Consider the following 1126902-nt stretch of genomic DNA (forward strand, 5'->3'; position numbering starts at 1 on the left):
ATAAAAGAAAATACATAATAGGGCAACACAACATATACAATGTAACTACATGAGCACCGGCATCGGATGAAGCATACAGGGTGTAGTGTTAATGAGGTCAGTCAATAAGAGTCTGGTGACAGTGGGGAAGAAGCTGTTTTTGAGTCTGTTCGTGTGTGTTCTCAGACTTCTGTATCTCCTGCCCGATGGAAGAAGTTGGAAGAGTGAGTAAGCCGGGTGGGAGGGATCCTTGATTATGCTGCCCACTTTTCCCAGGCAGTGGGAGGTGTAGATGGAGTCAATGGATGGGAGGCAGGTTTGTGTGGTGGACTGGGCGGTATTCACGACTCTCTGTAGTTTCTTGTGGTCCTGGGCCGAGCCGTTGCCATACCAGGCTGTGATGCAACCCGATAAGATGCTTTCTATAGTGCATCTGTAAAAGTTGGTAAGGGTTAATGTGGACATGCCGAATTTCCTTAGTTTCCTGAGGTAGTATAGGCGCTGTTGTGTTTTCTTGGTGACAGCGTCGATGTGAGTGGACCAGGACAGATTTTTGGAGATGTGCACCCCTAGGAATTTGAAACTGCTAACCATCTCCACCTTGACCCCTTTGATGCTGACAGGGGTGTGTACAGTACTTTGCTTCCTGAAGTCAATGACCAGCTCTTTAGTTTTGCCGGCATTGAGGGTGCGATTGTTGTCGTTACACCACTCCACTAGGTTCGCTATCTCCCTCCTGTATTCTGACTCGTCGTTATTCGAGATCTGGCCCACAATGGTCGTATCGTTAGCAAACTTGTAGATGGAGTTGGAACCAAGTTTTGCCACGCAGTCGTGTGTGTACAGGGAGTAGAGTAGGGGGCTAAGTATGCAGCCTTGCTGGGCCCCAGTATTGAGGACTATTGTGGAGGAGGTGTTGGTGTTCATTCTTACTGATTGTTGTCTGTGGGCAGAAAATCGAGGATCCAGTTGCAGAGTGGAGAGCGAAGTCCTAGGTTTTGGAGCTTTGATATGAGCTTGGCTGGGATTATGGTGTTGAAGGTGGAGCTGTAGTCAATAAGTAGGAGTCTGATCTAGGAGTCCTTGTTTTCGAGATGCTCTAGGGATGAGCGTAGGGCCAGGGAAATGGCGTCTGATGTGGACCGGTTGCAGCGGTATGCGAAATGAAGTGGGTCAAGACGTTCTGGGAGTATGGAGGTGATGTGCTTCTTGATCAACTTCTCGAAGCACTTCATACCTCTGCCAGCTGGTCCGCGCAGGCTCTGAGCACACGACCAGGGTTCCCGTCCGGGCCCGTCTCCTTCCGCGGGTTCATTTTCAGGAAGGCCGATCTGACTTCGGAAGCTGTGATGGTGGGTATGGGTGAGTTATGGGCTGCAAGGACGCTCGACAGCAGATTGTTGGTTACCTGCTTGAACCGAGCATAGAATGCATCGAGGTCATCGGGGAGGGGTGTGCTGCTGTAGCCACCTAAGATGGACACTGGGCTACAAAATGGAGAACTGCTAAGGCTGCAGGGAGAAAACAGTCTTAGCAAGGACAAGCAGTTTGCAGAAGACTAATTAGCATTCTGCACGTACAGAAACCAGTTTGTGGCCAGGTGCAGAGTGTCAGCCAAAGGTGTAAATGGCAACAAGATCTACATAGTAATGAGGTGATCCAGATCCAGACCCCACACAATAGAAACATTTAAGTATGAATGGATACTTTGAGTAGACGCCCAGACAGAACGGCACCATAGTATCCAACACAAAGAACCATAGGTACCGCCCCACCCATCAAGAAGCGACCCTCAAATTGGGGGGTTTGGAAGATATCGATTGGGAAAAGGCCCAATCGATACATGGCAGGTAAAAGACCGCCCCGAAGGGGCACGGACTTTGGGGGACCTATAAAAGTAGACCCCGCACATGGTTCGATCTGTTTTTGGCTCCGGCTCTCTGCTGTTTTGTCGCTCCGGCTCTGCTTTGCTGATACATCGCATCCTGACTCCAGTTCCATCACCAGCCGTTGAGCCATCAGCCATCGAACTGTAAGTGCCACTACGACGATCGCTACGGGATCCAGACTTTGCTAGACCCCGACAACTTTAAGTACCTGAGAGTTGCAGACCAAGAACGGGACGAAGGCCTTGCTCCCTGACCTTGCCTGTTCCTGTCTAGATAAGTATTTTAGTTGTTTAGTATTAGAAGTAAGTTAGTCTCTTTAGCGTGTGCATGTGTATTTATTATATTTGTTATAATAAATATCAATCGTTTGGACTTACTAATCGGTGTACAGATTTATTACTTTGAACCTGACCTTGATATACTTGTGAGGTGTCTAAATACGGCACCTGGCGACACCTGAGCATAATTACATACACAGAGCCATAGCAGTGTTAAGCACACGGCCTTTAAACGGAGGCGTGTTAATACACTCCAGTAAAACGCGCAACACTGCTGCCAGAGATACTGCTCGGCTTCTCTTTGTAGCCCGTTATGTTGTTTAGTCCTTGTCACAACCGCCGAGTGTTTGTCTGTGACTCTAGCTTGGTTTGATATTCTCTCTTGGCATCTCGGATGGCTTTGCGGAGGTCGTACCTGGATTTCTTGTATAGGTCAGGGTCATCTGCCTTGAACGCCTCAGATCTGTCCTTCAGTGGGGAGTCAATCTCGCGGCTGAGCCATGGTTTCCGGTTGGGGAACGTACGTACTGCTTTCTTTGGCACGCAGTCGTCCACACATTTGCTGATGAAGTCTGTGACGGTGGTGGCATATTCATTTAAGTTAGTCGCTGAGTTCTTAAATATGGACCAGTCCACTATCTCTAAGCAGTCACGTAAGAGCTCTTCTGTCTCCTCGGACCAGCACTGCACAACCTTCTCAGCTGGATTCTCCTGCTTGAGTTTCTGCTTGTAAGCCGGGAGAAGGAGCACTGTCTCTTGGTCTGATTTTCCAAAGTGCGGTCGGGGGAACGGAACGGTAGGCGCCCTTGATTTTTGAGTAGCAGTGGTCAAAAGTGTTGTCGCCCCTGGTGGGACAGGGGATGTGCTGGTGGAATTTTGGCAGTACACTATTGAGGTTGGCCTTGTTGAAGTCTCTGGCCACGATGAACAAGGCCTCCAGGTGTTCTGTTTCGTAGTTGTTTATAACTGTGTACAGTTCATCCAGCACCTTCCTCACTTCTGCCTGGGATGGGATGTAGACCGCTGTGATAATGGCTGAAGTGAACTCACATGGAAGATAGTATGGGCGGCACTTCATGGTCAGGTATTCCTGGTCCAGGGAGCAGTAGGTCGCCAGGGTCGCCACATCCAAGCACCAGGAGGAGTTGATAAGGAGGCACACCCCTCCACCCTTCGCTTTGCCTGATGTTGCCGTGCGGTCCACCTGGTGGAACACCACTTGAAACAACTTTCCAATTGCAAGGGTAGCCTTCGATCATTACCCTTAGTTTCCTGTTACTAAGCCAACTTTTTATCCAGTTTGCCACATTGCCCTGGATCCCATGGGCTTTCACTTTCTTGAACAATCTGCCATGTGGGACTTTGTCAAACACCTTGTTAAAATCCAGCATCCACTGCACTACCTTCATCAACCCTGCTTGTCACTTCCTCAAAGAATTGGATCAAATCCTTCAACAGATCCATGCTGACTATCCCTGACTAACCCATGTTTTTCGATGTGACAGTTAATCCTATCTCTCAGAATTGATTCTAATAATTTCCCCACCACTGACGTAAGACTAACTGGCCTATAAATGTTCAGCATTTCCTTTGATCATTTTTGAAAGAATGGAACCACGTTTGCATTTCTCCAGTCCGCCGGTACCTCCCCCGTGTTGAATAACAATTGGAAAATCATCCTCAGAGCATCTGCTATCTCTTCCCTGACCTCCTTAAGTAGCCTCGGAAACAATCCATCTGGCCCTGGCAACTTATCAACTTTCAAGGATTTCTATTTCTTAAATATTTTTATTGAATTTTAGATCTGTACACTACATAGTAGGTTATTATGTATAATTCACATGTTTTCCTTTCATTGGCCCTCTCACCCCCTCACTTGCTTCCATTCCACCCCCCCCCCCCCCCCCCTCCCGTTTTTGTTATTTGGGCTCCATCTTGGGCCTTCACTTCCATCATAGCTGTTGGAGTCTATCTTTCATTTTCAATTTGTTGCTGTTGCCCCAATGGCTTTCTTGGGGGGGGGGGGGGGGCCCTCTCGCCCCCTCCTCGCTCTTTTCCCGTGTCCTCTCCTGATATTTCCCTGGGTTTCTTCTTTGCTGCCCCACCCCCCCCGCCCCTCTTTGTTCCTATCTGCTCTGTGCGGTCCTGTCTGCCCCATTGGCCCCTCTGCCCCCCTCCTCCCTTCCTATCCGCAATTGGCCTCGAACAGATCTTGCAACAGGCTGATGAATGGCCCCACGCATTGTGGAAGCCCTCGTCTGACCCTCGGATGATGTATTTGATCTTCTCCAAGTGGAGGAATTCCGCCAGTTCTGACAGCCAATCTGCAGCTGTGGGTGGTGCTGCCGATCGCCAGCCGAGCAGGATTCTCCGGCGTGCGATTAAGCAAGCAAAAGCAATGGCATCAGCCCTCTCTCCCATATGCAGTTCTGGCTGGTCGGAAACTCCGAAGACTGAACGGCTCCACCCTCACAACGTTGGACATCACCTCAAAGAAGGCTGTCCGGAACCCAACAAGTATGGGGCAGGCTCAGAACATGTGGGTGTGGTTGGCCAGGCCTCCCTCGCACCGTTCACATTAATCCTCCACCTCCGGGAAGAACCTGCTAATTCAGATTCTGTTTAGGTGTGCTCTGTGCACCACTTTGAACTGCCTTGCACAGGAGGAGGCGGAGTGCATAGTGTTTCGCTCCAGAGTCCCTACCCTACTTCCATCCTCTGTTCATCTTCCCATGTCTGTCATGCTCCATCTAGTGGTGTTCGCGCCTTTTCTAAAAGTCATCCGTACATGTCCCCCCAGTTCCCCTTCTCCATACTGTTCCTCCAGCAATGTGTCTCTCAGGGCCCTTGCGGAGAAAGTTTTTGATTTGTAACTGTTGAGCTCCTGTCCATTTGGTAGTTCCAGTCTCTCCATCAGCTCTTCTGGGGTTGCGAGTCAGTCCGTGTAAAAGTTCCTGATCGCTAGCGTCCCCCCATCCTGTCCCCACATCTTAAAAGAGACATCCAGCATGGCTGGTGGGAATTTGCAGTTACCGTAGATGGAGACCTTGGTGGACATCTCGGTTAAGCCAAAGTGTTCTCTTCTGGTTTCACATTTTAGCGTAGCTACCACCACTGGGCTGAATGTGTACTTTACCCGGGGGAGTGGGAGCACTGTCATGGCTCAGGCTCAGAGGGCCATTCCTGTGCAGGAGGACTTCTCCATTTTCATCCATTCCTTGCTCAGTTCCCTTACCCATCCCCTCACTCTCTCGGTTCTGGCTGCCCAGTGGTAGTATTGCAAGTTCGAAGGGCCAGGCCACCCATGTTTCTTCTCCTCTGCATTGTAGTCTTGGGGATTCTTGGATTCTTCACCCCACCCCATTAAAACGGCATCATCATTTTATCTATTCTTTGGTAAAAGGCCTGGGGATGTAGATCTAAATGTAGATTCCTGTTTAAATATGGATCTAAACAGGAAGAGGAACCTTGGCAGTACGTTCATCTTGATCGTCTGTACCCTCCCTGCCAGTTCGAGCGGGAACAATCCCAACTCTGTCAATCCTTTTTGACTTCCTCCACCAGACTGGTCAGGTTCCACTTGTGGATATGTGTCCAGTCATGGGCTATCTGGATCCCCAGAATTTGCTTTGGGCTAGTTTGAATGGTAGGCCCTCCAGCTCTGACCCTCCCCTGTTCCGGTTTACTGAGAATGGCTTGTTCTTGCACAGGTTGAGTTTGCCGCCCGACAGGGCCTCAAACTCTTCCAGGTGGTTCATGATTTCTTTCAAGCCGTTCTGCAGGTCCGAGATGTAGAGGAGCAGGTCATCCGCATGGAGTGAAACTCTTCTATCTGCCTCCTCTTTGGATACTCCTCCAGCCTCTCGAGTCTTGCAGGTCGATCGCCAGGGTTCAATTGCCAGGGCGAACAGTAATGTGGACAGCGGGCATCCCTGCCTTGTGGCTCTGTGCAGCTGGAAGTACTCCGAGGTAGTGGTGTTGGTTCGAACACTCGCGTTGAGGGTGTTGTACAGGAATTTCACCGATGAGGTGAACCCCGTCCCTAGCCCAAACCACGGCAGTACCTCTATGAGGTACTTCAATTCAATTCTGTCAACGGCCTTTTCTGCGTCCAAGGAGACGATCACCTCTGGTGTTCTCTCCCCGGATGGTGTTAATATCATATTCAGCAGCCATCTGATGTTCGCAGTTCACTGTCTACCCTTGACAAAGCCCGCCTGGTCCTCTGCTACCACTTCTGGTAGTCTTCCAATCTCTTGGCCAGACTTTTGAGAGTATTTTTGCATCCATGTTAAGCAGCGAAATGGGTCTTGCTGATCCGCATTCTGTCGGGCCTTTGTCTTTCTTGGGTATCAGCGATATAGTGGCCTGTGTTAGCATAGGAGGCAGGGTGCCCCTTGCTAGCGAGTCTGTGAACATCTCCTGTAGGTGCGGGGCCAGAGCTGGTGCAAATTTGGGAACCCATCAGGGTCCGGGTGCCTTCCCCGCCTACATGGAGCTGATGCTCTCCATGACTTCTCTCAGTCCTATTGGTGCTTTCAACTCCATCATTCTGTCGTCCCCCACGACTGGCATGTCCAGTCCATTGAGGAACTGTTTCATCCTCGAGTCCCTGTTGGGGAGCTTGGAGGTGTACAGTCCCTGGGAAAAGGCCTCAAATGCTTGGTTGACCTGTTTTGGTTTGGCCACCAGTCCGACTCTGCTGCCCTTCACCTGTGCTATTTCCCTCTTGGCTGCCTGCTTTCTCAGCTGGTGATTCAATAGGTGGCTAGCCTCTCCGTGCCCATGAAAGGTCCACCGTGTCTGGTGGAGTTGGTGCACTGCCTTCCCGGTGGATAGCAGGTTAAAGTCCATTTGTATCATTCCGATCGCCAGAAGCTCTACGGTTGGGGCCGCGGAGTACCTTCTGTCGATCTCCAGGATGGAGTAGATCAGTTGCTACCTGGCCGCCCTCCCTTCCCTGGCTCCATGAGCCTCGTCGGCTATTATCACTCCACCAGTCACCACCTTCAGTGCTTCCCAGAACGTGGAAGGTGAGACTTCCCCATTCTGCTTTTGGTAATATAGCCTGTGATGTTTTCTGGCAAAAGACCTTGTCGGCAAAAGGTCCATGTCTAACCTCCATGCAGGGCATTGGGTATGGCCAGACTCCAACCTCACATCCATGTAATGTGAAGCATGGTCAGGGATGACCATCGCAGAGTATTCCGCTCCTACTATTTCTGGTAGCACCGATTTTCCCACTGCAAGAAGCCATTCCCCAAGACCAAGTCGAGAATTGCATCTCCTCTCGTTGGGTTTGTCACTAATTGGGTGAAACAAAATTCCTGAACACACTATATGAATTTTTCTCCCTCAGTACCCCTTATATTGTTTGGTTCTCAGTTGATATTGGGATAGTTAATGTCTCCTACTATTATTGCCCTCTTGTTCTCACAGGCAGAGATTTGTCTCCATATTTGCTCTTCTATCTCCCTTTTACAATTAGGGGGTCTGTAGTATACTCCTAGTACTGTGACTGCCTCTTTTTTATTTCTAAGTTCAACCCATAAAGCCTCACTTGTTGACCTGTTTAATATATCATCCCTTCTCACAACTGGAATGGATTCCTTAACCATTGGTGCTCCTCTTTCTCCTTTTTTATCTTCCCTCTGTCCTGCCTGAGAACTCTGTATCCAGGTGTGATATGCAGAAAGCAATTCTGTAGATAATATTACACAAGACCTCCAACCACCACGTGACCCGGTGTCTGGGGAATTGGGAGTAAGTCGTGTTGGTGGATAGATGTATTTTGCTGTAGCTCTATAATAGTTAGTTGGTGTTAGTAGTTTGTTATTTTATTCATTCTAGTTATCTTTACCACGCAGTTGTTTCATAATAAATTATTTAAACTAGATGTTCTGTAGTCCATCATTCATATCAGCCAGTCTACAGAACATGACACCAGGGATATTGAGCTGCCAATTTTGCCACTCCTTTAGCCAGGTTTCCGTCATAGCAATGACATCCTGCTGCCATATGTCTACCTGTGCTCTTACTCGTCTACCTTGTTTGTCATACTCCTTGCACTGAAATACAAACAGTTTAACCCCACCATTTTCCCTTGCTGAACACTTTTAAAACTTTGCTTCTCCTGTAATTCAAAGTCTATCATTACATCTTCTACATCACTAGTTAAAGTTCTACCTCCATTTTCCTGATCTTATTTGACCTATCTGATTCTACTCCTGGGATCCCATCCCCCGCCAAACGTTCCCACTAGGATATCGGTCCCAGCACTGCCTGGGTGCTACCCGTCCGGTTTGTACAGGTAATACCTGCCCCAGACTGGTCCCAATGCCTCAAGAATCTGAATCCCTCCCAGCTACACCATCTCTCCAGCCACGCATTCATCTGATCTATCCTTCTATTCCTGCTCTCTCTAGACTGTGGAACTGGGAGTAAACCTGAGATTACTATATTTGAGGTCCTGCATTTTAGTTTATCTCCTAACTACCTGGACTCAGCTTGCAGGTCACCATCTTTTAGTTTACCTATGTCATTGGTACCAATGTGTGCCACGATCACTGGCTGTTCACTTCCCTCCCCAGAATGCCCTGAAGCCGCTCTGTGACATCCTGGACCCTGGCATCAGGGAGGCAACATACCATCCTTGATTCACGTTTGCGACCACAGAAGCGTCTGTCTTGCCCCTAACTATTGAATACCCTATCACTTTAGACCTGCCACTTGTTTTTCTCCCACCCATCTGAGCAGCAGAGGCATCCACGGTGTTGTTGTTTTGGATGCTGCTCCTTTCCCCTGAGGCCATCCCCCCCAACAGTATCCAAAGCAGTATATCTGTTTGAGAGGGGGATGACCACAGGGATCTTCTGCACTACCTTCCTGAACCTTTTATTGTTCCTGATGGCCATCCATTCCTTTTCTGCCTGTGCAATTCTCACCTACGGTGTGACCACATCCGTAACGTGCTATCCACAACTTCCTCAGCATCGAGGATGCTCCACAGTGGTCCACCCACAGCTCCAGCTCCAAAATCTGATTTGCTCGAAGCTGCATTTGGACACATCCTCTGCACACATGGTCACCAGGGACGCTGGAAGTCTCCCTAACTTCCCACACTGTGCACAAGGAGCATATCGAGGGTCTGAGGTCTCTGCCCATGATGTCCTTCTTGATTAAGCTGGTTATTCCCTGAAAAGAAAAATTACGCTAGCTAGGGGCCTTATTTACGTTGTCTAGGAACTTTGTTTCTTACTTAACTCTTCTATTGTGAGTGTACTTCACCATCATCAAACAAAGACTCTTGGAGTTAAAATCTAATCTTTATTTACAAGGTATTGTGAGAACATTCAGCATTCAGATTAGGGAACCAAAAGCCACGATTAAATGATAATACAGGCAATTATAGCTCAAGATTCGATTCAAGGTTCACTAAACTATCCAATCAATAAAAATGTTGTCTCGGAATTAGTGATATTGATGGTCTGTTATCTGGGGTGTTTTTTCTCCCTATTGCTATCAGCAGACATACTGGGGCCATCACAATGGAACCTTGTTACACATTGCAGAATAGACCTTGAATTGTAACATGTGCAGTTTCTCTGCCTGAAAACCGGCCTCTCAGAGATACATTGTGTTCTTGTAATATCTGTTACACTCGTCAGACACAGTCTGAGTTGAAGAATTCAGCTTCTTCAGAAAAATGGTGGAACTGTAGGTTTTTAAATGGTTGCAGTACAATATCCAGTAACTAGCATGCCCAAATTGCCCTCTTCAGTCCCTCCTCTCTGGTCCTTGGTTTTACCCAAACGGGACAATTGTTACTCCCTTTTTGGACAACAGGCATGAGAAACAAACCTTCAGTTCCATACTCAGTCTGCAACTTGGTCAGTGAAAGGTGCTATTCATTCGCTAATTGGGAGCCAGGACCTGCAGTGTGATCAATTGTGCTATTAGCCTAGGTGGGCATGATTGATTTCTAATTTGAGTCTCAAGAGTGATGGTATAATTTATTGGTATAATTATCATCTATTGGTATAATTTCCCCATGTCGCCTAAATCAAATAAGCTCAGGGATCCCCTTGATTGGCCTTCTGAGGTGTCAATTACTTGTGGGACCATCCCTCTCAATAAAGTTTATTTCTGTTACTTTTTGCTGAGATAAGTTAATATTCTGTTATCTCCATGATTGGTATCTTGAGCCCATTGTGACGCCTTGCATCACTGCCTTCAAGGCCATATGTACTTATTTCCCTTGTCAATTTTGGGAATGCTGTCAAGACCAAGTCATGGGGTGAACTATGTGTCCCAGAATTCAGTATAAGAACATATTGCGCTGACATACTTAGATACATGTTAACTCAACGAAAATCAATAATTTAACATTGGTTTCTCTACCTTGAGGCGGAGATTGCCCAGGCATTTGATGCCCCACATAAACTCCACTGCTGGTGTCTTATTGTGTTACCTCCTGGAAGTGTGGGTCCTAGACTGGCCTCACCTATGTCATTGTACCTCTCATAATATAAAACAAACAAAATTTGACCAGTTGCTATGTTACTAATGTAATTTGTTGCTTCCTATGTTGATTAAATGTCATATCAACTCGTGAGGTTCCAGTTTTCATAGGGTGAAATCTTACTCCTTCACCCCTTTTGCCATTATTATTCTTGATCACTGTCTTCCTCTAGCCTTTGAGTGGGGTGGTCTGTGCAGGAAGAAAATTCACTTCTTTGTTATTAGTTCCCTCCCTCACGTGACTTGTGTTCAATTCCATTTCATTCCATAACCTATTGTAATTTGAATGTGATCATTGAATAATTAGATTGATACACCTTTCACTCTGACACTCCCCGCCCCCCCACCCTTGCAAATCACCTCACTCAATATAATTCAAAATAACATCATGCATGGATCTAAAATATTCTCCAGCTCTCTATTCATCTGTATCCATCGTGTGAATACTTTGCACCAACTTTATTTGCTACTAGGCCCTTAATTACTCCGATCCAAATAATTAACTCTTTCATATGCATGTTATTCGTTCTTGACAGGTATCACTGTGTTTGATTTGATCCCAATTGTTGTAAAGTCAGTTTTTCTATGGAGTATGTGTCAGTGCATTGATAATTTGAATGGTATTGTTTCACTCTATTGGCTCCATTGACCATTTCATGCCATGTTGTTTGTCAAGTTGTGTGCATACATGGGACCTGCTCTTCAATGCATAATGGCAAGCAATTTCAAACCCTTGAAAGGGTCTATTTTGAGAAGGTTCCCTGCCTATTAGTTACTTCACCTGTAACTCAACTGCACACTTACGTAGTGCTCCAAATGTCATGCCACACATTCTTGAACCTTCTGTGATTTTCTCAAAACATTTGCTCATCTCTCCATGTATGGACCTTGGGTGCTGACCAGAATATCAAACTTTGTTCTCTTAAATAAAAACATAGAGAAGGACACAAGTATTACCAAGAGAAAGTTGATCAATTTACTAGCCTCCTCTACACTTTCACTTTCTATATAAATCAATGTCATCCATATTGAGGTATTCTATTAAATTGTACACAATATTCAATATTAAGGGCAGCAGGGTAGCATGGTGGTTAGCATAAATGCTTCACAGCTCCAGGGTCCCAGGTTCGATTCCCGGCTGGTTCACTGTCTGTGTGGAGTCTGCACGTCCTCCCCCTGTGTGCGTGGGTTTCCTCCGGGTGCTCCGGTTTCCTCCCACAGTCCAAAGATGTGCGGGTTAGGTGGATTGGCCATGCTAAATTGCCCGTAGTGTCCTAATAAAAGTAAGGTTAAGGGGGGGGTTGTTGGGTTATGGGTATAGGGTGGATACGTGAGTTTGAGTAGGGTGATCATGGCTCGGCACAACATTGAGGGCCGAAGGGCCTGTTCTGTGCTGTACTGTTCTATGTTCTATGTTCTATTCCAATTCCCATTTGCTGTGTTGATTTCCTGTATCTATTATCTACCCTCAATTACTTGATCCTATCCCAATCACGAGCCCTGGAGAATTTTTGCAGTTCAATTAAACATCTTCACAAAATCTTTAAAACAGAAATCAAACGTTTCTAAAGAGGAAATGCTGAAAAATCTCAGCAAGTCTGGCAGCATCTGTAGGGAGAGAAAAGAGCTAACGTTTTTAGTCCGATGACTCTTTGTCAAAGGTTGCAGACAGAGAAAGTGGGAAATATTTGTACTGTGGAGTGAGAATGAAAGATGAATCATAGCCACAGAAACCCAGGGAAACTGGGTGCTAATGGTCACAGAAACCAAGGGGAAAGAGTGTTAATGGCAGTCCCCAGAGAAAACAAAAGGTGTGAAAGGCCAAACAGCAGAGAAACTAACATCAGAGGATGAACTGTAGATGTGGGGGAGGGGAAGGGGAAGCAAAGAGGAGCAAGGTTAAGATTAAGAGCAAGGTGGATAAGATTGGAATATTAAGAAAGAAATGTAAAAGACAGTTAAAATGAAGTGGGGACATCTTGCCAAGGTCATCCCCACACCCCCACTACTGGCCTTCAAACAACCGCGCAACCTCAAACAAACCATTGTTTGCAGCAAATTACCCAGCCTTCAGAACAGCAACCACAACACCACAAAACCCTGCCAGGGTAATCTCTGCAAGACATGCCAGATCATCGACATGGACACCACCATTACACGTGGAAACACCACCCACCAGGTACGCGGCGCATACTCGTGCGACTCGACCATGCAGACACTGCGACAACGAATAAACGGGCATCGTGCAACTATCAACAGGCAGGACTGTTCCCTTCCAGTTGGGGAACACTTCAGCAGTCAAGGACATTCAGCCTCTGATCTCCGGGTCAGCATTCTACAAGGAGGCCTTCAGGAGACGCGACAACGCAAAATTGCTGAGCAAAAACTTATAGCTAAGTTCCGCACGCATGAATGCGGACTCAACCGGGATCTGGGATTCATGTCGCATTACATTCGGCCCCCACCAACAAGCCTGGACTTGCAGAGGCCTACCGACTGAACTGCCTTGGGACAATTCACACCTCTTTAACCTGGAGTTACCTCTCTCTCTGCATCTTTGATGATTTGATTGCCTGCAGGTGCTCGCATTCCGGGGCATCTCTGACTGTGTCTATATAAACATTTCTGGAACAAGCCTTTCCATTCACCTGAAGAAGGAGCCGTGCTCCGAAAGCTCGTGTTTGAAACAAACCTGTTGGACTTTAACCTGGTGTTGTAAGACTTCTTACTGTGCTCACCCCAGTCCAACGCCGGCATCTCCACATCACAGTTAAAATGAAGTGGGATGAAAACATTTTGCCGCATCCTGAAAGCCACACTCAGTGCCATGCGGCGCCACATAAAGGCACTCAACATCTCTCTCCAGCAACACCGTCTTACTCTCTCTCAAAGCTGTCCCTGTCCCAAGTTTCATTTCATCCTTCGCATCATTCAACGCCTTAACGAGAATCTTTTCCTGTTTCTTACAGATGTTAAGGAATGCAAGCTTCAACAACTGATCAACACCAGGCCCTCCACCAGTCCCAATCCCTCGGACCCCATTTCTCCCAGTATCAACACCACTGCCCATCCCAGGCCCTCCACCAGTCCCAATCCCTCGGACCCCATTTCTCCCAGTATCAACACCACTGCCCATCCCAGGCCCTCCACCAGTCCCAATCCCTCGTACCCCATTTCTCCCAGTATCAACACCGCTGCCCATCCCTGGCCCTCCACCAGTCCCAATCCCTCGTACCCCATTTCTCCCAGTATCAACACCACTGCCCAGACTAGGCCCTCCACCAGTCCCAATCCCTCGTACCCCATTTCTCCCAGTATCAACACCACTGCCTATCCCAGGCCCTCCACCAGTCCCAATCCCTCGAACCCCATTTCTCCGAACCCCAGCCCTTGCCGTGTGTTCACCATACCCTCCGACATTCCCCTCTCTGAGGCTGAGCGTGCTGTTCTCAGCAAAGGACTCAGCTTTGTACCCTTACATCCCCATCTCAATTAATTCTGGGCTAGACATTATGTTGAACTCTTCTTTCGTCGCCTTCGTCTCCGTGCTGACTTCTTTGGGCAAGAATCCGCCCCCCGTTCCACTGATCCTTTCATGTGCCTCCAACATTCTGCCTCCAAGTGGACCCCCCCCCCCCCCACCAAGACAATTACCAGCCCTTGATCTTTTCATTGAGAACTATCGACGGGACATTGGCCTTCTTAAATTTTCTGCCCCCCTGACCCATTCCAACCTCTCTCCTTCTGAACTTTCTGCTCTTCCCTCTGTCAGGTCTAACCCCGACTTTGTCATCAAACCTGCCGACAAAGGGGGTGCTATTGTCGTCTGGCGCACTGACCTCTATCTCGCAGAGGCTGAGCGCCAACTCTCTGATACTTCCTCCTACCTCCCCCTAGACCATGACCAGACCATTGAACATCAAGCCATTATCTCCAACACCGTTAGTGACCTCATTTCCTCTGGATGCCTTCCCCCTACGGCTTCCAACCTCATAGTCTCCCAACCCCGGACAGCCCACTTTTACCTACTTCCCAAAATCCACAAAAAGGACTGTCCCGGCAGGCCCATTGTGTCAGCCTGCTCCTGCCCCACCGAACCTATTTCCTCTTATCTTGACTCCATCCTCACTCCTCTGGTCCAGTCCCTCCCCACCTACATCCGGGATTCCACTGATGCCCTGCGTCATATTGACAGCTTCCAGTTCGCGGGCCCTAACCGCATTCTATTCACCATGGATGTGCAATCCCTCTACACCTCCATCCCACACCAGGATGGTCTGAGAGCTCTTCACTTCTTTCTCAAAAAGAGGCCCAGACAATTCCCATCCACCACCACTCTCCTGCGCCTGGCTGAACTTGTTCTATCGCTCAACAACTTCTCCTTTAACTCATCTCACTTTCTCCAAATCAAAGATGCAGCTATGGGTACCCGCATGGGTCCTAGCTACGCTTGCCTTTTTATTGGGTATGTGGAACTTTCCTTGTTCCAGGTCTACCTGGGTTCCCTCCCACAACTCCGTTACCAATACACTGATGACTATTTTGGTGCCGCTTCATGCTCTCGTCCAGACCTAGAAAAATTCATCAACTTCCCTTCCAGTTTCCACCCCTCCATCACTTTCACCTGGTCCATCTCAGACACTTCCCTTCCCTTCCTTGATCTTTCTGTCTCCATTTCCGGCAATAGAATATCCCCTAATATCCACTACAAGCCCACTGACTCCCACAGCTATCTGGACTACAGCTCTTTGCACCCTACACCCTGTAAGGACTCCATCCCTTTCTCTCAACTCCTTCGCCTCCGTTGCATTTGTTCTGATGATGCCACTTTCCAAAATGGTGCTTCGAAAATGTGTTCCTTCTTCCTCGACCGTGATTTCCCACCTGCAGTTGTTGACAGGCTCTCAACAGTATGCGGTCCATTTCCCCCGCCACTACCCTCGCCCCCTCCCCTCCCTCCCAGAACACGGATAGAGCCCCACTCGTTCTCACATTTCATCCCACCAGTCTCCGTACGCAAAGCCATTTTCGCCAACTCCAGCGTGATGCCACCACCAAACACACCTTCCCTTCACTTCCTCTGTCAGCATTCCGCAGAGACCGTTCCCTCCGAGACAATCTAGTCCACTCCTCCACCATACCCAGTACCTCTCCCCTCACCCATGGCACCTTCCCATGCAATCGCAGAAGGTGTAACACCTGCCCCTTTACCTCTTCCATGTTTAACATCCCAGGCCCAAAACAATACATTCATTGCAGGTTAAGCAGTATTTCACTTGCATCTCTTCCAATTTGGTCTACTGCAGTGGCTGCTCCCAATGTGGTCTCTTCTATATCGGAGAGACCAAACGCAGACTGGGTGATCGCTTTGCTGAGCACCTTCGCTCTGTGCGCATTCAGGATCCTGACCTTCCTGTTGCTTGCCATTTTAACACAAGACCCTGCTCCCATGCCCACATGTCTGTTCTTGGCCTGCTGCAATGTTCCAGTGAAGCTCAACGTAAACCGGAGGAACAACATCTAATCTTGCGGTTAGGCACACTACAGCCTTCCGGTCTCAACAACTTCAGATGATTAGCTCTACCCCACCTCGACCCATTTGTTTTCATCCCATTTCATTTTAACTGTCTTTTACCATTTATTTATTTCTTACTAAATATTAACCCCCCCAATCTTATCCACCTTTCCTTAACCTTTGTCCTCTTTGCTTCCCCCTTCCCCTGCCCCACATCTACAGTTCATCCTCTGATGTTGGTTGGCTATGACACAACTTTCATTCTCACTCCACAGTATAAATATTTCCCACTTTCTTTGTCTGTTAGCTTTGACAAAGAGTCATCGGACTCGAAACGTTAGCTCTTTTCTCTCCCTACAGATGCTGCCAGGCCTGCTGAGATTTTCCAGCATTTTCTCTTTCGTTTCAGATTCCAGCATCTGCAGTAATTTGCTTAGAATCAAACGTTTCTATTTGATTCCAGGCAGTAACATTATGATTGCTTGTTGCCTTAAATTACATTTTTTTAGGATGACCTGCTGAATTAGAATGCTTTTTCACATCTGAGAATTGCTCAAATTCAAAAAACAGTGTTGTTGGCATTCAGTTTCATTAATATCTAATTCATCTCTTCTTCAAAAGAAGGTGTCCTTATGTCCATGGCAAGCCACCTAAAGTGTTGGGTTTTTTTCTGAAAATAACTTTAAACGTCAGTTTTTTCATCATTGTTCTCGTTAAATAAATTCCACCTTTAATTTCAACCTGCCTTGTTCAACCACCGCCCATTCTGTTCTTGGCTTTATCTTCACATCGCCGTAACCTGTCAGCAAACAGAGTCACAATGGCCTCCTCTAATCGCTGTTCTCCTCCTCTATTCACTTCCTGAATTCCCCTTGAGCCCTTCTAGCATCTGAGATATTTTTTTACAATCTTCTCATGTTCAGAATCTACACTAAGGAGTGTTCTGTATGGATTTCCTATATCCAGCAGTAACTGGTGATTGCCTGTTGGAGCAACAGACGGCAGGTCACGTATTAGCTTTATATTGTTAGGTCAGTACGGCAATATAGTAATTCCCATTATTGTGGACATATACGTGGAAGGCGTCAAGTCAAATCTGGCAACTCTATTGCTGGGACCTGTCTAAGACTGGTGAATGTGACCTCTCACTTCTCCCTTTATTCTGCCTTTTATAACTTCTCACTGAATGTCCATGCCCCCCCTTTCACTAGACTTTAAATTGGGCCGACTATTGCTGCACTATTGAAAGTCTACAAATATTTTCTCAAATTCTTGAAGCTGCTGCAAATCTTGTTCCACTTGTAGTTACGTGCAAAGTAAAACACAGAAGATCCATTCTGCTTCAGGCAAAATGGGTTATTAAGTCTGAATATATCTGACAATTCTAACTTAAAATTCCCAATTCTTGTAAAATAAATTACATGCATCTGCAACTGTTAACAGGCAAGGGTTAATTATCTGCTAGTTTGAAAAAGGGGTGGAGTAAAAGTTTTCAACTGGACATCATTACATCACCACTTCTCCTTATTTCGACCTAACCAGTAACTCAATCGGGGACCATATTCTCAATATAAACACCTTTTTTTCTGATCCCAGAATTATTTTTTTCCTGTCTTTCTTTCTCATTGTGTCAGGAATAATTTTTATTTAAACCTGACAAGATGTTTTCACACAAGATCAGTCCAACACAGGATTGGCCATAATCATTTAAACATCCCAAATTCCAATTAACCCAATTGAATTAAAATGATCTCATTCTTACATGTGTGAATTTGTATCCGGAGTAAAAATTCCCAATGTTCATCAAAAATATCCTGGAATCATGCCTCCGGACAGAAAATCGTAACGCCAGATTTTGTTAGCTGTTCGACTTAAATCGCTTAAACTATGATCACAAAGATTACAATTTCAGACAGTAAACATCAACGCTTGACACACACATATCATTCATACACAAGCAGCAAAACATATCCAGTGCTTTAAAACAACAATCAGTAAAATGAATTACATAAATGTCCTTGTGGTTTCTATTCTAAACTTCCAAAGTGACTGCAATTGAAAACCTCAAGGTTAATTCCCCAGAAAGATAAACCTTAACGATAACATGACTCGATGAACCTCCACATAAACAAATAAAACACACAGCTCATAAATCAAACCGTTTCGCAGCTATAGATTCTTAAAGAGACAGAACACTTCAAGCTCTCGGTTAAAATAATAAACAAGATCTACCATTCTTCTTCATTATAAGATTTGAATTATTTATTGAATTCATTGATCTTTTTTCTTTTCATTTCAGACCATCTTCAACAACTGATTTCATAGGCATCACCTATTCTTTGTTAAATTCAATCTCAAAGGCATTTTTACCCAAACACATTACGACTACAAAACCTTTGTTCCCTAACAGGGGTGGTGTGATAGCACAATAAAATTCTCAAATTTGTTCCAAATTCCTCTAGAGCATGCTTAATATTTATACTTTCAATTGGTGCCATTGAGTTTCCATAAATTCACAATTAAACCTCATATCAAGTAATTTAGACATAAAAGTTTCGGACAATTAAAAAAACCAATCAATCGGCTGCTGAAATAGTTAACTTCTGTGTTCTAATTTATTTTCCTATATCTTTTATTTTTCCTTTAAACTGATTTCAATTTTGTTGCTGCGCAAACTTTGAAAGAAATATTAACAGTTCACTTTTAACTAGTTCTGAAGAATTCAAATTGGATCACAGCCGAACTGCATGTTTATAATCTGACATTGACTCAGAACAATACAGGTTTGTATTTTATCTACAACCAAACTAAATGTTTATTTTATCAATTTTGTTATCACATTTTTCTCTCTGTAGTAGCAAAAGACAGTGTTTTGGCATCGGCATTTCAGAGGGCCTCACTGTGTAGGATTCACATATCGGCTAGGATGGGTAAGGATAGCAGATTTTCTTCCCTTAAGGACATTAGTGAACCAGATGGTTTTTTAGAGCAATTGAGCAATTTAATGGCTGCTATTGCTGAGATGAATTAATTCCAGACTTATCGATGAATTAAATTTAAATTAACTCCTGGTGGGTTCTGAACCCATGTCTCCAGGACATTAGCCTAAGCTTGAAATTCTATGGAAGGAAAGGGAGGATTGGATTGGATTTGTTTTATAGACCGAGGTACAGTGAAAAGTATTGTTCTGTGTACTCCCACCACAGCTAGTGTCTCCTTCCTGAGGTGCGGTGCCCAGAATAGAAGCCGACAACTATATATATATGGTCTATTCAGAGCTTTATACAACTTTAACATAACTTCAACTTATTTGTATTCCAGCTCCCTTTGAGATAAAGGCTAGCATTTCAGCAGTTTTTTTGACTTCTTTTGTTCCTGTCCATTTTTAAAGTTATTTTTGCATATGCACCCCTAAATCTTATTCCTCTGTAGTTCCTAGCTTTTCACCATTTAGAACTGTTCTCATCTATCTTTCTTCAGTCCAAAGAAGTGATCACTGAACTCCATCATCCACACTGACTCTATCAATGGCCGTTTGCGATATTCTCTTCCTATCTACACAACTTGCTATGCTACAGAAATGAGTGCCATCAGCAAACTTGGATGCATGGTTGTCAATTCCTTCATCTATTCTAAACAATTGACAAATACTGTGAAAAACTGGGAGGAGCCACAGCACAGAGACCTGGGAGGGTGGCAATACTTACATTGTATCAATTGGAGTACATACTCTTTATTCCCAATTCTTGGCTAGAGTTCTATGGGGAAGCAGTGACTTTGGCCCTGGCTGAAAAGTAATTTGAGAGCTATTGGGTCATTAATTGGCAACTTCTGCTCCCACGAAGTCTTGCCTCCGAGAGCTGCCAACCAATCAAATGTCCAGCTCTTTTTGTCCCAGCATCATCTGGAGTGCTGGCCATTGTTGGGACAACATGCAGACCCCAAGACCGAGGGGCAATATTGCCAGAGACCCCGATAAGTCTGGGTCAGCCAGGCTGGCAGGACCTGGAGAGGGAGGTGGGTGTCATGGGGAGGACTGTGTCAAGTTTGTATTATTTTTTTTTCATACATCTTCGGGATGTGGGTGTCGATGGGTAGACCAGCATTTATTAATTTATTGTCCATCCCTAGTTGCTCTTCAGAAGATGGTGATGAGTTGCTTTCTTGAACCATTGCAGTCCTTGAGGACTAGGTACACCCACTGTGCTGTTATTGTGGGGAGTTCCAGGATTTTGACCAGAGACAGTGAGGGGCTTTTCACAGTAACTTCATTGAAGCCTACTCGTGACAATAATCGATTTTCATTTCATTTCATTTTCATATTTCCAAGTCAGGGTGGTGAGTGACTTGGAGGGGAATCTCCAGGTGGTGGGGTTCCCGGGTATCTGCTGCTTTTGTCCTTCCAGATGGTAGTGGTCGTGGGTTTGGAAGGTGTTGTCTAAGGAACCTTGGTGAGTTCCTGCAGTGCATCTTGTAGATCGTACACACGGCTGCCACTGTTCATCGATGGTGGAGGGTTTGAATGTTTGTGGAAGGAGGACCAATCAAGTGGGCTGGTTTGCATTGAGTGGTGTCAAAGTTCTTCAGTGTTGTTGGAGCTGCACTCATCCAGGTAGGTGGAGAGTATTAGATTACACTCTTGACTTGTGCCTTGTAGATGGTGGAAAGGATTGGGGGAGACAGGAGGTGAGTTACTCGCTATAGGTACAAGGTACCCAAACAGGTGGGCTTCACCCAAAATGGCAAAAATGTAGCATCTACAACTCCTACCTCTAGTAAAACACCAGTGGGAGACAGTGCTTAAGACACCGCAATTGGCCCATGGTGGGCAGGCTGCCCGATGCTTCCCCCACCACTGATAAAATCCCAGTGGAAGTGAGTAGGTGACAGGCTTGGCACCTCTACCACTGCACCTGATTATACAGCTTCCTTGCCTGCCAGCTAGTTCTGGTAAGGCAATGGGTGTCATGAAATTTCATCCCCTATCTCATACCTCCTCACCAAATAACTACCGATCCCAATAGGTTGCCTAACATTTTTTTCAGTGTCTTGTGAGAAACCTCATTGAATGCCTCTGAAGACCATGCAAGTAAAATTATAGACATTCCTTTGTTAGTCACCTCCTCGATTAACTCAGCCAGGTAATTTCACCAAAATAAATATTAAATCAAAACATTTTCCGCTCCCATCCTTCTTAAATAACGGAGTGACATTGGCAATTTTCCAATACACGGAGACAATTTCTCAATCACGAGAGACACATAACATAATTCTGTATTGGCAGATCTGCCGGTCAGTGAGGATAGCAACCAAAGATGACAGCTGTCAAACTCACCATCCCAGAGGGACCTATTCTTTGATTTATGTCCAGATGCGTTGGGGCACGCTTGCTTCCTGAACAAAATCAGTGGATGGTTCCATCTCTCATAACTACTTCAGATCAAACAACCAATCATCAATATGGAAAATAAACATTGATAACGGCAATAATAAAAACAGAAAATGCTGGATAAACTCAGTAGCCTTTGTGGAGGGAGAAATAAGTTTTAAAAATACATTTTTTAATTAAATTTTTCAATATTTTAACAGTTTACAATGAATACACACAACCTCCCCCCCCCCAACTCTTGACAGCAACTAGATTCCCATAGTGTAAGATAAACAAACCCCTTCTCTTGTGGAACACCTTATCTGTCCCTCTCAGAGCAAATATCACCGTCTCCAATTATCGGTACTCCATGAGATCCTTCAGCCACTTAGAGGTGGGGGGGGGGGGGGGGGGGGGGAGAGAGAGAGAGAGAGAGAGAGAGAGAGAGAGAGAAAGAAGCTGACCTCCATCCCAACAGGACCCGCCTGCAAGCGATCAACAAGGCGAACGCCAAGACATCTGCCCCCTGCTCACGTCTGCAGCTCCGGCAGGTCTGATACCCCGAATATGGCCTCCGGGGGACCTGACTCCAAATCCACATGTAGGTTTTCTGACATGATGATACAAAATGACCCCCAGCGAGAAATAGAATTAATGTTTCGAGTTCTGCAGAAGGGTCATATGGACTCAAAACATTAACTGTGTTTCTCTCTCCACAGGTGCTGCCAGACCTGCTGAGTTTATTCAGCACTTTCAGTTTTAATTTCAGATTTTTAGCCTCTGCCATATTTTGATTTTATTTAACAATGGCAGATTGCAGCAAAAGGCTTGTAAAGCATATGACCCATTTACTTTAGAACCATTTCTTTTAGAACAATTGGTCCAGCAATCCAATGTTTTAAAAAAATAAATTTAGAGTACCCAATTCATTTTTTCCAATTAAGGGGCAATTTAACGTGGCCAATCCACCTACCCTGCACATCTTTGGGTTGTGGGGGCAAAACCCACGCAACATGGGGAGAATGTGCAAACTGCACATGGCCAGTGACCCAGAGCCAGGATAGAACCTGGGTCCTCGGCGTCGTGAAGCAGCAATGCTAACCACTGAGCCACCATGCTGCCCGCTCCAATCTTTTTTAAGGTTTCTAATTCACCTAAGATGTTAGCTTCACCTGTTTTAACATTCATAGTTCTCTAGTTAGAGCAACTTCCTGCTGGATTAAAAAATATTGCAAAGTAATCATTTAATATATCTGCCACCTACATCAGCCCATTCAAATCTGTCCCTGAGATTCTTCCAATAGCCCTCTGCAGTCTTTAATGGCTTTCTGACTTGTAGTATAGCTTAAAAACCAGCTTATCATTTCGATCACAACTGTTTACTATCCTCATTACTATATATGGATTTGTCGTGAGATATATACGAAGGCCTCATGACTCCATGCATTTGCCGTCTACAAAATCTTCCATTCAGCTTATATCTGACAGACTTATAGAAAAACCATGATCACCAGTCTGCTGTCGACACTGGGAGTGCACAGGATCTGACACTCCCTGTTATGTACACAGAAAGGGGTTCCCTGATCGGGCCACTAATCAGGGAACTCGTATTCTAATTGGCCAATTTCAAAGGCATGGTCTAAGTCATTACAGTACTATTGCCAGGATGTTGTCAAGGCCCATAGCCTTTGCAATATCCAGTGCCTTCGGCCAATTCTTCATATCATGTAGAGTGAATTAGATTGGCTGAAGTTTGGCACCTGTAATGCTGTGGGCCTCAAGAGGAGGCCAAGATTGATCATCCACTCGACCCTACTGGCTGAAGATGGTTGAAAATACTTCAGCCCAATTTAAGTGGAGCCCACAGCAACAGAACAGCTTTCTCTTTCCTGAATATCCTCTCCTTTCCACATCATTCTTTGAACCATAGGTTTACGTCTCTAACCTACTTAACCCAGTGCCAATTGGTACATTGCCAGGTAACATTCCAGATATAATTGCCATTGCTATTCTGCATTTTACTTTGGACTATGATTCCATACACCCTCTCAGCAGAGCAGCATGCCTAGTTTCACTGATGTCTTTTTGTTCGTACATGGACCACAACAACTGGATCCTCCCCACTCCACCCCAAGTTAGTCTCCAGCTGTGAGATGTCCTTAAATCTGCCACTGGCCAGAGAACACGCCCTTTTAAGCTCCCGACCACTACTACAGGGAACAACATCCATCCCCCTAACTACACTGTCCTGGCATCCTGCACAATGGTCAGTTTGCTCATTCATCCTGCAGTCCTTCTCCTTATCCACACTGGTAGCAAGCACCTCAGTCAAAGTCAAGGTTGGAGACTCCTTCAACACTATCTGCTGGATTCTCATAGCTGCCTGACTTGCAGCCACAGCTTCCTGTCCGCTACCATTGACCAACTTTTGTTCCTGACCATTGACAACTCTAGAGTTCTACTCTCTCCTGGATAGGTGTCCAGGCAAAGCCCCCTCCCTGATGTTCTGCAATGCCTATCATTCAGACCCGAGCTTGTTAATCCAGAGCAGAAATTGCTCAAACTGCAGACACCACAAATGATGTTGTCTGGTGCCGTAATACATTTCTCAGAATCCCACGTAGCAGTCACAGCACATCCCTACCCTGTTGGTTTAAACTTATCTATTTAGTCAATTAGTTATTAATTTGCACAATTAAAGTAATAGCAAGTTCCCTAACTTGGAGACTAAAGAAGAAAACTCACCAACTACTGATGGCTGTAAAAAGGAGTGTTTCATTCCCCCTACACAATTGTGTCAAATTCCCAACCACAGTACGAAGTCTTACAACACCAGGTTAAAGTCCAACATGTTTGTTTCAAACACTAGCTTTCGAAGCACTGCTCCTTCCTCAGGTGAAACCAAACATTTGTTTCTCGTTGCACTCATCTCGCACAGTGCTTCCCTGCACCATACAGTCGCTAAACCTCTATTTCTGACAGAGGGCTGATGGCTAACACCCAGGTTGCAACTCAGCTTCATGCTACAGTGATCAGCACCTATTCAGGCAACCACTTTAAATTGATTGACAAGTATATTGGGCTTTGGCGTTCTGGTGGTTTTCCGGGGCGTGGTATTGCACTGGCTTTTGTTTGTTTTTCTGGGACTGAGTTATGGGGGAGGTGCTTTAGAGATGGGGGGCCTGGGCAAGGGCCTCGGCACTAGCAAACAAAGGTTGACTAGTGAATGGGAGTGTGGTGGGGGAGGGGCCATGGTCTTTGGAACCTGGTTGAACGGGTTTCGATGGGCCTGGGAGTGTGAAAGATGGGGAGATGGCATTGTTACTGGGAGAGATGTTGGCAAGAGAAGTAGATGGGAGGATTCGGGGAGGGAGGGGGAAGGGGTTCGACGGTAACAAAAGGATGGGGTCGGTTAGACCTGAAGGGCAGGTCCTGGGGTTATGATGATGGTGGATAGGAGGGGCGGCAGGTGGGTGAGAGGACCTCAAGTCAGAATAGTGATGTGGAATGTTGAGGGGGTTAGGGGGACTGGTGATGAGATCGAGGGCTTTTACACATTTGAAGAGTTTAATGGTCCAAGTGGTGATGCTGCAGGAGACCCATTTGAGGGTAAAGGATTAGGTGGGGCTTAGGAAGGGTTGTGTGAGTCAGGTGTTTGGGGGGTGGGGGTATTGGTGGGTAAGAGGGTGAGGTTTCAGATGGAGAAGGTGGTGATGGATCGGGAGGGGGAGGTTCGTCATCGGATGGGGCGGTAGAGGGGAGGCTTGTGGCACTGTCGGGTGTATATGGCCCTAGCTGCGCCATAGTTTGTGAAGAGGGTGCTGGGTGTCATCCCGGATCTGGATACCCATGAGCTCATAGTATGGGGATTGGAAAGTAGTGTTGGAATCAAAGGTGGACAGGTCTCAGCTGTGCTCGCTGATCCAGTCAAGATGGGAGGGTGCGTGGGAGGAGAAGGGGAGCGAAGGCGTTGGCTAGGCTCATGAGCGAGATGGGAGGAATGGTCCCGTGGAGGTTCTTACACCCGAGGGAATGGGAGTATTTGTTTTTCTCTCCAGTACACAAGATTGTCTTGCATCTTTGACTTTATCTATATATATGTTTCTGGAACATACGTCTTCATTCACCTGAGGAAGGAGCAGTGCTCCAAAAGCTAGTGATTTGAAACAAACCTGTTGGACTTTAACCTGGTGTTGTAAGACTTCATGCTGTGCTAACCTGTTATGGTGAGAGGAAGGAGTCAAGAAAGAGATAACATTTTAATAAAGTGGCCATGTCATATGTTGAGGATTTAATACAAAAGAAGTCTTCAAGGAAGTCTTAGGGACTTCTAAAGATCAGCTTTAATAGTCAGACAGAATGGTTCCAGCTTGCATCGCTTGGTGTTGAAATAATATTTCAGGGTGTATGGATCCTTTGCTGAGAGAAATTCGAGGGGTGGTTAGATGTGAAGTAAGGACATGGGACGGAATTCTCCGACACCCCCCACCCCCGCCGGGTCGGAGAATCGCCGGCGGGCCATGTGAATCGCGCCACGCCGCACTGATGCCGGGATGCGATTCTCCGCCGAGCGGGACCTCGGCATTGAAGGGTCTGGGGGCGGCCTGTGGGGGGGGGGGAAGAAAGGGGTCTGACCCCGGTGGGGGCCCTCTGTAGTGGCCTGGCCCTCGATTGAGGCCCACCAATTGTCGGGGGGCCTCCTTTCCTCCACGATGGCTCCTGTAGCCCGGCGCCTTTTGGAGTTAGGGCCGGCATGGGGAAGAAGGCCACTGCGCATGCACTCGTTGGCGTTGGCCCAACTGCGCATACGCGGATCCCGTGGTGCCAGGTTCAAGCCGGGATCGGCAGCTGGAGCGGCGTTGACACTTAGCCGCCCGATGGGAGAATCGTGCCCATGGTCTTTTGATCAGAACAAAAATAGTTTTTGATCTTATTCAGCGTGCTCTATGTTCACCCGTGTTCAAATCCCCTCATTCCTTGCTGACTCATATGACAGAAGCAGAGATACTCAAAAGAATAAAAATGTCTCTGATGTTGTTTTTGCACAATATTTTATTTTCTTTGTCCCATTCCAACAGTTCTCGTCAAAAGTGAGTCAATGGTTTGGGATTAATCCCACAATCTTCACACCTTCAATAAACAAAAGCAACAGCGGAAACCGCTGGAAATCTGAATGCAGATTCAGGGAGGGGAAGGGCAACATTTCAGCTTTAACATTCCTACAAAACAGCTCCAGTAGACATTCGAATTGGTTAGTTAGGTACGAATTTGGCAAAATGTTATTCTAATAAAGTTATAAGATGCTTTGAGTTAAAACAGTTAGGGAGATTCATGCAGGAAATGAATGGGTTTAAGAAAGAAATGCGTGCTTGGACGTTCGTGCTCTGCATTACTACTGTTCCCTTAGTCCAGTATGGCAGCATCATCATTTTTCAACATTCACTTGCTTTTTCCAGGAAACCACCTTTTGTCCAGCCATAGAAACTGCTCATCTCTCTCTCTCTCTCTCTCACACACACACACATTCACTCAAGGCAGCTTCTTACTATGTACAGTAAACTCGTTTGGTAAAATAACAATTTTTTGAAACATTTCCTCAATGGTCATATTGACGAATATTGTTCAACTTCATAAAAATGATAGTTAAAAACAGAATCATTTCTAAGATATTATGATTTATAGCTTGTTTTGTTCATGTCAGATTCTGCAGCCACATAAAATCTCACTCACAAAATTGGGAACTTATTTAATACAGGATGTTTCACCGTGAAATTAACCAACCTGCAATACAACAATCCAAGTCCCAGTCTCTTTACATTCTCCTACTATTTATACTGTCTACTTCCATTCTATGTGCTTCGCATAGATATATACACCCTCTAGCCAGAGAATTTAAACTCTAAATTAAACACTTGAAAATTCCACTTCTTGTAAAATAATTGTTTCATTTTCTACTCTTTCTTTTACAAGATCTTCCAGAGCAGAAACTCTAACAGGTATAATTAAAAAAAAGTTACTTTAAATTCTACAAGTAATTATTTACCCCAATACAATCTTACAGTTAATTTCTGTACAGGTTCATACAGTTCTCCACAGTGGAGTAAGACTTTTGAAGAGTGCACAATGATGATATTGTCCCGTGAATAATCTCTCATGATCTGAAGCATGAAAAACAGTCCTAGCAGCACCTGCAATCAACTCCTTAAGAGTGAATTCAGAAAGCTCAGTCCATGTGCGTCTGGTCAGAAACATCTGGATTCCCACTCAACAGCTGCTGTTCTTGAACTCCCCGTTCTCCGTTATTGACAGTTTGGTGGGGTTGGTGGGAGAGATCCCGTTCCGAGTTTGCATGCTGTAACGTTCCTTGACCTGCGTTAGAGCATTCATCAGCCGAGAGTTGGCAGAGTCCAAGGAGATGATTCGTTTTTCCTGAGAGGAAAGCAAAGCGAGTCAGGTATGGGTTGTTGAGGGATGAGGATAAATTTCTCTTGCCAACGGTGTGGGTAGATGGTTTTTAATAATACGAAAATAAAAAAAAATAGCCAAACCATTTTTTGAAATTATCAGCAGGGCGAGGACACAACACACTGAGAAAGGAGGAGGGAAGCGGCCAAAGCTGGAGTCTAACAAAGGCCTGAAAAAATCCTCTGGTCCAACTCCATCCCAACTGTGGACTGTTGCAATGGATCAAGGGTTTTTTTTTGCACTTAAGGTTCATTTGTACCAGCAGAAGCACAGCAGACTCCAGTGTGAACACAATCTAATGTACTTTATTCCCTTACCAACAGAAAGCTCATTTCGAACAATCGTCCTTCATAATATGCTATCTTTGCAAAACTTCCAAAGCAAAGGTGTTTTATTGCACTCCAAGTTCATGTAGCCGCATTAACACTGCATTTTATTTGCATAACAGCAATTGGAAAACAATATTTTTGCTATTGGGTAAAAGAGGTAAAGGTTGCAGCTTTTCAAATGCACTCCTGATATGGTGAGGGTGTGAAGGTTATACTAATGCAGAAAAAGGACACAATTGGCAATGAGAAGAATGAAGCAACAGTTATCAAGGACCAAAGGAGATTCTCTTTCTCACGAGTGGAAAAGAAGACCCCTCCATATATAATGAAGTGCTGCTGGCTCAGTATTCCTTTTGTGTGATGTATTCAGCTTTCTTTTATTAGACTAGAAAAGAACAATCGTTGATAGTTGGACCAGACCACACTGCCTTCTAAGCACATCATACAAACTGCATCGAAAAACTTTTGCAAAGGATAGCTTTCAAAAGCTGATTAGTTCACAAAAAAATTATAATAAAAATATGCATCTGGCCAGAAATTAATTTTATTTTAAGTTAAATTGTCATTATTCATCTCCATGATACTGTATACAGTCAGAGTTAGCAGGTTATCGCATGGCAGGGAACGTCACACCTAACTAGAACCAGCAGGTGGCACTAGATAGTTATTAGGAACAGGAACTCTGGCTGATTTTACCTTCCAAACTAACAGTTCTGAGGCAGAACATGGTACATTTACTGTCACCATGGCTGCGATCAGTTGGCTCAACGCAAACTTGGGTTGAACCTAAAGGCTTCCAGTGATGAGCCTTTGCAAGAGTAACAAAACAGTAGGGCTATGATAAGTTAGTGTATCATCAATTTCATACAGAAGAAACTAAATGCAGGCAGAAGTTAATTCAATTGCAAACAATTAGAATCTTGAACCTGGAACTGAAATTTGATGCTTTACTAAATCCATGGAGAGTTTGAATTTTTCCCATGAAAAGCGGGATTCACTAATAGGTAGAGTGGACAAATACATTGTATGATGCGGAACTGAGTTGTACAGGCCAGGAGGGTCCTGGATTTGATGCTCTATGGTGAGTTCCCTCTTCTAACCTATTGCCTCCATTTCTCATGGCTATCCAGGGGCTCAATTGGAAAGTATTTGTGTGCATATCGGCTGAAGGTAGAATTCGACTTGGATGTCATGTCCTCCCAAGACTGAACTGAACGCTGCCACCCAATGAACTACACTTGTATGACAAATGACCACGTGGTTGGAGGTGTTGCCAAAACCCGGGAAATGTCATTGCAACACGAGCCACTGCATTCTGAAGATAGAGAGAGACGAAGAGGAAACTGGCAGAAGTGAAAGGAAAAGTAGTGCATTTCTTTTCAAATTTGTTGTGGGTTTAAAGGAGCTCTAAGATCTTCCCTTTCAGTAATATAGTTTCACAGAGTGGTGCAATGCTTAGTGCTTGTATTCTAACTAGCCACTCATGCAGTGTGCTTAATTTTGCAGCTTTGAAATTTCACTGTTTTGTTCATTGTTTATTTTAAAGGGTGATGTTGATGTTTGCAGTGGGGTAAAAAGAAAGGAATTATGCAGTTAGAACGTGCAACAACAAGCCCACACAATGCTAGCTAGAAAGAAGGGGAGGGACCAGTGGCTTTTTCTCATCTCTATGAACTGCTTTGCTAGGAAACAGAATCTTACTTGCCTGTTATGCTCATCCCATCCTCACAATTGACCTGTAACCAATACAGTGAACATGTCACGGGCAATATTCGGCAACCTCAGCTACTTTCTGAAGAGACAGTGTTTCTTTTGTGATAAGTACAAAATTGAGGGAAAAAGCACATCTTCATGCAATATTACATAAATGGCTACCCCCAGAAAAATGGTGGCCAAAAGTCATGTCATTGTAGTTATTATATATTCCAAATATTAAAACATAATGGATGTGCGAGGATCTTCATGTTGACTATGTGACCTCCCAGTCAGAGGTCCTGGAGGCTCACATAAAGAGCTTCGCCAGTTCTCAGTTGGGCCACTAGGGAAAAATGGATTATTGAGGGTTGGGGATGAGAGGAAAGGAGGAAATGGGAAGGAAGAGCAATGGCGAAGAGACTGAGAGAAAGTAAATTAGAGGGAGGAGAAGAGAAAAAGAGAGAAATCCAAGAGAGGATAAAATGAGAAATCAGAGGAAGCAGGAAATGTAGTAGGATCAACATTTTAGAGAATCCAGAAACGTCTGTGTAAGAAATCAGGTTAAAGTTTTAAAAAGGAGAGAAGAAAACATCAGAAATAAATAAATTATTCATGGATGAGCACTGAAATTTCCACAGCCCAGAGCTGCTGTGCCAATGGGTAAAATCTTCTTCCCCTCCCCACCTCCTATCATTGTATTCAACTATTGATTGATATTTTAGCACATAGATCTGAAATGTCTAACCTTCAGAGACTGATCTAATACCTCTGATTAGTTAATCTGCACCGTGAACTGTCAATAAAATAATCTTGTAAAAGGACATTCAATCTAACTTGGCATTTTCCCTATTGTCTACGTTTTCTGCAGTCCATTTGAGGTTCTATGTTCCTGGGCTGCAGATTTTTGGTTGTTCCTGTCACAACAATGAAGAATTGAGGTAGTTCAAAAAGGAAAAAATCAAAAAAAGGAAAATGAAGACCAAGTTCCAAAAATGTCACCGAAAACTGAAGATGAAGACACAAGCCTGAAATAACATTGGATGGTCATTAGAGAAATTAGGCTTTTATGAAACACAACATTTCAGCAGTAATAGAACAATTGAGAAAACAGATTTTTGTTATTTTCCTTAGGATAACCCAAGTCATAGGATCTAAAAACTAAAACCAGAACTTCCGCAGACTGCAAAGGGTGAGCATAAATATGTAAGGGAGACCAGACTGCTGTGAATAAGTTTACTTTTTTCCCCCTCATTTCCCTGAGAAAGATTGCATGATATCTTTATTCATGCTGTCTGATAACTGCTGTCAAAGGTTCAGAAGGAGCTTATTATGGATTCGGTACAGTTCTTCAAAGGACAGCTGGATGAGCCCCTAAGAAACAAGGGGCGGGATTCTCCGACCCCCAGGCGAGTCGGAGAATCGCCGGTGGGCGGCATGAATCCCACTCCCGCTGGCTGGTGAATTCTCCGGCGCCGGAGATTTGGTGGGGACGGGAATCGCGATTCGCCTGTCGGTGGACTCTCTCTCCCCCCCCCACCGCGATGGGCCGAAGTCCCGCCTGTTCCATGTAGGTCCCGCCGGCGTAAATTGGAGTTTGTCCCTTACTAGCAGGACCTGGTGGCGCGGGCAGGCTCCGGGGTCCTCGGGGGGGGGGGGGGGGGGGGGGGGCGGTCTGGCCCCAGGGGGTGCCCCCACGGTGGCCTGGCCCGTGATTGGGGCCCACTGATCCGCGGGCGGGCCTGTGCCTGTGCACTCTATTCCTACGTGCCGTCCGTCTAAGCCTCCGCAATGGCCGGCGCGTGGGTAAACCCCCCCCCCCCCCGCGCATGCGCGGGGATGACGTCAGCAGCCGCTGCGCTCCCGCGCATGCGCGGGCCCACGCTGGACAGCGGAGTCCCTTCGGCCCCGGCGCCAAAGGCCTTCCACGCCGGCCGGCGGGGCGCAAACCACTCCGGCGCCAGCCTAGCCCCTGAAGGTGCGGAGGATTCCGCACCTTTGGGGAAGCCCGACACCGGAGTGGTTCCCACCACTGCGCCGTTTCTGCCCGCCCCGCCGATTCCCAGAGAATCCCACCCAAGAACATCTCTTCTCTAGCTGCAGGAGTAGATGGGTGCAGAGGTATCTGTAATGTCTGATATCAGCTGCCAGGTGTGGAGCGTTCCTGGTTGCCTTTTAGGATTGGAAAAAAAATCTCAGTTATTTCCTAAATTAGCCTTAGTTATTTTGCTTTTTAGGAGTGGGACTTGGCAGTTGCACCATGTCTGGGTAAAAATGTTGAATTAATCACTGTGTCTTCCCTTTTCCTTCTTGTTCTACATTCAGTTAAATGTTTAAACCTATTATGTTGTTTCCTTTTGAAACACACAAGCTCTTACTTTAATTTTTCAAGGATTTATTTAACTTTGTGGAAGACCTCGGTTGCACTTCAAGAGATAACCAGTAGGTAGCATTTATGTTTCTTGAACCACAGCATGTACACTATATCAATTTAGGAATCTGAGTCCACAGGAATTACACTGGAATATAATAAAACTTGTCTCAGATGCAAATTTAGCTATTACATCTGGGAAAATACTGAGAGGACAGAAGCCAGTGCCTTTGGTCCTCAGCACACACTCCATTGCTGAGCCGACTCCATCCCTCTTTCATTTGGAGCCTGAACCAAATAGTCCACAGTCTTGGTATCATTCCCATGGTAAGCTTTTTAGGACAATGCTTTGTATGGGCCAGAAGAGAGGTGTTGGGGGTGGTGTCACACATCCACTAATGTCTGCTTGAGAGGATGAACAATCGTTAGAAGGATATAAATGCAAAATGCTGCAGATGCTGGAAATCTGAAACAAAGACTGAAACTGATGGAAAAATTCAGCAGGTCTGTCAGCATCTGTGGAGAAAGAATTAGAGACAATGTTCTGATTTTGTATGATTCCAGAGATAGAGGGAGAAATATGATGAATAATATACTGTATAAGAGGAGGTGGAGCAGAGTAGAGGGTGGGAGCTAGGAGAGATTGTAACAAAGATGCATAGTTCGCGAGACAGATGAAGTTTTAATGACAGTGTGAAGTACTTTAGAATGTGCTGGGAGACGTCCGGTGGCGGCTACGAAGGAGTAGGTCACACATTTGTTGGATCCCGCTCGGGTCGGAACTTTGGATCTTTTCCCCCAATTTTTTGTTGGATCTGAAGTGGAAAATTGATGTTGGATGCAACTGTGAAGAGGAATCCTACATCAGTGCATGGAGAGGTGGACCAGGAGTGCTAGCAAAGGATGAAATAGGCGAACGGAGAAGGGTTGGGCTGAGGCTGCAGCGGGAGAAATCATGGCGGACGACCGGAGTTCTGGTTCGACAACCCAGCGGCCGATGGAGTAGTTGATGCAGTTTATACAGGAGGGCTTCACCAAGCAGAAACAGGAATGCTTGGACCTGATTAAGGAATCGATTGCGCAGCTGGAACTTAGACTGGATGCTCAAGATTGGGAGATCTAGAAAGTGGAGAAGGCACTGACTGAGCAGGAGGAGCACCAAGCTACAGTGGAGTTGAGGTGGGGATGCTGAGAGACCAACAGATAAGGCTCCAGGAGGTGGAGGACCTAGAGAACAGGTCTCGCCGGCAGAACCTGAGAATTGTGGGTCTCCCGGAGGGATCCGAAGGAATGGATGCAGGGGCATACATAGTGGGTATGTTCGAGAAGCTACTAAGTCAGTTACAGAGAAGCTACTGGTGGAGGGGACGTTTACCCAACCCTTGGAGGTGGACAGGGCGCACAGAGCGCTAGCGAGGAAGCCGCGTGTAGGTGACCCCCCCCCCCCCCCCCCCCCCCCCCCGAGAGCAATGGTGGTGAGATTCCACAGATACCTGGACAAGGAGTGCATTCTACGGTGGGCCAGGCAGACACGGAGCTGTAAATGGGAGAACAGCGTCCTGTGTACATATAAGGATCTGAGCGCGGACATGGCCAGGAGAAGAGCAGGGTTCAACCAGATAAAATCAACCCTTTTGAAGAAGGTAAAGTTTGGACTGCTGTATCCAGCCCGTCTTTGGGTCACTCACGAAGAGCAGCATTTCTGCTTCGAGTCACCCGAGGAAGTGATGGACTTCACAAGAAGGAAAGGGCTGGTAGCGGACTGAGGAGTTTGGACTAAAATTTGCTGCTGAGGTCATGGGCAGAATTTGCCCGGGGCCAGCGTCAATCCCGCCCTTGCCGTGTCCCGAATTCCCCGCCTCCCGAGAATCGGCAGGGGGGGGAATCGCGCCACGCCGGTCCCCCCGTGGCGATTCTCAGGCCCGTGATGGGCCGAAGTCCCGCCGCTGACAGGCCTTTCCCTCTGGTGCCGGCGGGATTGGCGGCGCGGGGGGGCTCCGGGGTCCTGCGGGGGGAGGGGGATGCGGGGCGATCTGACCCCGGGGGGTGCCCCCACGGTGGCCTCGCCCGCGATCGGGGCCCACCGAGCGGCGGTCGGGCCTGTGCTGTGGGTGCACTCTTTTTCTTCCGCCCCGCCATGGCCTTCACCATGGCGGGGGCAGAAGAGACCCCCTCCCCTGCGCATGCGCCGGTATGACATCAGCAGCCGCTGACGCACTGGTGCATGCGTGGACTTCCGCCGGCCAGCGAAGGCCTTTAGGCCCCGGTTGGCGGGGCGCCAAAGGCCGTTCGCACCAGTCGGCGGAGCGGCAACCACTCCTAGCCCCTCAATGTGAGTGCTTGGCCCCTAAAGGTGTCCGCACCTTTGGGGAGGCCCGACTCCGGAGTGGTTGACGCCACTCCAATACGCCGGGAACCCCCGCCCCGCCGGGTAGGGGAGAGTTTTTTCGACGTTACTTGTAATGACATCAGTATTGAGTTGGGGTCTGCGGAGGAGCTGTGTGAGTTAAAATTTGCCTTTTTGATTTTCTTTGTGTTTCTTTTGGGCAATTTGGTTGGGATTGTTTACGTTTGCATATGTGTGGGTCCGAGCGAGGGGGGGCGGGGAACAAGAGGTGGGAAAATGTCTGGCACCATGGGTGGGGGCCACCAAGCTAGCTGGGCGGGCTAGCTCACTGAAGCGCAGTGGGGGATGAGCAGATGGTATGCTTGTTGGAGGGGGCTGTGTGTTTGGTGCTGTTTCTGGGGCGAGTGGAGGGGGGAAATGTTCTGATGTTGGGGGAGGGACAACAGGGAGGTCAGGGACGGAGGCTGCCGGGGGGCGGGCCTGCGGATGCTGGAGGCTGGCCCAAGAAAGATGATGGCTGATCGGCGGAGTGGGGTGGGGGCGAGAAGCCCCCCAACCAGGCCGATCATATGGAACATAAGAGGGCCAAATGGGCCGGTTAAGAAGGCACGCGTGTTCGCGCATTTGAGGGGCTGAAGGCGGAAGTGGCAATGTTGCAGGAGACGCACCAAGTAACTGACCAGGTAAGGCTAAGGAAGGGATGGGTTGGACAGGTTTTCCACTCGGGGCTGGACTCTAAGACTAGAGGGGTCGCAATCCTGATTCATAAGCGAGTGTCATTCGAGGCAGGAAGAATAGTTGCGGATGTGGGGGGGGGGTTACATATTGGTCAGTGGAAAGCTGCAGGGGCGGCCGGTGGCACTCGTGAATGTGTATGCGCCGAATTGGGATGATGTGGAGTTCATAAGGAGGATGTTGGGGAAGATCCCAGACCTGGATTTGCATAAGCTGGTCATTGGGGGGGGGGGAGGACTTCAACACAGGCACTCACCCAGGGCTAGACCGGTCTAGCTCAAGGTTGGGCAGGGTGCCGGCAATGGCAATGGAGCTAAAGGGGTTTATGGAGCAGATGGGAGGGGGGATGGATCCATGGAGATTTGGGCGGCCAAAAGTGAAGGAGTTTTCCTTCTACTCACACGTGCATGAAGTGTAGTCCCAGTTTGACTTTTTTATCCTGAATAGGGCTTCACTGACGGGGGTAGTGGACACTGATTACTCAGCGATCACGATCTCGGATCATGCCCCGCACTGGGTTGACCTACAGGTAAGTAAGGAGAGTAGCCAGCTCCCGCACTGGAGGCTCGACGTGGGACTTTTAGCTAATGAGGAGGTGTGTGGGCGGCTGACGAAATGTATCCAGAACTACCTGGAAGTCAACAACATGGGGGCAGTTTCGGCTGCAGTGGTCTGGGAGGCGCTGAAGGCGGTGGTTGAGGGGAGCTGATCTCGATATGGGCCCACAGGGAGAAGGCAGACAGAGCAGAGACGGACCGACTGATAAAGAACATACTACAGGTCGACAGGAGGTATGCGGATACCCCGGAGGCAGGCCTTCTAAGGGAACGACGGAGGCTACAGGCGAGTTTGGCTTGTTGACTACAGGGAAAGCGGTGGAGCAGCTGAGGAAGGCGAGGGGGGCGATCTATGAATATGGAGAGAAGGCCAGTAGAATGCTTGCGCAGCAGCTTAGAAAGCAGGAGGCGGCCAGGGAGATCGGGAATGTAAGGGACAGAGATGGGAACCTGGTCGGAGATTCAGCTGGGGTCAATAAGGCGTTCGTGGAATTCTATAGCAGGCTGTATGAGTCGGAACCCCTGACGGGGCCGGAGGGGATGACGCAATTCTTAGGGAGGTTGAAGTTCCTGAAGGTTGACGAAGAGTTGGTAGAAAGGCTGGGAGCCCCGATCGGGTTGGAAGAGATAGCAGAAGGGCTGAAGGCCATGCAGTCAGGACCAGACGGGTACCCCGTGGAGTTTTACAAAAGTTCTCTGGGATACTGGGGTCAATGTTGATGAGGACATTTAATGAGGCAAGGGAAAGAGGGGGGCTTCCCCCGATGTTGTCACAGGCCACTATCTCATTGATCCTGAAGCGGGATAAGGACCTGGAGCTATGCGGGACCTTCAGACCGATCGCCCTATTAAATGTAGAAGCCAAATTGTTGGCTAAGATCTTGTACTCAAGGATTGAAGACTGCGTTCAGGACATGATTGGGGAGGACCAGACGGGATTTGTTAAAGGGATGCAGTTGGCGGCCACGTAAGAAGGTTGTTGAATTAAATTATGATGCCCCCAGAGGGTAGGGATGTAGAGCTAGTGGTTCCAATGGACGCAGAGAAGGCATTTGACCGGGTGGAATGGGATTATCTGTGGGAGGTACTGGGTCGGTTTGGATTTGGGAGAGGCTTCATTGACTGGGTCAAGCTGCTGTATCAGGTGCCTGTGGCAAGTGTTCGGACGAACAGGCTGACATCGGCTATTTTAGGCTGCACCAGGGGACGAGGCAGGGATGCCCCCTCTCCCCACTGTTGTTCGCAGTGGCCATAGAACTGCTGGCAATTGCGTTGAGAGCCTCAAAGGGCTGGTCCGGGGAGGGATAGAACACAGAGTCTCGCTATACGCGGACGATCTGCTCTTATATGTGTCGGACCCATTGGAAGGGATGGAAAAAAATATGGGGATTCTGAGGGATTTTGGCCGGTTTTTGGGTTGCAAATTGAACATGGGGAAAAGTGAGATGTTCGCAATCCAGTCAAGGGGGCAGGAGAGGTGATTGGGGGAGCTGCCGTTTAGGGTGGTAGGGCGACTCAGGCATCCAGGTGGCGCGGGAATGGGAACGGCTGCACAAGCTAAATCTGGCCCGACTAGTAGACCAAATGAAGGAGGATTGTCGAAGGTGGGACATGCTCCTGCTGTCACTGGCTGGGAGGGTACAGACAGTGAAAATGACGGTTCTCCTGAGATTCCTGTTTGTTTTTCAGTGCTTCCCCATCTTTATTCCTCAATCCTTTTTTAAATGGGTCAACAAGGTGATCTCGGGCTTTAAATGGGCGGGTAAGACCCCGTGGGTAACAAAGGGGATGCTGGAGTGCAGCCGGGGGTGTGCGGGCTGGCACTCCCGAACTTTAGTCATTATTACTGGGCAGCGAATATAGCCATGATTGGGTGTTTTGGGGGGGGGGGGGGGGGTTGTAGATTTGGGAACGAGTAGAGGCGGCATCATGTAAGGGCACTAGTTTGGGGGAGTTGGTAATGGCGCTTCTGCCGTTTCCGCCGACGCACTACTCCACCAGCCCCATGGTGGTCGCGGCTCTGATTGTCTGGGGGCAGTGGAGGAGACATGTGGGAGCATCGGTCTGGTCCCCAATTTGCAATAATCACTGGTTTGCCCCGGGGAGGTTCGAAGGAGGGTTCCAGAGATGGCAGAAAGCAGGGATCGAGAGGATGGGAGATATGTTTATAGAGGGGAGCTTTCCCTGAGGGAAGTGGAGGAGAAATTTGAACTGATGGGAGGGAACAAATTTAGGTACCTGCAGGTGCGGGATGTCCTGCACAGGCACTAATATTGCATCTTTAACAATGTAAACTATCATAAGACGCTTCACAGCAGCCTTATCAATCAAAATCCAATGTTGAGCGACTTCATATTAGGGCAGATAAAAGATTGGGTTTTAAGGTTAATCTAAAAGAAAGAGAGCTAGAGGTGGAGATGGTTTAAGGAGCAAATTCCAAAGCTGTGGCGCCTGAAGGCATAGCTGTCAATAATTGAGCGGTTAAAATTGGGACATGCAAGAGACAGAATTGAAGCGTGCAGAGATCTCACAGATCCAGTACAGAGACAAGGAAGGACAAGCCATATGGAGGACCAGAACTTCAAAATCAATTGAGGACAATATAGGACAGAAAACATTGAAGTAATAATAATATTCTTTATTGTCACAAGTAGGCTTACATTGCAATGAAGTTACTGTGAAAATCCTCAAGTTGCCACATTCCGGCATTTGTTCTGGTACACAGAGGGAGAATTTAGAATGTCCAAATTACCTAACAGCACGTCTTTCGGGACTAGTGGGAGGAAACCGGAGCACCCGGATGAAACCCACGCAGACACAGGCAGAACGTGCAGACTCCGCACAGACAGTGACCCAGTTGGGAATCGAACCAGAGACCCTGGCGCTGTGAAGCCACAGTGCTACCCACTGTGCTACCGTGATGGGTAAGTGAGATTTGGTGTGTCAGGATACGCACAGCAGAGTTTTGGATGAACTTAAGTTATGGAAGATTGCCTTCAGATTGAGCTGATTTGCTGCTGAAACTCTCATCCATGTCTTTTTTACCTCTAGTCATGGGCACTCCAAAGCTCTCCTGGCTGACCTTCTTCCACTCTCCATAAACTTCAGCTCAATCAAAACTCTGCTACCTGTGTCCAAACTAGCTCCAAGTCCTGCTCACCCATCACTCCTGTGCTTGCTGACCTACAGTGGTTTCCGGTTATGCAACGCCTTAATTTTCAAATCCCTCCACAGCCTCACCCCACTACATCTCTGGAATCTCCAACAACCAAGATGTTTGCACTCTTCCAATTCTGGGCTCTTGCACATTTTCAGTTTTACTCGTTCCACATTGGCAGCTGTGCCTTCAGTTGCTGAGGCCCTAAAATCTGGGATATCTTCCTTAAACTCTCTAATCCCTCTACTTTAAAACACTCCTTAAAAAGTATTTTACCTGTCCTCATATATTCTTATGTTTTGTTTGATAACATTCCTAAAATGTACCGTGGGAGGTTTTACAATGTTTAAGGTGCCATATAGTTATAAGCTGTTCTTGTTGGGTTTGATGTTTATGGATCTTTCGAAATGCTGCGTTTTAACTCCAGCAGAAATTGGAGATAGTTACCTTTTCCTAATCCATGTTCCCTCCTCTTCTGACTCATACAAAATATCTTCCTGCAAGTTCACTAAAATGGCTATTCTATTAGCAGGCTATTCTTTTTTGGTACACATTACAAATAACAGCTTCAGCTGATTCTGATACTTTAAAAAACATTATTTCACAGGTCATTTCACAGGAGGTGAGCGCCACGAGCATTTGTTTCTCATCCTGAATTGCCCTCAAAAAAGTGACAGTGAGCTGCCTTCTTGAACCACTGTAATCCATCTGTTACAGGTACATCCACAGTGCCATTCGGAAGGGAAATGCTTCACATACTTTCTGGTGAAAGTCACTAAACACTGATTGATTTTCCCCTCTCTACCATAGGGCTATATGGCCAATTATAGCACGTCCATTATCATCCATCTGATGGGCTAACTCAGATTGAACCAGGGTAACATTCCGGTACATAAAGCCGAGGATGGCTGTAGGCAACCAAGCAAACAGGCAGCAGAGATTTTAGGATTTAGAGTTTCTGCTGACTTCACAACAACAGCCTTGACAGCTTTAGAGCTTGCATGATCTTATTACCGGTTTCCTAATACTCTTCAGTTGGTCATAACATTCTGCTTTTCTTCTTCTGTTTGGTAACTTACCCTTTTTGATCTCCAGCAGCCTCTATGTATTATTCGCCACCAGCTCCCAAAAAATATCAGTCATTGGTTTTCTGGAGCAATTATTTTAACTTCTCTGTGGATTTCCCTTATCACCAACAACTGACTAAAAAACACATTTTGTTGAAAATCTACCAAGGAGGGACGTCTGCCTTAAATCAAAAGTTACACAATCTTTGTTTCTAATTGGACAATCCAACTAAAATGAAACGAGAAAGTTGAAATCTTCACTAACAAATCAGAAAGCTGACATTGATACAAACTCACCTGGGCTTCAATAATCTTTTGTTTGGCATCAATCACTGTCTGCATTTCTGAATGGTCTTTCTTCAGCTCTTCTTCCACTGCCATTAATCTGTAAACCAAAGAGGAATAAAGTGTGAGTACACAAATCCCAGAAGGAAGTTATCCATTCAGGAATTGGCAGCTACTTACAACAGGGTATGTTTCACCAGAGGCTTTAAGTCCAAACTGGAATTGATTTATTATTTACCCACAAGTTCCTCCAGAAACCCAGGTCAGTGACTGAGCACTGTCCATGTGATTCCACTGATGCTGTTTTGATCTGGTTATTGGAAGTGTGTTGAGGGTTGGCTGTTATTGCTTTAATTCTTCTTTCCTGCTACAATTATATCCCTCCACAGGCAGTACGGCCTTTCCCCAGTGCAAGTGTGCAGTGTACAGCGAGGTCAGATGATTGACTGAACCCAATACTACAAAGAAAGCACCTGAAAGGCTTCACTTCAGTGTGAACATGTTGATGGACATCAGTACATCAGTTCCCCGAACTTTTATAGCAATTACCATATTCTAGGCATTTAAATGATCTGTCAGTGTGAACTTGCTGGTGTGTCTGCAGCTAATATCTGGAACTCAGTTTCAACAGACAAGAGGAATTGTTTCCCTGACATATCACTGCCTACCATCAATTACATTTGGAATTGACACCAAGAGAAATCAGGCCCAGGAAAGGAGTTGCTGCCATGCTGGTTCTGATTCAATCTCAAGGCAGTCTAAAGACAACAAATGGAAACTAGAAGTCTTTCCCAACTTGCAAGATGTGTATGACATGCTCATCACTCTTCTAATTATTGCATTCTTCTATTTTTACCATCATTAAACTACAGAATTATGGTGGCCAGTTTCCAATTTTTATTGTTAACATGTCACCTGCTCCTTTTTCTCAGAAAGCAAAAATACAGCAATCCTGCACTAAACCAAAATGCTTTGACGATCTATCATTCAACATTAGCCTACCCGCAACCTTTTACCTAGTGGTAAAGCAAGAAATAATACTAAGAACTTAAAGGTCAAATTGGTTATGTCATGATCAGCAGTCAAAGCTGACAAAATGTCAAGAATAATTTGCATTTATATCGTGCCTTCAACAGGAAAATAACACAAGGCACACCATAAAGAAGCATGGAAAAAGGGTACATCAGGCCAAAGGAAAGAGTAGGCAGGGTAAGCAAATGCTTGGTATGAAGTGAACTATTAAAGGAGAAGGCATCTGAGGAAAAATTCCATGAGTATGGTGGGCCTAAGTAGCAGAAGACCAACATTAATAGGGAGGTGGCGGTGTAGTGGTATTTATTTTCATAGAATTTACAGTGCAGAAGGAGGCCATTCAGCCCATCGAGTCTGCACCGGCTCCTGGAAAGAGCACCCCACCCAAGGTTAACAACTCCACCCTATCCCCATAACCCAGTAACCCCACCCAACACTAAGGGCAATTTTGGACACTAAGGGCAATTTATCATGGCCAATCCACCTAACCTGCACATCTTTGGACTGTGGGAGGAAACCGGAGCACCCGGAGGAAACCCACGCACACACGGGGAGGATGTGCAGACTCTGCACAGACAGTGACCCAAGCCGGGATCGAACCTGGGACCCTGGAGCTGTGAAGCGGTTGTGCTATCCACAATGCTACCGTGTTGCCTATACCGTATTGTCACTGGACTAATAATCCAGACTAGTACCCAAGGTAATGCACTAGGGATCTGGGTTTGAATCCAACCATGGCAGATGTTGAAACTTGAATTCAATAAAAATCTGGAATTAAGAGTTTAATGAAAGCATTGTCAATTGTTGTAAAAACCCCATCTGGTTCACTAATGGAAATCTGTCATCCTTACTGGCCTGGTTTACATGGGACTCCAGATCCACAACAATGTGGTTGATTCTTAAATTGCACTGCAAACTGCCCAGGTTCATGGGATTCAGGGATGGGCAATAAATGCTGATCCAGCCAGTGACACCCACATTCCACGAATGAATGTTTAAAAATGCTGATGGATGATCAGCCATGTCATAATGAATGGCGAAGTGGGTTTGAAGGGCCGAATGGCCTCCTCCTATGTTTTCTTTTTTTCTAAAAGGCAGAAGGAAAGAGAATTTTGCAGAACATACAGGGGAGGGGCACTTTTCATAAACTCCCTAAGATACAGAGCAAGTGCCAGAGGTTTGGAGAGTGGCAAATGCAACACCTTGATTCAAGAAAGGATGCAAGGACATTCCTAGAAACTAGAGGCCAGTTAGTTTAACATCAGTGGTGGGTTTGCATTGGGCTGGATTTGTTTATCGTCACGGATGAAAAGTACTGTTCTGCGTACAGTTCAGACAGATCATTGCATACATGAAAAAGAAACAGAGGACATACATAAATACAGAATGTAAGTAAGTACATGGACACAGGGATCGGGTGAAGCATACAGGAGTGCAGTACTACTCAGTAGAGAAGATGTGTGAAGAGTCTATAAGAAGGTCGTTTAGGAGTCTAGGTTTAGTCATTTAGGTAAGGTTTTAGAAACAATAATCAGGGGTAAAATTCATCAGGCACTTGGAGAGGTTTAATATAATTAAGGAGAGCCAGCACAAATTTGTAAAGGCAGAATTTGACTAATCTAATAGAATCTTTTGATACTGTAAACAAGAAGGTTACGAAGGAAATGTAGTGTATGTTATCCAAATGTAAAATGTTTCACAGAATACCACATAAAAGGCTGGTTAACAAAATTGAGGCTCATGGAATAAGAGGGTCACGGTCAGTTAGGCCAATGTTTTTCAAACTTTTTTTCCAGGGACCCATTTTTACCAACCTGCCAGCCTTCGCGATCCACGCCAGCTGACCTTCGCGAGCCACGCCGGCCGACCTGTGCAACCCACCATTTTCTCTTACCTTGTTTGTTGCTGACAAAAAATGGAGGAAATGGTTTTGGGTCCCTTTGGCCCCAATGGTCCCTTTGTCCCTTTTGCCCCCCGAACTTGTAAAAAATAGGCTGCGACCGTATAAAAAAATGCAGCGGCACTGCGCACGCGTGCCCGATCATCGGTGAGCATGTGCATAGTTTTGCGTATGCGTACCAATGATCGGGCATGCATGCGCAGTGTGGCCGAATTTTTTTTATATCGTCGCAGCCTTTTTGAAGGCCGCTTGCAGCCGGCATAGTTAAAAACCAGCTGCTACGGCTGTTGCGCGCAGATTTGTGTGATCGGGAGCGCTGCGACGGATGGCTCAGTGACCCTCCCAACCCACCCGCGGGTCGCGCCCCTGAGTTTGACAATGCCTGAGTTAGGAGACAAAAATTAGCTTAAGCCAGAAAACAGTAATGTAAATGGCTGTTTTCAGATTGGAGGGTGGTAGCGAGTGATTTATTAGACAGAGCTAGGACCTCTGCTTTTTTGATATGGATAAAGGAATATAAAGTAACATTTCACAATTTGCTGATGAAACCAAACTTGGGAGTATGACAAACAATAAGGATAATAGCAACCAAATGCAGGCTAGCAGAATGGACAGGCAAGTGGCAGAAGGAAATTAATACTGAGTTTATAAGATGATCAGGGGAATAGATAGAGTAGACAGTCGGAGACTTTTTTCCCGGGTGGAACTAACCATTACAAGGGGACATAAATTTAAGGTGAATGGTGGAAGATATAGGGCGATGTCACAGGTAGGTTCTTTACCAGAGAGTAGTGGGGGCATGGAATGCACTGCCTGTGGAAGTAGTTGAGTCGGAAACATTAGGGACCTTCAAGCGGCTATTGGATAGGTACATGGATTACAGTAGAATGATGGGGTGTAGATTCATTTGTTCTTAATCTAGGACAAAAGTTTGGCACAACATCGTGGGACGAAGGGCCTGTTCTGTGCTGTATTTTTCTATGTTCTAAGCATGAGTAATGTATTTTGGCCGAAGGGTTAAGGAGAGGCAAGATATACTTAATGGCCCAGTTCTGATGCTACAGGACTAGAGGACATGATTTAAGACTTTGGGCAAGAAATCAGGGGAATGTGCTGAAGAACCCTTTTTATAGAGCAAGCTCTAACGGTCTGGATCTCAGTACCTATGAGGGTTGGGGGAATTGGAGATGATCCAAAAGGAAATTGGATAAAAACTGGAGGAAAATAAACTTGCAGGGATACAGAAGGGAATGGGCCTGTCTGGACTGCTCTACGGAGAGGTGGCAGAGACTTGATGTGCTGAGTGGTCTCCTTCTGGTTGTAATAACAATGACTTGCATCAGTAAATTAGCAGTGAAGTGTGTGTCAGGTATGGACCTCTTGAAATGAAAAGGCAGCATCCAGTCAGGAGATTTGACATGATCTAAATATTAATGTCCTAAATTCTGAGGGTTTGGTTACTGTTCGTTATCATATATATTTTTATTGATGTTGCTATGTTTTTAATTGAATATGACAACAGTGTTGTGTGCCACAAGTCCTAGGAAAGACTTTTGATGTGACATGTCAAGGTCTATTAGACTTGTTGCACGACCGAGAGAAGTAAGTTTTTTGAAAATGTTTTCTTATTGAGTTGCATGAGGACTTGCTCCTCTGACAACCTGTAGAAAATCTGACCTGCTGATGATCGTTTTCATCTGGCTGTCCTTCTCCTCCTGCTGCCTTCGCAGCCTGTCCTCACTGTCTTCCAGCCTGGACTTGTACTCAAGCAGGAGCTTCTGCATCTGTTGCTCCTGGGCAAGCAGGCGGCGCTCATACTCCTCCAGCCTCCGACTTGATACCTTCAGCCGATCCTTCAGCTTCGTAATCTCCTGCTCATACTGTCAGGGAGATCAATGAAAACCATTTCAGCACAAGAAACCAAAGATGCCACCTCCTCTATCCCACTTATCCAAAAGGCAAATCAAATAGCAAAACAAAATTGCATCAATCTTGAGATAATACCACCATTATAACACAAGAAATTCCAACAGTTGAGAGAATTTTATTAATTGCCAGGTGTCAGGAAATATTGCATGGGGAAAACTGTGGTGCATGAAGGTGGCAGGAGGCAAACTGCGGTTTGATTTTACAATTCCCCCCTTAGAGAATTTTCTTCCCTCAATTCAATTTCTCATGTTTAAAACAAGATGAAGTTCACCATGAGATTTTGTTCATGCAAAACCACATTCTAAAATTGATGGACAACACATAGGTGTGTCATTGACATCTGGTTGTCCTAATTAAGCTAGCTTTATCGCACAAGGTGCCCAAATCTGATTTCATCGTAAGCAAAATGGGTATTTACATCATTGATTCAGAAGTTGCCAATATCACGAGGTATGCTTTATTTTGTTCATTCAGGGAATGTGAGTGTTTCTAACAAAGCCAGCATTTGTTGCCCATTCTGAATTCATGCTCAACTGAATCACATTTCCTGCTAGCAAGCTCCTTCATAGATCATAGAACATACAGTGCAGAAGGAGGGCATTCGGCTCATCGAGTCTGCACCGACCCACTTAAACCCTCACTTCCACCCTATCCCCGTAACCCAATAACCCCTCCTGACTTTTTGGTCACTAAGGGCAATTTATCATGGCCAATCCAGCTAACTTGCACATCTTTGGACTGAGTGAGGAAACCAAAGCACCCGGAGGAAACCCACGCAGACACGGGGAGAACGTGCAGACTTCACACAGACAGTGACCCACGGGGAATCGAACCTGGGAATCTGGCGCTGTGAAGCCACAGTGCTATCCACTTGTGCGACGGTGCTACCCGTGTCCACTTGTGCTACCGTGCTGCCCAGCTGTCCTTGCGCAGCTGCAAGTTCCTTCACCATCCCAAGCACAAAATGTTAAGTCCTACCTCCTGCTGCAATTGAAAATTGCCATCCACTGTTAGATAAAATTCCTAATATTATGAGAGTTCTGTCCAGAGGATGCAGCTGCATTCAAATGTGTGAGGCAGCAGCGGCAGGAGGTAGGAATCAGCAGCAGCACCAAGAGGAGAGGGAGCTGCATCAAAGGGATTCAGATGAATGACAATGTATGTTCAGGCTGGATCTGAACCCTGGTCATAATTTAGACATTTTTGCTATAGCAGTGCCTAATTAAATACTTTGCTGTTACTCTTGAACAAACTGTATGATTGAGTCGATAATTTTCCTTTCAAATGCCTTTTCTAAGTTTATCTTAACATCTCCATCTGATTTGAGTACTGCAGATGAAACAACATACCCTGTGGTATTGATGCATTTTAAATCAATACTGTAAATGGAAACTGGTTCTAAATTCAACAGTTACTCTGAAACACAATCAGACTCTTCGGCAAGCTTGGACTTCTACCACTGTGTTCTTTTTTGTTCGAATAAAACATTGAAATATTCTGTGGTATTTATCTTGCAAGGAATGTTTCCGACTCAGCCAAGTTTGTATCATCTCTCTGCAGAACCAACCACTCGACTCATCTGATTTACCGCTGCTCACTCATAATCTGCCCTAGACAGCTGTTGTTTAAAATAATCATTTAAAACTCCAGTTCTCACTGGAGAACAACACAAAAGTGCAGTATCTGTCACACAGATTCAAAATCTGCTGCAGCAGACTCTGTCCAACCAGCGCATTCCATAGATTCTGTAGAAGGTATATTGTCATATAAATGTCAATGCCTTCGTTACTGGGGGAATGTAAAAGAGAAAATTACTTAAGAAATTAATCAATATTGTCATCATGGCTTGAGGAACTAATAGAGATGTGACATTTTATGAAGCCATCTTGTTGCATTTTTTTTACACTAGGGATTTCAAGACGATATAAACAATAAGTGTGCAACATTTTCACACTGTGTCGACATGAACTATGAAAAACATGAAGCAATACAAATCCAGATCTCCTCCTTCCAAACTGGAGCGGCAGCTGGAGGCAGCATTATGATCTGTCCCATACAATGTGGAGGATCGGTGCTTACAGGTCTGTCACTGGTGGTGGATGCAATTTAAAATAATAAATTAAAAACATATTGATATTTTAGTATAGCCCTGTATAATTAATAGACCAATTTAGTATTAATATTCAATGATTTTTTAAAAAAAGTGCAGATCTTGGTCATTAGTAATTACCTACTTTATATCTTCTTTATTGTACTTTTTACTTCCCTCAGCCCCAGTTGCAAATGTTCACTTTGGCCCAGCAAATAGTGTCCCTGGCCCTCGACTCTAATTAGGAGGGAAGTAAGCACTTTTTTACCTACCCTTTCTGCATGTTTATTCTCCTCACGGATTTGATCTGTTTCATCATCTTCCAAATACTGTCCATTATTCAGAATCCAAGCAGCTGTTCTTTCAACTGGTGACATGGTGGCAGTCTCCACTGGTGACTGGACCTGCACAGTCAGACAACCAACATAAATCTTTATACCTTGCCAGAAAATCACCACAATCAACAGGAACAAGCATTGAAGTGAGTGTAGTTTCTCTCGCTCTGTTAGTCTGTACACAGGCTACATAGCGATTTCAGATGAACTAAATACTACCAAAGAAATACCGCAACTGTATTGTTAATTCCACAGATTTGTGATGGTCAGCACACAAATTATAAGGGAAACTGCAGCAGTTTAAAAACATAGAAACATAGAACATTACAGGCCCTTCAGCCCTCGATGTTGCGCCGACCTGTGAAACCCCTCTAAAGCCCATCTACACTATTCCCTTATCGTCCATATGCCTATCCAATGACCATTTGAATGCGTTTAGTGTTGGCGAGTCCACTATTGTTGCAGGCAGGGCATTCCACGCCCTCACTACTCTCTGAGTAAAGAACCTACCTCTGACATCTGTCCTATATCTATCTCCCCTCAATTTAAAGCTCTGTCCCCTCGTGCTAGACATCACCATCCGAGGAAAAAGGCTCTCACTGTCCACCCTATCTAATCCTCTGATCATCTTGTATGCCTCAATTAAGTCACCTCTTAACCTTCTTCTCTCTAACGAAAACAGCCTCAAGTCCCTCAGCCTTTCCTCATAAGATCTTCCCTCCATACCAGGCAACATCCTGGTAAATCTCCTCTGCACCCTTTCCAATGCTTCCACATCCTTCCTATAATGCGGCGACCAGAACTGCACACAATACTCCAAATGGGGCAGCACCAGAGTTATGTACGACTGCAACATGACCTCATGGCTCCGAAACTCAATTCCTCTACCAATAAAAGCTAACACACCGTACGCCTTCTTAACAATCCCTCTCAACCTGGGTGGCAACTTTCAGGGATCTGTGTACACGGACACCGAGATCTCTCTGCTCATCCACACTACCAAGAATCTTACCATTAGCCCAGTACTCTGTCTTCCTGTTATTCCTTCCAAAATGAATCATCTCACACTTTTCTGTATTAAACTCCATTTGCCACCTGTCAGCCCAGCTCTGCAGCTTATCTATGTCCCTCTGTAACTTGTAACATCCTTCTGCACTGTCCACAACTCCACCGACTTTAGTGTCATCTGCAAATTTACTCACCCATCCTTCTACACCCTCCTCCAGGTCATTTATAGAAATGACAAAAAGCAGTGGCCCTAAAACAGATCCTTGTGGTACACCACTAGTAACTGGACACCAGTCTGAACATTTCCCATCAACCACCACCCTTTGTCTTCTTCCAGTTAGCCAATTTCTGATCCAAACTGCTAAATCACCCTGAATCCCATGCCTCCGTATTTTCTGCAATAGCGTACCGTGGGAAACCTTATCAAACGCTTTACTGAAATCCATATACACCACATCAACTGCTTTACCCTCATCCACCTGCTTGATCACCTTCTCAAAGAACTCAATAAGGTTTGTGAGGCACGACCTACCCTTCACAAAACCATGTTGACTATCTCTAATCAAATTATTCCTTTCCAGATGATTATACATCCTATCTCTTATAAACCTTTCCAAGACTTTGCCCACAACAGAAGTAAGGCTCACTGGTCTATAGTTACCGGGGTTGTCTCTACTCCCCTTCTTGAACAAGGGAACAACATTTGCTATCCTCCAGTCTTCTGGCACTATTCCTGAAGACAAAGATGACTTAAAGATCAAAGCCAAAGGCTCAGCAATCTCCTCCCTAGCTTCCCAGAGAATCCAAGGATAAATCCCATCCGGCCCAGGGGACTTATCTATTTTAACACTTTCCAGAATCGCTAACACCTCCTCCTTATGTACCTCAAGCCCTTCTAGTCTAGTAGCCTGTATCTTAGTAATCTCCTCGACAACACTGTCTTTTTCCTGTGTGAATACTGACGAAAAATACTCATTTAGCACCTCTCCTATCTCCTCGATCTCCACGCAAAACTTCCCACTACTGTCCTTGACTGGCCCTACTCTTACCCTAGTCATTCTTTTATTCCTGACATATCTATAGAAAGCTTTAGGGTTATCCTTGATCCTACCTGCCAAAGACTTCTCATGTCCCCTCCTGGCTCTTCTCAGCTCTCTCTTTAGATCCTTCCTAGCTAACTTGTAACTCTCAAGCGCCCTAACTGAACCATCACGTCTCATCATTACATAAGCCTCCTTCTTCCTCTTGACAAGTGTTTCAACTGCTTTAGTAAACCATGGTTCCCTCGCTCGACCACTTCTTCCCTGCCTGACAGGTACATACTTATCAAGGACACGCAATAGCTCCACATTTCCATTGTGCCCATCCCCTGCAGTTTTCCTCTCCAGCCGATGCATCCTAAGTCTTGCCTCATCGCATCATAACTGCCTTTCCCCCAGCTATAACTCTTGCCTTGCGGTATATACCTATCCCTTTCCATCACTAAAGTAAATGTAATCGAATTGTGGTCACTATCACCAAAGTGCTCACCTACCTCCAAATCTAACACCTGTCCTGGTTCATTACCCAGTACCAAATCCAATACGGCCTCGCCTCTCGTTGGCCTATCTACATACTGTGTCAGGAAACCCTCCTGCACACATTGGACAAAAACGGACCCATCTAAAGTACTCAAACTATAGTGTTTCCAGTCAATATTTGGAAAGTCCCCCATAACAACTACCCTGTTACTTTCGCTCCTATTCAGAATCATCTTTGCAATCCTTTCCTCTACATCTCTGGAACTTTTCGGAGGCCTATAGAAAACCCCTAACAGGGTGACCTCTCCTTTCCTGTTTCTAAACTCAGCCCATACTACCTCAGTAGTCGAGTCCTCATCAAACGTCCTTTCAGCCACCGTAATACTGTCCTTGACTAACAATGCCACCCCTCCCCCTCTCTTACCACCTTCCTTGAGCTTACTGAAATATCTAAACCCCGGCACCTGCAACAACCATTCCTCTCCCTGCTCTATCCATGTCTCCGAAATGGCCCCAACATCGAAGCACCAGGTACCAACCCATGCCGCAAGCTCACCCACCTTATTCCGGATGCTCCTGGCATTGAAGTAGACGCACTTTAAACCACCTTCCTTCCTGCCGGTACACTCCTGCAACTTTGAAACCTTACTCATGACCTCACTACTCTCAACCTTTTGTGTACTGGAGCTACAATTCAGGTTCCCAATCCCCTGCTGAACTTGTTTAAACCCTCCTGAAGAGCATTAGCAAACTTCCCCCCCCCCCCCCCCCCCCCCCAGGATATTAGCACCCCTCTGGTCCAGGTGTAGACCATCCCGTTTGTAGAGGTCCCACCTACCCCAGAATGAGCCCAATTATCCAGGAATCTGAAACCCTCCCTCCTGCACCATCCCTGCAGCCACATGTTCAACTGCTCTCTCTCCCTATTCCCCGACTCGCTAGCACGTGGCACGGGTAACAACCCAGAGATAATAACTCTGTTTGACCTGGATCTAAGTTTCCACCCAGCTCCCTGAATTCCTGCCTTACATCCCTATCCCTTTTCCTACCTATGTCGTTGATACCCATGTGGACCACGACTTGGGGCTGCTCCCCCTCCCCCGTAAGGATCCCGAAAACATGATCCAAGACATCGCGGACCCCGGCACCTGGGAGGCAACACACCAACCGCGAGTCTCTCTCGTTCCCACAGAATCTCCTATCTATCCCCCTAACCATTTAGGGGATGGTTTTGAAAGTCACCAGCATCTGCAGAACAGCACTCCAGTAAAAGATGCCACTAGTTTTAAAATGGAGAGGAACGAAAGAAAGAGGGTATAAAATGAACAGCCACAGAGTGTTGTATAATTAGAGCACCACATGATGGCCTGGGAAGAATTCCTCACCTGTTGTGACTGCTGCTGTCTATGTACTGCTCGGACCTTCGGCACAGGACTTTCCCCTTTTGATGAGGTTGATGGTTGCCGTGACCGGTTTTCGGTTTGTGGTGGCTCAGGTGATGTGGACGGTAATCCTGACATGCTACCTGCACTTCTCTGCGACGCACTAAGTGGTAACGAATGAGGTGCTTTCACTCTGCTGCTGGGAGCTGACAGCTCTGTCCTGCGGAGCTGTGAATGCCCAATGCTGTTCTGCCGAGGCAATGCCACTGGGAGATTGCTTCTGTCTGGCATTGTATTTCGTTTGGAGTAATCGTCACTATAGGCACTGCGTTTGGCAAAGTCCTCAATGCTGCTATTACTGGGGCCACTCAATTTGCTGATCAGCTCCTCACTATTGGTGTGGCTTCGGGAGCTTGTGGAGCTTAAGTTTTCAGAACTGGAGTCCATGCCAGCTTTACTGCTTCCTGCTGGTGGATTGTTCAGCAGATAAACAGGGTTTTGGAAAGACAGAGGTTGCAGGCTATTCTGCTGATTCAGAGCTGGGTGTAGAGGCCTGCGGATCTGAGGAGCACTATGTGCCCCGCTTTGTACCTCTCGGAGTTGCTTGATGTTTGCCGTATGTGTAACAGAGGTCTGGCTGCCAGTGTGCCGTCCTGGCACATTGGGAAGGATTGGAACACTATTTGCTCCTTGTGTTACTGCCGTGGTCTGCAGATCCACAAGTGATACACTCCTGCCATTATGTAGGGTGGATTCTTCTTCATCCCTGTCAGAGTAAGTCACACTCTGTGTTGAGGCCGGTTGGCTTGGGAAGTGCTGTTTGGTGTGCAAAAATGCTTCAACGTTCTCTTGAGTTGGAGACTGCAATTTCTGCACATCACTGGAAATAAACACAATTATTTTTTCATGTACAACACCGATCAAAATCATCCATTTCCCACTCACTTTTTATTAATAGCTCTATTTTCTCCCTCACTCCTCAATTCCCTCAGACCAGGAATAGTTGGTTATTGCCTGGTCAATGGCAAATAATTGACTCATTTCATAACCTTTGCTGTTTTCACAGCCAAGCAGGCAGGATAGCTGCATGTTCCCTTGTCTCTGCTATTCAGAGGTCACTGGAAGCTGAGAGCAGGCCTATAATGATGCTCTGGCTGAGGTAGATTTCCTATGGCAGTGTTTTCCACTGGAAATCACTGACAAGCTATAGATGGGGGTGACTGTAATACTGTTTTAGCCACATACCTTAATTTTAGCAGAAATGTCCTTAAATCCAATCACATAGGACAAAGTAAATGCACTTCACATGTGTATATTAACATAAATATCAACCACATTCAGGATCAAAGGAAGAAATCATTCAAAACAATCAAAAACATACACACGCACACTCTGCCTTTTGCCTGTGTTATTAGTAAACTCATCAGAAAATTAAAGTACACAGGCAAAAGCCTTCTCAATGAGCACTAGGTCCAATAACTGTCTATTTGCAAATCGCGCATACAATCAGCTACATCTGGATTCCCAAACACTAAGGGCTAAAATATTGGGCGGCATAGTCCAACGGGGAAGCCTGAGGACTCAATTTGGCATCCCCATACTACACTCTGCAAATGAGGAAATAATATGCATGATCTCGTTACGGCACTGCCTGTAAGGGGTACATAACGTCATGCACATCAATTCCACACAGCACCAGGCCATCCTTATTGCCCTTTCTCCAGATCAAAGCAATTCTGACTAGGAGAAGCAGTCAAACTGCTCCCGTGCATTCATCACTGTTATTCTCAGTAAGCCACAGGGAAGTGACTTACATTGGAATGCAAAATAAAAATGCTGCAAACACCACAGATCAGGCAACATCTGTGGAGTGACAAACACAGGGTTAATGTTTCAGGTTAATAAACTTTGATCAGAACTTGGGAGAAATGACAACAGGCACCTTGGCCATCCTTAGATCCCATCACTGGATCACTGCACAGCAATTGAAGCAGGTACAGAGAAACATAGCTCAGAAAGTAGAAATTAATAGTCATTAACTTGCAGAAACAGCAGCCCCATCTGATGAGAGAAAAATTCTGAAAAAGGGCAAAAAAACACTCCAATCACTTTCTGAAGAAAAAAAAAATAACTGACCTAAATGCAACTAAACCCAAATTGTTTCTGGTGTTTTAGACAATGCAACTTTATCTCTGCCCCCTCCTTCCAATGACATTTGGCACTGTCTGAAGGCTTATTAAGATTTTGGGGTGGACAGAATTCTTGAGTCTCCTTCAATGAGTATTTATGGCCTAGAATGTTCAGTCAGTGGCAAAGTGACAGCACTTGCTGCTGACCTTGAGGAAGGATGACCACAAAAGTCTAGTGATCTATGTAGCATAGATTCTCCTTTCCCCATGTCAGTTTGAATCAGCCACCAGGTCAAAGTGATCTTCAGGTATTTAGCAACAGTTATATTATCAAGCAAGGAAGCAGCCAATCACACTGAAGTATTCACTCAGACAGCAAACCAGGAATAAAATGCAACTATTATCCTTCACTTTTAATTCAATTTTACAGAAAGCAAAATAAATAATAAGGACATACTCATGGGATTAAGATAGAAGCTGAAATCTCATAAACATTAAAAATAATGACATTTTTATCACAGTGACGAAATTTGATGTTTCACAAGCATAAAGTTAGTTTTTCAGGAATAGTGAGACAGTTCAGCGATAATTATGAGCCTAATATTCCATTAAAAGCCCAATTACACCTCATTCAGCAATATATAACTTTCTCAAGAGCTTTACACTGATACTAAAGGAATTAAAAAGGCAAGTTATCATCAGATCAGTGATTTCTAATTAATTGCAGATTATTTTATTTAAGGAGAAGTGTTGAATCACCTATAGTGACTTCTGGATTTCTATGTTTAACTGCGCATCTTTGGACTCCTGATATTCCTATCAGTTTCAGAAGAGTAAGGAAAGCAAATGCTGACTGTTTCACCGTCATTGCTACTGTAAAATCTGGGCCACTTGATTCTTGATTAATTTGCAAAAAAATAAGATTTTTCTGTGGATGACAGGTAAGCGCCTCTCAACTTGGAGTCTGCCACCATCATAATATGGATGCCTGTGGGGAAAATCTGACAGAAAATGACCCATTCCTACCTGTCACCGGGGTCCTCGAATATCCGCTGCAGTCCAGATGACACACTGCCACTCACATTGGGGGATGAACTGACGTGTTCCCGAAATCGCCGGACCTGCTGCTGAATTGGTGTGGGGCTAGTTAGTGATTTGGTGATATCGCTAAGGATGCGAGGTAGTGGGCCAAGCTTCGCTACTGTCGCCTGTAGAAATGAATTTTCACCCTGGTTGGACAATGCCATGGAAATATCCACATTTTATTGGGTGGAGGATGACGATTGATGTAAGCGAACCAGAATGCAGCAGTGCAGAACAAAAAACCATGATGACCGTGGTGGAGAAGGACGCAAAAACGATGCAGGAGTGGTGTGGGAATAAATGGAGAGGGTGGGGATGGGAGAGAAAGGGGATATAAAATAAATTAGAAATAAAACTAATGTTACTTATGCGGTTACAAACTGTTCCAAAACATTCAGATACAAAACCATGCAAAATAAACATTAAAATTTTTTTTTCAAAACAAAGCAATGAAAGAGAAAGGTAGCATCTATCTGAAGGGAGGGAAAGATGGTTGGGAAGGATCACAGGAAAAGGAACAAGAAACTGAAAAATGTCAGTAAACCCAACCTCTTCATGCATGCAGAACCATTTCAATAACACATATCAATTTATTGTTTCTAATTTCAATTTTTACTTTGTTATATCGATAAAACATAGCACAATAGTAGGAGACTAAAACAAATAATTTGGTTTGAACATTTAACAACAAATGCTACTTTTAGTTGAACAACTTCATCCCATGTTTTCTCTCACGGTAAAATTCTGTACTTTCATCGAGGAGGTACCAAGGAAAAACAGAATATTCTTCAGCTGTGGTGTGGAAGTAACCTAGCAAAGGACTCAAATAATTTACCACCAACTCATCTTAGACTATGATTCCATAGGCCATGGCTCCTGTCCATCTTGGGTGACAACTAAGAGTAAGTAATTAATTACTGCATCACCCAGTGAGTCTGAGGCCAATTGCACGTCCCCAACTACCTCTCAGAAATTAGCAAACCGACCACAGATCAGGGACTGAACTAGGGGCCTTCCTAATCCAGATGATCAGTCAAATAACACATATGTTTCCTCAATTGAAACATCACAAAAGCAGGAAATTATTTTTAAATGCAGTCCAAAAATAAAAATATTTTTTTGTCAAATTTAAACAAGTTTTATATACCCACAACCTTCCTGATTTTCTGAACCATATTGTAGAAATGATCTGTTTTAACAGGGGCATTAGGTGAAAAACTAACACAAAATAGCATTCTTAATTTTTATTCACGAGGGTACAAACCGCTCACATTTTTTTGATTCCCCAATGTCCGTACTTGGATATCTTTCTCTCTAACTGTATTTAGCAACCCTTTGATTCCTGAACTCCTCTTGATCCAACCCACTGTTTTGTCTTTCTCTCCATCAATTGCCAACATCAATGCAGAGGATTTTCCTGACATCCTGAAGTAATATTTTTCAACCTTGTCATGCGAGTGTCCCTTTAAGAAATGTTTGGTCTTACCACATGACCTGTAGCACAGCTTCAGTGATGTCATTTGTGGGTGGAGCTGGGATGTGGCTGTCAGGTGAGAGGGGGTTTAGTGTTTGGGTTTCAGTTTTGGTTTGTTGCTATGGACTGAAGAAGGGAAGCAGTGTTTCCCTGCTTTCATTTTAAAGCTGTTCCAGGGTACTGAAGGCACATTGGGTGTGGCAAACTGCCATGGTAACTTTAAAGATAGAGTTGCTTTCCCGAAGGAGTTTTGAATCTGCTGATTGGAACTGGATCAGAATCTCAGGGAAAGGACCAGTCCCATTCAAGTGAGATTACAGAGTGCTGGGCCACGCCCTTGAAAGGGGTTTTGATTTATTAGATTTTGTTATTGAATTGGAACAGCTAAGGGGGAATTCTTTAAGGGTGATATACATAATTACTGTAGCTGTTGTATTTTCTTTGTGTTTGTAATTGATAACAAATTATTGCTGTGTTTATATGTTTAGCTACATTCTTATAATAAACTTTGTTTTGATGAAAGCGCCCAGGAAGTCTGATGAATCACACCTGAAGTGAAGGCTCCTGTGCTCATTCTAGCCAAATTCAACATAAAAGTTATAGGTCAGGTGAACTTCACAATACTTTTGATGTTTCTAAGCGCTGGCCCATAACAACGTCAATACAACTTCAACATCAATCATATAAGTGATGCTTGAAATTTCCTTTAAAAATCAATGTAAAATAAACCCTCAATTTATAAAATTAAGACGACTAGTTTTAACAAATTATATTTTAAATAGTCATTTGGTGGTACAGAAGTCGAGCTTTGATGAAAAAAAGAAATTGTTTGGTCAAGCTTTTAATTTTGGACAATCACAAGAATAAAAATCCAAGGGAAGCAACAAATGTATACGGTTATGAGAAGAGAATGCTGATTGGTTGGCAAGTGGACTCTGATTGGTAGAGGCATTGCCATGGAGGTTGCACCATTTGATGATGACTGACAGTTAATTGACAAGCAGTTGCATATTTTGTATCTTAACTAATCTGCATTATTGAATCACTAAAAGATACCTTGTCAAGCTGTGACACCACCTCCCAGAGCAGTGAATGCAGGACAGAGAGCTCACGGCCCAGGTCAATGTATCCTTCAAACCCTGGTGTGTTAGAAATGGTGTCTGGGTTTGAGATTTCTACCAGAAAACGTTTCATCCCACTCCACTCATGTTCCAGAAAATCATTCATAAATGCCATATATTCCTCTTTGTTCCCAAACCTATGGATATCAATGGAAGAGATCAAAGAACAAAATACAGTCTCTGTGGGAGATGATGGATAGGTTTCAAGTATTTTTTGCTGCTGCAGCCTGCAGAATACTGTGAACAGCCCCTGAAGCTAAAGCAAAGGTAAAATCAGTTCTCAACACAACCTTTCCTTTGATCCAGCTGAATTACTGAACACTAATGTATAATTAGTGTTCATACCCCAGCATAATATGGAATGTCAACTATGTATCCACATTCTGAAAATCATACCTGATGGAATCGCTCACAAGTACACCATGTTAATCAGAATCTACCTAAAAATATTCAAAGATTCTGCTTCCATTGCCTTTTGAGGAAGAGAGTTCTAGAGACTCACGACCCTCCGAGAAAAAAAATTCTCCTCATCTCCTTCTTAAATGAGTGACCCCTTATTTTTAATGTGGGGATGCCGGCGTTGGACTGGGATGGGCACAGTAAGAAATCTTACAACACCAGGTTAAAGTCCAACAGATTTGTTTCGAATCACTAGTTTTCGGAGCGCGGCTCCTTCCTCAGGTGAATAAAGAGGTGGGTTCCGCAAACACATGTATAAACAAATTCAATGATGCAAGATGATACTTTGAATGCGAGTCTTTGCAGATCCCTCTGCACCCCAGAACTCTGCAAGTTTATTTTATATCGTTTCTGCCAAAATGACAACTTCACATTTGCTCACATTATACTCCATTTGCCAGATTTTTCCCCACTCACTTAACCTTTCTATGTCTCTTTGTAGCTTGCTTCACAATTTACTTTCCTACCTTTGTGTCATCAGCAAATTTATTAATCATTCCTTCAGTCCCTTCATCCAAGTCATTTACATGAATTGTAATAGGTTGAGGCCCCACCCCACAGTAAATTACTTCTTCAGTTAGTCATTACAATAACCCCTTCAATATCCATTGTATTATACATAAATCCCATCCCTCCCACTATTAAATTACTCACTTGCTGATATCCATTTAGGTGCTAAGATTTAAAAAGTCAAATTTGGTATATTGTAGCTGTAATTTTAGTCAACTACAATACATACAATACACATGCAGAACTGAAACACACAAAACAAAATAATATGACTTGCAATTGCATAATATAATAGGTAAATAAATCACATACTTGGTGAAATTGGCAAGATTCTGGATGACTTTGGCGATGAGGGTGAGCGTGCGAGACGTTCGATCATCTGGGTACTCCTGCATCAGGCCAAAGAGGCTGGGTGACATAATGGCTGGGCAGAGGAAACGCAGGAAGAGTGAGGCACTGATTAGGCGCTCGCTGATATCATGCTTCCCACGATTTAAACATTGCTGTTTCCATGAGGCGAAGACTTCTTTCAGCTCACGCGGAAACACACTGGAAAAAATGTAGGAAATAAAAAGAGTGGCAAACATGCCCATTCTGACCCACACGGATCTAGATCCATTACATTCCCTTCAGACCAATAATAATAATCTTTCTCATCACAAGTAGGCATACATTAACATTGCAATGACGTTACTGTGAAAAGCCCCAAGTCGCCACATTCCGGCACCTGTTCGGGTACATGGAGGGAGAATTCAGAATGTCTAAATTACCTAACAGCACATCTTTCGAGATTTGTGGGAGCAAACCGGAGCACCCAGAGGAAACCCACGCAGACACAGGGAGAATGTGCAGACTCCGCACAGACAGTGACCCAAACCGGGAATCGAACCTGCGCCCTGGAGCTGTGAAGCAACTGTGCTATCCACTGTGCTACCGTGCTGCTCCTGATTGGTGAGTAAGTGGAGCTCAGCTCATCAAAACTTAACAGCATTTTTTTCTATTCTTCCTTCAGTCAGCAATATTGTGGCAGCTGACTTTAAGATCTTCTTCAAGTGGCTCTCTGCTTAAATATACCAGCTCTGTGGAAGTATTCCATCCAGAGTACTGACCTGTCTTCTATCTTCAGATATGCACTGATTTTTTTGCCTGTATTTTAAATTTTCAGTGCTTATATTTTCTTCTTCTGGCCCTAATTTGACCCGACGAACATTACCACCAAGTAATCATATCATGAATCCAAAGATTTTGAGAAAATCACTGATTTCTGCAGATCTCTAAACTTTCAGTGGAGAGGAAGGTGCGAAGATGCAGTCAGTGATTGGTGGGAGAAAATATAGATTCCATGCTGATAGGTTACAGCAAAGCTAAATTAATTCAATATAAACTAAACTAAATACTGCCTCACCTTCCAGCCTCCACACATTTAATGGGTCATCCTCCACCATTTCTGTCACCAAACCCCTTTCAGCATTCCAAAGGGACCATTCCTTCTGCAATACCATGGTACTGCAATCATTTCAGTCTCTCCAGCTACCTTTCCCACAGCACCTTCTCAAGCAAGTGCAGGATACACTCTTTTGCCTGCCCCCTTACCACCCACCAGATACCCAAACATTACTTCCAGATAAAATATTGGTTTCTTGCACTGCTTTCAATTTAAAATATTGCACTCAATGCTCATCATGAAATCTCTGCACTGGGAAGATGCAGGTTGGGTAAACCACTTTGTGGAAAACCTACTTCAGACTGCAGCATGCAAGCTTTCAGTTGCCTGATATTCTAATTCTCCATCTCTCCCTGATCTGCAGTCGTAGTAGCGTATGGGGTTTTCCACATGTGAAATGAATGGGCTGAATGTTTTTTCTTATGCTTACGATCTTGTGGAAGTGCCAATACATCACCTGCATGTTGTAACATGGTTAGGAAAATAGACCTACTCTTTGAAAAGGCTACAATTATTTTTTCAGCTGTGATTTCCCTCAACATCTCTCTGAAGACTGTCTCTCACCAGTAGGAGTTGATGATTTTGCAGAATGCCAGTTCGCAGCACATCTTGAGGTTACTCTGATGTTCTGGTAGTTCACTGGATGAACACTTACTTTGGTCCACCTCGCAATTTTCATCTGATTCATAAAGTGCCTTTATGAACTCTCCTGAAGCAGAACACAAGCAAGATGAAATGGCAAGTTAATGATGATTAACACATAAAATAGAATTCAGTTAGTTAAAGCAGAGATGGTTGATAACACTCTTGAAAGAGCACTATATTTTCAACCAAATTAAGTGTAGTACATCCACTTCATTTAAGAGGACCAAACCTGTGCCTTGATGGACCTCTGCATTAACCAAACATCATTAAACATTCGAGTCACTGATGTCTCATTAGCACAAAGTAGAATTCCATCTCCACTGACAAAAAAAGTGACAAAACTAATCCCACCTCGCAGCCAACACATCCTTAATTAATTGAAGAGTCCACAATCCAATAATCCTGCTTTATGGGATGCAAGGGTGTAGCAAGAAGCATCAAAATAATGCTGGATAGTTTTTCAAATATTAAAGACCAATCTGTCAGACCTTGCATTCTCCAGAAGGTTAGAATTACATACTGCTGACCAACTGGTCACTTCTGTATCTCATGGGTAGAACTATCTATGGTCACACAGATAGCAAATGTACTATACTTCACTAAAGCTTTATGGGTCTTAAAATTTATTTACTTGGTCACATAATAATTACATTACATTAGACACCTGTAGTTCAGTCGCCACAGGAACATATACACACAGTACATGTCACTGAGGAGTGCTTCCTTACAATCAGGGCTTGTGATAAACATGTCTTGCAGCCAGTATTTGATCTGCTTATATGAAGGGTTTAGAAGGAAGTAAACTAATTGAATTTATTGGGGAAAAGACAATTCGGATTTGTATTCCAAGTCAAAGGGAATCTCAATCAGGGTAAGTAGAACATTTATTGAAAATTAACAAGAACATAAGCACAGGCTGGTCGAGAGACATAAATTGAAATTCCCTTTGTAAAATAATTAATTAATTAAACATTAAGATGGCAGGGCATCTTTATAAATTGCACGGCTACAGAATGTGGGAATTTGTGGACATTACTGTGATCCAAGGCAAACGTGCCTGCAGTAAGTGTCTGTGGTTGGAATAACTTCGGCTCAGAGCCATTGAGCTGGAGGCTAAGCTGTAGACACTGCGACACAACAGGGAGGGGAAATGTTACCTGGACACTTTGTTCCAAGGGTCACACCCCTTAGACTAGGCAAAAATTTAGAGTTGGTGAATGGATTTGTTTATTGCCACGTGCACCGAGGTACAGTGACAAGTATTTTTCTGCAAGCAGCTCAACAGATCATTCAGTACATGAAAAGAAAAGAAAATACATAATAGGGCATCACAGGGTACACAATGTAACTACATAAACACCGGCATTGGGTGAAGCATACAGGGGTGTAGTGTTAATGAGGTCAGTCCATAAGAGGGTCGTTTAGGAGTCTGGTGACAGCGGGGAAGAAGCTGTTTTTGAGTCTGTTCCATGCGTGTTCTCAGACTTCTGTATCTCCTGCCCAATGGAAGAAGTTGGAAGAGTGAGTAAGCCGGGTGGGAGGGGTCTTTGATTATGCTGTCTGCTTTCCCCAGACGGCGGGAGGTGTAGATGGAGTCAATGGATGGGAGGTAGGTTCGTATGATGGACTGGGCTGTGTTCACGACTCTCTGAAGTTTCTTGCGGTCTTGGGCCGAGCAGTTGCCATATCAGCCTGTGGTGCAGCCCAATAGGATGCTTTCTATGGTGCACCTGTAGAAGTTAGTTAGAGTTAATGTGGATATGCTGAATTTCCTTAGTTTCCTGAGGAAGTATAGGCGCTGTTGTGCTTTCCTGGTGGTAGGATCAACATGGGTGGACCAGGACAGATTTTTGGAGATGTGTACTTCCAGGAATTTGAAGCTGCTAACCATCCTTGGCTGGTTTAGCTCAGTGGGCTAGACAGCTGGTTTGTGATGCAGAACAAGGCCAGCAGCGCGGGTTCAATTCCCACCCCAGCTTCCCCGAACAGGCACCGGAATGTGGCAACTGGGGGCTTTTCACAGTAACTTCATACTTGCGACAATAAAAGATTATATTATTACATATCCCCATTGATGCTGACGGGGGGTGTACAGTACTTTGTTTCCTGAAGTCAGGGCCGGCCCAAGGCACCGGCAACTCGGGCAGTCGCCCGGGGCGCCATGTGCTAGGGGGCGCCAGAGACTCGGGTCCCGCGCATGCGCAGTTGGGCCGGTGCCAATCAGCGCATGCGCGGTGGCCGCCCTCCCCCGCCCTCACCCCGCTCTCGGCCCCCCCGGGCCCCGCCCCCCTACGGCCCCGACCCCCCCCCCCCCCCCCCCCCCCCCCCCCCCGAAGGGCGCCGAAGTTCAGCTTGCCCGGGTCGCCAGCAACCCTAGGGCCGGCGCTACCTGAAGTCAATGACCAGCTCTTTAGAGGTATGTTAGAGGTAGGAGGGTGTGACTGTGAGTCAGGCAGTTATGGGGAATTGACATGTAGTGTGGGAGGAGCCTCAGCCCCTGACTTTGTCCAACAGGTACAAAGGGCTTGTCACATGTGTGGGTGAGGGGAAGGACCGCAGTGGATGAACAGACTGACCATGGCACCATGATGAAGGATGCCATTTAGGGGGCTAAGAAAGAGAACATGCTGCAGATAGTATAGTCAGGAGGATAGATATCATTCTCTTCAGCAGTGGCTGGTTGTGTTACCTGCTTCGTGCCAGAGTTAAGGACTTCACCTCATTGCTGGAAAGGAACTTGAAGTGTGAGTGGGAGGGTCCAGTTATTGTGGTTTACATGCGAACTAATGACATAGGTAGAACTAGGAATGATGTTCTGCAAAGTGAATTAGAGGAATTACGGCCAGATTAAAGCACAGAACATCAAAGGTAATTTTTTCCGTATTGTTCCCTACGCCACCTGCGCAGAGGGTAAAGCAGATTAAAGAATTAAACGCATGGCTCAAAGAGTGGTGTGTGAAGAAAGGGTTTTGATTCCTGAGACACTAGCATCGGTACTCAGGGAAGACTGAGTTCTTCCTCTGGAATGGGCTCTACTTGTACTGGGCTGGCACCAGTGTCCTGGCTAATTGTATAACTAAGGCTGTGGACACGGCTTTAAACTATGAAATGTATTGGGTGGGTGGGGGTGATTTAGAAATCCAAAGAGAAAGTTTGAGGCATCAGAACAGTATCGCGATGTGGATAAAGGCACACCGCCCAAGGAAAATCTTCAACTTTTACCACGGCTCGCCTCGGTGACCCTGGACCAGTCTCGGCCCTGTACGCTCTCCACCGCGACGACGACTGTACTCATCAACGGACACAAAACATCCTGCCTGATCGACTCCGGGAGCACAGAGAGCTTCAGACACCCCAACACGGTAAGGCGCTGTTCTCCTCCCATACACCCAGTTAATCTCCCTGGCCTCCGGGTCTCACTCTGTAGCGACCAAGGGGTTCTGCATAGCGAACCTCACGGTCCAGGGAAGGGAATTAAAACATTTCCGATTCCACGTCCTTCCTCACCTCTGTGCTGCCACGCTCCTAGGGTAAGACTTCCAATGCAACCTCCAGAGCTTAACCTTTAAATTCTGCGGCCCTATACCCCCCTTCACTGTCTGCAGCCTTGCGACTCTCAAGGTCGAGCCGCCTTCCCTTTTTGCGAACCTCACCCCAGATTGCAAACCCATCGCCACCAGGAGCAGACGGTACAGTGCCCAGGACCGGTCCTTCATTAGGTCGGAAGTCCAGCGGCTACTGAATGAAGGTATTATCGAGGCTAGCAACAGCCCCTGGAGAGCTCAATTAGTGGTTGTAAAGACCGGGGAGAAGCACAGGATGGTCATCGATTATAGTCAGACCATCAACAGGTATACGCAGCTTGATGCGTACCCTCTCCCCCGCAATTCTGATTTGGTCAATGAGATTGCACAATACAAGGTCTTTTCCACGGTGGACCTCAAATCTGCCTACCACCAGCTCCCCATCCGCCTGGAAATACACTGCATTGGAAGCAGATGGGCGGCTCTACCACTTCCTGAGGGTTCCCTTCGGCGTCACAAATGGAGTCTCGGTCTTCCAACGGGAGATGGACCAAATGGTTGACCGGTACGGTTTGCGGGCCACGTTTCTGTACCTCGACAATGTCACCATCTGCGGCCACGACCAGCAGGACCCCGACACCAACCTCCGAAAATTCCTTCATGCCGCAAAAATCCTTAATTTCACCTACAACAGGGACAAATGCGTGTTCAGCACCGACCGTCTAACCATCCTCAGCTACGTAGTGCATGATGGAGTTATGGGCCCAGATCCCGAAAGCATGTGCCCCCTCATGGAGTTTCCCCTCCCCCACTGCTCCAAGGCCCTGAAACGCCGCCTGGGATTTTTTTCATATTACGTCCAGTGGGTCCCCAATTAGGTGGACAAGGCCCGCCCACTAATCCAATCCACGGTTTTCCCCCTGTCGGCAGAGGCCCGCCAGGCCTTCAACCGCATAAAAGCGGACATCGCAAAGGCCACGATGCACGCAATCGCCGAATCCCTTCCATTTCAAGTCGAGAGCGACGCATCCACCCTCAACCAAGCGGGCAGGCCCGTGGCCTTCTTCTCACACACCCTCCATGCTTCAGAAATCCATAATTCCTCCGTTGAAAAGGAGGCCCGGGCCATAGTAGAAGCTGTGCGGCACTGGAGGCATTACCTGGCCGGCAGGAGATTCACGCTCCTCACTGACCAACGGTCGGTTGCTTTCATGTTTGATAATGCACAGCGGGGTAAGATAAAGAACGATAAGATCTTACAGTGGAGGATCGGAGCTCTCCACCTATAACTATGAGATCTTGTATCGTCCCGGGAAGGTAAACAAGCCTCCTGATGCCCTATCCCACCAGGAACTGCCAAATCTGCGCGGAGTGCAAGCCGCACTTCTACAGGCCAGAGAAAGTACACCTGGTAAAGGCTTCCAGTCCCTTTGAACGCCTCAGAATGGACTTCAAAGGGCCCCTCCCATCCACCGACCACAACACATACTTCCTGAACGTGATTGACGAGTACTCCCGGTTCCCATTCGCCATCCCCTGCCCCGACATGACCGCAGCCACTGTCATAAAAGCCCTCCACAGTATCTTTACACTGTTCAGTTTCCCCGCCTACATATACAGCAATAGGGGGTCCTCCTTCATGAGCGATGAACTGCGTCAATTCCTGCTCAGCAAGGGCATTGCCTCGAGCAGGACGACCAGTTATAACCCCCGGTGAAATGGGCAGGTAGAGAGGGAGAGCGAAGCGGTCTGGAAGACCGTTCTACTAGCCCTGCGGTCCAGAAATCTCCCAGTCTCCCGCTGGCAGGAGGTCCTCCCCGATGCACTCCACTCCATCCTATCACTGCTGTGTACCACAACAAACGAAACACCTCATGGACGTCTCCTTGTCTTCCCTAGGAAGTCCTCCTCCGGGACCTTGCTCCCAACCTGGCTGGCAGCTCCTGGACCCATCCTGCTCCGCAAACACGTGCGGGCGCAGTCGGGCCCATTGGTCGAGAGGGTCCACCTCCTTCACGCTAACCCTCAGTACGCCTACGTGGCGTACCTCGACGGCCGACAGGGTACGGTCTCCCAACGGGACCTGGTGGCCGCTGGATCCCCACCCACACCTTCCCTCCCACCGGCACACCCCACGGCTGCCCCTTCCCACGTGGATCAGTTTTCCCAGTGGTCCCATCTAGGGGTGATGAAGCTACCGAAGAAACCGAAGTCACGCTCCCTGAGTCACGGATGCCCGAGCCGGCGCCTGCATCACCACCGAAACTGCGACGTTCACAGAGGACGACCAGGGCCCCCGATCGACTAATTGCTTCATTTTGATATGTACATGTAACTAAATACTGAAATAGTTTTGACATGTAACAAGGCAAAACACTGTACCACTGACGGGTACCACCATAATCTCAACCTCTACCACTGTATAACGCAAGACCACCACCCCCGCCAGACTCTTTTTTTTTAAACAGGGGGTGAATGTGGTAGTCGGTATTAGGGGTATTACGGTACCCAGGTTGAGGCAGTAAAACCATTGGTGTGGGAGGTACCTGAGACAGCAAGATCATTGGTGAAGCCTGCCTGCTGGTTCCACCCAGTAAGGCGGAGTACAAAAGTCTGTGTCTCCCCAGCTGCTGCATTCTGTACCTGCGCTGCTGGGGGAAACATCTAGTCCAATAAAGCCTTCAATTGTCATCCAATCTCGTTTCTGGAGTCATTGATCGAGCATCACATATTTCAATCACCCATAAGAATTTTTAACTTAAACAAAGCCAATTACATAGGTATTAAGGGAGAACTGACTGAGATTTAATTGGGTAAATAGAATAAAAGATACGGTGGTAAATGAGCAATGAGAAACATTTGAAGAAACAATTCAAAATATTCAACAAAAATACATTCCATTGGAAAACAAAATTCCATGATTCTATGAAAAACTCAGCATGAAAGATGCATCCGATGTTTACTTAGGAAATTAAGGATTTAAAGTTTGCAAAATGTAACAAGTCTGAGGATTGGGTGTGTTTTAGAAACCAATAAAGAACCACGAAAATATTGATTTAAAAAAGGGAAAAAAATAGAACGAGAGTGAAGGGAAGCAGCTATTTCTGATAGATAAAAGGGTAATTGCTTCAGCCATTTTGATGCAAATACTAAAGCCAGTTTGAAATCCATTTTAAAATGGATTTCATCGTAAGACTTCAAGCATAACCTTAGTCACAAAACACACAGCTTGCAAGTAACAAAAAGCACAGAATTTGAAACATCCACAGGCTTGCTAGAAACAAATGCAACATATCTCCCGAAAAGTTAAATTGACATTATAAACTGTCCATTGTTCTAATGAACAATGGTCATAATAAGCACCCTGACAACATGAATCCACCGTTGTTCAGAATATGAATAGTAAAGCAGTCATCAGAAAAAACAGTAGAAACCAGAGCTGATTAAAAGTGTAGATCACATTCCAATACACAACAGACATCTAAAAATGCTACATATCCATAGCTACATTGCATATTGATGATTGACAACTAACCATCCAACCAAATGCATTTGAGATTCATCCAAGCCAATCAGCACATTACAGGGGTAGAGGCAGGAGAAATTATCATGGGGAATGAGGAAATGGCATTGAACAAATATTTTGTGCATCATCTACTGTGAAAATCCAAAATAAAACCTGGACCTGATGGCCTACACCCTAGGGTTCTAAAAGGCATATCTGCAGGTTGTGGATGCATTATTTATGATTTTCTAAAATTCCTCAGATTGGGAATGGTCCTGTCAGAATGGATGCTGGAAAATGTTACACTGCTTTTCAAGAAGGAGAGGGGAAACAGTGAGCCTAACATCAATTATTGAGAAAATGCTGGAATTTATTATTAAGAAAGTCCTAACAATGCATTGTATGATTAGAAGTCAACATGTTTTTACTGTAGGAAAATCTTGTTCAACAGATTTATTAGAGTTTGTTGAGAGTGTAACTAGTAGGGTAGAGAAAGAGGAGCCAATAGATGAAGCATACCTGGATTTCCAAAAGGCATTCGATAAGGTGCCAAACAAAAGATACGGCCATTAGACTGAGGGGTAATATTTTGCATGGTTTAGAGGATAGCTTAATAGACAGAAAGAAGAGAGTGGGCATAAATGTTGTTTTTTCAAGTTGGCAGACAGTGAATAGCCTCAGCTATTTCCAATCCATTTTAATGACTTAGATGAAGAAGCAAAGAGTAATATTTTCACATTTACTGATAATACAAAGCTAAGTGGAAAGGTAAGCTGTGGGGAGAACTTGGAAAGGCTGCAAAGAGGCACAGGCAGGTTAAGTGAGTGGGCAAAATGATGGTAAATGGAGTATAATGCAGGGAAGTATTCACTTATTAAGGATAGAAAAGCAGATTTAAAAAAGATGAGAAACCTGTAAGTATTAATCTTTAAAGAGACTTTGATGTGCTCATACAAAAAACGCAGAAAGCTAGCATGCAAGTACAGCAAGCAACTAGGAAGGCAAATGGCATATTGGCCTTTATTGCAAGGGGATTGGAATACAGGAATAAAGAACTTGCTACAATTATATGGGCTTTGGTGTAATCACACCTGGAATAGCGTGTGCCATTTTGGCCTCAATATTTAAGGGAGGAAATACTTGCAGTGAAGGTGGGACAGCAAAGGTTCACTAAATTGGTCCTTGGGATGAGGGGGGTTCTATGATAAGAGGCTGAGTAAATTGGGCCTACATACTCTGAAATTCAGAGGAATGAAACATACAAGATTCTGAAGGGATTTGTTTTTTCCCCATTAATCTTTCACGGGATGTGGATTTCGCTGTCAAGTCCAATATTTGTTCCCAACCCCTAATTGCCCTCAAACTGAGTGGTTTGCCAGGCCATTTCAAAGGGTGGTTAAGAGTCAACCACATTGTTGTAGGTCTGGAGTTACACGTAGGCCAGATCAGCTTAGGATGGCAGATTTCCTTCCCGAAAGGACATTAGTGAATTGATAGTTTCATGGTCACCAACACCAAAGCAACTTTCAATTACAGATTTATTATTTTTCAAGTTCTGCCAGCCAGAGCATTAGCCTGGGAGTCTGGATGACTAGCCTAGTGACATTACACCACAGAGTACTTACTTGATAGGGTGGACATGGAAAGATTGTTTTCGCTGGTCGGGGAATCTAACACACGGGGGCACAGTTTCAGGATAAGGGGCCGATCATTTAGGACTGAGATGAGGAGAAATTACTTCATTCAAAGGGTTGTAAATTCTCTATTCCAAAGCTTTTGAGTGCTCCATTGTTGAATATATCTGAGGCTGGAATAGACAGATTTTTTTTTACAACAAGGGATATTGGAGTGGATAGGAAAGTGGAGTTGAAACTCATGATTAGCCACGATATTACTGAGTGGTACAGCGGGCTCCATGGTCCATGTGGTCTACACCTGCTCCTAATTCTTGTGGGAGGAGAATAAACAGCTGAATGTTAGTCCCTTCAGTGCAGTTTACGCCCTGTTGAAAAGCACATGCTGCAACTGTGTGCTTTGGAAGTTTATCCCTACTCAAGTGTCTTGGTTGATAATAGAATGTGCAACAAAGTAAGTCGAGCAGATACCCTGCACATCGTGCATCACTGTAAAATGATACGAGCAACTTAGCAATACAAAAGATGGTGCAGTGTGCCAGCAGTTAAACTTGCATGAGTTCAGACCACCTTGAGCAGGTTGTGTAACATCATATGGGCTAAACATCAGCTACAGTGAAATTGCAGCCAATAGAAAGTACACCTTCAAAAGTAGAACAGTGCCAAACAATGTACTTTCCCATTTACCTAGCTGTGTTCAAGGAAAGTGGGCTGTTGTGTATTCTCTTGACCATCTTTACGATGTAATTGAAATGTGGACATTGAAATGAAATGAAATGAAATGAAAATCACTTATTGTCACAAGTAGGCTTCAAATGAAGTTACTGTGAAAAGCCCCTAGTCACCACATTCCGCCGTCTGTTCAGGGAGGCTGGTGAGGGAATTGAACCTGCGCTGCTGGCCTGCCTTAGTCTGCTTTAAAAGCCAGCTATTTAGCCCTGTAATAAACCAATGGTAAACAAACAAGAGATCTGCGCACACATGCCTGGATACAGATGTGCATTGCTTAGCCTTGCTCGGGTTCAACAGAGTGGAACCAACATTTTACACCTCACACCAGCCTATTAGAAACCACCACTCTCCCAAAGCCGTTGCACTACAGCATCAATAATCAAACAATCCAGTGGAATCAGTGAACACTTACCTAAGGCATCGTGGAGGTACTTTTGCCCGACAAGCTTCAAATACTCCTCTATGGCTTTTGTTGCTAAGGTGTTTTCCCTGAAGAGAAGAACATCATGTTCCCCACATCGATCCACCTCAGACATTACCAAGTCTGTAAGGAAGTCCTGAAAGGAGTCATAATTAAAAGCTTGAATGCTGGGTAATAGCTCATGTTCGAAACTGTAATGAAAAATAAAGTCTTAACTGGCAAGAACACTTACTCACTGCTACAAACACGAGTGATTAAGGGGAATCTGTGGAGGCAGTTTAGGGCAGCATAATAGTGGCTATTATGGTGATGTATGCTTGGACATGAAAACCAAACATTACCACTGTGATCTTGGCAATTATAAAACTGGATAATCTTTAATGACATGATCCTTTTATATTTAGTGTCTAACAGTTAAAATGATCAAAAAATCTGATCAGTAAATCTGAATTTAAGACAAATATATGTACGATATATAACTTTGATCTAAGAATATTTATTCCCAGCATTGATAATTATTTCCTGGTCCAGAATTGCTGTATTGGATGATATTGACACAATATCTCAGTACCTTATCTTGCCCAAGTTTAACATCAATTTAATATTATCACTGAGTGACCAGTTATCAATCAGCAGACATGGGAAATTTTCACTATTCATTCAATCAGGAGCAAAGGACAGCAAGCACCCTTGGATTCCCTCCTTTCAACTCAGATGGACAATCCCAACTATACACCACATAGAATACACTGAAAATAGTAAAATACAATGAAGACGGGAGTTGCAGCATCAGAGACTCCACAGTCAGAAAGAATGAAAGGATAAACATTAATCTTCCTTTTTATTTTGGGCTGTGTGTGATGTTAACGAGCTGGTGTGGGTGGTTTTACTGCAGGTATCGGCTTGCATGAATTACTGAGGCTGACAGTGTGCTGCAGCCAAACTATCAACAGTGATATAGTAATTAACCTAGGAATTTGTCAGTCATAAATAAGTCAATGTATCTCAATCACAGTGCCAAGCAGACTTCTATTTCTAACAGGTATCAGGTAAACAAAAAGATTGCAAATGACAGCAAAGCAACGAGATATCAATAAATTACTTTGCAAGAAATTGATTTTTTTTAAAAGTGGCAGCACACTAGCACACAGCGTCACAATAATGCCTTCTACATTTCTCAGTTACTGTGAGATGCCATTCAGTAAAACGTGGAAGGGATAAAACCGGGCATTTGTTCTGCTAGCTTTTCTGGCTTGCACCCACCTCCCACCACTGAGCCCAGGTGCAGGCTCGATGCACCTCAACAATCTGCTTGCTCTCCGTGACGGAGGAATTTAACTGATGAGATATAGCTCCAGGTTATTCATTCTTAACGAGCGTTTACACGCATTAGGTTTGTGTAAATTTTCTGAGGCTCCAAAATAAACACTCCGGCACACCTCCAAAGGTTCAGAAGTTCTAAAACAGGGAGTCACGAGAGAAATTCAAAGTTAATCCACTAGAATTACAACACTGAATTATTTCTCTCAGAAATCACAGGAGTGGTTTAGGAGGATTAAATTGCCAAATTTCTATTAACTTTATCTCTGCAAAGAGGAGGAAAATATTTAACTTAAAGCAGTGTGCTCAAAGCCTCAAATTTCTATGATGGAAAGCAGTTCCAGTCTTTTGGCCTTAATAGGATTTTTAAAAAACTACTTTTTCTTAAGAGAACAGAGCACGTTGCAGTGCTGTTCAATAGAAAGCAACTAGGAGAAAAGATCAGATGGAGAGTCAGAGCATCTGGGTCATTTGCTGATTTGATCATACAAGTGTGCTCACATGTGCTTAATGCATGAAATGAAAAATCAGTAACAGCAGTAGCATTTGTAAATGTGAGCAAACTATGCCAGGGAACTTCTTTTTAATTCTTCATGAAAAAGCTGCAGTGAGATGGGTAACATACATAACACAATTAAGAGACTGAATTATGCAATGATATATTCTGGTAATTGGTGCACAATATAAAATACACAAAATAGAAGCGCACAATATGGAAAAATGCACTATAAAAGGATAAAGTAGAGGGTTACATGACTAGGGTGCCATATATTGGTGCATTGAGAGTAGCGAACTGAACTATTACGAGCCTGAACACTGTCCTGCTGGAAACTGTGCAAATGTGGATGGCAGGCGATGTCAAGACTGAGCTTGGCTATGATGGCTACTCCCAGCTCAACAACATATTGACCTTAACATTTAGAATGAAAGGTCATAAATATACGCTGGGCAGCACGGTGGCACAGTGGTTAGCATTGCTGCCTCACGACGCTGAGGTCCCTGGTTCGATCCCGGCTCTGGGCCACTGCCCGTGTAGAGTTTGCACATTCTCCCCGTGTTTGCGTGGGTTTTGCCCCCACAACCTAAAGATGTGCAGGGTTGGTGGATTGGCCACGCTAAATTGTCCCTTAATTGGAAAAAATGAATTGGGTAATCTAAATAAATAAATATAGGCTATGGGGCAGTAGATTAAGAACTGAAATGAGAAGGAACTACTTCTCGCTGAGAGTGGCGAATTTGTGGAACTTGCTGTCCCATAATGCAGTGGAATCGGAGTCATTAAATTAAAATTAAAAGAAGGAGAAAGATATATTTCTGATAAAGAATGGGTGAAAAGAATATTGGGAACAGGTAGGGAGGTGGATCTGAGACAAGGAAAAGATCCACCATGATCTGACTGAATAGCAGAGCAGGCTCGAAAGGCCTCTGCTCTAATTCCTCTGTAAATTCCACTTTGGTGCAGTGCTATTTGGTTGCCCGGCATGGGTGTTGTGGGGGGGGGGCGCATTTGAGCTGGGGTGACGAGGTCGGCGATTGTTTCAGAGGCCTCGGAGATCAGGACGCCATTTAAAAATGACAAACTGATCTCTCGCTACAGTGGGGAATTCCAGCAAGTGGAGTTTCCCATTATACAAAACGGGGCTATGTGCATCCTCGGCCGCATTTCACCCCTTATACAATATGTTTCTCGACACTGTGAGTGCTGGGAAACACACGGCTAAATGTTCTTGCGAGGGGACTTTGTTCCCTTTTGGGAGAGTCGCGTCCATTTATTTGTGCTTGTGTTTGGTTGTCTCAAATGGGAATTCTTCATTGGCAAAACATTTGAAAGAACAGGCATCACCAATGAGACAGGGAATAGTCTAACACACAAGTCCCAACTGAAGGCCTGGTGATTGCAATCAAAAAGGAATCCTCATGTTGTACTCGCCCAACTGGGGCTAATTGTAGTACACAGAACCAACCTACAAACCGTCAGGGCTACATAAAGAAAAATGAAAGGATTTGCATTTACATTATGTCACACACAATGTGCTTCATAACCAATTAAATATTTTTTGAAGTATTATGACTGTTGCAATTTTGGAGACGCAGCAGCTAATTTGCACACATCAAGAGTCGAGGGTCATCAATGTTAAAATAAGCTGATAATCATTTTTAATGATGTTGGTGGATGAAGGAAAAATAATGGCAGGGATACTGGATAGAATTCCCCTGCTTTTCTAAATTGTGTAGTGGGATCTTATACGCCCTGTCCATCTCAGGGCAACTTCCAAACTCGTAACCTCTGCCACTGAGAAGGGCAAGGGCACCAGATGCATGAGAACACCACCACCTGCAAGTTCCACTGCAGCCCACATGCCATCCTGACCATTCCTTCACTGTGACTGGGACTAAAACCTAGAAATGCCTTTCAAATAGCAATGTTCCAAGAAATACCTTCAGTGTTCCAAGAAGGCAGTTCACCACCAACTTCTCAAAGGCAATTAGGAATGGGCAACAGTTGCTGCTCATTGCCCATGAAAGAATTTAAAAGATGGAACCTTAGTTTAATATCTTTTAAAAAGATATTGTAATTCAAATTTTATACAATACAAGATAATAAGAATAAACAGAATTACATACATAAAAAACTAACACATAAAACAACCCCTCGCACAACCTAAACCCTCCCCCTTCCCTTCTTCCCGCTTAACAACTAACAGTTAATTCCTTGAAATAAACAATCGGCATGGTGGCTCGGTGGTTAGTACTGCTGCCTCACGGCACTGAGGACCCAGGTTCTATACCGGCCCCGGGTCACTGTCTATGTGGAGTTTGCACATTCTCCCCTTGACTGCATGGGTCTCACCCCCACAACCAAAAATGATGTGCAGGATAGGTGGATTGGCCACGATAAATTGCCCCTTAATTGGAATTTTTTTTTAACAAAAGAAATAAACAATAAACTGTACAACCCCTCAACTGCTACCATGACGGTGTACTTGACTTTCTCAAGTTACAGAAACTCCATCAGGTCTCCCAGCCACACCAAAGCGCGATATGGAGATGCCAACCTCCACCCCGGCAGTGGAAGTTTGGGCAATCAGCGAGGTGAAGGCCAGAACATTGACCCCCGCACCTGCCTGCAGCTCCAGTGAGTCTGACACCCCAAATATGGCCAGGACATGGCTCCAGCTCAATCTTCAGAATTGCGACATGGTGCTGAAAAAGGAGACCCAGAAATCTACGAGCTTGGGACAGGACCAGAACATGTGCACCTGGTTATGTGGACCTTGGGCAGTACTCACACCTGTCCTCCATCCCTGCAAAGAAGCGGCTCATCCTGGCCTTGGTCAGGCGCACCCTAAAAACTATTTTACTATGGATCAAATCAGGACTTCTGACGGCGGCATGTGGAAGTTGCACAAAAGGTGGTTCCCACCCAAGTCCCCTTGCCCACTGGAAAACAGGCAAGAATCACCCCGGACTTTTTCCTTGAAGGTCCGGGGTGATTCTCCGTTTTCCAGCGGGCTAGCAGAGCCTCATCTCTGGCTGCTGGTGGGACCCTGCTAGCCAGATCGCACGGCCACACATGTGCACGGCGGCCGTAAGCGTCCGCGCATGTACGCGGCAGCCCACCTCGGCGCGGGCACCGCCGACATGGCAGAACCACACAGAGGGCCCGCGTGGAGGAAGGTAGGTCCCTCCCAGATCGTGATGGCCCGCCGATTGGTGGCCCCCAATCATGGGCCTGGCCACCGCTGAGGTCCCCCACTGGAGTCAGATACCCCCTGCCCCCACCAGGACCGCCACTGCGGCCGCGGGTCCCAGCTCCCGCCAGGTGGTACCACATGTAAACCACGCTGGCGGGAGTTCGGCCGGTCGATCGTGGAGAAGCGTGGCCCCCGACCAATGCCGCGTTGACCGCATGTGTGACACGGACAGAAATTTGCGAATCTCAGGGTGGGGCCTCAGCGGTTTTTTGATTTCTTTTACCTGTTTTTCGGGGGATTTTTGTGTTTTAACCCAGATGGCTAAACTGCAAAATGGTTAGTTTCTGTTGATGGAGCTATGTCGAAAATTTCATTGAAAAAGCTCCATGGAAAGAAACCCCAGGCTGATCTTCTGGTGAGCGAATCTGAGGGAGAGAAGATGGGGTAGGTGGCTGCACCCATCACGGTAGACATACTAGCTGTGGTGATGGCGCAAGAGATAGAGAAGTCCAGGAAGCAGATGGACAGGCAGTTTGGTTGGCAAAGAAAGGAATTGAAGGAGTCTTCGAAAGGCACCACTGAGCAGGCATTGGGCCAAATACTAGAGCAGCTGGGTAAGACGTCAAAAGCTGTGAAGGAGCAAGGCGAGATGCTGAAGGACATGGAGAGGGCCTTGTCACGGCTTGAGGGGCAGCTCTCCTCGCTGGAAGCAGAGTTACTGCTCGTGGCAGTGAGAAACAAGAGCCTGAATGCAAAAGTTGAGGACCTTGGAAATAGGTCAAGGCCAAGAAGAACCACAGTTCGGATCTACAAAGACATTGAATCAAGCTGGCAAAAGGCGTGCAGCTTCAACAAGGTGAAGGTGGTGTTCTACAACAAAGGAGTGCGATTTGAGATAGCATATCTGGCAAGACTATTTCATGATGGACTCGAAAGATTTGGGGGTGGGATTCTCTGACCCTCCCCGCTGGATTCACACCCGGCGTGGGGGCGGAGAACAGCCGTTCATGCCGGAAATCTGATGTGATGGCGCTTCGCAAATCTCTGCCAGTGCCACACGCACGGTCGACGGGGCACTGGTCAGGGGCTACGATTCTCCGCGGTCGGCCGGCCGAACTCCCGCCAGCGTGGTTTACATGTGGTACCACTCGGCGGGAGCTGGGACCCGCGGCCGCAGTGGCCGGTCCTGGTGGGGGCGGGGGGTATCTAACTCCAGGGGGGGTCCTCAGCGGTGGCCAGGCCCGTGATCGGGGGCCACCGCGATCATGGAGGGACCTACCTTCCTCCGTGCGGGCAGGTCGGCGGTGCCCGCGCCGCGGTGGGTCACCGTGCGCATGCGCGGACGCTTACAGCCGCCGTGCACATGCGTGGCCACCCGATCTGTGGGTTGTAAAACAGGTGATTGATATGGCATTTCTGGGGAAGGGAAGCACAGCAAGGGTGCTGGAGTTTAGACACTTGGGTATGGAGGACGGGCCAGGGGGATTATGTTTTTGCTTTCTGTTACCTTTTTGTGCTGGGAACCTGGGTGGGGGTTGCCTCACTCGTAATAAGGAATAGGCTAGTGAATGCGAGTGGAGTGGGGGTGGGCGGGCTGCGACTTTTTGGTGAGGCACCATGAGTCTAGCTTATTTGTTTGTTTGGGGGAGGCGGGATTAGCTGGGGCAACAGATAGTCTGCAAACTTGGGGGGGGTTGGGGAGTGCAGAGAGCTAACAGTGACCAGGGGATTTTTTTGTCTCATCATTTGGGTGGGGTTGGTGGCCATCTTAAGTGGGCATGGGACCTAGGAATCTGCAATGAAAGGATGATTCATCATGGTGGTAATGGCTAAGTCGAAGGTGGGGGTGTGAGATCCCCAACAAGGTCAGTCATCTGGAATGCATGGGGCCTGGTGGGTCTGTGAAAAGGGCGAGGGTTTTCTCTCACTAAACTGAAGTCGTTGGCCCCTTCCGGCGAAGGTGCTTTGTGTGTTCATGGAAGAGATGGGGTGTGGACCCATGGCATGTATACATCCTGGGGGTAAGAGTCCTCGTTTGACCCCCAGTGCACAAGGTGTGCTCGAGAATAGATTACTTTGTTATGGATAGGACTCTTCTCTCTGCGGTGAGGAAGACAATATCAGCTGTGGTTATATCTGACCATGCTCTGCATTTGGCGGGCTGGACGCAGCGCATGGCATGGACGTCAGATGTGCGGTATTGCAGGAGGGCTTTCAGAGCCATAGGGGAATATGTGGAGTTCAATGGGAATGGGATGGTCTCGTCCTCTGTTCTGTGGAAGGTGTTGAAGGCGGTGATTAGAGGAGAGATCATATCATAGAAGGCATACATGGATGGGGAGATTAAGCAGAAGCGCTAGAAGTTAGTGGATGAGATCTTGGCGGCAGACCACATGTATGCCAGTGACCCAACTCCGGAACTCCTGGCATGCAAGAAAATGCTCCAAATGCAATTCGACCTGCTGTCTATGGATAGGGCAGTGCGCCAGCTAAGGCATTTGAGGGGGGTAGCATTTGAGCAAGGCGAGAAAGCTAGCCGTCTCCTGGCTCACCAGCCAAAATGGCACTTGGCTTCGAGGGAGATCATCCAGATTAGGGATTTGGGAGATAGTTTGGACAAGGTGAACAGGGCATTGAACCTTTTACGAGGGGTTGTATAGGTCAAAGCTGCCAGAGGATGAGTCGGGAATGGCAGAGTTATTAGAGGGCCTGGAGTTCCTCAAGGTGAGGGAGAGATTGTGGGAAGAGCTGGAAGCACTGGTAGGTCTAGAGGAGGGTTGAATAGCATTGGGACAGATGCAGACGGGGAAGCCACTGGGGACAGATGAATTCCCGGTGGACTTTTACAAGACGTTTGCAGACCAGCTGGTCCCGTTGTTGTTGGAGATGCTTAATGGCTCCCTGGCATTGGGTGCCATTCCTGAGGCGCTTGGGCAACTGTTTGTACCTATACCATAAGTTTGGGGTATTTTCGGTTACATAGGGGACGAGGCAGGGGTGTCCTATGTCTCCCCTTCTGTTTGTCTTAGTGACTGAGCCATTGGCCATTGCCCTGAGGGCCTCAAACAAGTGGAGTGGGATAGTTAGGGGTAGTATGAAACACAGGGCATCATGTAGATGATCTATACGTGAAGGATCCGAGGTCAGTTACGGGAGACATGAGTATACTGAAGAACTTTGGTTCCTTCTCTGAAGACAAGTCAGTATGCCGGGGAAGGAAGCCGGTCTTGGGGCATTGCCTAGTCGGGACTAGCTTTCGGTATTTGGGAGTCCAGGTGGCTCAGGATTGGGTTTGGCTCCGTAGAGTGAATTATACCAGCCTAGTGGGAAGGGTGAAAGCTGACCTGCAAAGGTGGGACAGCCCCCAGTTGTTCTTGTCTGGCAGGGTACAATCAATCAAGATTCCTATTCCTATTTCGTTATTTTCTGGTATTTCCATCGAAATGGAAATTCCTTATCCCCAAGGTGCCTTAACCGGCGTGGATCTGCCCCCTCCCCCCATCTCCTCCATAAATGCCAACAAAGCAAAGCCTTTGCGACCCCTGAAGGGGCTAACAAATTTGGCTGAGACCGTTCAAGTTTCGGGTTCACAACACAATTCAAATTCCCCCCCACCTCCCACTTATCATCTGATGTGTCCAAATTTGGTACTGCCGTCAACAATCTCCTCAGGAATGTTGCGTCGTCCCAATTTGGGGTGCACACATTGACCAACACTACTATCCATCCCACGTCTATTATAGGCCAGGGTTAGAGAACACCAAAGTATCATGGAGTGCACCTGACCCACAACTTTTAACTGATTTTGGTTATGGGGAGCACAAGGGCCTACTTTACAGGTGTGATGCAATAGAGAACTAAAAGTATTTTTAAACAAAAACAATGTGCATTCTAGAATCCAGTTAACATTTTTATAAACACACAGTAAACAGTTTATCAACTACCAACACAAATAATCCCCACAGATACAATACTCTTTCGATAACCCTTAATAACTTTCCAAACAACATCCATAAGGGCTAAAAACCCTTTTTAACAAAGACAGTAGGTTTGCATTCCCTACAGAAACAGGTATTTGAAATCATCAAGTGATCTGGAGACATTCTTTAGATTGCAGAGAGAGAGAGATCAATACACACCCTGCTTGGTTTGAATACAGCTCTCCAAACTGAAAGCGAAATTCTATACAGAGCCAAAAACAGCTCCCAGCTCAAAGTGAAAGTAAAAAGCAGAACAGAGCTCAGCTCCACCCACACAATGACATTACTGCAGCCACTTAAGAAGACAAACATTTCTTAAAGTGACATTCACATGACACCTCCCTGATCTGCCACAGATCTTACCGGAGAAAACTAACCCTTCGTTAATTAAAATTGCCACACCCTGGGCCTTGCTATCAAAGCCTGAGTGAAACACCTGGCTCACCCAGCCCCTTCAGAGCCTAGACCAATTTGTCACCCTCAAGTGGGTCTCTTCCAGAAGCCTTTAAATTCTTCAGATAAGAGAAAACTATCAAACATTTTGCAGGGCCCCACCAAACCCCTAACGTTCCACGTGACTAGTCTGATAGGAGTCTCCCACTCCTTCCTCTCGTCAGCTATTTCCACTGTGAGGAATTATCCTATCCTCATTCCCAGAGCCAAGGCCCACCCAAGGTGGCCATCGACCCCACCCACTAGGTGAGGCAAAGAAAAAACTCTGATCACCGTCAGCATTTTACGCCTTCCCTTCCCCTAACTCAAGATCCAGTAGACTACCTCCCATTGAACAATGCTCCATCCTTACCAACCCTCTCCCTCCTCCAAGCAAACACACTAGGCACATCGAGACCTGTCATGCCCAACAGGCCGCAGCCACCTCCCTCCCGTTAAATAGCTTAACTCTAACTACGAGTGAGGTAGCCGCTCCACCAGGGCCAATGCCCGAAGAATAAAGAAAAGAGCCAGAAACTCCCCCGCCCACTCCCATCGTAAAAGAATAATCAAAACCTTTACAATTCTGAACCTGCCTCTTTGGGCCATATATTGTCCACATTGCTGCCTTAACCATTCCCCCCCGACTACTTTGGCCCCTCCATCACTCCCCCAACAACATATACACTCCAATACAGAAAAATAAACCCCAGTAAACCAAACATATATACAAGAAACTGAAACATCCCCAAATACTCCCATCCATCAACACCCATTAATGTCCTATTCAACCCCTTTCAATTAAGTCCAAGTCATTGTTCCTTGATAAAAGCCTCTGCTTCAGGGTGGCACTGTGGCTAGCACTGCTGCCTCACGGCTCCAAGGACCCGGGTTTAATCCAGGCCCCAGGTCACTGTTCTTGTGGAAATTGCACATTCTCCCAGTGTCTGCATGGGTCTCACCCCCACAATCCAAAGAAAGGGCAGCACGGTAGCATAGTGGTTAGCACAATTGCATGACAGTGCCAGGGTCCCAGGTTCGATTCCCTGCTGGGTCACTGTACGGAGTCTGCACGTTCTCCCCATGTCTGCGTGGGTTTTCTCTGTGTGCTCCGGTTTCCTCCCACAGTCCAAAGCTGTGCAGGTTAGGTGGATTGGCCATGCTAAATTGCCCTTAGTGTCCAAAATTGCCCTTAGTGTTGGATGGGGTAGCTGGGTTACAGGGATAGGTTGGAGGTGCGGGTTTGGATAGGATGCTCTTTCCAAGGGCCGGTGCAGACTCAATGGGCCAAATAGCCTCCTTCTGCACTGTAAATTCTATGATTCTATGTGCAGGGTAGGGGGATTGACCACAATAGATTTCCCTTAATTAGAGAAAATCTGAATTAAAAAAAAAAAATCTTTCGCTTCCTCTGCCATCTAAAAAAACCTTTTGAGTTACACGTAACTCTCAGCCTTGCTGGGCACACCACACCAAAACGCACTCCCCTTGTAAATAGTACCAACTTTGCACGATTAAAGACCGCATACCTCTTTGCAAGCTCTGCCCTGACATCTTGATAAATTCACATTCTGTTTCCATCCCACCTCACATCTCGGTTCTCTTTGGCCCATTTCATGACCCGCTACTTCTTCTGGTAGCTGTGGAAACGAACTATCACCACCTATGGCAGTTCATTCACCTGAGACCACTGCCAGAGTGATTGGTGGGCCCTATCCAGCTCCGGATATCATCACCCACCCCCCTAAACAACTTTGCAAACATCTGGCAAAGTACTTGGTTGGCCTCAGGCCCTGCACCCTCTCCAGCAACCCCATGATCCTGAGGTTCTGCTCCTTAACCTGTTCTCCAGGTCCAAGGACCATTCACCCTCAGAGCCTCATTCCTCTCCTCCACCACCAGCATCTTAGCTTTCAGTGAGGCTATTTAGTCATAATACTGCGACAAGATCTCCTCCACCCCCTTAAACACCTCTCTATGCTCTCTCATGGCCTCCAAGTTCCTTCCCAACTTCTCTCTTATCAGGCCCAACGCATCCTCAATGGACCTTTTGAGAGTCTCCATCATTTCCCTTCCTACCTTTCAAAATGTTTGCTGAATTGTTTCTCAAATTCAATTGCCATTACCCAGTCAGCGTTTCTACTGATAGGAGCGGCTTCACCCATTGAGGTTGCCTCCCCCATCTTTCCTCCCAATGACCATCGCAGTCTCTCTGGCTCCGTCAAAGGACCACCACTCATACCGTTCTTTCCAACAGCCCTTTTCAGAGCTTTCGATATCCTTTCCCCAAACACAATTAGATGGTTTGGGTTTGTCAAGCAATTGTCTCCGGGAACTGGGCAAAAGGACCAAAAAACAAGGACTCTATCGGGAGCTACCTTATGTGTGACCTTCTCCTACATGCCACCACCAAAGTCGCCCGTTAGTTTAATATCTTGGCTTAAAGCTGTCACTTCTAATCAGTCCAGTATTCCCACAGTACTATAAGCAAATGTCAGCCTAGATTAAAGGCTCAGATCTTTGAACTCATTATCACACAGGATATGCATTTACCAATTGAACATTTGCTGTGGATAGGATGGTTGATCTTACTGTCAATGGTTACGAACGACTCAGATATACAGTATGAGTGTGCACGTTCCATCACAGCCTCCTGACAGTTGCCTGACCTGGGGCTAGGCTCTGAAACACAGCTGCAATAGAGTTTCCATTATAATTACACATTCCACTTAGTGATGAACACAATCACTGTGACCTTATTCTGGTAAAGGTTCTTTATCTTCTGGGTTTTAACAAGCATTCTCTTCTGAAGAGAGGAGCAGCTACAATTGTTTATGATTAGCCCACCCTCTTCCATGGGGACAAAGAAAGAGAAGAGATTTTAAAACCTACAAAAAGGAATCACGAACCTGAACCTCCGTAACATATTGCGCTAGGTACAAATTAAATAATCAAAATTCTGGAAAAGGGAGCGGAAGAGAAAATACATTGATTCATGACCCAGAAATCGCTTCAATTGCTGTATTTTGTGCATACCAGCTAAAGTTGGCCCATTTGTATTCAGTATTCTGTTGCAGGGAATTACATTCCTGACTTAAACATTCCCAGAAAAATCGCTTGAATCTGATAATTTTAGCTAAGTCAAGCTGTACACAACAATGGATTTCAAAATAATTATTTTGATGACTTTAACATTTTAATTTGAAAAATAATAACCTTCTGTTCCAAAAAAAAGTTGAGAATGTCCATATTAGCAATTGAAGCCTTGCTGCTTTGGGCATCCTTGCAACATTTCAAAGCATAATAACTATAATCCCATCCTTCATGAATCCAATTATCTGGTTCAACTACACCCTACAAACAACCATATTGCATTTTTAGGCATTTCCCCCACTCTCTCCAGTGAGTTTTTCTTTATCAGACAGCCGTAATACCAACTGTCAGCGGACTAATTATGGTGTGCTCAACCAATGTCAGTTAAGCAGATCACAGATCAGCACGGTAGCACAGTGGTTAGCACTATGGCTTCACTGTGCCAGGGTCCCAGGTTCGATTCCCGGCTTGGGTCACTGTCTGTGTGGAGTCTACACATTTTCCCTGTGTCCCGTGGGTTTCCTCCGGGTGCTCCAGTTTCCTCCCACAAGTCCCAAAAGAAGTGCTATTAAGTAATTAGGTAATTTAGGTAATCTGAATTCTCCCTGTGTACCAGGGCAAGCGCCGGAATGTGACGACTCGGTGATTTTCACTGTAACTTCATTGCATTGTTAGTGTACTCCTACTTGTGAAAATAAAGATTATTATTATAAATAATTTGTTACACCTCCTGGGACTGGTCTCCCAGTACACCAATAGACACGGTGGCACAGTGCCAGGGACCCAGATTCATCCTTGGGTCACTATCTGTGTGGAGTTTGTATAATCTCCCCGTATCTGCATAGGTTTCCTCTGGGTGCTCCGATTTCCCTCCCACAGTCCAAAGATATGCAGGTTAGGTGGATTGCCCATGTAAAATTGTCTCTTAGTGTTCAACGGTTAGGTGGGATTACGGGTTTGCAGGGGAGTGGGCATAAGTAGGGTGCTCTTTCAAAGGATTGGTGAAGACTTGATGGGCTGAATGGCCTCCTACCAAACTGTATGGATTCCACGATTAACTTCCCATGTGAGAAAGTTTTAGAAGCACTTTACAGAATAAATTACTATTCCAAGCATGCTTTCTGCCATTAAGCAATGAAATAGAGTCAGAGGTGTAGTGCTACGCCACCCTCAACATGTGACCCCCCCCCCCCCCCCCCCCCCCAGCTCCTTCAATATGATGCTGTCTGCATTGTATCCCCATCAGTGACTGACACAAAGCCTGTGATGTGGGGAGCCTCTATCCTCATGACCAGTCCCTGCCAACAGGGGTATCACAACCTGTGTTAGCAATAGGTTCTGTGCTGCCCCCCCCCCCCCTCTCCTCTTTGTCCCTGTAGGGTCACAGTGGGAGTGAGAAAGGGATGTGTGCTGGGAGCTTAGCAACAGTGTTTTGTGGAACCTGGGCCAGGATGGATGGGATCAGGGATAAGTGGACAGGCAGGGCTTCGATCTAGCTCATGATACTCAGGGGTGGGCTAGCTGATTGTGTCACTGGTGAGGCTTCTATTCCGAGAGGTCCGGTGCGCCATGGAGGTCTCCAACGGCCAGGGTACATGTATCCTTTGTATGTAGTGGGCTCTGCCATTCCTGTGCTGTGGGGCAGTGCTTCGAAGGTGTGCACTAAGGAGTGCCAACACCTGATGGGCTGGTCAATGAACATGGCCACACCCATTCCCTTGTATGAGGGTTTCTAGAGGGGTGGGGTGTTCCCCCATGACCAGAAGCCCTCTGAGCATAAGAATCATAGAATCCCTACAGTGCAGAAGGAGGCCATTCGGTCCATTGAGTCTGCACCAGCCCTTGGAAAGAGCACCTCCACCCTGACGTTTTTAACAATAAGGGGCAATTTAGACATGAGGAGAAAGTGCAAACTCCACGTAGTCACCCGAGGCTGGAATTGAACCTGGGACCTTGAAACTGTGAGGCAGCGATGCTAACCACTGTGCCACCGTGCTGCCCAAATACAGAATGCAATGAGCAGTCAGCAGTCTCAACAGCAGCCAGGAAGGAGCCTGTAAGTTCCAGCTAAGGGTCGGTTTTAAATTAAATAATGCAGCAATGGGGGTCTGAGCCAGGCTACTCCGATTTCGAGTACACACCCCGAGTCCACGCATTTGCCACCATGTCTTTCTTTGCCAGTCCCTGAGGTCCAAACAGCAAGCTGAAAAGTTCTTAACTTATTGCTCCCCATCAACAGCCATGGTGCCCAGGCCCCGCTCGTAAATACTTACATCAATCCACGCCCGCTTGACTCCTGACCGAGCGAGGTGGAGCATCGCGGAGGGTTTGAGCATCCAGTGCTCAACTCATTAATTGTAGTCAAATGGATACAAATCGCAGATTTGTATGGGGCTGCCGGTGCTGGGCATGATGGAATATTCTCCATCCAATCATGAATCTTGTTGCCATCATCAGGCTGCGCACAATCCTGGCCAATATCGATAGACACTCCCCTAATCACCATGCTAATTATAGCCTCAAAAAAATCCAACTGGATCAGTCAGGCAAGACCTACCATTCAAAGCAATGCAGATTTACAGTTTAGCTGGAACTTGTCTAAGTGCTCAGTTACTCTGATGATGGATTCCAGGGTCTTTCTCACAAATTGTGTTAAACTGTCAGGTTACCTGGTTTCTCCTTCTGTCCTTTTTTAAATAACGAGGGAAATGTTCAGTTTTCCGATCTAAACTCTGAATGGCTCAGTGAATTTACACAATCAGCAGGGGAAGAAATTAAGATGCATTTAAAAGAGTAATAGAAGTTTTTAAAAGGGTGACCAGCAGCATCATGGGATTTGTTTGGGCGCATGGCACCCCGAGGGTGAAGAGGGTCTTCTTGGAGCGGAGTAGAGATGGGGGGGGCTGGCGTTGCCCAACCTCTCGGGGTACTACTGGGCGGCCAACGTGTCGATGGTGCATAAGTGAGTAATGGAGGGGGAGGGGGCAGCATGGAAATGGGTGGAGAGAGCGTCCTGTGGGGATACAAGCCTGGGGGCCCTGGTAACGGCGCCGTGGCCGCTCCCTCCCACGAGGTATACCACGAGTCCGGTGGTGGCGGCTACCCTCAAGATTTGGGGACAGTGGAGGCGACATAGGGGAGAAGTGGGGGGCTCGATGGAGGCTCTGTTAAGGGGGAACCATAGGTTTGTCCCGGGGAACATGGACGGGGGATTTCAGGGATGGTATAGAGTGGGTATTAGACAGCTGAGGGACCTGTTTATCGATGGAAGGTTTGCGAGCCTGGGGGAGTTGGAGGAGAAATTTGTGCTCCCGCCGGGAAACATGTTTAGATATCTGCAGGTAAAGGCATTTGCTAGACTGCAGGTGGAGGGATTTCCTGCGCTCCCCACGAGGGGGGTGAGTGACAGGGTGCTCTCGGGGGTCTGGGTCGGGGAGGGGAAGATATCCGATATCTACAAGCTTATGCAGGAGGTGGAAGAGGCGTCAGTAGAGGAGCTGAAAATGAAGTGGGAGGGGGAACTGGGGGAACAGATCGGAGACGGGACATGGGCTGATGCCCTGGAGAGGGTAAATTCTTCCTCCTTGTGTGCGCGGCTTAGCCTCATTCAATTCAAGGTGCTGCATAGGGCCCACATGACTGGGACGAGGATGAGTAGGTTCTTTGGGGGTGAAGATAGGTGTGTCAGGTGCTCGGGGAGTCCAGCGAACCATGTCCATATGTTCTGGGCATGCCCGGCATTGGAGGAGTTCTGGAAGGGGGTGGCGAGGACGGTGTCAAGGGTGGTGGGATCCAGGGTCAAGCCAGGATGGGGACTCGCGATCTTTGAGGTTGGGATAGAGCCGGGAGTGCAGGAGGCAAAAGAGGCCGGTGTGCTGGCCTTTGCGTCCCTAGTAGCCCGGCGAAGGATTTTGCCACAATGGAAGGACGCGAGGCCCCCAAGCGTGGAGACCTGGATCAATGACATGGCGGGCTTCATTAAGCTTGAGAAGGTCAAATTCGCCCTGAGGAGATCGGTGCAAGGGTTCTTTAAACGGTGGCAACCTTTCCCCGACTTTCTGGCTCAACGATAGGGTATTGGGACAGTAGCAGCAGCAACCCGGGGGGGGGGGGGGGGGGGGGGGGGGGGGGGTGATACATGTGATGTTACGGTTTGGGGGGAATTGTGGGTGTTATGGGGCTGTTAGTTGCATATTACTGCTTGTTGCTATACTTGTTATATTTTCTGTAAAAAATTCCAATAAAAATTATTTTTAAAAAAAGAGTAATAGAAGCAGTTCATATTTGAATCCAATAGTATTCACTCATTTGGATCTGTCACAGATTTACCTCAGAAAAAGAAATAAGCAAGTAGTTCTTAAGATCCAAAATCAGTCTGCAGACAGGGTAACATGAAAAAGCCACCCAGAAAGTAGCAATTATTGCATGGACTTTAGATAGTCATCAATTTCCTTTAAATAACTCAACTCTAAAGTAAAGTCCTTGCACTAGCACTAAGAAACACATAGATAGCACAAAAGGATTTTACATAGAGTTTAAATTTGATGACTTTTGTCAGTTATTTTTTCAAATGAAGCTATTAAAAAGATGAAGCCATAAAGAGGATAAAAGTAAGATTACAACTGCGTGGCTATGGTAACCCTCCCGGAACTGTTCCAGCAAATCTCTGCAACCCAGAGGTCAAAGCCCATAATGGCAAGTTGTGAAGTTGAAAATAACCATGAATCAATAGTTGTAAAAATCCAAGTGCTATTTTTTTTAAACTCATATCCTTCAGGGAAGAGAGCTTGCTCATCTTACCCATTCTGGTCAACAAACAATTTTAGTCCCAGACTAAGTGGTTAACTCTTACTGCCCTCTGGACAAACTTTGAATGGCTCATTCCAGAGATTATTATTTTTTATAAATTTAGAGTACCCAATTATTTTTTTTCCAATTAAGGGGCAATTTAGCATGGCCAATCCACCTAACCTGCACATCTTTGTGTTGTGGGGATGAAACCCACGCAGACATGGGGAAAATGTGCATACCCAACACTGGCAGTAACCCAGGGCCGGGATTCGAACCCAGGTCCTCAGCGCCGCAGTCACAGTGCTGTCACAGTGCTATGCACTGCATCACATGCCACCCCTCTCATTCCAGAGATGAACAATATACACCACTTTACCAGAATCACCCACATCCCCTGAGAGAATACTGAAGATAAATTTACATGGAGTTATTTATTACATGCAGATTTACCAAACGTCTTGATCCTCAACCAGTTGCATACATGGGAAATAAAACATGCTTGGCATTATTCAGTTGTCAGCTCTTAAGCTTCATAAAGACACTGTTGTTAATTGCATATTAATTGTGTTTAATTGTATACAGGTGGTGGGCATTTACTGGAGATTCATTTGTACCCCTAAAAATAGGAAAAGAATGAAACTGTGGTGGTTGGGTGTGGAGGTGCATGTTTGTAATGTATATTCTCTGTAATAAAAAAGCCTTTAAAACGGGAAAAGATTGCTTCCTGTGTTATCTTTCAACACAAGGCTTTCTGCTGTGATCACAGACTTAGTTCACAATCACACAAAAATGACATGGAGCTCCTGATTTTTCTGCGATAGCGATTTCCATGCCTACCTTTGCTCGACCAGTGCTCTGCAGGATATGAACGAGTGCACAAGCCATTTCTTCTTTGTTCTTCACACTGATGACTGGCTCCAGCACAGAACACAACATGGTGTAGTTGTTGGTGACAAACTCTGCAAACTCCTTGTACTGTTCCATAGGAAGGATGGCAATTGTTTGATAGCGGCATTTGATGCGGATGTAAGGACCTCCACCTTTACCTTTGTTGGGATTAGGTGTACTGACCGGGTACCATTTCTCTATAAACTGTCGTCCAATGACGCTGGTGATTGGAATATTAACCAGTCCCACATAATTGTTCTTATCTTTCTTTTTCTTCTTATCCATGTCCTTGTAAATATGCACTGTGATGTTCCTTACCATTGGCAGAGTGTAAAATTCAAAGTGCTCACCCCAGAACAGATTATCTGCTTTCATTTTACTGGTAGTTCGTGCATATAGTGTGTCATCTAGGCACAGTTCACAAAAGTATCTTTTTTTAGGGGCTAAGTCTTTTGCTTCAATAATCCAAAGACGGAGTACATTTTCTGCACGGCGACAATTGTCCTAGAAATATGAAACAGAGAACGTATCACAATTTCTATTTTTTGACTAACATTTCTTGCATGTGAAAGACTCACCCGTAAAACTAACTTCAAAGACTTGCCATTTTCAAAATTGATTAAGGTAGTGAATATGGGAGGAATCAAGAAGCGGGATGTGTGGCACCAGCCTTAGTTGCTTCGCCCTCCAACTTCTCCTGCTTTTCTATGCGTATCTATGCGTAACTGCTTTGTGGCTTCTCCTTAGCAATAGAGCTAGAATCGGACATTGACCCAAGGGATATCACAGAAGTGGGCATCCTGCCCACCATTCCACAGTAATTCAACAGAAAATGTTATGATCAAGTTTATCAGTACATTACACAACTTTTCTGAGTCAACAAATTGAGCTAGCTTTAATCTCGAGGAATGGCTATTGAAGGAATTAATCAAAATCAAGAATTAACCTGTCCTCTCCCTGTGAGTGTTACAGTCCACAAGAATTTAACTGAAGAATTTGCCAGTTAGTCATCCGTTCTCCCCTCAAAGATTCAAATTCCAATCCAATCAAGGGTTAATGGACTAACAGCCACCCTCACGAATGATCATAGCTACTGCAAAGAAATGGAGTTCCAGCGTTGGTGTCACAGGAGGGGTGGGTAGGTGAGGCAGTTTAAAAAACATTTTGCTGATTTGCATGATTTAATACTCTAATATTTCCAACAAATTTAGACTTGCTTTTGATAATCCAATCTTAGTGATTTGACCCAATAAAAAATTCTTTATCGACTGTGGAGACAAAACTGCTACACTGAGTATTACATTGAGTACTGTGTGATTGAGCACTGAAGTAGCCTTCCAAAGGGTGAAAGGACCCCATACTGTTGCTGTAATACAATACCAGAAGCCAGGCTCTGATTTGCACTTAACCAAAGGAGGAATAACTGGAGTGAGTGTCAATCTTGGTTGTTTGTACCACCTTCAAAAGAGGTTAACCAATGACCACTATAGATACATAGATTAGGAAGTAGTAGAGGATTTTGGATTCAGCTAAGTATTTAGGCAGCATGGTAACAGTGGTTAGCACTGCTGTCTCACAGCGGCAGAGACCCTGGTTCGATTCTAACCTAGGGTGGCTGTCTTTGTTGAGTTTCCACATTCTCCCCGTGTCTGCGTGGGTTTCCTCCAGGTGCTCAGGTTTCCTCCCACAGTCCAAATATGTGCAAGTTAGATGGATTGGCCATGCTGAATTGCCTCTAGGTGGGGTTATAGAAATAGGATGAAGCATTGGGCCGAGGGAGAGTGTTATTTCAGTCGGTGCAGACTTGATGGGCCGAATGGCCTCCTTCTGCACTGTAGGGATTCTATGATTTCACAGGATGTTGATTGACAATAAGACAGTTTAGAGCATGTGTAACACAGACAGAGCAATAGCAGCCACTTATCAGAACTAGTTGGGTTGTTTTGGATCCAAGGCAGAAGGAAGATCCGCTGCTTAGCATGGCCTCTGTACGCAGTCAATAATTTAATGTATCTTGAAATAATTAATAGATCCAAAAGGAGAACTTCGTATTCAACATTCAGAGAATTGAAGAGCTGTGCAATGTAAGCAGCATTAAAATTAACAGGCACTTCAAGATAACAGATAAAGCTGCAGATGAGAGTCCAGAGAAATTAAAAACTACAGGTGGAAGATTGCAGTAATTAATCAACAATGATGGAAAACACAGAAAGAATATGAGATTTACAGTACTGTTTTTATACACACACAAGTAATACATTACCAGAAGGAACAGGACCAGGCTGAGCAAGCCCCATTGATAGTACTGGCACAAATTCTGATTTGGTGAAAGTTTGCAGAAGGTGCACCTACAAGCAGCTGGCAAATGGAGTGAAGAACCACTTATTCATAATGTGGAGATGCCGGCGTTGGACTGGGGTGAGCACAGTAAGAAGTCTTACAACACCAGGTTAAAGTCCAACAGGTTTGTTTCAAACACGAGCTTTCGGAGCACGGCTCCTTCTTCAGGTGAATGGAAAGGCTTGTTCCAGAAATGTTTATATAGACACAGTCAGAGATGCCCCGGAATGCGAGCACCTGCAGGCAATCAAATCATCAAAGATGCAGAGAGAGAGGTAACTCCAGGTTAAAGAGGTGTGAATTGTCCCAAGCCAGTTCAGTCGGTAGGCCTCTGCAAGTCCAGGCTTGTTGGTGGGGGCCGAATGTAATGCGACATGAATCCCAGATCCCGGTTGAGTCCGCATTCATGCGTGCGGAACTTAGCTATAAGTTTTTGCTCAGCAATTTTGCGTTGTCGCGTCTCCTGAAGGCCTCCTTGTAGAATGCTGACCCGGAGATCAGAGGCTGAATGTGGAGAGGATCTCCAGGAAGATCGCGCATATAGACACTGACATTCAGTTTCTACAAAGATGCAAAAAAGCAGACAAGATCCCGAAAGGACTACAGATCAAAAACCCACTCAAGTCGACTTACAACACAGACTACGCTGAAAGACTCTGCCACCGCACCTCTGTCACACTCCTCAAACACCTCGTACACCAACTCTACAGCAGTCGACGCAACCTGGAAACCAAGAGAGAGGCCATATTCTCAACTTGCGCTCAGGACACAGCAGACCAGCTGCGGAACACCGCCAAACAGATGAGACAGCAATACTATGCCACCTACATGCACACCAAGAACAGGAAGCTTGAGAAACTTGGCATCACCACCAGCAGCAATCAAGCTTCTCCCGGTACAACAGTCGAAAACAATACAGGGAAATCCATTGTCAACTTGTCAGACTACACCCTTCAACCAGACGAAATCGAAGTCCTCAGCAGAGGGCTCAATTTCTGCACCACCACCAAAATGGACCCCATCAGTCTCGCGGCAGATACGGAGGAATTCATCAGGCGAATGAGGCTCCGGGAATTCTTCCACAGACCCCAAGAGGCCGACAGCGAACCCAGGGACACGACCAATGAACCGGAACAGCAGACCGCGAGATCTGTAGTGCAGCAACCGAAAAGGAAAGAGTCAAATTGGACCCCTCCGGAAGGCCGCTGCCCTAGACTCGACATGTATGCTCAAGCCGTCAGAAGTCGTGTCAATGCCAGATTCATCACTCGCAATCACAAGGCAGCCTCACACTTCAGCAGTCAAGGACATTCAGCCTCTGATCTCCGGGTCAGCATTCTACAAGGAGGCCTTCAGGAGACGCGACAACGCAAAATTGCTGAGCAAAAACTTATAGCTAAGTTCCGCACGCATGAATGCGGACTCAACCGGGATCTGGGATTCATGTCGCATTACATTCGGCCCCCACCAACAAGCCTGGACTTGCAGAGGCCTACCGACTGAACTGGCTTGGGACAATTCACACCTCTTTAACCTGGAGTTACCTCTCTCTCTGCATCTTTGATGATTTGATTGCCTGCAGGTGCTCGCATTCCGGGGCATCTCTGACTGTGTCTATATAAACATTTCTGGAACAAGCCTTTCCATTCACCTGAAGAAGGAGCCGTGCTCCGAAAGCTCGTGTTTGAAACAAACCTGTTGGACTTTAACCTGGTGTTGTAAGACTTCTTACTGCACTTATTCATAGGGTAAATTGAGTGAAAAATTAACTAGAGAGGGTGGGTAATGAGTACCTGTTGCCACAAGAGTGACGTGTGGGCCGTGTAGGCCTTGATGGTTCCAATTCAGTTTGCTCACATGGTCATACAAGACAGTATGAACGGGGTAGGGGGACAGAGTAATGCCATGTACACTCAGGCAGGCACACTGTAATGTGCTGCAGCTATGTAAAAGCCCCACTGACATCAATGCAACGTTTGCCTCATGCAGTCCCACAACATCAAACAAGCTGCACATCATATTGATATTTATTTGAAGAACACACCAGCATTCTACTTGCCGGCAAGCAGCAATGAAAAAACCTGGAAGAAGAACAGAATGTGACGGTGAACTGCACAAAAATGAAAAAGCAAGGAGTCAGCCACAGATACGAGCACTGCCAAAATCAGAGTACACCCACCGTTTCCAGGTCTTACAGTCCTTGGAGACAGAAGACAGTGTCCTAACAGCACTATATAAGGCTGAGAGGTGAATAATAGCATTACTGTTAGGAGCGGAAAATGCAGATTAGATCAGCAAGACTGATGTGATTATTCAGACTTTACGAGATTAAGCTTAATTACATTCTGCATCTTCCAACATCATGACAAGCATATACAGTACTTTATAACATGGTTAATTGAAGTTACAAAAATTGCATAGGATGACATAGTGGTGAGCACTGCAGCCTCACAGCCCCAGGGATCCGGGTTAGTTTCAGTGACAGTCTGTGTGGAGTTTGCACGTTCTCCCCGTGTCTGTGTGGGTTTCCTCTTGGTGCTTCGGTTTCCTCCCACAGTCCAAAAATGTGCAGATTAGGTGGGGTAATGGAACTACGTAGGGTGCTCTTTCAGGGGGTTGGCGCAGACTCGATGGGCCGAATGGCCTCCTTCTGCATTGTAGGCATTCTATGCAGTCCAGGAACAGATAATGAATATTTCCAACCCTGGCTTCTGTTCAGAAAGGTCACTATGACAACAGCATTTTCCTTATACCTGTGAATCTGCATAGTCTGTAGGCTTGACAGTCCAAATATCAACGGCCACTCAATCCAGACCCCAATTAGTACTGCTCAGTGAGCTTTTACTGTGCTACCCCTTCCTACAAGACCATATTTTACTGCTTCATAATTGTAATCTGAACCAGAGGGCAAGACCATGAATATCTATTCACCTGGTTGCACGCAGGCGACTGGATAATGTTGACCTAATGAACCAATGGTGTTTAAAGGAGGTTGAATGATAATTCAGGGAGTTACTGGGGGGGGGGGGGGGGGGGGGGGGGGAGAGAGTCAGCATTACTTCAATACTTTTTATGCACTCAATAGCCTCTATTGGAATGAGTTGCCATTTGTTCCTGAACACCAGTGTTATCATCTGTACACATTGGGAATACGTTTATTTATTGACTCAGATTTGGACTAGCATTCAGGTCTGGAACTGACATGGAGTGCTGCTGTTTCAGTACAAGCACCTATCTATGGATAATATCAGCTCAGCGCAATCAGGCTCAACCCAATCTGAAACGGTCATATCTCCCTTTGCTTTGGTGGATTTTGTAAGATTGCATACTATGGACTAATTCTTACACACAACGGATTAGCTAGCATTTCACAAGGGCAGCACGGCACCGTAGTGGTTAGCACTGCTGCCTCATGGCGCTGAAGACCCTGGTTTGATCCCGGCCCTGGGTCACTGTCCGTGTGGAGTTTGTATATTCTCCCTGTGTTTGCGTGGGTCTCACCCCCACAACCCAAAGGTGTGCATGGTAGGTGAATAGGCCACACTAAATTGTCCCTTAATTGGAATAACAAAAAATGGGTATTCTAAATTTGTTTTTTAAGTTAGCGTTTAATATGAATAGACAATGGGTTTGCATGCAGAGTTGTATGGAGAATTAAGCTGAGGGTAGAAAAAAGGAGGGAGGTTGAGACAAAAGAGAAGTTAGTGTAAAGTGTAGCACGAATAATAAGTGTGGAATGACTCAGCAGATTTCAGGTCCTGAGGTCCTGTGTCAATAATCATTGGGACCCTCCATCTCAGTTTCATGACAAAACTGCTCTGCAGAGACAGGATGAATGACAGTTGATCAATAACACGGTTCAAAAAAATGTAAGGCACTATTGGGTGAACTCAGTATATAGATTGCTTTTGTTGCTCCCTTTCTGAAGCACTGTGGGTGTGCCAACCCCACATGGACTGCAGTGGTTCAAGAAGGTGATTCCCCGGGCAAATAAGGATGGGTAATAAATACTATTCTGTGTGAGATATGAAAGGAAACCACTTCACCAAAGAGAATCAGCATTTCACAAAAGCAGGATATCTTGAAAAGTGTCAAAATCACTACTGAAAGCAAAATCAGGTACTCAGGGCATCATGATACTAACTTGCTCTTATTGGTAATTTGACACTGCTTTCTTTGTACAGGCTTGGTTAAAATCAAATTGTAATAAGCAAGATTTAATAACCCAATTAACAAGTTCCATCTCTAATTAAAAGGATAACAAATTAGTTTAATGCAGCCGGTTACCAATTTGTTTAAATGTAGTTACCTTGTTTGGCTGCACTGTTCTCCGAAGATTTTCCATCCATTTATCTCTTTCTGCCACAGATGAACAACTGAAACATTTACTACCGCCTGAGTATGTAACCTGCAACATAAAATCAGTCAGGTTAGGTCTGAGCATGCCAAACGTACAGGAATGTTTCTACATGTTGTGTACAAGAATGAAGGAAGTTTAAAATAATACCAGTTCAGAAGATATCTTTCAGTGTACCATTGGACAGCGAGTATTGGAAAGTCAGACTGAAAATATCTCTTGCATAAAACAGGAACGTTGGCAGATCATGTGCTGTGTACTAAGGCATATAAATTATGCAAGTAGCCATAAAAGGATTGGGAATTTGACTTCCATTTGCACTCTTTTCTAACCCAGAGCCAGAAGGAAATAATTAATGTGACTGACAAAATGGGGCAGAGTGACTGAAGCCAAATTTCATTGAATACAAATCAGTGTGATCAAGTCCCAATACATTCCAAGTCCTTACCTCTAGTGAGGTTGCTATTTGTTTGTCTCTGTTCAGAATGATACAGCTATTACATGCGAAAGATTCAAGCCGGGGCCTGTAGCTGAAATCAGTTGTTTATTGACCAGCCAATAATTCTGAATTCAAGAAACAAAATGACATCCAGCATTATCTCAACCCTTTTTAAAATTTTTAATTAAAACTGGATGTAACTGATTGCAACAAACTTGGAAGGAAGTTAAAATTAATTCTGTGCTTGCAGTTTTCATGTAAAGCATTATTTTTTGGAGATAGAAATGTAAGCCTCATCTGCAATAGAACAAAAGTTGAATCTAAATCTTTTCAATCAGTTTCAGTGGATTGCATTCTTTTTAGTAAAACTCAACATTTATCCATTTGAAATAGCTATTGATCAAAGATACCCTTTCTCTTCCACTTCAAATAAATTGACATACTTGTTCCCACGGTTTTCTTGTGTTTGAACATGGAATGAAAGGAACCATGGTTGGATCATTTTTCATTCTGAGATACACTTCACAGCTCTTTATTGTCTCTACCTACCTTTAGATACCAAAAGTAACCTATTGTTACTGCTTTCATACAGACTATTCCTGTGTGCTCTTGATTACGTTCCTTTCACAATCTCCTTCTAAACCTTGGTGGAATAATGACACGCGAGTCCGTAGGAGACAACCTTGATCCAAACTCAGTTAATTTTCAATTTTTTCATGATCACACTCTTTCGGCCAGCCATTCATGGAATAATTGAGCACTTCAACTGAGCATTACACTTTATGAGCTCCTTCACTAATTTCTCCGACGACACTGTCACGTAATTTGCACATGTAAAGCACGCAGGTAATTCAGTGCTTAAATCTGCATGGTCTGCCGACTATTTAAATTGCACTAATGGGCCCCCCATTTACACACTGCTAACAGCTTAATTTTTTCCCAAAGAAGTCAATAAACGGCTGCCATCTCCTGGCTTCGGTCCCCTCAGGGCGAATTTAATCTTCTCGAGCTGGAGAAACCCAGCCATGTCACTGAGCCACACCCCACCCCACCCCCGACTTCGGGGGCTCCAAGTGTCTCCATGCCAATAAAATCGGTCTCCGGGCTACCAGGGAGGCAAAGGCCAATATATCTGCCTCTTTCACCCCCTAGACCCCCACGTCTCCTGACACACCAAAAATCACCAACTCTGGACTTGGAACCACCCTTACCTTCAGAACCTCCGGCATGATGTCAGCAACCCCGTACCAAAATTACCTGAGCTTCGGACATGCCCAGAACATATGGACATGATTTGCAGGCCCACCTGCACACCACCCACACCTATCCTCCACCCCTTCAAAGAGTCTGCTCATCCGGGCCACAGTCATGTACGCCCTGTGGGCCACCTTAAACTGAATAAGGCTAAGCCTAGTGCATGACGAGGACGCGTTAACCCTCCTCAGGGCATCCTCCCACAGCCCAGCCTCTAACTCCCCACCCAACCTTACTTCCCACTTCCGCTTCACCTACCCTTTCGGGACTCCCTCCCATTCCATCAGCTCCATATAGATCTCTTAGACCTTCCCTTTCCCCACTTTCGACATTACCTTATCCTGTAGCCCCTGGGGCAGTAGGTGCGGGAAAGTCGATACCTGCCTCTGCACAAAGTCCCTCACCTGCAAGTAGCGAAACCCATACCCACCGGGCAGCTCAAACCCCTCCAAATCTTCCAAAAGGAAATCCCCCATCTATAAACAGATCCCCAAAACCACTCAAGTTCTGCTTGTTGCAACCCCCGAAACCTCCATCCAGACCCCCCACCCCCCCCGAACAAACCGGTGGTTGCCGCATACCGGTGCCCACACCGATGCCCCCTCCAGCCCCATGTGCCACCGCCACTGTCCCTCACACCCTCAGGGTTGGCACCACTACCGGGCTTGTGGAGTACCTGGCTGGTGAGAATGGCAGAAGCACCGTTAACGTGCCCCCAAACCCGTGCCCTTACATGAGGCTGCCTCCATCCGCTCCCTCACCGACTGCTCCCCCACTACCCATTTCCTAACCATTGTTATATTCACCACCCAGTAGTAATTTATAAAGTTCGGAAGAGCCAGCCCCCACCCCCTCGATCCCGCTCCAGCAGCGCCTTTTGATAGTTACGTCTTTGAACCAAATATGATCCTGAGGGCTTGGTGGTCAGTTAACAAAGTGAACTTCCCACCAGAAAGGTGTTTGCGGAACTTTGTAACATCACATTGCTAATTGCTAATGTCTTGTTCCCAACTTTTTTTAATATAAATTTAGAGTACCCAATTATTATTTTTTTCCAATTAAGGGGCAATTTAGCATGGCCAATCCACCTAACCTGCACATCTTTGGGTTTTGGTGGCAAAACCCACGCAGACACGGGGAGAATGTGCAAACTCCACACGGACAGTGAAGCAGGGCTAGGATTTGAATCCAGGTCCTCAGCGCCGTAGTCCCAGTCCCATCCTCCCGAACAGGCGCCGGAATGTAGCGACTCGGGGCTTTTCACAGTAATTTCATTTGAAGCCTACTTGTGACAATAAGCGATTTTCATTTTTTCATCCACTGTGCCACTCTGCTGCCCTTGTCTTGTTCCCAACTTAAGTAATTTTGCTCTGATTTTGTTTAAGTACATGAAGAATATGCTACAGGACTCGCCACACTTCCATTATGTGAGAAAATACCACACACCTAACCCCTGTGGAGAGGTTGCACATACTAAAACCAACTGTTTCTTGGGATCATGGTCGGTCAAAACAGCATCACCAGTCACTTCATTCACTTTTTCAAATGTTTTCTGACACATCACAGACCAGTTCCAATCTATTCCATTTTTGAGCAGTTGATACAATAGAGCTAATGTATTAGCTAAGTTGAGGGTGAACTTTGAATAGCATACAGCAATCCTTAAGAATATTCTAACTTACATTTTGTTCTCCAGTCTCTGCTTTCAAAATCACCTCTCCTGCACTGGATGGATATCTTCATCTATTTGGTGACCCAGGTATGTTATACCAGACAACATGAAGCAATTTGTGCTTTTTAGCTCTGTTGCCATTCTCTTGAAATCAATCTCAGACTATGTTCAAACGTACAATGTGTTTTTCTTTCTCTGTCCATCAGCTAATTAGAATAATATTCAAGAAGCAGCACACTCATAGAACATAGAACAGTACAGCACAGAACAGGCCCTTCGGCCCTCGATGTTGTGCCGAGCAATGATCACCCTACTCAAACCCACGTATCCACCCTATACCCATAACCCAACAACCCCCCCCCCCCCCCCCCTTAACCTTACTTTTTTAGGACACTAAGGGCAATTTATCATGGCCAATCCACCTAACCCGCACATCTTAGGACTGTGGGAGGAAACCGGAGCACCCGGAGGAAACCCACGCACACACGGGGAGGACGTGCAGACTCCACACAGACAGTGACCCAGCCGGGAATCGATCCTGGGACCCTGGAGCTGTGAAGTATTTATGCTAACCACTATGCTACCGTGCTGCCCCCTCCTTCCATCCCTCTGGAACACTGCTGGAGCATAGATACCCAGATGGTACTTTTTGTACTGGTACAATCATGTGTGTGTGTTTGTGAGAATGGTAAGCTATTCTTGCTCTTGTCAGTTAATTCTAATTACAAATTGGCATTCAACAAATCTATCTAAGCGAACACTTTTCAACTGGCTAAATTAGGAAACAAATCTTCACTGATAGGCATTGGGGAAGTGTCATTTTCGATCACCATATTTACAGTTTGTTTTTAATCGCCACTAATCCAAACAGCCTTGTCTCCTTTTTGGCTTTGTCTTGCCTAATTTCATCATTTGGTCCTTCTTGCTCAAAGCAGTCTTACTGATACCTACCACTCACAATGAGTGTGATACATTCACTGCTCTTCAATTTCTTCATCGTCTTAGTTCTTTCTAATTCGTAAAAGATGCAAAAGTGATAGGAGGAGAAACATTTTATGCAGAGAGTGGTGAGGTATGTTCTGCCGAAGAGTGTGGTGGAGGTAGGTTGGATTGAAGCATTCAAAAGGAAATTAGACTGTTATAAGAAAATGAAGAATATGCAGGGAGAAAGAGAGGTAATGGTATGAGTTGTGTTGCTCATTCGGAGAGTTAGTGCAGACACAATGGGCCAAATGGCCTCCTTCTGCACAGCAACGATTCTGAGAGTCTGTAATCAGTCCAGCTCTTTACTTACATCTTCTAGCTGTGCACAGGGCCAAGCCTTGCAAAATGACTCCTGTCCTTTATCTTGACTTTGGCTTTGTCTTGCCTAATTTCATCATTTGGTCCTTCTTGCTCAAAGCAGTCTTACTGATACCTACCATAAATAACCTGACCCAGTTTTACTGTATTTTCTTAAGTTATTTCCTTCGCATCAGGAAGACTTTATTCCTTTCTACTATTACCAATAGCAAGTAATAGGATGCATCATCATATTCCACTCTAATATTAACTTGATGTAACACTGGAAAACTTTTATTGAAATAACTAGTTAGTTTCACACCAATTACTCTTCTGCTGAGATAACAGATATAGCTGCAGCTGTCTCAACAATTAAGTTGTGAATCTCCACTATCATCTCGACTGGGGGCACAGCAAATTTATCTTCCGCTCTATCTACTTTCATCTTCGATGTGCTGTCTTTCTAGCTCTCTGATGAAATACAGCGCTTGAGTTTCCTGTTCGATAACATCAGCTTCTGTTTGCATATTTATCATGTGCGCATTGGAGCATTTCCAGATTTCTAGACAAGGATACGATTTAGGAGCAAGAGCAGGCCATTCAGCTTCTCAGGCCTGCTCTGCCAATCAATGTCATGACTTCTTTGATTGCCTGCCTACCCCCAATAACCTTTCACCCCCTGGACATCTGCGGCAATGAGTTCCACAGATTCACCACCCTTTGGCTGAAGAAATTCCTCCTCATCTCAGTTTTAAAAGATCGTCCCTTCAGTCTGAGGCTGTGCCTCGAATTTTAGTCTCTCCTATTAGTGCCTTCTCCCCCTCCACTCTATCTCAGCCTCTCGGTATTAGAACATAGAACAGTACAGGCCCTTCAGCCCACGATGTTGTGCCGACCATTTATCCTAATCTACGGTCAACCTAACCTACACCCCTTCAATTTACTGCTGTCCATGTGCCTGTCTAAGAGTCGCTTAAATGTCCCAAATGACTCTGACTCCACCAACTCTGCTGGCAGTGCATTCCACACACCCACCACTCTCTATGTAAAGAACCTACCTCTGACATCTCCCCTATACCTTCCTCCAATCACGTTAAAATTATGTCCACTCGTGACAGCCATTTCCACCCTGGGGAAAAGTCTCTGGCTATCCACTCTATCCATGCCTCTCATCACCTTGTACACCTCTCTCCCTTCTTCGCTCCAGTGAGAAAAGCCCTAGCTCCCTCAACCTTTCTTCATAAGACATGCCCTCCAGTCCAGGTAGCATCCTGGTAAATCTCCTCTGTACCCTCTCCAAAGCATCCACATCCTTCCTATAATGAGACAACCAGAACTGGACACAATATTCCAAGTGTGGTCTAACCAGAGTTTTATAAAGCTGCAGCAAAACTTTGCGGCTCTTAAACTCAATCCCCCGGTTAATGAAAGCCAACACACCATACACCTTCTTTACAACCCTATCAACCTGGGTGGTAACTTTGAGGGATGTATGTAACTTTGAGGGATCTATGTACGTGGACCGCAAGATCCCTCTGTTCCTCCACACTTCAAAGAATCCTGCCTTTAACCCTGTATTCACCGTTCAAATTCGATCTTCCAAAATCAATCACTTCACATTTATCAAGGTTGAACTTCATCCTTCACTTCTCAGCCCAGCTCTGTATCCTGTCAATGTCCTGTTGTAACCTGCAACAACCCTCAACACTACCTACAACTCCACCAACCTTTGTGTCATCGGCAAACTTACTAACCCACTCTTCCACTTCCTCATCCAAGTCATTTATAAAAACCACAAAGAGCAGAGGTCCCAGAACAGATCTTTGCGGGACACCACTGGTCACCGACCTCCAGGCGGAATATTTTCCATCTACCACTCGCTGTCTTCTTTCGACCAGCCAATTCTGTATCCATACAGCCAAATTTCCCTGTATCCCATGCCCCCTAACTTTCTGAATGAGCCGACCATGGGGAACCTTATCAAATGTCTTACTGAAATCCATATACACCACATCCACTGCCCGACCTCCATCAATGTGTCTCGTCACATCCTCAAAGAATTCAATGAGGCTTGTGAGACATGACCTGCCCCTCACAAAGCCATGCTGACTATCTTTAATCAAACGATGCTTTTCTAAATAATCATAAATCTTATCTCTCAGAATCCTTTCCAATATTTTGCTCACCACAGACGTAAGACTGATGGGTCTGTAATTCCCAAGGATTTCCCTATTCCCTTTCTTGAATAGGGGAACAACATTCACCTCCCTCCAATCATCCGGTACTACTCCAGTGGAGAGTGAGGACGCAAAGATCATCGCCAACGGTGCAGCAATCTCCTCCCTTGTAGTAACCTTGGGTATATCCCATCAGGCCCAGGGGACTTCATCTATCCTGATGCTTTTCAAAATTTCCAGCACATCCTCCTTCTTAATATCAACATGTTTGAGTCTATTAACCTGGTTCACACTGTTCTCATGGGCAACAAGATCCATCTCTCTAGTGAATATTGAAGCAAAGTATTAATTTGGGCCTCCCCCATCTCTTCAGACTCAAGGCACAAGTTCCCTCCACTATCCCTGATCGGCCCCACTCTCACTCTGATCATCCTCTTATTTCTCACGTAAGTGTGGAACGCCTTGGGGTTTCCCCTAATCCTTCCCGCCAGGGCTTTTTCATGCCCCCTTCTAGCTCTCCTCAGTCCATTTTTGAGTTCCTTCCTGGCTACCTCGTAACCCTCTAGAGCCGAGTCAGATCCTTACTTCCTCAACCTTGCGTCAGCTTCCTTCTTCCTCTTGGCTAGAAGCTCCACTTCTCTTGTCATCCAAGGCTCCTTCACCTTACCATTCCTTCCTCGTCTCAGTGGGCCAAAACTACCCAGCACTCGCAGCAAGTGCTCCTTAAACAATCCCCACATTACTGTTGTGCATTTCCCCAAGAACAATTGTTCCCACATTATGCTCCTCAGCTCCTGTCTAATACCAATATAATTTCCCCTCCCCCAATTAAATACCTTCCCATACTGTGTGTTCCCAGCTTTGACAAAGAGTCATCGGACTCGAAACGTTAGCTCTTTTCTCTCCCTAAAGATGCTGCCAAACTTGCAGAGATTTTCCAGCATTTTCTCTTTCGTGTGTTCCTATCCCTCTCCATGACTGTGGTAAAGGTCAAGGAGTGAGGTCACCAAAATGCTCTCCCACCAAGACATCTGACATCTGGCCTGGTTCGTTGCCGAGCACCAAGTCCAATATGGCCTACCCCCAGTCGGCCTGTCTACATATTGAGTCAGGACTCCTTCCTGTACACACCTGACAAAATCTGCTCCATCCAAACCAATTGCACTAATGAGGTGCAAGTCAATATTAGGGAAGTTGAAGTCACCCATGGCAACAACTCTGTTACTTCTGCACTTTTCCAAGATCTGCCGCCCAATCAGTTCCTCTATCTTCCTGCTGCTATTGGGGGGTCTGTAGAAAACTCCCAATAAAGTGACTGCTCCTTTCTTGTTTCACCTACACTGACTCAGCAGACAAACCCTCCTAAACTATCTCCTTTTCTGCAGCTGTGGTGCACTCCCTAATTAACGGTGCCACTCCCCCTCCTATTGTACCTCCCTCCCTATTCTTCTGAAAACATCTAAACCCCGGAACATCTTTTAAAAAAAAAATTGTTATTCAAATTTTTCAATAACAAATTTTCTCCCAACAATAAAATAAACAAGGTGTAGAAATAAACAGAAAGAAGAGCCCCCCCCCCAATACAAAGCAATAAATTAATAACAATACAAAAAAAAATGATGAACCCGGCCATGTTGTTAACCCAGGCCTCCGGGCTCGGGGGCTTCGCGTCCCTCCACTGTAAAAGAATCCTACGCCGGGCTACTACAGACGCAAAGGCCAGGGTACCGGCCTCTCTTGCCTCCTGCACTCCCGGCTCCGATGCTACCCCAAAGATCGCGAGCCCCCAGCCTGGTTCCACCCTGGAACCGGCCACCTTGGACAAGGGCCTCGCCACCCCCCTCCAAAACCCCTCCAGCGCCGGACACGCCCAGAACACGTGGGCCTCCTGCACACCTCCCACACCTGTCCTCTCCCCCAAAGAACCGGCTCATCCTGGCCCCAGTCATGTGCGCCCTATGCAGCACCTTCAGCTGAATTAAGCTGAGCCGTGCGCAAGAAGAGGACGAGTTCACCCTCCCCAGGGCGTCCGCCCACGTCCCCTCGTCGATCTCCTCCCCTAGCTCCTCCTCCTACTTCGCTTTCAGCTCTTCAACCGAGGCCTCCTCCTCCTCCTGCATCACCTGATAAATGGCCGAGATCCTACCCTCACCGACCCACGTCCCCGAGAGCACCCTATCCTGCACCCCCCTAGGCGGCAGTAGCGGGAACTCCGCCACCTGCCGCTTAACAAACGCCCTAATCTGCATATACCTGAAAGTTTCCCAGGGGGGAGACCCCACTTCCCCTCCAGCTCCTCTAAAGTCGCAAACTTCCCATCGAGGAAAAGGTCCCTCATCCACCTGATGCCTGCCCTTTGCCAACTCAAAAACCCACCATCTATTCTCCCTGGTGCAAACCGGTGATTGCCCCGTATCGGGGCCCACACTGAGGCCTTCACTTCCCCCCTATGCCGCCTCCACTGCCCCCAAATTTTGAGGGAAGCCACCACTACTGGACTCGTATAGTATCTTGCCGGGGGGAGTGGGAGCCAATGCTGCCAAACTCGTACCCACACAGGACGCCCCCTCCAACCTCTTCCATACGGCACCCTCCCCCTCCACCACCCACCTACGAATCATTGCCACGTTCGCAGCCCAGTAATACCCACACAGGTTGGGCAACGCCACACCGCCTACCTCCCTGCCTCGCTCCAGGAATACCCTGCTCGCTCTCAGGGTCTTCCGCGCCCACACGAACCCCAGTATACTCTTATTGTCCCTCCTAAAAAAAGCCTTCGGAATCAATATGGGGAGACACTGGAAGAGAAACAAAAACCTCGGGAGCACCGTCATCTTAACTGACTGGACCCTACCCGCCAAAGAGAGTGGCAATGCATCCCACCTCCTGAACTCCTCCTCCATCTGTTCCACCAGCCTCGAAAAGTTTAGCCTATGAAGGGTCCCCCAGCTCCTGGCTATCTGGACACCCAGATAACTAAAGCTCCTCTCCGCCCTCTTCAACGGGAGCTCTCCTATCTCCCTCTCCTGGTCCCCCAGGTGCACCACAAACAGCTCACTCTTCCCCACGTTGAGTTTATAGCCCGAATAATCCCCAAACTCCCCAAGTATCCTCAACACCTCTGGCATCCCCCCCCCGCCGGATCCGCGATGTACAGCAGTAAATCATCTGCATACAACGACAGCCAGTGCTCCTCCCCCCCCGCACAATCCCCCTCCAGTTCTTTGAATCCCTCAGCGCAATGGCCAAGGGCTCAATCGCTAATGCGAAGAGCAGGGGAGACAGGGGGCACCCCTGCCTTGTCCCCTGGGACAGCCGAAAGTCCTCCGACCTCCTCCCATTCGTCACCACACTCGCTACGGGGGAGCTATACAGCAGCCTCACCCAGCTAATGAATCCCTCCCCAAACTCCCCTAAACCTCCTCAGCACTTCCCACAGGTAACTCCACTCCACCCTGTCAAAAGCTTTCTCCGCATCCATCGATGCTACTATTTCCACCTCCCCATCCACCGATGCCATCATCATGACATTAAGAAGCCGCCGCACATTGACATTCAGCTGCCTCCCCTTCACAAACCCCGTTTGGTCCTCGTGTATAACCATCAGGACCACATCTTCAACCCTCCTGGACAGTATCTTGGCCAACACCTTTGCGTCCACGTTGAGGAGCGAGATCGGCCTGTACGACCCACACTGGAGGGGGTCCTTATCCCGCTTCAGGATCAGTGAGATTATTGCTCTAGACATCGTCGGGGGCAAAGCCCGCCCCCCCTTCCTCGCCTCATTCAGGGTCCTCACAAGCAGCGGGCCCAGCAGATCTGAGAACTTCTTAGAAAACTCCACCGGGAACCCGCCAAGTCCCGGTGCTTTCCCTGTCTGCATGCTCCCCAGCGCCTCTGTCAGCTCCTCCAACTCGATTGGGGCCCCCAGACCCTCCACCCGCTCATCCTCCACTCTTGGGAACTCCAGCTAATCCAGAAAGCGGTCCATCCCCCCACCTCCTAGGGGGCACCGACCGGTACAGCCCCTCGTAAAAGGATCTGAACACCCCATTAATGTCCCTACCACTCCGCACCAGGATCCCTCCTGCATCTGTGACTCCCCCTATCTCTCTCGCTGCCTCCCGCTTCCGGAGCTGGTGGGCCAGCATCCAACTTGCCTTTTCCCCGTACTCATATACCGCCCCCTGCGCCCTCCTCCACCGCGCCTCCGCCTTCCGGGTGGTCAGTATGTCGAACACCGTTTAGAGACTGCGACGCTTCCTCAAAAGCCCCTCTTCTGGGACATCCGCATACCTCCTGTCCACCCTTACCATTTCTTCCACCAACCTCTCCCCCCGCGCCCGAATAGATATCAGCTCCCCTCTAATCACCGCCTTCAGTGCTTCCCAGACCACCCCGACTTGCACCTCCCCGTTGTCATTAGCTTCCAAATACCCCTCTATACCCTTACGGACCCGCCCATACACTTCCTCCACTGCCAGAAGCCCCACATCTAACCTCCACAGCGGGCGCTGATCCTTCCCCTCCCCCAGCTCCAGGTCCACCGAATGCGGAGCATGGTCAGATATGGTTATCGCCGAATATTCCGCCCCCACCACTCTCGGGATTAGCGCCCTGCTGAGAATAAAAAAGTCAATCCGGGAATAAGCCTTGTGGACATGGGAGAAAAAGGAAAACTCCCTACTTCCCGGCCTCAAAAACCTCCAAGGGTCTACCCCTCCCATCTGATCCATGAACCCCCTCAGCACTGAGGCCGCCGCCGGCCTCATGCCTGTCCTTGACCTCGAACGATCCAGAGCTGGATCCAACACAGTATTAAAATCCCCTCCCAAGATCAATCCCCCCATCTCCAGGTCCGGGTTCCGGCTCAACATTCGTCGCATGAAGCCTGCATCGTCCCAGTTGGGGACGTACACATAAACCAGAACCACCCGCTCCCCTTGAAGCCTACCACTGACCATTACATATCTACCTCCACTGTCCGCCACCACACTCGACGCCACGAACGACAAACTCTTGCCAACTAAAATCACCACCCCTCGATTCTTCGCATCTAGCCCCGAGTGAAACACCTGCCCGACCCAGCCTCTTCTCAGCCTCACCTGATCCGCCACCTTAAGGTGCGTCTCCTGGAGCATAGCCACGTCCGCTACCAGCCCCTTCAGATGCTCCAAGACCCGGGACCGCTTCACCTGTCCATTCAGCCTCCTCACGTTCCATGTGACCAGCCGAATCTGGGGGGGTCTTCCCCCTCCCTCTGCGGTCAGCCATAGCTCTCCCTCGGCTCACCACGTGCCCGCAGAACCCCTCAGGCCCGTTCCCCACGGTGGCAGACCCCCCTCCCAACCTCCCCCATCACCAGCAGTTCCCCTTCGGCCCCTGCAGCAGCAACCCGCTACCCCCCCCCCCCAAAGCTAGGGGCCCCCCCTAGCTGCGTAACCCCTTCCATCGTACTTCCGTAAGTCAGCCGACTCCTGCTCCCACCATCCCAACGACCCCCCCCCCCCCGATGGAACACAACCACCGTTCCCCCCTCCCAGTGCCGACCCCGCCCACTGCTCCTCCAGCGCGGGAAGAAAACCCGCGCTTCCGTTCCAAACTCCGCCCCCCCCGACCCAACACGTGGGTAAAAGACGGGCACATGAGCCAGCGGGACCGCAAAGAGCTCCCCAACCCTCCACCCGTGAAAAGACGAAAAAGCACCCAAACAAATAAATAACAGCTGCAAAAAGCAAAAAAGCAGAAAAGCAAAAAGGCATCATCAAACACAACCAATAAAAGCAAAAGGATACCAAGGAGGACAAAGCCTCCGGACTATGTACATCATTCCCCAGCCCCCCAGTCCTCAGTTCGAGTCCAGCTTCTCTGCCTGGACAAAGGCCCAGGCCTCCTCTGGAGAATCGAAGTAGAGCTGGCGATCCTTGTAAGTGACCCAGAGGCGGGCCGGCTGTAGCAGGCCAAACTTCACCCCCTTCCTGTGAAGCACACCCTTCGCCCGATTGAAACCAGCCCTTCTCTTTGCCACCTCCGTGCTCCAGTCCTGATAGATCCAGATCTCTGCATTCTCCCACTTGCTGCTCCTTTCCTTCTTCGCCCATCTCAGCATACACTCACGGTCAACGAAGCGGTGGAAACGGACCAGCACCGCCCGAGGCGGCTCGTTCGGCTTGGGCTTCCTCAACAGCACTCGATGGGCACCCTCCAGCTCCAAGGGTCCCTGGAACGACCCTGCGCCCATTAACAAGTTCAGCATCACAGCCACGTAGGCCTCCAAATCCGAACATTCCAGCCCCTCCGGGATGCCCAGAATCCGCAGGTTCTTCCGACGGGAGCGGTTCTCCATCTCCTCCATCCTCTCTAGCCACTTCTTGTGAAGCGCCTCGTGCGACTCCACCTTCACTGCCAGGCCCAGGAGTTCATCCTCATTCTCCGAGGCCTTTTGCCATAGCTCTTGGATCTCTGCAACCTGAGCCGTCTGAGTCGCCATGAGCTTGTCCAGCGAGGACTTAAACGGTTCCAGGATCTCAGCCTTCAGCTCTCTGAAGCAGCGCTGAAGCAGCTCCTGCTGCTCCTGCTGCCATGCTGCCGGTTCCCCACCCGCCGCCATCTTGTTTTTCCTGCCTCGCACCTTTCTCTGCTCCAAAGCCAATTTTTTGACCACTCCGCTCCTGGTCCAGTCCATCCACTGGCAGATAAGCACAGTGGATGTGTTCCCACACGGGGAAAAGTCCAACCAGCACCGCTACGGGCCCTTAAAAGAGCCCAAAAGACCAAAAATAGCGGGAGCTACCGAACGTGCGGCTTAGCTCCACATCACCGCAACCGGACGTTAAACCCCGGAACATCTAACAACCATTCCTGCCTCTGTGAAATCCATGTCTCCGTAATGGCCCTAACATCGTAATCCCAAGTACTGATCCATGCTCTAAGTTCATCTCCCTTATTCCCTTATTCCTGACACTCCTTGCATTGAGAAAGACACACCTTAACCCATTCCACTGAGTGCACCTTTGCCCTATCAACTATCCTTCCTCACAGACTTGCTGCATACTATTTTTGCCTGTTTAGCAGCTATCCAGCCTCTGATCCATAGCTCTGGTCCCTATCCCCCTACCGAACTAGTTTAAACCCTCATGAAGAGCTCTAGCAAACCTCCCACCCAGGATATTGGTGCCCCTCCAGTTTAGGTGCAATCCACCCTTCATATACAGGTCTCACCTTCCCCAGAAGATATCCCAATGATCCACATATCTGAAGCCTTCCCTCCTGCAGCAGCCCTGTAGCCACGTGTTCAGCTGCACTCGCACTCTGTTCCTTGCCTCACTTGCATGTGGCACCGGCAGCAATCCTGAGATCACTACTCTGCTTGTCCTGCCCTTCAGCTTCCAATCTAACGCCCTAAAATCACTTTTTAGATCCTCAACACTTTTCTTAGCTATGTCTTTGCTGCTGATGTGCACCACGACTTCTGGTTGCTCACCCTCCCCTTTAAGAATCCTGTAGACTCGATCCGAGACATCCCTGACCCTGGCACCCGGGAGGCAACATACCTTCCGGGAGTCTCGCTCGCGACCACAGAATCTCCCATCTATTCCCCTAACCATTGAGTCTCCTATCACTATTGCTTTTCTATTCTCCCCCCTTCCCTTCTGAGCCACAGAGCCAGACTCAGTGCCAGAGACCTGGTCACTGGGTATACTTGTTTTTAAGGGGAACGGCCACGAGGGCTCCCTGCCCGTTCGTTTTCCTTCCCCTGACTTTAATCCAGCTACTCTTGTCCTGTACCTTGGGCGTGGCTACGTTCCTGTAACTCTTCTCTATTACTCCCTCTGCCTCCCGGATGATCAGAAGTTCATCCAGCTCCAGTTCCCTGACACGGTCTCTGAGGAGCTGGAGTTGGGTGCACTTCCCGCAGGTATAGTCAGCGGGGACACCGGTGGTATCCCCCACCACCCACATCCTGCAGGAGGAGCATGCAACTGCCCTAGCCTCCATGCCCTCTTGCCTTACAGAATATAGCTGCCCTGTAGACCAACTGGAACTCCGCCCTCCGACTCTGCTCCCAGTCAGCTGCACTCTCTATAAACTCTCGGCTCCCTTCACGCTCTTTGAGGGAATGTAAGAAATGAAAGCTCTTATTCTGTAAGTTTCAATGAGATTCCCCCCCTCATCCTTCTAAACTCTATCGAGTACAGACCCAGAGTTATCAACCAGAGCACTCTTTCAAAGGGTTAGTGCAGACTGGACTCCTTCTGCGCTGTAGTGATTCTATTCTATTCTGTGAACTGCTCTTCCTATGACAATAAAGAGGGATAATAGAAGAAAAGGGGTAAAGGAAATAGACCACAAATAAAATAAGAATTATTGTTTTACATGAGTCAACAATCAAAAATCCAATGGTGTATTCCTTCAGAGAGGTTAGCTGGTTAAAGCTGATGTGCGGTAACCCACTTTGCCAAAAGCACTGACTTCCACGATGGTAGAAGCGCAAAGAGATGAATTAATCTTGGTAGCAAGCACATATTGCAGGTTCTAGCAGTTTGTGGGGTGGGATAATTTATTTTCATTAATTCTTTACACATCTCTCATTGGCGTTTTGACATAATTCCAACTTCATCCCTATGAGTTGGATAAAATTCCTGGTCTGGACTCTTGAGATGGTTAATGTTTCATACATAAATAAGTTCAGCAAAGGTTCCAAAGTTCTTTGACCTAGCAGATGAATTGTCTCCTATGGCCGAAGCCTGCCGTAAAAATGTAAAGTGCCTTGGAATTTGGTTTCTGTGATCACTGCAGGCATTGACGCCTCTTTAGAGATAACAAGGTTGCTGTGGTTTCCCGAAAGCTAGAAATTCCTTTTATGTGAGATGTAGCCAGTAATGGTTAGAGTATAAAGTCTTATGTGCTCTTGGCATGACGGACCTCTGAGTAAAGGATTCTCCAAGTAAGAATGATTTGAACATATAGAATATTACATTCAGTTTGAGAGTGAGAAATTTGGGTCTGAAGCTGCTGCCTTAAGCTTAAGTAAGGCAACTGCGTAGGTACGAAGACAGAATGGGCTAAAGTGGAATGGGAAAACAGGTTGAAAGATAAGATGGTAGGGAAGTAGTAGCATGCATTTAAGGAGATATTTTATAACTCTCAACAAAGGGTGGCACGGTAGCACAGTGGTTAGTACTGTTGCTTCTCAGCGCCAGGGTCCCAGGTTCGATTCGAGGCTTGGGTCACTGTCTGTGCGGAGTCTGCACCTTCTCATCGTGCCTGCGTGGGTTTTCTCCTGGTCCTCCAGTTTCTTCCCACACATCCCGAAAGACGTGTTGTTGGGTGGATTGGACATTCTGAATTCTCCCTCTGTGTACCTGAATAAGCGCCGGAATATGGCGACTAGAGGCTTTTCACAGTAACTTCATTGCAGTGTTAATATACTACTTGTGACAATAAAGATTATTATTATTATTAAGTATATATTCCATTGAGAAATAAAGGCACTACATACAAACAGGACTTAGGAGCAGAGTAGGTCATTTGGCCATGTGATAATATCATGGTTTATCTGCTTGTGGTCTCAATTCCAATTTCCTGTTTGCCCCCGCATAACCTTCAACTCCCTTGTCTATCAACAATCTATCTAACTCAGCCATGAATAAATTCAAGACCCAGTCTTCAATGCTTTCTGGAAAAGGGAATTCCATTGACAACCTCAGTGAAAACCTCTCAGCTCTCTCTTAAAAGAGAAATCTCTTATTTTTAAACTACATCCATAGTTCTAGTCTATCTGAAAAGGGGGAAACATCCTTTCCACATCCACCCTGTCAAGACCCCACCCCCAACATCTCTGTTCAAATTGATTCGACATCTTGCTCTTTCGAGCTAAGTTCATCTCTCATTACAGTACGAACGTCATCCTTAATGAAATAAGCTACCTCACAACCTTTTACGAGCTTCAAGTCCCTTTTGAAACGTCAAATATGCATCAATATTCAGGTCCCAGTCTTGGTCACCTTGCAACCATGTCTCTATAATGGGTATCAGGCCATACACATTTATTTTTATCTGTGCAAATTATTTGTCCATTTTGATATGAATGCTGCACTCATTCGGATACAGAGCCTTGAACTCGTCTTTTTTTTTAACCAATTTTTGCAATCTCTGGCCTTGTCTACTGGTGCACTCTTAAGTTCCGATACTACAAGAAGAATACACCATCCGTGCCTAACAATGGAAGTAAAAGATGATATTCAATTGAAAGCAAAGATGTACAAAGCTGCAAAGATTAGTTGCAGTCCAAAATGTAAGAAAAACTTTATAGATTAGGAAAGGATGACTAAAAAAAAATAAAGAAGAAGAAACGTGGGTATGAGAGGAAATGAGCAGGAAATCTAAAAAGACAGTAGATGTAATTTATTTTGATTTCCAAATGGTATTCAATAAGGTCCTACATAAATGATTATTACATAATATAAAAGCCCATGGTGTTGGAGATGAATATCCATATATTCATGGATAGAGGATTAGCTTACAAACAGGAAACAGAGCTGGGATAAATAAGTAATTTTTAGGTTGGAAAACTGTAATTAGTGGAGTACCACAGTGAACAGTGCTCAGACCTCAACTACTTGTGATCTATATAATTCTTGTATAGGAGTATTGCAGTCAAATTTGCTGATTGGCACAAAAATAGGTAGGAAAGCAAGTTGTGAGAAAGAAAGAGTCTGCAAAGGGACATGGATAAGTTAAGTGAGTAGGCAAAAATTTGACTAATGGAGTATAATGTGGGGAAATGTGAGGTTGTCTACTTTGGCAGGAAGAATAGAAAAACAGAATATTATTTAAATGGAGACTGCAGATAGCTGTAGTACAAAGGAATCTGGGTGTCCTCACACGAATGGCAAAAGGTTACCATACAGGTTCATCCAGTAATTATGAAGGTAAATGAAATATTGGCCTATAAGAAGAGGAGTGGGGCATAAAAGTAGGTAAATCTTGCTACAGCCGTGCAGTGAAATGGTGAAACCACAACTGGAGTACTGTGTACACTTTTGGTCTCCTTACTTAAGGCACGGTATTGTCAGGTTGATGTACCTTTAAGAAAAGGGTATATATCAAATAGCTGTAGTGATATCAGCGTGTGGATGGAGCTGGGCTGTCTGTTTCACTTTCGCTTTGAGCTGGCAGCTGCAGTGTGTTTTTGGTTTCGTTTTCAGAGTTGGATAGCTGCATTCAAAGCAAGCAGCTGTATAATGATCTCTCTCTCTACAAGCTAAAGAATGTCTCCAGATCATTGATGATTTCAAAGTAATACCTGTAACTGGAGAGCATTTAAACCTGCTGTCTTTATTTAAAAAAAGGATTTAACTTCTGGATGTTGTTCGGGAAGTCATTAAGGGTTACCTATAGAATATTGTATTTGGGAAAGTATCAGTGTTTGTAGTTGATAAGATATTTACTGTGTTTATAAAATGTTAACTGGGGGACTTCCGGTGGCGGTAATGCGGAGCTAAGCCGCACATTCGGCAGCTCCCGCTGAAAATGGACTTTGGGGCTCTTTTCAGGGCCCCCAACGGAGCTGTGTTGGCAAATCCCGACGTGGGAAGAGGACAGGAGTCGACCCCGACGGTCCTATGGTCCGGACCAGGAATGGGGCAAGGAGAAAAACGGAGAAAGCACCCCTGAAAAAGTGGGGGAAGGAAGACAAAATGGCGGCCGGTGGAGGCCTTGAGGATCTGAGGCAGTGGGCTCAGGAGCAGCAGGCGACTCTGCTGCGCTGCTTCCAGGAGCTTAAGTTGGAGCTGCTGGAGTCGCTGAAGGTAACCAACAGGGAGCTGATGGAGATCCAGACAGCCCAGGGGGCTGCGATCCGGGAGCTGCAGCAGCAGGCCTCCGAAAGGGAGGATGAGGCCGTGGCCGTGGCGGGGAAGGTGGAGATGCACGAGGCGCTCCATAAAAGATGGCAGGAGCGGTTCGAGGAGCTGGACAACCGGTCGAGGAGAAAGAATTTGCGGATCTTGGGCCTCACGGAGGGGCTGGAGGGGTCGGACCTGGCGGCCTATGTGGCGGGTTATGTTAAACTCGCTGATGGGGGCTGGGTCCTTCCAGGGGCTCCTGGAGTTAGAGGGGGCCCACAGAATTCTGGCTAGGAGGCCCAAGCCGAATGAGCTGCCGCGGGCGGTGTTGGTGCGGTTTCATCGGTTCGTGGATCGTGAGTGTGTGCTCCGGTGGGCCAAGAAGGAGCGGAGCAGCAAGTGGGAGAACACGGAGGTGCGGATCTTCCAGGACTGGAGTGCGGAGGTGGCGAGGCGGAGGGCCGGGTTTAACCGGACGAAGGCGGTGCTCCATAGACGGAGTGTGAAGTTCGGCATGTTGCAGCCGGCGCGTCTGTGAGTCACCTATAAGGATCGGCACCATTATTTTGAGTCCCCGGAGGAGGCGTGGGACTTTGTGCAGGCCGAGAAATTGGACTCAAACTGAGGGTCTACGATGGGGGATGCTGTATAATACTGTATTTGTATTTGCTAGGTTTAATGTAAGATGTGGGTTGGCCTTAGGGTGGGTGGGGTGTGTTGATTTGTCTTTTCTATATGGGTTTTTCTGTAGGGGTCTAGTGGACGGGTTCAGGCAGAGGGGTAAACAGGGAGTTCGGGGAGCTGGTGGGGGGGGACTGACAATGGGAGTAGGTGGGGCCGGGCAGGGCAAAAGCGCGGGCTTTCTGCGGGTTTCCCGCTCTGGGAGATGGTGGGGGCGGGGCTGAGAAGCGCGGGTCGTTGTTGGCTGTTTTCTTTTCCCGCGCAAGAGCGGGGGGGGGGGGGGGGGAGGTCCCATTAACGGGCACGATGGAGGAGGGGTAGTCCTACGTGGGGAGGAGTCGGAGGTAGGGCGGGAGTCGCCGGGGTCAGCAGAAGTTAGCTGGCTCATGGGAGTGCTATGGAGGGAGGGGCGCAGCTAGGAGGGGTCCTAGCCTTGGGGGGTACCGGGTTGCTGCTGAACCAGTCAGGAAGGAGCTGGAGGACGCAGGGGGTGCTGGAGGGGGGGGGGAGTTGCCGCCGTGGGAAACTGGCAGAGCGGGGGACGCTGGCCGGGGGTGGGCAAGGGATGGGGTATGACTAATCGGCAGGGGAGGGGGGCAGGGAGCCCTCTGATCCGGCTGATAACCTGGAATGCGAGGGGGCTGAATGGGCCGGTCAAACGGGCCCGGGTATTTGCGCACCTGAAGGGGCTTAAGGCGGATGTGGCCATGCTCCAGGAGACACACCTGAGAGTGGTGGACCAGGTTCGGCTGAGGAAGGGATGGGTGGGCCAAGTATTTCACTCAGGGCTGGATGAGAAGAGTAGGGGGGTGGCGATCCTGGTGGGGAAGAAGGTGTCTTTTGAGGCGTTAAATGTGGTGGCTGACAGTGGCGGGAGATATGTGATGGTGAGTGGTAAGCTGCAGGGGGAGCGGGTGGTGTTGGTGAATGTTTACGCCCCAAATTGGGACGATGCGGGGTTTATGCGGCGTATGTTGGGCCGCGTTCCGGACCTGGAGGTGGGGGGCCTGATCATGGGGGGGGGGGGGGGGGACTTCAATATGGTACTGGATCCCCCATTGGATCGATCCAAGCCCCGGGCGGGTAGGAGGCCGGCGGCGGCTAACGTGTTGAGGGGATTTATGGACCAGATGGGGGGGGTGGATCCCTGGAGGTTTGCGAGGCCAAGGGCCAGGGAGTACTCGTTTTTCTCCCACATATATAAGGCCTACTCTAGGATTGATTTTTTTGTCCTGAGCAGGGGGTTGGTTTCGAGGGTGGAGGATGTGGAATACTCCGCCATTGCCATTTCAGATCATGCCCCGCACTGGGTGGACCTCGGGCTGGGGGAAGAGAGGGGCCAACGTCCGCTCTGGCGCTTGGAGGTGGGGCTGCTGGCAGATGAGGAGGTGGCCGAGAGGGTTCGGGGGTGTATCGAGAGGTACCTTGAAGCCAATGACAACGGGGAGGTTCGGGTGGGGACGGTCTGGGAGGCATTGAAGGCGGTGATGAGGGGGGAATTGATCTCCATCCGAACCCATAGGGAGAGGGGGGAGCAGAGGGAGAGGGAGAGACTGATAGGGGAGATGGTGCGGGTGGATAGGAGATATGCGGAGGCTCCAGAGGAGGGATTGCTGGGGGAGAGGCGCAGCCTCCAGGCCAGATTCGACCTATTGACTACCAGAAAGGCGGAAGCTCAGTGGAGGAAAGCACAGGGGGCGGTGTATGAGTATGGGGAGAAGGCGAGCAGGATGCTGGCACACCAGCTCCGAAAGCGGGACGCGGCCAGGGAGATTGGGGGAGTGACGGATAAGGCTGGGAAGGTGGTGCGGAGGGGAGTAGATGTTGATGGGGTCTTCAGAGACTTATATGGGGAACTGTACCGGTCGGAACCCCCGGTGGAGGGGGGTGGAATGGGGCGCTTCTTGGACAAGCTGCGATTCCCGAGGGTGGAGGAGGAACAGGTGGAGGGACTGGGGGCGCCGATCGAACTGGAGGAGGTGGTCAAAGGGATAGGGAGCATGCAGTCGGGGAAGGCGCCGGGGCCGGATGGGTTTCCGGGGGAATGTTATAAAAGGTATTTGGACCTGTTGGGCCCCCTGTTGGTCCGGACCTTCAACGAGTCAAGGGAGTGGCGGGCTTTGCCCCCAACTATGTCACGGGCGCTGATTTCCTTGATCCTGAAGAGGGACAAGGACCCTCTGCAGTGCGGGTCATATAGGCCGATTTCGCTGCTAAACGCCGACGCTAAGCTGCTGGCAAAGATCCTGGCCACTAGAATAGAGGATTGCGTGCCCGAGGTCATTCATGAGGACCAGACGGGGTTTGTGAAGGGAAGGCAGTTGAATGCGAACGTGCGAAGGCTCCTCAATGTCATTATGATGCCGGCCATGGAAGGGGAGGCGGAGATAGTGGTGGCATTGGATCCGGAGAAGGCCTTTGATAGGGTTGAGTGGGAGTATTTGTGGGAGGTGCCGGAGAGGTTTGAGTTTGGGGAGGGGTTTATCCGGTGGGTGAGGCTGCTCTACGAGGCCCCGATGGTGAGTGTAGCCACAAATAGGAGGAGGTCGGAGTACTTTCGGCTGTACCCGGGGACGAGGCAGGGGTGCCCCCTGTCCCCCTTGCTCTTCGCGTTGGCGATTGAGCCCCTGGCTATGGCATTGAGGGAGTCAGGGAACTGGAGGGGCCTGGTGCGGGGTGGGGAGGAGCATCGAGTGTTGCTGTATGCGGACGACCTGTTGCTGTATGTGGCGGACCCGGTGGGAGGGATGCCGGAGGTGATGAGGATTCTTAGTGAATTCGGGGGTTTCTCTGGGTATAAGTTGAACTTGGGCAAGAGTGAGTTGTTTGTGGTGCATCCGGGGGATCAAGAGGAGGGGGTTGGTAGGCTCCCACTGAAGCAGGCAGGGAAGAGCTTCAGGTACCTAGGGGTCCAGGTGGCTGGGAGTTGGGGGGCCCTGCACAAGCTCAACCTCACAAGGTTGGTGGAGCAGATGGAGGTGGAGTTTAAGAGGTGGGATATGTTACCGCTGTCACTGGCGGGGAGAGTGCAGTCCGTTAAGATGACGGTGCTCCCAAGGTTTTTGTTCCTGTTCCAGTGCCTCCCCATCCTTATCCCGAAGGCCTTTTGTAGGAGGGTCAACAGGAGTATTACGGGATTTGTGTGGGCGCGTGGGATTCCGAGGGTGAGAAGGGTGTTCCTGGAACGGGGCAGGGATAGGGGGGGGGGGGGGCTGGCGTTGCCCAACCTCTGTGGGTACTATTGGGCTGCCAACGCAGCGATGGTGCGTAAGTGGGTAATAGACGGAGGAGGGGCAGCATGGAAGAGGATGGAGGTGGCGTCCTGTGTGGGCACGAGCCTGGAGGCGCTGGTAACGGCGCCGCTGCCGCTCCCTCCGAGGTATACCACGAGCCCGGTGGTGGCGGCTACCCTCAAAATTTGGGGGCAATGGAGACGACATAGGGGAGAAGCGGGGGGCTCGATGGAGGCCCCGATACGGGGGAACCATCGGTTTGTCCCAGGGAGCATTGATGGCGGATTTCTGGGCTGGCACAGGGCAGGGGTTAGGAGGTTGAGGGACCTGTTTGTGGAGGGGAGGTTCGCAAGCTTGGGGGAGTTAGAGGGGAAGTTTGGGCTCCCGCCGGGGAACATGTTTAGGTACATGCAGGTGAGGGCGTTTGCCAGGCAGCAGGTGGAGGGGCTCCCCTTGCTGCCCCCACAAGGGGTGCGGGATCGGTTGCTCTCGGGGGTGTGGGTTGGAGGAGGGAGAATTTCGGACATATACCGGGTAATGCAGGAGGTAGACGAGGCCTCGTTGGAGGAACTGAAGGGTAAATGGAAAGAGGAACTGGGTGAGGAGATTGAGGAGGGGACGTGGGCGGATGCCCTGGAGAGAGTGAATTCCTCCTCTTCCTGTGGGAGGCTTAGCCTCATACAGTTCAAGGTGCTGCATAGGGCCCACATGACTGGGACGAGGATGAGTAGGTTTTTCGGGGGCGAGGACAGGTGTGCTAGGTGCTCGGGGAGCCCAGCGAACCACGCCCATATGTTTTGGGCGTGCCCAGCGCTGGTGGAGTTTTGGAAGGGGGTAGCAAGGACGGTGTCGAGGGTGGTGGGATCCAGGGTCAATCCAGGCTGGGGACTCACAATTTTTGGGGTTGCAGTGGAGCCGGGAGTGCAGGAGGCGAAAGAGGCCGGTGTTCTGGCCTTTGCATCCCTAGTAGCCCGGCGGAGGATCTTGCTCCAATGGAAGGATGCGAGGCCCCCAAGTGTGGAGGCCTGGATCAATGACATGGCGGGGTTCATTAAATTGGAGAAGGTGAAATTTGCCCTGAGAGGATCAGTACAAGGGTTCTTTAGGCGGTGGCAGCCTTTCCTGGACTTCCTGGCAGAACGGTAGGGAAATAGGCCGGCAGCAGCAGCAACCGGGGGGGGGGGGGGGGGGGGGGGGGGGGGGGGGGGTCATTAATTGAAATTCTCTTCCACAGACAGCATTGAAGGCTGAGTCATTGAATATATTCAAGGCCGAGTTAGATTTTTGATCACCAAGATAATTAATTGTTCTTGGGGACAGCAGGAAAGTGGAGTTAAGGCTTCAATCAGATAGGCCATGATCTTATCGAATGGTAGAGCAGGTTCAATAGGCTGTATGGCATACTCCTGATCCAGTTTCTTCTTACCTCTCCTCATAATCGAACTTCTAGAGCCCTGAATTTCAGTGAATCAGCACTGCATTCTTTCCAAGACCATTTGATTCTAAGGTGCAGTGGCCAGATTGTATGCATGGTCTAACCAAGGTTTTAGAAACTGTAGCAAAAATGTGCATCCCATTAAGCTCGTAATCTCTAGTTATCATAGAATCCCTACAGTGCAGAATGAAGTAATTCAGCCCAGCGAGTCTACACCGACTCTCTGAAAGAGTACTCCACCCAAGTTCACTCCCCCGCCTATCCCAATAACCCCTTAACCTAACCTACCATCTTTTTTAGATACGGAGGTGCAATTTAGCATAGCCAAATCACTTAACCTGCACATCTTTGAATTTAAGACCAACATCTCGCAAGTTGTGATCTGTGCACTTGGACCTCAAATCTCTGGACCGTTAAAGTTCCTTGGCGGGTGTCTCCTCCCCGCCGGACCTGTTTTCTGGTGGGGTGCTAACCCCGCCAGCAGTGAGCTCCTCCGACCCAGCAGCCGGCCAATGGGGTTTCCCATTATGGGCACCCCCACATCGTCAGGAACTCTGTGGGCGTGAGTGCACTGCAGGTGAAATGGAGGATCCCGCCAACGTAGAATCCAGCCCCTAGCTTTGCACTCTTTGGCAAATACTTCAATCTATTGTTTTTTTTCATCCAAGATCTCACACCTATCTGTGCTGAAATCCATGTGTCACATTTTTACGCATTCACTTATTACAAATTATGATAATTTGGATTTCCATCCACACAAGACCACAGAACCATGCATCATCACCAAGCTTGGATTGATGGCTTCCTGCTGTATTACCAAAACCGTTAACAAATATAATGAACATCTGAGGCACAACACAAATCCTGTGGGACTCAGCCAGCACTTAAGTGATCAATTATTGACAGTCCACAGTTGGTAGTAAGGGGCAGAAGTCCCATCTCCAGCTAATTATCGTCCTAGATCATTAAATATCTGCTGGGCTGCCACGATCAACAGGTTTGCCTTTCCTGCTGACTTTTCGAGTGACGGGGCAAGAGACAAATTCTGCCATTGGTCTTTTTTTAATCACTCAATTAATCTCCTAACTGGGCCAATAATTTGCACTTCACAAATCCCTCATTATCCATTAGGATCTGACAAATACATAGCAGCTTCTAAGATCTATTGCAATAATTTGACTTCAATCCATGAGTTTTAATATTAGCTAAATCTCTTACATGGCACCTTATCTTGTGCTTTTTGGAAGCGCGGCATAATAGCACAGCTTCACAGCTCCAGGGTTTGATTCCCAGCTTGGGTCACTGTCTGTGGGAATCTGAACATTCTCCCTGTGTGGGCTTCCTCCGGGTGCCCCAGTTTCCTCCCACAGTCCAAAGGTGTGCAGGTTAGGTGGATTGGCCATGCTAAATTTCCCTTTGTGTCCAAAAAAAGATTAGGTGGGGTTACTGGGTTACGGGGATAGGGTGGAGGCGTGGGCTTAAGTAGGGTGCTCTTTCTGAGGGACGGTGCAGACTCGACGGGCCGAATCGCCTCCTTCTGCACGGTAAATTCAATGATTCTAGTGCATCCATAGATATTCCCCTGTTGACTAATTCCTCAAAAATGTAATCACCTTTGTTTGACATGATGTACCTGTTATAAACCCAGGATGGAGCTCTCTCTAATCTGCTCAAATTTCTCGAAGCATTCTCGGTCCCTAATTGTTACAGATATTAATAGAACATAGAACATAGAACAGTACAGCACAGAACAGGCCCTTCGGCCCTCAATGTTGTGCCGAGCCATGATCACCCTACTCAAACCCACATATCCACCCTACACCTGCAACCCAACAACCCCTCCTCCCCTTAACCTTACTTTTATTAGGACACTACGGGCAATTTAGCATGGCCAATCCACCTAACCCGCACATCTTTGGACTGTGGGAGGAAACCGGAGCACCCGGAGGAAACCCACGCACACAGGGGGAGGACGTGCAGACTCCACACAGACAGTGACCCAGCCGGGAATCGAACCTGGGACCCTGGAGCTGTGAAGCATTTATGCTAGCCACCATGCTACCCTGCTGCCCCTCTGCTACCCTGCTGCCCCTTAGGCGAAGAGGGCTATAAATTCTGGATTTCTTTCACTCCACCTTGCCTACATATGGAATTATGTTTGCAATTTTCCAAACTAAAGGAATAATTTCTGAATCAAGAATGCTCTGGAAGATTCTGGTAACAGCATCTGTAATTTCCTGTAAGTAATAATTCAACAAGTCTATTATTTACAGAGAAATCAAGGCTGGAGCAAATTAGAGGTTAAGGATTTAATCAGTGGTGGGTCTGAGATGGGACCAATAGTTCTTACTCATTCTGTTAGAAACTGGAATCATCGTCAGCTTCAGTTGCAATTTAAAGATCCCAACTTATCTTGTTTTGTCAGATAGGGCAGCCAATTTCTTCTAGAGATAGATCACAGAAGCTGCAATTGTGTCTGTCAGATCCTAATGGATAATGAGGGATTTTGTGAAATGCAAATGGAGAAATGTAGTCAAAACCAAATTTCTGCAGATGCTGGAATCTGAAACAAAAAGAAAATACTGGACAATCACAGCAGGCCTGACAGCATCTGTGGAGAGAAATGGGGGCTAACCTTTCGTGTCTGGATGACTTTTATCAAAGGAAGAATATAGTATTGGTTGGTTACTGAAGTGCTTTTCTCCTGAAATCTGATCTAAAATAGAACATGTGTTTTAGAATATTTGAAGACTTCTGAAAGGGAGAAATGTGACAAAATCTCAATTTGCTCAAAGTTCATTATGCTAATTTAAAGCAACATTGCCTGATTTGACAGCCAGAATGCACTACAGATACACTGAATATGCTAACTGAATATGCTAACTTAATTCAATCTCTAGTGGTTTTGTGTCATTTACTGTCACTCATTGTATCCCCTACAGACCATCCGCTAACGAGGGCATGAAAGTTCATGCACTGCGCAAGAAGTGCAATAGTTTCTGCACTGACAAGAATTAATCACTTAGCTGTTCAAGGTCAGATGAGGGGACTTTGAGCAGTGCTGTATTGATCTTGCGTATACAAAGAACAAAGTAAGGTACTGCACAGGAATAGGCCCTTCGGCCCTCCAAGCCTTCGCTGACCATGCTGTCCGTCTAACCTAAAACCTTCTACACTTCGGGGTCCGTATCCCTCTATTCCAATCCTATTCATGTATTTTTCAAGATGCCCCTTATACCATAGCAACTATCATATGTGGTTTGGAAACAATATTTGGTCTGGGATTCATAACAAAACCATCTGCATTAGCCTGATGACTCAGTTGAAGACGACAGCCTCTCAATGTGTAATTCAGCTGATTTTCAACAGGTTATCTGGTTTTGCACATTACCAATGACGAATGAGAGACTGAAAATCAGCCGGTGCTTGTAAACTACAGCACAGCAGGTGTCATCAACTTAAGAGAGGGGAAGAAAATTGGCAAAAAAAATCTCTTGGAATGATAAAGACTTTTTGATATAAATATCTTTTGATATTTGAGAACACAAAAATTAATTGCTCTTTAAAAAAATTCTGGGCTGGATTCTCCATTGGCGGGATTCTCCGTTGGCGGGATTCTCCGTTGCGCCGACAATGCATCCATTGTCTGGTATTTCCTGATGGCGTGGGGTTGCCGACAATGGGAAACCCCATTGGCTGGCTGGAGGGACAGAGAGTCCTACTGCAGTCGGGGACGCGCCGCACCCGTGGGATGGAGAATCCCTGCCCTCTGTTTATACAGCACCTTCCACGTCCATAGGAAGTCCCAAAACACCTTTCAGCTACTTTTGAAGTGTAATCACCGCTGTTAAGTGGACAAACCTGGCAGCAAAATTGCCAGCTGCAATGCCCACAAACAGATAAACGCCAATGTATTTTTTGTGGTTATTGTGATGGATTAATGGTGTCCAGCACAACAGCCCTGCTCTTTGATTTGTACCCAGGGAGCTTTAACCCACAGCCTCAGTTTAATGGCTCATTTAACACATTCAACAGAGGCAACTCTGACAGTGCAGCAGCCTTTCGGTGCTACACTGAAACGCCAACCTATATTAAGAATTTAAGTCCTCAATTGGAACTTGAACCTAGGATCTTCTGACTCAAAGACAACGGGTGGGATTCTCCATCGGCCTACTCTAAAATTGGGTAAGGGCGGAGAATCGGTTTTGACCCCAAAATCGTGGCAGACACCAGGTTCACGCCAAAATGCTATTTTTTGGTACCTCGACAGTGGCTTCAAATGCGTTCTACTCCACATGTACAGTAAACGGCGTTTGCATATCATTAGCAGGTCTGACCCGGTATTCTCCGAGGTCTCCGATTCTCCGCATCCACTGGGGGGAATTCCCGATGGCGAGGTTCATGGGGTGGGATTCTCCGATCCTGGGGCTAAGTGTTGACGCCATCGTAAACGCCGGAGCGTTTTGCGACAGCATCACCTGGCCCCTAGGATCAGTGATCCTGAGCCACACAGGGGGCCAGCACGGCACTGGAGTGCCTCACGCAGCTCCAGCTGCCGATACGGGCGTCAGCATGGGTGGCGCGGGTCCACGCATGCGCACCAAGGCTGGCGTGAGTTCGCGCATGCTTCCCACGGCTGGCGCAAGTTCACGCATGTGCGCCATGGCCCCGACGCAACATGGCTGGTCCTGGCCAGGCTGTTTAGGGTGCGGGAGCCAGCGCCGGGGAGGGGCCATGGTGACCCTCCCGACAGGACTGGAGCGGTGTCCAGGCACGGAGAGTGCCATTGCCGCAGCCTACAAGGCAGCCACCTTGCTGTGAACTCCACTAGCTCTCCTTCTTGGCCCCTGGTTCTGCAGAGTGCCACCGGCTGTATGGTTGTCCTCACTCCTGCACCCACCCTCCACCGTCCTTGCACCCCACCCTCTGCCATACCCTCCAACTGGCCGCCACCCACCTATGTGGCATCATGTTGCCGCACACATGACAACGCCCACAGCAGCCCCTAAAGGGGGGTGGCACTGGTCGAGGGTCACGGAGTGTATCGCTGGCAAAGGCAGTGCTAACCGACAACACCCCTGGCAGCAGGGACAGGCGCCAGGACCAGAGGCCTCCAGGGGGCCGGGCACCGATGGGGCCAGGGGTGCGGGGATGGGGTGGGACATGACATGCGGGGGCAGGGTCCGCAGTGCCAAACAGGGCCACCGTGTAGTCGGGAGACCTGGTTGGGCATGGGATATGCACCATGCTTACATGTCGGCCTTCGATCCCCTGCAGTCAATGGATATTGGAATACAGCCAGCATTGGATGCCTTCAAGTCACCCCAGCCCTGGGGTTGCACCGAGGCTGTATGAGATAGAGCTGCTCGGCAAGGACCATGCAGCAGCAGAGCCTGCCCCAGAGGAACTGGAGGCAGCTGGTGAGGATGGAGAGCCGGCCGCCCAATAGGCCGAGGAGGAGGAGGTGCAAAGGGAGCAACACGTGAGGTCCCGGGTGTAACCGCACAATCTGTCATTTGAGGATCTGTTGGACCGGACCTGCTGTCGAAGACTGCGGCTGATCGGGGGATAGTCTGCGCCCAATACCAGGGCAGTGTTCACAACGCCTTCATCCTGCCACATTTGACGATTCCTGGCCTCTTTGGTGCACCCCTGGCTGGGAATTGGTTCCTGAATGACAGGAGTTATCCGCTGCGTTGTAGCCGATGATACCTTTCTGGAGGCCACAGACCAGCGTGGAGACCCGCTAAGTAACACCCATACAGCAACCAAGGGCTTGATCGAGTGGTGCTTCGGCATTCTGAAGATGCATTCAGGTGCCTGAACTGCTCTGGGGAGCCCTCCAATGCAGCACTGGAAGGGTCACCCACATCGTGGGCGTGCTGCGTCCTCCACAACATCAAGTAGCAGAGAGACAACGTACTGGAGGAGGAAGTGCTGGCTGAACTATGGTCCCTGCGCCAAGCCCACAACCAAACATCCGCCAATCCACCCCTCTCCCACCTGCGCCTCTCTGCAGCCAGTCCACGGCAGCCCACCTCTCACACACTTCTGACAGAGCAACGAAGCAGGTTGCAACATTGTGCAAAAGTGTTTAATGTGAAAACACACACACACACACATATATTTTATATATTCATGCCCTAGCCCCCATCGCTAAACTGTGCCTTGCACCCATGCCAACTTAACTGGTGTTTGATTTTCCAGCCTTATTGGCCTCTAACGCTACGTCTCAGTGGATCACCAGACGGTACATCAGGAGTGGAGAGTGCCTGCTGTTTTTACTGCCCTGCGATCCCAGATGGCATGCTGCCGCCCTGTTCTGCTCTGTCCATGTGATTCACACAGGGATGGTAGTGGGGGGGGGGGGGGGGGGGGGGGGGGGGGGGGGAGGAGTCTGAGGTGCTGCTGTGTTCCGGCACCTCCCCTGCGGGAGTCACCAGCACGGGCCCCATTACCTCCTCCTCCTCCCTCAGGGTGCCCGATGGCCCCCAGGCTACTCCATGGGACAAGGGTGCGAGCGGAGCTAACCCTGGAGACTCGCACCGCCACCTGGCACTGCCAGTCCTGGAGGCCTGCTGCTGTCTCGATCAGGGTCTGCATTCTCGCAGCTATGGAGCACAAGGAGTGGACCACCTCCATCTGGGACTGCACCACATCACGCTCTGACTGTGCCACCACCTTGTGGGTCTGGGCCACATCAGTCCGTGACATTGTCATCTCCCTCTGGGACTGTGTCACCTCCCTCTGAGTCTGTGCCACGTCGGCCAGTGCCTGGACAATGTTGCCGACGTTCTCAGCCATGTCTTGCTGTGACTTGGCCATGCTCAGGGTGCCGCTGCAATGTCCAGGTGGCCCTGGCACATGTCTGCCTGTGAGAGGGCAGCCCAGTCCTGGGCCTCGGTCACTGCCTGCACATAGTGCTGCAGGTCTTGGATATGTTGATCCATGGCCAAAACGTTCGCCCCCAGGGTCTCGACCGTGGGCGCCACCAGTGTGGTGTTGGTCTGGATGGCATGCACGGTCGGCACCACTTCCTCCTGCACGCAGTTGGACCGTTCTCAGGAACGGAGAATCCGGCCGAATAGTTTTACTGCTGAGTCATGCTGGCAACAAGGGGTAAAAAAAGCAAAAGGAAGAAGTTTCTCTCAAAATAGAAAGGTCTTTATCAAAATATCCTCTGCAAAAAAGAATAAATGCATACTTGCTCATTGTCTCTCTTTAAATACATTATCAGCTTTGGTACAGTCCTTTTGCAGATGTGGAAGAAATAAGACTTAATTCTCAGACAGTATAAGTTTGTTAAATTCATCCAGAGTAGTTAGTAGAGGTATCAGAGCTGATTCAAGAACCTTGTCATCAGCGATTTTTGGTAAATCTATCTCTACTGTCCAATGCCCCCTGTTAGAATTGATTGCATGCACATTAAGTGGAGGTCAGACTGAATTTAACTGTGAAGCTCCCTATGTTTAAATAGCTCAGACTTGTTTAGGTTTAGATTCAGAATTACAGAACTTTATAGCAGAAGAAGCTCATCGTATCTGTGCTAGCTTCCCAAAAGAGCAATTTACAGTGCCACTTTCATGCTTTCTCCCTGTAGTCCTGCAAATTTTCGTTTTTCAAATAATAATCCAATTACTTAAGCGCCTCAGTTGAACCTGCTTCCACCACATTCAGGCATTCCAAATCCCAATCATACGCTAGGTGAAAGGTTTCTCTTTATGTCTCCATTGTTCCTTTTCACAATTATCTTAAATCTGTGCCCTCGACTTGCAACAATAGAAACAGGTTTCTGTTTAAAACCCTTATGATTTTGAAAACCTCTTTTACATCAACTCATGGTGGTTAGCATAAATGCTTCACAGCTCCAGGGTCCCAGGTTCGATTCCCGGCTGGGTCACTGTCTGTGTGGAGTCTGCACGTCCTCCCCCTGTGTGCGTGGGTTTCCTCCGGGTGCTCCGGTTTCCTCCCACAGTCCAAAGATGTGCGGGTTAGGTGGATTGGCCATGCTAAATTGCCCGTAGTGTCCTAATAAAAGTAAGGTTAAGGGGGGGGGGTTGTTGGGTTACAGGTATAGGGTGGATACGTGGGTTTGAGTAGGGTGATCATGGCTCGGCACAACATTGAGGGCCGAAGGGCCTGTTCTGTGCTGTACTGTTCTATGTTCTATGTTCTCTTCTCCAAGGAAACCAGCCTCAACTTCTCCAACTTTGTAAGTTCCTCGTCTCTGGAACCACTATTGTGAACCTTTTCTGCACTTTCTCTGCTGCATTCTGGCACCCAGAACTTGACATAATAGTCCAGCTGAGGCTGAATCAGTGTTTTACACAAGTTGAACATTAATATATCTCAAAGAGCAAGGGTCCTAATACCGACTTCTGGGAACTCCACTACAAATCTCCCTCCAGTCCAAAAGACAGCCATTAACTACTACCCTAGATTTCCAGTCACTCAACTAATCTTGTATCCATGTTGCTACTGTCCCTTATATTCCATGAGCTATAACTTTACTCACATGTCTGTTGTGTGGTACTTGATCAAATTGTTGTGTACTCAACCTTTTTAAATGCCAGGTACACCAAATGAAACACATTACCCTCATTGATTACCCCATCAAAATCTCCAGTAAGTTAGTTAAACACAATTGTCTCTCAAGAAACCTCTGCTGGCATTCATTAATTAACCCCCATTTTCCCAAGTGACTATCTGTCTCAGGCTATTGCTTCCAGAAGCTTCCCCACCATTGAGGTTAAACTGACTAGCTTGCAGCTGATACATTTATCTTTACACCATTTTTTGAAAAAGGGTGTAACATTTCCAATTCTCCAGTCCTCGGGCATCACCCTGAGTCTATGGAAGGCTGGAAAGATTATGGCCACTGCCTCCTCAATTTCCATGCTCACTTCACTCAGTATCCTTGGATGCATCTTCTTCAATTCTGGTGTCTTAAAGAACAAAGAACAAAGAAAAGTACAGCACAGGAACAGGTCCATTACCAACAGCCCATCCAATACCTCCTCCATATCAATTTAAAACCCTTCAAATGACTGAATTACCTTCTTCTTCATCGTGACCTGAAAACTACTTCTTCCCTGGTAAAGACAGATGTAAAGCAGTGACTTAATACCTCAGCTCTGCCCTCTGTCTCCATGCATAAATCTAATTTGTGGTCCCTAAACTGCCCCACTCTGCATTTTACCATCCGTTTACTACTTATATGCCTGTAGAAGACTTTGGGATTCCCTTCTTTGCCAGTCTCTTTTCATATTCTCCCTTTGATTTTCTTGTTTGCTTTTTCACTTCCCACCTGAACCCTCTATATCCAGCCTGGTTCTTGGTTGTATTAACACCTAACCAGGGCTGGTTTTAAGCCTATTTGACCAATTTCATCAAATTGGGCCCCGTACCTTAAGGGGGCCCCGCGCCAGCGGCGACAGAGTTACCGTTTGAAGCCTTTTCTGTGTTCTAAGAGGAACTATAGGGTAGTTTTTACTTTTGGGGAACGCACCGCATTACCGTCGACAAATCCTTCAGCCCTGCGCCGCCAAATCCTTCCGCCCGGGTAAGTAAGTTTCAAAATTTTAGTATATCAAGCATTTAATGTTTTTTTTTGGTTAAAGACGAGCATACTACACGAAATATAAACATACATAAATTTTTACTTTTGTAGAGTAGGGGCTCCGCCATCACGTTTCTAATTGGGCCCGCAATTCCTAGCACCGGCCCTGCACCTAACATTTATCAGAAGCACACTTCTGCATCTTAATCTCTATCCGTTTGTCATCCAGGGAGCTCTCGATTTGTTTACCCTACCTTTCCCCACCCATGGGAAAATCCCTTGACTGTGCCCAAACTCTCTCTTCTTTAACGCTACCCCATTGTTTATTTACCACATTTATCATTGTTTATTTTGCCTGCCAACCTTGGATTCCAATTAATTTGGTCCAGATCAATTCTTATCCCTCTGAAGTTTGCCTTTCCCTGAGTTAATTATTTTTATCTGGATTGTTCCTAGTCCTTTTCCACAGCTAACCTAACTCCTATGATATAACGATCACTGTTACCTTAATGATCTTACTGACATTTGATGCACCTGGCCCACCTGATTCCCAAGATCCAGGTCTCGTGGTCCTCTTGTGTCGAAATGGAAACATACTGCTGTAGAATATTTTCCTGAATGCTCTCGAGGACTCCTTGCCCTCTCTGCGCTTTACACTACTCTCTCAGCCTGTATTTGGAAAATTAAAGTCCCTATTACAACTTCACTGTAATTCGTGCATCTCTCTCATTTCCATACAAATTTGTTCCTCGACAGCAGTCATTTTCAAACTCAGGGTCACGACCAGCGGGTAGATCGTGGGCGGGTGTCAAGAGGGTTGTCGAGCCATCAGTCACAACGTTCCGGATTGTGAGCAGACGTGTCCAATGGCCAAGACCGTCTTTTTAAAATGCCGGCTGCCACTTTCTTTCAGAATGCCGGCCGTCCCGCGCACGTGTGCCCCCTCAGCAGTGCGCAGACCCAGAGTCCAGCGAATCAGACTGCCTCCTCCAGACCTCAGCATGCTGACCCAGGAGCAGATTCATTAAAAAAATTGTTGTTAAAGTCTTCTCTCCAGAAGCAGAGGCAGTGAGCAGGCCATGTGCCCTGGACACTGGCGTCACTTGCTCTGGGCATGAGAGAGATTCCACCATTTTGTAGCTGCCAGCAGTGCAGGTGTGAGCTCCAGGGCCTCTGGTGAACAACCCATTAAGAAGCTGAAAAGAGGAACAAAGCAGTATCAAGATGATTCTTGATGTGTGGCTTTAATTGTGCCGCTACAAAGCAGGATGCAAAGCTCATGTGCGTTATACAAGGGAAGTACTGGCAAATGAAAGTTTAAAACCCTTAAAACTTCAAAGGCATTTGAAAACTAAGCATGGCAAGTTCAAGGACAAACTTCTTGATTTTTTTCAACGGCTGCAGTGAGATCTTAAATCATTAGCTGAAGTCCTTCCCAGAAATGTAACAGTGAATGACAAAGCAAGTTCACCTGTCACATTAAGGGTAAGCGAAAATGGTGGGTCGTGAAGTTCGGGCAGTGTAGGTTGCGAAGTTCGGGTAGCATGCATTGTGAGGTTCGGCTTACACAGGTCGCAAAGGTCGGCCAGTGTGGGTCGCAAAGTTCGGCCGGTGTGGGTCATGAAGGATGGCCGGTTGGTTAAAATGGGTTCCGGGCGGGACTTCCGGTGTGCACCATGGAGTGAGTGGTCACACAGAGGCAGCTCCTGCCCAAGGTTCCAGAAAAGAGCTCTTTTTTAAGCAACACGGGCTGGAATTTCGATGAAAAGGCGTAGGTGAATGTTGGAGGAGTACTTTCCACCAGGAATGGTATGTTTCTTGGTTATCAGATCCTCAGAAACAGCGCAAGATTTGGCTGAAGCAGCAGCAGACAAAAGCCTCTGCAAGCATGCAGGCGGGGGAAGGGCCAGCTTAGAGGTCTCAAGCTGACTTGAGGGCCTTAATGAAAGCTGAATTCTAGCAGCAGAGGGAAGAACTGTGAAAAGATCTCACCAAGGCCATTGAAGAAGCAGGGACGGACTTCCGGTTGCGGTGATGCGAAGCTAAGCCACACGTTTGGTGGCTCCCGCTATTTTCGGACTTTGGGGCTGTTTTAAGGGGCCGTAGTGGTGCTGTTTGGACTTTTCCCCGTGTGGGAACACTCCTTCTCAGATTCTCCAGTGGTGGATGGCCTGGACTAGGAGTGGAGCGGTCAGAAAATCGGCTTTGGAGCAGAAAAAGGTGCGAGGCAGTAAAGGCAAGATGGCGGCGGGCGGGGAAGCAGCAGCATGGCAGCAGTGGGCGCGGGAACAGCAGGAGCTGCTTCAGCGCTCCTTTAAGGAGCTGAAGGCAGAGATTCTGGAGCCATTAAAGGCCTCCCTGGACAAGCTCATGGCGACCTAGACGGCTCAGGGTGCGGAGATTCGAGAGCTTCGACAAAAGGCCTCAGAGAGCGAGGATGAACTTCTGGGCCTGGCAGTGAAGGTGGAGTCGCACGAGGCACTCCATAAGAAGTGGTCAGCGAGGCTGGAGGAGATGGAGAACCGGGCCCGTCGGAAGAACCTGCGGATTCTGGGCTTCCCAGAGGGCCTGGAAGGTTCGGATTTGGGGGCCTATGTGGCTATGATGCTGAACACGCTGATGGGCGCGGGGTCGTTCCAGGGACCCTTAGAGCTGGAGGATGCCCATCGGGTGCTGCTGAGGAAACCCAGGCCAAATGAACCTCCTCGGGTGGTGCTGGTCCGTTTTCACCGCTTCGTCGACCGCGAGTGTGTGCGGCTTTGGGCGAAGAAGGAGAGGAGTAGCAAGTGGGAGAATACGGTGATCAGGATCTACCAGGACTGGAGTGCGGAGGTGGCGAAGAGAAGGGCTGGTTTTAACCGGGCGAAGGCAGTGCTCCACAAGAAAGGGTTCAAGTTTCACCTGTGGGTCACTTATAAAGACCGCCAGCTATATTTCGACTCCCCGGAGGAGGCCTGGTCTTTTGTCCAGGCAGAGAAGCTGGACTTAAACTGAGGACTGGGGAACGTTGTACACAGCCCGGAGGTTATGTCCTCCTTGGTATCCTTTCGTTTTATCGGTTCTGTTGGATGATGTTGGTTTTTTGCCGTTCTGCTTTTTTGGACTGTTATCTGTTTACTTGGGCGTTTGTTTTGTTTGGATTTTTATTTTCCTTCACCGGTTGGGAGGTTGGGTGGGGTTAGCGGTCCTGTTGGGTCATGTGCCTGCCTTTTCCCGCGTTTTGGGTCGGGGGGGAGGGGGTTTGGGAGGTAAGCGTGGGCTTTTTTCCCCCGCGCTAGAGTAGTGGGCGGGACCGTCACTGGGGGGTGGTTGTGTTGCAATGGGGAGGGTCTTTGGGGTGGCGGGAGCAGCTGGGGTCAGCAGGAGTTGGCTGGCTTACGGAAGTACAATAGAAGGGGCTACGCAGCAAGGGGGGCCCTAGCTTCCGGGGGGGGGGGGGGGAGAGAAGAGACCGGGTTGCTGCTGAAGTGGCGAAGGAGCGGAGCAGGTAGAGGGGGTCGGGATGGGGGTTTACCGCTGTGGGGAACGGGCTGAGCGGGGGGCGCGGGCACGTGGCGGATTACGGAAGGGTGATGGCTAGTCGACGGGGAAGGGGGGTAGGTGGTCCCCTGATCCGGCTGATCACCTGGAATGTGAGGGGACTGAGTGGGCCGGTTAAACGGGCCCGCGTGTTCGTTCACCTGAAGGGGCTGAAGGCGGATGTGGCCATGCTTCAGGAGACGCACCTGAAGGTGGAGGATCAGGTTCGATTGAGGAAGAGATGGGTAGGCCAGGTGTTTCATTCGGGGGTAGATGCAAAAAATCGGGAGGTGGCAATCCTGGTGGGGAAGAGGGTGTCGTTCGAGGCGTCGAATGTGGTGGCAGACAGTGGCGGGAGGTATGTGATGGTGAGCGGCAAGCTGCAAGGGGAGCGGGTGGTGCTGGTCAATGTATACGCCCCGAATTGGGACGATGCAGGTTTCATGCGGCGCATGTTGGCCCGGATTTCAGATATGGAGGTGGGAGGCCTGATAATGGGGGGGGATTTCAACACGGTGCTGGATCCGCCACTGGATCGATCCAGTTCCAGGATGGGTAGTAGGCCTGCGGCAGCTAAGGTGTTGAGGGGGTTTATGGACCAGATGGGAGGGGTGGACCCATGAGGTTTGCGAGGCCGAGGGCCAGTGAATTTTCAGACTTCTCCCATGTGCATAAGGCTTACTACCGGATTGATTTTTTTCGTTCTGAGTAGGGCGCTGATTGCGATGGTGGAAGATGCTGAATATTCGGCGATAGCCATTTCTGACCACGCCCCGCACTGGGTGGACCTCAAGCTGGGGGAGGAGAGAGACCAGCGCCCGCTTTGGCGCTTGGAGGTGGGGCTGCTGGCAGACGAGGAGGTGGGCGGGCGGGTCCGAGGATGTATTTAGAGGTATCTGGAGGCCAACGACAATGGGGAGGTCTGAGTGGGGACGGTCTGGGAGGCGCTGAAGGCGGTGGTTCGGGGGGAGTTGATCTCCATTCGAGCGTACCGGGAGAGAAGGGAGTGGGAGAGAGGGAGAGATTGATGGGGGAGATGGTGAGGGTGGACAGGAGATAAGCGGAGGCCCCGGAGGAGGGATTGTTGTGGGTGCGGCTGAGTCTGACTTGTTGACCACCAGAAAGGCGGAAGCTTAGTGGAGGAAGGCACAGGGTGCGGTGTATGAATATGGGGAGAAGGCGAGCAGGATGCTGGCATACCAGCTCCGTAAGCGGGATGCGGCTAGGGCGATTGGTGGAGTTAAGGATCGGGGAGGAAATGTGGTGCCAAGGGGGGTAGACATCAATGGGGTCTTCAGGGACTTCTACGAGAAACTGTATCGGTCCGAACCCCCGGTGGAGGAGGGGGGTATGGGGCGCTTTTTGGATCGGTTGAGATTCCCAAGGGTGGAGGAGGGACAGGTGGAGGGGCTGGGGGCGCCAGTTGAGCTGGAGGAGCTGGTTAAAGGGATAGGGAACATGCAATCGGGGAAGGCACCGGGACCGGTTGGGTTCCTGGCTGAATTTTATAAGGTGTATGCAGACCTGTTGGGCCCCCTGTTGGTTAGGACCTTTAACGAGGCAAGGGAGGGGGGGCTTTGCCCCGACGATGTCTCGGGCGCTGATCTCCCTGATTCTTAAGCGGGACAAGGATCCCCAGCAGTGTGCGTCGTACAGGCCGATCTCACTCTTGAATGTGAACGCCAAGCTGTTGGCAAAGATCTTAGCCACGAGGATAGAGGACTGTGTGCCGCTAGTTATCCACGAGGATCAAACGGGGTTTGTGAGGGGGAGGCAGCTGAACACTAACGTACGGAGGCTCTTGAATGTTATAATGATGCCGGCGGTAGAAGGGGAGGCGGAGATAGTGGTGGCACTGGACGCGGAGAAGGCCTTTCATAGGGTTGAGTGGGGGTACTTGTGGGAGGTGCTGGAAAGGTTCGGGTTTGGGGAGGGGTTTGTCAGTTGGGTGAGGCTGTTATATGAGGCCCCGATGGCGAGCGTGGCCACGAATAGGAGGTTGGAGTATTTTTGGTTACACCGAGGGACGAGGCAGGGGTGTCCCTTGTCCCCCCTACTTTTTGCGCTGGCAATTGAACCCCTTGCTATGGCGCTGAGGGAGTCGAGGAACTGGAGGGGGCTTGTGTGGGGTGGGGAGGAGCACCGAGTTTCGCTCTATGCAGATGACCTATTGTTGTATGTGGCGGACCCGGTGGGGGGAATGCCGGAGGTGATGAGGATTCTCTGGGAATTTGGGGACTTTTCAGGGTACAAGCTCAACTTTGGGAAGAGCGAGCTGTTTGTGGTACACCCGGGGGACCGGGGGGGGGGGGGGGGGTTGGTAGGCTCCCATTGAAAAGGGCGGAGAGGAGCTTTAGGTACTTGGGGGTGCAGGTGGCCAGGAGCTGGGGGGCCCTGCATAAGCTTAACCTCACAAGGCTGATGGAGCAAATGGAGGAGGAGTTTAAGAGGTGGGACATGCTGCCGCTGTCTCTGGCGGGTAGGGTGCAGTCAGTCAAGATGACGGTGCTTCTGAGATTTCTGTTCCTGTTTCAGTGCCTCCCCATCCTTATCCCGAAGGCCTTTTTCAGACGGGTTAACAGGTGCATTACGGGGTTTGTTGTGGCACATGGGACCCCGAGGGTGGGGAGGGTGTTCTTGGAGTGGGGCAGGGATAGGGAGGGCTGGCGCTGCCCAACCTCTGTGGGTACTATTGGGCTGCCAATGCAGCGATGGTGCGTAAGTGGGTGATGGAGGGGGAGGGGGCAGCATGGAAGAGGATGGAGATGGCGTCCTGTGTGGGCACGAGCCCGGTGGTGGTGGCTACCCTCAAAATTTGGGGGCAATGGAGGCGGCACACGGGGGAGGTGGGGCCTCGATGGGATCCCCGATACGGGGGAACCATCGGTTTGTTCCGGGGAGAATTGATGGCGGGTTCCTGAGTTGGCACAGGGCAGGTATCAGGAGATTGGGGGACCTGTTTATAGACGGGAAATTTGCGAGCCTGGGTGAGCTGGAGAGGAAGTTCGGGCTCCCCCCGGGGAACGCCTTTCGGTACATGCAGGTGAGGGCGTTTGCCAGGCGGCAGGTGGCAGGGTTCCCTCTGCTGCCACCGCGTGGGGTCTAGGACAGGGTGCTCTCGGGGGCGTGGGTTGGGGAGGGGAGGATCTCGGCGGCGTACCAAGTGATGCAGGAGATGGATGAGGCCTTGGTTGAGGAGTTGAAGGGTAAATGGGAGGAGGAGCTGGGTGAGGAGATTGAGGAGGGGACGTGGGCTGACGCCCTGGGGAGGGTGAACTCCTCCTCTTCTTGTGCGAGGCTTGGTCTAATACAGTTTAAGGTGCTGCATAGGGCTCACATGACCGGGACAAGGATGAGCCAGTTCTTTGGGAGTGAGGACAGGTGTATTAGGTGCTCTGGGAGCCCAGCAGATCATGCCCATATGTTCTGGGCATGTCCAGCATGGAAGGGCGTGGCAGGGACGTTGTCGAGGGTGGTAGGATCCAGGGTCAATCCGGGCTGGGGGCTCGCAGTCTATAGAACAGTACAGCACAGAACAGGTCCTTCGGCCCTCGATGTTGTGCCGAGCAATGATCACCCCACTTAAACCCACGTAACCCGTATACCCGTAACCCAACAATCCCCCCATTAACCTTACACTACGGGCAATTTAGCATGGCCAATCCACCTAACCCGCACATCATTGGACTTGGGGTATTTGGGGTTGTGGAGGAGCCGGGAGTGCAGGAGGCGAAAGAGGCCGGTGTTCTGGCTTTTGCGTCCCTGGTAGCCCGGCGGAGGATTCTTCCTCAGTGGAAGGACGCGAGGCCCCCCAAGCGTGGAGGCCTGGGTCAACGACATGGCAGGGTTTCTCAAGCTAGAGAAGGTGAAATTTGCCCTAAGGGGATCAGTGCAGGGGTTTTTCAGGAGGTGGCAGCCATTCCTGGACTTCCTGGCAGAACGATAGTAACAGGCCAGCAGCAGCAGCAACCCGGGGCGGAAGGGGGTAGGGAGAGGGGGGGAATGTTTTGTTGTTTTGTACTAAAGGGACGGGCATAGTTGTTCTGTGCCAATGTCGGGTATTAATTAATTTCCTCTTCTGTGTATACGTGGGGGGAGGGGGTTCTGTCCTGTCTGTTGAAGGGAGGGGCAGATGTTTTGGGGGAATGATGGGTGTTAGTTTATCTCTTCCGCTGTGTATGCGTGGGGGAGAGGGGGACTGTTCTTTCTGTTCTTTGCAAAAAAAAATTTTTCTGTATTTTTCTTGTTGATATTATGCAAAAATTTGAATAAAAATTATTAAAAAAAAAAAAATGGGTCCCGGGCAAACAACACTGCTCTACAGCTTTCCACTATTGGCCAAAAGACGATGCCAAATAATGTAATTGCACCTTTTTGTTCCTTAGCTCCAGACAAAGAGATTCTGCCCTGGACCCCTTTGGAACACCTCTCTCTCTCTCCAGCACTGCAATGTTCTTCCGAACCAATTTTGATACCACTCTGCCTTTTCTATCTTTCCTGAACATCTTGCATCCAGGTACATTTAATATCCAGTCCTGCCCTTCTTTGAGCCAGATCTCTGTTACAGCCACAACATCATACTTTCACATGGTGATCTATACCTGAAAACTCACCAATCTTATTTAACCTAATTAGAATTAATTACTTTCGTCCTTAATTTGAATGCACAGAATTAACGTCCCATTTTCTACTCTAGTGCCATCTTTCCCAGTATTTTCCGCACCTTGATAGTCCTCTCTGATGTTATATCCTGTTCCCACAATCCTGCCAAATTAGCTTAAACATTCCCCGATTGCACGACAAATCGTCACGCTCCGAAACCAGCCTGGTTTTATTTAGGTGCAACCCATCTGGCACATATGTCCGGGGTGGCACAGTAGCGCAGCAATTAGCACTGCTGCCTCATGGCGCCGAGGACCTGGGTTCTATTCCGGCCCCAGGTCACTGATCGTGTAGAGTTTCCACATTATTCCCATGTCTGTGTGGGTCTCACCCCCACAACCCAAACATGTCCAGTGTAGGTGGATCGGCCTTGTTAAATTGCCTTTTAATTGGAAAAAAAATGAATTGGTACTCTAAATTTTTTAAAATCCCATGTCGACCAGAGCTGGTTCCAATTCCTCAGCGATCTAAAGAACTCCCTCAGGTATCAAGCTGCTGCAACTAATGACACTTCCTGAAATGATTATTCAGTATGTGAGAAGCATCCTGGAGTTTCCACGTAGCACAGAATGTGCACTCTAGAGGTTGGAGCAGCTTTCCATTCCATTCCTCAACATGTTAGATAATAACCTTGTTACTATTACTAAATGCTGCTACTGCTGATAAACCTTACCAATACCAATAAACCCTATGAGATCAGCTGCCTGCACTTGGGGGGGGGGGGGGGGGGGGGGGGGGGGGGTTGGTTGGAGGTTGTAAACAAATGGGAAGACGTAAAACTACTTCTGAATTTGTAATCTAATTAAATTACTCGTTTCAGAATCACAATGGGCGGGATTCTCCGTCCCACCACACCCTTTTTCTGGTGCGGCGCACCCCTGCCGATAGCGGCTTCTTGCTCCCGGCAGCCGGCCAATGGGGTTTCCCATTGTGGGTACCAACAACGCCGTCGGGAAATCAGCGGGCATGAGTGCGCTGCAGGCGAAGTGGGGGATCCCGCCGACGGAGAATCCAGCCCAATATGTATGAACTCTGTAACTATTTCCTCAATCAATACGTAGAATGGTTTGAAATGGATGATCTGAAGTCTGGCAGGTTACAAATTCAGTCAGCCTCCAGGCTGAAATGACAATTATCATTGTTAGTGAATTTGAGAGATTACCTGTACCTTAAAATTATAGTCCCAGCAGTTCTCAAATAAAATCTTGGGAGTTATTCAATTGGTCTAAGTTCCGTTTTTGAAGGAGCAGATAAGAAAAGGCCTAAAACAAGCTCTAGTGTTATATCATGGAATCCCTAATATTCAGCCTTTGAAATTTTTAACACATACATAGCATTTATTATATATTTTCAGAATTAATATGTATCTGTTTATGGACAGATTGGTGGAACAACAGCTGTATAATCACTCCCAGCTCCTAAAGTGGATGATTTAATGCCGACCTCTGAACATCCTGCAGCTGTTAGATCAATTCAGACATCTTTGCCACTGTAATTTAAATTCTCTCTGCATCCTTGCTTTGTTTTATAGTCGTAATTTGGTCTTCTCAATTGTCTTTGTTCTATCTACCTGCAATTATTTTTTATTCTAGTTTCTGTTGCCCTGTCTGTGTAACTCTTGCCCTTCCTCCCCCAGGGACTCTTGTTTCTCAAATCGCTGGTTGGTCAGCAGCGCATCTTCTGTTCGTAAACCAATCTTTTGAGTACACCGAATCCAAGGGATGAGATGGGAAAGGTCAAGGCTTTAGTCAGTTCCCTGGGAGGAAAGGCAATGCAACACAACTTGTTTAGTGCCTTCATGGCTGGTCTATTAAGCAACACTGTACACAGTGCATTAAGAAATAATCATGCTATAAAAAGGCACAACCGATTATTAGAACTATCTACATAAGTATACAGAGAAACTCATTGCCTCCTGGCTGAAATTCTATGAAGCTTTATGTGTTCATTCCTCAGTAAGGAGGTGAGAAGAACCTTCTTCTGGATTTAATGAGGTTTCAACAATATACACTGCTTGGATTTTTCAGATCAGATGACCCAACAACACCTATATTTTATAAGGGGTGATGGTCCCGGAAAGAACTAGGGTGGGATTCTCCGTTAATGAAACTAAGCATTGTCACCGATGCAGAATTCGTGGACTTTCACAACAGCAAAACTGGCAGCGAACCTGAATCAATTCAGCAACTGTGGAGGGGCTAGCACCAGCGCCACATGGAACACAATCGATTCCAATGAAAAACGGTGCGGGATTTGCCAGGTCTGTGATTGACACATGGAGGCTGACATGACAAGCTGCAGCTGCCTATACACATTACAATCCCCACACCCACTCATCCCAGCCAACAAGATGACACTGGTTGTGCTGGAGCGCACCCATACAGCTGATGGGTCAGCTGGGGCCAGAGGTTACCTAGGGGGGTGGCCTGGGGGGACACCTATACGACCCATGGCACGAAGTTCACAGTGGGCTGTTAGCACCGTGTGTAGTTGCATGGCTGATTTGCTGGCTGCGGCAATGTTGATCCACACCCGACCACCCAGACCCTACAACCCTGACCTGGCAACCCGTGCTACTCCTCCTGGCCCTGGCAGAAGCCCCCCAGCCAGAGGCACAACTGTCAGCAAACTATGGTGATGTTGGACCCCCTCTTTCCATACCCCCCTTTCTCCCTCAGCAGCCATGATGGCGATTTTTCACGATTTTTAAAAGCACAAGTGAACCACGCTGTCGGGAACTCGGCCCATCAGAGGCTCCGGAGAATACTGGGTCAGACCTACTAATGACATGCAAACGGTGTTTATTGTACGTGTGTTCCGGACAGCATTGACAATGCTGTCGAGGTGACGGAGAATTTCGATTTGGCGTCAAATTGGCGCTGCCGCGATTTAACGTCGAAACCTATCCTCAGCCCAATTGCATTTTGCGATTTTCGCCCTCAGTTAATGGAGAATCCTGCCCCTAGTATCTGATTTCTGGTTTAAAAAAAAGTTGGGTTCCAGTCCATGGGACCAGGTTGCCTGGAAGATGAACAATAGTAAATAAAAGGAATAAGTTCATTATAGGGGTGAGTAGGTTCTGAGAGACACAACAAGTTTTAGATAAAACCTCCAAATTTAGTACCAGGAGAGTTCTGACTCAAAGTGGCTATATTTTAGCCACCAGTGATGCCTATGTTGAACGGAAAGTTTTAAACCTTCGGACTGTTGGAGATTTGAAGAGATAACCTTGATGGAAGTAAATGGAATGTTCAAGAAATCTCAACCCATATATCAATCATTGACTAAGTCCCAAAACAAGTGGTTAATCTCCCAAATTGGATAGATATTTGATGGAGGGTTTTGGGGTCCAAGTCTAATGGACGTAGAAGGAAAATGGAGTTAAAACATTTGATTTGGAGCATTACTATTCTGCTCATTTCATTTTTATCCTTAATGTAACTGACTATTTAAGATAAGAGTGTAATTATTATAGATCATGTTCTTTTAATGTGTGTAGTAAAATATTTTTGTTTAAACCATGAACATTATGGCTTAATTCTTTAAAAAATACCTGGGTTTTTGAATTCTGAAATAATTAAAAACTTTACTGATCTCTATCGAGATCACAATATGTAAACTAGCTTCCAGCTATACTAAAATCTGGTTTGTCAGTGTATCTAGCCTTTTCTTCTTTATGTTGAACCTCCAGCAAATTGCATCCAAGTTGGAAACAGTTAAGTTGTGACAACAAAGTTTCGCTGACTGGGTGGAATACTGTATCAGGACAGTTATTATTCTCAGCTACAGACACATATGGAGAAATTGGAGATGTAAGCCATCATCCACCGAGAGTAAAAGCATTTTTCTCATGACTTCCCCTTCATTGTTTTCTGGTCCTGTTCTTTTTCAAGTGGTGTTGGCTGAACATGTTTGATTAGATGAAATTTAAGCCGTCTATTCCAACTAATTTAGTAAGAAGTCTTACAACACCAGGTTAAAGTCCAACAGGTTTGTTTCAAACACTAGCTTTCGGAGCACTGCTCCTTCCTCAGGTGAATTTACCTGAGGAAGGAGCAGTGTTCCGAAAGCTAGTGTTTGAAACAAACCTGTTGGACTTTAACCTGGTGTTGTAAGACTTCTTACTGTGCTCACCCCAGTCCAACGCCGGCATCTCCATGGCCAACTAATTCAGGCAGATATTTTGGTCAATTTGATTCACTTCATGTGATATAAAGAAACGGCTGAAGGGACTGGACAATGGAAAGGCTATGGGCCCGAACAACATTCCAGCAACAGTACTAAACCAGCTTCACCCTTAGCCAAGCTGTTCCGGCACAGCTACAACACTGGCATCTAGCCAGCAATGTGGAAAACTGCTCAAGAATGTTTTGTCCACAAAAGCAGGACAAATCCAATCCAGCCAATTACCGTCCCATCGATCACCAACAAAGTGTTGGAAGGCATTGTCGACAGTTCTATCAAGCAGCACTTGCACAACAATAACCTATTCATTAATGCTCAGTTTGGGTTCTGCCAGGGCTACACGGTAACATAGTGGTTAGCTGTTGCTTCACAGCTCCAGGGTCCCAGGTTTGATTCCTGGCTTGGGTCACATGTCTGTGCGGAGTCTGCACGTTCTCCCCATGTCTGCGTGGGTTTCCTCTGGGTGCTCCGGTTTCCTCCCACAGTCCAAAGATGTGCAGGTTAGGTGGATTGGCTATGCTAAATTGCCCTTGGTGTCCAAAAAGGTTGGGTGGGGTTACTGGGATAGACTGAAGGTGTGGGCTTGGGTAGGGTGCGCTTTCCAATGGCCGGTGCAGACTCGATAGGCCGAAAGGCCTCCTTCTGCACTGTAAATTCTATGATACTCAGCTCTTGACCTCATTACAGCCTTGCTCCAAACTTTGGGAAAAGAGCTGAAGTCCATGGGTGAGGTGAGAGTAACTGCCCTTGACATCAAGGCAGCATTTTTCAAGGAACGATAGCAAAACTAAATTGGAATGAGGGGGATAATTCTCTGCTGATCGAAGTCATACCTAGCACAAAGAAAATGGTAGTGGCTGTTGGAGGTGAATCATTTCAGTCCCAGGGATTGCTCCAGAAATTCTTCGGGCCTAGGTCCAACCATCTTCAGCTGTTTTATCAATTATCTTCATAAGGTCAAGAGTGGGATCTTCACTGATGATTGCACAATGTTCACTACCATTCACAACTCGTCACATGCTGAATCAGTCCGTGCCCATATGCAGCAAGACCTGGACAAGAGTCAAGTTTGGGTTGATAATTGGCAGGTGACATCCTCTCAATGAGAGGATTTAACTATCTCTCCTTGACATTCAATTACATTACCATAATTGAATTTCCCATTATCAATATTCTGGGGTTACCGTTGACCAGAAATTTAACTGGTCCAGCCATATAAATACTGGGGCTACAGAAGCAGGTCAGGGTGGAATTCTACCGTGAGTAACCCACCTCCTGACTCCCCAAAGCCTGTTCACCATCTACAAGGCATATCTACGAGAGTGCAATGGCAGACTCTCCACTTATTCATAGAAATTATTCATAGAATTTACAGTGCAGAAGGAGGCCATTTGGCCCATCGAGTCTGCACCGGCCCTTACAAAGAGCACCCTACTCAAGCCCACGTATCTACCCTATCCCCGTAACCCAGTAATCCCCACTTTACCTTTTTGGACACTAAGGGCAATTTAGCATGGCCAATCCACCTAACCCACACATCTTTTGACTGTGGGAAGAAACCAGAGCACCCAGAGGAAACCTGCACAGACACGGGCAGGACGTGCAGACTCCGCACAGACAGCGACCCAGCCGGGAATCGAACCTGGTACCCTGGAGCTGTGAAGCAACTGTGCTAAAAATTATGCCACAGTGCTGCCCACTTGTCTGGATGAATGTAGTTCAAACAACACTTAAGAAGCTGGATATCACCAAGACAAGGTAGCCACCTGATTGATACCCCAACCATCACCTTAAAGCATTCACTCCTTTCATCACCAATGCACAGTGACAGAAATTCCTGCTAATGATCAGACAATTTCTGTCTTTCAGCTGCCGTAGAATTTTTCTAAGAGGGGTAAGGCATATTGCAAGTTTAAATAAATAAAATGTTCTATATTTAGCCAATATAATTTGCATTAATTTCCTTCTCGAGAGGGCTATGCAAGTAGCACAACCACACTTTTGGGGATTGTATCTAAAAAGGCCTCTAATTTAGGTCAGCACAGATCATTCCAAGTGAAAATTCCATCTTCAATTGAAGATCATTCCAAGTGAAAATTCCATCTTCAATTGAAGGCCAAGTATGACATTTACGTTCTCCTGTGAGGAAATGCCTGTCATTCGTTCAGGCGTCCTTTCTCTCTCTTGAAAATAGTGAATTCACAATCAACAACAACCAGCACAAATATAAGTCCTCCCATATGAAATGCAGCTAGTTGAAGCACCAACACATGGTCAATTCAATAGAATTTCAAAACATCGAAGCTTCCTGATGAATGTTTCACTGATGAACAAGTCAATGAAGTGGTAAAGATGTGTGAATAAAAAGCACTCTTTACATATTACTGTGACAGGATGTTTTGTTATGAAGTAAAAATAGACAAATTAATTGCACTATGGGCCCGATCTTCCCAGAAAGGAACAAAGTCCCGTTGCCTCACAGCTCCAGGGACACGGGTTCAATTCCAGCCTTGGGTAACTGTCTGTGTGGAGTTTGCACTTTTTCCCCGTCTCTGCATGGGTTTCCTCCGGGTGCTCCAGTTTCCTCCCACAGTCCAACGATGTGCAAGTTATGTGGGTTGGCCATGCAAAATAGCCCCTTAGTGTCCAAAAGATTAGGTGGAGTTACTGGGTTATGGGGACAGGCTGGAGTTGTGGGCTTAAGTAGGGTGCTCTTTCCAAGGGCCAATGCAGACTTGATGGGCTGAATGACCTCCTTCTGCACAGTAAATTCTATGAATTGTGTTTCCCAGCACTTGCAGTTGCGAGAAACACATGGCTATTCAACACAACTTGCTTTGAATAAGGGCCAGAATGGGGAACGCACGGGCGGCGAGCTGCTTTTAGGCACAGTGGGGCTGGAGGATTCTCCAGTCTAGAAACACCAGTTGTCCAGAATTTTCTTTGAGTTAAACCCATTGGTTTGCCACTGGACTGTTTGGGTACTGCAATAAATCAGGAAGACATTGGCTCACCTGATGTGATTGAGTAGCGCAAGAAAACTCCACGTGAGGCTATAAAGCAAATTGATCTGTCTCTCTACACTGTCTCTGTCTTTCTCTCTCTGTCTATTTCACCATATCTCTCTCCGTGTTTGTGTCTCTATCAGTCTATTCCTCCATGTTTCTCCTCCTCTCGCTGTCTTCCTCTTCCTCATCCTCTCGCTACATCTCCTTTCCTTTTGTAGCAGTGCTTTTGAGAAGACCAAGCATTCAGAGAGAATAGTTGGTTTTTCTAAAACCTCCCACCATAGCATCTAAGAAAAACTGCATCAAAACATAAGCTTATTAGGCTTACAACATCAGAAAAAGTTACAATCATAAAGTAACTGTAAGAGTTCTTCAAAAATTTGTATGAGGCATATGGTGTGGGTGTCAACAGTTATGACATTCTCTTCGGATCTGGGGCCAGTGGAGGATGCATGTAGGGGAGGTAAGAGCATCGGTGTGGATCACAATCCGAGGACCTGAAGCTTAAGTGGGAGGAGGAGCTCGGTATGGCTATCGGACATGGCGAGCTTTCTTGGCCGAGAGAAAGTCAGGTTCGTCTATCGAGGTTCGTTACTAGGGTTCGCCCGAAGGTGGCAGCCATTTATTGACTTCCTCTACTGTACAATGTCACTTTTTCTATAAGCCTAAAATACCTCAATAAAATTGTTTGTTAAAAAAAACAGTTTATGACGTCAACAAACCGCTTGAATAAGTGGAAGATACAATATTTGGATAAACACTGTTTAATCACTGTTTCATGCTTCAGATATATATTTATATCTACTATGTTTTCCAGTTCATACACTTCTGATTAGGCATTCTGAGATCTTTATATAATCATTACAAGACGATACTCCTTTAAGTTTAAAAAAAATTATTTTTCAGTTTTTAAACTTACTGGAAATTTTGTAACTTGAAATGAGACACAACTAACGATTTAAAATGCAAGACCAGCTTCCAAAGTCAAGGTGAAAAAGCAAAAAAGACACTTTGTGGGCAGCATGGTGGCGCAGCGGTTAGCACTGCTGCATCCCGGCACCAAGAATCGGGTTCGATCCCGGACCCAGGTCACTGTCCATGTGGTGTTTGCACATTCTCCCTGTGTCCGCGTGGGCCTCACCCCTACAACCCAAAGATGTGCATGTTGGTGGGTTGGCTATGCTAAATTGCCCTTAATTGGAAAAATCTTTTTGAAAGAAACTTTCAGTGGCGTGTGACTGGAGGGGCATTTTTATAATTCATTTAAAAAATAAATTTAGAGTACACAATTCTTTTTTTTCCACCCAATTAAGGCGCAATTTAACGTGGCCAGTTCACCTACCCTTGCACATCTTTGGGTTGTGGGTGCGAAACCCACGCAAATACAGGGAGAACGTGCAAACTTCACACAGACAGTGAATCAGAGCCGAATCGAACCCAGGACCACGGCGCCAAGGGACAGCAGTGCTAACCACTGCGCCACCCTCATTTCTTATAATCTAAAGATCCATAGAAACTCATCATTGTCAAAGGAAGAGACGTTAAAATGTAAAGTGCTGGACATTACAACTGACCCCCCCCCCCCGGAAACCCCTTGGAAATACACAATGGGTAAAGTATAACAGGCCAGTCTGCAGCCATGGAAGAAGATTGCAAGTAACACAGGGTGTGTCAAGAAAGTTTTCATCAGAGGAAGCAGGCTGAAAATTCACGCTCTTTTGGAAAAAGTGTGTGTCACTCACTTCGTGAAATCAATTATCAGGAACCGACCAGCAACCCGAGATCTCATAGTAATTACAAAATCTTCTACATCTAACTAGATCCCAGAAACTAGCTAATCCAAATTGGCCTTGACATTTCAAACCTACACCTCAGGAAAATTCTAACTCTTATATTAGATTCTGGCTTCCCTTATTTTTGATAGCTTTGTGTGTCTGACGTTGTATTATGATGTTTTTTTTCTGTGGTTCATGAATTTGCTTTCTTCAACTCAAGAAAACCTTATTTGATTGATTGTTCATTGCTCGCTGCATAAATAGTTAAATAAATTTGGATTCGGAAAAGACATATCCTTATCAAAAAGAAATTTAAACCTTGATTGTAACCAACCGAGGAGGTTGAATAGAGGGGAGCGAGTTCATTCCTCCTCACTTGGTCATAACATATTCCATAAAATTCCAAAATCCAGAAATGACTTGGTCCCAAATATTCCGGACAAGAGAGGTTACAATAAATTACTCTTCAATTAGCAAGCAAGATAATTACATCAGACAAAGGTTATGTCGAGTGACAGTGGAGGTATCATCAGCTTTCTTAAAATGTAACTGCATAGATTAAATACACTTCCAAGTTAGTACCTCGAGTGTAACCTATATGTGCACCTAAATGGTTATGCCACAGGAGGGTACAAGGTGGATTTCTGTTCATAGAGGATGTCACTGATATTTGTCAGGTTGAAGCCAATGAAAAGAGGGTGCACAGAAGATTAGTTATCGTAAGAAATCAGCTCCCTGGCTAGTTTTGATTCAGAGATGGGAAACAAAAACAAAAGTATAAGAAAGAGCAATATGTGGAAGGCAGAGTGTTTGCAAAGAGCATATTTTAGCACCACACTGTATGGTCTTTACACCAATATATAAAAGGTAAGAAAGAGGCAAAAATAGACATTTGACCACTGGAAAATGTGGCTGGAGAAGTAATAATAGGAAACATAGAAATGGCAGATGAACTGAATAGTTACTTTATATCAGTCTTCACGGTGGAAGACACCAGTGGGATGCCAGAGCTCCAGGAGAATCAGGGGGCAGAGGTGAGTGCAGTGACCATCACTAAGGAGAAGGCTCTGGGGGAACTGAAAGGTCTGAAGGTGGATAAATCACCTGGACCGGATGGACTACACCCCAGGGTCCTAAAAGACATAGCTGAGGAGATTATGGAGGCATTGGTGGTGATCTTTCATAAATCACTGGAGACAGGAAAGGTCCCAGAGGACTGGAAAATGGCACACGTAACACTGCTGTTTAAGAAGGGAGGGAGGCAGAATATGGGAAATTATTGGCTGGTTAGCCTGCCATCGGTCATTGGTGAGATTTTAGAGACCATTATTAAAGATGTGATCACGGAGGACTTGGAAGTGCATGATAAAATTGGACTGAGCCAGCAAGGCTTCATCAAGGGGAGGTCTAACAAATCTGTTAGAGTTCTTTGAGGAAGTAACAAGGAAGTTAGACAAAGGGGAACCAGTGGACGTGATTTATTTAGATTCCCAGAAGACCTTTGACAAGGTGCCCCATAGGAAACTGTTAAATAGGTTAAGAGCCCATGGCGTTAAGGGTATGGCATGAATAGAGGATTGGCTGACTGGCTGAAGGGAGAGTGGGGATAAAGGGGTATTTTTTAGGATGGCAGCCGGTGACTCGTGGTGTGCCTCAGGAGTCTGTGCTGGGACCACAACGCTTCACAATATACATTAATGATCTGGAAGAAGGAACTGAAGGCACTGTTGCTAAGGTCTGTAGAGGGAAAGGTAGTATTGGGAAGCAGGCGGGCTGCAGAAGGACTTGGACAGGCTAGGAGAGTGGGCAAAGAAATAGCAGATGGAATATAATGTGGAAAAGTATGAGGTTATGCACTTTGGAAGGGGAAATGGAAGCAGAGACTATTTTCTAAATGGGGAGATGCTTAGGAAAACAAAGGGACTTGGGAGTTCTTGTTAACAAATCTCTTAAGGTTAATGTGCAGGTTCAGTCGGTGGTTAGGAAGACAAATGCAATGTTAACATTCATATAGAGAGGGCTAGAAATTGCCCTTAGTGTCCAGAAAGGTTACGTTGGGTTACGGGGATAGGGTGGAAGTGTGGGCTTGGGTAGGATGCTCTCTCCAAGAGCCAGTGCAGACTCGATGGGCCGAATGGCCTCATTCAGCACTGTAAATTCTATGATTCTATAAGACCAGGGATATACTTCTGAGGCTATATAAGGCACTAGTCAGCTCCATTTGGAGTATTATGAGTAGTTTTGGGCCCCGTATCTAAGGAAGGATGTGCTGGCCTTGGAAAGGGTCCAGAGGAGGTTCACAAGAATGATCCCTGGAATGAAGAGCTTGTTGTACGAGGAACGGTTGAGGACTCTGGGTCTGTATAAAATATCAGTCATGATTCAACGGCGGAGCGGACTCGATGGCCTAATTCTGCTCCTATGTCTTATAGTCTTACACAGCTTTATGTGAAACAAAATCTTCAATTGCTATGAAACTACCATTTGTGTTCTGATCCTAGTTCAAACTTCCATTCAATCCTAGATTCCACCCAAGGTCCATCAGTTACACGTTGCATTTTAAGAGTATCGTTTTTGAAAAATATTAATCTTCCCCTGATCTCCCATCTTTAAACTTCTGTGGCTGTGTGTAAGATCCACGCATGGCATCTCCCAATGCATCTTAGAAAGTAGCTGTAATAATCTGCAAAGGACTCATCCAGCTGGGGATGATTGTTCCCTGTGTTCAAATGGACTGAGTTAACCCAGCACTAGCATAAAAGGCTGGCAGTTGTAGAGCCAGCTAAAAAAGGAATGAGGACCCGGTGAAAGGTAACCAGGCCCTGAGCATGTTTGATGCTGTTGCTGAAATAAAGGACTATTAAGAAGCTTGTTGGACTCCCCTGGCTTTATCACAGTAGCCACAAGGAGGTAGGCAATTCTTCCCTGTGGAAAAGATTCGAACCTCCACATCATCAATGGCATATTCTATAAATAGATCCACTGCATCATTCTGTCTGAACAGTGTGTCTCGCTGATCTTATCCTGTTAAAGCCTGATGTGATTTAAAACATTACATTTGACTTTTACAGGATGCTCAGTGACCACTCGTTGATTACGAAATAAATGGAACTACTATGGGAAATAGGAATCATCTGTGCCTGCTATGGCTATGCAGCCTGGTAGTATTGCATTGTACACCTGAATAGATCTTCTATCTCTGCTGCACACACCGCAATTCTGAGACATGAGGACAAGCCAATTTAAAAATGTCACTCCCTCTATTATAGTTGAGTCCATGTTAGGTTAGGAAACAGTACCTCAAAGCAGAAGTCTTGCCCTAGGATGCTACTGTGCAAAGGTTTAACAAAGACGTCCTGCTCCATGCTCAACTCCAGAGCTTCAACCGCACTTCCAGGACTCAACAACGATTCATGGGAACGAGATTCTTTCAATTTTGGCAAAGCACGGGACCTGCAAAAAAACAAAAAATAAATTATGGGAAAATGCTTCACCGAGTATGCAAAAATCAAAGGGTTAATCTACCAAAAGCTTTTTGTACAGCACGGAAGATAATTTAAAAAAATAATTTTTCTTAAGATTTCAAAATTAACAAAGACGATCTAAATTACAGCACAGCCATGAAAATTGTTCAAACACGGTACAATTATTACATTAATAACACAAGGAATCAGAGATATAGAAAAACACACAACAAAGGCCATATTGAACTCCTCCCCCCCCCACAAAATAAACCCTACCTCCTCTTCCCCCCACCCACAACAGCTATTGGTAATGAATTCTTTTGAAGTATGAGATAAATAGCTGCCAGCTCAGGTAGAATCCCTCTAGCAGTTGACCGTTTCTAGGTATAGAAATTCTATAAGGTCACCAACTAGGTTGAGGCACGAGGTGGAGAGGACACTCTGTCGTGTTGTTCATCCTGGGGTAAAATGGATTGCACACGATGCAATTAACTGATGAAGTATACACCAAACGAAAGCGTTGGTTCAATAAAAGATTTAGTGAACTCTAGCAACAGAACACACAGCTGCCTGTGGGTTGACTCTCTGCTAACCTAAGTAAACTAAAGCTAACAGACCAGGCTAACTCTGATCCACGTGTAGGAGGTGTTGAATGATTTGTACAACCTGACTATCACTATAGCCATCACCAGTGGGCTGATGCCTCGTGTGTTTTATAGGTGTAAGTTCCCCTCTGGTGTCCTGTCTTGTGATAGGTTGTGTTCTGTTCTGTACATTGATTGGCTCATCTGGGTGTCTGTCACTGCCTGCTTTTACCTCATCATGTGCATGGGTGCACATTATGACATCCTCCCTTTTGAAAAAAAAAAATGCTGTCAGCTGCTGAGAGCAGAAACGACATATTTACAAGGGTAACTATGTACAAATTCGGTGAATGGATGGATATGTACATGTAAGGTGCCTAGCGTGCAGAAACATATCATATATACAGGGAATTATTTATAAGTCCAGTCGGTGAGTCTGTCGACGGATTCTCGTGGACCGTTTGAGAGGTGGAGGTGGAGATGATGGGTGTCTTGACCGGTTGGCATGCAGCTAGGCTGGTGGCCTCATGGAGCAAGGTGTCCGGGTCGGGCAAAGTGACATCTGGGAAAGTGAGATCCGTTGGTGGGCATGTGGGCATGCAAGTTTGCGTAGCGCCCTTCTGTTGCGCCTTTACAATCGATCCATCCGCCATGCGAACAACAAACGACCTGGGAGCAGCCTGTCGAACCACAACAGCAGGAGCTGACCAGCCGCCATCAGGCAACTGAATGCAATCAGTGTCCTTCGGAGAGAGGAGCGGCAGATCCGTAGCGTGAGCATCATATTTGATCTTTTGCCTGGTTCTGATCTGCTGCATCTTTTGCAACACTGGAAGGTGATCCAGGTCAGGTACATGAATGGCCGAGACAGTTGTCCTCTGGATCAGTGATGGGATCCGGTTCCAAGTCCAGCAGCCCTTGCTGCACACTTCAAACTTGTTTTTGTTGGACCTGGGACCGCTGGCCCCCTGTCGGAGGTGCAGATCTGCACGGCACAGCATAATGGCCAAGCTTCTTGCAGTTGAGACATCGCCTGTCTCTCGCGGAGCATTGCCGTTTTAAATAGGCAGTGCCGCAGTTGGGGCACGTTATTAGGTCAATGTCGTGACGTTCGGCTCGTCGTCGCGCCTGCGCAGTGCGGTCAGCCACCGCTTGCACTTGCGCAGTGCAGTTTTCAGCCGCTTTGTTTTCCCGACCGTGGTGTGCCTGCGTGGGAGCCCTGGAAAAGCGTGCAATATGGCCGCCTTCATCGATGCTCAGGCCCCGCATTTGGGCGATGGCCTGTACACTCTCAGCCTTGTGGGAGGCGAGTTGATCCTGCTCTGCCGGCTTCAGGCAGGAATAGCAACTTTTGGCCAGTTCGTGGACTTTGCATGTCTCAATGGCCACTGGCAAGGTCATATTTTTTATTTTTAGGAGCTGCTCCCGCAGGGCGTCCGAGTGGACGCCAAACACAATCTGATCCCTGATGAGGGTGTCAGCGGTGTCTCCGTAGTTGCAAGACTGCGCAAGAATGTGAAGCTGAGTAACGAAAGACTGAAAAGGCTCGTCCTTACCCTGAAGGTGCTGCTGGAATACGTAACGCTCGAAGCTTTCGTTTGTCTCGACCTCGCAGTGACTGTTGAATTTTGCGAGAACTGTCTGGAACTTTGCCTTGTCCTCACCATCGGAGAAAGTGAGCAATTGAAGATTTGGATGGCCTGGTCCCCCGCAGTAGACAGCAGCAGGGTAATTCTTCGTGCATCAGAAGCACTTTTGAGGCCTGAGGCCTCAAGGTATAGGCCGCATTTTTGCTTGAAGGCCCGCCAGTTGGCACCAAGGTTCCCGGAGATGCGGAGGTGCCTGGATCTTTTCCAGGCCACAGGAAGGCAGTTGCTGGTCTTCAGAGAATTTCCAAAGGTAAATTACTTAGAGTCAGTAGCCACTTCTGGTATCATGTTGTGTTGTTCACCCTGGGCAACACGGATTTCACACGATGCAATTAACTGATCAAGTATACACCAAACGAAGACGTTGGTTCAATAAACGATTTATTGAACTCCAGCAACAGAACACGCCTGTGGGTTGACTCTCTACTAACTTAAGTAAACTAAAGCTAACTATCTAGACCAGGCTAGCTCTGATCCACATGTTGGAGGTGTTGAATGATTTGAACACCCTGACTATCACTATAGCTAACACCAGTGGAAAGAGGCCGAGTGCTGATGCCTCGTGTGTTTTAGCGGTGTAAGTCCCCCTCTGGTGTCTTGTCTTGTGATAGGTCGTGTTCTGTTCTGTCATTGATTGGCTCACCTGGGTGTCTGTCACTGCCTGCTTTTAGAAATAGAAAATCGATTATTGTCACAAGTAGGCTTCAATGAAGTTACTGTGAAAAGCCCCTAGTCGCCACATTCCGGCGCCTGTTCGGGGAGGCTGGTACGGGAATCGAACCATGCTGCTGGCCTGCCTTGGTCTGCTTTAAAAGCCAGCGATTTAGCCCAGTGTACTAAACCAGCCCCTGAAAATGAAGTTACTGTGAAAAGCTCCTAGTCGCCACATTCCGGCGCCTGTTCGGGGAGGCTGTTACGGGAATCGAACCGTGCTGCTGGCTTGCCTTAGTTTGTTTCAAAGCCAGCGATTTAGCCCAGTGAGCTAAACAGCCCCTATGTTTTACCCCATGATGTGCATGGGTGCATATTATGAAACTCTCCATCCCAGTAGAACTTGTCATCAGGCTATCAGCGAGGCAGCAAAAGACAATTATAATCAGTATAAAAGATTACATTTGTGTTTACACTGTAAGTGAATGCATACAGGGTTCTTTAATGCGCAAGCCCTCTGCGGTTTTTCTCTCTTCATCCATTTTCTATCAATGGTGAGGAGCAGAGCTGCATTTTAATCTTACTCAATGCTGCTCCATAAACAACCAAAAGAGATCTGCAAGGAGAGCAAGTGGTCTTGGTGAGAACACATTGGTAGTACTGTTTGCCGTTTTGGCCTCTTTATTTGAAAAAGGATATAACTGCATTAGAAGCAGTTCACAGAAGGATCATTCGACTAATTCTTGGGATGCAGGGTTTTTCTTATGAAGAAAGGTTTGGGCCTGTACCCATTGGAGTTTAGAAGAATGAGAGACGATCTAATTGAAAAATTTAAGATCCTGAGGGAACTTGACAGGTTGGAACAAAAACAGAAAATACTGGACAATCTCAGTAGGTCTGACAGCATCTATGGAGTGAAAAGGGAGCTAATGTTTTGAGTCTGGATGACTCTTTGTCAAAGCTAGAGAGAACTAGAAATGGGGTCAGATTTATACTGTGGTGGGGGCGTGGAACAGTAGACTCCACGCAGACAGTGACCCAAGCTGGGAATTGAACCTGGGACCTTGGAACTGTGAAACAACAGTGCTACCCACTATGCTACCATGCTGCCCACCAAGTGGTCCAAGTGGGGTGGGGGCAGGGGAAACAATGGTGAGGGAAAAACAGGTCAATGGAAGAAATGAAAATAAATTGACAGAAATAAAAATGGGGTGAAGGTAGAGGAGAGAGTTCAGCCCGGAAGACTGTAACGTGCCCAGTCGGAAGATGAGGTGTTGTTCCTCCAGTATGCGCTGGGCTTCACTGGAACATTGCAGCAGGCCAAGGACAGACATGTGGACATGAAAGCAGGACGGTGAGTTGAATTGGCATGCAACAGGAAGATCTGGGTCCCGCTTGCGGACGGCCTGGGGGTGTTCTACAAAGCAGTCACCGAGTCTGCATTTAGTCTCTCCAATGTAGAGTAGACCGCATTGGGAGCAGCAAATGCAATAGACCAGATTGAAGGGGGTGCACGTGAAGCGCTGCCTCACTTAAAAAGGGTGTTTAGGGTATGTGATAGTGAGTAGGGAGGAGGAAAATGGACAGGTGTTGCACCTTCTGAAATTACATGATAAGGTGCCGTGGGAAGAGGCTGAGTGTTGGGGGTGATGGAGGAGTATCCCGGAGGGAATGGTCCTGCGAAATGCTGATAGAGGGAATGAGGGGAAGATGTGTTTGGTGGTGGAATCATGCTGGAGTTGGCGGAACTGGCGGAGGATGATTCTTTGAATGTGGAGGCTAGTGGGGTGAAAAGTGAGGACCCTATCCTGGTTCTGGGAGGGTGTAGAGGGGGTGAGGGCAGAGGTGCGGGAGGTGGGTCGGACATGGTTGAGAGCCCTGTCGACCACGGTTGAGATCCCTGTCGACCACAGTGGGTGCGAAACCACGATTAAGGAAGAATGAAGACATGTCAGTAGCTCTGTTTCGGAAAGTGGCATCGTCAGAACAGATGTGACGGAGACAAAGGAACTGGGAGAATGGGATGGAGTCATCACAGAACGTGGGTGTGACAAGCTGTAGCCGAGGTAGCTGTAAGAGTCAGTAGGTTTGTTTGTAATGGATATTAGTGGTCAGTCTATCCCCAGAAATTGAAATAGAAAGATCAAGGAAGGGAACGGAAGTTGGAGATGGATCATGTGAAGGTGATAGAGGGGTGGAATTGAAAGCAAAATTATCAATTTTTCGAGGTCCAGATGGGAACATGGGAGCGGCACCGAAAGTCATTGACGTACCGGTAAAGAGTGTTATGGGATGGGGCCGGAGTAGAATTGAAACAAGGAATGTTCCATATACCCCATAAAGAGACAGGCAAAACTGGGACCCATGCTGGCACCCATAGCCACACCTTTGGTTCGGAAATGAGACAAGTGATAGGAGAAATTGTTGAGTGAGAGGACAAGTTCAACCAGATGGAGGAGTGTTGGTGGATGGGGATTGTTCGGGCCTCATTCAAGGAAGAAGCGGAGAGCTCTCAGACCATCCTGGTGGGGAATGGAGGCATAGAGGGATTGGACATCCATGGAAAAGAGGAGGCAGTTAGGGCCGGAGAACTGGAAGTTGTTGATATGATGGAGGACATCGCAGAAATCACAAATGTAGGTTGGAAGGGGACTAGACAAGGGGAGAAAGTATGGAGTCAATATAGGAAGTAATTAGTTTGGTGGGGTAGGGACTGGCTGACACGATGGGCCTACCGTGACAGTTCTATTTTGGGGAGGAGGTAGAAGTGGGCTGTCCGGGATTGGGTGATTATGAGGTTGATAGATTGGATACTGGGAGGATGTCCCTTTTTGTGGGGAGACCGGAACTAGGGGACACAGTTTAAGGATAAGACAGAAAACAGTTAGATTGGGATTTTGACACACAAGGGAGTCAAGAGTTATGGGGGGGGAAAACAGGAAAGTGGAGTTGAGACCACAATCAGGTCAGCCAGAATCTGATCAAATGCAGAGTAGGCTCAAATGGCCAATTCCTGCTCCAAAGTCCTATGTTCCTACTCTAAATTTTATTTGCCTGGATAATCAGAAATATGCAAGTATAGAAGTGGACGAGAGAGGTTAGACAGAAGAAATAATAAAAACATATTTTTCTTCAAAAGGAGCCTGAGATAGGGAGACCTATGTATCTTGTGTCGCCCGATCACGTATTTTCTTTTCATGTGCTAAATAATCTGCTTGAGCAGAAAATACTTTTCACTGTACCTCGGTACACGTGACAATAAACAAATCCAATCCAATCCAATCCTTTTAGGCAAATGACTGAAGTATGCTGATTATGTGCTTTTCCAGACCAATTTTCTTTTTTTTAAAATAATTTTTATTGAAATTTTTACAAAATATAAACATCTTAACTCTATTAACAAACAACCGCAGTAACACCCCAAGAACAATACCCCCCCCCAACTTCAAGAGCAACTTCAAACAAAAGGAAAAAGGAAAGGAAAAACAAAAAAGCACCCAAACAACAAAAGGGAAAGAGATAGCACCTGCCACATCCCACATACCCATGTACACAGTTCTTCCTCCCCCCATTCCAGACCACCCCCTCCCCCCCCCCCCCCCCCCCCCCCCCCCGGTTGCTGCTGCTGTCGGCCTATTTCCCTACCGTTCCGCCAGGAAGTCCAGGAAAGGTTGCCACCGCCTGAAAAACCCTTGTACTGATCCCCTCAGGGCAAATTTCACCCTCTCCAATTTAATAAAACCCCGCCATATCATTGATCCAGGACTCCACGCTTGGGGGCCTCGCATCCTTCCATTGGAGCAAGATCCTCCGCCGGCTACTAGGGACGCAAAGGCCAGAACACCGGCCTCTATCGCCTCCTGCACTCCTGGCTCCACTGCAACCCCAAAAATTGCGAGTCCCCAGCCTGGCTCGACCCTGGATCCCACCACCCTAGACACCGTCCTTGCTACCCCCTTCCAAAACTCCCCCAACGCTGGGCACGCCCAAAACATATGGGCGTGGTTCGCTGGGCTCCCCGAGCACCTAGCACACCTGTCCTCGCCCCCGAAAAACCTACTCATCCTCGACCCAGTCATGTGGGCCCTATGCAGCACCTTGAACTGTATGAGGCTAAGCCTCGCACAGGAAGAGGAGGAATTCACTCTCTCCAGGGCATCCGCCCATGTCCCCTCCTCAATCTCCTCACCCAGCTCCTCTTCCCATTTACCCTTCAGTTCCTCCACCGATGCCTCGTCTGCCTCCTGCATTACCCGGTATATGTCCGAAATCCTCCCTCCTCCGACCCACACCCCCGAGAGCACCCTGTCCCGTACCCCACGTGGGGGCAACAAGGGGAACCCCTCCATCTGCCGTCTGGCAAACGCCCTAACCTGCATATACCGAAACATGTTCCCGGGGGGAGCCCAAACTTCCCCTCTAACTCCCCCAAGCTCGCGAACCTCCCCTCCACAAACAGGTCCCTCAATCTCCTAACCCCTGCCCTGTGCCAGCCCAGAAATCCGCCATCAATGCTCCCTGGAACAAACCGATGGTTCCCCCGTATCGGGGCCTCCATCGAGCCCCCCATTTCTCCCCTGTGCCATCTCCATTGCCCCCAAATTTTGAGGGTAGTCGCCACCACTGGGCTCGTGGTATACCTCGTTGGAGGGAGCGGCAAAGGCGCCGTCACTAGCGCCTCCAAGTTCGTGCCCACACAAGAATCCAGACCAATTTTCATAGATAGTTCATCATATTGTGTGAAAATGTGCATGTTTGAAGCAGCCAGATTTCAATAGACAAGAATTGAAAGCTTTTTTCCCCCTCTCATTTTAGTTCTGACTGGGATTCACAATGCTCACTCGCCTTGCTGAGAGGATTTGAGAAACAAATAGCATTTATATATCATCTTGTCACTCCTCAGGCATGTCAAGACCAATGCATTACATTTGTAGTGCAGTCACGATTTTTATATGGGTAAATCCAGAAGACAATCCATCACAGTTTAGACAAGAGTTTAAGCAGCAGAGTGATAATAGGAATTTGTACAGGAAAGTATGAACTTCACTGTCAGATCAAGTATGCCAATGGCATCCTCTGCCTTATTGCAACCACATTTGCCCATTTGCTCAGAGAAATACCAACTGATTCCCCCCAAAAGGTATTTCAGAAGTGCAGATTATATGATGGGAACTTTATAAAATAAGAGCCAAAAAAAGTAGCCATCTTTTGCTCCTGTCCAGTTTTATTTCTCCTGTCTAAAGGCATAGACCTAAACTTGACATCAGCACCCCTTCAGTGCCTCATACCACTTGTAATTCTGCGCATCAGCCTAGACAATAAATGATGGCAAGTTGTTCAACTACAGCGAAGAGGCAGGAAAATCATAGCCAACCCAAACCTGACCTCACTCAATCTTCACGTTGTGCAGAAAATTTTGACTAGGTTTCAATCAGCAGCAGGAACGATGGCCAAATTATTCATGACTCAAATCAACCAACTCATCACATGAACAGAGAGGAAAAACCTAGGACCATCCTGATCACGATGTTCCAGCACCAGATAGTGCTAACTTGTCGAACCCGGGTCCTCAGCGCCGTGAGGACATCATGGTGGTGCAGTGGTATGCACTGCTCCCTCACGGCGCTGAGGACCCATGTTCGATCCCAGCCCTGGGCCACTGTCCATGTGGAGTTTGCACATTCTCCTCACGATTGCATGAGTCTCACCCCCCACAACCCAAACAGATGCACAGGGTAGATGGACTGGCCATGCTAAATTGCCCCTTAATTGGAAAAAAAATAATTGGGTACTCGAAATTTATATTTAAAAAAAACTTGTGGGCACCACAGTGCTAACTTGTTGAATAATTCATTTAGCATTCTTATGAATAGATAAGTATCAATAGTAGGTAATCACAAAATTGTCAGGTGGAATAACAAACTTATTCAAGCAGGTACTATAAATATATCACTGATGGAAGCCGAACATGGGGTCATTACAGAATAAAATTATTGCTGGACACAACCGAACATTAGATAGCCCTTAAAATAAATCACCTACATTTTGCATCCTGTCCCCAACTTTACTTAACTACTCAAACCTTGCAATCACCATGGCTGGTTTGCTGCCTACTTCTCAGACCACTGTTGATGGAGTTCAGAGCGGACTGCTATAAAAGGCCTACGAGAGGCAAAGGCCACTCTTTCTTTGATTATTTTCCATACGGAGTGCACAAGCACCTGACTGACAAATTCCTCACAGTCTGAGATCAGGAACTCCTCAACAGACTGAGAGAAATCAAATCTGCTTCCTATCATATAATGTCCAGCAGCGAATAGATCCATGTTTCACCTTCACAGACACACTTCAAATGAAATAATTAAAACTAAGTCAAGACACTTGGCTTTGTGACAACATTCAGCTCCAAGATCTGCTCCAATGACAAAAAAATAAAAATATCAAGAGTCCAACCCTTAACCTTGAACCATTAATGCCCCATTGGAACAGATGCTGAGAACAGATTTGCAAATATATCCAAAGCTTGGACAAGTGTGATTTCATAAGTGCCACAAGCAATTCTTTTCAGTCAGGAAACCAACATCATAGCACGTATGCAAAACAGCACGTTAAACAGCAGCATGCGAACAATGTCAAATGCTCCAAAGCCATTCTACAATGCTGTACAAGTCGTCCGTCACACATTGTGAATATACAGCAACACTCCATATAACATCCAGCACTTAGCAATTTCCTGCAAATGCAGAGACCATAAAAAAGCAATAATAAATTGTTCAGTATAATATGCTTCTCTGTGGATTCCAAAAATAGAGTTGCCTCAGGGAGATAGTATTGAAAACTGTTGTTCTGCTTCAGTGTTATTTTTATTATGTAAAACCTTCCAGCATATGGCAAAGGGCAGCACAACATGCAACAAGACATAGCATACAAACCCTTTCAAAGAGAGCAATCTATGTCGGCTGCACAAAATTCTCCTCTATCTACAATGCTCGAGGAATTTGATTGCTTTTTTGCTCATCTGAAAACCTTGACATTTCACTGTGCTCTGTAAAATATCCAGCAGTCCTATTCATCAAATGTTTAAACCTGCATCACTGTGCATAATATACAATGCATATGTATGTTTTCAGTTTAAATGCTTTGAAAAAAGAAATCCAGGATTTTTCTTTGCACAATTCAAAGAGGCTTGGCAGGAAGAAAAACAATTGCTCTACTCATAAATGAAAAAAAAGAAGAACCTGAATTCCAAATGGAAAAATGGTATATTTAAGATAATGTCTTTTTCAAATATATTAAATCTGTGAAAAAACAAATCCCACAGATTTCATGCAATAAATTGGCCAATCCAGAAGTGGAGGCAGAGGAAAGGATGGAGTAAATTATTGATACCGATATTTTACAAGTAGTGCAAGTGTAAGAAGCATTATGATGTGCAGGGACATCACTTCAATCCTTGTGCCACTGAGCTCCTCACAACAGCACTGTTGCTACAAAGTAGCGATCTTGTGCAGTTCCCTGCAGCCAGCTAAGCACCAAGGCATCTGCCCCCCCTCCCTACTCCGCTAAGCCACATGAAGGATATGAGGGGCGGTAGAGTATCAGAGAAAGAATGTGGGATAAGGAAATATAGCATGATAAATATAACCAAACTGGACAAGTTTGATTTGCTACGTGCCAAGGTAAGGTATACCTAGAAGCTACTTGTAATTTGTCTCAATATCAGTAATTTGTTTCCACCATGTAGTTAGCCTATGATGCACGTGGGGGTGCATCTTTGTGATTGAGGCAACCAGTCTTGATCTCTACATGCTATCCACAGTTAGGGTGTTACAGTGGTGCATGTGAACTTCCATTGCTTCACCTTGTGGGGGTGGAAAGTAAAGAGGACATGTACTTGTGATCAGCTGAGTGACAGAGTGATGGGTATAAGAAAACCATTGAAAATAAAGTTTAAAATGATCCATGTTGTTCTCATGCATGTCATCCTGAAGTGAGTTTAAATACTATAGCCGAAGGCATGATAAGACAACACTGATCCGCATGTCATCAGGTAATGAGAAATATGGCCAGGGCAAATATATGAGCGCAAGAAAACAAGCTTTGGGGTTTCTTTTCTTTAAAAGCGATATTCTCTATGTCAGAACAACAATGACATTACATCCATTCAGTATCTTCAAAACTTTGATGTTTAGCTCAGAAGCTACTTAGCAAATTGACATGACACTATACTTACATTAGGCAGCTACGTAGCCATTTAACAGAACATCCCCAAATCATGATCGGTGCCACAGATTAAGAGAAAAGGTGATCCCACCTTTCTCCTTCGGTTAACACCAACAGTAAGGCCAAATTCTTGCCTCAATTTTCAGGGTGTTGCTCTTCAGTCTTATTATAGATCTTCTTTACTGCGCAAATCTTAAGAAGGTATCAGTCCAACAGGTGATCCGGCCCTCAAAATTTGTGTCTATCAAATTGAGCCACTTTGATGGTTTGCGCAATGCAGGATTGCACACTCTAGAAACTCCACTCCACATACAAAAGAAATGAAATCACCACCTTGGAGCAGCCTCCACCTTCACGAACTGAATATCCAACACGTGCGAATGGCAAACTTCCTCTCGACTGTATGTTCGATATCAGATCAATTCCAAACATTCTTCCTTCTCGTACAAGATAAATTAGGCAATTCTCTTCATTTTAGTCTCAGGCCCCAAATGTATCGATGTTTTTGCAAAACGAGCGGGGCTAGTCATCCACCATGCTAAAATCACTTGAGGACAGGATACTTCTCTTCCCCTTGCCTCAATTGCATAGCTGAACACCTGGAATCAATCCCTTGTCGAAACAAAAAGTCTCATGAAATTCTACCCATCATTGATTTAAAAGCCCAGTTTCTTGATCTCCTTGCAAAACACACAGCGAGAACAGGTCAAACCGCTTGCATTTCTTCGAGGCATATAATGGGATTAGAACGATCCTCTTCACTTCCAGCCATATTATGCGTTGATTTGCTTTTTCGTACTTTAATAACATGCACAATAGAGGGAAAGCGAATTGGTTAAAGGAGCAAACAAATCCAACACTATCACCAGCACTTAAACAACATAAACATGGGCCTTACGCACAATTGCTTTGTCCCACCTGGGGCTGTTGTTATGGCAATGCACCTAAGAGAAGATGAGTGTCTGAAGGCAGCAGAGGCCACGAGCAGCAGTTCTACTTGCATGCTGCTTCTTTACTGCAGCATTCGTTGAACAACACACTGATCACAGCAGCAGAAATCAATGTGACCCTCAAGAAGAACAATAGTAATTTCACCTCGAGAAGGACTGTCCATCACATGACATCTTCAGCGTCTCCGAGTACACTCCAGCTGAGCAGTGAGCTCGAGTGCAGCAGCCCACTGCGTAAAATGCTCTCATACAGATGCTTTCATCTGGATTCCGGCCAAGTCAAACTGTAGTGACAAGGATTAAATATAGAATGATGGATGGTCAGGAGCACAATAGAAGATATTTATTGGCCAGAAATCAGTTTGGTAACTGCATAAAGCCAAAAACAAGGGACCTGACGTATATCTTCATAATTTATCTTTCAACCATTTGGAGAGAAAAGACTTTAAAAAATATTTGAGCTGTTTTATCTCTCATTAAAATATGATTGGCATTACACAAGGCTGAGTCGGCTACACAGGTAAACAAACAATTTTAATTAACTGCAATAGACCAGGAAGCTGAGTGATGAAAACTGTAGGAAGATGTCAGATTGAACAAAATAGATGCTAATTGGAACAACATGGGATGACAGATCAGCATGTTAATGGCTGCATCGAGGTATCTGTTCTGAGCAGTCTCAGGTAGGAATGTGGCTTTCATTGCTACCTCCTTGACATTTAGAGAGCATGAATTTATGTCAAGACATACGAGATGATGTGCCATTTACAATATCTTTTGGGCTGGGTAAATGCAGGCATGGACAGTTTAGTACCATAAATTAAATTAGCACATTAACAGGGAATATATTTATTTTTAATCATTCAACTTTTAAAAAACAATTCCCCCTCTGAACAAAAAGCAAACAGGGAGAACAGCTGCGTGTCTGGGGGTGGAGAAAAAAATCAGAGCAGCACCTCAGAATTAAAGGAATGCATGTCCTCACTTCATAATTCAGCCCCCACATCAAAAAGGGACATTTCTCAAAGGACGTTTAAGATGAATTCTCACAGTGTCATGTCTTCCTAATCGTAAAGCATACAAAATTAAACTTTTGCCTTGAAGAGCAATTATAATTTGAATAGTGCCCAAGTGGTCAAAGCTCCACAAAACCCAACTATGATAGGACAGAAAGTACTCTTTAATTTGACAATAGTGACTTGGTCAAAGCAAGGAATTTGTTTTGCATGAGACAATGTCTTATGTCCTGTGAGCCTCAGGTGAGTAATTTAGGTATACCATTGTTGCACACCAACAAAGTAACGAGCTTGTATATCGAGGCAAGCTTCCACAACTGGATTTCTCCTTCGTAAATATTGTGCTAGTTGGGCAGCCAACCACTGCCCGATAGAAGCCAGCTAACCTGGCAAAGACCAGGAATCAAATCTGGTATAGAGCATAATGTTCCACCATGCCTTAATCTACTGGGGAACTCAGGAACCCACAATTTCTAAGTTAAGCTAAACTGTCTGTAATAACTTGAGGCAATTTGAAATGGTAAGTAACGAATTAAAGGATTTATTGATCAAGAACAACTAAATACACTCAGGGTTTTAACAGCAATACTAAATAGGTCTACTCTTAACAATGCCCTGGGTCCAACTGCCAACCTCCAGCCTTGGGTTCCACACGTTCCAATGGCTCCATCTGCCGCATGACCCATAAGACCAGAGGCCACAGAAGCAGAATTAGGCTTCTTGGCCCATCGAGTCTGCTCCGCCATTCAATCATGGCTGATATTGTTCTCATCCCCCTTTCCCCTGCCTTCTCCCCATAACCCCTGATCCCCTTATTAATTAAGAACCTATCCATCTCTGTCTTAAAGACACTCAGTGATATGGCCTCCACAGTCTTCTGTGGCAAAGAGTTCCATAGATTCACCACCCACTGGCTGAAGAAATTCCTCCTCATCTCTGTTTTAAAGGATCGTCCCTTTAGTCTGAGATGGTGTCCTCTGGTTCTAGTTTTTCCTACAAGTGGAAACATCCTCTCCACGTACACTCTGTCCAGGCCTCGCAGTATCCTGTAAGTTTCAATAAGATCCCCCCATATCATTCTAAACTCCAACGAGTACAGACCCAGAGTCCTCAACCATTCCTCATACGACAAGCTCTTCATTCCAGTGATCATTCTTGTGAACCTCCTCTGGACCCTTTCCAAGGCCAACACATTTTTCCTTAGGGGGCCTAAAACCGCTCACAATACTCCAAATGGGGTCTGACCAGAGTCTTATACAGCCTCAGAATTACATCCCTGGTCTTGTATTCTAGCCCTCTTGACATGAATGCTAACATTGCATTATTGCATTTGCCTTCCTAACTGCTGAGTGAACCTGCATGTTAACCTGAAGAGAATCGTGAACAAGGACTCCCAAGTCCCTTTGTGCTTCTGATTTCCTAAGCATTTCCCCATTTAGAAAATAGTCTATGCTTAAATTCCTCCTTCCAAAGTGCATAACCTCACACTTTTCCGCATTGTATTTCATTTGCCACTTCATTGCCCACTCTCCTAGCCTGTCCAAATCCTTCTGCAGCCCCCTTGCTTCCTCAATACTACATGTCCCTCTACAGATCTTTGTATCATCTGCAAACTTAGCAACAGTGCCTTCAGTTCCTTCTTCCAGATTATTAACGTATATTGTGAAAAGTTGTGGTCCCAGCTCAGACCCCGGAGGCACACCACTAGTCACTGGCTGCCATCCTGAAAAAGACCCCTTTATCCCCACTCCCTGCCTTCTGACAATCAGCCAATCCTCTATCTATGCCAGGATCTTTCTCTTAACACCATGGGCTCTTAAATAATTTAACAATCTCCTATGCGGCACCTAGTCAAAGGCCTTCTGGAAATCTAAATAAATCACATCCACTGGTTCTTCTTTGTCTACTTCCTGGTTACCTCCTCAAAGAACTCTAACAGATTTGTCAGACATGACCTCCCTTTGACAAAGCCGTGCTGACTCAGTCCTATTGTATCATGCACTTCTAAGTACTCCGCGATCTCATCTTTAATAATGGACTCTAAAATCTTACCAACAACCAAAGTCAGGCTAACCAGCGCATAACTTCCCATTTTCTGCCTCCCTCATTTAAAAAAAAAATTATTCTCCTCCTCCTTTTTCACATTTTCTCCCAAATTTATACCCAATAATAAACTATAATCAGTAACGAATGTAATGTCAATCCCCATATCAATAACAACGATCCCATCCTCCCACCAAACCCCAGACATAGATCGCATGTTAATATAAACAAATGACAAAATCGAATCAGTAATCACCCATAGCCACCATTAACACATACAGTCCCTCGCCCCCCAACCCTCCCAGCGCCCTCCCCACACCCCAATGATCGATGTGAACCAATTCTCGAAAGTGCATAATGAATAACGCCCATGAATTGTAGAACCCCTCCATCCTTCCCCTCATTTCAAATTTGACTTGTTCAAGCATCAAGAATTCCAGCAGGTCCCCCCGCCACGCCAGGGCAAAGGGTGGAGAGGTTGATCTCCATCCTAACAGGATCCGCCTTCGGGCGACCAACGAGGCGAAGGCTACAACATCTGCCTCCGCGCCCATTTCCAACCCCGGCTGATCCGACACCCCGAATATGGTCTCCCGAGGGCCCGAGTCCAGTTTTATGTGCACCACTTTAGGGATTACCCGAAAAACTTCCTTCCACTAATCTTTCAGCCTTGGACAGGACCAAAACATATGAACGTGGTTTATGGGAGACCCCCCCCCCCCACAACGTTCACATACATCTTCTGCCCCCTCTAAGAGCCGGTTCATCCTCGCCCTTGTAAGGCGTGCTCTATACTCCACCTTCAGCTGTATCAGCCCAACCTCGCAGACAAGGTGGAGGTGTTCACCCTCCAGAGCACGTCATACCAGAACCCCTCCTCCATACCCTCTCCCAACTCTTCCTTCCACTTTGCCTTGATCCCTTCTAGCGGCACCTTCTCCTCCTCCTACTACACCCTTTTCCAGTCCCCCTCTCGTCAGCACCTCCTCCAGCAATGTAGAAGCCGGATCTACTGGTAAGCTCTCTATCTCCTTTCTGGCAAAGTCTCGAACCTGCATGTATCTGAATATTTCCCCCTGCTCCAGCCCATACTTCGCTCCCAGCTCCTTCAATCCCGCAAAATGACCCCCAAAGAACAAATCTTTTAGTGTCCTAATTCCTTTCTCCTCCTATCACCGAAAATTTCCATCCCACTTCCATGGCTCAAATCTATGATTCCCCCGAATCGGCATTTCCCTTGACCTTGCCCCCAACCCAAAGTGCTGTCAAAACTGCCTCCAAATTCTCAATGAAGGTATTACTACCAGACTCCCTGAGTATATCCCCGGGACTGTTGGGAGCGGCTCTGTCGCTAACGCCTTCAATCCTGACCCCCCTCCGCAAACTCTCCTCCATTCTGAACCTCCATCCCTTCTTAAACAGTGGTGTTACATTACCCCCTTTCCAGTCCTCCGATTCTTTCCAGACCCGTGAAGGATCGCCCATAGGGGCCACATTGCCACACTGTCCATTAAAAAAAGTACTCGACTGCCCAATCAATGATCATGACAACAATTCTTGTGAGTAGGCATGAAAACATGAGATTTCATCACAGCTTCACCCTCTACTTTCACTGGAAGAAAATCACCCATGTCCAAGTTAAAAGAGGCTTTTGACATACAGGATTGCAACTTTCAAATCAATCACCAATAATAAAGATACCATCAGAGTTTTCCCTGCAGTTCTTTAAAAAAGAGCGACAATCTGGATGGTATTTGCAGGCAACCTGTGATTGCTGTCCCGACCTCCTCAGATGTACCCTCTCTTAACCCAGCTATCTTAAATAATGGAAATGCAAAATTATTTTTTCACCTTCTCAGAACTTCTAATAGTTGGGAATGAGATAAAGATATTGATCCCATCCCCGACACAGACCACACATTTAATTAAGACAGTTGAGACCAATCCAACTTGTTTAATTTTCCAATGGAGGTGAATTAACTGTAAGAATAACCTTCAAGAAGATCAAATTCTTGTTTTCTTTGTAACATTTATTGCTGAGCTTTTCTCCTTTTCTGTTCCACTTGCCCAGTTTCTGCCCTATATGCTGGCATACAGTTACACTGCTAAGCTGTCTTTTGGTGCCTCATTTCTTAAGGCCACTCTGCATTGTGAGCAGGATCATGTTTTTCAACTATACCACAAATCACGTGTAGTCTTAACCCAATCTTTATCTTACATCTCACCATGTTATAATTACCATAGTCAGATCATCATAGACAATGGGAGATGCAATTGTGAGATCTGATTGGTAATTGAGATAGCCACGGCCAGCTTTGTCAGAATGAAGCACGTGTTAACATCAAAGATACTGAACCGGAATCTTAGGAAAAGAATGCTGAGCTGCTACATCTTGTCATCTATGTTCCTTGACATGAGGAACAAAAAAAGACTGGTAATCTCAATGTGTTTGAGAGTTCATAGAGGAAGATGTTCTGCACTTCCTGCACTGTCAGAAAGATGAATTAGGACATGCTGGAACTGGCTGGAGAAGGGGAAATTAGTGCCTAACATCAAAGAGAGAAGGACACAGTATTTTGGTCACATCATTAGAGAAAGCTGTTGACAGAGACAATTATTGGAAGGAAAGATCGATAGAAAACAGAGAAGGAAGCAGAGGGGAAAATGGATGACGGATAGAATGAGACTGGAGGGAGGTGACTCGTGTGGAATGTGCATCAAAAGGGTAGCACAGTTGCTGCACAGCTCCACGATCCCAGGTTCGTTCCTGGCTTGGGTCACTGTCTGTGCGGAGTCTGCACATTCCCCCCGTGTCTGCGTGGGTTTCCTCCGGGTGCTCCAGTTTCCTCCCACAGTCCAAAAATGTGCAGGTTAGGTGGATTGGCCATGATAAATTGCCCTTAGTGTCCAAAAAGGTTAGGTGGGGCTACTGGGTTACGAGGATAGGGTGGAGGTGTGGGCTTAAGTAGGGTGCTGTTTCCAAGAGCAGGTGAAGACTCGATGGGCCAAATGGCCTCCTTCTGCACTGTAAATTCTATGATCTATGAATAAAAAAATAAAATTCTTGTAACTATTTACGATGTTTGTTTATCAATGATCAACTGCTGGGCAGCACCATCAAACTCATGATAATTCCATCACAACAGGTGAATGTGACCTATTCAAAGAGATGGTCCAGTTATGAGAATGAACATTAACAAGCCAAGTACATCAAAAATACTGGAAATTTGAGACTTCCGGTGGCGGCATTTAGGAGGAGGTCGCACGCTGGAGGGCTCCCGCTTGAGACTTGATTTCTTTGGAGTTTGATGCCCGGTCCCAGGGGCAATTTTTGATTAAATAAGTGCAGGAAAACATAAAGAAGAAAGATGTCCAAACCCCAAAGAAAATCGGCCGTGAAAAAGGGGGCTAATGAAGATTCGCCGTCGAGTGGAAAAGTCAGCTCAGGAACTGGAAGGAAGACGGAGGCTGGGTCGCCGGGTGAGGCCGCACCTCTCATGGCAGAAAGGATGACCGAGGCAATGGCCGTGGAACTTGAAAAACAGTTCATAAAGCACATGGAAGCCATGAGGAAGGAGATGATGGCGGTGTTGAAGGTGCTGGTGAAGGACACGATTGCCCCGGTGAGGGCGGCGGTGTCGAGGACATCGGCCAAGGTGCAGGAGCAGGGTGAGACACTGAAGGAAGTGGAAGAGGCATTGTCGCAACACAGTGACTAACTCACCTCAATGTTTAAGGTGCTGCGGAGGGTGGTGGAGACCAAAAATAGTCTGCGAGCCAAAATGGAAGACCTGGAAAACAGATCCAGGTGGCAGAATCTGAGGATCGTGGATCTGCCCGAAGGGGTGGAGAGTCCGAAGCCAACGGAGTATTTTGCCACGATGTTGGCGGAGCTATTGGGGGAGGGGGAAGATCCCTCTCGGTACGAACTGGATCAGGCTCATAGGTCGTGGAGGCCTATACAAAAGGCGAGTGATCCGCAAAGAGTAGTGACTATTTGTTTCCGTAGGTACCGTGTGAAGGAGAAGGCCCTGTGCTGGGCAAAGTAGACGTGGGAGGTGCAGTGGGCTGGAACTGGTACATGTAGACTTTACTGTGGAGTTAGCGAGGAGGCAGGTGGCCTTCAGCCGAGCAAAGACAGTGCTGTATAACAGCAGGGTGCGGTGCAGCACAGTGTACCTAGCTAAGTTGAGGGTGACCTACAAATCCAAAGACTTATTTTGAGACGATGGAAGCGGCGGAAGTGTTTGTGAAGGCAGGACTGTGGCAAAATTGAGAAATGGGACTGAGGATTGGTCTCGTACTGAGTATAGGAGGGTTAGTCGGAGAGTATGTAGCTTTATTTTTTCACTGAATGTTGTTACATGTACTCCTGTTACGTTGTCTATTTGGACAAGGTAAGAGTTGGGATTCTGTTTTGCAACGATGGTTCTTTGGGGTTTGTGGTGGTATGGATATGAGCACTACCATTGGTGCAGAGCACTGGCTTCCCATTGGCTCTGGCTGGTCATGTGCCTCTCGTCCGATTGGTTGGGACTAGTCATGTGACTGCTCTCCAATTGGTCGAGAGGCAAGTAGGCCCCGCCTCCGAGGCGGGGTATAAGTACCCAGAGTTCCTGGCAGTCGGCCATTCTCTGTAGTCGACCACCGGGCTAACAACTAGCTGATTAAAGCCACAGTTCAGATCCTAAATGTGTCTTGAGTCGAATTGATGGTACATCAATTTAATCAGCTAGAATTTTGGAATGGAGCTTCACATCAAGCCTGACTTCCTCCGCACCAGCCCGCATGCTGCAAATGCGTCTGCAATTTTTAAACACTGGCAGGCGTGTTTTAATAGCTACCTGACGACTTCAGCCGGCAAGCCCACCAAGGAGCAGAAACTCCACATCCTCCACTCATGCGTGGGCACATCGGTCTACGCCAGGGGTGGGCAAACTACGGCCCGCGGGCCGCATGCGGCCCGCCAAGGGTCTTTATGCGGCCCACCAAGTCATTTTTTAAAAAAAAAAAATTTTTTTTTTTTAAATTTTTTTCTTTAAAATTTTTTTTTTTTAAGGTCAATGGGGGGGGGGGGGGGCTGTTGGGTTACTTACTGGTATAGGGTGGATATGTTGACTTGAGTAGGGTGATCATTGCTCGGCACAACATCGAGGGCCGAAGGGCCTGTTTTGTGCTGTACTGTTCTATGTTCTATATGAGGCGCCCAGAATCATAACCGGGTGAAGTAATTATTTTACTTAATATACTATGCGGCCCTTTAAAATTGTGAATTTCTGAATGTGGCCCTTGCACGGAAAAGTTTGCCCACCCCTGGTCTACGCAATGATCGAGGACGAAGGCGATTTTGATGTGGCCATGGAGATTCTCAAAGGACACTTTCTCCGGCCGGTCAACGAAGTATACGCACGGCATCTCCTGACGACCAGCCAACAGTTCCCTGGTGAGTCCCTCGACGAGTTTTACCAGGCCCTCGCAGCTCCAGGGAGAACGTGCGCATGTCTCCAAGTTTCGGCGACGGAGTACATGGAACTTCTAATCAGAGACGCTTACGTTGCTGGCATGCAGTCTCCTTCTATCCGCCAACGATTGCTAGAGAAGAACGCCCTCAGCCGAGCTGAGGCACGGACTCTTGCAACCTCCGTGGAGGTTGCTGACCTGAACGCCCGCACATACGCCCCCGGCCGCGCAGCAACCCCCTGGACTTCATGGCACGTGCCACCCCCATCCTCTGTGGACCCCAACCCCCCCCCCCCCCCCCCCCCCAAGCCTGCACCGTGGGTCGCTCCGATAAACTAGCGGGGCCCTGTTGCTATTTCTGTGGCCTCTCAAAGTACCCCCGCCCGCGCTGCCCGGCCCGCTCCGCTCTGTGTAAGAGCTGCGGGAAGAAGGGCCACTACGCGGTGGTCTGCCAGACCACGTCGGTCGCTGCTATCCCATGCAGCGACCTCGGATCGCCCCCCCGGGCCCCCACACCGCGCACCAACCTCTCCGGCCCGCCTCCCGGCTCCTGCAACGGCCCCACGGTCCTCCCGACCCGCGCCCCCAGCTGCCCCGACCGGCTCGCGGACGCCGCTGACACTGCCCCCAGCTGCCACGAGGCTCCCACGGGCGCTGCCATCTTGGGCCCCGGACGCCATGTGCGGGCCATGGGCGCCGCCATCTTGGGCCCCGGCTCCACATGCGGGTCCTGGGCGCCGCCATCTTGGGACCCCGACACCACGTGCGGGTCCTGGGCGCCGCCATCTTGGGCCAACACGAAAAGCCCTGCAAGCGATTACTCTGACACTGAGGACGATCTGGAACTCTCACCACGACTGGCTTCCATTAAACTCGACCAGTCGCAACCACGCTTGCTCGCCAAGATTACAACGATGGTTCAGCTCAACGGACACAAAACAAGGTGCCTGCTGGACTCCGGGAGCACGGAAAGTTTCGTCCACCCCGACACGGTAAGACGCTGCGCGCTCCCCATCCACCCAGTTAAACATAAAATTGAATTGGCCTCAGGTTCGCATTCCATCCAAATCACCGGGTGCTGCATAGCGGACCTCAGTCCAGGGGAGGGTTTTCAAAAATTTCAAACTCCTCATTCTCCCCCATCTATGCGCACCAGCACTTTTGGGCCTGGACTTCCAGTGCAACCAGCAGAGCTCGACTTTTCAATTCGGCGGCCCTATTCCTCCTCTTACTGTTTTGCAGCCTTGCGTCCCTCAAAGTGGACCCCCCTTCCTTGTTTGCTAATCTCACCCCAGATTGTAAACCACTCGGAGCAGACGACACAGTGCCCAGGACCGGACCTTCATTGGGTCAGAGGTCCAGAGGCTCCTTAAGGAAGGAGTTATTGAGGCCAGCAACAGTCCCTGGCGAGCCCAAGTGCTGGTAGTTCGGACTGGGGAGAAAAACCGGATGGTCATCAATTACAGTCAGACCATCAACAGGTTTACGCAGCTGGACGCGTATCCTCTCCCCCGTATTTCCGACCTGGTTAACAGGATCGCAAAGTACAAAGTCTTCTCCACGGTGGACCTTAGGTCCACCTACCACCAGCTCTCCATTCGCGCGAGTGACCGAAAGTACACTGCGTTTGAGGCAGATGGGCGCCTCTACCACTTCCTGAGGGTTCCATTCGGTGTCACAAATGGAGTCTCGGTCTTCCAACGGGAGATGGACCGAATGGTCGACAAGCACAGTTTACGGGCCACTTTCCCGTATCTCGATAATGTCACCATCTGCGGCCACGACCAGCAGGACCACGACATCAACCTCCAAAAATTCCTCCGAACCGCAAACCTCCTTAATTTAACTTACAATAAGGATAAATGAGTGTTTAGCACCGACCGTCTAGCCATCCTTGGCTACGTAGTGCGTAACGGAGTGATAGGCCCCGATCCCGAACGCATGCGCCCCCTGATGGAACTTCCCCTCCCCAACTCCCTCAAATCCCTCAAACGCTGCCTGGGCTTCTTCTCATACTATGCCCAGTGGGTCCCCAACTACGCCGACAAAGCCCGCCCCTCATCCAGTCCACTTCCTTTCCCCTGTCAATGGAGGCCCGCCAGGCCTTTAGCCACATCAAAGCGGATATTGCAAAGGCCACGATGCATGCTATCGACGAGTCCTTCCCATTCCAGGTCGAGAGCGACGTGTCTGACGTAGCTCTGGCAGCCACCCTGAACCAAGCGGGCAGACCCGTGTCTTCTTTTCACGAACCCTCCACGCTTCTGAAATCCGCCATTCCTCGGTGGAAAAGGAGGCACAGGACTTAGTCGAAGCTGTGCGATACTGGAGGCACTATCTGGATGGCAGGAGGTTTACCCCCCTCACAGACCAACTGTCAGTAGCTTTCATGTTCGACAATGCACAGAGGGGCAAGATCAAGAACGACAAGATCTTGCGGTGGCGGATCGAGTTGTCCACGTACAACTACGATATCTTGTAACGTCCTGGGAAGCTCAACGAGCCTTCCGATGCCCTATCCCGCGGTACCTGCGCCAGCGTGCAGATTGACCACCTCCGCTCCCTCCACACGGACCTCTGCCATCCAGGGGTCACCCGTTTCTACCATTTTATTGAGACCCGCAACCTGCCCTACTCCGTCGAGGAAGTCAGGACCGTCACAAGGGACTGCCACGTCTGCGCCGAGTGCAAACCGCACTTCTACCGCCCCGAACGAGCTCATCTGATCAAAGCATCCCGCCCCTTTGAACGTCTCAGTATAGACTTCAAGGGTCTCCTCCCCTCCAACAACCGTAACACTTATTTCTTGAGTGTTATCGACGAATACTCTCGATTCCCTTTCGCCATTCCCTGTCCCGACATGACTACAACAACCGTCATAAAGGCCCTCCTCTCCATCTTTTCCCTATTCGGCTACCCCGCGTACATCCACAGCGACCGGGGGTCCTCTTTTATGAGTGACGACCTGCGTCAGTTCCTGCTCAGCAGGGGCATAGCCTCTAGCAGGACGACCAGTTATAACCCCCGGGGTAACGGTCAGGTCGAGCGGGAGAAAGGCACCATTTGGAAGACCATCCTGCTGGCCCTACGGTCCAGAGATCTCCTTATTCCCCGTTGGCAAGAAGTCATTCCCGACGCCCTGCTTTCAATCCGGTCTCTCCTCTGTACTACCACTAATCAAACACCTCATGAACGTCTTCTTGTTTTCCCCAGGAAGTCGTCCTCAGGATCCCCTCTCCCGACCTGGCTGGCCCCCCCCGGGCCAATCTTGCTCCAGAAGCATGTGCGGGTGCACAAGTCCGACCCGTCGGTTGAGCGAGTCCAGTTACTCCACGCCAACCCGAAATATGTGTACGTGGAGTATCCCGATGGTCGGCAGGATACGGTCTCACTCCAGGACCTGGCACCCGCCGGCGTGCGGCCTTCTCCCCCTACACCAACACCTCTCCCCCAACCCCAACCCCAATTCCCCCCAGCGCCCCCCACAACCCAGCGCACATGCCCCCTCTTCCCCGATTACAGCGTCTCCACCACCGGCCCGGGGTACGGAGACATATCTATGACCAACGCTCCCGGAGGCAAGGACGACCATCGGCCCGACGTCACCGGCTCCACTGCGACGGTCCTCCAGAACACCACGGGCACCCGACAGGCTGATCGTCTCCATCTGATGCGGCCATGGGACTTTTTTGGGACATTTTTGTGTTATTCTGTTGTTATTAGTAGTAGTAGTAGTATTGTTTTGCCACGAGCAAGTGGGCAGCTCACCCCTATCGATTTTCGCTGCTCATGCCACCAGTCCTCAGACCCCCCCCCTTTCTCTCTCCCACTTACACCCCCCCCTTCTTTCTCCACAAGGGGTGAATGTGGTGGTATGGATATGAGCACTGCCATTGGTGCAGAGCACTGGCTTCCCATTGGCTCTGGCTGGTCATGTGCCTCTCGTCCGATTGGTTTGGGACTAGTCATGTGACTGCTCTCCAATTGGTAGAGAGGCAAGTAGGCCCCACCTCCGAGGCGGGGTATCAGTACCCAGAGTTCCTGGCGGTCGGCCATTCTCTGTAGTCGACCACCGGGCTAACAACTAGCTGATTAAAGCCACAGTTCGGATCCTAAATGTGTCTTGAGTCGAATTGGTGGTACATCAGGGTTTGTGTTTTTATGCTGGGGTTGTGTGTTAAAGGGGATTTCTTTGTTTTCCTGGAACCGGGCAGTGGGGAGGGGAATGAGACACGGGCAGAGGCCTCCACACTGGCTGGTCTAAGCCGGCCAGTGAACGGGAGTGAGGTGGGGGGAGGGGCTGCGGCCATCAGAGCCTGGTAGAACAGGTTTCGATGAGCCTAGCCGGGGTGAAAAGTTGGGGGAGGGGGCTGATACTGGGTGAGGTGTTTTCGAGAGGAAGAGGAGGGGAGGAGTCTGGTAGGCGGTTTACAATTCATGGGCGTCATTCATTGTACACTTTCGGGGATTGGATGGCCTTGAATATTAGCGGGGGAGGTGTTTGGGGGGTGGGGTGGGGTGGACTATATATATTAATGGTGACTATGGGCGATTCCGGATTCCTTTTTGTTTGTCTTTTTATTTGATCTTTATATTGTCATGCGGGCGGTTGTTTGGGGCTGGTGGGAAGATGGGACCGTTGTTGTTAAGAAGGGGATAGACATTGCATTCGTTACTGTTTACTGGTGTGCTAAATTTTGAAGAAAATGTAAAAAATGAGAAAACATTTTAAAAAATATACTGGAAATTTACATTATAAAAATATAGGTCCTCAACGCGATTTCAAGCCTTTAATCACATTTCAGAGTTGAGAAAACTAAATTAACCTTGTGATGCTTGGTATAGTTGTTAATGATATTCTGAAATCCATTAGATTAATAACGTCTGGACACTCAAAATATATTTTTCTACACAAAGGCTTTTATCGAAGATGCTGCGTGGACCTTTGAAACTGAAAGATTTCTCTGCTTAATGCAGCATTAGCTTGGAGAACAAATCACAGGACTGTATCCTGATTAAATCCTCCGATTATGGATTGAATAATTGCTTCCTGCTTGTGACGTTAACTGACAGCAAACTGCATTCAACATATGCTCATGGTCTCTGGTTTTTGCAATAAAGGATTATAAGAGCAGGCACTCCTATACTTACTCAACATATTCCTGCTTTACTGTGGAGTCCTAACAGAAACAATAATATCTTACATGAATCATTTTTTTAAATATCAGTTAATTCTGATTCAGCAACCTAAAAGACCAGTAAGTGGAAATGTATCTGTACATTTCATGGGACCATTAATAACAATGACAGGTATCGGTGTGTTTGGCAATGCAACATGGAACTGCTATTTGGAAATAAATTTGTAACTCTATTTTATTCAGCAACAATCTAAAATAGGTCACTTGCCTGCAGGTCAGTGAAAATTCCTAAAATAGAAATGTTAAGCACTTCACTCTAAATTGTAGATTAAGAGCTTTTTACGAATATTTTGCAATAGTGAAAGATACTGGATACACATATCAGGATATTCAATGGCGGCAATTAACTTTGCACTGGCAAACCTACTCAAATTTTGCAAGAGGAATAAGGTTTGCATCACTGATAGCTTTCTCTTCGGCTGCAAAACTGTACTTCTAAAGACTCTGACTGGAAATCATAGTAACGGCATGTTACACAGAGAAGACAGCACACAAAAAAAATGTCAACTGCTGAGACAGATTATCTTTTTCATTAAGTATTGAGGCACACTGACCACGTGTTCACTTTAATATCCTGTAGCTATCTTCTAAGCAAAAGGGGAGCAATGTCAAATCAAATCAAAACAGAATCACTTTTCATTAAATAGACAACAAAGGCATTTCAGATATTGGCAAAATACTCCATGATCTTGAAAATGACATTTTGTAAATACAAAGCTGATCTGATCACAGAGTTGTCAGTTGTCTGCACACAATGCTGGATGCGTACAATACCTCCACTGCAGAGTGCTGGGTAAGTAGGTTACCAGACCTCGCGGAACAATAAATTCTGGCAACATGGTAAAAGTTCCTTCAGGCAGACTGTATCTGAAATGGCACTTGCTCCTGCAAAACCAGCCAGAGATTTGCCTCAGTCTTTCTGTGATACCTTAAAGTCTACTTTCCTTCAATCATTACTATTACCACGGTTCTTCAGCAGGGAAAATCAGCTGCTACATGCAAGAGACTAAGGTTTAATTCTGAGCTCAATCCAAAGTCCAGCTGTCCACAATAATTTCATTCCAGCTGCATCTGCTAACCTGGAGTTAAATGGGGCCATCTTAAAGTGACAGAGCATCAACCACCAGGAACAGAATTATAAATTTGTAACAGACAACCTGTAATAACAATGGTGCAGTAGTGTTATTGTCATTAGACTAATAATCCAGAGAACCAGGGTAATGCTGTGGGGACCCGGGTTCGAATCCAACTGGTGGTGAAATTTGAATTCAATAAAAAAAATCTGGAATCAAAATTTCGATAATGATCATGAACAAAGAACAAAGAAAAGTACAGCTCAGGAACAGGCCCTTCGGCCCTCCAAGCCTGCGCCGACCATGCTGCCCGTCTAAACTAAAATCTTCTACACTTCTGGGGTCCGCATCCCTCTATTCCCATTCTATTCATGTATTTTGTCAAGAAGCCCCTTAAACGTCACTATCGTCTCTGCTTCCACCACCTCCTCCAGCTGCGAGTTCCAGGAATCCACTACCACGATCATTTCAACTCATCTAATTCTGGAAATCTGCTATCGTTATCTGGTGTAGCCTACATGTGTCTCCAGACCCCTTGTAACCCACAGCAATGTGGTTGACTCTCAAATGACCTCTGAAGTAGCTGTGTAAGCCACTCAGTTGTATCAAACTGCGCAAGAGTCTCAATTAAATTAAATTGGATGGACCAACTGTCACTGACATATGCACCAGAAATGACAGAAATGTTGAACTTGCAAAATCCTAACATCTGGAACTGGTGGCAACGTTTGGAGAGCTGTCTCACTGTCAAGTTTAGAGTGACATAGTCATACTCACAGAATCATACCTCTCAGACAACATCCCAGACACCACCATCGCTATCCCTCTCATTGTGAATGGGGGAGGTGGCACAATGCAATACAACTGGAGTTGTCCTGGGAGTCCTCAACATCAACTAAGCTAGGCAAGGAAACCTCCTGCTGATTACCACATACTCCTTAATTGATTAATCAGTTGAACGCACTTAGAGGAAGCACTGAGGATGGCAAGAGCGTAGAATGTGAAGGATTTCAATGTCCATCGCCAACAGTAGCTTGGTAGTACCACTGCTGACCGAGCTGGCTCAGTCCTGTAGGACATAGCTGCGAGACTGGGTCTGCAGCAGGTGGCGAGGGAATCAACAAGAGGGAAAACCTGACTGCTGCAGAGGCATCTGTCCACGGCAGTATCGGTTAGAATGACCACCACACAGTCCTTGTGGGGACAAAGTCCCATTTTCACATTGAGCATACCCTCCATCGTGTTGTGCGGCACCACCACAGTGCAAAATGGATAAACATTGAACAGATCAAGCAATTAAAGACTGGGCAACCAGGAGGGGCTGTGGGACATCAGTCGCAGCAGAATTGTTGTCAATCATAATCTGATGTACTGAGCTCCCCCATAGGAGTGCGATATTTGTGGAATCTCCGCCTCCAGTGAGTTGGTTAATTGCCCACCACCATTCATGGCTGGATGTGGCAGGATTGCAAAGCTTAGATCTGATCCATTGGTTGTGGAATTGCTTAGCTCTGTCACTTGCTGCCAATGCTGTTTGGCATGCAAGTCGTCCTGTGTTGTAGTTTCACCGGGTTTAAACTTCATTTTTTGGTATGCCTGGTGCTGCTCTTGGCATGCCATCTTGCATTCTTCATTGAACCAGGGTTGATTCCCTGGCTTGGTGGTAATGTTAGAGATTAGCACATCAGTGCAAAAGAAAAGGCTGAAGCATTGGCTACAACCTTCAACCAGAGGTTCCAAGTGGATAATCCATGTCAGTCTTCTCGCAGGTCCCCAGCAACACAGGTGCCAGTCTTCAGTCAATTCGATTCACTCCATGTCATATGACTGAAGGCACTGGATCCTGCAAAAGCTGTGGGCCCTGACAATATTCCGACAACAGTACTGAAAACTTGTGGTCCAGAACATGCCACAGCCTTAGCAAAGATATTCCAGTACAGTTACAACACTGGATCTACTCAGCAATGTGGAAAATTGCCCAGGTATGTCCTGTGCACATAAACAGGACAAATACAACCCGGCCAATAACCACACATCGGTGTCCAACAGTGCCAGTGATTGAAGGAGAACGAATGCTATCAAATGTACTGCGACTGACTACAGAAACGGCTGCCCCAGTGTCAAGCTCCATGCAGATAGGGTGTCCATTCATTTGCAGAGAGATCTGGATGGGCTCCACGGCAGATAGGTAGATCCTCGTGGGGCCTCCAGTTCCCTACGGCCTGTTGCAACCCCTGCTGGTTGGCGGTCGTATTCCTGTTCAAGGTCAGGAGAGAACGCCCGGTGGCACTTCCGGCCTCTGTTACAGCGGCCGGCTTCCTCAGTCCTAGCTGAGTGTGATTGGTGCTCGCCTTGACACCCCAGACTGAGCATCACCATTTCCTGGAGTCCCTAGACTCCTTGTTCAGTGGTTAGTACTGCTGCCTCAAAGCACCAGGGACCTGGGTTCAATTCCGGCCTTGGGTGACGGTCTGTAGGAAATTTGCACTTTCTCCCCGTGTCTGCATTGGTTTCCTCCGGGTGATCTGGTTTCCTCTAACAGTCCAAAGATATGCAGGTTAGGTGGATTGGCCATGATAAAATTACCTTAGTGTTGTCCAGAGATGTACAGCTTATATGGGGTTATGGGGATAGGGTTGGGGAGTGGTCCTGGGTTGGGTACTATTTCAGAGGGTCGGTGCAGATTCGATGGGCCAAATGGTTTCCTTCTGTACTGTAGGGATTGTATGATTTGTTATGCTGATTTCCCTTCCAGAAAACCATTCTGAATCTTCCCAATTACCTTGAGCTCATCGAAGTGCCGAGCTATAACTTCTTTAATGATCAATTCAATCAATTACCCAACAACAAATGTCAAGTCAACTAGTTTAGAATTTCCTGTTTTCTGCTTTACTCCCTTCTTGAATAGAGGAGTTATATTTGCTACTTTCCAATCTGATGGAACCTTGCCAGAATCTAATGAATTTTGGAAAATTAACATCAACGCATCTATTATCTCATTAGCCACCTCTTGTAAAACCCCAGAATGAAGTCCATCAGGGCTCGAGACTTGACAGCCTGCAGTTCCATCAGTTTGCTCAATACTGCTTTTCCAATTGTTGTAATTTCACCAACTTCCTCTCTCCCCTCCACCTTCCGATTTACAGCTATTACTCTGATGTTTCTTGTATCCTCTGTAGTAAATATAGAAGTAAAATTCATTTTATCTGCTACTTCCTTATTATCTACTATTAGCTCCCAATTCTCACTCTCCAGAGGACCAACATTCACTTCACTTACTCTTTTCTTGTTTAAATGCCTGTAGAAACTTTTGCTGTCCACTTTTATATTCATAGCTAGCTTCCTCACACTCTAATTTATTTCTCCCTACAAAGCTTTTAGTCATTCTCTGCTGTTCCTTCTATTCTGACCAACCATCTGACTTGCCATTCATCTTTGCGTAGTTACGTTTTTCCTTAAGTTTAATGCTTTCCTTAACTTTTCTAGTTAACCATTGATGGTGGTTCCGCACTGTGTATTCTGAAATATCTCCTTAAATGTCTGCTACTGATTCCCTATTCATCAGTCCCCTAGATTCTATGGTGCATCTGCAAAAGTTGGTAAGAGTCAATGTGGACATGCCAAATTTCCTTAGTTCCCTGAGAAAATGTAGGCTCTGTTGTACTTTCTTGGTTATAGCTTCGATGTGGGTTGACCAGACCGATTGTTGGTGATGTGCACACCTAGGAATTTGAAACTGTCAACCATTTCCACCTCGGCCCCATTGATGCAGACAGGGGTGTGTATAGAACTTTGTTTCCTGTAGTCAATGACCAGCTCTTTATTTTTGCTGACATTGAGGGAGAGATTGTTGACGTTATACCATTCCACTAGGTTCTCTATCTCCCTCCTGTATTCTGACTCATCGTTGCTCGAGATCTGACCCACTATGGTTGTGTCGCCAGTAAACTTGTAGATGGAGTTGGAGCCAACTTTTGGCACGCAGTCGTGTGTGTATAGGGAGTATAGTAGGGGGCTAAATTAGCAGCTTTGCGGGGCCCCGATCTTGGGGACTATCGTGGAGGAGATGTTGTTGCTTATCCTTACTGATTGTGGTCGATGGATCAGAAAGTCGAATGTCCAGTTGCAGAGTGAGGAGCCAAGTCCTAGGTTTTGGAGCTTTGCTATGAGCTTGGCTGGGATTATGGTGTTGAAGGCAGAGCTGTAGTCAATAAATAGGAGTCTGATGTAGGGGTCCTTGTTGTCGAGATGCTCTAGGGATGAGTGTAGGGCCAGGGAGATGGTGTCTGCTGTGGACCGGTTACGACAGTATAAGATTTGCAGTGGATCAAGGCATTCTGGGAGTATGGAGTTGATGTATCTCATGACCAACCTCTCGAAGCACTTCATTACAATCAATGTCAAGGCCTCCAGACGATAGTCATTGAGGCACCTGGTTCTTCTCTGGCAGCGGTATGATGGTGGTCTTCTTGAAGCAGGTGGAGACCTCAGAACGGAGTAGGGAGGGGTTGAAGATGTTCACAAACACATCTGCCAGCTGGCCCGCACAGGATTGGAGCGCACAGCCCGTTTCCTTTCGAGGGTTTACTTTCAAGAAGGCTGATCTTACTTCGGAAGCTGTGATGGTGGGTTTGGGGCGTCTGGGCTGCTGGGACAGTGAACAATGGTTCGATGGTTTCCTGCTCGAACTGAGCATAGAATGCATTGAGTTCAACGGGGAGGGGTGCACTGCTGCCAAAGATTCTGCTCGGCTTCGGCTCTGGAGCCCACCACCACAACAAAATCCTCCTCTGGGCTATCAGGAAGGAAAAGGCCAACACGCCAGCTTCCCTCCACTCCTTCCATCCAAGATCTTGCGATACCCCAAATATAGCAACCCACGGGCTCCAGCTACCTTTACCCATAAAATCTCCAACATTGTCCCCGAAAAGGACTCCCAAAATCCCGCCAATTTTGGGCGGGACCAGAACATGAGTGTGGTTCGCCGAGCCCCTTAAACACTGCTCGCATCTGTTCACCACCTCTGGTTAAAAAACTAATTGGGACTGCATGGTGGCACAGTGGTTAACACTGTTGCCCCACAGTGCCAAAGACGCGGGTTTGATTCCGATCCAGGGTGACTGTCTGTGTGGAGTTTCCACATTCTCCCTGTGTCTGCGTGGGTTTCCTCCGGGTGCTCCGGTTTCCTCCCACAGTCCAAAGATGTGCAGGTTAGGTGGATTAGCCTTGCTAAATTGCCCCTAAGGGTGGGGTTGCAGGAATAGGAAAGGGAATTGAGCCTGGGGATGGTGGTCTTTCAAAGGGTTGGTGTAGACTTGATGGGCTGAAGGGACTCTGTGATTCCATGTGTATCTTTGTCATCTGTGTTCTGTGCACCACTTTAAACTGAATTCTCAATCTCGCACATTCGGAAGTTGAGTTTATCCTACACAAAGCCTCACTCCACGCCGTCCGTCCCCCACAAATGCACCAACTAACTCCTCCACCCATTTCCTCTTTATCTTCTCCAGCAAGGCCTTCATCCTCTCCATTAACTGCCCATAGATATTGGAGATCTTACCCTCACCTGTCATTCTCAGACACTATCTTTTAAATAAAAATTTTGGAAGGATCATCAGTTTCACGGTTTGAACCCGCCCTGCCACCGATATCGGGAGAATATCCCATCCTCTTTAAATCCTCCCCCCCCCCCCCCCCAAGTTGATCACATTCAACGTGTAACAATCCAGCTATGTGCCACCCGAATTTCCAGATACCGAAAACCCGACGTGGCCAACTGAAACAGCAACTTCTCCAGCCTTGTCCCTGGGAACTCACTGGAAAAACCTCACTCTTCCCCACGTTTAGTTTGGAACCCAAAAAAGAGCCAAATTTACTCAGCACCTCCATAATCCTGCTCATACTGGAGATCGGATCCATCACATATAACAAGTTCACATATAGAGACACTCGGTGTTCCATATCACCCCACAATCCTCCAGCACGCCATTGATGCTGTAGGAGCAATCTCTAGCGGCTCAATTGCAAACGCAAAAGGTGACAGAGAGAGTGGACATCCCTGCCTCGTACCCCCTGTGCAAATGAAAATACCCTGAATTTGCTGTGTTAGTGCAAACACTAGCCATAGGGCCCCTGTGCAACAGCCTAATCCAGGCAATGAACCCCGCTCCAAACTCAAACTGCCCCAATGCCTCGAAAAGATACTCAACCTGGTCGAATGCCTTCTCCGTATCTAGGGAAATTATCATCTGTTTCCTGGCCAGTCAGGGAAGTCATAACCACATTCAATAACCTCCTTATATTGACCGACAATTGTCGCTCCTTCACAAAACCTGGCTGGGCGCAGTAAGAAGTCTTACAACACCAGGTTAAAGTCCAACAGATTTGTTTCGAATCACCAGCTTTCAGAGCACAGCTCCTTCATCAGATAGATGAAGGAGCTGTGCTCCGAAAGTAAGTGATTCGAAGCAAACCTGTTGGACTTTAACCTGGTGTTGTAAGACTTCTTACTGCGCCCATCCCAGTCCAACGCCGGCATCTCCACATCATGGCAACCTGTCTGGTCATCTGCTATTACCCCTGGCAAACAATCCTCCAAGCCTGTTGCCTGGACCTTAGCCTGCAAATCTGCATCTATATTTAGGAATGATATAGGTTGATAAGAACCACACTTCTCTGGATCCTTACCCTTTTTCAAAATGAGCGAAATAGAAGCTTGTGCCAGGAAGTTCCACTCAGGCTTACGAATCATTCGAAGTTTCTGTTGCAAACTTTTTATAAATTTCACTGGAAATCTGTCCAGGCCTGGAGCCTTCCCAGACGGCATTGAAACAATGCACTTCATCATCTCCTCCAACCCAAGTGGGGCCTCCAGCCTCTGCACTTTCCCCCATCTCCAGTACTGGGAAATCCAAGTTGTTCAAGAATGGTTTCATGTCTGACCCCTCCTCGCTACCCCGGAGCTCCGGCCTATACAGCCCCCAGTAAAAGGGCTCAAAAATACGGCATTCACCTTACCTGGGTCAGAGATCACCCAGCCCCCGGGGTCCTTTATTTTCCCAATCTCTCTTGAGGCTGCCTGCCATCTCATTTGGTGTGCCAACAATCTACTGGGATTCTCCCCACGTTCATAAAATACCCCCCCCCGCCAATACCCAACACAACTGGCCAACATCCTTCCCTGTCAGCAACAGTTCAAACTCCATCTGGAGCTTCTTGATCTCCTTCAGTTATTCCTCCTCTGGGGTGGCCGATCACTGCTGATCCACTGCCAAAATGGCCTCCACCAAGCTGTCTTTCCATCCTCCTGACTTTCTCCTTATGTGCCTTAATCTAGATTAGCTCACCCCCTGAATACCGCCTTCAACGTCTCACAAAAGTGGAGGGAGAGACTTCCTTGTTCTTATTGCATTCAACATACATGCCTATTGTCACCCCAATCCTCTCACATGCCCACTTATCCACCAAGAGTGCCATATCCAACCTCCAAGGGCGGATACTGAGGGCCCACCTTCCCGACACACAGATCCACAAAGTGCGCCGCATGGTCTGATATGACAATCGCCAAGTATTGTGATCCTGCCACCCCTGGAACCAGGGCATATCAAAATCCAGAACCCTTCTTAATAAATTCCACATCTTCCCAATTATGGGGGTACACATTCAATAACACCCCAAGAACCCCCTCCAAATTTCCACTCACCATCACGTATCTTCACCCCGGATTCACCCACTATGTTAATCACAGAAAAAGCCACCGTCTTACTCATCAGTATCACAGCCCCTCCCAATATCTTCATATCCAGTCGAATCAAACACTTGTCCTCTTGCCAAGGTGAGGGATTTGTATTTGGAGAAAGGGTTCGCCAGTCTGGAAGAGCTAAGGGAGAGCTGCCAAGGGGGAGTGATTTCAGGTATCTGCAGGTTTGGGACTTTGCACAAAAGGCCTGGAGGGGGATGTCTAGGTTGCTGGAGCGACTGCTACTTCCGGATGTGGAAGGGGAGGGAAGAATTGGGGATATATACAAGTAGCTGGGGGAGCAGGGAGGACAGTGGGTGGTGAAGACCAAGGAGAAATGGGAAGCGGGGTTGGGAGGGGTGATCAATTGAGGAGTATGGAGTGAGGCACTGCGAAGGGTAAACGGGACCTCCTTTTGTGCAAGGATGAGCCTGATACAGATTAAGGGGTGCACAGGGTGCATATGACTCGGGCGAGAATGAGTGGGTTCTTCAGAGGGTAGCAGACGATTGTGGGAGATGTAGGCGGAGGCCAGCGAATCACGCGCACATGTTTTGGGGCTGCAAAAAATTGGGAAGATTCTGGGCGGGAGTATTTGCTGTCTTAGCCAGGATAGTGGAGGAGGAGGTGGCCCCGGACCCTTCGGTGGTAATATTTGGGGTTTCAGAGAAGCCGGAGGTCATGGAGAGGAGGAAGGCTGATGTCGTGGCCTTTGCCACTCTGATTGCATGGCGCCGAATTTTGCTGGAGTGACGGTCGGCATCGCCACTGGGGGTAGTGGCATGGTTGGGTGACCTGCGGTTAGGGAAGATAAAGTATGAGTTAAGGGGCTCTGCAGGGGAGTTTGAGAAAAGGTGGGGGATCTTTGAGACCGTGTTTGAGGAGCTGTTCATCGCAGTGGGGTGGAGGGTGAGTGGTGGGGTGAGGGGGAGGGTGAAAAAGGGGAGAAATCTGTACAGACTGTATAGTTGATTGTTGGGAAGTATGTTTCCCGGGGTGTTTATTTTCTGTAACCTGCTTTGATACAGGTTTGTAATAAAATATATATTTTTTAAAACAGGAAAGGAATTCTGGCATCCTTACCTGTTCTGGCCTACAGGCAACCCCAGATCCACAGCAACGTGATTGATTCTTAATTGTCTTCTGAAATGGCCAAAGAAGTTGCATCATTTCAAGGGCAATTAGGGATGTGCAACAAATGCTGGCCTTGCCGGCGCACCCATTTACCATGAAAGAATAAAAACAACTGCCATTTAAACTGAAGGAAGCTAACTGAGCACAGATCAACCTCAACCCTTCCGGACTTGCTTGGTACAGGTACACCCTACATGAATATTTTTCAAACATTCTCCCCCCACTCCGAGACCCACTTTTGCTAATCGGCTGACCTTCAGGACCAACACCGGCTGACTTTCGTGACACACGACACGTTTGCTTTCCTTTAAGGCGAAAGGGGAGCTCATGATCTCACTTGAATCAGGTTCAAAGGATGGGAGAGCAATGCACATATCAGCCAGTCCCCATTGTACTGTCTTTATCTTTCCGAAAATGGAAAATCGAACTGCACATGTAGGTCATCGTCGTGAAGGGCATCAAAATGCGTGTTTTACTCAGTACTGGATCCTCCTGGGAGATGCTACACCAGAATGCTCACAGCCTCATGGGCTTTTTGTGTGTTTTTAATTTGGCATCAAGGTCAGGTACAGCAAAGTAATCTTTTAATTTGGAGTGAGCTGTAAGTTAATAACTGACTCTTGGGTCCAAACCTCAAAAGGAATTTTTCACCCACCATTTCTCTTTTAAAATCTAAACCTTCTCCTCTCATTTGCTAGTACGTGCCTGCATGTAACACACGTGGGCTTTGCATTGGCACAATCGACAACACCATACCTCAAGAAATCATCTTTATACTGCTTTGTTCCAGAGTTAAGTTTCTTTTTGTAGGCTGTTATTCAGAGGCCCTGGCGCTCTGTATAGAGCTAACACTCACCCTGCTCTGTCCTGCCCTGGACTCTCCTGACAGCTCTCTCCAGCAAATTCTGTTGTGAGGTCCTGTCGAATAGGTGAAGTGCCTATTTGAATCTCTGGCCATCTCATCTTCACCATCCACTAGCCTTGCTTGCCAGTGGCTAGAAAATGGAAGGAACACTGCTCCGTGATTTGGTGCCAAAAGCACGTAACTGGAGCGCTTGGCGTCAAGTGTGCGTGTAGGGCGCGTGACCTGCACTCTGCTGCCTCTTCTTGTCGGAATACTCCACACAGTTTAATTTATTTCCATTTAAAAGCTGGTAGCAGCCGCAATTCTCTATCTAAAAGCCCATAGTGACTGTTGGGCACTTCATCCATGATCGAGACTACCACGGTAACGGCACCGCCCACGACCCACCTGCAGGTCGTGACCCACACTTCAAAAACCCGTATATCACGAATTTTCCAACCTACAGCCAAGGGAAATAGGGGAAATATTGCCTCATATCCAAGAACTTCTGAACACATGTGCAGCATGAAATATTTAACCCTCACCATTACGTGAAAATACACGATGATAAAATTACTTTGACTTACCGGTCATTATCTGAATTCCTTAGTGATGGTAGTATCTGACGGAAGCTGGTGTTTCGATCGAGCTTTGGCTGGCTCTTGGTTCGTTTGATAGAACCCTTTAATCGTTTGCTGAAAAAACCCTACAACAAAAGGAAAAATCAAAAAATAACTATGAATTACCCTGTGTTGCCCTATTATGTATTTTCTTTTATTCCCTTTTCTTTTCATGTACTTAATGATCTGTTGAGCTGCTCGCAGAAAAATACTTTTCACTGTACCTTGGTACACGTGACAATAAACAAATCAATCCAAATTACAAGTAAGTCAAAACCAAGCAGATCTATGAAGGCCAAAGTGAATATAAAGAATGCACCAACTGAGTAGTCGTGAAACATAGTACATTAACAAACCTAAAATAACCAACAGGAATATTCCACATTCAGCTCTCCAGATATGAGGCCACTAACTTATTCATATTTCTCAAACACTATGAAAATTGTAGAAATTATGAAATTTGCATAAGCTGAAATAATAAATAATCCAAATGAAAATGATAAAAATAGTTATTGCATTATATCCCAAGAAAATATTAAATACATTTTATGAAGGAACAAAAACTGAACTGGAATAACTGATGGTGAGAGTGATCCAAAGAGTCATAAATTCTATATAATTTGCATGAGTGACAAGATCTGGATTGTGAAAAGGGACAGTACTTGTGCAATAATTACCAGACAATCTCCTTATGATGGTCTAAGTATAAGAATATGGATATTTTTTCTTGTAGAATGTTCCATCCGTATAAGGTTCAGACTCACACAAAGTGGCCCTTCACTTGTGGATTCAAGAGGTTGAATTGAAAACTGTGCCTCGGAAGAATCTGGATCAGTGCTATTTGTGTGTGTGATGGTTTCCAGTTTCAAATGGATACCAGGGAACCATCACCAACATCAAAGCAGCAGCTGGTCATATATCTTCTCCAATGTCAACAGGATGTCCACACAGGTCAGCAATGGATAATGCTACCTTGTTGACCTAGATGGACAGACATAGTATTCAGCATGCTGATTGTTACAATGCTGACATACACTACAAAGTAAATTATTTAAGTTCACCAGCACTAGCACATAGAAGAAAAAGCCCCAGCTTGCATTCCTCACTGTCAGGAACTTGAATGCCATTTCATTTGTAGAACAATTATTCCCACTGAAGTGATTCACAGCACCACCAACAGTGTTGATAAAAATAGACAGTTGGCAGGGTAGAAAGCTAAGTCATCTACTCATTTCAATCCATTCCGAAATGCACAGATAACAACTATTTGATCCAGCATCTGATTATTATACTGTGTGCCCATTATTTATTTTGTTCCAAGAGAGTTTGTTAATTCCAGTTCTTCTCTTTAGCATGCCATATACACACCCAAGAAAGGAGGCGGAGAATCATAGAATGACACAGCCCAAAAGGAATCATTTGACCCATCAGTTCTGTGTCGGGTCTTTGAAAGAGATATCCAATTAGTCCGACTACCATTCTTTCCACATAGTACTGCAATTTGTTTGGTGTCAAGCATCCATTCAATTACTTTTTCAAAGCTTTCACTGAATCTGCTTCCATGACCCCTTCAGGTAGTGCATTTCAGGTCATAACAACTTTGTTTGTTTGCTATGTCACATCTGGTTCTTTTATCAGTGCTTTTACTTAAATCTATGTCCTATGCTTACTGAGTCTTCTGTCTCAATATTTATCAAGCAAGACCCTTCAAGGCTGAACTCATATCAAACCTCTTAATTTTCTCTGCTGTATAAACCATGAAATAAATCATGCTTGTATTGGAAAAATGAATCTGTCTGCTTGTGTTACAAAAATAAAGGTAGATTTAAGGCAATTAGATTTGTATTGGTAAACATTAGGAAATATAGTTTAAAGTGAATCCATAGAATCTCAACAGTGCAGAAGGAGGCCATTCAGCCCATCGACTCTGCACTGACTCTCTAAACAATGGGACAATTTAAGGGTTAAAAGCCTCGGGTTAGAATGTGTTTGTTTGCAGTGGTCAGCATTTAAAAATGATTTTGTTTTGCTTCTTGAACAGGCATGTGAAATTGAAAAAGGAATGTGTTTTTCAATCTGGGCTAATGTCTAGTGGTTTGCCTGGGGAACTCCCTGGGGAGTTAAAGGGCCTTGCAGCCTGCAGAGAGAATTTACTTTCACAGCTTGGGGAGATTAGGTCATTGCTGGGTGGAGCCCAGGAATGCAGAGACATTTTGAGAAGCTGTGGAAAGAGGCAGTTTTGGAGAAAGCTGTGGAGAAAGTCAGAGTTTGGGAGACAGGCTTTCGGAAGTGAAGTCTGATCGATCAACACTTGCTTTTTAGACCACAAAGAGGCAGTTTTCTTTCCCAGTAATATAAGGGGAAGAAAAGAGTAATAATATTTTAAAGCTGAGCAGTGTCATCTGAAGACAAGGAAGAGACTGAAACCACACAGTGGAAGTAGCTATTTGAAGTCATTCAGCCAGAGTCTGAAGAGATTCCAACAAGAGCCAAAATCAGTTCTGTACCACAAGTATTACTCTACACCCTGCTGATTTTAAGATGGATTAAGAACTGCACATTTATTTTCTTGTTGTTTAATGGGAAATTGTATATTGTGTTAAGGGGTAATTGTAAGCTGTTCTTGTTTGGGTATGAGGTTAAAACTTTAATATCGCATTATAATAAAGGTTTTGCTTTAGAAATCCCAAAGCCGTATTGTTTTCATGCAACCAATTGTGGAGCAAATGATTCTTTCCACACATTCCTAAAATAAACTAAAATATTGGGATTTGGGGCCAGTTTCCTAGCCACTGTTGGGGTCTAGTCTGGGATCGTAATAGAGACATTATTTGACATAATTCTGGAAATCGGTGGCTGGATCTCCGAGTTTGTGTAAAAGACTTTAAGACAAAGGAAAACTGAAGGTAGAGATGTAAAACCTGAAAGCAGAGACTTCCAGTGGTGGTATCTAGGAGGAAGACGCACAGGAGGTGGCTCCGGCTAGGGTACGGACCTTTTAAACTCTTCTTGCCCAGTTTCTCGGAGTAGTTCTATTCAAACACCCACATATTTACGGCAATAAGGTGCCGACGTTGAAGATATGTCCAGGAAAAGCAGGGGCAAGAAGCCTGATTGCAATAATTTGTGAACTGAATCGGAGGTTCTCAGGGCTTGTCGTTGGAGAAAATGGCAGAGGCAGCATCTGTGACTCTGGCCACTCCATTAACAGGAGGGAGGCTCCCAATTTGTTTGATCAGCTGGAATGTCAGGGGATTGAATTACCCAATGAAAGGGTTGAGGGTATTTGCTCACCTTAAAAGTTTGAATGCTGGTGTGGTGTTTTTGCAGGAGACCTATTTGCGGGTCAGAGACCAGACAAGGTTGCGGACCTTAGGTGGGATGGTGGGACAGGTTTTTCATTCAGGCTTTGATGGGAGAGCCCGGGGCATGGCAATCTTAATCAATAAAAGGGCTAAATTTCCTGTAGCTTAGATCTTGGCGGACCCCAATGAAAAGCATGTTATTGTTTGTGGGTCTTTGACAGGCAGCTTGGTGGTCCTGGTTAATATATACATTTCGAACTGGGAAGATACGGGTTTATTAACAAGCTGTTAGCCAACATCCCTGATTTGGATTAACATCAGTAAATATTGGAAGATGACTTATACTGTGCACTAGATCCGAGAATTGATTGTTCTAAATCTCTGACTCCATCAGGGGTGGCAAAGGAGTTGCTGATTTTCATGGAGCAGATCCGTGGTGATTTTTTTACACCCAGATGACAAACATTTATCTTTTTTTCCCCATGCCCACAAGATATTAACTTTTTTGTCGCAGATAGATCTCTCCTCTCTTCTGTGGAGGAAGTGAGGTACTCGCCAATTGTGATTTCAGATCTTATATAGAAACATGCATGGAAAATAGAAGTAGGAGGAGACCATTCTGCCCTTCGAGCCTGCTCCACCATTCAATATGATCATAGCTGATCATCAAGTTCACTACCCTCATCCAGACTTCCCCCATATCGTTGTCCCCGTGTGCGAGTGGGTTTTCTCCGGGTGCTCTGGTTTCCTCCTACAAGTCCTGAAAAACGTGCTTTTAGAGAATTTGGACATTCTGAATTCTCCTTCTGTGCACCCAAACAGGCGCCGGAGTGTAGCGACTAGGGGATTTTTTTCACAGTAACTTCATTGCAGTGTTAATGTCAGCCTACTTGTGACAATAAAGATTATTATATCCCTTGATCCCTTTAACCCCAAGAGCTTTGGGGCAGCACAGTAGCATGGTGGTTAGCATAAATGCTTCACAGCTCCAGGGTCCCAGGTTCGATTCCCGGCTGGGTCACTGTCTGTGCGGAGTCTGCACGTCCTCCCCGTGTGTGCGTGGGTTTCCTCTGGGTGCTCCGGTTTCCTCCCACAGTCCAAAGATGTGCGGGTTAGGTGGATTGGCCATGCTAAATTGCCCGTAGTGTCCTAAAAAGTAAGGTTAAGGGGGGGGTTGTTGGGTTAGGGGTATAGGGTGGATACGTGGGTTTGAGTAGGGTGATCATTGCTCGGCACAACATTGAGGGCCGAAGGGCCTGTTCTGTGCTATACTGTTCTATGTTCTATATATAACTCCTTGAAATTACATGACATTTTGGCCTCGAGTGCTTTTTGCGGTCATGAATTCCACAGATTCACCACTCTCTGGGTGAAGAAATTTCTCCTTGCCTCAGTCCTAAAAGGTTTACCCCTTATCCTAAAACTATGACCCCATTACTGGAACCCCCCCCCACCATTGGGAACATTTTTCTGAATCTACCCTGTCCAATCCTGTTAGAATCTCGTAAGTTTCTATGAGATCCACTCTCACTCTTCTAAACTCCTATGAATATGATCGCAACCGACAGTCTCTCCTCATATGACAGTCCTGCCATCCCAGGAATCAGACTAGTAAACCTTCACTGCACTCCTTCCACAGCAAGAATATCCTTCCTCAGATAGGGACACCAAAACTGGACACAATACTCCAGGTGTGGCCTCACTAATGTCCTATACAATTGAAGTAAAACTTTCAGCAATTGTTGCACGAGGACACCAAGGTCTTGCTAAGTATCTACCTCTCTCAATTTACACCCATTCAAATAATAATCAGCCTTCCTATTGTTACTATCGAAGCGGATAACCTCACAAATTTTCTACATTATAATGTATCTGGCATGCCCCCTCACTCTGTCTATCCAAATCCCGCTGAAGCATCTCTGCATCCTCCTCACAGCTCACCGCCCCACCCAATTTTGTATCACCTGCAAATTTGGAGACACAGCATCTAGCTCCCGCGTCCAAATCATTAATATCTAGCTTGAACAGTTGGGGTCCTAGCACAGATGCCTGAGGTACCCCACTAGTCACTGCCTGCCAATTGGAAAAAGACCCATTTATTTCAACTTTTGTTTCCTGTCTGCTAACCAGCTTTCTAAATATCTTAAGACACTACCCGCAATCCCATGCGCTTTAACTTTACACAATAATGTGCTTTGTGACCTTGTCAAAAGCCTTCTGAAGTCTAAATAAACCACATTCACCGGTTTTCCCTGGTCAACTCTACTAGTTACATATTCAAAGAATTCTAGTAGATTTATAAAGCATGATTTGCCTTTCGTAAATCCATGCTGACTTTGTTTGATTACACCACTGCTTTCCAAATGCTGTGCTATGAAATCCTTGATAATGGACTCTCGCAACTTCCTTACAACCGAACGTTCGGCTCACTCGTCTCGTCTACAGTTCCGTTTTGTCTCTACCTCCCTTTCTGAATACCGGGGTTATATTAGCTGCCCTTCAATCTGTGGGAACCATTCCCATTGGATCTACTATTTCTAGGGCCACTTCCTTACATACTCTGGGATGAAGATTATCAGACCCTGGAGATTTGTCTGCGTTCAATCCCATTAATTTTGCCCCAACCATTTCTCTACTAATATTAATTTCCTTCAGCTCCTCACTAAAACTTGATTTTACTCTGAACTTCCGGAACATTGTTCATGTCTTCCTTTGTGAAGACAGAAGCAAAGTATGAATTTAGTTCCTCAGCCACTTCTTTGTTCCCCCTTATGAATTCCTCCATTTCTGACTGCAAGGGGCCTACATTCGTTTTCATCAATCTTTTTCTCTCTGCACACCTATTGAAACTTTTACAGTCAGTTAGTTTTTATTTTTCCGCACTAGCTTACTTTAATGTTGTATTTATCCCTTCATAATCAATCCCTTGGTCTGCCTTTGCTAAACTTTAAACTTAAATTCTCAGGTGTATTGCTTTTCCTTGCTAATTTGAATGTCTCTTCTTTGAATGTGATACTATCTCTAATTTCCCTGTAAGCCATGGTTTGGCCACATGTCTCTTTGGAGTTCTCCTATTGGGTCCTTGAATCCCTGTCATTGCCAGTTCACTGTCCTTCGTTTCTTTCAAAAAAAAATAATTTTGATTACCCAATTCTCTTTTTTTCAATTAAGGGGCAATTTAGCGTGGCCAATTCACCCTACCCTGCACATCTTTTTGGGTTGTAGGTGTAGACACGGAGAGGATGTGCAAACCCCACGGGCCAGGATTGAACCCGGGCCCTTAACGCAGTGAGACAGCAGTGCTAACCACTGCGCCACTGCCCTTCCTTTCAGTAATGTTTCTCAGTCTATCATAGCCAACTTATGTTGCATGCCATCATCGTTACCTTTTATTGAGATTCAGGACCCTGGCCTCAGAATCAACAACCTCACTATCCACCTTGATAAAGATTTCTATTATATTATGGCCATTCATCCCCAAGGATTATCTCACAACTAGATTGCCAACTAATCCTTTCTCATTGCATAACACCCAGTCCAAGATGGCCTGTTCCCTTGTTGGTTCCTCAATGTATTGGTCCAGAAAACCAGCCCGTATACACTCCAGAAATTCCTCCTCTATTGTACGGTGATTAATTTGACTCACCCAATCTAAACCAGGGGCTGGTTTAGTACACTGGGCTAAATCGCTGGCTTTTAAAGCAGACCAAGGCAGGCCAGCAGCACGGTTCAATTCCCGTACCAGCCTCCCCGAACATGCGCTGGAATGTGGCGACTAGGGGCTTTTCACAGTAACTTCATTGAAGCCTACTTGTGACAATAAGCGATTTTCATTTCATTTTCATATTCAGACTAAAGTCACCCATAAGCACAGATGTTCCTTTAACACATGCATCTCTGATTTCCTGTCTAATGCTATTCCCAACATTACCACTGCAGTTTGGTGGTCTGTATACCCCACCCCACAAATGGTTCTTGCCCCTTGGAGTTTCTGAACTCGAGCCTTACAATTTTCACATAATCTGTGTTAATATCTTTCCTCAATATTGTATCAATATCTTCTTTATCAACAATGCAACTCCCCCACCTTTTCCTTACTGTCTTTTTTTCTAAAAACTGAATGGCCCTAAATGTTTAGCTCCCATCCTTGGTCACGTTGGAGCCATGTCTCCGTAATCCCAACTATATCATACCCCTTTATATCTAGCTGCGCAACTAATTCATCCATTTTATTTCAAATGCTCCGTGTGTTCAGGTACAAAAACTTAAGGTTTGTTGTTTTAAAGTTCCTTGTTCCATCCATACTATTTTTGACAGTGTCATATCTGATACAGGCCCTTGATTTCTCTGCCTATCACTTTTCTTATTCGCTTTGCTGTCTTTTTCTCTTGCTCTTGATTTTCCCCTGTTCTGAAGTCTTACATAAGATTCCCAACCTCCTGCCAAATTAGTTTGAATCCTCCCCAATCGCTCTCACCAGTAACCCCACCCCCCAAAGATATCCTGCCCAGGTGGAACCCATCCAGTTTCAACATGTCCCACCTCCCCCAGAACCAGTCCAAAGCCACAAGCATCTGAAACCTTCCCCGTCACACCATCTCTTCAGCCATGTATTCATCATATATATCCTGTATAATCATATATTTCTGCTCTGACCATGTAGTACAGGTGGTATTCCAGAGATCACTACCTTTGAGGACCGACCACTCAACTTTCTTCCTAACTCTCTATATTCTGCTTTTAGGACCTCATTTCGTTTTTTAACCTATGTTGTCTGTACCAATGATTACCACGATCACTGGCTGTTCACCCTCCCCCTCCATAATGTCCTGTAACGGCTCCGAGACACCCTTGACCCTAGCACTAAGGAGGAAACATATCATTGAGTCTCTTTTGATGCCACAGAAACACCCATCTATTCCCCTTATATTTGAATCCTTTATAACTATTGCATTCCCACACTTTTTACTGCTCCCCTTTGCAGCAGAACATTATGTAGATTTGGCACTGGAGTCTGGTCCATCCCAAAGTTCACCATAGAGATTGGATACAGCACTGTTAGTGGAGAAAATATTTTGTGATCGCGCGGGGGTAGCGGTGGCCGAGTTGTATTGCCACTGGATTAGTAATCCAGAGACCCCAGGTATGCTCTGGTGTCCCAGATTTGAATCCCATCATGGCAGAAGGTGAAATTTGAATTCAATAAACAAAATATGGAATTGAGTCTAATGATGACCATGAAAGCATTGCTGATTGTCATGAAATCCCATCTGGTTCACTAATGTCCTTCAGGAAAGAAAATCTGCCGCTTTATCAGTCTGGCGCACATGCGTCTCCAGACCACACAGCAATGCGGTTGACTCTGAACAGCCCCAGTGAAATGGCCTAACAAGCCACTCAGTTCAAGGGCAATTCGGGATGGGCAAAAATGTTGGCCCAGCCAGCGACGCCCTGATCCCAAGGACGAACAAAAAAAATTATCCACCGCCTTTGAGGAATATATTAAATTTAATAAAAGTGAGTTTATCTTGCCCTCTATGTTGTAGGAAGCCCTGAAGGTGGTTATTGGGAGTGGGAGTTGGGAGATAATTTCCTGCAACACCCACATGGAAAGAACTGCGAAGGTGGAGCGGTAGAGGCTGGTGGACTCTATCCTTGAGGTGGACCATCAGTACTCGCTTGCCCCAAACCCGGAGTTGCTGGTGAGCAGGAAGAAGTTGCAGACACAATTTGATTTACTGTCAATGGGTAAGGTAGTGGGCCAGCTGTGATGTTCGAGGGGGGTATTTTATGAATACAGGGAGAAGGCCAGCCATCTTTTAGCTCATCAGCAGAAGTGGCAGGTGGTTTCCCAGGAGATTGTGCAGATAAGGGACTCGAGTGGCAGTCTGGTTTCCTTCCCACTCTAGGTCACTGCGGCCTTTGAAACATTTTATCGGGATCTTTATAGGTCAGTGCCCCTGGTGTAAAGTTCGACCATGACGGATTCTTTGGGAGGGATATCCATCCCTGTGGTGGAGAGAAAGAGACAGGGAAGAGTTGGAATTCCCGTTGGGCCTAGAGGGAGATTAGGAAATACATTGGGTTGATGCAGTGTGGCAAAGCTCCTGGCCCTAATGGCTTCCCCACTAAATTTATTGGAAGTTTATGGAACAATTGATCCCTCTCATTTCAGATATGTTTAATGACTTCTTGTCCTGGAGTTTGTTACCTGCTACACTTCCGCAGGCTTTTAGTTCCCTGATCCTGAACAAAGACAAGTGCCCTACGGAATGTGGATCTTATCGACCTATTTTGCTTTTAAATGCGTATACTAAATTATTCGCAAAGGTTCTGGCACTGTAGTTGGAGTCTTGCTCCCAGAAGTGATCTCGGAGAACCAGCTACATTCTGCTGAATAGGGACGCGAGACAGGGATGTCCATTGTCTCCGCTCCTGTTTGCTTTAGCAATAGAACCTCTAGCCATTGCGCTGAGGTTCTCCAGTGGGTGGAGGTGGGTAGGGTGCTCTTTTCAAGAGCCGGTGCAGACTCGATGGGCTGAATAGCCTCCTTCTGAACTGTAAATTCTATGAAACCTTCTGAACTGTAAATTCTATGAAACCTTTGCTGATGAGCGAGCCTTCTATGAAAAAGACACAAATTAAACTGGACATGGAACATGATAAAGCAATTATTTTTAGAAAGTTGGGAGCTTTGCAATTTACCCAATCAGGTTATTATTGCGTTCCTTTAACAAAACCTACCATTTCTAATTAGAATGAGGAAGAAGTATCAATGGCATCAATTGTTAAAAATGACAAGAAAAAAACCAAACTGACTTAAGTTTCAGAATTAATCATTTCATCCTCCTTGTCACAGATTCAAAATCCCACTGAAGGACGCATGTTTAGTTGACAGAGTAAAGGCTGTTTGAAGAGATTAGTGCAAAATAAAATACATGTAAAAATGATTGAAGGATGTCATCACAACCCAGGTGTTCAAGTGAGCCTTCCCATGGCAGGAAAATTAATCCCGAAAGTTTTCATAGCTATGCATGCCACGTGTTTGTGAAAATATGGGTTGATCATCATAAAAGTCACATTTTTGCACGATGAAAACCTTCAGAGCGAAGTGTTTTTAAAATTGCTAAAGAGGAAAGTGATGTAGGAGCGAAGCTGTGGAAATTAACCAAATGGGTTTACAGATTGAATGATGCACCAAAGGTACAGCACATCTTGACTGGCTCTGTCTAGCTAAAGGTAGGTTGTACTAAACTGAAAGCAGATTCAGTCATGTTCTACTGGGACCACGAAGGGAAGCCCTCAGGCATCTTTATGATATATGTCAATGATTTCCAATGGAATTTGAGCAATTTGTTATAAATAAGATTAATGGGGAATTTAAGATTGGAAGTCAGGCTTCAGGACCCTTTAAATATATAGGCATAGACATTAAGGGGAAAAGATTGGAAGTAACCTTGAATCAACAATCTTTTCTAGAAACTGTGACCTGTATCCTGATAATTGGCGCTCATTCGTCATAGAAAAATTCTTTTACATCTGCATACAAAAATACAAATTAGGAGCACGAGTAGGCCACTTGACCCCTCGATCCCGCTCTGCCACTCAATAAGATCGCAGCTGATTTGATTGTAACCTCAAACCAACATTGCTCATTCCTGCAATTAGTCTTTTTTTAACAAATTTAAAGTACCCAGTATTTAATTAAGGGGCAATTTAGCGTGGCCAATCCACCTACCTTGCACATCTTTGGGTTGTGGAGTGGGACCTATGCAGACACGGGGAGAATGTGCAAACACTACACAGACAGTGGCCCGGCGCCGGGATCGAACCCGGGTCCTCGCCACCATGAGGCACCAGTGCTAACCACTGTGCCACCCTCATTCCTGCAATTAGTCTCAGTCAACCTTCTCTGAATTGTTTCTCACCTTTCTCTAGATAAGGGGATCAATCCTGTGCACAATAGCCTAGATGCAGCACGGTGGCATAGTGGTTAGTACTGCTGCCTCACAGCGTCAGGGACTCCGGATCAATTCCAGCCTTGGGTGACTGTCTGGAGTTTGCATGTTCTCCTTGTGTCTGAGTGTGTTTCCTCCGGGTGCTCTGGTTTCCTCCCACAGTTCAAAGATGCGCAGGTTAAGTGGATTGGCCATGATAAATTGTCCTTTAGTTCCCAAAGGTTAGGTGAGGTTACGGGGATAAGGCGAGTGGGCCCAGGATGGTGCTCGTTCAGAAGGTCAGTGCGGACTCAATGGGCCGAATGGCCTCCTACTGCTCTGTAGGGTGTTATGCTATGTGGTCTCACCAATGCCCTGTACAACTGAAGTATGACCTCCCTACTTTTGTAACCAATTCTCCTCACAATAAACAATAACACTCTATTAGCTTTGCTAATTACTTGCTATATCTGTATCCTGTAGAGCAGGTTTATGTGAATATGAGAGAGAGAATCAGAATTATTTCATGTAATGTTGCCTCAACTAGGGAAACAAAACACCTGTTGAATTTTGAAGCCACCTAATTCTAACCACCTAAGTTTTGTGAATAGAAGGGTAAGGGATTGGGTTGAGTGTGTAATTTCAACGGTAGGAGGTCTGGTTAGTGATAGGTGTAAGAGGATAGTAGGAAAGGCAATGGACAAGAGGTGTATGGGGCACAGTAAGGAATGAGAGAGTAGGGAAGCATGGGAAAGGGATGCTGACTTCCATCTTTACCGAACAGCAACTGCTAACTTCATTTCCCCACCATACATACCACAAACTCTCATTTGAAAGGTGGAAAAAAAGAGTGAGGAAAGCAGATGAGTGCAGAGAGAAATAGAAGAGTTAATGGAAGAGCAGAAGTACAGAATAGAAGGAGAAACAAAGATCAACGCAGGTCATATAAGGAAGTGCTCATGTTCCTGGACTTACTGTGTGAAATGCTGAGTGGGGCCGTGGCCATTGAAGCCGCTGTGGCTAGGTTTTGATGGGCTTGGGAGGTGCGAATGGTGGGGGACATGGTGAGTATGCAGAGAGAAGTGGTTTTGAGAGGAAGTGACTAGGGGGTTTCCGGAAAGGGGGGGGGGGGGAACTGGTTGAGGGTGACTTGGGGCAGGGTTGGGTCCTGCTCGCTGTGCGGGGCCAGGGGCAGCGATCATGACTGACACGAGGGGGAGGGGAGAGGACACCTTCCCCGGTCTGAATGGTAACCTGGAACATGCGAGCGTTGGATTACAAACTGAATCTGGAAAAGAGTGAGTGCTTTTTGATGTCTTCTCCAGGGATGGGAGCTGGCTTGGGGGGGGTTGCCGTTTCGGGTGGTGACTACCCACTTCAGATACTTGGGGATGCAGGTGTCTCGGGACTGGGCCTGGCTTCGTAAATTCAATTTCACGAGCGTGGTGGGTAGAGTCAAGTCCGATTTGTTGAGATGGGACAACCTCCCCCTATCATTGGCAGGCCAGTTGCAGGCCGTAAAGATGAATATCTTGCTACGGTTTTTATTTTTATTTCAGTGCTTACCGGTGTTTTTGCCGAAAGCGTTTTTTAATGAGGGTGCAACGGTTGGATTTGTCGTTTGTCTGGGCAGGTAAAGTAGTAAGGATTTGGAAGACGGTGCTTCAGAGAGGGTGGCAGTCAGGGGGTCTGTCCATTCCAAACCCTGTTGTATTATTATTGGGCAGCGGAGAAGGTGCAGGGTTGGTGCAGGGAACCGGAAGCTATATGGATGAGGATGGAGCCAGGCTCTTGTATTGGTCGGGGTTGCAGGCGCTGGCAATTGTGCCGCTCTTGTTTACCTCAGGGGAATATTGAGGAATCCGGTGGTGGTGGCCACGTCAAAGATATGGAGGCAATTTCAGCAGCACTTTAAGTTCAGGGCGGGGCCGAACCGAATGCTGATCTGAGAGAATCACGCGTTCGAGCCAGCGAGGCTACATGCTAGGTTTCGGGGTTGGGAGGAGGGGGGTGCGTTTGTGGATGGAATCAAAGAAATAGCCACCAGGAACCAGTGGGCCCTACCTTCAGTGTTATATTAATACATTAAAGTAATACTGGGCCCCAAAATTCCATCCCATTATCCCCAAAGCCGATATATCACTGTACTGAATAATGCTATTTGTGTTGAATGCAATACTTACAAAGCCTCCAATTCACCAACAGCAGTTTCACGGCAGAGCCATTAGTGCAGGTATATTTTCAAGAACCCGTGGAAGCTAGTCCCCTCAGAAGAATTAGGAAATAGCTGACGGGAAACAGATTGTCACTTTAGGGCTCAATGAAAGCAAATAGTCTTTGGTCGGGTGTAATATGAATTCCAGGTGGAATAAAAGTCCTTTTTTGCACACCAATCACATTTAGGTGAGATTAACAATTCATGCTGATGTGTGGGTAATTCACAACATGGACCTGTGGACTTACCTCAAGTCAATTTTGAATATTAGAATACAAGATGGGTATTGTGTTGGGACTTCCTAAACAGATAAAACTTTACAGCAGAAATAACACATTTAGCCTATGCAGGTTGGATATGAATTAATGGATTAAGGGACAACATGTGTGAGCCCAGTGTTTTGGGCGACAAATTGTTAATTACAGCAAATTGTTAAAGTGATTAGAAAAATCAAACATTATCAAACCCAAACAAAGATTCCTCAAAAAGGCATGTCTCAGACATGCAGAAAAAAACTCCAGCTGACAAAAGGACAAAAACACAGGTTAAAGGAAACTGGAAATCTATCCACTCAATCGCCTGGACGGGAAGGATGATCAACTGCAAAATGAAGTAATTTCCAACCACTTGTTCCTCACTGGCTGACAGAATGTTCCAATAGTCACAAATAATTTATTGTTCATGGTTTATATTGATATTTTATTGTAAATTTCAGTTCTGGAAGATTTTTGTTGGGAAGGTAAGGTCACTAAAGTAAATGTTGGGCTTGGGCGGCACGGCGATGCAGTGGTTAGCACTGCTGCCTCATGGCACTGAGGACCCGGGTTCGATCCTGGCCCTGGGTCACTGTCCGTTTGGAGACATTCTCTCCGTGTCTGCGTGGGTTTCACCCCCCACAAACCAAAGATGTGCAGGTTAGGTGCATTGGCCTCGCTAAATTGCCACTTAATTGGGAAAAAAATGGGTACTCTAAATTTATTTTAAAAAGGTAAATGCTGGGCATTAGATTATTGCCAGACGACTAAAAGAAAATTGCAGTTCAGTAGGTCACCCATGTTTGTTTAATAGAGTCTGAATGGAAGAGATGGAGCCGTAAAAAAAGCAGACGGGTTTACTTAGCTGGAGATCTTTTAAATTGTTTCACAGGATGTGGATGTCACTATCTGGGCTGGTATTTATTCCCTATCCCTAACTGCCCTTGAGATGGTGGTGGTGAGCCACCTTCTTGAACTGCTGCTGTGCATGTGGTGACATGACAGCTACATTGCTCGCAAAGAAGTTCAATTCAGAGAGATGTTATGCTCTGGGAGTTAGAGTTGCTTCTTTAAAAGAGTTCAGTGAACCCTAAAATTCTATGTAGTCATTGAGCTGTATGGAGATTAAGAAGGCTTTCTGGTTTCAATTTATTTGTGTGTTTGTTAGGAGAAAGGTTTGGTTGCAGTTTTGACCTCATGTGGTTTACAGCTCGCCGAGAAGCCCTGGGAACTGTGAGCAAACGGCAGGCAGTTATGGCTCAGAAAAACCCCTGAGGAGTTAAGAAGGAGACAGAAGGTCATAGGTTGTGCCAGGCAGTTAGGGCTCAGAGAAGCCCTCAGAGCCATTTATAGCTCAGTGCAGCCAGGAGAGTGGAGTTGGAGAAATTTATGGTGGGGGGGGGGGGGGGGTGCAGGTTTCAGGGGGTATAATCATGGGGAGAGAACCACTGATGGACACGGGTGAAGCCCAAAGAAGGTTCCTTCCCTCTTGCCTGACACCAACCTGCAAGTAAATGGGCAAATTAGCAGCAGAGGCTGAATGACTGAAAAGCCCAAGGGCCAGCAGGTTGCCTGATGCCTTCCTGGTCCACCATAAAATGGGAGACAAATCAGACAACCCATGTGTTGCATTTTTGCCTCCAAACATGCCAATGGGGAGATGTAAAATCCAGCTGGCAATTGATGACATAAACAGGTCAACAAGTGAAGGCGGCAGCAAAAAATAAATTCCACGTTATGTACTTTGCACTAACATTTTTTTGGCAGTTTCCCTCCACACAGACTCTGAATCAATTTTTGTTTACATTATTCTTTGATTTTCTCATGAGCACATAAGACCATAAGACATAGGAGCAGAATCCCCAAACAGGCGCCGGAATGTGGCGACTAGGGGCTTTTCACAGTAACTTCATTGAAGCCTACTCGTGACAATAAGCGATTTTCATTTTCATTTCATTTTCAATTAGGCCACTCGACCCATCGAGTCTGCTTCGCCATTCAATCATGGCTGATATTTTCTCATCCCCATTCTCCTGCCTTCTCCCCATAACCCCTGATCCCCTTTTTAATCAAGAACCTATCTATCTCTGTCTTAAAGACATTCAGTGATTTGGTCTTCACAGCCTTCTGTGGCAAAGATTCACCACCCTCTGGCTGAAGAAATTCCTCCTCATCTCTGTTTTAAAGGATCGTCCCTTTAGTCTGAGATGGTGTCCTCTGGTTCTAGTTTTTCCTACAAGTGGAAACAGGCTCTCCACGTCCACTCTATCCAGGCCTCGCAATATCTTGTAAGTTTCAATAAGATCCCCCTCATCCTTCTAAACTCCAGTGATCATTCTTGTGAACCTCCTCTGGGCCCTTTCCAAGGCCAGCATTAGATACGAACCCCAAAACTGCTCACAATACTCCAAATGGGGTCTGACCAGAGCCTTATACTGCCTCAGAAGTACATCCCTGCACTTGTATTCTAGCCCTCTTGACATGAATGCTAAGATTGCGTTGCCTTCCTAACTGCTGACTGAACCTGCATGTTAACCTTAAGAGAATCGTGAACAAGGACTCCCAAGTCTCTTTGTGCTTCTGATTTCCTCAGCATTTCCCCATTTCGTAAATTCCTAAATTCCTCGTTCCAAAGTGCATAACCTCACGCTTTTCCACATTGTATTTCATTTGTCACTTCATTGCCCACTCTCCTAGTTTGTCCAAATCCTTCTGGAGCTCCCTTGCTTCCTCAATTCTACCTGTCCCTCTACAGATCTTTGTATCATCTGCAAACTGTTTTTTTTAAACAAACAATTTTATTGAGGTATTTTAGGCATATGGAAAAAGTGACATTGTACAGTACAAAACAACAAAAAGTCAAGACACAAATTACAAATTAAACATAGTGCAAACCACGGCTCTGTTCACGCACGGACCTGCCTCAATATCCCCCTACTCTACCCGAGCCCCCCCCCCACCCCCCAACTGACGCTTACTCCTCTGCGAAGAAGTCAATAAATGGCTGCCACCTTCAGGCGAACCCCTAGTAGCGAACCTCTCTAGGCGAACTTAACTTTCTCTAGGCCAAGAAAGCTCGCCATGTCCGATAGCCATACCTCAGCCCTCGGGGGCTTTGAGTCCCTCCATGCTAACAGTAGTCGTAGCCGGGCTACCAGGGAAGCAAAGGCCAGAACGTCGGCCTCCCTCTCTTCTTGGACTCCCGGGTCCTCCGAAACTCCAAAGATTGCCACCTCATCTTCTACAACTTAGCAACAGTGCCTTCAGCTCCTTCTTCCAGATCATTAATGTATACTGACCCCCGAGGCACACCACTAGTCACTGGAAGTCATCCTGAAAAGGACCCCTTTATCCCCACTCTCTGCCTTCTGCCAATCAGCCAATCCTCTATCCATACCAGGATCTTACCCTTAACACTATGGGCTCTTAACTTATTTCACAGTCCCCTATGCGGCCCCTTGTCAAAGGCCTTCTGGAAATCTAAATAAATCACGTCCACTGGTTCTCCTTTGTCTAACTTCCGTGTTACCTCCTCAAAGAACTCTAACAGATTTGTCAGACATAATCTCCCTTTGACAAAGCTGTGCTGACTCAGTCCTATTTTACCTTGCACTTCCAGTTATTTTGCAATCTCATCCTTAATAACAGACTCTGGGCAGCACGGTGGCCTAGTGGTTAGCACAACCGCCTCACGGCGCTGAGGTCCCAGGTTCGATCCCGGCTCTGGGTCACTGTCCGTGTGGAGTTTGCACATTCTCCCCGTGTCTGCGTGGGTTTCGCCCCCACAACCCAAAAATGTGCAGAGTAGGTGGATTGGCCACGCTAAATTGCCCCTTAATTGAAAAAAATAATTGGGTAATCTAAATTTATAAAAAAAAATAACAGACTCTAAAATCTTACCAATGACCGAAGCCCAGCTAATCGGCCTATAATTTCCCGTCTTCTACCTCCCAATTTCCAGTCCTCAGGACCCTTCCTGCCTCCAGTGATTCCTCAAAGACGACCACCAATGCCTCCACAATTTCCTCAGCTATCTCGCTTAGGACCCTGGGGTGTAGTCCACCCAGTCTAGGTGGCTTATCCACCTTCAGACCTTTCAGTTTCCCCAGAACCTTCTCATTCGTGATGGCCACTGCACTCATCGTTACCTTTTTACCTTTGCGATTCCTCAACTCCACCCACAGAGATTCTATGCCGTCTGATTTTATATCGTTCATTGCTATTGATTTAACTTAATTCCTTACTAACAATGAAACCCCGCCCCCTTTGCCATTTACCTGTCCTTTCGATAGGACACATGTATATTTAGATCCCAGCCCTGATCCTCTGCAGCCACGTCTCTCTGATGCCCACAACATCGTACCGGCCAATTTCAATGTGCGCAACAAGCTCATTTACCTTGTTCCGTATACTGCGCGCATTTCGGTACAATACCCTTAGTCCTGCATTGACCACCTCCCTTCTCACACTTGTCACCTTTTTCGCTCAGCCTGAGGATGATGTTCTATTATTTTTGTTCTCTATTTTTGTTGAAAACAAAAAAGGGGCAGAAAATTTGAAAATCACAGGCAAAATTCCATCTTAATTTGGTTATTAAATTTAAGTAAACTTTCCCATTATACAGGAATTGTAATATTGCTCCTGAGCTGCACTCACTGGACTCTGATTCATTCCGACACACCAAGCAGAATGATTGCAAGATCCCACAGTATTCAGGGCCATCAGATGAAATTACTATTCTCCCACCCACAGAAACAGAGTGCATGGACCCTTTCACAATTGAGTATTTACTTTTAAAACCAATTGAAAGATCGCACTTCCCGAGGCTAGCATTACAATATACACTTCCCATCGAGAATGTATCAGAATGATATTACTGGAATGTGAAATCACATCTCAGTCACTACCTTGGATTGAAATTGGGACTGCTTAATAAGTCTTCTGTAATTAATGAGGAAAATTATATCATGCAAACTATATTATAATTTCAAATGATTCTAGAGTGAGAGAAATCACTGATTGCCATATAGTAATATAAGTAGACATTAAGATATCATAGTCAAATGAGAAATAACAGAAAATGGAATGAACATAAAAAGTGCAATTACATAGCACCTTTCATGATGCTGGAGATCTCAAAGTGCTTTTCAGGCAAGTAGGTACTTTTCATATGCAGTCATTGTGGTCATGTAGGAAAAGTAACAGCCAATTTGTACACTAAAGGTTCCACAAACAGCACTGCGATCATGACCAGATAAACATCTTCAGTCACATTGGATAATGGATAATTGTTGGTCAGAATAGCTGTTCTTCTTTGAGTATTACCATGAGATCTTCAACATCTACACTATCTTCATGCTGCACTGAAGTGTCAGCCTGGATTTTGTGTTTAAGACACACTCAAGTGCAATTCCCTGAGCCGCAGGTGACAGAAAATAGGGACACAAAAGGACAATAATCAAATTTCTAAAAGACAACTATCTTTCTTTAAAATTCTTTCATGCTATGTGTGCATCACTGGCAAGGCCAGCATTTGATACCCATCCCCAACTGCTCTTGAACAGAGTGGCTTGCTAGGCCCTTGCAGATTGAAGTTAAGAGCCAACCATATTACAGTGCATCTAGAGTCTCATGTAGGGGGAAGGGTGGCAGATTTCCTTCCCTGAAGGACATTAGTGAATTAGATGAGGTTTTACGACAATCAAACCATTAGCCACCATTCCTAATTTTGTGAATTGAATTTAAATTCCACCAGCAGCCATGGTGGGAGTTTTTTTTAAAAATGTATTTACGGGATGTGGGCATCACTGGATAGACCAGCATTTATTGTCCATCCCTAATTGCCCTTCAGAAGGTGATGGTGAGCTGCCTTCTTTAACTGCGGAAGCCCAGGGAGAGAGTTTGAGAATTTTGACCCAGCAACACGGAAAGAGCGGTGATATATTTCCAGGTCAGGATGCCAAGAGGCTTGGAGGGGAACTTCCAGGTGGTGGTGTTCCCAGGTATCTGCTGCTCTTGTCCTTCTAGATGATAGTGGTCATGGGTTTGGAAGGTGCGCCTAAGGAACCTTGGTGAGTTCCTCCAGTACATTTTATAGATGGTACACGGCTGCCACTGTTCATCGGTGGCAGAGGGAGGGAATGTTTGTGGAAGGGCTGCTTTGTCCTGGATGGTGTCAAGCTTCTCCAGTGTTATTGGAGCTGCAGTCATCCAGGCAAGTGAAGATATTCCATTACACTTGTGCCTTGTAGATATGGTGGACAGGCTTTGGGGTGATCAGGAGGCGAGTTACTCGCAATAGGGTTCCTAGTCTTTGACCTGCTTTGGCAGACATAGTAATTATATGGCTAGTCCAGTTCAGTTTCTGGTCAATGTTAACCCCCAGAATGTTGACAGTGGGGGATTCTGCGATGGTCATGCCATTGAATGTCATCGGCCGACGGTTAGATCCTCACTTGTTAGAGATGGTCATTGCCGAGCACCTGTGTGGCATGAATATTACCTGCCACATATTTGAACCAGTGTGCTCAAAACCAAGGCCTCCAGATTACTTGTCAGTGAAATTACCACTCTGCCACCATCTCCCCACAAATTTCACAAAATGGTAGAACAAGAGAAAGATAAAGCTGTTTCATCTACAACAAACTCAAAGCTTGTGTGTTGGATAATCTGGTAGAAACAGAGAAGCCCCATTTACTCAATGTACTCGGTTAACCAAGTTCCATGAATCATTGAATGCCTACAGTGCAGGAGGCGTCCATTCGGCCCATCAAGTGTGCACCGACCCTCTGAAAGAGCCCAACCTATTTCCGTAAACCAGCAACCCCTTCTAACCTTTTGGATACTAAGGAACAATTTAGAAAGGTCAATCCACCTAACCTGCACATCTTTGGACTGTGGGAAGAAACCGTAGCACCCGGGGGAAACCCATGCAGACACAGGCAGAAAGTGCAAACTCCACACAGACAGTCACCCGAGGCTGCAATTGAACCCGGGTCCCTGGTGCTGTGAGGCAGCAGTGCTAATCACTGTGCCACAGTGCTGCCCCGAGTATGGTCTTTTAATATTCAAGTGTACTGTGACGCATTGCTGCTCATGGACATTGCAGTTCGTAAGCATTAATTCCCAATACCACTTTATGTTGCTTTTTAAAAATTCTGCCACTCCATAAAAAAAAAGTCTCATCTGCCTCTTGTTCTACCATTGTGAAATCTGGGACGATCAAATGTGTCTTGTGATTGATAAGCATAACACTGTAGCGCAGCATTATTATTTACTACAACAGGGAGAACAAAACAAGTTCATACATACAGTGCCCTTAATGTTGTAAAAATCCCAGATGCTTCGCAGGAGCATTATGTAACAAAATTTGACAGAGCCACAGAAGGAGATATTCAGAAAGATAGCCATAAGTTTGGACCAATAGGTAGGTGTTGAAGAACTTCTTAAAGGAAGAGAAAGATGGAGGGTCGAGTGGCGTAAAAAGGGAATTCCTGAGTTTCGGATCTATGCCGCTGAAGACACAGCCAACAATAATGAAACAAAATCAAAGGCCCCCCAGGTTTTACTAGGAAAGTTTGATTGCATGCACATACATGCAAAGTCGTAGTATATCATTTACTGTTCCTTTAGACCCATTATTTTGTTTCTTTGCTTGTTCCATGACCACTCCTTTTTCTTTGCACTATTATCGCTTTTGTCATGTAATCTCACCTGCATTCCACCTTGTCACAGACCTTCGCCTTTCATGCTTGTGTATTTGATTAGAAACTGTTAAATCTCCAATTTCTCCCAGCTCTGATGAAAGGCAATCAACTCTGTTTCTCTGATCATTGGTGTTGACTGGCCTGTTGACAATTTCCAGTGGCCACAGTATTCTACTTTAGTTAATTCATACCATCTTGATTTAAACAGCCCAGTTGGCAGCCAAGAACAACCCACTGGATCCAACAACGCCTTTACAGTAAGGACCACGCTTTACAACACAGATTACCAAAAGACACAGTGCTCATTCCCCCCCCCCCCCCCCCCCCCCCACACACACACACACACATGCACCAACGCATGCACGCACAGTCTTTTAAAAAAAAAATTATTCTGTCTTAATTTATTAAATTAATGGTCAGGCATTGCATTTTCTCAGAAATTGTTTTCCTTTCTTAACACCTTAGCCTATGGGTTTACACTGACCAGGAACTTAATTGGACAAGCCACATAAATAGGGTGGTCAGAAGCACATTCTGGGAATTCTGTGCCAAGCAATTAACATCTTAACTCCCCAAATCCTATCCAGCACTAACAAGGTACAAGTCAGGAATGAGATGGAAAACTCTCCACTTGCCCAAAAGTGCAGCAACAATTCTCAAGAAGCTCAACACCATCTAGGACTAAGCAGCCACCTCCTTAAACATTAATTAATTCTCTGCAATATGGCTTCAGTGTGTGCCATCTACTCCATGCACTGCAGTCACTTGCCAAAGTTTCTTTGACAGCACTTTCCAAACCTGCAATGTCTGCCACATTGAACAAAGTTCTTCCAATCACACACCATCTTGACTTGGGCCTATACTGCAGTTCCTTCATTCTCATTGGGTCAGTCATGGAACTCCCATACCAAACTCTGGAAATACGTTCACCACAAGGACTGCAGCAGTTTATGAAGACAGCTCACCATTACCTTCTCGAGGGATTTAGGGACAGGCAATAAATGCTGGCCTTGTCACTGATGTCAACATTCCATAAATAAGATATCTGACAACACGACCTAAACCTCTTCCCAGGATCAATCTCTCTAGGCTTGCCTGCCTCTGGCTCACTTCTTCGCCCAATACCCGGGATCTGCCTACCACCTCCCATCTAAGACACCACAGCCGCCTGACTCCACAACACCGCACTCCAGCCTCATATCACATTTGCTTGGCCTACACTCTTTCTATTTTGGTACCAGCATTGCAATTCCGATGTCTCTGCTACTGTAGTAGAATAGCAATCAGTCGATCAAGAAGAGGAGTGGAACTTTTAAATTCCTGCACAGACAACTTCAGGGTCATTATCAGGGTCAGCTGCAAGCTGATGGATTACTGTCCTTTGAAAAATATGCAATTCAAAAGCAAGAGGATGAGCACTCTGGAAAATAATTGATCAACTCCCCCTTAGGGAGCTGCTGACTCACAGCCACAGAAAAAGGATACAAAATCAGTCCCAGTGCACTCAGAAAAGAAAAAAAAACATTCAAATAATTCCTGTTGTATTTGCATGTGTTCTCAATACATTACATGTGCTCACATTTTGGTGCTGTCAGAAAATTTTCTCAGCAATATTTCCAATGCAAGACAAAACAATATATAATCAAATAACTAGAAATGTTAAGTTGGGGGAAAACTCAACAGGCAAATCACAGATCAAGTTCTACTGTCAGCCAGTATTTGTACCTCCCCTGGGGATATATATCAGATCTTGGTCTGCTTATATGAGAAAGAGTGTAAAGAGATATCTGTCCACATTAACAAAGTGTAGTCAGTTTACCAAAGGCAGGTTGATCAAGAACATAATTGATCACCCGTGTAGACATCCAATGAGCACTGCCAAATGAAAAGGATGCAAGCAAATTTATTTAGGAATGGAATAATGTTGGGTGGGATGGTGGGAGGAAATTAAAATGCAATCACAGGGGAGGCAGTGATATCATCGCTGGACAAATAATCCAGAGTCCTGGGGTAATGCTCTGGGACTGGGGTTCAACCCCCCCCCCCCCCCCCCCCCCCCCCCCCCCCGTAAAAAGCTGATCAGAACTCCTCCACGTTGAACACCACTTGAAGGAAGCACTGAGGATGGCAAGGGTACAGAATGTACTCTGGGTGGGGAACTTCAATGTGCATCACCAAGAGTGGCTGGATAGTACAACTACTAACCGAGCTGATAGATTGGGTCTGCGGCAGGTGATGAAAGAGGCAGCAAGAGGGAAAAATATAACTGCTGCATATTCATCTGTCCATGACAGTGACCATGGTACAGTTTTTGTGAAGATGAACTGCCGTCTTCACATTGATGATACCCTCCATACTGTGTGGCACTATTACCATACTAAATGGGATGGATTCAAACAGATATAGCAACTAAAGGTTGAGCAACCATGAGGCACTATGGGCCAATGGCAACAGCAGAAATGTGCTTGTAGCCATCTAAGATGGCCACCTGCAAAGAACCATGGGAATTATGGCCAACCCAGGACTCAGACAGATACAGAACCTATGTGTATTTGAAACACAGGCAAGCAGACCTGATCAAAACCCCCCCCGCTCGGTTACATTTCAATGGCCCATTTTCCCAGGACAATAGAACGCCAATCAAGAAACCAGTACAGCCACAGACTGATCGGCGCCACTCCCTTTACTCAGAGAGCCCAACTGCCAAGGTCAATGACCGCTAAGGACCCGCCCAGCCACCAAGGCATCCGCCCCGTTATTGGCCGAAATCGAAGACAGAGATCAGAGCCCTGTCGAACTATTGGGTTCAAGGTTAAGGACCGCCCCGAAGAGCGCGAAATCCCAGAGGGATAAAAGAAAACACAGCCATGTGTTCTGTCTCTTTTGGATCGGGCCTGTGCCAGCCCAATTGTAGCAGGAACAGCCAGCCAAGTTCAAGACCAATGATCGCTACCTGATGGTTAAGCCCAGCAGAGATAGAGCCGCTTTCTTCAAACCAGCCAAGTGAAATCCAGATAAAGGCCTTATCCATTTGCACAGTGACGGTCACCCTGAAGTTAAGTATAGTTTATTGCAGCTTGTAGGTGTAGTTTAACTCGTAGTAGATATTGTGTTTGCATGTCGAGGTAACCCTTGTGTCTGTAAATAAACCATCTTTTGAACTAACTGGTTGTAGAACATAGAACGTAGAACAGTACAGCACAGAACAGGCCCTCCGGCCCTCGATGTTGTGCCGAGCAATGATCACCCTACTCAAACCCACGTATCCACCCGATATCTGTAACCAAACAACCCCCCCTTAACCTTACTTTTTAGGACACTACGGGCAATTTAGCATGGCCAATCCACCTAACCCGCACATCTTTGGACTGTGGGAGGAAACCGGAGCACCCGGAGGAAACCCACGCACACACGGGGAGGACGTGCAGACTCCACACAGACAGCGACCCAGCCGGGAATCGAACCTGGGACCCTGGAGCTGTGAAGCATTTATGCTAACCACCATGCTACCGTGTTGCCCCCGGTTGTGTGGTCATTTGATCAATATAAGGGAAGGCTTGTGGTTCACTAACATCACTAATATTAGCAACAGTATTGGCGACGCTGCTAGGATCAAAAACGGGCAACATACTCAACCACAATCTGTAACTTCATAGACTAGCATCTCTCCCACTCCACCATTACCATCAAGCCTGGGGAAAACTCTGGTTCAATGAAGACGACAGGAGAGCAAGCCAAGTGCAACACCAGCCATGTCTAAAAATGAGGTTTAAAACCGGTGAAGCTACAACACAGGACTACTTGTATGCCAAATAGCATAAGCAGAAAATGATAAGAGCTAAACGATTCCACATTCAACAGATCAGATTTAAGCTCTGCAGTCCTGCCACATCTATCTGTGAATCATGGGGGACAATTAAACAACTCACTGGGGGAGCAAACATCTACATGCTCAATGATGGCAGAATCCACAACATCAGTGCCAAAAATAAGGCTGAAGCATTCACTATAATCTTCAGCCAGAAGTGCAGGGTGAATGAGTATCTTGGTCTCCTGAAGAGATCCCCAGCATCACAGATAGCAGTCTTCAGCCAATTTTATTCATGCCACATGATATCAAGAAATGGCTGGTCTGGATACTGCAACTGCTATGGGCCCTGACAATCGGTAATGGCACTGAAGATTTGTGCTTCAGAACTTGCCACACTCTAGCCAACCTGCTCCAGTACAGCTACAACACTGGCATCTGGCAATGTGGAATACTGGCTAGGTATGTCCTGTATACAAAAAGCAATACAAATCCAATCCAACTAATTATCGTCCCATCAGTCTATTCTCGATCATCAGTAAAGTGATGAAATGGGTCACCAACAATGTTATAATGAAACACTTGCTTAGCAATAACCTGCTCACTGACGGTCATTTGGGGTTCCGCCAGGGCCACTCAGCTCCTGACTTAATTATAACCTTGTGACTGCACTTGACATCAAGGCACATTTGACCAAGTGCGGCATCAAAGAGCTCTGGTAAACCTTGAGTCAACAAGAATCAGGTGAAAACTCTCCACTGCTTAGTCATAAGGAGCATAAAAGAAAATGGTTGCAATTGTTACAGGTCAGTCATCTCAGCTCCAGGACATCACTGCAGGAGTTACTCAGGGTAGTGTCTGAGGCTCAACCATCTTCAGCTGCTTCATCAATAACTTTCCTTCCACCATAAGTTCAGAAGTAGGGATGTTCAGCACAATTTGTGACTATTCAAATACTGAAGCAGTCCAAGTCCATGTACAGCAAAACCTGGACAATATCCAGGCTTGGGCTGATAAATGGTCAGTAACATTCACGTTATACAAGCGCCAGGCAATGACCATCTTCAACAAGAGAGAATCTAACCTTTGCCCCATGACGTTCAATGGCATTACCATCACTGAATCCCCATTATCAACATCCTGGGGATACCACTGATCAGAAATCTAGCTGGACTAACTATATAAAAATTGTGTCCACAAGTGCCGGTCAGAGGCTCGGAATCTGTGGCGAGTAACTCATCTTCTGACTTCCCAAAGCCTGTCCACTAGTCAGGAGTGTAATGGAATACTCTCCAGTTGCCTGGATGAGTGCAGCTCCAATAACACTCATGAAGATTGACACCATCCAAGACAAAGCAGCCCACTTGATTGGCTCCCCTTCCACAAGCATTCACTCCCTCCACCACTGGCGCAGTCACAGCAGTGTGTACCATCTACAAGATGCACTGCAGGGACTCACCAAGTTCCTTAGTCAGCACCTTCCAAACCCATGGCCACTGCCATCCAGAAGATACACGGGAACACCATCACATGGAAGCCCCCTTCTAAGTCACTCACCATCCTGACATGGAAAGACATTGCCGTTCCTTCACTGTCGCTGGGTCAAAATCCTGGAACTGCCTCCCGAATAACACAGTCGGTGTACCTAGACCACATGGACTGCAGCGGTTCAAGAAGGCAGCTCACCACCACCATGAGCAATTGGGGATGGGCAATAAATGCTGGCCTAGCCAATGAAGCCCACATCCCTTTCGTGAATTAAAAAAAAAGTTTTAAATATGAAAAACACTCTGGGCTGACTACCTCAGGGGATTTATGGTACCTAGCCAAGTGCCTGCAGCAAACATTTGGTATGCTGCAGATGCCACATATTCCTAAGTACTTCATTATTTTGGGCAGGCTAATTCTGTCAAAGAACTTCATGCCAAGTTAAAAGTCCACTTCGCCACACTGAAAATACATAAAGTTAAAAGATGTTTTATATACAAGACAAATATAGGATTCCTTCTCACCTTTCCCCATGACCACGCCTCCATATCAACGTTATTTTACAATTCTGGAACAAGTGAAAATAAATACAAGGCTGCACACTTTATTTAATTATTGTTGCCATCTTAATGTAAGCTTTTGTTTGAGTATAATAGAAGACAAATCAGCGTAAAGTCATGTATGCAACTCCATAATTACAATTCCCTCACACAATGCTCTCCCTATCGAGAAGTGAGATGATATTTCAGGTTTTCTCTTTTCCCCTTATATGACCTCAATTTTTCTTTTTATTAAGCAAGTCATTGAGTTGACACAAATGAAAATTCATTAAACCTGAAGTGAAATAAAAAAGGAAAATCCAAAATATTGCAATATATTTACAACTGCTGCAGGTATGAATCGATATCTCAGCAACTCAACTAGAACAGTTCAAGCAGTCCATAATGAAAAGCAGTGCGTGATTTAACTACCTGTCCTCCAGTTCAGCAGCAACAAAGCAGCACGCTACAGTATCCATGCTCAGCAACCCTACACCTCTAGACGAGACTCCCAACTGAAAATCAGCAGATTCCAGGAAGGTTCCAGTGTTTTGACTAGGTATGGCTGAAGGTCACAAGATCTCTTTTTTCCTCTCCAGCTCTGCCCCCCCCCCCCCCCCCCCCCAACCAACTAAACTTAGCTCTTCAAGCTTGCTCGTACAAACACAGAATTACTTCTCTCCCAGATGTGAATGTTACCACGGCTGGGGACCCTCCTTAGCAACGGGCAGTTTCCATCTGGAGTCTATCAGTGCAATCTTTTAAGGCTGAGCCAGGTGTCCAATTCCGCCTGATTGACTCTCCCTACATAACTAGAGACAAAATCCTGCATGCAGGGAAAACGTTGCTTTCTTTTTTAAAAAATGAAAGAAGTTTTAAAAGTACATCCAAATTCATTAGAGAAAGGAACTGTTTCGACTTTCAAAATCTGAGTAAAATCACACATCGGTGTCATACAAATACTTTCAATGTTTACAGTGGGGATGAAGCTTATCCAGACTGGAGTGAACCACACAATGTTTGCAATCCACCTTAACCTAATCCTGAGGTAGTTCATTCATGCAGTGGCAGTGTTGAATTACAAGTTAACCATTTACCCATCTACCATTAAAACAAGCCACGAGTAAGAATTTCAGGACTTTTACAAACAAATACAGTTAAGCTCTGAAGTAAAGCAGATTTAAAGCCACTCTCCAAGGTATAGGACTGAGTTATTTGATGGCTGAGGGAAATGCAAACATGCTTTAAATTTTACAACCAAAATGTGATTCCTTCTACTCCTGAGCAATTCAGCTAAGGGTACTGTACTTCGAGGTCAGAAAAAAGAAAGCACCCAAACTGAGAGCGAGCTCCAGAGGTATTCATTGAAAGCAAAGGGAACAATTTAGGCATAGTATTAAAGATTTCAAACTTATTCAAAATCAAAAATACAAAAACATAAAATAATCTGGGGAACATTCTCCCCAACTCACAATTTTACAGTCTGCCAAGTTTTTCTCCTTGTTCACCCCCACCCCCCCCACTGCGACAAACAATTCCTCAAACATGGTCATGAACAATCCCCAGCGTGTCTCAAAGCCCTCTGTTGAACCCCTCAATTCAAACGTAATCTTATCTAACAAAGGAAGTCGTCGAGGTCCCCGAGCCAGGCTGTCAACCCCAGCAGTGTTGCTGACTACCATTCCAGCTAACTTCTTCGCGGGGCAACCAGGAGGGCGAAGGCCACCATATCGGCCTTCCTCCCCTCCATCAGCTCTGGCACTTCCGATACCCCAAAATTTGCCACCATTGGGTCCAACCCAGACTCTACCCGCAAAATATTTGCTAAGCTCCCAAACATTCCCGCCCAGTACCTCTCCAGCTTCTCACACCCCAAAACATATGTGTGTGGTTTGCTGGCCCTCGCCCACACTTCTCACACTCATCTGTCACCCCCTGGAAGAACCCACTCTTCCTCGCCGGAGTCATGTGTACTCTGTGTGCCACCTTAAACTGAATCAAACTCATCCTCGCACAATAGGAGGTTGAATTCACCCAGCGCAGCACCACACTCCACATTCCCCATCCTATCTCCTCCCCCCCCCAGCTCCTCCTCCCATTTATCCTTCATTCTCACCAATTGCTCTTGCCCCTGCCCATCCAACCACCCGTACATGTCCCCAATCCTACCCTCCCCTTCCACATCCGGAAGCAGCAACAATTCCATGAGGACATACGTTGGCAGCCTGGGAAACCCTTTCCACACCTTCCGTACAAAGCCCCTCACTTGTATATACCTAAATTCATAGAATCATAGAATTTACAGTGCAGAAGGCCATTTGGCCCATTGAGTTTGGAAAGAGAACCCTACTTAAGCCCACACCTCCACCCTATCCCCACTAACCCAATAACTTAACCTAAGCTTTTGGACACGAAGGGGCAATTTAGCATGGCCAACCCATCTAACCTGTACATCTTTTACTGTGGGGGAAACTGGAGCACCCAGAGGAAACCCATGCAGACACGGGGAGAAAGTGCAAACTCCACACAGTCACCTGAGGCCGGAATTGAATCAGGCTCCCTGGCGCTGTGAGGCAGCAGTGCTAAGCCCGTGTCACTGTGCCACCTTTTCGGGAGCTCTACCCCCTCTCCCAGCTCTTCCAGACTTGCAAACCTCTCCTCCAAATATAAATCCCTCGCCCTCACCAGCCCCACCTCTATTCACCTCCTGTACATGTCATCCGTCTCCCCCGACTTGAACCCGTGGTTCTCACATGACGGTGTTAACATCAACATCCCTCCATCCTAAAATGTCTCCTCAGCTGGTTCCACACCTTTATCGTGGACTGTAAACTGGGCTCTGAGTATATCTCCTTGGTGCCAGCAGTAGCGCCGGTCAGCATGGCCCTCAGGCTGGACCCCCGACATGGCTCTTCCTCCATCCTAACCCATTCTAAGCCCTCTCCTTTCCACCATCGCCTCATTTTCTCCACATTCGCTGCCCAGTAGTAAGGGCCATCACTAAGGGCTCTATTGCTAGCGCAAACTACAGTGACGACAGCAGACACCTCTGTCTTGTACTCCTATGCAACCGGAAACTGCTTGAGCTCACCTCGTTGGTCATTACACTCGCCACAAGAGCCACAAAAAGCAAACGCACCCATGTCACGATCTTCGGCCCAAACCCAAACCTTCCCAGAACTTCGAACAGGTACCACCACTCCACCTGGTCAAAGGCCTTCTCTATGTCCATAGACACCACTATCTCCGGTACCCGTCTTCCCGATGGGGTCATGATCACATTCAATAACCGCCTTATATTCCGAGAGTTACATACCCTTCATGAAGCCCATTTGATCCTCTACCACCACCCCTGGAACGCATCCTTCCATCCTCCCCGCCACTAACATAGACAACATTTTCACACTCTAGCGGGTCCTTCCCTTTCTTTGGAATTAACCTGTTCGTTGCCTGTGTCATTGTCTGTGGCAGATCCGCTTTCTCCAGCGCCTCACTGAATTCACCCAGTAAATGTGGTGCCAACTCCGCCGCAAACTCCTTACAGAACTCCGCCGGGTAACCGTCTGGTCCCTTCCCTGACTTCATCGCTCTTATGGTTTCCATTACCTCATTCAACCTGACTGACTCCTCTAGCGACTGCCTCCACTCCTCATCCAGCTGTGGGAATTGAAACCCATCAAAAAACCACTCCATAATCCCCTTCCTCAACCCCCCTCCCCCAGGATCGGCCATATACAATTTCTCATAATACCCTGAACGCCTCATTTATCCTCCCCGGCTCCGACACTACCACCCCTTCACTGTGTCCCCTCAGATCGCGGCCTCCCTCCCTAGCTGATGGGCTAGCATGCGGCTCACCTTCTCTCCATATTCGTACTGCACTCCCCTTGCCCTCCTTAGCTGCCCAACAACCCTTTCTGTTGTCAGCCTATCAAACTCCCCTGTAACTTCTTTCCCTTCGCCAATCACTCCCCGGTGGGTCCCTCGAATATTCCCTGCCAATCTCAACAATCTCATCCAATAATGGTCCATACTCCTCTCTCCTCTTTATATCTTATTGCAATGAGATAATCTCCCCCAAACCACCACCTTCAATGTCTCCCAGAATGTGGCCACCGATACCTCCCCATTTTGGTTCAACTCCACGGACCGCATCTTATGGCAGAACCCCCTGTCTGCTAACAACCCAAGTCTAGCCTCTATCCCGATCTCTGCTCCTGCCTGGAGGTAAGTCGAATCTCCAGCCCAGTGCGGCGTTTGGTCCGAAATTACAATTCCCGCATACTCCGGCCCCACCAACACCTCCCGGCTCACCGCATGTGCGAAAAGGAGTACTCCCTCTTGAAATGAAAATGAATGAAATGAAAATCGCTTAATGTCACAAGTAGGCTTCAAATTATGTTACTGTGAAAAGCCCCTAATCGCTATATTCTGCCGCCTGTTCGGGGAGGCTGGTACGGGAATTGAACCCATGTTGCTGGCCTTGGTTTGCTTTACAAGCCAGCTATTTAGACCCTGCGCTCCCTGGGTTCTGAAACCTCCACAGGTCCACAAGACCCATCTTTCCATAAGCCCTTCCAGTTCTTCCCAATCACAGCCTTCCCATTGACTTTGGGCTCAACCTGTCCATCCTCAGCTCCAGCACACAATTAAAGTTCCCTCCCATAATCAGCTAATGTGTGGCACCCAATATGGTGCATATACATTCACTAGCATCAACGGAGTCTCCTGTAACACCCCGCGCACTATCACGTATCTCCCATCCGGGTCCCGCACTTCCATGGCACTTACAAACCCCAACTTTTTACTCAACAGAATGGCCACTCCCCACGATTTCGAGTCAAACCCTGAGTTAAACACATGACCCAACCATCCCTTCCTCAACCTAACCTGATCCCTCACCCAGAGGTGCGTCTCCTGCAGAAAGGCTACCCCACCTTCAAGCTTCTCAAGTGCGCAAAGACCCAAGATCTCTCCACCAGCCAGTTCATCCCCCACACGTTCCATGTTATGAACCTTACCGGAGGCTTGTGCCTCCATTCCCCTCTACTGTCCGCCACCCTCCCCTACCGATTCTGTCCCCTTTAATTTCACTCAAAACCAGGCCCATTCTAGATGGCCCCCTTCAACACTGCCACGTCGCAACCACCTCCACCCCGTTTCCCAACCCCCCTCGGCCAACCCTCGCAGCCATCTCCCCCACCTCTTGACAGGATTTTTGAAGTACAGTTCTATATGCCACACGGTCGGGAGGGAAAGGTAATCTGCTCCTGTTCTTTTACACTAATTCACCTACCATAAATATCTTGATGGGACTCAGTGATTAAATGCTGAAATGATGATATCTTTTGACTGAACATTAAATAAATGTAGTCGCAGTGGTAGTTTCCTACACTACAACAGTAGCTACATTTCAAAAATTGTTTCATTGGCTGTAAAGTATTTTGGGATGTCCTGGGATCGTGGAAAGCACTATATAAATACAATTCTGTATCAACCCATTAGGAAGCTCTTGTGAATCTTGTTATTCTTCATCTATCATCACATGACTGAGCTGGGAACTTCTTAATGATTACACAGTACACGTTGGAAGCCCAGAGAAGTAAAAATTACACGGATTTGAAACAACGGTGCTTTTTCTGCAAGGGTTTTGTGCAGCCTGTGGAGGGCAATGTGATCTTCCCAGAATTAAGATTCTTTAATTTCCCGATCAGAATCATTAGTTTTGCAACAAAATGTTCCAACCAAATTATTGATTATGAAATAAATGCTTCTCAGGTGGAGTACTCACTTTAATAAGATGTCAAATAACTGAAGCATGATTAGAGAAGCTATCCAACTTGATACGGCTGTGTGACTGACTACTGGACAAAATCCCAGTGTAATACTTACTTTCAAACACAGTTATCAGGTTAGAAACTCTTTTGCTCAAAATTTTCAACACTTGAATGCACTTCTTGGATGACCCAGTTCTTAAATTCACTGTCCCATTTAGAACTGAGGCACAATGACCAGAAAGACTGGATTCATATCTTGGCCTGTGCTCAATATCTTCTCCTCAGATGAAACATGGGTTCCCAGGGTCAGGAGGACAAGTACTGACTTTGTTATGATGTCACAACAAGTTCAATAATCTGTTAACACTTGACGTTTAATTTTCCAAAATGAAAACTGCCACCTCAGCAAGGTACTGGAGCACAATTGGCACAGGTGAAATGTTATGCCAGAACGAGTCAATGGGGAGGATTTATCGACCAACCCGCCATGTGTTTTTCAGCAGCGGAGGCAGTCCACCAGTGGGATTTTCTGGTCCTGCCATTGTCAATGGGTTTCCCGTTTTTCGTCCCCCTTGTGCTGGAAAACCCTTGTGGTGTCAGTGGCATCTGAATATACTGCCGGCATGAACAGCCAGTAAATCCCGCCCAATGTCTTCAGTGCAGGAACAGAGAAAATTGGAATTAAAAGCACACTGGGATAAACTGAAAGAAACCAATTCAATTCATAATGCCACATTTCCAACCACAGAGCAAGACTGGCAGCGTATTCATGTACAGACTTTGGCCAAGGCAACTTTAGCAACTGAACCAAACAGACCAGAAGGAATCTAGCTTTTATTCAAACCTGCACTGCTCGCTGTTCTCTACACGTTACCTGTGATCGTGCACCAAGTGGCATCAGCTCTCTTGCTGGTGAGGTGAAACATAAAGCAGGCTATCCAAACCTTGTTGAATTTACTGACCCCATGACGACAAACTCACGGAAATGAGCACAGGATTGGATTTTGTTCAGATTCAGAGAGCCAACCAATATTCACTATTAAGCTGCATATATAAATAAGTATAAATAACAGCCACTTGGACAAAGTGCCGGAGATAGAACCATAGAAGATAGGAGCAGGAGGAGGCCATTCAGCCCTTTCTGCCTGCTCTGCCATTCTAGATCCAATATATTTCCTACTCTCTCGTCGGAATATCCACATACTGTTCCAAAAAACCTTCTTGGATACACTTAACAAATTCCTCACCATCCAGACCCTGAGCCCTAAGTGATTTCCAGTCAATATGAGGAAAATTAACACTACAACAACCCCATTATTTCTACATCTATCCAGAATCTGTTTACATATCTGTTCTTCAACTTACTGTGGGCTGTTGGGAGGCCTGTAGTACACCCCCATCATAGTGACTGCCCCCTTCCTGTTTCTGAGTTCTACCCACAATGCCTCATTACTTGACTCTTCCATGGTGTCCTCCCTCTGTACCCCATCTCTTTTACCTTCCTCCCCGTCTCACCTCAAACACTTATATCCTGGAATATTTATCTGCCAGTCCTGTCCCTTTTTTAACCAAGTCCCCATTAAAGCAACCACATCCAAGTTCCGCACGTGAATCAATGCTTTAGGTTCATCGCTCTTACCTGTTATACTCTGTGCATTGAAGCAGATACATTCCAGACTTCCAGGCCCACTGAGTTCGACCTCCCCCAGCCTACCCTTCCTCTTAGCCAGCCTGACCTTGGTACCATGTTCATCCCCAGTCTCTACACTTGATGGCTTCCTGTCCTAATTCATACTTTCCTCCGAAATTAGTTTAAACTCACTTGTATAACAGAGACTGCCAAGGCTAATTGACTGTAATGGGTACATTCCTCACAGCCAGAATTCACCACAATGTTCAAAGAAGGATTTTATACAATCACAGACCCAAAATGGTTACAGCATAGAAAGAGCCCTCATGTTCGTCGTGTCCATGCTGGCTCTCTGCAAGAGCAACTAAGCTAATCCCACTCCCACTCCCCCTCCCCTTGATTTTCGCCATAGCCCTGCAAATTTTCAACTTTATTAAATGACTGGTTTGAATCTAAACAAAACAATAAACTTAAATTCTGGTCTTAAACATGGCTGAATTATTTGACTTCTCATAAATTATAAAAGAATAGTTCTAAAAATCCAGAAAATAATTAATTTACAGCTACTTAATTGTTCTCCATCACTAAAGTGATTAAATGTTAAAGTATCATGAGCTAAAATTGAGAGTGCTGTCTCACAAACTAGTCAAGCAACAGTCTGATAGTCACATTCATGAAATCATACCTTACAGATAATGTCCCAGACACCATCATCATTATCACCCAGCAGAGGAGGCGGTGGCACAGTGGTATACAGTCAGGAGGGAGTCCTCAACATCAACTCAAGACCCCATGAACTCTCATGACACCAAGTCAAACATGGCAAGGACACCTCCTGCTGATTACCACATACTGCCACGCCCCCTCCCCCACAGTTGAATTAGTACTCCTTCATGTTGAACACCACCTGGAGAAAACACTGAAGGTGGCAAGGGTGCAGAATTTACTCTGGATGGTTTGGTCCTCCTAGACTTCCATCCTCTGCTGGCTGAACGTCTCATTCAAGAAGTCCACCAGCTGCTCCGCTGGCCACAGGGCAGGCAGGGCTGACCCTTTACCCTCCGCCATTTTTACCTGCGGCGCACAAAGATTTTCTTGCTCCAACTGCTCCCTTCTTCTCAACCCAATTCTGGTCCGTGGATCCATCCACCAGCACCACCAGTGGAGTTCAACGCCGATCACCAAGAGTTGCTCGGTAGTACCACCACAGACCAAACTGGTTGGATGCTAAAGGACAAAGATGTTGGACTGGGACTGCGACAGGTGGTGAGGGAACTAACAAGTGGGAAAAGCATACTTGACCTCATCCTCACCAACCTGCCTGCCACAGACACATCAGTCCATGACAGTACCGGCAAGAGTGACCACCGCACGGACTTCCGATGTTGGCCATGGAGTGAGTGGTTGCACATTTGGCAACTCCTGCACAAGGCGGCATTTTTGGTCCCTTTCCCCCATTTGCTGGATGGATATTTTGGTGAAAGAAGGTGCATAGGTGACTGAGGAAAGTTAAACTCCACTGGTGGTGCTGGTGGATGGATCCACAGACCAGAAGTAGGTTGAGAAGAAGGAGCAGTTGGAGCAAGAAAATCTTTGTGCGCCACAGGTAAAAATGGCGGAGGGTAAAGGATCAGCCCTGCCTGCCCTGTGGTCAACGGAGCTGCTGGTGGATTTCTTGAATGAGACATTCAGCCAGCAGAGGATGGAAGTCTAGGAGGACCAAACCAAGGAAGCGGTACCACTAAAAGCAGGAATCGATCGGCTGGAGACCCAAGGCCAGGCTATTCGGAAATTATTATTATTATTATTAAGTGGTGAAGGCACACGGGAGAGGTGGGAGGGCACGAGGAGCAGAGTACCTCGTTGGCGACCGAGATCTTAATGATACAGCAATTCCAGAAGTGGCTGAAGGAGAAGGTGGAGGATCTGGAGAATCGCTCCTGGAGACAAAACCTTGGATTTGTGGGGATGCCTGAAGGCATCAAGAAAGCAGACACTGGCTCATATGTAGCCAAGATGCTGGAGAAGTTGATGCAATGGGGCCTTCAACTGGCCCCTGGAGGTTGACCGGGCGCAGATGAGGAAGCCGCAGGCGAACGAACAGCTGAGGGCGATGGTGGTGTGGCTCCACCACCTGTTTGGCTGTATTGTAAACACATCTTTCTTGCCGATCAAGTCCTGGAGTGGGACTCAAACCTGGATCATGTGGAGAGACAAGGACACTACCCATTGAATCACAAGGCCTCCTGGTACTAAGGAGCTTAAGGATGAATAAGAGAGGAAGCTTATAATGTTGCTAAGAACAGTAATAAGTTTGAGGATTGGGAGTGTTTTAGAAATCAGCAAGGGAGCACCAAAAAGTTGATAAAAATAGAAAAAATAGAATGAGTGCAAATTTGCCAGGAATATAAAACCAGATTGTAAGAGCTTTTATAGGTACGTAAAAATTAAGAGGAGCTCATGGAAACATTGATCAAATTATCATGAAGAATGAGGAAATGACAATGAGTGACACTGAGCAAATATTGTGTCTGTCTTCACTGTAGAAGACACAACTTACATACCAGATATAGAGGTTAGCCTAGGGAATTAAGACAGTGAGGAAATTAAGTCATTCAACATCAGGAGAGAAACAGTATTGGAGAAACCTAAGGACTAAAATACAACAAATCCTCAGGACCTGATGGCCTACACTCTTGTGTTCTAAAAGAGGTAGCTGCAGAGATAGCGGATGCAAAGGCAATGATTGACCAAAATTCCTTAGATCCAAGAACGGTCCCATCAGATTGGAAGTTGGCAAAGGTAACACCGCTTTTCAAGAAAGCAGGAAGAGAGAAAACAGGGTACTATTGGCCAGTTAGCCTAACATCTGTCATTGGGGAAATGCAGGACTCTATGAAGGAAGTCTTAACAATACACTTAGAAAAGTACAACATGGTTTAGAAAAAAAAAATTCAGTTGGAAAAATGTATTTGTTTTTTGATGATGTACCAGCAGAGAAGACAAAGAAGAACCAGACATTTTAGTGCAACAAAAGCAGAAAATGCTGGAAAATCTCAGTGGTCTGACAACATCTGTGGAGAGAGAACAGAGGTAACGATAAGTCTGGGTAACTCTTTGTCAGAGGTCCAGACTCAAAACGTTAGTTCTGTTCTCTCTCTGTGCTCTCTGACCCACTGAGACTTGCCGGCATTTTCTGTTTCAGTTTCAGATTCCAGCATCCGCAGTAATTTGCTTTTATATCAGAAAATCTAGTGGATGGATTTCCAAAAGGCATACAATAAGGGCCACATAAAAGGTTAATCCACAAGCAAAGGGGCTAATGGAATTGGGAGTGATATATTAGCAAGTATAGAAGATTGGTTAATGGACCGGAAGCAGAGAGTAGGAATAAATGGGGAGCTATCAAGTTAGTGGGCTGTGACTAGTGGAGTGCTGCTGCAATTAGTGCTGGGACCTCAACTATTTATAATCTATATTAATGACTTATATGAAGAGACAGAGAGTAATGTACCAACATTTGCTGTCAAATGCAAGCTGTAAAGAGGAAACAAGGAGACTGCAAAGCAATGTAGACAGGTTCAGTGAATGGCTAACAACAGGGATGATCTTTCAGGACTGAGATGCAGAGAAATTTCTTTACTCAAAGAGTTGTGAATCTTTGGAAATCTATGCCCCAGAGGGCTGTGGATGTGCCATCATTGAATATGTTTAAGATTGAGATATACAGAGTTTTGGTCTCTCAGGTAAAATCAGGGAAAGGCAGAGAAGAGGAGTTGAAACCCAAGATCAGCCACAATCATACTGAATGGTAGAATGTGATTGGCTACATGGCCTGGTCCTACTCTTATATTTCTTATGTTCTTACGAGCTTGAAGCCAGCCTGCACTTCTTAAAGGGAACCTGGACCTCTTAAAGATGCATTCTGCCTGTAACAGAGGGATTGTCTCCAAAAACATACCTCACATGGAAGAAAGTAATGCAACGGAATACCAGCGGGAAGGTTTCCAGGTTTTCCACTGCAGTCATGAGACACAGGAGATGGAAAGGAGGAAAGATATGGGCGGGATTCTCCAACCCGCCAGACCTGTTTTCTGGTGCGGTGCGGCGTGCCCCCGCCGGCAACGGTATCCTCCCTCCCAGCAGCTAGCCAATGGGGTTTCCCATTGTGGCCAGCCCACGCCGTCGGGTAATCTGTTGGCGTGAATGCGCTGCCAACAAAGCGGAGGATCACGCTGGTGGAGAATTCCAGCCGTGGTATTTCCGATAGGGGCTGGGAAGGCCTCAGATGGAAAGGGAATGAAATAGATAACATGCAAGTCAATTCAAGGAATGTAGCCCTGAGGATCTGGTTGCATTGCCATAATCAGTTTAATGAACTGGTGATCACTGCTGTGTATTGCAACATGCCCAGTTAACATTTCCCCTCTCTCTTGGAGAACAAGGTGTCAGAAAACCGGAGGGGCAGCAGACAACTGGCAGGAGACAAGCAGATTTTCAGCTTCTGAGACAGGAGGAGATAGTGGCACAAATTATTGAGCCAGCAGTGACCAAGGCCATTATAACTGGCATCACTGGTGGCATCCAGGTTGTTCCATTTTCAAATCCCACTTCACTGACATCCCACATTTTGGTGTGAAGTTATATATGGCATCACCATGCACTTCGTTCTGCAAACCCAGTGGAAGGGCATATCTGTCAGACTGGGCCTGCAGCATGTGGTGAGAGAACAAACAAAGTAAAAAAGATCTCCTTCACATCATCCTCATCCGTCGGCCATTTCAGGATGCATCTGTCCATTACAGTATTGTTAGGAGTAATCACTGCACAGTCCTTGTTTTGAGACGGCGTCTGGTCTTCACACTGAGGACACCCTCCAGTATATTGCGTGGCACGGTCTTGATAAGCGGGATAGACTCAGAACAATCAAGCAACTCAAAACTGGGCATTCATGAAGCACTGTGGGCTATTAGCAGCAGCAGAATTATATTCGCCCACAACTTTTAACTTCATGGCCTGCAAATCCTTCACTCTACTTGTAAAAAGTTTCGGAGAACTGAACAGGAGCAACACCCAGAATACCTAAAAATGAGATGCGAATCTGGTGAAGCTACAATGCAGGACTACATACTTGAAAAAGAGTGGAAGCAGCATGCAGAAGAAGCAAAAGAAAGAGCTAAGCATTCCCATAACCAATGGATAAGATCAAAGTTCATCAGTCCTGCCACATTCAGTTGTGAATAGTGGTGGAAATCAATGAAGTGGAATAGGCTCCATAAAGGTGCCCACCTCAGCAATACTGAAGTGCACACGCAGGCAGAAATATTTGCAACCAACTTCAGACAGTAATGCTGAGCAGTTCATCTACCTTGGCCTTCCCCGAGGTCCTCAGCAATATAATGACAGTCTTCGGCCAATTCAATGCACTCTACATGACAGCAATGCCTCAAAGCAATGGATACAGCAAAGCCTATGCGCTATTGACAGCACCCCAGCTGAAAAATGAAGACCTCCACTTCAGAACTAGCCATGCCCTTAGCCAAACTGTTCCATCAATCTCAGTCAACAGAAAAGTGATGAAAGGTGTCATCAACAGTGTTATCAAGAGGCAGTAACTCAGCAAAAACCTCCATACTGGTACCCAGTTTAGGTTCTGCTAGAGTTCAAGGCAATAGAAGGCTAAAAAGCTGAATTCCGGAGATGAGGTAAGAGTGATTGCCCTTGACATCAAGGCAGCGTTTGACTGAATGTGACATCAAGAAGTCCTGACAAAACTGAAGTTGGGGAATCAAGGGGGAAATTCTCCACTGACTGAGGTCATACCTAACACAAAGGAAGATGGGTGTGGCTGCTAGAGACAAATCATCTCAGTCCCAGGATATTACTGCAGAAGTTCCTCAGGGTCTCATTTTCATTTGCTTCAACAAGGAAATACGTTCCATTATAAGGTCAGAAGTTGGGAGTTTGTTGATGATTGCAAAATGTTCAGTACCAGAGCAACTCCTCAGACACCGAAGCAGTCATTGTCCATATGAAACAAGAGCTGGACAACATTCAGTGTTGGGCTGTAAGTAGCAAATAACATTCACCCAAGTGCCAAGCAATGACCATCTCCAATAGAGAATCTAACCATCTCCCTTCATGTTCAATGACATCACCGCTGCTGAATTACCCCCATCATCAATATCCCAAAGGTTAACATTGACCAGAAACTTAACTGAACAAGCCAAATAATAACACTCAAAAAGCTCAACACCATCCAGGGCAAAGCAGCAAGCTTGACTGGCACCCTATCCAGCATCTTTTAAAAAAAATTTAGAGTACCCAATTCATTTTTTCGAATTAAAGGGCAATTTAGCGTGGTCAATCCACCTACCCTGCACATCTTTGGGTTGTGGGGGCAAAACCCACGCAAACACGGGGAGAATGCGCAAACTCCACACGGAAAGTGACCCAGAGCTGGGATCGAACCTGGGACCTCGGCGCTGTGAGGCAGCAGGGCTAACCCACTGCGCCACCGTGCTTCCCCCCAACCAGCATCTTAACCACTCACTCCCTCCACCATTAGCACATGGTGGCAACAGTGTATACATTTAAGGAAACTTCCCATAGTCTCCTTTGACACCACCTTCCAAACCTATAACCTCTCCCACCTAGAAGATCAAGGGCAACGGGCATGTGGAAACATTACCACTTGCAAGATACTTTCCAAGTCACACAGCAAACTGACTTGGAGTCAGAATCATTGCACACCCTCCCTGACTGCATTGTGGTTGCATATGCAGCAGTTGAAGAAAGCTACGCACTACAATCTTCTTAAGAGCAATTAGGGATGGCCAATAAATGGTGGCCTTGCCAATGATGCTCACATTACAAACAAATAAACGAAAAGCCTCTTCCCTCATGCCAACATTCACCTTTCGCATTTATGCTTTCAGATACCCAAGAGTTGCTGCCTGGCCAGCCAGTGCAGTCTCACGATGGAAGGGTGAAAGCAATCGCACACTCCTGATGAAGAAGAATCATTATTGATCTGACGCTCACAGCTACCAGCTCAGATATTGGTACTGCTTGTACTTCAGGTGGTGGTATAGAGGCAGAATTAGATCTGGTGAATCCCTGGACATTAGCCGGCTGCAGCTTGGCCAGTGGAAAAGATAGTGTGTGTGCTAGTTTCCTGAGGATGAGGATGCAGATGGGTCCTGCTGTAGTGGACTCAGATGAGGGCATTAATAGGGTACATGCAGGAAAATGAGACCGACATGCATATATATATATGCATGTCACCGTGAATGTGAGCCCTGTGACATCCGGGCTATTCCCATGGGTGCACAAGCGCTGCTGCCGTAAGTTTCTGATGGGCCTGATACACAGGACCGAGCAGGGCCACCAGCTCAATGCCTGCATCCATGCCAGGCCACCAGACATAACTCCTAGCCAGTATTTTCATTTTGGAAATAGCGGGTGAGCAGCATGAAGGTCTTTCAAAACTAAGGGTTGGCCTTTTGCAGGTACGACAACTGTTGTGCCCCACAGGAGGACACTGTCTTCGACAGTTAATTCCAGCATCTTGGTTGAAAAAGCCTTCAACTCAGAAGCTGTCGCCGTGGTCCACCGGATGAAACCAAATGTCGCACCTTTGCTCAGAGTAGTTCATACCGCGTCCAATCATGGGTGCAAGTAGCTGTCACTGGCAAGGTGTCCATGAAGTTGAGGACTGCCACGATATTTTGTTGGCCATGGGAAGATCCACCAAGATAACCAGCAATGGAAGTCAACCTAGTACATCGATATTCGCGATCGACGTGACTGGATGATGTTCAAAGCCAATAGCAGAGCCCACTTCTGGATCCGGGTTGACACAATTGGTGGTACCGCTTTATTCTCGCAAAAGAGGCCAAGCAGCAGTTTATAAGATATGACAAAAAATGGCAGCCATAAACGTATTGGTGGGAGTGTTTAACTCTGATTACAACCGGCGAATCTTCTTTTTCTATACGGGCATAATTGCGTTCAGCAGCCATTAACGTCCTGGAGGCAAAAGCTATTGGACAGTCCTGGCCATCACCCATGCGGTGGGAACGGACACCACCAATCCCTTACTGCGATGCGTCATACATCAAATAAAAGAGTTTTGCAGCTTCAAAATGAGTGAGGAATTTGGTCGCTCCAATGGAAAAATAGTCCATCAATTGGGTCTGCCAAGTCACACTTAAGCTTGTCTGACTCCTTTCTGAAGACAATACAATATGTACCTTTGGAGGGTCAGTGCAGACTCAATGGACCGAATGGTCTCCTCCTGCCCTGTAGTGATTCTATAGTGCCCAACAGCACTGCTCGTTTTGAACTGCTTAGCTTGAGTAAGCTGTATGCCTAGAAATTATAAATTTTCAACTCAAATCCAAGTGTGCAATTTCTAAGACAGAAATGAAATTGCCCACTTCATTCAATGACTTGTAACCAGAAGTTTGGTTTCCAGTAAAGGAAAAAGTTGAAACTCAAGCAAGGAATTGTGAAGGACTGACAGTGATTTCATGAAATATATGTATGTTTGAAAATAATGCCTCCGAAGGACAATTAAATAATTAATAGTTAACTAGTTCTTGCCTTACATCAAAATGTAGCATAACTGTAATGTGCCTGGCAAGACAATAGACATTGATGTTATGTTTTTGTGCTGTCCAATATCAGTATTTCTTATTTCCATTTCAAAATTAGTTCCTAAATAATCACCTGATTATAATTTTGCTGACTTGTCAGTTCCATTCTATGCTTTTCCAAGGAACAAACCAAGAGAAGGGACTCCCTATGGAAGTTCAAAAGTGAGCCCATGTCTAATGATATTACTGCTTGATTCATGTTAATTCAATTCTTGATCAATGGCACATTTTGAGAATCGTCAGTTTCAGGCACTTTTGAGTGCTTACCCAACATGATTTTAGCCCTTTATAGTTATACAATTAGCGAATGATTTCATGAGTTGGCCAATCAAGAATCTGCCCATCCTGTCTTCAGGTTAGCTAATGTCAGCCTTGTCAAATAAAGCAGCAGCCTTCTTGGAGATGAGGGAGCAGGAATGTTTCTAACATTGAATTAAAATATGAACAGGTTTACATGCTGGTGGTGTTACTGCAATATCACACAATTCACAACAGATAGTTTTTTAAAGCTTTAACGATGAGGTGCCAATTAAAATCATGACATGCAATATTCTGCATAATGGGAAGAAAAATAAAATAAATAAGAATTAGAAGTAACAGTTTAATGTTATTAATTAGAGAATACACCACCTTGAATGGAGATGTAGAGTCCTCCATTCCATTCGCTTTCTCAGACGATCCTGGACCCGAAATACTCCTCCGCCGTGGCGAACGTTCTCCAGGTGGCTCTGCAACAAACACGTGTTTAAAGTCAACTTTGACATTCATACAAGCACAGTGCTGTGGTAGAAACAGACAGTCAACACAAAGACTGCTTTTATTGCAGCCTCACTACATGACTGGGCATATATATATTCTCTAAAATAATTAGAATATGACAATAAACCAAACAGCAGACACAGACAGGCTCATTTATCAAATCTATGCCAGGAATTACTTGCAAAAGCACTTGCTGACATGAACTACACTTCAGGTTGCTCAATGAAGCATTCGCCGTAGAGTACTTGGAGGCCAAGAATTGTAAGAATCACCCTGGGACAATTTTGTATCTCCCACTGAGTCAGTTACAAAGCAGCGTTCACAACCTGCCATTGTTCACTGCTCTCCACTAAAAGTATCAACATAGTCATTGAAAGATTTGCAAGATCACCCAGTCAATTGTCCAGGGGAAAGATGGGGCCTCAACTTGTCAACTACCTTCAAAAGGTACAGGTGAGGACACGATGCATTGGAGGGAAACGTGGTTTCCACACTCCGTTTCCACACATGAAATGGATGCAAGGCAAGTTATTTCTCGCAATCCATTTGGAATAAATTGTACCATCTAAAATTGAGACTATCAGAATATCAAAGTTCATTGATTGGGCTGATAAAACATTATTTAAAATATGATCATGTTTTAGTCACTCTCCATAGATGGGAGCAGCTAGAACAGGGGAGTTAGCTGTTCCTAGAGAATGTCTTGAGCACTGGAGTTTGCAATCTCTATAAAAAGAAATGTAATATATTTTTATTCAACAAGTTCCAGGACAACATAACAGGACTACAGCTTGTGAGCACCCGTGGTGTAGTAAAGCTTGTGAGCAATGGGTGTAGTACAAACAATTTATTGTTTTTTACAGGTTGAGAATCCCTTATTCAAAATGCATAAGAGTCGAGTGCAGACCCAGAGTCCTCAACCGTTCCTCATATGACAAGCTCTTAATTCCAGGGATCATTCTTGTGAACCTCCTCTGAACCCTTTCCAAGGCCAGCACATCCTTCCTAAGATACGAGGCCCAAAACAGTTCACAATACTCCACATGGGGTCTGACCAGAGCCTTATACGGCCTCATAAGTTATAAGCCTGCTCTTGTATTCTAGCCCTCTTGACATGAATGCTAACAAATTTTGGAATATACTGCACAGGTGCGGTGCACATTGGGAACTGCGCATGTGTGGAACGTTGGGAACTGTGCATTTGCAGTGTGCATTCGGAACAGTGCATTGCCCAGGAGCATTGTGGGATTTCCCATTCATAATGTCACATCCGCTCAACCTGCAGTACGCATCTCTATAAATGTCCAAGAAGCCTGCTTGCGATCTTGGACCCAAGCAGAATTTAACATGACTGGTCACAAATGATCACCTATTCTTGAAGACTGCAAATGATGACTGGTGATGACCTTTTCCAAAGTTGAGCACTGTAATATGCAGAGTTAGGGGCTATGCAACTGTCCCTGGACAGGTAGCAAGAAGCAGAGACTTGAACAAATACAATTTAACCGGAAATTAAACCTGCCACTTCAAACAGGCTGGTAATTTCTCTCATTACAGAGGTGCCAAGAATAACCTGCCAAATAATAGAGCATTTTTTGTCGTCATATAATTTATACTTTCCTTCACAGTCGTGTGGGTAATAATTTCATTGCTATTGGCCTTTAGAATGTAGAGACACCCATCATAACTTTTTTTTTGAACTGAGCCCCAAAATTTCAATTTAGAAACATTAGTGCTTCTCGGTTATTTTACCTCTTTTTAGGTAAAAATTTTGTTATTTTGTTCCCTCTCCATTTCCCAAGGAAAGCCAACAACCTGCTCTTTTTGTCTGTGAATCTGCACCCCATTGGTAAAAATCTCATCTTCCCACAGCAACATCCCTTCATCAATTCCACTCTGATGCTGCTCATTCTAGGCAACGCTGCCTAGAAACCAATTGCAATATTTTAAATGTGCTTGGCAAGGACAATACTAATTATATTAAAAGCAAGATTATGTCAGCATGCTCCAGTCAACACCACTTACAATAAACGCATGCTTAATATATGGTTGGAACTGCAGCCAAAATAGCTTTTTGTAAACCTAATTCTGTTGACAATATAGGAGAAACATTTATTTTATGTACAGATTCCAAATGCAATACGCATTAAAAATTAGAACTTCTTGATCCCCGATCTGGGATAGTGGTTCAGCTTCAGAAGAATCTTGTTCTGAATTAGACTCTAGAGGCTGTGGGGGGTGGCATGGAGAATAAAATCAGCCAAGGTTACTCTTGAATACTATTTGGCAATCAGTTCTAAGAAGAGAAAATTAGGGGAGAGGAGAGAAGAAGAAAATGAGGGAAGAGTGAGGAAAGAGCGATAGAGGGAGAGTATATGCACATAGTATAATGGAGAAGGAGCATACAAGACATTGCGTGGGATTTCCCAGCCCCCCCCGCGACAAATTTTCCGACGGCAGAACCAACCCGCCATTGGTGGTATCGTCCGGTCCTGCTGAAATCTGTCGGGTTTTGCGTGCCCTGCACGCTCCGCCGGCTAGGAATGTGCTGTGGGGGTCGCCATCGGTAGGACCGGAAGGTCTAGCCGGCAAGAAGGGTCGGAAAATATTGGTAATAGGGTGGGAAAGTATAGCCTGAGATCAGGACTTGAACTACCTGTGATGCTCCCATCCACTTATAGGGCATATGCACAAATCTATTTCAGTGTAAATGTGAAGAAATTAAGTACTAGCAGTTGTCAGTGCTCCTTATAGGGGGCGGTGGGGGTGCAGAGGCTGTGGTATATTGCATTGTCACTGGACTAGTAATCTCTGGGGCCCCGGGTTGAAATCCAACCATGGTAGATGGCGAAATAAACATTAGCACTTTGGAAGAAGGAACAGAAGGTACTGTAGCTAAGTTTGCAGGTGATCCAAAGATATGTAGAGAGACAAATAGTATTAAGGAAGCAGGGGGGCTGCAGAAGGACTTGGAGAAGGGCTAGGAGAGTGTGCAAAGAAGTGGCAGATGGAATACAATGTGGAAAAGTGTGAGGTTATGCACTTTGGTAGGAAGAATGGGGGCACAGACTATTTTCTAAATGGGGAGTCCTTGTTCAAAATTCTCTTCAGGATAACGTGCAAGTTCAGTCGGCAATTAGGAAGGCAAATGCAATGTTTGCATTCATGTCGAGAGGGCTCGAACACAAGAGCAGGGATGTACTTCTGAGGCTGTATAAGGTTCTGGTCAGACCCCATTTGTGTGCAGTTTTGGGCTCCGTATGCAAAGAAGGATGTGATGGAAAGGGTCCAGAGGAGGTCCACAAGAATGATCCCTGAAATGAAGAGCTTGTCATGAGGTACGGTTGAGGATTCTGGGTCTGTACTTGTTGGAGTTTAAAAGGATGAAGGAGAATCTTATTGAGACTCACAGGATACTACGAGGCCTGAATACAGTAGTTGTGGAGAGGATGTTTCCACTAGAAGAAAAAAATAGAACTAGAGGGCACAATCTCAGGCTAAAGGGACAATCAGCCAGAGGGTGGTGAATCTGTGGAACTCTGGAGGCCAAATTACTGAGTGTCTTTAAGACAGAGATAGATAGGTCTTGATTAATAAGGGGATCAGGGGTTATGGGGAAAAGACAGGAGAATGGGGATGAGAAAAATATCTGCCATGATTGAATGGCGGAGCAGACTCAGTGGGGTGAATGGCCTAATTCGGCTCCTATGTCTATGGTCTTATGATATTTGAATTCAATAAAAATCTGATGATAACTATGAAATCATTGTCGATTATTGTAAGAAATAATATTGTTCATTAACGCCATCTAGCAAGACACTATGTTCTATGTTTTTCATGTGTGGTACGATCTGACTGGACTGTACGTAGAACGATACTTTTCACAGTACCTTGGTACACTTTACAATAAATCTAAATCTAAACCCAAAACCTAAATGCGGGCCCAGCCAGCAGCATCCACATCCCACAAATTAATAAAAATACACTGCTCAGGGAATTGAGGAGGGAGAGAGAGAAGGGAAAGAAAATTATGGAGGTGAAATGGAATAATTCAGGAATTTCATTTCCAACCTGTACATTGCTGAAAAAGATGGTACTGAAACATTCACCTGTGCTATTTGTCTCAATATTCCTCATGGTAGTACATTCCCATTCTTACCACTCTGAATAAGGAAGTTTTTCATAAATTCCTGAACAGAGATAAAATGGAAGAATGCAATCACTACAGAAGACAGGCAATGAGCCATTATGTCGTAAGGGAGCCAAGGAGTGATCTATCTAGGTTTGTCCAATGAGTGCTTGCAACCCAACCTGCACATCACTGAAGATAATTTAATCCTGCATGTCAATGATCAAGGAATAATAAACTCAACGCAAGCAAAAAGCAAAGTAACAGGGTCTGAAATCAAGACCTGCCTGTCCTCAAAGAGTGTGAGGGGACACAGGAGTTTACAAAGAACGCAGCTGACTGATGAGTAAGTCCTGTTGAGTATTTTTCAAACTAGATTCAATTGTAAGTCATTGTTTTCGCAAGGGCAGGGACTTTGTCTTCAAAAGTTTTAAATTTAAAGGGTTTAGTCATGTCAGGAGAGCTCAAAGCCGGGGTTTGGTCCTCTTGTTCCATGTGGGAATTCAGGAATGTTTCCAATCCCCGGGACCAGCATGTGTGCAAGAACTGTGTTCTTTAAAAATTTGTTCATGAGATGTGTTCATCACTGGTTGGGTCAGCATTTATTGCCCATCCTGAAGGCATTTAAGAGTACACTGCTGTGGGTCTGGAGTCACATGTAGGCCAGACCAGGGAAGGATGAAAGATTTCTTTCCCTAAAGGACATTAGTGAATCAGATGGGTTCTTTTACAAAAATCGACAATGGTTTCATGGTCATCACTAGACTTTTAATTCCAGATTTCCAGTGATAAATGGAGGCATTAATGAAGTACAGAAAGTACCCAAGAGAATGAGGAGGTAGATCTGGAACTTAGGGAGAGAAACTATGACGTGAGCAAATTGTCGGAGGGAGTGACAAGGTATTAGAGGTGTTGGCTGGTTTGAAAATGAACAAATTTCCAGGTCCAGATGAATCTCGTCTCAAGGTGCTGTGGGAGGCGAGGGAGAAGATTGCAGGGGCTCTGATGCAAATTTTTAATTCCTCTCTGTCCACAGGAGAGGTGCCAGAGTATTGGCGAACAGCTAATGTGGCCCCACTATTTAAGAAAGGTTGTAGATATGAATCAGGGAACTACATGGACCAGCGAGTCTCACATCAGTGACAAGGAAACTACTGGGGAAAATTCTGAAGGAGGGAATCTATCTCCACTTGGAGAGGCAAGGTTTGATCAGGAATAGTCAGCATGGCCAGAGGGAGGTCATGCTTAACAAATGTGATTAAATCCTTTGAGCATGTGACCAGGTGTGTAGGTGAGGGTAGTGCGGTTTACATGGATTTCAGCAAAGCCTTTGGCAAAATCCCACATGGGAGACTTATGATGAAGGCAAATGCACATGTGATACAGGTTAACTTGATACGGTGGATTCAAAATTAGCTTCGCTGCAGGAGGCAGAGGGTGATGACAGACGGCTGCTTTAGTGACTGGAAGCCAGTGGCCAGCGGTGCACCAGCGACATCTGTGCTATTTCCCCTATTGTTTGTCATTTATATAAACAACATAGATGATTGTGGCGGGTAGATCAGTAAATTTGCAGATGACACAAAGATTGGCCGGGTGATAACAGTGAGGTTGAGTGATTTGGGTGACAGGAAGGTCAAATGGGCAGAAAAGTGGCAGATGGAATTTAACCCTGCAAAGTGTGAGGTGATGCACTTTGGAAAGAGTAATTTGACAAGCAAGTATTCAATGAATGGCCTGACACTGTGAAGTTCCGAGGAACAAAGGGACTTTGGTGTGTTTGAAGAGAAGGGCAGGTTAACAAGGTGGTGAAAAAGGCATATGGGACACTTGCCTTTATCAATTGAGGCATAAATTACAAAAGCAAGGAGGTCATGTTGGAGTTGTATTAAAATTTGGTGAGGCCACAGCTGGAGTTGTGTGTGCAGTTCTGGCCACCACATTATAGGAAGGATGTGATTGCACTGGAGGGGGTGCAGAGGTGATTCACCAGGATGTTGCCTGGGATGCAACATTTAAGTTATGAAGTGAGGTTGGATAGGCTTGGGTGTTTTCACTAGAGCAGAGAAGACTAAGGGGTGACCTGATCGAGGTGTACAAGATTGAAGGGCCTGGATAGGATGGATAGGGAGCAGCTGTTCCCCTTAACTGAAAGGTCAGTTACAAGGGGACACAAACTCAAGACGAGGGGCAGTTTAGGGGCAGACTTGATGAAAAATAATTTTAACCAAAGGGTGGTGATGATCTGGAATGCACTGCCTGGGAGGGTGCTCGAGGGGGGTTCCCTCATATCCTTTAAAAAGTACCTGGATGAGCACTTGGCACGTCATAACATTCAAGCTATAGGCCAAGTGCTGGCAAATGTGATTAGGTAGGCAGGTCAAGTGTCTTTCATGCATCCGGCGAGCGAAGCGCTTCAGTGCAGTAAACAGGGTTAAGTGCGGCCTCGTCAGGGAGTTCCCACTGAGGCCCCTGATCTACCTGGCTGGGCGTCAGAGAGCAAAGTGTTTCTCGGCCCTCCGAGCACCAGGAAACATCCGGCTAATCTTGTGCGCTGCAGGACTCTGTGCCCATTTGAGTAGATTGCACCCTTAGTCTCTAAAACAGAGAATCCATCCCTTAAAAAAAAAAGTGACTTTCATGTGGTGGTGCAAACTTGATGAGCTGAAGGGCCTCTTCTGCACTGTGTTTTCTGTGATTCTCTGTGGTTCTGCACTCAGTATGTTATCATTCAGTACCTGCTGTCAAGGTAATCTCCAAAATGAAGTAAAAAATTAAACAATGAAGAAACAAAGTGCTAATTCTGTCTTCTGGCACACTATGTACTTCCATATTTGTTAGTTTCAGACCAATGCAATATTACTTTAGGATAGAAGCAGAACAGTTGAAGTGTTCCATTGTGCACCTATTCTAACCTGTGAAGTAGCAGCACTAACAATAGGCCCGTGTGGCCCTTTTGAAGTCTAACAGCAACCTTTTGTTGCTATCCTCCCTCCCGGAACTGGAGAAGGCCCTTTTTCCTTGACCTGTATGTGTAACTCTCTTTTTTAAATTTAGAGTACCCAATTCTATTTTTTTCAATTCAGGGGCAATTTTGTGTGGCCAATTTAGCTGGCCCGCACATCTTTGGGTTGTGGGGGTGAGGCCCACGCAAACACAGGGAGAATATGCAAACTCCACATGGACAGTGACCCGGGGCCGGGATTGAACCCGGATCGTCAGCGCCGTGAGGCAGCAGTGCTAATTACTGCGCCACCTTGCTGCCCTTGAACTCAAGTAGAAAAAATGCACGACACCAGTAATGAGCCTAACCTGGCTCCGAGACTACCCCAGACAGTTCTTTCCATTCATATACTTCCAAGTTTACTCAGGTCATGTATATTCATTTATGCTGTTGAACATAAGACAAGAAGCAGAATTAGGCCACTCGGCCCATCGATTCTGCTCCGCCATTCATTCATGGCTGATATTTTCTCATTCCCATTCTCCTGCCTTATCCCCGTAAGCCCTGATCCCCTTATTAATCAAGAACCTATCTATCTCTGTCTTAAAGACACTCAGTGATTTAGCAGAGTCAGTAAGAATTTGAAACAGCATCTTTTATTTGTCATAGAGTCACTACTGTGCAGAAGGCTTTTCGGCCTATTGAATCTGCACTGACCCTCTGAAAGAGCACCCTACCTCGGCCCACACCCCACCATAAGCCAATAACCCCACCTAATCTTCTGGACACTAAGAGGCAATTTAGCATGGCCAATCCACCTAACCTGCACATCTTTGGACTGTGGGAGGAAACCGGAGCAACCGGAGGGAACCCATGCAGACACAGGGAGAACGTACAAACTCCTCATAGATAGTGACCCAAGGATAAAATTGAACCCGGGTCCCTGCTGCTGTGATGCAGCATTGCTAACCACTGTGTATCATAGAATCATAGAATTTACAGAGCAGAAGGAGGCCATTCGGCCCATCGAGTCTGCACCAGCTCTTGGAAAGAGCACAAGTGCGCACACATGACAGGTGGATACTGTTGCACGTTTTGCTATGGGTGTAAAACGCGTTTATTGGGGTGTATTAACTTGCCTCTGTTAAAGGCCGTGTGCTTAACACCACTAGGCTCTGTCTATGTATTTTTCAGCTCAGGAGTCGCCAGTTGCCGTATAGACAACTCACATATATTCCAAGGTCAGGTTCAAAGTAATAAAACGATACACCGATTAGTAAGTTCCAAACGATCAATATTTATTATACAATTATAATAAATACGCATGCACACACTAAGGGACTAAGCTATGACTAAACTAAGCAAACAGAATACTTAACTACACAGGAACAGGCAAGGTCAGGGAGCGAGGCCTTCGTCCCGGTCTTGGTCTGCAACCTTCAGAAAGCGTGCTGGTCACTGGGGGTCTAGCGGGCTTGGTTCGCGTAGCGAGCGTCGTATTGGCACTTACGGTTCGGCGGCTGGTGCTCAACGGCTGGAGTCAGGATACATGTTGGAGGTCTTGGTCAAAGCCGGAGCACGAAAAAACAGACAGGACCATGTGTGGGGGTCTATATTTATAGGGGTCCCCAATGTCCTTCCCTCTTCCTGGGCGGGCTTTACCTTTAGGTATCGATTGGATCGCTTCCAATCGATATCTTTTGAATTCCTCCAATGTGAGGGGCTTTCTCGATGGTGGGGGCGGTTTCTATAGTGGATACTTCTGGTGCTGCTCTGTCTGGACATCCACTTAAAGTATCTTATTCAAACCCAAATGTTGCCATTGTGTGTGCCTAGATCTGGACTGCCTCATTAGTATGTAGAACGTTCTGCCATTATCACCTTTGGTTGGAGATCTTCCACCTGGCCAGAAACTGGTTTTGCTGCTTGCAAAATGCTAATGAGTGTTTGCAGGCTGTTTGCCTTGGCTAAACTGTTTTTCCCTACAGTCTTAGCGATTCTCCATTTTGTTTGGTTCAGTGTCCATTTTAGGTGGCTACAGTGGCTACAATACAAACGTGAAATTCAGATCTCGTCAATAGTAATCACTGCATTCGTTTTACAACAATTTTGCCAAGGAAATAAGCAGCAGAACAGTCACAAACAGCCTTACTAATACAGAGCATAAGCACTGCATTACTTTGGCCAATGTTGCTGCCTCCTCTGCTAAGTGACCCCATGCTGCCACCCCAAAACAAGTGTGAGGTATGACTCCAGTTTATTCAATCAATGGCTTTCCCCCCCCCCCCCCCCCCCACACCCCCAACAGTACCCCATTATTCACAGATGATTACAAACAATTAATTGCTTGCTATTTTCCGTATAGCTTCAGTCAACAGGCCAGATGAATGGTGACTGATAAGTGCTGACTGAAAAGTATTTCCAGCCAACATTCAATCTATCAACACTAGATGTTCACAGACTGAGGTGATGCTAATTTATTTGACATTTCCTTGGGCTTTAACAATCTTTCCTTCAGTTATGTGCAATTAGGATAATCAAAGAAGTTACTCTGTTTTATGATTAAACCACAAGCAACAAGAGCTCACCATCTCTATAAAATGATGACAATGATTTTTGGTGAGAGAGGAGGTTAGCAAGATTTGTTTTGGATTTCTCAAAGAAAGACACAATGGCCCCTGTGAGAAGCCTCCTTCTGTGCTGTAAATTTGTATAAGTAATGGACTGTAACTTACAGATAGCCATTTTATTATGGAGTAAATCGCAGAACCCACCCAACAACTGAGTAAGTGAAATCAAAGTTTTTAAATATGATTGTTACTAACAATGGAAACGGTTATCACTACCACAGAGAGAATCATAGAATCATAGAATTTACAGTGCAGAAGGAGGCCATTCGGCCCATCGCGTCTTCACCGGCCCTTACAAAGAGCAACCCACTCAAGCCCACGTATCTACCCTATCGCCGCAACCCAGCAACCCTCACTTAACCTTTTTGGACACTAAGGACAATTTAGCATGGCCAATCCACCTAACCTGCACATCTTTGGACTGTGGCAGGAAACCGGTGCACCCGGAGGAAACCCACGCACACACGGGGAGAACGTGCAGACTCCGCACAGACAGTGACCCAATCGGGAATCGAACCTGGGACCCTGGAGCTGTGAAGCAATTGCGCTAACCACTATGCTACCGTGCTGCCCACACGTGCATTTAGTGCATTTAGAGTTACAATTGACCAAAAAAAATCAAACTACTTTTGTAGAAGACCAGTTATGCCTAACATCAACAACTGCAATTCTAAAAGACATACCACACCTCGCCCCGTTTCAAAACGCAACACAGCTGAAGTAATCCACTTACAAAAATAGATGATAAATCTCTACTGTCAGGCTCTACAACATCCAGTTCCTGAAATTTCAGGTTCCTGCCCAATTCTGATTCCAATGAGCAGTCCAGATCCAGACAAATCTTGGCTCCTTCTTCAGCTTCAAAATCCCAGTAAATCTCACCTTGACAATTAAGTTGACTGTCCAAGTTAAATCAACAAAGTCTGCATATTGTGAACACTTAATTCTATCAATCAGTAAGTAATTGTCAAAATGTCAAAAATAATTACTGATCTATATTACCTAATTCCCCTCCCTGCTCAACTGTACAAAGCCAGTGCAGTTCAGTGACCATAAGAGGAAATATGTGGATTGAATGCAATGCAACATATATTTCAGGGAATAATGCTAATTAGCTTGAACTAACACTTTGTCACCAATAGGTTCAGGAGTCGGTGGGGACCGACTGCGCACAGATGTCAGGTTGGCGGGTTGCCATGGAAACTGTTGACTGGTTGGCGTTTGGGTCACACCTAACTGAAAACCAATGTTTAATGCACTGAAACCCCAAAGTTATGCTTTTTTGGCAGGTTGATGTCGCTTCCTGAGAAACCCCCCCGGCCACTGACAGGAGCTATTACTGGGAAGTGATTATGAAAGCTGGTATGGTGGATGAGTTTGAAAAGAAGTATGAAGCTTTGAAGATTCCACAACCCATTGACACACAGAAGGAGAAGATCAGTGCCTCGGAACAAGAAGCTGATCAGAGTGCTCAGTCCTACACCCAAGCTTCTATGAAACAGATTTCCAAATATGAGAAGGAACTGGCCAAATTCAAAAGCATGGTTCTATTTGACCAGGTGGCCATTGAGCACTTGAATGATGCTTTCCCGGAAACCAAACTGAACAAGGAGAAGTATCCCTTCTGGCTGCACAAGCCCATCAGTGAGCTGTAACTGTTTCCTGCTCCAACTTGCGCTCTCTACAAATCTTGTAAAATAAAACAATGTTCAGTGTTGAAAAAAGAACTGGTTCTGGTGTACCACATATTCTCAGACAGACCCAACCTCTTTGCCTTTGTGTGTCATATATGAAGTTGAAATTGGTGATTCTGTTACCTTCATACATCTCATGTTACAGATACCAAATAAGCTTGGCATTCTGCCCAACTATCATGGTGTATGTATGCGCTCTTTCTTTTTTAAAAAAACTATCCATGAGGCAAAACCACTAAATTCAAACAGGACTAGCCAGAAAATAAAGAAAAATGGTGGCCCAAGTATTAATGAGATGCCTGGACTTCACAATTCTGATCGCCAGTGCTCACTGGTGCGTGCAGCCCACAGACCATTGTTTGGATATACATTGTGTTTCTATGCACAAAACACATGGGTGTGCACTTTACATCTTTGTAGTTTCTAAAATATACACATTCAATTGGACTCTGGATCTGAAAAGAGATTATTCTGGATTTAATGATGCAATCAACTGCAATGCAACAAACAGTAACACTAGTCGGCAGATTTTGAATTTGAAGCACTGAAACAAAGGAAGTGAGTGAAACTGAGGACCATGAAGAAATGCTCATCACTTACTGTCAATCTTAAGGTGTAACCCCATGAAAGGCATATCCTACAAATTACAACACAAAAGTATGAGCATTTTGCAAGGCATCGCAAACATCACGAGTCACCAATAGTTTGATTTTGAGCTGGGGCATCCCAATTTTTAAATGATTCATTCACAAAGTAATAAAAGGATCAGAAATTTTTGTTGGAAAAGAATGCCAGTGTTTTTCCTCAACACCTGGCTTATGATGCTTTGCTTTCAATATTGTTATGAAAGTTTTTAACAAATTCTCTGCAAATCTAATTCATGTTATGATCCCGTTCACCCACGTTGCCCTGCACCATCCCACCTTGTCTTAATTTGGACCTGGAAACATATTAACCATAGTAGCTACCGTACAAACTTCAGCTCACTTCTGATTAGGTCTTTCGTCTGACACAAACACATCAATTATGGAAAATGCTATTGCTCTGCAGTATTTTCTAATGAGGATAGTCTTCAGAATATATGAGATACTGGTGTGCAAGCAAATGTTACCTTCCAACAGACCTGCCTAGAACACAATTAGTTGTGTACGCTAAAACATAGGCTTTTTAAAAAATCTTAGTGACTTACCAGTAGTACTGAGAGGAGAGCTGGGACTTGGCTGGTCTCCGAGACAGCCATATTCGCCGGAGGACTGCACAGTGCACTGGTGACAAAATGAAAGCACCAGGGTTGACAAGGGAGATGCTATCGAGCGTGACTGCATTGGCACCGAGTTGGCACCAAGTTGAGGTTGGCCCGCAGGTGAAAATAGTGGCTGGTGATGCAAACAAGTGCACGTTACAAGCACTGCGATGTAAACAAATACAGTATATGATAAGAGTATTAGGTGAGTGACACTAGGATGCTGTGCTTTGCAGTGATGAACCAGTTTATTCACTATCTTGCACATACAGAATTTAATTAAAGAAAAAGCTGTCCCCACCAGAAACTCTACCACCACATGGATTGTAACCCAAGCATGCGGCAATCTTTTATCATTAAAAATATGAAGTGGAAACAAGGAGAGACCATTCACAGTTCAACTTCCTCATACTCTTTCTCAGGAGGTGGTTGTATTATTTTCTGCTGGGAATGACCGATTTCAAAATACTTAGCTGAGATGGCAAACTTTCTCATGTATGCCCAGATAATTCTTGTTTTATTTTTAATTGTAATGGTAGAGCATGTTAAGCAGAAACAACTCTTCTGATTATGCTGCATTTGCTTTCTTTCATTTTCTCTCCTTAACTAGCTCTTCTCCTGAAGATGCGGACATTCATGGGGGTGTAGCTTCAGGTAAAATAGCTGCGCTGTGTGAACTCACCCAGCAGCTGTTTTACACTTGCAAGTTTCAAAAGTGAGACAGACTGTTCAAATGTGGAGTGCACCTCATTAGATAGTCACAAAGATTCCTTTGCCAGCAAAAGCCTCAGTACCATACCAAGCAGTGCAGTTACCTTCCTACCTATTGGGCATGATTATTTAAAAGGAATGCAATCTCATCCACTCCCCAAAGGTTCAAGGCCCGGCCAGAACAGTTTGTCTCTCAAACTGTCAAAAGATCTTAACTTGACAATCAAGCATATTAAAAGCAGAGACAAAAACTGACAAAATATTTATACCAAAGTCACTTCTGCACACCCATCTAACACCTGTCATCACCATCACCAAACATCGAGGAATATCATTGATTTTAGTTTTTATCAAACACAATACACATCTGTCTGTTCTGACAAAAAGGTCATCGACCTGAAACAATAACACTTCCTTCCACAGATCCTGCCTGGTCTGCTGAGCGCTACCAGCAATTTACTGCTTTAATTACAATGCATAAAGAAAGTGTTTGGGGTGTTGATCAAGTCTTTCAAAGCCTGAAAAACCATCACACACACAAGATCGGGGCTTTAACAGAAAAAAAACAGCTTTAACTTTGACAATTGTTAATTCCTATTAGTATGTACAAAAAATAACTAATTTTCCTGGCCAAGAAAGAATAATAGTAAAATAAATAAAATTGAGAGGGAAGAGAATCAGATGAAACGCATAACTAAACACAACTTTAAATGGCAAAATAATTTAAATCTACAGTAAGTCCACATGAGCTACACCAGGCCCTGAGTAAAGTCAGAAAAAAAGTGGACGAACATTATGCACAGCTCTTTATTCCCACTAGAAAATTTACTACAGTACTTGGCATTTACTTCAATTTCCCCCCAAAATGGTGCATTTTCTTGCTGAGCTCCCCATAAACACCAAGAAAATCCTACACAATTTTTACACAGAGCACTGATAAAAAGCTATCCAGCCCAAATAAAACACTTCCTTCACTCAGAATCTTCTCTGCTCCATCGATGAACAGGGACTGCAAACTCCAGAGATCATCATGTCACAGCAAAGACTGCATTTCTGAGCTTCAACAACTGCCTCAGAAATAGGCCAAACACTCCTGAAGGTGCCTTCACAGTTATAAGGTTAGCAAGAAGTTCGGGAATCTCAGGGCAACAGCAGCAAATTCTCATCGCTTGAAAAACAAGGCAGAGAAGCCCAGTGTCAACTCCTGATGCAACTCCTCCCCTTCTCTCGAAATACTTTCAACATTAGCAATTCCGCACTGGACTGCAGCAAAAGAGCACAACTCCTCCACAGATATAAAAACAGCATTGTTCTACATATTCCATTATCAGGCACTAATTCTGAGCATGTAACATAATTTTATAGTCAGTGGTTTATTTTACAACTGACAGCAGTGCTGTCGTCCTTTGCAGAAATAAACTCCAGTGCAGAGACATCTGCTGCTTTCTTACTGCAAAGTGGGAATATCTGAATATTTCCTTTGTGCAATCAGCATACACATTATTCAAAATGCTTTTTATTTATTTATTTTCATTACTCGGGAAATAATGGAGAATTCTAGAAACCCCTTTGTCTGCATCTCAGTTACACTGCACAAAATCCTGCTGGTATTTGCAACATCATCCTGTTTCTGAAACTCAGCACTTTCCAACTGAATCTAGACACGACGTTTGCACTGTCATCCCGACTCTCACTGCAGTTATGGAATTCTTCACTGCAGCTCACAGAAGGATTTTTAAAAAAATGAAAAGTTACACACACATCCACAAAGGGAAGCAGTTTGTCAAACGGTTACGCCATTGTTGCCGCCTCAGATTTCAACAACACATGAAGCACCCCTTTTACAGACAATGTTAAAAAAAAGTTTACAGCACTGATTGGCAAACGCAAAACTTTCTGAACAAATTCCTCCATCCATGGTTCAAAGTATGACTTAAACTTCAAGAAACAATTTTTTCAACAGGAATGCACTGCCTGATGCACCATTTAAGAGTGCTGATCAGCCAAACGTTTTACCGGAGGCTCACAATTACAAGCATGCACCACACCCCTGCACTGATCTCTCACTCCAGTCTGATACAGTATGTCTCACCCAAACAAGCTTCAACATCCCCATTAGCCCTGCATCACCTGCTGTCAACCACCACTTCGATTAAACACACAAAAGAAAAAAGACCTTGCTATAGGTTTACGGGTCAGGTAAAGTTTGGTTTCTACCGAGCAACAAAAGAAGCTGTTCCTCATCTTCAATGCAGTCTGACCACTCTGCTCTACCATGGAGGAAGGAACTCATTGTCTCTCCACAGAATCTGGACACTGGCCACAAAGGCTGCACACAAGAAAGAAACACCTTCCACACAGTGCTATCATCCTCTCTCACAAATTAGAACAGAGACAGACCTCCAATAAATGGGTATGCAGAGTGTTTTATTGATCACAGACCCTTCTCATTGGAGCTCTCTGCGGCTCATATTGATGGATTTTAATGGACCGTTTTAAAGGCTGCCAAGAGAGACATTAAAGCTTTTAGTCTATTTCCTGGATAAGATACTTTCTATGCCTGTATGTCCGCAGTCAGCAGTGGTACAGATTACTAACTGATACTACACGGCAACAGTAACAGTTCCCCCCCCCCCCCCCCCCCCCCCCCCAAGTAGGATTATCACAACCATAACAAAAATCAGTGGCAAAATTTAGTTATCATAGTTTGTTTTCTTCTTAAGCAACTTAAGTAGACCCCTTCACATTATTCTCTCAGACGGGTGGAATAGTCCTGCTCCCTCCAGGAACCCTGCCAAAACAGTGCATTTAAAAAAGAGTTAGTTATATCTTCTGACTCCCAACGTTAAGATTGAAGAGGCAGTCAGGACATATACTCCCATACCCCTGCCTGACCCAAACGGAGAGCAGTTATGATAGGCACAGAAATTTGAGGACATCCCCACCATTCCACACGGGGAATTCTGTGATCGTATTCTGGCCTGTGCCAACAGGAATTATTCTTTGGGAAAATGATATCCTTATTTAACTCAAATCCTGCCTGACACCAATGCTCAGGTATTCCATGTGATGTTTGGGCTTGACACACCTGGGTTAAATGACTGCCCTATCATTTTGAGGCCTGGCTCAAATTCGAACCCAGAATGTGAAATAATCTCACTCCTCGGTCTCATCTGTCTCAGGTGAAATTAGTTTGGTCAGTTTGCTCTGCACTTAGTTTAGTGGCCACAAAGGAATCCAAACGAGAGGTGTAAAGAAAACTGGTTGATTGCAAAGTAAACTATATACACAGCACACTTCAGGTCTCAGCCGGGACTACACATGCTCGGCTCTCCTCTAGGCCGGCTTAAATACTAGAATCCATTTACTCTGCTGATGGGCCTCCACCCTTCAGCGGGGAAGCTCGTACTCAACGAGGCTCACGGGGAGACTAATTGCCCGTAAGTCTCGTCGGGTTATAACACCCCTCCTCATCAAATTCCGAAGACCCATCAGAGGACGGTAGAGCAGGAGAAAGCCTGCTCTTTTTCATCCATGGTTCTGTGTCTTGCGGCTGCGGGGCTGGATCAGGAGGCGTATGTCTGCACAGCGAACGTTGTATCCTTGCTGATTGCCGCGGGGGCCACCATTGGCAGCTGTTCTCTGGCCGTTTCACTGTCAGAAACTTCCGATGCCTGGGTCTCCACGTTGGAATCCAAGTTCTCGACCTCCTGCATCTCTGTGTCGGGCCCCTGGGGTCAATGCCCTTGGATCCATTGTGGCTGTCTGACTTGAATCTGGTACCACTGGAGGAGCTTCACGTTTATTCGGTCTCCTTTGTCTCAGGTGGTCTACTTGCTTCTTCATAACTTGGTCGTGAGCACGAACCTGGTACGAAACTGACCTTGACTTTTGAACTAATATTCCTGGGATTCACTTGGCACCGTTACGAATATAAACGGCATCACCTTGTCCAAATTATCTGGTCCACTTCTGCCTGTCTGGCCAACACCCCTGCTGCCCCTGACTGTGTTGGACTTTCCTGCCAATATCTGTGGAGGTTAGGTGGATTGGCCATGCTAAATTGCCTTAGTGTCCAAAAGTTTAGGATTACAGGAATAGGGTGGAGGCATGGACTTTGGTAGGGTGCTCTTTCCAAGGGCTGGTGCAGACTTGATGGGCTGAATGGCCTCCTTCTGCACTGTAAATTCTATGATTTAGCCTATTAAATGTTATGCTGGCGCTGTGCCGGTCGTGATATGTGGGTGGTATGGTAACAGAAATACAAATCTGGCCATGTGTGTCGAGAGACCCCAGGTCTACTTCTTCAAGCCTCTTTTAAACATTTGCATTGCCCTTTCCGCCAGCCCATGCGAAGCCAGGTGGTACAGAGCAGTGTGGATGTGCTGCACCCAATTTTCCTTCATGAAATTGCTGAACCCGGATTAAAAGTTAGTAAAAGGCATGCCATTGTCGGTGTCAACACCTCCGGGATACCATGTGTCCTGAACGAGAGTCGCAGTTCGATGTAGTGGCGACATCCTGTGGACATTGAGCAACTCCGAATGAACAACCACATCAACGAAAAACATGGAACCCTGGAAAAGACCAGCAAAGTCGGCATGAAGCCGCACCCAAGGGTGACCCAGCCATTCCCATGAGTGAAGAGGTGTGGCGGGGGAACGTCTGCTGCTCCCTGCAAACCCGCATTGCTGAGTCAGTCACTCTATCTCCACATCCAGGCCAGGCCACCAGACGTAGCTCTGGGCAAACATTTTCATTTTTGATACACGAGAGTGTCCGTTGTGCAGGTCATGCTGAACTCTTGGCATTTTTGTCAAAAAAGCCTTCAACTCGCTGAGCAGTTACCAGTGTTGACCACTGCACAGCACAATATGGTGGACTTTGGACAGCAAAGGTTGTGTTCATGTCCACTCGCATATTTGGGCCGCCGTGACGGGTAACGTGTCCATGACATTCAACGTGGCTACGACTTTGTCGGCTCTGGGAGAGTCAGGGGTCAGGGGTGAGCAGCGGAAGCCTATTCAGTGCATCTGCGTTCACGATCTGTGTACCCGGTCAATGCTCACGCGCGTATTCATACGCAGCCAACAAAAGGGCCCATCTCTGGATATGGGCAGGTGCAATGGGCGGGGCAGCCTTATCCTCCTTGAAGAGCCCCAACAATGGTTTGTGGTCCATCAGTATTGTAAATCTACACCCACACTCGAATTGATAGAACCTTTTAACTCCGAAAACTACGGCCAATCCTTCTTTTGCGATTATGCGCAGTTCCTCTTTGTGTGGCCAGTCTCCAGGTGGCAAATGCAATTGGCTGCTCTCTACCACCAGCGATGCAGTCTGACAACATGGTGCCAATGCCGTAAGGTAAGGCATCGCATGTGATCACCAGAGGTTTGGCGAGAGGACATCAGCAAGCCAAACTTCATTTGAGTAAATGCATCTTCCTCTGCCGTTTGTATTTCTTTAGCAGGATGGGGGGTGCCGAGCAAAATTGTGTGTCCAGAGATGATCCCCAGAAACGAGCGCAGTTGTGTTCTCTGGTGTGGGGAAATGCCTTGAGGAAAATGCACTTCTCTCTTTTGAGATGGTGCCCAACTCTGAAAAGTGATGGAGAACCTCGTCTAAGTTGCTCAAGTATTCACGCTCCGTTGTGCCCCGTGACAAATATGTCATCCAAATAAACCGGCAAAAAATGCAGGCTTCTCAAAATGTTTTCCATGACGTGCTGGAAAATAGCGCAGTCCGACGATACACCGAAAGGCAATCGGGTGCACTCATAAAGACCTCTGTGGGTATACATGGTCACATATTGTCTAGACGAGGTCTATTTTCAGCTGAAGACAGGCATGACTCGGGTCAAGCTTTGTAAATGAATGACTACCAGCACAGTATTTTTACAAGACCTCGATGCGTGGTATTGGGTATTGATTCAATCGGGAGGCCATAGTAACCGCCAATTTATAATCAGCTCAAAGTCTAACAGTTTTATCCAGTTTGAATGCGGGGACTACTGGTGCTTCCCAATTGGCGAATTTTACTGGCTAAATGATCCCGAGGTCTCTAGTCAGCTGATCTCTGCCCAAACTTTTGGCAGTAGCGCATAGGGGACAGGGCGGGCCAGAAAATACTTAGGCTGTGCTTCAGGGTTGACATAAATTTTTGCAATGGCACCCTTGATTTTCGCCAGTCCGTTTGGAAAACTTTGGGGTATTTCCCCAACACCTCATAGAAGTCTCCAGTACTCATCTGAAAGTTCAGCTGCCAATTTGGGCAAAGGCGTTGCAATCAATCTCGGCCTAACAGGCAAGGGCCTTGTCCTTTTACCAGACTCAATGGCAGTCTTACAGATTGCTGCCGTATATCATCAGGGTCAATGTGGTCCCAGCTATGGCTAGCGGTTCTATGGTGTAGGTGACGAGTTGTGCCTCCATATCATGCAAAAGCAACTGTTGTAACCCTGACAGAATTTTCTCAAACGTTTGTTTACCTATGATCAAGACTGCGGCTCCCGTGTCCAATTCCATTATGCGAGGGTGACCATTGGCTTGAACAGTGATCCGACCAGCTTTAGGTGCCGAAATGCAGTTCAGCTGCATGCATTCAACGTCAGCCTGTTGCAAATGACAAGCATGGCTCTGGGTTGACACCTGTCCTTGGTGGGATGGCGGGTTTGCTGGCCGCCCTGTGACTTTCGCTCCCTGCGATTTCTCCAGCCACACGCCCCACATCGTCTGGGTTCTCCCTCTATGGATCCGGGGGGGCAGGGGATGCAACCTATTCAGTGCAGTCCAAGGTCCACGGCCCTGGTCTCTGCAGTTTTCACCCCAAGGCAGGGATCCAGAGATCCCTAATTTGAGGGGCTCCCTTTTCTGCACTTCCTCTTGAGAGTGAAGTTTCTGTGACCTTCTTAAAACCTAATAATAGCTCGGCTAGTAACTTCCATTGGGGCGCCATTTTATTAATGCCACAAACCAAACAGTCCCGCCGCATTTCGGGAAGGGAAAATTCAGCTATTTTCCTCAAACACTTTAAAGAACACGTTAACAGACTCCCTTGGGTACAATGACCGGAGGCTTGGAGTTGTAATGCTAGTGCTACCAGCTCTATTGGTATTGGAGTCCAGGGCTGCAGGGCACATGAGGCTTTGTATCACGCTGAAGGCGTGGCTCCACAGGCCGTCAGGAGTATTACTGCCTGGCGCTTATTACCACTTGTAGCATTGGCCTGAGAAAGTATTGCATACACTCTGCGTATTGTGTCCAATCCTCCAGTTTGTCAAAGAGTGTTTTTTAAAAATCAGTGCAAACCTTACTCTGGTAGTGTGGTAGGAGTTGACTGTTCTTCAATCAGTCAGCAGCGCTGACTAGCTCCACTTTTACCTTCATCGCCAATTTATTGGCCGCAGAGGAGTCCAAACGAGAGGCATAAAGAAAACTGATTTATTGCAAAGTATACCATTTACACAATACACTTTAGGTTCCAGTTGGGACTACACATGCTCAGCTCTCATCTGGGGCCGGCTTTTATGGCAGTCTATTTACTCCGATGGGCCCCCACCTCCACTGGGAAGCTCGTATTCAACTAGGCTCACGGGAGGCTAATTGGTCCATCCCCATAAGTCTCCTGCAGTTTATAATGCTCAGGGAAATAGTTGTGCTTCAATTGCATTGGAGATACTGGGACCAGATGATTGGCTTGCCTCACAAACTATTGAAATCTGGGCAGCACAGTAGCACAGTGGGTAGATAGCACTGTTGCTTCACAGCTCCAGGGTCCCAGCCCAGGTTCGATTCCAGGCTTGAGTCACTGTCTGTGTGGAGTCTGCATGTTCTCCCCGTGTGTGAGTGGGTTTCCTCCGGGTGCTCAGGTTTACTCCCACAAATCCTGTTGAATGCAGTTAAAAAAAGGGCTCCATTCCCTGCAATGTGACATGAATGCTCTTGTTCCAAATTCTGTCTTAACACTAACCTTTGTCAGGATGGCAAGGGGAGAATACAAATCACTCAAGTAATTGTTTAATGGGAAATTGTATCATTGTGATAAGGGGTAATTGTAAGCTGTTCTTTATGTGTGAGAAGCTAAAGTTTATTATTGTATTCATAACAAAGTTTTGTTTTAGAAACACCAAAGCTCTACTTTTTCGTACGATCACTCCTGGAGAGAAACATTATTTCTGCACAGTCTTAAAATAAACTAAAATATTGGGGTTTCAGTTCGGTATCCTAGCCACTGTTGGGTCTGGGATCGTAATACCCAGTGTTCAGCTTACCACAGCCCAGTACACCACGCGGCAACCAGTCTGTTAAGAACGACAAATTAAATTAAATCTCAGTGGACCTCAGTCGTTAACTCACATTATTGTACAGACATCACAAGTAAGATGGAGAGCCAAGGGAAAGATCATCCCCCATTATCTGGTAGTTAACCAACTACAAAAGCAGGTACTATAGAAAATAAAAAAACAATTACTTGCGTTTGAGAAACAATGCTAGGCACACAAACTAGGCTCTGGCTGTGAATGTAGTAAAAGTCTTTGTTCACAAAGGCTGTCACAATATCCTATGAAATCACTGCTGGGACAGGAATGCCAGCTTGGGTCACTGTCTGTGTGGAGTCTGTGCGTTCTCCCCCATGTCTGCGTGGGTTTCCTCTGGGTGATCAGGTTTCATTCCACAAATCCCGAAAGATGTGCTTGTTAGGTAATTTGGATATTTTGAATTCTCCTTCTGTGTACCCGAACAGCCGCCAGAATGTGGCGACTGGGAGCTTTTCTCAGTAACTTCATTGCAGTGTTAATGTAAGCATACTTGTGACAATAAAGATTATTATTATAAATAATTGTTTACAAGGGCCTGTTCTAGTGAAAGGCTGACAGCAGAATTTCAATGTTTGTCCTTTCTGCCACAGGTTTGTGGGCTGGAGGAAACAAAAGAGAAGCAAAACAAGGCAATGCATCCAAAATACTGGGCTGTTTAAAACCCAAGTATGGTTCTCAGTTTCTTTACCAGCCTCGAGTTTTTTTTCTATAAATGACAATTCATCAAAGCAAGTTGCCCAAGAGCAGCTTCTCATCAATCTCAAGTTTGAAACACAACTATCGACAACAGCAGTGATTAGGGTATTGATAGGTGTAAGTCTTGCTCCTACATGAGCCTCATGAGGACAACGCAGTATATACTCAGTGCCTGCAATATCAGAGAGAAAGCAGCACGGAGGGATACGTGGACAAATTTCAGAGCATGAGGGAGACAGCGGAGACAGATTTCAGAGCATGAGGGGGACTGCATAGACAGATTTCAGAGCATGAGGGGGACTGCATAGACAGATTTCAGAGCATGAGGGAAACTGCATAGACAGATTTCAGAGCATGAGGGAGACTGCATAGACAGATTTCAGAGCATGCGGGAGACCGTGGAGACAGATTTCAGAGAATGGTGGACTCGGCATAAACAGATTCCAGAGCATGAGGGATGTCATACCATACATCTATGTATATAATGGAGGGCAGACAGGCAGTGATTGACACACAGGATGACCAGTAAGCACACAGAACAGAGCAGCCAATCACCAGACAGGACACTACCACTATAAAGCTAGAGGGCACCAGTTTTCCCGCTCTCTCGGGACCCAGCCTCTGAGACAGTCAGAGTTCGTGAGCTAGCCAGTGCAAACACCATGTGGTAGCTGGTAAGTCTGGTTAGGCTAGTATCAGGTCTCCAGTCAAGTCAGCATAGTGTCAACCCACAGTTGAATAATAGTTTAGACGTTAAATAAAATTGTGTTGCATCTTATCAAGTGTAAATCTCGCTATACTGCATCAAGTGCAGTCCACATCGACCCAGCCTGCCCAACACATCAAGGGAGACTGCACAGACGATTTCAGGGAGACTGCATAGACAGATTTCAGAGCGTGAATGAGACTGCAGAGTTAGATTTCAGAGCGTGAGGAAGATTGCATGGACAGATTTCAGAGCATGAGGGAGACAGCGGAGTTAGATTTCAGAGCGTGAGGGAGACTGAGGAGTTAGATTTCAGAGCGTGAGGGAGACTGCATAGACAGATTTCAGAGCGTGACAGAGACAGCAAAGACAGATTTCAGAGCGTGAGGGAGACTGAGGAGACAGATTTCAGAGCGAGGGAACTGCGGAGACAGATTTCAGAGCTTGAGGGAGACTGAGGAGTTAGATTTCAGAGCGTGAGGGAGACTGCAGAGACAGATTTCAGAGCGTGAGGGAGACGACGGAGACAGATTTCAGAGCGTGACGGAGACTGAGGAGTTAGATTTCAGAGCGTGAGGGAGACTGCATAGACAGATTTCAGAGCGTGAGGGAGACTGCATAGACAGATTTCAGAGCGTGAGGGAGACTGCATAGACAGATTTCAGAGCATGAGGGAGACTGCGGAGATAGATTTCAGAGCATAAGGTAGACTGCGGAGACAGATTTCAGAGCATGAGGGAGACAGCGAAGTTAGATTTCAGAGCGTGAATGAGACAGCGGAGTTAGATTTCAGAGCGTGAGGGAGACTTCAATCAGCATCAACTCCCTATAAAATTTGTAGAATGCTCTGAAAGCACTTTATTACAGACTTACATGGAACCTTTTTTAATGCATTAATTGTAAGTGGAGTTTTAGTGCCATCCCTAATGGCCCTTGAACTGAAGTACACTTCAGAGGGCAATCAAGACCCATCGCTGTGGGTTTTGAGTCTCACAGCGCCAGGGACCTGGGTTTGATTCCGGCCTTGGGTCATCTGTGGAGTTTGTACGTTCTTCCCTTATCTGTGTGGGTTTCCTCTGGGTGCTCTGGTTTCCTCCCAGAGTCCAAAGATGTGCACATTAGCTGGACTGGCCATGCTAAATTGCCCCCTAGTGTCCAAAGATTTTTTTTTAAATTTAGAGCACCCAATTCATTTTTCCAATTAATGGGCAATTTAGCATGTTCAATCCACCTACCTTGCACATCTTTGGATTGTGGGGGCGAAACCCACGCCAACACGGGGAGTGACCCAGAGCCGGGATCGAACCTGGGACCTCGGCGCCGTGAGACTGCAGTGCTACCACTGCGTCACCGTACTGCCCCCCCAGTGTCCAAAGATGTGCCAAATAGGTGGATTGACCATCAATGCACGGGGTTACAGGGATAGGGCAGGGGTGGGGGGGCCTAGGTAGAGCGATCTTTCAGAGGCTCAATGGGCCGAATGGCCTCCTTCAGCACTGTAGGGATTCTATGGACTAGTCCAGTGACAATACAAATACATCACTACCTCTCCATGTTGTAACACGTTGAGGCGATCTGGTCCATCTGTTAGGTTAGCTCTTCAATCGGTGAAAGAAAATGAGAACATGGACATGGTAATATTGAGCCTCAACTGAAAGACACATTAGCCATTTTTAATCCTCTCTTCAGTCCTCTTGAATTAGCTCAGTCTCTTCCTCCTTTTAACCTTCCAACAATGCAGAGGGCAGATTAAAACGATGATGTTCAACTATTTAGAATTGATCATTGAATGTTATGTTGCAGAATGAGAAGAGTACATTTTAGTTGGGGCTGGTTTAGCACTAGTCATGGGGCTGGTTTAGCACAGTGGGCTAAACAGCTGGCTTGTAATGCAGAAAAAGGCCAGCAGTGCGGGTTCAATTCCAGTACCGGCCTCCCCGAACAGGCGTCGGAATGTGGCGACAAGGGGCTTTTCACAGTAACTTCATTGAAGCCTACTTGTGACAAGAAGCAATTATTATTATTATGAGTTCAGGTAACTGATCTGAGTGGTCTGTTCCACTGCTGTTGGTTGACTAAGGGATAATTACTCCTTCCTTAAACGATTACAACACAAGAGTTACAGTGCAACAATCAATGTTCAATTTTAGAAGTAGGTGGCGCTCCAGCCCAATTTCTGGTCAGTAGTTACATTAATTGTCGTGGGAAGAGGTTCAGATAATGCAAACCAGCAAGTGGCATTGTAGGTGACTATGCAAAAATTTATCATCCAACAGGGATGCAAAAAACAAAATCTTTGTTGGACTCTTGTGACAAGTTCAATGTGTATTTCGACATATACCATTTTAAACTACTGCATCAATTGAAAACAAAGAAACTCCACCCAAATAATATATTATCTGAGCAAACTTAGTTTATGGAAATGTTCATTCAGCAAACATTCAGCATTACATGTGGGGCAATTTGTTGAATTGAGTACAACTCTGACATACAATTACGTAAATAACCCATTATCCAATCACGCATAAATAAAACAAACATACTTTCATCTTTCAAAGAGATTAATCAAATGAATTGAGTCTCCAATTACAGCACCACTCAACAATTTGGGAATTTTAAGGGGTTCAAAATAAGTGTACAGAGGCCAGGCTGAAGATTCCAATCACTGCCTATTGCCAATCTGCTAAATGCCATCTTGAAAAACCTAAATTCAGTCATGTGACAAATTGAACTGAAATATTTCACATTTTAATCCAAAATTATTGTACACAATTATTTCGCAGAAAGTGTTTGGAGGGAAAAGAAGAACTTAATTATTGAGATGCAGCATGACATTTGCATGATCATCTATTCAGATGCAGATTACAAGTGGAGAGCGCCACGCTAAGTCAACATTACGAATAATGTCGAATGGCACAGTGGGCCATGACAGAATTTTGCCTGACATGAACATTCATCTCAGGGCAGCATGGTGGCCTAGTGGATAGCACTGCTGCCTTACGGTGCTGAGGATCCATGTTTGACCCTGGCTCTGGGTCAATATCCGTGTGGAGTTTGTACATTCTGCCTCTGTTTAAGACCATAATACTATAAGACATAGGAGCAGAATTAGCTCCGCCATTCAATCATGGCTGATATTTTACTCATCCCCATTATCCTGCCTTCTCCCCATAACCCCCGATTCCCTTATTAATCAAGAACCTATCTATCCCTGTCTTTAAGACACTCAGTGATTTGGCCTCCACAGCCTTCTGCGGCAAACAGTTCCACAGATTTACCATCATCTGGCTGAAGAAATTCCTCCTCACTCTGATTTAAAGGATCGCCCTTTTAGTCTGAGATTGTGCCCTCTGGTTCTAGTTTTTCCTACAAGTGGAAACATCCTCTCCACGTCCATTCAATCCAGGCCCGGAGTATCCTGTAAGTTTCAATAAACCCCCCCCCCCCCTCATCCTTCCAAAATCCAATGAATACAGACCCAGTGTCCTCAACTGTTTCTCATATGACAAGCTCTTCATTCCAGGGATCATTCTTGTGGACCTCCTCTGAACCCTTTCCAAGGCCAGCACATCCTTTCTTAGATACGTGGCCCAGAACTGCTCACAATACTCCATAGGGTCTGACCAGAGCCTTCTACAGCCTAAGAGGTACATCCCTGCTCTTGTATTCTGGCCCTCTCAACCTGAATGCGAACATTGCATTTGCCTTCCAATGCTGACTGAACTTGTACGTTAACCTTAAGAGAATCTTGAACAAGGACTCCCAAGTCTCTTCGTGCTTCTGATTTCCTAAGCATCTTCCCATTTAGAAAATAGTCTATACCTCCATTTGTCCTTCCAAAGTGCATAACCTCACACTTTCCAAATTGTATTCCATCTGCCACTTTGCCCACTCTCCTAGCCTGTCCAAGTCCTTCTGCAGCCCCTTTGCTTCCTCAATACTACCTGTCCCTCTACAGATCTTTGGATCATCTGAAAACTTAGCAACAGCGTCTTCAGTTCCTTCTTCCAGATCGTTAATGTATATTGTGAAAACTTGTGGTCCCAGCGCCGACCCCTGAGGCACACCACTCGTCACCGGCTGCCAGCCTGAAAAAGACCCCTTCATCTTCACTCTTTGCCTTCTGCCAGTCAGCCAATCCTCTATCCATGCCAGGATCTTACCCTTAACACCATGGGCTCTCAACATATTTAACAGTTTCCGATGTCGCATCTTGTCAAAGGTCTTCTGGGAATCTAAATAAATCATGTCCACTGGTTCTCCTTTGTCTAACTTCCTTGTTACCTTCTCAAAGAACAGATTTGTCAGACATGAACTCCCTTTGACGAAGCCGTGCTGATTCAGTCCGATTTTATCATGCACTTCCAAGTACTCTGCGATCTCATCTTTAATAATGGACTCTACAATCTTACCAATGACCGAAGTCAGGCTAACCGGCCTATAATTTCCCGTCTTCTGCCTCCCTCCCTTCTTAAACAGCGGTGTCACATTAGCCACTTTCCAGTCCTCTGGGACCCTTCCTGTCTCCAGTGATTCCTGAAAGATCACCACCAATGCCTCCACAATCTCCTCAGCTATCCCTTTTAGAAACCTGGGGTGTAGTCCAGCCGGTCCAGGTGATTTATCCACCTTCAGACCTTTCAGTTTCCCCAGAACTTTCTCCTTAGTGATGGCCACTACACTCACCTGTGGCCCCCTGAATCTCCTGGAGCTCTGGCATCCCACTGCTGTCTTTTACCGTGAAGACTGATGCAAAGTAACTATTCAGTTCCTCTGCCATGCCTTATTACTTATATATTACTATTATTACCTTTCCAGTCTCATTTTCCAGTAGTCTGTCTATTTTTGCCTCTCTCTTACCATTTATAGATTGAAAAAAACTCTTCCTATCTCCTTTTATATTACTAGCGAGCTTACACCCATTTCATCTTCTCCCCCTTATTGCTTTTTTAGGTTGCATGGGTCTCGCCCCCACAACCCAAAGATGTGCAGGCTAGGTGGATTGGCAATGCTAAATTGTCCCTTTATTGGAAAAAATAATTGGGTACTCTAAATTTTTTTTAAAATTAACAGTCGTCTTGCTTTCAGTTGTTGACATTCATTTTGAATGTTCAGTAAACAGCTTGCCATCTCTGTGGATAATGTAGGATTTCAGAATCCTTCTTTGTTCCCATGTTTGCAGATGGCAAGAGTAGAGTTCAATCACAAATATGTTCAAAACAACTTAATCGCAAACAATTCTGGATTGCAGTTTCAGCGTCCGGTTGCAACCTGTGTAAAACTTTGGTCCACTCTGATTGTCTGATTAGAAAAGCCAGAAATTCACAATGAAAACTGGTCACATAATGTTGGGAGAAAGTGATCCGTCAAATTAGCAGAACACATTCTTTCTCGCACAGATGAGTGAGCTGGTGCTAATTTATCACAACTGAATTAAGGCCATCCAAACAGGCTTCTGTTGAAAAGGAAAATGGACGACGTGTTTCATGTTGCGGCACCTCCAATTAACTAACTGTCCCCAATTTTATTCTCGGTTCCTGACGCCGCGGTTCAGACAGTTTGCAGAGATTGGCTGCTTAAGTGACTACTCATTGCATGAAATTACCCACTGTGCAAGGAGCAGCTGAGCATAACTTTGTCCTCGCCCACCTGTGCAGGCTATTCAAGTAGCGGGTAGAGAACTGGTTGAATTCAGACAACTCTAGAATGGGAGTACAAAAGCTAACAGTAATTCCACTGCTGCAACATAATATCTTCCTAGTCTGTAAGAATCACAACCATTTTAGGTGCCCCATCTATGCACAAAGCCATGTGGCAGCTCAAATGCACTGTACCCACACAGCTGTCCAGGAGATGGCACAGGCCTCAAACTCAGAATAATTGTATCGAGGATCTTCTGTATAATTTCACTACTTCTCTTAACAGGCTACATGTAAAATGAACACAAATCTTAAGTTATTCCTCTGTCTGCAAAGAAATGGAAATTCTGATGATATCATTAGCCGTGGCAATACACTTCAATGTAGTTTGTCACAAACTAATAATGAATTGATGCAGTCCATCAGTGAGAGCACATGCACTAAGCCTTTATGGATAAATTCCAAGGCCCCAAGCCGATGTCATATATTAAGCTGGATGGCTTCTGCGCTGAGTGCACAACTGCAAACAGACTAATTGAGAGTTAGAAATGACAGAAAACAATTCAGCAGTAATTTATTCCAGGGTTTCATAGGATTGAAGGTCACAGAAATCATATTAAGCCCTGAGACACTGCAATTTTTGATAAAAATAACAAAACACACAAAGACAATATTTTATATATGTAAATAAGCATAACCAGAAATCATATCGACAAACAGGTTTAAATCAAATGGAAAACACACCAATGTCAATTACAGGTTGAGGATATGCTTGAAAGGCTATTAACAATGCAAGGTAATGTTGTATGGTATGGATTGAATTATTTTGCTATCCTTAAAATAGATTTACAAGCTTTGTGTTCATGAATATTTTACCATACATTTGGCAAAAGGAAAAAGTAGTCCAGTATCCTTCCAAATAACTAAATGGAAATGAAGAGCAAAAGTACTTCAGACAGACGCGCAGCACGATGATTCCAGATTCCTGTTCTCCTCAAACTTCCCAGGCAGTCAATCTGACAGCAGATTCATTTCATTCAACATGGGAAGCCAATGAGGTCCTGTAGCATTCCTATTTCCTGGATGACTGTGCCTTTTGCAATGGAAGTAAAGTAACGGATCACTGAACAAACACCTTTCCCTTTCAATTGGGTTAGTGACCACTAGTAAACCACGAACTGCACACAAACAGAAGCTACGCCCTGTGTAATTTAGAAGTATAAAAACGTCTGTACATTGTGGGCAGTATGGGCTGCAAATCTGACACAAGATCAGCCAGAAGGAAGACCGGTAAAATTGAGGGTTGGGCGAGCGAGGAAGGCCAAGCGAAAGGCTCGAGGCATTGGGGATATTAGAGATGACACGGAAGGGGAGTTAGAGAGGGTGGAGTGTTAGAGACGGGATAAGGTGAGAGGCGGGGGAAGGTGAGAGGCGGGGGAAGGTGAGAGGCGGGGGAAGGTGAGAGGCGGGGGAAGGTGAGAGGCGGGGGAAGGTGAGAGGCGGGGGACGGTGAGAGGCGGGGGAAGGTGAGAGGCGGGGGAAGGACGGAGACGGGGGAGGGTTAGAGGCGGGGGAGGGTTAGAGGCGGGGGAGGGTTAGAGGCGGGGGAGGGTTAGAGGCGGGGCAGGGTTAGAGGCGGGGCAGGGTTAGAGGCGGGGCAGGGTTAGAGGCGGGAGGGTTAGAGGCGGGGAGGGTTAGAGGCGGGGGAGTGTATACGCGGGAGGGTAGAGACGGGGCAGGGTAGAGACGGGGCAGGGTAGAGACGGGGCAGGGTAGAGACGGGGCAGGGTAGAGACGGGGCAGGGTAGAGACGGGGCAGGGTAGAGACGGGGCAGGGTAGAGACGGGGGAGGGTAGAGACGGGGCAGGGTAGAGACGGGGCAGGGTAGAGACGGGGCAGGGTAGAGACGGGGCAGGGTAGAGACGGGGCAGGGTAGAGACGGGGCAGGGTAGAGACGGGGCAGGGTAGAGACGGGGCAGGGTAGAGACGGGGCAGGGTAGAGACGGGGCAGGGTAGAGACGGGGCAGGGTAGAGACGGGGCAGGGTAGAGACGGGGCAGGGTAGAGACGGGGCAGGGTAGAGACGGGGCAGGGTAGAGACGGGGCAGGGTAGAGACGGGGCAGGGTAGAGACGGGGCAGGGTAGAGACGGGGCAGGGTAGAGACGGGGCAGGGTAGAGACGGGGCAGGGTAGAGACGGGGCAGGGTAGAGACGGGGCAGGGTAGAGACGGGGCAGGGTAGAGACGGGGCAGGGTAGAGACGGGGCAGGGTAGAGACGGGGGAGGGTAGAGACGGGGCAGGGTAGAGACGGGGCAGGGTAGAGACGGGGCAGGGTAGAGACGGGGCAGGGTAGAGACGGGGCAGGGTAGAGACGGGGCAGGGTAGAGACGGGGCAGGGTAGAGACGGGGCAGGGTAGAGACGGGGCAGGGTAGAGACGGGGCAGGGTAGAGACGGGGCAGGGTAGAGACGGGGCAGGGTAGAGACGGGGCAGGGTAGAGACGGGGCAGGGTAGAGACGGGGCAGGGTAGAGACGGGGCAGGGTAGAGACGGGGCAGGGTAGAGACGGGGCAGGGTAGAGACGGGGCAGGGTAGAGACGGGGCAGGGTAGAGACGGGGCAGGGTAGAGACGGGGCAGGGTAGAGACGGGGCAGGGTAGAGACGGGGCAGGGTAGAGACGGGGCAGGGTAGAGACGGGGCAGGGTAGAGACGGGGCAGGGTAGAGACGGGGCAGGGTAGAGACGGGGCAGGGTAGAGACGGGGCAGGGTAGAGACGGGGCAGGGTAGAGACGGGGCAGGGTAGAGACGGGGCAGGGTAGAGACGGGGCAGGGTAGAGACGGGGCAGGGTAGAGACGGGGCAGGGTAGAGACGGGGCAGGGTAGAGACGGGGCAGGGTAGAGACGGGGCAGGGTAGAGACGGGGCAGGGTAGAGACGGGGCAGGGTAGAGACGGGGCAGGGTAGAGACGGGGCAGGGTAGAGACGGGGCAGGGTAGAGACGGGGCAGGGTAGAGACGGGGCAGGGTAGAGACGGGGCAGGGTAGAGACGGGGGGTCAGAAAGGAGAGTAAAGGTTGGGTTGGGGGGGAAAGTATCGAGGACAGAGGTGAGATTAGATGAAAGGTTGGGGGAGCACGCAAAACTCCATGCCAGTTGCTATGCCGGCCCACTCTCCAATATCACATCCACCAGGTGTGGGCCTGATCAAAATTGTTTTTTTTATTAAATTTAGAGTTCCAAATTCATTTTTTCCAATTAAGGGGCTATCCACCTAGCCTGCATGTCTTTGGGTTGTGGGGGGTGAAACCCACGCAAACACGAGGAGAATGTGCAAACTCCACATGGACAGCGAGCCAGAGCCGGGATCAAACCCGGGTTCTCGGCGCCGTGAGGCAGCAGTGCTAACCACTGCACCATCGTGCTGCTCTTCAAGATTGATGATAGGCAAATACTCCACCCTCCTTACCCCCGCCAATAAGTACCTCCCCATGATGAAAAAATCGATCCAAGAGTACATGTTTTGTGCCAAGAATACTCTGTGCGCCAACCCCGTTCACCACCCCTAGCAACCATACCAAAGGAATTACAATCGAACCCCCCATACCCAAACCAACTACCTCATTTTTTTGAAACTCCACCACCCCCTAACTCTTCCCAAAACTGCCCCTTTCCTCTCCTCCCCTCCCCCCACCTGCACACCTATCCAACCCAAAACCACCCCCAGAGAAGAGAAAGGCAACCCTCACCACAAAAACACACCCTAAACAGCCTTAAACTTTAAAGGTAACTAATGTACAAAGAAATTAACAGGGGCCAACCACAAAACATATCCCCCTCAACCCACCCACAACACCAAAGTTCCAGTGTCCCTCTCAGTTTTTCCCCGATACTTCAGCCTTCATGAACACCTCCGCGTTCTCAGCCGTCTTAAAATAATGGTCCGTGGAGTTGTCCGTGACCCTCCGAAAGTGTACTCCACTCTTTAAGAGCGCTGCCTTCGCCGCGTTAAAAGCCGCACGCCTTCTCGTCAGCTCAACCATTACGTCTTGGTACATACAAATACCTTCCTACCTCACCTCCTGATTCTCCTTAGCCCACCTCAATACCTGCTCCTTCCTCTGGTAGCTATGAAAGCAGACAACCACAGCGCTTGGCAGCTCGTTCGCCCGTGGCTTCAGCCAGAGCGACCAGTGGGCCCCATCCAACTCGAAGGGGAGGGCATCTTTCTCCACTTACAACACTTTGCGAGCATATACGCAAAATACTCCGTCAGCCTCCGGCCCCCCCCACACCTTCAGACAGCCCATGGTCCTGCTGTCGTGAGTGACTGTTCTCAAGGTCCTCAACCCTGGCCCTCAAGCCCCAATTTCTGTCCCCCACCTGCAGCAACTCCGCTTCCAGCCACAGTGCTTCCTCCTCCCTTTTCAGCAACTCACCATGCTACCGCATCTTCTTGGATGTCTTTCCAATAGCCTTTATCGGGATCAGCGACTCTTCCACTAATTTCTGAAGAGTGTCCATCAGCTCCTTCACTTGCCGCTTGAAATGTTTGGCAAATTGCCACTTAAACTCCACCATCACCACCTCAGCCAGCATATCACTGTAATGGGCATAGCCCCAGCCGGTGAGCTAGCTCCCGCCATCTTTCCTCCAACCGCATTCCGCACTATCGGCAACTCTGCCGACGGACTAGCACGCGCTTCCTTTCTTCCAATATTCTTTCTTTGGGATTTCAACATCCTCTAGTGCCCACAACTCTATTGGAATAGGTTTACACACAAATTCTCCCCAAAACTGGGTGAAAAGGGCCAAAAAGGACCCTGGCGAGAACCACCGAACATGCGACCTCTACCTACATGTCACCATCGGAAGTCACAAATTCATATTATAAAGGAGTTTGAAGTTATATGTTTATAAAGCAGCTGGAACATAACTAAATTACAAATCATGGCAAATCAGAGGCCGTTCATAGAATTTACTGTCTCAGCTCGAAACAATTCAGCAGTTGAATTTAAGGTTTATTTGCTTATTTTGAACTTGCCTCTGAAGCAAAGTGCTTAGAATGGGGTCTTAAGCACTGGCTGGTGCTCAGATACAGATGGACTACTACATGGTTGGAGTTACTGTCCATCAGGAGAGATGTTAAACCGAGGCTCTCATTGCTTTTTCAGGTGTACATGTAAGGTCCCAGGGCACTATTTTCAAGAAAAGCAGTGGAGTTATCCTGGCCAATGTATACCCTCAAATAACCGCGAAACACATTGTCCCATCGTCATATTGTTATTTGTGAGAACATGCTCGGTACTAAGTGGCTGCTGCGTTTCTGATATCACAACAGTGACGACATCTCAAAAGTAGTTGATTGGCTGTAAAATGCTTTGGGGAATGCTGTGGTCATGAATGGTGCTATGTAAAAGCAAGTCTCTCTTTTCTTATTAGCTTGTGGACAAGTCGAGCCATGCAATATTGGGCTCCCTGGCAAGAAAGGTGCTTCACGCTAACCAGAAAATGCTCGTTCCACTTCACAGAGTAAAGATGAAATTTTTTTAAACTTGACCAAAGTATTTTACACACATTGTTTTGAAATTCAGCTTTTGCTCCATTTCCTTTCTAGCAACGGCAAAAAAAGGGGGCAAATGTCTTCCAATAAAAGCCTAGATGAGGATGGCAGATTATCAAAGTGCCCTTTCAATGTTGCACACTTGACAATGAATGGACTTCACGGTTGGGGTGATTTGTGTAGCAGTGGATATGGTCAGCTCTCAACACAAGAAATGGTCCATCATGTCAACTCATGCCAATTAGCCAAAAATCCATTCTGCTCACACAGAATACAGTATCAATACAATGTACGCTCCTCACTTGCTGCAGAAAACAGAATGCGGATGCACTTTGAGCTTAATTGTGACTGGATGTCATGGCTGTCTCTGCACTATGCAGTGCCTCTCTTCAGAGCGTGCACTGAGCCTTTTGAGGGAAGACAGGTCAGCTGCTGAAGGTCTCTGTGTAGCTTCAGGGTATTGCAACCCACTGGCAGAAGACAGTAACTCCATTGTATTGCTCTGTGTTTCTGTGTGTCTGAGGTCACCCAGCCTAGCTGTATCCTTTCTGCATGCCTTAAGGATTAGTCACACAGCAAGGGGCAAGGCTTGGAGCCATCAGGGCACCGAACAGCACAACACAAACTCTTTCAGATAATACTCATTCAAACACCTGCTTGGCCGGACTGAAGGCCTTTGAGATAAAATACCTGTAACTCCACATATGTGGTTGTTCAACTGTTGAGCAGTGACAAGTGTTCATGTTTTCAGTGGTATTGTGCAACAGGTTTTTAGTTGTACTTAAGTCCCTCTATTCATTACAATCAGGTTGTAAAAAAAATAGTTCTTTTCACTTTAAAACTGTTCAGACCTGGGCCAGGGAACAGAAACAAATAGATTTATCCACATCTCCTGTTTGACTGACTGCACATGCTGCAATTGAATTTGGATTGAGATTCGTCGGTTTCCATGGGTTTCATGCCAAAATATTACAACATTGCAGCAGCTTATTCAGTGAAATAAAATGAAGCCAACAGCCACGACCCAAAGTCTTTGCTGGAGAACAAATTAACGGAACATTTCAAATGATTACTGAGGGTGTTCGACTTCTATGAAAATGGTACCAGCTTGTATAGCTCAGTGTGTCAACACAGAAAGAAAAATGACTTGGATCTATATTGCACTTTTCGCAACCACTGGATGTCTCAAAGTGTGTTACTGCCAATGCAGCACTATTTGAAGTGTAATCACTATTGTAATTTACAAAATATGGCATCTAACTTCCCCCCAAACAACAATGTAATGCTGACTAGATAATTTTGTTTTTTGAACAGGTAATTGAATAATAATATTAGTCAGTCCAAAAAGGATACGGTGCTTTTCTGAATGGAGGGCTATGACTAGTGGTTCTGCAGGGATCAGTGCTGGCACCGTTGCTATTTGTAGTATATATAAATGATTTGGAGGAAAATGTAACTGGTCTGATTTGTAAGTTTGCAGATGACACAAAGGTTGGTGGAATTGCAGATAACAATGAAGACTGTCAGAGAATACAGCAGGATATAGATTGGTTGGAGATTTGGATGGAGAGATGGCAGATGGAGTTTAATCCGGACAAATGAGAGGTCATGCGTTTTAGGAGGTCTAATACAGGTGGGAAATATACAGTAAATGGCAGAACCCTTAAGAGTATTGAGGGATCTGGGTGCACAGGCCCACAGGTCACTGAAAGTGGCAACGCAGGTGAAGAAGGTAGTCAAGAAGGCAATCGGCATGCTTGCCTTCATTGGACGGGGCATTTAGTATAAAAATTGGCAAGTAATGCTGCAGCTGTGTAGGACCTTTGTTAGGCCACACTTGGAATAATAGGCGTGATCCACTGGCCGCGTTGCGCTCTCCTTGAGCGTGGTGCGGCTGGTGAATGCCGAGAGAGCCCTCTCACCGGCTTCCCAATGGTTCACGCTTCGCGGGATTCACCCAAGTCTTGCGAGGCGTTCGGTGTCTGAATCCCGCCCACAAGGGGTGGGATTAAACGGCGCGCACCAAAGCTGTTTTTAAACAGGGGAACTTACCGGGCACCCACCAGCCTCCCTCGATTCTCCGGCCTCCCAGTGAGGTGGCAGCCAGGTGTCATTCAGCGGAACGACACTGTGGGGGGGGGGGGGGGGGGGGGGGGAGGGGGGGGTGTCTCCTGGGCCATCGGAGACCCCTGGATAGTCAGGGTGGGTGCAGGGTAGCCCCCTGGCCCTCCCCATGGAACACTGGGACCTTGGCACTGCACCTTGGCACTGCCACCCTGGCACTGCCAAGGTGCTTGGATGGCACAGCCAAGCTTGCAGGAGCACTGCCTGGGTACCAGGGTGGCAGAAAAGGGTGTCAAAGTGCCAGGGTGGTACTTCCAAGGGCCGGGTGGGCCATGCCCACGAAAGGATGGTGGATGGATGATTTAAAGGGTGGAGGTGTGCGGGGCAGGTAAGTAGGGGCCTCTGGGAGGTGGGGGTGAGGGAGGGTGATGAGTGAGGGTCCTGGAAGGGAGGGGCCTGAGGAGGAAGGTCCCCAGAGCTCCAATAGTGGGGTGTCCTCACTTGGCGGGGGGAGGGGGGTGAGGTAGTGCCCATCTATGTGGGGCGCGACATTGCCCATGAGTGAGGGGTGGGGTGTGGGGGACCCACAAGCTCACGTAGAGAGATCGGGATACCCTTTTCAGCTCTCCAGTGCTAAAAAAAATTCGAACTGTGGGCGAAACCAGTGAGAAACTCCCCAGGGCCCATAAAAGTGACGGAGTGTCATTGAACCCACCGGCAGAAACTCCCTGAAAATCCCACCACAAATGAACTTAGAAATTTTTTTGAAGAATCGCACCTATAGTGTACAATTCTGGTCGCCACACTACCAGAAGGATGTGGAGGCTTTGGAGAGGGTACAGAAGAGGTTTACCAGGATGTTGCTTGGTATGGAGGGCATTAGCTATGAGGAGAGGTTGGAGAAACTTGGTTTGTTCTCACTGGAACGATGGAGGTTGAGGGGCGAACTGATAAGAGGTCCACAAAATTATGAGAGGCATGGACAGAGTGAATAGTCAGAAGCTTTTTCCCAGGGTGGAAGAGTCAATTACTAGGGGACATAAATTTAAGATGCGAGGGGCAAAGTTTAGTGGAGATGTGCAAGGGAAGTCTTTTTCCACAGAGGGTAGTGGGTGCCTGGAACTTACTGCCGGAGGAGGTGGTACGATAGCGACGTTTAAGGGGTGACTTGACAAATACATGAATAGGATGGGAATAGACAAATAAGGACAACGGAAGTGTAGAAGGTTTTAGGTTAGATGGGCAGTGTGGTCGGAGCCTGTTCCTGTGCTGGACCTTTCTTTGTTCTTTGATAACATCCTTGTTCTTCTTGAAAATGGTATCAAGGACTTCCAGTGAAGGTGATGTGCTGAGTGGACGCACATCAAGTGGCTCTCCTCTAGACCAGAACCAAATAGGCACTTTTAGGCAAATTGTGCCCCAAAATTTGAAAACAAATTTACCTCAATGGCAAGAAGAGAATAACTTTGAAACAATGCCAGCAAACGGGAGCTTGAGGGATTGAAGAGACGGCAGAAATGGCGGAAAGGGCCTCGAGCAGCAGACGGAAGAGGCGGCGGACCCACGAGGTGAAGGAGCCCCAGCCGCCCAGGAGAGAGGGAAACCAACGTCTCGAGTATCAGCCTCCACCCCCACCACCTGGAAATGGATGAAAGACCTTCCTTATGAAGGAGCTGACCACAATGAAAGAGGCGACCCGGATAGAAATCCAGGTGACGGTCAAAGCGGCGGTGGCAGTGGCGAAGGCCACCATGCAAAAGGCGACTGACGGGCTGGGGAAGAAAGTGGCGGCAAAGGAGAAGATGGTCCTCGACCTGAAGAAGGTCTCGGCGGACCAGAGCAACAGAATCGTCGCCCTGGAAGCAGAAGTGAAAAGGTTGGTGAAAAAGCGACGAGCACAAAAGGAACAGAATGGGAAAAATGAGTTTGTTTTTATCCGGGCTTTGGCAGGTTAAGGTGCAAGCTAACGAAACAAGATTGTGCCGCAAGCAGCCACTCTGGAGGGCCCCGAAACAAAGGGAGACCCCAGACTGCAGGGGCGCACCCACTAGGCATACACACAGTTGGCGGTCCTGCTGGGTCCCCCCTAGACAAAGGGAAACCCCGGAGTCAGGGGCACGACATCATGGCGAGAACGGTGACCGTGGCCATTTTGGACGGCCCCCTAACAAAGGGAAACCGCGGATGGTAGGGGCACGCCCACCAGTTAAGTAGGGTTAATCCTGTAGGAACAGGGGGACAAAAAAAAACCCCACAAGGATTATCACCTGGAATGTCAGGGGACTTAACGGCCCAATGAAAAGATCCATAGTCTTTGCCCAGCTTAGAAGTTTGAAAGCCGAGATAGTCTTCCTGCTGGAGATACACCTGAGGGAGAAGGATCGACCGCGGGTAAGGAAGGGCTGGATGGGACAGACGGACCTTTCATGCGACGGGATGAGGGTTAGGGGAGTAGCCATACTGATTAGCAAGAGGACGAGGTTCACAACGACAAGGACCGTCATGGACCCAAGGTGACATGGTCAGCGGTGTCCTTGACGGGGCACGAGTAGTTCTAGTAAACGTTTACGCGCCCAATTGGGACGACACAGATTTCATAAAAGAGACCGTGGCGGAAATCTACGTCATTGACACGCTCCGACTGATCATGGGTGGCAACTTTTGCGCACACGGCCCACTGACGGACCAATCGAACCCCAGATCGGGAAAAAGGACGGACATGGCTAGGGAACTGGGAGCATCCATGAAACAGATGGGGGCAGTGGACCTCTGGCGGTTCCTACACCGTGGTGAAAGAGAATTTTTGTTCTTTTCGCTAGTCCATAAAGCATACTCAAGGATAGGCTTCTTTTCAGTGGGGAAAGCGGTGGTTCCAGGAATAGTAAGGGCGGAATATTCCATAATATTTATCTCTGACCACACTCCACATACGCGGATGTGAGGCTGGAAACGGGCCATGCCCAATGCCCCATGTGGAGGTTGGACATGGACCTCTTGGCCGATAAGGTCTTCGGCCAGAAAACATCATAAGCCATAGGCGAGTATGTTACTAATAACCAGAATGGGAAGTCTCCCCTTCCACATTTTGGGAGGCACTGAAGACGGTGATTAGGGGAGAGATGAAAGTCCAAAAGGCACGTAGGGAAGAGAGGGAGGCCAGGCAACAACTAATCGACTCCATCCTGGAGTTCGAAAGAAAGTGCTCCGAGGCCTCGACCATAGAGCTTCTGGCGGAGAGTAAAAAGCTACAAATGGACTTTAACCTGCTATCCACCAGGAAGGCAGTGCACCAACTCTGCCAGGCATGGGGGACCTTCTACGATCACGGAGAAAAAGCTGGCCGCCTACTGGCTCACCAGCTGAGAAAACAGGCAGCCACAAGAGAGATAGCTCAGGTGAAGAATAGCAGAGGTAACCGAGCAAAAACAGGTCAACCGAGCGTTTGAGACCTTCTACCGAGGGGGACGTGGAGGTGAAATGGTTCCTCGATGGACTGGACATACTATGGTGGACGATAGAAGGGGGAAACTGGAAGCACCAATAGGACTGAGAGAGGTCATGGAGAGCAGCAAGGGATTGCAGGGTACCCCAGGGTTTCTAGAGACACACTACTGGGAACTAATAAACAAGGACTGGAAGGAGGGGGGGTGGGGGTACACACAACTGTGGGAACACATGGGGACTGTGGGAACATACATGGGCGGTTGCTGGAAAGGGCAAGACTACCACTGGATGAAGCCAGACGAAAATAGGAGGACGAATTGGGGACAGAAATGGGTTGGGGCCTCTGGAGCGAAGCACTGAATAGGGCCAACTCCACCTCCTCCTGCGCAAGGCTCAGCTTCATGCAGCTCAAAGTGGTGCACAGAGCTCACCTAACCAGAACCCGAAGAGCAGGTTCTTCCCGGAGGTGGAGGATAAATGCGAACGGCGCTAGGGAGGCCCGGCCAACCACGCCCACATGTTCTGGGCCTGCCCCAGACTTATCGGGTTCTGGACAACCTTCTTTGAGGCGTTGTCCAAGGGAGTGAGGGTGGAGCCGTGCCCAAGAGTGGCAGTCTTTGGGCTATAGAACCAGCCAGAACTACCATAGACAGCGGACACCCTGGCTTTTACTTCCTTCATTGCACGCTGGGGAATCCTGCTTGGCTCGCGATTAGCAGCACCTCCCACAAACGTAGACTGGCTGGGAGACCTGTCGGAATTTCTCCACCTGGAGAAGATTAAATATACCATCGGAGTGTTGGATGAGGGCTTCCACACAGCATGGGGGCCATTTATCAGCCTGTTCCAAGATCTGTTCAAGGCCAATAGAGACTAGAAAGGGGGGGGGGGGGGGGGGGCAACAGGAGACACAAACAAAGGAAAGAAGGAGAGGGGGAAGGAGAGAGAAGAAAACCCAAGGGAATCACAGAACTAAACATGGGAGGAAAGGGAGGAGGGGAGGGGCAATTAAGGGGCAATTAAGGGGCAATTCAGCGTGGCCAATCCACCTAACCTACACATCTTTGGGTTGTGGGGACGAAACCCACACAAACACGGGGAGAATGCGCAAACTCCACACGGATAGTGACCCAGAGCAGGGATCGAACCTGGGACCTTGGCACCGTGAGACAGCAGTGCTCACCCACTGCACCACATTGGGAACTAATTCTCTGAAACTGTGCCAAGAACAATTTGAATAAGATACCTGTCTATATGATACCTCCTTGAGAGTAGTTGTGCATTACAGGTATGTAGGGGGCGATTCTCCTAGCCCCATGCCGGGACGGAGAAACCCTACCCTGATGCCGGCGCACGATTCTCCGAGGTGCGGAGAATCGGCGCCATTTGCACTGGCGCGTTTGGCACGGCACTAGCCGCAGGCTGCTGGAATCGGCAGGGCCGCCGATTCTCTGGCCCGGATGAGCCGAGCAGCCGCTCCATCACGACAGAGTCCCGCCGGTGCCGTTCACCCCTGGTCGCTGCCGGCGGGAACTCTGCGGGAACGCTCGGGGTAGGGGGGGGCTCTCCGATAGTGCCTGCGGCCCCCCCCCCCCCCCGGGCCTACTACCCGGCGTGGCCGGCCTCTGAACACCGACACCATGTTGGGTCGAGGCCATGCGCAGAATTGAGCTGGCCCAACTGCGCATGTGCAGATTGATGCGGCGCCAACAGAGACTGGAGCGGCGTCAATCGCTCCAGTGCCGTGCTAGCTTCCAGAATAGGTCCTGCTCGGTCCCTGTTCGTGCCATCGTGAAACACGACGGCGTTCACGACAGCGCGAACACTTGGCCGCCATATCGGATAATCACCCCTGCAAACTATGTCTCTCAATGACAGTACAAAAGTGAAAAGGGGTCAAATAACTCGACACCTGTCTATCCAATGGTTAAAAAAATGGAAACAAGGTAATCCTAACATGGTCATTGACATTGTTCATTAAAATATGTTAGCACTGCTGGGCCATGCTCTGAATCATAGAATTTACAGTGCAGAAGGAGGCCACCCGGCCCATCGAATCTGCACCGGCTCCCAGAAGGAGCACCCCACCCAAGGTCAACACCTCCACTCTATCCCCATAACCCAGTAACCCCACCCAACACGAAGGGCAATTTTGGACACTAAGGGCAATTTATCATGGCCAATCCACCTAACCTGCACATCTTTGGACTGTGGGAGGAAATCGGAGCACCCGGAGGAAACCCACGCACACACGGGGAGGATGTGCACTCACCGCACAGACAGTGACCTGGGACCCTGGAGCTGTGCTATCTTGTGCTAGCCACAATGCTACCGTGCTGCCCATGTGGTGATTTCAGGATGGCCTTCTGAACTGTTGGACAAACTTGAAAAGTGCACAAATTAATTTTCTTAAATCCAGAAATAGGGCGGAATTCTCCCATCTTGGACTCAGTTGCATGAGATGGGGACATGGAGGGTTTCCCAGTGCAGAGGCTGACATGAAATCACGCCAAATCTTTTGGCCCCAAACTAATTAGTTTTGCATCTAGGGGTTTAGTGCCATGTACCAGGGTGGGGTGGGCTTGATTTGGGGCCTCACGGTAGCATGGTGGTTAGCATCAATGCTTCACAGCTCCAGGGTCCCAGGTTCGATTCCCGGCTGGGTCACTGTCTGTGTGGAGTCTGCACGTCCTCCCTGTGTGTGCGTGGGTTTCCTCCGGGTGCTCCGGTTTCCTCCCACAGTCCAAAGATGTGCGGGTTAGGTGGATTGGCCATGCTAAATTGCCCGTAGTGTAAGGTTAATGGGGGGATTGTTGGGTTACGGGTATACGGGTTACGTGGGTTTAAAGTAGGGTGATCATTGTTCGGCACAACATCGAGGGCCGAAGGGCCTGTTCTGTGCTGTACTGTTCTATGTTCTATGTTCTATGATTGCACGCATCATATCTAGGTGCCACGTTTAAAAGATGCCCAACATCACTGACCTCCTGAAGATAGAAGAGGAATCTTCAGGAACATGTTGAGGCTGGAAGATGGACCTCCTTGATGACACTGAAACTGGAAGATCCACCTGATATATACTCACCCAACCCATTGGTGTGTAGTTTCAGGGTCCAGCATCCAAGGTCATGGTCTACCTCCAGCCCAACCAACAGAGGCAGCTCTCGGCATTCTTCAGATAAGTCACCGCACCTGCACGGCCCGTTGTTCCCGACGTGTTCGGGATTGGCATGTTTTACTGCTGGCATTGTGGAGAATCGGGATTCGGAGGTATGATGCTGGTCAGGTGGTCATCTGAAATGAGTTTCACGCTAGCCACCAGCAGGTTTCCCAATCTGCCATGGCGCGCGCCAGTGGAAAATCAACACCAGCGTAAAACTGATTTTTGGGTCGTCAGCCAAATTCCACCCTCACGCTCTGCCCCACACCACTACTGAACCCGCCAGCAGGGTCATGGGAGGATTCTACCTTGTACACTCAAAGCAGACATTTGGGAGCCATCTTAACAAAAATATTAAGCAATTTTCACTTTCAGCTACCGATAAATTATAAACAACTCAGATCTTAAAGCAGCTGAATATCTCAACAATTGCATCTTTTCTAGTCAAGGGGACAAATGTTTCCATTTCAGACACCGAGTACTGTCAATATTGAACACACCCAAGTAATCTACTGGATAGCTGAAACGAGAGGACATATCTTGTCTACTTTGCCTCAAACATGTCTGATGCAGGACAGAATTTCAGTACAGGACGTAATTACTTTCATCCAAAATTGACCAACTGTTTGGGCCATTTTAAAAAAATGTTCAATGTAATAACATAAATGTTTATGGCAAGGTAGGTTTGCTACAAATCTGAAAAAAAACTTCCAATTTCATTTTAAGATCTGAAATTCCACACATTCTACCTATGCCAAGACATAAAGCTACCCAAATAAATCCTTACAAAATTATGTGTTACATGCAAAACTAGTTCATCAGTATCAATGCCACACCTATTAACACAACAACGAGACTCCTTTTTGCTCTTTCTGTTAAAGTGACAAGTTCACGTTTTCCCACATTATACTCCATCTGCCAAATTTCGGCCCACTCACTAAACCTATCTAGATCCCTTCTTATGTCCTCTTCGCAACTTAATTTCCTCCCTTCGTGTTATCAGCAAATTTAGCAACCATACATTCAGTCCTATCATTCAAACGATTAAAACAGGTTTTAAATAGTTGGAGACACAACACTGATACCTGTGGCATGCCACTGGTTACATCTTGCCAACCCAAACATTACCCATATATGCCTCTCTCTGTTTCCTGTTAGCAAACTAGTCCTCTACCCATGCTAATATGTTGGATCGCCATGGTCAATAATGTTCAGGGCAAAGAGAGTGGGGAGCACACAAGAGCACAGAGTTGGAGGAATGGAGAGGATTATTGCGCAGAAATGGCTAGAAAGGGAGGGTTGAGGCCATGAAGGGATTTGCATATGACAATTTTAAAATAGAGGACTGGGAGGCAATGTTGGTCAGTTCGCAGAGGGGGAAGGGGTGGGCGGGACTGGAGTTGATTAGAATATAGGCTGCAGAATTCTGGATGAGCTTGTGGAGGGTAGAAAATGGGAGGCTAGCCAAGAAACACAAAGACAACTTAGAGCTCTATCAATGAGCAGTGAGGCCCAATAAAGTTTCTTTCCATTCATTCCAATAGAAAATGCATTGAATTATAAGAAATATTGAACAGAGGCTTCTCACTGCAAACAACGACCATATCATGTTCTCTCAAAAGCATCTTGCAGTATTTTATGTCATATTTCTTTTATGTCATATTTTAAGTGACACTCAATATGATCATTTTCATAGGGCAAAACTCAAGAAAGCTCCACATTAAACTGTCCTCAAATGCACAAACAAGCATGTGCTTCAACCTTTATTATGAAAAGCTAGGGGGAGTAAAAGGCATCGAAAAAGTGTCAGGTTACAGCTGAAGAATCTGAACTCCGAAGGAGTGTTTCTGATCCAGAATAGCAAAACACTAATTCCATGCATTAAATCGTGGTCAATTTGCTTTGCCACAATGTCCACTGCCGTTTCTAATACCAAAGCTTTGATTTTTGCACATGATAGGCAAACAATGAAAATGCAACCTTGCTACTCCGTGGGACTACGAGGCTTTGTATGTAACTCAGCAATATATGTCAAACCTCAGAAATATACCTCAAACCTCAACATTAAAGTTAACAGAGGGAGGGAGAGCATTCCAAGCATACCAGCTTCTGTGGTTCATCAGGTCCTGATAAAACAACGGAGTTGTGCTACAGTATTTGTGTAGGGGCTTGCTCAGCAACTGAAAGCAGTGAGTGCCAAGCCATGCCGATGAGAGGGGAAAATGTAAAGAGCTTAATATAACTCGCTGATGAAGGTGCATCACTATGTGTTGACAACTACAAATATTTGAGGGAGCACAAGTGGCCAAAATAGATGCCTCAGAAAATAGCTCAATGGATGCATCAGGTGGCCTGCTGTGCTCATTCAAATCACATAGCAGGACTGGCAGGATTTTGTAATCTGTCTGTAACAGCTTCTCTCAGCCTCGTAACATTGTCCTCCAAAACTGAAAAAATATTTTAGATGCAAACATTTCTTTTTGTTCCATTTTTATTAATGATGAATTTGTATTGATTTTGATGGAAATGTACAGATTTGCCAATAAATACAAAATTTTCCAAGAGAGTTGGCTGAGACTTTTGTGGCACCTGGCTCAAGTAGTCTTTTTCAGGATCAGGAAAAATTAGCTTGGGGCCCTGATCTTGATTTTGAAGGTTCAATTTGGCAGAGAATCAAACGATTTTGGATCTTTGGCTCAACTGCGCACTGTGCCACTACAGCTATTCCCGAAGCTCCATATGATTTTACCTTGAAAAATGTAATCTTCATTGCTGCCTCTAATGTATATTTTTAAATGAAATTTCAAAAAGATGTTGGAAATTTAAAAGTTAAAAACTGAATAATGGCAAAAATCTAAATCACGAACAGTTGTTACCTGATCATAACTGCTCGAGGGTGTGCAGCGAAGCTGATTCAGGGGAGGGCAGGACTGATATATGAGGAGAGATTTGACTAGGTTAGGATTGTTTTTGCTGGAATTCAGACGAATGACGGGGGGAACCTCATGGAGACTTATAAAATTCTAAGAAGTTCTAACAGGACTAGATAGGGTGGATGCAGGGAGGATGTTCGCAATGGTGGGCATGTCAAGAACCAGGGGTCACAGTCTGAGGATTCGGGGTAGACCATTTAGGACAGAGATGAGGAGAAATATCTTCATCCAAAGAGTGGTGAGCCTGTGGAATTCATTACCACAAGAAGTAGTTGCGACTAAGACATTGAATGCATTCAAGAGGCAGCTAGATATGGCACTTGAGGCGAATGGGATCAAAGGTTAGGGGGAGAAAGCAGGATTTGGCTATTGAGTTGGTCGATCAACCATGATCGTGACGAATGGCGGAGCAGGCTCGAAGGGCCTCCTCCTGCTCCCATCTTCTATGTTTCTAAGAAGGCAACTCACTATCAAGTTCTGAAGGACAACTAGGGATGGGCAGTAAATGATGGCCTAACCAGCGATGCCCATATCCCGTAAATTAATTGTTTTTTAAAAACTTCTTCCTACGGGCTCAATGGGACCCCAACTCCTTCTACCTTTCTCTCTCCACCAACACATCTCAAAAGGACAACACATCTCAAAATGACGACATGACCAGCTTATTCACCAGGGGCTCTGACCTATAGAGGTGCCTGAAAAAGACTCAACGACCGCGTTGAATTCATTTGGGGCGCAAACGAAACTGCTGTCTGAGTTTTTAATTGATATACTCTCTCAGGAAGCCACCTGCTGTCTCAACTAGTGAGCTGGAAGATAGCTAGCCTTCTCCCCATACTCATAAAAAACTCCCCTTCAGCGCCAAAGTTGGCTCACCGCTTTCCCAGTGGACAGTAAATCAAAGTGGGCTTGCAGCTTCTTCCTATTCGCAAGCAACTCCAGGGTAGGGTCAGACGAATATTGACGATGCATCTCAAGGAACGCATCCACCAGCCATTGCCAGTTTGCAATCACTGTCCTATTTAAATGTGTTTTAAAGGAGATTATCTCCCCTCTCACAACCGGTTTAAGAGCATCACTCAGTGTGAAGGGAGAGACAAAGTCTCTCCTATCTAGTCATAGATCATAGAATTTATAGTGCAGAAGGAGGCCATTCGGCCCATTGAGTCTGCACCGGCCCATGGAAGCCCACACCTCCACCCTATCCCTGTAACCCCATCTAACCATTTTGGAAACTAAGGGTAATTTAGCATGCCAATTCACATAACCTTCACACCTTAGGACTTCAGAATTATGCCTTTTATTTTAATATTGCCTCTCCTCCTCCTTCCAACCAAATTAATCACTTTACACTTCTGAATTAAATTTCTTCTGCCACTTGTCCGCCTATTCCACTAACCTGCCTATAACCTCTTCAACTTTAAGGCTATCATCTCTCAGTTCACAATACCTCCCAAGTTTAGTGTCATTTGCAAATTTTGAAACTGTGCCCTGGAGACCCAAGATATGCAACATCAAGAAAATCAGCCTAACACCAACTCCCGAGGAGCCCCATTATAAAACAACGGTTCACCACAATTCTGCCTCCTATCACTTGGCCATTTTTGCATACATACTGTTACTGACCCTTTTATTTTTATCTGCTAATCTCTTCTCATACACTCTCTTTGATTTTCTCAATTGTTTTTTCACTTCGCCTCAAAAAGTTCTATCTTCAACCTGGTGCTCAACAGTATTAGCCACCTGACATCTGTCAAATGCACCCTTTTTCAGGTTAATCTTTCACCACCCCGGAGCTCTGGGTTTGTTTGCCATACCTTTCCCCATCGTGGGATTGTACCTTGACTGTAATCTGGTATACTCCTCGATGGTCATGGACATATGCTCACAAAACCCCATTTCTGCCTGCAGTGCTACGACTCACCTCCATGTGGGTGCTGATTAGAGTCTGTTTCCAAGGCGAAGTTCACAAAGTGTGAAGCATGGTCCAAGGTAACAATTGCCGGGTATTCTAATATGCACACCCATTAAGAAGTCAATCCTGGAGTAGACTTTATGCAAGTGGGAAAAGACCAAAAACTCCTTGTCCCCTGGATGCAAAAACTTCCACGGGTCTGCGCCCCCCCCACTCCCCAGAAGCAACTTTGCCATTCCCAAGGGAGCAAGTGATCTAGGCCTGGATTAATCCTGTTTAGGATTCAAAACACAGTTGAAATTCCCTCCAAAGACCAGCTGGTGTGTGATGAGGTAAGGAATGGAAGACAACATTCTTTTAATGAATGTCACATTGTTCCAATTTGGCGCGTAGAAATTTACTAGTCCCACCTACGTGCCTAGAGACCCACTGATCACTATGAATCTGCCATTGGGAGCCACTACGGTCCTAGTGGCCAAGAAAATAAACCGTTTACTGACTCAGATCACTGTACCTCGGGCGCGTTCATCAAATCCGGAATGGAACACTTGGGTCACCCACCCCTTCCGCAGATTGGCTTGATCCCTTACACGCAAGTGGGTTTCCTGCAAAAACACCAACTCCTAACTCTGCATTTAGATTCTTTTGGTGAGCAAAAACTGTCAACCTTTTTACCGTGCCACCCAACCCCCTTATTTTCCAGGTGGCCAGCCAAATTGGAGGCCTCACACCCCTCTTATCCCTGAGTCAGTCATTTCTACCGTCAAGGGTTGTCAAGGTCCTCCTCAAGAAAAATGGGCTCATTTTCCAAAATGACCGTCAAAACCATAGAGTGAGGCAAAGAGAATCTCATAATCACCAACAGTAAACTAACCCCTCCCCCAACTAACACTTCACCCCAAATATACATATTGATATCCAATAGAAAACTAAGACCCCCTCCCCCCAATCCCAACTATCTACAAATGCTAAGCTTGTTGAACCACGCAGGACTGGTTCGACAGCTGCAGCTCTTCCGCCCCTGCCCATCCCATTCATGTTAACTATCTCAATTTTAATACTAGCAGGGCAGTTTCCCTCCCTCAGGATAGAGAAGAAAAAACATAACTTCATCCCCCGTTCCGAGGATAAAACAAGCCTCTCAATACTAATACCCCACTACACTAAGTTCCCAACAGAGGAAATGTAACTCCAACTGTAGTGCAAAAAAAAACACTTTGCTAAGTTAACACCTCCCCAATAACCAAACTATACGCGAATAAAAAATCCCTGTCATCTCCATAGAAGAGAAAATAGAAAAAGATAAGAATTTCACCCTCAAACAACAATTGTATATAAATTACTGCAATATCCCTCCCAACCTACAGTAGTCACAGACCAAACAAAACATCCTAAATTTGAAACAAGTCCATGCTTCTTGATGAAGACATCCGCTTCCTCCAGTGTCCCAAAGTAAAAGTCCCTTGACTCATAAGTGACCCGCAGCCTCACCAGATACACAACGCCGAACTGAACTCCTTTCCTAAACAAGGCGGCTTTAACCTTGCTGAAGGCGGCCACTTCCTCACCAGCTCAACTCCCACATCCTGGTATACCCACACGAGATTGCCTTCCCATCTCCAATCCCAATGATTCTTGCCCATTTTGGAATCAAGCGCACTATCATTGCACGTGGTGGCTCATTCACTCGGGGTTTTTGGCGAAGAGTCCAGCAGGCTCTATCCAATTTTGTAGGGGTGCAGGTCCTCCCTCCTCCATCATTTTCCCAGACATTCAAGCAAGATATGCATTTGGGTTCGGGCCCTCTACTCCCTCCGGCAACCACACGACTCTAAGGTTCTGCCTCTTAACTCGGTTTTTGAGGTCATCGGCGTTAGCCTTCAGCCTCCTGTTTTAGTAGCCACCACCGTTATTTCAGGTTCTAGTGAGGCAAGCTGTTCTGCGTGACTCATCAGCTCTTTTTTCATGCTGTCGATCAACTTCCCATGCTTTTAAACCAATTCTGCAGTTTTTTTCTAATTTCTTATGGACAGGGCACAGGGCTTCCTCAAATGACTCACATATTTGTGAGTTAGCACTTTTCCAGGAGACTCATCCAGAGTGGGGATTGAAACTTGGTAATTTGGTGCAGTGAGGTAATTCGGTGCAGAGTGTGAGGAGGTGCTTTTTAACCCTGGTAAGTGACTGGTAAGTAGTCTCTCTTTTTCTTTTCATTGTCTAATTTATTTATTTTTATTTTGAAATTCTAGTTGTTTAAGTTTACCAAGGGTTTAAGACATGGCAGGAGATCCCAGACCCGTGTCATGCTCCTCGTGTGCGATGTGGGAGCTCAGGGACACGTCCACTGTCCCTGGCTCCTTCACGTGCAAGAAGTATGTTCAGTTGCAGCTCTTGTTAGACCGCTTGATGGCTCTGGAGCTGCGGATGGACTCACTTTGGAGCATCCGCGATGCTGAGGAGGTCGTGGATAGCACGTTTAGCGAGTTGGTCACACCGCAGGTGAAGGTTACTGAGGGAGATAGAAAATGGGTGACCAAAAGAAAGAGCAAGAGTAGAAAGGCAGTGCAGGTGTCCCCTGCGTTCATCTCTCTGCAAAACAGATATACCGCTTTGGATACTGTTGAGGGAGATGGCTCACCAGGGGAAGGTAGCAGCAGCCAGGTTCATGGCACCATGGCTGGCTCTGCTGCACAGCAGGGCAGGAAGAAAAATGGCAGGGCTATAGTGATAGGGGACTCGATCGTAAGGGGAATAGACAGGTGGTTCTGTGGACGCAATCGAGCCTCCAGGATGGTATGTTGCCTCCCTGGTGCAAGGGTCAAGGATGTCTCGGAGCGGCTGCAGGACATTCTGGGGGGGGGGGGGGGGGGGGGGACGGACGGACAGCCAGCTGTCGTGGTGCACATAGGCACCAACGATATAGGTAAAAAACGGGATGAGGTCCTACAAGCAGAATTCAGGGAGTTAGGAGTTAAACTAAAAAGTAGGACCTCAAAGGTAGTAATCTCAGGATTGCTACCAGTGCCACGAGTTGGTCAGAGTAGGAATGTAAGGATAGATAGGATGAATGCGTGGCTCGAGAGATGGTGCAAGAGGGAGGGATTCAAATTCCTGGGGCATTGGGACCGGTTCTGGGGGAGGTGGGACCAGTACAAACCGGACGGTCTGCACCTGGGCAGGACTGGAACCGATGTCCTAGGGGGGTTGTTTTCTAGAGCTGTTGGGGAGGGTTTAAACTAATGTGGCAGGGGGATGGGAACCAATGCAGGAAGTTGGAAGGTAGTAAAACAGGGACAGAAGCAAAAGGAATTAAGGGGAAAAGTGCAAGGCAGAGAAGACATAGTCAAAAATCTAAAAGGGCGACAGTACAAGGTACAGTGACTGAGGGGAGCTCAGTGAATAGCCCAGTAATAACAAAAGGAATAAAACTGGAATAAAACTGTTAAGATTCAAAACAGAGGTAAAAAAACCAACATAAGTGTACTTTACCTGAATGCTCGTAGTATTCGGAATAAAGTAAATGAGTTGATGGCACAAATCATCGTAAATGACTATGATTTAGTGGCCATCACTGAAACATGGATAGTAAGGGAGGTGGTGTTGCTCTGTTATTTAAGGATGACATCCGGGCAATAGTAAGGGATGACATCGGTGCTATGGAGGATATGGTTGAATCCATTTGGGTGGAAATCAGGAATAGTAAGGCGAAAAAGTCACTGATAGGAGTAGTCTATCGGCCACCAAATAGTAACGATATGGTGGGGCAGGCAATAAACAAAGAAATAACTGATGCATGTAGAAATGGTACAGCAGTTATCATGCGGAATTTTAATCTACATGTCGATTGGTTTAACCAGGTCGGTCAAGGCAACCTTGAGGAGGAGTTTATAGAATGTATCCGCGATAGTTTTCTAGAACAGTATGTAATGGAACCTACGAGGGAACAAGCGGTCCTAGATCTTGTCCTGTGTAATGAGACAGGATTGATTCATGATCTCATAGTTAGGGATCCTCTCGGAAGGAGCGATCACAATATGGTGAAATTTAAAATACAGATGGAGGGTGAGAAAGTAAAATCAAATACTAGTGTTTTGTGTTTAAACAAAGGAGATTACAAGGGGATGAGAGAAGAACTAGCTACGGTAGACTGGGAGCTAAGACGTTATGGTGGAACAGTGGAGAACCTTCCAAGCGATTTTTCACAGTGCTCAGCAAAGGTTTATACCAACAAAAAGGAAGGACGGAAGAAAGAGGGAAAATCGACCGTGGATATCTAAGGAAATAAGGGAGAGTATCAAATTGAAAGAAAAAGCATATAAAGTGGCAAAGATTGCTGGGAGATTAGAGGACTGGGAAATCTTTAGGGGGCAACAGAAAGCTACTAAAAAAGCTATAAAGAGTAAGATAGAGTATGAGAGTAAACTTGCTCAGAATATAAAAACAGACAGTAAAAGTTTTTACAAATATATGAGACAAAAAAGAGTGGCAAAGGTAAATATTGGTCCTTTAGAGGATGAGAAGGGAGTTTTAATAATGGGAAATGAGGAAATGGCTGAGGAACTGAACAGGTTTTTTGGGTCGGTCTTCACAGTGGAAGACACAAATAACATGCCAGCGACTGATAGAAATGAGGCTATGACAGGTGAGAACCTTGAGAGGATTGTTATCACTCAGGAGGGAGTGATGGGCAAGCTAATGGGGCTAAAGGTAGACAAGTCTCCTGGCCCTGATGGAATGCATCCCAGAGTGCTAAAAGAGATGGCTAGGGAAATTGCAGATGCACTAGTGATAATTTACCAAAATTCACTAGACTCTGGGGTGGTCCCGGTGGATTGGAAATTAGCAAACGTGACGCCACTGTTTAAAAAAGGAGGTAGGCAGAAAGCAGAAAATTATAGGCCAGTGAGCTTAACTTCGGTAGTACGGAAGAAGCTGGAATCTATCATCAAGGAAGAAATTGCGAGGCATCTGGATAGAAATTGTCCCATTGGGCAGACGCAGCATGGGTTCGTAAAGGGCAGGTCATGCCTAACTAATTTAGTGGAATTTTTTGAGGACATTACCAGTGCAGTAGATAACGGGGAGCCGACGGATGTGGGATATCTGGATTTCCAGAAAGCCTTTGACAAGGTGCCACACAAAAGGTTGCTGCATAAGATAAAGATGCATGGCATTAAGGGTAAAGTAGTAGCATGGATAGAGGATTGGTTAATTAATAGAAAGCAAAGAGTTGGGATAAATGGGTGTTTCTCTGGTTGGCAATCAGTAGCTAGTGGTGTCCCTCAGGGATCCGTGTTGGGCCCACAATTGTTCACAATTTACATAGATGATTTGGAGTTGGGGACCAAGGGCAATGTGTCCAAGTTTGCAGATGACACTAAGATGAGAGGTAAAGCGAAAAGTGCAGAGGATACTGGAAGTCTGAAGAGGGATTTGGATAGGTTAAGTGAATGGGCTAGGGTCTGACAGATGGAATACAATGTTGACAAATGTGAGGTTATCCATTTTGGTAGGAATAACAGCAAACGGGATTATTATTTAAACGATAAAATATTAAAGCATGCCGCTGTTCAGAGAGACTTGGGTGTGCTAGTGCATGAGTCACAGAAGGTTGGTTTACAAGTGCAACAGGTGATTAAGAAGGCAAATGGAATTTTGTCCTTCATTGCTAGAGGGATGGAGTTTAAGACTAGGGAGGTTATGTTGCAATTGTATAAGGTGTTAGTGCGGCCACACCTGGAGTATTGCGTTCAGTTTTGGTCTCCTTACTTGAGAAAGGACGTACTGGCGCTGGAGGGTGTGCAGAGGAGATTCACGAGGTTAATCCCAGAGCTGAAGGGGTTGGATTATGAGGAGAGGTTGAGTAGACTGGGACTGTACTCGTTGGAATTTAGAAGGATGAGGGAGGATCTTATAGAAACATTTAAAATTATGAAGGGAATAGATAGGATAGATGCGGGCAGGTTGTTTCCACTGGCGGGTGACAGCAGAACTAGGGGACATAGCCTCAAAATAAGGGGAAGTAGATTTAGGACTGAGTTTAGGAGGAACTTCTTCACCCAAAGGATTGTGAATCTATGGAATTCCTTGCCCAGTGAAGCAGTTGAGGCTCCTTCATTACATGTTTTTAAGGTAAAGATAGATAGTTTTTTGAAGAATAAAGGGATTAAGGATTATGGTGTTCGGGCCGGAAAGTGGAGCTGAGTCCACAAAAGATCAGCCATGATCTAATTGAATGGCGGAGCAGGCTCGAGGGGCCAGATGGCCTACTCCTGCTCCTAGTTCTTATGTTCTTATGTTCTTATATTTGTTCTTCCATCCGTCTCAACTGCTTCTCAAACTGGATGTCAAATTTCTTAGCTAGCACGCTGGCCAGCATGTCTGCAGTAATTGGGGAGGCCTCCGTCACCAACAGAGTCTCCGTCATTTAGTCCACAAGGGAGCTACCGATGCCTCCGAATCCATCGCCGAATATAATTCTGTAATCTGCTTGTGTCCTTTCTTCTTCATTGTAGTGGGTTAGGGAGCCTTTGTATTCAGTAAAAAATGTTTTGGTGAGAAAGAATTCTCCCCAAAAGGGTCGAAAACGGCTCTAAAAAGCAGATCCTGATGGGAGCTGAGAGTGTGAGCATCCTCGCCACGTCACATCACTGGAAGTCCTTGCCACTTTCAAAGATTTTTAAAATTAATTTTTAAAATATCAATTTAGAGTACCCAATTATTGTTTTTTTCCAATTAAGGGAAAATTTAGTGTGGTCAATCCACTTAACCTACACATCTTTGGGATGTGGGGGTGAAACCCATGCAGACATGGGGAGAATGTGCAAACTCCACACAGTTACCTGGGTCCGTGATCGAACCCGGGTCATCAGCGCCATAGGCAGCAGTGCTAACCACTGCGACACCATGCCACCCCAGCCACTTGCAAAGTTAATATTGAATTCAATGGTATTATGATCACTATTCCCTGATGAATCTTTTACTGCACCATTATGAATTAACCCTGTCTAAGAACACAATAGTAGATCGAAGACAGATTTATCCCCAGTCAATTCCAGAATATATTGCTCATAGAAAGTGTCAAAAAGCATCCCTCAAACTCATCTACGAGACCACTCTTGTCAATTTGATTGCTCCAATCTACATGAAGATTAAAGATCAGCCCTGCTGCCTCACAGCGCCGAGGACACCGGTTTGATCCCGGCTCTGGGTCACTGTCCGTGTGAAGTTTGCACATTCTCCCCATGTTTGTGTGGGTTTCACCCCCACAACCCAAAGATGTGCAGGGTAGGTGGATTGACCACGCTAAATTGCCCCTTAATTGGAAAAAATGAATTGGGTACTCTAAATTTATTTTTAAAAAGATGAAGGATCATCACAATTATTGCATTTGTTACAAACTCCAATAATTGTTTGTTAATTGCTCTGTCCAGCAGTATAACTGCGATAAGGGAGACCTATAAGCTACTAGCATTTTCTGACTCTTGCAGTTAATTTCCACCCACATGGATGATTCTTCATGATCTTTCAAAGCTAGATCCTTTCTCACTAATGTCCTCATGTCATACTTTACAATCAGGGCTATCCCTCCTTGTTTGCCATTCTGCCTGTCCAAAATATTGTGTGCTCTGGAATATCTATTTCCCAACCATTATCTCACCTTGCAACCATGATGCAGCAATGATGATTAAACCTAAGCCATTTAGCACTTGTTCACCTACCTTTTTAAAAATAAATTTGGAGCAACCAATTCTCTTTTTCAAATTAAGAGGCAATTTTGCATGGCCAATTCACCTACCCTGCACCTCTTTTGGGTTGTGAGGGTGAGTCCCATGCAGACATGGGGAGAATGTGCAAGCTCCACATGGACAGTGACCTGGGGCCGGGATCGAACCCGGGTCCTTGGCGCCGTGTAGTTCACCTACCTTATTGTAGATGCTTTGTGCATTCAGATAAACAACCTTAATTTCATTTTTTAAAACTTCTATTCCCTGCAGCTATCTTATTTACTTATGCATAATGTGTGTTGAACTCTCTTGTCCATCTTGTCCCACTCAGCTACATTTTTGTTGCCTTGATCTTTTCATCTATATTTTTAAATATCCTTGCATCCGAACCTCCCCATAACCCCACCACAGTCCACAGCCCTAGTGATACAATTGGTCAGGAAATTATTCCCTGCCTGATTTAAGTGGAGCCCATCCTAATGGAATAGATCCTCCTTCTTGAGTACTGATGCTACTGCTCCTTGAATCAAACGTCCGGCAGCACCCATTATAATAAATTAAAAATTCAAGCAAATGTTACGATCCCCTTGAGAAAATCAAAGTCAAAACAATCAAATTTACTGAATAAAGAAATTAACAAGTTTCCACTGTTTATAAAATTTCCTTTAATACAAATCAGGACCAATGCAAATTTCACATGAATGAACAGGCACATGATTTTTCAAATAAAAGTTGTAAATTTCATTTCAAACAGTCGATACAACAAAGATGCACTTTACGCAAACAAAAGCATTTGCATCACTCCCCAAGTAAATGTGGCAGCGCGAAGCTACAGAGTTCTACAATACACTGTTCTTTATTCAAGCTGGGTAGGACAGGGCCCTATCTGACCTCAGCTCCAAGTCTCACTTATTATCATCAGCAAATCAACACTTCTATGAATATTCTGTCCCTTGGTCCGTTCCGTCCTTTGGGTCATGACAATCCTGATGGTATAGCTTTCTGACCAATACAACCCAGTTCACTTTTGGCCAGTTGTAGGAAGACACCTGGCTCTTCAGCATTTCCAAGCTATTCATATAGATTTACAGGCACTAGGGCTTTTTCAGCCAATTTTCACAATAATTCCAAGAGCGCCTTTCTCCTTTTCTGTCAAAGAGAAATACTGACCTATTCCAGAGAATGATTTTCCTAACTCTTTCTCAGAATAATTCTTCCTCTCATTCAGTCAGTCTGATTTTGCTTTGTGTCAACACTTCATCCTCCAAACATTCTGCAACTCACCACGGTTTCTTCAACAGCATCTTCCAAAGCTGCAACCTCATCACTTAGAAGGACAGGAGAAGCATATGCATGGGAAGAGCATCACCTGCAAATTTTTCTAAAATCACATACCATGCTGACTTGGAACTATAACGCCATTCCTTCACTGTCACTGTGTCGAAGTCCTGGAACTCGCTCCCTAACCGCATTGTGCATGTACCTATCCCACATGGACTACAGAGGTTCAAGGTGGCTCACCAATGTCCTTCTCAAGGGCAATTAGGGCTGGGCAATAAATGCTGTCCTAACCAGTGATGGCCAAATCTCGTGAACAAATGAAAGAAAAAGACTGCCTTCATGTCTGCAACTGACCTTGGTGTCTCACAACCACACAGTTTCTTTCTTAACTTCCATTCTGTTTGTGCTACTTCCAAATTAAGGATCTTTGGGTCACTTGCATCAGTATTTCTTATTATCCCAAAAAACTACAATTGGTGCAAACTCTTTTTATAGCTTTTTCAAACATTCTTGAAAAAACAATTGCACATTCCACAGATTTCAACGGTAACCATAAACTTTCCTTACTGCACTGCTTCCGGGTCAAAGATGATCACAATTTTAATAGAGACTTGCAGAATTTCAAGGTATCCCTAAGCACTTCACAGCTTTCAACATATCGGCACTCTTGTTTGGTCGGCAAACATGGTTGCCAATTTGCAAGGTCCGACAAACAGCAAGCGAGATGAACAACCAACCATGTTTTTGCTGCGTTGGGTAAAAGACATGTCAAATTTGTCTGCTCTTAAGTAGCATGTTATAACCTACTTGAATCCTATTGGCTGGAGATTATTGGTTATCCCATGTCCGTTGGGGAGTATGAGCTCCCCCAATGAGGGGGTGGAAAGAATTATTCGTAGTTGCAGGTGTATAAATAGAGCTGGCCAGTGTGGTGGAAGCAGTGATGAACTACGACTGCTGTGTATATATTATTGTAACTAAAGTTACTTTCTGTTTGACTCTACAAACCTGTGCTGGATATTTGGTGGCCCTCATATAGTGCAATTGGATCTTTTACATTGAAAGAACACAGCCAAGGTCTCAATGTAACAGATCCAAAAGTGCTTCACTAATGAAGCACTGGTTAAATTAGCCCAGATTATGCACTCATGCGCTGGGAAGGGAATCTATAGCCTTCGAACACAAAGGCAAAATACCAAATATAAAAATGCATCAATTTATACCTTCAGCTTCTTTTGCAGCTGTAAGAATTCTTTCAACATGACATATATTGGGATGCATGTATAAAAATATGTCCAAATTGGCAACTAAGGCGTATCAAAAGCTGAGTATTTATTTCACCATGCTACATTATACAGTTGTTCAAGAACTCAGTGCCTGGGCCTCAACTGTTTTCAATTATATATACATTATTTGGATGAAGGGATTGTAGGTATGGTTCCTAAATTTTCTGATGACATAAAGATATGTAGGAATGTATGTAGTGAAGAGAACATAAAAAGGTATAGGTAGGTTAAGTGAGTGGACAAAAATCTAGCAAATGGAGCATAATGTGGGAAAATGTGGGGTTTAGATTTTGGCAGGACAAATAAGAAAAGCATATTATCAAAATGGTGAGAGACTGCAGAGACTGAAGGTGCTATGGGATCTGGGTGTCCAGGTGCATGAATCGCAAAAGGTTAGTATACGATTGCAGCAAGTATTTTAGAAAAGCTCATAGAATGTTATTATTTATTACAAGGGAATTACAATGGGAAATGCATGGTTCAGATATACAGAGCATTGGTGAAACCACAGCTGGAGTACTGGTCTCCTTATTTAAGGATATATGGAAATGCATTGGAAGCAGTTCAGATCAATACCTGGGGTCGACGGGTTGAGCTACGAAGAAAGTGTGGACAGGGTAGGTTTGGAAACACTGGAGTTTGGATGGGTAAGAGGTGACTTGATTGAAACATATAAGGAGCCTTGACAAGGTGGATGTGGAAAGGATGTTTCCTCTTATGGGAGAATCTAGAATTAGGGGCTACTGTTTAAATATAAGGGGTCACCAAGCTAAGACAGAGATGAGAATTGTTTTTCTGTCTCAGAGGGTTGTTTTTAATATATTTAGAGTACCTAATTATTTTTTTCCAATTCAGGGGCAATTTATTGTGGCCTATCCACCTACCCTGCACGTCTTTGGGTTGTGGGGGTGAGAACCACACGGGGAGAACATGCAAACTCCACACGGACAGTGACCTGGGGTGCTCTCTCAGAGGGTTGGGAGACTTTGGAATTCTCCTCCTCAAAAGATGGTTGAAGCAGAGTCTTTGAATATCTTCAAGGTAAAAGTTGATAGTTTCTTGATATGCAAGGGAATGAATGGGAGTATGCAGGAATGTGAAGTTGAGGTTAAAATGAGATCAGCCATAATCTTATTGAATGGCTTGAGGAGCCAGGTGGCTTACTGCTGCTCCTAATTTGCCTGTAACTCACAGGTTTCCCAAGGGATGAATACAAAATTCAAATGTGTTCAGTTTTGGGAAAGGAACCTCAGAAGAGAGCTCCAAAGAATAGTCATATTGGACTCAAAACCTGACTCTGTTTCTCTTTCCACAGATGCTGCCAGACTTGCTGTTTTTTTCCAATGCTTTGTTTTTATTGCAGATCTCCAGCATCCACAGTATTTAGCTTTTAGACACTTGAATAATGTTACTGGGAGCCAAAATAATTTCTGACAAAACCTTCAACTAACTCACAGACATTAGTCCCCAAGTAGTACAAGAGCAGCGCAATACACGGAATTGCAATGTTCTAAGGATTCATCATTCAAAGCTGGAGTGAAGGCTACTTCTGGCTGAAAACTCAACTCTGCCTGCCTAAGATAGTGAGAATTCCTTGATTGATTAAGGCCATCATTCCTGGATACTTCATTTACTGAAAAAAAGGAAAAGCAGCAGCGATAGCTGTTTACATTTTCTGAGAATAGTCAATCATCACCTACTGGGGTGTTCCTTCTCCAGAAACAGCAAGTTTCACTTATTTACATTTAAGCGTGGCATGAACGTTGGGGCAGCATCGGTTTTATAGGAGTTCAGGATCACACCACTGTGCACTTATGTTGCAGTAATACTAAGAGAAGGCATGCATCAATTGGACAACAGACATGGATTTGGAGGACAGTTGCAATTCAGTAGGGAACAATCTCAGACCTGGCTACCTAGCCACCCTAGCCACTATTGTCTCATTAAACTTTAGTAAATTTCAGTCTTCCCCCAAACATCCAAACTCCCCCAGATTTTCAGAAGGAAAATAAGTCAATAAATTCAGAAATTTGGCTTGTTAGAAACAAATGAACAGTTAAGAACCTCGGGTTTAATCTTTCAAATCTTACTGTCCATAAATGACAGTATTATTTGACATCAGAAGAAGTAACCACATTTCTTTCTTGATCTAATCACTGTTCAAATTGCACAGAATAAGTAGCTTCTTTTTTAAATGGCTGCGCTCTGCAATGAACAAGAGGCAGGCACAATGCTGCTGCGTAAAAATGAAACAATTCAATCCATATATAAAGCAATATAACAGTATGATATACTCAATGGCTTACTATGATCAGAAGACTCTGTTAAAGCTCTTCTGTTCCATTGTGAAAAATTTAAGCTATGCCACCAGTGTCAAGGCTAAAGGACCTATTGACTTTATCTTCTTTTGCAAATGCAAGATTAAAATAATCTACTGCAGCAAATGCTTGGAAAGTCAAGACATCAATGTGAAGGCAGCACACCTCATTGCAGGCTGAGCAACTGGTCCAGAGGCTACAGATTATTACTGGACGATGAACTGGCACAGCATTAGGGTAATGAGGCTTGATTTCTGCTCCACAATGCTGAGAATTTGTGGGGAAGGCCCCCCCGGTGATTGTCTGCTCCTCGATGGGCCGAGTGGCCGCCTGTTTTTGGCTAGTCCCGTCGGCGTAAATTACACAAGGTCTGTACCGGCGGGACCTGGCTCTGAGGGCGGCCTGCGGAGTCCTCGTGGGGGGCGCGGGGGGATCTGACCCGGGGTGGGGGCCCCCACGGTGGCTTGGCCCGCGATCGGGGCCCACCGATCTGCGGGCGGGCCTGTGCCGTGGCGGCCGCTGTAAAGCTCCACCATGGCCGCCGCGGAGAAGAAACCCCCTGCGCATGCGCAGGAATCACACCTGCGGTTCTGGGAACACACTGGCGCTCCTGCGCATGCACCAACTCGCGCCAGCTGGCGGAGGCCCTTCGCCGCCGGTTGGCACGGCGCCAATCACTCCAGCGTCGGCCTAGCCCCCGAAGGTGCGGAGGCTTTCGCACCTTCCATGCGGCCCGATGCCGGAGTGGTTCACGCCACTCTTTGGCACCGGTACGGCCCGCCTGCCGGATTCCGGAGAATCCCACCCGTGCTGTTAGGTGAATTGGACATTCTGAATTCTCCTTCTGTACCCGAAAAGGCGCCACCGGAATGTGGCAACTAGGGGTTTTTCACAGCAAGTTCATTGCACTGTTAATGTAAGACACTACGGTTAAGACACTCATTCATGTCTTTGCTAGCTCTAATCTGGACTATTCCAATATATACCTGGCTCACCGTAACATTCAAGCACTATGAACTTAACGTCATACAAAACTCTGCTTTCTGTGCCCTAACGTGTACAAATTCTCGTTCACTCATCACCTCTGTTCTCATTGGCCTATACTGGCTCCTGGTTAAGCAAGACCTTGATTTTAAAATTCTCAACGTCGTTTTCAAACTCCTTCATGGCTTTCCCCTTTCTTATCTCTGTAAAATTCTCCAGCCCCATAACCCTCTTGAGAAAGCTGTGCTCTTCCAATACTGGCCTCTTGGGCATCCCTGATTTAATGGTTCTACCACTGGTGTTGATGCCTTCAGCTGTCTGAGCCCAGGAATTCCCTTGAGGTAATTTTCGCCTTTGACACACCCAAAAACCTATGATTTGACCATGTTTTTAGTCATCTAGCCTCATACTTTTCTATGTAGTTTGGTGACATATCATGCTTTCTATTACACTTTGAAGCTTCTTGGCAGATTTTATTGTGTTAAAAGTGCTAAATAAAGTTATGTTGGTGTTGTTGAGGTAGATTCCACAGAATCAAATGGAGTGTTTTATATATAATAAAACCAGCAGTATAGCAGGTGGCACTTGGATAATCAAATCAGCTGTTTTCACAACTGCAGACATTGCCAACTGTGTACAGGCATCACTGAACTACCAGGATACTACTTTGATATTGGTCTGTCTGGAAAAATCATAGGCTTTATCTGGCATCAATCCAGGCATCTGCATCCATACTGCCACAATTTATTTGTACACGATTGCAAAGAGTAGACTGGAAAAGTTGGGCTGTTCTCCCTAAAGAAGGCTACCACAACATAGCAGCCAGTTAGAGTGATATCAATAACAGGGAAAATACTAGGATCCATTGTTCGCGATGTGTGCACTCAGAGAATCAAAGTTTGAGCCAACACAGTTTTATGAAAGGGAAATTTTATTTGGAAATCAAAAGTTGTTTTGAGGTTGAAACAAGGAGAAGAGGCAAGGCGGAACCAATGTGTGCTGTGCATCTGAGCATTAATAAGGTATTACGCAAAAGGTTACTGGACAGAATTATAGCAAATGGGATTCGAGATAATGTATTATCATACATCAAGGATTGGTTAATGGACAAAAAATAAAGTAGGAATCGACACACATCATTATCAAGTTGTCAGTTGTAAATAGTGGTGTACCGCAATACTTGAGCATGAGGTATTTACAAACTGCATCATTGACTTAGATGAGCTGACGGAGCACAATGTATCCACTTTTGCTGTCGATATAGCAGCAGACACACAGAAACACCACCACCTGGAGGTTTCCCTCCCAGCCACTCACCATCCTGACTTGGAAATATATCATCATTCCTTCACTGTCGCGGAGTCAAAACCCTGGAACTCCCTCCCTCATATAGCACTGTGGGTGTACCTGCACCACATGGACTTCAGCGTCCAAGAAGGCAGCTCACCACCACCTTCTGAAAGGCAATTAGGGATGGATGAACATAAAATACTGGCCTAGCCAGCGATGATCGCATCCCATGAATGATGGGCGACACGATAGCACAGTGGTTAGCACTGCTGCTTCACAGATCCAGGGTCCCAGGTTAAATTCCCGGCATGGGTCACTGCCTGTGTGGAGTTTGCACTTTCTCCTTGTGTCTGCATCGGTTTCCTCCGGGTGCTCCGGTTTCCACCCACAGTCCAAAGATGTGCAGGTTAGGTGGATTAGTCACGCTAAATTGCTCTGTAGTGTCCAAAAAGTTAGATGGGGTTTCTGGGTTATGGGGTTAGGATGGAAGTGTGGGCTTAGGTAAGGTGCTCTTTCAGGGGCCGGTGTAGACTCAATGGGCCGAATGGCCTCTTTCTGCACTGTAAATTCTATGAAATTTAAAGTGGAAAGGTAGTCTATTATGAGGACCTAAAAAAGCTGCAAAGTGATACAGACAGATTAAATGATTGGGCAAAAACATAGGAGATAAAATATAATGCTCAAGAAATGCAATTATCCAATTTGATGGGAAAAATAGAAAAGCATAATATTCTTACATGGGACGCAATAAAATATTTGCTTTCAGAGGGGCCAATATGCCCCTGTACATGAATCACAGAAAGTTATGCGCAGGTACAGCAATTAGGAAAGCAAATGGCAGGTCAGCTTTTGTACAAAGAATATGGATATACAATTGGATATACAATATAAAAGCGAACAAGTCTTACTGCAATTTTATCAGGCTTTGACAAGGTCACAACTGAACCACTGTGCACAGTTTTGGTCTCCATACCAAGGGAAAGATATACATACAGCCTTGAAGGGAGTGCAACAAAGAGTCAAAAAATTGATTCTTGGGACGTGGGTATTATCCGACAAGGAGAGACTGAGTAGCTGGGCCTTTTTTATCTGGAATGTAAGAATTCATTGAAACACAGAAAATCCTACAGGAACTAAAAGGGTAGATGCTGGGAATATGTTTCTCCTGGTGGAGAGTCTAGAATTCAGGGTCGCTGTCTCATAGTAAGGACAAGACCATTTTGGACAGGTGAGAAAAAGTTCTTCACTCAGTGTTGGGGTGCTTGGGAATACTCTACACCAGAGCTAATGCTCGGGCGTTGAATATGTTGAAAACAACAAGCGACAGATTTTTTGATACTTGGAATTAATGGATGTGGGAATAGTGCATGAGATGAAGGTGAGGTAGAAAATTAGCCATAATTGTACTGAGTAGTAGAGCAGGCTCAAATGACCAAATGGCCCACTCCTGCCCATACCTCTTATGTTCTTATATGGTTATAAATTGGAAATGACTGGATAGGAAGGTCAGAGAGAGGATGTGGCAATAAACAAAGGAACATAGGAATTAGGAGTAGAAGTAGGCAATTCAGCTTTTCGAGCATGCTCTGCCATTCAATCAGATCAAAACTGACCTGCCACAATACCCTGGACAAAAAGAGGAGGTACAATTTTTTAAACCATGTGTTTAATAGTTCAATGTGACAGTATAACTCCTTTAACTTGAGCATTAGGGCGCTCTCTCTTTCCTTTGTCCTTGAGGGTTAAAAATGCTGGTAGAGTAACAGATCAGTGAATGATCCACGCTGAAAGGTTCACTATTTTTAGACCAGCTCAGCCCCAGTAATTCAGTTCCAAGCTGAGAAATATCTCCATCACATCATACACTGCCTTTTTTGTTGGAAAAGTAAGACAGTATCACTCTCTTCTGGCCTTTCTGCTGACCCTTGATTCTCCTGTCTTTCACATCAAGGGCCCCTCCCCCATGCAACTGCTGAACCTGCACTGTATTAAACACTTCATTCTAAAACACGACTGCAATCCAAGTTATAAACTGCTTGTCTACAAGCTGGAATGAAGTGCAGGTCTCAGTACTGCAATCAATGATCGCTGATGGATTTTTAAACAAACAACAATTAAAATCAAACTAGTTTTGAAACAAAGTGAATAAACACATAAACAATAACAAAACAGTTTACAGAGGAAAACGCAAGTAGCTAAGTAAGGGAATGAGATTTCTCGAACATCCTCTTAGTTGCAGTACACATGGATCAAGGTACTACACAGAACCCAAAATATACCACTTTAAGTCCCATGGTCTCCACAGTAAGTGTGTGCTGGACTCACCTGTCAATTCCATGCTTATGAGTTTTCCAATTTCACATTTCTACAGCACTAACCAAAATATTAAAGAGTTTCTCATTTTCACAGTCCAGAGGAACGCAGAGAAGCACACAGGAAAACCAGTTTGTCCTCCTTGATTTCACCGTCTCACAAACTGAAAGCTTTTAATCTCAAGATCACTGAATACACTTGCAAGGATTAAACCTGCTCTCTCGCTGCCAGCAATAGTGGAATGGTCTAGAGAAAATGGTTTGACTCCACCCCTCCTCCCACCCCTCAGATTTGCATATAAATTGCAGGGCACAGTGAGCAGTGCTCGGGAGAAAACGAATGGAATTCCTCAGAATTTTACCATTGCACAGACCTAATTTAATAATACAAGCACAAGAATACTGGACCGGCTGAGTATTCTGTATATGCTAAACAGAGGTGCCATTTGGAGCAATTTACCAAGTGATTAAAACATCAGTTACGCGATAGTCAAAGGATTAGTACCAAAGCACAAGCCATCTCCAGAGAAAACTATGGTGAACAACTCAGACGTGGCGTGGCTTCTCTTTGTATGCATACATCCTCCGCTCAAGTGTTAACTAAAAGCAATACCCACAACTTCCTGGTTCCCTGGCGTCGCATTGGGAGAGTCCCCCAATGATGCGCTGGGGAATCCCTTTACAGAGTTACCACCTGAGGGTTTACTGGGCAACTTCCCAGAAGTGCCAACTTCCTCTGGACAATTGCGCTGCGCTGGGCTGGGCACTGACCAACAGAAGCGATTTAAATCACTAACTTCGGATGGTTCAGCCAGTTTTACCCTGATAGTACACTCTGAAAGGGATAAAATCACTTCTACCTCCAGAGTAACTATTTAAACACGCAACCCAGCCTCAAACGACCCCCTAGGGGATCCCGCACACCACGTCCTCCCCTACCCCGACTCCCAGACCGCTCCCCCCACCCCACGCGACCAAATCCTGGTACGACACCTCCACCCACTCTCTGTTCGGCCTCCCTGCCCCCCCCCCACCCTCCCTGCCCCCCCACCCACCCACCCACCCTGCCCCCCCCCACCCACCCACCCTCCCTGTCCCCCCCCACCCACCCACCCTCCCTGTCCCCCCCCCACCCACCCACCCTCCCTGTCCCCCCCCACCCACCCACCCTCCCTGTCCCCCCCACCCACCCACCCTCCCTGTCCCTCCCTGTCCCCCCCCCCACCCTCCCTGTCCCCCCCCCACCCCCCTGTCCGTCCCCACCCCTCCCTCCCTGTCCCCCCCACCCCCCTCCCTGTCCCCCCCCCTCCGTCCCCACCCCACCCCCTCCCTGCCCCCCCCACCCACCCTGCCCCCCCACCCACCCACCCTGCCCCCCCACCCACCCACCCTGCCCCCCCACCCACCCACCCTCCCTGTCCCCCACCCACCCTCCCTGTCCCCCCCACCCACCCACCCTCCCTGTCCCCCCCACCCACCCACCCTCCCTGTCCCTCCCTGTCCCCCCCCCACCCTCCCTGTCCCCCCCCACCCCCCGTCCGTCCCCACCCCCTCCCTCCCTGTTCCCCCACCCCCCTCCCTGTCCCCCCCTCCCTGTCCCCCCCCACCCCCTCCCTGTCCTCCCCCTCCCTGTCCCCCCACCCCCCTCCCTGTCCCCCCCCACCCCCCTCCCTGTCCCCCCCCCACCCCCCTCCCTGTCCCCCCCCACCCCCCTCCCTGTCCCCCCCCCCACCCCCCTCCCTGTCCCCCCCCTCCCTGTCCCCCTAGTCTCACCCCCCTGCCATAGTGCCACCGCGGTAAAAAGTGCAGCCTTATCTTTCTGCACCCCAGTAACTCATGCTGATACAGCCAGCTGGGCACCACAGGGCCTTATGAACTGCAACGAGGATACATTCAATCCAATGAGCCTTTTGTCTCTTTGACTGTTGCTCAGAGAATTGTTACATGAATATTAACGTATTCAGAAAACACTTCAAATTTTGTGTGTGTACCTTTTTCTGAAGGCCATTCCTTTAACAGAAAAAAACACCTCATATGAATATTTGTGTTGCTTAATAGAATAGTTCAACAGATGAGCAGAGAAAGGATGACCTAATGACAGTACACTGCCTTACCATGAAGCAGAATGTAATGAGTTTCAAATCGTAGTTGGCTCCCAATATTACCTCAGCAGTGGTGCAAATATCAAAATAGATTGGGGAGAAAATGGAGAGAAAACAGCAAGTTTGATGACAGTCACGAAGACACACATACCTCCTGTAGCCAGCAGGCTGTGTCTGTGCTGTCAATTCTGTGTCAGATTTGGGGGGGGGGGGGGGGAGGGGGGAAGGAAGAGTGAGGAGTCAAAGGGAGCAAGTAAAATTTTTACAGTAATTTCCTTTTTTAGTGCAAAGAATCATAGCATCCTTGCAGTGCAGGAGGCGGCCATTTGGCTCATCAAATCTGCACCGACCCTCTGAAAGAGCACTGTACTCAGACACAATTTCCCTCCCTATCCCCGTAACGCCACCGAGTAACAATTAAGCATAGACAATCCACCTACCCTGCACGACTTTGGACATAGTGCATTTCATTTCAAGAGAGCAACATCTGTTCACCATTTCAAGTTACTATCAGCCAGCTAGGGTCCACTTTAATACGGAAATCAAGAGACAGCAAAACTGACATCCTGCATTTACATTGATAAACCAGTTCCCATATCCCAAAAGCTAAATTATTAGCACAATAATGAATTTAGCAACTTAGCAACAGTTAGGTTCAGATTTAATGTCACCATGTATGCCCAAATAGATGGTGCTGCAATGGAATAGGCCAACCAATTGAACATCAGTGGTGGGAAAGCTTCTGCAAACAATTATTGTGGATAGAACTAGTCGTCACATGGAAACATGTGTGTTGATTAGGAAGAGCTAGCATGGATTTCCAAAGGGCAAATCATGTTTAACTAACTTGCTGGAGCTTTTTTGAAGAAATAACAGAAAGGGTTTGTAGTAATCCACGGGAGGCAGGAGTTCCGTCACCACACCAATATTTATTTACAATAACAATATTACAGGAGCAGCTACAAACAGTGCTGCTAGCAGTCCAGTCAACTTAAGACTGGCTCACAAAGCCTACACAGGTGATTATATGGGCCCCCTCAATGAGCTATCATTGAGGGAGCTCATACTCCAATTGGCCAACCAATAAAGCCAATTGGAGTTCATTACAGGGTTGATAAGGATAATGCTGTTAATGTGGTTAGTATTGGAGGTTGTTGGTTTCTCCTCCAAAGTGGAATGTCGGCGAGCTACAATACATGAAAGAAGTCGAGTAAAGCCTTGGCTCAAGAGGTGGAGGATTCATGGCGCAGCATCTGAGAGCATGGCAGAGTCGGGAGTGTCAACACCACCTACCCTGCTGCCTGTGGAGCAGTTGGAGTTCATCAAAAAGGAGTTTCGGCATCATCAATTAGAGATGCAAGAGGACTGATCGAAGGCGATTGAAAGGGAAGTAGCCCCTCTCCTCCAGAATCTAGATTTCATCAAGGAATCAGACAAGTGTACTGAAATTTGATAATAGAAGAAACTTGTGCATTCAAACTTAAAATAGAAGAAACGCTAAATTCATAACTACTACGGAGATCAACCTATCCAATCTGGAAAAACTAATGTCATATTTGTGACATGTCAGATATCTGCATTCTGATCAATTGAATATACTTTCAAAGTTTAATTGAAAAGTGTTTGAATGAACAAAACATTCAGAACACAATTAATGAATTAACAGCGCAAATAGAGACAAAGGGGATAATTTGATGCTGATTACTGAGACATGATTACAAGGGAATTGAATTTCCATGGGAACTCAGTATTTCGGAAGGATTGACAGAAAGGTATGGGAGGTGGTATAGCTTTGCTTGAAAGGAAGGGATCAGTGCTGTAGTGAGAAATGATAATGGCACTGGAGATAAAGATATGGAATCAGTCTGGGTAGAAATAAGCAATTGCAACGGAAAGAAGCTCCTGGTGAGAGTAATCCATAGGTCGACAAACAATAATTCCATAGTGTTGCACAGTATAAACCAGGAAATATTGGAGGATTATAAGAAAGGTACAGCAATAATCAAAGGGTGATTTTAATATGCATAGAGGGGCAGCACGATGGTGCAGTGGGTTAGCCCTGCTGCCTCACGGCGACGAGGTCCCAGGTTCAATCCCGGCTCTGGGTCACTGTCCGTGTGGAGTTTGCACATTCTCCCTGTGTTTGCATGGGTTTCGCCCCCACAACCCCAAAGTTGTGCTGGTTAGGTGGATTGGCCACGCTAATCCCGTACCAGCCTCCCTGGACAGGCGGCGGAATGTGGCGACTACGGGTTTTTCACAGTAACTTCATTGAAGCCTACTCGTGACAATAAGCGATTTTCATTTCATTTTTCATTTCAATTGCCTCTTAACAAAAATGAATTGGGTACTCTAAATTTTAAATAAATAAATTAAATGCATATAGACTGGATTAATCAAATTGGTAAGGAGAGCCTTGAGGGAGAGTTTATTGAATGTATTAAAAATGGTTTCTTGGAGCAATGTGTGTGGAACCAACCAGGGAGCAGGCTATTCTGGTTTTGGTTTTATGCAATGAAGGGGTATTAATTAATAACCTCATAGTTAAGGACCTCGAGGGATGAATGATCATAGCATGATAGAATTTCAAATTTAGTTTGATGTCGAGAAACTGGAGTCTCACATTAGCCTTCTGGAGTTAAACAAATGTAATTATGTCGGCATAAGGACAGATGTGGCCCCAGTGGACTGGGCAATACTTAAAGGCAGGACAGTTGATGAGCAATGGCAGCTGTTTACGGAAATATTCAATTTCTCCCAAATAAAATATATTCCAGAAAGGAAGAAAGATTGTAAGAGGGGGGAAAATATCCATGGCTAAGCATGAAAGATAAAGACAAAAACTAAACCATACCATATTGCAAAGGCCAGTGGGAGGCTGGAAGATTGGGAAACGTTTACAAATCAACAAAGAGTTACTAAAAAATAAAAAGAGCAAAAGTAAATTATGAAAGAATACTAGTGCAAAATATAAAAAAGGATAGCAAAAGCTTTCATAAGTATATAAAAGGGAAGAGAGTAGCTAAAGTGAATGTTGGTCAACTCTGCAGTTGAGACCGGGGAGTTAACAGTGGGGAACACAGAAATGGCGGAGATGCTAAATCAATATTTTGCCTCAGTTTTCACAGTGGAGGACACATCCCAATAGTAACAGATAATGCAGATGTAATAGAAAGGGAGAAACTGAGAAAAATATCAATAGGAAAAAAGTACCGAACAACTATTGGGATTGAAAGCGGACATGTTCTCAAGTCTGATAGCAATCCATCAGAGTCAGTATGGGTTCATGAAGGGTAAACTGTTCTTCACTAGATGTAACAAGCCATGTGGATAATGGACATTCTACAGATGTAGCATAGCTGGACTTCCAGAAGGCATTTGATAAGGTGCCGCACAAAAGGTTAATCCATGAATTAAGATCACATGGGATATGGGGTAATTTATCAGCTTGGAGAGAAGACTGGCTAACCAACAGAAGACAGAGTCAGGACGAATGGGTCTTTTTCTGGTTGGCAATACGTAACTGGTGGGGTGCCACAGGTTCCGTCCTCGGGCCCCAAATATTTACAATCTATTGTAATGACTAGGATGCAGTGATAGAAGGTACGATAGTCACATTTGGAGATGACACTAAAATAATTGGGTAAGTGATTTCAATGAGGAGATCAGAAATTTACAAATGGACATAGATAGGTCAGGTGAGTGGGCCAAAATTTGGCAGATTGAGTTTAATGTGGATAAGTGTGAGGTTATCCATTTTGATCAGAAAAATGGAAAGGCAATTTATTATTTAAATGGAGAGAAATGGGCAACATGGTGGTGCAGTGGTTAGCACTGCTGCCTCATGTTGCCAAGGACCCAGGTTCGATCCCGCCCCAGGTCACTGTCCGTGTGGAGTTGCACATTCTCCCCGTGTCTGCGTGGGTCTCACCCCCACAACCCAAAGATGTGGAGGGTCGGTGGATTGGCACTCTAAATTGCCCCTTAATTGGAAAAAAAAATCAATAAAAATAAAAATAAATGGAGAGAATTTCAGAATGCTTCGATCTGGGTGTCGGCCCGCATGAATCGCAGAAAAATATATGCAGGTACAGCAGGTAATAAGGAAAGCAAATGGAATTTTGGCCCCTATAGCTAAAGTAATAGAGTATAGTACTGAAGTGTTGCTGCAACTATACAAGGTATTGGCAAGACTACACAGTTTTGGTCCCCTTATTCGAGGAGGGATGTAGTTGCATTGGACACAGTTCAGAGAAGGTTGACTAGATTGATTACAGAGATATGGGGTTTGTCTTATGAAGAGAGATTGAGCACTTTAGGGTATTACTCTCTCAAGTTTAGAAGAATGAGGCGAGATCTAATTAAGGTATAAAAAATGACATAGGTATTGAGAAAGTAGAGTGGGCAATCTAAAATGAGAGGTCGTAGTTTTAAGATAAGGGATAGCAGATTTAAAACAGAGATGAGGAGAAATTACTTCTCTCAAAGGGTTGTGAATCTGTGGAATTCAGTACTCCAGAGTGCAGTGGATGCTGGACTTGAGAAAATTTGAGGGGATTGACATATTTGTAATGGGTGGAAAGATTATGGCGAACAGGCAGGAAAGTGGAGTTGAGGCCGAGATGGGGATCAGCAATGATCGTATTGAATGGCGCAGTGGGACTGAATTGCCCACTCCTGCTCCTTTTTTAATGTTCTTACATCCATAACCCTTGATTCCCTTACTGATTAAAAATCTGTCTTAACAACCCAGTCCCTACAGCTCTCTGCGGTAAAGAACACCACAGATTCACTACCCTCTTGAGAGAAGAAATCCCTCATCATCTCTGTGTTAAATGGGCGATCCCTTCCTCTGAGATTATGCCCTCTGATCTTAGATTCTCCCACAAGAGGAAACATCCTCTCATCATCTACCCTGTCATGCTCTGAGAATCCTCTATGTCTCCATAAGGTCACTTCTCATTCTTCTAAACTCCCATGAGCAGTGGCAGACTGGGTCTAAAAATATTGGTTGCCAGGAGACAAAGGGGGCCCACCCACAACTACAATGCTATCATTTAATTTTCATAACGAATAAATAAAATTTTCAAAAAATACATATGGAACAACGGGTACAATTAAAATTTTTGTGGAAAAAATGTGTATTTCTTAGTAATTACAGTGTACATGTATTGTACATATTACTGGCAGTAGATACCAAATGTAAATACAGAATGTTATAATTCAATTTTTTATTTATTTATTTAAATTTTAAGTAATTGGTTGATATTTTTAAATAGTTTACTGCACAATTTACACATTAACAGATAGTTCAAAAGCACAATAGAGCATTGCATGCAGTCCACTATATTAAGAGCAATCGTTTGTGCTCGCTAGATGATTGTGCGAATCTGCCAATAATTGCTTCTGCATCTAATTCATCTAACAATTCCGTTTCAATGGATAGCAACATGTATGATTACAAATTCTCCTCAGACAGCGAATTTCTTAACCTTGTCTTTATGATCTTTAGCTTTGAAAATGTCCTCTCACATTGGACTTGAGTAACTGATAGTGTGCAGATGACTTTATAAAGTTCATTAAGGTTATCATAAGCCTTGTCATGAAGTCTGTTGGATGCCAGAATTTTTAGTACACACGATGGGCAAGTGCTGCAAATTTTACAATTGTTGCAACTGGAATCCATATTCTCACCATCATTAAGCAATAGCTTTAATACATCAAAGTTTGAAGCAAAAGAAAACAATTCCAATATTACTTGATCTTTGCTGATTTGTGGAAACAGCTTAATAATACCTTCCAATGCTTCATCTTCAAGGCCCTTCTCTGCAATAGTTTTAAACTTTGCTGGGTCCAAGCAGGACAAATCTTTATACAACTGTTTGTGTTGTACAAAGCGTGATTCTAGTGACTGGACAATGCGATCCATTATTAGGTTAAACACATTTACTCAAAAATCAGCTAGAGAATCTGAGGAATTTCTTTCATCATCATCAATAAGCTCATCTGCCATTCTTTTCTTCTTCCTCTGCCTCTTAACTGGCAATGCTGTTTCCAATGCATCAATTTCCAATGTTTGATTTTCATCCATATTCATCTGTGAAATCCTGTCATTACATTTATTTACAAATTCCAAAGCCTTGCTGTGAACGTTATCGAATGTTCTTGTCTGTTCCTTCAACTTTGTTGTAGCTGAATCTACCAAACTCCATGCAGTAAACATATCTAAACCACTTGTCTGTAGATAACTTGATAACGGGATTGTAGTTTCAAATATATACAAGTAAGTAAATGCTGTCAATATGGTTTCAAACTTTAGAAGACTTGGAAGTAAAACATTTGCTTCACGTTTTGTTTTTGCATCAAACTTTTCTGACTCTTGTATCTTTGATAAGCATGTCAATAGATTTACTAAAGTACTGGCAGCGGCATCATCAAAACGTCCAAATATAGTTGTTGCTGCATTGGATTTTCCTGACCATCTATTCTCACCAATTAGCTTTAATAGTTTCATTTTTTCTTGTCCTAGATGTTTTCCAACAACTTCTATCCATACAGCCGTTCTTTTATATGATGCTTTCGCAAAAGTTGCTATATTCTGGAGCAAATTGAAAAAAGAAACTGCAGGCACACAACATTTTGTTGTTTCAGTTATCACCAAATTCAAGACATGGGCATAGCACCATATGTGAACATGTTGATCAGCCACACCAGCAATTTTACTTTGTAAACCATTATACTGGCCATGGTAGCTTGCAGCACCATCTGTGCTATCAGATAAACATTTTTGGGGGTCAATTTTAAGATGCTATAATGTTTCAATCAATAGATCAAAAAGTCCCTGTCCTGTACCATCATTACTTGGCACAGCTGAAAGTAGTCGCTCACAGATAATACCTTTAAGCACATACCGAATAATAATGCTAAACTGATCGATGGATGAATTATCTTGTGTTGAATCAACCTGAATAGAATAATATTTTGCTTGAGAAACTTTATGACAAATTCTTTCTTGTATCATGTCCTTCATAATTTTGATTGTTTATAGTTGTTTTACTCAGGTATGTAACAAGTCCACCACGGTCTTTACTTTGAGCCTTTCCTTGTTGCTCTAAACGTTTGATTCTTTGTTTAGACTTGTTTTCCACCGCAGAAACGTGAGCTGCCATAATGGGGTCATATTTTGCCATCAACTGCACTGTAGCTAAATAATTGCCATGATTCAGAACCTCATTATCTAGAGTGTAGGCCGATTCATTTCTGTGACCTCGAAAAGGAAGTGCTTGCTTGCCTAACATCTTTATGATGTCTATAATCCTCATGACAATACTTCTCTGCTTCAATACTTCTTCTTTCCTTTTAATTAGTGATGCTGCAAAAAATGTATCTAAGGTGCCATCATTAACCACACTGATATATTGCTGAGCATTTCTGACATGTGTTGTTGTCGATTCGTGTAAAGTCAAGCTCTGGCTAATACGCCTGTAGTCACTAAAGCCACGTACAAAGGGTGATGGATTACAAGTGTTGGGAAACTCAAAGGCTAAGCACTATGAACAATATAAGCATCTATTTTCTTTGTTATATGTTAGCCATTTTCTTGGGACTGAGTCATTCATAATTTTCCTCTCATACAAACGAGCATCAAATGGCAGATCATCAAGTGGCTGAAGTGGATGTTCAGCAAAAAACTGTTTTAGCTTTGCTCGTGATGGATATTGGAAGATTCCAGTAATTGATCTTTCATTTTCTTGCGTAGGTTCATTTACAGGATGTGCTTCAGAAACCAAGTCATTTATACTTGAAGGAATATCTGATTCCCTGTCACTAGTTGAAGCTATGCGTTCAGATGTTGCAACTACAGGCAGTATAGATACTGGAAAGGAAGCCAGAAGAAATATTGGGCCTGGGTTGATTAGTAATGGATGCACTTGTATTTGTCTCTACATTCAAAGTAGCTCTTCTCTGTTCTTGTAACTCGCATGTCATTGCATCATCACCATGAGCATTGTTTCTTGCTTCTTGATTATTTGTTGCAGAACTGGATATTGATGTGGATTGTGCTTGTGGTATTATAAACTCTGTAATAGGCCTGCATCGCTTGGCTGATTCCTTCCTTTCTGCTTCTTTTTGTTCTTTGCGTTTTAGTGACATAGATTTATGCTTTTTCTTTTCCATGCTGGTAGGGGTAATATTCCTGAAATAAAACTTAATTAAAAATAGCCCACATTGGGAAAAATGGATATTGATGATTGCAAGAATAACTTGAAGGAACGCCAGATAAACCCCTACTTGATAAAAAATATAAAATAACTTACTTACACTTCAATAGGCTATGTTCATTAGTCAATACTACTGTGGCCTATGCAGCTTCAGAAGAGGAGACAATCCACTGTCCAGTGTTCACACCAGCAAGCAACTGAGACAACTGTTGAAACTTAGAAGTTTGGTCCGACTATAGTAAGACATTAAGAATGGTCCCACGACCAAAGTTAACAGTCCAGTTTGATACCAGTGTAGTGTTACAAGTCGCAACCCTTTGAATTTACCGATCATGGCTTATCACTTCAATATCTTTGACCTCATGATTCACGGTCAAAGGTACCGCTTCTCCTTTTCGGTGACCTCACGACCCTATGTACTGCTTGATATCCTTTCAAGTTGCCGACCATCTCAAATCACGAACTGTAACTTTATCTTTAAATTCACACACTCTTGCTGAAAACGTAGATTTCCAACTATGTCCGACCCGGGTGAACCAGCCCCCCCCCCCCCCCCCCCCCCCCCTCCTTTTCACATCCGTTTAACACTGCTTTGTTCCTTCATACACTGCGTGATTATTTGTTTGTTTCTTTATTGCATTTTTATTTGGTATTGCTCTTTTTAAAAACAATGATATTTTAGTAAGTTAGAATACAAATCTCAGGAAAGAAGTTGGAGATTTATTTATCTAATTAATTATAACTTTTAAGGGCCCTTCAGAGATTCACGGGCCCCTTCTTGGCTCTCCGGGCCCCGGACCGATGTACCGGCTGAACCAAGACTACTGCTTGATATCCTTTGAAGTTGCCGACCATCTCAAATCACGAATTGTAACTTTATCTTTAAATTCACACACTCTTGCTGAAAACATGGAATTTCCTTAATTATGCCCGACCCGGGCCCCCCTATTCCACATCCTTCCACTACCTCCCCTGCTTCGTTCCTTTTCATGCACTGCTTATTTGTGTCCTGTTCTCTTTTTTCTTATTCCATTTTATTACTAAAACAGTTGTCTGTGTTTGTTTCTTTATTACATTTTTATTTGATATAGGGGGCCCACTTCATCGGGGCCCACTTGCCATCGGGTAAGCTGGCACCCTGGCCAGTCCGCCACTGCCCATGAGTACAGGCCCAACCAAGTTTAAAAATATAAAAGAAAAATGTGACTTCCTACTTATAGTAGCTCCCGCCTGCTGCAAACGTTGGCCTGTCTTGGAAAGAGGATTAAGAACAGAAATCTTGGTACACTGTCCAGGCCATTGGTGAGACTACACCTGAAGTACTGCATACAGTTTTGCTTTTTTTATTCATGGAGGCAATTCGAAGAAGGTTCACTTGGTTATGGGGGACAGACAGCAAAGTGGAATTAAAGCCATAATCAGATCAGGCATGATCTTACTGAATGGTGGAGGAAGCTTGAGAAACAAAAATCCCTGTTCCTATTTCTTATGTGTGATGAACATGTTGCTTTTCTTGAAAAGAGACCAAAACATTTGCCGAAAAAAGGCTAAAACATTTCCTTAAAAACTAAGGCATCACAATGATAAGGAAGTTTCTGCAGCTATTTAGGGGACCTATCCAAACAAGGAACAGAAATAATTCAAACCAATGACAAAGGTTCACTCAATTTGTTCCAACTCTGAAACCCTGTCTTTTAATTCACATATTGGATTATAAATACTTTGGAAGGAGAATGTAACAAAGAAGTATTTATATTTGATGTTTGAGTCAGGGTATACAGACAGAGTTTCCCATGAAGCCCAAGTGAGGAGTTGCCATCGCTGTGCAGCTATTAATGCTGTGTTCATTGGCAAACATATCCCATCAGATAACAGCAAGAAATGCTCGCCAAGTTCAATGCTCTTTCCCATGGCAAAGGCTGTTTATTGTGCAGAGGAGATCAGGCAATAATAGATTCCATCAATGAGAACAAACACATCTCACTAGATACCAGTCAAGAGACTCTGGCCAAAGGTTCTTGTATTGTAATATCTGAAACTGTAGGGCAGCATGTGGCACCGTGGTTAGCACTGCAGCCTATGGCGTGGAGGACCCAGGTTCGAATCCCAGCCCTACGTCACTGTCCGTGTGGAGTTTGCACATTCTCCCTGTATCTGCGAGGGTCTCATCCCTACAACTCAAAAGATGTGTAGGTTAGGTGGATTGGCCACGCTAAATTTCCCCTTAATTGGAAAAAAAACAATTGGGTATTCTAAATTTATTTTTAAAAAATATTTGAAACCGTGAATTATAAAACTGATTCAAAAAATTATAAAACACCCATTACAAATACTATGTCTGCCAACACAAGCAGGTGATAGTGATGGAAAGTGCCTCGTCACTGGAATCAAATCAAATGCATGCACTGCAAAGCGTGTAAACCATACCTTTGGTTGACATCATCACTCAATATCAGAAGTACAAAACCAGATCATTTGTAATAGACTATCCCACCTACTTTTCATATATTTTTCTCTCCACAAATGTGCCTATATTATCCCTTCCGAGGTAAATTTTCCCAGTCTTCAACTGCATTAAAGTTACCAAAGTAAAACAACGACTAGCTCATCAAATGTTACAGTCAGGTCAGAACTGGCATCAATAAGACTTTCACTGCAAAGCCTGGTCCTTGACCCCATCTGTAAACCTTGATTTCTTGGCTACTCAAATTTGCTGTCTGGATCAGGAAGCTGGATTGAGTTGTGTAAATGCTGAGGCCTGGCTCCTGGAATCTTGACTACAACAATCGCCAATATAAAACAAGGTTTCAACTGATGCGTAATTTTTCAAATTCTTCACAGTCTAGTTCATAAATGACCAACAAATATTCTCCAGTTTATCATCTGCGCCTCAGGCGAATATGGATGTTTTGAAGTCTGAGTTTCTTACCTGCCATTTGATGTTATACACAGAAATCCTACTGCAGTTATATTTTGTTTTGATACTTTCTCAAGATAAGCTGCTTGATGATTATAAAATATTTGAACTGAGAAAAAGCTATCTCTCGGAGAAATTTCAAACCTTTGTATTTAAATGTTGCCACTTCACCAACATCCAGTCCTCTTTTTTTTTAAACCTGCCACTCACTACAAATTCCTCCCCTCCTCACCGAAGGCATTAAAGACCCCGTGGCAACAAATGGAAGATGTTGTGCAGGTACAGCAAGTAATTAGGAAAACAAATGAAATGCTGCCTTTTAAAGCAAGGCGAATAGAATATAAAAGCAGGAGAGTTTAGCTGAAGTTGTGCATGACGTTGCTGAGAGATGGCATCTTTTTAAAAATTCATTTACATGATCTAGGCATCGCTGGTTAGCCGAGCATTTATTGCCCATCCCGAATAGCTCTTCAGAAGGTGGGGGTCAGCTGCCTTCTTGAACGGCTGCAGTTCCTGTCCTGTAGTGTAGGTACACCCACAATGCTGCTGGAGATGGAGTTCCAGAATTTTGATCCAGCGACAGTGAAAGGTTGGCAATATATTTACAAGTCACGATGGTGAGTTACTTGGAGAGGAACTTCAAGGTAATGGTGTTTCCATGTATTTTATCCCTTGCTCTTCTAGATGATAGTGGTTGTGGGTTTGGAAAGTGCTGCCCAAGGAGCCTTGGTGAGTTGTTGCAGTGCATCTTGTAGATGGCATACACTGCTGCCACTGTTCGTTAGCAGTGGTGGTAGTGAATGTTTATGAAAGGAGTGTCAATCAAGCGAGCTTCTTTGTCCTCAGTGGTGTCAAGCTTCTTGAGTGCTGTTGGAGCTGCACTCATCGAGGCAAGGGGAGAATGTATATTCCATCACAGTCCATTTTTGTAGATGGAGGACAGGCTATGGGGAGTCAGGAGGTGAGTTACTCGCCACAGGATTCCCAGCCTCTGACCTTTCTAGCAGTCACAGTACTTGTATAGCGGGTCCAGTTCTGTTTCTGGTCATGGGCAACTGTCCGGGATGTTGGTAATGCCATTGAATGTGAAGGAAAAATGGTTAGACCCTCTCTTGTTGGAGATGGTAATTGCCTGTGTCGTGGGAGTGTCACTTTAAGAAATGTTTTTGTCTTATTACATGGCTTCAGTGATGTAATTGTGTGGGTGAATCTGGGCTGTGGCACTGGGTTTTACTTTCGCTTTGGCTTGGGGCTCTTGTGTGGTCCTGAGTTTATTGCTTTCGTTTTCACATTTGGCTGCTATATTCAGATAGACAAGTATTTTGGAGAGTCTCTCTCTACAATTTAAAAAACTGTTTCCAGATTACTTGAAAACTTAAAAACAAATACTTATTTTCTGGAAGAAATTCAAACCTGCGGTTTTGGAAAGGACACAAGAGCGTCTAAACCAGGTCTTGAGTGCTGTGTGCTGGGCCACACCTTTGAAAAGGGATTTCTGGTTTATGGGATCTTGTTATTAAATTGGAACAGTTTAAGGGGAAGTTCATCAAGGGTTATACATAGAGTACTGTAACTGCGTCGGGTATTTATGTTTGTAGTTGATAAAAATGCCTACTGGGTGTTTTAAAAAATGTTCACGAAATTTATGGAATACACTTTGTTTTTGAATAAAAGTGCATAAGACCTCTGCTGAATAACACCTGAAAGGTAGGCCCTTGTGCTCCTCGTAACCAAAATTAATAAACAATGTAGGTAAGGTGAACTCCTTGATATACTTTGGAGTTTTCTAAACCCTGGTCCATAACACTTGCTACTCGTGTTAGGATCTCAGTTTATGTTATTTTTGGATAGAAAGGTTCCAGAATCAAACCATGACTTAAAGGACCATAACTTTTATGTTTTTTTCGAAAACGTAGAGGGACAGAGTCAAAGTACCACCAATTATTTTTAACAAGGAAAAAAAAATTAAACAAGGTTACATTATGATACAATACTTCTTTACTCCCCCGACATAACAAAGAGACAGATTTTAAGATGAACAAGGATTACAAAGTATGTCTTAAGCTACAATGGTCTCTTAAGCACAATATCCCTTTAAACACACAAGATGGCTCTGGTCGAATGCACTCTCCACTCTGACTCCCAAGTGAATGTCTGTGTATTTCTCCACAGAAAACAAATTCAGCTAAAAACAAAATATGAAAAGCCCACAGTCACGGAGACTTCCTCAATGCAGGTGACCTGCTCCTCTACACCGCAGACCCACAAAGCAGCATGGTGGGAATCATGGCGCTCTTGAAAGAGTTGCAGTCTTCTCGGGCTACAAACTCAACCTGAGCAAAACTGCAATTTTTTCGGTGAACCCACGGAAGAGAGGGACAAAGTTGGAGGGGCTGCCATTTAAACAGGCCCAAAATAAAATCCGTTACCTTGGAATCCAAATCACCCACGACTGGACACGGATTCTCAAATGGAACCTGACCAGCCTGGTGGAGGAAGTTAAAAAGGACCTGCAGAGGTGGGACGCACTCTCACTCTCCCTGGCGAGGAGGGTTCAGGCGATCAAAAGGAACGTACTGCCCGGGTTCCTCTTCCGATTCAAACCAATCTATATCCCCAAGGCCTTTTTCAACTCAGGAGAAGAAATGATCATGGCGTTGGTGTTGGGGGGGAAAAAGCCCAAGGATCCCCCAAAAAAGTCTTGCAAAGAATGAGAAGCATGACGGGCCTGGCCCTCCCAAACCTGCAATACCACTGGTCAGCAACAGCACAAAGAGTAACGGGATGGATAAAAGAACCGGTAGCCGAGTGGGTAAGAATGGAGGAGAGTTTCTGCACAGGGACCTCCCTCTGGGCTCTGGCCACGGCGGCACTCCCACCCCCATCAACAAAGCACCCAATGAACCTAGTGGTAATAGCCACACTCCGGTCATGGTACCAGCTAAGATAGCACTTCAATCTCACCAAAATGTCCATCAATGCTCCCATCTGCAACAACCACAGGTTCATGCCAGCCAAAATAGACTGACAGTTAGGGACGTCTAGACTGACAACACTAGAGGAACTTACAGAGAAGTTCCAACTGACCAGGGAAAGGAGTTAAGATACATGCAAATTAAAAACTTTCTACATAGGGAAAGAAGACATACCCACGGACGCCACAACGATTGTTATTAGAGGACCTATTGGATGCGGACTTGGGGGGGGATTGGGGCCGGGGGAGTGGTCTGCAAAGACCTGTATGGATGACAATTTGGAAAGGCACAACCTCCACTGGACGAAACAAGAAAAAAATGGGTAGAAGGCGTAGGGTCAGAAATTCAGTGGGGACTCTGGACCAAATGCTTATGAACAGGAACAACTGAATCAGAGCAACCTAACAGGAAGGAACATACATAGCACAACGCTGCCCCAAAAGATTCGGGTTTGATGAATCAACAAATAAAGAAGACACACCAGATAACAAGAAGGGGAGGTGGACTTGGGAGACAGGGCGAGTTGGGACTAGGAGGCCAAGTCAAAACTGGGCACTTGCAAATAAATGTAAATTGTAACCAATGTATATAGTTTCTGTGTATGTTCACTCTCATCTTGTTTTGTAAAAAAGAAAAACCCTAATTAAAAACATTTTTTTTTAAATGTCTCCAATTGCTAAACAACCACTGCTACACAATAGAAAAATAGCTAGAATTGAAACCGACCTGCACACACACAAATATCTTTGTCCAGCATTTATCTAACTATAAGTTTTACCCTTACAGGCACAGAAACATTAAATTAAACCCACTTAAAATTACACCTTATTTCTAATGCTTACCGATACAAACATAAATCCCTTAAAACTATCTTGTGTGATACAAATGTTACTTGCCACTTGTCAGCCCAAGCCTGGATTTTGTCTAAGTTTTTTAAATTTAGTGTACCCAATTCTTTTTTTTCCAATTAAGGAGCAATTTAGCGTGGCCAATCCACCTAACCTGCACATCATTGGGTTGTGGGGGTGAAATCCACGCAGACATGGGGAGAATGTGCAAACTCCACACGGACAGTGACCCAGGGCCGGGATTCGAACCTGGATCCTCAGCGCCGCAGTCCCAGTGCTATCCACTGTGCCACATACCGCCCTCTTTGTCCAAGTTTTGATGCATTTGGACATGGACTGCTTCAGTATGCAAGGAGTGGCGAATGATGCTGAACATTGTGCAGTCATCAGCAAAGATCCCCACTTCTGACCTTATGATGGAAGGGAGGTTATTGATGAAGTAGCTGAAGATGGTTGGGTCTAGAACCCTATCCCGAGGAGCTTCCTGGAATGGAGATGATTAACCTACAGCCACCACAACCATCTTCCTTTTTCCAGACATGACTGAAAGCAGCGAAGGGTTTCCCCTAACCCGATTCTCACTGACTTCAGTTTTGGTAGCGCTCTTCATGCACTACTCAGTCAAATTCTGCCTTGATGTCAAGGGCAGTAAATCTCATCTCACCTTTGGAGTTCAGCTCTTTTGCCCATGTTTGAACAAAGGCTATGATGAGGTGAGGAGATCAGTGACCCCGGCGGAATCCAAACTGAGCATCAGTGAGCAGGTTATTGTGAAGTAAGTGCTTCTTGATAGAGTTGTTGATGTCCCCTTCCATCACTTTACTGAAGGTTATCAGTAGTCTGATGGTACGCTAATTGGTCGGGCTGGATTTGTCCTGTTTCTTGTGTATAGGACATACCTAGGCAATTTTCCATTTGCCAGGAAGATGCCTGTGTTGCAGCTGTACTGAACAGCTTGGCTCGGAGCACAGCAAGTTCTGGAGCACAAGTCTTCAGTACTATTGGCAGAATGTTGTCAGGGCCGATCATCTACGCGGTATCTGATGCCTTCAGCCGTTTTTGATGTCATGTGGAGTAAATCAAATTTGATGAAATCTGACACCTGTGGTGCTGGGGAGCTCCAGAGGAGGCAATGAGGGATCATCCACTCAGCACTTCTGGTTGAAGATTGTTGCGATTGTTTCAGTCTCATCTTTTGCACTGATGTGCTGTGCTCCCCCATCATTGAGGATGAGGATATTTGTGGAGCCTCCTCTTCCGGGAAGTTGTTTAATTGTACACCACCATTGACTTCCGATGTTGGCCATGGAGTGAGAGGCCACACATTTAGTGACTCCCGCTCAAGATGGATTTTGTTCAGGGCAGCACGGTGGCACAGTGGTTAGCATTGCTGCCTACGGCACTGAGGACCCGGGTTCGAATCCCGGCCCTGGGTCACTGTCCGTGTGGAGTTTGCACATTCTCCCCGTGTCTGCGTGGATTTCACCCCCACAACCCAAAGATGTGCAGGGTAGGCGGATTGGCCACGCTAAATTGCCCCTTAATTGGAAAAAATAATTGGGTACTCTAAATTTATAAAAAAAAGATGGATTTTGTTGGTCCTTTCCTATCCATTTGGGGATCTTTTTATAGTGGTTAGCACTGTTGCTTAACAGCGCCAGGAACCCGGGTTTGATTCCCGGCTTAGGTCACAGTCTATGTGGAGCCTGCACGTTCTCCCCGTGTCTACGTGGGTTTCCTCCGGGTGTTCCAGTTTCCTCCCACAAGTCCCGAAAGAAGCGCTTGCTAAGTGCATTGGACATTCTGAATTCTCCTTCGGTGTACCCGAACAGGAGCAGGAGTGTGGCCTCTAGGAGATTTTCACAGTAACTTCATTGCAGTGTTAATGTAAGCCTACTTGCGGCACTAACAAAGATTATTAAAAAAGAAAGGTGTGTGAGTGTTCAGGGAAGGTGATACTCTTCTGGTGCATAAATGAGAGGACGAGAAGTGCTACAAGAAAAAGAGAGCAGTTGGAGAAGGGCAGTTATTGTGGTGCACCACAGGTCAAGATGGTGGAGGGCAAGGGGACAGCGCTGCCTGGCCAATAGTCGACGGACCAGCTGAGTTGTTAAATAATAAGTTCCAGCAGCAGAGGATGGTGGCCTCAGAGGATCTGGTTATGGTGGTGCAGGAGTTCAGGGCGGCGATTGAGAAAGGGAGGCAAAGGCTGGAGGCTCAGGGCCTGGCGATGCAGACGGTGGAGGATGCGATGGGAGAGCATGAGCAGCAGATGGCCTTGTTAACGGCAGAGTTGGGGTTGGTGGGTCATTGAATAATTTAACGCTTAATTAGATAAATTCTTAATTAATAAAGAATCAAAGGTTAAAGGGGGTAGACAGGAAAATGGAGTTGAGGCAACAATCGGATCAGCCATGACCTTATCAACAGGCAGAGCAGGCTGAAGCAGCAGAATGGCCATTCTTGCTCCTAATTTATATTTTCTCATTACAACAGGCTTAACTAAAAGCTCGCTACTCAGAAGTGGCTGCACATCTGAAATACAAGGAAGCTTACATGACAGGCAGAATAAATACATGGCGTTGTATCATAACTGAGAGTCTGTACACCACCATCTTCTCAAAAAAAAAAGGGATGGGCAATAAATGCTAGCCTTGCCAGCAACACCCACGTCCCGTGAAATAATGCATTTTTAAAAAATTTAATGGATTCAGTTCTATGCAAAGAAGCCTAAACTCACTGCATCATATTCCAACAATTTGACAATATGGCTTATTTACACCAACAGAAACCACATTGTCTGTAAATACCAGCATCAGCATTTCCAATACTGGCCGATATTTGATGTATTTCTGAAACACTGATATTTTATGTTGGGGGTCAACACGGATTAATCATTAGAGATTTGTTGCACAACAAGAAGTCTTCATCAATCAGAAGTTTATAGGATAGTTACGGGGCAGCACAACGCAACACCAAATAATTAAAGCACAACACTCGACAATGTCAACTTGGTTCAGTAGCACTCCGAATTGTTTTAAGTTCAGATTTAAATTCATGCCCCAGCTGCATGGACATTAAAAACCCCAGCATCAGAGGGAGGAAGTTCTCCGTAAATCAAAATACTTGCCCAACCAACAACAGATTAAATGGTCATTGATATCTCATTGTTGTTAGTTGAATTTTTTGTGCCAACATTTTTAGTAGCTTTTTTGAGAAGTAGTTTATTCTGTGTGGTCTGGAGTTGCATAAATGCAAGAAAAGGGGCAGCAGGGTAGCATGGTGGTTAGCATAAATGCTTCACAGCTCCAGGGTCCCAGGTTCGATTCCCAGCTGGGTCACTGTCTGTGTGGAGTCTGCACGTCCTCCCCCTGTGTGCGTGGGTTTCCTCCGGGTGCTCCGGTTTCCTCCCACAGTCCAAAGATGTGCGGGTTAGGTGGATTGGCCATGCTAAATTGCCCGTAGTGTCCTAATAAAAAAGTAAGGTTTAGGGGGGGGTTGTTGGGTTACGGGTATAGGGTGGATACGTGGGTTTGAGTAGGGTGATCATGGCTCGGCACAACATTGAGGGCCGAAGGGCCTGTTCTGTGCTGTACTGTTCTATGTTCTATGTTCTAAGTTCTTCTTTTATTTCTCCTGGCTGAATTTCCATCTGCAATGCTATGTCCAGCATAAGCAATTAAACCTCAGTAAGGGTTTAATTTAGCACATAATAGTGTTTTAACATGAGGAGTGGGATTATGATACAAAATATGGGCTATTATTTTCAATGAGATCCACCAAAATATGTTTCATTTTTAAAGAAAAGATGATCTCGCAACAATTTTGAGTTAATACTTGTAACTCGCATAAAGGAGTTATTATTGCGCAAGTTATCAGATGGGAGCAGCCATGTTTCATCCACAATTAAAATGATACTTTGAAACTAAGAGACTAAATTCGGTAAAGAGGCCCAGTTTCACAATATCATTTAAAGTAGCAACCTTAAAAAGAGCAAAGCACTGGAGTTCATTTCCAGCAACATTGAATTTTAAAGCAGAGATATCATGTTAAGCTGATAGAAATTTTGGTTGCCCGACACGTCCAGCACTGCACAGTTCTGACCCCCATATTATATAGGTACAAAGAAAATTACATGGACATTTTTGTCCTCGTGCAGAACTATAGCCAAGCCCCAGATGAAATACTGTGTCCAGTTTTGGTCTCCTCACATGGTGAATGATCATGAAATTTTAAAATGGTGAAGAGGAGAAACACAAGATAAATTTTCAGTTTCAAGCATTTATTGGCGAGATGGGTGAAAAGCTGGCATTCTACACCTCTGAGAAATGTAAGCAGTGGACTAATTTGATCAAGGTTTCTAAGGTTTTCAAGGTGGCAAGTGGTGAGCACTGCTGCCTCATGGCGCCAAGAACCCGGGTTCGATTCCGGCCCCGGGTCAATGTCCGTGTGGAGTTTGCACCGTCTCCCCGTGTCTACATGGGTCTCACCCCTACAACCCAAAAAGATGTGCAGGTTAGGTGAATTCGCCACACTAAACCCTTAATTGGGAACAAAATAATTGGATGCTCTAAATTTGTAAATAAAAAAAGGTAAGAAAATGAAGGGAATAGTTTGTGTTTGAGTAAGGCAAACAAAAAGGTTTGAGATACTGGGGTAACAATTTTATGCTTTCTGAGAGTCTCTGACTGTCCGCCATTGTCTGTAAGTTGGTATATAATGCATTTCAAACCTCAGGAAGTTCTAAAGCGTTTTAAAATAAATTAAGTACATTTGCAGTGCAGTCACTTCTGTAATGTGGACAAATGCAGTAGGTCATGTGTGAACGGCAAGGCACCACAAAAAGTAATGAGATAAAGTGATTCCCAGGGGTTGCACCATGGTATAATATCAAGGCTTTATTTCTACAACATTCAATACACCCCCATTGCTATACAATTCATGAATTGAAGGCAAATTATTGAACTGGTTAGGAAATTGGCTGAGTGGAAGTTGATAGGGAGTAGGGATAATGGGCAGGTGCTCTAATTGGCAGGATGAGACCAGTGGTATCCAATGAGGATCTGTGTTTGGGTCCCAACTATTCACTGCATGGGCAGCATGGTAGCACAAGCGATTAGCACTTTGGCTTCACAGTGCCAGGGTCCCAGGTTCGATTCCCGGCTTGGGTCACTGTCTGTGCGGAGTCTGCATGTTCTCCCCGTGTCTGCGTGGGTTTCCTCCGGGTGCTTCGGTTTCCTCCCACAGTCCAAAGACATGCAGGTTAGGTGGATTGGTCATGCTAAATTGCCCTTAGTGTCCAAAAAGGTTAGACGGGGTTATTGGGTTACGGGGATAGGGTGGAAGTGAGGGATTAAGTGGGTCGGTGCAGACTCGATGGGCCAAATGGCCTCCTTCTGCACTGTATGTTATATGCCACCGGAACTAATTCTATCTATGCCTAATGGCTACATAATGTGTTTCAGTGATCCTGTTTCAGGTGTAAATACTGGCCAGGACGCTAGGGAGAGCTCCTGTAATCTCCTTCTGTTGAGTTTGGTTTAATGTCTCACCTGAAAGGCAGCTTCCCTCAATACAGAGGTGCCATGATGAATAGAGGACTGAAGTTGGGAGTTGAAAAATGCAATTTTCAGTGATAAGCCGTTTTTCCCAGATTAACTAAGACAATTACAGTGTTGGAGAACAGCTTTCCTATTTATTCATGAAATTACCATTGTATTCTGTCCAAATGCAAATTACCCATCACCCACTGCAAGGATAAATATCAATTTTTTGGTCACCGGCTGGACATCCATCACCATGTGATGTGCTAATCCCTGGAGTGTCATCCAGTCCACTCTTCTGCCACCCAGCACATCCCCAATCCTGGTCACCCCAACAGCCACAGCACGTCCCTCCACCAGCCACCAGAAATGTTATTGGTGGAGGTGCAGATTTTTGGCTTCATGGTAGACTATTAATTCCAGATTTTTCTTTTATTATCTCTATGGTGGGAATACAACCTAGGTCCCTGAGCATTAACAAGGGTCTCTGGATTACTAATCCAGCGGAAACATCGCTACACCACGGCCTATCCTGAGCATTATCCTGGTTCTCTCGATTACTAGTCCAGTGACAGGACCACTGTGCCACTCTCTCCTATAATCACACTATAACCACTTGAAGCTGTCAATGAAACTGCCCACTTCCCAAGCACACCACTGTGGCAATATTAGATTGTAAAATCCGTCATGCAGTACAAATATAGTTAACAGAGTGAAATTGCAAGTATAATTTGTTTACTTTTATTCCACAATTACTTTTGATTTAAAGCCCAGCACAAATAAATCCTTCGGGTGCTTTGACAGTTTCAATGAGCTTTCAGAGCTTTTTGACAGCCCCAAAAATTTTATGCACTTTTTACACACATTCAAATCTACTTTTAACAATCCCAAAAGGTACCTGACCTTGCCCAAGGAGATACCTTACCTCTCCCAAAGCTGTCCCAGGACCATATCCAAAGGGATAGCGTGCCGCTCCAAAATGATCCCCGGCTATCAAAATCAACCTAAAAGGTTCAGCACTCCTATCAGGCCTAATCCACACGCTTTGTGTTTCAGACACCTATTTCACCAAAATCTCATGAGCAGAAGGAGCTGCTGATTTACATGGGCAGCTGCCTCCGCGAACCACAGAGGTGCAATTTAGAAGCCAAACCTATTTCCCACCCACCACAAAAATGGTGGAGGCCATGTTCAGGGACAGAATTCAAGATTCAGATATCTGTCGGCATTTGTATGCCATCAGAGAGCCTTTCTGTTTGCACCAAAATTTAGGCCACAAACATGTTAAAGGCACAGATGTCTGACGAATTTTACAGGTTCTTCATTACAGGGAGAGGGGTTGATGAGAGCAATGCAGTGCCGATAGCATATTCAAACTTTGAAGAGGCATTTAAAGTGTCTCATAATTAGTAAATAATGCCCTGGTCCCAACACTCTTCAGTTGCTTCATCAATGATTTTTGTTCCATCATAAGCTCAGAAGTACTACACTTAAGTGAGAAATAAGAGGATGATCAGAGTGAGAGTAGGGCCGATCAGGGATAGTGGAGGGAACTTGTACCTAGAGGCTGAGGAAGTAGGGAGGCCCTAAATGAATATTTTGCTTCAGTATTCACTAGAGAGAGGGACCTTGTTGCTTATGAGAACAGTGTGAACCAGGTTAATAGACTCGAACATGTTGATATTAAGAAGGAGGGTGCTGGAAATTTTTTTAAGCAGCAGGATAGATAAGTCCCCTGGGCCTGACGGGATATACCCAAGGTTAGTGTGGGAAGCAAGGGAGGAGATTGCTGCACCATTGGCGATGATCTTTGCGTCCTCACTCTCCACTGGAGTAGTACTGGATGATTGGAGGGAGGCGAATGTTGTTCCCCTGTTCAAGAAAGAGAATAGGGAAATCCCTGGGAATTACAGACCCATCAGTCTAACGTCTGTGGTGAGCAAAGTATTGGAAAGGATTCGGAAAGATAGGATTCATGATTATTTAGAAAAACATAGTTTGATTAAAGATAGTCAGTATGGCTTTGTGAGGGGCAGGTCGTGCCTTACAAGTCTCATTGAATTCTTTGAGATGTGTCGAGACACATTGATGAAGGTCGGGCAATGGATGTGGTGTATATGGATTTCAGTAAGGCATTTGATGAGGTTCCTCATGGTAGGCTCATTCAGAAAGTTAGGGGGCATGGGATACAGGGAAATTTGGCTGTCTGGATACAGAATTGGCTGGTCGAAAGAAGACAGCGAGTGGTAGTGGATGGAAAGTATTCCGCCTGGAGGTCGGTGACCAGCGATGTCCCGCAGGGATCTGTTCTGAACCTCTGCTCTTTGTGTTTTTATAAATGACTTGGATGACGAAATGGAAGGGTGGGTTAGTAAGTTTGCCAATGACACAAAGGTTGGTGGAGTTGTAGATAGTGTTGAGGGTTTTTGCAGGTTTCAACAGGACATTGACAGGATGCAGAGCTAGGCTGCCAAGTGGCAGATGGAATTCAACCTTGATAAATGTGAAGCGATTCATTTTGGAAGGTCGAATTTGAATGCTGAATACAGGGTTAAAGACAGGATTCTTAGAAGTGTGGAGGAATAGAGGGATCTTGGGATCCACGTACATAGATCTCTCAAAGTTGTCACCCAGGTTGATAGGGTTGTTAAGAAGGCATATGGTGTGTTGGCTTTCATTAACAGGGGGATTGAGTTTAAGAGCCACGGGGTTTTGCTGCAGCTTTATAAAACCCTAGTTAGACCACACTTGGAATATTGTGTCCAGTTCTGGTCGCCTCATTATAGGAAGGATGTGGATGCTTTGGAGAAGATACAGAGGAGATTTACCAGGATGCTGCCTGGACTGGAGGGCATGTCTTATGAAGAAAAGTTGAGGGAGCTGGGGCTTTCCTCACTAGAGCGAAGAATGCAGAGAGGTGACTTGACAGAGGTGTACAAGGTGATGAGAGGCATGGATAGAGTGGATAGCCAAAGACTTTTCCCCAGGGTGGAAATGGCTATCATGAGGGGACATAATTTTAAGGTGATTGGAGGAAGGTATAGGGGAGATGTCAGAGGGAGGTTCTTTACATAGAGAGTGGTGGGTGTGGGGAATGCACTGCCAGCACAGGTGGTGGAGTCAGAGTCATTAGGGACATTTAAGCGACTCTTAGACAATCACATGGACAGCAGTAAATTGAAGGGGTGTAGGTTAGGTTGATCTTAGATTAGGATAAATGGTCAGCACAACATCGTGGCTGAAGGGCCTGTACTGTGCTGTACTGTTCTATAAGTACGATGTTCAGCACCATTCATAACTCTTCAGATACTGAGAGCAGGGCAGCATGGTGGCACAGTGGTTAACACTACTGCCTCACACGTCAAGGTCCCGGGTTCGATCCCAGCCCCCGGTCACGGTCTGTGATAAGTTTGCACATTATCCCTGTGTCTCACCCCCACAATGATGTGCAAAGTAGGTGGATTGGCCATGCTAAATTGCCCCTTAATTGGAAAAAAGTAATTGGGTACTCGAAGTTTTTTTTTATTTTAAAAGACACTGGAGTAGTCCATGTCCAAATGCAGCAAGGGTTGGACAATATCTATGCTTGGTCTGACAAGTGGCACTACACAAGTGTATGGCAATAATCATCTTGTACGAAAAATAATCTAACCATCACCTCTTGGCATTCAATGGCATTGTTGAATCCCCCACGATCAACATCCTGGGGGTTATCATTGACCAGAGGCTGAACTGGACTAACCTTTAACTACCGTGGCTCCAAGAGCAATGCAGAGGCAGGGAATCCCACATTGAGTAACTCACCTCCTGACTCCCCAAAGCCTGTCCACCATCTACAGGACACAAGTCAGGAGTGTGATGGAATACTCTCCACTCACCTGGATTAATGCAACCCCGACAAAACTGAAGCTCGACACTATCCAGAACCAGCTGCTCACTTGATTAGCGCCACTTCTATAAAAAATCACTCCCTCCACCACTGATGCACAGTGTGTACCATCTGCTAAATGCACTGCAGGAACTCACCAAGGATCCTTAGACAGACCCTTCCAGACCCATAACCATTACCTAGAAAGCCAAGGGCAGCAGATACCTGGTGTAATGAACTCAAATTGGCTTTATTGGTTGGCCAATTGGAGTACGAGCTCCCTCAATGATAGCTCATTGAGGGGGCCCATATAATCACCTGTGTACGCTTTGTGAGGAGTCTTAAGTTGACTGGACTGCTAGCAGCACTGTTTGTAGCTGCTCCTGTAATATCGTTATTGTAAATAAATATGGGTGTGGTAACGGAACTCCTGCCTCCCGTGGATTACTACAGTGGCGACGAGGTAAACTACGAATTTTGCGGAGACCAGCTGCCGCACTCGGAGGGTAAGCCTTGCCATTTTAAAAATGCCGTTTTTTGGGAGGTTAGAGGCATTCGACCTGGCTATTGAGGACTGGTCCCAGTATGTGGAGAGAATGAGTTACTTCTTCTGGGCAAATGATATACTGACGGACGAAAGGAGACGGCTTATCCTGCTGTCGGCGTGCGGACCCTCCGCTTTCGCCATTATATGTAGCCTGACTTATCCCGATGTGCCGGACACGAAAACTTTCCAAGAAGTAACGGAATTGGTGAAAGAGCACTACGACCCAAAACCACCCCTCATTTTGCATAGGTACAGATTCTACACAGTGAAGCGGGAAGACAGGGAGTCAGTCACGAATTTCTTGACCTGCCTGAAAAGGCTGGCGGAAAATTGTGAGTTCGGCCCGACGCTAAATGAAATGCTTCGGGACCGGTTAGTGTGTGGTATAAACGACCTCACAATACAGAAACGCCTGTTGGCGGAAACGGAGCTAGACTGCAGGCAGGCGTTACAGCTCGCACTGTCCCTAGAAAAGGCAGCAAGTGGGGCGCAGGAACTACGGGGCACGCCAATGGAGGTAGATACCTGTGAGAGGGACTACCACAACGGGTCCTGCTACCAGATAGCCGCTCTCAGGAAAAACCTGAGGAATAGAGGGAAAAAGGAAAACCCCAGAACTGCCCGCAAGTCTGCCAGGACTAACTGGAGACAGAGGGAAGTACCGGCTGAGGCTCCCCCAACAGAGAAGGACCGTTTCTGGCACCAGACAGAGTGGGGTAACAACGACAGAAACCCTAGAAGGAGGTGGCAAAAGAGGAATAGCAGGTGGGGACGCAGGGAAGTACACAACCTAGACGCCCCATCCTCCTCCGAAGGGGAACAATTATATAATATTATAACGAAGAAAGCAGAACCCATTAGGATTACCCCATGGGCGAACGACAATAATGGAAATAGACACGGGTGCAGCCGCATCAGTAATGGGAGTGGCAGCATTTAGGAAAATCAAAGATGGACTCCAGCCACTACCTGTGGAATATGAGAAACAATTGCTCAGATTACCATTGACGATAGTAGAGGGCTCCGGACCGAGCTTAATTGGACGGAACTGGCTGAAAGACCTAAAATTAGATTGGATGAAAATTTTCCAGAGTGGAAGCGGGCAGTTGAGTGGAGTACTCCAAAAATTCCCGGAGGTCTTCCAGGAAGGTTTGGGGGAAATCATAGGCGCCAAAGCAACTTTGCACGTGGACCCAGAAGCCCTTCCGAAATTTTGTAAGGCCAGAGTAGTACCTTTTGCATTAATGAAGAAAGTAGATGACGAAATAGAAAGGTTACGGCGCAACGGCATTATCAGAACAGTACAATTCTCGGAATGGGCAGCGTCGGTGGTACCAATTTTGAAGCCAGACGGCTCGATACGTCTCTGTGGAGATTTCAAACAGACAGTAAACAAATACGCACTGCTGGACAAATACCCAATCCCGAAAATAGACGACCTATATGCCAAATTGGCAGGTGGGCTTTTGTTCACGAAACTAGACATGAGCCACGCCTACCTGCAGTTAAAACTGGACAAGGGCTCCCAGAAGTTCGCTACGATCAACACCCTGAAGGGCCTTTTTCGTTATACTAGGCTATCTTTTGGAGTGTCATCAGCCTGCGCTATATTCCAGCGTACGATGGAAAATATTCTGCAGGGACTACCGCAGGTGGCGATTTATTTGGACGATGTCTTAATCACGGGTAGGACAAACAGGGAACACTTAAGGAACCTGGAGGAAGTGCTCAGGCGTTTCGCAAAGGCAGGCGTACGGCTAAAAAGGGAAAAATGTGTTTTTCTGGCCCCACAAGTGATGTACCTGGGATATAAAGTAGATGAGTCAGGCTTACATCCATTAGAAGACAGAGTAAGGGCAATAAAAGAAGCCCCAGCTCCCACCACGGTCCAGGAGTTACGATCATTTCTAGGGTTGGTAACCTATTATGGAAAATTTATTGAAAATAGGGCGTCCATCCTAGAACCCCTCCACCAGCTACTAAAAAAGGGGCAAGAATGGAAATGGTCCACCCGCCAAAACCGAGCATTTAGGGACATTAAGGAACAGCTGTCATCCGAAAATGTCCTAGAGCATTATGACCCAAGGAAGGAGTTGGTGGTCACTTGTGATGCATCCCCCTACGGGGTAGGATCCGTCTTAGCCCATAGAGGAAGGAATGGGGAAGAACGGCCAATACCCTCTGCTTCGAGGACCTTGGCGATGGCTGAGAGGAAGTACGCCCAAATCGAAAAGGAAGGACTGGTGGTGATATTCGCAGTAAAAAAATTTCACCAGTATCTGTACGGGCGGAAATTCACCATAGTGACGGACCATAAGCCGTTATTAGGGTTATTAAAAGAAGACAAGTCAATACCCCCGATTGCATCAGCTAGAATCCAACGCTGGGCGTTGCTACTGGCGGCGTATAGATACGTTCTGGAGCACAGACCGGGAACGCGAGTAGCACATGCAGATGCTTTGAGCAGAATTCTCCTCCTGGACACTCCGCCGCAAATACCAAAAGTAGAGGAGACAGTAATGACTCTAAATTTTTTGGACACCCTACCAGTAGACGCACAACGTATTCGGTTGTGGACGCAAAAAGACCCAGTTTTAGCCAAGATGAAGCATTTACTGCTAACAGGGGAACTGGAAAGACCAGTGGAGCCCCAGATGCACCATACTGGAGCAGAAGGGACCAAATAACCGTAGAAGACGGTATCCTATTATGGGGAGCCCAGGTAATCGTCCCAGCTCAGGGCCGTCAGGCAATCTTAACTGAGTTACATCACGGACACCCAGGGGTGTCTAAAATGAAGATGCTAGCTCGAAGCTACGTTTGGTGGCCAGGTTTGGACACAGACATAGCAGTCTTGGTACATTGGTGCCAGGAGTGCCAACAGGGGCAAAGAGTGCCACCAGCGGCGCCATTGCACCCGTGGGAATGGCCAGGCCGACCGTGGACCCGCTTGCATATTGACCACGCCGGCCCTTTCATGGGCTCAATGTTTTTGGTGATAGTGGACGCCCACTCCAAATGGTTGGACGTCCACCGGGTAAACACGGCAAGCACAGCATCGACAATTGAAAAGCTCAGGGCCTCGTTTGCAACACATGGACTTCCAGAGGTATTGGTGTCGGACAACGGAACGGCATTCACAAGTGGGGAATTTGGAAAATTCCTGAAGGAAAACGGAGTCTGTCACATCAAAACGGCCCCTTACCATCCAGCGACCAACGGCCTGGCAGAGAGAGCGGTCCATACACTTAAAACGGGACTCAAGAAGCAGCCGGCAGCATCAATAGACACAAAGCTCTCCCGCTGGCTGTTTGATTACAGGACCACACCGCATTCCACAACGGACATACCGCCAGCTGAACTCTTAATGGGAAGGCGGCTGCAAACGAGGCTGAGTCTCCTTTTCCCAAATTTAACGGGGAAAGTGGAGAAACAACAGGAGGCCCAACGCAGGGGGCATGATAATAGTCGGCAGCAGAGACATTTCCAGGTGGGGGCACTGGTTTGGGTCACGAATTATGGGAATGGACCAACGTGGGTCAAAGGCACGGTAGAGTCCCAAACAGGGCCCATGTCCTATGAGGTTTCAATAGGAGGTACGGTGCTGAAGAAACACCTAGACCAAATAAGGGCAGCGGAACCACACCTGGAGGCAGGCGAAGCAGGACCGCCTCAAGCTGGGATAGCCCAGACGGAAAGGATACCCACACCCCAGCCCCGAGCAATTTCTCCAGACCCCGTCATCCAGTCATCAGAGTCGGAGATGGACACACTCGACGAGGCCGCCGCGACACCTCTCCCCGAGGAGGAGGAAGAACAACTTCCAAGGAGGTCGTCAAGGAAAAGACGGGCACCTATAAGGTACACCCCGCCCACTTCGGAGAACGACCCGGCGGACGGCAGAGGTGACAGACCCAGACATGAGGAGCAGGAAGAGGCTCAGAGGAATGCCAGCTGGCAGGAATTCCTCGGACCTTGGGGGGGGGAGGGGTGTAATGAACTCCAATTGGCTTTATTGGTTGGCCAATTGGACTATGAGCTCCCTCAATGATAGCTCATTGAGGGGGCCCATATAATCACCTGTGTAGGCTTTGTGAGCAGTCTTAAGTTGACTGGACTGCTAGCAGCACTGTTTGTAGCTGCTCCTGTAATATCGTTATTGTAAATAAATATTGGTGTGGTGACGGAACTCCTGCCTCCAGTGGATTACTACACCTGGGAATACAACCACCTGGAACTTCTTCTCCAAACCACACACCATCCTGACTTGGAAATATATCACACTTTTGCTCCTGGACAGCAGTGTGGGTGTACCTGAACCACATGGACTGCAGTCACCATTACCTTATCAAGGGCAATTGGGTATGGGCAATAAATGCTGGCCTAGCCAGAGAAGTCCACATCCCTTATAAAATAAATATTTTTTTCAGCAAAACTGAAGCCCAGGAAATAAAGCAGCCTCTTTGATCAACTCTACATCCACCACCTCAAACACTCACTCTTTCTTACCACTAAGTAGCTTACAGTGGCAGTAGATGTACTATCTATGAGATGAACTGCAACTCGCTAGCTCTCTTTCAACAGCACCTTACAAACCCCGACCTCTACAACAGCAACAGATACATGAAAACACCATCACCTGTAACTTCCTCTCCAGTCACACACCATCTTGGCTAAGAACAATATTGTCATTCTTTCATTGTTGCTGGGTCAAAATCCAGGAACTCCCTTCCTTTCGGTATTGTGGGTATACCTACACACAGGGACTGGAAAGGTTAAAAAGCCACCATCATCTTCTCAAAGGCAATTAGGGATGGGCAACACAGACACATTGCATGAATGGATGAAAATAAATAGACAGATAAACAAATAAATTGATGAACAAAGCTCAGCGTTAACGTGAATATGGGCTAAAAGCAGTAAGTGGTGTTAAACAGTTTTTCAAACTGAAAGCATACAGTGGCGCCTCCTAGCAATCAGACCACTACTCTTTTGGATATGTCTCAAAAGGCTTGACTTGAGTAGATGTGGCATAATTCAGAAGTTTGCAGATGACACAAAGCCTGAAAATGTAGTAAACAGCGAGGAGGGTAGTAACAGACTGCAAGAGGATACAAACAAACTTGTGCATTGGCAGACATATGACAAATGAAATGTAATGCATAGAAGAGTGAAGTGATTCATTTTGGAAAGAAGAACGAGTAGAGACAATCAAATGAATGGTACAATTTCAAAGTGACTGCAGAAAATGGATCCAGGGATTCAGATACACAATTCTCTCAAAGTGATCGGATAAGTTGATAAAGTCGTTTGAAAAAAATTATACATGATCCTTACTTTAAGTTATGATAAACTTTTATAAATCAACACGGGCAGCACGGTAGCATAGTGATTAGCACAATTGCTTCACAGCTCCAGGGTCCCAGGTTCGATTCCCGGCTTGGGTCACTATCTGTGAGGAGTCTGCACGTTCTCCCCGTGTCTGCGTGGGTTTCCTCCGGTTTCCTCCCACAGTCCAAAGATGTGCAGGTTAGGTGGATTGGTCATGCTAAATTGCTCTTTGTGTCCAAAATTGCCCTTAATGTTGGGTGGGGTTATTGGGTTATGGGGATAGGGTGGAGGGGTGGGCTTGGGTGGGTGCTCTTTCAAAGAGCGGGTGCAGACTCGATGGCCCAAATGGCCTCCTTCTGCACTGTAAGTTCTATGATTCTAACTGGTTGGACCACAACCATTGTACTACGTTGAATTCTGGGGACCACACCTAAACAGTTTAGGAAGGAAGGAAGCAGTGGCCTCTCTAAAGGGTGCAGAGATTTACTTGAATGCCACAAGGGATGAGAGACTTCAATTGTGTGGAAAGAATGGACACACTGGCCTTGTTCTCCATACAGCAAAGACAATTAACGGGAGATTTAATAGAGGTGATAGTTTTTAATATATCAAATGGGGAGGAGTTATTTCCACTGGCAAGTCGGTCGGTAACCAGAGGACAAAAATTAAAGATATTTGCAAAAGATAAGGGGGAGGCAAGGGAAATGTTTTAATACAGTGTGCTTTGATCTGGAATTCACTGCCTGAACAGATGAAAGATGAAGATGCAATAGTAATTGCGAAAAAAAAGTGAATATTTAATTGAAAATAACAAATGTCGCAACATGGTACAAACTGAAGCAATGTTTGCCAAGCAAATGTTACAAAACAGAATTGCCTAACTTTGCTTCCTTTTGATGCAGCTCTAAAATAATAATAGAGAGAGGCGTTTTGGAAAGGAACGGTCATGCTTGAAAGAGATGCTTGAAATTTTTCAAACAAATACAACGCCATCTTCAGAATCAAAGTGATTTGGAAATGCATAAATATTACTGCCATTAGTTGAGAAAATTATAACTCTACTATGACAACTGGTTCCCTTATTTGGTAATTTAAGGTATGGAGTGCGTGAAAAAATCTTACCGCAATTGATGGTCCTGATTCACTTCCCAGTTTCACACCAATCTCCTGAATGCCATGCAAGTACATCACATTTTGCCTGATCCTTCCTTGCACAAGTTAATACAAGTCACTACCTAGTTGGTGAACAAGGAGTGCTGTATTCTCATGCAGTTGATCACACATGCCTGCAAAAGATACACTGTCAAACAAACCCAGGATTGAAGGGCAGTGCAGCTCTTCAGACACGAGTAGGACCAAAACTTCTGCGGCTGCCATGAGAACACATGCCAGAAGTTTTCAAAGGGAGTCACTTCGGCTCTCTGTTCCAACAGCCTCCTCAGCAGGCGGCATCTAATTCACACAATTGGCCGAATGTAACCAAAACCCACTCCATTCTTCGAAGGTCACTTCATAAACACCCTGACTGCAGCATTCCATACACCCACATGCTTAGATATTTCACTGCTGTGGGACATTCACATAAATAGCTTATTTGTCGCAAATTTTCAATGCACAATGGAAACTTGATGCTTTCATCTGTTCAGCAGCAAACACCTACAGCCAGATTCAAACTTTTCAAAAATAAATTTAGCGTACCCAATTATTTTTTTTCTGATTAAGGGGCAATTTAGCATGCCCAATCCACTTACCCTGTGCATCATGACCGGTACAAAGAACAAAGAGCAATACAGGACAGGAACAGGCCCTTCAGCCCTCCCAAGCCTGTACCGGTCATGATACCAACCTTTGCCAAAACTCTCGGCACTTTCTTATGCCGTATCCCTCTATACCCATCCTATCCGTGTATTTGTCAAGATGTCTTTTGAACACTGTTAATGTATCTGCTTCCACAACCTCCCCTGGCAACACATTCCAGGCACCCACCACCCTCTGTGTTAAAAACCTGCCTCGCAAATCTCCGCAAAGTTCCGGTGTGACTCAGATTGATGTGCACAAGCTGGACTAATTGACCAATAACTTGACAACACTATATAGCACCAGAAGGGATGACAAGGCCAATTACTGCAAGAGAAACAATTGTCAAACAGATTGGATTGTAATTTTTGCTTGTATATTCCATTGTTAAATGACCAATTTAACTGATATGTCAGCATTTCATCAGGTGTTTGTGTGTTATCCCAGACATTCTTTTCCTGAGCATGGTTTCTCTTTCTAATGCTAACATGTTATGTATTTCCAGTTACTCTGACTGAAATGCTATGTATTTCCATTTGTTCCTCTAATCTCTTCTGTTTGAATTTATATTTCAAACTAAAAAAACAAAAAGTACATTTTTTATGGTGAAAATAATTTCCACATCATTCAATCAGAGGAACCCACTCTTGTCTTTTTTACTGATTCTGGCTACAGGTTCAGAGGCAGTAACAGTTCACAATTTTTTCCCTGAAGCCAAAAAGGGGGTACCATCACATGTAGCCTCAGAAAATAACGCTTCTATGATTCTCACCTGACTGAACAGAAGACAGAAGTGCATTGAAACAGCATGAGTTTTAAAACGCGATTATCTTCCATGGTCAAGATGTCACCAAGCACATCTTCCACTCCAATCCTCAGGGTCTCTTATCAAATGATTTTATGAAATAAATGAAAAAGCGAAACGGAGAAACTCAAAACATTGTCTCCTTCTTAGACAGAGCAATATGTCCAGAACAACAAGGCAGAGAAGAGGAAGGCACCAGTCATGTGACGGAACTGGGCAACCACAAAGGATGTTTGAGGCAAATCGTTGGCTTCTGGTAACAGATGCTTTTCTCCGGATTTGTAATACCAGTAATGGAGAGGGGATAACTCCAGTCAACTCATAATTTAGCACTGTGTCAAAACACAGAGAGTATATAATACAGCAGCTATATATCTCAGCTGTACTCTCCAGAGAAGAGAGATGACAACTTTGGATGCTAATATATTGAGTAAGAGTGAATCTGTCAGTCAACGTGGTGAACAATGGAGGCCATGTCACCAATTCCTTTTTCTCAATTTGCATTTCCAAATCATCACAAACCTATGCCTGTTCAAGACATGCACAGATCCACTCTTGGTCACTCTTCTTCATATCATTACCAAATTGAGATACTTTGCTAAGTTCTACAAATAATAACTGATATTTCTGGAATAATTTCTGCAGTCATTTACGTTAGATCTGCTAATTATAAATCTGACATGCAGTGGGAAATTAGGAATCAGAATTTAATCAGAAAAATGCTCATCGGTGAACATATTTTTTGGAAAATACCACTGACTGCATGCCAGGATTTAGTACCCAAGGAAGAGGAGGGGCTGAAAAAAACCTTTCTTGCATTGCTATTTCGGAAACAGGAATTGAAAAGAAGAAACCAATTAAGTTTCATAGGAGTTATGTCGGTAAGAAGAAGGTGGGACGTTGACAAGAATTTTGTCAGCTGAGTCGGAGATGGGGAGAGGATGGTGGGGTAAGAGAAAAGAAAAATGAAATATATCTGAAACTTTTGTCAGCAACCTTCAATGATCATTTGTGATTGTTTTCGAAATGGAAATTAAGTGGGAAAAATCACAAGCAATTAATTAATTAGAGTGTATCACAAACGAAATGAAAGAGCCAACATTTATGTCACACCTCCCACGACTTCATTATTTAGCGATTTGCATCCTATTAAGTATTTCAAGTTCAGTCACATGGTAGGCAAACGCAGTAGCACATTTGTACACAATGGGTCATAAACACAGCAATGAAATAATAGCCCATAATGTTTTTTTGGTTGTTGAATGAGGGATAAATATGGAGTTTTTTTACTTCAGTTCAGGAGGGTAAACAGGACCTCAGTTTAAAGCAGGTGTAGACAAAACTGTACATATGTGAATTGACTTTATCCGGTCTGCAAAATGGTACTCAGCATGTGGTCTAGAGACCGTATAGTCTGTGCAGATTTTTCAAAGTTTTGAACAAGGAGATCGGAGACTTTGAGAGGAAAGGAAATCAGATAGAGTGATGGTGAAGAAATGACCACAAGAGGTAGTCCAAAGCAAACCAATGAGCAGTAACCGAAGGCTGGCATTTTGTGAGAAATATGGAAGTGTAACGCCGATGCCATGTGTTTACAACCCCAATGGAGGTAGGTGGATTGGCCACGCTAAATTGCCCCTTAACTTGAAAAAATGAATTGAGTACTCTGAATTTATAATTTGAAAAAAAGTTTTGGATTTGTTAATGTGCTCTTCACTTTGGATGCTGCAAATTGCATGCTATAGGGTGCAGCGAAAGTTGTTTTCAGCCGCTGGTTGAAATTCTGATAAGCTTGTGCCTTTTGAGGTAAAAACTTTGGGGTTTGTGCCTTTTAAGAGTCTTATTTCTAATTTTCAGGCAGTTTCCCTTTAATTGGCCGTGGTCTGAGTCTTCTGATATCATGCGTACTAAATGATTGTGTATGCGCAAATCAATTATCGGCCGTTGTGTGATCTTTTCTCAACTACGCATGCGCGGCTTTCTGCACATGCGCAGAATGGAATTTTGCAGTTTGTGTCTTTTGTGGATATGTGCATGTGCGCACCGGTTTGAATCTGAACTGCCGAGATGAAGAAGCCCTTTTGAATTCTGAGACCATTTTAACTAACTCGACCTCGTGGTGACCTTTGTGCCGTTTTCATGGCAGTAAAACTCATTATATTGTACTTTACTTTTTTTGTGAGTTAAACACTTTTGAATCGCGATTTTCAGGGTTAAATCTTTCCGTTTTAATAATGGTTTCCGAGTCCCTCATCATATATTCCCTGCACAATTTGCTCTCTGAGCATTGAGTCTCTTAAAGCAGTAAAGTTGCAGGCTTGTGTTAGTGACTTTAAATCTGTGACCAATCTGTTGAATGATTCACCATGTTTTTGCAAACGTCTGATGAACCTGAATCTCTCAAAGATTTCATTTTTCTGCATTTTGCAATGGTCTTCAAATTTTTTAATTATTACATCAAGTTTGCTTTTGTCCTCCCTTTCAGAGCAAGTGAAAGAGTTGTATATTTCTACAGCCTGCCATCCTCCCATGGATAAAAACAGAGCTATTTTTCTAGTTTAAGAAGCGGTATTCAAATCATGTGCTTCCATGAAGATATGGAAATGCTGTTTTAAAAGTTTCCAATTAGACTTAAGATTAACGTTAGATTTGAGTTGACGTGGAGCTTGAACTTGGTCCATCGAGCCGACTGTTCTTCGAGGAATCCGAATGCAGCTAAGTCTTCCGATGTCGAATATCCAGTACAATTTTTTTTTCTAGTTCTATCTAATCTATCTAGCAAGCTTTCTTGAAGTCTCATCCTGGTACCATATTATATTACTATTACTGATAGTAATGTTGCATTGCTTTGTGCAATATAAGTTATTGACTCGCTTCTTCCAGAATGATATTTAACTCGATGCTGATTAACACTCCTAGTCTTCCAATTAGAGCAAATTCTTTATTGAGTAACATTGACAAATTAACTGAGTTCGTTCATGCTCCAACGTTTAAGATAGATGTTACATGAACATGATTGATTAAGAAATACTTATGATTATCTACACTTGTGCTGCGGTGTCTCTGTCTGCTTATGGTCCCTAATCCCTGTAAAGAGGCGGATCTTGGCTTGAGTCTGACTATTTATACCTGTCTCTAGTGCTGCCCGTGATTACGTGGCTGTTACATGTATACATTAACCCCTTGTGTGCATACAGATATGCAGATCACTACAGGGCTACGGGCAGACCAGTCAGCAACAGCGAGGTGAGGCGCAAGGTGAAAGCCATGAGTCAAGGGAGCCAGCCAGCCAGCGAGCAGAGAGGAAAGAAGGTGAGGGGTGGCTTGACCTAGCCAGGGCTGAGGAGGGCAAGTCAGCCAGCAACAGCGAGGTGAGGCGGATCTGAGCAAAAACCATGAGCCAGCAATTGGGGTCAGCAGCCATCGAGCAGGCAAGGGGAGTGGTGAGTTGCTTCCCAGGGCTGAGGAGGGCAGGCAGTAACAGCGAGGCGAATGCCACGAGGTGAGCCAGCTGGTCGGGGACAGCAGCCATCATGAGCGGGGGGGGTGTGTGTGTGTGTGTGTGTGTGTGGGGGGGGGGGGGGATAATGAAGGTGAGCAGTGGCCCCACTAAATATAAATCCGTCTCTGGATTTGTTTCCTAACTATAACTGGTAAAATTAAGTTTTCTGAAAGTTCAGAACTATTTAAAGCTATCTCTTGCTCTACAAAACTTTACAGCAGTTGTCAAATAGACAGATCTTCAGTTTTAAATAATGGCAGGAGGAAGGTTTTGGTCATATCTGTATCATGATCATTGGCAGATTAATTAGTGTCATTTTTATTAAAGTGGTATTTATTATTTAATGGTAGCTGTTAACACAATGCATTTTATATATGCTGCCCTCAACAGTTCCCAAAACTGGTTACGTGGCCGTCCAGCCCAATAACTGACCACCCCAGTTTAACATCTCAACCCCAGAAGACTTCACCTCTTACCACTGAAGTGCCAGCCCAGATTATATTTTAAAGTTGCTGGGGTTATGCTGGAAGTCACAACTTTTCAAGTCAGAGTTTTTCCGCTGAGCCAAGGCTAATGCCATAAGTTAACAATAGGTGTTTATATTTAAAATATTTACTTTGTTCACATTGGTCGGAAGAACTGTATCCAGTCCAGTGGAGGACCGCATAAATAAATAACCTACAAAACATGTTCCTTCCAACACCAGCCATGAACAGCACTAACCACAATGCACCATCTGAACGGATGGAATTAACCAGCAGGAGAAGTACCATTGCAGTTCACTCACTCTTGTTTCAATTTAAAGGACTGGAATTTTTATGTCGTCCTGTAACTCTTTTCATTTACTGAAAAATAAAAAAACTGCTACCATTTTCCTTTCTGAAGAGCCAAGTTTTATACTCCATTCATCTCATTAAACAAACAAACGGAATGTGATTTTGCCAGTGTGACTGCACTCTTGGTGCAGACTCACTGGACAATGGCAACCTTCTGTGCTGCACTATTCATTCTATGATTCTACATAATTAAATCAGTTTGAACAGCAACCAATTGGTTTTCTGGAAATCAAGTTACTGTTTCTTTTAAATAAAAGTTTCATCTTTTGAAACAGTTTATTACTTAATGAACACGCTGTGCAACCTGTGGTGAATGTAATATAGATGTATATATGTTAATTCACACTGTCTTTGTAAGCGCAGTAGCGCTATCCTACCACTAGGGGGAGTAGCACTGGGAGCACTCAGGAACTTGTACTGGGCTCCACCCTTGGCTCCTCCCACGACTCCTCCCCCTAGTGCAGCTGTATAAATACCCTTGTCCAGAGTCAGCCTGAGTTCACTATGAGTTCATCGACAGGTAACAGGCTGGCTCTGAAGTTAGTCGATTAAAGCCTAGATTCACATCGGAAACACGTGTCTGGTGAATTGATGGTCCCATCAATTTAATCGACTAAAGAACAGTAAAGATCGATTATGGAATCGGCCCTCAAGCCTGGACGCCTGGAACTCGACCCGCAGGATGCAGAGGGTAAAGAAATCTTCTCCCACTGGATCCAGTGCTTCAAGGCCTACCTGGCAGAATCGAGCACAGCCGAAACGACAGAGGATCAGAAGCTAAGTCTACTGCACGCGAGGGTGAGCCACAGAATCTCTACGCAACTAAACTCAGCCAGGTCATATACTGCGGCGCTAGCAGTTCTCGATAAAATGTTTGTAAGGCCCATTAATGAAGTTTACACTCGCCATGTGTTCACGACTCGCCGCCAGCGGCCTACGGAATCACTCGCCGAATTCCTAAGGGAACTTAATAATTTGTCCAATGACTGTAATTACCAAGGGGTTACCGCGGCTGAACACAGGGAATTGGCGGTACACAATGTTTTTGTAGCAGGCCTCAGGTCTAACTATTGTGCGCCAACGACTGCTGGAAAAGGGGGCCCAGGACTTAGAAACGACTGTGGAAGTTGCTACCACGATGGAGGTCTCCTTCCGCAGCCTTAACTCATTCCCCGCGGACCCCGCGACCCAATCATGGGCCCCCGACCAGCGACTCGCCCAGGCCTGTGCGACGCGGCCGCCCAGCCACCATGCTGCCCCAGCCAGCCACTATGCTTTTCCAGCTAGACACTATGCTGCTCCAGCCTGCCATTTCTGCGGCCAGAACCAGCACCCTCGGCAGCACTGCCCGGCCCGCAACGTGACCTGCAGCAGCTGCGGGCGAAAAGGCCATTACGCAAGAGTGTGCCTCGCAAAAAGGGCCCCAGCTTCTAACTCCCCAGCGACTCGCGGTAATCACTCCCTTCACTCGCAGGCCCGCGGGGCCCGAAACGCTGCGGCCTATGCCCCGACTCCGCCCCCTCCAGCCACGTGCGATCCATGGGGGCCGCCATATTGGAAAACATCCACCACGCGGCCGGCCACGTGCGACTCATGGGGACCGCCATCTGGGACGCCATCTTCCTCGCAGCCCGCCACATGCGATCCACGGGCCCGATCAGCATCTCCGCGCTTGGACAATTCTGCGGAGGAATTCGAATTCGACTATGAACTCAGAGGGCAGTCATCACGGGGCCACTCCAGCACAGCTGATCGAGCCGCCGACTACCCGCAACTCAGCACGGTCACCCTGGACCAATCACGACCAAAGAATCTATGAAACTCGATGGCAGAGGTCCATATCAACGGGTACAAAACGCCATGCCTCTTCGACTCCGGGAGCACGGAGAGCTTCATACATCCAGACCTGGTAAGACGCTGTTCGCTCCCCGTTTTCCCCACGCAGCAAACTATCTCGCTCGCTTCAGGCTCCCACTCGGTCCAGATCTAGGGGCGCACCGCCGCGACACTCACAATTGAGGCGCTAGTTACTCGAAATTCAAACTCTACGTTTTGCCCGAACTCTGCGCGCCACTCTTATTAGGCCTAGACTTCCAATGCAACCTCAAGAGCCTCACCCTCAGCTTCGGAGGGTCCCTGCCCCCACTCACGATCTGCAGCCTCGCTACGCTGCGAATTCCCCCCCCCCTCCTCTCTTTGCCAATCTCACTAAGGACTGTAAACCCGTAGCCACTCGTAGCAGACGGTATAGCCTGCAGGATAGGGTATTTGTCAGAGCAGAGGTCCGAAGGCTACTCAGTGAGGGGGTTATAGAGGCCAGCAATAGTCCCTGGAGAGCTCAGGTGGTGGTCGTTAAGACCGGGGAAGAATTCCGTATGGTGGTCGACTACAGTCAGACTATAAATAGATTTACGCTCCTCGACGCGTATCCGCTCCCCAGGATTGTAGACATGGTAAACCAGATGGCCCAGTACCGGCTCTTTTCCACGGTGGATCTGAAGTCTGCATACCACCAGCTCCCAATCCGCCCGGAGGACCGCCACTACACGGCATTCGAGGCCGATGGCCACCTCTTCCATTTCCACCGGGTCCCTTTCGGCATCACTAATGGGGTCTCGGTGTTCCAACGAGCAATGGACCGAATGGTGGACCAGTACGGGCTGCGGGCCACGTTTCCGTACTTGGACAATGTCACCATCTGCGGATATGGCCAGCAGGACCACGACGCCAACCTCCACCGTTTTCTCCAGACAGCACAGAAACTGAATCTCACATACAAGGAGAAATGCGTTTTCCGCACATCCAGACTAGCCATCCTTGGCTATGTCGTGGAAAACGGAGTCCTGGGCCCCGACCCAGACCGTATGCACCCCCTCTTAGAACTCCCTCCCCCTCATTGTCCCAAGGCCCTCAAACGGTGCTTGGGATTTTTTTTCCTACTACGTTCAGTGGGTCCCTCAATATGCGGACAAAACCCGCCCACTCTTGAGGACCACACGATTTCCCCTGTCAGCCGAGGCACGCCAGGCCTTCGACGGCATCAAGGAGGACATCGCCAAAGCGGCCATGCGGGCGGTGGATGAATCCACCCCATTTCAGGTACAGACCGATGCCTCAGAGGTAGCTCTTGCAGCTACGTTAAATCAGGCAGGGAGACCAGTCGCATTTTTCTCCCGTACCCTCTCCGCTTCAGAACTCCGACACTCTTCAGTCGAGAAAGAAGCACAAGCCATTGTGGAGGCTATCCGTTACTGGAGGCACTACCTCGCAGGTAGGAGGTTCACCTCATCACCGACCAAAGATCGGTTGCCTTCATGTTCGACAACTCGCAAAGGGGCAAAATAAAAACGACAAAATTCTGAGGTGGAGGATCGAACTCTCCACCTACAATTACGATATCAAATATCGACCCGGGAAGCTCAACGAGCCTCCGGATGCCCTATCCCGTGGTACATGCGCCAGCACGCAGATCAACCGATTAAAAGTCATCCACAATGCCATCCGGGGGTCACCCGGCTCGCCCACTACATCAGGGCCCGAAACCTGCCTTTCTCCAACGAGGAGGTAAAAGCGGTCACCAGGGACTGCCCGATCTGTGCAGAGTGCAAACCGCACTTCTATAGACCAGACAGGGCCCACCTGGTCAAGGCTTCTAGGCCCTTTCAACGCCTCGTGATTGATTTCAAAGGGCCACTCCCCTCAACTAACAAGAATGTTTACATCTTAAACGTCGTAGACGAGTTCTCCCGTATCTCATTCGCTATCCCGTGCCCCGTCATGACCTCCCACACAGTCATTAGGGCCCTACATAGCATCTTCACCCTGTTTGGTTTCCCCAGCTACGTACACAGCGACCGGGGTTCGTCCTTCATGAGCGACTAGCTGCGTCAGTACCTGCTCGACAAGGGCATTGCCTCGAGCAGGACTACCAGCTACAACCCCTGGGGGAACGGGGCAGGTGGAAAGGGAGAACATGACGGTCTGGAAGACCGTCCTACTGACCCTCCGGTCTAGAAAGCTCCAAGTCTCCCAGTGGCAGGAAGACCTCCCAGACGCGCTCCACACTATTAGGTCCCTTTTGTGCATGGCGACCAACCAGACCCCTCACGAGAGGCTCTTCACTTTTTCCTGGGCACTACCACGGGGGTCTCACTTCCGGCATGGCTGAGGACGCCGGGCCCTGTACTTCTGAGGAAACACGTCAGGGCGCACAAAAGCGACCCCCTTGTTGAGAAGGTGCGTCTGCTCCACTCCAACCCCCAGTACGCATTCGTCGAGTTCCCTGACGGCCGTCAGGACACAGTATCCCTCCGGGATCTGGCACCCGCCGGATCCAGCGCCCCCTCTACCCCCACAGAAGGACCTCTCACCCTACACCCCACGCTGCCGCCCCCTTGCGCTCCCGAGCCCACGAGCTTGCTCCACCAGTCCCGCGCCGACCAGCCCCCAGTCAAACCAGGTGACTATGAAGCTCGGATACAACCCTCCCTGGAGTCCGCCATCGTACCCCAGCACACTACACCCATCCAGCCACCGCAAGAGGCTGCAACCCTGGTGCTCCCCAGATCTCAGCGGACAATTCGACCACCGGACAGACTGACATCATAGACTAGACCACCACCCCCGCCGGACTTGATTTTTTTTTTTTTTTGCAGGGGGTGAATGTAATATAGATGTATATATGTTAATTCACACTGTCTTTGTAAGCACAGTAGCGCTATCCTACCACTGGGGGGAGTAGAGCTGGGAGCACTCAGGAACTTGTACTCGGCTCCATCCTTGGCTCCTCCCACAACTCCTCCCCCTAGTGCAACTGTATAAATACCCGTGTCCAGAGTCAGCCTGAGTTCACTACGAGTTCATCGACAGGTAACAGGCTGGCTCTGAAGTTAGTCGATTAAAGCCTAGATTCACATCGGAAACACGTGTCTGGTGAATTGATGGTCCCATCAATTTAATCGACTAAAGAACAGTAAAGATCGATTATGGAATCGGCCCTCAAGCCTGGACGCCTGGAACTCGACCCGCAGGATGCAGAGGGTAAAGAAATCTTCTCCCACTGGATCCGGTGCTTCAAGGCCTACCATGGTCCCATCACAACCGTCCAGCAGCATTTCATAACGTGCAAATGCAGTCATATAGATTATTTGACTAACCTGTCAGAAGATTGTGGAACAAATTTCAACCATTTCACATTGTTAAATGTGGCTCAATGGTAGCACTGTTACCTCTGTGTCACACTCCAGAGACTTGAGCACAACTAGGTTGACATTTCAGTGGAATTCTGAGGCAACGGTGCACCATCAGATGATGCATAAAACTAAGATGCCCTCAAGTGTATGCAAAAGAGCCCATGACACTCTGCGTGGGTTTTCTCCGGGTGCTCCGGTTTCCTCCCACTTAATAATAATAATCTTTATTGTCCCAAGTAGGCTTACATTAACACTGCAATGAAGCTACTGTGAAAAGTCCCTGGTCGCCACATTCCAGCGCCTGTTCAGGTACACAGAGGGAGAATTCAGAACGTCCATTTCACCTGACAGCACATCTTTCGGGACTTGTGGGAGGAAACAGGAGCACCAGGTGGAAACCCACGTAGATGCAGGGAGAAAGTACAGACTCCATACAGACAGTGACAGGAATCGAACCTGGGACCCTGGCGCTGTGAAGCAACAGTGCTAACTCTATGCTACTGTGCCACCCGTAAAGTCTAAATATGTGCAGGTTAGGTGGATTGGCCATGCTAATTCATCCCTCAGGGTGGGATTGCAGCATAGGGCTGGTCATTGGGCCTGGATAGGGTCAGTGCCAACTCGATGGGACGAATGGCCTCCTTCTGCACTGTAGGGATTCTATGATTCTATATCCGTAGAAGGGCAATGTAACAATGGTTACATTGCATTGCTGACTGTTTGGGATCCTGATGTACACAATTTAGTTGTGGCAACTTGGCCAGCATTTTAAGTTGGGGGCAGCTTCAAGGCTGGCTCCCATTTGTGATAACCACCTATTGAGCCGGCATGGCTGGCTGCCACATTTTGTGCAGGGAGGGAGAAAGGGCTGGAGAGACTGGGGGATTTATTTTTGATGGGGCAGTTTTCCAGCTTCGAGGAGAAATTTGAGCAGTTAGGCTCGAACATGTTTAGATACCTCCATGTGCGGAGTTTTGTTAAGAGTTTGTTTTCAGCTTTCCCGGTGGTCCAGCCACCTTGCTTATTGGAGCAAATTCTCTCCTGTTCGGGGTCAGAGGACGGCAGTATGTCCGGCACGTATGCGTGGATAGCGGGGGAAGAGTTGATTTTGGTGGAAGGGATGAAAGCGAAATGGGTGAAGGAATTGGGACCAATACTGGAAGAGGGGGCATGAAATCATAGAATCATCGAATCCCTACAGTGCAGAATGAGGCTATGTGGCCCATTGAGTCTGCACCGACCTTAACTAGGCCCACACCCCCGTAACCCCACCATCCTTTTGGACACTAAGGGGCAATTTAGCGTGGCCGATCCACCTAACCTGCACATCTTTGGATTGTGGGAGGAAACCAGAGCACCCAGAGGAAACCCACACAGACACGGGGAGAACGTGCAAATTCCATGCAGTAACCCAAGGCTGGAATTGAACCCGGGTCCCTGGCGCTGCGAGGCAGCAGTGCTAATCACTGTGCCACAGTGCACTGCAGAGGGTGATTGCTACTTCATCTTGTGTGAGACTGAGCCCGATTCAGTCAAAGGTAGTTTTTCGAACGCACCACATGAAGGCAAGATGAGCGTCTTTTTGAAGGGGTGGAGGATAGGTGCGAGCACTGTTCAAGGAGACCTGCACACCACACATGCATGTTCTGGTCCTGTTCTAAGGTAGGTTTTTAGAAGTCCTTTTTTATATCATGTCAGTGATCCTAAATATTAAGCTAGAACCCTTCCCTCGACAGGTATTTATGGGGTTTTGGATGTACCAGAGCTGCAGACGGGTGCTGGGTAGCTGCCTTGGCCTTCGCCTCGGGAGGCAGATTCTATTGGGCAGGCGATTGGAAACACCGCTGAGTGCTTTGGTTTGGCTAGGGGGAATTGATAGAATTTTTGCACCTCGAAGTTCAAATACACCGTGAGGGGGTCAATTGAAGGGTACAATCGGAGGCGGCAGTCGTTTATATTGTATTTCAGAGAATTGGTCAATATGAGCTGTTGAATGGGATGGGTAGTTGTGTGGTTTTCTGGCTTTTTCGGTTTTGTTTTTGTTGTTTTTTAGTACGTTGTGGGGTTAGCAGTTTATTAAATGTATTTGTTATGTTAGTAATTTTGACTAAAATGTTAAAAACTTAATTGAAACATTTTCAACAAAAATAAAGAATCACAGCCAATAATAGCATCTGAATTGGGTTGACATACCAATGCACTTTTCAAAGAAAAGTCAGCAAACCAAGCCTACTTACATGTGCCTAATGGTGAGGCTGCAGGCCTTTCTTGGGCAAGATTTTAAATGGGGGTAAGGAAACATTCATCTACTCATACTGAAATTCTGCATGGAGAACTGGAATACCAAACATGTGCACTCCAGCCAGCAAGTCAGAAGGAAGTCAGCTCTTGCAACATGATAAGTCAAAATAATGGAAGTGATATGTCAAACAGACTGATACAAAGAGGATTTAAGAATTTTTCGAGCTCAAATTAAATTCAAAAACTACCTTCAACAGAAAATTTCCATTAAGTTTAAGCACTATTCAGTTATCATGTCTCATCAAATCAGACTTGAATTTCCAGCGCCTGCCAATGAAAGCATTGCCACCTCCACTACCATATAGACGAAGAACTTCTTGGTAAGGAACAGTAAAGGCTCAGGGAGATGGTTCATAGCTTCAAGAAGTTTAACTGAAACACCAAAAATCTAAGGGGGTTGAACAAGATTGTCAAATCCTTTTCAGTGCCTTCTGATCACTCCATTTTTCTCACTCTAGCCTTCAGGTGGCAGTGGTTAGTACTGCTGCCTCACAGCACCAGGAACCCAGGTTCAATTCTAGCCTTGGGTGACCATGTGGAGTTTGCACGTTCTCCCTGTGTCTGCGTGGGCTTCCTCCAGGTGCTCTGGTTTCCTCCCACAGCCAAAGATGTGCATGCTAAGTGGATTGGCCATGTTAAATTGTCTCTTAGGTTTGGTGGGGTTACAAGGATGGGGAGTGGGCCTAGGTAGGGTGCTTCTTCAGAGGGTCGGTGCTGGCTCGATGGGTTGTACTGGAGGGATTCTATGATTTTAAACCTGTCAGCTTCCTTTCAACCCACTGGTAATGGCAAAACCTTTCACTGCCTCAGTCCTACATACACCAATATCACATGAGCCAATGCATTCATCATTGAGCTGTCTGGGGAGTTTTACTGAAAACACTCCAAAAGACAGCTGGAAGATGATGAGGGATCCAGGTCTCCAGAGGGAACAGGAGTTAATATATTTTCACCATTTTTATGGCATAACCTTTATTGTTGAAAGTTTCCTGGAGGCCCAAATGTTAACTATACAGGACAGTCTACTCCTAATTAATCAGCTAAGTAGAGTTCTGTGACCAGTCTTCAAGTGAAGTATTTTAATTCAGTCAGAACTCCTCCACGATGAAATACTGCAGTATAAGGGGAAGAAAACCTAATACTTGGAATAGAATAACTACATTGGAAACTTCCACCATAACCTGGTCACCCATGTCAAGACAATCTAGGGCTATGGGGGCAGAGTACTGGATTGACACTAACTGGATGGCTCAACAGAAAGATGGCATGAGCTCAATTGGTTGAAATGCCTCCTGCTGTCCCATAATGTTTCCATTTGAAGGACAAAAGGACATAGCAGTCTAATAGTATTACAATTTGATTGTGTCAAGTTACTTGATTGTTGGAATTCTGATCAGCAAAGTAGAATTTGGAATTACCAAGACCAAATGTTAATATTTGTCGATAACAATGTTGCTAGCTCAGAGCTATGTCCACTTGAGGCTGAGGAATTCCTTGATTCTGTACATTATTGCAACAAGGATCCATATAACTTAGCATGAAAGGTAGGTACAGGTATTTTCCAACAATTGACAAGAAGCTGAGGAGTTTAAATCCTCAAAAAAATGAATATAAACAGAGCTTTAATCAATTTTATCAATTATTTAAAAGCAAACTTGAAGCAACTTCCATGTCACTTTGTGGTACAAAATAATTCACATCAATTACATGTGGGTTAGCTACATAACATATAATTCCTTTTGGACAAATCAATATTAAATTTGGAATAGGACCTTCTTTGTTGGCACAAGATGTGATCTGAATATTATACCCAACAATATTAATGCAGTGCATTCCCAATCATGCTAACAGAGAGGTGGCAAACAAAGGCAATGCAATTTCTTGCAGTGAAGAGGAACTGGAGCAAGATGGCAATCTCTAAATTTCCAGAATGCCATCAGTAACATTACAGAGCAGCAGTCATAGTCCTCATTGTAGATGACCTGCCAATCTCTCACCAGACTCTATGGCAAGGCATGGGGCCATTTTTGTTTGAATCTTGTTCCCAGACATCTCAAGTTTCACTCACTTCAAATGAAACTGCTGCACTCTGGTTTGAAAATGCCATCACTTTGATATATCTCATGACTAAAAATAAACACAGCATCAGTGCTTCAATTTAATTTATTTTTTCTAACTAATAAATCACACCACAATTATCATCTTGTGGATTCCCACAGCCATCATTCCAAAAAAGGATAATGTAGAGAACTGTATGACTGTCAGTGCAATGTGTTCACCTGAAAATTTCCCTCATCCTAACAAAGCAATGTGACACCTGTAGAGCCAGCTGCAGGAGTAGTTACATGACACTCGGTTGCAAAAATAAAACTTTCTAGAAGGCACTGGCAAAGAAAGTCACGTCCATTCCTAGCTGGGTTCAAAACAATAAATTATCACATGGTCATCTTCCGTTTAATTGGAGAAAATATTATTATTAGGGAGACAAGAGCCTGAAGAAAATAGTTCAGCCTCTAGATCAGGCATTGTCAAAGTCAGGGGCGCGGGTGCAGCACGGTGGCGCAGTGGGTTAGCCCTGCTGCCTCACGGCGCCGAGGTCCCAGGTTCGATCCCGGCTCTAGGTCACTGTCCGTGTGGAGTTTGCACATTCTCCCTGTGTCTGTGTGGGTTTCACCCCCACAACCCAAAAGATGTGCAGGGTAGGTGGATTGGCCACGCTAAATTGGAAAAAATGAATTGAGTCCTCTAAAAAAAAAATTATAAATAAATAAATAAATAAATAAGTCGGGGGCGTGACCGACGGGTGGGTCCCAGGCGGTGTCAAGAGGGTCGCGGAGCCGCCGTTGCGGCACTTCTGATCGCGCAAATCCGCACGCAACAGCCACAGCAGCCGGCTTTTAATAACGCCGGCTGCAAGCGGCCTTCAAATTGGCCACGAACATATTTTTAAAATGTGGCCACATTCACCGCTCATAGGCGTGCATGCGCAGAGTTTTGCACATGTGTACCAATGAGCGGGCACGCATGCGCAATGCGGCCGCATTTTTTTTTATACAGTCGCAGCATTATTTACAAGTTCGGGGGAGTTTTCATTTGATAAATTTTATAGGGAAAAAATGCAGAAACTGAAAATATTTTCATCCTCTAGAAATTGGAGGTTCATGTAAACATTGCAAGGTCAGAGAAAATGGTGGGTCGCGCAGATCAGCCAGCGTGGGCCACGAATGTCGGCCGGTGTGGGCCGCGAAGGTCGGCCGGGTTGGGTCCCGAAGGTTAGCCGGGTTGGTAAAAATGGGTCCCCAGAAAAAAAAGTTTGAAAAACACCGCTCTCTAGATTGTCCAATTGTACTGAATTTCGGTTTCAAGAAAAAACATTCAGTTCCCAGATTTAGATTAGTTCTCAAACCCACCAGGAGGTGGCAGTCGCAGCTGAAATGTTGGAAGGTCAGTTGTCTCTTGCAGCTTACTCTGCATTTCACATAATCAACCACAAGAGGGGACCAAAAGGTAGGCACTCCAGCAGTCAGGCTGTGAATATAATTCGCAAAGACCCCGTCAATCAGCACACCCCAAACATTGCAATCTAGTTTAACTCACCCAGCTTACTGCTTCCATCCTGCTGATAGTCTGGGAACTGTCCCTCAGATGGAACACTGACTGTGCGCCGCAACATTCGTCCTTTTGAGGACTCCATCTGCTGGTCCTGCAACATGTCAACATTCACCTGTGTGAAAACGAGAATGTTTCAACTCCAACAACATCAAGAAAAAATTCACAACAGATCTGTGATTATTAGAAACTTGAGTCACATTTTTTGCATTGAAGCTTCCCAACAGGAGAGAAAAATGTGTTTAAACTGCGACAACCCAAGTTGCAAGAATACTCCAGAATTGAATCGCCTTACAAAAGGACCCAGCATGTGCAACCCGTGTATAGTGTATGTTCAAATACTGAAAACCTGAAATTGGAGGGCTCAGACCTATCACATCCCCTCCATAAAGCAAAACTTATTTGCTTTCACATTTTGTCAGCTCTTCTGACTTTGATTAGCCACAGCCTTGAACAGATTCACATTGAGATTTTAAGCAGTGAAATTCTTAACCACAAAGGTGGGTCTTACAGTGACTGCCCTCACCCATCTCTCCTATTGGGGGCGATTCTACAAAATGGCGGCCAAGTGTTCGTGCCATCGTGAACGCTGTCGCGTTGCACGACGGTGCGAAACGGGCACAGGGATGACCGATTCTGTCCTCCACAGGGGGCCAGAACGGCGCTGGAGCGGTTCATGCCGCTCCAGCCTCCCTTCCTGGCGCCAAATGGGCGCCGCGCCAACCTGCGCATGCGCAGTTGGGCCACGCCAACCTGCGCATGCGCGGGGAGTTCTTCAGCGCGCCTGCCCCGACTCAGTGTTCAGGGGCCGGCCACGCAGGAAATTAGGCCCGTGGGGGGGTGGCTCGCCGATCGGTGGGCCCCAATCGCGGGCCAGACCCCATCGGAGGCCCCCCTGGTGAAGGATCGCTTTTCCCCGCCCCACAGGCCACCCCCCGACGCTTCGTGCAGAGTTCCCGCCGGCAGAGACCAGGCGTGAGCGGGGCTGGCGGGACTCTCTCGCCTCTGCGTGGCCACTCGGTCCATCCAGGCCAGAGAATCGGTGGCCCCTCCGATTCCAGCAGTCTGTGGCCGGCACCGAGTCAAACGCGCCGCCGCAAATGCCGCCGATTCTCCGCATCTCGGAGAATCGTGTGCCGGCGTCGGGATGTCATGGCGCGGTTGCAGCGATTCTCCGGCTCGCCGCGGGGCTCGGAGAATCGCCCCCATTATCTCCACACTTATAATACAATATATTTAAAACCATTAGAAAAGCACTGACAAAACAGAACAAGATAAAGGGACACCAAAAGTTATTACAATTTGGTTACTTTTCAGCAGCATGCAGGAGTGAAATAATTTTCCATGAGCGAACTCCTCTGCACAGTTTGGTAATTGTCAAATCGATCATGTAGGACATTTACTCAATTCTTCATTGAACCATAAAAGCTTACAGCTTGGACAAAGACGAATATAATAAAGTCTGTGCAGGCATCTATTCCCATATAATTGTACCTAAACAGCCACATATGCTTGTGTCCTTCATGCCTGCACAGGTGAATGTGTCAGTATTTGTCCAACTAATGTTTTATTTTCATCTAAAATACTTTTGCATCATCCTAATATGATTTAAGTCCTTGTGATTCTCTTTAAAACACAGAGCAACAACCCTGCATCCACTCAACTGCAGCAAAACCAGCAATTACTGCAGGCTTGTTTTATTGCAAAATTAACACATTGGTTTCCTTGGAATGAATCCCTACCATGGGTATGTTATCCCAGTCATTCAAACAAATGTTGAAAGTGGTAACAGCAGACAACCAGGTGAGTATCACAGTAATGATATCATATTATCCCGACATTGCAAGAGGCCATTCGGCCCATCGAATGTGCACCGACTCTTTGAAAGACCACCCTCCCTAAGCTCACTTCACCACCCTATCCCCGTAATCCCACATAATCTTCACATCCCTGGACACTAAGGGTCAATTTATCATTTAGTGTAGCTGAACAGGTGCCAGAATGTGGCGACTAGGGGCTTTTCACAGTAACTTCATTGCAGTATTAATGTAAGCCTACTTGTGACAATAAGGGTATTTATATTTATTTTATATTTCATGGCCAATCCACCTGACCTGCCCATCTTTGGACTGTGGGAGGAAACCGGAGCACCCAGAGGAAACCGGAGCACCCGGACGAAACCTACGCAGGCACGGGGAGAATGTACAAATTCCACACAGACAGTAACCTGAGGTTGGAATTGAACTTGGTTCACTGGCACTGTGAAGCAGCAGTGCTAACCACTGAGCCACCCTGTCTCGAGTTGATGGATATAAGATCTCTGCCAATCCCCAGGCTTCCTATCTCACGCATGATCTGTGGTCGAGAGGGTGAGTTCCTAAATTCTCTCTAGGTTCATCATTAGATGGAAAAACAGTGGTTGACAGACAATTGTCCTGGTGAATTTGACAACAACTTTTATTAGTGTCACAAGTAGGCTTACATTAACACTGCAATTAAGTTACTGTGAAAAGCTCCTAGTCACCACATTCCGGTGCCTGTTCGGGTACACTGAGGGAGCATTCAGAATGTCCAATTCACCTAACAGCATGTCTTTCGGAACTTGTGGGACGAAACTGGAGCACCTGGAGGAAACCCCACTCAAGCACGGGGAGAACGTGCAGATTCCACACAGTGACCCAAGCCGGGAAGCGAACCCGAGTCCCTGGTGCTGTGAAGCAACAGTGCTAACCACTGTGCATCCGTACTTATCCCAGTTCAATTCAGGGGAAATCGGAGATACATATCCACGCAATGTCTCAGTGGCATCATAGCAAGAGATGTTTGTGCTGGAAATATTCCATTTTGAACCAGTCAGCATCAAGGATTATCATTATTTCTTTTTCTGTCTCAAGTCATCTCATTTAGTAATGATTCCTTACTGCCCCAGTCTGAGCTACACTTAAAGACAATCTCAGGGGTGAAAGGACAATTTGAAAACTACATCAACCAATCTCCTAAAGATTTTTTGAATTTAAGTCAGAATTTCAACAGGTTATTCGTGAAGAATGAATAAATGGCACTGGGTAAACATTCCATATTTTGTTGCAGCATTACAGTTTGCTCATCTTAGCTGAAGTCTTGTTTGCTCAGCAACTGTAACATACAAACAGTGTGTTTAAATGCCAAAACCTCAGTTATACCAAAAACTGGTTCTCAGTTCACTCAAAACCTGTATCAATTGAGACAGTATTGCATGAGACAAAAAACCAAACCACTTATTGTGCACAATTTTATGACTCAGATTCTCGTTCTTGCATTTGACTTAAATGCTAAAGCAAGCCGACGAATCCAGGTTGGGACATCAGAATCACCAAATGTGAATTCAGCCAAATTTAGAGTCAGCTCCGCATACAGAATGTTTGGTTCTATACTTACCAAAACTTGAGTACGTATGCTAATCCCTGCTTTTTGTCAGTCATCCTGCATGTTTCACATCCTCGGGATCTGTCCAACTCCCTTACCAAGCTTTTTATGAAATCAGCATCCATCATCTTTTCAGGTAAAGCAGACCATATTGCAGCAACTCTGACTGAAGAAATTTCTCGTCCCCTCTCCTCTGGATCTTTTGCCAATGATTTGAAATCCATAATTTCTGGTTATTACCGATTCATCAGTGGGAATACTTGATCTCCACCTGATCTGTCAAAACCTGTCATTGTTTTGGAAACCTGATTAGGACACCTCTTTACTTTCTTAACCATGGAAGACTAATGAACAGATAATTGACAATTGAGAAACACAACAGCAGACCAACTCCTAGTCTGAAAAGCACCCATCCACTTTTGCTTCCTGTCATTGAGTCAATGCCATATTCCTACTGCCATTTTCCTTTAATTGAATGATAAATCTCCTGGATGCAACTTGGACAAACGCCTTATGGGCGGCACAGTGGTTAGCACCGTTGCTTCACAACGCCAAGGACCCAGGATCCATTCCCAGCTTGGGTCACTGTCTGTGCGGAGTCTGCACGTTCTCCCTGTGTCTACGTGGGTTTCCTCCAGGTGCTCCAGTTTCCTCCCACAAGTCCCAAAAGACGTGCTGTTAGGTGAATTGGACATTCTGAATTCTCCCTCAGTGTACCAGAACAGGCGCCGGAGTGTGGCGACTCGGGGAGTTTCACAGTAACTTCATAAGCCTACTTGTGACACTAATAAAGATTATTAGTTAAAAGCCCATAATCAATATTTATGCATTACCTTGATTAATCTTCTCTGTTATCTCATTAAATAATTTAACAAGTTACTCAGACACAACTTGCCTTTAACATGCTGGCTCAAAATTAATTATTAATTTTCAAAATGGTTTATTTTGCTCCACATAATGATTTACAGCAACTTCCCCGTCTGTTCTGTTAACTGGCCTCTAGTGTCCCAGTTTACCCTCTCCATTTTCATTTATTTTAACAGACAATTTTATTGAGGTATTTTCGGCATTGTAAACAGTAACAATATACATTAGTGTGCAGATACCAATTACAAAAAACATAGTGCAAATAACAGTACCACTCTCGCAAATAGACCCGCCTATTCTTCCCCCCTACTCTACACTTTTCTACCCCCCCCCCCCCCCCCCCCCCCCGCCGACGATTAGTTCCCCGCGAAGAAGTCGATGAATGGTTGCCACCTTAGGGCGAACCCTGATAGTGATCCTCGTACGGCGAACTTGATTTTTTCCAAGCTGAGAAAGCTTGCCATGTCCGACAGCCATACTTCGGTCCTTGGGTGCTTTGAGTCCCTCCAGGCCAACAGTATTCGTCGCCGGGCTATCAGGGAAGCAAAGGCCACAACGTCGGCCTTTATCCCCTCCTGGACTCCCGGGTCTTCCGACACCCCAAAAATCGCCACCTGTGGACTCATCGCCGCCCTTATTTTCAGTCCCCAGGATATGACGTCTGTAAATCCCTGCCAGTATCCCCTGAGTTTTGGACACGCCCAGAACATGTGGACATGGTTCGCTGGTCCTCCCCCACATCTAGCACACTTGTCCTCCAGCCCAAAGAATTTGCTCCTCCGGGCCACCAGCGTGTGGGCCCGGTGAACCACCTTGAACTGAATCAGGCCGAGCCTGGCACATGTTGCGGTTGCATTTACCCTCCTCAGAACGTCTGCCCATACGCCTCCCTCCAACTCCCCACCAAGCTCCTCCTCCCACTTAAGTTTCAGTTCCTCGGTCCCTGTGTCCTCCACTCCCATAAGCTCCTTATAAATATCTGAGACTCTCCCCTCTCCTACCTCACCCCCGGAAATTACCCTGTCCTGGATCCCCCTTGGTGGAAGGCGTGGAAAGGACGGGACCTGTCTACGCACGAAATCCCGCACTTGCAAGTACCGAAAGTCATTCTCCCTCGCCAGCCCGAACTTCCCCTCCAGCGCCCTCATGTTCGTGAAGCTCCCTTCCAGGAACAAGTCGCCCATCCTTCCCACCCCGCCACGCTCGAAACCCGCCATCCATCTTCCCCGGGACAAATTGGTGGTTGTCATATATTGGGGACCAGACCGACGCTCCCACTTCCCCCACATGCTTCCTCCATTGGCCCCAAATCCGCAAAGCCGCCACCACTATAGGGCTGGTGGAGTACCTAGCCGGCGGGAACGGCAGGGGAGCCGTGACCAGGGCTGCCAAACTGGTGCCCCTGCACGAAGCAGCCTCCACCCGCTCCCAAACCGACCCCGTACCCACCATCCATTTCCTTATCATGGCTATGTTAGCTGCCCAGTAGTAGTTGCTGAGGTTCGGTAACGCCAGTTCCCCCTCGCTACGGTTCCGTTCCAGCATCCCCCTCTTTACCCATGGGGACTTTCCCGCCCAAACAAATCCCAGGATGATTTTATTGATTCTTTTAAAGGATGAAAATAGGGAGACACTGAAAAATAAACAGGAATCTCGGGAGGATCGTCATCTTCACTGTCTGTACTCTCCCCGCTAGTGACAGCGGGAGTGCATCCCACCTCCAAAACTCACTCCTCATTTGCTCCACCAGCCTGGACAAGTTCAACTAATGCATCTTACCCCAGTCACGCGCCACTTGTATCCCTAGATACCTAAAACTTTCCCCATGCAGCCTAAATGGTAGCTCCCTCAGCCTATTCTCCTGACCCCTCTCCTGCACCACAAACATCTCGCTTTTTGCCATGTTCAACTTGTAGCCCGAAAACAGGCCAAACTCCCCTCGGTCTCCCACCAGGTTCCCTGCCCCGTCCACTACCGTCCCCATCTCCCTGGCCACCTCCCTCTTCCTAAGTTGCTGTGCAAGCATTCTGCTGGCTTTCCCCAGATATTCATACACTGCGCCCCCTGGCCTTTCTGAGTTGTTCTACGGCCTTCCCAGTGGATAGCACTCCCAGCTCCGCCTGTAGTCTCCGTCGTTCCCTCAGTAGCTCTGCCCTCGGGGAGTCTGCATATTCCCTATCCGTCGGTGTCATCTCCTGCACCAGTCTGTCCATCTCTGCCCTATCCGTTCTGTCCCTATGGGCTCGGATTGAGATCAGTTCCCCTCTCACCACCGCCTTCAGCGCCTCCCAGAGCACCGCTGCTGAGACTTCCCCTGTATCGTTGACCTGCAGGTAGTCCTGCATGCATTTCCCCACTCTCTCACACACCCTCTCCTCTGCCAACAATCCCACCTCTAACCTCCATTGTGGGCGCTGGTAACTTTCTTTGCAGACCAGCAGGTCGACCCAATGTGGAGCATGGTCCGAAATAGTGATCGCCGAGTATTCTGTATCCCTCACCCCCTCCAAAAAGTCCCTACTCATAATAAAGAAGTCAATACGAGAATAAACCTTGTGAACATGTGAATAGGACAAGCACATTTGTTCCATGAACCTCCCCAGGTCCGCATCTTGGCAGCTCCCACCCCCCAACCCTTCCCTGTTACCTGGTTCAGTTCCCTCCCTCGTCAGCAGATCATCTCTCTTCCCTCTCTCCTCCCCCCCCCCCCCCCAGCAACAACCCCTGGTACACCCTCTCCATTTTCTTGAATCGATGTATAAAATTAGCAATTCTTTTTTAAAATAAATTTAGAGTACCCAATTATTTTTTCCAATTAAGGGGCAATATAGCGTGGCCAATTCACCTAACCTGCACATCTTTGGGTTGTGGGGGCGAAACCCACGCAAACATGGGGAGAATGTGCAAACTCCACACGGACAGTGACCCAGGGCCAGGATTCGCACCCGGGTCCTCAGCGCCGTAGGCAGCAATGCTAACCACTGTGCCACTGTGCTGCCCCTAAAATTAGCAATTCTAATGTCCTTCGACACAGCTTCCATACCCGATAAAAATTATAAGAGTGTAATCAATGCTTCTGAGACTGAGACTGGCGACTGAGACTGAGATTGCTTCTCTCAGTAACCTCGGATGCATTTGTTCCAGACCAAGTGAATTAGCAATTTTTGTAATGCTGCTCTGTTCAATGCATCTTCCTTATCCCATTACTATCTTGTCCGTAACAAGAATATATAGATGGGATGGTCAAATGGGCAGAAAAGTGGGAGATCGAATTTAACCCTGCAAAGTGTGAGATGATACACTTTGGAAGGAGTAATTTGACAAGCAAGTATTCAATGAATAACCTGACACTTGGAAGTTCTGAGGAACAAAGGGACCTTGGCATTTTGTCCATAGTTTTCTGAAGGCAGAAGGGTAGGTTAATAGGGTAGTGAAATGGGCATATGGGACCCTTGCCTTTATCAATCAAGGCATATAATTACAAAAGCAGGGAGATCATGTTGGAAAATATAACTTTGGTGAGGCTACAGCTGGAGTACTGTGTGCAGTTCTGGCCACCACATTATAGGAAGGATGTGATTGCACTGGAAAGGGCGCAGGGGCAATTCACCAGGATGTTGCCTGTGATGGAACATTTAAATTATGAAGTGAGATTGGTCTCCTTACTTGAGAAAGGACGTACTGGCGCTGGAGGGTGTGCAGAGGAGATTCACTAGGTTAATCCCAGAGCTGAAGGGGTTGGATTATGAGGAGAGGTTGAGTAGACTGGGACTGTACTCGTTGGAATTTAGAAGGATGAGGGGGGATCTTATAGAAACATTTAAAATTATGAAGGGAATAGATAGGATAGATGCGGGCAGGTTGTTTCCACTGGCGGGTGACAGCAGAACTAGGGGACATAGCCTCAAAATAAGGGGAAGTAGATTTAGGACTGAGTTTAGGAGGAACTTCTTCACCCAAAGGGTTGTGAATCTATGGAATTCCTTGCCCAGTGAAGCAGCTGAGGCTCCTTCATTACATGTTTTTAAGGTAAAGATAGATAGTTTTTTGAAGAACAAAGGGATTAAGGGTTATGGTGTTCGGGCCGGAAAGTGGAGCTGAGTCCACAAAAGATCAGCCATGATCTAATTGAATGGTGGAGCAGGCTCGAGGGGCCAGATGGCCTACTCCTGCTCCTAGTTCTTACGGTCTTATGTTCTTATAGGCTTGGGTTGTTTTTGCTGGAGCAGAGAAGACTAAGGGGTGACGTGATCGAGGTGTACAAGATTGAGGGGCATGAACAGGATGGATAGGGAGCAGCTGTTCCCCTTAACTGAAAGGTCAGTTACAAGGGGACACAAACTCAAGGTGAGGGGCAGGAGGTTTAGGGGGGATTTGATGAAAAACATTTTTACCCAAAGGGTGGTGATGGTCTGGAATGCACTGCTTGGGAGGGTGCTCGAGGGGGGTTCCCTCATATCCTTTAAAAAATATCTGGATGAGCACTTGGCACGTCATAACATTCAACATTCAAGGCTATGGGCCAAGTGCTGGCAAATGGGATTAGGTAGGCAGATGTCTTTCATGCATCAGTTTAGACTCGATGGGCCAAAGGGCCTCCACTGCACTGCATTATTCTGTGATTCTCTCTCATCTTTTAGTGCAACCATCACTTCATCTGCTTCCGTTGTGCAGACAGCGTGAATCCCAACATTCAGCCCATCATGTCAATGCCAGTTCTCTATAAGAAATGCTCAGCGAGTCGTAAACCTCTGCAAATTCCTTCTCTTCAGGTGCTCATTCAATTATTTTCTGAAAGCCACAAATGAATCTGCCTCCAGCAGACTCATCAGCATACTGCATCCTAATCACTCGTAGCATGAAAACAAAACCTTTGCCTTATGTCACCTCAGACTCTTTTGCCAATCACCTTAAATCTGTGCCCTGTGGTTCCCAACCTTTCCAGCTATGGGACCAGTTTCTCTGTCTATTCTGTCTAGATCCTTCATGATTTTTAACATTTATATTGAATCTTCTCTCATGATTCTCTTCTCTAAGGAGAGCAACCCCAGCTTTTCTAAACCTTTTCACGGAACTGATGTTCCTCCTACTGCAACCATTCTCCTAAATCTTCTCTGTAGCCCCTCGAAAGCCTACAAAACCTTCTTAAAGTTTGGGACTCAGAATTGGAGGTAGAAAAGACTGATTTAAAGGCTAGTAGTACAGAAAAGGTTGCTTAAACTTGAAGTACAAAAGGCACCTGGTCTGATGACATACTAAAGAATGCTGAAGCAAATCAGGGAGGATATAGCAGATACTCAAACCACGGTCTTTCAACCATGCTTGCAAAGACCACCTGTCTCAGAGGAGTGGCAACGCTATAAAGTTACCAGTAGCGCGGGTTCAATTCCCATACCGGCCTCCCGGCCTACCTCAGAATAAATCAATTGAGGCCAAACTAATGTTTTATACAAGTTCATGAAAAATTCCTTGCTTTTGTACAAATGTCTCTAGTTATAAAATCCAGAATCCTTTTTTTACAAATTTCTTATCCTGCCTTGCTACCGTCAACAACTTGCGCACTTATATCCCAGGTCTCTCTATTCCTGCAGCACGTTTGGAGCTGTGCCCTTTATATTGCTTCTCTTTGTTCTGCCAACCACAAAGTATCACTTCACAGTTTTCTGCAATAGGTTTTATCTGCCACATTTCAGCTCATTCCCCCAGCCTGTCCACATCCTCTTCAATAAAAACACTGTCCTCCTCGCTGCTCATAGTACTTCCAAGTTTTGTGTCATTTGCAAAGTTTGAAATTGTGCCCTGTATTCATTGTAATACTGTGCACTGGAATCCTATCAGGTGGCATCTTAGCAAATGTCATTCAAAAATCTGCATTTTTAATATATTTTACATATACATAAACTGCTGCACGTCTTTGTTCAAGAGACACAAAGAGCTTCATGAAATCTGTCAGACATGAGTTGCCTTTCACATATTTCTCCACCTGGCTGAATTTAATTAGCCATTTCTTTTGAACTGAATATTAATTTTTAGACAATATCATGGCCTTTTGAAGCTTAACTACTACCCACATTAGGATGACTGGTCTATGGTGATGTGATGTGTGGTGTCCTCCTTTCTCTGTGAGACATAATAATAATAATAATAATAATAATAATAATAATAATAATAATAATCGCTTATTGTCACAAGTAGGCTTCAATGAAGTTACTGTGAAAAGCCCCTAGTCACCACATTCCGGCACCTGTTCGGGAGGCCGGTATGGGAATTGAACCCGCGCTGCTGGTAACTTTATAGCGTTGCCACTCCTCTGTGACAGGTGGTGTATGCAAGCATGGTTAAAAGACCGTGGTTTGAGTATCTGCTATATCCTCCCTGATTTGCTTCAGCATTCTTTAGTATGTCATCAGACCAGATGCCTTTTGTACTTCAAGTTTAAGCAACCTTTTCTGTACTACTTTCCTTTAAATCAGTCTTTTCTACCTCTTAGCTCATACCACCGCATACCTCTGTGAAAATTAAGGCAAAGTATTCATTCATATTTTTGTTCCTTCCTTCTATATGAGATTGCTTTGACCATCTCTAATCAGCCCTCCCCCTTCTTACACTATTCTTTAACTTTTGATGTTTTATTAGCTGTTTTACTCTTAATAATAATAATCTATTGTCACAAGTAGGCTTACATTAACACTGCAATGAAGTTACTGTGAAAAGCCCCTAGTCGCCACACTCCGGTGCCTGTTCAGTTACGAATGTCCAATTCACCTAACAGCCAGTCTTTCGGGACTTGTGGGAGGAAACTGGAGCACCCGGAGGAAACCCACGCAGACACAGGGAGAACGTGCAGACTCTGCACAGACAGTGACGCAAGCTGGGAATCGAACCTGGGACCCTGGAGCTGTGGAACAACAGTGCTACTCATTGTGCTACCGTGCTGCCCATCTTAATTTCTTCTCTTTCCATTCTGGTATGGCTGCCTTCATTTCCAAAGCTTTGCTCCAATGTTTGCAGTAAAAGCCCGACAAGTCTTCTGATTCTAATTTCCCTAACTATTAAGGAATCCCCGCTTTTGCTACACCGCTGTTATACCTTGTCGGAAAGTGCACAGTCTACCATAATCATTCCTTATGTAATGTTTCATATAGTTAGATCACTAACCTGTCTGTCAGTGCCTGGTCAAAAAACGAGGAGATACAAATTATCAGGCGAGAAAGCAGAATCAAAAAAATAACCACTGTGAAAAGGATGTCAACAGCCAAACTTAATTCGTATACTTCTAATGTATATTTAATTGGATTTAATTTGCTAATTCTGCGAAGGTTAAGAATGGATGTGCAAAAAGAAGTTAACCAAACAACTTTGATTTTGGTCACTTGTGTTACACCGGGTCTGCACATTGTTATGTGCTGTCCAGATGTTTGATATTAATAATTCTCACCATCTGTAAACCGGCTAATGTAACTCTCACCTCCCATTACAGGATAGCAGGTTCAGAGACTGGCATGTAGGGGCTGCTTTAGCACAGTGGACTAAACAGCTGGCTTGTAATGCAGAACAATGCAGCAGCACAGGTTCAATTCCCGCACCGGCCTCCCCGAACAGACGTCGGAATGTGGCGACTAGGGGCGTTTCACAGTAATTTCATTGAAGCCTACTTGTGACAATAAGCAATTATTTCTTTTTATTATTATTATTTCAGTTCAAAATGTATTCATCCTATGCAGACTAGGTGTAAATTTTGATTTCTTCTGATTATGAGTCCACTAGATTGCCTGCTGGCACAAAATCAGCAGCATAATTCAGGAGGTAACAGAAAGGCTGCTGTGCAAAAAGCACAAAATTGACAGTGATGCCCATGGGCCAGAAGAGACCTGAGTTTTAATTTCAAGTTAGAAGAGTGACAGCAGTTCTGAAGATTCAGAATGTACAGTGAATGTCAAAATTGACAAAATGAACTATCCTACACTCCAGAACTGACAGCTTTTTTAAAAATATTTTTATTAACATCATTTTATACTCCAAAAATACAAAAAGTACAACTAACTCCACTCCCCCACCCCACAACAGCGAACAGTGACCAATTCCTAAAAGTACAATGTGAACAGTTGCCATTTACGGTAGAACCCTTCAATTGACGCCTTCACGGTATATTTGAACTTCTGTTGGTGCAAAAGCTCCATTAAGTCACCAAGCCAAGCCGAGGTGGTGTCACCATTCTCCACCTCAGGAGGATTCGCCCCCGAACAACCAGTGAAGTGAATACCAGGGCATCTGCCCTCTCACCTGTTCTCAGCTCCGGCAGGTCTGATACCCCAAATATATACAAAGGACAGGGGTCCAGCTCAATATTCAAAATTGCCGATATGGTGCTGAAAGAGAGACAAAAAAACCCACAAGCTTGGGGCAGGACCAGAACATGTGCGTATGGTTCGCAAGCCCTCTCGAACTGCACTCGCACTTCTGCTCAACCCCCTAAAACAAACAAGTCATTCTGGCCTTGGTGAGGCGCACCCTGAACACTATATTGAGTTGGATCACACTCAGCCTTGCACAGGATGAAATGGCATTCACCCTGCGGAGAGACTCACTCCACACCTCCAGCATGGGTCCCCGCTCCTCCTCCTATTTGGCCTTCACCCCCTCCACCTAGACCAACTCGTCCCCCCCAAAATTCCTCCATATTAGCCAGACAAACTGCCCTCTCCCGATGATGAGTAGGACAGAATGCTATCCAACAAGGTTGAAGGCGGCGCCACTGGAAATGTCGGAAACAACCGCTGAACAAAATCTCGAACCTGGACCTAAACGCATCCAAGCTCACAAGCCCAACTTTCTCTTTCAGCTCCTCCAGGCTGGCAAACCACCCCTCCAAATAAATCACTCATTCTCTCCAACCCCTTCCCTTTCCATCCCCCAAATGTGGCATGTAACTTTGCCGGATCAAACAAGTAGTTCATACAAATAAAGGCCCACCTTGACACTTACCCCGGCTTGAAATGTTGACCGAGTTGCCTCCATATTTTTAAACTGGAGACAACCACCGGGAAAGAAAAGTAATTTGCCAGGGCAAAAGGCAGAGACGCCATCACCAGCACCCCAAACTGGACCCTCGACACAATCCAGACTTCAGCCGCACTCAGGAAGACCCCAGGTCTCCACATCACCCCAACAACTTCTCGTGTTGGCAAGCCCAGTAGCAAACCATCAAATTTGGCTGCGCAAGCCCCCCTCGACTGTCTATCTCTCTGTAGAATCCCCCTCCGAATCTTCAGATTTATGTAGCCGTGCCGAATCCCATGCCAACCAGATTCCCAAATACAGAAAACTAATCCCTGCCAGGCAGAAAAGTAGGCCTCCCAGACCAGCTCCCCTCACCATGGTGCCGACCACAAAGTACTCACTCTTCCCTAAATTTATCTTTTATCCAGAGAAGGAGACAAAGTTCTTCAATATATTCATTATGTCCCCATCACTGGCCCCAGATCCCTCATGTACAGCAGAAGGTCATCCACATACAAGGGCACCCGTGTTCCACCCCACCTCTAACAATTCTTCTCCACTTATCTGAAGCCCTCAGGACAATAGCCTGTGGCTAAATCGCCAGCGTGAACAAGAGGGTGAACAAGAGGGGAGAATGATGAAATATAAGTGCAAGCTAGCTAGTAATATAAAAGAAGATAGGAAGAGATTTTTTCAATATATGAAAGGTAAGAGAGAGGCAAAAATAGGCATTGGACCACTGGAAAATGTGGCAGTAAAGGTAATAAAAGGAAACAAAGAAATGGCAGAGGAACTGAACACGATGGAAGACACCAGGGGTCGCCAGAGCTCCAGGAGAATCAGGGGGCACAGGTGAGAGTAGTGGCCATCACTAAGGAGAAGGTTCTGGGGAAACTGAAAGATCTGACGGTGGATAAATCACCTGGACCGGATGGATCATACCCCAGGGTTCTAAAAGAGATAGCTGAGGAGATTGTGGAGACAATGGTGGTGATCTTTCAGGAATTACCAGAGACAGGGAGGGTCTCAGAAGACTGGAAAGTGGGGACTTCCGGTTGCGGCTATGCCTAGGTAGGTCGCACGGTCGGCAGCTCCCGCCGATAACGGACTTTTGGGCCTTTTTACGGAGCTCTAGCGGAAATTGGACGACGATTTCCGGTGTGGGAAGGAAACAGTGAGGGTCCCCCAGTGCTGTATGGAGTGGACCAGGAGTGGGACGATCAAAAAAGCGGCTTTGGAGAAGAGGAGAACAGGTGCGAAAAAACAAGATGGCGGCCGGCGGGGATCAGGCAGCGTGGGCGCAGTGTCCCGGGAGTGATTAATGAGGATCAGACGGGGTTTGTGAAGGGCAGGCAGCTGAACACGAATGTGCGGAGGCTCCTGAATGTGATCATGATGCCCTCGGAAGGAGGGGATGCAGATGTGGAGGCGGCAATGGACGCGGAAAAAGCCTTCGATCGGGTGGTGTGGGAAGTGTTAGGCAGATTTGGATTTGGCGAGGAATTCATAGGGTGGGCTAAATTGCTGTATCAGGCCCCTGTAGCGAGTGTGTCGATAAACCGGCTGCGGTCGGAGTACTTTAGGCTACATCAAGGAACGAGGCAGGAGTGCCCCCTGTCGCCCCTGCTGTTTGCCCTGGCAATTGAGCCGCTGGTCATGGCGTTGAGGGAGTCTAGATTTAAAAGGTGGGACACGCTGCCGCTTTCCCTGGCGGGCAGGGTGCAGTCTGTGAAGATGACGGTCCTCCCCAGGTTCTTGTTCGTCTTCCAGTGCCTCCCCATCCTCATCCCCAAGTCCTTCTTCAAGCGGGTGAACAGGATTATCACGGGATTTGTGTGGGCAAACAAGACCCCGCGTGGTAAGAGACTGTTCTTAGTGTGGTGATGGCGACATTGAGGATCTGAGGTCAGTGGAGACGGCACAGGGGGGAGGTAGGGGCCTCAGTTGGGACCCCGATACGGAACAATCACAGGTTTGTTCCAGGTAGAATAGACGGGGGTTCCCAAGCTGGCACAGAGCGGGTATTAAAAGGATGGGGGACTTCTTGATTGATGGGACTTTTGCTAACCTGAGGGCGCTGGAAGAGAAATTTGGGTTGCCCCCAGGGAATACCTTTAGGTACCGTTTCTTGACTTCCTTGCGGAACATTAAGTGGAGGTCAGCAGCAAACCAGAGGGGGGGGGGGTTACTTGTAAAGGGCAGAGACCCCACTTTGCTTTGTTAAGTTGTTAATTCGCTTTTCTTTATTATTATTATGTTTTTTGTTGTTTTCTTTTTGTAGTGGTTTGTAAAATTGTGTAAAAATTTTGAATAAAAAGAAATTTTTAGAAAAAGACTGGAAAGTGGAAGGTAGAAGACGGGAAATTACAGGCCAGTTAGCCTGACTTTGGTCATTGGTAAGATTTTAGACTCCATTATTAAAGATGAGATCGCAGAGTACTTGGAAGTGCATGATAAAATAGGCCTGAGTCAGAATGGCTTCGTCAAGGGGAGGTCATGTCTTACAAATCTCTGAGGACGTAACAAGGAAGTTAGACAAAGGAGTGGACACGATTTATTTAGATTTCCAGGCCTTTGACAAGGTGCAGCATAGGAGACTACGAAATAAGTTTTTTTTTTCTTTTTTTTTATAAATTTAGATTACCCAATTATTTTTTCCAATTAAGGGGCAATTTAGCGTGGCCAATCCACCTACTCTGCACATTTTTGGGTTGTGGGGGCGAAACCCACGCAGACACGGGGAGAATGTGCAAACTCCACACGGACAGTGACCCAGAGCCGGGATCGAACCTGGGACCTCAGCGCCGTGAAGCGGTTGTGCTAACCACTAGGCCACCGTGCTGCCCTACTATGAAATAAGTTAAGAGCCCATGGTGTTAAGGGGAAGATCCTGGCATGGATAGAGGATTGGCTGACTGGTGGAAGGCAGAGTGGGGATCATAGAATTTACAGTGCAGAAGGAGGCCATTTGGCCCATCGAGTCTGCACCGGCGCTTGGAAACAGCACCCCAATTAAGCCCCGGAACCCCATAACCCAACCAACCTTCTGGACACGAAGGACAATTTATCATGGCCAATCCACCTAACCTGCACATCTTTGGACTGTGGGAGGAAACCGGAGCACCCGGAGGAAACCCATGCTGACACGGGGAGAGCGTGCAGGCTCCACACAGACAGTGACCCAAGCCAGGAATTCAACCTGGGACCCTGGAGCTGTGAAGCAACTGTTCTAACCACTGTGCTACACTGCTGCCCGAATAAAGGGGACTTTTTAAAGATGGCAGCCAGTGACTAGTGGTGTACCTCAGGGGTCAGTGCTGGGACCACAACTTTTCGCACTATACATTAATGATCTGGACGAAGGAACTGAAGGCACTGTTGCTAAGTTTGCAGATGATACAAAGATCTGTAGAGGGACAAGTAGAGGCAGCAGGGGGCTGCAGAAGGACTTTGACAGGCTAGGAGAGTGAGCAAAGAAGGGTCTGAAGAAGGGGCTGGTGGAATGCAATATGGAAAGGTGTGAGGTTATGAAGGAGGAATGGAGGCATAGACTATTTTCTAAATGGGGAAATGCTTAGGAAAACAGAAAAACAAAGGGAATTGGGGGTCCTTGATGAAGGTTCTCGTAAGGTTAACGTGCAAGCAGTTAGGAAGACAATGCAATCTCAGCATTCATGTCAAGAAGGCTAGAATACAAGAGCGGGGATGTACTTCTGAGGCTGTATAAGGCTCTGGTTAGACCCCATTTGGAGTACTGTGAGCAGTTTTGGGCCCTATATCTAAGGAAAGATGTGTTGGCCTAGGAAAGGGTTCAGAGGAGGTTCACAAGAATGATCCCTGGAATGAAGAGCTTGTTATATCAGGAACAGTTGAGGACTCTGGGTCTGTACTCGTTGGGAGTTTAGAAGGATGAGAGGGGGATCTTATTGAAACTTACAGAATACGGCAAGGCCTGGGTAGAGTGGACATGGAGAGGATGTTTCCACTTGTTGGAAAAACTAGAAGCAGAGGACACAATTTCAGACTAAAGGGACAATCCTTTAAAACAGAGATGAGAAGGAATTTCTTCAGCCAGAGGGTGGAGAATCTGTGGAACTCTTTACTGCAGAAGGCTGTGGAGGCCAAATCACTGAGTGTCTTAAAGACAGAGATAGATAGGTTCTGGATTAACAAGGGGATCAGAGGTTATGGGGAGAAGGCAGGAGAATGGGGGATGAGAAAAATTTCAGCCATGGTTGAATGGAGGAGCAGACTCGATGGGCCGAATGGCCTAATTGAAAATTAAAATCGTTTATTGTCACAAGTAGACTTCAAATGAAGTTACTGTGAAATATCCCAAATCGCCACATTCCGGTGCCTGTTCGGGGAGGCTGGTACGGGAATTGAACTGTGCTGCTGGCTTGGCTTGGTCTGCTTTCAAAGCCAGCGATTTAGCCCTGTGCTAAACCAGCCCCTAATTCTGCTCCATATCTTATGCTCGACAAAGGACATCCCTGCCTCGTTTACCTAAGTAGCCAAAATGACCCCAAGCACATGGTGTTGGTATGCATACCATGCCTCGTACAACAACACGCCCATGACACAAACCCAGGGCCCAAACCAAACATTTCCAAGACTGAAGTGGTACCTCACCTCCACTCAACCCTATCAAATGCTTTTTCTGTATCCAGCAACATTATTATCTCCGGTTCTGGCTCAACCACTGGGGTAAGAATCACATTGAGTAATCGCCTCACGTTGGATGACAACTTTCGGCCATGCACAAATTCTGTCTGGTCCTCCCCAACTACCTCCGGGAGACAGGATCTTGGCCAAAAGCTTCACATCTATTTTGAGCAGTGAAATCAGGTGATACGACCCACAGTCTGTGGGATCATTATCCTTTTTCAGGAGAAGGGCGATAGATGCCTGCACCAATGTCTCACGGAGAAAAACCCGCTCCAGGGAATTATTATTCCCAGGGAATTATTAAACTTCCCGATCAATAACGGAACCAACTTATCCGGAAACTTCTTGCAAAATTCTACCAGGAACCTATCCAGCCCCGGCGCCTTCCCATCTGCATCTTTCCCAAGGCTGTTCGAACCGCCTCCAGTCCCAGCGGCGCCTCCAGCTCTTCCCGCAATCCTCCCCAACCTTGGGAAACTCCAGACACTCTTAAAAACTCTACCATTACCGTTCGTTCCCTGGTCACTCCAACCTATAACGCCTCTCATAAGGTTCAAAATGCCCCATTCACTTTGCCTGGGGCGGAAACCAGCCTGCCCTCCAAATTTCTAACCTGAATGATCTCTCTAGCAGCCTCCGGCCACCTTAGCTGGTAAGCCAAAAAGGCGGCTGGACTTCTCAGAGCTGACATCTTTAAGCAGGTTATGCAAACAAAAATCTCTGCAACTCATCACCAACAGTCGTTTTCATGTCACCATATAATTTCCCACAAATAGGTGGTGAGGGAAGGGGCTGTGGCCTGCTGAACCTGTTTAGGCAAGTTTCGGAGTGCCAAGGAAGTGTGAATGGTGGAGGGTAGGGGGGAATAACGAGAAAGGTGCTGTTTCAAGAGTAAGTGGTTGGGAATTTCTGAGAAAGGGGAGGGTGGGTGGGGTAGTTGGCTGATGGTGACTGGGGGTTGTTTTTTTGTATCTTTCGAAAGGTGGGGCTGGGTGCCAACTTGGAGGGGCTGGTTTTTGGAGACTGGTACAGTGATGGGAGCGTCACCAGGGGTGATGATGACTGAGTCGGGGGGGGGGGGAGCCCCGATCCATTTGGTGGCATGGAATGTGCGGGGGCTGGGGGCATGGTAAAATGGGTAAGAGTTTTGGCTCACCTGCAGAGTCTGAGGGCCAACGTGGTGCTGTTACAAGAGACTTATGGGTGAAGAACCAGTTTGGGTTCAGTAAGGGTTGGGTACGTCAGGTGTTCCACTCGGGCTTTGATAGTAGGGCTTAGGGATAGTAGGGCTTAGGGGGTTAGATATGTCATGCTCACGGGGGTGTTGGAGGGTAAGTCGGTGGTTTTTGCAAATATGTATGCACAGGGGCAGGGAATTCAACGGTGCATAAGGTCGACTCGCGGATTGATTTCTTTATAATAGGGTGGTCTCTATTGTCAGGGGTGAAGAAAGTGCAATATTCTGTGATTGGCATCTCAGACCACGCTCCACACCTGGTGATATGATTTTGGAGAGAAAGTTTAGATGTGGAGTTAATTGCAGACTTGGGGTTTTATGTGAAGTTGGCACGGGTGATTGACAAATACGTACGGTTTAATAAGAATGGGATGGTCTCGCCTTCAGTATTGTGCGAGGCCGTGGTGAGAGGAGTTTATTTCATATAAGGTGCAGGCCGATCCAGAGGCAAGGGAGGAATTCCAGTGGCTAGTGAATGTAATTTTGGAGGTAGACGCTACGTATTCGAAGGACTCCACTCCAGAGCTCATGGCCGGCAGGAAGAAAATGCACACGCAGTTTAATCTGTTGTCTACAGTTAAGGCGGTGCACTAGCTGTGGCGCGCAAAGGGGGCGATGTATGAATATGGGGAGAAGGCAAATTGTTTGTTGGCTATCCAAATGAGGCGGCAGGCAGCCTCCCGGGACATCATTCAGGTTTGGGATATGGGAGGTGAATGGGAGCGTTTGAGGCATCTTATTAACGGTTGTACAGGCCGGAACCACTAGAGGATGAATCGGACAAGCCGGAGTTCCTGGAGGGGTTGGAGTGTCCCACAGTGGAGGAGGAGAATCGGGAAGGGTTACAGGAGCTGTTGGGGGTTGAGCAATTTCAGAAGGCAATAGGGAGTATGCAGACTGACAAAGCACTGGGGCCGGATGGGTTCCTGGTGGAATTTTATGAAACGTTTGCCGACCGGTTGGTATCATTGGTGGAGCATTTGAAGATTCAGCAGCGCAGGGGTCGCTCCCGGAGACAATGATGCAGACATCTATCTTGCTCTTTTTAAAGAATCCGGTGGAGTGTGGGTCGTCCCGGCCGATCTCTTTACTGAACTTAGGCACAATGATTGTGGCAAGGTGTTGGCGCTCTGGTTGGAGGAGTGACTCCCTTAGGTTGTTGGGGAGTATTAAACAGGGTTCATAAAGGGCAGGCAGTTATCCTCTAATGTGCAGCGCCTGTTGAATGGTATTTTACCCCGTCGGGAGTGGGGAAAAAGAGGTATTGTGGCGTCGGATTCAGAGAAGGCCTTCAATAGAGTATGGTGGCGCGGTTTGGGATAGGGTCTAAATTTGTGTCATGGGTTAAGCTACTATATAAGGAACCCAAGGCCAGCGTCCGTACGAAAAAAGTCAGCTCGAAATATTGGCCGACTTGGGGAACAAGGCATTGGCGATTGAGCCTTTGGCCACGGTATTGAGGAATTCGGATAAGTGGAGGGGGATAGCAAGGTGGGTGACGGGTTGGAGCATAGGGTGTCCCTGCATGCCGAGTATCTGTTATTGTACGGGTGGACCTGGTCCCCACAACAGGGGACAAATGGCGCCGTTGGGTTTGGGGCCTTTTCCAGATACAAACTAAATTTGGAGGAAAATGGCCGTTTGTTTGGCCATTCCGCCAAGGAAGGGTGCTAATCTGGGAGAGTTGCCGTTCCATCTAATGGGCACTCATTTTAGGTACCGAGGGACGCAGGTGGCTCAGGACTGGGTCCGGCTTCGTAAACTGAACTTTAGAAGTCTGGTGAGTAGGATTAAGGGCCATCTACAGAGGTGGGATAGCTTCCCTCTATCTTTGGCAGGCTGAGTTCAATCTGTGAAGATGAACATCTTGCCACGGTTTTTGTTTTTATTCCAATCTTTACCGTTTTTTTTAACCAAAAAGTGTTTGTGGGGGTGGAGAGAATGATCTTGTCCTTTATATGGACAGGCAAGGTAGCCAGGATTCTGAAAAAGGTCCTGTAGAGGGACTGACCGGCAGGCAGGGGGCTTGACATTGCTGGGCCTGATATATTATTATTGAGCAGTGAATGCGGAGAAGGTGTTGGGCTGGTGTGGGGATCGGGAGGCAGTTTGGGTTCAGATGCAGGCAAGTTCATGTAGGGGTCGGAGCCGCGGGCATTGGTGACGGCGTCACTTCCGGTTTCTCCGGGGAAATACTATGGATAATCCAGTGGTGGTTGCTATGCTGAAGATATGGAGACAATTTCGGCAGCACTTTAACTTGGGGCAGTGTCGAAGTTGCCACTGATTTATGCAAACCATATGTTCGAGCTGGCAACATTAGATGTCAGGTTTAGAGGCTGGGAGGTCACGGTGGTGGAAGGAATGAGGGATTTGTTTCTGGAAGGGCGGCTCGTGAGTTTAAAAATTTGGGTTCTCGCAGTCAGAAGAATTTAGGTATCTGCAGGTTCAGGACTTTGCAAGGAAGGTCTTCCCGTCTTTTCCGGTAGTGCCGCCATCATTGTTGATGGAAAAGGTTTTGTCGTTTGCGGAGACAAAGGAGGGGGTACTTCACGGATTTACAGGAGGATTCTGACTGAGGATACTGCATCCCTGGAGGAGAGTAAGGCCAAATGAGAGGAGCTGTTGGGGCCATAATTGGAGGAGGGGGGGTTGTGGTGTGAAGCTCTGCAAAGGCTGTTAGGGGCTGGTATAGCACAGTGAGCTAAACAGCTAGCTTGTAATACAGAACAAGGCCAGCAGCGCGGGTTCAATTGCCGTACTGTCCTCCCCGAACATGCGGCAGAATGTGGTGACTAGGGGCTTTTCACAGTAACTTCATTGAAGCCTAGTTGCGACAATAAGCGATTTTCATTTCATTTCATTATTATTATTATTGAGGGAGTGGAGGATAAGTGTGAGCACTGTGGGAGGGACCCGGCAAACCATGTACATATGTTTTGGTCATATCCTGAGATTGTGAGATTTTGAGTCTTCTTCAGCACCATGTCGGCAATTTTACAAATTGAGTTGAAGCCCAGTCCCTTCGGGCCAAAACAAAACTCTTTAATCCAAAACACTTTTCAAACCTTTACCTTTTGAGATAGACAGTAAAAAATGCATGAAACAGGATAATGCATGACAACAGCCCTTGATTCAGAAATAGAGTGTGTGTCATGTCATTTGCTAAATTCTTGTCCTTCAAATTAATCGGATCTTCATGAAGACTCTTGTGTGGAGGGTGTGAGCAAATTCCTTTTATTACACTTTCCGAACGAATTCTTTAAAATAATTAATTGGTATAACTGAAAATTGTTTAGGTTGGGATTCTTCTCTTTGAATGACAGAAGTATGCTTTGAATGGCTGGAGAAGGCCGTCCTGCCTTCTCCATTTTAACCCCCTTCACCAACCCCTCCCCCTCCGCTGACACCTCAATCCTCCTTAAAGAAGTCAATGAACGGCTTCCACCTCCGAGTGAACCCATCAATCGACCCCCTCAGAACGAACTTGACTTTCTCCAGCCTCAGGAATTCCGCCAAGTCACTCAACCACTCCCTGCTTTCGGCGGCTCAGAGTCCCTCCACCCAAGCAAAATTTGTCTCCGAACTTTCAGGGAGGCAAAGGCCAAAGCATCAGCTTCTCTTGCCCTCTGAATGCCGGATCTTCCGAAGCCCCATATGTGGCACCTCTCTCCTCATGAAATACCGGAGCTGCAACCTGAAGCCACAATTGATCATAGAGTGATATCCATGCATACGCATTTTGAATTAAGTCACTGGTGCGGAACATCAAGTTTAAGATCACTTGTTTCACTTCAGTGAAACTGAATAAATAGGTCTGTTTTCCGAGATAAGACTTCCGAATTGATCAATCAACTTTTATCACGAGTGTTGAAATTGAGTTTTGACCTTTAGAGTTAGTGCCAAGTCACTCAACCACTCCCTGCTGATATACAGCCTGATATCCTTTTCAAATAATGGTCGAAAGCGTATGTGATGATGTGGCTTTGTTAATCTTGGTTGCAGGTATCAATCTTGTTTTAAATATTTTATTCAGGCGTTTGCATAAACAAACAACAAATGAAACAAATGAAAGCAAGAGTAAAATTATAGTATATTAAAGAACCAACACCCACTCCACCAGCCCCCCAGCCTTACCCCCTCCTCCCGTCCTGCCTTCTCTATTTTAACCCCCTTCACCAACCCCTCCCCTCTCCCTCCGCTTACACCTCAATCCTCCTTAAAGTCAATGAACGGCTTCCACCTCCGAGTGAACCCATCAATCGACCCCCTCTGAACGAACTTGACTTTCTCCAGCCTCAGGAATTTCATAGAATTTACAGTGCAGAAGGAGGCCATTTGGCACATCGAGTCTGTACTGGCTCTTGGAAAGAGCACCCTACCCAAGCCCATACCTCCACCCTATCCCCATAACCCAGAAACCCCACCTAACACTAAGTGGCAATTTGGACCCTGAGGGCAATTTTATCATCACCAATCCACCTAACCTGCACATCTTTGGACTGTGGGAGGAAACCCACGCACACACGGGGAGAACGTGCAGACTCCACACAGACAGTGACCCAGCGGGGAATCGAACCTGGGACCCTGGTGCTGTGAAGCATTTGTGCTATCCACAATGCTACCGTGCTGCCCAAATTCCACCAAGTCACTCAACCACTCCCTGCTTTCGGCGGCTCAGAGTCCCTCCACCCAAACAAAATTTGTCTCCAAACTATCAGGGAGGCAAAGGCCAAAACATCAGCTTCTCTTGCCCTCTGAATGCCGGATCTTCCGAAGCCCCATATGTGGCACCTCTCTCCTCATGAAATACCGAAGCTGCAACCTGAAACCATTCGTCCCGCTCCAGGTCCTCTAATTTCGGATAGTGTCCCCAATGCCCCCCAATGGGTCCAAAACATATAACAAAAAGTCGTCCGCATACAGCGAAACCCTGTGCTCACCACCCACCAGCACAATCCTACTCCAGTCCATCAACGCTCTAAGCAGCAATGCCAGTGGCTCTATTGCAAGGCACAAAGCAATGGGGAAAGCGGGCACTCCGCCATGTTCCACAGTGCAGCCCAAAATATCCCGAGCTCACTTGGTTCGTCCGCACATTTGCGACCGGCGCCCTATACAACAATCGGACCCAGTCCTCAAACCCCTACCTGAACCGTCCCAGCACCTCCCACAGATACGCCCACTCCACTCTGTCGAAAGCATTTTCCGGGTCGATCGCTACTGCCATCTCCATTTCCTGCCCCTCCGGGAGCATCATAACCACATTAAGCATCCTCCTCACATTTGCTGACAACTGTCTCCCTTTCACAAACCGTGTTTGATCCTCACCTATCACCCCTGGGAGACAGTCCTCAATTCGCGAAGCCAACACTTTAGCCAACAACCTAGCGTCCACAATCAACAACAATATTGGATGATACGATCCACACTGCTCCGGATCCTTATCCTTTTTCAATATCGGGGAGATGGATGCCTGCAACAGTGTAGGAGTGAGTTCCCCTCCCCAGCCTCATTGCATGCCCTCACCAGCAACGGCCCCAGGTTCCCGCCCCCCACAACTTTTAATAAAATTTCATCAGGAACCCATCCGGGCCCGGGGCCTTCCATGCCTGCATCGCCCCCATACTCTCCTCCTTCAACCCAATAGGGCCCCCCCAAATCCTTCACCAGCTCCTCATCAACCCTGGGAAATTCCAACCCATCCAGGAATCACCGCATTCCCTTCCTCCCCTCCCCTCCTGCCAGAGGCTCCAGCTCATGCAACCTCTTATAATAATCCTCAAACACCCCATTCACCCCCACCGGGTCCAGCACCACCCTTCCAATCCCGTCTTCCACCCTCCCAATCTCCCTCACCACCTCCTGCTTCCTCAGCTGGTGGGCTGACATTCTGCTTGCCTTTTCCCCAAACTCATATTGCCCCCTGGCCCTCCGCAACTGCCCTACCGCCTTCCCCGTGGACACCAATTCAAATTGGAGCCTCTGCCTCTCCCTCAACAATCCTGCTTCCGGGGCCTCCGAATACCTCCTGTCCACCCTCAGAATCTCTTCCACCAGCCTTGTCATCTCTGCCCGTTCCGCCTTTCCCCTATGTGCCCGAATTGAAATAAACTCCCCCCCCCCCCCGGGGAACCACTGACTTAGTGCCTCCCACACCGTGGTGGCCATGACCTCTCACACATCCTCATCCGCCAACAACTCCACTTCCAGCCTCCATTGCGGGTGCTGGGCCCTCACCCGGTCCACTCACAAATCCACCCAGTACGGCTAATGGTCTGAGACCACAATCGCCGAATACTCCAAGTCCACTACTCCTGCCAGAAACACCTTGTCCACTATAAAAAGCCGATCCAGGAGTACACCCTGTGTACATGGGAGAAATATGAACTTCCTTCGCCTTCGGCCCACCAAACCTCCCCGCCCCCACCCCACTCCCCCAAGAATCAAAGAAACAGAACAACGGTGCCTTACCCTTGATGCTCCCCAAACACCCCGCCACCAAATCCACCAAAACATTTTAAAGTGGAAAACGTTTTCCAAGAACAACAAAAAAAAACGCCTCCTCAAAAGTTCAATGTCCTCCTTCTCCTAACAGTACATTGTCCCTCAGAAACTCCTTCGCAGCCTTGACCCAATTAATCCCGGCTCTCCTCTTCATCAGTTCTGCACCTAGGTCCTGGTACACCCGCAGCTCGTTCCCTTCCCAGGTGCACCTCCTTGTCTGCCTAGCCCACCAAAGAATCTTAAGAACATAAGAACTAGGAGCAGGAGTAGGCCATCTGGCCCCTCGAGCCTGCTCCGCCATTCAATTAGATCATGGCTCATCTTTTGTGGACTCAGCTCCACTTTCCGGCCCGAACACCATAACCCTTAATCCCTTTATTCTTCAAAAAACTATCTATCTTTACCTTAAAAACATGTAATGAAGGAGCCTCAACTGCTTCACTGGGCAAGGAATTCCATAGAGTCACAACCCTTTGGGTGAAGTTCCTCCTAAACTCAGTCCTAAATCTACTTCCCCTTATTTTGAGGCTATGTCCCCTAGTTCTGCTTTCACCTGCCAGTGGAAACAACCTGCCCGCATCTATCCTATCTATTCCCTTCATAATTTTAAATGTTTCTATAAGATCCCCCCTCATCCTTCTAAATTCCAACGAGTACAGTCCCAGTCTACTCAACCTCTCCTCATAATCCAACCCCTTCAGCTCTGGGATTAACCTAGTGAATCTCCTCTGCACACCCTCCAGTGCCAGTACGTCCTTTCTCAAGTAAGGAGACCAAAACTGAACACAATACTCCAGGTGTGGTCTCACTAACACCTTATACAATTGCAACATAACCTCCCTAGTCTTAAACTCCATCCCTCTAGCAATGAAGGACAAAATTCCATTTGCCTTCTTAATCACCTGTTGCACCTGTAAACCAACTTTCTGTGACTCATGCACTAGCACACCCAGGTCTCTCTGCACAGTGGCATGCTTTAATATTTTATAATTTAAATAATAATCCCGTTTGCTGTTATTCCTACCAAAATGGATAACCTCACATTTGTCAACATTGTATTCCATCTGCCAGACCCTAGCCCATTCACTTAACCTATCCAAATCCCTCTGCAGACTTCCAGTATCCTCTGCATTTTTCGCTTTACCACTCATCTTAGTGTCATCTGCAAACTTGGACACATTGCCCTTGGTCCCCAACTCCAAATCATCTATGTAAATTGTGAACAATTGTGGGCCCAACACGGATCCCTGAGGGACACCACTAGCTACTGATTGCCAACCAGAGAAACACCCATTAATCCCCACTCTTTGCTTTCTATTAATTAACCAATCCTCTATCCATGCTACTACTTTACCCTTAATGCCATGCATCTTTATCTTATGCAGCAACCTTTTGTGTGGCACCTTGTCAAAGGCTTTCTGGAAAACCAGATATACCACATCCATTGGCTCCCCGTTATCTACTGCACTGGTAATGTCCTCAAAAAATTCCACTAAATTAGTTAGGCACGACCTGCCCTTTATGAACCCATGCTGGGTCTGCCCAATGGGACAATTTCTATCCAGAGGCCTCGCTATTTCTTCCTTGATGATAGATTCCAGCATCTTCCCTACTACCGAAGTTAAGCTCACTGGCCTATAATTTCCCGCTCTCTGCCTACCTCCTTTTTTAAACAGTGGTGTCACGTTTGCTAATTTCCAATCCACCGGGACCACCCCAGAGTCTAGTGAATTTTGGTAAATCATCATTAGTGCATCTGCAATTTCCCTAGCCATCTCTTTTAGCACTCTGGGATGCATTCCATCACGGCCAGGAGACTTGTCTACCTTTAGCCCCATTAGCTTGCCCATCACTACCTCCTTAGTCATAACAATCCTCTCAAGGTCCTCACCTGTCATAGCCTCATTTCTATCAGTCGCAAATGTTATTTGTGTCTTCCACTGTGAAGACCGACCCAAAAAACCTGTTCAGTTCCTCAGCCATTTCCTCATTTCCCATTATTAAAACTCCCTTCTCATCCTCTAAAGGACCAATATTTACCTTAGCCACTCTTTTTTGTTTTATATATTTGTAAAAACTTTTACTGTCAGTTTTTATATTCTGAGCAAGTTTACTCTCATACTCTATCTTACTCTTCTTTATAGCTTTTTTAGTAGCTTTCCTTTGCCCCCTAAAGATTTCCCAGTTCTCTAGTCTCCCACCAATCTTTGCCACTTTATATGCTTTTTCCTTCAATTTGATACTCTCCCTTATTTCCTTAGATATCCACGGTCTATTTTCCCTCTTTCTACTGTCCTTCCATTTTGTTGGTATAAACCTTTGCCGAGCACTGTGAAAAATCTTCTCTTTGTCCAAGAATGATCTGTTGATCTGTTGAGCTGCTTGCAGAAAAATACTTTTCACTGTACCTCGGTACACGTGACAATAAACAAATCCAATCCAATCCAATCCAATCCAAGAAGCAGTGCAAGCGCACCACTATCGCCCTTCGCGGTTCGCCCACTTGCAGCTTCATCACCAGCGCCCTGTGCGCTCGGTCGAGCTCTAGGAGCCAGTCGAAGACCCCCCTTCCCCATCAGCTTCTCCAACATTTTGGCCATATACGTGCCAGCCTCCGCTCCTTCGATGTCTTCACGCATCCCTAGATCCTCATATTTTGCCTTCTGGAGCGGTTCTCTCGGTCCTCCACCTTCTCCTTCAGCCTCTTTTGGGTCTACCCATATCACCCCTACCTCGATCAGCAACAAGGCGAGCTGCTCCTTTTGCTCCCCCACTGCCTCCTCTACTTTCTGGTTCATCCGGCCCTGGAACTCCAGCCTTTGGTCCATTTGCTCAATCCCTGCTTTGAGCGGCTCCACCAACTTGTCCAGTTCCTCCAGGACCTCCCTCTTCTGCTGGCTGAATTTATCATTTAAAAATTCCACCAGCTGCTCCGTTGACCACTGGGCGGGTAGAACAGGCCCTTTGCCCTCCGCCATCTTAATCTGTGACGCACCTGAAGATTCTCACGCTCCAACAGCTCCCTTCTTTCTCGGCCACTCCTAGTTCGTGGATCCATGCACCAACCACACCAGAGACGTTAAACCTTCTCCTGGCACTCCTACACCTCTTTCCATCCAAAAATTCCATCCCTCACACAGGGAAAGGACCGACAAATTCCACCTGGAGCGGGAGTTACCAAATGTGCGACCGCTCACTTCATGGCTTCCACCGGAATGGCCGGTTGCAGGCATTAATTGACAAAGAAATTTGAGTTGACTTTTGCTAAATACTTATTGATATGCATAACATTCATGGGGAAAATGATTCAAATTTTCCTTACATGTCTGCATGTATTAATGTACAGTTTCCACTAATGTATAGCTCACAAACTTATTAAAATTAAATGCCATATCACAATACAAAGTGAGCATATAGTATGCAAATTATTGACTGTATGAACTGAATTGAAGAACCAAGTCAGAGGATGAGATATGCAGAAAAGTCATGATGATTGGCAGTGATGTTGAAGTTGCTGGTAATATGTGAAGGAAGGTCAAACCAGAATTTGACAGCCACGCCACCACCAAATTTATATTAAGTTCTCCCATCTCCCTTGTATTTAAATAAACAGTTCCACCTGAAGTGCTCTGATGATGTTTTAGTGGACTATACGCATGGGGAAAATCACGGCCATGGCCACAGCTTCTCAGAGAGATTTTGTGGGAAATTCATTTTTTTTTCAAAATCTTTTTTGAACATTTTTTTAGTTATTACAAAACAATAAAACAGGAAAAGAAACCAATAATACCCCCACCTCCCCAGAACTATATCCCCCCACCCCACAAACAGCTGACAATGACAAGCTCTTTAAAATGTAAAATAAACAGCTGCCATCTTTTGTAGAACCCCTCAATAGCACCCTTCGTGGTGTACTTAACTTTCTCAAGGTGCAGAAACTCCATAAGATGCCCATTCCATATGGAGGCATTGGGTGGAGAAGCTGACCTCAACTCCAACAGAACCCGTCTGCGAGAAGTCAGTGAGGCGAAGGCCAAGACATCTGCCCCAGGACCCGTCTGCAGCTCCTCCTCCACAAGTATGCATTTTTTTGCTCATCTTCTGAGTATATTAGCAATATTTACATAATGACTGTTATTATGACTGTAATAAACTCAATCTCACCTCCTCTTCCTTGTTCAGAAGGATCATCTGGCTGTCAGTCAGCATGCAATATTTCTGATCCCAGGCTGTTTCTGTGTATGGGGACTGACCACATGACAGTCTATGTGTTGGGGGACCTTTCACATCTGCGAATGAAAAGAAAAAAAAAGATCATATATTAAATTCTGAAAACATCAAAAATGCCAAATACAATCCACATTGCCAGCACTTTTGTTCGGTAGATAATTTTGCCTTTTTTTCCAACCAATTGAAAGTATTTTTTCTTTATTTTCTATCTCTTCGGCTTCAGAATATCGACCTTCAAGACAAGAGTGCAAGCTGCAAGGAGTGATGGTAGAAAGTCAAATTACACTTTTAAGAGGGCACCCAAAGTACTTAAAATAATTACTTGTAGAGATAGTGCTTCAGGTTAAGGCAAGGCCAGAGGGCATTATTTACCTCAGCCACAGAAGGTGGACGGAGATAGTGGGCTGGCTTTTCCGTCCCGCCACGCCACATTTCCATTTCAGCATGCCGGCGGGATGCTCTGTTACGCCGGCTGGTCAATGGGGTTTCCCATTGTGGGGCTGCCCCACGCCATCGGGAAACCCCAGGGCTGCCGGCAAAACGGAGCATCCCGCCGGCGGAGAATCCAGCCCAATGTTTTTATCCCGGAGTGTTAGTCTATTTTGTAAACTGTACATCTCAAAAAATAATGGGTGGATTTCAATGAACATTGGTGCAGAGGTATGGTATGGCACAAGGAAAAAAACTGTTACTTTGCGGCAGAGATGCCTATCCAGGTCTTTGGGGGGGGGGGGGGGGGGCATATCTCCACATATACCATTTAAATGAAATCATAATACTATGTAGGTTATGTACTCATGGTTCAATGATATCCCTCCCTAAACATCATCAAGGGGTTAATTACTAAAATACTTAAAAATTACTAAACACCATATAAAAGTTGCATCACAGCAAACATGCTTCCCACTTGTGTGGCATGCTTCTTTCACAACCCAAAATTGCTATTTCAGTGATAGACGCAACCATCTGTACACTCTGATGTTATGTAACTGCACAGATGCACTGTAGAAACTCACCAAGCCTCCTTCGACAGCAGCTTCCAAACCCATGATTTTTACCATCTAAAAAGACAAGAGCAGCAGATGCATGGTAACACCACCAACTGCAAGTTCCCCTCCAAGCCACAGACCATCCTGACTTGGAAATATATCGCCGTTCCTCCATCATCACTGGGTCAAGATCCTGGAACTCCCTCCTGAACAGCACTATGGATGTACCTATGGACGCAACAGCTGAGCCAATGGGCCTGTTTCCATGCTGTCAACATCTATGAAATGGATTGCAGCGGTTCAAGAAGACACTCACCACCACCTTCTCAAGCGCATTTAGGGGTGGGCAATAAATGCTGGCCTGGGCAGCAAATCCCACACCCCTTGAACGAATAAATAAAACACTTGAATTTCCAAGAACAAAAAGCACAGTGGCAGTGCTCACCATCTCTCAACAGTACAAGGGAACAATACATTAAAATTGTACTGAAACATTTTTCTTCACCGAAATCCTCATGAAAGCAAGGTTCCTCCCTTTTCCAAAGTATTTCACCAACTATGATCCAAGGTCTTTTGGCCCAGAAGTGAACAATTAAAAGCATGGAGTCTCAGTGGTCAGGTAGTGAATTGCTGTTGAATTTTCTTTTAAATGTCACATGTTAAGTGTTATTGCAGAATCATTCAATGGCAATATTTAAACAATGACATTTTCTTACTTTTCCATTTTATTCTCTTAATCCAACAATTCTTTCCCTCTGTATTTCACTTTGGGAATCTGATTTAACATTTAAATCATCCATTTTAATTCACGTTGCTTCTCTGTCCTTCGTATGTTTATTTCTCAATCCTTTAATCTCACTGGTTTACAGAAATGCACGGTTTGTCTCACTGTTAGCCAATGTATCAGGCACCTTGTTACCCTCACTGTGCAGTTAGTTGTTGGCTCACACTTCTGTCAACTTTTTTGGGTAAACACGTTTTGAAACCTGTGCACACAAAACAGGTTTAAATAAAATGGACATGCTGCAAGATACCCTGTTACAGAAAATTCTGGCTCTTTATAAACTGTTATGTTGTGAAAGGTCCAGTGCCATCTGTACTCCAGTCCAATATTCAACATCAAAAATTTGCAGAAATCAGTTGTGCACCAAGAGATATCGGGTCACATTCCACCATCTGATGATACTCAGGTTCTACTTATATTTCAAGGATGAATTTGTATCATTGACCGGGGGTTCAGATGAAAGTCTTTTATTTTGAAAAATAAATTTGTATTAGGAAACAAGGAAAAAATGATGACATACCTGCATTCCTATTTTCCACATATATAAATCTACCTGCAAATAAGAATTTCACGATCCACAGGTCTTACTGGTTCTGATATATTTATTTTTGCATTGTCTCCACCCCCGAGATAATTATCACCAATGTCTCAGAATTGTCAGAGAAACACACTATATGGGCTCCAGGCTAGGTGCATGTTATTAGCAATGTGTCCTGCTCCTTCATCACCTTAAAGGCAAGTATTCTGATATATGTTGAATTTAAGTTATACCAACATATCTCACCAGCACATTCCTGCAGCAATTAAACAACACTGGCTGTCCATTCTATGTACGGAACTTGGATGAGAAATTTACACAGAAAAGGTAAAAGGAACAAAACATCAAAAAATGGTTAGAATTGCAGATTGAGGCATTTCTGCTCATGAGGTTTTGCTTCTCCTTTCCAACCCATTTCACAACAGATGTAACATTTTTTACTGAGCTGATCCAAGCTTCAAGCAGCAAGCCTCTGTATTCAGTGAAGGACTTCCTGTACAGTAAAAAAATTACTGTACCTGGAAATTACAGCAGCAAAACTGTCCCTTTACTCGGTGGCATTTGGACACCTGCATCATATGGTACTGGCTTATCAGTTGCAAACATATTACATCATATAACTGCATTCACAGGCTTATCAGTTACAAACACATTACATCATATAGCAGCATTCACAGAGTGAACTGGTACTTAGTGAGTTAATCAGCTCTTGGAACTATATGGATCATGAACAAAACCTAGCATTGTCATTCTGATGATGCTGTTTTTTAGAAGATTAAGCAATAACTTGCATTTTCTCCAAGTATACATCTGTTGAGTTTTAGGTTACGTGTTATGACACATGCATCACCTGTATTAAACAGAGCAGCTGTCAAACTGCAACTGCAATGCAAAAACTCAACTTTACCTGAGATCACAGCTGCACATGATTTAGAACGAAAGTACAGTAACCGCTTTTTCAGAACGTCACCATCCATCTGGAAATGTCAATCACAGCATCCAATTTTTCAATATGTTGGGTCACTTTCAGCAGTGCTCTATCCCTGCAAGATCAACTCTGCTGCAGCACTTGGTTTACTGGTCACCGATGTCACCGTTTCAATTAATAGCAGTGAGCAGCCACTATATCAGTCTGCATGTCACATAAGCCTTGCCTCAAGCAAACACTGTACCTTCTCAGCTCAGGTAAACACATCCATTTTTGTGCAGAGATACTGCAATACAGTCCCTGGCACATGTCTGAGGAAACCGACTCCCCCTCCCCTTTTTGAAAAGCACTACATCATAGGGTCTCATGACATCCAAATCTGTGTGTGAAAGGAATGCAAGAATTGTGCAGTCTGCAACATCACCAGGCACCAAATGCAGCTCAAACTGACCAGCCTGACTGAAATATTGGACACTTACATCAAATACATCCCTGAAGCTGTTTGCAGAACGCGATTGTTCAGACGTTACTTGCCAGATTCAAGCATGATTTTCCAGTTACAGACATCTGTGTTCCTGTTTCTTTACCCCATCCGTAATATTGAGCGATGAATTCAGTTGAAAGACTTAATTCAGGCACAACATGTCAAAAGGATTTCATGTTTAGCTATTTCAAAATTATTTTTTAAAGAAAGAGCAATTTTCTTCTTTTAATTTACCCGAACGATTAGTGCCGATTTCCATGAAAATAATGAGAAATTCTTCACTGCGAGAGAATATATTTCACTCCAATTGAGTGCGGCAGCAAAGAAAAAGGTACAATAAGTGTGCTCGGCAACAAGTATTTTTGATAGAAGACAGGAATTATTGTAACAAATAGGGAATGCAGCACAATCAAACAAAAGGAACTACATTAATACAATGTGCAGCACAGAAGTACTTTCTTTGTCCAATTTATATCTTGGAAAGTTTTTGGTCTCCACAGATACCTACCTCTGAGAAACTGAAAAAACAGGTCAATCAAGACCTTACTCATAACCGTCGACTTGGATAAGAGAAATCAGCCTCATTGTTCTCTTCTTTACTGCCTATAGATCCTCTTGTACTGTAGCAACACAAACTCAGCTTGAGACCTCAACGTCCTTGAGCAATATAACTGCTAATAAATTGTATTCTTCATTCGTGGTGAGGATTGTAACAATTTATCAATGTTAAACTCTTTCAACTTCAGCAATGACAAGTCCTAAACTCCCACCATGGAGATTCTTTTCTTCTTCTTTGCAACATGGAATACCTTGCACTTCTCCACATTGAACTTCATTCATCATTGGAGTATTGAGGAGAAAACCGTCAAGATCTCACTTATCTCTCAAGTCCACAACTGATTCTAGCATGCTGTTGATTTTAATTACCTTATATTCCAGGTTATCTACAGGCATGGGAAGGGGCTCCAAACAGATCTCTGGGACCTCCCTCAAACCTCCACCATTCTGAAGGATAAGAATACCATCTACTCTCTGCCATTTCACCCAGATCCTTCATTTGTAAGGGGTGTCTTTCATAAATATCACATGCAATCTCTTTGATTTCAGGGTGCACAAGGTAATATTGCTTCTCTGGTCAACGTAGACTGCTTTGACCTCAAAAATCCAAGCTCCACATCTTTCAATCTTTCTCTGGTGAATTTCAGATACCCTTGGACTATTTTTTGGGATCATTGGTTTCATGAGCTTTAAGTGTCAATCTTGCAGAGTGAGAATAGCTTATATCTTGGCCATAAGGCTGTGGGTTCAAACCCCTTCCAAATACTTGAATAGAAAATCTAAATTGATACATGATTTCACTATCATACAGTTCTGTATTTTCAGGGGTGCCATTCTTCTGATGAAATATGAAACCACACTCTGTCCGCTAGTTCAGGCAGCCAGAAATGATATTAAATGCACACTACCCCGATGTCCTGCCAATGTGTATTCCACAATTCAGATGACTAAAAACAGGTACAGTGCTATGAGACACCGTTGTGCAAAAATTGATGACACACTATCAAATAATTCATTGGTTGTTCAATGCTTTGCGAGAACTTGATGACATGAGAAGTAAATATGTTATCTCTTTTAATTAGGTATTTTTTCACCTTCTCAGAGTCTCTCCAGTACTTGCTGATTCCCTTCAAACGATCATTCCTTAAAACCATCCCTATCACTTTTATCCTGAAGCTAAGTTCACCTGCCAAGAGATTTATTAGTTTACAAACCCCACAACTCAGCCAGTATCGAAGTCCCTGAACACACATTTGACACTGATGTTGGTGTACAGTACATGTCCTCAAACCATCATTATTTAGCAGGCTGTCTAGTATACCTCCTGATAGATCACTAAGGTTTTAGGCTTACATCCGCCTGGGCTCTTGCTGCCATAGCACTGAAAGATATTTCTGGTTTCATATTGTGCATCTGCTGCCTATTTCTTTTCCATTCTCTCTTTACCTGACCATTGCAAACCACTCAAACTTTAATCTCTGAGCCCATCCCCATCCTAAATTCCTTGCCTTCTGTTCTGAAGACATCACCTTATCACGCACATCAGCAGCCATTCAATTCCTTGCCAAATGGTAATTCTTCACGCGAGCCTAGACAGTTAAGCTCAATTCTGTTCTCACCCAATATCATCATTTCATGGCAGGAGCCACAAAAAATCATAGTGAAAATGCTGTCTGGTTTCTTCCTAATCCATGGGTGCTGCAGTCATTTCAGAACATAGGCTACTACTTTTGCTACTGTTATGGGCCAGGGTTTAGAGAACCCCAAAGTGTATCATGGAGTTCACCTGACCCACAACTTTTAATAGATTGTGGTTATGGGGAGAACACGGGGTTATGTTACAGGCGTGATGCACCAGAGATCCACAGTACTTTTAGATTAAAACAACGTTTATGAAACCAGTTAACACTTTATAAACCCACAGTAAACATCTTAATAACTATCAACACCAATCCGCCCCACAGATACAATATTCTATAAGTAAACCTTAATCTTTCCTTATTAACATCCATAAAGACAAAAGACCCCTTTTAACAGAGATCAGGTTTAAATTCATTACTGAGAGCAGTCAGCACTTTGAAATCACCCAATTGATCTGGAGACTGTCTTTAGTTTGCAGAGAGATCCTTATACAGCTCCTTGCTTTGCCTGCATATATCCAGCTCTCAAATCCAAACTAAAACATACCCTGTAGCAAACAGCCTAAAACGAAAGTAAAGCAGACAGACAGCCCAGTTCCACCCACACTCTGACATCACTGATAAACATCCATTTCTTAAAGGTACATCCACTATAGATATTTTTATAAACACCCATTTCTTAAAGGTACTCTCACATGACACTATCTTCACACAGGGAATCAAGTGGGCAACCTTGCTGACTTGTGTGGCACAGTATCACTCCATACCATACAATTACCAACAGTCAAAAAGATGTGATGCAAATGTTGCCAGAAGACCAGAGGCTGCTCTCCCCTTTGAGAGCTTAATGGCGGTGATATAACCTGAGGGTCACCATGCCTCAGAGATGCCAGGATATTCAGGAATAATCTCAGCTGGTACGGGAATTGAACCCGCGTTGCTCACGTCGTTCCATATCACGAACCAGTTGTACAGCCAACTGAGCTAACAGATCCCCCATTACCAAGTAACCACTATGTGACTGTGGAACAATGCAAGTAGAGACTAAAAACTCCTCATAAAGATGAAAAATTGGTCTAACCTCCCCCTATCCTTGGCAGGTAAGCTTCAGACTATTAAAATGAACGTGCTCCCAAGATTTTTTATTTATTTTTCAGAGTCTCCCCATTTTTCTCCCCAAGTCCTTTTGTGCTACAGTCAATAAATTGGGCAAGTCTCCCAGAATCGTGGAGTTTTATTCCAAAGAGACAGCCTGGCTCAACCTAACTTATTGTTTTACCACTGGGCAGCCAATATTCAGAAGATATTGTTGTGATTTAATGATCAAGGCTCCAATGTGGGAACAAATTGAAGTGAGCTCCTGCACTGCTTCCAGTCTTCATGCAATGGTTACTGCACCATTGCCTTTTTCCCTGGTGAGAATTTCCTCGAATCCAGTGGTGGCCTTCACCCCGACAGTTTGGAAGCAGTTCAGGCAACAATTCGAGCTCCGCTCCCTGTCTTCCCTAGGCCCCATCTGCAATAACCATCTTTTTCTACTAGTTGGTTTGGACTCGACGTTTAAGTCCTGGAAGGGGAAGGGTGGGGAGAGGTTTGGGAATCTGTTTGTGATGGGGAGGTTTGCTAGTTTTAAGTAACTGTCTGAGAAATTCCTACTGCCTGGTTCTAGTCTTTTCAGGTATTTCTAGATGCGCAAGTTTTCGCGCAAGGTTTTTCCCTCCTTTCCTTTGGCACCACCCTCGTCCCTGTTGAAGACAATTTTGACTCTGGCTAGGCAGGACAGGGGGTCTATTTCAGACATATCCTTTGCCATATCCTTTCAACAGACTCTGCTCCATTCAGCAAGGTGAGGACATAGTGAGAGGGCAAATTGAGTCCCATTCTTAATGATGAGGTGTGGAATGAAGTCCTCCACATGGTCAACTCCACATCTTCATGTGCTTGGCTAAGCTTGATTCAAATTAACGCCTTGCATAGGACACGCATGACCAGAGCTAGGACGAGCAGCTTCTCCTCCACACAAATCATGCACATATGTTTTGGTCCTGCCCCAAGTTGGTTAGCTTTTGGGTCTCTTTCACCATGTTGGAGATACTCCAGATGGATCATGTCTGCCGCTGGCCATAATTGGTGTGTCAGACTTGCCGGTGATTCAGTCTGAGGTGAAGGCAGATGCCCTCACCTTTGCCTCGTTGGTAGCCACAGGGCAAATTCTGCTTGGGTGGTGGTCTCCTACTCTTATTAGGCTTGGCTCGGGGACCTCATACCTTTTCTACATTTGGAGACGGTCAAGTACACCATCAGGGGGGCTTGGTGGAGAGGTTCTACCTGAGATCGCAACCATTCATTTCCTTTTTCAGGAGTTAGTCACGGTCAGCAGTTTGGGGGTTTCGTTTAATTTCTTGAGTTACAGTTAATGTTTTGTTGGGTGGGGGGGGGGTGTTCTTTGTTTCTCTCTTCTATATGTTTGATTATTTTGGGTGATTCGGTTTAAAATGACTTTTTAATAAACATACTTTGAAAAAAATAAAGAGCTGGATGAAGAATCACCTCAGATCACTCTTCCTTTCGTCTTAGATAATTGAAGTAAATGTACATTTTTCAAACCTCCTTCTCCCAGTGGCATTTAAATTGTCCGATACAACACATCATTCATTCACCAATGAAAATGGCAGTCAACTTAAGAAATATCTGTTATCCTGCATCAGAGGTCAAAATAATGTTTCTTTCAAGGGCTCTTCTAAAGATATTTTTTTTTTGTGAGCCTCCCTCCCGGAGCAACTTGCTCCCCATCATCCGCCCAATCAATTTTCTCCCCCATTATTCCCTCAGGGCAATTTTCTTCTGCCTCTCGAACCATCTTTCACCACAAATTGCACCAGCTCACTTCCCTCTTTCTCCCCCTCTCTCCCGCCACTCTCACCCTCTCCCTCAAACCCTCCTTCCCACAACCCCCTTGCTATCCCTTCCCTACCCTCCTCTCCCCTTTCACCCTCTCACCATCCCTTCCACATACACTTGAAACCACCACCCCTCTACCTCTCCCCCGCCATCCGTCTCCCTCCTCCACTATTCTCTCTGCTACCTCCAATCATACCCTCTCCTGGCACACCCTCTCCTATGCCTCCCCTCTCCCCTATACCCCTTCCCCTCCCTCTTTATAACCACACTTGTTCTGCCCCCTCCACCTCACAACTCCTCTTCAGTCTCTTTCCCGCTTTCCCTCCAACCCTTTGCTCTCCTGCCCCCAACCCTTCCCTCTCCCCTGAACCAGAGCTCAGTTCACAGAGCCTGCTGGAACCAGAAATGATGGTGAGGTTGGCCCCAATGTAGTTTTGAGCTGGCACAGAAGTAGCAATGGTTGCAAGTAATTCAGCGGGGGGAGGATCTTGGAGTTGAGCAGGACCCACAGCATGGAATTCAGCAGCGTCAATGGGGCCTTAGGCTTGGGGACTGGAGGGAAAGGGGGTTAAGAGTCTTGAGGGAGAGGGGATAAGAATTTGGAGGATGAGAGGGGGGTTAAGAGTTTGGAGGGAGGGTGCAAGAGTTTAGAAACTGCAGGGAAAGATGGGGGGTGTTAAGTGCTGGAGATGTGCTCAAGAGGTACTCAAGAACCTTTGAGCGTACTGTTCTTGAAAATACAGAAAAATGTGTCATTTGAAACATGGAAGTCTGGCAATATCTGGTTTGAGAGGGTACAGGGAAAGATCCCACAAAAGTTTCATAGCAGCTTCAAAGAGCAGGGTTGTAAAATGCAGATTCTTGCTCACAAGCAGGCTAATCAAACACACCGGTCTCATGTGGTAAGCTAAAACAATGGCTCACACCTTCATGGAATGTAACTATCTCAGGAAGCATCTGAAAAAGCATGGATGAGAGTTTCAATTGCATTAAGTGACGAATGTTTAAAACAGGCAAGTCTTTCAAGTCATAACCAAGTTAAATTTTAGCATACAGCTAAAAGCAAAGTTTCACACCTTAATTGAAATAAATTCTCTTAGTAAACAGCTGGAAAGGATGGAAGATGCCCAGTCGAATTTGGTGTCAATTTTAAAGTGTAAAATTCTATGAACATCAAACAATTAAAAGAAAATTGGAGACGACCTGTCTACGAGAAACATCATGTAAGTCAAAATCAAAGGCAAAGTTATGAGCTGGGGACAATTGGAAAATTAAACGATTTGAAATCACAGAATTAAAAGTAACACCTATTGAAACCAAAGCATTGTTTAATCAGATCTGAGAGGAGACGATATGCCCAAAATGAATAATTAGTTGTAGTAAGATGTTTACATCAAAGATACTTTTAAACTATCAAAGTGAAACAAGCCCATTTACAATAAAGTCGTTAAAACTTAATAACTCTCAGAAAGAGAATATAAACCCAGGGAACAGAGGACAGAGGACAGAGAGAAACCAGCAACAGGAGAGAAGGGGAGGAGAACTCAGAGAGAGAGAGAGAGAGAGCTCGGTCATGGGAAAGACAAGGCAAGCAGCCAAGTTTAAACAGTTATACATCTAAGGAAGACTAGAATTTAAACAGGAGTCAGAGTCAGCTTAGAGATAGCTAGCAGAGCCAGCTCTCACAGCTCGGTGCATGGGAAGAACAGGACACAGCAACCGAGTTCACCAGCGAATACAACTCAAGAAGACCAGATTTTAAGAAGATCGATTGCCAAGGTGGGCCTGAAGCAGCCAGAAGCAAGATCTTTTTTCCTTTCTGTAAAGAAAGTGTTTGCAGCTTTTAAAAGAAAAAATATAATAATAAAAATAACTTAACCTGAAAAAGCGGTTATTAGCTTACTTCACTTCCTTAATAACGCAGGACCCAGGACATCGATGCTATTAAGGGGTAAGTAGGTAAAATTCTTCGGTGAAGGTATGGGTTATACCGGGGGATAACTTGAAAAGATAGTTTGACCTGAATAGCACTCACAGAAGCCTGCACTGGAGTCAGGGAGTGAGAATCCCTGTTCACCATTTAGAATATCAACCTTTTTTTTGGTATAGGGGGAATTCTAAGAATAGTGGTGAGTTTTAACTTCAGTACTTTAGAGTTTTGAGCATCTTCATTTGACGTCAAAGATGGCAAAACAGGGCAGCACGGTGGCCTAGTGGTTAGCACAACCGCCTCACGGCGCTGAGGTCCCAGGTTCGATCCCGGCTCTGGGTCACTGTCCGTGTGGAGTTTGCACATTCTCCCCGTGTCTGCGTGGGTTTCGCCCCCACAACCCAAAAATGTGCAGAGTAGGTGGATTGGCCACGCTAAATTGCCCCTTAATTGGAAAAAATAATTGGGTAATCTAAATTTATTTTAAAAAAAGATGGCAAAACATTGTTAATCTGCACTCAAATGCATTCCAAATTAAAACACTGATATCAAATTTCATTGATTATATTTGAGCACATACTGAATGCAAAATGTCAACATTTTCAGGTAGAGTTAGATTTAACAAAATACAACTTGGAATTAAAACCATTAATTTTATCTTCAAACCAAAGACACAGTTACGTGCAAGAAATTTGCCCCAAACTTTGAAAATATGCAGAGTGGGAACAGAATGTATTTAAACCGTGTCCCAGGTTCCCCATGTGTTGCTACAGATATTTGCATGATATATGGGGTATATTGACCCACGCAGAAGCAGTATTAGAATAATTCTGCAGCATGGTGGCACAGAGGTTAGCACTGCTGTCTCACAGTGCCAGGCCCCAGGTTCAACCCCAGCCTTGGGGACTGTCTGTGTGAAGTTTGCACAGTGTCTGCATGGGTTTCTTGAAGGTGCTCTGGTTTCCTCCTACAGTCTAAAGATATGCAGGTTAGGTGGATTGACCATGCTAACTTGCGCCTCAGTGTCCAAAAGGTGAGGTGAGGTTATTTTTGGATTTGTTCTTGTACCGAGGTACAATGAAAAGTATTGTTCTGTGTACAGTCCAGACAGATCATTCCATACATGAAAAAAGAACATAGGGCAAACATAAATACACAATGTAGTTACACAGACACAGGTACTGAATGAAGCATACAGAAGTGCAGTACTACTCAGTCGAGAAGATGTGTGAAGAGATCAGATCAGTCCGTAAGAGGGTTGTTTAGGAGTCCGGTAACAGCGGGAAGAAGTGTTTTTGAATCTGTTAGTGCTGTTCGCAGACTTTTGTATCTCCTGCCTGAGGGAAGAAGTTGGAAGAGTGAGTAAGCCGGGTGGGTGGGGTCTTTGATTATGTTGCCTGCTTTCTCAAAGCAGCGGGAGGTTTAAATAGAGTCATGGATGGGAGGTGTGATGCACTGGGCGGTGTTCACGACTCTCTGAAGTTTCTTGTGGTCTTGGACCGAGCAGGTGCCATACCAGGCTGTGATGCAGCCAGACAGGATGCTTTCTATGGTGCACCTGTAAAGGTTGGTAAGAGTCCATGTGGACATGCTGAATTTCCTTAGTTTCCTGAAGGAGTTTAGGTGCTGTTGTGCTTTCTTGGTGGTAGCATCAACATGAGTGGACCAGGACAGATAGTGTGGTCTCACCAGGGCCCTGTACAACTGCAGTAGAATATCCTTGCTCCATATAATGATGCAGAGATGGCTGACGGTAAACATAATATATGTTTATGTACAAATATTTACAAGGGTCTGCATAACACAGCATCTCACTCCAGTACAATCCAAGCTGGGAGAACTTCTCACCAGGTCATGATCTGGGACTGCTTTTAACCTTGCTCATAACAAGCCCCAGGTGGTAGGTCTCCGTCAGTTACCTGTGAGCTCATATTTCACGTATCCCACGGGGAGATATTAAGGCTTCCCAGTGGTCCTCGTGGGGGTTCTGACACCCCTTCCCCGACAAAGTCCGAAAGCTCCTCTTCAACCACCAACGGAAGGGGCCTTCTGCAACTCTTTGCCCGCGGCGGTACCTCTGTCTGTGGCGGCGTTGGGTCAGGTAGAGTGTAACAAGGAGCTGAACGCCATTTCTGGTCGATGGCCAAAGAGCAACAGGCGGGATCTCGGGGCCAGACACACTGTCACCTGCCAGTGTGGATACGTCCATGTCCATGTCGGATCCTAAATCATCATCCTTATGCTGGATCAGGCGTAGAGTCCGGCTGCTCGAGGGGTAGTTTCTGATGCAACTAAGGCATTCCACCGTTACCTAGGCGTCCTGACTGGCAGGCTCATGCCTGGTTAAGTGGTCCAAATGTTCCTTGGGGGTCTTCCCCTGACCCCAGACTTTATAGGAAACCAGGCCTGTCCATTCCACTGTGTTCAACTGATATCTGAGCATAACCTCTGAGAAAAAGGATGAATAGTCATTGGAAGGGCCTCCTTTGTACCGCCGCTCGTCAACATGAGCCGAAACTTCGCCGACTCCGAGTCTCGCTGTGTCCATGCATACACCCAAGCAGCCGTTACTAGGAAGGTATCCATAAAATTTAGAGTTGCAATCACTTCACCCACCACAGGTGGAGACGAGGCACTCACGGATAATGGCAGACAGAGGTTTAGCTGGATCACAGTGCGTAGTTGTTTCAAGAAGAGACGTTTCTTAACAGCAACAAATGCTTCGTCCTGAGAAGCACCCCAGCACCATTTCCGGACCTTGCTCAACAATTCATGGAGTGGAGCCAGCAGAATGGCCAGGTGGTGACAAACGTCCTATAATAATTGACCAGGCCCAAAAAGGAACGGAGCTCAGCGGTGTTCCGCAGAGTCGGGACCCACTTTATGGTGCAAAATTTATCCTCTACCAGGTGAGACTGTCACTGTCCAGTAACCCAAATAGGTCACTGCCTCAGTACGGAAAACACACTTACTGCACTTCAGCCTGACACCCACGAGCAAACCGCCAGAGCACTTCCTGGAGATTCGCAATATGCTCCTGCTCTATGAATCCGGTAACCAGTATACCATCTAAATAGATGGCTACCTTCAGCAAGCCCTGCAAGATGTTTCGCATTACTCGTTAAAAAATTGCGGGAGCCGACAAAACCCCAAATTGAAGGCGAGCATTTTCAAACAATCCCCGATGGGTATTGATGATGGCATATTTTCTGGATTCCTGGACAAGCTTCACCTGTACGTATGCATGGCTCATGTCCAGCTTAGAGAATGACCAGCCTCCAGCCAATCTGTGCACCAGTCCAACCTCGGGGTTCTGTCGACGGTGTACTTAAAATCCCACAAAGCCAGTTTTATCGGGCTTCATCACCGGCACCACAGATGCAGCCCATTGTGCAAACTGAACAGGGCGGATGACCCCTAGAACCTGCAGGCAGCACCACTCCTCATTAACCTTCAGGAGCAATGCGTATGGGATAGGCTTTGCCCTGTAGTACCAGGGAAGAGTAGCAGGATCTATGTAGACTTGAGCTCTGCCGCGCCCTTTATCCTGCCAAGACCCTCCTGGAACCCAGCAGACCCCAGAGACTCCTGGTGCCCTTCTGAAAGACCCTTTGCCAGTTGAACCTGAGGACTCTCTGCCAGTCTCTACCTAACAAGTTGAGACCACCACTAAAGGAAGACGGACTGACTGCTGCCCGTTCATCACCGATGCCGTGGCAGTCTCCAAGATCTTCAATGGTTCTCCAGTATTACTCTGGTATTCCGCAAATGCATCAGCATAATCCCTGTGCAAAGCCGCCGAAAGGTGCAGAGATCTATAATGGAGACAGCAGCCCCAGTGTCCATTAGCACTGGGTGCCCATTTACCTGCAAAGTGATCTGAATCGGAGCTACCTTCGGAGCAATTGCATTAGACAGTTATCCTCCTCCACTTGCAAGGCCCTGGCCCGGGGCAACCTTGGCGGATGTCGCAGATGGCGTGCCCTGCCACACCGGGTGATCCTGGCCCTCACGAGTTCCGCGACCACAATGCCAGCAAGGCAGATGGTGCTCACCCTCATCCTGGAGTGAAGTATCCCATCGGGCAGCGACAGCGCCCAAAACCTGCACTCTGCTGTATGACCCGCCTTGGGGGTTGCTCTGTCAGAGGAAATCTGGCTGGCCCCGCACAGTCCAGTGACCGATAGGGAGTCCGAAAAGGAGGGCGGCCCAAACTATGGACACCAAAGTCAATGGAGCCCTGCAGTTAATGCACACTTTTCTCCATGTGCTTACAAGAGAGGGCAAGTTCAATTGCCCGCTTCAAATTCAATGTAGTTTCCGTTAACAATTTTCTCTGCATAGCCACACTGTTAATACCATGCACGAGCCAGTCACTCAACATCTCTGAGGGAGATGCCCAAACTCGCAGTGTTCAGCCAGACGCTGCAACTGGGTCAAGAAATTCTTGACTAATTCACCAGGAGAGCGTACCACCGTGTTCAACCGATATTTGAGCATAATTACGGTAGGCTTGGGGTCATAGTGATTAGAAACCATAGCTACCAGTTCATCAAATGACCAGGAATCCGGGTACGTCAAACTCATTATGATCCCAAGCCTCTGGGCCTGCACATGGCCAGGAGGAGACAGTCTTCCCCCAATATTCCATTCGCCTGGAAGAAGTATCGCATACGTTCCGTATATTGATTCAAATTCTGCAGACCTGCATCGAAGGCCTCCAGTTTCCTGAATAACAGCATTGCTATTGATATGACGTGACTTTCCCTCCAGCGAACATCCGGCGGCTATGTGAACCAATGGGCGAGTCCGGAGTTTCTGTTAATCCTCGTCGCCAATTTAATGATGCAGAGAAGGTTAACGGTAAATGTAATATGGATTTATTTGCAAGTATTTACAAGGATCTGCATAACACAGCATCTCACTCCCAGTGCAATCCTAGCTGGGGGGACTTATCTCATTTGGTCCTGATCTGGGCCTGTTTTTAATCTTTGCTCATAACAAACCCCAGGTGGTAGGCCTCCTGGGGATGCATACTCCACAAGTCCCATGGGGACATCAATGAAAGCTTCCCCATGATACTCATGGGGGCTATGACATTCCTGTATTAAAATTCCTCAGATACTGAACAAACTGTGTCCATATGCAGCAAGACCTGGTCAACCTTCAGACTTGGGCTGATCAGTAGCATGCAATGTTTGTGCCACTTATGCCAGGCAATTACCATCTCCCAACATTCAATGCCATTACCATTGTGGAATATCTCACGATCAACATCCTTGGGGTTATCCACAGAATCCTTACAGTGCAGAAGGAAACCATTCGACCCATCAAGTCTGCACCAGCCCTCAGAAAGAGCACCCTACTTTGGCCCATTCCCCCACTCTATCTCTGTAACTCCACTCGGCCTGCACATCCTTGGACTGTGGAAACAAAAAAACGAAGGATACCAACACAGACAAGGGGAGAATGTAAACTCCACACCATCACCCATTGTCAAAATTGAACCACTGTGCCACCATGCTGCCCTCAACGAGAAATTGAACTGGACTAACTATATAAATACTGTGGCTACAAGAGCAGGTCAGAAGCCAGGAATTTTGCTGAGTAACTCACCTCTCGACTCTGCAAAGTCTGTCAAACATCAACAGGCCACAAATCAGGAGTGTGGTGGGAGTTCTTTCCACTTGCCTGGATGAGTTCAGTTCCAACAACACTCAGGAAGCTCGGCAACACAAAAGACAAAGCAGCCCACTTGATCGGCACCCCACCCACCATCTTAAACATTCACTCGCTCAACCACTGCAGCAACTAACCCAGGCTGCTTCGACTGCACCTTCCAAATTCATGACCTCTACCAACGAGAAGGGCAAGAGAAGCAGATGCATTGAAACACAACCATGTGCAAGTTCCCCTCCATGCCACACACCATCCTGATTTGGGGCTGTATTGCTGTTCCTTCGCTGTCAATGGGTCAAAATTATGGAACTCCCTTCCTGACAACACTGTGGCTGTACCCACATAAACTGGATGCAGCAGTTCAAGCAGGAGGCTCATCGCCACCTTCACACGGGCAATTTGGAATGGACAATAAATGTTAGAATAGCCAGCTGCACCAACATCCTGTGAACAAATAAAAGATTTTAACATTTTTTTTTAATGTCCTAATAATTTGTTTTGTGGGTCAGAATAAGATTTTGTGTGATAACACTCCTGTGAAACCTCTTGGGATGCTTTATGATGTTAAAGGTACTGTCCAAATACAAGTTGTTGATTTTGATTGAAGCTCTGAGTCATTCCCTTAGGTCACAAAATGCTCTGCATAAATGCAATTTTGTTCTTTCTCACAGATGATTTCTGTTGAAAATGTTCCATCAGAAAACCATTTCAAATCGCGTTTGTTTGCACTAAGTAAAATAGTACTTCAGAAGAAAAAAAATTAGATCAACCACACATTAATTTTAACATTCAATTTAGTATGGGAGTGAATGGGGAGGGATTAAATTTTGTGAAATGCCAAGCCAAAAAGTTCAGACCAGAAGTATATTACAAATAAATAAATAGGATGGCTAATGGTAATGACAGACAGATACAGGTGATGTTTAAACCTGCTAAATAATTACTTTGTATCCGTTTACACAGTAGAGGAGGATAAAATACCAGAGCAGAAAAAAGTAAAAATAATTAAATGAGAGAAACCTACCAGATTTACTACAGGAGCAAAACAAATTGTGGAGGAGAAAATGAGACTGAAGATTTTCAAGTCTCAAATACCTGAATTTTCTTTTAACCCAGAATGGAAACTAAGTGGTTAAGGAGATTGCAGGTACTATAATTACGATCTCTGAAAACTGTGAGATGCAGGAACTGGTAATTTACCAATCCAAGGGGATGTCACTGAAAAAGGCTGGGAGGGACCAGATAATTATAGAACAATTGGTTTAATGTTCTGAGGAATCATTGGAGACTGAGTGCCCAAACATTTGGACAAATATGAACTGATGAGAGCCAACATGGATTTTATAACTAACATAGGAAGAGGTCACAAATGCAGTAGATAAATGTGCCTGTGGATAATATTTATATGGACTTCCAGATATCATTCCACAAGGTTCCACACAAGAGACTATTGAAAAAACAATGAAAGTACATGGAGGCAACCTGTTCAAAGGGGTACGAAAGTGGCAAATAGTTAGTAGGCAGAGACTAGCAATGATGGTTGTATACTCTAATTGGCAGGGTGCAACTAATGGTATCCCTGTGTGGTCTACAGTGGGCTCACAGTAGGTAGACGAAGGAAAGAACCATATAACCAAACGTGCTGACAACAATTGGCTAAATGACAGTGGAATGAGTGAAGACAGCTGTGGAAAGTTGCAAAGAAACATTGATAGATTATGTGAGAAGGTAAGAAACTGTGACAGATGGAGCTCAATGTGGGGAAGTCAGAGGTCATCAACTTTCAACCCACTGTAGAAGCCAGCTATTTTCTATAGGTAAAAGTGATAGATAAAGAATAGCTATTGAGCATTAAGCCTCTAGTCTATTAAATACCATTTTAAAACTCACTCATAACCTCAGGTCATTTCAAAACACCTATTCAGCATGCAAAACATAGCTTCAACAGAACACAGCATTATAGATTAAAAACGACATTCCTATGCAGTTAACAAGATAAAGTAACCCAAGGACAAGGCAAGCTCTATGGCAATAGCACAGAGACCATTGTCCTAACAAGCAAGTCAGCAAGGAACTGGTTCAAGCTGTTTGCGATAAGGAAGCCGAATCGCATCCATAGCTCATACAAGAATACATTTAAGTTAATGTTGCATATTAAATGACAGACAGCTAAAACATCAAATCAAACTTATTTGATGTTAACCCAAACCAATTAGGATTACATCACGGTATAGCTAGATGACTAAAGTCTGATATGATTTGGTATAGCCGTGATAGTTCGTACCGCCATTTTTTATTCCGGAATCAATCTACACTTTGACTTAACTTTCGCTGTCTCTGTCTTTCATATTTCACTTTCTAACTCTGACTTTTGAAGTTATTGCAATCTGTTTGCCATAAGCAAGAAAATCATTTCTGTATTATTTGAAAAAAATTGCTTCTCTTTGAGTCCTTTTGCTAGTTGGACTTATTAGCGAATAAGATTTAAATGATTCTCAATTGTAATCAATAGAGACAATAGAGACAATAGAGACGATTCTTATTTTCACCTGAGAAGTGTTCAACTCAAATTTCTACTGAGTTTTAGCGTTCGCAAGTGCCACTAAATCCGCATGGTAGATCTCCACACCAAGGTAGGGAAAGTTGCATATGGCTAAGAAATTTACTTAGTGTCAGGAAACCAAAACAGTAGCAATAAATGACTGTTTTTCAGTTTGGAGGAAGATTTGTAGTTGAGTACCCAAAGGTCAGTGTTGGGATCTTGTTCTTCCATATATATTATAATGACCTAGACTGTGGTGCACAGGATATGATTTCAAAATTTGCAGATGATATGAAGAGTGGAAACAGTCAATTCTGATGAGGATCACAGTCTTGAACTTCGAAAGGATACAGACATGTTGGTGGATTGGGCAGACAACAGGCAGATGAATTTTCAATGCAGAGAACTGAAAGGAACTTTGGCGGGAGGAATATGGAGAGACAGTAGGGAGGGACTCTAAAGGAGGTGCAGAAACAGAGGATCCTCGGTATATATGTACCAAGTAATTGAAGATGGTTGAGTTCAGTTAATAAAGCATATAGTATCTTCGGCTTTATTAATAAGGGTACTGAGTAAAGAGTAAGGAAGTCATGTTGGTCTGTGCAAGATACTAGTTAGGCCTCATCTGAAGTACTGCGTCTAGCTCTGGGCGTCATACCGAGGACGGACGTGAAGGCATTGAAGAGAAAAGAAGAGATTCACAAGAATTATTCCAAGGATAAACAACTGTATCTATTTGGATAGTTTGTAGAGGTTCTGTCTCCTTTTTCTCAGAGAAAAGAAGGCTTGATAGAAGTATTCAAGATCCTGTGGGATTTGTACAGGGTAAATAATGAAAAACTGTTCCCACTCAAGGCAGCATCAAGAACTTGAGGGCACCGATTCAAAATTATTGGCAAATGGGAGTAGAAGTGAGATAAAGAAAACATTTTCATCTAAAGGTGATTGGAGTCTGGAAAGAACTTTCTGAGCTGGTGGTAGTGGCAGATTCGACTGAGGTATTGAAAAGGGAATTGGATTGCTATCTGAAAATAAATAATGTAGAAAGTTACGGTGATAGTGCAGGGGAGTGGGATGAGGTAGAATGTTCTTTCAGAAAGCCAATGTAGGTGTGATAGGCCAAAGATTCTTAGATAATCAGAGTGTTTTCTAAAATAGCAAGAAGCTGGCAACTGTGGAGGAGCAGTACATAATCACTAAAATTTAGGGACAGATATAAAAAAAATTAAAACAGAGTATTAGCTTTATCTCAAGAGGGATGGAATGCAGAGTGGTGCAAGCTATGCTATAGTTGACCTCTGGTTAGAGTGCATCGGAAGTATAGTCCCCACCACTTACACCATCTCCATTTATCCCGCTCGGCCACCCTTATCAAGCGAATTGGGGCTGGCGTTTTGCCATTGTCAAACCTGTCAATTAGACAGATACCACTTAATCCATATCAAGTGTGCCAACTATTCTGGGCAGGCCAAGCAGCTGTTCGCATTTAAACTGCTCCAACGGAGAAGTCAAGGCGTGCTTTGAAATCCTATTCCTGATGTAAAAACTGCAAATACTACTGACTGCTTGAACAAAAAAGGCAGTTTCTTAAGTAAAGAGCATTCCATCTGCATACTTGTAAAAACAGCTTTTGAAATCCAGCTTTCACCAAGTTCACATTTATCCATCTTTCTTCATGAATGGACTCTAGAGCACTTGTGCCTTGTAATATTTTTGGCTTCTGTAGATTTCTAACTTTTTTCGCAAGCTTAATGCTAATTTTTTTGAAATAAGTTCCCGCTTTAATTGTTTAGAATGACAAAAGATATCAAAATGAAGAGATATGTTTACTTCAATGGTGAAACATCTTCACTGTCGATTACTTTCACCAACCTGAATTTGGAATTTCAAAGAGAAAATAATTGAACAGAGGAGTAATTGATTAAAGATATAGCAAGTGAAATCATACGCCCATCACTTTAGTTCCACTCCTGTAATCTACACAAATGTACCCATAATATGCAGTCAGGACTCTACTGTGTTCAGCTGCATACAGTATACCTCAGGAAGCATGAAGTGGCCTAGGGAAGGGTGGTAGATTTATCATAATTATACCAAAGTAAAAGAGTTAAGTTATGAGCACAGGCTGTACAGACAAGATTAAGGAATAATTGCTATGTTCCAATATGATTAACAGATTTAATGGGCTAGATGGAGAGGAAGCTAATTCCTCTGGTAGGAGGGTCCTGAACAACTTTAACTTAAAAATTAGAGCAAGGCCATTTGAAGATGAAGTCAGAAAGCACTTTTCCCCACTAAAGTTGATGGAAATTTGGAAAACCTTCCATTAAAATGTTGTTAGAGACTGGGGGCCAATTGGAAATTTCAAACTGAGATGCATGGATTTCTTTTTAGGCAAGGCTATTTTTGTGGGATACTAAACCAAGGCGGGCAAATGGAGTTACGATATGGATCAGCCATGACTTAGTCAAGTGTTAGAATAACCTCAAGGGGCTGAATGGCCCACACCTTTCTTAGAAGTAGGTAACCAAATAGTAAACCCAAGCTAACATGCACATACAAAACACAGTGAACAGCTATTAGGTGAAATGCTTCGAAGTTAATTCCCCACATAAAGGAAATGTAAGGTACCATCAAATCAAAACCATCCCATGTGCATTCAAGTCAATTACAATTGAGCCTCAAGTCAATTACAATTGAGCTTCAAGTCAAAGTTGGATTGCAACAAGTAGCCCCTTCTTCTTCCTGATCATCATGGCACAGAAAGAGCCATAGTCAAGGATGTTTACAGGTGACACTGAGCTATGTAGTGCTGATGATGAGAACATGAATGAGTCTCTGGAGAACTGAAGAAAAGCACTGGAAGACAGGGATAAAAAGATTAGTACACTAAAGACCCAGTGTATGGATTGTCAGTTTCAGGCTGGAGGGCAGGATCAGAGTGAAGGTGTAAAGATTATAGCTGAACGCCTGGAGGAAGTGAGTAGCTTCAAGTACCTGAGATCAATGGTATCAGAAGATGAAATTATTGGAATCGAAATTAAGCAACAGATTACCTTCAGTTAGAGTAATTTGATGACGTGTTGTCAAGTGTTAAGTGAAATACAGTACAACTAAAACTGAAATTAAGCATCTACAAGGCAGTTGTGATGCCAGACCTATTTCATGGTGCAGAAACATGGGCAACATCAAGAAGAGGGGAACATTAAGAAGAGGAGAACAATAACTGCACATTAATTAATTAATTAATTAATTTAATTAATTAATTAATTAATTAATTAATTAATTAATTAATTAATGCAGATGTGGAGATGGATGTGCAGGATAATAAGAAAGGGCTATCATGAGGTCAGTGAAGATTATGGGAGCATCAAAGAACGTCAGGGAGAAGAAATAGAACAGGAACATGTGCTGAGGAAAGAGAGAGCGAGAGAGAGAGAGCGAGAGAGAGAGAGAGAGCGAGAGAGAGAGAGCGCAAGAGAAATATCACATGGTGGGGCAAGTGATGGAGATGGAACTGCTAGGAAGAATGACAAGACCAGATGGAAAATCCAGTGGCAAGAGACTTAAATGCAGCAATATAAGAAGGATACTGACAGGGGGAGTTGGAAAAGGGAAATGCCAAGTATAATGGGAGAAGCTGAAATAACAAGATGCAGACTGCGAGGTCATAAATTAGGCAAATAAGGGGAAGCACGGCACTGAGGTCCCAGGTTCGATCCCGGCTCTGGGGCACTGTCCGTGTGGAGTTTGCACATTCTCCCCATGTTTGCGCAGGTTTTGCCCCTACAACACAAAGATGGACAGCACGGTAGCACAGCGGTTAGCACAACTGCTTCACAGCTCCAGGGTCCCAGCTTCGATTCCTGGCTTTGGTCACCGTCTGTGCAGAGTCTGCATGTGCTCCCCGTGTCTGCGCGGGTTCACTCCGGGTGCTCCGGTTTCCTCCCAAAGTCCAAAGTTGGGCAGGTTAGGTGGATTCGCTATGCTAAATTGCCCTTAGTGTCCAAATATGGTTAGTTGGGGTTACAGGGATAGGGTGGAGGTGTGGCGATAGGATGGAGGTATGGGCTTGAGTAGGGTGCTCTTTCCTAGGGCCGGAGCAGACTTGATGGGTAAATGGCCTCCTTCTGCACTGTAAATTCTATGATTCTATGTGCAGGCTAGGTGCATTGGCCACGCTTATTTGGCCTTTAATTGGAAAAAATGAATTGGGTACTCTAAATTTATTTTTAAAAATTAGACAAATAATAAGACTCAATATTAGTCACCTTGACTAATGCGTGAAAGAAATGCAAGAGGACTTGGTCCTGTAGCACAGTTCTGTCGATTAGAATGGAAACATGCAAGCAGTAGAGTATTTAGAATCATATAATTTATTACCAGTTAGGCATTTACTTCAGCTGCATACTGTACTTCCTCTAGCTGTGACAGCTGTACAACAATAGCATCTGGCTTCAAACTATAAGAAGCGTTCCATTTAAAGCTCATCATTCCCTGTCGAGCTGCCAAATAAAGGCTTTGATTGTGAAAACGATGACAGCCAAACCAAGCAAAATAATTTGTAATATTATGCCCAGCTGCTGAGAACAAACAAAAAGGTTAGCTATTTGCACACAACTGTTACTTGTAGACAGGTAACATTTTGCAGTCAACTGAATAGAATTGCACGTACATGACTACGGCATAAAAATATTTTGTGCCTTTATTCCATTTCTTCAATTTTATCCTGGTCAACAAATTATTTATGCCATTAGTTTAGCCAACACACAAAAGAACTGAGAAGCAGATTCCTCGAGCGCAGCGGACAACCAACTGAAAGTACTTGCAAATCTTTTAATTTACTTAGATAATAAATTAAAAGGAAAAATAATCCAAAGCATGAATAAAGTAAATTAAGGATAAATTAAAACTTTTTTGATTTGAATTATTATTGTCACATGTATTAGCATACAGTGAAAATCTTGCATGCTCGACAAATAATGCATATCGTACATAGGGAAGGAAGGGGAGACTTCAGAATATAATGTTACAGTGAAAGCAAGGTGTAGAGAAAAGATCAACTTAATACGAGGTAGGTCCATTCAAAGGTCTGATGGAAGTTGTGAAGAAGCTGTTCTTGAGTCGGTTGGTACATGACCTCAAACTTTGGTATCTTTTTCCTGACAGAAGAAGGTGGAAGGGAATATGTCCGGGGTACGGGGGTCCTTAATTATGCTGGCTGCCTTTTTGAGGCAGCAGGAATTATAGATAGAGTCAATGGATGGGAGGCTGGTTTGCGTGATGGACTGGGCTACATTCACGACCTTTTGTTGTTTCCTGCGGTCTTGGGCAGAGCAGGATCCATACCAAGCTGTGATACAACCAGAAAGAATGCTTTCTATGGTGCATCTGTAGAAGTTGGTGAGGGTCATAGCTGACATGTCAAATTTCCTTAGTCTTCTGAGAAAGTAGAGTCATTGTTGGGCTTTCTTAACTATAGTGTCGGCATGGGGGGACCAGGACGGCTGTTGGTGATCTGTACACCTAAAAACTTGAAGCTCTCGACCCTTTCTACTTGGTTTTCATTTATGTAGACAGGGGCATGTTCTCCACTATGCTTCCTGATGTCGACGACAATCTCCTTCATTTTGTTGACATTGAGGGAGAGATTATTGTCGTCGTGCCATGAATTAAATAGTATTAAATTAATCTTCAATTCTCCCCTTCTATTCATTTAGAATTACAAATAAACACAAAGATTAGCACTGTACTGGCTGGGTACAACACCAAATGTGGATCTTTGCCACATCATGAGCATTGATTATTTTTGAGGGGACTAGTGGGAACTGGTTAAATGAAGAGGGGCAAAAATCAGAGATCATCCCCCCTCCCCCGTGTTCATCCACTTCTTGAAAATTGAATAAGATTACTATAAGACCAGTTGTGAATAGCTACTCCACCCTCAGTTGTGTAGGACTAAAAGACAAAAAAGTGATTCACAACTTTCTTTAAAAAATTAGTGTCCTCTTGGCAAAAGAAAGTGCAAGATAACCATTTGATCGGATATATAGGTCAGTAACTATTAACTTGTCAAATATTGAATGCTAAAATACAACATTGATTATACCACTACTCGTCCTGAGGTGGAGTTTCAATCCGGCACAAAATCCAACTCAAAAAAACTATTCATCCAGTGCCAAAAGAAATATAGTTAAGCCATTGACACTGGAGAGCCCCTGAAGATATGTCCCTGAAGATATTAAATAGTTTGCAAGCAGACACCAAATCAGCAACGTTTCTTGAAATGCATAGCTGGAAATTAAGTTTTCTTCAGATAATTTGGGCTCTAGACTCAGAGCACTGTAGCTGAATAATGTTGACTCGTTGCCAACTAACATTCTCACTGTTCAACTGTGAAATACACAATGGGAACATAGGATGCAAAAGATAAAAATGTTGTTGCACAGCACAATATCATTCAAACTTATTCTCCAAATTGTCGCATGGCAGTTTATGTTGGCTATTCAACTTCACTACAGGACAGGAGTTTCCACTTGAGAACATATCACCATTATCTAAGTCGCTGAAATATTCATCATTCACCATTTATCTCTGATATGAAAGGTGTCTCTCTCCCTTAACCAATTGGGCTCAAGAGACTGTCCAGTTCCAAGATGGCAAACAAGAGCAGCTTTGGTTTGTTTGTCGTGTTTCATCATGGTTATTTTGTTCATTCGCATTTTATTGTGTTTAATATTTCCATGAATTGCATTGTTGTGTCATTTCTGCTGCTGCTGCTTTAACCTCTTGGCCAAGTCTTTATTATATCTGAGAATTGGTTCTGAATTGACCTACCTGGCTAAATAAAAGGTTAAATAAATCATAGTTTTTTTTTAAAACTTAGATTACCCAATTATTTTTTCCAATTAAGGGGCAATTTAGCGTGGCCAATCCACCTACTCTGCACATTTTTGGGTTGTGGGGGCGAAACCCACGCAAACACGGGGAGAATGTGCAAACTCCACACGGACAGTGACCCAGAGCCGGGATCGAACCTGGGACCTCAGCGCCGTGAGGCGGTTGTGCTAACCACTAGGCCACCATGCTGCCCAAAATAAATCATAGTTAATTGAATGATCAATTCCTTTGTAGAGGTTTTGCCAATAAATATTTCTAATCATCTATTGGAAAATGGCTCTTGTTCAGGGCTCAGTTTTGAATTCTAGTAATTAAGCTCATGATATTCCAAAACCAGCAGGAGCTTTTCAAGTGTGGTGCAAATTTGAAGTCTTACGAGATTTCTTCCTCTTTTCAAGTTGTCTTTCTTAACTTCGCCCGATGATGTAACCTTTCAAGCAAAGAAGTTTCATATGCAAACTGATGCTTATCTTACTTCAGTGCAAGTCAAGTAATTACATGACTGCAGAAACTTCAACTCAGTCTTGACACACTATAATTAGGTACAAAGCATGGCAAGGCTCTCTCAATAAATAAATATCTAATAGCCTGCCACAGAGCACCAACAAATCAGAAAAAAGGTGACAAACTAGTTATCAGTTGAGGTATATTTTGTGAACAATCCTTTTTCAATCAATTTTTAGGGGCTGGATAGAAGTAGCCATATCTTTCTTTAACTTTATCTTGTCAGTGGAATTATCAAGAGAAAGGGGGCAATAACACAAAACTGAAAACTCATGCAGACCTTGAACAACTGAAAAAGTAGAGCACTTCAATTATAGAATTGGATAGTTAACAGGCCCGCTGCCAACATTAAGGATCAATGCTACTCATTGAACAGCAAGTAGTTGGCATGTCTGGTCCATGTACAATTTTCCTTTGCACTCAATTTCTACCAAGTATTTATGTGGGTGAGATGGTAGTTTCAGATATAAATATTTGCTTTTAAATATTTTGTTCAGCTGTGCAATACTCCACTGATCAAAGATGACCCCTCACCTTTTAATCTCGCTGCATCTGCCCAGTTAATCAGTCACACAACAAATGCTTCAAAACCTATTAATAGCTGATACACAAGAAAAGCGATTGGGTTAACGTCTCAGTTTGTGTCTCAGTTTTTCCCAATCACAGGTCAGCCAATTACTCTGCTATAATTTGAATTTATTGCACGAATGGTCCATCTGGATTATGAAAAATCGTAATGTATGAGCCTGGAATATAGAAGTGAGTCAATAGCATTGCTTTGTCCAACTGAGCTGCATTGGACTTTTAACACGATAAAACTTCCAAGGTGCTTCACAGTAGATTTCAAACCTGTTCTGAGGCTCCATTCTAACATTAACAACGCAACCACCTCACCATTTCCTTCATTTCACACTGCAGATATGACAACCTCAGTCTGAAACCACATTCATGTATAACTGCCAAGCATTCAGACAAGACTTTGTTTCTTTTCGAAGCAGCAAAAAACATGCAAAAATAACAACATCAATACTCGACAACAATTCACCAGAATAAATGGCAGCCAAAGTCTGTTGATCCTTTCTTTTTAAAAAATGCTTTGTCTTGAGCATGTTTGAAATCAGAAGCTCGGAAAATCTGACTTTATAGGTCTATGTTAGATCCCAACATCCCCATTCTTTATTTTCCATTAAAATTTGTGCCAAAACACTCACAAGCAGCACTGAACTAATTTCTTGGTGGCTTTATGTGCAACTAATACCAAGTAACAGGATCACAAAATCTTAGCCTCTAGAGGGCAGCAACATCTACTTAAATAAACTAAATAAGGTAAGTGCTCAAGCAGTCAGGTGAAAACAGCAGAAAAGCCATCCTACTTAGCTAATTGAATTCCATTATAGGGTGCATGTATATTGGATGCTCAGTATTAATGAATAATGATTTTGACTTGGCACTGACACTAAGTTGGCTTTGCAAAGTCAGAAAGCAACCTGATTTCAAATCACAGCCCAGTGAGTCCAGTGGGGGGCAGCATGGTAGCATGGTGGTTAGCATAAATGCTTCACAGCTCCAGGGTCCCAGGTTCGATTCCCGGCTGGGTCACTGTCTGTGCGGAGTCTGCACGTCCTTCCCGTGTGTGCGTGGGTTTCCTCCGGGTGCTCCGGTTTCCTCCCACAGTCCAAAGATGTGCGGGTTAGGTGGATTGGCCATGCTAAATTGCCCGTAGTGTCCTAAAAAGTAAGGTTAAGGGGGGGTTGTTGGGTTCCGGGTATAGGGTGGATACGTGGGTTTGAGTAGGGTGATCATTGCTCGGCACAACATCGAGGGCTGAAGGACCTGTTCTGTGCTGTACTGTTCTATGTTCTATGATTCGCTCTGGAAGGAGTTGGTCTCACTGTGCTTTTATTTGATGCAATGTAGAAATCCAATGAGCTGCCAAACCTGATTTACAGTGCCCCTTTAAGGATCCAATTAGTCTCACGTCAAAGGTTTTTATGGCAGCTATTCTCCCCACCTTGCTTTCTCAGCAAGTACATTTTTCACGATTCAAAGGGATCTTGAATACATTTGCATTGAGACATGTACATAGTTCTCTCGGAGCTGGGCCAGGAGACTTACCCACTCTTACCACCTGCCATGGGCATATTGGAAAGATTTCCAGGTTGATAATCAACATCTTTGGCCACAGAGTGCACCTTCCTTGGCCATCAAGTCTCGGGATGGGACTCGAACCTGGAGCTTTTAGTTCAGAAGCAGGGATGCCAATTCCAAACAGCCAATATGACAGAGCAAAAACCACATGGTCACTTGAAAAACCATATCTACTGTAAAGACCTTGAACACCAGCCTTTGTATTGAGAAAACATATTGCCGTAAGAATGATAAACATGTGAGTCTTCCCGTGGCGGCATGTAGGTAAAGGTCGCACGTTTCGTGGCTCCTCCTAGAGCCTGTTATTGGCCCTTCGTACCCAATTTTTGGGGACAATTTCATATGATCATTCATGGGAAAGTTTAGGGCAACTAAAGAATGTCAAAATTCCAGAAAAAGACAGGAAAAAGGGGGGGGGGGGTAGGGCAAACGAAAGTCCGTCGGCGAGTTAAGTGGGGAGTTCAGTGGGAGGAAACTTGCTGGGAGCAAGCTCGCCGAGTGTGGCTGTACCCAGTACAGTGGATAAGCTGGCCTATGTGATAGCGGGGGAGATTAAGTGGCTGTTTTCAAAACACTTCGATAAGCATTGAATAGAGATGATGACCTCGCTCTAGGAGTGGATGTATGACAGGGCAGCACAATGGCGCAGTGGTTGGCACTACAGCCTACGATGCTGAGGACCTGGGTTCGAATCCTGTCCTCGGGTCACTGTCTGTGTGGAGTTTGCATATCCTCCCCGTGTCTGCGTGGGTTTCACCCCCACAACTCAAAGATGTGCAGGCTAGGTGGATTGGCCATGCTAAATTACCCCTTAATTCGAAAAAAAAATAATTGGGTAGTCTAAATTTTTTTTTAAAGGAGTGGATGGATGAGACCCTTGCCCCAATGAAGCAGGCTTTGGCAAAGATGTGAAGGGGTGGAGGAGGCATTGTCACAGCACAAGCGACTAGTTCACCTCGATGGGAGAAGAGCTGCGGAGGATGATGGAAAGTACAAAGGGCCGAGAGCCAAAGTGGAGGACCTGGACAATAGGTCACAAAAGGTAGAATCAAGGATCGTGGGACTGCCATCTTATGCACCAGTTAATATTGGGGGGGGGGGGGGGGGGGGGGGGGGGGGCAGCACGGTGGAGCAGTGGGTTAGCACTGCGGCCTCACGGCGCTGAGGTCCCAGGTTCGATCCCGGCTCTGGGTCACTGTCCGTGTGGAGTTTGCACATTCTCCCCGTGTTTGCGTGGGTTTCGCCCCCACAACCCAAAAATGTGCAAGCTAGGTGGATTGGCCACTCTAAATTGCCCCTTAATTGGAAAAAATGATTGGGTACGCTAAATTTATTATTTTTTTTAAATATTGGGGGGGGGGGGTTGCAGAAATGCAATATTATATCTGAAGGTAGATAGGTCCATGCCGTGTTCGCAGACCTCCTCGGGAGTGGGTTTGGGGGGGGGGGGGTATTGGCTGCGTTTATGAGGGAGATGCGTGGGGAGGGGGGGCACAGCGGCCTTACCTGGAGGCTGGACGTGGGGTTTTTGGCGGACATAAACTTGGGCACCAAAATGGGTAGGGTGATTGAGGACTACTTAGGGATTAATAGGAATGGAGAGGTGCCTCTGCTGTCAGTGGTGTGGGAACGGTTGAAAGCCGTCATGAGGGGATCTCGTTTTAGGGTCAGGTTGTCAGGGAGGCAAGAGGAGTGGTAACAGTTGCCAGAGGAAATTTTGGCAGTGGATGGAAGGCATGCGGAGGATCTGCTCTGGATCTTCGGGTGAGGTGGAAGGAGCTGAAAGCAAGGTCAATTGGAAAGGTGATTCGGCAATTAATGCGGGCGAAGCATATGAGTATGGGGAGAGGCCAGCCACTTGTTGGTGGGCCAGCTCCACTGGCAGGCGGAGGCGAGAGACTGTTCGGGTCTGGGATGGACAAGGGAATTGGTGGTGGCACTTGAACAGGTGAATAAGGTGTTTGAAGAGTTTTATAAGAATCTGTATAAGTCGGATCCTCCGGAAGATGAATCAGCAAGAGAGTTTCTTGGGTGGTTGGAAAGTCCTGAGGTGGGAGAGGAGGAAAGGGCAGAGTTGGAGGAGCCTGTGGGGATGGAGGAAGTGTGGGCAGCAATAGGGAAGATGCAGGCGGGTGAGGCATCGGGCATGTGTGGCTTTCCAGTGGAATTTTATAAGTCATTTCTGGATAAGTTGGCGGTGTTGCTGGTGGAGATGTTAGAGGACAGTGTAGTGACAGTAGTACTGCCAGAGACTATGTGCCAGGCATCCATTTCTCTGCTGCTGAAAAAGAATAAGGACCCAATAGAGTGTGAGTCTACAGGCCAATATCGCTAATGAATGTGGATGCCAAGATTCTGGCAAAGGTATTGGCACTTAGGTTTGAGGAGTGCCTCCTGAAGGTAATTGGAGAAGCGCAGAAGGGATTCGTGAAGGACAGACAGTTGTCTAATGTGCGGCGTTTGTTGAATGTGGTGCTTTCTCCAGTAGGAGATGATGGGGGTAGTGGCAGTGGATGCAGAGAAGACATTTGATCGTGTGGAATGGAACTATTTCTTTGTGGTGTTTGGGAGGTTTGGGATTGGACGCAAGTTTGTGATTTGGGCGAAACTGCTGTTTAAGGACCCGATGGCAAGTGTGCATAGAAATGAGATGGATTCAGGTTACTTTCTTCTGCACAGGGGAACGAGACTGTGGTGCCCCATATACCCCACCTCTGTTCACGCTGCCAATAGAGCCTCTCATAGGGTGTCCATATACACTGATGATCTGCTGTTGTATATCGCCAATTCGGGCTCGTCAGTGGGAAATATAATGGGACTGCTTGGGAGATTTGGGGCCTTTTACAGGCTACAATTTAAATTTGACAGTGATTTGTCAGGAAAAAGTGAGTGTTTTGTGCTTTCTTCTCCAGCGGCGTGATTTCGGGGGGGGGGGGGGTTGCCATTACAGGTGGCAACTCACTTTTGGTATCTGGAAGTGCAGGTGACACGAGAATGGGCTCGGCTCTGTAAACTGAACTTCACGAGTTTGGTGGGCAGATTTGCTGAGGTGGGATAGCCTTCCCCTATCATTGGCAGGCCGGGTGCTGGCGATTAAGATGAACATTTTGCCATGGTTTTTATTCTCGTTTCAATGCTTGCCAGTCATTTTGTCCAAAACTTTTTTTTAATGGGGTAGAGAGGCTGATTTTGTCATTTGTGGATGGTGCTCCAGAGAGAGCAACAGTTGGAGGGCTTGGCCCTTCCTAAATTATATAATTACTGGACGGCGAATGCTGAAGCGGTGCGGGATGGAGTAGGAAGACGGAGGCTTTGTGGGTGAAGATGAAGGGAGGATTTTGGAGGATAGGGCATCTCTGGAGGGGGTTATGGCCAAGTGGGAAGAGGAGCTGAGGATAGCGCTGGAGGAGGGACTGTGGTGTGAGGTGCTTGCAGAGAGTGAATGCTTCAACCCCTTATACGAGGCTGGGGTTGACACAGCAAAAGGTAGAGCACAGAACACACCTGACGAAGTCGAAGATGAGACGGTTGTTTGAGGGAGTGGAGGATATTTGTGAGCGGTGTGGGAGGGACCCAACCAATCACGTACACATGCTCTTGTCCTGCCCAAAGTTGAAGAAGTTTTGGAGGTCGTTCTTCAACACCAAGTCGGCAATTTTACATGTGAACTTAGAGCCCAGTTCCCCGGGGGCCATACTCGGGGTGTCGAACTTGCCGGAGTTGCAAGCGGGGGCCGATGTTTTAGCCTTCACCTCATTGATTGCTCGCAGACGGATCCTGTTGGTATGGCTGGGGGATCTAATGGAATTCTTGTATTTGGAGACGGTGAAATTTGCTCTGAGGGGGGAGAGTTAAGGATTCCTCAAGAACATAGAACATAGAACGATACAGCGCAGTACAGGCCCTACGGCCCACGATGTTGCACCGACATGGGAAGTCAAAAACTAAAGGCCATCTAACCTACACTATGCCATTATCATCCATATGCTTATCCAATAAACTTTTAAATGCCCTCAATGTTGGCGAGTTCACTACTGTTGCAGGTAGGGCATTCCACGGCCTCATCACTCTTTGCGTAAAAAACCCACCTCTGACCTCTGTCCTATATCTATTACCCCTCAATTTAAGGCTATGTCCCCTCGTGCTAGCCACCTCCATCCGCGGGAGAAGGCTCTCACTGTCCACCCTATCTAACCCTCTGATCATTTTGTATGCCTCTATTAAGTCACCTCGTAACCTTCTTCTCTCTAACGAAAACAACCTCAAGTCCATCAGCCTTTCCTCATAAGATTTTCCCTCCATACCAGGCAACATCCTGGTAAATCTCCTCTGCACCCGTTCCAAAGCTTCCACGTCCTTCCTATAATGAGGCGACCAGAACTGTACGCAATACTCCAAATGCGGCCGTACCAGAGTTTTGTACAGCTGCAACATGACCTCATGGCTCCGGAACTCAATCCCTCTACCAATAAAGACCAACACACCATAGGCCTTCTTCACAACCCTATCAACCTGGGTGGCAACTTTCAGGGATTTATGTACATGGACACCGAGATCCCTCTGCTCATCCACACTACCAAGAATTTTACCATTAGCCAATATTCCGCATTCCTGTTATTCTTTCCAAAGTGAATCACCTCACACTTCTCTACATTAAACTCCATTTGCCACCTCTCAGCCCAGCTCTGCAGCTTATCTATGTCCCTCTGTAACCTGCAACATCCTTCCACACTGTCTACAACTCCACCGACTTTAGTGTCGTCTGCAAATTTACTCACCCAACCTTCTGTGCCCTCCTCTAGGTCATTTATAAAAATGACAAACAGCAACGGCCCCAGAACAGATCCTTGTGGTACGCCACTCGTAACTGAACTCCATTCTGAACATTTGCCATCAACCACCACCCTCTGTCTTCTTTCAACTAGCCAATTTCTGATCCACATCTCTAAATCACCCTCAATCCCCAGCCTCCGTATTTTCTGCAATAGACGACCGTGGGGAACCTTATCAAACGCTTGGGATGGGATTTGTTTGTGTTACATTTTGAGAAATGGTTGCACAGTGGTTAGCACTGTTGCTTCACAAGGGCCAGTCCCGGGTTTGATTCCTGCTTGGTCACTGTCTGTGTTGTCTGCACATTCTCACTGTGAATTCTCCCTCTGTGTACCCGAACAGGGGGCAGAGTGTGGCAACTAGGGGATTTTCACAATAACTTCTTTGCAGTGTGAATGTAAGCCTTCTTGTGACAATAATAAAGATTATTATAGGGGGGTGGGGTTGGGAGAAGTTGGTTGGGGGGGCCTGGATTTTGTTTTGTTTTAGGTTGGTTTTATTTTGTAAATGCTATGTGTTTTATATGTTTAATTGTTAAAATTGGAAAATTTGCTTGAAAATATATTTTTTTTAAAGAATGACAAATAGGAATCAGGACAGTTGAAACCAGATATAGCTCGAATAGCTTCAAAGATTTAGCGTATTTCAGCCTCATGCCTTTAACTGCACAATTGTTAGTCAAAGATTTGCTGACTCCTTTTGTACAAACTACTGTATTCCTAATGTGAGCAAGTCAGAAGGGCAGATCAGTTAGGGTTTACCAGATTCAGCAGAAGATAGGTTTTAGGAAACAAGCAATACTTCATAACTCCCCCATTTAAGTCAATTTCTGGCATGTTTCCAAGTCACTGAAGCAATAATTCCCACCCCGATTAGAAATGCGAAAAGAGTGTTTTTCATGTTCACAGACAGAAGAACTGCGTTTGTTGAGAAGAGTGCACCTTTTGTGTATCACACATCATTATCAAGCACTCCTTGGTATATCTTCTTCCAGTTTGGATATCTCAGCGGAACAGCAAAACTCCAGCAGTGGCAGTTTGAATTCTGCATTGTTGGCTGTATTGGAGCCTCATATTTTCTGAGGGGTATCAAATGAATATAACATTATGATGTAGGTTTCCGGCTTGCTTGCTACTGGCCCACAAGCCAACCAACACATTTAAAAATGTGTCAGCTTTGATTTTCTTTGCTTCTTTTAGCTCCACAATGCTACAGCTTCAAGGTGTTTCAGGAGCCATAATTTAAGAAGTATATTCATGTCAAATCATGCAATCTCTTCAAGATAAATTGAAATGCAGAGATTCCCAGATCACTACCACCTTGTTCCACATTTTAAAACAAAACATCCGTTATGTGAACCAGATTTTTAAAAGAACTGGTCACAACTGACAGAATCCAGATATTTGATAGATTCAACTCAGGGAACTAAAGGCTCAATTTCGATAATTTAACTACATTAAATTACACATTTGCACCCCATCTTGCACCTGTGCTCTCTTTTTAATCCACTTTTTGTAAAATAAAGAAATCCCACAAATGTAAAGAGGTTCGTCCCTAGATTGTGCCAATGTCATTTTCTAATTCGTTGCCAGCAGATGCATGATACAGTGTCTGTCTGGCTGCGAATGAAAACACATCCAATCAGTCCTAACTCAAAAATCACAATTTTGAATAAATGCAATAGGTTTCCAATTCAGATTGCGAATCAGAACCATCTGAAGCTCTCCAACGACACAATAATGTACAGAATATAATCATGGTTTAAAAGGATTTAAAAATACTCCTGAGCCAGCAAGTGTGCGCAGAGCATTTTCTCATTGATAAACTAACAGATGCAGTTTCAATAGACCAATTTCATGCTTCAACTCATGGATGTTACTATAGTACCTAGCCATGAATCCCCTTTGGGGCAGAAGACCTCCCATCTGCTCATCACAGCTGTACCTGGACACTGATGCACACTGCTTATGTAGAGCTTGAATAGACAGTCAGCACACAAAAGAACAAATGCATTTCATCAAAAAGTAGCAAAGCACAATAGATCATGTCATTCATTGTGCACATACTACTAACCAATCTCAGCCATGCACAATTGTCTTCCCTTTCTTTCAGCAAAGGAACACAGTAAAGTTACGATAAAGAGATATCAGGAACTTGGGTACAGAAATAGGGTCCAAGATGCAGAAGATATTCGGAAATTGGGTCCAGAAATGGGGTCCAAGATGCAGAACAAAAAGAACAAGAACAAAGAAAAGTACAGCACAGGAACAGGCCCTTCAGCCCTCCAAGCCTGTGCCATGCTGCCCATCTAAACTAAAATCTTCTACACTTCCTGGGTCCGTATCCCTCTATTCCCATTCATGTATTTGTCAAGATGCCCCTTAAATGTCACTATTGTCCCTGCATCCACCACCTCCTCCGGCGGGTTCCAGGCACCCACTACCCCCTGTGTAAAAAACTTGCCTCGTACATATCCTCTAAACCTTGCCCCTCACACCTTAAACCTAGTCCCCCTAGTAATTGACTCCTCTACCCTGGGAAAAAGCCTCTGACTATCCACTGTCTCTGCCCCTCATAAATTTGTAGACCACTATAAGGTCATCCCTCAACCTCCATCATTTGGGACAACCTTATTTGACAAGCCATTATCCCATTATAGAGTTTGATGACCCATCTGTCTGTCAATGGAAGGCGAGATGCATATGAATGGCATAGCTCTGGTCTTTTGTGTAAATGGGAGCTGACCAGGTGTCCATAGAACTGGTCTAGAATGGAACATTGTAGAAGCAAGTCAAAGCAAGATAAATGAGGGTTAGCATGGCTGCCTCCTGGCGTCATGGACCCGGGTTCGATCCTGGCCCCGGATCACTGTTCGTGTGGAGTTTGCACATTCTCCCATTTCTGCGTGGGTTTCACCCCCACAACCCAAAGATGAGCAGGGTAGGTGGATTGGCCATGCTAAATTGCCCCTTAATTGGGAAAAAATTAATTGGGTACTGTAAATTTATTTTAAAAATAAATGAGGGAAATCCCTCACAAGTAAATCAGTACATACATAGACAAACAGGAAGCAGTAAAATAGAAGCCTTCATCAGTCTCCAGTCTCATGTGCAATTCTGCAAGAAATGCAGCCTTTTTCTATTAATTCACAGAGTATAGACATCTCTTGTAAGGCCAGAATCTATTGCCCAAGGTGGTGGTAATTGACAAGGTGGTGGTAATTGACAAGGTGGTGGTGAGCCATCCTCTTTAATAGAACTCAGCGCGCTGCTCGGCCATTTGAAAGGGCAGTTAAGAGTCAACCACAGTGGTATTGGTCTGGAAACACCTAGGGACCAGGCTCAAACTGGAAATGGGCAGGAGCTTTCCTTCCCTGCAGGACACTGGTGGATCAGATGGTTTTTACGAGAATTCAGGAGTCAGTAATACTGTTGTAAATGATTATTCCAAATGAAATGAACTTATTTTAAATTCCACATCTGCCGTGGAACACATCTCCACATCATTAGCCCAGGCCTCAGGATTACTGCCAAGTTTATGAAGATCATACATTAGTTAGAAAAAATAAATGCAGCGGCTCCATTGGAAATACCAAAAGGTTTCATTTGGAACTTTGCTGCCAATTTATTTTTACATCTCCATGCTGCTCTCTCCACATGCAGCTAGGTGTCTCTCCCACCCTTCCAAAGCATTGAATCTCCATGTCTAATTTGTGCACATATGACTAAATAACACTCCACCTAGCATCTGATCACCACATGCTGAACCTCAAGCCTCACAGATGGTTCAACAGGATTCAAAAGTAGTTAATGTTTTTCAAATTTAAAGTACCCAATTTATTTTTTCCAATTAAGGGGCAATTTTAACGTGACCAATCCACCTACCCTGCACATCTTTGGGTTGTGGGGGTGAAACCCACGCAAACACGGGGAAAATGTGCAAACTCCACACGGACACTGACCCAGAGCCGGAATCGAACCTGGGACCTCGGCGCCGTGAGGCAGCGTCACTAACCACTGCGCCACCGTGCTGCCCCAAAAGTAGTTCTCGAGCAAAAATCAAACATATTAGTCAGCCAGGCCTACAATTTCTTCTAATTTCAAGTATTTTTCAATATTTTGATTCAAGCACTAATTTCAGGAACCCAACAGTAGCGAAAGAACTACTCGGTATTAACAATACACTTAGCAAATTGAAATCTTGTCCATCAATGCCAGTAAATCCTATTTTACTCAATCCCTACTTATATATGGCTCCAAATTATTTTCACATTTCAATGAATTTAATCAGATTCTACGGTAAGAAAATATATTGTTCAACAACATTCAGCGATTTACAAAAGCCAAAATATCCAGTCATGAATCCCTGGACTTATCATGCAGTCAGTCATGAAATGGATTTCGAATCTTCTCAACATAATGCTGGCTATATGAAAAATCACTCAATAGTTAAATTCAGTATTATGTCCTCCAAAAGATGTCCGTCATGGAACACCATGCTGCTCTCAACGTCATTCATACAATATAGCTAACCTGCAAACAAAGAACAGAAAATACTGAAACGCTCAGTAGAATAAGCGCCGGCTGTTGACAGAACAAACAGGTCAACATTTCAGCCATAGACCCTTCATCTGAACTTAGTTAGTAGGTCCGACAAAAGGTCCAGACCTGCAATGGTGATTTGCCTGCTCTCTCCTCAGATGCTGTCCAATCTGTTCTGCGTTTCCTGCTTTCTCAATTCAAATAGCTAGCATCTCACCTGATTTGGTTTTTATACATTATTAACCTACCAGCTGTTCATTCTCTTGCACCTATGCTACTGTCTTAGAGTAGAATTTACAGCGCTGAAGGAGGCCATTCGGCCCATCATGTCTGCACCGGCCCCTGGAAAGAGCATCCTACTTAAACCCACACTTAACTTCAACTTTAGTCTTCAACTGGAATGTCAAACAAATTCAATTTAAAAATGCTGACGTATAAATGAACATTTAATCTTGATATTTTTGTCAGCTCTGACAACATGTTGCTAAAATTCTATGATCAAGAGAGCAGAGTGGACACTCCTAGTTTGCTGTGACAACATGATTCAGGTGACTTCTTTCTGTGTATTTGGCACAAAGTTTCAACTGAAGGCAGAAAACGTTGGGAACGTTCAGCAAGTCTGGCAGCATCTATGGAGGGACATAGATGTCTCTCCCACCCTTCCGAAGCATTGAATCTCCAAGTCTAAAATCATCAAAATCAACTCTATGGCTCCTTGAAAACACAACCAAGGTGTGGGAAGACCATGGGTCAAAATTTCCTCTGTGCACTACATGTAATGACATTCTCGGTATATTTATAAACAAATATTGAAAAGCGGTGTATGGCTGATGCTGAAGGTCTGAAATCTCTGTCTGTCACATCTATTCTGATGCAACCTTCCACAACAGCACTCCTGTGAGATGTCTTCTCGTTTTCTCAAATGAGGATTTCCTGTCACAGTGGTTCACAGGGTCCTCAACTGTATCTGCCATTTTCACGGCACTTCTGCTCTCACCCCTTCCCCTTCCTCCCAAAACCACAAGAGAATTCTTTTTGTCCTCACATAGGATTATAGCAAATGGAAGTAGGGAAAGGCCATTCAGCCCTTCGAACCTGCTCAGTCATTCAGTTACATCATGGTTGATCATCTGCCTCAATGTCATTCATAGAATTTACAGTGCAGAAGGAGGCCATTCGGCCCATCGAGTCTGCACCGGCTCTTGGAAAGAGCACCTTACCCAAGGTCAAAACCTCCACCCTATCCCCATAACCCAGTAACCCCACCCAACACTAAGGGCAATTCTGGACGCTAAGGGCAATTTATCATGGCCAATCCACCTAACCTGCACATCTTTGGACTGTGGGAGGAAACCGGAGCACCTGGAGGAAACCCACGGACACACGGGGAGGATGTGCAGACTCCGCACAGACAGCGACCCAAGCCGGAATCGAACCTGGGACCCTGGAGCTGTGAAGCATTTGTGCTATCCACAATGCTACCGTGCTGCCACACTATCCCCACACTATTTTCCCACACTATCCCCATCTCCCCTGATCTTTACTTTCGATAAATCTATCGATCTGTTTTGGACGTACTCAATGATTGTCACATTGGGGGAAAAAGTACACAATGAATGAATAATGCAACAGAATAAAATCCAGCCAAGACATGGAAGTGAGCAGTCAGTGTGATTCAAAAAAGCTACAATAAATACTGATGACCAAAGGCTTAGAAGAATTAGTTTCTCAGACTTGAGCTGTCATTTTTTCTTTGCCCCCACAATATTGAACTTGAAAAGTAACTCTTGTCAGGTTAGTTATCAAAGTGAGTTACATAACATGTGAAATATTCATGAGCAGTAAATTGCCCAAATAGTGCAGATATAATGCTTTCATGTGTACGCACAATCCTTTTAATGGCCCAAACAAATACAAGACCTCTCAGCACAATTCAGAACATCAGATTATAGATAAAACAGTTGATCAGCATAACTGAAAACAGCTACTGCAGAATATTCCCAATGCGTTTCGATACGTCCCACCAACCTTTAAGATGCAGATTCAGGGCAGCACGGTGGAGTGGTTAGAACTACCGCCTCATGGCACTAAGGTTCAATCTCGGCCCTGGGTCACTGTCTGTGTGACATTCTCCCCGTGTCTGCGTGGGCCTCACCCCCACAATCCAAAAAGATGTGCAGTCTAAGTTAACTGGCCATGCTAAATTGCCACTTAATTGGGAAAAGAAAGAATTGGGTCTCTAAATTTATTTTTTAAAAAGACCCGAATTCAAAGCAAGCTGATGATTTTTAGTGTTACAATTGATCTCAATTTTCTGGGCCTCAATCTGTACCGGTCCACAGTATAAAACTGTGAATTATCTAATGCAGATCTTCTGTACGTTTACAGTATTTTCTATCAGTCGATGAAAATAATTAGCATGTTAACATTTTGGGTGTAGATGATTAATCAGGGCTGGCAGATCTTTACCCTTGAATTATCACCCTCTTTCTCCTCTTGAAGAATACTGGAGCACACATTCTTCCCGTGCCTGCGTGGGTCTCATCCCCACAACCTGAGATGAGTGAACTGGCCATATCTTTTTGTTAAAACAGTAAAAAGTACATACAAGGCCAAACGGGACAAACACTAATTTTGTCTTGAGACTAGATACCCTCGCCTCTGTACCAACAGAAGGGAAAGGACGGGAGTTGATGGGGAAAGAGGGGAAAGGAGAGTGGTGGGAAGGGAGGGAGTCAGCGTGTTGGTGGAGGGGGGCCCAATAGGACACTGCCTGAACTATCTACGGAGGCAGAAAAAACGAAAGAACCTTCAATTATGATGTGCCAAATTCCGGGAGTCTCCTGGAGGAGGTGAGGGGCGACACAGTGTCAGGCAAGAGTGATCCCTGCACCCCACTGCAGAGAGCCTCATGTGCACCCTGCGCTCCCGGCACTGGGCGGCTGACAGCCTTTGGACAGTCGCCCTCCGGGCCCAAATCCTCCACCACACTGAGTGTGGCAGGCGACACGGGCCCACCAACCAACCCAGGGCTTGGCCATGCTAAATTGCCCCTTAATTGGAAAAAAATAACTGGATACTCTTGAAACTTAAGCAGCTGGCATAGTTTTTCCAAAGCAAGCATTAAAGTTCTCTGTTGGGGCACATTAGAAGGAGCTTCAGTTTGCAGCTGTCGAAATAATTAATTTTACAGGGGAAAATAATAGTTCACTTGACCAATTATCTAAAGCAGCTCTTACTACTTGCATGGCTACATTTTGATATAGCTCCATTCAAATTTGGAACAATCAATTATAAACTCTTGAAATTGCACTTGTTGGTGATTATTTCTGATTACACTATCTGAGCACGCATTCCATAATAGCATCGAGCGACTATTATCTTTGGACACAAAAGCTTAACTTTTTGTGAAAAGAGAATGAGTGTGTTCAGAATGTGTCACATTGGTACTAAGATTGAAAAATTCTCAAAAGTATTAATTTGTTGCTCTGATATGGTAAACACATAATTTTGTGTATTATCCCACCCAGTTCTTAAATTCAAAGATTTTCTTAATATACTTTCTCTTCTATTCCAGCCCTCGACACCAGCCCACCAGTTATTTTTTTTTCAATTAAGGGGCAATTTAGCATGGCCGATAAATTGCATCTGTTGCATGTATTTTCCATTCCCACAATATACACTGCTGTGAATTGCTGCTGGGTGCAAATTAAAACAGCCATGCATTTCGATATAGTGCAGCGAATAACACCAATGAGGAGGTAGTGGGTTAAATGTGCAAGGAGTGTGAGTACCTCTTCCAGGGCCTTGGAAAGTTCATTTTGTGGATTTGACTCCTGTACAGTGCCCCTACGGCTAACATATGCACCAATGCTTCGAGCTTGAGGTGTTTTTCATTAAGTAGGGGTACTTGGCAGGGACGTCCTTTGTCACCACTTGTGTTTGTGCTGGCGATTTAGCCATTAGCAATACCGCTGTTATCCTTAATAAATTTGTGGCCTCCTTATTTCTCCAAAAATCCATGGGGAATTCCTTTAGAGAGACTGGCAGTTGGGGGTCTGGTGTTACATAGAAACATGCATAGAAAATAGAAGCAAGAGGAGGCCATTTGGCCCTTAAGTCTGCTCCACCATTCATTATGATCATGGCTGATCATCAAGTTCAATACCCTGATCTAGCCTTCCCCCATTTCCCTTGATCCCCTTTGCCCCAGAGCTATATCTAATTCCTTCTTGAAATTGCACAATGTTTTGGCCTGGATGACTTTCTGTGACAGCTAATTCCACAGATTCACCACTCTCTGGGTGCAGAAATTTCTCCTCGCCTCACTCCTAAAAGGTTTACCCCTAATCCTCGAACTATGACCTCTAGTTCTGGACTCTCCCACCATCGGGAACATTCTTTCTAAATCTACCCTGTCTAATCCTGTTAGAATTCTACAAGTTTCTATGAGATCCCCTCTCACTATTCTAAACCCCAATGAATATAATCCGACCGATTTAAGTCTCTCCTCATATGACAGTCCCGCCATCCCAGGAATCAGCCTGGTAAACCTTTGCTGCATTCCCTCCACAGCAAGAACATCTTCCTCAGATAAGGACACCAACGCCATGCACAATACTCCAGGTGTGGCCTTACCAATACACTAAATAACGGCAGTAAAACATCTCCATTCCTATACTAAAATCCTCTCGCTCTGAATGCCAACATATCATTTGCCTTATTTACTGCCTGCTGTACCTGCGCGCTTACTTTCAGCGAATGAGACAAGAGGACACCAAGGTTATGCTGAGTATCCACCTCTCTCAATTTACACCCATTCAAATAATAATCTGCCTTCCTATATTTGCCACCAAAGTGGATAACCTCACATTTATCCACATTATACTGCATCTGCCATGCATATGCCCACTCACTCAGCCTGTCCAAATCCCACTGAAGCATCCCTGCATCCTCCTCACAACTCACCCTCCCACCCAACTTTGTATCATCTGCAAATTTGAAGACAGTACATTTAGTGCCCACATCCAAATCATGAATATATAATATGAACAGTTGGGGTCCTCACATAGATTCTCGTGGTACCCCACAGGTCATGGCCTGCTGATCAGAAGAAGACCCATTTATTCCAACATTTTGCTTCCTATCTGCTAACCAGCTTTCTGTCCATCTCAAGATGCTATCCACAATCCCATGCACTTTAACTTTACATAGTAATCTGATATGTGAGACCTTGTTAAAAGCCGACTGAAAGTCTAAATAAACTACATTCACCGATTCTCCCTGATCAACTCAACTAGTTACATCTGCAAAGAATTCTAGCAGATTTGTCAAGCATGATTTTCCTTTTGTAAATCCACACTAACTTTGTCTGATTACGCCACCTGCTTTCCAAATGCTGTGATATGAAATCCTTGATAATGGTCTCCAGCAACTTCCCTACTGCCGATGTTAGGTTCACTGGTCTATAGAATCATAAAATCCCGATCATGCAGAAAGAGACCATTTGGCCCATCAAGTCTGCAATGGCCGTTGGAAAGAGTACCCTACCTAAGTCCATGCATCCACCCTATTCCTAACCGCACCTAACCTTTTGGACACTAAGGGGCAATTTAGCATGGCCAATCCACCTAATCTGCACATCTTTGGACTGTGGGAGGAAACCGGAACACCCGGAGAAAACTCACGCAGACAGGGGAAGAAAGCGCAAACTCCACACAGACTATCACCTGAGGCCAAAATTGAACCCAGGTCCCTGGAGCTGTGAGGCAACAGTGCTAACCACTGTGCCACCCCTGTTCCCCATTTTCCCTCTACCTCCCCTTTTGAATAACGGGGTTATATTAGCTACCCTCCAATGAGTAGGAACCATTCCAGAGTCCAATGAATTTTGGAAAATGACCACCAATTGGTCCACTATTTCTCGGGCAACTTCCTGAAGTACTCTGGGATGAAGATTATCAAGCCCTGGAGATTTGTCCACCTTCAATCCCTTTAATTTCCCCAAACCCATTTCTTTGCTAATAATAATTTCCTCAGCTCCTCATTAAAACTGGTGTTTCTGAAAACTTGTGATACATTATTCATGCCTTCCTTTGTGAAAATAGAAGGAAAATACAAATTTAGTTCCTCAGCCATTTCATTGTTCCCCGTGACGAATTCCCCCGTTTCTGACTGTAAGGGGGCCTACGTTAGATTTTATCAATTTTTTCCCTTTACATACCTATATAAATATTTACAGTTAGTTTTTATTTTCCCTGCTAGCTTACTTTCAAATTGTATTTTCCCCTTCTTAAGCAATACTTTGGTCCACCTTTGCTGAATTTTAAACTGTTCCCAAACCTCAGGTCTATTGCTTTTGTTTATGCTCATTTGTCTGCCTCTCCTTTGAACCCAATACTATCTCTAATTTCCCTTGCAAGCCATGGTTTTGCCACAGTTCCCACTCTACTCTTGCACCAAATAGGAATAAACAATTTCTGGAGTTCAACCATTCGTTCCTTGAATGTCTGCCATTGCCGGTCCACTGGCCTTCCTTTCAGTAATGTTTCCCAGTCCGTCATAGCCTACTCATGCCTCACACTATTATAGTCATCTTTATTGAGGTTCAGGATCCAACTTGCTCATTTATTATTGGGCGGCTAACATTGAGAAGGTGCTGGAATGGTTAATGGAACCAAGCCCCATGGGGGGGAACAGATGGGGGAAAGCTCCTGTAGGAGTTCTAGTCTAAGAGCTTTGGCAACAGCCTTGCTCCCTTTCTCTCCGATGAAGTACTCTTCGAACCTGATGGTGATACCCACTCTTAAAATATGGAGGCAATTTAGACAGCATTGCAAATTGGGTTCCATGTCATTGCTGGCCCTTATCTGTGGCAATCACCTATTTGTTCCGTCGAATTTAGACGCACCGTTTAGGTCATGGGAGGAGAAGGGCCTTGGGAGTGTTAGGGATCTATTTGTGGAGGAACGGTTTGCTAGTTTGGAGGTATTATCAAAAAGGTTTCAACTTTCGGCTATGAGCTTGTTCCATTACTAAGTGCGTAATTTTTCTTCAGAAGGCTTTTCCCACATTCCCCTTGGCTCCGCAATCCTCCTTGTTGAGTAAGATCCTATCACTTGCAGGGCCTGATGATCGAAGTATTTCCAGCAACTACGGGCAAACCTCGTCAACAGAGGTAGCCCCACTAGGTGAGGTGCGAACAAAATGGGAGGAAGAATTTTAGATGGAGATGTGTGACCCTTCGCAGGATGAACTCCACATCCTCCTATGCACGACTCAGTCTAATTCAGCTCCACAGCTCCACTAACTAAAGCTAGAAATGGAGGACAGGTGCATGGTGTTCTTTGAGATCTGCTAATCACATCCGTATGTTCTGGTCATGTCCCAGGATGGCAACCTTTTGGGTCTCTTTCTTTAACACCATGCCAATGATTCTTTTATTAAAATATTTTTCTTCAATGATTACATTTTTACATTTTTACACAAACAGTACCCGGCACCCCCCAACACCTCTTGACAGTAACCAGGTCTCCAAAGTGCAAAATGAACAAGCCCAATCTCTGGTGGAACCCCCCCACTTGTCCTTCTCAGAGCAAATTTTACCTTTACCAAGTCCAAAATCTCCAACACGTCCCGTAGTCACACAGAGGCACTGGGGGAAGAAGCTGACCTCCACCCCAACAGTACCTGCCAGCAAGCAATCAACAAGGCGAAGGTTAAGACGTTTGCCCCCGCTCCCATCTGCAACTCCAGCAGGTCCGACACCCCGAATATGGCCCCTAGGGGACCCGGCTCCAATTCCATATGCAGAACCTCGGACATGGTGCGAAAAAATGACCCCCAATATCTCGCCAACTTTGGGCAGGACCAGAACATATGGACATGGTTGACTGGGCCTCTCCTACATCACTTACAACTATCTTCCACCTCCTAAAACAGCCGGCTCATCCTCACCTTAGTTAAGTGCGCCCAATACACCACTTTGAGCTGAATCAACACAGCTTCAAACACGATGTCGAGGCATTGACCCTTCGCAGCACTTCACACCATAATCCTTCCTCCAGCCTCATAACCAGCTCTTCTACCCATTTACGCTTAATCCCTTCCAAATTAGGGTTAGGGTTTGTGCATTCTCCCCGTGTTTGCGTGGGTTTCGCTTCCACAACCCAAAGATGTGCAGAATAATCATGCTAAATTACCCCTTAATTGGAAAAAATGAATTGGGTACTCTAAGAAATTTTTTTTAAGTGTTTCTTGTGAAATTCTGCACTGACAAACCTAAAACCTTCCTCAGACTGCAGCCCATACTTCATCCTCAACTCCTCCAAATTCCAAATCTCCCCTCCAGAAACAGATCCTTCATCTCTTTCACCCCTTCCTACTCCCATGCCCGGAACCTCGCATCCACCTCCCCAGCTCAAACCTATGATTCAGTTTTATCAGCATCACCCTCGACCCCATCCTCAACTTGAAGTCGAAATTGCCCACAGATCCTCAGCGTAGCTGCCACTCCCAGATTCCCTGAATACTTCCTTGGGGCAAGTGGTAGCAGCGCCGTTGCCAGCGCCCGCAACCCCTACCTCTTACAGGATCCCACCTCCATCCGCACCACAAAGCTTCCGACTCCTTCCTCCAGCCCCACACTTTCTCCGCATTCTCTGCCTAGGAATAGGGCAACAGATTCGGAAGAGCCAAGCCCCCTGTCAACTGCCGCTCCCTTTGGAGCACAGCCTTCCTTAACCTCGCCACCTTCTCTGTCCAAACAGCAAGACCAGCCTATCCGCCCCCTGAAAAAGTGCCTTTGGCAAAAAGACCGGTAGACACTGGAACAGGAACAGAACCCGCGGCAAAATATTCATTTTGACTGCCTGCACCCAGCGAGCTAACGACAAAAGGAAATATCCGACCTCCCCAGATCCTCCTTCACCTTCCCTAACAGCCACGCCCAGCCCCATGCTACCTGCACCCCCAAGTAACCCGAAATGGCAACCCCTCCACTCCCACCTCTGTACCCGAAGGAGACACAACAAAACACTCACTTCCCTAAATTCAATTTATACCTCGAAAACGCCCCGAATTTACCTTGCAATCCCATTATGTCCCTCACCGAACAGCCCAGTCAGTGATATACAGCAGTAAGTATGTATTCATTTCTATTATATTATATACTATAATATTCTATTATGTATTCTCATGTCTTTTCTTGAATTTTGTTTAATTCCCTTTTCTTCCATGTACTGAATGATCTGTTGAGCTGCTTGCAGAAAAATACTTTTCACTGTACCTCGGTACACGTGACAATAAACAAATCCAATCCAATCCAAGTCATCTGCGTACAGAGACATCCTATGCTCCAACCACCCCCCTCAGATAGCTCCACTAACTCCCTCCCTTTATCCACCCTGGCCTTAAATGTGATGATCTCTCCCATCCCCCTCCCTCAGTATCGTCTTCAAACCACCATTGATGAGACCTCCCCAATTCAATTAAACTCCACATACTCCTCCATCACCCTCTCCATCTTGATTCAAAAGTTTGGATCCACCAGCAAGCCCACATCCAGCCTCTGGGCCGGCCCTTCTCCAAGACCACATCGCAGCACGGTAGCATTGTGGATAGCACAATCACTTCACAACTCCAGGGTCCCAGGTTTGATTCCGGCTTGGGTCACTGTCTGTGCGGAGTCTGCACATCCTCCCCATGTGTGCGTGGGTTTCCTCCGGGTGCTCCGGTTTCCTCCCACAGTCCAAAGATGTGCGGGTTAGGTGGATTGTCCATGATAAATTGCCCTTAGTGTCCAAAATTTCCCTTAGTGTTGGGTGGGGTTACTGAGTTATGGGGATAGGGTGGAGGTGTTGACCTTGGGTAGCGGGTAGGGTGCTCTTTCCAAGAGCCGGTGCAGACTCAATGGGCCGAATGGCCTCCTTCTGCACTGTAAATTCTATGTAAAACCCAGTGCGGCGAATGATCCAATATCACAATCATCAAGTACTCCGCCTTCTTTACCCCCGCCGGCAACACCTTCTCTACTATAAAAAGTCAATCCTCGAATACGCCTTGTTTACCGAGGAGAAAAACAAATACTCCCTGACCCGTGAATGCAAAAACCTCCACGGATCTGCCCCTCCTATCTCCTTCATAAACACAGCTAACACCTTTACCTCACCCCCTAGGGGGAGCGAGTGTAACCGAGATCTACCCATCCTCAGGTCCAACACCATATTCCAATCCTCTCCCCCCCCCCCCCCCCCCCCCCCCCCCCCCAATTATCAGCTGTTGCGTGTCCAGGTCAGGTCCGGTATGGCTGCTGACATTCTCCTCACAAACCCAGCTTCGTCCCAGTTCAGGAAATACACGCAGACCAACACCACCAACCTCCCCTCCAGCACACCTGTCACTATCACGTAGCTGCCCCTTGATCCGCCACCACCGTTGCCATTTGGAACCTCACCCACAAGTATACCACCCCCATGCCCTACCATCAAAGTCAGAATGGAATGCCTGACACCCAGCCCTTTCTCAGCCTCACCTGGTCCTTTACCCTCAGCTGGATCTCCTGTAACAGCACCGTATCTGCTTTCAGACCCTTCAGATGCGAGAAAACTCGCACTCTCTTCACCGGTCCCCCTACAACTCGTAAGTTCCACTTCACCTTTCTGACTGGAGGTCTCTCACACATAGACCCAAACCCCTCACAACCGTACTTCCAGTCCCCGTCTCTTAGGCAGGAACCTGCCCCGGCCCTAGTCACTGCCGACCCCACCTTCCCAGTAACCCCTCGCCACTTCCTCTTGAAAACACCTCAACCAGTATCGTGCGCCCCCCCCCCCCCCCCCCCCCCCCCCCAACCATTCACATCTCCCAGGCCCATCAAAACCTGCCCACACAGCTTCCAACAACCACGGCTCCTCCCTTCACCTCACTGCCATTCACTAGCCAACATTACGTTTACTAGCACGGTGGCCCCTGCCAAAGCCCTGTCCCCCCACAGCAAAAACAAAACCACATCAACTCCAATGCCCCCTCACCAATCCCCATTACTTCCAAAAAAAACCCAAAACAAAGCTTTACATAACACCCATACACAAAAAAGAACCCAACTCAGAAAAAACAAAGAAAAAACTCAGCCAAAAACCATCAAATATCCAAATTCAGTCCAATCCCAGGCCTTCTGCCGTCACAAATGTCTCTGCCTAAAAATAAAAGTCTTTGCCATTGTATGTGACCCTCCACTTCACCAGGTAGACGACACCAAACCACACATTGTGCTTATACAATGGCACCTTAGCCAGCTCTAACGTCAAGTCCTGGTATATAAGTATACCCTTGCCTTCCCACTCCAGTACGCACATCTACTCGCCCACCTCAGCTCGAGCCTCTGCTCGCCTACCTCAGCACTCTCTCCTTCACCTGTAAATTATGAAAACAGATGATCACCATCCTCGGTGGCTCATTCATCTTCAGTTGTGACCGGTGGCCTCTGTCCAACTCGTACTGGAAAGGCTCCTCCCTCCCCCATCAGTTTCGCCATCAGATCGGGGATAGACTCTGTCGGCCACAGGCCCTCCACCCCCTCAGGCAGGCCCATGATTCTCAGGATTTCTCCAGATCCTCCACCTTAGCTCTGAGCCCTTTGTTGGCTTCCACAGCTCCTCACCCATTGAGGTGAACTATTCGCTATGTTGCGACAATGCCTCCTCCACCCCGTTCAACTTCTCTCCTTGCTCCACACCTCAACTGAAGTCTTCATCACTGCCGCCTATACCGGCGCAATTACCTTCTCCACCCATTCTTTCATCACAGTCATCATCTCCCTCCGAAGCACCTCCATATGCTTAACAGCCTCTCGAACTCCACCGACATCACCTCGGTCAGAGTTTCCACCGTGAGGGAAGCGGCCTCACTTGACGACCGAAACCCCGCCATCTTTCTTCCGACGGGACTCACTCGATGGCGGCCTTTCGCTCGCCGTCTTCTTTCCAGCACCATTCTTCTGGGACTTCGACATTTCACGTCTTCCTTATAGCTTCCCACACCAACTCATTCATAAACTACCCCTAAAACCACACATAAAAAGTAAAAACAAAACAGAGACTCCATCTACATGCCAGCACCAGAAGTCCCTGGTTATTGACATTCTATAAATGCCCTAGATCTTCCTCACGAACAAATCTTCACCAAAACCGGACTAAAAGGGCCATGGAAGAAAGTTCTGGCAGGAGCCACCAAACATGCGACCTCCACCTACATGCCGCAACCTGAAGTCCTCGCCAGCAATTCTTAACATTAATCTGGAACCTTGTCCTTTGGTGGCCATTTTTGTGGTACCAGACTCATCGGGGTTGCAGATGGAGGTGAAGGCAGATGTTCTCGCCTTTGCCTCGCTAATAGCCTGGAGGCGATTCAGGGTGGGATGGAGACCTGAGGTGGTAGCCATTCATTTCCTACTTTAAAGAATTAATCACCATCAGCTGTTAGGGGAGGTGGGTGGTGATAGTTCTTATTGTTGGGGAACGGGTGTTTCTCTCCTGGGTGGGCTTCAAATGATTGGTTCTGTTTTTTCTAATCTTGCATTGTGTAACATCCGTTTTCCTTGTTGATATTGTGTATTTTGTTTGTTATAAATGAAAACTCTCAAGTTAACACATTTTAAAAAATTTTACAGATGCAGCCGTGTTGGATCTTCAACGCCTTCAGCCTGCTCTAATTACATTACACAAATAAAAGGCAAATGCCAAGGATCCATCACACTGATAAGCCAACCTCATTAAAACAGATTTTGTGATCTCAATTACGTCTCCACCCATGGCTAACGTTTCTGTGTTGCTGCTGGGTTGCACAGTGGGTCAATGGTCACATATGAAATTAAGAGTAGCGAGCTCAGGGTGCAACTTGCAAAGGCTGCAGATACTGTATTGCCCGAGGAGACCAAGAGGAAATGAGACAAACATTTCAGACACAGAAAACCTCGAAACTGCACACCGGACATGTATTGGCCAGTGAAATAGAACACCAGTAGCTGTCTAGTGTCGTGTCAGAAGTACACATTCTTCCCACCTTATTAATATGCTTGTAATTTCCACTGTAATATTTTATCGCAAGTGACTACGGCACTCGTATCTTTCAACGTATAGATTGATTATAATGGGATCTTGCACTAAGTTGAAGTAAATTCATTCCATAATTACAATCATGGGCATGATTCACAATACTGAAGGATATTAGGGTTTAAATTCTGCCACAAACTTGAAAAACATGAAATCAATATTTGTCAAACTTGTCATTCTTGCTAAAACTCAGGTGTGAAACCACTGATAATGTTATAAAATTCATTTTTACAGGATGTGGGCTTCGCTGGTGAGACATGCATTTGTTGCCCATTACTAAGTGTCCTGGAGAAGGTGGTGGAGAGCTGCCTTCTTGAACTGCAGTCGTCCATGTGGCGTAAGTACACACACAGTGCTGTTAGGGAGAGAGTTCCAGGCTATTGATCCAGCAACAGTGAAGGAACGGCAAAATATTTCCAAGTCAGGATGGTGATCAAATTATCTCAATTATTGTACTGGACGGGAAGGAGTTACAGCGAAGGTACAGTGGCTATTTGCCTCTTTTGATGCAAGCAACACTCGATCCACACTCTACATTTACCACCCGTTGCACAATTCTGGTCTATTTACTAAAACTCCCTCATGACAGGAGTAGATTATCTGTTGCAGCCGATATATATCAGCAATCTAGGGTATCTGCTCCATCTCCAAACTCTTGCTATTGCCTTCAGGCATCAATTACCAATGCAAGTATTGACTCCAGGAAAAAGACACAGGAAACCAGTTCACTTCAACTTCCCTGAAGAAGGCGCAGTGCTGAGCTCTGCTGCCTCAGGGCACTGAGGACCCGGGTTCGATCCCTGCCCCGGGTCACTGTCATGTGGAACTTGCTCATTCTCCCAGTGTTTGTGTGGGTCTCACCCCCACAACCCAAAGATGTGCAGGGTAGGTGGATTGGCCAAGCTAAATCACCCCTTAATTGTAAAAAAAAATTGAGTACTCTGAATTTAATTTTCAAAAACTTCCCTGAAGCTTCAAACTTGTGTGAAAGATGCTCAAGGCGAGGAGATAATTCACAAAACTATATATCACAAGTTTCTCTAAGTTCAGACACTTGTGCTGTTCTGTGTTCCAAAACAGGCTGAATTTTACAGCAGCTGGGAGAGAAGATATTTGAATCAGTTTAATTTTCACTACTCCCTGCCTCACGGCGCTGAGGAACAGGTTCAAGCCCGGCCCTAGGTCAATGTCCGTGTGGATTCTGCACATTCTCCCAGTGTCTGCGTGGCTCTCACCCTCACAACCCAAAGATGTGCAGGTTAGGTGGATTGGCCATGCTAAATTGCCCCTTAATTGGAAAGAAAATCTGGCTACTCTAAATTTATTTTTAAAAAATAAATTAAACCTCTGATATAACTATATGGTTAGTAAGTAGCAAATACGAGAGTTGTGTCTTGATACATTCACTACAATGCAAGTTCACAAATTCAGGGTTGCCACTGATCCTGACGTGCTAGTGAAGCTGGCATTATTTTTCCAATTAAGGGGCAAATAAGCATGGCCAATCCACTTCACCTGCACATCTTTGGGTGAGGCCCACGCAAACGCGGGAAGAATGTGCAAACTCCACACGGACAGTGACCCGGGGCCAGCATTGAACCCGGGTCCTCGGCGTTGTGAGGCAGCAGTGCTAATCACTGGACCACCATGCCGCCCTGAAGCTGGCATTTCTTACCCTCTTACAAAAATGCGCCATCAGTAGTACAAGTGACGACTCACTCTGAAAGTGAGATTAATACCCAATGTTTATTGGTGAGTGAAAGGGAATAAAGAAAGGGAAGAAACAGAGGTTCCTGTCATCAGATGTGGACAATTCCAATAACACTGCATCACAGCCAGAACAGTACACTTTCTCTCAAGTGGATTTTGAGTAGTTGAATCAAAAGTACAAATTTGGGCTGAGGAACTGAATAAACGAGGCATTGATTTTTTTTTTCTCTTCAATTTTTAAGCAACATCTACAAATGAAGACACAAATCACTCACTATATGTATCAATGCAGGTTAAAGAAAGCAGGCAAAGCATTGGGATGAATTTATAGAGGAGTAGAATTGAAAAACAGAAAAGTGAGGGCTGAATGGTGGTACAGTGGTTAGCACTGCTGTCTCACGGTGCCGAGGACCCAGGTTCAATCCCTGTCCCTGTGGAGTTTGCATTCTCCCCGTGTCTGCATGGGTCTCACCCCCACAACCCAAAAAGACATGCAAAGTAGGTAGATTTGCCACGCTAAATTGCCCCGCTAAATTGCCCCTTAATTGGGAAAAATTGAATTGGGTACTCTAAATTAACGTTTTAAAAAGCAGTGAAGTTTTGTTAAACTTATTCAGAAGCTCAGTTAGAACCAACTGTGAACAGAACAGGTATCCTTATTCTGAAAAAAAGAGAGAACAGTGGTGGGTAATCTGCGACCCGGGGGCCACTTGTGGCCCATCTGGGTTCTGAGTGCGGCCCATGAGACATTTTGTTGACTGTTGCCCACACAGCAGGGTTGCCACATTCTGATGATTTCCATCTCGGTAGCTTTTTTCCTGCCGGTGTGAATGAAATGATACAACGGTAAAGCAAGAGCCAGTAAAACTAGGTGCATGGTAATTACACACAACATTGACCATGAGAGCCGTGCACTCCCACTGCTTCCGAAATGTAAATATTTATTTTGCTTTTAGCATTTGACGTTGATAGCTCCATTAACATATGAATGTTAAAGCATTTTCTACAACTACTTATGCAATATTTGGCATATATTAAATGTATTTAGTCTTATTCATGGGATCATGGTTGGTAAACAAGCATGCTTTCAATCTTGCAGTCCACTTGGCCACTCATGCGTCCACTCATTAGCATAGGTTGCCATCACAGATATAAAAGACCAGGAGAGAGTGAAAAAAAATGATCAAATTATATCAGAACTGGTTATACCAGATTCCACAGGTTGAAACTCTTTTCTCGAGAAAAGAGACGACTGAGGGCGAATCTGCTAGAGGTCTTTTAAGATTACCCAAAGGATTTGAAAAGGTAGACAGAAAAGATACTTCCATTTGCTGGAGAGACCAGAACCAGGCACTATAAATAGAAGACAGTCACTAATAAAATGCAACAGGGAATTTAAGAGAAATTTGTTTATTTATAGAGTGGTTGGAACTCACTATCAGAGGGGGGTACTTGAGAATACTGTCACAGATGTATTTAAGAAGAAGCTAGATGACTTCCGGTGACGGCGGGCGGGAGACAGCTGTGCAATGGAGGGCTCCCATTCGGGAATGGCATTTTCGGGGCTTTAAGCCCGGTCCCAGGGTCCATGGAGGCGGCAAAAGCAGGGAGAAGGCACAGAGGAGGCACAGTGAAGACACAGTAAAGAAAAATGTCGAGGGTGAGCAAAAAAAGGCGGTAAATAAAACAGCTGAAGGTCCATCGGGGAGTGGAAAGGTCACCGCGGGGTCACCAAGGAAAATGGAGGCTGGAGCACCAGGGGAGGCCGCATTGCTTACGGCTGAAGAAATAACTAAGGTGATGGCTGCGGAATGCGAAAGGCAGTTTACAAAATACATGGAGGCAATGAGGAAGGAGATGAGGGAGGTTTTGAGTGTGCTGGTGGAGGAGGCGATTTCCCCGGTGACGACGGCGGTGGCGAGTGCAGTGGAGGAGGTGCGGGAGCAAGGGGAGGCGCTGAAGGAAGTGGAGACGACATTATTGCAGCACGGTGATCAACTTACCTCGATGGGGAAGGAGATGTGGAAGGTGATGGAGATTAACAAGGATCTGCGAGGAAAAATGGAAGACCTGGAAAACAGATCCAGGCGACAGAATTTGAGGATTGTGGGGCTGCCCGAAGGAGTTGAAGGGCCGAGGCCGACTGAGTATTTTGCCGCGATGCTGTCGAAACTATTGGGGGAGGGGGAGGATCCCTCCCGATATGAACTGGATCGGGCTCATCAGTCGTGGAGGCCTGTACCAAAGGCGAGTGAGCCGCCAAGGGTAGTGAATCTGTGCTTCCGTAGGTACAGTGTGAAGGAGAAGGTCCTGTGCTGGGCCAAGCAGAAGTGGGTTGTGCAGTGGGCTGGAGCTGGTATACTTGTATACCAGGAATTTACGGCGGAGCTGGCCAGGAGGCGGGCTGCTTTCAACCGGGTGAAGAGGGCACTGTACATCAGCAAGGTGCAATGCTGCACTGTATGTCCAGCAAAGCTGAGGGTGACTTACAAGCTCAAAGGCTTTTATTTTGGAACAGCAGAAGCAGCGGAGGAGTTTGCGAAGGCAGAAGGACTGTGGCAGAACTGAGAAATTGAGAAATGGCCATGTGCCGATGTAACCTCATGACTGTATTTACTTTTTTGTTTCACTGCGTGCGGGTGTATGGGCTAAAGGAGCCAATGTTGTATATATTTGGACAAGGGAAGCGATGGGACTTTCACTCGAAGTGAGGGCTCTTTAGGGTGTAGGTGGATATGCGGGGTTTGTGTGCTAAAAGGGGATTTCTGGGCTTTCCTAGGGCCGGGCAAGAGGGAAAGGGACCCGGGCGGGGCATCCATGCTGGCCGGTTTAAACCGGCCAGTGAATGGGAGTGAGGTAGGGGGAGGGGCTGTGGCCATCGGAGCCTGGCAGAACAGGGTCCGAGTGGTCTAGCCGGGGTGGAAAGTTGGGGGGAAGGAACCGAGGTTGGGGGGAGAAGTTTTACAAGAGGCAGTGGACGGGTGGAGTTGGAAAGGGGGGAGGGGGTGTTTACAACTCTTGGGTATCATGTACGGTACTCTTTCAGAGCTTGGATGGCGTTGAGTGCAAAGGGGGGGGGGGGGGGGGGGGGTAGTGGACTCTATGGTGACCATGGGCGGTCCCGGATTCCTTTTTCTTTGTTTTTTGTTTCCACCGTGGGACGGTTTGTTTTATTGGATGCATATCTTGACAGGTGGGCCGTTGTTTGGAGTGGTGGGAGGATGGGATCGTTGTTATTGTTAAGGGGATTGATTTTGTATTTGTTACCGTTTACTGTCTATGGGTGAGGTGTAAATTTTGAAGGAAAATGTGAAAATGGAGAATAAAAAAGTTTTTTTTAAAAAGAAGCTAGATAAACAGGAGGGGGTAAGGAACAGAAGGATATGTTAATAGGGCTCGACGAAGGGTCAGTGGAGGTTCATGTGGAAGCTAAATAACAGTATGGAGCCAAGTGGCCTGTGTAAGTACTGCAAATCCTGTGTAAATCTTGCTTGGACTTTGGCCGTTTATGAATTCTCCCTAATTGTTAACAGAAAAGTAAATTTCTAAATAACTGCGTTCAACTGAATTTGTATATTAACTTCCACAGCTAAGAACTGTAAACATAACCAAAAATAAATAACAGAAACTAGCTTCATGTTTGTTTAATTATACGCGTCACCAGATTTTCTAAATAGTTCTTTGCTGAACCACCTGTTAAACTTCTGTTCATTGTACAGAACAGTGTGTGATTGTTATGTTCTGTGGATCTGTCACCAGGTTACAGCAAACAGCTGACTGTTATTAAGCCAACACATGAAATTGCCAATGCTTAAAACTGGTCAAACATCTACAAAATATTTTGGTCTGGTATGAGTGAAATACAAGCACTAATCATTCATTCACACTAGTTAACCTTTCATAAGTGAATTACTCACATATTCTTTTGACCCAGTTATCAGTTTGGTTCCATTTCATTTATCACTCCAACACTGCGCCAATTTTTCACACACATCTTTATGAGGAGATGCACCCATGGATGCAAATGCACTACAGCAGAAACTGAAACATAAGACTAACCAAGCCCAATAATACTCAAACCCAGTTGGAAGCTGAGGAAGATTAAAGCTTTAAATACCTAGAAACAAATTTTCAGTCACACTGAAGCCAGCATGAAAATCAAACATGAGTAGATTCTGTATGTAATATTGTACACAACCTCCGACCAGCAGGTGGCACTGTAAGTCCACCATGAGGCTCTGTGCCTCAGGAGAGTTGGGAGTAAGTCCTGTCGGTGGATAGACGTATTTTGCAGTAGCTCTATAATAGTTAGTGTTAGTAGTTTGTTATTTATTTATTCTAGTTATCTTTACCACCACGCATGTTTCACAATAAATTATTTAAACTAGATGTTCTGCAGTGCATCATTCGTCCAGTCTGCAGAACATGATTGTTATATTCCTCCAGGTTGATACATAGAAGGGTAAATATACTAACCAACCACCATCAAAAGAGTTACATTCAGACTAATTGTTAAGAAAAATAAGAATGCACTGTAAATCAAATGAACGGCAGTCCCTTACCTCTTTACCATCCTTCTCAATGTCGGGTTTCACCAAAATGTTGAAGTAATGAGATATTAGCCCAAAATGTATCAAGCTAAATTGGCAATGGAGTGACAATTCAGACAATTCTAATTGACACCAGAGCAAAAATGAGCCATGTCCCTAACTGGCCAACAGGAAGTTGAAAAACCAACTGCACAGACCCAATGCCACCCACATTGACAGCCAACATGAAATATGAAGACGAAACATATAACTTGATTTAAATGGTGTCATGCAAACCAGGAAGCAAGTAACCACTTCAAGTTCTAAACAAGACTGAAAGGACTCCAAATTCTAAATACTAAATGTGATGAATGTTCTTTTAAAAAGTGAGGTGAATGAAGAAAGATCACCATTTTTACAACAAAGGTTGTTCATTATTTATGAATAAAATGATAATGAAAAAAATAACTATATTGAATTTATGGAAGGTGAAGGTTGGAAAAGCATAAGACAAATCTAAAAGTGACCAATGCATGGATTAGCATTCCATTGACAGATGTGTTCACACAGGTTAATAGTTGTAGATATAACCAAAGATGGTCACAGGACCAAGACATTTGAAAGATTTTCTGCTTTTCTACAAGGAAAGATAGACACAGACTTGCATTTTCATAGCATCCTGACTAACCTCAGGACATCGCAAAGCCCTTTACAGCTTGCTAAGTATTCCTGAAGTGTAGGTCACTGTAATGAACAATTCAAGACAAATCAAAATATTTTCCAGAAAAGTAGCAATGGTACCAAAGTATAGTTTAATTGGAAAGTTGCTTTTTGTTTGTACTTTTTGCTAAGAACTGGTCAATTTCATTCAATCCAACTCCCAACAGATAACACTCACCACTTCAGTTTCCATTTGGTCAGCACTGTCACCTTCAGCAAATAAATTGTACAATGCGACTTGGCTCCAAAGTTTTCACTTTTATAAATTGTGAATAGAACATAGAACATAGAACACTACAGCGCAGTACGGGCCCTTCGGCCCTCGATGTTGCGCCGACCTGTGAAACCATCTGAAGCCTATCTGACCTACACTATTCCATTTTCATCCATATGTCTATCCAATGACCACTTAAATGTCCTTAAAGTTGGCGAGTCTACTACTGTTGCAGGCAGGGCGTTCCACACCCCTACTACTCTCTGAGTAAAGAAACTGCCTCTGACATCTGTCCTATATCTATCACCCCTCAATTTAAAGCTATGTTCCACTATGTGTTGTCTTTTTAATGCAACTTGGCGACAGTCTAATTCAATGATAATCTCTTTTTGTACTCGCTTTGTATGATACATTGTTTAAATTAGGGAGCAGCAGTCTCCTCAAAGGCAGGGTTCAGGTATCACTGACAAGACATCAGATTTGAGAAATCCAAACAAAACCTTTAATGACACGTCATGAAATAAGCATCTGGCTTCGATACAAAGTGGGTGGTTTCCATGGTAATGATAAACAAACTCTTTTCCAACTGTCTGATATCATTACATTCCCACACTACACGCCTGACTTTTTCTTCATGCTTTCATGATAATTTTTCAGGTTCTGAATAACATGAATAACAAACCGAGCAACTTCTCTGATAAATTAAAGCCAATAATAATCAACATTTGATTATTTCTTTTACACAGGTCAAGGTTCCAGGAGTTAACGTTTTCTCACTTCTTGAGAGTACATTTTGTTGTTTGAGGAATTATAAGCTGATCTTCTTGGTTCAACACAAACACATGGAAATCTCCATGCTGCTTTTTAAAAAAAGTTGAGTTTAACAATTTCACGTTTCCATTTCAAAGCCCTCGAATGTGTTGTCACCTCTCAGATCTGTGTCCATCTTTCCCAGAAGTCCATGTCTGAATCTGTTCAATCATGTTTCCATCACTGCACCAGAACAGAAACTGCTTTTATAGAATCATAGAATTCACAGTGCAGGAGGCCATTCGGCCCACTGAGTTTGCACTGGCCCTTGGAAAGAGTATCCCACCCAAGCCCACACCTCCACCCTACCCCTGTAACCCAGCAGCCCCACCCAATCTTTTTGGACACTAAGGGTAATTTAGCATGGCCAATTCACCTAACCTGCACATGTTTGGACTGTGGGAGGAAACCGGAGCACCCGGAGGAAACCCACGCACGACATTCACATCACAAATTATATCTTATGTGACTGTGACCAAAGTAAATTTTTCCAATTCATTCTTCTCGACTTTCTGCAGCCCTTGATACAGTTGACCACATGATCCTCCTCTAACGCCTCTCCAGTTTGATCCAGCTGAGTGAGATTACTCTCACCTGGTTTCACTCTTGTCTGTCTATCTAACCATAGCCAGAGAATCACTTGCAGTGGCTTCTTTTTCTGCTGCCATACTATTACCAGAGGTAACAATGATTTATTCTTGGCCCTCTCCAGTCTCTCACCTTCATGCTGCCCCTTGGCAACACCATCCAAAGCACAGCCTTAGTTATCACATGTACGGCCATGACGAGTTCTCATTCACCACAACCTCTCCAGACTCTTCCACTATTGCTATATTATCAGACTACTGATCCAACATCCAGTACTGGATGAGAAGTTTCCTCCAATTAGAAATCAGTAAGGCTAAATCTATTGTTTTCGTACTGCTCCCAACACTGCTCCTTACTACTGACTGCATTCCTCTCTCTGGCAACAGTCTGAGACTAATGCAGTAGGGTGGCATTTTAGGTGTCTTATTTGACCCCCTCAAAATTCATATTCGTGCAATCAAGAAGACTACCTATTTCCACCTCCATAACATCACTCGGCTTCACCTCTGTCTCAGCTTATCTGCTGCTGAAACCCTCATTCACATCTTTGTTCTCTCGAGACTTGATTATTCCAAAGCAACTCTGCTGGTTGCTCACATCCTATGCTGAATAAACTTGAGGTCATCCAAAACTCTGCTGCTCATGTCTTAACTGACACCAGGTCCTGTGCACCTTTCACCCAGTGCTTGTTAACCAGTCAAATAGCATCCTGATTTTAATATTCTCCTTGCTTTCAAATTCCCCCTGCATGACCTCGCTCCGCTTTTACCTCTGTAATTTCCTCCAGACCCACAACCTTTCAAGAAATATCTGCACTCCTCTAATTCTGGTCTCTTGACCATGCCTGATATTAATCGCACCACATTTGGTCATGTGCCCAAATATCTCAGGTGCTTATGTCAAATTTTGTTTATAATGCTCCTGTGAAGTGCCAGGGGATTTTTTTTTAACATTAAAGGCGCTATACAAATATACGGTGTTGTTTATGGCTTTGTGGACAATGGGTGGATTACTGTACATAACACAGAGTTTGGTTGGGGGAGGGCAATGGTACTAGGAAATTACAGAGATAGGAAGGAATGAAGCTTATAGGCAATTACACAAGGAGAAGTATTTTAAATTTGAGGAGTCGAGGCTGTATTCTAGGTTGCAGATACATGATCAGAGGTGTGGGATGGTATAGTTAGCAGATTTTTGGATGTCATTTCCCAATTATTAAGGCTGTAAAATCAACTAGGACGGTATTGCAACAGCTGAAACTGGAGGTTGAAATGGATGAGGATTTTGGCAGCAAACGGGCTGAGCTGTGGAAAAGTTCAGCACTGTGACAGAGATGAAAATCAGCAGTTTCTGAGAAAATATGGGCATGACATTTCAGCTCAGGGTTGAACAGGGCACTGAGTTTGCAAACAGTTTGGTTCAAAACTGAGGCTGTAACCAGGAGCAAAGTGCAAATCGATAGCAACAGTCGGATTGTGGCAGAGACCCAAGATGATGATCATAATCTGCCCACGGTTTAAAGAGAGGAAATTGCAGTTTTTTCAAGATTAGATGTCAGAGAAGCAGTGTGACAAGAGAAAGACAGCAGGAACTTTGAAAGAGGTGATGAAGTAGTGGAGTTGGATATCAATAATAGAAATGTGGAGAACAATTCAAAACCAAAGTCCCATAGAATCGCTACAGTGCAGGAGGCCATTCAGTCTATCGAGTCTGCACCAACCCTCCGAAAGAGCACCCTACCCAGGCTCACTCCTCCGCCCGATCCCAATAACCTCACCTAACCTACACATCTTTGGACACTAAGGGGCATGGCGAATCCACCGAACCTGCACGTCTTTGGGCTGTGGGAGGAAATCCACGCAGAAGTGGTGAGAACGTACAAATTGCACACAGACAATCACCCAAGCTCGGAATTGAACTCGGATCCATGGTGCTGTGAGACAGCAGTTCCATCATGCCGCCCCAAGTTTATTTGTCACACAAACAACTTGCTGTATTTACTAAATTAGCAATATTCAAATTCCTAGGGGTGCACATCACCAAAAATCTATCCTGGTCCACTCATGTCGACGCTATCACCAAGAAAGCACAACAGCGCCTTTACTTCCTCAGGAAACTAAGGAAATTTGGCATGTCCACATTAACCCTTACCAACTTTTACAGATGCACTATAGAGAGCATCCTCTCGGGCTGCATCACAGCCTGGTATGGCAAATGCTCGGCCCAGGACCGCAAGGAACTTCAGAGAGTCATGAATACCGCCCAGTCCATCACACGAACCTGCCTCCCATCCATTGATTCCATCTACACCTCCCGCTGCCGGGGGAAAGCAGGCAGCATAATCAAGGATCCCTCCCACCCGGCTTACTCACTTTTCCAACTTCTTCCATCGGGCAGGAGATTCAGAAGTCTGAGAACACGGACGAACAGACTCAAAAACAGCTTCTTCCCCACTGTCACCAGACTCCTAAATGACCCTCTTATGGACTGTCCTCATTAACACTACACCCATGTCTGCTTCATCTAATGCCAATGCTTATGTAGTACATTGTACATATTGTGTTGCCCTATTATGTATTCTCATGTATTTTCTTGAATTCTGTTCAATTCCCTTTTCTTCCCATGTACTGAATGATCTGTTGAGCTGCTTGCAGAAAAATACTTTTCACTGTACCTCGGTACACGTGACAATAAACAAATCCAATCCAATCCAATCTGGAATATAGTAAATTTTGCAAGAGAATAAACTCAAACTGCAGATAATATCAACCTTGAACTTGTTTCCATATTTTTATGAAAATGGAACGCATTCTGGTTGCTATCGCTGCTCGTAAACTAATCATTGAGAGTTCCGTGAGGCAGCAATGGTAACCACTGCACCACCATGCTACCCCTTACCTGCAGAAATTTTTGCAGTTTTATGAATCTAATCATGAAGATTGAGTTGGTCAAAAGCATAAAGCTTCTACTGTTCCTTTCAAACTGAAGTTGGAAATTTACAAGCACAACTCTTCACACGTTCCCCTCAAAGAGGATATAGAATGGTACTCGGTACTTATTCTCATTTCACCTATTCAGGTGTAATATACCTTGTAAAGAACAATGCATCATTGTTTACATGTATCAATGTTTTAGTTGGCTTCTTTGTTTTTCTTCTATACTTTAAGTGCCGAGTACCATTATACATCCTCTTCAAGGAGAACCTGTGAAGAGTTGTGCTTGTAAATTTCCAACTTCAGTTATGCTCATTTCACTGCAATCACTTCCTTAAATCACCTTTTCATTTCAACAGCAGTCCCTTCTAGTCAATAATTGCATTATAGCATGTGCCTGTGCGGTTCAAAAACAGAATATTTACCTGAAATATTGAAACCTTTTTCACAACTGATATTATGGAACTGTTTCCAACATAAGACCTGAAATGTAGTATTTGTTACTCATATATTTGTCACCAGAACCCTATACTTAATATTCACCATTTAGAAATCTGCAGACAGGCCAAAAGTTCAGCTCTTCAAGGATTCAATTCTTCAGCTGGATCTTGGTGTTATAATAAACACAAAGTCCTTACTTAAAACACCTGGTGACAGCCAAGTGCAGCATTACGTTTTCATGCTGCTTAAGTACAAACTATCTTCCAAGAACAATCAACAGCTGTTATCAATAAAGGGGGTGGGGGGGGTGAAATCAACATTGGAATCTCTCTTTATCCTCCAATAAAATACCAATTCATCAGTGCCGAGAATAGTGCAGAGGAGTTACCTTGACATGAAGTGCTGTTCTGAGTGAGGAATTTTCTTGTGGAGGAAAATAATCCATGAGTAATCTCATTTAATACAATAACATTTCCTCAGTGTTACAATCCACATTATTCATGCTTCAATCTTTTGATTCCTAGTTTTAAACTTGCCATTATATTAAACACTGTACATTTGAAAACAATCATTAAGATAATTTCTTAGTTACTTGAATCAAAATGTTTCTTGAAAACACCATATAAATGCCCCTGAAGATCAGTGGAGGAAGATACAGGACAACAGAATAAGGCGCCCAATATTTGTTAATGGGTAATCGCACTCATCAGAATCCTCTCACAAGCCCACAAAAACTGGATTCGGCAAATGTTCCCCACTCCTACATTTGATCTATTGTCGGTAACATTTTGTACAGAATGTGAAAGTTCCATTTCACATCCAAACATGGAGAATGGTGTTTTAGCAGCAACATATAGCGAGAGTACATTTGGAAAGAAAATCCAGCAGAAACAATTCCTAAGCAGACGTTCCAATAGCAGAAACTTGGGTGCACAAGATTGAAATATTTACAACTATGAGAAAATTCACATGACAGTAGCAATACTGTATTTCAATCTCTGCTGCATTCTAAAGTGGTCATGGTCTACTTTGATCCAAAACCTCACATTATGCTGACAATACAGGTCTCCAGGGAATATTATTTCAGATTTCAAACAGGTTGTAAATTGTTATACTTCAGTTAAGTCACTCATTGACAGAGTAGCATGGTGGCGCAGTGGTTAGCACTGCTGCCTCATGGCACCAAGGATCCGGGTTCGATCCCGGCCCCAGGTCATAAGCCGCCTTTGCATATTCTTCCCATGTCTGCTTGGGTTCCACTTCTACAACACAAAAAGATGTACAGGGTAGGTGGATTGGCCAAGCTAAATTGCCTCTTAATTGGAAAAAAAATAATTGGGTACCCTAAATTATAAAAAAAAGTCACTCATTGACTAAACTTGTCGAAGTATCTTTCGGGTGGTAACATAAATTATCGTCCTTGAGACTAATATATTGAGCAGAAAGGCAGGCCATCTATCCAATTCACGAAGAATGCCAAAACGGCACCCTAAATATTCAACACATCTATTGTCAAAGGCTGAAAATGCAGCAAATATCCATTTCAAGAGCGGTCTTATAGCTGATGGGGAATCAGTCTGGTAATAGGAACGGTCACACCAGTCAAATTACCCTTTGTCAAAAGGCCAAAGAAAATTTGACATTGTGAATTAATTAAAATTCATTTTTTACGTTATTTTCTGCTCAAAACCAATAGTTCAGGATATCAATCAATGAATAGGACAGAACAAGCCAGAAAATAATCAATCAAGCATGTGATTTTACGCAAGGAGATCCTGGAAAAGTACAAGTTACAGTAGTAAACAGTGAAAACTCACTATGAGGGGCTCCCTGGGCCTTTCCGCACAACTCCCTAAAGAACCACGTAGGGCACCCCGGCCTGATTGTCCATGGCATGGAAAATGCCAGCTTGGTACCCTGGCAGTACAACCTGGACACCTTGGCAGTTCCAGGCTGGTACCCAGGTGGCACTGCCAGGGTGCCACCCTGCCCAAAAAGCATGCACCTGGGGGCCTACGATCCCTGGGAAGTCCCCCATAAGTGTCTTTCTGTCTGGTCCCCATTTGTGGAGACCAGTGCTGAGCGGCACTCGCCCGAGATCTCCGAGGTAAAAGGGATAGGTCCCAGCGCCTTGGGTGCCTCAGGAAACTGCATATTCGAATGAGACTAGGTGTCTCACTCTAATATGCAGATTTGCCAAAAAGTGATCCCGTCCACAATGGGCGATCGCAACACCTCATAAGATCTAATGAGATCTCGTGAGCCATTGCAAGCCGGGTAGATCCTGAGAGCATGGTCTCCCGGCTTCTATCGGCCACGATGCGCCGCATGCGGCACTCGCTTTTCAGGCACAGCGTGGCCGTTCAATCACTCCCCCCATATTCATGACTTTTGTGATGTGGAAAGAAATGCTATAAAAATGAAAGACAAAGAAACATTGACTAAATCTGCATGAGACCCTGCATGGAGCAGTATTTTAGAGTCAGAAATTCTACTCGAGTCAATTGTGCAAACTGCCAAGCGTCTCCAAGTAGAGTGCAAGATAACTTCTGAGAAAACTGATGCAGAACAAATATTTTGAGGAATTTCTATGGACTCACCAGCCTGCCTCCATGGTGAGTTTACATATAACAGAGGCAGGGGAAGATAAGATAAGTCAATTCTTGGCTTGCTTGCAGAATTTGTAATTTGTCTTTGAAATTCAACAGCTTTCTCTAGACTTTGGCTAAAAGATGAACATTTCCCAAAGACGAGGCGATGACCATTATTTTTCCAATTACAAGAACAGAGTCAAATAGCAACCTCATTAACATATCAAATGATGCAAACATCTCAAGAGTCTTCCAGTGACACAGCACCGAACGTCTCGACCCATCATTTTCACCTATTTTTAATTCACAGGTGAGCCTATTAGGTCCTCACATTCAATGTTACTGTCGTATTAGTCACCCTGGAGTAACACGAACTGCAACTGGATGCAGTTGTACTGGAAAATAGACTCCAAACGATGAAGTTCGTTCAATACGTTTTATTGAACCTGTTAAGCAGTGCACACAGTTCGCTGTGGGTTTTACACTCTACTAACCTAAGTGTGCTTACTATAACTAACTAGACCAGACTAGCTGAGCCACGTGCAGAAGGTGCTGATATATACACCCTGACTGTCACTACAGTTGTCACCAGTGGAAAGAGGCAGAGTGCTGATGCCTCGTATGTTTTATAGTGGGAAACCCTCTTCCAGTGTTCTGCCTGGTGATTGGTGTTCTGTCCTGTGTTGATTGGCTGTATTGAGTGTCTGTCATTGCCTGTCTGTATCTCATTATGTGCACAAGTGCATATTATGACAGTTACATTTTTGCTGATGATTTCAGTTCTCACTGCATCGTCGAAAAAAAATCAAGAGGTTCAAACTCGCCATGCTTAGTCTTTAAATGCCTTTGAAGTTTGAGGGTTTTAAACTTTCATTTGCCAGTAGTTTCCTGTGTATAAGACACATGAGCTTTGCATCTTGATTTGTAGTGGCAAACTTAATAAACCCATACCTCAAGAAATATCATCTTGATACGGCTTTGTTCCTGATTCAGCTTCTTCTTAATGGGTTGTTCACCAGAGACCCTGGAGCTCACACCAGCACTGCTGGCAGCTACAAAATGGAGGAATCTCTCTCACGCCCAGAGCACATGACGTCAATGTCCAGGGCACAGGACCTGCTTTCTGTTGCCGCTTCTGGAGAGAAGATTTTTAAAAGATTTTTTTAAAAAAAGAATCTGCTCCTGGGTCAGCGCGCTGAGGTTAGAAGGAGGCGGTCTGCCTCGCTGGGCTCCTGGCCTGCGCACGGCTAAGGGGGCAAGCATGCGCTGGACAGCCGGTGTTCTGAACGCTGGCCCTGGCCGGCATTTTTAAAAGGTCTCGGCCGTTGGGCACTTCTTCCTGCGATCAGGAATGCCGCGACTGATGGCCCCGCAACCCTCCCGACACCCGCCGCGAACCATCCATGGGTTGTGACCCCGATTTTGAAAATTACTGCCAGAAACAGTACTCAGCAGGGCAGCTTGGCCTGTAACTGCAACCTTTCAACAAGATGCAGGAACAACCTGCAGCAAATTAATACAAAACAGCAAGAAACAAAGTGAGTCTCAGTTTCTTTAAATGGTTGTATTCAGTTAAATGATCAGAATTATTTCATAGGTGAATTATGCAACAAAGCAACAAATCCAGATTAAACAGGAAATTAATTTAATGCACTTTTGGGAAGTGATTTAAAGGATTATTGATCGATGTTCTTCTTAATAAGAAAAACAAACTTCATAAAATCAAGAATCATGATCCTTTTTGTTTATTTCTTTCGTTATTGATGTGGTTTCTCACTTATTTCCTTGACTTTTTTTTCAGCTGGCAGCTGTCCAGTTTCCTGCTACTTTCACTTCTTTGACATGTATCTTTTGTTTCTTGTTCAATCACTACTCCCCTGGCCTTGCACCTTGAAACCTTTAATCACTCCTGCCCTCCACCTTTGTTCCTATTCCCGGCCTCACTCCTTTTTTTTTAATAAACATTTTATTGAGGTTTCTTTGGTATTATAACAACAACACAATAAACAATGTATTTGAAACTATAAACATTGTGCAAAAGCCGTCTCCCTCCCTTACAGGTCCCATCTTTATTAACCTCCTACTCGAAGATAAACTAACCCCCCCACCTTCTGCAGCGATTAATTTTCCGCGAAGAAGTCGACGAACGGTTGCCACCTCCGGGCGAACCCTCACAGTGACCCTCTCAAAGCGAACTTGATTTTCTCCAAACAGAGAAAGATAGCCATGTTTGATAGCCAGGTCTCTGACTTCGGGGGCTTTGAGTCCCTCCAAGCTAATAATATCCGTCTCCGGGCTACCAGGGAAGCAAAGGCCAGAACGTCTGCCTCTTTCTCCTCCTGGATTCCCGGGTCTTCCGACACCGCGAAAATCGCCACCTCTGGACTCCGCGCCATCCTTGATTTTAACAACGTGGACATGACATCCGCAAACCCCTGCCAAAATCCCCTAAGCTTCGGACAAGCCTAGAACATGTGGACGTGGTTCGCTGGTCCTCCCGTATATTTTGCACACCTGTCTTCCACCCCAAAGAATCTGCTCATCCGGGCCACTGTCATGTGAGCCCGGTGAACGACCTTAAATTGTATCAGGCTGAGCCTGGCACATGTTGCGGATGTGTTGACTCTACTCAACGCGTCCGCCCATAGACCATCCTCTATCTCTCCTCCCACTTCTCCCACTTGCGCCTCAGCTCCTCGGTCTGCGTCTCCTCTGACCCCATAAGTTCCTTGTAAATGTCAGAGACGCTCCCTTCTCCTACCCACCCTCTAGAAATGACCCTGTCCTGAATCCCCCTTCGCTGTAGGAGCGGGATGGTTTACACCTGTTTACGTAGGAAGTCCCGCACTTGCAGATACCCAAATTTGTTTCCCCTCGCCAACCCAAACTTCTCCTCCAGCGCCCTCATACTTGGAAAGCTCCCCTCTATAAACATATCCCCCATCCTCTCAATCCCTGCCCTCCGCCATATCCGGAAACCCCCATCCATACTTCCCGGGGCAAACCGGTAATTATTACAGATTGGGGACCAGACCAATGCTCCCTCTGCTCCCACATGTCTCCTCCATTGCCCCCACACTCTCAGGGCCGCCAGCACCACGGGGCTGGGGGAGTACTGTGCCTGGCGGGAGGAGTACTGTGCCTGGCGGGAACGGCAGAGGCGCAATTACCAAAGCCCCCAAACTGGTGCCCTTACATGAAGCCGCCTCCATACGCTCCCATGCCGACCACCCCCCTCCCACCACCACCCACTTCCTGACCATGGCTATATTCGCCGCCCAGTAATAGTTACTAAAATTTGGCAGCGCCAGCCCGCCCTCTCCACAACTCCGCTCAACATTACCTTCCTTACCTGCGGGGTCTTGCCCGCCCAAACAAAGCCAGAGATCACTTTGTTGACCCGTTTTAAAAAAGGACCACGGAATAAAGATGGGGAGGCATTGAAACACGATCAGGAATCTCGGGAGGACCGTCATCTTCATCGTCTGTATCCTCCCAGCTAATGACAATGGGAGCGTGTGCCATCTCCGAAAGTCCTTCATTTGGTCTACTCATCGGGCCAGATTTAATTTATGCAACCAGTCCCATTCCCGCGCCACTTGAATGCCTAGGTACCTCAAGCTTCCGCCTACTAATCTAAACGGCAGCTCCCCCAATCGCCTCTCCTGTCCGCCCGCCTGGACCGCAAACATCTCACTTTTCCCCATATTTAGCTTATACCCCGAAAACCGGGATAATTCCCCTAGAATCCTCATGATTTCTTCCATCCCCTCTATTGTGTCCGATACATACAGGAGCAGGTCGTCTGCATAGAGCGAGACTCTGTGCTCCACACACACACCCCCCCCCCTAAACCCCCCCCCCCCCCCCCCCCTGAGGCTCTCAGAGCAATTGCCAACGGCTCTATAGCTAGCGCGAACCGAACAACAGTGGGGAGAGGGGGCATCCCTGTCTCGTCCCCCGGTGCAGTCTAAAATAGTTTGATTTGTCCTATTTGTCTGTACACTTGCCACAGGAGCCTGATACAGCAACCTGACCCAGTCAATAAAGCCTCACCCAAATCCGAACTGTCCCAGTACCTCCCACAGATAATCCCAAAATATACGGGAGGACCAGCGAACCACGTCCACATGATCTACCCGATCAAAAGCCTTTTCTGCATCCATTGCGATCACTACCTCCACCTCCCTACCTTCTGGGGGCATCATGATCACGTTTAACAACCTTCTTACATTGGCCACCCAACTGCCTACCCGTAACGAACCCCGTCTGGTCCTCCCCAATAACGTCCGGAACACAATCCTCAATCCTGGAGTACAAAATTTTGGCCAGCAGTTTGGCATCCACATTCAACAGGGATATCGGCCTGTAGGACCCACACAGCTCCGGGTTCTTGTCCCACTTCAGAACCAGCGAAATCGTGGCCTGTGACATCATCGGGGGCAGCACCCCTCTTTCCCTTGCCTCATTGAACATCCTCATCAACACCAGCGCCAATATCCCAGAGAAAGTTTTATAAAACTCCACTAGGTACCCGCCTTCAGACCCTCCACTATCTCTTCTCACTCCGTTCTTTAATCAAACCCTGTTTCTAACTTTCCCCAGTTTTTATGAAAAGTCACAAATTGGAAATACTAACTCACTCTCTCCAATGATGCTGCCTGAACTGCTGAGCATTCTCTGTTTTTATTACAAGAATCCAGTTTATAAGAATATACTAGTCTTGTTGTAAAAGCTGAACATAAAGGGATTGGGTCACTCAATAGATCAACATACTGTTCTTCCGACAGTGGAACCTAGGTCATCCACATTCCAGATGAATGTCTTCAAAACCCATGTCCTGTGCAAAATTGCTGCAGAGAATTTCAATCCACTTCCTATTCATTAAGGGGCCGCAACACAAAACTTGTCTCAATCCAGCATGAAAATAGATGCAGGCACTCAGTTGGAGTTCCCAACACTTCCACTTTGAAATAGGCAATTGTTGCTATTCATGGTTCAATCCCAGTTTGCATGTTGCGCGCATTGCCTGGTCGTACTTATGCTGGCGTGGCTTGCAACCAAACTGTGCTGTTTGAGCCGTGCAAGTCTTCACTATCAGAAATGAAGGACTTCCTTAGCAATTGTGAGGTTGAGAACACCAGAGCCAATAAAATCACCTGGAAACTCCACAATTCCTAAAACAACAACTGGGGAAGGGAGACAGCAATTCAAACTAGTACAAGAGATCTTACAACACCAGGTTAAAGTCCAACAGGTTTGTTTCGAATCACTAGCTTTCGGAGCACTGCTCCTTCCTCAGGTGAATGGTAAAAGAGAGTGAAAAATTGCAACACAAACGATGGGTGAGAGAGGGAGCAACAAAAACTAGAGCAAGAGAGAGTTTGGATTAGCCTGTGACGTATAATGCTTCAGTACATCAGTCAGGCAGCTTTTGTGATAATCTCTGAGGAATAGACCTCAGCTCTCTGAAGCAAGTTTCTGTATTGGACTAAGACTGGGTCAATGAATTGAAGTAGGTTTAGCTTCAATTTATTCATCAATTTTATAACTTGCTGTCATATAAAAAGTCGATAAACTATATGAAATCTTTAGCTAAAGTTATTTATATCCATTATATTTTTGTCTACGCAGTTGGATTTACATGACGTTTTATTTATTCCTTTTATCCTTCGGTCTTCACATTCTTTTATGTTCACTCCTCGATTTGTAGTGGTGAATGGCTGTTTTTTTTAGACTAGAGTACGGTAACAGTGGGGTTCCACAGATGCCGGTATTAAAACCAAGGCTGTTCTTGATATATCAATGACTTCAATGCACAAGACACATTTCAAAATTTATAGATGATAAAACTTGCGAAGTGAGCGGGAAACCTCAAGAGAACATGGACAGGCTGTGGAATAGACAGACAGATGAAAGATGAAATCTAATGCAGAAAAGTGTGAACTGATACATTTTAATAGACATAAGGAGAGGCAATATGAAATAAAGGGTTCAAACCCAAAGGGGGATCTGGAACAAAGAGATCCAGGTTCACAAATAGTTCAAGGTGAGGCAATAGTTATGGGAGAAAAATGTAGTGGATGTTGAAATTTGAAATCCAAACAGAAAATGCTGGAAATACTTAGCAGATCTGGAAACATCTATGGAGAGAGAAACAAAGTTACCTCTTCAGGTCAGTGACCTTTCATCAGTTCTGAAACATTAATTCTGTTCCCTCTGCACAGATGTCGCTCAAGCTATTCCCAGCATTTTCTGAGAAGGCTATGAAAAAGGGCTTCAGAAATAGAAGCATAGAGTACAAATGAAAGGAAGTTATGATGAACCTTCATAAAACATTGGTTCTACCTCAGTTGGAGTATTATGGCCAATTCGGAGTGCCAGAATTTCTGGAAGGATGTGAAGGGATGAAAGAGAAGGTAGAAAAGGTTTCTGAGATTTGTCGCATGGACGAGAGGATTCAGTTACAAGAAAAGATTGGAAAAGCTGGGGGTGTTCTCCTCAGAGAATAGAAGTTTCAGAGAAGATTTGGTGGAGTTCAAAATTATGCGAAGTCATGACAGAATAATCATTCTACCAATGAGAACAATCTCTCTGTCTATTCTGAGATTTGTCGCATGGACGAGAGGGTTCAGTTACAAGAAAAGATTGGAAAAGCTGGGGGTGTTCTCCTCAGAGAATAGAAGTTTCAGAGAAGATTTGGTGGAGTTCAAAATTATGCGAAGTCATGACAGAATAGACAGAGAGATTGTTCTCATTGGTAGAAAGGCCAATAATCAAAAGACACAGATGTAAGGCGGTAAACAAAAGAACCAATGGATACATAAGGGAAAACTGTTTTTAATTCTGTGAGCGATGAGAAACTGGAATACCCGATCTGAAAAGTATGATGATGGCAGATTCAATTATGGCTTTTAAAGAGAATTCGATTGGCACCCAAAGAGAAAAAATTTGCAGGCCTGCGGGAGGTCGGGCGGAGTGGGACAAGCAGAGAGCTGGCACAGACTCAGCAAGCTGAATGGCTTTCTTCTGTGCTCTAACCAACCTTCCATTTTATAAATTAGGTTATTCATCTCACTATAAAACAAAAAAATGCAAGTATTGTATTTGGGGGCTTGGTAATACTTAGACATTCAACCAAGATAACTGCATCAGCATTTGCCAACAATAACTGTCATATGGTTGATTGTCGTGGATCATTTATCACATGATTCAATAAATCATGAAATCAACTCTCCAGAGTGACGTCAAACCAGAGGTTTCAATCCAACATGTGGGCATGACAAGAACTGAAATTAAACTGAGAAAGTCCTGTACAAAGTTGCATTCTGAGTTTGGAGTCTGGAGTTGAGGAAGCATGTGAAGGCATTGGAGAGAGTGCAGAAAAGATGCACAAGAATGGTTCCATGGATGAGAAACTTCAGAAATGAAGATAGATTGGGGAATTTCTCATTTTCCTTGGGAGAAGTTCTGACTATTTTCCTTGGAGAAAAGGCGGCTGAGAGGAGATCTGATATAAGTTTACAAAATCATGAGAGGTCTGGACAAACTGGATTGGGAGAAATTATTCCTTTTCATAAAAGGATTGAAAACAAGAGGACATAGGTCTACGGTAATTTGCACAAGATAAAAGCAATAGGAGAAAAAGATTTTCATGTAACGAGTGGTTGAGGTCACAATGCACTGCCAGAGAGAGGGCATGGGGGAGGCAGGGTCAGTCGAAACATACAAACGGGAATTAACTATTATTTGAAAAGGAAAGATATGCAGGGTTATGGGGAGACGGCAGGAGAATGGTACAAAATATATTGCTCATTCGAAGAGCTGTTTCTGACATGATGAGCCAAATAACTTCCTCCTGCGCTGTAAAAAGTCTGTGCAGTCAATTTTGTCGGGCAGCATCCTAAGTTGCACCTCAGCAGACCGGAGGGATCTTGAAGTAGATACTGAATGCATAAAATAGAAATCTGGCCCATTCCTGTCCAGAAAGATCCCTCAGATTGACGATAGAAGAGTTCTTCTCTTCACCAAAACAGATTTAATTGTAGTGTACTGCAGAAAGCATGTGTCATGTGAGAGTACCTTTAAGAAATGGGTGTTTAAGAAATGGGTGTTTACAAAAATAGCTGTAGTGGATGCACCTTTAAGAAATGGGTGTTTTATCAGTGATGTCAGAGTGTGGGTGGAGCTGGGCTGTCTGTCTGCTTTACTTTCGTTTTAGGCTGTTTGCTACAGGGTATGTTTTAGTTTTGATTTGAGAGCTGGATAGCTGCAGGCAAAGCAAGGAGCTGTATAAGGATCTCTCTGCAAACTAAAGACAGTCTCCAGATCAATTGGGTGATTTCAAAGTGCTGACTGCTCTCAGCGGTGAATTTAAACCTGATCTCTGTGTTAAAAAGGATCTTTTTTCTTATGGATGTTAATAAGGAACGGTCAAGGTTTACTTATAGAATATTGTATCTGTGGGGAGGATTGGTGTTGATAGTTTTTAATATGTTTACTGTGGGTTTATAAATTGTTAACTAGTTTCATAAATAAACATTGTTTTAATTTAAAAGTACTGTGGATCTCTGGTGCATCACACCTGAAAGGTAGGCCCGTGTGCTCCACATGACCACAATCTATTAAAAGTTGTGGGTCAGGTGAACTCCATGATACACTTTGGGATTCTCTAAACCCTGGCCAACAACAGCATGTAACTTACCTCAGAAGAAAACATCTTTAATTTGTGGGGAAGTTTGACAGTGAACCTGGATGGCTCAACACATGGACCAGACTTAATTCCTCTTCTCCATAGATCAGCTTCGTTATACACATCTTCCTAATTCTAAACTGTGAGAGAAGATAAAATCTCTTCGCCACACTTGGAAGATTCTTCCTGTTCTTATGCAATCAACATTTCTGATTGGAGGAGGAATTCATTGTCCAACTACCAGCACGGTGTCTCTGAAATACAGTGGTTTAATGGTATCTTTCTTATATATTCAGCAATCACTCTCATTTGGAAACTAGAAGCAACACAGCAAATTTATCCAGCGAGCTTCCGTTTCTTCTGCATAAACTCCAACACTTCCAACATGATATAGCTAAGAATTTGGTCACATTTTCACAAGGGATAAAAATGATCTGGTGGAAGTTCTGATGTTTAAAACAAAATGGGATTAGTAAATGAAAATCATTCATTTAACCAAGCATTTATTCCCAATTTTCACTGGGCTTAATTAAATACTGCGATACTGGTATGGGTTTGCACTTGGAAGTTCACTCCAAATTAATGAAAGATTATATTGTTCGGTCATTTCATTTGTTGTTCTTTTAAATAAATTTAGAGGACCCAATTTATTTTTTTCCAATTAAGGGGCAATTTAGCTTAGCCACACCACCTAACATGCACATCTTTGGGTTGTGGGGTGAGAGCAACAAAGACATGGGCGGGATTCTCCAACCCCCCCCCCCCCCCCCCCCCCCCCCCCCCCCCCCGCCGGGTCGGAGAATCGCCAGGGGTCGGTGTGAATCCCGCCCTCGCCATCCTCCAAATTCTCCCCTCTCTCCTCCCCCCCCCCCCCCCCCCCCCCCCCCCCCCCCACAACAAAAAAAATCAGCCTGGCGTGAGTCGCGCTGCACGCCTCGGAGAATGGCAGGGACCGGCGCAACTCAATGGGCCCCAGGGCTCCACAAATTCTCAGGCCTGCGATGGGCCAAAGCGCCTGTTCTTTGCCAGTCCCGCCGGCGTAAATTGGAGTAGGTCCCTCACTGGCGGGACATGGTGGGGAGGGCAGCCTCCGGGGTTCTTGCAGGGGCACGGGGGGATCTGGCCCTGGGAGGTGCCCCCACGGTGGCATGGCCCGTGATCGGGGTCCACCAATCCGCGGGCGGGCCTGTGCCATGGGGGCACTCTATCCTTCCGCACCGGAGGCTGTGGTCCTCTACCATTCACGGTGCGGAAGCGAAGCCCTCTGCGCATGCGCAGGGATGACGCCAGCACACGCCTGCGCACCCGCGCGTGCGCCAACTCGCGCTGGCCAGCAGAGGCCCTTCGCCGCAGGTTGTCATGGCGCCAAGCCCCTTTCCCACTGGCCGGAGGGATGCAAACCACTCCGGGGCAGGCCTAGCCCCTGAACTCCGCACCTTTGGGGCGGCCCGACGCCAAAGTGGTTCACGCCATTCCATCCCGCCGGGACCCCCCGCCCCGCCAGGTAGGAGAGAATCCCGCCCATGGCGAGAAATTGCAAATGTCACACCGGACAGTAACTCAGGGCCGGTATCAAACCCAGGTCCTCAGTGACGTGAGGCAGCAGTGCTAACCACTGGACCACCATGCCGCCCTCCTTTCATTTCTTCTGAAAATATCAAAAAATTATGACCAACAAGTATTCATACAGACCCACTAATTTAAACCAGTGGAATAACATTTCAGGAACGCTGGAAGTTTGTGCATGGAACAAGGGCAGGGCAAAGAACAATGATTAGAAATTCTTCATAACATCACCTCACTCCTGACAATGGACGAAGTTTCTTGTATTGCTGAAAAAATACATTCTGTTGAAGTTTTTCATCTTGCATTCACCAAGACAATTGCAAGAATACCAATGTCAGAGGAAACAACAAGGCATATGCCTTGACCAGCATCAAGCTGATTTAAATTTTCAAACAATGCTTGGCAGTTAATTCTCAGTCCCCGTTAACCAGTACACTGCACTGTGAACTAACGCCTTGAACAGAGTCCACTTGCCAACCAATAAGCACTCTCTTCTCATCGAGTATAAAGTTATTGTTTCCCCTGACATTACTATTCTTTCCATTGTCCTGATGAGCGCAAGATAAAAAGTTCGACGAAATGTCTTTTTTCAACAATACTCAAGTTCTGTACTACTAAACGGCTATATGTTTCTTATTATCAAACCAACATAAAACACATTCATTACTCTTCACAGCACTTGTAATACAAGTTACTTAAAAACCACACCAACTGAAACAGGATCCACCTACTGTTTCTTCACATTCACTTAATTGCCATTCTTTCTCCATACCATTCACTGCAAAGGATGTGAGTGGGCAATATACTCCTCTGCCTCGATCTAAATTTACTCAGAGCTAACTGCTGGTAAATGCAGCAAAAGGACCCATGAGGCTTCGTTTAAACGCCACGCTTCCCTATTATATTGGAGACGTGCGCACTATAATGTCTGCTTCATCTTGGTACAAAACTATGCAGACTATAATGGCATAAGCTAGGTTCACTTGGTATGAATAATAATAATAATAATCTTTGTTGTCACAAGTAGGCTTACATTAACACTGAAATGAAGTTACTGTGAAAAACCCCAAGATGCCACATTCCGGCGCCTGTTCGGGTTCACAGAGGGAGAATTCAGAATGTCCAAATTACCTAACAGCACGTCTTTCGGGACTTTTGGGAGGAAACCGGAGCACCCAGAGGAAACCCACGTAGACACAGGGAGAATGTGCAGACTCCGCACAGACAGTGACCCAAGCCGGGAATTGAACCTGCGACCCTAGGGCCGTGAAGCAACAGTGTGAACCACTGTGCTACAGGGGCTGGTTTAGCACAGCAGGCTAAACAGCTGGCTTGTAATGCTGAACAAGGCCAGCAGCACGGGTTCAATTCCCGTACCGGCCTCTCCGAACAGGCGCCGGAATGTGGCAACGAGGGGATTTTCACAGTAACTTCATTGAAGCCTACTTGTGACAATAAGCGATTATTATGATTTTTTTAAATATTAGCAAGAAACCGGCAATATTCACAAATATGATTCATTCTTGTTAAAGTTAATTCATTTTGATTGTGATTAGAATAGGATGAAGTACTATTTTTATCTGGGATTCTGATTAAAGATCATCAATCTGAAACATTAACTCTGTTTCTCGTTCTCTCCACAGATGCTGCCAGATCTGCTCAGTATTGCCAGCTTTTTCTGTTTTTATTTCAGATTTCCAGCATTTGCAGTATTTTGCCTTGGTTGTATATTATCTGGAACTTACAGCACATAATGTTAATAAGAATACAATGGGTCAGATTTCACTGCAGCAGAAGTCTCAATGGCACCTGCCACCAGTTATTAGACTTGCTTTCGAATCTTACATTTTTGTGTTGAAAGCTGCTGAAATTGTGAGCTGATAACAGTGCAGTGAAGGGAACAGAGCAAGCAACGTGTATCTTCTTCAACAATCGCGTTGAAGAATTGCAAAATTAACCATGCAATGACTGAGGAGGAATGTGTGGGTGAATTCAATGTCAAACCAGGGAAAACAAAGAAAAAGAGGAAAGAAAATATTGATTTAGAGAGAAAAAAGAGAGACATAGAACACAGAACAGTACAGCACAGAACAGGCCCTTCGGCTCTCGATGTTGTGCAGAGCTTTGTTCGAAACCAAGATCAAGCTATCCCACTCCCTGTCATTGTGTTGTGCTCCATGTGCCTATCCAATAACTGCTTGAAAGTTCCTAAAGTGTCCGACTCCACTATCACAGCAGGCAGCCATTCCACACTCTAACCTCTCTCTGAGTAAAGAACCTACCTCGGACATCACTCCTATATCTCCCACCCCGAACTTTATAGTTATGCCCCCTTGTAACAGCTACATCCACCCGAGGAAATAGTCTCTGAACGCCCACTCTATCTATTCCCCTCATCATCTTATAAAACTCTATTAAGTCGCCTCTCATCCTCCTTCGTTCCAATGAAAAAAGCCCTAGCTCCCTCAACCTTTCCTCATAAGACCTACCTTCAAATCCAGGCATTATCCTGGTAAATCTTCTTTGCACCCTTTCCAATGCTTCCACATCCTTCCGATAATGAGGTGACCAGAATTGCACACAATTACTCCAAATGTGGTCTCACCAGGGTCCTGTACAGTTGCAGCATAACTCCACGGCTCTTAAACTCAAGCACCCTGTTAATAAACGCTAACACACTATAGGCCTTCTTCACGCTCTATCCACTTGAGTGGCAACCTTCAGAGATCTGTGGACATGAACCCCAAGATCTCTCTATTCCTCCACATTCCTCAGAACCCTGCCGTTGACCCTGTAATCCGCATTCAAATTTTTTCTACCAAAATGAATCACTTCGCACTTACCAGGTTTAAACGCCATCTGCCATTTTTCGGCCCAGCTCTGCATCCCATCAATGTCTCTTTGCAGCCCACAACAGCCTTCCACCTCATCCACTACTCCACCAATCTTGGTGTCATCAGCAAATTTACTGACCCACCCTTCAGCCCCCTCCTCCAAGTCATTTATAAAAATCACAAGTAGCAGAGGACCCAGCACTGATCCCTGTGGTATACCACTGGTAACTGGTTTCCAGTCTGAAAATTTTCCATCCACCACCACCCTCTGTATTTTATGTGATAGCCAGTTACTTATCCAATTGGCCAAATTTCCCTCTATCCCACACCTCCTTACTTTCTTCATGAGCCGACCATGGGGAACCTTATCAAACGCCTTACTGAAATCCATGTATACGACATCAACTGCTCTACCTTCATCTCCACACTTAGTTACTTCCTCAAAGAATTCAATCAAATTTGTGAAGCAAGACTTACGCTTCACGAATCCATGTTGATTATCCTGGATTAAGCTGCATCTTTCCAAATGGTCATTAATCCTATCCCTCAGGACCCTTTCCATTACCTTACCAACCACCGAAGTAAGACTAACTGGCCTATAATTACTAGGGTCATTCCTATTCCCTTTCTTAAACAGAGGAACAACATTCACCACTCTCCAGTCCTCTCGCACTCTCCCCGTGGACAGTGGGGACCCAAAGATCAAAGCCAAAGGTTCTGCAATCTCACCCCTTGCCTTCCAAAGAATCCTAGGATATATCACATCTGGCCCAGGGGACTTGTCGACCCCCAGGTTTTTCAAAATTGCTAATACATCTTACCTCCTCCAGCCTACCCGCCTGTATCACACTCATCCTCAAAAACATAACCCCTCTCCTCGGTGAACACTGAAGAAAAGTATTCATTCAGGGCCTCTCCTATCTCTTCTGACTCCATGCACAAGTTCCCACTACTGTCCTCGATCAGCCCTAAACTCACCCTGGTCATTCTTTTATTTCTCACACAAGAGTAAAAAGCCTTGGGGTTTTCCTTGATCTGACCCTCCAAGGATTTCTCATTTCCCTCTTAGCTCTCCGGAGCACTTTTTTTAGCTCATTCCTTGTTACCTTGTAACCCTCAAGCGACCCAACTGAACCTTGTTTTCTCATCCTTACATACGCTTCCTTTTTCCTCTTGACAGGACATTCAACCTCTTTTGTGAACCATGGTTCCCTCACACAGCCATTTCCTCCCTGCCTGACAGGGACATACCGATCAAGGACCCACAGTATTTGTTCCTTGAACAAGCTCCACTTTTCATTTGTGCCTTTCCCTGACAGTTTCTGTTCCCAACTTATGCTCCCTAATTCTTGCCTAATCGCATCATAATTACCCCTCCCCCAATTCTAAACCTTGCCCTGTCGTATGGCCCTATCCCTCTCCATTGCAACAGTGAAAGGCACCGAATTGTGGTCACTATCTCCAAAATGCTCTCCCACAAACAAATCTAATACTTGGCCCAGTTCATTACCCAGTACCAACTCCATTGTGGCACCACTTGTCGGCCTATCCACATATTGTGTCAGGAAACCCTCCCGCACACGCTGTACAAAAACTGCTCGATCCGAACTGTTCGACCAATGGAGGTTCCAATCAATATTTGGAAAGTTAAAGTCACCCATGACAACTACCCTGAGACCTTCACACCTATCCATAATCTGCTTTGCAATTTCTTCCTCCACATCTCTATTACTATTTGGGGGCCTATAGAAAATTTCTAACAATGGGACCGCTTCTTTCCTCTTTCTAACTTCAGCCCATATTACCTCAGTAGGCAGATCACCCTCGAACTGCCTTTTTGCAGCCGTTAAACTATCCTTGATTAACAATGCTACTCCTCCACCTCTTTTACCACCTTCCTGACACTTACTGAAACATCTATACCCCAGAACTTCCAACAATCATTCCTGTCCCTGTTCTAACCATGTCTCCGTAATGGCCACAACACCGTAGTCCCAAGTACCAATCCACGCTCCAAGTTCACCTGCCTTGTTCCGGATGCTCCTTGCATTAAAGTAGACACACTTCAACCCACCTTCCTGCCTGCCGGTACACTCCTGCGACCTTGATAACCTCCTCAGTACCTCACTACTCTCAACACTGGCTTCTGGACTACAGCTCATTTTCCCATTCCCCCTGACAAGTTAGTTTAAACATCCCCGAAGAGCCGTAGCAAATTTTCCTCCCAGGATATTAGTGCCCCTCTGGTTCAGATGTAAACCATCCTGTTTGTACAGGTCCCACCTTCCCCAGAATGTGCTCCAATTATCCACGTAACTGAAATCTTCCCTCCTACACCATCCCTGCAGCCACATATTTATCTGCACTGTCTTCCTGTTCCTCGATTCGCTAGCACGTGGCACCGGCAACAAACCAGAGATGACAACATGGTTTGTCCTGCTCTCAGCATCCACATTCCTGTTTTAAATCCCCGCCCCTACTCTTACCTATGTCTTTGGTACAAATGTGTACCACGACTTGTGACTGTTCCCCCTCCTCCTTAAGGATTCTGAAAACACGGTCAGAGACGTCACGGACCCTGGCACTGAAGTGGCAACATACCATCTGTGAGTCTCTTTCATTGCCACAGAACCGTCTATCTGTCCTTGAGCATCCGGAATAAGGTAGGTGAACTTGGAGCGTGGATTGGTACTTGGGACTACAATGTTGTGGCCATTACGGAGACATGGTCAGAACAGGGACAGGAATGGTTGTTGGAAGTTCCGGGGTATAGATGTTTCAGTAAGAGTAGGGAAGGTGGTAAAAGAGGTGGAGGAGTAGCATTATTAATCAAGGATAGAAAGGGGAAATTGAAAGAAAAAGTGGGGTAGACATCTTTAAAATCTCCACTAATTTAGCTCTAACTGGCAATTTCAAAATGGGGGGTGGAAGAAGTAAGGAAAAGTGAGTTCAGTGCCAAAGAGATTAATTGGTAGTAATTAACAACTCACATGACATGAATAGGGTAATGAAATTGGAATGGACAAGGTTCAACTTTTATGGCAGGTTTTGTTCATATCTACTGTGCAAGAACAGCAATTTCATGCCACATGTTTCATTGGTGAGGCACATAGCGAGATGCTGTATCACAAAACTAACACCAAAGCTGCACAACCTCTGGATCTTTGTGTTTAACTACATATTTGTCCCTTACACAGTTTTTTTCTACTACTTTGTGTAAATCATGATGAGAGCCATGAGCTCTTAGTTTGACAGATTTACATTTTAAAGATTATTCCACTAAAGATTGTGGCTCAATCCAAATGAAAACATTTCAAATGGGTTGAGCGTTAATTACAGTTAAGTCACATTCAATATCTCACTCAAATCACATGACCTTTGGCCTATTCATTTTGTTTTTAAAATTGCATTCTTATAAGCTCTCTCTCTACCACATGTTATACCTTACTCTTAGATGGAGCTGCCTGTTAGCTATATTGGCCAAAGGTAGGACAAGCTTTGTATTTGAAATGTTACATACTGTTCTCTGCTCCCTTCCCAATTATTTTCTTCCCACAACAATCGCGCTGAGAGCAGTCATCAACAGCAAGGGCATAACCACAGTCTGTCAACCTCACGGTTAAGATACTGCTCTATCAATGGGTTGCAACACTGGGCCACCTTTCATGATGCTCATTCTGATATCAGCACAGAGGGCTGAGAAGTTGCAAAACAAAATAATCCTAAATCCCCACTAACATTTTAGAACACCATCTGGACTGCTCATAAGGAATGGGAGGCTTAATTTAAAATGAGGTAGTGCACTTGTATATTTTTAATCCAGACTGAAATCATAGCTGCTGTATTACAGAAAGCCACACAAACATCTGGGAATCAAAACTGGTTCATTACCTACTCCATGATTTAAAAGCAAAATCCCAATTTTCTCTGGAACAAGCCATCCATTGGCTGAGACAATGGGTGCAATCGAACAGCCGCGCTGCACCCAAGAAGCAGCAGGCTCCATCCAGGGATCTACCCGACTCACAATGCCTCACGGGATCTGGTGACATTGCAGTGAATCCCGCCTATTATGGGCGGGATCAGGTTTTAGCAAATCTGCATATTAAAGCGAGACAGCTAGTCTCACTTTAACGTGCAGATTCCAGAGTTACCTGAGGTGTGGGCAAATGTCCTTCGCCTTGGAGACCTTACGCGACTGCAGTTTAGTGCTGGTCTCCACATACGGAACGGCACTGATGGTTGTCTCCCAGCGGATAGGAGGTGCCCAGGTGCATGCCCTTTGGGTAGGTTGATATCCTGGCACTGTTGGTGCCACATGGGCACCCTGTCACTGCCAGCCTAGCAGTGCCACTTGGGTGGCAGCCTGGCATTGCCAGGGTATCCAGGTCACAGTACCAATGTGGCATTGCAAGGTTGGCACTGCCAAGCTGGCATTTTTTTTTCAAAGGTGCGATCGGGCCAGGGGTGCACGGCATTGGTGCTTCGTGAGGAGGGGGGTTGCTGTGGGAGCCTCGGAGATCAGGGCGGCATTTAAAAATTCCAGTGAGTGGAGCTCTTCAGGGCACAAAACCGGGCTATGTTTGGTCATGGCTGCGCATTCCCTATTGAGGCCCCTTATCAAACGCAAGTCGCGTTTTATAGCCTCGAGTTTCTCAGCGCTATGAGCACCAGGAAACACGCGGAAAATGTGCTCGCTATGGGACTTTGTTTCCATTGAAATAAATCACGCCCACTATGTTGATAGTCTGTACCCCAACATCGGTACAATTTATCACATAATCTCAAGTCACTGTGCTGTAATTTAGAAATCTTTTGAGGGTGCTACATAAATGTAAGTTACATTTACTTGCTGATCGCCTAGAGATGTGTGACAGCTGGTGGTGGGGGCTTTATGTCCCCTTACTCCTCTCCTGGTGGCAACTTACATTGAAATCCGTCCTTCTGTGCGAGTTGCAAAGTTTAAAAAAAAAATTTATTGGCATTTTCACCTTTTAACAGTGTAACAATTTGTAAGGCATATGGTATTTATAAAGTAGCATCTCAAGCGTGTCTGATATGGAGAAGGCACCGCTAGAAGGGATCAAGGCAAAGTGGGAGGAAGAGTTGGGAGAGGATATGGAGGAGGGGTTCTGGTGTGAGATGCTCTGGAGGGTGAACGTCTCCACCTCGTGTGTGAGGTTGGGGCTGAGACAGCTGAAGGTGGTGTATAGAGCGCACCTTACAAGGGCGAGGATGAGCCTCCTCTTTGAGGGGGTAGAAGATGTGTGTGAACGTTGCGGGGCAGGTCCCACAAACCACGTTCATATGTTTTGGTCCTGTCCAAAGCTGGAGGATGACTGGAAGGATGAAAGACCAGCCGGGTTTGGAAACATGCGCGGAGGCAGATGCTGTAGCCTTTGCCTCGTTGATTGCCCGAAGGCGGATCCTGTTAAGAGTGGAGATCAACCTCTCCAACCTGTGCCCTGGCGTGGAGGGGGGACCTGTTGGAATTCTTAACACTTGAAAAGGTCAAATTTGAACTGAGGGGAAGGATGGCGTTATTCATTATGCACTTTCGAGGGGGGGGGGGGACTGGATGTGTTAATGGTGGTTATGTGTGATTCCTGATTCCTTTTTGTCATTTGTTTATGTTAACATGCGGGCCAATGTTTGGGGTTTGGTGGGAGGATGGGTCGTTGTTATTGATATGCGGAATGACATTACATTCGTTACTGATTATTGTTTATTACTGGATGTAAATTTGAGAGAAAATGTGCAAAAGGCGAATAAAAAATATTTTTTCAAAAGGTGTGTCTGATATTTACAAGCCAATTCGTGTCTTATGTACACTAGTTTTTACAAGCGGATCCCCCTCTTTGAGACCTGTTCTGTTTTTCCCCCCTTTTTTCCCCCCGCTAGGTTGTTTAGTGTTGGAGAGGAGGCCTGCCTGGCCCATCCCCTTCTCCCCTCGCCCCCTATGCCATCTTTGGGATCCCTTCCATCCCCTCCCCCCTCTGCCCCTGTCTCTTTTGCATGACCTCCCTTGTCTTTCTCTCTCTCTTCCCATCCCACACCTCCCTTCCTAGTCACTGTCTGCCTCGAACAGGTCTTGGAATAGGCTTATGAATGACCCCCACGCTTGTGGAAGCTGTCGTCCGACCCTCGGATGGTGTACTTGATCTTCTCCAGGTGGAGAAATTCCGCCAGGTCTGCCAGCCAGTCCTCAGCCTTGGGTGGTACTACCGATCACCAGCTGAGCAGGATTCTCTGGCGTGTGATAAGGGATGCAAAAGCCAGAGCACCGGCCCTCTCCCCTCGTCCGAAACGCCAAAAGACTGCCACTCTCGGGGCACGGTTCCATCCCCACAACCTTGGACATCGCCTTGAAGAAGGCTGTCCAGAACCCAACAGTCTGGGGCAGGCCCAGAACATGCGGGTGTGGTTGGCCAGGCCTCCCTCGCACCGTTCACATTAGTCCTCCACCTCCGGGAAGAATCTGCTCATTTGGGTTCTAGTCAGGTGGGTTCTGTGCACCACCTTAAACTGCATAAGGCTTAGCCAAGCACAGGAGGAAGTACAGTTGTCCCTGCTCAGTGCATCGTTCCAGAGTCCCCAACCCACTTCGTCCTCCCATTTCCATCTAGTTTTGTCCAGTGGTAGACTCTTCCAGCCTCACCCATTCTGTGGTTAGCTCCTGTATCCATCCCCACACACTCTCGACTGTGATCGCCCAGTGATAACACTGCAGGTTCAGTAAGGCTAGACTGCCTATGTTTTTTCTCCTTTACAGCGTTGACTCAGGGATCCTCTGGTTCTTAACCCCTCCCCCACACAAACATCATAATCATTTTGTCTACTTTGTGGAAATAGGCCTTGGGAATGAAGATCGGTACGGATTTCAACAGGAAGAGTAACCTCGGCAGAACATTCATTTTGATCGTTTGCACCCTCCCTGCCAGGGTAAGCGGGAGTGCATCCCATCTCTGTTGATTCTTTTTTACTTCCTCTGGCAGGTCAAGTTCCACTTGTGGATCTGTGTCCAGTAATGGACTACGTTGGTTCCCAGGTAGTGGAATTTGTTTTGGGCTGGTTTGAATGGTCGTCCCCCAAGCTCTGGGGTTCACCGGGAATGCCTCTCTCTTATCCAGGTTGAGTTTGTAGCCCAAGGAGGCTCCGAACTCGCTCAGAAGTTGCATGATTGTTTTCAGGCCGTTCTGTGGGTCCGAGACGTAGAGGAGCAGGTCATCCGCACAGAACGACAGTCTGTGCTCTCGGCCTCCTCTTTGTATACCCTTCAAGCTTTTCGCGACTTGCAGGGCGATCGCCAGTGCTTTAATTGCCAGGGAAAACCAGAGCGGGGACCGTGGGAATCCCTGCCTTGTGCCTCTGTGTAGCTGGAAGTAATCGTTGCTGGTGGTGTTTGTCTGAACGCTCGCCTTTGGGGCACACCAGAATGGCAGGGAGTGGGATAGCTTGATGTTGGTTTCGGACAAAGCTCGGCACAACATCAAGGGCCGAAGGGGCTGTTCTGTGCTGTACTTTACTATGTTCTATGTTCTTTAAACCTTAGAATTACTCACAAACCTGCAGATATCTTTCTGGCCTCTCACGATCCAATACCTTTTCAACTCTGACTTTAGTCAATAGTATTTCCTCTGTGCTGTTTCTTGGAAACTTCTCTTCATTTCTCCAGTTTCCAGATTTTTTGTGTCTGTTTTCTTAACCATTACTCCATTACTTTTCTTCTCACTAAACTGAGAGATGTTCCCTCTTTAAACTTCTATAATTAACTGCTTCTAGCAGAGCTATGAAAGCTGCTTTCTCTCTCACTCCCGATCTTCAACTGCAATCAAATCAGCTAAACTTAAAAATGTCTCTCCCTTACAAAGCTCTAGTTAAGAAGCAACCACTGCTTGTTTATTTACTCTTCACGCCGTAGCCCTCTCAAAGCACAATTGAATCACAGTTGGAAGTAAAACCAAACCCCACACAAACACCTTTGTCCAGCATGAAGTTAACTATAGGTTTTACCCTTCCAGGCACATGAAATTAAACTCACTGAAAACGATACCTTACTTCTCATGTTTACCAACACTTTTTTTTTTTCTTTTTTTTAATAAATTTAGATTACCCAATTATTTTTTCCAATTAAGGGGCAATTTAGCATGGCCAATCCACCTACTCTGCACATCTTTTGGGTTGTGGGGGCGAAACCCACGCAGACACGGGGAGAATGTGCAAACTCCACACGGACAGTGACCCAGAGCCGGGATCGAACCTGGGACCTCAGCGCCATGAGGCAGCAGTGCTAACCACTAGGCCACCGTGCTGCCCTATGTTTACCAACACAAATATCAACTCCTTAAAACTATCTTTGTTTTCCTAACAGAAACGCTTCTGAAATCCAAAGGATATTGCTGCATAAAGTATATGGAACAACAAATACTGGCAATGTTTCAGGGACCTGGACATTCAGTAATGTTTTCCCACAACTGATCTCCAATATACATCACAATCCTTGGATGAGGGGAGTCTTGGTTCCAATTTCACTTCCTCACAATTATCAGAGTACGGGCACTTGCCATTTAACTATTCAATGTCTGCTTTTACTGCCACATGAAACCAGTGTTGTCTGATTAATAGTCTATACAGGAAACATACACAGAAACATTTTCTTTGAAGCTAAATGACCAATAATTCTGCAAATATATGCCGTGATGCAGTCACATGACAGATCTCACACTTAAACTCATACCAAAATGGCTGGTCAAATAATTGGTTGGGTGCCTGAGCACTGGATTTAGGAATGATGCAAGAAACTGCACAAGCATTGATCCAGTCCAATAAAATGGCTGTTCGCTAAAAAACAAAAGAAATTAAGCAGAATGTTCCTCTCCCAACAGTGACAAGCAGAATCTAGGCTAAGGCTCATTCAATTGATAATACCTTTCACAACACTGCCTCTCTATACACATACACACTTTAAGATGCACACATATATCCACACACATACATAACTGGATAGAAACATACACATTTGCTAATTTTAATACACACAGCACATACAAAGCACACCAAAATATAAATAATATTGGCAAAGCTAACTTGGAACACCTCGTTCTGAAGGAAAGTACACTGAGTTAACTTTCCAAAATTCAAGTACATTTGTGGCTCCATCTTGAATATCTTACTCGTCCCTTTCCAGCCAATCACACTACAAACTCTGCAGTACCTCTCCTGGTTGTCTCCATACTAATTTGGTGAACACCTGCACATCAAGCTGCACAAAAATAATTTCAAATCCTATCAAAAAGCAGGGAAATCGTGTGAAAAGGGAAAACTGCCAAATTTTTCTTGCAAATTAACAGGTAAAGAATGAACACATTAGAATGAGCAGTTGAGAAATATGCAATTCTGAGATGTTATTTAGTTACCAACTTACAAGACAGACATGCTCCTTCCTATTTTTTTGCTCAGAGTAACTTCACCCCTTTCTGTCTGTAGTTAACAGTCAGTAATCGTCATTGTTGTGCACACTTGAAGCTTAGGTAAAAAAGCAATTACATTTTTCTTAAGGTTCAAAAAGAATACATTTATAAACAGTGATTTAAGCAAACCCAGCAACACTAAATTATACCAATTAAATTCCTAGAACATGGTTTTTCGAAAACCCAAGCTTGGCTTCAGCCTATGATTAGATATATCATTTTTCTTCCAATTCCTTTTAACCTGACCTGAACTATGGACTTGACCCGAGTTCAAACTTTTCTCAACTGGGAAAAACAAATTATCATGCTGCATTTCCCAATGGTGTCAATATGAAAAGTCTCAGAGGTGGCTTTACTGATTTCCCTTAACCAATCGAGCATACAGAACTCACCACACCCACAGTATGTTGGACATTGCATTTGGTCCAGTCTAAAGATAATAGAATCCCTGAAGAGCTTGTGAGAAACCTTTAGCCAGGGTGCACACTCGAAAAGTTAATGAGTCAGAATTCATTCATGAATATTGCAATTAAAGCTCATAACCTACATTTCACTTTGACAACTGTCCTTTTAATATGCTTTCCCCTCCAGGCATATACTTACTTCTACAAATACACAGCTGTTTCCCAGTTTTGCAGAATCTTAACTCCAACTGCAATAATTTTGGCACAAATCCAACCACTATGCTCTCTGTATAATGTTAGCACTTATGCAGTGGATGACACCAGATCCGAGAAAAGTCCCAAACAAGAACTCACTGCCTAAATTACTCTGTCTTGTTCTTTCCTGAGCTGCAGCAGTGATCGAAGGTCACTTTTCAAAATGCGTCCAGTAATAATAATCTTTATTGTCACAAGTAGGCTTATATTAACACTACAATGAAGTTATTGTGAAAATCCCCAGTCGCCACATTCCAGCGCTTGTTCGGGTGCACAGAGGGAGAATTCAGCATGTCCAAATTACCTAACTCTTTTCTATTGTGCCATCCCAGTCAGATACACAGTCCTAAATCATCACCAACAGTTTTAGAAATACAGTCACTTGCGTAAGAGTGGATTAATTAACAAAAGCCAGCATGGATTTATCAGTTTAAGTTTTAGATGAGATGAGAGAGGATGAAAGTGATGCGATTAATATAGTGCACATGGACTTCCAAAAGGGGTTTGATTAAGTGTTACATAATAGGTTAGCCAACAAAGTTGAAATAAAAGTTGGAATAAAAAGGATAGTGGCAGCATGTTCTGAAGTTGGCTGAGTGAAGAAATAGACTAGTGGCGAATGGTTGTTTTTCAGACTGGAAAAAATTAGCTGGTGGGGTTCCCCAGGGGTCTTAGAAAAACACAGTACAATGATACATAGTCATTGTGGTTTCAAGGTGGAGAAATTGTGTTTGACAAATTTATTGCAGAATTTTTTGAGGCTTCAACTGGGAGGGTAGATCAAGAAGAGCCAGTAGATTTAGACTGCTTGGATTTCCAAAAGGCATTCAATAAGGCCACACAACAGGTCAATGGCAAGGTAAAGATATATGGATCTGCTATGATTATATTGATTATCAGAAAGAACCTAATGATAAATGGGCCATTTTTAAATTGGCAGGCTGTTAACTAGTAGAATGCCTCAAGGATCATTGCTGGAACCTTAGCTATTACAAGCTATTACTCATTTAGACAAAGAGACCGAAAGCAATATATCCACATTTGCAGTCAACATAAATTTAGGTGGGAATCCAAGCTGTGAGGAAGACACAAAGAGGATGCAAAGAGATAAAGACTGGTTAAATAAGTGGACAACAAGGTGACAGATGGACTTCCAGTGATGGCCACGGTGTGAGTGGACACACAGTTAGTGGCTGCCACTTGTGGTGGACATTTTGGACCTTTTTTCCTCGGCTAACAGTGGAGCTGAGTAATTGTAAAAGGTGCAGGAGGGGTAGAAGAACAGAGTATCCCATTGGTGTATGGATTTATGGACCAGAAGTAGTCGAAAAAGACAATTGTTGAAAGCTGGTGTGAAGCCTACAACACAGGGTAAGATGGAGGAGGATCAGGGTCCAAGCTTGCTGGCCCAGTGGTCGACGGGTCAGCCAGTGAGCTTCCTCCACGAGAAGTTTGCCAAGCAGAGGAAGGAGAACTTGGAGGACCTGGCCAGGGTGGTGGATCCGATAAAGGCAGGGATCAACCGCATTGAGATGAGGTTAGAGGTCCACAGCAAGGCGATCCAGAAGGTGGAGGAGACGGTGGAGGAGCACGAGGAGCAGCTCACCGCGATGGCTGCAGCGATGGGGTTGATGAGAGATCAACACAGCAGGCTGCAGGACTAGGTGGTGGACCTGGAGAATAGATCACGCAGGCAGAACGTTAGGATCATGGACCTGCCGGAGGGCAGTGAGGGAACAGACGCCACTGCATACGTGGCGCGGATGTTCAAGAAGCTGCCGGGTGAAGGAACATTTGCTCGGCCCTTGGAGGTGGACCAAGCGCACAGGGTGCTTATGAGGAAGCCGCAAATAAACAGCCACAGAGGGAGATGGTGGTGTGACTGCACTGGTTCCTGGACAAGGAACGGATTTTGAGGTGGTCCAGGAAGACGAGGTGCTGTACTTGGGAAGGCAGCGAGCTACTTGTTTATCAGGACCTGGGTGCAGAGCTGGCCAAAAGGAGGACAAGCTTGAACAAGGTTAAGATGGCCCTCTTTAATAACAGGGTGAAGTTAGGCATGTTATACCCAGCGCGTTTGTGAGTAACGTATGAAGGCTGGGAACTCTACTTTGGGTTGCCAGAAGAGGCGATGGAATTTGAGACAGTGGACTGGCAGGAGAATGAGGACTTTGAACTCTGGAGGGGATGTTCCTTTCTCATATTTTGGGTTTCTTCTGGTTTGAATCAATCACTTTTGCACTGTACTTGGAGCCATTGCTCTGTTTTGGGTTTGTTTCGTTCTTGCTGGGGGCTGGTGGGTTGCTCTTTTCTTTGAGTTTGGTGGTGATTGTAAAGTTTGCACTGGGAGGATGGTTGAGCCGGGTTTGGGGGGGGGGGGGATTTCAGTGGGGGGTTGGATGCTAGGTGCCATGGGTGGGGCCTACTAGGCTAGCTGGGCGGGCTAGCTCACGGAAGCACAGTGGATGGTGAGCAGGTGGTAAGTGTGTTGATTGGGATTGTTATTTTGTTTATGGGGGTTGGGGGGGGGGGGGGGGGGGGGGGTGGAAATCTGCTGACAAGGCAGGGGCTGCTGAAGGGTGACATGACGCGGCCAGTCAAAAGGGGCCGTGTGTTCGCACATCTGAAAAGTTTAACGGCGGATGTGGCAATGATACAGGCGACACACCCGTAGGCTCAGGAAGAGGTAGGTTAGGGCAGGTATTCCATTTGGGGCAAGATTCCAAAACAAAGGGAGTTGCGATTCTTATTAACAGGCGGGCGGCATTCGAAATGGGAAGTATAGTGGCAGACTCAGGCGGGTGCATCATGGTGAACGGGAAGTTGGAGGGGATAACGGTGGTGCTGGTGAACATTTATGCACCAAACTGGGATAACGTAGAGTTCATGAGGCGGCTATTGGGGAAGGTCCAATTTCAGAAGACCACGCAGGCCTCAGCGCAGCACAAAGACCAAACCACATCCCTTTTTTCACATCACTCGCTGCTGTATTCTAGTAAATAAGTATTTAAATGTCCCAAATAAAAATTGAAAATGCTGGAAAAACTTGACAAGTCTGCAGCATCCGTGTAGAAAGAAGCAGAGTTAATGATTCCTGCCCATATGACTCTCTTATTCCGAGTTTTGAAGGAGCTTGAACATGGGCTTGAAACTTGAACTCTGCTTCTCTCAGATCCAGGCAGACCTGGAAGTTTTTGAGCATTTTCTGTTTTTTATTTCAGATTTCCAGCATCTGCAGTATTTTGCTTTATTTCAATGCCCCAAAGCCAAGTGTTAATTATTTCACATTTAAAAAAATGTGATTTTCAATATCTACAATGATGAAATATCCCATGCCTGGTATTTTTAAATCCAATTCTTTGAATAAATATCACAGAGAATCACAGATACAGAAGAGGCTTTTCAGCCCTTCAAGTCTGCACCGATGCATGAAAAACACCTGACCTGTCTACCTAATCCTATTTGCCAGCACTTGGCCCCTAGCCTAGAATGTTATGACGTGCCAAGTGCTCATCCAGTTTCTTTTTAATTTTTTTAAATATAAATTTAGAGTACCTAATTATTACTTTTTCCAAGGGTAAGGCAACCCGCCTGTACCACCCTACCAGTCGGCGCATTCCAGACCATCACCACCCTCTGGGTAAAAATGTTTTTCCTCAAATCCCTCTTAAACCTCCTGCCCCTCACCTTGCACTTGCACTAGGGTGATTACCCACTCTCAGTACCAATTGGTCCCTCAAGCCAGGTGACCCTCTTCTGCCATGCTGCCCTTAAAGGGACTGTCAGGACTCTTGTTTTACCGTCTTCTAATAAGAATAGTGTGTCCAGTTGATTGCAGGTGTCAAAAATACAACTTTATTGCTAATTATTCACTTTAATACACTTGCAAGAACTGAATCAAAGCTTAGAAATGAAATATCAAACAATACATAAATGGGTCAAATACATGACAAAGAAAAGCATTAAGCATAAAAGTATAAAGAAATCACTTTAAACACAAACAAGCGGATAGATGATTCAAGAATTCTGGAAGGCAGCAATTCGGGAACGTGACCTTGACTACGAGGTCTTACTTTTAAGGGAATCCTTATCTATAGTCTAATCCCTCATTTACTCGCATTGGTTTCTAATTCTCAGTTGAGACTCCTGGTTGATTCAAATGAATGTTTGTTTCTTAGAGGATGGATTTATTAATCAAACATTGATGTTCATCAAAGTTAGTTCAGCGGCTACGTGCAGTCTCATGAAAATAGGTTTCTCACATCACCGCTGGCCATAGACCTTGCTGTAACAAATTAGTTGATACATTCTTATTGCTAAATGCACTGAAGTACAATAGTCAATTCATTTTATGAAACATTCACTAACTGTTTACATTTCCACAGACAAGACACTAGAGTTCAATTGTCTAAAACAATGACTATATTCTCACAGTCAAGGCATTGTTAATAATTTCACTCTTTGGATTTCCGGTGGCGGCGATGACGTAGGAAGCCGCACATTTCGGAACTCCCGTTTCAAACGGACTTTTCGGCTCTTTTTAGAGCCCAAAACTGAATTTTTTTGACGTCTCACGGTGGCAGAAGGTGTGCTGATCGATTATCTCCGCATTTCATGACTCGAACTCGGAGTGGAAAGGGGGAAAAAATGGCAGCAGCTCCCCAGAAAAAAACAGGTGAAGGAATCCAAGGTGGCAGCCGGCAGAGCACCAGAGGAGTGGAAGCAGTGGGGCCCAGGAGCAGCAAGCTGCTCTCCTGAGCTCTCTGCAGGAAACGAACAAAAGGCTCTCGGAGATTCAGACGACCCAGGGTGCTGCCATCCAGGCGTTGCAGACGCAGGCCACTGAACGAGAGGAGGAGGCCGTGGTCCTCGTGAGTAAGGTGGAGGGGCACGAGGCACTCCACAAGAAGTGGCAGAACCGCTTCGAGGAGCTTGATCACCACATGAGGCGGAAAAATCTGAGGATCTTGGGCCTTGCGGAGGGGCTGGAGGGGTCGGATCTGACAACCTACGTGGCTACGATGCTGAACTCGCTAGTGGGGGCAGGATTTTCCATCTGCCCCTGGAGCTGGAGGGAGCCCACAGGGTACTGGCCAGGAGGCCTAAGGAGAATGAACCCCGGCGTGCGGTGCTGGGGAGGTTCCACCGGTTCAGTGATCGGGAGTGTGTGCTGCGCTGGGCCAAGAAGGTGAAGAGCAGCAACTGGGAGAATGGGGTAGTACGGATCTACCAGGATTGGAGTGCGGAGGTGGCTAAGCGCCGGTCCGGGTTTAATCGGACGAAAGAGGTGCTCTACAAGAAGAAGATAAAGTTCGGAATGTTGCAGCCTGCGCGCCTGTGGGTAACTTATTTAGACCGGCATTATTATTTTGATTCCCCGGAGGAGGCGTGGGCCTTCGTGCGGACGGAGAAACTGGACTCGAACTAGGGGTTGGGGGTTGCGGGGTCGGTTGTAATACTTTATTGCTGGTTTCTGCTGTTGCTGTGTTCTCTTTTTCTGTACGTTTGTAATTTTTATATGGTTATTTATTGGGGTGTTGTTCTGTTTTTTGTTGGGGGGGGCATTGTTTGAGTTTTGTATCTTGCGGGGAGGGTTGGGGGGGTTTGTTCTATTCTATATCGGGTTGGGGTATGGAGTGCGGCTGGTATTTGGGAGCTGCGTCAGAAGGGTGTGGTAGGGCAGTGCGAAAGCGCGGGCTTTCCTCTGGTTTCCCGCGTTGCGGGGCTGGGGGGTGGAGACGATGACGGGGGGGGCAGGGCCTTAACTGGTGGAGCTGGTGGGGGCCGGGGGGACGGGGTGAGGTGTTGTCGCTGTGGGGACTGGGTCGGGCGGGGGGTGCTGGCCTGGGGCGGGCAGTCGACGGGCTATGGCTAGTCGACGGGGGAGGGGGGCGGTACGCCCTCTGATCCGGTTGGTCACCTGGAATGCGAGAGGATTGAATGGGCCGGTGAAGCGGTCGAGGGTACTTGCTCATCTGAGGGGGCTAAAGGCAGATGTGGCAATGCTTCAGGAGACCCACCTGAAGGTGGCGGACCAGATCCGTCTAAGGAATGGGTGGGTGGGGCAGGTTTTCCACTCTGGGTTGGATGTGAAGAACCGGGGAGTGGCGATTCTGGTGGGGAAAAATGTGTCGTTTAAGGCATCTGATGTGGTGGCGGATAAGGGGGGTAGGTATGTTATGGTTAGGGGCAGGCTACAGGGAGAGAAGGTGGTACTTGCTTGTGTGTATGCCCCAAATTGGGACGATGCGGGCTTTATGAGGGGTTTGCTGGGACGGGTCCCGGATCTAGAGGCAGGAGGTCTGATTATGGGGGGGGACTTCAATACGGTGTTGGATCCTTCACTAGATCGGTCCAGCTCCAGGACGGGTAGGAGGCCGGCGGCGGCCAAGGTACTGAGAGGGTTTATGGACCAGATGGGAGGGGTGGATCCATGGAGGTTTGTGAGGCCGCGGGCACGGGAGTACTCTTTCTTCTCCCACGTACATAGGGTCTATTCTCGGATAGACTTCTTCGTGGTGAGTAGGGGACTGATTCAGAGGGTGGAGGAGGCCGAATATTCGGCCATTGCAATCTCCGACCACGCTCCGCATTGGATAGAGTTGGAGATGGGGGAGGTGCGGGACCAGCGCCCGTTATGGCGGTTGGATGTGGGGTTGCTGGCGGAGGAGGAGGTGCGTAGGAGGGTCCGGGCAAGTATTGAGGGGTACCTCGAGGTGAATGATACGGGGGAGGTTCAGGTGGGGATGGTCTGGGAAGCCCTGAAGGCAGTGATTCGCGGGGAGCTGATATCCATCCGGGCACACAGGGAGAGGAGCGAGAGGAGCGAGAGGGATAGATTGGTGGGAAAGATGCTGGAGGTAGACAGGAGAGGCACCAGAGGAGGGACTGTTGGGGGAGAGGCACAGCCTACAGGCTAAATTTGATTTGCTGACCACTAGAAAGGCGGAGGCACAGTGGAGGAAGGCACAAGGGGCAGTGTACGAACATGGTGAAAAGGCGAGTAGGATGCTGGCTCATCAGCTCCGCAAGCGGGATGCGGCTAAGGAAATTGCTGGAGTGAGAGACAAGAGTGGGAATGTGGTGCGGAAGGGGGTAGAGGTGAATGAGGTCTTCAAGGACTTTTACGGGGAACTGTACCGGTCGGAGCCAACGGTGGAGAGGAGGGGAATGGAGAGGTTCCTCGACGGGCTTTCTTTCCCGAAGGTTTAGGAGGAGCAGGTGGAGGGGTTGGGGGCAGCGATTGAGCTAGAGGAGCTAGTTAAGGGGATCGGGCCGATGCAGTCAGGGAAGGCGCCGTGGCCGGATGGGTTCCCGGTGGAATTTTATAAAAAGTTTGTGGACCTAGTGGGCCCCTTGCTGGTGCGGACACTTAATGAAGCGTGGGAAGGGGGGACTTTGCCCCCGACGATGTCGCGGACGCTGATTGTTAATCTTAAAGAGGGACAAGGACCCCCAGCAGTGTGGTTCATACAGGCCCATATCTCTCCTCAATGTAGATGCCACGGTGCTGGCAAAAATCCTGGCCACCAGGATAGAGGACTGTGTGCCAGGGGTTGTACACGAGGACCAGACAGGGTTTGTGAAGTGAAGGCAGCCGAACACGAATGTGCGGAGATTGTTGAATGTCATCATGATGCCGGCGATTGAGGGGGAGGCTGAGATAGTGGTGGCGCTGGATGCAGAGAAGGCCTTCGATAGAGTGGAGTGGGGAACTTATGGGAGGTGTTGGGGAGGTTTGGATTTGGTGAAGGGTTTATTAGATGGGTGAGGCTGCTATATGAGGCCCCGATGGCGTGTGTGGCCATAAATGGGAGGAGGTTGGAGTACTTCCGGCTTTACCGAGGGACCAGGCAGGGTTGCTCCCTGTCCCCCTTGTTGTTTGCATTGGCAATCGAGCCGTTGGCGATGGCGTTGAGGGATTCAGGGAGGTGGAGAGGTTTGGTGCGAGGTGGGGAGGAACATAGGGTGTCGTTGTATGCCGATGACCTGTTACTGTATGTGGCGGACCCGGTGGGAGGGATGCCGGGGGTGATGGAGCTGCTAGCTGAGTTTGGGACCTTTTCAGGCTATAAACTAAATTTAGGCAAGAGTGAGGTGTTTGTGGTGCACCCTGGAGACCAGGAGGAAGCAATTGGTAGGCTCCCGCTTTGGAGGGCAGGGGAGAGTTTTAGGTACCTGGTTTGTGAAGTGAAGGCAGCCGAACACGAATGTGCGGAGATTGTTGAATGTCATCATGATGCCGGCGATTGAGGGGGAGGCTGAGATAGTGGTGGCGCTGGATGCAGAGAAGGCCTTCGATAGAGTGGAGTGGGGAACTTATGGGAGGTGTTGGGGAGGTTTGGATTTGGTGAAGGGTTTATTAGATGGGTGAGGCTGCTATATGAGGCCCCGATGGCGTGTGTGGCCATAAATGGGAGGAGGTTGGAGTACTTCCGGCTTTACCGAGGGACCAGGCAGGGTTGCTCCCTGTCCCCCTTGTTGTTTGCATTGGCAATCGAGCCGTTGGCGATGGCGTTGAGGGATTCAGGGAGGTGGAGAGGTTTGGTGCGAGGTGGGGAGGAACATAGGGTGTCGTTGTATGCCGATGACCTGTTACTGTATGTGGCGGACCCGGTGGGAGGGATGCCGGGGGTGATGGAGCTGCTAGCTGAGTTTGGGACCTTTTCAGGCTATAAACTAAATTTAGGCAAGAGTGAGGTGTTTGTGGTGCACCCTGGAGACCAGGAGGAAGCAATTGGTAGGCTCCCGCTTTGGAGGGCAGGGGAGAGTTTTAGGTACCTGGGGGTGCAGATGGCCAGGGACTGGGGGACTCTTCACAAGCATAATTTCACCAGGCTTGTGGATCAGATGGAGGAGGAGTTCAGGAGGTGGGACATGCTGCCAGTGTCGTTGGCGGGGAGGGTGCAGTCCGTCAAAATGACGGTGCTTCCGAGGTTCTTGTTCCTCTTTCAGTGCCTGCCCATCTTCATCCCCAGGGCCTTCTTTAGGAGGGTGACTAGCAGTATCTTGAGCTTTGTGTGGGCACATGGGACTCCGAGAGTGAAGAGGGTTTTCCTGGATCGAGAGAGGGATAGAGGCGGGCTGGCGATGCCCAACCTTTTGGGGTACTATTGGGCGGCCAATGTGTCAATGGTGCGTAAATGGGTGATGGAAGGGGGTGGTTTTGGGGGGGGGGGGGGGATGGAGTTGGCGTCATGTAGAGGTACGAGCCTGGGTGCCTTGGCAACGGCGCCGTTGCCGCTCTCTCCTAAGAGGTATACCACGAGCCCGGTGGTGATGGCGACTCGAAGAATCTGGGGACAGTGGAGACAGCATAGGGGGGAAGCAGGGGACTCGATGGAGGCTCTATTAGGTGGAAATCATCGGTTCATCCCGGGGAACACTGGTGGGGGGGTTTAGGGGGTGGCAACGGGTGCGCATCAGTAAATTGAAGGACCTGTTTATTGGCGGGAGGTTTGCGGGCCTGGGGGAACTGGAAGATAAATTTGGGCTCCCCCAAGGGAACATGTTCACATACTTGCAGGTAAAGGCGTTTGCTAGGCGACAGGTAAAGGAGTTCCCTTTGCTGCCCTCGCGGGGGGGCGATGGACAGAATGCTTTCGGGGGTGTGGGTCGGAGAGGGGAAGGTGTCTGACATTTATAAGGTAATGCAGGAATGAATGAAAATGAAAAAATGAAAATCGCTTATGTTCGGGAGGCTGTTACAGGAATCGAACCGTGCTGCTGGCCTGCTTTCAAAGCCAGTGAGTTAGCCCAGTGTGCTAAACAGCGGAGGTGGAGGAGTCGTCAGTGGAGGAGCTGAAGGCTAAATGGGAGGGGGAACTTGGGGAGCAGATAGAGGACGGGACTTGAGCGGATGCCTTGGAGAGAGTCAACTCTTCCTCTTCATGTGCGAGGCTTAGTCTCATCCAATTTAAGGTGCTGCACCGGGCCCACGTGTCCGGGACTAGGATGAGTAGGTTCTTTGGGGGTGAGGACAGGTGCACCAGGTGTTCGGGGAGTCCAGCAAATCATGCCCATATGTTCTGGGCATGCCCGCCACTGGAGGAATTCTGGAAGGGGGTGGAGGGGACGGTGTCGAGGGTGGTTGGATCCAGGGTCAAACCAGGGTGGGGACTCGCGATTTTTGGAGTTGCAGTGGAGCCGGGAGTGCAGGAGGCGAAAGAGGCCGGTGTTCTGGCCTTTGCGTCCCTAGTAGCCCGGCGGAGGATCTTGCTGCAGTGGAAGGATGCGAGGCCCCCAAGTGTGGAGACCTGGATTAGTGACATGGAGGGATTTATAAAATTGGAGAGGGTCAAATTTGCCCTGAGAGGATCAATACAAGGGTTCTATAAACGGTGGCAGCCGTTTCTGGACTTCCTGGCTCAAGATATGTATCTTGGTCAATAGCAGCAGCAACCTGCGGGGAGGGGGGTGTTCCTTATTATAGTTTCTATTTTTTTCTCTCTACGGCTATGTAATTTAACATCGTGTTAATTTAAGTTGTTGTTAATATGTTGTGTTGTTCATTGAGGAGGGGCGAATGTTTATGATTGCTATCATTATTGTTATTGTTGGTATTTTATTATGGTTCGATGTTGTTGTATAAATTCAAAATTTTTCAATAAAAATTATCTTTTTTAAAATAAATAATTTCACTCTTTAGCTATGCTTTCAATTAGCACGAAAAACCATGAATAAATCAATGAATCAATAAATCAATCATCTATCAGGGACAATGCGTAAAATCAACCAGACAGGAGCCAGGGATTCTAGCAAGATGCAGGAAGGGTTAATCATTGCTGTGACACTCCAGCTGAATTACTTAAATTTGACTGGTTTAAGGCCTGCTATGAAAACCTCTAAAGCAAATCCATGTAAAAATATGGGTCAGTTTCAGGCAAATTGTCTAAGTCTGCATGGTTCTAGCCGATCATGGAGCAATCTGGCCAGGGTAAAATGGAATTATAAGTTTAAACTTCCCAGGGACATGTTTACATTGAGACTTCTGAGGTGTCCCACGCATAGCTCTCAACTATTCTGTGACCTGAAAATCTGGGCCATAATATCAGTCTTCAACCATGGCTGCTTGACAACATAGATAGACTTGTACTTAATTTTTTTAAGATTATACATGTTGAATATTGTGAACTGCAAAATCAAAATCTTCCAAAAACCATATCCATTTAAATTCCACACCTAAAACTACCACTTGTTTTGCATCAAGTTGCACTGTTTGCCACCATGATTTTAATTAGCCCTGACGAGACCTTTGGAAAAGTATTCAGGGCTTTTACATTGGACAATTGACAACAGAAATTTCTTGTTTCCTCATTCAATATTGCTGACTACGTGACTCAAATATACAACTTACTGCAGTGACCCACATCTCCAATATTTTCAGACAGTGATGGTAATTTAGTGACACTTCAGGACAGTGTGCAATCAACACACACATTAGCTCCAGCTTCAATTATTGAGAGCCACACAAATCATCAACTGAATTTAAAAACAATTTCCTTCATAAATTAGCTAAGGCATCATCACAGGATTACCAATCGGAGTATACCTGAAAGAGTGCAAACCATTTCCTATTTACAACTGGAATCAAATTGTCCTTTGGAATAATCAGTAGTTTTTAGCTTTCAAAGCATGCCCATTTTAGTACCTTTTAAAAGTTCAGTTTTGAACATTGGGGGCTCTCATTAAACTGAGAAACAGATTTATTTTTTCAAACTTTGGAAAGTGCAAGGTTAACCGGATTGCATAGTTTACACTCCCTCTTGTGCAAAATAGTCTCCAGATGAAAATTCCTCAATAATGTAATGATTTGTTTCACCAATATGGTTTCCAAATAATGCTTTATTGACCAGTGTGATAACTAATAGCACTGAGAATGTAATAAATCCTTGTGGACTGAGACAAAGAAAACTGCTTAATAACCCTTAATGATATGTTTTTTATACTAACTCTCCTATAACTCCTCTCATAAGACGGACACGAACATCTAGCCCATGCAGCCTGCCCCATACAATTGCACTACCTTGTATATTACTTGCACACTTACCACCATGACAATGGTGGGAGAAGCAGAAAGCCAGGTAAAAATCTAAACCAATTCAAGGCTGGGATGGGGTGGGAATTTAGGAAATGCTTCTCTCACCATCCATAGCAATCATGTTGTACCTCCCTTTTATACAAGGTGATCTTCTCTACAGCTACAAACAGATCCAGGCCCCCATGATGGAATTCCGTGAATCAATGTCCACTGCACAATGTTCCAGGGGGCCACTTTCTTTTTGAGAAAAGACACAGCTCTTGATATCTAACCTGGATCTAATCTCAACTCTAATTTGGAAGCCATTTTGGATCTTAACCTATTTAAATGGAACAAACAGGCCGTTCAGAAACAATCTATTGCCTTAACCATCTTATAAACCACAATCATCAGATCACTCCCACGTTTACTCATCTTTAAAGTGTCCAATCCCAGCTCTTTTAGCCTATCTTGATAACGAAGAAGCTTCAAGCTAGTGGCCCAACTCGGCACCCTTTTTAAAGCCTCAACATCATCGAACATGTGAGAAGATTAAAACTGAACTAAAACTATTCTAAACTGAGGCATGCCCAAGGACAAAATTGTTCTCTAGTGGTAGAGTCAATTATTCCAAACACCCCACTTGCTCCAGCTATTGCTGTTTGTATTGCTCCTAAAGCTTGGAGATATATTCTCCAGACTGCCCACATCTCTTTCTTTCTGCTGTTTTTATTCTCCTGAAGAGTGCTTTCACGTTCAGCATTCTGAAATGAAAATCGCTTATTATCACGAGTAGGCTTCAATTAAGTTACTGTGAAAAGCCCCTAGTCGCCACATTCCGGCGCCTGTCCGGGGAGGCTGGTACGGGAATCGAACCGTGCCGCTGGCCTGCTTGGTCTGCTTTAAAAGCCAGCAATTTAGCCTTGTGAGCTAAACCAGCCCCTATTCTCCTTGCCCACGTCCATAATACTGCACTTTTCAAGTTAAACAAGATTTGTCATGACCCCAATCCTTCAATACATCAAGATCTATCTGAAACTGTAGAGCATTGCCTGGAATGTATTACCTTCCTGCAGTGAATCCACGTCTGGCTCTCTGTGCCTCAATAACCTTGAAAGCCGGTTTGATACTGTAGTGAAGAAGCCACGTATAAAATCAGTTCTCTGTTCAGCATCTGAGTGGACTTGTCTCAGAGGAGGTTTCTCTATGTGTGAAGAGCAACCAGGTTCAGAGATGGATCGGTGGTAAGGGACTGTTGCCAATTTTGTATTTTCTTGCGCCGTCTGGGCAGGATGCTGCTGCAGGACATCATCTGATCCAGTGTATGTAAGGTGGCTCTTAGGCTGTCTTGGCTTATCCTGGTCTTCTGCCCTGGCGTTATCCCTGTCAGAAAAAATCCTCCTGCTAACATTCCATGAAAAATTTGATGCCGAGTGCCATTTATAAGCATTTGTTGGTTTGAAAGGCTCCGAGTGGGCCTGCTTGTATATTATCCATTTTGGTTTTGAGGTTGTGCGCCACTGGTAAGCATTCAGACTGGTGGGATTCCTGTCACTGTGAGCTGGGTCTGAGAGGGATCTTCTGTAATCACCTCGTGAGGAGGACACTTGTTTTTTGAACACATTCATTTTTCAAAATTGTAAAACCCGAGTCTTCACCTCTCAAATCGAAATAAAAACAGTGCACTTAACAGAAAGCACTAAACTACAAAGTCACAGCATACTAAAACAGCTTCAAATTTCTTGTCAAGATGCACAGAGACACGTCACAACCACTTCCTATTGAGCCTCTTGACGTTGTATTATAATAAGAAAGGAAGCTGGCTTTGAACATTTCACAGACAACCACAGACCTAAATTGATCAACCGAAAGTCTCCAGAACTAACGGATGATCATAAGAAAAAGATTTCGCCTAAATACAGAAAAACATTTCTCATCAAGCTTTACAGGCAACATTGTGACAAGAATATTCTGAAGAAAAATATTTTCCCCAAACTCAGAAGAACATTTCTCATCAAGCTTTACAGGCAACACTGTGATTAGAGTATCCTGAAGATATAAGTTTCCACTCTTGGATCTCTTGATTCAGGAAAAAAGGAGCCCAGTATAATTTAGCTCCAAAACGTTAACTCTGATTCTTTCCACAGATGCTGCCAGACGTGTTGACTTTATCCAGAATTTTCTGTTTTTATTTCATAAGCTGGTTTAGCTCAGTGGGCTAGATAGCTTGTTTGTGATGCAGAACAAGGCCAGCAACGTGGGTTCAATTCCCGTAACAGCTTATCGGGCAGGCGTCGGAATGTGGCGACTAGGAGCTTTTCACAGTAACTTCATACTTGTGACAATAAAAGATTATTACTATTATTATTAGATTTCCAGTATCTGCAGTATTTTGTTTCTTTTTGGCCTGTTTATCATCAAGATGTTACTTGGATGGAATAATTAGTAGGAATGTGAGTTGCACGTTAAAACTTAAATTACTCAATGAATTAAATTGCCATTTTAGCAAAACAAATAAATGTTCACTCCTTCAGCCGTCGAGTGGATTTGCATGACTGTTCTGATGATAACTCATAGGATAGGAAGCACCGGTATTTTCAGTACCAACTTCCTCATTCGACAACAAATTTAGGGAATTCTATCAGGTAATCCCCAAATGCAAGCAAAAAAAGAATTTTGTCCATCCTACGTAAATAATATCAGGTGCTCAAACTTCATGAAGTACTTCCTAATCGGCTGCAGATCCATTTCAATAGTCGACCTGATAAGAACTTTATTGCCATAAGAGTTCAACTGCGATAGATGAAAAAGCTTCCTTGATAGCCTGCTTACACAAAGTAATGGCACTTCCAATTCATTGAGGCCAAATGGCCCCAAGTATGTATCCAGTTATTCTACTCATTAATTTGGTACATGTAAACAAGGGTTATAACCTGCCTTCTTACCACTGGCTGGAGACTAATGGCAATCCCAAAATCCTTTGGGAGTATGAGCGTCTCCAATGAGGAGGGGGGGGGAGAGAAATCATTAGCAGATTCCCTGCATAGAGGAGAATGAGCAGCAAGGAAGTTGCTGTTTTGTGTGTGTGTGTATATATATATATATTGTAAATAAATGTTATTTCTTTCTGTCCTTCAACTCGTGCTGGATTCTTCGTGGCCTCACAAAAGGTACTTGGGCAAAACATTCCACAGCTACCTTGACAGAGGATGAAAGAAAACAAAGAGCATTTTTTAAAAATGAATTAATTGCACATGTGATTTTGTCAAATATGTACCTGTGTGGCAAATTAACTTTTGTTAAATACTAGATTTAAAAAATGGATCAAGAGAGAACTAAATTGCACAAAATACCAAACTTGTGAAGTTATCTTGAAGCCTCGCTCCCAGGTTGCTCAAACTAACAAGTATCAACTCTGCTAAATCTGGCATGGAGTTATACAGACCAGAAGATGCCTGGTCCAATTCTTATTTTCTGCTATTTTTTTTAAATTTAAAGTATCCAATTCTTTTTTTTCCCCAATTCAGGGGCAATTTAGCATGGCCAATCCACCTACCCTGCATATCTTTGGGTTGGAGGGATGAGATCCATGGGGAGAATGTGCAAACTCCACACAGACAGTGACCCAGGGCCAGGATCGGACCTGGCTCCTCAGGGCCGTGAGACAGCAGTGCTAACCACTGCGCCACCCCTTTTTTTTCTGTTATGACAGCAGATCTGAGCTAGGTCAGTAGTGGCTGCACGAGACCTGGACTCGGCAGTCTTTAGAGGGGGAGGGGAGTGTAGAAATCAAGGAGCCTGTGCTGAAAGTTATTCAATTAACCCACTGGAAAATTCAAACGTACTGTAGCCACCTGGGTTGGCCACTTCCTCACACAAAATGGAAGAACGCAAAGATTACAGGGTAAAATGGACATTGGCAAAGAAACAAGCAGACTGCAGAAACCAGACAGAATTGTACCTAACGAGCTGCGTATATTAAGTGAGCGATTCACGGTGATTCCCAGGCACAATGGACACAACAGTTAACTGCAATTGAAACATTCTATGGAAGGTCAGACATTCTGGCGCCAGTGGAGTCTAAGACAAAGGACACCAATAAGGTGTAAGGAACGCCCGGTGATCGAGGAACGGCCCCGTTATTGCAGGTTTAGAGAGGGTTCGCCCAGAACGAAGCGAAGCCCCTGGGACCTATAAAAGTCAGGTCCCAGGACTGATTCGTTCTTCTTGACCAGCCGGCCCTCCCAGCAGAACACCTTTGCAGTAGAAGAACCTTGAGAAGGAGAGGCCTGGTCAGCAGCCACCATCAAGTAAGTGTCATACAACGCACGCTACGAGAGTAGACACTCCTGACCCCTTTAGTCCACACCAACTGGAAGCCTGCGGATCCAGGACAAAGCAAGAGGCCATTGTTCCCTGATCCGGCAGTTCTCTTATTCCAGATAAGTATTGGCCTGTTAGTGGTAGGAATAGCCTAGTCTTTTAGTTTTATATGCATAATTAGTAGATAACTGTATTATAATAAACGTGTCTTGTTTGAACTTACTAACTGGTGTATTGCGTTATTGGTCTGAACGTGAACTTGAATATTGTGGCGGTATCTTAACGATACCTGCCAACTCTAGAGCTAAGGAATAAAACAGAGCCAAATTGAGTGTAAAGCACACTCACCCAGAACGAGCAACAGTACAAACACCGAATTTGGTATTTCAATTCATGCTTCAATTGTGTAGAACCTTGGTTAGACTACACCTGGAGTGCTGTGTGCAGTTTTAGTCCCTTGACGTTAGGAACGCAGGAGCAAGCCATTCAGCCCATCAAGCCTGCTCCACCATTCAAAATAATCATGGTGAATCATCCACTTCAATGCCTTTTACCTCACAAAATCCCCATATCTTTTTATGTCACTGGTATTTAGAAATCTGTCAATCACTGTTTTAAACATACTAGTGACTGAGCTTCCATATCCCCCTGGGTGGGAGAATTCCAAAGATTCACAACCCTCGGAGTTAAAAAGAATTGTCCTAATTTCAGCCCAAAGAATCTTTTGTGACGGCTGTTTTAAGTCTCAGAATAAGCTGTAGAATTGACCAACTGTGACACTTAATATATTCTATATATATGTGGACAGTGATACTCTAGAGATACTCGACAAGATCACAGAATCAAATTTCAGCATTTGTCTCACTTTGTCAGCATGTATGCAGCTACCTAATCTGATCCAATTTCCCTGCCCTTTCTCGATTTTTTGATGCCCATTTAATTCCTCTTCAAATGTCATAAGTGACGAGACTTTCCAAACTACTTACTGAAACACATTATGCAGAACAATAACAAATGACATTCTTCCAAAATTATGCTTTTAGCACTAATCCCAAATTTACTATTCTTCATTCACTATTCTCAAACCCTTCAAAGACTTTCAGCTCTTCACTTCAACCATTCCCTCTTCCCTGCTGAACATAATTAGAATTTCTGTCATAACGATAGCCTCTCATCTTGATATCATAGAACATAGAATCCCTACAGTGCAGAAGGAGGCCATTCGGCCCATTGAGTCTACGTCGACCCTCTTAGCTAGTTCCCAACCAAGCCACTCCCCCGCCCTATCCCTGTAATTTCATAACCCCACCTAACGTTTTGGACACAATGGGCAATTTAGCATGACCAATCCATCTAACTTGCACATCTTTGGACTGTGGGAGGAAACCGGAGCACCCGAGGAAACCCACATAGAGACGGGGAGAACATGCAGACTCTGCACAGACAGTGACCCAAGCAGGGAATCAAACCCGGGTCCCTGGCACTGTGAAGCAACAGTGCCAACACTGTGCTACCGTATCATTCCTGGTAATTTTGCATTGGAAATTATGCAATTGTCTTTTCTATGGTAGGTTCCCAAAATGATACCTACGATTCCTGAAATGTCCTCAGGATGGACGGTTTGAATAGAAACGAACAGTTTTTCAAGCACTGGCTGATTCTTCAATGGGTTGAGTCAATAGCATAAAGCTTAAACTGACAATTCTGCCAAGTCCACAACCTGCAACCGAACAATATACATGACTTGAGGTACCCCGCAACAAAATATTTATAGACGTGCTGTGCTATCCTGGTTGAATGACAGTAGACCACTGACTATCTTTTGCAATGCAAAAGCTCCACAGGCTGCAACTTGCCTGCTGGCTCCAAGCTGTTAAACAATGGCTTTGGGAGAACTGGAGCTGACAGCAGCATCACTAGAGCCATGCTGCCACTGCTTCCAATCTGTTTGCATTGTACCTAATATGTCACTTTTTTGTCTATAATGACCTCACCTGGTCACTAGGTTTTTTTAAATTGCTGCATTTTAGAGAAATATTTATTTCCTAAGGGACTGACATTTGACTGAATGTCTGAAGCTACAGCTATACGCACGGCGACATACCTCCAAGTTGGTTTTGCTTGGCTCTTGATGAAGTCAGCTGGCTTGCTCCAATGCATGCTTATTCCAAATTTACCAAGAAAAATAAACTTGCTAGATAGGCAGTTGCAGATAAACACATGTTCTGCTTCTCAAACATAAAACCTTCAGAGAACCAATTTTATACTGGCGTTTGAACCTGTCTCAAAGCATTGCTTTTATGCCACTGCAAACTTACAGTGAGAATAACCTTTTACCTTAGAATGACAGAAACAGATTTTGGTCCTCCCTGGGCGCACCAGACACAGCTCCTGTTTCCTTTAGTTCAACAGATTTTCCTCTCCACATTTTTGCCTCAATTCTTAAAATTGGCCTTCCAAATGTTTGGTCACCCTTCCTTGCTGAACGGGTACAGACCCGCCTTCACCCCCACATTACCCCCAATCACAAGATCAAGGAGAGCTTGACTAAACAAGGTGGATCTCATGTGGAGGGAATGTGTCAATTATTGCATTTGGTAGTTTTTGTCTCAATACACCCAACAGAAAGTGAGGTTAAGCAACATGAGAAGTGAGAGCACCTTGCCTCCTTGCAGACAACTGGCTCCTCTCCACAAACTAACTGACAACTTGACACCTGAAAAGAAGCCTGTAGATATTTTGTTATGTTTTGAAAACTCAATTTTCAGCAGAAAATTGAACATTCTAACAAGTCACCTCCTTTTGCGGAAACTTATAAATGTCATTACAGTTGCAGTAAACATAGAGGTTAGGGTTAAGTTATTAATGGACTTGATTGTGAAGGAGACAGGAGAAAGGAAGACAAAAACACAACACATGCCTTGATCGTTTACTCTTGTATCACAGCTGCCATCTGTTTCCCAATGCAACCACTTCCTGGTGACAGTAGCCAGTCTGACAAAACAGCTACTAAAAATACACCTGCCACAGGAGTTATGTGAAAACATGGAACACATACAGGAAGTGCTTCAAACAACATGAAACATTTTGGAGTTGTTCAGTCTTAGGTTATATTTATACATTCATTATGTCTGAATGTATAAATCATGTGCAGCATGCAGACTATGTTACACTTCCAATTGAAAACACAATGGACCAGCCCTGCGCTGCAGTACTGGACTTCAGTGGTCGTAATTGTTGGCTTGCTCAACAAAGAGGTCCCACCACACCACTTCCTGTTTATTTGGTGCTGCCCAGAAGTTCACTCTCACAAAAGGAACTCCCTATACATCCCTGTAAGGAGTCACATCCTCCCTCTGCCTTTCAATTGCGTGTTTGCTATTTCAGTAAATCTTTGCGTAGTGAATTACTATCGATTACACACTCCAGTACAGTACAGTAAAGGGTCAGTTTCTCTTTTATATTTAAATCATAAGAAAAACAGTTATACTCTCAGAAAATGCTGGAAACAGCAGGTTAAGCAGTATTTATGGCGAGAAAGAAACCAATTTTATATTTTAGGTTGTTGATCTTTCATCAGAACTAGATTGATACAAAAGCAGAGAAAGGATGCAGTGAGGGGACTGAAAGGAAGTACAAAAGTGATAGGATAGAAGTCAGGAGAGACTAGTTGGCAGAAGGGGTGGTGAGGCAGGTGGAGAAACAGGAGATAGGTCAATAGCAGCTGAAAATGGCACCAGCAGAGTTTTTAACAGCAGTTGTCCAAAAGAAATAGGGGCAGTTGTGATTATCTGAAATTGTTGAACTCAATATTAAGTCCAAAGGCTGCAAAGGGCCTCATAGAAATAGAAGGTGCTGCTGCTTAAGCTGAAACGGACTTCCCACACTGTTCCAATGAAAACGAAAGGCAGGAGATGAGAGTTGGAGTGGGACGGAGAATCAAAATGGCAGATGATCGAAAGCTCAGGGTCATGCTGCCGGGCTAAACGGGGGTGTTCGCCAAAGTAATCTCTCCTGTTGTAGAAAAGATCTCATTGTGAGCAGAGAATAGAGTAGACTAAACCAAAAGAAGTGCAAATAAATCACTGGGGCAGCAGGGTAGCATGGTGGTTAGCATAAATGCTTCACAGCTCCAGGGTCCCAGGTTCGATTCCCGGCTGGGTCACTGTCTGTGTGGAGTCTGCACGTCCTCCCCGTGTGCGTGGGTTTCCTCCGGGTGCTCCGGTTTCCTCCCACAGTCCAAAGATGTGCGGGTTAGGTGGATTGGCCATGCTAAATTGCCCGTAGTGTCCTAATAAAAGTAAGGTTAAGGGGGGGTTGTTGGGTTACGGGTATAGGGTGGATACGTGGGTTTGAGTAGGGTGATCATGGCTCGGCACAACATTGAGGGCCGAAGGGCCTGTTCTGTGCTGTACTGTTCTATGTTCTACTGTTTCACCTGAAAAAAATGTTTGGTGCTCTGGAAGGTGGAAAGGAAGGGAATCAGCTTGCATTCATATCACTTCTTTCACAACCACAGGGTATCTCAAAGTGCTTTCCTGCCAATTAAGTACTTCTAAAGTGTAGTCACTGTTGTAATGTAGGAAAGGGGGAAGACAATTTATACACAAACGCCCAACAGAAACCATGTGATTTTGTCTACACAATCTAGTCTCGTGCTGCTGATTGAACGTTGCATTTTGGCCAGGACACTGGGGATAACTTCCATGCTCCTCTTCAAAATTGTGCCATGGGGTCTTTTACATCCACCTGAGAGACAGATGCTTAACACCTGGTCCACTGATGGCAATTCTGACAGCGCAGCATTCAGTCAGTGCTGCAGTGATCTTTGTGCTCGTCCTGAAGTGAGATTGGTATCCACAACCTTCCAAGTTAAATGGGCAGGGGTTGCCTCTCTCCTTTCCTTGCACAGAAAGGTACAATGGGGTGGTGGTGATTTGAGGGTGGGGGATGTTAAGTGGGTCAGGGTGTCAAAGGGAAACCAACTCTTTCAGGGCGTTGGAAAGAAGGGATGGAGTAGATGCGCTTGAAGGTGATATCACGCTGGCAGTGGGAGAGGATGGTCCATTTACTGTTGAGGTTTCTGTCATGAGGGTGAGGAATGAGAGCTTCTGGGATGAGCAGTAAATGGGATGGACACTGTTGAGGGCCCTATCAACCACAGCACAAGAGGATTTTCAGTCAAGGATTAAAAAGGTAGACTGGAATCCTAGTACAGAAGGTGACATCCACAAACCTAACAAAAGTAACAGTGGTATCCTCTGTCGGTCAGAAGTTGCGCCAACGGCTGCACTCTTAACGATCAGCAGTCTTTGTGCTGTAATTAGATTTTCACTGACTTTGCAGTCACACTGAACCAGGCAAGATCACACTGTCAGGGCTATGGCAGTTGCACACTGGATCAAGAAAAAAAAAATCCATCACATGTTCATAGAATCATAGAATTTATTGTGCAGAAGGAGGTCATTCGGCCCATCGAGTCTGCATCAGCCCTTGGAAAGAGCACCCTACTTAAGCCCACACCTCCCCTATCCCTGTAACCCAACCTAACCTTTTTGGACACTAAGGGCAATTTTCCTTGGCCAATCCACCTAACCTACACATCTTTGGACTGTGGGAGAAAACCGGAGCAAACAGAAGAAACTCACACAGACACGGGGAGAATGTGCAGAGACCACACAGTGACCCAAGCTGGAAATCGAACCTGGGACTGTGGAGCTGTGAAGCAACAGCGCTAACCACTGTACTTGTTGACTTGATATTGCAAACTTCAAATTGCTGAACAAAACAGGGCCTTCAGAGGTTATGTTTCGCCCCATTGTAGATCCTATTTCCAAAATAGATTCAAGTCTCAAGTTTACAAAGCATTAATGAATGAGTAAGTGTTAGTGAGAAATAAACTAAAAAGAGAATAATAATGTGTGACTGGGAAACAGGAAGAAAATATCAGCAAAAGAGCTTAAAGTTAATTATTATTTAACACTCGTAATTTTTATTTTGGTCTCACAGGATTAAGATTACAGTATATTATGTTACTCGACATCTGAGTAGATTTAATACTGTAGCATCAAGGTCATGTGCAAGTTGAAATTTTGTCAAAATGCCAGGTCCACAGGAGCCTAGAGGTCCCCAGGGCTTCTGGCCGCTGAAGGTCAACACTCAAAATATATCCAGAAATATCATCAATAGCACAAGTCGACACAGTGCAACTTGTAGGTCACAATGCCCCATCAGCAGAGTACATTCCACTCTCAGGATCGCACAGCCCAAACAAAAGACCGGTCCCGACAAAAATCTATTTTTCTTCTAGATTTTCCCTTCACACTCTTCTCCGAAAGGTAGTTTGTGGGCGAACTATCTTATCAAGAGATGGACTGAGTGGAGAAAAATAAATAAATCACAGCTCAGTGAGATCCTGCCCTCAGGAGACAAGGACCACCTATTCTTTAGCTCACTGGGGAGTCATCTGAAGCAGGAACAAGCTATTTTTAACAAAATTCTCCTTGACCCAAGGCTCATTGCTTTGGCTGCAACACAGGGATCGGAATTTCTCAGTAGCACGCACAATATAAGTTAACGGTTTCAACAGTACTGAAGACTTGTGCTCCAGAACTTGCCACACCCCTAAGCCGAGCTGTTCCAGTACAGCTACAACACTGGCATCTATCGGCAAGATGGAAAATTGCTCAGTATGTCCTGCGCACAAAATCAGGGCAAATCTGGCCAATTACCGCCCTATCAGTCTACTCTCAATCATCAATAAAGTGATGGAAGGGATCATCAACATTATTATCAAGCAGCACTTACTTAGCAACAACCTGCTCACTGACACTCAGTTGGGTTCTGCCAGGGTCATTCAGTTCCTGGCCTCATTACAGCCTTGGTTCAAACAGGGACAAAGAACTGAACTCCAGAGGTGAGGTGAGTGACTGCCCTTGACATCAAGGCAGCATTTGATCAAGTATGACATCAAGAGACCTAACAAAACTGGAGTCGATGGGATTCAGGGGGAAACTCTCTGCTGGTTGGAGTCATACCTGGCACAATGGAACATGGTTGTGCTGGTTGGAGGTCAGTCATCTCAGTCCGGGACATCACTGCAGGAGTTCCTCAGGGTAGTGTCCTAGGTCCAATCATCTACAGCTGCTTCATCAAAGACCTTCCTTCCACCATAAGTTCAGATGTGGGGATGTTTGCACAATGTGCAGCACCATTCACAACTCCTTAGACACTGATGCAGCCCACATGAAAATACAGTAGACCTGGACAAGATCCAGGCTTGAGCTGACAAGTGTGAAGTAACATTAATGCCACACAAGTGCCAGGCAATGATCATCTCCAATAAGAGAGAATCAAACCATCGCCCCTTGACATTCAATGGCATTACCATCACTGAATCCCCCACTATCGTCATCCCAGGAGTTACAATTGAACACAAATTGAACTGGATTATCCATATAAATACTGTGGATATAAATACTGTAGATACAAGAGCAGGTCACAGGCTAAGAATCCAGCGGCACGTAACTCATCTCCTGACCCCCACAAAATCTGACCACCATCTACAAAGCACAAGTCAGGAATGTAATGGAATACTCTCCACTTGCCTAGATGGGTGCAGCTCCAACAACACTGAAGAAGCTCAACACCATCCAGGACAAAGCAGACCACTTGATTGGGACCCCTTCCATAAGCATTCCCTCCCTCCACCACAGACGCACAGTAGCAGCAGTATGTACCATCTACAAGATGCACTGCAGGAACTCACCCAGGCTCCTCAGGCAGCACCTTCCAAACCCACAACCATCTAGAAGAAAAAGGACAGCAGATACATGGGAACACCAACACCTGAAAGTTCCCCTCCAAGTCACTTACCATCCTGAATTGGAAATAGATCGCTGTTCCTTCGTTATCGCTGGGTCAAAATACTGGAACTCCGTCCCTAATAGCATAGTGGATGCACCTACACCACATGGACTGCAGCAGTTCAAGAAGGCAGCTCACCACCACCTTCTCAAGGGTAATTAGGGATGGGCCCAGCCAGTGAAGCCCACATCTCGTAAAAAAATGAATTTTTAAAAACTCAAAGCAGACACAAATGCCCTGCATTGACATGGTCAACTGTGAAAACGTCAAAAGCTTCCTCTAGAGCCGAATGAATAAAATGAGTTTGATACCTCACTGTATGAGTTAGTTGATCTCAAACAGCCAAGCAATTGGGATGCTGTAATTTATCTCAATGCTCACGGGCATGAAAGGAGGGAAAAATCAATCCGAGGCTTCCAACCCTCATCACTGTACAATGATACCTGCTGGAAAATGCTTTCCATGGACATGGGCTGAAACATGCCTGTGTTGGATGTTTGTGGGGGCAAGGGAATAAAGTCCCTTGGAATTAACCTCTAATTCCCCCTTCCTCACTCAGAGTAAAGCTCAGCTAACCTTGGTGATGCTTCAATGTACTTATTTGAGAGCAGGAGCATAGCTTGCAGGAAAATACAGCTCGAGAGTGAAAAGGACAAAATCCCACATCCGACCAGTTCATGAACAATGGCTTGTCAATAGTCACTACACCACACTGACAAATCTCAGAAATTTTATTTCGAGGTGAATTTAACCCATGAACACAACTAATTAAATTATAAATGCTTGGCTGTAGATTGATGATTAATAGCTCCAGGAACCACTGCTCTATGACTGCTTCACGTACAAACACTTCTCTCAGTTAAAGAAAACCTCCTCCCGATTGTGCAGCATTTCCAATTCCTATGCCTAACTGCCAATTAGTATAAAACTTAATGGCAGGTTTGATTCTAGCTCAACAAAGATGCAGCATAGAGGAGACATTCCAGTCCCCTTATATGATCCTCCTAATAAACAGCTTCAAGTGCTTCTCATGAAACATATCTTTACCAATGTGGTCCATTATTAAACATGAACAATAATTACTGTAAACAGTAGCTGATATCTCTAGCACAAATATACAGCAAACCAAACCGCAGCTAGCTACTACTCAAGGAGGATGAGCTTTATCTTCATTCAACTCAGTGAAATACCTCTTTAGATTGCCACCTGTTTAGTGAATTGAGCTGGCTATGGAAATTAGAAGGGAACTATCAAAGCAACAACTGCACTTGAGAAGACATCAAAAGCATTCAAGTCAACCAGCAAAAATAAAGATAATTAATTTTGTCTTCAGACAGTGAAGCAGTAGCAGCAAAGGATGCCTGAATATCAATATTATCGGAAAAGTCTTGAACATGCATCACGTTTACAGCAACAAACCTCAAGAAGTTTGACTTTTCATAACAGGGTGAAACTATTCAAACCAGACAACCTAATAAACCACTCAAAAATAAATTTGAAAACTCACAAGGGACAGCTGCAGCAACAGTCCACAAAGCACTAGCCACATCCCTTAGGCGTGAGACTGAGCCCACTGCCTGTCACTATACACAAATGAATTTGAGCTTTTCAAAATAACCACTCATCTGAAGATTGTGCTCATTAACAGCAGTGACTCAAGTACAAGTTCACAAATGTAGGAAAATCATGACTCCAACACGCAGCAGAATACCGAGTTTAACAATAAGTTCGCAGAATGCTGTTCTTGCAGCAGAGTTGCCTGGTTTGTTTGACAAACAGTATATGGATATTAGTTGCAGCAAACTTTTTCAAGGTCCAAATCCAGAAGGCAATAAGGTTGAAATTACCATCAAAAAATACATGCTGCACATCAGATCCAGCGAGCTCTGGATAAGGCAATATACATGGCCCAAGCCCAAAAATGACCCAAGCACAGAACTACAAAGACTGGCAATTCCAATAAAGATTCCAGCTACAAGCAAAACATTTTACAAAAGTAATAATAGCAAAAATGTTGAAATTTTCCAGCTTTCAAACACCCAGTTGAAGCACCATATTTAAAACATTTAGCTTTGCAAAACATCTGTTAAGTTGTTGCTTTAGCTAACGATCAACAATTTTACAAGTACAAAAATCTGTACAAGCAGTTCATTATCAACTCCGAGTCCAACCATGATCCAAGCACAACATATCCTGGTATTCAAGTTATAAGTCTGTCAGGATTTCAGGCGGCAAGTCCAGAGAAAAGCAAATATTTACCAAATTAGAATTTGTTCAGAGTTTCAGTTAAGCCTGGGACTGTCTCAAGGATTCGGCCCAAAATACATGGAAGCACACCCGCCAGCAGTCCAGTATTCCCGCATAAAATACAGTTTTATGTTCAGTTATTCATATGTCCCAATGCCTTCAAAATAACAGGAAATGCATCCAGAGCAGATTTTTTTTCCGCATATTCCACATTCTCATTCCAGATGAATACTGTGAGGGAAAAAAATGTTGCATTTGACTGCATTTTGTTGATGTGAAGCAATGTCCTGAAAAAGTACCAATTAATCTGTTCCCATACTTGATTATGTGCAAATCTCAGAACCAGCAAAATCTGACCAACTCCAAAAATAAACTCAACAGCCTCCAAGAAACTAAAGTAGTGAAAACTACAAATATTTGCATTGCTTTGACTCTTACTGTCAGCTCATAATCACTGCCATACTTCGGATGGAAATTTGAAAAATATTGAAAGATGTTTACATTCAATATAAACACTCAATGATCTTCAGCACTTCTATATTTCATAAATAATCAAGAATAAAAGCAATACATTTAGATCAAGAAACCATGACTTCCCCAAGTTAACTCAGCTATCACTGTCTCGGACCCAAAATAGTTCATAAAAGCACTGTTCTCCTCACAGCCCTAGTTGACAGAGGCATCATACACAATCCAGCTCTCAATCCTTCCACAGGAACATCCCCTTTTCTTCCTAATGCTTCCTTTGCATACTTGCATTCATCTGTGAATTGAAGTTAACATTATTTTCCCCTTTCAATTACCTCAATTCAAGTTGACAGTCTTAGCTTGACTGCTCCCAGCTTACTCAAGGATTCTTGACCCCATCCCATAAACCCAGGTTGGCACTTTTCCAATCCTCCATTCATGTTGGTACACTGTACAACTTTCCAGAAGTCCACAATGGCATTTCTCCTTCCTTTCCTGTCCTAATCTCTCCTTGTCCTCTTCCATGTTTCCATTTTCACTCTCCCTCCTATTTGAGAGATTTAATAGAGGTGTTCAAAATGATGAAGAGTCTAAACAGAGTAGAGAGGAACTGTTCCCGTTGGCACAAAGGTTCAGAACCAAAGGAAACAGATGACTGACAAAAGAACCAGAGGCGACATGAGGATTTTTGTTCGCTGCACAGCAAGCAGTTAGAGTTTGGAATGCATTGCCTGAGAATGTGGTGGAGGCACATTCAATATTGGCTTTTAAAGGGGAACTGGATGAGAACCTGAAGAGAAAAAATTTGCACAGCTACAGCAAAAGGGCAGGGGAGTGGGGGAATAGGACAGGCTGAATGCCCTTGCAAAGAATTGGCACAGACACGATTGGCTATATAGCCTCCTTCTGCATTGTACCAATCTATAATTTCATGGATTATATAATTCACCATTGATTGGCCCTTGCAACTCTTCACCTTCTGTAATTCATTTTATCTTAAATGTCAATAATTTCTCAATCGCCCTATTGTCATCCACCCACCATTGACTTGTCTAAACATAGTCCAGTTGCCAATGTATCACACTGGAATCAGACTGGCCAAAAATAGTCTCTGTGGCAAGAGTTTTTCACTTGCAGGAAAGAGAGGGGCTAGGATCATTGCCATTAGGTGTGGTGTTGCAAAAGCAGGGACCTAGTTCACTTTATTGGCACACGGACGTGGATCGGAGCAAATGGGCTAACAGGAAAAATGGGAACTTGGGTTGAAGTGCAAGAGGGTTTTGGCACAGTGAGTAGCAACCTTGACTAAGTGCCACTAGCTCCATGTTCAAATCCAGCTCCAGGACGCCATGGCCAGGGAAGGTACGTTCATAACGTTACCAAACAGGTTGGGTATCAACTTGTAAAACCTTCCAAAACATGCAGACAGTAAAAGCAGGAGAGTCAGCCATCTTCAGAAGGCAATGGCAAACCACTTCAGTACCTTGCCAAGTACAATATACCAATACCAAGGGGGCAGGAGAGGCGATTGGGAAAGCTTCCGGTACCTAGGCATCCAGGTGGCGCGGGAATGGGAACGGCTACACAAGCTTAATCTGGCCTGACTAGTGAGACCAAATGAAGGGGGATTTTCGTAGGTGGGATGTGTTCCCGTTGTCACTGGCTGGGAGGGTACAGACAGTGAAAATGACGGTTCTCCCGAGATTCCTGCTTGTGTTTCAGTGTCTCCCCATCTTCATTCCTCGGTCCTTTTTTAAACAGGTCAACAAGGTGATCGCGGGCTTTGTATGGGCGAGTAAAACCCTGCAAATTAAAAGGGGGATGTTGGAGCGCAGCCGGGGGAGGGCGGGATGGCACTCCAGCACTTTAGTAATTATTACTGGGCGGCGAAGAGAGCCATGATTAGGAAGTGGATGGTGGTGGTGGTGATGGTGGTGGTGGTGGTGGTGGGTCCGTCCGGTGTGGGAGCAAGTAAAGGCGGCATCTTGTAAGGGCATTAATCTGGGGGCATTGGTAACAGCACCTCTGCCATTCCCGCCGGCATGCCACTCCACCAGCCCCATGGTGGTTGCAGCCCTGAGAGTCTGGGGGCAATGGAGGAGACATCTGGGAGCAGAGGGAGCATTGGTTTGATCTCCAATTTGCAATAATCACCAGTTTACCCCGGGGAGGTTAAATGGAGGGTTCCGGAGATGGCAGGGAGCAGGAATCAAGAGGATGGGCGATTTGTTTAGAGAGGGGAGTTATCCCAGCTTCAAGGAGCTGGAGTTGAAATTTGAACTGATGGGAGAGAATGAATTTAGGTACCTGCAGGCACGAGACTTCCTACGAAGGCAGGTCTCAACCTTCCTGCTCCTACCACCAAGGGGGATACATGACAGGGTGGTTTCCAGAGTGTGGGTGGGAGAAGGGAGGGTTTTGGACATTTATAAGGAGTGATGGGGTCAGAGGAAACGTAGACGGAGGAGCTGAAACACAAATGAGAAGAGGAGTTAGGTGGAGAGTTGGAAGATGGTCTCTGGGTGGGCGCGTTGAGTACAGTCAACGTGTCCACAACATGTGCCAGGCTCAGCCTCATACAGTTTAAGGTGGTTCACCAGGCTTACATGACAGTGGCCTGGATGACCAGGTTCTTTGGGGTGGAAGACAGGCGCGCAAGATGTTCGGGAGGACCAGCGAACCATATCCATATGTTCTGGGCAAGCCCGAAATCTAGGGGATTCTGGCAGGGGTTTGCGGACGTCATGTCCAAAGTATTAAAAACAAGAATGGGGGGGGGGTAGTTTAGTGTAGAATAGGAGGCTAGAAAAGGTGGGACCTGTGAGAGAGGAAGACGGCTTTTGGACTATGTTTATATTTGTACATAAATTGTTTCTTCTGTTACAGTTATAAAACCATAAATACCTCAGTAAAATGTTTATATAAAAAAAAACAATGGACCAAACCAAATATCCGTGGTCTCTAATGTCCTTTTCAAGGCATATCTAAAGAGAGAGAGAGAGCAACGGTTAAAGTAGAGAAGGAAAGTGAACAGCAGTGAAGGTTAGGCATAATTACTGAAGAGAGAAAGTTTATCATGTATTGACAGGCTGAAGGCCTCCAAAATATTACTGGTCTGAAATGCAGACCAATGAAATGTATGCAACTGGTTATGACTGCCACTGTGGGATCAACATACTCATCAATAATGTGCGAAAATACATAGGGTGATATTCTCCCCAAAAATTTCTAAGTTAATTTGTGGCAGGACTTTCAGGGAGTTTCAATGACACTTAGTCATATTTTTGGGCCCTGGGGAGTTTCTCAAGGATTTAGCACACAGTAAGAATTTTTTTTAGCACTGGGGAGCTGAACTCTGAGATCGGGCCGCCATTTTGAAAGGATGCCCTGATCTCTAAGCAAGCTTGTGGTCTCCTTCACCTCCCCACCATCCATGGGCAATGTCACCACCCACACACATGGACACTACCCCACAACTCCCAAGTGCGGACACCCTGCTATGGGGTCCCTGGGTGTCTCCCCTCTTCAGGCCCCCAAGCCCTCTTACAGCACCCCTCCCTTATAGGACACCCACCCATCATCCCCTCAACCTCCCAGAGGCCCCGACTTACCTTCCCTGCACTCTTCCACCCTTCAAACCCCTCCTCCACCCTCATTTCATGGGCTTGCCCCCCCCCTTGCTCCCTGACCGTTGGCAGTGAAGAATTTCAGGAGACCGCTGGATCCCACGCAGGTTGGTCTTAAGTAGGTTTACGAACTACTTCCGCAAGAGTCATTCGGGTCCCACCCATTTGGAACTATGCGTCTCGTGAGATTTCGGAGAATCCGGGAGGTGCGGATACTGCCAGGAAGTTCGCTGGAAGCACTTTCCCGGCATTCTCTGGCCGCGTTGCGCTCAAGCGAGAGCACAACGTGGCCCGAGAATAACACCCATAAAGTTATAAATTACTGACAATTCAATTAACAGCACAAAACAGCAAATTCCACCAACACCCCTCTCAAATCAACAAAATATGATTTTTGAAATCACCCATTTGCTCACAAGATAATCCAGTACTGAAGAATCATCTTGGACTCAAAACATTAACTTTGTTTCTCTCTCCATAAATGGTCCCAGGCCTGCTGAGTCTTTCCAACATTGTGTTTTTGTTTCAGATCTCCAGCATCAACAATGTTTTGGTTTTATTGCAGGGGTGGCTTAGCTCAGTGGGCTATGCAGCTGGTTTGTGATGCAGAACAAGGCCAGCAGCGCGGGGTTCAATTCCCGTACCAGCTGAGAATTCTGAATTTTCCCTCTGTGTACCCAAACAGGCGCCGGAATGTGGCGACTAGGGGCTTTTCACAGTGACTTCATTGCAGTGTTAATGTAAGCCTACTTGTGACAATAAAAAGGTTTTTTATTTTTTATTTTTAAGATGATCCAGAAGTCAGCTAAGCTTTTATTTTCTGTTGGCTGAGCTCAGCTGGAAGGTCCCAAAATTAAATTTGACATTCTTAAGTCAGAAAAGGTGTGACAAGATTTAACTGCTGATGCCTATGCAACAACTATTGGAAAAGCAAGAATGTGACCATCGCATCAGCAAGAATCAATGTTGTTTGTGGTGAACTGGGCTCAAAATACTTGTGGATGCTCACTCATGGATGAGACTCATCCAGCAATGAAGACAACTTGGGAAACGTAATAGAGGCCAGCAGTGCTTCAGCAACAATCCATGCTTGCAGGAGGGTGAATGAACGGTAAGTAAATAAGGTGGTGGGAGGTAATAGTGAAAGTAAAAACGCACTACATCCTGACAGTGGACATGGTCTTAAAATAATTAATTTTCAAAGGACGAATCTTCAAATACAACAGGGTTTCCCAAACATTTTAAGCCACGGAACTCTTTTCACCTCCAAAGAGTACTGAAGGAACCAGAGAAATATCCTGATTGTCTTGAGGTGCCAATCCACAAAAAAAAATAGTTTTTATGCATTAAGTACAAACATATAAAAACCTAATTATAGAAGTTTTCTTTTTCTTATTTGTATATATTTACAATAACTAAAAGGTATTTTATTGAAAACGTACTTTGGAATTATGAATCTGTGGCAAGTTGGTGTTCCTCGGGTTGAAATGAGAACAGCAATGCTTGAATGATGGATTTCCATATTCATCAAGCAGATTCATGCACACACTTACATAGTTCTCACACAAATACACTCGCACCTCTCTCTCACACACACTCCGACTCACATCACTCTCTCTCTCTCACACACACATACTCGCATCTCTCACACACGCGCATCTCTCTCACACACACACTCCGACTCGCATCACTCTCTCTCTCTCACACACACACATCTCTCACACACACACTCGCATCTCTCACTCTTACACACCTCTCTCTCACACACACGCAGACAATGGTTTCATTTTTAGTGAATTCAAATTCATCATCAGTCGTGGTGGGATTAGAACCTAGTTCCCCAGGCCGTTACTCTGGGTCTCTGGATTACTTGTTCAATGAAAATACAACTGTGCCTCCCTTCGTATAAGGCCATGACCACTGTTATCAAGGAAAAGTATGGGCACTGTGTGATGTAAGGGCCCTTCCCGTTGATTCCCTGAGTTCCTATTTCTTCTATTTGGTCATTATCGTTTTTGGTCCATGAATTGTTAATGGAGAAAGATCTTTAAATTGAGTAGAGGAAGTAAGGCACTCAAAAGTGTCAAAACAGTACACTATTTTGGGCAGAGGAACACAGATTTTAGGGCACCTAAGAGATTGGAAGGGTTCATTTTGATTGGTTGGCTGGTGGCCAACGGATTGGTCAGGGGCAGTATTATGCCTGGCAACTGCCAGCGATTGGTTCTGTCAGGTGGGGTTTTTCAGAGAGAACCCGAGGAGAGAAGCCACTGGACCCTCATAGTGGAAGCAGCTCACTCCCTGTGCTCTTCTGCCGACAGTCGGACGGCAGAAGCTTCTGGATGCTGAAAGAAGCCGTCTCTCTCTCGAATGCCTGTTATTTCTGTGAGTCTACAATGAAAACCATTAAAGCTGAAAGAAAAGATAACATCCATCTGAAAGCCTAGACTGAAGAAACAACTAAGTGGAAGGCGTTCATCCGAAAGAAAGACTCTTATCCTTTTACTTTCAGCTTCCCTCTGTATATAATATATTAAAATATATATATAAATAAACAAGAAGGATGGGGAGTTAAAAGGGGGGGGGGGGGGGGTAGAGATTAGATAGTAGTTAACCAGTTGTATTTGTTGCCTATTTAATTATAGTTACTGTTAATAATTTTTTTTAAAATTGTGATTACATTTACAAACCTGGTGACCATAGTCATTTGGCAGCCAAAGACTTAAACAATAAAAGTAAATTTCAACCATGTTGCAACACTGGGTCAAGTGGGACTGGAATTGACCACACACTGGTCCAATCAGTCAAAATTGGTAGCAGCAAGCAAAGGCTGTGATGCCTCAAAAGGAACAATGGGGTTTCATATCCTTTATGCCAAGTACCAGAAAAGAGCTGCCAACTGTTGAACCACAGCATGGTCATCAATTTCATGAGTGGGGACAAAAGTATTTGAGGAATTTTTTTTTTTAATAATTAAGTGAACTTCTGCTCCACCAAGTACAGAGCTGAAGTACATTACGAGCAGAGTATATGGCATTGTACAAGATTATTTTTAAAATAAGCACGCGAATATGGCAGAAAGCTAATGATCCAACCCATTTGGGCTGCAAAGTCCAAACAAGCAATTTGTTTATTAGAGCAACTCACAATTCAGAATCTTAAATTTGGGACACTAACCCAAAGAAAACCAAACAAAATAGCAGCAGTCATTTCAGTTTGAACTCAGAAAGGAAAATTCAAATTGAAAAAAAGTGTCAATGCTTAAAATCAACAGCAAAGCTCGGATTAATCCGGGTTTCAATAGAAATTGACATTTAAAAACCAATAGCAAGGATGAGATAAGATCCGTCGTCGTGCTTGAATCATCCACACTCCACTGCATGGCAAAACTTGGTTCCAACTCCATCTACAAATTTGCTGACGATACGACCATAGTGGGCCGGATCTCGAATAACGACGAGTCCGAATACAGGAGGGAGATAGAGAACCTAGTGGAGTGGTGCAGCGACAACAATCTCTCCCTTAATGCCAGCAAAACTAAAGAGCTGGTCATCGACTTCAGGAAGCAAAGTACTGTGCACACCCCTGTCAGCATCAATGGAGCCGAGGTAGAGATGGTGAGCAGTTTCAAATTCCTAGGGGTGCACATCACCAAAAATCTATCCTGGTCCACTCATGTCGACGCTATCACCAAGAAAGCACAACAGCGCCTTTACTTCCTCAGGAAACTAAGGAAATTCGGCATGTCCACATTAACCCTTACCAACTTTTACAGATGCACTATAGAGAGCATCCTATCGGGCTGCATCACAGCCTGGTATGGCAACTGCTCGGCCCAGGACCGCAAGGAACTTCAGAGAGTCGTGAATACCGCCCAGTCCATCACACGAACCTGCCTCCCATCCATTGATTCCATCTACACCTCCCGCTGCCGGGGGAAAGCAGGCAGCATAATTAAGGATCCCTCCCACCCGGCTTACTCACTTTTCCAACTTCTTCCATCGGGCAGGAGATTCAGAAGTCTGAGAACACGGACGAACAGACTCAAAAACAGCTTCTTCCCCACTGTCACCAGACTCCTAAATGACCCTCTTATGGACTGACCTCATTAACACTACACCCGTGTCTGCTTCATCCGATGCCAATGCTTATGTAGTACATTGTATATATTGTGGTGCCCTATTATGTATTCTCATGTATTTTCTTGAATTCTGTTTAATTCCCTTTTCTTCCCATGTACTGAATGATCTGTTGAGCTGCTTGCAGAAAAATACTTTTCACTGTACCTCGGTACACGTGACAATAAACAAATCCAATCCAATCCATGTAGTATTACAATCATGGATCTGTTTTCCCACCAGTGAATATCTCCAGAATTTCAAGCTACTATTTGAATAAAATAGATCTATTAATTGCAATATTTATCTTTCCATTTGGATTGCTGCTCTGCACATATTAGCAATATTAAAGTCTGCAACTATCCGACATGACATACTGCATACATTTATTTCAGGGTGAGCGAGCAGACTGAGAACAAAGTTAAATACATGACAAGTTAGAATTCATTTTCAGGCAATAGCAGACAGATATTTCAAGCTGTCGTGTTGTATCTCTTGACTTATGTTGTACTCTGTCCAGACTGCTGCAGCTCGGAGATAAAATCATGCTCAGGCGCTGGCTTATGTTCTACATTGTGAGTCATAGTGTTTTTTTAAAAAGTCATGCAAAGGATATATATAATCCCAGATTCCAACCCTGGGAAAATACAATCGTGGTGACGCAACAGGGACCAGACAAGCCACAAACTCCTTTTTGTTAATACATAACCAGAAACAGACCCACATTTCCCACTCACTGCAATGTCAGTGATTCATTTCTCCAGTATCAATCTTTTAATAAACTGATGGGTGCATTGCTACTTTCTCGCTCTTTTCATCTTGAAGCCTTTTCCCACTGCAAGTTCCTTCAGGCAAGCATCCATTCCTCTTGTCAGAGGACAGGCAACTGGCCTCCTCTCATACCTCAAGTGAAGTATTAAGACCTACTGAGAGTCTGAAAACTAAAATAGTTCTGGATCTGCTCCTTTTAAGTTGCATCATTTTTTTGTCTTGGCCTGGTTCCTCCTTTGCACATCACTAAGAAATCCCCCACATTACAACAGTTAAAAGCCAAGTTTGTTGAAGTAGCCCACATTCCTCATCTTGTGATTGATTAATGCTCAAAAACCTAAGCCTTCATTAATTTCAAATAACTTATTCGTACATCTGGAAGACTTTGAAAAGCACTTCACACCAATGAATTTCTCTTGAAGTGACGGCTTCTTCTGTAGACAAATGCAACAGGTGATTTACTCAAAATTGCATAAATAAAATTAAAGCCCATTTCATTCTGTTTTGTCATGTTGATTGAAGAAGGCATGTTGACAAGATACCAGGGGAACTCGCGAGACCTGGAATACTAGCTCTGTAATTTCATATCCACCTGAACAGACAAAGAGAACCTCAATTTACTATTGATCCACAAGAAGGCACCACCGACAAAGCAGAACTTCCTCAGTTCCTCCATGAAGTCACCTTGAATTATGACCAAATCCTAGTCTCTGAAGCTTTGAGTTACTACTGTATAAACATTTCACTCACAGGCAACACCCCCCTCCCCCACCACCTCCTCCACATCACCCAATTCATGTAGTGCCTGCGTTGTTCTCTGCCTTGCTCTAACCAGATGGCTTTGATGTGTAGTGTTGATCAGAGAACGAGTCTTGGAAACTAACAAAACTATTTCTTTAACACTACAATTGGATTCGACACTTATCTCGAAGAACTAACAGTTGATTAAACACACATAAACTATACTCTTCTAACATCTAACTCATTAACTACTCTCATGCTCTCTCACTATCTTCAGTACCACTAGCTCAGCTCCTGCTTCCACCACCGACTTCAACCTTCTATCCCACAAGGCTCTGCGTCATCCCTTATGTACTTCTAGGATTGCTCCCTTTAGTGGCTGTCTGTACACGTTTCATTAACCCTTACATTACCTTCATGTATGATAATACCACATCCTTCCTTTTATCTAAAGAAAGATTATTACACTTCAAGATATTTTTCTTGCATCCTTATAGCATGCAGTATAATCAGACATGCAGTGTCAATGACTACATAACCTACATAACCCTTATCTTTCCAATTCTCATCTTTAAGATAAATGGAGATTGGTGGTGGCCCTATCTTCAACCATTTCAACCTTCAGCTTTATAGTTCCCTCCCTCAACCATTCCAGCTCTCACTCCTCCTTTTGGAAGTTCTTTTTGGCCAATCTCTTAACTACCCGTTCACATCTCCTTTTGCTCACTGTCCATTTTTGGCTGATTATGCAACTGTGAAGCTCCTTGCAATATTTTATTCTGTAAAATATGCTATATAAATGCAAGTCATTGTCCCTGTTCAAATGCTGCTTTGTGCTCCGTTAGGTAGCCTCAACCAGACAAACAATGGGCAACCATAAAACGCCTAAACTTGTCTTGGCACACAGCAAACATTCCAATGATCTCTCCTGACAAAACTCCAAGGATGAGCACAAAATGGAACTCAGCTGCACATGCTGTTCCGTCTCTTGCCCTCTACCTGCAGTTATGAGAAGACTGCCAAAGCTCGTAGACTAAATGACATGTGAAGAATGTTCTTTTGGGCGAGATACCAAAGGCCTGCCAACATTTCAGGAAAATTTTAAATATTTATCAGTCACCCTCCAAATCACAGAAGAAAAAGAAAGATGAAAATCATGAACAAACAACTTGCGCAGACTTGACTTTCATTTCACTGTGATGATGCTTTTGTTTATTTCAGAAAAAAGCAAAACCTTAAAATACAATGAACATTAATCTGCAGGAAGATACAGATGGCATTGAAACTCTGAGGACCAATTTTCACCAAATACAAGAGTAGTTTTCAGCTGTGACTTAATGTCCAGTGGGAAAGGGTGTAGCATGCCGTTTTATTCATCCATCTGTTACAAATTGTGTGTCAGAGTGCAAAAGTGCAAAGTAACTATTTTAAATGAGACACAATCAACAAATCAAAATATTCCAGAACAGTAAGTCGTTAATCTGCACTTCTCAGCAAAATTTCACGTAACTGACTCCTTAATCCTCCTTTCTACTCCATCTGAATAATATATGTTCGAGAATTAATCGGATAGAGGAAAGACAAATGAAATGATTGTGTCTTGCTTCCATATCCACAACATACCCATCAAAATCTATGCCAGAGTGCTTAGTATTTGAAAAACAAATTTCAGTCCATTAAACAACTGCTGCTGCATGTTACACGAGCTGTTTTGTGAGGGCCATGAAGAATCCAGCATGAGTTTGTAGAGTCAAACAGAAAGCAACTTTATTTACAACATATGTACAGAGCACCAGCAGTTCCATCCTGGTTCCCTCTCTCGCCAGTACCACACTGGCCAGCTCTATTTATACAACTGCACTGCTAATGATTGCACCCTCATTGGGGGAGCTCATATTCATCAACGAGTGAGGTAACTAACTGTACCCAGCCAATGGGATCCAGGTTGGTTATAACAAGCTACCACTCAAGTCAGTAACTACATTTAGTCTGGTGCGTGTGCGTGCATACGTTTTCACGTGTGAGAAGTGTATCACAATGAAAAATGTAATCAAGTGACACCCACCAAACAGGATATCCCATTAAATCAATCCATTAGCAAGCCACACTGCTCATAGCATGCACTCTTCCACCATGTGTTCTTTTAAAGGAAGTAGAGACAATTCAAATTTCATCAACAGGCAACTACCGCAAGGCCAAAATACTGTGTCCACCCCAAGCCAAAACAGTTCTTCAAATAAAGGAAAAACAGATGTTCAGCAGTATTCATCGTGTCCATAGAATTTACAGTTCAGAAGGAGGCCAGTCAGCCCATTGAGTCTGCACCGGCCCTTGGAAAGAGCACCCCACTTAAGCCCGCACCTCCACCCTATCCCTGTTACCCAGTAACCCCACCTAACCTTTTTTTGGACACGAAGAGCAATTTATCATGGCCAATCCACTTAACCTGCACGTCTTTGGACTGTGAGAGGAAACCGGAGCACCCGGGGGAAACCCACGCAGACATGGGGAGAAGGTGCAGACTCTGCACAGACAGTGACCCAAGCCGGAATTGAACCTGGGACCCTGGAGCTGTGAAGCAACTGTGCTAACCATTGTGCTACTGTGCTGCCCATAAAGTGAGCTGAACAAATTAACGCATAACCTCATCAAACAATATCTGTTTTTTGCCAATGACGGGCGTTAATTTATTGTTTTTCTTTTGTATTTACGGGGGGGGGGGGGGGGTCTGTTTTTTTTGTTCTTAGAATTTTCTGTTATTGTTTTCTTTTTTGTGAAAATGTGAAAATTTGAATAAAAATTATTTTTTTAAAAATAACCTCATCAAACATAGATCCAAGTTCAAGACAGACATTTGCTTTTCTACTATACCATTCGAACAGCCGTGTGTGTATATCTAGTTCTTCTATTCCCATCAACTGCTTTGTGAACAATTGTATGCTTCGATTATGCTTGTACAAAGTGCTGTGAATGGGACTGGTGAGCAACAAGCACAAATAGCCAGATGGGAACATAATGTTCGGCAAAAACAAAAACATGATTAAAAATAGCGAGGGCGAATGCAAAGTATTCAGAAAAATAGAGAATGCAAACAGAGAGGTGAGGCAGCAGTACTGAACAGGAATGGTATTACAGTGTTGGCAAAGAGGATGTTGGTGCGGCATTGTGGTGTATTGGTTAGCACTGCTACCTCACAGCACCGAGGACCCAGGTTCGATCCCGGCCCACGGTCACTGTCTTTGTGAAGTTTGCACATTCTCTCCATGTCTGCATGGGTCACACCCCACAACCCAAAGATTTTGTTTTAGTATAAATTGAGTACCCAAATTTTTTTTTCTTTGTTTCCCAATTAAGGGGCAATTTAATGTGGCCAATCCACTGAGCTTGCACATCTTTGGGTTGTGGGAGTGAGACTCACATAAAACACAGGAAGAATGTGCAAACTTCACACAGACAAAGACCCGGGCTGGGATCGAAGCCGGGTCCCCAGCGCTGTGAGCCAGCAGTGCGAACCACTGTGCCACCGTGCTGCCCCAACCCACAAATGTGCAGGGTAGGTGGATTGGCCATGCTAAATATCCCCTTAATTGGGAAAAAAAAGAATTGGGCACTTTAAATTTATTTTTTAAAAATAAAAGAGGATGTCTTGGAAGAGGCAAGGATAGAGCCCATTCTGCTAAGACCTGAGAAGCAAGAAAGCTAAGTTACACTCTTGGGAGTCTTCTATCGGCCTCCAAATAAACATAGAATCATAGAATTTACAGTGCAGAAGGAGGTCATTCGGCCTATCGCGTCTGCATCGGCCCTTGGAAAGAACACCTCACTTAAGTCCACACCTCCACCCTATCCAGCAACTTCTTTCCACTGAGGGGCAGAAGTCCCGTGTTAAGGTTGCTGGCAGCACAAATTCACGGCAGGACAGCCTTCTTAAAAGTCAGTCATCAGAAGGTTTAGGTTAGTAATGGAAAGAGCAAGGAAGAATCTAAAGAAGAACTTTTAAATTGGACGCTGGCTAACTTCGATGGGATGAGAGGGTATCTATCCAAGATAAAGTGGAATCAGAGTTTGACTTTGGGTCATGGAACAATGGGTGATCTCTAAGGGAGAGGTGTTTTGGGTGCAGGCTGGGTACATTCCAGCAGAATGAAAATGCTGATGAACCAAAATCTAGGCTCCTTGGAATGACAATAGAGGGAAAGAATATGATGAAACAAAAAAAAGTGGTGGCTGCATGTCAGGTGACTTCTTCAAATGAGAACCATGCCAAATGCAATAGGCTAACAGTGAAGAGGTAAATACAGTTGGCAAAAAGAGAATCAGAATAGAATGGCAGTTAATATAAAAGCTAACCCAAAAATCTTCGACCAGCATATAAATATTAAGTAGGTACCAAGAGGCAGAGTGAGGCCAATTGAGAATAAGGAAGTTGATATAGGGCGGAATTTGACGGCTGTTCACGCCAGCAGGAAATTCCAATGCCTTACTGGAGCACGGGTTTCCCGGCGTCAAGAGGTGTTATAAAAACTGGCGGGCCACCTCTGCCGCCGAAAAACACGCAGCGGGGTGTCGGTAAATCCCGCTCATTTGCTTTGAGGTCCAGGGCAAGTCTAGGATCCTTAAGCACTTATTATCAGTGTTTAATAAACAGGAGGACTCTTCATATCTCTTTTTTTCAGTGAAGAGGATGATGGTGACAAGATATTGATGGGGTGGAAATGGTACACATAATGGAAGTGGTAAAAATTGAGAAGCAGGAGGTGCTGGAAGCATTTGGTAGTAAGGGCCTCGAGCATTGTTGAATAAAAAGACATGCAAAGCTCTTGGTCTTGCACTTGTGTGGTCACTTTGCAAGAATCCCGATATAAGGGGGAAAAAAAAAATTATACTGTATGAAAAAGAAAGTTTGAATTGGTTGGCAAGTGAGCTCCAATTGGTAGAGGTGTCGCAATGGAGAATGCACCAGGTGACTGATAGTTAACTGTCAAGCATTGCTTGAAATTTAAACCAGGCAATTTGACCCATAAAATGAACCAGCGAATGTCTGTCATTTATTTTGTTTAGCTGAAATAGGTACAATTTGTATACATATTCTTTCTATCTGGAAAAAAAACATGGCCCTGTGTAGTAATATATGTAGTTTCCAGTACATACAAATGCACCACACTGCAAACCCAACTGACAATCTTAAATAGGTTGTCAGCGCAATTCTTATCACACAGGATTATTTCGCAAATGTTATCCAATCGCAGAGCCACATCTAATTTTGGACAGTGTGTTTTGAGTTCTGCACGCATGGGCTGGTTTGGTACGGTCTTTACCTTGCCTGTTGCGAACAGTCGCTGGGACATGCTGTTTGATACGATCCACCAGTCTAGCATCACATGGCCCTGAAATTCATATATCACATCGCTCATTTGTGTGACAGGCAGAATGTCTTTTTGTCATGATGGCAGCATCCCTTAAGTGGTGAATAAGACTCGCATTGCTGCTACATAGTAGCTGTGTGAAACAGCTAGCTTCACCTGTTACTCAAATTGTTTAGATACCTTGCATTTCCACAGTAGTCTGGGCACTTTTCACAGCTGAAAGTGATGGTCTTCGACCCATCCATGAGTTTGCGCAATATTCAGCATGAAATTATCTGATCCGGGTAGCAATTATCCCACAACAAGCCTTTGGCATACCTCTTTTTTCAGTGAACAGGATGATGGTGACAAGGTATTGATGGGGTGGAGATGGTATACATAATGGAAGTGGTGAAAAATGAGAAGCAGGAGGTGCTGGAAAGGTTGCCTGCGCTTCGAGAGAGGCAAGTCATCTGGTCTGGGTATCTTGCATCCCACCTTGCAGAGGAAAGTCGGGGTGGAGCTCTCCATCCGTTTCCATGCTGCCCCCTCCCCCTCCATTACCCACTTGTGCACCATCGACACATTGGCCGCCCAATAATACCCCGAGAGATTGGGTAACTCCAGCCCCCCACCATCTCTACCCCGCTCCAAGAAGATCTTCTTCACCCTCGGGGTCCCATGCGCCCAAACAAAGCTCATGATGCTGCTAGCCACCCTCCTAAAAAAGGCCCTAGGGATAAAGATGGGCAAACACTGAAAGAGGAACAAGAACCTCGGGAGAACTGTCATTTTGACAGACTGCACTCTACCCGCCAGCGATAGCGGCACCATGTCCCACCTTTTAAATTCCTCCTCCATCTGCTCCACCAGCCTGGTAAAATTAAGCTTATGGAGAGTCCCCCAACTCCTGGCCACCTGCACCCCTAGGTATCTGAAACTCTTCACTGCCCTCTTAAACGGGCGCCTCCCAATTCCTTCCTCCTGATCACCCGGGTGTACTACAAATACCTCACTCTTGCCTAAATTTAACTTATAGCCCGAGAAGCTCCAAAACTCCGCCAACAGCTCCATCGCCCCCGTCATTTCCCCCTTCTGGGTCCGCCACATACAACAGCAGGTCGTCCGCATACAGCGATACCCGATGTTCCTCCCCACCCCGCACCAGACCCCTCCACCTCCCTGACTCCCTCAACGCCATAGCCAGAGGTTCAATCACCAATGCAAAGAGCAAGGGGGACAGGGGGCACCCCTGCCTGGTCCCACGGTAGAGCCTGAAGTACTCCGATCTCCTTCCATTGGTAACTACACTCGCCATCAGAGCCGCGTAGAGCAACCTCACCCATTTGATGAACCCCTCCCCGAATCCGAACCGCTCCAGCACCTCCCACGGGTACCCCCACTCAACTCTATCAAACGCATTCTCTGCATCCAGCGCCACCACTATCTCCACCGCTGGCTTTGAAAGCAGCCCAAGGCAGGCCAGCAGCGCAGTTCAATTCCCGTACCAGCCTCCCCGAACAGGCGCCGGAATGAGGCGACTAGGGCTTTTCACAGTAACCTCATTTGAAGCCTACTCGTGACAATAAGCGATTTCCATTCCATTTCCATTCCACCAGTCCTCGGGTGTTCCGCCGGCCACCATTTTGTCCTTCTTCCCCCGCTTTTCTTGGGGAGCTGCTGCAGCCTTTTCCTTTGCCCCACTCCGGGTGAGCACCATAAATTTCGGGGAATGCTCCTCCAAACACCTTCCCCCACCGGGATTTGTCGAAACAGCGCCGTTTGGGGCCCTCAAATAGGCCCGAAAGTCCTTTAGTAGCGGGAGCTGCCGAACGTGCGGATTAGCTCCGCATAGCTGCAACCGGAAGTCGCTCTATCTCAATCTCACAGACAAGCTATCTCCGCATACCCTTGACACCTTCAGTGTCTAGCAATCAACCCATCTCTTTTTTCCAGTGGTTTGGCCTTCACAGCCTTTGTGGCAGAGAATTCCACAGGTTCACCACTCTCTAGGTGAAGATGTTTCACCTCTTCTTGGTCTTAAATGGCCCAACCCATATCCTGAGACCATGACCCCTTGTTCTAGACCACAGACAGGGGAAACAGCATTCCTGCATCCAGTCTGTCGAGCCCGATCTGAATTTTGTATGTTAAAATGAGATCCCTCTCATTTTTCTAAACTTCAGTGAATACAGGCCTACTTGATCCAATCTCTCCTCATATGACAGTTCTGCCATCCCAGGATCCAGAGTGATGAACCTTCGCTGCACTCCCTCAATAGCAACTATATATTTATATATTGGTAAGGAGACCAAAACAGCACACATGACTCCAGGTGTGGTCTCAGCAAACCCCTGTATAGCTGCAGTAAGGCATCCTTGCTCCTATATTCAAATCCTCTCGCAAAAAGGCCAACTTACCATTTGCCTTCCTCACTGCGTGTTGTACCTGCATACTTACTTTCAATGACTGATATACAAGGACATCCAGGTCCCTTTCTACGTTAATATTTTCCAATTTATCACCATTTAAATAATACTCTGCCATTCTGTTTTTCCTACCAAAGGGAATAACCACACTTATCCACATTATACTGCATCTATTACATATTTGCCCACTCACCCAACTTGTCTAAATCGCCTTGAAGCCTCTTTACATCCTCCTCATCACTCACAATTTGACCAAGATTTGTGTTTCAGCAACTTAGAAATATTACATTTAATTCCTTCATCAAAATCGTTGATATATGTTGTGAATAGCTTGGATCCAAGCACCAATCACTATGGATTTGGATTTTATGTATTGTCACGTGTACCAAGGTATAGTGAAAAGTATTTTTCTGCGAGCAGCTCAACAGATCATTAAGTACACGAAAAGAAAAGGAAATAAACGAAAACACATAACAGGGCAACACAAGGTACACAATGTAAATACATAGACACTGGCATCTGGTGAAGCATACAGGGGTGTAGTGTGTAGCCATCTAAGATGGACACTGGGCTACAAAATGGAGAACTGCTAAGACTGCAGGGAAAAACAGTCATAGTGAGGACAAACAGCTTGCAGAAGACTGTTTTGCATTCTGCACGTACAGAAACCAGTTTCTGGCCAGGTGCAGAGTTTCAGCCAAAGGTGCAAATGGGAAACAGATCTGCATAGTAATAAGGTGATCCAGATCCAGACCCCGGACAATAGAAACATTTAAGTATCAATGGATACTTTTCCATAGATGCCCAGACAGAATGGCGCCAAAGCAACCAACACAAAGAGCCGTAGGGACCGCCCCACCCATCGAGGAACGACCCTCAGATTGGGGAGTTTGAAAGATATCGATTGGGAGAGACCCAATCGATACCTGGCAGGTGAAAGAACCCGCCCCAAGGGGCACGGACTTCTAGGACCTATAAGAGTAGGTCCCGCACATGGTTCGGTCTGTTTTGCTCCGGCCCAGATCTGCTGTTGCTTCCAGACTCCGGCCCAGACTTGTTACATCGCATCCTGACTCCAGTTTCATCACCGGCCGTTGAGCATCAGCCATCGAACTGTAAGTGCCAACACAACGATCGCTACGTGATCCAGACCTTGCTAGCCTTGACAACTTTGCGAATCAGAAAGTCGCAGACCAAGAACAGGACGAAGGCCTTGTTCCCTGACCTTGCCTGTTCCTGTCTAGATAAGTATTTAGTTGTTTAGTATTAGAAGTAAGTTAGTCTCTTTAGCGTATGCATGTGTATTTATTAAATTTGTTATAATAAACACCAATCGTTTGGACTTACTAATCGGTGTACGGATTTATTACTTTGAACCTGACCTTGATATACTTGTGACGGTGTCTCAATACGGCACCTGGCGACTCCGAGCATAATTACACATACAGAGCCATAGTAGTGTTAAGCACACGGCCTTTAAACGGAGGCGTGTTAATCACACTCCAGTAAAACGAGCAACAAGTGTTAATGAGATCAGTCCATAACATGGTCGTTTAGGAGTCTGGCAACAGCAGGGAAGAAGCTGTTTTTTGCGTCTGTTCGTCCGTGTTCTCAGACTTCTGTATCTCCTGCCCGATGGAAGACGTTGGCAGAGTGAGTAAGCCAGGTGGGAGGGGTCTTTGATTATGCTGCCCGCTTTCCCCAGGCAACGGTAGGTGTAGATGGAGTCAATGGATGGGAGGAGTTGCCATACTAGGCTGTGATGCAGCCAGATAGGATGCTTTCTATAGTGCATCTGTAAAAGTTGGTAAGAGTTAATGTGGACATGCCGAATTTCCTTAGTTTCCTGAGGAAGCATAGGTGCTGTTGTGCTTTCTTGGTGGTAGTGTCGACGTGGGTGGACCAGGACAGATTTTTGGAGATGGTAACCCCTTGGAATTTGAAGCTGCTAACCATCTTCACCTCGGCCCCGTTGATGCTGACAGGGGTGTGTACAGTACTTTGCTTTCTGAAGTCAATGACCAGCTCTTTAGTTTTGCTGGCATTGAGGGGTAGATTGTTGTCGCTACACCACTCCACTAGGTTCTCAATCTCCCTCCTGTATTCCGACTCGTCGTTATTCGAGATCCGGCATACTATGGTCGTATTGTCAGCAAACTTGTAGAGGGAGTTGGAACCAAATATTGCCAGGCAGTCGTGTGTGCAGGGAATATAGTAGGGGGCGAAGAACGCAGCCTTGCGGGGCCCTGGTATGGAGTACTATTGTGGAGGAGGGGTTGTTGTTTATTCTTACTGATTGTGGTCAGTGGGTTAGAAAGTCAAGGATCCAGTTGCAGAGTGAGTAGCCAAGTCCTAGGTTTTGGAGCTTTAATATGAGCTTGGCTGGGATTATAGCATTGAAGGCGGAGCTGTAGTCAATAAATAAGAGTCTGATGTAGGAGTCCTTGTGTCGAGATGCTCTAGGGATGAGTGTAGGGCAAGGGAGATGGCATCTACTGTGGGCCAGTTGCGGCGGTATGTGAATTGCAGTGGATCATGGCGTTTTGGGAGTATGGAGGTGATGAGCTTCATGACCAACCTCTCGAAGCACTTCATTACAACTGAAGTCAGGGCCACCAGACAGTAGTCATTGAGGCACTTTGCCTGGTTTTCTTTGGCACCGATATGATGGTGGTCTTCTTGAAGCAGGTGGGTGCCTCGGAGCAGAATAGGGACAGGTTAAAGTAGTCCGCGAACACATCTGCCAGCTGGTCCGTGCAGGCTCTTAGTGCACGACCAGTGATCCCGTCCGGGCCTTCGCCTTCCGAGAGTTCACTTTTAGGAAAGTCGATCTGACTTCGGAAGCTGTGATGGTGGGTATGGGTGAGTTATGGGCTGCTGAGGCACTCGACAGCAGATTGTTGGTTTCCTGCTCTAACCGAGCATAGAATGCATTGTTCATCGGGGAGGGGTGCACTGCTGCTGGAGATACTGCTCAACTTCGCTTTGTAGCCTGTTATGTTGTTTATGCCTTGCCACAACCGCCGAGAGTCTATAAAGCTCGTCTGTGACTCTAGCTTGGTCTGATATTCTCTCTTGGCATCTCGGATGGCTTTGCGGAGGTCATACCAGGATTTCTTGTACAGGTCAGAGTCACCTGACTTGAGTGCCTCAGACCTGTCCTTCAGTAGGGAGTCAATCTCGCGATTGAGCCGTGGCTTCCAGTTGGAGAACGTACGTACTACTTTCTTTGGCACGCACTCATCCACACATTTGCACCTCAGGTCTGTGAAGTGGTGGCATACTCATTTAAGTTGGTCTCTGAGTTCTTAAATATGGACCAGTCCACTGTCATCAAGCAGTCATGTAGGAGCCATTCTGTTTCCTCTTCAGGGTGAGCCAGGGTGAGGCAGGAGTGAGCCATGTCTCTGTGAAACAGAGCACACACCAAAAATTACCGGCTTCTACTCCGAAAAAGACCGATTTATTCCGACTTCCTGTTTCCTATCTGGTCACCAATTCTCAATCTATGCCAATACATTACCCCCAATTCCATGTGCTTTAATTCTGCACATTACCTTTTGTGTGAATTTATCAAACGCTTTCTGAAAATTCAAATACACCATGGTTAGCATTGTTGCTTCACAGCGCCAGGGGCCCAGGTTTGACTCCCGGCTTGGGTCACTGTCTGTGCGGAGTCTGCACATTCTCCCCGTGCCTGCGTGGGTTTCCTTCGGATGCTCCACTTTCCTCCCACATCCAAAGATGTGCAGGTGAGGGTGGATTGGTCATGTTAAATTGTCCCGCAGTTTGGAGCGGAGCCGGGAAGGCAGGGGGCTGGCCCTGCCGAACTTTAGGAATTACTCCTGGGCAGCAAATATAGCTAAGATCAGGAAGTGGACTGTGGGGGAGGGGTTGGTATGGGAGCAGGTGGAGGCTGCATCATGAAGGGGCACACGTTTAGGAGTGCTAGTAACGGCACCTCTGCATTCTCGCCGGCCCGGTACTCCACAAGCCCGGTGGTGGTGGTGACTCTGAGCGTTTGGGGGCAATGGCGGAAGCCGGTTTGTTCCAGGGAGGCTAGATTTGGGGGGGGGGGGGGGGGGGGGGGGGAGGAGTCGGAGTGCAGGTATTGAGAAGTTGGGGGATCTGTTTATTGATGGGAGCTTTCCTTGTTTGGAAGAGGAGTTCAAATTTCCGGGTGGGAATGGGTTTCGTTATCTGCAGGTGAGGGACTTTGTGCGAAGGTAGGTTTCGACTTTTCCACTTTTACCGGCACAGTAGTACAGGATGAGGTAGTTTCTAAAATGGGGGTGGGGGAGGGAAATTTATAAAGAGCTTATGGAGTGAGAGAGAACCCAGATAGGGGAGGTGAAGCGCAAGTGGGAAGATGAGCTGGGTAAGGAGCTAGAGGCAAGTCTGTGGAAGGATGCTCTGAGCAGAGTCAACACGTCCTCATCATGTGCCAGGCTCAGCTGATACAATTCAAGGTGGTTCACGGGGCACACATGATGGTGGCCCGGATGAACAGGTTTTTTGGGGGAGAGGACAGGTGTGTGAGGCGTGAAGGAGGGCCCACAAATCATGTCCACATGTTTTGGGCATGTTCGAAGCGGAGGGGATTCTGGCCGGGATTTACCGATGTCATGTCCACAGTGCTAAAAACAAGGGTGATGCTGAGTCCAGAGGTGCCGATCTTTGGAGTGTCGGAAGACCCGGGAGTCCAGGGGGCCAAGAGAGGCTGACGTTATGGCCTTTGCCTCCTTCGTAGCTCGGAGATGGATCATATTAGGGTGGAGGGACTTGGAGCCCCCGAAATTGGGGGTATGGGTTAGCGACATGACCGGGTTTCTCAGACTTGAAAAAATTAAGTTTGGCTGAGAGGATCAATATTAGGGTTCGTCCAGAGGTAGCAGCCATTTATCGACTTCTTCGGGGAAAACAAAACTGTTAGCAGATACAATAAAGGGGGGGGGGGAATGAGAGGGTTAGGGCGAGTCAGTTTCGTTCAGGCGGGATCAGCAAGAGGAGATGGAGGGACTTAGGAATTGTGTGTATAAGCTATGTTGGCAGGGTATGGTTGTTGGCTTGGGGGGGGGGGGGGGGGGTCCGTACTGAATTATGTTTACATTTGTACTTGTATCTTTTGTTGTTATGAAACCATAAATGCTTTAATAAAATGTTTGTTAAAAAAAATTTGCCTTGCAGTGTCCAAAAGTGACGTGGGGTTGCTGGGTTATTGGAATTGGGTGGAGGTGTGAGCTGCTCTTTCAGGGGCCATTGCAGACTCGATGGGCTGAATGGTCTCCTTCTGCACTGTAAATTCCATGATTCTATGATCACATCAACTCATTCTCCCCTATGTATTCTACTGGTTACCTTCTCAAAAAACTCGAGTTGGTTTGTCAAACATGATTTCCCTTTCACAAAGCCATTTTGACTTTGTCTAGCCCTGTTGATATTGCCCTGGTATCACATGCTTTATAGTCGATGCTAGTATTTTCCCTACTCCTGATGTTCGGTTAACCAGTCTGTAATTCCGTTTTCTCCCTCACTCCTTTTTTGAAAAAGTGCAGTTACATTTTCTATTTTCCTATCTGCTCAGACTACCAGAATCTACAAAAGTTTGGAAGATAAATACCAATACTGTACAGCCACTGTTTGCATGGCCACCTTCTTTAGTACGCTGGGATGTAGATTATAAGGCCCAGGGGATTTATTACCTTTCAGTCCCATTAATTTCTCCAGGATTATTTTTTTTATTAGTACTAATTTCCTTGAATTCTTCCTTCTCTAGACTCTTGCTTCCCGAGAATTTCTCAGAAGTTATTTTTGTCTTATTCTGTGAAGACAGAATTAAAGTAGTTGTTTAAGTGCTCCTCCATTTCCTTGTTCTCCATTATCAATTCTGTTTTGAACCTATATTTATCTTTACTATTTTTTTCTTGTCTATGTACACAATAATGCCATTGCATCGTTGGTGAAGAGAGTGAATGTTTACAGTGGGTGGATGAGGCGCCATTCAAACGAGCAACTTTGTCCTGGATGGTGTCAAACTTCTTAAGTGTTGGAGCTGCACTCATCCAGGCAAAGGAGTGTGTGTTCCACCAAACTCCTGACTTACCCTATGGACCCATTAACATAACTGGTAATGTCTTTTCTTTGTTTTTGCATAAGAAATCTTTTTGAAAAATACTTTAGAAAGCTAAGTTACCACCTATAAAATGTATTTTTTACACCATGTTTGAATTATTTCAGTGTCAATCCTCCTTCTGAATGCAAGGCAAGATAAAACAGGAAAATGTTTCACTCCACAGACTATGTTATTTTGTATGTGTCTGGGCCACTCAGTTTACCTTGTCTGGAACCCAAAAAATGAGCAGTGGTGAAGACAAAATCTGGCATTAGTCCTTCAACTCTGCCCTTGGCCAAGGCACGTGAATGTGGGACTCAGTCACGGCAAAAGAGATCTTCACTCAGCTCCAAATTTGTCAATTTCTGCTTCGGATATCACATGGAGTGTTCAACTCCAAAGAGCCATCATGAGTAGGTTCGAGTTTTTCATCCAATGCTTTGTAAATTCATGGTAGGCCAACATAACAGAACTTGGATTGTCTAAGCTTTGAAATTCTAACCATTCAGAGGTTTCACTCAAAGGTGATCAATAGACAAATAATCTCATTCAGCTTTCATCCAATTCAGCTACACCATATTATATATGGAATATTATGTACACATTTCACATTCCAGCAGTTTTGATCCCTGGGATATATAGCTAAGATGGACACAGGTAGAACAGTTGCCCAAGGGCAACACGGTGGCACAGTGGGTTAGCACTGCTGCCCCACAGCACCGAGGTCCCAGGTTCGATCCCGGCTCTGGGTCACTGTCCGTGTGGAGTTTGCACATTTTCCTGTGTTTGTGTGGGTTTCACCCCCACAACCCGAAAATGTGCAGGCTAGGTGGATTGGCTACACTAAATTGCCCCTTAATTGGAAAAAATAAATTGGGTACTCTAAATTTATAAAAGAACAGTTGCCCAATTTCTTTTGTGTTTCTTTCTTATGCATCAAGAACTGACCACAGTCTGACAGAAGTCAAGCTTGCGGTTTGAATACAAGTGGCAACTTTGTCGGTGCTCAGGCCGAAAGAGGTTTTCTCTAATTCACAGTTGGACCACTAGATGGAAACACCTCACTTTGGAAGACCCTTCCGACTCAGAGGACTGTGGCATGAATGGCAGATAACCATTCTAGCAGCCAGGGTGAAGAAAAGAAGTGTCAACAACCTAGTGGAAGCAAGGACACCGAGCAAGAAAATCACATTAAAACAAGTACAGAAATTGTCATTCTTACAAATATCGTGATACGCCATCTGCAACAGAAAGCCCAAAGAGCAGGTACTGCATCCCTAACTTCAGGCCAAATAATAAATGCGGCCTCATATGTTCAAATAACAAAAAAAATTGCCAGTCATCCCTTTGGCCAAATTTTACCTGGCCTGTGTATGGGCCACAGAGCAGGATAGAAAGGGACGTCTTAAACAGTAATGTAACAGTTTGTAGGGGTTAATTTTATACGTGCTTTTCTATTTACCTGTCTCCATTTGCTGGATGGAAATGCATATCTTGTAATGAGTAGCCTCATGGCTCATGACCTTATCCAAAACCAAACATACCCCCATCAACAGAGAAGCGATACGGCAAACAAAGCAATACCATTACTTCCTCTGCTGAAGCACAGACACTGTGTACAATTTGATGGGCAATTGATACGTCTTGCAAACCACTGCGCCACATGCCGCCCCCTCATGGTCAATCATAATAGGTTAACACCAACATTAGTTTGGTTGTAAAGCATACGATAATGAATACAAGGTTCTTTTTTTAAATCACTCAATTCAGAGTTACCTCTTCTTAATTGGATGCATTTTTGTTACAGCAACTTGGAAATTGTTTGCCATTTAAGCTCTATTTTTTTTAAATATACATTTAGAGTACCCAATTATTTTTTTCCAATTAAGGGGCAATTTAGCATAGCCAGTCCACCTACCCTGCACATCTTTTGGGTTGTGGGGGCGAAACCCACGCAAACACAGGGAGAATGTGCAAACTCCACACGGACAGTGACCCAGAGCCGGGATCGAACCTGGGACCTCGGCGCCGTGAGGCAGCAGGGCTAACCCATTTAAGCTCTATTTTGATAAGGTCAATCAGTAAAGCAATAATGCACAATATTTTGACACAGAAAACTCTCCTTATGCTTTTCCTGCAAAACAAGACCGGCAAGTCAACAATACTTATTCAACTACCGTTAGATCGATTGCTGTTTCACCTGATGGAATCTATTCTTAGTTGGGAGGCTGTGGAGGATTGCTGAATACAGTTTCCAAGTTTTTATGGCATTTATCCAGAATTCACAACTACACAAAGAAAACACAAATTCTAACATTCTATAAAATTGCATTCAAATTTAAACATCAAGACGAAAGCTTGACCTGCAATTCACCACGTGCATCGTACGGAAACCTAAATGACCCTCTTGACTGATGGGAAAACCTGCAAAATCCTGAGCTCAATAAATACACTGATCTAATACAAGCAATCCATGTTTATTCAGTTTACGAAAAGAAGCTCACAGCTCTGTTGGAAGCCTATTCCTGTTTCTCCACCTGCTGATTGGGAAGAGCTGAAAGAGCTTGCAAGCATTCCAATGATGGATTGCAGTCGCAAAAAAACTCAACTAATGTCACCACCAGGTGCTACTCAGAGGCTTCTTGATCAAAACCAACAGTTACAAAGGGTTTCTGCATGCTCCAACTTGGCTTTGAAGCTTGTCATGACTACACTGTTAGGTATTATCTCATGAGTTCCTCATTTAACATATTTAAAGAAAACAAAGATTATAATCCAAACAATTATGAATACAATATCCTACACAATGCACAATAATTATTTCATGGGATGTGAGCGTCACTGGCAAGGCCAGTATTTGTTTTTGCTGTAAATTGCTGTAAACTGTTGGCACTTAATTGAATACTTCACAATTGTTAGCCTCAGTTAGACATGTTGTCATGGAAGTTAGAAATGGCTTTATCTCAGTGGAAGCAGAGGCACTAACATTAACAAAGAGTACACAATCATGGTACAATTGCAGAGAAGTGAACCTCTGAAGAAAACTACTGAATTATTTTGTATGCTTTTCGATAAAAGTTTGGTTGACAATGCGAAGAGTTGCTGCGGTGAGAGGTTTATTGAATTCTACTGAAAGCGCATAGACACAAATCTTTTTGAAGGTGAAGTGAAACAATTCATTCATTTCATCGCTAATGATTACTTCTGTGCTGTGAAATCACAGCTGATTAGTACAGACTTGTCCGTTTGCAGGCAACTTTTCCAAATATGGAAACCAATCTTAATATTTTTTTCTAATATCTGTCACAAATGTTTCTGCCCAATGTTCTTTCTCGGTATTGAAAAGAGTGAAAAATTATCAGCGAAGTACAATGACTCATGAATATTTGACAGTTCAGCAATGCTGACAATTGAAAATGCATTCTTCCGAAATTGTACCTACAATGATGTGATTGATGATTTTGAGAAGAAAACCTGCAGAAAAAAAGAAATACAATTTTTTTTTTCCCAATTAAGGGGCAATTTAGCATGGCCAATCCACCTACCCTGCACATCCTTTTTGGGGAGGACTCACACAATCACGAGGAGAATGTGCAAACTCCACATGGTTAGTGACCCAGGGCCGGGATGGAACCTGGGACCTCGGCGCCGTGAGGCAGCAGTGCCGCCCAAAAAGCCATCGAAGTTGCCATAGATCACAAACAACTGATCAAGCAAGAAAGTCTTTAAAATCTGCCCCTCTACCATGTTCTCCAGTCTAAATTCTGTTCTTCAAGAGAGAACATATGCTGGTCTGATTGGTGGTCACATGCAGACAGTTAAAAGCAGTGAGTAACCACCATCCCCGATCACTCCTTACTGGCCTTCAGAACATCTCTTCTTACTCTTCTGGAATTAAAGATTGGAATCTTGCCACTGATATAGACTTGGATTGGACATTCCAATTCATTAGGGTATTTGCTCCTGTATTAAACTTTTTCTGTCCTGCACAAGCCTACTGTTCTGCAGTCCTATCATCAACTGATTTCTCCACCCCCTTGCTCATTAGCCAGTTCATGTTTGCTCGCTACAAGAAACAGAGATCACAATATTGACCATCTCTATTGTCAACCTGACAACAGCTAGGTTTGGATTTCAATTTATCAATTATTACAGGCTTGTGGTTGTCATAAGTTAAAGAGCACTACAGCAGTCTGTCAAGGCATGCTGTGGGGCTTCTGTGCCTTGCATTGTGTCAGGAGGGCACTGATGTCAGTCAAGGTGGGGCTCACCATCATTGGGTGGAGCTCGATATCATTGGGGGTGGGGCGCCACATCACCAAGAGTCAGGACATGATGTGGGGCCCCTGTAAAGGGGAGATCACTGGGCCCCCAAAAGTGCAAGTCCACCTCTGGGTGTTCCCATGCATCTGCTACCTTGTCCTCCTAGGTGGCAGAAGTTGCGGGTTGTGAAGGTGTTGTCAAAACAGGCTTGGCAAGTTGCTGTAATGCACCTTGTATAAGGTACACTGTTGTCACTTTGCACTGGTGAAGGGGGGAGTGACTATTCAAGGTGGTGGTTGTGGTGCTGATCAAAGGGGCTGCCTCGGCCTGGATGGTGCCAAGCAATTTGTGTTGTTGGAGCTGCATTCATTCAGGCAAGTGGAGAGTATTCCATCACACTCCTGACTTGTTCCTTGTAGATGTGGACAGGGTTTGGGTAATCAGGAGAGAGTTACCCGCTGCAGGATTCCTAGTCTCTGACCTGCTCTTATGGCCACAGTATTTATATGGCTAGTCCAGTTCAGTTTCTGGACAATAGTAATGCCCAGGACATTGATGGGGGAATTTAATAATGGTAATGTCATTGATTGTTACAGATCGGTCTCTTGTTGAATCATAAAACCCTCAGTCACTCCCCCCCCCAACCCCACCCCCCCCCCCACCCCACCCCACCCCACCCCCCCCCCCCCCCCCCCACCCAACCCACACACCCCTGAAAACGGCTGGAAACACATGATTAGTTGCTTTGCAGCTATGTTACAGTTGGCAATGTTCAGTGCCTCAGAATTGAAAGTACTTAGGGGTAACAGTATAATAATAATAATCACTTATTGTCACAAGTGGGCTTCAATCAAGTTACTGTGAAAAGCCCCTATTCGCCACAGTCCGGTGCCTGTTCGGGGAGGCTGGTACAGGAATTGAACCCGCGCTGCTGGCTTTGTGCTGCATTACAAGCCAGCTGTTTAGCCAACTGTGCTAAACCAGTCCCTATTTTTCCAGGTGAGTTATTTTCCAGATTTTCACTAAGAATTTTAATTACAATTAGAGGCAATATGGAACACAAAGAGAAATGCTTTACCAGGCAATGCAGTGATTAGTTTGACATCAACTATGCTGAGTTTGTGACAGGTCAGTGAGTTTAAAAGGGAGAGGAAGAAGGAGGATTGGTGAAAATTTAACTGCAAAGGATTCTTCTGCATACACTTTGTGGGCAGCACGGTAGCACAAGTGGATAGCACAGTGGCTTCACAGAGCCAGGGTACTGGGTCACTGTCGGAGCGGAGTCTGCACATTCTCCCCGGGTCTGCGTGGATTTCCTCCGGGTGCTCCAGTTTCCTCCCACAGTCCAAAGACGTGCAGGTTAGGTGGATTGGCCCTGATAAATTGCCCTTAGTGACCAAAAAGGTTAGGAGGGGTTTTGGGTTACAAAGATAGGGTGGAAGTGAGGGCTTTAGTGGGTCGGTGCAGACTCGATGGGCCGAATGGCCTCCTTCTGCACTGTATGTTCTATGTTCTTTGCAAGGAGCTTGCAGCTCTTTCCTTCCCTAGCCTGCAGTTTGTAAATCTTGAGCTTGCTAATCGCTATTTCAAGTATTAAAACTGGGCAAAACTGTTCTCTCAGTCAGTTTTAAAACGTGTAATTGGGGAAATAAGGCTGCAATTGGTGGTCACTATTTGAACCATCGCGTAACAGGTGGAAAAACCGATAATATTTGCTGTGGAAATGTCTCAATCTATGGAAGTGGTCCTTTTAGATTTTGCAAAAATATTTGATTATTTTTTTCAATGTCACAATCTTGGCACTGTGTCTGCAGTACATCACAGCTATTATAGGTCTTGAACTATGATCTAACAAAGCTGAAAGCTTTTCTTTTGCATGCTAATGTTGTGACACTGCCATATTAGCATGCTAATTAAATAGAGCGAAATCAATATGTTTAATTATTAACTAAATAAATACACATTATTTCAGTCTAAATCACAGGTTTATTCACAAATCGATGGAAGATTAACTTTAAAACACCAACTTTGAGGATGAATAAACAATACATGAAACCAAATCCAAACAAACATGATTTACAGTTTTTTGAGGTCTCGTTTCTCAGGATTTTACCTTCTTATTTAGGTCTGTCTAAACAAATAACCATCTAACAGAGCAGGTTGTGGACTGGAGCAATCTAACAAAAGATTCAGTAAATTACCATCTGTTGCATGAACTAACTACTCGGGAGAACAGAGTAGGTTAATGCCTTTGATATTGTTTCAAGGACAACTTCCAGATTTAGCTTCTTAAAATGCAAGATCGAAATCACTTTGCATGCAGAACAGCGGGAGAACTCTGTACAGCCCAAAATACCCGAGTGTCAATCTACTGAATAAGTTCAGCAACTCCATTCTCTTCTGCAAAAAACTTCAAAGGAATATGGATTGGCTCGATGACAGATGGAGTATAATGTGGGCAAGTATGAAACTATTCACTTTGCTAGAAAGATTGGAAAAGCAGAATTATTTTTAAAAGGTGATAGTTCAGTGAATGTTTGGTTTCAGAGGATTTGGGGGTACTTGTACTCAACTGTACCATTTTTTAAATTTGTTCATGGGATGAGCGTCGCTGGCTCAGACAGCATTTATTGCCTATCCCTAATTGCCCTCAAAAAGATGGTCGTGAGTAGACTTCTTGAACAGCTGCAGTCCATGTGGTGTAGGTACACCCACTATACTGAAACAAAAACAGAAACTGGACAATCTCAGCAGCTCTGGCAGCATATTTGGAGAGAGAAGAGAGCTAACGTTTTGAATCTGGGTGACTCTCAAAGTACATTACACCCACTATAAGGGAGGGAGTAAAGAGCAACACTGATAATATAGTTCCAAGTCAGGACAGTGGATGGCTTGGAGGAAGCTTGCAGATGGTGGTGTTCCAATGCATCTTCAGCACTTGTCCTTCTAGTTGGTAGAGATTATGGGTATGGAAGGTGCTGTTCAAGGTCCCTTGGTGAGTTGCTGCAGTGCATCTTGTTGATGGTATACTCTGTTGTCCCTCTATGTTGGTGGTAAAGGGCGTGAATTTTTAAGGTGATGGACGGAGTGCCAATCGTTGTCCTGGATAGTGTAAAGCTTCTTCAGTGTTGTTGAGCTGCACTCATCCAGGTACATGAGGAATATTCCATCACGTTCCTGACTTGTGCTTTGTAGATATAATAATAATCTGTATTGTCACAAGTAGGCTTAAATTAAGACTGCAATGACGTTACTGTGAAAAGCCCCTAGTCATCACATTCTGGTGCCTGTTCGGGTACACAGAGGGTGAATTCAGAATGTCCAAATTACCTAACAGCACGTCTTTCGGGACTTGTGGGAGGAAACCGGAAACCAGAGGAAACTCACGCAGACACAGGGAGAACGTGAAAGTCCGCACAGACAGTGACCCAAGCCAGGAATCGAACCTGGGACCCTGGCGCTGTGAAGCAACAGTGCTAACCACTGTGGCTTTGGTTAGTTAAGAGGCGAGTTACTCCCAACAGAATCGCCAGCCTGTGACCGGTTCTTGTAGCCAGTATTTATATGGCTGGTCCAGTTCAGTTTCTGGTCAATGGTAATGCGCAATATGTTGATAATGAAGGATTCAGCAATGGTACTGCTATTGAATGTCATGGGGAGATGGTTGAGATCTTTCTTGGAGATGGTTATTGCCTGGCACTTCTGTGGTACAAATGTTATTTCCCACATATCAGCCATAGCCCGAACATTTGTGTCCAGGTTTTGCTGCATTTGCACATGGACTGCTTCCGTATCTGAGGAGTCACGTATGGTGCTAAACATTCATTGTACAACTATCAGCAAACATCCCCAATCCTGGCCTTATGATGAAGGACATTGATGAAGCAGCTGAAGATGGGCCTAGGACACTATCCTGAAGAACTCAAACTGTACAGCAAGCAACTAAGACAAATGGTATGTCAGCCTCCATTGCAAGGGGATAGCGGGGTAAAAGCAAGGAGGTTTTTCTTCAATTGCATCGGATCTTTGTGAAATCACACCTGGAGTGCTATGCATTTTTACTCTCTTTGCTTTAGAACATAGAACATTACAGCGCAGTACGGGCCCTTCGGCCCTCGATGTTGCGCCGCCCTGTGAAACCATCTGAAGCCTATCTGACCTACACTATTCCATTTTCATCCATATGTCTATCCAGTGACCACTTAAATGCCCTTAAAGTTGGCGAGTCTACTACTGTTGCAGGCAGGGCATTCCGCACCCCTACTACTCTCTAAGTAAAGAAACTGCCTCTGACATCTGTCCTATATCTAACACCCCTCAATTTAAAGCTATGTCCCCTCATGTTGGTCATCACCATCCGAGGAAAAAGACTCTCACTGTCCACCCTATCTAACCCTCTGACTATCTTATATGTCTCTATTAAGTCACCTCTCAGCCTTCTCCTCTCTAACGAAAACAACCTCAAGTCCCTGAGCCTTTCCTCCCAAGACCTTCCCTCCATACCAGGCAACATCATAGTAAATCTCCTCTGAACCCTTTCCAAAGCTTCCACATCCTTCCTATAATGTGGTGACCAGAACTGCACGCAGTACTCCAAGAGCGGCCGCACCAGAGTTATGTACAGCTGCAGCATGACCTTGTGGCTCCGAAACTCAATCCCCCTACTGATAAAGGCTAGCACACCATATGCCTTCTTAACAGCCCTATTAACCTGGCTGGCAACTTTCAGGGATTTATGTACCTGGATGCTGAGATCTCTCTGTTCATCTACACTACCAAGAATCTTGCCATTAGCCCAGTACTCTGCATTCCTGTTACTCCTTCCAAAGTGAACCACCTCACACTTTTCCGCATTAAACTCCATCTGCCACCTCTCAGCCCAGCTCTGCAGCTTATCTATGTCCCTCTGTATCCTATAACATCCTTCAGCACTATCCACAACTCCACCGACCTTCGTGTCATCTGCAAATTTACTAACCCATCCTTCTACACCCTCTTCCAGGTCATTTATAAAAATGACAAACAGCAGTGGTCCCAAAACAGATCCTTGCGGTACACCACTAGTAACTGAACTCCAGGATGAACATTTGCCATCAACCACCACCCTCTGTCTTCTTTCAGCTAGCCAATTACTGATCCAAACCGCTAAATCACCTTCAATCCCATACTTCCTTATTTTCTGCAATAGCCTACCGTGGGGAACCTTATCAAACGCCTTACTGAAATCCATATACACCACATCAACCGCTTTACCCTCATCCACCTGTTTGGTCACCTTCTCAAAAAACTCAATAAGGTTTGTGAGGCATGACCTACCCTTCACAAAACCGTGTTGACTATCGCTAATCAACTTGTTCTTTTCAAGATGATTATAAACCCTATCTCTTATAACCTTTTCCAACATTTTACCCACAACCGAAGTAAGGCTCACAGGTCTATAATTACCAGGGTTGTCTCTACTCCCCTTCTTGAACAAGGGGACAACATTTGCTATCCTCCAGTCTTCCGGCACTATTCCTGTCGACAAAGACGACATAAAGATCAAGGACAAAGGCTCTGCAATCTCCTCCCTGGCTTCCCAGAGAATCCTAGGATAAATCCCATCTGGCCCAGGGGACTTATCTATTTTTACACTTTCCAAAATTGCTAACACCTCCTCCTTGTGAACCTCAATTCCATCTAGCCTGGTCGACTGAACCTGAGTATTCTCCTCGACAACACTGTCTTTCTCCAGTGTAAACACTGACGAAAAATATCCATTTAACGCTTCCCCTATCTCCTCTGATTCCACAAACAACTTTCCACTACTATCCTTGATTGGCCTTAATCTTACTCTAGTCATTCTTTTGTTCCTGATATACCTATAGAAAGCCTTTGGGTTTTCCTTGATCCTATCCGCCAACGACTTTTCGTGTCCTCTCTTCACTCTTCTTAACTCTCCCTTTAGGTCCTTCCTGGCTAACTTGTAACTCTCAAGTGCCCTAACTGAGCCTTCATGTCTCATCCGAACATAAGCCTTCTTCTTCCTCTTGACAAGTGCTTCAACTTCCTTAGTAAACCACGGTTCCCTTGCTCGACAACTTCCTCCCTGCCTGACAGGTACATACTTATCAAGGACACGCAGTAGCTGTTCCTTGAAAAAGCTCCACATTTCGATTGTACCCATCCCCTGCAGTTTCCTTCCCCATCCTATACACCCTAAATCTTGCTGAATAGCATCATAATTGCCTTTCCCCCAGCTATGATTCTTGCTTTGCGGTATATACCTATCCCTGCCCATTGCTAAAGTAAACATAACCGAATTGTGATCACTATCACCAAAGTGCTCACCTACATCTAAATCTAACACCTGGCCGGGTTCATTACCCAGTACCAAATCCAATGTGGCTTTGGATGGGTGTAACAAAGTTTAACCAGATTGATTCATGGAATGAGTCCCACGAGGAGAAATGGAGACAAATGTCCCCATATTCTCTGGAATTGGAGGTGATCTCATTGAAAATTTAAAATATAAAGATTTTAGGAGGGCTTAAGAGACTGTTGCCCTGGCTGGACAGTCGAGAACTAAAGCCTCTGTTTTGGCAGGGGGATGAGAATTGTAAATTTCAAATTGCGATGAAAACTTAGCATTTAACGAACCATAGCTATAAAGCCATGTCTCAACTCACTACTGCATAACTAAATTGCGGCACTCAAGTTCATTCAATTTTAAACTATGTTACAATTCCACTACATGGATAAACTATTCATCTAAGATTACATTCGACACACTCTGCCCGAGGAAATGTCATTCTTAATCCTAGCTCTCATAATTGTGGGGAGAAAGCAACTTGCATTGTGGAAAGAATGATACTCAAAACACTTGGTTCACTATTCAGAATGAAATGAACTTTGAAGATTTTCTTCACTCAACACCATCCAAGTCTATTTCAACAATTTCAGTTTCTGCATAACACCACGCTTTGGCTCACTCACCTTTATAACTGGACAAGGACCAGGCAGCACAGTGGTTAGCACCATTGCTTCACAGCTCCAGGGTCCCAGGTTCGATTCCCGGCTTGGGTCACTGTCTGTGTGGAGTCTGCACGAGTTTCCTCCGGCTCCGGTTTCCTCCCACAGTCCAAAGATGTGCAGCTTAGGTGAATTGGCAAGCTAAATTTCCCTTAGTGTCCAAAAAAGGTTAGCTGGGGTTACTACTTTCCAGGGATAGGGTGGAGGTTGTGGGCTTAAGTGGGGTGATCTTTCCAAGGGCCGGTGCAGACTCGTTTGGCCAAATGGCCTCTTTCTGCACTGTAAAGTCTATGATTCTATGAAGACGATTGATCCTTAACTTAACTTAACAAGATTCAATCATTGAGCCCTTAAAGTAATATGTACACAAATACTGCTGCCAAGGCTCTCTTTGTTATCTGAAGTTTGCTGTCACCCAGCTGAAGCTCAACATGCACAGAATTTGGCCCATTCTGCAATTTGGATTAGGACCTCCCCATTTATTGCAAGGCACACACATTATTACTGGACCACCAAAAGCCATTTCTGGATTGAATATGGGAAAGAATCATTTCAAACTCTTACAACAATATTAGCATTGTGGTGGGCGGCATGTGGTGCAGTGGCTAGCACTGCGACTACGGCGCTGAGGACCAGGGTTCGAATCCCGGCCCTGGGTCACTGTACGTGTGGAGTTTGCACACTCTCCCCATGTCTGCGTGGGTTTCATCCGCACAACCCAAAGATGTGCAGGTTAGGTGGATTGGCCATGCTAAATTGCCACTTAATTGGAAATAAAATCATTGGGTACTCTAAATTTATTTTTTATTTTTTTAAATATTAGCATTGTGAAATCCTTTCTCATTCTGATCTTGTTGCCGCAAATCACCCAATACAAAGTGCTATTGTGGGAGAAAAAGTTCTATGGGATAAGAACCAAACTGTTAAATTATCCCAAGTACATAAATTGTCATAACTTTAGTAATTAACTTGAGTTGTACTGCACAATCTGAAACGCCAAACAACCTACCACTTTTTTACTGGTTATACCATTGCTTAAAACATGTCAAACTCTTCTGTCTTTGATTTGCAACCCAAAAATTAGGCAAATATATTATTTGGAGAACAAAGCAAAGGTCCTGCATTTATACAGCACTGAGCACAACCTCAATTTCCCAAAGCGCTTCACAGTCAATGCAGTAGCCAAACTGTATGTAACACGGAGTCCTGATGATCAACCTAAACCATGAACTTGGTTTCTCCCTCTACAGATGCTGCCAAGCCTGCTTATATTTCCCGTGTTTCATGCTTGTTCCCTCCCAAACTTGCAAGATTCATAACCTCATTTAAGAACATACAGCTCTCTATGAGAACTTGGTTCTCCTGTGCCTGACACTTATCTCCAGATAAATTAAAATCAATCTTCCTATCAAGACAGGTGTTTGCTTCTTGAACTTTTCCTTCATCTCACTGAATGGAAGAAGAAGAGGCTTGAGCGGCAAAAACTCCTGTTCCCATGTTCCTGTATTCATCTTTCAAAATTGACTGGCTAGCCGTAGATATAAATGCCCTGACACTATTCTGAACTTGAAGACACTGATATGTAGCAATTGCAGACTAATAATTTAGAGATTTGGGACTAATATCATACGAGACTCAAAATAGAATCTTCAGCTACGCAAATGAACACAAATGCAACCGACTAAAAAAGATCATTTATCAAACATATCAATTCTTTCCATACTTTTATGAAGATAACTCCATTATCTAAACATACAACAGAAACCTTATCAAATGAGCTTCACTTGAAGATAAGATTTCATCCTGATTTTGGAGAAAAAAACATTTCTTTTCAGCTTCTGTTGATGGCTAATATTGCAGATAGCTGTTAGAACACAGATGGGGTTTTTTCCTTCCCCTTGACTGACAAAATTTAAGCTCCTTTGCTTGGAACTATTTGATATCCTGGCCAAGTAGCATTATTTATTCAAGAGCCAGTTCACATGTCAGCAGCTTATTTGACATCAAGCTGCATCATCTGACACCCAAATCAACATCATTCCAACACGGGTAACAGCAATAAAGACCTCAGGATTTTCCCCTTTCATAACCCAAGAATATCAGGGCAAAACTGCAGTGCTGTTGTTGCTCTGGTGAAGATAAAGTCAATTTAGCATAATTTACTGGGAATCAAATCGCAGATCTCCCTGATCCATATGACTCCCGTACTTTTTGAGCCTCAGAGACTTGTTTGAAGCACTAAGCCCCAATTCCCTGCTCTTCAGAATTGTACATTGGCCCTGTTGTCAAAGAAGATAGTAAAATGCAAAATCTTGACTCTTACCTCAAATACCATGATCTGGAAATATACAATGCGATAGGCTGACACACAAATACACGTACCCAAGCATTGAAGCCTCCAGGTCTGATATAATAAACTATAAACCATGAAGCTTCATGGCCAGTTCCAAAATATTGCTGAAGTCAGAGATCCACCCCCCTCCCCCGCAATGGTTTCAAATGTGGTTTCAAACTATAGTACGGGATCATTTTGCCACTGCATTTGTCTGCCAGTAAGATCTTCCTGCTACAAAAATGAAAAAAAAGCACCACTTGTGTATGGCTAATCCTTGCTCTGACAAAAACAGCATATATTAAGTTTATTCGCTTTTTAAAATATATCCTCTCCAACCAAAGTGTATCTCACGTCTTGGTGCGCAGCAGTTCTATCTGGGGAAAAAAATACCAGCATGTAATTTATTTGAGAAAATGTCTGAAAATAGCAGAAAAAGATATTTTCCCACTGGTACTGAAGCCCAGGATACACACAACCTGATAGAAAGATTTCCTCCTGCCTTTTAAAAGATGCTGTCATCCAATAGTACAAGTAAACCAATGTGGGCTCCAAGGTTGCAGGCTATGGTAAAATTATTTTGCATTTCAAACTGCAACAGCAAACACTACAATCAGTTGTAACTTCTGCAAAACAAAGAATTTCTGTGAAACAAAAAAGAATACAAATTTATCACTCGGCACAACTGCAAAATATTTGACTGAATTGCACCACAAGATTCTACAGCTGGGGCAAACTGCTCAAACCAGATCAACAATACTGATCTTCAATACCAATGCGTAGAGATAGCTCTGAAATATTGTTTATAACAAAATTAGAAAAATTAACAAAACGTTTACGGCAGTAGTCGGCTTTCCTCCATTGCACTACGATAGCTCAATTTTCTTTTGGCTAACCTGTGGGATTGGTGAACTAATCTGGAAAAGCAAACATTGGAGGTGAGTTTCAAAGAAACTGTACCCTGACCATATATAGCAATCTTTCATCATCATAACAAAACCACAATTATTTTTTTTTAAAGTCTTGCGTTTATGCAGCATCTTTCACAATCTCAGGACAAAGTGCTCAAAGCACTTTACAACCAATGAAGTATGTTTTGAAATTCAGCCATTCTTATAATTTAGAAAAAATTAAAATGGTAACAACCTGTTACTTATTCCACAAATGAAAAAGCACCCCATTTGATAACCAGATTGCAAAAGGGATAAAACACTTTTCTACCAAATCATGCTGTTGAGAGGAAGTACCACTCAAGGATGTCGAATGATTTCAAACGCGCTGAAGGTAAAGTAAGATAATTTAGCACTCATTCACACAGTAACTAATTTGTATGATCTATTCTGCAATGGGCTTTAGCTTAGCCTTGGCATTTTTCAATATTAACTTCTGTATGTAATACGAAATTAGAAAATCCATTTGTTGGAAATCATTCACCGAGCAGTTACTAATAGTTACAGCACCGCATATTTCACATGATAGAAAGAAATCCGTTATGCACTTCATGGTAAAAAACTTGAAACATTTAATCATCTTGGTTAAAATACTGGTTTCTATCAGTGCAATTTCTGTAGAGCATTAAAAGTTAACAGGACAGTGCAACATGGGTTGTAGTTCTGATTTGCCACAAACCAAAATCCAATTAATCAGACTGATGGGAAACATTTAACATTGGTAAGATTGCCGCAAACGCTAAAGGAGTAAACGAGAAGGCAGTCACTGTCCATTGCTATCACAAGTGGCCAGCTCACAGCCACAAGAAGCAGCCTGTAGGCAGGTGTCCAAGTGATGGCAGTAATGGAAACTAATTGGCTTTATATCACAATTCGCTTCCTTACCCACATGTTTCATTTCAACAAGGATTGCTCCCTAAAATATACTGCAGATGCAATTTCTTTCTTAATAATTGGTGCTGATTTCCCCCTATCTCCCCCACCTGAGCGCCCAAGATGTTTTATGTACAAACCTGTCCCAACCGAAAGCTATCATCAATGCAGTCTGCTCAACAAGACATCTCAGTCAAACTAAATATAACACAATCCCCAGATTTATGAGCGACATCATTAGCAGTGACCATTTTAGCCCACTGCACAACCCAACAGACATCCTGCACTCAGGATGTTAACCTTCCCGTTCCTGTTATCCAGTCAGTGAGCTTTAATATAGGAAGTTCCTCGAAACTCTGTGTATGTTTCCAAATAGGAAAATGACCACTTCCAGGCTTTGAAAGATAAAATAAAAATCAGTATGACACCAAATGATCTAATTCGTGTCACCTTCCTCAAAAAAGAGCAGTTACTGAGAATGGAAAATCTTGCCTTCTTCACTCTACCTTCATAAGCAGGAAAAGATAGGTGGCTGGGTAAAGTCAAATGGTTAATAGAACAAATCTGATTTTTTTTTTAAATAAAAATTTAGAGTACCCAATTCATTTTTTCCAATTAAGGGGCAATTTAGTGTGTCCAATCCACCTACCCTGCACATCTTTGGGTTGTGGGGCAAAACCCACGCAAACATGGGCAGAATGTGTAAACTCCACACGGACAGTGACCGAGAGCCGTGATCGAACCTGGGACCTCAGCGCTGTGAGGCAGCAGTGCTAACCACTGTGCTGCCTTATAATTCTGATGTTTTACTTTTCATTGACCTTTACTGTCACAATTCCTCCTCTCACTGTGAAGCCAGTATGGATAGGGTACTGCTTCAGGTCTGACGAGCATGTTTACTATCCAAAGCTAGATTTAGTCAGTGCAATTCTGAAGCAATATGCAAAAAGTGGTCATCAACAACCCGGAGATCTCTCTTCATTCACTCTGTGGGGAAGTGACACCACACCTCTTCATAATAGCATGGAAAATGTAAGTTATTCTCAACAGCTTCACAGGGACACATGTCAGTACTTCAATCTGTTTTTAAGTAAACTTCCAGACGGATGGAGAAGCTGGAGATTCCTGGAATCACAATCAGCTAGCAAATGTGAAACTCCACTTCAAATGAAAATAATGTATCTTTATAATTGTGTTGCCACCCATCAATCAGGTTGCTAGAATACATGGCACTCACAGTTCCATTTTACACAAGCCTGTTGTGTCAGCTGAACACAGCAATGAACCTTTTGTCTTTTTCCCCAACTGAGGAATGAAAAAGAACATTTATGCAGCACTTTTCATGACCACTGGACATCTCAAACGGCTTTACAGCCGAAGTAATAGTTTGCAGGTGGGGTTACTGTTGTGGTGTAGGATACGCAGCAGCCAAGTCAAACACAGGAATCTCCCATAAACAACTATCTGATAATGACCAATAATGTTTCTAATTAAGGAGTAAATTAGCCAAGCACTGGGAATAACACCTTTGCTCTTCTTTGGAAAAAGTGCCCTTTAAATCCACCCGAGGAGGTGGATGTTGTGGTTTCACATATCACCCAAAAACAGCACATCGCTCTGTACTGCACTGGATTCAGCCTTTATTTTTGTGCTCAAGCTCTGAAGTGGAAATTGACCAAGAGCCTTGCGACTCAGAAAAGGCTGCTGCAAATGGCCTCCTTCTGCACTGTAAATTCTATCAAATTCCCTGTTAGTTTCTGAGCAGCCAGCTGATGGGAGCAACATTGGTGATGGAGGTGAAATGAAATGAAATGAAAATCGCTTATTGTCACGGGTAGGCTTCAATGAAGTTACTGTGAAAAGCCTCTAGTCGCCACATTCCGGCGCCTGTCCCGGGGAGGCTGGTACGGGAATCGAACCGTGCTGCTGGCCTGCTTGGTCTGCTTTAAAAGACAGCGATTTAGCCCAGTGAGCTAGGTGGCAAGGTATTGTTGAACAAGTTGTAATGTGTAACCTTTCACAAAGTCTGCTTTGGAGCCAAGGGAGAATGAAGGTATAAATGCAGCAGATAATTCAATTTCTTCCCACCTGGGAGATTTCTGAATTGAAAGAAGACTTGCACACATCTGTGTTTCGTGGTTTGTAATTACCAGTTCACTGTGACCTGAGATAGATGCTGATGTATTGCAGTGCTTCGACTTTACTCAACCTTAAGTGATGAATAAGGTTAGCACCTGTAAGCGGACAACTTCACTCTGTAGCAATGCACATAATGATCAGAAAGTCCTCTTTTATTGTTGTTTGCGAGAATGAGGCAGAAGATTATTGGGGGGGGGGGGGAAGAGAGGGAGGACATTTAACGTGATCAAAACCACCGTGGTGGCTTGCCCATCGAGTCTACACTGACTCTTGGAAAGAGCACCCTACCCAAGCCCACACCTCCACCTTATCCCCATAACCCAGTAACCCCACCCAACACTAAGGGCAATTTTGGACACTAAGGGCAATTTAGCATAGCCAATCCACCTAACCTGCACATCTTTGGACTGTGGGAGGAAACCCACGCACACGGGGAGAACGTGCAAACTCCGCACAAACAGTGACCCAAGCCAGGAATCAAAACTGGGACCCTGGAGCTGTGAAGCAATTGTGCTAACCACTATGCTACCGTGCTGCCCTAATTGGAGAATGTGGGCATCGATCCAACTACCTCTTGCATGCAAAGCAAGCGTTCTACCATTTGAGCTAATTCCCCCAGACAGCCAAGTGTCAATCAAAATAATCTTCATAATGTGCAGGGACCTCCATACGAAAATCTGTCCTTAGTATATTTAAATATTACACAATGACAACAAACAAATGCTAGACGAATAATTTGTTTTGCACCTCAAACCAATTAGACTGGAAATAAATTTGGAATAAGGGCAGGTAAAAAGTTTGATAAATACTCTACAACTAAAAGCGCAGGAGAACACTTACAACTTAATTTGATAGAAACAGTATATAAAATATTAAACAGTTGAGGGGTTCCTGGTTGGCACTCCCATCCTATAAAGAAATCACATGAGCAAGAAAAGATTGGACTCTTGATAAAACCCACTTTTTCCCAACCTCACCAAGGTTACAGTAAATTGATAAATGCCTTGCAGCTCCTCACACTTCTGCAATTTGCTCGATAAATGCAACACTGCTCAGGAGTATGCTGCTAAGTTATAGGTAAGTGCTTGATTTTGACAGCTGGGCTGGCTGAAATACAGTTTTCTGTGTTTATTAGTTTTAGCAAACAACTACATTCAAGTATAATGCAGAAAAATATACTTTAAAAATTAATGACTTTTTCTCTAAAATTAACAAAAACAGGATAATGTACCGAAAAATTTCAACAAAGCTACACTCGCTAAGCACCACAGGCTTTGAAGAACTAAAGAAAAAAGTCAACAGCAGGATGTTCAACTGAGTTGACAACCAAATTTAACGTAAAACTGTAGACAGCTATTGAATAGAGTCAGTTTTTCTATGTACTTTTTTCATAACAGCAATTTTTATACCGTATTTAACAGAATAAAGCATCCCAAGGCATTTCAGAGCAACACCAGAAAATAAACTTTGGCACTGAGCCACATAAAGAGACATTAGGGTAGGTTTTAATCAGTCTTCTTGAAGAGGTATCAAGAGAGATGGAAAGGGTTAGGGAGGGAATTCAAGACCCTCAGACCCAAAGCAACTGAAGGTCTGGTCACAAATGGTGGAAGAATACAAATCGGGAAGGCCAAAATTGGAGTATAGAGCACAAGAGATGGGGAAGGGGGCCATGTTGCAGGGGGATACAGGTCCACATCCCATATTGTTTTGTATGTATAAATCTTTTTACTAAATGTTAAAATCCCAATAAAAATAGTTTTCAAAAAAAAAAGAATTGGAGTGTCGAGATCGCAGAGACTCGTGTTAAGTTATTGAGATATCAGCAAGCATGCAATACTTACGTCATTGTGATCAATATAAAGGTGGCTTATTCTAGATTTACAGAGTGCAGATTTAGACCTTTTGTTGGTCTGGAAAACTCCTATTAGAAGTGAATACATGAGCTCACAGCCTACCAACCCTAAGCCCAAAAGAAACTCTTGACACATAGCTGAGTTTTTTAAAAGTTTCTGCTTGATGGTAAATCTCCCAAAGAATGCAGAACTGAAAATAAAAGCAGCCACAGATGTTACCAGAGCATTTCCAAAAATGGGCAAACCTGCAATTGTGTTGCAAGTGTGTTTGTGGCTATAACATCAATGAATAACAACTTCACTGTTTAGTGCAACCAAGTGATTTCTTAATTTGCTTTACTCTCCTGGTGATTAATTAATGTTGCACTGTTACACTTGTCAAATTATGAACATGTCATCATATTCACAGAAAATTAATGGGAGCAGTAATGCATACTCTGTTGCTGTGAATTGTATTTCTGCATGCATAGTGGACGAGGCCCCGTCACACCAACTGTCACGAGCAACTGGATAAAAGGATGACTGTGATCACAGGATAGAGCCAGAGGGTGAAACATGCAAGCTAGCCAAAGAAAAGCTTCTTTTTAGACACTTCCATTTATGCCATACATCACAAATAGATATATAGCACAGCTTTCCAGTGTAATCATCCACCCATGCTATTTTCCAATAATTTAATTCTGTCGATCTTAAAATGTGAGTCTTGCCAGGAAGTAAAATCTGCGTTGTGACTGTTAAATATTTCCCATTTAACCCATTCATGGTGATGTCATTGTCAAACAGATATGCAAGCATACTGAGCTCATCAGCAGATAATTTTTCACCGAGAGTGTTCCATCAACAATGTGGACATTAATTCAGCTTCCTTAAAGTAATTGGGACCCCCTGAGACCTTGGTTAAAAAATATTTAACAGGAATTCCCACACCCCTCCCCAGTGCCTCAGCAAGTTTGGTTACTACTCTGTACCCAGATCAGGAGGATTCCAGACATACTTAATCTACGTATAATTAGCTCATCTCAGCTGGTTCAATGATTGGACAGCACAATTTATGGTTGGGGAATGGTAAAAATTAATCACTCCCAATTATGTTCCAGTAATCCCTGGTGAAAAGTCCATTTATGGATTGATGTCAAGGATTAGGTGGCAATCAGCTGAAACACCCTCTCAAAATCATCAGAGGAATAAAGTTACCACAAATAAAGTCTATCAGGCAACCATAATCCAGGAAGGAGTTAATAGTTTCAGGAGGGTGGAGGAAATGTTCTATTCCTCCAGCAGGAAATATAGGCTCCACAGGAGCCTATAATTTGATTATTCAAATCCAGCAAGAGACCAGAAATCCTGCAACTCCTTGACATGGTTTGACATCAATTATTTCATTAACATTTTAAATAGACAATATTGCAATAAGTAAAATAAAAGCAAATAAAGGCAGATGCTGAAGATTGGAAATATTCAGCAGTTTTGGCAGCATCTGTGGTGAGAGAAACCGAGTTAACATTTCAAGGCCAAATTGACTCTTCCATGGAAGTTCTAAAGATGGGCCATACTGGACTCAAAACATTAAAATCTGTTTCTCTCTCCACAGATGCTACCAGTCTTGCTGGCCGTTTCAAGTATTTTTGGTTTTATTACAATAAGCAGCGGTTAACAAAGGGAAAAGTTAGATGCCCCATCCTGCTCCATTTTCCACAGAGCAATTCTTCCCATGCTCTATTTTCTTTGCACTTTATGCAGAACATTAATATGCACTTCCCATCCTAAATATATTTTCTATCACTTTACAGGCAAGTCTCCCCTTCAGTTCTCAAATTTTGAATACGATACGACATCTGTTTGGAAACTCGTGTACATCAAACCCTCCCCTCCACACCCTTCCATTCTGGACTGAACTACCAGATCACACCACATCCCCTTTGACCCCACTTTCTGCATCACACTTCATTTTCCAGACATGCTGCTCCTTGCTGCTCTCTATTGGGTTTCATTTTTCAAGCCAACCTGTAATCAAAAAATAATTGTCAAGCAACACTGGTCCCTGAAGGAGCACAGCCCCAATTTATAACGGTAACAATCACTTTTCTGCACGACATAGCACTCAATAAGAAAATATTCAGGGCAAAAAAAAATTTAAATTTAAACAATGCATTGACCAGCCTACGGGTAAGCTGCGATAGAACAATTGAACGCACTTGAGCCTGCAGCATATTGTGACGTATTAGTTTCTGTAATCCATCAATCCTTGCTATATAATCCTCTTCAATATACAAATCCAACTCTTCACTCCAGGTGACACGATTCAATTTGGACAGGGATCAAATATGGCAGCACTGCTGCAAGTAGGTGATCAACAATATGTTCACTACTTTTGGCCACACAGATGGTCTTCAATTAATTAAGCTCTTGAAATGCCAAGTTTACTTCTTCCAAATAGCACTTCCATCTGTTAAGTGGAGATGCTCGAGCTTACTTCTTTGTTCTTCTATGGTTGGTAAACATCTTTCTGAACAATACAATTTTCAATTTTGCTTAACTGAAAATACTTAACGAAATATAAGTCCGTGTTGGCTGGACTGCAGTACTCTCAGCATTAACTTTGATGTATCGCAAGGATCTATTCTTGCCCCCTATTTCTCAGCTACATTCTGCCCCTTGGTGAATTCATCCAAAAACACATCAATTTCCACATGTACCCTGACCACTTCTCTCAACCCCTCCACTGTCTCTAAATTATCAGACTGTTTGCCCAATATCCAGTACTTAATGTGTATAGATTTCCTCAAAATAAATATTGGGCCTTTGGTCCACGCCACAAACTTCACTTTCCAGTTAAAGACTTCATCCCTCTCCCAGGGAGAACCAGAATTAACAATATCAGGGTCATATTTGATCCTGGGATGCGCTGCTGACCACATATCCATGCCAATATACCCCACCATAGCCTGTCCACCATCTACAAGGCACAAGTCAGAAGTGTGGTGGAACAGTCTCCATTTCCCTGGATGAGTGCAGCTCCAACAGCACTAAAGAAGCTTGATTTCATCAAGGCAAAGCACCCCATCCACCACCTCAAACACACAGTCCCTCTGAGGCACAGTGGCTGCAGTGTGTACGATCTACAAGATGCATTGAAGCAACTCCAAACCCGAGATCTCTACCACCTAGAAGGACAAGGGCAGCAGGTGGAAGGGAACACTACCACATGCAAGTTCCCTTCCAAGTCACACCACATATCTATTCCTTCACTGTCACTGGGTTAAAATCCTGAACTAGCCCCTGAAGCAGCACTGTCCGTGCACTTTACATCACATGGACTGCAGCAGTTCAAGAGGGCGGCCCGCCATCAGCTTCTCAACGGCAATTAGGGATGGCTAATAAAAATGTTGGCCGAGCCAATGACACCTGCATCCCCTAAATTAATATTAAAAAAGAAATGTCACACCAAACTTACCCGCCTTCAGCTCATCCGTGGCTTCATCCATGCCTTTGTTACCTCAAGACCTCACTATTCCAATAGCTCCAGCTTTTCATCATCTACCCTCTGAATATTTGAAGTCATGAACAATCCTGGTACTCATAACCTTTTTTAAAAATTTATTTTCTTTAATTTAGAGTACCCAATTCTTTTTTTCCAATCAAGGGGCAATTTTAGCATGGCCAATCCACCTACCCTGCACATTTTTGGGTTGTGGAGGTGAAACCCACGCAAACACGGTAAGAATGTGTAAACCACACGGACAGTGACCCAGGGCCGGGTTCGAACCTGGGATCTCAACAGCAATGCTAACCACTGCGCCACCATGCTGCCTACTCATAACCTTTTTAATAATCTTCATTTAATAATCTTGATTGTCACAAGTAGGCCTACATTAACACTGCAATGAAGTTACTGTGATAAGCCCGAGTCACCACATTCCGGCGCCTGTTCGGGTACACAGAGGGAGAATTCAGAATGTCCAAATTACCTAACAGCACGTCTCAGGACTTGTGGGAGGAAACCGGATACCCAGAGGAAACCCCTGCAGACACAGGAAGAATGTGCAGACTCCACACAAACAGTGACCCCAGCTGGGAATCGAACCTGTGACCCTGGCACTGTGAAGCAACAGTGCTAACCAATGTGCTATCCACTCACCTTGCACCCAAATCTCATTCACCCATCATCCCTGCTTGGTGACCTACACTGGTTTCCAGTTAAGCAACAACTTGATTTTAAAATTCTGATTCTGGTTTACAAATCTCTTTGTCACTTCACCCATCTGCATCTCTGTAATATTGTCCAGCCCCACAATGCTCGACAATATCTGCACTCATCTAATTCTGGCCTCTTAAGCATCAATTTTAATCACTCCATCCATCGATGACCATAGCTTCAGCTGCCGTGGCCCTAAACGCTGGAATTACCTCCATAAGTCACTGCACCTCTCTATCACTTTACTCCAATAAGGTGATCCTTAAACTCTACCTATTTGACCAAGCTTTTGTTCATCTTCCAGAATATTTTGTACGGCTTGGTGTAAGGGGCAGCACAGTAGCACAGTGGGTAGCACTGTGGCTTCACAGCACCAGGGTCCCAGGTTTGATTCCCAGCTTGGGTCACTGTCTGTGCGGAGTGTGCATGTTCTCCCCGCGTCTGCGTGGGTTTCCTCCCACAAGTCCCGAAAGATGTATGGTTAGGTAATTTGGACATTCTGAATTCTCCCTCAGTGTACCCGAACAGGTACCAGAATGTGGCGACGAGGGGCTTTTCACGGTGTACTTGTGACAATAAAGATTATTATATTATAATTTTTTATTTTAGGATGCTCCAATCATAACGGAATATTTTGTTACATCAACACCACTGCAAAAATACAAATTGCTGTTGTTGAAAATTACACTTCTTCCAATTCATCACTAATTTAACTTGATTCAAACCAAAAGCACATAATGTTCAGGATACAGATTTTCCATTCTTCTTACATTCAACCCACAACAATATTGTTTCATCATCAATATTGCAGACCTTAGGGGCAGCACAGTGGTGCAGTTGGTTAGCCCTGCTTCTCATGGCACCGAGGTCCCAGGTTCGATCCCGGTTCTGGGTCACTGTCCGTGTGGAGTTTGCACATTCTTCCCGTGCTTGCGTGGGTTTCGCCCCACAACCCAAAGATTTTTTTTTTTTTTTTTTTTTTAATTTAGAATATCCAATTCATTTTTTCCAATTAAGGGGCAATTTAACGTGGCCAATCCACCTAACCTGCACATCTTTGGGTTGTGGGGGTGAAACCCACGCAGACACAGGGAGAACGTGCAAACTCCTCACAGACAGTGACCCAGGGCCGGGATTCGAACCCGGGTCCTCAGCGCCGTAGGCAGCGATGCTAATCACTGTGCCACCGTGCCGCCCTCACAACCCAAAGATATGCAGGATAGGTGGATTGGCCCCTTAATTAGAAAAAATGAATTGGGTACTCTAAATTTATAAAAACAAAATATTGCAGACCTTAAAAGTTCAAACAATGGCATGTGCCTTGAAGTTAATGCTGCATATCTACTCAGCAATCAGTGCCTAAAGCTGAGTCAAATGCTCCCAAACTTTTGGCCCACTGAAATCCCTCTCCACATTTTATAATTAGAACTCAATATTTGGGGGGGGGGGGGGGGGGGGTGAAAACTTAATTTCCTAGATTATTTCAGTTTCTACATCACCATCATAAACCAGTGCCAATTCTCAAACTTGTTCCCAATTATATATTGGGAACAGTGCAGTCTTAAATTTTCAAATCCATTTCAGATTTCGAGAACTTAATTTTTCACAAATTTTCCAACTTGCCTTTCAATTGTCAAATCTCAAAGATTGGCCCTCTTAAAGTCAAAAAGGTGCAATCAGCAAATTCAAAACGTTACACAAAGGAACGTGTAAAAACTATATTTAACCTCCTCTTAACTATTATGGACCCTGCTGGAAGGGTATAAGGTGAGGGGAGGGGATTCGAGGTAAGGGGTTGGAAGGGGTTTCAGGAGGGGGGTACAGGGAGGCGGAGAGGGTGCAAGGGTGGGTTGCGGAGGGGAGGAGAGGGGGTTGTGGAGTGAGGGTGCGGAGTGGCAGGAATATGGAGTGGGGAGTAGGATGGTGGTGCGGGAAGGGCTTGTGGGGAGGGGAGGGAGGGGGAACGGGAAGGTTGGGGAGGAGTGGGGAGCAAGCGGGGTAGGGAGATGAGCAGGAGAGGAAAATAGAGGGAGCAGGAGGGGGGACAGATGAGCAGGAGAACGGGGAGCAGGATGGGGTGGTAGGGGAGGGAGTGGAAGGAAGCAGGAGGGCGGTGGGGAGCAAGGGAGGGAGGGATGTGAGGAGGCAGGGGGAGGAAGTGGAGCAGGAGAGGGGGGCAGGAGTGGAGAGGAAGGGGTGGGAGGGGAGCAAGAGAAGGTGCGGGAAAGGGAGCAGGATGATGCGCAGGAAAGGGGACAGTGGGAGGAGTGCGGGAAAGGGAGCAGAAGGGAAAGTTGGGAAAGGGAGCAGGATGGTGGAGCGGGGAAGGGGAAAGGGGGCGGGTCAGAGAGGCAGGTCAGAGAGCAGGAGGGGGTGGCAGGAAAGGGAACAGTAAGGGGGTGGCGGGACAAGGAGCAGGGGGGCGGAAAAGGGAGCAGAAGGGGGGTGGGAAAGGGAGCAGGAGGGGGGGTGACGGGAAAGGGAGCAGGAGCGGCGTGGAAATCAGAGCAGAAGGTGAGACAGGAGAGCATCAGAAAGCGGAGCAGGAGGGGTCGAGAAGGGATGGTGGGTGGGGGGGGGAGGGAAAAAGGGAGAAGTGGGGGTTCGGGAAGGGGAGCAAGAAGGAGAGCCAGAAGAGTGTGTGATTGTCCAGCCCGCCAGCAGCAGTCTTAATATTAAACAAATTGCTGAGAAGAAGCAGAATCATTCCTCCCCTTAAAAATGACAAAATGGGGCAGCACGGTGGCACAGTGGTTAGCATTGCTGCCTACGGCGCTGAGGACCCGGGTTTGAATCCCGGCCCTGGGTCACTGTTCGTGTGGAGTTTGCACATTCTCCCCGTGTCTGCGTGGGTTTCGCCCCCACAACCCAAAGATGTGCAGGTTAGGTGAATTGGCCACGCTAAATTGCCCCTTAATTGGAGAAAATAATTGGGTACTCTAAATTTTTTTTTAAAATGACAAAATGGTACGAATGAAGAATTTTATAGAATCATAGACTTGCTGAATAAGAGGACTTTTGAATTAGAATAAATGTCTCCATAAAGGGACAGAAATTTTTTATAAAAGTTTTGTACTGGGCACACAAATCGGGTCCCAACCACTGTGCCACAGTGTAGCCAATCTCTTGTGAATGTTGGCCTTTGTATCACACAAAACAACCTAGGTGACCAAATAAGTGCATTTTTTCAGGTCACAAACTTTAAGGCGAGTAACACCAAAATATCCTGCCTGCAGTGTTCAAAAAATGTGGAAGTGTAATCCCTATTATCACTGAGCTTTCCAAAAAATGTGCTAAAATCTAATTTTGCACTTCTAATGCTATTTTATACTGTCTTAAAACAAGCTGATGTTTTTCTCAATGTGGACATGGTATAAAAAATAACTTGTCATACTTGGGTACTTGGGTAGCAGGGTAGCATGGTGGTTAGCATAAATGCTTCACAGCTCCAGGGTCCCAGGTTCGATTCCCGGCTGGGTCACTGTCTGTGTGGAGTCTGCACGTCCTCCCCCTGTGTGCGTGGGTTTCCTCCGGGTGCTCCGGTTTCCTCCCACAGTCCAAAGATGTGCGGGTTAGGTGGATTGGCCATGCTAAATTGCCCGTAGTGTCCTAAAAAGTAAGGGGGGGGGGGGGTTTGTTGGGTTACGGGTATCGGGTGGGTTTGAGTAGAGTGATCATTGCTCGGCACAACATCGAGGGCCGAAGGGCCTGTTCTGTGCTGTACTGTTCTATGTTCTATGTCTCATGTGCAAGACAAATAATTATTTTAAATTATAGAATTAAGATCATGCCATGATCATGAGATAGGCCATTATAAATAAATCACGTATTCTGAAACATAATTTGTTAAATTAGCAGATGGTTTCATTCAACATTTGTTCGACAAGTTTGTATTGAGCTCCTGAGTGTCGGATGGCCTGTCCATTCTCCGGAGTCCTATTGCCACCCATTTCTGAATAGCACCATCAGTTATCATTTATTCACTTATAGAATCATAGAATTTACAGTGCAGAAGGAGGCCATTCGGCTCATCGAGTCTGGAAAGAGCACCTACTTAAGCCCACGCCTCCACCCTATCCCCGTAAACCCAGTAACCCGACCTAACCGTTTCGACACTATAGAGCAATTTGGCATAGCCAACCCACCTTACCTGCACATCTTTGGACTGTAGGAGGAAACCAGAGCACCCAGAGGAAACCCACTCAGACACAGGGAGAAAGTGCAAACTCCACACAGTCACCCGAGGCGGAAATTGAAGCCGGATCCCTGGTGCTGTGAGGCAGCAGCGCTAACCACTGTGCCACCCCACTTCGCTTCAGGAGCTCTACCTCCTCCATAGCTCTTCCAGTCTTATGAACCTCTCCGCCAGATATACTTCTGCTCAGACTTCCCACATTGTATATTTCCCCCTCCACTCCTTCCTTAGCTCTGAGCTTTCTTATAAATTATTAAACCTCCAACTTCTTTCATTCTGATTCATGGTCATCAATATGAAGGATTTTCTTTTCCTGCCACAGATGCTGCCTAATCTGCTGAGCATTTCCTATCCACTGTATTTTGCGACTACTAATTAAAAATATAATGTGGGAGCTTGGCTCCGTAATGGAAAAACATGTTACACCCACTGCAAGGTTTATCATATCCTTGTGACAGTGAACAGTCACAAATAAAGCAAACAGACCCCTAAAAAGAATTTAACACTGCTGGTTAGCACTGCTGCCTCCCGGTGCAGAGGACCTGGGTTCGATCCCGGGTTACTGTCCGTGTGGAGGTTGCACATTCTTCCCGTGTCTGCAAGGATCTCACCCCCACAACCCAAAAATGTGCAGGGTAGGTTGATTGGCCACACTAAAATTGCCCCTTAATTGGAAAAATTAAAACATTTATAAAATAATTCACCACTGGCAACAGAAGCTGCAGCGAATGCAAAGACCCCACAAACAACAAGCTTAGAAAATCAGTATTTTGCAAAAGGCATGAATATCCGGCTCAGGTCACAAAGGGATGCCAATCTTATACCCCCAAGTAATGCAAGTTTATATTGTAGAATCCACCAATTCCTTTTTAAGTGACTTCTTTGTCACTTAGACTTCTTAAAGGATTGATACATTCTGCTGAAGATGTAAGGTTTCAACGACAGACTCAAATTTTAATCAAATTAAATGCTTTCATAACTCTCTGTTGCTGATACACGGTTAGGGGCTGTTTGCCTACCCAATCTCTTAGCTGTACAGCGTTTGTCACAAACACACAAAGTGAAACAATGAAAAATGTCCTTTAGAATAGCAGATTGTTGTAATTCCCAGCCATGGAGTTCAAACTCTTCGCACTTTCTTTATCCACTTTGTTTTCCCTGTACTCCAAAAGGAACATGCTGCAAGTTACAGCTTCACAAATACCTGTCGCCAATTAGATACCTTGTAGTCTCAGTAACAGTGACCATGAAAGTATCATCAATGTTGTAAAAACGCATCTGGTTCACTGATGTCCTTCAAGGAAGGAAATCTGCAAGCCTTAACTGGTCTGGCGAAGGTCTGGTTTGGGGTGGTACACCCGGCCCAGCTAAGAGTGACTTTTGACGGAAAATACTTTTTTTGATATGCGGAGGTGGATTCCTTTGTAAAAAGGTTTTTGGAAATGGGAACGGGCATGTTGATATGTGGAATTATTGGGGTTCCTTGTTCATGTTTGCATTTTTCTGTTCTTATTTAGGTTGAATGTTTTGCAAGTTGGACTTGGGTAAGGGGGTTTAATTTAATGTGGGCTTTTGCCCTAATTGGTCGAACTGTTGTGAAAATATATAGCTCACTGTTGGAAAACTGTTTTAAGGGGCTTTTATACTTTGTGTCTTCCCTCTGTCAGTATTTTTCTTCAGTTTGACCGGGTGCCTCCCTGCTAGCTAAAGGGAGCAGCGCTGAGGGTTTGACTGCTGCTCATTATATTCATTCTGTTTTAGATAATGAGCCCTGGGTTACTGTCTGTGTGGTATTTGCACATTCTCCCCGTGTCTGTGTGAGTCTCACCCCCACATGCCAAGATGTGGTGGGTAGGTAGATTGGTCAGACTAAGTTTCCCTTTAATTGGAAAAGAAAAGTATTTGGTACTCTAAATTTATCTAAAATCATGAATAAATAAAATGGCTGCTGACCACCTCGATCAGCTGTTGGAAAGTGCGGGAGTCGCGGGTGGCGGGAAAAACCAAGTGTCGGATCAAAATCCAAGTCTCCGCCCCCACCACGGTGATGAACACCACCACATGCTGCTCATTCTCAGCAATGGCATTGGCCCGAAAGAAGAAGCAAACGAGATCAGCGGAGCAGACCCAACTCTCCAGCCGCATCAAACGGATCCAACCGACCAAACAGCAGCATCCTGGGGTAAGGAAGAACCCAACACTCAGGGCTTTGGAGGCGTCGGAGGCCAAAGGCTGAAACATCGTCCAGAGACCACAGTTCACTCCTCATCGCCAGTATTATATAAGATCCGGAGTGGAGTCCACATCGAGCCAAACAGGTTGAATCAAAAGGAAAAAAGTTTAATGCAACAGAACAAGAGTACAGAGCAGTTACTCTACTACAGAAGCCAGCTCACAGTTCATGGCTCTCCAGTTTTACACAAGATATAGAAGGGGATGCCCCACTCCTCAGTGAAGGAGTGCATATTCAACCATAGTCCTTTGGGAATATCAATCTTCCGGTCTCATAAATGTCCTTTGACCTGCTTATGATTAGTGTATCATTAGTGTATCATGACCTACTTAAAATTTCATTAGTGTCCCATGACCTGCATAACCCCAGATTATGATTGGGGGGGGGTCACCTGGGCACCTGGAATGTCAAGGAGTTGAATGGCCCAGTGAAAAGGTCAAGGGTATTTGCTCGCCTTAAAAGTTTAAATGCCAATGTGGTGTTTCTGCAAGAGAACCATTTGCGGGTTAGAGACCAGACAAGTTTGCGGAAGGGATGGGTGGGACATGTTTTTAATTTGGACTGTGATGGTAGGGGGCGGGGGCGGCAACTTTCATCAATAAACGGGTTCAGGTTTCTGCCACTAATATCCTGGCTGACCTCAATGGTGGATACGTTGTCTGTTGGTCTTTGGCGGGCAGCTGGATGGTCCTGGTTAATGTCTATGCTCCAAACTGGGACAATACGGATTTTAGTAACAAACTTCATCCCCGATTTAGATTTGCATCAGTTTATTTTGGGGGTGACTTAAACAATGTCCTGGACCCCAGGATGGATTGGTCCAGGCCCAAATCTCTGACTCCATCAGAGGTGGCCAAGGCGTTATTGGTTTTCATGTAGCAGATTTTCCCGGTGGAGCCGGCCTCCAAATTGCTGGAGGAGGTGCTGACGATAGGGGGACTGGAGAAGGGGGTAGTGTCAGCAGTCTACAGGGCTATTTTGTTTTATCTATTTTTTAATAAATTTAGCGTGCCCAATTCATTTTTTCCAATTAAGGGGCAATTTAGCGTGGCCAATCCACTTACCCTGCATATCTTTGGGTTGTGGGGGCGAAACCCACACAAACACGGGGAGAATGTGCAAACTCCACATGGAGAGCGACCCAGAGCCAGGATCGAACCTGGGACCTCGGCGCCGTGAGACAGCAGTGCTAACCACTGCACCACCGTGCTGCCCTTACGGGGCTATTTTGGAAGAGGAGAAGGCACCACTGGAAGGGATCAAAGCCAAGTGGGAGGAAGAATTGGGAGAGGGTATGGAGGAGGGGTTCTGGTGTGAGGTGCTCCGGAGACTGAACGCCTCCCCACCTCATGCGCGAGGTTGGGGCTGATACAGCTGAAGGTGGGATACAGAGCACACCTCACAAGAGCGAGGATGAGCCGGCTTTTTAAGGTGGTAGAAGATGTGTGTGAACGTTGCAGGGGGGCCCCTGCAAATCACGTTCATATGTTTTGGTCCTGTCCAAAGCTGAAGGATTACTAGAAGGAGGTTTTTAGGGTAATCTCTAGTGTTGCACGTGAAACTAGACCCGGGCCCTTGGGAGGCCATATTCGGGGTGTCGGACAAGCCAGGGTTGGAAATGGGTGTGGAGGCAGACGTTGTAGCCTTCGCGTCATTGATCGTCCGAAGGCAGATCCTGTTGGGATGGAGAGCAACCTCTCCATCCTGTGCCCTGGCATGGTGGGGGGGACCTGTTGGAATTCTTGACTCTTGAGAAGGTTAAGTTTGAACTGAGGGGAAGGATGGAGGGATTCTACAATTCATGGGCGTTATTCATTATGCACTTTAAAGAATTGGATAACATCGAACATTAGTGTGTGTGTGTGGGTGAGGGACACTGTATGTGTTAATAGTGACTATGGATGATTCCCGATTCCTTTTTGTTATTTGTTTATGTTAACATGCGGGCAGCTGTTTGGAGGTTGGTGGGAGGATGGAATTGTTGTTGTTGGTATGGGGATTGACATTATATTCGTTACTGTTTATTGTTGGTGGGTGTAAATTTGAGAGAAAATGTGAAAAAGGAGACGAATAAAAATTTTATAAAAAAGATTAAACTCTAATACTGCTCCATTATGTGGAAAGTCAACAATCACGAAGACGACCCATACCTTTCAAATTCTCATTTGGATGAGGTACTGGACAAAGTAACACCTTCCGGGAAGGAGCTTGCAAGGGGAAGAAATAGGCAAGAAAAGAGCACAAATAATCAGAGAATGCAAATGTTTCTCCGCTTTAATTACCCCCGAGTATAGCAAAGATCACTGAAGAGCCACAGAATCTCTGATATCTGCTTCAATGGCTAGATAGGATTTGATGCAAACATCAAAAGACGTTTACTTAAAGATCATGAAATTTGAGTTATCAATTGCTGAAAAGTGCCAGAGGAGATGCCAACCACTTCTCTACCAGCAAGCTACTTCTCTACTGCAGAATGAAATGACTGTCGAGGGAATGATTAACCATTGTACACTAAGTCATTTTTATTGTAGTTTGAAAAGGACTGTAAAGCTCAGTCAAGTCTCCAAACGGCCACATACACAGGAAAAGAGTAAAACAATGCTCCCTAATTTACTTGACTGTGCTCAGTGACGAATGATCCATTTATCTGCACCATAAAATACAGAGCAAGTATTTTATATGTGGTGATGTAATTAAGATCATGTATGGAAATGCCATTGATGCACGCCTTTATGATCAAAGAGGGCAATTTGCTCTGATGCACTGCTGCAGGCTTTATTCTGACAGGAAGCACTTTTTCCTTATGATTTCTGAAGAATTCAATGACCTGTGATTTAATGGCACAAAATTGAAAATCCAATGCTGATTTTTTCTTCAATGTAAAGCAAAGGGACGGCTCAGTGAGCCTTGCAGCTGTGCCTCATAACGCATGATAGTCCCAGATTCGATTCACATGGTGCCAAGTTAGCTGATCCCAACACATTGGCTGTAAGAGCTCTTAAATTGGCCTCAGTGCCCCTGCATAACAGAAGGAAGAGTGGCCAGAAATCACAGTTCAGTCACCCAAAGATGGAAGTGCAGGTGTGTGGAGGTTAAACTGGGAGATGATTACAAACTTTTTGCATCTCCAAACAAACAAAAATTAACTTCAATTAATAGCTACTTAAACGAGAAGAAAACTTACAAAACCTTAACAAATGGAGAGCACAATATAAATTTCAAAGCAACCTGTAACAGTGCGCTGGCATGACATGTCATAACACAGGGGAACAAAAAACATTTGTAACTTCAGGTAAACTTACATTCTGCATCAGCCATTTTCAAAGTCGGAGTCGCAACCCACAGGTGGGTCGTGGGTGGGTGTCGGGAGGATCACGGAGCCGTCCGTCATAGCACTCCCGATTGCGAAAATTCGCCGCAACAGCCGGCTTTTAACAATGCCGGCTGCAAGCGGCCTTTAACAATGCAGGCTGCGAGCGGCTTTCAAAATGACATATGTGACCAAATAAAAACTTTTGAGACCAAGTGCTGATGCCGACATGGGAACAGTGGTGTTTTACCCCCGTAAAAACAGCGCAAGACCTCCACCGATCCTCCGTCTGGTGGGGTACTAGCAGGCAGGCAGCGTAGAGCCCCCGACTCTAGCTGCGGATACAGCCGGAGAATTGCCAGGTCCGTGGCAGCGCATGTGCACGGTGGTGGCCTGCAGCGGCCGCGCCATGCAATAACGCACCGGCCTCGTGCGGACCCAGCCTGTCAAATAGTGCCCCCTTTGGCCAGGCTCGCCACCCCGGACCACCCCCCACCAGTGGCCCAAGCCCCTGCCAAAGCACCCCCTGCCCGCGGAACCGCCCCCCCCCCCCCCCCCCCCCAACTGTGGCAACGCTGGACTCAGTCCGCAGCTGCCACGCTGGGTTCCCAAAAAAAAATAGCATGAGTGACCCACGCAGTCGGGAACTCAGCCCATCAGGGGAGACCCACAGGTGATGTCCTGCGGCCGTCAGTACGGCGTACGGTGTACTCGTTTGGAGGGGGCGGAGCAACGCAAAAGCGCCACCGCCCCCAATTTCGGCGCCAATGGGGATTCTCCCGCCGAACACGATTTCAGCGTCGGAGTTTGGCGAATTCTGCCCAGTGTATTCTTACTCGAACCCAAATACAAGATTCCTGATGTCCTGAGCATCTCAAAACCAAGACCAATATTTTCACCTCCCACAATTTTAATTTTGATACGTTTTCATTTCAACATGATACAGTTTAACAATAATAAAAAATACTTGTCATTTCTCCTTCTGGTAAAAAGAAGTGGTTCACCTGGAAAGATCTTCTTTCCCCTCTGGAACTTCACCTGAATCAAGTTTCAGACCTATGACATTCAAATCTTCCCTTGCAGTTAAATGTCTTAAGGAAACGTAAATTTGGAAAGTTCCCATTCCAGTCAGTTCCCTACACACTCCATACCCACAGGACATTCCCCCAGAAAGGGATCACACATTAATTATATGCTTCAACAAATAATTTCTCTGTGAGAACATTGTTGGGGTGCTTTTTGCCCACATTAGAAACCACTTTAGTTGACTGTCCATGTTTAAATTCTTGTTGGACAGAAGCCAGTATGCCAGCATTAGGCACTATCAGCAGTTTATCAGGCCTCATTTCCTCATTCTTTCAGTTTGAGCTATTAAAGATTAAACATTTACACAAACAGCACAAGGGACAGAACTGGAGTGCTCCTTGTAAAAGGCCACAAATACTTCATCAGACAGCAAGGACGCCTGTCCTGCCCCACCGAAGGTAGTCAACCCCGTGATGGAGAATGTTTGTCCAGTGTGCGTACATACAATTAGCTGAAGTCACAACATTTAACACATATCCCAGGGTGTCGGGTATAAAATTTTGCCAGATGTTTTAGAAAGGTTGAAAAAAAAATTAAAACAATAAATAGTCAAGCTAAAGGTATGTCATTATTGAACACTTTTTAAAATTAAATGTGTAAAGGAAAAGCTGTCCTCCCTGGTTGCCAGCAAAGAACAGCACCAGCTGCTCAGAGGACATCAATATTAATTAATTAACTTCTTCCAGTGTTAATAGCCAGAATTGCACTTGTAAACACAGTCCATGTTGCTCTGGACTTTTCTTCTGGGCACCAATTAGTCCATTTTCAATATGTATATTTTCTATTTACCATCTTGCCTTCTTGAATACATGAACTGAAGCTGGGTTTAGAACCTTAAAATTAGAGTAATGCCATTCAGGGGTGAAGTCAGAAAACCCTAAGCATACTGGAAAATATTAATTCTTTCCCCTTGAGCCCTGACAATTTTACCTATTTGGCTCTAGCATCTCAATTCTGTTTCTAGTTACATTTCTTAATTCCCAGTCAAATTCTGGGGTGTCTGTTCATCTGTCAGGCACTGTTTGGAGTCCAATTGCTTCTGAAATCATTGTGTTTCTAGCTGCTGTTGAAAATATCTGCAGATTAAGATCGATTTCATTTGATTTAAACTTTATGGGTGGATGATTTAATTTGATTTAAACTTCATAGGTGGGTTCCAAGATTTACTGCAAACACTCTACAGTCCATAAAGTCAAAGGTTTGGACACAGGGGGAAACCACATGATGCGGGCACAGGAACAGCTGCTTTTCTGCAGACTCTGGCACCACTCGCTTATAATCTGTCATTTATAATGATTGCCCGGCACACACCTGCTTCATCCTTGACTTCTGGATTAGTATTGGTCAGCATATGCCAAAGAATTCCGGAGATAAAAGGGCACAAATCAGATTCAGCGGTGGTGGAGCTGGCTTTTCAACCAGCTTTCCAAAGGTTCTTGCAGGGGTGGTGGAAATGATGACTGCCGACATTATCTGTGTTATTGATCAGAGGCTTGGCGTGACGACTCAAAAGCAATGTGGTCATGAGACCGACTTGCAGTATTCTCATCCAAGGCTTGAAGATATGGAGGAGAGAATCTTGAATATCGAATACGTTGTTTCCTCGGCTGAAGCTCGTATTCAATCCTTGGAAAACCAGCAATGTGATATGTCAGAAAACCTGGAAGATTTGAAGAAACAAAGCTGGAGAAAGAATATCCAAGTCCTCGGTCTGTTGAGGGAGTGGAGGGTAAAGCTCCTATTAAGTTCTTCATCCTGCGACCCTAAAAGTTGTATCAGATGACTCGGTTAAGTCCATCGATAATCTGACTGCTGCCTTGAATTGGACTGATTGTCTGCAATTTGGAAAATCTCAGCGCTCTAAACCGGAGTCTTTCCCTCTCATGGCGTTGTTGTCTGAATTTGTCTTATATCATGGTTTTTTAGTGTACCCAATTATTTATTTTTTTAATTTAGGGTCAATTTAGCGTGGGCAATCCACCTAACCTGCAAGTCTTTGGGTTGAAGGAGTGAAACCCACACAGACATGGGGAGAATGTGCAACTCCACACGGACAGTGACCCGGGGTTGGGATCGAACCCGGATCTTTAGCGCCATAGTCAGCAGTGCTAACCACTGGGCCACCGTGCCGTCAGCCATGTATTATGTTAAAGGGAGATGCTAATATTTGAGCACCATATGGAATGTCTTTTTTTCCCTCAAGTGTTTCAGGGACTCTTATAATCTTAGTCATGGTAGTTGTGCTGCATGCTTATTTTTCCTCGTCTTTTCTTATCAGAGTCTTAATCATGGCATATTCGAGTGGTGCCATTGCTAAAGGATGGCTGGTGGATACAAGTTTTCATGGGTAGGTTTAAATTATGGGAGGGGCATTCGACTTCCATTCCCTTGTTGGCTCTTTTTCTCCTCTCCTTGCTGAGGAGATTCTTTGCTGTTAGCAATGACACTACGGCCGTGGGAAAGACCTCTAACATGGCGAAAGAACTCAGCTTATCCATGGAGCAGATGGGGGCAGTGGACCCATAGCAGTTCACCCAACCAAGGGAGAAGGTGTTCTCCTTCTTTGCCCAAGTACATAATGTCTATTCACGAATCGACTTCTTGATTGTGGGAAAATCGGTGCTTCGAGCGCTAGTAGGAGAGGAATATTGCGATCGTAACCTCCGACCATGCTCCAAACTTTATGGATGTGAGGTTAGAGACGGGCCGGGCCCAACATCCCCCATGGAGGTTAGGCATGGCATTCCTGGCCGACAAGGCCTTCTGCAAGAAAATATCACAGGCCATAGACAAGTATGTTATTAACAACCAGAATGGGAGATCTCACTCTCCATGTTCTGGCAGGCGTTGAAGGTTGTGATCAGGGGTGAAATTATAGGGAAGAGAGGGTGGCAAGGCAACAGTTAGTCGACTCCGTACTGGAGATTGGCCGGTGATACTCCGAGGCCCCAACCGTGGAGCTGCTGGAGAGAGGAAAAAGGTACATGAGGAAAGTAGTGCACAAACTCCGCCAGGCACAGGGGACTCTGTATGAACACGGAGACAAGGTCAGCCTCCTGCTTGCTCACCAGCTGAGAAAGCAGGCAGCCACGAGGGAAATAGCCCAAATTAGGGACAGCAAAGATATCTTGGTAGCAGAGCCACAAAAGGCCAACAAAGCATTCAAGACCTGTACACCTCCGAGCCCCCAGCAGGGGACTGGAGGATGAAGTAGTTCCTCGATGGACAGAACATGCCAGTCGTGGGGAAGGATAGGAGACGGGGGCATGGAAGCACTGCTAGAACTGGGAGAAATCATGGAGAGTATCAGCTCCATGCAGGCGGGAAGGCACTGGGACCCGATGGTTTCCCAGTGGACTTCTACAAAGGTAGGAAAGGAGGAAGGGGGGAGCAAAATAAAGGTGGGAGAGAGGTGTTATGACACACACCTGATAGTGGCACAAAAAACCCGTCCTTTTCTTCTATGATCTCTGTAACGATGGCAGTTAATCTTCAAATTTGCTCATGGAACAGACATGCTATTCATCATCCTATCAAAAGGAGAAAGATTAGGGCGGCATGCGTCGCATTGGTTAGCACTGAGACTGCGGCGCTGAGGACCCAGGTTCAAATCCTGGCCTGGGTCACTGTACGTGTGGAGTTTGCACATTCTCCCCATGTCTGCGTGGGTTTCACCCCCACAAACCAAAGATGTGCAGGTTAGGTGGATTGGCCACGCTAAATTGCCCTTTAATTAGCTAAAAAATAATTGGGTACACTAAATTTAGTTTTAAAAAATAAATTTTTTTAAAAAGGGAAAAGGTCCTCTCTTTTCTTAATAAGGAGAAAGTGAGTAGAGCCTTGTGACAAGAAACCCACTTGAATGATAAGGAGCACTTAAAGTTGAGGCAGAAATGGATGGAGCAGGGTTTTTTTCGCTTCCTTTTCATCGAGTAGCAGGGGTGTTGCAATCCTGATCAACAAAAATGTTCCTTGGAAGGTAGAGAATTGTACTCAGAATAAGGGTGGTAAATATGTGATCATGAGAGCATCAGTGCATGGGCTCACACCTTGCAATCTTTAGAATACGTCAAAAACTTCAGAAGACAGAAAATGGAGTAGGAGAGCTTGATTTCACATGGCTCTTGTTTTATTCCTTGATAAAAAAGCAACGCTGAGGAAAAATAACAACAGGCATAACGAGCAGTTTCTTTCAAAAGACAGAATTCACTTTCACACCCACCTCTGTACTTTCCATACAACCACAGGATGTTATGCTTGATTCTCACAATCCGACAACAGAGGGGATTCAAAGAAAATTAAGAAAGCTGCACCATTCAGAAGATTAGGACAATGTACTGCAGCACTGCCATTTTCTCCATCAATCCTGCCTGTGATCAATTATAAAGTCATGACTGCTGGCAACATGGCTTAAACAGTTCATTTCACAAAGGAAGATGAAAATGAAATGAAATGAAAATCGCTTATTGTCACAAGTAGGCTTCAAATGAAGTTACTGTGAAAAGCTCCAAGTCGCCACATTCCGGCGCCTGTTCCCGGCGGGGGGGGGTACGGGAATCGAACTGTGCTGCTGGCCTGCCAACTATTTAGCCCAGTGTGCTAAACCGGCCCCTAGTACCCATGTGGATTTACATTTTCTCGGAATACAGGCAGTACTCTAATCCACTCAAATAAAAACAGGAAATGCTGGAAATGCTCAGCAGGTTGCGGCAGCATCTGTGGAAAGAGAAACAGAGTTAACATTTCAGGTCTGTGACCTTTCACCAGACCTGGGAGAGGTCAGAAATGTAATGGGTTTTCAGCAAGGGGTAGTTGGGAAAGGATTAAAGGAAGATCTGTGACAGGGTGAAATAAAAGAGATAGAATGTTATAAGAGCTAGTTTCCCAGGGCCAAAGGGGCAAGAATGATGGGGCAAGAAATTAAGCAACAAAAGGGGCAGGAGTCTCCATTGGCTGACGCCAAAATCAGGAAAGGCCATTGGGTGGAGAATTGGTTCCAACACCAAATTCGCGGCATGACGGCAAATCGCAAGTCACCTCGACAGCGGCGTCAGTGTGTTCTGGAATGCACGTACAGTAGACACCGTTTGCATATCATTAGCAGTCCCGATCCGGGATTTTCCGGTCCTCCACGATTCTCTGCCTCCGATGGGCTGAGTTCCCAACGGTGCGGTTCACTTGTGCTTTTAAAAATCGTAAAACCGGCATGGTGACTGATGAGGGAGAGAGAGAGAGGAGGTAGGACCGAGAGAGAAGTGGCTGCGGGCTGCCGGGCCGGACACTAGCCGTGCTGGCTGCCCTACCAGGGCCAGGGGAAGACAGAAAACAGGCCAAGTGGTTGGGGTGACCCCCTCCGGGACTGAGGCGGTGGCCAATCACGAATCGCCATTACGGCGACCACCCACCTTGGCTCCTGGCTCTGCAAAGTGACACCGACCATATGGGTGCCCCGCCCACCCGGCCGACACCCACCAAGGGCACTGTTCCCTGGCGAGGACAGTGCCAGCCAACGCTACCCCTGGCATCAGCAACGGGCGCCAAGGGCAGAGGCCCCCACGGTGCCGTGCATCGACGGGGTGAGAGGTGCAGGGAGGGGGGGGCATGCGAGGGCAGAGCCCGCAGTGCCAACCGGGGCCACCATGTAGCCCGGTGGACCTGGTTGGGCACAGGGGTATACACCACGCTAACTTGTCGGGATTTCACACCCTACATACAATGAATATTGGAATACAACCAGCATGGTGGCCTTTCTGCTGGTTCCCGCAGCTCCGGGTAATGCCCTGCGGCTGTGCGAGTGGGCGCTGCTCGAGGAGGAGGAGGAAGCTGCAGAGCGGGCAGCGGCGGAGCGTTTTGCAGAGGAACGTGTGGCAGCAGCTCAGAATGGAGAGCCAGCTGCCCAACAGGCCGAGGAAGAGGTGCCAAGGAGGCACCGCATGAGGCCTCATGTGTACTGGCACCGCCTGTCACTCGAGGACCTGCTAGACCAGGCATGCTGTCGAAGATTCCGCCTGAGCAGAGGGACAGTACGACGTATCTGCCAGATGATGGCACACCTGGCACCTTGAGGGTATGGATGGGGACACCTGCTCCCACTGGGCGTAACGGTGACGGTCGCCATAAACATTTATGCAACGGGGTCCTTCCAGGCGTCAAGTGGGGACCTATCCGGGATCTCACAGACCTCAGTGCACAGGTGCACTGTTCTTTCACAGAAGGCCTCTATGCCCATGCTGATCAATACATCCATTTAAGTGTGAACTGAGCCCACCAGGATGCCTGGGCAGCGGGGTTCGCTGCCATCAGCGGGATGCCCAGGTCCAGGGGTTGATCGACGGGCTGCATGTCCCCCTGTGAGCACCAGCCCATGACATACCGCTCTGCCCAAACCGAAAGGGGTTTCACTCGATGAACGTGCAACTGGTGTGTGATCATCAGCTGCGCATCACATATGTCTGTGCCCAATATCTTGGCCCCCGGCTGGGGGGGTTGGTTCCTGGGCGACAGGGGTCATCCACTGCAGTCGTGGCTGATGATGCCTATCCAGAGGCCACAGACCGACACAGTGACCCGCTACAATGACACCCATGCAGCGACCAGGGGTGTGATCGAGCGGTGCTTCAGTGTCCTGAAGATGCAATTTAGGTACTGAAGATGCAATTTAGGTACCTGGACCACTCTGGAGGGGCATCCAGTATTATGCCGAGAGGGTCGCCCGCATCGTGGCGGCCTGCTGTGTCCTCCACAACATCGCACAGCAGAGGGGGAACGTTATGCAGGAGGAGGATGAAGGCCAGGCCTCGTCCGACGAAGAGGATGCGGAGGACAGCCAAGGTGGGCAGAACATGGAGCCCAGGCAGGCATGGGAGGCCGCATGAAGTGTGCGCCAGGGCCAACAAGCACAGTCGCTCCGATTGCCTCCCCTGTGCCCTGTGCCCGTGCCAACTTAACTGGTGGCTACTTCTCCAACCTAGGGTGCGAGGGGAGCTATCCCCCCAGAGTCCTCCTTGACACCTGGTGCTGCCAGACCTGGAGGCTCGCTCCGATCTCGACTAGGGTCTGCATGTTTGCGGCACAAGGAGTCAACCATCGGCGTCTGGGATTGCGCCAAATCCCGCTGTGAGGTATTTGTGGAAACTATTCAATATTCTCCAATATTCTTATCCACCATTCCATTCTGTGCTCTCTAACCCTCGTATAGACTCTTGTAATTGCCAATTCTGTAGACTTGCTGAGTTAGAGTAATTATGGTGAATGGTGTTGTTTGATCACGTGGGTTAAGTATTTTCTAGTTCCTCACACTGAGATTTTTTCATCATCCGCACCTCAGAGATGGACGGTGGTACTCATTAGTTGGGCAGCACTGAAAGATCTGACAGCTCTTAATGACTTTAGAAAACACATTTTTTCTTATCTGCAAACAAACAGATTCCTTTCCCAATATTTCTGCGTTTAAAAAAAAAGCTGGCTGCTTGACAGATCAGCCTTTATTGCTCCACCTATTCACCAGCAGTAATTCATTGGCCAAAGGCAACTCCAGACACATATATAATTATGTTTGATTAATGTGTGAACTGTCAACAACATTACACATTCTCCCTCACTTACTCTTCAAGCTCAATCAGCATTTTTCAATCAGAGAATGGTACCCTTGCTCGAGTATTGATTACACATTGGCACGTTTTCATTGTATGGTCAGGCTGAGAGGATTGACAAATCAGTTACTTTGATTTGAGTAAGTCATTGCGGATTCAATTCTGAACGATTTTCCCTTGGAACATACACTTCACATACTGATGTGATTATCTATTAACCTCCAATTACCACCATCAATGATAAAATAACACTTAAGCAAAATTTTAAACTAAGCAGAGTCAATAGCTGTTTGCTCAGCTCCTCAATTTGAAAGGAGTGATTCAGAATCTTCTTTCATTGGATGAAGAATATTTTTTGCATTTACCGGTATATGTTCTGTAATATTGCAGGCCTAATATTTGCAGCAATGCATATTCCATAATTTCTCAGAATGTCAGCATTCTTCAGGAAACAAGGCAGAGCAGCAGTATTAAAATCAGAACTGAAGTCTAGAGACGGCCAACCAGTGGCTTTTCGGAATGGAAGGACGAATATAGGAAACTCCAATGTTAATCATTTCTGTTGCTGGCCTCGCTTTCTGTACCAATGGGGACAAATGTCAGCTTCAAACCTAACATCTTTCATTGTATGCCTGCTAACATTTATTTAAAGATGCATTTTTCCCAAATATTTGCTCAGTTAACTGGCACGTATTGTTATGTTCAGTTATTTGTGGGTAACGATGGTTTGGTTTGAATACTGCTGGTGTGGTATGGTGGCAGATATTGCAGCAGAATTTTAAATATTAATCTGTGACACAGAATGAAGCACAAACCACCACAACATAAATAAAATGGGTCTCACAAGTCTGCCTTCTTCAGAGCCACAGACACACCAAATCACACTGACTGACATCTCCCAATGAAGTGACAACAAGTAGCATCATTACCCCAAGCAATCTCCAATCAGTCACCCTGCTGCATTGGAGTTGCATTTCCTTCAATGACAAGACAGCAAAATTAAGTAAATTCAAGGAGATAGAAAGAACCTGTATTTTTAAAGCAAACAACATACGAATAAATGACTACTTCACAACAACCAGAACTTAGTAACAGACAGAAAACTGGCGCAGACATTATAACTCTATTTTGTTATAAAGATATTGAAACAAGAGACTTCCATTGCGACCATGGAGTGAGTGGTCGCACATTTGCTGGTGCCACTTATGGTGGTTTATTCGGAGCTTTTTTCCGGTTAACAGGTGGATATGTGGTGGAAAAAATGTGCAGGAGAGTGAGGAGAAGAGATTGACTCTCTGGTGTATGGAGCCGAGGTCCAGAAGGGGTCGAAAAAGAGGGAATCATTTGTTAGAGCTGTTGCAGCGCCTGCAACGCATGCGGAGGTGGCGGAGGGGCAGGGAACGGCCCTGCCGGCTCAGTGGTTGATGGACCAGCTGCTGAGTTTCTTGAATGAGAAGTTCACCCAGCAACGGAAAGAGAGTCTGGAGGACCTGGCCCGGGTGGTCGATTCGATCAGAGCAGTGGTCTATCACGTGGCAATGACACTGGCGGCCCAGGGTCAGGTGATCCAGAAGATGGAGGAGGTGGCGGAGGCAACATGAGGAGCAGTTTGCCTCGATGACAGCGGAGGTGGGACTGATGCGCGATCAGCAGAGGCAGCTCCAGGGAAAGGTTGAAGACCTGGAGATCCTGTCACGCATGCAGAACATAAGGATCGTTGGCCTGCCGGAGGTTAGTGAAGAAGCCGGTGCTCGCGCGTATATGGGGAGGATTCTGGAGAAGCTGCTTGGAGATGGTGCGTTTGCATGGCCTTTAGAGATAGATCATGCGCACAGGGCACTAATGAGGAAGCCCCAGGAGAATGAGGAAGCCCCAGGAGAATGAGCCGCCGAGGGCGATGGTGGTGCGGTTTCACAGGTTCCTGGACAAGGAGCAAATAATGAGGTGGGCCAGGCAGACAAGGCACTGCACCTGGGAGGGCAGTGAAATCAAAGTGTACCAGGACCTGGGTGCAGAGTTGGCCAAGAGGAGAGCGAGCTTTAACAAGGTCAGAGTAACCCTCTACAAGGAGGGGTAAAGTTTGGGCAACTTTACCTGGCACGTCTGTGGCTGACCAATGAAGGCAGGAATTATACTTTGGTTCGGCGGTAGATTTTGTTAAAGGCAATGAACTGGCAGGAGAAGGTGGACTTTGAACTTTGGTAGAGATGCTGTAATGATGCTGCTCTTAACCATGTTTGGGGCCATTTCTTTCTTTTTCGGCTTCAGGTCTGTTCTTTGATGAAGGATAGAGGGTTGGTCTCTTTGTTTGGGCTTGGGGATGGGTTGTTTTTGCTCGTTTCCACTAATGTTTGAATGGGGGGGGTGAGGGAAGAGAGGAATCAGTGGGGGTAGGATGCTAGGCGCCATCAGCGGGGGCTGCCAGGCTAGCTAGGCAGGCTAGTTCACGGAAGGACAATGGGAGGTCAGTGGGGGCAGGGGTGGGTGCTGGGGGATTTGGGGTTGGGGAGGAATAAGTATCGCTGACAGGGGAAGGGCTTTTAAAGTGTAAGGGTAGGAGGATCGATGACGGTAGGTACCAAGGGCGGGCCTGGGATGTGCGGAACACAGGCCAGAGGCTGGCCCAAGAGGGACTATGGTTGATCGGCCGGGATGGGCAGCTGGTCATGTGGAATGTGCGAAGATTGAATGGGACAGTCAAGAGGGCCCATATGTTTGCACACTTTAAGCAATTGAAGGCGGATGTGGCAATGCAACACGAGGCGCACCCAAGGCGGAGGAGGATCAGATTAGGCTGAGGAACGGATGGATTGGGCAAGTATTTCATTCGGGATTGAACTTCAAAATGAAGGGGTTGGCGATTTTGGTTAATAAGCGGGTGGCATTCGAGGTGGGACATATAGTGGTGGACTCTGGGCGAAGGTACATTATGGAAAGCAGGAAATTGGAGGGGATGCCGGTGGTGTTAGTAAACATACCTAATCCCCGAACTGGAACGATGTGCAATTTATGAGGCGGGTGCTGGGGAAGATTCCAGACCTGGATTCTCATTGGCTGATTATGCGGGGGGACTTTAATGCGGTCCTGGATCCGAGACTGGACTGGTCGAGCTAGAGGTCGGGGACGGTGTCGGCTACAGCTAAGGAGCTTAGGTGGTTCATGGAGCACATGGGGGGGGGGGGGGGGGGGGAGGGGGGGCCTGGCGGAGTGGATCCATGGAGATTTGGGAGGCCGAGGGGGAAATAATTTTCGCTTTACTCCCATGTGCACAAGATGTATTCCCTAATAGATTTCTTCGTATTGGATACGACATTGTTGGCAGGGGTGGTAGAGGCCGAGTATTCGGCAATAGTGGTGTCGGACCATGCCCCGCACTGGATGGATTTATGAGTGAGCAAGGGGGGGGCCCAGCGCCCGCAATGGAGGCTGGATGTGGGACTGTGAGCAAAGGAACAGGTGTGTGAGTGGGTGAGGAAGGCCATCCGGGAGTATGTTGAGATTAACGGCATGGAGGAGGTTTCGGCAGGTACGGTTTGAACGGCACTGAAAGTAGTGCTCAGGGGGGAGTTTATTTTGATTCGAGCACACAGGGAGAAGGGGGGGCGGGTAGAGATAGAAAGGCTAGTGAAGGAAATTCTGCAGGTGGACAGGAGATATGCAGAGGCCCGAGAGGAAGAGCTGTTAAAGGAACGCCGGGGGTTGCAAATGGAATTTGGGTTGTTATCCAAGGGCAAGGCGGCAGGACAGTTGCGAAGGGCAAGAGGGGCGGTATAGCAGTATGGGGAGAAAGCGAGCAGGATGTTAGCGCACCAGTTGAGGAGGCGACGAGAAAGATTGGGAAAGTGAAGGACACAGGTGGGAATACAGTCTTGGGCACGACGGTGGTGAATGGGGTGTTTCAGGAGTTTCACAGCAAATTGTATAAGTTGGAACCCCAGCCAGGGAAGAGGGGACGAGGTGGTTTCTGGGAGGGTTGGAATTCCCAATGGTTGATGAGGAGCTGGTGGAGGGCCTGGGGGCCCCAAATGGGCGAGAGGCTGGAGGCGATGCAATTGGGTAAGACCCCGGCACCGGACGGGTACCCGGTGGAATTTTATAAGAAGTTCTTGGGGGCTTTGGGACCGCTGTTGGTAAGGGCCTTCAATGAAGCAAAGGAGTTGGGAGTGCTCCTCCCTGACGTTGTCACAGGCGTCGCGATATCCCTCATTTTAAAGCGGGATAACGCCCGTGAAAATGTGGGTCCTACAGACCGATCTCCCTGTTAAATCTGCATGCCAAACTATTGGCGAAGATCCTGGGCACAAGGATTGAAGATTGCGTCCCAGAGGTAATAGGGAGGACCAGACGGGGTTCATTAAGGGGCGGCTTGTGGCGACCAACATTAGGAAGTTGCGCAATGTAATTGGGATGTCTCCAGAGGGGCGCACGGTTGAGGTGGTGCTCACCATGGATGCAGAGGAGGCCTTTGATCGGGTGGAGTGGGGGCGAGGCAGGGATGTCCACCTTCCCCACTGTTGTTTGCCTTGGTGAAAGAGTAGAGCCGTTGGCATTGAGAGCATCGCGGGTCTGGCATGGGATAGTATGGGAGGGGGGGGTGGAGCACAAGGTCTCATTCTACGCGGACGATCTACTGCTGTACATATCGGACACGCTGGGGGGATTGGAGGGATTATGGGGATATTGGAGGAATTTGGCCGTTTTTCGGGATACAAATTGAATATGGGTAAGTGTGAGGTCTTTGCGATCCAGGCGAGGGGCCAGGAGAAGAGATTGGGCGAGGTGCCATTCAAGCTGGTGGGAGGGAGCTTTCGATATTTGGGTAACCAGGTGGCGCGGGAGTGGGAACAGCTGCATAAACTGAATTTGGGTAGGTTGGTAGATCAGATGAGGGGGGTCTTTGGGAGGTGGGATACGCCCCCGTTGTCATTGGTGGGGCGGGTTAAAAAGACAGTCATCCTGAGGTTTTCAGAGCCTCCCAATTATTATCCCCAAGACGTTCTTCGAAAAAGTGAACTCAGAGATCTCGAGATTTATTTGGGTGGGTAAAATCTTGCGGGTGAAGAAGGTGCTGCTGGAGCGGGGGTATGGTTGGGCACGGGGGGGGCTGGCTCTCCAGAATTCATTAATTTCTACTGGGCGGCGAATATTGCGATGGTCAGGAAGTGGGTGATGGGGGAGGGATCGGTATGGGAGTGGGTGGAGGCGGTATCATGTAAGGACACGAGTCTGGGGGCATTGTTAACAGCACATCTGCTGTTCTCGCTGGCTCAGCACTCCACAAGTTCGCGTGTCCAAGGCTGAAGGGTTTCTGGCAGGTGTTTGCTGATGCCATGTCAGAGGTCTTACAAGTGAGGGTGGTGCTGAGTCCAGTGGTGGCGATCTTTGGTGTGTCGGAAGACCCGGGAGCCCATGGGGTGAGAGGCCAATGATCTGGACTTTGCCTCCCTAGTGTCCTGGAGACGGATACTACAGGATACTATAGAATTTACAGTTCAGAAGGAGACCATTCGGCCCATCGAGTCTGCACCGGCTCTTGGAAAGTGCACCCGACCCAAGCCCACACCCCCACCCTATCCCCATAACCCAGTAACCCCACCCAACGTTGAGGGCAATTTTGGACACTACAGGCAATTCAGCATGGCCAATCTATCCAACCTGCACATCTCTGGACTGTGGGAGGAAACCGGAGCACCCGGAGGAAACCCACGCACACACGGGGAGAACGTGCAGACTCCGCATAGACAGTAACCCAAGCCGGGAATCGAACCTGGGACCCTGGAGCTGTGAAGCAATTGTGCTAACCACTATGCTACCGTGCTGCCCATTTCTTACTAGGATGGAGGGACTTGGAACCCCCGAAGTTGGGGGTATGGGTTGGCGACATGGCGGGTTTCTCTGACTCGAGAAAATCCAATTTGCCTTCAAGAGTTTGTTGCAGGGATTTTCTCTGAGGTGGCAGCCATTCATCGACTTCTTTGAGAAAAATTAAGCTGTCAGCAGGGGGCGGGTGGAAGGTGGAGGCATGTGAGAGACGAGTAAGGACAGGAGAACCAACAGAGGGATGGCTTTAGAGGGTAGAACTGTTTGTGTAAGCCATGCTGGCTGGGGTTTGTGCTCGGGGGTTTTGTTGGTTATATTGTTGTGTTCTTGTTTAGGTTGAAATTTGCTGCTGAAAATTGTTAAAATTATCAATGCCTCAATAAAATATTTTCGAAAAAAAAAGACATTGAAGCAAAATCCCATCTGCCCAATCAGGTGGGTCAATTCAACAAGATCCCATAGTACGATCAAAGAGACACAGGGAGCTCCCCCAATACACGGGTTAATACTGTCCTTACCAATCCTAGCAAAAACAAATCTTTTACTCATCTCATCGTGGGTTATCACACGACACAAAGTGAATGTACTAAAACTTCATTCAATGTTTGTGAAGCATTTTGGAACATCTGAGAGATGTGATTAAGCTCAATAATTTTAAATCAAGAGATTGATCAATTTCTGTTGAAGAGAGGCATTGAAGAACATGGGGCAACGGTGGGTATATAAGGTCACAGATCATTCATAATCTCCAAGAATGGCAGAAAAGGCTAGATTGGCTAAATAGTCTATTTCTGTTCCTACATTCTTAACCTCTCTCAGGTATCAAGCATCCCATTTTTCCAGCATTTACCTGACAAAAAAACATCTAAGTAACAAGTTTCCAATCCCAAAGGTTTAACTTATCTTCCTTCTAAAATGCTGGAACATAAGCTTAACTTGTATATTTAATTACAGATGACTTTTCAACAAATCAATTACTTCCAAATTGTACGTGAAGCTTTTGGTGTGGTGAGGAGCAGTAATTAAGTGTTCAGTAAACATGAAATTTGAGGATCATCTTTTACTCACCAACAGAATAGGAGATGCACTTAAAATAGAGGTCACAATTATATGGCTGAAAACTGTCAATAAACGGAGGCTAGATTAAAGATTTGTTTCTTAACTACATATTTATTATATTTTATATTTGTTGTTTTCAAATAATGGCATGAGATTTTTAATTCCTTTTAATTTTAATTTTTTTTGTTTTTAAATGTAGGGTACCCAATTCATTTTTTTTCAATTAAGGGGCAATTTAACGTATTCAATCCACCTACCTTGCACATCCTTTGGGTTGTGGGGTCGAAACCCATGCAAACACAGGGTGTGCAAACTCCACACAGACAGTGACCCAGTGCTGGGATCGAACCTGGGACCTCGGCGCCGTGAGGCAATAGGGCTAACCCACTGTGCCACCGTGCTGCCCCGAGATTTTTAATTCCTAAAAGTCTTATAATCCAAAGAAAAATCAATCCAATCAGAGGTGCAATTATTTCCAAGTTGATTCTTGTCAGAAAAATGCTCAGTCGATGACTTTCGGTTACGGCTATGCGGAGCTAAGCCGCACGTTCGGCAGCTCCCGCTAGAAACGGACTTTGGGGCTCTTTTCGGGGCCCCCAACGGAGCTTTTCCGATGATTCCCGACGTGGGATGGGGTCTGTAGTAGATCCCCAGGGTTCTGTGGTCCGGACCAGGAGTGGGGTGAGCAGAAAAGCGGTGGCAGCGCCCCGGAAAAGCGGGGGAAGGGAAACAAAATGGTGGCCGGCGGAGCCCTCGAGGAGTGGAGGCAGTGGGCGGAGCAGCAGCAGGAGACTCTTCTGCACTGCTTCCAGGAGCTTACGGTGGAGTTACTGGAGTCGCTGAAGGCTACCACCAGGGAGCTGATGGAGCCTCAGACAGCCCAGGGGGCCGCAATCCGGGAGCTGCAGCAGCAGGCTTCCGAAAGGGAGGATGAGGCAGCGGCCATCGCGGGGAAGGTGGAGATGCATGAGGCACTCCATAAAAAGTGGCAGGAGCGGTTCGAGGAGATGGAGAGTCGGTCGAGGCGGAAGAATTTACGGATCCTGGGCCTCACGGAGGGGCTGGAGGGGTCAGACCTGGCGGCCTATATGGTCGTTTTGCTGAACTCGTTGATGGGAGCTGGGTCCTTCCAGGGGCCCCTGGAGCTGGAGGGGGCCCACAGAATACTGGCTAGGAGGCCCAAGCCGAATGAGCCGCCGCGGGCGGTGTTGGTGCGGTTCCATCGGTTCACTGACCGGGAGTGCGTGCTCCGGTGGGTCAAGAGGGAGGAGAGCCGCAAGTGGGAGAACACAGAGGTGCGGATCTTCCAGGACTGGAGTGCGGAGGTGGCTAAGCGGAGGGCCGGGTACAACCAGACGAAGGCGGTGCTCCACAGACGGAGCGTGAAGTTTGGCATGTTGCAGCCTGCGCGTCTGTGGGTCACCTACAAGGACCGTCACCATTATCTTAAGTCCCCGGAGGAGGCGTGGGCCTTTGTGCAGGCCGAGAAACTGGACTCAAACTGAGGGTCAGGGATGGGGGTTTTGTATGTAAGTGCAACTGTGTCTAATTTTTTCTCTGGAGGGGGGGGGGGGGTTCTCTGTTTAATGCAGGATGTGTGTTGGCTTTAGGGTGGGGCAATGTCTTTTTGTATGGGTCTGGTGGACGGGTTCGGGCAGGGAGGTAAACTGCGAGTTCAGGGAGCTGGTGGTGGGGACTGGCAATGGGAGTTGCCCTAGAGGAGGCGGGGTTGGGCAGGGCGAAAGCGCGGGCTTTTCTCTGGTTTCCCGCGCTGTGGGATGATGGGGGCGGGGTCGGGGCTGAGATGCGCGGGCCTTTGCTGGTTCTTATTTTCCCGCGCAAGAGCGGGGGGTGGGGGAGAGACGACTTCAACACGGTGCTGGATCCCCCATTGGATCGATCCAGGTCCCGGACGGGTAGGAGGCCGGTGGCGGCTAAGGTGTTGAGGGGGTTTATGGATCAGATAGGAGGGGTGGATCCCTGGAGGTTTGCGAGGCCAAGGGCCAGGGAATACTCGTTTTTCTCCCACGTGCAGAAGGCCTATTCTAGGATTGATTTTTTTGTCCTGAGCAGGGGGCTGCTTTCGTGGGTGGAGGATGCTGAATACTCTGCCATTGCCATTTCGGATCATGCCCCGCACTGGGTGGACCTCGGGCTGGGGGAGGAGAGGGACCAGCGTCCGCTCTGGCGCTTGCAGGTGGGGCTGCTGGCAGACAAGGAGGTGGCCGGGGGGGTTCGAGGGTGCATAGAGAGGTACCTTGAGGCCAACGATAATGGGGAGGTCAGAGTGGGGACGGTCTGGGAGGCATTGAAGGCGGTGATTAGAGGGGAGTTGATTTCCATCCGAACCCATAGGGAGAGGGGGGAGCAGAGGGAGAGGGAGAGATTGGTAGGGGAGATGGTGAGGGTGGATAGGAGATGTGCGGAGGCTCCGGAGGAGGGATTGCTGGGGGATAGGCGTAGCCTTCAGGCCAGGTTCGACCTATTGACTACCAGAAAGGCGGAAGCTCAGTGGAGGAAAGCACAGGGGGCGGTGTATGAATATGGGAGAAGGCGAGCAGGATGCTGGCACACCAGCTCCGAAAGCGAGACGTGGCCAGGGAGACTATTCCGGTCTGAACCCCCGGTGGAGGGGGGGGGGGGGGGGGAATGGGGGGCTTCTTGGACAAGCTGCGATTTCCGAAGGTGGAGGAGGGGCAGGTGGAGGGACTGGGGGCGCCGATTGAGCTGGTTAAAGGGATAGGAAGCATGCAGTCGGGGGAGGCGTCGGGGCTGGATGGGTTTCCGGCCGAATTTTATAAAATGTACGCGGACCTGTTGGGCCCCCTGTTGGTCCGGACCTTAAACGAGGCCGGGGGGGGGGGGGCTTTACCCCCAACTATGTCACGGGCGCTGATTTCCTTGATCCTTAAGCGGGACAAGGACCCTCTGCAGTGTGGGTTATATAGGCCGACTCGCTGCTAAATGTCGATGCCAAGCTGCTGGCAAAGATCTTAGCCACAAGAATAGAGGATTGTGTGCCGGGGGTCATTCACGAGGACCAGACGGGGTTTGTAAAGGGAAGGCAGTTGAATACCAACATACGAAGGCTCCTCAATTTCGTTATGATGCCGGCTGTGGAAGGGGAGGCGGAGATAATGGTGGCATTAGATGCGGAGAAGGCCTTTGATAGGGTTGAGTGGGGGTATCTGTGGGAGGTGTTGGAAAGGTTTGGGTTTGGGGAGGGGTTTGTCCGTTGAGTGAGGTTGCTTTATGAGGCCCCGATGGAGAGTGTAGCCACGAATAGGAGGAGGTCGGAGTACTTTCGGCTGTACCAGGGGACGAGACAGGGGTGTTCCCTGTCCCCCTTGCTCTTTGCGTTGGCAATTGAGCCCCTGGCCATGAGGGAGTCAGGGAACTGGAGGGGCCTGGTGCGGGGTGGGGAGGAGCATCGAGTGTCGCTTTATGCGGACGACCTGTTGCTGTATGTGGCGGACCCGGTGGGGGGATGCCGGAGGTGATAAGGATTCTCAGTGAATTGGGGGTTTTTCTGGGTATAAGCTCAACCTGGGTAAGAGCGAGTTGTTCGTGGTGCACCCGGGGGATCAGGAGGAGGGGATTGGTAGGCTCCCACTGGAGCAGGCAGGGAGGAGCTTCGGGTACCTAGGAGTCCAGATGGCTGGGAGCTGGGGGGCCCTGCACAAGCTCAACCTCACAAGGTTGGTGGAGCAAATGGAGGAGGAGTTCAAAAGGTGGGATATGTTACCGCTGTCACTGGCGGGTAGGGTGCAGTCCGGCAAGGTGACGGTGCTCCCGAGGTTTTTGTTCTTGTTCCAGTGCCTTCCAATCATTATCCCGAAGGCCTTTTTAGGAGAGTTAACAGGAGTATTACGGGATTTGTGTGGGCGCATGGGACTCCGAGGTTGAGAAGGGTGTTCTTGGAACGGGGCAGGGATAGGGGGGGCTGGCACTGCCCAACCTATCTGGGTACTATTGGGCTGCCAATGCAGCGATGATGCGTAAGTGGGTAATGGACAGGGAAGGGGGTAATGGACACGTAATGTGGGTAATGGACTCGTAATGCAGGAGGTAGACGAGGCCTCGGTGGGGGAGCTGAAGGGTCAATGGGAAGAGGAGTTGGGTGAGGAGATTGAGGAGGGGACGTGGGCGAATGCCCTGGAAAGGGTGAATTTCTCCTCTTCCTGTGCGAGGCTTAGCCTCATACAGTTCAAGGTGCTGCATAGGGTCACATGACTGGGACGAGGCTGAGTAGGTTTTTCGGGGGCGAAGACAGGTTAGCTAGGTGCTCGGGGAACCCAGCGAACCACGCCCATATGTTTTGGCAATGCCCAGCGCTGGGGGAGTTTTGGAAGGGGAAAGCAAGGACGGTGTCGAGGGTGGTGGGATCCAGGGTCAAGCCAGGCTGGGGACTCGCAATTTTTGGGGCTGCAGTGAAGCCGGGAATGCAGGAGGCAAAAGAGGCCGGTGTCCTGGCCTTTGCGACCCTAGTAGCCCGGCGGAGGATCTTGCTTCAATGGAAGGATGCGAGGCCCCCAAGCGTGGAGGCCTGGATCAATTATATGGCGGGGTTCATCAAATTGGAGAAGGTGAAATTTGCCCTGAGGGGATCAGTGCAGGGGTTCTTTAGGCGGTGGCAGCCTTTCCTGGACTTCCTGGCGGAACGGTAGGGAAATAGGCCGGCAGCAACCCGGGGGAGGGGGAGGTGGATTGGGTTTGGTGGGAGGGAGAGGTGTGTACATGGGTGTGTTGGATGTGGCGGGTGTTATCTCTTTCCTTTCTGTTGTTTGCTTTTTTTGGGGGGTTTTATTGTTTTCGATTTAGTAGTTGCTTTTTAGGGGGGTGGGTGTTGTTCTTGGGTTTTTACCATGGTTATTCTGTTGATATTGTTTTGTTGTTTATATTTTGTGAAAACCTTAATAAAAATTATTTAAAAAAAAAAGAAAAATGCTCAGTCATGTCAGAATTAAGACCTACATCAATATGAATAGCTGAAAGCTACTACTTTCACGGAAGCTCTTCATTTCTCCCCAAGACTGAAATCAATGAATTAACAGCATGAAAGCATTTGCCAAATGAGTTGAAAAACAGAAGAGTGATGTCTCATTAAAGGACCATAGCATGACATAAATGAGACATTAGCAGAAGATAGAAACTCAAATGTCTTAATGCTCAAGAACAGCTGTTTTGAGCAATGAAGTGCCGTAGCTTAAAAACGTCACAGATATTTGCAACTTGTCCCGTTTACCTTTGTCTTCCATGTTTTGCACCATCCCTGGATACAAGTAGCTTGCTTTCAGGCTTCTAAAAATGGATCTGAAACTGTCTGGTGTATGGCATCTAAGTATTGCCTGGTGACTCTCTCAAGTGACAAGAGATAAGGGTCTGGTTTTCACTAAGAATCTATCCAAATCAGGGCAGTTATGATAATTAACAGCATGATGGGAAATGCAGGCACAAATCCAAGGTGCCAGTCCAGTCACAAGTGCTTTTCCAAAGCTGAAGAGAAGGCTGTCTACTTTATCTGGTCGCAGGAAAATATGATGTCGAAGGAAAAAATGTTATCCTTCACCCCGAAGTTCACCCAAATCTCAGTTGTGGGTGTTAAAATGCATCATTAACATCATTCACCCTCCATAACCAGAACAAGAGTAAATATTTGTGCCCTGTGGTTTCCTGGTAACAGTGATTCAATACATGAGTGTGTCGGAGTATTTACAATGCCAGTTTTAACAGCAGCATTTTGACAAAAGTTGAACATGGTTGAACAATGAAGTAAATGTATCCAAACACACAAACCAGGTTGGGTAACAGTTGGAAGGAGAAGAATAAATCAATCCAATCATAACCACTTTCCAAAACATCCCACGTCTTCTTCAAATCTAATAATTTTTCAACATTGAACAGGTGTGAATTATCAAAATTACTTTTAAATAACCACAATACAATTCTGAAATCCTGTTCTGTGTCAAGCACCCATGAAAACCACCTAATTTAACAGCTGCCTGGCCAACAAATTCTTCAAATGACAGGAACACTTCTTGATTTAAGCAGCATGGCCTGTGTGACCTTAGCAAGAATCATCTGCCATGAGGGAGATCAATTGCACTGCTCCAGAAGAACTTCTCAAATGCAGCTCCTGCTGGCCCAACATTTGAAACCACGTTGCATCATTCTGAAAATGTATGAGGTAGGAAACAGCATGAAAACAGTTCACACTACGAAGATGAGATGCTGAGTTCTCTGTCACGTGATGGTGATGAAATGGAGCAAGGTGTTTATACAATCATAGAATTTACAGTGCAGAAGAAAGCCATTCGGCTCACTGAGTTTGCACCGACCCTTGGACCTACTCAAGCCCACGCCTCCACCCTATCCCCGTAACCCAGTGACCCCACTTAACCTTTTTGGACACTAAGGGCAATTTAGCATGGCCAATCCACCTAACCTGCACATCTCTGGACTGTGGGAGGAAACCGGAGCACCCTGAGAAAACCCACACAGACACGGGGAGAACGTGCAAACTCAGCACAGACAGTGACCCACGCCAGGAATTGAACCTGGGACCCTGGAACTGTGAAGCAATTGTGCTAACCACTGTGCTACCGTGCTATGTTATTCAGTGACAGTCTGAGCAATCAATCATTTTCTTCTTTCCATGCAAAATCATTTTTCAAATGTCAATCACAAGAAAGAAGGATATGATCAGACATACCAATTTGTTTCTGCACAGTTTGCCTGAGTACTTGGCTAAATTTATAAAGTTTGTTATGAACACCAGTGGCACAGCTGTTCACATTCTTTTCAGTGTGAAGGCTCCAACTTCAGTCCATCCCTCCGATGGAAAAGGGATGTGAGACATGGCCAAGAAACCAATTCTAAGCCCTGACAAAGAGGGTAGAAGAAAATCTCATTAATTTGTGATGCCTCTCATGGAACAGATACTGCGCAGGGTCACGGTTCGAATGGCGTCTTGGAAGTGACACTGAAGGGAAGCTGGTATTTGTTTAATCTTACACCAGTGGGAGAAATGAAAACAAGCACAAAGGCATTGGATTTATTTGAGTAATTTTCTACTTTGAAAACCCGGAATGATTGAATAGTCATTACCTCTGTCTGTTTACATCGGAAAATAAAGCAAAGCAGTATGTTGTGGTCAAATTATACCTCTTAATTCCATTGTATGATCAAATCTCCAGAATTATCAACACATTAACAAAAATATCAGTAAAACTTCTGCTCTTCTTCTTCCAGTAATGCTTCTCCACCCACCACCTGCTGACCTCCCGAAGTCCACTGGCTAGTTCACAACAGCACATGGAAAAGCCCATTTACCTTGATAACTAACTGGCGCAAGAAGAAAATCTGAACAATTACAATTACAAGCATGGCAGCAGAAAATATATTTTTTAGTGATGCATTTCACTGAAAAGTAATTTAAATAAACTATATTTTGCATTTCAAAAGTGTAATTCGTAAATCTATCATTTTAAAATGTTGATTTTATTCTGCAGTGAATGCCCACAACTCTACTAAAACCACAGATTATTGGACAATCTAATCAGAGGGAGAAATTGAAAAACATGCAGAAGTAAGCGCAACTCTTAACTTAGGGAGAGTTATCAATTTCATCCAGCTGATATAGCATTTCATAATACATTAAAAAACAACAGGTACTGGGTTAGCCCTGCTGCCTCACGGCGCCGAGGTCCCAGGTTCAATCCCAGCTCTGGGTCACTGTCAGTGTGGAGTTTGCACATTCTCCCCGTGTCTGCGTGGGTTTCACCCCCACAACCAAAAAAGATGCGCAGGCTAGGTGGATTGGCCACGCTAAAATGCGCCTTAATTGGAAAAAATTAATTGGGTATTCTAAATTTATAAAAATAAACAACAGGTACCTATAGTTAAGCAAAGAACATTAAAGCTTGAAGGCTGCTCAGCAGTGATATTCAACATGCATAAACTGCAAAGGCAAGAATGGTATCATTTGACAAGCACTCAGCACAAAGACCTTTCCACGGTTCGGAAATGTTACCAGTGGGATAACTGTATTAGATCCCAGCAAACATAGCATCAAACCACCCAGTCGACGAGGTACATATGGGGGTGCGGAAAAGGTAAGGAACATTTTCAACAAAAACATAAATAAACTTATGGACATTAATAATTTAATTGTTCTGTGTATTTGAGACTTTTCAATCAATATATATGTATTTTTAAATGTTGGCACGTGTATTTTTGAAAAATACTGCAGTGGTAATTTTCCAAAATATTTCAGTGTTTGACTAACACAAATACACACATCCAAGTTCATTCTATAATTCTCTTATCAATTATACAAACTCAGTTGAAATGAGAAAAGTAAAATATTCAGGACCCTTTTTTAAAATCATAGATCACAAAATGAGACATTGCAAAATTACAATGTTTCTGCCAGTTTCTCCCTCAGAAAGGATTCAGATGGGTCTTTTGAAACATTTTTTTAGTATTAATTTCAATTATTGTAGCTCTTTATAAGAAAATGAAATAGACATCAATTACTAATGATGCCAATGGTTTTTCCATGCAGAGATGAATGGGTTTATCAGATCACCGTTTGCATTCTCGAGTCCTTAAAGATTTTTGTTGTGCAATGCTTCATCTACTTTCAAAATAAATGCTAATTGCAGCCACGCCAAGTTAATGAATGAACTCGTCAAACAAAAGCAGTATTGAAGTCTCTGCCTCAGCTGAGAGTCACACAGCTGAGAATGCATAACTCACCAAACCATTTCCTGATACAGTCACTTACAAACTGGAAGCAGTGATTCAGTAACCACAGCACACACATTCACATTCAGCAGCTAGACACCTGGCACTTATGTTTTCATTGTGACAGACCATTCTGAAGATTTGACATTTTGGAGTGCAATCCATGTTTCATACTGCCATTACTGAACAGGGCTTTTCTCCTGTTCTGCTAATTTTCAGTATTTCCTGTTGCAGTTCCAACTTTTCAATATTCAGATTGCTTCTTAATCACGTTCAAAATTGTCTAAGCTATAATCTATGACACTCTTCAACTTGTCATAAGGACTTAGGTTAGACTAATAATGGCTGGTCTTGCCTGATGGCATCCCCATTTCTGGTTGTAGGAGGACCGGGCAAACAACTAGCCTCTGCTCCCTGGTGTCACCAACCATCCTCAACAAAAGCACAGTAGTTGCCTCTCTGAATTGCAGAAAATGACAGTCCTAACACAGCTTGATGTGCCCAGTTAGCTGAATTATTGAAACACAAAGAAAGCAGTTCAGTCTAACCACCAGAATAGGTTCGCAATCTGCACATCTGCAGTGTACCTAATACTTGCACCTTTCATTTAAATTTTAGTTCGCTTAAGTGGCACCAGTAGAATTAATGACTTGTGCAACAAAATGAATCACTCTCTTGTCACTTAACTGAAGAGTTTGAATAATTTGCGACTGCTCATGATGCATTTCCTACGTACTTTGTGTTCTTTAAAACTGTCAACAATTGTCTACTGTGAACATGAGCAACAAATGACGATGCACAAGGCACATATTAGAATAACCATATATAATGTAGAACCTTGGAGTTATAAATTGGCAAAAGAGCACCAAAAACTTTGTCATCTACAAAGAGTACTTACGTCCAACTTAACTGGATTACACAGATGAAAGAATAACCAAACCAAGAGAGTTGACTAAGATTTAAGCAGATCATAAAGCACGAGCATGGAACAAAATGAGTAGAAAACCGAACAGGACCTTTGCTTTACCAGCTCAGGTTCAAATTTCCAGCTCTTTCGCAACAAGCTATCCTAAAATAATGACATCCAAGTGGTAAAATTTAGAAATGAGCAGATGTGCACCTTCGGGTTTTAGCACAAAGTGTGGAGAATCAAAAGGTGCACAAACGGAATTATTAAAGATCACCCAACACCAATAATAGTGTTGGCAGCCCTTCACACTCCATGATGATAGCCCTTGCTGAAGATAAACGTTAAGCCTCACTGGCTGTCTCTGGGAATAAGATGCTGCTCACACTCTTTTCATTGAGCTAGCATGTATATTGTGGCTGAATCTTCAAATGATCCCAACAATTCACTTTTCCTGCATTAGAAATTATTTGCTTAAATTTACAGTGATCTCAGTTCAGTTACAGTGATCTCAGTTCAGTTATCAGACACAAATGGTTATAGTGCAAACTACAGTTACCAGTTCTAACGCAGCCTGTTTCTCAAAACCTAGCAAAAGACCACCAAGGAAGGGACATCTGCCAGAAACTGATTTGGACCGTGTTAGCAAGAGTCTGATCTTGTGCATATGCCACGTGAAAACAGAAGGCAATCTGGCTTCCCAGATGAAACTCAAATAGGACATGATGGTACAGCCAGAGCAAATCACAAATAAGTTAAATTGTCTACAGAAGTATCTATTCAGGTGTACTCAAGAGAAGCAAGAGTTTTGATGAAATATTAAGAATGCTTCACACTGCTCTTCTTGTCCACAGCAAAGTTAATAATAAACTTCCAGAATCCCAAAAAGCATTCATTTGTGCTCATCTCAGACAGACAGATGGGTGGGTGATTATTCAAACCCTGTCTGTTTTTGACTTTTTTCCGAGTGGTTCAGATCCCATTCCACAGGACAGGGAAGGCAAAAACATTTCAATAACAAAGCAATCAGAAAAGACAGCTTTAGTCTTCAGTTCACAGGCCTGCCAATTAAAAGCCAAACATATGCTGAAAAAAATATCAAAATGAGCTGGCACTGAGTCAGTTTGATATGAAACCTATGCCAAAAGATGAACTCACGTTGCATCCAAAGTGACCCTCTGTTATCCATAATGGATTTAAGTAGGGTACTTAAATCTTGCCCTCCCTTTAAATCGCTCTTCCCACCCCTTTCCGAAAGGAGTGGATCTCAGTGGTGCAGTAAAGTTACCAAGGCTCTGTTAACCTTCACGATATTTGTTCCCAAAAGCTCTTTCTTCATGACTTGTGCCAGAACGGTGTGTCAGCAAGCTATTCGACCATAAAGACCACAAAAGCCAAGCTTGATAAAAATCACAAATGCAGATCCACCTACATGTTTTCCAGCAGATCTTTCATAGTAATCAGGCAATTTTCTCCACCCTCGTCTGGTAACATGAAGAGAAATTAGTACCCCCATTTCTGCAATAGATTGAACTTGTCATAGATTGAATATGGAACACTGTTAATCTTGAGGGCTTTTTAAACACACATGATGCATTTACTGAAGCGTAGAGAACTCTTCATTTTAAGTTCAAGACCATAAAATAATAACTGATTCAGAGCATTTGTGTTTTTTCTGCAAACCCCATAGCTTCTTAAGTTACAATATATTCAAGCTCCATCAACCCAGTAGAAATAATCCCATCTGGTCTTGCCTGTCCTTTTGATTTGTTTCATTTCTCTCTCCCATCTACATTGAGTTCTGAGACAAATCCTACCCCAATCAGATTATACCTCAGCACCTGGTTTCCTTCCCCCCCACAAACTGAAATTTCATCACTTACACATTCACACAGAACACTCAGCAAACAGCAGAGACTATAATGTTAACTCAAAGGTGACAGGCATCTTGTGAGGCTTGCAAATAGTTTTTCATTCACAACTGTTGGTTTACACTGGTTAAAAAGCATAAATAAGAACAAATGCTGGAAATTTGGAGTAGAACCAGTGAATACCAGTTGAACAATCTCAGTGCGAATTATCATCAGAGCACTAACCTGCAACCAAGGCACTAATCTTATTTTCCACAGGTGTACAGACCTGATTTGCATTTCCCATTTGTATTATGTATTCCATGTTTGACATTTGCTCACTTTTAAAAATAATGATTTCATCAAAATCTAACAGCTGATTATGTCACAGCTTCTGAACATATATTAATTTTACTTAATAGAGTTTATTAATAAGCGATAATCACTAAATTGGCACAGTGGGTATTGTCATATACAACGTATACATGCAGTACGACAATCAAATGATGTTCTTTTACCGCTTCTTACAATTTGACATGATGTGGAGATGCCGACGTTGGACTGGGGTGAGCACGGTAAATAAGTCTTACAACACCAGGTTAAAGTCCAACAGATTTGTTTGGAATCACTCGCTTTCAGAGCACAGCTCCTTTATCAGGTGAGTTATCAGACTCACCTGATGAAGCAGCTACACTCCGAAGGAGTTGCGCTCCGTAAGCTAGTGATTCCAAAAAACCTGTGGGACTTTAGCATGGTGTTGTAAGACCTCTTACTGTAAAATTTGACAGTTACCTTCCAAAATCTGTGCGGAGTCTGCACATCCTCCCCGTGTGTGCGTGAGTTTCCTCCGGGTGCTCCGGTTTCCTCCCACAGTCCAAAGATGTGCAGGTTAGGTGGATTGGCCATGCTAAAATTGCCCTTAGTGTCCAAAATTGCCCTTAGTGTTGGGTGGGGTTACTGGGTTATGGGGATAGGGTGGAGGTGTTAACCTTGGGTAGGGTGCTCTTTCCAGGAGCCGGTGCAGACTCGATGGGCCGAATGGCCTCCTTCTGCACTGTAAATTCTATGTAAATCTATGTAAATTGCAGGAATTAAAAAGCCTGTAATTGGAGTATCTGCGAATTTTACAAAATGGGAATATTTTGGATTTTCATTCGTAAAAACTGTCAGTATATGTATCAGGAACAGGGCTCAATGCCACAACAGAGGGGTGGGGGTCAGTGCGCCTCTGAAAGATGCAACCGCTCTTGCATTAATATATACAATTTCAGGCAGAGACATAATTGACCACGTTCCTGACATTCAACAGCAAAATCTAACTGTTGCAACTTCACTCACTCTCGATGACAATGGTTGCTGGACAGCGAGCAAAAAAAATCTAATTTGCTTTGGCAACAAAATCAAATATTTAAAAAACATATGTTTTATCCACAAATAGGTAAACAAACAGTCGTTTGTCAATGAGTTGCAACAGTATCGGTCGAACACGGGCAATTAAGCGCTTTTTAAAAACATAAAACCAACCACACAAAGTTACAGCTACGAATAGGTTTCTGGAGCGCCACTTGCCAGGAACATAGTGAGAAAGTGAGAAAGATAACTTTCCCCAGGATGGAAATGTTTGTAGCGTAGAGCGAGTCCGATTGTCGAAAGGGTTAAACCGAAATGTGTCAGTTCAATGCACTGCCTGATCTTGTTTTTCCATCGCCCTTCCGTGCTTCGCATCCCACCCCTCACCCACTTCTCCTGCAACCTGCCTTTTCTCGGTGCAGATTTTACCAACTCCGGCTTTTCCGTCAAAAGTGACAAGCGACAAAACTCTGCCCCCTCTCCACCCCTCAACTCAGATCTGTCCACCACTCAACCCAGACCGTGCTCCGCTACATCCCTCAACCCAGATCTACCCTCCCTCCATCTCTCAACCCAGACCCCGTCTCCTCCATCCCTCATCCGACCCTGTCCCTTCCAAGCTTCAACTCAGATCCTGTCCTCCCTCCAAGCAATCCACAACCATAATCCTTAGCCCTCAACCATACTCTATCCTCTTCAACTCAGACCCTGCCCCTCCACTCCTCACCCCAGACCCTCCACCCCTCACCCCAGACCCTCAACCCATCACCCCAGACCCTCAACCCCTCACCCTAGACCCTCCACCCCAGTCCCTCCACCCCTCACCCCAGACCCCAGTCTCTCCACCCCTCACCCCAGACCCTCCACCCCAGACCCCAGTCCCTCTACCCATCACCCCAGACCCTCCACCCCTCACCCTAGACCCTCCACCCCTCATCCCAGACCCCAGTCCCTCTACCCCAGACCCTCCACCCCTTAGCCCAGACCCTGCCCCTCTCAGTTCGTCATCCCAGACCCTATCCCCATCCATCCATCGACCCTAAAAAAACCTCCATCCAACCCTCAAAAATGATCTTGTCCCCTCTATCACTCAACCCAGACCCTGTTTCCAACCCTCAACCTGCCTCCTCCATCAATCCCTCAATCCACATCATGTCCCTTCAAATCTTAAAACATTATCTGCCCCCCGTCAAAAAAAGAGACACTCTTACCGTACACCCGGATCCATCCCTGTTGCTGACACACCGACTCAAGTAAAATCCTTTCCACCGGGTCGAGCGCGGGCTCCTCCATGCCGGATCCCGGGGGCAGCTCCAGCCGCTCGGCCCTGTCCGGCGCTTCCATGCCAGCCGGCAGCCACACGCACTCACGCCGGTCTCGAATTCAGCAACAAGCCCCCTCCCTCCGGACCACCACCCCCGACTCCCCCGGGCGTCAGCCACCACCTCCCCGCCACCACTTCAAACTCAGGCGGGAAGGAAATCACACCGGGGAAGGGGGCGAAAATCAATGGGATGGGCCCGCGATCACCCAGCGAACCGGCCCCGGCGCCAGCACACAGCCAGCCATAGCAACAGGCCCCACAATCACACCCCGAACTATCGCACCTAGCGACAGCCTCCTCAATCATAGCCAGAATCATCGGCCCCTAGCACAGCCACCGTCAATCACACCCAGAGTCATCAACCCCAATCAGTGACCCCCTCAATCACACCCAGAGTCATTAACCCCAACCAGAGACCCCTCTCAATCATACCCAGAGTCATCAACCCCAACCACAGCCCCGTCAATTATACCCAGAGTCATTGACATCAAACACAGCCCCCATCAGACTCAGAGTCATCAAACACCGCCCCTTCGATCATACCCCAAATCCTTAACCTGAATTAGAGCCACCACCCCACCCCCATCCCCAGCGTCATCAACCAGAGGCCCCTCAAACATGTCCAGACTCATCAACCCCCATGCCCCGCACCACCCCCCTCATTCAGGAGGGGCAGCACGGTAGCATTGTGGATAGCACAATTGCTTCACAGCTCCAGGGTCCCAGGTTCGATTCCAGCTTAGGTCACTTTCTGTGCGGAGTCTGCACATCCTCCCCGTGTGTGCGTGGGTTTCCTCCGGGTGCTCCGATTTCCTTCCACAGTCCAAAGATGTGCAGGTTAGGTGGATTGACCATGATAAATTGCCCTTAGTGTCCAAAATTGCCCTTAGTGTTGGGTGGGGTTACTGGGTTATGGGGATAGGGGATAGGGTGGAGGTGTTGACCTTGGGTAGGGTGCTCTTTCCAAGAGCTGGTGCAGATTCGATGGGCCAAATGGCCTCCTTCTGCACTGTAAATTCTATGATAATCTATGAATTCACACCTTGAGTCAATAGCCCCAAGCACAGCCCCTCTCAAACATACCCAGAGCCATTGACCCCCATGCCTCACAGCACACCTCATTTACACATGGAGTCAACAGCCCTAAACACAGCTCCTCTGGATTATACCCAGAGTCTTCGATCCCAATGGCCCCCTGAGTCACTTTGAGAACAATTGGACCAAAAGTTGCCAACTCTGGTTCAGAAGTATTCCCAGAGTTTGAACCATAAAATCCGGGTAGTCTCCCTGATGGTGGCAGAATATTAAACAACTATCTGTAAAAGAAGGTTCTCATCCTCAGTGATGGGGGAGCCCAAAATGTCAGTGCATTCGCAACCATCTTCAACCAGTAATGGCAAGTGGATGATCCATGTTTGCCTCTCTTGAGGTCTTCAATATTGCCTGTCTCCAAGCAATTTAATTCACATCACGTGATATCAAAGAACAACAGTGTAAATTGGATACAGCATGAGCCATGGCCCCTACAAGATCCCAACCTCAGAGCTGAAGACTTGTTCTCCAAAGCTAGCCCTGTCCCCACCAAACTGTTTCAGTAAAGCGACAACACTCGCATTTGCACGGCAATATGAAACATTGTCCAGGTACGCCCTATCCACAAAAAGCAGGACAAATACAATCTGACCAATTATGGGCTCATCCGTCCACTTATAATCGTGAGCAATATGATGGAAAGTGTCACTGAAAGTGTTGTCAGGTGGCACTTAGACATCAAAAAATTGCTCACCAATGCTCAATTTGGATTCTACCAGGACCATTCAGCTCCTGCCCTCATTATGGCCTGGGTCCATACATGGACCAAAGAACTGAATTCCAGAGATGAGGTGAGAATTACTCCACTTGACATCAGGGCAACATTTGACCCAGTGTGGCATCAAGAAGCCTGATCAAAGTTCAAATTAGCAGGAATGGAGAAAAACTCTCCAAAGGCTGAAGTCAAAAAAGCACAAAAGAAGACGGTAGTGGTTATTAGTAGCCAATCATCTCAACCTCAGGGCAATGGATTCCTCAGGGGAATGTCCTGAGCGCAAACGTCTTCAGATTCTTCATTAATGACCTTCCCTCCTAATTAAGATCTGAAGTGAGGATGTTCATTAACGATCACTGTGTTCAGTCCACTTGCACCTCCTCAGAGAATGAAGCAGTCTGGGTTCAGATACAGCAAGATTGGGACAACACTCAGGCTCCCACTGAATGGTGACAAGGAACATTCATGCAACGTCGTAGAACTGCCAGACAATGACTATCTCCAACAAAAGATAATCTAACAATCTCCCCTTGATATTCAGTGGCTTTACCATCACACAATTCCCCACGATTACATTCTCCGGCAAAAATTTCTGTTCAATTTGTTTATGTTTTCAATCCATCATGGCCAGGAAGGAAAGGTTCATTTGAGTACAGCATAACACGTTCTCCCCGTGCCACCTTGGGTTTCCTCCGATGCTCTGGTTTCCTTCCACAGTCCAAACACATACAGGTGAGGTATTTTTGCCATGCTAAATTGTCTCTCAGTGTCAACAGATATGCAGGTTGGGTGGGGTCATGAGGATAGGGTGGGGGAGTGGGCCTAGGTCGGGTGTTCTTTCAGAGGATCAGAGGGCCAAATGGCCTCCTTCTGCACTATAGAGGTTCTATGGATAATGATAGGATAATCTGTTTTTATAAAGATTTTCCAGAATACCAAAGAATATCCCCCACCTCTTCTTTGAAATGGAGTCACATTCTGAAGGACTGCTGCCTTCCAGGAGGAACCTTGAAGTCCAAAGATGAGACTTCCTTATCTTCAGTTGTGAGGCATTTCCCCCTTTCAAAGGCACCCTGAGTGCTCTCAAATTGCATGTAATCCAAGTGTGAGATATAATTATTCCATAGGAGTTAGAACAGCTGCAGCAACTGAGCACTGCTCATCAGATGAGCCCTTGGCAGCATTTCTAGACCTGTGCCTGTGAGTGAAAAAATGAACACGTGCAGGGGAAGGAACAGTGTGTTGTGGTTCCCATGTCTCAGTTGGCAGCATGCTTGGTTTTTGAGTCAGAGAATTGTGGGCTTAAATCCCATTGCAGAGATTTCAGCACATTTAAAAATATATATATTTAATGAAAGTTTTCAAATTCAACAAACACGATCTGAAATGCAACACAAGTATGAAACTTGTTCAAACATGGTACAATTGTCGTGTTAACAACACAAGAAATCAGAGATATAGGAAACCGCATAACAAAGGCTCCAACCAAAACCATCCCTCCCGTATCCCCCCAAACCCCACCAATAAACCCTACCTTCCCCCCCAAAAGCTGATGTTAATTAATTATTTGAAATGAGAGATAAATGGCTGCCATCTCCGGTAGAGTACCTCTACCAATTCTCTGACGGTGTACTTGACCTTTTCCAGGTTTAAAAAGTCAATAAGGTCACCCAACCAGGCCGAGGCACTAGGCAGACGCTCTCCATCCCAGCAGAACTCACTTCAGGCTATCAGTAAGGCAAAGGCGAGCGGATCCGCCCTCACCCCAGTCCACAGCCCTGGCAAGTCCGACACCCAAAAACGGCCATCAACAGACAAGGCTCCAAATCAATGTTAATAACCACTAACATGGTGTTAAAGAAGGAGACCTAAAAGCTCACCATCTTTGGACAAGACCAGACATGTGGATATGGTTGGCGGGCCCATGAGAACACGGCTCGGACGTGTCCTCCACTCCATCAAAGAACCTGCTCATCCCACGTTTGGTTAGATGAGCTGTTTGCACAACCACGTGCAGGTTGAGGTGGAATTTACCCTAAAGAGGGCCTCATTCCACAAATCCTCATCTAAGATGGGTCCCAATGCCTCCTCCCATTTTGCCTTCAACCGATCAAGCGACATAGATTTCAATGAGATGATCCGCTCATAGATATTCAAGGTCTTCCCCCCTCCAGTTCATGCTAACCATAAGATTTACTCCAACAAGGAAGGCTGTGGCGCCAAGCGGAATGTAGGACAAACTCTGCGAACTAAGTCGCGCAGTTGAAAATATTGGATTAGATGTGCTATTGCTATATTTATCTGGTTCTAAATACAGCGGTCAATATGGTTGCCTTCCTTAATCCTAATTATGTTTGCTCTAGAGTCGCCAGGTATCTTTCGATACCGCCACAAGGTTCAAACCCGAATGCTGATCAAAGAATCAATGCACCAGTTAGTTAGTTAAAAGTCAATACTATTTATTTACACACACAATAATATCTACTCATGCACAAATACCACAAACTAAACTATCTCTAAAGCTAACACCTATACTTAACTTCGGGTGCCCACTCAGTCAGAGGAACAATGGCCGTTGTTAGGATCTGAGGCTGTTGGGTACGAAGAGTTAACAGGAGAACAGCTAAGGTCGTCCGTCTGATGGCGAGCGTTGACCTTGGACTTACTTGCTTCTGGTGCAGCTGGTGGACGGGTTTCTCCGCTTTGAGAGCCAAGTCCAAGAGAGTGATTCTCTCTCGGGGGCTTCTTCTTATACCCAAAGGGGCTCCGCGCGCTTTTGGGCAGGCCTTGAACTTGGCCCCAATCAATTGGGCCATAACTTGATCACTTGTATTGATCTTGACCAATAAAAGGAGTAGGTGCCCTGATGGCTGGGCGTGTCTTAGGTGGCCATTGGCCTTGCTTTGTTTGTGTCTTTCTGGCGCCGGGCTGTCTGCTATACTATCGGTTACTTGAGTGTCATTCCTTTGTTCCCGGAGATGGACCATCAATATGCTAATTGCTTTACAGTTTCAGTCTCGTCTGGGAGTTGCCTTCTCAATACGCATCCAGGCTCTGTGCCTGCCTGCTTTCTTAGCATTGTCCATAGTTCCCTATAGTCTTTGCAAACATCCATTTTGTATTCTGGAAGTGGCCATCCCAGATGGCTACAGTGCCCTGCTAGTTGGAATTTCGCCGGGAACTCCTCCCAACTGGGGAGCATCCATCTATAAACAGGTCGCTCAAGAACACTAGCCCCTTTCCTTCCCATGCCTTAAAAGTTGAATCTAATCCCAACGGCACAAACAATTGTTTACCATTTACAGGAGCCAGTAATGACATCAAACTCAGCTTGTAATGTTGTCTGAGCTGCCTCCATATCCCCAAAGTGGAGATCATCACTAGGTTTGAGGCATATTTCGTTGGAGAGAATGGAATGGGTGCCATTACTCAGGCCCATAGACTCAACCCTTTCCACAAACTTGCCTCCATCCTCCCCGATATGATGTCCGACTCTCTGTACCACCCCAATAGCTTCTCCACGTTGGCTGCCCAAAAATAAATGAGGAAATTAGGGAGTGCCAAGCCCCCCAATTGCAAGGTCAACGCTCGCCATCAGACGGACGACCTTAGCTGTTCTCCTGTTAACACCTTGCAAATTCCTGGCGCCCTACCCGCCCAAAGGAAGGAATTCGCTGACCTGTTCACCCTGGCAAAGAATGATTTAGCAAGAAAGATAGGAAAGCGTTGGAACAATAGAAACCTCAGCAGAATGTTCATCTTAATGGTTTGAACTCTGCACGCCGGGGATAACGGGAGGCAACTCCATTTTTGCAAATTAAATCTCACCTTATCCAACAAACTTATAAAGTTTAACTTATGAAGGCTATGCCAATCATAAGTCACTTGGATGCCAAGATACCAAAAACTATCTCTGGCCTGGTGGAAGGGTAATACCCCCAGATTTGCTCCCCTCCCTGGGTGATTCATTGGAAAGTACTCATTTTTCTCCAGGTTTAGCTTATAGCCCGAGAAGGAGCCAAAGCCGCTCAGCAGTCCCATAATCATGTCTATAGAGGATACCGGATCTGTGATGTATAGGAGCAGGTCATCAGCATAAAGTGACACCCTATGTTCCCTTCCCCCCAATCAACCCCCCCCCCCTATCTCCCAGAAGCCCTGAGTGCCATCACCAGAGGTTCTATCGCCAGAGCAAAAAGGAGCATCGACAATGGACACCCCTGTCTTGTACTCCTGTCCTGAACGTGTTGCATTGGTGCGAACACTAGCCATGGGTTTTTTGTACAGCAGCCGCATCCATGAAATTAATTTCTGCCCGAACCCAAACCTCCCAAGCTGTATGCTTTCTCTGCATCCATAGCTATAATCAACTCCAGCTCGATGGCCGAGAAAGGCGAGAGGATGACGTTCAGAACCCGCCATATATTAGATGACTGCTGCCTACCCTTTACAAATCCCATCTGGTCTTCCATCTGTACATGGCTCTAATGGCAAAGCCAGCACCTTAGCCACTATCTTGGCATCCACATTTAGCAGCAAAATGGACCTGTAAGGACCACACTCCATGGGGTCCTTCTCTTTCTTTAAAATAAGAGAGATGGGGGCACATATAAACATATCAGGCAGGTAACCTCAAGCTACGGTGTCGTTGAACATATCTACCATTACTGTACTAGCTGGTCTAAGAATTGTTTGTCAAACAAAAATAGTCTATTCTTGAGTAGACCTTATGTACATGTGAGAAAAATGAGAATGCCCGATCATATGGACGCAGGAATGTCCACGGGTCCGCTCCCCCATCTGCTCCATGAAAGTTTGAAGCACCATCACCATCCCCAAGAGAGCCAGAGATTTAGGACTTGATTGGTCCATTTTCCAACACACAGTTAGTGTCCCTGCTCAAGGTCAGTGAATGTGTGTCCAAATCAGGGATGGAGGCGAGCAAACCTTTGATAAATGCTACATCGTCCCAATTATGGACATATACATTCACCATAACTAGCAGAGTACCTGCCAAGGACATACTCACTATCACTAACCTAAAATTAGGGTCAGCCCCAACCCCGGTGGTCAAAAAAGGCCCTCACTTATTAATTAAATTTGCCGTGCCTCGGTTCTACCATCAAAGCCCGAGTGGAGCACGGTGCCCCACCCACCCCTTCTGGAGTCTGATCCCTCACCCGCAAATGAGTTCTCCCATAACTCATTGGGGAAGCTCATACTCCCAAACGATTGTGGGATTGCCATTACTCCCCAGCCAGTGGTAAGCCGGCAGGTTATAACAGCCCTCCACCCCAAAGGGCATTGGACACTGGGTCACCGGGCGCAAACTGCCGAATTGGCCGATGCCGAGAAAAACCATGTCCCTGTCGTTCTTGTGTGCGGCGTAATTTTGCGCCAATGTCCGGGAAATACATGCTAAGGCGGGCGCGAAATCTCCGGCCAATTAGGTGTTCCGTGAGAGCTACCCCAGTCACCGCATGTGGGGTGGTCCTATATGAAAACAAAAAATGAGCCAGTCTTGTGTCCATCGACCCGGAAGACTGTTTCTTTAGGCCCCGTTTGAATGCCTGCACTGCGCGCTCCGCCAACCCATTTGAAGCCGGGTGGCATGAGGCGGTGCGGATATGGCGTATGCTGTTCATCTTCATGAACCTCGCAAACTCCTCACTTGTGAATGGAGTGCCGCTGTCCGTGACCAGCACCTTGGGGAGACCATGCGTACTGAAAGCAAACGCATCTTCTCGATTGTTGCACAGGACATTGTGCCCACCATCTTATGCACCTCTAACCATTTAGACTGGGCATTGATTAATAGCAGGAACATGGATCCTTGAAAAGGGCCGGCGAATTCTGCATGCAAGCGCACCCAAGGCCGCACTGGCCATTCCCAGTGATGTTGAGGCGCGGCCAGCGGAAGCATCTGATGCTCCTGGCAAATGGAGCAGTTTTGGGCCACCTTCTCAATTTCAGTGTCGAGGCCTGACCACCAGACATAACTCCGGGCCAACATTTTCACTTTGGTCACACCCCGATGCCCATTGTGCAAGTCTCTCAGTATCAGTCCCTGTCCTTTTTCCGGGACAATCACACAAATTCCCCACAAGAGGATACCGTCTTCCACAATAAATTCTGACAGCTTGGAGGAAAATGCCCGCAACTCGCCTGGGAGCTGTCTATGCTGCCCTCCATACATGACTATGTGCCAAACCTTTGACAGGACTGGCTCCGTCTGGGTCCACTCACGGATCTGTGATGCCGTGACAGGCAAGGTATCCCTAAAATTTGGGGTTGCCACCACCTCACCAGTTGTGGGGGTCGACATGGAGCCGGTCGATAAAGGCAATCGGCTCAGTGCGCGGCATTCCCTATCTGGGTTCCTGGTTTGTGCTCCAGAGAATACTCGTATGCAGCAAGCAACAAAGCCCAGCGCTGGATCCGTGAAGAAGCAATGGGCGATATTGGCTTATCCTCTCTGAAAAGTCCCAGCAGAGGCGTATGATCATTCACGATAGCGAAGTGGCGGCCATATATGTACTGGTGGAAACGTTTCACCGCAAAGACCACTGCCAGGCCCTCCTTCTCGATCTGCGCGTACTTCTTTTCCGCTGCAGTCAATGTGCGGGAGGCGAAAGCTATCGGCCGCTCGGTCCATCTTGTGGGACAGGACGGCCCCAATACCATACGGGGATGCATCACATGTGATGAGCAAAGGCTTTCCAGGATCATAGTGGGTTAGTAACCCAGACGACGACAATTATTGTTTTACCCGCTGGAAAGCAGTTTCTTGCAGCTGACCCCAAATCCAGGTGTGATTCTTCTTTAGCAGAAGGTGCAACGGGGCCAGCGTAGTTGCCAGATTGGGGAGGAACCTCCCGTAATAGTTTACGAGGTCGAGAAAAGAACGAAGATGTGAAGTGTCAGTCGGGGCGGGGGCCTGTTGAATTCCGCGCACCTTCTCTGCGACGGGGTGCAAAGCTTCGCGGTCCACCCGATAACCCAGGTAGACCACTTCCTTTGCCTGAAAGACCCACTTTGTGCGATGTAAACGGACGCCAGCCTCCGAAAAGCATCTAAGGACTGCCTCCAAATTTTCCAAATGTTCCTGCTCCGACATCCCTGTTATCAAAACGTCATCTAAGTAAACAGCAACACGCGGTAAACCTCTCAAAATGCCCTCCAGGCAGAGGATGCCCCAAAGGGCAAACGTGTATATTCATACAGGCCCTAGTGTGTATTCATCATTACAGATGGCCGGGAGGCAGGGTCCAGCTCTAACTGCAGGCAGGCGTGACTCATATCTAATTTTGTGACGAGAGTCTGCCTGCAAGCTTCACGTAGAGATCTTCTATGTGAGGCATTGGATATCGGTCGAGCCGGGAAGCCGTATTCATTGTATGTTTCTAGTTACCGCACAAGCGAACTGTGGCATTTGGCTTCATTACAGGTACAATTGGTGTTGCTCAGTCAGCAAAACGGACGGGCCTGATAATACCCAAAGTCTCCAAACGAGTGAGCTCCCCTTCTATCTTCTCAAGCAAGGCGTAAGGCACTAAGCGCACCTGGAAATAGCGTGGCTTGGCTCCTGGTTCGACTTGGATATGGGCATTTGGGTACCGTCCTAGCACCTCAGTCAACCCTCCAGAAACTGTTTGGAGGATGTGCTGCCATTGCAGCCACAAATGGTGCAACCAGTCCCGACCCAACAGGCTGGGCCCATGGCCGCGCACCACGATAAGTGGGAAACGCCCCTCCTGGCGTCCATAAACAACAGGGGTCATCGTAGTTCCTGCAATGTCCAATGGTTCTCCATGTAGGTGGCCAACCTGGCCTGTGTGTCAGTTAATGTAAGGGTCTGTATACCCTGCTTGATGCGGTCAAATGCCCTCTGGGCGATCACGGAGACCGCTGCGCCAGTGTCCAACTCCATCTCAAGCGGGTGACCATTGACCCCCTTTAATGGGGGCTACAGGGGGAGCTGCCACACAATGCAGCTGAGGCAGTCATCCTCCGTCTCCATGTCCTCGGGAGTAGTCGCTGCAGGTTCATCCAAATGGAAGTTACGGCCCCTTGGCTGGCCCCAGTTTCTGTCGGAATGACGGCGCCTCTGGCGCCCCCAGGACCAGGGTCCGCGACGGGGTCAGCGCCCACAAGCCTGACATGGACATGGCTCCTCATCCATTGGTTCTGGAGAAGGCTCCCTTCGGAGAGGAATGTCCGACGGCCACTGGTGTCGATCCGGATGTCGCCTCGCCCAGTGTACTGCAGGGGTGCGAAAGGGCACTTTCGGACAGAAGGGGTTGTGCCCCAAGGCATGCACCTCCTGCCTGTTCTGTACTCTCTCGGGACAATACTATTTGAATGACCTGTTGAAAAGTCAATGTTGGCCATTAGCACCCGGTTTCCCTGGGTTTCTGTGGCTATGACTCATCTTTCATTCTCACTCCACAGTATGAATATTTCCCACTTTCTCTGTCTGTTGGCTTTGACAAAGAGTCATCGGACTCAAAATATTAGCTCTTTCCTCTCCCTACAGATGCTGCCAGACCTGCTGAGATTTTCCAGCATTTTCTTTTTCGGTTCAGATTCCAGTATCTGCAGTAATTTGCTTTTATCCAATGTATACTTGTCCACTTTGTCAAGAAGAATAGAAAATCATATTATTTAAATGGTGGGAGATTCCGGAACTGAAGAATTTGGGCGTCTTGGTCCATGAATCACAAAAGGTTAGAATGCAGATACAGCAAATGATTAGAAAGGCAAATGGAATGTTGTGGTTTATTGCAAGGGAAATTGAGCAAGAAATAAGGAAGCTTTGCTGCAGCTGTACAGGGGGTTTGTGAGATCACATCTGGAAGACTGTGTACAGGTTTGGTCCCCTTACTTAAGAAAGGATACAATTGCATCGGAAGCAGTTCAAAGAAGGTTCACTCCACTGATGGCTGGGTTGAGAGGGTTATTTTATAAGGAAAGGTTGGGCAGGTTGTGCCTATGCCATTGGAGTTCAGTATAATGAGAGGTGATGTTATGGAAACATACAGGATCCTGAGGGCATTTGATAGGGTGGGGGAGACAAGGACTAGGGCACAGGGTTTAAAAATAAGAGGTCTTCCTTTCAATAGGGAGATTAGGAGAATTATTTTCTCTCAGAGGGTTGTTGGTCTGTGGAACATTTCCTCCAGAGAGCAGTGGAAGCTGGGTCATCAAATAATGGACAGATACTGGATTATCAAGAGAATCAAAGAGAATGAGGTTAGTCAGGAAAGTAAAATTCAGGCTCAAAGGGCTGAATGACCTGCTTGTTTTTGCTTTCTTTTTATTAGTGTCACAAGTAGGCTTACATTCACACTGCAATGAGGTTACTGTGAAAATCCCTCGTCGTCACATTCCAGCGCCTGTTTGGGTACACTGAAGGAAAATTCAGAATATCCAATTCACCTAACAAGCACATCATTCAGGACTTGTGGGAAGAAACCAAAGCACCTGGAGGAAACCCACGCAGATCATGGGGAGAACGTGATTCTTGCGCCTCATTCATATGTTCATATAGTTGCCTGAGGGAGGATGAGAGAATAATTTTCCTGTTTATTTTCCCTTAATTAGAACTGTTTATTTTACTTCCTTTCGGAGATAATGTGGTCGGGGGTTATCTATTCACAATGCGCCACACATCTACACGCTATGGGGCAGTTTGTCTTTTACTGACCATTCTTTTCTCAAGTTCACCTGTGAAAGGCACCAGTTCTGACATGCGAGTGGATCCCTTTATTTAAATGACAAAGGTTCCAATGGCTCTTTTTATTAAGGTTGTATTTGAGTCATACCCAACAACATCTGCTCTGCTCTGTTTGGATTTTAGCGAACATTTCCATTGCCTTCGTGCCATCCATGATGGCACGTTGGCACAGTGGTTAGCACAGTTGTTTCACAGCTCCAGGGTCCCAGGTTCGATTCCCGGCTTGGTCACTGTCTGTGCGGTGACCATTCTCCCCGTGTCTGAGTGGGTTTCCTCCGGGTGCTCCGGTTTCCTCCCACAGTCCAAAGATGAGCCGGTTAGGTGGATTGGCTGTGCTAAATTGCCCTTACTGTCCAAAAAGGTTGGGTTAGGTGGGTTTACAGGGCTAGTGGGGAGATGTGGGCTTTGGTAGGGTGCTTTTTCCAAGGGCCGGTGCAGACTCGATGGGCCGAACGGCCTCCTTCTGTACTGTACATTGTATGATTCTATGAAGTACTCATTATTAAACCAGTGCAGGCTGGAAAGTAAACAAGAGGAAATTTCAGGGTTCGAAGGAAATAAAGCAGAACATGCTTTGTGGGGCTGAATAATCTGTGCAACACAATGGTCCTTGCGCTGCCAGGAACACAAAAGGGTCACCTATGGAAAGCACTTGGCCAGGAATGATATATGGAGGTGAAAAGGTCAGTCGGTATCCTGGAATGTGAGTTGATTAAATTTGGGTGTCAGAGAATTCTTTTTGGAACATTCCCTTCGGAGATTATATGGGAGGAGAGTGCAATCCATAGTAGCAAAGGAATGCACTATTTACGAACTGTGCAGCCGCACAGCTTCATAGAACTTTGGCAGTTGCTGAGTTCATTGTTCAGTTGGCTTCCTTTTATTGAAAGAAAGCTCTTTTACAGGGCATTTTAGTGATGAAGCAATTGATTCTCCAACACACTGAGGGACAGAGTGGGTGGCAGGACTTCCCCTGATAGTCTTCACGGATTCAGTCACAGGTTTGAGTAGAGTTGCCACCTGGAGCTGAGGGTTTTGACCTTGGAATGGGAGGCATTGCCATATTGAGTGATTCTTGTGAGACTCTGTCAGAGCAAGATGGAGAATTCCTGGGGCCCTGGACACCAAGAATATTCAGAGCCCACTGTCACCCACCCTTCCACACAATATACAACTTCAAACATTCTTGTGCATTTGTTGGAAAAATGGTAAGATGAAAAGCAGAGTCTGGTAATATTTGTGATCATTCTTGTGCGCTTCACTTCCTTGGTTAGTGAATGGGTGGTAGATGTTTCCCAAATATACATATATGTAAAGTGCATTTACCTACACGAAAGGGAACAACAATTTATCCTGCACCAGTTAGCAAGTGGAATCCAATTGGTAAAAGCATTACCATGGGGAAGGCAGCAGGAAACAATTAACTGGCAAGCTTTTTGATCAAATTCAAACCAGGCAGGTTGACTCTAGTTGGTCAAGGCATTGCCATGTAGAAAGAACTAGGGATGACTATGCTATACCTGAGCTTTTGTTTAATAAAGGCGCAAAGCTCCGTCTGTCTGCAAAGGACAGGACTCTGTGTGTAAATAAATGTAGCTTCCAGCATGCATAAGTGAATTTGGATTGGATTTGGTTATTGTCACGTGTACCGAGGTACAGTGAAAAGTATTGTTCTGTGTGCAGCTCAGACAGGTCATTCCGTACATGAAAAGAAAATACGTAATAGGGCAAACGAGTCATTATTTAATCTTAAATTGGTTTACAGTGTAATCCTTAGCACTATCGGGCAGCACGGTAGCACAGTGGTTAGCACTGTTGCTTCACAGCGCCAGGGTCCCGGGTTTGATTCCCAGCTTGGGTCGCTGTCTGTGCAGAATCTGCACATTCTCCCCGTGTCTGCGTGAGTTTCCTCCGGGTGCTCCGGTTTCCTCCCACAAGTCCCGAAAGCCATGCTGTTAGGTGAATTGGACATTCTGAATTCCCCCTCGGTGTACCCGAACAGGTGCCAGAGTGTGACAACTAGGGGATTTTCACAGTAACTTAATTGCTGTATTAACGTAAGCCTACTTGTGACAATAATAAAGATTATTATCAAGATTGTTCTTGCAAATGTTGTCCAATCATGGAATCACATCGCATCCCCAGTATCCACAGTGGAGATGGAGGTAGCCCGCTGACAGCAATGCTTGTCTGTGATGACCTTAGCAGGTATCCTCTGGACGGCCGAGACCTGGAGGACCCGGCTTGCTTTTGTGGTCCTGTTTGTGGCAGTGCTGCTCTCTTTGGCCTGTGGAACTGGAGCTGATGGGGTCACAGGAAGAGGGGATTTGGATGGGCTGAACACTCTGGGAGTCATGGCTCTGACTGGTACACCAGCTGATCTTCCTCCCTATAGGTGCACAAGAGCCACTGGCTGTCTCCATGAGAGGGAGGGGCAGCTGGAGTGAATTTGAGATGGCCCGCACCCACTCACATTTACACTGATGGATGCCAATAAGTGAAGGATTGCAGCTCCTGGCATCTGTGCAGGACAGATGTCCTGGACCAAGGTCTCCATGGTGACTGCCACACTACCAGTGTTGATCTCGGTGCATTGACATGTTAATGCTATCATCTCGGTCTAAAGGCAGATGGACTCCTTCATTGTGCCTTGCAATCTGAGGAGTGTAGCAGACATCCCTTCCCGAAATTCCCAAGCTTGTTTTTGCAGCTCCACCAACTGAGGTACGGCTGAGTCCAGAGGTTCCTCATCTGACTCTGATTTAGCAGATTACTGGCCCCCAGCAATCCACTGAGTGCCAACACCCTGGGATGTCTCTAGATCAAACAGCACAATGTTTTCACCAGATTGTGACTCTGAGGTTACTCTAGAACGAGATCCCACAGAGGTATGTGTCTCTCACTGGTGGAAGGTGTGGGTGAGCAGTGCGATATGTCAATAATGTCAGGTCTGTGGATTCCTCTTCTGTGCTGTTCTTGGGCTGGAATCCAGGATCTGGCACATGGAATCTTTTGGCTGCTTTCCAGATCTGCCGTCAAAAGGAGAGGTCATTTGTGCATTGCAGGGACCTATGAAACAGGAGACATCAATCACAGCATGGTTGTCTGATGGATGTTGTGGTGCAGGATCCTCTCTTGGTTGAGCTCTGCGGACCTTACCATCAGCACACGAGCAATCCACATCCATGCCAGCCAGCTGGATCACTCTGCTTTCAAAGACTGTGAGGACCTTGGTGTCGGGCATCCCTCTATCAGTCTGGGACCTCTCCCTTTTGTTATGTTCTAGTTTGTCCTGCTTAAAAACAATGACGAGAGTGTCAGCAGGACACCTGCCAGGCCAGATGATAAGGATGCTAGCTTTAGTGGGGCCATGAACGTGATGAGGATATGATCCGCAGGAGAGATTAAAGTGTGTGTGTGTGTGTGTGTGTGCGTCGTTCGGTACTGGATGGCTGTCCTCTTTTGGAGAGCACTGGCACTGACCACTGCTGCCAACATCTTCCATCCTGGATTTGTCACCTTGTTTGGGGGTCTTCATTCAGAGCGGAGATCGAGGACATTGTGGCGGGCCTCCATTGCGCCTCGTTAGCACTCGAGGGAGGCATCCCTAAATTTAGGGGCAGATATTTCTTGGCTTTGGCAGCTTCCTATTCCTTGAGGAGTGCTCGCTCTGTGCAGGAATAGCCTTTGAATAAGGTGCCTGGATTACTGAAGCTCTGAGGTCATGGCAGGGTGGACGAATCAGGGTCTTTCAGCGATCTCATGAGAAACCCGTGCCTCAGCATTTTGAAAACAAATAGTATAATACAGCGGAAAAAAACACCATTGGTGTCGGCAGATCAAATGCCACTTCACCTGCCCAAAATCAGACTTTGCTGATTTCTGGGACGAGCCTGCTCTATTTGTTAAGGTTTGAGTTTGGAAACAAAATGTTTTCAGCATTATGATGGGTTTTTTTCAGGGGTCTCCTCTGATATTTGGCCTGTAGTCATAGCCCTGCTCCTTTTGTCCAGCTATGCAGCAGCATTCTCGTAAGCACATGGGTTACCTGCACCTCCACACTATGGGTTATGAATGTTGCTCACGAACAAGGGAAGCAGTGAATACGTTAAAATGTAAAATAAGTAAACAACCCATAAAAGGGAGTCCGAGTTGTGCTGGTGGCGTGCGGGTTGATACTGTCTCTGGCTCTTTATTCTCAAGTGGGTTGTGGGCGTCCACAGTGAAATGTGCAAAATTAGAACTTTTATTTTAAAGCTAACAATGCAATGCATTGTTCTATGGAGTTGGATCCTGTCCCATTAGGGTGTGCAGCAACAAAAAAGAGATAGGGAGGAACTGGAATGTACATGAAAGAACTGAAAGATGGCACACACACACCAACACACAGCACACACAACAACAACTTGCATTTATATAGCAGCTTACACAGAGAAACACTCAAACCTGCTTCAGAACATTCTTATCCAGTAAACCTAATATTGAACTCCATAGCTGAACAAAGGGAAAGGACCAAAAGCTTGTGTAAAGCCTGTGATTTAAGGAGTGTCTTAAAAGAGGCAACGGAGGTGGAAAGGTTTGGGAGGGAATTCAAGGGCTTAAGGCCAAAGCAACTGAAGGCATAGCCTCCAACGGTGGAGCACCGAAAATTGGGGATTCTCCAGAAGCCGGGATTGTGGAAGCACAGATATGTTGGAAGGTTTTGGAGTTGGAGGAGAATATAGAGGGGGAAGGGAAGTCATGGAGAGGTTTGTAAACAATGATGAGAATTTGAAAACTTAGGCACTGTCAGACAGGGAGCTAATGTAAGCCAGCAGCCCCAGGGTGATTTGTGAAAGAGGCTTAATGTGAGTAAGGACACTGGCAATATACTTTCGGATAAAGTTTACAGAGAGTGCAATTAGGGAGGCTGGCGAGGAGTATATTAGAATAATCGAAACTAGAGGTAAGTAAGAGTTTCAGCACAGTAGCACAGTGGTTAGCACTTCTGCCTCACAGCTCCAGGGACCGGGGTTCGATTCTGACCTCGGGTGACTGTGTGGAGTTTGCACTTTCTCCCCGTGTCTGCGTGGATTTCCTCTGGGTGCTCCGGTTTCCTCCCACAGTCCAAAGATGTGCACGTTAGGTGGATTGACCATGCTAAATTTCCCCTTAATGTCCAAAAGATTAGGTGGGGTTACTGTGTTATGGGGATAGGGTGAAGATGTGGCGTAGAAGGGGTGCTCTTTCCAAGGGCCGGTGAGGACTCGATGGCTGAATGGCCTCCCTCTGCACTCTAAATTCTAATCTATTCTAAGAACTGAGGCAGGCTGGAGTTGGGCCATGGTGGGTGTCAATGGTCTTGATGATGAAGAGGATATGGGGTCAGAAACTCAACTTGGGTTTAATTGATTCAGCCTCATGGAAGGGCAAAGGAGAAGAAGGGATGGAGAATGTGATTCGGGAACTAATTTAGTCATGAAGACAATGGCTTTGGTATTCCCACTATGTAATTGGAGGATATTTGTGCTGACGTCGAATTGGATGTTGACAAGCAATGTGACAAACCAGTGACAGTGGAGGATTTGAGAGCAGTGATGGTGAGGTAGAGCTGGGTGTCACATGTGGAAGCTGACCTTGATGTTACTGACAGACAGCAAGTTGATGAGAAGTGGGGGGGGGGGGGGGGGGGGGGGGGTGAAGGTTAGATCCTTGCAGGACTCCAGGGGTAATGGTGCAGGAGGGTGGAGAGGATTGCAGGTGATCTTCTGGCTTTGATCGGGTAGGTAGCCACACACACACACCCACACTCCACCATTTAGTTTCAAGACTGGTTATCTGCTCCCAAGACTGAAACGGTAGGGGATTGGTAAAATAAAACTTGAAATGGGAAAATGCTCCAATGTCTAGGTATTTATTAGGTAATTCAGCAACTCATTGTATGAAGGGAGTCTGGGCTGGAGATAAAGTTACAATTTTGTGGCCCAATTCTGTCTTGCACTTCATATGATCTTGCTTCCCCCTGTCATCTGCAGATGTTTGACACATGCTCTTGTTTCTGAAATTCCACTAGTTGTAATCTTATTCAACAGGTAAACTTGGCCTCAACAATGTAATAAATTGTTGGATACTGGTTAAAGGTGGATACTTCGCTTTAATGTTCACACCTTATGTGTGGCATCAAGGCAGAGAACATATTAGCCATTATAGAATGGCGGAGCAGACCCAATGGGCTGAATGGCCTAATTCTGCTCCTATATCTTATGAACTTATGAGGTCAGTGGAAGCCAAAGGAAAGCTGAACTGAAGAGACTTCATCAGTCCTTGTGGGTGCATCAGAAAAGTTCACCTTTTCTGAGAAGTTTCATGAGGATGATGATAGTCCGAAGTCATTGTTGGGTGGCGTGGCAGGCTACTAGCTATTCTCCAACCTGAGAATGAATGAGAAAGTGGTTGGTTTGGAAACCGTGATTACATGGCATGTGTCAAGGATGCGGAGCAGGGAGGTATTGAGTGGGGAGGCCACCTGAGTCAAGAACATTTGTTCCTCAGTGACATAAGTGACCTGGATTCAGACGAAAGTGGTCAGATTTGCTGATTATATCAAACTTGGAGGAAGCAGCTGTGAAATTACAGAGCGAGTTGCACAAAATTAGTACATGCGCTGATCAATGACAGATGGAATTAAATGGAGACCAAGCTCAAGCACTGCACATGGGAAGGAAAAATAAATAGCATCTGTAACCCATAAATGGTACTAAAATAGCAGAGGATAAAGTTGAAAAAAAAACTAGAGTCTTTGAAGACTTGACACTTAAATGTACAACCAATGCAGGGAAACAGTCAACAAAACTAATGGGATAAGAATAAAGTAATGGGAAAACTCTGATTTCTGTCTGACAACATTGTGGAGAGAAAAACAGAGTTACCGTTCCAAGTCCAATATGACCCTTCTTCAGAACCGAAGAGAGGCAGGAATGTTTTGTGTTCTATACTGTTAAAAAATGGGGAGGTGGAGCAAAAAGGGACGGTCAGGGATAAGTTAGAGGGCAGGAGAGATTAGATGAGAAAGATGTCAAGGAAACAAAGACAAAGCAAGTGGTAATGTTTATGTGAAAAAACAAAGGATTGGTCGAGAGTAGGTGTGAGTAGTAGAATAAAGGTCAGTGCTGAGACCAATGAGATGTTGAACAACTCGCAGCATACATTAGCTGGAGAAAGTTCAGATCAAATTGTACAGTGATTCAGTCAGATCACACCTTGAGCACCGAGCCACAAGAAAGTCATTCGACTGCTGGAGGCAATGCACAGAAAAGCATTGAGTCTGATCCCTAGAGTAAGGGGATCTGAGGTATGAGAAAGTCTGAAGACACTTGAGCTCTTCATCCTGGAAAGGGGATGCTGTAAGATGATTTCACAGAGGGATACAACAGTAAATGGCTTTGAATTGGTAAATCTGAATGTTACTGTAAATTAAAATTTGGACAAAGGGAGGTGGTTCAAATGAGCAAACATTAATTTTAGGACTGATATCAGAAGGATGTTCTTCGCATAGAGAGAGTGATACACACTTGAAATGGGCCTTCTAGTAAGATGGTGGAAGATGAAGCCCTGTGTGCATTTAAGAAACAATTGTATGCCCCGATGAGGAAACTGTTAAGTTTTACTGGACAGATGAACCAATAATGGGCCAAATAATCAGGGTCTGGTACCATCTCGGGCAATTTGCTCAGTACACACAGTGGAGAATCCTTGGATCTTGGCAAGGAGCAATGTTTGTAGAAAGGTAGGGTGTTCTTTCAGAGGGCCCGGGCAGGCTTGATGGGCCGAATGGCCTCCTTCTGCACTGTAGTGATTCTCTGATTCTAATGCAGGGTCCTGATTAAATCTTGATATTGTGCAACTAAACTGCCATACATCTCTTTTTCTATTTGAATGAAAAATTTGGAGAGATACAAAACTTCTATTTCTTAAGAAGGCAGTCTTGGGTGAGTTAAACCTCCTCCTGGACGAGGGGCATGAATCATAGAGTGATCTGGGCACTCTGCCAACTGGTGACATAAATCTGTCCATGGTTGGTAGTGGTCTAGTTGTGTGTTACTTGCTTTGGTTCAGTCAGCATCACTTCCCTCTCTGAGTCAGTAGATTGTGAATTCAAATCTCACTTTAGAAATCTGAGCTCTGAAATCTAGGTTGATAGCCCAGTGCAGATGAGATGTTAAACGAAGGCCTTAGATCAGACGGATGTACTGTTTCAAAGAAGAACATGGGAATTCTAGCTGGTGTCCTGCCAAAATCTATTGCTTAATCAATGTTACCAAAGAACAGATTCTCATGATTATATCAGTGTTTATGTGAGCTTGCTGTGCAAAACTTAACTCCCGTGTTCCCTACAATACAACACTGACTACACTTCAGAAGTATATAATTGGCTGTAAAAGTGCTTTGCGACATCTTGAGGTTGTGAAAGGTGTCATTCAATCCATCAGGTTGTACTCAAAACAGGTCCTGGCTTCTGCTTAGGGAAGGAACACAACATCCTCAAGCAAGTCCAGCAGCTGGAGGCCTGGCGAATGTAGTATGATAGCCTCTGTGTCTTGGGCAGCATGTTGCATTAGATTCCGATCCATTACAATAAGCTGGGAGATCCAAATTGTGGAAGTGTCATTACGTACGGGCAATCTTCAAGATCTGTACCACTGAGGAGATTTCCAGGTTGGTTTCAGATCTGGCCTCTTTTGTTCAGTGTCTTGGTGTGACCATGAAGCAAATGCTGTAAGACCCAGATATCCACAATGACATATTTATTTAATAATCTGTGTTAAGCGCAAGCCAGCACAGTAACAGAGCAGACCAAGAGGTACAATTACAGAAAAAAGGCTGGAATGTTACATAGAGGCAGTGGCCTTTCACCGCCACCCATATCCCAACACCCCCATCATATGACCAGCAGCTCTCTCTCTCTAGTCCCAGCAGTGCCATTGGGAGTGGAGGCCATAGCTGGGACAGTGCCTGAAAATGAAACGGCATGGACTCACACCTAAAGGTAAGTCATCGAGGACAGGCGGGTAGACCCTGGAGAAGGATGTGGAGGTCAGGTTCATCAGGATTTGGGGGGGAAGGGTACTTCCTTTGTGAGAGGTACTATCTTTGGGGACATCCCATTGGTTGCACGGTACCTGAATAGGAGGTAACTTGCTTCAGCCTGCAAAAAAAAGCTTAACCTGGTGGTTTCGCCACATAGAGTGGCCCTGTGGATAAAATGTCAGCAGCAAAGGAAGGGGGCCCTGAATGGACCATTAATTGGCCACTTAAGGTCCTCAGAGGGCCCACAAACGTATCGGCTGCCTGATGCCTTTTGCACAATGGGTAAAATCCCAACACAATTGGTAGGCAACGGGCATGGTGCTGTTGTAATTGTGCTCAATTTTATGCCCCCCATCTGCCAACCCAACCCTAAGGGGGCGTAATATTCTGTCCCAAAGATCTGAAGTGGTTCTACGTGTATGGAGTCAGAAAAGTCGGAAATGTCTCGCTGAGATGCTCAAGCCCTTCTGAGGCTTGGAGTCAGCCTGATGGACCGACTTGTCCTCTCTTGCAGCCAATTGTCCTCTGCAGCAAGATTTTAGAGTCAACTCACTGACAACCAGTACAGCTATTGTGCAGATATGCAGCTGGATAGGGTTTTTCTATTTCTGGGCATGTCGTTGGTGTTCAGTGTGTGACCTTGTCCTTTGAAATGGGTTATTATTTTGTGTGCTGGGTGCGGATTTACAGGTGTTCAGCAGGGTACATGGGACCGAGGAGGTTTCTCGAGGAGGTTCCTCGAGGAGGTTGATGTTGCGAGGCACAAAAGGTACAAAGAGAAAATGTGATGTTTGTTGGCGTATCTTGTGGTCACTGTTATTGTCACGGATTTACATAATATAGATTGTAGATTTTTTGCACAATATATCTTTATTTTGCCTCTCTACCTTGCTTATCTTCTAAACTGCTTAAAGCTATTAAATAAACAGACTCAATGCAATACAAATAGTACATTGTGAAAAGCTGAAACCCCCCAACAATCACATGATGAGTAACTTTTCAGCTCATTTTATGGTATGACAATCTTATGTGTCACCACCTGAACAATAAAGCTCTCATTGTATGCACTCCTGTTGCTCCAAAACAAAGATTACCTCAACTCCAGTTACACACACATACACGCAGATAGACGCACCCACACAGACTGACACTCACAGAGACAAACACACACAGACACACTCACAGACAGACACACACAGCACAGACACAAAAACATAAACAAACAGACAGAAACATACGGGGCTCTCGCTCATTCTCCCCATGTCTGCGTGGGTTTCACCCCCACGACCTAAAGATGTACAAGGTAGGTGGATTGGCCACGCTAAATTGCCCTTTAATTGGAAAAAATTAATTGGGTACTTTAAATTTAAAATAAAAGAAACACATGAGGCACATCAGCAGCACACATGATTGACATTTAATTCTTCACCACCACCAGTGCACGGCGTGTACCATCTGTAAGATGCATTGCAGCAACTCACTAATGGTCCATCAACATCACCTTCCAAATAGACGACCTCTACCACCTAGGAGGGCAGGAGAAGTAGATGCTTGAGAACACCACCACCTCAGGGTTCTCCTCCAGCCACACATCATCCGACATGGAATTATGTCACTGTATCTTCTCTGTTGCTGGATCAAAATTATGGAACTCCTTCCCTTACAGCACTGTTGATGTACATCATGTGGACTGCAGCAGTTCAAGAAGATGGCTCACCACTGCCTTCTCAAGGGCAATTAGGGATGAACAGAAAATGCTGGTTTTACCAGCAATGCTCACATCCTGTGAATCTTTAAAAATACATAAGTACACACCCAGAGACATCCCACACCTACATGCACAAATACAGGCACTCAGATACCCACACTTTGTCCTATCGTACACAACAAGTAAAAAATGAAGACTGTGAAATGAAAAATGAAGAGGTTTGGGGCAGCAGGGTAGCATGGTGGTTAGCATAAATGCTTCACAGCTCCAGGGTCCCAGGTTCGATTCCCGGCTGGGTCACTGTCTGTGTGGAGTCTGCACGTCCTCCCCCTGTGTGCGTGGGTTTCCTCCGGGTGCTCCGGTTTCCTCCCACAGTCCAAAGATGTGCGGGTTAGGTGGATTGGCCCTGCTAAATTGCCCGTAGTGTCCTAATTAAAGTAAGGTTAAGGGGGGGGTTGTTGGGTTACGGATATAGGGTGGATACGTGGGTTTGAGTAGGGTGATCATGGCTCGGCACAACATTGAGGGCCGAAGGGCCTGTTCTGTGCTGTACTGTTCTATGTTCTATGTTCTATGTGAGAATTTAGGTCAAAATGCTCCACTGGTTGGAGTTATAACTAACATAAAGGGTGGTTGGAGTTATAACTAACATAAAGGGATGGAGTTGTGGTTGTTGGTTGCCAATCATGTCAGCCTCAGGGCATTGCTACAAGAGTTCCTCAAGGTAGTGTCCTAGCCAAAACATATTCAGCTGCTTCATTAATGACCTTCACTCTGTCATAAAGCCAGAAGTGGGGATGCTCACTGATGTTTGTTTAATGTTCAGGATCATTCACAATTCCTCAGAATTTGAAAATTAATTAATGGGATGTGGGTGTCGCTGACAGGGCCAACATTCATTTCCGAGCCCTAATTGCCTTTGAGAAGGTGGTGGTGATCTGCCTTCTTGAACTGTTGCAGTCTGTGAGGTGTCGGTACACCCTGAGTGCTACTAAGGAGAGTTCCAGGATTTTGACCCAATGACAGTGAAGGAATGGCGACATATTTCCAAGTTAGGGTGGTAATATTATTATTATTAAGTGACTTGGAAAGGAACTTCCAGGTGGTGGTGTTTCCATGTCTCTGCTACTCTTGTCCTTCGAGATGGCAGCAGACATGGGGTGGAAGGAGATGTCTCATGAACCTTGGTGAGTTTCTACAGTGCACCTTGTGATGGTACACACTGCTGCCTTTGTGCATCGCTGCTTTGCCCTGGATGGTGTCAAGCTTGTGTTGCTGGAGCTGAACGCATCCAGAAACTGGAGAAAATTCGATCACACTCCTGCCTTGTACCTTATAGATTGTGGACAGGATTATGAGAATCAGGAGGTGACTACTTGCTGCAGGGTTCTGAGCATCTGATTTACTCTTGCTGCCACAGTATTTACGTGGCAGATATTGAAGCTCAGATCAGCTGACTGGGGAAGTGGGCCGAGAAACGGTAAACGTAGTTCAATACAGAGATAAGTGTGAGGTGTTGCATTTTGGAAAGTCAAATCAAGGTAGGAATTTCATGGTGAATTGTAGGGCCTTAGGGAGAATTGTGGAACAGAAGGACCTTGGAGTTCAGGTGCATGGTTCTCTAAAGGTGGAGTCACAGGTAGATAGGGCAGTGAAGAAGGCTTTTGGCATGCTGGCCTTCATCAGTGTGGTAGTATGACACGGGGTATTACAGTACCTGGGAGTGTGAGCTGCCATTGGTGCAGAGGACTCGCTGCCCATTGGCCCATGTATCGTGTGCCTCTTAGCCCGATTGGCTAAGAGGAAGGTAGCTCCGCCTACGAGGCGGGGTATAAGAACACGTGTTCCCGGCAGCCAGCCATTTTCCTGGACGTCTGCTGCCGGGTTCACTTCTTGCTAATTAAAGCCTTTCGTTCGGACTTCACCTACGTTTTGTGTCCATTGATTGTGCATCAATCAGTCAGGGTATTGAGTATAGAAGTTGAGAAGTCATGTTGCAGTTGGACAGGACATTGGGGAGGACACACCTGGAGTGTTGTGTTCAGTTTTGGTCACCTTGCTATAGAAAAGATGCTATTAAACTGGAGAGAGCACATAAGTGATTTACAAGGATGTTGCCAGGACTCAAGGGACTGAGTTAAAGGGAGAGATTGGACAGGCTAGCACTCTTTCCTTTGGCGTGCAGGAGACCGAGGGGTAATCTGATAGAGGTGTATAAGATCATGAGAGGCATGGAGGGGGTGAATGCACTCAGTCTTTTTCCCAAGATTGGGGAATCGAGAACTAGAGGGCATAGGTTTAAGTTAAGAGGGGAAAGAATTAATGGGAACCTGAGGAGCAAGGGTACATATGTGGAACAGGCTGTCAAAGGAAATGGTTGAGGCAGGAAATTGGCAACATTTAAAAGGCATTTAGACAGATACATGGAGAGGAACAGTTTAGAGGGATATGAGCCAAATGAAGGCAAATGGGGTTCGCTTAGATGGGCTTTTTGGTTGGCATGGACCAGTTTGGGCCGAAGGGCCTGTCTCTGTGCCTAAGATTCTATAATTCTATATCCACATGCAGCAAGACATGGACAACATTCATGCTTGTGGCATAAGTAATATTTGTGTCATCTAAGTGTCAGGCAATTTCCATTTCCGACAAAAACATCTAACTACCTCCCATTCAGATTCAGCGCACTACCATTGCTGAATCTCCAAATATCAACATCCTTTGGGTTTGCTATTGACAAGAAACTTGATCAACCATGTTCGTGGCTTTGAGAGCAAATCAGATGCTGGGACATTTGTGGTGAGTAACTCAGTTCCTCACTCCAAAGCCTTTCCACCATCGACAAGGCACAAGTCACGAGTGTGATGGAATCTTCTCCAGTTGCCTGGATTACTGCCACTGATGTCATCAAGGATGAAGCAGCCCGCTTGGTCGGCAACTCATCTACCACTTACATATTTTCTACCTGCACCATTCGGGTACACAGTGGTAGTAGTGTTCACCATCCAGAAGATGCTTTGCATGAACTCTGTCAGACTTCTTCGACAGCACCTTCCAAATCTGTGACCTCTAAGACCTCGAAGACAGGAGCAGTACATGCACCACTATCTCCAAATTACAGACATCTTTACGTGGAGATATATCACCATTCTTTCATTGATGCTGGGCCATAACTCTGGAATTGGCAACATAACATCACTGTGGGAGTACTGGTGCTGCACAGTCTCCAACGGTTCAAGAAGAGGGCTCACCTTCTTCAGGGTAATTAGGGATGTACAGGAAATGCTGTCCTTTGACAGTGATACTCACATCACATGAATATTTAAATCAATACACATACAGTCAAACACCCCAAGCACAGGTACAGGTACAGAAACTTAGTCAAATTCACACATACACTCAACAACAAGTGAACCATTAGGCTCATTTAAATATGTTAGTGCCCGATTCTCCGGAGGCCTTGGAATGAACGCCCGCGCCTAGGAGACCTCGACATGGCGCCATTTAGCACTGGTCCAAACAAATGTGGAGCAGGCGTAATGGCACGGGGGGGGGGGGTCTCACAGGCCCTCGTGTGGTCGGGCCCGCTGCTACCCGGGAACCTTGGCACTGCCAGAGTGCCAGGCTGCCAGTGCCAAAGCACCTGTGCCAGGGATCGGGCCCAAGGGTGCCCTTAAGAGGTAGGGTGAGTGGTGCACAATGACCCCCAAAGAGGTAAGTTGGGGCTTTGCGGGTGAGTGGATTCTGTGATGAGGAGTCTGAAGGGAGGGGCGGTTGAGTGATCGGGGTGGAAATGAGGTAAGTGCTTTCGTCGCCAAGGCACCAACAGTGTCCGATTTGTTAGAGGGGTTTTTCTCGCTGCTGCAGGCGCCGAGAAATATCCTGCTATATGCGTACAAAATGGAACTCTGTTTTTTGGGGGTGAAATTGCACCCAATTTGTAAAACGTTTTCTCTGAACACCTCCAAATAGTCAGCTATTATGCTTTCTAATTCGCATAGGAAGGTAGTATGTCACAAGGATGGATGAGTTTACTGATGAATGGCTGGAACATGGGCCAATTCATGTGATTAAACCTCAAGGAATATTTAATCACAGTCGGCATCCCTAGTTTTGGAAGTGATGCTTCCTTTTGTTAAACAGATTGCCCCCACACCTGAGAAGTGAACGGGTGCAAATCAACATGACAGGGCTCAATGGAAATGTATCGAAAGTCCTACCCAGAATTGCACAACATCAAAAACTTGCAGTTACAAAGTGCCTTTAATCAGAAATCAGGAGCATTTTACAGATTTTACAGAATTTACAGTGCAGAAGGAGGCCATTCTGCCCATCGAGTCTGGAAATAGCACTCTACTTAAGCCTATCTCCGTAACCCAGTAACCCCACCTAACCTTTCTGGACACTAAGGGCAATTTAGTACGACCAATCCACCTAACCTGCACATCTTTGGACTGCAGGAGGAAACCGGGGCACCCGGAGGAAACCCACGCAGACACGGGGAGAAGGTGCAGACTCCGCACAGTTATCGAATAAAAGTTGGCACCAGAGCACAAAAGCAGATATTGGGAGAGATGGAGGTGAGAGAGGTAAAGGGGTGGAGAGGACATTTCCGAGCTCAGGGTCGCAGCAGCTGAAAGCATGGCCACCAATGGTAACTTAATCAAACCTGGGGATGTGCAAGAGGCCAGAATTAGAGAAAGACAGCGATCTTGGAAAATTGTTATGACTGGAGGAGATTATACAGGTAGGAAGAGGACTTGAACCCATAAGCAGTTAAACTAATCTGAAAGGTATTGATATTAATTGGAACGCCAGGTCATGATTGGACCTGCAATAAACAGATGCAAAGGCCACTTACCTCGTAAAGATCACGTATTAGGGGGCTCTAGCATCTGCTCCTTGCGCTTAAACTGCTGGATGCATTTTCGCTTGAAAAAATTGTGACGGGAATCATATTTATTCTGTGCTGAGAAAAAGTGCCCTGAACATTATGCAACTTCCTTTGCCACAGTAGTCTTTGTTACAAATTCCTGTTACTTTTTGATTCCATCTGTAGTGATTCAGCATCTGTTCAGAGATGGTGACAATAAAAAGGGAAATATCACCATCTGGTGGAATAAAATAAATAAAGGAAGGGCAAGTGAGGTGAGAGGTGCATGCTGATTGCACACAGCATTGACTGAGATTTGTATGCTCCCTTCTGCTTCCAACCGGTAAATATTTATTTTGTTTTTACCATTTGAAGTAGATGACAGTTTTATGAATATATAAATGGTTCAGCATATTCTACAACTTGTTATGGAATATTTGCTGTGTACAAAATGTATTCAATCTCATTGATGCGGTGAGGGTTTGTGAACAAGCCCAATTTCAATCCTGCAGCCCACTGAGATGAAGGAGGGCCACTCATGCAGCCCACTCATAAGCCTAGTTTTCCTATCACTGAATTACATGGACAAGGAACCTTTCAGTAACACAAGAACATGAGGAGCAGGCCAATCGCCCTTCGAATCTGCTCTGCCATTCAATGCTGCCGATCTTCCACCTCTGCTCCACCTTCCCGCACTATCCCCTTGTTTCCCTTGGAGTTCAAACACATGTTTTGAATGTGCTCAATGGGCCTCTGTGGCTGAGGTTGGGTGCTGCAAGAAGCTAAAAATAGAACAAGAACAAAGGAAAGTACACCACAGGAACAGGCCCTTCGGCCCTCCAAGCCTGTGCCGACCATGCTGCCCATCTAAACTAAAATCTTCTACACTTCCGTGGTCCAAATCCCTCTATTCCCATCCTATTCATGTATTTGTCAAGATGCCCCTTAAACGTCACTATCGCACCTGCTTCCACCACCTCCTCTGGCAGCGGGTTCCAGGCACCTACTACCCTCTGTGTAAAAAACTTGCCTCATACATCTCCTCGAAACCTTGCCCCTCGCACCTTAAACCTATGCCCCCTAGTAATTGACCCCTCTACCCTGGGAAAAAGCCTCTGACTATCCACTCTCTCTGTGCCCCTCATAATTTTGTAGATCTCTATCAGGTCGCCCTCAACCTCCGTCATTCCAGTGAGAACAAACTGAGTTTATTCAACCTCTCCTCATAGCTAATGCCCTCCATACCAGGCACCATCCTGGGAAATCTCTTCTGCACCCTCTCTAAAACCTCCACATCCTTCTGGTAGTGTGGTGACCAGAATTGAACACTATACTCCAAGTGTGGCCTAACTAAGGTTCTGTTCAGCTGCAACATGACTTGCCAATTTTTATACTCAATGCCCCGGCCAATGAAGGCAAGCATGCCATATGCCTTCTTGACTACCTTCTCCAACTGTATTGCCCCTTTCAGTGACCTGTGGACCTGTACACCAAGATCTCTCTGACTGTCAATACTCTTGAGGGTCCTACCATTCACTGTATATTCCCTATCTGCATTAGACCTTCCAAAATGCATTACCTCACATTTGTCCGGATTAAACTCCATCTGCCATCTCTCAGCCCAAATCTCCAAACAATCTAAATCCTGTAAATAGGTCCACCAACTGGCATGCTAGCTTTCCGGCTCTACCCCATCTTCAGGACATTTTTCACAGAGGTGGAATCGGGAGCCAGCAGAGAGGGTAACTGACCAGGCTCATAAAGAGCCTAACTGAGGCCAAATAAAGAAGGCCGACTGGAAAATTCCAGGTGATCTTTAGCTTTCTGCAGGATGTGGAGGCCAGTTGAGATCCTTGGAGATAAGCACCTGATGGAAGGTCATGAAGGTTCCAAGCAAGCCCAGTCTAGTATATTGTAAGGAATAATCATTTAGTTATTTTGCTCACTCTGTTGGGAATATGTGCAATAGCAGGGCCATTTAAGTAGAGTTATTTTCAGTCTAAAATTTGTAGCCATCTAAGATGGCCACCTGCAAAGGACCATGGGAATTATGGCCAACCCAGGACTCAGACAGATACACGGCCTATGTGTATCTAAAACACAGGTAACCAGACCTGATTGAAACCCCCGCTCGTTTACATTTCAATGGCCCATTTTTCCAGGATAATAGAACTCCAATCAAGCAACCGGTACTGCCATAGACTGATCGGCGCCACTCCCCTTACTCAGAAAGCACGACTACCAAGGTCAATGACCACTAAGGACCTGCCCAGCTACCACGGTACCCGCCCCTTTATTGGCCAAAATCGAAGAGAGTGATCAGAGCCCTGTCAAACTATTGGATCCAAGGTTAAGGACCACCCCAAAGAGCGCAAAATCCCAGAGGGATAAAAGAGAACGCAGCCATGTGTTCTGTCTCTCTTGGATCGGGCCTGTGCCAGCCCAATTGCAGCAGGAACAGCCAACCAAGTTCAAGACCAACGATCGCTACCTGACGGATGAGCCCAGCAGAGACAGAGCCACTTTCTTCAAACCAACCAAGTGAAATCCAGATAAAGGCCTTTATCCATTTGCACAGTGCCGGTCGCCCTGAAGTTAAATATAGTTTATTGTAGCTGATAGGTATAGTTTAACTCGATGTAGATATTATGTTTTCATGTTGAGATAACTCTTGTGTATGTTAATAAACCATCTTTTAAACGAACTAACTGGTTGTGTGGTCATTTGATCGATATAAGGGAAAGGCTTGTGGTTCACTGAGATAAATAAATAGACCAACATTATTGGCGACCTCTGACGGGACTCGATTGGAAGTGACTTTGTCACTCAGAGAGAACCCACAAACTTTGAATCCAATTGCGAGAAAGAGAAAGAACCACAATTGCAAGTCCCATGTCGACCAAATAACCGAATTTCGGAAGTGTGTACTAACCCTCATGCGTACCTAACAGGAAGAGTAAGGTAAACTTGTTAGAATTATGTACAACTATCGAGGGATTGTGAGCCGGAAAATAGCTTAAGCCATGCCTGCTGTTCAAATCGCCGCCTTATTCCCCTGTCCTAAATTAAAAGTAGAGAAAGAGAAAAGGGAAGTAATGGCCACTAAAGCAATGGAAAGATTGATGAATCCACAGGAACCCGAGATTGCAGTGACCAACAGAGCAGAGCAATGCCCCATATGGGAGGTAGAGTTAAGGAAACACTTAAAGGGGAAAGGATGGCCCTTTGGTTGAATTTTTGAGCTAAAGATGAGTCAGGTCCAGGAAAGACAAGACACACATGGTGGGAGAACCTAAGCGAGGTTTGCAAGAAAAATGTAGGGAAAGTCAGAAAGCCGATAGCAATAGTGTCCTGTTTGGCACAGTTGCGAGGCACAGAGGAGGTCGTGAAGACACTCCGTAGGCAGTTAATTGAGAAGGAAGAAAAGAACGAGGGAAACAGTAACGAAAGCGAGAAGATAATTGAGCAACTCCGGGAACAGTTAGCAGTTAAGGATAAGGAAATGGCCGATGTAAAACGCACAGATCAATCTCGTCTAGTTCACCTTAGTAGCTTCCAGACTCAGTATGATAAAGCCTACCAAGATACACCAAGCGCGCAGTCCTGGTAAGAGAGGAAACAGAACAACAGATCGCCCAGCTAACTAGCAAATGCACAGATTTAAAAGCAGCTTTGAGAGCGCTCCACAGCTCCACTAAGGAACAGAGGCAGAGTACTGTTGACCATGCTAAATGCCGACAGAAGATAGAAAAGTTAAAGTCGCTACTCTCAGAACAGAATGGCTTCGGGTACACCTTCGGGCAGGATTTAGATGGGGAAGATGTTCCCAATTGGCAAGAGTTAAACGAAAGCGCCCAGAAATACGTAGAGGACACGAAAATCAAAATCGAACCCCCAATGCCCCAAAAAGAAAAGCACCCGCAGCTCCGACTGCACAGGCAGCACACACCCCCACTCACAATTCGACCCCCATGAATCCGGTTACCACAGAACGCAGGTCATCGGATCAGGAGGAGCCTGATATCGTTTACAGCACCCCACTATCCATAACCCAATTAAGATACACTTGCACAAAAATTATTCCATTCTAGCCCACCGCAGACCCGCACAGCTTCTTTGAGGAGGTGTGCCAACAAAAAGTTATGTACAGACTAGATGAGAGAGAGGAAGTAAAGCTCATAGTTATGAGCCTTAGCCAGTCTGTAAGGTCAGCTTTGCCAGAACCTCAAAATGTAGCAGGAGGAACCCTACAGGAAATGAAAACAGCCATATTTGATGCCATCAGGTATAACAAAGGAGATCCAGTGGAGGGTTTAAATCATTGCAGGCAAAAGAAGGGAGAACACCTAACCGCGTTTGCTGGTCGACTGTGGATTAATTTCATGGCAGTCTACGGACAATTGGACCTCGCACACCTAAATGAGGAGGACACCACTGATGTGTTGGGTAAGCTGGGTCTGCGAGGACTGCATTTACTGCAGCAGTGAGAGACAGGCTTCCAACACTTGAAGAAAAGCAACTCTATTTTATTGAACTCTTAACTATCATACATACTTTAACTGTGGGTTGACACTATGCTGAGTTGACTGGAGACCTGAGGCTAACCTGACCAGACTATCTTACTACCACATGGTGTATGTTCTAGTTGTTGCTCACAGGCTCTGACTGTCTCAGAGGCTGGATCCCAAGAGAACGGGAAAACTAGTGCCCTCTGGCTGTATAGTGGTCGTGTCCTGTCTGGTGATTGGCTGCTGTGTTCTGTGTGTTCATTGGTCATCCTGTGTGTCAATCAATGCCTGTCTGTGCACCATCATATACTTGTGTGTATATTATGACATCTCCCTCCTTTTTTTTTACTTTAAAAAAATGTGAATGGGTCAATAAATAGTGAGTGTGTGTAGGAGCCTGACAATATACAAAGTATGTGAACGTATTTACATGGAAAGGTGTCTAGTGCAGATAGAGGGCATACAACAAATTAGGAAGAAACAATATGTACAGATGTGTAAATGGATCACAAGGTAATGCAACATTCAGTCTATAAATTTAGTCTCTGGCGGGTGACAAATTCTGGTTGACCGCCTCAAGGGTGGGTCAGGGGCGGCCTGCACTGGAACGGGCGGAGCTGCCTCCAATGTAGAGGGCGGTAAAAGAACTGGCAGATTGGTGGCCTTGTGGAAGGGCGCGTTCTGAGGAACCAGCAGGCGAGGTGGGACAGCACGTTCAGGTGGCGAGTGTGGAAGTAGCCGCAGTGCCCGCCTATTACGCTGAAGAAAGGAGCCATCAGGCATGCGAACGAGGAACGATCTCGGGGCCACTTGCTTAAACACCACAGCTGTGGCAGACCAGCCACCGTCAGGTAGCTGAACACAAACTCGGTCAGCAGGGACCAGAGCAGGGAGATCAGTGGTGTGGGCGTCGTACGCTGACTTGCATTGGACCCGAGACTGTTGGATCCTTTGCAGGATCGGAAAATTGTCAAGGTCCGGGATGTGGATTGTCGGCACCGTCGTCTGTAGTGTGCGGTTCATTAGCAGCTGTGCTGGGGACAGGCCAGCGGACAAAGGAGTCGCCCTGTAGGCTAACAGTGTCAGGTTAAAATCCGAGCCCGAGTCAGTAGCTTTGCACAACAGTCTTTTAACAATGTGGACCCCCTTCTCAGCTTTCCCATTCGAATGGGGGTAGTGGGGGCTTGAAGTGAAGTGCGTTAAAATTGTTCTGCCGGGCAAAATCCGGCCACTCCTGACTGAAGAAGCACGGGACATTATCAGTCATAACTGTAAGTGGAATGCTATGACGGGCAACGGTCTCTTTGCATACCTTGATTACTGTTGCTGATGTGAGGTCGGTCAGTCTGACCACCTCGGGGTAGTTAGAAAAATAGTCCACGAGGAGGACATAGTCTCGGCCCTTTGCATGAAAGAGATCAATACCAACTTTGGACCATGGGGAGGACACCAGTTCATGAGGCTGCAAAGTCTCTTTCGGCTGAGCCGGCTGGAACCGTTGGCAGTTGGGCAATTGAGGACCGTGTTGGCGATATCCTGACTGATGCCTGGCCAATATACTGCCTCTCGGGCTCGACGGCGACACTTTTCGACCCCCAGGTGACCTACGTGGATTTGGCCAAGGTCCAGCTCTCGCATGCTCTGTGGGATTACTATCCTGTCCAGCCACTACTGCCAGATCATCCTTTATATTATAGAACTGTGGGCACTGCCCCTTTTGCCAACCATCCGTTAGATGTCACATGACCCGCTGGAGTAAAGGATCCCTGGCCGTCTCCTGACAAACCTGCACAACCCTTTCATCAGTGGCCGGAAAGTTGGATGCACAAAACTTCACATGAGCGTCGATCTGACAGACGAAGTCCGACTGCTCACACGGTGTGGTGATGGATCTAGAGAGTGCGTCGGCCACAATGAGCTCCTTGCCCGGGGTGTAGACCAGGTCGAAATCGTAGCAGCGGAGTTTGAGGAGGATATGTTGTAGGCGTGATGTCATAGCATTGAGGTCTTTCTGGATGATGTGAACCAATGGCCTGTGGTCTGTCTCGACCGTGAATTTGGGGAGTCCATACACGTAATCATGGAATTTGTCGATCCCTGTGAGGAGGCCCAGGCATTCTTTTTCAATCTGAGCATATCGTTGCTCAGTGGGCGTCATGGCTCCAGATGCAAATGCAACTGGGGCCCAGGGGGAGGATTAGTCCCGTTGGAGGAGCACTGCCCCAATGCCAGCCTGGCTCGCGTCGGTGGAGATCTTCGTCTCCTTGGCGGGGTCGAAAAACGCCAGTACCGGGGCCTTGGTGAGTTTCGCCCTGAGCTCACGCCACTCTCGCTCATGAGCGGGGAGCCACTGGAAGTCGGTAGTTTTTTTAACAAGATGGCGGAGAGCTGTGGTGTGTGATGCAAGGTTGGGGATAAACTTCCCAAGGAAGTTGGCCATCCCTAGGAAGCGGAGGACCGCCTTCTTGTCCTCCGGGGTCTTCATGGCGTTGATCGCCGACACCTTGTCTGCATCTGGCTGCACACCGAACTGCGAAATATGGTCGCCAAGATACTTTATTTCTGCTTGACCGAACGAGCATTTGGCTCTGTTGAGTCGGAGGCCATGCTCGTGGATCCTATGGAACACTCATTTGAGGCGATCGATGTGCTCCTGAGGAGTTGTGGACCAGACAATGATATCATCGACGTTCACTCGCACCCCCTCGATGCCCTCCATCATTTGCCCCATTATTCGGTGGAACACCTCCGAGGCAGAGATGATGCCAAACGCATTCGGTTGTAATAGTAACGACCGAACGGGGTGTTAAATGTGCACAGCTTTCGACTGGACGCATCCAGCTGTATTTGCCAAAACTCCTTGGAGGCATCCAGCTTCGTGAAAAACTTGGCGTGAGCCATTTCGCTGGTGAGTCTTCTCGTTTAGGTATACGGTAGTGTTCCCTCATGATGTTATGGTTCAAATCTTTGGGGTCGATACAAATGCGAAGTTCCCCTGACGGTTTTTTGACATAAACCGTGGAGCTAACCCAGTCCGTGGGTTCCGTGACCATAGAAATGACGCCCTGGTCCTGGAGGTCTTGCAGCTGCTGCATGAGGCGGTCCTTAAGGGGTGCCGGCACCTGACGCGGTGCATGAACCAGTGTGGCATTCGGCTTCAGTAGTATCTTGTATCGGTAGGGTCGTGTGCCCATACCTTCGAAGACGCTGTGGTATTGTGCTATGATATCATCTAATTGGGTTTGGAAGTTGACATCTGGCGAGGCCGTTGCCTCAGCGGGTGACATAGTGTGAACCTGCTGCACAAGATTCAATATTTTGCAGGCCTGAGCAGCGAGCACGGAAGCTCTGTTGGTTCCCACAATTTCAAAACGCAGGGTTGCTTTTGAAGAACGATGGGATACCGCAAACTGGCATGAGCCACTGGCAGCAATGGCATTGCCATCGTAGTCGAGACGCTGGCAGGTTGGTGGAAGAATGCTCGGCTTGACGCGGATGGTATCAAGGTCAGACTTTGAAATGAGGTTCGCTGAAACGCCTGTGTCCAGCCTGAAGCGTATGCGAGCCTTGTTGACCGTAAGGGTGGCACACCACTCATCGTCCAGATCAATGCTCATCACTGGGAGTTGTTTCACCTTTTTGGCGGAAAGCATCGTATGCTTGGTGATGATGCCCACCCGGAATGGGGATGTGAGGCCCTCAGTGTCGGGATCTGGAACCATGTCGGAGTCTGCAACGGGTTGCTGTACTGACCGGATGTTCCTGCGCTGCGGCTGGGATCGCTGTGTATTGGGCAGTTGAGCAGATCTGCACAGGGCTGCGTAGTGGCCAAGCTTGCCACACTGGGGACAACGTCGAGATTTTGCGGGATATTGCCGCTTTAAATGGGCGGAGCCAAAGTTGTTGCACGTCATGGTGCCAATGTCAGGACGCTCCGTGCACCACCGCGCATGCGCGGTGCACTCAAACGATGTGCGCACCTGCGCAGTTCAGTTGTCGGCCTCGGGTTTCGGTGAACCCCGAAAACGATCTGGTCGCGGATCATGGAGTCGGAATAGGAGCCATAGTTGCAGGATTGCGCGAGGAAACAGAGATGGGTTAAGAAGGGCTGAAAAGGTTCATCCTTACCCTGAAGCCTCTGCTGGAACACATCGCGTTCAAAGCTCTCGTTGACTTCGATGTCACAGTGGCTGTCAAACTTCAGCAGGAGTGTTTTAAACTTTGTCTTGTCCTCGCCTTCAGCAAAGGTGAGGGAGTTAAAGATGTGGATAGCGTGGTCCCCGTCCGTAGAGAGGAAGAGAGCAATCTTCCTGCCATCCGATGTGGCTTCGAGGTCGGTGGCTTCAAGATACAGCTGGAACTTCTGCTTGAAAATCTTCCAGTTTGCACCGAGGTTGCCGGCGATGCGGAGCGGCGGGGGAGGGCGGACGCTGTCCATGTTACCGGATGGCTGATTGTTGGTCAAAGGCAGACTATCTCAAGGTAGGTCCGTCAAACTCGAGCATATCTCACTGGGCCATGATGTGTTGGGTATGCTGGGTCTGCGAGGACTGCGTTTACTGCAGCAGTGAGAGACAGGCTTCCAACACTTGAAGAAATGTAACTCGATTTTATTGAACTCTTAACTATCATACATACTTTAACTGTGGGTTGACACTATGCTGAGTTGACTGGAGACCTGAGGCTAACCTGACCAGACTATCTTACTACCACATGGTGTATGTTCTAGTTGTTGCTCACGGGCTCTGACTGTCTCAGAGGCTGGATCCCGAGAGAACGGGAAAACTAGTGCCCTCTGGCTTTATAGTGGCCGTGTCCTGTCTGGTGATTGGCTGCTGTGTTCTGTGTGTTCATTGGTCATCCTGTAAGTCAATCAATGCCTGTCTGTGCACCATCATATACTTGTGTGTATATTATGACAACCACTAAATGGTCTCGCATGCCACAGACGCAGGTCAAAAGGCTTGTGTAAACTGTGACCCCGCAATGAGATTTGGGTACTTAAACGACTTTCTAGAGCATGGGAACAAACCCTACACTGACGGACAGATCAGGACGATATAGAAGCAAACATGCACCCAGTTAGGACTAGCCAGAACCCAGCATGGGTAAACGAGGGTAGACTCGAGGAACAGTACTCCAGAGCACTGGCACCATGAGGTTGTTACAATTGTGGCCACGAAGGACATTATGCCCGCGATTGTCGACAAAACCCCCCCCGAACCATCAACGATACCAACAACCAAACCCCCACCTAGGAACAATGTTAGGCCCATGCATAATGTTAGCACCTGTTCATACAACTTAGCGTTTCCCCAGATTGACGGTATTCAGACTCCCCAACTTGGGTCTGTGACACACGCTGGGACAAGTCAGGCAGACCAGTAGTTACAGGCACAGTCCGGGGACATACAGTCGATTTTCTTTGGGACACAGGAGGATCCAGCACCACTTTGAACTCCTCCACCATGTTTCAACAGGACAAATGGCCCACCAGAGACACCATCACCCTGAGTGGATTCACAGGCCACATGCAACAAGGATATATCACAGTTCCCGTACCCATCCAGATAGGGAACATTAGCACCAAACATCCCGTTGTTTTCGTTGACTTCCCCCAAACCGCAGAGCACATCTTAGGCACTGACTTTATGAGCTCCCATAACCTTTTGTTTGACCCAGTAAACATGTCTGGCGAATGGCTAAAACAGCGAGTGATCCCGCTACGCTCACAGTAGGGGATTACGAAAACAGGATTTGCCCAATAGGGGACTATTGGTTTAACCCGCAAACAATTAATGCAGACCAGACGAATAAAGAGGTCCTCATAAATCATAAAGCTTCGTTCGCACAACACAAACACGACTGTGGGAAGATCCCAGGTCCAGTGAAGATTTCAAGTCCCGATCAAAAGCCGCATTACGGTTTCCCACAGCAAGCCGAGGGTGAGATTTTGAAGGTTATTAACAGTTTGTTAGACCAAGGAGTTATTCGACCCGTAGCTTCCACAAATAATGCTCCAATTTGGTCTGTAAAAAAGCCAGATGGTTCATGGCGACTAATGATCGACTACCGAGAACTTAATAAGGTAACCCTTTTAGCAGCACCCACTGTTGCCACGAGTCCCGCGACCAGGCTCAAACAAGGAGTACAGGCAAAGTATTTAACAGTGCTGGTCCATCCCATTCGAAGGTGCCTGCCAGTATAAATTCACATTTACGTTTCAAGGGCAGCAGTATACGTAGAGGGGGAAAATGCTGGAAAATCTCAGCAAGTCTGGCAGCATCTGTAGAGAGAGCAAAGAGCTAACGTTTCGAGTCCGATGACTCTTTGTCAAAGCTAACAGGCAGAGAGAGTGGGAAATATTTATACTGTGGAGTAGGAATGAAAGATGAGTCATAGCCACAGAAACCCAGGGAAACCGGGTGCTAATGGCCACAGAAACCAAGGGGAAAGAGTGCTAATGGCAGCCCCCAGAGAGGACAAAAGATGTGAAAGGTCAAACAGCAGGGAAACTAACATCAGAGGATGAACTGTAGGTGTGGGGAGAGGGGAAGGGGGAAGCAAAGAGGAGAAAGGTGCAGGAAAGAAAGAAATGGTAAAAGACAGTTAAAATGAAATGAAAACAAATGGGTCGAGGTGGGGCTGATCATCTGAAGTTGTTGAATTCGATGTTCAGGCCGGAAGGCTGCAGCGTGCCTAACCGGAAGATGAGATGTTGTTCCTCCAGTTTGCGTTGCGCTTTACTGGAACATTGCAGCAGGCCAAGAACAGACATGTGGGCATGGGGGCAGGGTCTTGTGTTAAAATGGCAAGCAACAGGAAGGTCAGAATCCTGAATGCGAACAGACCAAAGATGCTCAGCAAAGCGATCACCCAGTCTGCGTTTGGTCTCTCCGATATAGATGAGACCACATTGGGAGCAGCGAATGCAATAGATCAGTGTGATGATCGGAATACCTTGCCCCTTTAAGAGGCTTGTGATGATTGGAATACATTGCCCCTTTAAGAGGCTTGGAACCCTGGGGGACTCCGCCTCTGGCTACGCCCCCTGGGAAACAGTACTTAAGATGAGACTCCATTTTGCGAGCACACTTCTCATGGAGGCTGCCATTGTTCACTGCTTATTAAAGCCTTTGATTACTGACCTAACTTTCGTGTCATAATTGAGAGTGCCTCAATTTAATAAGCAGTGCACATCAAGATGGACAGCGGTCTGAAACCAGAGAGACTCAACCTGGAAGGCAGGACGCCTGAAGCCTCGGAAATCTTTAAACATTGGCTCCGGTGATTTGAGGATTATTTGGACTCCTCACCGTCTGATGTCGACAGCGCTCGCAAGCTGCGCTTCCTACATGGCCGGGTGAGCCATCGAATCTCTGCCATGATTGAAACCGCTACGACCTATGAGGCGGCGATCGAAATATTGAAGAAACGCTTCATAAAGACTACCAATGAGGTACATGCCAGGCATTTGCTCTCGACCTGCAGCCAGCATACCGGGGAAACGCTGGACGAGTTCGTGGAAAGACTCACCGCGCTCGCGAGGAACTGCGACCACAAAGCAGTGACGGCTGAAGAACACAGGGACTTACACATTCGCGACGCCCTTGTGTCTGGCATCAGGTCATCGTACATCCGGCAGCGGCTCCTAGAAGACGGGGCGAAGGATCTCCAAGGCACGGTAACGCTCGGCTTTTCTCTCGAAACAGCCCACCGTAACCTCCGTACGTACTCCGCGGACCTTACGAATCCCTCTCGATCCCCTCCAGACTCGGCCACGCTACAGGCCTGTGCCACGCGTCGATCCACTCACTCCGGGGGCTCCCCATGCTATTTCTGTGGGCAAGGCCAGCACCCACGTCAGCGTTGTCCGGCCCGATCCGCGACCTGCAACGACTGTGGGAAGAAAGGGCACTTCGCGAAAGTCTGCCTGGCTGGGCCCAAAGGCCACAAACAAAAGTCTCACCGGGCCCAGAAATCAAGCTCCCGGCCTCACAGACCCCGCAACGCGGCTGCACTGCGGCCAGACACGCCCACTTCTGACGCGTCATCGACCTCCTGCGAGTCATGGGAGCGGCCATCTTGGCGGCGGCCATCTTCGAAACCCGACACGTGCGACCGGCGGCGGCGGCCATCTCGTGACTCCGGGCGGCCATTTTGTGAGTCCGACTCTGACGGCCCGCACCTAGGAGCGATCACGCTTGATCAATCACGGCCGAAACACCTGCGAAACTCGATGATGCGGGTGCGAATCAACGGCCAAGACACTCCCTGCCTGTTCGACTCCGGGAGCACGGAGAGCTTTATCCACCCAGACACGGTAAGGCGCTGCTCCCTGCGCACCCATCCCGCCTCCCAAACTATCGCCCTCGCCTCAGGGTCCCATTTGGTTCAAATCACGGGGTATTGTGTCGCTGACCTCACAATTCAAGGCGCGAAATACTCCCGTTTTAAACTGTACATTTTTCCTCAACTCTGCGCCCCCCTGCTGCTTGGCCTCAACTTTCAGTGCAGCCACCGGAGCCTGACACTGAAGTTCGGCGGACCCCTGCCCCCACTCACAGTCTGCAGCCTGGCGACACTCAAAGTTGCGCCACCCCGCCTCTTCGCGAACTTCACTCCAGACTGTAAGCCCATCGCCACCAAGAGTCGCCGGTACAGTACCCAAGACTTGACTTTCATCAAGTCGGAGGTTCAGCGCCTACTAAAAGAGGGGGTCATAGAGGCCAGCAACAGCCCTTGGAGGGCCCAGGTATTAGTAGTCCGCTCCGGGGAAAAGCAACGCATGGTTGTGGATTATAGCCAGACAATAAACCGCTTCACACAACTCGATGCGTACCCACTTCCCCGAATAGCTGAAATGGTGACCCAAATTGCCGAGTATCGGGTATTCTCCACGGTTGACCTCAAATCGGCCTACCACCAACTCCCTATTCGCTCAGAGGACCGCCCCTACACGGCTTTTGAAGCAGCCGGTCGGCTGTTTCACTTCCTCAGGGTCCCCTTTGGTGTTACAAACGGAGTCTCCGTTTTCCAGAGGGCGATGGATCAAATGGTAGACCAGTACGGCTTACGGGCGACCTTCCCGTACTTGGACAACTTCACCATCTGCGGCCATGACCAGCAGGACCACGACGCAAACCTGAGGAAGTTCCTCCAGACTGCCCGGGCCCTCAACCTCACCTACAACAAAGAGAAATGCGTGTTCCACACAACCCGGCTCGCCATCCTCGGCTACGTCGTGGAGAACGGGGTCCTAGGCCCGGACCCCGACCGCATGCGTCCCCTTAAGGAACTCCCCCTCCCCCGTAGCCTCAAGGCACTCAAACGGTGCTTGGGGCTTTTCTCCTATTACGCCCAGTGGGTCCCCAGATATGGGGACAAAGCCCGGTCACTCATTAAGACCACGGTTTTTCCTCTGACGGATGAGGCCCAGTCGGCTTTCAACCGTATCAAGGCCGGCATCATCAAGGCCGCCATGCACGCGGTGGACGAAGCCATCCCCTTTCAAATAGAAAGCGATGCATCAGACGTCGCCCTGGCTGCTACCCTCAACCAAGCGGGCAGACCAGTAGCGTTCTTCTCCCGAACCCTCAACGCCTCAGAAATTCGACACTCTGCAGTCGAGAAGGAGGCACAAGCCATAGTGGAGGCCGTGCGACACTGGAGGCACTACCTAGCTGGTAGGAGGTTCACCCTCATCACCGACCAACGGTCGGTCGCCTTTATGTTCAATAACGCACAACGGGGCAAAATAAAGAACGACAAGATTCTGAGGTGGAGAATAGAGCTCTCCACCTATACGTACGATATTAAATATCGCCCGGGGAAGCTCAACGAGTCCCCAGATGCCCTGTCCCGCGGCACGTATGCCAACGCGCAATTGGACCACCTGAGAGCCATCCATGATGACCTCTGCCACCCGGGGGTCACCCGGCTTGCCCACTTCATCAAGTCCCGCAACCTGCCCTACTCCACAGGGGAGGTCAAGACCATGACTAAGGCATGCCAGATCTGTGCAGAATGCAAACCGCAGTTCTATCGACCAGACAAGGCCCGCCTGATAAAAGCCTCTGGGCCCTTTGAGCGACTAAGCGTGGACTTCAAAGGGCCTCTCCCGTCCAACAACCGCAACATCTATTTCCTCACCGTCATCGATGAATTCTCCCGCTTCCCTTTTGCTGTCCCCTGCCCCGATACTACCTCGGCCTCCGTGATCAAGGCACTGCGCAGCATCTTCGCTCTGTTTGGTTTCCCCGCTTATATCCACAGCGACCGGGGTACATCGTTCATGAGCGATGAGCTGCGTCGGTACCTGCTCAGCAAGGGCATCGCCTCGAGCAGGACGACGAGCTATAACCCGCGGGGAAACGGGCAAGTGGAGAGGGAGAACGCGACAGTTTGGAAGGCTGTCCTCCTAGCCCTACGGTCAAGGAGTCTCCCTATCGCCCGCTGGCAGGAGGTCCTACCCGATGCCCTGCACTCCATTAGGTCGCTCCTCTGTACGGCCACGAACGAGACCCCTCACAATCGTTTGTTTGTCTTCCCCAGGAAGTCCACCTCTGGAGTCTTGCTTCCACCCTGGCTGACGACTCCGGGTCCAGTCCTACTCCAGAGGCATGTGAGGAGCCATAAAACGGATGCAATAGTCGAGAGGGTCCACCTGCTGCACGCAAACCCTCAATACGCCTACGTCGAGCACCCCGACGGCAGGCAGGATACTGTATCCCTGCGAGACCTGGCACCCGCTGGCTCTCCCACCGACCCCACCGACCCTCCCACCGACCCCCCCCCTTCTACCGACGCTCCCGGCCCTACACTGAACGCCGACTTCGACAGCGCCCCCTCCATAGCGCCCCCTGCCCGCCAGCCGACACCGACCACCCTAATCACCCCTGATACCCCCCCTCTCCAAGGCGGATAAAGCTTCAGTCAACCGTGCTCCCGGATAGACCACCATCGGAACCGACCGCATCCACGGCGCCACCACCGGAGCGGCGAAAGTCAGCACGGACTATCAGACCACCACAAAGACTGAACTTATAATTTAAAAACACTTCATCCCCGACGGACTATGTTTTTTTTAAACAGGGGGTGAATGTGATGATCGGAATACCTTGCCCCTTTAAGAGGCTTGTGATGATCGGAATACATTGCCCCTTTAAGAGGCTTGGAACCCTGGGGGACTCCGCCTCTGGCTACGCCCCCTGGGAAACAGTACTTAAGATGAGACTCTATTTTGCGAGCACACTTCTCATGGAGGCTGCCATTGTTCACTGCTTATTAAAGCCTTTGATTACTGACCTAACTTTCGTGTCATAATTTAGAGTGCCTCAATCAGATTGAAAGAGGTGCAAGTGAAACGCTGCTTAACCTGGAATGAGTGTTTTGGGCCTGGAATATTAAGCATGGAAGAGGTAAAGGGGCAGGTGTTACACCTTCTGCGATTGCATGGGAAGGTGCCATGGGTGATGGGAGAGGTACTGGGTATGGTGGAGGAGTGGACTAGATTATCTTGGAGGGAACGATCTCTGCGGAATGCAGTATACGTAGACATGCCTCCCACAAGGATTCCATAACTACCCCTCCATTTTCCACTGACAATTGGCCAATGGACTTTCTAAATTTTCCCGACCCGAATGCCTCATACGTAGACGATCTGCTCTTGCAAACGGACACAAAGAGGAACACGTAGAGCTCTCAACTGAATTACTAGGCCTACTGCAATCAATCGGATGTAAGGTCAACCCCAAAAAGGCCCAAATTTTAAAGGAAAAGGTTCTTTATTTAGGCACCATCATTACCCATGGGAAGAGAGAAATTGAGCAAAAATGGATCGAGTCCATCGTTAAATTGCCCTTGCCCCAAAATGTCACTGCACTCCGGTCATTCCTAGGTTTGGTAGGATATTGCAGAAATTATATAGATGGTTTTGCCACCAAAGCAGCCCCACTCTCAGAGCTCCTTAAAAAGAACGTCCCATGGGAATGGCTTCCGCAGCACACAGACGCCATTGATGATTTAAAATGCACCCTAAGCACAGCCCCTGCTTTACAAGTTCCAGACCCAGACTTGCTCTATGCCATAGAAGTAACAACCACCAACCGAACCCTATCAGCAATTCTCCTGCAAGAACGACATGATCACTTAGGACCCGTAGCCTATGGCTCAAGAGTATTAGACCCTGCAGAGCAAGAATTCTCAGCCTGTGAACGACACTTGCTTGCAGTCTTTTGAGCAGTACAGTACTTTGCGTACATCATAGGCCTCAACCCAGTCACGATCTTGACCGAGCACACCCCCACGCAACTATTACTAGACGGTAGATTGAAGGACGGTTCAGTCAGCCAAATCAGAGCAGCTCACTGGACACTACTATTACAAGGCAGGGACATTACGGTAAAACGCACCAAAACCCACACATTTCTGACCGATAATCTCCAATATGCAGGGACCCCACATGAGTGCCAGATCATAGCAGCCCAGCACCACACAGGACCGTTTATCCCAAAGTCACTACACCCATGAGCAGGCAGGAAGTCACAGAATTCCCAAACCACAGGGGATACTTCAAAATTTTTTGTCAACGGTTCTTCCACAATCGAAAATGGAGTTAGAATTACTGGTTGTGGAATTTATGTGGAAGACGCGTAGGGATGCCCACTTGAAGAGATCTCTTTAAAATTGCCCGGCCACCTAGGTTCACAAGCAGCAGAACTCTCAGCCATAGCCTATGTAATTCAGCACCCCAACTCTTTTCCAACTCCCGCAGACATACACTCGGACAGCCTGTATGTGTGCAACAGTTTAACAGAATTCCTGCCCCTGTGGGAATCTCGAGGTTTTGTTTCAGCCGATGGAAAACACCTACCCTCTGCCCCGTTGTTAAAGCACAGATTGCACATATGGTATTGTTAAAGTAAGAAGCCATCATCGCTCCTTCCCACCTGGTAATGTAAAGGCTGGCGCCTTAGCCAAAGCAGGATCACACCATGGTCACTTCTGGCAGCCACCCGAAAGCGAACTGATACACTCAGTCCAGGTTTCCCAGACCAATATTGAGGATCTATCTCAAGCCCAAAAAGCAGACGACACCCTCAAACAGATTTTAGACGGCACCTTCCCAGCCCCCTATGATAAATGGAAGGACGCATTGACTGTACAGGACGCACAGTTTTAAAAAACGGAATTTATGTGGTCCCCACCCAGGTCGGAAACCAGCTCATTAACAATTTGGGGGGGGGGGGACAACTAAACCTGAGGAAAGAAAGGCGAACCGTGGGGGGGGGGGGGGGGGGGGGACGACAAGAGAGGAGAATCAGAAACAGGAGCCGGAAGGAAGGCACGGGATGCCAAAACGTGCATGACATCTCCAGGAGCGGGGAATGAGGAAAATAAAGATGGAGGACTGGAGGAGCAGCAGAAGCGGAGGCGAGCGCGGGACAGCAGCGAGACCCGTCCGGGAGAAGCAGGTGACAACAACAGAAAACACAGCCACATATCGCACACTGTAATTATCTCCCCGGCACCCAAATTTATATTTGCCCCCCCCCCCCCCCCAAACAGTCACCACTTACGTGGTGTAAATAATTTTGCCAGGTGTACAGAGCTGCTGCTGTCAAGCTGGTGCACAGTACCCCACCAGTTATTCTATTTCATATTTTATTGTATTTTATGTTGGAGTGTGCCCTTGTCTTCTAAATATGTGTATATATATATGTTTCTTATTCTGTGTACATAACGGTAATTATACCTTGCTCAAAAACCCAATAAAAAACATTTATAAAAAAATGATTTTGACCCAACAGATATTCACACGCTGGGGTCTCCCCCGCAGCATTGAGTCAGACCAAGGTTCCCACTTCACCGGCAGAGTCATGCAAAATGTTTTAACAATTTTTGGGATCAGGCAGAAATTTCATATAGCATATCACCCCCAATCCAGTGGCATTGTCGAGAGAATGAATCGAACTTTAAAAGCGACCATTAGGAAGATGGTGCAACAGAACAATACCGCGTGGGACACGGTCCTCCCATTTGCTCTCATGTTTATTCGGAACACCGGTTCCAGTTCAACAGGTTTCACCTCCCCACACTCTCATGACCGGACGGCCCATGAAGGGTATTGAATATTTATTCGGCCTCGATTTGGCAAGCCCTACAGTAATTGTCCTCACCCACAAAAAAACAGTCCAACAGGTTACAGATAACATTAAAACGGCACAACTCGCTGCAGCTGTCACTCGCTAGAAGGAAGCAGAGTAAAGCCTGCTTTGACAAAACCATCCACCCTGTAAAGTACACAGTCGGTCAGCAAGTAATGGTTTCACTTTACAACCCACGTTCTTTCCTCTCCCCAAATTTGCAGGACCCTACTCCATTTCAGACAAAGTGAGCCCCTCTGTGTACAAGATAACGTACTCCAGCGGTAAAACTGGTTGGTTCCACATCAACCAACTCAAAGTCTACGGATCACAATGTAGCCACTCCCACCACATCTCTCTGGCAATAGGAGACGATCACGCCCCGCCCATCAACAACCTAGTCCAACCACTACGCCAACTCTCCCCCAGCCATGACGGCATTTAACCCTTATCTACGCTCACAGACCCAAACTTGTTTCCACCCACAGCTACATACTTTCACCTTGCATTTGACTCCGACGACAGCGAGAGCCTCCTGGATTTGATTACTATCCCTGTACACTGCCGCGATCTCTCTGCCACCAGTCACCCCAGCCCCCGGAACCACGGCTTAGATATCTTTGACCCCCTATATGCCCTCCCCCAGCCACCGCCACATCCACCGACCGACCACAGTAGCTTTTCCTCCACTCCCACTGCCCCTACGCCTCACAAAAAAACAAGCCCCTCTTTGACACCACAACAACTCTTGCTCACTGGTAAGGCACGATGATTCAGACCATCCAACGGCCCACGCGGCCAAGGCACAGAAACGGCAGACACGAGTCTGGCAACCGGTAGATGGTGATGATTCAGATACTGAGTCTCGTTTCGGTAATGCTTTTACAACACTGTTTGGTACAGAACCCTGAGGTATCCAGATGATGAGAAAGAGACACCGCCTAAGTATTAAGATGTCCAAAGTTCTGATGGAGCCTGCCCACCTTTTTCCTTCTTCTTCTACCACGTTGTTTTAATTCATGTCGCCTGACACTCAGTTACTCTTCTGATTCGAGGGTATGATGCCCAATGACAGTTAAAGGCAAACGTTTGTTGGGAAACAGATCACTGTTCTCCCAGTCTTTATGACAAGTTTCCACACGATTACAAACTCTTACCGTCCACCCAGGTAGGGAGTAACGGCACTGATCCCCGCCCTACCTCTGGACCCCAAATGCATCCGGTCAGTTAAGCTCGGGTAGTAGAGTAACAGCACTAACCCCAGCCCTTCCCGGGGATTCCGCCCATTCTTCTCCCGCAGCGGCCCACACGCACCTCATGTTCCCTTCACTTCACATGCTCTGGAATGGTTCACTACAGTCTGCATTGCCTTTGGCAGGCCTTAGTTTCACCTTCTCTACTCTCTCTTTGGTTGTGGTATAAAGAATGTATTTGCCACATTTCGTACGCTCACCCCTTCTTTCCTTTACACCCCGGGACCCCCTGGTCGTTCCCCATATGCTATTTGCACCTATGACACAATTGGTTGCTGCTCACTGCTGCTATACACGCTGCAACACGTGAACTATCTCTGAGCCCTGGGACGAAAATCTATAAAACTGGCTGCCCAGAAATGCGGCTGGTTAAGATAAGCCTCAACCACCACTGGTTGCAAGGAAAGAAACGACTGGTCGAAGAAATTGCCCGCCCACTCCCCGCATCGACCACAAGCTGCGAGAGTCTCTGTACTTTAGAAATTTGCATTTCTTGTCCCTCCAAAATGGTATTTAAAAAAAAACGAGGGAGTCACATATGATGACAATCATAACGGGTAATTGGAAGAAGTAGAGAAAGACTAATAAAACGAGATATTTACCAAAGGTAATAACAGATACTATGCTTGCACCCCCGGGATGACACGGAAAACAGACAACACAGGATGAAGCAAGGACTGCTGACATGCGTTTGGATTATCGCTGGACTTCTGCAACTGTGCGCACAATGGACTTTTGTTACAAACCCCACACCAGCTCCGAACACTACCACCCAACAGACCACCACCAGCCCGGACACTACACCACACATAAATACAGACATCGAAACTCCCACTTGGTGTGAAAACATTGCCAAATGGAACCTCCTTTCATACATAGTAGAGGCCCTTCTAGTAATTGCAGTAATCTGCAGCATCATTCAGACACTCCGATCTGTAAATGGCGAGCAAAAGCCTCCCGCTCCCCGATATATACAGTCCGAGCCCCCTTCTTTGGAATTCAACAAAATTGAACTCATGTAACATTCGCTGCTAAAAATAAACCATGTACCACTTTAACTTTATTAGGATGAAGTAGAAATGTGATGCTGCTGTTTTAAAATTTGTACTGTATATAAGTTCTTTGATATTCACCAGCAGCATGAGAGCAGCTTAGATAGTGTTAGCTAGAGATCAACTGTGCGTATAAATTAAATGTTATAGTGACCTAAATTATAGTAACTGTTAGAGATGAATTAATTTCTGAATGTATTAATGGAATATTAGGTAAATGTCCCAAACCATAAGATAGAGTAGAGTAGAACCTTGCCTTGACCAAGGGTGACCAGTCCACAAAGGCTGAACAGGAATCAATAGTGTGATCCACCATGCTTCGCGTTCAGGATCAAAAGGACGTAATGTAGCCATCTAAGATGGCCATCTGCAAAGGACTGTGGGAATTATGGCCAACCCAGGAGTCAGACAGATACACAGCCTATGTGTATCTGAAACACAGGTAACGAGACCTGATCGAAACCCCCGCTCATTTACATTTCAATGGCCCATTTTCCCAGGACAATAGAACTCCAATCAAGCAACCGGTACAGCCACAGACTGATAGTGCCACACCCTTGCTCAGAAAGCACGACTGCCAAGGTCAATGACCGCTAAGGACCTGCCCAGCTACCAAGGCACCCGCCCCTTTATTGGCCGAAATCGAAGAGAGTGATCAGAGCCCTGTCGAACTATTGGGTCAAAGGTTAAGGACCTCCCCAAAGAGCGTGAAATCCCTGGGGCATAAAAGAGATCGCAGCCATGTGTTCAGTCTCTCTTGGATCTGCCCTGTGCCTAACCCAATTGCAGCAGGAATAGCCAGCTAAGTTCAAGACCAACGATCACTACCAGATGGATGAGCCCAGCAGAGACAGAGCCACTTTCTTCGAACCAGCCAAGTGAAATCCAGATAAAGACCTTTATCCATTTGCACAATGCTGGTCGCCCTGAAGTTAAGTATAGGTTATTGTAGCTGATAGGTGTAGTTTAAGTTGTAGTAGATATTGTGTTTGCATGTTGAGATAACTCTTGTGTATGTAAATAAACCATCTTTTGAACTAACTAACTGGCTGCGTGGTCATTTGATTGATATAAGGGAAGGCTTGTGGTTCACCAAGATAAATAAACAGAGCAACATAAAATCGAGTGGCCCTCCCTGCATGCCTGGGTGTAGGGGCAATTACAGACCACCTGTAGAAGGCCCTTATTTCACCCCACCCCCATGTTCCTTTCTGTTCAACTCCCCCTACTGCCATATTGGTTGTCAGGCTGCCAAATCTATTTTTTTGATGGAACAGAGGTTGTACACAGGGCACCTCCATTTTGAAACACCCTCTATCTTATTTATCTTCTATTGCAGCCTACTGCTTCTCTCAAACCTGGAAGCCCTCAGATTGGCTCTCCAGCTCAGTGTTTTCAAACCCTTTTTCCTGGGACCCACTTTTGCCAACCGGACGACCTTTGCGACCCATGCTGGTCGACCTTTGTGACAGATAACATGTTGACTGATCTTCAATGCAAAAGGGGAGCCTGTGTGGTCCTCACAAGCTCACTCCAATCAGTTTCAGTGGAGGAGAGGGCCATGCGCATATCAGGTGCAGTTTCAGCCAGTTCCTTTGTGCCGTCTTCACCTTTGTGAGAACGGAAAATCCAACCACGCATATGTAGGTCCTTGTGAAGGGCAATAGCAACAAAATGCTTGTTTTACTCAGCACTGAAAACTCCTGTGAGATGTTCACATCATTCACCTGAGGAAGGAGCTGCACTCTGAAAGCTAATGTGATTCGAAACAAACCTGTTGGACTTTAACCTGGTGTTGTAAGACTTCTTACAAAGCTAACACTAGCACTGCTCTGTCCTGCTCTGGACTTTCCTGAACAGCTCTCTCCAGCAGATTCTGTTGTGAGATCCTGGCCAGTAGGTACACCGCTTAGTTGTGTTTCCAGCCGTCTCTTTCTTACAACAAAACAGCATCTTCAGTCCTCTTGCCTTGATTGCTAGCAGCTGGAAAATGGAAGAAGTTCTCCTCCATTATTTGGCACCAAAAGCATGTATTTGATGTCAAGTGTAATTGCCGGGCGTGTGACCTGTTCACTGCTGCTGCTTCTGAAGACTGAACACAGCCTCATTTCCTTCTTATTTAAAAAGTGGCCGCTGCCGCCGTTATCAATAAAAATGCCATAGCAGCTGTTGGACACTTATCCTATGATTGGGAATCACCGCAGAAACGCCATGACCGATTGCTCCGTGACCCTCGTGTAACCCACCAGTACTTTGAAAAACCCTGCTCCAGCTTCTCAAACACCCACCTCACCATCCTTACTTGGGACTGCACGGTAGCACAGTCGTTAGCACTGTTCCTTTACTGTGCCAAGGACCTGGGTTCGATTCCAGGCTTGGGGCACTGTCTGCGTATTCTTCCCGTGTCTGCGTGGGTTTCCTCTGGGTGTTCCGGTTTCCTCCCACAAGTCCCGAAAAACGTGTTTGTTAGGTGAATTGGACATTCTAAATTCTTCCTCTGTGTACCCAAATAGGCGCTGTAATGTGGCGACTAGGGGATTTTCACAGTAACTTCATTGCAGTGTTAATGTAAGCCTACGTGTAGCACTAATAAAGATTATTATTGAACAGCAATTTTGTCGTCACCCGTATTCAGGGTTCTTCTGGAAGTAAGGTGGCGGGTGTGAGCTCTCCTTCTCCTTTTCCTTTTCCGACCACTCCACTAACAGCCGAGGATCTCGTTCGCATTTTGGTGAGTGAACTGGAGAAACACTGTCAAAGTTGGTGGTAGATCTTGAAAGATTGATTGAGGAAACCTTGGCCCCTATTTGAATAGCCTCAGAAAGCACAAATAAGAACGTCAAGGCTCTTCTTACCTTCTAGTTTGGACCCTATATTGAAATCTTGGAAGGCAAAGGGACTTGAGTATTTTAGGAACCTATTTGTAGAGGCAGAATTTGCCAGCTTTAGAGAGCTGGCTGACAAATTTAAATTGCCCAATTCTAGTCTCTTTTGTAATTTTCAGATTTGTGACTTTTCCCACAAAATTTTTCATTCCTTTCCTTTGGCCCTGCCCTCCTTCTTGCTGAAGAAGGTTTTATCCTTGGCTCAACCAGGCAAGAGGTCTATTTTGGTCTTAGATGGTTATATTCCCTCATCAGATCCCATCCCATTGAATGGGGTATGGGTGAGATGGGAGAGGGTGTTGAGTTCTGTGCTTACTGATGAGGCTTGGAGGGAAGTCCTCTGCAGGATCAACTCCACGTCCTCTTGTGTCCAGTTGAGATTAATACAGTTTAAAGTATTACACAGGACGCACTTGACCAAGGCAAAGATGAGTGAGTTTTTCCCAAACGTGGAGGACAAGCGTGACCGTTGTTCACTTGCCCCAGCTGGCCACACACATATGTTTTGTCCTCTGCCAAATGTGCCAACATCTGGGTTCCTTTTGAAAAATATATCAGAGATTCTTCAGGCGAAAGGGCGGCATGGTGGCGCACAGCGCTGAGGACCTGGGTTTGATCCTGGCCCCAGTTCACTGTCTGTGTTGAGTTTGCACATTCTTCCCGGGTATTGTAGTGATATCATGGTTGTGTGGTAATGCACCAACTGACCACTAGGAGTCTCACTAGTATATAAGTGACTGTTAAAGTCAGCTGACCCCTCAGACTGGCTGGAGGAAGTCAAAGTGAGAGGCTGCTTGTGCATGATTTTACTGTTTTTTCATCTGTTCTCTTGTATATAGTTTACCCACACTTAATGTTGATAAATTGTTGAAAGCTTTAACTCCAAGTGTTCTTGTAATGAATAAGGCCATCTGACAAGAACATTACAGGTCTCACCTCCACAACCCAAAGATATGCCTGGTAGGTGAATGAGTCACGCTAAAATTGCCCCTTAATTGAAATGAAATTAAATGAAATGAAAATCGCTTATTGTCACAAGTATGCTTCAAATAAAGTTACTGTGAAAAGCCCCTAGTCGCCACATTCCGGCACCTGTTCGGGGAGGCCTGTACGAGAATTGAACCGTGCTGCTGGCCTGCCTCGGTTTGCTTTCAAAGCCAGTGATTTAGTCCTGTGCTAAACCAGCCCCTGGGGGAAAAAATAATTGGGTACTCTAAATTGACAAGAAAAAAAGAGTTTCTTTGGGTGCACCTTCGAGCCATGTCCATTGATAGCCATATTTGAGGTCTCAGACTCACCGGTATTTCACTCTGGGGTAGGGACAGATGTTGTCCTCTTTGCCTCACTGGTAGCCTGGAGGTGAATATTACTTCGCTGGAGGTCTCCCATTGCGCCAGTGCTTATTCCTAGCTGGGCGATTTAATGACATTCCTACACTTAGAAACAAATAAATATACCATCAGGGGGTCGATGGAGAAGTTCTACCTTAGATGGCAACCATTTATTTCCTTTTTTAAGGATCCCGACACCGTCAGTTGTTAGAGGGTTTAGTTGTAGAGTTTAGGTTTTAGTTTGCGTTTTGATTAAGGATTTGTTTGTAACTTTTTGACATTGTACCCATACATCTTTGTTGGTTGATTGTTTGTAATATTGTCAGCGTTGTCATAGAAAACGTCAATACATATACTTTAAAATAAATCTTTCCAGGGAATGTGTGCCAGAACCTGACAACTCTGAGTGAAAAGAAAACTATTTATCTGTCCCCTAGATCATTGGTCAATGATTTTAAATCTGTAAACTTTGATTATCGATCTCTTGGCAGAGGGAATAGTTTTTCCCCATTTCATCACCCTGAAAACCTTTTTGTTTACAGGGGGTGAATGTGGTGAATGAGATTCACATGGTATTTTAAGTTACCAATGCCACTCTGTTCCCAGTATATATATGTACCGATATTGTAAGTGCAGTTGCACTACCTGATCACCAGGGGAGTAGCTCTGGGAGTACTCGAGAGTTTGTACTGGGCTCCCCCCTTGGCTCCGCCCAGAACGCCTCCCTCTGGAGCTGCTGTATAAAGATCCGTGCCACAGAGTCAGCCAGCCAGTTCACCGAAAGTTCAACGGCTAACAGGCTGGCTCTGTTGTAAGTATATTAAAACCGCTGTTCTAATCCTACAAGCACATGTCCGTAGAATTGATGGTTCCATCAATTTAATATACTTACGAAACAGTCGAAGTAAATCATGGAAGCAGCTCTCAAGCCTGGACGCCTAGAACTCGACCCGCAGGATGCAGAGGCTAAAGAAACTTTTTCCCACTGGCTGAGATGTTTTAAGGCCTACCTGGCAGAAGCCAGAACCGCTGGAACAACGGAGGAACAAAAACTCAGCCTACTGCACGCGAGGTAAGCCACAGAATCTCCACACAGCTAAATCCGGCCGGTTCTTACACCGCAGCGCTGGCGATATTGGACAAAATGTACGTTAATGAGGTTTATGCCCGCCACGTGTTTACGACTCGCCGTCAGCGGCCTACAGAAACGCTTGCCGAATTTGTACGGGAACTGAACAATCTTTCTAATGACTGTAATTATCAAGCCGTTACCGCGGCTGAACATAGGGAGCTTGCTGTGAGGGACGTTTTCGTAGCGGGCCTTAGATCGAACTATGTGTGCCAAAGACTGCTAGAAAAGAGGGTCCAGGACTTAGATACTACTGTGGAGGCTGCTACCACTATGGAAGTCTCCTTCCACAGCCTCACGTCGTTTCCCGTGGACCCCGCGACCTCATCGTGGGCCCCCGACCAACAATCCCCTCAGGCCTGTGCTGCACGGCCCCCCAGCTACCGCGCTGCCAAAGCCAGTTATTCTGCTGCCCCAGCCAGCTACTCAGCTGCTCCAGCCAGCTACTCAGCTGCCCCAGCCTGTCATTTCTGTGGCGAAAGCCAGCACCCGCGGCAGCACTGCCCAGCCCGATCCGCGACCTGCAGCAGCTGCGGGAAGAAAGGCCACTATGCCAGAGTGTGCCTCGCGAAAAGGGCCCCAGTTTCTAACTCCCCAGTAGAGAGAACAAATCGCTCCCAACACCAGAGGGCCCGCGGGGCCCGAGATGCTGCGGCCTACCCCCCGACTCCGCCCCCTCCCGCCACGTGCGATCCATGGGGGCCGCCATCTTGGCAAATCCCCACCATGCGGCCAGCCACATGCGACTAATGTGGGCCGCCATCTTGGACGCCATCTTCCCCGCCGCTCACCACGTGCGATCCACGGGCCCCATCTGCATCTCCATGCTCAGATAACTCGTCTGAAGACTACAACTTCCCCGGGCACTCGTCACGCGGCCCTCAACTCAGCGCAGCGATCCTGCATCAAGCTCGCCAGAACGTACCGGCATCTACTCGACCGGACGCCCACTCGGAAGACTACGACTTTCCCGGGAACTCATCACTCGGCCCGCAACTCATCGCGGTCACCCTAGATCAATCCCGCCCCAAGCACCTACAAAGTTCGATGGCGGAGGTCCAGATCAATGAGTACAGCACGCCATGCCTCTTTGACTCCGGGAGTACCGAGAGCTTCATACACCCAGAGCTGGTAAAACGCTGTTCGCTTCCTATTTGTCCTGTGAGCCAAACTATCGCCCTCGCTTCGGGCTCCCACTCAGTCCAAATCCAAGGGCGCACCGTCGCGACGCTCACAATTCGAGGTGCTAGTTTTTCAAAATGTAAACTTTATGTCCTGCCTGACATCTGCGCGCCACTCTTAATGGCCTGGATTTCCAGTGCAACCTCAAGAGCCTCACCCTCAGTTTCGGCGGGCCCCTGCCCCCACTCACTATCTGCAGCCTAGCCACGCTGCGCATAGCCCCCCCCCCCCCCCCCCCCCTCCTCTCTTCGCCAATCTCACTCCAGATTGCAAACCAGTAGCTACTCGCAGCAGGCGATACAGCCTACAGGATAGGGTCTTTATCCGATCAGAGGTCCGACGGCTGCTCAGTGAGGGGATCATAGAGGCCAGTAATAGTCCCTGGAGAGCTCAGGTGGTGGTCGTCAAGACCGGGGAAAAATTTTGCATGGTCGTCGACTATAGTCAGACCATAAATCGCTTTACGCTCCTAGATGCGTATCCCCTCCCCAGAATTGCAGACATGGTTAACCAGATCGCCCAATATCGGCTATTTTCCACGGTGGATCTGAAGTCTGCATACCACCAGCTCCCAATCCACCCGGAGGACCGCCACTACACGGCGTTCGAGGCCGATGGCCACCTCTTCCATTTCCTCCGGGTTCCCTTCGGCGTCACTAACGGGGTTTCGGTGTTCCAATGAGTAATGGATCGAATGGTAGACCAGTACGGGCTGCGGGCCACGTTTCCGTATCTGGACAATGTTACCATCTGCGGCTATGACCAGCAGGACCACGACGCCAACCTCCACTGTTTTCTCCAGACGGCACAGAAATTAAATCTCACTTATAACAAGGAGAAATGCGTTTTCTGCACAAACAGACTGGCCATCCTCGGCTACGTCGTGGAGAACGGAGTCCTGGGCCCAGGCCTGGACCGCATGCCCAGACCCGGACCGGACCTCTTAGAACTCCCCCTCCCTCATTGCCCCAAGGCCCTCAAACGGTGCATGGGGTTCTTTTCATACTACGCCCAGTGGGTCCCTCAATATGCGGACAAAGCCCGCCCACTCTTTAAGGCCACACGATTTCCCCTGTCAGCTGAGGCGCGCCAGGCCTTCAGCTGCATCAAGGAGGACATCGCCAAAGCAGCCACGCGGGCGGTGGATGAATCCATTCCCTTTCAGGTTGAGAGCGACGCCTCAGAGGTAGCTCTAGCAGCCACTTTAAATCAGGCAGGGAGGCCCGTTGCATTTTTCTCTCGTACCCTATCCGCTTCAGAACTCCGACACTCCTCTGTCGAGAAGGAAGCACAAGCCATCGTGGAGGCTGTTCGTCACTGGAGGCACTACCTCGCAGGTAGGAGGTTCACCCTCATCACCGACCAACGATTGGTTGCCTTTATGTTTGACAACTCGCAAAGGGGCAAAATAAAAAAACAATAAAATCCTTCGGTGGAGGATCGAACTCTCCACTTATAGTTACGATATTAAATATCGACCGGGGAAGCTCAACGAGCCCTCGGATGCCCTATCCCGCGGGACATGCGCCAGCGCGCAGATCAGCCGTCTGAAAGCCATCCACGTTGACCTCTGCCATCCAGGGGTCACCCGGCTCGCCCACTACATCAGAGCCCGAAACCTGCCTTTCTCCAATGAGGAGGTAAAAGCGGTCACCAGGGACTGCCCGATCTGTGCAGAGTGCAAACCGCACTTCTATAGACCAGACAGGGCTCACCTGGTCAAGTCTTCTAGGCCCTTTGAACACCTTGGATCGATTTCAAAGGGCCACTCCCCTCCACTAACAAGAACATTTATTTCCTGAACATCATCGATAAGTTCTCCCGATTCCCTTTTGCCATCCCGTGCCCCGACATGACCTCCCACACAGTCATTAGGGCCCTGCATAGTGTCTTCACCCTGTTCGGTTTCCCCAGCTACGTGCACAGCGACCGGGGTTCGTCCTTTATGAGCGACGAGCTGCGTCAGTACCTGCTCGACAAGGGCATCGTCTCGAGCAGGACTACCAGCTACAACCCCAGAGGGAACGGGCAGGTGGAGAAGGAGAACGCGACGGTCTGGAAGACCACCCTACTGACCCTCCGGTCTAGAAAACTCCAAGTCTCCCAATGGCAAGAAGTCCTCCCAGACCCGCTCCACGCAATTAGATCCCTCCTCTGTACAGCGACAAATCAAACCCCTCACGAGCAGCCCTTCATTTTTTCTAGGGGCACTACCACGGGGGTCTCACTTCCGGCGTGGCTGAGGACACCAGGCTCGGTTCTCCTGAGGAAGCACGTCAGGGCGCACAAAACCGACCTCCTTGTTGAAAAGGTGCGCCTCCTCCATTCCAACCCCCAGTACGCATTCGTGGAGTTCCCGGACGGTCGCCAGGACACAGTATCCCTTCAGGACCTGGCACCCGCTGGATCCAGCCCCCCCTACCCCCACTGAGGAACCCCTTACCCCGTTCCCTATGCTGCTGCCCCCTCGCGCCCCCGATTCCGCAAGCTCGCCCCACCAGTTCCACGAGCCAGCACCAGCCCGCCCCCAGCACCCCCAGTCTCCGGTCGAGCCAGAGGTGTATGAAGTTTGGACGAGACCCGCCCCGGAGTCTGCCATCGTACCCCAGCTCTCAACTCCCACCCAGCCACCGCAAGAGGCTGCAACCCCGGTGCTCCTCAGATCGCAATGAACAATTCGTCCACCGGACAGACTAACTCTGTGAGCCACCACCCCCGCCGGACTTGATTTTTTTCACAGGGGGTGAATGTGGTGAATGAGATTCACATGGTATTTTAAGTTACCAATGTCACTCTGTTCCCAGTATATATATGTACCGATATTGTAAGTGCAGTTTCACTACCTGACCACCAGGGGGAGTAGCTCTGGGAGTACTCGAGAGTTTGTACTGGGCTCCCCCCTTGGCTCTGCCCAGAACTCCTCCCCCTGGAGCTGATGTATAAAGATCCGTGCCACAGAGTCAGCCAGCCAGTTCACCGAAAGTTCAACGGCTAACAGGCTGGCTCTGTTGTAAGTATATTAAAACCGCTATTCTAATCCTACAAGCATGTGTCCATAGAATTGATGGTTCCATCACATCCAAAACCCTTTGAAAGTTACTTCTGAATTTTCCTTCTGCAACCCTTTTCGACAGTGCATTCCAGACAATGACAGCCTTGTGCGTAAAAATATTCTTAAGTTCAGAAGAATAGTCATATTTGACTCAAGACAGGGCAGCACGGTGGTTCAGTGGTTAGCACTGCTGTCTCACGGCGCCAAGGACCTGGGTTCGATCCCGATCCCGGGTCACTGTGTGCAGTTCCACATCATCCCCATGGGTCTCACCCCCACAACTCAAAACATGTACAGGGGAGGTGGATTGGCCACACTCAATTGCCCCTTAATTGGAAAAAAAATTGGATACTCTAAATTAATTTTTTTAAAATTTGGTCAAGACCTTGGGCATGATTCTCTTCAAATGCGGCGAGTCGTAAAGGCTGCCGTGAAACTGGCCGTGTTTCACGGCAGCCTCCGCGCCCCTCCCGGGACCCGATCCCCCCCCCGGGCCGGGCTGGCAGCGGCGCCCCGTGAAGCACTGCATCGCGGGCTTAGCGACCGTCGCTACGTCCGCATGACAAACGTCACGGCGGCTGACGCGTATGATGATATCAGCCGGGCATGCGTGGATGACGTCATCACGCAGATACGTCAAAACCCGCACATGCGCGGGCCGTCATGTCCCTCAGCCGCCCTGCGGACTGATCCTGAGGGGCGGTGGAAGAACAAATATTGCGCGGGTATCGGACCCGCTGCCCGCAATCGGTGCCCACCGATCGCAGGCCCATGCCACCCTTGGCACGGCCGTGGTGCGGCCATGCCAATCAGTGCCTTGGTTGTCCGGAACGGGCACTTTGCGGCCGTTTTCACGAACGCTGAAAGCAGGTGTGATCGCGGCCGTGAAAACGGCCGTAAACTCCACGGTATTCGGCCCATCGGCCTGCGGAGAATCGTTGTTCGCCGTAAAAAACGGCGAGCTGCGATTCGTGTCGGGGGGCGGCCAGGGGGGGGGGGGGGGGGGGGGGGGGGGGGAGAATAGCGGGAGGCCGTGAAAATTGTCGGGAAGGCCCTCCCGCTATTCTCCGACCCGTTGTGGGCAGCGGAGAATCACGCCCCTTAACTCTATTTCTCTCTCCACAGATGCTGCCATGGGGGGGGGGGGGGTTGAGTATTTGCCGCATTTTCTGTTTTTTCTTAATCTGTATCCACCTGATGGGCATCCAAATCGCAAAGTACTTTGCTTCTGATTTTATTTTGGTTTGGAAGCAGCAATGACAAGCCCGTACCTTTTCTTCCTCCTTGGTAGGCACATAACCTGTGCCCACGTATCCACTTCATTCTTCTAATGGTCAAACGGTTGAGACTCATACCCTGACAATTTATACTTGCTTTCAGCCATTCGTCACAAAAGTGACTTGGATTGTAATATTCTGTCTGAATAAAATATATTAACTGTTCCTCACCATTCACCTTTAGGCAACCATTCTCTGCATCGTGTGAAACTTCTGACAGTCAGCTGGTGAAGTAGAAGACCAGAAGCTAATCATGACTCGGTTTTAGATTAATTCACAGAGCCAAACATTATCAGTGTATTGTTTTTAACTTTACTCCTTCACCAGCATCAATGAACGTCTCTTTATTTGTACTCAATCAATCATCCAATCAATGCCTTCCACGTGTATTTATGTAGCCTTAATTCATACAACAAACATTCCAGACTCTATTATTAGCATCAAGGCAGGTGACCAATACCAGTTCAAAGAGAAGTGTAGGAGGTCAGGCCAGAAGCAGCACCAGACATACCTGTAAATCAGACCAATCTGGTGAAGCTTCAGCACAGGACTACATGTATAATAAACAGAAGCAGCATGCTAGAGGGAAAACTAAATGATCCCACAACCAATGGCTCAGATCAAAGCTTTACACTCCTGCAAGATCCAAATGTAAAATGGTGGGTGGGCAATAAACAACGAACAAGACGAGGGTGTACCACATTTTAACGCAGTGACTTGAAAGAAAGGTGATAGAGTTCCAAGTCAGAATGTTGTGTGGGTTGGTTGCAGTGTTAATGTCAGCCCACTTGTGACAATAAAGATTATTATTATAAAAGGAGGTGCCCTGAACATCCTCCTCTTCAATGATGGAGGAGCCCAGCACATCACTGCAAAAGAAAATTCAAAATACCTTGGCCAGAAGTGCAATTGGATGATCTATCGATCTATTTCCCATTGATATTCAATGGCATTTCCACCTCTGGGAGTTCTATTGACCAGAATCTTAATTGGATCAGCCATAGAAATACCGTGCCTACAAGAACAGGTCAGAGGCTCGGAATTCTATGGCGAGTAACGAGTAACATACCTTCTGACTCCCCAAAGCCTGTCCACCTTCTACGAGGCACTATTCCGCCACACCTCTGATTACTCTCCACGAGTCTAGATAAGTAGAGCTCCAGAAGCTTGACACCATCCAGGACAAAGCAGCTCACTCGATGGCCATCCCATTCACCACCTTAAACATTCACTCTCTCCACCACTGACACACAAAGGCAACAGTATGTACAAGATACATTGCAGCAACTCACCAGGGTTCTTTGCCAGCATGCCTGGTCTTCCACCGAGCAAGCACAGGAGGCCGCTGTATACGGGACAACCTAATCACCTCCAGGTTCGCCGACTCGGGAGGCTGACCACTGGCAGTTTAGCCTCCCTGTCCCACCTCAGTATATCCCCCCATAGCCACTCACATCCTCCCCGTCCCTCCTCCCTTCACTCTATCCCAGCTTCCCCACCCACCTCCAAGGTTCCTCCCAACATCACTACAGGGTGTTGACAGTCTCAGCGGGTCTTGTTCATCGGATGGATGATGATGATGGCTCGGAGCTCATCGCTTGACAGGCTCTGACTCTTACCTTCGGAAATCACATTCCCCTGTCCGCCTGGATCATCCCTGCATGCCTGCTGCCCATTCCATCTCACAGGGCCATACATCCTCAGGGGCGGCGGGGGGTGAGACTGGGATTGGAGAGGTGGGAAGGGGGCGGTTATGGAGATGGTGAGTGGTGATGAGGTCACTCACTGGGTAAACTGTTCTATAAGATGACCCCACACCTCTGGCCCCATTCCCACCGCCTCTGAGGGTGACTACAGATGAATGTACAATTGTCCTGAGGGCCCTGCTCCATGTCATCTTCCAACACCCACACCCCACACCACCAATCTCCCACCAACCCCCCCCCCCCCCCCCCCCCCCACCCCCCTCACCCTGCTTCCCAGCACACCCTCTACACCCAGCCCAGCCCATCCAGCCACCCCTTTAGACAGAAGACTGAGGCAGGTCGGAATGTTGGTGACATGGTGTTTCCATGAGATGCGCCAGTGTCAGGTGGGGGATTCAGAAGCGTCAGGTGTTCTAGCACCTTCCCTGCGGGAGGCATTGGTGCGGACCACATCACTTCCTCTTCCCTCAGCGTGCTCAATGGCCCCCAGGCTACTCCATGGGATGGAGATGAGGCTGAAATGAGCTGCGGGGGCTCCATCGCAACCTGGCTCTGCCAGCCCTGGAGGCCCGCTCTTGCCTCAACCAGCGTCTCAATGGCATCAGCCATGGAGCACAGAAACTGGGCCACATCCCTCAGGAACTGTTTCACGTCCCTCTGAAGCTGTACCATGCCCCTCTGTGACTGGCCCAGACCAGCCAGCGCCTGGCCAATGCTCTCAAGGACCACAGCCAAAGCTCTTTGTGACTGGGCCAAGCTCTGCAATGCTGCTGCAATGTCCCTGTGGGCCTGGTACGTGGTTGCCTGTGACTAGCCACTCCTGTCCTGAGCTCCAGCCATCAACCACACAGTGTGCCCCAAGCGTTGGACTTCTTGACCCATGGCTGCGACTTTCTCTCTCAAGGCTTCCTCCGCAGATGCCACTTGTTCGGTGTTGGCTGGGGTACAATGCACCTCCTACACCTGAAGGCAGTGAGACTCCTCCAACTGCACCTGCAGATGCTGGAATGTTGCTGACAACCCCTCCTGCAGATCCTGCCTCTGTGTCTGCATCTCGACCATTGATGGGATCATTCTTTCCAGAACCACGTGACCAGTCTGCACTACAACTAATTCCTGGGATTAGGCAGCCGTCTGAATGCCCATTCCCTCGGGAGTTCCTACCTCCACCTGATGTGCCACAGCATGTGTGACGTATGCACCAGAAAGTATCCCAGGAGCCTCTTCACTAACATGCCCTACTGAGGTGATTCTCTCTGGGATGGTGGAGGTGAATGCAGTGCCGATGAATCTGTGTTGTCTCCAGACTGGTCTTCTGGGGTGTGCTGGGCTTGCAGCTGGGAGTGGGGTGGCCCAGGCAGGCTGGGTTCATCAGATGGTGATGCTGCAAGATAAAAGACAAGATGCATGGTGAGATCTCGGGTAGGAATGGTATGGGGAAGAGGGGTGACTCATTTGCTACAGGGACATCGTTATGCATTAAGGGCTCATTTGGTTGGCTCATGCTGACTTCCGCCTAGGGGATAGCCCTCTCTGCCTCCTCCCTGACTAGCTCCATCACCCTCTGCCTGGCGGCTGACAGAACCCGTAGTCGGGCAGTCCCCCTCCGGTCTTCTCCCACTCCCGGCAGTGAGACACTTGGACGTGAGTTACAAGGGGGATCTGTAACTGGTGGCCTGTGTGTGCAAGGCACCTGGCCAGAGAGCACAATGCAGGTGTTGAGGTTTGGTGCCGAGTGGGATGTAAGGGGGATGCTGACAGATGGGTGTTGATTTGCCTTGAGGGAGGGGGGGGGGGGGGGGGGGGGGGGGGGCGATGCCAGGTGCACAAAGGTGGTGACTCACCCAGGCTGATCTGATCTGAGGGGTTTGTTCATCTATTACGGCACTGAAGACTGGTCCACCTGGTGAGGCCCAGGCTCACCACCTTTGCCACCTCCGCCCAGGCCCGGTTTATGTCTCTGGGTGGTAACCTCCTGCGTACCCTGGAGAAGAGCGTGTCTTGCCTCTCCTCTACCGCATCCAGCATCCTCTCAAGCTCCACGTCCATGTTAGCATGTCCTGAATAGCTCTGGGGCTGGCGCCCCAACGAGAAAGCGAAGTTCACGCAGTTCAGTCCCAGTGTCAACACTTAGTCTCTCAAGCAGAGAAATGACCCTTTGTGTATAGCTTTAGTGTTGCTAAATGTTGCTAAGTGTGCTTTACACTTAATTTGCTCTGTTTAATCACCTTGCTCTAGAGTCACCAGGTATCTTTATGATGCCACCACGAGGTTCAAGTTCAAGTTCAGATCAATGACTCAATACACTAGTTAGTAAGGTTCAGATCAAAACACATTTATTATATACACAGTCAATCGCTATTCATGCCTAAAATACTATTCACTAGGCTATTTCTAACACTAACAAGCCAATACTTAGCTTTGGAAAAGAGACCCACTAGGTCAGGGGAACAATTGGCCTCTCGTTCGATCCTGAGTCTGCAGGCTTCCAGCTGGTATGGACTAATGGTTAGGAGCGCCTGTCTTGTAGCGTGCGTTGACTGGACACTTACTTGTTGGTGCAGCTGCTAGGCAGGTCTCTGTCAAGGGTTGTTTCGAGCTGCTGGGAGACCCTGCCAAGAAGCTGTTAGGACGGTCTCTCCTCGCTGAGAGCCAAGTGCCAAGAAGAACGAATTGAACTTGGGGACTCTACTTTATAGTCCCCAGGGGCTTCGCGCCCTTTTGGGCGGACCCCATACCTGGTTCCAAGTGATTGGACTGAGTTCTGATCACTTGGATCGATTTCTCCAATACTGGAGCTGTTCCTTGATCGCTGAGCGGTTCCTAAGTGTCTGTTGGCCTTCCTTTGTCTTGGCTCCTACTGGCGCTGAGGAGTCTGGCTTGGCCTCGATTATCTTAACTGTTTCAATTGTTCCCGGGGATCGCTCATCAATATGTAGATGGCCGTCAGTTTCAGTGCTGTCTGGGTTCTGCAAGTTCTAATATACAAGAGATTTTGCACCTGCTTGTTTTTCTGTCCTTAGCTGAATTTCCCTATATTCTTAGCGAATCTCCATTTTAAAGTCAGGAAGTGGCCACCCAGGTGACTACATTAGTAAGATAATGAAATTAAAGGGAGGAACCAGGGGCTCAAGCAGTTAGATGTTGAGTTTTGGAGTTCAGTTCTGATTTGTTTGTGAACAGACTAGCAGTTTCTCTTAAAGCAGTTTAGTTAAAGACATTTTTCCTGCAAACAACAGCACTTTCTGAAACGATTGGCAAGTTAAACTGGCAAGAATCTGCAGGCTGGTCCTGAAGGATTTCTCTCTCAAAGCAGTTCATCAAGACATCTCTTCACAGCAAGTATTCCTAGTTGGCTAACTGTGTTTAAAAGTGGATTTTGACCTCAGATGGGTTTTGCTTGAGTGGAGATAAAAGCTAGCAGTTAGGAATTCGTGTTCATTGTCATTGTTGAGCATTGTTCAACTGGTAATTATAGGCTATTTTCTTTATGATGTCAAAGTTATTTTCAAGACTGTGTTAATAATAAAGTTTGTTTCACTACATTACATTTCTAATTGTGCGTTGAATCACTCCTGGAGCGAAATATCCTTTCCTCTCAGTCTCACCAATTGGATAAAATATTGGGGTTTCTGTCCAGTCTCTAAGCAACTGTTGGGGTCTAGCCCGGGATCATAAAACCATAACTCAAATGTCTATGTTTTTTTCTGCATTAAATGCGCCCTATTCCCCCTTCTTAAAAGTACTGTTTTCACTCACATAACTCTTCCAATAGGAAAAGACACCCTCTTTAATCATTTATTTGAGCTAGCCCCTCTTTTTGTCAGTCAGATAATTGGTAATTGCTGTCAACCACTTGATGTTGTGAATCTCCCTGTTTTAGTCTCACCATGTCAATGCAAAGTATCTTTTCATTGACGCTTTTTTTCAGGTGGACATTCTCCCAAAGGGACTTATTGGCCGGGATTCTCCGAGCCGCGGTCAGGTCCTACGCCTTCCTGCGATTCTCCGGCAACCGGAGAATCGCCACCAGTCATGCGTGCGCGGTCGACATGGCGCCGGTCGGGGGCCACTCGGTTCTACCCGGCGGGAGCTCGGAGTCGTGGCTGCGGTGGCCGTCCTGGTGGGGGGGTGTGGGGGAATCCATCACCGTGGGGGGGCCTCCACTATAGCCAGGCCCGCGATCTCTGGCAACCGATCGGCAGGCGTGCGCGATCTGGGGAGGGCCTACTTGTTTGGCACCGGCCCGCTGTGTGGGTCTGCCATGTCGCGTTGGGCTGACGCCACAGGTAGCCGCCGCGCGCATGCGCGGACCCGTGGCCGGAAGTGCAGGGCCCCGTATCGACAGCCGGAGCTGCGTGGAGCACCTACCCTGCACATCTTTGGGTTGTGAGGGTGAGACCCACACAGACTCGAGGAGAATGTGCAAGCTCCACACGGACAGTGACCTGGGCTGGGATCGAACTTGGGTCATCAACGCCGTGAGGCAGCTGTGCTAACCACTGACCATTGTGCCGCCTTGGCTGCTTTCTTACAGGGACATCAGCTTCACCGTGAAAGTCCACCCTTGATTTGACTTTTCAAAATGCAACACCTCGCACTTATTTGTATTGAACTCCATTTGTCATTTCTTGGCCCAATTCCCCAGCTGATCAAAACTCTGCTGCAATTTTTGATAACATTCTTTACTGTCTACAATACCACCTATTTTAGTGTCATCTTCAGACTTACTGATCATTCCTTGTACATTCTCATCCAAATCGTTGACATATAACAAACAGCAATGGCCCCAGCACTGATCCTTGAGGCACACCACTAGTCACAACCTCCAGTCTGATAAGCACCCTTTCACCATCACCCTCTGCTTCCTACCATCAAACCAATTGTATATCCAATTTGCCAGCTCTCCATGTGAGCTAACCTCAAGAGAAGCCTATCATGTGGAACTTTATCAAAGGTCTTACTGAAGTCCATATAGACTACGTCTATCACCCTGCCCTCATCAACCTTCTTGGTCACTTCATCAAAGAACTCTAACAAAATTGTAAGGCATGATCTCCCATGCACAAAGCCATGCTGACTACTCCTAATCAAATCCTGTCTTTCCAAATACCTGTATATTTTATCCTTCAGAATCCTAACGCCCACCACCTATGTTAGGCTTACCGGTCTATAATTCCCAGGTTTTTCTTTGCAGCCCTTCTTAAATAAGGGCACAACATTTGCTACCTTCCAGTCTTCTTGTACCTCACCCATGGCTAACGATGATGCAAGTATCTCAGTCAGACCATGTTAAGCTGCACCCTCTATCCTGCCTTGTATCTTGTTCTGCGCTGCTACTGCTTGATCTCCCCTTCCTATTAAATGTTCTTTCAATAGTTCTTCATCTCTTCCTATGGACATTTCATCTGCCAGACCTACTGTCCAAACTGACACTACGTTCCTGTGATCTTCACTTTTGTCCTTCGTGTTCCCAATCCATGGGCCTAACCTGCTCCCCTTTATCTTGTACATTCAGCCAGTTTTTATATTTTCCGGTGGCTAAGTTTGCAGATGATACAAAGATCTGTAGAGGGACAGGTAGTATTGAGGAAGCAAGGGGGCTGCAGAAGGATTTGGACAGGCTAGGAGAGTGGGCAATGAAGTGGCAGATGAAATACAATGTGGAAAAGTGTGAGTTATGCACTTTGGAAGGAGGAATTTAGACAGACTATTTTCTAAATGGGGAAATGCTTAGAAAATCAGAAGCACGAAGGGACTTGGGAGTCCTTGTTCATGATTCTCTTAAGGTTAACGCACAGGTTCAGTCGGCAGTTAGGAAGGCAAATGCAATGTTAGCGTTCATGTCAAGAGGGCCAGCATACAAGACCAGGGATGTACTTCTGAGGCTGTATAAGGCTCTGGTCAGATCCCATTTGGAGTTTTGTGAGCAGCTTTGGGCCCCGTATCTGAGGAAAGATATTCTGGTCTTGGAAAGGGTCCAGAGGAAGAATCACAAGAATGATCCCTGGATACTAAGGTATTACAGGATACTGCGAGTCCGGGATAGAGAGGACGTGCACTGACCATGCTGCCCATCTGAAGTAAAAACCCCAACCCTTCCGAGGACCATATCCCTCTATTCCCATTCTGTTCATGTATTTGTCAAGACGCCCTTAAAAGTCACTATCGTATCAGCTTCCACTACCTCCCTCGGCGGCGAGTTCCAGGCTCCCACCATCCTCTGTATAAAAAACATGGTTCGTACATCTCCTTTAAACCTTGCCTCTCAGACCATAAACGTATGCCCCCTAGTAATTGACTCTTCTACCTTGGGAAAAACCAATCCACCTAACCTGCACATCTTTGGACTGTGGGAGGAAACTGGAGCACCTGAAGGAATCATACGCAACATTCACCCGAACTCGGGTCCCTGGCACTGTGAGGCAGCAATGCTAACCACTGTGCCACCATGCAACCTTTCCTCTGCAGCATCCAGAATTCTGGTGAGGGATCCTGGCGAATTCGATTCCGGCTTCGACGACCACCAGTCTGATGGGAGCCCAGGCGACCCAAGAGGCGTCGATTCGGGAGCTGCAACAGGAGATGACTGTGAGGGAGGAGGAGGCCACGGTCCTCGTGGGAAAGGTAGAGGTGCACGAGGCACTCCACCTGAAATGGCAGAGCCGGTTTGAGGAGCTGGATACCCGAATGAGGCGGAAGAACCTGAGGATCCTGGGCCTGGCAGAAGGCCTGGAGGGGTCAGACCTCCCGGGATATGTAGCAGAAATGCTGAGCTCCCTGATGGGGGCAGGGGCCGTCCCCTCGCCCCTGGAGCTGGAAGAGGCCTACAGGGTCACGGCTAGGAGGCCAAGAGCAAATGAGCCCCCGAGGGCGGTGCTGGTGCGGTTCCAGCGACTCAGCGACCGTGAGAGAGTGCTGGAGTGGGCCAAGAGGGAAAGGAGCAGCAAGTGGGAGAATTCGACGGTGAGGGTCTACCAGGACTGGAGTGCGGAGGTGGCAAAGCGGCGGGCCCGGTACAACCGGACGAAGGCGGTGCTACATGCAAACGGATCAGGTTCGGAATGCTGCAGCCAGCGCGCTTGTGGGTCACCTACAGGAACCAACACCACTATTTTGAGTCCCCAGAGGAGGCGTGGGCCTTTGTACAGGAAGAGAAACTGGACTCGAATTAGACCCAGGGGATACTTGGCGGCCGTAGCCGCTCGGGTACTTTCAGCTGAATTCTCTGTTTGGATTTTGAACTCTTGCTGTGGTTTTTCTTCTGATGTTTTTTCCCCCTTTGCCAACTTCCCTTAGTTATTGTTATTGTGGTTATTCATGGTTATTTATGGTTATTTATGCTGTTTGGTAGAGGGCGACTGTTAAGTACATTGTTATTTGTTATTTATCTGTTATTTATAATGTTAAGTTGGGGAGGTGGGACGGGGGGGAGAGCAGATCGGGGATATGGGCCCCTAGGGGGGGTTCCTTTACAGGCATGGACGGGGACGGGGGTGGAGCTGAAGATGGCGGGGTGGGGTGTGGCAGGGCGAAAGCGCGGGATTTCCTCTGTTTTCCCGCGCGCGGGGCAGAGGAGGGGGGAGGGGAGGAGTGCGGGGCGTGGCTAGCAATGGCGACCTTTCCCGCGCTGGAGCGGGCCAGGGAGGAGTGGCAAGGGGGGGGGGGCCCCCCCCCCCCCGAGCCGGGGGGAGTCGGAGTGTGGCAGGAGCAGCCGGGTCAGCGTGAACCAGCTGACTTACGGGAGTACGATGGAGGGTACATCGCGGCTAGGAGGGGTCCTAGCCTGGGGGGGGGGGGGGGGGGGGTTAGGGAGGGACACCGGGTTGCTGCTGAAAAGACCAGAAACGGGAAGTGGAGGACTGGAGAGGTGGGGGGAGGGGGACATCGCCATGGGGAGCGGGTCAGTAGGGGAGGGTCGACCCGGGGCGAGCAGGGAACAGGACATGGCTAATCGGCAGGGGAAGGGGGCGGGTCGTCCCACGACCCGGCTGATCACTTGTAACGTGAGGGGGTTGAATGGGCCGGTCAAGAGATCAAGGGTATTCTCACACCTGAAGGGACTGAAGGCTGATGTAGCTATGTTACAGGAGACCCATTTGAAGGTAGTGGACCAGGTTCGCCTGAGAAGGGGGTGGGTGGGACAGGTGTTCCACTCTGGATTGGACGCAAAGAACCGGGGGGTGGCGATTCTGGTGGGAAAGAGGGTGTAGTTCGTGGCGGAGGAGGTGGTGGCGGATAAGGAGGGTAGGTATGTGATGGTGAAGGGTAAGCTGCAGGGGGAGAAAGTGGTGATGGTCAACGTATATGCCCCGAACTGGGATGACGCGGGTTTTATGAGGCGCCTACTGGGCCTCATTCCGGGACTGGAGGCAGGGGGCTTGATCATGGGGGGGGACTTTAACACAGTGCTGGACCCCGGGCTAGACAGATCGAGCTCAAGGACCAATAGGAGGCCGGCAGCGGCAGAAGTGCTGAGGGGGTACATGGAGCAGATGGGAGGAGTAGACCCATGGAGGTTTGGTAGGCCGAGGGCGAGGGAGTATTCCTTTTTCTCCCACGTCCATAGAGTGTACTCCAGAATCGATTTCTTCGTGTTGAGCAGGGGGCTGATCCCGAGGGTACGGGAAGCTGAGTACTCGGCCATTGCGATCTCTGATCATGCACCGCATTGGGTGGATGTGGAAATGGGGAGGCGCGGGACCAGCGCCCGCTGTGGCGGCTGGATGTGGGGCTGTTAGCGGACGACGAGGTGTGTAAAAGGGTCCGGAAGAGCATTGAGAGCTATCTGGACTTGAATGACACGGGTGAGGTGCAGGTGGGGATGGTCTGGGAGGCCCTGAAGGCAGTGATCAGGGGAGAGCTGATCTCCATAAGGGCGCACAGAGAAAGAAAGGAGAGGCAGGAGAGGGAGAGGCTGGTGGGGGAGCTATTGGAAGTGGATAGGAGATATGCGGAGGCACCAGAGGAGGGGCTGCTGGAAGAACGGCGCAGCCTGCAGGTCAAGTTCGACCTGCTGACCACCAGGAAGGCAGAGACGCAGTGGAGAAGGGCACAGGGCGCGGTCTATGAGTATGGGGAAAAGGCGAGCAGGATGCTGGCACACCAGCTTCGCAAACGAGATGCGGCTAGGGAGATTGGGGGAGTGAAGGAGAGGGGCGGGAAGGTAGTGCAGAAGGGGCAAGAAGTGAACGGGGTCTTCAGGGATTTTTACAAGGAGTTGTATCGGTCTGAGCCGCCGACGAGGAGAGGGGGAATGGAGGACTTCCTAAATAAATTGAGGTTCCCAAGGGTCCAGGAGGGGCTGGTAGAAGGGCTGGGGGCGCCAATAGGGCTAGAGGAGCTAGTCAAGGGAATAGGTCAGATGCAAGCGGGGAAGGCGCCGGGGCCAGATGGGTTCCCGGTGGAATTCTATAAGAAAAATGTGGACTTGGTGGGACCGGTACTGGCACGAGCCTTTAATGAGGCGCGAGAGGGGGGGGTTCTGCCCCCGACGATGTCGCAGGCTCTGATCTCCCTGATATTGAAGCGGGATAAAGACCCCGTGCAGTGCGGGTCCTACAGGCCTATCTCGCTTCTGAACGTGGATGCCAAGTTGCTGGCAAAGATCCTGGCAGCTAGAATAGAGGATTGTGTGCCAGGGGTAATCCATGAGGACCAGACGGGGTTCGTGAAGGGGCGGCAGCTCAACACGAACGTGCGGAGATTGCTGAATGTAATTATGATGCCGGCAGTGGAGGGGGAGGCTGAGATAGTGGTAGCGCTGGACGCGGAGAAGGCATTCGATAGGGTGGAGTGGGAGTACCTGTGGGAGACGTTGGAACGGTTTGGGTTTGGGGAAGGGTTTATTAAGTGGGTGAAGTTGCTCTACTCGGCCCCGACGGCGAGTGTAGTGACAAACGGGAGGAGGTCGGAGTATTTCGGGCTCCACCGAGGGACCAGGCAGGGATGTCCCCTATCCCCCCTACTTTTCGCACTGGCGATTGAACCGTTGGCGATGGCACTGAGGGGTTCAGGGGGGTGGAGAGGACTGACTAGGGTAGGGGAGGAACATCGAGTATCGCTGTATGCGGATGATCTACTGCTGTACGTGGCAGACCCAGAAGGGGGAATGCCGGAGATAATGGAACTATTAGCAGAGTTTGGGGACTTTTCGGGGTACAAACTAAATTTGGGCAAAAGCGAGGTTTTTGTGATACACCCGGGGGACCAGGGAGAGGGTATTGGGAGACTCCCCTTCAAGCGAGCAGGAAAGAGCTTTAGGTACTTAGGGGTGCAGGTGGCAAGGAACTGGGGGACCCTCCACAAGTTGAACTTTTCCAGGCTGGTGGAACAGATGGAGGAGGAATTTAAGAGGTGGGACATGGTACCGTTGTCGCTGGCGGGGAGGGTGCAGTCAATCAAAATGACGGTCCTCCCAAGGTTCTTGTTTTTATTTCAGTGCTTGCCCATCTTCCTCCCTAGGGCCTTCTTCAAAAAGGTGACGAGTAGCATCATGAGCTACGTGTGGGCGCATGGCACCCCAAGGGTGAGGAGGGTCTTTTTGGAGCGGAGTAGGGACAGTGGAGGGCTGGCACTGCCCAATCTCTCGGGGTACTACTGGGCGGCAAATGTGTCAATGGTGCGCAAGTGGATGATGGAAGGGGAGGGGGCAGCTTGGAAACGAATGGAGAGGGCGTCCTGTGGCAACACAAGCCTGGGGGCCCTAGTAACGGCACCATGGCCGCTCCCCCCCACGAGGTACACCACGAGCCCGGTGGTGGCGGCCACCCTCAAGATATGGGGGCAGTGGAGGCGACATAGGGGGGAAATGGGAGGTCTGTTGGCGGCGCCAATAAGAGGGAACCATAGATTCATCCCGGGGAACATCGACGGGGGATTTCAGAGCTGGTACAGGGTGGGCATACGGCAGCTGAAGGACCTGTTTATAGAGGGGAGGTTTGCGAGCCTGGGAGGGCTGGAGGAGAAGTTTGAGCTCCCCCCGGGAAACATGTTCAGATATTTACAAGTGAAGGCATTTGCTAGGCGGCAGGTGGAGGGGTTTCCCCTGCTCCCCAGTAAGGGGGCGAGTGATAGGGTGCTCTCGGGGGTCTGGGTCGGAGGGGGGAAGATATCAGACATCTACAAGATAATGCAGGAGGCGGAAGCAGCATCAGGGGAGGAGCTGAAAGCCAAGTGGGAAGGGGAGCTGGGAGAGCAGATAGAAGACGGGACGTGGGCGGATGCACTGGAGAAGGTCAACTCTTCCTCCTCGTGTGCGAGACTGAGCCTCATTCAATTTAAGGTGCTGCATAGAGCTCACATGACGGGGACAAGGATGAGCCGGTTCTTTGGGGGTGAGGACAGGTGTGTCAGATGTCTGGGAAGCCCAGCGAACCATGTGCATATGTTCTGGGCATGTCCGGTGCTGGAAGGGTTCTGGAAGGGGGTGGCAAGGACGGTGTCGAAGGTGGTGGGGTCCAGGGTTAAACCAGGATGGGGGCTTGCGATCTTTGGGGTCGGGGTAGAACCGGGGGTACAGGAGGCTAGGGAGGCTGGAATACTGGCCTTTGCGTCCCTAGTGGCTCGACGAAGGATATTAATTCAATGGAAGGACGCGAGGCCTCCAAGCGTTGAAACTTGGATTAACGATATGGCTAGCTATATTCAGCTAGAAAGGATCAAATTTGCCCTGAGAGGGTCGGTACAGGGATTCGCCAGGCGGTGGCAACCTTTCCTTGACTTTTTAGATCAGAGATAGACGTTTGGGGTCGTGGCAGCAGCAACCCGGGGGGGGGGGGGGGGGGGGGGGGAGGGGGGGGAGGGGAGGGGGGGGCAGCAAGGGTCGTGGGGGGACATGCACGACTGTAACGCGGGCAAGTCTGCTCGCTGCTCATGTCTGAAACTGTAGGCTGCCTTGTTTGTTAAGGTTGCCTGGGGGGGGGGGGGGGGGGGAGGACTGGTGCGCGCGAGTGGGCGGGCGAGGGAGGGACATTTGCCTAGAGGGATTGTGTTGTAAATAATTTAAAAATTAGTAGGGGTAAATGTCTGTATGGAAAAACTCTTTCAATAAAAATTATTTTTAAAAAAGAAAAAATGAATAAACCCCCCCGAACTTGTAAAAAAACTAAAATGAATAAAATAAATGAAAAAAATTAATAAACCCCCCGAACTTGTAAAAAAAATAAAATGAATAAAATAAATGAAAAAAATGAATAAAACCTCCCCAAACTTGTAAAAAAACCAAAATGAATGAAAAAAATAAAAATTAAATGAATAAAATAAATGAATAAATGAATAAAACCACTCGAGAACTTGTAAAACAAAAAGCTGCAACCGTTTAAAAAAATAATCGACGCACTGTGCATGCGTGCCCGAGTTGCACATGCGCACCAATCATCGTGTGCGCATGCGCAACGCTGCCAAATTTGTTTTTGACATTTTCCCGGCCGCTTTCAGCTGGCGTTATGAAAAGCCGGCTGCTGCGCGGGGATTTGCGTGATCGGGAGCGCCGCGGACAACAGCTCCGCGACCCTCCCGACATCCGCCCGCGACCCAACCGTGGGTCGCGCCCCCGACTTTGAAGAACACTGGTCTAGAGCAGGGATGTCAAACTTGATCTACATGTTGGCCTGATCCCTGCCAAAACTTATTTGGACACGTTGGAGTGAATATTGGTATATCTTTTGCCCATTTTCTGTGGATGAACAGGAGCAAAATATACTAATTTTTAGGCACAGGATCCAGTACCTGACCTGCGTAACTGGAAGTCCTGTCAATTTATTGGCCACCACTGGCTTAGCGGCATACCTAGTAGCTGTCTGAAATCAACATGTAGATAAACCACGGATCTGGACTCCTTTCAGGCCAGGATTGTGGAGGCTACTGAAAGTTTGGGAAAGTTATTTTTACTTTCCCTTTTGTGGAGCTGGGAGGAGCAATTCCCCAGGCCAGGAGTCAAGATAGGCGACCAATTGGGCAGGATAAGAGACCTGGGGGGTTGGGGGGTGGGGGGGGTTGGGTTGTGGGTGCAGGATTGAAGGTCTGAAGTGAGATGAATCAGAGGCCTTTTCGGGGAAGAAGGATAAGAGACCTTGGGAGTGGCGGTGGGGGTTGGTGGTGAGGAGGGTGAAGAATTGGAACCCTTTGCAGGGAGGGATTGGAGGCCTTTGGCGGGAAGGGTAAGATGCCTGATGGGAGGAAGGATTGATGCATAGCTAATGTGGGGTTATGGGGATGGGGTTGAGGTGTGGTCTCTGGGTAGAGTGCTCTTTCGGAGGGTTGATGCAGACTCGAAGGACCAATGGCCTCCTTCTGCATTGTAGGGATTCTATGAAATCTGAGGTGATGGCAGTGCCTGGAGCAGTGACTTTCTTTAAATTTGCAGTTGTGAGAGGGTGGTTAGCACTGCTGCCTCACAGCGCCAGGGACCTGGGTTCAATTCTGGCCTTAGTGACTGTGTGTGGAGTTTGCACTTTCTCCCCATGTCTGCGTGGGTCTCCTCCCACAGTCCAAAGATGGCAGATTGTGCAGGTTAGCCATGCTAAATTGCCCCTTAGCGTACAAAGATGTGTAGTTTAAGCGGGGTTATGGGGATAGGGAGGAGGAGTGGGCCAAGGTAGGGTGCTCTTTCAGAGGGTCGGTGTAAACTCAATTGGCCGAACAGCCCCCTTTTGCATTGTAGGAATTCTATAGTTTTAACCATTCTACGATTCCTGGCTTCACATTTTAGGGGAAGATAGTGGTAGAGTGGTAATCTCACGATATTGGAAATCCAGAGGTCCAGGCTGATGGAACTACCATAGAACTAATGCTCTGAGACCTGGTTCCAAATCCCACCACGGCAGCTGGTGAAATTTTAATTCAATTAAAAAATTTGGAATATAAAGCTGGTTTCAGTATTGGTGACCGTGAAACTATCATCAATTGTTGTAAAAACCTATCTGGTTCACTCATGCCCTTTAGGGAAGGAAGTCTGTCATCCTATGTAACCAGCCCCACAACAAAGCAGTTGACTGCACTCTGAAATAGCCTAGCAAGCCATTATATGTTCAAGGCAAATGAGGGATGGGTAATAAATGCTGGCCCAGCAAGCAGTGCCTACATCCCATGAAAGAATGAAAAAAATCAGAAGCTCTTTAACATCCATCTGCACTAAATCTTGCTTCTTGTTCTGAAATAACTTATGTTTCAGGTGAAGGGATGTCTTTCGGAGTGCAAGGTACCTGCAAAGGCAGGCTATAAAGAGGTTGGAAGCTAAATTGTATCTGCACAAAATTTTTCCAGGCAGAGTTAATCAAGTCAGTTAATTGTGAATAGTCTCTGGTTGAGAAAGTGAAGTCAGCTCAGGCACTGTCACTCATGTTTAACGTTCATTGGGAACCGAAGATCTGAGTGTATGTGGTGAGATAACCACTGTAGTTATGTGTACTTGCAGTAGGGGGATGTATGGCTGTACCTGTAATACAGGTTCCACCGGTAAGCCCCTGCCGGCTAGCTCCGCCCACAGGGAGCTTGTGTATAAATATGCGTGTGAGTCACTCAGACCTTAGTCTACTGTTGCAGATGGAGGAATAGCATCGCACAGCAATAAAGCCTCGATTGTACTAGTCTCTCGTCTTTGAGTATAATTGTTAGCGCTACAATTTATTGCTGTGCGATTTTCCGTTCACCTTGGACATCAGAATCAAGCCTGACCGTCTGCAGCTGGATCCGCAGTCGCCTCACGCTAGAAAAGACTTTGATCACTGGCTTGCAGTCTTCGAGGCCGACATCTCTTCAGCGGACCCTCCCCCGATGGAGGCTCAGAAAAAGCAACTCCTGTACTCCAGACTTAGCTCCAGTGTCTTTCCGCTAATTCGCGATGCGACTGACTACACTACAGCTATGGAACTGCTCAAGGAGAACTATGCACAGTCGGCGAACACCCTGTTTGCGAGGCATCAACTCTCTACTCGCGTCCAGCAGCTGGGTGAGTCGATTGAGGACTTCTGGAGGGCCCTTATACCTCTGGTACGAGACTGCGACTGCCGGGCCCTCACAGCCATGGAACACTCTGACTTACTCATGCGCGATGCCTTCGTTACAGGCATTGCATTGGACCCCATCCGGCAACGACTGCTGGAAGGGGCCGCCCCCGACCTCACGGCCGCAAAGGCCCTGGCGCTTTCCATGACGGCCGCCTCCTGTAGTGCATGATCTTACTCCGCTAGCCACTCGGCCCACCAGTCCTACCCCTCGTGGACCCCGCAAAAGGCCCCCCCAGCAGCCGCCCCCGTGCACTATGCCTGCGCCGCCCGCCGCACCGTGCTCCCTGGGGGTCCCAACTGTTACTTCTGTGGTCAGCAGAAGCACCCCCGCCACGCTGCCCGGTCCGCACCGCGACCTGCAATGCTTGTGGCAAGAAAGGCCACTTTGCAGCGGTGTGTCAGTCCCGGACGGTTGCCGCTATGGCGCCCCCGGTCCCCTCGGCCACTCGCTCAATGGGCCCCGCCGTCCGCTTTCCCCGACCCCACGTGTGATCAGTGAGCGCCGCCATCTTTCGCCGCCCCCGCCACGTGCGCTCCATGGGCGCCGCCATCTTCATCCACCACCGCCATGTGCGTTCCATGGGTGCCGCCATTTTGTCCCAACCCCACAACGTGCGCTCCATGGGCGCCGCCATTTTACCCACAGGTACCCCAGATGCCGCCATTTTGTTCCCCCCGGGACAGGGCCACGGGACACGGGTCGCTACTGCTCCTCGTCGGACTCATCTGACTCGACCGCCGATCGCCCGCTACTCACCTCCGTTACGCTCGACCAGTCCCGTCCTCGCAACCTGGCACCCTCTTCCACATCGGTGCTGGTCAACGGCCACATGACCTCCTGCCTCATCGACTCCGGGAGCACCGAGAGCTTTGTCCACCCGGACACGGTAAGGCGCTATTCCCTTGCGGTCCATACCGCCAACCGGCAGATCTCTCTCGCCTCCGGGTCCCACTCTGTCCCGATCCGGGGTTTCTGCCTGGTTAAACTTACTGGACAGGGCGTGGAATTCGACCGTTTCCGTCTGTACATTCTCCCCAACCTCTGCGCGTCGCTCTTACTAGGCCTGGATTTCCAGTGCAATCTCCAGAGCCTCACCCTCAAATTCGGCGGACCCCTACCTCCCCTCACCGTTTGCGGCCTCGCGACCCTCAAGGTCGAGCCTCCCTCACTCCTTGCCAATCTGACCACAGATTGCAAGTCCGTCGCCACCAGGAGCAGACGGTACAGCACCCAGGACAAGGCCTTCATCAGCTCCGAAGTCCAGTGGCTGCTTCGGGAGGGTATCATCGAGGCCAGCAACAGCCCTTGGAGAGCCCAGGTGGTAGTGGTTAAGATCGGGGAGAAGCACAGGTGGTTGTGGACTACAGCCAGTACAACCGGTACACGCAGCTCGACGCGTACCCCCTCCCCCGCATTTCTGATATGGTCAATCAGATTGCACAGTACCGGGTCTTCTCTACTATTGACCTGAAATCCGCCTACCACCAGCTCTCCATCCGTAAATTGGACCGTCCCTACACTGCCTTTGAGGCAGACGGTCGTCTGTACCAATTTCTTAGGGTTCCCTTCGGCGTCACGAATAGAGTCTCGGTATTTCAACGAGAAATGGACCGAATGGTTGACCGGTACGGACTGCAGGCCACCTACCCGTACCTCGACAATGTCATCATCTGCGGCCATGACCAGCAGGACCATGATGCTAACCTTTCTAAATTCCTCTACACCGAATCTCTCCTTAATCTCACTTCACAAGGAGAAGTGCGTGTTCCGCACAGACAGTTTAGCCATCCTCGGCTACGTAGTCCAAAACGGACTACTGGGACCTGACCCCGACCGCATGCGCCCCCTCATGGAGCTTCCACTCCCCCATTGCCCCAAGGCCCTCAAACGCTGCCTTGGGTTCTTTTCTTATTACGCCCAGTGGGTCCCGCAATACGCAGACAAGGCCCATCCACTTATCCAGTCCACACATTTTCCCCTCTTGGCCGAGGCACAACAGGCCTTCGCCCGCATTTGATCTGACATAGCCAGGGCGGGGATGCACGCAGTAGACGAGACACTGCCTTTCCAAGTAGAAAGCGACGCTTCAGATGTCGCACTTGTCGCCACGCTGAATCAGGCAGGCAGGCCCGTGGCATTCTTTTCACGCACCCTCCACGCCTCCGAAATTCGGCATTCCTCTGTTGAAAAGGAGGCCCAGGCAATTGTTGAAGCGGTGCAGCACTGGAGGCTTTACCTGGCCGGCAGGAGATTCACTCTCCTCACTGACCAACGGTCGGTAGCCTTCATGTTCAACAACACGCAGCGGGGCATGATCAAGAATGACAAAACCTTGCAGTGGAGAATCGAGCTCTCCACCTTTAACTACGAGATCTTGTATCACCCCGGCAAGCTCAACGAGCCCCCAGACGCCTTCTCCCGAGGTACATGTGCCAGCGCACAAGTGAACCAGCTCCGTGCCTTGCACGAGAGCCTTTGCCATCCGGGGGTCACTCGCTTGTACCATCTAATCAAAGCCCGCAATTTGCCCTACTCCGTCGATGAAGTATGGACAGTCACCAGAGAGTGCCAGATCTGTGCCGAGTGCAGGCCGCACTTCTACCGGCCAGATCGCACGCGCCTGGTGAAAGCGTCCCGCCCCTTTGAACGCCTCAGCGTGGACTTCAAAGGGCCCCTTCCCTCCACAACGCCTACATCCTTAGTGTGGTCGATGAATTTTCTAGGTTCCCCTTCGCCATCCCATGCCCGGATATGATGTCTGCCACCGTCATCAAGGCCCTGGATTCCATTTTCGCCCTGTTCGGTTTCCCCGACTACATCCACAGTGACAGGGGATCCTCGTTCATGAACGATGAGCTGCGTCAGTTCCTGCTCAGCAGGGGTATCGCCTCCAGCAGGACGACCAGCTACAACCCCCGGGGAAACGGGCAGGTGGAGAGGGAGAACGGGACGGTATGGAGGGCCGTCCAGCTGGCCCTATGGTCCAGGAACCTCCCAGCCGCTCGCTGGCAGCAGGTCCTCCCTGACGCGCTCATTCCATTCGGTCACTACTGTGCACCGCAACTAACAGTACACCCCATGAACGTGTTTTTGCCTTCCCTAGGAAGTCTACATCCGGAGTGTCGCTCCCGACGTGGCTCACGACTCCGGGCCCAGTCCTTCTCCGTAGGCATGTCCGGCACCACAAGGCGGAACACCTGGTGGACAATGTACACCTTCTCCACGCAAACCCCCAGTATGCCTACGTGGAGTTCCCCGACGGCCGCCAGGACACAGTCTCGCTCCGGGACCTGGCTCCCTCAGGTGCCAATCCCATGCCCACTCCCCTTTCTCCCCCCGCGCCAACCTCCTTTTCCACGGCGCCCCCCCTATTCGTCCCCACCAGGTCCATTCCTCGTCCCCCTGCCCACACTGGAGGACACGGAAGATTTCGGCCTGCTTTCGGAGTTATCCTGCCATCAGCCAGCACCAACAACGCCAACACCTGCACCATCGTTGCCATCACCGCCTGTGCCGACGTCGCCACCACAGCTATGCCAATCACAGCGGAACGTTCGACCGCCGATTCGGCTCACCCTGTAACCTGCTAACCGGATGGACTCTTGGTTTTCTTTGTTTGGACCCTCTTGTAAATAGCTCATCCTTTGTATTATAGTTACACATCACCCCCGCCGGACTCATTTTTTACAGGGGGTGAATGTGGTGATATAACCACTGTAGGTATGTGTACTTGCAGTAGGGGGATGTATGCCTGTACCTGTAATACAGGTTCCTCCGGTAAGCCCCTGCCGGCTAGCTCCGCCCACAGGGAGCTTGTGTATAAATATGCGTGTGAGTCACTCAGACCTGAGTCTACAGTTGCAGATGGAGGAATAGCATCGCACAGCAATAAAGCCTCGATTGTACTAGTCTCTCGTCTTTGAGTATAATTGTTAGCGCTACAGTGTAATAGATAACGTATGCATGAAGGGATTCCCCAGCTCATCACTCCAGAAGCCAATGCCTGCCGATTAGGAAAGGAATGAGTCTGATACAATCACACCACACATGATGATGGGGTTGTGTATGCTCTGAACATTGTTAATCACATGTGGTGTTGAGTTATTTGCTGGACTGGCTATTTGGGTTGTTAACTTGTCAGCTTTCAACGGAATTGTTCTTAAAGTAATCTCACTAACTTATAACCTTGGACTCTGGTTACTGTTGTAATTAACACTCAACATCCGTTGTAACTAATTTGCAGTGATATCATATACAAGCAACCTTTATTTATTGTTTGTGAGATAATTCTGTCCATTTATGATTTGCTATTCAACCACGAGGTTTCAACCACAAGGTAACTCTGATTTAATTTATAGAATCATAGAATTTAAAAATGAAACATTATGAAGGAGGCCAATCAGCATGTTAGTCTCTGATGGATCTTAGAAAGAGCCACACAATAAATCCAACTCCCCAGCCTTCTCCCCACATCACTCCATTTTTTTTCCATCCAAGTATATGTCCAATTTGCTTTTAAAAGTTATAGAATCTGCTTTCTCCACTCTTTCAGGCAATACTTTCAGGTATTAATTGTTCACTGCATCAAAAATATTCTCCTGGTCTTGCCTCTGGTTCTTTTACTGACAAACATCAATTTGTGTCGTCTGGTTACTGACCCTTCGGCCACTGAAATCCTTCATGATTTTGAACACTTCAGCAAAATCTCAAGTTAACCTTCTTGGCTCGGAAGGAGAACAAGCCCAGCTTCTTTCTTCTCGCCACAAAACTGAAGTCTAGCATCTCTGGTACTATTTCAGTAAATCTCTATTTATCGACACTACCCTGAGGAACTCCTGCAGCAAGATCCTGAAACTAAGATGACTGCCCTCCAACAACCACAGCCATCTTCCTTTGTATAAGGTGTGGCTCCAATCAGCAGGGAGCTGGCTTCACTCTCCCCTGTCTCAACCAGAGACCATTCACAATTAACTGACTTGATTAACTCTGCTGGAACAATTTTGTGCAGCTACAATTTAGCTTCCAACCTCTTTGTCGCCTGATTCCCAATGAATTCAGTTTTGTGAGGGCTCCTTGATGACAACGGCAGTCACTCTCATTTCACAACCTGAGCTCAGTTCTTTTGTACATGTTTGGATCAAGGCCGTAATAAGGTCAGGATCCAAGTGGTCCTGGCTGAACCCAAACTGAGTGTCAGTGAGCAAGTTACTGTTGAGTATGTGCCGTCTAATTGTACTGTTGATGACACCCTCTATCTCTTTGCTGATGGTTGAGAGTAGAATGATGGGGTTCAGCTGGGTTGGAATTGTCCTGCTTTTTGCAGCCAGCCCATACCTGGGCAACTTACAACATTATTCTGTGCTGTACTGTTCTATTGCTATGTAGATGTTGTTTTTGTAACTGTTCTGGAACAGCTTGCCGAGGGGCATGGGTGGTTCTGGAGCACAAGTCTTCAGTATTATTGCCAGAATGTTGTCAGGCCCATAGCCTCTGCAGTATTCAATGCCTTCAGCTGATTCTTGATATCATGTGGAGTGAATTAAATTGGCCCAAGACTCGTATTACTGATGCCAGAGACTTCAGGAGGAAGTCAAGATGGATCATTCACCTGACAGGACCATAGGGTTTCGATGTGATCCATTGGATGTTGGATCACTTAGCTCTGTCCATTGCATGCTGCTTCTGCTGTTTGGCATTCAAATAATCATATGTTGTAGCTTAACCAGGTTGACAGCTCATTTTTAAGTATGCCAAGTGCTGCTCCTGGCATTTCCTCCTGCACTCTTCATTGAGCCAGGGTCGATTGCTTGATAGTAATGGTGGAGTGAGGGAAATGCCAGGCTACGAGGTTACCGATTGTGGATGAAAACAATCTGTTATTGCTGTTGACCCCCAGTGCCTCATGTATTTTCTTGATCTGTTTGAAATCTATCCCACTTAGCTTGGTGGTATAGCCACACATGATAGAGGGTATCTTCAATGTGAAGGCGATACTTGACTCATGTTTCACTTGTCGAGCAAGTGGCCACATTTTTCCTGGCTGTCCTCAAGCGTTTGAGGGTTGCCCAAATTTTCCATGCCAAGTTGACAGCTGGGACCAGTTACCAGTTTGTGTGTGGAGATGGTTGCAGTCAGCCAAGAGGTGTGTTATCAAGATGTGGGGCTGTGATCAGGTTGACAGGAGTGGAGTATTTTTCAGTAGGGGTGAGGGGATTTCAGGCAGATATGTGATTTGCTTTTGAGGAAAGCTGTAGTGGCACTGAAGGCAGTTCAGAGGAGGTTCACTGGATTGATTCCAGAGATGAGGGATTTGTCTTGTGAGGAGAGGTTGAACAGTTTTGGCCTATACTCTCTAGAGTTTAGAAGAATTAGGGGAAATCAAATTGAGGTATGTGCGATGCTAAAAGATATAGATAAAGTAGACATGGAGTGGATGCTTCCTCTTGTGGGGCATTCTAGATTGAGAGGTCATAGTCTTAAGAGGTAGAAAATTTAAAACGGGATTGAGGAACAACTACTTCTCCCAAAGGGTTGTGAATCTGTGGAATTCGCTATCCCGAGTGAGGTGGATGTGGGACCGTGAGTAACTTTAAGGAGGAGTTAGACAGATTTTTAATTGGTAATGGGTTGAAGGGTTCTGGAGAATGGACAGGACAGTGGAGTTGAGGCCATGATAGATCAGCCATGCTTGAATAGCAGAACAGACTCGATGAGCCAAATGGCCGAATTCTGCTCCTATATCTTTTGAATTTGAGTGCTTCGTTGTCAAGCTGATGGTGTGGCTTTGGGGAGGATGTTTACCTGCAGGAGGTTCAATGTGTGCAAGCAGTGGAAACCATGATGTGACAAGAAAGTCAGCAGGTCCCCAACGTCCTCCTCAACAAAAGCGCCACTGCTGGTTTTGCCCTTGTTGGTGCGATTTCGAGCTGCTGTTGTTTGACACTCCGGACCCGCCGTAGTTATCAGGTTGACGTGTTGATTCGCGACGGAAAAACAACACCGGGGATAGAGAGAGTGTGAGAGACACCGGGAGGGAGAGATAGAGACAGAGAGTGAGTGAGAGAAACCGGGAGGGAGAGAGAGAGAGAGTGAGAGAGAAACCGGGAGAGAGAGAGAGAGAGAGTGAGTGAGTGAGTGAGTGAGTGTGAGAGTGTGAGTGTGAGTGTGAGAGTAATCGGGAGAGAGGCATAGAGAGAAACCGGGAGGGAGAGAGAAAGAGAGAGAGAGATAGAGTGAGAGAGAAACCGGGAGGGAGGGATAGAGAGAGTGTGTGAGAAACCGGGAGAGAGGGCAGTAACCTGGGAGAGGGTTACGTCCCAAGCAGGGACATGGACACCGAGCTGAGTGAGTGGTCGAACCTGGCCGGGAGCGCCATTGGCAGCCTGTCCTGGGACCTGGAGCGGGACTGGGGTAAGTATTGGGGGTCCTGCGGGGAGAGGGTTGGACGATTCGGCCATAAGGACAGAGGTTAGAGCCTGGGGCTGGAGTCAGTGACATCAGGGTTAGCACAAGATGACTTGGGGTTAGATACAGGAATGAATGTCCTGTCACTCAGACAGGGACAGGAGAGTGGGTGGGGCAGGCTTTGGTTCAAGAACAGGAACTGTGCGGAATGTGGAGTCAGCCCAGATTGTAGTTAGATCGGGTTTTTCCTGTGTATTCTTTGCAGTACCTCGAAGTTCTGAGATGGCTTTTAAAAATCTGAAATAGTGCCTGATAATGCATTACAAATTCAGTCAGGACCTATTTTAAAACTAACCTTTTAAGGTATTTTCCCTTGGTGTAAAGGCAAACTTCACTTCCTTGGGATAATAAAGCTTTAGTTGATCAGCGTGCTAATTTTTTATGTATGCTGTCAGAATCAAAAACGTGCTCTGAATGAATGCCTTTGCGAGAATTTTGTAAGCATCGAATCAGGGATTGTTCTTCACTACCGTTCACACTCCATACTTATTCACATGGATTTGATGTTGTCACTTTGTTGATCTTGACTGCTCAGTCACTCATTACTTGGAATTTGTTTGTGCTTCCAAGGAATTGCTAATTTGCTGTTTGTGGAAGCTTGCTATGCACAAATTGGCTTTTGAACTTCCTTTGTTTCAACAGTGATGGGACTTGAGATGTGAAGGATTTGCAACATTCTGATGTTTTGAATGGCGTTGTGGAAATGCACATTTTTTTTGCGCACTTGCTTTGTTGAAGTTGTCAGTTAAACAGGTACCTGCATAGAATAGAATCCCTCCAGTGCAGAAGGAGATCATTTGGCCAATAAAGTCTGCATTGACCCTTTGAAAGACCACCCATAAGACATAGGAGCAGAATTCGGCTGTTTGGCCGATCAAGTCTGCTCTGTCATTCAATCATGGCTGATATGTTTCTTATCCCCATTCTCCTGTCTTCTCCCCATATCCCCTTATTAATCAAGAACCTACCCATCTTTGTCTTAAAGACACTCAGTGAAAAGGCCTCCACAGCCTTCTGTTGCAATGAGTTCCATGCATTCGCCACTCTTTGGCTGAAGAAATTCCTCCTCATCTCAGTTTTAAAAGATCATCCCTTCAGTCTGAGGCTGTGGGTTCTAGTTTTTCCTACTAGTGAAACATCCTCTCCATGTCCAGTCTATCAAAGCCTGTAAGTTTTAATAAGAACCCCCTCATTCTTCTAAACTCCAAAGAGTGCAGACCCAGAGTCCTCAACCGCTCCTGATATGACAAGCTCTTCATTCCAGTGATCATTCTTGTTAGCCTCCTCTGGACCTTTCCAAGGCCAACACATCTTTCCTTAGATACGGGGCCTAAACTGCTCACAATACTCCAAATGGCGTCCGACCAGATCCTTGCATAGCTGCAGAAATACATCCCTGTTCTTGGATTCTAGCCCTCAATGTTAACATTGCATTTGCCTTCCTAACTGCGGTCTGAACCTGCACTTAAGCCTTAAGAGAATCCTCTGTCCCTTTGGGCTTCTGAATTCCGAAGCCTTTTCCTATTTAGAAAATAGTCTTTGCCTCCATTCTTCCTACCAAAGTGTATAACCTCACACTTTTCCACACTGACTCCTGAGACACAGCACTAGTCATCGGCAGCCATCCTGAAAAATACCCCTTTTTCCCCACTCTCTGCCTTCTGCCAGTCAGCCAATCCTCTATCCATGCCAGTATCTTAACACCATGGGCTCTTAACTTGTTTAACAGCATCCTATATGGCACCTTGTCAAAGGCCGTCTAGAAATCTAAACAGATCACATCCACTGGTTCTCCTTTGTCGAACTTCCTTGTTACCTCCTCAAAGAACTCTTGATAGATTTGTCAGACATGAGTTCCCCTTCACGAAGTTGTGCTGATTCAGTCCTGTTTTATCATGCACTTCCAAGTACTCCGCAATCTCAACTTCAATAATGGACGCTAAAATCTTACAATGACCAAGTCAGGCTAGCTGGCCTATAATTTTCCATCTCCTGCTTTCCTCCCTTCTTAAACAGGGGTGTTACATTAGCCACTCTCCAGTCCGCTGGGACCCACCCTGCCTCCAGTAATTTCTGAAAGATCACCACCAATGCCTCCACAATCTCCTCAGCTTTCTCCTGTAGAACCCTGAGATGTAGTCCATCTGGTCCAGATGATTTTATCCACCTTCAGACCTTTTAGTTTCCCCAGAACTTACTCCTTAGTGATGTTATGAGGGATGAGGTTCTCTTATGAGGGACCCTGCACTTGGAGAGGCAGGGATTAATCAAGAAGAGTCAACATGGTTTTGTTTTTGGGCGTGTCTGGGGCTTCGGGGATTCTGGCAGGGATTTTCAGATGTCACGTCAGAGGTTCTGAATGGAGGGTGACTCCCGAGTCCAGAGATGCCAATATTTGGAGTGTCGGAAGATCCGGGAGCCCGGTGGGGGAGAGAGGCTGAAGTTTTGGCCTTTGCCTCCCTGGTGGTCCGGAGACGGATTTTGCTGGGATGGAGGGACTCGGAGCCTCCCAAGTTAGGGGTGTGGGTCAGTGACATGGCAGGGTTTCTTCGGCTAGAGAAGATTAAGTTTGCCGTAAGGGGTTCATTACAGGGGTTTGCTCGGAGGTGGCAGTTGTTCATCGACTTCTTCAAGGAAAATTGACCGTCAGCAGGAGGGGGAGGGGCTAGGGAGGCATGGAAGTGAAAAATAAAGGGCGCAATTCTCCGACCCCCCACGTCGGGTGGGAGAATCGCGGGAGTGCCGGGCGATTCCCGCCACATGGCCCTGGCACCCGCATGCGATTCTCCCACCCCCCCAAAACGGCATGCCGCGTTTCACGACAGGCCGCTCGGAGAATTGGCGCTCGCGTTTTTAGCAGGCGAGCGGCGATTCTCCGTCCCGAATGGGCCGGGCGGCCTGCCCAATCCGACGGGTTCACGCCGGCGCCAACCACACCTGGTCGCTGCCGGCGTGAACAGTGCGCGAATGCTGCGTGTGCGGCCTGTTTGGGGGGGTGGGGGGGGGGGGGGGGAGGGAGGATCGAGGCTCAGTCAGGGTCTGGCCCGTGATCGGTGCCCACCGATTGGCGGGTCGGCGTCTCTAAAGGACGCACTCTTTTCCTCCGTCGCCCTGCAAGATCAATCCTCCATGTCTTGCGGGACGCCCGCGGGGAGGATGGCAACCACGCATGTGCGGGTTGGGCCGGCCAACCTGCGCATGCGCGAGTGACGTCATTTACGCGGCGCCGCTTTCACGCGGCGTCAAGGCCCGGCGCGCGTAATTGACGCGTCGCCGCTCCTAGCCCCCTGGGGGTGGGAGAATAGGGGGTGAGGAGCGGCCTCCGACGCTGGAGTGAAACACTCTGGCATCGGCACTTAGTCTCCCGATGGGAGAATTTCGCCCAAGGGCAGGGAATCTTGTCTATGGGTGGCTCGGAGTTAGGACGGGGGAAGTTGTGTATGTCATTATGGGGTTTTTGTGTGTGTTGGATTGCTCTGTTGTTTAGAATGTTAAAATTATAAATGCCTCAATAAAATGTTTTCTTAAAAAAAACATGGTTTTGTTAAGGGGAGGCCATGTCCAACCAACTTGATTGAGTTTTTCGAAGAGATGGCCAAATATGTAGATGAGGGAAATATATTTGACTTCAGCAAGGCTTTTGATAAGGTCCCACATGGGAGACTGATAGCGAACGTAAGAGCCCATGGGACCCAAGGAAATTTGGCAAATTGGATCCAAAATTGGTTGAGTGGCAGGAAGCAGAGGGTGATGGATGAGGGGGTGTTTTTTTGACTGGAAGCCTGTGCCCAGTTAATGTTGGGACCCTTGCTGTTTGTGCTTCAATTTTGCGAATGAGTCTCATTTATTTCCCACCTTTTTAAACATTAAGCATTTTAGAGTGTAATTGACTGATATTTTGTCATTGCTCATTTATTCCGTACGGAGTGATTTTGTTCCAGGATGGGAGACTTGCAATTACACAAGACTATCAAGTTTCTTAAAGTGGCAACCCATGCTTATGTACTGGAATGCTAGTTAATGCTGCAAACAGTTGATGAGGTCCAACCTCATGTAATGTATAAATGTTATCTTCTACTATTGACAGCTGTGCCTTCAACTGCCTAGGCTTTAAGCTGTTAGATTCCTTTTCTAAGTCTATCTTAACACCCACCTTTTTGACCAAGTTTTTAGCCACCTGTCCTGGAAACCCCTGATGTGACATGGTGACAGTATTTTATCTGACTATTCACGTGAAGTGTCTTGGGAGGTTGAACTTCCCAAATGCAAATCTTACATAAGATGTATGGCACATTAACAGGCCGTTCGGCCCATCCAACCCATGTTGGTGTTTGTGCTCCACCGAATCCTCCTCTAATTGTTCCTCTTCAAAACCTTTCACCCGTACACCTATTCCCTGCTCCCTCATATGCTTGTTCTACTTAACCTTAAATGCATTTATACTATTCACTTCAACCACTCCCTGTGGTTGCATATTCCACATTTTCACTATTCTTTGGGGAAGGAAATTCCTTCTGAATTCCCTATTGGATTTTTTGGTGACTATCTCGTATTGGTGGCTCTGATATGTTCTTCCCACAAGAGGGAACATTCTCTCTGTCTCCACTCTCTCCAAACTTTTCATAATTTTAAAGACCTCAGGTAGGCCATCCCTCAGTCTTCGTTTTTCAAGAGAGGAGGGACCCAGCCTGTTAATCCTTTCCTGAAATATATACTCGCACATTTCTGGTATCATCCTAGTAAATCTTCTCCGCTTTCTCTCCAGCATTTCTATATATTTTTTATAATATAGGGTCCACACTGTAGTGCAGTTTAACCAAGGTTTGGTAAGTGTTGAGAATAACTTCCCTCCTTTGCAAATCTATCTCCTCGGAAATAAAACTTGGTGCTTGATTTGTGTTTTTATGGCCTTTCTAACATGACCCAATTTTTAGTGATTGATGTATTTGTACTCTGAGATTCTTTTGATCCTGTTCCACACCGAGACTTGCATCTTCAAGTCATAAGTAAACTGCTTATTTTTCCTACCAAATGTAATATCTCACATTTCTCTGTTTTGAACTTCATATGCTGATTATTTATACATTCTGCAAGTTTATTCATGTCCTCCTGTAGTTTCTTGCAGTCCTCCTCCATATTGAATCCCTTCAATTTAGTATCATTTGTACAAATTGTGTTTTTGAGTCCTACGTTGAAAGCACAAATAGTTGTGGAACACCACTGTCCACTTTTCTGACATTCCAGTCATGTTTTTGGTCCTGTAACACAACCAAAATGGCTCTCACACAATTACAGGTGCCATCCTTTGTCACTTTAGATGGACTATTCCTTTTCCTCCTCAACCTGTCTGTAGCTGTTGACATGATTAATCACACCATCCTCCTCCTCTGCCCCTCTACTGTTGTCCAGCTGGGAGAACCTACTTTCGCCTGGTTCAATTCTTATTTCATAAGTTCGAAAGATATAGGAACAGAATTAGGCCATTCGGCCCATCGAGTCTGCTCTGCCATTCTATCATGGCTGATATGTTCCTCATCTGTTACCGACAATGCTACAGACCAAGAGCTGGATTTCAAAATTAGCCAGAGCATCTTCTTCCGTGAACACATGATCTTGGAGTAGGCAATTTAGCCTCCCGAGCATAAACACCTTCAATGTAATCATGGCTGATCCCATCAAGGCCACAACTGCATCGTCCTGACTATTCTCCATAACTCTTCAACCCATTACCAATTAAAAATCTGTCAAACACCTCTTTAAATTTACTCACTGTCCCTGCATCCATCACACTCTGGGGTAGTGAATTCCGCAGATTCATAACCCTTTGGGCAAAGTAGTTTCTCCTCAAATCTGTTTTAAATTTGCTCCCTCTTATTCTAAGATTATGACCTCTTGTTTTAGAATGCCCCACAAGAGGAAGCATCTGCTCCACGTCTACTTTATCCATACTTTTAGCATCTTGTATACCTCGATTTGATCTCCCCTCATTCATCTAAACTCTGGAGAGTATAGACCAAAACTGTTCCATCTCTCCTCATACGACAACCCCTCATCTCTGGAATCAATCTAATGAACTGCCTCCAATGCCACTACTTCTTTCCTCAAATAAGGGGACCAATACTGTGCACAATACTAAAGGTGTGGTCTTACCAATGCCCTGTTTAGTTTCTACAATACTTCCTTACCTTTATACTCAGTTCCTTTTGCTATAAATGTCAATGTTCCATTTCCTTTCCTTATTATCTGCTGCACCTGCACGCTTGTTTTCTGTGACCTCGTGTACGAGGACACTCAGTTACCTCTGCATCAGAGCACCCTAAAATCTCTCCCCATTTAGTAATAAGTTGCCTTTCCATTTTTTGACCACAATACATGAGCTCACACTTATCCACGTTAAACTCCATCTGCCATATTTTGGCCCACTGTCCTAACCTATCGATATCCATTTGTAAGGGTCTTATTTTCTCATTGCAGCTTACTGCCCCACCTACTTTTGTGTCATCTGCGAATTTGGCTATAGAACCTTCTGTCCCTGTGTCCAAGACATTTATATAGATTGTAAATAGCTGGGGCCCAAGGACTGAACTCTGTGGCATCCCACTACATCTTGCAATCCAGAAAAAGACCCATATATCACGACTCTCTGTCTCCTGTCCATCAGCCAGTCTTCTATCCAAGCTAATAAGTTACCCCTAATTCCATGTGATCTCACCTTGTGAATTAATCTTCTGTGCGGCACCTTATCAAATGCTTTCCGCAAGTCCTATATTACATCTACAGGATTCCCATTATCCACGTTGCTTGTTACATCTTCGAAAAAGTCTAAGAAATTAGTCAAACATTATTTGACCTTCATAAAACCATGCTGACTCTGATGGATAGCGCGTTGCCTTTCCAAATGTCCTGATATTACCTCCTTGATAATTGATTCGAATAATTTTCCAACCACAGATGTTAAACTCAAGGTCTGTAATTTCCCACATTTCGACTCCCTCTGTTTTGTATAAGGGCGTTATGTTTGCATTTTTCCAATCCACTGGAACTTATCCCGTGTCCAGGGAATTTTGGAATATTATAACCAATCGATCCACTATCTCTGCTGTCACTTCCTTTAACACCCTAGGATGTAGGCCATCAGGTGGGGGGAGGGACCTGTCTGCCCTCAATACCAAGAGATTGTTGAGCACCGTTTTCCTATTGATACTGATTATTCCAAGTTCCATCCTTTCTATTACCTCTGAATTGCCCATTCCTATAGGAATGGTACTCGTGTCCTCCACCGTGAAAACTGAGGTAAAGTATTGATTTAGCATCTCTGCCATTTCTGTGTTCCCCACTATTAACTCACCAGTTTCATCTTCCAAGGGACTAACAGTCACCTTAGCAACTCTCTTCCCTTTTATGTACCTGCAGAAGTTTCCGTTGTCCTTTTTGATATTCTGCGCTGTTTTTTTTTGTAATTTACCGTAGCTTTTTTAGCATCCCTTTGTTCATGTTTGAAAGTTTCCCAATCTTCCAGCCTGCCACTGGCCTTTGCTTTCTTTACCGCCTGCTGCACCTCCATGCTTACCTTCAGCGACTGGTGCACAAGGACACCCAGGTCCTGCTGCACACTCCCCTCGCCCAATCTACAACCATTCGGGTAGTAATCTGCCTTCCTGTTTTTGTTTCCAAAGTGAATAACCTCACACTTATCCACATTATACTGCATCTGCCATTGATTTGCCCACTCGCCCAACCTGTCCAGATCATGCTGAAGGATCCCTGCATCCTCGTCACAGTTCACCCTCACATCTAACTTGGTGTCATGTGCGAACTTTGAGATGTTACATTTTGCTCCCTCATCCAAATCATTACTATATATAGTGAATAGCTGGGGTCCCAGCACTGATCCCTGTGGCACCCCACTAGTTACTCTCTGTCAATTTGAAAAGGACCCATTAATTCCTACTCTTTGTTTCCTCTCTGCCAACCAGTTTTCTATCCACCTCAATATATTTCCCCCAATCCCATGTGCTTTAAGTTTGCACAATAATCTCTTATGCGGGACTTTGTCAAAAGCCTTCTGAAAGTCCAAATATACCACATTGACTGGCACCCACTTGTCAACTGCACTGGTTACATCTTCAAAACAATTGCTACAGATTTTTCAAGCATGATTTTCCCTTCATAAATCCATGCTGACTCTGACTGATCCTGCCACTGCTTTCCAAATGTTCCGCTATAAAGTCCTTGATAATGGATTCAAGAATTTTACCCACTACCGATGTTAGGCTTACTGGGCTATAATTCCCTGCTTTATCTCTACCCTCTTTATGAATATTGGAGTGACGTGGGCTAACCTCCAATCTGCTGGGACTGATCCAGAGTCTATAGAATCCCAGAAGATGACCACCAATGCATCCACTATTTTTAGAGCCACCTCCTTAAGCACTCTGGGATGCATATTCTCAGGCCCTGGGAATTTATCCCTTCAATCCCGTCAATTTTCCCAGCACAATTTCTCTACTAATGTTGGTCTCCCTCAGTTCTTCCCTCTCACGAAACCTTTCATTCTCCTACATTTCTAGTATCTGATTTTAGTCCTCTTGTGAAGACAGAACCAAAGTATGTATTCAATTGTTCAACCATTTCTTTGTCCTTTCTTATGCATTTCCCTGTTTCTGTCTGTAAGGGGCCTACATTTCTCTTTACCAATCTCTTTCTCTTCACATATCTATAGAAGCTCTTAGTGTCAGTCTTTATGTTCCCTGCACGCTTACTTTCGTACTGTACTTTCCCCTTCTTAACCAATCCCTTTGTCCTTCATTGCTGAATTCTAAACTGCTCCCAATCCTCAGACCTATTTTTTTTTTGGCCAATCTGTATGCTTCTCCCTTGGATCTATTTCTAATTTCCTTTGTAAGCCATGGATTGGCCCTCTTACCCATTTTGCTTTTGTGCCAGACAGGAATGAACAGTTGCTGTAGTTCTCCCATGCGTTCCTTGAATGTTTGCCATTGCCTATCCACTGTTATCCCTTTCAGTAACTCTCCCCAATCTCATCAAGGCCAACTCATAGAATCATAGAATTTACAGTACAGAAGGAGGCCATTCAGCCCATCGAGTCTGCACCGGCTCTTGGAAAGCGCACCCTACCCAGGCCCACATCTCCACCCTATCCCCATAACCCAGTAAACCCACCTAACACTAAGGGCAATTTGGACACCAAGGGCAATTTTGGACACTAAGGGCAATTTAGCATGGCCAATCCATCTAACCTGCACATCTTTGGACTGTGGGAGGAACCCGGAGCACCCGGAGGAAACCCACGCACACGCTGGGAGAACATGCAGACTCCGCACAGACATTGACCCAAGCCGGGAATCGAACCTGGGACCCTGGAGCTGTGAAGCAATCGTGCTAACCACTATGCTACCATGATGCCCACTCGCCTCATATCTTCACAGTTCCCTCAATCAGCACCCTCGTCTCCGAATCAACGACTTCACTTTCCATCTTGATAAAAAGTGTCATATAAATATTAATTGTTACTAAATACAAGTTAAGCGTGTGATCCAATTTCATAGTTCCAGACAGTTGTTTTTCTCGAGTGATTCGGGCAATTGGGCCAACCTTTCATGAGAGGAGAACAGGGCAGTACCAACAGAAAGAACAAAAGATTTTTTGTCAAAAGGGCTGTTATCCAATTTAAGGTTTTAATATTGCCCCAAACCAAATCAATAAATAAACTTCACTTTGATTCCTAAAATGAAAGAACTGAAAACTTGAGAGGTATGCATATATGACCCAGTTGGTCTTGTGTGGAGATTATTATAATAATCTAGGGTGGCATGGTGGCGCAGTGGTTAGCACTGCTGCCTCACCACACCGAGGACCTGGGTTCGATCCCGGTCCAGGTCACTGTCTGTGTGGAGTCTGCACGTTCTCCCTGTGTCTGCATGAGTTTCCTCCAGGTGCTCTGGTTTCCTCCCACAAGTCCCGAAAGACGTGCTGTTAGGTGAATTGGATATTCTGAATTCTACCTCAGTTTTCCCGAATATGCGCCATAATGTAGCGACTAGTGGCTTTTCACAGTAACTTCATTGCAGTGTAAATATAAGGCTACTTGTGACAATAGAGATTATTGTTATAGATGTATAGGGTAGCTGGATTGGCCCCGCTAAATTGCCCTTTAATTGGAAAAAATAATTGGGTACTGTAAATAAATCTTTATTAGTGTCAGAAGTAGGCTTACATTAACACTGCAATGAAGTTACTGTGAAAATCCCCCAGTTGCCACGCTACGGCACCTGTTCGGGTACACAGAGAGAGAATTCAGAATGCCCAATTCACCTAATAGCACGTCTTTCGGGACTTGTGGGAGGAAACCGGAGCACCCGGTGGAAACCCACCCAGACACGGGGAGAACGTGCAGATTCCGCACAGACAGTGACCCAAGCTGGGAATCGAACCCGGGTCCCTGACTCTGTGAAGCAACAGTGCAAACCACTGTGCTCCCATGCTGCCTGAAAGGGTGCCAATTGCAGGAACATTTCATCGCAAGTGCCACTAGGTCTGCATGGTAGATCTCGACAAACGTTCTGGATAATGTGGGTTCAATCCTCTCTGCAGCTAGATAAATTTGGCGATGGACAATAAGATTGTCAGATTTGAGGGATGGAGCCCATGAGAGAAATGAGTTCCTGTTGCAATGGTGGTCTTTTATTCTGAGCTGGTGAGAAAACTGTGGATTTGCCATTGCTTGCAGTTGTATCATTACGTGCTTTTTGGAAATGTAATGAGCGATGTGTGTTCTGTAACACATTTTATCCACCTGGCAGGTGAAAATGTCAGCTTGCACTACAAGGGAAAGACTTTGATCATTGAGTTGTAACCCTACAGCAAGACCTGGACAATATCCAGGGTTGGGCTGACAAGTGGCAAGTTACATCCGAACCACTCAAGTGCCAGGCAATGACCATTTGCTACAAGACAGGATCTAAACATTGCCCCTTGACATTCAATGGCATTACCATTGATGACTTCCCCACAATCAATATCCTGGAGTTACCATCGATCAGAAACTGAACAGGACGAGCCACATTAATACCGTGGCTACCAGGGCAAGTCAAAGGCTCTGACCTCTACGGCGAGTAGTTCATCTCTTGATCCCCCAAAGCCTGTCAACCATCTATAAGGCATGATTGATATGGGGAGGGAAGGTGGCAAGAGTTTAAAAAGTGCTACTGCAGGGAGGAAGGCAGGCAGGGGGTTTGGGTCTTCCGAACCTGATGTATTATTACTGGGCGGCGAATGTGGAGAAGGTATGGAGCTGGGTCAGAGTGGTTGACTCCCAATGGGTCAGAATGGAGGAGAGTTTGAGTAGAGGGTCGGGATTGAAGGCGCTAGCGACAGCGCCGCTCCTGACGGCTCCAGGGAGATACTCGGAGTCCGGTAGTAAGAGCTTTGTTGAGAATTTGTAGGCAGTTTCGATAGAGCTTCGGGTTGGGGGCAGGGTCAGTGGATATGCCGATTCGGGAGAATGATAGATTTGAGCCAGGGAAGTGGGATGGAAATTTTCAGAGATGGGAGGAGAAAGGAATTAGGATACTAAAAGATGTACTTGAGGGGTTTAGGAGGTCCAGTCAAGGGTGCTTGCGCATCTTAAAAGTTTGACAGCCGATGTAGCAATGCCGCTGGAGACTCACTTGAGGGTGAAGGACCAGGTGAGACTTAAAAAGGGCTGGGTTAGTGAGGTGTTTCACTCTGGACTTGACGGAAGGGCTCGAGGGGTAGCGGTAATGGTCAGTAAAAGAGTATGCTTCCAGATGGAGAAGGTGGTGGCAGATCAAGGGGGTAGATATGTGATTAGCTGGAGGGGAGATTAGTGGCGCTGTTAAGTGTATATGGCCTCAATTGGGACGATGTGGGATTCGCAAAGAAGGTGTTTGGGGCCATCCCTGACTTGGACACACACAAACTGACAGTGGAGGGGGGGCTGGAACTTGATGCAGGAGCCAAGGTTGGACAGGTCACGGCCGCACTCACTGGTCCCATCGGGGGGGAGGGGGGGGGGGCGCAAAGGCGTTAGCTGGGCTAATGGTGGAAATGGGGGGGGGGGGGGTGGACCCTTGGAGGTTTCTGCACCCGATGGAGCGGGAGTACTCGTTTTTCTCAGCAGTCCATAAGGTATATTGGCGGATCGACTTTTTTGTGGTGGGGAAGGCTTTGTTGGCTGGGGTTAAGGGGTCGGAATACTCGGCAATTACAATGTCAGATCATGCTTTGCATTGGGTGGATATGGTACATTGCTGGAGGAGGGGCTGACGACAGGGGGACTGGAGAAGGGGGTAGTATCGGCGGTTTACGGGGCTATTTTGGAGGAGGAGAAGGGATCAAGGCAAAGTGGGAGGAAGAGTTGGGAGAGAGTATGGAGGAGGGGTTCTGGTGTGAGGTGCTCTGGAGGGCGAATGCTTCCACCTCGTGTGCGAGGTTGATGCTGATGCAGCTGAAAGAGGTGCACAGAGCGCACCTGCACCTCACAAGGCCGGGATGAGCCAACTCTTTAAGGGGGTAGAAGATGTGTGTGAACTTTGCGGGGGGAGGCCCCGCAAACCACTTTCATATGTTTTGGTCCTTTCCAAAGTGGAGGATTACTGGAAGGAGGTGTTTAGGGTAATCTCTAAAGTGGTGCACATGAAACTTGACCCCGGCCCCTGGAAGGCCATATTTGGGGTTTCGGACCAGCCGGGGTTGGAAATGGGCATGGAGACAGATGTTGTAGTCTTCGCCTCGTTGATCGCCCGAAGGCGGATCCTGTTAGGGTGGAGATCAACCTCTCCACCCTCTGTCCTGTCATGGCAGGGGGACCTGCTGGAAACCTTGATGCTTGAACAGGTCAAAGGATGGAGGGGTTCTACAATTTATGGGCGTTATTCATTATGCACTTTCAAGAATTGGATCACATCGAACATTGGGGGGGTTGGGGACTGGGAGGGTTGGGGGGAGGGGGACTGTATGTGTTAATGGTGACTATGGGTGATTCCTGATTCCTTTTTGTCATTTGTTCATTTGGGGTTTGGTGGGAGGATGGGATCGATGTTATTGATATGGGGATTGACATGACATTTGTTACTGATTATTGTTTATTGTTGGGTGTAAATTTGGGAGAAAATGTAAAAAAGGAGAATAAAATTTAAAAAAAAACCCATCTACATGGCACAAGTCAGGAGTGTAATGGAATACTCTCCACTTTCCTGGATTGATGGATGGATTTGTTTATTGGCACGTGTGCTGAGGTGCAGTGAGAAGTATTTTACTGCGAGCACTCAAACAGATCTTTCAGTACATGAAACAAAAATAAAATAAAAATACAATACATAATAGGGCAACACAAGATCCACAGGTAAATACATAGAAAACAGCATCGGGTGAAGCATACAGGAGTGCAGTATTTTAAAAAAAAAGTATTTTTATTCAGGTTTTGCAGAATTTTTCGTAAAAGAACAGTAATAACAATACTAACAAAACTAACTAGAGTGAATATTAGCATAGTGTAAAAAGAGAATATCGAATAACAATTAAATAGACATTACCCCACGCGACCCAGTCTTCCCACCCCATCCCAATGAAGCACTCACCCCCTACACCCCCCCCCCCCCCCCCACGGTGCCTAGCTCTATTTTAAAAAAAATATTTTTTTGAAATAATTTTTATTCAAGTTTTCATCAACAAATTTTATCACAACAGAGAAAAACAGTAACCCCTCCCCTCCAATATAAAAGCAATAAATTAACAAGAAAAAGAAATAAGCATAAAACCATGAAAACAAAGAATTTCTCCATTTGAAATGAAATGAAAATCGCTTATTGTCACGAGTAGGCTTCAATGAAGTTACTGTGAAAAGCCCCTAGTCGCCACATTCCGGCGCCTGTCCGGGGAGGCTGATACGGGAATTGAACCGTGCTGCTGGCCTGCTTGGCCTGCTTTAAAAGCCAGCGATTTAGCCCAGTGAGAGAGATTCCGAGAGGTCGGACAGCCAGTCTGCAGCTCTGGGTGGTGCTGCTGACCGCCAGCCAAACAGGATTCTACGGCGGGCGATCATGGAGGCAAAGGCAAGGGCGTCCGCCCTCTTCCCCAGGAATAGATCTGGCTGGTCTGAAACCCCGAAGACCGCCACTATCGGGCATGGCTCCACCCTCACCCCCACCACTTTGGACATAGCCTCGAAGAAGGCTGTCCAGTACTCCACAAGTCTGGGGCAAGACCAGAACATGTGGGCGTGGTTGGCCGGGCCTCTTTGGCACCGTTCACATCTGTCCTCCACCTCCGGGAAGAACTGTTAAGTGGGCTCTATGTACCACTTTTAGTTGCGTCAGGCTGAGCCTTGCGCACGTGGCGGTGGTGTTGACCCTGTGCAGTGCTTCGCTCCAGAGACCCCACCCTATCTCAATCCCCAGGTCATCCTCCCATTTCTTTCTTGTTGCGTCCAGTACAGTGTCGGCCCTTTCTACCAGTCGGTCATGCATGTCGCTACAGTTCCCTTTATCTAGGATACTTGCGTCCAGTAGGTCTTCCAGTAGTGTCTGTCGTGGCGGTTGTGGGTACGTCCTTGTCTCCTTTCGTAAGAAGTTTTTGAGCTGCAGATACCGTAGCTCGTTCCCCCTGGCTAGCCGAAATTTCTCTGTCAGTTCGTCCAGTGTTGCGATCCTGCCGTCCGTTTATAGGTCCCTGACTGTCAGTATCCCTCCGTCCTGCCTCCACCTTTTGAAGGTGGCGTCAGTCAGTGCTGGTGTGAACCTATGGTTGTTGCAGATGGGAGCCTTGTCCGACATTTTGGTCAGGCCAAATTGCTGCCGCAGTTGCTTCCAGGATTGGAGGGTGGCTGTCACCACTGGGCTGCTGGAGTGTTTTTTGAGTGGGGATGGGAGTGCTGCCGTGGCGAGGGCCCGGAGGGAGGTCCCCATGCAGGAGGCCTCCTCCGCGCGCACCCTCTTGGCCTCTGGCTCCTGGATCTATCCCCTTACTCGCTCGGCTGTTGCCGCCCAGTGGTAGAATTGTAGGTTTCGGAAAGCTAGCCCCCCCCTGGATTTTGCTTTTTGTAGGACCTTCTTTGGGATTCTAGCATTTATACCCCCCCCATATGAATGCAATGATTAGTTTGTCCAGCGCTTTGAAAAAGGCCTTGGGGATGTAGATCGGAATGGATCTAAACAGGAAGAGGAACCTGGGCAGTACGTTCATTTTGATCGTCTGGACTCTCCCCGCGAGGGAGAGTGGGAGTGTGTTCCATTTTGCAGGTCCTTTTTTACTTCCTCCGTCAGACTGGTGAGGTTCCATTTGTGGATCCCTTTCCAGTCATGGGCTATTTGGATCCCCAGGTAGCGGAATTTGTGTCTGGCTTGTTTGAACGGCAGCCCCTATAACCCCTTGCGGGTGTACTGGGAAGATCTCGCTTTTGCTCATGTTGAGTTTGTAGCCCGAGAAGGCTCCAAACTCTTTCAGGAGTGCAATGATTCCGTTCATGCTGCTCTGTGGGTCCGAGATGTAGAGGAGCAGGTCATCTGCATTGAGTGAGACTCTGTGCTCTCTGCCTCCCCTTCGGATCCCCCTCCAATTTTTTGCTGCCCTGAGCGCGATTGCTAGCGGTTCGATTGCTAGTGCGAACAGCAGCGGGGACAGTGGGCATCCTTGTCTGGTGCCCCTGTGCAGCTGGAAGTATTGGGAGTTGGTATTGTTGGTCCGTACGCTCGCCATGGGAGCGTTGTATAGGAGCTTTACCCAAGCGGTGAACACTGTTCCAAGCCCGAACCGCTCCAGTACCTCTATGAGGTATTTCCATTCGACTCTGTCAAAGGCCTTTTCTGCGTCCAGGAGTGTAGTATTAATCAGGTAAGTCAATAAGAGGTTTCGGAGTCTGGTAACAGCGGGGAAGAAGCTGTTTTTGAATCTGTTCGTGCGTGTTCTCAGACTTTTGTATCTCCTGCCCGATGGAAGAAGTTGGAAGAGTGTGTAGGCATGGTGGGAGGGATCTTTGATTACGCTCGGGTGCACCCCGGGGAATTTTAAGCTGTTAACCATCTCCACCTCGGCCCCATTGATGCTGACGGGTGTGTACAGTACTTTGCTTCCTGACGTCAATGACCAGCTCTTTAGTTTTGCTGAGGGAGAGATTGTTGTCGTTACACCACTCCACTAGGTTCTCAATCTCCCTCCTGTGTTCCGACTCGTCGTTATTCGAGATCCGGCACACTATGGTTGTATTGTCAGCAAACTTGTAGATGGAGTTGGAACCAAATTTTGCCAGGCAGTCGTGTCTGTGCAGGGAATATAGTAGGGGGCGAAGAAAGCAACCTTGCAGGGCTCCGGTATTGAATACTATTGTGGAGGAGGTGTTGTTTATTCTTACTGATTGTGGTCTGCGGGTCAGAAAGTTGAGGATCCAGTTGCAGTGAGGAGCCAAGTCCTAGGTTTTGGAGCTTTGCTATGATCTTGGCAGGGATTATGATGTTGAAGGTGGAGCTGTAGTCAATAAATAGGAGTCTATTGGGGGATGATCCCACTTTGGGAGGGGTCGGGTTATTGGCTGGAGTTTCCGGGGTCAGCAGAAGTTAGCTGACCCACGGAAGTACAATGGAGGACGGTTCGCGGCTGGGAGGGTTCCTAGCCTGGGGGGGAAGGGAGGGGGGGAAAGGGGAATACCGGTTGCTGCTGGTATGGTCAGGAAGGAGCTGGTGGGGGCTGGGGGGACAGAGGTGAGGTGTTGTCGCTGTGGGGACTGGGTCGGGCAGGGGGTGCTGGCCTGGGGCGGGAAGTCGACGGGCTATGGCACCCCAAAGAGCCCTCACCTTGAGTGAAAGTCCTATCACTTCCCTTGTCCAAATATATACAACACCGGCTCCTTTAGCTCATACACCCGCACGCAGTGAAACAAACAAACAAAAAAAAAGAAAATACAGTCATGAGGTTACATCGGCACATGGCCATTTCTCAATTTCTCAGTTCTGCCACAGTCCTTCTGCCTTCGCAAACTCCTCCGCTGCCTCTGCCGTTCCAAAACACAAGTCCTTGAACTTGTAAGTCACCCTCAGCTTCGCTGGATATACAATGCCGCACTGCACCTTGCTAATGTACAGTGCTCTCTTCATCCGATTGAAAGCAACCCGCCTCCTCGCTAACTCCACCGTAAAGTCCTGGTATACACGTATACCAGCTCCAGCCCACTGCACCACCTGCTTCTGCTTGGCCCAGCACAGGACCTTCTCCTTCACACTGTACCTATGAAAACACAGAGTCACTACTCTTGGCGGCTCACTCGCCTTTGGTACAGGCCTCCACGACCGATGAGCCCGATCCAGTTCATATCGGGAGGGATCCTCCCCCTCCCCCAATAGTTTTGCCAGCATCGCAGCAAAATACTCAGTCGGCCTCGGCCCTTCAACTCCTTCGGGCAGCCCCACAATCCTCAAATTCTGTCGCCTGGATCTGTCTTCCAGGTCTTCCATTTTTCCTTGCACATCCTTGTTAATCTCCATCACCTTCCACATCTCCTTCCCCATCAAGGTAAGTTGATCACCGTGCTGCAATAATGTCTCCTCCACTTCCTTCAGCGCCTCCCCTTGCTCCCGTACCTCCGCCACTGCGCTCACCAACGCCGTTGTCACCGGGGAAATCGCCTCCTCCACCAGCACACTCAAAACCTCCCTCATCTCCTTCCTCATTGCCTCCATGTATTTTGTAAACTGCCTTTCGAATTCCGCAGCCATCACCGTAGTTATTTCTTCAGCCGTAAGCAATGCGGCCTCCCCTGGTGCTCCAGCCTCCATTTTCCTTGGTGACCCCGTGGTGACCTTTCTACTCCCCGACAGGCTTTTAGCTGTTTTCACAGCCGTTTACAAAGCAGCTCACTTGATTACTCCTCCTTCCACAAACATTGAAACCCTCTCCCACCGATGAACAATGGCAGCTTTGTGTACCACCTACAAGATGCACTGCAGTAACTCACCAAGGTTCCTTCGAGAGAACCTTCCAAACCCACAACCAGTACCGTCTAGAACAGGGGTGGGCAAACTACGGCCCGCGGGCCGCATGCGGCCCGCCAAAGGTCTTTATGCGGCCCACCAAGTCATTAAAAAAAAATAAAAAAAATTTTAAATAAAAAAAAATTAAAAAAAAAAAAATTTTTTTTTTTAAGGTTAATTGGGGGGGGGGGGGGGGGGGGGACTGTTGGGTTACTTACTGGTATAGGGTGGATACGTTGACTTGAGTAGGGTGATCATTGCTCGGCACAACATCGAGGGCCGAAGGGCCTGTTCTGTGCTGTACTGTTCTATGTTCTATGTTCTGTATGAGGCGCCCAGAATCATAACCGGGTGAAGTAATTATTTTACTTAATATACTATGCGGCCCTTTAAAATTGTGAATTTCTGAATGTGGCCCTTGCACGGAAAAGTTTGCCCACCCCTGGTCTAGAAGGACAAGAGTAGCAGATACCTGGGAGTCCACCATCTGGAGGTTCCCCTCCACGTCACTCACCATCCTGACTTTGAAATAAAGCGCCGCCCATTCGCTGTTACTGTGACAAAATCCTGGAACTCCCTCCCTAACAGCACAGTGGATGTACCTACACCGAAAGGACTGAAGCGTTTCAAGAAGTCAGCTCACCACCACCTTCTGAACGGCAACTAGGGATGGGCAATAAATGCTGGCCTAAACAGCGACACCCACATCACGTAAATGAATTAAAAAAAAAACGAACACATAACCCTCACTGGCCATTGTCTTGCATTGAAATCCGCCATTTGCAATCTCAATGGCTTGTTGGTCCAAAGCTCAGCTTCGAATTTCAAATCCTCTTCATGATAAAGATGATCAATTTTCACTTGATTATGTCACCTCTATCTCTTTCTCTCTCAGTCTCATCCCAACTGTGATTGTATCCTCCACTCATGTTTTTGTTTACTCCAGACTCAACTATTCAAATGCACTCTTGACTGGCTTCCCATCTTCCACACTCCATAAACTTCAGCTTCTTTTTGGCCAGCAACACTGCTCGCTGACCTACAGTAATTTTTCATCCCTCAGTGCCTCATGTTGAAAATTCTCATCCTTGTGTTAAAGTCACTTCGTGACCTGGCCCCTTATCTCTGTAAATCTCGCACAACCCTCCAAGAACTGTGTGTTCTTCCAATTCTGGCCATTTGTGCATCCTCCACTTGCCTCGCCTCAGTCTTTGTCTTCAGCCACCCAAGCCCGACGCTCTGAAATTCTCTGACCAAACCTCTGCACCTCTGTTTCTCTTTAAGGCTATCCTTAAAATTCATCTCTGAATACGTTTTTGGTAACCCCTCCGACTATCTCATTCGATTGCTTGGTGTCAGTTTTTGTACAATCAAACTTCTGTGAAACACCTTGTGATGTTTGTCCATGACCAAGGTGCTGCATAAATGCAAGTTATTCTGGATTGTCTGGGAATATAGCTGCTATAAAGTTTGTCCACCCCCTTCCAGCAGAGGGTGCTCATTCTCTACTTTATATCTCTGGTATTTCCTCCCACTACAGCAGAGAATGAGCTGAAATAATCATTGTTCCTTTTTTACAAATTTGCTTCTTTTGTTTCCACCGCAACGCAGAGATTGGGTGACACGGTGACAAATGGTCAGCACTGTTGCCTCACAGCACAAGGACACAGGTTCAATTCAGGCTTTGGGTATCTCTCGGAGTTTGCACTTTCTCCCCGTGTCTGCGTGGGTTTCCTCCGGGTGCTCTGGTTTTCTCCCACAGTCCAGTGTGCAAGTTAGGTGGATTGGTCATGCTAATTTGCCTGTTAGTATCCAGGGATGCGTTGGTTAGGGTAAGAGGTTATTGGGATGGGCTTGGGTGGAGTGTTTTTCCAGAGGGTCGGTGTAGACTAAATGGACCAAAAGGCCTCCTTCTGCACTGTCGGGCTCTATGATTACGAACTTGCATGGTTGAAGACAGTTTTAATACTGGTAGATCCCAACATACTCCTTAAGCAACTTGGGATGTCTGTCTACATTACGTGCATAAAGTTTGTGCAGGATATTAATGGTGGCTGCAGCACTGAATTTTATTTCCAAATGCAGCAGGAGATGGATCATAATTTGAATTTACATATTTTGTGAAATGCTACTCAGCTGACAGATTTTTCTGGGGTAATAAAAATTCATTATTATGGGCCGGCACAGTGCACAATGGTTAGCACTGGTGCCTCGCAACGCCAGGGACTCTGATTCAATTCCGGCCTTGGGTGACTGTGTGGAGTTTGTATGTTCTCCCTGTGTTGGTGTGTGTTTCCTCCCACAGTCCAGAAAAGATGTGCAGGTTAGGTAGATTGGCTGGGCTAAATTGCCCTAAAGTGCCCCAAAGATGTGCAGGTTAAGTGGGGTCATGGGGATAGGGTGCGGAAGTGGGTGCAGGTTGAGTACTTTTTCAAAGGGTCGATGTAGACTTGATGGGCCAAACTGGCCTCCTTCGATACTGTAGGGATTACATGATTCTATTATTTTTTTTGCACGATGTGGGGTTTGCTGGCTTGGCCAGAATTTATTGCCCATTGCTAATTGCCCATCAGAAGGTGGTGGCAAGCTGCCTTCTTGAACCACTGCAGCCCTTTGGTGTGGGCACTCTGCTACTGGGGAACGAGTTCCAGGATTTTGACCCAGCGATAGTGAACGAACGATGATATATTTCCAAGTCAGGGTGGCGAGTGAAACTTCCAGGGGGCGGATTTCCCATGCATCTGCTGCCCTTATCCTTCCAAATGGCAGTGGTGTGTGGGTTTGGAAGGTCCTGCCTAAGGAGTCTTGGTGCGTTCCTGCAGTGCATCTAGTAGATGGTACACACTGCTGTTACTGTGCATCAGTCAGTGCTGGAGGAAGTGAACGCTTGTGAATGCTTCTCCAATGCCGACCGAATGGGAGCCAGGGCATCTCCCATTGATTTACGGAGGTCCTCGGCCACAACTCGCCTTTGCTTCTCAAATTCTGGTGCCAAGATGCCGGCAAGTATCTCGGCTGTTCGTGGAGTGTCTGGAATCGCAGGAGCAGCCTCCGCCGTTTTCTCGACTGAAGAGCCCTGAGAAAGAAGCCTCCGACTCAATCAACAAAGTTCTTCCTTCAACTTTCTTTCCCCTTGTATTTCAGGCATTTATCTTATGTGGGCACCTTATACCATCACTCAATAGAAATTTTAAGCAAATATACCCCCAACAATTGGGCGGAAAGGACTAAAAATATAGTATCCTAGTGGGAGCTACCTTCTGCCTACATACCGCCACTGGAAACTCTCCGAAGTGTCATCACTTATAATGTAAGAAAAAGACAGCCCTTTTTTCCCAGAGCCTGGTTCCACAAACAACACTGTTCATGACCAAATAATCTGTTTTAGTGATTTGTTTTGGATAAATATCGAGCAGGATCATCACTATTCAGGGGGTAAAGTTTGCAGTGAGAGGAGGAATCATAGTAATTTTTTGATTAATGTCAGATAGCGTTGGGTGAATTTAAGGCAGGGTTACAACCTTCAGATCGCTGTACAGCCGAAGCTGAACTCTTGCAGTTTGTATCTGAGCCATCCTCTGCTACACATTGTTATAATTGCTGCAAATGATCCAGAGAGTTCTATTTTGTAGAAATATCCATTCCACATTCCGGCCTCGGGTATGACTTTTGCTTTGTTTCCTGTAGAATCGTTATTGTTTGAAGAACTGACTGATTCCAGTGATGTGCTCGAGACTTTGAAAAATCCTTTTGTAAGTATTCCACGAATTATCCCTTTTTATTTTAGCAGCACATCAGTTGCGTTGATGTTGGGGTGTTCAGTCAGTGCAGAGAGCATTTCTTTGTTTGATTGAGTAGTTTGGGAGAAATTGCTTTGGCTGGTGGAAGGTAAGTAACCAGAAACATAGAACATAGGAGTGGGAGGAGATCATTCGGCGACTTCGAGCGTGCTCTGCCATTCATTATGATCATCCAACTCGATAGTTTAATCCCCCCCCCCCCCCCCATTTCCTTTGATCCTCTTCGCCCCAAGTTCTGTATCTAACTGCCTCTTGAAAACCTGCAGTGCAGGGCGGCACAGTGGCACAGTGGTTAGCACTGCTGCCTATGGAGATGAGGACCCGGGTTCGATCCCCGCCCTATCCGTGTGGAGTTTGCACATTCTCCCTGTGTCTGTGTGGATTTCACCCCCACAATCCAAAGATGTGCAGGTTAGGTGGATTGACCATGCTAAATTGCCCTTTAATTGGAAAAAAATAATTGGGTACTCTAAATTTATATATATAGAAAAAGAAAACATCCAATGTTTTGGCCTCAACTACTTCCTGTGGTCACGAATTCCACAGACTCACCACTCTCTGGGTGAAGAAACTTCTCATCTCTGTCCTGATTGGTCTACCCCTTATCCTCAGACTGTGACCCCTGGTTCTGGACACCCTCACCATCAGGAACATCCTTCTTGCATCTCCCTTGTCTAGTCCTGTTACAATTTTATAGGTTTCTATGAGATCCCCCTTCATTCTTCTGAACTCCAGCGAATACAATCCTAACCGACTCAATCTGAAATGAAAATCGCTTATTGTCACAAGTAGGCTTCAATAAAGTTACTGTGAAAAGCCCCTAGTCGTCACATTCATGCGCCTGTTCGGGGAGGCTGGTACGGGAATTGAACCCGCGCTGCTTGGCCTGCTCGGTTTGCTTTAAAAGCCAGCTATTTAGCCCTGTACTAAACCAGCCCCTGACACATCTCTCCTCACACATCCATCTTGCCAAGCCGGGAATCAGTTTGGTAAAAGTTCACCGTACTCCCTCTATAGAAAAAAACATCCTTCCTCAGACAAGGAGATCAAAACTGCACACAATATTCCAGATGTGGCCGCACCAAGGCCCTGTATAATTGCAGCAAGACATCCCAGCTCCTGTACTCGAATCCTGTCGTTATGAAAGCCAACATGCCATTTGCCTTTCTTACCGCCTGCTGTACCTGCATGCTTACTTTCAGTGACTTGTGTGCCAGGACACCCAGGTCTCATTGCACATTCCTCTCTCTTAATTTGTGGCTATTCAAATAATCTGCCTTCCCTCATTTGCAACCAAAATGGACAACCTCACATTTATCCAAATTATCCTGCATCTGCCATTCATTTGACCACTTGCTCAACTTGTCCAAATCACACTGAAGGATCTTTGCATCCTCCTCACAGCTCACCCTCCCAACCAACTTTGTCATCTGTAAATATGGAGGTCTTGCGCATTTCGTTCCCTCATCTAAATCCTTTAATATATATTGTGAACATCTAGAGTCCCAGCACCTATCCCTGTGGTGCCCCACTGGTCACTGCCTGTCAATTTGTAAAAGACCAGTTAATTCCTACTCCTTGTTTCCTGTATGCCAATCCATTTTCTTTTTTTAAATGTATTTTGTTTCAAACATGTGTTTTTAAAAAAAAAAAGCAACAACAGAAACACTCCACAAACTCACTGTCCACAGTTCATACAATTTTCTCCCTGCACCCTACTCCCCAACTCCCCACGACGAACAGTTCCTCAAACATTGCCAGGGACAACCCATCTCTAAGCCCTTTCTGACACCTTCATCTCACATTTAATCTTTTCCAACCAGAGAAAATTGTACAAGTCCCCCAGCCAGGCCACCACCCCCGGCAGCGTATCCGACCTCTCATTGAGCAAGGTCCTTCGCCGGGCAATTAAAGAGGCGAAAGCCACAGCATTGCCTCCCTGCCCCTCCAGCAGCTCCAGCAATACCGATATCACAAAGATCACCAACATTGGGTCCGGCCTAACCTCCACCCCTACAATTTTAGACAGGTCCCAAACACTGCTTCCCAGTATCTCACAACCCCAGAACATGTGTGTATGATTTGCCGATCCTCGCCCACACTTCTGACACTCGTCGACCACCCCTTGGAAGAATCCACTCATCCTCACCCGGGTCATATGTACCCTGTGCACCACCTTGAACTGAATCAAGCTCATCCTCACACATCACCTCGCACCACAGTCCCCAGCCTATTCCACCGCCCCCCCTTCCAACACCTCCCTTTTTTTGAGCTCACCACCTGCTCCCCCAACCATTTGTGAAAATATCCCCAATCCTGCTCTCCCAACTCATCCGGCGTGCAGCCGTTGCTCCAATTAGGTGTACTTTGGGAAACGCCCTACACTTCTTTCACACAAAGTCCCTCATCTCCAAATATCTAAACTCACTCCCCCATGGCAACTCAAACCTCTCCTGCACCTTATCCAGACCTGCAAACTTCTCTTCCAAGTACAAGTCCCTCGCCCTCACCAACCCCGCCTCCCCCCACTTCCTGTACATCCCATCCATCTCCTCCAGCTTAAACCTGTGGTTCCCACACATTGGAGTCAGCACCAACATCTCCTCCAACAGCTGATTCCACACTCTGAGCGTCGACTGTACCAGTGGGCTCCTCGTACACTTCTGGAGCTAGTGGCAGCGGCGCAGTCACCGTTGCCCTCAGGCTGGAACCCCTCCAGGACTCCTTCTCCATCTTGATTCACTCTGCCCCCCTGCCGCACCCCATTGCCCCACCTTCTCCACATACGCCGAGCTAGCCCCCCTTTCTACCTCTGTAGCAGGGCCCTTCCCACGCATACAGACTCCTTCCCTGTCCATACAAACTCCGAAACACTGTCTCCAATTACCGGAAGAAGGCCTTTGGTGAGATATTGAGAGGGTCTGTGAAACAAACAGGAACCTTGGCAGCACATTCATCTTTATCACCAGCACCCCTCTGCCAGTGTCAGGTGGAATGTGTCCTATCTCCCAATAAAATCCCTCCATATCTCCTCCACCAACATTGTTAAATTCCACCTGTGCATCGTAGCCCATTCCCTCATCACCTGACTCTCCAAATACCTGAACCTATCCTAGCTACCTTGAATGGCAACTCCCTTAGATTGGCCCCTCGCCCCAGCCCATTCACCAGAAATATCTCACTTTCCCCGACATTTAGCTTATACACATGATCCTACCTATACATTCGAGCGGCTCCGACATAAACAACAACTCATCAACTCTACTAGTTACATCCTCGAAGAATTCCAGTCGAATTGTCAAGCATGATTTTCCCTTCATAATCCATGCTGACTCTGTTTGATCCTGCCACTGCCTTTTATAAAATCTTTGATAATGGATTCTAGAATTTTCCCTACCACTGACGTACGGCTTACATAGAATTTACAGTGCAGAAGGAGGCCATTCGGCCCATCGAGTCTGCACTGGCTCTTGGAAAGAGCACCCTACCCCCTACCCAAGGTCAACACCTCCACCCTATCCCCATAACTCAGTAACCCCACCCAACACTAAGGGCAATTTTGGACACTAAGGGCAATTTATCATGGACAATCCACCTAACCCGCACATCTTTGGACTGTGGGAGGAAGCCGGAGCACCCGGAGGAAACCCACACACACACGGGGAGGATGTGCAGACTCCGCACAGACAGTGACCCAAGCCGGAATCGAACCTGGGACCCTGGAGCTGTGAAGTGATTGTGCTATCTATCCACAATGCTACCGTGCTTATTGGCCTATAATTCCCTGTTTTCTCTTTATGCCCCTTTTTAAATAGTGGAGTTACAGTAGCTACCCTCCAATCTCTGGGAACTGTTGCAGAGTCCATAGAATCCTGGAAGGTGACGCCAATAAATCCACTATTTCTAGAACCACTTTCGTAAGTACCCTGGGAGTAGATTATCAGGCCCAGGAGATTTAACAGCCTTCAATCCCATCAATTTGCCCAACAGCATTTCATGGAGAGGGTTATTTAGCTCGCAGGGTCGGAGGAAAGGAGCACTTCTGGTATTTATAGACAAATTTTGTAGGAAGATTCGGTGTCAGAGGAGGGGTTAAGGCTAGGTGGGAGGAGGAGTTGGGGCCCATATTAGATGATGAGGTGTGGAGTGGGTCCCTTTGCAGGGTGAACTCCATGTCTCCTGCATGAGGCTTGATTTAATTCAACTTAAGGTAGATTTTAGGGTTCCTGACCAAGTCTAGTTTGAGTCATTTCTTTGCAGGGGTGGAGGACAGATGCGAGCGCTGTTCACGAGGTATGGCTAACCACGCGCTCATGTTCTGGTCTTGTCCCAACCTCGTGGATTTTCAGGTTTCCTTCCTCCCAAAAGAGCTACCTAGCTAGTCCCAATTTCCAGCCCTATCTCCGTAGCCCTCCATCACTTTCAAATATATATCTAGCTCTCTTTAGAAAGCTCCTGTGGAATCCGCCTCCATCACTCTCCCAGGCAGCGCATTCCAAATCCCAACAACTAAGTCAACAGGTTTCTCCTCATCTCACTCCTTGCTCTTTTTTAAAGAGATATTTTATTTCAAACATACACAACATCAACAAAATACACAGTCCAACAAAGCATAATTCAAAGTTTGTACAGTCCCCCCCCCCCCAAACCTGTGTCCTGCCGTGTTCCCCCAACCACTCCTGTACATCCCCAACCCTACCCTCCCAATCAGGAAGCAGTGGTTGCTCCAGCAACGTGTACTCCAGTGGCTTGGGGAATGTCTGCCACCCGTTTTGTGCAAAGTCCCGCATCTGCATCTATCTAAACTCGCTACTCCTCGGCAGCTCAACATTCCTAGATCTCTTGCTGACCATCTTGAAATTGGAACCTCTAGTCACTGACTTACCAACTAGTGGAAACAGAATATCATCTTTACCCTATCAAAATTGTTCATCATTTTGAACACCTCGATATGGTCACCTCTTCATCTTCTCTGCTCTAAGGGGAAACAAGCCCAATTTCCATATCTTTTCTTGTATCTAAAATTCCTCAATTCCTCATTCCTTACTCTCCAAGCACATGAAATATAGCTAAATGAACAGAGAAGGACACTTTCTTGTGTTTTAACATCCTCCCTTAAAGTGCCCAGAACTGAACACACTATTCCAAATGAAATGCAATGAAAAATGAAATGAAATGAAATGAAAATCGCTTATTGTCACGAGTAGGCTTCAATGAAGTTACTGTGAAAAGCCCCTAGTCGCCACATTCCGGTGTCTGTCCGGGGAGGCTGGTACGGGAATCGAACCGTGCTGCTGTCCTGCTTGGTCTGCTTTAAAAGCCAGCGATTTAGCCCAGTGAGCTCAGGCAGATTAAATTTAGTGTGGAGAAGTGTGAATGATACATTTTGATGGGAAGAACAAAGACAGACAATATAAAATGAACGGTACAATTCTAAAGGTTTTGCAAGGGCAGGAAATCCTGGGGATACAGGAAGACAAGTGACGGTGGTCAGGCAAGTTAAAACAGTTGTTAAGGCGGCTTATAGGATCCTTGGGATTATAAATAAAGGCATAGTATAAAAGCAAGGAAGTGAAATGTGGTCTGACCAATGATTTGTAGAGGTGCAGCATCACTTCCTTGCTTTTATACTATGCCTTTATTTATAATCCCAAGGATCCTATAAGCCGCCTTAACAACTGTTTTAACTTGCCTGACCACCGTCACTTGTCCTCCTGTATCCCCAGGATTTCCTGTCCTTGCAAAACCTTTAGAATTGTACCGTTCATTTTATATTGTCTGTCTTTGTTCTTCCCATCAAAATGTATCATTTCACACTTCTCCACACTAAATTTAATCTGCCTGAGGTTCCACCAACCTGTTTGTTCTTTGGAAGTCTATCACTACTTTCTTTACATTTGCAATACTGAAGTTTTTTGTCATTTTGGAATGACTTTTTAAATTTTGTTGACAAATCTATTATTTAGCACGTGATCAAACACTTATCAGAATTCCATAAGCACCACGTTATCCTCATTAACTCTTTTTTTACCGCATCAAAAAATTTAAGCAAGTTCGTTCAATATGATTTCTGTTCTAAAAATCTGTGTTCCTCACATTTCTGTTTAAGCACTGATCTGCTTCTTGATTGGCAGAGTGGATAGTCAGCAGTTTTGGTGTATAAATCAATAGGTTATTTCATGATGTCCCATAATATCGGTCAGCATATGCCATTGCTGGTGCTCATTTACCATAAGTAGTTCAAATTCTGCACAGTAGATGGAGCCAATTGTAAACCTTTCGCCTGCATGAGAAATTGGCGAAAGGGATATGTTGCAAGTTGAAATCGGTAATGATAAGAAATGAGATATGACTTGATAATCATTCACCAACTGTGAAACCACAATTTTGTAACCTGGTTTAAATTTGTTTATTCATGATATCATCATTAGTACAGGCATAAAATGAGCAGCATCAGCATGTGGCTTGCAGTTTTAATGAAATAAAAAATGAATGAAAATGAAAATCGCTTATTGTCACGAGTAGGCTTCAATGAAGTTACTTTGAAAAGCCCCTAGTCACCACATTCCGGGGCCTGTTCGGGGAGGCTGGTACGGGAATTGAACCGTGCAGCTGGCCTGCCTTGGTCTGCTTTAAAAGCCAGCGATTTAGCCCAGTGTGCTAAACCAGCCCCTAAATTCTCTCCAAGTACAAGAAATGTAGCTGAATGAACAGCATCAGCATGTGGCCTGCAGCATTATTTATGATGATTTTGTGAATGCAAATCCCCAAAGCCAAGTAAACCTGCTCCACTAATGAAATACCCTCTAAGTACATGAAATATAGCCTTTTAGTATTTTAGTTGTTAGCCTGTGTGAAGGTTGTGATCCTTATCCCACAATTCTGTCCTAGCAGTAACTGCCAGGGTCATGCTGTTGGTCGGAGACTGAGAAATATCTTAATTTGGTGACAGTGCTAGGATTGTTCAAATTGGTTTGCACGAAATACAGCTCTTTTTGTGAGTCAGGTTGATTTGGGAATATGTGGCCATCAAGAAGTCCGTCTCAATATTGTTTGGCAATTACTGCAAACGCTTGTGGTTATGGATGGATGAAAGTTGTTGACTTTCATTCAGTGCATAGTTAGTTTGAAGTGAGGTGCCAGGTTTAAATCTGTCAGGAATATTTCCGAGCTGGTGTACCACGTTATCCTCATTGACTCTTTTTTTACCGCATCAAAAAATTTAAGCAAGTTCGTTCAATATGATTTCTGTTCTAGCAATTTGTGTTCCTCAGTTTATAGCTTCAAGTGTATTGAATAATTGCGATCAATGCCACTGACTCGTGGACTTATAGTTCCATTAAGGCCAATACATTTGTGTTATATTCTAAATCATAGGTGTGCTGCGTGCACATTGCTGGACCTGATTTTTAAGGTGAAGAATGATGTTTCTTTCACTGCAAATTCTAGAGCTTTTAAGAATCTATAGCTTGATGGAGGGATGGGGAATATGAATGTGGATGTCACTGGTCAGGCCTGGTTGTTGCCCACCCTCATTGTCCTTGCTAGGCCATTTCAGAGGGCAGTGAAGAGTCAACCGTGTTGCTGTTGTTCTGGAGTCACTTGAAGGCCAGGTCACGTAAGGGTGGCAGATTTCCTTCCCTAAAAATCATCAGTGAACCAAATGGTGTTTTGAACAACATTTGATGATAGTTGTCAGGGTTACCATTACTGAAGCTGGCTTTTTATTCCAGATTAATGAATTGAATTTTAAATTCCACCAGTTGCCATGATGGGATTAGATTTGAACCCATCACCAAAGTGCCAGCCGAGGCCTAGGGATGACGAGTGCAGTGACATTGCCTTTTAAAATTTTGCTGAAGCAAAAAATCAGAAAATGCTGCTCATGATCAGCAGATCAAGCAGCATCTCCTTGAGAGAAAAATAATTAAAATTGCAGATCGATGACCCTTTGTCGAACTGGAAAAAGATATAACAGATTTTAATAAATATATAAAGCATGGAAACCGTAGGTGGTGGTGGAGAAAATCTGCAATAGGAGAGAAGGCAAGTGAGATGAACTAATAAAAGGGATGCTGGTACAAGACGAAAAGAGATGGTATTGGGACAATGAAAAGAACAAAAGATATGTCGAGAGGAGGTGTAAATAAGAATAGCAGAATCAGTACCAGCAGCTGTACTTAAGAAAAAATTTTTTTTTAAATGTTTTTTTATTGAGTTTTCATATTTTATATATGACAAATTACAAGTTATTAGAGAGAGAGAAAAAAAAAAGGAAAACACAAAAATTTAACATGAATATTTACAGGTAAGCATCTTCATAACAATAATTGTGGCCGCCCCCTTTAGCCAGCATACATATTTTACATTCCCCAATATGGCCGAGGCACATGTTTATAGGCATTTATTTATAGTTTGGCTTTGGGCCTTGGCTTGCCATCAAACCCCCATACCGAGCCCGTAGCCCCCCCCCCCCCTCCCTCCCCCCGGCTACCTTCCCCCGATTCCCGTCCATTTTCCCCTGGTTCTTGGCCACCCGACTATTCTTCCTCCTGTACGTTGGCCACAAACAGGTCCCGGAACAGTTGCATGAATGGCTCCCACGTTCTGTGGAAGCCGTCGTCCGACCCTCGGATGGCGAATTTGATTTTCTCCATTTGGAGAGATTCCGAGAGGTCGGACAGCCAGTCTGCAGCTCTGGGTGGTGCTGCTGACCGCCAGCCAAACAGGATTCTACGGCGGGCAATCAGGGAGGCAAAGGCAAGGGCGTCCGCCCTCCTCCCCAGGAATAGATCTGGCTGGTCTGAAACCCCGAAGACCGCCACTATCGGGCATGGCTCCACCCTCACCCCCACCACTTTGGACATAGCCTCGAAGAAGGCTGTCCAGTACTCCACAAGTCTGGGGCAAGACCAGAACATGTGGGCGTGGTTGGCCGGGCCTCTCTGGCACCGCTCACACTTGTCCTCCACCTCCGGGAAGAACCTACACATACGGTTTCTCGTTAAGTGGGCTCTGTGTACCACTTTTAGTTGCGTCAGGCTGAGCCTTGCGCACGTGGAGGTGGAGTTGACCCTATGCAGTGCTTCGCTCCAGAGTCCCCACCCTATCTCCATCCCCAGGTCGTCCTCCCATTTCCTTCTTGTTGCGTCCAGTACGGTGTCGTCCCTATCTACCAGTCGGTCATACATGTCACTACAGTTCCCTTTCTGTAGGATACTTGCGTCCAGTAGGTCTTCCAGTGGTGTCCGTCGTGGCGGTTGTGGGTATGTCCTTGTCTCCTTTCGTAGGAAGTTTTTGAGCTGCAGGTACCGTAGCTCGTTCCCCCCAGCTAGCTGAAATTTCTCTGTCAGTTTGTCCAGTGTTGCGATCCTGTCGTCCGTGTATAGGTCCTTGACTGTCAGTGTCCCCCCGTCCTGCCTCCACCTTTTGAAGGTGGCGTCAGTCAGTGCTGGTGTGAACCTATGGTTGTTGCAGATGGGAGCCTTGTCCGACATTTTGTACAGGCCAAATTGCTGCCGCAGTTGGTTCTAGGATTGGAGGGTGGCCGTCACCACTGGGCTGGTGGAGTGTTTTTTGGGTGGGGATGGGAGTGCTGCCGTGGCGAGGGCCCGGAGGGAGGTTCCCATGCAGGAGGCCTCCTCCGCACGCACCCACTCGGCTTCTGGCTCCTGGATCCATCCCCTTACTCGCTCGGCTGTTGCCGCCCAGTGGTAGAATTGTAGATTCGGGAGGGCTAGCCCCCCCCCTGGATTTTGTTTTTTGTATGACCTTCTTTGGGATCCTAGCATTTTTACCCCCCCATACGAACGCCATGATATGTTTGTCCAGCGCTTTGAAAAAGGCCTTGGGGATGTAGATCGGAATGGATCTAAACAGGAAAAGGAACCTGGGCAGTACGTTCATTTTGATCGTCTGGACTCTCCCCGCGAGGGAGAGCGGGAGTGTGTTCCATCTTTGCAGGTCCTTTTTAACTTCCTCCGTCAGGCTGGTGAGGTTCCATTTGTGGATCCCTTTCCAGTCATGGGCTATTTGGATCCCCAGGTAGCGGAATTTATTTCAGGCTTGTTTGAACGGCAGGCCCTTTAGTGCTGCCCCCCCCCCCCCCCTTGCGGGTGTACTGGGAAGATCTCACTTTTGCTCATGTTGAGTTTGTACCCCAGAAGGCTCCAAACTCTTTCAGGAGCGCTATGATTCCGTCCATGCTGCTTTGTGGGTCCGAGATATAGAGGAGCAGATCATCCGCATAGAGTGAGACTCTGCTCTCTACCTCCCCTTCGGATCCCCCTCCAATTTTTTGCTGCCCTGAGCGCGATTGCTAGCGGTTCGATTGCTAGTGCGAACAGCAGCGGGGACAGTGGGCATCCTTGTCTGGTGCCCCTGTGCAGCTGGAAGTATTGGGAGTTGGTATTGTTGGTCCGTACACTCGCCATGGGAGCATTGTATAGGAGCTTTACCCAAGCGGTGAACCCTGTTCCAAGCCCGAACCGCTCCAGTACCTCTATGAGGTATTTCCATTCGACTCTGTCGAAGGCCTTTTCTGCGTCCAGGGAGACGATCACCTCTTGTGTTCTCTCCCCGGAGGGGGTCATTATCACGTTCAGCAGGCGCCTGATGTTCGCGGTAAGCTGTCTACCTTTGACGAAGCCCGTCTGGTCCTCTGTGACCACCTCAGGTACACAGTCTTCTAGCCTTTTGGCTAGGATTTTGGCCAGTATTTTGGCGTCTGCGTTCAGCAGAGATATGGGTCTGTATGACCCACATTCCGTTGGGTCTTTGTCTTTCTTAGGTATCAGCGAGATTGAGGCCTGTGCTAACGTGGGTACTTAAGAAAAATTGATGTACAGATTATGATCTGAAATTGTTCAACTCAACATTGCATCCCAAAGACTATAAATTGCCTTGTTGAGGATCTGCATCTCATTTTTCAAACTTGAATTGAGTTTCATTGGAACTCTGTAGGAGGTCAAAGTGGAGTGAAGAATTAAAATGATCGGTGGATTGGAAGCTCGTTGTCATGCTTGAACGGAAATATAGGTCGAGAATCCATGAGGATGATTACATTTTGGATAATTTTAACTTTAAGATACTGCATATACATGTACTTTACAATAGCCTAAGCTAGCTACTGTCTGAAGTAAATAAAATGGGTAAAAGAATAAGATGCATTACTGAATAATAAATACACTACCTGTAATCCATTTCTTTTTGGCATGTTCATCACAAAAACTGCAAGGTAAATGTTGCAGACAAATAACTAGACTTCCCACGCTGGCGGTCAATGAGATATAAAACAAGTGGTCCTTGGATGTTTTCGATTTTTGGATTTCTGAAGAAAGGATTTTCGACCCGTGTTTGGCAAAGTGGTCACCCCAGCTGCATTTGGCCTCTCCAGTATAGAGCAGACTCCACTTCAAGCAGTGAATAATGTTACAGACCGTGATGGGAGAGTGTGCAGTCAATTCTAGCCCCACTTCTCTGCACACCGTAACAAATGTTTAAACATTTCCCTCACCTACAAAATGGCCAATTGTTTACCTTTGATACTGTTATTCCTAACAAAAAAAGACTCGAATCAGGCTTCTTTCAGTGAACACAAAAGAATAATTAATTTATTATAAAAAAAATTTTTAAAAAAAATTTAGATTACCCAATTATTTTTTCCAATTAAGGGGCAATTTAGCATGGCCAATCCACCTACTCTGCACATTTTTGGGTTGTGGGGGCGAAACCCACGCAGACACGGGGAGAATGTGCAAACTCCACATGGACAGTGACCCAGAGCCGGGATCGAACCTGGGACCTCAGCGCCGTGAGGCAGCAGGGCTAACCACTAGGCCACCGTGCTGCCCTAATTTATTATAAAATAAACGTCTTTTTTAAAAGCACGTTATAAAACTGGTTAACGTTGTAGACTTCTGGTTGCGGCCATGAGCTGAGCGGTTGCAGAAAAGGTGGCTCTCGTCTAGAAACCTTGGTTAATCCCAACAAACGATCATCGAAAGAACGAAAAATCCCCCAAATTGACCCCCCATCGACTGCTCTGCCGCCCAAAACGCGAAGAACCAGCAACCCAGCCGAAAACTTCCAAAGAAGAGGAGAGGGAAACCTCCGCCTCGGAGCAGGGGAGCCTGCGTGGCAGCAAGGAACCGATGACGGATGGTCCCATGGACTTTCCAGGATAGACCCATGCACTGATGGAGAAAATGATGCGTCCCCATCACCGCTGAGCTCCAGAAGCATAGAGGGGCGGCTGTGGAGGCCGCGACAGCCCACATGAGGGAGGGTGTGAGCAAAATGGAGCGGAGACTTGATGCCCACGAGGCAAAGACATGGGACCTCGAGAAAGCCGCCATGGACCGTGGGATCGGATCGCGGCCCTCAAAGTCGAGGTGGCGAGGCTGGTTAAGACACAAAGGGCTGAAAGAGATAATCAATGACCAAGAGAACCGAGCATAACGGCAAAACCTGCGGATTGTGGGGCTTCCGGAGGGCACAGAAAGGAGGAACCCCACGAAGTAAGTGCCAGCGATGTTCAGGATATTGGTTGGCGAGGAGGGCTTCGCAAAGCCCCCGGAGGTAGACTGCGCCCACAAGCCACTTTGGCAGCAGCCCAAGGCTGGGGAACCACAGCGGCCGATTATTGTGAGGCTCACAGGTACCGGGATAAAAGAGCGGATCCTTTAAAGAGCAGTGGCCGAAAAGCGCAAGGGCGTGCAAGTGGGAACGACATTCCATCAGCTTGTATCAGGACATTGGAGCAGGTCTGGCAAAGTGCCGGGTACAATACAATGGGGCCTCGTCTGAGGAGGCGGACCAGGAAGGAATGGTGGACGAGCCTGGGGAGCACCTGTAGGAGGCACCAGAGGATGGAGGACGGGTAGTGGCATGTCTGGAGGACCAGGGAGGCCAGCATCATCACCCGCTTCTCATGGATCAAGGCTTTGTCCGTCAACTCACCGCTCCATTCCGCCGCCACCCCCCCGCCAATACTCACAGTGATCCTAAATCTTCTTGATCTTGCATGAACTACTGCTACGTGTTTTCCCAAGATGCACATTGGATGGCAGCACGGTGGCGCAGTGAGTAGCACTGCTGCCTCACGTCGTCGAGGTCCCAGGTTCTATCCCAGCCCTGTGTCACTGTCCGTGCGGAGTTTGCATATTCTCCCCGTGTTTGTGTGGGTTTCGTCCCCACAATCCAAAGATGTGCAGGTTAGGTGGATTGGCCACGCTAAATTGCCCCTTAATTGAAAAAAATTAATTGGGTACTCTAAATTTATTTTTAAAAAGGTGCACATTGGAGGTGGAGGCACCTGCTGCTTTCCACACCCAGTGGCCTTTGTTGCCCTTGCGGACATCCTCTGGAGGACCTGGAGCTGGGGGTGGGAGGGATGCTGGTCTCACTGGAATCTGTGCCCATCCTGTTCTACATGCTGACCTTGGGATGCGCTGGTGTCAGGACGGGGGATTCGGAAGAACTGGAGATCGCTGTTGTCTCCTTGGTAGCAGGCACCGGGTTGGCCTCCAGCGTTTCCACCTCGCTGTATGTCAGTCGTCACAGTCTGAGCCATGTCTTGGACACCACCACTCAAAACGCTGATTGCGTGCTGCAGGCTTTCCACTGCGTTGCCACCCTAGCAGTTTTGGCATTGATGCCATGCATTGCCGGCATCATCTCCTGCGCCTGTAGACTTTGGAACTCCTCCAATTGGCTCTGCACTTGCCAGAATGTCACTGACATCCCCTCCTGAATCTTACAGCTATGTCCTATCATCTGTATCAGCTCTGGGATAATCTTGTCCGGAGGCTCGGCATCTGACTGGGAATCAGTTGAGTCCTGGGATTCTATCCCTTCAGATGCTGATCCTGCAAGAGAATGGACATGTGGTCAGTGAGAGGGAAGGATACTTTTGTGTGACATGGACAACTCGCTTGAGGTCTGGGTGAAACTCACTTGGTCATCTGGGTGAAAGAACAGTAGATTCTCACCTGCCAGGCAGACCAACCTCGCTGCAGTGACTGCTTTTTCCTTGGTCAATCCCGCGACTTCCAAAGTGTGTCCCTCATAAAGGGTGAGGACTAAGATTTCTGGTGCCCCTCCAGTCTTCGCCCATAGTCGGCAGGAAAGGGACATCTTCTCCTGCGGGGACAAAGATTGGATTGGATTGGAGTATGTGTACCGAGGTACAGTGAAAAGTATTTTTCTGCGAGCAGCTCAACAGATCATTAAGTACATGGGAAGAAAAGAGAATAAAAGAAAATACATAATAGGGAAGATAAAAGAGAGAGGTTAGTAATAATGTTAGTTTTAGAATTAATTTTTAAAAGATTAAAACGAGTATAAGTTAAGTAAAAAGTGGATCTGTTGGGGAGAGCTCGCCGAGAGTCGCCTGGCTCCGGCGCCATCCGGCGACTGTTTGAGTGTTTGTGAGCTGCATGCTTGATGGATCGGGGGCCTATGGCAGTTGGCATATGTGGGAACCGCAGCTGGACATGAAGGGGTTGTGCTGGTGTGTACCAGAGGATGCTGAGTATGATTGGATGTGGGGAAGGTGCAAGGTGTCAGCCAGTGATTTGGGGTGTGGGAATTTTTTGGGTGACAGATGGAGCTGATGCCAGGAGAGAGGTGGTAACTTATCCTTGCAGCTTGTTTGAGGTCATTGGTCTTCTTCTGACATTGGACGGCGGTCCTCCTTGTCAAGCTGCCTGCACTGCCAGCTGCTGCCACTGCCTCCCAGGCGGCAATGCTGACTCTGCTGTTGGGCCTCCGATCCCCTTGGGGGAACAGGATGCCTTGCCTCCACTGCTTCCAGAAGCCTTGCCTTGCCTCAACTGCTTCCACAAGTCTGCCCAGGTCGGCATCGCCAAAGTGAGGAACAGATCTGCGCGTTGCCATGCTTGCATGTTGACTGGGAGTGAGTGGTGAGGGAGTCTTTAAAAGCAGCTCCCCCTTGTTAGCGGCGAGCTGCTGAGGCTCAAGACTGGCGAATCAGATGGCAATTCAGCCAGAAATGGTGAGAAATTTGTGGAGGCTCATTTCGGCACTAAGTGCCATTAAATACGGGCAGCAAATTTGCGACATGGCTGTTGAGAAATACCCTGCCGATCGCGCTCAAAATGACATTTAGAAATGTTTTTGTTAAGTTGAGCCCCTGATGTGCTTTCTCAACATATGTGTGTGGTTTGTGGGGCTCCTCCCACAACGCTCACATATGTCGTCCTCTCCCTCAAAGAGTCGGCTCATCCTCGTCCTTTTGAGATGTGTCCTATACACATTCAGCTGTATCAGCCCCAACCTCACGCATGAGGTTGAGGTGTTCACCCTCCGGAGCATCTCTCCCTCCGGAAGACATGTCCGTCTTTCATAGCCTCCTCCAACTCTTCCTTGCACTTGGCTTTGATCCCCTCCATCTTTCCCCAAAGTCTTCCAGTCGATCACCGACGCCACCCCCTTTTCCATTCCCCCTGCTGTCAGTACCTCTTCCAACAATGAGGGGGCTGGTGCTATCGGGAAGCTCTGAATCTCCTTCCCAGCAAAGTCTTGGAGTTGCAGGTACCTAAATTCTTCCCCTTGCCCCAATCCATATTTCTCCCCCAACTCTTCCAACCTCGCAAAACATCCCCCCAGGAACAGGTCTTTTAATACCCTGATTCCCACCCCCCTCTCCACCCATCCCCGAAACCGCCTGCCCAGTCTCCTCTGCTCAAAACTATGGTTTCCCCCTGACTGGCATCTCCCCATACCCCGCCCCCAGCTTAAAATGCTGCCTTCCTTTCACAAACCCCGCCTGGTTTCACAGGACGGCGCAACATTGAGGGCCGAAGGTCCTGTACTGCGCTGTAATGTTCTATGTTCTATGGTCCTGCCCTATCACCTCCGGGAGGCAGCCCTCCAACCTAGCCACCAGTACCATCACCAGTATCTTTGCATCAACATTCAGTAGTGATATCGGCCTGGACGACCCACAGTCCATCGGATCCTTATCTTTAAGCAAGGAGATTGAGGCCTACCTCAATGTTTGTGGTAGCAGACCCTTCCCTATCCCATCCTCAAACATCTCCACTGTCAGCAGTGGCAATTTGTCCTTAAATTTCTTGTAATGTTCCACTGAGAACCCATCTGGCCCTCCCACCTTCCCCACTTGCATCCTCCAATTGCTGCCTTTACCTCCTATTCCCCCACCGACTTCTCCAGTTTGGCCCTGTCTTCTTCCTCCAGCCTCGGATGCTCCACTCTGTTCAGGAACTCCTGCATTCCCTGATCCTCCCTCGGTGGCTCCGACCTATACAAATTATCATAAAACTTCTCAAACACCTTATTAATCTGATCTGGGGTCACCACCGATTTTCCCCATCCTATCCTGCACCTCGACAATTTCGTTCACCGCCGCCTCCCTCCGAAGTTGGCCTGCCAGCTTTGCCCAGACTTATAAATCGCTCCCCTGGCACTCCTCAGTTGGCGCACAACATTGGCCTTTAAGCTTTATAGGTGCGCAAACATGACCGCAGCCCCTCCCCCCACCACACTCCCATCCACTAGCCAGTTTGAGCTTGTTAGTGTGGAGGCCCCTACCCAGGAAAAGAAATCCCCTTCAAACAAACAAACCCAGTGCAAACACATAAGCCCCAGAAAACCGTCCTTGCGATAAAAAGAGAAACCCCACCTCCTACCTTCCCCAAATGGGCAACGTCACCCATTGAACACAGATAACAACATGAAATAAAAAATAGAGCTATGTATAATCTTCCACCTTCCTACCCTTAGTCCAAGACCAATCCTTAGTCCCATTTCTCACTTCTGCCCCAGTCCTTCTGCCTTCACAAATGTCTCTGCCGCTTCCACCAACTTGAAGTAAAAGTCTTTAGAGTTGTAGATCACATTCAACTTAGCTGGGTACACTATGTCAAATCGCACACCGCTGTTATACAGTGCCGCCTTGACTCGGCCGAAGGGTGCCCGCCTCCTCGCCAACTCCACAGTTAAGTCCTGGTATACGTATACCAACTTCAGCCCACTGCACCTCCCGCTCTTGCTTTGTCCAACTTAGGACCTGCTCCTTCACATGGTACCTCTGGAAACAAATATTCACCGCTCTTGGCGGCCAATTCGCCTTTGGTTTAGGCCTCAGCAACCGATGAGCCCGATCTAGTTCATACCGTGAGGGATCTTGCCCCAACCCCAACAGCTCTGCCAACATCTTGGCAAAGTACTCACTTGGCCTCGGGCCTTCCACCCATTCAGGGAGGCCCACAACCCTCATACTTTGCCGCCTGGATATGTTTTCCAGGTCCTCCACCGTGGCTCGCAGACTTTTGTTGGTCTCCACCACCCTCTGCAGCTCCTCACCCATCGAGGTGAACTGATCGCTTTGTTGTGACAAGGCCTCCTCCACCCCCTTCAGTTTCTCTCCCTGCTCCCACACCTCGGCCGTTATCTTTGACACCGCTGCCTTCACCTGGGCAATCGCCTCCTCCACCAGTACCTTCATTGCCGCCATCATCTCATCACCTCCATGTGCTTTGCAAACTGTTTTTCAAATTCCACAACCATCACCTCGTCATCTTTTCTGCCCTGAACAGTGCGGCCCCACCCAGTAACCCAGCCTCCGCCATCTTTCCAGCTGCCAAGCTGACCCTTTCGCCCGACAGTGAAGCTTCACCCGCTCCTTCTTCTTCGGCGGCTCTCTTTTGGTTTTTAGGCGTCCCCCTCCTTCCTTATGTCTTCCTGCACTTATTTGTTGAAAAAGTGCCCTGCGACCGGACATTAAATTCTAAAATATTAAACCTCGAGGAGGAGCCACCTAACGATCAACTTCCGCCTCTGGAAGTGGGGTGGGGTTGGGGTTTGGGGGGAGGTGGGGTTGGAGGTTTGGTTGGGGGGGGAGGGGAGGAGAGGAGGTGGGGGGGGGGGGGGTTGGGGGTTTGGTGGGAGGGGAGGAGAGGAGAGGAGGTGGGGGGGGGGGTTGGGGGTTTGGTTGGGGGGGGGGGGGGGGTGGACCCGTGGGGTTGGGAGGCCAAGAGCGACGGACTTCTTGTCCTTCTCCCATGTGCACCGGGTATATTCTCGGATTTATTTTTTGTGACGGACAAGGTGCTGCTGGCGGTGGTTGCCAACTTTGGATACTTGGCGATCGTGGTTTTTGACCACGTGCAACATTGAGTAGATTTACGAGTAGAGTGGGGGGGGGGCACAGTGCCCGCAGTGGAGATTGGATGTGGGGTTACTGGCGGATGAGGTGGTGTGTGAGCGGTGAGGGCTGCGGTGTGAGCGGGGGTATGTGGAACTGAATGATACAGGGGCTGAGTTCCTGGCTGCCACGCTATGGGAGGCGCTCAAGGCAGTGGTTAGGGGGGAGTTAATCTCAATTGGGGCACATAGGGAAAAGGAGGAACGAGCAGAGATGGCACTGATGGGGGATGAGATTTTGCGGGTGAACTATTTGCGGACTTTGTGGACTTTTGCTGGTGATTATTTCCAAATATGGTTTCCCTTCTGCTTCTCCATTACTACTCTAAACCTGGTCTGACCAGGGCATGATGCAGTTTCAGCATGCAGGCTGATTTGATGACTTTGGCAGTATCCTTCAACGATATCGCTCCAGAGAGGTATATTTTTGCATTGTTTAGGTAACTTTACAACAACACATAATCAATAACTCCTCAGTCAACTAAAGCAGGTTTATATTAAGGTTGAAATGCTACCTGAGTGGTTAAGATGGATTTGGTATTGTATACAATATTTTATTTAGAAAATATTTTATTCAAGGCATTTTCACATATGAACACAGAAAATCCGAAGAACATCAGAACAACCCAAGAAACAACCACACCCCGCCCGCCTCCCCCATCACTTTCCCTATTTTAATCACCTTACTCTTTCCCTCCCCCCGTTGACCCCTCAATCCTCCTTAAAGAAATCGATAAACGGTTTCCACTTCCGCTGAACCCCTCCTCTTCCCCCCTCAGAGCAAACTTGACCGTCTCCAGCCTCAGGAATTCTGCCAGGTTGCTCACCCACTCTCCCGCTTTTGGCGGCTCCGAGTCTCGTCACCCGAGCAAAATCCATCTCCGGGCTATGAGGGAATCAAAGGCCAACACATCGGCCTCTCTCACTCCTTGGGACTCCCGGGTCTTCCGACACCCCAAATATCGCCACCTCTGGACTCGGAACTACCTCCGCAACCAGTACCTCGTCCATCACGTCCCAAAACCCCTGCCAGAACCCCCTCAGTCTTGGACATGCCCAGAACAGGTGGACATGATTCGTGGGGCCCCTACACACCACCCACGCCTATCCTCTACTCCCGCAAAGAACCTACTCATCCTCACCACCGTCATATGACCCCTATGCACTAGCTGAAACTGGATGAGGCTTATCTTTGTACATGACTAGGACGCGTTCAGCCTCACAAGGACAAACCCCCCCCCCCAAAATAATTAATCAACCCATTGATCCACCAAACCTCTTAGAAAAATCAACCTGTCCGGCCTCGGGGCCTTCCTCGCTTTGCATCGCTCCCATACCATCCATCACCTCCCTCAGCCCTACTGGGGCCCCCGGCCGTCCTCCACTATGGAAAGCTCCAACCCATCCAGGAAACACCGCATCCCCTCCTCCCCGGCCGGGGCACCTACTCATTGAGCCTCCTATAAAATGCCTCAAACACCCCATTTACCCCTCCGGTTCACCTTACCCTGGTCATCACTAACTCTACCGATCTCCCTCGCCATCTCCTGATTTCTCAACTAGTGGGCCGGCATCCGACTCGTCTTCTCCCCATACTCATGCACAGCCACTCTGTGGCCCTCCGCAGCTGCCCCACTGTTTTCCCCGTAGAAACAAGCCCAATCTCAATTTGGAGCCACTGGCTCTCCTTCAAAACCCTACCTCCGGTACCTCTGAGTCTCTCCTGTTCACCCTCGAAATCTCATCCACCAGCATTCCCCTCTCCTTCCACTCTGCCTTCTCCCTGTGCTTCCAAATTGATATAATCCCCGATCACAGACTTGAGTGCCTCCCTCCAACAGCATGCCGGCTGTGACCTCCCTGTGTTGTTCAGCTCCACATAATCCTGAATGGCAAGCCTCACCCACTCGCACATCTCCTCATCCACCAACAACTCCACATCCAGCCCCCACTGCGGCCAGGTCCACGCCCGGATGACCACCGTCATCGATCCCTTCCCAACTGCGCCACACCAACCACATCCATGTCAGCACCCCTCCCGCCCTCAAACAAGAACTAACCTCATCCCCCCCCCCCCCCCCCCCCACGCCTTCCTCCTGGCAACCCCCACTTCACTCCCGTCAACTAGCCCGCCCAGCTGGCATGGTGGCCCCAACCCAAGGAAACCAACCACCCCATCTCCCTCCAGTTTCCGTTCTTCCTCCTGACCATCAACCCCTAAAGAGTAACAAAAGGCACGCTTACCATCACTGCTCCCCTGCCAAGGCCTTCCCTGGAGTACCCACCAGCAACCACTTTAAAAAGTACACAAAACTCCTCCAATGTTCAATGCCCTCACACTCCTCCCAGTCCATTATCCCTCATGAATTCCATCACCACCTCTGGCATGCCAAACTAAAGCTCCTGTTTCTGGAAAGTCACCCACAGGCGGGCTGGGTATCATACCCAAACTTCACCTGCTTTTCAAAGAGGGCAGCTTTAATCCGATTGAACCCGGCCCTACTCTTTGCCCGCTCCTCCCCCAGGCCCTGATGCACCCGCAGCTCACTCCCTTCCCAAGTACACTTCTTGGTCCGCCTCGCCCATCGAAGGATCTTCTCCTTATCTAGGAAGTGGTGCAACCGCACATTTGGTGGTTCCCGCTCATGTGTGCTTGGTCCACCTCTAGTAGCCAATCAAAGGTCCCCTCCCCATCAATCTCTCCGGCATTGCTGCCACATGCACTGTGGCCTCCACACCTTCAATGCCTCCTGGAGTGATTCTCCTGATCCTTCACCTTCTCCCTCGGCCTCTTCTGGCTCTCTCGCATCACTCCCACCTCCGCCATCAACAAGGCCAACTGCTCCTCGTGATCCCCCACTGCTTCCTCCACTTTCTGGACCACCTGGCCCTGGGATTCCAGCCTCTGCTCAACTCGCTCAATGCCAGATCTCAGCGGCTCCACCACCTTGGCCAGGTCTTCTCGGGCCTCTTTCCTAGCTGCAGGAACTTATTGTTCAGGAACTCCACCAACTGCTCTGTTGCACATTGGGTGGACAGTGCGCCCCCCTTGCCCTCCGCCTTATTTTCCTGTGACATACCACAACGACTGTCCTGTTCCAACTGATTTTTCTTTCTTGCACTACTCCTTGACTGCGGATCCGTCCATCAGCCACACCAGAGGAGCATTACCTTTCCCGGGCACTTCTGTACATTTTGCCCTCAAATACTTGACCCTTCGGGAAGATATCTGATATCTACAAGGTTATGCAGGAGGTGGAGGAGGCGTCAGTGGAGGAGCTGAAAGCTAAGTGGGAGGGGAAACTGGGGGAACAGATCGAAGACGGGACATGGGCGGACGCCCTGGAGAGGGTGAACTCCTCCTCTTCATGTGCGAGGCTTAGTCTCATCCAGTTCAAGGTGCTGCACCGGGCCCACATGTCCGGATCTAGGATGAGTAGGTTCTTTGGGGGCGAAGACAGGTGTGTCAGGTGTTCGGGGAGTCCAGCGAACCATGCCCACATGTTCTGGGCATGCCCGGCACTGGAGGAGTTCTGGAAAGGAGTGGCGAGGAAAGTGTCGAGGGTGGTAGGATCCAGGGTCAAGCCAGGATGGGGACTCGCGATTTTTGGGGTTGGGGTGGAGCCGGGAGTGCAGGAGGCGAAAGAGGCCGGTGTGCTGGCCTTTGCGTCCCTAGTAGCCCGGCGAAGGATCTTGCTACAATGGAAGGATGCGAGGCCCCCAAGCGTGGAGACCTGGATCAAAGACATGGCGAGTTTTATCAAGCTAGAGAAGGTCAAATTTGCCCTGAGAGGATCGGTACAAGGGTTCTTTAGGCGGTGGCAACCTTTCCTCGACTTTCTGGCTCAACGATAGGGTACTGGGACAGCAGCAGCAGCAGCAACCCGGGGGGGGGGGGGGGGGGGGAGGAAAAAAGGGGGGGGGAGAGAGACGATGACTATGTTTGTTTATTTATTTTTAAGTTCTCTTGTTGTTCATTGGGGTTGGGGGGGTGGGGGGGGGGATGTGATACATGCGTTGATACGGTCTGGGGGGGTGTTACAGTTATTATGGGTTATTTTGTTGCATTTCATTGTTTGTTGTTATATTTTCTGTAAAACATTCCAATAAAAATTATTAAAAAAAAAAAAAATACGTGACCCTTCGGGCAGGAAAAAATTGAAAAGATCTGCCTTGAGCGGGATCCACCAAATGTGTGATCGCTCATTCCATGGCCGCCAGTGGAAGTCCCGCATTGTAAACAGTATCTTATTGTACTTTGAAGACCATTTTCCAGATAGTGAATGCAGAGGAATGTATGCATAAACGCTAACAAATTGGAGGATTGTAATGTGCATGAATCTGACTTTTGTATTTTGTTTTTCCTTCAATAGGATATGGACATGGAAATTGATTTCAGTTTGGAATTCACACCTTGGACTGTTGATCCTTGGGGACTAACACGCAGCTTGTCTCCAGGTAGCTTATACTCAAAATTGTAAATCACTGTAAATAATATGATTTGATTCGTGAAGTCAATTTCTGAGGCTTGGATGATAAATAAAGCTCCCCTGCCATACCGAATAACGGCAAGTGTGAGAGAAGAAACTTAGGGGTGGACAACAGGAAATGGATAATAATCAATAGTGCTTAAACCTTGATTTTAGATGTGTGATTGTCAGGAACAAAACCCTGGTGACAGTATTTTCGATGTGTTTGCATTTATAACTGATTGCCATGGTTTAGTACTGTATTGAATTGTGATAGAGTATTGATTTATTCATAGTTTTACTAATATAGGTGCTAATTGAATGCATGGAGCTGAGAGGTAAAATTATTACAAGTGTTTTGGCTGTGGGAATCCTGTCATTGTTTCACATAATGAATTAACCATTGTATTCCAGTGTACTCAGCATTAAGAATGTATTGTTCTCTGTGTAATCAACAAATCAGTTACAGCAAGGTCTCCACCGAGCTGTGTAACATGGCAAGCGTGGAGAAACATATCCAGCAGTTTTCCTATGATTGCACATGCAGACACTGAGCTAGTTTTGCTAGGCACCAGTCAATCTTAAGTAATGTCCAATGTTTGATTAACAAAGTAACTTCTAAGTAACAGCATTCATTTGAACAAACGAGGAGGTCTCAGCTGAGAATTAGAAGCCAATGAAAATATATGAGGGTTCAACTAGAGACAAAAATTCCCTTAAAAGCCGGATCTCGTGGTCAAGGTCCTTGTTCTTGTTCCTGAATTCTTGAATCATCTATCTGTTTGATGGTGTCAAAGTGATTTCTTTATGGTTTATGCCATGTGCTTGACCTTTTTATGTATTGTTTGACATTTTGTTTCTAAGTTTTGATTCTGTTCTTATTCATGTGTATTCGAGTGAGTAATTAGCAATAGAGTCGTAGTTTTGACACCTCCAACCAACTGGACTACTGACCCCTGTTAGAAGGTAAAATAAGAGTCCCAACAAATTGTCCACCATTATTATGGCTCCAGTCTTGGGAGTTGGGTGCAGAAGCTTCTGTTGACGGTGCTACCGCTGAGTTTAGGCTGATATCAATGAATGCATATTGGACCTGAAAGCTGCTAATTGTAGATCAGATTGTCTGTAATCGCTCTGGTGAGAGAAACTGCGCCTGTCTATCCAAGGTGGAGTGTTGGTTCTGTTAGTATTCGCCAATTAAACGAGCTTCATTGGCAGGATAACTTTTTTTGGGTGCGTTCTTAATTATTAATTCAGTTTCCCCAGTTTTGTCAGGGCATGAGTAGAAAGCTTTTGTTGGATGAGAGACTTGTAAAGTTCGAACATGTTCACGTGACTGATTGCATATGTTTGTCTTTTTGTGTAGATGCACAGATCATGTCCGAACCTCAGTCTCCAACTTCCAGCTGTTCGGTGTCTTCTGCAGATTTAACTTTGCAGCATGTAAGCAATTTCACTTACAATTGCCGTAACCTTTATTAGTTTTGGCTGCTGAGAACAGTCACAAAATCACAACCTGTTCAAAGCTTCCTTTGTGTCTTCAGTTAATTTCCTCAGGAATATGAGCTATCAATGGTGGTTTGTGTAGTTATGCCACTGAACTGTCAAACTATGTGCTATTGTTTATTCACCGACTTCCAATTGTGTGCAAGAAACTTTGTGTGGCAAGCCAGCAGGACTATTGCACAGGAGTAGGGAATTTATCCCATCAGGCTTATTCTGCCATTTCATTAGGTCATGGCTGACCTGCATCTTATTCCATCTACCTATATTGGTTTGTAGCCCTTGTACGCTTGCCCAGGGTTTCTCAAACCTCTGTACCATGCTATCCCAAGAGTACTGACGGAACCTCTAAGGAACATTTTTATTATATTGAAGAATTAAACCATGAAAAAAATTATTATTGCACAATAATACTGAGTGCTTTCCACATTTCTCTCACTCACACTCTCTCTCTCTCTCTCTCTTTATTTTTCTCACACACAAACACGCTGCTCACTGTCCTCCCGCACCCACGCGTTGGTATCGTACCAGTGCACCCGAACCTCTACCAGACCAGCACGATTGCCGTGTGCTCTCTCCTCACTCACGCACACGTGCTTGTGCCTCTCCCGCACCCATGCGTGCACGCCTCTCTCATGCCCACGAGCCTGAACCTCGTCCATGCCTCTCCGATGCCCACGCACTCTCACCTCTATCTTTGTCAGATGTTCTCAGGGTTCCATGGAACATAGTTTGGGAAACTCTGCCCTTGCCTAATAAAAATCCAGCAATCTGTTTTGAAATTTTCAACTAACGTATCCGCAGTAGCTTTTCTGGGGGCTGGGGAGAACTCCAGATGCCACTACCCTTTTGTGTGAAGAAGTGCTTACTTACACCAACCTTGCATGGCCTACTTGTAATTTTAAGGTTATACCCATTTATTTTACACCAGTTGAAATGAACCCCATTATAATTATTTATAACATTTCAATTAGATCATCCTAAGACTTTCTATGTTTAAGTGAACATAAATCGCTTTTAAGGGCAGCACGGTGGCATAGTGGTTAGCACTGCTGCCTCCTGGCGCTGAGGACCCAGGTTCCATGCTGGCTCCGGGTCACTGTCCATGTGGAGTTTGTGCATTCTCCCCGGGCGGGATTCTCCCATCGGGAGACTAAGTGCCGACGCTCCTCGCCCCCTATTCTCCCACCCCCGGGGGGCTAGGAGCGGCGCAGCGTCATTTACGCGCGCCGGGCCTTGGTGCTGCGTAAAAGCGGCACCGCGTAAATGACGTCACCCGCACATGCGCAGGTTGGCCGGCGCCAACCCGCGCTGCGCGGTTGCCGTCCTCCCCGCAGGCACCCCGCAAAAAATGGAGGAGTGATCTTGCGGAGCGGTGGAGGAAAGGAGGGCGTCCTTCAGAGACGCCGGCCCCGCCGATCGGTGGGCACCGATCGTGGGCCAGACCCCTTCTGAGCGCCCCCCCCGTTATAAACGCCGAGCGGCGATTCTCCGAGCGGCCTGCCGTAAATCTCGGCGCGCCGTTTTGGGGGTGGTGGGAGAATCGCGTGCGGGTGCCAGGGCGGCGTGGCGGGACTCGCCCGGCAGTCCCGTGATTCTCCCACCCGGCGAGGTGGGGGGAGAATTGCGCCCACCCGTGTCTGCGTGGGTCTCACCCCCACAACCCAAAGATGTGCAGGGTAGGTGGATTGGCCATGCTGAATTGCCCCTTAATTGGGCAAAAAAAGAATTTGGTAGTCTAAATTTAAAAAAAAAACGTTTTTATATAACCTAACCTCAAACTTTAACTTTCGTGTTTAGCCTTCAAAACATTCTGGTTGAACTGACCTCCACCCATCCAAGGGCAATATATTCTTCCTGAGATGAGTTGCCCAGAGTTGAACAGAGTCGTACATATGATGTCCAACTTTATTGAACAACAACATTACTACTACTCCATTGTTTTCCAGCCCCCTTGAGATAATGGTCAATATTATGAAAGGCTTTTTGGTTTTAATTTTTACCCATCAGCATCTGTGAAGAGAAAACAAGTTTGTGTTTTGTTTGTAACCTCACATTGTCATGGAAATCTCAGTCGCAAACTGCTGAAAGGAAAATTTGATTTTACTATGCCCCAACCACCCCAGTTTTCTCCACACAGAATGAATTGCCTTGAAGTGCGAAGATTGTGCTTTCAAAATGTACACAGGTTGCTGTGTTTTGTACTTGCTTAAATTCCTGACTGCTGCTCTTCGTTTTATAAAACAGGAAGAGCTATTCTACTCCTCATCATGTCAGTCTTCACCAGTATCGCCCTGTAGTAAGACCAGTGACGGTTCTTCTCCAGTGCGACAGTTAAATATCCAGAACTCTCCTGTAATAAAACCCGACGAGTCAGTACCAGGTATGAATTCTCATATTTTGAAGATTATTGCTGACGAATTATCTCAGCCATCAGCAAGTCTCATTTTCCATTGGAAGTCGAGCATGCATTTCAGTGCTAAATGTGAATTGGAAACCGTATCTTCAAAATAATGCTCAGCTTGGTTACTTTTACCCAACAAATATGTATTCAATGCATACAGCCTAGGCTATAACCTTCCAATAGATTTGTGATGGTTATTGATTTGTTAATCCTTTATGTTACATTAAATTAGTTCAGGAGGGGACTTCTGGTGGCGTAGGCGAGCAGGGCGGCCGCAGCAAGAGCTCCCGCCGGTGGCCACGATTTGCGGCGATTCCGGGCATTTCCCCGAGTCATCACTCTTTTCCCCCCCCCCCGACTATCGTCGGCCATTGGGGCCGTCATGGGTAGCTAGCGGGGCCGGTTTAAAAACCAGCGAAGAACCCCGCGCGGGCGGCGGGGGCTGAGGCGCTGGGCCCAGCACGGTGGGGAGGTCGAAGCAGCGGTGGTGGAGCTAAAAGGAGGCCGAGGCGGCAGGCCCGAGACCAGGGCACGATGTAGGTGGGGTCTCCCACATCGGATGGCTCCCACCTAGGATGAAGTAAGAAGGCTGAAGTCCGGTCCCAGGGGAGCTCTGGGGGAATGTAGAGGAGAAGAGAAAGAAGTTTTTTTTCCTCCCTTCTTCCCCTTTTTTTTCTGTGTGAAGGAAGAAAAATTGTTTTTTTCAAAAAAAAAAATTCAGATTGATGAAGGACAAGAGGGTGGAAGGGGAGAGAAAAGAAAAGAAAGAAAAAACAATAAGCCGTAAAGGATGCGAAGAGCAGTGTCGAAGAAAGGAGGAAACGCAGGTTCGCCGCTGAATGAGAGGACGAGCAAAAGTGCTGACAAGATGGCGGAAGCCGAACCACAAGGCGGGGCTGCACTACTTACAGTGGAGAAGATGACCGAGGTGATAGCGGTGGAGCTGGAAAAGCAGTTCGTGAGGCACATGGAAGCCTTGAGGAAGGATACGGTGGTCGCATTGAAGTCATTGGTGGAGGAGGCAATTGCCCCGGTGAGGGCGGCGGTGGCAAAGGCATCGGCCGAGGTGAGAGAGCAGGGCGAGAAGATGAAGGAAGTGGAGGAGGCCGTGTCACGTCACAGCGACCAGGCCATCTCGATGGGGGACGAGCTGCGGAGTGTGGTGGAGGTCAGCAGAGGACTCCGAGCAAAGCTCGAAGACTTGGTGAACCGCTCAAGGCGGCACAATTTGAGAATTGTGGGCTTACCCGAAGGGACAGAGGGCCCAAGGCCAACACACTATTTTGCTAAGAAGTTGGCGAGCTGATGGGGAGGGTAAGAACCCCTCCCGGTACGAACTAGACCGAGCTCATCGGTCATTAAGGCCGAAGCGCAAAGTGAACGAGCCGCCAAGAGCAGTAATTATCTGATTCCATAAGTTCTACATGAAGGAGAAGGTAATAAGCTGGGCGAAGCAGAAGCGTGAGGTGCTGCGGGATGGTACTGTGGTTCGGATCTACCAGGACTTGACAGTGGAGTTGGCAAAAAGACGAGCGGCGTTTGGGCGAGTGAAGGCGGCACTGTACAAAAAGGGGGTGTGATTTGCTATGGTATACCCGGCGAAGCTGAGGGTAACGTATAATGCCAAAGACATTTATTTTGAGACGAGGAGGCGGCTGAGGCATTCGTGAGGGCAGAAGGCTTGGGACAGACGTGAGGAGTGGAACTGGAAGAGAGACTGTGGACTGTGATTGAGCAGCTGGAAAATGTATAAATGCTGTGTATTGTAATTTACTTCTCTTTGCATTGTTATAGAGTTCCAGTTAATGATGGGTTGATTGGCGTTCTGTGTTGCGACAGTTAAATCTTATGTTAGTGAATTGTATGGGTTGGATTGTTGGTTTTGTTTTTTTCTTTCTCTGGGACTGGGTGGAAGGGGACGATATATCTTGGCGGGCGGGGGGGGGGGGGGGGTTGTGTGGTGGTGGTGAGAGACCCCCAGTAAGAAATCACGTGGAACGTGAGAGGGTTAGGAGGTCCGGTCAAGGGTGCTTGCACATGTTAAAAGTTTGAAAGCCGATGTGGCAATGCTGCAGGAGACTCACTTGAGGGTGAAGGACCAGGCGAGACTTAAAAAGGGCTGGGTTAGTCAAGTGTTTCACTCTGGATTTGACGGAAGGGCTCGAGGGGTAGCGGTGTTGGTCAGCAAAAGGGTACGCTTCCAGATGGAGAAGGTGGTGGCAGATCAGGGAGGTAGATATGTGATTGTGACAGGGGTGCTGGAGGGGAGATTAGTGGCGCTGTTAGGTGTATATGGCCCCAATCAGGACGATGTGGGATTCGCAAAGAAGGTGTTTGGGGCGATCCCCGACTTGGACACACACGAACTGATTATGGGGGGGTGGGGGGGACTGGAACTTGGTGCAGGAGACAAGGTTGGACAGGTCACGGCCGCACTCACTGGTCCCATCAGGGGGGGTGAAGGCACTGGCTGGGCTAATGGTGGAAATGGGAGGGGTGGACCCTTGGAGGTTCCTGCACCCAAGAGAACGGGAGTACTCGTTTCTCTCAGCAGTCCATAGGATATACTCATGGATCGACTTTTTTGTGGTGGGAAAGGCTTTGCTGGCTGGGGTCAAGGGGTCGGAATACTCGGCAATTGCAGTGTCAGATCATGCTCCGCATTGGGTGGATATGGTACTGGAGAAGGGAGTAGCGCAGAGGCTGGGCTGGAAACTGGAGGTGGGGCTTTTAGGGAACCAAGTGTTGTGTGAGGAAAATTGACAGGGTAATTAAGGAATATGTAGGTTTCAACTGTACGGGTGAGGTGTCAAAGGCAGTTGTCTGGGACGCTTTAAAGGCGGTGGTGAGGGGTGAGGTAATTTTGTTTATGGCCAGGGTGGACAAAGAGGAGAGGTTGGAGCGGCAGAGGGTAATAGATGAGATGTTGGAGGTAGATAGGAGTTATGCAGAAGATGGGGACCCAGCGAAGCTGGAAAAGGGAAGGAACTGCAGGTGAGCTTCGACCGACTGTCCACCAGGAAGGCGGTGCGCCAACTGAGACGAGCAAGGGGTGCAGTTTATGAACATGGAGATAAGGGGCGTAGTTAGCAGGTCTGCTCCGGAGGGAAACAGCGGTAAGGGAAATTGTTCAGGTGAGGGATAGGGCAGGGAAGTTGGTGGTGGCCCCGGAGCTGATTAACAAGGTTTTTGAGGAGTTTTACGAGAGGTTGTACAGGTCAGAGCCACCCGGGGGAGACCGTGAGATGCAGGAATTTCTAGATGGGTTGGAGTACCCGAGGCTAGGGGAGGCGGACAGGGGTACATTAGAAAGAGCAATAGTGGAGCAGGAGATAAAGGATGCGATTGGGAGGATGCAGTCGGGGAAGGTGGCAGGGCCGGATGGGTTTCCGGTGGAATATTATAAATAATTCAAGGATACGTTGGCACCCCTGATGGTGGGGATGTTTGTAGAGTCAATAGGGAAGGAGGTGATGCCACAAACCTTGGGGCAGATTTCACTGTGGCTAGAAAAGGATAAGGATCCGACGAGTGTGGATCGTGTAGGCCCATATCACTTCTGAATGTGGACTCAAATGTATTGGCGAAGGTACTGCCGTGTAGGCTGGAGGAGTGCCTCCCAAAGGTGATAGGTGAGGATCAGACAGGGTTCGTGAGAGGGAGGCAGCTTTTTTCGAACATTAGGAGGGTTTTGAACATCGTTATGGCACCAGCGGAAGGGAAGGAAACGAGATGGTTGTGGCATTGGAATCCGAGAAGGCGTTTGACCGGGTAGAATGGGGTACTTCATGGCAGTTCTGGAGCGGTTTGGGATTGGACCTAGATTTGTCAACTGGGTAAAGCTATTATATAAGGAGCCGAAGGCGAGTGTCCGCACAAACAACATCAGCTCGAGATACTTTTCTCTCCACCGTGGGACGAGGCAGGGATGTCCCATGACCCCCCTGATGCTTGCACTCGCAATTGAGCCGTTGACCATCGCATTAAGAAGTTTGGGGGTATGGAAAGGAATAGTGCAGCGGGGGATAGAGTATAGGGTGTCCTTGTATGCCGACGACTGGCTGCTGTATGTGTTGGAACCGAGAGCGTCGATAGGAGGAATATTTGAGCTACTGCGAGTATTTGAGTCTTTGTCGGGGTACAAGCTGAACCTGGACAAGAATGAGTATTTTGTGGTGTCTCGGCCGGGGGTGGGGGCAGGGGTGGGGGGGGGGGGGGCTGCCATTCCGTAGGGCAGGGACTCACTTTAGGTATCTGGGGGTGCAGGTTGCCCGGGAGTGGGGGAGGCTTCGCAGGTACAACACCACTAATTTGGTGGGGAGAGTGAAAACCGATCTGGCAAGGTCTTTCTCTGTCATTGGCGGGTCGGGTACAGGCGGTTAAAATGAATGTGTTGCCGCAATTTCTGTTTCTTTTTTGCAGTGCCTACTGATTTTCCTGCCAAAGTCTTTTTTTTCGGGGAGATTGAGGGAAGGATTACCTTGTTCATATGGGGAGGGATGGTGGCCAGAGTGACCAGAGTGAGAAAGGTGCTGCTACAGAGGGGAAGGCAGGCAGGGAGTTTAGGTCTCCCGAACCTGATGTACTACTACTGGTCGGCGAATGTGGAGAAGGTGCGGAGCTGGGTTAGAGGGGTTGATTCCCAGTGGGTCTGAATGGAGGAGAGTTTGTGCAGGGAGTCGGGACTGAAAGCACTAGGAACAGCACCGCTCCCGATAGCTCCGGGGAAATACTCAGGGAGTGCGGCTTCATTGAAAATCTTGAGGCAGTTTCGCCAACACTTCAGGTTGGGGGCAGTGTCAAGGGAAATGCTGATTCGGGGAAACCACAGATTTGAGCCAGGGAAGTGGGATGGAAGTTTTCAGAAATGGGAAGAGAAGGGGATTAAGACGCTAAAAGATTTGTTTCTTAGGGGTCGGTTGGCAGGATTGAGGGAGCTGGAAGCGAAGTATGGGCTGGAGCAGGGAGAAATGTTTAGATCCATGCAGGTTTGAGATTTTGCCAGGAAGGAGATACAGAGCTTCCCGGAGGAACCGGCCTCCATGTTGCTTGAGGAGGTGCTAACGACAAGGGGACTGGAGAAGGGGGTAGTGTCAGCGGTGTACGGAGTTATTTTGGAAGAGGTTAAGGCACCACTGGAAGGGATCAAAGCAAAGTGGGAGGAAGAGTTGGGAGAGGTTATAGAGGAGGGGGTCTGGTGTGAGGTGTCCGGAGAGTAAATGCCTCCACCTCGTGCGCGAGGTTGGGGCTGATACAGCTGAAGGTGGTATACAGAGCACACCTCGCGAGGGCGAGGATGAGCCGATTCTTTGAAGGAGTAGAAGATGTGTGTGAGCGTTGCGCTGTGTGTTCGGGTGGGGGGGGGGGCTAACCACGTTCATATGTTTTGTTCCTGTCCAAAGCTAGAGGATTACTGGAGGGAGGTTTTTAGGGTAATTTCCAAGGTGGTGCACGTGAAACGACCCGGGTCCCTGAGAGGCTATATTCAGCATGTTGGATCAGCCAGGGTTGGAAACGGGTGCGGAGGCAGATATCGTAGCCTTCGCCTCGTTGATCGCCCAAAGGCGGATCCTGCTGGGATGGAGAGCAGCCTCTCCACCCTGTGCCCTGGCGTGGCGGGGGGACAAGTTGGAATACTTGACCCTGTTAGACATTTTAGTTGCTCTGCTATGAAGATTCAAAAGTTCTGTTCCTTTTTCACCAAACGCATTTATTTCATTCCAACAGACTCTGCACAGAACTCTGACTACACATCACCAGACACAGAGGCCACCTGAAGCCTCTTTACATATCAGAGTCAATTATTGGATACTTAACATAAATGAGACAACTAATTGCAATGTCTCTTAACCCATTACTTAAGAGACCCTTGAGAAGGTTAAGTTTGAACTGAGGAGAAGGACAGAGGGGTTCTACAAGTCATGGGCATTATTCATTTTGCACTTTCAAGAACTGGATAATATCGAACATTAGTTGGGGGGGGGGGGTAATGGGTGGGAGGGTGGGAGAGGGGGGCTGTGTATATTAAGGGTGACTATGGGTAATCCCTGATTCCTTTTTATTTATGTAAACATGCGGGCTGATGTTTGGGGGTTGGTGGGAGGATGGGATCGTTGTTATTGTTATGGGGATTGACATATCTGTTGTTGATTATTGTTTATTGTTGGTGGGTGTAAATTCGGGAGAAAATGTGAAAAAGGAGAATAAAAATATTTAAAAGAAAAAAAAAATTAGTTGAGTAATGATTGCTCTCCCCTTTGTTCAAAAAGAAGCTGATGATTAAGATAATAGCCTTGAACAGGCAAATGATGGATTGAAGAAGAAAAAGGAAAAGGCTGAAACAGGCAAATGATGGATTGAAGAAGAAAAAGGAAAAGGCTGAAGATAATAGCCTTGTGTGTTTTTTGTAAAAATTTTTTTTACACTTTTGGGAACTTTTTCAATCTTGCAAAACTGTGGCCAAGGTCAAACTCGCTAAGACCAACAGGAATTAAGCTTGACTTTTGAAGTTAGCTTAAGGTACAACTTCTATCTGGTCATCTTTAAGCAGTCATGGTTCAGCATCATTAATGCATTGTTGAGGAAAGTTGTGGAAATGATGTCCTCACTTCAACATCTTGCAGACAAGGAAAAGGAGGCCAAGCAGTTCTTGTATAATCTGGAATAAAAACTGCAATTATAAGAGGTTTGTTGTGCGTAATATGGGATCATAGTTGATCCTTCTTCCCATTTAGTTTGGATGAGAGTAATTACAACAAACTAGGTTGGAGGCACAATATTTAACCAACCAACGGGAAACACAAGTTTTTGTTGGTATGATTATTGTTCAGGTTTTTATTTTGTGGCTACATCTTCACACTGCTGCTATTTTAGCAGAACAGATATTGGAAACAATCTTGATCCAATTGTTGTGGTTGCACAAAATGTTTCTCAGTCTAGACTAGAAGGATGGCTTGTTGAAATGCCAATAATACTTCCTGCTGCCTGGCTACAGCTGACCTGATACTGTATGAATTGGCAGATGTAACGAATATCTTCTTAAATGTTCCACTCCCAATATGCTAACCAATAGAACAGCAGTAATTATACAGATTTTAAGTAATTGGCAAAATGTGTTTTGTGGTTTGGAGCAAAAAGGCATTGGAAGTAATCAGCGCAAAGAAGTTTCAAGCCGAAGAATATGTTCAGCAGCTGCCTGCACTTGGCACTGAATTACCCACACATGGAATTAATTTTTCCATTGGTAGAAGATGTACAAGGTTTTACCAAATTGCCTCTGAATGTCTGGATACACTTTTACTTCTTGGTGGCTGTTTGATTTCTCTTTCAATAAAATTTCTATTTATATGTATGAAAGCGTGCAATAAAATATTTTATAAATTGTAATTCTGTGCTCCGTGTTAATTATGAAAAATGTGAATTTGTTGGCAATTGGCAAAGGATTGAGTTCATTTGCCCACGGAGTAGCACAAGCATGTTTTGTAGTTTACTTACTGGGATTCTATCTCAGCACTCTACTTGCAAAATCTTCCAGTAGTTTTGATAATGACCAATATTTATTTGTACAATAATTAGAAACACATTTCTTCTCCTGTTACAGTGAATGTCACTTCAAATATATCGAAACAGAAGCCTATTCAACCGAAGCCCATCCTCATTTCTGCTATACCTCTGTCACAGCCTAGTGCGGCACTAACTGGGAAAACCATTATAATCCAACCAGTTCAAAATGTGACGCCAGTCTTAAAACAGCAACCAATTAAAATCTGTCCTGCTCCTACTGGTGAGTACTTTGTGACTTAAAATATTACATCCCTATGGTTGTGGATCCATCTTTATGGTAACCTCTGGTGCATATTGTCTACGGTAGCAATATCGTGTCTTCCCGACGCATCAACTTTTTCTATACAAGGTGGCCACAGTGTTGCCTTGAAGGCTGTTGCTGAGGTTACTTGGCACAAGTCTGTCCGGACGGGACAGGCAGAGGAACGGTTGGCACAACTTAAAACACCACATAAAATAAAGCAGTGTCCCTTTGAGAAAACGACTGAGGGGACTACCAAGTTTAATAGAGAAATGTCTCTACATAGGTTGAACTTGATGCTTTCACTGTTCTCAACTGTTCCAGAAACAAATCAAACATAAGATGCACTGGCAATGAATGCTTTTCCTATATCATGCACTAGCTGGAGACTAAATATCTTTATCAAATTTTTCTCCAAATTTTGATTGTGCATACCTTGCAATTATACCCAGAGGGTATGGGCTTACTGCAACATTCGGATCAATTGAAGATAGCATGCTAGGTGACCTTATTAATCATGGATGGATAATTACACTAAGTGCAAACGTGACTAGAAAGCAATTCCTGCCCCTCATTGACGAAAAAAACATTTACTTTGAGTCAAGATATGTGCGAGTATTTTGCTCTCGCCAATGTATGGGTATAGGTTGGAGCAATTGTTGTTGTATGTTGCAAAGATTGTTGCTGCCTTTTGGCAGAAAAGCTATTCGGAAGATAAATTGAGTGATTGATCATTGAAAGCTTTTGAAGAATTACAAGGCTACTTGTCAACAGTATAGCTCGGTGAAGCAAAACTTCTATTTCAAGATCCTGCTTCATAACTAGCGTGTCATGTCAGTTTGGCAACCATTTTATGACTCCTCAAACCCTATTTCCCAAACCCTCAAACAAAATATGTGTGAGGAGCACCTTGAGGCATCTCCAAGTTGCCTCCAGACATCGGCTCAGCTCTAATTCGACTGTAGTTTGGTTAAAGGACTCAACAGCAGACGTTTGTGGCAAAATGTTCAAGTCATCACAGTGTTTGAGATGACTGAACACTTCTTTGCGTACTCATTGCACCCTTAACCGACCAGGGTGACAGCATTATTCATTAATATGGTTTGAATTATTCATATTGCATGCACAGTCTGCGACTTTTCAGACACATTCCTTAAGTGTGGAAAGCTAAGCAATGTGGTTACTGGCCAAATTTGTAAAAGGCGAAGGGAGTGAGAGTTTTTACGCGTTTGAAGAGTTTAAAAGCCGATGTGGTAATGCTGCAAGAGACCCATCTGAGGGTGAAGGACCAAATGTGGCGTAGGAAGGGTTGGGTGAGCCAGTGTTTTGGGGTTTGATAGTAGGGCTCGAGGGGTGGCGATTTTGTTCGGCAAGCAGGTGAGGTTCCAGATGGAGAAGGTTGTGGCGGATCAGGGGCAGGTACGTGATTGTAATGGGTGGGTTGGAGGGGAGATTGGTGCGCTGGAAAGCATATATGCCCCCAATTGGGATGATGCGGGGTTCGTGAAGTAAATGCTGGCTGCAATCCTGGATTTGGATACCCATGAGTTGATTTTGGGGGGGGGGGGGGGGGGGGGGATTGGAACACCGTGCTGGAGCCAAGGGTGGACAGGTCCCAGCCGTGCTTGCTGACCTGGTGGGGGGGAGGTGGCGAAGGCGTTGGCCGGGCTTATGAGGGAGATGGGGGTGACCCGTGGAGATGTTTACATCCGAGGGATCGAGAGTATTTGTTTTTTTCCCCATTGCATAAGGTGTTCTCAAGGATGAATTTTTTGTGATGGGAAGGCACTGTTGGCTGGAGTTAAGAGGGCAGAGAATTTGGCAATTGTGATCTGGGATCATGCTCCACACTGGATAATGTGGCACTGGAAAAGGAAGTAGCCTAGAAGTCGGGGTAGAGGATGGATTTGGGGCTGTTGGCAGACCCAAGTTTCTGTGATAAGCTAGAGAAGGTAATTGAGGAGTATTTGGGGTTCAATTATATGGGGAGGTCTTGCCGTTGGTGGTTTGGGAGGCCCTGAAGGCAGTGGTCATCTCGTTTAAGGCTGAGGTGGATAGGGAGGAGAGGAAGGAATGTCAATTGTTGATAGAAGAGATTTTGGAGGTGGATGGGAGGGATGTGGGGAACCTGGATCCAGGGCTCCTGGCAAAGAGGAAGGAGCTGTCGGCGAGGTTCGACCGACTGTTCACAGAGAAAGCGGTGTGTCAGCTGAGTATGTCGAGGGGGACTCTGTCAGTACTGGGAGAAGGTGGATTGTATGTTGGCAGGTCAGCTTCATAGGCAGGCCTTGGTGAGCGAAATAGTTTGGAATCAGGAAAGAGCGGCTGAGTGGTGATGGCCCCCAGAGTGGATTGACAAGATGTTTGAGCAGTTTTATTGGGACTTTTTGAAAAATATTTTTATTAAGGGATTTGTATGAACATTAAACAGAAACCAACACAAGAGTAAGAGCAAACAAAACTCTCATAATTACCCGAACACCCCAACCTCTCTGCCGTTCCCTTCAACTGACCCTGTTAAGGTGAACCTAATTTTCTCCAACCTTAGGAACTCCGCCAGGTCCCTCAACCACACCCCTCGATTCGACTTTTATAGGGATTTGTATAAGTTGGAGCCACCAGAGGATGAATGGGAGATTAGGGCGTTTTTGGGGAGGTTAGATGAAGTAGAGATGGTGGGGTGGAGGATCCGGCGGGGCTGGAGGAACCAGTCCAGGTAGAGGACGTGAAGGCCGCAATCGGGGAGATACAGGTGGCGTCCTTATGAGCTACCGGTTGAATTTTACAAGAAATTTAAGGACAAACTGGTGCCATTGGTGGAAATGTTCAACGACGTGATGGTCAGAGGGTCTTGCCAGAAACGGTGGGTCAGGCCTCCATCTCGTTGCTGCTTAAGAAGGATAAGGACCTGGTGAAGTGTGAGTCACACAGGCCTGTATCTCTGCTGGATGTGGATGCCAGGATACTGGCAAAGATGCTGATAAGTTTCCGAGTGTGATTGAGGAGGATCAGACGGGGTTCGTTAAGTGCAGACAGTTGTCATCAGATGTGAAGCGGTTGCTCTATATGGAGCTTTCTCCGGCAGAGGGAAGGGAGTTGGAGGTGGCATTGGATACAGAGAAGGCATTTGATTGGTTGGAGTGGAGTTATCTGATTGCGGCGTTAGAGAGGTTTGGGATTGGGCGACGTTTGTGGCATGGGTGCAGTTGCTGTATAAGGAGCCAATGGCGAGCGTGCACACGAATGATATGAATTCAGGGTATTTTTCATTACACTGGGAAGCGAGGCTGGGGTGCCCCATGTTTCCCCTTCTGTTTGCATTGGCAGAGCTCTTGGCCATTGCGCTGAGGAGTTTGGAGTTCTGGAAGGGGATAGTGAGGGGGTGAGTGGAACATAGGGTGTCCTTGTATGCGGATGACTTGTTATACATTTTGGAGCCGGGCACCTCGGTGGGGGACATAATGGGTTTGCTCCAAAAATTTGGGACGTTCTCAGCGTATAAGCTGAATTTTGTGGTTTCCTTTCCAGGGCAGATACCTGGGGTTGCAGGTGGCCCGCAGGTCTTTGGAAGTTGAATTTCTCTCGCTTGGTGGGGAGGGTGAAGGCTGATTTGCTGAGTTGGGAGAATCTCCCTCTGTCGTTGGCGGGCCGGGTACAGGCAGTGAAGATGAACATTTTGCCGCGGTTTTTGTTTTTGTTTCAGTGCCTTCCGGTCTTTTTGCCTCAGGTGTTTTTCAAGAGGGTAGACAGGCTGACCTCTTTGTTTCTATCGTCGTGGAAGGTGGAATGTGGCCAGGATAAGAAAGGTGGTGCTGCAGAGGGGATGGCAGGCTGGGGGGTTGGGCCTCCCGAATCTGTAGTATTGGGCGGTGAATGCCTAGAAGGTTCAGGGATGGAATAGGGAGGCATGCTCATGTGGGGGGTTGGGGATGCGGGCGCTGGCAACAGTGCCGCTTCTGATGGCTCCAGGGAAGTATTCGGTGAGTCCAGTGGTGATGGCCACGCTGAAGATATGGAGGCAGTTTCTGTAGGGTTGGGGGGGGATGCCGATCAGGGGAAAACATGGATTTGAGTCTGGGAGGATGGATGAGAGGTTCCGGGGATGGGAGGAGAGGGGACTCAGGGAGATGAAGGATTTATTTCTGGGAGGTTGGTTTTCGAGCTTGGAACAGCTGAATGAGAAGTTTGGGTGGGCGTGGGAGGACTTTGCGAGGTAGGTCTTCCTAACTTTCCCGATAGTGCCTGCGTTGCCGTTGTTGAAGGGGGTCGTCTCAATGATTTATGGGAAGTTTTGAAGGAGGATAAGGTGTTCATGGAGGGGTTAAGGCTAAATAGTAGGAAGACCTGAGAGTACCATTGTAGGTGGGATTGTGGTGTGAGGTGCTGGAGAGGATGAATGCCTCGCCTTCACGAACGAGGCTGGGGATGATATGGCTGAAGGTGGTGTAGAGGGCGCACCTGACAAAGCCAAGGATGAGCTGGCTGGATGAGGGGTTGGAGGATGTCTGTGAGCGAGGTAAGAAAGATCCTGTGAATCATGTGCATATGTTTTGGGCCCGCTCGAAGCTAGAATGGTTTGGAGGGCGTTTTACGGCACCATTTCAGGGGTTTTGCATGGAGCTCGGTCCCCTGGAGGCCATATTCAGGGTGTTGAATCAACCGGAGTTGTAGACGAGTACGGGGCAGATATCTTAGCCTTTACCTTGCTGATTGCTTACCAGCGGGACTTTTTGGGGTGGAGGTCAGCTTCCCCACTCTGTGCTTCGGCATGGAGGTGGTACCAGCTGGAGGCCTTTTCCTGGAGAAAGTGAAATTTGCTCTAAGGGAGGGACGAGTGATGGGTAAATGGTGATTATTGGAAGAAAAAAATGGCAGGACTATGGGGAAAAGGCAGAGAGTGAGACTAACATATTACAAAGAACTGGTATGGACATGATTGGCTGAATGGCTGCCTCCTGCCCTGTAAACCAGTCTATCGTTTCCGTGAGTAGTGTTACAGTCATTTGCAAAGTAATATCTTGAATGCAGCCTTCTGAGTTAAGCTGATTAAAATTATTCAATTTAATTAAAGAACTTTAATTTGCTTCATCTCTCCTCTTTTATCTTAATCTGGTCTGGAATGAAATTTCCTGGCGCAACATCTAAAAAGAGCACATGTACTAAATATGGTAGATATTATAAACACGTTTGCCTTCAGTTGGGTTCATGTTTGGTTTGGAGAATAGTAGCAAGAACGGATAACATAATCAAGGATATGCAGATTTGTCTTAAACCATGTACAGCAGGAATTACATTAAAACAAATGTGTTACAGATTGTGGGGATATTTTGATGAAAATGTGGATTCTGTTAATTAAACACATTTGTTTTGAAAGCTTAATTTTTAACATGTAGTTGTACTTCTAATTATTTCTTGGCATAATTTGAACTTGTGCCAGAGAAAAAACTCTGGTTCAAGTTTTATGAAGGAGGCTGGATGACACAGTGGCAGGTTTGAGGATGTTGTGTAATGCTGAGCAGAGGGATGCCACCACCCCCAGCAATCCCTCTGCTCGCAGTGGTTGGCAATCCAGCCTGGTGCCCGCCACACATTCCTCCTGCAAGTTGAGCGGAACTCTTAACAAGATGCGCAAAATCAAGGCGAAATGGAATATGGAGGTGTGTGGTATGCAACTGATCTAGAATGAGATCAACAAGACAAAGGCTGTTTTCCCCTTTGAAGGATCATCACACCTTGGGTGCCCCCACATTTGCTACATTTCTATTGGGCAGCGAATGTGAAAAAGGTGAGATGATAATGAGGGGCGGTGTTGCAAATTGCGTCATGTTAGAGGAGGAGTCGTGCAAGGGGACGAGCCTGAGAACACTTATAACGGCCCTGCTGCGGCTTTCCCTGAGGAAGTACACGGGTAGCCCTGTGGTGGAGTTGAGCCAGTTGAGGAGGCACTTTAAACTGGGGTAGGAAGTTTTGGGGGGGGGGGGGGGGGAATGGATGGGATGTACAGGAGATTTACATAGAATTTACAGTGCGTAAGGAGGCCACCCGGCCCATCGAGTCTGCACCGGCTCCTGGAAAGAGCACCCCACCCAAGGTCAACACCCCCACCCTATCCCCACAACCCAGCAACCCCACCCAACACCAAGGGCAATTTTGGACACTCAGGGCAATTTATCATGGCCAATCCACCTAACCTGCACATCTTTGGACTGTGGGAGGAAACCGGAGCACCCGGAGGAAACCCACGCACACACGGGGAGGATGTGCAGACTCCGCACAGACAGTGACCCAAGCCGGAATCGAACCTGGGACCCTGGAGCTGTGAAGCAATTGCGCTATCCACAATGCTACCGTGCTGCCCTTAATGCTACCGTGCTGGCCTGGAGGGAGGAAGGGCTGGTACGGGAAGAGGGCAGGTTTGCTGGGCTAGAGAAAATGCGGGAGAAGTTCGAGCTGGCAGGTTTGCGAATTTGCATGCAAGGAGCTGCCTTTATTCCCTACGGTACCGGAATATACACTTTTGGGAGAAAATGTTGCTCCCGGTTGAAGGGGGAATGGTAGGATTCAGGACATATATGGGTGGTTGGGAGAGCAAGGCACAGCCTTAGTGAAAAGGATCGAGCAGAAGTGGGAGGAGTTGGGGAGGGAGATAGGATGGGGACATTGGTGCAAAGTAATGCACCGGGTAAACTCAACCTCCTCCTGCGCAAGGATGAGTTATACAGTTTAAGTTAGTGCCCAACTTGTCCATGCTGCCCAGTTTTTACCACTAAGCTAGTCTCAATTGTCCGCATTTTGCCCATATCTCTACAACCCACCTTACTCGTATAACTGTCTGGGAAGCATACAGATCGTCCAGTGGTAGGTTTAGATTGAGTTTATTGCAAAATGTAGGTGTTACAAATTCAGATATAAAAAAAGAAAGGAACAACAAAATAACCCACAGCGCACTGAAGGTCAAGCTTTCTTAAACATGCACATTTTTGGTAAACCCCCCCCCCTGTTGTTCCCCATTGGCTTAGTATTCCTGAGTTGTGACTCCTGATTGGCGCACCATCTCTGCAATTTATATCAGTAATTTTGGGTTGTTAGTTGTTGTTCCATTGCATTAATTTGTATTGAGTGAAGAGGCCCAGATCAGCCAGGTGGAATCTGCTGTACCCGATTTACCCAGAGATTAACTATTGCTGAAATCTGTACCCATGGTCAAATCGTTTACTTAGCGACAAAAAGCCCTTGGCTACTTACAAATGCAAATAAAGCAAAACATCTGTCTGTGTTTTGAAGTGGAAGGATCACTGCTCTGCTTTAAGGTTAATTTTTGAGTTTGTGCCCATTAACTGTCATATGTCAATGTCGAAGCAATTGAAATCCATCCCTCCCTTTAAGCTGGGTCTCCCACTGTCCTGTTAGTTTGTAGAGGAGTGAGATAATTATCCCTTGCTGCTCGTGCATTCTTTCTAGTGACTGGAGCTGCAGTGTCATAGCCCTGAGGGCCGACTCCATGCTCACAGATAGCTAACTTAGTGCAGCAAAGAAACAGGTAAGATGGTGGGTTGGACAGCTGAAATTGACAAAAATACTGAATTGTTCAACTAAGGACTTTTGTTCACACAAATAACAACTGACTCTGTACAAACATTTAATGAAAGAAACAGCAGGAATACATGAGACACCAAATCGTGAGATCTGGTTCAAATCTCTTGACTAAGAAGCATCGCATAATGATGGGACCTTGAACCTGAATGTAACTTTATTGAGCACAAAAGTGATGGATAACCACCTTAAAAAGACTGCCAAAGAAATAGTTCAGTAACACCGAAAGCAAATTGACCACCAATCTCCTTGATGGGAAGGATTTATCAGGAATATAACATTTTCAGTCCTTACTTTCCCCACATTAGAGATGTTGTAAATTCTGTGCCTGTAGCTGAGCTGAGGGAAAGAATTAGAATGCAGTACAGGGTGAATTTATAGAATTGATGAAACTGAATCCAGAATCTGCATTCTTTTTAAAGAAAAATTATCGCAAACCATATTTTGCAGCTTTATTCATCATGTAACAATTTATTCAGGAATTAAGGGATTTTTTTCAAAGGTTGCTCAAGATTAGGAATGTAATCTTACTCATTTTTGTTCCATAAATGTCAGGCCTCATGACCACTGAAAATTGTAAATTAGGGTAATGCGACTTAAGGGGACTAAAATATCTGACTAGTATGCAATATTAGACGTTACATAAATAAAACATGCAGCAATATGTGCTACCTTTTAAAAAAAGAAAGTGGAGTTGAAGTCATCAAGTCCTGGTATTTTTGTTTGCAGCTCCTGTTTTTTTTAGATTGAGAATTCAGCTTGGGTTTTTGGAATGCATAAATTCAGGCATTGCTGACATTCTTTTAAATGCATAGGCTTTGTTGTGTTCGATGTTCGACATCTAGCATTGAATCCACGGAACTGCTTGGCACTTGTCCAAATCAGGATCTTTATTAATACACACGTGATAATGTAACGATCAGATACAGAATAAGTTATCATGGAGTTTCTTAATACTCCCCTGGAACTAACTCTATGCACGACTGTACATCTTATAACCTTCTCTGGATTATCGGATCTGCCCTGGCTTCTCTCTGAGTGCCTTGTCACATGACCACTGTCTTGAGACCGCATGGTGGATCTGCGCCACCACCTGCTGGTTGGAGGTCTCAGTACAACTACCCATAATATTGTTTGCAGGCATATCACCACAGGCTTGACCTGATAAATGCTCACCAGTTATTCATTAGGTCAGATTATTTAATAAAGGTTTTGATGGATTTGGCTGATGAGTTCATTCATATTAATGTGAATAAGTAATTGTCCAGGTTAATTGGACTACCCATCGAAACCCTTTCTGTGTCACAAAGTTATGCATGATGAGTGATGCTTGTCAGCTTTGTATCCCGTTCTAGGTCAGTCTATTGTGGTTCCTCAGCCTGCCGTTGTACAGCTTCAGCCCCAAGGCCTTTCCACTTCACAACCAATTCTAAACATCACTAGTGGAGTCAGTCGCATCAGCACAGTTCCAGTGAGAGTGCTTGCACCTGCCAACAGAAGCATGATGAATGGAAAAGCTCCAATTACAAAAACTGTAATCCCAACACCTCCTTCGGCTGGAGTCAGCAACAAGAAGCAAGATGTAAGTTTGACTTTATTTTTGTAAGAGGTGTATCCGTGAGCAAAGAAAGCAGACTATCAGCTGAGTTTCTGTTGGTGTTGTCCGTTGCTGGTTATATGGTCAAAGCATGAGATTACGGTTTGTTCCAACTGGTCTTTGGCATTTACACTCTCACCCTGCCAGCATATCCTTATATTGATTTCTCATTTATATCGCTGTTGCTTAAATTTATCCAGACTATTTGTCTCAAATGTTCCTTGTTCCACATTCTAACCACTCTTTGGGTGAATTCCTTTGAATTCCCACTTGGATTTTTTTTACAGTTATCTTATATTTATGACACCAAGTTATGGTTTCCTCCACAATTGGAATCATCAACTCTGCTAGAATATAGAGGAGACTCGATCACTCCAGTGCCCAAACTGTGGCCTGAGGATTTGTGAACCATTGTAGTCTGGCCAGGTGGTTGAATATAGCTTGTCATTAATACTTTTTATTCACCAAGCTTTGACCTATTTGAATTTAGTGAACCTGAATATTTGTAGAGGACTGTTCATGGTACTATTGCCTCACTGACTGATTCCTGTTCATGAACATGAAGATCTCTGTAGTTTGGGAATAAAGGCAAGTTGTTCGTCTGAAATCCGTCTGAAATTGCATGTGGCTAGTTAGTTGTTGACAAGCCTTTAAAAAAATATCTAGCCATGAGTCCTGTGATTTCAGTCATGAGTTCCTAGTAAGTCACCTCCATTTGGCATCCTGCTTCCAGCACGGTGAGGCATGGTACTGTTGCCTGGAGATTGTTGCAGTCTAGGTTGCTCTCTCTTCCTGCTTACACTGAGTTAAAACACATGACTGAGAGGTAAAAGAGAAGAAAGAAGCAAATCAAACTAGTTTTGAGAGGTCGGTAAGGGAAAACTAGGTCCAGGAGGAGGGGAAGGATGAGTTAAGGAAGAGAGTTGAAGAGAGGGAATGTGATGAGAAACTGATGCGAGAAATGGAGTAAAGGAAAGAGGAATAAGAATAAAATTGAAGAATATAAAAGGCATGCCCTGCCTGACTCTCGTGATTTAATGAGCTACAACGCATGATGTTCCTGTGGCAATGCACTCATGTCTTTTAAAAGAAATTCCATTTAAGGGGCAGTTTTAGTGGGGCCAATCTACCTACTCTGCACATCTTTGGGTTGTGAGGATGAGGCCCATGCAGACACTGGGAGAATGTGCAAACTCCAAACGGACAGTAACCCAGAGCCGGGATCGAACCTGGGTTCTCGCCGCCGTGTGGCAGCAGTGCTAACCACTCTGCCACTGTGCCACCCTTATACTTGTGTTTTTAATGCATATTTTGTTAGATTTATGTTCAAGATGTTAGTGTTCCAAATTTCAACTTTTTTCATTTGACAATGTTGAGTTGTGTCAATTGAAACTGATAGAAATAGCAAAAAAACAATTATGTAATCTGAAACAAAAATGTGGTGAATGTGAAGCAGTTTCTCTTTGCAGTTATAAGGTAAATGAAGTCACAATCATATGCCCATGTAACCACGTTAAGTGAAGAATTTCAGAAGAGTAAAATTGGACTCCAAACATTAGTTCTGTTTCTCCACAGATGTTGTCAGACCTGCTGCGTTTTTCCAGCATTTTCTCATTTATTTTCAGATTTCCAGCACGCGCAATATTTTGAAGTATAGAACTGATTGGCGCTTTGATACCAAACATATTGAAATGCAGCCAAACTCACTCTTCGTGCTGTTAAATTTGTTGTCGAAACGTAACCTAAATGAGAGAGGCTCATTGTCACGACACCCTGAGCTAGTGCGCGGTCAATTCCAGCCCCACTTGACCCAGAGTTGCAACACAGGTAAAATTAGATTTCATTTCACATACCCGAGGTCCTTGGCTGAGCCCAATAATCTGCAGTCACCAGGTTCGTAACTTTAACACAAGTAACCTTTTATTATGTATAGTATTATAATTACGTAGACAGAAAGCATCTGACTATCTAATGCCCTTTTCCCAACTTCCTTCCAAACTACTCCCACTCTCTCTCTACACACACAGACACACACAGACACACCAGACACACACCAGACACACACCAGACACACACAGACACACACCAGACACACACCAGACACACACCAGACACACACCAGACACACACCAGACACACACCAGACACACACCAGACACACACCAGACACACACCAGACACACACCAGACACACACACACACACCAGACACACACCAGACACACACCAGACACACACCAGACACACACCAGACACACACCAGACACACACCAGACACACACCAGACACACACCAGACACACACCAGACACACACCAGACACACACACAAACTCAGAAAAAATATTAACAAAATAAAAGGATAATGATCTATGCACTGGGATGATTTTCGGTTTGTGTCTCTCCGAAGTTCAGCTTTTGTTTTGATACTTCTTCTTGTGTCACTAAGCATGCTGGTATTGTTTGCAAGGTTATCCCAACTTGGAGCACCGGTTAGTGGGGGTGTACAGTTTTATTTTGTTTTGGTGTGAGGAGATAAGGGCAGCACGGTGGCACAGTAGTTAGCACTTCTGCCTCACAGCACCAGGGACCCCGGTTCAGTTCCGGCCTTGGTGACTGTCTGTGTAGAGTTGGCACTTTCTCCCCATATCTACATGGGTTTCCTCTGGGTGCTCCAGTTCCACAGTCCAAAGATGTGCAGGTTAGGTGGATTTGCCATGATAAAATTGCCCCTTAGTGTCCAGGGATGTGCAGCTTAGGCGGGGTTACAGTTTAAGGGAATAGGGTGGAGGAGTTGGGTAAGAGTCTCTTTCAGAGGATCGGTGCAGACTCAACGGACCAACTGACCTCCTTCTGCACTGCTGGGATTATATGGTTCTGTGCTAAGTGGAACTCTAGTGAGCCCAATAGTTGTGTATTAAAGACTGTTTATTAAAGAAAATACAAATACTCATAAACAGGGCTCTCTATGCAATTTAGATGTATAAATTATTAACGCGCACAGTTTCTATAGAACAGACCTCTTGTTACAAACTATATCTACAATACCTGAACTCTGCAAGACTTCCCCTGTTCTCCAAACAACATCCAGCTAGAGTTACCATATCATACAGGGATGATTCTTGAATCTGGGAACCATCTTTTTCCTGGTCCAACGAAGGTTTTGTAAAACTGCCATTGAGAGGTTTTCTGCACTGCCTTGTCTCAGAGTTAAAAATGGGTTTGCTGTAAACTTGGCCTTCAGGCTTGGTGTCTGGAAACTGGCCTGTTCGCTATCAGAGACTGCTAGATAACTTCTGCCCTTCTCAGGGACTGGTCGATTACAACTTTGTTGTTCTTTGATTATGTCTTCTGTATTTTTGGCTGGCTGTTCCCATCAACTTCCTTGATTTTACATTGACATATGTATGTCTCGGGGACCTTCCCAATCGTCTATAATCTGTTTCTCCTCCATAAGCTATTCACACTTGATTATCATCTAAACTGTCATTCTCAACTCATTACTGGGAGAAACGCAAACCAATTGAGGTTCTATGAATACAGTTTACTACTGTCTCCAGGCAGATTCATAACACCAGGCTTGAGATGGTTTCCTCCGGTAAGGTTGTCTATTTTTTCCGCCTACTCTGCATCATTTGAAGTTTACAGCAAAGTATGTGCAGGACACTTCTGCTTTCAAAACAATAAAGAATCCTTTCACTTCTGTAAGCCAGGAGAAAGAGAGAGAGTGTTTCTTTTACTTCCAAGATCTAAACACTTCTGTCCAGTTCTCTCAGGAAGCATCTCACAGGAACCAATCATGACCAATCAAGCAGAACACTGTCCTTGGCCAACCCACCAGTTGCTAGTTAACCGATCAATCCAATTTCCTCTAAACCTGATTTCTAAGATGCACTCGGTGCTGAGGAGTGTGACTTCACCTTTCTGAAAACAAAACCTGGGAACTCAGTGTCCTGACAAGCAGGCGTCTTTAACTTTGAGTCATAAAATCCCTACATTTCAGGAGGATGCCATTCAACCCATTGAGTCTGCATCTTCGAAAGAACACCCAACCTGGGCCCACGCCTCCACCCTATCCCCATAATCCCACTTAACCTTTTGGATACATTCTCATGCGTTCCATAAACCCTCCCAGCTCTTTCACCATTTTCAACGTTCCCATTGACTGAGGGCTCAACCTGTCCACCCTCGGTTCCAGCACACAGTTGAAATCGCTTCACATAATCAGCTGATCCGTATCTAGGTCCAGAATCATTCCCAACACGCCTTCACAAATTCCACGTCGGCCCAATTTGGCGCATATACATTCACTAGCACCTCACTCACTATCACATACCTGGGTCCCGCACTTCCTTGGCCCCTATAAATCCTGTCCTTTTGCTCATTGGGATTGCCACCCTCCGTAACCTTGAATCAAACCCCGAGTAGAATACCTGTCCGACCCATCCCTTCCCCAACCTGACCTGATCCTTTACCCAGAGGTGCATCTTCTGCAGAAACAACCCCACCTCCTGGCTTCAAGCTCCTCAAGTGCACGAAGACCCGAGACCTCTTAACGAGCCCATTCAGTCCCCATACATTCCATGTTATGAATCTGACCGGAAGCTTACTGTCCACCATCAACCCCTCCCAATTCTGCCTGCTTTAATTTTGCCCTGAACCGGGCCCATCCAAAATGCCCCCCTTCTCCACCGATGACCATGCTCAGTCTCCAACTCTGCCACGTTGTGTCATCCCATTCATCTCCCGACCCTGGCCACCCCCGTGGCCACCTCCCCCACCTCACTTCCATTCACCAGCATTACCTGCCAGCGTGGCAGCTCTTGCCCGAAGACCCCTCCTATCTACCCATCTACCCCTCCACCCATCCCCCACCTTTCCCTCCTTGGTCTGTGCGAACGGCTCCCTGTGAACCCCACCCTTCCCCACACAAACAAAGACACATCCAAAACTACAGGTCACCCCCTCCAAAAAAAAAACACCACAGCTCCTCCATCTCCCATTGGCATTCAGTTCTCCCCAATTTATGGTCTCTGATAATAAAGTCATTGGCCTCTTCTGCCGTTTCAAAATAATATTCCCAACCGTCGGAAATTACCCATAGTTTCTCCGAGTACAGTACCCCAAACCGAATCTGCCTTCGGTATAGCACCACCTTGGCTTTGTTAAATCCAGCATGTCTCTTCGCCAGCTCCGTGCCAATATCTTGGTAAATTCGGACCTGGATCCTCTCCCATTCGCAGTTCCACTTATCCCTGGCGCACCACAAGATCTTCTCCTTCTCCACAAACTTGTGGAGCCTCTCAATCACCGTCCGCGGCAGCTGCCCCGCCCTCTGCTTTTGCCTTGGGGACCTGTCCAACTCTGGGGCCTTGTCAGCACCCTCTGAGCTTCCAGCCCCGCCAGCATCCTTGAAATGAATCTCGTGGCACTTGCACCTTCCACACACTCCAGCAGGCCGACAATAAGCAAATTCTGACTTCTGAATCTGTTCTCCTGTTCCTCTACCTTTGCCCTCTTGCAAAGGTGCCCCAGGAGTCCACCTGCGCCTCCAACAGCACTGTGGTCGGACATCACCGTTCCCATCTCCTGTATCTGTGAACCCTGTGCCTCGAGACATTTCTCCACTTGCTCCAACGATCCTTTCAGGGGTGCTGCTACTGCTCTCTCAATCAACTGCTCTGTCTGGGGCTTTCAAACTTGCGATGACCCTTCCTCTGCCATTTTCATAATTGCTACTGCGCCACAGGTCTTTTACAATTCCTGGGCCAGGTTCTAATCCTTTTTTTGCCGGGACTGGCAACCAGCAGACATGGCACTCACGGATAGAACCTCTTCTCCACACCTTCAGGAAAGGGTACTTTCCTGTCAAAACTACCCTACTTTTGGGTAAAAAGAGCTCAAAACAACGCCTTTGAGCAGGAGCTGCCTTGTGCACCCACTCACTCCATGACCACCAGCGGAAGCCAGTTATATAGAACATACAGAGCAGAAGGAGGCCATTCAGCCCATCGAGTCTGTACCGACCCACTTAAGCCCTCACTTCCACCCTATCCCCATAACCCAATAACCCCTCCTAACCTTTTTGGACACTAAGGGCAATTTATCATGGCCAATCCACCTAACCTGCACATCTTCGGACTGTGGGAAGAAACCGGAGCACCCGAAGGAAACCTACGCATTATTTAAACATGGAAGCTTCTCTGATGTGGGTTTTATGGGAAGTGTCTGTTGGATTTCTCTGGAAAATTTTAATCCTAGCTGTATCCAATATCTTGTTTGCTTGGTTTAAGGACAGACATAACTGTTAATTACAATCTTAAAGAACTGTTATATTCAGAACATAACATTCCCAAACACTGCCGAAAAGTCATATACTATGTATAAGTCAGGCGTGTGCTGGACTACTTGTCTGGATGAGTGCAGCTCGAATAACATTAAAGAAACATGACCACCATCCAGGACAAAGCATCTTGCTTGATTGATACCCCATCTATCACCTTAAACGTTCTTTCCCACCACCACCGTTGCAGCAGTTGCACCTTCGACAAGATGCAGTGCTGTAACTTGCCAAGGCTCCTTGGACAGCATCTTTGAAACCTATGACCTATTACCATCTGGAAAGAAAAGAGCAGCAGATGCATTGGGAACACAGTGACCTCTCCAAGCCACACACCATCCTAATTTGAAAGCAAATTGTTGTTCCTTCACTATTAACATGTTGGAACCATCCCCAACAGCCCAATGGGTTTAACTGCCCCAGATGGACTGCAGTGATTCAAGAGGGTGGCTTATCCCGTCAAGGGTAATTGGGGATGGGAATTATCTGCTGGCCTTGCCAAAGACACTGGTGCCATATATGAATAAAGAAACATGTGTGACCTTTGGTAGTGGAGCATCTCTCCTTATTTAGTTCCTTTTTGAACTTGGTTTTCAAGTATTAGAACAACATTTTCAAATATTACGACAATGTTAAGTATTGAAAACATTGCATTGAGTTTGAAAACCTACTTGCAGGATATTGAAAATGGTAGAATATAATCAACATCTCGGCTTTGCTGCTAGAACTTTAGAAACTAGTTGCAATCTTTGCCAATACTGCATTCTCTATCTTGCCTTGCAGTGAAATGAAGTCCCAGAATGCCCGAGTTCAACTCAATGACTAAAAGCACCTTAAAAATCCTTCTGAGGGGTTGGTCAGATCGTCCTTCAGCCACTCAGTTGAAAGACTGCACCCTTGCATTGCAGTAGGATATCAATCCAGATTATCTGCTCTGGTCTCTGGAGTAGAGCTTGAACCCATGATCCTCTGAGTCAGAGGCAAATGTGCTACTCATGCGATGTTGGTCATGGCTCAGTGGGTAGCAATCTCATCTATGAGTTTAAACTTGTGGTTTAAAGTCCAGTCCAGGGGCAGCACGGTGGTGCAGTGGGTTAGCCCTCCAGCCTCACGGCACCGAGGTCCCAGGTTCGATCCTGGCTCTGGGTCACTGTCCGTTTGGAGTTTGTACATTCTCCCCGTGTTTGCGTGGGTTTCGCCCCCACAACCCAAACCAGGGTCCCAGGTTCGATTCCCGCCTGGGTCACTGTCTGTGCGGAGTCTGCATGTTCTCCTCGTGTGTGCGTGGGTTTCCTCCGGGTGCTGCGGTTTCCTCCCACAGTCCAAAGATGTGCAGGTTAGTGGGATTGGCCATGCTAAATTGCCCTTAGTGTCCAAAAAGGTTAAGTGGGGGTTGCTGGGTTGCGTGGATAGGGTAGATACGTGGACTTGAGTGGGTTGCTCTTTGTAAGGGCCGGTGCAGACTCGATGGGATGAATGGCCTCCTTCTGCACCATATATTCTATGATTCTATGCGCAGTTTTGGTGGATTGGCCACGCTAAATTGCCCCTTAATTGGAAAAAATTAATTGGGTACTCTAAATTTAAAATAAAAGTCCAGTCCAGAATCCTAAGCACGAAAATCTGGTCTATCATTCTAGTCCAATACTGAGGGAGTGCTGCATTGCGAGAGGTGCTGTCTTTGATTGATTAATTGATATTTATTGTCACGTACTGAAGTACAGTGAAAAGTATTTTTCTACGGCTAAGGGAACGTACACAGTACATACACGGTAGACAAAAGAATAATTGACAGAGTACATTGACAAATGGTGCATCAACAAATAGTGATTGGAGAGCAGCATAGGGCGTTGTGGATAGTGTTCTTACAGGGAACAGATTAGTCTAAGGGAGAGTCGCTGAGGAGTCTTGTAGCTGTGGGGAAGAAACTGTTCCTCTGACTGGATGTGCGGGTCTTCAGACTTCTATATCTTTTGCCTGCTGGAAGCCTGTGGAAGAGGGCAAAGCCTGGGTGGGAGGGGTCTCTGACAATGCTGTCTGCCTTCCTGAGGCAGCGGGAGGTGTGGACAGAATCAATGGGAGGGTGGCAAGCTTGTGTGATGCGTTGGGCTGAGTTCACCACACTCTGATTATAAGTGAAACTCCGGTCCCAGCTCCACACTCAGGTGGTTGTAAAAGATCCTGTGGCACTGCATTATTGCCAATGTCCTGGTTAACATTTATGTAAAAGATCCTGTGGCACTGCATTATTGCCAATGTCCTGGTTAACATTTATGTAAAAGATCCTGTGGCACTGCATTATTGCCAATGTCCTGGTTAACATTTATGGCTCAGTCAAGTTCGACCTGCTGACCACCAGGAAGGCAGAGACGCAGTGGAGAAGGGCACAGGGCGCGGTCTATGAGTATGGGGAAAAGGCGAGCAGGATGCTGGCACACCAGCTTCGCAAACGAGATGCGGCTAGGGAGATTGGGGGAGTGAAGGAGAGGGGCGGGAAGGTAGTGCAGAAGGGGCAAGAAGTGAACGGGGTCTTCAGGGATTTTTACAAGGAGTTGTATCGGTCTGAGCCGCCGACAAGGAGAGGGGGAATGGAGGACTTCCTAAACAAATTGAGGTTCCCAAGGGTCCAGGAGGGGCTGGTAGAAGGGCTGGGGGCGCCAATAGGGCTAGAGGAGCTAGTCAAGGGAATAGGTCAGATGCAAGCGGGGAAGGCGCCGGGGCCAGATGGGTTCCCGGTGGAATTCTATAAGAAAAATGTGGACTTGGTGGGACCGGTACTGGTACGAGCCTTTAATGAGGCGCGAGAGGGGGGGGTTCTGCCCCCGACAATGTCGCAGGCTCTGATCTCCCTGATATTGAAGCGGGATAAAGACCCCGTGCAGTGCGGGTCCTACAGGCCTATCTCGCTTCTGAACGTGGATGCCAAGTTGCTGGCAAAGATCCTGGCAGCTAGAATAGAGGATTGTGTGCCAGGGGTAATCCATGAGGACCAGACGGGGTTCGTGAAGGGGCGGCAGCTCAACACGAACGTGCGGAGATTGCTGAATGTAATTATGATGCCGGCAGTGGAGGGGGAGGCTGAGATAGTGGTAGCGCTGGACGCGGAGAAGGCATTCGATAGGGTGGAGTGGGAGTACCTGTGGGAGACGTTGAAACGGTTTGGGTTTGGGGAAGGGTTTATTAAGTGGGTGAAGTTGCTCTACTCGGCCCCGACGGCGAGTGTAGTGACAAACGGGAGAAGGTCGGAGTATTTCGGGCTCCACCGAGGGACCAGGCAGGGATGTCCCCTATCCCCCCTACTTTTCGCACTGGCGATTGAACCGTTGGCGATGGCACTGAGGGGTTCAGGGGGGTGGAGAGGACTGACTAGGGGAGGGGAGGAACATCGAGTATCGCTGTATGCGGATGATCTACTGCTGTACGTGGCAGACCCAGAAGGGGGAATGCCGGAGATAATGGAACTATTAGCAGAGTTTGGGGACTTTTCGGGGCACAAATTAAATTTGGGCAAAAGCGAGGTTTTTGTGATACACCCGGGGGACCAGGGAGAGGGTATTGGGAGACTCCCCTTCAAGCGAGCAGGAAAGAGCTTTAGGTACTTAGGGGTGCAGGTGGCAAGGAACTGGGGGACCCTCCACAAGTTGAACTTTTCCAGGCTGGTGGAACAGATGGAGGAGGAATTTAAGAGGTGGGACATGGTACCGTTGTCGCTGGCGGGGAGGGTGCAGTCAATCAAAATGACGGTCCTCCCAAGGTTCTTGTTTTTATTTCAGTGCTTGCCCATCTTCCTCCCTAGGGCCTTCTTCAAAAAGGTGACGAGTAGCATCATGAGCTACGTGTGGGCGCACGGCACCCCAAGGGTGAGGAGGGTCTTTTTGGAGCGGAGTAGGGACAGTGGAGGGCTGGCACTACCCAATCTCTCGGGGTATTACTGGGCGGCAAATGTGTCAATGGTGCGCAAGTGGATGATGGAAGGGGAGGGGGCAGCTTGGAAACGAATGGAGAGGGCGTCCTGTGGCAACACAAGCCTGGGGGCCCTAGTAACGGCACCATGGCCGCTCCCCCCCACGAGGTACACCACGAGCCCGGTGGTGGCGGCCACCCTCAAGATATGGGGGCAGTGGAGGCGACACAGGGGGGAAATGGGAGGTCTGTTGGCGGCGCCAATAAGAGGGAACCATAGATTCATCCCGGGGAACATCGACGGGGGATTTCAGAGCTGGTACAGGGTGGGTATACGGCAGCTGAAGGACCTGTTTATAGAGGGGAGGTTTGCGAGCCTGGGAGGGCTGGAGGAGAAGTTTGAGCTCCCCCCGGGAAACATGTTCAGATATTTACAAGTGAAGGCATTTGCTAGGCGGCAGGTGGAGGGGTTCCCCCTGCTCCCCAGTAAGGGGGCGAGTGATAGGGTGCTCTCGGGGGTCTGGGTCGGAGGGAGGAAGATATCAGACATCTACAAGATAATGCAGGAGGCGGAAGAAGCATCAGGGGAGGAGCTGAAAGCCAAGTGGGAAGGGGAGCTGGGAGAGCAGATAGAAGACGGGACGTGGGCGGATGCACTGGAGAAGGTCAACTCTTCCTCCTCGTGTGCGAGACTGAGCCTCATTCAATTTAAGGTGCTGCATAGAGCTCACATGACGGGGACAAGGATGAGCCGGTTCTTTGGGGGTGAGGACAGGTGTGTCAGATGTCTGGGAAGCCCAGCGAACCATGTGCATATGTTCTGGGCATGTCCGGTGCTGGAAGGGTTCTAGAAGGGGGTGGCAAGGACGGTGTCGAAGGTGGTGGGGTCCAGGGTCAAACCAGGATGGGGGCTTGCGATCTTTGGGGTCGGGGTAGAACCGGGGGTACAGGAGGCTAGGGAGGCCGGAATACTGGCCTTTGCGTCCCTAGTGGCTCGACGAAGGATATTAATTCAATGGAAGGACGCGAAGCCTCCAAGCGTTGAAACTTGGATTAACGATATGGCTAGCTATATTCAGCTAGAAAGGATCAAATTTGCCCTGAGAGGGTCGGTACAGGGATTCGCCAGGCGGTGGCAACCTTTCCTTGACTTTTTAGATCAGAGATAGACGTTCGGGGTCGTGGCAGCAGCAACCCGGGGGGGGGGGGGGGGGGGGGGGCAGCAAGGGTCGTGGGGGGACACGCACGACTGTAACGCGGGCAAGCCTGCTCGCGGCTCATGTCTGAAACTGTAGGCTACCTTGGTTGTTAAGGTTGCCTGGGGGGGGGGGGGGGGGGGAGGACTGGTGCGCGCGAGAGGGCGGGCGAGGGAGGGACATTTGCCTAGAGGGATTGTGTTGTAAATAATTTAAAAATTAGTAGGGGTAAATGTCTGTATGGAAAAACTCTTTCAATAAAAATTATTTAAAAAAAAAACATTTATGGCTCAGTCGGCATCACAAAAATGATGGTCAGGTTAGAATCTGAATGCTGCTTGTGGGAGTTTCAAATGATCATGTTTTCTCCATTACAATAGGGCCACATTTCAAAAGTACTGTAAAGTGCCGAGACAACATGAGGCCATGAAAGATGCTAGAAAAATACCAGTCTTTTTTTTTTCTTTCAAGCAATGTTTTCTAATCTGTACCTGTTTTGCTCATGTGTGTTACAATTTTACTTTGAATAATAAATTGGTCAGTTTTATTTTGAGCCGATGTAGACCACTTCTCCACAGGTAGTATTTGAACAGGCATAGGTAAGTATGTGTGAAGGATGTCTTTAAAGCAGTGAATGGGAAGGACCTGTTCATTGATTTCCTCATGCTTTAGAATTGCCAACATAGAAATTAGCAAAGTACTATAATTAGCTCAAAAAATCTGCTTGTGATATTCATTTATGTGTTACATTGTATATTACTGCTGCTGTTATAAACAACATATCCTCTTACTGAGTGCATGCAGGACCACAGTCAATTTCCCTGACACAAGATAATTTGCAGCGTTCAATAAAGAAAAATAGTTACGCTTTCAGTCAAAGCATTCAGGAAATGATCCTTCTCGAAGTGTATATTGCATGTGTTCTATTTTAGGGTGTCAGTGGTGAAGGATGATGCTGAAGCCAATCTATCATCATTCGTAGATTTATTTACAGAGTGACACAGTACAATCCGACATCTCTGAACTCAACCACACCGCAGTTTCAAGAAGTGTCTCTTTACCAAATGTCTCTTTATAACATAGATAAGGTAGATAGGAATAAACATTCCCCCTTAGTAGCATAGTGGGGTCAATAACCAGGGCCATAGATTTAAGGCAAGGGGCAGGAGATTTAAAGGGGATTTGAGGAAACACTTTTTCACCCAGAGGGTTGTGGGAATCTGGAAATCGCTGCTTGAAAGGGTGGTAGAGGCGGTAACCCTCACAGCCGCAACACAATTGAATTAACCAATAATTCTGAGAAAATTACCTGAAGTCTATGGTCCTTGGCTGCCCAATAATTAGTCACCATGTTTGTAAGTTTAAACACAGTTACTTTTTATTTATAACAAGAATTATGATGAAACATGCAGAAATGTAACTGGTGAACTATTATCTAATTCCAAATCCCCCCCACTTTAATTTGCTTCCACTTATGTATCCACACACACAAGACAAATAAACAGGCGAAGAGAGGGGTGAAAATAATCAGGATGAAAGTAAAAAGATAAGTCTTTGTTTCAGATGGCTGTTTCTAGCACCTTTCTTCTCTTCTAACTTTGATTTTAGTTCGAAGTTTTCACTGTAGAATCATTCAAGTAACAGCAATTTCACAATTGCAGCAGCTTTTCAGGAGAGAACTCGAGGGAGAGAGAGCAGGTTCTTCCCTGTTAGCATCCAGGATTCAAACTCTGCTTTCCTTGGGTCTCTGGAAATCATCCCACTCGGGCAGGATTCAGTCACCACCTGTTACCGGGCAGAATACGGCTGTTTGGCCAATTCAGTGGCCACCAGCCAACCAATCGAACCAAGTCCCACCTCCTCTCGAGTGCCACAAAGTCTGAGCTTAAGCGAGCTGAGTGTTCTCTTTTGCAACTTTTGAATTCCTGATTCACCCTGCTTGACTTAAAGATATATGTCCATTAACCATCCATGGATTAAAATGATAAAATGATAACAGCAAAAAATAACGGGGAGAAAAGGGAATCAACAGGAAGGACCCTTACAAAGCATTTAGATGAGCACTTGAAACACTATTGCTTTCAAGACTACAGACCAAATGCTGGGAAATGGAATTAGAATAGATATGAGCATGATGGCCAGCGCAAACACGATGGGTCAAAGAGCCTCTTTCAGAGCCATGAAACTCTGACTCCATGAAATACTCAAGTGAAGCCCCAATTAATGCCCCCCACCTGCATTTCATCAAACACAATTAGCTGCATGGATTTCTCAAAGCTCATGGGCGAGAATCTCCGCAAATGCGGAGAATCATAAAGGCTGCCGTGGGACAGGCCGTGACCCACGGCAGCCTTCACGGCCACTTCTGGGGCCGATTCTCCCCCCCGGGCGGGGCTAGGAGCACGGCCCTGTGCGTCACGGCTGCACGGCCTTGACGACGATTGTCAAGGCTGCACTTCAAGCGTCACGGCGGCTGACGCAGCCGATGACGTCAGCCGTGCATGCACAGGTTGTCCAACGGCAACCCGCACATGCGCAGTTGGCGTCTTTCTCCTCAGCCGCCCGGCAAGACGTGGCGGCTTGATCTTGCCGGGCGGCGGAGGGGAAAGTCTGTGTCTGTTTTGGACGCTGGCCCGACAATCGGTGGACACCGATCGCGGGCCTGACCCTCCCGAGCACAGTCGTGGTGCTCCCGTGCCAATCGGGCCTCTAGATGCCCCAAACGGGCATCTGGTGCCCGTTTCACGACGGCAGCGAGCAGGTGTGTTTGCTGCCGTGTTGAAACGGGCGTGAAGGCTCGGCCCATCGGCCTCGGAGAATCGCCGCTCGCCGTAAAAAAAACGGCGAGCGGCGATTCATGGTGTGGGTCGGGCGTGGGGGTGGAGAATAGCGGGAGGGCGTGAAAAATGTCGGGAGGCCCTCCCGCTATTCTCCCACCCGGCGTGGGGGGCGGAGAATCGCGCCCCATGGGTGTACAACTAGATGCCCTACTTAAGTAAATGTCAAACATGTGGTATGGCAATATCTGAATCTCAACTTGTTAACAGTTTGGATATTTAGTGATGACATTTGCTGGTGCCTTGGGTAGTTATTATACAGAGGTCACCGCAGATAGTAGCCATTATTCTCCTGTCCAGTTCATTGTTTAGATGACCACGTGTGAATTCAAAGTAGAGTTTAGAAAAGACAGCATATAGGGGGGTTTGACTTTGTTTTGTTATAATTTAAATGTAAATGTAGGGGGGGTTAAAATGTTTGTATTTTGAAAAATTTCTTCAATAAAAATTATTTGAAAAAAAAAGAAAAGACAGCATATAGCACTTTGAAAAAGAATGCTATACACGGTACATGTGAAACCAAGTGCAAGAGGAATGCCATACAGGGTACATGTGGGAATCAAGTGCAAGAGGAATGCCAGACAGGGTACATGTGGGAACCAAGTGCAAGAGGAATGCCATACAGGGTACATGTGGGAACCATATGCAAGAGGAATGCCATACAGGGTACATGTGGGAACCAAGTGCAAGAGGAATGCCATACAGGGTACATGTGGGAACCATATGCAAGAGGAATGCCATACAGGGTACATGTGGGAACCATATGCAAGAGGAATGCCATACAGGGTACATGTGGGAACCAAGTGCAAGAGGAATGCCATCCAGGGTACATGTGGGAACCATATGCAAGAGGAATGCCATACAGGGTACATGTGGGAACCAAGTGCAAGAGGAATGCCATACAGGGTACATGTGGGAACCATATGCAAGAGGAATGCCATACAGGGTACATGTGGGAACCAAGTACAAGAGGAATGCCATACAGGGTACATGTGGGAACCAAGTGCAAGAGGAATGCCATACAGGGTACATGTGGGAACCAAGTGCAAGAGGAAAGCCATACAGAGTACATGTGGGAACCAAGTGCAGGAAGAATGCCAAACAGGGTACATGTGGGAACCAAGTGCAGGAAGAATGCCAAACAGGGTACATGTGGGAACCAAGTGCAAGAGGACAATGTGTTTCTTGCCTGACTCCACAAAATCAAAAAAAATATATAGATTTTGATTGACAAAAAGGCTGATTTTTTTTTCATTGCTCCAGAGAGGTGAGATCGGGCAATAATCAGAAGTGAACCGATGAGGAAGGTAAACAGGAGTTCACTTGTGTCCTTGTTCTTTGAACATTGTTGGAATGATATGTCGTGATACAAAAAAGACATGGGGCTGAATTCTCTGCTCCCACAGCTGCGTGTTTCTGGGCAGCGCACCGTTCACTGGCAGCGGGATTCTCAGCTCCTGTCACTTCTCAATGGGATTTCCCATTGAATCCACCCCACTACCAGGAAACCCTGTCTGGACTGAATGGCCCCAGCTTTGCATTAGGTGCAGTGAGTTTTCAAATTGTTTCCACCCAGCTGTGAATGATCACATGCACAAAGTTGCTATTGTGCCTTTCCATCAAGAAAATTATCCAATGTGAAGATGTTGTTGTGTTAAACCTGTTTAAATTGCTTATCATCGCAGCACTATGATAATATTCTGTGAACACATTCCTGTACAGTTTCTCAGAACTGAGGAGAGAAAAGGAAATCAATAGAATTACTGTTCGCGTCAGAGAGTGTGTGTTGTATTCAAAACACATTTCATACAATCATTTGCCAACATAGTATCATTTAAAACTGTGCTCCGACATTATGAATTTTAAAATGTTGACTTTTTTGTTACTTTGCCACTGGGTCTGCAATTTGTATTCAGAGTGGACCTAGATTTTGACTAGTTACCTTGGCAGGGGGGTAAGAAGTGACCGTATGAGCTAGAGCTTCTCTTCAGGTGACTGAAGGGACTGGGTCAAGTCATGGAAGGCCTGGTCAGCCAAAAGGGCTTTTCTTCATCCAAAGCCCTTCAATTGGTGCCTACAGTGTCCTTGCTGTCAGAGCTGAATTTGTAGCGCAGCATTTTAATTCCTGGCTCATCATCTTTTCACTTATCCGCTTTGATGTCTAGTCTCATAATTACAAATGCTGAGGTAGGTAGGGAGGGGGTGGGGGGGGGGGGGGGGGCGGGAAATGAGGGCTCTCTCACTCCAAAATTGTTTGTCATATTTATTATTTTTCAATTCCTGTGCTCCAGAGAGGAAAAGAGATGCAGAAATTAGCCAACTCTTGCATACATGCTGACAAGATCCACTTGTGCAATGAAATAAGTGAGTAGTGCTATCTCACAAGGGGAGGGCGCATTGAAAATTATTGTGCACAGTGAATTGCAGATGGAGCCAGAGAGAGGTAAAGAGCAGACAGGGCTGTGAAGACCAAGAGAAACAGAGGGGCTGAGATAGGCTGACACTTATATCAGGCAGAGAAACACTTTGACCACAAGTCCATCAGGCAGTGGTCTGCACCTAACGTCCTTGAGGCCCTTTGGGAAAAGAGGGTGGTGGATCCTGTCAGATGATTCCTTGAGAAGACTGTCAAGGTATTTGGCAGATCTTTTACGAATAAAGTATATTTTTGTGGGGAAAAAAAAGTTCCATCAGGGTAGAGACTCCTGTACAGGAAATTGAAAATAGTGATAAACATTTATTACATATTATTATCCTTGAATAACCCTGATATTTAGTTATCAATTACGATTGGAAAACATTGCATTTACAAAAATCGCATGAAGGAAATTGCTACAAATGTCTCCCAAAAGACCTCTTTCTTTCAATGAGGCCAAGCAATCCGTAAGGTTCGATACTACAGTTTTGTAAGAAAGTAGCTTCACATACCCAAGTTTTAATGAAGGGATGCGATTAAAGACTGTGGGCATACATTTTAGGAAATAAACAAATGTGAGTTTGAAACAAAGGGGGAGTGACATTTCTCATATGGTCTGAACGTGTGCAGCCATTGTCATAACTTGTGCTGTTTCAACTTGCTGTCGTACCCGGCTGCCATTTATTAGTGCGAAAGTATCAAGTTCTGCTACGAGCTCGACACAGAAATAAACTTTTGTGAGCATTTTGCCACATATGTGAATTAAGAGAAATTCTCTTCCAATATTTTCAAACCATTATATTATTATGAAAAAGACAGCATCATGGTGAACAAAGAGGAAACTACAGGCCATCCATTACAAAGATTTCCTTTCCCCTGCCTGCAGTCAATTGGCTAAGCAACAGTATTCAGTATATCCCCTAGATGGCGCAGTAAACGTAGGCATTGTTGGAAATCTGAGCTTTAATTAGAAAATGATGGATGCATATTTTTAAAGTCCTGCCAAGTGTTCACAAAAACCTCCACGTGCTCTTAAGCATTACTTGTGAAAAGTAAACAACATAAATAAAGCTGTTTATCTCTCGTAAGAAATGGCCGAGAGCAATTTTAGTCGGCTCCCTTTGAGAGAATTGACAGAAAGCTCTGTTCACTGCGAGAATCCAACTGAACTCAAATTTGGACCTCCACCCATTTGGAAGGTGGTACATTTTAGTTGGAGAAATAAGGAAACCTTCCAAAAGACTGACTGTTATGGGTCCGGACCAGAACCCCAAACAGTTGAGGGATTCCTGATGAGAACCCAATTGTGAGGAAATGTTACTGCACCACAGGAATGATAACATTGATCAGCAGACAGCATTTATGGTAAAACACACTTCAATTTAAACAGAGTTAAACACATTAGCAACAAAGAAATAGGTTACATTTCACAGCTGCAACATTTTACTTGTTTTCTAACCCTGCCTCTATTCCAATTAAACAAATCAACATATCTTGGATACCAGTCATGGATAATATCAACAAGAAGGCTTCCCACTTGCTTATATTGAGATTTGGAAAGGATTTGACAGGGTTGATGGAGAAAAAATGTTTCCGCTGGTAAATGTCTGAAACTAGGAATGATCAATGTAAGATAGTCACTGATATATAAAGGCCTGTAACTTCCTGCATGATTTGTGTGATGACCTGGAAGTGCAGGTGTAGAGGCATGTGCGCTGGAAGTGCACAGCGTTTAAGCTCCTCGCCGTTTCTTATTTTTGACTGCTTGAAGCCCCGTGCTGCACTGGAGCAGCTGAATGAAAAATGCAGCTGCAGTGCTAACTTGGGTCACTTATGTGGATTTTTGGTGAGTTTTCACACCTTTTACTCACACAGAATTTTGCTGTCCAGCAGAGGCAGGAGACATCGGGAGACATTTTTTTGATAGGTTGATGTTTTATTAGTGTTCAGCGTTTATAAGTATGTTTAAAATGCAAATAAAATGAAAGTTAAAAACATTTTTTTTTTTTAAACTTTGGTTTGTCATGAGGCTGTTAATTCCATTAAAAGGAACTATAATAGATAGAATGCGGTGATCACTCGCGACGGCTATGATTGTCCACCTAAGATACTCGATGTTCCTGGCTTCTGGTTCTGAGAGTCCATGCGTGGCTGATGAGCCCGATCTTAGAGCCGCATCTTCATTCACTCACTTGGCAGGAGTTTCGAAAAGGTTGGATCGGTCCATGGACCCAAAGTCGTGGGTATTCCTTTCTCAGGCTCCTTTTCCAGGCTTCTTCTTGACGTTGTTTGTTCTCGAAGAATTGTGACCCTTCAATCAGGAGGTTCCTGCAAGTAGGTCTCTTATGAGCAAAGATCTCCCGGGCATTGACGGCTATGTTCCATTTCTTGAGTTAAGCCTACAAGGTGTCTTTGAAGAGCTGCCTTTGTCCTCTTGCTCGGGATCCATCCTTGAACTGGGTGAAGAAGATTCGCTTTGGTAGTCGGGTCTCTGACATGTTAAGCATATGGGTGGCCCAGCGGAGTTGGTTTTGGACGATCATGGTCTCAATACTGGTGCTATTGACTCCTTCAAGGGCACTAATGTTAGCATGCCTGTCCTCTCAACTGATTCAAAGTTAAAGTACATTTGGATTTTGCAGTGTATTTTTCGCTGAGTTGTTTGCGGGTCTCCCTGATGTAATGTTATCCTTAAAAGTCTCAGTGATTACTTCAAATGGTTCACAAAGTTCAATGTCTTAGTTGATTTATACAAGCCCCCTGCAAGCTAATATGAACTATCTGTCTGACAGGTATTGCAGTGAATCAATCACCCACACCAAAGGGCATCCCAAAATGATGTCAGAGGAGATGTGTGCCAGGGCATTGCACTTCAGCAGCTGATGCTTTCGGACATTGAGCGTGTCAATTAGCAATTGATATGTCAAAACACGCCCCACTTTCTCCCCCGCCCCTTCCTCCAGTTTACAAATTCATCAGTCGGGGCATTGAACATAAAATTGGCAAGTCATGTTGCAGCTGTACAGGACCTTAGTTAGGCCTCATTTGGAATAATATGTCGGTGAGGAATTGAACAAACGAATGTGATATAAAATAGGATAATTAGTTAGAATAATATAGAGGATAGAGCCGGTCAGATGGTAGTGAGTTCACAGACAAAGAACAAAGAAATTGAGCAAAGCATGGCCAGAAAGGGGGGAGCGGAGCCTCGTGCAGAGGATGGTGGAAAGGATGCAGGGTAACAAGAGGCCCAGGGTTGAGGAATGGGAAGTGAGCCAATCAGGATATATGTCCAGGTCAGGAGGTGTATAGGATGACCTATGGGAATCTTGTATGTGAAACTTGATGCCATTTGAATGATATGTGCAGAGATCTCTTTGTCTTCAACCTCACTTGGTTCTGGGAGCTTCAGGAGACTAAATTAAAACATACAAACAGTTTTAAGCATGCTACACATCAAGTAACAATATAGTGCAGATTTAAATAGTTTCACAGATGATTTGAAATGTAGAAAATTCTGTGGAGACTTATTACAGTGGGGTAGACTAGAATTAGAGAACGCAGTTTAAAAATAAGAAGTTTCCCTTCTGTGAGGGAAATTAGATTTTTTTCTGAGGGTAGTTGTCTGTGGAATTCTCTTACCCAGAGTGCGATGAAGGATGGGTCATTGAATATTTCAAAGACTGAATTAGATAGATTTTTGATTGACAAGGGAGTTATTGGTTATACAGGGTAAACAGGAAAGTAGAGTTGAGGCGACAGTTGGATCAGCAGTAATCTTATCAAATGATGGACCCGGCTTGAAAGGACGAATGGCCTATACCTGTCCCAAATTCATGTATATATTCGTGTCATGTCTTGAAATGAAATGAAAAATCGCTTATTGTCACAAGTAGGCTTCAAATGAAGTTACTGTGAAAAGCCCCTAGTCGCCACATTCCAGCGCCTGTTCGGGGAGGCTGGTACGGGAATTGAACCGGGCTGCTGGCCTGCCTTGGTCTGCTTTCAAAGCCAGCGATTTAGCCCTGTGCTAAACCAGCCCCGCATGAGACCCTTTAGAAGGAGAGGGAGCTTAAAGGAGGATGCCAGTGGGTTCAATGAGATCAGATATTAATGTTCACCTGAAGTGGCAAGTACCAGCATCATGAATATTTGTTAAGTCATGTGCAAAACACTGTAGACAAGAGTTCAATCATCTATATCTTGCCCATACTATGGAATAATGATTTGTCACTTGTTTACCCAGCCACTTAAATGCACTTTAAAAGCCATCCATCCCATAATTAATCATTTGCAACCTGGTTTTATATTTTTGGCCAATTGTATTGCATGAATTGTACACTACCTAGTAGCATTAATGATTGGTGTGATCAGGAGGCACCCATTATTCTTCTGCACATCTATTGATTAGTGTGAACAAGAGAGAGTGGGGGCTTATCACATCATACATTAATAATGCAAATCCTGCTGATCCATTTCCAAGCACAAGCTGTTAGTTTGTGGTGTTTCCCAGTTACTGACCCTTTTGACTCTTCAGTAGCAATTGAGTCACTGATCATCTGCTCTTCAACTTCAAACTTTCCGTTGCCGTTTCACAAAATTAGCTGGTCCATTATTATTGTCATAGCTGCAAGAGACCCATCTCAGCTCCAGGACATCACTGCAGGAGTTACTCGGGGTTGTGTCCTCGGCCCAACCATCTTCAACTGCTCCATCAATGAACCCACTTCCATCTTAAGATCAGTTGTGGGGATGTTTGCAGATGACTGCACAATGTTCAGCAACATTCGTGACTCCTCAGATAATGAAGCAGTCCATGGCCAAATGCAGCAAGAGCTGGACAATATCCAGGCTGACAAGTGGCAAGTTACATTCATGCCTCAAGTGCCAAGCAATGACCATCACCTACAAGAGAAGATCTAACCATCACCCCTTGACATTCAATGGCATTAGCATTGCTGAATCCCCCACAATCAGCATCCTGAGGGTTACCATTGATCAGAAACTGATCTGGACTCGCCATATTAATACTGTGGCTACCTGTCCACCATCTACAAGGCACATGTCAGGAGTGTAATGGAATACTCTCCACTTGTCTGGATTGTGCAGCTCCCACAACACTCGAGAAGCTCGACGCCATCCAGGGCAAAGCAGCCTGCTTGATTGCTCCTCCTTCCACAAACATTCAAACCCTCCACCACCGACTGTGGCAGCCGTGTGCACCATCTACAAGATGCACTGTAGTAACTCATCAAGGTTCCTGAGACAGCACCTTCCAAACACACGACCACTACCGTCTAGAAGGACAAGAGCTGCAGATTCCTGGGAACCTCACCACCTGGAGGTTCCACTCCAAGTCACTCACCACCCTGGCTTGGAATATATCGCCATTCCTTCACTATCGCTGGCGCAAAATCCTGGAACTCCCTCCCTAACAGTACAGTGGGTGTATCTTCACATCAGGGACTGCAGCGGTTCAAGAAGGCAATTCAGCACAACCTTCTGAAGGGCAACAAGGCCAGCAATAAATGCTGGCCCAACCAGCGACGCCCACATCATGTAAATGAATTTTTAAAAAACTCCACGTCAGGAACTTGCATCCTGCTTTTCAAAACAGCACAGGTTAATCTTGGTGGGCCAAGTTTAAAAGTTGTATTATAAGGGAACCCTGAAATATTCTTTCCAGGTGTAGAAAATGTTAAAGTTAGCAAATGTTGTCACATGTGGAAAAAGGAGAAAGACTGCACACTTGTGAAGGTTATTGTTGCATAATACAGTTACACGTATTGATGTTTGGATGTTATTTCACATTCATAAATCACTGAGTATTCCCCTTCCAGTTAAAGTTCTTTCTTCCTCCCACAACCTACCTCTCTTAACTTTCCAACCCATTTCTTAAATACCATGCATTTTTTCCATGGCCATCTGCTTATACTGTTTCAGAGCTAAATGCAGGGCCACGTGGAAGAGCAGTGCATATTGATTGACTTTTCTGGTTTACACTTTTTTTTGTGACTCTCCCTCTGGCACAATGGCTAAACAGGGCCCTGGGTGTTGCTGGAATTAGCAATGTGTTCAGGAATGGCCTATTGAATGAGCACAAGACACTGACTCACCAAATGCATCACTTGGCCGGCTGCTTTTAATGTTTTGAGTAAATTTAAAGATGTGTTTGAATCAATAAATATAAAATATAGCATACCAACAACTGCTGAGGTTCACTGTGCCCGATGGCAGCAGAGTGACTGGGACTTGCTGTGCACCATTTCAGCTGATTGTCTCTGCTTTAGCCTTAACAGATAAAGAACTATGTGTGAATATTGTTGCTATAAAGTGTTTTGCCTGATGTGGGCTGACCTATGCAACGCCACCTTTTCTGATTTAATCCTTTAGATTGTATTTAGTGCTGGGGGCGGCTGACAGATTGCCGATTAATTGATCAAGGAATGCAGTTGTCCCAAAGCTCCTGTAGCCAAACCTGGGGTACAGAGTCTTTCAATTTAATTCAGAAAACTGCTGTCAGAGCATCTTAAGATGGGGCCAGGAAGAAAAAGATATGCTCTGTTGTCAAGAGTGTTGCAGTAACTTCACAATATTTTGTGAGGAACCGATGCATAAAATCTTAGCTGGGAATTGCGATCACATGTATAAGTTGTTGTTTTATCATTGGTTTTTGTTTTATCATTGGTTCTGTTTGCAGAGCCGACTGAACCTGCTTAAGTTATAACTAGCACTGTGTAAATTCTAGTTCCATTATGTCAGGGTATATGAGAAAATAAACTGACAAGAATGCAGTAGACTAACACAGTCCTTTACCCGTGGGAACCTGGATCCAGTTCCAACCCAAGGTTTCTTCATTCATTTTCTCTTTGCCAAATGAGCCATAAAATTCTTAAGATAAAGACACTCTGAAGATAGCCTCCCTTGTGCTGGTGATGAGATATGTGTCAAAAAAACTTCCTCTCTGGCTGATTAATTTCTACATTACGTATAATTACTGGCAGTCAATGAATACTAACGCTTTTATATCAAGATGCTTAAATACTGCGTGATGTTACTATTATATCCCACTGCCAAGTTCCATAATGGTTACAAATCAAGTAATGGGTGTCATTGCTGAATTGCTTTGAAACTGAATCCCAACCCAAAGTTGTGAGTTCAAATCTTAACATGTCAAATTGTGAAACTGAATTGAATAAATATGAATACTTGGAGTTTGCCGCCATAAAAAATAGCTGTAAAACCTGCCAGATTGTTCAGATAAACACGATGAATTGACTGATTGTGAAATGCTACTGATCTTTGAGTGGGTCCACACACCTTTCAGACCTAAGCGTGACTCCTATCTCACATTTGTGACTGCCTTTTGATGTTCTCGAGGTATCTAGGAACTCCTGTTTTAAAAAAACAAAGAAAACCAAATGAGTAAAACAGAAATCCAACAGAAAGACTGTGGACTGTAATCAGTTTCTGTCTGTCATCACCAATCGCTTGCAGCTTAGCTTCTCTCCAAGGCTGTGTTATCATGAAAATGCATGCTGAGTAGAATATCAGAACCCCAACCCACGTAGTATGGACACTCTTTGGGAGTCTCACTTTCTTTCAGAGTGAGTTTGGGAATTGGCACCTGATTTATAATTCAGTCTTGCACTGAAGCTAAACTACTCGCATGCGATTTGCAGCCTTGTATGTCTAAAAAACGTCATGTGAGAGTACCTTTAAGAAATAGGTGTTTTTTATAGAATAGCTGTAGTGGCTGTAACTTTAGGAAATGGGTGTTTATTACTGCAGTGATGTCAGAGTGTGGGTGGAGCTGGGCTGTCTGTCTGCTTTTACTTTTGTTTGGGACTTGCAGCTGCAGGGTGTGTTTTAGTTTTGTTTTGAGAGCTGGATAGCTGCAAGCAAAACAAGCAGCTGTAAGGATCTCTGCAGGCTACAGACTGACCAGCTCATTTGGGGATTTCAAAGTGGTACATGTCTCAGTAGAGAAGTTAAACCTGATGTATTTCTGTAAAAGGGTTCTCTTTTTTTGTCGTATGGATGTTGCAAGGAAAAATTAAGAGTTACTTATAGGGTACTGTATTCTTTGGGGGATTTATTAGTGTTGATAGTTGTTAAGTTGCTTACTGTGGGTTTATAAAGTGTTAACTGGTTTCATAAATAAACATTGGTTTAATTTAAAAGTACTGTGGATTTGTGGTGCATCACACCTGTAAGGTAGGTCTGTACCACAATCTATTAAAGGTTGTGTGTCAGGTGAACTCCATGATACACTTTGGGGTTCTCTAAACCCTGACCCATAATAAAGATGATAACTTAATTGTATCCTGTCTTCCCTTTATCAAGTTAAAAATATATTGGCAAAACATTTGTTGCATCAGCAGATTCAATAATCAGGTAACAATGCATGCAGGTATATTATCCCCAGGTGGGAACACAGTGCATTAACTCAGGGCAGCACGGTAGCATGGTGGTTAGCATAAATGCTTCACAGCTCCAGGGTCCCAGGTTCGGTTCCCGGCTGGGTCACTGTCTGTGCGGAGTCTGCACGTCCTCCCCGTGTGTGCGTGGGTTTCCTCCGGGTGCTCCGGTTTCCTCCCACAGTCCAAAGATGTGCGGGTTAGGTGGATTGGCCATGCTAAATTGCCCGTAGTGTCCTAAAAAGTAAGGTTGGGGGGGGGGTTGTTGGGTTACGGGTATAGGGTGGATACGTGGGTTTGAGTAGGGTGATCATTGCTCGGCACAACATCGAGGGCCGAAGGGCCTGTTCTGTGCTGTACTGTTCTATGTTCTATGTTCTTAACTCAGTAGTGTCTGTTGTGTGATTGTTGCAGAGACTAATTACTTTAAAAATGATATTTGGATATCCTGTGACTGACTCGAGAGGAACACGTGACAAGCTTTAAAGTTTCAAGGCTTCTGCTGTAACAAACAAACTGGAAGCAGCATTGACTAAACAACTGTTTTCAGGCAACTTATTCTGTAAACTACAGAAAGGATTTTCAACGACATTGTAATGCGACCGACAGCCCCACGTCAGCTGGGTAACCTCTCATCCAGGCAGCACAATATTATTCACATGTTCTATGTGCCATGTTCTTGCTCTTTCACTTAGCCTGCCCAGACCCATGGCACTGTAGCATACTGGTTAGCACAGTTGTTTCACTGCTTCAGGGTCCCAGGTTCGATTCCCAGCTTAGGTCACTGTCTGTGTAGAGTCTGCATGTTCACTCCATGTGCGTGGGTTTCCTCTGGGTGCTCCAGTTTCCTCCCACAGTCCAAAGATGTGCAGGTTGGTGGATTGTCCATTCTGAATTGCCATTAGTGTCCAAAAAGGTCAGGTGGGGTTACGGGATAAAGGTGATTGGATGGAGGCATGAGGCTTACGTACGGTGCTCTTTCCAAGGGCTGGTGAAGACTCAATGGGCTGAATGGCCTCCTTCTGCACTGTAAATTCTATGAAATCTATGAAATCCCTGAATTAACTTTCACTGTGAGGGTTACTGTGATGATTGCTTCTCTCTATCCCAAACGTGACAAATCTTTCAACCTTCTTTAAATCCTCGCAAGTTTGGTCTTTTCAGTCTGAGCACAAGCTCTCCCCTGTGTTCTGTCTGATGAACAATTTTTTCTGCATCAGGTACTGGATCTGCCTCTATTTTCCTGCTCATTTTTTGATTTAAAAAAAAAAAAATGTTTTCATTGGTATTTTCCAGTTTTTCAGAGTAATGGCTCGTGTCTGATATTTTCAAATAAAGCTGTTTCCTATTTACACAGCTTTTTACATGTGGTTTACCCCCATCTGCCTCACCCCTCTCCCCTTCCTTTGTTGATGGCTTTGTAGCCCTCTTAGTGATGCATTCTCTCTTTGGCGTCACATACTGCGTTCCATTTCTTTCTGTAGGGATCTTTAGATTTTTGTCATTGGTGGGAGCAGTCACGGCTGAATGGCCCTGCCCCCTCTTCTTTTACTCCCTGTGTTCCACTCTGTGACCCCCTTGGGTTCCCTTCTCCTCTTCCCCTCCTCCGTCTCTTTTTCTCTTGTGTGTTTTCCCTTGCCTTCCTCCCGTCCTCCATTCCGCCCTCCTCTCCCTCGCTGTTTGCCTCAAACAGGTTTTGGAACAGGTTGATGAATGGCCCCCACGCTTTGTGGGAGCCCTCGTCTGACCCTCGGATGGTGTACTTGATCTTCTCCAGTTGGAGGAATTCTGAGAGGTCTGCCAGACAGTCTGCGGCCTGGGTGGTGCTGCTTATTGCCAGCCGAGCAGGATTCTCCGGCGTGCAATTAGGAAAGCGAAAGCTAGGGCGTCCGCCCTCCTCCCCATATGTAGTTCTGGCTGGTCCGATACCCCAAAGACTACCACTCTCGGGCATGGCTCCACCTTCACCCCCACAACCGTGGAAATTGCCTCGAAGAAGGATGTCCAGAACCCGACAAGCCTAGGGCAGGCCCAAAACATGTGGGCATGGTTGGTGGGCCTCCCTGGCACTGTTCATATTTCTCCGCCATTTCTGGATTCTGGTTAGGTGAGCTCTGTACACCACTTTAAACTGCGTGAGGGTTAGCCTGGCGCAGGAGCAGATGGAGTTGGTCCTAGTCAGTGCTTTGCTTTAGAGTCCCCAACCCACTTCTGTCCCACATTCATCCTCCCATTTTTGTCTGGCTTTGTCCAGTGGTAGTCTTGCCCTATCTAGTAACTATTCCGCATTTTCCCTTCTCCTTGCTATCCTAATTTATTAGTTCCTCCAGTAGTGAGTCTCTTGGGGCCCTGGGGTATCTGCCATCTTCTTGCGGGGAAAGGCGATATCCAAGTTCCGGTCCTGTCGGCAGTTCCATGTCCTCCATCAGTGCACTTGAACCCCATATGATAGAGAAAGTGCCCATAGATAGTGCAAAATGTGTGATGGGTTGATAGATGCACTTGAACCCCATATGATAGAGAAAGTGCCCATAGATAGTGCAAAATGTGTGACGGGTTGAGAGATGCACTGGAACTCCATATGGTAGAGAAAGTGTCCATAGATAGTACAAAATGTGTGACGGGTTGATAGATGCACTTGAACCCCATATGATAGAGAAAGTGCCCATAGATGGTAAAAAATGTGTGACGGGTTGAGAGATGCACTTAAACCCCATATGGTAGAGAAAGTGCCTATAGATGGTACAAAATGTGTGACTGGTTGAAAGACGCACTTGAACCCCATATGGTGGAGAAAGTGCCCAGAGATAGTATAGTACAAAATGTGTTACGGGTTGATAGATGCACTTGAACCACGTGCACTTATAAGTGAGCAAGAAATAGGTCAATCTATAAAATAAAAGACAAAACGTATGAAACAATAAGCAGTATTACTGAGGCAGATGAAGCTGGCAGAAGTATTCAAGAATGCTTTCCAGCAAAGTACATCGACCTCTGCACCCTCCCCTAAAAACAGATCGCAGATGGAGCTACAGATGGGAACTCAATGCAGATACCCTGTATTTATTATTGAGTGATGCTTATTTTTCTAGCCATTTTATTGACTTCAGACTACAACTAGCCTCGTATTAGGCTACTGTAATGCAAATGGGCGTAGTCTTATATGTGGTATCCGAAAACCAAAATGATCTGAAATGCAATTCGCCCCGAGGGATTCGAACAGCGGAGACTACCTGGATGACATTATTTTTGATCCCCAAGCGCACTTTGGATTACTTTTTCCAAAATCTCATGGTTGAAACTGAAAGCAGATGTCAAGACCGAGATCAGTAGATTTTTGGATACTTGGAGAATTAAACGATATGGGGATTTTGAGGAACCGTGGAGAATATCAGTCATCACCAACAGCAGAGCAGGCTCGAAGGGCCAGATGAACCTATGAGGATCTATAGATTATGGCACTGCATTCCAAAAAACTGCTGTGTGTAAAATAGCCACATTTAAGGAACCAAAAGATTGCTTGAAATTGATGGTTGAGTTTGAAATTAAACTTGAGGGGGCAGTTAAGAGTCAAACACAGCTCAAGAGATGGGCAATAAATGCTGGCACAGCCTGTGGCGCCCATGTCTTATGATCGACTAAAAAAAAAAGTTCCAAATTACACACAGGTTTCAGTGATTCCACCCAATTTTGTGTTGCTATCTAATAGGTAAATGCACTAAGACGACAGGAAAGAATGATTAAGAACCGTGAATCAGCATGCCTGTCCCGGAGGAAGAAGAAGGAATATCTACTGAACCTGGAGCACAGGCTGAGGTCCGCACTGTTTGAAAATGCGAAACTTAAGAATGAAAATGGTTCTCTTCAAAAAAAGCTCCAAGATCTGATGTCGGAGGTAAGTGATGTTCCAATTGACTTTGATGCAGAACAAGTTTGAGTCAGAAAATTGAGTTTGCTGTGGGTTGAAGAGCTGACTTTGAGTCATGGAGGTCAGGGCTGTGTGAAAGAACAGAAGAAGACCTAACTTTAATTTAAAAGCTGCTAAGGGATATTTTAACAGAAATAGTGAAAACATTTCCAAAAGCGCTTTTTTGTTCAGTTACAACTTATCTCAAATGTCACAAACCACTTCAAATGCAATTAATTACTTTGAAACATGGTGCCTGTTATGTGTACATAAATGGGCCATGATTGTGCAATCAGTAAGATTCAATAAACATCTGAGATGAATGGACACGAGCTATATTTGATCGAGACACAAATATTTGCCAGAATACTGGTACTGTATCGTGCTCTTTTGTAACTAGTGCGATAGGCTCGTTAACATCTATGGCTGAAGACAGACATGGTCTCAGTTTAACACGCCCAATAAAGGACAGCTCATTTCACAATGCAGCAATCCTTCACAGCAGTTTCAGCTGAGATTGTTTTCCACGTTGCTCCCATTAGTTTGAGCTGCGGTCCATTTCCATAATATTAAAAAACGATTTGGGTGGTCATCCAAGTGTTCCTGGTGTCACTTGTTGAACCAAATACAAAACAGTGCAATGTGATTTATTATGGCGTTAATGAATTGGCTACGTAAGTTGTGAGTAAAACTTCAAGAAAAGCTTTACATTTGATTTTCTGAAAGATTTTCACTGCTGACTTTTGAGGTAAAACTGACTAACTCACACACAGGATTAAATACACCTTCAAGCATATCTCTGATCATGATATTATATGTCGGATTGACCAGTGCTCAGCCACAAGCTGTGATGTCACGCACAGAATATATCTGTAACCTGCTCCTGATGTAGCCCTTTCACAGAATGATGTGATTGGTTCATGGGTTATCTGTTCTGGTTTCAAAAATTCACCATTTCGTAACTTCAGGAACAACCAAAGAGTTTGTTCAGCACACAGGTGAAAATGCTCTGGAGCTGTTGCAAGGCCTTGGGGATGTAGATCGGTATGGATCGGAACAGAAGAGGAAGCTGGGCAGTATGTTCATCTTGATCGTCTGAACCTTCCCCATCAAAGAGTGTGGGAGTGTGCCCCACCTCTTGCAGGTCCTTTTTAACTTCCTCCACCAGGCTCGTCAGGTTCCACTTGTGGATCCGTGTCCAGTCATGGGCGATTTGGATCCCCAGGTAGCGGAATTTGTTTCGGGCCTGTTTAAATGGCAGTCCCACCAGCTCTGCCCCTCTCCCTTGTGGGTTCACAGGAAAGATTTCACTTTTGCTCAGGTTGAGTTTGTTGCCCGAGATGGCTCAACTCTTTCAAGAGCGCAATGATTCCCTCCATGCTGTTTTGTGGGTCCGCAACGTGGAGGGGCAGGTCATTTGCATAGGGCGAGACTCTGTGTTCTCTGTCACCTTTCCGGATCCCCTTCCACTTTTTTGTTACTCTAAAGGCAATCGCGAGTGGTTTGATTGCTAGGGCGAACAGCAGCGGGGACAGCGGGTATCCCTGCCTTGTGCCTCTGTGCAGTTGGTGGTGGCCATTTGTACGTTTGCCAATTGGAGCATTGTACACATGTTTCACCAAGACAATAAACCTCTTTCCAAGCCGAAACCGCTCCAGTACCTCTCTGAGGTACTTCCATTCAATTCTGTCGACGGCCTTTTCTGCGTCCAGGGAGATGATCACCTCCCGTGTTCTCTCCCTGAATGGGGTCATTATCACATTCAGCAGGTGCCTGATGTTCGATATTAGCTGTCTACCCTTAACAAAGCCTAATTTCGGCCTTCTACCACCACCTCTGGTCTACAGTTCTTCAGCCACCTGACTGGGATCTTGGGCAATATTTTTGCGCCTGCATTGAGCAATGAGATGGGTCTGTGGGACCCACATTCTGTTGGGTCTTTGTCCTTTCTGGGTATCAGCGAGATTGAGGCTTGTGCTGGTGTAGGCGGCAGGGTGCCCCTCGCCAGCGAGTCCGTGAACAACATCTGCAAGTGTGGGGCCAGTGCTGCTGCAAATTTTTTGTAGATGTCTGGTCCGGGTGCCTTCCCCAACTGCATGGAAGTGATGCTCTCTCTGACTTCTCCCAGTTCTAATTGTGCTTCCATCCCCAGTTACTTATCCTCCCCTGGCATCTCCAGTCCATCGACGAACTGCTTCATCCCCATGTCCCCTTCGGGGGCTCTGAGATATCAAATGCATGGTTGACCTTTTCTGGCTTTGCTAAGAGTTTGCCTTTGCCATGCCGAATCTCTGCTGTTTCCCTTGTGGTTGCCTGCTTTCCCATTTGGTGAGCCAGCAGGCAGCTGGCTTTGTCTCTTTGTTCGTGCAAGGTCCGCTGTGCCTAGAGGACTTGGTGCCATTGCTTTCCTTGTGGAGAACAGGCCAAAGTTCATTTGTAGCTTTTTCCTCTCCGCCAGGAGCTCTTGGTCGGGGCCTCTGAGCATTGCCAGTCTATCTCCAGTATGGAGTTGACTAGTTGTTGCCTAGCCATCCTCTTGTTCCCTACCCATTATGCTTTGTAAACAATAATTTCAACTCTGATCACAGCCTTCAGCGCCACCCAAGCATGGAGAGTGAGACCTCCGTGTTCCGGTTTTTAGTAACATACTCATTTATGATTTGTGATATTTTTCACAGAAAGCCTTGTCAGCCGGGAGGGCAATGTTCATCCTCCATGGGGGCGTTAGGCATGGCCCATCTCCAAACTCACACCCAGGTTGTGTGGAGCGTGGGCAGAGATTATAATTGTGGAGTATTCCACTCCTACTATCCCTGGAAGTACCAATTTTCCCACCATAAAGAAGTCAATCCGAATGTATACGTTACGTACCTGGGAGAAGAAGGAGAACACCTTCCCGTATTCAGAGTGAGGTAGAGCGATCCTGCACAAAGTGTCTCTCAGGTTGATACAGTCCCTTCAGGTGGCCGTCTCACCATTGTCTTTGCTGCTGTTTCTCCAGCCCAAATTTGTCTGCGTCCGCAAGGGTCGGGAAGAAAAGTCCCCTGCCGTAGAATGTAACCCAGAGTTTAGCCAGGTAAAGCATCCCAAACTCCACTTTGCTTTTGTACAGGGCTGACTTCGCCCTGTTGAACTCCGTCCGGCACTTGGCCTGGTCCGTCCTAATGAAGTGATATATCCTGATGTGCTACCCGTCCCAGTTGCAGGTCCTTGTTTGCCTGGCCCAGCACAGGATTCTTTCCCGATTCTGGTACTGGTGCATCTTGCTGATTATTGGCCTCAGCTTCTCTCCAGCCATGGATTACGGCCGGATTTGGATTTCGGCCAGAGCGACCGGTGGGCTTTCTCAGTTTCTGGCTGGTTGGGGAAGCTGTTCCTTCCCATCAGCTTTCCCAGTACCTGGGCCAAATAGTCCGTGGAGTCCCTGCCTTCGACCCCTTCTGGCAGGCCCACTATCTTTAAGATTTGGCGCCTTGACCTGTTGGCTTGGTTCTCTTTTTTTTTCCCCTCAGACTTCCCTGCGTCATGACCAACCTTGCTTTTCTATCTCCAGGGCAGCGATCCGGTCACTCTGATCTGTTGAGGCTTTTCCTAGTTCTTTGGTGTTCCCTTGGGCTTCCAGTCTCCACTCTGCCTTGTCCAGGGCCAACTTGCATGGTTGCCAGGGCCTCTGCGACTGCCACCTTGACTTTCCTGTGCTCCCCATGTCCCCTGGAGAGGAACTTCCTCCATCCCTCTTGTGAGGGGGAAACGCCTTGTGCGATTTGCCGGTCCCGCTCGTTCTGTTGTGGCTGGCACTTCGTCACCTTGTGCGTCCGCCATCTTGACCACTTGTTTCTGCTAGTTTTTTCCACTTTTTGTCTCCTTGCAGCCTCTGGCGATACTGTTGTTCGGCATCTTCTCTTGTGCTATTGTTAGATGAGGTAAGGGGATACTTTGTCAGCAGGCTTTTTGTGTGTAAAAGAGCCTATTTTCAGGTTCTTGGAAGGAGCGCCACCTGATGTGCGACTCCTCAGCATATCCCCATCAACGGAAGTCTGACAGTTAATTTTTGTGTTTACATTTCCATGTCGGCTGTTGCATCCATTGCTCTGTTGGGATGTAAATGTTTGAAATTTAGAACATGTTTCTTTATTTGTTTGACTGCAGGATTGTGCACCGCACATTTTGAGTATGTCTACATAAAAACAGATGGAGTGTTGGGATATATGGGAGGGTTAAATTTGGGAGGGAAAAACAATTATTTGCCTGGCTGTCTATATTTTATAGCCAATTTGGCTGGGAATGTTCAACAAATGGTTTAGCATAAAATGATCCAAAGTGAAGACAGGCTTTGAAAGAAACACATGTTTCTCCTGGGTTTGTCAAATAAATTTAATGAGCAGCCAGGCAAAAAAACTGGAAAATGAAACATTTAACCCGAGTTCATATCACAGAAAAGTAATTTTTGTTTGACTGTAAAATGTCAGCATCTCGGTTAGGTGGTATATGAAGTGATATTAAGTGATGCGTATGCAGCTGATGTGAGGAAAGAGCATTGAGATAAAAGGTAGCCTGGCCTGTAAAGGGTTGGGAAAAGGCAGGCAAAGATGAAAAAGAGAGTTTTGTACTTTTTTTGAAAAATGTGATAGTTTAATCCGCTTGGGAATCACCTGTGTATTTGATAAATGTAACTGTTTCTCTTTCAGAATCAGCAACTAAAAGTTACCACTCCGAAGCGAAGAGCTATATGTGCCATGGTATTGCTGACATTTATAGCACTCAGTTATGGTTCTGTGAGGTAAGTTGCAGTACGTACAATTTCCTGCTTTAGTTCCATATGTTGATACAGGAGCTGGCTGTGTTATGAGATTGAGCAACTAACTGCCAAGCTGTTTGATAATCAAATTTAGTGAAGAAAATTACATGGGTGACTGTGTAGTTGACAGCGTTGACACTTAATTGCAACAAGCAGTAAAGGTCCAGCTTTTTAGGAGTTGCAAGTTAAAAGAAGCAACTGTACAAAAGTTAGCAGAACCGCTTAAAGAGAAGCTTCTTCAATTGTGATCCTGCTGTTTAATTCCCAGGAATTTGTAGCCCTTTACATGAGCTTGTCAATGTGTTGAGGTCACATTCGAATTGACAGGTTGAATGGAAGATCATAATTGGATTGTGAGTCCAAGGTCAGGAGATTATAAATGCTTAAACAGAGACCTGGATCGTGATAGGATAGGTTTTTTGTAATGCGTGACCAGGGAATACTCATAAACGGAGGTAGGATTGGGGGTGCATCGGAGAATTCAACGCCATTCGGGTGATGAAGAAATGGTGCTAAATAATAAACAAATAGTTGTCACCTGTTGGAGCCATCTTGGAAACTGAAGTATTGGAGTTATGGCAGTGGAGTTTTTCTTTACTGTGTTTTTCCAGTAATTGTGACTTCAGTCAGGCTTGCTATCCTTGATGTGGAAAGTCCTGTTACTGCTTATATTGGCATGTTTACTACAATCCCTCAGATCTGAGTCAAGTACAGTATAAATGATGCTGTTCACTATCCCATGCATTCATTTCTGTTCACATAAAAGACAAGAGGATTGCTAAATTCTCATTTTCATCCATTTATCAGAACCAGTCACATTTTGCCAAGTACTCATTATCCCTAAAAACAACATCCACTGAGAGTGAAGTTACTTGTTAAATTACATTTGATTTATGGCTTTGTCAGTTATAATTGAACCTTTTTTGCAGTGGGTAGTTGAGAAGGCTGCTGACTCTAGACTGTTACAGTACCTAGTGGTGTTTCATTTTGCTTTGGTGCTCCATATCTAAAGCCAAAGTCCTCTATCCTTCAATGTGTTTGGAATTGAACCAGTGGTAGCTTATTGAATGTGCTGATTAAGAAAGTATTTATGGCAGTTTCCAAGTTTGAAGACATTGATTTGGGGTTCGGTTTGCATTCAGCCTCATTAGTTATCTGGCATTGAAACAAAAGACGACCTCACCACATCCAGTTCACTGGTTCCTAAGTACAAATATGCATTATCTCTCTTCCATCCCCCTCTTCACTTCAAGGCTAGGGATGGAATTTGGAAGTATGAATAAATTCCAATATTTTCAGTTTTCATTTGATGCAATTTCTCCACACATGCAACCCCTCTTTCGCCATCTGCAACGCCCCCCCCCCCCCCCCCCCCCCCCAGAAACGATCACCAGATGTCCCGAAGCCAATAAGCACTTTCCAAGTGCAGCCACTGTTGTGATGTCCATACAATCTGTTTTTGTGATATTGATTGACATTGGAGATAGCTCCCCTGCTCCTCTTTGGCTTGTACTTGAGGGTGTGGGGGGGAGGGGGGGGAGGGGCTTTTTTCTCCAATGATAGGGGAGGGTTAGGTGAAGACCTGGTTTAATTTCTCATCTGAAAAATGGTCCTTCGGTACTGCACTGCAGTCAACTTTGAGATTTGTGGTGAAGTCCTGTAGTGGGCCGTAAACTCTTGTGAGTTAGGTGAGAGTGAGTTACAGCCGATCATCCAAGAAGTGAAGATTTGAGTTCCATTCAGTGATCTAAGATATTGAGATTGTCACTGCTCTTGCTAAGTTCTACAGTATTACAAGAAATGCTGTGACAATTTTGCCTAAGATATGCCATGGTATTAGCTCCTTAAATTCTGTTCTTGTGTTTAAATGGTTAAAAAAAAACTTGTCACAGAAACTGTGTCCCAGCTTGATGGGTTACAACAATTGGTTGGCTGGTTGTTGGACAGCTGCTTTGAAGTTGGAACCCCACAGTAATTCTGAATAACTGTGTGGTTAAACTGCATATGTATCTTTTGTCATTCAGGCACATTTAATGGCGAGCTATTGAAGCACTGCTTGGTTCTGGTCTCTTTCTTTTCCTTGGAACTTTACTGGCCTGCTCTTCATTGCAATTACTGAGCCTTTGGCTTGAATCTATCTGAAATTTCTTCAGCGTGTTCGCACTGTCAGATACATCTGAACTTGTTCAGGACAAAAGACCATGAAAATGAATTAGAATTAATAGCTGCCAAAGGAGTTTGCTTTTCCTGGAAATGTTTATCAGATTCATTTATTTACAGTTGAGCCTAAAACAAGATTAATTATGTTTTACCATGTTTCAACACAAGGCGAATCCTTGCGACAGCAATGGGCTGAACCAGTGCAGAATTTACATAAAAACCTAATTTGACCATGCCATCTTTGAAGTAGCTTTCAGGGCACATGATAACATTTTCAACGAAGTAGACAAGGCAGTTTCACCTATGAGACATTTGCAACCTAGAAGCTAAAAAAATCAAAAATAACAAGAGTAAACGAAACTTGAAAATTGATAACAGTCTTTGCAAGTGCATGAAAACCAAAAACCCTATTTAATTAAGCAACTTGGTTCATTCACTTTTTTTAATATGCTGGGTGAGTACTCGTTAGCATTGAGGGCAGCAGGGTAGCATGGTGGTTAGCATAAATGCTTCACAGCTCCAGGGTCCCAGGTTCGATTCCTGGCTGGGTCACTGTCTGTGTGGAGTCTGCACGTCCTCCCCCTGTGTGCGTGGGTTTCCTCCGGGTGCTCCGGTTTCCTCCCACAGTCCAAAGATGTGCGGGTTAGGTGGATTGGCCATGCTAAATTGCCCGTAGTGTCCTAATAAAAAGTAAGGTTAAGGGGGGGGTTGTTGGGTTACGGGTATAGGGTGGATACGTGAGTTTGAGTAGGGTGATCATGGCTCGGCACAACATTGAGGGCCGAAGGGCCTGTTCTGTGCTGTACTGTTCTATGTTCTATTACTAAAAATCACATCCATTGAGAGTGAAGTTACTTATTAAATTACATTTGTTTTATGGCTTTGTCAGTTATTTAAAAAAAATTTTTATTGAGGCATTTGTGATTGTATAACAACAATTTCAAATGTAAACATGACGCAGTAAATAACAACCCCCCCCCCCCCCCCCAAACCAACAACCATACTCAGCCAGCATGGCTTACACACACAGTTCCCCAGTCCCACCTCCTTCACTCGCTGATCACGCCTAAACTATCTTCCCCTACCCCACTCCTTCCCGAACCCCCCTCCCCTTATCGTATCTGCTAACAATTGAATTTTCCCTGGAGAAGTCGATTAAACGGCTGCCACCTCCGAACCAACTCGTGCGTCGATCCTCTCAAAGTGAATTTGATTTTCTCAAGACTGAGAAACTCAGCCATGTCACAAGCCCAAACCCCCCCGATTTTGGGGGCTCCGAATCCCTCCATGCCAATATGATCCATCTCTGGGCTACCAGTGAGGTAAAGGTCAAAACGTCAGCCTCTCTCGGCCCCTGGACTCTCTGGTCTTCCGACACTCCAAAAATCGCCACCTCTGGACTCGGAGCCACCCTTGTTTTTAGTACCGTGGACATGACGTCGGCAAATCCCTGTCAAAATCCCCTGAGCTTCGGACATACCCAAAACATGCGGATATGATTCTCGGGCCCTCCCGCAGATCGCCCACACCTGTCCTCCACCCCTTCAAAAAACCTGCTCATCCAGGCCACTGTCATGTGTGCCCCGTGGACCACCTTGAATTGTAACAGGCTGAGCCTGGCACATGATGAAGACGTGTTGACTCTACTCAGCAAATCCACCCACAGACCTGCCTCCAGTTCCTTACCCAACTCATCTTCCCACTTACGCTTTACCTCCCCTATCTGGGTTCCCTCCCACTCCATGAGCTCTTCATAAATTTCCGAGAACTTCCCCTCCCCACTCCCATTTTTGAAACTACCTTGTCTTGTATCCCCTGAGGTGGTAAAAGTGGAAAGGTCGAAACCTGCCTCCATACAAAGTCCCTCACCTGCAGATAACGCACCCATTCCCCCCCTGGGCAGCTCAAACTCCTCCTCCAAGCACGGAAAGCTGCCATCAACAAACAGGTCCCCTATCCGCTTAATCCCAGCTCGCTGCCACCTCCGAAACCCCCCATCCAGCTTCCCGTGCACAAACCAGTATTTCCCACAAATTTGAGCCCACACCGATGCTTCCTCCACTCCCATATGCATCCGTCACTGTCCCCATACCCTCAAAGCCGCCACTACCACCAGGCTTGTGGAGTACCGAGCTGGCGAGAACGGCAGAGGTGCCATTACCAATGGCCCCAAGCTTGTGCCCTTACATGATGCCGCTTCTACCCGCTCCCATATCGGCCCCTCCCCTTCTTCCCACTTTCTACATAGCTATATTTGTCACCCAATAATAGTTCCTAAAAGAACTGTCATCTTTACGGTCTGTACCCTCCCCGCCAGTGACAACGGGAGCATATCCCACCCCGAAAGTCCTCCTTCATCTGCTCAACCAGCTGGGCCAAATTTCATTTATATAGCTACCCCCAGCCCCACACCACCTGGATTCCCAAATATCGAAAACTCCCTCGCACCACTTTGAACGGCATCTCCCCCAATCTCCTCTCCTGTCGCCTCGCCTGGAACACAAAGACATCACTCTTGCCCATATTCAGTTTATACCCAACAAACAGCTATATTCCACTAGGATCCGTATAATCTCTTCCATAAGCTCCGTATAAGCTCTTTCTGACCCTTAACGGGTCAGAAATATACAGGAGTGCGCCATCCGCATATAACGAGACCCTGTGCTCCACCCCTCCCAAACAAACCCCTGCTAGACCTTTGACGCTCTCAGCACCATGGCCAGACTCTATGGCCAAGGCACATAGCGGAGGGGAGAGTGGACATCCCTGCCTCATCCCCCGGTGCAGCCAAAAATAATCCGAGCTCACTCGGTTCGTCTGCACACTCGCCACCGGTGTCTGATACAGCAATCGGACCCAGTTCACAAAACCCTGCCCATACCGAACTGCCCCAGGACCTCCCACAGATAATCCCACTCCACCCGGTCGAAGGCCTTCCCCGCATCCATAGCGACCATTACCTCCACCTCCCTGCCCTCAAGAGGGCATCATGATAACATTCAAGAGTCTTCTAACGTTGGCCATTAACTGTCTCCCTTTCACAAACCCCGTCTGGTCCTCCCCTATGACCCCTGACACACAATCCTCTATTCTCAAGGCCAGAATATTACAAAGAACAAAGAAAATTACAGCACAGGAATAAGCCCTTCGGCCCTCCCAGCCTGCGCCGATCCAGATCCTTTATCTAAACCTGTTGCCTATTTTCCAAGGTCTACTTCCCTCTGTTCCCCGCCCGTTCATATATCTGTCCAAATGCATCTTAAATGATGCTATCGTGCCCGCCTCTACCACCTCCTCTGGCAAAGCATTCCAGGCACCCACCACCCTCTGCGTAAAAAACTTTCCACGCACATTTCCCTTAAACTTTCCACCTCTCACCTTGAAATCATGACCCCTTGTAATTGACACCCCCACTATTGGAAAAAGCTTGTTGCTATCCACCCTGTCCATACCTCTCATAATTTTGTAGACCTCAATCAGGTCTCCCCTCAACCTCCGTCTTTCCAATGAAAACAATCCTAATCTACTTGACCTTTCTTCATAGCTAGCAACCTCCATACCAGGCAACATCCTGGTGAACCTCCTCTGCACCCTCTCCAAAGCATCCACATCCTTCTGGTAATGTGGCGACCAGAACTGCACGCGGTATTCCAAATGTGGCCTAACCAAAGTCCGATACAACTGTAACATGACCTGCCGATGCTTGTACTCAATATCCCGTCCGATGAAGGCAAGCATGCTGTATGCCTTCTTGACCACTCTATCGACCTGCGTTGCCACCTTCAGGGTACAATGGACCTGAACTCCCAGATCTCTCTGTACATCGATTTTCCCCAGGACTCTTCCATTGACCATATAGTCTGCTCTTGAGTTAGATCTTCCAAAATGCATCACCTCACATTTGCCTGGATTGAACTCCATCTGCCAACTCCTCGGAAACTCCAAATCTTCCAAAAATCGCCTCATCCCCTCCACTCCAGCCAGGGATTCCGACTCGTACAGTTTACTATAAAATTCCTTGAACACCCCCGCTGGGTCCAAGATCATGTTCCCCCATTATCCTTCACTCTTTTTATCTTCCCCGCTGCCACCCGTTTCCTAAGCTGGTGTGCTAACATCCTACTAGCTTTCTCCCCATATTCGTACACTGCCCCCTCGCCTTTTTCAACTGCCCCACCGCCTTCCCTGTAGATAACAGACCAAACTCCATCTGCAGCTTTTGCCGCTCCTTCAACAGTCCCGCCTCCGAGTATCTCCTCTCTACCTGAATAATCTACCTAACCAATCTGCCCATACCTGCTTGTTCCATCTTCTCCCTATGCGCCCATATCGAAATAAACTCCCCCTAACTACTGCCTTCAATGCCTCCCAAACCGTTGCTGCCGAAACGTCCCCTGTGTCATTTATCTCCACATAACTCCGAATGGCGTCCCTTATCCACACACACACTTCCTCCTCCGCTAATAGTCCTACATCTAGTCTCCAGTGTGGGCGCTGGCCTCCCTCCTTGCTCACCCATAAATCCACCCAATGTGGGTCATGGTCCGACACTACAATCGCCGAGTATTCGGCGTCCGCCACCCCTGCCAGGAAAGCCCTATGCAGAATTAAAAATCGATCCGGGAGTACACCTTGTGAACGTGGGAGAAGAGAAAACACCGTTGATCTCGGCCGTCCAAACCTCCACGGATCCACCCCTCCCATCTGTGCCATAAACCTCTCTAATTCCTTCGCAGCAGCTGACATCCTCCCTGTCCTCAAACTCGACAGACCCAGCCTCGGATCTATAACCGTATTGAAGTCGTGCCCCCCCGCCACCCCCCTAGCACCGACTGAAATACCTGCCTACCTACCCAACCCAACCCTTCCTCAGCCGAGTTTGATCCACCACCCTCGGGTGTGTCTCTGGTAACATTGTCATGTCTGCCTTTAAACTCTTCAAATGCATGAACACCTGGGCCCTCTTGACCGGCCCATTCAGCCCTCTCACATATCATGTGATCAGTCTGGCCCACCCCCACCCTCTCAGGCCCGCCCTCGGGCTTCCACCGTCATCGACCCTCACCCTGTCGCCATTCATCAGCCCCTCCCCTGTCAGCACATCCATACCCCCTCCCCACCCCATAAACAAAATAGCAATCCCAACCCCCATCAACAAACTTATCAGCTGCTCGCCCCTCCACTGCATTTCTGTGAGCTAGCCCGCCCAGCTAGCCTGATAGCTCCCGCCCATGGCACTAAGCATACTACCCCCTCACTGATTCCCACCACCCACCCACCCACCATCCCCCTCCAAGAACAAAACTGAGCAATGGTCCCAAACTTAGTTCAAAAACGATACAATCCAGAAGAAAAGAAATTTAACAAAAGCTCTTAAAAAAATAACTACTCGCTCCCAAGTTCAATGTCCTCCATCTCCTGCCAGTCCCTTGTCCCTGATAAAGTTCATCGCCTCTTCTAGCGATCCGAAATAAAGTTCCTGGTCCTCATACGTGACCCACAAACGCATACAATGTACCAAACTTCAGCTCCTTCTTAAAGAGGGCTGATTTTGCCTTATTGAAACTCGCCCTTTTGGCAAGCTCCACATCCAAGATTTGGTAGACCCGCAGCTTACTTCCTTCCTATATGCAGCGCCTCGTCTGCCTGGCCCACCTCAAGACCTGTTTGTTGTACAGGAACCGGTGCATTCATACCACCATCGCCCTTGGCAGCTCGTTCCTCTGCGGTGTCCTCATTAGCATCCTGTGCGCCCTATCCACCTCACAAGGGCCGAGCAAACTCCCCTTCTCCCAGCAACTTCTCGAACATACGTGCCACATACGCACCAGGGTCCGTTCCCTCGCTGTCCTTTGGCGGGCCAACATTCCTCAAATTCTGTCAGCATGATCTGTTCTCCAGATCCTTCACTTTGTACTGCAGCCTCTTCTGATGGTCCCTCATCAGCCCCATCTCCGCCACCTTCGTGGCTAGCTGCTCCTCGTGTTCGCCCACCTTTCCTCCACCTTCTGGTTCGCCAGGCCCTGGGCTTCTAACCTCTGCTCCATGCGATCAATCCCCGTCTTTATCAAATCCACTACCCTGCCATGTCCTCCAGATATTCCTTCCTCTGCTGAGCAAATTTCTCATGGAGAGAGACCACAAGCAGATCCGTCAACCACTGGGGCCGGCAGTTTCGGTCCCTGACCTCCCCCCGCAATATTCCCTGTGTCGCAGGCTCCAGATCAGCTTTTGACAAACGCTCACTTCTTGTTAGACCACTTCTGGTCCACAAATCCATACACCAGTGGGGAACTCTCTTCTTCTACCTCACCAGCACCTTGTATTATCGTTTAGATCCACCGTAACTCTGAGGAAAATGTCCAAAAAGTCCACCACGAGCGGGAGCCACCAAATGTACGACCATTCACAGCACCGGTTGCCACCGGAAATTGGCTTTGTCAGTTATAATCAAACCTTTTTTCTCAGACTTTATGCATCCATCTTTTTACATCATTAGTTTTTCCTTTAATAATATTTTCAAAACGTGGGTTGTGTTTGTCCATAATCCCATCCTATCCCGTCTAATCTCCTTGACCTCTTTTTGTTCAAAAAGCTGCAAACCATTTAAAATGACTTGATTTGGATCCTTTCCATTGTTTGTCTTTAAGAAATGCATGACCAAAACTATTAACAGTACTTGATATTTGATATCACTTAAAGTTTTGTAATCGGCTCTGCCTTGTATTTTGTAGTATGTGGCAGTACTTAAATAGCATATTGCAGTTTGCTGCACCAGATATTAGTGCTTGTCATAATACACACACACACATTAATCCCAGAATTATGGATGACATCTGTGACAATGACTCCGTTACAACAAACATCCATGCTACTTTGTAGTCCTTATTCATAGCCATTTGGTTATCTGCCGTTTTCTCTTTGATTCTAAAATTCTGTGTTTGAACATAAACCTCTCGAAGATTAATCAAATATTTTCTGGAAGTCTTATGGCACAACACTAACCGTATCATGATCACTCCTCTCTTAGTTCGCACTACCAGTCTGATGCACCCAGAATAGTGAATGATGAAGTTGATAAGTACAGTTAGCAAAGTCACTGTTGTGAATTGCCTGGTTGTGAATTGTATTATGCAATCTAGGGGTTGGCTCTGTGTATGTACATTTCAACACTTAAGCAGAGAGTAGATTGGTAATTTCTGAGGTTGATATAGAGTTTTCATTCCCTTGACCTTTTTTTAAAAAAAAGCGCTATTCTGAAGAAAACCCGAGATGGTGGAGCTACTTGTCCTCAGATGTGAAACCCAGGTTGTCCAACATGTCTGCAGATGTCTTTCACTACTCTGCTCCAAAATTAGACGGATATTTGATTTTGTCATTGTGTTCTTACTTGACAGTTGAGGTGAAATTTTCCCACATAACCTTGAATCCACTAAGATTTGCAGTGAGTTAGTTTGATGTTACTTGCCTTTCTTGGCTATCACTGATTTTACTGCTCATTACATCAAGTTTTTAAAAATATGTTGATATTTTTGCTCACGAGCTATCTAGCCAGTCTCTATTAAATTCTTAAAAAATATAAATTTTTTTCAAATTTGTCATTTTATGTAATCCAAAATTTTTTTTTAAAAACAGAACAGAATGAATCACAAATACAAACATAAAAGCCCTAAAACATAGCCTGACCCTTCACAGAACTTAACCCTCAGCAACTAACGGTGACCAACTCCTTCGCCCTTCAATTGCTCCCCTCACAGTGTACTTGGCTTTCTCTAGGTGTAGGAACTCCATCAGATCACCCAGCTGAATTGCGGCACTGGGTGGAGAAGCAGACCTCCACCCCAGCAATACTCGCCTCTGGGCAATAAGCGAGGCGAAGGCCAGGACATCGGCCCTTGTGCCCGTCCACAGCTCCGGCGAGTCTGACACCCCAAAAATGGCCACTAAGGGACAGGGCACCAGCTCAATTTTCAGAATTGGCAACATGATGCTGAAGAAGGAGGTCCAGAAACCCACAACCTTGAGAAAAGACCAGAATGTGTGCACATGGTTAGCCGGATCTCTTGAGCAGCGCTCGCACTTGTCTTCCTGCAAAGAAGCAGCTCATTCTGGACTTAATCAGGTGCGTCCTATAAACTACTTTGAGTTGGTTTAAACCAAGCCTCGTGCAAGAGGCTGTGGTGTTCACCCTGCACAGGACCTCACTCCACACCTTGTCATCTAACACGGGCCCTAGTCCTCCTTAAATCTAGCCGTAACCTCCTCCACTAACACTGAATCCTCCAACATAATATGTACTTAATATACCGGAAGTGCTGCCTTACTCTGACCCTGCGAGTGAAAGAACCCTCTCCAATAGAGAGGTTGGTGTGGCCATGGGGGAATGTTGGAAAAATCAATTTTGCAAATTTGCAAACGTACAAATATCTGAATAAATCTGGTTGGGAGAGCCCAAACTTTTCTAACAGTTCCTGTAGACTGGCAAACCGCTCCTCCAGGAACAGATCACCCACTCTCTCCAGCCCCTTTCCCTCCCACCTTAATTCTAGTTGCTAGTGTCATACAGAAGGGTTTAAACTAGTATGGCAGGGGGTCGGTCGGAAGGTGAAAAAATTGAGGGAGAACTAGGAACTAGGGCCAGTTTGGCTCTGAGTAAGAGCAGACGGGGAGATGTTGCTAAAACCAGCGGGACTGGTGGCCTGAAGTGCATATGTTTTAATGCAAGAAGTATAACAGGTAAGGCAGATGAACTTAGAGCTTGGATTAGAACTTGGAACTATGATGTTGTTGCCATTACAGAGACCTGGCTGAGTGAAGGGCAGGATTGGCAGCTAAACGTTCCAGGATTTGGATGTTTCAGGAGGGACTGAGGGGATGTAAAAGGGGTGGAGGAGTTGTGCTACTGGTTAGAGAGAATATCACAGCTGGACTGCGGGAGTACACCTCAGAGGGCAGCGAGGCTATATGGGTAGAGATCCGGAATAAGACGGGTGCAGTCACAATGTTGGGGGTTTACTTCAGGCCTCCCAACAGCCAGCAGGAGATAGAGGAGCAAATAGGTAGACAGATTTTGGAAAGGAGTAAAAGCAACAGAGTTGTTGTGATGGGAGACTTTAACTTCACTGTTTTGATTCGAACTTCTGGACCATTGCTTACAAGTCTTAATTATCTCCATGTGTCTATCTCAGCATGGAAGCCAATTCTCTGGAAAAGTGAGTTATGCAACATCAGATCAGCCTGCTGACCTTTGTGAAGGAATACATAATTGGACTTGGATTCTGGATTCACGTGGATCAATAAATCTTTTTCTGTGGTCTTTGCCCTGCCAGAGAACTGGAGAATTCCAATATTGTAGTCTTGTTTAAAAAAGGGATATCAGGATAAACCCAGCAATGACATGCCCATATATTTGACCTCTGATGAGAAACCTTTCAAAAACAATAATTTTGGACAAAATTTACCGTCATTTCAAACAGTGTAGAATAATTAAGGAAGGCTAGCGCAGATATGTGAAAACCAAATCATATTTAACTAATTTGATTGAGTTTTTAGATGAAGTAACAGAATTTTGACGATGCTGATGCTGCTGATGATGTTGTATACATGGATTTCCAAAAGGCCTTCAATGCTGTGCCACATAATAGGCTTGCCAGAAAAGTTGAACCCCATGGAATTAAAAAGACGCTGATGGTGTGGACGGTTGTTTTTCAGACTTGAGGAAGGTTTACAGTGAGATTCTCCAGGATTCGTCCCAGGATATTAATGACCTAGACTTGGGTGTACAGGGAAATTTTTTTCAAATTTACAAATGCTGGAAATCTTGGTAGTACTGTGAACTTTGAGGAGGATAGTGATAGACTTTAAAAGGGCATATTGCATTCAAACATAGGTGTCCAAAATCCTGAAGCGTCCAGACAGAGCTAGAAAATATATTCCTATTGGTGGATGGGTTGAGCACAGAGGATACATCAGATGACACAAAAATTGGCCATGCGATGGATAGCGAGGAGGAGGGAAGCGCAGTGGCAGACTACTAGTTAGCACTGCTGACTCAGAGTGCCAGGGACCCGGATTCAATTCCGGCCTTGGGACACTGTCTGTGTAGAGTTTGTATGTTCTCCCCGTGTATGCGCGAGTTTCCACTGGGTGCTCCAGTTTCCTCCCATAGTCCAAAGATGTGGATTGGCCATGATAAATTGTCCCTTAGTGTCCAGGCATTTGCAGATTAGGTTATAGGGTTAAGGCGGTAGGGCGGGTTGAAGTAGGAGTTGAAATAGGTTGAGTTGAAATAGGTTGAGTGCTCATTCAAAGGGTTGGTGCAGACTCGATGGGATGAATGGCCTTCTGCACTGTCGGGATTCTATGATTTTGTAGACTTCAGGAAGATATCAGTGGGCGGGTCAGGTGGGCAGAAAAGTGGCAAATGGAATTCAACCCAGAGAAATGTGAGGTGGAGGCATTAGTGGAGGTCAAACAAGGCAAAAGATCACAATGGGAAGACATTGAGAGCTGTAGAGGAAGTGAGGGACCTTGGAATGAAAGTCTACAGCTATGTGAGGGAGCAGGACAGGTTGATGAGGTGATTAATAAGACAAGGGATCCTGTCATTGATTAGATGAGGCACAGAATGTTTGAGCAGGGAAGCTATGCTGGACCTATATAAAACATACGTTAGGCCACAACTTGAGTAGTGTGTGTAGTTCTGGTCACCTCATTACATAAAAGGGTGTAATTGCATTAGAGAAGGTACTGAGGAGAATTAAGAGGGACCTGCCAGGATTGGAAAATTGTAGCTGTGCGGAAAGGTGGGACAGTCTGGGGCTTTTATCTTAGGGACAGAGGATGAGAGGAGATTTGATTGAGATATACAGTCGCCTGAATAGAGTGGATGAGAAGAGCCTATTTACTTCAGAAAATGTAGTGACTGGAGAAGATAGATTTCAAGTGATTGGTAGAAAGATTAGAAGGGGGAGATGAGGAAAAATATTTTGCATCCAGATGATTGTGGAGGTCTGGAACTCACTTCTTGAAAGAAGAGTGGAAGCAGAAACCTTCAACATTTTTTCAAAGGGGTCAGGATATCCACCTCAAGTGACATCATATGCAGGGCCACAGATCAAATGCTGGAAAATGGATTAGGCTGGATGGCGCATTTTTCAGCTAGCGCAGACATGATAGGCCAAGTGGCCTCTTTCTGTGCCGTAAATTTGCTGTGGTTCTGTGACATTGATGTAAGCTGATTAGCAAAAGGGCCAATAAAGGCTTGAGGAAAAGTTTTTTTTTGCAGCAAGTGTTGTGATTTAGAAAGCACTTCCTCAATGAGGTGGGGATAGATTCAGTTGTGATATTCAGGGGATGGGGTGGTATAGTGGTATTGACACTGGAATAGTATTCCAGGGCCCAGGGTAATTCTCTGGGCTCCCAGGTTTGAATCCCACCATTTGAAATTTGAACTCAGTAAAAAAATCTGGAATTAAAAGTTTAATGATGACCGTGAAACCATTGCCGATTGTCGTAAAAAAAACATCTGGTTCACTAATGTCCCTCAGGGAAGGAAATCTGCCCTCTTTGTGTGGATTGGCATACATGTGACTCCAGTCCCACACAGCGATGCGGTTGACTCTTAACTGCCCCACACTGAAATGGCCTAGCAAGCCACTCAGTTCAAGGGCAACGAGTGATGGGCAACAAATGCTGGCCCAGCCAATGAAGCCCACATCCCAAGAATGAATTTTTGAAAAAAATTCAAAAGGTAATTGAATCAGCACCTGAACTTGCTTGGCTATGGGAAAGGGCAGGGCAATGGGGCGAGCAGAGTTGCTCTGATAGAACTGACGCAGAAATGATCTGCTGAATGGCTTCCTGTGTTGTAACTGGTCAATGATTTTAAATTGTTTTCTTTGCGTATGACGACCAACAAGGCAGGTAATTTGAATCAGTAATACTGTTGAACATTCGTGTTTCAGTCATAGCACTGTTTCAAATCAGTGTTTAAATTTGCTGCTGACTGGAGAAGGGTGGATGTTCATTGTGCAAGCAACTCTTCTGTCAGAGTTATGAATTGAAAATATTTTCATTGCTGTATATCACCTGATTTAATGAACTATTATTGAATGCAAGTATCAAATCAATCTAAAGTTTTGCCAGCGAGGCTGGAATGCATCTTCAGGAAATTAAAGCAAATAATTTTAGCCAGTTTTCATTTTTAAGTGACAGAGAATTTGGAAACTAGAATTTCTGGCAACCATCATAAAATAATATTGTTTTATTGGAGAATATTTTGAAGAGAAAGAATGATGCAAACCTAAAAATTATGAGACGCTGAGAAATTTGACCTGTTCAACTAATCTCAGGGGGTTGACAGAGGAATCGATTTCCATAAAATATTAAGTGGCAAGGATAATGTGAGCAAGCAAATCATAAAATGCTTACAGCGCAGAGGGAGGACATTCAGCGTGTCATATTCATGGCAGCTTTCTTCAAGAACAACTCGCGTAGTCCTGATGGACTCTGGGAACAGTGACTTGACCTATCCAGGCTCGGATCTAAGAAAGATGAAGGTGCTGCCAAGGTTCCTATTTGCCTTTCAGTCCCTCTCGATTTTTCTCCCTGAAGCCTTTGTCCAGAAGGTGGAGGCGCTGGTCTCCAACCTTTCCTCTCGCAACCTGAAAACATGTGAATGTGATTCGCTGGCTCCTGCCCACATTTCTTACACCCATCCGCTACCCCCAAGGAAGAACCCGCTCATCCGAGCCCGAGTCATGTGCACCCTGTGCACCACTTTAATCTGAATCAAGCTCATTCTAGCACAGGAGCAGGTTGAATTCACTCACTGCATCGCCTCACACCAGAGCCCCCATCCTATCTCCCTCCCCAACTCACCTTCCCGCTTCATCCTTTGCACCAGCGCTTTACCCTGCTCTCTCAACCACCCATATTTATCCCCAATTCTGCCCTCCCACCTCATCAGGGAGCAGCAATTTCTCCAGCAGCATGCCATCTGGTATTTAGGTGAACGTTGGTAGTTCCTTACACGCAAAGTCCCGAACCTAACGGCACCTAAACTCACTCCTCCTCGGTAGCTCAAACCCCTCCTGTAGCTCATCCATCCCAGCGAATTTCCCCTCCGAGAATATATCCCTGATCTGCTTCAACTTCTCCTTTCTCAGCCCCTCATAATACATCCCATCCATCCCCTGCCCGGCTTAAACCGGTGGCTCCCGTACAGTACTGTGTCAGCACCGACATATGGCCCAAATTAAAGTGCCCCCTCAACTGATTCCAGATCTTAATAGTCAACTTCACCACCAGACTCCCCATATACTTCCTCTGAGCCAGTGGCAATGGGGCTGTCACCAGTGCCATCAAACACGAGCCCCTACAGAACTCCTATTCCAACCTGATCCACTCCACCCCCATCCCCCCGAACATGTCCGTCTCCATATTCGCTGCCCAATAGTAGTTACATCAAGTTCGGGAGCGCCAACTCCTCTCTCTGCATTTGTCTTTGCACTGTAGGGATTCTATGATATGAATATTTGCGTGTTATGGACAGGCAAACTTGACTCCTTTATTTTTTTCTTGCCATCTGTCCGTGAGAGGGGTTGTCTTAATTTTTTTTAAATAGACTGCGTCGTGTTTCCCCAAACTCTCTGTGAAGTCAATTTTGAAATGAGTCAAAATCAACCTCTTTAGGGTTTCATCGGAAACTTGTATCCTATGCATACATTCAAACCCAGGGGGTGAATGTCGCAACTACATACAGACATGCACACAAGAAGAAGATAGGAAAGGAACAAGTTTTAGAAAGAGGTATAACTTAAAACTGAGAAAAGGCTGAGGCTAATTCAGCTTGCTGAAAGCAGGAGGTGCTGAATTCCTCAAAGGTGGTGATGACGCAGTAAGATGAGGTTAGCATACAGAGATTTGGTTTGCTCATCCAACCTAGCAAATTTCCCCTCCGAGAACATATCCCTGATCTGCTTCAACTTCTCCTCCTTTCTCAGCCCCATATAATACATCCCAGGCATCTTCCAGAGAAGCAGACTTGAGGCATGTTTGTGGTTTGCCTGCACTCCGGCTTTGGTGTTGACAGGCTGGATATCCTCAGTAGACTGACCTGGGCATCCAGGAACATAACATTAAAGCTTTCCAAAGGCCAAAGGAGTTTAGCTCGTGTGATATTCCCCTATGTCGATTTAGTTTCAGGTTAACACTTGGTTTCAATGGCTCTTGAGTGAATTGATTATTCAATTTCGGAGATAACTGGTGGCTAATCGCGCATCCATGAATACAGTGTGAGTACAGTGAGTAGGATGACTCTCGTGATAAGTCCAGACTGGGAAGACAAGTGTCTGTTAATCCCTTGTTTCATTGATTGGAATGGGTCACACTGGGTAGGTGCGGGATTCCACAAGAATGAGGGTTGAGCTTTGTCCTGAAATTACTGTTGGAATTTTGCAGAACTGTAGCCAATTTGAAAACCATGTGACCTAAACAGCCATGTTGTTGGTCCAGCAGTCTGTTTTTTTAACTGAACGGAGAGTGAGTAAGGTTTAATTGAAACAGTTTGGGATCTCTTTCATGTCTCACAGATATGACACTTGCGTTAAGCTGAGCTGAGTTTGTAGTTTGAAGATGAGCAGCTTCTAGTCCATTGTTCTTTAGAACACACATCGGTTACTGCAGAGTTGATTTTAAACTAGTTGAACTGTTTAGTTTTGTTTTTGAAGCCTCCCAGATTTTGCCAAAGGGAGCAAAAGGGGCTGGTTTAGCTCACTCGGCTAAATCGCTGGGCTTTAAAGCAGACGAAGCAGGCCAGCAGCATGGTTCGATTCCCGTACCAGCCTCCCCGGACAGGCGCCGGAATGTGGTGACTAGGGGCTTTTCACAGTAACTTCATTGAAGCCTACTCGTGACAATAAGTGATTTTCATTTCATTTTTCATTTCATATGTCCTTGTCATTGAGAACAATTATGTTGGCGTGAGGTTGTTGAGAATAAATCATTCCGAGTCATATTCCATGTATGAAGCTTTTTGAATATTAAATAGTTCTTTAATTGGATGTTGCAACAAAAAAATCAAGTGGACTCATGTAGTATCCTTTTGGGAAATTATACTGCACATGTTATTGTCACTGGTGCATTGTAACTGGAGTGAGGATGTGGTGTCAGTTATGAGTCTGTAAACAGAATTTTGACACCACCATTTGACATCATGTTGACTGCAGTGTGTAATGCCATTTAACTGAGAAAATTAAGCTTCTTAAGTATGTGTCAGCTGTGCTGTTACATTTCCCTTCTACTTTTAATCTTCATGAAGGCCTCTCCTGACAGGCCAGTAATTTTTACATTGGCATTTTGCTGGCATTTGGACTTTGGCAGTGATTCCCCTTGATTTGAAATTGGTTTATGAAGGAGTCAGTGTAACTCATTTCTGCAGGCTCAAATTTGGTGCAGTATGGAAAAATTGATGCCGTGTAACTGGCCCATCATTATCACTGTCATCGGATCAACATATAATTCCAGCTCAGATTCAATAATCTGACTTTGAGTGTGAGGTGAAATATGTTTCAGCAGCTTCAACCGAATTTCCTGTGCAAATAACTTTACCATGCAAAGTTATCACATTGGATGATCTCATTCAGTGAATGCTGCAGGGTAGGAGATCTATGTTGGTTCAGTTGCTCATGGAGATCTCAAGGTGAGGTTTAAGCATCCTTTTTCGCTATTGTGTGTATGTGGGAGCAGTGGGACTAAACCTGCAATAGTCATAGGCTATATATGACAAGTGTTTGATCCCGCTGATAAGTCAGATGTTTCATTCGATGAAGCCACCACCTCGCGTCATTAGAGTGGGAATTAATGAAGATAAATTTCAGAACAAAGTGGCTTCAAACATGATTTCAGGCACAATATACTTAACTGTGATAATCTTGCAAAAATAACTTCATCTGTGCTTTTATTTAGCATTTGGGAAAGAAATTCCAGTGCACTGCAGTCCAAAGCTGGTACTGCCACCCACAGTAGACATCTTTTGGGATTTTCTGATGAAAATGGAGCTGGAGGCTTTCGGGAAACAACTGAAAAATTTACTGCAGACAATTACAGGTAACGTTGTCTCACCCACAGCATGTATGCTTGTTATCATTGTTGGAGTAGGTAAATTTTTGAAGTTAGTCTGTCCTCCCATCTGTTTCCTATGTTCTTTTATGAAGACTAGTTATTTGGCCTCAACATTGAAAAGGGCAGCCTTAAAGCTTTTCAGCTCTATTTTAATGTATTCACATATTAAGATGAAACTTCTGTCTGTGGTGTCAAACAACAATGAACTCAGATCGATGTCAGATTCCCTCACATCAAAACTATCCCAAGATACTTCAAGGAGGAGTGAAAATAGGCACCAAGCGCAAGTGGGAGAGTTAAGAGTTAAGAGAACTGATTGAAAGTGTAGCGAAGCAGGTACCTTTTCGAGAAAGCAACGAAGAATGGAGCAAGCAGAAGCCAGAGCGAGGGTTTGGGGATTCAGTTCCAGAGGTTAAGATCGAGACAGTTGCTGAAGAATGTGGGATGCTTTGAGGCCAGGGTTTGAGCAGTGAAGGGCTTGGGACACAACATTGTGGAAGAGTGTGCAACATTCTGGAGGTATTTGTGGGTGATATGAAAGATTTTGAAATGAATGCATTGAAATCCATGTGGTACCCGTGTCAGTCAGCCAGGCTTGGACTGATGACAGTGGCTGGAGGGGTGGGAGACGGACAAACTGAGAAGAGAGGATGAGGCCAGGAGAAGAACTGGGTGTTACAGTAACACAGTGGTTAGCACTGTTGCATCACAGCACCAGGGACCCGGGTGCGATTCCCGGCTTGGGTCACACTCTGTACGGAGTCTGCACGTTCTCCCCGTGTCTACGTGGGTTTCCTCCGGGTGCTCCGGTTTCCTTCCACAAGTCCTAAAAGGCCAGCTGTTGGGTGAATTGGACATTCTGAGTTCTCCCACTGTGTACCCGAACAGGCGCCGAAGTGTGACGACTAGGGGTTTTCACAGTAACTTCACTGCAGTGTTTAATGTAAGCCTACTTGTGATACTAATTAAGATTATTAAATTAAACTGAAAGATGAAGCTTGGGGGCTGGTTAAGAGGTTAATAAAGTATAGATTACAGTGTTGGCTGCAGTTGCAGTACGTAGAGGTGGGCAATTTCACATGAGGTGGAAATAAGTCATCTTGGTTTATCTGCAGCTCAAGCAGAACGTTGAGGTTGCCAAATTGTGCTACCTGATCAAGCTGTGGGTAAGCGATATTATAAAGTTGCAAGGGTAGAGATTTTTTATTGGTCTTCCCAGTGTTAATTGGAGGAATGAACAGGCGGTCTGATAATGCCAAAGAAATTGTCATTAATTTACAGGTGGAACTGGTTGTTATCATTGTTTATTATATGTACATATTAGGAAACCAACCCTGTCTTGTCGGGTGATGCCTCTATAGCATAATTCCTAAATGAGTCAAGGAGGGGATGAAAGATAGATCCTTGGGATAAACTGGAGGCAACCATATTGGGACAGGCGGTGGGTCATGGCTCGAGAGACAGGTAGGAGTGGATCACTCCTACCAATACAAGTCCACTGGAGATGAATGAAAGATGGTGTGGGTGCATGGTGCAGTCCATTGCATTCAATGCCACAGAAAGGCCAAAAAGGTTGGTTACCTGGGAGTCACAGCAGGGAATAATTGGTAGCCTTGAACAGGGCAATGTTGGTGCTGTCAATGTTGCAGAAACTTGAATGAAGATGTGCAAGCAACATAGAGATGTATGATTGTAGAAAATTAAAAATATTATTCACTTTGATTGCGTTATTATACAATCATGCTTATCATGGAATGAATAGATTCCAATATTAAATTCTACAAGAAGAACAGAATAGTCAGGTTGTCTCTAACATGATCTCAATATTGTTTTATTAATAGGTGCTTATTTATGCATATTCCATTTCTCCTTCGATCCAACTTTTATCCTTGTTATCCATTCATACTCACAGTGCTCGATCAATCTCCTCACTCTGTACCACTAGAGCAACAGGATGTACAAGTAAAAGTGAAATCCAGCAAAATTGAGAGAAAAACAATTCACAGAAACTAAAATGGATGTTGGAAAACCATAACCAAAACCAACAAAGCTTCCTTCCACCCATACTCCAGCCCTATTGTATCTGTGGATGCTGCCACAGTTCACAGATGGCCTTTCCCTATCCTGCCTTGTTATATACTTGTGAGTTCAAGATTCTTCACTGTTGTTTTGCTGTGTTCCCTGGGAAGTTTGTAAAACAATAGTAGAGACAAAATTGAGAAATCTGAATGATCGGGGTAATGAGAGACTTTGAGAATGAAATGAAATGAATGAAATTAAAATAGCTTATTGTCACAAGTAGGCTTCAAATGACGTGATTGTGAAAAGTCCCTAGTCGCCACATTCCGGCGCCTGTTCGGGGAGGCTGGTACGGGAATTGAACCGTGCTGCTGGCCTGCCTTGGTCTGCTTTAAAAGCCAGCGATTTAGCCCAGTGTGCTAATCCAGTTAGCACTGTTGCTTCACAGCGCCAGGGACCCGAGGGAAAGTAAGTGGTGAGAAGGATCGAACCAAGGGAGAGGTGCGGTTGAAATTAGAGCCAATATTTGGAGTAATATTGGGGTACTTCAATAGTATATTCAGAAAGAAAAGGGAGTAGGGATCAGTGGGTCATTCTCAAGATGACAGGCTTTTACAGGTAGGGTACAGCAAGGATCAGTGCTGATCACAGTCTATATAAATCATTTGGATGTCGGGGCCAAATGTAATATGTTCACATTTGCAAATAATACAAAACTAGGCAGGATGAGAGTTGTGAAGAGGATTCAGGGAGGCATCAAGCAGGTTATCATAGAATTTACAGTGCAGAAGGAGGCCATTTGGCGCATTGAGTCTGCACCGGCCCTTGGAAAGAGCACCCCACCTAAGCCCACACAGCCACCCTATCGCCGTAACCCAACCCAACCTTTTTGGACGCTAAGGGCAATTTAGCATGGCCAATCCACCTAACCTGCACATCTTTGGACTGTGGAAGGAAACCGGAGCACCTGGAGTAAATCCAAGCAGACACGGGGAGAACGTGCAGACTCCGAACAGACAGAGACCCAAGCCGGGAATCGAACCTGGGACCCTGGAGCTGTGAAGCAACTGTGCTAACCACTGTGCTACCGTGCGCGTGTCTGGGCAGGCTAAGTGAATGGGCAAGAACATGGCGCATAGAATATAATGTGAATAAGTGTGAAGTTATCCACTTTGGTAGAAAAACAGAAAGGGACAGTATTTGGTGGGTGGTAGAAAAACAGAAAGGGACAGTATTTGGTGGGAGGTGGGTAAGTGTTGATATCCAAAGGGATCTGGATGTTCTTGTTCATGACTCAGTAAAAGCTCGAATGCAGATGCAGCAAGCAGTTAGGAAGGCAATTGGTACATTGGCCTTTCTTTGCAAGGGGAGTTGAGTACAGGAGTAAAGATGTCTTGCTGCAATTGTATAGAGCCTGAATGAGACTGTGTATGACTCTGTTGGTTTTATCTAAAGAAGGAGTATAACGGAGTTTCATCAGACTAATTCCTTGGTGAGCAGGATTGCCCTATGAGGCGAGACTGAGGGAACTGGGCCTCTATTCTATTGAGTTGTAAACTATTGAGGGGTGACCTGATTGAAACTTCATATGGGACGTTTTCCCTGGCTGTTGATTCTAGCACCAGGGGACACAGTCTCAGAATAAGGGCAGGCAGGAGCAAGCCACTAAAAACCATAAGACCATAAGACAAAGGAGCAGAATTAGGCAACTCGGCCCATCGAGTCTGCTCCGCCATTCAATCATGGCTGATATTTTCTTCTCCCCATTCTCCTCCCGTCTCCCCATAACCTCTGATCCCCTTATTAATCAAGAGCCTATTTATCTCTGTCTTAAAGACACTCCGTTATTTGGCCTCCACAGCCTTCTGTTGCAAAGAGTTCCACAGATTCACCGCCCTCTGGCTGAAGAAATTCCTCCTCATCTCTGTTTTAAAGGATCACCCCTTTAGTCTGAGATGGTGTCCTCTGGTTCTAGTTTTTCCTACAAGAGGAAACATCCTCTCCATGTCCACTCTATCCAGGCCTTGCAGTATCCTGTAAGTTTAAAACTGAGATGAGGAGGAATTTATTCACTGGGAGGGTGATGAATCTTAGGTATTCTCCCCCCCAGAGGGCTGTGGAAGCTCAATCAATAAGCATGTTCAAGACAGAAATCACTAAATTTCTGGATACTAATGACATCAAAGGATGTGGCGATAGTGGGGAAAAATGGTCTCAAGAGGTAAATGATCAGCCACGATCTGTTTGCATGGCAGAGCAGGCTTGACGGGCTGAATGGCCTACTCCTTTTTCTGTTTCCTATGTGAGAGGTACATAGAGAATTTGGGACTGACAAAAACAAGGAAGCAAAAACCTCAAAGGAGACAAGTATAGGAGATTGGAGCAAAATCATTCATTGATAGAAGCTGATGCATTCAGTAGATTAATCAGCAATTGTGAAGATTACTCAAATTCGGGAGTCATAGATTACCCAATGTAGATGGTTGAGAATTCGTAAGTGATTTTAAGATAGCTTACTTATTATGTTTAGTTAAGAAGCAGCAGTTTGGATTTGATGCATAAGTGAAATAAATAGGGAAAGCAGGACCAGTGAGAGTAGTTGACTGATCCCAGAGGACAGAGGTGTAGCTACCGATCTCTGCAGCTTGTGGCGGCTTTCTCACCGACATATAAAAAAACTCTTCCCCTGGTCTTCCATCTGAAGAAGGCAGTTGCGCAGCATCAGTTACTATACTTCATTTCTGGACCTCCGGTAGTGGCCATTGAGTGTGCGGTCGCACATTTGGTGGCTCCCGCTCAAGACTGAATTTTTGGTTTTTACTCCGCCCGAAGGGCAAATCATTTTAGTGCAAGAGTGCCTGGGGAAGGTTTTACTCCTCTGGTGGATGGATCCATGGACTAAGAGTCAGGCGAGAAGAAAAGAACTGCTGGAACAGGAGAATCTTTGTGGTGCACGACAGGATAAGATGGCCCAGTGGTCACCGGAGCAGTTAATAGAATTCCTTAATGGAAAGTTCTGCCAACACAGGAAAGTGGCCCTGGAAGACCTGGCCAACGTGGTGGAACCAATTAAGTCAGGAATCGAGAGAGTGGAGCAGAGGCTGGAGTCCCAGGGCCGGGCAATCCAGAAAGTGGAGGAGGGGGTGGGGGAGCATGAGGAGCAGTTGGCGAGGCAGACTAGGAAATGCAGCTGGGGAGGGAACGAGCTGTGGGTGTACCAAAACCTGAGAGCGAAAAGGAGGGCTGGGTTTAACCGGGTCAAAGCTGCCCTCTTTAAAAGGGGGGTGATGTTTGGAGTACTGTACCTGCCGGGTTTTCTAGAGGGCAGGCTTTTTCATGGGGTAACATCGAGGGTGAGTGCACCTTTTGTTGCTCTTGAGGGGATTATTGTTGGAGGAGAGGAGAGTTGGGGTGGTCGGGAAGTTGGAGGCCTTGGGCGGGAGTCACCATACTAGTTGGGCGGGCTAGTTAACGGGAGCAAAGTGGGGAGTTGCCAGGAGGCAGACGCGAGGGGGATGATTGGGTTGATGTTTTGTTCAGGGGTGGGGACAAGGGTGTGGTTGATGTAGCGCAGTTGGAAAAGAATCGATGACGCTGGACATCTGAGGGTGAGCCTGGAGGGATGCGTTCATGGGCCGGGGGCGAGCCCAAAATGGGATATGGCTGATCAACAGGGGAGGGGGCGGTCAATGGGCCGGTCAAACAGTCACATGTGTTCACGCACATGAGGAGTCTAAAGGTGGACCTGATCTTTTTGCAGGAGACACACTTAAAGATAAGGGACCAGACAAGGTTGAGGAAAGGATGGGTGGGGCAGGTGTTCCACTCGAGATTGGACATAAAGCCGAGGGGGATTGGCTATGTTGGTGAATAAGTAGATGACGTTCGAGGTGGGGAACATGTGACAGATTCGATGGGGAGGTTCGTGATAGTTAGTGGAAAGCTGGAGGGGTTACCGGTGGTTTTGGTAAACGTTTATGCCCCAAATTGGGATGATGTAGTTTTTTTTGACACGGGTGTGAAAGAAGATTCCAGACCTGGACTCACACCAGTTGATTATTTGGGGGGGGGGGGGGGGGGGGGGGGTGGAATCTTAATACGGTTATAGAACTGAGCTTGGACTGGTTGAGTACAAGGTCGATGAAGGTGTCGACAATGGCGAAGGAACTGAAGCGGTTTATGGAGCATATGATTGGGGGGGGGGGGGGGGGGGGGGGCACACGACCTGTGGAGGTTTGGGAGGCCCAGGGCAAAGACATTTTCATACTTCTCCCATGTGCACGGCCGTACTCCTGGATTGACTTTTTCATGTAGAGCAAGGTGTTGTTGGCGGGGGTGGTTGACTCAGAGTATCCAGCGATCATGGTCTCCGATCATGCGCGGCATTGGGTGCATTTGCATTGGGGGCAGGGCAGCATCCGCAGTGGAGACTGAATATGCAGTTATTGGCGGAGGAGGAGGTATGCAAGTGGGTGATGGCTGCCATTCGGGGGTGCGTGGAGCTAAACGTCACGGGGAAGATCACAGACGCCAGGCTGCGGGAGGTTACAGCCGCCTTGCTGTGTGAGGCATTCAAGGCGGTGGTTAGGGGGGGGGAGGGGAGTATATCTCAATTCGGGCACACAGGGAGAAAGCTGAAGGGGCGGAGTTGGCAAGACTTGTAGATGGAATTATGAGGGTGTCCAGGAGGTATTTGGAGGCGCTGGAGGCAGCAGGTCTGTTGAAGGAGAGGTAGAGGCTCAAGATAGAGTTTGGGGTAGTGTCTATGGGGAAGATGGTGGGGTAGGTATGGACGGCTAGAGGGCAGCATCTGAGCACGGGAAGAAGGCGAGCACGATGCTGGCGCACCAGTTGAGAAAGCAAGTGGCGACGAGCGAGATTGGCACAATAAAAGATGATAAGATTTGAACCTGGCTCGGCTGGTGGAGCAGACGAAAGTGGATTTCAAGAGATGGGATATGCTGCTGCTGTCACTGGCAGGGCGGATGACGACTCTGGCAATGTTTCTGTTTGTGTTTCAAACCTCCCAATTTTCGTTCTAAAGTCATTTTTCAAGAAGGTTAATGTGCTGACCTCTGGGTTTGTGTGGGTGGGGAAGAAAATGGGAAGGAAGGTTGAAATCAGGGAAGGCAAAGAGCAATAGTGCAGACTTGTCTGAGGACAATGTGGAGCTGAAACAAACCAGTTGAAACAGGAGTCAGATTTTTTCTGTAAAGCAGTGTCAAGAGATATTTCTCAAAGAGTAATTGTAAAGCAAGTATTCCTCTGTGCCATTGGTATTTAAGTTGGATTGAGAGCTCAGCTGGTTGATTTTCTTGTTGTTTAAGTGGGAATAATGAAATGAAATGAAACGCTTATTGTCACAAGTAACAAAGAACAAAGAAAATTACAGCACAGGAACAGGCTCTTCGGCCCTCCCAGCCTGCACAGATCCAGATCCTTTATCTAAACCTGTCTCCTATTTTCCAAGGTCTACTTTCCTCTGTTCTCGCCCGTTCATATACCCATCTAGATGCCTCTTAAATGATGCTATCGTGCCCGCCTCTAGCACCTCTGCTGGTAAAGCGTTCCAGGCACCCACCACCCTCTACGTAAAAAAACTTTCCACGCACATCTCCCTTAAACTTTCCCCCTCTCACTTTGAAATCGTGACCCCAAGTAGGCTTCAAATGAAGTTACTGTGAAAAGCCGCGAGATAATAAGAATAGCAATTAAGGGTATTGTATTCACTGTATTAAGTAGTATGGTTTGAGGGGTAATTGTGAGCTATTTTCTAGTGTGATGTTGAAGATTTTAAGACTGTATTAGTAATAAAGTTTGTTTTAATCGATGAGATCCCTATTTCTTTGTGCAGTCACTCCTGGGTGAAGTACCCTTTCCTCACAGTCTTACAAAATTAAAATAAAATATTGAGGTTTCTATCCAGTATCCGAGCCAGTGTTAGGGTCTGGTCTGGGATCGTAATACTCCTGGAAAGCATAATAAAAGGCAATTTTCTAATTTTAATTGCTTTTGTATTGTTATTGATAAGGTTTTTGTGCTGTTTGTTCCTGTAACAATTGTATTTTTTGGGACCCCAGCCTCAGTGCTGGCAATAGTTTCCCAACTGGGCACTGCAATGGCACAGGCACGCCACTGACCTCAACATAAAAAGCAATTCCTGCGTTAATACTAAATTTTTGCAGTCCAGAGGTAATCACACCAGATAACTTAAAAGAACAGTTTATTTACCGCGGGGCTACAGCACAGTTGTAACTCAGAGTTACAGCAAGTGAAAAAGCAAATTTTTCTAAATTACAGTTGACTATATATTCTTACGAAACCCCTCAAGCCTTTCAATCATTAATCATACAATTAGCTCATTACTCCCCTCCTTCATGTAATTATTTTTCCCATCATTAATAATAGTTAGGTCACATGTTTCATAGTATAGCAAGTTTTTATCGACAGTCCTGAGGAGTGTAGTTCTCACAAACAGTTACAGTCTCCCACGGATGGTTCACAGGCTTTCCAGACAGCCAAGGACGTGATAACGCTTTCTCACAGAAGCGGTTCATTTCACAATGCACGTATACAAACTTGACATTCCATTTCCCATCAAGCTCTGATTTTTAACTTGACCAAACTCTCATTCCATTTCCCATTAAGCTCTGATTCTAACTTGAGCCAAACTCACCTGATTCTCAAGCACCCCACCGGCACTCTTATCAAAGTGACTTCTGACAAACCCGGTTGTAGTTTCTCCCAAAAATGTTTGCCTGGTTTTTGACTAATCCATTGGGTATTTGGAGATTTTTCTATTTTTATTTCATATAAACTGCATTCTGGTCTTCACTATTTATGTCACACGAGATTCTTTATCTTTAATTAAATCTGACATCTTCAGAATATTAATAATATAGGCACAGAACTTCACAGCATTGATGTGCTAATGACGGAAGTGGCAAATGAGATGGGAAAATTTCAGTAACACAGAAACTAACAGATGGTGTGGTGAGTTGGTTATAGCCTTCAATTCGCACCCAGTCGTGTATTATTTATCAGATGTATCAGGAGCAGATCCTGGTTTAGATCTTGGTTGCTGTCAATCTTTTTTTACCTCATGACTACAATAACTTTGTGAGTCAGTAAGCAAGTGAATTTAGTAATCATTCCCACGCATTGCACGTATTTATGGCGAACAGCACGGGTACACAAACTGGGTATTGGATGCCTTCCCATGGTTCACATAAATGGGGATTTTACATTTGGGTTAGCATGCACGCTGACTGCTGGCAGTTTGTTTATCCTTCAAGGCACCACCGCTGCGCCAGATCTTCTGATTCAAAAGTTAAACCTCCCTGATTTGTATTGTTTTTCATTTCAATGATAATTCTATTTATTGCTTTCCCTTTGGTTTTCCTTGAATGAAAACCCTACTTTCCCCCCACCTCCCATGAGTTCCCAAATTCTATCGAATGTCCTTCTTCCCTTCAATAAACAGCCCAAAATAATGCATCTTTTGCTCTTCCTGTGCTGTGTTTCATTGGAGAAAAATTTGCTTCTTGTGAATGAGCTGAAAATAGGAGATTGGGTGGATGATAATTAAATGCAGGTTGAACGGTGAGCCTGTTGTAAAATCGATCAGTGCAGAGGCTCAATTAAAGATGGTAATGCAGACAAAAAATAAACTCTTTTGTTGGCAGCTGCTCTACATCCTCTGTCTTGTAGTCAGAAGGAACTTCAGTCTGGTTGTTCAGCTTTGGGTATGTTTTTGAAGTAACAGATAGTTTTAAAAAACCACGGGCTGGATTCTCCGTTTCTGCAGCTAAGTGCCACTCGAACGGAGAATCCACGTGGAAAAAATTGGTGCGAACTCCTCACCAATCCGGTACCGGTGAGGGGCTAGCACCAGTGTCGGCCAAAACCCCCACCTCCCATGCCGAAAATGGCCGGGTCCGGGGCCACGCATGCGCACGGCTGACAACCTGCAGCGGTCGCGCCGTACAACATGGCACCGGCCGTGCGCAGACCCAACCTGCCATGAGTCCCCACATCCCACCACCTGGCCACCCCCCCACAAGTCTCCTCAGCCCTCGCAGAAGCCCCCCTGGTCAGCGGCATGGATCCCGGCCGAGTGTGATGGCGCTGGACACAGTCCACAGCCGCCACACAAGAGTTCAAGATTTGTGTGAGCACACGTGACCCACGCATTGTCCCGCCAACGGCATTGCGACTGCATGCTGTGCACCTCACGATGACACCATTTCAGAGGGGGTGGAGCATGGCTGACCGGCGTCAAACCAGCGCCAGCCCCGATTTCTCCAACCAGTCACCCATAGTCGAAATCGAACCCGGGTCCCTGCCGCTCTGAGGCAGCTGTGCTAACCACTCTGCCGGCAAATTTAGCAAACATACCATTGGACCCGTGATCCAAATCATTGTGAATTGAAAATAGTTGATGTCCAGGTACTGATTCCTGTGGCACACCGCCTGTGTCATCCTGCCAAAGAGATAATGAGCCATATATGTCTACACTCTATTTCCTGTCAGCTAGCCAATCTTCTATCGATGCCAATATGTGACCCCGCACACTATGAGCTTTTATTTTACACCGTAACCTTTGATGAGTCACCTCATCAATGCCTACTGAAAATCTAAGTACAGTAGATCCACTGGTTTCCCTTTATCCACAGTACCTTTTGCGACTTCAAAGAACTTGGGTGACACATTGGTTAGCACTGCTGCCTCACAGCACCAGGGACTATAGCTCCCTGCTTTTTGTCTCTCTTTTTGAATAATTCCAATCGAATGGAAGCCTTTCCCAAATCTACTCAATTTTGGAAAATTAAACCCAATGCATCTCACTGGCCACTTTTAAGATCGGCGGATGAAATCTATTCTGGCTATCAGTTCCAATAATTAGCGCAGTATCACTTCTCTGATGATTGTAACATTTTTTTGTTCTCCCTCCCTTAAAATTCCTATTCTATAGCTGTTTTTGGGATGTTACTTGTGTCCACTCGGGAAGACAGTTGCAAAATACCTATTCAATCCATTTATTAAATCCTTATTTTCGATTATAAATTTCCCAGATTCACTTTCTATAGGACCAATGCTCATTTTGTCAACATTTAAAAAATATCTACAGAAACTCTGCCCACCTGACTTCATATTTTTAGCTAGCTTTCTCTCGCCTCCTTATTAACCTTTAAGTAATTATTTGCTGCTTTTTATATTCTGTCCAATCTGCGACCTGCCACCCATCTTTGCAAAATATGATGCTTTTTCTTGAAGTTTGATACCATATTTAATTTTTTTAGCTAACCACAGATGGCGGATCGTCCCCTTGGAATTTTTTTTGTGTTTTCTTTCATTCAACCTTTGACTCTGCAGAAAATTTCTTGAATTTATCCATGTAACTGAAGCGAATCGCAGCAGGAAAACTGGTGGCATTCAACAATGAACTGTCTAGACATAATGAGTGTTTTACATAGTGTTTGAGTTGGTATCCATGTGAAAACCAGTGAATGATTTTACTCCCATGTGCTCTGCTTTATACAATCTGGTGACAGAAGCTCTAGAACAGCAGGCCCATGAAGATGGTGCAAAACCAGTGTACATTTCTTTCCAAATTCAGATACCCTGGTGGCATGATTTTTGCAAACTTTTCGGAAACGTATTTCCTCTGTCAGGCCAAATAGTCAAGCCATAAAAGCTTGAGAAACTAGGAACCACAGACTATATTGAGGTCTCTTTTTATAGACTTTTGTTTTGATGTTGTGATTCAAACTAAAATCTAGCCTGAAGCTTTTTAGTTTTGAGGGAATACATCTCAACAACTTAAACCTCTGTGGATTCTTTTTATTTTCCAATTTCAGATGTGCCGAATCTAAGTTGAAGTTGTGGTAACAGAAGGCAACATTATTGGTTTTCTGTTTTTCCAAGGATGAATCTTTTTAAAGCTTTGCTCTCTTTATTTCTCCATTAATTATGCCATTTTTCTCCACAACCTGCAAATTTGAGTCATCTTTATTTTGTGAGAATTCTCTTCGAGTTCTGCCAAACCTTCACAAGTCTCCTAATTTTACTTTCTTGTGGAATTTGGTCTTTTGAAAAGGACCATGAAAATAAAAGAATTCTCAAAGTAATTAATTTGATCTTTATTTATTTTGTCAGTGTTTGTGTGTTCAGAATTCAAAGTAGGCCCATGACTGAACAGGCATAGCTAGATCGCAGGTTTATTTTTTTAAAATTCGAATTCATTTGTGCTTCCAATTTCCCATGAATTGTCAATTGAATGATGCTCTTGTTTAATAATTTGTTTCATCATTATGCTATTTTAGTTCCTGCGGAAGAATCGTCCTTCACTACGGCTTTGTCAATACAATAAATTAACAGTATGTTTGCTTGTTTCAGGGTAAGAGTGTGATTTTTAATTAGGAAATTGACTTGGTTTATTTCAATAATTTCAGTAGCAAATGTGATCCATTGGTTGGAAAATAAATGCTTTGTTTCATTATTTGACGATTTGTGTTCCTGTCATATTGGAGAATCACCTTGGATTTGTGGCATATGTTTTATAATGCTAATTTGGTAGATGTATGAAATTTAGTATGTGTTGGTTTGTCTGAAAATTTTGCATCGTTACCCAAGTGGGAAAAGCTCTGAGTTTGTTGGTGTTGTTTCATTACTGCTTCTTGAGCAACTTAACAAATCAGGAAGACCACAAATGTTGCTCTTTCTTGTTTGGTTCTTGTGAGCGAGGCACGAATCACTTGCTGGGGTGCCACATTTTGGCATTTTTGACCATTTTCCAAAAATAATTTTGGAAAAGAAATGTTGAACTTGAAGAGAAGTGTACGCAGAGGGGTCTAAAGAATACAGTCACCAATATGAAGCTGGTTGAAATGCTAATGATTGAGGGTTGCAAGTTGTTTTCACAAAATACTTTGAACAGATCAGCAGCTGCCGTGCTAACAATGCAAATGTTTCCCATCACTGCATTGGGAGATCATTGCTCCTGAGCCTTTTTCAGGAAGAAACTGACACAGGATCTCCCCTCAGTTTGTGAACATGGTTTCATTTTAGAAAACAGACAAAAAGAAGTGTATTTTTAAAGAGAGGTGTGTGGACAGATTATCGCTCCCATGTAGGGAATGAAAATTCATGAAGATCCTTATTTTAAGTCAACAAAGAGAGGAGAAGCACAGAGTAGACTGATGAAGATTCTGTGCTACGGAGAAAGAGTGCTAATGTGGGAATTTGGTGTGTGTGATATATCACTGGTAAGCTTTTTTTTTTAAAACTATAACTTAGACTAACAGTCAGACTTTATGACTTTGAACTTCAAAACTGCAAAGTATTAATTAAGCTAGTTTAACAGAAACTGCCTGACAATGGCAATTAACTGTTAATCATTTGGAAGTATTGTTTAAAAATAATTTACAGAATATGGGAGTCATTGCCTCGGTCAGTATTTATTGTCCATCCCTAATTGCCCCTGAGAAGATGGTGGTGAGCTGCTTTCTTGAACCGCTGTTGTCCTGGTGGTGTAGGTACACCACAGAGCTGCGAGGGAGGGAGTACCGGAAACTTGACCTGATCAGCCGAAATGGCAACTTCTCCAAACCTCTTCCTTGCTGCTGTTAACTCACCGGGAATACCTCACTCTTCCACAAGTTTAGTTTGTATCCTGAAAAAGAGCCAAACTTACTCAGCATCTCATTTCATTTAATTTCATAATTCTATTCCTATTGGAGATCGGGTCCGCCTCGAATAGTAACAAATCAACCACATATAGGGACGCTCGGTGTTCCATAAACCCTCCCCTCCCTTCTATTCCCCTCCACTCCATCGATGACCTTAGTACGATTGCCAGTAGCTCGATTGCCCATGCAAAACATGATGTGGAGAGTGGACATCCCTGCCTTGTACCCCTGTGCAGACAAAAATATCCCAAACTTATTGTGTTAGTGCAAACACTTGCTGTGGGGCCCTATACAACAGCCAAATGCAGGCAATGAACCCTGGTCCAAACCCCAATACCCCAACCTGGACGAAAGTTTTATCCATGTCCATGGAAATAATCATCTCTGGTTCCTGACCAGTCGGGGCGTCACCATGACATTCAATAACAATAACCCTCCACAAACCCCGTCTGATCCTCTGCTATCACCCCCAGCAAACAATCCTCCAAGAGCGCTGCCAGCACATTAGACAGCAACTTCACATTGACAATTTAATAATGATAAGACCCACACTCCTCTGGATCAAAGAACAAAAAGGAACAAAGAAAAGTACAGCACAGGAACAGGCCCTTTGGCCCTCCAAGCCTGCACCGACCATGCTGCCCGTCTAAACTAAAATCTTCTACACTTCCGAGGTCTGTATCCCTCTATTCCCATCCTATTCATGTATTTGTCAAGATGCCCCTTAAACGACACTATCGTCCCTGCTTCCACCACCTCCTCCGGCAGCGAGTTCCAGGCACCCACTACCCTCTATGTAAAAACCTTACCTCGTACATCTCCTCTAAACCTTGCACCTTAAACCTATGCCCCCTTGTAACTGACCCCTCTACCCTGGGAAAAAGTCTCTGACCATCCACTCTGTCTATGCCCCTCATAATTTAGTAGACCTCTATCAGGTCCCCCCTCAACCTCCTTCGTTCAGGTGAGAACAAACCAAGTTTATTCAATCTCTCCTCATAGCTAATGCCCTCCATACCAGGCAACATCCTGGTAAATCTCTTCTGCACCTTCTCCAAAGCCTCCACATCCTTCTGATCGACCAGAATTGATCACTATACTCCAAGTGTGGCCTAACTAAGGTTCTATACAGCTGCAACATGACTTGCCAATTTTTACACTCAATGCCCCAGCCAATGAAGGCAATCATGCCGTATGCCTTCTTGACTACCTTCTCCACCTGTGTTGCCCCTTCCAGTGACCTGCAGACCTGTACACCAAGATCTCTCTGACTGTCAATACTCTTGAGGGTTCTACCATTCACTGTATATTCCCTACCTGTATTAGACCTTCCAAAATGCATTACCACACATTTGTCCGGATTAAACTCCATCTGCCATCTCGCCGCCCAAGTCTCCAAACTATCTAAATCCTGCTGTATCCTCTGACAGTCCTCATCGCTATCCGCAATTCCACCAACCTTTGTGTCGTCCACAAACTTATTAATCAGACCAGTTATATTTTCCTCCAAATCATTTATTTATACTATGAACAGCAAAGGTCCCAGCACTGATCCCTGCGGAACACCACTAGTCACAGCCTTCCAATCAGAAAAGCACCCTTCCATTGCTACTCTGCCTTCTATGACCTAGCCAGTTGTGTATCCATCTTGTCAGCTCACCTCTGATCTCGTGTGATTTCACCTTCTGTACCAGTCTGCCATGCGGGACCTTGTCAAAGGCCTTAATGAAGTCCACATAGACAACTCACACTGCCCTACCTACATCAATCATCTTTGTGACCTCCTGGAAAAACTCTGTCAAGTTAGTGAGATACGACCTCCCCTTCAGAAAACCATGCTGCCTCTTGCTAATACGACCACTTGCTTCCAAATGGGAGTAGATTGTGTCTCGAAGAATTCTCTCCAGTAATTTCCCAACCACTGATGGAAGGCTCACCGGCCTGTAGTTTCCTGGATTATCCTTGCTACCCTTCTTAAACAAAGGAACAGCATTGGCTATTCTCCAGTCCTCCGGGACATCACCTAAAGACAGTGAGGATCCAAAGATTTCTGTCAAGGCCTCAGCAATTTCCTCTCTTGCCTCCTTCAGTATTCTGTGGTAGATCCCATCAGGCCCTGGGGACTTATCCACCGTAATATTTTTCAAGACGCCCAACATCTCGTGTGACCCAGGCTATCTACACACCCTTCTCCAGACTCAACATCCACCAATTCCTTCTCTTTGATGAATACTGATGCAAAGTATTCATTTAGTACCTCACCCATTTCCTCTGGCTCCACACGTAGATTCCCTCCCCTGCCCTTCAGTGGGCCAACCCTTTCCCTGGCTATCCTCTTGCTTTTTATGTACGTGTAAAAAGCCGTGGGATTTTCCGTAACACTATTTGCCAATTACTTTTCATGACCCCTTTTAGTCCTCCTGACTTCTTGCTTAAGTTACTTCCTACTTTCCTTATATTCCACACAGGCCTCGTCTGATCCCAGCCTTCTAGCCCTGACAAATGCCTCCTTTTTCTTTTTGACAAGGCTTACAATATCTGTCGTTATCAAAGGATTGCAAAATTTGCCATATTTGTCCTTCTTCCTCACAGGAACATGCTGGTCCTGAATTCCTTTCAACTGATATTTGAAAACCTCCCACATGTCAGATGTTGATTTACCCTCGAACATCCAGCCCCAATCTATGTTCTTCAGTTCCCACCTTATATAATTAGCCGTCCCCCAATTTAGCACATTCACTCTAGGACCACTCTTATCCTTGTCCACCAGCATTTTAAATCTTACTGAATTGTGGTCACTGTTCCCGAAATACTCCCCTACTGAAACTTCTACCACCTGGCCAGGCTCATTCCCCAATACCCGGTCCAGTGCAGCCCTTTCCTTAGTTGGACTATCTACATATTGTTTTAAGAAGCCCTCCTGGATGTTCCTTACAAACTCTACCCGCCCATGCCCCGAGCACTAAGTGAGTCCCAGTCAATATTGGGGAAGTTAAAGTCTCCCATCACAACAACCCTGTTGCTTTTACTCCTTTCCAAAATCTGTCTACTTATCTGCTCCTCTATCTCCCACTGGCTGTTGGGAGGCCTGTAGTCAACCCCCAACATTGTGGCCACCTCAGACTGCATTGAACTGATACGCCTCAACACTTCCTCCAACATAAATGGGGCCTCCAGCCACTGTACTTTTCCCTCCTCCACCACCAGGAAATCCAAACCATCCAGGAACTGGTTATTGTCCGAGTCTCTCTCTCTCTCTCTCTCTCTCCCCCCCCCCCCCCCCCCCCCCCCCCCCCTCCCCAAACCACCTCAGGACTCCGACCTGTACTGCCCCCAATAAAGGGCCTCAAACACCCCATTCACCATACATGGGTCAGAGATCACCCCGCCTCCGGGGTCCTTTATTTGACCCATCTTCTTTGAAGCTGCCTGCCATCTCAGCTGGTATGCCGACAACCTACTCCCCTTTTCTGCAGTTCAAGAAACTATCCTTTGTACCCAATGCAACTGCCCAACTGCTTTCCCCGTAGACAAAAGTTCAATCTCCATCTGGAACAACTTATTCTTCTTCTTCAATAACAACTCCTCCTCTGGATGACCGAATACCGCTGGTCCTTCACCAAAATGACATCTACCCCCTCCCCTCCCACTTCGATTAGCCATAACTTTTTTTATATAAATGCTTTTTATTGGGTTTTTGAACAAAGTATATTTACCGTTATGTACAGAGAATAAGATATATATAGAAGAGAAGGGCAGACACAAACATACCAGAAATAAAAGTAATAATAAAAAATAAAATAAAGTAACTGGTAAAGTATTATGCACCAGCTCAACAGCAGCAACTCTGTACAATTGGCAAAATTATTTACAACACAAAAGTAGGCATCTGTTTGTTGGGGGGCGGGGAGGTGGAGACTGTGACTGGGGAGGTAGATATACATTTGGGTGCCAGAGAAACAATTACAGAGGACAATACTTGAATGGGTCTGGTGTTGGTGTTGTCACTTGCTACTCCCGGACGGATTTTGCTGCCGTTGTCTTCTCGCGCTCACCTTCGCTTCAGCCGTTCCTCTCGTCTTTTGCCTGTATTCTCCTTGTTCTCTTAGGTTTAGTTGTCCCCCCTCCCCTACTCTCCCTCTCATTCTGTGGCTACTTTCCCCTGATTCTTGGCTACCTGGCTATTCTTCTGCTTGTTCATTGGCCACAAACACGATTCGCCATAACTTAATCTTAATGGACTCTCCCATGCCTCTACCTCGCCTGCTTCCTGGGCCACCCCAAGATGGCTATCGCTACCCCCTCCATCCAATGACTCGAAGAAGAAACCTTTGTCGTCAGTAACCCAGCCCCCCATCCCAAACAAAAAGACCCCACTGCCCCCGGCTTGCTATATCAATCCAGATTAAAACAACAATGAAAACAACCTCCCCTCCCCAAATAGCCAGTTGTGGCTTTCCTCCCCACTTCACTTCTGTTAAGCAGCATTCCTGCTGTTACAGTGACTCCCACCTGAGGTTAAACAAATTTTATTTATAATACGTACCACACACCACCCCCTGCCCAGCCCACCTTTAATCGTGTACCCGAAGCCTCTTCAATCCCACAACTCCTCCCCTGACCCGCCCACGCATCCCACCGTTCCCAACAATTACTTAAATACACCCAAAAACCCCAAATGCAGAGTGGCAACTATGACAAATTTTACACTCCGTAAACAGAGTAAATAGAAAACAACAACAAAAGACAAACAAGTACGAACAGCGCTGAACACATTGCCATAACTCAACCATGCAGGTGAACCACCCAGAATCTTTAAATGTCCCCCAGTCCATGTTTCTTGAAAGAGTTAATCACCTCGTCCGGCTTATCAAAATAATGGATCTTCTCCTGCACCCATGCGTGACCCATAAGTGAGCCGGGTACAAATCGCACCTTGCTCCTGAAAAGAGCAGCCTTGGTCTTGTTAAACCTGGCCATCTTTTTGCCAGCTCCACCCCAAGTTCTGGTAGTTTTGGACAGTATGGCCTTCCCAGCTGCATTCGCGTGTTTCCTTTGCCCACCTCAGGACCTTTGCCTTGTCCAGGTATCGAAGGAGCCGTACTGTTAACATTCGTGGCGGCTCCCCAGCTCTCAGCTTCTTCCTCAACGGCCGATGTGCCTGGTCTACTTCTGGAGGGCAGTCAAAGACCCCCCTGCCCCACCAACTGCTCGAACATCTTTGTCACATACTTCATGGTTCTCGCACCCTCAATGCCTTCGGGCAGCCCTACAATTGTTAGCCCTACAATTGATGACCAAGTTTCCAGGTCATCAATCTTGGCCTTCAGTTTATTTTTCCCCTCTGACATCAGCATCTCTGCCTCCAAAGAGGCAATCTGATCTTCGTGGTCACCAACTGTCTTCCCCACCTAACCTGCACATCTTTGGTGCCAGTGACCCGCAAGCTAGAACCCACTTCCTCCACGCCAGTCTTTGAGGCTTCTATTTCTCTCACTAATCTTATTTCCCCATTGCCAATTAGCTAATAATCCAGAGATTATTACCTTGAGGTTCTGTTTTTAATTTAGTGCCGAGCACCTCATACTGTCTATGCAGAACTTCTTTTCTTGACTTACCTTTGTCGATGGTTCGTAAATGTCCCACAACCACTGGATGTTCCTCTTCCCACTGAAAGTTCCTCTCCAACCCTGAGCAGGTATCCCGAACCCTGGCAGCAGGCATGCAATACAGCCATGTGGACTCATGCCCTCGATTGCAGAGAGCAGTATGTGATGACGCTGTCTCCTATCACTACCACATTCCTCTTCACACCCCCGACTTGAATAGCATCCATCGCAATGGTTAGTATGCTCATTCAATTTGTTATGACTCCCTGGGCCAGTGCGCAGTCAATCACAGCTCCGTTTGACCTGGAGTGGAGTCGCAACACGATTGAAATTAGCTTTTATTTCAAAATATGAGGTCTTTGGCTGTTCAATAACTGCAGTAACCACGTTTGTAAATTTAAACACAATTAACTTTATTATTAACAGTAAGTATAATTAAATAGGCAACAAACACAGCTGGTTAACTACTAATTCGCCCCACCCTGTTTATACACACACACACACACACACACACGAAAGAGGGGTGTAAAAATGATGATGAAAGTAAAAGGGTAAATGCCTTTTTTTCAGATGGTCGTCTTCCATTTAGTTTCTTGTTCAGTCTAGGCTTCCAGATGGATGTTTTTTCTTTCAGTTTGTAATGATTTTCACTGTGGACTCCCAGAAATAGCAGACAGCCAGCACTCAAAAGAGACAGTTTCTTCTTTCAGGGTCCAGAACTCCCTTCTTCAGACAGTAAGCAGTAGAGCAAAGAGGGAGAGCTGCATCCATCTTGAGAGTCCACTGGCTTCTACTGGGTTCTCTCTGAAAACCTGACCTGGCAGGAACCAATCACTGTTGGTTGCCAGCCAGAATACTGTCCCTGACCAATCCATTGACCACCAGCCAAACAATTGAAACAAACCCCCCACAATTTTTGGGTGCCATAAAATCTGTGTTCTTCTAACCAAAACACGAAACATGACAACTCTTGTGTCCAATTTGGACACTTTGAGTTCCTTATTTCCTCCACTCAACGTAAAGGTATGTCTCTATTAATGACCATGGACCAAAAAAGATGAAGACAAAATAGAAGAAATAGGAACTAAGGGAATCAACAAGAAGGGCCCTTAGAACTTGTAGTCCTCTCCTCATCCACACAGGTGGCAATAACCCCGAACCTGTTGGGCAAATTCAGGGGCTGGAGCTGCTCCATCACTTTATGCCAGTTCCCTTACGTGCCATACCTGCAGTCACATCCTACTAATCTAAGGGGAGTGGCTGCCTTCTGGTACAAAGTGTCAGGTAACTCTCCCCCTTCCTTATGTCCTGCAATGTCGGCAACTCTTACTCAGCTCAGCAACCAAAGTTGCCTCAGCTGCAGATATGGTTATCTGAGATCACAGTATATTCCATTCCACAGATACCTGTGTCCTGCAGTCACATTACACTACCAGCCCTTCCATTTCTGTTCTACCTTATTTAGTTAATAAGCAAAATAGTGAATAATTTACACAAATAAAGTGATAGAAAATTGCTTTCACCGAGCTGGGAGAGAGACAAGGAAACTGGTGTCTGGTGTCTCCTCTACTATTTCTACTATGGGCCAAATGGCAGCTTCTTGTGCTGTAACTATGATTTTTATTACTCACCAATGTGAAGATGCTTTGTGTTGACATGATGTATTAATCCACAAAGGCAAATAATGATTGAATTAAGCTTAATTATAGCTATAATGTTTATTTAAAATCCTGGAAAATAAAGCAGGCTGGTGATTTAGTGTCTGGACTCGTCTTGGCAAGTGTTCAGATGGTCTGTTTTTTTCACCAGAATAGAGAAGGAACTACAAAGGATTATAAAACAGGAATATAAAATGCAGATTGCAGGGCACAACTATTGAGGCACTCATACAATTAGTTATTGAGCAGACGGGCATACCTCAACATGCTAGACACTCAGAACATTTACAGATGTAACTCGCAATGCTGTAGATATGAAATAACCAAGTTAAGACCCAACAGGGTTTGGAGACATTTGTGCCAGAATGGTGGTGGTGGTGGTGGTGGGGGAAGATAGGGAGAGGCGAGTTAAAATCACAAAGCACGGATATGGAGTTTAATCTAGTAATAGGTTAGCATCTTGAATAACTAGTATTAGGAAGTTTTATTTTGATCAAGAAGGTATCACCAATGTACTGTGGAAAATCAAATACATATCCAGTGTGCTCGGAGACTTGGATAATTAAACAGAAATTGATTTTCAGCCCATCTCCCATCCATTCTAGATGATGGATGAATCAAGTCTTAAGGGTACTTGTGCATTGAGAGAATTTTGAACGACATGGGGAAATGGATAAGTAAATGTAATTGACATATGCAAGTGATGGGAAAAGTACTAAGTTTTTAATTATGATTTTAATTAGCAAGCTCAATGAACTTTAACAAACTCAATAATCACATTTGGGCAACATCTAGTAAGTAGATATTGTGCATCTCAGTTACCACAAGGACATCATGAATCAAATGTGTAATTAAACTGGAGTCGTATAGGCTACGCTGGGTGGAAAGCCAAACCAACTTGGGTTTTTACAGCGATCATGCAGTTTCCATGCTGCTAGCCCATAATCTACCAAGTTCATTGAATTCGGTTTCATTGCTTGCTTTTGGAGGATTTGAATTTGCAACCTCTGCATTGCCAGTTAGTTCTGCAACAGCAGACTTTGGTATATTGCTTTCAAAAAGAACATTGGAGGGAACCTTTTAAGAGTGACCCAAGAAGGGAGAACCAAAACAACTTTCAAGAGGGTTGATTTAGCTTGAACAACTTCATACGTTTATGTGGAAGTGACATGCCAAATGGGTTGGGGAAGTGATATGACTGCAAAAGTGGTCATGGTTCTTTCTGAATCTGAGCAGATGACCGGCCAGGTTGCACTTGAAGTGTTGTGTGACATTCTGGTAGTCATGTGGCAAATGGTCCAACTAGATCCAACAGATAAAATGAGTTAATCCCCAATGTTGGAGGGGAGAGCTGAAAGAAATTCAAAGATTGAAGTTTTTAAGTTTTGAAACTTTCAGTCATTAATGCAGAAAGCAAGATCCTGTGGACAGCAATGATGGGCCAGAAGGTCCGGGTTAAAGTCCAATGCCAGGACTTGTTGGCCACTGAAGGAGCATTCAGAATGCGGTTCAATGGTTTGGTAATTTTCTCAGGAACCCTTTCACCACTTCCCCACTATTCCCCAAAAGGGAAAAAGTGTCTGTGTGAAATGCACAAAAATAAAATGACTGGATTCTTGTTTTTGGGAAATATGTTGCACATGTCATCAGTGCAAACATTCGTTTAAATAGCTGAAGGGAGAAAATAATTGTTCAAAACACTGAACATCATCAAACATGGCTAGACCGAAGGAATCATCCTCTTGGGTCTGCTGGTCAATTTGATATGTTTTGAACTGCTGACAATGCCAGTACTGTTCTTGATATTGGTATTTATTTATAAATCAAGATTAGTTGCTGTGGTCTGTGAAATTTTCAGCTTTGTGATAGTTTCCACGTTTTAGAAGGAAACATTTGATATTGTAATCCTGATGCAGATTGCAGCAAATCATTAGCTCCTCGGATCTAAAAAGGTTGTGGCTTCTGGATTAGAGGAGACGAGGTTCAGTTGTCGAGATTGATCTTAGTCTGTTGAAGAAGATGCAAGCTAGTTCTCCTTATTAGTTCCACATTGGGGTATTGTCTAGTGTGAAGGGTGGTAAAAAAGACGTATAGGACACTTGCCTTTATCAATCGAGGCATACATTACAAAAGCAGGGAGGTCATGTTGGGGTTATATAGAACTTTAGTGAGTCCACAGCTGGAATAATTCTGGTCGCCACCTTATAGGAAGGATGTGATTACAGTGGAGGGAGTGCAGATGAGATTCACCAGGATATTGCCTGGCATTGAATATTGAGGTTATGAAGAGAGGTTGGATAGGCTTGGGTTGTTTTCGCTGGAGCTGAGAAGATTGAGGGGTGACCTGATCGATGTGTACAAGATTATGAGGAGCATGAACAGGGTGGATAGGGAGCAGCTATTTGCCTCAATTGAAGGGTTAGTTGTGAGGGGTCAAGAGAGTTCAACGTTAGGGGAGGAGATTTGGGGGAATTTGAGGAAAAACCTTTTTACCCAGAGGGTGGTGATTGTCTGGAATACACTGACTGGGAAGGCAGTAGAGGCGGGTTGCTTCACATCCTTTAAAAAGTACCTGAATGAGTACTTGTCATAATATTTTAGGCTACGAATTGAGGCCAAGTGCTGGCACATGGGATTAGGTAGGCAGGTCAGGTGTTTTTCACACGTCGGTGCAGACTCGATTGGTCGAAGGGCCTCTTCTGTTCTGTATCATTCTGTGATTCTGTGATAATGCATTTACAAAATGATTCAAGTTGGCATGGTGATGCTGTCTTGTGCACTGATACAGAGCTGTGGTTTGGGAAGGCTGTAAGGATGATCCTTCTACATGGCTCCGCTTTCAATTTGAGGTGAATTGGATGGAGATTGTGACAACTCCCTGTGGCAAGAATCCTGATTGAGGAAGAGTTGGATGATGAGATAACCTGCCCAACTAGAACCTTGCACTTTGCAGTATGCAATTACAAGGAGCATAGGTAGGGGTCTTGGGGAAGCCATCTAATTTTGTGGCAATCGATGCACAGATCCAAGCAAATTGAGGTGAAAAGGTTTGGTGCCAGACTGTGGAAGAGAAAACAGCAGAAACCCAATCACCATAACAGCTGCAACCAGGCCAATAACTGCCACAGCATTCCATTATTTCGCCATAGAATTCTTATTTTTTATTTTCTGGAAAAAGTGGCTCAGGATGGTGTGTGGTTTTATAGGTACAACAGCCTTTTGTGATCTCATCCAAATGGTTAGTCTTCATGACTGGCCTCCAGTGAATGTTGACGTGGAGTCTATCAATCACAAATATTCCTTCTAATTTTTCTTTCTTGTCTGCAATCTCTTGGTTACACTGTGTGGTCCCATTAACATTGCTTTGTGACTGGACATGCTGGCAGCATTGTTTGTGTGCTGTCATTTTTACCCTGAGTGCTGCCTCACATATTGCTGTCTGCCTGCCCACCTTTGCAGCTTTGAGGGAACATTGTCAGTCACCTTTTGTTTCCTTTAACAGTACCCAGATGTAGGTACTTTCCAGCAGTGAGGACTGTTTGACTTTATTCCTCCCTGTGTTGTTTGTCAGATGATATTAAAGCCAGTCATATATTTCCATTGCTTCCCTGGCTCAAATCAGTTGACTCACCATTGGTCATAGTTTACATCCAGGTTTCCTTTTCCATATGGTTCACCACATTCACACATTCCCGCTTGAATCTACAGTGGGATCCAGAGCTGCTTCATCTATTTGATTGTATAAGATAGAGTAATGGTCATGGTCTAGTAATTATCTGGCCTTTATGACTCTTGACCTGAACCAACACGGTTGAAGTGCCGCCTCCTCCCTATGTAGAGGTAAGACAGCTGAATCAATCTGATACTACAATGTTTCAAAACAAAGGGCTATCACCACTTTGCCAGCGCAATTTGGGATGAACAGTAAATACCTGTCTTGCCATGATGCCAATATCCATGAAATTAATAAAGCCAGCACAACAATCAATTTTAATGTTTTGGTACATTGGGCTGTTATAACTCCCCTTTTTGCTTTGTGTCGTGTCTACTCAAGTGGGCTTAACTTTCAGGACAATTTTCAGTTGGCCTCTATAATTGTTAACAAGCTCTTTTAAGGAGGAATATAAGTTTGACTGTTTTTGCTTGGCAACTACTATTAAAATGTCTGCCACTGTCATCCCAGGTCCAGCGAGGTCCGTGGGCAGCATGTTGTGTTTACTGTTCAACAAATAACTCCAGAAGTTGAGTATTCCAATTTTAGAGTAGTGCTTACTTTTTGCTCAGGGCATTTTTAATTGACAATTAAATTGGCTAGGCTTTGGATCACTTATTCAATGTGCCTGCCATTCTCAAACCTTGGCCACATCTTGGTCACGTGTATTTTGAATTAGTTTTCTCAGCTTTAAATCATTAAAAAAAATCTCCCAAGTTCCAACAATTGAGTAGCTGAAATTACATTTTGTTTTGGCATTGTGCCCATTTGCTGTATGACAGTTCAGAAAATGGAAATTCTTTGAGCACAGCTCTGATTTGCTTTCTTTGAGATAATTGGAGCTTTCTTACGTGGAAAGGATCAGAAAGATTTGAATGACTTGGTGATGTTCATTTCACCATCATTGGAATTTCACTAAAGCCAATCATGTCGACTTGATCTGAGGTTATTGTCTCCCTCTTATTAAGTGATTGTTGAAGCCATAGGAAATATTTAAGTTGTTTCTCATTTCAACATACTGTTCCTTTTGGATACAGCTTTGGCTCAGTGTCTTTCAATTAGGTTTATCTATAGAAATAGATTAATGATTTGCAGACGGCTTTTCAAATCTATATTACAGGATGATAGAGCACAAAGATATGAAGCTGCTTTGCGTTGTGAGGATAATCTGCTGCACCATTGACTAAGCCGTTGCCACTAGTGACACGTGAAATGGTATCTGTACAGTCGTGTTAGATGTTACTCAACTGGGCTGTCTGACCGTTGACCCTTGAGCTTAATTTTCTTTTCCTTTATTGCCTCCAGACTCTTGGCTAACACAGTACCATCAGTTCTGGATAAGTTGATTACTTCAGTCACTATACTCCAGCCAGGGTTTCATTGGCTGTTGCAACAAAGCCAACTGACACATGTGTACTGAGTCACAGCCAATGCAAAACAACAAGTTTAGTTGACATAATTCATGCAATTCAAATGTTGAAACATGGTAATCCTAGAGTTTTGCTGTTACCATAATGTTGGTAGGATCGGATAAGTATTTTTATGCAGTTTTGTGAATATAGACCAAACTTTTTATTTTCACTTCCTCAAACCTGGCTACACGATGTACAAATAAGTGATCTCTTAACTCCAATTAAAGAAACATGCACTTTATGCTGACTGTTGGGCGCAGGTGATGGGATTACCTCTTGTTCAAAGTCAATATTAATAGGGGTGAAGAGAGTCATGTACATTTGAGCTTCTCCTTGAATTTGAGACTTCCTCAATGAAGGTATTGTCTGTTTTTGTCAGAAAATTTGTTTTTGACACCCGGGACCTGATATTGACTACCAAGGTGGAAAATGGGAATTGGGAAATTTCCTGGTTCCGGCATCTGCCTTGTGGAAAATGTCTTATCCCATTTTCACACTGGCCAATGGGGAAAGGGAGGATAAGCAGTCAGTGTGGGGTACAAGTGTGCAGGTGCAGGATAGAGTTGGGCCCATTGCCCCCAGATACAGATTGGAGGTGACTGCAGGAGTTACCAAATTTGCAAGGCCCACCTTTGGCCTAGTTCATTTCTAAAACGTTAGGCCCTCTAGTCCTGATCCCATCACTCTCCCACCCACACCGTATGCGCCATCCATGCCAACTTGTAACCCCCCACCCCAGGCTCCTTGCAGTCCTTTGCCAACTTAATGCCAAATCATGAACCCATCCACTCCCATGCACCCATATAGCCTGAGTGCCAACTCTGGCTAATCCATGCCCTCCCACCCAGAACTCATTCCCTTTTCCCTTTCACTTTCCGTGCCAGCTCGCCCAATATCCGGCCTGGGCAAACCTGAGGAGCCAAGTTGTCATTAAATAAAGCAAAGGCCTAAGTATCTGTCATAACCTTTGTTATTGTAAAAAACATAATTCATGAAAGTCCACTCAAAACTTTAAAAGCTCAAGTATTTAATCCCTTATGAACTCAAACAGGCTTGTATTCATAGCCCCATATCAAATACACCTAATCCTTTAACACACACTTTGAACTGTCCATCAAAATATCAACTTCAAACCTCCTGTTGGGGATGCTTGTCGGTATTGGGAAGCAACCGAACCTTAATAATAATACTATAGGGTGGCATGTGGTGCAGTGGTTAGCACTGGGACTATGGCGCTGAGGACCCGGGTTCAAATCCCTGCCCTGGGTCACCGTCCATGTGGAGTTGTGCATTCTCCCCATGTCTGCGAGGGTTTCACCCCCACAACCCAAAGATGTGCAGGTTAGGTGGATTGGCCACAATAAATTGCCTCTTAATTGGAAAAAAAAAATAATTGTGTACTTTAAATTTAGAAAAAATAATAATATTGTAACATCCTTTGCGGGAATGTCAATAAACATCTATTGTAACTGCTAGAACAGATTTTCAACTCTTGCAACTCTACAACTCTTGTTTCGAAACTACAGCAACATGAAGCAACTTGTCAAATGTGTAGCCTCCTTTTGGCTCAATGCATTGATTTAATGGGATTTATTTCAATTGCCACATATTTCTGGTTTTATAAGCTAAATAACTTGTGACAATAAAAGATTATTGTTATTATTATTGTATCAAACTTCTTTTGAGTCCAAAGGAAGCCTCGCAAGTTGACGTTTGCAACTGTGAGAATAAATCGGAAGATGCTGATCTCTACCTTAGCCCTGGCAGGGATTTGTGTATTACTGCCGAAATTGTTTAACTTTGGATTTTAGTTCCAAATATTGCACATGCAAGGGAAGCACTCGGCATGGGTTGGTGAGGGGGATTAATATCTTTAGGAACAACAGCTATTGTCTTAACCTGACATGTGTCAAGATTTTTAAAAGCTAGAAATAATTTGGATTTAACTTCAATGGTAAGGAATGGGAAAATACGGTATAGCAACAAGTAGCTTTTGCCAGTGAGATGTGCGAGTTATGACCCCAGTGTTCACTCAGAATTTGACTTATCATTTGTTTCAATCAAGTGTTATGAGCGTATATGTGAAGATATAGACACTTTGTTGCCCTGAGAGCCAAGGCCCTTCTAAATTTCACAATCTGCTTCTTTCAGAAATGGAATTTCAATCTCAGAAAAAAAAGATCTGATGGTAGTGAAGAAGGAACCTCTTCTCTTTGTCCAACGAGCATGTCAACCACAAGTTAATAGGACTGAATCGCTTAGGTGAGTATATAGTATTGTATGGAAACCGCCAAAATTTCATTCTGTTTCAAGAAGCTGTACAAATGCTGTACTTGATATTTAATCCCTCCCTGAAAGGCATACTTAATAAATAAATGGTTGTCATCCCTATGAACTGCCCAGCTCTGCAGCATTTCAAGGGTTTTGTGTAAAGGGAAGCTGTACAGTTGGAGGGATCTGGCATCAAGTATACTGGATGGTTCCTCCAAAGTCAATCTTCTAAAATATGGTTGTTTCATCATGTTTGGTTGCACCACAGGTGAATTTTGTGGGCTGTATAGAGAAGTAGGCTTGTATATATTGTCCTTTTATGGTGGCGGAGAGGAATACAAAGTTTATTGTTATGTTTTGAAACTGTTTCTTGAATTTAAGGTAAAATGGTGTAGTGAAGGGTGTCATGTGACCTTTGTATTCTGTCCAACAACCAGCCTGGGTGACTTGATTCTTATTGGGAAAAGAGGTGCCTAAGTCAAGAGATGTCCTGAGAATTTGAAAAATATTCACATCGGTAGACAATGGCAAGAACATTGTGCTGACTGCCAGTATTGTAGCACATTGGTTAGCACTGTTGCTTCACAGTGCCAGGGTCCCAAGTTTGATTCCCGGCTTGGGTCACTGGAGTCTGCACGTTCTCCCCGTGTCTGCGTGGGTTTCCTCTGGGTGCTCTGGTTTCCTCCCACAGTCCAAAGATGTGCAGGTCAGGTGGATTCACCATGCTAAATTGCCCTTAGTGTCCAAAAAGGTTAGGTGGGGTTACTGGGTTATGGGGACAGGGTGGAGCTCTGGGTTTAAGTGAAGTGCTGTTTCCAAAGGCCGGTGCAGACTTGATGGGCTGAATGGCCTCCTTCTGTACTGTAAATTCTTTGATTCTATGACTGTGGACAGACTGTTAGTCTCCAAATCTCACAGGGCGGTGTGAGTAATGTCATCAATGGCTACGTTTTAAACTGTCTTTTTCATTCTTTTTCTTTTGTTAAATAATTTTTATTAAGATTTTCACAAAATATAAACAACAACAACACAATATTAACAAAACAACCATGGTAAAAACCCAAGAACAACACCCACCCAACTACAAAAGCAACTGAAAAAAAGCAAACAACAAAAAGGAAAGAGATAACACCCGCCACATCCCACAAACCCATGTACACAGTTCTCCCTCCCACCGAACCAACCAACCCCCCCCCCCTGCTGCTGCTGGCCTATTTCCCTACCATTCCGCCAGGAAGTCCAGGAAAGGCTGCCACCGCCTAAAGAACCCCTGAACTGATACCCTCAGGGCAAATTTCACCGTCTCCAATTTGATGAACCCCGCCATATCATTGATCCAGGCCTCCACGCTTGGGGGCCTCGCATCCTTCCACTGAAGAAGAATCCTCCGCCGGGCTACTAGGGACGCAAAGGCCAGGACACCGGCCTCTTTCGCCTCCTGCACTCCCGGCTCCACTGCAACCCCAAAAATTGCGAGTCCCCAGCCTGGCTTGACCCTGGATCCCACCACCCTCGACACCGTCCTTGCTACCCCCTTCCCTACTCCCCCAGCGCTGGGCACGCCTAAAACATATGGGTGCGGTTCGCTGGGCACCCCGAGCACCTAGCACACCTGTCATCGCCCCCGAAAAAACCTACTCATCCTCGTCCCAGTCATGTGGGCCCTATTCAGCACCTTGAACTGTATGAGGCTAAGCCTCGCACAGGAAGAGGAGGAATTCACTCTTTCCAGGGGATCCGCCCACGTCCCCTCCTCAATCTCCTCACCCAGCTCCTCTTCCCATTTACCCTTCAGTTCCTCCACCGAGGCCTCGTCTACCTCCTGCATTACCCGGTATATGTCTGAAATCCTCCCTCCTCCAACCCACACCCCCGAGAGCACCCTGTCCCGTACCCCACGTGGGGGCAACAAGGGGAACCCCTCCACCTGCCGCCTGGCAAACGTCCTAACCTGCATGTACCGAAACATGTTCCCCAGGGGGAGCCCAAACTTCCCCTCTAACTCACCCAGGCTCGCAAACCTCCCCTCCACAAACAGGTCCCTCAACCTCCTAACCCCTACCCTGTGCCAGCCCAGAAATCTGCCATCAATGCTCTCTGGAACAAACCGATGGTTCCCCCGTATCGGGGCCTCCATCGAGCCCCCCACTTCTCCCCTATGCCGTCTTCATTGCCCCCAAATTTTGAGGGTAGCCGCCACCACCAGGCCCGTGGTATACCTCGTTGGAGGGAGCTGCAATGGCGCCGTTACCAGCGCCTCCAGGCTCGTGCCCACACAGGACGCTACCTCCATCCTCTTCCATGCTGCCCCGTCCATTACCCACTTACGCACCATCGCTGCGTTGGCAGCCCAATAGTACCCACATAGGTTGGGCAGAACCAGCCCCCCCTATCCCTGCCCCGTTCCAAGAACACTCTTCTCACCCTCTGAGTCCCATGCGCCCACACAAATCCCGTAATGCTCCTGTTGACCCTCCTAAAAAAGGCCTTCGGGATAAGGATGGGGAGGCACTGGAACAGGAACAAAAACCTCGGGAGCACCGTCACCTTAACGGACTGCACCCTCCCCGCCAGTGAGAGCGGTAACATATCCCACCTTGTGAACTCCTCCTCCATCTGCTCCACCAACCTTGTGAGGTTGAGCTTGTGCAGGGCCCGCCAGCTCCCAGCCACCTGGACTCCTAGGTACCTGAAGCTCTTCCCTGCCTGCTTCAGTGGGAACCTACCAATCCCCTCCTCCTGATCCCCCGGGTGCACCACGAACAACTCGCTCTTGCCCAGGTTCAGCTTATACCCAGAGAAGCCCCCAAATTCACTAAGAATCCTCATCACCTCCGGCATCCCCCCCACCGGGTCCGCCACATACAGCAACAGGTCGTCCGCATAAAGTGACACTCGATGCTCCTCCCCACCCCGCACCAGGCCCCTCCAGTTCCCTGACTCCCTCAACGCCATGGCCAGGGACTCAATTGGCAACGCAAAGAGCAAGGGGGACAGGGGACACCCCTGTCTCGTCCCGCGGTACAGCCGAAAGTACTCCAACCTTCTCCTATTCATGGCTACACTCGCCATCGGGGCCTCATAGAGCAACCTCACCCAACGGACAAACCCCTCCCCAAACCCAAACCTTTCCAACACCTCCCACAGATACCCCACTCAACCCTATCAAAGGCCTTCTCCGCATCTAATGCCACCACTATCTCCGCCTCCCCTTCCACAGCCGGCATCATAATAACGTTGAGGAGCCTTCATACGTTTGTATTCAACTTCCTTCCCTTCACAAACCCTGTCTGGTCCTCATAAATGACCCCGGCACACAATCCTCCATTCTTGTAGCTAAGATCTTTGCCAGCAGCTTGGAGTCTACATTGAGCAGCGTGATCGGCCTATATGACCCACACTGCAGAGGGTCCTTGGCCCGCTTCAGGATCAAGGAAATCAGGCCCGTGACATAGTTGGGGGCAAAGCCCCCCCCCCCCCCCTTGCCTTGTTAAAGGTCCGGACCAACAGGGGGCACAACAGGTCCGTATACCTTTTATAAAATTCGGCCGGAAACCCATCCGGCCCCGGCGCCTTCCCCGACTGCATGCTCCCTATCCCTTTAACCAGCTCCTCCAGCTCAATCGGCGCCCCCGGTCCCTCCACCTGCCCCTCCTCCACCCTCGGAAATCGCAGCTTGTCCAAGAAGCGCCCCATTCCACCCCCCTCCACCGGGGGTTCAGACCTGTACAGTTCCCCATAAAAGTCCATGAAGACCCCATTAACATCTACCCCCCTCCGCACCACCTTTTCAGCTCTATCTGTCACTCCCCCAATCTCCCTGGCCGCGTCCCGCTTTCGGAGCTGGTGTGCCAGCATCCTGTTCGCCTTCTCCCCATATTCATACACCGCCCCCTGTGCTTTCCTCCACTGAGCTTCCGCCTTTCTGGTAGTCAATAGGTCGAACCTGGCCTGAAGGCTACGTCTCTCCCCCAGCAATCCCTCCTCCGGAGCCTCCGCACATCTCCTATCCACCCTCACCATCTCCCCTATCAGTCTCTCCCTCTGCTCCCCCTCTCCCTATGGGTTCGGATGGAAATCAACTCCCCTCTAATCACCGCCTTCAATGCCTCCCAGACCGTCCCCACTCGGACCTCCCCGTTATCGTTGGCTTCAAGGTACCTCTCAATACACCCCCGAACCCTCCCTGCCACCTCCTCATCTGCCAGCAGCCCCATCTCCAAGTGCCAGAGCGGATGTTGGTCCCTCTCCTCCCCCAGCCCGAGGTCCACCCAGTGCGGGGCATGATCTGAGATGGCAATGGCAGAGTATTCAGCATCCTCCACCCTCGAAACCAGCCCCCTGCTCAGGACAAAAAAAATCAATCCTCGAATAGGCCTTATGCACGGGGGGGAAAAACGAGTACTCCCTGGCCCTTGGCCTCGCAAACCTCCAGGGATCCACCTCTCCCATCTGATCCATAAATCCCCTCAACACCTTAGCCGCCGCTGGCTTCCTACCCGTCCGGGACTTGGATCGATCCAATGGGGGATCCAGCACCGTGTTGAAGTCCCCCCCCCATGATCGGGCCCCCCGCCTCCAGGTCCGGAATGCGGCCCAACATGCGCCGCATAAACCCCGCATCGTCCCAATTTGGGGCGTAAACATTCACCAACACCACCCGCTCCCCCTGCAGCTTACCACTCACCATCACATACCTCTCGCCACTGTCAGCCACTACATTTAACTTCTCAAACGACACCCTCTTTCCCACCAGGATCGCCACCCCCCGATTCTTTTCATCCAGCTCCGAATGAAATACTTGGCCCACCCGACCCTTCCTCAGCCGAACCTAGTCCGCCACTTTCAGGTGTGTCTCTTGGACCATGGCCACATCCGCCTTCAGCCCCATCAAGTGCGCAAACACCCTGGCCCGTTTGACTGGCCCATTCAGCCCCCTCACATTCCAGGTTATCAGCCGGATCAGAGGGCTCCCTGCCCTGCCGATTAGCCACAACCAATCCCCTGCCCACCACTGGCCAGCGTCCCCTGCTTGGCCAGTTCCCCACAGCGACAACTCCCCCCCCCCCCCCCCCCCCCCCCCCCCCCCCCCCCCACCCACACACGCACCACCACCACCACCACCCCAGCACCCCCCTGCATCCTCCAGCTCCTTCCTGGCCATTCCAGCGGCAACCCGGTCCCCCCCCCCCCCCCCAAGGCTAGGACCGCCCCTAGCTGCGCCCCTCCTTTCATAGCACTCCCGTGAGCCAGCTAACTTCTGCTGACCCTGGCGACTCCTGCCATACCTCCGACTCCTCTCCATGTGGGACTACTCCTCCTCTTTTGTGCCCATCAGCAGGCCCCCCCCCCCCCCCCCCCCCCCCCCCCCGGCCGCGCGGGAAAATATCAGCCAGCAACAGCCCGCGCTTCTCAGCCCCGTCTCCGCCCCCATCATCCCACAGCGCGGGAAACCAGAGAAAAGCCCGCGTTTTCGCCCTGCCCAACCCCGCCTCCTCTAGGGCAACTCCCATTGCCAGTCCCCACCACCATCTCCCCGCACTCCCAGTTTACCTCCCTGCCCGAAAGCCAACCCACATCTTGCATTAAACAGAGAACCCCCCCCGCCCCCAGAGCAAAAATCAAATACAATTACATTATCATACAAAATCCCCCATCTTGGACCCTCAGTTTGAGTCCAGTTTCTCGGCCTGCACAAAGGCCCACGCCTCCTCCGGGGTCTCAAAATAATGGTGCCTGTCCTTGTAGGTGACCCACAGACGCGCCGGCTGCAACATGCCAAACTTCACGCTCCGTCTGTGGAGCACCGCCTTCGTCCGGTTGAACCCGGCCCTCCGCTTAGCCACCTCCGCACTCCAGTCCTGGAAGATCCGCACCTCCGTGTTCTCCCACTTGCTGCTCCGCTCCTTCTTGGCCCACCGGATTACGCACTCACCATCAACGAACCGGTGAAACCGCACCAACACCGCCCACGGCGGCTCGTTCTGCTTGGGCCTCCTAGCCAGAATTCTGTGGGCCCCCTCCAACTCCAGGGGCCCCTGGAAGAACCGAGCTCCCATCAGCGAGTTCAGCATAACAACCACATAGGCCGCCAGGTCCGACCCCTCCAGCCCCTCCGTGAGGCCCAGGATCCGCAAATTCTTCCGCCTCGACCGGTTGTCCAGCTCCTTGAACCGCTCCTGCCACCTTTTATGGAGCGCCTCGTGCATCTCCACCTTCCCCGCGACGGCCACGGCCTCATCCTCCCTTTCGGAGGCCTGCTGCTGCAGCTCCCGGATCGCGGCCCCCTGGGCTGTCTGAGTCTCCATCAGCTCTCTGGTGGTAGCCTTCAGCGACTCAAGCAGCTCCACCTTAAGCTCCTGGAAGCAGCGCAGCAGAGTCTCCTGCGCCCACTGCCTCAGCTCCTCTAGGGCTCCGCCGGCCGCCATTTTGTTTCTCTTCCCCCGCTTTTCCAGGGGCGCTTCCACCGTTTTTCTTCTTGCCCCACTCCTGGTCCGGACCATAGGACCGTAGGGATCTACTCCAGACCCCTTCCCACGTCGGGATTCGTCGACGAAGTTCCGTTGAGGGCCCTGAAAAGAGCCCCAAAGTCCGTTATTAGCGGGAGCTGCCGAACGTGCGGCTTAGTTCCGCATTGCCGCCACCGGAAGTTCCTGTCTTTTTAATTCTAAGCGAGAATGGAGTTGGGGTCTGGAGGGTAGCTAATTGGCATTTCTCTCTGGACACAAGGCCAAGCTGAAGATGGATTTTGGAAAGCGAAGGATCCAGAAGGAGCCGTTGCAGTATTGGGTTACAGGGCTTCCTAAGATTTCACCAAACCTCAGGGATCTAAGTGAGTCTGCAAGAATCTGAGTGAGAGAGAGAGCAGGATATGGAGGCAGCTATTTCTGAATCTGAAGCAGAGAAAATGGTAATACTATTGTTCACCATACAGAACATGGATGGGAGCTCGTACTCAGATTGAAGAGACGGAGTTTGTGAGACTTTATAAGAGGCTGGAAGATTCACCCAGTTTGAGCTACAGGGAAGGGATTTCCAGCTTAACCCTCACAGTGGAAGTCAGTTCTGGGACTAGTAGTTACCCAGCTGGGAATAGGAAAATGAAGCAGACCCATGGGAGTGGAGAATACCTTAGACGGTTCCGGAAGAATCAAATAGCTACTTGAAGGGCAGCGTGGCTTGGGATTTTCAATTGTGCTAAATGTCACAGGTGGGATCTTTTCTATAGCTTAAACTGTAAATTACCTGCTGAATGTTGTTGCGTCAATGTTGCTTTTAGTTCATTTGTAACAGTAAATGCGTTGAAACTTAAATCTTGTTGTGTGACCTTTTACTCAGTCTTTGGAAATGCAAATAGCTTTTCAAAATGTTATTAGTCTTTCTGGGGGTCATAACAAGTGGACTAAAGGATTTTGCTTTCATTGCTAATACCTGAATCTGGATCGGATAAAGATTAAATTATTTTTTCAAATATATAACCGTCTAATTAAGGAAGAGTTTTGGAAATGCTTGCCCAGTTTCTTGCCAACAGATAGCTGTTTGCAATTAAAAGCAGCTTCAGTCCAAGTTGGTTGGATGTAAGCAATAGAAAATTAACCAACTGTTGTATGAATTGGAAATGGAATATTGTTGATTTGAGTTTGGAACAGGATTAAAAAGTCTTTACAGCTGACTGCTGTACCAGTCCTGGGACTGCTTGATGCCAAGTTTTAAAATAATTAAAGAAAGTCCATCCTTTACTGTAAAAGAGTTAAAAAAGTAACAAATTACCCCTTCTACCTTGTGTTTGAGTGAGATGGCTTAAACACTTCAAGTGAGCTTGCTATGCCTGTTGTCGGCAGGAATGCATGTGGCCACCCACAATGTAAGTTTACAAGTATTGTGTTTAAATAAAAATATGTTTTCATTGAGAACTTCGTATTTCAAAAGTGATGGAACTTAAAGCATAGAAGGTGGCCATTTGGCTGGGTCTTCATGCCTGTGCAGATGCTGTTTCATGGCATGAGTCTTATTTCCCTTTCTATATTTTCTTCTTTTTCTTCCCTCCCTTTTAACTACTTCATTGTTTTTTCTTAACCGAAAAAGAATTTATGTAACTTGGAGTACGTTGTGTTCTTCTCAAGGTTTGATGGCTAATTAAGTGGCTGCCGGTTGGCAGTAACGCCAACCCCAAGATAGCATTATCCCTGTGGAGCTTGCTCTGTGAACCAAGCCTTAGTTATTGGATTTGACAGTAAATGCACATTTTAGCAGCATGCTGAATAATTCAACTGATGTTTTTAATAGTGAACTATACATCAGTAGAGCTAACCTATTTATCTCCAAGGAAAACAAAATATCTTGATGCTATTGCTGTATTAATAGTGCTTTATTGATATTACATACTTAAGCACACGGAATTTATGCAAAATAACCTGTTTCAAAACATATTACCTGTGTGAAGATCCAGATAACTGATTTCACATAATTGAGCAGTTTGCTGATAGATTTAGTGAATTAAACAAAGATTATCCATTTTAACCTTGCCTCAACAGCTCCCAGATTGAATGTCCAGTCATAACTTGTGAATATTATCAGTCACCAATTTCTCCTGAAACATTTTCTCTGTTATCTTGGTGTAGGCTAGCAGATGAACTCCGTGGGTGGGTCCATCGACATGAAGTCGTCAGAGTCAAATTGAGAAAAGGATCCAAAATGCTTCATAAATTAAGAACTGTGACGGTTGGTACTTAATATTTACTTATTTTTTAAAAAAAATTAAAACTTCCTTTTGTGGATAGTTACAGTTTGAGAAATAAGTATATACCTGAGAAGTAAAGCAAATGTCAAATTTATCGCTGTCAAAGTAACTGCCACTCGTTTGTAGGATAGGGTAGGTCTGATTGGGGTTGGGTAAGCATAGTAATTCGTAAGAGCGAAGAAGTCCTACCAATTCTAGATATTTATGCTTAGTATCATATTTTGAATCTTCTGTTGCATGGAAGATTGAAGCAGTTTTTTCGATTTTGGGTACTTTCACTCAAGTTAATTTGGCTTCTGCATTTTAGTACACCTGTCTCTGCTCCTTATGAACTCCCCTTTGTCTTCATTGACCTTGATCTTGGGCTAAATTTCTAATAGCAAGTCCAGGATAGCGATCAGAAAGCTTTGATGTAAATTCCTTTGGCTGCAGTATCTATCTTGTGCCTACACAGAACTTGATTCCATCTTTGAAAAGCCATTGTGTCACAATATTATTGGACCTTATAATAGATCAGCTGATATTCTAACCAACTTTCTGGGGAAAGAAGCAAATGAAGGTCTTATTCTGTTGTTAACCTTGTGTATGTGCAGTGATTATCTTAAATCTTCCAATTGGGAGCTAAGTGGAGCTTTCAGAAAATTTCCAGTTTTTAAGCTTTTCGAATTATTGCAATTGGATCCAAGGGACTGCATGTAATTTGAACAAAAAACAAAAAGGCGAAATGCTTTGCTTTTGTTAGATTCGTAAATATCTCTTAGTTTAGTCACAGTGTGTACAGCATTTAGCATATTTCATGTGTTCGTGTCAATTGACATCTAAGCTGATTCAGGTACAGAATTTTAGTATTTTGCCATTACATAATGCACAAATTTGAATCCAGTCACTGGTTGCGATATTTTCATTGAATTAGAGATGAAGCAAAAATGTTTCAGGTGCACTCAATAAACCAAGCCAACTCAATCCTGGGATGTATTTATGCCTTGTCATGTGCTGTGAGAGTCACGCTGATGAGTGCTGATTCAGGGAATAAAAAAATGAAATACAGACAGTGCTTCAGGTCAAAACGCAAATATTAGAAGTACTGAAGTTAGACATGAAATGCTTAGCAGCTGATCAGTCTCCTGTTGAGTATTGAGCAGGTATGTCTATTCACGAGTATAGCGCGCATTCTGATTGACTGCGTAGAGTAAGTTTTAATCATCTTTCGGCCTGAAAAGTAAACTTATCACTTGTAGCCAATTCTGGGATGTGGCAGATATTTTCCTTCAAATGTGTTATTTCTAATCCTGTGGGCTTTTTAAAAAAGTCAGTCATTCCTTAAGCCATCCATTCATTAGATCCAGATTTCGCTGATGTAAGCTGTTGCTTAAATTCATCATGAAGCCATTAAACTAGGTGTCCTCTACAAATTTTACAATATGGTAGATATGCTGTATTTCATATTATTATAGACAGGTGGTAGCTTAATTTAAATGGCACTAGGTTCTCCTCTTCCAACCTATCCGTCTTTATAATTGGTGACTCATTTCCCAACGCCACAATCATTTTAGTGTGATTCAACTGGTCTTTAATAACCGCACAGCAAACTTGAGATAGGATGAACCTCAAATGAGTAATTTATTTGCACACATTCAGAATGCGGAAAGAGTGTTTGCAATGTCCCCCTCCCCTTCAGATAGTAAAGAGAGGGTTAGAGAAAATAAAGATTTATAGTGCAGAGACCACAGAGAAAATAAATATTGTTTCACGTGTATTCTGGAGTCAAGCACCAAAGTCCAAAGAGATATTCCTTCACAGAGGTCAGTGAGCTGAAAACTCATGCTGCATAATTGATTTTTCCCGTGGTGTTGACTTCACACAAGGAGATGAATCAGCTTTGTAAGTAGTGGTACAGAATTTCTAGCAGAAGCAGTGTTCAACCTGGGCAGGGCTCCTTTTCTGTGAGGCTGCCAGTTAGATGGTAAAAAGCAGATTGAGCTTTGTCGTTCAGCAAAGCAATATTGCTGGTTCTACAAGTCAGAGGCCCATGCCACATGACACCCACCTCTCTGGACTGTCTTTGACAGCAGCTGTGTAAACCCTCGCCTGGGTCTCTGAGATTGTTAAATGTCCCAACCATTAAGAATCGAAAGAAAGCTTGTGGGGCCTTTTTGTCAAAGCAGACGAGCAAAAGGTCTGTACAGCCCACAGGGGTGTAAGTGTAGCTCCCCAGAGATAACTATGTGCGAGTTTCCCGATACTGCTAGACAGCTCGTTTTGTTTGGGAGTCAGAGACAGACATAGATTCAGCCAATTTATGGAAATGGTTCAGTTTTTATTTCATTTTATAAATAGCAATGAGGTTATCTATATATATAAATATATATAATATATATATATATATAATATATTGTGTACATATAAAAATATGCAATGTGAGGTCTTAATTCCTCACCTTATTGATTGAATGCTTGAAGACCATGGGGCAGATATCATGGACATAAGTGGTTTCCTTCTCAGAGGCAGTTGAGAAGGCAATAAATGCTGGTCTTGCCAGCAAAGCTTACATTCCGCGAGTGACTTTTAAAAAGTCAATTCGTTATTACTGTCATCAAGATCGTTTTTTTAAATTCTTTGATGAAACTTGGGTGTCAATGGCTAGACCAGCATTTTATTGCTCCATCCCTAATTGCCCATGAGAATGTTGTGCTGAGCCACTTTCTTGGAGCATTGGAGTCCATGTGGTGCAGGTACACCCACAGTGTCATTAGGAAGGGAGCTCCAGGGTTTTGACCCAGCGGCAGTGAAGGAACAGTGCTATCATTCCATGTCATCATTATGTATGTCTTGGAGGGGAGCTTGCAGGTGGTGGTATTCCCATGCATCTGCTGCCTTTGTCCTTCCAGGTGGTAGAGGGTGCAGATTTAGAAAGTGCTGTCGAAGGAGCCTTGGTGAGTTTCTGCATTGCACATTGTAGATGGTACGCATTGCTGCATCGGTGGTGGAGGAAGTAGATTTGGAGATGGTGGAAGGGGAGCCAATCAAGTGGATTGTTTTATCTTCAATGTCATTGTGTTTATTGATCATTGTTGGAGCTACTCATCCAGGCAAGTGGAAAGTAGTCCATCACATTATGACTTGTGCCTTATCAATGGTAGCCAGGCTTTGCGAAGTCAGGAAGTGAATTACTCATTGCTGAATTCCCAGCGTCTGACCTGCTCTTGTAAACACTGTATTTGTATGGCTAATCCAGTCCAATTTATGGTCAATGGTAGCCCCGAGGTTGTTAATAATGGGGGATCCAGCGATGGCAATGCCTTGAATGTCAAGCCGAGGTGGTTAGACTCTCTCTTGTTGGAGAAAGTCATTGCCTGGCATTAGTGTGCTTCCTGTAACAGCCTCCCCGAACAGGCGCCGGAATGTGGCGACTAGGGGCTTTTCACAGTAACTTCATTGAAGTCTACTCATGACAATAAGCGATTTTCATTTTTCAAATGTTACTTTCCACGTATTAACCCTTCTGAAGGGCAGAAAGGGTTGGGCAATAAATGCTGGCCTAGCCAATGACACCGACATCCCATAAATGTATTAAAAAAAACCAAGCCTGAATGTTGTCCAGGTCTTTTTGCATATGGACACGCACTGCTTCAGTATCTGAGAAGCTACAAATGATGTTGGAACATTGTACAGTCAGCAGTGAATATCCCAATTTCTGACATTATTATGCAGGGACGGTCTTTGTTAAAGCAGCTAAAGGATGCACCTGGGGCACTACCCTGAGGAACCCCTGCAGTGATAATAATATAATAATCTTTATTGTCACAAGTAGACTTGCATTAACACTGCAATTAAATTACTGTGAAAAGCTCCTAGTCGCCACATTCCGGCGCCTGTTCGCGTACAATGAGGGAGAATTCAGAATGTCCAGTTCACCTAATAGCACGTCTTTCGGAACTTGTGGGAGGAAACTGGAGCACCTGGAGGAAACCCACACGGGGAAAATGTGCAGACTCCGCACAGACAGTGACCCAAGCCGTGAATCGAACCTGGGACCCTGGCGCTGTGAAGCAACAGTGCTAACCACTCCGCTTCTGTGATGCCCTGGGACTGAGATGATTGATCTTGAACAACCACAACCTTCCTTTGTGCCTAGGTACGACTCTAATGAGTATAAGTCTTTTCCCTGATTCCCGCGGACTTCTATTTTGCTCGGGCCACGCTGTCAAATGAAGCCTTGATGTCCAGGACTGACACATTCACTGCACCTCTCACAGTTTCACCACTCTCATCTCTCACAGTCCATCTTGTTTCTGTTATTGTCACCTTCTGTTCCCTTGACAAGTCAGTTCTCATGCAAGGTAGCTCATCAGCCATAAATAGTATATCAAGCCTGTAAGTTGCATTAAAGAGGCAAATTGGTCCTAAATTTGCTATCATAGATCGAGTTTGCTGTTTTATCGACCCATTACAGCCTACATTTCCAGCAACTGATGATATGATAGCTGGACAACAGCAGATAGCCATGGCAGCACAGCCCTCATTATTGTTAATGGTGCTTTAACAGAATTAGAACTGTTACGTTTGATCAGGCGCATGCTGTTGAGCTGTAGTAATTCTGCAAGTTTAGGTGGGCAGATGATAACTTGGAGAAAATAACAATTAAGAACTGAATTGTGCAGGGTAAAATTCTAGTTTTTAAAAATCGCTATTTAATTTTGGTTCTTAGCAAGTTTGCTCGTTCTGCTATAAACTAGGTTATTCCCCCACCTGTTCTGCAGTTCTGTTTGTTTTATTCCACCTCAGCATGCAAAGTAACACTGCTTGAATTGGAAATCTTGGTGTGGTTTGCCCACACGCAGGAATTGTTCGCTAGAATAGACCTTAAGAAAATAAAGAACACCTGTTTCTCAGCCAGTGTCACGGATCAAAGTCCTTTCTGATGAGTTCATGGTTTTGCGGTCAGAATCGCAGTTTGTTTTTCCTGTGGGCCAAGCTTGGAAATTAAGCACTAAATGTTCTAACTGCTGTGCTGTCATAGCTATTCAGTCACCTTCACTGGTAAAACATTCTAATACACAACAGTCGGAAACTTGGCATTTCTTTTATATAGCATGGTACGCGGTCCGCATTACAACTAGACCTCAAAAAAATTATTACTCTGCATGAAAGTGGGGAAAATAGTCCTTTTATCTTGACACTATGGATGTTAGTTGTGCACAGTAATTTATTTATTTCGCGAATGCCAAGCAGTTTCTTCTGGTCCTGCTGTGTTGAGTGCGGCTCGGCCTCTGCTGAGTGTGGATTGGACATTCTTCTCTGATGTGGTGCACAGTTTGCTCTCTCCCACAGGTACATGGGGGGCTCACACGATTGTCCCATCTGTGAAGCTTAACCACTAGGGGCCGTGGCGGTCTTGAACCTGTTGAGGGTGGACCACATTTTCTTTGGAAGGTTGGAACCAGGCAGCTGTTGGATTGGGTTTGAGACCAGGTACTTGTTTGTCATGTCCAATGATTCCCTTTCATTTGTCCAGGTGGAATTTGCGTTCAAGCCCTGTTTGGGAAGGTTTTTCCAGATCAGACTTTTTGATGGGAGTGTTACCTTGGGTGGGCTTAATCGATCAGCACGAAGTAGCATTGTGAACTATTTCTATCATTTTGTGCGTTGTTGCAAGTCAGCGGATATGTGGAGGAGTAATGTTTGCCAGGACAGAGAGCCAAGGGAGTGGTGTTGAGCAACAGTAATGCTACACATTGCAGCGTTCAACTGGGTCTCAACTCTCTCTGTCTGTCTGTCCGGCTGTCTGTCTGTGTGTCTCTCTCTCTGTCTGTGTGTCTCTCTCTCTGTCTGTGTGTCTCTCTCTCTGTCTGTGTGTCTCTCTCTCACTGTCCCTCTGTCTATTTGTCTCTGTGTCTGTCTCTATGTCTCTACCTATCTGTCCCACTCTCTGTGTGTCTGTCTCTGTGTGTGTGTCTAACTCCCTTTTAATTTACTTTAAAATCAGCCCAGTTGTAAGTTACTTAAGAAAAAGTGATAAAGTTATTGCAAATTTAAGAAAATTTGATATCTAAAAATGAGATTTCATATCAGTCTCTATGAGGTATCATTGCGGGCTCATAGCTTGAATTTCTTCTTTCCGAAGTGAAATGGTTGAAACTGGAGTAAAATAAAAGCGGATACTGGAAATCTAAAATAAAAACACAAAATGCGAGAAAGTCTCAGCAAGTCTGGCAGCATCTGGAGAGGGAGAAACAGGGTTAACGTTTTGAGTCTAATTCTTCCGAGCTGAGGTTGGGTTTAGCTGCTATGTTGGGTTGCTAAATTGAAGATTTGAAGTTTTCCTTTGTAGGTGGACTTGGTAGGTGAAATGAAAAAATGAAAATCGCTTATTGTCACGAGTAGGCTTCAATGAAGTTACTGTGAAAAGCCCCTAGTTAGAACAGATGCTGGGAGCGAGTAAAGGCTCATTTCCTTAGTGAAAACAGAAGGTACCAATATTTGAAGATTGCCTGGTTTATTTTCAGCACACCACAGATGGACTTTCCAGATGCCTTCCTCTCTAACTTCCAGTGGCAGGAAACCCCAGCCCTCACATGTGACTCATGGCTGTATCAGCTGAGAGCTGTGTGCTGCTGTTATCTGTCACACTGCCGCACAAAATGGCTTCTTACAGCCTCCTTTACACAGTTTTAAAACACAAAAATGACTCCTGTGTTGATTTTCAATTGGTCATTGCTTCAAATAAGCAAGGGAGTTAATTACATTGATGTCCTTTGACACTCTTACTGCTTCCTGTTCCCTTTGAAGCCAAAGGGTTTTTGTGGTGATATGCATTGCTGTAAATACACAAGGGGTTAATGTAAATACACTACAACTAAGTAAACACTAGAGGCAGCACCAGAGATGTCATGACATGCAGACATACAGCTAATGAACACAAAGAATAGGACACGACCAATGGGCAGTCAAGACGCCCAGAGGTGACACTACCACAAGGGGGCAACCCATATAAAAGGACAGGGCACACATGCTCTGTCTCTTTTCCACAGGCGACACTTGGAGAGTAGGACAGGGACAGATCAGAAGCATCACACCCACCACGTGGCTTAGAACAGACTGGTTAGTTAGACTGAGTTACTATATCAAGATTAGCAGGAGAGTCGAACTCATAGAGACCTGTGTTAATGGTTCAATAAATCACATTGAACTTACTTTGAAGTCTGGAGTATCTTTTGGTCAAAGCTGGATCGAGTTGCAGACTGTGCTATCCCAGAGTACATAGCCCAACAGTTTTCACACCTTTTAGAAGGTTCTGTGGCCATCCCTGGAGGAGTACTTGCATTTTAATGACTCTTCATACAGTGATAAGAGATGAAGTTTGAACAACACAGAAAGATGCCAGGTTGCCTGCCCATACTTCTATTTGAAAATGACTTTTTAAACTCAATTTAAAACGGGTGTCCTTAAAATCGAACATACCATAATTACACGTTGCTAAGACCATATGATATAGGAGCAGAATTAGGCCACTTGGCCCACCGAGAGTCTGCTCCGCCATTCAATCCTAGCTGATATTTTTCTCATCTCCATAATTAAACGTTCATGACCTATTCAACACTATTTCTGATGGAACAGCGCACGAGAAGTCATTTGAGTGTACCCCATCACTCGTGGTGACTCACTGTGAAAGGCACATGGTATGAAAGTGGCATTGGTCTCTTTCTCTTGTTCTCCAATTTCATCCCTCATTTCTTGTCCAAATTCATCTTGTTGATGAGATCCACCTCTTGCTCTCCAGTCCCTATTTCCACAAAATTGCTGACCATCCAACTTCTATTTCTGTCTGCAAATGCAAAATACTGCAGATGTTGGAAATCTGAAAGTAAAACCGAAAATGCTGGAAGTACTGAGCAGGTCAAGCAGCATCAGTGGAGAGAAACAAAGTTATTATTTCAAGACAGCTTTGACCTTTCATCAGTCCAAAACATTACCTCTGTTTCTCTTCACAGTTGATGCCTTGACCTGCTGAGTATTTTCAGCATTTTCTGTTCTCTGTCCCCCACATCTTGCCTGCCATGTTAATTGCTATCATCAACAATTCTCTCTGTTGAGGTAGTATCCTCTCTTTTCCCAGGGGGGTGGTGTGTCATGGTTAGCTGTGTCCTGGAAGGGGCACCAATAGTGTTTGTAAATGTGTATGCCCCCAACTGGCGAGATCCAGGGGGGCGGGGTGGGTGGGGAGGAGAGAGAGAGACTTTAACTGCATTACGGACCCACAAACACACAGACCCAGCCCTAAATCGGCAAAGCAGTCAAGCATTGCGAGGGAACTAAACGCCTTTAAGGAACAGATGGGGGTCAGTGGACCTGTGGAGGTTCAAACACCCAAGGGAGGAGTTCTTCTTCTCCCAGGTCCATAGGGTCTACACGAGGATGGGCCTCCTCGTAGTGGGGACATAGTGCACCCAGGGATAGTAGGAGTGATCCTCTGCAAAAGTAATCTTTGAACACGCTCCACATTACCTGGATGTGAGGTTGGAGACGGGCTGGACTCGATGCCCCCCATGGAGGCTGCTCGCGCCTCTCCTAGCCAACAAGACATTCTGTGAGTGGATTACACAAGCCACCAGCGGTTATATAACCTGCAACCAAAACGGGGATCTCAGCCTCCATGTTCTGTGACGCACTGAAGGCGGTGGATGATAAAGGGGGAGATTACTGTGTACAGGGCACTTAAAGACAGGAAGGGAGAGGGTGACAAGGCAACAGCTGATCGACTCCATACTGGAGGTGGATCGGCGGTACTCCACAGCCATGACCATGGAACTATTGGCAGAGAGGAAAAATCTACAAATGGACTTTGACCTGCTAGTTACCCAGACAGAGCCAGGGAATCCACGTGCAATAACTTCTTTTCCGACTCCCATACCATTACCCCTGGTATCACCCTCCCATTTATTACTTAAATGCTGCAGCATTAATTTCCAGTGCTGCAGCATTAGTTTCCCAATGGAAGCTGTCAGTTCCCACCTCAACTTCAGCTATGCTTCTCTTGACTCATCCACTCTCTCCACACTGTCCGACTGTGTTCGACATCAAGCACTGAATGTACTGATATAATAATAATCTTTATTGTCACAAGTAGGCTTACATTAACACCGCAATGAAGTTACTGTGAAAATCCCCGAGTCACCACACTGCGGCGCCTGTTCGGGTCACAGAGGGAGGATTCAGAATGTCCTATTCTCCTAACAGCACGTCTTTCGGAACTTGTGGGAGGAAACCGGAGCTTTCGGAGGAAACCCACGCAGACACGGGGAGAACGTGCAGACTCCGCACAGACAGTGACCCAAGCCGGGAATTGAACCTGGGACCCTGGAGCTGTGAAGCCATAGTGCTAGCCACTATGCTACTATGCTGCCCTTGCTGCAATTAAACATTGTGAAGGCAGAACTCATCCTCTTGCACTCATAATGAACTCTGTTCACCTCGCCATCGGCATCATTGTTCTTGGTGCCATTTTGGCTCTAAAATGAGTTTCTGGCAACATAGCTGTTTCCACCACTGTAACATCATCTGACTTTATCCTGCTGCTTGAAACCCTTATGTTTATTTTTGTTATCTCCAGACATGTCTATTCTAGTGAACTCCTGGCCAGCCTCCCTAGTTAAAACCTCTGCAAATTTCAGGCCATTCAAAATACTGCTTCTCCTGTCCTAACTCTTTCCAAGTCTTGCTCACCCATCTCCTTTCTGCTGTCCGACTTAAGGTGTCTTCCAGTTACGCCGTGCTTGATTTTCAAGATTTCACACGTTTTCAACTGCAGTTAAGGCCTCTCCCCTCCCTATCCTTGTGATCTCTTCTAGCCTTACCCTGAGATCTCTGTGCTCCAACACTCCTGACCTCTTCAGCTATCCTAATTTGAATTGCTGCAGCATTGGTGGCCCTATCTTCAGCTGCCCAACCTCTGAGCTCTGGAATTCCCTTCTAAATCTCTTTCCTCCTTTAAGATGCTCCTTAAGATCTCGCCATGCTTACGCTGCGACAACGAATGAACGGACATCGCGCGACAATCACCAGGCAGGAATGTTCCCTTCCAGTCGGGGAACACTTCAGCAGTCAATGGCATTCAGCCTCTGATCTCCGGGTAAGCGTTCTCCAAGGTGGCCTTCATGACGGGCGACAACGCAGAATTGCCGAGCAGAAACTTATAGCCAAGTTCCGCATACATGAGTACGGCCTCAACCGGGACCTGGGATTCATGTCGCATTACATTCATCCCCCATCATCTGGCCTGGGCTTGTGAAATCGTACCAACTGTCCTGGCTTGAGACAATTCACACCTCTTTCACCTGGGGTTACCCCTATCTCTGGATCTGTAAAGACTTAATTACCTGCAAATGCTCGCGTTCTAAGCATTGTCTGACATTTTTGAATTTGTCTTTCATGAATCTCTTCATTCACCTGAGGAAGGAGCAGTGTTCCGAAAGCTAGTGTTTGAAACAAACATGTTAGACTTTAACCTGGTGTTGTGAGACTTCTTACTAACCTGAGGATCACCACACCTCAGGTGAGGGGCAAGGTTGAGAAGGCAGGTCTTCATGAATAATCTGAAAGGGGCTATAAAAATGCAAGTTGTTATTGTTTCTTGTTGTCTCAGCCGCATAGCTAGGATAGAGGCCAAAGTATTTAAAAACTGGGCAACGTCAACAATTTTGTCCAAAAGAACATTGTCAACTGATTTATCAATGCCCATCCTTTTGCATATCTATTTTTCTTAAATTTCTAAGCTACTTCCTCACTTTTTCTGTACTCTCTTGTGTCGGACAAATATATTTATTTTATAACAAAATCTGGGTGATAGATCCAAGAATATGACAAATCTGACTGCCACAATCTAGTAGCTCCAGGTCAATGTGTTAGAAAAGTGCAATTTTCCACACTAAGACACTAACCAGTGATTGAGCTTCCTTTAATGGCTCTAAATGTTTTCATATTTCTTACTGTCAGCTTATCTGAAAAGCATGACGAGCAAGGCATCTGCTCATCCTGGCTGGATTCAGCTGTATGAGATTTGAAAATCTTTTGGTGCAACCACCAAGAGGCGATGTTTTGATGGGATAATTCACCTGGAAGAGGAAGAGAATGAGATTTACCTGATGGGAACTGAACCTCCTGTGGTCACTGGTGACGAAGCGTTAAAAAAACAAAGAGCTTGCATTTATGTAGTGCCTTTCACAACTCAATGTCCCAAAGCCAATAAAGTTTAGTCACTGCAATAGAAGCAGCAGCCAATTTGTGTACAGCGCGATCTTGCAAGTTTCAACTTAAAAATCTGTTTTTAATTGTGTTGGCTGAGGGATAAATATTGGTCAGGATGTTGGGCAAGAGTACCCTTTCTCTTCTCTGTCGGAGGCCCACAGGATCTTTTTGTGTTTAGTTGAGAGATGGAGCTTCAATTTAATGTCTCATCTGAAAGATATCACCTCTGACAGCACAGTACGTCCTGAGTGCTGCACTGGAATCACAGCCCAGATCTGATGCTCAAGTCTCTGGAATGGGACTTCAACTTTCTGCCCTCTGATTGAGGTGAGAGTGCTATCAGCTTAATCACGACTAAGCGTCTAGTCTGGATTGCTTCTCTTGTGTGGGCTAAAGAGGGCACATGATGTGAACAATGAGGAGTTCAGTGGATAGGGAAACTGAAACTGAAAACACCCGGTAACTTAAGGAAGTGGAGTCAGAGGGGATGGGTGACCACCAGTAACAAGAATGGGGCAGGCAAGTAGTCAGGAAAGCCGCAGAGAGCATCTCACTCAAGAATCGTTTTTCTGTATTGGAAAATGGTGAGAATCACCGTTCCTCTGGGGAGGGCAGCCAGAACCAAGTTCACGGCACTGTGGATGGCTCAGCTGCGCAATGGGGGAGGAATAAGAGCAGTAATGGCAGGAGACTCAATAGTGAGGTGTGTAGACAGGCGTTTCTATGGCTGCAGACATGACTCCAGGATGGTGTGTGGCCTCCCTGGTGCCAGTGTCAAGGATGTCACTCAATAGCTGCAGAGCATTTTGAAGGGGGAGGGTGAACTGTCAGAGATCGTGGTTCACATTGGTACCAACAACGTGGGCAGAAAGAGGGATGACGTCCTAGAGCAAGAATTTAGGGAGCCCGGTAACAGATTGAAAAGCAAGGCCTGAAACATCTGGATTAATTCTGGTGCCACATGCTAGTGAGCATAGGAATAGAAGGATAGACCAGATGAATATGTGGCTGAAGAGATAGTGTAGGAGGGAGGGCTTTCATTTCCTGTATCACTGGATCCATTTCTGGTGAAGGTGGGCCCTGTACAAGATGGGCAGGTTGCACCTGAACCAAAATGGGACCAAGGTCTTTGCAGGGAGGTTTAAACAAATTTGTTTGTCACAGTGGGCCACTGTGTGGAGATATAGTCGGGGTCATGCGCACCTAAATATGTAAGAAAAACTAAGTCAGTTTGGAAAGCAGAGGCAAAAATAGACATGTTGATGCACAAGGGAATATGGCCAGGCTGGATGGCATATATTTTAATGCAAGGAGTCTTGACGGGTAAGGCCAATGAACTGAGGGTATCGATTAGCACATGGGAGTATGGCATTATTGCTATCAATTAGCACATGGGGTATAGCATCATCGGGCGAGACAAGGGGTGGCTCCTCCACTGAGGCTATATGGGTGGAACTTACAAACAAAAAGGGGCAATCATGTTGCTGGGAGTGTACTATAGACCCCCAAGCAGTCAGGGAGAGATAGAGGAGCAGATATGTCGGCAAATCTCATAACATATAAGAGCATGAAGGTTATGATAGAGCTGTATAAAAAACTCATTAGGCCACAGCTAGAGTGCTGTGTGCAGTTCTGGTGGCCACACTATAGGAAGGATGTGATTGCACTAGAAAGGGTGCAGAGGAGATTCACCAGGATGTTGCCTGGGCTGGAGCGTTCCAGCCTTGAAGCGAGGCTGGTTAGGCTGGGGTTGTTCTCCTTAGAGCAGAAAAGGCTAGGGGGGGGGGGGGGGGGGGGGGGGGGGAGGGGAAAGAGAGAGAGACCAGATTGAGATGTACACAATTATGAGGCACACAGTTAGGGTAGATGGGAATAAACTTTCCGCTAAGTTGAGATGCTGAAAACCAGGGGTCATAGATTTGAGGTATTGGAGATTTAGAGGGGATTTAAGGAAAAGTTTTTTCTCCCCGAAGGTGGTGGCAATCTGGAACTAACTGCCTGAAAGGGTGGTCGAGGCAGAAACCTGTTCTTTCAATTTGGGTGATATGGTGGCACAGTGGTTAGTACTACCGTCTCACAGCGGCATGGACCATGGTTCGATTCAGGCCTTGGGTGACTGGTCTGTGTGGAGATTGCACCTTCTCCCCCTGTCTGCACCGGTTTCCTCCTGGTGTTCTGGTTTCCTCCCACAGTCAATAGATATGCAGGTTAGGTAGATTGACTCTGATCAATGTGAGGGGTTACAGGGATCAGGCATGGGAGTGGGCCTCGGTAGAGCACTCCTTTTGAGGGTCGGTGCAGAATTGATGGGCTGAATGGCCTCCTTCTGCACTGCAGGGTTTCTGTGGAATATTTAAGAAGCATTTGAAACGTCATGGCATACAAGGCTATGGACCAAGTGCTGGAAAATGGGATTAGAATAGAAGTGCAGGGCGGCAGGGCAGCGCAGTGGTTAGCACTGCTGCCTCATGCGCTGAAGCCCCGGGTTCAATCCTGGCCCTGGGTCACTGTCCATGTGGAGTTTGCACATTCTCCCGTGGGTCTCACCCCCACAACGCAAAGATGTAGAGGCTAGGTGGATTGACCATGCTAAATTGCCCCTTAATTGGAAAACCAAATTAGGTGCTTGATGGCCGGCACAGATATGATGGGCCGAAATGGCTTCTTTCAGCGCTTAACACTATGACTCTCTAAATAGCAGAAAACAACCACTTTACAAAATACTTTCAGCAGGTCTCTTCATTTGGAAGTGATGAATGTGCAAGCTGTGCTATGAGGTGTTTGTGCAGTAAGAATAACAAAACTTAAAAGTCACGATGCATGAGAAAAAAAACATCATCTGGCCAATGAGAAAACCTGGTGTGAAGCTGTTCCAGAAAAGAATGAGTTTTTTCCAGTTGGCATATCCCGAGACTGGAGGTAAAAGACAGGAATGGAAGGTGTCTGTGTAAACTCAGCATATTCCTCTCTGCTTTTATCTCCCATTGACATTGTTTTCATTGTATTATTGTTGCTACTCATCAACCAGGGATCATTTATTTTTGTAAAAGTCTGTTTTGTGGGATGTCTGGTACTTTTTTTGTCGGTGTGTGTTTCAAATTTATTCCTAAGGTTTCCAAAAATCATGAACTCGATACTTTTATTTCCAAATTTAAGGATCGAGTTAGTGCCAAGACTTCAACTATACGCCAGACTTTATCAAGTCTGTTTTGTGAATATCAAAAGATTACATAATGGGAAACTACTTCTGAGCATTACACCATGCCTAGTCACCCAGGTTTATGTAGAGTTCCAAAGTAACTGATGTTAAATGAAACCTTTATCGGTGATGGATATCAATTAATGTCAACATTATCATGAAATCAATCTCTTTACTTTCAACTCTCTGAATTCTTTTAATTTTTTCTTTGTGTTAAAGTCCCGAACCATTTCCAAATTGTGTAATCATGATTAAGTTCTGTGACATAACTGTTCTCTCTTCAATGACTTCCCTCCCCCAAGAGGTGTAGGAAAGGTGGATGAATCCACCTTCACTTCACCCATTTACATTGTATCTAATGGCAAAATAAAGTGGGATCTGCATTGAACATGCAGCAAGGGAATTCAGTATTCATCAAAAGCTGGTGCAGGGATGGAAGAATGAGTTAGCAAATGTGACAACTTTTAGCTCAAAGCCAACTTGTATTTAATCTCTTTTGCCAGAGGACCCATTTCTGTTTGTCTTTGGCCATATGCAGTCTGCTCTGTGTGGGCGTGACTTAAACACCTACAAGTCGTCTTGGCAATATAGGCTGTTTCACTTGTTTGGTTCAGTGCGCTGATTTAAGATGAGTAAAACATACATTTCTGAGCTGGAAAGTTGGATCTGGCTCCTAATGTGAGTATATCATTTCTTAGCAAAGGCAGGGTCGGGCGGCACTGTGGCGCAGTTAGCACTGCTGCCTCACGGCGCCGAAGACCCAGGTTCAATCTAAGCCCCGGGTCACTGTCCGTGTGGAGTTTTCACATTGTCCTTGTGTCTCTGTGGGCGTCACAACCCAAGGATGTGTAGGACAGGTGGATTGACCACGCTAAATTACCCCTTAATTGGGGAAAAAAAGAAAATTTAGGGTAGGGGTCAACTTAATTGCTGAGTATAGGCCTGAACATGATTTAAGGCTCTCCTTAGAACCTGGTTTGCCTTATACTGCAATCTGTGGCATTAGAAGTAGTAATAGAATAGAAGGTCCTGTGGCGCTGTGGGTAATGGCCCAGCCTCTGAACAGAGTTTGAGTCCCATCCTGTGACCCTTGAGCAATAAGAGCTATTTAGCAGTATTGCAGAAACGCACGCCTCGTTATCTCTGAAGGTACGCTCATAACCCCTGACCGTATCCAATTCAAAACCCAGGCTGTCCATCTGGAGACGACTCGTCAGCGAGGACAAAGAGCCCTGCAACCTTCCTTTCAAATTCTGAATGGTTGGAACCCTAACAACCTAAGGAACCCAGACAAAGGGATATGCACCCTTTGTCCCGGCAAAAGTGGCGAGGTGGGAGTCATGTGACATGACCCCCAAGCTGGAAGAAGTGTTAATATTTCCGTGTTGTGCTGCAAAGCTCAGTCTGCTCTTTCTCCATCAACCTAGCAGCAGTTCAGAAAAGCAAATCTGCCAAGCTGAATATCTCTCTGGTCCCATCTACAGTGTTTCTACCAGACTGTTTGTACCATCCTCTCCAAGATTAATTTGTCTCTGCATGCTTGTCTCATCATGGAAGTCAATTCTTCTGGAAAAGTTAATTATCCAGCATCAGTTCAGGTTGTCAACCTCTGTGAAGGAATATACCATTAGACATTGATTCTGGAGCCTGGACTCGTGTGAAACAATAATTATTTTCTCTATGGTCTTTTCCCATTAAATCTTTATTTCTCTGCCCGCCTCTTTTATTATATGAGTGAAAAGGTGGCTATGTTGCTATCATCGTCCTGTGTTAATGTGTGCCAAATAAACTAACCCTATGAGTTTTCCCAGAAATTGAATCATGACAAAACTGAGGGGTTGGGAAAATATGCCACCGCTGATAAAGGGGGAAATCAAACTCAAAACACCTTTTTGTTTAAGGATGGGCGGTGAAAGGAGAAATCAGGGCTGTTTAAATCAACTACCCCTTCTGACCATAACAGGGAGAAAGTTGGAATCTCTACCAACACTACCCATAGCTCCAGAATGCAACATGCATTTAAAAGTGCATGTTGTTAGCAGCAACTCTGTCCATTATGCATCCTATCAATTCACCACTACTCATTGTGGCACCAATCTGACATCAGAACAAGTGGTGGTTGACAACAAAATTTTCAGGATTATTAGTATACTAATACGCATCTTTATTGTCACAAGTCGGCTTGCATTAATTAATAATGCAATGAAATTACTGTGAAAATCCCCTATGGTTGATGAGTCATAATTCTGTTTATGTGGCAGAGATTTAAACTCGAGTAGTTTTGATTAATTTCTTTTTCACCCTGTCCCTAACTAAAATCTTTAAACTGAGACAGAATAAACTGGTTGGATGAGTGGTGTCTGTCTCATTGGAAGTTATGTGACCAACCTGTCTTGTTGCATGGTTACAAATTCTGAGATATGTTCTGATTAGTTTTCAGTTGGGTCTCCCCATTATTTCCCACAATTTCCACTTTGTAAATGGTAGCTACTTCTGTTTTTTTACAGAAACCTCCAGATGAGAAGACTGATGTTGCCCAGTATATTACAAAGAAGTACACAGACATTGATGAGAAGTAAGTCATTGTTTTGAGACTGTAATTATCTGTTAAATTGCTGCTTATGAGCTTTATTTAGTTACGGATGGTTCAATGCATAGGACAAACGGTTTTAAATCTGTTACTTCCATCTCTACCTCTCTCCTCCAATTTGAGAGAAGATTGGACACGTTTGAAGCAGAGTAACATAAAGGGACATGGAGGGGAATAGCTCAATGAGATTGCATTAGCAGTGGTCAAGCACACTACACTGACCCAATTTTCCTCATCCTGTACTGTAAACCTCTTTGTTTCTGAGGTTATTCCAATTTCTACTAATAGCGATGATTTGTGTTTGGATGCATTCCTGTGATTTGTTGTTGGTTTGAATTTTTTTTAACTTATTGTTATCGCAAGAGTTCCCTTTACAGGTGAACCTGCACTTGCTGTTGTTCAAAGGTTGACCATGTTTAATTAGGCTGCATAACCCCTTGGGATAACTTTGTACTGGTCCAAAATAAAAATGGGTATGAGTGAAGCCAAATGTTTTCCATAACAAGACAAAACCATTCAACAAACATGTTAGGAAATTCCTCCATGGTTTCTCTTTATCAGTCATCCTAACTTTTGTGGACATCTTATTAAATCCTGACAATCTTTCTACAAAAGTTAAGTGATCATTCATTCAGAGATTTAGCACTTTTCCTTTCTCTCTGTTGTGTACAATCGTTTCTTGGGCTCATAAACCATGTGAAGAAGAATCTCCGTGGACGAACAAGTCAAATGGACTTGGTGACCTTTCTTCACTCATAGTTCTATTGTGATTTCCATGGGTTTGATTATTTGTTGTCTAACAGCCCAGAGGTCATATATTCAAATTTTGAAGTGGCATTTTTTGATTTTTTTTACACAACAACCTCACTAATTTCTAGGCTGACAGCACATCTGGGGGAAATGACAGCTGTTGATCAAGTCCAACAGGTTGATTGATGCTGTTTGTGAAGATACCCTACCTGGTCTGCTCTGCATATGATTCCAGTTCAGTCTCGAGGTTGATTCTTGATGCTTCCTGGCTTGTCCAGTTATGTATAAAATAGTAGTCCCATGCAACCATCTGAAGACAACTAGTGACAAGCCAGACATATGGCCTTATCAGTTCTGTGCATCTAATAATGAGATGCAGCAGTAAACCATATGAGTGAAATGTTGAATGCATAATTTCCATTTTTAGTGTTTGACATTAAACCCATTTAAGCTAACGCACATTGCAACATAAATAAGGAAATCTAGGTAGAAATATTCATTTTTAAAGTGTTGCAAAAATCTCCTTTTCTACTGACTATGCTATAAAAGCTGAAAAGAGAATATTTTTTGATGTACGAGTACAGCAAAAGGGCAGTGACATGGAACAATACCTATTGGCATCTTGTTTTTGCTTTCACATAATGCAGTGCTGTCCTTTATTCTCGTACTAACACTTGCTCGGAGCAGTGCTTTGTTTTGCTGCGATAACTAATACTCCTGGAGCCTTTTGTTCCATGACAGCTTCAGCACTTAATCTGACCCACCTCTAAACTACCCCTAGCTTCTGCTCACAGGACACTGTTTATGAGTGATTTATTCCAAGAGTTTATGCAAAGGAATGGAATTATGTGTGAAACCTTTTCATCCAACGTCAAGTGGTTCAGCTGTACATGATGTGGAAATGCCGGCGTTGGACTGGGGTGTGCACAGTAAGAAGTCTTACAACACCAGGTTAAAGTCCAACAGGTTTGTTTCAAACACGAGCTTTCGGAGCACTGCTCCTTCCTCAGGTGAATCAACAGACATTGAAAGAAGGACTGAAAAGAATGACAGGCGGTACTTTGGAAACTCGGCTCTCACGGTTCTTATTCCAGTCTCGTAGCATGCCACAAATGACAAAGGACTTTCACCAGCTGAAGCCAAAGTCTCACCTGGATCTGCTACACCCAGATGTCGAAGCGAACGTGGGAAGGAGATGCATGACGACCATATGAAGCAAAGGCATTTCAATCCAAATGACTGTGTCTATGTAAAGAATGTTGGCAGCAATTGGTCTGGTATTGTTTGTGGTAAAACTAATTAATGGAAAGGTCAGCTGTGGATACCAAGATCACATGCATCTATACCACGACTCTTAGACAGCTAAGTTTCCGGATCACACAGCAGAAGGTGATGCTGCTGTGTAATTTTGCCCAAGAGGTGGTTCCTGTTGCTCACAGGCATTCAGTGGACTCTATTCCGAGAGAGGTTAAGGGCCATTCTTTCACTAACACCCAACCTACTTTTGCGCCCCTTGCACCCACAAGTCCAACACAACTGAGCCAAGATTCCCCAGTGATTATTGAGTCACCAGTGGTTCTATGCAGATTACAACGTAGTCGCAAAGCCCCTGAAAGACTGATGTATAATTGAGACGTGTGTTATTATGTTTCTTTCCTTAAGGGGGATTGAAATTTAAGGGGGGGGGGGGGGGGGGAGGAGAAGTGTTATGGTAACCATCTTCCTATTTGATTATATGTATGGATGCCTTAAACAAATGTGAGCATGTGCGCGTGACATCATCAGTAGTGCGGGCTTGTGTGGGTTTTCACTATTGCCACGAGGATAGTTGTGTCTAACTCCTGCTCGTGTCTGAAGTCAAGCTGTGCTATTATCACAATATTTTTCTAAGTAAAGAAGATTGAATTTTTACAAGGTGTTAGACGATCTTTTTGTGATAAGTTATCACTCAAAAGGAATATGTCGAAGCTTTGGGCCTTTTTGAATTGACCGGGAGTTGAGGAGCCTATAGTTAGTTCCCTGTTGCTTGCTCCATGACAACACCTTGGTCAATCAGAGTTTACTTGCTAACCAATCAGCACACCTTTCTCCTCCAGTATAAATTGCCGTAATCGTTTGAAATTTGGCATTCTTGCATTTTTATCGATGATGGCAAAATGAAAAGAATCAGCAATATGTCTGTTTGTTTGACAATATTCAAGTTTGTACCATCAAGTGAATTATTAAGTAATATATTTTCAGTGAAAGACATTGGACGTGGATGAGACCGAGAGGTTCAACTATAATTCCATGCAAATTTAATTTATAAGTGGTGGGACATGATGTTCAAGAGTCAACAAGGGATTTAAAAGAAGAGAAAATGTTTGTTAGGCTAGAGTGCTGTTTGGGCCCCCATTCTTGAAAGCCGAAGTCCGAGAATCTGTGGTGGGTCGCTTCACCAAAATGGAGCAATGGGCAATTACTGTTGGAGGAACAGTAAGAAGTCTTACAACACCAGGTTAAAGTCCAACAGGTTTGTTTCAAACACGAGCTTTCGGAGCACGGCTCCTTCTTCAGGTGAAGGAGCCGTGCTCCGAAAGCTCGTGTTTGAAACAAACCTGTTGGACTTTAACCTGGTGTTGTAAGACTTCTTACTGTGCTCACCCCAGTCCAACGCCGGCATCTCCACGTTGGAGGAACAACATTGAGAAACTAGGGCTGGTTTCACTGGAGCTGAGAGGTGATTTCAGGATGGTCTTTTAAAAATATGGATAGCCGTGTTTGAGTGAACCACTGCATTATTTTCAACTCTTGTTGAGGATGGTTGAAGACAAACTCAGTGGACCGTGGTCTCTTTTGCCCCACAACCCTTTATGCTGCTAAGAAGGAATGACTGTTTTCTGTGGCTGAGAAGTGGATAATAAGCCATTAATTTAAAATCCTCATTGAGTATAGGACAGGAGATGTGTTATTACAGCATAGAAAACGTCACTATAGGTTAAGTCCGAGACCAGCAGATTTTTAAAATAGGAAATTTAGGTAAATATTTCAAGCAGAGGATGATAAATGACTAAATGGAACGTTGGTCAAAGGGTTTATTTTTGGTTTAGTGAAGAGTCATCAGAGATTTGCTGAATTGCTCCTTGCCCTATGAACATCTATGCTCTGAACTTAAATGGCATCCCAGCAATGGAAAGTTAGTAATTGTTTTTTTCAGAGCCTATTATTCTCTAAGGATTACGCCAGGATTGACCTCTGCCTACAGCCTGACTTAATGAATATTGATCAAGGTGCCCCCTGATTCCACAGTTGGTTACCGAAACATTTGATTTGTTATAAGCCCTGAATTTGTACTTAGTTGCTATCGTTGGGATATAGGTTTTGTTCTCAAATCCTGCTGTATGTAACCCCTGACCAGTGAACAATCTTTCATGGCTATATCATGCTCACCATTGCTTGGGTTCTGTTCTACAAACTACAGCCTCATTTAATCTTCCTTTCTTTCCAACGCCGATAAATTATTCATTACTCTGTGTTCATTCACTCTTCACTCTGGATGAGTGCACAGCACCTTGACAGTATTAGTGAAAATCGACAATGATATCTTTTGGAACAAACCATGGTGTGAAATCCCTTACCCCATCAACCTTTCGGTAATGCTCTATGTTGCCCATTGCACAACTCTGCTCGACATGTGTGCTTTATCATTGAACAGTATGGTATTTCCCAAGTATGGTTTTACTACTATCTGCCCCGATACTGCCAATGCATCTCCATGGATGACTTTTCCATGCACGACTCTCAATGTGATAACCCTGAGTAACATGCTAATCATTGTGGTCAACTTGCATGTGTTCATGAACAGCACCCAGCACCAACTAGTCATAGAGTAATTATGGCATAAAGCAGACCATTTGGCTGATCAAGTAGATGCTGGCTCGATGTAGAACTATTCAATCAGTCCCATTCTCCCACTCTATCCTCGTATATCTACAGGTTTATTTTCATTCAATGCCCATCCAGTTTTCTTTTGAAATCACTGATCCACTTCCTCCACCCTTGTCGGCGTTGAGTTCCACGTCATTATCACCACCTCTTGACTGGTAACTTGTATCCCTGACACTAAGTCAGAATTGAATTCAATTGAAGGAAATTTGAAGTACTTATTTTCAAACTAAGGTAAGAACTTTGCATCCTGCTCACCCATTCCATTATTCTACTTGGCTGCTCTCTTGAGGATGAATCATGCTGCATACCGTCTGGGTTCTCTGCTTAATCCACAGCGGAGCTTTAAATCCCGATGCATTACAGTCTCACCTTTATGAAATTGACTCTTATCCAAGGCTATGCCCCTTTAATTTTGAAAGTATGATTTTTCGACTTTCATCTGACTCAAAATTTTGCAACTTGAACTGAGATAGAGCAAACTGTTTAAAATGCAAGGCCGCATTCCAAGGTGAAGGTGAGAAACCAAAAATCACCCGAAGGGGAGTGTGAAGCAAGGTAGCACGGGGCAGCAGGGTAGCACGGGGCAGCAGGGTAGCATGGTGGTTAGCATAAATGCTTCACAGCTCCAGGGTCCCAGGTTCGATTCCCGGCTGGGTCACTGTCTGTGTGGAGTCTGCACGTCCTCCCCCTGTGTGCGTGGGTTTCCTCCGGGTGCTCCGGTTTCCTCCCACAGTCCAAAGATGTGCGGGTTAGGTGGATTGGCCATGCTAAATTGCCCGTAGTGTCCTAATAAAAGTAAGGTTAAGGGGGGGGTTGTTGGGTTACGGGTATAGGGTGGATACGTGGGTTTGAGTAGGGTGATCATGGCTCGGCACAACATTGAGGGCCGAAGGGCCTGTTCTGTGCTGTACTGTTCTATGTTCTATGTTCTATATTATCTACAATCCAGACACCCATCAAAACTCTTAACTGTCTAAGAAAGAGATATAAAAATGCGAAGTACTGGATGTTGAAACAATGGCTGCCACAGACAAACAAACCCAAAACCTCTTGGAAATAAGTGAAGTATTTCAAGGGAAGGTTGTCCGCCACTTGAGAGGTGTTGCAAGTGACACACAGCTGTGTCAAGAAAGTCTTCAGCAGAAGGAACAAGCTGATGGCTGCTCTCTCTTCCTCTCTTTTGGAACACGTATGTCACCCAGTTCAAGAAGTCAACTCTACCAGGATCTTCCCAGCGAACCGAGATCTTGGAATAATTGCAACATCTTCTACATCTGACTGCATCCAAGAAACCAGCTAACCTAAATCTGCCACAAAGTTTAAAATCTACACCTCAAGGGCAATCAAAGGACACTTCCGTATATTATTTTGCTGTTTTTTTCCTGGGTTCTAACTGATAGGAACGTGTGCCTGAATTCCTGACATTACATTTCTATTGTCGATCTCTGGTTTAGTGGTTCATATGTTTGTGGCTGAATTCTCCGCCATCGGGATTCTCCGTTTTGCCGGGAGCCGGGGGTTTCCCGACGGTGTGGGACTGCCCCACAATGGGAAACCCCATTGACAGCCGGCGAAACGGAGAAACCCGACGTGGTGCTGCGGGACAGAGAAACCCGCCCTTGCTCTTTCTTTGACTCGAAATGTTTTTTTGATTGACTCCATTGGCTTTAAATAGTTAAATACATTCAGATTTGGAAAAGGCATATCCTCACAAAAAATAAACTTAAATCTTTATTATGATCAACCAATGAGATCGAATAGTGGGGAGCCAGTTCACCCCGTAAGAACAAAAGAAATAGGAGGAGGCATAGACTACACGGTTCATTAAGCCAGCTCCACCATTCAGTCTGATCTTGGGGCTTCAAATCCTTACCCCCCTCCCCCATCATATTCAGTAATTCTCTGAGAGAAAATCTGTGTATATTAACCTCAAATTTATTCAAATATGGAGATATGGAGCTATCATAACCCTGTGGGGTAGAGAATTCCAAAGCTTCACAACCTTCTAAGTGAAGTGATTTCTCCACATCTCGGTGCTAAATAATTGGCCTCGTATTCTCAGACTGCACCCCCATGTTTTCGATTCCTTCACCAGCCGGACAATCTCTGTGTCTACCTATCAAACATTTTCAGAATCTTGTAGGTTTCAATGAGATTGCCTCTCATTCTTCTAAATTCCCCATGGACAATTTACTCAGCTTCTCATCCGAGGACAGCCCCCTTACCCCTAACCCTAGTTTAGTGCACCTTTGCTGCATCGCCTGCAATGCGATATATCCTTTCTTAAATGTGGAGATCAAACCTACAGAGAGAACTCCAGGTGCAGTCTCAGAAAAACCTTGTACAATTTTAGCAAGATTTCTTTATTCTTTTGCTCCAGTCTCCTTGCCATAAAGGTCAACATGCTATTTGCCTTCCTAATTGCTTGCTGTACCTGCATGGTAAATTTCGGCATTCCTTGTAGAAACACACCCAAGTCTCTTTGAACATCAACACTTTCAGGTTTCTCACTTTTGAAAAAATATTCTTCTCTTCTATTCTTATGACCGAAGTGAATAACTTCATACTTCCCTACTTATACTCCCATCTGCCATATCTCTTTTCAGCCTCTCTCTATCCTCCCTGCAGCTTACCTTTCCATCTAGCTTGGTATCATCAGCACCTAGATACATTACTCTGTCTCCTCATGTAAGTCATTAATATGGGTAGTGAAAATAGTTGAGGCTGCAGCACTTATCCTTGCAGCAGTCCACGACCACACCACTATTTGCCCACTGCCAACTTGAAAAAGGTTGTTTATGCCCACTTTCTGTTTTTTTTAAAATCCATCAGCCAATCCTCCATGCGAATATATTGTCTCCAACTCCATGACACCTTATCTCTTGGTGATAACAAACACCATTTGGTGCCCAACAGAGATAAAGTGGGATAAGTTCACTTTCATCTCCCCAAACTCTGCCTTCATCAGAAAAGAATGCAACAATTTTCAGATGTGGAAGAAATTATTTTGAGCACAATTGTAAGTCACTTAATTCAGGCTATTTTGAAAACTGTTGACAATGTTTCACTCAAGCCTTCCAGTGGAGGTCACTTTCTTCAACTGCCTCCAGTGAATAATGATTGTGAGTTAAACAATTCTAATTCAAATCCTGGCAGTGACTCGGGGCCTGTCAGGTTTTCATTTGAATCACTGGCTCAGGCCAAAATATCGAGACTGATTTAATTTTGATGATTTGGATATGATGCCTGGTATTTTCAATAAAAAAAGGACTGAATCTGTTTGATATTAAGCTACCACAACTTTGTCAATGCAGCACAAACTTGTCATTCCAGCAATAGATGGGGAGCCTCGTCTTTTCACCGTACCTTTTCAAGTAGGCAAGTTTTTGTCAGCTTCACAACTGGGTCACAGAGGCAAGCAGCAAACATGATTCCAGTATCCAGAACTCCTGTTCAGAGCCAAGGTTGAAGATGATGTCTTTGCTTTTTGGATGGAAAATGAGACTTTGGGATGATGTAATTTAGCCTTTCAAGATTGTGAAGAGAACGGCTGTCTCTGATCCAGACTTGTAAGAGGTCATATAGCGAGTGGAAAAATGAGAGAAAATGCCTCTCAATCATTATTTATTTGGGAATCTGTGACTTGGAGAATTGGAGGATTTTGGTTTCTGGATTGAAGTGTAAAAATGTGAACATAAAATGAGCCATATTTGACAAGATTTTCATTTTGAGATCGATGATTTGCTGGCACGGCTGGCACCAACTTCTTATCCCTAATGTCCCTGATTTTGATACAACAGAGTGGCTTGCTGGCCAAAACTGGAGGCAAGTGAAGAGGCAACGAGGTTATCGAGTCAAATGTACACTAATCCCACTTTACAGCACTTGAGCCATAACCTTAAATGTCAAGACATTACAAGTGCTCCTCCACATATTTTTTAAAGGTTGTGAGGTTTCCCATCTCTACTGCCCTCCCAGAGTGCATTCTGAACTCCAACCACCCTCTGGGCAAAAATCATTTTCCTCATATCCCCTCTAAATCTCCTGCCCCTCATCTTAAAATTACACCCCCTCTTTATGGACCCTTCAATTGCTTCCTACCCACCCTGTCCATCCCCTTCAACCTTATACACCGAAGCCAGGTTCCCCCTCAGCCTTCTCTGCTCTAAGTAAAACCACCTCAGCATATGCACCTCTTCATAACTCAAATGCTCCATCCCAGGCAACATTCTGCACACTCTCCAGTACAATACTTCCTTCTTATAGTGAAGCGATTAGAACTGCACACAGTACTCCAGCTATGGCCTAACCAAAGATTTGTAAAGCTCCAACATAATCTCTCTGCTCTTATAATCTGTGCCAAGACTGATAAAGGCTGGCGCCTTGTATGCCTTCATATCTACCCTATTAACCTATCCGCCCGCCTTCCGGGATCTGTGGACGAGTACCCAAGATCCCTCTGACCTTCCTCCTTGTTATTCCTTTCAAAATCTGTCACCTTGCACTTTTCAGCGTTAGATTTAATCTGTCACTGAGCTGCCATCTCACCAACCCGTCTATATTTTCCTACAACCAAAGACCTTCTTCCTCACTATTAATCACCTTGCCAATCTTCATGGCATCTGCAAACTTACTTCTCATTCCCACCCCCAACCCCCCCATATTCTCATCCATATGGTTTATTTATAATATGTCACGAACAATAAGGGTCATAGCACTGATTGCTGTGGTATGCGACTGGACGCCACTCTCCAGTCACATAAATATCTTTCAACCATGATCCCTCTCTCTCCTACCATCAAGTCAATTTTGGATCCAACTCAGGGCAACATGGTGGCGCAGTGGGTTAGCCCTGTTGCCTCACGGCGCCGAGGTCTCAGGTTCAATCCCGGCTCTGGGTCACTGTCCGTGTGGTGTTTGCACATTCTCTCTGTGTTTGCGTGGGTTTCGCCCCACAACCCAGGTGGATTGGCCATGCTAAATTGCCCCTTAATTGGAAAAAAATTAATTGGATACTCTAAATTAAATAAATAACATTTTGGATCCAACTTGCCAAGTTACCTTGGATTCCATGTGCGTTTGCCTTCCTTATGACTCTCTCATGTCAGACCTTGTCAAAAGCTTTGCCGAAATCCATATCAACTACAACAACTGCACTATCTTCATCTACACATCCGATCACCTCCTCGAACAATTCAATCAAATTTGTTAGGCATGACCTCCCTCTGACAAAGCCATGCTGACAATTCCTGATCAAGCCTTGCCTCTCCAAGTGGAAATAGATTCTTTGCTTCAGAAATTTCTCCAATACTTTTCCCTACCACTGATGTGAGACTCACTGGTCTGCAGTTCCCTGGTTTATTTCTACCACCTTTCTTGAAAAGTGGGACCACATTAGCTGTCCTCCAATCCTCTGGTACCTCCCGTGTGACCATAGAGGAATTAAAAATTTGGATCAGAGCCCTGATAATTTCCTCCCTTGGCTCCCACAGCAGCCGGGGATACAACTCATCTGGTCCTAGGATTTGTCCACTTTGAAGACCGTCAAAACCTCCAATATCTCCTCACTCCTTTTGTCAAACTGTTCAAGAACCACACAGTCCCATTCCCTGAATTCTGTACCTGCATCCTCCTCCCGAGTGGAGACAGATTTAAAGTTTGCGTTTTACACCCTACCAATGTCCATTATGTCCTCCTGCTCCATGGACAGATTGCCCCCTTGGTCCCGAATGGGCCCTACTCTTTCCTGATTATCCTCTTCCCCTTAATAAACTGAGAGAGTATCTTGGGATTCTCCCTAATCCTACCCACCAGTGCTTTTCCATGCCCCTCTTTGCTCTACTAATTGCTTTCTTAAGCTCCCCCCCTGAACTTTTTATAGTCCATGAAGCCTCTGCTGATTTGCTCCCTTTGTACCTGCTGAAAGCCTCTATATTCTTTATTATCCAGTCCTGAATATTCTTAGACATTCAGGTTGGTGCATGACTGACGTGATTCATAGACCATAATAGGAATGGATGGCTTGTTCCTTTTCCGAAAGGATAATTGTGAACCAGTTGGATATTTAAGCAATCCGGTGGCCTGAGGATCAATATCTTTTTTTAACATGTGAAAAACTTTGAATCCAAATTCTCAAAATCTTATGGCTGAATTTGATCTGATATTGTTGAGATTATTAGTTATGCCTTTGGTATACTCATCATTAACATCACCATGACATTACATACTCCTTTTGGTGCATCACAGAATTGTTGTGGTGCAGAAGGAGGCCCTTCAGCCCATCATGTCTGCACCAGCTCCCCAAATGAGCATTGTGACTTTGTGCCATTCCTCTGCACACTGACTTTATTGCGATTATCTGAATAGAAAAACTCTTCAATAATCACATTCTTATGATACAGATTGCTTGCTCTGTGTTGCTGCCTGCTGGCAACACCACAAACAAACGGGGGTCAAGATATGGTCAGAGCAGGAATTGCTCTCATGCATAATAAAAAAGCACCAAATAACTGAATAGTCTCGATCATTAATCTCTTGCATTGAAGAAATAGCTTTGCTTTTCCCTGATGGTGCAGGCACTTTATTTAGTGAGTCAGAGAGAGCAGAGAGGTCACAAATGCAATGTCTGGTCTCTGCCAAATTCCTCTCTGATCCAATTAGGTGGTTAGGGACAGTTAAATTGGTTTCAGGGTTAGGAGGAGTGTAAAATGTCTACGACTGAACACTGACCTTTTCTAGAAGTGTGCTCATGAAGGAGCTTTAAAAATATGTTTATTGGAAATTTTTCACGATAAACAAAATTTTAATAAGACAATTGATTTAGGGCAGTACGGTAGCATAGTGATTAGCACAATTGCTTCACAGCTCCAGGGTCCCAGGTTCGATTCCCGGCTTGGGTCACTGTCTGTGCGGAGTCTGCACGTTCTCCCCGTGTGTGCAGGTTAGGTGGATTGGCCATGCTAAATTGCTTTTAGTGTCCAAAATTGCCCTTAGTGTTGGATGGGGTTATTGGGTTATGGGGATAGGGTGGAGGTGTGCAGTTGGGAAGGATGCTCTTTCCAAGAGCCGGTGCAGACTCGATGGGCCGAATGGCCTCCTTCTGCACTGTAAATTCTATAAGGTACAATGACGAAGAACACAAATAATCAAAAGCACAAATTAACTTAACCCCTCCAAAACTAAACTAAACCCCTTAACAACTGTCGGTGACTAGCTCTTTTAAAAAAAAAAGAAAATAAATAGCCGCCATCTTGGGTAGAAACCTTCTATCAACCCCCTAATGGTGCACTTGACCTTCTCCAAATGTAAGAACGACATGAGGTCACCCAACCAGGCCGAGGCACAGGGCAGAGTAGGAGATCTCCACCCAAACAGAACTCGTCTCCAGCCTATTAACGAGGCAAAGGCGAGCACCCCGTCTGCAGCTCCAGCGAGTCTGACACCCGAAAATTGCCACCAATGGACCATGCCTCCAGATCGGCAATAAATATCTCTGACATGGTGTCGAAGAAAGAGACCCAAAAGCTTCCTAACTTCGGACAAGACCAGATCATAGGAGTGTGGTTAGCTAGCCCTGCAGAACACCACTCACACCTGTCCTCCACCCCAGAGAAGAATCCACTCATCCTCACCTTGGTCATGATGAGCCCTGTGCATCACCTTGAATTGGATCAGACTAAGCTGAACATATGAGGACGGTGAGTTAACCTTGTGAAGGGCCTCGCTCAATACCTCATCATCCAGATTAGGACCTCAACACCGGTGCCCCACAAGGGTGTGTCCTCAGCCCCCTACTATGCTCCTTATACACCTATGACTGTGGCCAAATTACCCTCCAACTTGATTTTTAAATTTGCTGATGACATCACCGTAGTGGGTAGGATTTCAAACAACGATGAGACAGAGTACAGGAATGAGATAAAAAACCTGGTGAACTGGTGCGTCGACAACAATCTCTCCCTCAATGCCAACAAAATGAAGGAGATTGTCATTGACTTCAGGAAGCGTAGTGGAGAACATGCCACTGCCTACATCAATGGGAACGAAGTAGAAAGGGTCAAAAGCTTCATGTTTTTAGGTGTACAGATCACCAACAACCTCTCCTGGTCCCCCCATGCCGACACTATAGTTAAGAAATCCCACCAACGACTCTACTTTCTCAGAAGACTAAGGAAATTTGGCATGTCAGCTACGACTCCAACTTTTACAGGTGCACCATAGAAAGCATTCTTTCTGGTTGTATCACAGCTTGGTTAGGATCCTGCTCTGCCCAAGGCCGCAGGAAATTACAAAAGGTCGTGAATGTAGCTCAATCCATCACGCAAACCAGCCTCCCATCCATCGACTCTGTCTACAATTCCCACTGCCTCGGAAAGGTAGCCAGCATAATTAAGGACCCCACGCACCCCGGACATACTCTCTTACACCTTCTTCCGTCAGCAAAAAAATACCAAAGTTTAAGGTCATGTACCAACCGACTCAAGAACAGCTTCTTCCCTACTGCCATCAGACTTTTGAATGGACCTACCTCATATTAAGTTGATCTTTTCTCTACACCTTGCTATAACTGTAACATATTCTGCAGTCTCTCCTTCCTTCACTATGTACGGTATGCATTGTTTGTACAGCATGCAAGAAACAATACTTTTCACTGTATACTAATACATGTGACAATAATAAATCAAATCAAATCAATTCACCCTCCCATTTCACCTTTACTTCATTCCATGGCGCCGACTCTGTCGGTAGGATCTGGCCATATATGCACAAAGTAATCCCCTCACCAGACCCCACCAAAGATCAGGTCCTCTTCAACAGGGAGCAGGGTGGTGCTAAAGGGAAAGCAGGGAATGCGTTGCAGAAAAAAAGAATCACAAATCTGAAAGTATCTGAACAGATTAGAACCAGAAGTTGAAATTTCTCCGGCAGCTCCTTAAAGCTGGCAGACCTACTCTACATGAATGGGTCACCAAATGTCTCCAAACCCTTTCTCTCCCGTGATCAAAACATCGAGCCCGAAGCCGCAGGCACAAAAAGGTGATTATAGCAAAAAGAGACCAGCAAAGACATGGAACGAAGTTTAAAATGCTGTCTGAACTGCATTTTAGCATCCACATTTAAAAGTGAAATAAGTAGGGCAGCACGGTGGCGCAGTGGGTTAGCCCTGCTGCCTCACGGCGCCGAGGTCCCAGGTTCGATCCCGGCTCTGCGTCACTGTCTGTGTGGAGTTTGCACATTCTCTCCGTGTTTGCGTGGGTTTCACCCCCACAACCCAAAGATGTGCAAGCTAGGTGGATTGAACACACTAAATTGCCCCTTAATTGGAAAAAAGAAATTTAATTGGGTGCACTAAAGTTTAAAAAAAAAGTGAAATAAGTCGGTACCTGTAATATCCTTGTCTTTCTTAAAGATCAAGGAAATAGAGGCCTGCGCAAGTATAATAGGCAATGAACCCCAGGACAAGGAGTCACTAAAGATATCTAAAAGTAGAGGTACCAATTGTTCTGCAAACTTCTGATAAAACTCAATGTGAAAGCCATCAGGGCCAGCAGCTTTACCCATCTGCATCAACCCAGTGCATTTCCTAATTTCCTCTCAGCCCAACAGGGATTCCAAATCTTCGCATCTCTCCCTTTCCATGACTGGGATAGATAACCCATCCAAAAAAACAATCTTGGCCAATGGGGGCTCCGATCTATAGAGATCCCAATAAATTGTTTCAAAACCCAAATTGAGCTGAGGCGGGGCGTAAACCAGGCCGTCATTCTAGTCCCGTATCCGCACATTCTCCCTGGAAGCTGCCTGACGTCTCAGCTGGTAAGCTAGATGACAGCTTGAATGTTGCAACCGACTAACCGCTTTATCTGTTGATAATTCAAATTGTGTCTGCAGCCTTATCCTACTTGCCAACAATAACAGGGCTGGGGCAAGTGGGATTACTGATTTTCCACCTCAAGGCTGGAGTCCACCAATCTCTGCCGTTCCACCCTCACTGTATTTTCTATCTGTACTGTGTCAGAAATTATTTCCCCCTATAACCACCTTCGGGACTTCCCACAGCGTAGATTAGAGATGGACTCATTTTTATTAAATTTAATATATTGGCAATGGCGGTAGACATGCATTCACAAAATCTCTTGACTGCTAATAATGTCGTATCCACTCTCCATGGTGGACATTGGGAGGGAGCTGATTCTCATGCCAAATGGGAGGGAACTGATTCTTGTGCAAAATCAAAAAGAATGTGAGGCATGGTCTGAAATCATAATTGCTCAGCAACCTGCCCCTCCACCAAAGGTAGGAGAGACCTACCCACCACAAAAAGCTGATATGCTGGCACACCTGATGCACATGAAAGGAAAAGGAAAACTCTTTATCACCTGGGTTCAAAGAACACCATGGATCTGCACCCTCCCCGCCATCTGCTCCATGAAAACCAATAACCCCTTGGCCTCCCCAATTTATTAGCGCAACAAACGGAACCCTATTATTGATTAAATTCGCATGAGGGCGCCGGGCCCTGCCATCAAAGCCCGAATGAAATTTTTTTCCCCCCCACACCTTCCGCCACCTTGTCTAATCTCTGACCAGCAAATGAGTTGCTTGCAGAAACACCACATCGGCATTTAAACTTTTAAGGTGAGCAAGTACTCTCAACCTTTTCACTGGACCATTCAACTCTTGACGTTCCAAGTGACCAAAAGAATTGGGGACTTCCCATTGCCCCCTTGTTCTGGAGTCAGCTATTTCCGCCAAGAGGGATTATCCAACTTTTACATACAAAGTACAAGCAAGCAGGTCATCCAAGATGGCCGTCGAACCTATCAACAAGATTAAACAAAGAAAAATCTGCAGTCACATCAGTGGAGTACCTCCACCCGCCTTGTCCTCGCCCTCAGAGGCTACTACACCCAAATATACATACAGAAAACGGTAAGGCGAACATGAACCAGTAAGTCTAATAAACCTAACACCAAACAGAACACTCAGCTCATTATATTAATTCAGTTTTAGATAATGAGCTGCAGTCAATCCCTCAGCACCACTCCCATTAGCTAACTATTAAGCTAACAGGGTGGCTCCTGTCCAAGGTGAAGAAAATGCTTGCAGAAAAAAGAAAAAAAGAGCAAAGTATAGAAACTCCTTAAAACATAGTACTCCAAAAGGGAGCTATATATTTTCTCAACAGTTGGAACAAATATAGAAAAAACACACACAGAACTAAACCCCTTACTCAAGTCCAACTTGGGAAGTCTTCAGCCCAAACGAGGACAGAAAAATGTAAACATGAACAAGGGACCCCACCAATTCCACATATCAACATGCAATATCCAAAAACTTCATTCAACCTGCACCCAGCCCATGCTTCCTTATAAAGGAATCTGCCCCCTTGGCGCATCAAAAAAATAGTCTTTCCCCTCAAAAGTCACTCTTAACCGCAGCAGGTAAACCATCCCAAACTGGATTCTGTTTTTATACAGGGCGACTTTAGATTTGTTGAACGCTGCCCTCTTCTTTGCCAGCTCCATCCCCACATCCTGGTAAAACCTGATGGCGTTGTCTTCCCATTTGTAGTCACGATGCTCCCTTGCCCCTCTCAGGCTCCGCTCTTATTTTGGAAGCTATGAACCTTCAAAATTAATGCTTGCGGTGGTTTGCCGTCTGCCAAAGCGCCCAGTGGGCACAGTCCAACTCGGGAAGGGACGTCAGTCTACTCTCCCCTACCATCTTCCCAAACATCTTCGTAAAGTACTCTGTGGGAGTTGGGCCTTCAATCCCCTTTGGCATCCCCATAATTGAGATATTTTGCCTCCTGGAACAAACCTCTACATCATCTACTTCAGCCTTCAGTGCTTTATTCGCATTGGCCGCTTCGAGAGGCAATCTGGTCACTATGCCTCGAAAGGGTCACCTCCATGTTTTGCATCGTGGCTCCAAGTGCCTTTACCGTTTTGTTGGCCCTCCCGAACGCCAAACGAATGGGAGCAATGGGCTCTTCCATCGATTTGCAGAGGTCCGCTGATGCAACACAACAGTGTTTGTCGAATTCTCCCGCCAAGGTGCTAGGAAGCATCTCTGCCATTAGTGGAGTGGCTGGAGTCACAGAGGCTGCCTCTGCCATTTTTTCCACCGATAAGCCCCAAGAAGCTTCTGATTCAGTTGATGAACGTTTACTTTCAGGCTTTTTTCCTGTGGATTTTCTAGGTTATTCACGTATGTAGGTACCTCAACCTATTAAACAAGCGGGTTTTTAACAGACAATATCTCCGAAGCTAAGCGTAAAGGACTAAAGGCACAGTACCCTAATGGGAGTAACCTCGTTCACATCTTTCCCCTACATAACGCCACTGGAAGTCGCTAGTGGGCGAGTTTTAGCTCGACTCTCTGGGTGAAAGGCTTGACATCAGGTGGAACAGCGGTCTTATACTCAGCCCCAGATTACTCTTTATGGAGAGTAAAATCAGGTGGAGGTGCAAAATTAATATGACAGCCCAGCCCGCCAGTTTCCACAAATAGATTGCTTTGAAATTTCCCTGCTTAACTGCATGCCAGGTAAAGGCAGCATTCAGCCATGATGTCCTCTTTCATATAGATATCAGCAAACTGGGTTGGCTCACACTTGGATAAAGTATTGAAGATGAACCAGACACTATCAAATTTTGCATTAACAAGGAGACATGAGAAAAAACAGGATAAATTTTCCAATGGATGGGAACAGATTTATTCAAACTAAATGGGCACTTATAAATTGGGACACCAACCTCTCTGCCCTCGTGCCTTTTGTATCCTACAAACGCACTGCTTTGAAAGTAGCATTATTGCCCGATCATTCTTAATTCTCACATGGAATGTGAAATCTTCAGCAGACATACGCAGTACCTCCTCCAGCCTGAGAACTTTTCAGGAACTCTGCTATCGTCCAATTTTGGCCTCTTGTGCAACCTGGACTTCTTTTGTCCCACCGTTGGTTGCGGTAGATTTGAAGTACGAGTGTTTGTTTGAAGAGATGTCGTAAAAGCAACATAAACAACTTGCACTGAAGGGTAATTCAGGATGGATAATAATGCTGGTTTTGCCAGTGTTGCCCAAATCCCACGAACAAATAAAAATGCAAATTTATGCAACAGTCGTGTAGTATAGAAAATGCAAGTTATTTTACAGAAGTGTAATCAGAAACAAATGGAAGCTGAACTTCAGGGATGATTTTTATAGAGCATCTAAGCTGATTCCCGGCTTGGGTCACTGTCTGTGCAGAGTCTGCATGTTCTCCCCGTTTCTGCGTTTGTTTCACCCGGGTGCTCCGGTTTCCTCCCACAAGTCCTGAAAGACATGCTTCTTAGGTGAATTGGACATTCTGAATTCTCCCTCTCTATACCCGAACAGGTGCCGGAATGTGGCAACGGGGGGATTTTCACAGTAATGTCATTGCAGTGTTAACATAAGTTAATATAAAGATTATTATTATTTTTTTAAAAAGAGAAAAGTTGCAATGGCAGAATGATTTGGGGAGGAAATTTGATAAGTGGAACCTGATGGTGTGGCCACCAGTAGGAGGCTGAAGAGAGTGGCGGGGGGTGCACGTGATGTTAGAGTCAAGTAACAGAATCCTGGTGGAAGAGGTTGCAAAGATGGGAGAAGGCAAGGCCATGAAGGGATTTAAACACAGTGATGAGCATTAACTAACTCCTGGAACTTGAGACAAGTGTTGGGCAGTGAAGTTGTTCCATTGGGATGGAATTCACCCAAGCTAAGTTGATATCCATGCAATTTCAGAGCAGATTGTGAAGACGATTTGAAGATGTATGCTGGAAAAGGAGTGCGAAAGGAATAAACATAATGGTCAGAAAAAGCAATTGATGATGGCATTAGGAAAAGCGTCAATTCAGAAAATAAACGTTTGGAAAATGGGCTGACACCAACAAAATGGAAATAAATTAATGCTCAAAGCATTTTTAACAAAATGAGTGAGCGTGAGGCAATTTGGAAATTATGATCCAGTAGGTCACTTGAATGATAATGATAATATGCAAAACAATAAAGGGTTATAAGGATTTAGAAAGCTTTTATCTGTGAGAAACCAAGTAGGAAACGGGAAGAGTCGTGACAAATACAATTTTGCAAGCAAGGCAGAGGAGTTAATGGCAAGTAAAGCAAATAGTACAGGCAGTTAAATAGCCTGCTGTTTGGTGAAAGCAAATACGGCCTGATTATGGTTTACTTCAACTGAGATAAGCTACTAACTGGATGCAGAACTTTAAAAAGCACAGTTTCAAGTAAATGAGCCAAGATCTTAGTTTGACGTAGTACTTTAGAGAAATTAAGTTAAGGGCAAATCAAATACCTTAAAATACAGTCCAGTGAGTGTAAACCAACACAGGTGTGACCCGAAATGGATTACTAGCACAATGCCAAGTGAAATAAGTTTTCTTCCCGAAACACCAAACTCCTCCAAGCCTAGAGGGAGAAATGTAAGGGAGACGACTCAGAATAATAGAGGATAAAATGTCAAGTTGTGTCAGGGAGTCGGGGGTAAATTAGAAATAAGCACACTTTTGAAGCCAAATACCAGAATAAGAGATTAATTTGGTCTGATCGTAGAAGGTAATTTTTGAAGAAGAATCAAAACATCCTTATCCCTGCAAAGAATTGAAACTGAATATCAGTTAAAATAGTTCACGTATTAAGTATGTATTCAGAAGTTATTCATTGGAAAGTAAACCAATGACGGTCATCCGTCAGAGAAGATGTAAAATGGAGCATAATGGCTTAACATCATTTGCAAACATGGTCTTAAAATAATTAAGTTGGAAAAATGGAATTGAGATGTGGCATAAATCAAAAAAGTGTGGACGTTGACCATGATGTCTATGGATAAAAAAGAGGTTCTATTTATATTCCGCTATTCCTTCATGGTAGATGCCAACACTAGAGAACTAGTCAGCACAGCAACCTTTCTGAAAAAGTAACAAACAAAATTCACGTTCCAACTGAATTTCTGTCAGTGACTTGACGAACAATAGAAATTGATTGTTGGAAATAAAAATAATTCTTTGCATAAAAATAAGCTGTTAATTGTCAAGCGAAATAATTCCAGGAATGGCAGAGCCAGACTGACCAGTCTCCTTGTTTCTTTGAAGCAATTGCATCCTGAGTGAATGTTAGAAAGCCCAACCTCAGTGTGATTCCTTATGAGGGAAGCCATTCAGACCTTCAAATTTCATCCTTCCAAAAAGATCTGACCCTGTTCTCCTCACCACTTGTACATGATATAGTATGTACGGCACAGAAATAGACCATTTGACTCAACCGGTCCGTGCCATTGTTTGTGCTCAGTTTTGTGCTTAGTTTGCTTTTTTATGGCCATGCTAATTTGTGGAGCAACTATTGGCAATTGATGCATTACAAACATCTGAACAAGGAGCAGGAGTCAGCCATTCAGCCCCTCGCACATGCTCTGCCCAATAAGATCATGGCCGTGATGATAGTAACCTCAAATCTGTATCCCGCCTGCCCCCTGTTGCCCATCATCCCCTTGCTCACCAAGAATCTATCCACCTCTGCCTTAATTGTACACTGGGATTGCTTTGTTCCTCTATCTGTGCAGACCTGTATATTTTAAGTACTATGTACCTCCCAATGTTTCCTACCAAAATGTACTACCGTACATTTTTCAAAATAAAGTGTTTTATTGGGTTTTGATATCTTATATTTCACAATTCATAGGTTACATATTGCAAAACTGCGCTAAAAAAGGAAAATAAAAAAGACAAATGAAAATAAGCACATATATTTACAGGCAATTGTCTACCCTGCCGCTGTGGCTGTGACCCCCCCCCCACCACTTTAGTCGGCATGTATATATTATGTTCCCTAGTATGTCCAGAGTATGTACTTACAAGTGTCTTTTTACAGTTTGGTTTGGGTTTCAGCTTGCCCTCGGACCAGACCCCTATGGCTTTGTCTCTTGTCCCTCTCAGTCTCTTTGCGTGCCTTCATTCCCCCCCCCTTCTTTCTCTTCCCCCCACCCCCCCTCCTCTGCCAGTTGCTGGGTCACAAATAAATCTTGGAACTGGTTGGAGAACGGCTTCCATGTCCCGTGGAAGCCCTCTTCCAATCCCGGATGAAAGATTTTGTTTTCTCCAGCCTGAGAAATTCTGCCAGTTCGGACAGCCAGTCTGCAGTTTGCGTGGTGCTGCCGATCGCCAGCCGAGCAGGATTCTCTGGCAGGCCATCAGGGAGGCAAAGTCTAAGGCGTTGGCCCCCCTCCCATGATGAGTTCTGGCTGATGTGAAGCTCCGAAAACCACCGCTTTTGGGCATAGCTCCACTCTCACTCCCACAACCCTGGACATTGCCTCAGAAGGTTGGCCAGTATCCAACAAGTCTGGGACTAGCCCAAAACATGTGGGTGTGGTTGGCCGGGCCTCCCTGACATTGTTCACATTTGTCCTCCATCTCCGGAAAGAACCCACTCATTCGGATTCTGGCGTGCCCTGTGCATTAGGCTTAGCCCTGCACATATGGAGGCAAAGTTCGCCCTGTGCAATGCTTCGATCCAGAGTCCTCCCCCTATCTCTGTGCCTGGTTCCTCCTCCAATTTTGTCCTTGTCTCGTCCAGGAGGAAGTATGCCTCTTCCAACAGTCGCCTGTACAGGTCCGCACAGTTTCCCTTTACGAGGTCGCCCACGTCCAGTGGTTCTTATACCAACGAGTGTCCTGGTATCTGGGGGTACTTGTTGTTACCATATGGAGGACGTTTTTGGCCTGAATGTATCTCGGGTCATTGTTCTTGCTCACCAAAACCTCTCCATTAGTTCTTCCAGAGTCACTACTCTATAGTCCTTGTACATGTCCCTAACCGTCAGTGTCCCCTCATCCTGTCTCCACCTTTTTAAGGTGGCGTCCATTATTGCGGGAGTAAACCTGAGGTTTTTGCAGGTGGGGGCCATGGTGGACATTTCAGTTAGGCTCATTTGGTACCATGCTCGAGTGTTGCCTTATTTGATACCACGTCCAGAGTGTGGCTACTACCACTGGGCTCCTTGAAATTTGACTGGGGGGGGGGCTGGGCTTGGAAGGACGTCCCTGTGCAGGAATTCTAACCCAAGAACAACGACTGGCATGTCCACTCTGTTCAGGTATTGCTTCCTCCACTCATTCCCCGGTTCCTTCACCCATCCCCGTACTCTTTCTGCGGTGCCGCCCTGTGGTAGAACTGTACCTTCGGGAAAGCCAGGCCTCCCACATTTCTTTTCCTTTGTAGGACGTTCTTTCGGATCCTCGGGCTCTTCCTTGCCCCCCAACACACACACACACACACACACACACACACACATACACAAATGCTATGATTAGTTTGTTAACTAAGTTGAAAAAGTCCTTGGGGATACGGATTGGGAGGGATCTATCCAAACAAGGTGAGGAACCTGGAAAGAATTTTCATTTTGATCATCTGTATTCTTCCTGCGAGGCAGAATGGGTTTGGCCCCACCTCTGCAGCTCTCTTTTGACATCCTCCACCAGATGTCAGATTCCATTTGTGGATCCGTCGTGGGCTATTTGGATCCCCAGGTAGCGGAATTTGGTCTGGGCTTGCTTGAATGGCAAATCCCCCCCAGCCCTGTCCCTCCCCTCTGCAAGTTCACAGGGAAGAGCTCGGACTTGTTCAGGTTAAGCTTGTAATCCGAGAAGGCTGCAAACTCCTTTTAGAGTATTATTATCCCTTCTGTGCTGGTCCAGGGGTTTGAGATGTAAAGGAGCTGGTCTGCATAGAGTGAATCTCTATGCTGTCTGCCCCCCCTTTGGATACCTCTCCAGCCCTTAGGGCGATCGCTAGTGGCTCGATTGCCAGAGGAAACAGCAGCGCGGATAGTGGGCATCCCTGTGTCATGCAGCCAAAGGTATTTAGAGCTGGTGTTGTTTGTCGGTACGCTCGCCATGCTAGCACTGTATAGCAGTTTCACCCAGGAGGTGAACCCTGGTCCAAACCCAAACCGTTGCAGTACCTCTCGCTATGAGGCATTTCCATTTGATTCTGTCGAAGGTCTTTTCAGCGTCCAGGGAGATGATCACTTCTGGTGTTCTGTCCCCAGATCTTTTCTAGGTCTTGGCACCGGTGCAGTTTTGTGATGCTCCCCGGCCTTGGGCTTTGTCCAGAGTGACCTGTGGGCTCTGTCAACTTCTGGGGACTTGTTTGAAGCTTTCCGCTCCAACACGTTTGCCCAGCATCTGTGCCATGTACTCCATAAGGTTCCTGCCCTCGGTACCGTCTGGTAGGCTCTCAATGTGGAGGTTTTGGCGGCGCGACAGGTTCTCTTGGTCTTCGACCTTCCCACTTAGCGTCCCTTTCGTCGCCAGCAACCTTGCCATCACTGTCTCCTCTGAGGCGATCTGGCTTTTCCAGCGCTTCTTGAAGGGTGTCAGCACCTCTGCTCCCGCCACTTTCACCATTGCCATCATTTCAAGCTTGATGGTGTCTTTGAGGACTTGGAGCTCCTGTGCTAGGAGATCCCTCCATTCATTTATAATGGAGTAGCCCGGCATATGTCCTGGTGGCTCACCCGTTCAGCTGTGGCTGGATCCTCATCGTCCCGCATGTTCGCCATCGCTTCAATCTTCCACTCCAGACTTTTACTAATTCTGCTGCCTTTTCGGCTCCTCGGGTTGTTACCTGGCATGCATCGTTCGTTGTGGTGGTGTTGGAGGAGGGTGTTTTTTTTTCTCCTGGTTTTAGTGGTCTATTTTTGGATTAAAAATGCCTAATTTCAGGCTTCCAGGAGGAGAGCCATCTTTCATGCATCCGTTCAGCACATATCCATCACCAGAAATCCCCTACCTCACATTTATCTGTGTTGAACTTTATTTGTCAATTATTGGCCACATTGCAAGTTATTCATGTCTTCCTGTCATTTGTTGCAGGCTCCTCAGTATTGACTCCCCAACCCCAATTTGGTGTGATGTGCAAATTTAGAAATGGTGCTTCTGAATGCAGTCTGAACAGTTAATGTAAATTGTGAATAGCTGTTGCCCTTGCACTCATCCTTGTGAAACACTGCTGCCCACCAACTGCCTCTCTAAATAACTACCCTTTACCCCCACTCTCTGCTTTCTGTCCTGAAGTCAGCTGGCAATCCATTCTCTGACTTGTTCCCTGACTCTGCGTTCTCTAACTTTATTTGTTAGTTTATTATGGGGCACCTTAGCGAAGACCATTTGCAATTCCAGATGATTACATCTGCTGCATTAGCCTTGTCTACTCCTGTTACCTCCTCAAAAACCTAAAAAGCGATGGACGAACAAGTGTTTACTTTTTGAAATTCATGCTGACCATTCATTGCTATATTTTTAATTTGTAGATGTTCCTCTCTTCTCTCCTTAAGAAAGAATTCCATTATTTTTCCGAACATTGATAAACTGAATGGTCTACAATTCCCTAGAACCGCTCTGTTTCCCTTATGAAATACAGGAATTATATTAGCTATTGACCAGTCCTCTGACACTGCACTTGTTTCTGAGAAATTATTAAATATGAGTGGTAATGTCTCTGCTCCCTCCTCTTTAGATCTTTTAAAATACATGGAGCAATCCATCAGGACCTGGGGTTTTGTGCTCCTTGAGTTTGTTTGTGCAATATATTTAAAAAAATTTTAATGTATGTATCTCATTATTCATTTCATCAATCAACTATCGTATTCTAATTTTTTTAAATAGCAAAGCAAGATAATTATTTACTATTTCTGCCACCCCTCTATTGTCACCTGTAGCAATTGTCACGTCTTTCCTTTTTGATCTTATTGCCATTGAAGCCTTCCTTTTTTTATTGATGTGCCTGTAAAATATTTTCAATGATTCTCGGGATTTAACCTCCCCAATTCAGACAGAAAGTCCATTCCAGTTGTCCTGTTGTGTGAAGAAAATCTCCTTCAGCTCAGTCTGAAATTAATTGTATTTAAATCCTTCTTCCCTGGATCGACCGTCACAGTTTAATTTCAAGCTAACTTTTCTGCTCTCTTCAGGATGTCTGATATCATCTTGGTGGCACCTCCCTCCCTCGCAGGCTAAAAAACCAACTTTGTCACTATAGAACATAGAACAAACATAGAACATACAGTGCAGAAGAAGGCCATTCAGCCCATCGACTCTGCACCGACCCATTTATGCCCTCACTTCCACCCTATCCCCGTAACCCAATAACCCCTCCTAATCTTTTTTGGTCACTAAGGGCAATTTATCATGGCCAATCCATCTAACTTGCACGTCTTTGGACTGTGGGAGGAAACCAGAGCACCCGGAGGAAACCCACGCAGACACTGGGAAAACGTGCAGACTCTGCACAGACAGTGACCCAGCGGGGAATTGAACTTGGGACCCTGGCGCTGTGAAGCCACAGTGCTATCCACTTGTGCTCCCGTGATTTTAAAACAGCGGCACAGTGGTTAGTATTGCTGCCTCACAGTGCCAGCGACCTGGGTTTGAGTCCAACCTCGGGTGGCAATCTGTCCGGAATTTGCACGTTCTCCCTTTGTCTGCATGGGTTTCTTTCTTCTGGGTGCTCTGGTTTCCTCCCACAGTCCAAAGATATGCTGGTTCTGTGGATTGACCATGATCAATGGAGGGGAGGGTGGGGGGGTTACTACAGATAGTGGTTGGGGGAGTGGGCCTAGATAGAGTGCTCTTTTGGAGGATCGGCCAGAAGTGATGGCCAAATGGCTTCTTTCTGCACTGGAGGGATTCTATGGGTTCTATAGTTTTGGACTGACCCACAGGAGATAACATCCTTTCCATTTCCACCTAGTCAGGACCATTCAGGATGTTATATACTTGAATCAAGTCACCCCTCATTCTCTAAGCTATAGCAGAAACAAGTCCAACTTCTGCAACCTTTCCTCATAAGACAACCTGCTCATTCCAGGTATCAATCTAGTAAATCTCTTCTGAATCGCTTCCAACACATTTACATCTTCCTGAAATACAGAGACCAAAACTGAACAGAGTATTTTCGATGTCTTCTCACCAATGCCCTGTTAACTGAAGTGTAACATCCTTACTTTTATGTGCAATTCCTCTTGTAATATCGGATGACGTTCAATTAGCATTCTTAATTACATGTTGTACCTGCATACTAACATTTTGTGATTCATACACTAGACCCCTGAGATCTCTCTGCACCTCTGAATTCTGCAAACTTTCTCCATTTAAATAATGCTCTTTTTTTTATTCCTGCCAAAGTGAACAACTTCACATTTTCCACATTAGATTTCATCAGCCAGATCTTTGCCCACTCACTCAACCTATCAATATTTGTCTACAGCCTCTTTAAGTCCTCTTCAGAACATAATCTGCGACCTATCTTTGTGTCAGCTGCAAATCTAACTGCCATGCCGTCACTTCCCTCATCCAAGTTATTGATATAAATTGTGAAAGGTTGAGGCCCCAGCACAGACTCCTGCAGGACTGCACTGTCACATCCTCTAATACGACAAAGACACTACATTAGATAAAAAGCAAATTCCTGCGGATACTGGAATCTGAAACTAAATCAGAAAATGCTGGACATTCTCAGCAAGTCTGACAGCATCTGTGGAGAGATAACGGAGCATTTTGAGTCTGGATGACTCTTTGCCAAAGTGGACAAAGACTCTAATGTGCATACCCCCTGTTTTCTGCCAGCCAAATTTCAATCCAGGCTAATAAATTACCTCTTAAACCATGAACTTCTATTTTTTTTGCAATAACCTTTGAAATGGCACTTCATCAAATGCTTTCTGGAAATCCAAGTACAGTCTATCCAGAGCACATGTTATTCCTTTCGAGAACTCCGATAAATTGGTGAAACATGATTTCCTTTTCATAAAACCATGCTGACTGTTCCCGATTACCTTAAATTTGTCAAAGTGCTCAACTAGAACCTCCTCAATGATTGATTCTAACAATTACCTTAATGATTGACTCCAACAATTACCCCATGACAGATGTCAAGCTAACTGGCTTGTAGTTTCCAGTTTTGTGACTACCTCCCTGGAATAGAGAAGTTGTATTTTCCAGTCAGATGGAACCTTTCAGAATCCAGTGTATTTTGGAAAATGAACAACAACAAACAATCTAATGCCTCATGAGTCATCTCTTTTAACACCTCAGGAGGAACTCCATCAGGACTTGGAAACTTGTCAGCCCTCAGCCCGTGTCAGTTTGGTCAGTACAGTGACTGCAGCCAAGTACTTTCACCAAGTTTCTCTCTCCCTTCCTCCTCTTGATTTACAGCTTCACTCGATGATTTTTGTATCCTCCATAGTGAAGTCAGAGGAAAAATATTTGTGCATTTCACCCTCCATTTCATTATTATTTACTGTGAACTCCCCATTGTCACTCTCTAAAGGGCCAACACTTACTTTACTTACTCTTTCCTTTTTCAAATATCTGTAGAAACTGATGCTTTCCATTTTTATATTTCTAGCTAGTGTTCCGTCCGACATCCTGGGCTGCTGCGCAGTCGATTCCAGCCCCACAACACAGTTGAAATTAACAAATAATTTTTAAAATACCCAAAGTCTTTGGTCTTTGGCTGGCCAATAACTACAGACACTAGTTTGTAAACATAAACATTAACTATAAATTTAGAGTACCCAATTCTTCTTTTCCAATTAAGGGGCAATTTAGTGTGGCCAATCCCCCTACCCTCCACATCTTTTGGGTTGTGGGGCGGAACCCACGCAAACACAGGGAGAATGTGCAAACTCTTCACGGACAGTGACCCAGAGCTGGGATTGAATCTGGGACCTCGGCGCCGTGAGGCAGCAGTGCTAACCACTGCACCACTGTGCTGCCCGTGTAAATATTAACACAGTTAACTTTTATTAAAGAAATAACTATAATTAAATAGGCAACAAATGCAACTGGTTAATTATTATCTAATATCTAACCTCCCACTCCTTTAACATCTTGCCTTCTACACATGCACAAGACACACAACACAGAGGGAAAAGAGGGGTGCAAAATTAATACTAGAAGTAAAATGATAAAAGTCTCTGTTTCAGATGGATGTCTTGCACTTAGATTCTTTCAGTCAAGGTCTCCAGTTGGACATCTTTGCTTTCAGTCTGTAATGGTTTTCACTGGGGTCTCGAGATTTCTCTGCAGACTCAGAAATAGCAGGCAAGAAACATTTGATTGAAAGAGAGGGAGCGAGCAACTCTCAGCGTCCATGAGCTTTCTGCTGAGTTCTCTGAGAAAAAAACACCTGGCAGGATCTAATCGTTGTCAGTTGCCGGGCAGAATACAGTTCCAGTTGGCCATCAGTCCATCGATCAAACTGAATCCCTCCAATTTCTCAGGTGCTGAGTTCTTCTGTTCGACTTAAATGTATGCTTCTATTAAAGATCCATGGACCAAAAATGGTAATGATAAAGCAAGAGAAATAGGAAATACGGGAATCAACAAGATGGGCCTTACTCTAGCTTCTTTGCATATTCTAATTGACAAGAATTAGTGCTGCACTCTGGAAGCTGGATGCCATCCAAGCCAAAACAGCTTGATTGATTGCCATTCCACCCGCCACCAGTGCATAGTGGACAGAAAGCCATCTACAAGATGCACTGTAATAATTTACCAAGGTTTGTTTGACAGGGTATTTCAAACCCATGACTTCGACCACCACCTCGCAGAACAATGACAACAGATGCATAAAAACATCATGTCCTGCAATTTTCCACATGAGTCATGTGCCATCCTGACTTGCAGCTATATCGCCGTTCCTTGACTGCTGCCAGATCAAAATCATGGACCCCCTCTTAACAACACTGTGGGCGTATCTATACCACGCACTGCAGTTCAAGAGACACAGCACTACCTTTGTAAAGGCAGTTGCAATGGACAGTAAATGCTGGGCTTGCCAGTGACAGTCTCATCCCATTAATGCATTTTAAAGTAGTTATTTTATCTTTGAAAATATTTCCAAGCTAATAAATTGAAATCCTTTGCACTGTGTATTCCCACAGATCTGGCCTTGAGTAACATTGCTACATCCTCCTCATATTTTAACTCTTTCTTTTCTCCTTCACAGAAACCCGGGGAGTGAATTGCAGGTGTATTATGCTCCAGACAAACGTTATCCAGATTTTTTTGAAGCCATTCGTAGGAGAGGAGATACATTCTATTTGATATCATTTCGAAAGGTAAGTGCTGGATAATTTTTCTGCATGTAGAAATATGGCAGACGTGCTTTACCAGAACTAATACATAAAAGAAAATTGTGAATGGTGACTTATTTAAAGTTTCCAAATCACTCGTCCTTTTTATGAACTATTTGACTGGAAACATGTGATTTAGCTGATTTCATCTAAGGTACGTTAGATGGTAAGACAACGGAGAATAAATCAAAGGTTGATTGATTGAATATTATAACTTATGCATGACATTTGGCATGGGATTAATTATTAGCACTTACATACAAACACATGAGATGGAAGCAGAATTAGGCCTGCTCCACCGTTCAATAAGACCATGGTTGTTATGTTTGTGTTTCAAATTCCCCATTCCCATCTACTCCAATTGATTCTACTTTGATTCCCTTGTCTAAGAAGAATCTTATCTACCTCCACCTTAAAAATATTTAGTGACTCTGCGTCCACCACCTTCTGAGGCAGAGGTCCAAAGTCACACAACCCGAGAGAGTTTTTCTTGATTTTTATTATTGATAATATAAATTGGGTGCAGTATTAATGCATAGAATACCTTTGTCCAATTAAAGCTTTTGTGTATGCAGTTCTGGGAACCCTATTTTTTTTTTTTGTTGTTGTTGAAAGGTTAGAAAAGTAGTGGAAAAACTGTGGTGCAGGTTTGTTATGAGGAATGAAGGGGTATAGTTCTGAAAAGACCAGAAGTTCAGAGGTCTTCAGATGCTGTATAGCATTACGACGCCCTGGGCTAGTGCACGGTTGATTCCAGCCCCACAGACCCCAGAATTCCACACAAGTGAATTAACCAATAATTCAAAAACAATTTGCAGAATTGACTCTTGACTGCCCGATAGGTTATAGCCACCAGGTTTGTAAGTTGAGCACAATTACTTTATTTATAACAGAAACAAGGTTGAAATGGAATGCAATTATAATGGAATAATGTTCAGCTAATCTACTACCCCCCCTTTCACCAGCCAACCCTCTACCCAATCAGGAGGCAGTGACGTAGTGGTATTGTCGCTGACTGGGTCCAGAGACCCAGAGTCATGCATGCTTTGGGGACCCGAGTTGGAATCCTGCCATGACAGATGGTGAAATTTGAATTCAATAAAAATCTGGAATTAAAAGTCTAAAGGTGACCATGAGACCATTGTTGATTTTCGTAAAAACCCTTCTGGTTCACTACTGTCCTTTAGGTCAGGATATGTGCGATCCTTACCTGGTCTGGCCTACATGTGACTTCAGACCCACAGCAGTGTGATTGACTCTTAATTACCCTCCGGGATGGCCAATAAATGCTGGCCCAGGCAGCGATGCCCAAATCCCGTGGACGAATAAAATAAATCACGGGAGGGGAATAATCATGATTAAGATGAAAAGAGAGAATCTTTGCTTCGATGTTGAAGTCTTTGCAGCAGGCTGTCCTCCCAGGATACTTAGTGATCAAATCTGACGATGTATTGTTAGGGATAATCTTCTGGCAGCCGCATTCAGCCAGTACTCACAGGCCGTAGGAATCCCTCTGGAGAGTCACTTCAACTTTCATTAACCTGGGCCTTCACTCAAAGGAATTGCCTCAGGCTGTTTAATTCACATATACACACAAACATCAGAAGAATAGCAAAACAGCTCTGATCGACCAGGCCCACCTGCTCCCTTGATATCAACCCCCCATCACATCTCACCTTCCCCATTTTGACCCCCTCCCAATACCCCCCGCAAACCCCCTCCCTACCTCGCTGGCCCCTCAATCTTCCTTGAAGATATTGATAAACGGCTTCCACTCCGGGTGAACCCCTCTACCGAACCCCTCAAAACAAACTTGACCGTCTCCAACCTCAGGACTTCTGCTAGGCCACTGACCTACACTCACGCTTTTGGTGGCTCTGAGTCCCTTCACCCTACAAAATCTGTCTCCGGGCTATCAGGGATGCATAGGCCAAAGCATCAACCTCTCTCACCCCTTCGACTTCTGGGCCTTGCGACACCCCAAATATAGCCACCTCTGGATTTGGAACCACCTCCACACCCAGCACCTCGGACATCATGTCCGAGAACCCCTTGCATCACTCTGAACGTTGCAGGGTAGACCACTCCAAATCTCACTCTGCTGCTACACAATGCCACCTTCACCAGTCCAAAGGTCATCCACCTTCTTGCCAGCTCTGCTGTGGTATGTTCGTAGACCAACGCCTTTCCACTTCACCTCTCGTCTCTGCTTCACCCAGCTCAAGACCGTATTCTTCCCGTGGAACTTGTGAAGTCAAATTATAACTGCCCTTGGTGGCTTATTTGCTTTAGGCTTCGGCAACCAATGTAGCCTGTCCAACCTGTAACGGGTGGGTTCTCCTCCCTCCCCCATGAACTCTGCCATCATGTTTACAAAGTACTTGTTCGGTCTCCGGCCCTCCACCCACTCTAGCAAGCCCACGATTTGCAGATTTTGCCTCCTTGACCTGTTCTCCAGGTCCTCCACTGTAGCTCTGAGCCCTTTTATCGTCTCTGCCACCCTCCACAGCTCCTCATCCATCGGGATGAAATGAAATGAAAATCGCTTATTGTCACGAGTAGGCTTCAATGAAGTTACTGTGAAAAGCCCCTAGTCGCCACATTCCGGCGCCTGTCTGGGGAGGCTGGTACGGGAATCGAACCGTGCTGCTGGCCTGCTTGGTCTGCTTTAAAAGCCAGCGATTTAGCCTGGTGAGCTAAACCAGCCCCTTTACTGCCCCTGAACTGGTTGCTATGTTGTGGCAATGCCTCCTCCAACCCCTTCAACTTCTCTCCTTGCTCCCGCACCTCGTCCGACATCTTTGTCACTGCCACCTTTACCGGGACAATCACCTCCTCCACCCACTCTTTCATTTCAGTAATAATCTCCCTCCGCAGCACCTCCATATGCTTGGCCTCTTGAACTCGCCCGACATCATTACATCATTTCATTTCATTTTTTCATTTCACATCGGTCAGAATTTTCACTGTGACGGGTGATGCAGGCCTCATCTCTTTCTTCCTATCGGACTCGCTCAACGGCAGAACTTTGCTCGCACCCTTCTTTCCAGCATCCTTCATCTGGGTCTTCAACATTTCATGCCTTCCTTATAACTTCCCACACCAACTCGTTCACAAACTACCCCTGAAACCGGGGTAAAAGTCCAAAAACCAGAGACTCGAGGGAGCCATCTAACGTATGACCTCCACCTACATGCCATTACCGTTAGTCCACCTCCAGCCTTCTAAACCAAAAATGAAAGTAAAGCAAAACTTGGTCTCACTGAGGAATATTTCACAAATAGCAGAACCAATCACTGCCTGTCCCCCAAAAGAACCAGCTCTTGGGGACAGCTCATTGGCCACCAGCCAAGCCAGTCACTCCGGGTCATCACTGATGTCAGACCAAAATAGCACACAATGCTGGAGCTTCCTCTTTTAAATTAAAGGTAAGGTGCTTGTCCTTAAAATCATTAATTATCCATGGACCAAAATTGCAATAGTGAAAATTAGCAAAAATAATTTGGAGCACCCCTTTACTCTGCCGGACATGGTGACTCTGAGGTGAAGCTGAACCCCTTGGTGACGATTGTTGTGGTTTGGAGGTGCCAGAGATGCTTTTTTTTTGGGGGGGGGGGGGGGGGGGGGCAGCAATAGATTCTTTTGAATTGGAAGTTGGATACGCCACCCGGGGTTATGGCCCAGTTGGGGGACCTATACGAATTTCTCCAGTTGGTAAAGTTTGCCTTAAGGGGGTCGGTAGAGGGCTTTGAGTTATGGTGTACCGTCCATGACGATCCCTCCCTTCCTTCATATTCTCATGCAAAGTGTTTTATCCAGGCTTTCTCGAGAATATTATTACGATCAAAGTGCAAGATCTTGTCCATTTACAGCATTATGCGATCTCAGGCAAGGCAGGTATTGGAGCTCAATTAAATGCTGGAAATAATGACGACCCACCTGGCAATCATTTGTGATGGTGTTGTAAAATATTCCTTCCAAGAGTTTTATCAAAATGGCGCATTTCAGGCAGACCAGGGGATTCGACAATTTTATGTTTACAGCATGTCGTGAACTGTTGCTTTGGGGTGAACTGGCACTCTTTTTCATTTTAACCTTTGTGAAACAAATGTCCTTCAAAGACTCTGGTGAACAATTGTATTTCATTCTGTCCAGCCAGCAAAACTAACATTTATTGAATCATTTCAATGGTGGACTACGACATTTTGTGTCCAATATCAGTTGGCACATTCTCTTCCAACCACCACCTCTACCCGCCCTCCTCAACCTCTTTTGTTTGAAGTTGATTTTCATGCTCCTGAGGTTCTCTCACTGGAACCACGGAGGTTGAGGGGCGACCTGATAGAGGTCTACAAAATTATGAGGGGCATAGACAGAGTGGATAGTCAGAGGCTTTTCCTCAGGGTAGAGGGGTAAATTACTGGGGGGGGGGGGCATAGGTTTAAGGTGCGAGGGGCAAGGTTTAGAGGAGATGCACGAGGCAAGTTTTTTTGCACAGAGAGCAGTGGGTGCCTGGAACTCGCTGCCGGAGGAGGTGGTGGAAGCAGGGACAATAGTGACATTTAAGGGGCACCTTGACAAATACATGAATAGGATGGGAATAGAGGGATACGGACCCAGGAAGTGTAGAAGATTTTAGTTTAGAGTTTAGACGGGCAGCATGGTCGGCACGAGCTTGGAGGGCCGAAGGGCCTGTTCCTGTGCTGTACTTTTCTTTGTTCTTTGAGGTGGATTGGCCATGATAAATTAGCCTTAGTGACCAAAAAGGTTAGGAGGGGTTATTGGGTTATGGGGATAGGATGGAAGGGAGGGCTTAAGTGGGTCGGTGCAGACTTGATGGGCTGAATGGCCTCTTTCTGCACTGTATGTTCTATGTTGTAAAGTAATGGCCTAGATTTTGATGGTAAAGATGACAGCAGAATTTTGGGAGTCTGCACATGCTTGATTAAATGTGTCATGTGTGTCAACAATGATCTAAAAGCAGCAAACACTAATAATGGTTTTTGCAAACATGTTGTGGGTTCATTTATTAGTTCGAGGCATGTGAACATCTATGTAAATGGATGGAAAGCTTGAAGACACCAGAGCTGCAGAGGGTCTGCGTTCTGTTTCAGGCCTCCGATGGGCTGAGTTCCCCATGGCGTGGTTCACTTGTGCTTCTAAAAATCGTGAAACTGGCTGTTGCTGAGGGAGGGGGTACGGATGGCGTCCAACATTGCCAAAGTTTGCTGAGAGTTATGCCGTTGGCCGGGGGGGTGGTGTAGCGCGGGTGGCCTGGAGGTGGCTGTTAGATCAGGGTGGACGGGCATAGAGCACCATTGTTGCAGCCGGCAAGGCAGCCATGCAGCTGCACACACTACTAACAGCCCACTTTGAACCTAGTGCCATGGGTCGTGTAGGTGTCCCTCAGGGCACACCCCTGGGTGCCCCCTTGCCCCAGCTGACCCATCAGCTGTATGGGCACACATGTGTATGTGCAGCTGCAGCTTGTCAGCCTCCCAAGTGTCATTCATGGACCCGGCGAATCCGCAATGTTTTTCATTGGAATCGATTGTGTTCCACACTGCACTGGTGCTAGCCCTTCAACGGTAGCAAAATCCGTCTGGATGCAGCGGCGGTTTTTCTGTCGTGGAAACAAAGTCCACGGATTCTGCGTTGGTGTCAACGCTTCATCTCAGAAACAGAGGACCCCCGCCCTGAGTCTTCAAAGCTTTCCCGTCCAGTCGCCACGCTGCAAGTTCAATACTCTGCGCACTGTGGCTCAGTTGCAATCTGACCGAAACGTTGAGTGTCATCTCTAAACATGATCTAAACTATTCACCGCGTTGTACAAAAAATGAATCTTGCTACCAGGCTAAGTAAGTCGTTTGGAAGGAACCAGTGCTGTGCTATGTAAAAACACAAATCACTCGTAAGGGACACATTGGGAGTTCATTTATTAATTCTAGGCATATGTGAACATGGATGAAAAGCTTCAACACATTAGAACTTTGTGTCTGTATCTTGCTCCACACCGAAGTGAAACTGAGGTTGGCTCACATGGCACACCTCTCTGAAAGAGATGGCTGCTACATCTTAAATACATACTGTGGTGAATGTAACTCCGTAATTCACACTCTATTGTATATACATGAGACCATGCATTGATAAGTGCAGTTGTGCTGCCCGACCACTAGGGGGAGTAGCGCTGGGAATGCTTAGGAGTTTGTACAGGGCTCCACCCTAGGCTCCGCCCACGACTCCTCCCCCTGGACTGCTGTATAAATACCAATGCTTCAGTTCAGTTCATTGAGAGTTCTACGTCGAACAGGCTGGCTCTTTTGTAAGTAGATTAAAACCACTGTTCATATCTTAAAGCACGTGTCTAGTGAATTGATGGTTCCATCAATTTAATCTACTTATAACAGAGCCAGCCCGTTCCACGTTGAACTCTCGATGAAGTGGTACAACAAAACACTGAAATTTTGAAGCTTGTGGAGGTAAGTCAAAGAGAAGCCATGATCTCACTGAATGGAAAGAGAGACTTGAGGGGCAAATGGCCTATTCCTGTTTCTATATTCCATTATAAAAATTAAGTAATCGGACTTCCAGTGGCGGCGATGACGTAGGAAGCCGCACATTTGGGAGCTCCCGATTCAAACTGACTTTTCGGCTCTTTTTAGAGCCCAAAACGGAATTTTTTCTACGTTTCCCGGCGGTAGAAGGTGTGGTGATCAACTTTCTCCACATTTCATGACTCGAACTCGGAGTGGAAAGGGGGAAAAAACGGCAGCAGCTCCCCAGAAAAAACGGGGAAGGATTCCAAGATGGCGGCCGGCGGAGCACCAGAGGAGTGGAGGCTGTGGGCGCAGGAGCAGCAAGCTGCTCTCCTGCGCTGTTTTGCAGATTTTAAGGCTGAGGTGCTGAGCTCTCTGCAGGAAACGAATAAAAAGCTTTCGGAGATTCAGACGACCTAGGGTGCTGCCATCCAGGCATTGCAGGCGCAGGCCGCTGAACGAGAGGAGGAGGCCGTGGTCCTTGTGAGTAAGGTGGAGGGGCACGAGGCACTCCACAAGAAGTGGCAAGACCGCTTCGAGGAGCTTGATCACCGCATGAGGCGGAAGAATCTGAGGATCTTGGGCCTTGCGGAGGGGCTGGAGGGGTCGGATCTGACAACCTACGTGGCCACGATGCTGAACTTGCTAGTGGGGGCAGGATCTTTCCATCTGCCCCTGGAGCTGGAGGGAGCCCACAGAGTACTGGCCAGGAGGCCTAAGGAGAATGAACCCCCGCGTGCGGTGCTGGGGAGGTTCCACCGGTTCAGTGATCGGGAGTGTGTGCTGCGCTGGGCCAAGAGGGTGAAGAGCAGCAATTGGGAGAATGGGGTAGTACGGATCTACCAGGATTGGAGTTCGGAGGTGGCTAAGCGGCGGTCCGGGTTTAATCGGACGAAGGAGGTGCTCTATAAGAAGAAAATAAAGTTTGGAATGTTGCAGCCTGCGTGCTCGTGGGTAACTTATTTGGAGCGGCATTATTATTTTGATTCCCTGGAGGGGGGAGGTGTTGGATCCTTCACTGGATCGGTCCAGTTCAAGGATGGGTAGGAGGCCGGCGGCGGCCAAGGTACTGAGGGGGTTTATGGACCAGATGGGAGGGGTGGACCCATGGAGGTTTGTGAGGCCGAGGGCACGGGAGTACTCTTTCTTCTCCCATGTGCATAGGGTTTATTCTCAGATAGACTTCTTTGTGGTGAGTAGGGGACTGATTCCGAGAGTGCAGGAGGCCGAATATTCGGCCATTGCAATCTCCGACCACGCTCCGCATTGGATGGAGTTGGAGATGGGGGAGGTGCGGGACCAGCGCCCGTTGTGGCGGTTGGATGTGGGGTTGTTGGCGGAGGAGGAGGTTTGCAGGAGGGTCCGGGCAAGTATTGAGGGGTACCTCGAGGTGAATGATACGGGGGAGGTCCGGGTGGGGATGGTCTTGGAAGCCTTGAAGGCAGTGATTCGTGGGGAGTTGATATCCATCCGGGCACACAGGGAGAGGAGTGAGAGGGATAGACAGGTGGGGAAGATGCTGGAGGTAGATAGGAGGTACGCGGAGGCACCAGAGGAGGGATTGTTGGGGGAGAGGCGCAGCCTACAGGCTAAATTTGATTTGCTGACCACTAGAAAGGCGGAGGCACTGTGGAGGAAGGCACAAGGGGCAGTGTATGAACATGGTGAAAAGGCGAGTAGGATGCTGGCTCATCAGCTCCGCAAGCGGGATGCGGCTAGGGAAATTGCTGGAGTGAGAGATAAGAGTGGGAATGTGGTGCGGAAGGGGGTAGAGGTGAATGAGGTCTTCAAGGACTTTTACGGGGAACTGTACCGGTCGGAGCCAACGGTGGAGAGGAGGGGAATGGAGAGGTTTCTCGACAGGCTATCTTTCCCGTAGGTGCAGGAGGAGCAGGTGGAGGGGTTGGGGGCGCCGATTGAGCTGGAGGAGCTGGTTAAGGGGATCGGGCAGATGCAGTCAGGGAAGGCGCCGGGGCCGGATGGGTTCCCGGTGGAGTTTTACAAAAAGTTTGTGGACCTAGTGGGCCCCTTGCTGGTGCGGACACTTAATGAGGCGTGGGAAGGGGGGACTTTTCCCCCGACGATGTCGCGGGCGCTGATTTCTTTCATCTTAAAGAGGGACAAGGACCCCCAGCAGTGTGGTTCATACAGGCCCATATCTCTCCTTAATGTTGATGCCAAGGTGCTGGCAAAGATCCTGGCCACCAGGATAGAGGACTGTGTGCCAGGGGTTGTACACGAGAACCAGACAGGTTTTGTTAAGGGAAGGCAGCTGAACACGAATGTGTGGAGGTTGTTGAATGTCATCATGATGCCGGCGATTGAGGGGGAGGCTGAGATAGTGGTGGCGCTGGATGCGGAGAAGGCCTTCGATAGAGTGGAGTGGGGGTACTTATGGGAGGTGTTGGGGAGGTTTGGATTTGGTGAAGGGTTTATTAGATGGGTGAGGCTGCTATATGAGGCCCCGATGGCGTGTGTGGCCACGAATGGGAGGAGGTCGGAGTACTTCCGGCTTTACCGAGGGACCAGGCAGGGTTGCCCCCTGTCCCCCTTGTTGTTTGCATTGGCAATCGAGCCGTTGGAGATGGCGTTGAGGGATTCAGGGAGGTGGAGGGGTTTGGTGCGGGGTGGGGAGGAACATAGGGTGTCGTTGTATGCCGATGACCTGCTACTGTATGTGGCGGACCCGGTGGGAGGGATGCCGGGGGTGATGGAGCTGCTAGCTGAGTTTGGGACCTTTCCAGGCTATAAACTAAATCTAAGCAAGAGTGAGGTGTTTGTGGTGCGCCCTGGGGACCAGGAGGAGGGAATTGGTAGGCTCCTGCTTAGGAGGGCAGGGGAGAGTTTTAGGTACCTGGGGGTGCAGGTGGCCAGGGACTAGGGGACTCTTCACAAGCATAATTTCACCAGGCTTGTGGATCAGATGGAGGAGGAGTTCAAGAGGTGGGACATGCTGCCATTGTCGTTGGCGGGGAGGGTGCAGTCCGTCAAAATGATGGTGCTGGCGAGGTTCTTGTTCCTCTTTCAGTGCCTGCCCATCTTCATCCCCAGGGCCTTCTTTAGGAGGGTGACTAGCAGTATTCTGAGCTTCGTGTGGGCACATGGGACTCCGAGAGTGAAGAGGGTTTTCCTGGAGCGAGGGAGGGATAGAGGCGGGCTGGCGCTGCCCAACCTTTTGGGGTATTATTGGGCGGCCAATGTGTCAATGGTGCGTAAATGGGTAATGGGGGGTGGGGGGGCGGCGTGGAAAAGAATGGAGATGGCGTCTTGTAGAGGTACGAGCCTGGGTGCCCTGGTAACGGCGCCGTTGCCGCTCTCTCCTAAGAGGTATACCACGAGCCCGGTGGTGGCGGCGACCCTAAGAATCTGGGGATAGTGGAGACGGCATCGGGGGGAAACAGGGGGCTCGATGGAGGCTCCATTGGGTGGCAATCATCGGTTCATCCCGGGGAACACTGATGGGGGTTTAGGGGGTGGCAAAGGGTGGGCATCAGTAAATTGAGGAGCCTGTTTATTGGCGGGAGGTTTGCGGGCCTGGGGGAACTGGAAGATAAATTTGGGCTCCCCCAAGGGAACATGTTCAGATACTTGCAGGTAAAGGCGTTTGCTAGGCGACAGGTGGAGGAATTTCCTTTGCTGCCCTCGCGGGGGGTCGATGGACAGAGTGCTTTCGGGGGTGTGGGTCGGAGAGGGGAAGGTGTCTGACATTTATAAGGTAATGCAGGAGGTGGAGGAGTCGTCAGTGGAGGAGCTGAAGGCTAAATGGGAGGGGGAACTAGGGGAGCAGATAGTGGATGGGACTTGGGCGGATGCCTTGGAGAGAGTCAACTCTTCCTCTTCCTGTGCGAGGCTTAGTCTCATCCCGGCAGAGGATCTTGATGCAGTGGAAAGATGCGAGGCCCCAAGTGTGGAGACCTGGATCAGTGACCTGTCGGGATTTATAAAATTGGAGAGGGTCAAATTTGCCCTGAGAGGATCAGTACAAGGGTTCTATAAACGGTGGCAGCCTTTTCTGGACTTTCTGGCTCAAAGATAGGTATCTTGGTCAATCGGGGGTGGGGGGGGGGTCTTTACTGTTTCTATTTTTTTTCCCCTATGGTTATTTAACTTAATATTGTGTTAACTTAAGTTGTTGTTAATATGTTTTGTTGTTCATTAAGGATGGGCGAATGTTTATGACTGTTATTGTTATTGTTGATATTTTATTGCGGTTCGTTGTTATATAAATACAACATTTTTCAATAAAAATGATTTGAAAAAAAAGTTAAGTAATCGTATGTCTCAGATTTTTAGTTTGGCTCCTTCACTAAATGCACACTATTTTTGTCCTTTCTGTTTCTTTTTATGTGAAGTTTCTGTGAAATCAGATAACACAGCAGCAAAATCCATCTTGTACTTTGAGAAGTTACTGAGTTCAGGTGGACAACTTTCACTTCCCATCAAAAGAACGACATGTTTTCAAGTTTTGTGCACGCATCAATGAATTGGTTCTTGCCGTTTTAATTGATCACTATTTTCACTTGAGATCAGGAAAGGACCGCGGGTGGCCTGCACCAGACCTGCGCCATTGTGCCCTGTGGCCGTCTGCCAAGGGGCAGGCAAATCCCTGCAGTTTCCTCCTTCCTCCCACGCATCCACTCCTCACCCACCCCTTCACAAAATGGTACAAACTCTGCCTAGCATCTGCTTGAAGACATTGCCTTGACTCATCAGTTAAACATGTACAATGGGGGACCCTCAGCCAAACTTGTGATCTTGGCATTCTGTGATATTGAGTAATATTTCAGGTGTTACTATTGCTGCTTTGTTACTTATAGCGCCATTTAAGTAGTTCTTCCATGTTCTGCATTGCTATTTTGTAGAAAGGGAAAGAGAGCAAATTGTTGTGTGTGAAGAGCCGTGTTGATCTTAAATTACCCTCAAAATCTAAGGTGAAACACATTTTTTTGATAACTCAAAATTTGGGTCATTTCATTCTCTTGTGAAATGTTTTGTTTAGCCAAGATGGGTTGATGCTTATTGTGTTAAACTCCTTTTGCTGTTGTACGAAGATGAAAGAGAAATTTATTTTGTTCGGGACACATTCATTTTCTTTCAGCCAGAGAAGCTATCTTCAAATGCCCTGCAGTCACTCATTATTCATAAAACATGGAACCAGTTAAATAGCTCTCCAAAATCCATTTTAAAACAGGTTGCTGTGCTGTGAAATCCAAGATTGTTAATAAAACAATTCATTTTTCCAGTCACCAATTTTTAAAATTCCTTTCTGTCTTGGCCAAAACTCACGTGGCACTGGTTTGCAGATGTTGGATTGTATCATTGCCACTGAAATGATTCCCCTAAGTTTTACCAGAAAATGTCGATCACAATGAATTTTGTTGCTGTCCTGTTCCCATTTAATTTTTACCTCTTTCTGACATTTTGCAGTGGAAATGTTTCACCATGTTTCCATAACAGGAGAGAAATGCATTTTCTGGAATGTACTGTCTGAGGGTGTGGTGGGGGTGGGGGAGGGGGGGGGGGGAGGGGGAGATTTAATAATGGCTTGCAAAAGGGTATTGTATCATTATCTGAAAAGAAAACATTTGCAGAGCTATGGGACATGGTGTGGGGAGTGGAACTGAGTTGTTCTTGCAGAGAACATGTGTCAAATGGCCTCCTCCTGTACTGCAGTCCTTCTCTGATTCTATTCCATCATTCTGTTGAACTCTGTGACTGCTTCTTTTTTAAAATCTTTATTGTCACAAGTAGGCTCACATTAACACTATAGTGAAGTTACTGTGAAAATCCCCTAGTCGCTACATTCCAGCGCCTGTTTGGGTACACAGAGGGAGAATTCAGAATGTCCAACTCACCTAAAAGCATGTTTTTCAGGACTTGTGGGAGGAAAATAGAACACCTGGAGAAAACCCCGCAGACACAAGGAGAATGTGCAGACTCCTCACAGTGACCTAGGCGGGAATCAACGAAAGTCGTGCATTGTTGGTCTGAGGAATCGGATGATCTCCTACGGGACTGCTTAGAGTCAGTGGACTGGTCAGCATTTAAAAACTCTGCGACCCGCCTGAACGAGTATGCCACCACAGTAACTGATTTCATTAGTAAGTGTAGAAGACTGTGCCAAAGAAACAAATCCGCGTGTTTCCCAACCGGAAACCCTGGATTAACAGTGATATCCACTGCTTGCTGAAGTCTCAGTCTGAGGCGTTCAAGTCAGGCGACCCTGACCTCTACAAGAAAGCCAGATATGATATAAAGGAATCCATCACCACTGCAGACGTCAGAGCAGCCTTCTCGAAGGTCAACCCACGAAAGCCACTGGCCCGGATGGGGTATCCGGATGAGCACTCAGGTCTTGCTGGATCAGCTGGCGGGGGTATTCGCAGACATCTTCAACCTCTCTTTACAACAATCTGAGGACCCCATCTGCTTCAAGAAGACGACCATCATCCCTGTGCCAAACAAAAGTCGAGCAGTATGTCTTAATGACTATCTTCCAGTGGCTCTGACATCCATCATCATTAAGTCCTTCGAAAGGTTAGTCATGGCACGAATCAACTCCAGCCTCCCGGATTGCCTTGATCCACTACAGTTCGCCTACCACTGCAACAGGTCCACAGCAAACGGCATCTCCATGGCCCTGCACTCTACCCTTGAACACCTAGATAACAAAGACACCTGTGTCAGACTCCTATTTATCGACTACAGCTCAGCCTTCAACACCATCATTCCTACGAAATTCATCTCCTGACTCTGTGGCTTTGGCCTCGGCTTCTCCCTCTGCGACTGGATCCTGAACTTCCTAACTTCCTAACCCACAGGCCACAATCAGTAAAGATAGGCAACAACACCTCCTCCACAATCATCCTCAAGACCGGTGCCCCACAAGGCTGTGTCCTCAGCCTCCTACTATACTCCTTATATACCTATGACTGTGTGGCCAAATTCCCCATCAACTCGATTTTCAAATTTGCTGATGACATCACCGTAGTGGGTCGGATTTCAAACAATGACGAGGCAGGGTACAGGAATGAGATAGAGAATCTGGTGAACTGGTGCGACGAAAATAATCTCTCCCTCAATGTCAACAAAACGAAGAAGATTGTCATCGACTTCAGGAAGCGAAGTGGAGAACATGTCCCTGTCTACATCAATGGGAACGAAGTAGAAAGGGTCGAAAGCTTCAGGTTTTTAGGTGTACAGATCGCCAACAGCCTGTCCTGGTCCCTCCATGCCAACACTATAGTTAAGAAAGCCCAACAATGACTCTACTTTCTCAGAAGACTAAGGAAATTTGGCATGTCAGCTACGACTCTCACCAACTTCTACAGATGCACCATAGAAAGCATTCTTTCTGGTTGTATCACAGCTTGGTATGGATCCTGCTCGGCCCAAGACCGCAGGAAACTACAAAAGGTTGTGAATGTAGCCCAGTCCATCACGCAAAACAGCCTCCCATCCATCTACTCTGTCTACAATTCCCGCTGCCTCAGAAAGGCAGCCAGCATAATTAAGGACCCCACGCACCCTCGACATACTCTCTTCCACCTTCTTCCGTCAGGAAAAAGATACCAAAGTTTGAGTTCACGTACCAACCGATTCAAGAACAGCTTCTTCCCTACTGCCATCAGACTTTTGAATGGACTTACCTCGTATTAAGTTGATCTTCTCTCTACACCTTGCTATAACTGTAACATTATATTCTGCAGTCTCTCCTTCCTTCCCTATGTACGGTTTACATTGTTTGTACAGCATGCAAGAAACAATACTTTTCACTGTATACTAAAACATGTGACAATGATAAATCAAATCAAATCAAAAATCGAACCTGAGACCCTGGCGCTGTGAAGCAACTGTGCTAATCGCTGTGCTACCATGCTGCCTGAAACTGGGATTTTACTTGGAGAAATGATTCTGCTCTTCCTTGTTGAATCAACAATGTCTAAGAAGATGGGAAGCCTCTCTGCAAAGCATTTCAACACTACCCTCTGAGCACTCAAAAACGTTGGTTGTGCAGGGTGGTGAGACATAATCATTTGACCTCTGTTGATGTGGGAGACTGTAGCAAACCCACAAACTTAAAGCAACCATTATCACTGGTGCCAGGGACCCGGATTTGATTCTTGGCTTGGGTCATTGTCTGTGCGGAGTCTGCTCCTTGAGTCCGTGAGCCCCGGTATGTTCTCTGCGTTAACCAGATGGCTTTGATGTGGAGTGTTGATCAGAGAACAACGCGTCTTGTAAACTAACAAAACTATTGATTTAACACTAAAATTGGATTCAACACTTATCCCTAAGAACTAACAGTTGATTAAACACACATTAAACTATACTCATCTAACTCACTAACTCATTAACTACTCTCATGCTCTCTCACTATCTTCAGTACTCCTAGCCAGCTCCTGCTCCTACCACCTACTCCAACCTTCTGTCCCACAAGGCTCAGTGTCATCCCTTATATACTTCTAGGATAAGCTCCCTTTAATGGCTGTCTGTACACATTTCATGAACCCGTACATTACCTTCATGCATGATAATACCACATTCCGGTTTCCTCCCACAAGTCCTGAAAGACATTTTTGTTAGATAAATTAGACATTCTGAATTCTCCCTCCATGTACCTGAACAGGCGCCGGAGTGTGGCGGACTAGGGGATTTTCACAGTAACTTACTTGCAGTGTTAATGTAAGCCTACTTGTGACACTAATAAAGATTATTGTGATCAAGTTACATAATTTTGTGTGGGCTGTGTGCATACCAATCTGCCGGTATTAAATAGGCTTTAATTTAAAGTGCCTTTCGGTAACGTTTATGTCTTTTATTACAGATTGAATGAATCTTAGTTTTGCTACAGTAGTCATGAATTCTTTATTCCGAAAGTTGTCAAGTTTCCACGTATAACGTATCCATCCAATTTGCCTCATGTTGGTCATTCTTATTGGCCACTGTTTGGACTTTGATTAATGTTTTGTATCTGGTTGTTTCTCTTTGTAATTGCTCTGCTGAAATAAATATGGCTCATGCAGAGGTCTGGCACGTAGCAATAGTTTGTGCTCCTCCTTGTCCTGATGCTCCATTATTAACAGACATTCTTTCAGTTGTCTATGCTCTCACTGAAGTCTGAAATTCTCTCTATATACCTCATGGCCTCTTCAGTTCTCTCTTCTTTTAAGACTCGCTTTAAGGTTTGAAGGTGTTTTAACCAAAATCTTATTCATCCTCCTAAGATCTCCTTTGACTTTGTTTTAGTTTTTGTTCGATTATGCCTCTAAATTGCTTGTGATTTTTTTCGCTATTAGAGGTGTTATATAAATGCAAGTTTTTGGAACAGCATCTGACCAAGATTATGTCACACTGGACCAAGTTATGGAAGGGACAGTATTTTTCTGTTTTTATGTGAAAGGATTTAAAGGATGGGAAATAAAGTCGCCATAGTCCCAGATGACCAGAGGCTGCTTTCCCCTTTGAGGGGGGATGGCTGACTGGTGCTGATTTAACCTGAGGATCACCACACCTCAGGTGAGGGGCGAGGTTGTGAATAATGCTATGTTATCTGCAAGGCAAGTCAGAATGTGAAAAGTTTTTCAATTGACAAAAGAGATAGTATTTGAGTGGATGCATGTGCATCATCTGGCAGCTACTGTGTATTGAACTGTAGGGTTTGTAGATCATGTCTGACTTGTAGATAATTGATAGTGTTCAGGTGGTAAATTTGCCTGAACATGGTCTGGTCAGGTTCACGCAATAATGTAATTGGTAATACCAGTGACCTACTCACATTCCAAATTTGTGACTCTCATGACAGCTCTCAAGTGAACTTAATATTTAAGTTGAGTGAATTCTTTGTGTGATAAATATTGGTACTGTCTGGACACGTTGGCTTCATTTTCAACCCTGCAGCAATAAATATTTAAAGAACAGTTTCCAAAATGCAATTCATAAAACGTGCTGAAGATCAAACCAGGTTTCAGATGTACACAATTACCTGGAATTTGGTGTGGTACTCAAAATAAATTATCTGAAAGCACAACTTTGCCTATTGTTATCAACTTCAAGGTGGATTGGATAAATTGGAATGTTGCTTTCCTTTCTGAACGTTGAACTTACCATTGATTTTGGAGGAAATGGGAGCTACAGAGAAGATTGACAGAAGAACATTGCAGTCTTCACTATCAAAATTCAGGATTGTTTGGCTTTTTTGTGCAAAGGAATGGACACACGTTCTTCTAAAATATGTTGTGAGCAAAAAGGTATTACCTTATGAAGACATCTCCACTGATAAAAGGAAGTAGCTTATAATCAGCAAAGGATGATCAAGAAACTGACGAAGAAAGGGAACAATATAAATACAAGCTAGCAATAAATGGAAAGGCGGACTTTAATATTTCTGTAAGTCTATGAAAAGGAAAAGATTAACAAGGACTAATATGGGTCTATTGCAGGCAAAGACAGAAATATTAATGGATGAGAATAGGGAAATGGCGGAGAAACTAAACAGTTAGTTAGTATCTGTCTTCACAGATGAAGATGCATAAAATCTTCCAGAAATACTTGGGAACCAAAGGGCTTGTGAAGATGAGGAATTGAAACAAATTAGCATTAATAAGGAGGCTGAAAGTTAATTGGGCTGAAGATTCCACCTAAGCGTTAAACAAGATGATCTCGCCCCTCACTACCGCTTCCCACACCACTGCCAGTGAAACCTACCCGTTCCTATTAAACCCCATGTAATCCTCAAATACCTTTCTCATCTTTGCACAAATATTTTGGTCCGCCAACAGCCCCACATCTAACCTCCGCGCAGGTCTCTGTGCCGGCCCCTTCTCCAGGGCCACATTCACACAATGTGTGGTCCGAGATAACAATCGCCGAATATTCCGCTTTCCTCACCCAGACAAAGATGCTTTCCCCATAATAAAAAAAAGTAACTCCTTGAATACACATTTTGTGTACTGGCGAAAAGAACAAATACTCGGTACCCCGCAAATGCAACACCCCCCCAACACAGTCAACACCTTAGCACCTAATTGCATTGCTGAATTAACTCGAAGCATTCCACACTTTGTTTGAAATGCATTTCTATTTTTTTTAGCTTGGAAAACATAACTGTTTGCATACAAGGCGAGATCAATAACAAAAGGCAAAATACTGTGGATGTTAGAAGTCTGAAATACAAACAAATGCTTGAAAGATTTGAATTAAGCCAAGGCAGAATATGTGAACTTTTTTTTTCCTTTGTGGGGATGTGGGCATTGCTGGCAAGGCCAGAATTTGTTGTCCATCCCTAATTTTGCTTGAACTGAGTGGCTTGTTTAGCTATATCAGGACAGTTAACAATTGGGGCAGCACGGTGGCCTAGTGGTTAGCACAACCGCCTCACGGCGCTGAGGTCCCAGGTTCGAATCCCGGCCCTGGGTCACTGTCTGTGTGGAGTTTGCACATTCTCCCCGTGTCTGCGTGGGTTTCGCCCCCACAACCCAAAAATGTGCAGAGTAGGTGGATTGGCCATACTAAATTGCCCCTTAATTGGAAAAAATAATTGGGTAATCTAAATTTAAAAAAAAAAGGACAGTTAACAATCAACCACGCTGCAATGAAGTTGGAGTCATTGAAGGACCAGATCAAGCAAGAGTAGCTGATTCCTTTCTTTAAAGGGCGTTAGTGAACCAGGTGGGTTTTTCTGAAAATCAGTGATTGTTTCAGGGTTGTCATTATTAAGACTAGCTTTCAATTCCACAGATTTAAAACATTTTTACCCAGTGAATGATTACACCATGGAATGCACACTTTTTTCCCTGGTAAAGGGAATTGGCTAAGCACTTGTAGGGAAAAAATTGTTGGGGAGGGAAGGTCAGGAATAGCTAAATTGCTCTTACAGGAAAATGGTATGGACAGATCGGACCAAGCAGCCTCTTTCTATGCTTTATCGTTCTACGATTTTGTCACGATTGCCGGGCTCAGGACACCGCTCTCAGGAACCTCTGCATTGATGTCCCAGGGCTGAGATAATTGGCCTCAATCAACCACTTTCATGTGAGGTATTAATTCAGCCAGTGGGGAGTTCCCCATGATTCTCATTGACTTCAATTTTATTTGGGCTTCTTGGTGCTGTACTCGATCAAATGCTGCCTTGATGCCATAGGCGGTCACTCCAACCTCACCTCTAGTATTCAGTTTTCTGACAATGTTGGGACCAAGCCTGCGATGAGGCCTGGAGCCGAATTTCCTGGCAGAATCCAAGCTGAGCATCAGTAAGCAGGTTACTGTTGAGACAGTGCCACTTGGTAAAGCTGTTGATTACACCATCCATCACTTTGATGATTGAGAGTAGGTTGATGGGCCAACGATCAACTGGGTTGTGTAAGTTCTGCTTTTTGTGGACAGGACATGGGTCAATTTTCTAAATTATTGGATAGATGCCAGGGTTGTAGATATTCAAGAACCACTTGTTAGAGTTGTGGCAATTGTAGATCCTCAATTTTTGTGCTGAAGTCGCGAAGTGGAAGTTGAACCCATAATCTTCTGACCCAAAGCCAAGAGTGCAACCAACCATGGCTGGCATTTTAATTGGGTTGTTGCTTGGCTAATCTGTCAGTGGGACAGCTGTCTCAAATTTGTCACAAGTCCCGAGACATACAGTGAGGACTTAGCAGGGTTGGCTGGATTTGTTGAGTCTTAATCATGCCAACGCCTAGGTCATTACTAAGTGGTCCATCCATTTTTATTCTTGTAATTTTGTGACTCACGAGACCATGTCAAAGGACAGTTAAGAGTCAACGATAATACTGTGGGTGTGCAGTCAGATATGAACCAGGTCAGGTAGCGATATCAGGTTGCAGAATTTTAATGGAAACAAGTGCAAGATTTGCAACGTCTGTGACTTCACTTGAAAAAATGTACTTGATTGACGTAATAGCACTTTGGGATGTGCTGTGCTTGCGAAAAGTACTATAAATGTATGTGTCTCTTTATTTGACAAGTTAAAAAACCCAGAAGTGGAACTCAAAGTCAGTTTATTCTTGACAAAGCGGCAATCCCACTGTTTTTATAGTCAGTGAGTTGTGGCAAGAGAGTAGATGTACTTCATAAAACTATGGATGCATCAATTTCTAGGCAGTTATCTATTACATGAGTAATACTTCAGAAAAGAAAAGGAAGAACTGTGTTCCTGATGATTTCCCTGAAGCCATTTTAGTTATAAATAGATTTACCCCTGCATCATTTTCATCCACTCTGCCTTTTGCCTCAACCAATTACCAACGCATGGGACAAAAATATACCTTTGTTTGCAAATATATGGTCTGCTCTGAGGAAACATGGGGATGTAACTGAGCAAATCTTAACAAAACCTTTTTTCTTGATGGAGCACATTTATTTATAGATGACATTGGTTGTGAGACAGAAGGCCTAACAGTGATGAACATGATGCACTCTGGTGGGATGTTCCAAGTGGTGGTCCCCAGGGATCTGTCCTGGGGCGTCAACTTTTCAACGTACATGTCAATGACTTAAATGGAGGAATGCAAAGTTGGCTCCAAGCTTGCCTTTTAATTTAAACTGTGAGGCACAGTAATGTTGCAGATAGGAACAAGAGGCTACAAAAGAACAAGGCCTTTAAGTGAGTCGGAAAATGGTGGTAGACCATTGGGACGGTTTACACCTGAACCATGCCAGGACCAGTGTTCTGGTGAGTTACGTAACTAGGGAAGTAGTGAGGGTTGTCAACTTTTAATTGGAGGAGGCAAGGGATCAAATTTAGAAAAATGTGATAAGTCAAAGCGTAGATAAATGTCAAAAGAGAAAGGTATTATTATGAGAAATGAACAATAGACTGCAACAGGAAGGGATGGAGTGTACAAATCTAGCAGTAAATCCACAGTAGAGATTAAAGGTTATAAAAGAGTAAAAGGACAAAACTAAAGGCTCTGAATCTGAATGCACAAAGCATTTGAAACAAAACAGATGAACTGAGAGCGCATATTGAAATAAATAAGTATTATTTGAAAGCCATGACAGAGACATGGCTGCAGGAGGACATGGTTTGAGACCTGAATATTGCAAGACACTTAGGAAGGAAAGGAAGCGAGGAAAAGATGGATTGGTAACTTTATTGGTTTATTGGATGACCTACGTTCAGGAAATGAGGATGTGGAAATTATTTGGGTAGAGATGAGAAATGGTAAAGGAAAGAAGTCACTTGTGGAAGTCTCTTACAGGCCCCTAAAAGTAACCATGCGGTAGGGTGGAAGACATAATGGGAGCTTGTCAGAACGGCGCAGCGAGAATCTACATACAAACTGGGAAACTCAGATGGGCAAAGATAACCAAGATGAGGAGTTCGTAGAATGTTTTTGCAATAGTTTTTTTTAGAACAGCATGTTCTGCACCAGCCAGAGAGCATGCTATACGAGACCTGGTCTTGTGCAAAAAGACGGGATTAATTAATGATCTCATGGTGAAGGCGCCCCAAGGTAGCTATAACCATAATATGATTTAATTTTATATTCAGTTTGAGGGAGAAGAGAGTGGGCCTGAGAGTGTGTTTTAAAACTTAAATCGGAGTAATTATGAAGGCATGAAAGTCAAGCTAGCTAAAGTGAATTGGAAAATTAGGTTGAGGGATAGATCAACAGAGATGCAGTGGCAGACATTTAAGGGAATATTTCAGAAAACACAGAACACTCCAATGAGAAAGAAAAAGTCCAAGGGATGGATACACCATCCGTGCTTTGCGAGAAAGGTTAAAGATAGTATCAAACTTAAAGAAAAAGCATGTCATTGTGCAAAGACTGGGGGGTATGAATGTGGACAGAATATAAGGAACAGCAAAGAATGATTAAACAATTAATAAGGAGGCAAAGTTAAGAGTATGAGAGAAAGCTTATACTCAGGGATCTAGGTATCTGCACCAAAACTGCACACTATATTCTCATGTGGTCCCACTAGTTTCCTGGATGACTGAAGCTTAGCCCTCCTATTCTTGCATTAATTCGCTCTCAATAAATTATACCATTGTATTGGTTTCCCTAATTACCTGCTGTACTAACCTAGACCCCTCTGCATCTGGTTTTTGCAACCTCTCACCTTTGAGATAAATGCTTTTTTTGCCCTACTACCAAAATGGGCATCCTCACATTGTACTCCATTTATGAGATCTGTGCCCATTCACCTAACCTATCTATATCCTCTTGTCCCCTCCTTATGCCCTTTTTACAGCTTAGTTTCCAACTTGCCTACATGTCACCAGCAGGTTTAGCACACATAGCTTCAGTCCCTTCATCCAAATCATAAAAATAAATTGTAAGTAGCTGAGACCCAAGCACTAATTCCTGTGGCATACCACTGCTCCCAATTTGCCAACCAGAAAATCACCCATTTATGCCTACTCTCTTGTTCCTGTTAGCTAGCTAATCTATCCATGCCAATATGTTACCCCCTACACCGTGAGCTCTTTTTTTTTAGGTCAGTAATCAAAGGCTTTAATAAGCAGTGAACAATGGCAGCCTCCATGAGAAGTGTGCTCGCAAAATGGAGTCTCATCTTAAGTACTGTTTCCCAGGGGGCGTAGCCAGAGGCGGAGTCCCCCAGGGTTCCAAGCCTCTTAAAGGGGCAATTTATTCCGATCATCACAAGCCTCTTAAAGGGGCAAGGTATTCCGATCATCACATTCACCCCCTGTTTTAAAAAAAACATAGTCCGTCGGGGATGAAGTGTTTTTAAATTATAAGTTCAGTCTTTGTGGTGGTCTGATAGTCCGTGCTGACTTTCGCCACTCCGGTGGTGGCGCCGTGGATGTGGTCGGTTCCGATGGTGGTCTATCCGGGAGCACGGTTGACTGAAGCTTTGTCCGCCTTGGAGAGGGGGGGGTATCAGGAGTGATTAGGGTGGTCGGTGTCGGCTGGGGGGCAGGGGGCGCTATGGAGGGGGCGCTGTCGAAGTCGGCGTTCAGTGTAGGGCCGGGAGCGTCGGTAGAAGGGGGGGGATCGGTGGGAGGGTCGGTGGGGTCGGTGGGAGAGCCAGCGGGTGCCAGGTCTCGCAGGGATACAGTATCCTGCCTGCCGTCGGGGTGCTCGACGTAGGCATAACGAGGGTTTGCGTGCAGCAGGTGGACCCTCTCGACTATTGCATCCATTTTATGGCTCCTCACATGCCTCCGGAGTAGGACTGGACCCGGAGTCGTCAGCCAGGGTGGAAGCGAGACTCCAGAGGTGGACTTCCTGGGGAAGACAAACAAACGATTGTGAGGGGTCTCGTTCGTGGCCGTACAGAGGAGCGACCTAATGGAGTGCAGGGCATCGGGTAGGACCTCCTGCCAGCGGGCGATAGGGAGACTCCTTGACCGTAGGGCTAGGAGGACAGCCTTCCAAACTGTCGCGTTCTCCCTCTCCACTTGCCCGTTTCCCCGCGGGTTATAGCTCGTCGTCCTGCTCGAGGCGATGCCCTTGCTGAGCAGGTACCGACGCAGCTCATCGCTCATGAACGATGTCGCTGTGGATATAAGCGGGGAAACCAAACAGAGCGAAGATGCTGCGCAGTGCCTTGATCACGGAGGCCGAGGTAGTATCGGGGCAGGGGACAGCAAAAGGGAAGCGGGAGAATTCATCGATGATGGTGAGGAAATAGATGTTGCGGTTGTTGGACGGGAGAGGCCCTTTGAAGTCCACGCTTAGTCGCTCAAAGGGCCCAGAGGCTTTTATCAGGCGGGCCTTGTCTGGTCGATAGAACAGTACAGCACAGAACAGGCCCTTCGGCCCTCGATGTTGTGCCGAGCAATGATCACCCTACTTAAACCCACGTAACCCGTAACCCAACAATCCCCCCATTGACCTTACACTACGGGCAATTTAACATGGCCAATTCACCTAACCTGCACATCTTTGGGCTGTGGGAGGAAACCGGAGCACCCGGAGGAAACCCACGCACACACGGGGAGGACGTGCAGACTCCACACAGACAGTGACCCAGCCGGGAATCGAACCTGGGACCCTGGAGCTGTGAAGCATTGATGCTAACCACCATGCTACCGTGAGGCCTCCCGCGGTTTGCATTCTGCACAGATCTGGCATGCCTTAGTCATGGTCTTGACCTCCCCTGTGGAGTAGGGCAGGTTGCGGGACTTGATGAAGTGGGCAAGCCGGGTGACCCCCGGGTGGCAGAGGTCATCGTGGATGGCTCTCAGGCGGTCCAATTGCGCGTTGGCGCACGTGCCGCGAGACCGGGCATCTGGGGACTCGTTGAGCTTCCCCGGGCGATATTTAATATCGTACGTATAGGTGGAGAGCTCTATTCTCCACCTCAGAATCTTGTCGTTCTTTATTTTGCCCCGTTGTGCGTTATCGAACATAAAGGCGACCAACCGTTGGTCGGTAATGAGGGTGAACCTCCTACCAGCTAGGTAGTGCCTCCAGTGTCGCACGGCCTCCACTATGGCTTGTGCCTCCTTCTCGACTGCAGAGTGTCGAATTTCCGAGGCGTTGAGGGTTCGGGAGAAGAACGCTACTGGTCTGCCCGCTTGGTTGAGGGTAGCAGCCAGGGCGACGTCTGATGCATCGCTTTCTATTTGAAAGGGGATGGCTTCGTCCACCGCGTGCATGGCGGCCTTGATGATGCCGGCCTTGATACGGTTGAAAGCCGACTGGGCCTCATCCGTCAGAGGAAAAACCGTGGTCTTAATGAGTGGCCGGGCTTTGTCCCCATATCTGGGGACCCACTGGGCGTAATAGGAGAAAAGCCCCAAGCACCGTTTGAGTGCCTTGAGGCTACGGGGGAGGGGGAGTTCCTTAAGGGGACGCATGCGGTCGGGGTCCGGGCCTAGGACCCCGTTCTCCACGACGTAGCCGAGGATGGCGAGCCGGGTTGTGTGGAACACGCATTTCTCTTTGTTGTAGGTGAGGTTGAGGGCCCGGGCAGTCTGGAGGAACTTCCTCAGGTTTGCGTCGTGGTCCTGCTGGTCATGGCCGCAGATGGTGACGTTGTCCAAGTACGGGAAGGTCGCCCATAAGCCGTACTGGTCCACCATTTGATCCATCGCCCTCTGGAAAACGGAGACTCCGTTTGTAACACCAAAGGGGACCCTGAGGAAGTGAAACAGCCGACCGGCTGCTTCAAAAGCCGTGTAGGGGCAGTCCTCTGAGCGAATAGGGAGTTGGTGGTAGGTCGATTTGAGGTCAACCGTGGAGAATACCCGATACTGGGCAATTTGGGTCACTATTTCAGCTGTTCAGGGAAGTGGGTACGCATCGAGTTGTGTGAAGCGGTTTATTGTCTGGCTATAGTCCACAACCATGCGTTGCTTTTCCCCGGAGCGGACTACTAATACCTGGGCCCTCCAAGGGCTGTTGCTGGCCTCTATGACCCCCTCTTTTAGTAGCCGCTGAACCTCCGACTTGATGAAAGTCAAGTCTTGGGTACTGTACCGGCGACTCTTGGTGGCGATGGGCTTACAGTCGGGAGTGAGGTTCGCGAAGAGGCGGGGTGGCGCAACTTTGAGTGTCGCCAGGCTGCAGACTGTGAGTGGGGGCAGGGGTCCGCCGAACTTCAGTGTCAGGCTCCGGTGGCTGCACTGAAAGTCGAGGCCCAGCAGCAGGGGGGGCACAGAGTTGAGGAAAAATGTACAGTTTAAAACGGGAGTATTTCGCGCCTTGAATTGTGAGGTCAGCGACACAATACCCCGTGATTTGAACCAAATGGGACCCTGAGGCGAGGGCGATAGTTTGGGAGGCGGGATGGGTGCGCAGGGAGCAGCGCCTTAAGGTGTCTGGGTGGATAAAGCTCTCCGTGCTCCCGGAGTCGAACAGGCAGGGAGTGTCTTGGCCGTTGATTCGCACCCGCATCATCGAGTTTCGCAGGTGTTTCGGCCGTGATTGATCAAGCGTGATCGCTCCTAGGTGCGGGCCGTCAGAGTCGGACTCACAAAATGGCCGCCCAGAGTCACGAGATGGCCGCCGCCGCCAGTCGCACGTGTCGGGTTTCGAAGATGGCCGCCGCCAAGATGGCCGCTCCCATGACTCGCACGAGGTCGATGACGCGCCAGAAGTGGGCGTGTCTGGCCGCAGTGCAGCCGCGTTGCGGGGTCTGTGAGGCCGGGAGCTTGATTTCTGGGCCCGGTGAGACTTTTGTTTGTGGCCTTTGGGCCCAGCCAGGCAGACTTTCGCGAAGTGCCCTTTCTTCCCGCAGTCGTTGCAGGTCGCGGATCGGGCCGGACAACGCTGACGTGGGTGCTGGCCTTGCTCACAGAAATAGCATGGGGAGCCCCCGGAGTGAGTGGATCGACGCGTGGCACAGGCCTGTAGTGTGGCCGAGTCTGGAGGGGATCGAGAGGGATTCGTAAGGTCCGCGGAGTACGTACGGAGGTTACGGTGGGCCGTTTTGAGAGAAAAGCCGAGCGTTACCGTGCCTTGGAGATCCTTCGCCCCGTCTTCTAGGAGCCGCTGCCGGATGTACGATGACCTGATGCCAGACACAAGGGCGTCGCGAATGTGTAAGTCCCTGTGTTCTTCAGCCGTCACTGCTTTGTGGTCGCAGTTCCTCGCGAGCGCGGTGAGTCTTTCCACGAACTCGTCCAGCATTTCTCCGGAGCGCTGGCTGCAGGTCGAGAGCAAATGCCTGGCATGTACCTCATTGGTAGTCTTTATGAAGCGTTTCTTCAATATTTCGATCGCCGCCTCATAGGTCGTAGCGGTTTCAATCATGGCAGAGATTCGGTGGCTCACCCGGCCATGTAGGAAGCGCAGCTTGCGAGCGCTGTCGACATCAGACGGTGAGGAGTCCAAATAATCTTCAAAACACCGGAGCCAATGTTTAAAGATTTCAGAGGCTTCAGGCGTCCTGCCATCCAGGTTGAGTCTCTCTGGTTTCAGACCGCTGTCCATCTTGGTGTGCACTGCTTATTAAATTGAGGCACTCTCAATTACGACACGAAAGTTAGGTCAGTAATCAAAGGCTTTAATAAGCAGTGAACAATGGCAGCCTCCATGAGAAGTGTCACACCGTGAGCTCTTAATGGAGAGAGGCAAGCGGCTGTGGAAGAGGAAAGTGTATGTGCATAGAAACAAATCGACAGAAGCCAGCGAACAGCTACAAAATGTCATCAAAAAAATGAATGGAATATTGGCCTTTATCTCAAAGGACTATATCAGAAGTGATGTTTCAGTTGTCCAGAGCTTTGTTAAAACTACATTTTGAGTGCAGTATTCAGCTTTGTGCACTGAACACCAGAAAGCAAAATCTGACCTTGGAAGGATACATCACAAATTCACTGAAATGATTCCAGGATTGAAGCAGTTAGACGGTGAGGACCTGTTTTCCCCCCCGAGTTTGCTGCTGCTCACCTCCGTTTCTCTGACATCAAATATTGTTTCTCTCTCAGTCATGTGTCCTGATACCCTGCCCATCTACACTTGCAATAATGTACAAGAAAAAAAAAGAATAATATCCTAGAGCAGTAGATCAAGTGAGGAAGCTAATATGGAGTACAATGTGTGGGAAGAGAGAGAGAGCTCTAAAGAAGGGACAAGGCAAGAGAGAGAACCGTAAGTAATGGATCAGAAACTGAAGAGCTGAGCGCACATGATCAGGTGTGAAGATAAATTGAGAGAACTTGGTCCTGCCAAAAAAATCTGAAGTAAAATTTTACCATGGCTGCTATGTAATTTTAGTCCTAATTTGGCTATATTTTGAATGAAACCCGATGACCAGAATATTTCAGACTTGATCGATTTGTTTGGTAATTTCAATGAAGGAGTTCTGTTCATTTCTCATTTTCAATGAAGATCAGGAGACTTGCACCATTGTCTGAAGCTTGCTTTCATCTAGAAATACACTTTAGCCGAGAGCTGACAGTGCTGCTTCTTTTTGAGCCCAGTGTTATTGGAATGAATCTGCAATTGTCTCCATCCCTCTCATGTGCCTAGAAATATCTTTAACAAGGCCTGAATAAAACCTCTCAGCAAGGTCTGTTTTCAACATAAATGCTCAATTGACTGTCTGGCTCTTGCTCCCTGATTTTGTTAAGTTAAGCATGCAACTTTAATAGGCCCTATTTATCTGGAGTGTGGCATTTATTGGGGACTGCAGTCGAACTGTAAAAAGTAAAAACTTTATTTTATGTTTGTGTTATTTCTGCTAAAATTTGTAAATCTCTTATCTCTCTGCTGTCTGAATTATGTTGATTCCAACTGCACCAAATGCAGTAATAACAGTTAGATTACTCCAGTAATTTATTGACCATTTTTTAAACAAAGCACACAGAACCTGGTGATGAAAATTAATTGGAGAAAATATGTAACATGCTTCATTTTTAGCTTGGTTTCACAAAACCAAATCAAAGGGATTTTGAACAGCTTGTGCTGCTGTGCAAAGCACATGCTTGTAATGGCCTGCATCTCTTTAAAATGGAATGGCACTGAATTGTAAACTGACATTAAAACCAAAGAGAAGACTTGATATTCCCTTGGTGGCTCCAAACATTCACTGTAATGAATACAATAGAGACTGGAGTACAGCAGGCTGAGTGGAAGTGATTAAAAGAGCGAATGTGAAATACACGGGCGTCCTTCAGGGGACATGATACAAGCCTTCTGACTAATGAGTTGTGACTAAGGAGCTGAAATCCCTGACCTGAAGCAAATCAGAGGTCAGGGCTATGTGGAGTAGGTTATTACTTTTGTCCCTCATTAGTCATTAGTTAGCATATAAATTACAGGGTGTAAAGATCCAATGGTGTGCTTGATTTGCTTCATGGCTTCTGAGGGAAAGTGAAATTTGTCAGTTGTTGGCAGCATCTTTGACCTTGCCTTTGACTTCCTCATTAAAATTTGTTTTGTTGAACATGCTTACACTCTTTTTTTCTTGGTGAAGCAGCATGCTGCTTCTTTTTAGCCCCCTGAGATTCTTTACCAGTCACACTGTTGTATTGTTGAAAACTGTGCAAGCTGTCTGAAATCATCGAAAACACTTCAATAAGCTGTGGTTCTGTTTAAAGACAGATTTGTGATTGCATTTCACAACCCCAGGATATCCCAAAGTGCCTTACAGCGCTTGAGCACTTTTTGAAATGTAGCCACTTGTGGAATGTCGAAAATGGAGCTACTGATTGCACACAGCAAGTTCCCATGTGTGTCACATTATTGATCTCAAGCTTCCATATTCTGCACCTTGGTTGTATTTCAATAATGAAACATGCGAAATCCTTGGAAGATGTCAGTGTGCCAAGGTTTCAATTGTTGAATATGAATTATGCATATGCAAAAGGTGTTGTGAATCAGCTTGCTTAAGGTAGTGTGCTTTCCTTTAATGGGTAAATAGAAAATATGCATCAGTTGGGCAGCCAACTCTTTTGAGAAATGCAATTTTCTGCCATCTGCCTGACACTATTGGCTATACTTTGCTATATTTCTCTTTTTTTTGCACATACTTAGAGATGCTACAGCTACAGGCCCAGTGCATAACTGTTTACTGATGCAGCATAGGCCTGGAGTTAAACAGTAGTAGTTGTAAATGGACTGGATACATTTGACTGTGACTACAACAAAGGAATGGGGTGTTAATGAATTTTGAGATAAGGCCGAAGGTCGTAAAATTATTAAGGCATTGGAAGGGGGCCATTTGTCCCCATCAAATCCACAAAAACTCTGTTGCCATGCTCTACCTCGGTAGCCCTGCACATTCCTTTCCCTCAAGTGCTCATCCAATTTCCTTTTGAAATCATTGATTATCTCTACTTGTATCAGCCGTGTTGACTTTTACCTTAATGATTGAGGTAACACATAGAGAAGATTGGCCTCAGAGTTATAGCCTCGCACATGGCAATAAAATTATTTCTCAAAAAATTAGCACGGATCAGTTACAAGACTTATCTATTTGACCTGAAATAGCACCTTGTGTGTTTTCTTAAGTATTTGTTTGCAGTGTTCATTTCCATTGTTTCCATTATTGCACCCTTTACCCGCTCATGACAATTTGCTCACCTGAACTTTCCGTCAGTACTGCAAAGGTGCTGGCAGTATTTAAATATCCAAGAGCAATTTGGATTCCTCAAAATTCAAATGAAATTCTAATTGGAGCCAATTTGTTTCCTGTCTTTAAAGGTGTCTTGTTGGAGACAGCTCTATAGATTGCTTGAGGCTTCTGTTTTAAAGGTGATGACAGCCAGTTTATATAAGGTTCTCGGTCTGAACGGCTGCATTTCATTTAAACTCTGATATGAACATCACCAAAATACTACTTCTGCTAAAACTGTTAAGATTTATGGGTTTGAGGTGGTTTGCAATAACTCCCCAATTATAAATCAAATCAGGTTTGACAAGACTTAACCATCAGGCAAGAATGAATCTTTTTGATGGTGATTTTAAAGGTTTATTAACTATTAAAAGATAATAAGGTAACAAGTCCGAAAGCTAAAAAGTGAAGTATTGATCAACAGTAATGAGCAGTAATTAACAGTAAGAGGAGAAAGCTTAACTTGAACATTTGAGAAAGCTTAACTTGAACATTTGAACACGTTTCTCACCACTCTCCTTAGTTGATCAGGCCAAGACATGAAGTAAAAATTCCAAAAATGTGGATAACATATTAACAGACATAGCTTCTCAAGATCTTTATTTTATACTTAAAAGATGTTGTAAGCCCATCTTAGCTGGGTTGTTGGAAGTAGCTAATTGGTCGTGAATTTGTCAATAATAAAATAAGAGCAAACTCCATTGGTTTTAGTTAATTATACAAGTTGTCTGAACTTGCAAACAATGCCTTCTTTTCAGCTATGTCTCTTACCTTAAGTTAGCCCAAATGTCGAATAATAATTGGTTAACCTAACTGTCCGTTGATTTATTATTTGTTCGTTCGTTCGTCTGTCTTGAGAAGTACATCTTGTCATTTTACAGTTCTCATAGTTTATGACTGGTGCACTTAATCAAGTGTTAACTATTTGTAATTAAGGGCGCACTGGTTAGCACTGCTGCCTCACGGCGCAAGGGTCCCAGGTTCGATCACGGTCCTGGGTCACTGTCCGTGTGGAGTTTGCCCATTCTCCCCCTGCTTGCGTGTGTTTCGCCCCCACAACCCAAAGATGTGCAGGGGTAGGTGGATTAGCTACGCTGAATTGCCCCTTAATTGGAAAAAATGAATTGGGTACTCTAAATTTATTTTTAAAAACTATGTGAAATTATTAAACATTACTAACTTTGTGTTGAAGGTTATATTACAAACATTTCTAATATATCTATTGTTATTTGCTTATTCTTTAATGGCCTCACAATTAAGGTTCTCTATTTAACTGATCTGGCTGGTTTCTAATAATGCCATAACTGGTTCGGCTTTTAAAATGGCTTCTGATCTCGGTGCTGGTGCGAACTGGCATTTTAACATTTCATGACAATGAATAAAATTTAAGTTAACATGAAAATGGTTGCCTTGCACGAAAATTACTGATTTTGGAACAACCAACAATACCGTTGGGATGAATCAAAATCCGAATTGCTTTTAGAATAATACTATTGAGGTCCGTGTGGAGTTTGAATATTCTCCCCGTGTTTACGTGGGTTTCACCCCACAATCCAAAGATGTGCAGGATAGATGGATTGGCCATGCTAAACTGCCCTTAATTGTAAAGAATGAATTGGGTACTCTAAAGAATAATATTATTGAGATAGAACTGATGTACAAGTTATTGTTGGAAGTGGTTTCCTCTTAGTTCGATAGGTACATAAAACCAGCATTTATAGACCTTTTTCATGAATCCAGATGTCCTAAAATGCTCTTCCTGCCAGCTAAGTATTTCAGTGTGATCACTGTTTAAATGTTTCTCTTAAGTCTTTGCTTCTCTCCTGCTTTGATGAGTCTAATATAACACTAGAATGAGCGATAAAATATTTGAGTACACTTGAGAAAGAGGTTGCATTTCCAATGTGCTTCATTGCATCTTGAAGCCCCCGTGAACATTTGGCAAGCAGTGAATTATTTTGAAATTCAGTCACGAATATGTAGGCAAGCACCGCAATCACTGTGCCGTACAATTTCCTATAAACACCACCGAGGTAGTAAGGAGTTAATCTCCTTTGGCAAGTCGCTTGAAAAAGTTTTGGCTGGAATTTTGTGATCAGCAGCACACATATGGATCCAGCCGTTCGCCACATTTATAATATAATAAACTTTATTGTCACAAGTAGCCATACATTAACACTGCAATGAAGTTACTGTGAAAAGCCCCTAGTCACCACATTCCGGCACCTGTTCGGGTACACAGAGGGAGAATCCAGAATGTCCAAATTACCTAATAGCACGTCTTTCGGGACTGTGGAAGAGAACCGGAGCACCCGGAGGAAACCCACGCACACACGGGGAAAATGTGCAGACTCCGCACAGACTGTGACCCATGTCGGGAATCGAACCTGGGACCCTGGCGCTGTGAAGCCATAGTGCTAACCACTATGCTACTGTGCTGCCCATTTACGCTTTCCCACAAAGTTTCTGTGACTTGTGTAGAAAGTTCTGGTGACTAGAAAACCTCAGTACAGTGACATCTGCATGATTTTGATTCTTTGCGAGCAAGGCAAACAACTATCTATCTTCTGAACCATTTGAGCCGAAGAATTGGCAAGGAATAGGCACCAACATATAGAAGTAGAAGAGAGGAATAAGGTGCATGAAGTGAGTGTGTTGGACAGTGCTAGAGAAGAGGATCGATCCATATTAAGCAGGAGTAGACTTGGAAGTAATATGAGGAATACAAATACACATTAACAACACATGTATGAGAACGCACAAAGTATGGTGGATAAGCATGGTGAGGTCCAAGCATCAATAGCAGTGTGGGAATCTGATGTAGTGGCAGTAACAGAAGGGCACTTAATATCCCCATGTATAAATATCCAGGTAAAATAGGAAATAAAAAAGGGAGGTGGGGTGATTAGAGAAGACGTTATAGTGTTGAGACGAGAGGATGTCCTTGAGGGGACAAGGACAGAACCAATTTATTAGAACTGAGAAGCAGAAAGACTGATTTCACTGCTTGTACCCTACAGGCCTCCAAACAGTTGGAGAGGAAGAGAGGAGCAAATCTGCTGGATAATCTTTTGAGTGGTGATATTGGGAGAACTTGATTCCCCAAACATCATTTGTAATTGTGTTATGCAAAAAGGAAATGGAGGAGCAAGTATTTCTGAAATACTTCTCAAGAGATTTCTTGACCAGTATTTTCTCAGTCCAAATTTAAAAGTGGTAGTGCTGGTAGAGAAACCCAGGGGTGTACATGCATAGATCTTTGAAGGTGATAGGATACATTGATAGAGTGACTAGCAAAGCAAGTTGGACCTCTGGCTTCAAAATTGAAGGTTTTGAGCGTGAAAGCAGGTGCACTTCATCATAACCCTTTATAAAGCCCTGGTACAATTATAGTATTGTGTCCAGTTCTGGTCACCACACTTTACAGGAGATGAAGTCCTTGAAAGTGTGCAGAGAAGATGTCCCAGAAAGATTCTACAGGTTGCCAGGCTGAGGGATTAACTTGGAGAAACTGGGATTGTTCTCCTTGGAGAAAAAGAGGTTGAGGGATGATCTGATAGACGTGTGCAAGATAATGGACAGACTTGGGTAACGTAGACAAGAATGGGGGTCACAAATGTGAGGTTTTGAGCATGAGATTGGGGGGATGTGAGGAAGAACATTTTTACTCCGCAACTGATAATGAATATCAGAATTGTTACAGCACATTTCAGTCCTTGGTTGATTCGTGAACCTTTTTAAAAATAAATTTAGAGTACCCAATTATTTTTTTTCCAATTAAGGGGCAATTTAGCATGGCCAATCCACCTGCCCAGCACATCTTTGGGTTGGGGGGGGTGAAACCCACACAGACATGGGGAGAATGTGCAAACTGCACACAGACGGGGCCTGGATCAAACCTTTGTCCTCAACGTTGTAGGCAGCAGTGCCTACTGTGCCACCCTGATTCGTGAACCTTTGACCATTCGACTCATGTGAACAAGTGCTTGAGTTCTAATGTCTGCTTGTGTGACCCCATTTTTGGGAAAAAGTTAAACTTACAATCTTCGTGAAGTGCAAAATAATCGTTAAATTAATGGGCTCATGGCCGGGATTCTCCGAAAATGGGGCTATGTCCTCACGCCCGCCGGAAAACGGGCGCGAATCACTCCAGGCTTTTTTCAAAAAGTCCGGAGTGATTCTCCGATTTCAAAGGGGATGGCATGGCCCTAGCATGCAGCACACAGCTCCTACACTAAAGGCCGCTGGTCCGCGCATCCACCCCTGGCCGTTTTCACGCCGGCCCCCATGCAACATAGCGGAGCCACACAGCGGGCCGGAACGGATGAAGATTGGTCCCCACCCCGGATCCCCCCAACCAGGTCGACAAGCATGGCCGCGAATCCGAGCTCCCGCCGGCTGGAACTAGATTGGAACCACTTCGGCGGGAACTCGACTGGTCGACCGTGGAGAATCGCAGCGGGGGCCTCTTTCAACAGCCCCTGACCGGCGCCGTGTCAACCGCGCACATGTCGCTGGCGGCGATTCTCCGGTCCGCAGAGAATTGCGTCCCGGTGTCGGAGCCGATTGCGGGTCTGAGACTCCATTCTCCGCATTCACGCCAAGAACGATTTCGCTGTGGAGGCTCGGAAAATCCCGGCCCATGTAAATTAGTTTTGGGATTCAAGCAACATTAATTGTTTTTGCACTTATGGTAATCCCAGAAGTACATTGTAATTGAAGGAATTGGTTACATTTGTTGTAGCCCCAGGCGCAACAATTATATTTGATGGCTTAATAGGTTCTTATCAATAAGAATCTGCAGTGAGTTTTATCCTCTGAAGTGGAACTCAGTTGCAGTGTGATTCATGGTGGTATGTTTTGTTGGGCTGGTGTGGGACTGAGAACACAAATTAAACATAAAACTCAGTAATTTAGTCTGCAAAGGATTTCAAGTTGAAATTCAAGCAAGACCTATAAGTATACCATTTGCAGTAAAAACAATTTCAGTCACCGCTCCCAGGATCGGTATTCAAATAATGTTGCTTTTGGCAGGTTTTGGTTTTCAGGATATAGATTACGGGGGCGGGGGGGGGGGGGGGGGGGGGGAAGGTCCACAGTAAGCCCAGATATGCACAAGTTTCTGAATTTTTCCTCGTCCTATATATGAACAATGAAATGAGTTTTAAAAACTTGGAAAAATAAACTGGACTATGTTAACGGAAATTGAGTGGGACTTATGCCAAACTAGTGCACTGTTGATTGCCGCTGACATTGGTTATTGGAAACAATTACCATTGTTTTCAGAACCTGCGCTGAAGTTGATTGGAAGCAAGAGGGCCAATAACCAAAGCCAACATTTAGGTAAAGCGTCTTAAATTATTTTAATGTCTAATTAATGTTTGTTTAGGAATATGTACACTTATGATTATTTTTAACAGCAGAATTGAAGTTAACGCTAGAATGCTGAGACATGTGATTCAACAACTAGGTTTTGATTAAGGTTCCCCCAGAGTTTTCACTCCTAATTACCTTGCGAAAACTCCAACTATTGGTGCAGTAGCCATCATTTTATCCCCCAGAAACATGTGAGAAGACTTGGCAAGTGTAAAATTCGCCTGCAATTTTTACGAAGTGTTTCCCCTTCTCGGTTGTCTTTCCCTGAATGATAAGGACTTAATGCAATATTCCAAGGCCTAACCATCTTTAGCTGCTTCATCATTGACCTTTCCTGCATCGGAAAGTCAGAAGTGGGGATACTCATTGATGATTGTTCAGGGCAATTTCGAACTACTCAAGTACTGAAGCAGTCCGTGCCCACATATAGCAAGACCTGGACAACACCCAGGCTTGGGATGATGAGAAACATTCCAGCCACAAGTGCCAGGCAATGTCTCCAATAGTAGAGAACCCAACCATCTCCTTATGGCAAACAATGGCATCACATTTCTGAATCCGCCACTAGAACTATTCTGGGAAGTGTACCATTGACCAGAAACTGAACTGGATCAGCCATACAAATATTGTGGCTTGAAAAGCAGTTCAGAGTTTGGGAATTCTGCAGCAAGTAACTCGCCTCCTGACTCACCAAATCTTGTCCAGTATCTACAAGGCATAAGTCAGCAGTGTAATAGAATACTGCCCACTTGCCTGGATGAGTGCAGCACCAGGACAATCAAGAAGCTCAGCACCATCCAAGGTAAAGCAGCCTACTTGATTGGGACCCCAACCACCATAATGGCTCCCTCCATTACCAATGCACAGTGGCAGTGTGTACCATCTGCAAGATATACTGCGGCAACTCCCCAAGGCTCCTTCGACAGTACCAAACTCATGACCACTACGATCTGGAAGGTCAAGGGCATCAAATGCATGGGAACAACACCCACCTAACTTGGAGCTATATCTCCGTTCTTTCAATGTCGCTGGGTCAAAATCCCAAAACTCACATGGACTGTAGTGGTTCAAAACAGCAACTCGCCATCATGAGCTTCTCAGTGGCATGAAGAACAAATATTGGCCAGGCCTACACGCCCCGTGAAAGAATAATTGAAAAATTTCCTATCTTGGCGGACCTTAAACTCAGGTTGCCCATGTCATTTCCGAATCCTGTCTGTTGGCAGAACGTTGTTCTACAAATCTCAGATTATTGTTATTTATTAGCAAGGAAGTGTTACATAAAAATAAAAATACATTATCTGATTGCCTTTTATGGAAGTGGAAAAAGTATAACAGCAGTAGATGACAATGAGGCGGCACGGTCTCACGGCGGCGAGGACCCAGGTTCAATCCTCCGGGTCACTGTCTGTGGAGTTTGCACATTCTCCCCATGTCTGCGTGAGTCTCACCCCACACAAGCCAAAGATGTGCAGGTTAGGTGGATTGACCATGCTACATTGCCCCTTGATTGGAAAAGAAAAATAATTAGATACTCTAAATTTTAAAAATTAAGAATTTTTAAATACATTTTTTTAACAAAGCAATAGTTGGCAGTGTAATTGCCAAATTTAACGATAAAATCTCTGAAACAATGTTGGATCATTTTGGTAAATTGGAGAATTTTACAGCACAAAATGATGCATTGTGCCAAAAATGGTGTGCTTTCTTTTAGATTTGACAGACACCTTGTAATTGATACTTGGTTGAGTCCAATTTAAAAAGTCCAGGATTAAGATGATCAGATTTTAAGTTACAGTCCAAATGTAACATGAGAGAAGCAGATTTGTTGTTGACAGCCAGCAGGTTGTGGATGGCAATGGTAAAAATGCCATGTGGTTTTCTCCAAGTTCGACATATTCGAGGCACAATTTTCAAGGTCATTCATATTGATGCGTCAACAGCAGGAGTCAAACCAAATAATGCTTTCTGTTGAGTCTCAAGAGCTCTGAAATATTTATGGACTTTAAAATATTTACTGCACGTCTGTTGGATGAGGCCTTCAAATTTCAGGTAAATTACTCAATTCATGAAATAAGGATTAAACACCTTGCAGTTTGAGGAAATTTGCATTTTGAGGAATTGAGCTGACAGGCCAAGAAATCTGACACTTAATTTTGCCATTTTAAATTTAGTTTCATAGAATCTTAGAATCCCTATAGTGCAGAAGGAAGCCATTCGGCCCATACAGTCTACCGTTGCTCCAATAGAGTACCTTACCTCGGGCCAATCCTTCCCCCATCTCTGTAGCCCCACCTCACCTTTTGGGCAATATTAGCATGGCTGATCCACCTAACCTGCATATCTTTGGACTGTGGGAGGAAACCAGAGCACACGGAGGAAACCCACATAGACACAGTGAGAAAGTGCACACTCCACACAGGCAGCCACCCAAGGCCGGAATTATACCCGGGTACCTTCTGCTGTGAGGCAGCAATGTTAACCACTGTGCTACAGGTGAATCATTCTGAGAGAAAACAGCCCCAGTGTGGCCTCTGCCAAGCCCTGTTCAGGATGGACAGGTAATTGTGCTCTGAATCAGGTTCACACACAGCACCAACTTCTCCAATCTATTGATGTCGCTGAGATTTCGCATCTTTGGGCTCACAGACGTAGAGTCATAGAGATCCAGAGCACCGAGAGGGCCCTTCAGCCCATCGTGTCTGCGCCGATAACCACCTAACTATTCTAATCTCATAAAATCCTGAACCATTTCCTGAACCGTCTCTCATGCATTCACCCTCCTTGTGTAACTGCAGTGCCCAGAACTGGACGCAATGCTCCAGTCGAGACAACCAATGTCAACGATGCAGTGTTTCCAAACAGAGGGCTTTATTGAAAAAAAGATAGGAAAATGGCAACAAAACACAGCTCACCCCAAATGACGATACTCCAATGTCCAAATCAAAAACGATGCAGAATTTATTTCCATCCCACTTGCCCGGGTAATCTCAAATACATTCACATACAAATAATTAAGAATAACGGAACAGACTTCTGGTGGCGGCTATGAATGATTAGGTCATACATTTGGTGGCTCCTGCTCGGGTCGGAACTTTGGATCTTTACCCCCGATTTTCTTTGTCGGATCTGAAGTGGAAAATTGATGTTGGATGTAACTGTAGCGAGGAATCCTACATCACTGCATGGAGAAACGGACCAGGAGTGCTCGCAATGAAAGAAATAGGCGAATGGAGAAGGCTTGGGCTGAGGCTGCAGCGGGAGAAAGCATGGCGGACGATCGGAGTTCTGGCTCGACGACCCAGCAAACGGAGCAACTGATGCAGTTCATACAAGAGGGCTTTGCCAAGCAGAAACAGGAATGCTTGGACCCGATTAAGGAATCGATTGCGCCTGGAACTTCGACTGGATGCTCAAGGTCGGGCGATCCAGAAAGTGGAGAAGGCACTGACTGAGCAGGAGGAGCACCAAGCTGCAGTGGAGTTGGAGGTGGGGATGCTGTGGGACCAGCAGAAAAGGCTCCAGGAGAAGGTGGAGGACCTAGAGAACAGGTCCCGCCGGCAGAACCTGAGAATCGTGGGTCTCCCGGAGGGATCCGAAGGAATGGACGCAGGGGCATACATAGCGGGTATGTTCGAGAAGCTACAGAGGGCCAGGCAGACACGGAGCTGTAAATGGGAGAACAGTGTCCTGTGTATATATCAGGATCTGAGCGCAAACATGGCCAGGCGAAGAGCAGGGTTCAACTAGATAAAATCGACCATTTTTAAGAAGAAGGTAAAGTTTGGACTGTTGTATCTGGCCCGTCTTTGGGTCTCTCACGAAGAGCAGCATTTCTGCTTCGAGTCACCCGAGGAAGTGATGGACTTCGCAAGAAGGAAAGGGCTGGTAGCAGACTGGGGAGTTTGGATTAACTTTGCTGCAGACTTCATGTTTTTTCAAAAAAAAAGTTTTTGTTTTTTGGACGTTACTTGTAATGCCTTCTGTATTGATTTAGGGGTCTGCAGACAAGCTGTGTGAGTTAACATTTGCTTTTGCACTGATGGGGGATGGAGGTGTGAATGGTGGATGTTGGATCTTCTTTTTGATTTTCTTTGTGTTTCTTTCAGGCAATTGGGTTGGGATTGTTTATGTTTTCATATGTGTGAGTCCGAGCAAAGGGGAGGGAACAATAGGTGGAAAATGTCTGGCGCCGTGGACGGGGGCCACCCAGCTAGCTGGGTGGGCTAGCTCACGGAAGCGCAGTGGGGGATTAGCAGATGTTATGCTTGTTTGGGGGGGGGGGGCGGCGAGAAGCCCCCCAACCAGGCTTATCACATTGAACGTAAGAGGGCTAAATGGGCCGGTTCAGAGGGCACACGTGTTCACGCTTTTGAGGGGACTGAAGGCGGACGTGGCAATGTTGCAGGAGACGTACCTTAGAGTAACTGACCAGGTCAGGTGAAGGAAGGGATGGGTCAGACAGGTTTTCCACTCGGGGCTGGACTAGAGGGGTCACGATCCTGATTAATAAGTGAGTGTCATTCGAGGCGGGAAGAATAGTTGCGGATGTGGGGGGCGGTACATTATGGTCAGTGGGAAGCTGGAGGGGCTACCGGTGATACTCGTGAATGTGTACCCGCCGAATTGGGAGGTTGCTGGGGAAGATCCCGGACCTGGATTTTCATAAGCTGGACATGCCGGGTGGGGGTTGAGGGGGGGGGAGAGATTTGGGTGGCCGAGAGTGAAGGCGTTTTCCCTCTACTTGCATGTGCATAAAGTGTATTCCCGGATTGACTTTTTTATCCTGAGCAGGGCTTTACTGACATGGGTAGTGGACACTTGAGTACTCAGCGATCACGATCTCGGATCATGCTCCACATGGGGTTGACCTACAGGTGAGCAAGGAGAGTAGCCAGCGCCCGCACTGGAGGCTGGTCGTGGGACTTTTAGCTGATGAGGAAGTGTGCGGGCGGCTGACGAAATGTATCCAGAACTATCTGGAAGTCAATGACACGGGGGAAGTTTCGGCTGCAATGGTCTGGGGGGCGCTGAAGGCGGTAGTTAGAGGGGAGCTGATTCTTGATACGGGCCCACAGGGAGAAGGCAGACAGAGCAGAGACAGACCAACTGATAAAGGACATACTATAGGTCGACAGGAGGTATGCGGAGACCCCAGAAGCAGGGCTTCCAAGGGCTCGACGGAGGCTACAGACGGAGTTTGGCTTGTTAACTACAGGGAAGGCGGTGGAGCAGCTGAGGAAGGCGAGGGGGGCGATCTGTGTGAATATGGGGAGAAGGCCAGTAGAATGCTTGCGCAGCAGCTTAGAAAGCGGGAGGGGGCGAGGGAGATTGGGAAAGTAAGGGACAGAGATGGGAACCGGGTCGGAGATTCAGCTGGAGTCAATAAGGCGTTCGAGGAATTCTACAACGGGCTGTATGAGTCGGAACTCCCAACGGGGCCGGAGGGGATGAGGCAATTCTTCGGGAGGCTGAAGTTCCTGAAGGTTGACGAAGAGTTGGTAGAAGGGCTGGGGCCTCGATCGGGTTGGAAGAGATAGCAGATGGGCTGAAGGCCATGCAGTCGAGTAAAGCCCCGGGACCGACGGGTACCCCGTGGAGTTTTACAAAACGTTGTCTGGGATATTGGGGTCAATGCTGATCAGGACATTTAATGATGCAAGGGAGAGAGGGGGGCTGTCCCCGGCTATGTCACAGGACACTATCTTACTGATCCTGAAGCGGGATAAGGACCCGGAGCTATGCGGGTCCTACAGACCGATCTCCCTATTAAACGTAGATGCCAAATTGTTGGCTAAAATCTTGTCTTCAAGGATTGAAGACTGCGTTCCGGACGTGATTGGGTAGGACGAGGCGGGATTTGTTAAGGGGGGGCAGTTGGTGGTCACCGTAAGAAGGCTGTTGAATGTAATTATGATGCCCCCAGAGGGTAGGGACGTAGAGGTAATGGTTGCAATGGACGCAGAGAAGGCATTTGACCGGGTGGAATGCGATTATTTGTGGGCGGTGCTGGGACAGTTTGGATTTGAGCGGGGCTTCATTGACTGGGTCAGGCTGCTGTATCAGGCGCCCGTGGCAAGTGTTCGGACGAACATGCTGACATTGGGCTATTTTAGGCTGCACCGGGGGACGAGGCAGGGTGCCTCTCCTCCCGGCTGTTGTTTACATAGGCCATAGTACCGCTGGCAATTGCGTTGAGAGCCTCGAGGGGCTGGAAGGGGCTGGTCGGTTGGGGAAAATTGAACATGGGGGAAAAGTGAGATGTTCGTGATCCAGGCAAGGGGGCAGGGGAGGCGATTGGGGGAGCTGCCGTTTAGAGTGGTAGGGGGAAGCATCCATGTGGCGCGGTAAAGGGAACGGCTACACAAGCTAAATCTGGCCCGACTAGTAGACCAAACGAAGGAAGGTTTTCGGAGGTGGGACGTGCTCCCGCTGTCACTGGCTGGGAGGGTACAGACATTGAAAATGATGGTTCTCCCGAGATTCCTGTTTGTGTTTCAGTGTCTCCCCATCTTTATTCCTCGATCCTTTTTTAAACGGGTCAACAAGGTGATCTCGGGTTTTGTATGGGCAGGTAAGACCCCGCGAATTAAAAAGGGGATGTTGGAGCGCAGCCGGGGGGAGGGGGGGCTGGCACTCCCACACTTTAGTAATTATTACTGGGCGGCGAATATAGCCATGATTAGGAAGTGGGTGGGGAGAGGTGTCGATGTGGGAGCGAGTAGAGGCGGCATCTTGTAAGGGTACTAGTTTGGGGGTGATGGTAACGGCGCTTCTGCCGTTCCTGCCGGCATGCTACTCCACCAGCCCCGTGGTGGTCACGGCCCTGAGAGTCTGGAGGCAATGGAGGAGACATGTGGGAGCAGAGGGAGCATCGGTCTGGTCTTCGATTTGCAATAATCACGGTTTGCCCCGGGGAGGTTAGATGGAGGGTTCCGGAGATGGCAGAGAGCAGGGATCGAGAGGATGGAAGATATGTTTATAGAGGGAGGCTTTCCCAGCCTGTGGGAACTGGAGGAGAAATTTGAACTGACGGGAGGAAATGACTTTAGGTACCTGCAGGCGCGGGACTTCCTACGAAGGCAGGTCTCAACCTTCCTGCTCCTACCACCAAGAGGGACACAGGACAGAGTAGTTTCCAGAGTGTGGGTGGGAGAGGGTAGGGTTTCGGACATCTATAAAGAAGTAATGGGGTCAGAGAAAATGCAGACCGAGGATCTGAAACACAAATGGGAAGAGGAGTTGGGAGGAGAGATAGAGGATGGTCTCTGGGTGGATGCGTTTAGTAGAATCAATGCATCCACAGCATGTGCCAGGCTCAGTCTGATACAGTTTAAGGTCGTTCACCGGGCTCACATGACAGTGGCCCGGATGAGCAGGTTCTTTTGGGGTAGAAGACAGGTGTGCAAAATGTGCGGGAGGACCAGCGAACCATGTCCATATGTTCTGGGCAAGCCCGAAGTTTAGGGAATTCTAGCAGGGGTTTACGGATGCCATGTCCGAAGTTTTGAAAACAAAGGTGGCCCCGAGTCCAGAGGTGGCGATTTTCAGGGTGTCAGAAGACCCGGGAATCCAGGAGGAGAAAGAGGCAGACGTTCTGGCCTTTGCTTCCCTGGTAGCCCGGAGGCGGATGTTATTAGCTTGAAGGGACTCAAAGCCCCCAAAGCCATAGACCTGACTCACTGACATGGTTAGCTTTCTCTGTCTGGAGAAAATTAAGTTTGCCTTAAGATGGTCAATGTTAGGGTTCGCCCGGAGGTGACAGCTGTTCGTCGACTTCTTTCGGGAAAATTAACCATCAGCAGAAGGGGGGTGGGCGCTGAGGGGTTAGTTTAGTTTAGAGTAGGGGGTTAGAAAAGGTGGGACCTCTGAGAGAGGAAGACAGCTTTTGCTCTATGTTTATAATTGTATGTACACTGTTTCTTCTGTTACTGTTATAGAACAGTACAGCACAGTACAGGCTCTTCGGCCCACAATGTTGTGCTGGCCATTTATCCTAATCTAAGATCAACCTAACCTACAACCCTTCAATTTATTGCTGTCCATGTGCCTGTTCAAGAGTTGCTTAAATGTCCAGAATGACTCTGCCTCCACCACCTCTGCTGGCAGTTCATTCCACGCACCCACCACTCTCTGTGTAAAGAACCTACCTCTGACATCTCCCCTGTACCTTCCTCCAATCACCTTAAAATTATATCCCCTCATGACAGCCATTTCCGCCCTGGGGAAAAGTTTCTGGCTATCCACTCTATCCATGCCTCTCATCACCTTGTACATGTCTTTCAAGTCATCTCTCTTCCTTCTTCTCTACAGTGAGAAAAGCCCTAGCTCCCTCTACCTTTCTTCATAAGACATGCCCTCCAGTCCAGGCAGCATCCTGGTAAATCTCCTCTGTACCCTCTCCAAAGCTTCCACATCCTTCCTATAATGAGAAGACCAGAACTGGACACAATATTCCAAGTGTGGTCTAGCCAGGGTTTCACAAAGTTGCAGCAAAACCTCGCGGCTCTTAAACTCAATCCCCCTGTTAATGAAAGCCAGCACACCATACGCCTTCTGAACAACACGATCAACCGGAGTGGCAACTTTGAGGGATCTATGTACGTGGACCCCAAGATCCCTCTGTTCCTCCAGACTTCCAAGAATCCTGCCTTTAACCCTATATTCAGCATTCAAATTCGACCTTCCAAAATGAATCACTTGACATTTATCTAGGTTGAACTCCATCTGCCACTACTCAGCCCAGCTCTGCATCCTGTCAATGTCCTGTTGTAACCTGCAACAGCCCTCAACACTATCTACAACTCCACCAACCTTCGTGTCATCCGCAAACTTACTGTTGCAATGTTTACTTTGGCGTGAACCACAAGCTGTTTGTTATATCGACCAAATGACCACACAACCAAAATGTTACCTCAAAAACACAGTTTATTAATAACACAAGACTTGTATCTCTGTTCAATAACACACGCGGCTCCGTACTAAACTACACCTAACGACTAAGATGACGTTTACTTAACTTCGAGTGACCAGCACTGTGCGAGATAAGGCCTTTATCCGGGTCCACGTGGTCGGTTTGGAAGTTGTTGGGTTTGTCTCAGCTGGGCTCGTCCTTCAGGAATGGGCGCGGGTCCTCGAACTTGGTTGTTCTGCTGCAGTTGGTCGCGCACAGGCTGGTCCCAAAAGAGACAGATCTCTGGTGCGCAGGGATTTTTATCCTTCGTCTCTTTCGCGCCCTTTTGAGCGGTCCTTACTCCGGGTCCAATGGATGATAGGGTTTTCGATCACCCTCATCGATCTCAGCCAATTAGGGGGCAGATACCTCGATAGCTGGACAGGTCCTAGCTATCATTGTTCCAGGCATTTCCAAATAAGGGGGGGTGGCGCCGGTTAGTCTGCTACTGTTGTAACTCCTTGATTCAAACTCTATTGTCCTAGGGAAATGGTGATCGACTCTTAATGGATACAAGTTTCAGCCATGTCTGGTTTCTTTGTGCATTACACAAAGGTTGTGTACCTGTCTGTGTCCCAAATTGACCACAATTCCCATGGTCCTTTGCAGGTGGCCATTTTACATGGCTACATTACTAACCCACCCTTCCAGTTCCTCATTAAAGTTATTTATAAAACTACAAAGAACAGAGGTCCCAGTACGGGACACCACTGGTCACCGACCTCCAGGCGGAATACTTTCGCTGTCCATTCGCTGTCTTCTTTTCGGCCAGCCAATTCTGTATCCAGACAGCCAAATTTCCCTGTATCCCATGCGCCCTAACTTTCTGAATGGGCCTACCATGAGGAAACTTATCAAATGCCTTTCTGAAAACCATATGCATCACATCCACTGCCTGACCTTCATCAATGTGTCTCGTCACATCCTCAAAGAATTCAATGAGGCTTGTGAGGCATGACCTGCCCCTCACAAAGCAATGCTGACTATCTTTAATCAAGCTATGTTTTTCTAAATAATCATAAATCCTGGGTGGCATTCTCTGAAAATGGGGCTATGTCCCCACGCCGGCGGAAAACTGCCGCCAACCATTCCAGCGCCAACAGCCCCTGTAAGTGAGTAATTTTCCAATTTCTTGGGGGCTAGTTTGATGCCGGATGGTTGGCGCCACTCCAGCCGGCGGCGAAGGGCTGGCGCGAGTTCGCGCATGCGTGGAACGGCCGACGTAATCTTGCGCATGCGCGGACTGGAAGATGTACTTCCGCGCATGCGCAGACCTGTCGGCGTATTTCCGTGCATGTGCGGGGTTTCTCTTCTCCGCGCCGGCCTCCGGGCACGGAGGAAAGAAGTCCCCCACGGAACCAGCCCGCCCGCAGGATCGGTGGGCCCTGATCGCGGGCTAGGCCACCATGGGGGCCCCCCCGGAGTCTGATCCCCCCGCGCCTGGTCCCAGGACAGCCCCCGCACACTTACCTGCCAGGTCCCGCTGTGCGTGAGGTGAGTAATTCATGCCGACAGGACTGGGCAAAACTGGATGGCCACTCGGCCCATCAGGGCCCGGAGAATTGCCGGGGAGGCCGCTGTCAACGGCTCCTGACCGGCGTGCGGGAATACCGCCTGTCCCCGAAAAACAGCGCCATGGAATAGGACAGCTGGCGTCTGGGTGGGATTCGCGCCGCCCCCGGGGATTCTCCGACTCAGCGCAGGGCCGGAGAATCCCGTCCCCTCTCTCTCAGAATCCTTTCCAATATTTTGCTCACCACAGACATAAGACTGACTGGTCTGTAATTCCCAGGGATTTCCCTATTCCCTTTCTTGAACAGGGGAACAACGTTCATTGTGGATGCCCAGCCGAGTTGCTAGATCTATTCAAAATCTATCCATATATGTTTTTATATTTAACACAGCGGTAGTGCCTAACACGTCTCCACAAGGATTGTGTGGTGGTCTTTCCTACTGATGCTGTTATGGAGTTATGCTGTTGTGGTATTGTCACTGGGCCAAGAATCCAGATACCAAGGGTAATACTCTGGGGACCTGGTTTCAAATCCCACCACGGCAGATTCGATTAAAACAAAAAGACTAGGGTTCAATGATGACCATGAATGATCATTGATTGTTGTAAAAACCTATCTGATTCATTAATCTCCTTTAGGAAGGGCAGCACGGTAGCATTGTGGATAGCACAATTACTTCACAGCTCCAGGGTCCCAGGTTCGATTCCAGCTTGGGTCACTGTCTGTGCGGAGTCTGCACATCCTCCCCGTGTGTGCGTTGTTTTGCTCTGGGTGTTCCGGTTTCCTCCCACAGTCCAAAGATGTGCAGGTTAGGTGGATTGGCCATGATAAATTTCCCTTAGTGTCCAAAATTGCCCTTCGTGTTGGGTGGGATTACTGGGTTATGGGGATAGGGTGGAAGTGTTGAGCTCGGGTAGGGGGTAGGGTGCTCTTTCCAAGAGCCGGTGCAGACTCGATGGACCGAGAGGCCTCCTGCACTGTAAATTCTATGATTAAGGAAGGAAGTTCGCTGTCTTTCGATGGTTCGGCCAAATGTGACATCAGATCCACAGCAAAGTGGTTGACACGCGCTCTGAAATGATCCAGCAAGCCACTCAGTTCAAGGGCAATTAGGCAATAAAACAATTCGGCCCAGCATGCAACGCCCACATCAAATAGATACAAAAGGACAGATGCGTCTGTGGCAGGCAGGTTAGTGAGTGTGAGGTCAAATTATTTTCTTCCTTTTAATTCACCACCTACCACATGCCCAGTCCAGCAGCTATGTATTTTAGCACTCAGCCAGCTCAGTCTGCAGTGGTGCTGCCTACCACCCTTGGTGGTGGACATTGAAGTCCCCCACCCAAAGTACATTCTGTGCCTTTGCCGTGCTGGGATTTGAACCTGGGTCCCCTGGTTCTCTGGATTACTAGTCCAGCAACAATACCATTGCATCTCCATGGTAAACTATTGTCCTCCCAGTGGAGGCACTTTCTTCTTAATTACAGTGTCAAAACAATCATAACGTTGAACATCTTTCTTAAATCTCCCTTTACATGCATTGTTATATTCTGAGGTTTTCATACTTCCTAAAGAGTGATGATTTCGAGATTTCTGGATGTGAACCTCCAGTCATAGAACATAGAACAGTACAGCACAGAACAGGCCCTTCGGCCCTCGATGTTGTGCCGAACAATGATCACCCTACTTAAACCCACGTAACCCGTATACCCATAACCCAACAATCCCCCCATTAACCTTACACTACGGGAAATTTAGCATGGCCAATCCACCTAACCCGCACATCTTTGGACTGTGGGAGGAAACCGGAGCACCCGGAGGAAACCCACGCACACACGGGGAGGACGTGCAGACTCCACACAGACAGTGACCCAGCCGGGAATCGAACCTGGGACCCTGGAGCTGTGAAGCATTGATGCTAACCACCATGCTACCGTGAGGCCCTTTATGAAACAGGCCAGGCTGCTAAAATCCTTGGTACTTTGAGGTTTTCATACTTCCTAAAAGGGCAGCATGGTAGTATTGTGGATAGCGCAATTGCTTCACAGCTCCAGGGTCCCAGGTTCGATTCCAGCTTGGGTCACTGTCTGTGCGGAGTCTGCACATCCTCCCCGTGTGTGCGTGGGTTTCCTCCGGGAGCTCCGGTTTCCTCCCACAGTCCAAAGATGTGCAAGTTAGGTGGATTGGACATGATAAATTGCCCTTAGTGTCCAAAATTGCCCTTAGTGTTGGGTGGGGTTACTGGGTTATGGGGATAGGGTGGAGGTGTTGACCTTGGGTAGGGTGCTCTTTCCAAGAGCCGGTGCAAACGCGATGGGCCGAATGGCCTCCTTCTGCACTGTAAATTCTATGATAATTCAGTAAAAAAAAAAATGTCTTGAGCAGGCCACAATACTCTAGCTGAAGTCTGGCTCATGATTTCTAAAAATTTGACCTCTGTACTCTATCACTAAGGGTCACTTGTGCTTTTTTTGCATCTTCTTACCTTTCGAGATTTCTGGATGTGAACCTCCAGGCATCTTTATGAAACAGGCCAGGCTGCTAAAATCCTTGGTACTTTGAGGTTTAAATTGGCATCAGGATTACATCATTTAGCAAATATGACATAGTACATCGTGGGTTGACTCTGAATACATTATATGAGATTAATGTAGTTGTTTTAAATAAAATAGTATGACACCTCAAATGTATCGTTTGAACATGCCAAGTGTTCTTGCGAAAGTAATTTCTAGGCTACAGTTTTTAAAAAAAAAGAACAACCTACGTTTATATAGTGCTTTTCATGACCACCAACCTACCAACAGTGCAACAGTGACCAGATAATCTGTTTTCGTGATGTTAATTGAGGAGTACATATTGGCCAGGGCACCAGGGATGATTCCCAAGCTCCTCTGAAATAGTGTTGTGGGATCGTCTACGTCCACCTGAGAGGCAGACCAGTCCTCAGTTGAATGTCTCATCCATAAGTTGCCGCCTCTAACAATGCAGCACTCCCTCAGTACTGCACTGGAGTGTAGGATGACCACTGATGGTGCCCAGAAACACTGGACCCAAACCTGTCCAGTGTGACTATTTTGTCACTACCCTGACAGTTGAAGGCGAGCTAGATGGACATCTAGGGGAGACTCGGATGCCCCAATGAACAATCATTAATTTGAGTGTTTGTCTGCTTTCTAAGATTCATATGGTTGAGCAAGTCATTTCTATGGCCTCTGTTTTGGATCGTGTGCCAGATTTTTTAATGTAAAGTGAGAAAATGTAGCAGTGCATCTGGACTAATGGATACTACACTACCCAGTCTGATTTCCCTGTGTGAAGGAATTTCTATAAGTAACCCCAGAGTAAGGTGATGAAGCCAATAACTGATTTCAGCTGGAGCCGTGTGCAATTGTTGGTGGCATTCCTAAGATATGTTAGTAACTGAGGAACAGATCATAGTGGCCATTGGACAATATTTGACATGAGGAGAGGAGAAGGAAGAAAAAAAAACATTTTCATGGCTCGCATGGAGTGATCTTTACTAGCTTTGGGTATCATAAGATGGTGTTATCAAGCAATAACCATGAAGTCGTTAGCCTCCCACCACAGCGAGAGAACGCACGCTGTGCAAACATTTGAGTCACAGCCAAAAACTAGCTCGTGCTTGTTTTGATGATCCTTTGTGAGCTCTTGTTTTGTCATATTGCTAGAGTTTGTTGTAAATTGAAGTTTATTTCACAGTGTGTGTTCGTTCGCCACTTGTGTGTCATAATAATTAGTTGCATAGTAGTTGGTAATGATGCCCTTATAAAGAGTCAAGTAATTGCCACTGGCAATAAGAGATTAAACCAGGTTTTTCTTTCCTAATGCACGATTGCAGTTTTTATTTTTCAGTATTTCATTATGTTTAGACTGTTTCCTGACTGTGTGATGAATGCAATCAAAATGAGCCGATTTTTGTGCTTAATTCTCAAGTGTACAAAAGTGATTTTCTCCTTAATTTTGACAGGAACGAAAGGGAATTATGTTAAAATTAGCAGACTTCCTGACCGCCCAACATCGCGTGGTGCGCCCCTCCCCACCATTTCACGCACTGAGACCTATCTCTCAAGACTTGTTACAACTGTGCGTATGAACATATGAATTAGAAGCAGAAGTAGGCCATTCGGCCCCTCAAGCTTGCTCTACCGTTCAATGAGATCTTAACTGATCTTATTGCAGCCTTACTCAACATTGCACCAAGTCCTGATAATCTTTGACTCCCTTGTTAGTTATGAATCCAACTGCACCTGTCTAAAAAATATTCTTTTAAAAAAATATATATTTTATTACAAACATGTATCAAAGCAGTTTACAGCCAATAAACACCCCAGGAAACATACTTCCCAGCAATCATCTATACAGTATGTACAGATTCCCCCCCCCAAACATCCCCCACCTTTTCTCAATCTCCCCTGCTGAGCCCCCTTAACTCATACTTTATCTTCTCCAACCGCAGGAAGTCGTACAGGTCACCCAATCATGCCACTACCCCCGGTGGTGATGCCGACCGCCACTCCAGCAACATTCGCCGCCGTGCAATCAGAGAGGCAAAGGCCACGACATCAGCCTTCCTCCTCTCCATGAGCTCCGCCTTCTCTGAAACCCCAGATATCGCCACCAAAGGGTCCAGGTCCACCTCCTCCATCACTACCCTGGCCAAGACCGCGAACAGTCCCGCCCAGAATCTTCCCAATTTTTCGCTACACCAAAACATATGCGCATGACTGAAAAATATTAATTGACGGTTCCAAAAACTCATGACCATCTCCAAGAAGATTTTTCTTCTCCTCTCTGTCTTAAACCGGTGACCCTTTATTTTAAAAATGTGTTCCCTAGTTCTGGCATCCAGAAGTTATGTCTTCTACTCTGTTCTTATGTCTACATTATTTTTTTCATCTGACTCTCCAACAGCGCAACATTCCCTCATGACTGACCCCTCTAACTATGTGGCGCTCCCTGACTACTGCCCCCTAACAGTTCAATGCTTCCTCAGTATTGACCCTCCAATAGTGCAGCACTCTCTGACAACTGACCTTCTGACTGTGCAGTACTACCCCACTCTTGACCCATTGACTGTGTAGAGCTCCCTCAGTACTGAGCTATGTTAATTCTGTTTACTTGCTAATATTAGTGTCGGAATGGAGATTTAAGCCTCAGACTCGCAGCCGCTCTCCCCGCTGAGCCAAATGAAAGGTGCTAAAACCAAACTGGAGAATATGGGAAGACATTTTCCAGAGATGTTCCCAGACATTTCACCGTGCTCCATGGAAACATACAAGAATGGTTCAGGCAACCTGTTGCTTGACAATGGAGCTTGTGTTTTGTCAGTGTTTTTTAGGCGTTTCCTGTTCTTATTACCACTACACTTTCACATCACTCAACAGACATTGAAAACTCACAACTACAGTCATGTGGGCACAAACTCAATATCCAACACTGCTGTCCCATCAAAACCAACTTACCATTATATTTCGAGCTAGATAAGGAAGTTTGGCTATGGAACATTTCTGAAAAAAAAGCATGACTTACAAATGTGAAATAAGAGTCAAACTTGAGATTAGGAACGCTGCTTGTCTTAATCTAGTTAAAACCTGTGTGGCACAACAGCACTCAAAAACAGTGTGACCTTATTGATTTAATGAAGTGTGCATCTGTAAAAGCATCTTTGATGTCCTACCAGCTGAATGACACGAGGCTGACACAAAGCCAGAATAGTCTAGCTGTTCATATGTGCACATCTGGTTATTTTCTGCCAACTGTAAAATGTGTTTGTGATTTTTGTTACTGTTTGTGATAAGTAAAGAGAGAGAGCCGCTTTGTTGAAAAGAATGACTTTGGTGGCAAGCACGTTCCATCCTGTAGCTTAATCACTTCATTCTTTGTTGGCATCCGGACAGTGAACTCCATGAATTATTGACAGATCCCTACATGGTTTGATTATTTTTACTTTGCACATATTGTTGAAAATTTAGCCTTTCACACAAGGTCTGCAGATGGCACCATGAATCAGCTCTTCATCAAATAATTCATATCCAACAGCTACGATTGCACACTTGAAAGGAACAGGCGTGTTCACTGGATTGTTTGGGGAGCTGGGTGGAGATTTGGTCAGTTCGGGGGTGTTGTGTCTATCGGGTAAAAAAGTAATCACTGGAGAAACCTAGACGCGAGGAGGTCAGATATAGTTTTGTGGTGAAAGTTTTAATTTTTTTTAAAAAGGAAATATATATTTTTATTGTCTTTAAAAACGGTGGGGAAGAGGAAGTAGTTTGGACAAAAATTACTCCTGCCTTGACTAGACTTTCCCTTAAAAAAAGTCTTACTCCTTGTTTAGAGATGGTTTTAACCATTTACCCCACAAAGGATAAGTGTTCCAATTAAGCGCCGTGTTTTCAAGCAAACTTCAAAAGGGGCTGGTTTAGCTCACTGAGCTAAATCACTGGCTTTTAAAGCAGACCAAGCAGGCCAGCAGCACGGTTCGATTCCCGTACCAGCCTTCCCGGACAGGCGCCGGAGTGTGGCGACTAGGGACTTTTCATAGTAACTTCATTTTTAAAAAAAAATGATTTTTATTGAAATTTTTACAAAATATAAACATCTCAACTCTATTAACAAAGCAACCGCGGTAACACCCCAAGAACAATACCCACCCAACTTCAAAAGCAACTACAAACAAAAGAAAAAACAAAAGAACACCCAAACAACGAAAGGGAAAGAAATAACACCCACCACACCCCACAAACCCATGTACACAGTTCTCCCTCCCACCGATCCGGCCCCCCGGGTTGCTGTTGCTGCCGGCCTATTTCCCTACCGTTCCGCCAGGAAGTCCAGGAAAGGCTGCCACCGCCTAAAAAACCCTTGTACTGATCCCCTCAGGGCAAATTTCACCTTCTCCATTTTAATGAACCCTGCCATATCATTGATCCAGGCCTCCACGCTTGGGGGCCTCGCATCCTTCCATTGAAGCAAAATCCTCCGCCGGGCTACTAGGGATGCAAAGGCCAGAACACCGGCCTCTTTCGCCTCCTGCACTCCCGGCTCCACTACAACCCCAAAGATTGCGAGACCCCAGCCTGGCTTGACCCTGGATCCCACCACCCTCGACACGGTCCTTGCTGCACCCTTCCAAAATGCCCCCAGTGCTGGGCACGCCCAAAACATATGGCGTGGTCCGCTGGGCTCCCCGAGCACCTAGCACACCTCTCTTCGTCCCCGAAAAACCTACTCATCCTCGTCCCAGTCATGTGGGCCCTATGCAGCACCTTGAAATGTATGAGGCTAAGCCTCGCACAGGAAGAGGAGGAATTCACTCTTTCCAGGGCGTCCGCCCATGTCCCCTCCTCAATCTCCTCACCCAGCTCCTCTTCCCATTAACCCTTCAGTTCCTCCACCGAGGACTCGTCTACCTCCTGCATCACCCGGTATGTGTCCGAAATCCTCCCTCCTCCAACCGAGAGCACCCTATCCCGCACCCCTTGTGGGGGCAGCAAGGGGAACCCCTCCACCTGCTGCCTGGCAAACGCCCTCACCTGCATGTACCTAAACATGTTCCCCGGGGGTAGTCCAAACTTCCCCTCTAACTCCCCCAAGCTCGCGAACCTCCCCTCCACAAACAGGTCCCTCAACCTCCTAACCCCTGCCCTGTGCCAGCCCAGAAATCCTCCATCAATGCTCCCTGGGAAAAACCGATGGTTCCCCCGTATGGGGGCCTCCATCGAGCCCCCCACTTCTCCCCTATGCCGTCTCCATTGCCCCCAAATTTTGAGGGTAGCCGCCACCACCGGGCTCATGGTATACCTTGTTGGAGGGAGCGGCAGCGACGCCGTTACCAGCGCCTCCAGGCTCGTGCCCACACATGACGCCGCCTCCATCCTCTTCCATGCTGCCCCTTCCTCGTCCATTACCCACTTACGCACCATCGCTGCGTTGGCAGCCCAATAGTACCCACAGAGGTTGGGCAACGCCTGCCCCGTTCCACGAACACTCTTCTCACCCTCGGAGTCCCATGCGCCCACACAAATCCCGTGATACTCCTGTTGACCCTCCAAAAAAGGCCTTCGGGATAAGGCACTGGAACAGGAACAAAAACCTCGGGAGCACCGTCATTTTAACGGACTGCACCCTCCCCGCCAGTGACAGCGGTAACATATCCCACCTCTTAAACTCCTCCTCCATCTGCTTCACCAACCTTGTGAGGTTGAGCTTGTGCAGGGCCCCCCAACTCCCAGCCACCTGGAACCCTAGGTACCTGAAGCTCTTCCCTGCCTGCTTCAATGGGAGCCTACCAATCCCCTCCTCTTGATCCCCCGTATGCACCACAAACAACTCGCTCTTGCCCAGGTTCAACTTATACCCAGAGAAACCCCCGAATTCACTAAGAATCCTCATCACCTCCAGCATCCCCCCCACCGGGTCCGCCACATACAGCAACAGGTCGTCCGCATAAAGCGACACTCGATGCTCCTCCCCGCCCCGCACCAGGCCCCTCCAGTTCCCTGACTCCCTCAACGCCATGGCCAGGGGCTCAATCGCCAACGCAAAGAGCAAGGGGGACAGGGGGCACCCCTGTCTCGTCCCCCGGTACAGCCGAAAGTACTCCGACTTCCTCCTATTTGTGGCTACACTCACCATCGGGGCCTCGTAGAGCAGCCTCACCCACCGGATAAACCCCTCCCCAAACCCAAACCTCTCCAACACCTCCCACAGATACTCCCACTCAACCCTATCAAAGGCCTTCTCCACATCCAATGCCACCACTATCTCCGCCTCCCCTTCCACGGCCAGCATCATAATGACATTGAGGAGCCTTTGCACGTTCGCATTCAACTGCCTTCCCTTCACAAACCCCGTCTGGTCCTCATGAATGACCCCGGGCACGCAATCCTCTATTCTAGTGGCCAGGATCTTTGCCAGCAGCTTAGCGTCGGCGTTTAGCAGTGAAATCGGCCTATATGATCCGCACTGCAGAGGGTCCTTGTCCCGCTTCAGGATCAAGGAAATCAGCCCCCCCCCCCCCCCCCCCCCGGCCTCGTTAAAGGTCCGGACCAACAGGGGGCCCAACAGGTCCACATACCTTTTATAAAATTCCGCCGGAAACCCGTCCGGCCCCGGCGCCTTCCCCGACTGCATGCTCCCTATCCCTTTAACCAGCTCCTACAGCTCAATCGGCGCCCCCAGTCCCTCCACCTGCTCCTCCTCCCCCCTCAGGAATCGCAGCTTGTCCAAGAAGCGCCCCATTCCGCCCCCCTCCACCGGGGGTTCCGACCGTTACAGTTCCCCATAGAAGTCCCTGAAGACCCCATTAACATCCAACCCCCTCCGCACCACCTTCCCAGCCTTATCCATCACTCCCCCAATCTCCCTGGCCGCGTCCCGCTTTCGGAGCTGGTGTGCCAGCATCCTGCTCGCCTTCTCCCCATACTCATACACCGCCCCCTGTGCTTTCCTCCACTGAGCTTCCGCCTTTCTGGTAGTCAATAGGTCGAATCTGGCCTGAAGGCTACGCCTCTCCCCCAGCAATCCCTCCTCTGGAGCCTGCGCATATCTCCTATCCACCCTCACCATCTCCTCTATCAGTCTCTCCCTCTCCCTCTGCTCCCCTCTCTCCCTATGGGTTCGGATGGAAATCAACTCCCCTCTAATCACCGCCTTCAATGCCCCCCAGACCGTCCCCACTCGGACCTCCCTGTTGTCATTGGCCTCAAGGTACCTCTCGATACACCCCCGAACCCTCCCGGCCACCTCCTCGTCTGCCAGCAGCCCCACCTCCAAGCGCCAGAGCAGACGCTGGTCCCTCTCTTCCCCCAGCCCGAGGTCCACCCAGTGCGGGGCATGATCTGAAATGGCAATGGCGGAGTATTCCACATCCGCCACCCTCGAAACCAACCCCCTGCTCAGGACAAAAAAAAATCAATCCTCCAGTAGGCCTTATGTACGTGGGAGAAAAACGAGTACTCCCTGGCCCTTGGCCTCACAAACCTCCGGGGATCCAACCCCCCCATCTGGTCCATAAATCCCCTCAACACCTTAGCCGCCGCCGGCCTCCTACCCGTCCGGGACTTGGATCGATCCAATGGGTGATCCAGTACCGTGTTGAAGTCCCCCCCCCCCCCCCCCCACATGATCAGGCGACTCTACCCCTCCTCCATCGTGCCCGTCGACGCCCCCCCACCCCCTGGCGCGGGATAAGAAAACAACCAGCAACGACCCGCGCTTCTCAGCCCCGACCCCGATCCCACTATCTCCCAGCGCGGGAAACCCGCAGAAAGCCCGCGCTTTCGCCCTGCCCAGCCCCGCCTCGTCTAGGGCAACTCCCATTGTCGGTCCCCCCCACCAGCTCCCCGAACTCCCCGTTTACCCCCCTGCCCGAACCCATCCACCAGACCCCTACAGAAAAACCCATACAGAAAAGTAAAATCAACATCACCCCACCCACCCTAAGGCCAACCCACATCTTACATTAAACCAAGCAAATACAAGTACAGTATTATACAGCATCCCCCATCTTAGACCCTCAGTTTGAGTCCAATTTCTCGGCCTGCACATAGGCCCACGCCTCCTCCAGGGACTCAAAATAATGGTGCCGATCCTTGTAGGCGACCCACAGACACGCCGGCTGCAACATGCCGAACTTCACACTCCGTTTGTGGAGCACCGCCTTCGTCCGGTTAAACCCGGCCCTCCGCACTCCAGTCCTGGGAGATCCGCACCTTCGTGTCCTCCCACTTGCTGCTCCGCTCCTTCTTGGCCCACCGGAGCACACACTCATGATCCACGCACCCACAGTAACTTCATTGAAGCCTACTCGTGACAATAAGCGATTTTCATTTCATTTTTCAATTGCACAGCTTTCTGTAGAAAAGAAAATGGTTGCAATTTAATGTGCTTGACTTTGAATTTGTTTCTGCTGAGACAGTAAGCAAAAAGCCATTCACTATTTTATCTGGATAATTGATGTACAAATCACTGTGTTACAAGGCTTCCAAATCTTGGGTGCATGGGGTTGTCTGGTCAACCCCCCCCCCCCAAATTGGGGGATAAGCAGAGGCTGAAACGCTTACCAATAGCTAGTGTTTAACATGGTGAAAAACAGTTAAAGAATGTGATAAAACATCCTGCACTGTTTTAAAAATATCTACATCTGTATTTATTTCTGATTTTAATAGCATTTTTATTGCAAATTAATTCAGAACAGGAAAATAATGCTTCTAGGGAAAAAAAGCAAGCTCTATTTACAGTGGTTATTGTTACGTTCTGGTGCTTGGCCGGTTGGAATAAATGCACTAAAGAACACCTGGTTTAGTCTAGTTAAAGTTTTATTGTTGAACAATTGCGTGGATAACATAAATGTAAGAATATTATCAAAAGATACTAAACATAATGAATTAACCATGAGCTACTACAAATTGTGACTATCCACTACCAAGAACCCTCCACCAACTCCCTGAGGTAAGTGTCACCTGGTTGTTCTGTACTGCCACCTGCTGATTGGAGGTCTTGTTTTTCACTATATACATGACTGCTGATGCATATCATCACAGTGATGAGTATCTGAGTGACCTGAGTCCACTATCGTGCTTGCACCACTGGTTCTGATCTGGATGTCAGTGATGGTGGCCGAGTGTACAAGTCTCCCAAAGCACTCTTTTAGTTTTGTAGCTTAAATTTAATTTTTAACAGTCTTTGGGAAATACTAATAATAGAATGAGATTCCTGACAACTGTCCCTTCAAATGGGCACCATTTACAGGGGAACTTTGCATTAAATTTCAAGGCTGCACTCCAGTCCAGAGCTTTGCAAGATAGCATTGCTCCAGGGTGTCAGTTTCTTTCCGAGTTGATTAAATTACTCAATCGTTCTTTTCAATAAATATTTTGCTGTTTAAAAAAATTGTACAATTCAGTGTTGTTGTAAAAATGCATATTTTATCTTGTTTAAAAGCTCCTGAAGAATTTATTTCAGCCCGTTTGCTTTTTATCATTTTGAATGGTAGGTTAAATGCATTCTAGTAACTCTACCCTTCTAAAGGGGTGATCCATTGACTCCATTTGTCATTGGATATTAAACAAAGATCCTAAAACTGTTGAAAAGAAAGTGGTATTTTTAATATTTTCATATTATTATTTATCCCTTTCCTTGAGCATCAAGAAAATTGTTTTGAAACCCAGGAGCCAAATTCAGTGTCAGTTTGACCATTATGTTTGATGGTTCACACTGACCTGATGTCTGACAGCTACTTCTGAAGGAAAGAAGGAATTTGCCTCATCATTATAGTTTTCATGCGCTCAGGACATTTAGAAGTGCTTCATAGCAAGTGAAGTATTTTAAAAATGTGTTTCAGGTATTATAATGTAGGGAAATGCGATGGCCAATTTATGCACAGCAACATAGAACATACAGTGCAGAAGGAGGCCATTCGGCCATCGAGTCTGCACCAACCCACTTAAGCCCCCACTTCCACCCTATCCCCATAACCCAATAACCCCATCTAACCTTTTTGGACACTAAGGGTAATTTATCATGTCCAATCCACCTAACCTGCACGTCTTTTGATTATGGGAGGAAACCGGAGCACCCGGAGGAAACCCGCGCAGACACGGGGAGAGCGCGCAGACTCCGCACAGACAGTGACCTAGCGGGGAATCGAACCTGAGATCCTGGTGCTGTGAAGCCACAGTGCTATCCACTTGTGCTACCCTGCTGCTCCCAAGGTCGCATAAAAAGTAAATAATCTGCTTTCGCAATTTTGGTTGAGTTATGATCTCCTGATGTTCTCCAAATTTATATATGTCATCACACAATACAAAACAAATCCCTTGGAAATTACTTAGAATTGATAATAGAGAACAAGGATGTGGGAGGAAAGAGAAACATTTTTCTTTGTCGATATCACCACAATCCCAAAAGACACGAAGTTGAGTCGGCTGTGGCCAGCCTGACGTAGTGATGCCATGCTCTCTGTACACGTCTCAACTTGTCAGTCCTGTACCATTCAGCAGAATATTGCAGAAGTGTGAGAGGTTGGTAGCAGGGTGGATTTTCCCAAAAACTGGCTATCGGCAGAAGCATTTTTCGTGAACAATTCTGTTCTCCGTTCTGTCAGGTGCTTCGGAGGTACTTTTCTGGTACTGTAAACAACATCAAAATGGGTGTGGGCTGGCCTTGGCTCCTGACTGGACCATTTTTGTGCTGTGGTATGAAGAGCTATTTTCAGCATAACCACCATGTACAGTGACAGGAAGGGAAGGCAACCATAACATGTTTGTGTGGCTGATGTGGGTTGTAGTTTTGCCAAGATCAAAGAGATACTAAGTTGACTTGAAAATCAGTTCTTCATTCTTAGTGGATTCGAGTGGAATTAAAACATGGACATCAGTCCATGTTGGAGTTCATTCTCCATGCCTGCATTTGTTCTAAACTTGCATGCATTGTATTTCCATTTCTCTTTCACTCCTACTTTTCTTCCAACACCTAACAAACCTGTTCCAGGTAATGAATTGAGCTACACATACAAATCGCCAAAAGTAGCAGCATAGAAGCCCCCAAAAAGGAAAACCAAGCACTGGAGTTAATTTATAGAGCGATGGAATTGAAAAGCAGTGGTGTGTTCAACTTGTATAGAACCTTGGTTAGATCACATTTGATGTAATGTAAACAATTCTAGTTTCCATATGGTTTAAAAAAAGGATTTCTACCTTTCACAGGATGTGGGTGGCACTGGCAAGGAAGGCCAGCATTGTTGTTATTTTGCACTATTTGCTGTTAAGCGGACAGGGTGTCTCCTTCTTGAGTACAACCGAATGCCTTGCTAGGCCATTTCTCAGAACAGTTAAGAGTTACCAATATTCCGGTGGGTCTGGAGTTCCATTTGGCCAGATTTCCTTCCCTCAAGACAGAAGTGAGACCAACAAGTCACTGCTTATACGTTCATAATTACTGTTGCCAGCTTTTTAATCCAGATTTTTATTTTATTTTAATTTATTCAATTTTAAATCCCCCGCTGGCATGGTGGAACTTGAACTTCTATCAGTGTTGCCTCTGAGTTATGCTGATTCACATCGACCAGGAAGTGGCTTCCTCGAACATTTTGTGTGTACATGGCTACACAAGGAAATTTAAAGGGGCCAGACACTGCCATGAACAGGTTGGCATAGCAAAGCAAGTTAGAAGGAACATTGCTCATGTCTACAGATTCCTTGTCCAGGCCTCGAGATTACTAGCCAATTAACAGAATCACTATGCTCCTGTAACCATCGAGGAGCAAGAGAAGGTGCAAAAAAATTCCAATTCAAGGGTATGCTTTTCAGGATTATGCTAAGCAAGAGTGATGCTATTTTCTCTAGAAAAGAGATGAGTGATGGGGGACCTGATAGAGGTTTTTTAATTTATCGAGGTGTTTTAATAGGCCAGACGGAGAGAAAATGGTTTCATCTGTGAGCGAGGCAAAAATTAGGGGCCATAAATGTAAGATGGTCACTCGTATATCCAAGAGGGAACTTGACAGAACTTATTCATTCAGGAAGTGTGTTACATAAAGGTTGGTTGGGATGATAAGTTAGGATGGCTAAGGGGAAGCAAGTTCAGCTGATGGTAAGAAAGGAATGAAGAATATGCTGATGGGGTTAGATGAAGTGGGGTGAGAGGAAGCTCATGGAAAGCATTAGTCACTACTACAGTGCAGTACAGAAGGAGGCCATTCGACCCATCGAGTCTGCACCGATCCTCTGAAAGAGTACCCGGCCCCTACCCTTTACCCAGTTACCCCATCGAACCTAACCTCTAACCTTTGGACGCTAAGGAGAAATTGATCATGACCAATCCACCTAACCTGCACATCTTTGGACTGTGGGAGGAAACCGGAGGAAACCCACGCAGACACGGGAAGAAAGTGCAAACTCCACACAGTCACCCGAGACAGGATTTGAACCCGGGTCCCTGGAGCTGTGAGCCAGTAGTGCTAACCACTGTACCACCCACATTGGCAGAGACCAGTTGCCAGAGAACATTGGCAGAGACCAGTTGTGCTGAACGGCCTGTTTCTGCGTGGCACCTTCTTTCTAATTCTACATTAAAAGCAATGCTAACTCTGGTTTTCCCTTTCCAAGCCTCACAAGCTTCTATAAAATAGATCTTTCCTGTTATCCATCTTAATTCTCTTCAGTTTAGTCTTGTACTCCTGCCGATGCCTTGGCCCTTTAAACTTTGGAAACAGTCCCATCAGAGACTGTGAAACCAGAAATAAACGAAAGGTTTAACAGATGTTGTCAGTAATCAGAAGCTGTTCCACTGAAGAAGAGTTTTTATTCCATTTATATCATATTGGGTGACAAGCTGCTGATTTCACATCATCACTTGTGAGCACATGTTGTAAAAGGGACTGTGTGGGAATGCAGCAGCACGTACTGTTAACTTGGAAAGGAAAAAGTTGTGCAGGGGGGTTTGATGACTGATAGATGAAATTTACAAGTCTTGGAGAGTTATGACAGCATACGTGTGAAGCTGTGATGTACAGCAGCAAATAATTCTGGATGTTGTTAGCAGCCACCTTCTTGCGTTGAAACTGTTCTCATTCTCTGTCTTTAATGGTGGTGCTGTACTTTGAACAGGATGGATGAAGAATAATGATTTGCAAAAATGTTTTCGATTTGTTTACTTTTTCATCTACCCCTCAGTCATGAAGATATTCGGAAATTGATAAATTTATCACTTCCCATTTCCTCCATTCAGCCGTAAATTGCTTCTGCACCTGGCTGTAAATAAATATTTCCTTCTTTTGATGGTTCTCATCCTAATACTTTTCCCTTGAATTATGAGTGCTAACGAGTGGTTGCAAGGAAACCTGATGATATTTCTGCCTTCAGACAGCTCTGGTCCCTGTTAGTTATTTTAAAATATTTTCAAAATTGAGTGTAATTAATCATGTTTTTTTTTTGTTACTCGTTCATGGGATATGAGTGTCGCAGGTAAGGGCAGCATTTGTTGTCTGATCCTAATCTAGCTGAGTGACTAGGCCATTTATGAGAACAGTTAGGAGTAAACCATATATCACTATGAGTCTGGAGTCACATGTAGGCCAGCCTAAGGTAAGAACAGCAGATTTCCTTCCCCGAACAATGTCAATAAATCAGATGCAATTTTATGACAACCAGTTAGCTTTATAATTGTCATCGTTTTATTTTTTTTCCCAATTAAGGGGTAATTTAGCATGGTCAGTCCACCGACCCTGCATATAATTGCGTCGAGGGGGTGAGAAACACGCAGACAGGGAGACAATGTGCAAATTCCATACAGACAGTTGCCCAAGGTCGAATTAAACCCTGGTCGATGGTGCTGTGAGACAGCAGTGCTAACGACTGTGAGACAGCAGTGCTAACCACTGTGAGGCAGCAATGCTAGCCACTGTGCCACCTATTTCTCCAGACCTCTAGATTGTTAGCCTAGTAATATTGCAGCTACGTCACCAGGGGTTGTTTAGCACACTGGGCTAAATCACTGGCTTTGAAAGCAGAACAAGGCAGTCCAGCAGCACGGTTCGATTCCCGTAACAGCCTCCCCGAACAGGTGCTTGAATGTGGTGACTAGGGGCTTTTAACAGTAACTTCATTGAAGCCTACTCGTGACAATAAGCGATTTTCGTTTCATTTTTCCTCTTTGTCAGCTTTGACAAAGAATCGTCCAGACTCAAAACATTAGCTCCCTTTTCTCTCCACAGATGCTGTCAGACCTGCTGAGATTGTCCAGTATTTTCTATTTTTGTTTCAGATTCCAGCACCTGCAGTAAGTTGCTTTCATCACCATTCTTGCACTTGCTCCTGTTTGTCTGGAAGGATATCACCTCACCACTGTAAATTTAGCAAGCCGTTATTTCCACATATTACCAAAATTAATTAAGTACATAAATATAATTAACATCCTGTGCATCATTCTCTTAATGCTGGATGTATTTTGCAGTCATCACAATCAGGGGATGTTAGTGTTGGACAATGGCAAACTTTCACTCAAAATTTCAGTGACAACAATGAATGGATTTAAGGATATATTCCAATGGTGCTACAATTTTACATCATTCGTACCAGTTATCTTGTGATGCCTCTGTTTAACTTACAGCTAGCTTGAGTTAAATTTGGAGCAGTCTTGTGCTACAGGCCCACGCCGACAAGTCACTAAATTGAGAAACCTGAAGAGAGCTGGTGGACAAAGGGAACCTTGTTCTGTCAATATGGATGTAAGGCTGGGAGTGAACCAGACGCTCTGCTTCTCCCTGGTTTCTAGCACAGATGCACTTGGCCCATTTTCTGGCATGGGCCATATTTTGGAAAATCCTAATCTAATCAAGCAAAGTCAGCATGGCTTCATGAAAGGGAAATTGTATGTGACTAATTTAGCAGAGTTTTTCAAGGAAGTCTCAACCAGAGTGGATCGGATCGAGGGGAACCAGTAGATATGTTGTATTTGGATTTCCAGAAGGCGTTTGATAATGTACCTCACAAAGGGTTGTTAGAAGATAAGAGACAATGGTGTTAGAGGTAGTATATTGGCATGGATAGAGAATTGGCTAATGGGCAGAAAATAGCGAGTGTGGATAAGGGGGTCTTTTTCAGGTTGGTGACCTGTAACCAATGGGGTTCCATAGGGATCAATGTTGGGACCGCAGCTGTTTATAATATACTAATGACTTGGAGGAAGGCAGCGAATGTACTCTCACCAAATTTACAGATGACACAAAAATAGGTGGAAAGGCAAGTAGTGAGAGGAATACAAACAGTTTGTGAAGAGGTATTGATAGGTTAAGTAAGTGGGCAAAATGTTGGCAAATGGAGTATAATGTGGGAAAATGTGAAGTTGTTTGTTTTGGAAGGGAGAATAAAAGGACAGTATTATTTAAATGAGAAAAGCTGCAGAAAGCTGCAACACAAAGGGGTGTGGGGGCAGTACTGGTGCACGAAACACAGAAAGCTAGCACACAGGCGCAGCAAGTAATCAGGAAGGCTAATGGAATGTTGTCCGTTATTTCAAGGGGGTTGGAGTATAAGAGTAGGGACGTCTTGCTGCAACTCTACAAGGTATTGGTGAGACCGCACCTGGAGTACTGAGAGCAGTTTTGGTTCCCTTATTAGAGGATATTATTTCATTAGAAGCAGTTCAGAGAAGGTTCACTGGGATGATCCCCGGTATGGAGAGATTGTCTAATGAGCAAAGGTTAAACATTTGGGACTCTACTCATTGGAATTTTGAAGAATGAGAGGTGATCCCATTGAAACATATCGGGTTCTTCAGGGGCTTGACAGTGTTGAGATATTTAGAGTGGTGATGAGGTCCTCTGGCTGGAGCTGTAAAACGGGCCTTGTGAAGGAAAAATGTTCTTTAGGGAACAACATTTTCATCATTTGGTAGCTCCAAACCTAATTCCTTTCATGTTTGCAGAGTAGCCTCACTGTCCTCCATTCCTTTGCAATTTGGAAAATCTATTGGTCAGCAGTAACTGGTCTTCAGTTTAATACTCAATAATGTCATTAGATATACTTGCATAAATGAGAACAAGAATTAATATTTATTTTGAGCTTCCTGTGCATTTAAATTTTCTGCTCATTCTGATAAGTCTAATGACTTGTCATTGGTTTGGCAGATTATATCTAAATACTTCAGGCCCTCATGGATATTTCACTGTATTCTTGTTGAAGAATAATATGATCCAACCAAAGTTGTTGATGGAAATTTGTTTGAAATCTCCCTTTTTGAAAATGGCCTCCTGCAGATTGTTTCATTCATATCTTGACATTATTTTGTCAGTGGTGGTAAAGAATTAGCAGGAAAACTGGTTGTCAGGCAATGATTCCTGGCATGCCCAAATATCTCGTGATTTCAAATCCCTCCATGGCCTCACCCGTGGCTATCTCTGTAATCTCCTCCATCTCCACAACCCTCCAAGATATCTGTGCTCAGCTAATTCTGGCCACTTGAGCAGTTACCATGTGGCTATGCTCGACCTGCTTATGCCCTCGGCTCTTGAGATTTTCTCCCTGACCCTCTCCACTTCTCTAACTCTCCTTTCCCCTTTGCGGCAATCTTTAAAACCGACCTTTTGGACGCCTGCCAGAATATCGCATTTTGTGGCTTAGTGCCAGATTTTGCTTAAGAATGCAACTGTGATGTGCCTTGGGGCACTTATAATGTTAACGGTGGCTGTCATCAATTATGATGGCATTGACCATCACTGCCTGGACCTGCCCTCCAAATTTGATACTCATTGTGATACAAGGTTCCTTTGAAAAGGATTTATATCAAAATACAGTCGCTGCCCCCTGTTTTTGACACATCTCTGGCATGATCTGAAGGGTTTAAAAAAAGGTATTCATTCACAGGATGCAGGCTTTGCTAAATTGGCCACCTTTTATTGCCCATTCCTAATTGCCTTTGAGAAAGTGGTGCGATGAGATCTTCTTCAACCATTGAAGTCTGCTTGGGTCTGTTACGTCAATAAAACATGAATCAAATCCAAACCGTGTTCTTCAGACATGATTGGTTTTTTGCTATTTTTTCAAATGTACCTTTCTGCTGAATCCAACAAGGTGCCTGCTTCAAGTCACATGACCACAGGATTTGCATTTTGTTCTGGAAGCTGCCAACGTGAGTTACAAAAACTGAATCCTCTCATCATCATGGAAACTCCCACCCATTAAGAAGGATGTCATATTCATGAAACCAGGGGACTTGCAGATTGAAACTCGTTCTCACTGCAGAATTGTTAACAGACCCCCCTCGCATCTGGGACTGTCCGGGTCCATTTCAAAAGGGGACAATTATGGAACAATAGACATCATTTACATCTTTATAAGATTAAACCACCAGCTGAGTAAGAGGATCTGCCCAGACAATGGCTTTCGGTCCTCCAACATGGATGACAACACTTGCAAAAGCTAATGGCTGGGACGTTATAAGTCCTGAAACCAAAGCCAATCCCAAACAATAGATAAACATCTCTTCAACAACATTGTGGAGAAAGAAGGTCACATGGCTCGACTGACCATATTGAAACCTCGATGCTCCTTTGAGAACGGAGAAAGCTCAGTCTCCTGAATTGCCAACAAATCAAACAGACCAGCAATAGGACTCCCAGCTGACTAAGCAACTGGTCACCTTGTCTCAACTCCTCCAAGCCCTTTTGATTTTACAAGTCCCTGGTCGTCACCGACTAAGCAGAATTAGCACAGAAATTCCATCATGGTGCATTGCCATTCATTTCAAGGATTATTGTGTTGCTGACTCCAACCAGGAACTCATCTGGACTGAAAAAAAACTCTGCCATGAAAGAAACACCTTCTGAACTTTGACTTTTCCAGACTTGGAAATCATGCGAACTAACATTCATTTCTGTGCTTCTTTTACTGTTGTTACCCATAATTGTAAAAACTCCCTCGATTGTATGGCCCCTTACATGTATGTGTGTGTGTATGTGAGGTTGCGAACAATCCCCCTCACCCCCCTAGTTTGCCTGTGAAATAAACTAACTGTCTCAGTTAATCATAGGGCGAGTTTGCTGTGCTCTACTGATAAAAGTGGAGCACATAAACTGGGGAGACACACCACAATCAACTTTGAACATTATTCAAAAACATCTTAACTTACAGACAGGTGGAGCGAAGTTAAAGAAATTCATTCCTGCCCTTAACAATCCGCAGTGCTGTTAGGAAGGGAGTTCCAAGACTTTGATCCAGCTAAAGTGAAGGAACAGCAATCCAAGTCAGGATGGTGTGTCGCTTGGAGGGAAATTTGCAAGTGGTAGTGTTCTCATGCATCTACTGCCCTTGTTGCCTTGGTGGTAGAGGTTACAGATTTGCAATTTGCTGTTGAAGTAGTCTTGGTGAGTGGCTGCAGTGCATTTTAAGATGGTAGACACTGCTGCCACTGTACACTTGAGGTATAAAGATTGAATGTTTAAGGTAGTCGATGGGGTAGAAAAAAGGAGCAGGTGTGATTGGAGAAAACTCCACTGGTGTGGATGGATCCATGGACCAGAAGTGGGGCGAAAAGAAGGGAGCAGTTGGAGCAGGAGAATCTTTGTGCGCCACAGGTCAAGATGGCGGAGGTTAAAGGTCCTGTCCTGCCTGCCCAGTGGTCGACGGAGCAAATGGTGAACTTCTCGAATGAGAAGTTCAGCCGGCAGAGGAGGGAAGCCCAGGAGGACCAAGCCAAGGCGATGGAACCACTAAAAGTGGGAATCGACCACGTGACCAGGCGATTCTGAAAGTGGAGGAGACGGTGGGGGAGCACGAGGTGCAGCTTGCCTCATTAGTGGCCGAGATAGGTGTGATGTGGGAGACCTAAAAGCGGTGAAAGGAGAAGTTGGAGGATCGCTCCAGGAGACAAAATTTACGAATCGCGGGGATGCCTGAAGGCATCGAGGGAGCGGACGTTGGCACGTATGTAACCAAAATGCTGGAGAAGTTGATGGGGGAGGGGGTCTTTGACCGGCCACTGGAGGTCAACCTAGCGCTAAGGGTGCTGATGAGGAAGCCACAGGCAAATGAACCACTGAGGGTGATGGTGGGGCGTCTTCACCGGTTAAGGAAAAGATATTGAGATGGGCGAGGCAGACGATGAGGTGCACCTGCGAAGGGAACGAACTTCGGGTGTACCAGGACCTGGGCGCAGACATGGCGGAGGAGAGCCGGGTTTAATCGGGTGAAGGCTGCCCTCTTTAAGAAGGGGGTGAAGTTTGGGATGCTGTACCCCGCCCACCTTTGGGTGACTTTCTCCTGTGAGATGTTTTGTTGGGTTTGGTCGCGGGATGCTTGGAGCGTCGAGGGTGAGAGCACCTTTTTTCTGTTTCTCCATTGTTTGTTCCATGAAGATGTGTGAGCAGGGGGAAGGGGAATCAGAGGGGATAGGAGGCTCAGAGGCCTTGGGCGGGGGCTGCCAAGCTAGCTCGGCGGGTTAGCGAATGGAAGCGCAGTGGGGGGTGGCCAGGTGGTTATTGTAGAGGAGGGGGATGGATTGATGTTTTGAAGGAGGGAGGGGGAGCTGCTGTCAAGGGTGTGGCTGCTGTGGCACAGCAGGAAAAGAGGTGATGATGGTGGGCATCCGAGGGTGGGCCTGGTGGGTCGCGTGATATGGGCCGGAGTCTGGCCTAAAAAAGGGGTCCGATGATCGGCAGGGGTGAGGGTGGGTGCCGCCGCCGCCGCCGCCGCCCCCCCCCCCCCCCCCCCCCTCCCTGATCAAACTGAATGAGCCAGTGAAACGGTCGCGTGTGTTCGTGCACTTGAGGAGCTTGAGGGCAGACGTGGCCTTTTTACAAGTAACACTTCTGAAGATCGGGGATCAGACAAGGTTAAGGAAAGGGTGGATAGGGCAGGTCTTTCATTCGGGGTTGGACATGAAGACATGGGGGGTAGGAGTGCTGGTAAACAAGCGGATGGAGTTTGAGGTTGGGAACATTGTGGCAGATCAGGGGGGTGGGGGGGCGGGGAGGTTCATAATAATAAGTGGAAAGCTGGAGATGATGCCAGTTGTTTTGGTTAACGTTTATGCCCCAAACTGGGACGATGTGGAGTTTATGAGGCGGGGTTTTGGGGAAGATCTCTGACCTGGACTCACACCGGTTGATCATGGGGGCGGGTACTTCAACACAGTCATTGAACCGGAGCTGGACAGGTCAAGCCGAGGTCAGGGAGGGTGTCGGCAATGGCGAAGGAGTTGAAGGGATTCATGGAGTACATGGGGAGAGTGGGCCCGTGGAGGTTTGGGAGGCCGAGGGCGAAGGGGTTCTCTTTCATTTCCCATGTGCACCGAGTGTATTCCAGGATTGATTTTTTTTTGTTGCGGACAAGCCGTTGGCGGGGTTGTCGACTCTGGGTACTTGGTGATCGTGGTTTCTGACCACGCGCCACACTGGGTAGATTTGTGTGTGGACTGGAGGGGGCTGCATAGCGCCCGCAGTGAAGGTTGGATGTGGGGTTACTGGTGGATGAGGAGTTGTGCGAGCGGGTGAGGGCTGCCATCCGGCGGTATGTGAAGGATACAGGGGAAGTTTCGGCCGCCACGCTATGGGAGGTGCTCAAGATAGTGCTGGGGGGGGGGGGGGGGGGGGGGGCAGTGGAGTTTATTTTTATCCAGACGCATAGGGGAAAGGAGGAACAAGCAGAGCTGGCACGGCTGGTGGACGAGATCATGCGGGTGGACAGGAAGTACTTGGAGGTCCTGGAGGCAGGGTTGCTGAAGAAGAGGCAGATGGAATTTGGGATAGTGTCCACAGGGAAGGCAATCGGGCAGCCGCGGAGGGCAGGAGGGGCAGTGTATGAGTATGGGGAAAAGGCTAGTAGGATGTTGGCTCAGCAACTTAGGAAGCAGGAGGCGGCGAGGGAGATTGGAAGGGTGAAGGACGGGATGGGAAGAATGGTACTGGATCCGGTGGGGGTGAATGGGGTATTGGAGGAGTTTTATAAGGAGCTTAATGAATCTGAGCCCCCGGTCGAGGGGGAGGAAACACGGTGGTTCCTGAATGGTTGGAACCAAGACCTGGGGCCTCTGCTGGTGAGGGCATATAATGAGGCAAGGGAAAAGGGGGAGCTCTCCCTTACATTATCGCAGACGTCCATATCCCTAATACGAAAGAAAGATAAAGATCCGGAGCGGTGTGGATCCTACCGCCCGATATTGTTATTAAATGTGAATGCTAAGTTGCTACCGAAGATCCTGACCTCGCGTATCGATGATTGTGTGCCGGGGGTGGTAGGAGAAGACCAGACGGGGTTTGTAAAGGGGAGGCAATTGTCGGTGACTGTTAGAAGGCCATTAAACGTGATAATGATGCACCCAGAGGGACAGAACGTGGAGGTGGCAGTGGCAACTGGTGCAGAGAAGGCATTTGATTGTGTCGAGTGGGGGTATCTGTGGGAAGTGTTCGGGCGGTTTGGGTTTTGGCAGGGGTTTGTGGACTGAGTCCGGCTGCTGTACAAGGCGCTGGTAGCAAATGAATCAGGTGAGCTCGGGGTACTTTGGGTTATATTGGCAATAGTGCCACTGGCAATGGTGCTTTGAGTGTCGATGAGTTAGAGGGATTGTGGGTGGGAGGTGGGGGCGGTGAAGTGTTGAGCACAGGAACCCGCTGTATGCAGATGACCTGTTGCTATATGTCTCAGACCCATGGGGGTTGGTATTGTGGAGTATCCTGGAGGAGTTTGACCGGTTTTCCGGTTACAAGCTAAGTATGGGGGAAGAGTGAGGTGTTCCGATTAAGGCCTGAGGGCAGGAGAGGAGGTTGGGAGAGCTGCCGTTCAAGGTGGTGGGGGGAGTTTCACATACTTGGGCATCCAGGCGGCGTGGGTATGGGCGCAGCTGCATAAGCTGAACCTGGCTTGGTTGGTGGAACAGATGAGGTGGAATTTTAAGAGGTGGGATGTGTTGTCTCTGTCACTGGGGTGCACACGGTGAAAATGACGGTGCTGCAAAGGTTCTTTTTTGTTTTTCAGAACCTCCCAATATTGGTCTCAAAATCTTTTTTAAGATCGTTCATCGCTTTTATTTCGGGGTTTGTGTGGGCAGGGAATACCCCGTTGGTTAAGATAATATTGTGTGTGGGGAGGGGGGTTGATTTTGCCAAACATAATGAATTATTATTGGGCAGCGAACATTGCTGTGATTGTGAAGTGTGTAGTGGGAAGGGTCAGCTTGGGGGTGGATGGAGGCAGTCTCTTGAAGGGGAACGAGTTTAGGAGCAATGTTGACGGGCGCCTCTGTCGTTCTTGCCGGCCAGGTACTCCACAAGCCCAGTGGTGGTGGCGGCAGCATCTGAGGTTGGAAGGTGCCGCCGTGTGGGCACTGATCTGTGACAATGAAAGGTTTGCATCGGGGTGGTGGATGTGAGGTTTTGGGGGTGACGGCGAGCAGTGGTTTGTGGGGGCAGCTTTGCAAGTTTAGAGGACATGGAGGGAGTAATATGATCCACACAGTGGGAATCGGTTCAGATATTTACAAGTTCATGATTTTGTGAGGAAGCAGGTGGCATCCTTTCTCGGTTTGCCGCTCCCAGAACTTCAGGGTAAGGTGCTATCGAGGGAGGGAGTGGGTGAGGCTAAGGTGTCTGAGATTTATAAGCCGCTCATGGACTGGTAGGGAGCCCTGATAGGAGGTCAAACAGTAAATGGGAGGAGGAGCTGGGTTGGGGGAAATGGAAGCCGGGATGTAGGAGGAGGCCCTGAGGAGGGTGAATGGGTTCGCGTCATGTGCAAGGCCAGTTTATGGTAGTTCAGAGGGTACACATGATGGTTGCCAGGATGAGCAGGTTTTTTGAGAGGGTGGCGTACAGGCGCAGGCGGTGCGCGGAGACCCGCAAACCATGTTCACACGTCCGAAACTGAAGGGGTTCTGGCAGGGGTTCGCAGACGTAATGTCCGAGGTGCTGAAGGTGAGGGTGGCCCCGAGTCCAGAAGTGGCGATATTTGGAGTGTTTGAAGACCCGGGTCCCTTTGCCTCCCTGATAGTTCACAGATGGATTTTACTTGGGTGGAGGGACCCGGAGCCAGCGAAAGCGGAGTTTCTGAGGTTGGAAAAAAAATCAAGTTTATACTGAGAGGGTCGGTTGATGGGTTTTCCCGGAGTTGGAAGCCGTTCATCGACTTCTTCAAGGAGGATTGAGGTGAGGGGGGGGCGGGATAAAGGGGTTGAAATGGGGACGGGAGGAGGGGAAGGACAGGGGGATTTAGGTGTTCATCAGCTAGTTACTTACTATGACGTTTCTGTTTGTTCTTGCTCTTGTTTATGTATTTACTGTTTGTATAAATGCCTTAGTAAAAATGTTTTTTAAAAAGGTGGTTAGTAGCTTGGAAGGGAAGTTGCAGATGGTGCTGTTCCCATGCATCTGCTGCTGTTAACTTTCTGGGTGGTACAGGCTGCAGAATTGGAAGGTATGGAGCTTCTTGAGTGTTGTTGGAGCCCCACTCATCGAGGAAAGTGGAGAGTATTCCATCACACTTCTGACACTTCTGGAAAGTGAGGAGGTGAGTTATTTGCGGCAGAACTCCGAACCTCTGACAGTTTCTTGTAGCCACATGTGGCTGGTCCTGGTCAGTTTCTGGTCAGTGGTATACATTTTAAAAAATGAATTCAGAAATTGTTTGCATGCCATCAGTTCGTGGTTTAAACATGGTTTAACAGTTGGCAACGTGTTCAATTTTGCATCACATTGCGATGTGAATAAATTGTAAATCTTCTCCTTTGAAATGCAGTAAAGAAATGGCCTGAAGTTGTTAGACAAAAGAATCCCTTCAATTGCCTGATAGACCTGTGTATATTGATACTAATAAGCTGCTGAAGAATTTGAATGTTTGAAGTTTCTTTAAGTTAGCTTTGACAACCCACACTTAATTCTGGTTGATTGATGTACAGTTATTAATATTGATAAATTCTTTCATGGGTGAGAGGCAGATATAGTGAGAGATTGGGGAGGGTTGTATGATGCTTGCCTGAATTTCTAAGAATATAATTCTCCAGAGAGAATAATTTACAGCCTTGGATGAGTGATGGACCCACTCTAAGATATGTGACCTGTAATCCAGATTCAAAACATCAAGGAAACACACATACTGAATGGAGGAAATATGCTCTGAGCAGAAAATGTAGAGATTTCAAACCCCATCACACCCTTCCATTCACTTCAATGAGCTGCCATGCATTCCAACAGGAATATTTTCTGGCAATTCAAGGGGTTATTTAAGCCTGAACTCAGTCAAGATGTAAGTTTAGTTTACCAGTGGTAAGTTTAGTTTATCAGTTGAAGTGGAAGATTTTCCATAAATAATCTTTATTATTGTCACAAGTAGGCTTACATTAACACTGCAATAAAGTTGCTGTGAAAATCCCCCAGTCGTCACATTCCGGCACCTGTTCGGTTATACAGAGGGAGAATTCAGAATGTCCAATTCACCTAACAGCACCACTTTCGGGACTTGTGGGAGGAAATCGGAGCACTCTGAGGAAATCCACGTAGACACAGGGAGAAGGTGCAAATTCCGCAGACAGTGACCCAAGCGGGGAATTGAACTTGGACCCTGGCGCTGTGAAGCAACAGTGCTAACCGCTGTGCTACCTTGCTACCCCTAGAATCTAGAAGCTAACTGCACAGAAGGAGGCTATTTGGCCCATTTGTATTTGTGCTGATTCTTTGATTCGGTTACAGGTCACTTTGTTGCAAAGTTGAAAGTTATTACGTTTGTCTGAAAAATACAAGGCAGTTCTTGAGTTTGGACGTTGATGTTGTTGGCTGGGCAGAAGACTAATCAAATTGATTTGTTCTGTAAAACTGAAGACCACCAATTAGAATTTCTAAGGACAATTAATAACCATGTCAGTTTTACCTATATTCCTTAGAATTTGAAATTTTTTTTACCCTTTCTACATTCAAGCTGAAAACAGTTTTTTGAACTCAAGTGGTTCATTTGGTGCCAAGTTTACTTCTTGTTGGAAGTTTATCATAAATTTCAGCCAAACCTGGAACATTGACATGCAAAACTAATTTTCATAGCAAAATATTTGACATGTGTGATTCCTTTATATTTGCAGTACAATTTATTAATTATGCCTTGGCTCTGTTGCTCTTCCTCCCCCATCTTCTTAATTATTGTAATCTTTCTGTCAATCCCTTTTCCAGGGAAATTTTTCAACTTATGCTGAATTATGAAACATGATTGCATGAAGGTCAGGGTTGACCAGCCAAAGCTACATCTGCAATCAGCCTTTCTTCTATGGCCCACACTGTCCTATTACTTCACTATTGCCCGTCTTTCCTCACAAAATCAAAGTTAATCAAATTACCTGCTTCGATTGATATATGTAAAAGTATCCACTTTTCTATGAGACTCGGTAGGTAAGTGCAATGACCATTGTTGAAAATGCTAGTGGGATCCCAGATCAGATAGGGGTAATTCAACCAGGATTACTGTTCCTGCTCATTATCCACTCACACTGGCATACAGCATGCTTGGGTTCAGTTGTGATGACCTCTATGAATGAACAGCCTGCTGACAGAGGAAGGGAGTGGAATTTGGCCAGCACTCTCAGTATTGGACTGTGAGATATTACATTTGTTGTATCAGGGAAGGTAGTGGCGGAGTGGTATTGTCACTGGACTTGTAATCAACGACTCAGGCTCTTGGAACCCGGGTTTGAATCTACCGCAGCAGATGACAAACTTTGAATTTGATAAAAATCTTGAATTATTGGTGACCATGAAGTCGTTGTCGATTGTTGTAAAACCCCATTTGGTTCACTAATGCCCTTTAGCGAAGGAAACCTTCCATCCTTACCTTGACTCTTAACCACTCTCTGAAATTGCCTATCAAACCACTTAGGGATGGGCACTAAATGCTGGCCCAACCAGTGTCATCCACATCCCATGAATTCATTTTTATAAAATGGATGGAGCAGGGTAGGAGACGAGGTTTTGGAAGAAAAGCACACCTATTGTTTTGAAAAATAAAAAAAGTAATAATTCTATCCTTTTGCAAGTGAAACAGGGATAGAGAAAAACCTATAATATAAGGGTTGGTATGAAACTGTGCTGCTGACAACCTTGTTCTATCAGAGTCTCCTAGGTGCATCCGGGAGCCAAGCTGTCATCTTCAGAGGATGACATGCTTATTATTCAGTCAGTTTCCATAGTCACAATCACAACATTTTTCATTTTGAAAATGTACGAGCGTTTCCTAATTCCCTGACTCCAAAATCACATTTAGTTTGGAAAATGGTCAATTTTGAATTGTCTCTTCGTGCTGCAAATATGTTATGTAACTATTGACAAATGTTTGGATCTTGTTGATCACTTTAAGCAAAAGCATCTATTTGTCTTTTATGTTACTACATTTGGAAGTTCCTTGCTGGTGTGATGCAAGATGAGCACGCGACCTGTACTGAAATAAAGGAATGCAATTAATTGCTCTTGTCAGCTATGTTTGTTTCACATGGGTTTTATGAAAACCATGTGTTCTTGCTCAGATGAAGTTTTAGAATTGTCGCTCAGTCTATGGTGGGTGCAGCTTGTGTTGTATTACTACTCCTAGTAGCATGTTATATTACTTGGAGTAATATATGTCACTCATTTGTTTATGCCGAGTTAAACTTAACTTTGATGATTATACAGAGCCAAGGAATCAATCAGTTCAATGTTCACAAATTCAAACGATTGGGTTTTTGTCGTCTTTTCTTGCTTTTAAGTACCAACAAGCCATCATGAGGTGTTCAAATGGTGGAATCACTTTTGTTGTCCGACCTGGTCTTTTTTTTTTGTGCTTCCGGTACAGATTCTGTCTGACATTTGCCTTGAAAACTGTTTTGCTTCTTTGTCTTGGAGCAAATATGAATTCGTTAAATTAGTTGGCATGGCATTTATTTTGTCTGAACAATGTCCATGTGATGTGTCTACTCTTGCCATCATTTTGGACTGTGCTGTAACATTGTCCTTCATGTGCAGAGTTGTACCATGTTGTACAGGTTGTTGTTTCGTTGTTGTGCCCAATAACTTCTTCGTGGATAATTTGAGTCATTGTCAAAGTTATTGGTATCGATGTCCTTTGTGGTGTCTGATGTTTCATTGAGCTTTATGTGAATGATCTGATGTTGCATCGATCTTGGTGACCAGTCATTTGTTTGATCTTCATCTTTGATCTCTTGGTGCTCCTTTTCTGGAGTAATTTCAGGTTGATTTGAATCATCTTTCATTTCTTGGTGCTCCTCTTCTGGAGTCAACATCTTCAAGATTTCATTTGTCAGTTGTTTGGAGTAATTGAGGTTTCAATTGATGCAGTCTCAATGGATGTGGTCTCACTGCACTCATTTGTAGTTTTACTTCGATTGCTGTGTTCTTTTGTACAGACGAGCTGAGATCTGTCCGTCTCGTTGCGATCTTGCACATCTTGTATGCAAATTGTGATCTCTTTGTCACTATTCTCACGTACAGTGGTTAGACATTCATTGTCTCCTTGTTGTTCAAATAAGGTGGATAGACCTTCATGGTCTTCTTCATGCATGGTTGGCGCTATCGAGTCTTTAATTGCTTCCATTCTGGAGTCTGTCAATGATCTCTCTGTGGAGACTTCCATCGCTCTCTCTGTGGAGTCTTTCACCGCACTCTGTGTGGAGTCGTACAGTGTTCTATCTGTGGAGACGATCAGCGCTCTCTCTACGGAGTCTGTCAGTACTCTCTGTGTGGTGTTGTTTTCTTCTTGGTCATTTGACAGGTTGCTGTGATCCAATGCATCAATGATCTGCCATTCCACCATGGTATTGGATTATTGGATTCATCTACCATGAGTAGAGTCATATTGAGCTTTTCAACAGTGTTGCTGATGCTATGATCATCATGTCCGAATAACTCAGCCATGTTTGAGTCGTATTCTTCAATAAACAAATCATCTTCTTTAGTTTTGGATTTGTTATCATGCTCTTCATGTTTAATGCTGAAAACTTCTTATTCCATGGTGCTGCGAAAGTTATTTTTAACTGTTTGTTGAAATTCAGGCATTGTTCTGCCTTTAAAGGTAAACATTTTTGGTCTTGTGCCTTTAAGACTGTGATTTTGAATTTTTGGATAGTTTCCCTTTTAAGTGGACGTGTTCTGAATCTTCTGACGTCATGTGTAATCATCGAGTGCGCATGCGCAAATCGATGCTCTTCCAGAGAGCGCTCTTTTTTCAACTGCGCATGCGCAGCTTCTCACGCATGCGCAGAACGGTACTTTGCCGGTTTGCATCTTTTCTCGATGTGCGCATGTGCGTACTGGCTTGAATGCTCTCGTGCGATACTGCCTCCACTTCATGGTAAGTTTTCATGCCATTTTCACGGATTTTATATTCTAGGTATTTATTATATTGATTCTTTGATTGTTCGTGAAAGAAACATTTTTCTCTCGCTATTTTAAGTGTTAAATAATTTTGCATTCATAATTCTTCCCTTAATCTTTCATCACAAATGCCAAAAACTATCTGATCACGAATCTTAGAATCTTGCAGCCTTAAAAAAATTGCAGGATTATGCTGGTAACTTGATGTCTGTGACAAAGCTTGTGATGGGTTCGCCATTTTGTTTGCAACTTTTTATGAAATCTGAAACACTCCAGGATTTCATTAGTCTGCATCTTGCATTGGTCTTCAAACTTTGCGATTATCACACTAAACTTGCTTTTGTCCTCCCCTTCTGAGAATATAAACGAAAATATAAACTATTGCTAGTAGCAGTGTTATTCTTCTAGCTTCAGAGGCAGTGTTTAAATCATGCACTTCCAAGTATATTTGGAACTGCTGGTTGAAGAGTTTCCAGTTTGAATTTAAATTACCGGTAGTTTTCAGCTGCCATGGTGCTTGAACATGGTTCATCGAGTGGATTGGTTGTTGAGGATCCGATTGCTGCGAAGTCTTCCACAGTTGAATAGCTGGTACTGAATTTTTCTCTTCCTTGTCTAATGTGAAGTAACAGGAGTCACATCTCCACCAAAGCTCTAGCTGCTGGAGCCAACTGAACTGAAAAACAGTAGTCAGCACAGACCATAGATTAAACCTGGCATCAAACCAAACTTGGTCCTATGCCACTCAAATGGTTACATTTATCCCGTTAGTCATTTGAGTGACCTTCCTTTTTTGTTCTCCTTTGGCCCAGTTGATTTCTGTGTCTCAATCTTTTCTTTTATTTATTCATGGAATATGTGCATCACTGGCAAGGCAAACATTTAGTTCTCTTCTCTAATTTCCCTTGAGAAGGTGGTGGTGGTGAGCCTTCTTCTTGAGTCTCAGCGGTTCGCCTTGTGGCGAAGGTACTCAGACACTGTCGTTAGGTGAGGGCTGATGTGTTATCTGTGCTGGTCTAACATCGACTGCAACTGGATGCAATAAAACGAGAAACAGGCTTCCGACACAGGAGATGGTCCAACACTGTTTTATTGAACCTGTTGATTGCTGTACATAATCTGCTGTGGGTTGACACTCTATTAACCTAACTGATAACCCCCCTACTGGCTTGACCAGACTAGCTCTCTATCACATGGTGATGATGTCCGTTGGCCTGTGCACTGCGACAATCTCCCTAGCCATGTCCTGTGAGAGAGGAAGAGCCTTAATGCCCTGTGGGCTTTATAGTGGCGTTGTTCTGTCTGGTGATTGGTTGTTCTGTGTTGTGTGTTCATTGGTTATCCTGTGTGTCAATCACTGCCTGTCTGCATCTCATGATATGCATGAGTGGATATTATGACAAGGGCGTTCCAGGATTCTGATGCAGTGACTATGAAAAAACAGCAACGTATTTCCAAGTCGCGATGATGTGTGACTCCTGGGAAATTGGAGATGGTGGTATTCCCATGCAGCTGCAGCCCTTGTCCTTTCAGGTGATGAGGATCACTGCATTGCAATTTTCATTTCAGTCACAAGCTGAACTCCACAGCATTTGTGCCAAACCAAATAAAATCAAAACTCACATTGAGTATTAAGTCAAGTAATTTTGTTGATCCAGTTGATTCGTTGTCATTAAATGCACATATTAATGAGGAAGTTGAGCTTCAAGATTAGCATTTTGTCAGAAATGAGTAATGTACTTCCCTCCAATCCAAATTTGCACTGCGTTTGGTATCTTCTGCTTCTCAGCAAAATTGAACTTATGCAGTGTAAATGGAGGACAATGCTCAACATGACTAGTGCCGTCCAGAGAAGTAACAGGGCCAAACCCTGTATCTGGGCAGAGGCAATAGGCGAGATTGCCTTATCCTCCTCAAAACGTCCCCATAAGCGCTTGTGGTTGGCCACTATCACAAAACGACTGCCATTGACATACTTGATGTGTTGGGTAAGCTGGGTCTATGTGGACTGCGTTTGAAGCAGTGTAGCGAGAGACAGGCTTCCAACACTTGATGAGATGCAACATGATTTTATTTAACATCTAACTATATTACATTCTTAACTGTGGGTTGACAGTATGCTGACTTGACTGGAGACCTGAGGCTAGCCTGACCAGACTAACTGACCACCACATGGTGTTTGTACTAGCTGCTTCTCACGAACTCTGACTGTCTCAGAGGCTGGATCCCGAGAGAGCGGGAAAACTGGTGCCCTCTGGCTTTATAGTGGTCGTGTCCTGTCTGGTGATTGGCTGCTCTGTTCTGTGTGCTTACTGGTCATCTTGTGCATCAATCACTGCCTGTCTGCACTCCATTATACACATGGATGTATATTATGAAATGAAATGAAAGGAAAAATGAAAATCGCTTATTGTCACGAGTAGGCTTCAAATGAAGTTACTGTGAAAAGCCCCTAGTCGCCACATTCCGGCGCCTGTTCGGGGAGGCTGTTACGGTAATCGAACCGTGCTGCTGGCTTGCCTTGGTCTGCTTTCAAAGCCAGCAATTAGCCCTGTGAGCTAAACAGCCCCTTATTATGACAATACTGGTGAAATCTTTTTTACACCAATCACAGCCGCCAAGCCCTCCTCAACCTTGCTCAGCGTCCGAGAGAGTCCTGGATGAGTAGGCAATTGGGCTTTACATTCTGTCTTTCCAGTGATGTAAGAGTACCGCCCCACCTCCATAGGGTGAAGCATCACAGATCAGACGAGTTCCTATTTTGGGTCAAAGTGGACCAATACAGTGGACAACGGTAGCTGCTGTTTTTACTTTGTCAAAGGCCTCCACCAGTGGCGCCTCCCAAGACCATTTCTGGTACTTTTGTAGCGGTATGTGCAATGAATACAGAAAGGAGGCTACCCCCCCCCCCCCCAACCAATTTAATAACTTCACAAGAGCAGTCTTCTTTGTTAAGAGAACAAATGGGTTGCTGCTGCCGTGTACAACACTTGCACCCCAGCCTGAGAGCCTCATAAATGCTGGTCAGGGTCTGGACTGCAGGTTTTAAACTCCTGCCATCCTTCTCCTATTGGGTGAGTCTCCACCCACTCAGTAGAGGGACTTGCATTCCACGGAGCCCATGGTGAGATGTACTAGTGATCTCCTGTGTCCTTTGTGGCCACTTTAAAGTGAAAAGATGCAGAATCCAGATACAAAAAACAATTATTGAGACAAATGGATTGTTGGCCTTTATCTCAAGGAGGCAGGATTCCAAAGGGAAAGGAACAATGCCGTTGTTGCACAGAGCACTGCTTGGACCCGCATCTGGAGCACTGCATTGAGTTTTGGCATTTCATCTCGGGAAGGATATAATGACACAAGACCAGAGGAATCTGGAAAAGTTCAACAGGTCTGCCAGTATCTATCAGGGGAGAAACAGAGTTAACATTGCAAGTCATGGGCCCTTCATCGGAACTGAAAGGAGGGAGAATGTGAGATTTGATTTGATTTATTGTCACACGTATCGAAATACAATGAAAAGCATTTTTCTGCGGCCGAGGGAACGTACACACTATGTACATTGTAGACAAAGAGAATAATCAACAGAGAACATTGACAAATGGTACATCGACAAACAGTGATTGGTTACAGTGTGAAACAAGGGGCCAAACAAAGCAAATACATGAACAAGAGCAGCATAGGGCGTCGTGAATAATGTTCTTACAGGGAACAAATCAATCCGAGGAGTCTTGTAGCTGTGGGGAAGAAGCTGTTCCTGTGTTTAGATGTGCGGATCTTCAGACTTCTATAGCTTCTGCCTGATGGAGAGCAAATGGAACTGCAGCAAAAGTCATAACTTTAAGAACAAACGGCAGATGGCCAGGTGTGAGATGGGGAGTGAGTGTTTTGTATTGAGGTAATACATGCATGGATTTTAAAACGAAAGAGAAGAGGGGTGTAGGATGGAAATCGACAGATTTTATTAAGTAAGGACATCATAGTCTATGGGCGGGATTCTCTGGGTGCGTCCATCCGGCGACCGGAGAAAATGCCTGAGGTAAAAGGAGTACTCCATTGTATGCAGCTCGCCAATGGCGTTCTTGCAGTGGGCGGGGCGGGAGAATCCATCCCTATGAATCAAAGGCAGATAAATTGAGGTGCAGGCCAGCCCTGATCTACTTGAATGGTGGAATAAGCTCAAGCAACTGAATTACATTCTCCTATTCCTTTTTACAACATCTTTTGCTTGATTTGCTGAAAATATTTTACTGCTGTCACAATCTCATAATTTTGCTGGAAGCACAAGTTGTCATGCTGCCAAGTTACAGGACTTTATCAGTCTGACTCGATAGATGATTTGAAAACATGTTGGTTAATTTGGGATTTCAATGACTGCATTCACTGAGTTATCAATTAAAATGTTCCTTCATTTTGATTATGGTTGGTTGAGTGCAAGAATTGATCTAATATGGAGCTACCAACAGTTTGCTGTGTTGCACTTTCTGGCTTAAATGGAGCTGGGTTGGATGACTTCAGGTTTTGCACATTGGATCCTGAAGGCTTTGCTCGAAAGCCGATGCCAGACCACTGATTTGGATTCGAGATTAGCTTGACCTAGAATAAATCAGGCTTTGCCATTTGTATGCCGGAGGGCCAACAGAATACATTGGCATTGATTCCAAAATAAAATTAATTCCTCATTTAACAAATCTCACCGATGACATCCAGAAAAAGTTTGCACTGTTTGTACAGTTGGAGCCCTGCTTTTAATTATTGCATGTTTATATAGAACAGCAGAAGGAAGAGAGCTTTGTTTTTCTGCAGTTCTGTACCTCATTAGTGAGTGGAAAAAAAGAAACTCAATGCATTTCTACTCCTTTGTGTCATTTGATTTCGGTGACCTCTACCTTCAAGAAGGACAAAGGCAGAAGGCCCATTTGAACTTCACCACTTCCAGGTTCCCCTCCAAGTCAAACACCATCCTGACTTGGAAAATGTTGCTAGTACTTTATTGTTGCTGGGTCAAAATTCTGGAAGTGACTCACGAACAGCACTGTCAGAGTACTTTCACCACACGTTGCAGCAGTTCAAGAAGGCAGCTCCCCACCACCTTCTCAAAGACAATCGGGAATGCCAATGAAAATAACACCCTGTCACAGTTTATTCAGCATGCCCTTATGTTAAAAACAAAGTGAAGGAAACCTTAACTTCTCTAGGTTAAAATGAGCCCAAGTTAAAAATGTACGTAATTTGAACCTGCTGTCAATCATCGGCAGCACGGTAGCATTGTGGTTAGCATAAATGCTTCACAGCTCCAGGGTCCCAGGTTCGGTTCCCGGCTGGGTCACTGTCTGTGCGGAGTCTGCACGTCCTCCCCGTGTGTGCGTGGGTTTCCTCCGGGTGCTCCGGTTTCCTCCCACAGTCCAAAGATGTGCTGGTTAGGTGGATTGGCCATGCTAAATTGCCCGTAGTGTCCTAAAAAGTAAGGTTAGGGGGGGGGGTTGTTGGGTTACGGGTATAGGGTGAATACGTGGGTTTGAGTAGGGTGATCATTGCTCGGCACAACATCGAGGGCCAAAGGGCCTGTTCTGTGCTGTACTGTTCTATGTTCTATGTTCTATCGTGCAAAAATATTTTACTAGAAAGTTCAGTTCTCTCAGGATTAATTGCTTCTAAGTAACTATTATCTAGTATAGTTATATTATGGGCATTGCCTTGTATATGTTGACATCCCAGGATCATTGGCCTTGTGATGTTTCTTCCACTGAAAAGCATTACGTTTTTCTTTTCTTCACGTGTTTACAGATTTTGGTATAAGGGGTGACCAAAGCAAGTGAAGTGGCCTCAATAATGGTGCATTCACTTCACATTTCCTACTTTTCTGATCATTGGTAATGGTTTCATATGAAACATTTTAATGCATGTATAGCTGACTTCAGAGATATCAATCTCGCCAACTTGCTCGCGCGCTCATGTTTGAACAGTAGGTCCAGTCTTGACTAAACTCTTCCATGCCAAAAAGTTGGATCCTGTCCTCTGCACAGTTTGCAGAACTATTACATGCTGTCTGAAGCCTACTAAAGTGGACAATTTGTAGCCTACTAAAGTGGACAATTTGTATGTGCATTACTAGTATTGCTTTATCATCATAAGGAGACAAGTTGCATCAAGAGTAGAACAAAGCAGACCAGTGACCCTCACCATCCTTTTTTATGGAAAAAGCCAGCAACATCGAGATTGAAGAGTGACAGTTTATGGCATAGTGGCCAGCAACTAGAACGTAACCCCCACAGCAGCCACCTTGCTGATTTGGGGAAATTCATCAGTTTGTTTCTGCACAGCACGATCCCAAGCCTAAAATAAAGAAATTATCACAGAATCTCTTTTTGTTTATGCTGGCTGCGGAATAAGTGTTGGCCATGAGACAGGGACAACTCCTGAGTTCTTCTTCAAATTGTGTATAAAATCTTCTGACCATTTCAGTGACGGGCTTTAATGTAGCATGAACCAAAGAAGTGCAATTTGAAGTCTATTGGATCTGCATAAAAACTGTTGTTTTAATACTTCATGTTCATCATCTTGCATGCAGACAAATAGAATGTTTCTACTGTATTTGGCACAAAATTAAGCACTTAATATACAATTCAAATAGCCTAATAATGTAATAATTATCTCATGGCAAAAGCTTTGAAGTGATCCAACAAGGAGGTTACTCTTGAGTGTGCAAGTCACGTTTTAACACTCAGCTTTCATAAAGTGAGTTAACCTAGTTTGAACGATTGCTACTGTAACCTTAATGACCAACAGTTTTGAATGACAACAATATAAAGGCGGAATGGTTACAATATGTGCACAGATGGAAACAGCTTGGCAATACTGATCTGAAACAGCTGTGACACAGAATTGTCTTTGCTGACGTGGCTGAGTGGATGAACATCAACTTTGGGAAGATCTCTGCTGTGTGACCTTCTGTTCCAACACAGAACCATTGGTGATCTTGCACCCCATACACAAACTATTTTTAAATTCGACATTTTGGAAGTCTGCAAATGATCTATTTAACGAGAATTGTTGAATGTAAAATAAATTATGAAAATGTGTTGCATTACTTGTGTTGCCTTAATGCACTTCATTCTGGGACGCGGTAACCTGCATTAAATCTGATTTAATGACAAGAAATACAAAATCTTTTTCAATGAAGGGTGAAAGAAATCAGAATTACAATAGTGGTCAATATTAAGTAACTTATGAAAGGACATAGAGTCAGAGAATTTACGCTGCAGAAGGAGGCTATTTGGCTCATCGAGTCTGCACCAGCCCTTGAAAAGAACACCCTACTCAAGCCCACACGTCCACCCTATCCCAGTAACCCCAACTAACCTTTTTGGGCACTAAGGGCAATTTAGCATGGGCAATCCACCTAACCTGCACATCTTTGGACTGTGGGAAGAACCCGGAGCACCCGGAGAAAACCCTCGCAGACACGGGGAGAACGTGCAGATTCCGCACAGACAGTGACCTAAGCCGGGAATTGAACCTGGGACCCTGGAGCTGTGAAGCAACTGTGCTAACCACTGTGCTACCGTGCCGCGCAGGACAATTTCTTATTTTGCACACAACAACTTAATGCACTTTCGACATTTATGTCATGATTGCAGAGCAGTAAAAAGATGCCCCCTTGCTTCCCATTGAGATCTTACCAATTAAACAAACCCAAACAAAACAATTGGAAGTTTCAAAGGACACAGCTATCCCACATGCCATAAATGAAAGGCACTGTCAAACTCTTCGGATAAAAGTTTTAAATCAATGGTGAATGAAAAGTTACAGATGAGAAGTTCAGACATTAGTGAAGCTGTTTAATTTAGCAGTTGATGTTCAGATGCTCATAGAATAAAACTTGGATGGCATGCGTATCTGCACTTGTAAACATAGCTATTGACACAGAAAATGTATTTTGCTATTATTTAACTGATCATTGATCCAAGGTATAGAAATTTAGTCTTATGCAAAGTGGACATTACTTTTTTGAATATAATATAATAAAAAACTAATAAGAAGAAAGATACCTGGATGTAGATTTTAATGATATGTGTATTGACTTGGATGTAAAGAGTTAACATGTTAATGGTAATGCAAAATAGAGAACACAACATGGTATCAGAAGTGGAAAGTTCCAACATGATACCAGGTGTGTTTTCTGAAGTCACATAGTCAGGTTTAGGGAGAAAGAAAGAATCTCTGTTCGAAGAAAGAAAAAAACTTGCGATAAAGAAATCTCAACCAGACTCCAAGAGCAGCAACCAGCAGCATCACAAAAAGAAATACCCAGCCGAAATTTTCAGAGATGGGAGGAGAAAGGAATTAGGACACTAAAAGGTTTGTTTCTTGGGGGTCGGTTGGCAGGATTGAAGGAGCGGGGAGCGAAGTATGGGCTGGAGCAGGGGGAAATGAAAATTGCTTCCAGCAGAGGGCAGCAGAGCTTCTTTCTGATTGGCTGTTCCGGGGAGATTTGCATACGTGCAGTGCGGTCAGCGTAGGTTGAAGGTGTACCTGCGCAAGTGACCCGAGGAGGTCGAGTGAAGGTAAGCATCCAGCAGAGGGCAGCAGAGCAGAGCTTCTGATTGGCTGTTCTGTGGAGATTTGCATACGTGCAGTGCGGTCAGCTTTTTAGTTTTCAGTAGTTGGGAAGTTAGTTCAGTGGGAATGGAGGCTAGGGCAGTTGAATGTTCCTCCTGCAGAATGTGGAAGGAAAGGGTCACCTCGAGTGTCCCTGCTGACTACATCTGCGGGACGTGCACCCAACTCCAGCTCCTCGAGAACCGCGTTAGGGACCTGGAGCTGGATGAACTTCGGATCATTCGGGAGGCAGAGGGGGTTATTGAGAGGAGTTATAGGGAGGTAGTCACGCCTCAGGTAAAAGAAGAAGGTAGATGGGTTACCGTCAGGGGAGGGAGAGGGATCCGGCAGGCAGTGCAGGGATCCCCTGTGGTCGTTCCCCTCTATAACAAGTATACCGTTTTGGATACTGTTGTGGGGGACGACTTACCAGGGGTAAGCAATGGGGCACAGGTCTCTGGCACAGAGTCTGTCCCTGTTGCTCAGAAGGGAAGGGAGAAGAGGAACAGAGCACTTGTCATTGGGGACTCCATAGTTAGAGGAACAGACAGGAGGTTCTGTGGGAACGAAAGAGACTCACGTTTGGTGTGTTGCCTCCCAGGTGCCAGGGTTCGTGATGTCTCTGATCATGTTTTTGGGATCCTTTAATGGGGAGGGGGAGCAGCCCCAAGTCGTGGTCCACATAGGTACCAACGACATAGGTAGGAAGAGAGATGGGGATTTGAGACAGAAATTCAGGGAGCTAGGGTGGAAGCTGAGAGCTAGAACAAACAGAGTTGTTATCTCTGGGTTGTTACCCGTGCCATGTGCTAGCGAAGTGAGAAATAAGGAGAGAGAGGAGTTGAACACGTGGCAACAGGGATGCTGCAGGAGGGAGGGTTTTGGTTTCCTGGATAATTTGGGCTCATTCTGGGGTAGGTGGGACCTCTACAAACAGGATGGTCTTCACCTGAACCAGAGGGGTACCAATATCCTGGGGGGGAGATTTGCTCGTGCTCTTCGGGGGGGGTTTAAACTAATTCAGCAGGGGGATGGGAACATAAATTGTAGTCCCAGTGAACAGGATGTTGAGAGTAGTGAGGTCAGGGATAGTGTTAAAAGTTCGAAAGAGGGCACTGGCAAGCAAGACGCTGGTTTGAAGTGTGTCTGCTTCAACGCCAGGAGCATCCGGAATAAGGTGGGTGAGCTTGCAGCATGGGTTGGTACCTGGGATCTCGATGTTGTGGCGATTTCGGAGACATGGGTAGAGCAGGGACAGGAATGGTTGTTGCAGGTTCCAGGATTTAGATGTTTCTGTAAGAACAGAGAAGATGCAAAAAGAGGGGGGGGGTGTGGCATTGTTAATCAAGGAAAGTATTACGGCGGTAGAAAGGACATTTGAGGACTCGTCTACTGAGGTAGTATGGGCCGAGGTTAGGAACAGGAGAGGAGAGGTCACCCTGTTGGGAGTTGTTTATAGACCTCCGAATAGTTCCAGAGATGTCGAGGAAAGGATTGCAAAGATGATTCTCAACAGGAGCGAGAGTAACAGGGTAATTGTTATGGGGGACTTTAACTTTCCACATATTGACTGGAAATACTATAGTTTGAGTACTATAGATGGGTCAGTTTTTGTGCAGTGTGTGCAGGAGGGTTTTCTGACACAGTATGTAGACAGGCCAACAAAGGGGAGGCCACATTGGATTTGGTACTGGGTAATGAACCCGGCCAGGTGTTAGATTTAGATGTAGGTGAGCACTTTGGTGATAGTGATCACAATTTGGTTATGTTTACTTTAGCAATGGGCAGGGATAGGTATATACCGCAAGGCAAGAATCATAGCTGGGGGAAAGGCAATTATGATGCTATTCGGCAAGATTTAGGATGTATAGGATGGGGAAGGAAACTGCAGGGGATGGGTACAATCGAAATGTGGAGCTTTTTCAAGGAACAGCTACTGCGTGTCCTTGATAAGTATGTACCTGTCAGGCAGGGAGGAAGTTGTCGAGCAAGGGAACCGTGGTTTACTAAGGAAGTTGAAGCACTTGTCAAGAGGAAGAAGAAGGCTTATGTTCGGATGAGACATGAAGGCTCAGTTAGGGCACTTGAGAGTTACAAGTTAGCCAGGAAGGACCTAAAGGGAGAGTTAAGAAGAGCGAGGAGAGGACACGAAAAGTTGTTGGCGGATAGGGTCAAGGAAAACCCTAAGGCTTTCTATAGGTATATCAGGAACAAAAGAATGACTAGAGTAAGATTAAGGCCAATCAAGGATAGTAGTGGAAAGTTGTGTGTGGAATCAGAGGAGATAGGGGAAGCGTTAAATGGATATTTTTCGTCAGTGTTTACACTGGAGAAAGACAATGTTGTCGAGGAGAATACTCAGGTTCAGTCGACCAGGCTAGATGGAATTGTGGTTCACAAGGAGGAGGTGTTAGCAATTTTGGAAAGTGTAAAAATAGATAAGTCCCCTGGGCCAGATGGGATTTATCCTAGGATTCTCTGGGAAGCCAGGGAGGAGATTGCAGAGCCTTTGTCCTTGATCTTTATGTCGTCTTTGTCGACAGGAATAGTGCCGGAAGACTGGAGGGTAGCAAATGTTGTCCCCTTGTTCAAGAAGGGGAGTAGAGACAACCCTGGTAATTATAGACCTGTGAGCCTTACTTTGGTTGTGGGTAAAATGTTGGAAAAGGTTATAAGAGATAGGGTTTATAATCATCTTGAAAAGAACAAGTTGATTAGCGATAGTGAACACGGTTTTGTGAAGGGTAGGGCATGCCTCACAAACCTTATTGAGTTTTTTGAGAAGGTGACCAAACAGGTGGATGAGGGTAAAGCGGTTGATGTGGTGTATATGGATTTCAGTAAGGCGTTTGATAATGTTCCCCACGGTAGGCTATTACAGAAAATACGGAAGTATGGGATTGAAGGTGATTTAGCGGTTTGGATCAGTAATTGGCTAGCTGAAAGAAGACAGAGGGTGGTGGTTGATGGCAAATATTCATCCTGGAGTTCAGTTACTAGTGGTGTTTTGTTTTGGGGCCACTGCTGTTTGTCATTTTTATAAATGACCTGGAAGAGGGTGTAGAAGGATGGGTTAGTAAATTTGCAGATGACACGAAGGTCGGTGGAGTTGTGGATACTGCTGAAGGATGTTATAGGATTCAGAGGGACATGGATATGCTGCAGAGCTGGGCTGAGAGGTGGCAGGGAGTTTAATGCAGAAAAGTGTGAGGTGGTTCACTTTGGAAGGAGTAACAGGAATGCAGAGTACTGAGCTAATGGCAAGATTCTTGGTAGTGTAGATGAACAGAGAGATCTCAGCATCCAGGTACATAAATCCCTGAAAGTTGCCACCCAGGTTAATAGGGCTGTTAAGAAGGCATATGGTGTGCTAGCCTTTATCAGTAGGGGGATTGAGTTTCGGAGCCACAAGGTCATGCTGCAGCTGTACATAACTCTGGTGTGGCCGCTCCTGGAGTACTGCGTGCAGTTCTGGTCACCACATTATAGGAAGGATGTGGAAGCTTTGGAAAGGGTTCAGAGGAGATTTACTAGGATGTTGCCTGGTATGGAGGGAAGGTCTTATGAGGAAAGGCTCAGGGACTTGAGGTTGTTTTCGTTAGAGAGGAGAAGGCTGAGAGGTGACTTAATAGAGACATACAAGATAGTCAGAGGGTTAGATAGGGTGGACAGTGAGAGTCTTTTTCCTCGGATGGTGATGACCAACACGAGGGGACATAGCTTTAAATTGAGGGGTGAGAGATATAGGACAGATGACAGAGGCAGTTTCTTTACTCAGAGAGTAGTAGGGGTGTGGAATGTCCTGCCTGCAACAGTAGTAGACTCGCCAACTTTAAGGGCATTTAAGTGGTCATTGGATAGACATATGGATGAAAATGGAATAGTGTAGGTCAGATAGGCTTCAGATGGTTTCACAGGTCGGCGCAACATCGAGGGCCGAAGGGCCCGTACAGCGCTGTAATGTTCTATGTTCTATGCTTATTGTCACAAGTAGGCTTCAAATGAAGTTACTGTGTAAAGCCCCTAGTCGCCACATTCCGGGGAATGTTCAGGGAAGCTGGTACGGGAAATATTTAGATACATGTAGGTTCGAGACTTTGCCAGAAAGGAGATACAGAGCTTCCCGGTGGAGCCGGCCTCCACATTGCTGGAGGAGGCGCTGACGACAGGGAGACTGGAGAAGGGGGTAGTGTTGATGGTTTACGGTGCTATTTTGGAAGAGGAGAAGGTACCGCAGGATGGGGTCAAGGCAAAGTGGGAGGAAGAGTTGGGGGAGGGTATGGAGGAGGTTGTTCTGATGTGAGATGCTCAGGAGGGTGAACGCCTCCAGCTCGTGCGTGAGGTTGCGGCTGATACAGCTGAAGGTGGTGTATGGAGCGCACCACACAAGGGCAAGGATGAGCCGGCTCTTTGAGGAGATAGAAGATGTGTGTGAATGTTGCGGGGAGAGGCGCAAACCACGTTCATATGTTTTGATCATGTCCAAAGCTGGAGGATTACTGGAAGGAGGTTTTTAGGATAATCTCTAAGGTGCTGCACGTGAAACTGGACCCAGGCCCTCGGGAGGCCATATTCGGGGTGCCGGACCAGCCGGGGTTGGAAATGGGTGCGGAGGCAGACATTCTAGCCTTCGCCTCGTTGATCGCCCGATGTTGGGACGGAGATCAGCCTCTCCACTTGTGCCCTAGCGTGGCGGGCGCACCTGCTGGAATTCTTGCCTCTTGAGAAGGTCAAATTTGAACTGAGGGGAAGGATGGAGGGGTTCCACAGTTCATGGGCGTTATTCATTATGCACTTTCGAGAATTGGATTACATTGGGGGGGCAGGGGGAGATGGTTGGGAGAGTTGGGGGGGGATGAGGGACTGTATGTGTTAATAATTATAATAATAATAATGGTGACTATGGGTGATTCCTGATTCCTTTTTTGTTATTTCTTTATGTAAATATGCAGGCTGATGTTTGGGGTTTGGTGGGAGGATGTGATTGTTGTTATTGATATGGGGATTGACATTGTATTCGTATTGATTACTGTTTATTGTTGGTGTGTGCAAATTTGGGAGAAAATGTGAAAAAGGAGGAGAATCAAAATATTTTTTAAAAAAAGAACTGCCCAGCCGAAGCTTCATGGAGGGTCTGCAGACTCCAAAGTCATTAAGGAAATTGGGTAACGTAGATCTGAGGTGGTAAATGTTTGAACTGTACCTCTCACCCTCAAAACAAGTTGAAGATAATGATTCTTACCACTAGAGGGAACCACAGAACAGTCAAATATATATCATGTGACTGGGGATTCTGGGAGTTAGAAGGTGGTGAAGCAAGGAGCAGTTGTACTTGAGAGTTCTGTAGTTAGAGATAGCATAATTTAATATAATAACCTTCTACTTTAGGAATGTGAACAAATCTTAGTAGTGTAATTAAATTTATAGTTTTGTTAACAAAGCTTTGTGTTCTTTATTCAACACTACACATCCAAGCCATCCAGGTAAAGCAAAATAGGGAACACAACATAGATAATTACATAGTAAAGCAGTATTATCTCCAATTTAGGTATAATTGGTCAGAAAATGGAGTGTGAGTTGATTAAGCCCAGAGGACATGCCTTCTGAAATACAAATTGTGCATATCATGATACATGCGATGTAAAGGTGCACATGATACCAAAGAAGCAATGTTAGTTATACTTTGGACTCATTGTAATAATAGCAATACTCTTTATTGTCAGAAGTCGGCTTACATTAAAACTGCAATGAAGTTAATGTGAAAATCCTCCAGTCACACACTCCGGCGCCTGTTCAGGTACACAGGGAGAATTCAGAAATCCAAATTACCTAACAGCAAGTCTTTGGGACTGTGGAAGGAAACCGGAACACCTGGAGGAAACGCACGCAGACTCTGTGCAGACAGTGACCCAAGCCGGAAATCGAACCTGGGACCCTGGTGCTGTGAAGCAACGGTGCTAACCACTGTGTTACCATGCCTCCCCTTTGAATAAACACTGTTTTTGAAGATTTTTGAGTGTTGCGCTCTTGGACAGGAGCTGTTCTCAGTACTTGTTGAAGATGTGCCTGAGACTATTATTGCTCTTCCAACAAGCGTAAAACCAAAATCAATAATCTTCCATTATACCCATTTCCAAACAAGAAGCACATTATCAACAAAATAAAATTAGCTTGCACCAGCTGTGGGACTTGACACGTTTCTTTGCCCAAATCAGTTCCGTACCTCTCATCCAAAAGTAAGAAAATGTAAGCAAGAAAACTCAGGATTAAAGGCTCCTAGGTTATTACCACACGGACCTTAATTAAAGCCGTCCTGGAGTCAACCAGGTCGTGTGCAGGAGTTGTGCATTTTCTTTGTATTTGCCTCCCTCTTCCCAAATAGGGGCTGGTTTAGCACAGTGGGCTAAACAGCTGACTTGTGAAGCAGAACAAAGCCAGCAGTGCGGGTTCAATTTGCGTACCAGCTCCCCGAACAGGTGCCGGAATGTGGGGACTTGGGGCTTTTCATAATAACATTTGAACCCTACTTGTGACGATAAGAGTTTTTTTCATTTCATTTCAAATACCGTTATGCTTTTTCTAAGTCAAAGCTGGATGAACTGAAAAGTGGCATTCACAGGCAGATTCTGCTTCATGCTATGTTGGTGTGAAACCTGAAGTGATAGCAAAAAGCTTAAATATATTCAATGTTTAGACAGTGAACAAGGGTTGACTCATCTCTTGAAACTGTTGTTAGAAAGGGGAATGAGGATATGCACCTGAGAATTCAGATCAAGCTCCAGTTTTTGGAATAAATAGAAGCCCAATTTCATGAGTGATTGAGCAAGAAATTATTTGGTCATACTTGGGTCAAAAAAACAAAGTGAGACTTGTACAGAATAAATTTTAGAATGATTTAGATCAACTGGATAAAAGTGGATTGTGGCATGATGTAAAAATATGCATTCAGTTGACACTGGGATTTGTGTTTTTACCAATTTCTAATGTGTTTTTGCAAGTTGTATTTTAGCCCTAGCCATTTGAAAAGGAAGCCCAAATATACATTGTAGCTTTCATCTTGGGCTTGGGCAGCACGGTAGCGCAAGTGGATAGCACTGTGGCTTCACAGCGCTAGGGTTCCAGGTTCGATTCCCAGCTGGGTCACTGTCTGTGCAGAGTTTGCACGTTCTCCCTGTATCTGCGTGGGTTTCCTCCGGGTGCTCTGGTTTCCTCCCACAGCCCAAAGACGTGCAGGTTACGTGGATTGGCTATGGTAAAATGCCCTTAGTGACCAAAAAAGGTTAGGAGGGGTTATTTGGTTATGGGGATAGGGTGGAAGTGAGGGCTTAAATGGGTTGGTGCAGACTCGATGGGCTGAATGGCCTCCTTCTGCACTGTATGTTCTATGTTCTATCCTTTTCAGCTGCTGTGCAAGATTGCCACTTACCATTGTCCTTAATGGGAGAGCTTGCAGGCATTGTTATTTCCATATTATAGTGCACAGGGATGCTCATAGTAGTTTGCAGATTGGCAAACGTTGAATTATTTGCAGTCCTATCGATTGATTTCTAGCTGTGAAACAGATTTTGCTTTGAATTGCTACTTCTGCTGCCTATTAGTTCAGCAGTTAGAAGTTACTTAGCTGTGCTAGTTCAGGCCCTGTATTGTTCTTTAGAATGAGCTATAATCTGTGTCCTGATAAGGAGTGAAAATGCTACGTCATTACTATTCTGCACTTTATCTCTTTGACTTGGGTTTTTACTCACCTGTTACTATTAAAGCTACTTCACCTACCCAAAAATACCAAAGAAAACGGCCAGTGTCAGCAATAAAGGTTTTTAAGCATTGTCACAAAGGCTGGCAGTGAGATCCCAGCTTTCCACTCATTGCAAAAGCTCTACTGAGACCTTTGCATGGTTACTGCATGTACTACAATGACAGTATCTGTACAGCTACATGGTCAACATTTCCTTTGTTAAATAACTCCAAAGGTACTGTAAGCGTGTAGGCAGTCTGGGATAGTCGGGGAGAAATATTGTTGTAGATTAGAGCATTTTAAAAAGTGTTGTGTGAAAAGCTGCAAGTGTGTTGCTTAGGAACAAATAAAAATATTTTTCATTCCTTTTGGCAATGAAAACTGAGAATAATTGGCATCTGAAACAGACTTCCAATTTATTTACCGTGCTGTTGTGTGGGGAACATGCAGAAGTTAACATAGTGGGAGAAAGATGGTATTTGTTTGCAATGATTTTTTGTTTTGAAATCAGTTTTCCTTAGATGTATCAACATTGAGTCTGAAAAATTGATTGTATATGATGCTTGTGTGTGATACATAGGTGTTAGAAAATAGGGCTGTGTTTGCCAGCCCTATCTTTAGCGTATTGTCAGCTCAATTTGGCTCCAGTAACTCCATCCTCTTGTCCTATCTCAGAGCATTCAACCATGGTGACAGGATCAAGCCCTTGAATTGCACGCCAGGGTGTTGGCAGCTATAATAGGGAAAAGTACCACAAGCGCATTTGGTATTTCCCCCACCACCTCTTTTAGTACCCTGGGATGCATTCCATCAGGACCAGGAGACTTGTCTACCTTTAGCCCCATTAGCTTGCCCAACATAACCTCCTTAGTGATAATGATCGTATCTAGGTCCTCACCTGCCATAGCCTCCTTGCCAACAATTATTGCGTGTTATTTGTGTCTTCCACTGTGAAGACCGACACAAAATAACCTGTTTAATGCTTCAGCCATTTGCTCATTTCCCATTATTAAATCCCCCTTCTCCTCTAAAGGACCAATGTTTGCCTTAGCTACTCTTTTTAGTTTTATACATTTCTGGAAACTTTTGCCATCTGTTTCCATATTCTGAACTAGTTTACTCGCATAATTTATCTTTTCTTTATAGCTTTTTTCATGGCTTTCTGTTGACCTTTCAAAGATTTCCCAATCCTCCAGTTTCCCACAAATCTTTGCCATTTTGTATGCCTTTTCTTTCAGTTTGATACCCTCCTTTATTTCCTTGGATACCCATGGCTGATTAGCCCTTTTCCTACAGTCCTTACTTTTCACTGGCATATATGTTTTCTGAGCACTGTGAAACATCGCTTTGAAAGTCCTCCACACTTCCTCAATTGTCCTGATGTGACCATCAATTCACTAGACACACAATTGGAAGTAAACTGTGGTTTTAATAGTCTTACAACTGAGCCAGCCTGCGACCAGAGGAACTGAGAGCAGGCTTACGGCTGCAGCACTTTACACTTCCGGTTAGTGGAGGAGCCATGGGCGGAGCCAAGGGTGAAGCCCAGTACAAGCTCCTCATCTCCTCCTATGGGCAGAGTCGCGCAACGGCTCACATACAGAGCCCACAAGGAGATAATACAACACAATGCAATACAGTGTGAATTACAATGCAGTATAATTCACCACATGTCCCACCACAAAGTCTTTGTTCCCAATTTAGCCAACTCCTCCCTCATCCCATTGTAGTCTCCTTTGTTTAAGCACAAAACACTGGTATTGAATTTTACCTTCTTGCACACCATCTGTATTTTAAATTCATCCAAGTCACTCCTTCCGAGAGGATCCCTAACTATGAGATCATTAATTATTCCTGTCTCATTACACAGTACAATATCTAGGTTAGCTTGTTCCCTTGTAGGTTCCATTACTTACTGTTCGAGAAAACAATCACGGATACATTCTTTTTTTAAAATAATTTTTATTGAGATTTTCAAGAAATATCAAACACAGTACAAAAAGAAGAAATAGGTAAGGAAAGGCTGCCACCGCCTAAAAAAACCCTGTTCTGATCACCTCAGGGCAAATTTCACCCTCTCCAATTTGATGAATCCCGCCATATCATTGATCCAGGCCTCCACACTTGGGGGCCTCGCATCCTTCCATTGAAGCAAAATCCTCCGGCGGGCTACTAGGGACGCAAAGGCCAGAACACCGGCCTCTTTTTGCCTCCTGCACTCCCGGCTCCACTGCAACCCCAAAAATTGCGAGTCCCCAACCTGGCTCGACCCTGGATCCTACCACCCTTGACACTGTCCTTGCTACCCCCTTCCAAAATTCCCCCAGCTCTGGGCATGCCCAGAACATATGGGCATGGTTCGCTGGGCTCCCCGAACACCTAGCACACCTGTCTTCGCCCCCGAAAAACCTACTCCCCCTCGTCCCGGTCATGTGGGCCCTATGTAGCACCTTGAACTGTATGAGGCTAAGCCTCACACAGGAAGAGGAGGAATTCACTCTTTCCAGGGCATCCGCCCACGTCCCCTCCTCAATCTCCTCACCCAGCTCCTCTTCCCATTTATCCTTCAGCTCCTCCACCGAGGCCTCATCCACCTCCTGCATTATGTGGTACACGTCCGAAATCCTCCCTCCTCCAACCCACACCCTCGAGAGCACCCTGTCCCATACTCCACGTGGGGGCAGCAAAGGGAACCCCTCCACCTGCTGCCTGGCAAACGCCCTAACCTGCATGTACCTAAACATGTTCCCCGGGGGGAGCCCAAACTTCCCCTCCAACTCACCCACGCTCGCAAACCTCCCATCCACAAACAGGTCCCTCAACCTCCTAATACCTACCCTGTGCCAGTCAAGAAACCCACCATCGATGCTCCCTGGTACAAATCGGTGGTTCCCCCGTATCGGGGACTCCATCGAGCCCCCCACCTCCCCCCTATGCCGTCTACATTGCCCCCAGATTTTTAGGGTAGCCGCCACCACCGGGCTCGTGGTATATCTCATTGGAGGGAGCAGCAACGGCGCCGTTACCAGCACCTCCAAGCTTGTGTCCACACAGGACGCCATCTCCATCCTCTTCCATGCTGCCCCTGCCCCGTCCATTACCCACTTACGCACCATCGCTGCATTGGCAGCCCAATAGTACCCACAGAGGTTGGGCAACATCAGCCCCCCCCCCCCCCCCCCCCCATCCCTGCCCCGCTCCAAAAACACCCTTCTCACCCTCGGAGTCCCATGCGCCCATACAAATCCCGTAATACTCCTGTTGACCCTCCTAAAAAAGGCCTCCGGGAGAAGGATGGGGAGGCACTGGAACAGGAACAAAAACCTCGGGAGCACGGATACATTCTATGAACTCCTCGTCAAGGTTGCCCTGACTGACCTGGTTTGACCAATTGACATGTAGATTAAAATCCCCCATGATGATTGCTGTACCATTTTTACATGCATCAGTTGTTTCTTTATTTAATGCCCGTCCAACCGTGATGTTATTATTTGGTGGCCTATAGACTACGCCTATCAGTGACCTTTTTTCCTTATTATTTCTCATTTCTACCCAAATGGATTCAACCTTTTTCTCTATAGAACCTATATAATCTCTCACTACCACCCTGATGTTATCCTTAATTATCAGTGCTACACCACCTACCCTATCTTCCTGTCTGTCCTTCCGAATACTCTGATACCCCAGGATATTTACCTCCCGGTCGTGTCGATCCAAGGATTCAAAAAGAAGGTATTAAAACTAGCATAAAGGCACTTCACCGGCAGAGACATGGCCACTAAAACATACTCATTTGCGATGATTTGTGCCATCAACACACGTTTCGAATGCTACGGGGTTCAGGTTAAGTGCCTCTATGCTGGTTTTAATACCTTTTTGAATCCTAACACCTCCATTCATAAAATCTTCTTCCCTTTATCTTTTTTCATAACTTTCGATGTAGTTGAATCCACCATCCCATGTGCTAACCTGCTGGTTTGCTTCCCATTAACCATTTTACTTTTCATAGTTTTATCCCCCTCCCACTTGCTAGTTTAAAGTCCTTGAGACCATCCTATTTATCATTTTCGCTAGAACACTGGTCCCAGATTGGTTCAGATGGAGGCCATCCCAACGGTACAGAACCCTCCGAGCTGTTCATCCTCTGAGGTCCCTGCTCTTGTCCACACAAACTGCAAGAACCTAAAACCGGTTGGACAATTGCAAGGGCTAAGGCTCCTCTAGGTATAACTTCCCGATCCCCATACCTGCCATGCTCGCTGTCACACTCTCCTGTCCATGACAATGTACAAAATTTGAAGTACCTAGTCAAAAGGGTGTGACTCTCCTGGAATGAAGTGTCCAGGTAATGCAGTGAAGGAAGTACATTTTTAATGACGTCAACTTTCCCTTTCATCACTAGTGAGGAGATAGCTGACTGCTTTTGGCTGAAGATCAGATAAATCTTTAGGTGATTCCTACTGAAGTTTATTCATTCTTCTTCTGGTCAACTGCAAGCTGCCTTGTCCATGCACCATACTCCAATTGAAACTAATCTCACGGACAACAGAATCAGGAAGGGAAAGAGAAGTGATGTAGGGTCACTGTCTGTGCGGAGTCTGCACGTTCTCCCCGTGTCTGCATGGGTTTCCTCCGGGTGCTCTGGTTTCCTCCCACAGTCCAAAGATGTGCGGGTTAGGTAGATTGGCCATGCTAAATTGCCCGTAGTGTCCTAAAAAAAAAGAAGTAAGGTTAAGGGGGGGTGGGTTGTTGAGTTGCGGGTATAGGGTGGATACGTGGGTTTGAGTAGGGTGATCATTGCTCGGCACAACATCGAGGGCCGAAGGGCCTGTTCTGTGCTGTACTGTTCTATGTGTTGTCATGCATTTTAGGTACAAGAGCCCAGTACAGGAGACGCCATCATTGTAAGATGGTATAAAGAAATAGAATCTGTACTTGCATGTTGATTTTTGCAACCAATATTGTAGACCAACCATTTGAGTAATTTTATAGGGTCGCTCTGTTGCACTGTGAATTTACACGGTTTTGTTGGGTAAAGTCAAGAAATTGGCTGGGCAAGGGTGTGAAATTTTTTCCGTTATGGTTAATTGGCAGTATAATCCTTTACTCCGAATCATTAATTAATCCACCCTCATTACAAATGACTAGGTGAAGAAGAGTTTGTTCCTATGTAGATTCCAGAACATATTGTTCTCAGAAAATCCCCTGAATTCACTCTGTGATCTCATTCTCCAAGCTACCTTTGCCAATTTGATTTGTCCAATCACTATCAAGATGAAAGTCACCTAGAATTATTTCAGTCCCTTTCTTTCAAATTCATGTTCTTACCATGACCCCGGAGCAGACCCTAACAGTGGCTAGGGTACTGGACAAAGACCCCAATATTTTATTTTAATTTAGTAAGACTGTGAGGAAAGGATACCTCGCTCCAGGATCGATTTCACGCAAAATAGGACTATGGTATATTAAAACAAAATTTATTGCCAGCACAGCTGGTTAACATCACACCAGAAAATAACTTGCAATTACTTCTGAAACAATGTTAGTCAATACAGTAAATACAGTAACCCTTAACTGCTAGCTTTATTCCCACTCAAACAGCAAAATACCCACATCAGCTAAATGCAATTAACCCATAGGAATACCTGCTTTGAGCAAGAGAGATAGTTTGGCATTGCTTTAAAGAAAATGCCCGAATAATGTCAGAACCATGCAGAAACTCTGCCTGTTACAAAATACAAGATTTGAAGTAGCTCAAAAAGGTGTGACTGCCTCCTGGAATGAAATGTCCAGGTAATGCAGTAACTAAAGCGTTGATTGCAATAAATAACAAGCATCATGCCATTAGATTGGAATAGAGGAAACTTAACTCCTGCGGCAACCCACCACACAAAGAAACAGCAACTTAAATCCATTCAATGCATTTCAATGGTGAAGCAGACAGTGAGATGCCATTTTTGCTGAGTGGCCCAATTCAAACTGAAACTTTTCCAAAGTCACATGTGCAAAAATAATGATGAGTGCCAGTTAAAATCAACATTACTTTAACAGCAAATTGTGACTCATGATCAGATCAAAGATGGAAGCTTTTCACTCAAACTGATCAAGCCACTAGCTTAATTTCTTTGAAAAAATATTCCTTTAACCTTTCCCACATTCCGTTAATAGTCTTAACTGCTTAATCAAAAACTGCCACAAGGTACTCCCATGTACATTTTTAGTTAAAAATGGTCAAAACTTCTTCTCCAGATCAGTTGGTTATTCCCCTGCTCAATATAGAAATTTACCACTCACAGGAGAAAATTCCTGGTATGCACTAATAGCTGAGCTCAGCTGGAGCTGTAATAGAGCTCAGCGCTCCAGGGTAGAAGGGCACAAAAATCAGTCAGGATTTACTCTGCTGATCGCAGTCCAGCTGCCAAGGACGCATATGTAGATGCCAGTCATTCAAGCCCTTAGTCAAGTAGCAGAACACTGCTCTTTGCTGCTAACCGATTTACTGCAAATGGTGTCTTCCTGATCACGAGTGCATCTGTTACCAATTAAATGGTAACCAACAAGAGTGTCTGAGTTCTTCCATCAAGAGGGGAGAAAATAGGAGAGAAACATGAAAAAGCTGAATGTAAGCCTTCAAATTGCACTAAATGAATGCATAGAAGGATGAACATGTTTCCATTTATCTGAACCTTAAAAATTGTGAACTGTTTGATTTCAGAAAATCAAGTTTACCGAAAGTTCTTAGTGCTTAATATTAAAGAAGACCAACTTGAAATGCTAAGGGATTGAATCCACTCTTAGATAGTTGCTAGAATGTATTTTAAAAAACATTTGTCTGTTTGTATTTCAGGATCATCTTTTGCTGCCGGCTATCAGCCATAATAAGACAACCAGACCGAAAATGTCTCTTGTATTGCCAGCAATGAAAATTGATGGTAAGTACTCCTTTTATGGGGGTGAACATATGAATGAAAATTAATATAGCACAGAGCTATGCAGTTATTATAATCTGATTATTATAATATGCAGGTGGACAGGAATCATAGAATCATAGAATGTAGAGTGCAGAAGGAGGCCATTCGGCCCATCAAGTCTGCACCGGCCCTTGGAAAGAGCACCCTACCCAAGCCCACACCTCCTCCCTATCCCTGTAACCCAGTAACCCCACCCAAGAGCACGAATACAAAGGGCAATTTAGCATGGCCAATCCACCTAACCTGCACATCTTTTGACTGTGGGAGGAAACCGGAGCACCACTATGCTACCGTGCTGCCCACGGTAATAATTCCTGTCTTCGGGAAAATCAGAAAGAAGTAAATGTATGTCAGGCACTTGGAGAAGATATCATAGACTTGAACATTTTCAAAGAAATGAGAAGGGAAATATCTCAATTACTGTTCATACTTTCAAATTGCCTGTAAATTTCCTCAGAGGTACTGAAAGAGAGATGACATTTCATTTGTCCTGACATTCAACGAAAACATTGTCAGGTGTACATGAGTAAAGGAATGATGCTACTGTTGTTAATGAAACGAGAGCTATGAAGAGTTAAATTTGATGCTGTCAATTTTGATCTTAAGAGCAGAGACCATGAATAGCATGCATCATTCATGTGCTTGAGTTCAATCACTCTTAACTAACTGGTGAATGAGGACAGTCCAGAGGACATACAATAATTGAAATGTGTGAAGTGGTGCAACAAGATTTTGGGCCAAGGAACTAGTTAACTAACATCACAATAGAAAACTGAAAGCAATGATAAGTAGAGAAGGCTTTTGCGAGAAGGCAGTGAGGAGTGGACACAAGGATGAATTCTGGACCTACTATTCATCAGTGTCTGTGTGGATCTTTCCATTCAGAACTAATTGTTGAAGGAATCTCATGAGTATGAAGCTGTTAATAGCTAAACTGATCCAAGTGCTGGGCTGCACTTCAAGACAATTTAAGCAAAAGCCTAAAGAAGTTGAATTGTTCTTCTTGTTAACTTGTTTGTAATGTTGAAGGTTTGATGCTATTTGTTTTATCCGATATTCTATGATAGCCCAGACTGATGGTCTAGCAACTTGCGGTGGAGCAGTGGAGTACAATCTGTAGCCCATGTATGTTGGTGGGATTACTTTGAAGTAATGGATTCTGGAGTGCATTAAGTTCTGTCCACAAATGAAATAAGATGGATCTGCCACATGTCTTTTTCATTCTCATGTTCGATGTTGCATGTTGGGTGCAAAGCGGGAGATAATTTTAATATTCAACAGACAGACACACACACACATACCCTTAAACCATGCAGAGGGGCCATTGTACGGTATAAACTGCAACAGAATGAAAAGAAAATTGGAGAGGATGATATAAATTAGTACTGAGCTAACACTAAATCAGGATTTTGCAATCCTGTGAGCAGTGGTAGGCGGGCAAGACAAAAAATGAAGAATGTCATAGTTCAGTTCCACAGAAAAAGAATCCGTTAAAGAAAAGAACCATGAGATATTCATAATGATTATTCCCCAATCCATGACTTGCAACATTTGGCTGTGGCTGTTTTGTCAGTCACTCTTGGTGTGCCAACAGTAAATAATTATTGTATTCAAAAGAGTTTCAAGATTTACAGCAACCTAGATGTTAATAGCTTCTGACAAAATTGAATAATCCAACAGTGCTTGCTGGTTTTGGATTCATTCCCCTTGCAAGTTCTAGCCAAGCCTGTATTAAATTTGGTATAAGGCAACATTTTCTCTTCAAGTCTTTGCCAGTCTGCTCTGCCTCTAAGCCAAAGATGTTAATTTTTTTTTGGTTCTCATTACCTGCTGATTACCATAGAATCTTCAGTGGCAGCCTCATGAGAGTGGCACTGGCCTGTGGGTCCGTTTTGTAAAATTAGAATCTGTTTGGCATGCGGCAGCACGAGTGCTGTTTTATATTGGGTTTGCCGCTCTGTGTCCCCATTCATTAAACTGTCTCTGCCCCTTGTTCCTGCTTTTGAAAGTGGTTCTTGACACAGTGAAGCACGTCGTCAAAGTGAATGAAACAGGACCTGGACAATAAAACAAAACCCTGGAGATGTACCACCAGTGCTGTCTCTTCAAGATCCTATTGGCTGGATAGGCACACCAGTGCCAATGCCCTTGCCCAGGTCAATATCCTGAGCATTGACTACATTCGATGAGCTCCACTGGGCAGCCCACAGCATCAACATGCCTGACACAAGACTCCTAAAATGAGCGCTCTACTCTGAATTTAGACAAGGCAAACGCTCCCAAGGAGGGAAGAGGGAATGTTTCAAGGATACCCTCAAAGCCTCCTTGAAAAAGGGCAACATCTCTGTTTTAACCTGCATGTGACTCATCCAGCAGGGGATGATTTCGCTTGTGCTGATTGGATTGTGAATTAACCAGCACTAGTATAACAGGTCAGCTTCTGTAGCAGCTGACAGAAAGGAGTGAGGACCATAAGACATGTCAGCAGAATTAGGCCACTCGGCCCATCAAGCCTGCTCTGCCATTAAATCATGGCTGACATTTTTCTCATCTCCAATATCCTGCCTTCTCTCCATAACCCCTGATTCCCTTATTAATCAAAAACTGTCTTAAAGACACTCAGGGATTTGGCCTCCACAGCCTTCTGCGGCAAAGAGTTCCACAGATTCACCACCCTCTGTCTGAAGAAATCCCTCCTCATCTCTGTTTTAAAAGATCGTCCCTTTAGTCTGAGATCGTGCCCTCTGGTTCTAATTTTTCCTCCTAGTGGAATCATCCTCTCCGCACCCACTCTCTTTCCCCCCCCCCCCCCCAAAAAAAAACCATGCCAGAACAAAATCTCCCAAATTTGTAGGCATTCTCATTGACCAGAGACCCTCTCCCTGATGTATCCAGCTGTAGTAATTCCCAAAGTCATTCTGCCTTTTCTCTCTGCTGACCACAGAACCTGTGCTGGCTGTCTGTGAAATTCAGTGACTCACTGGAAAGCCTGTAACCTTATCTTAAAAATGGTTTCATCTGCCCTCTTCCCCCTCGCAACATGAAACATGTTAACCTTACATTCAGGTAGAACTGTTAATTAACTATTTTTAATCCCAGCTCTCTCATCTGACAAGTAAATGGACAGTATATAATGCAACGGTCTATACTCCGATACCTTCAGCACCTTTATGGGACCTTAGGATCTCCAAATCTACTCATTATAAACTCAAGAGTCTGCTGCGATTATCTCCGAGTATAAATATGTTGCACCTTGTCAATAAAAGAAACTAAGCCGTTCTTTAATTCCAAACAATCAAACCAGCTGTCTGGTAGACTGCAGAACAAACAGGTCCCTTAATTCATCTAAATTTGCAGCTACAATCCGAAATACAATAATCTTAGAAACCTCATAATTGTAACAGTGGCAGTGTGGCTCCTAAATACACACATGAAACTTGTTGCAAGTTATCACTTTACATGTTTGGCTGTAATCAGGAGGTTTTCATGCTAGAAACCTGGAAGAATGAACTCAAAATGGTTCCTGTCTCTTATCTTCAGCTTATTGGTCTTATTGTTCTCTAATACTTTATTTCCACCGACAGAACATTGCATTCTTTGGACAGTAAATTCAATTCACAGTGCAATTTTAAATAGAGGTATATGTTAAGTGGTTTAAATGTGTGATTGAAAATAACAATTTATTCAGATGTTGAATTCTGGAATTTGACTCAAGACCATCTTGTGGTGGGTGATATGACCTGCTGAGAGAATTGTATTAAACACTGTTCAAAGATTGCTCAGATCTGATTGTAGTTTGAAAACTCGCATGTTCATGTGATATTGCTTTCACCATTGTCTTGAGAGATGTTTACAAGGTTAATGGCAAAAATGAAAGATTGTAAATACCAGGAAAGTCCAAACAGGCTGGGCTGGGACTCTTATCTAGAAAAGAGACTGATAAGTGACGTAATGGAGACTTTTAAGATTTGTATAACGGTTTGATAATTTAGACATTGAGAATATGTTTGCAGTTGTATGGGAGTTCAATACTGGAGGTCATAAAGAAATTGAATGGGATGGTGAGAGGAGGAGATGAGTTTGGGTTGAAGGTTTATTTAGAGCATAAACACGAGCAGAGACCAGTTTGGCTTAATGTTTTTGTGCTATAATTTCCATGTAATTAGGTAAAAGGAGAACACCTCAGCTAAACAATTTAGTTTGAAAGTGTAAACTATTTGCATTCTGTTATGATCCAGTGCCATTTCAGTGCCATGGTGTACCAATGGCATGGAATAGCACAATAGTAATTCTGTACAAAGTTTTCTGCTTTGTCGACAGGCTTTTGGATTGTTGTGGTGCAAATATGTTCAGTTTTTAACTATGCCGTAGACAAATGGGCAGATGGCTGTTGTGGTTAAAATTGTTTTTGTCAGCCATTCAGAATGATTTGATTTTGTATTTTGTACTGTTAGTGAAATAAGCACAGCGATCGTAAGACGTAGGAGCAGAAGTAGGCCATTTAGCCCATTGAGGCTGTTCCGCCATTCATTGAGACCATGATTAATCTGATATAACCCTCAATTACATTTTCCCACTTTACCCCCATAATCTTTGATTGCTCTACTGATTAAAGATCTGTCTATCTCATTGATGGATAGGGTTATTTTGGTGTTGGATATTCGGGAAGGGAGGATGTCAGACATTTAGAGTCAGCTTGTGTCAATGAAGCAGGTTCCACTGGAAGAGGTTAAAAGGAAGTGGGATGAGGAGCTGGGCCAGGTGTTTGGTAGGTGGTGGTATAGAGTGAGGCTCTCCACAGAGACAACGCCACCTCCTTGTGCGCTAGGCTTAGCCTGATTCAGTATAAATAGGTCCATAGGGCACATCTAACCAGGGCACGGATGAGTGGGTTCTTGTCAGAAGTAGATGATAGGCACAAGCGGTGTTCTCGGGGTCTGGCACATCATATGCACATGTTCTGGTCTTGTTCTTCAGCACGGGTGATGTCAGGAATTCTTGGGATTGAGTTGGGTTTTGCCCTTTGGTGGCTATCTTTGAGCTTTCAGATTGACCGGAGCTGTAGACAAGGGCGAAGGCCGATCCTCTGGCCTTCACTCGCGAATAGCCTGAAGACATCTACTGCTTGGATGGAAGCCTTCAGTCCCGCCCAGTGCGGCGGCGTGGTTAAGTGACCTGATGGAGTTTTTACCCTCAGAAAAGGTTATGTATATCCTGAGCGGGTCGATGGAAAGGTTCTAACTGAGATGGCAACCATTCATTTCCCACTTCAGGAAGTTGGTCACCGTCAGATCTTGGGGTGGGAGGGATTGTTTTTTGTTCTTTTTGGGTCTGGCCTTGGGGGCAGTGTTGGAAGTATTGTAATTATTGTTTGAACACTGGCTGTAGCTCAGTGGGCAATGTGCTTGACTGAGCCTGGAGACCCAGGTTCAAATCCCACTCCCGACCCTCAACACAGACTGTGATACTCCAGCGCAGTACTGTACTGTCGGAATTGCTGCTATCCTTCAAATGCCCCTAACTTCTCCATTGAATAATTTTTGTTTGAATATGGTTGTGATGGTGTTATATTTGTAATTTATAATACACTATATATATTTCTCCTGCTAATGGTGGGTCAACCTGGCTTGTCTCTTGAAGCCAAGTAAAATAGTGCAAATAAACTTTTGCACAGAGTTAAATCATAAATTAAACGATATTCAGGGAAATTTAAGATGGGCAGTCGATTGTGAATTCTGTTCTCTAAATGAGAAGTTATTTTTGTTGTCATATTTTCTCACATTGGAGCATACTTACAGAAGCAGCGCTCCTTGCTAAATATGCAGCTTATTTTATCTTTGGGCCATGAATCATCTTTTGCGTGTTTCTGAGAGAATCATCGGTGATGCATATGATTAGCCTAGTGTAGTTCTTTCATCCTGTTCTGTCAAGAGGCGAATATGAAAGAATCGCAGTGTTAACCTCTACTTGGGGAGCTTAATATTGGCCTACAAAGAGACAGCTTAGTTTCTTCAGGCGCGCTTACCAGGCCTCGTTGCACTCTCACTTGAGCTAAACAAGGCCGGTGAATAGCAGGAGAGGCCGAAAACGAGAAAGGCGCACGCGCCAAACAGTTTGCTATGCAACTGACCCACTCCTGTAGACGAAATGAGGAACTCTCTGTAGCATGGCGAGAAATCAATTATCACCACTTAAGTCCTATTTCCATGTAATTAATGGGAGCCACCCCATATTCAACGACCTCCTGTCATTCATTGGCCTCCCCAGCAAGTGGTCACACAGGCGCCGATTAGTGTTCCTTTTGAAAAACGTGAATCTGGTGGAAGGGCTTCTGTGGGAAGCCAAGGAGGTGAGTAGCCATCTTTGCTCGCAGGCGAAGAACCCGGGGTTGCTGGGCCTGCCACCCCAATGCTCGGCTGGGTGGGGAGTGGGGGACACTCCAGAGGCGTGGGCCGCCATGGGAAGGGGGGGGAGGCGCTGGGAGACAACTGCAGTCAGCACCACCACGCCAACCCCTGGATCGTGTGTACCTGTTCCGGGGGCAACCCTAGCCCCTGCCCATCTGTCCCAAGACCACCATAACCCCCACTGACTGTCAAAGCCTCTGGCCGTGCGGCTGAAGGCTATTGTTTATATGGAATTGGCAATCGTGGTTAAGTGGGCACTTTACACAACCCAAATGGATTCCTGTGGGTGGGCGGGTCATGTAGCACCCCAATCACACCTTGACACATGGACACAGTGCTTGAACACTGCGGGAGGCAACACCGCACGAGGTAGCCAACATCCGAACACCTAGGGGATGGGACACATCTCCGGGGACATGTCCACGGCTGGAGGGTGGGTGAGTGCTACGGGGAGGAGGTGATGTCTGGAGAGATGGGCCAAGGGTTCCGAGGTCAGTCTGCACCACCCTAGCAGAGTTAGCCTCAGGTCCACGCATTGCCAGTGACATCACCTGCTCCCATAGCCTCTGGGACTCCTCCAATCAGCTGTGGACCTGCTGGAGTGTCTCTGTCATCACCCCCTGAATGTCCTGGCCACACCCTAACGTCTCCATCAGCTCTGGGTAAACCTTATCCAGAGGCTCTGCATCAGGCTAGGATCCAGTTGGACATGGGATCCTGCAGACCTCCGATAGCTGTCTCGCTTGGGGGTTCCTGCCTCCACCTGATGTGCATCAGCAGCTGTGTGGTGCTCACCAGATTGTGCCCCAGAAGCCTGACTGCCAGTGTTTCCCACTGAGGTGCGTGTATCTGCACTGATGGAGCGTGGGGATGGCAGCTCTCCTCTGAGGTGTTCTCCTGGGAGGCAAGAGAGGGGGCCACCGGAATGTGCCTACGCCGTCAGCTGGAGGACCTGTGGGAGAGTGGACATGTGGTCAGTGGGAGGGAAGGGTCAGTCAGTATGGCAATTGACAGGTCCTCCGGATGAGGTTCTGTGGATCCTCACTTCTGCAGCTTCCACCAACCTCCGCATTGGTGACTGCTCTGTCCACGGCCACCCCCATTACCTACAGGGCCTGTTCCTTGAAAGTGGTGAGGATCCGTATGTCCGGCATGACTCCGCATGTCTGGGCGTCTCCTGGTGATTGTGGGAGAGCTTCCCCTGCAGAGAGACAGAGAAGACATCATTAGCAACACGCGTTCACAGTGGTGGGAGAGGAGGTGTGAAGGAAGGGCTGGGGTGGGGGGCAGGGTGAAGGGAGGATTCGGGGCCGCGTGGAGGGTTGAGGAGGGGTGCTCGCTTGGAGGTGGAAAGGTCTCGGCGGTGGGGGGGCGCTGTAGGGGGCATTGGTGTCAACTCACCCGTGCTTCCTGGTGTAGGTCGTTGACCTTCTTATGACAGTGGAGGCCAATCCCCCTGGTCACACTCCCTGAGTTTACGCCGCCATCACTCGTCCCAGGCAGCAGTGGCTGCCCTGTGGCTCACCCTCTGGGACCCTAGGGGGGAACAGGGCAATCTTCTTGGCCTCCACCGCGTCAAGGAGCCTCCGAGCCTTCATTTGCAGCGAGGTGTTATTTGCGGTGGGAAGACTGTGAAGCCTCGTTAAATGGACCAATTGACATTGAATAGCATTGCTGGGTCCAAACGCCGGGTAGCTCGTGGCAGTTCCCACTGAATATCACGCTTGAAATCTTTCCAGAGAATCGCACCCATAGCATCTCACTACTGCTCCCAGAGATGATGTGTTTGAATTAAATGTTTGTCCCTTTGGTGGGTTAAATCAGCATTTATATTCACCCATTTGTTTGTTGGCGGAGATGAGGTTGGATGAAAGATCCAGTACTGGGAGAATTGACAGATAATTGAATTAAATAGAGTTTTTTTAAAAACGTGAACAGTTTGCCCGCTTTATTTTATTTTAAAAATTTACATCAGTCTAAGGTCTTTATTAAATTTTTCTTGTAATTTATTTTGCTTGTAGCTAGATGAATGGTTCTGTGATGAAAATGTTTTTAAAAGCCAGTGACCAATCTGGAAGAAGCTTGTGGATGTCGTTGGTGTACACTCATTACCGTTCTCTAATAAATGTTAAAGGCTAATACGTTCTGTTTAACAGAATTACATTTGCCTTCCTTATGTAGTTTGGGAAGTGAGAATGTGAGACAACAGGAGTTTAGGCATTGCTGCAGCTATTGGATACTGCCAATGTTGCATCTTGCACTCTGGGTTGCTGTTTTATTTACTAAGGTGTTGTACAGACAACTACACTGAGTACCTGATTCAATTTATGCATTAGTCTTATCTGTTACACCTACAGACAGGATTTAAAGCAGATAATATGGAGGCCTCGTGTTTATTTTCCAGCTTGAAAGTATGTTGATATTTTAACAGTGGATTGCAGACTGACATTTGGCACATACAAGTTGTGGCCCCCTCAACATTGCGTTCATTTTCAACCCCTGCTATTCAGTGGACAGCTGTGATTAACAAAGATGGAATTGACTTGCGTGTTATCTGGCTGAGCCTGGTTTTGCGCTTTAGAGGGCAATGTTTTAAATATCACAATTTTGCTTGAAGTCCCCTCCTCCAAGGTCGTCACCAGAGTTTCTATTGCTTTATTTGTGAACCTGAACGATTTGTTTGTGGAGAGCAGGGGAGAAAAGCAACATTCCTGCTGCTATTCTGTTGAAATAGTGAGACAGTGGTAATGCCACTGGACTTGTGACCCGGAGGCTCAGGCTAATGCTCTCAGGGCATGGTTTTAAATTCCACCATGGCAGCTGGTGAAATTTAAATTCAAATTAATAAAATTAAATTGAAATCTCATCTCCGTTTCATCGTCATCTTTTTTCCTATCATTGATTTCTTCTAAAAACTCATCTGGTTCACTCATGCCCCTTTATGGAAGGATACCTACCGTCCTTACCTGGTCTGGCACGGGGAGAATGTGCAAACAACACGGACAGGGACCAGAGTCTGGGATCGAACCTGGGTCCTTGGCGCCGTGAGGCAGCAGTGCTAACCACTGCACCACCCTGCCGCCCCAGCTGTCCCAATGTGATTGGCTCTTAACTGTCTTCTGAAAACAAGCAACTCAGCTCATGGGCAATGAGGAATGGGCAACAAATGCTGGCCTTTCCAGTGGTGCTCACATTTAATGAAAAGGTAAAGGGTAAAAATGTTAGTTCTTTTCTCTCCATACAAGATGCTGCCAGACTTGCTGAGATTTTCCAGCATTTTCTCTTTCGTTTCAGTTTACAGCAGCCGCAGTAATTTGCTTTTATCCAGATTTTTAAAAATTCTCCATGTTCTAGAAGACAGTTAATTCGGCAACTCAATAAGCAAAATTAAACAAAAATTGCGGTATTTTTAAGCATTGGCCTGAAGCATCTAATGACCTCCCTTTATGCGTTGAAATAATTTACACTAAAATGGATTTAATTGAATTTCATCAATTTTAAACTCTCATGACTGATGGGCAGTTTAGAACTTGGCAATCACTGCTAACCTAATTCTCTGGGTGAACAGCCTCACATTTGTACGGGAAGAATAAATCTATATTTTGAAGTATCCTTCTGCTTTGAGCTTGGCTTCTGAAAATAGCTTCAGATGTTGTGGGTTGGCATTTACTCTCTGATCAACCACACTACTTGACTCCCGATGTAGCAAAGCAGCATAACAAAGTGGTTTTCACAGAACCACAAGACTACTTGGATAAATGTATAATTAATTCACTCATCATTTACAGAATTAAGTCAGCAGTGATTATTACTAAGTTCCAGATTGTCTATCATTTGTGAGTGCAATGAATTGATGAAATTCAAAGGACATATGACTAATGACCAGTATTAACTTCCCAAATAACTTTCTTTCCAAATATGTTTGTTTGTGCCTGTGTGGATTAATTAAGTCATTTCAGCCATGAAGCTGCGAAGGCTGAGTCCTTGAAGATTGTCAAGATTTTCAGTAGGGGAATTAAGGGTTATGGCAAGAAGGCAGGAATAGTGACTTGGTGAATGTTTGGTTAGTCACCACCTTATTAAATGGCGGAGCAGCTGAATGGTCCATTCCAGTTCGTGTTTCTTATCTCTGCTAAATGTGGATGCCAAGATGCTGGCCAAGGTGTTGACACTTAAGTTGGAGGAGTGTCTTCAGCAGGTGATTAGGGAAGATCAAATGGGGTTTGTGGAGTGTGGGCAATTGTCTTCGAACATGTGACGTTTGTTAAATGTGGTGCTCTTCCCATCAGAGGAGGGGGGGGGGGGCGGAGGAGTGGAGCCGCTGAACGCAAAGAAGGCATTTGACTGTGTAGAGCACTACTTGTTTGCAGAGTTGGAGAGGCTTGGGTGTTGGAGAACTTAAGTTTAAATTATTATATAGGGAACTGAAGGCGTGTGTGCGCACGAAAGAGGTGAATTCAGGTATTTTCCGTTATATTGGGGAACTCGACAGGGGTGTCCCATGTCCCCCCTCATGTTTGCACTGGGGATAGAGCCCTTGGCCATTGCGCTGAGATGCTGGGATCAATGGAAGGGGATAGTGAGTGGGGTGGGGGGGGGGGGGGGGGGGGGGGGGGGGTGTGTGGAGCATAATGTGTCTTTGCCGATGGTTTGTTGTTGTACATCTCCAACCGGGGTTCTATAGGGTGGGATGTAATAGGGCTGCTCAGGTTATAAGTTGAATCTGGAAAAGAGTGAGTGTTTTCTAGTGTCTTCACCAAGGGCAGGAGCCGGTCTGGTGGGTTGCTGTTTCGGGTTTTCGTAAATTGAATTTCACGAGCCTGGTGGGTGGGGTTGGGACAGCCTTCCCCTATAGTTGGCAGGCCTGGTGCAGGCAGTAAAGATGAATATTTTGTCACGGTTTTTATTCTTCTTTCTATGCCTACCAGTCTTTTTGCTGAAAACATTTTTTAACAGGGTGGAATGGTTAATTTTTTCGTTTATTAGGGCAGGTAAAGTTGCAAGGATTAGGAAGATAGCGCTTCAGAAAGGTAGCAGTCAGGGGGTCTGACCTTTCCAAACCTTTTGTATTATTATTGGGCGACGAATGCGAGAAGGTGCAGGATTGGGCTGGAGGCAGGCTTGTGTAAGGGGTCGGGGTTGCAGGTGCTAGCAACAGCGCCACTTCCGTTCGCCGCAGGGAAATGTTCGGGGAGTCCAGTGGTGGTGGCCATGCTGAAGATATGGAGGAAATTTCAGCAGCACCTTAGGGTGGGGGTGGGGTCGATGTTGATTCTGACCTCAGGGGATCATGTGTTTGAGCTAGCAAGACTGAATGCCAGGGTTCAGGGTTGGGAGGAGTGGGGGGTTATGGAGATGAAGGACTTATTTCTAGAAGGGCGGTTCACGAGTTTGGAGGAGTTGATGGAGAAGGTTAGGATTCCGCGGGGGTGGCCTTTAGGTATATGAAGGTGCGGGACTGCAAAGAAGGTTTTTCCGATGTTTCTAGTGGTGCTACCTTTCTCACCTGTTGGAGAGGGTGTTGACTGTGATGGGGCTGGAGGGATGGGTGTTTAGCACAGGACTAAATCGCTGGCTTTGAAAGCAGACCAAGCAGGCCAGCAGCATGTTTCGATTCCCGTAACAGCCTCCCCAAACAGGCGCCGGAATGTGGCGACTAGGGGCTTTTCACAGTAACTTCATTGAAGCCTACTCGTGACAATAAGCGATTTTCATTTCATTTTTCATTTCATCTCGTCGATTTATGAGAGGATGTTGGAGGAGGGTAGGGTGTCATTGGAAGGGGTGAAGGCAGGAGGAGGAACTGAGGATAGCGCTGGAGGAGGTGTTGTAGTGTAAGGTGCTGCGAAGGGTGAACAACTCAACCTCGTGTGAGGCTGGGGCTGATACAGCTGAAGATGGTGTGTAGGCCGCACCTGACGAAGTTGAGGAGGAGCTAGTTGTTTGAGGGGGTGGAGGACATTTGTGAATAGTGGGGGATCATGTACATATGTTCTGGTCCTGCCCGAAGTTGGTGAGATTTTGGAGGTTGTTATTTTAGCACCATGTCAGCGATCTTGCACGTGGATTTGGAGCCCAGTTCCCTGGGGGCTATATTTGGGGTGTCGGACTTGCCGGAGCTGCAGACGGGAGCGGTGGCAGATGTTTTGCCTTCACCTCACTGATTGCCCGCAGGCGAGTCCTGTTGGGGCCGAGGCCAGCTTCTCCATCCTGTGCCTCGGTATGACTGGGGGAAGTTGATGGAGTTCCTATATTTGGAAAAGGTTAAGTTTATTTTGAGGGTTGCTCGTGAGGGGTTCCACAGGAGATGGTGTTTGTTTATACTACATTTTAAAGAGTTGGTTACCGTCAGCTGCTGGGGTATTTTGTTGGTGTTATTGGGATGTTGGGGGTTATGGGGGGGATTGGGGTTTTTGTCGTTTTGCTTTGTGTTGGGTGCTTAAAATGTTAAAAATCAAATTAAAATACTTTTTAAGAAAGAGATACTGTGGATCAAATTGTAGGAAAACTCATGTCTAATAATCAGAGCCAAGCGATGATTTATTTTTGCAACACCAGCCAGATCTTTCGCCAACTACAACTGTGATACTTGACATAAATTATTCTGTAATTGCCCCATGAGTGCGAATTTACTTCTTAAATGTATCCTTATGAGTGACCAGCATAACTTCCAGAATGGAGACGTACAGGAGCTGTTGGAGACTAATACCCACAGTATAAGGTGGCATGCAGACAAAAGTCAAAAAGAACCACGGCACAAATGTGAAAAGTTTTTAAAAGTGTGAATTATTTTTAAAATTTAGAGTACCCAATTCATTTTTTCCAATTAAGGGACAATTTAGCGTGGTCAATCCACCTACCATGCACATCTTTGGGTTTTCATGGAAAGCTGCCGACTGATTTTAGAAGCAATGAAAAATTGGACATTTTTTGCATTGATGGTGCAAGAATGTTTGTGTTTGCTGCTTTTGTTCGAAAGGATTTTGGAGATGATTGAAAAGAGTCCATGAGATTCGGAGGCTATAATGAAACAGCACTGTCCTGGCAAAAGAGCAGTCGATGAGGGAGGATAAAAATGGCATAAAACTGAAAAGGAACTATTAGGAATGCATTTACAAGTGTCCCCAAGCAGTATAACTTGCAGTCCTATTCTATAGTTCCACAATGGGCATTTTGACATGATGAGAGCTGAGGTATTTGATAAGTCGAAGGAATTTTGAACAGATGTCCTGGCAGATAATCTATGTTTTAGGATTATGAAGGAGGCAAGGGAGGAAACTTAATGGGCTGCAGATGTCATCAAAGAAGAAGAATTGTCAGCAGTGTCACCAGTCTTGGTACCAAACAAATATAGTGCCTTTATTTAAGAAGAGCAATAAATCTAACCCAGGCAGTAGCAGGCCCATGACCGATAATGGTTAAAATGGGAAGTTTTCCGAGGATTAGGCTGGGCCTGCACTTGTATGCTTAATAATTTATTAAGAAGCAGTGAGTGTGGATTGAGGAAAGGAAGATGCTGCCTGACAAATTTCCAGATGTTAGAACTTTACAGCCGGCATAGATATTGCGTCTCCCTAAATTCATGTTTGTTTGGACATGGATGATGGTTTTGCTGAAGACACACATGAAAGATTACTATTGAAAACAGAGCCTCAGGAATCTCAACTAGCCATCACTGAATAACAAATTGGTAAAATATAGGAAACACAGTAATTGGAAGAGATGTGAGTAAGTTAAGACAGGATAAAGGTGTGAATTGAAAGTGCTCCACAGATCACTGCTCGGACCTGTGTTGTTTAAATTATATATTAACGGCCTAGATTTTGAAATCAGATACAAATTTCTCAAATTTGAATAAAAAGGGAAAGCAGTGGAGATGGAGGAGGTATTGCAAGATTTATAGATGGATTTATATCAGTCATCTGTTGGAACCACAAAAAGCAAATTCAGCATATTTATCATATTGACAAAACTGTACTTCCAAGGTGTCCAATGAATGTACCTGAACTAGCAGAGAGATTTTTAGAATGTGGCTTGGCAGTGTTGGTAGATTCATCACTTTCAGTGTCTCAATGGGAAAGCATACCTTTTTTTAAAAAAATGAATTCTACAGTTTTTTTGTGAGACCAGAAATGCTACTTTAGATTAAGACGGGGAAAGTGGAAGCAGAAGATTTGAATTGTAATGAGCATAAGTAAATTTAAAGCAGACATAATTTTTAGATTGATTAATATTTGGATAGTTTGCAGGGTGAGTAGTAAAGCCAAAAGCATTTGGCACATTGAAAATACAACTGGATGCAATCATGACAGAGTTAAGATACTGAAGGTACAATCCTCAATGATACGATGATCTATTAATATCATTGACCTCTTAAATATATTTGTATTTATTAAAGGAAAATGAGAAAATGTATGTTTGATATTTTTATAACTAAAGGCAATTAACATTGTGTATGGGATCAACTTCATATGTGAAAATGTTGACAGATGGTCAGTGTCACCAGACAATAATCTGTAATTTTACAGCTGTTCCGGATGCGGAGGATGCAAGCTTTCCAGGAATTGTTGATGGTGCAGAGGTCTAAAAAATTGAGTTGTGGCTCAAGTGCTATCCACACAGGGGTTGATCTATATTTTCAAGATACCTGGGTTAGCAGTTCACTTCCAGGATCAGCTGACTTTAATAATGAGTGTGGACATTTTCCAGCAGAGGCTGTTGGATAGCCACCAGGAAGAAAAACTTTGCTTACCCAGGAAACCTGAAGTCAATTGTCACACCCCAGCTGCAATCAACGAACATAGGATAGGCTGGAGCATTCATGAAGACCGGTACACTCAACTGTAATATTAGATGCTTGGAACAAAGTACTAAATGGGTAAAACTTATCAGGAAGAATTAAACAGACTGGAATTCTTTCCTCCAGAAAAGAGAAAACAAGAAGGTGACCTCCTGGAGAAACTCAAAATTATGAAGGGATTTAATAGGGTAGACGTTGAAAGCTTATTTGCACCACTTGTGGGATCTAAAACTTGGGGTAGGCACGCAGCAAGGTAGTCACGAGTAAAGCTAATAAGGACCTTGAGATAAACTTCTTTGTTTCAGATGTTACGAATGTAGAGCTCAATACCACATTGAGTAATTGAGAAAAATAACACCGGTTAACTTAAGCAGAACCTGGGTAAGTGAATGAAGAGAAAGATTTAAAAAGATATGATCAGGTGAAAGGAAGTAAGGTGGAAGGAGGCACCTGTCAAGCACAAACTCTGCTTTAGACCAATTGGACTGAGTGGCCTGTTTCTGTGCTATAAAAGGTTTTGTGACCGACAGCATAATTTTGAGAAATAATGATTTCAAGCCAGCGTTAATTGTACGCCAACCAATTAAACATGGTGCCATCAGTAGTTTATGCAAAATCTGTAAAACTAGTCTATACAATTTTATTGTAATTGTTCTTTTTTATTAATGGAACAGAAAGCACACAAATTGTTTTTTGATGAATGGCATAAATGGCTTGGCTTTTGCATGAGAGTTCTCAGTTAAATTGAGGACATCTACAGTATATTTGTTCTATTTAACTTTCTCTGTAAAATGAGACAACGGCACGAAAGCATGTGCCTGCCATAGATTGCCATCAAACCTCCATCATGAATATTTTCTCGGCATTTCAGTACCCTTCCTTGCTTTCTCGCTGGCTGTGTCAATTTTTAATTGAAATTTAGCTTGGATGCAAACTAATTTAGAAAAATAAAGGGTGGGGTTTTACCCTCTGTAATTATACACCCAACTTGAGTTCTGCTGTTATCCATACTTCCATATACAATGTATAGAGGAGCCAAATTGCAGACGTTCAGGTACTTAAAGTACTGAAACATATGATGATTCACTGAACTTAAAGTTCAGGGTTTGTCGAAGTCAGTTGGAGGTTGATCCCATAGAAGCAGGTCAGCACATGAGCTTCACTGGATTTCCAGTGAATGTGGATCCAGTCTCTCCCACAATTGCTCACAAAGGCAAAAGAGCAACATGAACAATTAACCACCAATACATTGTGAGCACTCAAATATGATCCTCAGCCAATCCTTGCTCCTAGGGTGCTGTTGGCTCTTTACCTGGATTTCTCAAAAGAAGTGATATTCCAAAAGGAACAGAGTGTAGATCTAGTCATTAACAGTCAGCAGTTAAAAAGGACCTACCGAATTTATGGGTGCAAAGATAGTAGTACATGCACATCATGGATAGAGAAGCAAGATTTTTTAGCAGCACCTTGTTCCACCCTCTTTTGTCAACAAATTTCATTGGAGGGAGGGGTGCATTCAAAGGAGAGGTGGTGGAATGGTGTCAATGGACAAGTAATCCAGAGTTAGCTGTTCTTTAGATTACATTCTCAACAATTTCCTGCTGTACAACTGGCCTAGTCACCTGTATCCAAGGGAAGCAAATGCAGCTTCTTCTATGTTGAAGTGGTACTGTATTGCAAGTAATTCTGCAAGTATTGAACCTAAGGGCATGTGCTAGATGTAAATAAATCATGCATTCCCCATCAGTTGGATTTTAGGTAAGATCGTTGGGGAGTATGGGAATGCATGTCAATTGTGCTTTGTTGTGTTCTGTGACATCAGTATGTCCATTATTCCCTCTCAACTGTTTAGAATTTGACTCGTGCTGAAGAAATACGTAGTTTTCCTTAAGAAAATATGTATTTCACTACGAGCTGAGGACAGATAGGCCAGTCTAAAGGACACAGCCAGAGGGCAGGTTCTTAAGCAAACTCATTTATAGGCAAGGAGAGACACATTTGTTGCCATTGTTTTTAAAATTAAAAACCAAGATGAAAAACAAGCATCATGAAAACACTGGCAGCATATTGGAATAGTTACAATGTGGCACTGAATTAAAATTTTAAAATGCCTGTAGTTTGCAACAGAAAGAAACGATAAGTTGAACTATCTTGAGATCTTGAAGAATGAATTGGAGGAAGAGACAGCTTGATCAGTCCTTGCGTCTCATCAGTAAGACTACAAAAAGGAGGAGGATGTATGGGATGGAGCTTTAGACATGCAAGAGGGGAATATTCAGAGTCGCAGTCACAAGTCCATAGATTTGTATAGTAATGATTGCAGTGGAATGAGAGAGCTTTGAGAATGGGTAGTTTTCACTCTCAGTCTTTCCTGAACTGTTTTTTTGGGACTGCAAGAGAGGTGCTTGAAGAACTTTCTGAGGAGTGAACACAGCACTCTGATTTTGAATTAAGCTTCTGAGTTTAGATTAAGCTCAAAGTTGTGCGAATCGCAGTTGTGGAAGAAATTTGATCAATGACAGATGGACATCTAGAGTTAGATTGGAAGAAATGTGCCAAAATCAAGTTCTGCAGCAGGATGTTGCAGTGACATGTGTAGGCTGAATGATTTTTGCTTGTTGTTGAATTCCTGTGTAGAACATTTGCGATAATTTCGACAATAAGGCCTCAATGCTGGAAGCTGACGTACAGATCTTATTCAAAGAAAAATATAATTTTCAATATACTTGAGTTGGCATGAGTTACAGTTATTCGTAATGAATCTTAAATTTGATCTCATTTTTCAAGATGTCTAATTTCCTGCTGCAGCAAGATTTGAATGTCACTGAAGTTTTCTTTTGATAATTTTTAGCCTTTGAACTGCAGTGGAATGTTTTCCAAAATGGCACCTGTTTCAGATTATTAATGTTACAAATTTTTGAGAGATATAAAAAGAATGGGATGTCACAAATAGAACTGAATGCTGGGTAGAATCTGGCACTGTACAACTCATTAAACATAAAAATATCAAAATTATCCAGTTTGAGCGAGCACAAGTGGCCTTAATGACAATGCACCACATTGGAGCCCTAACATACAGTGCATCTGAGTGCCGGGAGCGGTTCAGCTTCCATGCTCGTCTGAGTTCCCAATCTCAATCCCATTTGCATGGAAAGGGATATCGAGGGATACAGTGATCAGACACCACTCCACTTGAAGGAAGAACCACCTTCACTGTTGGAAAAAAAAAAACAAGCACAAATTACTACAGATGCTGGGAATTTGAAATAAAACCAGAAAATGTTCAGGTCAGGCAGCATCCGTGGAGAGAAATACAGAGTTAACTTTTCAGATAGTAGTGTTTTGTTCTGACGAATAGCCATTTGTTAACTCTGGTTCTCTCTCTGCCAATGCTGCTTGATCTGCTGAATGTTTCCTCACGTTTTCTGATTTTATTTCTGGGCTCTTTGTAAATTCACTATCCCAGGCTGCCTTGGGATCATGATTTAAGTTGCTGAGGGATTGTGGTCTTCATTGCATGATGCCATGGGCAAATGAGATCAGAAAGAAGAGAGAGTTGGAAAATGGAACCCTGCATAAAAATGTTTGAGCATTTGATTATTGTTCACTTGCTCAAGTCTTAGAATATAGAACAGTACAGCACAGAACAGGCCCTTCAGCCCTCGATGTTGTGCCGAGCAATGATCACCCCACTCAAACCCACGTATCCACCCTATACCCGTAACCCAACAACCCCCCCCCTTAACCTTACATTTTAGGACACTACGGGCAATTTTAGCATGGCCAATCCACCTAACCCGCACATCTTTGGACTGTGGGAGGAAACCGGAGCACCCGGAGAAAACCCACGCCCACACGGGGAGGACGTGCAGACTCCACACAGACAGCGACCCAGCCGGGAATCGAACCTGGGACCCTGGAGCTGTGAAGCATTTATGCTAACCACCATGCTACCGTGCTGCCCAATGTTTCTTGTTTCTATGGTCTGAATGGCAGTCCAAGGCAGGTTAAAAAAGGCTGAAAAGTAAATCTACAGAAGGATTGCTAGTTTTCCTGAGTCCTAAGAGTGTCAAATGATAACATTTACAATATGTCGATGGTCAAAAGGAGTCTGTGAACTTTAGGGGATCGATTGGAAATGGGTGACAAAGAAGCCATTTAATCTTAGTTTAGAACTGTGTGAAAAAATGGAATCCAGAGTAAATTTAAGGATTCAGCCAACAAGGGTGTATGAGGCAAAAACTTTATCTGGCCAGCAAGCTTGAGTTCCTTTTTGAAAGTTCCAGCCCTGGACTGCGAAAAGCCCTACGCCACGATACATTTGGATCCTGTAAGATAATTGACAAAATTTTGCAAGAAAGACCACAAACTAAGCTGTGAGGATTGAGAGTGAGACTGAGTTGAAAAGTGACGTTTTGGGGGAAGACGATAAAGCAGTTACGTTGGTGTGGAGGACACTCAAGCTGAGTGGCAATGCAGCAACCTGAAAGTTCCCTTTAAGTGATTGCGTGTGAGCAGCTGCACAAAAAAAATGTAAAGGGGTGAGATAGCTGAGGGTAAGGACTTCTTATGACACCATGTAGGCAGGATAATAACTAGGGGCGCGATTCTCCGAAAACATTTCGAAGTGTGGTAACAAGCAGGAATTTTCGCAAGCTTCCTGGCGCTCGGCCCAGCGAAATCAACACGCAATCCAACATTAATTGGCCCACTTAACGAGGCCACACAGTCTTCCCACCGCAAATAACATCTCGCCAGCTGATTTTCCAGGACCGCGCTCGCCAGCCCCCTGCTAACAAGGTCAAGCAGCACTTAAACCTGCGTCGCGGAGACCGGCCCCAAGATTGGGGAACGCTGACCTGAGGAGGATCCTGGACACGGTGGAAACCTGGAAGGAAGTCCACAAGGCAGCCAGGGCTGTCTGGGAAGAGGTGGCAGCAGCCGTTAGTTCCAACAGTATGACCAAGACGACTGGCTAGCAGTGCAGGAAGAAGACCTATACCGGGGCAGCACAAGTGAATAGGCACCAACGCCCTTCCCCCTCCCACCACCCCTCCACCCCCAAGGGAGCATCCACCTCCCAACTCTCCAAGTGATTCCCAGCCCTCCCTCTCCTCAACCCCACCTTCAACCCCTCCCCCAACCACTGAACCACACATGTGGCTAACAATGCCCTCTCTGTGTCTCCGCAAGAAAAGTTCACCAACAATCGGCGGGAAAGGGCCCAGACTGGCAGTGGTGTTCTGACATAAAAAGCCTCACCTCCTTCGAGGAGCAGGCCCTGGAGGTGACCGAGGTGGCCGAGGACAGATGGGTCACCCACGTGGAGGCTGGCGGACACTGCAGAGGTGAGGAACCACCGGGCTCTACCTGGGGAACCTGTCAAACCTGAGTTGAGATTGCCTTACTGACTGACCCATCCCTCCCACTGACCACATGTCCAGTATCCCGCAGGTCCTCCAGCAGACGGCACAGCCCATCCTGAGTGGCCCCCTCCTGACTCCGAGGAGAACACCTTGGAGGAGAGCTCCGAAGATGCCACCGTGGTCGCGGCACAGCTGTCATCGCCACCCTCCACCAGCCAGATACACACACCTCGGTGCAACATATTAGCGGTCAGGCTTCGGGGGCACAATTTGGTGAACACCACACTGCTGATGATGCACATCTGGTAGAGGCAGGAACCCCCTGGCGAGACAGCAGTCGGAGGGCTGCTGGATTCCAGAATCAGGCTGTGTCCCAGCCTGATGTTGAACCTCTGGAAATGGATTACCCGGAGCTGATGGAGACGTTAGTAGAAGCCAGGGCGTTTGGGGGGAGATGTCAGTGTCACTGCAGCAGATTCATAGCATCTTGGAGGACTCCCAGAGGCTACTGATGCGGGAGATGGCGCCGGCAATGAGTGGCACTGAGGCCATCACTGCCAGGGTGGTGACCAGGAGAACCTAGTGCACGGCGTCAAGACCATGACTGAAGGTGTCCAAGGTGTCACGCAGTCGGTGACGGCCATGGCTGAGGGCCTTTACAGAATGACCACCTCACTGGGGATGTCACTCAGCACCAGACTGATCTTGATGAAGTTCTGCGAGCCATGTCCCGCTCTCAGTTGGGCATGGCCACAAGGCTCTGTGGAGCTTGTCCCAGTCACTGAGGAGCGTCGCCGGGGGCATTGAAACCATGGTCTGGCCATGGGGAACCCCCAGGGCTGGCAGAGCCAGGCGATGCAGGGCAGCCGGGGCTCAAACCGGCTTCTCCTCCAGGTGAACCCAGGAGCCTGATGGGCACCGATTGGGAAGAGGGGTGCAGTGTGCCAACCCAAACCTATCCCATGGAGTGGTCACCAGCTCCCCCAGGTTCCACCCCTCTGATGAGGCTTTCTCTCAAAGTCAGCACATGGACAGAGTGGCTTGCATGGGCCACTGACAAGTGAACCTGGGCCCTCAGCCACCAGGGGCATCGAGGGCCATGGGACGAGGTAAGCAGCTGGCTGTCTCCAGCTCTGATGTGCATCCGGGAGAAACACAAAGACATAGCGGTAGAGCTAGGAGGGTCAGGCACGTTGAGGATCACTGGGGTAGGGGGAGGGTGAGGAGGGGTATGTAGGGGGTGGGAGAGGGTGTTGGGGGCTGTGGGGTGTGTGTAGGGGTGGGGGACCACCAGGAGTGGGGTATTGCACAGCACATTAACCAACTTTTTGCACAACCATTATGATGTCTCTGTCCCTTTCTTTCGCAATGCGCGCTGACCTCCGGACCCTTTGCCCATCTCTCCAGGCACCCACAATCCACCCACTCCTCCTTATGGCGCTCACCCACCCTCTAGCCGTTGACATGTCCCCGGAGCCGTGTCCCATCCCCAGGGTGTTCAGATATTGCGTGTGTGTTGTTGCCTCCCGCAGTGTTTAAGCACAATGTCCTGGCATCAAGGTGTGATTGGGATGCTCGTCAATGGCTCCCACATGGTGCATGGCCTGCCCACCCACGGGAATCCTCTTGGCATTGATGAAGTGCTCACTTAACCACAATTGCCAATTCCCTATTAGCAATAGCCACCAGCCGCACGGTTAGAGGCCTCAGCAGTCAGTGGGGCTATGGATAATTGGTGAGGCAGACAGGCAGGAGCAAGGGTTAACCTCCGGAATGGGTACACACAATCCAGGGGTTGGCATGGTGGTGCCGCAAGCGATTGACCTCAAATTGGCCCCTTAGCGCCCCCCCCCTTCAATGGCAGCCCACCAATACGGAGCGTGCCCCACCTCCCGCCGAACACTGGGGTGGCACTCCCAGCACCCCCCCCGGTCCCAGTGCCTGTGAGAAAAGATGGCTACTCGGCTCCTAGGAAGTTGCAACAGCCCTTCCGTGAGTTTCACATTTTTCAAAAGGTGTACAAATCAGCGCCAGCATGACCACTGCTGGGGAGGCCACTGAAAGATGTCACCCCGCATGGTCACCGTCCCCGACCTGCTTGCAGGTCGTGGTTTATATACTGTGAAGTTCCTCCTGGGAGGGGACAGTATACAATATAGGGGTTTGGCTCCTGAGGGGATCGCAACAAGGGGCCACACACACAGACAAATTGACTGTACAAAGCAAAGGAAAATACAGGGGGCGGGATTCTCCCATCAGGTGGCTAAGTGCTGATGCCTGCGTAAAAAAGGGAGTGTTTTACACCAGCGTCGACGCCCGTTCAGGGACCCCATTCTGCGGCCCACAGGGGGGGGCTGCTGATCCCAGCCTGAACCTGGCGCCGCGGGGTCCGCGCATGCGCAGTTGGGCCGGCGCCAACTAGCGCATGTGCAGTGGCCTTCTTCCCCGCGCTGGCCCCGACGCCAAAAGGCGCAGGGCGACAGGAGCCGGTGTGGAGGAAAGGAGGCCCTCCGACAGAGAGGCCGGCCTGCCGATTGGTCGGCCCCGATTGCGGGCCAGGCCACTACGGAGGGCCCCCCCCCCCCGCAGAATCGGCGCGCCGGCCCGGGCCGGAGAGTCGCCGCATACCTCGACTGGTGCTGCGCCGACCATACCGGCTCCAGTGGCGCCGATTCTCCACTCTGCGGCATCAGGGCGGCGTGGCACGATTCGCACGGCCCGCTGGCGGTTCTCCGACCCAGCGGGGGGTTGGAGAATTCCACCCAGGGTACCTTGACAGAGGAAGATGCTGATCGCAATGTCCTAGGGATTGTAGTTAGGATCATTAGTGTTAATAAAAATAATAATCTTTATTAGTGTCAAAAGTAGGCTTACATTAACACTGCAATGACGTTACTGTGAAAATACCCTAGTCGTCACACTCCGACGCCTGTTTGGGTACACGGAGGGAGAATTCAGAATGTCCAATTCACCTAACAAGCACTTCTTTCGGGACTTGTAGGAGGAAACTGGAGCGCCCAGAGGAAACCCACGCAGACAGTGGAAGAACGTGCAGACACCGCACAGACAGTGACCCAAATGGGAATCGAACCTGGGACCTTGGTGCTGTGATGCAATAGTGCTAACCACTGTGCGGCTAGAAACTTAACATCAACAATGTGGATTCAAAAACTCAATCGCATCTATTCTAAACTGCTTGTAATGCCAAGGTGGGATAGACGGTCCAATTTGAGGAGCCTCCTCAGTAATTGAAGAATTAGTTTGGCAAGAAATGCAATTGGAAGTTTCACAGTGCTGGACATAGGAATAACGCAAGGGAGTAACTATTAATGATGTTGAAATATCTTGGGCTAAAATGTATTATTGTTCTGAGGATTCTGTGCTCTTGATATTCAGTGTGTTCAAACACTGGCTCACCAGTCAATGAAGCAATTAAAATGCGAAAGAACAAAACCAAACCCAGGAGTGGAAGTCAGAAGAGGCTGCAACCAAGGTCAACAGTGCCCAGGTCAGATCAAACCCCAGAACGTTGTCTAGTTTCAGTCATTGACTGACCAAAGAGAAATTGAAACCCTGCTAACTTTTCCAAGTAAATACTTTTATTATTTGTTCATAGGATGTGGGTGTTGCTTGCAGGGCCAGCATTTATTGCCCAGCCCTATTTGTCCTGGAGAAAATGGTGGTGAGTTGCCTTTTTGAACCGCTGCACTTCTTGTCATACAGGTCCATCTACATTGCTGTTCCGGATAGATTCCAGGATTTTGACTCAGTGAAGGAAGATTGATTCTTAGTGTCACAAAACTTGGACTTTTCAACCTTTTAAAAAGATGGTGAATGTGATCTTGTAGATGTAGATAGAAAAGCAAACATATAAAATAGTACAAATAGAACCATTTTATTCCTTCAGATTAATTCAGGGGAAAGTAAAACAGGTTATAATAGGTCAAAGCCAAATATAGGACTGATATCAGCCATTTATTTCCACTCCAAAGAGTTGAGTGGATTTGTGGAGATGAAACCTCGGCAATCATTTTAAGAAACCGTTGAACATTATAATGAATATAGGATTAGTGGATGTCCTAAAATGGGTTGACTCGTCCTGTGAAGCAAGAAACTTGACAACTGGGACAAGTGAACACACAGACCTATGCAAACTGAGTTCAGATTTGGTGCAAATCAATTGGATTGAAATATGGGGGGTCTCATTCCCTGGTTTCTCATTATATGTATAAGATTAGTGTTCTGTGTTTGTTGAAGTTTCTACTGGGGGGGTTTTAACACCAGAGTTAGTGGTGACTACACCCTTGGAAGAACTCCATCAGGAAAGGAGGAATCAAAAAATCAAACAGTAATGGTCACTTTCTTCTCACCAAGTGCACTTAATATGGGATTACCATCACAAACACACTCTTCTGTCAGAAATACAAATGCACAACTCTGTGAAAATATCCCCAATCCAAACATTGCATCTGTTGGTTACATCGGTGTCCATGCCTGGGATAAGAAGGTGGTTCACATCACTCAGATGCAAACGACAGCTGAATAGCCCACAGAATAGTACACTCCACCATGAGCATACACGTTGTAGCACAACACAGAAAATTCTCAAAGATTTAGCATCTACATTCTCCAGAATACCAAAAGCAAACAATTCCAGTTGCAACTTTAGTTCTACCTTGCTCTTGCAGGCCCCAAAGTGGAAATGCTGTGGCAAATTTACAATCCAAGAGACATGTGCCCAGATCATTAGGTTTGAAGCTGACAGGTATTAATTGGTTCAATGAGAATGATAAATATGCAGACTTGTCAGTGAGAAACATGGCTTTGCTACATGGCAAAATCACCCTACATCACAACAAAGACAATAGGAATGCATATAACTCAAATCCGAAGCTCAGAGAATGATGTCATCAAAAATATGTGTTGGGTATCCTGGTTCCTAATTTGCAGACATAGACAGCACTAGAACCCAATTTGTAAGTCACACTGAAATAAAGTATAAAGGAACAAAAATGGGATAAAGTGTTCTTGGGTTGTATTAAGGCACATGGCCAGCCCAGAGTGAAGAGAGCTTTGCTGTGACCTGACTTGGAATGCTGACACTGGCTGTCTAAAATGGTCATGTTGCATTCGTCATTGCCAGGAATCCCTCATCTGGACGAGACAGAAGAAGATGACTTGAAAGTGGGGTGAAAGGGTGATTGGGGTTTTGCGACATCTGGCATTAAGATGATAGAGGAAAGTAAATTTTTGTGGTTAAAATTGTGTGCAGGAGTCTCAAAAAATAAATTGACTTAAAATAAACAGAACCAGTGTTGTAAATAGTTAGGCTTTGAAACGTATTTTATTCATGGAACATGCATTGACTTTTTTCTTCAAGACCATATTGTTGATATTTATTTGTAATAAATTTGACTGCCTTCCCTGTTGAATGGACAATTCAAATCACTTCATAACCTGCCTTTTTGTTAGTCCAGGCTTTTTGCAAGTCTTTAATCCTCATAACTAACTCCATTGCCTTATTTATAATCATTTGCATGATCCAGCAGTTTTCTACAAATATATTTGGAGATCTTGAAAACATTTGGAGGTTTGGAGATCCTGATGTTTACAGATTTTGACTAGTTAACTCCATGACTAAGTAGCTGTTCTACTTTTTCCTCTGGTGTTTGTTTAGCTTGTAGTTTTCAATTTTACTGAAGGAAATGCACTCAGAACATGCAAGCCTTTTTCAGAGGCTGACTAACCATCTGTACATTTCTTGAACTCAGTTTTCGCACTGAAGTATGCTTTTTTCAGCTTGGTGAAATACCCTGACTGCCTTTACTATTTTTTTTACATCCCTTTTCTTCTGATGGCTTTTAGTCTTGCAGGTACGGATTCACCTACCTTGAGTACCTTGTCCAAACAGGTCAGCTGCAATCGTTGGCAAGCATCATGGCTATTTTGGACCTTGCTCTTGCCCAGAGTTCCGAGCAGGAGTCATTGGAGTCAGAAGCACTTTTAATCCCCATTATTTCGATCATTCCCCTTCCCACTGGTGTCCATCTTGAAAGTGTGTGGGTAGAGGGTAGGATGGTGAAGGGGAGTAGTTAGATTAGCAGACCGTTGTTCTATTATCACCATTACAAGTTTCTCTCTTCTGTTATGAATAAACCACTTTGTAATGATTTACTTACAAACCTGGTACATCGTTGGAGCAGTGAAGGGCCAAAGATCTCAAAAGCTTTATACAATTTATTGGTTAATTCACTTATGTTGGGATTCCGAAGCCTGAGCGGCTGGAATTGATTGTGTACTCACCCAGGATGTTGTAACTGTACAATGGCCATGTTAATTCGTTTGCGTACACTCGTCGCATTCACCAGTTAGAGTACACTTATTAGATTTGCTGGTGTCCCATCCAGAAAACAGGAAGGAAAATATATATCTATGTCAACCTTTCTACTTTATAAAATTATTTTAATTTTAGAAATGGAGAAAGCTTCTCCTAATGCCTGAGTAATGATGGCTCATACCAGAATAATTTATAACCTTCAGGAACCAAAGGAACCTTTTTATCTTTAAAGAGGCGCAAATGACCCTGGGACTGCAGACAATCAAATTCTGAAGAAATGCACCAACACCCTTCACATTTCTATTGCATAGCTCCAGCAACTGGTGGCCGTATATCTGCAAGGAACAAAGGGGCCATGGCTCCTCTATTGAACACCTCAAGGTTTCAGACCTGGGAAAATATACTTTTGTTCACCATTTAAGAGAAAAATGGGAGGTGTGTCACATGACCTCCCCCCCAATCTGCTAGAACCTGTAATATTGCCATGTGGGACTGAGCCCAGATAATCTACCATGTTACCACCCAACAGGCAGCAGCACAGGCACAGTACCAAGATGGCCTGGCCGTTACCTGCACTGTCAATTACTGGAAATATTGAAACTCCAGAATCTGTGTTCATTGTGATGTTAAAATGAACATTCAGCGATTAAAATTGCTCTTCTGTCACATCAACTTTTAACCACAATATTGACCGAAAAGAAACATGGTAGCATTGCAGTTATGTCATAAGATCTATAATCCCAGATCCTCAATGAATGATGCAGAAAAACAAATTCAAATCCCACTCGAGCTGCTGGGAAATGTCAGTTATCAAAAGAAGTCTGGAGTAAAAAGTTGGTGTCAGCTTTGTGACCACGAAAACACAGGATTGTTGTAACAGCCTGCCTGGCTCTGTGAAGCCGTTTTAAGGTCTGAAATCTGTTTGGTCTGGCTAAATGTGACTCCAGATCCACAACAATCTCGTTGACTACAAATTGACTTCTGAAATGGCTTACTAAATCACTCCGTTTTATTGATGCTGGCAGCTCACTATTATCTTCTGCAGGGTAATTAGGGGTGGGCAATTAAAGCTGGTGTGTTCACATGCCGTGAATAAAGAACAAAATGTACTGATGTTTTTGCAGTTTTATATAAAATCTATTGTTACAAATTAAATGACATAAAAACACAACAAAATAGGAATTTAGTGCTTAGGACTAGTGAAGATTATTTGAATTAAGCAATTTTGAGTTCAGCATGGACCGGAAACTATAATGACCTACACTTTGAGTTATAAATAAAAATGGGAAACATTTTGGACACTTAATTTTTACATATATTTCAAGCTATATTTCACTCATACTCTAATTTCTCCCTCACTTTTTAGTAACTCTGCTGGTTTTTAAATTTTGCCCAATCTTCTGATCTGCCACTTTATTTTTGCAATGTTGTAAGCTTTTCCTTTCAGTTTGATACTATCTTAACTTCCTACCATTGGATGGTGCATTCCTCTCCTGAAGTATTTCTTTTTCACTGGAATTTATCTTTTCTGAAAGTTATGAAATATTTTCTTAATTATCTGACACTGCATCTGCACTGACCTAATTTAACTAATTCCCTTAATCTAATTTCCAAGCTCACTTCAGCCAGTTTTATCTTTATATCCTTGTTATTGCCTTTATTTTAGTTTAAAACACCAATCTTAGACCCATTCATCTTGCCCTCCAACTGAATGCAAATTTAAATCAAGTTGTAATCACTGCTACCCAGACGTTCCTTTCCTGTGAGGGCTATAATTAATCCTGCCTCATTGCATCCGATCAGATCTTGGATAGCCTTGGTTCTAGTACATGCTGATCCAAGAATTATCCCAGAAATACTCAATTATATCACCTTCCCCACTGCATTTGTTTATCTTGTTTCCAATCTATATAGATTAAAATCACCCATGATTATTGCTGCACCTTTGTTAGAAGGTCCCATTATTTCCTCCTGATACCCCGTCCCCCCGTGCAGTTGTTGTGGCTCATACATTACTCCCACAAATGGCTTCTTACCGTGACTATTTCTTACCTCCATCCAAACTGATTTTACATCTTGATCTTTAGAACTAAGGTCATCTCTCACTGTTGTCATCCTTCGTTAACTGTCAAAATGCCAAGTTTCCTTAAATATCCATCTCCGAGCCTTGGTCACATTGCAGCCATGTTTATGTATTAGCTATGAAGTCACATGTATTTATTTCTATTTGCTATTTGAGTTGACAATTGTTACGAATGCTATGAAAATTCAAATGCAGAATCTTTAGTGCTGCCTTCTTACCATTTTTGTATACTCTGTATTTACCTGCTGCTCAGACACTTAGGTTTGTACATTGTTGCTTCCTACCATACACTATCATTTTTTTTTAATTTAGAATATCCAATTAATTTTTTCTAATTAAGGGGCAATTTAGCGTGGCCAATCCACCTACCCTGCACATCTTTGGGTTGTGGGGGGCGAAACCCACACAAACACGGGGAGAACGCGCAAACACAACACAAACAGTGACCCAGAGCCGGGATCGAATCTGGGTCCTCGGCGCCGTGAGGCAGCAGGGCTAACCAACTGCGCCACCGTACTGCCACTACACTGACTATCATTACTATTATTATTACCTTGCTGCTTTGTCTTGCACGGGAGCACAGTGGTTAGCACTGTTGCTTCACAGTTCCAGGGTCCCAGGTTCGATTCCAGCATGGGTCACTGTGTGGAGTCTGCACATTCTCCCTGTGTCTGCGTGGGTTTCCTCCGGGTGCTCCGGTTTCCACCCACAAGTCCCGTAAGATGTGCTGTTAGGTAATTTATTTTTTCAATTTGGACCTCCTGAATTCTCCCACTGTGTACTCGAACAGGCGCCGGAATGTGGCGACTCGGGGCTTTTCACAGTAAGTTCATTGCAAAGACTCGCGAGATCCCATTGGAGGTGTGACGAGCTGGGTAGTTAAGCAGTGTAAGTAAGCCAACTTGTGACAATAAAGATTATTATTATTCTTTTTAATTTACCACACTTTCCATCATGTGATCCCTCTTTAAATCCACCCAAGTTATGTGATTTGCCAGAATACTCCCAGCACGGTTCAGGTGGATACAGTCCCGTTAGTACAGCTCCTGTTTTCCCCAGTATTGGTACCATTGCCCCATGAATCAAAACCCATTTCTCCCACTCAAATCTTTGAGCCAAGTGCTTGCCTCTCTGATATTATTTATCCTAAACTAATTTGTTCATGGCAGATGCAATAATCCAAAGATTATTACCTTTGAGGTTCTGCTTTTTTAATTTGTTACTCCTCCCTATGCAGAACCTTATCCTTCATCATATCTATATCATTGTTATCTAAGTGAACCACAAGAACTGGTACGTGAGAACAGTGTGTGTGTGTATGTGATTAACAGTGTGTGTGGATGAACTGTGTGTGCACAGTTTGTATGTGTGTGAACAGTTTGTGTGTGTGTATACTGTGAGCGCGATTCTCCCAAAAGTGAACAAAGTTCCCTAGTGAGTGTATTTAGACGCGTGTTCAGTGCCGAGAAATACATGGTGTGACTTGCATTGAATGAGGGGCTTGAATGGGGAACCTGTGGCCAATGCCGCACTTTGCCCCATTTTGTACAGTGGGGAATTCCACCAAGCAGAACTCTGCATTGTAGCGAGAGATTTGGATGCCATTTTCAAATCGGGTCCCGATGTCCAAGACCCAAACAATCTTCACTCACACACACATCTCCAACACCCACACCGGCCAATCCTGGCCCGATCGTGCATGCAAAACAAATGCCACCTGGGCGTCTGGACAGTCCCAATCTCCAATCCCCAGGTGGTACTGCTAGGATGCCAGGCTGGCACTACTGGGGTGCCCTGACGGCACCAGCAATGTCACAGCACAACTCTGCCCAAAGAGCATGCAACTGATCCCCTAGCAGGCCCCCCACGAGTGCGGTTCCGCATGGTCCCCGTTTGTGGTCTCTGAGGTGAAGGAATTGAATCATGAAGCCTCAGGTACCTCGGAAATCTGCACATTAGAGTGAGGCTTACTGCCTTGCTCTAGTAAGCAGATTTCCCAAAAGTGATCTCCCCATTGTGGGCAGGATTCACATTGCAAAGACTCGAGATCCCATTGGATCTCAGGAGGTATGACGAGCCGGGTAGAGGTTAAGGCCACAATCATATCAGCCATAATCTTACTGAATGATAGTGCAGATAACCTATTCCTGCTCCTGTTTCTTATGATCTTACCTTCAATCAATTTGATTCACTCCTCTTGAGTTCAAGAAATGGCAGAAGGCTTTGAATACAGCAATGGCTATACATCTGACAATATCCCAGCTGTGTAACTGAAGACCTGTATTCAGAACTATCTGTGTCCCTCGCCAAGCTGCTTCAATACAATTACAACACCGGTATCTACCTGGCAATTTGGAAAATTGCCCAGGTATTTCCTGTCCACAAAAATCAGGGTAAATCCAATCCCGCCAGTTGCTGCACCATCAGTCTGCTCTCAATCATGAGAATAGTGTTGGAAATTCTTAAGAATGCTATCAACCAGCACTTGATCAGCAACTACCTGCTCACTGATGTTTACTTTGGGGTCTACCAGGGCCACTCAACTTCAGACCTCATTACAACCTTTGTCCAAATGTGGCTTGAACAACTGAACTCCAGAGGAGAGAGTGATTGCCCTTAAAATCAAAGCAACATTTGGCCTGGTATCAAGTTCAAAATTGATGTTAGTGGGAATTGAAAAAACTCTTGGGAGTTCTCCCAAGCATTAAGAAAGATGTGAAAAGGTCGTGATTGTTGGAGGCCCTTGAACATGGCTGTAAGAGCCCCTCAGGGTAGTGTTCTTGGCCCAAACAACTTCAGCTGTTTCGTCACTGACCTCCCAAGCAATGTTGGGTCAGAAGTGAGGATATTCACTGATGATTGCACAGTGTTCAAACTATTCGCAATTCCACAGATAGTGAAGCAGCCTGTTCCTACATGTCATAACGTGGGCAGCACAGTAGCATTGTGGATAGCACAATCACTTCACAGCTCCAGGGTCCCAGGTTCGATTCCGGCTTGGGGCACTGTCTGTGCGGAGTCTGCACATCCTCCCTGTGTGTGCGTGGGTTTCCTCCGGGTGCTCCGGTTTCCTCCCACAGTCCAAAGATGTGCAGGTTAGGTGGATTGGCCATGATAAATTGCCCTTAGTGTCCAAAATTTCCCTTAGTGTTGGGTGGGGTTACTGAGTTATGGGGATAGAGTGGAAGTGTTGACCTTGGGTAGGGGGTAGGGTGCTCTTTCCAAGAGCCGGTGCAGACTCGATGGGCCGAATGGCCTCCTTCTGCACTGTAAATTCTATGTAAATAAAACACGGACATCATACAGGCTTGGGCTGATCAAGTGGCAAGTCACTTTCATGCTAAAGAAGTGCCAGGCAATGACCATCTCTTGCAAGAGAGAACCTATTGATCACCCTTGTTATTAAACAGCTTTATCATAACTAGTCCAGCCGTATAAATACTGCATCTGCAAGAACAGATCAGGGGCTGGGAACTCTGCAGCACGTAACTCGTCTGATTCCCCAAAACCTGTCCAACATATTGCTGTTCCTTTACCGTTACTGGGTCAAAATCGTGAAACTCCTTTCGTAACATCATTTTGTGTGTACTTATGTCACTTGGACTGCAATGGTTTAAGAAGGCGAATCACCACCACCTTCTCAAGGGGCTATTAGGGATGGCCGATAAATGCTGGCTTTGTCATCGATGCTCATATCCCGAAATTTAATAAGTAACAAAAATGTAACGGAAGGGCACATATGTCAGGTGATTGTCAAAAGAACCAGAGGCAACATTCAGAAAAGCTTTTTTTAATTGAATTCATGGTTAGAGTTTGGAATGCACTGACTGACAGGGTGGTAAAAATACATTCATTGGTAGCTTTCAGAAGGAAATTGGATAAATAATTGAATAGAAAAAATTGCCAGAAAAGAGGGAGGAGTTTGGATGCAGAACTAACTGGATTGCTCTTCAAATAGCTGGCATAAATTGATGGGCTGAACAATCTCCTTCTGTGCTGCTTTACGATTCTATGATTTTATAAGTAGAGTCAAGTTCTGTATGAAATGAAATGAAAATCGCTTATTGTCACGAGTAGGCTTCAATGAAGGTACTGTGAAAAGCCCCTAGTTGCCACATTCCGGCGCTAGTCCGGGAAGGCTGGTACGGGAATCGAACCGTGCTGCTGGCCTGCTTGGTCTGCTTTAAAAGCCAGCGATTTAGCCCAGTGAGCTAAACCAGCCCCTGTAGAGACCAAATCACACAAGTTTGTGCAGAGTCAAGCAAGTTCAATAAATCTCTGGACGTAGAGCCTTTAAATTCTTTAATCAACAGTTAGGCATTTGGTACTTGAAGTACTTCGTCTCTTTTATAATAAGTACTGTATTCAGGAATGAACATTTTGCAACAAAATCTTTGCTGTAAGCAATTTTTAGACAATTCGTGATAATGCTGACCATGCAGAAATAAATTTCTGTCAGTATCTTATCAAAGTTTGTTGGAAGAAACTGACCAAAATGAATGTTCCAAGAAAAGTAATGGCCCTGAAATTGAACCGTTGATTACTAGCATACAGGCGTTGAATGCATTTGTCTGAAATGTATTTACTGGCTATATTAACGAACACATTAAATGGGTTTGTGCTTGCCTTAAAATAATCTTTGCAAGAATTTCAGACGAAACAATATAATTTCAGGGCAATCAAATAATTTATCAGTTTAGATTGTCATTGGCAAGGTGAACTTACCTTCTTGCCCTGCTACGTAATTTACTATTTGCATTTATCATTGTGCTGTTCACTTCTACTTTAGTCTAAGGGAAATACTGTAATTTGCCCCAGTATCACAATCAACTACTGAAGTTTCTCACGTTGCAATGAAAACAATTTTGAGAGACAGCCAAGACTGGAGTTTTTTCCCAGTCACATTGCCCAAGCCCTGGGAAAGAGACCTCCTATGGTCGTTGTTATTTTGATGTGATACTTGCTGGTCTGATGTTGGCCCGTACACTCTGACAAGTATTCCCTTCTGGTTGGGTTTGGGCAGCTGCTTTCTCTAAGGATGTTGAGTCAAGCTATTTATCATTTCCTATTTTCCCAAGTCTGTAGAGAGCTACTTAGATTCCTTAACCCTTTCTGTTGCAACCTCCTAGTCCAAAAACTGATAATCTGGAGTAAATTATGTTCATTCTCTTTAGAAACGTTGAATGTTTCATAAGTTTGCATTTATATCCTGCTTCCCACTTTTCACTCTTCCCAAAATAATCCGAGTTACATTTAAACAATTAGTATTTTTCAAATTGAGGAACTGAGGTCAATGACCATGGTTCGTAGTTTTGGACATCAAAGATGAAAAGGATAGAACACAAGATGAGCGCCTGTTGGGTAGATGCTACGGACTTGAGCTTTAAAGAAAGACTTGCATTTATATCGCCCCTTTCACAACCTTAGGACATGACAAAGTGGTTTACATCTACTGAAAGATTAAGTATAAAATGCGCAACCAATTCATGCACAACTAACTTGTGCAAACAGCAATGTGATAATGACCACATAATCTGTTTAACTGATGCTGTTTGAGAATTGAACATTGACCAGGACATCCGCAATAACTTCCCTGTTCTACTTCTTCAAAATAATGCTGTGGGATCTTTTACATCCACCTGATCCTGTAGATTCTAGGTTCAAAAAGAGGGCTGCAAAAGCGAGTAAATTCCATAGTTTGGGATTATTAGGCAAGAAGGAGATGAAGCAAAATTGGTCTTGATTTCCACACCATAAAGATGCAGAAAGGAGTGCACAAGATTATATATTTGGAATGTGGCATATATGAGAGAGGATCACCTCTTAAATAGTAGTGTGCAGGACCAGTTGTAATAGAAGAGAGTTTGGCTGCCGGCGATAAGAGAATTACATACCAGCTGAGATTTTCTATGCATTTTGTCCGCATTTGAATCGGGGTTCACAAGATTACATTCTAAATATAGTTGAAGAATATTTCCATTTAACAATCTGGAAAAACCAAACCATGCCAGTCAACTGAATGTAAAGTTTTTTTTAAAACCATGATCTTACCCAGAAGTCTATGTTGTCCACTCTGTTTCAAAATGACCCTTCTGATTTATATTCTAAATTTGAATTCACTGTTTCTGTGGCATTTAATTTATTTGATGTCTTAATTGTATCCATCTCATTCTCTTGTCTAAGCGACCAAACTGGACGCAGCAGAGGGTGCAGTTTGAACACAATGCTGTGCACTTTCAGCATGGCACATTCTCACTTGCCCTCTACCAAGAAGAACAAGTCTCATGCAGACTTGGACGTAATGAAGTTGTCGGCCATCACACTGGCCTGTTTGCACAAAGAATTCATCCAAATGCAGATCACTTCAAGAAAATGTAGAGTTGAAGGTGAGCAGGTGATATAAGTCACATAGACCAGATGGGAAACCCGTGTCATTGGTATTTCAGTGTTTTTATGATATGAAAGTAATCCAAGCTGAAAGTTTAATCTGTCGACTGCTCTTGTTGTCAACCTTTCCTGATTTAGCCTAGTTTACAATTAGATCAAATGAACCTATGGAAAAAAATGCCAATAAATCAACTTTATTAAATCATTACCTTTTTGGGTACCTTCCCCTTTATGGGTACACAAGGCCAACCTGTAATTTAAAAAAAATAAATTTAGAGCACCCAATTATTATTTTTTTTCCAATTAAGGGGCAATTTAGTGTGACCAATCCACCTAATCTGCACAACTTTGGGTTGTGGGGGTGAAACCCACACAGACATGGGGAGAATGTGCAAACTCCGCACAGACAGTGTCCCAGAGCTGGGATTGTACCCGGGTCCGCAGTGCCGTAGGCAGCAGTGCTAGCCATTGTGCCACCATGCCGCCCCTAGGCCAACATATCATGAAACTCTCCCAACGTGTTGTTCAAAAACAAATTATTTGAAACGCGTAGAAGGACGGGCTGTGGTAAATAGGTTTAATAAAATTATTTCTAGTCAGTCTACATAATTGTTTGTGGTTTTCAAAGTAAAATATGAAACACAGCTACATTTGACCCCTGGGTTTGGCAAGACTGACAACAAAATAATTCTCACAATCCATCTTCAATTTTCCACATCTTCCCATAGTCAACTGTGTAGTCTACAAAGACCAGGAGAATACAGAGGAGTATTTTACACTATCTTTTGAACTCCAGCCTTTGTTTGCTGACTTGAACCTGAAAAGAACTCCACCTGTAATGGAAAGGAACAAAGTACCTCTTCCTGCTGAGTAAAGTGACCTTCTGTGCAGCCAGTACAATATTGGCCACAAGCAACAAAGTGCCTATCAAGAACCTGCGGAAACTCTTAGCATATGCTCAGTCCTGGCAAACCTTTCTTTGCAGATTACTGCCACTGTAAATATAGCTGCGTAAATGCCACAAGGACTAGAAAGATTTGTCCTCCAAAAATGTTTTCTCCATAAGTGCATCATACAGGCTCAGTTGAAGCCTATTAACTGTCAGTGTTTAACTTATTGAGGTACTTTGAATGTGAGGCTCAACAACCCACTGGTCATTCAGTTCTGACCTTAAAATAAGGGGACCCATTTAAAGTAAAGATTCCAATGTTTTTTTCTCTGAGGATCATGAGTCTGTGGAATTTACTTCTCCAGGGATCAGTGGAGGTTGGGTCTTGGAATATTTCTGAGGCTGAGTTAGACAAATACTTGTCTGACAAGGGAATCAAAGGGTGTAGGGGGCAGACAGGAAAGTAAAAGCCACAATCAGACCAGCCAAGAATGATCTTATCAAATAACAGAACAGGCTCAAGGGGCCGAATGGTCTACTCCCTTCTCATTCATATAACTTTGACATGCCCTTGTTACATAACCTCACAAATTTAAATAATCTCTGAATCATGCTTCCTTCAAGAGTATAGATGATATTTGCTACAGTAAACTACAGGGAAGCATTCAACCGAAGATGATAAACACAATGTTCACTCGATTCATTCATGTCAGTAGACATGTGGAATTGACTTGCTGCCTGAACTCCATGCCAAGCACTTGTTTATGAACCATCAGTATAAGGAATTGCTTAATATCAATTCAATGAGGACAAATCTTGGGATTTCCTATCTGTTGATTGATATTTCTGATCTGATTTAAGCATACTTCCTTGTCATAACATTTAATAAGGAATGACTATTTTTGCCTGGCCAGTTACTAAAGTGTAATCGAAATGCAAATGTGGAAATTTGGATCTTTATTTAAGCCTAGCTGTACATTTTCCGACAGCTTCTTTTTAGTCATTTTCTCAAGTTCTCCGTTACAAAAAAAAATCCGGTAACACAGAGTCTGTAAACATCATAACACCGCCGACCACTGAATATTCAAATTATCTTTTAATTTACAGTACTGCCCTTTATTATGTCAGCAAATTATATTCCAGCCTCAAAAACAGTTTGATTATAGCATGGAGGCTTCTAAAGAGAGTGTTATGGACGGGACGGGAGAGGGGGGTTCATTTCAAAAGCACTAATTTTTCCTCTCACCACCCAGACGAGAACAGAAAGGTGTTGTTGATTTGCTTTCCCCTTCATAAGCAGTAGCGTATTTCCCAACCCCTCTGTTTTGGTGCGATCCGATTTCTATTCATAACTCCACAGCAAATTAGAGACCGAATGATCGATCACAAAGGGTTAGCTTATTTGCATACACTCAAAACATGGGAGGACAGGCACAACGCTGCCTCCTGTGCATTCATACAGTAAAAGAAGACAATAAAGATTTCTAGTGCAAAGACCGAAGAAAAAAATAAATATTGTTTTGCATAGGTCCAGAATCAAAGTCCAGTGAAGTGTTCCATCACACAGGTTGGCAGGCTGAAAACTGATCCGGTATAATTCACTTTTCCAGTGGTTTGACTTCACACGATGAGATGGACACGCAGAGATGAATCAGTACCAGCAGGATCAGTGCAAATGGGGCAGGTGTCCAAAGTGGGTGGAGCTCCTTTTATTTGAGGCTGCTTATGGGATGGTGAAAACACTGGCTGACTTTGACTTCCACAAGACAATATCACCGGTCCCACAAACTATCACATGACTCCCATCTGTCCACATTGGCTTTGGGCAGGGCTGTGTATCCATTATCAGAGTCCTCGAGTTTGTTAAATGACTCAACCAATAAGAAACAAAAGGAAGATTGCAGGGCTCCTTTCCCTAGTGGACAAGAAGATTCCGGTTGGCCAGGCTGGGTTAGAAAATGCAAATGGCCTTCGTATAGCTGTCTCCTAATTTGGTCTGAGCAATGCACAATGTATTCTTAGTGGCTCTTCAGAGATAATGAGCTACAAGTTTCCCTGGTACTGCAAGGTAGCTCCTTTTGCTCAGGGGTCACAAACATTCATAGAGTCACAATAAAAAATATCTGGAATTAAAAGTCTCATGAACAATGATTCCATTGTCGATTGTCATAAAAACCCATCTGGTTCACAAATGTCCTTTCGGGAAGGAAATCTTCCACCCTTCCCTCGTCTCCAGACCCACAGCAATGTGATTAACTCTTAAATGTCCTCTGAAATTTCTGAGCAAGCCACTCATTGAATTCAATTGCTACGAAAACACAAACTAGGAATGAAACTGGGCAGACCACCTGGCATTGACCCAGGCACTGGAAACAGCAATAGCAAACACAGCTCTGTCGACCCTTCAAACTACTCTGACTTACATCTGGGACCTTGTATCAAAGTTGGGAGAGCTGTCTCACAGACTAGTCAGGCAACAACCTGACATAGTCATACTCACGGAATCATACCATACAGATAATGTCCATGCACCACTATCACCATTCCTGGGCATGTCCTGTCTCACCGGCAGGACAGACCCAGCACCCAGCAGAGATGGTGGCACAGTGGTACACAGTCGGGAGGGAGTTGCACTGGGAGTCCTCAACATCAACTCTGGACCCCATGATGTCTCATGGCTTCAGGTTAAACATAGGCAAGGAAGCCTCCTGCTGATTACCACGTGCCGGCCACCATCAGTACACTTCCATATTGAACACTATTTGGAGGAAGCACTGAGGATGGCAAGGGCACAGAATATGCTCTGGGTAGAAGACCTCAATGATCATCACCAAGAGTGGCTCGGTAGTACCACCACAGACCGAGCTGGCCAGGTGCTAAAGGAAATGGCTTCTAGACTGGGACTGCAGAAGGTTGTGAGAGAACCAAGAAGAGGGAAAAACGTACTTGATCTCATCCTCACCAACTTGCCTGCTGCAGATGCATCTGTCCATGACAGTATTGGTAGGAGTGACCACAGCACAGTCAGTCCTTGTGGAGACAAAGTCCTGTCTTCACATTGAGGATACTCTTCATCGTGTTGTTTGGCACTACCACCGTACTAAATGGGATACACTTCGAACAGATTTAGCAACTCAAGACTGGGCATCCATGAGGCGCTGTGGGCCATCAGTAGCAGCAGAGTACTCAACCATAATCTGCAATCTCAAGGCCTGTCGTATCCAGCACTCTACCATTGCCACCAAGCCAAGGGATCAACCCTGGTTCAATAAAGAGTGCAGGAGAGCATGCCAGGAGTAACACAGGCAGACTGAAAAATGAGGTGGCAACCTGGTGAAGCTACAACACAGGACTACTTGTGTGCCAAACAGCATGAGCAGCAAGTAATAGGCAGTGCCAGGTGATTCCACAACAAACACATCAGATCTAAGCTCTGCAGTGCTGCCACAGCAGCTGTGGTGGACAATTAACAGAGAAGGCTCCACAAATATCCCCATGCTTAATGATGGAGGAGCCCTGCACATATGTGCAAAAGACAAGGCTGAGGCATTTGCAACACTCCAGCTAGAGGTGCCAAGTGGGTAATCCACCTTGGTCTCCTCCAGAGGTCCCCAACATCACAGATGTCAGTCTTCAGCCAATGAGATTCACTCCATGTGGTATTAAGAAATGGCTGAAGGCACTGGATACTGCAAAGACTATGGGTCCTGACAATATTCCGGCAATAGTACTGAAGACTTGTGCTCCAGAACTTGCCGCATCCCTAGCCAAGCTGTTCCAGTACAACTAAAACACTGGCATCTATCCGGCAATGTGGGAAATTGCCCAGGTGTGACCTGTACACAAGAAACAGGATAAATCGAACCGAGCCAATTACCGCCCTACCAATATACTCTCCTTCATCAGCAGAGTGATCGAAGGAGTCATTCGAAGGAGCCAGCCAGTGGCTGGTTTAGCTCACTCAGCTAAATCGCTGGCTTTTAAAGCAGACCAAGCAGGCCAGCAGCACGGTTCGATTCCCGTACCAGCCTCCCCGGACAGGCGCCGGAATGTGGCGACTAGGGGCTTTTCACAGTAACTTAATTGAAGCCTACTCGTGACAATAAGCAATTTTCATTTTTCATCAACAGTGCTATCAAGCGGCACTTACTCAGCAATAATCTGCTCATGAACTCTCAGTTTGGGTTCTACCAGAGTCACTCAGCTCCTGACCTCATACCAGCCTTTGTTCAAACATGGACACAAGAGCTGAATGCTAGAGGTGAGGTGAGAGTGACTGCCCTTGACATCAAGACAGCATTTGTATGCATCAAGGAGCCCTAACAAGGAGTCAGTGGGAATCGGGGAGAAAATCCTCAGCTGGTTGGAGTCATACCTGGCACACAGGAAGATGGTTGGCGGTCAATCATCTCACTTCCAGGACATCACTGCAGGAGTTGTGTCCTAAGCCCAACCATCTTCAGCTGCTTCATCAAAGACCTCCCTTCCATCCTAAGGTCAGAAGTGGGGATGTTCGCAGATGACTGCACAATGTTCAGCACCGTTCGTGCAGTCCATGTCCAAATGCAGCAAGACTTAGACAATATCCAGGCTTGGGCTGACAAGTGTCAAGATACAATTGCACCACACAAGTACCAGGCAATGGCTGTATCCTACAAGAGAAGATCTAACCATTGCTCCTTGACATTCAATGGAATTACCATCACTGAATCCTGAGGGTTCCCATTGATCAGAAACTGATCTGGGCGAGCCATATTAATACTGTGGCTACCAGAGCAAGTGAAAGGCTAGGAGGTCTACGCCAAGTAACTCACCTCCTGATTTCCCCCCCCCCCCCCCCCCCCCCCCATTCCCAAAGCCTGTCAACCATCCACAAGATGAGTGAAGCTCCAACAACATTTAAGAAGCTCAACACCATGCAGGACAAAGCAGCCCGCTTGATTGCTACCACTTCCACAAATATTCAAATCGCCCATCAATGAAAATGCAGCCGTGTATACCATCACCAAGAGCACTGCAGTAACTCGCCAAGGTTCTATAGACAGTACCTTCCAAACCCACAACCACTACCATCTAGAAGAAGAGCAGCAGATACCTGGGAACTCCACCACCTGGAAGTTCCCTCCAAATAACTCAACACCCTGACTTGGAAATACATTGCCGTTCCTTCATTGCCGCTGGGACAAAATTCTAGAACTCCCTCCCGAATAGCACAGGAGGTGTACCTATACCATATGGACTGCAGCTGTTCAAGAAGGCAGCTCACCACCAACTAGGGCAACTAGGAATGGGCAATAAATGCAGGCCTAACCAGCAATGCCCATATCCCATAAATTAATTTAACATTTTTGTTTAAAATAGATTCAACCATTTCAAGGTATTTGTCCAGTTTTAAATATTTAAAGGGTAGTAATGAGTATACCTCTAGATATTTTCTGAAAAGAATATACAATTTGAGGTCCTTTTTCCCTTAAAAGAGCCTTTCTCTGCCTTAAACTGCCTCCTTGGTCCAAGACAGTGACGTCAATTACACGGACAATCCCCAAACATCTACATTAAGAACCAAGCAGATAGGGAGGTGTCATACTTTAAACTTGCTTTAGAAAATCTCTGGAGTGTCTTAAGCCTAGAAACCATGTTGCAAACAGGGAGTGAACATTCCTCAGGTGGTTGCTTGGTGTCAGATGGCTGGCAGTCAATTTGAACTTATGCTCACCTCAACTTGCAATGGAGTTGCTCCAGGATGTTGCCACTAATTGACATCAGTGGTGCAGCCTATCAGGAGAACCTATGCAAGTGTTTCTGTGGCAGCACATAAGTTATCTCTTTTACATTAAAGAAATCTGAGTGTTATTTTCTGGTCTTTAACAAAAAATAAGGAGTAGTTTGAGCAAAAGCACAGCTCATAGTCTTTCCATCATTTCATGAGCGTTTTGAGAAGTTAATTATTGCTGACTTGTTGTTGAAGCTTTTCATCATGCAATCCAAGGGACAAATGCAAGAATGCAAAATTTCAAATGATTGTAACAATTTATACTACATAAGAATGGGGTAATGATTGGTTGGAAAATTGACTCTGATTAGACAGGGTGTTGCCATGAAGGAAGCAACGTGGAGTTGATGCTTCCTAGACTCCTTGGTTAGTCAAAAAGGCGCATGTCTGCAGAGAATATGTTCCTGTGTATGAAGATATGTCACTTCTAGGAAGCATAAATTGTCTTGAATTGTTTGTTCATGTCACTGCTCATACTCTGAGGAGTGTTCATAGAACATACAGTGCAGAAGGAGGCCATTCGGCCCATCAAGTCTGCACAGAACCACTTAAGCCCTCACTTCCACTCTATCCCCATAACCCAATAATCCCACCTAACCTTTTTGGACACGAAGGGCAATTGAGCATGGCCAATCCACCTAACCTGCACATCTTTGGACTGTGGGAGGAAACCGGAGCACCCGGAGGAAACCCGTGCAGACACGGGGAGAAAGTGCAGACTCCGCACAGACAGTGACCCCGCAGGGAATCGAACTTGGGACTCTGGCTCTGTGAAGCCACAATGTTATCCACTGTGCTACCGTGCTGTTCAAGAAGTACTACCCAATCACAGAATCACTTCCAACAGTGAACATTTTGTTTTGGGTTTTGTAAACGAGGCCTGTTAAGTACCATTTCCACTCTCCCACTTGCAAACAAAAGAACATGCTGTTTGATTTGAGTAGCCAGTCGCTTGGCTGTACTTCCTGCGTACCTGGTGTTGCACCAATCATGAAAAACATACATGACTGTATGGTCGGTAGACTGACAGGAGTATCCTGTTGGTGGAGAATACCCCTTGCAAAGCAGCAGAATTAAATGGCTTCACACCTGTTGTTCGAATGTTTGAGATATTTTGCCTTTCCAGGGTAATTTGAATACTATTTGACACTCATCCAACCAATCAGCCAGCACCTTATTCGGAAGGACAGAGTGGGATGGTAAGGGAGGTGGTGTAGCTCTGTTATTTAAGGATGACATCCAGGCAATAGTAAGTGATGACATCGGTGCAATGGAGGACAAGGTTAAATCCATTTGGGTGGAAATCAGGAATAGTAAGGCAAAAAAGTCACTGATAGGAGTAGTCTAGAGGCCACCAAATAGTAACATTATCGTGGGGCAGGCAATAAACAAAGAAATAACTGATGCATGTAGAAATGGTATAGCAGTTATCATGGGGGATTTTAATCTACATGTCGATTGGTTTAACCAGGTTGGTCAAGGCAGCCCGTGAGGAGGAGTTAATAGAATGTATCCGCAATAGTTTCCTAGAACAGTATATAATGGAACCTACAAGGGAACAAGCGGTCCTGGATCTGGTCCTGTGTAACGAGACAGAATTGATTAATGATCTCATAGTTAGGGATCCTCTCGGAAGGAGCGATCACAATATGGTGGAATTTAAAATACAGATGGAGGGTGAGAAGATAAAATCAAACACTAGTGTTTTGTGCTTAAACAAAGGAGATTACAATGGGATGAGAGAAGAGCTAGTTAAGGTAGAGTGGGAGCAAAGACTTTATGGTGAAACAGTTGAGGGACAGTGGAGAACCTTCCAAGCGATTTTTCAAGTGCTCAGCTAAGATTTATACCAACAAAAAGGAAGGACGGTAGAAAGAGGGAAAATCAACCGTTGATATCTAAGAAAATAAGGGAGAGTATCAAATTGAAGGAAAAATCATACAAAGTGGCAAAGATTAGTGGGAGACTAGAGGACTAGGAAATCTTTAGGGGGTAACAGAAAGCCACTAAAAAAGCTATAAAGAAGAGTAAAATAGATTATGAGAGTAAAATTGCTCAGAATATAAAAACAGACAGTAAAAGTTTCTACAAATATATAAAACAAAAAAGAGTGACTAAGGTAAATATTGGTCCTTTGGAGGATGAGAAGGGGATTTAATAATGGAAGATGAGGAAATGGCTGAGAAATTGAACAGGTTTTTTGGGTCGGTCTTCACAGTGGAAGACACAAATAACATGCCAGTGACTGATAGAAATGAGGCTATGACAGGTGATGACCTTGAGATGATTGTTATCACTAAGGAAGTAGTGATGGGCAAGCTAATGGGGCTAAAGGTAGACAAGTCTCCTGGCCTTGATGGAATGCATCCCAGATTGCTAAAAGAGATGGCTAGGGAAATTGCAAATGCACCAGTGATAATTTACCAAAATTCACGAGACTCTGAGCTGGTCCCGGCAGTTTGGAAATGAGCAAATGTGACACCACTTTTTAAAAAAGGAGGTAGGCAGAAAGCGGGTAGTTATAGGCCAGTTAGTTTAACTTCAGTAGTAGGGAAGATGCTGGAATCTATCATCAAGGAAGAAATAACGGGGCAACTGGATGGAAATTGTCCCATTGGACAGACGCAGCATGGGTTCATAAAGGGCAGGTCATGCCTAACTAATTGGAGGAATTTTTTGAGGACATTACCAGTGCGATAGATAACGGGGAGCCAATGGATGTGGTATCTGGATTTCCAGAAAGCTTTTGACAAGGTGCCACACAAAAGGCTGCTGCATAAGATCAAGATGCATGGCATTAAGGCTAAAGTAGTAGCATGGATAGAGGATTGGTTAATTAATAGAAAGCAAAGAGTGGGGATGAATAGGTGTTTCTCTGGTTGGCAATCAGTAGCTAGTGGTGTCACTCAGGGATCAGTGTTGGGCCCACAATTGTTCACAATTGACATGGATGATTTGGTGTTGGGGACCAAGTGCAATGTGTCCAAGTTTGCAGACGACACTAAGATCAGTGGTAAAGCAAAAAGTGCAGAGGATACCGGAAGTCTGCAGAGGGATTTGGATAGGTTAAGTGAATGGGCTAGGGCCTGGCAGATGGAATACAATGTTGACAAATGTGAGGTTATCCATTTTGGTAGGAATAACATCAAAAGGGATTATTATTTAGATGATGAAGTATTAAAATGTGCTGCTGTGCAGAGATCTGGGTGCGCTAGTGCATGGGTCTCAAAAAGTTGGTTTACAGGTGCAACAGGTGATTAAGAAGGCAAATGGAGTTTTGTAAATGTAAGACATTTGGGGAAATGAGAAATGGCAAATTTAGAAATGGTGCATATGGAGCATTTTGTAATCCATGAGATTTTGTCACATTATTTCTGCACAGTAATGGCTGTATCAGGACCCCTGCAGTTACCCAAGTTCAGATTAGCTTTGACTCACCTGGTTACAAAGCTACTATTTTGTTTTGAAGCTGGGACAAATATTTGAATCCATTTTGGGACATAAAAATGTATTGAAGATTTCTATTTGAATTCAAATGATTTAAAAAAACAGCAGATTGTTGAGTTTGATGTTTCTCCTATTGTTTACAGTTTGCAACATCTTCCATTAACACAAAGCACGAGTCTTCAATCACAAGCTTCTTTGAAGCAACATTGGTGCATCAATTTGCTTCGTCTTTGATGAGTCTGATTATTTGTACTTGCTTAGCCCATTGCAGCTGTTAGGCAGGGAGGAAGTGGTCGAGCGAGGGAACCATGGTTTACTAAAGCAGTTGAAACACTTGTCAAGAGGAAGAAGGAGGCTTATGTAAAGATGAGACGTGATGGTTCAGTTAGGGCGCTTGAGAGTTACAAGTTAGCTAGGAAGGCTCTAAAGAGAGAGCTAAGAAGAGCCAGGAGGGGACATGAGTCTTTGGCAGGTAGGATCAAGGAAAACCCTAAAGCTTTCTATTGATATGTCAGGAATAAAAGAATGACTAGGGTAAGAGTAGGGCCAGTCAAGGACAGGAGTGGGAAGTTGTGCGTGGAGTCCGAGGAGATAGGAGAGGTGCTAAATGAGTATTTTTCGTCCATATTCACACAGGAATGTCGAGGAGACTACTGAAATACAGACTACCAGACTAGAAGGGCTTGAGGTTCATAAGGAGGAGGTGTTAGCGATTCTGGAAAGTGTGAAAATAGATAAGTCCCCTGGGCCGGATGGGATTTATCCTAGGATTCTCTGGGAAGCTAGGGAGGAGATTGCTGAGCCTTTGGCTTTGATCTTTAAGTCATCTTTGTCTACAGGAATAGTGCCAGAAGACTGGAGGATAGCAAATGTTGTCCCCTTGTTCAAGAAGGGGAGTAGAGATAACCCCGGTAACTATAGACCAGTGAGCCTTACTTCTGTTGTGGGCAAAGTCTTGGTAAGGTTTATAAGAGATAGGATGTATAATCATCTAAAAAGGAATAATTTGATTAGAGATAGTCAACACGGTTTTGTGAAGGGTAGGTCGTGCCTCACAAACCTTACTGAGTTCTTTGAGAAGGTGACCAAACAGATGGATGAGGGTAAAGCAGTTGATGTGGTGTATATGGATTTCAGTAAAGCGTTTGATAAGGTTCCCCATGGTAGGCTATTGCAGAAAATACAGAGGCATGGGATTCAGGGTGATTTAGCAGTTTGGATCAGAAATTGGCTAGCTGATAGAAGACAAAGGGTGGTGGTTGATGGAAAATGTTCAGACTGTTGTCCAGTTACTAGTTGTGTACCACAAGTATCTGCTTTGGGGCCGCTGCTGTTTGTCATTTTTATAAATGACCTGGAGGAGGGCGTAGAAGGATGGGTGAGTAAATTTGCAGATGACACTAAAGTCGGTGGAGTTGTGGACAGTGCAGGAGGATGTTACAAGTTACAGAGGGACATAGATAAGCTGCAGAGCTGGGCTGACAGATGGCAAATGGAGTTTAATGCAGAAAAGTGTGAGGTGATTCATTTTGGAAGGAATAACAGGAAGACAGAGTACTGGGCTAATGGTAAGATTCTTGGTAGTGTGGACGAGCAGAGAGACTTCGGTATCCACGTCCATAGATCCTTGAAAGTTGCCACCCAGGTTGAGAGGGTTGTTAAGAAGGCGTACAGTGTGTTAGCTTTTATTGGTAGAGGAATTGAGTTTCGGAGCCATGAGGTCATGTTGCAGTTGTACAAAACTCTGGTGCGCCCGCTTTGGAGTATTGCGTGCAGTTCTGATCGCCGCACTAAAGGAAGGATGTGGAAGCATTGGAAAGGGTACAGAGGAGATTTACACGGAAGTTGCCTGGTATGGAGGGGAGATCTTACGAGGAAAGGCTGAAGGACCTGTAGCTTTTTTCGTTAGAGAAGGTTTTTGGTTTTTTTAAAATAATTTTTATTCAGATTTTCACAGAATATCAATAACAGAAAATATTAACAAACAAAAAAATATTAACAACTAAGAAAAAGAAGAAAGAACAAACCCCCCCCCCCCCCCCCCCCCCCCCCCCGTTACATACAAAAAGAAGAAAAAGATTAACACCCGTCATAACCAAAGAACACATGTACACGCCCCTACAACCCAACCCACCGAAACAACCCCCCCCCCCCCCCCCCCCCCCCCCCCCCCCCCCCCCCCCCCCCCCCCCGGGCTGCTGCTGCTGCTGCTGGCCTTTTTTCCCTACCGTTCTGCCAGGAAATTTAGGAAAGGCTGCCACCGCCTAAAAAACCCCTGTACTGATCCCCTCAGGGCAAATTTCACCCTCTCCAATATTGTGAACCCTGCCATATCGTTGATCCAGGCCTCCACGCTTGGGGGCCTCGCATCCTTCCACTGAAGAAGAATCCTCCGCCGGGCTACCAGGGACGCAAAGGCCAGAACACCGGACTCTTTCGCCTCCTGCACTCCCGGCTCTGCTGAAACCCCAAATATTGCGAGTCCCCAGCCTGGCTTGACCCTGGATCCTACCACCCTCGACACCATGCTTGCTACCCCCTTCCAAAATTCCTCCAGCGCTGGGCATGCCCAGAACATATGGGCATGGTTTGCTGGACTCCCCGAGCACCTAGTACACCTGTCTTCGCCCCCAAAGAACCTACTCATCCTCGTCCCGGACATATGAGCCCTATGTAGCATCTTGAACTGTATGAGACTAAGCCTCGCACATGAAGAGGAGGAGTTCACTCTTTCCAGAGCATCCCTTCAGCTCCTCCACCGAGGCCTCGTCTACCTCCTGCATCACTTGGTATATGTCCAAAATCCTCCCCCCTCCAACCCACACCCCTGAAAGCACCCTGTCCTGGACCCCACGTGGGGGCAACAGAGGGAACCCCACCACCTGCTGCCTGGCAAACGCCCTTACCTGCATATACCTAAAAATGTTCCCCGGGGGAGCCCAAAATTCTCCTCCAACTCACCTAGGCTCGAAAACTTCCCATCTGCAACAGGTCCCTCAACCTCCTAACACCTGCCCTGTGCCAACTTAGGAACCCGCCATCGATTCTCCCTGGAACAAACCGGTGGTTCCCCCGTATCGGGGACCCTATCGAGACCCCCACCTCCCCCCTGTGCTGTCTCCATTGCCCCCAAATTTCGAGGGTAGCTGCCACCGCCGGGCTCGTGGTATACCTCGTTGGAGGGAGCGGCAACGGCGCCGTTACAAGTGCCTCCAGGCTCGTGTCCACACAGGACGCCATCTCCATCCTCTTCCATGCTGCCCCTTCCCCGTCCATTACCCACTTACGCACCATCGCTGCGTATGCAGCCCAATAGTACCCACAGAGGTTGGGCAGCGCCAGCTCCAAAAACACCCTTCTCACCCTCGGGGTCCCGTGCGCCCATACAAATCCCGTAATACTCCTGTTGACCCTCCTAAAAAAGGCCTTCGGCATAAGGATGGGGAGGCACTGGAACAGGAACAAAAACCTCGGGAGCACCGTCATCTTGACTGACTGCACCCTGCCTGCCAGCAACAGCGGCAACATGTCCCATCTTTTAAACTCCTCCTCTATTTGCTCCACCAGCCTTGTAAGGTTAAGTTTGTGTAGGGCCCCCCAGCTCCTGGCCACCTGGACTCCCAGGTACCTAAAGCTCCTCTCCGCCCTTTTTAGTGGGAGCTTACCAATCCCCTCCTCCTGGTCCCCCGGGTGCACGACGAACAGCTCGCTCTTACCCAGGTTGAGCTTATACCCTGAGGAGTCCCCAAATTTCCTGAGAATCTTCATCACCTCCGGCATTCCCCCCACTGGGTCCGCCACATATAGCAATAAGTCATCCGCATAAAGCGACACTCGGTGCTTCTCCCCACCCCACACCAGTCCCCTCCCGTTCCTCGACTCCCTCAACGCCATGGCCAGGGGTTCGATCGCCAACGCAAAGAGCAAGAGGGACAAGGGACATCCCTGTCTCGTCCATCGGTATAACCGAAAGTACTCCGACCTCCTCCTATTCGTGGCCACGCTCGCCGTCGGGGCCTCATATAACAACCTCACCCATCTGACAAACCCCTCCCCAAACCCAAACCTTTCCAGCACCTCCCACAAGTACCCCCATTCAACCCTACCAAAGGCCTTCTCCGTGTCTAGCGCCACCACTATCTCCGCTTCCCCCGCTACCGCCGGCATCATAATAACATTCAAGAGCCTCCGTATGTTGGTGTTCAGCTGCCTTCCCTTCACGAACCCCGTCTGGTCCTCGTGGATGACCCACGGCACACAGTCCTCTATCCTTGTGGCCAAGATCTTCGGCAACAGCTTGGCGTCTACATTTAACAGCGAGATCGGCCTGTATGATCCACACTGCAGGGGGTCCTTGTCCCGCTTAAGGATCAAGAAAATCAGCGCCCGGGACATAGTGGAAGGCAAAGCCCCCCCCCCCTCCTCCTCCTCCCTTGCGTCATTAAAGGTCCTAACCAACAGGGGGCCCAGCAGGTCTGCATACATTTTATAGAATTCGACCGGGAACCCATCCGGCCCCGGCGCCTTCCCCGACTGCATGCTCCCTATCCCTTTGACCAGCTCCTCCAGCTCAATCGCGCCCCCAGTCCCTCCATCTGCCCCTCCTCCACCTTAGGGAACCTCAGCCGGTCCAAGAAGCACCCCATCTCTCCCCCCCCCCCCCCCCCCCCCCCCCCCCCCCCCGCTGGGGGTACAGACCGATACAATTCCCCGCAAAAGTCCCTGAAGACCCCATTTATGTCTGCCCCCCTTCGCACCACATTCCCTCCCCTATCCTTAACTTCACCAATCTCCCTGGCCGCATCCTGCCTACGGAGCTGATGCGCCAGCATCCTACTCGCCTTCTCCCAATATTCATAAACTGCTCCTTGTGCCTTCCTCCACTGAGCTTCCGCCTTTCTGGTGGTCGGTAAGTCGAACTTGGCCTGAAGACTACGCCGCTCCTCCAGCAATCCCTCCTCCAGAGCCTCCGCGTATCTCCTATCCACCCTCACCAACTCCCCCACCAACCTCTCCCTCTCTCTCTGCTCCCTCCTCTCCCTATGGGCTCGAATGGAGATCAACTCCCCTCTAATCACCGCCTTCAATGCCTCCCAGACCGTCCCCACTCGAACCTCCCCATTATCATTGGCCTCCATGTACCTCTTGATACATCCTCAAACACGCCCGCCCATCTCCTCATCTGCCAGCAGCCCCACCTCCAAGCGCCAGAGCGGGCGCTGGTCTCTCTCCTCCATCAGCTCGAGGTCCACCCAGTGCGGGGCATGATCCGAAATGACTATCGCCGAATATTCGGCATCCTCCACCCTCGAAACCAGCCCCCTGCTCATAATAAAAAAATCGATCTGGGAATAGGCCTTATGCACATGGGAGAAGAACGAAAACTCGCTGGCCCACGGCCTCGCAAACCTCCAAGGATCCACCCCTCCCATCTGGTCCATAAACCCCCTCAACACCTTAGCCGCCGCTGGCCTCCTACCCATCCTGGACCTGGATCGATCCAATGAGGGATCCAGCACTGTATTGAAGTCCACCCCCATTATCAGGTCCCCCGTCTCCAGATCTGGAATGCGGCCCAACATGCGCCGCATAAAACCCGCATTGTCCCAATTCGGGGCGTATACGTTCACCAGCACCACCCGCTCCCCCTGCAGCTTGTCGCTCGCCATCACATACCTCCCGCCGCTGTCTGCCACCACATTTGACGCCTCAAACGACTCCCTCTTTCCCACCAGGATTGCCAACCCCCCCCCCCCCCCGATTTTCTGCATCCAGCCCTGAATGAAACACTTGGCCTATCCATCCCTTCCTCAGTCTAACCTGATCCGCCACCTTTAGGTGCGTCTCCTGAAGCATGGCCTTCAGCCCCTTCAGGTGTGTAAACACATGGGCCTGTTTCACCGGCCCATTCAGTCCCCACACATTCCAAGTTACCAGCCGGATCAGGGGGCTCCCTGCCCCCCCCCCTCCCCCGCCGACTAGCCATAACCCTTCCCCTGCCCGCCCCAGGCCAGCGCCCCCTGCTCGGCCCGTTCCCCACGGCGGCAAACCCCCGTCCCAACCTCCCCTGCATACTCCAGCTCCTTCCTGGCCATTCCAGCAGCAACCCGGTACACACCCCCCCCCCCCCCCCCCCCCCAAAGCTAGGACCCCTCCTAGCCGCGTTACTCCCTCCATAGTACTCCCGTAAGCCAGCTGACTCCTGCTGACTCCCGCCACTCCTCCGACCCCTCCCAGCGTGGGGCTACCCCCCCCCCCCCTCCCCAGTACACACCAGCAGGCTCTCCTCCTCCCCCTCCCGCTCTCACGCGGGGGAAAAAACGCCTGCGCTTCTCAGCTCCAACCCCGCCCCCATCAACCCTCAGTGCGGTAAAAAGCCCACGCTTTCCACCTGCCCGACCCCGCCTCCTCGAAGGCAGCTCCCATTGTCGGCCGAAGCCCCTCGCGGGGCCCCAGCCCTCTCCCCACCATCAGCTCCCCACACTGCAAATCTACCCCCCACCTCGAGCCCATCCACCGAACCCACGCAAAAAGACAGTGCCCCGCCCGCCCTGAAAACAACACAGATCCAGCATTAAACAGAAAGCCCACCCCTCATAAAATAACACAGTTACATACAGACCCCCGCACCCAACCCTCAGTTTGAGTCCAACTTCTCGTCCTGCACAAAGGCCCACGCCTCCTCCGGGGACTTGAAATAAAAGTGTCGGTCCTTGTAGGTGACCCACAAACGCGCCGGCTGCAACATGCCAAACCTGACTCCTTTGCCTTCGTCCGGTTGTACCCGGCCCTCCGCTTAGCCACCTCCGCACTCCAGTCCTGGTAGATCCACACCACTGCATTCTCCCACTTGCTACTCCGCTCCTTCTTGGCCCACCTGAGCACACACTCCCGGTCAACGAACCGGTGGAACCGCACCAGCGCCGCCCATGGCGGCTCATTCAGCTTGGGCCTCTTTGCCAGTATTCTGTGGGCCCCCTCCAGCTCCAGGGGCCCCTGGAAGGACCCAGCTCCCATCAGCGAATTCAGCAGGACGACCACGTAGGCCTCCAGGTCCGACCCCTCCAGGCCCTCCGGGAGGCCCAGAATCAGCAAATCTTTCCGCCTCGACCGGTTCTGCATCTCCTCGAACCGCTCCTGCCACGTTTTATGGAGCGCCTCATGCATCTCCACCTTTACCGCGAGGGCTGAGGCCTCATCCTCTCTTTCAGAGGCCTGCTGTCGGATCTCCCGAATTGCCACCCCCTGGGCTGTCTGAGTCTCCAGCAGCTTGTCTATGGAAGCCTTCAACGGCTCTAGCAGCTCCACTTTGAGCTCCCGAAAGCAGCGCTGGAGAGTCTCCTGCTGCTCCTGCGCCCACTGCCTCCATGTCTCTAGGTCTCCGCCGGCCGCCATCTTGTACTTCTTCCCTCGCTTTTTCTTTGGCGCTACCACCGCTATCTTGCTCGCCCCACTCCTGGTCCAGGCCATATACCGCTGGGGAACTGCTGCTGCCTCCTTCCCACGTTGGGAATCGTCGAATAAGTACCGCTGGGGGCCCTAAAAAGAGCCCAAAAGTCCATTCCTGGCGGGAGCTGCCGAACGTGCGGCTTAGCTCCGCATAGCCGCAACCGGAAGTCGTTAGAGAGAAGGTTAAGAGGTGACTTAATTGAGGCATACAAGATGATCAGAGGATTATATCGGGTGGACATTGAGAGCCTTTTTCCTCGGATGGTGATGTCCAGCATGAGGGGACATAGCTTTAAATTGAGGGGAGATAGATATAGGACAGATGTCAGAGGTAGATTCTTTACTCAGAGAGTACTAAGGGCGTGGAATGCCCCGCCTGCAACAGTAGTGGACTCGCCAACACTAAACGCATTCAAATGCGTTTTGACAACAAACCTGTTGGACTTTAACCTGGTGTTGTAAGACTTCTTACTGTGCTCACCCCAGTCCAACGCCGGCATCTACACATAATGGCATTCAAATGGTCATTGGATAGGCATATGGACGATAAGGGAATAGTGTAGATGGGCGTTAGAGGGGTTTCACAGGTCGGCGCAACATCGAGGGCCGAAGGGCCTGTACTGCGCTATAATGTTCTATGTTCAACTGAGACTTGGGCTCTTCAATGCCATGATCTCAACCAGAGACAGCTGCAGTAATGTTTTACTACTGCACTTCTCAATGAGAATGACTCTCTTCAGATTGCATAGGCATGCCAGCAAATGTGAGTTTGTCTTGGGAAGTGAGGAGGAAAAGCCACCTGGCAGTCTGATTGAGTTGAAAAATGTTTCCATTAATAGTAGGAGAGCATTTGCCGTGACATTTAAGTGCCAACTCCAGGGCTGAACTACAACACAGTAAGGCTCACATGTTGGCGCCTATAATGATTCAGAGTCCAAAAAGGATTTCAAGTGGAAAAATATGTGTTTTGCTAAAATGCTTGGTTACAGCAGACAAGAGAGCAGGTATGAAAACATTGCAAGAAGTCAGAAAATGGAACAAATTCATGCACCTGAAGGTCTTCAGTGGAACTTGTGAAGAATCACTGTAAATTTATCAAAATTTGTTTCTTGCGATCTCTTGCACATAATCCAGGCTGGCAGGTCAGTGCATTACTGAGGGACTGCTGCACTACAGAAGGGATATGTGTCAGATGAGATGTAAATGTTCCCTTTTGTAAAATATTCCACAGCACTATTTGAAGAAGAGCAAGTGAGTTCTGGTGTCGTGGCTGACATTTATTTTTCAACTATTAATATTTCAAAATATAAATACAGTTTGCCCAGCCATTTATCTGATAGCTCACGTGCAGATTGGCTGCCATGTTTGTCTGCATTACCACTGTGATGACACCTTAAAAATACTTCCATCAGCTGTAAAGTAATTTGAAGATGTCTTGAGTAGTGATAAGTGTTATATAAGTGGAAGTCTACTTAAAACCAGATGAGCTCAGAAATGTTGGCTTCACACACGGTTTGCATTCAGTACTATTCGGAACAAATGGCAGATGTGGAATGAGCTACTTTAAAGTGAGCCATTACAATGGTTTAATAGAGACCATTTGCAATGAGTAGTCAATCAAAAAGTAAGCAAAATCAAATTTTAATTGTCGTTCCTCCAACCAGCCAAACAAAGGAGTTCCAGGGACATGGCTAAGCAGTAAATGAAGAACATGGCAACTGACAATTCAATCTTACTGTGCCTTTTAAAGTGTGAATCCCTTTGGTTTCTCTTCGTCTGACTGGGCATAACATAGTACGGTGGGACTGTAACAGGACTGTAACACTTTGTGAAGTCAGCAGGTTGTGAAAGGCATGGCATAATTGACGTTCTTTATTCTGTTTAAATGCCTTTGTAGGTTTTAAAGTGTTGGTCTCTAAACAGGAAAAGGATGATAGTGTAAACTGTAACATGGATCAATGGTAAAATACAGGTAGTTTTTAAAACAAAATTTGAGTTGTGCTCTGATGTACCATCAATTTGACTCAAGACACATTTAGGATCCGAACTGTGGCTTTAATCAGCTGGTTGTTAGCCCGGTGGTCGACTACAGAGAATGACCGACCACCGGGAACTCTGGGTACTGATACCCCGCCTCGGAGGCGGGGCCTACTTGTCTCTCGACCAATTGGAGAGCAGTCACATGACTAGTCCCAACCAATCGGATGAGAGGCACATGACCAGCCAGAGCCAATGGGAAGCCAGTGCTCTGCACCAATGGCAGTGCTCATATCCATACCACCACATTCACCCCTTGTGGAGAAAGAAGGGGGGGGGTGTAAGTGGGAGAGAGAGGGCGGGGGGGGGGGTCCGAGGACTGGTGGTATGAGCAGCGAAAATCGATAGGGATGAGCTGCCCACTGGCTCATGGCAAAACAATACTACTACTACTAACACAGAATAATCACAAAAACGTCCAAGAAAAAAAATGGCAAAACAATACAACTACTAATAACAACAGAATAAAATGAAATGTCCAAAAAAAGGCCCATGGCCACATTAGATCAAGCTGATCAGCCTGTCGGGTGCCCGTGTTGCTCTGGATGACCTTCGCAGATGGCCGTCGGGCCGATGGTCGTCCTTGCCTCCGAGAGCGTCGGTCGTAGATATGTCTCCGTACCCCGGGCCGGTGGTGGAGACGCTGTAATCGGGGGAGAGGGGGCATGTGCGCTGGTTCGTGGGGGGCGCTGGGGGGAATTGGAGTTGGAGGGGGTGGTGTGGGTGTAGGGGAAGAAGGCCGCATGCCGTCGGGTGCCAGGTCCCGGAGCGAGACCGTATCCTGCTGACCGTCGGGATACTCCACGTACGCATATTGCGGGTTGGCGTGGAGTAACTGGACTCGCTCAACCAACAGGTCGGACTTGTGCACCCGCACATTCTTGCGGAGCAGGATGGGCCCGGGGGGTGGCCAGCCAGGTTGGGAGAGGGGATCCTGAGGACGACTTCCTGGGGAAAACAAGAAGAAGTTCATGAGGTGTTTGATTAGTGGTAGTACAGAGGAGAGACCAGATTGAATGCAGGGCGTCAGGGATGACCTCTTGCCAATGGGGAATAGGGAGATCTCTGGACCGTAGGGCCAGCAGGATGGTCTTCCAAATGGTGCCATTCTCCCGCTCGACCTGACCGTTACCCCGGGGGTTATAACTGGGCGTCCTGCTGGAGGCTATGCCCCTGCTGAGCAGGAACTGACGCAGGTCGTCACTCATAAAAGAGGACCCCCGGTCGCTGTGGATGTACGCGGGGTAACCGAACAGGGAGAAGATGGGTAGGAGGGCCTTTATGACGGTTGTTGTGGTCATGTCGGGACAGGGAATGGCGAGAGTATTCGTCGATAACACTCAAGAAATACGTGTTACGGTTGTTGGAGGGGAGGGGACCCTTGAAGTCGATACTGAGACGTTCAAAGGGGCGGGATGCCTTGATCAGATGCGCTCGTTCGGGGCGGTAAAAGTGCGGTTTGCACTTGGCGCAGACGTGGCAGTCCCTAGTGACCGTCCTGACTTCCTCGACGGAGTAGGGCAGGTTGCGGGTCTTAATAAAATGGTAGAAATGGGTGACCCCTGGATGGCAGAGGTCCATGTGGAGGGAGCGGAGGCGGTCAATCTGCGCGCTGGCGCAGGTACCGCGGGATAGGGCATCGGAAGGCTGGTTGTGCTTCCCAGGCCGATACAAGATATCGTAGTTGTACGTGGACAACTCGATCCGCCACCGCAAGATCTTGTCGTTCTTGATCTTGCCCCTCTGTGCATTGTCGAACATGAAAGCTACTGACCGTTGGTCTGTGAGGAGGGTAAACCTCCTGCCGGCCAGATAGTGCCTCCAGTATCACACAGCTTCAACTATGGCCTGTGCCTCCTTTTCCACCGAGGAATGGCGGATTTCGGAAGCATGGAGGGTTCGTGAAAAGAAGGCCACGGGTCTGCCCGCATGGTTCAGGGTGGCCGCCAGAGCTACGTCAGACACGTCGCTCTCGACCTGGAATGGGAGGGACTCGTCGATAGCATGCATCGTGGCCTTTGCGATATCCGCTTTGATGTGGCTAAAGGCTTGGCGGGCCTCCATCAACAGGGGAAAGGAGGTGGACTGGATGAGGGGCGGGCTTTGTTGGCGTAGTTGGGGACCCACTGAGCGTAGTATGAGAAGAAGCCCAGGCAGCGTTTGAGGGATTTGAGGGAGTTGGGGAGAGGGAGTTCCATCAGGGGGCGCATGCGTTCGGGATCGGGGCCTATCACTCCGTTACGCACTACGTAGCCAAGGATGGTTAGACGGTCGGTGCTAAACACGCACTTATCCTTATTGTAAGTTAAATTAAGGAGTTTTGCAGTTCGGTGAATTTTTGGAGGTTGATGTTGTGGTCCTGCTGGCCGTGGCCGCAGATGGTGACGTTATCGAGATACGGGAAGGTGGCCCGTAAACCGAGCTTGTCGACCATTCGATCCATCTCCCGTTGGAAGACCGAGACTCCATTTGTGACACCGAAGGGAACCCTCAGGAAGTGGTAGAGGCGCCCATCTGCCTCAAACGCGGTGTACTTTCGGTCACTCGCGCGAATAGGGAGCTGGTGGTAGGCGGACTTAAGGTCCACCGTGGAGAACATAAGAACAAAAGAACTAGGAGCAGGAGTAGGCCATCTGGCCCCTCGAGCCTGCTCCGCCATTCAATGAGATCATGGCTGATCTTTTGTGGACTCAGCTCCACTTTCCGGCCCGAACATCATAACCCTTGATCCCTTTTTTCTTCAAAAAACTATCTATCTTTACCTTAAAAACATGTAATGAAGGAGCCTCAACTGCTTCACTGGGCAAGGAATTCCATAGATTCACAACCCTTTGGGTGAAGAAGTTCCTCCTAAACTCAGTCCTATATCTACTTCCCCTTATTTTGAGGCTATGCCCCCTAGTTCTACTTTCACCCGCCAGTGGAAACAACCTGCCCGCATCTATCCTATCTATTCCCTTCATAATTTTAAATGTTTCTATAAGATCCCCCCTCATCCTTCTAAATTCCAACGAGTACAGTCAAGTCTACTCAACCTCTCCTCATAATCCAACCCCTTCAGATCTGGGATTAACCTAGTGAATCTCCTCTGCACACCCTCCAGTGCCAGTACGTCCTTTCTCAAGTAAGGAGACCAAAACTGAACACAATACTCCAGGTGTGGCCTCACTAACATCTTATACAATTGCAGCATAACTTCCCTAGTCTTAAACTCCATCCCTCTAGCAATGAAGGACAAAATTCCATTTGCCTTCTTAATCACCTGTTGCACCTGTAAACCAACTTTCTGTGATTCATGCACTAGCACACCCAGGTCTCTCTGCACAGCAGCATGCTTTAATATTTTATTGTTTAAATAATAATCCCGTTTGCTGTTATTTCTACCAAAATGGATAACCTCACATTTGTCAACATTGTATTCCATTTGCCAGACCCTAGCCCATTCACTTAACCTATCCAAATCCCTCTGCAGACTTCCAGTATCCTCCGCACTTTTCGCTTTACCACTCACCTTAGTGTCATGTGCAAACTTGGACACATTGCCCTTGGTCCCCAACTCCAAATCATCTATGTAGATTGTGAACAATTGTGGCCCAACACGGATCCCTGAGGGACACCACTAGCTACTGATTGCCAACCAGAGAAACAGCCATTAATCCCCACTCTTTGCTTTCTATTAATTAACCAATCCTCTATCCATGCTACTACTTTACCCTTAATGACATGCATCTTGATCTTATGCAGCATCCTTTTGTGTGGCACCTTGTCAAAAGCTTTCTGGAAATCCAGATATACCACATCCATTGGCTCCCCGTTATCCACTGCACTGGTAATGTCCTCAAAAAATTCCACTAAATTAGTTAGGCACGACCTGCCCTTTATGAACCCATGCTGCGTCTGCCCAATGGGACAATTTCTATCCAGATGCCTCACTATTTCTTCCTTGATGATAGATTCCAGCATCTTCCCTATTACCGATGTTAAGCTCACTGGCCTATAATTTCCTGCTCTCTGCCTACCTCCTTTTTTAAACAGTGGTGTCACGTTTGCTAATTTCCAATCCACCGGGACCAACCCAGAGCCTAGTGAATTTTGGTAAATCATCACTAGTGCATCTGCAATTTCCCTAGCCATCTCTTTTAACACTCTGGGATGCATTCCATCAGGGCCAGGAGAGTTGTCTACCTTTAGCCCAATTAGCTTGCCCATCACTACCTCCTTAGTGGTAACAATCCTCTCAAGGTCATCACCTGTCATAGCCTCATTTCTATCAGTCACTGGGATGTTATTTGTGTCTTCCACTGTGAAGACCGACCCAAAAAACCTGTTCAATTCCTCAGCCATTTCCTCATCTCCCATTATTAAAACTCCCTTCTCATCCTCGAAAGGACCTTAGCCACTCTGTTTTGCTTTATATATTTGTAAAAACGTTTGCTGTCTGCTTTTATATTCTGAGCAAGTTTACTCTCATACTCTATCTTACTCTTCTTTATAGCTTTTTTAGTAGCTTTCTTTTGCCCCTTAAATATTTCCCAGTCCTCTAGTCTCCCACCAATCTTTGCCACTTTCTATGCTCTTTCCTTCCATTTGATACTCTCCCTTATTTCCTTAGATATCCACGGTCGATTTTCCCTCTTTCTACCGTCCTTCCTTTTTGTGGGTATAAACCTTTGCTGAGCACTGTGAAAAATTGCTTGGAAGGTTCTCCACTGTTCCTCAACTGTTCCACCATAAAGTTTTTGCTCCCAGTCTACCTTAGCTAGTTCTTCTCTCATCCCATTGTAATCTCCTTTGTTTAAACATAAAACACTAGTATTTTATTTTACCTTCTCACCCTCCATCTGTATTTTAAATTCCACCATATTGTGATCACTCCTTCCGAGAGGATCCCTAACTATGAGATCATGAATCGATCCTGTCTCATTACACAGGACAAGATCTAGGACCGCTTGTTCCCTCGTAGGTTTCATTACATACTGTTCTAGTACTAGACTTTGTACTTCGCGACCCTGTTAACCAGGCCGGAAATACGGGGGCGAGGATTCGCGTCCAGCTGCGTAAACCTGTTGATGGTCTGACTGTAATCAATGACCATCCGGTTTTTCTCCCCAGTCCGAACTACCAGAACTTGGGCTCGCCAGGGACTGTTGCTGGCCTCGATCACTCCTTCCTTAAGGAGCCTCTGGACCTCGGACCCGATGAAGGTCCGGTCCTGGGCACTGTAGCGTCTGCTCTGAGTGGCGACAGGTTTACAATCTGGGGTGAGATTAGCAAACAAGGAAGGAGGGTCCACTTTGAGGGACGCGAGGCTGCAAACAGTAAGAGGAGGAATAGGGCCGCCGAATTGAAAGGTCAAGCTCTGCAGGTTGCACTGGAAGTCCAGGCCCAGGAGTGCCGGAGCGCATCAGCGGGGGAGAATGAGGAGTTTAAAATTTTTGAAAACCCTCCCCTGGACTGTGAGGTCCGCTATGCAGCACCCGGTGATTTAGACGGAATGTGAACCTGAGGCCAATTCAATTTTATGTTTAACTGGGTGGATGGGGAGCGCGCAGCGTCTTACCGTGTCGGGGTGGACAAAACTTTCCGTGCTCCCGGAGTCCAGCAGGCACCTTGTTTTGTGTCCGTTGAGCTGCACCGTCGTTGTAGTCATGGCGAGCGAGCGTGGTTGCGACTGATCGAGCTTGACGGAAGCCAGTCGTGGTGAGAGTTCCAGATCCTCCTCCGTGGCAGAGTAATCGCTTGCAGGGCCTTCCGTGTTGGCCCAAGATGGCGGCGCGCAGGACCCGCACGTGGAGTCGGGGTCCCAAGATGGCGGCGCCCAGGACTCGCACATGGAGCCGGGGCCCCAAGATGGCAGCGCCCATGGCCCGCAAATGGCGTCCGGGGCCCAAGATGGCGGCACCCGTGGGAGCCTCGTGGCGGCTGGGGGCAGAGTCAGCGGCGTCCGCGAGCCAGTCGGGGCAGCTGGGGGCGCGGTTCGGGAGGCGGGCCGGAGAGGTTGGTGCGCGGCATGGGGCCCTGGGGGGGCCCAGGGGGGCTATCCACAGTCACTGCGCGGAACAGCAGCGACCGACTTGGTCTGGCAGACCACCGCGTAGTGGCTCTTCTTCCCGCAGCTCTTAAACAGAGCGGGCCGGGCAGTGCGGGCGGGGGTGCTTTGCGAGGCCACAGAAATAGCAACGGGGCCCCGCTAGTTTAACGGAGCGACCTGCAGCGCAGGCTTGGGGGGGGGGGGGGGTCGGCGTCCACGGAGGATGGGGGTGGCGCGTGCCACGAAGTCCAGGGGGTTGCTGCGTGGCCGGGGACGTATGCGCGGGCGTTCAGGTCAGCAACCTCCAGTGAGGTTGCCAGAGTCCGTGCCTCAGCTAGGCTGAGGGTGTTCTTTTCTAACAATCGTTGGCGGATAGAAGGAGACTGCATGCCAGCAACGTAAGCGTCTCTGATTAGAAGTTCCATGTGCTCCGTCGCCGAAACTTGGAGACATGCGCACATTCTCCCTAGAGCTGCGAGGGCCTGGTAAAACCCGTCGAGGGACTCACCAGGAACTGTTGTCTGGTCGTCAGGAGATGCCGTGCGTATACTTCGTTGACCGGCCGGAGAAAGTGTCCTTTGAGAATCTCCATGGCCGCATCAAAATCGCCTTCATCTTCGATCATTGCGTAGACCGATGTGCCCATGCATGAGTGGAGGATGTGGAGTTTCTGCTCCTTGGTGGGCTTGCCAGCTGCAGTCGTCAGGTAGCTATTAAAACACGCCTGCCAGTGTTTCAAGATTGCGGACGGATTTGCAGCATACGGGCTGGTGTGGAGGCAGTCAGGCTTGATGCGAAGCTCCATTCCAAAATTCTAGCTGATTAAATTGATGTACCATCAATTCGACTTCAGACACATTTAGGATCCGAACTGTGGCTTTAATCAGCTAGTTGTTAGCCCGGTGGTCGACTACAGAGAATGACCGACCGCCGGGAACTCTGGGTACTTATACCCCGCCTCGGAGGCGGGGCCTACTTGCCTCTTGACCAATTGGCGAGCAGTCACATGACTAGTCCCAACCAATCGGACGAGAGGCATATGACCAGCCAGAGCCAATGGGAAGCCAGTGCTCTGCACCAATGGCAGTGCTCATATTCATACCACCACATGCTCGCATTAAAACTACAGTGAAATGCTTTTTGTGATGGAGGTCTGCAGCAAAACATCATGAAGAAGCTTCATGCCAAGATTACCATCGCTCGAACCTCAAATGCCAGTTTGCTTGAAAATTCTCCTGTGGTGTAGTTGAAGATTGTAATGAAACACGGCAGGATTTCGCTCAATATTATTTTTATGACCGCTGGTTAAACTATTGCAGTTGTCTCTGTCTGAACATTAGTCACATATCTTCCATAACTTTGTCAGAAAAGGTCCATCAAGTTAATTTGCCATAATTGTAGATTCATGGTCTATTTTAAGACAACTTTGTTCGGAATTACAATGTTTATGAACCTGAATGTCCAATATTTAAATATCGTCTTTTGTGGCTGTGCATCAGGTTAGTCTCCGATATAAAAAGAGAAAATGTTGGGAACACATCGGTCAGGCAGCAGCCTTGGAGACAGAAAAGGTAATATTTTAGGCTGATGACTTTCTGATACATGACATGATGAGTATTTCCAGCATTTTCTGTATTTGTTTCAGATTTCCAGCACCTGCAGCATTTTGCTTTTGCTTTATTCTGACTTGTTAATTTGCATGCATAAAATACCAATGCTTTTCTCTTGCCAGTCCGATGTACCTGTTTGGTGTTGGTGATTCATTTTAAAATCTCATGAGCTTCAATCTTAAATCTTAGCCGGAAGAGAAATCTGTTAATGTTAATGTTTTACGTTGCTATTTGATGGTGGGCTTTTAGATTATTTGGCCGTGAGAAGCACTGTTTTACCCTGCAGAATTAATGCAATTGCACCCTTTTAAATAAGTTTCTCCTATTAAATCGCCTCTGCTGTTCCTTTGCCGGAACTTCATCCGGACACTAGGGAGGAAATTGTATTGCATTCCATGGAATTATTATAAGGCCAGTTGGTCCCGGGTCAAGGAATGGCCGGAGATTGACATTTGGGTTGAATTCAGCTCAAGCTATTGGGAAGCAATGGTGCATTTGGAGGCGGTGAGTTGGGGGGAGTATCAGCATGTGTCACTAGAACTTTAGTCTTCCAGTTTACATTTATTTTTGGCTGTGCGCTCAAAGTGTCTTAATGGTAGCCAAAGGAATCAAGGCCAATGTCCCAGTTTTGAAGCAAACAGCTGCAGTAGCTCCACAACACTATTTTCTTTCTATTTCATGCCTTCCATTGTAATATGTTGCAAACACATCAGAAGCCTAATAGTGAACCAACAATTAGAATAGAATTTTACTTTTGTATTCTTGAATGGTGAAAACACATATTGAAATATGGTTAGAGAAGCAATTTGGATGATGTATGTCAGTGCCGCACATTGGCCGACAAATGAACAGAAAGGATTTCCTTACTACACTTGTGAAACAGTAGAGGTTTTCTTACTGTGCTGTGGTACCCATCCCTAAATCTGCATAATCACAAAAGGATGCAATATTCTTTAATTCAATGTGATTGGTCTTCGTTAATTAGGCACTGGTTACTGGATGCAAGGCAAGATAAGCAGTTACGGGTGAACAATTAAATGGAAGATTATGTAAGGATGATTGGCATCCTCCCATCTGTAAGACATGAATGCAACCTCAGAACACTGATGAGATCATCAGCTGTACTTATTTAGATGGCTAAACATGCCCCATGGGAGCATGGCTGAGGTATTAAATGAATATTTTGCATCCACCTTTACCAAGGATGCTATCCGGGACATGGTGACAGACGAGGCAATTCTGCCCTGAGAAGGACTCAAAATTGATAAGAAAAGTGTTGAAAAGCGGGCAGCACGATGGTGCAGTGGTTTGCACTGCTGGCTCATGGCGCCAAGGTCCCAGGTTCGATCCCAGCCCTGGGTCACTGTCCGTGTGGCATTTGCACATTCTCCCTGTGTTTGCGTGGGTTTCATCCCCACAACCCAAAGATGTGCAGGGTAGTTGGATTGGCCACACTAAATTACCAATAAATTGGAAAAATTAATTAGGTATTCTAAATTTAAGAAAAACGAAAAGTGTTTAATAGACTGTCAGTACTGAAAGTTGACAAGGCACCAGGACACTTTGAATGCAAGCCAAAAATGAATGTAAACTGGAGATACATCCAAGGAAGTGAGAATGGAAATTGCAGGGGCGCTGACCATAATCTTCCAGTTTTCTCTAGACTTGTGGGAGGTATCAGAGGACTGAAAAATTGCAACGGTTAACACCCTTGTTGAAAAAAGGTTGCCAGGATAGCTCCAGCTAACCTGCTGGAGTTTTTTCAGGAGGCAACAGAAAGGGTCAGTGAGGATAATGCTGTTGATGTGGTGTACATGGGACTTTCAGAAGGCATTCAATACATGTCACACAACTGACTTGTGAGAAACATTATAGCTCATGGAATAAAAAGGACTGTAGCAACACAGATACAAAGTTTTTTTTAAATGTTTTTATTGAAGTTTTTCATTTATGACAGGCTAATTATTGGCCGGGATTCTCTGAAATCCCAGCCAAATGTTGACGCCGGCGTCAAAACCAGCGCGAGCGACGCTGCCGTCAACAGGCCTCCAGGCCCAGGCATTCACCCCTTTCTAGGGCGCTAGAATGGTGCCGGAGTGCTGTCCGCTGCTCGGGCGGCGAAAGGCGCGCCACGGCCGGCGCGGGTCCACGCATGCACGTGGGTTGCCGTCTTCGCGCCGGTCCCCAGGCAGTATGGCGGAGCCCTACAGGGGCCCAGCGCGGAGGAACATAGCCCCCCACCACCCCCGGAATTAAACGCCCGCCGATCGGTAGTCCCCGATCGCGAGCCTGACCACTATGGAGGCCCCTCCCGGAGTTGGATCCCCTTGCCTCACCACCGGGCCGGCCCCCGCAGCCAGAACTCTGAGGTCCCGCCGGGTGAGACCATATGTAACCCGCACTGGCAGGACTCGGCTCGTCGAGAGCGGAGAATCGCCGGGGGGGGGGGACTTTCAACGGCCCCCAACTGGCGTGGTGGCGACCGTGTGGGCGCAATTGGAGAATCGCGAGCACGGCGTCGGAGCGCAGAACCTTGGCCCTTATTCAATTCCATAGTTGTGTCAATCATAACAGAAGTTATAAATAAATTAACACCATTTTACTATACATACCTGAAGTGTGATCAAAAACATGGATACAAAGTTGCCTGAATAATAGGAAGCAGAGAGTAATGGTCAATGGATATTTTTCAGACTGGAGGAAGGTTTATAGTGGTGCTCCCCAGGGGCTGGTATTGAGATCCTTGCTTTCCCTGATATATATTATAATCTAAAGCTTGTGGATGTCACAAAACTTTGAAGTATTGTAAACTGTGAAGAGTGAACTCTTAAAAGGATCAAGAGCGAGCAGGCATAGATTTAAAGTGATTTAAGAAGGAGAAAATGTGATGTGAGAAAACCCACAATGGGTTCGGGCCTGGAGTGTGGTGGAGGCAGGTTCAATCGAGGCATTCGAGAGGGCATTATATGATTACTTGAATAGAAGCAATGTAAAGGGAAAAGGCATGGGAATACCACTGAGTCATGATGCTCGCTTGGAGAGCCAGTGGACACGATGGGCCGAATGTCTTCCTGCATCAGGACAATTCTGTGCTTCTGAGATTTTGGAAAGGCAAAGTCTGCCCCAAATGTTGTCGCCATTGTATCGATAATCAACTGGAATTTCACACATGTTGTGATTGGAGGTCTTTCATGGCTTGAGTATTGCTGAATAATACATGCTGTTAAAGCTGTTCATCTTGCAATCATCAGGACAGATGTAAGAATACCAAATTTCAAAGAGAGCAACAATTCATACTGCATGAGAAAAGGGTGCTGATTGTCAAGTTATTTTGGTCAAGGCTTGCAATGGAGAATGTCCAGCAAACTGTTGTCCCCTATTCTTTTGTTTAGTTCAAAAAGGTTTAGTGCCGGGACAAGTGCCTTTTGCCTGCAGAGACTGGTCCCTGCAGATGAATATATGGCTCTGTCAAGCATAAATTAACTGCATTGCAAACTTGTCTGATGATCTTAATTGGTTGTTTGTGTAATTTATACACACTCTGGATTGTTCGTTACATTCTGAAATATACAAACACGCCTATGCATTTGCAGAGTTTGTTCTACAGTCAAATATGAACATTTCACAAAAGAAGATGGCTTAGTTTTCTGTGTTGGGATGTTGCAAAAATTCAAATGTATATATTTTAACATGTTGCCCTTGTGAGCTTTGGAGCTGCTCTCTCCTTTCAGGTACTGTTCCTTGAAATCTGCAGTAATCATCCTGCTCCTCATTTTAACAAAAGACATCTACCCCTGCCTCCTATTCCAATCTGAAGTCTTTGAATGTGTTATCACCTCCCAAATCCACAGATATCTCTCTGGAACTTCATGGTTGAATCTCTCCATGGTTTCTGCCCCGACATAGTAACAAAATGGCTGTTGTCAAAATCACAAATGACATCTGTTGTGATCATGACAGTCTTCTATACTTGTCTGCAGCCTTTTACATGGTTGACCACATCAACCTCCTGCAACATCCTTCCACCAGCATTCAGCTCGGTATAACTGCACTTGCCTACTTCTATAATTTAATTGTAGCCAGAGGCTCATCTGCAAGGGCTTCTCTTCCCACTCCCACATTGTTGGCCTCTGTTGTTCAACAAGGGTAAATGGGCCGGTTTAGCTCAGTGGGCTAGACAGCTGGTTTGTAATGCAGAAAAAGGCCAGCAGCGTGGGTTCAATTCCTGTACCGGCTTACCCGAACAGGCACCAGAATGTGGCAACTAGGGGCTTTTTGCAGTAACTTCATACTTGTGACAATAAAAGATTATTATTATTATATCCTTGGCCCCCTTCTATTTCTCATCTCCATGCTGCCCCTCAGCCACATGATCCAAAAACTAAGTGTCAATTTGTGCACCTGTGCTCAGGACACCCAACTCTACTTCACCATCATCTCTCTTGACTCCGCCACTGTCAATGATCATTTGGCTTGCCCAACATCCAATACTGGAAGAGCATAAATTCAGCCTAATTAAGTGTTGGGAAGATTGAACCCATTGACGTTGATCCCAGTTACACTGATTCTGCCCTTCTCTCTGCCAGAATCCTCACTTGCAACATTCTGTCCACCCATCACTCCTGTGCACACTGACCTACATGGGCTCATAGTTAAGCAATGCCTCGATTCAAAAATTCCGATCCTTGTTTTCAAATCCCTCCATGTCCTCACTACGCCCCATCTGTGTAACCTTGTCAAACCGAACAACCTTCTGGGATAGAAACTCTGTAATTCCCTCTCTCAACCTGTCTATTCCTTTTTTCTCCTTTTCAGCCAATCATTAAAACCTACTTCTTTGACCAAGATTTTGGTCATCTGCTTTTTACTTCTCATCTTGGGGGTGTCAATTACAAGGGGTCACGATTTCAAGGTGAGAAGGGAAAAGTTTAAGGGAGATGTGTGTGGAAAGTTTTTTACGCAGAGGGTGGTGGGTGCCTGGAACGCTTTACCAGCGGAGGTGGTAGAGGCGGGCACGATAGCATCATTTAAGATGCATCTAGACAGATATATGAACGGGCGGGGAACAGAGGGAAGTAGATCCTTGGAAAATAGGCGGCAGGTTTAGATAAAAGAACTGGATCGGCGCAGGCTGGGAGGACCGAAGGGCCTGTTCCTGTGCTGTAATTTTCTTTGTGTCTTTGTGTTTGTGTCTAGATTGGTGTCAAATTTTAGTTAATGTGAGGAGCCATGGAGTGTGTTATTATGTTGAAGGAATTTTATGAATATAAGTTGATGCTATATTTTGAACTCAGTTCTAATCATGAATCTATCATCTGTACCTCTTGAGTTAGAATCTGAAATGCAACCATCTATTAATTGCAGAAGCCAAAAGAGAAAATGCTGGAAAATCTCAGAGGTCTGACAGCATCTGTAGGGAGAGAAAAGAGCTAACGTTTTGAGTCCAGATGACCCTTTGTTAAAGCTAAAAGAAATAGAAAGTGGGAGGTATTTATACTGTGGGGTGTGGAATGAAAGATGAGTCATAGCCACAGAAACCAAGGGGAAAGAGTGCTAATGGCAGTCCCCAGAGAGAATAAAAGGTGTGAAAGGCCAAACCGTAGAAAAACTAACATCAGAGGGTAAAATGTGACAGATGTAAGGGGAGAGGGGGAAGCAAAGGGGAGAAAAGATAAGAAGAGGGGGATAAGATGGTCGGGAATTATATATAAAGAAAGGCAAGAAATAAATAAACTGTAAAAGACAATTAAATGAAATGGAATGAAAGCAAAGGGATAGAGCTAATCATCTGATGTTGTTGAATTCGATGTTGAGACCGGAAGGCTGTAGCCTGCTTAACTGGAAGATGAGATGCTGTTCCTCCAGTTTGCGTTGAGCTTCACTGGAACATTGCAGCAGGCCAAGGACAGACTTGTGGGCATGGGAGCAGGGTATTGCGTTAAAATGGCAAGCAGCGGGAAGGTCAGGGTCCTGAATGCGCACAGACCGAAAGTGCTCAGTAAAGCTATCACCCAGTCTGCATTTGGTTTCTCTGATATAGAGGAGACCACATTGGGAACAGACATATTCAATCCAAGCATGTAAGAATTACAATGAGTCTAAGAGGAGACCAGGCAGATACAATACCATTCACTGCTAGTGGCATCTTACTGGCAGGTGGTCTGGCAATGCACTGTGCAGTGGAACTTCATTGTTTAAATCCCAGCCAAAGCAAGCTCTCCATCGTGGATTTAGCTGAAACTTTGGAGTTATCTGTGGTTAATGCCCTATTTTGTTCCTCACCTCTCCCAGCTAGAGTCTTAAGTTCTAAAGATGGTAAATTCAAAATTCTTCACCAGATTATATAAACCTGGGCATCGTGAGATTAGGAAAATGACACGATGAGCATTCGATAGATGAGTTTAGCCTCTTGTTGCCTTGAAACATTAGTCATTGCAACAGGAAGAGGCCATTCAGTTCTTTGAGCCAGATTCATTATTCAATTGTATCAAGGCTGGCTTGTATCTTCACTCAATTCACCAGCCTTGGTTTGGTAGCTCACCTCTCGAAGCAGCAATCTCTAAACCCTAAAAAGCTCATTTCAATACTTTGCCTTTTAGTACTCTACGATTGGTCAGTTTCACCTGAGAATTGTCAGAATGTAGTCCATGTATAGTATGTATGCAAATGCCGGCTGAACTGAAAAACGGTTTCACTTCAGTTGTCTGCAGTTGAAGCCTGTATCAGTTTTGTTCTTCACTCTCCACTCTGTCTGTCTGCAAGTCTCCAGTTCTTGATTATCTCTCCTTCCCCAGCCATTTATAACATTGTGATTCTGGCCTGTTTTTGTTTTTCTGAGTCCCACGGAGGAGATCCTTAAAAAAATATCAGGAGTGTTATGAAGATGGAGAATGTTGGAAATTTGCAGCAGCTCAGTCAGCATCTGAAAGAGAATGTCTATGTGTAAATTTTCACTAAGCTTTCCATCACAATTCATTTTAGCCAATCTTTCACTTCCACCTGCCAATCGATCCGTTGTACAGTTTGGGCACTTTATGTTAATGCTTCACAGTTGCACCGTTGAGAGATCTAATTTTCAGAACCAGTTTTGTTGGGTTGAATTTCAAGAAAGAGATTTTTTGTGAGTGAGAAATTAATTGTAGTGAGTTTGAACCGGCTTCTTGAAATGTTCAAAATTCTCTTTCCATCACTTGTTGTACATGTGTTTCAGGCTTTAATTAGTTTGCCCACTACACTTAAGTCATTTAGTTTCCAGTTATTCGGCACAGCTGCAGTCAAAGTTCTGTGTTGTAATTTCCGATGACTTTGCCAACTAACATCTTTACATAACCTGGCTCAAGAACCCTTGGGAGAAAGGTTTAACCATTCGGTAGTGGGATTTAAAACAACAGACAGATGGTGAAGACCAGAATTACCCTTACATTGATTGCCACCTATGTTTAAGGGCTGTAGGTCACACCAGGGTGGTATTTCACTTGATAGAAAGCAGAGGTCAAGAGTCAGAAACTGACAGTTAACGGTGGCTCCCTTTTGCACATCTGGAACCTAATTTCTCTGGCCGTGCATGATGCAATGTATGTGGCCTAGTGAGGAAATGTCAAGTGAACTGTGGTGGAAGATGCTAGACGGTTTACAACATGTTGCCTGGTTGTAGACCATAGCAGTGGAGAAAAAGCACATTGCGTACTTCTAATAATGCTGCCCCACTGGTCATTGCTATCTCAATCATAATCACATCAATTGTAAGTATTGTATCTGGGGGAGAAAAAAATACGAGCTGAAGCAGTTTTGTAGCAAACTCTTTCATAGTATACAAAATCAACAGAAGCAGTCATTTTGCCATTTCTTTGTGGACCCATGAAGAACTTCCACTAAAGTCTGGCCAAGAACTTATTCTGTTCATTTAAGATAATCAGCAGAGGGTATCCTGTAGATTGGCACATTGCTTGGTACTGGTATGAAATGGTGCCTTAGCAACAAAGTGTTGTGTTATGTACTCTGGGATAATACAGGCTGCAACACGATGCAGCTATGACCAAAAGATAATCCAGACTTTGAAGTAAATTCAATGTGATTTATTGAACCATTAACACAGTTCTCTATGAGTTCGACTCTCCTGCTAATAGAACATAGAACAGTACAGCACAGAACAGGCCCTTCGGCCCTCGATGTTGTGCCGAGCAATGATCACCCTACCCAAACCCACGCATCCACCCTATACCTGTAACCCAACAACCCCCCCCCCCCCCCCCCACCTTACTTTTTAGGACACTACGGGCAATTTAGTATGGCCAATCCACCTAACCTTGATATAATAACTCAGTCTAACTAACCAGCCTGCTTTAAGCCACGTGGTGGGTGTGATGCTTCTGATCTGCCCTGTCCTACTCTCTAAGTGTCGCCTGTGGAAAGAGACAGAGCATGTGTGCCCTGTCCTTATATATGGGTTGCGTAATGCCCCCTTGTGGTAGTGTCACTTCTGGGTGTCTCGACTGCCCATTGGTTGTGTCCTATTCGATGTGTTCATTAGCTGTATGTCTGCACGTCTCTGGTTACCCTCTTGTGTTTACTTAGTCGTAGTGTATTTACATTAACCCCTTGTGTATTTACAGTGATGTATATCACCACATCCCCCTTTTATCGTGTTACATATTTTCTGTACAGTTAAAGAAAAATTGAACAAAAACAGGTAAATAAGTGATGACGTACAAGTTTTTTTAAAAAGTATTTTTACTAGTACTTTAAAAAGTATAAGGTTTTACCGAATTTTTCATAATAAAACAGTAGTAACCAAAATAACAAAATAAACTAGAGTGAACATTAACATAGTGCAAAAAGAGAATGTAAAATAACAATTAAATAGACATTACCCCACGTGACCCAGTCTTCCCACACCATCTCAATGAAGCACTCCCCCCCCCCCCTCCCCCCCCGCCAATGGATTGCTGCTGCTGACATTTTAATTTTCCCCGAGAAAGTCGATGAACGGCTGCCACCTCCGAGAGAACCCTAGCGTAGACCCTCTTAAGACAAACTTTATTTTCTCGAGGCTGAGAAACCCAGCCATGTCGTTAACCCAAGTCTCTACACTCGGGGGCTTTGAGTCCCACATTAATAAAATCCGTCTCCGGGCTGCTAGGGAGGCAAAGGCCAAGACGTTGGCCTCTTTTGCTCCCTGAACTCCCGGCTCTTCTGACACTCCAAAGATCGCTATCTCTGGACTCGGCACCACCCTTGTGTTAAGCACCTTGGGCATTGCCCTCGCGAACCCTTGCCAGAACATGCTAAGCTCCGGGCATGCCCAAAACATGTGGAGATGGTTTGCAGGGCTGCCCTTGCACCTCATACAACTGTCTTCTACCCCAAAAACCGTGCTCATTCTCGCTGCCGTCGTGTGTGCCCGGTGGACCACCTTAAATTGAATTAGACTGAGCCTGGCACACGAGGAGGAGGAGGAATTAACCCTGCCCAGGACCTATGCCCACAGACCCGCTTCCAACTCCTCACCTAGTTCCTCCTCCCACTTGCCCTTGAGCTCCTCCACCGGGGTTTCCTCCGCCTCCTGTAGTTCCTGGTAGATATCCGACACCCTCCCCTCCCCACCCAGGTGCCGGAGACCACCCTGTCCTGTATCCTCAGTGGCGGCAGCGTCGGAAAGGCCACTAGCTGTTTTTTCAGGAAGGCTTGCACTTGCAGATATTTAAAGGCGTTTCCTGGCGGCAGATTAAATTTGTCCTCCAGCACCTTCAAACTGGGAAAGCTTCCGTCTATGAACAGCTCCCCCATCCTTCTGATGCCTGCCCTCTGCCAGCTCTGGAACCCACCATCCATTCTACCCGGGAAAAATCTGTGGTTGTTGCATATCGGGGTCCAGACTGATGCTTCCTCCACCTTCTTGTACCTCCTCCACTGTCCGCAGATCCGCAGTGTCGCCACCACCACCGTACGTGTGGAGTAACGGGTCAGCGAAAACGGCAAAGGAGACGTTATCAAAGCTCCCAGACTAGTACCCTGACATGACGCTGCCTCCAGCTGCTCCCACGCCCCCCCCCCCTCCCCCCAAACAGCGATCTCCTTACACCCGGGTCTTATTCACCCACACAAAGCCTGTAATGATCCTACTCACCCGCTTGAAAAAGGCCTTAGGGATGAAGATGGGGAGGCACTGAAAGATGAACAGAAATCTGGGGAGGACAGTCATTTTCACGGTCTGCACCCTTCCTGCCTGTCCCACCTTTTAAAGTCCCCATCCATTTGCTCCACTGACCGGGTCAGGTTGAGCCTGTGCAGGGCATCCCATTTCCTGGCCACCTGTATACCCAGGTAACGAAAACTTATTTCTACCATCCTGAGCGGCAGCTCTTTGAGTCTCTCCTCCTGCCCCTTGGCCTGGATCACAAACAACTCGCTCTTTCCCATGTTCAGTTTGTACCCTGAAAAACTACCAAAATCCCTCAGGATCCGCAGAACCTCCCCCATCCACTCCACAGGGACCAAAATGTACAGGAGCAAATCATCCGCGTATAGCGAGACCCGATTTTCCACCCCCCAACGAACCAGTCCCTGCCAGTTCCTCGAGGCTCTCAGCGCCATAGCTAGCGGTTCTATAGCTAGGGCAAATAGTAACGGGGAGGGGGGACACCCCTGCCTCATTCTCTGGTGAAGCTCGAAGTACCCCGACCTCAGCCGGTTTGTATATACACTTGCTACAGACGCCTCGTACAGCCATTTCACCCAAAGCCCTCACCAAACCCGAACCTCCCCAGAGGTACTCCCACTCCACCCGGCCAAAGGCTTTCTCTGCTTCCCTTGCTGTTACCACCTCCGCCTCCCCTCCCTCTGAGGGCATCATAATAATATTGAAAAGTCACTGGACATTGGTGTTGTGTTGTCCGCCTTTAACAAACCCAGTCTGGTCTTCCTCTACCCCCGGGACGCAAACCTCAATCCTTGTGGCCAGAATCTTAGCTAGCAATTTGGCATCCACGTTTAAAAGGGAAATCGGCCTGTATGACCCGCAATGTTCTGGGTCCTTCCCTCGTTTAAGAATGAGTGAGATCAAAGCCTGTGACATTTTTGGGGGGAGGGTTCCTTTCTCTCTGGGCTCACTGAAGGTCCTCATCAGGAGTGGGCTCAGTATTTCCGAAAATTTCTTATAGCATTCTACCAGGTAACCGTCCGGCCCCGGGGCTTTACCCGATTGCATGCCCTCTCTACCCTTGACAATCTCCTCCAATTCAATCGGGGCCCCCAGCCCCTCTACCAGGTTCTCTTCCACCTTTGGGAACCTCAACTGGTCCAAAAATTGCCCCATCCCTTCCGCTCCCATCGGGGGCTCCAACTCGTATAGTTTACTATAGAATTCATTAAAGACTCCGTTCACCCCCCTGGATCCAAGACCGTGTTACCCTCCTTATTCTTTACTCCCCCGATTTCCCTGGCCGCCTCCCTCTTTCACAGTTGGTGTACCAGCATTCTACTCACTTTCTCCCCGTACTCGTAGACTACCCCCCCTTGCCTTCCTCAGCTGTGCTACCGCTTTCCCTGTGGTCAGCAGTTCAAACTCCGCCTGCAGACTCCGCCGCTCCCTCAATAGCCCTCCTCGGGGCCTCTGCATAGCTCATGTCCACTCGGAGTATCTCCTCCACCAGTCTCTCCCTCTCCGCTCTTTCTCTCCTTTTCCGTATGGGATCGAATTGAGATGAGTTCCCCTCTGAAAACTGCCTTCAGAGCCTCATAAATTCTGCACCATTCCAATTTGGAGCATAGACGTTCACAAACATCACCTGGACCCCCTCCCACTTTCCACTCACCATTATATACCTGCCCCCCTTATCTGCCACAATTCTCCCAGCCTCGAATGCCACACCCTTACGGATCAGAATTGCTACCCCCCTGGTCTTCGAACCCAGCCCTGAATGGAACACCTGGCCTAACCATCCCTTTCTCAATCTTGTGTGATCTGCGAGCTTTAAATGTGTCTCCTGAAGCATTGCTACGTCTGCCCTTAACCCCTTTAGATGCGAGAACACGCGCGCTCTTTTAACCGGCCTATTCAAACCCTTCACATTCCACGTGATCAGCCTGGATGGGTGGGTCTAACCACCCCCCCCCCCCCCCCCCCCCCCCCCCTTCCAACCCACTGCCGACTAGCCATCGCCCTTTCTTGGCCAGCCTCGAGCCCGCGCTCTTCGCTTCCTCGAGCGTCCCCACAGGTCCCCTCCGTATCTCAACTTTGCTAAAAACACTGCACCTTCCAACCACCACCACAGCCCTGACACGCACCCAACATTGTATACAATCTTATATTAGAAACGGTACCATGTTTCCCAGCCCCACCGTCGCATTCCACCAAAGCTTAGCTGTCCTTTAATTCGAGTCCAGCTTTTCTTGTTTGATGAATGACCACGCCTTGTTCGGCGTCTCAAAATAGTGATGCCGTTCCTTGTATGTGACCCATACCCCCGCTAGGTGTAGCATCCCAAATTTCACGCCCTTGCTGAAGAGGGTCGCCTTCACCCGGTTGAATCCAGCACGCCTCTTGGCCAGCTCCGTACCCAGGTCCTGGTAGATGTGTATCATGCTGTTCTCCCACCTCTGCTCCATTCTTTTTTTGCCCACCGCAATACAAGTTCCTTGTCCGAGATGCGATGAAATCTCACCACCATGGCCCTCGGCGGTTCATTCGCCTTGGGCTTCCTTACGAGGGCTCTGTGCACCTCGTCCAGCTCCAGGGGTCGAGGGAATACCCCTGTCCCTATCAGCGTCTCCAGCATCTTGGACACAAATGCTCCCGCATCCGACCCCTCCACACCTTCGGGGAGGCCCACAATTCTCAAGTTCTGTCTCCTGGACCTGTTTTCTAGGTCCTCCAGCCTCTCCTGCCACTTCTTGTGGAGGTCATCCTGTGCCTCCACCTTAAGGGCCAATACGACCAACTCATCCTCATGGTCAGATAGTTTTTTTTCCATCTCCTTAATCACTTTTCCTTGTGTCGTCTGAGTTGCGATCATTTGGTCTATTGATGCCTTCATCGGGGCCAGCATGTCCTTTTTAAGATCAGCAAAGCAGCCCCTAAGGAACTCCTGTTGCTCCTGTGCCCACTGCGCCCATGCACCCTGATGTATACCCGGCCGCCATGCTGTGCCTCGGCACCCGCTCATCACGCTTCTGTCTGTTGGGAATTAAACGCTTCACCCGGCCACTCCTGGTCCAGCTATCCATACAACAGAGAGGGAATCCTTTTGGCAGTGTTCGCTTCACCAATCTACCCCAAAACATCCGTGAAAACTCCTGAAAAAGGTCCGAGAGTCCGTTCCAGACAGGAGCTGCCGAATACGCGACCTACTCCTCCATGGCCGCCACCGGAAGTCTTGTCACCGCTTCTTCAATGGCCTTGGCGAGATCTTTTCACCGTTGTTCCCTCTGCTGCTAGAATTCAGCTTTAATAAAGGCCCTCAAGTCAGCCTGAGGCCCTTAAGCTCGCCCGTCCCCCGCCTGAATGCTGGAAGAGGCTTTTGTCATAGCTGCAGCTCCAGACAAATCTTTCACTGTTTCTGCCGGGTCTGGTAACCAAGAGACATATTCCTGGGGGAAAGTACTCCTCCTACATTCACCTACATCTTTTTATCAAAATTCCACCCCGTATTGATTAAAAAAGAGCTCTTTTCTGTCACCTTGGGCAGGAGCTGCCTTGTGTGTGACCACTTAATCCATGGTCCACACCAGAAGTCTGACATGTACAAGTTATGATGACTATACAAGATCAAAGAATAGTTATGATGACATTGAGAATTATACAATACCAAATAATAGTTATGATGATGTTGAGGATTATACAATCCCAAATAATAGTTATGAGTCCAAAGTTCATGAATTTACACGGTCGAGTGGCTTCCGTGTGCTGTTATGGAAGTGTCGATGTTGTCATTCCCTTGTGAACGCCGTCAGTGTCCTGGTGTTTACGTAACCAAGAAGACATCAGGAGGTGTTCAAATGGTCAAATCACTTCATTGTCTGAGGTGGACTCTTTTTTTTCTGCTTGTGGTAGCAATTCTTGATATTTTTTCTGAAAGCTGGTTTGCTTGCCGTAATGTAACAAACGTGAATTGGTAAGATACGTTGACATGCCATGGTATGTTTGCACTCTCGCCATTGTTCTGAGCTGAGCAGTAATATTGTCCTTCATGGGCAGAGTTGTATCATGTCGTACCAGTTGTTCTATTGTTGTTGTCATTGTTGTTATTGACGTGCTTGTTGGTGTCTTTCTTGCGCTCAATGACCACACTGAGTGGAAAATTCGAGTCCCTCACAAAGTTACTTGCGTCAGTGTCCATTGTGGCATCTGCTGTTTCATTGAGCGTGCCGTCTCTGATTCCTCGCCGCTGCCCGTCTGGAGTCATGTCCGGTTCACTTGAATCATCTTTGGCTTGTCAATGCTCCCTGTCTCGAACCCTTTCTGGTTCACCTGAATCACATTTGGTTTCTTGATGCTCCCTGTCTGGAGTCAGTTCAGGTTCTTGGGGAGAGGTTCGAGTAGATGAGGTTTGAATAAACGTGGTGTCACTGGAGTCACTTGTCGCCTGACTTTGATTGTTGAGTGCCTCTGTACATACTAGCTAAAATCTGCCAGTCTCGCTGAGATGTCGCACATCTTGTATGGGAATTGTGAAGCCTTTGTCACTTGTCGCACATACAGTGGGTAGACCTTCAGTGTCGTCTTGTCGGTTAGATGAGCTGGGTAGACTGAGTCTTTTTCTGGTGGCTCAAATAATCTGGGTAGACTGTCATAGCTGAAAGTAACCTCCGCAGAACCCTGCAACAAGCAGTTAGCACCGCCCTAAGAGATGATTTAGTCCTTGAAGACTACGGCTCAGGCGATGAGTTCATCATTGGACGTGGCGATCTCAGTACCAAATCCGAACCGCAACGAGATGTGTTGTACATTGAAGCATCCGACACAGTCATGGACGAATTCTTCGGATTTGAGGATCCTCAGCGCAACATAGACGACATCCCGACCCGTGAGTACAGGATTCTGCTGCGGTCTCGCTGTGGAGTCTGTCATCTCTTTCTGTGCGGAGTCGGGGACTCTGCGTGGTGCGTGGACCACTCTGTGTGGAATCGGGGACTCTTCATGGTGTGTGGACCACTCTCTTGGCATCAGGCCGCTCTCTATGGGCTTGTACCGCTCTCTGTCGCTTGGCGTTAGGCCGCAACGGAATCCTGTACTCATGGGTCGGGATGTCGTCTATGCTGGGCTGAGGATCCTCAAATCCGAAGAATTCGTCCATGACTGTGTCGGATGTTTCAATGTACAACACATCTCTTTGTGGTTTGGACATCATGACGCTCGTGACGTAAAGCGTAGGAATGGACTGCGCACGCGCAAATCACTTTTCCTTTACTGTGCGCTCTTTGCACAACTACGCATGCACGGCTTCTCGCACGTGCGCAAATGGACTTTCCTTTACTGTGCGCCTTTTTCGGAACTGCGCATGCACGGCTTCTCGTGCATGTGCAAAACATTGGTTTGCCGGATTGCGTCTTCTCGGGAACTGCACATGTGCGGCTCCTTGCGTAAGATGGCTGCCAATCAAAATTGCGATTTGCTTCTGTTGCAAGCCTACCTTTGCCTCGTGGTGAGTATAGGCCCCAGTTTTACCGATTTCTGTTGAGTTCACCTCTCAGTAGCTTTCAAACTTGTCCAGGACTGTCTGGAAGTCTCTTGTCCTGCCCTTTGGAGTACTTGAAGGAGTTGAAAATTTCTGTTGCACTTTCACCCACAATAGTGAGTAGAAGATCTATCTTCTCCGCATCGGCCACGCCATCTAGGTCGGATGCTACCATGTAAATCTCAAATCTCTGCTTGAATGCACGCCAGTTGGCACAGAGATTGCCATGGTACCTGAGCTGCTGAGGAACCGGAATCTCGATCATCTTGCCTGGGTGCTGTTGCTGGTAGTCACAGATCTTGCTGAGTTGAACTATATAGATTCAACAGGCAACATCTGGTACTGTGTTGTGTTATGTACTCTGGGATAACACAGGCTGCAACTCGATGCAGCTTTGACCAAAAGATATTCGAGACTTTGAAGTAAGTTCAATGTGATTTATTGAACCATTAGCACAGTTCTCTATGAGTTTGACTCTCCTGCTAATCTTGCTATAGTAACTCAGTCTAACTAACCAGTCTGCTCTAAGACACGTGGTGAGTGTGATGCTTCTGATCTGCCCCTGTCCTACTCTCTAAGTGTCGCCTGTGGAAAAAGACAGAGCATGTGTGCCCTGCCCTTATATATGGGTTGTGTAATGCCCCCTTGTGTTAGTGTCACCTCTGCGTGTCTTGACTGCCCATTGGTAGTGTCTGATTCTATGTGTTCATTAGCTGTATGTCTGCATGTCATGACGTCTCTGGTGCTGCCTCTAGTGTTTACTTAGTTGTAGTGTATTTACATTAACCCCTTGTGTATTTACAGTGATGCATATCACCACAGGAAGTTCATTACCAACTTGGTACACTTGTTTGCATGTCCCACTGGTGCAACATCTGTGTATGTCTCTCAAATAAGATTGAAGAGCAAGTTGGTAAAGATCTAGCCAAAACTTGATTTCATTTCAGTTTTAATTTCCAAAACAAATAATACACAGACCTGAAGTGATCTTTGAAATTATGCTGTACTTCATCACTTTGAAACAAATCAGGGCAATTTTCTCATAGAATTATGTTTCAAGTGCGTTAACTGTCATATAAACAGATATGCATCAACAACATCCTGTACACCGCAATGAGAAGAGTGACCAGTTATTTTCTTCCCTGTCTCTAACCTACTGGTGATGACAGCACGTCAAATGCACTGAGCACTTGATGAAAACATCTGGCTCTCTGTGAAAAGAGGCGCATTGGTCGAGCTGAGAGCTTAAATCAGATTTGCAGATTTGTTCTAACTTGAAATTGTACGTGTTTTGCTGAATGAGAAACAAGGAAATTAGGCCACTGTAGTAAAGTCAAAGTACATGAAAATATTTATATAAGTGCCTACTCCCTAATATGTATTACAAATCTTTCTGATTATGTATTATAAAGAATCTATTTGAACAGCGCGTTCGTCAAAAAACAAACCCATTCTACAAGCTGTGATCCAATTCTTTGATTTCCATTTTCTTTTAAAAGCTCTCCCCCCCCAAATAAAAGGAAGTAGGTAGATATGTTCCTACCCTTAATGTGTTTTATTTCACATAAGGTAGGTAAAATCACCACAGTTCCAGATGACTACAGGCCGCTTCCCCTTTTGAGGGGAGAGATAACTGGTGGTGATTTAACCTGAGGATCACCACACCTCAGGCGAGGGGCAAGGTTGAGAAGCCATGAATAACCTCAGCTGGAACGGGAATTGAAACCTCACTGTTGACCTTGCTCTGTATCACAAACCAGCTGCCCAGCCAACTGAGCTAAACCGTCCCCAGGTACCTATGTCTCAGGTTTTTTTAAATGAATCTTGTAAAGAATTTGAATCAATCATAAATTGTTCTGCCACGTTGGGACCAGTTAGTAGTTAATTATATTGCGCTACTTCTCCTAAGGTATCAGCTAGGATCTCGTAATCTCATTCCAATTTGGCAGGATGTAAAAAGATAAATTGCCTGTTATTGCACACGCAGAGCATTGTATTGTCAGAAGTTTAGAACAATTCTACTTGTTGTGTTGAAGAAATTGTTAACAAATTAGCACAAAGCTATGCCCAATCTGCTAATGTGAGGTGTCACCGACTGGTTTTCTGCTCACAATGATCAGGTTGATATCGGTGCAGATTGAATTCGGAGGGCTGAATGGTGTAGGGGAGTTTAGAGCAAAACTGATTCAACTGGGAGATTTTATGTTTGCTACATCAGGAAAAAGAAGAAAATTAGATAATTGCAAAGGAAATGTGTACAGTGGGAGTCAAATATATACAACTGAATCTATGACCACACACCATTGTGTCATTAATCAACAGCCGATCAAAGAGCCCATCACCGCCATCTTCCCAGGTCAGTTTTACATGATTAGTACAAAGGGTCTCTAATAGATAATTAGTTGATTGAAAAATCAGCACTGTGGCAGGTGTTAAATTGTGTGATGATGCAAATAATTCATATCATAGTTATAGACAATCATTCTAAGAAATTAAGTATAAAATAATAAAAGGTTTGCACAATTATGAATATTTCCACACATAAATAATTACAAAACATTGTGAAATGCTGCTCTCCTTAATTACAGAGAAAAATGAAAGATCTACTGCATTCTGCAGAAGGGGCAGATTATGTAATAATTTATCTATCTAAGCAGCATATTGATTTCAAACTATGTGCTATCAAACCCAATTTAAAAGATGCCCATTTTCATTACAAATCTGTGAATTGTGGAACAATTTACAGTATCTGTCACTTACAAAACAGAAGGATATGTGTGAAGGGAATAATCTGCGCCCTGGGATTAACCATAATTTATGAACACAATTGTTCCTGAATAAGGTCATTAGTAAATACTTGAAAGGGCAGGAAAAACAGGCTGATATATCATCATCACATCTCCAGTTATAAATTGAACAAGCATCATATATATGGCAGAAACAATTTCCCTGCACTTCAGTAGTAGCAAACACTTAAAGAAATGGAAATACAATGTGTACAGTCTCTGTTGTATTTTTATTGAGTCACCAGATGTTATCTTTGCAAACTGAGGTTGAAAGAGATGCATGTCTCTATTTGAGAATTGCGATCAATTGTTTTTTGTGTTGTGCTTTTGCTCAATATTCTCGGGCTAGGCGATGGAGAAGAGCTGTTATTCACTTTGATAACTGCTTCACTTGAACCTTGAGAGCTAGGGAAACATGGGGCATGATGGACTTGCACCTAAGTGAGAGTGTAACGAGGCCGTTAGATTGCGGGAGAGGCCAAAATCGAGAACCTCGCCAGGCGCTGATCTGTTTGCGATCTAATTAGCTCGCCTCCGGTTGCAAAAGCAGGATCCCACAATAGCGTGACGAGAAACCAATAATCACCATTTAAACCTATCTCCATACAATTAACGGGAGCGGAGCGACCCCTATCTATCGGCCTCCCGTGGTCTAACAGCCTCCCCAGCAAGTGGTCACACGGGCGCTGATTAGTCCTCCTTTTTAAAAACGTGAACCTGGTGGAAGGGCAGCTGTGGGGACCCGAGGACGTGAGCAACCATCTTCGCTCCTGGACAATGAGCCTGGAGGGCACTGGGATTGCTGCCCTGCAGCCTGAAAGGCATGGGAGAGCACCCGGGGGCTAGCCACAGTCGGGATTCTGGATTGCGGAGCAATGGGGGGTGGCCGCCCATGGCCTTGGCTAGGGGGAAACCTTTGAGAGAATTGACATGTGGGTGGGTTGGGCCATATGGGAGAGGAGGACGGGCAATATGATGGGGGAATGGGGAGTATGGTGAGGGGAAATGGGGAGTATGGCGAGCTGACTGCCCCGTCTCCCCCTCCCAGGCAGCACTGACTGCCCTGTAGCTGACCCTCCGAGACCCTTGGGGAAACAGGGCATTCCGTCTAGCCTCGACCGCGTCCAGTAATTGCCAAGTCTGCATCTCTGAATTGTTGGGCTGTCCTCTGGGAGGCATGGCTGCGAGCTGTGTGAGGTTGGCTGTGCAGGAACGGTTTAGGTAATGCTCTCCTTGTTCGCAGACGGCTGGCGAGTGCAATCCTGGCGAATCACTCGGCGGGACCATCATTTACGACGTGAAGCCCATGGGGTTTCATTAAGTGGACCAATTAACATTTTATAGCGGTGACGGCCTTGCCGGACCAAGCGTTCTGAAGCTCATGGCAGTCCCCGCTCGCTACCACACTAAGAAGGTTTTTGGTTAATTCGTGCCCATGATGTTTGGAAATAATTGAGTGGGAACAGCAAAGCAAGGCAGAGCCATCACCCATCCACTTCAGGAGATGATCTCTAAGCTGCAGTACACCAATTGCTTCACTGTATCTAGGAATATCATCACAAACTATGTTGGAATGGTGAAATTGCCCATGAATATCTGCTGCACAACCTTACTCAAATGACAGTTTTGGATGGTAGTACCGCCACACTCCCAAGTTTGCAACTTTGCCTAGACCGTGCTAAGTAAGATAATTATCCAATTTTTGAAAAACTGACTGCCCAATTCTGGCATACGTTTTGCAACATTTTTGACTTGTCCACTATGAAATCATTTTCCCCACAGCTCCTGTGAGTCATTCAGGAATAACCAATGGGTAGCTAGGTGACGGATTTCTTACCCAACAAAAGCTAGACATCGATCGCTTTTACTTCATTGTGTCTCATAATGCTGGGTAACAAGACTAACATCATCATGTTGGTCAAGATTGATGATTTTTCTTTCCCACCAGCAGGGCTCAAACTCCCATTTCATATTTGTATCACTTGCTTGACTGTACAAGTCGTCAGCCAGTGTGCTTTCCTACCATTCAACGGGAATGCGGCAAAACGTTCATCTTTAAGAACAACTGTGAAAATCATTAGGCGTCTCCATTGCAGCACCACAGCAGTAATGTATTAAATCAATACAGCGGCTTTGTTAATCAAGGGATTACACAGATGTGGGGATTTTCAGGATAAAAAACATTTGCTCCAACTGACTGCAAGATGATTGGTGTGTTGAAGCTGCCATTTGTATCATAACTAAACATCAGGTCACACAGTTTTCACACCACTAAATTCACAGTCTGATCCATCTTATATCAGGGCTGCCATGATCTGGTACTGTGTATCAGGGCTCTAGTTTGGAACAACTACCTTCTTATAAAAATGTCGCAGGCATTTTTGTTCCTTTTGTGAATTTGAAAAGAAAGTCTTGCATTTATGTAGCTCTTTGATAACTTCAGGATGTCTCACAGCGCTTTAGAGCCATTTAAGTACTTTTGAAGTGTAGTCATTGCTGTAATGTAACAAACATGATCGTCAGTCATAATGACCATTAACAGATAATCTGTTAATTAAGAAATAAATATTGACCAGGACATCAGGGCCAACTTCCTTCTTCCTCTTCAACTGTAATGACTACCTGAGAGGGCAGACGGGGCCTCAGCTTAGGGTGTGATCCGAAGGACAGTACTTCCAACAGTGCAGCACTCCCATGTTACTACATTGGAGTGTTAGCCTTTATTTGTGTGCTGGAGTGGAACATGATCTTCTGACTCAGAAGTGAGTGCTTCCAGCTGAGCCATGGTTGATGTACATGGTTTAATTCATTGACTATTTGTTGTCTGTGAGATCATCACTGCAGTCTCAGCATTCATTTAGTTCATTTTGTACACACCAATAAATCCTGATAAACCACGGTGCCTGGCACAATGTGACTCACTATTCAAAAGCTGTTGCAGATGGTGGCTGAAAGGTTCCTTATAAAACTAATACTATATCTGTTAAAGTCACTGTAGATAATGTGTAAATATTTGCTGGAAGGGGAAATCAGTACACCTCTGCAGAAGAGAAGTCAAAAGACATTTTCAAGTTCAGTCGTAAAATGAAAAACAAAACCATATTCTGAGACAAAGTGGGGATTTGTCTGGTTTCCACATCAGCTATTGCACTGGAACATTTCATTTCAGCAGACACATCTCATTGTAAAACTCTACTCCTTTAATGGGTAATTGCATTGCACCCTCAGTAAAGAATTTGATTTGCCAAACATCATGTGCTAATGAATTTTGAACTGCTACCCCATATCCCCTTGCATAAAAGTCAGATTTTCTTTTAATTTTGCTCCTGTTTTTAAATGTCTTTCCCACCCACCTCCTCCTGTCTTCCCTTTTCCACGTTTAGTGTTAGCGTTTCTGGAAATGTGGTTATCTTAAATCAGACAGGGCCTTGTCTTGGTGTATCCCTTTTCATTGTGTGTGTTATCAGTTTGAGGAAAAGCCTGAACACATGCACACACAAACACACTTGCAAGTATGATTCTGGAACCATGGCAAATGCCCTTGAGGTTGGGCAGTTTGACCCAAAAGATGACACCAGAGTAATTTGGATGTATGACTTTGAAAGTTTAGAAGGAAATCCCTCAAGAATGTCAGTCTTGCAGTGGATTGTTTTGACATGTTGAGAAAATCAGCTGCATGGGTCAGTGATGTAATGTGCTCTTCTAAAACCCCTTTGACCTGGTGCACTCACATTGACATATTGCAGGACATGTTGTTGATGACCTGAACAGAGTTCCCAAGCAAACTTTTCCTGTGATGTATTTAATGGCTAAGTTGTGGAATTGTTTGTAAATTTAAAATCAACCAAAACTCTGCTAACTGGGCCCTTTCACTAAAACCCATTTAACCATCAATCTTGTGCTCTGTGAACCCCAGTTAAGCAACGTCTTGATTTAAAAATTCTCGTCCTTGTTTTAAAATACCACTCTGGTCTCACCCTTCCCTATGGTCAGCAATCTCCTCCAGCCTCACAACCCTTTGAGATACCTCCAACATCCTAGGCATACCTAAGGTTAATTGCTCCACCACTCGTGCCTGTACCTTCAGCAACCTTAGCCCTCAGCTTGAATCCCTCCTCTGAATCTCTTTGCTTCTTTATCCTCCTTTAAGACTTGGCACCAAATTTTGCTTTATAATGCTCCTATGAAGTGCCTTTGAATCTTTTATTACATTAAGGCACTAAGTAAATGCAATTGATTGTCTTCTTCACTTGCCATCACTTACAAGTATAGACTTGTACTTTAGCTACGTTGGTCGTTCATCATGATGATTTCAACCAGTTATGATTGCTCAAACTCCCATGCTTAAAATTTAAAATTTGAGGCGAGAAATTACTTTCTGTGTCCCTGTCCACGCAGGTTGCTGTGATGTGCCCCTGTCCATTATGTTTGCATGTTGTGATCATATTTATGTAACCTGTTCATGCCTGTTTAAATGGTGATCAAAGGAATGTCTTTTAAAATTGGTGAACCATGTCTACCAATTTACTTTTATTGATTCAAGTTTTATTGATTCCAGCTTCACTGGTTCGGTCAGCATTCATTGCCCATCCCTAATTTCCTTGAGACTGTCACGGTGAGCTGCCTCCATGAACCGCTGCAGTTCATGAGGTGTAGGTACACCTACAGTGCTGTGAGGGAGGGAGTGCCAGGATTTTGACCCAGCGACAGTGAAGGAATGTTGATATATTTCCAAGTTGAGATGGTGAATGGCTTGGAGGGGAACCTCTAGGTGGTGGTGTTCCCTGTATCTGCTGGCCGTGTCCTTCTAGGTGGTAGTGGTCGTGGGTTTCGAAGGTGCTGCCTAAGGAGCCTTGGTAAGTTCCTACAGTGCATCTTGTAGATGGTACATACAGCTGCCATTGTGTGTCAGTGTGGAGGGAGTTTGAGAAAAGGATGCCAATCAAACAGGCTGCCTTGTCCTGAATATTACCAACCATGTTTTCTCACTTTGCGTGTTCAGTGCACAGCTGGGGTTAATTGTTGTACTCTTTGGACTTGGATTGATTATTTTTTGATTTCTGCATTTCTTGAATGAACTAAATGTTGCTGTGGAAGTAACATTGAGGAAGATCAAGGAAGGTGAAATGTTTGGACCGAACAGTAAAAATTTGTCATGGTACTGTTGGTTCAACATGTTAGTGAAAAATACACACCCTGGTCAAGTAGCATTTGTGTTCATTGACCAGGTTCCCCATCCAGTGATTTCTCCGTTTCAGCGAGGATTCCAAAAGATCGTGCTGTAAGTCACACCCCTGATAGGAAGATAATTGAAGATTTCCCTTCACCACCATCTTGCAACCCAACATAATCTTCGGTCTCAGTTACTATTGGGAGTGGTGTGGCAACATGTGGGTTTGGGAATTATTTCAAACCAAAAACAGTTCATTCTATTCAGCACGGCTCTGATCCCTGCTGACAACTGATCCCCGGGAGCCTTTTGTTCGTTTTATCCAAGACAGCTTCTATTTTCCAAGCAACCTGATATCACAGGGTTCATGGCCCTGTCCTGTATCTGTTTCACGTTACTCTAGCTAACCGAGGACAAAAACCTGAAGTCATCGTTAATTGCAGAAACTGAAGTTTTCTTTGTCTCAAAACAAACATACAAACATTCATACTCTTAAATGACCCAACAAGCCACTCACTTGTATCAGTCCGGTACATAAAAGATGAAGAAGAATAAACCAGATAGACCGCCTGGCATAGACATAGGCACTGGCTACACACTGCCATTGGGTCAAAATCCTGGAATTCCCTCACTAACGGCACTGTGAGCATGCCTGTGCCATATGTTCTGCAGCAGTTCAAAAGGTGGCTCATCACTATCTTCTCAAGGGAATTTAGGGATTGACAATACATGTTCGAAGCAACACCCGCATCCTATCAATAAAAGACGAAAAAAGTTTAATCTAGGGTCACAAATCACATCCACGATCGTGAAAAGGCCCACCTACATCAGGTAATATCCAAACAATTGAAAAGCTGATCGGACAAAAGGGAATACCTTTCATTTAATCAACTTGAAACCCCAAGCAGTCAACTCCTGGCCCACAGGAATGTGGTTGGCTCTTTACGATCCTCTTGTGATCCCCATGTAGATATATAATGTGAAAGAACCAAAGTTTCCAAACAAAATCATAGCTGACCATACTGTGTACTGGGGTCCTATTAAGTGGTCAAGTGAAGGTGATTCTAGGCAAGCTATGCCAGCGAGGCTATCATGAGCCAAGCAAAGGAGGTTCTGCTGCAGTGCGTTTTCTTAGTGATAATCATATCTGCAGAATTTAGATGGAGTCGTTGGATACTCCTTGAAAATCAAATCCTGCGTCGATAAAGGAATTAAAGCCCTACCTGGGATAGACTGTTTTTTTTAAGGAATTTGTATGTCCGAGCTCAATGCCATATCTGTTGAAGAAACTATATAGATGTCTGTGAGATCTATCTTTGTTGCATCAGCTATTTAGAGTGTATTGTATAATTTATATTGAATTCAAGTTGCCTGTTAATTAATGTTTAATTTTTGTTGATTTTGTTTTAATTATTACAGTAAAAGTTAAATCTTGTCCATCCGTTTCTTCCATTGAGGTTGTTTGGAAACTTTGGTTCTTTCACATTATATATCTACATGGGGATCACAAGAGGATCGTAAAGAGCCAACCACATTCCTGTGGGCCAGGAGTTGACTGCAGGCCAGGTTGTGTTAAGGCCTGCAGCTTCCCTCCCTTAAAAGAAATAGATTGATTTTTATGACAATCCAGTAATTTCACGGTCGCCACTATTGAGACTAGCTTCTTATTCCATGTTTTATTGAATTCATTCAATTTAAATTAGCTAGTTGTCATGGTGGGATTTGAACTTGAATCTCCCTAGCATTAATCCTGTCAGTCGATATCATTGTCCTGTTAAATGTAGGCCCTCAAATGAACCTTGGCTTGGGATCCCAGGGAGGCAAACACCATCCCAGCATCTGATTGGTTTCTCCTGCTCACCCTCTGACATGAGCATTTTCAGCAAGAGGCTTGCGGAAGTGGAGGAAATGAGAAATGTTATATTTTTTTAAATGCGGATACGGCCGCGGAATGGCCGGGTACATGGCATTGCGTACGCACGGCGGCGGCCTGCAGCGGTCACGCCATGCAACATGTCGCCGGCCACACGCGGATCCGGCCTGCCACAAACTGCCCCCCTGTAACCCCCTCCCCCGCCACCCCCCACCAGTCCCCCCAACTACTGCCAGCGGGACAGCTTCCCCCACCCCCCCCGAATGTGGCGGGGACGGACACAGCCCACAGCCGCCACGCCAGGTCCCCGAACTGTGTAAACACACGCGAGCGATGCCGTCGGGGGCTTAGTCCATTGGGGGTGGGGCAATGGGGTAGGGTGACATCCTGAGGCCATCTCGAAGGCGTGTGCCATGCTTTTCGAGTACGCTATTTTTGAGGGGACGGATAGCAAAAACGACGCCGTCCCCGATTACAGCGTAAAAGTCGATTCTCCGACCGATCGCCGTACGCGATTTTGGCTTTGGCGATGGGAGAATCCAGCTCATAATCGTTCTGCAACAGCATGGACAAAAGGATAATTATCGATAAAATTACACAGAAATTAATAGGGAACAGACTTGGGGCAGTGGCTAAGTTTCTGACTGATAAGAGGAATTTACTAATGACAAGTTTAGAGTCATAAGTGAAAACGTGAACATTGTGGTCATAACTGTTGTGACTGAAGTTTCTTTTAGTAGTCGACTCTGTGGAAGGAATCACATGGTGTTGGATGAAATGATGCATAAAGTCTTAGCAGATCAACAACTGCAAGTTAACAAGTGCATTTGCATTGGCGGTTCATGTAAAGAATTTGCATCAGATGGTTGGATGGTATAGTCCCTACTAATTGATCTATTTGAGGAATGGTAAATTACTTTCTGTGCTGGGTGATAGTACTCCTGCCACAGAGGTGATTATAATTAGTTCAATTTTTTCTGCATTCTTGAATGCTTTACATGCAGGGAGAAGAGCTTTCATCAAGGCTGAGGTCTTGAAGAAAATTCAGAGAGCTCTTAGAGTATCATATAAGGCTGTCCAAGATCAACTTTAATTCGGGGGGGTATGGTGTATTGCGAAAGAAGTCCAAATGGAATACATGGGTCCAGGTGAGATAATAAGACCGTGGTTATCCTCAGCGTCCAGGATTGGTTGCAGGGGAGAGATTGCAGGGTGGGGGAGTTTAGGTGTTGGAGAGGATGTGGGGTGTTGGAGGTGTGAGAGGGTAGGTCGTGGGTGGTTGGAGAGATGGGGGCAGGTTGGGGCAGTTAGAAGGTTGGGGAAGGTTGGGACTCAGGTTGGGAGAGATCTTGGAGGGGTGGGTGCAAGTTAGGTGTGTTGGAGGGTTGTGTACCATGGGGTAGGGCAGCTGGAATGTGGTGTGTCACTTTTTGTGTTGGAGTTTCTTTCTTAATTGCATTTTTTCCATTTTAGGCTTAAATTCACAGTGTACAACACCGTTTGAATGATAGTTTCTGGGGAAGGGGAAACAATCCAGTTCTCGAGTTAAGGCCGTACTGAATTCATGTACTTGTATCACACTTCTTTGAAAAATTCAGATCAGTGATTCAATCTAATGTATATATTCCCTAAAATGCTGGTCGATGTTTGATTAGCAAATCCTGGGGATTATGTTATTAACAAAAACAGAGCAGATTCCTTTTATGGTATATTGTTAGTTGGCGCCAGATAAGTCAGAATGGTATGGTTGCATTAGTTACAGAGTTGAATTGTTTTGTAAATGTAGTGTTTTCTTTGTAACCTCCTAGCATCAGTTGATTGTGCTGTGCTGAATTATCCTTAAAGAATCAGCATCGGGCCTCTAATATTGCTGCAGTCATTCTGCCTATTGGATGCAGATGTAATGAAAGACAAAGCCTATATTTATACCTTTCACAGTGTCTCAAATCACTTTAAAGCCAGTTAGATATTTAGTAGTAGTCACAGTCATAATGTAGGCAATGTTGACCAATTTCAGAGCAGGCTCGAGGGGCGGAACGGCTTGCTCCTGCTTTTAATACACATGTCATTCTGGATGGCTGAGATGAGTTGGACTCGATGGCTTTTGTCATCCATAATTACCTTGTGAATAGAGAGTTGAATCATGGCTGGTGTTCTATGAGCAGGCTTTGTGGAGTGAAATAACCAGGCCAGGAGTGCAGAAGGGACTCATAGTGAATCAATAATTTGCACATAATTCTCAAGAATCTTTTCCGTATACTTCACTCTTGATCGTTTGTCTGCTTACCTATCATTCCGCTTGATCTTGTTGATTTTATGAGATTTTTGAAGTGTTGAAATATTGTGATAATGTTGTGCTGCATAGTAGATATTGAGCTGATGAAGAAAACACATACTATTCAGTTTTGTCTTCTGGTTTCTTAAACGTTCTGCTGCAGTTGTGTGGTATTTTGCAGTGAGACCTATTTTTCTGGAAGTACGCTGTGTTCAACCAAAAGCTGATCCCACAATTATTTAGTGGTATCATAAAGGGTCATCTTCATGATGCATGTTGATGATTTCTCCTGGAGAGGACAGTTGAGATCTGTTATTAACAACCTGCTCAATGATGCTCAGTTTGGGTTCTGCCAGAGCTACTTGGATCATGATCATATTGCAGCCTTGGTCCAAACATGGACAAAAGAGCTGAACTCCAGAGGCGAGAGTGACTGCCCTTGACATTAAGGTTGCATTTGACTGAGCGTGACATCAAGGAACACTAGCAAAACTGATATAAATGGGAATCAGCTGGAGAGCTCACCACTGGCTGGAGTCATACCTAGTACAAAGGAAGATGGCTATGGTGTTGGAGGTCAATCATCTTAGCCCCGGGACATCACTGTAGGAGTTCCTTGGGGTAGTGGCCTGGGCCCATCCACCTTCAGCTGCTTTATCAGTGGCCTTCCTTCCATCCTAACGTCAGAAGTTGCGATGTTTGCTCATGCCAGCACAATGTTCAGCACCATTTGTGACTTCTCAGATACTGAAGCAGTCCACTGATGCAGCAAGACCTGGACAACATGCGCAGGCTTAGGCTGATAAGTGGAAAGTAGCATTCACGTCTCACACGTGTTAGGCAATGACAATGTCCAAAAAGAGAGATTGAATTATCGCCCCGTGACCTTAAATGGCACTGCCATCACTGAATACCCCAATTTCAACATCCCAGGGTTACAGTGATCAGAAACTGAACTGGGCTAGTCATATAAATACTGTGGCTACAAGAGCAGGTTGGAGGCTGGGAATTCTTCAGCGAGTAACTCGTCTCCTAACTCCCCAAAGCCCATCCTGTATGACAGAGGTGTACTTTCCACTAACCTGGATAAATGCAACTATAAAAATACGCAAAAAGTTTGATAACATTCAGGACAAAGCTGCCGATTTGTTTGGCACGCCATCCACATTTCAAACATTCAATCCATCTACCACTGATGTATAGTGGCAGCAGTGTGTACCATCTACAAGATGCACTGCAGCAATCCATCAGCACTCCTTGGACAGCACTTTCCAAACCTGCGACCTCTGCCACCTAGAAGGATATGGACAAAATATGCATGGGAGCACCACCACCTGCAAGTTCTCCTCCAAGCCTCAGACCATCCTGATGTGGAACTATACGGCCATTCCTTCACCATCACTGGGTCAAATCTTGGGACTCTTCCAAACAGCACCATGGGTGTACCCACGCTACACAAACTGCTGCAGTGATTCAGTAAGGCGGCTCACCACCACATTTTCAAGGGCAGTTAGGGATGAGTAATAAATGCTGTGAAATAATTTCAGTAAACTATGACATAGCTAGTTTTCCGAAATTCTGCTCTGGAGTTTGTGAACACATCTCTCTAGCAATGTTTTAAAAATGTTAATTTATGGGATGGGGGCATGACCAACATTTGTTGTCCACTCCTAATTACCCTTGAACTGAATGGTTTGCCATGCCATTTCAGAGAACAGTTAAGAATCAACCAGACTGCTTTGAGTTGGACGTCACATGTAGGTCAAGTGAGGACAACAGATTTCCGTCCTGAAAGCCATGAGTGAACCAGATGGGTTTTTACGACAATTGATTATGGTTTTATAGTCATCATGGCTGAAACTAACATTATAATTTTACATTAATGAATTGAATTGAACCCATACCCACTGTACCACTAAGGATTATTAGTCCAGCGACATTACCACTACAGAACTGTCTCCCCCTCAAATTGAATGCTTCACTGAATTCACTGGTTATAATTAACCCCAGATGGATCCTTGAGCACCTCAACAAGTAATCAATGCTAGATTGGAATTAGATAACGTTTGAAAACAAGCCATTATTAGAGTGGCTGTTAAAATCCGAATGTACGCCTTGTGCCAGTGCAAGATGTTTTAAATCTGCTAGGAAACTCAAATGGCATTTTCTGCAATCTGTGGCTGATCAAAACACACACTTCTTTCTAGTTGTATGCTGTGCAGATTGGGAAGCCAAATCCTTTGAATGTTCAGCAATTTTTCATTTACAACCGGCGTCAAGGTTTTGGATGTTTTTCCATTTTTTAAATTAAGTTGTTGACTTTGCCATGATGATGTCCATCAGAAGTAAGTGTATTTCAACAAAAATATAGCTTGTATTTATGGTGTACATTGAACATCGTAAAATGTCCGCAAGCTGCTTCACAGGAGCGCCAATTCCCTTTACCTTTGATTGGACTTAAAGCTCCTTCAGACCAGGTAGCTCAAGCGTGGTTTTGAGGGCTGTGACCTGAGTTTGAAGCCAGTGTGACTGTAAGAAAGAGCATTGCATGCAATCAGCTCACTCGCCCCAGCTCAGATGCTGGTATGTACAGACACTGAATCCACAGCACCAGCAGTCCATCGTTCACTATATATCACAGCCATTCTTATGGAAGCCACAAGGTGAGTGAATGAGAAAATTCCATATGAGCTTTCTTTTCAGGTCAAAGTCATTGAACATTGTGCTGGGTTGGAGTAGGTGAAGGTTTAGTTAGGAGCCATGCTCTCACTGACCCACTCCTGAGCTGCTGCGTTTCAATAATAAGTTTACACCAAAACACTTCCGAAAAAGATAGACTGACTCGTAAAATAAAAGTTCTGGTTGTGACCAAGATACTTGTGGAAGAGAATCAAAAGTTGTACATGGGTACAACTGTCTACATATGTGTATTTTCCTTTTAGCTTGTTATTTATTGATGCAGTGCTCAAAATTCACACAAAGGTGATATGTCTCTGAAAATCACTGAAATGAGTATGGGTTTGTAAGTGTGTGACACGGGATTCTCTGCATATGAGTTAGTCACAGCACGATTGCCATTCATTCCAATTTACCTACATGACTTGTCTTGTAGCTTGAATAAATCTTGTGTTTTGTTTGAGACTGGAGTTCACATTTGCATTTCATTAAGCCACAGGCTACTTGCCATACGCTTTCCCCAATCAATAATCATCAGTGAAGAATATCCCAAGTCAGTTGTTGAAAATTATTCCTCTGCAGTAATGTACCAAGCAGTTGGAACTGTCATTCAAACTCACTTGCCTTTGCTAAATCTGATTGGTTATAGTCCAGAGCACAACAGGAAGTGAAAGGACCCTGCACCAAGAAAGGAAGCTCTGTCATTGGTCACCTTGCCTTGCCTCAATCACAGTAAAGCGAGTGGAAGTCATGGAGAAGTCTGTTGACTGGACTTCAACGTTTCACAAGTGAAACTTAATTCTCACGTTGCCTCTCTGTTGGTCACTCAGCTTCTCTGTTTCGCCATTTCTCCCTCCCTGGCTCTGCCTTCTCTTTCCTCTCTCTTTCAAATATCCCACTTTACTTTTGGGTTCGGTGTATTTCCCGCTTTCACTCTGACTTCATCTTTCTCCATCTTTTTGCTCTCTGATTCTGTTCTTGCTTTCTCTCCTTTTGTTTAATTTCCTGTCTCTCCTGATTGTTTTGCCTGCCTCTTTTTGTTCCTCTCCCTTTGATTGCTGTTTTAGATAGATTATGTTTTCTTCTCACACTGCTTTTGCCTCATTTCTCTTTGAATCTACTTTTGCTTTCTCTCCCTGGCTCTGTCTCCTCTCCATTCCTCATTCCTGCTCCCAATTTTTTTGGGGGCTTATTTGCTCCTTCTCTCTTGCTCTGCTTCATCAGTCATATGTTTGTATGACGTGTGTGTTTCGCTCCATTTCTGAATCTGCTTCTGTTGGTGCCCCTCTCATGTTACCTCCATTTCCTCTTTCTCTCTTAAAAGTAATTCTTAGTTTCATTCCTGTTGAAATGTCATTGTTTCAACAAGTGATTCACAAGAAATTGTGCCGTTAATTAAAATGTCTCTATTACATCACATTTTTCACTACTAAGTGCATCCTGCTCTCATATGGCAACAGTGAATTCTTCTTCAGAGGTTATGAAGTGATTACTTAGGTGAAAGGAAAATCTTAACACACTTCATTGATGTCAATAGTTTAACGCCTAGAGGAATTTTGTCAAAGGGCGCATCATATCGGTACCATTAAAATATAAATTCCATAAATGTAAGCGGCATGGTAGCACAGTGGTTAGCACTGCTGCCTCACAACTCTAGGGACCGGGGTTAAATTCCGGCCTCGGCTGACTGTATGGAGTTTGCACTTTCTCCCCGTGTCTGCACAAAGATGTGCAGGTTAGGTCGAATTGCCGTGCTAAATTGCCCCTTAGTGTCCAAAAGGTTAGGTGGGGTTATTGGGTTACGGGGATAGAGTGAAGGCGTGGGTTTAAGCAGGATGCTCTTTCCAAGGGCCAGTGCAGACTCTATGGGCCAAATGGCCTCCTTCTGCACTGTAGTGATTCTATGAAAAATGCATTGTGTTTTCCATATACAGTCATGAGATTTTCAACTTTCAAAATCCATCCTTTCATCCAGATTGAATTGTGACTATTTCTATGTGTTGTTGTTCTGTCTGGCATTTTGGGACAATATTTCAGAAATTTTCCACCCTATATTATTTTCTTGCTGTTTTGCTGAGCTCTGTCAACCCCAACACATCTCTGGTAATATTCTCTTCTTGTGAAAAGTTTAGATGGGAGAGTTGCTGCCCCGTCCATCGAAAAGCAAATATATCAGCTCAGGTTATTGGTCTACTTTGCCAAAAAGAACACAAGAAATAGGAGTAAGAGTAGCCCATGTGGCAGTTGAGCCTGCTCTGCCATTCAGTATGGTCAAAGCCAAACTTGGACTTCAATTGCATTTTCCTGCCTTCTCCCAATATCCCTTAATTCTCTGAGAGAAAGGTGATCTCTGTTGAATTTATACTTGTATTCTAAACTAGCCTCCCCCAATTAACTACAGTGCCTAAAGCTAGGAATAGAAAAATATCAATTGTTGCTCCTGATTGTTGTTTGGTTGCAAGTGTACATTGGCTGATGCCTTGGCTTGCATTCACTTGAACATAGAAAGCCTACAGTGCAGAATGTGGCCATTCGGCCCATCGGATCTGCACTGGCCCTCCGAAAGAGCACCCTACCTAGGCCCGCACTCCATCTCTGTAATCACACCAAACCTTTTAGACAGGGCAATTTAGCTTGGCCAATCCATGTAAACCTGCACACCTTTGGACTGTGGGAGGAAACTGGAGCACCCAGAGGAAACGCATGCAGACACAGAGAAAATGTGCAAGCTCCACACATCTATCCACAGACGGGATCGGACCTGGGTCCCTGGCACCTGTGAGGCAGCAGTGCTAAGCACTGTGCCTTCTTGCGTCTGTAAAATGCCTTTGAGTCATAAAATGTACCACAGGAGCAACAGCAAACAAAATTTAACTTCATGAGGAAACATTGGGTGAAATTAACAAAAAGGTTCATCAGTGATGAGCTTTAAGGAACAACTTCAAGGAGGGGTGAAAAATAGCTTTAGAAAGGGAATTCCAAAACTTTTAGCGTGTTAGTAGCTGAAGGCAATGAAAATATAACATCGAGGATTAAGGGATGGTGTGAGCGGGGTATTCGATTTTAAAGGATTTGATAAGGTTGGTAGAGAAGAAGCATTTGCTGTGTTGGGAGAGATCAGAACGATGGGACAGAACTTTAAAATTAGAATTAGGCTGTTAGGGTGATGCCAGGCAGCATTTCTTTGCATAAAAAGTAATAGAGATTGGCACCTATGGCCTCAGAACGCTGACCGCCTACGGACAATTGAAAATTACAAAGCTGTGATTGTTTTTCTTCATATATATTTTTGTTAGAGTTTTATCATTTTTACAAGTAACACAACAAAAGTTTTCAAAGCACAACTGGTGCAGTTCAGAACAAATATTTCTGAGAATGTAAGAACAAGCAAGGCAAGGTAAATTCAGAACAACGGTCTTTAAGAACTAGTGCCTCCAATTTTAAAAACGGATCAATCAGAAAATGGGGGAGTAAAACGATAAGGCCATATAAAAAAGATAGGACAATATATCAAGCTGCACACCTTTTATAACAAGATCGCAACTTGCAAAATGCCTCATGGGAAACCTTGCAGGAGCAGATCAGACAAAGCGGAGCCTGTAAATTTGAGATAGGCGTCCCACACTTTACGGAATGTACAGACTTAGAACAGATCACAGATATCAGGAATTCCATAGGGATACATTCCAGTACTATTTCATGCCAGTTTTGAATTTAAGGATACTTATTGCTTCTCGAAGAGCAGGGGATATTTTTACCAGCTGCAAAGTTAGGATGTTATACAGCCTCTTTTCATTAACACCAATAATTCTTCTATCTGGAAGACCCAGAATTAGGATCAAAGGGTCAGATTCTAAGGCCCTGTCAAATGTCTTCTCAATCTCCTTAACTACACCAGAACAATACAATTGAATCTTGATAGAGGTCCATACGCAGTACATATAATCACCCTCGACTACCAGGTGCTTTAGGCACATCAGGGATATAGCAGAATCAAACTTGTGTCTCAAATTCGGGGTGATATGCAAAGCGATGAAGTATCCTGAACTCAGTCTCCTTTGTTCTATTCCATAATGACATTTTATTGGCAGTGTGATTGACATATTGTTAGGAAGGGTGTTAAGAGATGTGGAATCAGGGTGGGTAAATGGACAACCTTCAGCCATGATCTAATTGAATGGGGAAACACTCTTGGGGACTGAAGGCTTACACCTGTTTCTGCACCTGTTCACAGTCTCACTCTTCCCTGTGATGCTGTCCACAAGACTAGCAAGTTCAGTTCACAGATAAATAATGGACATTTAGGGGAAGTGCAAAAAGGGCTCCTGGTGCTCATGAAATTTTAGCTGGTAGAAATTAGTACCTTGAAGAGAGACTCAGAGAAAAGTAAATAAAATTGCTCAAAAGTATTTCAAACATTTGTACCAGTGTTCTGAAGTCATGTGATACATTTATTGAAGGTGCATGTTGAAATGGATGTATGAATGTTAATATAGTACAAATAGTAATATTTTGAGCTAGGCAGCGTTTCAAGTGAGTCCCACATTTTATAAAGAAGGAATGCAGTTTGTACGCATTGTAAGCAGACAAAAACTTTGGATGAATTCTATGCCATGATGTTTCCAACTCAAGTGTTTGTTCTGCAACTACTATAAAACATCAATCATTGCGTGTGTGCGTGGGTTTCCTCCGGGTGCTCCGGTTTCCTCCCACAGTCCAAAGATGTGCTGGTTAGGTGGATTGGCCATGCTAAATTGCCCATAGTGTCCTAAAAAGTAAGGTTAAGGGAGGGGGGGGGGGGGGGGGGGGGGCGGTTGTTGGGTTACGGTTATAGGGTGGATATGTGGGTTTGAGTAGGGTGATCATGGCTCGGCACAACATCGAGGGCCGAAGGGCCTGTTCTGTGCTGTACTGTTCTATAATTCCCTGTGCTGACTACACATTCTATGGAAAACTGTACTTTTCATCCATAACCAGGGTGACACGATGGCACAGTGGTTAGCACTGTTGCTTCACAATGCCAGGGACCCGTGTTCGATTCCCGGCTTGGGTCACTGTCTGTGCGGAGTCTGCATGTTTTCCCTGCGTCTGCGTGGATATCCTCCGGGTGCTCACATTTCCTCCCTCAAGTCCCGAATGATGTGCTTGTTAGGTGAACTGGATATTCTGAATTCTCCCACACTGTATCGGAACAGGCAATGGAATGTGGGTACTAGGGCAGTCTCACAGTACTTCATTGTAGTGATAATGTAAGCCTACTTGTGACACTTATAACGATTATTATTATTAGCCAGTTCCTCCTTGAGAAGTAATGTGGACAGGGTAGTTAACCTCTGCTTCCCTGAGTATTGCACTCCCCAAAGTGCATAAGTGGGTAAAATCAGGTTGGGCTAGGTACCCAACCCACCCACCCCTGCCATTATCTAATACCACTGCTCACTGCTACAGCTGTCTGAAGGAACTTTGGATTTGAAGTTTATTCAATTCAGGGTTACCGGTTGTTCTTGTACATTGCTGAAACTCAGTAGAAATTCAAGTTAAAAACTTGTCAGGTGCAAATAAGAATTGTTTTATTTTGGAGTTCATTAGTACAACTTGAAAATCATTTAAACGGTAGTTTGTAGACAATTTGATTTTCTTCAAAGAATCACAGGAATTATCTTCTGAGACAGTAGCCCGAACACAACTTTAAAAGTCAAAGTCTGAAGTCAAAGTCTGAAAATGAAATATGAACACAGAACTCTTTTCTAATTCTCTTCCTTTACTTCCTTTCTCTCCTCTCTTCTTCTCTACTCTTTCTCTACTCCTTTGTCTCTCTGTCTCTCCATCTCTTTATCTCTCTACCTCTCTACCTCTCCCTATCTCTCTACAAAATGGTGGCCAAATCGTCCATGGATATACTATTTCATATCTGTCTTAAGCGATCCGATCACACCCCAATATAATCCTAATTGGTTTGGGTTAGGCTCAAACACATTTGATTTGATAACAAGCCGTCCATCTTCACGATGTAACATTACTTCTAATTGTTGCTTGTTTGTATATTTTTCATGGGATATTGTGCTTTATCAAAACCAGCAAAAACTGGTGTAATGTTGACCTACCTATTGCCACAATGGAGACCTCATGCTGACCTGACTGCTGCAACAATGGAGACCTTATGTTATCTCATCATACTATGCTAGGCATAATTCCGAAAATATAATTCAAACTGTCTTTTATAAGATTGTTTCAATGAGAATGTTGGAATCAAATATATATATATATTATATTTGATTCGATGTTTTAACTGTCCATTTATTAAAAACAAGGCAACACAGTCTAAAATGTTTCAGCTTGTATAATCATGGAATGTAATTTACCCTAATCTCAAATGGCGTGAGAATCATGCAATGCTTCGTTCTTATTCCTCGTTGCCATGGATTCAACCCTTGTCCTTGGAAAAATGGAATGTTCTTATCAGACTTCTGTGTTTTGCAAACTCATGACTGAGTTTGGAAATTATATGTTTCTTTCATTTTAAATCTGGGAATTAATATTTATGCTTTAAGCAGCTTTTTACCTATATTAAGTGTATTTAAAATACCTGGCTTCTACAGTCACCCCTTTGATAAATCGAAAGATCAAGTGAGATATATCAGAATAAGATAAAATATATCATTAAAGCGATAGGATAAGTAAAAGCGCAAAGAATAATTCATTCATATTGTCATTGCAGATTTAAACAATAGAATGGAAACTTAGCATTGCAACAAGTATTTCAACAATAATCATTAAAATTCTTAAAGAATCATTATTACAAAATAACAATTAATAAATTAGTCAAATTTGATGCTATAGATTCATTATTAATAGATTATACAAATAATTGATTGATAATATTACGGTTAACATTTCAACAAAAGTATTTCACCTCAAATTCATCAATTGGGGATGCAGTAGGGTTAGTGTGAATCATCCTGACAGTTGGTCCCCTGCGCTTAGCGAATAGTTCTTTGATGCACGTAGCACATTGGTATGTTATATAAATGATGAATCCAGCTGCACAGGAGAATAGGATTATTCTCATTATGGACATTCCAGTGTGTCCAAACCACCCACAAATTCTATCCCAGAGAGCGAGAACTTGGGATGGATCAAGTTTTTTGATTTCTGCAAACATGGGCACAGCATGGGTGCCACAGAATGAAATGCTTCCCTCAGCTAGTGCAGGGTGGAGTTGGCGGCAACTAATTTCAGTATGTCATTTTGTATTAGTTCAGAAACTATTCATGATGTTTCGGTTTATATAGTTTATAAATGTTATTTTTTTTCAGCACATTAGACTATTCCAAGAGATTCACGCACTATACAGATTTGAGTAGCATCCTTCAAACTTTTTTAAAAATGTTTTAAAAAATCTTTTCATCGGCTTTTCTCTTATTTCTAAACAGTTGTCATGTGTACACATAACATTTTTATTACCCACATTAATTTACACCCCCCCCCCGGGTTGCGCAGTCCTTTGGCTCCTCATTTATCTTGTTTTTGTTCATTCTTAGCTAACTCATCCTTGCTGGCCTCGAACAGGTTTTTGGAACAGGCCAACAAACTGCCCTCAGTATCCAGAAAGCCTTCCTCCGACCCTCGGATGGCATACTTAATCTTCTCCAGGTGGAGAAATTCCGAGAGGTCAGCGAGCCAGTCTGCAGCTTTGGGCGGTGCTGCCGATCGCCAGCCGAGCAGGATTCTCCGGCGTGCGATTAGGGAAGCGAAAGCGAGGGCATTGGCCCCCTTCCCCGTGTGTAGCTCTGGCTGCTCCAATACCCCAATGATTGGGCATGGCTTCACCCTCGCCCCCACAACCTTGCACATTGCCTCGGAGAACGCTTTCCAGAATTCAGCAAGTTTAGGACAAGCCCAAAACATGTGGGTGTGGTTGGCCGGGCCCCTCTGGCACCGCTCACATTTGTTCTCCTCCTCCGGGAAGAACCTGCTCATTCAGGTTCTGGTCAGTTGCGCTCTGTGCACCACTTTGAGCTGCACAAGGCTTAGCCTTGCACAGGAGGAGGTGGAGTTCATCCTGCTCCGTGCTTCACTCCAGAATCCCCAATTTGTCCTCCCATTTATGTCTGGTCTCGTCCAGTGGAGTCCGGGCTCTGTCCAGTAGCTGTCCGTATATTTTTCCACATAGCCCCCCTCTTCTCGCTGCTTCTGCCTATCAGATCCTCTGGTAGTGTGTTTTGTGAGGCCCCGGCATACCCTACTGTCTCTTTGCGGAGGAAGTGTTTTATTTGGAGGTGTCTCAATTCCTGTCCTTTTGCTGGTTTCCACTTCCTCATCAGTTCGTCCAGTGTCCCCAGTCTGGGCCCTATGTAGAAGTCCCCGACCGTCACTGTGCCTCCGTCCCGCCTCCATCATTTGAAGGTGGTATCGAGCATGGCTGGGGGAATCTGTGATTGCCGCAGATGGGGGCCATGGGGGACATTATGGTTATCCCAAAGTGCTGTCTCAACTGGGTTGAGACACGCAAACGCCTTGATTAGACTGTCTACGTTTTGGAAAAAGGCCTTGGGGATGAAGATCGGAATGGATCGAAAGAGGAGGAGGAACCTTGGCAGTACATTCATCTTGATCGTCTGCACTCTCCCCGCCAGGGAGAGTGGGTGTGAGCCCCACCGTTGCAGGTCTTTTCTTACTTCCTCCACCAGGCTGGTTAGGTTCCACTTGTGGGGAGAGGGGACAGTGACCTGGGGCCAGTGTCGAACCTAGATCCTCAGTGCCTTGAGGCAGCAGTGTTAACCACTGCGCCACCACGCCACCTCCAAAATTATCTTTGATCCCTGCTGTGAAATTGAATCTCTACCATTTTACATATTAGCTAAATTGAACTTTTATTATGAATCTGCTACTTGATAGTGAGAACCTCATGTTTATCCTTTCAAAAGAGTCTCCAGATGTAGTAAAGATGGCAAACAATCTCACTGACAGATGTCTCTGCTTTCCACGGAGCAGTCTGCACCCATCACCGCCACTTCATAGCACTTAACGGCATGCAGTCTTTTAATGTTGATTTGACACACTGAGCAGTCACGACCTTTTATTTAGTAACTGTCAGCACTGCTTTGTTATCTGATAGTTTCCACAGACCACACTCCATTTTCCCAGATGTTTCCCCCAATTTTCCAGATGCTTTTCCTATACACATCAAACAGATGAAAAAGAAGAGTGGGACCAACAAAGCCATTCCCTGCGCTTTTCTTGGCATGCATATCCTTCAGTTATACTTTTATGTTGACAGAAATTCTAACTTGATGGAGTCTGGTCAGACTTGTATGTCATGCCACAGTCCAGTTAGATCATCTGACCCATGCTAATGCAGAAGCATCAATGTCAGCATTGGATTGCTTTCACGGCCGTGCCTTTACATCTACTGTTAGGAAAATAAAGGTAGTTTTAAAGGTTTATATTTGTATTGGTAAAATTAGAAATAAGGTATAGGTTTAAATGGGTTTAATTTAATATTTCTGTGCCTGGAAGGATAAAACGTTTTGTTAGATTCATGCCGGACAAAGGTGTTTGGTTGGGGGTTGGTTTCAACTGTGTTTCTGTTGTGCTCAGAGAGGGCTATGATGAGAAGAAAGTAATAAAAGCGACAAGCACGTGGGTGTTGCTTCGCAACTAGGATCTTGTACGGTAGAGAAGCATTTAAATTTTAATTTTAGCTGAATTTATGGGTATTTGGAGACAGGGCCTCGGAGAGTGAACATCTCTCAACTCTGCCAGACTCTGAAAGACAGGACAGGATGGGAGCTGCAAAGAGGCAGGCTTCCTAAAGTAAAAGTTAGATAACCAGGGTATTGGGACAGAAAGAGTATTTAAGACAACTGGAATTAAATGAACAGAGACCAAGGTATTGTTCAGAAGAATTCAAGGAAGAGCAAACAAAGTGTTCTGAGTTAAAGAGACAATTGCATTAACCAGATTTAAAATGATTCAGCAGCCTTCAAAGGTAAATCAAACGCCTGTGCCATTTTATACAGTCTGGGAATTGAGAGTTAAAGTAATTACGAGCAATTTGCACAGTAGTCAATACAAAGAAATCTTAAAAGAGTTGGTGTAAAATCCAAGACTGAATTCACTGTTAAAAGTGGAGCAGAAGCTTTGTTTAAAAAATAATTTCAAAAACGATGTCTGGATTTTGAAATGCAAGCTACTAAGTGAAAGCATACTTATGAGAGAAGATTTTAAAGTGTGTTTTTGGGAGTGGAATTTGAAAACTCTCACATGACAGTCATCCGGGGGGGGGGGGGGGGGGGGGGGGGGGGGTGATTCTGAGGAGACATCCACAAACATTCACTTGGGGTTCAGAGAGGAGAGTGTTTTTGCCCACAGTCATCCTGTGTGCTGAAAAGGGACTTTTTGCTAATGAGACCACTGCAGATTAAGATGTACTTTGTAATCCATGTTTATCCTAAAACCTGTGTGTAATTGCTCATCTCAGAGGGGAATAAAGGAGTACTATATCATAATCCAAGTTTTTCATATTTAATGTTTTTTTTCTTATTAAAATTAATAAGCGCTCCTGTGATTCTGTTCCTCCACCTTTTATAAAACAACAGTAAAAGTTACGGTCTTTTGAGCCAGGAATCCATTTTGGGATCTTCCCGTCCGTTGTTACATCAACTAGGGCCGTAACACCAATATGCTGTCATTCACAAATGGCTTCAGCACCTTGTAAAAACAGTTAAGCAAAATGTCATTGCTGACAGCATTTTTCATCTTTCAATGGCCTTCATTTCCTCTTTAATCCATGATAATTGCTGAGTTGAATTTCAGCATCTGGCTGTTTGTGAAATTTGGTGGCAATTTTTTAAAAAATGTTTAAATGACAACTGAAATATTGATGCTGGCTGGAATATCATTGTGCCTGAGTGTCTTTGCAAAACAATGGCAAATTACTCCAGTTCTTCTTGCACATCTAAGATTTATGAACTTCAAACATCCCTGCCCTTATATTTTCAGGAGGGATAGCACTGACCTTTCAGTGAATCCCATACTCCGCCCTGTACCATCTGTTTTAATAACAAATATAATGTGTAGCTTATTGATTGTAAATTGTGGATACAACCTTTCTGGAGTCTCCTGTGATATCAATGCTGCGATAATCATTGATTGTCTCAACATTCCACCCATGTTGCACATGTATTGCCTGAATCCCTTTATCTAATTTTTCCAGCCTCACTGTAGCGACTCTGTGTCCCATTATAACTTGGTTCTTTCCAAGGAGCCCTGACCTCTGAATTTCTTACCTTTTCCTTTTCTTTTAGAATTGGAGGCTTCAGAGCATAAATTTGCTTTGTAACCCATAATTTGATTCACAAAGCTGTCTCGAGTTTGTTGTCCTAAACTGTTGCCCTCGGTCCTCCATAACCTTTCTTAATCAATGGGGGATAAATGGAGGAGTCCACCATTTTGCCACAAGTTTATAAAGTACAAAAATAGAAACAACAACAGTGAAAGAAAAGAACAAACTAAATTACATACCCCCCACAAAAGAAAATAAAGAACCACCCCAACAATTAGCATGGCCCCCACCCCCTCCCAATATGGTAGGAACATAACCCCTCCCCCCCTCCCCCCCCTCCCCCCCCCCCCCCCCCCCCCCCCCCCCCCCCCCCCCCCCCCCCACCCCTCCACCCCGTCAGCTAACCGTGACCAACTCTTTGAAGTAGATGATAAACAGTCCTCACCTCCAGTAGAACCCCTCAATTAACCTGCTCACGGTTATTATTTGACTTTCTCCATGTGTAAAACTCCATTGAGTCATCTAGCCAAACTGAAGTACTGGGCGGAGTTTCCAATCTCCATCCCATCTGCAGTTAAACAAATCCGATACCCCAAACATGGCTACTAAGGGACACAGCTCCAACTTGATGTTCAGAATCACCGACCTGGTGTTGAAAAGGGAGATCCAAAACCCAGCAATTTGGGACAGGACCAAAACGTGTGTGTGTGGTTAGCTGACCCCCTTGAACATCGCTCGCACCTGTCCTCAACCCCCGTAAAAAAGCGGTTCATTCTAGCTCTGGTCAGGTGTGCCCTAAACACTACCTTAAGCTGAATCAAGATCAGTATTGCACAAGAGGATGTAGCCTTCACCCTACGGAGGGCCTCACTCCATATTACACCCCGAAGAATGATTAATGAAGACAGACTGAAATACACTAGATTAGAAATGTTCATCTTAATTGACTGGATCCTATCCGCCAGAGACAAAGGAAGGTTATCCCACCTTTGTCGGTCGGATTTGACCATATTCAGTTTACAGAGTTGGGCCCAATCTCAAACCACCTGGACCTCCAGATACCGGAAGTTGGACCTGGCCAAACAGACTGGCTCTATTCCCAGAGTGCAGACTGGAAAATACTCACTCTTCTCCAGAATTCATTTGTATCGGAAAAAGAGCCAAAGCTCTTCAGTATCCTCATTATTTCCCCCATGGGGGGCACCGGGTCCTTCACATATAACAACGGATCACTAGCATATAGGGACACCCAATGTTCCACTACACCCTTAACTATCCCTCTCCACTTGTTCGAAGCCCTCAGGGCAATGGCCAATGCAAACAGTAAGGGTGACATAAGGCACCCCTGCCTCATCCCCCTGTGCAACTGAAAAAACCCTGAACTCATGGTATTTGTATGAAAGCTGGCCAAAGGAGCCTTGTACAGCAGACGTACCCAAGACACCGTGGGGCAGCATGGTGGCACAGTGGTTAGCAATGCTGCCTAACAGCGCCAGAGACCCCGGTTCCATCCCAACCTTGGGTGACTGTGTGGAGTTTGCACATTTTTCTCGTGCCTGCATGAGTTTCCTCCGGGTGCTCCCATTTTCTCTGGGGGGAGATTTATATTGTATCTTAGATCCGCGACTCGAAGTCATTGGCCCTTTCAGGGGTGGCAAAGGTGCTGTTGGCATTTATGGAGGAGGGTAGGGAGAGCGGACCGTGGTGGTTTATGCACCCTGGGGATAAGAAGCTCTCGTTCTTTTCCCCAGTACATAAGGTGTATTCTAGGATAGAATGCTTTGTGATGGGCGGGTGTCTTGTTCCCGGGGTGAGGAAGGCAGAATGCGCGACGATATCGGCGCAGACTATTCTCGCATTTTGTAGATTTAGTCCTGGAAGTGGGGCCGATGCAGCGTACAGGATGGAGAACAGATGTGGGGCTTTTGATGACTCGCAGCCTCACCAGGTATACCACCCCAAACTGCAGTCTTTTCTTATAAAGTGGCTCCTTCACTTTGTTAAAGGCTACGCGCCTGTTTGCTAGTTTGGCCCCAGTGTCGTGGTAAATTCGAACTGTGTTCTCCTCCCAATTGCTGTTGCGATTTTTCTTGGCCCACTCCAGGACTCGCTCCTTCCTGTGAAAGCTAAGGAACAGGATTATCAGCACCCATGGTGGCTCATTCACCCGTGGTTTCTGCCAGAGTGCCCAATGAGCCCTATCCAACTCTGGAGGGCCGAATGAAAATTACTCAGCTAGCCTCGGGCCTCCACTCCTTTCGGCAGCCCACTATCCTTAGGTTCTGTCGCCTCAACCTATTGTCCAGGTTTTGGACTTTTGCTCACAGACCCTTGTTCCTCTCTTCCATGAGCAATATCTCTGCTTCCAGTGAGGCAAGCCGCCTTCATGCCACAACTAGGTCTCTTCCACGCTCTTCAGCGTTTCGCCTTGTTCCTTCACAGCTTTTGAAGTCTTTCTCAACTGTTCTTGGATCAGGCCCAATGCTTCCTCAGTGGTAGCTTTGAAGGACTCATTCTTTAGCTCCTTGCCTTGCCAATCAAACTGCTTGTCTGTTTGTTTCTCACTCAAACTCCTGCGCCATCCCCACCGTTAGCATGTCTACTTGATGGGCCCTGCTGTGCCTGTCTTCTTCCCTCACTCCGACTCCCTCACTGGACTATCAGGCTGAGCCTTCTTTCCAGCAAACTTCTTCTACATAATTTCCAACATAATTCACCAGCAATTCACAGTTCGGCAGGCAGGGTTTGACCACCGGAATCCCTGAATACTGGCAAAAAGGATTGAAAAAGCAGGATTCTGGCGGGAGCTACCTTTTGTGTGACTTGACAACACCGCAAAACTTCGAATGTAGTTTTTTTTTATTGGAATGTAGTTATTGGTGGACTCCCATTCATCTCTTCGATTTGACAATTGCTCTATGATTCACAACGCTGTATCCAAGTCTGGCCTGGGATGGTACTACACTTGAACTATATTAAACCAATATATTTGTTAAGATTGGCTGATGTGTGTGTTCAGTTGACCTCTTGGATAGCTGATGATTCATTTCTCAAATACTGAACCATAATTATCTTGTCCAAGTTGTGATGTTTTTACACACACTGCGAAAAATCGTCTCTCATAACGTCTCTTATGCAGTAAAAAAAAATCAACTGAGAATGAAATGTCTGCAGTTGCTTCTCTTCCTGTTGAGTGAAGACTGCAATTACGAATAAAATTGAAAAAGCCACAAATTTGTGAAGGAGACTACAAGTCTACGGAGCCCTTCCGTTTACTCCCAGCAACTCCGTGTTTGTGATAAATTGTAGCAATAGTTGGGCGCAAATTTCAGTCAAGGAATTTGATGCACAACAGAGTTAGACGGAGCACAATTGATACCCAGCTGATAATTACTAGGTTTACTCTGTAAATGCAAGCTGCCATTTGTAATGTAATACCATGTTTGACAAAACCGCTTGGGCCTTGCCAGTTCATTAAAGATCAAGTCCTGTTCCTTGCACAGCAGGGCATAATCTGAAACAGTAAGAGGCTGCTGGAAAACAAAAAATAAAAATAAAAAATTGTTGAGATATCAACAAGACTCGGGTGTAGCGTGTGGAGTCAAGTGTTATGAAAAATGATTCCCAAATATACTTTTATTTACCTACAAGTGAGATATTAGACACCTGAAAATTAATGTTTAATTTGAGATTAGCAGAATTTGAGATTATAATTAAACAATGCGATGGGTCATATTAAGAGTACCTGGTGGACTCGGTACACAGGCGCCGCAACATGTTTGAGGCATGTAAGAGACTCCTTTGAGCTAATTACCCAGTCTGAAAAAAGCTAAACTATCATTGTTCATTAATCTGATTTAACAATACACAGCTCTAACTGGGCCTTTTGAGCTACTGGGATTTGACCAGTGTCAATTATTTTATGTTATACCGTAATAATGAGCCTGTTTAATGTATAGGGAAGCGTTACAGACTGATTTGAATTTTTAAAAACTGCTGATTAAGGAAATGCAAGAATTAGAAAGTCAGCTGGCATAAATTAAAATGGTTTCATAAATCAAAAAAGAGACAAAATAATTGGCTGGCTTGGTGGTGCTTTAAGTCAGAGACCTAGTAATTGAAGTATCAGATGGGTAAGGAATCACCCCCACCATGTTTGAATCAATTGCATTTCTCATTAAGTCCCACGAGAAGAGGGAGATAATAGGGATATCTTCACCAGGCTTCTGGCACTTGCCTCTGGCTGCCTGCTGATACACACTTGGAGTGATAATTAATTCACACACTCAATGTTTTGGAATGTAGTCCATCAGAAGCTGTTTAGCAAGACTAAATAAGGACAAATTGTTGAAAGTGCAAAATGAATCTGCAATTAACAAATAAAAGCAATAACAGTTGGACAATCTTACTTAATCATTGTGATCCAGCAAAACTAATCTGAAAATTGTCCATCTGTATTCACGACACAACTATCATGGGCTGGATTCTGCGCCCCGCCACATTTCTGCCTCACCCCACCGGCGGGATGCTCCGTTACGCCGGCCGATCAATGGGGTTTCCCATTGTGGGCTAGCCCCACGCCGTCGGGAAACCCCAGGGCTGCCGGCAAAATAGAGCATCCCACTGGCGGAGAATCCAGCCCCGTGTGTTTTTATGAATCTGTATGTCATATGCATATTTGTCCAATGTCGCCAACTGTTTTAAATATGCTTTTATATTTTATCTGAGTCTGCAATCTTCTATCTCTTGGGCTTTCTTCCCAACCCAGTAAATTGTGGAGCAAGTAACCAAATCCTAGGTCAGAGCGTAAAAGTTGCTGTTAATTTGCCCTTTTGCTGATCTAGAATGTTCAAGCTTTAATCAAAGACACTAACCTTGAAATCTAGACAAAACGATAATCAATGTTCTTGTGTGAACCACGTGCTTTTTGGTGATACAGGAAATAACGCAAAGCATCTGATGTAATGGAAGAACTGAAAAATAAATAAAGTGGAAGGATTTGAGAAAGATGCTTCCCATTGACTTTTCAGTTACCTGAAGCGGGTATTGTTTGAGATTAATTTTGTATGGCTATTTCCTGACAATGGTAACTATACTTCAAAAACACTCACTGGCTGTGAAGAGCTTTGGGACATAAGAATGGTGAAATATAAATTCAATTTCTTCTTTGTTTGCTGCTCTTCCTTCTTTCCATTTTTCTTTCCTTGCATCCAATGTCCAACAATAACTAATCATGCCTCTATTGAGCTGACCATTAATCCATGATTATACCCAAGTCTACAGCTTTGTGAGATAAAATGATTACTCTTTTATAGATGAGAGGGCCTTGAGTTGGATAACAGGAAAGTAATACACTGAAATATTTAAAACATTGATACTTAAAAAACCTTTTACAAGGCTCAGTGCTAAAACTCTCAAGTTTGAACTGAAAAGCCCATGGATTCAGGCCCCCACTCCAGAGGTTAGCGTACCTCATCTTGGCTGGCAACTAAGGGAGTCCTGCTCTAAGGGTGGTGTTGTTTTTGAGATGAAACTCTAAACCAAGTTTGGTGCCCTGGCCAACATTTACCCCTCATCCCACATAAATAAAATTAGATTATTTGATCATTTTCCATTGGGGCTTTAAACTGTGCAAATCAGCTGCCGCATTTTTCTATATTGCAACATCGCCTGTAATGGGCATCCTGAGGTTGTGAAAGGTCCTCAATAAATAACTTTGTTCTTCAACCTGTACAATTGCATGGATCCCAAAGTATTTCCTGAATGGTAATAGCTGCACCCTGAGCATCCTGTCAATCATTTTCATATCAGCTATCACCTACATACCTTTCATGATCATGTATTTGTGGATTTGATGGCAGATTAAATAAGTGTAGCATTGTCTAGTAATTAATATGCTGTAAGCATTGGGGTAACCCGAGTTCCTGAAAGATGTGATGTAAACACAAGTTTGTTTTTTTCTTCATGATATGTACTGCTGAGTCCCTTCAGAATTTACTACTTTCATTATGAAACTGGAGTTAAAAAATCATCCAGAGGGCCAACCATTCACCAGCCGTGATTAGAAACAACAACTGGCTCAAATGATGGTATATCCATCCAAATTCAAAACATTTCAACTTTACTTTGCAACTAATTTCCTTCATTTCATTTAATTATCTAACTTGACCTAATTGAAGGGGAATCTTATCCAAGTAACCTTTCATGAGGCTTCTGAACTGATTCCAGCTCAGCAGCAACATCATATGGTTCTCTGGAAATTTCATAAACCATGAATCTCCCAAGCTTCATTGTGGTTCCATAATAACAGACTGAAGTCTACAAGAGATTAATCCAACAAGAAGATGAATCTGTAATCCAATCTTATTGATATTTAATTGCCATCTTGCTAAGATAACTGAAAAATGGCAACTTTTATTTTAAATCAGTGTTTAAAATGCTTGGAAGTTTTGCTCTGTCATGTCCTCGAAATCAGTTTATTCAACAAGGAAAGATACATGGTCGTGAGAAAAACTTTGATTTAAGAAGCAGCTAATTAACTGTTTCAGTTACCTCATTTGCTGTTGTAAGTTGTCCTGTATCTTTCGTTCTTGTGATAAAGAGATTGCATTGTCATCTGCCCTATCCACGAGCACCAATTGTTTTCTATACAGTGAACAAAGCTTTGTAGAATTATGTTTTAACAGAAAAGCATAAGTATCCCATGAATAAATGAGGAACTAATGTTTTCATCAGCTGCATTTCTTCAGAAAGTCTTTAGATTGAGTGCTTGTATCGAACTCTCCAGAATTACAAAGCATCCCCATGAATTCCCAAACAGATTTGCACTAATGCTGTATAAAGTATGATCTGCAATAGATGCATCCATCCACATGCTTTGAATTAGATACTCTCTGACTGATCAGCCATTTGAGATTAGATGCCTTTGTAAGTTTCTGAGCTCAAATTTGTTTTGGGCAAAAGCATAATGCAGACTGCAGATAGAATCCATTATATTTGTTATCTATTTGCTGAGGGTTTTCAAGTTTGCGCAACTATGTTTGCTGCATAAGTCTCCTGAATAAATAATCTTCTTAAGGAATGAATTCCCCAACTTCCAGTTATATGTAGTATGAATCAAATCAACCCTGCATCCGTTAACACTGGCGTCCTTGACAGGAATAACAGTAAAATAATACGGGCGTGTAATTTATCAACAGGAGAATCTATCCATGCAACAATATTCCAACCCCAGTTTTTGTTTATAACCACTTGTATCTCACCATGCAGATTGACCTTTATCTAATTTATTGTACTTTATAATTCATTGTGCCTGTATGATATAGAAAACTCAGCAGACACAAGCCATGCAGGCTGAAGGCTTTGAATGCAAGATTTCTCTAAAAGGAGACAAAGTCCTATTGTATATCTCCGACCTGTGATTTAGCTTATTGTTTACATTAAACAACACAGTGCTCCATTTTGAATGTGATATTAACGTAAAATCCAAGTCCTTGAATCTCTAATGAAAACAGGATGTGCTGAAAGAATTCAGTAGGTGTGGCAGCATCTGAGAAGAGAGAAACAGAGTTAGCGTGGGTGGCCACAAGGTGCCTGTGTTCCAAGAGAAGGGCTGGGGAGCCTCCCTGCATTATCTCTGACCACCCAGGGACCTCTGATAGCCCAGGAGACCCCCCCATGTGCCGTTCCACCTGGTCAACAGAACGGCCCCCATTGCAGCCTCCCTCGGGATCCCGAGTTTAAAACCTACTTAAGTGTGCACTGTTTGGTCACACCCCTTTTGGACGTGCTTCAGATTTTAACGCCTCACGGGACTTGGGTAGATCCGCGTCCATGAGACTTTACATGGCCTAGTTTATTACAGTGAAAAAATTTGACACTTTTCATTTCTTTTCCACTGTCCTAGATTTATTTTTTAGTCTGAGGTACACTCTCCTTGTTATCTCCCATCAGATCACCTTCACTTTTACCACTTGAGTATTTCTCATGTCCCCAGTTTCTATTCCTCACTGGCTGAAACTGATGTCGGAAACCAAACTTTGATTTATGAACTAATTCATAATCATCTGCCATTTCTGATGCTAATCTCGCAGTTTTAACCCTTTGCTGTTCCACATGAGTTCTCACTACATCAGGGATTTATTTTTTTAAACTCCTCCAAAAGTATAATTTCTCTGAGAGCTTCATATGTTTGGTCTATTTTCAAAGCCCTTATCCACCTATCAAAATTACTCGGTTTGAGCCTTTTAAACTCTATGTATGTTTGACCAAATTCTTTCCTTAAATTTCTAAACTTTTGTCTGGAGGCTTCAGGCACTAGTTCATACGTACCTAAGATGGATTTTTTTCACCTCATCATACGTCCCAGATACCTCCTCTGGTAGTGATGCAAACACTTCACTAGCCCTACCTACCAGCTTTGTTTGAATCAGTAATACCCACATGTCCTGTGGACAATTCATTTGTTTGGCTACCTTCTCAAATGAAATGAAAAAGGCTTCCACCTCCTTCTCATCAAACCTTGGCAATGCTTGGACATATTTATATAGATCCCCACCAAGCCTTTGACTATGACGCTCTTTCTCACTATCCTCATCACTATCATCCAACTGTACGTTTCCCTTTAAGTCTGCCAATTTTAACTGACTGTCATGTTTCATGGCCATTTTCTGAAGTTCAAACTCCCTCTCTTTATCTTTTTCACTGATCTTTATTTCCCTTTCTCTTTCTTTTTGTTCTGCTAGGGCTATTCTTTCTTTTCTTCTTTCATCTCTCTCTCTCTTTTTATTTTTCCTCTCTATCTCTTTCGTATTCAAGCTGCTTTAATTCTTTCTCATGTTCCATTTTTTAAAGTTGTAAATGAATTTTTGCCATTTCCAATGAGTCAAACTGTATCTCAGGCAAGTTTAAATGCTTAGCCACCGCCATAATTACCTCATCTTTTCACATTTGGTCAGGTAATGTTAACTGCAATGTTTTTGCCAAATCTAACAGTCTGTTTTTAGTCTCTGTCCGTCAGGTACTGCGTGTGACTGTCTCCAGCCCGAAAAACTTCAGAGTCTCTGAAAGAGCCATTGTCCACAACACACTCCCCACTTAAACTCAAATACCACACCTGAAAACAACCACAATATGCTCACCCCTCACTGTCTTTAAGTTCACTAAGCCAATCCAATAGATAGACTTTTGTCCCCCTCGAGCCCCCAATTTGTTATGGGCCAGGGTTTAGAGAACCCCAAAGTGTATCATGGAGTTCACCTGATCCACAACTTTTAATAGATTGTGATATGGTGAGTACACGGCCCACTCGACAGGTGTGGTACAGCAGAAATGGAAAAGTTTTTTTTAAAGCAAAACAATGTTTATTCTATGAACTCAAGTTAACCTTTTTAAAACATACAGTGAACATCTTAGCAACCATCAACTCAAATACAACCCCCAAAGACTCCAACACTAAGTAATCCTTAATAACTTCCCATAAAACGTCCAGAAGACAAAATAAACACCTTTTAACAGAAGCACATCAGGTTTACATTCACTACTGAAAACATTTATAATTCTGAATTCACCAAATGATCAAGAGATAGTATTTTAATGTCAGAGAGAACAGCAGTACACCTGCTTTGTCTGGCTTCAGCTCCAACACTGAAAACGAAGCAAAAAAACACAGGCACACCCAAGCTTTTCTCAAAGTGAAACTAAAAAGCTGACTGACAGCCCGGCTCCACCCACTCACTGACATCACTGCAGTAAAAAACACCCATTTCTTAAAGGCACTCTCCCTACAGAGATTTCTATACACACCCATTTATAAACAACCATTTCTTAAAGGTACTCTCACTCACATGACAGGAGTGAACAGTAGAAATCCCTCATATACAACTAAGGTAATCAAAAATACATCCAAACAACAGACATGAAAAGTGCCCATACAATGAGCAATAGATCAGATTAAACAGAGCACAAATTAGGCTTCTGGACAAAAGAGTCTGCATCTGCCCGTGAGTCAAAAAAAGTAATTTTCACGGAATGTTACAGGAAGGCCGGCTGGATAAATTATCCTGAACTTGACTCCATTATTGTACAGGGAACATTTCATTTGTTGAAGTCAGCTTTTTCTCGACTAGGTCCGCATTCATGTCCTGGTATAATCTGATGGAGTGAACTTGCCACTTAAAATCCCAGTCCTCCCTTGCCCATGAAAGCACCAAATCCTTCTCCTTCAAGTTGTGAAACCTTGCAGCACGAGGAGGCCCTCCAGAGTAAGGCTTGGGTCGAAGTGAACGTGGGCCAGGTCTAATTCTGAGGGGGATGGAAGTATGCTCTAACCCGCTATTTTGTGGCACAGGTCTGAGAAATACTGAGTAGGAGTGGGGCCTTTGATCCTTGCCGATAACCACATGACATGAACATTTTGTCTTCTGGATCTGCTCTCTTGGTCGTTCAGCTTGGATGTTAATGTCCTGTTATCTTTGCAGACAGCAGCATGGTCGGAAACCAAGGAGTCAGACAATGCAGTCTCCATGTCCTTGATTGTGGCTCCTTGTGCTTCGACGCTTAGGCCGAGTAGGGGCCAAGGCCTCCTCGATTGATCGTTTATGATCCAAAGTCAAACATTGCTGATGTTTGTCGATTTCAATTGCCAAACCTTTGCTGAGCGGTTCAGCCGTTAGTGGAGTGGCTGGAGAAGAAGCTGCTGTCGCCATCTTATCTCCAGTTGAACCATGGGAGGCTTCAGAGCCTGAGTCTGTCCTCAAAATTCGGGCTGATTTTTTTCCTGGCTTTGCCTCACCTGGGCATCACAGAGATGAGAGAACTCTATCTAAATAATTTCAGGTTTTTTCAGTAACTTAAAGATGCGTAGCGCTGGGGAAAATGGTAGAACGGCCAGCGGGAGCCACTTTGTGCGCATCTTCCCCTCACGTCGCGCCACTGGAAGCCCATCTAAATTGAAAAATATAACGTCTTTCTTTAGGTATTTGTGAGTACAGATCTCCGCAGTAAAGTGATTCCTGTAGAAATCCATTTTTTACCCACTCTCTTTTATCCCCCAAGGAAGTTTACGGGCCCTTAGGGGCCGTAAACAAATGTGCTCCGCTCTTAATTTTGAATGAAAATTTAAGTAGATCCAGTCTTCTCACATCTGAAGCTGAAGTTTCCAATCAAATGATCAATCCCATTAGTTATTAAGCTCCTGTGGTAACTCTATAATAAGAACTAGAAAACAACTCTTGACTTCTTCAATGCCAAGTTTATTGTGTTCAGTAAACACTTCTCCAACAGGGCAGCACGGTGGCGCAGTGGGTTAGCCCTGTTGCCTCATGGCGCCGAGGTCCCAGGTTCGATCCCGGCTCTGGGTCACTGTCCGTGTGGAGTTTGCACATTCTCCCCGTGTTTGCGTGGGTTTCGCCCCCACAACTCAAAGATGTGCAAAGGTAGGTGGATTGAACACACTAAATTACTCCTTAATTGGAAAAAAAAAATGAATTGGGTACACTAAATTTATTTCTAAAAAATAATAACACTTCTCCAACAACGCTGCAGTACCACCTGTATCACCTTTGTATTTGGTGTGCCAATTAAACAATAAGTGCAGTCTATTAAATAATAAGTGCAGTCTATTAAACAGTTAACACTCCAGTTCAAACTTAAGCAGAAGGAAATATTAACTCTTTCCTAACATTAGTTCCACCCAAATTGTATCTGTCTCAGATAAAATTGGCACCTTTAACGGACATCCATGGCTACTGATGAAGCAGGTGCAGTCCCATCTATCTACTCAAGTAGCAAATCTGGCTCCCCTATCCAGTCGTTCCTATCATCACATAGACTCATCTAAGTTATACACTGCACTCTTACTTACTTTCCATTTACAGTGACATAAAGCATGTTATTTGTCCAATGTTCCACAAGACCTGGCTGTAGTTGACCTACATATATACCACATGTCTCTCCTTTTCCAGGTGCATATGGAGGCAGATATTAGATTTGGGGCTTTAATGACTCGGAGGAAGTTGGTGGTAAATAAACATAACTTTATTTAATTATTTGAAAAGTCCTGCTGAAGGCAATATGTCACTCATTCCCAGTACAGTCCTTGGTGAGAGGGCCTGCTTTGGGCCTGCCTTTAGCTCATAACGAGCCCCAGATGGGTGGCCTCTGCCCCCTATCTGGGAAGCCTGGACTCTACCAGTCCCACGGGGAGATCAATGATGGATTCCTCTTGGTTCTAGTGGGAGTTACGACAGGGGCAAAAAGTAACGGGTGACTGTTCTCACTGCCAGAACACAAACAATTTAAATTCCCTTAAAAAGCAGACTGAGTGGTACCAGGGATGAGAGATTTCAGTTATCCGGTGAGACTGGAAAAGCAGGAATTGTTATCTTTGGAGCAAAAAAAAGGTACAAGAGGAAATTTAATGAAGATATTCAAAATTCTGAGGCGTTTTGATGAAATAGATAGAGGAGAATTGTTTCCACTCACAAGCGGGTTAATAATCAGGGGGACACAGAATTAAGATAATTGTCAAAAAAGCTGAGGGAAGATATTACTCTATTTTGAATTGGGATGCATCTCTTGAAAGGGTGTTGTAACAGGGTTTAATAATAACTTTAAAATGTCTTACAACACCAGGTTAAAGTCCAACAGGTTTGTTTTGAATCACTAGCTTTTGGAGCGCATCTCCTTCCTCCGATGATTCACCTGAGGAAGGAGATGCGCTCCAAAAGCTAGAGATTCGAAACAAACCTGTTGGACTTTAACTTGGTGTTGTAAGACTTCTTACTGAACTTTAAAATGATTATTGCACCTCACATCACAGTATGGGGAAGCGGTGGCGTAGTGGTATTGTCACTGGACTACTAATCCAGAGACTCAGGATAATGATCTGGGAACCGGGTTCGTGTCACACCACGGCAGGTGGTGAATTTGAATTCAGTTAAAAAATCTGGAATTAAAAGTCTAATGATGCCCATGAAACCATTGTCGATTGTTGTAAAATCCCATCTAGTTCACTAATGTTCTTTAGGGAAGGAGATCCGCCGCCCTTACCAGTTCTGACTCCAGATCCATAGCAATGTGGTTGAATCTTAAATGCCCTCTGAAATGGCCTAGCAAGCCACTCAGTCCAAGATCCATTAGGGATGGACAATAAAGGCCGGCGATGCCGCAGATCCCCTGAACACATTTTTAAAAACTTCTCCTTTTAGCCGTTATTTTGAATCTGTGCCCTCTAGTTCATTAATGTACTCCGAAGAGTTTCTCACTATTTACCCTGTCATACCTCTCAGCCTTCTTTTCTCTCAGGAAAACTGATCCAACATCTCCCATCTATCCTCACAGTTGTTTCCCCTGGAATCATTCTAGTGAATTTCAACTCTACTCTCTCCAATGCCTTCATGTCCTTCCTCAAGTATGGTGCCCAGAACTGGATGCAGTACTCTGGATGACGCCCAACTAGTGTCTTATACAAGTTCTTTTTTCTTAAAGTTTTTATTAGTTTTCACACTTTTATGTTACATATTTCAATTTGTACCAATAATTTAGAGATTACAAGCCACACACAGTGTTTGTGAATTAACTAAGGAAAAACTGACGTTACATGACAAATATAGACTAAAGTACAATGCGAGAACATATGAACAAACACGGTCACTGTACGTATATACAACTACATATTTCTCCCCCTTCTGTGGCCGTGGGCCCCATACGGTTGTTCTGCCTCGGCTATCCTCCCTGACCCTGGCCCCAGCATGCGTTGCCCCATGTGTTGTTGCTTCCCCCAGCTCTTCCCTTGTCCTCAGGCCCCGCCCCCTGCAGTCATGTCCCGGGCCTTGTCCCTCCCCACCCATCCCCTAATCCCCTTTCCTTTATGCTCAGTGTCTCTACTGTGCTTTTCTCCCCCTTCCCCCTCCCCCCTCTGCTCTACTGGTTGCTAGCTTCGAACAGGTCTTGGAACAAGTTGGTGAATGGCTTCCACATATTGTGGCAATGCATTCATTTTGATCGTCTGCACTTTCCCTACCAGCGAGAGTGTCCCACATTTGCAGGTCCTTTTTAACTTCCTCCACCAGACGTGTCAGGTTCAATTTGTGGATCCATTTCCATTCGTGGGCTATTTGGATTCATAGGTAGTGGAGCCCCCTCCAGGGGGCACCCAAGATGGTCACCAACTATTTGTATGCCATGTGAATGAGCCCCTGCACTCTGAGGTTTCCCTTTGTTTGGGGACCCTCCAAAGTGGCTGATTGCTGTGCATCTGTGTTCCTTACTGCCATGTGCAATCTGTCATAGTCAGCCGAGCACCCTACCAGTCCCCCGTGCCTCTGTTTATCCTCTCTCCCCTCCCCTCCTAGTCCTTCTCTCCCCCTCCCCATTTATCCCCTCCCTGTTATCACCCCGTTTGTGGTGTATTCTTTCCTTTTTCCTGGTTTTGCATTGATGGCCCTTGGCTGTTCCCCAGCTTTGGGCTTTGGCCGGAGAGACCTGTGAGCTCTGTCTATTCTGGGGATTTTGGGAAGCTGTCACATCCCACAAGGCTACCCAGCATTTGGGCCAAGTACTCCATGGGGTTCCTGCCCTCGGTCCCCTCTGGTAGGCTCACTATGCACAGATTCTGGTTTTCGCAGCTGATTTTACTGGTCCTCAACCTTCCCCTTTAGTGTCTCTTGTGCTGCCACCAACCTTGCCACTTCTGTTTCTAATGCGGCAATCCGTTCGCTCTGATCGAGGCTTTCTCCAGCTCCTTGATTGTAGCAGCCTGCATTCCAGCTGCCTCTCTGCCTTTTCTAGGGCCGCCTGCAAGGTGATCTGTGCCTCCATCACAGCCACCTTCACTGTTGCCCTCATATCAACCATAATGTCCTCCTTGAGTTCTTGGAGCTCCTGCATTAGAAATTCCCCCCGTCTGCTGGTCGGGGCCCGGGGGGGGGGGGGGGGGGGGGGGGCTCTGCATGCGGCCTGGCAGTCCGCCTCGCTCAGGTGTGGCTGGGGCATCGCTGCCCCTCATGCTCGCTGTCTCCTTGTCTTTCCTATCCCAGCGTTTCTTGTTGCCTCTGCCATCTTTTCGAACTCTAGAATTGCTACATGGCTTGGATGATCTTGTTGGTGTTAGAGTTGGTGGGGTGTTTTCTCCTGGTTTTAGAGGGTTATTTTCAGCTTAAAGTGCCTGATACCAAGTTTTCAGGAGAGAGCCACCTTTCGCGCGTCCACTCAACACATCCCCGTCATCGGAAGTCATATTATGTAGTGCAGAACAAAGCCAGCAACGCAGGTTCAGTTCCCATACAGGCTGAGATTATTCATGCAGGCCCCGCCTTCTCAATCTTGTCCCTCGCCTGAGGTGTGGTGATCCTCGGGTTAAAAAGCCACCAGTCAGCTCTCCCCTTCAAAGGGGAAAGCAGTCTTTGGTCATCTGGGACTATGGTGACTATATCTTGCCTTACCCTTGTACTCAATACCCCTCCAAATAAAATCTAGGATACTAGATGCTTTATTAACTGCGCTATCAGCGTGTCCTGCCACCTTCAATAACTTATGTACAAAAGCATCAAGGTCCTTTTCCTGCACTGCCTTCAGAGTTTCTGCCTTTATTTTAAACTGTTTCACCACATTCTTCCTGCCAAAATCAATCACTTCACACCTTTCTACATTGAACTTCATCTGCCACTGTTAGTGCAATCCACCAATATGTCCATGTCCTTTTGGAGTTTAGGTCTATTTTCATCACAGTTGACAATGCTTTTAATCTTCATATCATCCGCAAACCTTGAAGTCATGCCCTGTACACCACAGTCTAGGTCACTAATATATATCAGGAAGAGCAAAGGTCCCAACATTGCCCCTGAGGAACCTTCCTCCAAGTATTCCGTAAGTATTTAACACTGATCTGTTTCCTGGCACTCGGCCAACCCTAGTGCCTACTTTCCCTTTTATTCCATGAGGTAGAACTTTGCTGAGAAGTGTGTTGTATGGCACTGTGTCGAATGTCTTTTGAAATATGCCACATCAACAGCGTTGCTCTTATCAATCTTCTCTGTTGGCTCCTCAAAACTCCAAGTTATTTAAACATGGTTTTCCCTCAGTGAATCCATGCTGACTTTCTTTCTGCATTCTGAACTTGTCCAAGTGACTACTGATTTTCTCCCAAGCTGTAGTTTCCAAACTGTTCTGTCGTTGCACCCCCATTTTGCACAAGAGAGTAACAATTGCAATTCTCCAGTCCTCCGGCATCATGCCCATGTCTAAGGAAAGCTTGAAGATCATCAGCAGTGCCTCTGCAATTTCCATCCTCACCTCCCTCAGTATCCGGTCCTAAGTATCGTAGCAATTTTAAGGAAAAATAGCCTGTCTAATACCTCCTTTTCAATTGTAAATTCTTGTAGTGTACCTGTTACCCCCCCTCTCTCACTTCAGCCTGTGTAGCATCCACTTTCTTTCTAAAGACAGATGCAAAGTACCTATTTCATGCCTCTGCTATTTCTCTCTCCTCCACATGCAAGTTTCCCTTTTTATCCCTAATAGGCCCTAGTCTTTCTATTCCCACCACCTAATTACTTACACGCATGCAGAAGACCATGGGATTCCCTTTTATGCTAGCTTCTAGTCTCTTTTCACGCACCATCCTTGCTTTTCATTCCCTTTGGTCCTTTTATATTCAGCCTGATTCTCCATTGTATTTTCAACCTGGCATCTGTTTTCTGCGTACTCCTCCATTTTCATCTTCATCTTCATCTTCCTTGTCATCTAAGGAGCTCTGAATTTATTTGTCCTACCTTTTTCCTTCAAGAGTCTCTACCTTGACAATGCCTGCAACACCATCTCTTTGAAGATGACCGATTGTTTTCTGCCTACATTGATTCCAACTCAGTCGACTCCAATGCATTCTCATCCCATCAAAATTGGCTTTCCCCCAATTGATTTTCCTGGCACTGGATTGCTCCTTGTCCTTTTCCATGGCAATCTAAACCTTAGGATACAATGTTAACTTGCCCTAAATTCTTTCTCACTGTTATTTGATACACTTGGGCCAACTCATCCATGGAACCAGGACCAACAGTGCGTCCCCTCTCATTGGGCCGGAAACATACTGCTGCAGAAAATTATCTTGAACATATTCCAGGAACTCTCACCCATGCCCATTTGCACTATTCCCATTGCAGTCGATGGGAGCAAATTAACCGGAAAATATCTATGCCCGGTTTTGGGTGTGTTTAGCGGGGTGTTTCTTGGTGGTTGCAGCTCCAAGCAGCACCCTGCTATTCAACTGCGCTCCACAGAAGCCACGCTTAGTCATTCCCTACTGGCAAGCCCAGCAGAAAAGGCTCCTTGCAGATCGGGTCGCCATTTTGTCTGGCTGTCCCGATCTTTCCCCCTTCCATTTTCACCCCGAACCTCAAGGAGGCCGCCAAGAACATCCCCTCCACCTGGTAAGGCCCTCCGGGCCAAATTCCTTGAAGTGCCCCACTGGCACCCTGGCTGTGTCCCTGACAGTCTGGCACTGCCCAGAAGGAGAGTCAGGGTGCCACCCTTTACTCTTCCTGACCACCCAGGGTCCCCAAAGATCTGGAAGACCCCCCCAGGTGCCATTATGACTGGTCCCCATTTGTGGAAACCACTACTAAGCGGCGCCCTGGCGAGGTCTCCCATGGATCATTTAAATATGTACACGCCAAGTTAGGGCAAGATCCAGATTGGGAAGTCTAGCGAGATTCCGGCAAATCTCGCTAAGTGTTATAAATCTCGCGAGAGGCCCCTTGCGAGATTCAACAGCCTTGTCCTGATACCAAGCCGAGTGCGACGTGGCCATTAATTCACACCCTATATTTTTCTTGAGCATCCCTGATTTTAAACATTCCCCATTGATGGCTGTGCTTTTAGCTGCCTGGGCTCCAAGCTTGGAATTTTGCTCCAATCAAGATGATCCTTCAAGCCTGTCTCTTGGATTAAGCTTTTGCTCATTTGCCATAACATCTCCAAATCAGTTCGGTGGCATATTTTGTTTAGTAATGCTCCTGTGAAATGCCCTGGGACTTTTAAAGGTGCAATATTGTTTTAGCTCAAAGTGGTATTTAATGTGTTGAAACCAAATGTATTAATTCCAGGCAAGTAACTTAAGTTATTGTGTTATCCTCCCACAAATCAATGACAATGGGTAGCACGGTAGCATAGTGGTTAGCACAGTTGCTTTACAGCTCCAGGGTCCTAGGTTCGATTCCTGGCTTGGATCACTGTCTGCATGCTCTCCCCGTGTGTGCGTAGATTTCCTCCGAGTGCTCCAGTTTCCCCCCACAGTCCAAAGATGTGCAGGTTAGGTGGATTGGCCATTCTAAATTGCTGACTCGATGGGCTGAATGGCCTCCTTCTGCACTGTAAATTCTATGATGATTAGCATAGATCTTGGGGTCAGCACAAAGCCAAGCTTTGTACTTGCCTTGCTCATTGGCTGCAGAGGGAACGTGCTTGCTGTTCTCCCATCAGCAGCATGAATCCATTGACAAACTAATTAGGGGTGTGTTCCAGCAATTCCAGCAAAACCACACATCCTTTAACTGAAGCCAAGTCCTTGGAGCTAAATGCTTTAAATAATTTGAAATATTTTCTTTAATCGAATTTTAACCGTAGCAGCACCACACCTTCCCCCACACCCCTGCCCAGCTGACGTCTACCACTCCTTAAAGAAGTTGATGAACAACCTTCAGCTCGAGAAGAAACCCTCCTCTAACCCCCTCCAGCTTCTCCTCCCACTTTTGTTTCATCTCCTCCACTGAAACCCTCTCCATTAACTCGTCATAAATATCAGAGACCCTACCCTCCCCTATTTTGTCCTCGGATATAATCTTTTCAAGCAACATCGGAGGTGGCAACGGAATCACGGCGAGCTCCTTCCTCGGAAAGTCCCTGATTTACAAATACCGAAACCCCCGGCAACTGAAACTTCTCCACCAACTCTCTCCTAACAGTGCAAATCTGCCATGCATGAACAAATCGCTGAATCTCTCCATCCCCTCTCACCCCCACGCCGTGAACGTTGAATTCAACCCTGCTGGAATAAACCTATGATAACCACAAATAGCGCCCACAGTGACATGCCCTCAATCTTAAAATGTTGCCTGCACTGATTCCAGGTTCTTCACAATGCAACCACCACGGGGCTCAAGGAGTATTTACCTGGCAAGAACGGAAGAGGCGCCAGCATCAGCACCTCAAACCTGTACCCCTACACACAGCCTCCTCAATCCACCCCCTCACCGACCCCTTCCTCCTCGACCCACTTCTGCACCTTCTGTACATTCACTGCCCAGTTTTAAATCAGCAAATTTGGCAAAGCCAACCTCCCTTCCGCCTGTCCCTCTTCAGAAACACCCTCCTAATCTGAGGAACCTTACCTGCCCATATAAAATCGGAAATCAACTTATTCAATCTTCCCCAAAAAATACTTGGGCCAAAAATTGGGAGATTTTGAACGACAAACAGAAGCTTTGGCAGAACCTCCCTGTCAACAAAAGTGGAAGAACATCCCACCTCCAGAGGTCCTCCTTCACCCCCTCTACCAAACTCGCAAAATTCAATTTATGTAATTGAGCCCTACCATGCGGCACCGTTATTCCCAGATACCGAAAACTCGTCTTGACCAGCCAAACAGGCAACTTCTCCAAACCCTCCCCTGCATCCAAGTGTTGACCAGGAACTTTCCCACATTAAGCTTGTACCCTGAAAACAGCCCAAACTCTGTCAATACCCTCAGAATCCTATCCATATTATTCACCAGGCCCGTGACAACAGCAGAAATTCATCCGCGAACGGGGACACTCAATGCTCCATCCCCCTTCTCTCTATTACTCTCCACCCCGTTGAAGCCCTAAGCGCCATCGCCAATGGCTCAATTGCCAATGCAAAAAGCAATGCACTGACGCCCCTACCATGTTCCCCGGTGCAAGCAGAAGTACCCCAAACTTCTAACATTCGTACGTACACTGGTTGTGGGAGCCCTATATAACAATTTAGTCCAACCCAGCTCAAAACGAAACTGCCCCAACACTTCAAACAGATATTCCCACTTAACCCGCTGAAACACCTTCTCTGCGTCCATGGATTTTGTCGCCTCCGTTTCCTGAACTCCCGGGACATCATCACCACATTTAATAACTATCTAATATTTGATGATAGCTGCCGCTCCTTCGTGAATCCTGTTTGGTCCTCATCTATCACCCTCAGCACACATTCATCCATGCGCATTGCCAGCAGCTTGGCAACGCATCTATATTCAGAAACGATATCAGCCGATACGACCTACACTCGCCTGGATCCTTATCCTTCTTTACAAAAAGCAAAATTGATGCATTGCCAGTGTAGCAGGACCTCCCCTTATTAACCAAATCATTAAACATTTCCACTCAGAGAGGCCCCAACTCTGTAGTGAGCCTTTTATAAAATTCCACTGGGAATCCATTCAGGCCCGGGGCCTTCCCAAACTGCAGCGATCCAATACACCTCACCATCTCCTCCCGCCCAACTGGAGCGCCCAGTCCCTGCACCTTCCCCATCTCCACCACTGAGAAATCCAAGCTGTCCAAAAACCGCCTCATCCTCCCCCCAAGCGAGGGAGTTCAGACTTCTACAGCCCTCGGTAGAATCTCTCAAACATTCCATTCACCTTCCCTGGTTCAGCGAACACCCTGCCCCCCGAATCCCTTATCTGCCCAATCTCCCTCGCCGTCACCTGCATCCTCAGTTGGTGCGCGAGCAACCAACTGGCATTTTCCTCATGTTCGTAAAACTCCCCCCTTACCCAGTGTAACTGTCCCACCATCTTCCCCATAGACAAAAGCTGCTCTCCTTCAACAACCCCTCCTCAGAGTCCACTGAGTATCTCCAATCCACTGCTAAAATGGCTTCCACCAACCTCTGCCTTTCCAATTGCTCCACCTTCTCCATATGCAACTTGATCGAGATGAGCTCCTCCCTAATTACTGTCCTCAGTGCCTTCCATCACATGGAGCCAGAAACTTCCTCACTTTTATTAAGCTCAACATCAGCACATAGAGCAACCCCTAACCTCTCACAAGGCAGCCAGCAATCCCACATTCGGCCTCCACTGCAGCCACTGGGAACCCCCCTTTTCAACGCATAAATCCACAAAATGCAGCGCATGGTCTGACACCACCATCGCCGAATACTCCATTGCAATCACCCCCGCCAACAATGTGTTGTCTATAACAAAAAAGTCGATTCGGGAAAACAACTGATGCACCTGTTTTCCCAAACCACCACAGGTCCACTCCCCCCGTTCGCTCCATAAACCCAAAATTCCTTCACCATCGCCAACACCTTCAAAGGACTTGAGGCACAACTGATCTAGCCAAGGATCAAGAATAGTATTAAAATTCCCTCCCCCATAATCAACCGATGCGTGTCCAAGTACCGAACCTTCGCCAATATCCTCTTCATGAAATCAACATCATCCCAGTTGAGGGTGTAGACATTCACCAGCACCACGGGCACTCCTTCTAATGTCTCATTCACCATAACATATCTACCCGCTGCGTCCCCCACTGTGCTATTCGCTGAGAACACCACCCTCATAAATTGACACCAGTCCCCTTGCCTTCATATCCAACTGCGAATGAAACACTTGCCCCACCCAACCTTTCCTCAACCTCATATGATCTTTAACCCGAAGATGCATCTCCTGCATACAAATTACATATGCCTTCAAACTCTTTAAATGAGAGAAAATATGGGACCGCTTGATCGTCCCATTTTATCCTCTAACATTCTATGAGACCAATCTGGTCAGGGGGCTCCAAACCTCCCCCACTCACCCCTATCAGCCATCTCCAAGTTTCAATAGACTCCCCCAGGCCACTGTCTCACCCACCACCCGGGTCTCCCAAAGTGGCATCACCATTCCCCTCCAACCACCTCCTCCAAAACGAAACCTTCAATGTCAGCCACTCTCTCATCCCCCATAAACAACAACACCTCCTCCACAATAGTACTCAATACTGGGGCCCCGCAAGGCTGCGTACTTAGCCCCCTACTATACTCCCTGCACACACACGACTGTGTGGCAAAATTTGGTTCCAACTGGATCTATAAGTTTGCTGACAATACGACCATAGTGGGCCGGATCTCGAATAACGACGAGTCAGAATACAGGAGGGAGATAGAAAACCTAGTGGAGTGGTGCAGCGACAACAATCTATCCCTCAACGCCAGCAAAATGAAAGAGCTGGTCATTGACTTCAGGAAGCAAAGTACCATACACACCCCTGTCAGCATCAACAGGGCCGAGTTGGAGATGGTTAGCAATTTCAAATTCCGAGCGGTACATGATGTGTTGGGTAAGCTGGGTCTGCGAGGACTGCGTTTACTGCAGCAGTGAGAGAGACAGGCTTCTAACACTTGAAGAAATGCAACTCTATTTTATTGGACTCTTAACTATCATACATACTTTAACTGTGGGTTGACACTATGCTGAGTTGACTGGAGACCTGAGGCTAACGTGACCAGACTATCTTACTACCACATGGTGGATGTTCTAGTTGTTACTCACAGGCTCTGACTGTCTCAGAGACTGGATCCCCAGAGAGCGGGAAAACTAGTGCCCTCTGGCTTTATAGTGGCCGTGTCCTGTCTGGTGATTGGCTGCTGTGTTCTGTGTGTTCATTGGTCATTCTGTGTGTCAATCAATGCCTGTCTGTGCACCATCATATACTTATGTGTATATTATGACATCTTCTCCCCTTTTTTTTTACTTAAAAAAAATGTGTATAGGTCAATAAATAGTGAGTGTGTGTAGGAGCCTGCCTATATACAAAGTACGTGAACATATTTACTTGGGAAGGTGTCTAGTGCAGATAGAGGGCAGATAACAAGTTAGGAAGAAACAATATGTACAGATGTGTAAACGGATCACAAGGTAATGCAACATTCAGTCTATAAATTCAGTCTCTGTGGCGGGCGACGAATTCTGGTTGACCGCTTCAAGGGTGGGTCAGGGGCGGCCTGCACTGGAACGTGCGGAGCTGCCTCCAATGTAGAGGGCGGTAAGAGAAGTGGCAGATCGGTGGCCTTGTGGAAGGGCGCGTTCTGAGGAACCAGCAGGCGAGGTGGGACAGCACGTTCAGGTGGCGAGTGTGGAAGTAGCCGCAGTGCCCGCCTATTACGCCAAAGAAAGGAGCCATCAGGCATGCGAACGAGGAACGATCTCGGGGCCACTTACTTGACCACCACAGCTGTGGCAGACCAGCCACCGTCAGGTAGCTGAACACGAACTCGGTCAGCAGGGACCAGAGCAGGGAGATCTGTGGCGTGGGCGTCATACGCCGACTTGCATTGGACCCGAGACTGTTGGATCCTTTGCAGGATCGGAAAATTGTCAAGATCCGGGATGTGGATTGCCGGCACCGTTGTCTGTAGTATGCGGTTCATTAGCAGCTGTGCTGGGGACAGGCCAGCGGACAAAGGAGTCGCCCTGTAGGCTAACAGCGTCAGGTTAAAATCCAAACCCGAGCCAGCAGCTTTGCACAACAGTCTTTTAACAATGTGGACCCCCTTCTCAGCTTTCACATTTGACTGAGGGTAGTGGGGGCTTGAAGTGACGTGCGCAAACTGTACTGCCGGGCAAAATCCGGCCACTCCTGACTGAAGAAGCACGGGACATTATCAGTCATGACTGTCAGTGGAATGCCATGACGGGCAAAGGTCTCTTTGCATGCCTTGATTACTGTTGCTGATGTGAGGTCAGTCAGTCTGACCACCTCGGGGTAGTTAGAAAAATAGTCCACGAGGAGGACATAGTCTCGGCCCTTTGCATGAATGAGGTCAATACCAACTTTGGACCATTGGGAGGACACCAGTTCATGAGGCTGCAAAGTCTCTTTCGGCTGAGCCAGCTGGAACCTTTGACACGTTGGGAAATTGAGGACCGTGTTGGTGATATCCTGACTGATGCCTGGCCAATATACTGCCGCTCGGGCTCGACGGCGACACTTTTCGACCCCCAGGTGACCTTCGTGGATTTGGCCGAAGACCAGCTCTCACATGCTCTGTGGGATTACTATCCTGTCCAGCTTCATTAGTATGCCGTCCACTACTGCCAGATCATCTTTTATATTATAGAACTGTGGGCACTGCCCCTTTTGTCATCCTGGCCGTCTCCTGACGAATCTGTACGACCCTTTCATCAGTGGCCGGAAAGTTGGATGCACAAAACTTCACATGAGCGTCGATCTAACAGACGAAGTCCGACTGCTCACACGGCATGGTGATGGATCTAGAGAGTGCATCGGCCACAATTAGCTCCTTGCCTGGGGTGTAGACCAGGTCGAAATCGTAGCGGTGGAGTTTGAGGAGGATACATTGTTGGCGTGGCGTCATATCATTGAGGTCTTTCTGGATGATGTGAACCAATGGCCTGTGGTCCGTCTCGACCGTGAATTTGGGGAGTCCATACACGTAATCATGGAATTTTTCAATCCCCGTGAGGAGGCACAGGCAGTCTTTTTCAATCTGAGCATATCGTTGCTCAGTGAGTGTCATGGCTCCAGATGCATATGCGATTGGGGCCCAGGAGGCGGATTCGTCCCGCTGGAGCAGTACTGCCCCAATGCCAGCCTGGCTCACATCGGTGGAGATTTTCATCTCCTTGGCAGGGTCGAAAACACCAGTACCAGGGCCTTGGTGAGTTTTGCCCTGAGCTCACGTCACTCTCGCTCATGTGTGGGGAGCCACTGGAAGTCAGTAGGTTTTTATCAAGGTGGCGGAGAGCTGTGGTGTGTGATGCAAGGTTGGGGATAAACTTTCCAAGGAAGTTGACCATCCCTTGGAAGCGGAGGACCGCCTCTTGTCCTCCGGGGTCTTCATGGTGTTAATCGCCGGTCAAAGGCAGACTATCTCAAGGTAGGTCCGTCAAACTCGAACATGACTCACTGGTACCATGATGTGTTGGGTAAGCTGGGTTTGCGAGGACTGTGTTTACTGCAGCAGTGAGAGAGACAGGCTTCCAACAGTTGAAGAAATGCAACTCTATTTTATTGAACTCTTAACTATCATACATACTTTACCTGTGGGTTGACACTATGCGGAGTTTTTTTTTTAGAATTTACAGTGCAGAAGGAGGCCATTCGGTCCATCGAGTCTGCACCGGCTCTTGGAAAGAGCACCCTAGCCCCTACCCAAGGTCAACACCTCCACACTATCCCCATAACTCAGTAACCCCACCCAACACTAAGGGCAATTTTTGGACACTAAGGGCAATTTTTATCATGGCCAATCCACCTAACCCGCACATCTTTGAACTGTGGGAGGAAACCGGAGCACCCGGAGGAAACCCACGCACACACGGGGAGGATGTGCAGACTCCGCACAGACAGTGACCCAAGCCAGAATCGAACCTGGGACCCTGGAGCTGTGAAGCGATTGTACTATCCACAATGCTACCGTGCTGCCCATGGTGTTGACTGGAGACCTGAGGCTAACCTGACCAGACTATCTTACTACCACATGATGTATGTTCCAGCTGTTGCTCACGGGCTCTGACTGTCTCAGAGGCTGGATCCCAAGAGAGCGGGAAAACTAGTGCCCTCTGGCTTTATAGTGGTCGTGTCCTGTCTGGTGATTGGCTGCTATGTTCTGTGTGTTCATTGGTCATCCTGTGTGTCAATCAATGCCTGTCTGTGCACCATCATATACTTGTGTGTATATTATGACAGTACACATCTCCAAAAATCTGTCCTGGTCCACCCACGTCGACGCTACCACCAAGAAAGCACAACAGCGCCTATACCTCCTCAGGAAACTAAGGAAATTCGGCATGTCCACATTAACTCTCACCAACTTTTGCAGATGCACTATAGAAAGCATCCTATCGGGCTGCATCACAGCCTGGTATGGCAACTGCTTGGCTCAAGACTGCAAGAAACTTCAGAGAGTCGTGAACACAGCCCAGTCCATCACACAAACCTGCCTCCCATCCATTGACTCCATCTACACCTCCCGCTGCCTGGGGAAAGCGGGCAGCATAATCAAAGATCCCTCCCACCCAGCTTACTCACTCTTCCAACTTCTTCCATCGGGCAGGAGAGACAGAAGTCTGAGAACACGCATGAACAGACTCAAAAACAGCTTCTTCCCCACTGTTACCAGACTACTAAACAACCCTCTTATGGATTGACCTGATTAACACTACACCCCTGTATGCTTCACTCGTTGCCGGTGTTATCTAGTTACATTGTGTACCTTGTGTTGCCCTATTATGTATTTTCTTTTATTTCCTATTCATTTCATGTACTTAATGATCTGTTGAGCTGCTCGCAGAAACATACTTTTCACTGTACCTCGGTACACGTGACAATAAACAAAATCCAAATCCAATCCAGTCCCCCACCCCAAACTAAGAAAGCCCTGTCCCCCAGGACCACTATCTCAACCCAAGCCAAAAACAAAGAAACCAGAAGAACTAGAAAAAATAACCACCCTTCTCTCCCCTCCCAACCATAATCCCCCACAACTCTCCCTCCCCACTTTGCTTCTGTTAATTAGCATACCTGCTAGCACGGGGACCCCCACCCAAGGCAAAGAACACACTTCTTTTATACCAAAGCCCCCTTATTCCTCCCCTGCCCTAACTTGTCACCGCATCACACCAAGCTCTTTTGTCCCCACCTCTTCTCCCCCCCCCCCCCCCCCCATTACCCACCAGACACCACACATTTTATATCCCCAACACCAACACCCCTAAACGTGATATAGCAGAAACAAACATAATTCCCCATCTTTATTCCATGGTCCTTTTTTAAATGGGTCAGCAAAGTGATCTCTGGCTTTGTTTGGGCGGGCAAGGCCCCGCGGGTAAGGAAGGTAATGCTTGAGCGGGGTTGGGGAGAGGACGGGCTGACGCTGCCAGGTTTTAGTATCTATTACAGAGCAGCGAATATAGCCACGATCAGGAAGTGGGTGGTGGGGGAGAGGTCAGCATGGGACCGTATGGAGGCAGCTTCATGCAAGGGCATCAGTTTGAAATGAAATGAAATGAAAATCGCTTATTGTCACGAGTATGTGTTTGCTCCTGGCATCACATTGGAGGTGGTGGAAATGGCAGAAAATAATCTGTTGAATATGGCAGCTGATGGAGTGAAAGGTAAGGACAATGGAACTCTGAACTCTATCGTGGTTATGGGAGGGATGGGAAGGGATGAGAGTGGAAATGCAGGAAATGTGGCGGACATGGTCGAGGGCCATATCAACCATGGTGGGCGAGGAATCTTTGATTGAAGAAAAAAGGAGACATCTCAAACATTGGTGAGGAAGATTACACCATCGGATCCGGTGTGACGGAGACAGGAACTAGGACAAGGGAATAGAACATACAGTGCAGGAGGCCATTCGGCCCATCGAGTCTGAACCAAACCACATTAAGCCCTCGCTTGCACCCTATCCCCGTAATTCAATAACCCCTCCCAACCTTTTTGGGCACTAAGGGCAATTTAGCATGACCAATCTACCTAACCTGCACGTCTTTGGACTGTGGGAGGAAACCGGAGCACCCGGAGGAAACCCACGCAGACAAGGGGAGAACATCCAAACTCCACACAGACCGTGACCCAGCAGGGAATCGAACCTGGGACTATGGCACTGTGAAACCACAGTGCTATCCACCTGTGGTCCCGTGCTAGAGTGCTTAGGAGTTCTAGGATGTGAGGAAATGTAGTCGAGGTAGCTATTGAAGTCAGTGGGCTTATAATGAATACGAGTTTGACAGCTAATCCCAGAAATAGAGAGCGAGGTCAAGGTGGAAAGAGTTAGAGATGGATCATGTGTCTGCGTGGGTTTTCTCCAGGTGCTCTAGTTTCCTCCCACAGTCAAAAGATGTGCAAGATAGGTGGACTGGCCATGCTAAATTTCCCCTTAGTGTCCAAAAGGTCAGGTGGGGTTGTTGGGTTATGGGGATAGGGCATGGGAGTGGGCAGGATAGGGTGCAGACTCGATGGACCGAGTGGCCTCCTTCTGCACTTTAGGGGTTCTATATTTCTATGTGAAACTGAGAAAAGATTGGAAATTGGAAGCACACTGTAAATTTTGCATGCAAAGAATTTTGTTCAAAGTGTAGCATTTAATGACTGAAATCTCCATGAGAGGAAAATGTCTGGAAAATTTAATTAATATTAGCACAAAATTGTTGCTGTTTGTACATTGCCTTCAAATGTAGTCTGGTTTGAATTTCTGTTCACTAAATGTGTAATCCAAATGAATTCATCTTTTTGGCTGGCAAGATTTTTTTAAATGTCTGATAGTATTTTCAGAGTACAGTTCTGAGTTTTGATATAGTGTTTTTCTCTTCATGTTTGTCACATGAGCTGTAAATTAAATCCCCCATAAAGCAGGAAATGTGTCTAGAATGAACAGATGGGTAGCAGACTCTGAAAATGCTTTTCTGAAAGTACTTCAGGCGAAATGTAAGTGGTTTGTGTGCAGGCGAGCACTGAGTCTTAAATCAGTATCAATGCCGCAAAATTGATGAGATACAAATTTAGTACCCCAGCTTCACTTTATTTCCGATCATGATATCTCCTTGCCGGGGAAAATATAATCAAATCCTGCCCGGTTAATAAGTTAGCCAACTGAGCAGCCAAACCGTTAAAATATTCAGAGAAATCCGAGATCACTCAGTCCAGGAGCAGTGACTGTGTTTTTGGTCATCAGCCAACTTCACTAAAACAGATTAATTAGGCCATTTGACTCGACTTTTGCTGGGTTTTGTTACGTGTATTTAATTGGCATGTTTCAACAAATTACAATAGTGACTGTGCTTCAGAAATACTTTTATGGCTGTGAAATTCTTGCAGATATCCTACAGTTGGGTACGGTATTAGAAATGCATTTTCCATCTTTGTGAATGTGATATTGTACTAATAATCCAGAGGTTCTGCATTTGAATTCCACCATGACAAACCACGATGGGCAGCACGGTAGCACAGTGGCTAGCACTGTTGTTTCACAGCTCCAGGGTCCTAGGTTTGATTCCTGGCTTGGGTCACTGCCTGTGCGTAGTATGCATGTTCTCCCGTGTCCGTGTGGGTTTCATCTGGGTGCTCCAGTTTCCTCCCACAAGTCTCGAAAGACATGCCGTTAGGTAATTTGGACATTCTGAATTCGCCCTCCGTGTACCCGAACAGGCGTCGGAATGTGGCGACTAGGGGCTTTTCACAGTAACTTCATTGCAGTGTTAATGTAAGCCTTGTGACAATAAAGATTATTATTACTAACAAGTGACAAAGATCATTCAGCCCATCTCATTTTATCAATCCAGCAAGACCCAGCAGTCCTTGCCTCCTCCATCCAAACCAATTCCACATTTAACTGTTTTTTCATGATTCTTGGATTTTTCACTTCAGTTGCTCCATCTGAAAGCTCTGTCTAAGTTTAGATTAGGCTTTTATGTGAAGAATTTGTCATGTCCTTTGACACTCATGTAATAACTGACAATGATCTCTCTCAAAATTCTGGAATGAATACCATATATATATATATATATATATATATTTAAATATCTATATATTGAACATAAATTGGCCTTTCTGATATGTGCCTTCAAATGCGAACACTTGGAGGAAGTAGTAAATCCGGGTATTTAATGCTGTTTGCCCCCAGTTTCAAACTTGCTAACATTGTTTTAATGTTCTTCATTGACAGCCCTCTTGCAGTACTGAAAGACTTTAGCTTTTGCCTCTTTCCTTATTCTCTATTCTGATTTTTCTCAGCTTTTCTAATCACCTTTTTGATCTGTTGCCTCACTTTCTTAAATTTAACCCAGTTGCTCCTCCATTTTCTCTCTCCAAGATTTAATTTGTACTCTAACCTATTAAAGGTCTTACTTGCTTAGTCTGATCCTGTGCTGGTCTTCAGTGTGCATTTGTGTTGCTTGCTCAGCATTATTCCTTTTAAGCTATTATGTCTTCCAAAATAGTCTTGATGAATCTCTTAATTACTTCAGTTGTACTTCAAACATGAGCCTTTTGAAGTTATAAACTTTTCTGAATCCAAGATTGTGTTGAACCCATTGTCTGATCACTATTGCTTAGGCATGCTCCAGGCTCCATTCCCTGTATGTCATCTGGATCATCAATGAGACTTGGGGAAAGATGAGCCTGGTTTCCCTTAGCTTTAGTGTTAAAACCTATGGAATGTTGTTTTGGGGAAGATGGATTCCCAGAGTTCAGGAAAGTGGATAGATTTAGATTGGGGATAATTGAAGCATACTGCCTGGGTAACCATTATTGTAGTACATTGTAAATCTTGTTCTTTGCTGTTGCCTTTCTTGTGTTTTAAAGTTTAATAAACGTTTTGTCATTTAAATAATTCACAATAAAACTGATCCCTACCGTGACCGAGTTTCATCTCTTTCCTCACATTTCTTTCCCAATCACAAATATAAACAGTTAAGAACCAGCGTTCCAAGTTTCCCTTCTGGGATTTGGGATACCCTCAAATTGACCATCAGCAGGGTTCAGAACATAAGAAACGGCACTGATTTTCTTTCCATTAAATAAATAACAGTGAAGAAAATAAGTTGGCAGCTTTTGTAAGCATACATTGCGCCCTGAAGCTTTGTAGAATAGAGCTTTTTAATTATATATTTCAACATTTTTCTACAATCTCAATACAGTCTTTTATTTGCACTTCCATTATTTTTGATTTATTTTGCCATTCAACATAGCAGTCAGAGGAGCCAAGTGGTGGTTCACAGTCAGACTCGATAACTACATCTGATATCGTTAGATTTTTAACTAAAATGGGCAAATATTGGGCAAAAATGGGCATATGTGCATGCATGAATGCACATGCTTGTCATTTAACTGTTTACTATTTGTGACGATAATGTGGAAACTCTGGATGTAGTTGCTGTCAAAGCCTCAAAACTGGTGTGGTAAGTTTGAGAACCTAGGTTGTAGTCTTGCAATTGGTGAGTTGACACCAGAAGAATTGACCATTGCAAGTTACTTGCTTGCCATATAAACCCAACCAGTTTACTCGTCAGGAACACTGCATCTTAGTGGTGATGTTACGGGACTAGTGATCCAGAATCCCAGGTTAATCATCTGGGGACATGGGTTTAAGTATCATCAAAGCATTCCAGTGGAATTTGAGTTCAATAAATATGGAATATATAGCTGGTCTCTGTAATGGTGACCATGAAAGCTATCATTGATTCTTGTAAAAACCCAGGCACGGAAATATGCCATCCTCACCTGGTCTGGCCTACATGTGACTCCAGACCCACAGCAATTGGTTGATGCTTAACTGCCTCTGAAATGGTGAAGCAAACCACCCAGTTCAAGGGCAATTAGGGTTAGGTAGCAGCGAAGCGTAAATCCCATGAAAGAGTTTTTTTAAAAACTTGCATACTTCACAGAAGACCCTTGCCAGACCTGAAGAAATTCCAGTCCCACACAATTGTTTGACCCTGAATGCCCTCGCAAGCTAATCATCTATAAAAGCAATTACTATAAGAAAGCAAAGGTGGCACAGCAGGAATATTTATGTCGTATCCAAAAACACATTTTGAAACAAATTTGACTTCAAGGGATAAGTTACAGTGAGATGGAATTTTCTCCATACCAATGTTTTTCAAACTTTTTATCCTGGGTCCCACTTTTGTCAACCGGCTGACTTTTGTGATCCCCACCAGCCGACCTTCATGACCCATGTCACTGACTTTCATGACAAACGCCACGCTCACTTGCCTTTAATGTGAAAGGTTAGCTTGCTTGGTCCTCATGATCTAACTTGAATCAGATTCAAAGGAGAGGGCAAGGCACATATGAGGTGCAGACGTCAGCCAATTTCCTAGTGCCATCTTCATCTTTATGAAAATGGAAGATCCAACCTCACCTATGTAGGTCATCATGAAGGACAATAGCAACAGAATGCGTGTTTTATTCAGCAGTGGATACTCCTGGGAGATGCTACACCAGAATGCTAACAGCCTCATGGGCTTTTGGGGTATATTTAATTTGGTATCACAGGTCAGGTACAGCAGTGTAGTCTTATAATTTGGAGGCAGCTGTAAGTTAATAACTGGCTCTGGGGTCTCAGCCTCAAAAGGAATTTTTCACCCACCACTTGCAAAATCTGAAAATTCTCCTCTCATTTACCAGTACTTCCCTGCATATACTACACTTTGCATCCTTATTTGCATTGGCACAATTGACAAAACCATACCTCAAGAAATCATCTTCATACTGCTTTGTTCCCAAGTTATGTTTCTTCTTTGTAGGCTATTAACCAGAGGCCCCAGAACTCTGTACTGAGCTAACACTGGCACTGCTCTCTCCTGCCCTGGACTCTCCTGTGCTGCTCTCTCCAGCACATTCAGTTGTGAGGTCCTGTCCAGTAGGTACATTGTTATTTGAGTCTCTGGCAGTCTTTTACTTTAAAGAAAATGATCCACCTTCACAGTCTTCTTGCCAGCAGCTAGAAAATGAAGCAGCTCTGCTCCGTGATTTGACACCAAAAGTACGTGCATGGAGGGCGCTTGACATGAACTGTACAGGCAGGGCGCGTGACCTGCTTTCTGCTGCCGCTTCTAGCAGGAAGACTGCATACAGCCTCATTTATTTTCATTTAAAAGGCAGAAGTGGCCACCATTCTCAATTTAAAAGCCGGTAGTGACCATTGGCCACTTCTCCCGCGATCAGGACCACCTCGGGAATTACGTGACTGGTTGCTCTGTGACTCTCGCAACATCCGCCCGAAGTGCCCACTTTGAAAATCCCTGCTCTCCAGCAGCTGCAATGTTTAGTTCTGGTGTCTTAATAAACAAACACAGATAATTCTGAACATACACAGTAAGCCTGTCGGCACCTGTAAGGACAAATTTATGTTTTGGATGCGGATCCTTCATCAGAACTGGAAACGTGTACTGCAGAGCACTAAGGGAAAAGGCAATTCACAACGAGTGATAGCGAACAATTGTCTGTACAGGTGGAGTTTCCATTTTGTGTATATTTGTTGTTTTCTGATTTTATTTCAGTTGCTGATTATTTTTATTTTCCTTTTTATTTGTAACAGTTATCTTCATGCTGTAATTACTTGTCGCAAAACTGACCGTTATTTCGATAGAGACTCAGTTAACTGAGAGAGAAAAGGATTTGAGCAAATCAATTGTGCTTTAGCACTTTTTAAAATCGGTTTCACTTGTTGGTGCATGGGGGGAAAAAAAGGATCCACATTTTCAGCTTGAGTGGAGTTGCTCTGAACTCACTGAACTCAGACTGGCAACGCTGCAGGGAAAGATAATAACCTTAACATAAGGACTCAAAGACTGGATAAAGTGATTTGTAGTGCTTTAGTTTGTAACAAATCATCCACTCTGAGTTTGCTAATTTGCCACTCTGTTTTTGTATTTCAGAAAATTTAATCAATGAACCAAAAGATCATGAGGTGATGATGCAGATTGATTGTCAGGTGATGGCCACCAGAATCATTCGCATAAAGTCGTCATCTATCCCTTCCTTTCTACGAGAGCATCGGGAAAACCACACGGATTCATACCAGCGTCCATCACCTGCACCTATTCACACGGCACCTCCTATCATCACAGAGTCTGCCCAAGTGAATGGGTTCAAACTTTATCAGTAATGTTTTGCTGAAACCACACAACTTTTTGAATTGCTGCACTGTTACCCACTGGGTCACAGGGCCAAGTTTGAATCCAAGGTGGGCGCGTGATCCAATTTTCTTTTCCTTTAAATTTAGAGTACTCAATTATTCTTTTTCTAATTAAGGGTGGGTGATCCAATTTTTGTCCAACTTGAAAAACAAAATGATTGGAGAGGGATTTTTTTTTTTTCAATTTGATATCATCTAAGGTGATGCAGTGCAACTTAACCCAGCCCAGTTTGTTCTGAAGATGATTCTGATTGTCCGTAATTGACATTTATAGCAGTTTCACTTTGGTCTGTTGAAAACAAAAATCTTGCTTTGAACAAATTTTGCTTGTGAAATGTTGCAGTCAATGGTTTTGGGAGATGAAACGTTTGGAGGGAAAACCAGCCATAAACCCTCCAGCAAAAGCAGTAGTTCTAAGCATTCTTTTTTAACATAAATTTAGAGTACCCAATTATTTTTTTTCCAATTAAGGGGCAATTTAGTGTGGCCAACCCACCTAACCTGCACATCTTTGGGTTGTGGGAGTGAAACCCACGCAGACACGGGGAGAATGTGCAAACTCCACATGGACAGTGACCCGGCCCTGGGTTTCAAACCCGGGTCCTCAATGCCATAGTCCCAGTGCTAACCACTGCACCACATGTGGCCCAGTTCCAAGCATTCTTAATCTTGCTCTGCAAAATTACTGTTACCAGAGCAAACACAGTGAAACCTTGATGCATCAGCGTGCCTTGTCATCAAAATTTGGCTACTTAAAATGAGCATTCTGTAATTCCTCAAAAAGGTGTAATATTCAAAAACCACTAGAGAGCTTGTTTTTCTTCAATTCTGCTAATCCAATAGCCATTAGTGGAACACAAACATCAATGTCCAATATATGAATCATAATGCTTTTACTGATTGGAAAAGAAGCAATCCACAGCTTAATTCTGTTATGTTGTTCATCTTTGTTCCGAGCGTCTTTTTCTGAAAAGTTTGTTTCTAATGCTTTGGGCAATGTGTCTATTTCACAAAGGCCAAACCTGTGATTGCTGTAACTAAGATATATGCTTAATCGTCTAAATGAGCCCAGCTGCAGCAGTGAAAAATTCAGGGGAGCACATTTTGTGTCAGCAATGATGTGACCAAATTCTTGAAAACATTATTGTGGAAAAAAATTGTGGAAGATTCAGGCCACTTCAACACTGGACACATTTTATCCTCTTGCCACTTCTTATCCTTTCTGTAGGGCATTGCCCAAGGTTCCTAAAGACCTCACTCAGATACCTTATCCAAGTTGATTCTTGTTTAAGTGCAAGCCTGCACACAGTGAGTCCAGGCTAGTTGTCCATTTTAACCCACCACAGCCAAGGTTGTGATATGCAGGAGCTCCTGAATTGATGATCAGGAGCAGGAATTCTGATTTGCTTCTCTTTTTCACATTGAACCTGGCAATGTTGAGAATGTTATCATTTGCATTCACTGGTCAGGCTGGCAAGGGTCAGACCTATGTCTCTTGGCTCAGTATCATGGCATATTTTAATGCAGTTTGTGATCATTAAATTTGAGTTCAGATCAACCATTTCCATGATTGTTCTTGTCAGGACTCAGCAGTTCCTTGTTCTTCTATAATCAGATGGAAATTGGGGTACCCTGTATTTGGGTGCCTCGGCCAGTTCACTGGAGTTTATCATCTACGTTGTGATCTGACAGCAAGGTTGCTTGAAAGAGGCTAACTTTTTGCATCATGAGCGCTACCCTGCTATCACCAAGAGCTCCATTCCAGCAAACCTGATCAGTCTATTCCAGTAACACCTGCTGCTCCTATCGGTAACCTGCTACCATTGAAGCTGCTTATTCCAATGGCAAAGAACAACGTTTTCCTTTATTCTTCACTAATACTACCCAGGAGTGTTCAAAGTGCATCCTGAGAAAGCTGATGGTGTTGGTCTAAGTTCAGGGTCTCATTTGTTTCTTTCCTCTAGCTCAGACTTGCAATTTTGTTTTTTAAAGTTGCACTTAGAAGTTCTTTGTTCATGCTTTCTTCAGTTATATAATTTATTTTGAGATTCCATTTTTTCAGCTCCTTCTGGAAAGGCTGTGAAGTTGAGAATGTTTCTGTGTTTCATTAAAGTTTATCGTTGGTCATCTGCTGAAGTAATTTATCTGTACATTTACGACATACACCTTTAGAATCAATGTTCTGTCGCAAACATGACATTTTTAGAACTCGTCACTGAATTTAAATTTACTTTTGCTTTTAGTAAGTGCAACACAAAAAGACTATATGTACCTTAGTGCTCCTGTCCACCACCATGATCAATGTGGCCAAAAAGCGATTACAATGTATTTTCTGCACAGAACAGGTTTGATGGAATTAACATTCAAGAAGACTCCAAATTGTCCACAGCAGGAGATCTTCAGATGATCTTGTGGATTTGTGCTTTTTTGGGGGACTCAGCAACACCTTTGAGTAAGGAAGCTTAACTAAGATGAATAATTATAACATGAGTTTATTAAAGGGCCCAGTTGCCTGCTCTGTATAATTCCCAGTCCAAAACATTAATCTCCTTGTCATCACCATCCCACCTCCATACCCCGGAATTGCTTGGATTGTGGCTTTTTTTTGGAAAATATTTTTATTCACGGCTTCTTACATATATATACAGAATATCAGAAGAACAACACATCAACGCAACAAACAACCACAGATCTCTAAACCCCCCTATACCAACACCCCACCATATCCCGTCTTCCCCGTTTTACCCCCTTATCACCCCTCCCACTTGCTGACCCCTCAATTCTCCTTGAAGAAGTCGATGAACAGTTTCCACCTCCGGGTGAACCCATCTACTGACTCCCACAGAGCGAACTTGATTTCCTCCAACCGCAGGAATTCTGCCTGATCGCTCACCTTTGGCGGCTCCGAGTCCTGACAACCTAACAAAATCCGCCTCTGGGCAATCAAAGGGCAATACATCGGCCTCTAACCACCCCATCCCCCCCCCCCCCCCCACGGACTCCCAGGTCTTCCGATACACCAAATATTGCCACCACTGGACTCGGGCCACCCCCACACCCAGATCCTCGGACGTAACATCCCAGAGCCCCCTCAATCTTGGAGTTCACAGAACATGTGGATGTGGTCCACGGGTCCCCCCGCGCACTGCCTACACCTATCCTCCGCCCCCACAAAGAGCCTGCTTATCCTCACCATCGTCATGTGGGCCCAGCGCACCACTTTAAACTGGATGAGGCTTAACCTCGCACACAACGAGAATGCATTTACCCTCCGCAAGGCTTCTGCCCACGTCTCGGCCCGCACTTCTCCACCCAGCTCCTCCTCCCACTTGCGCTTAACCTCCACCACCGGAACGCCCTCCCTCTCCATCAATTCCTTGTATGTATCCGACACCTTCTCCCCTATTTTGTCCTCTGACAGCAGCTTATCCTGCCGCATCAGAGGCGGCAGTCCCGGGAAGGACGGCACCTCTCTCCTCACAAAATCCCTTACCTGCAGATACCTCATACAATTTCTCCAACCCAGCGAATTTGCACCCTATAAACAATCCCTAAAATATTCAATCCCCACCTGCCACCATCCCCAAAAGCTCACGTCCAGTCGCGCCGGCACAAACCTATTTTTGTCTCATATCGGCGCCCACAGTGAAATGCCCTCCAGCCCAAAATGTTGCCTGTACTGCCCCCACACCTTTAACGCCAACATCACCACTGGGCTCATGGAGTACCTGGTCGGCAGGAACGGCAGAGGTGCCAACAACAGAACCCTGAAACCCATTCCTTTGCACAACGGTGCATCCAACTGCCCCCAGACTGACCTCTCCTCTACGGCCCATTTCCTCACCCACAAAATATTCTTTGCCTAATAATAATTGATCAAATTTGGCAATGCCAGCAGCCCCCGCCCACTCCCCCCGCACCTGCTCTAAAAATGCCCGCCTCACCCGCGGGCTTTTCCCCGCCCCTACAAATCCAGAAATTATCCCATTAACCTTCCTAAAAACAGATTTCGGGACAAAGATTAGGGAGGTTCTGGAACACGAACAGAAACCTGGGCAGCACTGTCATTTTCACTGACTGCATACCACCTCTTAAAATCCACCTTCATCCCCTTACCAAACGAGCCAATTCAATCTATATAGCTGGGCCAAATCCTGACCACCTGGATTCTTAAGTACCTAAAGCTCGTCCCCACCACCATAAATCTCCTTTCTTACCCTCTGGCATCGGGAACACCTCTCTCTTTCCCATGTTCAATTTTTATCCCAAGAACCAGCCAAATTCCCCCAAGATCTCCATAATCCCACCATTGCTGACCATTAGGTCCGAGTCCCTTGACACCTGAAGCGCCATTGACAATGGTTCTATCACCAAGACGAAAATCAGCGGAGAAATTGAGCACCCCTGTCTCATCCCATGGTATAGCCTAAAGCACCGCAAGCACACTCGGTTCGTCCGAATGTTTGCCACCGGCACTGTATACAACAGCCAGACCCTATCCACAAACCCAACCCCCCCCCCCCCCCCCCCCCAGCACCTCAAATAAGTACACCCACTCCACCCGATCAAAAACTTTCTCCGTGTCCACCACCACCCCCACTTCCTGCCCCACTGAGGGCATCATAATCACATTAAGTAACCTCCGCACATTCGCCAACAACTGCCTTCCCTTCACAAATCGCGTCTGGTCCTCCCCTATCCCCAGCACATGGTCCTCGATTCGCGATACAAGCAGCGCCGGCCCTAGGGTTGCTGGCGCCCCGGGCAAGCTGAACTTCGGCACCCTTGGAGGGGGGCGGGGCCGAGGGAGGGGGGGCGGGGGAGGGGGCGGATCCGAGGGGGGGCGGGGGGGACCGAGGGGGGGGGGGGGGCGGACCCGAGGGGGGACCAGGGGGGGGAGCGGACCGAGCGGGGGGGGCCGCCCTGGGGGAGGGCGGCCACCGCGCATGCGCTGGTTGGCACCTGCCCAACTGCGCATATGCGGGACCCGAGTCTCTGGCGCCCCCTAGCACAGGGCGCCCCGGGCGACTGCCCGAGTTGCCGGTGCCTTGAGCCGGCCCTGGATACAAGCACCCTCGCCAACAACTTAGCAGCAACATTCAGCAGTGATATCAGGCTGTACGACCCACACTGCTCCGGATCCTTATACTTTAATGTCAGGGAGATGGAAGCCTGCGACAGTGTGTTGGGGGGGGGGGGGGGGGGGGTGGAAAGTCCCCTCTCTCTCGCCTCATTATTAGTCCTCACCAGCAGTGGCTCCAGCTCCGCCCCAAACATTTACTGGGAACCCGTCTGGCCCAGGGGCCTTCCCTGCCTGCATCGCCCCAATGCCACCCATCATCTTCCATAGCCCATCCAGGAACCGCCGCATCCCCTCCTCCCACTGGGGGCTCCAACTCAAACAGCCTCCTACAAAAGACCTCAGATGCCGCATTCACCCCCTCCGGGTCCGTCACCACCCTACCCCCTCATCCTTCACCCTACCGATCTCCCTCACTGCTGCATGCTTCCTCAACTGGTGGGCCAGCATCTTACTTGCCTTCTCCCACTACTTGTACACTACCTTTTTGGCCCTCCACAACTGTCCCACCACCTTTCCCATCGACATTAATCTAAACTCCATCTGGAGCCCTGTTTCTCCCTTAACAACTCCCGTCCACCGCCACTGAGGACCTCCAATCCACCCTCAAAATTTCATTTACCATCCTTGCCCTCTCCTCCTGCTCCACTCTCGCTCTATGCTTCCGAATCGATATAAATTCCCCTCTGACTACCACCATGAGTGCCTCCCACAGCATGGTGGCTGTGACCTCCCCCGTGTCATTCAACTCCACGTAGCCCCTGATGGCAGCCCTTACCAATTTGCACACAGCCTCATTCGTCAACAGCCCATGGGGCTGTTTAGCACACTGGGCAAAATAGCTGGCTTTTAAAGCAGGCCAGCAGCACGGTTCAATTCCCATACCAGCCTCCCCAAACAGGCTCCGGAATGTGGCGACTAGGGGCATTTCAAAGTAACTTCATTGAAGCCTACTCGTGACAATAAGTGATTTTCATTTCATCTAACCTCCACTGTGACCATTGGGCCTCCCCTGAACTACCTGTAAATCCACCCAATGGGGTGCGTGGACAGGAACCTCAACCGCCAAATATTCTGAGTCGGCCACCCCTACCAGCAGCGCCTTGTCCATCACAAAAAAATCAATCCAGGAATACACCCGGTGTGCATGGGATAAGTGCAAAAACTCCTTCGCACTCGGCCACCCAAACCTCCACGGGTCCGCTACCCTATGCGCTCCATCAACTCCCTATCCAGCGCCGACACCCTCGATGACTTAGGACTGGACCATATTGAAATAACCCCCCATAATCAGCCGATGCGTGGCCTGGTCCGGAATCTTCCCCAACACCCGACTCATTAAGTCCACGCCATCACAATTCGGGGCATAAACATTTACCAGGACTACCGGCATCCCCACCAACTTGCCATTGACCATCACATACCTACCCCCTGGACCGGCCAAAATGCTCCCCACCTCGAAAGCCACCCTCTTATTAACCAACACCGCCTTGTCTTCATATCCAACCCCAAATGGAACACCTGCCCCATCCATCCCTTTCTCTGCCAAATTCAGGCGTGTCTCTTGCAAGAAAACAACATCCACCTTTGGACTCCTCAGATGCGTGAACACAGATGACCATTTAACCGGCCCATTCAGCCCTCTCACATTCCACGTGACCAGCCTGGTCAGGGGACCCCTCGCACCCCCCATCCCGCCAATCAGCCATACCCCTTTTTGAGCATCACGCACCCCTCCAGGCCCACCCTCGGATGTCTGCCGCCATCTCTCCCTTCCCAACTGCACCACACCCATGTCAGCAACCCTCGCCCTCCCCACCCTCAAGCAAAGAACCAGTCCCATCTCCCTCTCCTCCCCACACCTTCCTCCTGTTAACTTCCCACTTTACTTTCATTACCTACCCAGCCCAGCTAGCATAGTCCAAGGCCCCTGACCTCTCGCCACCCCTCCAGTCTCTCCTCCCCCCACCCAACCTCCCAACTGCCAACAAACAAAAGACACAGTCACCATCGCCGCTCCCCTGTCGAAACCCACCACAAATTGCCCACCCATTCACTTTATAATGAACGCAATGCTCCTCTCCAAATTACAATGCCCTCCCAGTCCATGGTCCCTCATAAAGTCCATCACCTCTGGCAAGTCAAAATAAAACTGCTTCTGGTGTGTCACCCACAAGCAGGCAGGGTAGAAAAACCCAATCTTCACCCCCTTCTTAAAGAGGGCAGCCTTTATCCAGTTGTATCTGGCCCTCCACTTCGCCAGCTCCACACCCAGGTCCTGGTAGACCCTCAGCTCCTTCCTTTCCCAGGTGTATTTCTTGGTCCGCCCTTTTCATAATTTTTTCCTTGTCCAAAAATCGATGCAGCCTCACCACCATCACGACGGTTCCCACACCAGTGACCTCCTCAGCGCCCAGTGCAACCGATCCACGTCGAAGGCTCCCTCCCCATCAGCTTCTCCAGCCTGCTCGCCACATATTTGGCAGCATCCACTCCTTTCGATGCCCTCAGGCACCTCAAGAATCCTCAAATTCTGTCTCCTGGAGTGGTTTTCAAGGTCCTCCACTTTTTCTCTTTGACACTTCTGGCTATCCCCAACTCCGTCTCCAATGAGGCCAGCCGGTCCTCATGCTCCACCTTCTGGATCACCAGGCCCTGAGCCTCCTGCCTCTGCTCCACTCACTCAATCGCAGCTCTGAGCGACTCCACCACGTTGGCCAAATCCTCCAAAGCGTCTTTCCTCTGCTGCTGGAATCTGTTGTTCAAAACTCCACCAGCTGCTCAGTCGACCGCTGGGTCGGCAGCGCCTCCCATTTGCCCTCCGCCATCGTCACCTGTGGTGCATCACGAAGACCTTCCTGCTCAAACTGCTCTCTCTTTCTCGTGGCACTTCTCGTCCACTGATCCATACACCAGCCTCACCAGAGGAGTATTATCTGCCCTGGGCACTCGCACACCTTTTGACCTCAAATAAAACCCCAAACTGGTGGGGAAGGACCGTAAAATCCACCTTGAGCGGGAGCCACCAAATGTGCGACCACTCATTCCATGGCCACCACCAGGAGTCTGGAGTGTGGCTTTGACCAGTGTCTTTAGTACATCTGAATAAATGTGCACCAAATACTTGGTCTTCACTGTCCAGGTTCTGCTGTTCCAAGGTACGTTACAAATGTTTCTGCAGTTGATTTATTTTTTACTTCAATTTGACATTCTTGCGAATTTTACAGAAAAAAAAGTTTCATTTGGGATGAAAGCTTCTGTAAATTCCGTGACTGAGCCAATTTTCTACACATTATCCATTTCCTGGCCCCACCCTGTCCCTCCTATCCACTTTCACCCAAAGTTATTTTCAGTCTTTTACCCTCACCCAGCCTTCACGTTGCTGAGCTACTGAGCCCAGGTACTGCTTTCCAGCGCTGAAAATATTTTCCCCCTAAGCTATCTGCTGTGAGATTCATGAGAACAGTTGGCTAATGAGGTCTCTTTAATGTAGATGTTGCTAAAGTTCTTGTTGCTGTTTTTGAATATTCATACACAATTCCCACTTCCTGCATGAGGTCCCTAGTCCGGTTGAAATATAGATTTCAGCTTCTACCAGTGTCGAGAATGGTTGGCCAAAATTTGATGAATTGGATGAACTGAAATTTCTTCTGATTGAACATAGAATATAGAAAATACAGCACAGAACAGACCCTTCGGCCCACGATGCTGTGCCGAACTTTTGTCCTAGATTAAGAACAAATTAATCTATACCCCATCATTCTACCATAATTCATGTACCTATTCAATAGCCGCTTGAAGGTTCCTAATTTTTCCGACTCAACTACTTCCCACAGGCAGTGCATTCCATGCCCCCACTACTCTCTGGGTAAAGAACCTACCTCTGACATCCCCCCTATATCTTCCACCATTCACCTCAAATTTATGTCCCCTTGTAATGGTTTGTTCCACCCGGGGCAAAAGTCTCTGACTGTCTACTCTATCTATTCCCCTGATCACCTTATAAACCTCCATCAAGTCTCCCCTCATCCTCCTTTGCTCCAATGAGAAAAGGCCTGGCACCCTCAACGTTTCCTCATAAGACCTACTCTCCATTCCAGGCAACGTCTTGGTAAATCTCCTTTGCACCTTTTCCAAAACTTCTACATCCTTCTTAAAACGAGGCGACCAGAACTGCACACAGTACTCCAAATGTGGCCTTACCAAGGTTTTGTACAGCTGCATCATCACCTCACGGTTCTTAAATTCAATCCCTCTACTAATGAACGCTAGCACACCATAGGCCTTCTTCACAGCTCTATCCACTTGAGTGGCAACTTTCAAAGATCTATGAACATAGACCTCAAGCTCTCTCTGCTCCTCCACGTTGCCAAGACCCCTACTGTTAACCCTGTATTCTGCATTCATATTTGTCCTTCAAAAATGGACAACCTCACACTTTTCAGGGTTAAACTCTATCTGCCACTTCTCAGCCCAGCTCTGCATCCTGTCGATGTCTCTTTGCAGCCGACAACAGCCCTCCTCACTATCCACAACTCCACCAATCTTCGTATCATCTGCAAATTTACTGGCCCACCCTTCAACTCCCTCATCCAAGTCATTAATGAAAATCACAAACAGCAGAGGACCCAGATCCCTGTGGTACGCCACTGGTAACTGGGCTCCAGGCTGAATATCTGCCATCCACCACCACTCTCTAGATCATTGCCAACTGCTCTGCAATTTCATCTCTTGCTTCCCATAGAATCCTTGGATATATCCCGTCAGTCCCGGGGGACTTGTCTATCCTCAAGTTTTTCAAAATGCCCAACACATCTTCCTTCCTAACAAGTATCTCCTCGAGCTTACCAGTCTTTTTCACACTGTCCTCTCCAACAATATGGCCCCTTTCATTCATAAATACTGAAGAAAAGTACTCATTCAAGACCTCTCCAATCTCTTCAGACTCAATACACAATCTCCCGCTACTGTCCTTGATCGGACCTACCCTCGCTCTAGTCATTCTCATATTTCTCACATATGTGTAAAAGGCCATGAGGTTTTCCTTGATCCTACCCGCCAAAGATTTTTCATGCCCTCTCTTAGCTCTCCTAATCCCTTTCTTCAGTTCCCTCCTGGCTATCTTGTATCCCTCCAGCGCCCTGTCTGTACCTTGTTTCCTCAGCTTTACGTAAGTATCCTTCTTCCTCTTAACAACACTCAACCTCTCTTGTCAACCATGGTTCCGTCACTCGACCATCTCTTCCCTGCCTGACAGGGACATACATATCAAGGACACGTAGTATCTGTTCCTTGAACAAGTTCCACATTTCAATTGTGTCCTTCTGGGGCGCTGTGCAGACACGGACCCGCCATTATGGCGGCCTTCTGCTGCACACCCACTCACTATCGACCTTGGCCCCTGATTCTGCAGAGTGACACCAGCTAAATGGGTGCCCCCACACCCACACACCAACCTTCTCCACAACCTCCCCTGCCTCACCCCTCCCCCTATACCCCCCCAACACCACCACGCACCAGCGGCCCACCCAGGGCAAAACCCATAGTAGCCTCTGTGGGGGTTGTGATGCACACCCTTGGCGAGAGCAGTGCAAGCCAATGGTACACCTGGCATCAGGATGGGCAGCAAGGCCAAAGGCCCCCATGGGTAATGCGGGGGCAAAGCCCGCAGTGCCAACCGGGGCCACCATGTAGCCTGGAGGACCTGGCTGGGCACGGGGGGGGAGGGGGGGGGGGATATGCACCATGCTAACATGCCGGCCTTTCACCCTCTGCCGACAATGGATATTAGAATTCAACCAGCAATGGTGGCCTTCCTGCTCGGTGCCGCAGCACTGGGGGTGGGCTGCGGCTGTATCAACTGGAGCTGCTCGAGAAGGGAGAAGCTGCAGCAGCAGAGCATGCCCTAGAGGGACATGTGGCAGCTGCCCAGGTTGAGGAACCGGCCGGCCAACAGGCCGAAGAGGAGGCGGTGCCAAGGAGGCGCTGCATGAGGCCTTACGTGTACCGGCACCGTCTGCCATTTGAGGACATGCCGTTGGGGACTCCGGCTCAGCAGGGAGACAGTACAACATATCTGCCAGATGATGGCACATCTGGCACTGGGGGGAGTATGGGGGAGGATACTAGCTCCCGGTGGCCATCGAGATGACGGCTGCCCTGAACCTTTTCGCGATGGGGTCTTTCCACGTGTCAAGTGGGGACCTGTCCGGGATCTCACAGACAGTGCACAGGTGCATCCATGTCACGGAGGCACTATATGCCCAGGTGACTCAATGCATCCATTTCAATGGGAACAGATCCCACCAGGACGCCCAGGCAGTGGGGTTTGCTGCCATTGTCGGGATGCCCCGGGGCCAGGGGGTGGTCGATGGGATGCATTTCCCCGTACGAGCACCTGCAGATAACAGGCCGCTCTACACAAACCAAAAGGGGATACTGCTCGATGAACGTGCAGCTGCTACATGACCATCAGCTGAGGCATCATACATGTCTGCACCCGAACCCGGGCAGTGTGCGCAATGCCTTCATCCTGACACTCGACAGTTCCTGACATGTGTGAGACGCCTCCTCCTTCCCCTCCTGGGGGACAGGGGGTACCCACTGCTGTCGTGGCTGATGACGCCTATCCGGAGGCCACAGACGACGCGGAGACCCGCTACAACTACAACGATGCAGTGACCAGGAGCAATATTGAACGGTGCTTTGACCTGAAGATGCCTGGACAACTTTGGAGGGGCCGTTCAATATGATGCTGAGAGGGTCGCCTGCATCGTGGCGGCCTGCTGCATCCCAACCCCATACCCCCTCCTAACCCCACAATCCCTCATTCCCCCCCCCCCCCCCCCCCCCCCCCCGTCCACACCTACCTCCAACTCCTGTGATACATACCTGCTGCACTATATAGGTAGGGGCACTGGGTTGGCAGTAACAGTGGGTCTGGTCCATGGGATGGAGGATGATGACAACCCGCTTAGCGATGTGCTCCACAACGTATGACTATGACTGACTCCGGCCCATGGCAGCATTTTCCACCATCCACCACCTGGGTGATCCCTGCATGCGAGCCGGCCATCCATCACACAGTCCCATCCCTGGAATGGCAGTATTGGGGACGGTTGGAGGGGGGGGGCACGAGCCACCCACATCGTCCGCCCATTCCCCCCACCACCGGCCAGCCCACCCCTCACACCTACCGGACAGAACACCGAGGCAGGTTGTAATGGTGGCAACAGGTGCTTAATGTGAACGAATATATACAGATTTGTGCCCTAGTCCCTATAACTAAACTGTGTCCTGCACCCTTGCCAACTTAACTGGTTTCTAACTTACGGGCCTTACAGGCTCTTACACTGCAACTAGGTGGTTGCCCAGACGGTACAGCAGGAATGGAGCTGACCTGCTGTGATTCCCGCCCTGTGATCTGTGTCCCTGTTGACGGGCGTCTTCAGGGGCAACCCGAATGGGCCCGGCTGTTACTCGGGTGTCCCGGGTGGCGTGGTGCACCGGCACCCCATTGTTCCCGCTGCCCCCCAGATACATCAGGGACAGGAGGGGGGCAGTCTGAGGTGCTGCGGTGTTCCGGTACCTCTCCTGCGGGAGTCACCAGCACTGGACCCATCACCTCCTCCCTCGGGGTGTCCGATGGTCCCCAGGTTACTCCATGGGAGGGGGTGCGAGGGGAGCCAAACCCTGAGCCCCCCCCCCCCCTACCGAAACCTGGCGCTGCCAGTCCTGGAGGCCCATCTGGTCTCGATCAGGGTTTGCATATTCGCAGCCATGGAGCACAGGGAGTGGACCATCTCCGTCTGGGACTGCACCACATCAGGCTGCAACTGTCCCTCCACCTTCTGGGCGTGTGTCACACCAGCCAGTGAATGCGCAATCTCCCTATGGGACTGGACCACCTCCCTCAGTGTCTGCACCACGTTGGCCAGTGTCTGGGCAATGCTGCCGGCGTTCCCAGCTGTGGCCTGCTGTGACTGGACCACGCTCAGGAGCGCCGCTGCAATTTCCAGGTGGCTCTGGGACATGGTCGCCTGTGAGGCGGCAACCCTGTCCTGGGCCTCAGCCAGCGCCTGCACAGAATGTCCCAGGCCTTGGAAATGCAGATCCAAAGCCAAAACCTCCCAATGCCTCCACCGCGGACGCCACCCGTGCGGTATTGGCCTGGGTGGCACGCATGGTCGGCGCCACCTCCTGCTGCTGCACGTCGACTACAGGTGCTGGATGCTTGCCGACAACCCCTCATGTAGTCCCTGGCTCTGTGACTACATCTCCATAATCGATGGGATTGTTTGTTCCAGAAGCCCAAGACCCGTCTGGACGGCAGTTACTTCCTCGGGTATTCCTACCTCCACCTGCTGTACCACGACGTATGTGTGGTGCGCACCAGATAGTGTCCCAGGAGCCTCTTCACTAACATGCCCAACCGAGGTGAGTGTCTCTGGGAGGTGGAGGGTGTTGGAGACAGCAGTGACGGGTAAATCTGTGACATCCTCCAACCCGAGCTCCGGGGTCTCCTGAGTCTCGGGCGGAGAGTCGGTGTCCGAGCTGATCTCCTCGTCACTGCTCGGCTCACTGGGGGGGGGCTCCAGCTGTGACACTAGTTGGGGGCAGGGGACGCCAGATGGACCCGCCCTATCCCCGGCACGTCCTGTAAGACACAAGACAAGACACATAGTCAGACCGCAGGCCAGGGCGGGGTGTGCGGGTGGGGGTGCGGCTGGGGTTGAGGGTGGGGTGATCATGTTGGTGGTGGTGGGGGGGGGGCAGTTGGCACACGTGTCATGGGGAACCATAGCTAAGCGGGATCTCGCTTCCTCACCTGCGGCCGAGCTCCACCTCGGCGACCTCCTGCTCCTCCGGGCTGCAGACCAAGTCCAGGGCCCTCTGCTCAGCCACAGTGGTCCCCCTCCAGTCTTCTCCCGCTACCGGCGGTTGTGCGCGGCCTTCCCCTGGGGGTGGGGTGGGGTGGGGGTGAAACAAAAAAGAAGCGTTAGACAGTCCAACTCATGCAGCCCAGGGGGTGGGTAGCTGGTGGCCTCAGTGGCCAGGGCAGCCGGCCATGGCGGCCGGTATGGGTACCAGCATGTGGTGCGGGGTGGGGGTTTGGCCGCCCTCTGCGTTGTCGGGTGGGGGTAGTGTTAAATGACAGAAGTGATGGGAAACAAGATGAGGGCGGAGGTTATGCTTGAAAACTGTTGATTTTGATGCCCAGTCCGGTAGGCTGGAAAGTGCTAAATCAAACAGTGAACACTATACCTCGGGTTTATGTTGAGTTTCCTTGCAACACTGAAGAGGTAAAAGTCAGGGTGAGAATGGGATGGAGAATTAAAACAACAGGTGAATGGACATTCGGGGCCATGCTTTCAAAAATCAAATTTAGGTTTTCACCTTGCACAAGTAACTTTGACAAAGTGACAAAGGAATGTCACGGTGGCACAGTGGTTAGCACTGCTGCCTCACAGCTCCAGGCTCCCTGGTTCAATTCCGACTCCAGGTAACTCTGTGTGGAATTTGCACTTTTTCCCCTTGTCTGCATGGGTTGCCTCCGGGTGCTCAGGTTTCCTCCCACAGTCCAAAGGTGTGCAGGTGAAGTCGATTGGCCACGCTAAATTGCTCCTTAGTGTCCAAAAAGGTTAGATATGGTTATTGGGTTATGGGGATAGGGTGGAGGCATGGGCTTAATAGGTTGCTCTTTCCAAGGGCCGGTGCAGACTCGAATGGCCGAATTACCTCCTTCTACACTGTAAATCTTATGATCATCCATTGGGGCGCTGGATGGTGCAATCAATGCCGTATAATAAATTGAAAGAAGTACAGGTATGTTAAATCAATACTTTGTCTGGAAGGAGTGTTTGGGACTTCAGACGATGAGAGGGGAGAAGGTAAAAGGGAAGGCATTGCATCTCCAGAACTTGCATGAAAAGCGTAGGGGAGGTGGTGCTGGGGGAGATTGCAGAGTGGACCAGGGATTCATGGAGAGAGCACTCCCTTTGGAAGGCTGAAAGGGCTGGCGAGAAGATGTGTTTGAATGGAGGTGGCAGAATTTGCGGAGGTTGTTATTGCAACCAAGTTATCTGGTCATTTATTTAACTTCCTGTTTATGGGACCTTGCTCTGTGCAAATTAAGGGCTGTATTTGCTAACATTTGTAACTGCACTTCAAAACTAATTCTTTGGCTGTGAAATGTCTGAGAAATCTTGCGGATATACCAGCTGCAAAAAGATTTTTTTTTGACGGGTAATTTTCGATCATATTCAAGGATATGATTTCCTTTTATTTTGTGCACATTCCTAGATGCTAGCTGTGTCTGAGAGGGCTCTCTGCTTATGAACCTCCATTGAGTGCAGTTGGCTACTCTGAAATGCCTCGAGTCATTTTAATCTCTCTTATCCCTCTCCACTGCATGATGCTGCTCACGTCACCCCAGCCCACACGTTTTGCTCCTCTTGACTGCATCGTTTTATGCTGTGGCCTCTCTACAATCAGGGGGCACTCATTGTTTCTAAAACCACAAAGCACACTATCTCCCTCCCTGCCTTCAAACATCTACTTGAAAGTTATTTTTAACCATGTTTTCCACTTCTTTTTTCTCCCTTCTCTGTTCTTCTTCCTGGTGTGTGCCTTTTGATGCAATCTCTTCCTTTCATTGTTCCTTCAGTTCTTTCTCTCCACTCCATTTTTTTTCATGTGCTAACTGCTCCAAAAACACAAGTAATTTCAGTTCTGCATGATTTGTTTTTATGTGCGGTTTTTGGAGTTATCCCCACCAACTGAGTCTGTGAAGACATTACTCAGCGTTTTGGAGAATTCCTGACAATAATTTCAGCAAATTTTCTTAATTGTTCCAACACTCACGGGGTGACTGCCTGTTGCGAAAGAAACAAAGAGCTTCTTTTATATTGGTCTTCCTCACATTCGGGTTCTGGGAGTTTGTTATTTAAATCCGATTTTCATAGATTAAGATACTGCGTTGGCGGAATTTAAATTGAGAGACAACTAATATAAAGGCACCACAGAGAGATCTAACATGAGAGTTAATCACAGAGAGTGGATGAAAAAGACCTCTTGAGGCATTTCTATGTTTAAAACCATCTAAGCAATACACCCACATGCAAGGGTCCCTGCCACGGAAGTCCCAGAAGGTTGCTTAAGGAATGTATGTAATTTATTGATCCCACAATAAAATCACAACTTTAAAACTTTATTCTGTCACAATCATTTTAAATACGCAAAAGGGCAAGCTACTTGCACAAGATGAACCCCCTCCCCAATCTGCATCTCAGTTATTTTCTCCTCTTTGATCCATGCAGTCACACAATGCAACCAGGTGACTGCTTTTGGGTGAACTCAGTTATCCTCTGTTAACCAGCCAGCAAGCAACTCTGTTAACCTTGAGGTTTTTCAACCACTTACGAAAACCTTCTTACCCCAACTTGCTGTTCCTTTACCGTGATTCAGCCGAGATTGGAACTCTTTGTTAAAAATATTTTTATTAAGCTTTGTCAGTCTACACCAAAAAATACAACAAATGGGCAGCACGGTTGCGCAGTGGTTAGCACTGCTGCCTCACGCCGCTGAGGACCCGGGTTCAATCCCGGCTCCAGGTCACTGTTTCTATGGAGTTTGCACATTCTCCCCATGTCTGCGTGGGTCTTACCCCCACAACCCAAAAATGTGCAGGTAGTTGGATTGGCCACGCTAAATTACTGCTTAATTGGGGGGGAAAAAAAGAATTGGGCGCTTTAAATTTATATTTGTACAAAAAAATACAAGCAACAGTAAACTAAATAAAGGAAACAATGATCTAGTAAACAAGCCCCCATTGCTCCCTCCCACACCCACCTCCCCAACAGCTAACAGTGACCAATTCCTTGGAATACAATATAAATGGTTGCCATCTCCGATAGAATCCTTCAATTGACCCCCTCATAGAGTATTTGACCTTTTCAAGGTGCAAAAACTTCATTACGTCACCTAGCAGCATGGTCGCACAGTGGGTGGCACTGTTGCTTTACAGCTCCAGGGTCCCAGGTTCGATTCAAGGCTTGGGTCACTGTCTGTGTGGAGTCTGCACGTTCTCCCTGTGTTTGCGTGGGTTTCATCCGGTGCTCCGGTTTCCTCCCACAAGTACAGAAAGACATGCTGTTATGTAAATTGGATATTCTGAATTCTCCCTTTGTGTACCCGAACAGGTGCCGGAATGTGGCGACTAGTGGCTTTTCCAGTAACTTCATTGCAGTGTAAATGACAGCCTACTTGTGACAATAAAGATTATTATTAGAGCCACGCTGAGGCACAAGGAGTCACCAGCCTCCAACTCAACAGGATTCGCCTCTGAGCAACCAACGAGGTGACGGTCGGGACACCTGACCTCGCACCCGCCTGCAGCTCCGGGAGGTCTGAAACTCCAGATATAGCTGCTAAAGGCAGGGCTTCAGCTCAATGTTCAGGATTGCCGACATGGTGCCGAAAAAAGCGACGCAAAAACCCACAAGCTTGGGACAGGAAAAGAAAATGTGTGTATGATTAACAGCCCCCCCCCCCCCCCCCCCCCCCCCCCGGAGCAGGAGGTTCACTAGATTAATTACAGAGATGAGGGATTTGTTGTATGAGGAAAGGTTGAACAGTTTATGCCTATACTCTCTAGAGTTTAGAAGAATGAGGGGAGTTCAAATTGAGATATACAAGCTGATAAAAGGTATGGATAAAAGTAGACATGGAGCGGATCTTCCTCTTGTGGGGAATTCTAGAATGAGAGGTCATAGTCTCAGGATAAAAGGTAGCAAATTTAAAATGGAGTTGAGGAGAAACTACTCCCAAAGGGTTGTGAATCTGTGGAATTCGCTACCCCAAGTGCGGTGGATGCTGGGACAGTAAGTAAATTTAAGGAGAAATCAGACCAATTTTTAATTGGTAATAGGTTGAAGGGTTGTGGAGAATGGGCAGGACGGTGGAGTTAAAGCCAGAATGAGATCAGCCATGATCGAATGGCGGTGCAGACCCAATGGGCCAAATGGCTTACTTCTGCTCCAAAAGCAAGCACCACAGAAGGAGTGGAGGAATAATCCATTTAGTCCCACTACCCTCTTCCTTCCTCAGAGCGCTGCAATATTTTCCTTTTCGGATTTACGGTCATTGACAAAACAATCTGAGATGGAAAGAGAATGTTTTCGAACACAGTGAATTGTGATAATGTGGAATGCACTGCCTGGAAATAACCAGTCTGTCTCTATCCCAGTATTTTCCTCACTGTTTACTACATTTCTGAGTTCTGCGTCTTCAAAATTGTTAGAATTACACAAAAGTCTAGATAACTGATATTGAACCAAAAGAGCAGTAATCCTAAAACCATCCCGTAGGGGACAGTACTGCGCCCATCGCTCCATTCTGAAAAACGACAATGGGCAGCAGGGTAGCATGGTGGTTAGCATAAATGCTTCACAGCTCCAGGGTCCCAGGTTCGATTCCCGGCTGGGTCACTGTCTGTGTGGAGTCTGCATGTCCTCCCCCTGTGTGCGTGGGTTTCCTCCGGGTGCTCCGGTTTCCTCCCACAGTCCAAAGATGTGCGGGTTAGGTGGATTGGCCATGATAAATTGCCCGTAGTGTCCTAATAAAAAAAGTAAGGTTGGGGGGGGGTTGTTGGGTTACGGGTATAGGGTGGATATGTGGGTTTGAGTAGGGTGATCATGGCTCGGCACAACATTGAGGGCCAAAGGGCCTGTTCTGTGCTGTACTGTTCTATGTCTATGTCTATGTATGGGCATAACAACATTAAGTTTTAGCTCACCCAGACACAAGGTAGGCAGTTGAAGAGTATTGTCTTGATGGAGGAGGCAATGAAGTGGAGTCATCAGCATTATGTAACATGAGTCCATCTTTGGAAAATGATTGACAGTAAGAGATAATGGAATTCCCTTACTCGTGTGCTAACCTCAGTACCCTACAGAAATGGAATTATATTAGGTGTGGTCCAGTGCAGCTTGCATTTGAAATACATCAGGAGTGTAGCATCACCAACAGTGCAATCTACTGTAAACTCTCGCAATTACAAAGATATTGTACCATAGTGACAAATGCTGTTATTCTGACACAAAACCATGTTTGATAGTGAACAGATATGTTTATTTCCTCTCAGTAACTCATTTGTCATAAGTTGCACTGGCACTCTGGTATTATGCCATATATGGGAGCCCAGTACCTCTGTGAAATACTGTAAAATGCCCTTCTGTCACGCTATGGGAGGTGGGAGAAACCCAGCTACAATACTTTTTTTTAAAAATAATTTTTATTGAAATTTTTTACAGAAAATATAACAACAAACAATGAAAAGCAACAATAAAACACCATAATAACTGTAACACCCCCAACACCACCATAATATCTCGCCCCCCCCACCCCCCCAAACCCAGTAAACAACAAGAAAACTTAAAAATAAATTAAAATTAAATAAACATAGTCAACGCCCCCCCCCCCCCCTTTTTTCCCCCCTCCCCCCCGGGTTGCTGCTGCTGCTGACCCAGTACCCTATCGCTGAGCCAGAAAGTCGAGGAAAGGTTGCCACCGCCTAAAGAACCCCTGTACCGATCCTCTCAGGGCAAATTTGACCTTCTCCAGCTTAATAAAACCCGCCATGTCATTGATCCAGGTCTCCACGCTTGGGGGTCTCGCATCCTTCCATTGTAGCAAGATCCTTCGTCGGGCTACTAGGGACGCAACGCCAGAACATCGGCCTCTTTCGCCTCCTGCACTCCCGGCTCCACCCAAACCCCAAAAATCGCGAGTCCCCAGCCTGGCTTGACCCTGGATCCTACCACCCTCGACACCGTCCTCACCACCCCCTTCCAGAATTCCTCCAGTGCCGGGCATGCCCAGAACATATGGGCATGGTTCGCTGGACTCCCCGAACACCTGACACACCTGTCTTCGCCCCCAAAGAACCTATTCATCCTAGACCCGGACATGTGGGCCCGGTGCAGCACCTTGAATTGGATGAGGCTAAGCCGCGCACATGAGGAGGAAGAGTTAACCCTCTCCAGGGCATCAGCCCATTACCCATCTTCGATCCGTTCCCCCAGTTCCCCCTCCCACTTAGCCTTTAGCTCCTCTACTGACGCCTCCTCCACCTCCTGCATTACCTTGTAGATATCAGATATCTTCCCATCCCCGATCCAGACCCCCGAAAGCACCCTGTCACTCACCCCCCTCGCGGGAAGCAAAGGGAATCCCTCCACCTGCCTCCTAGCAAACGCCTTTACCTGCAGATACCTGAACATGTTCCCCAGGGGGAGCCCAAATTTCTCCTCCAACTCCCCCAGGCTCGCAAACCTCCCATCAATGAACAGGTCCCTCAGCTGTCTGATGCCCGCTCTGTGCCAACCCTGGAACCCCCCATCAATGTTCCTGTTGCACGTTTTACTGTGGTTGTAAAACGCGTTTATTGGAGTGTATTAACACGCCTCCGTATTCGACGTGTGCTTAACACTACTAGGCTCTGTTCTATGTATTTATTCAGCTCTGGAGTCGCCAGTTGCCGTATAGACAACGTCACAAGTATTCCAAGGTCAAGTTCAAAGTAATAAAGACGATACACCGATTAGTAAGGTTCAAACGATCAATATTTATTATACAGTTATAATAAATACTCATGCACACACTAAGAGACTAAGCTATAACTAAACTTAAGTGAACAGAATACTTATCTAACAGGAACAGGCAAGGTCAGAGAACGAGGCCTTCGTCCTGGTCTTGTACTGCAGCCTTCAGCAAGCGTTCTGGTACTGGGTGTCTAGTGGGCTTGGATCGCGTAGCGAGCGTTGAACTTACGGTTTCGGCGGCTGGTGCTCAACGGCTGGAGTCAGGATGCAAGATGTCAGTCAGGGCCGGAGCACGGGTTTAACAGACCGGGCTATGTGGGGAATTTGCCTTTATACCCCTCTCTAATGTCCTTGCCCCCTTCTAGGCGGGCTCTACCTTTCGGTACCGATTGGAGCGTTTCCAAACGGTTACCTTCGAAATCCTCCAATGCGGGGGCTTTCCTCGATGTTGGGGGGTGGTTCCGATATTCTTTACTCTGGTGCCATCCTGTCTGCGCAACTAATTAAGTGTTACATTGAGATGGAAATGTTGCCATTGTTTGTGCCTGGATCTGGGCTGCCTCATCAGAATGCTAAGCGCTTTGCCATTAACACCTTTGGCTTGGAGATCTTGCACCTGGCCAGAAACTGGTTTGCTGCTTGCAAAATGCTAATTAGTTGAGAGCAGACTGTCTGCTCACACTAAACAGGCTTTTCCTTCTGTCTTCCATTTTACTTTGGCTCAGTGTCCATTTTGCGTGGCCAGCATGGCTACAGTTCCCCAGGACGAACCGATGGTTCCCCCTTAGCGGAGCCTCCATCGATCCCCCCACTTCCCCCCTATGTCGCCTCCACTGCCCCCAAATCTTGAGGGTAGCCGCCACCACCGGACTCGTGGTATACCTTGTAGGAGGGAGCGGCAACGGCGCCGTTACCAGGGCCCCCAGGCTTGTGCCTCCACAGGACGCCATCTCCAACCATTTCCATGCTGCCCCCTCCCCCTCCATCACACACCTGCGCACCATCGACACATTGGCCGCTCAATAATACCCCGAGAGATTGGGCAACGCCAGCCCCCCACCATCTCTACCCCGCTCCAAGAAGACCCTCTTCACCCTTGGGGTCCCATGCACCCAAACAAAGCTCATGATGCTGCTAGTCACCCTCCTAAAAAAGGCCCTAGGGATAAGGATAGGCAAACACTGAAAGAGGAACAAGAACCTCGGGAGAACCGTCATTTTGACGGACTGCACTCTACCCGCCAACGATAGCGGTACCATGTCCCATCTTTTAAATTCCTCCTCCATATGCTCCACAAGCCTGGTAAAATTAAGCTTATGGACAGTCCCCCAACTCCTGGCCACCTGCACCCCCAGGTATCTAAAACTCTTCACTGCCCTCTTAAACGGGAGCCTCCCAATTCCTTCCTCCTGATCACCCAGGTGCACTACAAATACCTCGCTCTAGCCCAGATTCAACTTATAGCCCGAGAAGCCCCCAAACTCAGCCAACAGCTCCATCACCCCCGGCATTCCCCCCTCTGGGTCCGCCACATACAACAGCAGGTCGTCCGCATACAGCGATACCCTATGTTTCTCCCCACCCCGCACCAGACCCCTCCACCTCCCCGACTCCCTCAATGCCATAGCCAGAGGTTCTATCGCCAGTGCAAAAAGCAAGAGGGACAGGTGGCACCCCTGCCTGGTCCCACGGTAGAGCCTGAAGTACTCTGATCTCCTTCCATTGGTAACTACACTTGCCATCGGGGCCTCGTAGAGCAACCTCACCCATTTGATGAACCCCTCCCCGAATCCGAACCGCTCCAGCACCTCCCACAGGTACCCCCACTCAACTCTATCAAACGCTTTCTCCGCATCCAGCGCCACCACTATCTCCGCCTCCCCACCACCGCCGGCATCATAATAACATTTAACAATCTCCGCACATCCGTGTTAAGCTGTCTTCACTTGACAAATCCTGTCTGATCCTCGTGTATCACCCCTGGCACACAGTCCTCTATCCTGGTGGCCAGGATCTTCGCCAGCAACTTAGCATCCACATTGAGGAGCGAGATAGGCCTGTATGATCCACACTGCAAGGGGTCCTTATCCCGCTTCAGGATCAGAGAGATCAGCGCCCGTGACATCGTCGGGAGCAAAGCCCCCTCCCCCTCCCATGCCTCATTGAAGGCTCGCACCAACAGGGGGCCCACCAGATCCGCATACTTTTTATAAAATTCCACCGGGAACCCATCCGGCCCCGGTGCCTTGCCTGACTGCATTTGACCAATCCCCCTGACTAGCTCCTCCAACTCTATCGGCGCCCCCAGCCCCTCCACCAGCTCCTCTTGCACCTTTGGGAAACGTAGCCTGTTCATGAAGCTCTCCATTCCCATCCCCCCCCCACCGGTGGCTCCGGCCGGTACAGTTCCTCGTAGAAGTCCCTAAAGACCCCATTCAACTCTGCCCCCTTCCGCACCACATTCCCACCCTTATCCGTCACTCCACCAATTTCTTTAGCCGCATCCCGCCTGCGGATCTGATGCGCCAACATCCTGCTCGCCTTCTCCCCATACTCGTATACCGCACCTTGCGCCCTCCTCCACTGTGTCTCTGTCTTTCTGGTGGTCAGCAAGTCGAACTTGGCCTGCAAACTACGCCGTTCCCCAGCAACCCCTCCTCCGGGGCCTCCGCGTACCTCCTATCCACATCCAGGAGCTCCCCCACTGTGGTAGCACGGTAGCATTGTGGATAGCACAATCGCTTCACAGCTCCAGGGTCCCAGGTTTGATTCTGGCTTGGTCACTGTCTGTGCGGAGCCTGCACATCCTCCCCGTGTGTGCGTGGGTTTCCTCCGGGTGCTCTGGTTTCCTCCCACAGTCCAAAGATGTGCAGGTTAGGTGGATTGGACATGATAAATTGCCCTTAGTGTCCAAAATTGCCCTTAGTGTTGGGTGGGGTTACTGGGTTATGGGGATAGGGTGGAGGTGTTAACCTTGGGTAGGGTGCTCTTTCCAGGAGCCGGTACAGACTTGATGGGCCGAATGGCCTCCTTCTGCACTGTAAATTCTATGATAACAGTCTCTCCCTCTCCCTCCTTTCCCTATGGGCCCGGATGGAGATCAGCTCCCCCCGGATCACTGCTTTCAGAGCCTCCCAGACCATCCCCACCCAGACCTCCCCCGTGTCGTTGGTCTCATGATACCACTCAATACTTCCCTGGACCCTCCTACACACCTCCTCATCAGCCAGCATCCCCACATCCAGACGCCACAGCGGGCACTGGTCCCGCGCCTCCCCCATCTCCAGATCGACCCAGTGCGGAGCATGGTCTGAGATTGCTATGGCCGAATACTCGGCATCCTGCACCTTCGGGATCAATCCCCTGCTCAGGACGAAAAACTCTATTCGGGAGTAAACCCTATGCACATGGGAGAAAAAGGAATACTCCCACGCTCTCGGCCTCCCAAACCTCCAGGGGTCCACCCCTCCCATCTGGTCCATAAACCCCCTCAGCACCTTGTGTGCGTGGGTTTCCTCACGGGTGCTCCGGTTTCCTCCCACAGTCCAAAGATGTGCGTGTTCGGTGGATTGGCCATGATAAATTGCCCCTTAGTGTCCCAAAGATTAAATCGGGTTACTGGGATAAAGTGGAGGCTTGGGATAAAGTGGAGGCTTGGGCTTAAGTAGGGTGCTCTTTCCAAGGGCTGGTGCAGACTCAATGGGCTGAATGGCCTCCTTCTGCATTTTAATTCTATGATTATAGTGTACATGGGGGGTTGACTATAAAGTATAATTTCAACGAATTTGATGCTCTAATATATTCCAGACGACGATTTATTTGCATTACGACTCATCAAATCATGATGTTTACAAGCCTTATATGTTCAAAAGCATGGTTTCTTCTCTACAGTACGTGCCAGAGAGAATTGATTGCAAATTAGATTGCAGATGATAAATTTGCAAAAAGACAATCAGAGTACTTCGAGCCAGAACAATTAAAACCCACCAGAAATTCAAAGAAGCTGTCAAAGAATTAAACAAAGAACATTTTAATTTTGAAAATGCTAGAAATCTGAAGACAAGAATGGAGTGCAGGTGATAAATGGGTCCACATGAGTAATGTTAAGCTACCTTTTTTTCCACAGATGCAGACTAGCTTGCTGTATTTTACCGAAATGTTCTGCCTGTTGAAGGACTGACAATCTTGTGTTTTAAACGGGGTGGGAAAGGGGAGGAGGTTCTAAAGCTTCTATCTCATTTTTGGGTACAGATGGCGATTGGGAAGGCCCTCATAGTTTGAGGTTATGTGAAGTCCTTGAATTAGATCATTATCTTTACACCATTCCCTGGTGGTTCTTTAAAATAGTACCAACACAGGTTATAAGCAAGGCCAGTGGTTTTCCTTTTTCACAGAAAATGTAAGAAATCCTTGCAACACAATGGGGAGATCTCCTGTCATGAAAACTGAATGTGAATCATTCAGTCACTGCAAACCAGTGCTCCGAATGAGAAATCATCTCCTTACTTGTGTACTCTTCATGTTTTAGTTATTAGGAATTCTTTCCCCGTTATTTTGGCATTTTCAAATAGTGATCACAAAAGCAAGCAAGCAAACCTGAAAAGGTTTACCACCTTACCTAAAGAAGTTAAAGATACCAAAATACCATTTTACACCATTGCACTTCATCCCTCTAAGGTCCTAACTTGCCCACTTTAGCATCTAGCCACATTTTCACACAAACATATGGATTAGGAGTTGGCCACTTTGCACTTTGAGCATGCTCCACCGTTCATGAAGATCATGGGGATATGATTGTAACCTTAACCCCACATTCCTGCCTGCCCTTGATAACCTTTCTCCTCCTTGTTAATCAAAGATTTTCAGTGCCTCCACTGTTGCCTTTTAATTAATGTAGGTTAATGTCCTGTGACCCTTTCCTGATTGAATTTTTAAATAGTTATGGCTTTACCTTTCTACACAAATTAATATTTGATTCCCGTTAGCTGTTTTGTTTCTAACTTAACCATTTTGTTCAATTAAACCTTTTTCATAGTCGAACCCAAGCCAAACAATGAAGAAAATCAGTGTGTGAAAATGCTTCAATTGGAATAAGACTTAAGTACAAGTGATCTGATTGAGATCCGTGCAGCCTCAAGAATTCAGAGCTGAGAATTTGAGGTGGTTTAGTTTAATTGTAGTTTTACTGGTCTCAGTAAATTGTGCATTTAGAGTTCAGACACTTGCCATAAACTGGAGCCCAGCACGGAGACTCTGAACCTGTCCAGTTAACAACAGCTTGCATTTATACAGCATCTTTGTACCAGCACAATGCCCCTGATGGCTTTGCATGAGTAATCAGTCAAACATCGACAGAGAGCCCAATAAGGTGATAGTAGGAGGGGTGACAAGACTTGACTAAATTGAGGTCACTTCAAAGGAGTCTTAATGACAGGAAGAAAGATGGAGAGGTACAAGGATGGAATTGCAGAGCCTAGACAACTAAATGCACAGGGGCAAATGTTGGGGAAAAAAAAAAGCATGGAACAGCAAAAGCCCAGAGTTAGAGAAACGCAGAATGCCTTGAGGGGCGTAGAAGCATCAAGGGTTTACATCTTAAAGATTAGAATTGTCAAGCAGGAATATGCTTGCAATTTTCAGACAAGAGTTTGCAGTTCTTGGAGCAATCCATGGAGGTGGCTAATACCCGAGGAAATGAATGTGCCAAATAAATAAAAGTCCTTTCTTTCAGATGACAGCAGAGTAGCACAACTAGACTCCAGCTTCAATTGTCAAACAAATTTATTGAAGAGTAATAGAACAAGCAAATTGACCCAATAACACAAATATATGCTTACAGTTGTAACTTAGTTTAGCCCCTCAGGTGATAGAAAGTAATTCAATAATTTTCAGTTGCTATGCCCAGCTATGATATAAGAAACATTCTTACAGAGCAGTTATTGTTCCCCTTTGTGTGCAGAAGTTATCTGGATGCCTGTCTCTTTAGAGACTGCAGACGTATTCCAACATGAGAAAGGAAGACAGATAAATATCAAGGTGACTGGAACCTGTTGATTTTAAATAACCTCCAAATTCAAAAAGCTGCCCTGATCAAAATAACACCTGAATGAAATCATACAAAATTTTAGGTGAATTGAATGAATTGGGTCCTCCTTATAGCACCTACCTGACGACAAGCACTGATTTGGCAACAGTTTTATCAAAATGAGCAGCAACATTCTACCGTGAGTGAGTTTCTGAACCCATTTTGTACCCTGACAGAATTGAATAACACTTAGCAGCAGAATCTTAACCAAAATGATTTTCATGTTTTCTACACTGTACTGAAAATTACGCGCGGCAATACAAGTACAGAACACTTAATACCCTTCATGTGGAATTCCTGTGCAATTTTGATAATGGCTTCAATCCGTTTAAAGTGAGTTATTACAGCAGAGTTTCAAGATTAGCTTATCGTGTATTATACCTTACAGTAATAATCAGTACATTCCACAAATCAAGGGGCAGCATTGTATAATCATTATGGATAAGATTATCTAACAATGAACATTTTTTTTGCATAAAAAATGTATTCATCAGTAAATGCCTCAGCCTATTCCAATTTGTTCACAGCTTTTTACATAAACTGTTGGATGCTGATGCTCATCAAGTATTATAGTAGGTCTTGGAAACCAGTTGAACAGTTTTTCTTTTATCTGGAGCTGCACTGTTTGTGCGTGAGAGAGTTATCAGTGCCAGTATTCTCTGAGACGAGTACTATCACTTATGAAATTTTATTTGATTAATTAATGCGACGTGGGTGGCGCCAGTTAAGGTCAGCATTTTTGCTCATCCCTAATTGCACTTGAAACATTGGTGGTTCTTGAGTGCAACTGTGTGGCTTGCTGGAGGCCATTTCAGAGAAAGAGTAAACCAAGGTTCGCAAGTCATATAGAGGCCGGAATGGGTCAAGAAAGCAAATCGCTTTCCCTGAAGAACATGAGTGAATTAGATGGATTCTTGGGACAATCCAGT

At 46.1% G+C, this 1126902-nt stretch overlaps 2 protein-coding genes and 1 pseudogene across 20 annotated transcripts; 2 read left to right on the plus strand and 1 right to left on the minus strand.

Annotated features, from left to right (window-relative positions):
* Window positions 1–26583: 26583 nt before the first annotated feature.
* rasal2 (RAS protein activator like 2) lies at window positions 26584–578305 on the minus strand. Of its 19 annotated transcripts, none has more exons than XM_038795091.1 (20): window positions 577881–578305; window positions 376005–376129; window positions 346145–346250; window positions 230652–230749; window positions 186670–186788; window positions 185188–185247; window positions 149355–149508; window positions 95279–95377; window positions 88579–89133; window positions 70422–70566; window positions 60534–60678; window positions 58838–59074; window positions 57492–57693; window positions 54905–55107; window positions 51753–52629; window positions 47777–47908; window positions 45164–45366; window positions 40567–40654; window positions 30049–30079; window positions 26584–27978 (listed from the first exon to the last, which is right to left on the minus strand). In XM_038795091.1, the coding sequence occupies exons 1-20, from the start codon at window positions 578011–578013 to the stop codon at window positions 27773–27775; spliced, it is 3918 nt and encodes a 1305-aa protein (XP_038651019.1). In that variant the 5' UTR covers window positions 578014–578305; the 3' UTR covers window positions 26584–27772. The 19 variants fall into 19 exon arrangements, with proteins under 19 accessions (XP_038651019.1, XP_038651017.1, XP_038651025.1 ...); XM_038795089.1 differs by having other exon boundaries at window positions 346145–346271; window positions 577881–578304; XM_038795097.1 differs by lacking the exon at window positions 577881–578305 and adding an exon at window positions 491303–491322 and having other exon boundaries at window positions 346145–346271.
* Window positions 241659–242138, plus strand: LOC119964921 (annotated as a pseudogene).
* An 82600-nt stretch (window positions 578306–660905) lies between the features above and the next one.
* On the plus strand, window positions 660906–1101333 carry atf6 (activating transcription factor 6). Its single transcript, XM_038795101.1, has 16 exons — window positions 660906–661121; window positions 682865–682929; window positions 705540–705624; window positions 707002–707078; window positions 709386–709521; window positions 717143–717325; window positions 726295–726521; window positions 755355–755540; window positions 760241–760332; window positions 778480–778620; window positions 806887–806997; window positions 815628–815727; window positions 832697–832764; window positions 861514–861625; window positions 961054–961138; window positions 1098947–1101333. Exons 1-16 carry the CDS (start codon window positions 661040–661042, stop codon window positions 1099174–1099176), a joined length of 1980 nt encoding a protein of 659 aa, XP_038651029.1. The 5' UTR covers window positions 660906–661039; the 3' UTR covers window positions 1099177–1101333.
* Window positions 1101334–1126902: the final 25569 nt, after the last annotated feature.

This window comes from Scyliorhinus canicula, chromosome 4 (genome assembly GCF_902713615.1).
Source record: "Scyliorhinus canicula chromosome 4, sScyCan1.1, whole genome shotgun sequence".
Lineage (NCBI taxonomy): Eukaryota > Metazoa > Chordata > Chondrichthyes > Carcharhiniformes > Scyliorhinidae > Scyliorhinus > Scyliorhinus canicula.

Bases quoted from the DNA above. Each gene is read 5' to 3' on its own strand.
- rasal2 (XM_038795080.1), bottom strand. From the start codon at position 478,482: ATGAATGTGTTCAAAAAACAAGTGTCCTCCTCACGAGGTGATTACAGA. The intron at 376,130-477,920 runs GTAATACATTCC...TTTCATTCGCAG, and splicing joins CGTGGATTCACTGCAGGAAG to ATGTGAAAGGTCCCCCAACA. The intron at 149,509-185,187 runs GTAAGGATGCCA...GTTTTTTTGCAG, and splicing joins TTGCCTGTAGGCCAGAACAG to GTCCCGTGCTTTGCCAAAAT.
- atf6 (XM_038795101.1), top strand. From the start codon at position 661,040: ATGGACACCGAGCTGAGTGAGTGGTCGAACCTGGCCGGGAGCGCCATT. The intron at 726,522-755,354 runs GTAAGTTTGACT...GCTATCTAATAG, and splicing joins TCAGCAACAAGAAGCAAGAT to GTAAATGCACTAAGACGACA. The intron at 832,765-861,513 runs GTAAGTCATTGT...TCTCCTTCACAG, and splicing joins TACACAGACATTGATGAGAA to AAACCCGGGGAGTGAATTGC.